Source organism: Carcharhinus amblyrhynchos, chromosome 15 (assembly GCF_965287045.1).
Source record: "Carcharhinus amblyrhynchos chromosome 15, sCarAmb.v2.hapA, whole genome shotgun sequence".
Classification (NCBI taxonomy): domain Eukaryota; kingdom Metazoa; phylum Chordata; class Chondrichthyes; order Carcharhiniformes; family Carcharhinidae; genus Carcharhinus; species Carcharhinus amblyrhynchos.
Window position 1 is genome coordinate 12,349,774 of NC_137338.1, and position 845,000 is coordinate 13,194,773.

Genomic DNA, 845,000 nt, shown 5'->3' on the forward strand with positions numbered 1-845,000 from the left:
CACTTGCTTCATTGCTCACAGCATTGAGTACCGGGGTTGGGACATTATGTTACAACTGTATAAGACATTGGTATGGCCACATTTGGAGTAATACGCACAATTTTGGTCGCCCTGATAGTGGAAGGATGTTATTAAACTGGAAAGGGCGCAAAAAAGATTTACAAGGATGTTACTGGGACTGGAAGGTTCGAATTATAAGAAGAACTGGATGGGCTGGGAATTTTTCCCCAGGCCGTAGGAGGAATGAGGGGTGACCTAATAGAAGTTTATAAAACCAGAAGGGGCATAGATAAGATGAATAGCCAGGGTTTTATCCCCAGGGTAGAGGAGTCTAAAACTAGAGGGCATAGGTTTAAGGTGACAGGGAAGAAATTTAAAAGAGACATGAGGGGCAACTTTTTCAAACAGGTGGTGCATATATGGAATGAGCTGCCAGGGAAGGTGGTAGAGGTGGGTACAATTACAACATTTAATCTGAGTGAGTGAGGGGCGGACCATAGAAAGGTCCATTGAGTTAGGGTGGGATTTTACGGTTTATGGATGAGTGAAGCTGTAAAATCCCACCCAATGATGCCATGATCTCTAGATTTAGCCTTTGTTTCTTTGTCTCACGACTGCCCTGTTTTGCCTTGCTCCATCACCTCTTTTCCCATTTAATCTCTCCTGACTTCCACCCGACTGCAAAACTTGCTCTTTGTTCTATTTCTCTGGCCCGCTTTCCCTGGTTCTATAACCTCCTACATCTCCAACTTTTTCAAGTTCTGATGAATGGAAATCAACTTGAAACATTAACTCGTTTTCTCTCCCCACAGACACTGTCTCACCTATAGAGTATCCGGCATTTATCTAATGTATATAATCCGGCGAGAAAGGAAATTGAAAATTTAGTTCCCACACAGGCAGGGTTCAATCTGATAGGCATATAATTGTTCTGCCCGCATTTTTTTGTAAAATAATTGCCCCCTGTAGCGTCACGTTAACTAATCAACAAGTGGGGGGTTAATAATTTTGATCATGAGAATGCGATCCAAAGTAAAATAGTAATCAGTGTTACTTACATTTCATCTCTGAAACAAACTTTAGGTGGTTTCATTGACTTAAACCCACTCACAATGAGAAAGGCAAAGGCACCCTCAGGGCATGATCTCTGGTGACGACATTTATGACCCTTTCGGAAAGATGCTAAAAGAAATAGAACATTTATTTCAGTTTAGAAAATCATATCTCCACCTCCCCCCACCCCCCCCCCCCCCCCCCCACCCTCCACCGCAAAAGAAAAGGTTCATTGCAGGAGGTCCCTTGTTCTTAAGGGAACACAGTTCCACAATTAGGGAGTCTAATTTTTATATAGCATCTTTCACAAGTTCAGGGCTGTTAACACTGTACAGCCAATGAAGCATTTCTGATCATTATTAATCCAGAAACTCAACTAATGTTCTGGGGACCCAGGTTTGAATCCCACCACGGCATTGGTGAAATTTGAATTCAATAAAAACCTGGGATTAGAAGTTGAATGGTGATCATGAAACCATTGTCGATTGTTGTAAAAACCCATTGAGTTCACTAATGTCCTTTAGGGAGGGAAAGTTGCTGCCCTGGCCTGTATGCGACTCCAGACTCACAGCAATATGGTTGAGTCAATGCCCTCTGAAATAGCCCAGCAAGTCACTCAGTTCAAGGGCAATTAGAGATGGGCAATAAACTCTGGCCCGACCATTGATGCTCACATCCTGTGAATGAATAAAGAAAGGGAAAGTGCTGTCACTGTTGTAAAATAGGAAATGTGGCAGGCTATTTGCACAGAGCATGGTCCTGTGAATGACAAGGAGATAATGCCCGGATTATATTTTTGAGTGATGATGGGTAAAGGATAAATACTGGGTGCAGGGGAGAACACCATGGCATGGTGGCACACTGATTAGCACTGCTGCCTCACAGCGCCAGGTCCAAGGTTCAATTCCGGCCTCGGGACACTGTCTGTGTGGAGTTTGCACTTTCTCCCCATGTCTATGTGGGTTTCCTCTGGGTGCTCCAGTTTCCTCCCACACTCCAAAAATATGCAGATTAGGTTGATTGGCCATGCTAAATTGACATAGTGTCAGGGGATTTGCAGGCTAAATGTGTGGGGTTATGGGAGTAGGGCTTGGGTGGGATTGTGGTCAGTACAGATTTGATGGGCCGAACGGACTCCTTCTGTACTGTAGGTATTCTATGAAATAGTGCCATGAGATAATTTTTGCTCACCTGAGAGAGCCACGGTTTAATGTCTCAGACTGAATGGTGACATCTCTGACATTGCAGCAATGCATGGCGCGTCAATTTAATGAAGCATTTGTCACCAGAGTAATCATAGAATCATCTTACAATGCAGAAGGAGGCCATTCAGCCCATCGAGTCTGCACCGACCACAATCCCACGCAGATCCCATCCCCACATATTTACCCTAGCTCGTCCCTCTAACACTAAGGGGCAACTTAGTATGGCCAATCCACCTAACCTGCACATCTTTGGACTGTGGGAGGAAACTGGAGCATTTGGAGGAAACCCACGCAGACATGGGGAGAATGTGCAAATTCCACACAGTGACCCAAGCTGGGTTGCTGGTGCTGTGAGACAGCAGTGCTAACCACTGTGCCACCGCGCCACCCCATGGAAGGATGACAATGATTGTGGATGAGGAGAGGCAGCTAGGGGATTCAGACGGATAATTCTGTTTCAGTACATCGAAAGCTGAGAAAAGCACTAGAAGATAACTGTGCAATTAGCAGCTTACTTACAGGTGTAATGATAGATTGGCAGAATTTTCTGCTATGTTGATGAGGTGTCAAGCGGGGCGGGAAAATGACTGTGCTCCAGCGGTGATGGTTTTTCTGCTGTATCTTTAGTCATTGGATAGGAAAAGACATTTTTCTCAGGTTTCTTGCCTCCTCGGCTGAAGACCGAATCTGACTTTCCCCGGCCTTCCTTCAGGCCGAGTGCTTCAACTGCTCCATTTAAAACGCCTCCCCAGATCCTGTTCCAAGTCCATAGCAGGGGTTGGCTGCAAGGAAGCTCCTGCCAAAGTTTTCATACCGAGACCTGACCAGAATGCTGGTCGCAGTGGAGGTGAGATCCTTTACCCTCGAGCGGGCAGGAGACCCTGCAGCAAGGTAACCAACCCAACATGAACAGTGGAGATCAGGAGCGCAGTACAGGAAGGGAACTTATTGCCCCTCCTAGCAAGGGCATTTGAGAGTCAACCACATTGCTGTGGCTTTGGAGTCACATGTAGGCCAGACATAAGAACATAAGAAATAGGAGCAGGAGTAGGCCATCTAGCCCTTCGAGCCTGCCCCGCCATTCAATATCATGGCCGATCTGAAGTGGCTCAGTTCCACTTTCCCACCTTCTCCCCATAACCCTTAATCCCCTTGCCTACCAAAAACCCATCAACCCGCGTCTTAAAAATATTTAGCGAGGCAGCCTCCACCACTTCAACGGGCAGAGAATTCCAGAGATTCCCTCCTCAACTCCGTTCTAAACCGCACCCCCCCCCCTTATCTTGAGGCTGTGCCCTCTAGTCCTGCTGTCCTTTCTGAGCGGGAAGAGTCTCTCCACCTCTATCCTATCCATCCCATTCATCATCTTGTACATCTCAATGAGATCTCCCCTCATTCTTCTAAACCCTAACGAGTACAAGCCCAGTTTATTCAGCCTCTCCTCATAGCTCAACCCCCTCAACTCCGGTATCAGCCTAGTAAACCTCCTCTGCACTCCCTCCAAGGCCAAAATATCCTTGCGTAAGTGCGGCGACCAAAACTGCACACAGTACTCCAGCTGCGGCCTCACCAGTGCCCTGTACAGTTGCAGCAAGACCTCCCTACTTTTATATTCAATCCCCCTCGCTATGAAGGCCAGCATCCCATTTGCCTTCCTGACCACCTGCTGCACCTGCAGGCTGGGTTTTTGCGACTCATGCACAAGGACCCCGAGGTCCCTCTGCATCGTAGCATGCTGCAGCTTTTTGCCATGTAAGTAGTAGTCCTTCCTACCATTATTCCTACCAAAGTGGACAACCTCACACTTGCCAACATTGTATTCCATCTGCCAGGTCCTCGCCCACTCGCTCAGCCTATCTAGATCCCTCTGCAGACTTTCCACACCCTCCGCACAATTTGCCGTTCCACCAATCTTTGTGTCATCAGCAAATTTCGACACCTTACACTCGGTTCCCTCCTCCAGATCATCTATATAAATGGTAAATAGCTGAAGCCCCAGCACCGATCCCTGGGGCACTCCACTAGCTACCAACCGCCAATCCGAATAGCACCCATTGACACCCACTCTCTGCCTCCTATTTGACAGCCAATCCCCTATCCACGCTAACACCCTACCCCCAACTCCATGCCCCCTAACCTTCTGTAACAACCTCTTGTGCAGCACCTTATCAAACGCCTTCTGAAAATCGAGAAACACCACATCCACCGGTTCCCCTCTATCCACCGCACTAGACACATCCTCATAGAATTCCAATAAATTCGTCAGACACGTCTTCCCCTTAATGAAACCGTGCTGCGTCTGCTCTATCAAACAATTCTTGTCTACAGACCAGGTAAGGACGGCAGATTTCCTTCCCTAGTGAACCCGATGGGTGTTAGTGACAATTGACATGAGACTTTTTAATTCCAGATTTTTATTGAATTCAAATTTGTCCCAATAGGATTTGAACCCTGGTCCCAAATCTTGCCCTGGGTCTGCTGATTACTTGTCCAGCGACAATACCTCTGCACCATTCTCTCCCCTGTGAATGTCTACCTCCACACAGCCAGGGTATATTACTGTTCTCAGTCGAAATGCGTACACGCACGTGTGCACACACATACATGTATGTACGCATGCACATGCACACACACGTACACACACATACACACACACACATACACACGAGTTCTATGTGTTAGATCCTTATGCCGCCTCCATACATTCATGCTATCGTCATTTGTAGGCACAGCAAGGGGGCAGCCAGAGTCACCTTCCGGCTGGGTGGAAGAGTGCAGCCTGGACAGCCACATCCGAGGAATTCTCAGACATGTACCTGGCTTTCGGTCTCACCCTCCACCAGAACAGACACACACACCTCGGTGGAACTTAGTGGTGGAGATACTTTGGGGTCACAAACGGAGTAAGCACCTCACTTTTTCTGATCCACAGCAGACAGGAGGAGGGATGTCCCAGGGATTTGGTACTCAGAGGACAGAGATAAGTCCCAGTCCGGCGAAATGTTTCTGGCCTCGGACATCCCTCAGTTGGTGGAGCTCCAAAGGCAGAGTGGGGAACATCAGGAAGGAATGTCCACATCAATCCTCGGCCAAGGTTGACTGGAGTAGTCCCAACACCTTCTGTCTGAGGAGGTCGTGCTGACGCTCTGAGGCAGCCAGGTCAATGCAGCAAGGGTGGTGGTTGCATTGGAGACTTTCAGGCAGGGCCTCTGCCCTCCATGATGCAGGACATGAGCTCCATGGTGGAGAGTATGAACTCCATGGTAGACACTTGTGGGTTTCCATGAGTGCCAGAGGATGGCAGGGCATCTGCACATCACTCCAGCTGCTTGTCCAGTGCAAGGCGAAAGCTAAGAGCCCTCAACCACCCATAAGGAGGAGGAAAATTAATGGTAGGGCGTTGGGGTGAGTTATAGAACAAAGAGATCTAGGTGTGCTCCTTGAAAGTGGACTCATAGGTGGACACAGTGGTGAAGAAGGCATTCGGCATCCTTGGTTTCATTGGTCAGAACACTGAATACAGGAGTTGAGATGTCTTGTTGAAGTTGTACAAGACATTGGTAAGGCCACACTTGGAATATCGTGTACAGTTCTGGTCACCCTATTATAGAAAGGATATTAATAAACTAGAAAGAGTGCAGAAAAGATTTACTAGGATGCTACCAGGTCTTGATGGTTTGAGTTATAAGGGGAGGCTAGATAGACTGGGACTTTTTTCTCTGGAGCATAGGAGTCTTAGGAGGTGATCTTATGGAGGTCTATAAAATAATGAGGGGCATAGATCAGAGGTTTAAGATGAGGGGGGGGATACAAAAGTGTCCAGAGGGGCATTTTTTTCACACAGAGGGTGGTGAGTGTCAGGAACAAGCTGCCAGAGATAGTGGTAGAGGTGGGTACAATTTTGTCTTTAAAAAAGTGTTTAGACAGTTGCATGGGTAAGGTGGGTGTAGAGAGATATGGGCTAAATACAGGCAGTTGGGATTAGCTTGGGGGTTAAAAAAAAGGGGCGGCATGGACAAGTTGGGCGAAAGGGCCCATTTCCATGCTGTAAATCTCTATGGCTCTATGACCTCTAAGAGAGGTTGGTCCATTGGCTGGGACCTTCCATTCAGGAGGCTCTGGGAGGTGCCTGGCCCATTTGACTTCCTCCCTTCTCTGACCACTCCAGAACCAGCCTCACACACCAAGGAGGAAGGCGCACGCCACACTCAGCACCATAAAAGCTTGTTAGGACGTCTCGGCCACTGTGCCCCAATGGGCACCCACCAAGGTCACCAAGAGGTGGGTTTAGGAATGTGAAGAGAGTAAGCACTGGTGTTGTTAAACAATGGTAGATAGCAAGCACCTGCTCATAGGGTACCATGTGCAATTTTGGGTACTTGGTGGTAGAAAGGATATCAAAGAAATAGAGAATGTTGGGTATTGGATCATCAAGGTAATAGCAGGGGTGGGAAATTATAGAGTGCAGCTATGAGCAGAGACTGGAGATGCTGGCTGGAATTCTCCCACCTCGCCCGTGGTTGGGGTTATCCCACTGCAGTGAATGACGTTTTGGCTGAGTGCCAAATTCTCCATTCTTGCTGGCCAGCAGTGATGGAATGAACAAGATTGGAGAATCCCGGCCATTGGAACTGTTGCCATTTGAAGGGGAAAAGGCTAAGAGTAGATTTAGTGCAGATGTTTTGTATGATTAAGTAGAGTGAAAAGGAATGAGGGAACTTTGCGATTCTTCACCCAAACAGTGGTGAGGCTGTGGAATTCATTACCACAGGAAGTAATTGATGCCAAAACATTGAATGTATTCAAGGGATGGCTGGATATAGCACTTGGGGCAAATGGGATCAAAGATTCTGGGGAAAATGCAGGATTAGGCAATTGAGTTGGATGATCAGCCATGATCGTAATGAACGGCACAGCAGGCTCGAAGGGCCAAATGGCCTCCTCCCGCTCCTATCTTCTATATTTCTAGGATAAGGAGAGGGGATCAGCGAAATCTCCTGAAGAGAATAACCAGAACTTGTAATTCCTTATCGCAGGAAGTGGCTGAGGCGAACACTGTTCTTTTTAAGGAAAAGGATAATTAGATATGCATTTAGAGCAGATGAAGATAGCAAGGGCAGGGAATCCTCACTGCAGCAAAGGGCTGTATGGAATTCTTCTCTGTTAATTAATCTCTATGGTTCAAATCCATTGCTGGAATTCTACCACCCCACCTCCCACGGAATCAGAGACACAATGGAAATATCCGTTGATCTCGGGCGGGATTTCCTGGTCTCACTCGAGCGAGGCTGTAAAATCCCACCCCATAAGTCTGTACACCAATGGTACTACATATTAATCATTGGGCATGGTGTTCTAATCTAGATGGAGAGCAACAAACTTGGCAGTGTAATACTGCTGGCGAGACAATATTTTCTTCTTACCTTCTTTCTGAATAGCTTTCTGCGTCAGTTTCTGAAGTTTGCTGAGGGTCTGCTGTAGGGAACCGTCTATCATGCAATCAGCCAATGAAATGCCGAAATACCATGCTGCCACACAGCATACCACAATTATGACTAACCTGGTACGGCCTGTTAACAGAGAACAGAGAACATTTCACAGAACTCAACTAGCGTACAGACAAAAGGACCTATGGAAACACGCTTCCTTTTGTTCAGAGGCTTACTCCATTATCTTTCATTTTAAAAGATGATGCAGTAAGTAGTTTTGCAACACCAGGTTAAAGTCCAACAGGTTCATTTGGTAGCACGAGTTTTGGGACCGCCACTCCGTCATCAGGGGAGTGCCTTTAAAAAATGATAAAACTGCAATTTATCCACAAATTTGATTTGATTTGAATAATGATTGTCACATGTATTAATATACAGTGAAAAGTATCATTTCTTGCATGCTATGCAAAGCATGCTTTACATAAAGGAAAGGAGTGCAAATTGTAGAGTTACAACCATAGTTAGGGTATAACGATCAACTTAATGTGAGGTAGATCCATTCAAAAATCTCATGGCAGCAGGGAAGAAACTGTTCTTGAGTCAGTTGGTATGGTGACCTCAGACTTTTGTATCTTTTTCCCAACGGAAGAAGGTGGAAGAGAGAATGTCCGGGGTGAGTGGGGTCCTTAATTATGCCGGCTGCTTTGCCGAGGCAGCAGGAAGTGTAGACAGAGTCAATGGATGGGAGGCTGGTTTGCAAGATGGGTTGGGCTACATTTATGACCTTTTGGAGTTTCTTGCTGTTTTGGACAGAGCAGCTGCGATACAACCAGAAAGAATGCTCTCTATGGTACATTTGTAAAAGTTGGCGAGAGTCAAAGCTGACATGCCAAACCTGAAATTTAATTCAGTGCCGGCTACCAGAGTTTTATTTATTCATTTTCACAATTTTGCTTCTAACTTTTCTATCAAATTTCTCTTAAATTGAAAGCTTCCTTTTGTTTCTTTGTTCCATTCCTCCCGTGTTTGAGCAGTTGTGTCAACGTATCAGCAATTGCAGACTTTAGCAACTACATTATGCAGCCGATTGCATTGTTAAAGATACGTGATGGTCACCTGTATGATCCCCATGTTTATCATTCTTTTTCAGAACTCCATTCACCTCTGATTTATTTCTGTGCTTTCATTGAACACAAGTTTTGTTGGCAACACCTATCCACTAGTTGCTAGGAACTTGTATCACCCATTGTGCTGTTGCCCACGGATTCTTCTTGCATTCCTCTACTCTTTATTACCAACATTCTGGACATGTGAGCTGGAACAAATAGACCGGAATTTTACTGCCCCGGCAGCCACGGGAATCAGAGTGGGCGAGGGATGGGACATGGAAAGGTCCGTTGACCTCAGGCAGGACTTTACGGTTTCAGGATGAGTGAGGCTGTAAAATCCGGCCCATACTGTCTCCTTTCTCTCCTTTATTTACAACCAATGACTCTCCTAATCTCTACCATGCCTATGTAATGTCAGCTTCTTCTGTATCCATTTAGTACATTCATTTCAGCTGTTCCTCTCTCAAGTCACGATCTCCAATATCTTCTTATATCTTTCTTTCCACTCTTCCTATTGGGGAGAATGCTGGAGTGCATTGTTAAAGATGTGCTCACAGGACACTTGAAAAATAGCAATGGGATTAGACAAAGTCAACATGCATTTATGAAAGGAAAACCGTGTTTGAAAAACCTACTGGCGTTCTTGAGCCGTAACTTTTCATTCATTTATTAGTGTCACAAATAGTCTTACATTAACACTGCAATGAAGTTACTGTGAAGATCTGCTAGTCGCCACACTCCGGCTCCTCTTCAGGTACACTGAGGGACAATTTAACATGACCATTGCACCGAACCAGCATGTCTTTCGGACTGTGGGAGGAAACCGGAGGAAATCCACCCAGACATGGGGAGAATGTGCAGACTCCGCAAAGACCATGATCCAAGCTGGGAGTCAAACCCGGGTCTCTGATGCTGCGAGGCAACAGTGCTAACTACTGTGCCACTGTATAGTAGATAAGGGAGACCAGTGGATGTGGTGCATTGGGATTTTCAGAAAGTCCTTAATAAAGTCCCACATAAGAGATTAGTGTGCAAAATTAGAGCATGTAGGATGGGGGTAATATATTGGATTGAGAATTGGTTTAGATAGGAAACAGACAGGAGAAATAAACGGATCTTTTCTTGAAGTGGCAAGTGGTGATTAGTAGCGCCCCACAGGGATCAGTACTTGCACCCCAGAATTCCAAAGTTCTCAGGTTTATGGAGGCTAAGTCACTGAATATATTTAAGTAGGAAATACATAGATTTCTAGACACTTAAGGCATCAAGGGGAATGGAGACAGAGTGTGAGATAGGGGCTTTGAGTTAAAGGAATAGCCATGACCATAGTGAATGGCAGAACAGGCTTAAGAGACCGAATGGCCTCCTCCTGCCCCTATTCTCTATATTTAGGGGTCTCACATATCCTGTCAACCAACCAAAAATCATAAGCATTGTTCAGTGTGGCTGTTTCTTAGGTGGCAATGCCAGCTTATGTTTGACTTATTCATTAATGGGATGTGGGCATTACTAACAAGGTCAGCATTTGTTGCCCATCACTAATTACCCTTGTGATTTCAGGGGGCAGTTAAGATTCAACCACAATGCTGTGGATCTAGCGTCACATGTAGGCCAGACTGAATTAGAATGGCAGATTCCCTCCCCCGGTGAATCAGATGGGTTTTTACAGCAATCGCTGATAGTTTCCTGCTCACCGTTACAATCCAAATTTTATTAATAGAATTTAAATCCCACCAGGGATTTGAGCTCAGAGCCTACAGATTACTAGCCCAGTGACATTACTACTACACCACCATCTCCCCGCTTCCCGCTACCTCCCCCCCCCACCCCACCGCCCCCACCCCCTCCTCCTCGAGTTGTAGAGATGGGAGCATGGAGATACGAAGGAGCATAGGCACATAAAGTGGATGGAGTTAAGTGCAGGGGAAAAGGGAGGTGGTTAACTATGGATCCAAGGACAAATCCAATAATTTTGTTTATGGTAAGAGACTAGGAACTGTGGAGAAACAAGGGACAAAATCTTATCAAAGAGGCTAAAATAATGTTGGTCCTTTCGTCTTAAGGAGGTTGGATATCAGATAGGAATGGAAGTGGTGTTTGAGTTGAATGGTGCTTTGGTCAGACCGTGTCTGGTGTTCTGCATCCAGTTTTGGGCAGTGTAAATCACGATGGATAATTTTGACATTGGATGGAATGAGCCACAGATACATGAGAATGATACTTGGAATTGAAGGATTGAATTATGAGGAGCTGTTCCCCAACATTTATGATTGAGGGCTGATTGAATTGAGGTGCAAAAAAAGGATCCTGTAAAGTCGATGCCCCAAAATGATTTCCTCAATGAGAGAATCCAGGGCCTAAAGTGCAATCCGAAACCAAGTTGTTCAGGAGTGAAATTAGGAAGAATCTTTTCCACCAAGTGCTGTGGTGGTGAAGTGGTATTACCACTGGATGAGTAACCCAGAAATCACGCTCTGGGGAACTGGATTTGAATCCCACTGTGGCCAATAGTAAAATTTGAACCCAATAAAAAAAAGGAATTAAAAATCTAATAACCACGAAACCATTGCTGATTGTCATAAAAACCCATCTGGCTTACTGATGCCCCTTTAGGGAAAGAAATCTGCCGTTCTTACCTAGTCCACACGTGCTTTCAGGTCCACAGCAATGTGGGTTGACTCTTAACTGCTCCTCTGAAATATTCTAGTGAACTACTCAGTTCAAACCCAGCCAATGACACCAACATCCCATGAATGAATTTAAAAAAAAATCTTTACGAATGAATGTTGGGTCAATTATGAAACAAGGCTGTGATCTACAATTACTGTATTAAGCATATGAATCAGAGGCAGATTGGTGTAACTGAGGAACAATTGAGCTGATGAAATGACAGAACAGGATCTAGGCACTGAATGGACTATTCCTATATGGTTCCATGAAAAATATTCTTCTTTCATCACTATCAACGATTCCATCCTTCTCTAATGCCCAGTTCAATGCCATTATGTTAGCTTGGTGCCATACTTTCCAATCTAATCATAGTCAGAGCATCTCCAGGATTGGCTTCTCTTGGTGCCCCACAATGATACATCCGGCATTTTCAAATAATATGTCCTTTGCCTCCATCTCCCACCCCTGCTGCCCACCCCACACCTCCCTCCACTCCCCACCCTCCCTCCTTCCTTGTCCATGTGCTGTCCCTTTGCAGCATCATCCACAGACATGAGGTCAGCCTGTAAATGTGCACTGACAACAGCCAGCTCTATCTCTCCATCCCCTTTCTTGACATCCCAACAGGATATGATGTCACCGAGGGCGATTACACACTGTTCTATTTTGGGCAAGAAAGATTGAAGGAACATTGAACCAAATGAGGCTACTTTTGACTTTCTTTGAACACTTGCCTTTTGGTGACAGGTGGAGGAGATTGTTTGACCGGGTGGGGCAGGTGGAAGTGAGGAGGACATGGGATGCATCCTTCAGGAAGATGTCCAATCACAGTAGGCACCCCTATCTCTGATGTTTGGCTGTGCAAACCATTCATAGGGACATTAAAAAATAGGAGTAGGAGTAGGCCATTTGGCCTGTTCCACCTCTCAATAAGACAATGACTGATCTGTTTGTGGTTTGAATTTCATATTCCCACCTACCCCTGATAAGCTTTGATTTCCTTGCCTAACAAGTAACTATCTACTTCCACCTTGAAAATATTCAATGGCACTGCCTTCACTGCCTTCTGAGGCCAGGGGGCAGAGTTTCCCATCCCACCCACCATGGGAAATGCAGTAACTGGGACACAGATCATGCAAAAGTCCATTGACCTCCGGTGGGATTTTCCAGCTTTAGCGCGAGTGCGGCTAGAAGATCCCGCCCAGAGAGTTCCAGTGTTGCACAATCCTCTGAGAGAAACAAATTCTCCTCATCTCTGTCCCAAAACAGTGACGCCTAATTTTAAAACCGTGCTCCCTTGTTTTGGACTCACCCACAAGAGGAAACATCCTTTCCGCATCCACCTTGTCAACACCATTCAGGAACTTATATATCTCAATCAATCCACCCCTCACTCTCCTAAGTTCCAATGGAAGAAGCCCAGTCTGTTCAACCTCTCCTGATACGACATCTGCTCTTTCCAAGTATCAGTCTAATTTCACCTCTGATGAACATAAGAACATAAGAAATAGGAGCAGGAGTAGGCCATCTGGCCCTTCGAGCCTGCCCCGCCATTCAACAAGATCATGGCTGATCTGTCGTGGCTCAGTTCCACTTTCCCGCCCTCTCCCCATAACCCTTAATCCCCTCTCTTATCAAGAACCCATCAACCCGCTTCTTAAAAATATTTAGCGAGGCAGCCTCCACCACTTCAACGGGCAGAGAATTCCAGAGATTCACCACCCTTTGAGTGAAGAAGTTCCTCCTCAACTCCGTTCTAAACCGCCTCCCCTTTATCTTGAGGCTGTGCCCCCTAGTCCTACTGTCTTTTTTGAGCGGGAACAGTCTCTCCACCTCTATTCTATCCATCCCATTCATCATCTTATACGTCTCAATGAGATCTCCCCTCATTCTTCTAAACTCTAACGAGTACAAGCCTAGTTTATTCAGCCTCTCCTTATAGCTCAATCCCCTCAACTCCGGTATCAGCCTAGTAAACCTCCTCTGCACTCCCTCCAAGGCCAAAATATCTTTGCGCAGGTGCGGCGCCCAAAACTGCACACAGTACTCCAGCTGCGGCCTCACCAATGCCCTATACAGCTGCAGCAAGACCTCCCTACTTTTATATTCAATCCCCCTCGCTATGAAGGCCAGCATCCCATTCGCCTTCCTGACCACCTGCTGCACCTGCAAGCTGGGTTTTTGCGACTCATGCACAAGGACCCCGAGGTCCCTCTGCACCGTCGCCTGCTGCAGTTTTTCGCCCCGTAAGTAATAGTCCTTCCTACCATTCTTCCTACCAAAGTGGACCACCTCACACTTGCCAACATTAAATTCCATTTGCCATTTCCTGGCCCATTCGCCCAGCCTATCTAGATCCTTCTGCAGACTCTCCACACCCTCCGCACAATTTGCCTTTCCCCCAATCTTGGTGTGATCAGCAAATTTCGACACCCTACACTCGGTTCCCTCCTCCAGATCATCTATATAAATGGTAAATAGCTGAGGCCCCAGCACCGACCCCTGGGGCACCCCACTAGTCACCAACCGCCAATCCGAATAGCACCCATTAACCCCCACTCTCTGCCTCCTATTTGACAACCAATCCTCTATCCACGCTAACACCCTACCCCCAACTCCATGTCCCCTGACCTTCTGCAATAACCTCTTGTGAGGTACCTTGTCAAACGCCTTCTGAAAATCCAGAAAGACCACATCCACCGGCTCTCCGCTATCCACTGCCCTAGACACATCCTCATAGAACTCCAGTAAATTTGTCAGACACGACTTCCCTTTAATGAAACCGTGTTGCGTCTGCCCTATCAAGCAATTCCCTTCAAGATGCCTCGCAATTTCCTCCTTAATGACGGATTCTAACATTTTACCTACCACAGACGTTAAACTAACCGGCCTATAATTCCCCGCCTTTTGCCTGGCACCCTTCTTAAACAACGGCGTAACATTAGCCGTTTTCCAATCTTCCGGCACTTCCCCGGAATCCAGCGACGTCTGGAAAATAACCACCAAGGCATCCACTATAACCTCCGCCATTTCTTTCAGAACCCTCGGATGCATTCCATCCGGTCCTGGGGACTTGTCCACAATCAGCCCCTCCAGTCTGTCGAGCACCACCTCTCCAGTAACAGTAATGTCATTAAGACCCTCCAGTCCTACCACCTTTCCATCGCTAACACCCGGCAAATTATTCACGTCCTCCTCCGTGAAGACAGAAACAAAAAAGTTATTCAAGACCTTAGCCATATCCCCATCCCCTGCCACTAGGTCCCCTTTCTCATCCTCTAAAGGACCAACGTTCACCCTAGCCAGCCTCTTCCTTTTTATATATTTATAAAAACTCTTGCTATCCTTTTTTATATTAAGTGCTAGCCCAGCTTCATAGCTTCTCCTACCCTCCTTTATCAACTTCTTTGTCAATCTTTGTTGACATTTAAACCTTTCCCAATCCTGTTCTCGCCCACTGCTCTTAGCTACTCTAAATTCCTCCGCTTTTAATTTAACACTTTCCTTCACCTCCTTCGTTATCCACGGCTTATTACCTCTCCTCCTACGGTCATTTTTGACCATCGGAATAAATTTCTGCTGAGCACCAAGAAAGATCTCCTTAAAGATCCTCCACTGCTCCTCAGCAGACCTACCTTCCAACGCGCTCCCCCAGTCCACATTCGCCAATTCTTCTCTCATCCTACCATACTCCCCTCTATTCAAACAAAGGACGCGTGTCCGGGAACCCACCTTCTCCTCCTCCATCAAGAGTCATCCAGACTCAAAACACTGGCTCTATTGTTTCTGATGTGGAGATGCCGGTGTTGGATTGGGGTAAACACAGTAAGAAGTCTCACAACACCAGGTTAAAGTCCAACAGGTTTATTTGATAGCAAACGCCACTAGTTTTTAGAGCGCTGCTCCTTCGTCAGGTGAGTGGGAGTTCTGTTCACAAACAGGGCATATAAAGACACAAACTCAATTTACAAAATAATAGCCAAGTTCCGCACACATGAGGACGGCCTCAACGTTGATCTTGGGTTCAAGTCAAACTATCTGTAACCTATACGACTTGCCTGGACTTGCAAAATCTCACTAACTTCCCTGCCTGGAGACAATATACACGTCTCTTTAACCTGTGCTTAAACCTCTGTCCACTCACACTGCCTGTGTCTTTAAGACTTGATTACTTGTCAAGACTTCCATTCCAACCATTATTTTGTAAATTGAGTTTGTGTCTTTATATGCCCTGTTTGTGAACAGAACTCCCACTCACCTGACGAAGGAGCAGCGCTCTGAAAGCTAGTGGCTTTTACTACCAAATAAACCTGTTGGACTTTAACCTGGTGTTGTGAGACTTCTTACTCATTGTTTTTCCACAGATGCTGTCAGACCTGTTGAGATTTACCTGCATTTTCTGCTTCTGTTTCAGATTCCAGCACCCACAGTATTTCGCTTTTATCAATCACCTGAATCTAAACTTTCAATGCAGTTACACTCTTTCATTATTTCACAATGGACAGGTAATAAGTGCCAGCCTTGCCTGAGGCAACCACACCCTGAGAGTGGATAATTTAAGTCAATGGACGCTAAATGAAAGCAAAATGCACTCCAGAGATGTGTGGGTTAGGTGGATTGGCCATGCTAAATTGCCCCTGAGTGTCAAGGGGATTAGCAGCGTAGATATGTGGGGCTACAGGGACAGGACCTGGGTGGGATTGTGTGTCAGTACAAGCTCGATGGGCCAAGTGGCCTCCTTCTGCACTGTAGGCATTCTATGATTGTACAAAATACCGCAGATGTTGGAAATCTGAAACAAAAATCAGCAAGTGCTGGATAAACTCAGCAGTTCTGTGGAGAAAGAAATGAAAGTTAAAACAAGTCCACATCACCCTTCCACAGAACCAATCCTTCTGCCCATACAGACTCCATTGGAACTTAAGAATTAGGAGCAGAAGGAGACAAGTTCAGCCCTTTGAGCCTGCTCCACCATTCAATCAGATCATGGCTGATCACTCCCTGGTCTCAAATCCACCTTCCCACCTGTTCCCCACATCTCCTGATTATTTAAATATAAATATATCCATCTCCTTCTTGAACCGTTCAGTGATTCAGATTGCACTGCACTATGGAGCAGCAGGTTCCACAAGTTCACCACCTTCTGCGAGAAGTAGTTCCCCCTCATCTCAGTTTTAAATCGACCGCCTTGCAACCTATACCTGTGACTACTTGTCCGAGATTGCGCCATAACAGGAAACATTTGGGTTACATTTACTTTATCAATCCATAAGACATTGGAGCAGAATTAGGCCATTCGGCCCATCGAGTCTGTTCTGCCATTCAATCATGGCTGATATTTTTCTCATCCCCATTCTCCTGTCTTTTCCCCATAACCCCTGACCCCCTTATTAATCAAGAACCCATCTATCTCTGTGTTAAAGACACTGCGGCAAAGAGTTTCACAGATTCACCACTCTCTGGCTGAAGAAATTCCTCCTCATCTCTGTTTGAAAGGATCGTCCCTTTAGCCTGAGGTTGTGAAAACTTTAGAATTTTATATACCTCAATCAGATCCGCTCTCATCCTTCTAAATTCCAGCGAGTATAAATCCATATTGTTTAATCTCTCCTCATGCATCAACTCCTTCATCCCCAGAGCCAACCTGGCGATGCCCCTCTGGACTGCCTCCAATGCCACCATATCCTTCCTCAAATAAAGAGACCAAAACTGGACACAGTGCTGCAGATGTGGTCTCACCAACACCCTACACTATTGCAACAACACTTCTCTGCTTTTATACTCCAGTCCCTTTGTAATAAATTGTGTCCCTCTCTCCACAGGTGCTGCCAGACCTGCTGGACCCCCTGTTGATACTGCTTGATGTGGATATGCCGGCGTTGGACTGGGGTAAACACAGTAAAAAGTCTGACAACACCAGGTTTCAGTCCAACCGATTTATTTGATAGTAAATTCACTAGCTTTCGGGTTAGCCCCTTCGTCTGGTGAATGGAGAGTTCTCGCCTCAGACAGAGCATATAAAGCACAGACAGTTTACAGGTTACTGATTAGAATGCGAATATTTACACCTAACCTGCTGTTCAAGTCTTAAAGTGGCTGACAATGTGAGTGGAAGGAGCACTGATCACAGGTTACGGAGATGTGTATTGTCTCCAGACAGCACAGTAAGTGAGGTTTTGCAAACCCAGGCAAGTCACGGGGGTTACAGATAGTGCAACATGATCCCAAGATCCCTGTTGAGACCGTCCTCATGTGTGCGGAACTTGGCTATCAGTCTCTGCTCAGCGACTCTGCGCTGTCGTGTGTCGTGAAGGCCACCTTGGAGAATGCTTACCCGAAGGTCAGAGGCTGAATGCCCATGACCACTGAAGTGTTCGCCAACAGGAAGGGAACAGCCTTGCCTGGTGATTGTCGAGCGATGTTCATTCATCCGTTACGACAACGATGGCATGGTGGCACAGTGGTTAGCGCTGCTGCCTCACAGCATCAGGACCCGGGTTCAGTTTCTGCTTCAGATGACTGTTTGTGCAGAGTCTGCAATTTCTCCCCCTTGTCTGCAGATGCTTCTGTTTCCTCCCACAGTCCAAAGATGTGCAGGTTAGGTGGACTGGCCATGCTAAATTGCCCCTTTGGGTCCAAAGATGTATAGGTTAGGGGGACCAGCCATGGTAAATCTTTGGGGATATGTGGGGCGAGGGCTTTGGTAATATGCTCTGTCAGTGAGTCGGTGCAGAATTGATGGATCTCATGGTCTCTTCTACACGGAAGGGATTCTATGATTCTATAATGGAGCAGACGCCTTCTTTGCAAAGGTATGTGGTGGAGCACATCTGTCACATTCTTCAAGACATAAGAACATAAGAAATGGGAGCAGGAGTTGGCCATCTAGTCCCTCGAGCCTGCCCCGCCATTCAATAAGATCATGGCTGATCTGTCATGTCTCAGTTCCACATTCCCGCCCTCTCCCCATAACCCTTAATCCCCTTGCCTACCAAAAACCTATCAACCCCTGTCTTAAAAATATTTAGCGAGGCAGCCTCCACCACTTCAACGGGCAGAGAATTCCAGAGATTCACCACCCTTTGAGTGAAGAAGTTCCTCCTCAACTCCGTTCTAAACCGCCTCCCCTTTATCTTGAGGCTGTGCCCTCTAGTCCTACTGTCCTTTCTGAGCGGGAAGAGCCTCTCCACCTCTATCCTATCCATCCCATTCATCATCTTAAATGTCTCAATGAGATCTCCCCTCATTCTTCTAAACTCTAACGAGTACAAGCCTAGTTTGTCCAGCCTCTCCTCATAGCTCAACCCCCTCAACTCCGGTATCAGCCTAGTAAACCTCCTCTGCACTCCCTCCAAGGCCAAAATATCCTTGTGTAAGTGCGGCGACCAAAACTGTACACAGTACTCCAGCTGCGGCCTCACCAGTGCCCTATACAGCTGCAGCAAGACCTCCCTACTTTTATATTCAATCCCCCTCGCTATGAAGGTCAGCATCCCATTTGCCTTCCTGACCACCTGCTGCACCTGTTGGCTGGGTTTTTGCGACTCATGCACAAGGACCCCGAGGTCCCTCTGCACCGCCGCCTGCTGCAGTTTTTCGCCAAGTAAGTAATAGTGTTCCTACCATTATTCCTACCAAAGTGGACAACCTCACATTTGCCAACATTAAATTCCATTTGCCAGTTCCTGGCCCATTCGCCCAGCCTATCTAGATCCTTCTGCAGACTCTCTACACCCTCCGCACAATTTGCCGTTCCACCAATCTTGGTGTCATCAGCAAATTTTGACACCATACACTCGGTTCCCTCCTCCAGATCGTCTATATAAATGGTAAATAGCTAAGGCCCCAGCACCGACCCCTGGGGCACTCCACTAGTCACCAACTGCCAATCCGAATAGCACCCACTGACCTCCACTCTCTGCCTCTTATTTGACAGCCAATCCTCTATCTACGCTAACACCCTACCCCCAATTCCTAGCCCCCTGACCTTCTGCAATAACCTCTTGTGAGGCACCTTGTCAAACACCTTCTGAAAATCAACAAAGACCACATCCACCGGCTCTCCTCTATCCACCGCCCTAGACACATCCTCATAGAACTCCAATAAATTTGTCAGACACGACTTCCCCTTAAAGAAACCGTGCTGCGTCTGCTCCATCAAGCAATTCTCCTCAAGATGCATCGCTATTTTCCCCTTGATCATGGATTCTAACATTTTACCTACAACAGATGTTAAACTAACCGGCCTATAATTCCCTGCCTTTTGCCTGCCACCCTTCTTAAACAACGGCGTAACATTAGCCGTTTTCCAATCTTCCGGCACTTCCCCGGAATCCAGCGAGGTTTGGAAAATAATCACCAAGGCATCCACTATCACCTCCGCCATTTCCTTCAGAACTCTCGGATGCATTCCATCCGATCCTGGGGACTTGTCCACAATCAGTCCCTCCAGTCTGTCGAGCACCGCCTGGACTTGATACTGCAGGAATTGGGCGGCCATCCTTTGCCAGTGACTCCAAAGATGACTACTGCACTCAGCTTTTTTGAGAGTGACTCATTCCAGGATCGGCTGGGGATCTCTGCAGGATGTTGCAACACTCCACTGCATAATAGAGGTCACGGACTCCCTATTCAGTGAGGCACAGAATGACATCCAGTTTTCCCTGGGTGAAGCCAGCCAGTTGAATAAACTAGGACTGTTTTCACTGGAAAGATAGAGACTGAGGGGAGACCTGACAGATGTCTACAAAAGTATGAGAAGCATAGACAGGGTGGATAGTCGGACGCTTTTTCCCAAGGTGGAAATGTCAATTACAAGTGGGCACAGGCTCCAAGTGAAAGGGGGAAAGCCTTTTGTCTTAACGGATGAATGAACATCGCTCAACAATCACCAGGCAAGACTTCCCTTCCTGTTGGTGAACACTTCAGTGGTCACAGGCATTCAGCCTCTGACCTTTGGGTAAGCATTCTTCAAGGCGGCCTTCACGACACACGACAGCGCAGAGTCGCTGAGCAGAAACTGATAGCCAAGTTCCGCACACATGAGGACGGTCTCAACAGGGATCATGTCGCACTATCTGTAACCCCCGTGACTTGCCTGGGTTTGCAAAACCTCACTTACTGTACTGTCTGGAGACAATACACATCTCTTTAACCTGTGACCAGTGCTCCTTCCACACACATTGTCGGCCACTTTAGGACTTGAACAGCAGGTTAGGTGTAAAGATTCGCATTCTAGTCAGTAATCTGTAAACTGTCTGTGCTTTATACGCTCTGTCTGAGGCCAGAACTCTCCATTCACCTGACCAAGGGGCTAACCCGAAAGCTGGTGAATTTACTATCAAATAAATCGGTTGGACTGAAACCTGGTGATATTGCTTGACCCCGCCGGAGGGAGTTATGCTGCGGTCTGATCTCCCAGTGCCCTGGCCTGGAGCCCAATCCCTACAGATTCCACAACATTCTGGCGGGGTGAGGTTATAATTCGCAGTCTGGTCGCTCAAACTGCATAACAACAGACCCAACTTTAATGCACCCTGCACGCTTTACTCAAGGTCGTCCAACCTGAATGACAAGGAAACTGGTCTCGCAATAACAGATTTGAAAACCACATTGCGGATTTCATAAAACCATAAAACCCCCACCTTCACAAGAGCGAGTAAAACTTTGAAATCGCTTACGGTTGTAGTTGGAAAGTGCCCTACTCGGCAATTTCAATTTATATCGATCCAGCTGAAGGGTGGAGCACTGATCGCAGATTAACCCAGAGAAAATAGTGTGAGAGACAAGAGCAGCAAGTTTGCGAGTAGTGGATAGAAGGAGGAACATTGAATCAGTGAGCAATAGGCAGGAGAGACTGATTCCCACCAGCCCCTGAGTGCAGTGAGAAGGTGAAATTACCACCATCAACACTGAACTGTATAACCAGCCCGTCCTGAAACTGACACAACAGCTTGACCTCCCCGTAACTCCCACCCACCGCAAAACCAGAGGAAGTGTGGGGGGGCTCCTTACGGTTCGTTGGCAATCGGAATTGGCTTCCCATTTTCACCCCTTCATCCAGTGAGTTGCGACATGTCAAGGGCACACTTCTGTATTGAGGAGAACGGAAGAGAGTTCGACTTTGCAGTCCTGTTTATTGGACGGGTGACTGTGTGTGTGTGTCAGGGCGTGTTTGCTGTTTCAGCAACTCCCCCCTGACACCCGACTGGCAAACAGGTGAGACAAGAGGAAACTCCGAGAGAAAGAGAGAGGTCGATAAAGGCCCCTTTACTGGCCCCTCTGTGGCGCTGCCTTGAGAAGACAAGTCCCAAAAACTCATTGAGTGCAAGTGAGGCCATTCAGCCCATCCAGTCCGCATGGACTCTTTGACAGAGAGTGGGATTTTTTCAGCCCCAAGGATGGAAAATCCCACCTGAGGGTCAATGGATTTTTGCATGGTCCTGCCCGCTATGATTCCCTGGACAGGAACCTTACCCAGGCCCTATCCCCCTCCCTATCTCCACACATTCCCCATGGCTAATTATTCTAACCGACCTCTCTAGGGACAAATTACCATGGCCAATCCACCTAACCTGCGCACTGGCGCATCCGGAGGAAGTCCACGAGCAGACACGGGGAGACGGTGCAAACTCCACACAGACAGTTATCTAAGGCTGGAATCGAACCTGGGTTTCTGAGGGGCATGATGTGGAGATGCCAGCGTTGGACAGGGGTAAACACAGTAAGAAGTCTTACAACACGAGGTTAAAGTCCAACAGGTTTATGTGGTAGCAAAAGCCACTAGCTTTTGGAGCGCTTGCTGCTCCTTCATCAAGTGAGTGGGAGATCTTTTCACAAACAGGATATATAAAGACACAAACTCAATTTACAGAATAATGATTGAAATGTGAGTCTTTACAGGTAATTAAGTCTTAAAGGTACAGACAATGTAAGTGGAGAGAGCGTTAAGCACAAGTTAGAGAGATGTGTATTGTCTCCAGACAAGACAGAATAGTGAGGTTTTGCAAGCCCAGGCAAGTCATGGGGGTTACAGATAGTGTGACATGAACCCAAGATCCCGGTTGAGGCCATCCTCATGTGTACGGAACTTGGCTATCTGTCTTTGCTCAGTGACTCTGCACTGTTGTGTGTCATGAAGGCCGCCTTGGAGAACGCTTACCTGAAGATCAGAAGCCGAATGCCCATGAATGCTGAAATGTTCCCCAACAGGAAGAGGCAGCAGTGGGAACCCTCATGGAAGTATTGCAATCCGATACAAATGGGAGAAGGGAGAACGACCTCCACCCTCCCTCCCCAAAAAGACAGAAGGGTCTCAGACAGAATGGATAGAAGGTCAGGAGATCCATTAAGTTTCCATCAATCAAGACAGGCCAACTTCCCAGTATCTCTGAGCAGTATTTACTTATCCAAATCTCATCACATCCCTGGACTCTCTGACCTAAAGATACTCAAAGTGGCTGAACATTTCCACATTTGCGATTTTGATTTCAGATTTGCAGAAGTTTTCATTCCTTGGTTAAAATCTATTGGTCTCTATGTTGAAATATCCAACTGTCACCGCAGTTAGGTTGGGAGGAGGGAGAGAGAATTCCACCCTCTCTGTGTGGTGGAAGTAGTTCCTGAATTTCCTCTTTAATGGTTAGAATTAGTGGTTAGGCACCGGAGTGTGGTGACTAGCAGAACTTACCAGCAACTTCATTGCAGTATTAGTGTAAGTCTCGCATGTGACTAATGAATAAAATAATAGTCCAGCTCTAATTATAAGTTGTGTCCTCTCTTTCTTGCCTCCCAGACAAAATAAAAGAACAAAAGTGTGCTGGAGAAGCTCAGCATGTCTGGCAGCAGGGTGGGAGAGAAGCAGAGTTTATGAGCCGGACATTCTATTGCCCCCACCCCCAGCAGCGGGCATTGTGATGGGTGGGAGTAGAAAATTGTGAGTCTGTCTTTCGCCAGCATAGACGCAGGTTGGCAACTTTTCCTCTCCTGACTTGCAGGGTGGGGCTGGGTTGCCCACAGTGTCATCCTGGGCGTGACATTTGCATGACTTAGCATCCCAGGCATGCTCATTAAAAAGCCAGCTCCCGAGAATCTCACAGCCACTCTCAATCTAACTGACTTGCAGGTGGCTGCTTGGACCTACTTGTATCATAACCAGGTATACAAAGAACTGTACAGCACAGGAACAGGCCCTTCAACCCTCCAAGCCTGCACTGATCATGATGCCCTAACTAAACAGAAAAAAACACCTTCTGCTCTTACTCAGTTTGCAACCCTCTGCTCCCTCCCTAGTCATGTATCTATCTAGATGTCTCTTAAATGTTACTAATCTGAATGCTTCTGGCAGCATGTTCCAGGCACCCACACTGCCTGCATGAAGAACTTCCCCTGCACATGTCTATTAAACTTTCCTCCTTTCACTTGGAGCCTGTGCCCTCTTGTAATTGACATTTCCACCTCGGGAAAAAGCGTCTGGCTATCCACCCTGTCTATGCTTCTCATACTTTTGTAGACATCTATCAGGTCTCCACTCAGCCTCTATCTTTCCAGTGAAAACAATCCTAGTTTATTCAACTTCCCCTCATAGCCAATGCCCTTGAGACCAGGCAACATCCCAGTGAACCTTTTTTGCACTCCAAAGCTTCCACATCCTTCTGACAGTGTGGTGATCGCAACTGCACGTAATACTCCAGATGCGGCCGAACCAAGGTTTTATATAGTTGCAACATGGTTTGCCAACTGTTGTGCTCAGTGCCTCGGCTGATGAAAGCAAGGATGCCATATGTTTTTTTAATCAGCTTGGCCACCTGTGTTGCCAATTTTAGGGAATTGTGGACCTGGATGCCCAGATCCCTCAGTAAGTTAATGTAATATAACTGATGTGTGCCTGATATAGTGCACTTCACTGGTGATATTGAGATTTGTACATGAGTGGTTGCCTGCCTTTTACTGCACTGCTCTCAAGACTGCTCCAAGTCCCTGCCAAGGCTGCTCAGGCAAGACCTGTGGGTTAGGAAGGGGGGAAGGGGGGGATTAGTAGTGACTGGAGACTGGGAGGGGAGGGATGGACAAAGACATATACTTGGCAACCATGGTTGACACTAGCCAGGGAGGCAGAGATGCTGTTGGTGCTGTGACAGATATGCACAGCACAGCGTACAAGGGATGGTCACAAACTCCCTTGGGGTTAATGATAGTACTGGGCAGTCAGGCAAGGCAACCCGTAAATGAGGAGCTGGTAAATAAGAAGGGGCATTCCGTGTTTTCTTAGGACGGAGCTTCTTGGTAGGTCTCTGTGCTCAGGACCTCAAGATAAGGAGGAAAACTTGCACATGAAGCTCTTTGAGGAAGATAGGAGGGTCTTGGACATTCATGGGGTGAGTGGGGGGGCATGGGGGTTGAAAGCTGGTTCCATAATAGAAGCAGAGAAGCACAATTTTGACATCCAATGTAGTAGCACAGTCGAAAATCAATCTCAGGAAATAAAATCATTGACAGAAGGGTGTGAGGGCCTGTGGGAGCAGCCAACTGTTGCATTTTTGGGCTGATTGAAGGGGCATCCTAATAATGATTGCTTCAGAACACTCAGCTGAGATGTGTTGGGAAAACTGAAATGCCAATTGAAAGAGTTGGGCTGGAGTCCATTGCAACTGGGGGCCAGATGTTGGTTGGGTTCCAATGATCATTTATCCCTCTCATAGGAACACACAAACGTCAGAATGATACAATGGTAAACAGGGGCCGCAGCTAAAGTACAGATGCAAAGTGCTCCAAACTCCCTACATATTAAGAACATAAGAACATAAGAACATAAGAAATAGGAGCAGGAGTAGGCCATCTAGCCCTTCGACTGAGAGATTTAGGCATCACATGGACCATGGACATGGATAGCTATTACAGTCAGTACATTCGTGCAAAGCAGGGCTCTGGTCTACTCTGAAAGAATGATGTGGGTATGCCGGCGTTGGACTGGCGTAAACACAGTAAAAAGTCTGACAACACCAGGTTTTAGTCCAAACGATTTATTTGATAATAGACTCACAAGCTTTCGAGGTTTCCCTCTTCGTCAGGTGAATGAAGAGTTCGAAGAGGGAAACCTCGAAAGCTTGTGAGTCTATTATCAAATAAATCGTTTGGACTAAAACCTGGTGTTGTCAGACTTTTTACTACTCTGAAAGAGTCAGTGCTCTGACGGAGGTAGATAGTGCCTGGCTGTACTCATCCAGATCCAACCATCTCCCCTACCTCCCCCAGCCCCCAACTCCACCTCCACCTTGGTGAATGCCTGGGGTATTGATGGGGGAATGGAAGCAGCTCAGCGACCAGTGAACCTCAAGTCTGTGCTACGGCTGCATGTGAAGACGGGGATGTGATGAATAATGACAGCCCAAGGTCTTCACAATGATTCTCTAGCTTAGCGATAGATGGTGCTCAGTGCAGGGTAACGTTCAATCATGCCATAGTTGTGTGGCGTGTAGAATGGAGGCAGCAGGTAATGCTGTTTTCTTCCTGGCTGTCATACAACTGAGGAAGAAAAGGAGGGTCCATCGCCGTCAAGCAGGACGAAGATCCTCGCCCTGAGGAACAGGGGTCATCACATCCCCATGAAGTTTCAGAAGCCAAGGGGAAGAGACCAATTCCATGAAGGTGTTTGGCACGACCCAGGGTATAGCAAATATGACAAAAGAGAAAATGCTGGAAAATCTCAGCAGGTCTGGAAGCATCTGTATGGAGGTAAAGGAGCTGACGTTTTGAGTCCAGATGACCTTTTGTCAAAGCTAATTCCAGGATTCACTGTGATCTCGTGCAACTGTAGCTCAGCCAAAAGGGTCACCTGCACTTAAAACACCAGCTCTTTTCTTTCCTTACAGACGCTGCCAGGCCTGCTGAGATTTTCCAGCGTTTTCTCTTTTGGTTTCAGATTCCAGCATCCGCAGTAATTTGTTTTTATTCGTGTAGCAAAGACGCCCCTTTGCAAATGAGCGAGAGATAGTCCGATAGCATGGTGGTGCAGTGGTTAGCGCTGCTGCCTCACAGCATCAGGACCCGGGTTCAGTTTCTGCTTCAGATGACTGTTTGTGCAGAGTCTGCAATTTCTCCCCCTTGTCTGCAGATGCTTCTGTTTCCTCCCACAGTCCAAAGATGTGCAGGTTAGATGGATTGGCCATGCTAAATTGCCCCTTTGGGTCCAAAGATGTTTAGGTTAGGGGGACCAGCCATGGTAAATCTTTGGGGATATGTGGGGAGAGGGCCTTGGTAATATGCTCTGTCAGTGAGTCGGTGCAGAATTGATGGATCTCATGGTCTCTTCTACACGGAAGGGATTCTATGATTCTATAATGGAGCAGACACCTTCTTTGCAAAGGTATGTGGTGGATCACATCTGTCACATTCTTCAAGGAGACTTGATACTGCAGGAACTGGGAGGCCATCCTTTGCCAGTGACTCCAAAGATGACTACCGCACTCAGTTTTTTTGAGAGTGACTCATTCCAGGATCGGCTGGGGATCTCTGCAGGATGTTGCAACACTCCACTGCATAATAGAGGTCACTGGCTCCCTATTCAGTGAGGCACAGAATGACATCCAGTTTTCCCTGGGTGAAGCCAACCAGGCTGCTGGAGCAATGGGATTTGCAGCGATCTCCAGCTTCCTACGAGTATGGGGTGCCATTGACCGCACACGTGGGCTGAAGAGCTCCCTGGCAGCAGTCACAGTGACTCATCAATGGCAAAGGCTTCTACTCTCCCACTGATTTTTGATCACCAAAAGCAGATTACGCAAGTCTGAGTGTGATTCCTTGGGGGTTCACGTGACTCTTACATCTTGAGACACTCGCAGGTGCCACAGACCTTCCAGGGCCCTCAGTGCCTTCTGGGTTGACACATGGATGGAGCCTTATTGGCTTGTTGGGAGTTACCGATTTTGTTGCCGGCGCAGAAATGTTTTCTGTCCTCAGCAGCCGGCTCTCTCAAAGGGACTAAATGGCAGGATTCCCCCTCCGGACTGGGGTCTCTCCCTCTCACCATGGGTGGTCTCTTCCTGTGTAAAGATGGATGTAGGTTGAAGTCCAATAGGTTTATTTGGTAGCAAACACCACTAGCTTTCTGAGCGCTGCTCCTTCGTCAGGTGAGTGGGGAGTTTGGATCATAGACAGGGCATATAAACGCAGTTTACAGAATACTGTTTGGGATGCGAGTCTTTACAGCTGATCAAGTCTTAAAGGTGCAGACAATGTAGTGGAGATAGCATTAAGCACAGGTTAAAGAGGTGTGTGTTGTCTCCAGACAGTACAGTAAATGAGATTTTGTAAGCTCTGCCAAGTCTTTAACCTATGCTTAATGCTATCTCTGCTCAAATTGTCTGTCCCTTTAAGACTTGATTAGCTGCAAACACTCACATTCTAATCAGTATCCTGTAGACTGAGTGTGTGCATTTATATGCCCTGTCTGTGATCAGAACTCCCCAGTCACCAGACGAAGGGGCAGTCTTCCGAAAGCGTTTGCTTACCAAATGACCTGTTGGACTTTAACCTGGTGTTGTGAGACTTCTTACAGTGTTTATCCCAGTCCAACGCCGGCATCTTCACATCATAAAAACAGATGGACAGACTGATTGCATGACAAATGCCAAAACAGATGAAAAGCATGTCCAAGTTCTGTGCGTGCTGTGTGGACATATGTAAAGGCTGACCACATGACTTGTGCAGGACATAACAGGAGATAGTACGTGTGAGAGAATCAGAGATGATGTCCCTCATGATGGAAGTGTGTGAGATCCCTGTGGACTGTAACCCTGTGAATCCCTGATGGCCTTTCGACGGTGAGAGTGAGGAGAATGTTGACTTGTCTTGGTGGGGTGGATAACATCGTTCATCCTTTTCCTGCACTGGAGAGTGGTCCTCACTTCTGAGGTCTGCCAGCACTGACTGCACTGGTGAGCTCTTCCCCGACCTGTCTGGCAAGGTTTCTGGAACTAATGCAGGAAGAACAAAGAAGGTCTGTGATAAGATGGAGGCCAGGTAAGATCAAGTAACAAAAGATTTCATGATGCATATCAGATAATGGTAATAGATACAATAAAGAAACAAAAGCTGTGTCCAAGTGAGTAATGAGGCATGAATGGATATGTAAAAGCCACATAAATGCAACGTGAAGGGATAAAGGGACAAAGAAGATAAAGATTGAACCAGCAAATCCAAGAGGAGAAAACACCTTTCAAGGTAGAATTGGTGAAGTTGTTGAACTCGATGTTGAATAGGGTGGCAAGTCAAAGAACGAGGACCTGTTCCTCAAGCTGACTCTAACTCTGTAGCAGGCCCCGGGCAGGAAGGCAGAGCGGGAGCACAGTGGAGAATTAAAACGACAAGCAATTGAAACCTCAGACTTGCCAACTATCTGAGATGTTCCACAAAAAAAGTCACTCAGTCTGCGTTTGGTCTCCCCATGGTGGAGAAGACCGTATGTGAACACGAATACCGTGGAGTAATTTGAAAGGAGTGCAGGTAAATTGTCACTTCACTTGGAAGAGTGCCTTGAGCCTTGGATGGAAGAGTAGGTGTTGCATCTTCTACATCTGCACAGGCAGGTGCTGTAAAGAAGAGAGGGGATGTTTTGGGTGACTGAGAAGTGGGCTCGAGTAGGAGGGAATGAACGAGGAGTCTTTGAGTCCAAGTCAGGCTTCAGTAAAATGGTTTTATGTCCACACACGACTGAGAATCAGCCCGGATCCAGGGAAGACCAGTCAGTACCTAGGCTGAATCTGAAGATACAACATATTATATTGTTCTCTGGGGTCCAGAATATTGTAATACAGGAAATCATTGGTACGAATAGCTTGACTTGAGTTGATCATGTTAAGCAGGTCTATTGTCCTGGCTCTTTCACATTAATTGGTTGTGTCTGGCTATTCTTGTCTGTTTTGTGATACAAAAGCAATGTGTGTGATCAATAGGTTTCGATGGTGTGATAACCATCCCACTTCCCCAGTTTCAAGGAACAATAGTTCCTTTACACTCAGTGGAGCCTTACTAATCAGTATCGACACTGCATTTTTCACCAAGTAAGAAGTCTGACAACACCAGGTTTAAGTCCAACCACCAACTGTTCACCAAGGCCTTGAAATGATCTCACCTGTAAAGCAACTGTGTTGGCAACCTGAGATGTTAATTGGGTATGTCTGCTTGGAGTTACAGTGGGCCCTGTATTTTAACCCTTTCTTAGACATTCCTTCTCCTGCTGTTACATGCACACTCTTGATATGCTCCAATAATGGATTCTGCCCTTGGGTATCACAGTGGGAATGGTCCTTACAGAATGGCATTAATCATCCCAGTTAAACTCATTTTTAAGGCATTGCACCTGTCCCTTAGCTTCTCCTCCCTCTCTGCCTGTGCACTGCTATCTCCCAATGACTGACATAGCTTTTCCTCATCGCCAACAAAGCAAGGTCAAAGGCTACTTGCTGCGGATTCAACAATGAACAACTTATTATTGATATTATTTATAGACAGCATAAAGTTCTGACAGAACTAATGCACAAGTCTACTCTCTTCTCCCTCCTGGCTCCAACCGAGGTTCTTCCCCATTCCTGGACACATGCCTTTGCTCCCGATTGATTCGGCTTTCCATCGGATCTGGCCTGATCACATGACCCTCAAAGGATTGCTACTTCAAAGGGGCTGTGTTGCCACAGCGATGTCATTAGGGCATTGTAGAGGCTGCTGTTTTACTTTCAGTTTATAATTTGTTTAGGCCAGATCTCCTAGAATAAATCTGTTTTTGTTAGTTTCAGTCTGTGTGTGCAAACCACATTCTTTTATTTCTGTTTAAAGCACACAATCCTTAACATAGTTCATACATTACAATGAAATTGATGCCAATCCAATAGTCTGCTTTGACCTGGAGGATAGAAACATAGAAACCTAGAAGCGCAGGGGGAAGCCATTTCATCCTTCGAGCCTGCTCCGCCATTTATCATGATCATGGCTGATCATCCAACTCAATAGCCTAATCTTACATTTTTCCCGTAACCTTTAATCTCATTGCCCCAAGTGCTATACCCAGCTACGTCTTGAATACATTCAATGTTATGGCATCAACTACTTCCTATGGTAATGAATTTCACAGGCTCACCACTCTTTGGGTGAAGAAATGTCTCCTCACCTTCATCCTAAATGATCTACCATGAATCCTCAGGCCATGACCCCTGTTCTGGACTCCCCCACCATCGGGAATATCCTCTCTGCCTCTACCCTGTTTAGTCCTGTTAAAATTTGAAAAGTCTCTGAGATCCCCCCCTCATTCGTCTGAACTCCAGCGAAAACAGTCCTAACCTAGTCAACCTCTCCTCATACATCAGTCCTGCCATCCTTGGAATCAGCCTGGTAAACCTTTGCTGCACTCCCTCGAGAGCAAGAATATCCTTCCTCAGGAAAGGAGACCAAAACTGCACACAATACTCTAGATGTGACCTCACCAAGGCCCTATATAGTTGTCACAACACATCCCTGCTCCTGTACTCGAAACTTCTCACAATGAAGGCCATTTGCCTTTTTTACTGCCTGCTGCCCCTGCATGCTTACCTTCAGTGACTGGTGCACAAGGACACCCAGGACCTGCTGCACGCTCCCTTTTCCCAATTTACAGCCATTCAGGTAGTAATCTGCCTTCTTGTTTTTGCTTCCAAAGTGAATAACTTCCCCTTATCCAAATTATGCTGCATCTGCCATTGAATTGCCCACTCACCCAATCTGCCCAGATCATTCTGAAGGATCTCTGCACCCTTGTCACAGTTCACCTTCCCACCCAACTTGGCATCAGCTGCAAACTTTGAGATGTTACATCTTGTTCTCTCATCCAAATCATTTATATCATGAATAGCTGGGGTCCCAGCACCAATCTCTGTGGCACTCCACTAGTTACTGCCTAGCATTTGAAAAGCACCCATTAATTCCTATTCTTTGTTTCCTCTCTGCCAACAGTTTTCTAACCATCTCAATACACTCCCCCCAATCTCATGCGCTTTCACACGATAATCTCGTGTGGGACTTTGTCAAATGCTTTCTGAAAGTCCAAATATGCCACATCTACTGGTTCCCTTTTGTCAACTCTACTAGTTACATCAAAGAATTCGAACAGGTTTGTCAAGCATGATTTCCCCTTCATAAATCCATGCTGATCCTGTCTGATCCTGCCACTGCTTTCTAAAAGCTCTGCTATAAAGTCCTTGATGATGGATTCGAGATTTTTCCCCACTACCGCTGTTAAGCTTACAGCTCCATAATTCCCCGCTTTCTCTCTACCTCCCCTTTTGAATATTAGAGTGACATTAGCTACCCTCAATCTTCACGGATTGATCCAGAGTCTATAGAATCCTGGAAGGTGACCACCAATGCATCTACTACTTCTAGACCCACTTCCTTAGACATTCTGGAATGTAGATTATCACACCCTGGGGATTTATCCGCCTTCAATCCCATCAATTTTCTCAGCACCATTTTTCTACTAATTTGATCTCCCTCTGTTCTTCCCTCTAAAATGATGTTGAGCTTCCTCAGTGTTGTTGGAGATTCATTCATCTAGCCAAGTGGAGAGTAGTCCATTATACTCCTGAAATATGCTTTGTAAATGGTGGATAGCTTTGGAAGACAGGAAGTGAGTTCTTTGCTGCAGGATTCATTGACGCCGGTCTGCTCTTGTAGCCACACTATTTATATGGCCAGTCCAGCTCACTTCCTAGTCAATGGTGACATAAAGGACATTGTTGTAGGGGATTCAGCAATGAATGTCATGAGGAAAAGTTTAGATCTTCTCTTGTTGGGGATGCTCATTGCCTGGCACTTGTGTGACGCAAATGTTACTATTTGTCAGCCCAAGCCTGGTCTTGCTGCATTTGAACGTGCACTGTTTCAGTATCTGAGGAGTCACGGATGGTGCTGAACATTGTGCAGGCATCAGCAAACATCTCCAATTCTGACCTTATGATGTCAGGAAGGTTATTTGTTGAAGTAGCTGAACATTGTTGGGCCTAGGACACTGCCTTGATGTCCTGGCACTGAGACAATTGACCTCCAACCACCGTAACCATCTTTCTTTGTGCTAGGTATGACTCCAACTAGAACAAAGAACAATACAGCACAGGAACAGACCCTTCGGCCCTCCAAGCCTGTGTCGATCATATTGTCCTACCTAGACCAACCACTTATATCCCTTATTCCCCATCTGTACATGTGTCTATCCAGATAAGTCTTAAATGGTATCTGCCTCAACCACCTCACTTGGCAGTGCGTTCCAGCTCCCCCCCCCCATCTCCACTGAATTTTTGCCCCCTTATCTTGAACTTGTGCCCCCTTGTAATTGTTATTTCTACCCTGGGAAAAAGCTTCCAATTGTTCACTCTACCTAAACCACTTATAATTTTATAAACTTCTATCAGGTTACCCTCCCCCGCAACCCATCATCCTTCATCTTTCCAGGGAAAACAATTCCAGTTTATTCAATCTCTCCTCATAGCTAATACCCTCCATACCAGGCAACATCCTGGTAAATCTTTTCTGTACTCTCTCAAAAGCCTTCACATACTTCTGGTAGTGTGGTGACCAGAAGTATTCCAAATGTGGCCTAACCAACATTTTATATAACTGCAATATAATTTGCCAACTTTTATTTTTGATGCACCATCCAATGAAGGCAAGAGTGCCACATACTTTCTTCCCCACCTTTTCCACCTGTGCTGCCACTTTTAAGGATCTGTGGACCTGTATCCCAGATCTCTCTCTGTTCCTGATGGCTCTGCCATTTATTTTACAGCTCCCACCTGAATTGGATCTACCAAAATGCATCACCTCGCATTTGTCCGGATTAAATTCCATCTGCCATTTCTCCGCCCAATCTTTCAGCCTACCTCTATCCTGTTGTAACCTCTTGACAATCTTCATCACTATCTGCAAATCTGCCAATCTCAGTATCATCTGCAAACTTGCTCATCAGTCCAGCTCCATTTTCTTCCAACTCATTGACATATATTACAAACCAGTGGAGAGTTTTCCCCGATTCTCATTTACTCCAGTTTTGCTCGGACTGTTTGATGCCAGACTTGGTCAAATGCTGCCTTGATCTTAAGGGCAATCAGTTGCAACTCAGTTCAGTTCTTGACTCCATGTTTGAATTAAGGCTGTGTTGAAATCAGGAGATGAATAACCCTGGCAGAACAAAACTGAGTATCAGTGAACAGGAGTAAGGGTTGCTTGATACCACTGTTGATGACATATTCCATCAGTTTACTGATGATTGAGAGTAGGCTGATGGGGCTGTAATTGGCTGGATTGGGTTTCTCATGTTTGGCTATAGGGCATGCCTGGGCAATTTCCCACACTGTCGGGCAGATGCCAGTGTAGTAATTGTATGGAACAGCTTGGCTAGGTAAGTACTGAAGCACAAGTTTTCAATGGTATTGGTGGGCTACCAGGGCATATAGCCTTTACAATTGATTCTGAGACTAAGGTCCTGAATTTAAATAACAGAAACTACGATGGTATGAGGCACGAGTTGCCTATGATGGATTGGGAAATATTATTTCAAGGGATGATGGTGGAAAGGCAATGGAAAACATTCAAAGGCCGCATGGGTGAACTGCAACAATTGTTCATTCCAGCCTGGTGCAAAATTAAAATGGGAAAGATGGCCAAACCATGACTTACACAGGGAGATTAGGAATAGTATTAGATCCAAGGAAGAAACACACAAATTGGCCAGAGAATAAAAGCAGACCTGAGGATTGGGAATAGTATATAGTATAAAATGGAGCAGGACTTGAGTCCAAGGTATCCTGACACCATCACTCATGGCTGACACCACAACACCCGTTTGTGAACTCAAATCCCACTCACCTGGTGAAGGAGTAGTACTCCAAAAGCTAGTGGCTTGTGCTACCAAATAAACCTGTTGGACTTTAACCTGGTGTCGTGAGACTTCTTAGTGTGTTTCCTCCCACAGTCCGAAAAATGCGCAGGTTAGATGGATTGACCATGCTAAATTGCTCCTCAAGTGTCCCAAGCTGCGCCGGTTAGGAGAATTAGCGGGATAGGGCCTGGGTAAGATACTCTGTTGGAGAGTCAGTGCAGACTTGATGGGCCAAACAGCCTCCTTCTGCACTGTAGGGATTTTGTTCTCTCAAAGCCACCAAACTCTTGGACACAAACCGGCAGACCCAACCTTTCCGTTGATTTTATCTACACAAGGAAAATAAAAAAGAAATGGCAGTTTCCTGCTGACGAAATCAATCTTGCATTTTAGACAAAATATTCTCAGTTTGCACTTTGCAGATTTCGCTTTCCTTCGACTGCTTACTTTATTAAAGACTTACAAAACCTTGGGGTTTTTATTCATAACTTAATTGCTTTTCTATTAAAGTGACTGGCTTGCCACTTAGATAATCCCAAGACACGTGTGCCGTAACAGACTGAAAATTAAAAGGTATACAATATACAGTAGTCTTTGGAAAATTTCAGAGGTGGACACATTGGTTGACAAGGCACTTCATCCACAAGTATGATGTTACCACATTATGTCACACATTAAAAAGCAAAAATAGCTCTCAACAATCAGAAGCTTTTTAAGGTGTCAAAGACGCCACCATTTGTTATTTTACATTTCATAAACATTTCAATCCTCCGGGCCTCAGGAGAAAAAGTGCTGCAAAGGCAAAATAATAAGCATTTCAATAAAAATAAATCCTTATTTTCGGTTCGAGTGTCTTGCTTCGCATTAAATGATAAATTCAATCCCAGTCCGGGCTGCTGTGATGTAGGCCGCGCTTGTTCGGATTCTAAATGAAATGAGGTGCAACAATGGTAAAATATATGTTATTTACATTGGCAGTCTCACTGCCAACAGATTGGGCAAGCAAAGTGGTAGGTGCCCATCTGAGGCTGGAGCAGAATAGGGAGAGATTTACACAGTGTACACTTGATGATGGCACTGGATGCTTGATATGGAAGAGCACCTCGTTCCACATTTTGGCTTTCTCAGGTTTTTTTAAAAAAAATCCATGCAGATGGAATCAATTCATCCAACAATGATAAGCACCAGTCCATGGTGGTCCTGGAAATCTCCCTTCAGCCTGTCATTTGGATGCTGTACTTTCCCCAGTAGTTATGCTGATGAAAGAATTCTACAGTGCAGGAGGCGGCCATTTGGCCCATTGAGTCTACACTGACCACAATCCCACCCAAAATCCTATACCCATATCCCCAAGTCTTTAGCTAGTCCCCATGACACCAAGGGACAATTTACCATGGCCAATCCACTTAACCTGCACACCTTCAGACTGTGGGAGGAAACCCACGCAGACACGGAGAGAACATGCAAAGTCCACACATGACCCAAGGCTAGAATTGAAATCGGGTGCCTAGCGCTGAGAGGCAACTGTGCTAACCACACCCGTGATGGAATCATTCTTTTCCCAGTCCGTCCAACACACAGTCCCCATTTCCTACACAGAATTACAAGCCGCAGGCCAGGGTAATTACAAGCAGCTCCCAACTGATGCAATTCTAGACAGTCTCCTCGCAGTATCAACGCTCACACCAGCTCTGGAGAGGAATGAAGAGCTGTCCCTTGTCGTGAACACTTGTTCCTACCCTTCGCTGTCACATTGAATTGTCCCCATTGTAGTGAAAAATCCCAGCAAGTGCATTAAAAATAAAGTCAAGTTTGTCTCACCCTGCAACCCCAGAAATCAAGGAGCTGTGACCGAAACTTCTCGCTGGAGACATGTCTGGACTCGGGACATAATAGCAAGGTGGTAGCTCACCCATTCTTGCCTGTTGCCATTGACAACGGGGCGATTCTGGTCAGCAGAGAGTTTGTACTCTACTACAATTGAGGCTACAGAATTGTGCATGGCTAGCTGAGACTTAAGGGTAAAGAAAAGGGTGAGGAATGTGTGTATGTCTGTGGGTATACACACACACACACGCAGGAGGAACAGAGTTGGTGTAATTTAAGGCTGCAATTTCATTTGCTGGCTACAGATGGCACCAAGACACAGGACTGACATGGAAGGCACCCTGGATCGAGAGAGACTCAAGTTCCAGTGTTTACTCAGGATTCGTTGCACGGTAGTGATCAGATAGGCCACAGGTTTTAAAATTTGACAGTGGCCCAGGAATGTTGTCAGTTTTGCCCCCAACAATCCTACCTGCTGGAATTCGCGACCAGAAACCTCCGGCCTGTACGATGGTGTGCAGCTTAGAAGAAGAGTGCAATTGCTTAGGTTTGAAATAATGGCTTAAAGACTCAAGCTGTCGACCGTAAGAAAAGAGTTTACAATCATCTCCAAAAATAGGAAGCGGAAAAAAGGATACATTCTATTGAATTGACCCCTGACCCCATAATGTAACAATGAGAGATGGCTGTACACTTATTGACATCTTTTAGCTTCCCCTCGGCCCGATGGCTCTTTGGTTTAGGATTACTGCCAAGGGGAACCTTGAGAGCGAGCACAGGTATGTCATCCAGCTCTTGCGCCTCCAGAGGCATCACCACTGGAAAACCAGCCCATGATTTCACAGCCCATTCAACGTCAGTGGAGTGGAAAACCTCCAGAGGTTCGAGACAAAGCGCCCGTGTTCCAACCTACTTCGCAACAAGGGGTTTCGAAGTTTACAAGGGGGTCGGATAACGGATGGATGTTGCTCAGTGTACAGCGCACTCGACTGCAGTCAGGATGTGGGACAATTAATTAGAATGCACTTTCCGTGCGACACGGGGTCGAAGGTTCAGTTCCCAACCCTGGCACGGCATTAGTTACCATCAGCATTATATATATTTTATAAAGCAATCATTGTTCCTTTAAAGGCACCAGGTTACACGGGTGCCATCAGTAGTAGTGCAAACACCCCAGCGTTCACTCCGAATGTGCACCGGGGGGCGGGGAGGGTTGAAGTGCATGGCTTTATTTCCAACGGTGTCTAATTAGCGAAGAATCATCCGTGAGACCGTTGCCACTGTGACGGCTGCAAGGGATAATCAGCAAGATGATGGAAATGAGGAGGGTAATGCCACACAGCGCCATCAGAGCGTAGGAAATGATCCAGAGTGCAGGCTCTGTCCTTGACTGTTTGCTGATGCAGTTGCTGGAAAGATCTGCCGCTGAGAATGGACCAGCAATTTCAGAGACCGGGGAGCCATCGATGACTGTTGATAGACAGAAAACAAATCTCGTTTAGTGTTTAATGACTCAGTCTTTTGACCAACTGAGATTTCTTTTCATTTTGCCAAGAGCAATATCCCTCTATCCTGTCCCCCACGATTTATCATATTGTGAACTGCTTTGAAGTGACACCAGCCCTGTTAATATGATTTCTTCCAAGGTTAAAGGCATGGGCCCGTCAACACTCTGCATTGCACTGGGGGTAATTCAGGCCTTTCAAGAGCACAGTCCATTAAAAGAGCACATTGGTAGATGAACTGACTGGCACAGACCAGTTATAGAGGTGCGACACTGGGAATCTGTTTGGAAGAACAGAAGGCCCCCCCTAACCCTCAGTTTATGTTATAAAGTCATGGAAGTTTACAGCATGGAAACCAGCCCTTCGGTCCAACTTGTCCATCCTGCTTGTTTTTTTAAACCACTAAGTTAGTCCCAATTGGCCCATATCACCCATGTAACGGTCTAAACACTTTTAAAAAGGACAAAATTGTACCCGCCTCTACTACTACTACTTTTGGATCACCCTAAAGCATCTGCTCCAATTGGTGAATATACAGTAAGATTCTAGGACTGGGGTTTGCTCGCCCCGAAACTGGAAAATCCCACCCAAGGTCGACAGACCTTTCCATGGTCCGACCCTCACTTGCTACGATTCGCGTGGCGAGCGGAACAGGAAAATTCAGCCCGAGGTGTTGTTATAATTCAGGTCAGAACCTCCAAAGTCTTTTATGAAGTCCGCCAGCATCATAAGTTTTGCAATTTGAATTTGGTTAGGGTAAGCACGACATGTTTCAACTCGGGTATGATCCAAATGACCCACTAGGGAGCTTTTATCAAACAAGGTTGCTGGAAAATCTCAGCAGGTCTGACATCTATGGGGAAACAATATTGCCAATATTGAATCAACATTTCAACTCGAAACGTTGGTTCTATTCTCGCTCCATAGATGCTGTCAGGCCTGCTGAGATTTTCCAGCATTTTTTAGATTCCAGCATCCACAGTATTTTGCTTTTATCTTAAAGTTTATTTAAGAATATCAATAACAAGAAAAAAACCAAACTTGATACTGCATAAACAACTACATGAAATGTTTCAACCAACCAAACTTCCCTGGAATCGTACCTCTGTCACAAATTTAACACAGAAAATACGAATGCTTACATCATGCTGGAACTTAGTCCTTTGGTTGGAGAATTGAAATTCTGACTGCCCAGCCTTGTAACTTCCAGCAGACTTTGAGGTAGCAAGGATGCCACTGCTGGCCTCTATCTTTCAGCTAGTGAACCACTGCAAGAGACAGAATTCTCACTCCAGGAAGGCAACAAGACCTGCTTCCAGCTAGTCAGCAGAATCTATAATACTGGTGGTGGTGGTGGTGGGGGGGGGGGGGGGGGGGGGGTGGCGGGCGGGCAGGCGGTGTGGTGGAAAGAGAGAGAGAGAAAATCCATCTGCAACTTGAAAACCAGGACAGTTTCTGACCCTGAACCAAAACTGAAAGTGAATCCTTGGATTCTTCTGGGGAGGAACCACCTGACTTTGACTTGTCAAATCAATCTTCCCCTTAACAATTCAGAAAGTCATGAAATTCTGGACAGTGCACGAAGCCCAGGGTAAAAATAAACAAAATTTAAAGAGCAATAGGAGTGCGCTAAGCAAACAGATGGTGCCACAATGAAACCAAAAGGCCTGCTTACAATCTGCAGAGAACATGATTTTAAAAACATTTCTTAAAGGCACACTCACTTCTCACAAATAGGAAGTCCAACACCATAGAAGATGGAAGGAAGCCTTGATGAGCACGTTGGTGAATTATGACAATGCAGGAAGAGAAAAGCAAGTGTTCCTGCTAACGTGCTTAAATAGAAAAATCACTTGGACCTTTCTTGCTCAATTTTAATAAAGTCCAATACTAGATTTTGAGAAATTGTAGGATCCTACAGAGCAGAAGGAGGCCATTCAGCCCATCAAATCTGCTCCAACCACAATCCCACCCAGGCCTTAGCCACATAACCTGATGCATTTACCCTAGCTAGTCCCCCTGACACTAAGAGGCAATTTAGCATCACCAATCCACCTAACCCGCACATCTTTGAACTGTGGGAGGAAACTGGAGCATCCCGAGGAAACCCATGGAGACACGGGGAGAATGTGCAAACTTCACACAGGCAGTGACCCCAGCCGGGAATTGAACCTGGGTCCCTGGCAATGTGAGGCAGCAGTGCTAACCACGGGCCACCGTACCAGCCCCAGTCGATGCAGTGATAATATTCTGCTTCAGGACACGGTTCACACATTGGGAAAATACACCAGTTTGCTACGAGACATAACACTTTTTCCAGCTTGTTCAATTTGGTCCCCATTGGTTAATTCAATTATGGGCAGTCAGTGGGATTTTGGAGTGTTTGTAACAAATGGACTTGGATCTTTATATCTCTATCCCACAATTCTAAAGGAAGAAAGTGCATTCTGATGAATACGATACTACTCATTTACTGGGCTTTAAACTAATTGGGGGGGGGGGGGGGGTGCGGGGAGGGTGTGAGGGTAGGTGACATTACGGGGTCTAAAGTTAAGGAGAGGGTACAGGTAAGGGAAGAGGCCGAGGATATCCCAATAATAAAGGGAGTAGGGGGCGTGAGTATGGTTGGTGGCATTCTGGCAAATAGGGTCCAGATGAAGGCTGGGATGAAGGCACTTTATCTGAATGCACGAAGCATTCGGAATGAAGTGGATGAGCTGGTGGCGCAGATCGACACAAATGGATATGATCTGGTGGCCATTACAGAGACGTGGCTGCAAGGTGACAGGGACTGGGAGCTGAATGTCCAGGGGTATCAAGTGTTTAGGAAGGATAGGCGGGAGGAAAAAGGGGGGGGGGCGTAGCTCTGCTGATTAAGGATAGCATCAGGGTGGTAGTAAGGGATGATATAGGAGCCAAAGAGCAGAACGTGGAATCGTTGTGGGTGGAGATTAGGAACAGCAAAGGGAGGAAGACGCTGGTGGGTGTCGTCTATAGGCTCCCGAATAATGATCTGGAGGTGGGGTGGGCTGTTAACGCGCAAGTAAGTGCGGCGTGCAGGAATGGGACGGCCGTAATTATGGGGGATTTCAATCTACATATAGATTGGTCGACCCATGTTGGACGCGGTGGGCTCGAGGAGTTGTTCTTGGAATGCTGCCGGGATAGTTTCCTTGAACAGTGTGTGTTGGAGCCGACGAGGGAGCGAGCTATCTTGGATCTGGTGCTATGTAATGAGGCGGGTAGAATTAGGGACCTTGCGGTGAAGGATCCTCTTGGGGAGAGTGATCATTGTATGGTGGAGTTTCTGGTGCAGATGGAGGAGGAGAAGGTGGGTTCCCGGACACGCGACCTTTGTTTGAACAGAGGGGAGTATGGTAGGATGAGAGAAGAATTGGCGAATGTGGACTGGGGGAGCGCGTTGGAGGGAGGGTCTGCTGAGGAGCAGTGGAGGATCTTTAAGGAGATCTTTCTTGGTGCTCAGCAGAAATTTATTCCGATGTTTAAAAAGGACCGTAGGAGGAAAGGTAATAAGCCGTGGATAACGAAGGAGGTGAAGGAAAGTGTTAAATTAAAAGTGGAGGTGTTTAGAGTAGCTAAGAGTAGTGGGCGAGAAGAGGATTGGGAAAGGTTTAAATGTCAACAAAGAATGACAAAGAAGTTGATAAAGGAGGGTAGGAGAAACTATGAAGCTGGGCTAGCGCTTAATATAAAAAAGGATAGCAAGAGTTTTTATAAATATATAAAAAGGAAGAGGCTGGCTAGGGTGAACGTTGGACCCTTAGAGGATGAAAGGGGGGACTTAGTGGTAGGGGATGGGGAAATGGCTGAGGTCTTGAATAACTTTTTTGTTTTGGTCTTCACGGAGGAGGACGTGAATAATTTGCCGGGTGTTAGTGATGGAAAGGTGGTAGGACTGGAGGGTCTCAATGACATTATTGTTACTAGAGAGGCGGTGCTCGACAGACTAGAGGGACTGATTGTGGACAAGTCCCCAGGACCGGATGGAATGCATCCGAGGGTTCTGAAAGAAATGGCGGAGGTGATAGTGGATGCCTTGGTGGTTATTTTCCAAACGTCGCTGGATTCCGGGGAAGTGCCGGAAGATTGGAAAACGGCTAATGTTACGCCATTGTTTAAGAAGGGTGGCAGGCAAATGGCCGGGAATTATAGGCCAGTTAATTTAACATCTGTTGTAGGTAAAATGTTAGAATCCGTCATCAAGGAGGAAATAGCGAGGCATCTTGAGGGGAATTGCTTGATAGAGCAGACACAGCACGGTTTCGTTAAGGGGAAGTCGTGTCTGACAAATTTATTGGAGTTCTGTGAGAATGTGTCTAGGGCGGTGGATAGAGGAGAGCCAGTGGATGTGGTCTTTGTTGATTTTCAGAAGGCGTTTGATAAGGTACCTCACAAGAGGTTATTGCAGAAGGTAAGGGGGCATGGAGTTGGGGATGGGGTGTTAGCATGGATAGAGGATTGGTTGTCAAATAGGAGGCAGAGAGTGGGGGTTAATGGGTGCTATTTGGATTGGCGGTTGGTGACTAGTGGAGTGCCCCAGGGGTCGGTGCTGGGGCCTCAGCTATTTACCATTTATATAGATGATCTGGAGGAGGGAACCGAGTGTAGGGTGTCGAAATTTGCTGATGACACCAAGATTGGTGGAATGGCAAATTGCGTGGAGGGTGTGGAGAGTCTGCAGAAGGATCTAGATAGGCTGGGCGAATGGGCCAGGAACTGGCAAATGGAATTTAATGTTGGCAAATGCGAGGTGGTCCACTTTGGTAGGAATAATGGTAGGAAGGACTATTACTTACGTGGCGAAAAACTGCAGCAGGTGACAGTGCAGAGGGACCTCGGGGTCCTTGTGCATGAGTCGCAAAAACCCAGCTTGCAGGTGCAGCATGTGGTCAGGAAGGCGAATGGGATGCTGGCCTTCATAGCGAGGGGGATTGAATATAAAAGTAGGGAGGTCTTGCTGTAGCTGTATAGGGCATTGGTGAGGCCGCAGCTGGAGTATTGTGTGCAGTTTTGGTCGCTGCACTCACGCAAGGATATTTTGGCCTTGGAGGGAGTGCAGAGGAGGTTTACTAGTCTGATACCAGAGTTGAGGGGGTTGAGCTATGAGGAGAGGCTGAATAAACTAGGCTTGTACTCGTTAGAGTTTAGAAGAATGAGGGGAGATCTCATTGAGACGTATAAGATGATGAATGGGATGGATAGGATAGAGGTGGAGAGACTCTTCCCGCTCAGAAAGAACAGTAGGACTAGGGGGCACAGCCTCAAGATAAAAGGGGGGGCGGTTTAGAATGGAGTTGAGGAGGAACTTCTTCACTCAAAGGGTGGTGAATTCTCTGCCCGTTGAAGTGGTGGAGGCTGCCTCGCTAAATATTTTTAAGATGCGGATTGATGAGTTTTTGATAGGAGAGGGGATTAAGGGTTATGGGGAGAGGGCGGGAAAGTGGAACTGAGCCACGACAGATCAGCCATGATCTTATTGAATGGCGGGGCAGGCTCGAAGGGCTAGATGGCCTACTCCTGCTCCTATTTCTTATGTTCTTATGTTCTTACGTACTGTCAATACTACTCCTGTTTAATTTTTCTTTGCTCCAAACATGGCTCAATGGTTGGATTTTAGTAACATCATTATTCATGTTTAACACAACAGCCCAGTGACGCAATGGAATTATTCACAAGTGAAGGTCAAGTATTCTATAGAAGAGCACCTAGTTCCCAATTAACCTTCAGCCCGCTACATCGATATTACATTTCTCAATAGGAATTCCCAAATGGAAAAAAATACATGCCTTAGACTCATTACAGTGGCGATATTACTGGACTACTAATTCAGAGGCCTAGACTAATGATCACAGAATCCCTACAGTGCAGAAGGAGGCCATTCAGCCCATCGAGTCTGCACTGACAACAATCCCAAAAAGGCCCTATTCCGATAACCCCATATATTTATCCACTAATCCCTTCTAATCTTTGCATCCTGGGTCACTAAGGGCCAATACACCAAACCCGCACATCTTTGGACTGTGGGAAGAAACAGGAGCACCTGGAGGAAACCCATGCTAACACTGGGAGAATGTAAAGACTCCACACAGACGGAGACCCATGCCGGGAATTGAACCTGGGTCCCTAGCGCTGTGAGGCAGCAGTGCTAACCACTGCTACCATAGCAGGCCTTTTGACTAAATTCAAGCCCAAAATGGGGTGCATCTAGCTATGACTGTAACACTGCATTCTGCACCCTCTCCTTTTTTTCTCTATGAACAGTATGCTTTGTCCTATAGCATGCAAGAAACAATCCTTTGCACCGTATGCTAAACAAATCATTGATCTACTTTGTGAACAGCTACGGCTCAAGTACTGACAAGCAAATCAAAGCCCTCTCTTGTTAGTTTGGATCTTGCTTATCTCTCTTGTGGAGACCTTGAATTGGATTCAATTGAAAATTGAATTTGGTTTTTGGACCGAGCAGGGAATGGATTTGAGCCTGCCTGGTCCACTCCGAACACTGGCTTTGGAGTAAACATTAAAAAAATTAGTTCATGAAATAATGCTGGGAAAAAATGCTAGTATCCATAATGGTGACCATGAAACTATCAGCTCAGTTTGAAACATATCTGCTTCAGTTAAGGCCCTTTAGGAAAATTAATCTCCGCAGTCTGATCTATATATAACTCCAGGCCCACAGCAATGTGGTTGTCTCATAACTGCCTCCAAAATGGCCTTGCAAGTCACTCTGTTGCATCAGAGCACTATAAACATAGAAGAAGCAGGCCTTTCAGCCCATCGGGTCTGCTCTGCCATTTAATACAATCATGGCTGATCATCCACTTCAATACCTTTGCCCCTGAAACACACTCAGAATGACTGAGCTGCCATGTCCCTCTGGGGTACAGAATTCCAGAGATTCAGAAGCAAAAGAAATTCCACCTGCCAATACGGACAACCTCACATTTTTACATGTTATATTCCACCTGCCATGTTCTTGCCCACTCACCAAGTCTGTCCACAACTTGAAGCTGCTTTGCATTTTCTTCACAACACATCCCCACTGTGCTGTGTGTCATCTCCAATCTCTGGAATATTACCTTTGGTCCTCACATCCAAATCATTGATATGTACATTGTGAATAGCCAGGCTCAAGTACTGATCCTTGCGATACCCCACTAGTTACAGCCTGCCAAAGTGAGAATGACCTGTTTATTCCAACACTGTGCGTTCTGCCGCTTAGCCAGTCCTCAGTCTAGCATATTGGTTCCTACCCCATATGCTTTAATTTTGCTAACCTCCTCTGAACCTTCAAAAGCCATCTGAAAATCCAGGTGTACTACATCCACTGGATCCCCTTTATCAATTCTGTTAGTCTCAAAAAAACTCCAACAGGTTTGTTAAATACGATTTCCCATTCATAAATCCATGCTGCCTGTGTCCAATCAGGTTATTATCCAAGTGTCCATGTATCACATCCCTTATAAGAGATTCTAGCATTTTCCCAGGACGGATGTAAAGCTAACAAGGTGTGATTCCCGGTTTTCTCTCTCCCTCCTTTTTTAAATAGTGGGATGACTTTTGTTACCTTCCAATCTGCAGGAACTGTTCGAGTCAATTTGGAAGGTGATCCCCTCATTACTGAGGAGCATCAGAGGGCAACATCTACAAGATGCAATGCAGGGAGTCAGTGAGACAGTGGAGATGGCACTTCCAAACACACAGCCACCAGCATCTAAAAGGACAAGGGGCAACAGGTACACAGGAACACCACCACCTGTTCCCCTCCAAGGCACTCACCATTCCTTCACTGTTGTTGAGTCAAAACCCTGGAACTCCCACCCTAACAGCACAGTGGGCGTATCTACACCACGTGGACTGCAGCAATCCAAGAAGGCAGTTCACCACCAACATCGAGGGCAACTAGGAATGGGCGATGAAATGTTGGCCGAGCCAGCGACACCCACATCCCATAAAAAAAGTTTCAACTAGCTGTCTATTTCAATACCGCAGCTACTCAGAGTTTGCGCAACCCTGTTTAAAGCTGGAATAAACTTTCCTTCACTTCAGTAACGTTTAGGTTCATCCTCACGAAGGGAAGTCTAAGAAGGATAAAAGCAGACCTAGCAGCGCTCAGTGTACCTCCACCACATGGATTAATGGTTGAAGAGATACCTCATATCACTTTCGAGGGCAGTTAGGGATAGAGAATGAAGGTTAACCTCGCCGGCGACGCTCATATCCAGTGAACCGATGTCATTAAAACCTGGGCTGTTTGCTAACTCCATTTAGAATGGTCTGACCAAAGCATTCTTTTACATTACATTAAAAGAAAACAACCCTGAATTTATATTTCAACGGTCACATTACTGTGATCTTTTTAAAAAAAACATTGTGATGTGGGTGTCACTGGCAAGGCCATCTTGAATTCCCATTGATGTGGTGGGGGTGAAACATCTTCTGAGCTAAGATAAAAGCAAAATGCTAGAATCTGGAACAAAAACAGAAAGTGCTGGAAAGTCTCAGCAGGTCTGACAGCGCCTGTGGAGAGAGAATAGAGCCAACATTTCCATCTGGATGACCCTTTGGCAGAGCTAAGAGCAAAGAGAATCGGCAGAGATTTGTACTGAGGGTGGTGGTGGAGGGGGGGGCGGAGGATGGGGCAAAGGGAATATAAATGAGGGTACAGAAGGCTGAGGTGGTGCTAAAACTGTCCATGTGAGAATGGCAGAACAGAGGTACAGGTGGTGAAGGGACTGCCTGGGGATTCTGGCAGTTGTCCTAAAAGGGTGGGGTGAGGGGGGCAAGGAGGAGAGCTGGAATGGAGAACTGCATCTTTTTGAACTGCATCATTTGAAGCACTCCCATAGCTAGATTTGATTTTGCTCTTATTTGAATTTTCTGTTGCAAACGGGCAGTTAGGAGTCTGCCACGTTGCTGTAGCTCTAGAGTCACACGTCAGCCAGACAGGGCAAGGATGGCAGATTTCCCTCCCTAAAGGACATTAGTGAACCAAATAAGCTTTTAGAACAATATGGTAGTTTCATGGTCAACACTGCTGAGATTAGGGTGGTGCTGCACATTTATTTAACCAAGTTTAAATTGCTCAGATGCCAGGCAGATTGTGGTTAGCACTGCTGCCTCACAGTGCCAGGGACCCGGGTTCAATTCCGACCTTGGGTGACTGCCCGTCTGGAGTTTCTACAAACCCCGCGTCTGCGTGGGTTTCCTCCCACACTCCAAAGATGTGCAGGTCAGGTGGATTGGCCATGTTAAATTGCCCTTAACGTCCCAGGATGTTTGGGTTAAAGCAGGAGAAATAACTTGAGGTTATGGCCTGGTTAACATGCTCTGTTGGAGTTGGTGCAGACGCGATGGGCCGAACGGTTTCCTTCTGCACTGCAGGAATTCTACGATGACCAGTTCTGGCCTCTGGGTCACTAGCTCAAATGTGGCGGGGGGACTTTTCCTGTCCCGCCTGCCACAGGAATTGTAGGGGGTAGGGGAGGAGGAGGTGGGGGGGGGTGGGGGGGATCACAAAAACGTCCCTTGATCTCGGGCTTCCCCACCCCACCTAAATCAAAACATTTCTTTCAGGGTGAAGCATTTGAATTTCATTGCACTCAAAGACACTTGATAATGTATCGATGGACTGCAAATTGAAAAATATAAGAGACGAAGGCAGGCATGATTTAACCAGGTGAGGAGAGAAAGAGAAGGAAAACTAGCAAATCCTTGCTCTGGATCTGAAAAATAACCTTCAATAGTGTCTAGACAACACAAGGTGGCAGTGCAATAATTATTTATAGTAGTGGATAAGGGGTGGGCAAACAAAGTGATTAAAGCTTTTATTAGCATTGAATACAGGAGGTTTTTCTATGAGCTAGTTGCTTGTTGCTGTTACAAGGCGCTAAACAAGGAAATGCCATTCATTTCTAAGTAATATGATCACTGCATTACAGAGTATAGATTTAAATATTAAAATTTCAATTCATTATTTGGAATTTGAAATGGACACACATCTTAAGCTTTGATGCCTATTTCCCTCCCCCCCACTGTCAATACATTACAACTTACCAGGGAAGGAACTGTGATCAGGAAGCAATAGAAACATTTGGGCAAAAAAAAAGAAAGGATTAGGGGTTATCGTGAAGTGTTGGGTAGGAGAGATTAGTCTAGGAATAAGATAGGTGGAATGACGTTTTCCTCCTCCATGGAGGCAACTCACTGGAGGAGGAGGCTCCACAAATATCCCCATGCTCAATGATGGAGGACCCCAACACACCAGTACAAAAGGTAAGGCTGAAGGATTTGCAGCAATCTTCAGCCAGAAGAAGTGCCAAGAGAATGATCCATTGCAGCCTCCACCAGCGATCGCCAGCATCTCAGACGCCAGTCTCCAGCCAATTTGATTCACTCCATGTGATGTCGAGAAATGGTTAGAGACACTGGATACCGCAAAGGCAATAGGCCCAGATAACATTCTGACGATCGCACTGAAGACGACATCTCCAGAACTTGCCGCTCCCCTAGCCAAATCGCTCCCAGTATAGTTACAACACTGGCATCTACGCAACCATGTGGAAAATTGCCAAGGTATGTCCTTACACAAAAAGCAGGACAAATCCAACCCAGCTAATTACTGCCCAGCCCAGTCTACTCTGGATCATCAGTAAAGTGATGGAAGGGGTCATCGACAGTACTATCAAGCAGCACATGCTCATGGATGCCCAGTTTGGGTTTTGCCAGGGTCACTCAGCTCCTGACCTCATTACAGCCTTAGTTCAAACATGGGTGAAAGAGCTGAATTCCAGAGGTGAGGCGAGAATGACAGCCCTCGACATCAAGGTAGCATTCGACCGAGTGTGACATCAATATTAGCGAAACTGGGAATCGGGGGAAACCTCTCCGCTGGTTGGAGTGATACCTGGTACATAAGATCATGGCTGTGGTGTGGGGGGTCAGTCATCTCAGCTCCAGGACATCTCTGCAGGAGTCCCTCAGGTTAGTGTCCTAGGCCCAACCATCTTCAGCTGTTTCATCAATGACCTTCCTACCGTCATAAGGTCAGAAGTGGGAATGTTCGCCAATGGTTGCAATGTTCAGCACCATTCACGACTCTTCAGATACTGAAGCAGCCCATTTTTAAATCCACCAAGATCTGGACAATATCCAGGCTTGGGCGAACTCGTGGCAAGTAACATTCATGCCACGCAAATGCCAGGCAATGACCATCACCAATAAGAGACACTCTAGCCACTGTCCCTTGACGTTCAATGGTGTTACCATCACCGAATCCCCCACTGTTAACATCCTTGGGGTTACGTTGACCAGAAACTCAACTGGACTCACCACATTAACACAGTGACTCTAACAGCAGGTCAGAGACTGTGGCGAGTAACTTGCCTCCTGACTCTCCAAAGCCTATCCAGCAACTACAAGGCACATATCAGAATACTTCCCGCTTGCCTGGATGGGTACAGCTCCAACAAAACAAGCTTGACAACATCCAGGATAAAGCAGCCCGCTTGAATGACTCCACATCCACAAACATCCACTCTGTCCTCTACCGATGCTAGCAGCAGCAGTGTCTGTTATCTACAAGATGCACTGCAGCAATTCACCAAAGATCCTTAGAAAGCAGCTTCTAAACTCACGACCACTTCCATCTAAAAGGACAAGGGCAGCAGATACCTGGGAACACCACCACCTCCCAGTTCCCCTCTTAAGTCACTCACCATCCTGAATTGGAAAGATATTGCTGTTCCTTTGTAGTCACTGGGTCAAAATCCTGGAATCCCCTCCCTCGTGGCATTGTGGGTCAACCCACAGCACGTGGACTGCAGTGATTCAAGAAGGCGGCTCACATCAGTTCACAAGGGCAACTAGGGGTGGGCAATAAATGCTGGCCAGCCAGCGACGCTCATGTCCCATGAATGATTAAGAAAACAAACTGTCAAAAGTCATAATCTTACGGGATGATTACAGCGCAAGGGGCAGCCATTTGGCCAGTGAGAATTCTACTGACTCTTTAGAAGCCGCACAAGGTGCTGGTGAGGCCACACTTGGAGTACTGTGTAGAGTTTTGGTCTCCTTACTTGAGAGAAAGGATGTACTGGCACTGGAAGGGGTGCACAGGAGATTCACCAGATTGATCCCACAGTTGAGAGTTGGCTTCTGAGGAGAGACTGAGTCAACTGGGATTACACACATTGGAATTTAGAAGAATGAGGCAGGAGGGTGTTTTAGAAACATATATTATGAAGGGAATGGATAAGATAGAAGCAGGGAGGCTGTTCCCACTGGTGGGTGATGCCACAACTCAGGGACATAGCCTCAAAATAAGGGGGAGCTGATATAGGACTGAGTTGAGGAGGAACTTCTTCACCCAAAGGACTGTGAATCTGTGGAATTCCCTGCCCAGTGAAGCAGTTGAGGCTACCTCACTGAATGTTTTTAAGGCAAGGATAGATAGATTTTTGAACAGTAAAGGAATTAAGGGTTGTGGTGAGTGGGCGGGTAAGTGGAGCTGAGTCCACGAAAAGAATCAGCCATGATCTTATTGAGTGGCGGAGCAGGCTTGAGGCGCCAAATGGCCTACTCCTGCTCCTAGTTCTTATAAGATTCCAGCACATTAGTTCCAAGTATTTCACCAAAATGAGAGCCCTACCATCTGGACAAACAAAGGGAAGCTACACACGGGAACACCACCACCACCTGCAAATTCCCCTCCAAGTCACACACCAGCCTGACTTGGAAATACATTACTGTTCCTTCACTGGCACTGGGTCAAAACATAAGCATTGTACAGGAGATGCCACACCTGGAGCAAAAATGCAGTTTTGGTGTCCTCATTTGAGGAAGAATATTCTTGGTATAGAGGGAGTACAGCAAAGGTTTACCAGGCTGATTCCTGGGATGGCAAGTCTGTCATATGAGGAGAGACCATGCTTGTTAGGATTACATTCATTGGAGTTTAAAAGAGTGAGGGGGGATTGCATGGAAACTTATCAAATTCTAACTTCATGAGACAGGATGGATTCAGAAGGAATCTTCCCAATAGTGGGGAGACCAGAACTAAATTTATTGATTAGTGTCACAAGTAGACTTACATTAACACTGCAATGAAGTTACTGTGAAAATCCACAAGTTGCCACATTCCGGCCCCTGTTTGGGGTACAATGAGGGAGAATTCAGCATGGCCAATGCACTGAACTAACAAGCCTTTCAGACTGTGGGAGGAAACCGGAGCACCCGGAGGAAACCCACGCAGGCACAGGGAGAACGTGCAAACTTCGCACAGTGACCCAGACTGGGAATCGAACCTGGATCCCTGGCGTGTGAGGCAGCAGTGCTAACCACTGTGCCACCCAATGAGTAGGCTCTATGAAACACAACACTAGGGGTCAGAGTTTGAGAATAGGGGGTAAACCTTTCAGGACTTGAAGGGAGGAGAAATTTCTTCACCAGAGAGTGGTGGATCTGTGTAACTCACTACCACAGAAAGTAGTTGAGGCCAAAAAGTTGCTCAATTTCAAGAAGAAATTAGATATAGCTCTTGGGGCTAAAGGGATCAAAAGATATTGGAGCAGGGTAGAAGAGAGAGCTGGGATCAGGATGTTGAACTTGATGATCAGCCATGATCAAAATGAATGGCAAAGCAGGCCGAAAGGGTTGAATGGCCTACTCTTACTTTCTATATTTCTATGGAAGTCCCTCCTATCAGCACTGTGGGCATAGCTACACACAGCGGTTGAAGAACATGGCTCTCCACCGCTTTCAAGGGTAATTAAGGATGGGTAATAAATACCAGCCTGGCCTGCAAAGAAATGTTTGAAAAGTGATCAAACTCACTTTTGCTTTGATTGAATCTGCTTCCACCACCCATTCCAGATCATAACTTATTGCTTAATTTCTCTCTCGCTCTTAGTTCATCTTAGATTCTTTGCCAATAGTCTGAATAAATAAGGGGAATGAGATTGTTGGCCTATAAGAGAGGTGAAGTTATGGGGAGTAGGCGGGAGAATGAAGCCAAGGCCACATTTCAATCTGCCCTTGATTTTATTGAATGGCAAGGCAGGCCCGATGGGCCAAATGGCCTACTCCTGTTGCTATTTCCCACTATGATCATACACAATGGAAGGAAAACTTGCTGAACCAATGTACTATGTTCCAGTCCAAATTCTTTGGACCTATCACACATGTCAAGTTGCATTTAATGTAGTGCATAAAACTTGGGACAGTTCTTGCATGAGAAAAGCACAAAAGTAACAATTTGTCTATGTTTCCTTCTTTGAGAAGTGAAGCTGAAAGAAGACACTGTACGTTAGAACGAGAGTACACCAGAGCTCAAAGTGCTAAGACTGGTTCTCTCCGCTGCCCTGGCCACATAGATACCAAACAGTGGGCTAGAGTCTGCGAAAAGATCAACTCCTTTTGAAAATGTAGCATGCTCGAGCAGCGTGGATTCTTCATACAAAACCATCCAAAGCATTATAAAGTTGAAAGTCTATTTATTAGTGTCACAAGTAGGCTTACTGCAATGAAGTTACTGTGAAAATCCCCAAGCCGCCACACTCCGGTGCCTGTTCGGATACACTGAGGGAGAATTTAGCATAGTCAATGCGCTTAATCAGCACGTCTTTTTTGGACTGTGGGAGGAAACCGGAGCACTCAAAAGGAAATCCACACAGACATGGGGAGAACATGCAGACAGGCAGTGATCCAAGCTGGGAATCGAATGCGGGTCCCTGGCACTGAAGCAGCAGTGCTAACCACTGTGCCACCGTGCTGATCAGGAAAAAGAGAGATTGTGGATTGGAAAAATCTGGCAAATAAAATCTGGAGGAATAAAAATTCTTTGTACCACTGAACATTGCTAAAGCGTATAAGCAATCAGAAATAGGTCTGATACAAGGTAAAAAAAGCGCTTATCTGGTGACAGCTCACTGGGTCATTGGACTACGTACTGTGATACTGAGCTATTTAGACTTGGGCTTCATTGACAGGTACCTGATCTCAATAGAGTTTCTCTAATGGCTTCATCATTGCTATCCCAGGAATCAGCAAGACTTTGCTCTCAATGGCCAGTTCATAACTCATACTATTCAGTGTGCATTCAAGTGTATGTGGCCTTACACAAAAAATAGCAGAAGCAGACCATACAACCGTCAAGCCTGCTCTGTCATTCTATACGATCATGGGCTTTAACATTACTTTCCTGCCTACTTCAGTGTCACTCGATACTCTGCGAGGTTAAAAATCTGCTGATCCCAGCCTCAAATGTGTTCAATGATGGAGCACTCACAACCTACTGGGATAGAGAGTGCCAATGATTCTAGTTCTGGACTCCCTCGCCATTGAGAACATTCTTTCTGAATCTACCTTGTCCAACCCCTGTTAGAATTTTAAGTTCCTATGAGATCCCCTCTCACTCAGACACTGCTCAAAACCAATCCTTTTGTCCAAGTTTGTGTAGACCTGTCCTACCATCTCTATGCGGCTTGTGTTAAATTCCATTTGATGACATCCTTGTGATGGGAGACTACATTTAAAGACACTATATAAATATCAGTTGTTATTTAGATAGGGCCCCTACATTTTACAATCCAGGTTTCTGGAGCCCAGACACAACAGATGCAAACAAAGGCAAGACCATGTGCACACAGTCTATCCCCAGGCTCTTCTTAACGTTACCTCAAGGAGGCCCAGATTTGGAGTCAAGCAGAGCTCCATAAAGGCATCAATCCTGCTCCATGCAACATTGTTTGACAGCATTGCTTACAGCTGTCACGCCACCTCAAGAGCCAAAGGCAACTATCAGCTTTTGGAAAGTGGCCGATACCATCAATGTTGATTCAGCCATCTGCCAAGCCCATGGATTAGAAAATTGGTTGGGTTGCTGAATGGCCAAAAGATCCATCCCCATGAGGAAGGTGATGGTATACAGGTATTATTGCCAGACTATTAATCCAGAAACTCAGCTAATGTTCTGGGGACCTGGGTTCAAATCCTGCCATAGCAGATGGTGGAATTTGAATCCAATAAAAAATATCTGGAATTAAGGACCTACTGATAAACTATGGCGTCATTGTTGATTGTCAGAAAAACCCATCTGGTTCACTAATGTCCTTTAAGAAAGGAAATCCGCCATCCTTCCCTGGTCTGGCCTACATGTGACTCCAGAGCCACAGCAATGTGGTTGACTCTCAACTGCCCTTGGGTAGCTAGGAATGGGCAATAAATGCTGGCCTAGTCAACAATGCCCATGTCTCATCAGTTAAAACAATCTCCATCCTTTCTGAACTTCATACCACTCAACGTTCAACAGAATACTTGCCGAAGAATTTACTCACAACTGCTCCTGCTCCATGATGGTAATACATTCTGAAAGTGCAGCAGAAGCCCCACAAAACCGGTAGTTAGAAAATTCACGGCCTGCAGCTTTTCAAAAGCAGCGAAGTCATAAGAACATAAGAAATAGGAGCAGGAGTAGGCCACCTAGCCCTTTGAGCCTGCCCCGCCATTCAATAAGATCATGGCTGATCTGAAGTGGCTCAGTTCCACTTTCCCGCTTTCTCCCCATAACCCTTAATCCCCTTGCCTACCAAAAACCTATCTACCCGCGTCTTAAATATATTTAGCGAGGTAGCCTCCACCACTTCAACGGGCAGAGAATTCCAGAGATTCACCACCCTTTGAGTGAAGAAGTTCCTCCTCAACTCTGTTCTAAACTGCGCCCCCCCTTATCTTGAGGCTGTGCCCTCTAGTCCTGCTGTCCTTTCTGAGCGGGAAGAACCTCTCCACCTCTACCCTATCCATCCCTTTCATTATCTTATACGTCTCAATAAGATCCCCCCTCATCCTTCTAAACTCTAACGAGTCCAAGCCCAGTCTATTCAGCCTCTCTTCATAGCTCAACCCCCTCAACTCCGGTATCAGCCTAGTGAACCTCCTCTGCACTCCCTCCAAGGCCAAAATATCCTTGCGCAAGTGCGGCGACCAAAACTGCACACAGTACTCCAGCTGCGGCCTCACCAGTGCCCTGTTGCAGCAAGACTTCCCTACTTTTATACTCAATCCCCCTCGCTATGAAGGCCAGCATCCCATTTGCCTTCCTGACCACCTGCTGCACCTGTAGGTTGGGTTTTTGTGACTCATGCACAAGGACCCCCAGGTCCCTCTGCACTGTAGCATGCTGCTGCTTTTCGCCCTGTAAGTAGTAGTCCTTCCTACTATTATTCCTGCCAAAGTGGATAACCTTACACTTGCCAACATTGTACTCCATCTGCCAGGTCCTCGCCCACTCGCTCAGCCTACCTACATCCCTCTGCAGACTTTCCACACCCTCCGCACAATTTGCTGTTCCGCTTATCTTTGTGTCATCAGCAAATTTTGACACCCTACACTCAGTTCCCTCCTCCAGATTATTTATATAAATGGTATATAGCTGAGGTCCCAGCATCGATCCCTGGGGCACTCCACTAGTCACCAACCGCCAATCCGAATAGCACCCATTGACCCCCACTCTCTGCCTCCTATTTGACAGCCAATCCCCTATCCACGTTAACACCTTACCCCCAACTCCATGCCCCCCAACCTTCTGTAACAACCTTTTGTGCGGCAGCTTATCAAATGCCTTCTGAAAAATCGAGAAACACCACATCCACCGGTTCCCCTCTATCCACCGCACTAGACACATCCTCATAGTATTCCAATAAATTCGTCTTACACGACTTCCCCTTAACGAAACCGTGCTGCGTCTGCTCTATCAAACAATTCTTCTCAAGATGCCTCGCTATTTCGCTGTAAGTCGAGAATTCCTTGCAGCCGCAGCCCTCCCGTTAGTCTATCCGAAACACAGAGGAAAGACTACAAAGGTGACAGCAATTCCAGAGCAATCCCTGGGAGTGATGGGACAGCACTAAGCATTGCTGCTGAAAACCTCCTGTCATTCATGAATCATCCGGAAGCATCACTCAGTGTGATAGTGCTACGGTTAAGAAAAATGACAAGACATTTTTTGCACAAAAAGTATTTGCTCCTTCAGCAGAATTGGAGAGATCTATAGTTATCGTAGTTTGCAAACACATCAGTTCTATGATCAATAAACTCTGTAATGACAGCGTTAACTGCTCTCTTGCTCCAACATTCTCTGTGCAAGCTTCTATCTAGCTACAGAGAGGGCCCAGTGTATACTCTGCAACAGAAGAACTTTGGCTTAAAATTTCAAAACTTTGATCGTCACAATTCTTTGAGTAACAGCTTGCTTCATTTAAATAAAACCTTCAAAGATCACATTCTTTCAACAAATCCAGGGGTCAAGGCCCTTTCAGCCTTCTTGCTCGGAGAACTGGACTCTTGTTGTTGGTTAGCCCTGTGACACTCGGCATGTTAAAAACACTGCACTATGCAAATTGTACAAAACCATCCGGAACCAAAGACCTACCTGCACAAGAGCTGGTGGAAAACCCAACTCGTTTTTGGGCCCGGTCAAAGATGATGTAGAAGCCTTCCATTACAGTGGCACCCAAGACCAGTCCACTGGAGGATGAGGAGATGCCAAACCTATAGCATTCCATTTGGACTCCAATATCGGCCATCGGCTGGATGTACAACTGTGTAGTGACATACTCCAGTGAGCTCAACAAGACAGAGAACACATCCAGAACAGACATCAAAAAATACAGTTATCACAACAATGTGTATTGCTAACTACCATCCACTGTGGACGTAACTAAACCGCAATAGTGAGTCAAATTGTTTTGGGTGGCACACTGATTAGCACTGCTGCCTCACAGTGCCAGGGACCCGGGCTCAATTTCACCCTTGGTCTGTGTGTCGTCTCATTCTCCCAATATCTGTGTCGGTTTCCTCCGGGTGCCTCCCACACTCCAAAGACATGCAGGTTAAGTTGATTGGCCTTAGTAAATTGCTCCTTACTATCAGGAGAATCGGGAGGGCAAATACATGGGGTTAAGGAAATGGGTCCTGGGTGCTGTCAGTGCAGGCTTGATGGGCCTAGCAGGGTAATAACCTGGGATTGCGAGGATAGGTCCTGGGTGTGATTGTTATCGGTGCAGTCACGATGGGTCGAATGGCCTCTTTCTACACTGTAGGGATCCTATAATGCTAATTTATAAATCATTCAACACCGTCCTCTAATATCATCTGAAAATGCAGTTCACCTACATTTGTATGAACGTGTGTGCATTATATTCAGACAAAGTACGAAGCCAACACAAGAACAGAAAATGCTGAAAAAATCTCAGCAGATCTGACACATCCACGGGGAGAGAAGAGAATTGACTCGCAACATTGGCTCTCTATTCTCTCCCCACGGATGCTGTCAGATTTGCTGAGATTTTCCAGCATCTTCTGTTTTTGTTTCAGATTCCAGCACCTGTAGCGTTTCTGTTTCGTCATATCGCGAAGCCGTCCTTTTCCATCACGTTGAATGCAAGAGAAACGGGGGCAGGTTCGGGCCTTACCTGTGGCAAGATGGTGATTCGGAAAGACTGGGTAGAATTCAGTCCTCGGAGGTAGATGGAGATTTCGGGGAAGTACGGCCACGGCGTGGCTCCTTTGGGCCAACAGGCCAGCTGACTGCCTGACCAAAATCCATCAGCAAATTTTTCAACCTGCCAACACAACCAGTTCAACAAACGCGGGGTGGTGAGATGAAGTGAAAGACAAGATTTTGGCAAGGTGATCAAATACTCTGCACAACACAGGGGATCTTGGGGTAAAGGAGTCTTAACCCTTCAATTATCTGAATTGGCATTCACTTCTAGGGAGGTTCAATAAATTCAATCACATCTTTGACAAGTAAAACATTAATTGGAAAGGGCTCTCTCTCATTGGGCCTTTTTCAGTGCGTTGTCACAGTCTTTTCATTTAAAAGCCCAGACTTCCCGGTCCATAAGTCAGGAATTCAAAAATATAATATACACTGATCTAAATATATAAAAGGAGATTCTAGTTCTGCATCATTATAACTTCCATTAAATGGACTTTGTAGAACTCATAATCCAGAGTAATCATAATGTGGTTAGTACTGCTGCCTCACAGTGCCAGGGGCCTGGGTTTAATTGCGGCCTGAGGTGATCGTCTGTGTGGAGTTTGCACATTTTCCTAAGTGTCTGTATCAGTTTCCTCCCACACTCCAAAGACGTGCCGGTTAGGTTGATTGGTCATGCTAAATTGCCCCTAAGCGTCAGGGGGATTAGCAGAGTAAATATACTTTTATTCTTCTGAGGGACACGGGCGTCACTGGCTGGGCCAGCATTTATTACCCATCCCCGTTGCCCTTGAGAAGGTGGTGGTGAGCTGCCTTCTTGAATCGTCGCAGTCCACGCGCTGTGGGGTGACCCCCAATGCCGTTAGGGAGGGAATTCCAGGATTTTGACCCAGTGACTGGGAATGAATGGGTGATATAGGCGTTGGTGGTGGAGGGGACAGGCTTCTCGGGACAGGAGAAGTTGCAGTCACCAATGCTTAAGCAAAAAGGGGGCACAAATAAGTGAAGAGTTTGCAGGGGACGTTACAAAAGTTAGCATGAATGGGAAGCTCATTTTAGAAACGTTAAAAAAAGAAACTAGAAGCAAGAGTAGGCCATTCGGCCCTTTGAGTCTGCTCCACCATTTATGTTGATCATGGCTGTTCATCATATTCAGTATCTGATCTCGCCTTCCCCCCCCGCCCCCCCCCCCCCACCATATCCCTTTAGCCCTAGGAACTATATCCAATTTCTTTTTGAAATCACACAATGTTTTGGCCTCAACTACTTACTGTGGTAGTGAATTCGGAGTCAGCACTGTCCGAGTGAAGACATTTCTCCTCATCTCAGTTCTAAAAGGTTTCCCCTTATCCTTAAACTATGACCCCCTAGTTCTGGACTACCCCATCATCGGGAACATTCTTTTTGAATCTACCCTGCCTAATCCTGTTAGGATTTGATAAATTTCTATATTTTAAGTTCATTTATTAGTGTCATAAGTAGGCTTACATTAACACTGCAATGAAGTGACTGTGACATTCCTCTAGTTGCCATACTCTGGTGCCTGTTCGGGTACACTGAGGGAGAATTTAGCATGGCCAATGTACCTAACCAGCACGTCTTTCACACGTGATGTGAGATCCCCTCTCCCCCTTCTAAACTCCAATAAAAATCATCTTAATTGACTTAGTCTTTCCTCATATGACAGACACGTCATCCCAGGGATCGGCCCGGTAAACTTTCGCTGTACTCCTCCATAGCAGGGATATCCTTCCTCAGATAAGGACACCAAAACTGAACACACTACTGCACATGTGGCCTCACTAACACCCTGTACAATTGCAGCAAACCATCCCTATCCCTTTACTCAAATCCTCCCACTATGATGGCTAACATACTTCTTTACTGCCTGTTGTACCTTACTTTCAGTGACTCCCTCATAAGGCACTTCTTCATTTCAACCGATGGACAAACCCCATTCACTTGCTGTGATCTGCAGTCCTGGAGGCCCTAAACTCTTGCTGGCATTATTACAGTTCCGAGTGGAAAGATATTGCATATTTATGTTAATTAGTCATCCACTCTGAGAAGGTTGGAAGGTTACATTTGCATAATATGCTAATTGTGTACATGACAGTTGACCCAAGACTCAACAAAAGGAGCGATTATGCAAATAGGCCAAACATCATCTAAGCAGGTAGCTCCCAGAATTTTGTAGCACTTTGGGGGTGATGCAAATTAACAGCTGCTTCTTGAGCTACAGGCTGTTATTAGGCGTGTTTAAAGGAGGACATTTTGAACTCTAACCTATGCAAATGCCCCCTCCAAAAATAATCCCTTTTTTCTTCAAAAACCTGCAATGCTCTAAGTTGAGGAACATTAAGTGCAAGGAACAGGCAGCATCTCAGATAAAGTCAAAGCTTTCTCTACTGAGGCCTAATATTGAGTGATAGAATCTTGGAGAAAACTACACGATGATTGTCAATGGCAAGTCAGTCAACTACCTGAGGCACTTGTCCAGAACCAAAATCAAACCCCATGCAGGTGCCAAGTGACAGCCAACATGTGGGCAAAGGATTGGCCAAGTGACTTAAAATATATTAATAAATCAAAAGACAAACATTCAAAGTTCTTCGCCATGGAGGCCAATTCCACTACCTGCTGTGGTTCCAGTATGGCCCAATCACACAGCGCCCTCCCACTACCAGTGACTCTGCCCAGTCCATGCCCCACCTCCCCCCCCACCATTGCACTCCTTTCTAAACTGACAAATCTATTCCAGTTCTGGGTGAAAGGACATTGGCCAGAATTTTCCGTTCGGCAGACCAAGTGGGTGGGAAAAGTCGGCGTGCTTCCCACTGGGCAGCTGGGTGTGCGAGCAGGCACAATGTTCCGCTTTTCACCTGCGGGAGGAGCTCAGCCAATTTCATGGTGGGAGGTGGGCAGGAAGTTGCCCGCTGTGCTGTTACCTCATGGGGTCAAAAGGTCCTGATTCCATATATAAAAGGACAGACATTCACTTACTCACTCGCTGCAAGCAGGAAGCTCTGCATTGCCTTTACAACAGTCTTGTGGCTGTAGCTCGTATTGGAGAAGCTGGCAGATGTGAATGCACACTAGGAGACAACTTCAGGCATTCACCTCATCTCCAGATAAGAGCACTGCAGGTGGGCCAATGCTCACCAACCTTGTGACCTTGGAGGCCTTGCTGCCTCTTGCTCCTTGTGGCTCTGTATCAACCTGTGATGTACCCTCCACTTCCTCACCTGCGTGAGGACCCAGACAGGGTTGCCTGCATCAATACCTCAGTGGATGTGTGAACGAAGGAAGTGTTACGTCAGTCTGCATGCCCTTTTCCTCCAGTGCCAGTGGGCAGGTGGAAAGCCCTTCATCTGGCCTCCATCTAGACATGACACCCCCCCCCATCCCACTCTTTCCATGTGAAGGGCATCCAGGTGGATCAGAGGTGGATGCTCCTGTAGTTCACACTTCAGTTTGTACGGAGACATTGTTCCGTGAGCGGGGTGCCATTTGCAAGGTGCCTCGTGCATCTTTTCCACAGCCTCCACCAGCCTCAAACCTCTTGGAGACCACTCACTGCCTTGGCAGGAAGAGCCCATCAGCCGTGACCATTCACCCAGGAGGATGGAGATTTGGAGTCACAAACTGGCTGTTCCCTACCATCCATGTCCATTGGAGGCATCTACTGCCCTAATCCCCTGCCTCAGGAAAGGAGAAATAACATAACTTTGTGTTCAAAAACTAATAACAGGCCTTTCAATAAACTTAATAAATATCAATTGTTGTGATTCAATTAGCCCTTTGTGAAAGATTTTTAATTACATTTTTTACACCATCCTTAAAGTTCCAATGCTCAGAATGAACTGGGAAAACCCAAATCCAAATCTCACCCAACCCCAAAAGCTGCACTGAATTCAAACAAAACCATTTCAACTAAAATCACATTCGGACCAGAAGAAATTTAGAAGTTAAAGTTTGTGATTACAACTATGTAGCAACTAGCCAAGACCAATCCAACTCAAATAAACCAACGCCCCGCTCCACTGTCCCAAATGGTCCTCTTTTTGATCTCAGTAAGTGTCTGCAACCACAGTTTAAGCAAATTCTATTGCCAGCTTGCCAATTGTTGTTCCTGACAGACACGGTGTGGGGATGCTGGCGTCGGACTGCAGCAAACACTGTAAGAAGTCTAACAACACCAGGTTAAAGCTCAACAGGTTTATTTGGTAGCAAAAGTCACTAACTTTCAGAGCGCTGCTCCTTCATCAGGTGAGTGGGAGTTCTGTTCACAAACAGGGCATATAAAGATACAAACTCAATTTACAAAATAATGGTTGGAATGTGACTTGTTCCTTTCCCATCCATGTACTTTTTTTAAAAATTAGTGTTACAAGCAAGCTTACATTAATACCACAATGAAGTTACTATGAAAATCCCCTAGTAGCCACACACTGGTGTCTGTTCAGGTACACTGGAGGGAGAATTTAGCATGGCCAATGCACCTAACTAGACATCCTTTGGACTGTAGGAGGCCTGTGACTACTGGTGTGCCACAGGGATCAGTGCTGGGTCCATTGTTGTTTGTCATCTATATCAACGATCTGGATGATAATGTGGTAAATTGGATCAGCAAATTTGCTGATGATACAAAGATTGGAGATGTAGTGGTCAGTGAGGAAGGTTTTCAAAGCTTGCAGAGGGATTTGGACCAGCTAGAAAAATGGGCTGAAAAACGGCAGATGGAGTTTAATGCGGACAAGTGTGAGGTTATGCACTTTGAAAGGACAAACGAAAGTAGAACATACAAGGTAAATGGTAGGACACTGAAGAGTGTAGTAGAACAGAGGGATCTGGGAATGTAGATACATAATTCCCTAAAAGTGGCATCATAGGTAGATAGGGTTATAAAGAGTGCTTTTGGAACATTGGCCTTTATAAATCAAAATATTGAGTATAAGAGTTGGAATGTTATGGTGAGGTTGTATAAGACACTGGTGAGGCCGAATTTAGAGTGTTGTTTGCAGTTTTGGTCACCTAATTATGGGAAGGATATTAATAAGGTTGAAAGAGTGCAGAGAAGTTTTAACAAGGATGGTGCCAGGGCTTGAGAAACTGAGTTACAGAGAAAGGTTGAATAGGTTAGGACTTTATTCCTTGGAGTGTAGAAGAATGAGGGGAGATTTGATAGAGGTGTATAAAATTATGCTGGGTATAGATAGAGTGAATGCAAGCAGGCTTTTCCACTGAGGCTAGGGGAGAAAAAACTAGAGGACATTGGTTAAGGGTGAAGGGGGAAATGTTTAAGGAGGATATTGGGGGGGCTTCTTCACAGAAAGAGTGATGGGAGTGTGGAATGTGCTGCCAGATGAAGTGGTAAATGCGAGCTCACTTTTAATATTTAAGAAAAACTTGGACAGGTATATGGATGAGAGAGGTGTGGAGGGATATGGTCCAGGTGCAGGTCAGTGGGACAAGGCAGGAAAATGGTTCAGCACAGCCAAGAAAGGCCAAAAGGCCTGTTTCTGTGCTGTAGTGTTCTATGGTCTTATGGAAACTGGGGCACCTGGAGGAAATCCACACAGACATGGGGAGAACGTGCAGACTCTGCATAGACAGCGACCCAAGCCAGGAATCAAACTTGGATCCTTGGTGCTGTGAGGCAGCAATGCTAACCACTGTGGCACCCATTATCCAACTGCTTTTTAAATGTTGCTATTGAACCTGTCTCAACCACTTTCTCCGGCAGCTCATTCCATTCACACACCACCCTCTGCTTGAAGAAGTTGACCCTCAGGTCCCTTTTAAATCTTTCCCCTCTCACCTTAAACCTATGCCCTCTAGTTTTCAATTCCCCATCCCTGGGGAAAAAAGATGATGATGTGCGTTCATCCAATGTCCCTCACGATTTTATATAATTCAATAAGATCACCACTCATTCATTCTCCTACATTCCAAGGAGTAAAGTCCTAGCCTGGCCAACCTCTCCCAAAACTCAGGCCCACTAGCCCTGGCAACGTCACAAATCTCCTTCGCTCTCTTTCCAGCTAATTAATTGTGAGCAAGGACCTAAACTCCTAAACCTCCCCACCTTTAGCCAGTGCTGATTAGTCGGCAAGATTCAAGATGGTTGCCGCTCACTGAAGATAAGTGACTTCAATATAGGTAAAAAGTTCCATGTCACTGGGTGGCACAGTAGCACAGTGGTTAGCACTGCTGCTTCACAGCTCCAGGGGCCTGGGTTCGATTCCTGGCTCGGGTCACTGTCTGTGTGGAGTTTGCACATTCTCCCCGTGCCTGCGTGGGTTTCCTCCGGATGCTCCGCTTTCCTCCCACAGTCCAAAGATGTGTGGGTTAGGCTGATTGGCCATGCTAAAAAATTGCCCCTTCGTATCCAGGGATGCGTAAGTTAGAGGGATTAGTGGGTATAATATGTAGGGATATGGGGGTAGGGCAGACTCGATGGGCCAAAAGGTCTCTTTCTGCACTGCAAGGTTTCTATGTTCTATGTCACTTCAGAGGAGTGTTATCAGATGAAAAGCATCTTAAAAAAAGGAGAGAGTCGGAGTGGTTTAGTGAGGAATTTTGGAGCAGGGTGCTGGATGGCTGAAGAGACAACCGCAAACTTTCATTCAAGCTTTTTTTAAACCTACTGCTATTAAGAGGCAGGAGGACAGCTTGAAAGAGTTAATAGTCAGCCATTCTGTGCAGTAGCTCGCGGAGCTCTTGTGGGCTAGAGGAACGTATCAGAACAAAAAGGGTGGAACAAGGAGGCAAAGTTTACTTGAACAGGCGTGTCAACACCAAGGATGACAGGTGTGGAAAATGGAAGTGTGTGAGTGCTTTGTTACCTTCCTCTCCTCAAATCTGAGTTTACATTGACAGAGCCAGCGGCACAGCACATCCAATCAAGAGAAGCAGCATTGCTCAAGTCAAATTCCGATAGTTCCAGCTTTCATAAAAATCGTAGTTTAAAAAACAAAAGACTAACTAAAAATGGTTAAAACACTTCCCGTGCCAACAATACATTGAGATCGGATCCTGTGACTCACGACAGCAGCTGAACTCACTGACGAGTTGCCCTACAAGGATCACACTCTGTGGTACCAAGAGCTCCGAGTTGATGACTCGCACTCGGCTCTTTGAGCAGCCCATTAGATGAGGTCAGGTTATTGATCTTGGCAGTTGGGAGTGCAGCAGCTGACTGGATGAAGACAAACAAAGTGCCCAAAGTCAATGAGATGCTGGACGGTTGCCATCTTGGCAGGGTTTCAATGCCCCTGATCCTTAAGTCAGTAGAAGCCAGAGGTGTCCTGTGTTATTTACCCTTTGCCTCATGCAAACAGTCTGAGGTAATATTTCACACAATAAAGCAAAGCTACCTACTCTAATTAGTAACATACAACAGAAGTAAATGTCAAGTATTGACACATACATACATATATTTTGGGCGGCACAGTGGTTAGCACTGCTGCCTCACAGCATCAGAGACCTGGGTTCAATTCTGGCCTCGGGTCACTGCCCATGTGGAGTCTGCATGTTCTCCCCATGTCTGCATGGGTTTTCTCCACGTACTCCAGTTTCCTCCCACGTTCCAAAGATGTGCGGGTTAGGGTGATTGGTCATGCTAAATTGCACTTTAGTGTTAGGAGGAGAACTAGGAGGGTAAATAGGTGGGGTTATGGGAATGGGGCCTGGGTGGGATTGTTGTCAGTGCAGGCTCGATGGCCTCCTCCAGCACCATAGGGATTCTACAAATGATGCAACAGTCACTCCCAGGAAGCAATGCCTCAATTTATGGAATTAGTGATGCAGGTGACACTGAGGAGATGGGGCACCCAAAATAGAAGGGCAAACCAAACAAGGGCAAAAATGAGTCTCCCGTGGCTGACAAGTGAACAGTAAAACAAAGCCACAAGAGAAACAGACGTTAGTTTTACACTGCATTAGAGAGTTAATGAGGTGGATTTTTACTATTACCCACACTCAGGTTCAGGTTTAAAACAAGCCTCGTCTGAGAACAAGAGTCAACCGCTTTCTGACAGAAACAAGCACGTGACCTGAAATCAATAGCAAATGACAGGTTTGAAGGGACTGAATATCAAACAGATTTAATGCAACTATGCAAACCAAATCAATATTGGGAGTTTAAAGGCCAACTCATCGTGGCTTCGTTCCCACACAGAAACAGCCACGCTCACGGAACACAAGTGAAAGACTTCATCATATTTTCACATTAATGTGTGATAAAAAACAAACTATATTCAACTCGTTGGAAGCATAAATTAAATGAAAATATTAGTTTGTAACTAAACATTTTCTGTGTAGGGTAATGTCCTTAGCTTCGAGTGCCTTCAAAATAAAAAAAAACTGGAAAGGTCTGGTAGCATCTTGAGATCAACATTTCACATGATAATCTTTCAATAGAATGCAGCTTCTCACCCTCGATACAGCCAGGCCGCCCCCCCCCCCCCAAGCACAGCAAGATCTCGTCCCCCAAACTCCTCGCCAATACACCCAGGGCAGCCTCCGACACACTCCCCCCCTCCCCCGACTCGCTCCATACCCCCGATACAGCTAGGACACCCCCAGCACAGCCAGATCCACTGCCTCCCCACCCCCCCCCCCCAACAAAATACAGCCAGGGTGCCCCTTCCCCCCCACACAGCCAGATCCACCCCCCCACTCCTCCCCCCAAATACAGCCAGGACGCCCCTTCCCCCCCCACCCACACAGCCAGATCCACCCCCCCACTCCTCCCCCCAAATACAGCCAGGACGCCCCTTCCCCCCCACCCACACAGCCAGATCCACCCCCCCACTCCTCCCCCCAAATACAGCCAGGACGCCCCTTCCCCCCCCACCCACACAGCCAGATCCACCCCCCCCCACTCCTCCCCCCAAATACATCCAGGACGCCCATCCCCCCACACAGCCAGATTCCCCCCACCCACATACAGCCAGGACATCTCTTCCTTCCCCCCTCCAATTACAGCTTGGGCCCCCCACCCCCTCTCCTCCCCTACCCCACCCTCCCCACCGATATAGCCAGGCAGCACTGTTCAGGTGTAGAAGAGCAAGTTGAAGTCACTGGGGGTTATTCGCTCCATCCATACAGAAGTTATGGAAGGACAGCACAGCCTAGGCAGTGCACACCCTTCGTCTGCTATCCCCCCTGTGTTTTCACACGTGCTCTCCTTCCTGCCCATTGCATCAGTGCACAACAGCTATAGTGTACGTCAGTAGCTAGCACATCTCCCATTCACCGTTGTGACCCAGTGAAGCGTTTGACCTGAAATAGGCTGCTGTGCCCTCGGTCACTAGTATGCATGATTAGCGCGGGGGAAACGGAGCCAAGTGTGAAGAGAACCGAATATTGGAAAGAAAGATTCTTCATACCTACAGCTGAATATAAATTACTTGTTTGAATAGAAAAGGTTTGGCTGAGAGGTGCGGGAAGGATGGGGAGGACTGTGATGCCCATGAACTGCCTTTTAAAAAGTGAGTTTAAGTGCAGTCGATACCACACCGGTTTTAACATAAATCACCCATTAGCTGGTAGAACCATCGTATGCTGCAGGAATTAATTAGTCTTGGAAACACTTGTTACAAGTACAGGGTTTTTGTAAGATGGCTGTTTCGAACTGCCTCTTTTAAGATAAAGTGTGGGAGTGGAGAGGGGCACATGACTTCCGTCCTTAAGTCAATATGACTTGGTTGCCATGGGGATAGCACTCCCAGGGCAAGGCTGATTGCAATTTAAAATACTAGTTTTCACACCTCAACAAGAAGAAGGGAACAGCTGGTTTTGCTGTGTGCAGATTTGCTGGCACGGAGGCCCCGGACAACAGCAGCTGCTGTGGACAGGTGGGGAAAAGTCAGTTCTCTGTTAGCTACCAGGCAGAATGCTAGTGGATGACTGTTCCCTGGTCGAAGAAATGGAGCCTGTCAAGTTTTAAAGGACATTGAAAGATTCCATAGGGTGGCTAGGACAAAGAGCTGTTGGTGTGGCCCTTGCTGCTGAAAGCCAGTTTGAAGATTCTCAGTGGACAGAGGGAGACAACTTTCAATGGACACAGGACATTGTGACTCAGTGAAATGGGGAGAAGTGAGCCTATTGAAGCAAAAACAGAAAATGCTGGAAAACCTCAGCAGGTGTGACAGCATCTTTGGGGAGAGAATAATGCCAGCGTTTCGAGTCTGGATGACCCCTTGTCAGGGGCACAACTTTCCACTGGTTTCTGTAAAGTCTATAATTCTACGGTGAATGCAGCATAACAAGAAAAAACAGATTGGGGTTTCAAATCATGATATGAAGTGGTGGGGTGATATTTTCCATTATTCATTACATTAATGTATAGACAATGTTAATTTCAATTTGTTTCTTACAGTAAAAGCCTTAAAAATGCAAAATCTTGTCATTTTATCCTTTAAGCTAGCCACTGGGAATTCAAAACCTTTTTTTAAAAAAGTTATAGATCTCTGTAGAGGATTGGGATACATTAAAAATTATAAAGTCGATGTAAATCCAAGTATGTTAAAAGATCAGAGCATGAATCAAATGTTCTCTGATAAAACTTAGAAACAGAAAACAAGTAAACAGCATTGTCAGGTTTAGAATGCTGATGGGCACCATGTGTGTTTGGCCCCCAGACTCTTGGCACTCCAAACTCCTGAGCTGGGTTGTGCCAGTACAGGAGGTGATAAGGGGCGAGAGAAAAAGGATGAGGAAAATTGGGACAAGGGAGAATGGTCCCAGGATAAGTTGCACTGGGTCACATTCAGAGGCAACTTAACAAAGAAGCCCACAGCCCAAATACAGGCAGGGAAACCTGACAGGTGCACTGAATGAAAACGACTAACCCACAATACTTCTTCAGATATAAGTGACATCTTCACCGTCACCCAGATTTAATGGCAAGTTTCTTACCTTTGAGGTTTGTTTAATGGCTGTTACAACGGCAAAGAACACGTTCATTGGTAGACGCAGGAGTGTGGTGCCACTGTCCACAATGGCTTTGTCAGAATTGTACTAGGGAGAAGGAGGGCAAACGGATACAAAACATCAGAAAAATTGGTCGTCCCCACAGCAACGCAAACTACAGGAAGCAATTTTAGAATACAAACCACATTAAGAATAAACAGTAAACTAACAGTCCAATTTTTGCATTATCACAAACAACAATTGGCTCCGTTGCTTAGTGGTTAGAGTACTGGTCTTGTAAACCAGGGGTTGCAAGTTCAATTCTCGCTAGAGTCTGTGGGCAAAATATAGGGGGCACCACAGTGCTCAGTACTGCTGCCTCACAGTGCCAGGGACCCGGGTTCGATTCCTAGCCTTGGGTCACTGCCTGTGTGGAGTCTGCACATTCTCCCCGTGTCTGCATGGGTTTCTTCTGGGTGCTCCAGTTTCTTCTCAGTCCAAAGATGTGCGGGTTAGGTGGATTGGCTATGCTAAGTTGGCCATTAGTGTCAGGGAGACTAGCTAGGTAAATGCATAGAGTTATGGGCACAGGGTCTGAGTGGGATTGGCATCGCTGCAGGCTCAATGTACTGAATGGCCTCCTTCCGCAATGTATGGTTTCTATGAGTCTGACAATTTGATCATAATCAAACCCATGCCTTGAATTCCAACAAAGCAAACAACTTCCCAGTTGGAGCCAATAATGTGTATCTCCTGAGTCAAACCCGAGGGATGGATGAACCAATAACTGAGGGTTTCATTTAAATTTATTAATCAGTATCACAAGTAGGCTTACACTAACACTGCAATTAACTTACTGTGAAAATCCACAGGTTGCCTATTTGGGTACAATGAGGGAGAACTTAGCACAGCCAATGTGCCTAACAAGGAGACTGCGAGGGGAAACTGGAGGAAACCCACGCAGACATGGAGGGGAAAATAATGCTGACTCCGCACAGAGAGTGACCCAAACCGGGAATTGAACCTAGGTCCATGGAGCTGTGAGGCAGCAGTGTTAACCACTCTGCTGCACCTGAGGTTGTGAAATGCACTATATAAATGCAAGTTCATCTATTGCAAGTAGTCAAAATGTTCTTTTTTACTAATATCACATGAAATAACACTGAAGCCATCCATCTAGTGTCAGACTTTCGCAATGGCGCATTCTGCTCCCCTCTGATAAACCCCATTTTTAAGGTTATGCCTGATCCCTGGTAGTTCTCTCGTTCCACCTGCTGAACTGGTTAACTGACTACAGTGACCAATTTAGATTCAGCAGCACTAACAACACGAAAGGTATTTTGTTTGAACAACAAAATACATTCCTGTAGCTTTGTGAATCTGCTACACAACTCGGCATCCGGGATTACACAATTTAAAAAAAAATCACATTTGACTGATTGCTCCTTAGCAACGATTTATTGAAACAACAGCAGAAGCTACGTAAGTTTGATGAGTCACTTTTCATTCTCCCAGGTTGGAGGGGAGGTTGCGCAGATAAGAGATTTGGAACACGGGCTGGATGGTTATATTTAATAATCTCCACCTATTCTTTCCCTTGCTTCTTTAGGCACGAACACATACTGCGATGTAGCATTACACACAAAGTGGCTGCCCTTTAAAGTCTCCCAACTGTACGCAGACTATTCCACGATGCAGTTATTTCTCAAGCTGAATTCTACCTACATTCAACAATTGTACAGGCTTGGGAGTATAACTCCTGGCTGCTGCCTAGCCCTCGTGGAATGTGTCCAATCATTCAGACTGGAGGACAATCATTCTCCTCTCAGCAGCCTGTAAGATTGGGCTCCAGCCACTGGGGAAATTCATGTTATTCAAACAGCTTTTAAGACATTGCAGGAGTCATTTCAATGTATGCACAGGGACTGCACAACATGCCATAATGTAGATAGGAAAGGTCCTCCAGTAAGCAGTCCTGGAATTGAAACAGGACACATGAAGAGGCGGTGGCCTCGTGGTATTATCGCTAGACTATTAATCCAGAAATTCAGCTCAGGCTCTGGGGACCCGGGTTCGAATCCTGCCATGACCGATAGTGGAATTTGAATTCAATAAAAAAGCCCCTGGAATTAAGAATCTACTGACGACCTATAAAGCACTGTCGATTGTCAGAAAAACCCATCTGGTTCATTAATGTCTTTGAGGGAAGGAAATCTACCCTCCTTACTTGGTCTGGCCTACAAGCAATCCAGAGCCACAGCAACGTGGTTGACTCTCAACTGCTCTCCAAGGGCAATTAGGGATGGACAATAAACACTGCCAGCCAGCGACACCCACGTCCCACGAATGAATAAAAAAATCCTTACCTACAGTAAACATTTCCCCAGCCCGCCCCGCACACACCACCATCACCACCAGACACACATCATTGATAGCGCGCTTACCTCTCTGCAGTCCATGTTCAAGTTTTGACCTCCCACTTCCAGTTTAAGAATTTCAATTTGGTAATACCACTCTCTTTTGATCGGGGTGTACCAGATATCCCCCTTATGCAGGTTTGGTTCAATTCCACCCATAACCTAAAAGCAACAAAAAGAAACTCCTTTATCATTGCCACCATTTTTTAAATAAAGAAAAATTTGAAAACTACCTTCTAAACCAGTGACAGAGGAGGATAGAGGAAACAGACAAACGAGAATACCATCACCCTCAAGGTCCATTTAAGTCACACGCCATCCTGACTTGTAACTATATTGCCGTTCCTTCACTGTTGCAAGGTCGAAACCCTGGAACTCCCTTTTTCACAGCACTGAGAAGAATATCTACACTACATGGACTGCAGCGGTTCATGGGCTGCATGGTGGCACAGTGGTTAACATCGCTGCCTTACAGCGCCAGGGACCCGTGTTCGATTCCTGGCTTGAGTCACCATCTGCGTCGAGTCTGCATGTTCTCCTCGTGTCAGCATGGGTTTCCTCCGAGTGCTCCTTTCACTGTCCAAAAGACGTGCTGGTTAGGTGCATTGACCCGAACAAGTGCCAGAATGTGGCGACTAGGGGAATTTCACAGTAATTTCATTGCAGTGTTAATGTAAACCTCACTTGTGACTAATAAATAAACTTTAGTTTAAACTTTAATCAGAGATGCTGGCCTTGCCAGCTATTTTTATCTTTCAAGAATAAATAATGAAACAAATTTTAAGCTTAAAGTTGATTTATTAGCGCCACAAGTAGGCTTGCATTAACACTGCAATTAAGTTATTGTGAAAATCCCCTAATAGCTACACTCCGGCGCCTGTTCGGGTACACTGAGGGAGAATTTAGCATGGCCATTGCTCCTAATCAGCATGTCTTTCAAACTGTGGGAGGAAACCCTCGCAGATATGGGGAGAACATGCAAACCTCACACAGACAGACAGTGACCCAAGCTGAGAATTGAACCTGAGTCCCTGGGTGCAGTAAATGCTAACCACTGTGCCACCAGTCTAATGCAATAAGAACATCCTCCAGCAGGTTCGAGGGCCTGCTCAGGAGAAGTAGGCAATTTGGCCCTTCAAGCCTGCTCCACCATTATGTGATGAATCACAGTTGATCTGGCAGTGGTCCATGTTCCTAACAGGCCTCCATAATCCTCGACTCCTTTATCAAAAAAAAACAACCTAAATTAACCTCTAATAAATTTAATGACATAACCTCTACCGCTTTCTGAGGAAGAGTATTCCACATAGCGGCGACAACTTGAGAGAAAACCATTCTCATTTCCCTCTTAAAAACGTGACCTCCTCCTTTAAGCTGTATTCCCTGGTTCGAGACTACCCTCCACAAAAAGACATTCTCCCTGTACCTAACCTAACACACTCCCTCAATACCTTACATGTTTCAATAAAATCACCTCTTATTCTTTTAAGCTCCAATGGGAAATGGCCCAACATGGTCACAATTAAGCCTTTTATCCCCAGAATGAGTTGTCTGAACCTTCCTTGGACTGCTTGTAACAAGATGATATTGTTTTGCAAATGAAAGGAGGTAAATAGGAAAAAATGAAGCATCAAAAGTAGTTACAGTTGGGCTCTTCAATATTACAACCAATTCTCCAAGATTCTCATTTACTGAAATGCCCTGATTATTTATTGTAGAATCCTTACAGTGTAGAAGGAGGCCATGCGGCCCATTGAGTTGGTGTGGAGGTTGCACATTCTCCCAGTGTTTGCATAGGTTTCCTCCAGGTGCTCTGGTTTCCTTCCACAGTCTAAAGATGCGCGGGTTAGGCCGAACTGGCTATGTTAAATTGCCCCTTTGTGTCAGGGGATTAGCAGGACAAATACGTGGGGTTATGGGAATAGGACCTGGATGGGATAGTTGTTGGTGTAGGCTCACTGGGCTGAGTGGCTTCCTTCTGCACTGTAGGGAATCTACGATTAATTATTAATTGAAGGAGAATGTGAAATTACTAGGTAACGTAATGAGTTGCTTATTGACAGACCACGTCAAACTTTTACTTACCCACACAGGTGAAGGATCTTAATGCTGGGGATTTCCAACTCAACAACATGCCCTAATCCATAGTTTCAAATTCAAATCTAACTACTGTTACCTTTACTTAAGTTAGGCTGCAAGTGTAGTTAGCTTTCTAATCTGTGAAATTAACTAGGACATAACTCTCTGTTAGGATGAATAAATAGATTTAGTAAATGGGGTGGGGAATAGCGCTAACTCCCCCTGCATCCTGTATTGTTGCTGCAGCAGCATAATTGTTTAATCTGAACTAATGCTGTTCATGGTATTCCGCTGGGATTTTGCAGAGTGGGGCTTGGTTGGGATGATTGAGAGGTATGGTCATGTGACTGGGTAAGCAAGGCTTACAAAGAGAACTCAAATTCAGTCTGTCTTTTGGGAGAAGTGCCTCTCTTTTCCCCCCTCTGGAGGCTGGGAACTACCAAAGAGTAGATTTACTTCCCTGAAGTTATGTTGTTTTCCTTCTCTGAAAACGGTTATCTGTCCAGAAGTGTTAAAAAGTTGGAAATCTAGCATCACGTAAGCATTTTTGGTTTCTGTGCTAACTGGTTCTACAGAAGGTATTTATGTCTACAGTGTATTGCTTTAAAATTGGAACAATAGAGATAGCTAGCTGTTAAGAATTATACTTTGCCACACTGTAGTATACTAATTGGTAAAAGTTATGCTAATTCTTTTTGTTATATTGTGCTTTCAAATTAAGTTTGTTTTGATAAAAGCTTTCTAGGGGATCACTTGAATGAAACGTCTTATGCTCACACTAATGCCAAATTCAAAACTAGGTTCGAGGCTAACAAAATGTCTGTGGGTGGCACGGTGGTTAGCACTGCTGCCTCACAGTGCCAGGAACTCAGGTTTGATTCTGGTCTTGGTCACTCTGTGTAGAGTTTGCACCTTCTCCCAGTGTCTGCATGGATTTCCTCTCACAGTCCAAAGATGTGGGGGTTAGGTTGATTGGCAATGCTAAAATTCCGCTTAGTGTCAGGTGGATTAGCAGGGTCAATGTGCAGGGTCACGGGAATAGGACCTGGCTGTGACTGTGGTTGGTACAGCCTCGATGGGCTGAATGACCTCCTTTTGCACTGAAGGGATTCTATGATTCTAACTTCACAAAATATCTTGGAGTTTGTGGTCTTGAAGGCATCTTGAAGGGAATTGCTTGATAGGGCAGACGCAACACGGTTTCATTAAAGGGAAGTCGTGTCTGACAAATTTACTGGAGTTCTATGAGGATGTGTCTAGGGCAGTGGATAGAGGAGAGCCGGTGGATGTGGTCTTTCTGGATTTTCAGAAGGCGTTTGACAAGGTACCTCACAAGAGGTTATTGCAGAAGGTCAGGGGACATGGAGTTGGGGGTAGGGTGTTAGCGTGGATAGAGGATTGGTTGTCAAATAGGAGGCAGAGAGTGGGGGTCAATGGGTGCTATTCGGATTGGCGGTTGGTGACTAGTGGGGTGCCCCAGGGGTCGGTGCTGGGGCCTCAGCTATTTACCATTTATATAGATGATCTGGAGGAGGGAACCGAGTGCAGGGTGTCGAAATTTGCTGATGACACCAAGATTGGGGGAAAGGCAAATTGTGCGGAGGGTGTGGAGAGTCTGCAGAAGGATCTAGATAGGCTGGGCGAATGGGCCAGGAAATGGCAAATGGAATTTAATGTTGGCAAGTGTGAGGTGGTCCACTTTGGTAGGAAGAATGGTAGGAAGGACTATTACTTACGTGGCGAAAAACTGCAGCAGGCGACGGTGCAGAGGGACCTCAGGGTCCTTGTGCATGAGTCGCAAAAACCCAGCCTGCAGGTGCAGCAGGTGGTCAGGAAGGCGAATGGGATGCTGGCCTTCATAGCGAGGGGGATTGAATATAAAAGTAGGGAGGTCTTGCTGCAGCTGTATAGGGCATTGGTGAGGCCGCAGCTGGAGTACTGTGTGCAGTTTTGGGCGCCGCACCTGCGCAAGGATATTTTGGCCCTGGAGGGAGTGCAGAGGAGGTTTACTAGGCTGATGCCGGAGTTGAGGGGATTGAGCTATGAGGAGAGGCTGAATAAACTAGGCTTGTACTCGCTAGAGTTTAGAAGAATGAGGGGAGATCTCATTGAGACGTATAAGATGATGAATGGGATGGATAGGATAGAGGTGGAAAGACTCTTCCCGCTCAGAAAAGACAGTAGGACTAGGGGGCACAGCCTCAAGATAAAAGGGGGGCGGTTTAGAACGGAGTTGAGGAGGAACTTCTTCACTCAAAGGGTGGTGAATCTCTGGAATTCTCTGCCCGTTGAAGTGGTGGAGGCTGCCTCGCTAAATATTTTTAAGAAGCGGGTTGATGGGTTTTTGATAAGAGAGGGGATTAAGGGTTATGGGGAGAGGGCGGGAAAGTGGAACTGAGCCACAACAGATCAGCCATGATCTTATTGAATGGCGGGGCAGGCTCGAAGGGCTAGACGGCCTACTCCTGCTCCTATTTCTTATGTTCTTATGTCTGGTCCCACGCTCTCCCTATGGGAGCTGTATTAGAATGGAAAGCCATATTACAGGAGACTGCTGCCTCAGAAGTTTCTCTGGGGCAATGCGCTTTATGCTTGGATCCATCAATAAACTATTGCAAGCTGACCCTGAGCCTCCTGTGGTTAGTTGGAAGAGATCCATCCCAACACACTGCATGCACATTGGACTTGGAATTCTCATACAACAAGTTCTACTGCAAGCCTTTGAAATCTAAACTACTATGCCCAGGGAATTCCATTTCTAATCAGATTAAATACTTTGTACTGACTGGTTTGTCCTGTTTGAATGTCATAGGCTTGGAATTAGTTCTTAAAAGCTATTGCCTGACTGGCTGATATATCTTCATGTCAAAACATTGAGAACCTTTACTGTCCAGAATTGGGCGAGCGTGAAAGACAAGAAATATTGGTGCAACATTTTTCACACTCCCATGGCTCGGTCTAGATACCTCAGCAGCTGCTAATGGACAATGAAAAGGTCTGACACCCCCTATGTTTACAGTCATGGCAAAAGTTTTCCTCAGAACCTACCAGACTCCCTCCTGCTGGACTGCTTTGCTCTTCGCCTACCAGTGACAATCCAACACCACACATCTGGAGTGAGAACACATCTGGGATCCCCATGCGTTTCACTAATGAATCAAAGAACGGCTCCACAGAACTGGATGGCTGTAAAAGAAAGAAAGGATGAGCAAAGGTGTGAGTGGGCAAGAATCCAAATCACTCAAGGTGCTCACGTTACTCTATCGCAGCGACACCATTTTCCTCATCACGTTACTTCAACTTTCTTCGGAAGGAGCAAAAACTAAAATAAAGAATATTTTTAAAAGCATAGGAACTTACTTTGGCTAACATCCTGTAGGCCAGCCCCAGGATCCCTTGCCAGTTTATTCCAGGCAAGAAGAACTGCTCTGATTTGAGGATTGTGGCAATATTGATAGTAACAGTGCCATTAGGTCCTTTCGGAATGGTGACGACATCTGTGCCAAGGTAACCCTCCCAACTGCCCTGGGTATATCTGACTGAGACAGCCAGGTCATTTGACTTGTAAGTGCTCGATCTGAACAAGAGAAAAAGCAAAAGGTTTAGAATCCATCTAATGAAACTCAAATGTGTTCAACACAGAACTCATTAAACATAATGTACTACTTTTTAAAATTCATTTGTTGGATATGGGTGTCGCTGGCTGGTCAGCACTCATTGCCTATCCTTAGGTGCCCTTGTTCAGAGGGCAGTTGAGTGTCAACCACATTGCTGTGACTCTGGAGTCACATGTAGGCCAGGCCAGGCCAGGTAAGGATGGCAGATTTCCTTTGATTTATTGTCATGTGTATTAACACACAGTGAAAAGTATTGCTTATGGTGCACTATACAGAAAGCATACCATTCATAGAAAAGGGAAGGAGTGAAGAATGTAGATATTACAGTCATAGCGAGGGTGTAGAGAAAGACCAACTTAATGCAAGGTAATTAGAAAGTATGCTGGGCACAGCTTGCAAAAGGTCACCTCGCTCTGGCACCACCTTCCTTCCCAGAAAGGATATTAGTGAACCAGATGGGTTTTTCCGACAATTGACAATGGTCATCAGTAGATTCTTAACTCCAGATTTTTTTTACTGAATTCAAATTTTACCATCTGCCGTGGCAGGATTCGAACCCCTGTCCCCAGAACATTAGTTAAGTTTCTGGGTCAATAGTCTAGGTGATAACACCACCAGGCCATTGTCTCCCTATTAAATAAACACCACAATGGAAAGAAAAAAAAACAATCTTGAGCTTTTTGTTGAAGGCCCTTATAAATCCAGCTTTACTTTGAGTGGTTCAAGCCCCACATCAGTATTTAATCACAATCTGAGCCAACATCCTAACGTAAGGAGGGAGTATGGAGATGGCAATATAGAGGGAGTATGGAGATGGCAATATAGAGGGAGTATGGAGATGGCAATATAGAGGGAGTATGGAGATGGCAATATAGAGGGAGTATGGAGACAGTAAACCAAAAAGAGAAAATTAAACAAAAATAATAACAGCAGAAAAACTGTATTAGCAAAACTAGAGGAACTAGATTCTGACAAATCCCCAGGGTTTGATGCCCTCTGTCTTAACTTACAAAGGTGCGACCATGGAGTCAGATGGCCACGCCATTCAAAATTACTTAGCAGGAAATGCAGGCAGTCCCATCTCTCCGGCCTTCCATTCCGGGCTGGGTGTGATCAGTGTAGTGCTGTGCACTCCCAGAACACCCGAGAGCCGCCCAGGTCAACATGGGTAACCTTTAACAGTAAAAGGCCACAAGGCCCTCCACAGAAATGTTATCAAATAAAATTTAACAACTGGTCACATAAGGAAATATGGGAACAGTGGACAAAAAGCTGGTCAAAGATGTACGTCTTTCAAAGCACCTTGGGGAGGAGTAGAGGAGTGGAGAAGTTTGTGGGGTGGAATTCCAGTGCTGAGGGGCTTTCCAGATGAAGGGATGGCTGCCAGTGGTGCAGTCATTAAAACTGGGAATGCTCAAGAGGCCAAAATTGGAGAAGTGCTGTGATCATAGAGGGTTGTAAGAGATGGTGGGAGATAGGAAAGGCTTAGGCCACTGAGGGATTTGAAGACAAGCGAGGGAATTTTAAAATCAAGGAGCCAATGTAAGTCAGTGAGCAGAAGTGTTTGGGTGCAAGTCAGGACCCAGGCAGTAAAGCTCTGGATAACCTCTTTATACCAATACATAATGATAGCCCAAAGTTTCTGCAAGAAACTAGCATAAAGTCCCACCGTATTTGTTTTAATTACCCATTATACAAGGGGTGGAACAATGGATATGCCTGTAACAGTCTGGAGTGCTTGGAGTTATCACTTTAACTGGGCCAGGTTGCCAACTGTTTGGCATACTCCTGGGAAGCTTCATTACAAAAATTTCTACCTTCAAGTGACCTGCCCAGAAAACTCCAATTTTCAGCATTTTCATAACGAGCATATCAAAGTTTTTAAAGGAATGGTAAAAAGACCATGTCCCTATTATACGTCTGTATGATTGTTCTCCTGGGCTTCAATTGCAAGACTACAGGGCAAGCCTCAAGGATTGACAACTCCATGTACATTAGTCCCATACAGTCAATGGAGGTGGTCATCCGACTGGGGTAGCACATCACACCACACTAGTGCCAGGCAATGACCATCTCCCACAAGAGAGGATCTAACCATTGCCCCTTGAAATTCGATGGCATTACCATCACTGAATCCCCCACTGTCAACATCCTGCGGGTTACCATTGAGCAGAAGCTGAATCTGGCATAACTACTATGGCTGCAGGAGTAGGTCAGAGGTTGGAAATTCCAAGGAGTAACTCACTTGCCGACTCTGCAAAACCCATTCACCATCCACAAGCCACATTCATAGATGTAATTAAATATTCTCCCACTGCCAGGGTGAGTGCAGCTCCAACATCATAAGCAGCTCAACACATCCGGGACAAAGCAGCCTTCTTCATTGGCACCATAAAAAACCTTTGACATTCACTTCCTCTGCCAATGACACACAAAAGCTGCTGTGTACTAATGTATCACAGTTGTTGTCAAGTTGTTTTAGTATCATTGTTAACAGGAATAGCAGAGGATGGTTTCGATCCATGGGCATTTGGGTTATGGGCCCAGCACACTTCTGCTGTGCCTCCCTGCTACCTACAAAATGCACTGCAGAGCTCAACAAGGCTCTTTTGATGGCATTGTCCAAACCCACCACCCAGAATCAAGAGGGCAACGGACACATGGGAACACCGCCACCTGTAAACACCCCTTCAAGCCACTTACCATCCCGATTTGGAAATGCATCATCATCCCTTTATTGTCACCGGAATAAAATCCTGGAACTCCTTCCCTTACAGCACTGTGGGTGTACCTACACCTCATGGAATCCACTGGTCAAGGCTGCAGCTCACCCCCCACCTTCTCAAGGGCAATTAGAGGTGAGCAACAAACATTGGCCTAGCCAGCGATATCCACATCCCCTGAAAGAGTTTAACAAAGGCAAAAAGGCAAGTTGAAGATGGACTCCAATAAAGCAGCCTTGAAGAGACAAGTGGAGCGGAGACAAAGGGGTAAAAAAAATTTGTATCTCAAGAACAGTTTCATCAGTACTACCTCAAGTGCACTGGTAAGTTCCAAAAAAAAGTTGCAAAACACAGCAAAAATTTTATTGGGGGTGTGGGAGGGAAGAAATATTCCCCTTAGTGCCTGTTGCTATGGTCTCTCTTTCCCCTTATGCCCTCTCCAAAATGTAGTCAACAATTCTTCACTAAAATGGACTCTGGTTTATTTGTGTCACAAGTAGACTTACATTAACACTGCAATGAAGTTAGTGTGAAAATCCCCTAGTCATACTCTGGTGGCACCTGTTTGGGTATAGTGAGGGAGAATTTAGCATGGTCAATGCACCTAACCTTTTGGACTGTGGGAGGAAATGGGAGCATCTGGAGGAAACCCACACAGACACAGGGGCAATGTGCTGACTCTGCAGAGAAGCTAAGTTATAGAGAGAGATTGAATAGGTTAGGACTTTATTCCCTGGAGCGTAGAAGAATGAGGGGAGATTTGATAGAGGTGTATAAGATTTTGATAGAGCGAATGCAAGCAGGCTTTTTCCACTGAGGCCAGGGGACAAAAAACACCAGAGGGCATGGGTTAAGGGTGAAAGGAGAAAAGTTTAAAGGGAATATTAGCAGGGGGGCTTCTTCACGCAGAGAGTGGTGGGTGTGGAATGAGCTGTGTGGATAGGGGATTGGCTGTCAAATAGGAGGCAGAGAGTGGGGGTCAATGGGTGCTATTCGGATTGGCGGTTAGTGACTAGTGGAGTGCCCCAGGGATCGGTGCTGGGGCCTCAGCTATTTACTATTCATATAGATGATCTGGAGGAGGGAGCCGAGTGTAAGGTGTCGAAATTTGCTGATGACACAAAGATAAGTGGAACAGCAAATTGTGCGGAGGGTGTAGAAAGTCTGCAGAGGGATCCAGATAGGCTGAGCGAGTGGGCGAGGACCTGGCAGGTGGAATACAATGTTGGCAAGTGTGAGGTTATCCAGTTTGGTAGGAATAGTAGTAGGAAGGACTACTACTTACAGGGCGAAAAGCTGCAGCATGCTACGGTGCAGAGGGACCTGGGGGTCCTTGTGCATGAGTCGCAAAAACCCAGGCGACAGGTGCAGCAGGTGGTCAGGAAGGCGAATAGGATGCTGGCCTTCATAGCGAGGGGGATTGAATATAAAAGTAGGGAGGTCTTGCTGCAACTGTACAGGGTACTGGTGAGGCCGCAGCTGGAGTACTGTGTGCAGTTTTGGTCGCCGCACTTGCGCAAGGATATTTTGGCCTTGGAGAGAGTGCAGAGGAGGTTCACTAGGCTGATACCGGAGTTGAAGGGGTTGAGCTATGAAGAGAGGCTGAATAGACTGGGCTTGTACTCGTTAGAGTTTAGAAGGATGAGGGGGGATCTTATTGAGACGTATAAGATGATGAAAGGGATGGATAGGGTAGAGGTGGAGAGGTTCTTCACACTCAGAAAGGACAGTAGATGGCACAGCCTCAAGATAAGGGGGGGGGGGGAAGCAGTTTAGAACGGAGTTGAGGAGGAACTTCTTCACTCAGAGGGTGGTGAATCTCTGGAATTCTCTGCCTGTTGAAGTGGTGGAGGCTGCCTCGCTAAATATATCTAAGACTAGATAGGTTTTTGGTAGGCAAGGGGATTAAGGGTTATGGGGAGAAAGCAGGAAAGTGGAACTGAGTCACTTCAGATCAGCCATGATCTTATTGAATGGCAGGGCAGGCTCGAGGGGCTAGATGGCCTACTCCTGCTCCTATTTCTTATGTTACGTTCTTATGAGCTGCCGGGTAAAGTGGTAAATGCGGGGTCACTTTTAACATTTAAGAAAAACTTGGACGGGTTCATAGATGAGAGGGGTGTGGAGGGATATGGTTCAAGTGTAGGTCAGTGGGACTATCACAGACAAGAAGGGCCAAAAGGCCTGTTTCTGAGCTGTAATTTTCTATGGTTCTATGGACAGTGCCCCAAGCCGAGAATCGAACCTGGATCCCTGATGCTGTGTACTAGTGAAAGTAAGTGTACAGAGACAGCTTGACTATAGGGACAATGTGAGAAATCTGACTGAAAAAAAAATACTGTGAATATTCCATACTTGGCACCTGAATGCAAATGGGGCAACATTCTTTGGGCCACAGTCCAATCCAGCTGGCTTTCAGTGGCTGGAGCCACCAAAAGGCGACTTGTTCCACTAGACTGCTGCACCCTTCACTACTTTGCTGTGCAGACTCTCTTAATTAGGACAGATTCTCAGTATTTTACACCCCAGCAAGCAATATCTGCTCAACCTTAGTTAATAATTACCAGATATTATACCTCCCGAGGAGTTTGGCGGAGAGCCAACAGCCAACAACTGGCAAAACTGAAGCTTAAAACACTAATGCGAGCACAAGGCTGAAATGATTAGTGGCATAGAAGAGTAATAAACACCTATAAAACCCAGCAAAGTTATTTTTATATTAAATAATGCACTAGGCGCCGGGATCTGTCCATTGTTGCTAGTCTTTGCCATCTATCTAGCGAGGGGTATGGGACACAAACAAAAAAAAAATCCAACAGAGAGTAAGGAGGTGGAGGAGAAAGCCCAAAGGAAATAAAAGCAGCAGCAATTGGTTTCCAATTAACTAGACAAGTCTTGCTGTTCTTCAGAGCACTGATCAGTTAAAATGACATTAGCCAGCCTTCTCTTCAGGCAACTTTGCTTAAAATTTAATTTCAGGGAAAAATAAAGGCTTTATGTTTGTAGCTGAGGGCAAAGGGAAATTGCAATTTATTTGACAGGCCAGTTTCGGAGAGACTGATCACAGAAATCGTCCGTGTGGCTCAGAATTGCAGCGAGGTGTTAGCCGTGTTTAGCTGGTAGTCTTTCAATTCGGGAAGGAGCGGGCTCAAATCCAACTCCCAGACTCGCACATAAAAATCATGCACCGAGGGAGCGCAGTACTTTTTTTTAATTCATCCGTGGGACATAGGCGTCGCTGGCTGGCTGGCTGGCTGGCCAACGTTTACTGCCCATCCCTGAGGGCAGTTGAGAGTCAACCATATTGCTCTGGCTCTGGATTCACATGTCGGCCAGACCAGGTAAGGATGGCAGATTTCCTTCCCTAAAGGACATTTGTGAACCAGATGGGTTTTTCCAACAGAGGCTTCGCGGTCATCAGTAGATTCTTAATTCCAGATTTTTTTTTATTGAATTCACATGGCACCATCTGCCGTGGCGGGATTCGAACCCAGGTCCCCAGAACATTAGACTCTTAATCCAGAACTCAGCTCGCGATAATACCACTTGGCCATCACCTCCCCAGGTCAAGCGGATGCTTCTCTTTGAGAAGGAACCTTAAATCAGAGACTTGTCTGGCCCTTTCCGGAGGTCTCCAGTGACAGGAGGAGATTACAGAAACAGAGTCCAAGACTTCCTCCAATGATGGAGCAAGAGGCTTGGTGAAAATAGCAGGATAGAATGGTCCAAACATTCCAAGTCTGCCTGCGAACACGGGCACTTCTCACTTTTTTGTAAACGGCAAATGGTGGCGGAATGTGTTTTGCGCATTTATGTTTTACTGAACCAGCTGCCTCCCCGCAAGTCAGATTCTGGAAGCCTAGAAGTGTGGATCCCAAAATGTGTAAAATTGATCTGCTAACAGTAGATTGGAGCTTTGCATTATTCTTGGGATAGCCAAAGGAATCAGTCGGAGAACTTGGTACCCCCACGGAATTTGCTTCAAACTTTTATTTACTGTTCCATTACTGGCACAGAATAAATTCCAACTGTCTTCCCATAACACAAGGGAGGAGCAGGGAGGTTCTTGGTCTTAAATCAGTTGCCAGGAAGAATGCTGGAGGGGGAGGTCTGTTGCGCTATATGCCAAGGAACATAGAAGCTGGGAATGGCATCCTCACACAGAAGCCAGAGCCAGTCACCGTGAACAGCCATAGGGAGGGAAGAAAGTATTGAGGAAGGCGGAAGAGGAGGAAAGGCAGGGCAAGCAGGGGTATTATCCTGTGAAAGGGTGTATAGAGGTAGGGCATCATATTTCAAGATGACAGAGAACTTTAGCGATGGAGGCTCAGCCGTGAGATGGACAGAGATATGTGGCATGTGGTTTAGCAGTACACAATCCATCCACTTCCTGCCCTCCCTGCCAGTCACTGTAAAAGCAACTCTCACTCAACTTTTACATCTCAGGATCTTTCCTGTGATCATTAGGAGCCATGTCCACTACGTATCATGCAACAGCACAAGGCTGCAACTAATGTCTTATTTGCTCATGTAGGGAATCTCAATTTCCCTGTAGATTCGGTGTTTCGGATGCAGAAAGCCATGGCCTTTGCCTAATTAGCAGGCTTCCCTCACGTGTTATTGACCACACTTGTTGCCACAAAGACCCTAATTCAAACTGTGGTCACTTGTGTCACCTGCAAGTCCTGCCACTCAGTGTACGGGTGGTTTGTGACCACCACAAACCCTTCAATCAGGTACACATAAGGTTTGGTAACTCCTACAACTCCTTCACTGAGGAATTCCCAACTCCCTCAATTATTTCAAGGCACCAGCACAGATCCACGGCTCAATTCTGAGGGGCAAGGACTATCCTTTTAATAACTTGGCTAATGACCCCCTTTCTTGAGCCCTGAGAGTGTGTGCAACTACAACAGCAGCCATGTCAAGGTAAGGTGTACCATCAAGCATGCCATTTATAAAGGTGCTTCAAATCGTTCAAGTGGAGCTCTGCAATTTGCCCTGACAACAGTATCAGGAACAGTTGTGCCATGTGCTGCATTACTGCACAACATTGCAGAGTGAAGAGGCCTACAAAATCAACGACAGCACCACCCCAGGCACTGATCCAATCTTAGGGGATGAGGAAAATGAAGAGGAGACGATGGAGGAAGTCCCTGTCCATTTGGAAGACTTTGAGGATGAGGGAGCCACCAACAGCTCATCAGCTGAGTGAGATAGCCACGTAGCCAGAGGTAGCCCTGCGCAAGAGGAAGAGATCACCACTCCTTGGGCAAAATATATTCTATCCCTCCGCCCTCCCATATCACAATTGCCATCAGCCAGCCCCTGCTGACGTACAATCCGCCCAAGGATCTTGTATATTGACTCCAGTGTTATTCATGGGACTGCCCATTCCCCTCCACAAGGCAGAGATTAAACGTTTATGAGGTGGACTCAACTCACATTCATATGGCTGAAACTATCGTAACCATCTTGTAAGCACGCCCGGTACAAGTTATTCACAACCTCACTCCCTCACATAATCACAGATAACTGGTAATAAGACACTGATAGAGGAACTGTGTGTGGGGGGTGGGGGGAGAGGGGGGGGGCTTTGCCCTCCTCAGTGACCTGCACCGCCCTGGGTTGGCCTCCAGGTGGAGTGGCTGGTAGTGCTGCCCATTCTTGTTGAAAAAGGTACTCAGCTCCTCATCTATTCCATGGATGTTAGCGCACATACTCTGAGTGGACTGACCCAGGCCACTCCAGGAGCCTTGTACCCTTTTTCCGGCAGGGACGTTGCTCTTGCGTTCACTCCAGATGTTGTTGCACGTGTCAGTCCATGAGATTGGCCAATTTCTCGTGGCCGGAACTCATGTGGTTCAGCCCCGGAGTCAAAACGGAACTCATGATGGTGACGAACACCTCCATTCCCAGTCCCAGAGCTCCCACTGCCTCAGAGAGCTCCACTAGATGTCCACACATCTACTGCTGTCCCAAAAGGACTCCCAGGGCTCTACATTCCTGAGAATTTCCTCCCTTCGTCAAAAATGGCGTACAGACATCTCAGACACCATTCCTGCGACTGCAATGACTTTCACCCCGTTCCACTGACGTCTACACACATTACACTCCACTGATGTGCCTGTGTCAGGGTTGGTGATGTGCGGACTAAAATGATGTGATACTGCCCCCTCTGACCTCCTCTTGAAGCCGGAGGGCTGATCTGGGCTGAGGTATGGGGGTCGAGGGAGGGCAGTTGGGACCTGTTTGAGACACAAAAGGAGTTATTATACAGCCCTTTTCATTGTAAATGCACTCATGTCAGTATCTTTTAAACATGCGATATATATGTGATAGCGATGGAGAGATATTGCTCTGTGCGTAACAGTACACATTCTGCGCCCTCCTAATTTAAGCTGTGTACACAGCTTGTAAGTGTCATGTCTTACATGTTAGCTGCAGTATACCTTCCCTTGCAGCTCTGTGCGAACGAGTCAATATACTCACCTTACCGCAACAACTGAACCTCTCCCTGCACTGAATCAGTGAGCGCTGATGGTCTGTGCTGATATCAGCACCGTGCTGTGATTAGTGTTTTACACGTGCCAGTAGAAACTCCATGGGCCAAAGGGCCTCTTCTGAACTGTATGATTCTGTGACTTGTCCCCACCCTCCAGGACAACCTGCCCTCTTACTCACAGTTGTGTAACTCAAAAACCCACAACACTGAATGCAATCAAGAGGCGGCTGGATACGGCACTTGGTACGAACTGGATCAAAGGTTATGGGGAGAAAGCAGGATTAGGCTATTGAGTTGGAAGATCAGTCATGATCTTAATGAATGACGGAGCAGGGCCGAATGGCCTCCTTTTGCTCCTACATTTCTACGAATGGGGTCGGAATGTCCCGGCTGCCATTGGCTTCAGCATTGCCCCTGAACAAACCCAAATATTATCTATCACATATTATTGAGTGTTTGCAGATTGCCTCTATTAAAGAGGGATAATCCAAGAGGAATTGTCATTATGGTGGACAGTTTGATATTTCATTGCCAGTGTCAGGTATTTTTCCAGAGGTCAGGGTACATTTTCACTGAAACTTACTGCACTTACTCTCCTCAGAAGTTTCCTCGAATAGAAAAACTGGTACAGAACGCAGAACATAAGATGTGAGTAATATTAACAGTTTGCACCATACAGTTAACGCCACGCATCTTAGTAATTAGGTAATCAATTCTCATCAGTCTTCCGATTGCTGACAGCTCCATGGAAACTCCCTCCTCCTTTGACCGATGGCTTAATTTTTTTTTTGGCTTTAATTCCGTCACGTGGCAGGACTAAAAATATGCTGGCAGCATTCTAAGGCTTCGTGTTTGATTTTAACCCTTCCCTGGGACAGACTGATGATTGGTACGGCAGGTTGGTATTCCTAACCAGGCTCTTAGCAGGTTTGAACCCACCATTGTTGAAAATAAAATCAATCTCAGGGTGCGGGCCTGAGCGACCAGCTATTTTTGTTCCAACACATCCCTCGTTGTCTCTGCAACTTCCATGGATTCTCATGGTGCTGCTACTTAGGATTTGGACCAAGCAACAATTGAGGAATGGGGAAAGAGATATAAAACATGGGATATCATGCAACACTGAGGAAATGTCCTCCATGCACTGGCTGCCCTTAGTCTTCCAGGCACTGGGGGGGGGGCAAGTTTGGGAGCTGCTGCACTGCATCTTTCAGACAGCAGGCACTATCTATGCTCCATGCTCAATTCCCTCAGTTCCCCTGACTGCAGGGGCAAATCCTGCTCCCATTTTCCAGTCCTCTGGATTAGGATGGAGCAGTTATCCATTCTGGATAATGGCGACAATGTCATAGGACTTAGGGACACGAAGAGGCCAGTCAGCACCTTGTGCCTGCTCTGCCATTCGATAAGATCACGGCTGATTTAGCTGTGATCTCTCGTGCCTGTCGTCCATAAGCCTCGACTCCCTTGTCCATCAGCCTCGAATAAGCCCAGCCTCCACAGCATTCTGGGGAATAGAATTTCACACAGTAACCACGCTTAGAGGGAAAAAAAAACTCTCAGTCTCCCTATTTTTAAGAAGGGGACGTGTCTTGTCACTCTAGTCTCCCTGCAAGTGAAAACATCTTCCCAGTATCCACCTAATCAGTCCTTTCAGGACTTGTTTTGATAAGGTCACTTAATGACTTCAATCAGGCCATTGAGGTTGGCCTATTGGAGTATGAGCTCCCTGATTGAGGATCCAATCGATGGGCCAATCAGGGAGTCTTTGCCCGGAACTTAACCAGCAGCGTCAGTTCCTCTGACACCCCCGGAGATAGACTGCTGATTGCTAGCACTCTGTGTACTGCTGTTAGTGAAGGGACTTCCGCCTTCGCAGACTTACTATCGTCACCTCCCAGTATAATAAATTCCAATGGGTAATAGCCCAGTCTGTTCAGCTTTTCTTTATAAGACAAGCCATCCCAGGAAGATCTGACTGCTCCCAGAACTACTTCTAACCAAGCTCCAGGAGCTAATTGGCCTGGGCCACAGTGCCAACATGGGCACTTCTTGCCCACTCCTGTTGTAGCACCCACGTTTGCACACAAATCAGAGTTTAAAATGCAGCCCTTTGTTCATAACGCACATTCAGCCCAACTGGTACACATCGGTGTTTCTGCTGCAAGAGTCGGCTCATCAAGCCCCATCAGTATCAGCATCTCACCGCCTCCCTCTTCGAGTCCTTATCGATCTTGCACAGCATGCTTCCGGAGTGCTCTGCCTTTCCCACCTCTGCCAATCAGCGCTCTCATCCAGCACACAACCCTCCATCTTGTAGGACTCTATAGCCACCTTCCTCACTTCAGGCTCCTCCACAGTACTGTACACTCCGCAGTATTCCAGCCTCACTACAATGCCCACAAAACCTCACACTTGCATCCCATTTTCTGCTCTTTCCCGTTTGCACGTAGACACTCTATATTCCTCCCCCATCCACCCTCGCCGTCTTATTGCATCCTTTGGAACTCCAAAACCACATTTAACCTTTCTCCATTCACAATGTGTCTTTCTTTCGCCAGTTTGGAGGTGGGAGTAAGAGTTTAGAAATTTGGTTGATGATTAGCCTCTAAACAGTTGGAACATTGAGTCAGTTGAATGTGCTGGTTGGAGAGATTTCCGCTCCTTAACGTTAGTTGCCAAAATATGGAGGCTGTCCACCTCCCGCAATAAATATTCCTGTCCTGTAGAGACAGATAGATAGGTCGAGTGTGGCACAGTGATTAACACTGCTGCCACACAGGACCAGGTACCCGGATTCCATTCCCAGTTTGGGTCAGTGTCTGTGCGGAGTCTGCATGTCCTCCCCATGTCTGCATGGGTTTCCTCCAGGTTCTCCAGTTTCCTCCCATAGTTCCAAGGATGTGCTGGTTCGGTGGTTTGGCCACGCTAAGTTCTCCCTCAGTGTACCCAAACAGGCGCTGGAGTGTGACGACTAGGGGACTGTCACAGTAATTTCATTGCAGTGTTAATGTAAGTCTACTTGTGACACTAATAAATAAACTTTAAACTTACATTAGGCAAGTTTATAAAGGATTTTTGATTCAAGATATTAAGTCGACTACATCTAAAAATAATGTCAACATGTCCCTAATGCTGGGAAAAAGTGGCGTGACTCAGTCAACATAAAATTATAGTTTCACCCCCAGACTCATGATTTAGCCATTCCTCATCAGGTGTTTCGCACGCAAAACATACTGGATTTTCTACTCCACAAATCACTGTACTTCCTGGTACATTGGGTTTGAGTGCACAGGTAGCTGGCCGCTGGCCAGAGAATTTGGTACAAGAATTTTGATGGACTTTAAAATATAATAAAAGCTAACAACTTCCTGCTTCCCCTTGGTTATTTACTCAAACATGACCCTTCACTGGTTGGGCTGCTGCTAAACCCATCAGCATCATGATGAAGTAAGATAATCATAGAATCCTACAGTGCAGAAGGAGGCCATTTGGCCCATCGAGTCTGCACCGATCACAATCCCATCCAGTCCCTATTCCTGAAAACCCCTCACGTTTATCCTGCTAATTCCCCTTACCCTAGAGTTAATTTAGCATGGCCAATCAACCTAACCCGCACATCTTTGGACTGCGGGAGGAAACCGGAGCAAACCCACCCAGACATGGGGGGAATGTGCAAAACTCTGCACACAACCGAGGCCGAAATAGAACTCTGGTCCCCAGTGCTGGGAGGCAGCAATGCTAACCACTGTGCTGCTCTGCAACATGGAAGGATAAACTGATAGCTAGAGAGAGGAATAAGAGGCTCTAATACAGCATTAACATCCTTTTCTTAAAAGGAAGGAAAATTCCACACAAGGCATCTGTTTGCATACCTCTGTCCAAGTGCTTCTTATGCTATGGAGGACCACAATCGACAGTTAGGACCAAGAGACAGAAAATGTAAATCAGGAAGCATTTTTTCGATACAACGTGTATAAGAATGGAATTGTTTTACACAAATGTCGGGACAATTGGTGCTGTCAAGACAGAGAGGGCAAGATTCTCATCCCGTGCATGGTGGGTGTGGCATTAGGCAGGAGTGGAGAATCCAGCAGGAGCTAGAAGCCAGAAACCCACAACGTAAAAACAGTCTGCAGTTCTCCGGTGGCGTGGTGGCTCTCCCACAGCCGTGAACACCATCCACACCTGACGACTGTTCATTAAAACAGTGGATTGACGGAATCTCATCAGGCCTTCCAATCAGGCCAGCGGCAAATCACATTGGCTTCAAGCTTGTTTGGAAGGCCCGTTTTGCAAGGCAGATCTCAGTTCACGAGAGGCTTCGAGGTGAGTGGAAGATAGCCTACCTGCATTGCGCTGTGCCACTTCTGCGGTTCTGAATGCCACTCTACTAGGGCAGATGGATGTGTGCCCTAGAGCACCATGCAGAGCTGTCTTTGCACACAGCACTGCTATAGGATTCATGGACCCCCCCATCCCCACGGTCCAGAATTCAACAAGGGTTGGGCGGCTGATGATGACAGAGGAGTGCGCACACGGGTGGGCGGGAAGAAATAGTGGAACGAGGGCTATGTTAGGATAGGTGGGTAGGCAGAGGTGTAAGAAGATGGAAGAGGATGATGAATAATGGAAGATGGAGGGAAGCTGGACCCAAAAAGACTGGCCTGAAATACTCAAATAAGGAGGTCGAAGGGATACCATATTGTGTGCTGGAAGGAGAGATATGAAGATTCCAGATGGTGTGGATAGAGGCCCAAGTTGGGCCTGGGTGTCTCACAAGTGATGGGCTCAGAAGGTTGAATCGAGGGACAGGCTTCTTCTTGAGGCTGTGAGCCTTTCCCCTCTGGGTTCTGGTCAGTTGGAGACAGACAGAGATATGTGTGTGCTAGAACGGCCTTTACATGTAGCACCTGGACGTTTGAGCCAGCTAGCCGATAGCAGCCAGATAAATCGAGTCAGCTCGCTGGGTGATTTGGTGGGGAACTGACCTGTGCATAATCAATGAGCTTCCAAGCAAAGAATCTGGTGCAGGATCCTGCCATTCCGGCCAGCGGGAACTCTAGTGTACTTAGTCTCAAGAATTGAGACTTCCACCCATAATCTTTCACTGGGCAAGAGTGGGAAGTGATACTGAGTGGAGGCAAATAGATGGAATTAAGATAGAGACAATCCAATTGATTGGCAAAATAGGCTTGATGGATTACGAGGCCTTACTTCCGTCCCAATGTTTCCAGTACTGGGGAGAGTGCTACAATTTCCAACAGAGAGGCTAAGCCCTGCCCTCTCGCAAATGAATAAGATCCCACGGAACTTTAAACAGCAAGGATGTTTATCTGGTGTCCTGGCCTTAATAGGAGAACGAATGATCCGATCAAAAACAGAAAATGCTGGAAAATCTCAGCAGGTCGGACAGCACCTGTGAAGAGAGAATAGATCCAACGTTTTGAGCCTGGAAGATCCTTCATCAGAGCAACGTTCACCCTATTCTCTCTCCACAGATGCTGTTAGATCTGCTGAGATTTTCCAGCACTTTTTGTTTCAGATTCCAGCATCCGCAGTATTTTGCTTTCAAATTATCTGATCAGTTGTCTCACTCGTGTTTGTGGGAACTCGATGTGTGCCGGATGCACAGCACCTTTCCCCAAATTGGAATAGCAAAGCACCTTCATCAAGTATCTAACCGGCTGTGAAATATTTTGGGACATCCAAAAGATTCAGAAAGGACCTGCACGATTTCACAATACATTGGCACTTACAAAATAGACTAATATGGCCTTTCCCTACTCCGCAACGTGATTCCACATCCACAGCAGGTTGACAATGTCTTTAAATGTAGAGGTTATGAGCTGAAACTCCTATCCTTATACATGGCACGTTCTGATTAGCATGCCAAAGTTGATCAAACACTAAAAACCATGGTATATTGCTTACTGGAGCCTATTACGAGTCTATCTGTCCACATTCTATCTGTTTCTCGGTGGAAAATAACGCAAGTCAACAAAATAGCACTTTAAAAAGTAGTGAAATGCTGTGTAACCCAATAAAAAGCATATAAATTTATTTACCTGATCCAATTTATGGCTGAAATACAACAGAGAAGCAGAAAGATGTGGCAGAATATGAGCAGCACGGTGGCACAGTGGTTAGCACTGCTGCCTCACAGTGCCAGGGACCGGGTTCAATTCTGGCCTTGGGTGACTGTGTGGCGTTTGCACGTTCTCCCTGTGTCTGCGTGGGTTTCCGCTGGGTGTTCCAGTTTCCTCCCACACTCCAAAGACGTGCAGGTTAGGTGGACTGGCCATGCTAAATTACGGTAAGAAGTCTGACAACACCAGGTTTTAAGTCCAACTGATATATTTGATAGAATAAAATAAAATCAAATAAACCCACTATCAAATAAATCGGTTGGACTTAAACCTGGTGTTGGTAGACTTCTTACTGTGTTTACCCCAGTCCAACGCTGGCATCTCCACATCATGCTAAATTGCCCCTTGGTGTCCCAAGATGTGTAGGTTGGGGCGATTAGCGAGGTAAATACCTGGGGTTACGGGAAACAGGTCTGTGTGGTATTTCCCTTAGTGTCTGGGGGATTACGTGGGGTGACAAGGATAGAGCTTGGGTGGGGTTATTGTCGATGAGACGAATGGCCTCCTTCTACACTGTAGGGATTCTATGAATGCCTGTGCATGCCATAATTTCGATTGCAAAGACATTGGTTCAGTTCAGTAAGGTTTGGGAAACAGACTCTGGTTAATTTGGAGCAAATCCTCCAAGTCCCACTTAGCCCTTAACAGACAGACAGGGGCACAGTGAAGTGGGACTGAACATGTGGGCTAGCCGGTGAGGTTCAAATGCATCTTTTACCAGCAAGTAAAAGGCAGATCTTTGAAAGAGCCATAGTGCAGAGAACCACAAGTTAATGGTCTGGGAAACAGTCACCATGGGAATTCTCGCACTTTCCCAGTACACCGGCTCAATATTCTTGACAAAACAATTGCTTAGGCTACTGACCATTAATTCATGCACATTAAACGTCTCAAATAGATGTGTCCATTACGAAGAAGTAATTTTGACAAAATTAGTTTCAGCATATAGACAACTGATGCACACACACGCACGCACATCTGTGGAGCTCTGTCTTGGTTACTATGTAGCAATCCCCATTTTCAAAGTTACTTAAAATGATAAGAGAAAAATGACTCATTCCAATCACAATGATGGATTAGAGAAAGCAAACACACAAAACGGGCGGGAAAAATTACCTCAACAATCAGGGAAAAGAGGGAACGAAACGGTTATCATTCCCTTCCAACGAGATAACACTGATCAAATGGGCAACAAGGTCGTTATGTGACTCATTCAAATTCAAAAGCTCAGATAAATGTGCGGCAGCATTTCAAATAATGCAACTTTTAAAACAAAGGAAAACGTTCTGTGCTACTGTCTGCTACAGCCCAAGTAATGAATTTATATAAATGTCATGCCAGCGAATGATCCAAGCCTGTGTGTAATTCCCAACACTTGTTCCATTATTAATTCCCACATCTATAGTAGAAATTGTATGTAATCTCACAGAGCCGTGTGAAAACTAAACACACCAAAACATTACATTTTTGTCATAATTGAACATGGATTTAGAATCATAGAATCCCTACAGTGCAGAAGGAGGCTACTCAGCCCATCAATTCTGCACCCACTCTCTGAAAGAGCATCTCACCCACATCCTATCCCTGAAACCCCATATGTTTAGAATCCTACAGTGCATGATGCCCTTTGGGTCTGCACTCACCACAAACCCATCAAGATCCTATCCCCATAACCCCATGCACTTACCCTGCTCGACCTCCTAACACTTAAGGGGAAAGTTAGCACGGCCAATCCACCTAACCCGCACATCCTTGGACTCTGGGAGGAAACCGCAGCATCTGGAGAAAACCCATGCTGACACAGGGAGAATGTGCAGACTCCGTACAGGCAGTGACCCAAGTTGGGAATTGAACCTGGGTTCCTGGCACTGTGAGGCAGCAGTGCTAAGCACTGTGCCACCCCACTAACTTACACATCTTTGGACAGTAAGGGGCAATTTAGCCTACCACCCTAATCGGCATATCTTTAGACTGTGGAAGGAAACTGGAGCACATCCATGGGGGCTCCACACATACATTCAACCAAGGCCGAAATTGAACCAATGCTAACCACTGTGCCAGCCTTAATTTGAACTTGGTATTTTTCCAAAATGAACCTATTTTATAGGTCATTAAATTTCATACAGTACCAGGATGGCCTTGTGATAGACATTTGGACATTTCATTGAACGACAGGATATGGGGATGGGGTAATAAAGTGGAGTTAAGGCAGAAGACCAGGTACGATCTTAATGAACCAACAGCAGGGTTGGGGCTGCCATACGGCATACTTGTGCTCCTCTATGTTCACGCCTGTCCGTTTAACAGAAAATCGTTCCTGGGATGCGAATGGCAGTGGCTATTATTTATTGTCCATCCTTAATTGCCCTCGGGAAGGTGGTGAACTGCAGGTATACCCACAGTGCTGTTAGGGAAGGAGTTCCAGGATTTTGACCCAGCGCCAGTGAGGGAACAGCGATATACTTCCAATTCAGGATGGTGTGCTACTTGGATGGGTACTTGCAGGTGGTGGCGTTTCCATCAGTTGGCTGTCTTTGTTTATTTTTGGGTGGTAAAGGTCACAGATTTTGGAAGGTGCTGTCAACGGAGCCTTGGCATGTTTGAAGTGTCATCCCTGGCTCAGCAATCACCCTCTCTGACTCAAAAATGCACATTCGAGCCTCACTCCAGGGGACTCAGCACGTCATCTAGGCTGACGCTGCAGTACAGCACTGAAGGAACCCCACTTTGTTGAAAGCGTCACCTTCACAAAGTTGCGTTAAACCAGACGAACAAAGAGCAAAGAAAATTACAGCACAGGAACAGGCCCTCCAAGTCTGCATCGACCATGCTGCCCGACTGAGCTAAAACCCCCTAACCCTTCCAGGGACCATACCCCTCTATTCCCATCCTATTCATGTATTTGTCCAGATGACCCTTAAAAGTCACAATTGTATCTGCTTCCACTTCCTCCCCCAGCATCGATTTCCAGGCACCCACTACCCTCTGTGTAAAAAAACTTGACCCCGTACATTTCCTTTAAACCTTGCACCTCGTGCCTTAAACCAATGCCCTCTGGTAACTGACTCTTCCACCCTGGGAAAAGGATTCTGACAATCCACTCTGTCCATGCCCCTCAATCTTGTAGACTTTTATTAGATGGCCCCTCAACTTCCATCGTTCCAGTGAGAACAAACCAAGTTTCTTACAGACAACATGGATGAATATAAAACAATTCTATGGCATGTTTTAAAGAGCAGTCAAGTTCTACCAGTGTCCTGGCCAACATTTCCTCTTGAACACCATCCCTAGATTAACTGGGGTCACGGGAACTTGCCGGGTACACAATGGCTTTTGTCTTTCCCTACATGCCAACAGCTTCACTTTTGAAATTGGTCATGAGGTGCTTTGGGGGTATCCGGAGACTACAAGAGGTGGAGATAATTGCGAGTTTGTTTCAGCCTCACCCCACCATTAACTTTTCCAGCCTCAGGACACTTTGGGCCACGGCCCCTCAATGTGACTTGTGCAAAAATAGAAACATTTTCCACAATGAAGACTTTCAATCAGCACAATATACTTCTCGATCAAGATTTCTGACTTCACTAACTGCTAACAATTTATCCTGTAACGGAAGCAAAGTACTGCAGATTCTGGAAACTGGAAATAAGAAACACAAAGCTCTGGGCTCTGACACAGGGTCATCAAGACTCAAAACATCGGCTCTATTCTCTCCCCACAGATGCTGTCAGACCTGCTTTTCCATTTCAGATTCCAGCATCCGCAGTATTCACTTAAGTGCTGGATATGCTCAACAGGTCTGGCAGCATCTGTGGGGGAAACAAGCAGAGCCCAATACTGAATCTTTTCAGTGCAGAAGGTGGCCATTCGACCCATCGAGTCTGCACCGACAACAATCCCACAATTCCCATCTCCATATACTTAGTATCTAACCAAAACACTCCGGGACACTAAGGGGCAATTTGGCACAGCCAATCAACCTAGTCTGCACATCATTTGGACTGTGAGGGGAAACTGCAGCACGCGGAGGAAACCCACACAGACACGGGGAGAATGTGCAAACTCCACACAGACAGTGACCCAAGTGGGAATCGAACCCAGATCCCTGGTGCTGTGAAGCAGCAGTGCTAACCGCTGTGCCGCCTATATGGCTCTTTAAGAAGTCACTTCAACTCAAAACATTAATTCTGTGTTTACTACAATGTTTCTGCAGCTCTCAAGTTCCTTCCCTGCCCCACACAGCGCTCTGCTGATGTCCGAGTACTCACAATTCTGGTTTAAAGTAGGCCTTCACATTATCAGATGGCGAACCGGCTACTGCAAAGTTACTGCTCCCCGTATCAACCAGTATATTCATCTGTAAGTGAAGGAGACATAACAAGCCATTACAAAACAATGTATACATTCGTTAAAAAAAAGTGGGAAGAGAGAAAGCAAGTTCACTGACTTCTGGAGAGGCCAGAAGATTGGAGGAAAATAAGATACAGCTTTTTAGGTTTACTAGGCTGATGCCGGAGTTGAGGGGGTTGAGCTATGAGGAGAGGCTGAATAAATTAGGCTTGTACTCGTTAGAGTTTAGAAGAATGAGGGGAGATCTCATTGAGACGTATAAGATGATGAATGGGATGGATAGGATAGAGGTGGAGAGGCTCTTCCCGCTCAGAAAGGACAGTAGGACTAGGGGGCACAGCCTCAGGATAAAGGGGAGGCGGTTTAGAACGGAGTTGAGGAGGAACTTCTTCACTCAAAGGGTGGTGAATCTCTGGAATTCTCTGCCCGTTGAAGTGGTGGAAGCTGCCTCGCTAAATATTTTTAAGACGCGGGTTGATGGGTTTTTGATAAGAGAGGGGATTAAGGGTTATGGGGAGAGGGCGGGAATGTGGAACTGAGCCACGACAGATCAGCCATGATCTTATTGAACGGCGGGGCAGGCTCGAAGGGCCAGATGGCCTACTCCTGCTCCTATTTCTTATGTTCTTAAAAAAAAAATCACACCAGTGAGGACAGGGGAAGGATTTAAACCCTCATGGGCCAAATACAAGCAGGAAGAAGGGGTTCAATTTCTTAAAAATGGCACTTAAAAATGGCAATGCTAGTACCATCCACCTCTCCTCCGCCCCGTGAACAACTTTATTGCTTTAACCAGGATGACCTCACATTGGACACCACGGTGGTTAGCACGGCTGCCTCACAGCTCCAGGGTTCTGGGTTCGATTCCCGGCTTGGCTAACTGCCTGCCTGTGCTTTGTTTGCATGTTCTTCCAGCGTCTGTGAGAGTTTCCTCTGGATACTCCAGTTTTATCCATAGTTAAAAGACGTGGGTGGCACAGTGGTCAGCACTGCTGCCTCACAGCTCCAGGGACCTGGGTTCAATTCCCGGCTTGGGTCAAAGTCTATGTGGAGTCTGCACGTTCTCGCTGTGTCTGTGTGGGTTTTCCTCTGGATGCCCCGGTTTCCTCCCATAGTCCAAAAATGTGCAGATTAGGTGCATTGGCCATGCTAAATTGCAATTTAGTGTCCGAGGATACGTAGGCTAGAGGGATTCGTGGCATAAATATGTGGGGTTACGGGGATAAGGCCTAGTTGGAATTGTTGGCCGTGCAGACATGATGGGCCAAATGGCCTCCTTCTGCACTGTAGGGATTCAATGATTTCTGTGATAGATCAGGGGGATTAGTGTTAGAAATGGGCGAACATCAACTTTCCACTTTAGGCCTCATTTGCATGTTAATTGTTTAATAGTACACACCAAGATATATATAAAAGGTTACAGGTGGCACAGGGTGTTGGATGTGTACATCTGGAGCTGTTAAAAAAACAAAGAGGGAAAGAAGTCTGCTCCGACCACAATCCCACCCAGGCCCTGTCCTCATAAATTAACCTTTAACCCTAGATAGCCCCCCTGACACTAGGGGACAATTTAGCATGGTCAATCCACCAAAGCCACAGAATAAAGTCCAAAGATGTGCGGGTTTGGTGGATTGGCGTGCTAAATTGCCCCCTAATGTCAGGGGGGACTAGATAAGTGAATGCACGGGGTTATGGGGATAGGACCTGGATGGGATTGTGGTCAATGCAGACTTGACATGCCAAATGTCCTCTTTCTGCACTCTAAGGACTCTACGATTCTACGAATCTGAAGCAGCTGGGCTTGCATCATCTTTTATTACTGGACTACAGCTGGGAGGCTAAACAATTTGTGGGGTAAATGCCTGGGGTTAGAGGATAACGTGCGAGGCGAGACTGAGTAAGATGCCCTGTCGGTGCAGATTCATGGGCCGAATGGCCTCCTTCAGCACGGTAGAGAGACAACCAGCTGGCACTCGAGAAACAGATCGGCAACTCCAATGTTTAAACAAGGCAATAAGCCTCAGATTTCAGCAATTACGCAAATTAAACAGCCACAGGCAACTACTGGGAGGTGAGAACTACCAGATTCAGCAGCTGCCACGTCAGCAGGAATGGCACCGCCATCACTTCTCAGCCCTGTCCAGCTACAAGCTAACCCAGCCTGGCCCACCCTGCCTGCACCCTCCACGAAGAACCATCATGTCTCCCCACCACCCACACCCATCCCATGAAGTCAGCCAGGTGGAGAAATATGGACAGGAGTCACATTCACTGAAGGGGGAAGGAGAGAAGCAGAAGTGAGATGTCGTGGGCGAGGACAAGATGTTTGAAGAATGGATCAGGAGCAAATTAATTCCCCTTTGTGGTGATAAATTCACATTTTGTTTGCTCTCAGTAACTGTTTCACCGGCTGTCCAGACCTCCGTTCTTGGCCACACCCATGCTGCTGTTCAAGGAATGATACAAGCCAAAAGGTCACTCAGCCCATCATCCCCATGGCTCCCTTTTCTCCTCACGTATTCAATTCATTTCAAACGCCTCAAGTTCTTATCTTGCTCTCTCCCCAAATTCAGAACAAAAGAACAAAACAAAACAGCCTGGAAAACAGGCCCTTTGGCCCAACGAACCCACGCCGCCATTTTAACATTATGAGTCTCCCCTCCACCCATGACCCTTGTCTATGCTTATGGCATTCCACATTGAGGGAAGACTAATTTAGGGATAATTTGTTACACCAATCAGCCTGAGAGCACATCTTTGGGGTGTGGGAGGAAACCGGAGCACCCGAAGAAAACCCACGCAAGCACGGGGAGAATGCGCAAACTCCCACAGACACCAGCCCAAATCCATGTATCTGCACAGCAAACAGTGATAGTCACTGAGCTGTTGTGGTGCCCAGCATCTGGTCCAGTTTGAGCACACACTAACGACGTGAAGTACTAGGCTACTCTCGAAACAACTCCTATCAGGAAATAAAGTTTTGGGAAGACTATGCCACAAATTGCCTTTGACCTCCCTAATCCTGCAGTCACCAGCAAGCCTGGCATTTGATAATTTCAGATAAACCTCAAACCACTAAAGGTAGGAACTCAAGACAGATATTGCAGGAGGATGGGCACCCGTGAAATTGTCATCTACACCAGGGCAGCATTTCTCAGACCTGGTTTGATGCTGGCACGCTCACTTTGGAGTCAGTGGGGTGCAGAAGTTTAAATCCCACTCCAGAGACTTAAACAGAGAACCTCGATGGACATTCGCCAATGCAGCATTGTAGGAATGCCGACAGCATCAAGACATGCCATCTTTTGGACAAAGCACTGGGTGGGCACAGTGGTCAGCACTGCTGCCTCACAGCGCCAGGAACTCAGGTTCAATTCTGGCCTCGGGTCACTGTGTGGAGTTTGCACGTTCTCCCTATGTCTGCGTGGGTTTCTTCCGGATGCTCCGGTTTCCTCCCACAGTCCAAAGGTGTGCATGTTTAGAAAAAAGTTTCGGGCCGGAGGAAAACGTCAGAGAATCATAGAATCCCTACAGTGCAGAAGGAGGCCACTTGGCCCATCAAGTCTACACTGATAACAATCTCACTTAGGTCCTATCCCTGTAATCCCATTTAGTTATCCTGCTAATCCCCCAACATTAACGGGCAATTTTGGCATAGCCAAACAACCCAACCTGCACATCTTTGGACTGTGGGAGGAAACCAGAGCACCCGGAGGAAAACGATGCAGACGCGGGGAGAACGTGCAGACTCTACTCAGTGACCTGAGGCCAGAATTGAACCGGAGTTCCTGGCACTGAGAGACAGCAGTGCTAACCACCGTGCCACCCACAGAAAGATTGCTGGCCAATACGGGGCCTTTGAATGGAACACAGGGTTCCTGGCTAGTGGACTGAAATCTAACTTGCGATCGACTAGTCTTCAGAATTATAGTACTTCATCAATTAGACCGGATTCCACAAGGACCTCCAGTGCGGAACAATCAGACACACAGCCTGTCAGATAACATATGGAGGAGTTGCAGACTAGCCGCTTGTTTGCAAAATACTGCTATTCTTTTTATTCCTGGAATTACTTTTGCCAGCAGCTTTGGCTTAACGCTGCGCAGAAATAATTCCATCAGTAGGCGGTAAGAACAAGAGATGGGTCTGTGAAGCGCACTGTTATAATCCCAGTCACATGGGGAAAACACCCACAGTCAGCACTCCGGGTCACATCGAACCACGTGAGGTACACTGGAGCCCTGAAGTCTAGCTTTCACGCAGAGGAAGAAGGTGCATTTCAGCTGGAGTTGCAGGCTGGAAATCTTAATTCAGGCACGTGTGCCAAGGGATTCAGATAACTTACAATGCCGATCATGCTACGCTGTAACCAAGTTTCCGCCTTGTTGCTCATAGAGAATCAGAGGTTGCTGGATCACTTTTTAATGATAGCGTGCACATAATTAGGCAGTGGAACCATTTAGAACCATAGAACACTACAGCACAGAAACAGGCCTTTTGGCCCTTCTTGTCTGTGCCAAACCATTTTTCTGCCTAGTCCCACTGACCCGCACCTGGACCATATCTCTCCACACCCCTCTCATCCATGTACCTGTCCAAGTTTTTACATTATTGCCTGTTTTTATACTTAATGCTTATTTAATGCAACATTTTGAATTCCTTCATAGCTCTCAATGCTGCCAAAGTGGCTCACAAGCGTCACTTTTGATGGGATTTATTATTGTCACATGTATTGGGATACAGTGAAAAGTACTGTTTCTTGCACACTTTACAGACAAAGCATACCCTTCATAGCGTACATGGGGGGGAAGGAAAAGAGAGAGTGCAGAATGTAGTGTTACAGTCATAGCTAGGGTGTAGAGAAAGATCAACTTAATACGAGGTAGGTCCATTCAAAAATTAGACGGCAGCAGGGAAGAAGCTGTTCCTGAGTCGGGTTGGCAGGTAACCTCAGACTTTTTTATCTTTTCTCCCCACGGAAGAGAGTATGTCCAGAGTACGTGGGGTCATTGATTATGCGTATGCAAGGAGGGTTTAAGTTAGCAAAACGTGGATTTTAACTAAAGTCAGAATGCAGATGAAGGCACAGAAAGATTTAAAAGGAAAATGAATTTCAGGCTTAGAATGGGTTGGTGGAATCTCTGATGGATCTATGTTAACTTTATCTCTTTGGATTGAAATCAGGGACTACCCTAACCAGCTTTCAACAGACTGCCACGTCTCAAAATCACATACTGTTCATCATTGCCTTAAATCTTTGCTCTAGGTCTTCAACAATAAATACGATCTATTTGCAATCTGATTATGTTTTGAGCACTTTCTTTCCTCAATGCAATTGTATGAAATGTCTTGAAGGGGTATTTTGACATGAAAAGTGGCTAGATAAACGCAAGCCTGTCTGGGTTATATTTGAAGGCCAATTTTACTTTGCTTTTCTCTGGCAATGGTGTGATACTGGTATACTTTCTTCAAATACTCAATGCAAGCATCATAGAATCCTACAGTGCAGAGGGAGGTCATTCAGCCCATCAAGTCTATACCAACAATTACCCCACCCAGGCTCTATCCCCATAACTCTACTTATTTACCCTATAACCCCCTGACAATAAGGGGCAATTTAGCATTGCTAATCAACCTAACCTGCATATCTTTGGAGTGTGGAAGGAAACTAGAGCACCCGGAGGAAACCCATGCAGACACAGAGAGAATGTGCAAATTCCACACAGAGAGCAGGAATATTTATCTGCTTGTGTTCATCATCAATTCTAAGTTTGTTTACACTCCCTCCCTCTTTTTGCAGCGTTTGGCAATATAGCTTTCCTTCTTCTTACCAGCATAATGTGTCTGTTAATCAATTGTGGGTCATGTTTGCTTGGTTTTGGTACATATTCCTCTTGCATTTTTAGCACTATGCATTTAAAACATATCCTCCCCAGAATGTCCAACGATATCTACCAGTCTATTTCATTCAGTCATCCCTCACTTTTTGACTCAGCAATTTAAAGCTATAATTCACAGAATCCCAAAGTGTAGAAGGCAGCCATTCGGCCCATCAAGTCTGCACCAGCCGACCACAATCCCACCCAGGGCTTATTCCCTTAACCCCACATATTTACCTTGCTAATCACCCTGACACTAAGGAACAATTTAGCATAGCCAATCAGCCTAACCCACTCATCTTTGGATTGAGAGGGGAAACCGGTGCACCCGCAGGAAACCCTCACAGACACAGGGAGAACGTGCAGACTCCACACTGACAATGACTCGAGCCGGGAATCGAACCCGGCTCCCTGGCACTGTGAGGCAGCAGTGCTAACCACTGTGCCACCGTGCTGCCCCAAATTCTTCCACTCAAATTTCTCATAAGCTTAAAGTACCCCACCCAAAGCAAAAATATCCCACAGGGGAGTAGGAAAATAAGATCTTTATTGATTGTTCCTACCTTTAGCAATCTATTCAGCACACAAGATAGTAGCCAGAATACAAGTGCAGCCCAAACGGAACAACTTTTGAGCTCAATTTCTCAAATTGGTCCAGTCTGATGGGATTGAAATTTGGCTAATGTTTTAGTGAAAGCCAATTCGAGTTGGGACTGAGGAAAAAAAAATTCTATGCTTCAACACAGTGTACAAAATAATGCTGAAATGTGACTGGCCTATCCTTCCTCACGAGTAGAATGTTACTAATATTAAACAAGGGAGTATCTTAGGATATTTCAAAGTTGCAACTGACATGTCAAACAAAAACATGCTGTTCATTTGCTAATGTAGCAGTTGTTTGTAGTTTAGAATGTCAACTTCATTTTGAAAGTGTGCTACCCATCATAAATGAACATGTGTCCACTTTTATTCAGGAGAACCATTCACATTTTCCATATGGATATCCCACAGGAATGACAGATTTATATTTCATAAGAATCCCTACGGTATGGAATGCAGCCACTCAGCCCATCTAGTCTATACTGACCCTCAGCATTTTACTCAGGCCCACATTCTGCCCTATCCCGCACCCCAAATATTTACTGTACTAATCCCCCTAACCTATATGCCTTGGGACACCAAAGGGACAATTTACCACGACCAATTCATTTACATGGTTCCAAGATGGCGCCAGTGTGAGGGGACTTCTCGCAGGCTGTGTCCAGCATATCCTCTAATTCTATCTTTTACTCTCATTCTACGCTTCTAAAACTTTCTATGACTAACATTATATTCTGTACTCTCTCCTTTCCTTCTCTATGGACATGCTGGGCTTCAACCTGGTGTTGTGAGACTTCTTACTGTGCCCACCCCAGTCCAATGCCAGCATCTCCACATCTGTGGAGATGTGCAAGAAATAATACCATTCACTGTATACTAATACATGTGACAATAATAAATTTAACCAGCACATCTTTAGACTGTGGGAAGAAACCGGGCGCACCCAGAAGAAACCCACACAGACACAGGGAGAACATGCAAACTCCACACACACAGTGACCCGAGGTCAGAATCGAATCCTGGCCCCTGGCACTGTGAGGCAGCAGTGCTAACCACTGTGCCATCCGTGAAAAAGCAGATTACTTATGCACAATCACTTTCACGTGGGACAGAAGAGGGCGGAGGGTGCGGGAAACAGGGGAACATGGAGAGGTCGGCAGAAGCAAGTTAGCACGGTGGGTGGGTCCGATAAAAGAATAGTCAAAAAGATAGTCCTTTGAGAGAAGAGACAAGCTAAATTTCTTGGGCAGGGGAGTGTCTAAGTCTTTATTTTAATTATGGGCTAAACACTGACATGTACGGAGCCTCGGGGCTACTTTAAAACACAAATCAGAACTCTCATCTATTGACCTGCAGCCAACAGATTTTACCCTTTCTAAATTTTAGGCTTATGTAGCATGGTGATGAGCATCTGATTCCTATCACATGAGGAGAGGTTAAGTCGGTTAGGATTATATTCACTGGAGTTCAAAAGAGTGAGAGTGGATCTCATAGAAACTTATAAAATTCTAACAGGGTAGATTCAGAATGAACGTTCCAGATAGTGGAGAAGTACAGAACTAGGGGTCGTAGTTTGAGGATATGGAGTAAACCTTTTAGAACTTCTAGGGGCAGCACAGTGGTTAGCACTGCTGCCTCACAGCACCAGGAACCCAGGTTCAATTCCCAGTGTGGTTCACTGTGTGGACTTTGCACGTCCTCCCCGGGTTTACGTGAGTTTCCTCCCGGTTCCCTTCTACAGTCTAAAGATGTGTAGGTTGGCTGGATTTGCCAGGCTATATTGCCCCTTAGTATCAGGAGGGCTAGCTAGGGTAAATGCATGGGGTTACGGGGATAGGGCCTTGGTGGGATTGCAAATGGCCTCCTGCTGCACTGTACAATTCTATGAGTTTAACTGAGGTGAGCAGAAATTTCTTTACCCAGAGTGTTGAATGTATAGAATTCACTACCATACAGAGTGTAGTTGAGACCAAAACATTGTCTGATTTCAAGAAGAAATTAGATATCGTTCTTGGGGCTAAAGGGATCAAGGGATATGGGGTGGGGGGGGGGGTGTGTGTGAAGAGAAGAGATGAGACGGTTATCAGGATATTGAATTTGATGATCAGCCATGATCAAAATGAATGATGGAGCAAGCTCGAAGGGCCGAATGGCCTACTCCTGCTCCTAGTTTCAATATGAGGACATCTCTGAATCCCATTGAGTTACAGGATTGGCACACTGTGAAAGAGCTCAAATTTAAGAGGCTGTTCAGTTCTTTGCCAACCTCCCAGACCCACACAAATCTAAACAGAATGAACCAGGAAATTGAAAACAAAAGTACAAGGCTGGATTGGATTGTACTGCTGGATAGACACGTTTCAGCATGGTCTTGTTGTGCTCAGAAAAGCTGCTGGAAACGTGAGCAGCTAATGGCAACCAGGAGCATGTGGAACCATTGTACCAAACAGCTCAACCCCTTAAACCAGGGAGATTAATAGTAATCGATAAACAGAGGTAGGGCTGAAAGGAGGAGAAATTAGACTGGATGAGTTCAACGTGAAATTGGGGAAGGACAGAGTATCATAGGATATCTTGGATGGCACAGCAGTAAGCACTGCTATCTCAGTGCCAGGGACCCAGGTTCAATTCTGGCCTTGGGTAACTGAGTGGAATTTGCACATTCTCCGAGTCTGCATGGGTTTCTCCCAGGTGCTCAGGTTTCCTCCAAAAGATATACGGGTTAGGTTGATTGGCCACACTAAAATTGCCCCCATCAACCTAACCTGCACACCTTTAGACTATGTTTGGTTATTGCTCTGTATATTTAATTGTTCATCAGTCTGTCATGTCCACAAACTTGATTTACTTTTCCTTTCTCTTTGCCCAATCTTTTACTCTTGGAAACCACAGAGTCCCTACAATGCAGAAGGAGGCCATTCAGCCCATCAAGGCTGCACCAACAATAATCCCACCCAGGCCCGATCACTGTGGCCCCAAATATTTACCCTGCCTCTGACACTAAGGGGCAATTTAGCATGGCCATAGTGTCAGAGGCAGGGTAATTATTTGGGGCCACGGCGATAGGGCTGGGTGGGATTATTGTTGGTGCAGCCTCGATGGGCTGAATGGCCTCCTTCTGCATTGTAGGGACTCTATGGATTATAAGAGTAAAAGATTGGGCAAAGAGAAAGGAAGAGAAAGGAAAAGTAAATCAAGTTTGTGGACAAGACAGGCTGATGAACAATTAAAGATACAGAATGACCAAACATAGTCCAAAGATGTGTGGGTTAGGTTGATTGGCTATGCTAAAATTGCCCCTTAGTGTCCTGGGATGCACAGGTTAGAGGGATTAGTGGATAAATGTACAGGGGTATGGGGGTGGGGCCTGGATGGGACTGTGGTCAGTGCAGACTCGATGGGCCGAAGGGCTTCATTCTGCACTGTAGGGTTTCTGTGATTCTATGATAGCTGAGGCCAGTTTAACGGAAAATTGTGTGAAAAAGCAGTAGCATAAAAACTAATGGGGGGGGGTGGAGGGGAAGAGGGAGTGATTCTGGTGCAGTCACATCAGGAGACAGGAGGCCATTCAGCCCAACACTTCTACGATTCTGAGCAAAAACGCCAACCTGTGGCAATTTACATGGGGAGGGGGGGTGGGGAGGGGGAGGTTGGTGGATTCACCAACCTCCTGACTGGTTGGGGTATTCATTTGAATTGGGGATTTAACAGTATCCAATAAATGGAGTGTGTCGGGAGATGGGGGGTGGGGGCAGATGGCCATAAATTGGACATAAGTGTTAAATAGGAGATTTAAAAACATACATTCTGCCCTGGTTTGGGCCACTTTGATCATATTTCTATGGTCACAACTCTATTCCTACAACTTTTGAATGCAAGAGAAACTTTTGCACTCTTATAATGAGATATCACATTTTTTTAAAAAAAATCCCTTAAAACAGGCAACACATTTCTCACCTTCTGGGGGGGCGTCCCGATGAGTATTTCCAGGTAGTATCCTCTGCCGATATCCCCTTTGAGATTGTTGAGCATGTTGAGGAAAGTGACTGATCCGGCAGGCTGGGAAGCCAGAGAGATGCCCCCTGACAGTGCGCTCCGCTTGTCCAACAGCGACTCTCCCGAGCCATTGTAAGAGGAGATCTTCAGAGGCAGCAAGAGGTTCTGGGCTGAGCAAACCCGTGAGACCAAGAAGAACACCAACAATCCCGCAAAGAGCTTCATTTCAGCTCCCCTTTCCAGACCAAAAAAAACACACACCCCAGCGCTGTCCCTGTTCACTCCGCAGAAATCAACCCTCTTGTTATTTCATCTTGATATTCCGGGTTACTAAAATTAACTCATCGCAAACCTCTCTCTTTTCTCCCCCCCCCTCCCCAAAACACTTAGTAAATTAACTTCTTTTCCTATTTAAGAAAGACAAACTATTGAGAAGTTAAAAAAAATGGAAACAAACTGCTTCCGCGCCGAGCTGAAACTTTCGAGGAGGGACAACTTATCCAACATTCCGCAAAGGACTTCCCCAGAACTTCACTGCGAGCGGATGTGACGAGCTGCTAGAATGAGAAACTTTTTTTTGGAGTATTGGACAGACCTCTAGTGGAGAATGTGAAGCCAGGGTTCTTAACTCTCTGTAACTTGTAAAGATCCCCCCCCACCTACCTACCTCGAAAGAGGGAACCGGCAGTGTAAAACTTTGGACCACATGACAATCTATAGCTCCCCATTTCCAATATAACTGTCCGCTTATTGGCAATAGCTGCATTTAAAGTGGGTGAGCACATGGGGAAGAAGTCCCACAACACCAGGTTAAAGTCCAACAGGTTTATTTAGTAACACAAGCCACAAGCTTTCAGAGCGCTGCTCCTTCATCATCAGGTGGGTGGGTGGACAGGGGCCGCGGGTTCTCAAGTAAGGCTTACATTAACACTGCAGTGAAGTTACTGTGGAATTCCCCTAGTCGCCACATTCTGGCACCAGTTCGAGTCAATGCATCTAATCAGCGCGTCTTTCAGAGTGTGGGACGAAATCAGAGCACCCACAGGAAACCCACGTCTAGAACACACAAACGCTGCAAAGACAGCGACCGAACATGGAATTGAACCCAGATCCCTGGCGCTGAGGCAGCAGTGTTAATCACTGTGCCACCATGCCACCCTTTCTGACCAATCTTTTTGACCAACCAAATGAACTAAATCAAATTAACGAGGGGGTAAATGAAACTGGGCATCTCTCTAAAGGAGGGAAACCACCTGAAAAAAAAGACAAAGTAGAAGGGAAATTTGAAACATCAAATTAAAATGTGATTAAAGGGATGTATAATAAAACCCTGCAATGGCTAGCTGGCATGGAAGGCATCAACTGTGACACTGGATGCTCCCTTTCCAGGGACACCTGGCCACGAATATAGTCAAGGTGGAGGGGCAGACAGTTGGGTTGGACAACCCCCTCGGTTGCCTGCTGCCTGGACCTGTTTGATGTGGAGATACCGGTGTAGGCCCAAGAGCAGGTTCACGAGTAGACCCACCCCCCCGCACCAGGCTCCCGTAGATCAGGAGCGTGGGACTGATGTGCAAACAAAACATCAACAAAAGGTTTTTGAGGAAACTAAAAAGGGAGTACAATCTATGACCTTGAATGTAGATGTGGTCCACGGACTCCACAAGGGTACAAATAGGGCAGGTCGCTTGGGAGTCCAAAACTAGTATTATCATACAGAACTGCTGAATGCACCACCCTCCAGCCCAGGTCCCCAAGATAGTGGGATAAAGATCCCTTTATCGAGAGACCTCACTGGGGAGGGACCTCTACCACCCGATGGCAACAGGGCCTGCCAAGGTGTATCTGGGCAACGGGTGAGGAAGCGGTAATAGAAGGTGTGCAGCAGTAGCCCATACAGCAAACACCTCTGTGCAGTAACAAAGATCATGGAGGACATTTCCACGAGGCAGCTCAAGCTGTGGGGCCCCTGACCCGGGACGGGGCGATCTAGGCTTGGGGCCAATGTGAAATTCCGCCTGAGCAGGGGTAGGCGTGGGTGGGATCCCGCCTCACAGTTGCACCTCCTCGAGACCATGTGTGCCCTCAGGTCTGAGCACGACCATTCCAAGGTCTTGGATGGCATTGGCCATGCACCGGACGTTCACCCCCGCGCACTCAGAGAGCTCATGGGGTGTCGTCCAGTCCACTCCTCCGCCACCCAGCGTGTCCCCAATCCTGGTCACCCTGGCAACCATGGCCCTTCTCTCTGCCAGCAACCGGAAGTTGAAACCACAGGTTCTGACCTGTCTCTCTTTTGCACAGATTTCACCCATGTTGTTGAGTCTGATCCTGTGTTTTCTGTATTAACTGCATCTACAGTATTTGTCACAAATGCCATCCTTGGCTCAGTGACTAGCACCCTGGCCTCTGAGTCTGAAGTTCACAAGTGCAAAGTCTGCTCCTCTCCTCTCCTCGATGGATAAATGTCAATTGAGGAGATGCTTAAAATGTTCTGCCATTCTTCCTAAAATTTGGGTTTTGTCTGTGAGCAGTGTTGAGCCATTGGCACCAAGGATTGGCAATAAGCCATTAGACTGGATAGATTTCAGAGAATCCTAGAATCTCTTCCAGTCTTTGTGGTCTACATCATAGAATCCCTACAATGCTGAATGACGCCATTTGGCCCATCAAGCCTGCACTAACAACCATCCCACCCATGCCCTATTCTCAGTCACCCTGTTACCCTGCTAATCCCCCTGACACTAAGTGTTCAATTTAACATGGCCAATTCACCTGACCAGCAAACCTTTGGATTGGAGGAAGAAACTGCAGCACCCGAAGGAAACTCACGCAGACACTGAGAGAATATATAAACTCCAGGCAGTCACTTGAGGTCTGAATTGGACAGACTTAACGTCAAGTCATAACTACCCAAGCACTGTGGCTACCAAAATGTCCACTGCAATCTGACAGAGAGAATCTGGGCGCTTGGCTTTATCAGAAAGCAGGTGGACTTTAGTCCTATCAAGGCTTAGCAGTGGTTAGCACTGCTGCCTCACAGCATCGGAGACCTCGGGTGACTGCGTGGGTGGAGTTTGTGTGTTCTTTCCGCATTTGCATGGGTTTCCTCCGGGTGCTTTGGTTCCTCCCACAGTCCAAAGATGTGCAGGTTAGGTTGATTGGCCGTGCTAAATTAATGCCTGGTGTCAGGGAAATTAGTAGGGTCACAGGGTTATTGGGATAGGGCATGTGTGCGATAGTTGCCAGTGCAGACAAAATAGGCCAAATAGCCTCATTCAGCACTGTAGGGATTCTATGATGTAGACCACAAAGACTGAAATAGATTCTAGAATGCTCTGAAATCTATCCAGTCTGTTGGCTTATTGCCAATCTTTGGTGCTAATGGGTTAATACCGCTGAGACAGAACCAAATCCTCAAAAGAATGGCAGAACATTTTGACCATCTCCTCATTTGACCGCCATCCATCAACAAAGCAGCAATCACGGGCTACCACAGGTTTTCATTAACTGCTTTCTAGATGTCACTCCCACACTGTTAGACATGATGAACACAATCAAACGCCTGCCTACTGGCAAAGGTCCAGAGGCTGATGATACCCAAGTCTCTGAGGCTGGAGGTCAATGTCTGGTCAAGAAGGTCACTGAGCTTTTTCATTCTATGCGGGAGCAATGAACAGTGCCACAAGAATATAAAGATAGCTCTGCTGTCTATCTCTACAATCAGAAAGGAACTTGCCGATCTTGTGACAATCATAGAGAAATTCACTCCCCTTTATCACCAGCAACATCTTCACCAGAACCAGTCATAGGCAACACAGTGACACAATAGTTAGCACTGCTGCCTCACAGCACCAGGGATCCGAGTTCAATTCTGGCCTCGGGTCACTGTCCATTTGGAGTTTGCACATTCTCCCCATCTCTGCGTGGGTTTCCTCTGGGTGCCCCGGTTTCCTCCCACAGTCCAAAGGTTATGTATGTTAGGTTGATTGGCCATGATAAATTGTCCCTAATGTTTGGGGATTAGCAGGGTAAATATGTGGGGTTATGGGAATAGGACCTGGGTGGAATTGTGGTTGGTGCTGGCTTGATGGGCCGAATGGCCTCCTTCTGCATTTGAGATTCTATGATTCTAACCCTTCTGAAGCACTCAGTGCAACACCTTATCGATGATCTGCTGCTGGAGTGTCAGTGTGGTTTCAGAAAAGCTCGAGGAACCACTGATGTGACGTTTGCCGTTGGACTCAAGAGAAAGGCCATGAACCGAACATGGATCTCTACACCACATCTGGTGACCTGACCAATGCCTTTGACACAGTCAATCATGAGAGTCTTTAATGGAGACATTCTGCCGATCTGAAAAACTCACCACAATTGTTTGTTATGAAGGTACGCCTGTGTGTGTTCTGGATGTTGTGACTTCAAACCAATGGAGTTAAACAGGGCTATGTACTAGCCCTAACCTCTTCAGCATGTTTTCCTCTGTTATGCTCTCTGGTACCTTCCACGATGATGATATTGGCACCAAAATTAGATATTATGTGGATAAGAAGCCAGTCAATCTGAGTTAACTCCTGGCAAGCTCTCCAAGATGTGGAGATGCTGGCATTGGACTGGGATAAGTACAGTAAGAAGTCTCACAACACCAGGTTAAAGTCCAAAAGGTTTATTTGCTAGCACAAGCCACTAGCTTTCGGAGCACTGCTCATTCATCACGTGAGTGGGGGTTCTTTTCACAAACAAGACATATAAATTTACAGAATAATGATTGGAATTCAAGTCATTACAGGTAATCAAGTCTTAAAGGTACAGACAATGTGAGTGGAAAGAGTGTTGAGCACAGTTTAAAGAGATGTGTATTGTCTCCAGCCAGGACAGTTAATGAGATATTTTTGCAAGCCCAGGCAACTCAAGAATCCAAGATCCTGGTTGAGGCCATCCTTATGTGTGCGGAACTTGGTTATCAACCTCTGTTCAGTGACTCTGCGCCATCGTGTGTCGTGAAGGCCACCTTGGAGAACACTTACCTGAAGATCAGAGGCCGAATGCCCGTGATCGCTGAAGAGTTCCCCAACAGGAAGAGAACACTTTTGCCTGATGATTGTCGAGTGATTTTCATTCATCTGTTGTCATAGTGTCTGCATGGTCTCCCCAGTGTACCATGCCTCGGGACATTCTTTAAGGATGTCCTGAGACATGGTACACTGGGGACACCATGCAGATGTTACAACAGGTAAATGAACACTGCTGGACAATCACCAAGCAAGAGTGTTCTCTTCCTGTTGGCGAACACTTCAGTGTTCATGGGCATTCAGCCTCTGATCTTCGGGTAAGCGTTCTCCAAGGTGGCCTTCACGACACACGACAATGCAGAATCGCTGAGCAGAGGCTGATAGCCAAGTTCCGCACACATGAGGACGGCCTCAACCGGGATCTTGGATTCATGTCACAATATCTGTGACCCCCACGACTTGCCTGGGCTTGCAAAAGATCTCACTAACTGTCCTGGCTGGAGACAATACATATCTCTTTAAACTGTGCTTAACCCTCTCTCCACTCACATTGTCAGCACCTTTAAGACTTGATTATTTGTAAAGACTCGCATTCTAACCATAATTTTGTAAACCGAGTTTGTGTCTTTATATGCCCCGTTTGTGAGTAGAACTCCCACTCATCTGATGAAGGGGCAGTTCTCCGAAAGCTTGTGGCTTGTGCTTCCAAATAAAGCTCTCCAAGGACATACTGCGTGATTTCTTCAGAGAATCCTACAGCGCAGAAGGAGGTCATTTGGCCCATCGAGTTTGCACCAACCACAATTCCACTCAGGCCCTATCTCTATAACCCCATGCATTTACCCTAGTAAGTCACCCCTGATACTAAGGGAGAACTTAGCATGGCCAGTCCATCTAACCCACACATCTCTGGATTGTGGGAGGAATGATGTGGGTATGCCGGCGTTGGACTGGCGTAAACACAGTAAAAAGTCTGACAACACCACGTTTTAATCCAACCGATTTATTTGATAATAGACTCACAAGCTTTCGGGTTATGACGAAGGGACTAACCCGAAAGCTTGTGAGTCTATTATCAAATAAATCAGTTGGATTAAAACCTGGTGTTGTCAGACTTTTTATTGTGGGAGGAAACCAGAGCACCGAGAGGAAACACACACAGACACGGGGAGAATGTACAAACTCCACACAGACAGTGACCGAAGCCAGGAATCGAATCCAGATCCTTGACGCTATGAGGCAGCAGTGCTAACCATTGTGCCACTGTGCCACCCTTATTGCTGATGACTGTGCTATTGGTTCAGAGTTGGGCATACAATGTAGCATGGACCTGTTCTCCAATTACACGCAACAACTTCAGCCCTATGACCAGAACAAGGAGAACTGAAGCAATGTACCCGCCTGCTCCAGGAAAACAGATTTCTTGACCCTAAAGGTGTCAAGAAGATGTATGGAGAGAACCAGGAAGAGTTGTATTGAGATGGAGAATTAGCCATCACCATATTGAATGGCAAAACAGGCTCGAAGGCTCACTCAGATCATGATTGAACAGATATGATCATCCTCAACTCCACTTTCCTGCCTTATCCCCTTAACCCTTGTTTCCTGATTAAAAATCTATCTCAGCCTTGAACACACTTAAGAACCTAACCTGAAGACACCAGTGACTACACCTCAAAATGAGGACACCTTGAGGCACTAACTGCATCGGGACATTCTGAATGGTTGTGAAATGGGAAAGTACCAAGAGGTCAGGTCATTGACCCTCAGCTGCAGTTGTAATGCCATTGGCTGTAGATCTGTGGGGCTTGGCAGATTGTATACGAGGCGGTCAGATTTATTTTATTTAAAATTGAGCATATAAGTATGTTACAAGAGCTGATTTTTCTGTAATGAATGGTGCAGCTCAGGGGCAGCATTGCTGCCTCACAGTACCAGACACCTGGGTTTGATTCCTGGCCTGGGTAACTGCCTGTGTGAAGTCTGCACATTCTCTCCATGTCTGCATGGGTTTCCTCCAGGTGCTCCAGTTTTCTCCCACAGTCCAAAGATGTGCGGGCTATGTTGGTTGGCCATTGCTAAAATTGCTCCTTGGTGTCAGGGAGATTAGCAGGGTAAATATCTGGGGTTACGGGGATAGGGTCTGGGTGGGATTGCTTTATGATGCAGGCTCGATGGGCTGATTGGCCTCCTTCTGCACTGTAGGAATACGATGATTTCATGGATCCTGAGGGCAGAAGTGGAAGATTTGTCCTTTTCCCCTCACACCAGGTTAATGCAAACGTAGAAACTAGAAGCAGAGGTAGGCCATTTGGCCAATTGAGGCCCCATTCATCTTGATCATGGCTGATCATCGAATTCAATATCCTGATCAGACCTTCCCCCCACCTCCCATATCACCTGATCCCTTTAGACCCATGAGATATATCTAATTTCTTCTCGATAGAAACATACAGAATGGAAATAAGGCAGAAACCACAATGGCCATTCAGCCCATCTACCCAGAAAGGGCTAAGGGCACTTCCTCATAGCTTCTTTATTAGATTAAAGCCAAACCTGTACTTAGGTCCTGTGTGGCAAAAGTAAAACAATAAAATAAAAATTCTGATTAATGACCATTTGTATGACATTCTTGTTAATACATAATGTGTGTCATATGTCGTAATGCGTGCTAGCGTTAAATTGTCTGTTAAGGATTAAAGTCTGTCTTAAAACAGCAGACCAAAGGAATGTAGCATAAGTGTATTAATAATCTGTATGTGGACTTTGCTGATCAGAGTTTCTGCTTTACAATAAACCTAACGTGGTGCTTTTTATGGACAGTAATTAATTCACTTGCATCTCATGTTATGTAATTTAAATATAATACATTCATTGAAAGCTATTTGTCAACCCCACTCTGCCCTGGACAACTACCCACACAGAACAGAGATGCCTGACTCCTGATGGGATGGTACTGCCCGTGTAGCCTTTCAAATAAATGTTCACAGTACAGCCCACAAGAGCCGAGACGACATCGAGTTCTGTGGAGCTCATATTACTGTCAAGTTCAGCAATGGTTGGCAAGATCTTACCACACCCACAAGCCTCAGGTTACTGCGTCTGATTATAGGCACTTAATAACCCTCTAATAACTATAATTACATCAAAGACACAGACAGGATGGGCCAAATGGTCTCCTACTGTGCCGTGAGGTTTTACAGAGAAATAGCCAAAGGAAAAAGAAATCTCACAAGTGTGAGGATTTCTTGACTTATTCCAGTAGCCAGCCTCCACTCGACTTTGCAAAAAAAAATGCTGCTTTTGTTTTACTCGGTGGTACAGTGTTCAGGCTCAGGGCTCTTTCTGTATCATTCATGGTTTTGAGAAGAGATTAGATATAGTTCCTGGGCTGAAGGGATCCAGGGAGGTGGTGGGGTGGGGGGGAACGGAATCAGGATATTGAATTTGATGATCAGCCATGATAATAATGAATGGCGGACGGTCTGTTCCTGTCTTTGTTCTTTGGGGAGGGGGTTTTAGTTCAGTCGGGCAGCATGGTTGATGCAGGCTTGGAGGGCCGAAGGGCCTGTTCCTGTGTTGTAATTTTCTATATTCTTTATTCTCCGCTTGAAGGACCAAATGGCCTGCCTCTGCTTCTATTTCCTGTGTCTCTATGTTAATCCTTCAGAAAAGATTACCGCGAGCAAGGCTGGTATCTATTGCCAGTTACTGGCTGTCCTTGAGAAGGTGGCAGTGGGTCATGAACTGTTGTGGTCTCTATGGTACTGGGGGTCAGTTAGCTCAGTTGGCTGGGCAGCTGAGGCGTGATACAATGCAGAGCGATGCCAAGAGCATGGGTTCAATTCCTGGACTGGCTGAGGTTATTCATGATGGCCCCACCTGCTCAACCTTTCCCCTTGCCTGAGATGTGGTGACTCTCAGGTTAAATCACCATTAGACAGCTCCCCGTGTCTGTGTGGGTTTCCTCCGGGTGCTCCAGTTTCCTCCCACAGTCTGATGAAGGTGCAGCGCTCTGAAAGCTCGTGTTGCCAAATAAACCTGTTGGACTTCAGCCTGGTGCTGTGAGACTTCTTCCTGAGTCTTAAAGACGTGCTGGTTGGGTGCATTGGCCATTCTAAATTCTCCTTCAGTGTACCCGAGCGGGCACCACAGTGTGGCGACTAGGGGATTTTCACAGTAACGTCATTGCAGTGTTAATGTAAGCCTGCTTGTGGCACTAATAAATAAACCAAACGTAAACTTCTTTGCTTCAATAAAAAAACAAACCATTATCTCAACAACAACAGGGAATGGGGTACGAGGAATATTTAATTAATACCTCATCACAGATAGGTGGCAATTCCTTTCAGAACTGCACATTGGCTGATCCAAATTTTTGGTTGGGCCTTGAAATTGGTCTCCTGCACTTGGAAACATAACAGAAAATATAGCCTCATGAAAATATTTAAACAACAGTTGTAGAAGTATGGTGCAGGGTGGCATTTATCAAAGGTGATGGGGGTGTTGTTCACTAGCTGGAGAGTCAGTAGGAGTTCCACAGCGTCTCTTTCAGGGAAGGCCCACCATATTAAGTGCCACTCAGGCATTTAACTGGACAGCAGTGGGTCTTCCTCGGCATCATTCTGGGGCTAGGATTCATGCGTGCCGACAGCTTCTGACAACCAATCAGAAGCCAGGAGCTTCACCAGGAAGGCTGTGTCTACTATTGGTGCCACACCACTCAAGGTCTAGAAAGACATGCTGGTTAAGTACATTGGCCAAACAAAATCCTCCCTCAGTGTACCTGAACAGGCACCAGAGTGTAGTGACTAAGGGGTTTACACAGTAACTTCATTGCAGGGTTAATGTAAACCTACCTGCGACACGATTAAATAAACTTTATTCTGCCAATTTTGCATCCAGGTTGCCACTGTCCCTTTTATTTGATGAGCTATAAATTTTCTCACAAGTCTGTTGTACGGCACAGGAAGCAGTCACCGAGAGGATATGTAAGGAATTAAAAGGTCGAGACAGGCTGGGAGCAGAGGATGGAAAAAGCCTGGGTTCAGGAGAGATCTGTGGTGATTTTAAGGGACCAGGATGAGGAAACAGATCTACACCTTCTGGTCCTCAGTGAAGCATTAAAAAATTTTAAAAACCACCTCATTTATCTGAGGTCATGATTCTGCTGCTAGGGTACACTTTGCTGCAGGATTGAGACCCTGGGGCCCTTAATCAACCTCAGGGTTCAAGTGGATAGGTTAAAATACTCATTACAGTGTCCAGATCAACTGACCTGTAGTACAACAACAATAATCTCTCCCTCAATGTCACTAAAATGAAGGTGATAGTCATCACCTTCAGGAAGCTTAGTGGAGGACAAGCCCCTGTCTACGTCAATGGAGATGAAGTGGAAATGGTCGAGAGCTTCGAGTTTCTAGGAGTCCAGATCACCAACAACCACGCCGATACAATAGTTAAGAAAGCACATTAACGCCTCTACTTTATCAGGGGGCAAAGGAAATTTGGCATGTCTGCTCCAACTTTCACCAACTTCTACAGATGTACCATAGAAAGCATTCTTTCTGGTTGTATCACAGCTTGGTATGGCTCCTGCTCTGTCCAAAACCGCCATGAGCTACAAAAGGTTGTGTAGGCCATCACTCAAACCAGCTGCCATCCATTGGCTTTGCCTACACTTCCCATTGTCTTGGCAAAGCAGCCAGCAGAATCAAGGATCCCAAGCACCCCGGCCATTCTCTCTTCCACCTTCTTCCATTGGGAAAAAGATACAAAAATCTGAGATCGCATACCAACCGACTCAAGAACAGCTTCTTCCCTGCTGCCATCGGACTTTTGAATGGACTTACCTTGCATTAAGTTGATCTTTCTCTACATCCAACTATGACTGTAATACTGTATTTTGCAATCTCTCTTTTCCTTCCTTATGAACGGTATGTTTTGTCTGTGTAGTCCGCAAGAAACAATACTGTATACTAATACATGTGACAATAATAAATCAAATCAAAATCAAGTATATGTTAGCCAAACATGTATCGTAAACTCAGTGTCATTTTTGGACCTCCATTCCTTCAGCGTACTTCCATAAAAATTCAAAAAAGAGCAAAAAATAAACTACTTGTGGTCAGTCATGGTTTGGTTGGTAGCATTCTCATCCTCGAGTCAGAATGTTGAGGATTCAGGAATATTCCAGAGACACATTCATAAAATTGAGGCTGGCATTTCAACGCATTACTGTGGGAATGCTGCATTGTCAGATGCCTTTTTGATGAGAAGTTAATCCTAAAGCTTCACCTCCCCTCTCAAGTAGAATTCCTGAGCATTATTTGATGAAGGCCAGGCAAGGCTATTCCTGGTGTCCCGGGCAATATTTAATCCCACAATTAACTTCACTAAAGAAAGTAAATGATGTATTCAATGTATCTCATTCTTATCCATGGGCTATCAGATCTCCTACATTACAGCTTCAAAAATACTTCATTGGCCGTAAAGTGTTTTCGGAACACTGAGGTCATGTTAGCCACGGTATAATTATAAATTCCCTCTCAGTAAAAAGAGCCTCAGATCTGTGACAGTTTACGCCCTGTATGTAAATCCTGTCTGGAGAGTGCAAAGAAAGTTCATCAGGGTGTTACCTGGTCTCGAGGACATTACTAATGAGGAGGGGTTGGATAAACTAGGACTGCTTTCGCTGGAAAGACAGAGGCTGTGGGAAGACCCGATAGACGTCTACAAATCTATGGGAGGCATAGACAGGGCGGGTAGTCAGAGGCTTTTTCCCAGAATAGAAGTGCCAAGGAGGCACAGATTCAAGGTGAGAGGGGGAGAGTTTAAGGGAGATGTCCAGGGGAGGTTTTTCACGCAGAGAGTGGTGGGTACCTGGAACACGCTGCCAGAGGAGGTGTGGAAGCAGACACAGTAGCAACATTTAAGAGGTATCTGGATGGGTACCTGAATAGGGAGGGAATAGAGGGATACGGACCGAGTAAGGGCAGAAGATTTTTTTTTAGTTTAGTTAGAGCTCCATGATTGGCATGGGCTTGGAAGGTCAAAGGCCCTGTTCCTGTGTGAACTTTTCTTTGTTACTTGCTGGGTCCTCAATCCATGTCGTGTTTTATGTTGTAATGTGGTCTCTACTCAACTGAAGTACAGCCCCCCACCCCCCGATAAGTTCCTGTGCCAGCCGCTGCTTGTATAATCTGGAATTTCAACTGTATCATTAGACCTGGGAGGAAATCATTAACCTGCAGTTACTGCAATAATTCAGAGCATCAGAGATACATTAAGTACATAATGCTTTACTTAGACACTGAACATCTGCTCTCATTTGCATTTAGTATTGGATTCACAGTAATTACATTCAGGGATAGATGGAAAATCCTGGATTACAGCCGTACTCCTTAATCCCTGACCACATGTTTCTAATTTCAGCTCTGTCCAACTGGAGAATGATGTTGTGGAACACTCAGTGTTACTGAGGACATAAACTTAGGTGCCATGTGGACTCCAATGATTGATAATATATAAACCTGACATAAATATATATTGAGCAAATTAAATTTCAGGAAAGCTACATGCAGTAAATAATCTTTAAGCTGCTGATAAACCTTGTTAACATGCACCACAATGTAGACAGTTTAAACCTCAGTAAGAGACTGCGTAATGTCATTTTAAATTACCTGTTTATATTAAGCTGCAGCAAAACCCTTCATGTCAGGTCTCAAGTTAAATGGGGCGACTATAAGATGACAGAGGTTTAAAATAGTGGAAGATAAATTAAGGAGTGATATAAAGAAATGTTTCTTAGCAGGGTGGCACTGTGTCACAGTGGTTAACACTGCTGTCTTGTAGCACCAGGGTTCAATCCCCAGCTTGGGTCACTGACTGTGCAGAGTTTTCACATCCTGTCTGTGTCTGTGTGGGTTTCCTCTCACAGTCTGAAAGATGCGTTGGTTTGGTGCATTGGCCCTGCTAACTTCTCCCTCCGTGTACCTGACCAGGTGCTGTACTGTGTGGTGACCAGGGGATTTTCACAGTAACTTCGTTGAAGTGTTAATGTCAGCCTAGTAATAAATAAACTTTTAAAACTAGAAAGAGTGATAAGCGTGAGGAATAAATGCCCAGATCAGTGTAGGTAAAAACAAAAATTCCTGAAATCGATTGCAAAACAATTAGATGCAGAAATGGGAAAATTCTCCCCTGTCTGGATGGAGTGCAGAGCGCCCTCATCAGTAATTTCGCTATAATCCACTGATTTGAGCGCTGGAGCTTCTTCAATAATTGCATCAAATCCCTTTTCTTTTCCTCAGAAATGTTTTTCCTTTCCTGATCCTGAAAACTATCGTGCTCCGCACAGACATTTGAGGTGATGGGCAGCACGGTGGCACAGTGCTCAGCACTGCTGCCTCGCAACACCAGGGACCCCGGTTCAATTCCCAGCTGGGGTCACTGTCCGTGTGGAGTCTGCACGGTCACCCTGTGTCTGCGTGGGTTTCCTCTGGGTGCTCCTGTTTCCTCCCACAGTCCGAAGATGTGTGAGTTAGATAGATTGGCCATGCTAAATTGCCCTTTAGCGTTAGGGGGACTAGCTAGATTAACGTATGGGGCAACAGGGATAGGGCCTGGGTGGGATTGTGGTTGGTGCAGGCTCGATGAACCAATCCTGCGCTGTAGGATTCTATAACCCTCTGGCTTTTTTTCCTTTTTATTCATTTGTGGGACATGGGTGTCGCTGGCTGGCCAGCATTTATTGCCCATCTCCGGCTGCCCGAGGGCAGTTGAGAGTCAACCACATTGCTGTGGCTCTGGAGTCACATGTAGACCAGATCGAATAAGGATGGCAGATTTCTTTCTCTAAAGGACATTAGTGAACCAAATGGGTTTTTCCGACAATCAACAATGGTTTAAAAGCAAATCATTGCGGATGCTGGAATCTGAAACCAAAAGAGAAAATGCTGGAAAATTTCAGCAGGTCTGGCAGCATCTGTAAGGAATTAATCTTTTTAGTCCAGATGACCCTTTGTCAAAGCTCACATTTGTTTCATGGTCATCATTGGATTTTTAATTCCAGATAATTTCTATTGAATTCAAATTCCACCATCTACTATGGCAGGATTCGAACCCAGGTTCTCAGGACATTTACTGGATTTCTGGATTAAGAGTCTAGTGATAATACCACTAGGCCATCACCTCCCCTCCTTACTCAGTAGTGACACAGCAGTGATTGAAGGTGCTGAATTCATTCCTGGACCTATGCTCTCTGTGGGTAACGGTCAGTCCAGGTCATTGTGCCAGCTACTGAAATCATGTAAAAGACACAGCCTCGTCTGTATGTTTAACCCCTACAAAACAAACACTTCAGTTTTACTGAAACTATAAAGGAGGCAGATTTTAATTTGGGTTCAGAGAAGATACCAATCAACATTTTTATATTAATGAACCCTGGCCTTACCTAGTCCCAACCCCCCTTAACTTTCCCAGGCGCACACCCTGTATGTGAAGCTCTTGAGTCTGTTTTCAAAGTCTACCTACATATTATTTTTCCATTAACTTACCTCACCCTTCAGTTTTTTTGCCACTTGATTCACGTGTAACATATATTGGAATCAGAGAATCCCTACAGTGCAGAAGGAAGCCATTCAGTCCATTGAACCTGCACTGACAACAATCCTACCCAAGCCCTATCCCTGTAACCCCACATATTTCCCTGGCTAATCGTCCTGACACAGGAGGGCAATTTAGCATGGCAAACAACCTAACCTGCACATCTTTGGACTGTGGGAGGAAACCGGAGCAAACCTGCTCAGACATGGGGAGAATGTGCAAACCCCACACAGTCACCCGAGGCTAGAATTGAACTTGGGTCCCTTGTGCTGTGAGGCAGCGGTGCTAACCACTGTGCCATCGTGCAACCCTTGTTCGAGGTACAAATTCACAGATAGCCTTTAATGAATCTAGACGGCGATCGTTAGTCTGGGGATGCAAAGCAACTTAAATATAATTACAAGCGCATATCCTTTTTTGAAAGCTGTCTTGATGCACCTCCAGGTATAAGTCTCTTCAATAGGATGGACACCTGCACTACTGAGAGGACTGTGGGAGGATTGTAATTCATTGTTCCATCGCTGGACTACCATTCATCTGCATTTAGTCCGTTACTCCTTAGGGAGAGCGCAGCAACACAGCAACAACTTGCATTTCATATAGCACTTTTAATGTAGTAAAGCGTCCCATACATGCTTGAGGAGATGGTTATCTTTGCACCAGTCCTACTTTCCAGCCAACCCACCCTTCTGCATGTTAATAACAACCTACGAAAGGCGGTTTAAAAGGGTATTCAAGGGCTGTTAAATGATTATCTGTCAGCCTGATAGATTGCACGCTATGCAAATCTAATCTGTGAGTATTAACAATCCTGGCGAGAGAAATGTGAGGAATGTTATTGATTTGTACTCAGTCCCCATTATCTCAGATATGATGGGGATAGCGACAAAACCTGAAAATAGCTTCCCTAGGCCAGGAAACACAACAACAATGGACATGATGAGAATATCTCGCTGTCAGAGCTGACCCCAGTGAACGAGTTGGCAAAGGTTTAACTGGAGATTTAGTGCCTCCAATGACATGGCTGAATAAGCCTTAAGACACGCTAAGCCTCTAAATTAAAGGCACGTCCATCATTAGGCTCTCCTTAAGGGATAACGGACTAAACGCAGATGAATGGTAGTCCAGCGATGGAACAATGAATTACAATCCTCCCACAGTCCTCTCAGTAGTGCAGATGAACAACGTTACATGTGGCAACAAACCACAACAGGAAGTTGCAGGAAGTACCCAGCAGGCCTAGCAGCATCTGTGGGGACAGAAACAGAGGCAGCCATCTTACCTGTTGCTCATGCCATGCTCCCACTGCAGGGAATTTGGCAGCCTGCCAAATCTCCGTTCATTGCAGCCAGAAAGGAAAATCCCGCCGGTGTGAACAGTAATGGGATTCCAGCCAGGGTCAACACTTCAATTTAATGACCCGTCGTCAAAACCCAGGGGTGACACGGTGCCACAGCGGCAGGTACTGCCGCCTCACAGCACCAGGGACCCGGGTTCGATTCCCCACTTGGGTCACTGTCTGTGTGGAGTCTGCAGGTTCTCCCTGTGTCTGCATGGGTTTCCTCCGGATGCTCTGGTCTCCTCCCACAGTCTGAAAGACGGGCTGGTTGGGTGCGTTGACCTGAACGTGTGACTCCAGGGAAATGGCAATGTACGGTTGACTCTCAACTGCCCTCGGCAGCAAGGGTTGGGTAAGAAATGCTGGCCAGCCAGCAACGCCCATGTCCATCTTTAGTACCATCTTGAATGTCCACGGGATGCATGATAGTTTTAAGAATAAGGAAAGGGTAAACATTTAAGAGGAAAAGAAAAGGGATTTGATGCAATTATTAAAGAAGCTCCAGGAACGTGGCGATTAAGGGAATTTCACAGTAACTTCTTTATATTGTTAATGTGATTAATAAATAAACTTAAAAAAAATGAGATGCCACTTGTCTCTTCAGCATGTTTGGAGATTTCCAGCATTCACAGAAGTATGCACGTTGGAGTTGTGGATTGGGATTGAAAACTACGGGTTAAAACAAGTTGCAAGTCGCAGGAAGCTATTTAATCATTTCTCGACAAATTCAATGTGATTGCGACTGAGCAAAACAAATATTTTACAATAAGGCTCCTGATAAAGTGATTCAGCGCGTAGGTGATCTTCGCTAAATAGTGATGTACAATTGGTAGATAATATGGTGTGGGAGATGGCGGGATCATGGATATGTCATTGGAATAGTAATCCAAAATAATGTTCCGGGGAAAAAAAACCGGAAAATGCTGGAAAATCTCAGCTGGTCAGACAGCACCTGTAGAAAGACAACAGAGGCAACATTTCGAGTCTGGTTGACCTTTCGTCAAAACTGTTTTTGTTTCAGATTCCAGCACCCGCAGTAATGTTCTGGGGATGAGGATTCAAATCCCACCATGGGAGGCGATGGAATTTAAACTAAATTAATTTAAAAATTTGAACTTAAAAATCAGTTTCAGTAATAGTGACAATGAGATTGATGTTTAAAAAACCCCCATCTGGTTCAGTAATGTCCTCTTGGGAAGGAAATCTGTGTTCCTTACAATAAAAGCAAAATACTGTGGATGCTGGAAGTCGGAAAGAAAAGATGGATAAACTCAGCATCTGTGGAGAGATAAACACAGTTAACATTCTGAGTCAATTGACCCCCTTCCACTGAACTGAAAAGTTATTCTATTCATTTATGGGGCATGGGCATGGCCAACGTTTATTGCCCATCCCTGGTTGCCCTTGGAGGGCAGTTGAGAGTCAACCACATTGCTTTGGTTTGGAGTCACATGTAGGCCCAACCAGGAAAGGATGGCAGGCTTCCTTCCCTAAAGAACACTAGTGAACCAGATGGTTTTGCAATAATTCACAATTGTTTCATGGTCATCAGTAGATTCTTAATTCCAGGTATTTTTTATTGAATTCAAATTCCACCATCTGCCATGGCAGGATTCGAACCCAGGTCCCTCAGAACATTGGTTGCATTTCTGGATTAATGGTCCTACAATAATACCACCAGGCCATCATCTCCCCATGAAATGTGATGAATTATATACTTGGAGAGAAGGGAAGAGACAGAATGGAAATTTGGAAATGGGTTAGAGTTAAGAAGAAATTGACAAAGACGCAACGGACGTGAAATCATGCTGCCATCTTTATCTGCTCTGGCCTACACATGACTCCAAATCCATAACTGCTCTCTGAAAAGTTTAACTCTTAGCTGACCTCTGAAAAGGAAGCCACTCAGTGCTAGGGTATTTGGACTTGGATAATATGTCCGCATTAGGTGACAGAACAAACAAACTTGAAAAAAGTGTCTGACCTTCTAACTCCAGTTGTTTGTTTCTGGTTTAAAGAGTAGGGAACAGACAGGAAGCACAGCAGTCAAGAGAGAAAGCAAGCTGATATTTTGGGCATTGGGCCTTTACTCATACATTTAGAAGACTCCCTGCAACGAGAGACATGTCTTTTTTTGGTTGGCAAACTGTAACAAGTGGTGTGCCACGGAAACTGGTCCCTGGGCCCCAACTATTTACATCATTTGGATGGAGGGATAGAGTGCACTATAGCCAAATTTGTAGATGATACTAAAATAGATGAGAAAGCAAATTGCAATGAGAGAATAAGAAACTTACAAATGAATATGGATATAGTGGGTGAATGGGCCAAAAGGTGGCCGATGGGATTTGATGTGGATAAGTGTGAGGCTAGCCATTTTGGTTGGAGGAGTAAAAAGATCATTTATTATCGAAATGGAAACTTATATATACTTATAAAAGGAAATTTCAGAGTGCTTAGCACAAAAGGATCTACATATCCTCATGCACAAATTACAGAAAGACAGTATGCAACTGCAGTGGGTAATAAGGAAGGCAAATGGAATTTTGACATTTATTGCAAATGCTCATGGAATAGGGTACGACCAAGTTCAGGAAGAGCTTTTTCCACAGAGCTGTGACCCAGCTAAACTCCCTCCTTTAATATATTCCCAGGCGATGGGCATTGTGCAATATTTGATTTTGATTTGATTTATTATTGTCACATGTATTAACATACAGTGAAAAGTATTGTTTCTTGCGTGCTATGCAAAGCATGCCATTCATAGAGAAGGAAAAGAGAGAGTGCAGAATATAGTATTACAGTCATAGCTAGGGTGTAGAGAAAGATCAACTTAATGCAAGGTAGGTCCATTCAAAAGTCTGACAGCAGCAGGGAAGAAGCTGTTCTTGTGTTGGTTGGGATGCGACCTCAGACTTTTGTATCTTTTTCCCGACGGATGAAGATGGAAGAGAGAATGTCTGGGGTGCGCGGTTTCCTTAATTATGCTGGCTGCTTTTCTGAGGCAATGGGAAGTGCAGGCAGAGTCAATGGATGGGAGGCTGGTTTGCAAGATGGATTGGGCTACATTCATGACCTTTTGTAGTTCCTTGCGGCCTTGGGTAGAGGAGGAGTCATGCCAAGCTGTGATCCAACCAGAAAGGATGCTTCCTATGGTGCACCTGTAAAAGTTGGTGAGAGTTGTAACAGACATGCCAAATTTCCTTAGTCTTCTGAGAAAGTATGCATGTATACACTTAATGACTATTGGGGCTATTTTATAATGACTACTGCATTTACCTTTTTTTGTAGATTGGGGGCCTGCAAGCTCACTTTCTATCGTATTTGTATTTGGGCACTATACAATGACAATAAAGTTGAATTGAATTGAATATAAAAGTAGGGAAATGTTGTTGCAACTGTATAGGACACTGAGGAGACTGCACCTGGAGTACCGTGCACAGTTTTAGTCCCTCGACTCGAGGAAGGATGTAAATGCATTGGAGGCAGTTCAGATAAGGTTCACTAGATTGATTCCAAGGATGAAGGACTTGTTTTACGAAGAGGGATTGAGCAGTTTAGGCCTATACTCGCTGGAGTTTAGAAGAATTAGGGACGATCTAATTGAGGTGTATCCAATGCTAAAGGGGATTGACAGGGTAAATGTAGAGACGATGTTTCCTCTTGTTGGGTGGAAGATTTAAAACAGAAAGGAGGAGAAACTAATTTTCTCATAGGGTGCTGAATCTGTGGAATCGTCTGCATCAGAGTGCAGTGGATGCCACTGAGGAAGGGACACTAAACAAGTGAAAGCCCACCAATGCCTCTCCTTTCTTAGAAGACTAGGCAAATTCAGCATGTCCGCGACCACTCTCACCAACTTTTACAGATGCACCATAGAAAGCATCCTTTCTAGTTGTATCGCAGCTTGACTCCTGCTCTGCCCAAGACCGCAAGGAACTACAAAATGTGAATGTAGCCCAATCCATCTCGCAAACCAGCCTCTCATCCATTAACTCTGTCTACATTTTCTGCTGCCTTGGCAAAACAGCCAGCATGATTAAGGACTTTATGCAGCCCAGGCATTCTCTCTTCCACCTTCTTCCGCTGGGAAAAAGACAAAAGTCTGAGGCCACGTTCCAACGACTCAAGAACAGCTTCTTCCCTGCTACATTCAGACTTTTGAATGGACCTACCTTGCATTAAGTTGATCTTTCCCTGAACCCTATCTACAACTGTAACACTACATTCTGCACTCTCTGGTTTCCTTCTCTATGAATGGTATGTTTTGTCTATATAGTGCGCAAGAAATAATACTTTTCACTGTATGTTAATACATGTGACAATAACAAATCAAATCAAATTAAATGTTTGAGGACAAGATAGATAGATGAATTAGTAGTGGGATAAAGGGTTATAGGGAGTGGGCAGAAAGGTGGAGATGAACCTGAGAAGATATTAGCCATGTTCATATTGAATGGTGGACAGGCTCGAGGAACTGAATTGCCTACTCCTGCATCTAGTTCTTACGTTTTTATGAGGCAGACAGCTTATGCTTATGTTTGTTTTCTATTGCTTGTTTTCCTGGAACAAATCACTAGCCTGAAGCACCATTCCACATCGTGTATGCCTGGCCAGGAGCCACCTGTCCTTACCACTCGCCCTCGGCCCATTGGAAGGATTTACAGGTGATAATTGTTTGGCCATGTTAGTAATGCAGCTTCTGTGGAATGGGATTCAAACCCAGAGCCCCCAGCTCAGAGGCAGTGAGTGATACCACCTACTGTGACAAAAGACCTCTTCCCTTCCTCATAACTGAAAGGTGTTACAGTTGAACAGTATTTAAGAAGGAACAGAGTGGGGTAAAGGAGGAAGGAGACACACACAATGACCAGACACATCATGGTGCGTAAAATGCTTAGGCAGAGACCAGGAGATGGGCAGGAGGCAAAAACAGGTATAATGAGAGAATTGATAGATACGTACAAGACACAAAAAGGGCTGGACTTGTCAGTGGCTGCCAGAATTGCTTTGGTAGGGTGTTCCTAAAGTAGGTCAGGTGGCTAGCCCACCTCTTTCCCCCACCCCGAGCTGAGTCTCCTCCCTCCCCAACCCCATGATATGCCAGGTGGGTGGGCACGAAGATCAGTAGCCTGTCTGCAACGTTGGAAATAAATAATTAAAGGCCAGTTAGGCTGATTGGCTGGGCAGGCAGGTGGGAGTGGGAAAGCTGTCCTTTTTTAAGACTTGGATTAAAAAGGTTAGGAAGATAAGGGGGCAGGACACCTCATTCAGGGGGTGCCCTGCACTTATCAGTGGCACCCACCCCCTCCCAAAACCCCAAGATTTCAACATTGCTCCCTCCCACGATACCTGCCCTTCAATGCCCGGCCCCCAACCCTTATTTCCTTCTCCCTGGCATCCTTGGATTCCTCTCTGCCCGAAACCCCCAGGATGTACCTTCTGGAGCTTCCTAATTCTTGTAGTCCTGGCAGTGCCCACTACTGAGATCTGGTGCTGCCAGGGCTGCTGGATGGGTCAGCGGGCAAGTCTTCCTCCCACTGAAGAGCAGATAGCCCACATTCAGCCTGCCCGCCAATGTGTCAGGTTGTTTCTGTCATGTTGACTGACTTTCCCTCTAGGGATGAGTACATAAGAACATAAGAACATAAGAAATAGGAGCAGGAGTAGGCCATCTAGCCCCTCGAGCCTGCTCTTCCATTCAATAAGATCATGGCTGATCTGTCGTGGCTCAGTTCCACATTCCCGCCCTCTCCCCATAACCCTTAATCCCCTCGCTTATCAAAAACCCATCAACCCGCGTCTTAAAAATATTTAGCGAGGCAGCCTCCACCACTTCAACGGGCAGAGAATTCCAGAGATTCACCATCCTTTGAGTGAAGAAGTTCCTCCTCAACTCCGTTCTAAACCGCCTCCCCTTTATCTTGAGGCTGTGCCCCCTAGTCCTACTGTCTTTTTTGAGCGGGAAGAGTCTCTCCACCTCTATCCTATCCATCCCATTCAACATCTTATACGTCTCAATGAGATCTCCCCTCATTCTTCTAAACTCTAACGAGTACAAGCCTAGTTTATTCAGCCTCTCCTCATAGTTCAACCCCCTCAACTCTGGAATCAGCCTAGTAAACCTCCTCTGCACTCCCTCCAAGGCCAGTATTCTGTACCCCTTCCCAGGGGTACAGCCTAAACTGTGTGTGACTTGATTTGATTTAATTCATTATTGTCACATGTATGAGTATACAGTGAAAGTATTGTTTCTTGCGCGCTATGCAGACAAGGGATACATAGAGAAGGAAAGGCGAAGGTGCAGAATGGAATGTTACAATCATAAAGAGGGTGGAGAGAAAGATCAACTTAATGCGATGCAGGTCCATTCTAAAGTCTGAAGGCAGCAGGGAAGAAACTATTCTTGAGTCAGTTGGTACATGTCCGCAGACCTTTGCTTCATTTTCCTGACAGAAGAAGGTGGAAAAGAGTATGTCCGGGGTGCATGGGGATTATGCTGGTTGCTTTTCCGAGGCAGCAGGAAGTGTAGACGGAGTCAATGGATGGGAGGCTGGTTTGCGTGATCGACTGGGCTTAATTCATGAGTATTTTCTTGCAGTTTTGGGCAGAGCAGGAGCCATACCAAGCTGTGATACGACCAAAAAGAATGCTTTCTATGATGCATTTGGAGAGTCGTAGCGGGCATGTCAAATTTCCTTCGCCTCCTGGGGATGTAGAGGAGTTGGTGGCCTTTCTCTACTATAGCGTTAGCATTGGGGGGGGAGGGGGTGGAAACCAGGACGGATTGTTGACAGTCGACTAGTTGAAGGGTAGATAGGAAGGTTGAGTAACTAGCTCCAATGGTTCTGACGGAAAGAAAAGCAGGACACTAGCAAGAACGCAGACCATCCCACTTGCATGATTCCCTGACAGAGATTCTGTATCTCAGGCACCAAGAAAATGTGACCTCAACCCTATTGAATCTTGGAAAGCTGAATACACCAATCACAGGTTGATTCTCTGAGAATGTGAGTTCAAATCCCATCATGGCAGCTGGTGGAATTTAAATTTAATTAATAAATCTGGAATATAAAGCCGGTCTCAGTAATAGCGATCATGTTGTAAAAACTGATCCAGTTCACAAGTGTTCCTTAGGGAAGGAAATCTGCCATCCTTACCAGGTCTGACCTACATGTGACTCCTGAGCCACAGCAAGGCGGTTGACAATGAAATGCCCCTCTGAAGTGCAAGCCATTCAGATCAAGGGCAATTAGGGATGGACATCAAATGCTGGCCTTGCCAATGATGGCCAAATCCAATGAAAAATAAAAAAAAAACCCTGAAACACATCCCGGTGTATCATGGCTGATGTGAAACAATGGTCGATGTTGAAATGGAGGTGAAGGCATAAATGGACAGTCTCCATTGTGCAACGATGGTTAGTCAGAACAAAGTTCACAGCGTGTAACTGTTGAATTCTGTAACCAATGTAATAGATTCACAGAATCCCAGCAGTGCAGAAGGAGGCCATTCAGCACGTCGAGTCTACATGGTGGGGCGGCATGGTGATACAGTGGTTAGTATTGCTGCCTCACAATGCCAGGGAACCAGGTTCAATTCCGGCCTCAGGTCACTATCTGTGCGGAGTTTGCACATTCTTTCTTTGTCTGCGTGAGTTTTCTCCAGTTTACTCCTACAGTCCAAAGATGTGTTGGTTAGGTTGATTGGGTTAAATTGCCCCTGAGTGTCAGGGGGATTAGCAGGGTGAATATGTGAGGTTACGGAGATAGAGCCTGGGTGGGATTGTGGTTGATGCAGACTCAATGACCATCTTCAGCACTCTAGCGATTCTATGACTCTGACAAAGTATCTTACCGAAGCCAAGTCTCTCACCCTATCCCCATAACCCCAAACATTTTGCCTTGGCAACTCATCTAACCCACACAACTTGGGGCACTGAGGGAAAATTTAACATTGTCAATCAATCTAACTTGCATAGCTTTGGAGTGTGGGAGGAAACCAGAGTACCCGGAGGAAACCCACAAAGACACAGACCCTAGCTGTGAATGTAACAGACAGTCATCCAAGGCTGGAATTGAACCTGGGGCCCTGGTGCTGCGAGGCATCATTGTGATACACTGCACTACTCTTGTCACAATTATCTGACTTATTCCTGTGAATATAACACCAGAAATAAGAGAGTGAGTCTTTTATTATGGCAGGAACAGGAAGTGTGGATAGACTGGATCTACTGGAAGTGATCCACTCAGAAAATGAAGTATCCCAGTCATTCGTTCTCCTGTAACAAAGTCAGCTTCCTGGGGATGATGGAGGGCTCATGCATAATGATCACTCAGCTATGGGGATCAGTAACTGTTTGAGAAGTGTTCTATTACAGGTATGACACACTTGGCTGACGTTTTATATCTCATAATGAGAACCCCCAGCAGAATTCAATGACTCAGAGGGTCTTTGTCACAGCATAGTGCTTGTGACGGGTGATTATAAAAATTAAAATCAAAAGATAAAATAGCTTCCAGGTCTACGGAGGAGGAGCTAAAGATTTGTGCATCAGCCACTGTGTTCAGGATCCCTTAACTCGAGGAGCAACAGCAGTTAAGTCTGAACCCCTTCGCCAGCCCGCCCGCCGACTGTACAAATGAGAAACGACATTGCGTTGGTTTGGAAGGCTGAAAAAAAAGCAAGCATGTTTCTCGAAATATTGTTGGTTGTTTTTGAAGATATGTAGCTAATAATCTAGGCAGAACATCTTGATGCCTTGAGTACTCAGCATCATTGAACCTTGGGAAGATTGAAGTTGTCACTGTCTGTGTGGAGTTTGCACATCCTATCAACAACAGCAGGAGATTTACTATCCTTGGATTCTTAGAATCATGGAAGTGTTACAGCACAGAAAGAAGCCATTCAGCCCGGCTTGTCCATTCCTGCCCAAGGACACCCAGGTACCCTTTCTAATCCCACCTTTCTGCACCCGGCCCTGTAGCTTACAGAACTTAAGGCGCGGATCCAGATACTTTTTAAAAGAGTTTAGGGTCTCTGTCTCCACGACCAACTCAGGCAACAAATTCCAGATAACCATCACCCTCTGCGTATACAGTTCTTCTTCATATCCCCTCTACACCTACTGCCACTTATCTTGAATCTGTGTCTCCTGGTTCTAGAATTCACCGCCAAGGGAAACAATTTTATCCTCGATGTCTTCTATAATTTGGTACACCTTCAGCAAGGCATTTGATCAGGTCCCCCACGCAAGACTTCTTGAAAAAGTGAGAGGGCATGGGATCCAAGGGGCTGTTGCCTTGTGGATCCAGAACTGGCTTGCCTGCAGAAGGCAGAGAGTGGTTGTGGATGGGTCTTTTTCTGCATGGAGGTCGGTCACCAGTGGAGTGCCCCAGGGATCTGTTCTAGGACCCTTGTTGTTTGTCATTTTCATAAATGACCTGGATGAGGAAGTGGAGGGATGGGTTGGTAAGTTTGCCATTGACACGAAGGTTGGTGGTGTTGTGGATGGTCTGGAGGGATGTCAGAAGTTGCAGCGAGACATAGATAGGATGCAAGGCTGGGCGGAGAAGTGGCAGATGGACTTCAACACGAATAAATGTGTAGTGGTCCATTTTGGCAGGTCCAATGGGATGAAGGACTATAATATCAAGGGTAGGACTCTTAGCAGTGTAGAGGATCAGAAGGACCTTGGGGTTCGGATCCATAGGATTCTTAAATCAGCCTCGCAGGTGGAGGATGTGGTCAAGAAGGCGTATGGTGTACTGGCCTTCATTAATCGAGGGATTGAGTTTAGGAGTCAGGAGGTAATGCTGCAACTTTATAAGACCCTTGTCAGACCCCACTTGGAGTACTGTGCGCTGTTCTGGTCGCCTCACTACAAGAAGGATGTGGAAGCTATTGAAAGGGTGCAGAGGAGATTTACAAAGATGTTGCCTGGATTGGGAGGCATGCCTTATGAGGATAGGTTGAGAGAGCTAGGTCTCTTCTCCCTGGAGAGACGAAGGATGAAAGGCTACCTGATTGAGTTTTATAAGTTGTTGAGATGTGCAGATAGGGTGGATTCTCAGAGGCTATTTCCCAGGGCTGAAATGGTCACTACGAGAGGACACAGGTTTAAGGTGCTGGAGAGTAGGTACAGAGGAGATGTTAGGGGTAAGTTTTTCACTCAGAGGACGGTGAGTGAGTGGAATCGGCTGCCGTCGGTGGTGGTGGAGGCGGACTCGTTGGGGTCTTTTAAGAGACTTCTGGATGAGTACACGTGATTTAATGGGATTGAGGGTTATAGATAGGCCTGGTAGGTAGGGATATGATCAGCACAACTTGTGGGCTGAAGGGCCTGTTTGTGCTGTAGTGTTCTATGTTCTACCTCTTGTTCAACCCACAATTGAGCTTCAAACCTAATAATCTAGCCGCTGCCAAATTATTTTACCCTTGGAATAGAATCATAAAATCCCAACAGTGCAGAAGAGGCCATTTGGCCCATTGAGCCTGCACCGACCACAATCCCATCCAGTTCCTATCCCTGTAACCCCACATATTTACTCTGCTAATCCCACTGACATCTCCCTAGCACTAATTTAGCATGTCTAATCAACATAACCTGTCCATTTTCAGACTGTGGGAGGAAACCAGAGCGCCCGGAGGAAACCTATGCAGATATGGGGAGAATGTGTCAACTCCACACAGACAGTGACCCAAGCTAGGAATCGAACCTGATTCCTGGCACCGTGAGGCTGCATTGCTAACCACTGTGCTGCTGCTTCTCTGTCTATGCTCCAACCACATCGCTTAACTCTGCTCCTACCATTTATGAACAGAATGAGGGGAATTCTAACCTGCCCGAATGATGAGATTTTTTTGCAGACAGGAGGTTGGATGATTGCTGGGATGTTGGGAAGCCAACAGGGACCCACCAACTTCCTGTATTAGCCTGAGCATAGCTTTTAGCGTGCAAGAAACCTCCCCTGGGGCAGCTGACTCTGATACTTAAATACACTGAATACTCATTACCTGATGTTCTAACCCATTCAGAACATCTCTGTACAAAATTCGAGGGTTGAATTGTCCAAACTTTAATTTTCAGTTAACTAATGGTGGTTACATAAATGCAGTCAACACTTTGCTTTTGTGTTGCAACCCCCTCACAAGACACCTGGAAGAACATTTGCAAACAGCAATAAGACCAGCTGAAGAATTTCACAAGTTCATAAGATATAGGAAAAGAATTAGTCCATTCGGCCCATCGAGTATACTCCACCATTCGATCATGGCTGATATGCTCCTCATCCCCATTTTCCTGCCATCTCCCCTTAACCCTTCAACCCATTACCAATTAAAATTTAGACATGATTTCTCTATAGGGGGTGCTGGCAATGTCAAAATCCCTAGCATATGCTTGGAATAGATAGCAATTATGTCGAGCTTTGTTCGAAAGTCAAAGGGAACGGGAAGGAGTAGAGGGAGTCAGGTGTGTAAGAAGCAGTAGTATTGTTGACTGATTTAACCAAAGTTTTCAGGCGAGATTTGCAAAGGATATCCAACCCAGGAGCATTGATCGTTTAAATGAAATACACACTGCCAGATGCAGGCGTACAGAAAACTGTCCAAACCTGACCAGCATACACTGTGAATGTATCAAAGAGTAGGGAACGTGTTAGCAGCTGCAGGCCAGCCTGACTTTGGGTACAGGTAAACAGAGTCATTGGCAAGAACATTTTAAAGCTTTGGAACATTTTGCAAAAAAGCGCAAAATTCATAAAACCAGCCAAAATGGATAATCAAATAATATGCTTCGCTTCAACATCAGATTAGAATTTTGGATGAGCTTCAATGTATTCAAAACAGATTCATAGAATCCCTATAGTGCAGAAGAGGTCATTTGGCCCATCCAGCCTGCACCGACTTTCTGACAGAGTATCTTACCCAGGCCTCCTTCCCTATCCCCATAACCCCACACATTTTTCAGGGCTAACCCACCTAACCTACAAATCTTTGGACACTAAGAGGCAATTTAGCATGGCCGATCCACCAAACCTGCACATCTTTGGAGTGCGTGAGGAAGCCGGAGCACTAGGAGAAAACCCATGCAGACACGGGGAGAAAGTGCAAACTCCACACAGACAGTCACCCAAGGCAGGAATTGAACCCAGGTCCTTGGCACTGCGAGGTAGCAGTACTAACCATTGTGCCACCGTACCGCCACTGGTCAATGGTGCCTGGAAACATGAAGGTGAGAGAGTGACACAACAGCACATGTTAAAAAAATGCTAATTCAGCTAGCTTAAGTAGTCCAAAGTGTTTTGAAAACTGGGAAAGGTGACACAAAATGGCACTAATTGATAGTGTCAGAGTTTGTTTTCTTTTGAATTGCAGAGAACCTGGAAGCCTTGTTTTTTTTATATACACTCTTAACAGATAAACTCTCTCTAATTACCCTAGCAACAATTGGGAAGAAGCCAGTAATTTAAGGGACTTGGATTGTTTAATTGTCTAAGATAAAAGTAAAATACTGCTGATGCTGGAATCTGAAATAAAAACAGAAAATGCTGGAAAATCTCAGCAGGTCTGACAGCATCTGGGGGGAGAAAATAGAGTAAATGTTTTGAGTCTAGATGATCCTTCGACAGAACTCTATTCTCTCCCCACTGATGCTGTCAGATCTGCTGAGATTTGCCAGCATTTTCTGCTTTTATTTAATTGTCTTGTGTTTTTGAAATGTGCAGGTGTGATCAGGAAAGGCAACTGGTGTGGCATTTGCAAAAGATGAAATCTTGAAGATATTTGCAGTATTCACAGAGGATGAAAATATCAGAGGAACTTTAAACAGATGTTCATTGTAAAGAAGTCTCTAATATCGCAGTTTGAACAAAGAATTAGATACCTCATTGAACAATTGTAGCCTAAGGTGGATTTTGATAGGACTGTAAGATCTTGTCAATGAAAGAAAGCTGTAAAAATTATTGCAAAGAGTTATTTGGTGCTTAAGCCAATGCACAGTTTGGTCAACTGATTGGTATGATTGGGAGGGAACTGATGTCCACTGGGTGATCGTCTGTATGATTTGTTATTTTCTTTATTTGTTATAATGTATTTGTTACTAAAAGGTCTAAGGCTAATACATATACTGTATTGTTCAAATCTAGTAAAAACATTACTCTTTATTTAAACTTTGAATGTTGGCTCACCAATTTTTACAGATGCACCATAGGAAGCATCTTTTCTGGTTGTATCACAGCTTAGTACAGCTCCTGCTCTGCCCGAGACTGCAAAAAACTACAAAGGGTCGTGAACATAGCCCAGTCCATCACTCAAACCAACCTCTTATCCATTGACTCCATCTACCCATCCCGTTGCCTCGGAGGAGCAGTCAGCATTATCAAGGACCCCACTCACTCCAGACATTCTCTCTTCCACCTTCTTCTGTTGGGAAAAGATACAAAAGTCTGAGATCGGGTACCAACCAACTCAAGAACAACTTCTTCCCTGCTGCCATCAGACTTTTGAATGGCTTACCCTATATTAAGCTGATTTTTCTTTACCTAGCTATGACTGTAACACTACATTCTGCACCCTCTCCTTTCCTTCTCCCCCATGTACTTTATGTACAGCGTGCTTTGCCTGCATAGCACGCAAGAAACACTACTTTTCACTGTATATTATTACATGTAACAACAATAAATCAAATCAAATTATTTCTTTTAATCCTCATGTCCAAACAGTAGAGCACCCTGACAATGGTAGAAAGTTACACCTTACAGACAGGAAGAGGCAATTAAAGTCACATAGATACTGGCAGAGACAAAGGCTGTAAATAATATATGATTCAATAATTCTATTCAGGAAATGTGAGGATAATTAAATCGAGGGAGGGGACGGAGAAGGGCAGATGGGAGGAGATGGTAAGGGGATGGTCAGAGGACTGCTCAGGACTTGGGGTGGAGGACAATGGGAATGCTGTATTGATTGTAGAGAGGGAAGAGGATGGATATGGGGTGGAGATGGAAGGTAGTTGGAAGCAGGATTCAGAGAAGTGTGGACTCAACAATATTTAGCTGTGACCATGGAAACAAGGCTAGGTATGGTTAGTATGGCACATTATTGGGAAATGCAGGAACAGGAGTAGGCCATTCAACCTCTCGAACCTAGTCTGCCATTCAATAAGATCATGTCCGAGCCTTCACTCCCAGTATCAGCATGAAACAAAGCACTTAAGAACTTAAGAAATAGGAGCAGGAGTAGGCCATCCAGCCCTTCGAGCCTGCCCCGCCATTCAATAAGATCATGGCTGATCTGTCACTGCTCAGTTCCACTTTCCCGCCCTCTCCCCATAACCCTTAATCCCCTCTCCTATCAAAAACCCATCAACCCGCGTCTTAAAAATATTTAGCGAGGCAGCCTCCACCACTTCAACGGGCAGAGAATTCCAGAGATTCACCACCCTTTGAGTGAAGAAGTTCCTCCTCAACTCCATTCTAAACCGCCTCCCCTTTATCTTGAGGCTGTGCCCCCCAGTCCTACTGTCTTTTTTGAGCGGGAAGAGTCTTTCCACCTCTATCCTATCCATCCCATTCATCATCTTATACGTCTCAATGAGATCTCCCCTCATTCTTCTAAACTCTAACGAGTACAAGCCCAGTTTATTCAGCCTCTCCTCATAGCTCAATCCCCTCAACTCCGGTATCAGCCTAGTAAACCTCCTCTGCACTCCCTCCAAGGCCAAAATATCTTTGCGCAGGTGCAGCGCCCAAAACTGCACACAGTACTCCAGCTGCGGCCTCACCAATGCCCTATACAGCTGCAGCAAGACCTCCCTACTTTTATATTCAATCCCCCTCGCTATAAATTTCACTTGCATGAAATGGGCTCCAATTTAAAATAGTGAAACAATGTTCAAAGATGATGGGTGGCTTGTGAATGTGCTCATGGCATCATCAGCCATCATAGAGGGAACCATCAGAAGTCTGAAAAGGTGAAGTTTTAAAAGCAAAATGTTTTGACCTGAGGTGATGACAGAGTGATGGGGAAGTCCCATTGTTGACTGGAAACCACTAGATTAAAATTAATAATAAACCACGCAATATTCTGTAATGACCAAGTACAAGGGAGGGAAGGAAAGGGTGAACCTGAGGCAGAATGTCTGGAAACATTAAAAAAATGTAAATAATGTAAAAGAAACAAAAGTTTTCTAGAAACTGTTTTCTGTTAATCTGTGGATGACAGGCTAAGTGTATCGTCCCTCAACACAAAACTCTCATCTCAGAACTACTCAACAGGATTATGCATTGTAAGAGGAGGCCATTCAACCCATCATTTATGTGCTAGCTCTTGCAAGGTATCCAATTAATCACATTCATAGAATCTACAGTGCAGAAGGAGGCCATTGGGCCCATCAAGTCTGCACCGACAACAATCTCAACTGGACCCTATCCCTGTAACCCCATATATTTGCTCTGCTAATCACTCTGACCTATGCATCCTGGGACACTGAGGGGCAATTTAGCATATCTAATGCATCTAACCCGCACATCTAGACTGTGGGAGGAAACCGGAGAACCCAACGGAAACCCACGCAGATACAGGGAGAATGTGCAAACTCCACATAGACAGTGACCCAAGCCAGGGATCGAACCCGGGTCCCTGGAGTCGTGAGGCAGAGGTGCTAACCACTGTGCTACTATGCTGCCATTTAGCCCTGCAGATCCTTTCCTTTAGCCCTGTAAATCTTTTGCCCTTAAAGTATTTATCCAATTCTCCTTTGGAAATTTTATTAAATGTGTTTCCACCAGGTGTAGGTTTAAGGTGCAAGGGGCAAGGTTTAATGGAGATATGTGAGACAAGTTTTTTTACACAGAGGGTGGTGGGTACCAGGAACTCGCTGCTGGGGAAAGTAATGGAAGCAGGTACGATAGTGAGTTTTAAGGGGCATCTGGACAAATACATGAATAGGATGGGAATGGAGGGATATGGTCCCCGTTAAGGAAGCTTTGACAAAGAGTCATCTGGAGTTGAAACATCAACTCTTTTCTCTCCTTACAGATGCTGAGATTTTCTAGCATTTTCTCTTTTGGTTTCAGATTCCAGCATCCGCAGTAATTTGCTTTTATTAAATGATTGACAATGGCTGGCTCTACATCTCCCACCCATCTGATTTCACTTATAGTTGAATACAATGGTACGAACCATTGGATAAGAGATAAAACAATGAGAAGTGGGAAGGGGGGAGTAGGTGAGGGAAGATTTGATGGGTGGCACTGGCCCAATGCTGTCTGTTTGTTGCCAGACAGGTGCGGTTAAAATGGGCATGCTGGTGTTGGTCCTGATGAGTGCAAGATGAAAAGCTTCAGCATCATGTCTCTCTTTTCAGCAATATTATTTGTCTATGCGATGTGGGTGACTTTGGGAAGGTCAGCATTTATTAGCCATTGCTAATTTTCTTCTGGAAAGTGGTGGTGACCCGCCTTCTTGAGCCGCTTCCATTTCATTGTTTAACGATCCGTTGATTTGATGGAGATGTCAGCGCAGAAAGTGCTAATTCCTGGACCCAATTTATTTATCCAGTGTCTCTTTGGAGAGAACATGCAGGGTGCAAACACTTTAACGCCTATCTCCCAGCTGTAATATTTAATATGAGCTATGTGGCTGCCACAACCCCTGGAAAACAGGAACCATTCCCATGGCAACAGTGTATTGAACTGTTGACCATTCTATTTTTTTCATCACCACAAGTCTTTCATTTTGTGTACCCTGACTGCTGGTCTCCTGTAGAACTCTTTGTTTTGTTTAGAATAGAATCCCTACAGTGCAGAATGAGGTCATTCGGCCCATCGAGCTTGCGCCAATAATGATCCCACCCCAGGCCCTATCCCCATCTGTAACCCCATTTATTTCCGCTGCTGGTTCCTCTGACACTAAGGAGCAGTTTAGCATGGCCAACCAACCTAAATCACACATCCTTACAGTGTGGGAGGAAACCAGACCAGCTGGAGGAAACCTACGCAGGCACGGGGAGAATACGCAAACTCCACGTAGAAAGTCACCTGAGGCTGGAATCAAACCTGGATCTCTGGCGCTGTGAGGCATCAGTGCTAACCTCTTGATGGTTTGTTTTTATTCACCATTTCTTTGTCTAAGATTGACGGTTGAGAAATTTGAAGGTTGGGGACGTAAGACAACACAGTGAGAAAGTCATTTCAGGCAGTGAAGTAAAGCCCACAACATCTTATTTAATTTTATTGATCGTGATGGAATGCAATCTCAGACATTGCGTAGAGCATTGGCCAATATGATATTCCTGCTTTGAGCTAGTGCCAGATGCCACCTTTTCACCCCTTATCCCATACCATCTTCCCACACTTGGAGAAATATGTTATTACTGTGAACCAACATTGATTATGATCTCATCTAAACCTTAACAGCTCAAATAAACTACTAAATGGACCGGTCTACAAGAGGGGCCCACTTAATTACGTATCCATAAAATATTGATAGGATGGTAGCAATATGAATATCATGGAGAGGAGGGCGTGTGAAGTAAAGTTTATTTATTAGTCTCAAGTAAGACTTGCATTAACACTGTTAGAAGGACAGTAGAATTAAGGGGTTTATGTGACATCTTCCTTTGTAAGAAATTTCAATCCTTAATAATGTGATACACTGTTGTGACAGACTACCCAAAATGGATGTCCCATTTTGTTTCTTTCATTACCAACCTTGGCTGTTCAGGGGTGCAAGTGCGAAGGAAGGGTGATATTTTTCCAAGTCAGGAAGGTGAGTGACTGGGAGGAGAACTTGCAAGTGGTGGTGTTTCCATGCATCTGCTGCCCTTGTCCTTCTGGATGGTAAATTTTCTGCAGTGCATCTTTAGATAGTACACACTACTGCTATTGAGTATTGGTGATGGCGGGAGTGGATATTTGTGGATGTGGTGCCAATCAAGCGGGTTGTTTTGTCCCGGATGGTGTCAAGCTTCTTGAGCGTTGTTGGAACTGCACCCATCCCAGCAAGTGGGATATATTCCACTGACTTGTGCAGTGTTGATCCATATTATTCCTTAAAGAATCACCCCCAACTCTCCAACCCTAACTGACCAATTGGTGCCATCACACTGAGGAAATGTTATTTTGTAACTGACAAACATATACTTCATACAAAGAATCTTGGGACATTATTTTGTTTTAATAAGCTACTAATGCCATTTAGTGCCAGCCCCTAAACAGCTGACATGGCACAGGTATGTCAGAATGGTACCTTAATGGATAAACAGACATTGATGTATTGCTGTGAGAATGTGGCAAGGAGATGTTTACAATCAGAACATTGGAACATTTATAATGTCTCGTTCAGTCAGGGAAAAATAAATTTGCCGCTGGCCAATGATTCTGGATTCCTATAGATCAGTAAAGAAAGCTGTCCAACAGATCGTTGGAAATAGCTGTCATGGCCTGCACTTTCCATCCCTGATTAATATTATGTCAGTGATCCAGGATAAAAAGTGTTAGGTATTAATTGTCCTTACTACTTACTGGTTTAATTCTTTTCCTCACCTCCTAAAAGCGAAAGGTGTAGTATAACTGTAGTAGCTGGCCCCTCTAAGGGGCAGATATTGAAGGGTCATGTGATCTGATCACGCATGGGGGAAATGAGCGCAGGGATCTTTGTGCAGAGCGCGCAGCCCAGAGTGGACTGTACAGTTTGAAGTGTTAACATTGTGAAAGAACTCTGTGTATTTAACTGCTTGTAAATAACCGTTATAGTTCATGATGTACTAATTGGTGGTCACCAATCCTTCCACTAACTGCAATAACAAACCCTTACAAAGCACTCTGGTTAAGGAGATCTTACAATATGGTTGACTATCTTCACAAAATCTATTACGTCTTTCATACTCAAAGACAATGGTGTCAACAAAGATGAGGGTAAAACATCATGGTGAATGGTGTTGTCATGGCTACGCAGGCCAGTGTGTGACAGATATTATTCACTTACTACTCACATAACCATGGTCCATGAGATTGTTTTGTTGGTCTCTTAGTCACTTCCAAACTTTCCATCACTTGCCTCCGCATTGTTTTAAGTTTCAGTTTATTTATTATTGCCACATATAGGCTTACATTAACACTGCAATGAAGTTACTGTGAAAATCCTCTAGTTGCCGCACTCTGGCACTTGATTGGGTCCACTGAGAGAGAATTTAGCATGGCCAATGCACCTAACCAGCACGTCTTTTGGACTGTGGGAGGAAATTGGAGCACCCAGAGGAAACCCTTGCAGACACGGGGAGAACATGTAAACTCTGCACAGCCAGTGACCCAAGTGAGAATTGAACCCTGGCCCCTGGTACTGTGAGGCAGCACTGCAAACTTCTGCGTCACCGTGCCGCCCACATCGGACCACATTGTGGGGGTGAAACTGGTCCGTACAAGCATCGCATACTGGGTTCATGGTGAGTCAGCAGCCGAGTTTCCATCCCACCTGACCTTCTTTTTGCTGAAGTTCAAAGAGTGATCATTCAAACTGTTTATAGGGACTTGCTCTCTGGAATCGTTGTCACACTTTTTCTTCCCAAATCAATGGAACATAATAACTGAGCCGGTAAAAAGATTGGCTGCCGATTTGCAACAAGCCCACCTGGCACTGCTGACGGTGACCAATTTCGCCCCATTTCAATAATCATCCAATCTGATAGTATACGCGACCCAGCAGAGCCCAGAGTCGATTATCATAATCTTAGTAATACAGTCAATACACTCCAGTCATTTGTTTGTAATGATGTAGTCCTGCCACCAAACATGGAAAAAAAGATGCAAAGGTGACTTGATGATACCTCTCCAGCTGTTCACTGTGCCTTCGAAAGAATCTCACTTCAATACGGGAAATGAAACAGGCTTACAAATCTACGGGGTAGTGGCAATCTCGATACTGTGCTGATTCCATGCAGGCTCCCAAAGGCCATACTTGGTCTCTGTATGTGAACCATCACTTCCTTATCGAGCCTTGCACCATCAGATACCATACTTTCAAGTTCGGTGAACTTCTTTACTGCACCCAATTCAGTTTCGCCAATAATGATCGATGTGGAATTTCAGGAGCTGTTTGATATATTACTTTAGTCTTACTCAGACTAACGGTAAGCCTGTAGCTACCATCCATCATCTGCTGAAGGTTCTCTTTGAAATGTGCCATGAGGACACAGTCATTAGTATACAAAAGTTCTTGTAGGACTTGTTTGGAAATTTTAGTCAATGCTCGCAGTCTTGGTAGACCAAAGCATTTCTCTGACGTACAGATTCATATCCCAGTTCTGACCTGATTGTCCCTCATTATAATATGCATCATTGCCACATACAATAGAACAGAACCCATCACCCATTCTTGTTTCAGACCATTCAAAGCAGGGGAAAAATTGTTTGGACAGAGTACCGCCAATAGGTTTTCAGGATTGTGCACGAGAGAATATCAGTTATTTGCATACACAACCTTAACAGCCCTGAACTAAAAGCAAAATACTGTGGATGCTGGAAATCTATAATAAAACAAAGCACTAGGAACACTCAGCTGATCTAGCAGTAGTTGTAGAGAGGGGAATAGAGTTAAGATTTCATGTTGAATATGAGTCTTCATCAGAACTGAAAGGAGGTATAAATGTGATGGATTTTATGCCATTGAAATGGAAGAGGTAAATTAGGAATAAAATAGCAAATCTAAGATAGTGTAGAGGACAGGAGAGATTAAATTGCAAATTTGCATGGTGGCACAGTGGTTAGCACTGCTGCCTCACTATGCCAGGAACCCACGTTTAATTCCCAGCTTGGGTCTCTGTTTGTGGGTAGCCCACATGTTCTCCCCATGTCTGCGTGGGTTTCCTCCGGGAGCCCCGGTTTCCTCCCACAGTCCAAAAAACATCCTGGTTAGGTGCATTGACCATGCTAAATTCTCTTTCAGTGTACCCAAACAGGTGCTGGAGTGTGGTGATCAGGGGATTTTCACAGTAACTTCACTTCAGTGTTAATGCAAGTCTACTTGCGACACCAATAAACTTAAAACTTGTAATGTATCGCAAATTGCATTGTGCATTGACTCTACTTGAAGCTACCACACGCACATGTACCAGCAGAGGGAGGCTGTTAGGAAGGGCTAATAATGAAAGATCCATGTTTATCAGCTCTTGCAGATCTAATTCTAAATATTTCTGGCTGAATTTATCATTGTTTCTGTTCCAAATTCACATAATGAAAGGCAAAGGGAGTTAAAATAAATAAAGCATTTGTCCAGAGTGAATGCGATTGACAACGTGATGAACAGCTCTGTCCATAAGCAGAAACATGATCACAAGACTCATGGCAGAGAAACAGAATCAAAATGTGGGCCAGAGTTCAAGGTCTGACATTGTCGAGCTCAATGTTGAATCTAGAGGCTGTAAAGTCCCTAATGGAAAGATGAGGTATTGTCTGTTGAGTTTGTCTTGAGCTTCACTGAGGTGTTGCAGCAGGCTGAGGACAAAAAGGTGAGCGTGAGAGCAAGTTGGCGAATTTAAATGGCAAGCAACTAGAAGGTCAGGGACATGCTTGTGGATTGAGTGAAGGTATTCTGTAATCCAGTCCTTGTTTAGTTTTCTCCATGTAGAACTGAGAACATAGTATACCAAATTGAAAAAAAATACACTGAAATTGGGGGAGAGCGAGGGAATGGGTAGGCAGGAATGTGAAGCCAAGGTAAAAATGGGATCAACCTTGGTGATATTGAATGGTGGAGCAGGCTTGCTGGGCCGGGTGGCCCACTCCTGCTCCAAATTTGTATGTTCATCGCAGCAATGGTCCAATGTTAAAGGACAGTACTTTCCTTTGCCATAGACGGGTTCTATGATGCTACCCGACAGTTTATTTCAGTCCAGAATCATCAGTTGCTGTGGTAAACTCCCCCAAGTATAGACTATTACATCCTTATAGCATTACTTTAAAGAGCATCCCAGTGTCTGATAGAAAAAATAGGAACACCCCACATGGAGAACCTCCCTCCCCACATCAAACACCGGGAACCTCTCTCCACACATACAAAAAGAACCCCCTGAATGATCAAGGGAACTTTCCCTAATATAGCTCCCCAGAGGGGCAGTGCAGGGGTGCCAAGCTGCCAGGGGACAGTGCCAGGGCATTGCCCAGCCATGTCCCCTACCCCCAGGGGCTATACTTACCTCAGCGCTCCCCACCGCCCCCCCCAACACAGCAAGTCACCTCCAATTGGTTGCCATTTTTAAAATGTGAAGGGGAGATCCCATTAAATGGGAGGGGAGTTAATTGGGGAGGGGGTGCCTAGGGGCAGGGAGAGGGGTGGGTGCCCTGACAAGATTGCAAGAGACTACAAAGAATCGTGAACATAGCCAGTCCATCACACAAACCAACCTCCCCCATCCATTGCCTTGGAAAAGCAGCCAGCATAATTGTACCCTGGACATTCTCCCTTCCACCTTCTTCCATTGGGAAAAAGATACAAAAGTCTGAGGTCACGGATCAACTGACTCAAGAACAGCTTCTTCCCTGCTACCATCAGACTTTCGAATGGACCTTCCTTATATTAAGCTGATTTTTCTCTTCACCATGTTGGTAGCTGTAACACGTTCTGACTCCCTCGATGACCTGGACCCTATGATTAACATTGAGTTCCCAACGGCAATGTCCTCAAATAATGAGTGTCAGGCGTGTTTTCCATGGATACGCTTCAGATGTGGATAAATTAACTGATGGAAGGAATTATTTCACAATCATGAAACACATTGGGCTGTGGGGATGGTCCACACACAAACCTGAATGAAAATAAACTCAGCAACACGGAGACAGACTGAGCTAGCTAGAGAGTCAAAGAGAAGGAGCTGTCAGAAGCTCATCTCTTCCTCGTAAATAGAGTGCTGCACAGTGATACACTTGTTGAAAATGCCATGGTAACATTCGAGCTGGTACTCACATCAAGGCTACTGTCTAGTTAATTTGTCTTTATGAAGAGTTTTGTGATGGCACTGGAGGAAGGCTGGATTGACCAGGCTGCCCATGTAATTGTGGCGTGGGGGATGATGGCGAGCAATGGGACTTTCTATTAGGCAATGATCAGGATCCACGGACATTGGAACAGGATGCTTCACACATATTGTAATAAGGAGGCACAAGTCCCTTCACCAAAACCCCTTTATTTACAAACTCTAACAGGAGTACACAGAGTGCTAGTAGTTAGCATTCTATCTCCGGAACAGGAACTGGCACTCCCAGTTAAGTACAAAGCAAAGACCCCCTGATTTGCCCATCAATTGGCTCTTTAAATCAGGGACATCTTTTGCTAGGATCCTTAATCAGGGAGCTCATACTCCAATAGGCCAACCTCAATGGCCTGATTGAAGTCATTACACATATAATATATATACATATAATGGCGGAAAAGAGGGTAACACAGCATCACGATTCCCAAAATTAAAAAAAATCATTCAGGGGATGTTTGTTGCCCATCCCTAATTGCCCTTGAACTGAATGGTTTGCTAGGTTATTTCACAGTCAACCACATTGCTGAATTACATGCAGACCAGACTGGGTAAGAATGGCAGATTTCCTTCTGAATTAGTAAATTGCTTGGTTTTTGTTTTGCAACACTTCATGGTGATTTCATGGTTATCACTGGACATTTAATTCCAGATTTTTTTCAAATTTCACCATTTGCCATGATTTGAGATTTGAACCCAGGTCCCCAGAACATTTACTCTGGATTCTAGTCCAATGACAATACCACTATACCACCACCACCACCGCCCTCTGGTATGATGCAAGGCTATGGATGTTGGTTAGCTCTGTCTGATTCGTTGGCTAGCGTGTGGCAGAATTACGCCAACTGCGCTGGTTCAGTTCCCTGTACCAGCCATGGTAGTTCATGGATGATTGCCTACTTAAGAACATAAGAACATAAGAAATAGGAGCAGGAGTAGGCCATCTAGCCCCTCGAGCCTGCCCCGCCATTCAAAAAGATCATGGCTGATCTGTCGTGGCTCAGTTCCACATTCCCGCCCTCTCCCCATAACCCTTAATCCCCTCTCCTATCAAAAACCTATCAACCCGCGTCTTAAAAATATTTAGCGAGGCAGCCTCCACCACTTCAACGGGCAGAGAATTCCAGAGATTCACCACCCTTTGAGTGAAGAAGTTCCTCCTCAACTCCGTTCTAAACTGCCCCCCCTTTATCTTGAGGCTGTGCCCTCTAGTCCTACTGTCCTTTCTGAGCAGGAAGAGCCTCTCCACCTCTATCCTATCCATCCCATTCATCATCTTATATGTCTCAATGAGATCTCCCCTCATCCTTCTAAACTCTAACAAGTACAAGCCTAGTTTATTCAGCCTCTCCTCATAGTTCAACCCCCTCAACTCCGGTATCAGCCTAGTAAACCTCCTCTGCACTCCCTCCAAAGCCAAAATATCCTTGCGTAAGTGCGGCGACCAAAACTGCACACAGTACTCCAGCTGCAGCCTCACCAGTGCCCTATACAGCTGCAGCAAGACCTCCCTAATTTTATATTCAATCCCCCTCGCTATGAAGGCCAGCATCCCATTCGCCTTCCTGACCACCTGCTGCACCTGCAGGCTGGGTTTTTGCGACTCATGCACAAGGACCCCGAGGTCCCTCTGCACCGTCGCCTACTGCAGTTTTTAGCCAAGTACGTAATAGTCCTTCCTACCATTATTCCTACCAAAGTGGACAACCTCACACTTGCCAACATTAAATTCCATTTGCCAGTTCCTGGCCCATTCGCCCAGCCTATCTAGATCCCTCTGCAGACTCTCCACACCCTCCGCACAATTTGCCGTTCCACCAATCTTGGTGTCATCAGCAAATTTCGACACCATACACTCGGTTCCCTCCTCCAGATCATCTATATAAATGGTGAATAGCTGAGGCCCCAGCACCGACCCCTGGGGCACTCCACTAGTCACCAACCGCCAATCCGAATAGCACCCATTGACCCCCACTCTCTGCCTCCTATTTGACAGCCAATCCTCTATCCACGCTAACACCCTACCCCCAGCTCCATGCCCCCTGACCTTCTGTAATAACCTCTTGTGAGGCACCTTGTCAAACGCCTTCTGAAAATCAAGAAAGACCACATCCACTGGCTCTCCTCTATCCACCGCCCTAGACACATCCTCATAGAACTCCAATAAATTCGTCAGACACGACTTCCCCTTAACGAAACCGTGCTGCGTCTGCTCTACCAAACAATTCTCCTCAAGATGCCTCGCTATTTTCTCCTTTATTACGGATTCTAACATTTTTCCTACAACAGACGTTAAACTAACCGGCCTATAATTCCCTGCCTTTTGCCTGCCACCCTTCTTACAACAGCGTAACATTAGCCGTTTTCCAATCTTCCGGCACTTCCCCAGAATCCAGCAACATTTGGAAAATAATCACCAAGGCATCCATTATCACCTCCGCCATTTCCTTCAGAGCCCTTGGATGCATTCCATCCGGTCCTGGGGACTTGTCCACAATCAGTCCCTCCAGTCTGTTGAGCACCGCCTCTCTAGTAACAATAATGTCATTCAGGCCCTCCACTCCTACCATCTATCCATCGCTAACACCCGGCAAATTATTCATGTCCTCCTCCATGAAGACCGAAACAAAAAAGTTATTCAGGGCCTCAGCCATTTCCCCATCACCTACCACTAAGTCCCCCCTCTCATCCTCTAAGGGTCCAACGTTCATCCTAGCCAGCCTCTTCCTTTTTATATATTTATAAAAACTCTTGCCCATACTTGCCCATGCTTGATGTGAACTCGTGCCTCTCACGCTAACAGATAGAGATGCCAATGATCCCTTATGGCTGGTGACGATAGACTAGGCTATTAAAATGGAGGACATGACCTGAAGCAACTTAATCTCAGAAAATAAACACTACTGAGTACAATGAGCTCCAAATGTAAGAAGAAAGCTCCCATTTACCTTCCAAATAGTGCATCTCTTAAAAATGCATAAGTAGCTCCAGGAGATAGGTAACTTCTTCTGTTAATGCAGTAGCTCAAAGATCTCTACTGAGGTAAGAAAAGTTGAGAGGGTTTTTTTTTAAATGTAGAAATTGGACGAGTGTTTTAAGTATAAAATATTCATGCCAAAACCTTCCCTCCCCTTCCAGCCTTACAACACATCAAAACAAAAGGCAAAGAATGTGTTTTATATAATAGTACATTAATTTAACATAGTGTTCCTACAGCACAGAAGACAGCCATTTGGCCCATCAAGTCTGTACTGATCACAGTTCTACTCAGTCCCTATTCCTGCAACCCCACACATTTATTCCTGCTAATCCCCCTGACACTAGGGGAAATTTAGCACAGCCTATCAACTTAACCTGCACATTTTTGGAGTGTGGGAGGAAACCAGAGCACCCGAAGGAAACCCATGCAGGCATGGGGAGAACGAGCGAACTCCACACTTACGGTGACCTGAGGCTGGAATTGAACCTGGTACTCTGATGCTGTGAGGTAGCAGTGCTAACCACTGTGCCATCATGTCACTCCTTTCAATTTGAATGAATGTGGATCACCCAAGAGTAAGGGGAGTTCTCAATAAATTATTATAGATGCACATATCGAACTAAGGTGCAGAAGAACTTTAGGATGACACGGTGTCATAGTGTTGGCACTGCTGCCTCACAGCATCAGGGACCCGAGTTCAATTCTGGCCTTGAGTCACTGTCTGTGTGGAGTTTGCATGCTCTCCCAGTGTCTGCTTGGGTTTCCTCCAGGTGCTCCGGTTTCCTCCCACACTCGAAAGTTTGGGTTGATTGATGCTAAATTCTCCCTTAGCATCTGGGGGATTGGCAGAGTAAATACGTGAGGTTACAGGGACAGGGCCTGGGTGGGAATATTGTCAGTGCAAACTCGATGGACCGAATGGCCTCCTTCTGCGCTGTAGGAATTCTATGAGAACCACAAAGTCAGCTTCTTAACCGCAACACTGGGGAACACTTTATTATCACGTGCACTCTCCCTCAGTCAGGACCTAGACTGCTTAACTGGACTCCACCCTGGGAGGAGCTAGCCCCACCTCAGGGGTCACATGATCCACATCCTTAAAGGGCCAGCGTGCATCCCAAACATACACGTTTGACAGAATTCAAATAAGGAGCTTAACTGAAATTAAAGCTGAAGATGCTGAAAATAATCAGTTTAGGGCGTGTATGTGGAGAGAAAATCAGATTGAACACTGAGTGTCGCTGACTTTCCATTGGAAATGAAAAAGGTTAGAATTGGTTGAAGCAAGTTCAGAAGCAGGGAAGGTGAGAAGGGAGGAAAGAATAAAAGGGGAACCTGTGACAGGGTGGGGAGGGGTGGTGGGGAAGGCAAGATTAAATTACAAAAGGGATAATTGTGCAAAGCAGTCCTTTTGTTATTTAATGTCTCCTGTTTTCCACCCTATTGGGAGGGATGTACAACCAAAGATCTAATGGCAATAAGTTGACATCAACCATGCTCTACAAAGAGCTGGCAAGAGCATGAAGGGCAGAGTGGCCTCCTGTTCTGCCTCATTTTGCAACTCAATGATAAAGCTCCACTTGACCCCAGAATCCACTTCCTTTGAGGGAGAGATGTACAGATTTCTATTACCTCTTGTGTTACGAACAGCTTCCGAATGTCCCTCCAAAATGGCCTGGTTATAATTGTCCCCTCATTCTCGATTTTACCACCAGGGGCAATATAGTATCTCTGCATCAACCTGACTGAACCCTTCTAGTCGACACTTCAAACAGATGACCTCTCAATCATCCTTATTCAAGTTACAATGTCAAGGAGGCCACTATATAACATCTAGCTAATCACTTCAGAGAAAAGTTTCTTTAAAAATTTCTTTCCAACCTTTTATCACAGCGAAGCAGATTGTCACACTATTTACACCTCTATTTTTAAACCCGGCCAAGTCTTTTCAGTAGATGACAGCAGCAGAAGAACCATTGTATTCTGGGGAGTAGCTAATGATTCCAGTCTGTAATTATCCTTATAATCCTCAGTCCCACTTTGAACCAGATACTTACCCAGCTCTCTTTTTTGGTGCAGTTAATCAACAGGGTTTTAACTGCTTCTGCTGGGCCTACATTCACTTGGCCATATTGCCTGTCACAATTGTTAATTCCCGGTTTAGATCCCCCTGCTCTGTGCTGCTTCACATTACTGCCTGCGGTGGTACCAGACCAAAGGCAGGCTGCTTTTTAAATCCTCCCTTTTAGATGGCACAGTGGTAAGCACTGCTGCCTCACAGTGCCAGGGACCCAGGTTCGATTCCTGGCTTGTGGCACTGTCTGTGCAGAGTCTGCATGTTCTCCCCGTGTCTGCGTGGGTTTCCTCCGGGTGCTCTGGTTTCCTCCCACAGTCCAGAAGATGTGCTGTTTAGGTGCATTGGCCGTGCTAAATTCCCCTGAACAGGCGCCAATGTGTGGCAACTAGGGGATTTTCACAGTAACTTCGTTGCAGTATTAATCATAGAATCCTTATAGTGCAGAAGGGGGCCATTCAGCCCATTGAGTCTGCACCGACCACAATCCCACACAGGCCCTGTTCCCATAACCCCACATATTTAGTTACCCTTCGTCTGAATGGCTTGTTAGGCTGTTTCAGAGGCAGTTGAGAGTCAACCACATTGCTGTGGCTCTGGAGTCACATGTAAGCCAGACCAGGGAAGGACAACAGATTCTGTTCCCTCAATGTTTTTCCGACAATCAACAATGGCTTCATGGTCATCAGTTGATTCTTAATTCCAGATACTTTTATTGAATTTAAATTCCACATCTGCTGCGGCAGATTTGAACCTGGATCCCGAGAGCATTAGCTGAGTTTCTGGATTAATAGTCTGGCCATAATACCAATAGGTCATCACCTTGCCCAAAATGTTAGATCAGGGCGGCATGGTGGCAAAGTGGTTAGCACTGCTGCTTCACAGCGCCAGGGACCTGGGTTCGATTCCCAGCTTGGGTCACTGTCTGTGCGGAGTTTGCATGTTCTCTCTGTGTCTGCGTGGGTTCCCTCCGGGTGCTCCGGTTTCCTCCCATATTCTGAAAAACGTGCTGATTGGGTGCATTGACCCGAACAGGTGTTGAAGTGTGGCGACTAGGGGGAATTTCACAGTAACTTCATTGCAGCGTCAATGTAAGTCTACTTGTGACTAATAAACAAAATATAAAATATGGCAATAAAGAGCTGGTGTCAGTAAAGGTGACTATTGAAAACATTTTTGAATTTATTCATTTAAGGGGTGTGAGCATTGTTGGTGCTGAGCTGCTTTCTTGAACGGCTGCAGTTCATGTAGTGTAGGTACACCCATGATGCTGTTAGGAAGGGAGCTCTTGACCCCGTGATGTTGAAGGAAGGGCGAGATAGTCCAAAGTCAGGATGGTGAGCGGGTTGGAGAGGAATTGCAGTGGCACTGTTCTTACACATCTGCTCTCCTTGTAGAAGGTAGAGATGGCGGGTTTGTAAGGTGCTGTTGAATGATCCTAGGTGAATCGCTGGTGTGTGGTATATACGCATTGGTGGTGGAGGGAGTGAATGTTTAAGGTGGGGGAAGGAGTGCCAATCAAGAAGGCTCCTTCTTCTGCCACCCTTACGTGGTCTGGCCTGTGTATGAATCCACTCCTCAACTAATGTGGTTGATTCTTAACTGCACTCTGACAAGGCCTAACAAGTAGTGACACTAGCATCCTCTCAGGGAACCCAGGAATGTCCATCAATGTTGCCTGGTGATGCCTGGTGTCTTGAAAATGAATGAAAAAGGAAAGCTGGGCGGTGTTGAAGCTGGGCTAATTTGCAAGCAACCGTGATCTACACAATCGGCGTCGCTGCCTATCTTATCATTTAAAGATGTCCTACTTAGTTTGTAAGATGACCACTTGAGGGCACCCAACAACTCGGTTTTTTTTCACTAAAACCTTTCCTGTACAATATGCACCTGCGTTGAGTGACAGAAGAAAAGATTAAGTAACAACACATTATTGTGCAATAACCTGCATCACGCTGACACTGAAATAAATATCATAACAAAATAAGCAACATGAGGCAGAGGTTGCTGAGGTACTCTGCTTCTTGTTGTAGTATCTCTGATTAGTTTGGGCAGCGTGGAAATTGAGGTCAGACGTTTAACAAGATAAAATTCCATTTAATAATCACACACTGAAAACACACATCGATGATCTAGTGCGCCAACAGGTTTGATGCAAACTTATTCCCCTTCATTTGACAAAAACAAATTGGCGTCCCTTTGTCATTCCTGAATTCCATTTTATCACTCCGAAATAAGTCCGGTAGGTACCCCCTTCACCAGATTCCCTTTGTTTACAAACTTGTCTCCACTCCTAAGAGTGCCTCAGGTACGCACTCAGAATCCGGAGTGCCAGTAGATCTGATGCACTAAGGGAGGCGATGGCCGAGTGGTATTAGTGATCCAGAAATTCAGCTAATATTCTGGGGACTTGGGTTCGAATCCCACCACAGCAGATGGTGGAATTTGAATTCAATTAAAAAAATCCGGAATTAAGAATCTCCTGATGACCATGAAACCATTGTTGATTGTTGTAAAAACCCATCTGGTTCACTAATGCCCTCTAGGGAGGGAAAGCTGCTGGCCTTACCTACTCTGGCCTACATGTGACTCCAAAGCCACAGCAATGTTGTTGGCTTTCCAATGCCCTCTGAAATAGCCTGGTAAACTACTCAGTCCAATGGGGGATGGGCAATAAATCTAGCCAGCTAGTGACGCCCATGCACCACAAATGAATTAAAAAAAACAATTGTATACACCAGTGAAACTCCCCTGATAGAGCAGAGAATCGTTACCTCAATCAGGGAGCTTATACTCCAAGAGGCCAACCTCATGGACCTCATTGAGGTCATGACACACTTGTACTTTTTGTGGTGATCTCTTCAGATTAGTGTTTTAAGTCACTCCTCTCACAGACATATCTTTCTTGCAGCACAGCTTTGACATAATGTAGGGCTGAATTTGCAGTCAGCAGTGGTACATACTGCCGAGCTCGGAGAAGGCTGCCCGCAAAGATCTAATGATCAATGTGGCATGGACTTCCCCTTTCCCAATGCAAGGTTAAAACAGGTGCCAGGTCAAAGAGATATCAGCAAGCAGGGTAGGAGGCCAATCATGTTGCAGTATCCTCACCAACAGCAAATTGACACAAATCCTTTTCTTGTTGTTTGGTTTATTTACAGAATGCACCATTACATATGTCTGCCTCCGAACCAGCAGTCTCCCTTTATACATGCTCTATGTACTTAGTTAATCAACGACCTCCACTTATATCCTTTAACAATATAACTAACGCACCATAAATAGTTCTAATAATAGTTTGCAGCTGCTAGTATAAATAACATAGCAATAGGTATGTGGCTATATTAATAATAATTGTCTTCCTGAATAAAACAGCTTTGTCCCAGGCAATAAGTGAGTGCAATTTCCTGTTTAATATTTAAACAGGTTACTAGGGTGGACTGGGAGTGAACACTTTTGCAGTTACATTGCATGTGTTAGTCAGAAAAGCTACATTTATATAGTGCCATTCACAACCTCAGGACATCTCAAATTACTTTTCACCCAATTGAAGTGTAGTCACTATTGCAATGTAGGAAACACATCAGTCAAATTTGCATGCTGCATTCTCCCACATACAGCAATGTTGTAATGATCAGATAATCTGTTCTTTTCAAGGCAAATATTGCCCAGGAGCCTGGGCTGTTTGGGCACTCAGTTGGTTCTGCCTTTTTGTCTTTACATTATCACTGTCATTACCGGTGCAATTAGACGGGACTTGAGTGGGGCGGGTGCTGGGGATACCAGTGGCTTGTCCTCTGACCATGGGGAGTCCTGAGACCAGTTGTGTTGGAATGTACATGCGGGCACGGGGTGGACCTGTTTCTGTGATTGTTTACCATGTAAAATACAAGAAAATTTTCAACAAACATATCAAAAAAAAATTGCGCAGGAACGAGAATAACTCCCCTGCTCATCTTCAGAAGCTTCCGATTAATGCCAAGGGATATTTGACATCCACCTGAAAGGATCGACGGAAACACTTTTCCACTGACAGTGCAGCACTCCGTCAGTAATGTTTCAGCCTGGACCTGAAACCTGAACCTGAATCCAATTCAGGAGAGTTAGCACAGAGCTGCAGCTGACAGGTATTCTGAAGGGTAAACCAGAACAAAACTAATCATAACTCAATGCTCACGCAAACTGAACTTAGATTAAATAAAATGAATATTCCAAAAAGATGGAACAACATAGAATCCCTACAGTGCGGCAGGAGACCATGCTTTATTATTCTTTTATTCATTCGTGGGACAAGGGGATGTCACTGGCTGGGCCAGCATTTATCGTCCATCCCGAGTTGCCCTTGGAGGACAGTTAAGAGTCAACCTCATTGCTGTGGCTTTGGAATCACTTGCAGGCCAAACCAGGTAAGGACGGCAGATTTCCTGCCCTAAAGGACATTAGTGAACCAGATGGGTTTTCTGACAATCGACAATGGTTTCATGGTCATCAGTAGATTCTTAATTCCAGATTTTTAAAATTGAATTCAAATTTCACCATGGCGGGATTTGAACCCGGGACCCCAGAACATTAGCTGAGTTCCTGGATTAATAATCTTGTGATAATACCACCAGGCCATCGCCTTTCCATTCGGCCCATTGAGCTTGCAATGACAACAACCCCACCCAGGCTCTATCCCTGTAACCCCGCATATTTACCCTACAAATCTTCCTGATTGCTACAGGGAAATTTAGCATGGCCAGTTAACCTAACCTGCACATCTTTGGGACAGTGAGAGAAAACTGGAGCACCTGGAGAAAAGCTACGCAGACACATGGAAAATGTACAAACTCCACACAGTCACCCAACTGAACCCAGAATTGAACCCGGGTCCCTGGCTCTGTGAAGCAGCTGTGCAAATCACTGTGCCGTTATGCCTGTATAGCTTATATTTTTTCCCCAACTCTATTTTAAATCCTTTTTTTTAAGGAACAAAAGGAATATTTCAGATTGAACTGATTCAAATTACTATGATTAAGTTTGCATTTATGTAGTCTTGTTACCCTGTTGGCTCTTTCCTATTCTTCTTACTCCAGATATTTTTACCTGATATTTTAATTTACTCTCCTACACAAGAGCTAATTCCTTGTGAAATGCAAAGAGCCATCAGCACTCTTAATACGTAGCTTTCAGTTCTGTGTCTGGAATAATAAACAGAAAAATACTTGTATTAATTGCTTCAGGCTCCATACTTATCCTGTGCGTCCAAAGCATCTTTCGGTGTTCACAAAAAGTGGCCTGTTATCACATCAGACCATGTTTCAGACTCTAACTAACAAGCAAATTTATTTAAGAACCAGCGAAGAATAAAATGAGTGACAGTGACAGATAATGGCCTGGATTTGCCAGAAATAAATCACAGCCAGGTTTATCAGCATTCTGCATTATTAAGGACTAAATTGGACAGCAACCTCAGGTGACTACATGTGCGCAGTTAAATGTGGAAATCAAAACATTGTCTTCCTCCTTCAGCAACATCGTTGCACAAAGATCTTGCTGGGACTTGGCACAAGGACACATGGAAGGGTGTGAAGTTGGTGTAGTTTAGTAATAGATACCCATGAAATATGTCAGGAAAAGAAAGGGTAAGGCTTGTCCATTCCCGTATAAGAGACATTTTAGCAGTCTGGTAAACCTCGTAGACTGCCTATTTCTGCCTCAGAAACATTGATTAATTTCAGCCCATCCAGGGAAACAGATGTCTGATCATCGGTTTCTGTTAATACAGTTCCCAGATAGCCCCATGATAATGCTTGGCTGAACTCCAAAGCGCACTAACGTTCTCTCCTCCATTGTCTGCGTAGATTTTGTTTGGGTGCTCCGGTTTACTCAGGCTGTCTAAAGATGTGCAGTTAGGTGGATTGGCCACGCTAACTTTCCAAAGATGTAGGTTAGGCGGATTAGCCATGGTAAATGAGCATGGTTAGGAGCCTGGATAAAGATGCTCTTTCTGAGAGCCGATGCAGACTTGATGAACCGAATGGCCTTCTTCTGCACGATAGTGATTCTATGATTAGCTCAGTAGGGGTGATTTTTCATAGGCTGAAGTGAAGTGTTTGCTTTGTTTATAAAGCATTATTCCTTGATTTTTTTCAATTACTTGTATGTTTATGTGAACAAGATTAAAAGGTATGAAATGGGGTAAATCTCATTATTCATACCAAAAATGGCTTTGTCTGATTGTCTGATTGATACTTTTAAGAGTTCTAAGGCTGTAAGATCAGCAGTTCTTTTTCAAAGTTGATTTTTGAATGGGTGTTTTTGAAGAATATTTCAAGAATTTTCATTGGTCCTATAGTGCATAGTGGGTGAGTGATCACGGAGGACAGAAGGGGACCATAGAAGGCACTTGGGGGCATGGATGGAGCAACGGTGCATGGAGAGGGCAAGAAAATGGCATGGGAAATGGATGAGGGGGAGGGTTGAGGATGTTTGATGGCTGAAGGCTAAAGGGACTAAGCCTTCGATAAAACTGGGACAAGTACCAGAGAAACAAGGTAGGCCTTCTAACCAACCCGCCTTGGCACTTGGCTGCCTCTGTGACTTAACATGAACTGATCCCAGGGTTGACGGGCCTGGCTTGATTGCACCCCGAGTCCCCAGGAAAATAGCACAGGCATGGGCCATTACATGGAGATGGATCTGCCAAATCAGGAAATTCCCCATTTCTGAGGAGGCATTTCTTCAGCCAGAGGGTGGCGAATCTATGGAATTCATTGCCACAGATGGCTGTGGAGGCCAGGCCATTGACTGTACTTAAGACGGAAGTAGGTTCTTGATTGATAGGGGGATCAAAGGTTATGGGGAAAAGAGAATAGAGTTGAGAAAGTTATCAGCCATGATTGAATGGCTGAGCAGACTCAATGGGCTAATTCTGTTCCTATGTCGTATGGTCTTATGGTCTCCTGCTTCTCACTTCGATTACAGAAATTGGGACTAGACAGGGTATATGCAGGGAGGATGTTCCAGATGGTGGGGGAGTCCAGAACTAGGGAGTCACAGTCTGAGGATTCAGGATTGACCATTTAGGAAGGAGGTAAGGAGACATTTCTTCACCCAAAGAGTGATGAGCCTGTGGAATTCATTACCACAGGAAGTAGTTGATGCCAAAACATTGAATGTACTCAAGAGGCAGCTGGACGTAGCACTTGGGGTGAATGGGATCAAAGGTTATGGGGAGAAAGTAGGATTAGGCTATTGAGTTGGAAGATCAGCCATGATCGTGATGAATGGTGGGGTGGGCTCGAAGGGCCAAATGGTCTCCTCCTGCTCCTATCTTCTATGTTTCTATGACCAGCTGGCTTAGACTGTGCACTGCTGACCACAATACCTGATACACAACATATTTACTCATAATAAAATTGAACCATTTAGCACATTCAAGAAAGAAAATAACATTTCCTTTTGTAACGTCCGTGTTAAATTAATATCCTTTTGAGTTACATAAATCACTATGTGCCTTTCTCAGATCCACAACTGTCCATGTGAGGAATCGCAGGCACAACTATATAAGGGGAACAGCATCACGCACATGTAGATGACATGTGGTAACAATAAACTTTTATCATCTGATTGCCCTTGGAAAGCTTATGAATTTGGGCATGAAACTATCACAGAACCCATGACCAAGTATGCACAGCACTCATTTTGTTATCATATTGTGTGTAAAAATGTGAGTAATTTATCTCTTTAGCTCTTCTTCCCTTCATTTGTAATGACATTTTCTGCTTCTGTAACTTCACAGAATTTATTTTTGGACGGATACGCGGAAATCCACTGAAGGTCTCCAAATCAAATTAGAGAGAATTGCATGAATCATTTCTATTTACCTCATAGTAGTTAGCAGTGCTGCCTCACAGAGCCGGGGACCCGGGTTCAATTGCAGCCTTGGGTGACTGTCTGTGTGGTATTTGCACATTTTCCCCAGGTCCGCAATGGTTTCCTCTGGGTGCTCCGATATCCTCCCACATTGCAAAGATGCGCAAGTTAGGTTGATTGGTTATGCTCAGCTGCCCCTTAGTGTCGGGAGAATTAGCAGAGTACATAAGTGGGGTTATGGGCTAGGGCCTGGGTGAGATTGCTGTCAGTGTAGGCCCAATGGACCAAATGGCCTCTTTCTTCACTGTAGGGATTCTATGATTCTATATGGAGTGTGCAGTGACCCCAGAGTCCCTTAGTCCCAGAGTTGCTGAGCAGAGACTGATAGCCAAGTTCCGCACACATGAGGACGGCCTCAACCAGGACCTTGGGTTCATGTCACACTATCTGTAACCCCCACGGCTTGCCTGGACTTGCAAAATCTCACTATCTGTCCTGTCTGGAGACAATATACACATCTCTTTAATCAGTACTTAAAGCTTTCTCCATTCACATTGTCTGTACCTTTAAGACTTGATTAGCTGTAAAGACTCACATTCCAATCATTATGCATGTAAATTGAGTTTGTGCCTTTATATGCCCTGTTGGTGATCAGAACTCCCACTCACCTGACGAAGGAGCAGTGCTCTGAAAGCTAGTAGCATTTGCTACCAAATAAACCTGTTGGACTTTAACGTGGTGTTGTGAAACTTCTTACTGTGTTTACCCCAGTCCAACGCCGGCATCTCCACATCATCATGCTTTGGGATGACCAGCCATTTTGTCACAGGGTGATTTGGAGACAAACCATCTCGAAAGACGGGCCCGTCAGCTCAAGTCCCCATTAATGAACTGCACGGGTTGATCACTCATCAACAATGACTTTAGACATCAAGACTGGAGCACTATACTTGTTGCTAAGGTGTCGTCACTGATTTGAACATCGAGGAACCCTGCTCAGTCCTCAGCCTCCTCTGCCCCCAAGAAGATAATCACTAGTTGGTTATTAGATCACTACTAAGCACTAGTTTGTCAGGAGGTAATGGAATTCCTTCTAAATGTTAACCATAAAATCTGAAGTGCTTTACCTTCACTGCCCTATCCACATCATGGGCACACACAATATGCAATTGTGCAGTTGTTCCATTAGTTGGAAGTGTAGAGTTTCAGTAGCAATCTCTGGCACTCTGCAAGTAGGTCACCATAGGCACTGAACCTTGGTTACTTAAGTATGCATTCTTATATCTATCCTCCAGGTATTACTAATACTCCAGGAAATGTTAACCTGAGCCTCAGAGTTTCTTTACCAACTATAACATGGACATCTGTCTCCAGCATAAAGATAGGAAAAGAGCAATTTTCAACAGATTGGTTAGCTGGATGTTCTTGCTGCCCAATTTCAAAGGAAGTTCAATGTGCAGGAGGGTTCCCTCAGTCCATGTACATCAACCTACCACTTTTCATTCCCAAATCAGCTACCATACAATCTCAGAGAAATGACCAATTCATGCCAATAGAAAGCATGCTGTGGGTTACTAAAAGTATAAGAACATATGAAATCGGAGTAGAAGTAGGCCATTCGGTCCCTCAAGCTGCTGCACCATTCAACACACCTGGAGTATGGTGTACAGAGTTGGTTTCCTTATTTAAGGAAGGATGTAAGCTCATTAGACGTAGTTCAAAGAACATTTACTAGACAAATACCTGGAATGGGTGAGTTGTCTTATGGGGAAAGTTTGGACATGCTTGTAACTGTTGGAGTTTAGAAGAGTAAGAGGTGACTTGATTGAAACATATAAGATCCTGAGAGGCCTCGTCAGGGTAAATGTGGTGGGGAGGTTTTGTCTTGTGGGAGGGTCTATAACCAAGGTGGCCACTGTTTAAAAATAAGGGTTTGCCCATTTAAGACAAAACCGAGGAGGTAAATAAATTCTTTTGGGAAATGATGAGGTGAAAGGTTATCGGGGATAGGCAGGAATGTGGAGCTGAGGTTACAATTATATCAGCCTTAATCTTATTGAACAGCAGAGTAGGCTTGAGGGACCGAGTGGTCTCCTGCATCTGATGAGTATGTACTGATAAACATGAGAATAAACTAACAACAGAGATAAAACAAAGAGAGTTAGTTGTCGGGCGTTTGATGTTTATTCTGAGATACCAAATGAGGGTCAACCAGGCTTTTTGCATAAATGGATTCGTTGTGGGACCTAAGTCTAAAGTGTGGCTTTTGAAGAGTTTTTTGAAGAGTGATTGCACGATAAAGATGTCAGGGTGGATTTTCCCACCGTTGGCAGGATAATCTTAAAAAATGCTTTAGCTCTTTTGGCCAGATACTCATGTGAATGTAGGACAATCCACACAAACACCACATTTCTATAGGGTAACATTTCTCATAAGCGTTCTGAAAATAGTCAGAGAGTCGTCAGCAGCACAAGGAAAACCACAGAAACTAAACAAATGCTTCATTGGCCTGAATTCCTCGAAGGTATGGTACTTTTTCGGTGAGCTGTGTTTTGATGAAAATAGATTGTGTCCAACTGAAAGCAGCAGATCCCACAATGCTTTACTGACATCATACATGATGTGTGAACATTTTCTGGCCCCTTCATGCTGCAGACTGATGATCTCTTATAAAGTGGCACTGGGAATTTGAGAAATATGTTATTGATAGGATTAGGGAAGAATGTAAAATTGGGAGTTGGTTTAAATGTTAAGCAAAGCAGGTCTGGAATAACTTTAAGAAGTCTCACAATACCAGGTTAAGGTCCAATAAGTTTATTTGGAATCACGATCTTTCGGAGTACTGGACCTTCATCAGGTGAGTGAAGGGGTAGGTTTCTCAAACATGGCATTTATAGACAAAGACTCAAATGCAAGATTATAGTTGGAATGCGACCATACATATTGAGTCTTTGTCTATATATAACGTGTTTGAGAAACCAAAAGCTCGTGATTCCAAATAAACCTGTTGGACTTTAACCTGGTGTTATGAGACTTCTTACTATTCCAACCCAATCCAACACTGGCATTTCCACACAATGGAATAACTTTAATTTAAGTATTCCTATTTAGAGAATGTTACTCCCATTCAATTAATTATATCCAGATCATAAGAGAAAGATAAGACCACATCTAAACAGGAGACAGGACAATTAAGAAGCTTGATTGGTTAGATTAACAAATTGGTGCACGCAGATCAGGCCAGGCGTTGGGAGTTAAATGCTATAATAAAACATCCTAAAAAGAGAAAGTTTTAAGGAGAAATAAAACATAAAGAAAGAGAAATCACACTTAAGTTTGCATCCTTAAGTGGCGCAAATAACATGAGTTCACGACACTTCACATGCTAATCTTCCAGATGGGGATTCTAGTGCACCAGGCTCAGGAACATTTCCGGTCTATCAGAATGAGAAGTGCTGTTCTTTATTTCAGGAAGCAAGGGAAATAAAGAGGGTTGTTAAAAGTATTCCAGCTGCTGAAACACTGACTCTTTTTGGAGGCACTGTGTATAGGAGTTTATTTGTCAAACGTTTAAGTGCAATGCTGCACAGTGTGCATGCTGGAGATAAGATATCCATTGAATATTACGCAGATAATTATTCTTGGTGGGATAATGTACACTCGACAAAAGATGCGAGGGAGAAAAGGTTGCAGATTGACATTGCTGGCTTGAGCTGAATTCTGGAGAGAAATGAAATGTGTGAAATTAAATCAATGCATGCACGTCATCAACTTCTGGATAGTTTTGCAAAAAGAAACTCACGTACAAAGAAATTGTTCAGGGCCCCAGTGGAAGTGGGTCTCACAATGCAATGTTTTGTGCAGAACATAGAAGTCTTTGAACTTGTTTTGAGATTTTGGGTGTACGTATTGAATCACTTTTTTTACTTAAAGAGAGAGAAGCATGTCTTTTTTACTGCAAATCAATTATGTGCAGGTATTGGGGATTAACTGGGGATTCATATGGAGCTCTTGAAAAAAGGAACAGACTGAAAGTGTCACTATTGGGTTAGGAAGTGCATATTTGTAATTGTAATATTTGGAGATGCTCGCCGATGATTGCACAATGTTCAGCACCATTCGCGACTCCTCACAAATTGAAGCAGTCCATGTTCAAATGCAACAAGATCTGGACAATATCCAAGTTTGGGCTGACAAGTGGCAAGTAGCCACACAAATGCCAGGCAATGACCATTATCAATAATACACCAGTATCAATGGTGTAACCATCACTGAACCTGCCACTGCCAACATCTTGGGGTGGCCATTGACTAGAAACTCAACTGGTGTCACCACATAAACACAAGGGCTGCAATAGCAGGTCAGAGGCTAGGAATACTGCGGTGAATAACTCATCTCCTGACTCTCCAAAGCCTATCCACCATCTACAAGGCACAATCAGAAGTGTGATACGATAAGCTTCACTGGCCTGGATGGGAGCAGCTCCAACAAGAAGCTGACACCATCCAGGACAAAGCAGCCCGTTTGATTGGCACCACATCTACAAACATCCATTCCCTCCTCCACCGATGCTCAATAGCAGCAGTGTGCACAATCTATAAGATGCACTGCGACAATTCACCAAAGATCCTTAGACAGCACCTTCCAAACCCACAAACACTTCCATCTGGAAGGACAAGATACCTGGGAACACCACCACCTATAAGTTTCCCTTCCAAGCCACTCACCATCCTGATTTGCAAATATATCACTGTTCCTTCACAGTCATTGGGTCAAAATCCTGGAATTTGCTCCCTAACGGCATTGTGGGCCAACCCACAGAACAAGGACTGCAGCGATTCAAGAAGGCAGCTCACCACCACCTTCTCAAGGGCAACTAGAGATGGGCAATAAATGCTGGCTAGCCAGCGACATCTATGTGCCATGAATGAATTAAAAAAATGTGCATCTCTGTAAATAAATACTTTGAAATGTGTTTAAAGATTGGCTTATGTTCTATTCCCCATCATCTGGCTTTAAAGTTTATTTATTAGTGTCACAAGTAGGCTGACATTAACACTGCAATGAAGTTACTGTGAAAATTCTCTAGTCGCCACATTCCGGCTTCTGTTCGGGTACACTGAGGGAGAATTAAGCATAACCACTGCACCTAACCCACAACTTTCGGACAGTGGGGGAAACTGGAGCACCCGGAGGAAACCCATACAAACACAAGGAGAACATGCAGACTCCGCAGAGGCCTAATCTGGGAATTGAACACAGGTCCCTGGCACTGTGCCACCATGCTACCCATTTCTGGACCACAACACCCCGACTCTGCCAATCTTCTCTTCTTCAATGCTATCAGCTATTGAGATCTATCAAGTCTGTAAGTATGTGAGATTCTGAGTGAGTTAATGTAATCCAATGTTGTTTCTCAACATTCCACAGAACAATTATTTTGATTTTAAGTTAATTAACAAAATGCAGCAACTCTGCTACTAACTATTAAGCAGATTGTCAGATATTCATTGCAAAAGGGGCAATGAAGTACACATGATGGAATTAGTTTGACAGCATAGCAAAGACTGGCACGTAAATCCAGCAATTCATACAAATGCATTAATCACTAATAATGTAGTCCCTTTAATTTCCAGCATGCCAATTTCTTTAAGCCCCCATCAATCGATTTTAATGCAATTGACATAAACTGCTGATGTGTAATATTGACAGAACAGGGAGGGAGAGATTAATGCATGGGGATTGTCTTGAGGGAGCTTTTAATATTATCTCCAGAAAACCACAATGCACAGCTAATATCTTTTATTATGATTTGTTTCATGTGGACATTGTCTCAAGTAAGCACGGGTAATGGAGAATGATCTTCGTTTTTGCTAAAGGGAGCATTTATTAGCGGCATCTATCCATGTAATGAAATGTTATGAAAGGAGTTAGCTGTATCCTTGCCTAAATAGGTCAATTACAGAACACAATTCGGCTTTTGGGAGGGGTAGTATGTGCCATAAAACACGAGTGAAGTCAAAGGGATTGAATTGTGGCAAATAATGTGAAACCGCCTCACGGAAATCATTCCAATCCGCTTTGGTTTGAATCAGGCCACAGGGTGATGGGTAGCAGATTAGCCTACAGTTCATGTTGTTGTTGCTTTTGAGACCTTGCTATGACTGCCATGTTTACCCACAAAGAAATCGTCACTGAACTTCAAACTGAAGTGTTTTGATGCGTCTCTGAGAGAAGTGATAAGGCACTAAACAAAAGGATGTCTCTTTAACACTGGCAAAAACTGACTGTTCCATCAGTTCTTGGCAAACAGTAGAAGTAATTAGTCTTTTTTTTGTATTTGTTCCTGGGATGTGAGTGTTGCGAGTTAGGACGGCATTTATTACCCTTCCCTAATTGCTCATGTGAAGCTGCTGGTGAGCTGCCTTGCTGCAGTCCATGTGATGTCGGTAAGCTCACGCCTCTCCTTTCTCAGGGGAGGCTAAGGAAATTCGACATGTCAGCTGCGACTCTCACCCATTTTTACACATGCACCATAGAAAACATCCTTTCTGGCTGAATCAAAGCTTGGTATGGTTCCTGTTCTGTCCAAGACTGCAAAAAAGTACAAACGGTTGTGAATGAAGCCCAATCCATCACACAAACCAGCCTCCCATCCGTTAACTCTGTCTACACATCCCGCTACCTCGGAAAAGCAGCCAGCATAATTAAGGACCCCACACACCCCGGACATTCTCTCTTCCACCTTCTTCTGTCAAGAAAAAGATACAAAAGTCTGAGATCAACTGACTCAAGAACAGCTTCTTCCCTGCTGCCATCAGACTTTTGAATGGACCTACCTTATTTTAAGTTGATCTTTCTCTACCCCCCAGTTACTACTGTAACATTACATTCTGCACTCTTCTCCTTCTCTATGTCTGGTGTGTTTTGTTTGTATAACGCACAAGAAACAGTACTTTTCATTGTATACAAATGCATGTGACGATAATAGTTGGAACAAAGATAATTACAGCACAGGAACAGGCCCTTCAGCCCTCCAAGTCTGCACCGACCATGCTACCTGACTCAACTAAAGCCCCCTATCCTTCCTGAGGTATCCTATTCAAGTATTTGTCAAAACGCCCCTGAAAAGGCACCACCATATCTGCTTCCACTATCTCCCTTGGCAGTGAGTTCCAGGCACCACCACTCTCTGTGTGAAAAACTTGCCTCGTACATCTCCTTTAAACCTTGTCCCTCGCACCTTAAACCTATACCTCTAGTAATTGACTTTTCCACCCTGGGAAAAAACTTCTGTCTATCCACTCTGTCCATGTCTCCCATTATCTTGTAGACTTCTATCAGGTCGCCCCTCAATCTCTGTCGCTGCAGTGAGAACAAATCAAGTTTCTCCAACCTCTCCTCATAGCTAATGCCCTCCATGCCAGGCAACATCCTGGTAAATCTTTTCGGTATCGTCTCCAAAGCCTCACATCCTTCTGATAGTGTGGCAACCAGAATTGAACACTATATCCCAAGTACGGCCTAACTAAAGTTCTATAAAACTGCAACATGGCTTTCCAATTTTTAAACTCAATGCTCTGGCCAATGAAGGCAAGCATGCCTATGCCTTCTTGACTACCTTCTCCACCTGCATTGCCACTTTCAGTGACCTGCGTACCTGTACACACAGATCCCTCTGCCTATCAATACTCTTAAGGGTTCTGCCATTTACTGTATATTTCCTATCTGTATTAGATCTTCCAAAATGCATTACCTCACATTTGTCTGGATTAAACTCCATCTGCCTTCTCTCTCTGCGCAAGTCTCCAACTGATCTATATCCTGCTGTATCCTCTGATGGCCCTCATCGCTACCCGCAAACCCACCAACATTTGTGTGGTCCACAAACCTACTAATGAAACCAGTTACATTTTCCTTCAAATCATTTACATATATTACAAACAGCAAAGATCCCAGCACTGATCCCTGAGGAATGCCACTTGTCACAGCCCTCCATTCAGAAACACACCCTTCCACTGCTACCCTCTGTCTTCTATGAGCTAGCGAATTCTGTATCCACCTTAAGCTCACCTCTGATCCAATGCGACTTCACCTTCTGCACCAGTCTACCATGAGGGGCCTTGTCAAAGGCCTTATTGAAATCCATGTAGACAACATCCACTGCCCCACCCTCATCAAACATCTTTGTCACTTCCTCGAAAAACTCGATCGAGTTAGTGAGACACAACCTCCTCTTCACAAAACCATGTTGCCTCTTGTTAATATGTCCACTTATTTCCAAGTGGGAGTAAATCCTGTCTCGAAGAATCCTCTCCAGTAATTTCCCTATCACTGATATAAAGCTCACCGGCCTGTAAGTACCTGGATTATTCTTGCTCCCCTTCTTAAACAAAGGAACAACACTGGCTATTCTCCAATCCACTGGGACCTCCCCAGTGGCCAGTGTGTTGCAGGATATTGATCCAGTGACAATGGAGGAACATTGATATTGTTTCAAGTCAGGATGGTATGTGGCTTGGAGGAGAATGTGCAGGTAATACTGTCCCCATGTACCTGCTGCCCTAGTTTATCCTTCTACGTGGTGGAGGTCGTGTGTTTGGAAGGTGCTATTCAAGGAGCTTTGATGAGTTGTTGCAGAGCTTCTTATAGATCATGTGTACTGCTGCAATTGTGTGTCAGTGATGGAGGGAGTGAATCAATAAGGTGGTGGATGGGGCGGCAATCAAGTGGGTTGCTTTGTCCTGAATACCAGTAAGAGGAGCTCTATACCTGAGTGCATTATAACTATGCAGACATATGTCAAGAGAAGGTGTATGACAAATAATATACCATTAGTAGCTGGAAGCAGCCACCAGCCTCACATGCTAACCATATTAGCTAAACCTAGCTAAAGCTTGGTTTACATTATTTTTACACTTGCCTGGAGATAGTCTGGGCAAAGAGGTTACCTCAAACTTGGCAGCATATGTTCTGCTGGCAAGTTTATCATGAGTTCATTGTGTTGTTCAATCTTTCTATTCAGAGTTGGATACAGCATAACATGAACAACCTTGCAACTTTCTGCAAGTTAATGTATGTGGAGCAATTTGTCACACAGATGCCCCAGTTTTCCATCAGGTATCTGGGTGGGGTGGAGACTATATATAAGCCGATGGGGGGCGGTGGGGTGGTGAGGGTGCGTGGGCAGTGGGGCAGCACGTGGCACCACTGCCTCACAGTGCCAGGGACCTGGATTCAATTCCGGCCTCAGGTCACTGCCTGTGTGGAGTTTGCATGTTCTCTCCGTGTTTGCATAAGTTTCCTCCGGGTGCTCCAGTTTCCTTCCACAGTCCGAAAGATGTGTGAGTTAGGTTGATTGGCATTGCTAAATAGTCCCTTAGTGTCAGGGGGACTAGCAGGGTCAATACATGAGGTTAAAGAGTTACGGCATGGGTGGGATTGTTGTCAGTGCAGACTCAATGGGCTGGATGGCCTCCTTCTGCACTGTAAGGATTCTATGAATCTAGCTGTACGGTAACATCGTCGTGAGCCTATCAGGCCGCATCCATAAGAAGGTCTTTTCCTGTTAGTATGTTCATGAGGCAATGGAATGATGGTTTTTGTGTCAATTGGAGCAACCTTCAATCACTTTACTGATTCATCATGAGGTAATTATTAGCTTTGCCATTGGTTGCCTAATGGCCATTGGGCCGTTTGCTCATTGGAGTTGGATTTTCATTGAAATGAATGGAACAAAAATCTGATGGGTTCATTGAAGAACATGGAGCCCATTGTGTTAGCTTATTATCTGAGGGTCAAGGTTCAAAATTACCCCTGCCCCCCACCTCTCGCTCCTCCTAACTGTGACCAGCCATATCTCATGGCTTTGGATGCAGGTTGTGCAACACTAACTGTGATCTCAGAATCCTCGTGCCTCTCATACAAATGAAGGACTGTATCTTGGCTTAGCACCATCCCCGCCCCCACACCACTCATGGGCTTTGAATTACCAATCCAATAACGGCCAGCAGTTTGTCACATGTCTTCACATTTTTCACACATCAAGGCCAATTTTTTTTTTCAGTAAATTGTTTGGACTTGAATTAATTTAATTTAAGTACTGCATCACTTGCCAATAGTGGCTTTGACTGGCTAAACCGTATCAGCATAATTATATAATGAATGTTCTCCACTCCCCTACCCAACTTGTGAACATTTCCAGTCACCTTGAGGTTATGTTGCTCAGTTTTGTGTGTGCAATGGCACAGCTTGGCACAGTGCCAATGAGCTGCAACTGAGATGCTTTTCTAAAGAAAATTAAGGGGGATAGGTAGAATAGATAGTAAGAAACAACTTCTGCAGGTTGGGAAGTCTGAGACTCGGGGCCAGGGGGTAGCATTTAGGCCTGTATTTTATGACCTCACTTGGGCGAGGCTTGTAAAAGCCCACTCGAGGCCAACAGAGAATTCCATTCTGCCAGCCGTGCCCTCACCAATTCTGGCGCAGGCATGGTAGTAAAATTCCGGTTTTAGAGCCAGAGCTCTCAGAATTGAAATGAGGAAACATAAGAACATAAGAAATAAGAGCAGGAGTAGGCCATCTAGCCCTTCGAGCCTGCCCTGCCATTCAATAAGATCATGGCTGATCTGAAGTGGATCAGTTCCACTTTCCCGCCCTCTCCCCATAACCCTTAATCCCCTTGCCTATCAAAAACCTATCAACCTGTGTCTTAAATATACTTAGCGAGGTAGCCTCCACCACTTCAACAGGCAGAGAATTCCAGAGATTCACCACCCTTTGAGTGAAGAAGTTCCTCCTCAACTCCGATCTAAACCGCCCCCCCTTTATCCTGAGGCTGTGCCCTCTAGTCCTGCTGTCCTTTCTAAGCGGGAAGAATCTCTCTACCTCTACCCCATCCATCCCCTTCATTATCTTATACGTCTCTATAAGATCCCCCCTCATCCTTCTAAACTCCAACGAGTACAGACCTAGTCTATTTAGTCTCTCTTCATAGTCTAACCCCCTCAACTCCGGAATCAGCCTAGTGAACCTCCTCTGCACTCCCTCCAAGGCCAAAACATCCTTGCGCAAGTGCGGCGATCAAAACTGCACACAGTACTCCAGCTGCGGCCTCACCAGTGCCCTGTACAGTTGCAGCAAGACCTCCCTACTTTTATATTCAATCCCCCTTGCTATGAAGGCCAAACAATTCTGCATGGTAGGAAAATGGTAGGAAAAATTTGGAAGGCACTTCCACAAACGGAAATTGATGTTAGATAAACTGTTCATTTTGAATCTGAGATTGATAAGATTTTTGTTAACCGAAGGTATAAAGGATAGTGGGCAAAGGAAGTTCGATGGAGTTAGGTCACAGGTGAGTCCTGATCTCACAGAGTAGCAGAGCAGGCTCAAGGGGTTGTATCACTCACTCTGTCCCTCTGAGCTGCACCATAAAATTATCGGTTAATTGTTCTCTTGTCTACCCTCAATGGGTTCCTCGACTCAACTGTACCATTGTAGAATCATACAATCCCTACTGTGCAGAATGAGGCCATTCAGCCCATTGAGCCTGCATCAATAACTATCCCACCCAGGCCCGAACCCTTTAACACTACGTATTTATCCTGCTAATCTCCCTGACACTAAGCAGCAATTTAGCATGGCCAATCAACCTAACCCATACATCTTTGGACTGTGGGAGGAAACCGGAGCATCCAGAGGAGGCCAGGAGAACGTGCAGACTCCACACTGTCACCCAAGACTGGAATTGAACCGGGGTCCCTGGCGCTGGGAAGCAGCAGTGCTAACCACTATGCTACCGTGCCGCCCACGAACCTGGGTCCCTGGCGCTGTGAGTCCCTGGTAATGCTAACTGCAGTGCCACTGTGCCACCCCATTATTTATGTCACGTACAATTCTCAGTCTGGAATGTGTTGGAACACTCAACGCTTGCCTGGATGTGTACAGCCAGAAGGCTGGTCAAGAAACTCAACACCATGCAGAAAAGGGCAGTTTTCCTGATTAGTGTCCATGGATTCATTATCTCTCCCTTTGACCATCAGTGCATTACGATTGCAGTACAGAATGCACTGTGGCACATTGCTGAGGATTTTTCAGCAATACTTTCCAAATCTGTGATCTCTAGCAGTGAGTAGTGCACCAAGAGCATGTGTTACAACACAGAGGTGATTTTTCCCTCTGTGCGATTTTGGAACCACCCATAGAGATGCCTCATAATCTTATACAAATGTGCATGCAGTAATAGGACACTACTGATTTTGGTAAATTAAAGCAGGATCTGTCATGAACAATTAACAGGACTTTAATTTTATACTGGTGACTACCTTACTAAAACAATTAACAAACTGAATCAAGCCCCCAACAGAATGATGTTTGAATATTACAAGACTCATTCAAGAATAATGAAATAGATCCATCTAGAATATCATCACTCTCAAATATCTTAAAGTTCTTTGCCAAGGATTTCTTTCCTAATTCTCACTTATTACACAGTCTAGTGTAGCAGTTTTTCTGGAAAAGCATCATTCCACAACAGCAATGGATTCAACTGTTTTACATTGGCTGCAATGTCTGAGGGCAGTAAAAGCATCAGGTGCCAGAGTGTGGGGATTAGGGATTTTCACAGTAACTTCATTGCAGTGTTAATGTAAGCCTACTTGTGAGAATAATAAGTAAGCTCAACACTTAAAACTTAAATCTATCACATTTCTATCTCTCAGGACGGCAGGGTGGTACAGTGGTGAGCACTGCTGCCTCACAGTGCCAGGGACCCAGGTTTGATTCCCGGCTTGGGTCACTGTCTGTGTGGGGTCTGTACCTTCTCCCCATGTCTGTGTGGGTTTCCGCTGGGTGCCCCGATTTCCTCCCACAGTCTGAAAGATGTGCTGGTTAGGTGGATTGACCGTGCTAAATTCTCCTTTAGTGTACCCGAACAGGCGCCAGAGTGTGGCGACTAGGGGATTTTCATTGCCGTGTTAATGTAAGCCTACTTGTGACTAATAAATAAACTTTAAGTTTATGTCAGTTCCAAAGAAGAATGCTATTGAACTCAAAATGTCAACTCTGTTCCAATCGCTACAGGTACTGCAAGGTCTGCTTAATATTTTTCAGCATTTTCTATTTCCACTTCAGCTTTTCAGCATCCGCAGTATTTTACATTCATATAAGTCTATTTATCTTTCTGTTTAATAATAAAAATACACAAATTGTATACTTTTAATGGGCATAATACTGGCACTTTCAATGAAGGCAAACTACACAAAGACAACTGATCTACAGTTTGTAGAACCAAATTCATCTTCTATTCCATGTGCCTGGAATTTGCTTACAAAGCTTCTCTTCCTGTCTTCAAGGATGATGTCAAAAGATATCTCATTAGGATTTTTCTTGATCTTTGCCTAACTATTCATTTTCTCCTTTGACGTCCACCTCACCTCATTACAAGGGGTTTCTCACCTGCATAGGGGTCACTAGCTAACTAAATGATTAGTTGCATGGCCAACTTCAGTATTGCTGAAAAAAGAGACATGCTGTCAAAGCTTTTCATCTTGCACTCATCAGGACAGATTGGCAAGAATATCAAATCTCAAAAGGGAACAGCAGTTTGTACTGCATGAGCAGATTTGTTGGTAACTGGACCCTGCTTGGTAATGGTATCACCATGTAGAATGCACCAGAGAACAGTTAGCTGCCAAGCTTGTGTTTAAACTCAAACCAGACAGGCCGGCTCTGATTGGTCAATGTATTGCTTTGAATAGTGATGGACAATTGAACACCTCACTGGAGGAGGAGGCTCCACAAATACTCCTATCTTCAATGATGGAGATGCCCAGTATATCAGTGCAAAAGATAAGGCTGAAGTATTTGTAGCAATCTTCAGCCTGATGTGCTGAGTGGATGATCCTCCTCCAGTGGTCCCCAGCATCTCAGATGCCAGTCTTCAGGCAATTTGATTCACTCCACGTGATATCAAGAAATGTTTGGAGGCACTGGATACTGCAAAGGCAATGTTCCCTGATAACATTCTAGCAATAGAACTGAAGATTTGTGCTCCAGAACTTGCTGCTCCCCTAGCCAAGCTCTTCCTGAACAGTTACAACACTGGCCTCTACCCAACAATGTGGAACATTGCCCAGGTATGTTCTGAACACAAAAAGCAGAACAAATCCAACCCAACCAATTACCGCCCAAGATGCATTGCAGCAATTCACCAAAGATCCTTAGACAGCACCTTCTAAACCCACAACCACTTCTATCTAGAAGGACAAAGGTAGCAGATACCTGGAAACACTGCCACCTGGAGGTTCCCCTCCAAGCCACTCACCATCCCAACTTGGAAATATATCGCTGTTCCATTGTAGGCGCTGGGTCAAAATCCTGGAATTCCCTCCCTAATGGCATTGTGGGTCAACCTACAGCACATAGACTGCAGCGATTCAAAAAGGCAGCTCACCACCACCTTCTCAAGGGCAACGAGGGATGGGCAATAAATACTGGCCAGCCAGCGATGCCCATGTCCCATGAATGAATAAGAAAAGAAATGTTGGCCAAGATTAGAATCCAGCCTATCTAGATTTTTTCTGAGTACATGGCTGCCAGACTGACAGTGGGAAGTCTGCTGAAATGGCCACACAATATTTGGTGCCATAGTGTCCAGGTAATGAAAGTTCTGCTCACTATGCAGACCTCCCATGACTATCACACGTATTGCTTGTCACACTTTACCTGTCACGCTTTGTCAGTAGCAACCATATTGTTACAAAAGCGCTATTGCTCTGACTGTCCTGTGTAATAAACAGGAAAGTTTCTGACGAATGAAGTAAGTCCTTGTTTGCATAACGATAAGCTGCTTGATCAAACAATGCTTGCTGACTTTTAAAGTCAATACTTTCCTGCCCCAGCCCCTAACCTGTGAATAAAGCTGGGCAAGGTTATATGGAAGGAAGGTGGGCACCTTACTAACTGGACAACTCTTTCAGAGAGGCTGCACAGATATGATAGGACCAAATGGCCACACTCCGTGGTGTAAGATTCTATTACAATGGAATTTCATCCCCGTTTTCCAATTTCCTTCCAGCCCTACAATGTACCCTCCAAGGTGTCCACGCTCCTCCAGTTCTGACCATGTTGGCATTCCCAATTTTGGTTGCTCCATCTTCAGCAGTCCATGTCTTCAGCTGTCAAAGCCCTCCCACACTCCCACGTCCATACTTCCTCATCAAAGATCTCCCCCTCTCTCTCCCCCTTTCCGACAATGATGACAACCTCCCTCTTTAGTGAAGTTAAAGGTCATTAGCCTAATAATGCCTGGTGTCAAATGTAATTGATAAAGCTTCTGCAGGGTATCCTGGGATGTTTTACTCTTTAAAAGTGAGATATAAATAGAAGTTCTTGTTGTTCTTCTCAGTACTATTCTGATCACGTTTGCTCATTGTGTGAAATAGCCCACAGCCTTTAAAACTGAAATGTCCCAATTTACAAAAGGCATTACATGTACACTGAAAAGTCCGCCTGCTGGTTGATACCAGGACTGAGTAATGTTAATCGTTATGCATTCCATACCTGGCCTCAGAAATGATACCACAGGAATCAATTGTTACTCTGGTACCCTGTAAATAATCCAGAGCAATTACTGACCTTGTCACCATTTAATGGGGGATTGAGCAGACAATTTCATTTAACACTGATGTCCTTTGTGTTTACCAAACAATAATGCATGATTTTCACTGCAAAGAAAATGAATGGCTCCCTGAAATCATGAGTAAAATCTTATGGAATAAATACAGAATTTAGTCAATCCAGCCAGCATATACCTGTGGCATAGTGGCACACTGCTGTCTCAGAGCATCAAGAATCCAGATTCAATTCCAGCCTTGGATCACTGTGCAAACTCCACATAGTTTGGAGTTTGCACATTCCCCCCATGTCTGCGTGGGTTTCCTCCCACAGTCCAAAGATGTGCCGGTTAGGTTAATTGGCCATGCAAAGTTGCCCCTTAGTGTCAAGGGGATGAGCAGAGTAAATACGTGATGTAAAAGAGTTAGGTTGTTTGTGAGGCTCGATGGGCTGAATGGCCTCCTCCTGCACTGTAGGGATTTGATGATTTAATTATAAATGTGGAAGGGGAACAGGGAAAGACTGTGGAATGGAATCTGCCAAACACCAGGAATTTTGCAATTATATAGCACATGGGGGGCCATTCAGCCCATCGTGTCTGTGTCAGCATTTGAAAATGGAATAACTTATTCAGTCACCAAAGTTAATACGAGATGCCATGCGATGTCCCAAAGTGCCTTACAATCAATGAAGGGTATCAATATCACTTCATGTGTCAATAGTTCCTTTTACAAACTTTATATTAATATTTGGCCTGTCTACCATTGAGCAGATTTTTAAAATTAATTCGTGGGACTGCAGCACTAGTTGGGCCAGTATTTATTGCCCATCCCTAATTGCCCTTGAATAGACATTTCATTGCTGTGGATCTGGAGTCACATGTTGGTTAGGCAACATAAGGGTGGCAGATTTCCTTCCTGAAAGGGCATTCAGGAACCAGATGGTCATCATTAGATTTTAAATTCCAATTTCACCATCTGCCTTGGTGGGATTTGAACCCTGGGGTTGAGATTCTCCAATCTTGTATGCCCCTCTGCCAGTGAAAATGGAGAATTTGACGCCCAGACAAATCTCCATTCACTGCGGTGGGACCTGAAAATCCCAGGCGAGATAGGAGAACTTCGGTCCCTTGGAATTATTAGTCCAGTGGCTGTACCACTTTTGCACCACCTCCCCTACAATATAGGAGCGGTATTGTCCAATAAAGGTTGAATGATGCCATTGTTGGGCTGGGCTCTGGGGTGGTTCCACCGCCCCAATCATCTGATGTGCTCAGAAGAAGAAGAAAAGTGACTCGGTTGTTAAGAGTTGCCCATTCACAACAGGGGAGTCTTCTGTCTGTGAGTTTAGTAAGGAAATGTACAGGCTCAGATGCAGGACTTTCCCACTGTGCTCGTTCCAAAATCAGAAAATGCTGCCCGGGGTCAATGGACCTTTGCACGATCTGTTCCACTTCCCGTTATGATTCCTGTGGCAGGCGGGATGGGAAAATTCATAGAATCCCTACAGTGCAGAAGGAGGCCATTCAGCCAGTTGAGTTTGGACCGACCACAATCCCACCCAGGCCATATCCCCGCAACCCCATGTATTTACCTTAACTAGTCCTCCTGACACTAAGGGACAATTTAGCATGGCCAATCTTTGGAGTGTGGGAGGAAACTGGAGGAAACCCACGCAGACATGAGGAGAATGGGCACGGACAGGGACCCAAAGCTGAGAATCGAATCCAGGTCCCTGGCGCTGTGAGGCAGCAGTGCTAACCATTATGCAGCCCTTAGTGTCAAGGAGATTAGCAGAGTGAAATACGTGGAGTTAAGGGGACAAGGGCCTGGGTGGGGCTGTTTTCGGTGCAGGCTCGACGGGCCAAATGGCCTCCTTCTGCACTGCAGGGATTCTATGATGTCCTTGAGAGATGTTCACCAACATCAGGTCATCCCATTTCCCCTTGGAGCACCAGTGAGCGGCAGGGGCTTATTCTGAGGAGACTGGGCTGAATGTGCTACAGGAGGTCAGATCCCATTCGTCTCAAAGTAAGGTTGGAGCCCCTACTCCGGGCAGATCCACAGGCTGTGCACTGGGGTAGAAGGGGTTAAAAGCAGACGCTCTTTTGTTTCTGATCTGAACCATGAGCTTAGACAGCTGGCAAAAGCAATTCCCCCCCCCCCACCTATTTAACCAAGATTTAGTATTTATACTGGCGATGCCCATCTATATTACTGATTGTAATTTGAAGGGGGGTATTTCTGTGTCGATATTAAGCAACTCTGTTTCAAATCAGCTTTGCAGGAGATTTCCACCCATTGGAAATTGACTGCTTGTAATTTACAAAAGTCTAGAACACATTCACTCAAACTTAGCTTCCGGGTGACAATGCCTCCGAATTTTTTTAGACTGAGCACCAGTGAAAGCTGTGGCTAAACATTTCCTCACGACATGTTGTTTCCTGGACAATTTTATTCGGTCCTACATTGGTGTGCCGATTGGATTGCCTGCCAACAGCCCACACACAAAAAAGGAGAGAGAGAATCGACTCTGCCCCTTTAAGGCAGAAGCGAGAGTTTGGCAGTGATAAATAAAACGCTAAGCAGAGGATATTAGGTGTTGCTGTCCTTTTACCGTGGCATCCAATTTGAGAGACAGAGAGAGAGAGAGAGAAAGAGCGGAAGGGAGGGAGAGAAGGGACCAGGTCTGCCACAAATAAAGGGTTAACACACCGCTTTAAGACTGGGAGTTGGTTAATGGATTGTGATCTAATGGTATCAGGCGTTGGTTCAGCGCTAGGATCAATGTGATTAAAGCTGTGGGAAGATGTGGATGTGTTGGATGGTGTTGAATTTGGAGGCTGTTTGCAGAGCTGGCTGTTGTGCTGTCGTGTTGTACCTGTGGACCTGCCTCCGACCTGCTGCTGCTGCTGTTGTCAGTGTCTCTGTGTCCCAGCACACCTGGCTGTCTCTCAGGGCTGCAGGGCTGAGTAACACACACCCTCTAAATCTCTGATCCGTTTTCTTTTGCACTCAAGAGGAAGGGAAGGAGGAGAGGACACAGCCAGGAAACACATATCACACAGCCCCAGTATCAAGGGCTACCAAGGCAAGCCGGTTTGATCTCCAGTGTCTGCTGTAGCCAAGAGCTCTCTCTCTCTCTCTGTGGATGTTAACCTTCACATACAGTCACAATTCTCCAATATAACAGAAGACGGGCAAGTGCACAGGGATCATTGCAAGAAGGACAAAGCCTAGGGCATGTGGATCGTGGTAACCCTCTTACTCCACAGCATCCTGAATGGTGAGTTAGTTAATGAAATAGTCTCTTTCCACATTAGGGCTGTGGGATGGCAGTGAATGTTTCTTTACATTTCCCTCTACTCTGTGATCAGCAGGAGACAGAAAATTGCACTGTAATCATTTAAAGTAGCTTACCCAGCAGAGTCAGAGCCTGGTGCTATAATACGACCAATTCAAACAAACGCAGGCATTGCATCTTGCCTTTCTATACGCTGCAATTAATCTAAATTTTATATCCCTGTATGGTATTATGCAACTGTCACCGATGATTGATTGTATGTATATGTATAGGGATGATAGAAATGTGATCTCACAGGAGAAAGAGGTAGAAAAGCTGAAAAGCATGTGAAAATAGAAGAAAATCGAACCATATTTCTATAAATGTACATGTATATCTATGTGTGTATATGTGCCTGTATATTTATGTGTATGTATGTGTATGTATATATGATATGCATGTGTATATATAGATGTACATGTTTAATGTGTGTATATGTGTGCATACATGCATGTGTATATATCTATACATGTGTATAGATATATATGTACTATGCTACAGAGTGAAAGAATGAAATACGGTGTAAGATCGAAATTGGTGTCTCAAAAGGCGCAACCAAATAAGCTTGATGCAGACTGAGACATAAGATGCATGCATTTCTACTTGGGGTAATTTGGCAGGGCTTGATAAAAAGCCTCTGTGGTCAGTAAGTTAACCCTATGCAGAATCAATGTTACTGTATGGCTGGGGGGTGCTCTGCACCATGGGGTGTGGAAGAAAGAGGTTTCTCAGGGGGAGAAGAAAGCTGTAGAAATAATAGACAGGTAATTAAGGCGGACGTCTACTTCTGATTTCCTACCTCAATCCAAATATTACTGGAGAAATTCAGTGGTGTGAGATGAATGAATGGGTGACGGTAGATGGCATGGGGAAATGATAGATAAATGACCCTCAGTTTGGAGCTGAAGTACTTTTGACTCCTGGAGCTGTGAGCAAGATTTAAGTGTGAGACAGCATTGCTATTTATAGAATCTCAATTTTAAATGCATTGCATTTGAGCAAAGTCACCTCAATACTAAATGTCAACTCTCCCGAGCTTTCCGATAACAGACACACAAACACAGCAGTAACCCAAGATTTTACTCCCCTCTGTATCCAAATACTCTGTGTGCGCTTAGCTCCTAAAATCTAAAATGTGCAGGGAGGGAGGGGGGCGGGGGGAAAGAGAAAAAATATTTTGTTGTAATATTCCCAGACAAAGCAGAAAACAATAAAACAATTTAGTCCCCATGTACCTTTAAAACAAAATGAGCCATGCGCTTGCAATTTCTAGAGATTGGGCCATTTCACTAACAAATTATTTCTAGAGAGCGTTTATTATATCTTCACAAACTCCAGGAGATTTTGTTGGCAGCTCAGTTTATTTAATAGAAATCGATGTATCTGATCTTGCAATAGCCCTTTTTTTTTGCTTCTTTTATTTCGAGATTTTTTTTGTGGTAAAAGCCAAAAATTGTTCTGTTTTAAAAGCTGTCAGCTCTGATTGAAGTAGTTTTGACTCTTTTTCTCGCTCAGTCTCCGAGGCTCCCAACAGTTCCCCTCAAGTGATTATGCTAATTGGTGTTTGATCAAATGATTAAATTATAATTCGATTAATCCTGCGAGCTAAATGCTTCAAACACATTTCCATACATCCCAGCTGCCTTTCCTTTTTTTCCCGCTTTTCCCCGCCCCCCCCAATCCCCATTGAGATGAATTTTGTCACCAATGTAATGTATTTCTCAAATCTAAACCTACAAGGCGGTGAGGAGAAAAGACAGACCCTGGGTTTTTTTTTCTGGCACAGTGTTGCAGTTAAAGGGCATTGCAGACTCCACTGAAAGATGCTAAATCGATTGCCAGTCAATCTTTCTGACTGAGCAATTAAACTAAATCAAATGAACTGAGGGACACATTAAGAGGCGGCAGCCCCCCTTTTCCCGTCCCCTCCCAAAAAGGGGCCCGTTCAAAACAAAATAGAAAGGAAACTTAAAGCATCAAACTATAACGTGATTTAAAGGGGTCGATAGAACATCCCCAGTGGTGCCCAAGGGGCATGGAATAATTGACTGACAGTCAACGATTTGATTCCCTATCAATCCTGAGCTCATTTTTCTTGATCCTCCACCACATGGCAAAGACTGACAACCCAGATGAATTGGAGAGAGACATTCTAATTTTGTGAGAAGTGTCTCCATTCTCATCTTGAGAATTGTGCTAAGTATTTATTGGAAATAATCAGAGCCAGGCGTGAGGAGGGACAAATGAGAAGGGAAAAGTCAGCTGATAAATGGGGGGAGGGGGTGGTTACTGGCAATGTTGCCCCAGTCCTTTATAGACTGCCCAATCTCTCTCTCTCTCGTTATTTCTGAGTCTGTTGATTTTTTTGATTTCAAACAGATCATAGATATTATGCAAACATTGTTCATTAACCTATGGAGAGAATGACAATGTTGGCATTTATAAATTGTTAGGGTGAGAGAGCGGGGGATTGTTATTGAGCAGATGACTAGGATTCTTATTATCATCCCTTAACACATCTGTCCCCGCTGAAATTCGAGAGGGAGAACTGTCAGGGGTACCTACCTTCGGTGCTAGTCCCAGTGGCTTGTCAGAGAGCAGTAGATCCTTACCTGGCTATTCCCTGCATGAACTCGGGTGTGTTGTGAACGGAGAGGTGTGGCGAAGTACGAATAAGTAAAAGCAGAGAACGTTAGAATTAAAAAAAAAGCCATTCAATGTTTTATTGAGATATTCACTTGTCCTGAATGCGTGGCGTTGGAGAATAAAATAGCCATTGATCCTATGAATATATTATGCTAATATTGTCACTGATGTTTGGCAGCAGATATTTCTGCTTTGCTCAGGGATAGGTTTGCCCTATATGATTAAATAGTCCGGACCTGGCCCTGGTGATAAAATAGAAAGTCATTGCTTTGAAGTCAAATTTTATTGAGTAGTTATCCAGTTAAGTTTAACTAACGGTGAACCTGAGGCATTTTTGTGTCCATGCCAAATAGGAGGACACCCATTTCATGTTCTTCTCCCCTCCCGGGCAAATGACACATTATTATACGAGCCTATGCTATGCGACAGGGGGCTGTGGCTTGAGGGCGAATGAGCTGGAATATTTCGGATTACAGCGCCTGACTCCCAGTGAGTTGTTTTGACAAGGGTGTATGCAAGAACTGCTTGCAAAGTGAACAAACCGCTAAAAAAAATCTGGATAATTCACTGCTTTTACCTCAGCATGCATGCAGAATGATTTCTAACCTATGCTGCCTCCTTTCCCCTCACACCCCCCCACCCCCCAACCCCCCTGAAATTGCTGATGTCAGTGAGTTAATTTTGCTCAAGTGCCCATCTAATTTCCTCTTGAAATCATTCATGGTCTCTGCTTGCACCACCCTGGTAGGCAGTGAGTTCCAGGTCATTACCCTTCACTGTAGAAGAAAAGGTACATGTTGTAGTAAAATGTCCCAAGGCGTTCCAAAGAAATGTTATCAAACCAACCTGACACTGAGTCACATAAAGTGATATTAGAAACATATTAGCATGGGAAATAGGAGCAGGAGTAGGCCATTCAGCCCTTCAATTCTGCTCTGCCATTCATTAGGAACATGGCAGATCATCCAACTCAATAGCCCAAATCCCCTTTGCCCGAAGAGCTATATCTAACTCCTTCTTGGAAACATGCACGCTGGCACAGTGGGTAGCAGTCCTGCCTCACAGTGCCAGGGATCCAGGTTCGATTCCCAGTTTGGCCTGTGAAGAGTCTGTGTGGGTTTCTTCTGGGTGCTCCAGTTTCCTCCCATAGTTTGAAAGACGTGCTGGTGGGATGCATTGGCCGTGCTAAATTCTCCCTCAGTGTACCTGTACAAGCACTAGAATGTTATGACGCGGGGATTTTCACAGTAACTTCATTCAAGTGTTAATGTAAGCTTACTTGTGACACTAAACGTTCAGGGTGGAATTTTCTGGCCTCACTCGCCCCCAATCTGGAATATTCCACCCAAGGTCAATGGACCTTTGCATGGTCTGCCTCCCCCTCCCCACGCACACACACACACACACACACACACACAATGTTTTGGTATCAACTGCTTTCTGTGGTAACAAATTCCACAGGCTTACCACTCTTGGAGATGAAATTTCTCCTCATCTCAGTCCTAAAAGGTTTACCCATATCCTTAGACTGTAAATGCAAGATACACTATCTATCAAGGTGGGATTTGAACCCACGTCCCCGGAGAATTAGCCTGGGGCATCTTGCTTATTAGCCCTATGACATCACCACTGTGCCACCATCTCTCCCAACAGGTGATCAAATGTTTGGTCAAAGAGATAAGTTTTAAGTTGCGTCATAACAAAGAAAAGCGAGGCAGAGAGGCCAGTGAACTTTACAGTTCAAGACTGCAAAATATGGATTTCAAATCCAAGGATTAAAGTTCATAAAGGAGACTTGCGATTTGTTCTTTTGCCCTTCAAGCTGGGGAGAGGGGTGCTTTTCCTGATGCTCCACAGGATGCTGAGGAGATGGAAGTCAGTCCCTTTCTCCTCGTTATGCTATAAGGGAACAAGAGGTCCTACTGTTAGTGAACAGTTACCCAAAACACTATGGGATTTCAAGGGCAAGCTGAGGGCAGCTTAAGTTTCTGTGCTCGTTTCAAATCACTGCTTGGTGGCACAGTGGTTAGCATTGCTGCCTCACAGCACCAGGGACCCAGGTTCAATTCTGCCCTTGGATGACTGTCTGTGTGGAGTTTGCATGTTCTCCCCCCATGTCTGTGTGGATTTTCTCTTGTTGCTCTGGTTTCCTCCCACAGTCCAAAGATGTAAGTGTTGAGTCCTGGTTGGGCCTCGTTCCAAAGACAAGGGAAGACTTTAATTTTATATCATGCATTTCATGACCACCAGATAATCATAAAATCCCGACAGTGCAGAAAGAGGACATTCCATCCAAGCCCTCCCCTCCGCCCTATCCCTGCAATGTCTAATCCATCTAAGCTACACATCTTTGGACATTAAGGGGTAATTTAGCATGGCCATCCCACCTAACTTACACATCCCTGGACACTAAGGGGAGTTTAGCATGGCCACACTACCTAACTTGGGACAGTGGTTGGCATCTTAGCCTCACAGCACCGAGTACCTGGGTTCGATTCTCTGCTTGGGTCACCGACTGTGCGGAGTTCGTATGTTCTCCCCCGAGGCTGCATGGATTTCCTCCTGTCGCTCTGGTTTCCTCCCACAGGCCAAAGATGTAATGGGTTAGGTGGATTGGTCAAGCTAAATTGCGCCTGAGGGCAGGATTTTCCGACCGTGCTCACCCCCAAGATCGGAAAATCCTGCTCGAGGTCAATGGTCCTTTGCATCGTTCAGTCCCACCCGCTACAATTCATGTGGCGAGCAGGATGAGAAAACTCTGCCCTTAGTGCCAGGGGGACTAGCAGTGTAAATACGTGGGGTTAAGGGGATAGGGCCTGGGGTGGGATTGTGGTTGCTGCAGACGCGATGGGCCGAATGTCCTCCTGCTCTGTAAGGATTCTATGAAGCCGGAAGGGGTCACAAACCTAGAGCCATCTTGGATTGAATTAATCATCATGGCGGGTTTCCAGTAATTGACCAACTTGTGTGAGGAGACTAATAGCCATGCTTTAAAAGCTCTTGAATGTTATTTTTCTTTAAATGTAATTAGTTGTGCACCAATGTAACTAGGAAATGGTTCTCCGTGCGGTTCTTATTTTAAGTCAATCTCATTTTCTTACAATTGGGTTATTAAGGCAAAGGGCTGGCCATCTGATTAACATAAAAATGGGAAATGCTGGAAAATCTCAGCGGGTCTGGCAGTGTCTTTAGGGAGAGAGAAACAGACTCTGGAGCTATCTGTTCATTCACGCCTGTGTCCACGGCTGTGAGCGGGGTCAGAGAATCTCAGCCCAGGGTTGATGTTTTGAGTCCAACGTGACCGTCCTTCAGTTCTGCAGAAGAGTCATATTTGGATTCAAAAAAATTGTGTTTCTCTCTCCACAGATGCTGCCGGGAGTGCTGAGCTTTTCCAGCCTTACCTGTTTTCATCTCAGATCTCCAGCATCTGCAGCATTTTGCTTTTACTCTGATGAAAATGCTTATTTTTATTTTGAGGAAATCCCATTTTCAGCTGGAGTGATGAGGTTGCACTGGGTTCTCAGTGTTAAATTTATCGTGTATTGTATTTTACAAACAAAATTTTATTTATTAGTCACAAATAAGACTTACATTAACACTGCAATGAAGTTTAATTTACAGCAGGGGGTTATAGCTCCATGGTAGAGCATTTGATTGCAGATCAAAAAGCCCTTGGTTCAAACCCGAGTGGCCCTTCAATTGATGCTTTGGGTGGCATGGTAGCACAGTGGTTAGCACTGCTGCTTCACAGCTCCAGGGACCTGGGTTCGATTCCCAGCTCAGGTCACTGTCTATGTGGAGTTTGCACATTCTCTTTATGTCTGCGTGGGTTTCCTCCGGATGTGCCGGTTTCCTCCCACAGTCTAAAGATGTACGGGTTAGGTTGATTGGCCGTGCTAAAATTGCCCCTTAGTGTCCTGAGATGCGTTGGTTAGAGGGATTAGCGGGTAAATATGAAGGGATAAGGGGATAGGGCCTGGGTGAGATTGCGGTCGGTGCAGACTCGATGAGCCAAATGGCCTCTTTCTGCACTGTAGGGTTTCTATTCTATGAAGAAGTTACTGTGAAATTCCCCTAGTCACTACGCTGTGGCGCCTGTTCGGGTCAATTACCTATCCTGCACGTCTTTCGGACTGTGGGTGGAAACTGGAGCATGTGGAGAAAACCCACGCAGACATGGGGAGAAGGTGCAAACTTCACAGAGCCAGTGAATCCAAGCTGGGAATTGAACCTGGGTCCCTGGTGCAGTGAGGCAGCAGTGCTAATCACTGTGCTGCCCCCAAAATTCAAATGTAAATGAAAATTATGCTCTAAAAGACTGCCCAATTGCATTGGCCCGTGGCAGGTTTTATAGTCGCTAACATCCAATAGATTTGAGTGGGCACTTGAGATAAAAGGAACCTGGGTACACTTTGTACCCAGACTGACAATGATACACAAAGCAGAAACCCAGGAAAGATTGGATATATTCCTCCAGGCCCCTGACTAACCAATAAATTTCTTCCTGGAATACTGGTCAATGTACGTCTTTGGGTACGCTATCCCTGTCTAAAGAGACTATTTTTGTTTGCTGATGCACAGTTAGCATCAAGAACGTACATGTTCAGATCAAATCACAGCGTATTTCCCAATTATCTGACTGTGGTGGAAAGGCAGAATCCTCCCTAACTCCCCCACAGGTATTCTCATTACCAATCTCAGTGAGAATTACGGACCTCACCACCCATAGTAGCTGAGGTCAATCTCTGGAAACTTCTGTCTCACTCACCCAAGCTGAATTTAATGTTGTCCCCGAACTTTCAGGTGGCACAGCAGTTAGCACTATTGTCTTACTGCATCGGAGATCTGGGTTCGATTCCGGCTTCGGGTGACTATCTGAGTGGAGGTTGCACATCCGTCCCATGTCTGTCTGGATTTCCTCTGGGTGCTCCGCTTTCCTCCCACACTCCAAAAAATGTGTCGGTTAGGTGAATTGGCCATGCTAAATTACTTCTTAGTGTCGGGGGATTAACAGGGTTACGGTTACGGGGATAGGACCTGGGTGGGATTGTTGTCGACACAGACTCGATGGGGTGAGTCTGAGGGAATAGTATGACCTTCCCACAATCCACCACCCCCCCCACCCCATTTCTAACATGTTTCCTTCGTGTGAAATGTAGTTGAATTTTAGCTTTGCAGCCTTTTTAAAATTGAACCCTGCAGCGTGTATCTTAATTTTATTTTATATCCAACTGGCAATTTCTGCTGGAAGTAACTCGGAAGAAGCCGATCTTGATTTAAATTTATTTAATCACCTAGTTGTGTTAATGTCAAATTTGTAGCATTGAGTCTTGTGACTTGTCAGCCAAGTGGGCACGTGACTGAGTGTTCAGGGCAGCAGCAGACTGGTACCGAGTAGCACAGGGTGCCAGACTACAATCAGAATCTGTGGTCCTTTTCAATTGTTCCTCTGTGGAGGTTCTCAGAGCTAACTGTGGGCCCTTCTTTTTCATTTCAGTCATCAGTTCAAAAAACTATTATCATTTTGTTTGATGCTGGCATTGCTTTGGCCCGTATAATTAGGCTGCAGGATTGTTATGTGGTGGTTGGTGACGGGGATGGGAAGAGAGGTTGCACTGCAGTAAGTTCTACGATACACCATGCTGTGAACACTTTGGGTGCAACTTTTGATATCTTACTGCCCTATATTGGCAGATATATTGGCACAATTATACCTGCTTTATATTGGCACAATTTCTCCTGCCTCGCCCACCTCTCTGGAAGTGTTGTGTCCTATTTGGGCTTAGTTCCAAAGACAAGGGAAGACTTTTTTTTATATCATGCATTTCATGACCACTAAATGTCCCAAAGTGCGTCACACCCATAAAATCATAGAACCCCGACTGTGGGCAGAAAGAGGCCATCAGTCAGTCTACACTGACCGAAAGAGCATCCCACCCAAGCCCTCTCCTCCTCCCTTTCCCTTTAATGTCCAATCCACCTAACCTACACATCTTTGGACATTAAGGGGCAATTTAGTTTAACTAATCCACCTAACCTACACATCTTTGGACATTAAGGGGCAATTTAGTTTAACTAATCCACCTAACCTGCACATCTTGGGACACTAAGGGGCAATTTAGATTGGCCAATCCACCTAATCTACATATTTTTGGATAAAGGATTTTTTTAATGTGGGGAAATATTATAGCCAATTTTCGCACGGTGAGATTCTACAAACAGCAACAATATAATGACCAGATAATCTGTTTTAGTGAGGTTGCTTAAGGGACAGCTACTGATCAGGAGATCAGTACCAACTCTATATCCCTTTGAAATACTGCTGTGGAATAGTTTACTTCCCCTGAGTGGAGCTGTCGGTTTAACCTTTCACCTGAACATGTGCTCCCTCCAACAGAATGGCATTCGCTCAGTATGGCACTGGCTGTATCAATCTACATCATGCACACAAGTCTGTAGAGTAGGGCTCAAACTCTCTCTCTCAACCCAGAGCTGAGCAACACCAGGGCTGATGGTTGCACTCCAGTACTGTGCATGAGAGGCCTAGCATGGTGCATGGGAAACCTTTTTTGAGGTTTAGTTCCTCTCTTTCTATTCTAGCCTGGGAGGGGGAACTTAGTGACCTCCCCCCACCCCACCTGTTTCTGCACAGCAAACACTGGATAACAAAAGAAAAACAACAAGATCAGGTTCATTCTCTTTGGCTGCATGCCATTCAAGGAGGACAACAACTGTGAAGACAGGGAACTGACTGAGGTTTATATAAAAAAAAAAGCCATATAGCTTCATTGCTGAGGATGTGCGGACATGTCGGAAATCATCAAATGTTCCGTGGGAACGTCTGATGGATTTTGACATTGATTGTGATTCGAGGAAGGGGGAGTGCAGGCGGGCATTGGGTTGTTGAGGGGAGGGAAGGGTGGCAGGAAAATAGCAGTCTGAGGTCAGTCAGCAAAGGCCTAAAGCTGACAGGTGGGAGGCAGCACTGGTTAGCCAGATGTCATTGGAGGCTGAATTAAAGGACATAAAGGAAACTGCTATAATGACTTGTGCGAGCTATTCTAGTCGATTTTCAGAAAGGCAACACGCACCTAAGGATAAATTAACCAACCCTGCTCAATTAGTGGAGAAGCTAAGCTTATAGAGTTGATGACTTGATGCAGCATTGTTGTAGCTCAGAGCCTTTCTTTTCTTCGAGCTCCAGGAGCACAGTGATTGGCGAATCGTCTCCTTGGTGATGACCTTTACTTTATTCAGTTTGGGGGAAAAAGAGAATACTTGCTGTTGTTAGCGAGTACTCTGTGGCATTGCTCATGACCTTGCAAGAAGGGGGATAGAGCTGGGCTGTGGCAACGGGGGAGGGGACCATTGAAAAGATTTGGAAAGAACTTTGGCCAGAGAGACGATGGTGCGACTCTCATGATGCCTACCTGAGACACTTCCCTCATAACAGGCTAATCTAGGCCATTTCAATGAGCATGGCAGTAGGGCAGGCACCCTGATTGCTTTTGCAAGAGTGAAATGGGAATCTGAAATGAAAATAGACAATGGCGCAAATGCTCCTGTTCTGATAGAAACTAGAAGCAGGAATAGGCCTTTGGGCCCACTCCGCCATTCATTTTGATCTTGACTAATCATTGAATTCAATATTCTGATCCCTTGAGTCCCAAGAACTATATCTAATTTCTATGCAAAATCGGACAACATTTTGACCTCAATCACATTCTGTGATAGTGAATTCCATACATTCATCACCCTCTGGGTGAAGAAATTTCTCCTCACCTCAATTCAATCCTCAAACTATGCCCCCTAGTTCTGGACTCCCCAACCATTGGGAACATTCTTTCAGAATGTACTCCATTAGAACGTTATAAGTTTCTATGAGATCCCCTTTCACACTTCTGAACTCCAGTGAATATAACTCGAACCAAATTAGTCTCTCTATTATATGACAGACCTGCCATTCCAGGATTCTGCCTGATAAATCTTCACTCTACTCCTTCTATGGCAAGGACATCCTTCCTTAGATAAGGACACCAAAATTGCACACAATACTTCAGTTGTGGCCTCACCAATGCCCTATACAGTTGCAGCAAAACATCCCCATCCCTTTACCCAAATCCTCTCGCTATGAAAGCCAATGTACCGTTTGTCTCTAACTGCCTGCACACTTACTTTCAGTGACTGTTGCATGAGGACTCAAGTTTTGTTGAGTATCCACCTCTCTCAATTTACACCCATTCAAGTAATATTCTGTCTTCCCATTATTGCTACCAAAGTAGATAACTTCACATTTATCCACATTATACTGCATTGCCACGCAGATGCCAACACATTCAGCCTGTCCAAATTACATTGAAGTGTCTTTGCATCCTCCTTGCAGCTCACCCTCCCACCCAACTTGGTATCATCTGGAAATAATACATTCAGTTCCCGCTTCCAAATCATTCGTATGTAATGTGAAGAGCTGGGGTCCTGGCACAGATCCCTGTGGAACCCCACTAGACACTGACTGCCAACCAGAAAAAGGCCCATTTATGCCAACTCTTTGGTTGCTATCTACTAATCAGCTCTCTATCCATCTCAAGACATTACCTGCAATCCCTTGTGCTTTAACTTTACATGGTAGTCTGTATGTGAGACCAAATCAAAAGCCTTCTGAAAGTCTAAATAAACTACAACCACTAGTTCTCCTCAGTCAATTCTACTTGTTACATCCTCAAAAAATTCCAGTAGATTCATCAGGGCATGAGTTCCTTTTTGTAAATCCGTGCTGACTTTGCCTGATTATATCACTGCCTTCCAAATGCCGAGTTATAAAACCCTTGATAATGGACTCTAGCAAATTCCCCAGTACCAACATTAGGCTCACTGGTCTGTAGTTCTCTGTTTTTTCTCTACCTCCCTTCTTCTGAATAGCAGGCTTACATTAGTTACCTTCCAATCTGTAGGAACTGGAGTCCAAAAAATTTTTGCGTAGTTTTCGCAATGGAAGATCATTGGCCTGAAAAGTCATCTATGTTTTTCTCCACAGATGCTGCTCGACCTGCTGAGTACTTTGTAGCATTTTCTGAAATACTCAGCAGGTTAGCAGCAACTGTGGAGAGAGACATGAAGATACCTTTTCACGTTGATCACCTTCCATTAGAACAGGAGTATCTGCCACAGTATTTCCAGCATTCCTTTGTATTTTGTTTATCCTTGGTTATATTTTGCCTTATCTCCTGTGTATCATTTTTAAGTTTAAGATTATTTATTAGAATCACAAGTAGGCTTACATTAACACTGCAATAAAGTTACTGTGAAAATCCCCTGGTCGTCACACTCCGGCGCCTGTTCTGGTACACTGAGGGAGAATTTAGCACAGCCAATGCACCTAACCAGCACATCTTTCAGACTGGGGAGGAAACCGGAGCACCTGGGGGGAAACTCACGCAGACATGGGGAAAACATGCAGACTCCGCACAGACAGTGATCCAAGCCAGGAATCAAACCCAGATCCCTGGAGCTGTGAGGCAGCAGTGCTGACACATCTCTTAGATTTTTGAGAAAAGGTTATTAAGACCAGAGTCTGTCGGATCAGGTTTGAGGCATAAACTATTGAATGCATTTAATAGCAATATAAAAAGATCAGAAAACAAGCAGAGTTAAACAACTCATTTACAATGATGTGCAAATCCTAAATATTCTCCCACAGGAGATAAAATGTAATAGTATGATGCATAGTCTGCACTAACACTCGCAATAACCCTAAACCAGGAACAGTTTGTCTGATTGTAACTTTATACAGGACAAATTCATTTTCTTCAGAGAAACTGGCAAATTGAGGTAGCTTGGATCAACTGGCATAAAATAGGCCATTCGGTCCAACTGATTGCTGGTGTTTCTGTCCCATATATTTCAGCTAACCCTATCAGCAGAGTATTCTATTTCTTTCTCCCTGACAGGTTTATCTTGCTTCTACTTAAATGGCACCTATTGCTACTCACCTCAAGTTCTTCTTTGAAGTTTCACCCAGGAACCAGAGGTATTAAGTAGGCAGAGAGTGTCAGAGTAAGGGAGTTCTGCTCACCAGGGTAATCTCGACATTCCTATGCAGAGATCTCCCAACCCCGAAACAGTTAGAAATCAGGGCTGTTTCTGGACAGAATGGCCCAATTAGTGTAAAATTGTCAGTGTCAATCTGTTTAATTGCAGCAGTTCTGTAACTGGACTGACAGCTCAAACAACACCAGGTTAAAGTCCAACAGGTTTATTTGGAATCATGAGCGCTGCTCCTTTGAAATAACCTGGTGCTGTGAGGCTTCTAACTGTGCCCACCCCAGTCCAACACCAGCATTTCTACTTCATGGGCTGACAGCTATGAGGGACCATAGATCATAGAACCCTACAGTGCAGGAGGAGGCCATTTGGCCCATCAAGTCTGCATTGACCACAATCCCACCCAGAATCTATCCCCATAACCACATGCATTTACCCCCTGACATTAAGGGGCAATTTTAGCATGGCCAATCCACCTAACTTGCACATTTTTGCATGGGTTTTCTCCCACAGTTCAGACACAGGGAGAATGTGCAGACTCCGCACAGACAGTGACCCAAGCCGGGAATCGAACCCAGGTCCCTGGTCCTGTGAGGCAGCAGTGCTAACCACTGTGCCACCATAATAGGCAATTCTTTATTTCAACCTCCTGCTTCAGATATCATGGCCGAAGAAGGAATTGGTAACCATGGATTGATCCATGATTATGTTTAGCAAAGTCCTGCAATGGTTTGCCATCGTCCTCTGCAGTTTGGCTGACCAGGGAATTCTCCCACTCTCAGGCACATTGGACGGATTTACAGGCTGATAATCAACCTCCCTTTACGAATGCACCTTCCTTGGCCAACAAGTCCTGAAGAGGGACTTGAACCCAGAGCTCTTGGCCCAGAGGTATGGATTCTAACCACTGCACTACCACCCCATGTTGGATAACGTGGTACATAACCATAATAGCAGTTTGTGCTTGTACAGGCCTTTAACATATCACAAAACAATCATGCCCTGACATTTTACAAAATGGAAACAGCCGATGAGGGTTTGTAGCTTGGGCGGATAGATGGTGCATGAAATGTGAGCATTTTGGAGTGAGTAACTGAGTAGACTAATAAATGCCCTTCAAATGGAGGGGCTATATTATTCTACTCAGTTACTGATGTAAACTGGGAAGATCCTTCATTTTAAACAAGTTTCTTTTGGGGTAAAATGAAGACAAACATTTATTTTCAGCTATTTATTAGACTTCGTTAAGCTTACAGAGACATTTCAAGACAGTGTAGACATCAACTTTTGATAAATAATCAGCTGTTGACAACACTGGGATGATCCTTTTCTATCCATTGTCTGTTTTGCTGCTGCATGAAGTTCCTTTCCAAATCCTGGCGTTTTTCCACCTTCCTTCCTTCCCCCAGCCTCCTGCCAATGCACCAGTAGATGCACCCTCTGTTGCACTGGGAACTTTGAGGTGGGAAGTGGGGGGGGGGGAGACATCAATGTTTATGTTGTAACTATTTGCTTTGAGTTTGGGAAAAAGATAATTGGAATTAAAAATGCTGGAAATATGTAGCATGTCGGCCAAGGCAGATGAGGAGGAAGTCCCAGTTACCACAACTGAGGTTCATTCTCTTTATTTGAAAGCCCAGAGATAGCTTTAACCCAATTCTGGACTTGTCACATTGGACATGGGCTGGTTTGTTATGAAGGTGCTGAGCATTGCATAATCATCAGCGAACATCTCTACTTCTGACCTCAGGTTGGAGGGAAGGTCATTGACAAAGTAGCTGAAGATAGCTGGGCCTGGCACACCACTCTGAGGAACAACAACAATCATTTTTCATTGTGATAGCACTGTTGATGATGTCTTCCATCACTTTGCTGATGATTGAGAGTAGACTGGGGCAGTAATTGGCTTTTTAAAAATTAATTTGTGGGACATCTAAATTGGGCTTCGCTAGCTGGTCAGAATTTATTTCTTATCCCTACCTGCCTGAGAGTCAACCACATTGCTGAGGCTCTGGAGTCACATGTAGGCCAGACCAGGTAAGGATGGCAGATGTCCTTCCCTAAAGGACATTTAGTGAATCAGATGGGTTTTCCAACAATTGAAAATTGGTTTCATCATCATCAGTAGATTCTTAATTCCAGATATTTTTTATTGAATTCAAACTCTACTATCTAGCAGGACAGGATTCGAACCCAGGTCATTAGCTGAGTTTCTGGATTAATAGTTTAACAATAATACCAAAGGCCATTGCCTCCTCTAGTTGGATTGGATTGCCTTGCTGTTGGTAGACCTATCAGGACTTTTTCAAGATGGTGCCAGAGCATGGCGATTTCTTGCAAGCTGCACCCTCTAATTCTATCATTTGCTCTCTATCAATGCTTCTAAAACTATTACATTCTGCACTCCTTCTCTATGTATGGTATGCTTTGTCTGCATAGCGCACGAGCAATACTTTTCTCTGTATACTAATACATTTGATAATAATCAAATTAATTGCCCACTTTGGGCATATGCCAGTGTTGTAGACTGGTCCTTGTCTATATGTTTAAATTCAGTGAGTCAGGCTGCTGTTGACTAGTCTGTAGGGTAGCTGTCCAATTTTGGACTCAAGTCCGATGTTAGTGACATCTGGACCAAGTGTGCCTTTGTTATGTCCGTACTTAGATTATTGCTGTGTGGTCCACCTGGTTTTAGTCTTCTAAGACGTCCTTGTAGAAGTTTGAGATAACTGAGTGGGTTACTTGGCCATTTTAGACAGCAGGTAAGAGTCAACTACAGTTGCAGTGAGTATGGAGTCACGTATGAGTGAGATCAGGTAAGGATTAAAGCATATTATTAAACCACACCGGTTTTTACAGAAACGCAGTAATTTCATGATCACTTTTACTGATCCTAGCCTTTTCATTCCAGATTTATTGAATTAAAATTGCCAAGGTGCTGTGGTGGATCATTGGTCCCTGTCTCTAGATTACTAGCCCAGTAATATAATGAGAGTGAGTCTGTGCTTTCCCAAGATGTTGCCTCACTCTGGTGCTTTCTTGCAAGCTGTGCCCAGCATATCTTCTAATTCTATATTCTGCACTCTCTCATTTCCTTCTTTATGAATGGTATGCTTTGTCTGCATAGCATGCAAGAAACAATACTTTTCACTGTGTACTAATACATGTGACAATAATAAGTCAAAGCAAAAGTTCCCGACCTCATTCCAATTCAATGGCTTGCTGAGTTTGTAAAATGCTTGGAGCCCCTTGTTGGCTCTCCTGCTACTTTTAAGATTCACATTTATATAGCACCTTTCACCACCTCCCAAATCATTATACACAGCCAATGAGGTGCATTTGAAGTTTGGTCACTGTTGAGATATAGCATGGCGGCACAGCAGTTAGCACTGCTGCCTTACGGCAGCATGGGCCCGGGTGCAATTCCTGGCTTGGGTCACTGTCTGTGCGGAGTCTGTACATTCTCCCCATGTCTGCGTGGGATTCCTCCGGGTGCTCTAGTTTCCTCCCACAATCCTGAAGATGTGCAGGTTAGGTGAATTGGCCATGCTAAGTTCTCCCTCAGTGTACCCGAACGGGCACCGGAGTGTGGCGACTTGGGGATTTTCACAATAATTTCATGGCAGTGTTAATGTAAGCCTACGTGTGACTCTAATGAAGAAAACTCTAAAACTAAACACAGCAATCAATTTGTGCACAGGCAGCTCCCAGAAACAATAATGAAGTGGTGAGCTGGTGGTCCATCTGAATGATGTTAGCTAAGGGTCCTGAGTTTGCTCAGTTGGTGGAGCGTTAGGCTTTTAGTTTGAATATCCAAGTCCCTGATCGGGCACTGATTTTCATTCCCAATTCTCAATTCACATGTAGCTCACGCAATTCCATGAAGCATCAGCTGATCTCTTTTGAATAATTTAGAGATTTTCAAACAATAAGAGTTTTTAAAGGTGTGGACAAAGGAAAAGACTAACTAGAGTGAACTCTACAGAGTCATTCTGGGGAATTAATAATAGGAAATGAGGAAAAGGCAGGATGAGTTGAGCAGATATTTTTGCATCTGTCTTCACTGTAAAGACTACAAACAACATCCCAGAATGCAGAGATGAAAGGGAGGGAGGAACTTAAAGCAAGTACAATCACCAAGAAAAAAGGCACTGAGAAAATCATTCTAACTAAAAGCCGTCAAGTCTTATAGAGGTCTGTAGATCTTATCTGATCTTAGAGGTCCATAAAATAATGGAATAGATCAGCTAGATAGTCAACATCTTTTCCCAAAGGTAGTGGGAGTCTAAAACTGGAGAGTATAGGTCTAAAAGGGGAGAGATATGAAAGGGTCTGGAGTGGCAATTTTTTCACACAGAGGGTGGTGAGTGTCTGGAACAAGCTGACAGAGGCAGTAGTTGAGGTGGGCACAATTTTGTCTTTTAAAAAATGTTTAGACAGTTACATGGGTATGATAGGTGTAGAGGGATATGGGCCAAATGCGGGCAATTGGGACTAGCTTTCTTAAAAAAAAGGGGCGGCATGGATAAGTTGGGCTGAAGGGCCTGTTTCCATGCTGTAAACCTCAATGACTCTCCGTTCCTGTGTCATGATGGATTTCATCCTAGTGTCTCCAGGGAAGTAGCTGGTGAAATAGGAAATGTATTGATTTTAATTTGCCATAATTCTCTAGATTCTGGTAAGGTCCTATTTAGATTGGAAAATAGTGAATGCAAGTCCTCTGTTTAAGATCAGAGGGAGCCAGAAAGCAGGAAATCACAGGCCAGTGAGCTGAACTTCCGTTGTAGGAAAAATGTTGGAATCTATTGTTAAGGAGGCTATAGTGGGACACTTAGAAAATCTCAATGCAATCAGGCACAGTCACCATGGCTTTGTGAATAGGAAATCATGTATGACTAACTTACCGGAGCTCTCGGAAGAAGTAACAAGCAATGTGGATTAAAGGGAACCTGTGGATGTGGTGTACTTGGATTTTAAGAGGGCAGTTGACAAGATGCCACGCCAAAGGTTACTACACAAATAGGTGCTCATGGTACAGGGGTAGCATATTATCATGGATAGAGGATTGGTTAGCTAACAGCAAACAGAGAGTAGATATAAATGGGTCATTTTCAGCTTGGCAATATGTAATGAGTGCAGTGCCAGAGATTTAACTGCTGGGACCAACTATTTCTAATTTACATTAATTGGAAGACAGGATCATATGTAAGGTTGCTAATTTGCTGATGACTGAAAGATAGGTCGGAAAATAAGTTGTGAAGAGGGCAGGAGGCTGAATTCTCTCAGAATATGACTGGCCAGAATTTCCCATTCTTGCCAGTGGGTGGGATACTCCAGTCTTGCTGCTGTGAGTGGAGATTTGGCTGTGCGCCAAACCCTCTGTTCCCACTGGCAGCGACAGTGGGGTGCGTGAGACCAGAGAATCCCAGCCTAAGTGTCATCGCCAGAGGTTAAAATCCTGCTGGGTAGGGTCCAGCTTGCAATTCACCCACACTTAGGGTGGGATTCTCCAGTCTGGTACACTCCACCGCCACTGCCAGCGAGAGTGGAGAATTCGGCACGCAGTCAAAACTCCATTCAATGCAGCGGGACTGGAGAATCCAAGCCACGGGCGATATTGGAGAATCCCAGCCTTAGGCATTGTTTTGGAGCTTGGAGATGGCCCCCAGCAAAGAGATGTGCTGACCATCTCCTCAGAGATTGGGGCGCAATTTGAAAATGGCGCCCCGATCTCTAACTAAATTGAAGGTCCCCCACAGACATCACAGCCCTCTGCAGACCTGGGGAACATCCTCAAACCCTAACCCCAGAAGGGCAACTGCCTCCCTTCATTAAATGTTCACCCCACCTTCCCAAGTTAATGAATTTCTGCTAAGGGGCCATCTAACCGTTTTGAGGACACCCTTCAGGCCATGCCCCCTTCAGGGGCTCCCTTCAGACCCTGCCTCTGGCCAGTGCCACCCATGCAGTACCAAGCTGGCACTGCCTAGCCATTGTCTCTGGTTACCTTGGGGCTGCAATGGCCTTTGAACCCACGATGTGGCCATCACCCCTGGTCTCTGTTTCTGGAGACCAGTAGCGATTCTTACTAGGTTCCCTTTGAATCAGAGGATAGGCGAATCTGGCTTTGAACCAACCCTGAATATTTAAGTCAGGATTTAAGTCCACAGAACTCTTTTCCAGATACTTGACAATCCATAATGCAGCCAGGTACCAGAATTGAGGCTTCAGATGGATACCACAGCTACTATTCAATTGCAACCTGACTGTTACGTAACCTGATGTGTGTCAGGCACTTAGCATCTATAGCATGTTGACTGACTTGTCAGGAAGTTTTTATTCCCACTAATGTTCAATGAAATTTCTTAGTAACCATTTCAATTTGTTTCGAGTTGTATTTTCTTATGGGTGAAGAATGGGATCAGGCTTGGTCACCATGTGTTCTTTAAATATTTTACTTGGATTTTTTTTTTGTTGAAAATTTGTAATTGGTATTTTAAATAAAATTGTCCTGCTGATAAGTAATAAAGAAGATCGCAAGTGAAGATGAATGAAATCTGAAGGTTGTCTCATTTGTGAAAAAGGCCTAATTAACTAACTCCAGCCTGCAGCCCGCTCTGAATAATTCAAATGCAAAATAGTCTTTAGATTCCATGGGTCTTTTCAGAATATTTCCACTTTAATTGTCTCGAGACCAAAGTTTTTGCTTTCCCTCATCACTTTTTTTTAAAATGAACCTTGCCAGTGATAAAGAGAATAAAAATGCCAAATGGCCTGCGATCTGACAATGGGATATTAGCCCTTCCCCATCAAGGAAAAGAACTCGTATAAATTGGAAAGGGAGATTCTATAAATTAGTATTTGCCAGAAAATTCAATGGTTTTTTAATTTCACATCCAGACAATGCAGGAAGACCTTTCTTTGACACATATCATTACGTGGGTGTTTTAGTGCCTTTCTGTGCTCAGTTGAAGATGCTAGCTTGGCTGAAAGGTCAACAGATGTCTCGCATGAAGATTGTGGGGGATCTTTCGGAAGGCAGTTGGCTTTGTGAAAAGCCACTCCCTGACAGCTCTGGGAGAATGAGAGCGATGTAAACCTGCTTGTTTTGTTTTTGTGACAACCGTAACAACTCCTGCGGCCATTCTTCAGTTTAAGCTGTGAATTGTTTTTTTTGAAAAGCAGCAGTTAAATGTCAGCAAACTGCAGCGGTGAGTTATCATTTGCATTGGAAGGATGACGAGAAAGCAAACGCTTTCAAATGAAAATCTCTGAATTCATTCCCCTTCTCTGCCACAATAGCCTCCTTCACCTCGTCTGCTTCTGAGAAGATCAGATTTTTTTTTCTTTATTCACTGGATAGTTTTGAAGGAAAGTGTCTTCCTGGAGGTAGAAACAAAAGGTTTGGCAAATCTCTTATCATTTGTTTTTACAAAAACATGACACTCTGGAGTCAACTATTTTGAAACACATCATTGGATCATTATGATGAAAATGACTTGGCTCTTCCCATTGCCTCACATATCAAAGAGGCATGCCAAGCATTGCTTTCGCGAAAACAATTTTCCTTTAAACTTGAACAGAGGTTACTTTCCCCTCCACTTGACAATAGTCGAGTTTGAGATTTCTCCTGTTGAGAGTGTGTCAATTTGAAAAGAAAATGGAAATGCGCTTTTCTCTTTGTACGGAGATCCATTCTTTGGGGAAATTATAGACGAGATGAATTTCACCAAGCTAGTGGTTAGCATTGCTGCCTCACAGCATCAGGGTCCCGGGTTCGATTCCTGGCTTGGGTCACCGTTGGTGTGGAATTCCAGCCTAGATGTCAATGAAGGGATGTGGCAGTTAGCTTTCACAAAGCGAGGTCCAACAAACCTGGAGGCAATGGCCTAGTGGTATTATCACTAGACAATTAATCCAGAAGCTGAGTTAACATTCTGAAGACCAGGGTTCAAATCCCGTCCATGGCAGCTGGTGGAATTTGAATTCAATAAAAAACCCCTGACATTAACGATCTCCTGATGAAACCATTGTCGGAAAAATCCATCTAGTTCTCTAATATCCTTTAGGGAAGGAAGTCTGCCAACCTTACCTGGCCTGGCCTACATGTGAATCCAGAACCATAGAAATGTGGTTGACTCTCAACTGCACTCCAATGGCAACTAGGAATGGTGTGGGTTTCCTCTGGGTGCTTTGGCTTCCTCCCACAGTCCAAAGATGTGCTGGTTATATGGATTGGCCATGCTAAATTCTCCCTCAGTGTACCCGAACGGGCGCCAGAGTGTGGCAACTAGGGGATTTTTACAGCAACTTCATTGCAGTGTTAATGTAAATCTACTTGAGACACTAATAAATAAACTTGGTTCACACAGTGGATGCTTTCTGGGAGGGAGCTAGTGAGCACAGTCTTAAGCACCGGCTTGCAGATGTGGCATTAAGCAGAGATCCGTCTGCCTTCTCAGGTGAAAGGTCATGTCCAGTTTCGAAGAAGAGTTTTCTCAGCAATGCTCTTGCCAATCCCTCATTGATCTTTTTTTCCAAGATGGCGCCGGAGCGAGATGATGTCTTGTAAGCTGTGCCCAGCATATCTTCTAATTTTACCTTTCATCTCATTCTATGCTTCTAAAACTTCACTCATTGGGCATCATGAAAAAATCGATTATCTGATCATTTCTCGCAATGTTGTTTTTTATAATTCATATGTGGGACAAGAGTGTTGCTGGCTGGTCAGTATTTGTTGCCCACCCCTAGTTGCCATTCGAGTGCAGTTGAGAGTCAGCCATGTTTTTATGGTTCTAGATTCACATGTAGGCCAGACCAGGTAAGGATGGAAGATTTCCTTCCCTAAAGGACAGTAGAGAACCAGGTGGGTTTTTCCGACAATCGTTTCATCAGGAGATTCTTAATGTCAGGCTTTTTTACTATATTGAATTCAAATTCCACCAGCTGCCATGGACGGGATTTGAACCCAAGTCCCCAGAACGTTAACTCAGCTTCTGGATTAATTGTCTAGCGATTATACCACTAGGCCATTGCCTCCAGGTTTGTTGGACCTTGCTTTGTGAAAGCTAACTGCCACATCCCTTCATTGACATCTAGGCTGGAATTTTCCAGTCATTCATGCCCCGTTGGTGCTGCCAGCGTGGCTGGAGAATTTGGCGCTCAGCCAAATCTCTGTTCACTGCAGCTGGGCCAAAGAATCCAACTGGCATGACCAGCTGGAAAATGTTACTCAGGACACTGGACCACAATGGCTGATCAGTTAATAGTAGACTGTACTTTTCTTGCTGCAAAGTATTGTCCATTGAGATGCTGTTCCTAAAATGTATTATTCTGCAATATGCTTTAATTCTTTACCATGAAAACCACCGACTAAACATAACATTCATGAGCCACATTCCATTCTAATTGCATGCCAAATTTCCTACCAATTTTTTAAAAATGGATTTCAGTTTGGGATCCCTGCTAAATTTTGGGACTACCAATTTATAAATCTAAATCTCTTGGCATTGCCTCTTCGCAAATCAGTGCCACGCCAGGCCAGGCTTTAATGCTCAAGTTTTACAGTGTGGCTGGGATCACATTCTGACGAAGGAATTATACTTTGTGGGTGATCTTACCAAAAATATTCCAAGTGCCGACTGAGCCTGAAAACGGGAGAGTTTCAGCTCTGCTTTCTCGGCGACAGAAAAATTCAGATCTTACAAAATGAGGCAAAGTGTGATTCTCACCAGTAGGGACACTAAACAAAATCTATTCATGCCAGGAAGCCGGCTGCTGATGCTAGAAGACGCTATTGCACATGTGCCTGATCTCCCAAAGCACTATATGCAATAGAGCATTGGAAGATTGTCATTCCCCTGGACCACACCTCCTCCACTCCCTCTGATTACGATCACCCACCGCCACTAATTGTGCCTCCTCTCCCCCAGTCACTGAATGACAAGTGTGATGAGCTGGTAGCATTGCCCCCTCAATCTTTATAAGTCACCTCAGACAGAGGCTTTCACTGTTAAGAATTGCAATGTCAGCCCTAGGCTTTCATGTTGCCAAATCTATGATCATTTTATGCCTCCCATTGGGGAAAATAAGCAGTTTGGTTCAATATTCTTATTACCTTTCTTTTATTTTAAGGTATATAAGACCAGTATAAATCAGTATTCTTGGTTTCCCATTTTTACTGTTTTCTTCTATCTGGGCTGCAAAACGAGCACAATAGAGTTGAGTTTCTTTATGTCTGATATATCTACATATTGTAACACATATGCCATCATCAAAGGTCTGTTTATTACCTTCCTACAAAATATAGAGGGGTGAACTGCAGCAGTATTCCAGAAATAACAATGCCTCTTAGAATGTTGAGCAGTCTGGCTTCAATTATTTCCACAGTGGGTTGACGTGAGTACGAGGATGGAGCTTTAATGCTTCTCATTGCCTACAATAAGAGAAATTGTACAGTTAATATCCTTAGGACATACACATGTAACTCTCCTCGCGTGTTTACAATGTTAATGGTAGTGATTTTGCAAAACACACACTTTCACGAGGTTGTTATGGGCTGACTCGTGTGCTGTTTGCCATGGGCCAAGACAGAACACTGTACTTTGGAGAATATGCAGACGGCACGAGATGCTCCCAAGGAGCTGTTCTTTAATTACAGTGCATTTTGACACGAGTTGTCATCGCAGCACTCTGTTTAGGGCTTTGCCTGCCTGACGGGTGACAGGGATGAGAATGGCCTCCTGCTTGCGAGGTGACAAGGCGTGCAAATGTTCCTCCTTGCCTCCTGAATATTTAAACCCTGCAGGCTGCTTAATGGGATATCTTGTTATCGGGATTTGCCCCTCCCCCACAGCCATCACCACCGCTCCAGATCGCAGTAGGGTACCAATTTGTTACCTGTATCATACATATCAATAGGAACAATTCACTAAGTATATTCTTTTTTTCCCTTTGTAGGAGGCTTATGTCAATCAGCTGCCCGTATAACCAGCAGGTCATAGAAACCCTACCTTGCAGAAGGGGGCCACTTGGCCCATCGAGTCTGCGCCCAGGCCCTATCCCCACAACCCCACACATTTACCCTGCTAATTCCTCTAACCTACACATCCTGGGATAGTAAAGGGCAATGGCATGGCCAATGCTCCTAACCTGCACGTCTTGGACTGTAAGAGGAAACCAGACCATCCGGAGGAAACTCGCACAAACATGAGGAGAATGTGCAAACCCCACACGGTCAGTGACCCAAACCGAGAGTTGAACTCAGGTCCCTGGAGCTGTGAGGCAGCAGTGCTAACTGCTGTGCCGTCGTGCTGCCCCTTGCCTGAGGTGCAGCAATATTTAGCGAGTGTAAAGCTAAAACCACAGCGGGACTTCCGCTTTACGATGGTCTCTAGGACCAGCTTAAATGCGATCTGCGTAACATCACCTCTGCATTACGCTGCACTGCTCTCGCTGAAAGTTAAACATGAAAACCACCTCATGTCAATGCAAGGTCAATAGTTCAAATTCTGCTCCAGAGACTTCAGCAGATAATACAATCCATGGCAGTGCTGAGGGAGGGCTGCACTGTCAAAGGGGGACGAGAGGAGGACATGCCAAGAGCAACTCCAAGCATAACTAAAATTGAGGTGTCAACCTGATGAAGGTACAACACAGAGCTACTTGTGTGCCAAACAGCATGATCAGATGTAAGTTCTACAGTTCTGCCACATCCAGTTGTGAATGATGGTGGACAATTAAACAACTCTCTGGAGGAGGAAGTTCCACAAATATCCTCAACCTCACTGATGGAGGAGCCCAGCACATCAGTGCAAAAGATAAAGCTGAAACATTTGCAATTATCTTCAGCCAGAGATGCTGAGTGGATGATCCATCGCAGCCTCCTCCAGTGTTCCCCTTCATTACAGAACCAAATCTTCAATTATTCAATTCACTCCACGCGATATCAAGAAACAACTGAAGGTACAGGGTACCGATAAGTCTATGGGCCCTGACAACATTCCGCAATAATCCAGAAGACCTGTGCTACAGAGCTTGCCGCACTCCTAGCCAAGCGATTCCAGTACAGCTACAAAACTGCATCTACCCGGCAATGTGGAAAATTGCCCAGGTATCTCCTATACGCAAGAAACAGGACAAATCCAACCCCTCCGATTGCTGCCCCATCTGTCTACTGTTGATCATCAGCAAGATGATGGAAGGGGTCATTAACATCACTACCAACTGGCACTTACTCAGCAATAACTTGCTCACAGAGGGATTACTCAACTCCAGAGCTCATAACAGCATTGGTTCAAACATGGACAAAAGAGCTAATAAATGCCAAAGGTGAAGTGAGGTTGACTGTCCTTGGCGTCGAGGCAGCAGTTGACTAATTGTGGCATCAAGAAGCCCGAGCAAAACTGGAGTCAATGGGAATCGGGGGGGAAAACTCCCTGCTGGTTGGATACATACCTGATACAAAGGAAGATGGTTGTGGTAGTTGGAGGTCAATCATCTCAGTGCCAGGACAACACTATAGGAGTCCCTCAGGTCCAACCATCTTCAGCTGCTTCATCACTAACCTTCCTTCCATCAGGGGATCAGAAGTGGGGATGTTCATTTATACACATTTTCACTATTCAGAACTCCTCAGGTACTGAAACAGTTCAGAAAGATCTTGTGCACAATATTCAGGCTTGGGTTGACAAGTGGCAAGTAACACTTGTGAACACAAATACCAGGCACTGACCACCTCAAAGAGAGAACCTAACCATTGCCCCTGACATTCAATAGTGTTACCATTGTTGAATCACCACTGTCAACATCCTGGGGGTTACCATTGACCAAAAACTGGATTAGCCATATAAATACTATGGCTGCCAGAGCAGGTCAAAGACTGAGAATCCTACAGTGAGTAATTCACCTCCTGCCCCACCCCAAAATCTGCCCACCATTTACAAAGCACAAGTCAGGAGTGTAATAGAATAGTCTCCACTTGCCTTGATGAGTGCAACTCCAGCAACACTCAGGTTTGACACCATCCAGGACAAAGCAGCCCATTTGATTGCTACCCCTTCCACAAACATTCACACCTTCCACCAATGATGAACGTTGCCATCCATGTCTACCATCTACAAAATGTACCGCAGGAACCCACCAAGGTTCCTTCAGCAGCACTTTCCAAACCCACAACCTCTGCTATCTCAAAGGACAAGAACAGCAGATACCTTTGAGCAGCACAACCTGAAGGTTCCCCTCCAAATCACTCTCAATCCTGACTTGGAAATATATCGCCGTCCCTTTGCAATCTGCTGGGTCAAAATCCTGGAATTCCCTCCCTAACAGCACTTAGGTGTACCTACACCACATGGACTGCAGTGGTTGAAGAAGGCAACTCACCATCTTCTCAAGGACAAGTCGGGATTGGCCTAGACAGCCATGCCCACATTAAACCAATATGCCCCCCCCCCGCCCCTCAGGCAGAGTAAAAGATCCCATGGCATTTTCTTGGGGAACTTCTTGCTCTTCTTCAATGTCCTGGTGAATATTTATCCCTTAACAACACCCTAATTAACAAGAGGTCATTTATCTCATTGTTTTTTGTGGCAGTTTGTGAATACATTGGGGAGGTGGTAGACACATCCAGAGAACCAGGGTAATGCTCTGGAGACCCAGGTTCGAATCCCACCATGGCAGAACATGAAATTTGAATTCAATGAAAATCTGGAATTAAAAATTGGACGATGTGCATGAAACCATTGTTGTAAAAACCCATCTTATTCATTAATGTCCTAAAGTCTCCCATCCTTACCCAGTCTGGCCTACATGTGACTCCAGATCCACAGCAATGTGGTTGACTCTTAAATATCCTCTGAAATGGCCAAGAAGGCCACTTAGTTCAAGGGCAATTAAGGATGGGCATTTAATGCTTGCCCTAATATAGTTACCTACATCCCATCAATTAGTTTAAAAAAATCGTTGACTGCTGAATTGTCTACAATAGTAGCAGGACTGTCTATGCAGGGTGGGGTGGGATGGAGAGGGGGAGATGGGAGTATCTGTGTAGCCCACCACCTTCCAACTCCCTACCAACCACCAAACCCATCCCCATGCAGACTGCCCACCAGTTAAAAAAATAATGGTCAATTGGGTTTATTAAGTTGACCCAAATATTGTGTTGCCCATACCAAAGGTGGGCAAGAGTTACAACTCCATTTTTTTTTAGCTCAACTGTTCCAAAGGATGGAAAGTGGGGTGGGGAGGGAGAAGGGGTGTGACAGCTTTGTGGGCATCCCCCCCTCCCCCCACCACCCCACCCCAAGATAACCCCTGCCTGGCTTTCAAAGCCTGATTGACCGTCAGCTGTAGAGGGTGGAATATCCACTGGGATATGTTTCCCACTGAAGGGCGGAAGACCCATTATCCACTCATTTTGGCCTTCCCCAGTGAATTAGTTGAAACCTTTTTTAAAGTCAATCAGTTTAAAATCAACTTTTGTACTGGGGTGTGCAATGGGGGAGGGTGGGAATGGTGGTGAGCAAAATGTTGCCTGTAAAATTCATTGTATCTGGGACTCTGTGACATTGGTGTCAAGCAGAAGGAGCAATTATTTTCAGTGGAGTGTGGCCTTTGGAGTAGGTTGGACCATGAGGACTGTCCCACCTTCAAGGGGAGAAGCACATGTCTTGACTTCTCCCCACTGCTGAAGGTATTAGTTTCCTGTTGGGCTTCAGTGCCACAGACCAAGAGCGCACTCCCTCTCTTCACCCACATGGGCACCATTCTTTATGCATGAACTTTACCATAGTGAGAGTCACAGTTAAATCCAATCACGTCTTCATGAAGTACAGTTTACTTATTATCACAAGTAGGCTTACATTAATATTGCAATGAAGTTACTGTGAAAGTCCGCTAGTCGCCACAACTCCAGCTCCTGTTTGGGCACACTGAGGGAAGAATTTGGAACGGCCAGTGCATCTAACCAGCACGTCTTTCGGAGTGTGGGAAGATACCGGAGCACCTGGAGGAAATCCATACAGACATGGGGAGAACGTGCAGACTCGCGCATGCAGTGAACCTGGAAATTGAACACTGGTCCCTGGCACTGTGAGGCAACACTGCTGACCACTGTGTCACCGTGCCGCCCCCTGTGGCATCCACACTAAGTAACAGACTGGAAATTTGAACAGGGGACCTCCTTGTATGTGTTGCTGTGCTACACACCGTTTAAATCTGCTAAGGCACTGAGGAAAGCGCCATTCAAGGTGTAATGAGTGCCAGTTCTCACTTTAGTGTAAGGATGCATCATTCTCAGCGAAATGAACAGCTTGGTTTCAGCTGGAGATGAACAGATGATTACTTGATGTGAGAGCTTGCTATGAGGTGTTACACTAAACAAAATTTGAATTGGACCTTGTGCTGTGATATCTGGCTGGCAAGAGCCCACGTGACAAGCACAACCCCCTCAATTCTGCACAATGCAATTTAATGGGCAATTATTAGTACTTTTCTAAATTAAATGATACAGTGACATGCTGACATAATCTCGGTCAGTGTTGGCAGGTATTCACTCTTCTCTTTCTACAGAGGCAGCTCCTCAGGAGTGAGGGTGATTTGCTTCTGCTCCGGTTCAGTTCTGAGATGGCTGATGAATCCAGTCCAACATCTGCAGATTCTGCCACATGTGGAACTGGAGGTATCTCAAGTTGGATAGGTGGGCTGTTTGAGTGTGCACGCTCCGATTGCCTTGACATCACCCCTACGAAGCCCTGACGAAGGCTGGAATTCTCCAGTCCCGCACGGCCTGTCACCACTGCTGGTGAGAATGGAAAATGTGACGCTCAGCCAAATCCCTGATCGCAGCAGCGGGACTGGAGAATTGCAGCCATGGGTGAGGCTGGAGAGATGTGACCAAAGTCTCTCGATGGGTTTGGCATGTTCTTGAATGAACCTTCTCCATTTTGGTCGGTCACAAGCCCAAAGTGTCTGGTGGGTCACTGGGGAAGTTTGCTCCTCTTTGGAATGTTTTGCGGATACCCCTAAAGCATTTCCACTGCCTTCCTGGGATTTTTGCTGGGACCAAGGTCCGTGTAGGATGGTTGCTTCTGGAGTTTGGTGTCAGAGAGATGAACAACATGCCCTACCCAACGGAAGTTGTTCTGAGTGTGTTGCCTTGGGAGAGGACACTTTTATTAAATTCATTTTTAGAGGATATGGGCATTGCTGGCTGAGCTAGCATTTACTGCCCATCCCTAACTACCCTCCATTTCAGAGGGTAGTTTGAGAGTCAACCACATTGTTGTGGCTCTGGAGTCAAACAAAGTAAAGTAAGGATGGCAGATTTCCTTCCCTAAAGGACATTTGTGAAGCAGATGGTCTTTTTACAACAAATGAGAATGGTTTCATGGTCATCATTAGACTTTTAATTCCAGATTTTTATTGAATTCAAATTTTACCATTTGCCACGGTGGGATTCGAACCCTGGTCCCTAGTTCATTGCCCTGGGTTGCTAGTTCAGTGATAATTCCATTGTGCCATTTGCCTCCCTGGTGGGTTACCTTTTTCTTGCCACTGGACTTGGAGGAAATTGTAAAGACACCATTGATGTCCCCCTTCAGTGCCTGTTGTAGGTTGTCCAATTCTATGAACCATAGAGCATTGCAGAGATCACTGCTGCCTGGTAAACCTGTTCTTGGGCAAGAGATCCTGCTTCTCATCTACTCTTTTCCTCAGTCACTGAAGGCTACTGCACTGCCCGAGATAGCAGCAGGATGTGGGGAGTTTGAACCAAATAGGTTTCTCTCAAATGTCACTCCACCCCCTGGCTCGGTTAATAGCAGTGAACACAGGCTGCTCAACCAAAAGAGGGGAGAGCCTAACGGCAGCTGACCTCTTATCAGGGAATCATAGAATACCTACAGGTGCAGAAGGAGGCCATTCAGCCCATCAAGCCTGCACTCTCAACAGCCCCACCCAGCCTCTATCCCTGTAACGTCAAGTATTTACCCAGCTGGTCCCCCTGACACTAAGACCCCATTTAGCATCATCTAACCTGCACATCTTTGCAGTGTGGGAGGAAACTGGAGCACCCGGAGGAAGACCACGCAGACACAGGGAGGACGTACAGACTCCACACAGTCACCCGAGGCCGGAATTGAACCCGGGTCGCTGGCGCTGTGAGGCAGCAGTGCTAACCACTGTGCCATCAGCAGATAATTACAGTCAGCAACAATAAACCTGAGAATGGACCATTTGCTCCTCAGCAGCAAATTAGGTGATCCCATTGGTCAAACGTTCTACCTGGGAGTGATCGATGCTGATGGTAGCTAGTGTCATTCTTCCCTATCACTGAAATCATATTCCTTTTTCTGTACACAGTAAATGGCCTGACTGATCTGGAATCGCTCCAGTTTCAGCTTTTAACTCTCCATCTGTATATAGATTCTCTCACCACTTGTGTTGAGGCCATTTTTTTTTGGCATCAGTAACCATTGACAGTAGCTGAGGTCAATGATATCAGTATTGTCAAAGAGAATCCTTACACTTGAGATACTCTGAATATTGCTATCGATTTATATTGTTCAGAGTTACTGTCTTTTATCGTTTAGCTTTATACCTGGTTTTTAGGAAAATCTGGAACTCTACTGTTTTCAGAAACATAGGGAATGGAAACAAGAGGGCCATTCAGCCCTTTGAGTTTGCTCTGCTATTCATTATGATCATGACTCTTCATCTAACTCAAGAGCCTCACCCCATCTTCCATCCTTTGATTCCCTTTGCCTCAAGAGTTATGTCTAGCTGTTCTTGAAAACATTCAACGTTTTGGCCTCAACTACTTTCTATGGCAGCAAATTCCACAGGCTAACCACTCTGAGTGAATAAATTTCTCCTCATCCCTGTCCTAAATGGTCCACCCTGTATCCTCAGACTCTGACCCCTGATTCTGGACACCATCAGGAACATCTTTATTGCCTTTACCCTCTCTAGTCCTGTTAGAATTTTATAGGTTTCTGTGAGATTGCCCTTCATTCTTCTGAACTCTGGCGAATATAATCCTAACCGGCTCAATCTCTCCTATGTTAGTCCTACCATCCCAGGAATCAGTATGGTGAATCTTCTCTGCGCTCCCTCTAGAGCAAGAACATTATTTCTCTGAAAAGGAGACCCAAATTGTACCCAATATTCCAAGTGTACCCTTATCAAGCCCCTGTATAATTGCAGCAAGACATCCCTGCTCCAGTATTTTGATAAGACTGTAAGTTATCTCTACTTATCACTTCAGCCTATCTGCTGCAATGGGGGTTCTCTTTACAGCACTGCACAATCACCATGTGCCTCCCCCATAGGTAGCTGTTTCCTCACCAATATCTATCTGCCTGCTAATCCCTGGTGATACTTGTGCTAATGACACCCTTGACCTGACCACCACCTCTGTGCCTGCTTGGCACAGTTTGTTGATGAATCAGGATTTCTACCAGTTGGGTAGATTGAAGCCAAACTGTTCTGCCACTATCATAAACTTTGCTGTCCTGCCATTGATTTCTCCATTTGACCATGTGAAACCTTAGCATCCTTTATAACATAGACATGTCAAACACATCCACAACATTGAACCGCAGAATTGTTATGGCATAGGAGGCCATTTGGCCCATCGTGTCTGTACTGGCTCTCCAAACAAGCAACATGGCTCAGTGTCATTCCTCTGCCATTTCCCCATACCCCTGCACATTGTTTCCATTCAAATAATCATCTAATGCCCTCTTGAATGTCAACACCTTGCTCTGCTTCATCCCCATCTCATTCAAAATCCTTATTCACACTTTTGTCACCATCTGCCGTATCTTTCTGAAGTCCTTTTTTGACAGTCTTGCTACCCTCCATCATCCACAACGTTGAAATCCCAGCTTTCTAATTCTTTCATAGAATCGCGGAGTCCTACAGTGCAGAAGAGGCCATTTGGCCAATTGTGTCTGCCCCGATAGAATATCTTATCCAAGCCTATCCCCGTAACCCCACACATTTATCTTGGCCAATCCAATCTTTGGACTGTGGGAGGAAACCGGAGCACCCGGAGGAAACCCAGACGGGCACGAGGAGAACATGCAGACTCCACACAGACAGTGACCTGAGGCTGGAATTGAACCTGGGTCCCTGACACTGTGAGGCAGGAGTGCTAACCACTGTGCTGCCCCTGCCGTGCCGTTCCACACTAAATCCTGCTCATCCATTGTATTTTCTTTGCCAATCTCTGCTAACTCCTCACCCTCCTCCTCCAAAGAATTTAAAATTCACGCCCTGACTTCTGGGCAACTTTCTTAACTCAGCCACCTGCTTGAATTCCATTTTTATTTTCCGTTCTGTAAAACTCCTTGCCAGGTTTTTCTAAATTCAAAAGGCCCCACGTGCTTCCTGTTAGTCGAGCAGTCGACCCGACAGTGGAAGGTGTATGTGGAGTGTAACACCAATATGTTTCACAGTAGGTTCAGGGCCAAACTGAAACGAGATACTTTAATGCCTTTGTACTCTTTTGGTAAGTTGACATTTAGACCAGCTGAGTAATATTGGCCACACCATCAGGGTGGTTCCAAGCTTTAGGGCTTCGCAACATCAACGATGCACCACAGCACTGAGCCTGGCTGGCCTGAAATGCCAAGTGAGAGGGGACATGACCCGATCCCACAGAGCCAGTTCTGCTTACCAAAAATGTCCCACTAGGCACTAGTCCGCAGTATAAGGAAAAGTGTGGAGAATGCAAACCCTAACAATTCATGTAACAACCATCTGTGACCATGGAAAGTGAAAAGAGAGCGGCGTTAGCAAACATTTAACAGGCGTCAACAGACATGGTTAATGAACTCTGATTTTTAGAAAGAGAAATGGACAAATATCAATTTAAAAATGCGATTTAAAGGTTGTAAAGATTGTGCAGATAGTGTGATCAAATGATCCATGAAGCACCATTAGTTCTCGTACAGAACTCGGCTTGATTAGTGGTACTGTTTTCTCTGCATCAATAAATTGTGGACCCCGCTCTTGAAGACTTGCTGTTGAGGCTGACGCTCCAGTTAATTGATGAGGCGATGTGACATTGCTGGTTGTTCTTCAGCTGAAAGATTCAGTTAAAAATCCCATGAACCTATTTGAAGATGAGCAGGAAAGAAATTTGCAAGCATTGTCGTCACGTTAATGGATTATCAATGTCCTGGGGTTACCATTGGCCGAACTAGTATATAAACACTGTATCTACAAGAGCAGATCGGAGGCTGGAGATTCTGCAGTGAGAAACTTGCTTTGTGACTCCCCAGAACCTATGCACTGTCAACAATGAACAAATCAGGAGTGTGATGAAATACTCTCCACCTGACTGGTTGAGTGAAACTCCAATAACACTTGAGAAGCTCGACTACATTGAGGACAGAGCACTGCACCTGATAAGCATCCCATTCACAACTTCATTTCAACATTTACTCCCTCCACCACTGATACACTGTTTGTACCATCTACAAGATGCATTGCAACAACTTGCCAAGACTCTTTCAACAGCACCTTCCAAATCCACAACCTCTACCACCTAGAAGGACAAGCACCACCGTCTACAAGTTCCCCTCCAAATCACTCACCATCCTGACTTGTAAATATACTATCACTGGGTCAAAATCCTGGAACTCCCTCCTGAGCAGCAGTGTGGGTGTACCTATGCCACATAGATTGTAGTGATTCGAGAAGGCAGCTCACCTCCACTCCACCTGCCCGTGGGAAATTATAGATAAGCAATTAATTCTAGCCTTGAGTTCAAATCCCACTTGGCATTTTGAGCATTTGAATTCTGTTTAAAAATAAAACTCTGGAAATTAATATCTGATTTCAGCATAAGTGACAGTGAATATGTTGGGTAAAATGTAACTGGCTTACAGATGTCCTATCGAGAAAGAAAAGCTGCCCTCAGTACTCAATCTGGCCTCTGTGTAACTCCAGTCTCATATCAGTGGGATTGGCTTGTAGGTGGACAAATGAAGAACATGGACAATAAAAGCTGACATAGGAACTAGATGGTAGCCATGATGTGAAGATGCTGGCATAGGACTGAGGTAAATACAGTAAGAAGTCACACAATACCAGGTTAAAGTCCAACAGGTTTATTTGGTAGCATAAGCCACTAGCTTTTGGAGCACTGCCCCTTCCTCAGGTAAGTGGGAGTTCTGTTCACAAACAGGGCATATAGAGACCATGATAGTGATATAAAAATCAGGTTAGTGTGACGTGAACCCAAGACCCCGGTTGAGGTTGTCCTTGTGTGCGGAACTTGGCTATCGGTCTCTGCTCGGCGACTCTGCGCTGTCGTGTGTCGTGAAGGGCACCTTGGAGAATGCTTACCCGAAGATCAGAGGCCAAATGCCCATGGCAGAGTCCTGTCTTTGGTGTTCCCCGACAGGAAGAGAACAGTCTTGCCTGGAGATTGCTGAGTGGTGTTCATTCATCTGTTCTTGTGGTGTCTGCATGGTCTGCCCTGTATGGTCTCTATATGCCTGTTTGTGAACAGAACTCCCACTTACCTGACGAAGGGGCAGCGCTCCGAAAACCAAATAAGCCTGTTGGACTTTAACCTGGTGTTGTGAGACTTCTTGCTATAGAAACTAGAAGCAGGAGGAGGCCAGTTGGCCCTTCGAGCCTGCTCTGCCATTCATTATGGCTGATCACCAAATTCAACATCCTGATCCTCCCAACTGCCCCCCCCCCCTCCTTGCATATCCCTGTGATCTCTTTAGCCCCAAGCACTATACTTAATTTAATCTTGAAATCAGACAACATTTTGGCCTCTACTTTCTGTGGTAGTGAATTCCATACATTCACCACCCTCTGGCTGAAGAAATTTCTCCTCGCCAATGATGCTCAACATCCAGGGAGTGGTTAACTAATAAAAAGTTAATCATTCCTGGCCAACATTCAACCCTCAATCAGTACTTCCAGAGCAGCAGATTAACCAGCAATTCATCTCGTTGCTATGGGGGGTATATTATTGGGACAAAATGGTGATCATTTCTGATTGTGTAATGGTCACTGGCATCTGCAAAGCAACTGTGTGAAGCTGGGTAAGATTTCCTAAAGACACAATAAGGCCCACTGTTAATGAAGGAGCATTTTCTCTGCCACCGGGACTCTTGAAAAATTGTTCCTGAAATTGGAAATCTAAAGATTGGATTGGTGATCTGAAACTTCACTCATTTAACTTCAGGGATTGAAAATAAATTTTTGCATAGCATCATGTTGGAGGATTTACTTGGTTGACCACCTCAGAAGATACGATAGATTGAGCAGAGCATGAATGGCACGGTAGCACAGTCATTGGCACTGCTGCCTCACAGCACCAGGGATCCGGGTTCGATTCCCGACTTGCGTTACTGACTGTGCAGAGTCTGCACATTCCTCCCCTGTGTGTCTGGGTTTCCTCCGAGTGCTCCTGTTTCCTCCCATGGTCTGAAAGACGTGCTGGCTAGGTGCATTGGCCATGCTAAATTCTCCCTCACTGTACCCAAACAGGCGCTGGAGTGTGGCAACTAGGGGATTTTTCACAGTAGCTTCATTGCAGTGTTAATATAAACCTACTTGCGACATTATTAAATAAACTTAAAAAAAAATTAGACTATCTCCCATAACCCCTGGATGACCCAAGGCACTTTACAACCAATGAAGGACTTTGAAGGTGTGGCCATTGTTACAATATAAGAGATAAAACAATCAATTTGCGCTCACTAAGCTCCCTTAAATAACAGCGCGATAGCAACTAGATGATTTGTTTTTAATGATGCTAGCTCAGGGATAAACATTGGCCATAACAACTTCTTCAAAGTAGTGCGTGCACCTGTGAGTTAACGTGGACCTAGGCTTGACATCTTTCCTGAAGGACAGGGCCCTCGCCAGTGCAACATTGCCTCAAGACTGCACTGAAATGTTAGCCATTTGTCAACTGGATTTTAGCTAAGATCGTGTAGTTTTGGCATCCTGCACTTGATTGAAGTCAATGAGGTGACACTGAGGCTTCATTTGAAGCAATTTTTAAAAACGGCATCTCGGCCTTTTGACTAAGATGCAAGTGAGGTCAAGCACTGGAGGGGTGCAATGCCTACTCCCATCAGCTTGGATCACGCAGATCAAACCTAAGACTGGAAGAGGCCAGCCTGTCTTGTCAGCTTGGATCTGTAATGTCACACTGGTTGAGACTTTGAATTGGACCTTGATTGGATATAACTTAAAAAATTGTCAACTGAGTTATTACAGTCTCAATTATACTGCAGTCTTAATTACCTGAAAACCCTTTCTATTACAATCCTATACCCCAATAACACGCAGCAGACATAATGCGCTCAAATTTCTGGACTGGGACTTGAGAACTGCCCACATTTGGGGGTGCGGATTTCATTGTCACATGAATTAGTATACAGCAAAAAGTATTGTTCCTTGCGCGCTACACAGCAAAGCATGCTGTTCATAAAGAGGGAAAGGATATGGTGCAGAATGTAGAGTTATAGCCAGGGTGTAAAAGAGTTGGAAGAGAGTTTTAGAAGCATAGAACGAGAGTAAAAGATAGAATTAGGGAGCATGTTGGCACAGCTTATAAGAAGTTGACACGCTCCGGTGCCATTTTGAAGTTTGTAAGAGGGAGCTCCAGTGTGGCTCCACTGTGACAAGAGGTATTACCTTGCTTCCTTGTGCTAAGTTGCTCGTGGCTGTACAACATCACAGCTTCCAATAGAGGGAGTGTCACATTTAGTATCCCGAAAGATAGTTACACAGCTACAAAGAATCGCGATTAACACTAATCTGTCTCCCTCCCTAAGTCGTTCTTGTTTTCTAAAACATTTATTCGAGTAAAGATGTTGCTTCGGCTTTCGTTCCCCCTGAATCGAGCCTTCTCCTCCCTTCTCACGTACGAGTTACGGAGATGGACCCCTGACCATTCTTGCTTCAGGTTGATTCACACAGGAAGGAAGAAAATTCCAGCATCCTGCCTTTGGGCAGAGTATTGAAGCAGCCAGTTCTGGGGCCACGATCCGTGGTCGGAAAACTCCCACAATTGGAGGGAGGGGCGGGGGGAGGTCATTCCTGTTTTAAATTCTTTTACTGTCACATTGTGAAGGGACTTCATAGGATCCTTACAGTGCAGAAGGAGGCTATTTGGCCCATTTGAGTCTGCACAGATTCATACCCAGGATTACCCTGTAACCCCACAAATTTACCCCTCTAACCCCCCGCTAACCAACACATCTTGGGACACTAAAGGGCAATTTAACACGGTCAACCCAACTAACCTGCAACTCTTTGGATTGTGGGAGGAAACCGGAGCACCCGAAGGAAACCCATGAAGACATGGGGAGAATGTGCAAACTCCACCCGAGGCCGGAATTGAACCTGGGACTTTGGTGCTGTGAGGCAGCAGTGTGAACCACTGTGCCACTGTGGTTAGAGAGTACTGAGAGATTTCTGAATCCTGGGTGCGATGGCCTTACAGACATCCCTCCTCCATCTGAACTGAGGGTTAAGTTTCCCCTGTTGCTGATGCACCCACCCACACATGAACTGAGGCAAAATCTACCCAATTGAATTGGCAGAGAGGGGATGGAGAATGTCTATCTGTGTGCTCACCACATCAACGAATGCTTAGTCTGATAGTGAAAGGGAATAACTTTAACATGATAAACAGCCTGAAAGCATGCATAAGTCAGTGGCTTCAAGCTCCTTTGTGGGACAGATACCTTGGGACCGCTAAGATACTCCTGGGGAAGACTTATCAATACCAGAGGACCCATTGTCCCAACTTCTGCTCCCAAAGCACTCTTCTCCTATGGGATCAGCAAACATCAGGAGAGGACGTGACTGATTGCAGCAGTCCCTGCCCCCAACTGCTAAATGCTCAACCACTGCACTTCATGCCCAAAAATGGCTATATAGGCAGCAAGCGGTGCCCATGGATGGCATATGATTCAGCAGCTTCTAGTGAGGACAAAAAAATAAAGCAGACCACAACACACATTTATCTGTGGTAGGACTGCGAGCATCAACTGCTCCAATCTCTTTCAACATCTGATGGGGACTTGTACTGGGGGGCAAGGTGGCACAGTGGTTAGCACTGCTTCCTCATAGTATCAGGAACCCGGGTTCGATTCCTGGCTTGGGTCACTGTCTGTGCGGAGTCTGCATATTCTCCCCATCTCTGCATGGGTTTCCTCCAGGTGCCCTGATTTCCCCCCACAATCCAAAGATGTGCGTGTTAGGTGGATTGGCCATGCCAAATTGCTCCTTAGTATCGGGGATTCGCTAGGGTAAAGGCATGGGGTTATGGGGATAGGGTCTGGTTTGGATTGTGGTCAGTGCAGACTTGATGGGCCAAATGGCCTCCTTCTGTACTGTATGATTCTATGATTCTACTTATTTGTTGCAGGTGCTTGCCTTTTGTATGCATCTGTCATGTAAAAATACACATGAGGGAGATTTTTTATTGGTTTCTTTGCGCTATTTTCTGTCAAAAACACAAATATGGATCTGCAGATCAAAAAATATCTTGGGTCTGTATTACCTGGCAAAGAAACGATGCGTTCAATAACTGTCACTTCTTTTAGTGTGTAAATCATCTTGCAATTTGTGGCACTGTACCACATGAGTTATGGATGGCCAGAAGTTGCAGAGATTTGGCTGTTAACCTTGCTTAACCCCACTCAATGGTGTCCCTGTGAGTTTCAAAAATTTGTTGTATTATTTAGGGTACAGAATGTACTCTGACAGGGAGACTTCAATGCCTGTTGCCAAGAGGCGCAGTACCATCTGCTAACTGAGCTGGACATGTCCTGAAGGACATGGCTGCCGGACTGGGCCTGGGCAGGTGAGGAGGGAAAAATGTACTTTGGCCCAAATCCTCCGCAATCTACCTGTTGTAGGTGTATTTGTCCATAACAACAGCAGGAGTGACCCTGTGAAGTCCTTGTGGAGATGAAGTTCTATCTTCACATTTCCGTTGTGTAGCATGACTTGAGAACTCCTTGTTAAACAGGATAGATTCAGAACAGATCTAGTGTTTGAATATGAGGCATCTTTGTGGGCCATCAGCAGTTGTGCAATTATATTCAACCACCATCTGTAATCTCATGGCTCGATATATTCCCCCATTCTATCATCCGCATCAACCTTGGGTTGAAGAGTGTAGATAGCATATCAGAAGCAGCACCAGCTGTGCCTAAAGTTGACCTGTGACCTTGGTGAAGCTACAACACAATGAAACAAACATGCTGAATGGTATATTGTAGACAGAGCTTAAGCAATCCCACAACAAGGGGAAGTGATGGCCTAGTGGTATTATCGCTAGACTATGACTCCAGAAACTCAGCTAATGTTCTAGGACCCGGGTTCGAATCCCACCATGGCAGCTGGTGGAATTTGAATTCAACTAAAAATATCTGGAATTAAGAATCTACTGATGACCATGAAACCATTGTCGATTGTTGGAAAAACCCATCTGGTTCACTAATATCCTTTGGGGAAGGAAATCTGCTGTCCTTACCTAATCTGACGTACATGTGACTCCAGAGCCACTGCAATGTGGTTGGCTTTCAACTGCCCTCGGGCAACTAGGAATGGGCAATAAATGCTGGCCAGCCAGCGACACCCATGTCCCATAAATAAATTAAAAAAAAAACAAAGGATTAGATCAGAGCTCTGTCATATCTGGTCATGAATGGTGGTGGATAATGAGAGAACAAGCTGGAGGTAGCCTGTGATAAAGGATGCAACATGTGAATGTGAAGGACAGGCCTGAAACATTTGCAAACTTTTTCAACCAGAAATACTGAGTGGATGATCCATTCTGAACTCCTCCTGAGGTCCCCATGATCACAGATTTCAATCCTCAGCTAATTTGATTCATTCTCTGCGGTAGTAAGGAACAGTTGAGTGTACTGGATGCATCTTGGCTGCAGTGCTGAAAATTTGTGCTACAAAATGAACCACGTTTCCGGCATCTACAAGATGCCCTGCAGCAACCTGCCATGGCTCCTTCCAAACCAACAACTCCTGCCACCAAATAGGACACAAGCGCAGGTGTATGGGAACATCACCACCCGCAAGTTCCTCTCCAAACTGCACACTGTCCAGACTTGAGATAAGTAAAGGTCAGCGATTCCGAATGTGCTGTTGAGAGAGGCTTGGAGAATTGCTGTAGCCATCCTTGAATTGGTTATCACTGCTGCCATAGTGAGTTGGTGGTGGAGGAAATGAATATTTAAGCTGATTAAGCAGGCTATTTTGTCCCGGGTGATGTAGAGCTTCTCGAGTGCTTTTGAAGCTCAAAACCATCCCTGAAGTGGTCAAACATCCCTTCTGACTCGTGGGAGTCCTTGGCTTGTGACAACCCAAAATGGAGAAGGTTCTTACAGGAGGGCAGCAAAAAACATGGAGAGGATCTGTGAGGAGCGGGCAGAGGTGAAGTCAAGTTGAATGGAGGGTACAAACACCCAAACAACTCATTTATCCCATCCTTCGAGCACCACCTGCCCTGTGACTGGCAGAGTCTGAAGATCCTGTACCGGGCTCATTAGCCATCGCATCAGTCACTGAACCAGAGCTGAGGCAAGTCATTCTCAATCCCCAGGGACTGTCCAGGAAGGAGACGGGATCAGAGCTTCGGTCACCCAAGCAAGTGAAGAAAACATAATTACATTCTTGACTTGCTCGTTGTAAATGGTGAGTAAGCTTACTGAAGTGATTAACTAGCAACCTGACGGAGAATACCTCACACTTGACAATTAGTTTCTGCCATTAAGGAGTTCAGTTTGAATCCTTTTTTCACTATAGTCACAGGCTTCCTTAGAAAGGAGGACTGAGGGAGATTTACTCAAGGTTACTCAGTGGGTCTGAGGGCTGCAACTAAATAGATCATAAGATATAGGAGTCGAATTAGGCCATTTGGCCCATTGAACCTGCGCTGCTATTCAGTCATGGTTGGTCAGCCCCATTCTCCCACCTTTTCCCTGTAACCTTGGGTCCCCTCACCAATCAAGAACCTATCTAGCAGCTTTGACAAAGGGTCATCTGGACTCAACATCAGCTCTTTTCTCTCCTTACAGATGCTGCCAGACCTGCTGAGATTTTCCAGCATTTTCTCTTTTGGTTTCAGATTCCAGCATCCACAGTAACTTGCTTTTATCCGAGGACCTATCTCGGTCTTAAATGCACTCAATGACCTGGCCTCCACAGCCTTCTGTGGCAATGAATTCCACAGATTCACCACCCTCTGGCTGAAGAAATTCCTCCACATCTGTTTTCTAAAGGGTTACCCCCTTACTCTGAGGCTGTGCCCTTGGATCCTAGTCTCTCCGACTAATGGAAACATCTTCCCCACTTCCACCCTATCCAGGCCTTTCGGTATTCTGTAAAAAATCTGTTGAATCACCTATTAACTATCCTCTTGCCTGGAAAAGAGTGTGTGACAACGTGGGGGAGGGAGATGGTAGACAGGGTAGTGCATTAATCCATTCCACATTTTGTATCTCTTTTTTTTTATACCAATTTTACTAGTACCAGGGAAGTCTATTCTGCCAGAAGGAGGCAATGGAAATTTTCAGGCAAAATCCCAAAGATATTTCACTGTTAATGGAAGGTTATGAGGACCACGCCCACATTGTGATGCCGGAGCAGGCAAAGGATTCGATCAGAAGCACTGTTTTTGAAGTATGATCCTTTGATGCGGTGCATTGATCCACTCTATGTTCTGCACCCGTACATTTGTCATAGTCCATGTTTTTTCATCTTATGATGAATTTATGATGCATTTATCCAGTCCATGTTTTGTATCAGGCACGAGCCTATTCTGATTAAAGCCTCGAATGAGAGGCTGGAGACAGCAGAAGTCTCCTCTTATGTCAGAGGAATGTAATTTGACAGGCCCTTGTTGAGTTCCTCCTTTCACACTCGCACCAAGTTACAAATGCATCATCTGGTTAGGAAGGTTATTTCCTTTATGTGGGCTCGAATTTACGTTGGCCCTTGTCCTCTGTGTGACTTGGTAAACAAGAGGCAAAATGCTTCAGGGATTAGCAAGATCACAGGCTGCAGAGACAAGGGAATAGATTTTATTTCTCCAAAAAAAATTGCTTGCTTGCAAAGCAGAGCTCCTTAACATTGGACAGGAAATAAAAAGAAAATGGTAAATTGTGACACTTTCGCAATATGGATGAGGGAAAGAAATATGTTTCAGTTTGGTGCACCATCTGAAATATGTTCCATGATTTGTTTGCATTTTAAAACACCTCAAACGAGTTTTTAAAATTCATGGGATACAGAAACAGAGAAGAAACAGAAGATAGGAGCAAGAAGACCCAATTGTCCCTTTGAGCTTGCTCAGCCATTCATCACGATCATGGCTGATTGTCCAACTCAATAGCCTAATCCTGCTTTCTCCCCATAACATTGCTGGTTGGCCAGCATTTATTGCCCATCCCTAGTTGCCCTTGTTCAGAGGGCAGTTGAGAGTCAACCACATTGCTGAGGCTCGGGAGTCACATGTAGATCAGACCAGGTATGGACGGTGAAGCATTCTCCTTCTTCTGACACCTCCACAACCTCACCCCTCCCTATCTCTGCAACTCTTCCAGCCACACTATGTCCCAACTCCAATTTTGACCCCTTTAGCATCCTCCTTTGCTCGCCGTGTCTTCAGCTTCCTAGACCCTGACCCCCAAAGTTCCCTTCCCAAAACACCCCCCCCCACCATCACTGACTTCCCTTTCCTTCTCTATGAGACTCTTATCTCTTTGTCCCAAGTTTTTTTGTGACCTGTCCTAATGCCTCTGCTGTGGTGTGTTGCTAAATCAAGTTTGGTAATGCATGTGTGGAATATTCTGATAGTGTTGTTTCTCAATTGCTGCTAGAAGCTGGTAGAAAAAGGCAGTGTCTCTGTCTATCTCCAGAAGCTGTTTGGTAAGTTCTAGGACTGGGAAACCTCAGAGCTTTGATCCAAAGGACCATACCACTAATCTGTCAAAAGCTTTGCTGTACTCAGATAAAGGCACTCCAAAGTAAGTGGATTTGTTGACCCTTCTTTGGCTTTAAGAGCAAAACCTGGCCACTGGAATACATTGGGGCGATATAGTAGTTAACACTACTGCCTCAGAGTGCCAGAGACCCGGGTTTGATTCCCAGCTTATGTCTGTGCGGACGTAAGCTTGTGTCTACGTAGGTTTCCTCCGAGTGCTCCGGTTTCCTCCCACAATCTGAAAGGCGTGTGGGTTAGATGTATTGGCGACGCTAAATTCTCCCTCGTGTACCTGAACAAGCTCCAGAGTGTGGCAACTAGGGGATTTTCACAGCAACTGCATTGCAGTATTAATGTAAGCCTACTTGTGACACCAATAGACTTTTAAAAAATTACGTTAGAAATTTGCACCAGAAGTGTTAGTATGTCTGTATGCGTGTTGACAGACAGCAAAACAACATCTAGATGGATCCTCACCTTTAAAGTTGACAAGTTGATTCCCTGGGCCCATAGCTAAGCAGCCGCGTGCTGTGTGATCCCTCCGGGAGATGTGACTGGTGCCAGTAACTTTCCACCTATTCCTCTTTCTCGGCTTTCTATTTTTTTTTTGAGTACTTTTAAATATATTTGAAAAAAGGAAGATTTTAAACCGCATACACGTATTTGCCTGCCCCTACTAATATTGTGAGGAGGCCGGACAAAATGGATAAGGAGAAACTGTTTCCCCTCGTAAAAGGATCAGGAACAGGAGGACACAGATTTGAAGTGATTTGCCAAAGAAGCAAATGTGATGTGAGACAAAAGAGAGGACACAGGTTTAAGGTGCTGGGGAGCAAGTACATAGGAGGTGTTAGGGCTAAGTTTTTCACTCAGAGGGTGGTGAGTGAGTAGAATTGGCTGCTGTCGGTGGTGGTAGAGGCAAACTTGCTGGGGTCTTTTAAAAGACTTCTGGATGAGTATATGGGATCTAATGGGATTGGGAGTTACAGATAGTTCTATGTCTTGGTAGGTATAGATGTGATCGGCGCAACTTGTGGGCCGAAGGGCCTGTTTGTGCTGTAGTGTTCTATGTTTTACAATATATTATTTATATATTTATATTCTACAATATTTTCAGACAACTTGGGGTTTGGAATGCTCTGCCTGGAAGTGTGACGGAGGCAGGTTCAATCGAGACATTGAAGAGGGCATTAGATGATTAGAAACAGGAGTATGGGGGATAGGCAAAGGAATGGCACCCACCAAATCAAGGCTACAATGCAGAATCACAGAACTGTTACAGCTCAGAAGGAGGCCATTCAGCCCATCATGTCTGCACTAGCTCACCAAATCATGATGATGATGATTTGGTGAGCTAGTGCAGACATGATAGGCCGAATGGCCTCCTTCTGAGCTGTAACAGTTCTGTGATTCTGCGTTGTAGCCTTGAGGTAAGAGATTCTCACGGCCAATAACACCCTACACGTTTCCAAGTGAGTTCATGACCTACAGAGAAGGAACTGAGGAAGAAACTAAAGTACCAGTCATGCTGAAAACATGTGCCATCCATTACCATCTGCTGATAAAGGCATTTTTTAAATTAAACGGCAGAGTGTGCTTTAGCTGTGCAGAAGAGGAAAAAAAAAGACGATTAATTATAGATACACTTGGCAAATAATTCATAAGTATCGCTTATTTGTTCTTTATGGTTCAGCTCATGAAAAATTATGTCAATTAGAAATGGTTTCTGCAGTTTCTGAGTACAAGGACAGCAGGGTATACTTTTTCCCCAGGAGTTTGATGGAGGAATTGAGGAGATAGATTCCTGACCCACCCCCCGGCCCCCCACCTCACCATGGTGTTTAAAGTCTTCTTAAAGTTTTTATGAGCATCTTACTAAGTGGCCTCTTAAGTAAGTTTGATGGCACTGGGGCCATCTTTTTGGGTAATGTAATCTCAATAGATTATTACAGCCAATGGTCTTGGTTACTCTTCACAATCTTGGAGGCCAATTGCTCTGTCACCATAGTGTGTACTGGTGTTTGGGACAAAGTGTCAATATTTCTTGGCTATACTTGATCAGTTACAGACTTTGTGTGCTGCCACTTGTACCAGTGTGGACAGTTAATGCTGGCAAATGGAGACCAGTCACCCAGGAAGTGACCTTGATGAAGATCACTTGGATCTTCACAACCGGCTGAGAGATATTGCTCTCCAGTGAGTTTGAAATTTGTGGGAAGAAGTGGGATTATCAGAGGGGGCTGGCCCAGAAGTGACCTAATTGGAGCGTGGAAGCAACATCTGTTAAGGCCCAGGCCAAAACCTCCAAGCTGTTTTATGAAGTTAGTCTAGACCATAAGTTTTACATTTGATTTTGGCATGGGTGAGTATAAGATGTTTCACTCCAAGTATGACTCAAGTGATCCACTAGGAAGCCTTTATCAAACAAAGTTTATTTAAGAACGGCAGTTAGAACATAACAAAAAGAATTAGCATAACTTTTACCAATTACAAGATTTTAAACATGACACAGTGTAACTCTTAAGAGCTAGCTTTCTCTGTTGTTCCAAGTCAAACACCACCTCATAGACACAAACCCTTCTCTAGACTTGGCACAAAAAGCTCACAGGGTGCTGGATTTTCAGCTTTGGACAGTTTTGTGATTTGGTCCTTTGGATCAAAGCTCTGAGATTTCCCAATCCTAGAACTTACCAAAGAGCTTCTGGAGACAGACAGAGACACTGCCTTTTTCCACCAGCTTCTAGCAGCAATTGAGAAACAACACTACAAACTCCAGAGACGGATAAAGCAGCATTGCTCTCCATTGCAAGCTACTCCTAAAAAGCGAAACCTAAACCTGGACCTTTCTGTGGGGAAAAAAAAACTTGTCAATCGAGCTCCACTCAGCAATCCCCAAAGGGCCATTAACCACAGATCACTGCATTAGATCAGATTAAAATCAGTATGATGTCCATTATATTGGTTCAATACCGATTAGAGGAACCAGTTACAGACAACACGGCACCGACAAGATCCTGCAAAGGAACATGATTAAAATACATTCCTTAAAGGCACAGTATCATCACAGACCACCTGAGCTCCCAGAACCCAAAGTAACTGCATGCCATCAGCAATCATGGTGATGATAGCATGGTGGATAGCAGCACGGTGGCACTGTGATTAGCACTGCTGCCTCGCAATGCCAGGGTCCTAGGTTCAATTCCAGCTCAGGTGACTGTGCGGAGTTTGCACATTCTCTCCAGGCGCTCCGGTTTCCTCACACCCTCCAAAAATGTACATGTTAGGTAGATTGACCATGGTAAATTGCCACTTAGCATCAGGTGTATAAGCGGGGAAACTCCATGGGATTATGGGGATAGGGCCTGGGTGGGATTTTTGTCGGTGCAGGCTCGATGGGCCGAATGGCTTCCTTCTGCCCTGTAGGAAGTCTACGATCCTATGTTGGAGAATTGATCAACTGCCTCTGTGTATTGTAGCTGAAGTGTACAACTGAAGAAAGAAACAATATTGCCTCATTAATAAAAATGCTATTGGAACTGTCTCAACAGCTCAGTAGGTTAACATGGTGAAAACGAGGTGAGAAATACTGGGTTGGTACCAGGTTTAGTCTGGGCAGGGTTAAACCAATCCTACCTTGTACACGCGACCATCCTGGAGCATTAGCTCGGACCTGGGACACTGTATTCAACCACTGGAAGCTTGAAACCAATTGTGAATCTCGCCTGGGGAGAGAAGCAAAGTTTGAAAGTTTGTTTTTAGAAAGCCAATTCCTCCCTTTCTGATCAAAGGAGATGCTGTTGCACTCTGAAATAAAGCACATCTCCAGTTGCTTCAGATACATGTGAGTATGGATCCACATTCACTTTGGTCTTAAGTATCTACCCTAGCAATCTAACATATTTCAACTATTGGCAGGTCCATTTTATCCCATGAGTATACACTTGAGCAAACGTTTTTGGAAGAGATGCAGTTTTTTGATTTATCATTTGACTGAATATTTTCATTAATGAGCTTGGGCCCATAGCGTGTGGTTGATGACTCTGGAGAGGATGGATGTTCTGTTAACAGATTAGAATTCACAATGCTAACAGTTAGGGGAATGGAAGACTTGTGGACTTAACAGAAAACTCCCCTTCCTATTATTTACTTAATACAAACCCTTTCTGTCGGTAGAATTGAGAGCAGTTACTTATACCATATAGGGTTTAGATGGAACTGAGAGCAGTTAGATATATTACGTATAGTTCAGATGGGGTTGAGAGTGGTTGGATATATTACACATGGTCCAGATGGGATTGAGAGCTGTTAGGTACATTATATATGGTTCAGATGGGATTGAGACCAGTTAGATATGTTGTATATGATTCAGATGGGATTGAGAGCAGTTAGATATATTATATATGGTTCAGATGGAATTGAGAGCCATTATTTATATTCTGTAGGGCTCAGATGGGATTGAAAGCAGTATTTATTCATTCATGGGACGTGGGCATTGCTGGCTGTCCAACATTTATTGCCCATCCGTAGTTGCCCTTGAGAAGGTGGTGGTGAGCTGCCTTCTTGAATCGCTGCAGTCCTTGTGCTGTGGGTTGACCCACAATGCTGTTAGGGAGGGAATTCCAGGATTTTGACCCAGCGACTGGGAAGGGACAGTGATATATTTTCAAGTCAGGATGGCGGGTAGCTTGGAGGGGAACTTGCAGGTGGTAGTGTTCTTGTGTACCTGCTGTCCTTGTCCTTCCAATGGAAATGGTCGTGGGTTTGGAAGGTGCTCTCTGAGGATCATTAGTGAATTGCTGCAGTGCATCTTGTAGATAGTTCACATTGCTGCTACTGAGCAGGTAGTAGAGGGAGTGGATGTTTGCAGATGTGGTGTCAATCAAGGGGGCTGCTTTGTCAAGCTTCTTTAGTGTTGTTGGAGCTGCGCCTATCCAAGCAAGTGGGGAGTATTCCATTATACCCATGACTTGTGCCTTGTAGATGGTGGACAGGCTTTGGGGAGTTAAGGGAGTTGACGAGTTACTCGCTGCAGTATTCCGAGCTTTGGACTTGGTCTTGTAGCCACTATGTTTATGTGGTGAGTCCAGTTGAGTTTCTGGTAACTGGTAGCCCCAATGATGTTGAAATGGGGGATTCAGTGATGGTGGCGCCATTGAATATCAAGGGGCGGTTATTAGAGTGTCTCTTATTGATGATGGTCATTGCCTGGCATTTGTGTGGCGCAAATGTTATTTGGAACTTGTCAGCCCAAGCCTGGATATTGTTCAGGTCTTGCTGCATTTAGACATGGACTGCTTCAGTACCTGAGGAGTCTCGAATAGTGCTGAACATTGTGCAAACCTTGGTGAACATCCCCACTTCTGAGTCTATGATGGCAGGAAGGTCATTGATGAAGCCGCTGAAGCTTAGGGCACTACTCTGAGGAACTCCTGTAGCGATGTGCTGGAGCTGAGATGACGGACCCTCCACACCACAACCATCTTCCTATGTGCCAGGTATGACTCCTACCAGTGGAATGTTACCCCACTCATTCCCATTGACTCCAGTCTTGTTAGGATTCCTTGATGCCACACTTGCTTGAATGTTGCCTTGATGTCAAGGGCTATCACTCTTTCCTCACTCTGGAATTCAGCTCTTTTGTCCATGTTTAAACCAAGGCTGTAATGAGGTCACGAACTCAGTGACCCTGGCAAAACCCAAACTGGGTGCCATTAAGCAGATTATTGTTGAGCAAGTGCTGCTTGATAATAGTGTTGGTAACCCCTTCCATCATTTTACTGATGATCGAGAGTAGACTGATTGGGTGGTAATTGGCTGGGTTGGATTTATCATGGACATATCTGGACAATTTTCCACATTGTTGGGTAGATGCCAGTGTTGTGAATGTGAGGTTATCCGCTTTGGTAGAAATAATAGTAGGAGGGATTATTATTTAAACGGCAAAAAGCTGCAGCATGCTGCAGTGCACAGGGACTTGGGGGTCCTTGTGCACGAATCGCAAAAACCCAGCCTACAGGTACAGCAGGTGATCAAGAAGGCGAATGGAATGTTGGCCTTTATAGCGAGGGGGCTAGAATATAAAAGCAGGGAGGTCTTGCTGCAACTGTACAGGGTACTGGTGAGGCCGCAGCTGGAGTTCTGTGTGCAGTTTTGGTTGCCGCATTTGAGAAAGGATATATTGGCCTTGGAGGGAGTGCAGAGGAGGTTCACAAGGCTGATACCGGAGATGAGAGGGTTGGACTATGAAGGGAGACTGAATAGACTGGGTCTGTACTCATTAGAGTTTAGAAGGCTGAGGGGGGATCTTGTAGAGACTTACAAGATAATGAAAGGGCTAGATAGGGTAAAGGTAGAGAGATTCTTCTTGCTTAGAAAGGACAGCAGAACAAGAGGGCACAGCCACAAAATAAGGGGGGGGGGGTGGCAGTTTAGAACAGAGTTGAGGAGGAACTTCTTCACTCATAGGGTGATGAATCTTTGGAATTCTCTGCCCATTGAAGTGGTGGAGGCTACCTCGCTAAATATGTTTAAGTCACAGGTAGATAGATTTCTGATAGACAAGGGAATTAAGGGTTATGGGGAGAAAGCGGGAAAGTGGAACTGATCCACTTCAGATCAGCCATGATCTTATTGAATGGCGGGGCAGGCTCGAAGGGCTAGATGGCCTACTCCTGCTCCTATTTCTTATGTCCTTATATTCTTATGTTGTAACTGTGCTGGGGGAGTGGCAAGTTCTGGAGCACAAGACTTCAGTACTATTGCTGGGATGTTATCAGGATCCATTGCCTTTGCAGTATCCAGTGCCTCCAACCATTTCTTGATATCATGTAGAGTGAATCGAATTGGCTGGAGACTGGCATCTGAGATGCTGGGGACCGCTGGAGGATGTCAAGTTGGATCATCCACTTGGCACTTCTGGCTGAAGATTGCTGTGAATGCTTCAGCCTTACTTCTTGTACTGATGTGCTGGGCTCCTCCATCATTGAGGGTGGGGATATTTGTGGATCTTCCCCCTTCAGTGTTTAGTTGTCCAACACCATTCATGACTGGATGAAGCAGGACTGCAGAGCTTATCTGTTGGTTGTGGGATCGCTTATCTCTGTCTATCATTTGCTGTTTATGCTGGGTTCAGAAGGAATTGAGAGCTGTTTTATATATTATGTAGGGCTCTGATGGAATTGAGAGCAATTATATATATGTATGTTTTATACATATGTATAATATAGTTGAAATGGAATTGATTAGAAGGTGATAATGAGCTGCCTTCTTGAACTGCTACAGTTCATGTGGTGTAGGTACACCCACAGTGCTGTTAGCAATGGAGCACCATGATTTTGATCAGTGATAATGAAGGAATAGCAATATAATTGCAAGTCACTACGGTAGGTGACTAGGAAGGTAACCTACATGAGGTGAAGTTTACATATCTCTGCTGCCCTTGCCCTTCCATTAGGTGGTAGAGACTGCAAGTTTGGAAGATGCTATTGAAGGAGCCTTGGTGAGTCGCTACAAAGCATTTAGTATTTGATACTCACTGCTTTGATGGTGGGGGGACTGAATGTTTAAGGCAGTGGGAGGGGTGCCTATCAAGCAGGTTGCTTCGTTCTGGATGGCGTCGAACTCCTTGAGTGTTGCTGGAGCTGCACTCATCCAGGAGGGTATTCCATCATACTCCTGACTTGTGCCTGGTCGATAGGGAGTCAGGAGATAAGTTACTCAGAATTCATTGTCTCTGACCTGCTCTTGTAGCCACAGCATTCAAATAGCTAGTTTAGTTCAATTTCTGGTGACCTCGAATCTTCTCCGAAACAAAAATCATTTACTTAAAATGTGTTGGCTTTGACCCCAGAGCATTAAAAATGATGAAGTGAAGAAATTGCGGATGCATTTGATATAGCTCTTTAAATTGGGTAAGTGTACCTTTTGGATTAGAAAATTACAATTGTCATTCCTTTGTTTAAGAAGAGAGGGAAAGGGAAAATCAGATGGCGAGCTGATTTATTCATTCAAATGTAAACAAGATAGTCTTCTTTCCAAAAATAATATTCTGGGATACAGTATACGTGCAATTTGAGATGAGACATGTGGTACCTGTAGCAAATCTAAGGAGAAACAGGTGGCTTTGTACATAAGGTTCCTAAAGCTCTTTACCACTGGGGTATTCCTTGTGTCATTCCAAGGTCTGTTGTAGACTAATTGATAGAGATTGATTGCTATGATTAGTCAAAAACTCCATTATCCTTCTAATTATGCGACTATCAGGATCTCAGAAGTTGAATTCGAGGGGCATTTGTCTTCCTGCGTCTGGCAACCCTAGTGATCCTCATCAATTGAACATCGGTTGTGGGGAATTTTCTGAATATTGCCATCAGGGACAGGGCCAGCAGACAAATATGAGCTGATTGTAATGTAGCCGGAATGGATTTGTGATGGGGAGGCCAAGTTTGAGCAAAGTAAACATTTTGAGGAAGTCACTAACAGTTAATAGGGCAATGTCAATGGATTTATCTATGTGGCCTCACAGAAGGGAATATATAATGTTCTGCACAAAGGATCATCGGCAAAAAAATGGGGAATTGGGATTACCTGATGGTTGTTTGGGAGTTAGGAGAGGGGGAACAGGGGTAAAGGGAATCCTCCAATAAGTGGGACAATTTGAAAAATGATGTTTTTCAGGAAGCTATCGTGAGGCCTTAGCTTTTCACATCTGTGTATATAATTCACCTGGATAGACTCTATGTCCACGCCTATAAATGAAGCGAGTTCAAAAGCACAGGCGATTATGTCAATACAGTGGGAAATTGAAATCTAACACACATAGACTACAGACTGGATTTTTATCCTAAAGGCAGGTAGTGGAAGTTGAGAAATTTCCCAAATTAATGTGGGTAAAGGCAGGAATTCTGTTCTGGGGTGAGAGGAGAGGGGCGGTTTTGGGGGAAGGTTGGGAGTGGTGGGTGGGAGCAAGTTAAAGCGGGGCCCACTGCCTCTGGGAATAGTTTGGAGGAAGCCACGGGGGCCATTTGGTGAGGATTGGAGTTGTTTAATTGGTCTGCCTCACTGCTCTGGAACTTTCTCCCAATTACAATAAAACAAAAAGCAGCTTCTAGCCCTCACTCCTCACCCCCTCATACATTAATCATGACCTCTCCAAGTGATGCCAGGAATGCATAATGAGGCTTGGCTGAGAGCCCAGACATCCATTATTGTGTTGAAACAGCTGCACCCAGGGGAAAGCACTGCTGGATTTGACAGCTGTCTCTCTCAGATATGTTTCTCAATTGCTTGATGTTTATTTACACAGAATTATGAAGTCTTAGGTACATGAAGTTTCATTGATACTTCAAAGGGCTGTTGATTGGCAGTTTTATAGGACTATAGTAAAATAACCTCTGTAGGAAAGTTATGCATGAATGACTTTTTTAACTACAGGTTTAATTTGTTCTGTACCAAGTATATTGGGTAAATGGGCATTAACATGCCATAGGTTGGCATGAAATATATAAAGGGGCATTAGGGATGGGTGGATAAGCAATGGTTGGCATGGTGGGCATAGATGGACATTGGGGTTGGGTAAAGGGGCATAAGTTAGCATATGGAACTTCAGTAGGAATTTTTGAACTTGCCTTTCAAAAGATTCCCAGATCTAAACAATTGTTCAGCTCTGAGGGGGCATGAACCATTGAAAAACCTGTCCAAGCCCATGAAAATTACGAGGGCTAGGAGGTGGAACCAGCCAGGCCGAGAGTGCAGCATGTTGGCTCACGGCCTGTAACACCTTATAACTTCTTCTGTCTTAACAAAAATTGGGCAGCAGCTGAAAAGGACCAGCAATTTAGGTATCAGGTCGCAGCTGCCATTTTTATAACTCTGTGGTGCCTTGCGTACAGGAGCAGGGTATCTTGCTGCAATTATACAGGATTTTGGTGAGACTACACCTGGAATATTGTGTGCAATTTTGGTCTGTTTATTTGGGGAAGGATGTTCTTATTCTCGAGGGGTGCAGTGAAGATTTGCCAGACTGATTCCTGGAATGGCGGGACTGATATATGAGGAGACAGTGAGTCATTAGGATTGTATTCGCTGGAGTTCAGAAGGATGAGGGGGGAATCTTGTAGTAACCTATGAAATACTTGCAGGACTAGACCGGGAGATGCAGGGAGGATGTTCCCAATGGTGGGGGTATCTGCTCTGTCTCTGTTATACGCTCTGTCTGAGGCCAGAACTCTCCATTCGCCTGAGGAAGGGGCAAACCCCAAAAGCTTGTGAGTTTACTATCAAATAAATCGGTTAGACTTAAACCTGGTGTTGTCAGACTTCTTACTGAGTTTACCCCAGTCCAATGCCGGCATCTCCACATCGGGGGTATCTAGAACCAGGGATCATCATTTTAGGATATGAGGTGAATCGTTTAGGACTGAGATGAGGAAGAATTTCTTCACCCAGAGAGTAGTCAGTCTGTGCAAGTTGCTACCATAGAAAGTAATTGAGGTCAAAACATTAGAAGAAGGAGTTAACCCTTGGGGCTAAAATGATCAGAGGATATGGGAGGAAGGCGGGATTAGGTTATTGAGTTGGATGATCAGCCATGATCATAATGAATGCTGGAATAGACTGAAAAGGCTGAATGGTTTACTCCTGCTCCTATTTCCTTGTCTCTCCCCAACTCCACAAAGATCCAGTCCCAAGTGACAGACGAAATATTGCATGATTGCAAAAATGAATTAGTTCTCGCAAGCTGTTGAGGCTAAAGGGATCAAGAAATATGGGGAGGGAAGGGAAGATCAGGATATTGAATTTGATGATCAACCATGACCAAAATGAATAATGGAGCAGGTTTAAGTGCTGAATGGCCTCTTCCTGCTTCTATTTTTTTAATGTTTCTACAAAGTTGAACGTGTGAAGTCATTTACTTTGCACTCAGAAAAGATGAGAAATATTTTGTTGATGGCGAGAGACGAGGAACTGTGAACTTTGAACAAAGAGACTTGGATGTCCTAATACTTAAATCATTACAAACCAGTGCAGTGGCACAAAAACTTCAAAAGCCTGGCAAAATGTTGACCTTTAGCCCGAGAAACTTGGAATACAAACGTAAGGGAGCGATGATTTTTTTTTTACTGGACGATGACCAGACTCTAGCTGGTGTGCTGAGTTCAATTCTTGGCACCAAACCACGGCACAAACACACTGACAAGGTAGACAGCAGATTCACCAGAATGATCAGAGTTTAAAAGGTTAACTTATGAGGAGATGCTGCAAAGACGTGGCTGGTAATGCTTTGCATTTAGAAGGTTGAACAGTGGTCTAATCAAGGTGAAAAAGGAAGATCAAAACACGAACCAGATTTGATAGAATAGGTGCAGAGAACCTGTTTCCTCCAAGGGGAGGGGAATCCAGCACAAAGGGTCTTAATTGCTGTCTGCCTCATTAATGATGTCCATTGAATGTCATTAAGTTGTTGTATTGCGCGCTAGGTACAAACTGCGCTCACCTCGGATATTTAGGACCAGTAATTAGTGGCATAATTACCCTTTCAACGATGTGATCAGTGGTAATTATTGTCAACCAACCTCTTTTGGTGCTGAAAATTAACTGTTGTGAGTGTGGAATCCTGTTTCTTCAGGTTTGAGTTTATAAAGGAGATTTTGAAAACGTCAAATTTCACTTTTGTTTTCTGATATTGTTTTTTTTCAAAACCCAATCTTTCTCTGTACCTGAGTTGGATGTTGAACTCCCCTCCTCCCCCCTTCAATCTACCCTCCATTCAGTTCATCTGCTGTTTATTTTCTAATCGGTAAGCAATGGGATATGAGGAGATGTCTAGTTGTTTGAGCTGTTCTGTTCACTTCCAGATATCTGATTGTTGAAGAGTGCAGGAGATTGCCTGGCTAATGTTAGATGTGGTTTTTTTGGCCCCATTGCAGCAAATTGTGGCCAATTGCGTTCGAAGCTAAGTACAGCACTGCTGGTACTGCAGCAGTCCCTTAGCACTTCACTCAACTCCTGAACTGGGGTTTCCTGCCGCAACCACCTGGTCTTTGAGGTAGCAGTGCATCCCCAGGGTCAGGAGATGATAATGAGTGTCTTAAAGATATTAGAGGACTTACAAAAGTAAACCAGGGACTGAACAAGCATAGAATCGCTACAGCGCAGAAGGAGGTCATTCAGCCCGTCGAGCCTGCAACATCAACAATCCCACCAAAGCCTTAAACCCGTAACCCCACATATTTACACTGCTAATCTCCCTGACAAGGGGCACTTTTGCATGGCCAATCAACCTAACCTGCATATCTTTGGACTGAGAGAGGAAATCGGAGCGCCTGAAGAAACATGCACGCGTGGATAAGCTCCCTCAATGCTGAAATATAACATGTATAATACTGGTCTGTGTTTGAGCTGGATGACCTTAGTCAGATTCATCAATGGGGGATTACCACCAGCAGTCTCATTCACATCAGGAACATTTGCCAGTTCTTTCCCCTCCTGTTTACCACCCTTGTTGGGAGATGTGTGGGCGTGTGTGTTGATTTTGGACAAAGTGCATAGCCTAATGGTGCTCACTGCCAACTGTCACTCATGATAAATGAATTCCGGCTTAAGGGCAAAAAGGACTTGCGATGTCGAACTGTAGCCCAGCATTTGGGCCACTCTCTCTTAGAGGGGGCAAGAGGAGCATGGAATTTGCTTTTTTGTCATTGTTGCTATGCTTGTGAGTGTATGTGGTTGGATGGTCAAGTACTGTTGAGAAATTGGACAGTTCTTTTTTGCATAAGACTAAGAAAGTACAGTCCAGATACAAAAAGAGAAAAACTGCTGGAAAATCTCAGCAGGTTGACAGCATCTGCGGAGAGAGAACAGAGCCAATGTTTTGAGTCTAGATGACCCTTCATTAGAGCTCTGATGAAGGGTCATCGAGACTCCAGATGCTGTCAGACCTGCTGAGATTTTCCAGCAATTTTCAGTTTTTGTTTCAGCTTCCAGCATCCACAGTATTTTGCGTTTGTCCCGATACAAAAGAGACCATCCTGTACCGATCCTCCGAAGACCATCACTTGCTTCGCAAGAATGATTTTTCTTCCATCCATCACCCGTACTAGCCATCCCCATATGGGTCTGTATGCTTTGGACATTAACCCACCCTCAATTACGTTCCACATTTCCATGTCAGGAGTTGCTGGGAATGAGACTGAGATTGCAGTTGGCTGGTAATAAAAGTACAGATGTCATCATCTTTATGGCCTTTGGAACTTACTGAGAGAAAAGGAACCATAAAAAGTGTCAAATAAATCTTGAAAAATCTGGAGACATTGGAACACTTTATTAACTGTTCCTGGTGTCTTGTTAAAAGTTTATTGGGTTGCTGTAACATTTTGGGGAACTTTAGGATTTTTCTATGCTTCTGATAACAACTTTAATCCACCCTTTGGTGCCAAGATACTACACAGTGTAATAATGTAGAACAAGGTAATTGTTAAAAAACAGGCAAATGATGGCTTTCTTCACACCGAGTGTTGTGATTAGGAATGTACTAACCTGGAAGTATGGTGAAAGTGGATCCAATACTAACAGTCAACAGAGAATTGAATAAATACCTGATGGAGGAGAACAATTACAGGACTACAGGCTAAAAACATGGTGAGCGAATTGGATAGCTTTGCCAAAGAGCTGGCCCAGGCATGATGGGATGAATGGCCTCCTGTGTCATAGCATTCTATGAGTCAGTAAGATGGAAGACGGCAGGGTTTCCCCATGGAGTCAGCTCACCATCGGCTGCCAATGGAATTTTCCAGTCCCGCTGAAGTTGATGGTGATTTATATTCCTTGCCTTTGGAAGATCCCGTTGACAGGAAGGGCTGGAGAATTTAGCTCCATGTTACTTCACCAGGGGGACCATTCCAGGTTATGATTACTCTTTCTCTAAGTGTTTTTTACTCACAAGTCTGCCTATTTGACAGCTGACTTCTCCAAAGGGGACAATCATAATGAGATGGTTTTATTTCTGCTGGCCACGTGTAAGAATGATGTATTGAGGATATTGGCTTTTCTGTATTATTGGTGTGCAGAAGCCTGCCTCACAAAACGCTCAACTATTAGCCGCTTCCCGATATATGCCTGTACAGTTCAAATGCACGTCAAAGTGAAATTATAACCGGGAGTGCTTCGGTCATTTGGCATTTATTCAAATACCCAATTGTTTTGATGTTCCTTTTAAGCACCATAATGTGGACAGAGAAACAAATGCTTCTTTACGCACACTATCAAGAAACTACAAAGGGCCGTGAATGACTCAAACCAGCCTCCCATCCATTGACTTTGTCTACACTTCCTGCTGCCTCGGCAAAGCAGCCGGCATACTTAAGGACTCCATGCACCCCAGACATTCTCTCTTCCACCTTCTTCCGTTGGAAAAAAGATACAAAAGTCTGAGGTCATGTACCAACTGACTCAAGAGCAGCTTCTTCCCTGCTGCCGTCAGACTTTTGATTATTAAGTTGATCTTACTCTACGTCCTATCTATGTCTGTAACAGTACATTCTGCACTCTCTCCTTTCCTTTTCTATGAACGGTATGCTTTGCCTGGATAGCGCGCAAGAAACATTACTTTTCACTGTGTACTAATACATATGACAATAATAAATCAAATTATTTGTCATCTCATAACATTGAGGATATTGCACGCTCGTTGGGTATAGTGTTTTTTGTATTTCTGAACTCTGATGATTGTCAGGATGTGGATTGCTACCACAGCAACCAGAGCTTTTTTTAGTGTTTTCTATATGGGAGACATTTTTTAAAATTTATGCTTTTGGTAGAATACTTGTTCCTGGTAGTCTAAAGAGTTACAAGAGGGGAAGAGCACTGACGTTTGACCTCCTTTTCCAATCCTGAACAGTAAATTTCTGATAATTTTAGCATTTAAAACTAAATCCCACTGCTGGCTTCCCCCCCCCCTCGCCAAAAAAAAGCATTCATCGCCTTATCTGCACAGCTGCTGGGAATAGGTTATAGGATTGTTGCCGTGGTGACCACTCCAACCATGAGAATGAAGGTTGAATGGCTAATAAATTACATTTTGCAATGACCCTCGTGCTAAAATGCAAAGCAAAGCATCCCATTGTCATGTGATACTTTTTATCTGATAGTATTTTCCTTCAACGCTAACACACAGTGGTCAGCACTGCTCCCTCACAGCACCAGGGACCTGGGCTCGATTCCCGACCTCGGGTCACTGTCTGTGTGGAGTTTGCACCTTCTCCCCGTGTCTTTTGTCCAGGTGCTCCAGTTTCCTCCTGTAAACCAAAGATCTGTGGGTTTGGTGCATTAGCCATGCTAAATTGCCCCTTTGTGCTCTGGGATGTGTTGCTGAGAGGGATTAGCGAGGTCAATAACTAGGGTTGTGGGGATGGGGACTGGGTGGGATTGTTGTCAATGCAGGCTTGATGGGCCAAATGGCCTCCTTCTGTATGATTCTAACTGTATAATAGCCCTTGAATGATTCCAGCGCACAGGATGATCTTTTGGCCTACAGTGCCTGCTAGCTGTTTGGAAGAGTAGGGCAGATAATCCCATTAAGGCACTTCTGAACAACCACCACAGTCACTTTCCCTACAGTCCTGGGGTTTTCTCTTCAGGTTCTCATCTAACATGGATGCCATTGTAACATTTGCACTGTCACCTTGGTTGAAATCAGCTAATTTCTAAGTTCATAAGTTATAGGAGCAGAATTAGGCCATTTGGCCCAGCGAGTCTGCTCTGTCATTCAATCATGGCTGATATCTTCCTCATTTTCCTGCTGCCTCCCCTTAACCCTCCAACCCATTAGCAATTAAAAATCTATAACTTCTCTTTAATTTGATAAAGCAGCTCGTTTGATTGGCATCACACCCACAAAGATCCACTCCATCCGCCACTGACGCTCAGTAGCAGCAGTGTGTACTATCTACAAGATGCACTGCAGCAATTCACAAAGATCCTTAGACAGTATCTTCCAAACCCATGACGACTTCCATCTAGAAGGACAAGGGCAGCAGAAGTGCGCAAAATTTAGTTGATGGGAGCTGTAAGGAAGACACAGAGAGACTGGAAGGAGATATAGACATCTTTGATGAGTGGGCAAAATGCCAGATTGGGTGTGATTTAGCTGTTTCTGTAGTGCAGTAGTTATCACATTTGCCTAACATGCGAATGGTCCCCGGTTCGAAACTGGGCAGGTCTTTCCCATTGAGGGTGTGTGATGTCTGCATGATTTAAGTTCATTGTTCAACATTAAGTGAAATGCTTTAATAGGTGGCACAGTGGTTAGCGCTGCTGCCTCTAAGTACCAGGGACCCAGGTTCAATTCCCAGCTTGGGTCACAGTCTGTGTAGAGTCTGGTAAGATGTCTCACAACACCAGGTTAAAGTTTTGGCTTGTGCTACCAAATAAACCTGTTGGACTTTAACCTGGTGTTGTGAGACTTGTTACTATGCCCACCCCTCTCCAACACTGGCACCTCCACATCATGTGCGGAGTCTGCACATACTTGCCGGAGTGTGGCAGCTAGGGGATTCTTTTGGGTGGCACACCAGTGGCACAGTGGTTAGCACTGCTGCCTCACAGCGCCAGGTTCCTGAGTTCGATTCCTGGCTTGGGTCACTGTATGGAGTTTGCACATTGTCCCCCGTGTCCCTGTGGGTTTCCTTTGGGTGCCCTGGTTTCCTCCCACAGCCCAAAGATGTGTGGGTTAGATGCATTGGCCATGCTAAATTGACCCGAGTGTCTGGGGGATTAGCAGGGTAAATGCGTGGAGTTGTGGGAATAGGGCCCGGGTGAAAGGCCTCCTTCTGTACTCTATAGATTCTATGATTCTTCTTCTAAGAGATACATGGGAACACCACACCAGCAAGTAACCCTCCAAGCCACTCACCATCTGACTTGGAAATATATCGCCGTTCCTTTGCAGTGGCTGGGTTTAGATCTTAGAATTCCCTCGCTAACGGCATTGTGGGTCAACCCACAGCACATGGACTGCAGTGATTCAAGAAGTCAGCCCACCACCACCTTCTCAAGGCTGACTAGGGATGAGCAATAAATGCTGGCCAGCCAGTGACGCCCATGTCCGAATGAATAAAGAAAAGATCCTGACAGTGACATGGATACCTTCGTACTCTCTGTGGCTAAGTACCCCAATGGCTAAGTGTCCAACAGGTTGACTGTTTATCCATCTTTGTATCAGAAATGATTGTCAATTTGGGTGTTTTTTTTGCAAACAGTGCCGAACGTTGCCAATTCTGACTGGGCCAGGAATTAGTTAACCAATGATTTTACTCTGTGTGCACCCTTCTCTATCACTGATGACCCCTCTCTTTCTAACCAGAACAGTGTAGGACCTGACTATTTATCTGACGCTGGCCTAAGTGCCCGGTTGCTAAGGAGTCTGGGCTTAACAGCGATAAGTAGAAATCACGGCAATAATATCAGAATCGATTTGCTTTTCGCAATGAAATATTCATCAGCTTCTCACATATTCATCATTTATTGTCTTAACAAATAAAATATCCCTAGAGTGTGATTAATATTTGATGGCTTTAGTCTGCAGAGGCTAAATAAAGGTTGCTCAGTCTGTCTATCATAAAGGAATTTGAGATTGTATTGACACAAGTCCCGCTGCTGCTGAGGTAAATGTGTGTTTGCATCAAGAACTCAGTCAAATAATTTACACTTGTTTGCATGAACCTCACTAAGACTGTACAGTGTTAGTGGAGCTCCTACCTGCATCCCCCTCCTCACTGAGATACCATGCCCAAAGGGGGCATTACAATCAAGGGCTTCCATTGGATTGGTCCATGATTATGCTTGGCAAAGTGCAGCACCAGGAACCTCTCCCTCTCTTACCACCATACCAGGATTACACGGTGGCACGGTGGTTAACATTGCTGTCTCACAGCACTAGGGACCCGGGTTCGATTCCTGACTTGGATCACTGTCTGTGCGGTGTCTGAATGCTCCCCCCTCCGTGTCTGTGTGGATTTCCTCCGGGTGCTCCAGCTTCCTCTCACAGTCTGAAAGACATGTGAGTTAGGCACATTGGCAATGCTAAATCCTCCCTCAGTGCACCCGAACAAGCACCAGAGTGTGGCAACTAGAGGATTTTTTATTTGATTTGATTTATTATTGTCACATGTATTATTATACAGCGAAAAGTGTTGTTTCTTGTGCACTATGCAGACAACGCATACCGTTCATAGAGAAGGAAAGGAGATAGTGCAGAATGTGGTGTTACGGTCATAGCTAGGGTGGAGAGAAAGGTCAACTTAGTGCAATGTAGGTCCATTCAAAAGTCTGATGGCAGCAGGGAAGAAGTTGTCCTTGAGTCCGTTGGTACATGACCTCAGGCTTTTGTATACTTTTCCCGACGGAAGAGAGAATGTGTGGGGTGTGGGGGGAACTTAATTATGCTGGCTGCTTTTCTGGGGCAGTGGGAAGTGTAGACAGTCAATGGATGGGAGGATGGTTTGCGTGATGGATTGAGCTACATTCACGACCTTTTGTAGTTTCTTTCGGATTTTCACAGTTAATTCATTTGCAGTGTTGATGTAAGCCTACTTGTGATAATAATAATAAATAAGTAGTAAATAAAGATGACCATCAGGCATATTGGAAGGATTCCTGTTTGAAAGATCTATCCATAACCTGTGTATCTGGCATATGTTTCCCTTCCGTCACACCTCTGTCACATTTCGAGCTTCACTCTCGTTTTTCTGTATCCGCCTTGAGGCAACGTTTGAAATTGTTGTACTCAGTGTTGAGTTTAGTAAACTGCAAAGTGCCTCATTGGGAGATGAGGTGCTGCTCCTCCAGTTTGTGTCGGGCTTCACTGAAACATCGCAGACGGCCAAGGAGAGAAACGTGAGCGTGGAAACACGATGGTGAATTGAAATCGCAAGCAACAGAAGGTTAGGGTCACACTTGCGGGCTCAGTGAAGGTGCTCAGCAAAGTGGCCAACCAGTCTGCTTTTAGCATCAGGCAATAAATGGCTGCTTCGCCTGGAGCCAGTGTTTCGAACCTTGGACGGTGAGGAGGGAGGAAGTGAACGATTGGGTGTTATACCTCCTCCGATTTCATGGGAAGGTGCCATGAAATGGGGGGGGGGGTGGTGGTGGTGATAGAGGAGTGGATCAGACTGTCATGGAGGGAACAATCCCTTTGGAAGCAGAGGTGAAAGGAAGGTGTATTTGGTGATAGCATCAGACTGTGGTTGGGTGGAAATGACGGAGGATGATCCTTTGAATACGGAAGCTGGTGTAGTGGAAAGTGAGGATTAGGGGGACCCGTCCTGGTTCTGGGAGAGAAGTGCAGGCCCCAAAGAATCCTTCCAGCTGAAGCAGTGATTTACTTGCATTCCTTTCAATAAGACCACTTGTTAAAGCCTGGGCCAGAAACTCCAAGGTATTTTATGAAGTTAGTGTAGTCCCTAAGTTTTACATTTGATTTTGGATTGGTGAACATAAGGTGTTTCACTCCTGGTGTGATTCAAGTGATCCCATTAGGAAGCTTGCGATGTAGAGAACTAGAATAGGCTAATAAAACACATACCTAGGAACGCTAGCACAATATTAACTTCAGAATGAATGATCTTAGACTATGGGGACTAAGTCAGCCAGGACTGTTGCCATAGAAGACAGCTCTGTATGATTAACAAATATTTCTCATTTAAAACACGTATCTTGAATTTACAAGATGGATGTGTTTTGCTTTTGGTGACATTTTGTGAAACATCAGTCAATGACAAAATACAGCAGGTCCTGCTGGGAGAGGTTCGTAAAAATAGACCCAATGGAAAGCAGTCATGTTATCAGCAGTGGCCAGGAACAAGATGGCTACCAATGCCATCTTTACGAATAGGGTCATACAACTTTGAGTTGATAGCGCAGTTGGCAAGTGGACATAACTAATGCTCGGGGTCGGACGAGAGTCATGTGGGTTCAATTCAGTGAGAATCATTCTTCTGTTTCATTTCCAGCATCTCATGTTGCAAGGCCACAGGAGGAAGATATTGTCCATAATTAAGTAACAAATGAAATCCCATTACGTCATGATGTGTATTGCTTTTGGATGGAGTTAATGACAGGATGATTATTGACTGATTTGTATTAATGATTATCGGATTATTTCTCCCAGAAAGGTAGGCCATAAGATTTGGTAAATGTATAAATGTTTTCATGGGCATTGTTTTTTAGAGTGATATTGGACTGCCCACATTCTATGCCTTGAGTGCAGAGCTATTTTACCTCATTCTCCCATTTGATCATTTGCTCGAATAAAGTCACACCTTAAAAATCAGTATACTACATTCTGAGTCAATAGCCTTGAGAGGAAACCCCCATCTACAGCTTGTATCAAACAAAGTTTATTTGAGAACGCAGTTAGAATATAACAAAGATAATTAATTTTTATTAATCACAAGACATGAAAACGACACAGTGTAACTCATAACAGCTAGCTATCTCTGTTGTTCCAATTTAAAGCAATACCCCATAGGCATACACCTTTCTTCAGAATTAGTGAGCACTAAAACAAGTGTGCTCATGTAATGTTGGATTTTTCAGTTGTTTTATACAGAGATCCTGACAGCAGTTTTCAGAGAAGGATGTATTCTAAAAACAGCAAAACCTCAGACAGGTAAACCTAGTCTCTGGCAGTCTCCAGACTTCAGAGAGGGAAAAGAAAAGAGTTACTGCTCTCTCTCTCTCTCTCGACTCCCTGCAGCTTCCCAAAACAGCAATACATAGACAGCAGAAACTCCAACTTCAGAGAGGGGGGAAATCACTGCTGTCTCTCTCAGCTCCAAGCAGCTTCTGAAAAATGAAACTAAAACTGGACTCCTCTGTGAACCCCTGGCATATAACCTGACTTGTCAATCATCCCCAATCAAGCTCTACTCTGCAATTCGAGACGAATACTAAAACGACAAAACGCTGATTTAGTTCAGATTAAAGCCAACATGATGTCAATTATACTGCTTCAGTAACAATAGAGGACACCGGCTGCAGACAACACGGTGCCGACAAAATCCCAGGGACTGCTAAAACATCCTGCAGAGAAATATGATTAAAATACATTTCTTAAAGGCACAGTATCATCACATACTGTATTCACTGCTCACAATGTGGTCACCTTTTCATAGGACAGGCCAAACGCAAACTGTGTTACATTCTGTGATTAAGTCAATCAGGATCTTTCGATTAACTATACATTCTGGCCTTTTGCAAATCCCCAGTTTAAATCACCCCAACATCAGTAGCCATACTTTCAGCTGCCTTGTCCCTAATCGCCAGAATTCCCTCCTCAAATTCCTCAAACTCTTTACTTCTATTTATATTTCAAATTTCCAGCATCTGCAGTATTTTGCTTTTATATTTTAACCTGTCTCTCCAACTTTAAAATGTTCCTTAACCTACCTTTTCACTCAAGCTTTTGGCCACCTGTCTACTATCTTTTTGTGTGGCTTAGTGTCAGATCTTGCTTACTAATGTTCCAGTGAAACATCTTTGGGCTATTTTGCCACCAGAGTAGTGCGATATAAATGCACTTTGTTATTGCTGTTGAGTGCTTCTACTCCTCCACATTAAAAGACCCATTGAGCAATGCCCACCTGGTGGTGCCCACTGGACACCCTGGCAGTGGCCACCACGCACCCTAGCATTGGCTACCAGACACTCTGGCAGCACCATTGAGCACCGCCAGTGTACCAGGAGCAGTGTCCAGGTGGGTGGGAACCATGTCAGGGGTGCATGGAGGGGAAGGCGGTGGAAGGGTGTGCAGTGATGGACCATGGAGGGGGAGGTGGTGGAAGGGCGTGCAGTGATGGACCATGGAGGGGGAGGTGGTGGAAGGGCGTGCAGTGATGGACCATGGAGGGGGAGGTGGTGGAAGGGCGTGCAGTGATGGACCATGGAAGGGGAGGTGGTGGAAGGGCGTGCAGTGATGGACCATGGAGGGGGAGGTGGTGGAAGGGCGTGCAGTGATGGACCATGGAGGGGGAGGTAGTGGAAGGGCGTGCAGTGATGGACCATGGAGGGGGAGGTAGTGGAAGGGTGTGCAGTGATGGACCATGGAGGGGGAGGTGGTGGAAGGGCGTGCAGTGATGGACCATGGAAGGGGAGGTGGTGGAAGGGCGTGCAGTGATGGACCATGGAGGGGGAGGTAGTGGAAGGGCGTGCAGTGATGGACCATGGAGGGGGAGGTGGTGGAAGGGCGTGCAGTGATAGACCATGGAGGGGGAGGTGGTGGAAGGGCGTGCAGTGATGGACCATGGAGGGGGAGGTGGTGGAAGGGCGTGCAGTGATAAACCATGGAGGGGTCCATGATAAGGAATGTCCCATCATGTTGGGAATCATGATGGGGGCCATGTCAGAGGCTGTGATGGGGCATGTTGGGGGGTACTGATGATGGGGGAGAGGTTGGGTGTTATGATTGGGGGGAGGCATCTTCACCCCATTCTTCTCACTGTCTTGACACATAGAAAGTTTGGGGAAAATTCCAGCAAATATTTCCGGTAAGTGATTTTTCATTGCAAGTGCCCAAATCCAATCATCTGTCAAGAACTTGTGACTCGAGCATTGACATCCGAGGTGTCCCACTTCTTATCCTATGCCCTCCTTACTCGAAAGATGGTGCAATCCTCCCTGAACTCCCTCCTTTTAATTTAATTAAGGCTTGTGTTTCTTCTCTGGCACGAACGAACGAAAGGAATTTTCTGCCCCAAAGCTTCTGAAATGCCTGCTTGATACACAAGCTCATGTCTCGAAGGTTGTAAGAGGAAGACAGCACTGAGGGATGCAAGGAGCTCCAAGGAGGGAGACCGTTGAGAGGTCTCAGTAGGAGGCACTGGGCAGGATTTTCCAGCCCTATTTGCCCCAAGATCGAAGATTCCTATCTGAGGTCAATGGACCTTTGCACGTTCCACTGAATTTTCTGTCCCTCTCACTTCAGTTTTGTACCGGTGGGGCAGGAAAATTCCACCCACTGTGGCTTTGGGTTGGATTTTTCCAAAGCCACAGTGGGTGGAATTATATTGACAACCAATTCAAGATTGTCAGCTGGGCACGCAGTGTGGCGTACTTACGGCTATTAGAAACTACATATATTAATACAGAGGACCTTGTTCTTCAAAGACAGGAAGAACAGGTACACACATTGCACTTGCTGCAACTGAACAAAATAGGCAACAGCCATTTTCTGGTTCATTCCCAGAGTCAACCTGCCTGGTTTGAATTTAAACAAAGCTCGATAGTTAACTGTCAGTCATCAGTTAACTTGTGCATTCTCCAAGGCAATATTTTTACCAATCAGAGTCCACTTGCCAATCAATCAGTAATCTCTTCCCATGAAGTATAAATTGTTGTTCCCTTCACACTTGGTAGCCATATGGTTTGTCGTGATGAGTGCAAGATGTAAAGCTTTGACAGCAAGTCTTTTTTCTTCAGCAGTTCTCCTGTTCAGTACTTCCAAATGACTAATTATGATTGATGTCAGCAGGAAAGGAGATTAATTTGGCCAAGCATTCATTCCGTTTGCAGTCTTACAGTCAGCAGGTTAAAAACTAGGAGGTTTCCTTGGCTGGATTCAGCTTGACAATTGGTTTTTTAACCCATGGTCACCATACAGGCCTATTGGTTCTGGCTTCTGAGCAAGTGTGATGGTATTTATCAGATAGAATGGAAAGCGTAAACTCTCCTGGTTTCTCATTAGAGATTTAATTAGCTTTTTTTTATTTTGATCGACTGCTGGAGCTGTGAAGAAAACTGGAGTGATTTGAAAACTTGTTAGAAATTTATGAAGTGCTAAACTGTTTTATTCCCAACGGCTGGTTTAACAGCTGTCACTTTGCAAATCACAGAATGTTGTTAAAGCAAGACTGAGAGCTAGCAACGCAATGACAAATTCCTGTCCTTACTGACGACCACCAAATCTACACAACATAAATAGATGAATATGCAATATATAAACCAACTCTCAACTGGATATATCTGGGCTCTGAATTGTATTAGTAGAATGTTACATGGCCCACTTTTAAGGATTTCTAAGGCATGTTGGCATGTATGTGGTAAAAAAGCAAACACATGAATTTCATTCACCGTTGGGAAAATAGCTTCAGCTTTTCCCTGGCTTCCCCATGAGGCCATCTTGTTCCTCTCCTTCAGGCGCTGGTATTATCACTAGGCTATTATGGGGTCAGTTGGGGGACGGATGAGAGATAATAGACTAGCCACCCACCATACCCTCCAAGTGAGGTGGGGGGGGGGGAAAGAATTCAACCTTAAGCTCAGATCTTGAAATGAACAATTTATTGCTTTAATGTCATATCAACATTGAGCACATACAAGAGGGCACCATAACTGCCAAATATTATACTTATATCCACTGCACAACTGTTAGTACCAATAGGTTTGTTGTAACAGTCTCCAACTTTGCATTATTTTTGCTGAGATAGTTCACCCTTGGAATAAAGACCCAATCCTATGATTCAACATATTTGAAGTTCTGGGAAAGATTAAGTTATAGAACATAGAACATAGAACATAGAACATAGAACATTACAGCGCAGAACAGGCCCTTCGGCCCACGATGTTGCGCCGACCAGTTACAAAAACAATGACCCACTAGCCTATACCAATCCCTTTTCGTCCATAAACCTATCCAGAGATCTCTTAAACACCCCCAAACTAGACGCATTTACAACTGCAGCAGGCAGGGCATTCCAATCCCTCACCACCCGCTGGGTAAAGAACCTACCCCTGACATCCGTCCTGTAGCTACCCCCCTTAATTTAAAGCCATGCCCCCTCGTGCTAGCTTTCTCCAAGTTAGACTTGGTCAGTGCACTATGAGGGTTGATTCCAGCACATAAGGGGGAGGTGATGGCTTATTGGTATTATCGCTGCACTATTAGTCAGCTGAAGTTCTGGTGACCCAGGTTTGAATCCCGCCACGGCAGATGGTGACATTTGAATACAATTTAAAAAAATCTGGAATTAAGGATCTACTGATGACCATGAAGCTATTGTTAGAAAAAACCCATCTGGTGTACTTCAGGGAAGGAAATCTGCTGGCCTTAGCTAGTCTAGCCTACATGTGACCCCAGAGCCACAGCAAAGAGTCTCAATTGCCCTCCAAGGGCACCTAGAGTTGGGCAATAAATGTTGACCAGCCAGCGATGCCCATGTCCCACGAACGAGTAACAAAAACCAAGAAGGAGGAAAAGGCTGTTTTAAAAAAATCTGGAGGCACAAGAGCAAAGGGTTCGGAAGATCCACGACTGTCAAAGTAATGAAGAGCTCTGGTACAAGAACCTTGCAATGGGGGAGTTCTCAGCCATGGGTGTGAGAGAAGTCATCACAGCCTCTTTCAGGACTCACAGTTTGGATGTATTTGAGTTATGCTGAGGAAATAAAAAGATCTCTGGCACGTCCTTTTACAAGAAAACAAAAAGACAACAATAGGGGAGAGAAGATTTCCTTTGGGCACCATGAGTTGTGAAGTCGTTAACACATAGCATGCAGAAGGAAGCTTCCCTGTGGTCAGGAGATGTTCCAGTTTTGATTTGACTAGTAAAATCTGCTGCAGCCCTCGTTATTTTATACACACGTATTAACTTCCAAAATGCAAGTTTGGACTCAGGTCCTTGGAGGACATTTTTATAACCCTCCATCTGTCAGCTAAAATGTTCTCTTTGTGATGGGGTTGGTATAGCGGCATTTCCGTCTGAAGGTGAGGGATCCAAACAGTTCCAGTGTGCCAACTCCCCATCCTATGTTTGGGTGGTAAGATGCATTATGCACAGGGATATGTATGTGAAGTGCATCAGGCTTGCCTGTCCCATAACATTGTGGACGAAATGCCATTCCGTAGCACCTCCTGTTGCGACTGATATGAGTGTTCTATAGTGATGATGATATCACAAGTGCCCCTCACACACTCCTTTGCTGCAGTGCTTTTAACCGCAAATGTTAAAAGGGTGGCATCCCCCTTCAGTGAATCATGTGCACTGCAGGTCTTAGTAAATGGCAACCTTGGACTAAAAATAACCTGTCGGTCAGACTCTCTAGGTACTAAGGCACGGCTTTGTCTTTTAAGATAAAAGTGCAGAAGGATTGTTTAAAATTATTATTTGTTCCTTTGCATTTGTCTTCATTCCAATCAATTCATGACTCAGGTTATATCTGCCAGGTAAGATGGTGGTGTAGAGGTATTGCTAATCCAGAGAGCTGGGTTAATGCTGTGGAGACCTGCGATCAAATCCCACCATGGCAGATGGGGAAATTTGAATTCAATTCAACCCCCTCTGATTTTGGCCTCCTAAACATCTTAATTTTAATCTCTGCTCCATTGGTGGCTGTGCCTTCAGCTAACTAGGCCCTGTGCTCCAAAATCCCCTCCCTGTCTCCCTATTGCTTTCTGCCTTCCTTCTTTAAGACTCTCCTTAAAACCAAGCCCTTTGGCCAAGTTGTTCTGACTTACTCTGGTACAGCCTTATACAGAGCCATTGGGGGTGGGTGGCATAGTGGCATGGTCACAAGTACTAGCACTCTAGAGATCCAGGGTATTACTCTGGGGACCTGGGTTCAAATCCCACAACAGCAGATGGTGAAATTTGAATTGAATTTTTAAAAATTGGGATTACTAGTGGGATGGCACAGCAGCACAGTGGTTAGCACTGCTCCCTCACAGCAGCAGGGATCGGGTTCAATTCCAGCCTTGGGTCACGTTCTCCCCGGGTCTGCGTGAGCTTCCTTGGGTGGTTCGGCTTCCTCCCACAGTCCAAAGATGTGCAGGTTAGGTTGCTTGGTTATGCTAAATTGAACCTTAATGTCAGATAACTGAACTGATTTCTGGGATAAAGGGGTTGTCTGAATGGAAAGCCTGGATAGACGAGGTCTGTACCCATTGGACCCTAGAAGCATGAGAAGTAATCTGACTGGGACATCTGAGATCCTGAGAGGACTTGACATGGTAGATGTGGAAAGGATGTTTCCCCTATAGGCAGACAGTTTAAGAATTGGGATCTCCCATTTAAAACGGAATTCTTTCAGAGGGTTGTTAGTCTGTAGAATTCTCTTATCCAGACAGCAGTATAGGCAGGGTCATTGAATATTTTTAAGGCTAAGTAAGACAAAGGAGTCAACGGTTATAGGATGTAGGTAGGAACGTAGAAACCACATGAGGGGAGATGATGGCCTAGTGGTATTATCGCTGCACTATTAATCCAGAACTTCAGTTAATGTTCTGGGGACCTGGGTTCGAATCCCACCATGGTAGGTGGTGGTATTTTAATTCAATAAAAAAAAACCTGGAGTTAAGAATCTACTGATGACCATGAAACCATTGTTAGTTATTGGAAAAACCCATCTGGTTCACTAATGCCCTTGAGGGAAAGAAATTTGCCAGCTTTACCTGGTCTGGTGACTCCAGAGCCACAGCAATGTGATTGACTTTCAACTGCCCTCTGAAATGGCTAATCAAGCCATTCAGTTCAAGGGCAACTAAGAACGGGCAATGAATGCTGGCCACCAGCAACGACCAATGAATAAAACAAACAGATCAATCATAATCTTATCAATTGGTTCAAGGCTCAAGGGGCCGAATGGCCTGGTCCAGAACATAATTCAGATATTTGTGTGCTTGTTTGAGTAGATGGATGGAGGGACGCCATGGACTGGAAACCACGGGGGAGGTATGAATAGGGTAGTCGACAGTAAGGGTAGGGGAATAGCTCTGAACAGGCCCCCTTCTCGATGCCAAGTCCCGCAATCGGGCACTAAATGCTTTAGAATGTGAGAGCCTCCCACCCTCACCACCTCCAGAAGCAAGCAAGCAAGCAACCCCATCTTGGTTTGCTTGTCATAGTGTCTGCAAGCCGAGCCCCGCTGCCCACAGCAGTGGCAGAATGAGGCCTTTAAGTTGGCCGCCATAGTCCTTCCCATCACAGCCATAGTTGAGGTCCCCTCCACCACCCTTTTGCCTGACTAAATGCCCCCGCCAGTAAGGAGGGAAGGCCATTAATCTCAGCCCACAGTCTCTTAGTACTTGATTTGATTTATTTTGTCACATGTATTGGAATACAGCAAAAAGTATTGTTTCTTGCATACTAGACTGACAAAACATACCGTACATAGAGTATATAAGGAGAAGGAAAGGACAGGGTGCAGAATGTAGTGTTACAGTCAAAGCCAGGGTGTAGAGAAGGATCAGCTTAATGTAAGGTAGGCCTATTCAAAAGACTGATGGCAGCAGGGAAGAAGCTATTCTTGAGTTGATTGGTATGTGATCTCAGTCTTTTGTATCTTTTTCCTGATGGAAGAAGGTGGAAGAGGATATGTCTGGGGTGTGTGGAGTCCTTGATTATGCTGGTTGCTTTTCTGGGGCAGCGGAAGGTATAGGCAGAGTCAGTGGATGGGAGGCTGGTTTGCGTGATGGACTGGATTACATTCACAACTCTTAATATGAATCTCCTTTCAACTTTATCCTCCAATGTTTACAACCAACCTCCCTTTTCTGATCCTGTTCGAAAATATTCTGAAAGACAGGATCTAGAGGCATTTAGAGATGCAAGGACTGATTAGGGACAGTCAGCTTGGCTTTGTGAGTGGAAAATCATGTCTCCCAAATTTGATTGAGTTTTTTGAAGGGTTAACCAAGAAGGCAGATGAGGGCAGAGCAGTTGCATTGTCTACATGGACTTTAGCAAGGCCTTTGACAAGGTAGCACATTGTAGGTTGTTGCATAAGGTTGAATCTCACAGATCCAGCATGAGGTAGCCAAATGGATACAAAATTGGCTTGATGACAGGAGCCAGAGGCTGGTTGCAGAGGGTTATTTTTCAAACTGGAGGCCTGTGACCAGTGGTATGCCTCAGGGATCAGCGCTGGGTCCATTGTTATTTGTCATTTATATTAATGAGTTGGATGAGAATTTAGTAGGCATGGTTAGTAAGTTTGCAGATGACAGCAAGATTGGTGGCAGAGTGGACAGTGAAGTAGGTTATCTCCAATTGCAACGGAATCTGGATCAATTGGGCCAGTGGGCTGACGAATGGCAGATGAAGTTTAATTGTATCTGGCTTCCAGGTCGTTTTTGTTTCTTAGAAAGAGGTTCCCCGGGGAACACAAGGGCAGAAATCAGAGTGAAAAGTTTGTTGAAATCATATTCTTCGGAGGCTTCAAAATTGGCATAGCATAGAGAAGGGGGTTGCTGTATAACACAGTCTAACTCTGTCAGAGACAGTTTTATCATGATCCAGTACATTATAACATTTCAGAAAATTCTTTAAAATTTTGGACAGAGACAGACTAAAATGGCCACTGCCAATCATGTGACCTTTGGCAGCATCAGCTCCAGACAGTCCTGGGGCTGAGGCAAATATCTAATTAAATATGGGAATTCACCGCCACCCAAGGAATACACATATCCCTTTGTTTATAGATGGAATGTCAATGAAAGAACAATAGTATTCCAGCTGACTCATCTTTGTGGTTCATTGCGGCCAAAGACACATTGAAACTCCATGTGTGTTAGCGAGTGAGTCCCCATTGACCTCTCATTGTATCATGATGGCCCCCATCCATTTCCAGATGAGGTACATTACAAAGATTGAAGTTGCTACACAAATCTTTATTGATCTGACCACCCACATTATTTGGGAAAGTACTCTGGACTTGAAACAGGTCACGTAGGTGAGAAAGCCATGTTGCTGCCTGCTCTTAAAAAGAGCAAGAACCCATTCTGCAAAGAACAGAGAGACTGACAAAAAGCCTCAGGCAACTAGAGATGGGCAATACATGTTGACCAGCCAGCGATACCCATGTCCCACAAATGAATAAATTAAAAAGAAAACTAACTCTTTAAAGTGCTTCCTGTCTGCAGTCTTCCTTCTCACTCCAAACTCCATAGTTATCTAAATCTTGAGTATTACTCAGACTCTGAACATCATTTCTTGTTGTCAATGTGAGCTAGCAGAGAAAGCACCATTCCTTCCCTTCCCCACACTTGTCCTCATTTTCAATGATGAAATGTTGGCAAGCCTGGTGCATGCATATGCAGAATGTTTATAGTCCTCAGGGTAGTGGAAAGTGAAACCTACCAGAATTTTTTTTAAAGAGACTTAAGATCATTGCATTAAGAAGAGCAAGGTGGTGCTGGGGGAGGGGGGAGCTGGGTGGCTAGGGGAGGGTGGAGGATTGCTGGGAGTGGGGAGGAGGGCATGGGGGAGAGGAAGAGAGATGGAGAAAAAGCAATGACAAATGGCTAAGTCTTTGGGATATGTTATTAACAGTTCTCTGACTATCCTTTCTGTGTAATGTACTGCATAAGTGAACTAATTGTCAGCCAGTTCTATGCATATCTTATTTATTTCCACTTAGCTTTCTGCAGTGCACCATTTCATGACTGGAAAGAGTAGTAACTTCCTACCAGGTTTCCGCTAATATTGCCTTTTATTGATTGGCAGCAGGTGAGGGTGGGTCTTCTGCGCAGACACATGGTATTGTGTCATGCCAACCCACAGTGTGATGTACTCCAGAGAATCATAGAATCTCTACAGTGTAGGAAGGGGCCATTCAGCCCAAAAAGTCTGCACTGACTCTGTAGAAGAACAGTCCCCCAGCCCGCTCTTCCTCACTGCTCTCGCCCTATCCCCATAACATGTCCATTTACCATGGCTGATCCATCAACCAATGTATCTTTGGATGCTAAGGGACAATTTAGCATCACCAATCCACCTAACCCACATGTCTTTGGACACTAAGGGGCAATTTAGCATGGCTAATCCACCTAACCTGCACATCTTTGGACTGTGGGAGGAAACCAGAGCACCCGGAGGAAACCCATGCAGACACGGGGAGAATGTGCAACCTCTGTACAGATGGTGATCTGAAGCTGGAATTGAACCCGGGTCCCTGATATTGTGAAGCAGCAGTGCCACCATGCTGACCATATTCCCTTCATAGACACGTAATAGTTGAGTACCCAAAACGCAGATTCTTTATTGTGCCAACATTTAGCTTTGCCAGTGACTAACTACCTCATTTATCACTAAAGCCAATTCACTGTCATTCATGGTGGATCTGCGATGATTGAGAAAATATGGTTTTTGTTTGATATCATTCCTGTGATGCAACTTGACATGCTCTCCTCTGTTAGAGCTACTGCATAAATGCAAGTTGCTATGATGACGGGGAAGTAAAGGCCGGAGTCTTCCAGCCATTCACACTGGCAGGATTCTCCAGTCCCGCCGGCAGCGCACTTCCACCCGCTGGGCTTTCCGCTGGTGTGGCGTGACATCAGTGGGAATTCCCATTGACAACGGCGGGACTGGAGAATCCCAAGCTAGCAAACAATGCCCCACATCCCACTGGCAGGAAACACACAGTCAGGAGGCTGGAGAATCTCACCCAAAGTCTTGCCATGGGTTTAGAAATCCGGGCACTGAAATAGAAAGCAGAAATTTACTTCCAAGAAATGAGACAATGGGATTTTGGATTTCCATCGAAGATTAAATTAAAAACCTGAGAAATAGGGTCGTTTTTAAGCAGATGCTGTAATGAAGGAACTGCATTTTGCAAGGCAGAAAATCTCTTCCACTTGGGATTTTGTTAGATTTATCGATTGAGAAATATTGCTTCAACATGTTTAATTTAACCAGGTTCAGGAGTGGAGAGAATGGAATGGACACCCTTTCCTTTTCAATCTGCCTGAAGTGAGTAGAACTGGGAGCGATTAGCATACATATGGAACCTAACCCAGTGTGTGGAGATGCCATCACCGAGATAGATCTCCCACCCCCAAATGCCCTTGAATAATAAAAAGTCGATCTGAGGGAATCTGAAAGTGGTACAGACCCTGGCCTGCTCAGTTCCATAAAGGTCTACTGCCTGTTAAAGCTGAGGCCATTCTGCAGGATGGTGGCTTTCCAGTGGAAAATTGATCACTAAAAAGCAAGGTCAGTGAATCAAATTGCTCTGATGGCTTTGAAAGCAACAGCAGCTTTTAATTTCCTGGCTACGCTGTCTTACCAATCACCTGGCAGTTATTTCTGGCAATTGAGCAGGTCGCTTTGTCTACCTGTCAGCAAGTGCTAACTGATAGACTGTGGTGGAAAATTTAAAGACACATTCCCAAAATACTGAGGCATGGCAGTGGGAGAGCTGGCGGTGATTTTGTGTTGGCTTTTCTAGATTGTGGGAAATGTCAATACAAAGAACAAAGGACAGCACAGGGACAGGCCCTTTGGCCCACCAGGTCTATGTTAACACAAATGCCTCTCCATTCTAATATTTTCTTGCCTCTACATGGTCCATGTCCCTCTATTCATTACCTATTCATGTATTTATCCAGATGCCTCTTGAACATTGTTATAGGATCTGCTTCCACCACCTTCTCTGGCAACGCGTTCCAGACATTCATCGCCCTCTGTGTGCAAATCTTGCCCCTCACATCTCTTTTAAATTTTTCCCCCTCTCACTCTCAATCTATGCCCCTGAGTAATTGACCCTTCGACCCTGGAGAAAAGACTCTGACTGTCCATAAACACAGAAGCACCAAAAGTATCAATTCAATAGTGTTTGTCAATGACCAGTGATTCCATTTTTATAAAATGAAGATGACATGCCTGGAGAAACAAAATCCTTAAAGGGGCGGCACAGTGGCAGGGACCCGGGTGGGATGACTGTCAGCATGGAGTTTGCACGTTCTCCCTGTATCTGTGTGAGTTTTGTTTTGGGTGACCTGGTTTCCTTCCGCAGTCCATAGGCGTGCAGGTTTGGTGGATTAGCTACGGTAAATATGTAGGGTTACATGGATAAGACAGAGAGGAGGACCTGGATGGGATGTTCTTTTGGAGAATCAGAGCTGAATGGCCCCTTTCTGCACTGTGGGTATTCTATGGTTCTAAAAGTGCGTGTGTTTAGAATTAGCAAATTGCTCACTGGTCCTCTAAACTTGGTGGCTTCGTTGCAATGTCACTGGGGTGATGATCCCAAAACGCAGGCTAATGGTCTGGGGAAGTGGGTTCAAATCCTACCACAGCAGCTGGTGGAATTTGAATTCAGTAATTAAATCTGGAATTGAAAGCTGGTCATCAGTAATGTTGATCATGAAACCATTGTTGATTATTATAAAAAACCCAGCTGGTTCATTCATATCCTTTAGGGAAACAGTGAGAAATCTCACAACACCAGGTTAAAGTCCAACAGGTTCATTTGGAATCAGGAGCTTTCAGAGCATTGCTCCTTCATTAGGTGAGTCCTTGATGGAGAATTTTAGGGAAACAGAGAAGGATTTTAAAAAATTTAATCATAGAATGTGGACATCACCGACTGGGCCAGCATTGATTGTCCATTCCTAATTGCCCTTGAACTGAATGGCTTCTTGGAGACCATGTAAAAGTCAACCACATTGCTGTGGCTCAGGAGTCATGTGTAGGCCAGACCAGGTAAGGAAAGCAGATCCCCTTCCCTGAAGGGTATTAGTGAACCAGATGGGTTTTTATAACAATTGACAATGGTTTCATGGTCACCACTGGAGTTTTAAATTTCACCATCTGCCATGGTAGGATTTGGATCCAGGTACCCAGAGCATCACCCTGGAATAATAGTCTAGTCACAATATGCCAATGCCAATCTGCCACCCTCACCTGGCCTGGCCTACATGTGAGGCAATGTGGCTGACTCTTAACTGCCCTCTGAAATGACCGAGTTGGCTACTCAATTCAATTTGGGATATGTGCCACAAACTAGCTTTGGCACTGATATCCACATCTCATGAAATAATAAAAAGAAAGTACAAAAATTAAACCTGCAAGGGCTATCAAAATTGACACAAAAGATTTATTAAGAAAATTAAGGTGGCCAGCAGTAATGAGCTGTTTGAGAATAGATACTGTCAGTGACAGTAAGGAAATGGTGAGTAAATACTGAGAGTTGGATTTCATGTTTCTTGATGGGTTCAGGGAGGCAGAGTGGTAACTTAGAGATCCTGTCACTCATACCCGCCCCCCACTGTCGCTGCCCATCCAATCAAGCATTAGACTTCTACATATAACAAAATGGTAGAAGTTTGGACTCTGCTCCACAAATGGCAATTGATCCTAGTGCAATTCTCAGCACAGGCTTGGAGGGCCGAAGGGCCTGTCCCAGTGCTGTACTTTTACTTGTTCAATTACTAATTCAAACCACTGCATGGATTTCCTCCAGGTGCTCCGGTTTCCTCCTGCTGTCCAAAAATGTGAGGGTTAGGTGGATTGGCCGTGCTAAATTGCCTCTTAGTTTCAGGTGGACTAGCTAGGGTAAATACACAGGGCATAGGACCTGGGTGAGATTGTGGTTGGGACAGACTCAATGGGCTGAATGGCCTCCTTCTGCACTGTAGGGATTCTATTCTATGAATTACTAATTATAAATCCTATGAAATGTGAGATTGTGGGTTTATATTGTGAGGGAATGGGGAAAAGGCAGGTATTTGGGGTTAGACCATTGACCAGCTGTTAGAATTCAGTCTTTATTTGGAGAATAAAGTTTGATTATTGTGGCTGTTGGGTCACATTACTTCGTGCCAGGAGTGGAGAGAAAATGCTGAATAACACAACACGCAGTATTCTCCCTAGCAGAACGGAATGAGTTCAAGCTCACACCACTGGTGCCTGAATCAGGATGATTAGCCCACAATATTGCAATGATGTCACTGCACCGGATCAAAGCTGCTATTCATTGCAAACTGGTTTGTCACCTCTTGTGGCTTACGCTGAAATCCAGCCAGGAATGAAACCGTTCTATCTGATGGTAAAGATCTCTACAAACTCGCCCTATTTTCCTGATGGTATGACTTAGTGTAAAAACACTCCTGACTAATTGATAAAGATGTTACACAGGGAGAAGGTTGAGATTGAGGTATATGAGGAATTCCCCAAAGCTCCTTAGGTAAAACCTTCCAAAACCATGACTGTGGAAGGACCAGAGCAGCAGATATCTGGAAGTTCTCCTCCAAGTCACTAACCATGCTCACTTGCAAGTATGTCTCCGTTCCTTCACTGTCATTAGGTCAAAATCCTGGAACTCCTTCCCAAACAGCGCTGTGGGTGCTGGACTGCTGTAGTTCAAGAAGGCCTTTGCAATTAGAGCTGGTCTACTTAGCGATGGTCACATCTCATAATTGATTTAAAATAATAAATATATTGTTTGGATATGTGAATGGATCGTTACTCTCCATTTAACACGGTTGCTGATGCTAACAGTGGGTGTTTGAAAAGGAAGGTTTCAAGTCCATAGCCAAAGCAAGCTCACCTGGATTAATCCAATATTTACAAAATGTCATAAAGGAATATGGAACAAGTAACGTACATAACATCCATGCCACACAAGTGCCAAGCATTGACCATCTCCAGTAAGAGAAGATCTAACAATTGCCCCTTGGCATTCAATGGCACTTACGCTGCTGAATCCCCCGATATCAATGAGCTGGAGGTCTCCATTGTCCAGAAACGGATCTAGACCAGCCATGGGAATACTGTGGCCACAATTGGTCAGAAACTGAACTAGACCAGCCATGGAGGAGGTAAAGGCTAGGAATCCTATAATGAGTAACTCACATTCTGATTACTCTGTCTGTCCACCATCTACAAGGCACAAGTCAGGAGTGTGAGGAAATACTCTCAACTTGCCTGGATGGGTGCAGCTCCAACAGCACTCAAGAAGCTCGACACCATCTAGGACAAAGCAGCCCACTTGATTGTTACTCCCCTCACAAATATTCACTCCCTCCACCACCGACAAACAGTGGCAGTCTTGTGCACCATCTACAAGATGCACTGCAGGAAGTCATCAAGATTCCTTTGGCAACACCTTCCAAACCCACAACCACTACCATCTAGAAGGATAAGGGCAATTACCTGAGAACACCGTCACCTGGAGATTCCCCTCTTACCATCCTGACTTGGAAATATATCGCTGTTCCTTCACTTTTGCTGGGTCGAAACCCTAGAACTCCCTTTCTAACAGCACTGTGGATGTAACTAGTTTTCACAAAGTTTATTTATTAGTGTCACAAGCAGTCTTACATTAACACTGCAAAGAAGTTACTGCAAAAATCCCTGAGTCATCACACTCTGGCGCCTATTCGGATACACTGAAGCAGAATTTAGCATGGCCAATGCACCTAACTAGCACATCTTTCAGACTTTGGGAGGAAACCAGAGCACCTGGAGGAAACCCACACAGATATGGGGAGAATGTGCACACTCCACACAGGCAGTGAACTGAGCTGGAAACGAACCTGGCTTCCTGGCACTATGAAGCAGCAGTGCTAACCGCTGTGGCATTGTGCCACCCTACACCGCAGGGATTGCAACGGTTCAAGAAGGCAGTTTACCCTCGCTTTCTAAAGGGCAAATAAGGATGGGTAATAAACGCTGGCTCACTGCTGGTGCGGTTGACTTTTGACAAGTATAATTTCACAAGGTTACTATAAATGACATGGGCAAAAAGCAAGGTAAATTTGAAATAAATGGGTCATGTTTAATGCAGCTGAATGCTTTTAGCTGCCTGATTGCTTAATGAGTGCTATTTTAGAACAAGCCTATCATACAGAAGGACTAATGTCAACTGCTCAGGCAGCGAAGTGTGTGGATTAGAGATTTAACTTTTCTAAAGTTCTGGTATTAGATTTAAATATAAAAGAAATAACTCATTGAAATACTGGGGAAAATGGAATAAGCCATCCTCTGGTTTGAGATAAGCCAAGAAGGCATCGATAGGCTTGACAATCCAAACCCCAGAGTTGAAGGTTGGAATTTTACCGTCCCGCACACCACGGGAATTAGAGCGGGCAAGGGCCAGACAATGGAAAGGTCCTTTGACCTTGGGTGGGATTTTACAGTTCTGGGGCAAACGAGGCCATAAAATCCCGCCCGAAATGTCTAATACTTGGGGACATGCACTTAAGGTAAGAGTGGGAAAAGTTCAAAGGAGATGTGAGGGGCATTTTTTTTACAGAGAGTAGTAGGTGTCTGGAACGTGCTGCCAGGGGTGGTGGTGCAGGCAGGGGCGTTTAAAGGGCTTTTAGATAAGCACATGAATATGCAAGGAGTAGAGGGATATGGACATAGGACAGGCAGAAGGGATTAGTTTAATTGGCGTTATGTTCAGCACAACATTGTGGACTAAAGGGTTTGTTCCTGTGCTCTATTAGAGTGATGTTGTGATGCAGTTTAGAATTTAGAGCTACCTGTGGCGTGGGAGGAAAGAGATTGTTAATGACAAATTCCCCGACACACTCACACGGAGGTAACGCTTAGTGTGGCTTCTGTTCCATTGCATTGGCAAGTTGCATTTTACTGCATGTTATGGGGAAAGCATCAGACCCTGGATGGTCTTATTGGATATATTTCTCATGCGTGTTAGTGATGTATCGATTCCCTTGCAACCGAAGTGCACTGAAAATGAGTTATGCGTGTTTTTCGGCTTAGCTTTACGGCCACTGCCGTGATATTTATACAGTTAATCGAACAACGACAGCGCATACTGCTCCCAGCCACTGCTGTACATACCAATTAACTGGAATGTTACATTACTTAGCACCTTGTAGTCAGGGGGCAGAATCCTCCTCATTCACTCTGATTGTGTTGGCTGAATTATGGATTCGTGGCACACATCCGATTATACTGTTAGTAATTAGATAGCACCACCCCTCCCTCCCCCACCTCCCCCCCGCTACTGGGCTTCTTGCAGCCCACCTCCAATTTTTGGCATGCTGCTTATCTTTGAGTCTCCAGTAGTGCCACAGCCCATTGTGGAGATCTGCTTTTGACATGTCTTAGCGAACAATGTCTGGCTTTAAGGAAAGTGCAGAGTGGCTCCTGTTTCGTTGGGTGGAATTTTCCAGTCCCGCCTGCTGCGAGTTCCTTGGCGGGCGGGAAAATTTGGAGAGAGGTCAGAGGTCGGAATCCCGTCAGCAGGGAATCAATTGGCAATTTTCCCCCCACCACCACTTCTCTGTGGTAGGTTGGTTTTGCTGCTGAACCATGTTGGGAATGCTATTTGCATACATTAGCATGTCATGAATATTCATTAAAATGCTACTCGTCAGAATCACATTCTCTCCTACCCAGTTACCTGGGTTATAGGTAAGCCTAGTAGGTAGGGATATCTTGTGGGCCGAAGGGCCTGTTTGTGCTGTAGTTTTTCTATGTTCTCATGCAGCTATCCCCCCTCACTTCCCTCGTGTCTTTGAGGTGAGTGCAACGTTAGAACCCTCCTGCACCAGGTTTCTCGGCAAGACCAGTGTGACGCCATAGTGGGGGTGGAGGGTTGGTCTGCCCACGGTGGGTGCCTCCATCCAACCACCTTAATGCACCAAACTACTCTCATCGCTGTGGTAATCAAGCTGTATTAATGGAACTTGATGATACCCCTAAATACTCTTTCCTGCAGTTTGATCCAGCGCCTTGCAGAGATGAACCACATGTTACCCGCTGCACCCCACATTACTTCCTGTAAAATCTTATATGTACAGTATTGCCATGAATTAAAAGTTGGTCTGATCACCATGGGACGACAGCATTCGGTGTGTGCTGTTGATCTCAGGCAGGGCCGCACTCAGGGGCAGCACAGTGGTTAGCACTGCTGCCTCACAGCGCCAGGGATCTGGGTTCAATCCCTAGCTTGAGTCATTGTCTGTGTGGAGTCTGCATGTTCTCCCCGTATCTGCGTGGGTTTCGTCCGGGTGCTCTGGTTTCCTCCCACGTTCTGAAAGACGTGCTGGTTAAGTGCATCGACCCGAATAGGCGCCGGAGTGTGGTGACTAGGGGAGTTTCACAGTAACTTCATTGCGGTGTTAATGTAAGCCTTACTTGTGACTCATAAATAAACTTTGAAATAGAGACCAGCATTGCCACAGGCGGCAAGATGGAGGAAGGATGATAGAGACATGGGGGACACTGGAGTATGGTGCTATTGGAGAGGGAGGTAGAAGGATTACAGAGACATGGGGGGACGTTGGCATATGGTGGAGTTGGAGAGCGGGGTAGAAGGATTCAGAGATATGCAGGGCGCTGGGGTCTGGTGGGACTGGGGGATGGGGGAAAGGATGGCAGGCCAAAGGTGTGGAAGCTGGAGCCCAACATGGAAGACTAGAATGCCAACACAGAAAGGAATGGATCGAAATTGAACTGCATGAATAGAAGAGGATGCACAGACTCCAAAGTAGGAGAGAGTGGTTGTGTTAGTGTGGCACAGAAACTCATAGGGGGACGGGCATGTCTGGGGGGAAGGGGATTCTCCTCTCTATCTGACTGTTCACACAGCCTCAAGATGGGGAAAGGGCGAGGAACTTTTGCACTTTGTGAGGGCATTTAAGAACTAACCACATTGTTGTAGACCTGGAGTCACATGTTGGCCAGGCCAGGTAAAGGCGGCAGATTTCCTTCCCTGAAGGGCATTAATGAACCAGACGGGTTTTTGCCACAATCGATAATAGTCCCACGGTCACCATTACTGAGATTAGTTTTCGATTCTGGATTTTATTTTGTTGACTGAATTTGAATTGCACGAGCTCCTGTGGTGGGATTTGAACTCCTGGTCCCAGAATGTTAGCCTGGACCTCTGATACAACATGAAACCAGAAAGTGCTGGCAAAGCTCTAATAGCACCTGCGGCGAGAGAAACAGAGTTAATGTTTTGAGTCCAGTGTGACTCTCCGTTGGGATTGGATAACTTGTCCAGATTTAGGGGGGATGTGAGGAATAACTTTTTTACCCAGAGAGTCTGGAATGCGCTCCCTGGGAGGGTGGTAGTGTCGGGTTGCCTCATATCCTTTACAAAGTACCTGGGTGAACACTTGGCATGTCATAACATTGAAGGCGATGAGCTAAGTGCTGGTAAATGGGATTAGGTGGGAGGGCAGGTGTTTCTAATGCAATGGTACAGATTCCATGAGCTTGAAGGGCCTCTTCTGCACTGTATGATTCTATGATATTACTACTGTGCCATCCTTGCCTCATTGTTAAGGGATTGGGAGCTAATTATTGAAAAGAACAATGGAGAGAAATCCCTTGCTTTTCCTGGAACCTTTAACCTCTACCTGAGATGGCAGAGGAACAATTGGAATGTTCCAGATGAGTTTGGGCTGCATATCTCAGCCTTTCCGACTGGGCACATCAGCACAGATTTTGAAGTTGCTGTTCAGTTGGACGGATTTGTGAGGAGACCATTTCTGGGACACTCAGCCCAATTTAACTTTCACAGCTTGTTTGTCAGCCTTATGTGTTTCATTTCCTTTGTACCGTGCAGCACTCCTTCAGTACTGCACTAGTGTCAATCTGGATTATCAAATTCCATAGCTAGGAGCAGGAGAAGGCCATTCGGCCCCTCAAGTAGACAGCCTTTATGAGAGTCAGTGCAGATTTGATGGATCGAATGGCCTCCTTCTGCACTGTGGGGATTCAATGATTCAGGTAGGATTTTTCATCAGATAAATATCCATTAATGTTCGAGGAGATATCAGAAGACTTGCCATTTTTCCAGAGTATTGTATTTTCGTGTTACAGCTCTGGATCCTAATGGTCCAAGTAAATTATTAAGATTGTACTGAGTCTGTTGCCATGCATTTCTAAACATGGCTGAATGTTGAAACGTTTTTGTCTAATGTTTTTGCCTGTGACAATGGTATAAAGCCTCAACAGTATAGAGAGTAAATTGCCAGCAATAACTGAGAGTTTGAGATGGCAATCATTGCAAGCAATCCGGTAGTCAGAAACAAAAATTACTTTGTTCAGCCCTAACTTCCGAGGCACAGTTTTAGTCCATGGAGAATGGGACGTCAGTGGGTTAAAATCAGAGGAGTAGCCTACTCACTGGATCCATGCCATCCGTGTAAAAGTAGGAGGTCTTGCTGCAACTGTACAGGGTACTGGTGAGGCCGCAGCTGGAGTACTGTGTGCAGTTTTGGTCGCCGCACTTGCGGAAGGATATTTTGGCCTTGGAGGGAGTGCAGAGGAGGTTCACTAGGCTGATACCGGAGATGAGGGGGTTGGCCTATGAAGAGAGACTAAATAGACTAGGTCTGTAATCGTTGGAGTTTAGAAGGATGAGGGGGGATCTTATAGAGACTTATAAGATAATGAAAGGGATGGATAGGGTAGAGGTAGAGAGATTCTTCCCGCTTAGGAAGGACAGTAGGACTAGAGGGCACAGCCTCAAGATAAGGGGGGGGGGCAGTTTAGAACGGAGCTGAGGAGGAACTTCTTCACTCAAAGGGTGGTGAATCTCTGGAATTCTCTGCCCGTTGAAGTGGTGGAGGCTACCTCACTAAATATATTTAAGTCACGGGTACGTAGATTTCTGATAGACAAGGGAATTAAGGGTTATGGGGAGCAAGCAGGAAAGTGGAACTGATCCACTTCAGATCAGCCATGATCTTATTGAATGGCGGGGCAGGCTCGAAGGGCTAGATGGCCTACTCCTGCTCCTATTTCTTATGTTCTTGTGTGGAACTTACAGCACAGAGAAAAGCCATTCAGCTTCACACCCTGTGCTAATGCCCACGATCCACTCATACCAACTTATTTTATCTCAGCCTATCAACACCTTCCTCTATTTCGATCCACCAGAAGCAGAGGGAGATGTTGATAGGCTGAGATGAAATTTATTTTTCCAGCTTCCTCTTAAAGTCATCCATGCTGTCCATAGAATCATAGAATCCCTACAGTACAGAAGAAGGATGCCATTCGACCCATTGAGCCTGCACCAATAACAATCCCACCCTAACCCTGTGACCCTGTATATTTATCCTGCTAATCCCCCCGAAACTAGTGGCAATTTAGTATGGCCAATCAACCTAACCCGCACATCTTTGGACTGTGGGAGGAAACCGGAGCACTCAGAGGAAACCCACGCAGACACAGAGAAAATGTGCAAACTCCACACAGACAGTGGTACAAGCCAGGAATCGAACCTGGGTCCCTGGCACTGTGAGGCAGCAGTACGAACCATTGTGTTCATCTCCATGCAGTAGCAAGAATGACTTCCTAACCATTCTTTCAGTAAATGTACTTCTCCTGAGTTCCTTACTGGATTTATTAGTGGTCATCTTATATTTATGGTCACTAGTTTTGGTTTTCCTTACAAGTGGGAACACCTCCTGTACGGGTTTGATTTTATGAGGTGCAGGGGTCCAAGAAACTTCCAAAAAAGTTGGGAATGAACTTTCCCCTCTTCCAGTGGGTTGTCCCACAAGTGTTTAATGGTCATCAGATTGTCCAGACAGGTAAATCAGGTTCAAGAAGAGGCCATTTGACCCTTCAATGCTGTCCCACCATTTGGCAGGAACATGAGTGATCTGATTTTGGCCTCAGCTTTCCCATCCAGCACCTTTGATTCTCTTGTCAGTCAAGAAGCTATCTAACTCAATCTGAAACATAGTCAACGGCCCTGCTGTCTAGAGGAAGAGAATTACGTTCAAGCGTATGAGTTGGGAGCAGGAGTAGGCCATTCAGCCCCTTAAGCCTGCTTTACCATTCAATAAGATCATGGTTAACCTCATTATTGACTTAACTCAACTCGCCCACTTCTGATGAACTATCTATCTCAGGCCTTAAAAATATTCGGTGACCCAGCCTCTACCACATTCTGGCAAAGCAAGTTCCAAAAATTCATGACTCACTGAGGGGGGAAAAAAAATTCTCTTCATCTCCGTCTTAAATTGGAGACACCTTGGATGGAATTTTCCCTTGCCGCTGGCAATCGTCGTGGGTGGGGGTGCGGGGGCAGACGTACAAATGTCTGTTGGCCTTGGGGCAAGCACGGCCAAACAATCCTGCCCTATATCTTTAAATTCTGTCCCCTATTTTTTAGACTCTCCTACAAGGGGAAGCAACCTCTCAGCATCCATCCTGTCAAGCTCCCTCAGGATTGCCCATGTTTCAATAAGATCATCTCTCATTCTTCTAAAGTCCAACAGACCCAGGCCCCACCTGTCCAACCTTCCCTCATTAGATAATACCCTCCATCCCAGATACCAACTGAGTCAACCTTCTCTGAACTGCTTCCAATGTGCTTTCTTAAATAAGGAGACCAAAACTGTGCACGATATTCAAACTGTGATCTCACCTTTGTCTTGTACAATGGTAGCAAAACATTCCAACTTTTATATTCCCTGTTCCGTAATAAACAGCAGCATTCCTTCCCGATCACTTGCTGTGTCTGTATATTCTTATCATAGAAGCATAGAATCCCTAGAGTGCAGAAGGCCCATTGAGTCTGCACCGATCACAAACCCACTCGGGTCCTATCCCCACAACCCCATGCATTTACCCTAGCTAGTCTCCCTGACACTAAGGGGAAATTTATCATGGCCAATCTACCTAACCCGCACATCTTTGGAGTGTGGGAGGAGACCAGAGCACCTGGAGGAAACCCACGCAGACATGGGGAGAACATGCAGACTCTGTACAGACACTTTGGAAGAAGAGTTGGAATCGACTCAAAAGGTGAACTCTTTTCCACAGATGCCCAATGTGCTTGAGTTTTTCCAGCACTTTCTGAATTTATTTCAGGAGAGCCAGGTCTGGGCGAAGTTCACAAGACTCAAACTCACCTCTCAGCCCAGGTTAAAGTAAAGTTTATTTATTAGATACAAGTAAGGCCACACTTAGAATACTGTGTACAGTTCTGATCACCCTGTTATAGAAAGGATATTATTAAACTAGAAAAAGTGCAGAAAAGATTTACAAGGATACTACCAGGACTTGATGATTTGAGTTATAAGGAGAGGCTGGATTGACTGGGACTTTTTTCTCTGGAGCGTAGAAAGCTGAGGGGTGATCGTATAGAGGTCTATAAAATAATGAAGAGCACAGATCAGCTAGTTGGTCAATATATTTTCCCAAAGGTAGGGGATCTAAAACTAGAGGGCATAGATTTAAGTGAGAGGGGAGAGATACAAAAAGGCACAGAGGGGCAATTTTTTCACACAGCGAGTGGTGAATGTGTGGAACAAGCTGCCAGAGGGAGTAGTAGAGGCGAGTACAATTTTGTCTTTTAAAAAGTGTTTGGACAGTTACATGGGTAAGATGGGTATAGAGGAATATGGGCAAATGTGGGCAATTGGGGTATAGGGGTTTAAAAAACCCCTTTAGCTTAGGGGATTAAAAAAAAGGGCAGCATGGACAAGTTGGGCCAAACAGCCTGTTTCCATGCTGTAGCCCTCTATGACTCGATAAGGCTTACATTAACACTGCAATGAAGTTACTGTGAAATTCCCCTAGTCGCCACACTCCGGTGCCTGTTCCGATCAGCATATCTTTCAGACTGTGGGAGGAAACTGGAGCACCCGGGGGAAACCCATGCAGACACAGGGAGAATGTACAAACTCCACCCAGACAGTGACCCAAGCCGGGAATCGAACCTGAGTCCTCGGCCCTGTGACGCAGCAGTGCTAACCACTGTGCCACCATTGCAAAACAGGCTCACTGTAGGCTGATGTCCTGCTTGAGACAAACTTGAGACAAAGCGGCAATATTTTAATCAGGGGTTAGCCAGGGTCAGAGTAACGTTACATTTGATGCTGGATTGCTGTGCCTCCAGACCTTAATTCATTCGAATTTGCTGCAGCTGTATTATTTATGGCGCTTTGGATGAGTGTACTTTATATGATATTCCATTGTTCATCCTCCAAATATTTGCTGAAATATTAATTAAAGGAGAGGGAAAGCCTAAAGGGAGAACCTGCAGTACAAAGTGCTACCCGACATGCATTATTGAACAAACAGTGAAGGATGCAACTCCTGAATTCTAGGAGATATCTTTGATTTAGTGAGCCATTCTCCCTCCCATGGAGACACATCATTGATGGCCTTTTGTTGCTTTGGCTGTACATTATGTGTTAGCCCGCGTCAGTCCCAGAGGGATCCTGTTCTGAGGACATCAGATATTCAGGCTGCCTTAGCACATCGTCTAAGATGTGGTGCAACGAGCGAGGCAGTGGGGGGAGGAAGCAAGACTCTGACTGCACTGGGTGCCTCCAGATGGATGCCTCAGGATAGCGACTTGTCTGGTATCAAGAGGAGATCTCAAAATTGGTCATAATTTGACATCGGTTTGCTCCAAAAGAAGTCGTGGAGAAACTGTAGCAGAATTGGTTTAGTTTGCCTCAGATGTTGCACATTTCCAGACCTCATGGACTTTAACCTGTTATTTACCGCCATAGTTTGTGTCATTTCAGATACACAACATAATGTAATTTCTGTATGACTTTGCTTTGTTTTGTTTCTTGACTTTGTGCAGGAACCTTTCAATCTAAATCTCATTTAGACTCAATTTCTGGACCACTATTTGACATAATCAGTTTCTTTTAAAACCCAAATTCTCTCCCCTACTCTCCTGAGATGTAAGGCAGTATTTTAACTTACAAAATGGTTGGGTTTAGGTTGGGAGGCAGGAGAGGTTGAAGGCCTGGATTTTCACTCCAATGTCAGGTATGCAGACTTGGGATCTTTCCCAGCTCCAGCTCCAAGCCAACCCATGCCACTGCATGCCTCTGTATGCACCCTCATACCCTCCATGCCAACCTATGCTTCTGTACTCAGCGCAGACAATTTTATTTTTAAAACTCCAGATGTTTCCTTTCAAAAGTTTAAAGGACGGGGTTTTTAAAGTCCTTGGAAACTTGACAGCTCCCCGTGGCAGTTGCTTGACAGTCTTGACAGTTGATTTTGACAGGGCTATTAGCAGCTCTGATGAGCTTGACAGTCATGAGTATATGCATTTTTTACAGACATTAATGCCTGCTTTTAACAATTCCAAGTACCACCTAATCCATACAAAGGACCCCTGACCAACCTCAAAGGCGTCCCAGGACCAGATCAAAGTGTAATCTTACCTCTCCAAAGGGGTACCCTGACTATCCAGGTGGATCCACCAAGTTTAGATGTACTCTTACCTGTTCTAATTTGCAAACTCCAGGTAAGATGCTCTTTTGGAGATTCAATGGAGACTCGATGGACCGAATGGCTTTCTTCTGCACTATAGGAATCCTACGAGAATCTATGGTTCTTCCTTGAGCTGGATGCTCCCCTCCCCCCTCCTCCATCAACTTGGCCAGTGTTTCTGGTGCAGACCTCCTCATGTGGGGATGAGTGGCCAACTCCTCATCCTCAACTGGATGCCCAGCCTGCCATTATGGAATGGGTCTCCATAACTTAGCAAGTCAGTTGAGAGAGCCACAGCGTACATAATCAGCAATGCAGTAGAATGCCAATTTTTAATTGATAGATGTTGGAGTTTCTTGTTGCATTTTAAAACCAATCACATTGTCTTGACTCTTTACAGTTGCCAGTGAAGATCTACAATCCAGCTTATACTTTGTCAATGGATCTTTGCAAGAGGTAGTCTTTGCCAGTACCATGGGGACACTGTTACCATGCCCTGCATCAGGGAACCCCCCAGCAACCCTGCGCTGGTACCTTGCGACGGGGGAGGAGATGTACGACGTCCCAGGGATCCGGCACGTCCATCCGAATGGAACTCTTCAGATCTTCCCTTTCCCTCCTTCAAGTTTTAATAACTTAATCCACGACAATTCGTACTATTGCACAGCAGAAAATCCTTCAGGGAAAATTAGAAGTCAGGATATCCACATTAAGGCCGGTGAGTACGATAATGGTCTTATCAGAGTGTGGGAGTGATAATTATCTTACTGCTTTCAGAATCCTTCGCTATTCAGATTAGGATCTCGACAATGTCATTGTGTAGAAACGCTCTTGGATTGCATTTTTGTTCATTTAAAATCAGACAAATTTTGCATCACTGGAGGAGACTATTTGGCCTGTTTCACTTGTGCCAACCCTCTGAAAAAACTCTCCAAAGCTGGCTGATATCTTATTTCCACACTTGAGCCTAATTCAGTTACTAAAGTTACTGTTGAATCTACTTTCACTTACCTGTTCAGTCAGTACATTCCAGATCATTATAACTTGCTGTGGAAAAGAAACTTTCCTCATTTCTCTCTTGCCAATTTTGTTTTAAGTTTATGTTTTGTTTTATTAGTGTCACAAGTAGGCTTATATTAACACTGCAATGAAGTTATTGTGAAAATCCCCTAGTCGCCAAGCTCTGGCACCGGTTCGGGTACACTGAGGGAGAATTTAGCATGGCCGATGCACCTAACCAGCATGTCTTTCAGACTGTGGGAGGAAACTGGAGCACCCGGAGGGTACCCATGCAGACATGGGGAGAAGGTGCAGGCTCCACAGAAACAGTGACCCAAGGTGGGAATTGAACCTGGGTCCCTGGTGCTGTGAGGCAGCAGTGCTAACTGCTGTGCCACTGCGCCAGCCCACAAATTATCTCAAATCTGTGACCTCTACTGACTGACCCATCTCCCAACAAAAATAGTTTCTTCTTTGCACTCTTACCAAAACCAATCATGTTTTGTTTTGAACACCTTTATTACATTCCCTCTTAGCCTTCCCTGCTTTCAGCCTCTCGAGTATCTCCATTCAACTGAAGTTCCTCACATTGGTGCCATTCTAGTGGACCTTTACTGCCCCTGTTCTAAGGTCCTGACATCCTTCCGAAAATGTTGTGTCCTCAGCATCGAAACCCATGCTCCGGCTAGGGCCTAAGTAGTGATTTGTAAATAGCTTCCTTACTTTTGTCCTCAGGATCTCTGAACGCTGGCCTGGATCTAAGTACTGTCCTCTCAGCTCCGTGATCTGAATTAAACCCACCTTCTATCAGTGACGGGGCACCATCCTAACGCAGTGAACCGTTGTCAGATCCCAGACAGCCTGTTGGTGGAGGATAGAACTGAAGCTAATCTTTCCACACTTTTATAAATGTTTATTTATGGTAATTGGAATCAGAATCAGATGCTAATGATCAATCTTTTCTTTCTGTTTCACCGGTCTCTGCCTTTCATTATCAGCTGTTTTATAATGGAGTTTGAAGTGTATGATTTAATAATGAAGAAAAGATCTCTACCTCATTCTTCTATAAAACCCCCCTTCATACCAAGATTTTGATCACCTGTCCAAGTACCTCCTTACTTAGCTTGCTATTAATTTATTCTGATAAATCTCCTGTATAAATCTCCCTTTGAGCCTGCATCGATAATAATCCCACCCAGGCCCTATTCCCGTAACCTCATGTATTTACCCTGTTAATTGTCCTGACACTAATAGTCAATTTAGCATGGCCAATCAACCGAACCTGCACACCTTTTGGAGTGTGGGAGGAAATTGGAGCGTCCAGAGGAAACCCACGCAGACACGGGGGGAGCATGCAAACTCCACACAGACCTGAGGCTGGAATTGAACCCGGGTCCCTCTCACTGTGAGGCTGCAATGCTAATCACTGTGCCGCCCATCTCCTGTGAAGGCTCTTTGGGCATATTACTATTATTGGGCAAGTTGCTATTGTTGTTTAATGAACATTGTTACTGTTTGACAACATTAATCCAGCTCCAATCCTTTCCTCCAGTTTTAAGAGAGCCCTATACGGTCCGTGTGGAGGATCAGAAAGCCATGCGAGGGAACGTAGCAGTATTCAAGTGCATTATCCCCTCCTCTGTGGAGACTTATATCACTGTAGTGTCATGGGAGAAAGACACAGTTTCACTTGTCTCAGGTAAGATCAGCCTGTTTCTTTTCAGCTTTTCGTAAGGGAGACACCTTGACTGCGATGATAAATTAGATGTTTCACTTGTGTGTAAATATGAGCAGTTTATTACGTGCTGTTTGATAATCTGACTCATCCAGTAGATATATTCTACTGTCGTTGAAGGACATTGCGTTAAATTCTCTCTCATCGAATGTGATATTTTACATTGATTGCTGGTTTCTGGGTGAACAGTTGAAGATTTGGCAGAAACACAGCTTTTTCTGTTAATATGCCTCTTGGACAACCCCAACAATGTAGTTATGAGGTTTTGCAAACTGTCAAGTGACATTTGCCACTGCCAGAAGATGATCGCTTTGAACTGCAAAGAAAGTTTGGTACTTGGATGGTAGAATGGAGAGTTTCTCTTCAGTTGCTCTCTCTATGGCAATCAATGATGGTTTGTCCAGAAGGCAAAATGTGTTTGACATGGATCTGAATTTACATTCACCCTGAAATAGAATTGTTCTGTTGCCCATTTGGTAGACGTTGAGATGCGGCTGAGTAAAGCCGTGGAGAAGATGAATGGAATGTATTATACATTGCTCAATGGTTGTCTATCTGTATTGCTCTGATTCTCCTTTTCTGCTACGCTAAGTTCTACCAGGCCGGTTCAGCTTGGCCATCTGTGAGACAGGTAAGCAAGGATGTACCCAGGCTTGAAGCAGCTGCAATTGTCTTGGTTCATAACAGGGTTTTTTATACCGGCCTGCTGGGTGCATTCCATAATTGGAAGAATCACATGACAAATTTTATCTTGGCGCCACTGAATTTGTGTCTATTTAGATTGCACTTATTTACTATTTCAAGTCTCGGATTGGATGCTCTGCCATTCCCAGCTGTGTTTGACCAGGTTAGGATTGTCTTCGCTGGAGTTCAGGCAAATAAGGGGGGATCTCATAGAGGCTTATAAAATTCTAACAGGACTAGACAAGGGATAGACGCAGGGAGGATGTTCCGATGATGGGGGTGTCCAGAACCAGGGGTCATAGTCTGAGAATTTGGTGTAGACCATTTAGGGTGGAGATGAAGAGATATTTCTTCACCCAAAGAGTGGTGAGCCTGTGGAATTCATTACCACAGGAAGTAGTTGATGCCAAAACTTGAACGTATTTAAGAGGCGGCTAGATTTAGCACTCGGGGTGAATGGGATCAAAGATTATGGGGAGAGAGCAGGATTAGGCTATTGAGTTGGACGATCAGCCATGATCGTGACGAATGGCGGAGCAGGCTCGAAGGGCCAAATGACCTCCACCTGAGGCCATTTGACCACCTGGTCCTATCTTCTACGATTCTATGTTTGTGGAAACAGGGAGAACTTGTTTGAGCTATCGATGCCTTTCTGTTACGTGGAGTCACTAAATGTATAAGGCTTGTGAACATTTAATAAATGATTGCACCGACATTTATCCTGTCGGCCCATGAATGAGGAGTGTTCACTTGGATGAGGAACTGGAGCAGTGGTGGGTGACCTAGGCTAGTGAGTGGGCCTCAGGAGTGGCCCTCCTTCACATCAGTGGGCCGAAAGATTGAAATTGGGCTTGCTCACTTTACCACAATCCCATGAATAAGATTTAATATATTTAATACACGCCGAATATTTCATAATGAGTTATAGAAAATGCTTAATTAGTTATATATTAATGGAACTATCATCAACTTAGAAACAAGAGAAATATTTACACTTTGGACACAGAGTGAGTGCACGGCTCTTGCACTCAATGTTGTAGGCAATCAGCACACAACTCACTTCACTTGTCCCTGTTTTAGGTGCATGTCACTTTAGTCATATCGGTAGGAAAGAAACTACGCAGATGGGGTGGCATGGTGGCACAGTGACTAGCACTGCTGCCTCACAATGCCAGGGACTCGGGTTCAATTCCAGCCTCAGGTCAGTGTCTGTGTGGAGTTTACACATCCCCCCCCCAATGTCTATGTGGGTTTCCCCTGGTTGCTCCGGTTTCCTCCCATAGTCTAAAGATGTGCAGGTTAGATGGATTAGCTATGCTAAGTTGTCCTTTAGTGTCAGAGGGATTGTCAGGGTAAATGTGTGAGGTAATGGGAATAGGGCCTAGATGGGATTGTGGTCGGTGCAGATTCGATGGGCTGAATGGCCTCCTTCTGCACTGTAGGGATTCTATGATCAAATTAGCAGAATGTGGCAACCTTGTGTGTGGGTAACAGTCAACAAAATGTCTACTGGGCCACATGGGGCCTCCAGGCCACAGGTTATCCACCAGTGAACTGGAGAGAGTGGTTTTGTTGAAATAGTACACTCATCCGTAAGTGAAGATTGCCAATCAGACCACATGCCAGCCTCCAAAACTATCCCTGGTTCCTTGCCTAAGTGGTCATTCCGCATCATGAGTGATAGTGAGATTTGACCAAAGGTTATAATGCAGGGCCATTCATGATGGCCATTCTCAATCATTTCCATTTTCCCAAAACTCTCTTTGCAACAGGGACCATCGAGTAGTTGAATGTGTCGGCTTCAGGGGACAACCGCAGTAAATCGAGTTCCCCGATCAAATGCCTCTTGATTCTAATGTCAATAAATATTTAAATACTCCGGAATGCTGTTCAAAATGCAACATTCAATATTCCCTCACCTCCCTGCTCCTCGCTAGTTTGACAGTACAAAGGCTGCTTCTTTATCTGACAGCAAGGCTCTGAACCATGATCTTTTGATTCATAATGCAGCCCTGAGCTTTCTGTGCAATAAACCCCAACCTTGGCATGTTATGGCCTGAATTCTCACACAGACAGAGAGGCTCCTGGGTCAAACTGCTAGCAGAGGGCCAAATCAGGAACTGCTCTCTGCCATTTTCATGGTGGTCGGAGTGGCGAATGGGAGCAGGTTACAAATCGCATATCCCTGTGTCACAGAGACAGCAGCTGACTTATATGGGCAGCTGCCTCCACTCATTTGGGTAAGGCAAGTGTCTGAACCCTGACATATTCAGGTTAGAGATGTTTGGAGCAGGTCTGAAGATTGTGGATTTGTTGGGATAGCCAGGACACCCTTTTGGAGAAGTAAGGTACCCCTTTAGATATGGTCCTATCACATGGTTGTGATAGAAAGGATATGAGCCTACTAGAAATGTCAAAACTGTCAAAGAACTGTCAACACTGTCAAAAAATTGTCAACCAACTGTCACGATATCAAAGATTGCCAACACTGTCAAAGAATTGTCAAAATGTATTGAAACTGTCAAAATGCTCATTAGAACTGGCATAGACATCAAAGGATTTAACCCTTCTGGGCTCTAAATTTAAAAGTGTGAAGTTTAGTTAAAAAAAAAGTCAATGATTGATATTTCACTCTGTCTCTTGACATAAACCCTTCAGTTATCATTATGAGATTTGTGCTGTAATGCTGATTTTACAACCTAACATTATCACACTGGGGTGCCTGTTCTGTGAGCAGTTGGACTGTGGGGTCCAAGGTTATAGAATAGAAAGATTTGCTTTCCTAATGGATTAGTTCAAGGAATTTCAATGTATTTTGAATGTTTCTTTTTAATCAATGAAGTTTTTACTTTATGCTAGCATGGCTCCTGAAGTTCATGGCTCACAATGAGCATGGCTCATTGTGGATACTCAGTGAGTTGGCATGGAGGGGTAAGAGAAAAGATGGGAGATATGGATTGGGACAAAGCTGGTACTAGGGCTATAAAAGGCCATGGGGATGTGGGAGCACGGGTAGGCATAGTGGGTTTAAGGGGCCAAAGGAGGTAGGTAGAGGTGAAATTTGAATTCAATAATAACCTCTGGAATTAGTCTAATGATGACCATGAAACCATTGTCGATTGTCATAAAAAAGCTATCTGTTTCACTAATGTCCTTACCTGGTCATATAACATAGAATATAGAACAGTACAGCACAGGAACAGGCCCTTCAGCCCATGATGTTGTGCTGAACATGACGCCAAATTAAACTAATCCCTTCTGCCTGCCCTTGGTCCGTATCCCTCTATTCTGTGGTCTGTGACTCTGAATCCATGGCAATGTGGTTGACTCTTAAATGCCCTCAGTGATGGGCAATAAATGGCCCAGGCAGCGACATCCACATCCCACGAATGAATAAAAAAAGTGAGAATGGATCTGAACCAGTGAAGAGAACACAAAGGACCCGTCCGTTCTGTCAAATCTTTGGTAGGGTTTACAAGAAGCAGTGTTTTGTATTGGAAAAAGTACCTCAAAATGTTGCCTCGTGGAACAATTTCAGCAGGATCCCTTTAATTGATTGATAGACTGAAGATATTTATCGTAACTAAAGTGATGTGCTAAAGCTGTCAGCAAACAAATTGAGTTTGATTTAATGGAGGTCACGATCTCTTGCCTGTGGTTACGTTCTATAAATATGACCTACATTTAATTCCACTGAGGAAATATCTTAAACAGGCACGTGTCAAGGCAAGCCCTTGAGGGCTTGAAATGTCAAGGGTCAGAGAATCTGATGACATTTTCCAGGAGAGGTCAGTGACGGGTCTAGAGTAATTGGTAATTGTTGAATTATTTTTATTGTTTTTGGTACATTTTATTCAATTAGTTAATGGCAGGGCGGACATTTTAATTTTCTTAACAAATGCAAGCAATAAATTTAGGAATGTCAACGTGGTTAAAGGGACAGTGTCCCTTTAAGATCATCTGCACCAGTGAAAATGGATATCACAAAAATGTTCAAAGCAGCTCTTTTTTATAGAAATGTTGGAGTTGCTTTCATAATGTTAAACACTGGACCGCAGCAGGACTTTCAACCTGAGATAAAGAATAAATTGAGGGCATAGGGTGTTGCCATGGCACAGTGGTTAGCACTGTTGCCTCACAGCGTCAAGAACCTGGGTTTGATTCCCAGCTTGGGTCACTATCTGTATGGAGTTTGCACGTTCTCCCTGTGTCTGCGTGGGTTTCCTCAGGGTGCTCTGGTCTCCTCCCACAGTCCAGGTTGGTTAGATTGAATGCAACCGGAATCGCATCTCCATCAAGGACGGTCACCTCAGCACTTCACTGTACCACAAGCCCATGCATAACCTCACGATGCTTCCCCAGCTTCCAAGCCTAAACATGTTAGAGAAGCCATTCCCTGCAGACAAGCCCTTCGTATACACAGGATCTGCTCAGATCAGGAGGATCACAACAGACACCTACAGATGCCTTCAAAAGAACAGGATATGGTGCTTGATTGACAGTTCCGACACACCACAGCGAAAAACCGCACCGACCTCCTCAGAAGACAAACACGGGACACGGTGGACGGAGTACCCTTCGTTGCCTGGTAGTTACTAGGAGCTACGACATGTTCTCCAGAGCCTTCAACATGTCATTGATGAAGATGAACATCTCGCTAAGGCCATCCTCACACCCCCACTTCTTGCCTTCAAAAAACCACACAACCTCAAACAGGCCATTGTCCGCAACAAACTACCCAGCCTTCAGGAAAACAGCGACCACGACACCACACAACCCTGCCACATCAACCTCTGCGAGACGTGCTGGATCATCAGCAAGGATGCCATCATCTCACGCGAGAACACCATCCACCAGGTACATGGTACATACTCTTGTGACTCGTTGTCTACCTGATACGCTGCAGGAAAGGATGTCCTGAGGCATGGTACATTGGGGACACCATGCAGACATTATGACAACGGATGAATGCTCAACAACTACCAGGCATTCCCTTCCAGTCAGGAAACACTTCAGCAGTCATGGGCATTCAGCCTCTGATCTTTGGGTAAGCATTCTCCGAGGTGGCCTTCACAATATACGACAACGCAGAATCGCTGAGCAGCGACTGATAGCCAAGTTCCACACACATGAGGACAGCCTCAACCAGGATCTTGGGTTCATGTCATACTATCTGTAACCTCCACAACTTGCCTGAGCTTGCAAAATCTCACTAACTGTCCTGTCTGGAGACAGTACACATCCCTTTAACTTGTGCTTGGCCCTCTCTCCTCTCATATTGTCTGTACCTTTAAGACCTGATTACCTGTAAAGACTCACATTCCAACCATTATCTTGTAAATTGCGTTTCTGTCTATTTTTGCCCTGTTGGTGAACACAACTCCTCACTCACCTGATGAAGGAGCAGTGCTCCAAAAGCTTGTGCTGCCAAATAAACATGTTGGACTTTTAACCTGGTGTTGTGAGACTTCTTACTGTGCTTACCCCAGTCCAACGCTGGCATCTCTACATCATGGATTGATTGGCCAGGGTAAGTTGCTCCTTTGTGTCAGGGGGATTAACTGGGTAAATACATGAGGTTATGGGGATTGTTGTTGGTTCAGGCTTGATGGGCCAAATGGCCTCCTTCTCCACTGGAGGGATTCTATAATTCTATAAATTACCTGAGGATTAAAAGACTCCCTTAGCCACAAATAACCTCTTGCCCTCGCATCCACTCCCCCCCACTCCCGAGCTTTGAGTTGTCGCAAACCCTTCCCTTATTCTCTTTTGTATGAATGTGTCAAGTGTGTACACGCACATCAGGAATAGCTTACCTTTATCTATTAGTGTCACAAGTAGGCTTCATTATCACTGCAATGAAGTTACAATGAAAATTCCCTGGTCACCACCGACTGGTACTTGTTTGGGTACACTAAGGGACAATTTATCACGGCCAATGCACCTAACCAGCACATCTTTCAGATTGAGAGAGGAAACTGGAGCATCTGGAGGAAACCCATGCAGACACGGGGAGAGCATGCAAACTCTGCACAGTTACCTAAGGTTGGAATTGAACCAAATCCCTGGCTGGAGTGCTAATGACTGTGCCACCATGCTGAATAGGGGAGAAGCAGTTAGAAATTAAAATGTTGCCACAAAACAAGGATGTATTGTAAGATTCGGCTATTGTAAGATTTGCCATGGTAAATTACCCTTAGCGTCAGGTGGACTAGCAGGGTAAATACATTAGGGTTAGGGGGATAGGGCCTGGGTGGGATTGTGGTTGGTGCAGACTCGATGGGCCAAATGGCCTCCTTCTGCAATGTGGGGATTCCATGATTCGATTCTATGATTCTCCATAGCCATACACATTTTTGCAGTGGATTTCATAAACAGGATTGAGTGTTCCGAATGCGAAACCTTTGCAGAAGTTTGCACTGACATGAGACACACTCTCTCTCAGCCCATGCAGCAGCTCAGAGCTGGAGCTGGGCCTGAGCTTTGCACCTTTAATCAGGCAACATAAAATAAACAGCGGTAAACAACTGGAGGACAAGGCAGCTGAAGGGGGCCTGAGTTATCACTCCTAATACCCCAGGCTGCATTGTCCTTACAAAACATTCTCCACTCCATATGTGGATACAGTTGTGGAAGTGCAGGCCTGGGATGCGGGATATGTGATCCCGGCAGGAAAGACTGCCGTGCAGAAGCCCAATTTTGTTAAGATTTGAGGTTTACCATTTAGGTGTTGGGAACAGGGGAAGAGTGAGGGATTTGTGCATTAAGGTGGCCATTCCTCCCCCTCCCCCACACACATCTCAGTGGTTAGGCCTTCCCGATGTGACTCAAGTTATTCTACACGTGTATGTCTGTCAACTGCCACGGACTGGCCCCTTAGCAATTGATTCTGCAGCATCCTCTGTATGGATGTCTTGTCTGAAAGCCTGGCAGGCTGTCAGCTCAATACATACTCAGTGGCTGGTAGATAAACCGCCTTAAATAAGGAGGGAGAGAACTTTGGTCCTTCAATTTGGTGTATTCTGATAAATATTTTACATCCGTATCTTCAGCTTTATTTCCCATTCCTAATGTCAGTCATCAGCATTTTAAACAGACTAGAAAGCTCCCTTGTAATATTCTGTATGGGTTCGAGGTCCGTTGCATCTCAGCTAAAACAAGATGCAGCAATCAATACGGCGTTAATGCAGCCATTCTCTGGATCTGATTTCATATTAGGTTTCAGACTTGGTTGGCCACAGTAGGTTGTATTTCTTCAAGTCTACAGTTGTTACAAGAAGGCATGGGGGCGACATGATGGCACAGCGGTGACATGGTGGCACAGTGGTGACATGGTGGCACAGTGGTTAGCACTGCTGCCTCACAGTGCCAGGGACCCGGGTTCAATTACAGCCTCGGGTCACTGTCTATGTGGAGTTTGTACATTCTCCCCGTGTCTGTGTGGGTTTCCTCCAGGTGCTCCAGTTTCCTCCCACACTCCAAAGATTTGCAGATTAGGTTGATTAGCCATGGTAAATTGACCCTCGTGTCAGAGGATTAGCAGGGTAAATAAGTGGATTACAGGAATAGGGTCTGGGTGGAATTGTGGTTGGTGCAGACTTGACGGGCTGAATGGCGTCCTCCTGTACTGTAGGGATTCTAAGATCAATCCATTTTCTATGAAAGCAGTTGATTTTGCCTCAGTTGCTGAATTTCAGCACAATTTGGGGTCATGTGGAGGTGGAAATGGAGGTGCAGGGTAGGGTGCTGCAAGTATGCCTCCAAATTTGTTTCCTGCTCATTCATAGTTGGGTATAGCAGGAACAGAGAGGCAAGAGGCAGTAAGGCAATAGAATTTGAATGCTCTTCTCATGACCTTTGGTCGAACAAGGCTCATTTTCGCTGAGAGATTAGGAAGGGAATGGAGGGACTGATCAAGGGGCCACAACATGACAGGTTACTTGGGAGTGGGATTCTCCAGTAGGCTTTGGTTCCTGGTTGGGGTGGAGATCTATGGAGACCAGGCACAAGCTGATACCTTATTCAAGGCAGCCATTCTACACAGTGGATATTGGCAAGCTATTTGAGTAGGGGAATGTGAAAGCCGAAGTCAACCCAACCTTCTTGGGGGGGACAGTTTAGAACAGAGTTGAGGAGGAACTTCTTCACTCAAAGGGTGGTGAATCTCTGGAATTTTCTGCCCGTTGAAGTGGTGGAGGCTACCTCGTTGAATATATTTAAGTCACGGGTAGATAGGTTTTTGGCAGACAAGGGAATTAAGGATTATGGGGAGAAAGCGGGCAAGTGGAACTGATCCACTTCAGATCAGCCATGATCTTATTGAATCGGGGGGGCAGGCCCAAAGGGCTAGATGGCCTACTCCTGCTCCTATTTCTTATGTCCTTGTCTATGCTCATTCCTGCTATGGCCGTTACTTAAAGACCAGGAATATTGGCCAATGTTTCTTCCTCTTCTATACCCATGGGAATCAATTGTCCTGTTGCTATCATCATTCTCACTGATATTGACAAAGTCTTTAGAATGGATCTGGGTCCACATGGGAATCATCCTTGTCTGTAAGAGGTGGCAGCTCACTGGAGAACCTTGTGGAGCTGTCAGGAATGTTACCTCAGGCTGAGTGCTTTCCTGAAAGAGATTCCCAAACAAAGGGGGCTTGGGGGAAGGTGTTGGGGGATATGTAGGGGAACAGGGGAAATGGGGAGAAAGGGGAAAGGAAGCATACTCTGGAAGTCACTGACTCTCACAGGTCTTTCCCTTCTCTCAGTACACACCTTCCTGTTCCAGTTATGTCGGCTCCAATAGTAAATGCACGCTATAGTGACCATTGCTGGTGTGTTACCTTAAACTGGCAAGTGTAGTGAATCTCTGCTGCTCAGAGCTGTCAAATTAACCAGGTCAGCAGGACTGAAGAGAGGAGGAAAAAAAATCAATAAATCTATGAATTAATAATGTAGCTGCCAGAGAGAATCATGGGTAAACACAATGAATGTTTCAGGATTTAACACTTTACTATCTTATTCCTCTTGTCTTGCTGGATGTCAGAACATCTTATTTTTTATTGAATCCAAGTCTCTTGGCAACATGTTAAAATGCTAAGAAATTCTTCTATCATTACATTGCGGAGGCCGGGTTTTTGCGCCCCCCCAGTGATGGAGGCAGCTCACCATTGGCCACTGGTAGAATCTTGCGGTCCTGCTGAAGCCAATGGTCATTATGGCTTGGATGGCAAGAAATTTGTCGAGTGCAATCAGGAGGAATTTCTCATTCAGTATGTGGACGGCCCGACTAGAGAGGGGGCAAAACTTGACCCCCTCTTTGGAAATAAGGAAAGGCAGGTGACAGAAGTGTTAGTGAGGGATCACTTTGGGACCAGTGACCATAATTATATTAGTTTTAAGATAGCATTGGAGAATGTTTGTTTGGTCTGGCCCAAAAATTAAAATTCTAAATTGGGGCAAGGCCAATTTTGATGGTATCAGGCAGGGACTTTCAATTGAGGGAGTCTGTGGGAAAGCAGAGGGGTGTCTGGTCAGTGGGTGGCTTTCAAAAGTGTGTTAACCAAGGTTCAGAATAAGCATGTTCCTCTTAAAGTGAAGGGCAAAGCTGGTAGAAGTCAGGAACTCTGGATGACTCGGTATATTGAGGCCCTGGTCAAGAAAAAGGAGGCACATGACATGCATACACAGCTGGGATCAAGTGGATCCCTTGAAGAGTATAGACGGGGTAGGAGTAGAGTTAAGAGAGAAATCTGGAGGGCAAAAAGGGGTCACAGGATTGTTTTGGCAGATAAGGCAAAGGAGAATCCATAGAGCTTCTACAAATACATAAAGGGCAAAAAGTAACTAGGGAGAGAGTAGGACCTCTTATGGATCAACAAAATCATCTATGTATAGATCCACAAGAGATGGGGGAGATCCAAAGCGAATATTTCTCATAAGTATTCACTGTTGAGAAAAGCATGGATGTTAGGGAACGTGAAATACATAAGTGATGTCTTGAGGAATGTACATGTAACAAAGAAGGAGTGCTGGAAGTCTTAAAACGCATTGAGGTAGATAAATCCCCAGGACCTGATGAACTGTAACCAGGACATAGTGGAAGGCTAGGAAAGAAATTGCAGATCCCCAACCGAGATATTTGTATCATTGGTAGTCACAGGTGAGGTGCCTGAAGTTTGGAGGATGGCAAATGTTGTGCTGTTGTTCAAGAAGGGCTGCAGGGATAAGCCTAGGAAGGACAGGCCGGTGAGCCTCAGTGTGGTGCTTAAGTTGTTGGAAGGTATTTTGAGAGAAAGGATCTATAGGCGTTTAGTGATGCAAGGACTGATTAGGGACAGTCAGCATGGCTTTGTGAGGGGAAAATCATGTCTCACAAATTTGATTGAGTTTTTTGAAGGGGTAACCAAGAAAGTAGTTGAGGGCAGTGCAGTTGATGTTGTTGACATGGACTTTGGCAAGGCCCTTGACAAGGCACCACATGGTAGGGGTTGTTGCAGAAGGTCAAATCTTACAGGATCCAGGGTGAGGTAGCCAAATGGATACAAAATTAGCTTGATGACAGAAGGCAGAGACTGGCAGCAACGGCGAGGTGTGAACGGCCGGAGAATTCTAGCCTTTTGTGATTCATGCACTAGAACATTCAGATCCCTCTGCACCTCAGAACTCTGTAATCTCTCACATTTAGATGATAAGCTTCTTTTTCATTCTTCCTGCCAAAGTGGACAACATCACATTTGCCCAGATTATACCATTATTCACTTCAATCACTCCTTGTCATAGTGAGTTCCACATCCTTTCCTTTCTTTGGGTGTAAATGTTTCTTCTGACTCCCATGTAAAATTCATTGAGTGATGACCATATATTTATAATCCCTTGTTTTCATCTTCCTGGAAATATCTTTCTTGCATTATTCCACTACTTGGTGCTCTCTGTAGATTTGGGTGAAAGTTGCATTATTAAATAGAACTTTGGGAAAAATTCCTGCTTTTTTTAATATCAGCAATAAATTTTTAGTTGACGTTTATTTATTAGTGTCACAAGTAGACTTACATTAACACTGCAATGAAGTTACTGTGAAAATCCCCAGTCACCGCACTCCAGTGCCTGTTCGGGTACACTAAGGGAGAACTTAGCATGGTCATGGTCAGACTGTGGGAAGAAACCAGAGCACCCGGAAAAAACCCACGCAGACATGGGGAGAGTATACGTATTTTGCACAAACAGTACCCAAGCCGAGAATCGAACCTAATTCCCTGGCGCTGCAAGGTAGCAATGCTAACCACTGTGCCACCTAGGTGCCCCAAGCACCAATTCTTTGTTTACGCTTGGGAAAGCCTGATCTGCGCATTTTCTGCAGCTCACAAACTGCACACCCAACCCATGTGTGTCCTCGTACACTATATTTGCCTTTTCACACTGGGGTTTTTGGTTTGATTTATTGCTGTCATGTGTATTAGTATACAGTGAAAAGTATTGTTTCTTGTGCACTCTACAGACAAAACATACCATTCATAGAGCAAGCGAGGAGAGAGTGCAGGATGTAGTGTTACAGTTATAGCTAGGGTATAGAGAAAAATCAACTTAATATGAGCTATGTCCATGCAAAAGTATGATGGCAGCAGGGAAGAAGCTTTTCTTGAGTCGGTTGGTACATGTTCTCAGCCTTTTGTATCTTTTTCCTGAGGGAAGAAGGTGGAAGAGTGAACGTCTGGGATGCATGGGGCCTTTAATTATGCTGGCTGCTTTACTGAGGCAGTGGGAAGTGTAGACAGGGTCAATGGATGGGAGGTTGGTTTGTGTGATGGAATGGGCTTCGTTCACGATCCTTTGTAGTTTCTTGCAGTCTTGGCAGAACAGGCATCGTACCAAAGTGTGATACAACCAGAAAGAATGCTTTCTATGGTCCATCAGTAAAAGTCAGTGAGAGCCGTAGCAAATATGCCAAATTCCTTAGCATCTTGAGAAAGTGAAGGCACTGGTGGGCTTTCTTAACTACGACATCTGCATGGAGGGACCAGGACAGGTTGTTGGTGATCTGGATACCTAAAAACTTGAAGCTCTCAACTATTTCCACTTCAACCCCACTGATGTAGCCAGGGGCGTGCCCTCTACTATGCTTCCCGAAGTTGATGAGTTTGTGCGGAATTTGGCCACACAGTCATTGGCATATAAGGAATATAGTAACGGGCTGAGGACACAGCCTTTTGGGGCACCGGTGTTGAGGATGATCATGGAGGAGGTGTTATTGCCTATCCTTACTGATTGTGGTCTTTGGGTTAGGAAGTCTAGGATCCAGTCGCAGAGGGACGAGCCAAGCCCCAGGTCATGGATTTTGGAGATATGTTTTGCAGGAATAATAGTGTTAAAGGCTGAGCTGTAGTCAATAATTAGACTTCAGACGTAGGTGTCTTTGTTACCTAGGTGTTCTAGGGTTGAGTGCAGGGCCAGGGAGATGGCATCTGCTGTGGACCCGTTGCAGTGATAGGCGAACTGTAATGGATCCAGGCAATCTGGGAGGTTGGAATTGATTTGTGCCATGAAGGAGTTCATGGTGCAGTTTGAGAGCTGTGCTGGAGCGTGGGTGTGCAGGCAGTTTGGCTAGAAGGCCAACAGCCCAGTGTCAGGTACAAGGAATATTTAATCACTGGAATGCTTTAATTCAGAATTAAGATTCTACTGATAGCCATGAAACCATTGTTGATTGTGGGAAAATCCCATCTGGGTCACTAACGTCCCTTAGGGAAGGAAATCTGCTGTCCTTACCAGTCTGGCCTATATGTGACTCCAGAGCCAAAGCAATGTCGTGGACTCACAACAGCCCTCTGAAACGGCCTAGCCAAAGACAACTAGGAATGGGCAATAAATGCCGACCAGTGATGCCCATGCCCCACAAATGAATGATAAAAAGCAACAAATGAGCCAGAGACTATAAGATTCCATAATGGAACAGAATAAGTGACTGTAAAGGAAGTGTATTTGGAAGTGGGGCTTTAAGGAGATTGTCCCATTTATGTTGGATTATATCTCAGCTGTAAGTTTTCTATTTCTACATTAGATGCTGAACGTGTCGGCTGAGACCCCAAAACTTTGGCTGTGAGGTAAGCAGATATATTAACTCCAGTAGTCAGCTGTAAAGGAACAGTGCTTTATTGAACAAAATTAAGCAAAAACCACAAGTCCGGTGAACACAAACAGATCCTAACCGGGAAAATATAATAACGGACCCAACTTTTATGCTGAGGGGTGGAGATTTTACCATTGCTATAAATTTAGGTTTAACACTATTAGAGGACTAGGCGTCACTAATCAGTTGAGTATGTGACAGAGAGTCTCTTTGCCAGAATAAACAGGTTGTGATTGTTTGAAATGTTTGCATTTAATTTGCATAACATTATATTTTTAAACAACCTTAGGCATGTTATACATGTTGGAGTGTGGTAACTGTGTAAGAATCTGGTACATGAAGTAAAAGCCCATGGAATTTGAGGAAGTGTGTTAGCATTGATTGAAAACTGGCCAGCGCATAAAAAAGAGTGTTGGAGTAAAAACAGAAAATGCTGGAAAATCTCAGCAAGCCTGACAACATCTGTGGACAGAGTGTAGAGCCAATGTTTTAAATCTGAAGGGTCATCGAGATCTCTCTCCAACAGATACTGTCAGACCTGCTGAGATTTTTCAGCATTTTTTTTTGTTTTTGTTTCAGATTCCAGCACCCACAGTATTTTGCTTTTATCAGACAGTTGGAATTAATGAGTGCTTTTCGGAGTGGAAAGGTGTAACTCGCGGAGGACCACAGGGACCAGTTCTTGGCCTGCAATTGTTCACTATTTACATTAATGACTTGGCAGTGGGAACAAAATGTAAGGTTTTCAAATATGTCGATGGTATGAAAATAGGAGAAAGGGGAGGTTGTGATGGGGGGTATTTTGACTCTGCAAGGGGATATAGATAGATTGGGTGACTGGGCAAAAACCTGGCAAATGGAGTTTAATGTGGTGCAGTGGGAGGTCATGAACTTTGGTAGGAGGAATCAAAAGGCAGATAATTATCTAAGTGGAGAGAGACTGCAGGTGAGTGAGATACAGGGGGATCTAGGTATTCTCGTGCATGATTCACAAAAAGCTAGCAGGCAGGTCCAACAAGTGGTTAAGAAGGCAAACAGCACTTTGGCCTTTATTGCAAAGGGGTTGTAGTTTAAAAATAGGGAGGTCTTGTTGCAATTATATAGGGTGTTAGTGAGGTCGCATCTGAAATACTGTGGGCAGTTTCGATCCCCTTACCTAAAAAGGCTGTAGTAACATTGGAAGCAGTCCAAAGGAAATTCACCAGCTAATCAATGGATACTATTCTGGTTGGCAGTTGGTGACTAGTGGAGTGCCGCAGGGATCCGTGCTGGGGCCTCAGCCATTTACCATTTATATAGATGATCTGGAGGAGGGGGCTGAGTGTAGGGTAACGAAATTTGCTGATGACACGAAGATGAGTAGAAAAGCAAATTGTGTGGAGGGTGTGGAAAGTCTGCAGAGAGATCTGGATAGGCTGAGCGAGTGGGCGAGGAACTGGCAGATGGAGTATAATGTTAGCAAGTGTGAGGTTATCCATTTTGGTAGAAATAATAGTAGAAGGGATTATTATTTAAAAGGCAAAAAGCTGCAACATGCTACGGTGCAGAGGGACCTGGGGGTCCTTGTGCATGAATCGCAAAAACCCAGTCTGCAGGTTCCGCAGGTGATCAAGAAGGCAAATGCAATGTTGGCCTTTATAGCGAGGGGATTAGAATATAAAAGTAGGGAGGTCTTGCTGTAACTGTACAGGGTACTGGTGAGGCCACAGCTGGAGTACTGTGTGCAGTTTTGGTCGCCGCAGTTGCGGAAGGATATATTGGCCTTGGAGGGAGTGGAGAGAAGGTTCGCTAGGCTGATACAGTAGATGAGGGGGTTAGCCTATGAAGAGAGACTAAATAGACTGGGTCTGTATTCATTGGAGTTTAGAAGGCCGACGGGGGGATCTTATAGAGACATATAAGATAATGAAGGGGATAGATATGGTACAGGTAGAGAGATGCTTCCCACTTAGAAAGGATAGCAAGACTAGAGGGCACAGCCTCAAGATAAGGGGGGGGGGTGCGGTTTAGATCAGAGTTGAGGAGGAACTTCTTCACTCAAAAGGTGGTGAATCTCTGGAATTCTCTGCCTGTTGAAGAGGTGAAAATGTTTAAGTCATGGGTAGATAGGTTTCTGATAGACAAGGGAATTAAGGGTTATGGGGAGAAAGTGGGAAAGTGGAACTGATCCACTTCAGATCAGCCATGATCTTATTGAATGGCGGGGCAGGCTTGAAGAGCTAGATGGCCTACTCCTGCTCCTATTTCTTAGGTTCTTATGTTCTTAATTCCTAGGATGAGAGGGTTGTCCTATTAAGCGAGACTAAATAATCTGCCTCTGTATTCCTTGGAGTTTAGAAGAGTGAGGGGTGACTGTATTCAAACATATAAGTTCCTGAGGGGTTTTGACAGGGTAGATGGTGAGCTGTTTTCAGTAGTGGGAAAGTCTCAAATAAGAGAACGTAGCTACAGGATAAAAGGCCGGTCATTTAAAACCGAGGTGCGCAGAAATTTCTTTTTAGGGGGGTGGTAAATCTCTGGAATTCTTTGCCCCAAAGCGTGATGGAGGTTGGGTCAATAGATGTATTTAAAATGAAGGTGGATAGGCATTTGATAAATTGAGAAATAGCGGGCTGTGAGGAAATGGCACAGGAAAGGAGTTGAGGCTGGCGTAGATTAGCCATGACTATTGAATGGAGCGACAGGCCTAACAGGCCTGGTGACCAACTCTTGCTGCTATTGCTTGTGCTCTTGTGTTGTTTTGTAAAAAGAAAAATCATCCAAACAGCAATGTGATGAATGAACTGTCGACCATGGGTGAGGGAGGAGTGCTGGTCAGGACTTCCTACCCTGCTGGGAATTCTGTGTGATGGAAGCCTTTGATGGTGGGGTTGCAGAGATGTAGTTCTGTCTCAGTACTGCACTGGAGTGCCTGCAGGAATTAAATATCCTGGTCTTGTCATGGCACCCAAACCTACAATTTGATTGTTCAGGAGGTAAGTGCACTGTGAACTGAAGCCGGCTAACACCTAATTGAACATTTGTCAAAAAAAAATCTATATAATTTTACAGGTTTTATGGTAAAGGACCACAGGGGAGATGAGAAGCAATCCTTTTATGATGTGAGTTATTACGGTTTGGAATGAAACTCTTGTGAAAGCAGATATAACAGCAACTTTGCAAAGGGAGAGCCTACAGTGCTGGATAAATGCTTAAAGGGAAAACAATTGGAAGAGTTCTAAGGGAGCAGCAGGAGGGTGGTTATTGGATAACTCTTTCAAAGGGCTGGCATGGACATGATGGGCCAAATGGCATCCCCGTAGTTTCGCTCGAAACCTTTTAGTGCATCTTCTGGTGTGTAGTTAGGCATCAGTAGTTAACCTCAGCACTAGGAACTAAGTATACAGCGCCGATCCCCTCCAGCTTGTTTTTGCAATCTCCCTGCAAACCTACAGTGATCAATGGCAAAGTGAAAGGTTTACAGACGTTGCCATTTCAAACACTAAAAGGTATTTTTCTATTCTAAGTGCGTGCTTAAAAAAATGTCATCAAAAGCAGAATGAAGATATAAAAAAAACATAAAAACTTATAGTCCATCAAAGTGTCATCTCCTACAGAGACTGGCCCAATCATGTCTTTCATTTGTTCTATGCCACTGGGGCCTTATAAACTCCAGAGGGATCATCCTTCGTCTTTTCAGCTGATAGTTATATCAAATAGGTTTATGGAATGCATCTCGAGTAAAAGTCCACTATGTGTTGTACTTTTCTGAAGTTCTCAGGAATGGGAGAAAGCCCCAAAATGTGTTTAGTTCTCATTTTCAATTCTGTGTCCTAGTGAGGACACAACTTTCATGCAATCGCCCTTCACTGTCTTTTCAATCACCCAAACACCTCACTTGTCTTGTAATCCTATGGCACACCCGATTGGCAGCTTTCCATCTTATGAAACAATGGCTAGTGCCCCGGTGTTAAATATCACCTCGTGATGTGGAGATGCCGGCGTTGGACTGGGGTGGGCACAATAAGTAGTCTCACAATACCAGGGTAAAGTCCAACAGGTTTATTTGGTAGCACGAGCTTTTGGAATACTGTCCCTTCATCAGAAGAGTGCAGGATTTGGTTCACAAGCAGGGTATATATAGACATAATCACAATTACAAGATAATGGTTGGAATGTGAGTCTTTACAGGTAATCAAGACTTTACAGGTACCGCCAATGCAAGTGGAGAGAGGGTTAAGTACAGTTTAAAGAGGTGTAAATTGTCTCAACCAGGATAGTTTGTGAGATTTTGCAAGTCCAGGGAAGTTGTGGGAGTTACAGTGTGACATGAACATGAAATATCACCTCAGCGACCCCTCTCTAGCCTGGCAGTCTCTGTCACATTTTCTGTAGAGGAAGACAGTGGGCTGAATGGTATACGGGTCACTGGCTTCCAGGGTCCAACTTCTCGGCCAGCTAAGATTGACTTATCTGTCTGCCTCGTCCAAGGCCCCTCCCAGTCAGTCAGAGACAGTTTCATGTCTGTTGGCCACTTTCTCCCATGTGTCAGTGCCAATGTCTACCACCTTCATATCACACTTGCAGTTATGGATGTCCCACACTTTCTCACCCAGTGACTAGTTGACCATACAGAGGGCTTTTGAGTATAGGGCCATCACTTATGGATGTGGTGAATCTGCGCAGTTGTCATTGGCTGAATAGAAACATAGAAACTAGAAGCAGGAGTTGGCCATTTGGCCCTTCATGCCTGCTCCACCATTCACCTTGATCATGGCTGACCATTGAATTCAATATCCTGATCCCCCCCTTCCCCCCATATCCCTTGATCCCTTTAGTCCCAAGAGCTCTATTTAATTTATTCTTGAAATCAGACATTTTGGCCTCAACTGCTTTCTGTAATAATGAATTCCACATATTCACACCCTGTGGGTGAAGAAATTTCTCCTCACCTCAGTTCTAAAAATTTTGCCCCTTATCCTCAAACTATGACCCCTAGTTCTGGAGTCCCCACCATTGAGAATATTCTTTCTGAATCCACCCTGTCTAATCATGTTAGAATTTTATAAGTTTCTATGAGATCCCTTCTCACTCTTCTAAACTCCAGTGAATATAATCCTATATATACTATAAATATAAACCGACTTAGTTTCTCCTCATATGACAGACTTGCCACCCCAGGAATCAGCCTGGTAAACCTTCTCTGTACTCCTTCTGTAGCAAGGACATCCTTCCTCAGATAAGCACACCAAAACTGCACACAATACTCCAGGTGCCGCCTCACCAGTACCCCATACGAATGCATGCTGTTGGAATTACCAGCTCTCATTCAGTTGGTGACCTTGTTCTGAGATACTGAGGATAAGTCTCTGATAATGAAGGTGGAAAGTGTTTAATCTTTTCTGCTGTCTGACATACCTTGTCCAGATCTCACCACTGTGGAGCAGTGCATTGAGGCTTGGTACGCTCACAGTTTGGTGAATTTAGTCAGATTATTCTCGTACTCAGCTTGGACATAACAGCTGCACCATCACAACAGCTTTCGTGATGTGGCGTTGGTTTCAGCATCAAGGGTGGAAGTGTCAATTACAAGGGGGCACAGGTTCAAGGTGAGAGGGGAAAAATTTAAGGGAGATGTGCGGGGAATGTTTTTCCTGCGGAGTGGTGGGTGCCTGGATTGTGCTGCCTGAGGAAGTGGTGGAAGCAGGCACATTAGCAACATTTAACTATACTCAATGGAATTCAGAAGAATGAGGAGAGATCTTATAGAGACATATAAGATAATGAAGGGAATAGATAAGATAGAAGCAGGGAAGTTATTCCCACTGCCAGGTGAAACTAGAACTAGGGGGGGCATGGCCTCAAAATAAGGGGATACAAATTTAGTACTGAGTTGAGGAGGAACTTCTTCACCCAAAGGGTTGTGAATCTGTGGAATTCCCTGTCCAGTGAAGTAGTTGATGCTACCTCATTGAATGTTTTTAAGGCAAGGATAGATATATTATTGAACGGTAAAGGAATTAAGGATTATGGTGAACGGGTGGGTAAGTGGAGCTGAGTCCACGAAAAAATCAGCCATAATGTTATTGAATGGTGGGGCAGGCTCAAGGGGCCAGATAGCCTACTCCTGCTCCTAGTTCTTAGGTTTTTATGAGGCATCTGGATGGGTACATGAATAGGGAGGGAATAGAGGGATACGGACCGAGTAAAGGCTGAAGGTTTTTTTTTAGTTCATCAGGGCATTATTATTGGCATGGGCTTGGAGGGCTGAAGCTCCTGTTCCTGTGCTGTACTTTCCTTTGTTCTTTGTTCTTTTGTTAAGTGACTGATTGCTGGTGATTATGGAGCCTAGATATGTGAAACTATCACATCTGAATGCCTATAGATGGTAGTAGGTCAGCATCCTGTACCATGACATTAATCTTCTTGGGTAGAGGGTTTTAGTTCAGTTGGGCAGCGCGGTCGGTGCAGGCTTGGAGAGCTGAAGGGCCTATTCCTATGCTATAATTTTCTTTGTCCTTTGTTTTATGATGCTCTAATATCTCTTATTACTGAAGAAAATCAAATTCCAATGAAATTAATCCCCATCCTGTCTGTAACAAGGCTTTCCAGGTCGTTCCTCATAACTTCAGCATTGGTGGCCATCCTTCCCATGATGGGCAGCATCCTCTTCACAACATCAACAGTGTCCAGCAACAACAACTTGCATTTATGGAATGCTCTAATCACAGTAACACGCCCCAAAGCATATTACAGCAGCGTGACCGGACAAAAGTCAACGTGAAGCCATTGAAAGCTTCATTGTTTGTTTGTTCTTTGAGACATGAGGCCAGTTTTAAGTCAGGTATGGGAGAGAAGAGGGCCGGAGAAGTAAGGAGGCCTGAGGAGGGGATTTGAGAGCCTGGAGCCTGAGCAGTTGAGGAGTTGAGGCCAGCGTAGATCAGGCATGATTAAATCGAATGGCGGGACAGGCTTGAAGGCCCAGGTGGCCGACACCTTGTGCTCTTGTGACAGCTGAAGGCAAGGCCACCAATGGTGGAGCAAATGAAGAGAGGGATATAAATAAGACTGGAACTGTATGGAAGTGAGGTGTGACAGAGATAGTGTGGTATTGAACATGGTGGTGTGAATTTTAATCATTTTAATTTTGAGATGTTTTGGAGGGGTGGAGGGGGAAGGTATTTAAAAATAAATTTTCAGACTTCATATTAAAAGGACCAACAAACACCTGTTTAGTTTAAAACATTGATTCAATCAAACGGTTCTGCTGATTTAACCCCATTGTTTGTGACACAGTCAGAACTGCACAATGAAATCTCAGTATAATCCCTTCATTCCCTGCCATCTTTTTAATTTCACCGGAAATGGATTTTAGCCTTTAAACATTGAGACATCGAGATGTGAAGCCAAGGTCTGCGCTGCAGGAGATCGCAAGTGGGTTGAAAAGTGTGGGAGAAAAATGAGGTAAAGAAAAACATATCGATTAGCTCACAAGAGGCTGATCATTTGAGAGTGTGAAGATTGTAAGTGATGTGGGAGGCGGAGGACCCAGGGAGGTAAAGATTTTCATAGTTTTGAAGGAACAATCAGTAAGGGAAATGGAGAGAACCTTCACTCCAACAGCTAGGGACGTGGCAGAATATACAAAGTGAATCATTGAATCCCTACAGTGCAGAAGGAGGCTATTCGGCCCATTATGTCTGCACTGACCACAATCCCACACAGGCCCTATCCCCATAAACCCATGCATTTACCCTAACTAGTCCCCCTGACACTGAGGGGCAATTTAGCATGGTCAATCCACCTAACCCGCACATCTTTCGATTGTGGGAGGAAACCAAAGCACCCGGAGGAAACCCACACAGACACAGGAAGAACATGCTAACCCCATACAGACAATGACCCGAGGAATGGAATTGAACCTTGGTCCCTGTGAGGCAGCAGTGCTAACCACTCTGCTATGGTGCCGCCCACAGTGGGGTAAAGTGGGATTCTTGACTTCCACACTGTGAGGATTGATAGACGTGGAACATTGGGTAGAATGGGATAATTTATCTTCACAGTGTAAAGACTTGGGGAGGTGGACAAATATGTGAGGTCAGGAACAACAGTGCATAAAGTGGGCACGGCGGCACAGTGGTTATCATTGCTGCCTCATAGTGCCAGGGGTCTATGTTCGATTCCCAGCTTGGGTGAATATCTGTGTGGAGTCTGTACGTTCTCCCCGCGTCTGCGTGGGTTTCTTCCGGGTGCTCTGGTTTCCTCCTACAGTCCAAAAATGTGCTGGTTAAGTAGATTAGCCTTGGTAAATGGGCAGGGTTACGGGGATAGGGTGGGGTGGAGGAGGGCGCGGGGCCTGGATAAGATGCTCTTTCGGAGAGTCAGTGCGGACCCGATGGGCGATTAGCTTCCTTGTGCACTGTGGGAGTTCGATGGTATTTGATTTCAATACCGATGTGCAGGGAGGAGAAAGAACATGTAACACTGAGCACTTCAAACTGAGGCAAAGATTCAATTTTGAGTGTGTAAAATGTCTGTTTTCATGGCGCAGCTCCTGAATTTGCCCTTTGAGCAGATTGCTTTGTGCACATTAAACACTGACAATTCTTACAACTCGGCACGGTCTGCCAAACACTTGAGGGCGATTTGAGGAGCTGCTTTGCTGTGCTAATTGTTGACCGCCCCAGGCAAAAGATGCAAGTTAAAAAATGTGTTGCCTTCATTAAATCTCAACAAATTCACATCGATGTAACGTGTACAGTATGTCCAAGAGCAAAACGTAACCTTCCCCTTCGGATTCTTGCCTTCTCTCTTGCCAGCTTATTGCATCTTATTATATCGGGAAATCCATGCAAGTTGCATTGTGTGACAATTTATTCTCTGGCTGGCAGTTCACACAAATATTTGAGGAAGAATTCTCTGAGATATGATTTCTTTCGTGCATATGTTGGCCTTCAGTGGTTCCAAGTCTGCCAATGCCTGGATTTTAAAATCCTCAATCTTGTGTTCCAATTTCTCTGAGGCCTTGATCTTCCCTAATGCCGACAATCTCCTCCAGCCCTGCAACCCTCTACGTTTCTCCAACTCTGGCATCTTATGCATCACCCACTTCAACACTGGAACTCTACCACCTCGCCCGCCATGGAATGGGAGCGGGCCAGGATCCGACAACGGAAACCTCCGTTGACCTCGGGTGGAAATTTCCGATCTCGCTCGAGTGAGGTCATAAAATCCCGCTCCTGGTGTCTCACTATTGGCGGCTGTCCCTGTCATTACCTATCCCTTGAGCTCTATGTTTCCCTCTCCTCCTCTCTCTTCTACTTTGAAGATACCCCTAAGTCAAGCACCATAGACTGTTGCCTCACAGTACACGGACCCAGGATCGATTCCTGGCTTGGATCACTATCTGCGTGGAGTCTGCACATTCTCCCCATGACTGCGTGGGTTTCCTCTGGGTACTCCGATTTCTTCCCACAGCCCAAAAGACGTGCTGGTTAGGTGCATTGGCCGTATTACCTTTCTCTGTCAGTGTACCTGGAGTGTGGCGACTAGGGGATTTTCACAGTAACTTCAATGCAGTGTTAATGTAAGCCTACTTGTGACGCTAATAAATAATCTAAAAAAAAAACTTAGAATTGGACCTAAGTGCGCAAACTTTTTATAGAGCTCCTTATTGTCTTGTTGGATTGGGTTCAGCAGTGGAGTTGCTTGGCCAAGCTTATGAATGATCTTGTGATTAGCTGCTCCCCCTCCCGTCATATACACCAGGGAGCAAACGTCTTACTGAGGTTGAGTTGCTAACTGGCTGGGAGTACACCTGGAGGTTACATTGCATAAGCTCTTGCCTCTAACTGCTGCACACATCCCAGTGTTTCCACTTCTCCAATATTCTTACGGTTAATAAACAAAAGTATTCAAGGAATACAATTCCCCACGGATTTCTCCCTTACATTGCATGCTGAGTCTCTGGAGATAAACCTTTAATTCTTGCAGAATGAGGTTGGGCAACGTAATACTACAGGGGGTGAAAAATTAGACAGGGTTCACCGACTCTCCCTGCCTTTACAGAAGAGTTGCGAAAATGTCACGACGACTCGTCTCCGTGGCGAGCGTGCCATTTTCTCACAGTTTTCATGGCTCTGTAAGCCAGAGTAAAGTAAGAGGAAGAGGGGAACCCTCACAGACATTCATCAGTGGGACACTGGGATCGCTGCACAGGGACACTAAATCTGCTCGCAAACACTGACTGTATTTACCCCCGAGGACATCAGATGTGCGTCCCCTTTATTTGCAGATGTGTTGCCGGATTCTTGCACCAGCTCAGAGATCACCTGATGTTTATGAGGCACTGCCACAGCTGATGTCATGATCTGAAGTTCTCCCATGGCCCAGTTTGTTTTCGCTCAGACAGTGAAGTTTCTCCCCCCCGTGCCCTGGCCAACATTAATCCCTCATCCGGTTACTTAACTCATTGCTGTTTGTGGGAGCTTGCTGTGCATAAATTGACTGCTGCCTTTCCCTACAGTGACGACACTGGCTGTACCAGCCATTAAAGGCCCATACTCTAAGGAAGGATAGGCTGGCCTTGGAAAGGGTCCAGAGGAGGTTCACAAGAATGATCCCTGGAATGATAAGCTTGCCATATGAGTAACGGTTGAGGGCTCTGGGTCTGTACTCATTGGAGTTTAGAAGGATGAGGGGGAGATCTTATTGAAACTTACAGGATACTGTGAGGCCTGAACAGAGTGGGTGTGGAGAGGATGTTTCCACCAGTAGGAAAAACTAAAACCAGAGGGCACAACCTCAGGCTAAAGGAAGGATCCTTTAAAACAGAGATGAGGAGGAATTTCTTCAGCCAGAGAGTGATAAATCTGTGGAACTCTTTGCCGCAGGAGGCTGTGGGGGTCAGGTCATTGAGTGCCTTTAAGACAGAGATAGATAGGGTCTTGGTTAATAAGGGGTTCGAGGATCATGGGGAAAAGGCAGGAGAATGGGGATAAGAAAAATATCAGCCATGATTGAATGGTGGAGCAGACTCGATGGGCCGAGTGGCCTAATTCTGCTCCTATGTCTTCTGGTCTCTGGAATGTAGAAGAATGAGGGGAGAACAAATTGAGATATACAAGATGATATAAGGTATGGATAAAGTAGATGTGGAGCAGGTGCTTCCACAGGTGGGGCATTGTAGGATGAGGAGTCATAGTCTTAGGATAAGGGGTAGCAAATTTAAAACAGAGTTGAGGAGAAACTATTTCTCCCAAAGGGTTACGAATCTATAGAATTCGCTACCCCAAAGTGTAGTGGATGCTGGGACAGTGAGTCAATTTAAGTGGGAGTTAGACAGATTTTTAATTGGAATGGGTTGAAGGGTTATTGGGGGGGAAGGCAGGAAAATGGGAATGAGGAACATATCAGCCATGATTGAATGGCAGAGTGGATTCAATGGGCCGAATGGCTAATTCTGCTCCTGTATCTTATGGACATATGAACTAAAGTGATTTGGGAAGGTCAAGGGTCACGAAGGTGCTACAGAAATGCATGAGGATAGAGTGCACAGCTTCTATTCAACGGGTTCGAGAGTCAGGAGTCTGTTAAGCAGGGTTACAAAATCCCATTAAACTAACAGAATTACTTAGAAAATTGCCTTCCCCCCTGATGGTACCTGAATAATGATTACATAAAATGAAACAACAAGAATGGCCAGCTCCAGGGATTGATGAATGATCAAAAATCTGATGAATAGGATTTTTTTTATGTTCCTCTGTTTCTTGGAAAGGAAAGGTATGTGTTTTGAGATTATGTGAGCTGTTTTTCAAATGGTACCTTCTGGTCTCTGGAGGCTCCTTGAGCCTATCAGGGATCTCCTTGGGGAGAGGCCTTGTATAGTGTCCCTAAAAGGACAAACTTCAATTCACAGGCCTCTGAATTGGAAAGGGCCATCTTGCCTTAAGGATGATTGGTCTAGTTTTGTGATTGCAGTTAATTTTATATGCTTCTGTTAGGTTTGCAATTGCTTGCTTGTATCCACTGTGTACAATATATACTCCCAACCTTTTTCAGTTCTCTTACTTTACAGAGGATAAGATTTTTCTGGACAAAAGTAGAATGGTTGGATCATGTCACACTTGTCACCTCCCTGAGTGTCGACTGCCATTCTCTCCCTCAGCCATTTTCTCACCCTCACTCCCTCTGAAATGAAATGTAATAAAATTTGCATTTTGAAAAAAAAAGAACAGCATCTCATTCTTCAAAGAAAACAACTTGGTTGGGAGTTAAGGAGTGGAATTTTCCGACAGCTCACGCCCCACGTTGCTGCTGCAAGCGAGGATGGAGAATTTGGCGCCCAGCCAAATCTCCGCTCACCGCAGCGGGACTGGAGAATCCTGCTGGCGTGAACGTGCTGGAAAATTCCAGCTAAAGTACTCATAATTGTGTTAAATTTCCAGGGAATATTCACAACTAATCCATTGTGAGCTTTCATAGAAACTAGAAGTAGGAGTAAGCCGTTTGGCCCTTCAAGCCAGCATCTTGACTATGGCTGATCATCACATTCCCACCTTCCCTCCATATCTCTTGATCCTTTTAGTCCCAAGAGCGATATCTAATTTCTTCTTGAAATCAGACAATGTGTTGGCCTCAACTACTTTCCGTGGTAGTGAATTCCACACATTCACCACCCTCCGGGTGAAGGAATTTCTCCTCACCTCAGTTCTAAAAGGTTTATCCCTTATCCTCAAACTATGGGCCCTAGTTCAGGATTCCCCCACCATCAGGAACATTCTGAATCTACCCTGTTTCCTTTCAGAACTGGTCAGGTATGTTTCATTGAAATATAAAATTCTGACAGGGCTTGATAGACCGGATGCAGGGATGTTATTTCCTTTGGATGGTGGGGCTAGAACAAGGGGTTATAGTCACAAGATACGGGGTAAGCCATTTAGGACTGAGATGAGGAGAAATTTCTTTACTCAGAGGGTGGTGAACCTGTGGAATTCTCTACCTTAGAAGGCTTTGGAGGCCGTATCAATGAATATATTTATGAAGAATCAGATATGTGCGGTTAAAGGGGATGGGGTCCCAAAACCAGAAAATTCCACCTGAGGTCAATGGACTGCCCCTCGCTCGCTACAATTCCTGTGGCGGATGGAGTGGTAAAATTCACCCCATAGATTTCCAGACGCTACAGGCATCAAGTGACATGGGGAGAGCGCAGTTCAAGGCTTCAAGATTGAAGATCGGTCATGATGGTATTGAATGGTGAAGCAGGCTCGAGGGGCCAATCGGCCTAACTCTACTCCCATTTCCTATCTTTTATGTTTCGAGGAGACAACTTGTATGAATAATGGTTTGCTGGCTTTGCCACATTTGTGCCAGTGAGTCCATTATTCCAGTTTCTATTCTGGAATGCCGCGGTATGTCCCAGAACAAACTGTGCCAATCAAATGGATGGAGAAGGAGATTGTTGCAATCACTTGGCCAGATTCCTGACTTACCAGCAATTAAAGACCAAAGGAACCAGCAGGCCTGTGAATCAGACATACAGACTGTTGGCAGCTGGTTCCCCTCCATGCACTACAAGCGTGGGAGATGATGGAGGAGCAGATTCCAGCAATGTTTATCTTATAAAGCACTGGAAATACTGGGCTCCTTAGAAACATAGAACCCCGTGGCACAGAAGGAGGCTATTTGGCCCATTTTGTCTGTGCTGACTCTTTGCAAGATGAACTCCACTCCCCTGCCTTTTTCTCAACTTGTCCATGGGTGTTGTGTGGGGTGGTGTCAAGTTTTATTAGACAACACTGTGAAGCGCCTTGGGACATTTCACGGCATGAAAGGTGCCATATAAATGCAAGTTGGCTGTGATGCTTCCAGTGTCCTTAATTGTGAAAGCTATGATTAAATCTCCTTCCACTGCCCCTTCAGGCATTGCATTCCAGATCATTATAAATCTCCGCATGAAATGAGTTATTCTCATCACACTTCTGGCTTTTTAGCCAATGGCCTATTAATCTGTGCCCTCTCTCCCCAAATATTTGACCCTGGGCACCAGTGGACAATGCAATTTCATTCTGAGACTATTTTTTGCCTCCTCATTTCATATCTTTGTAACATGAAAAATTAGTGCAAGGAAAGAAAATAAGATAGAAACATAGAAACCTAAAAATTAAAAGCAGGAGGAGGTCATTCAGCCCATTGAACCTGCTCCACTATTCATTTTGATCATGGCTGATCATCGAATTCAATTTCCTACTTCCCCCCTCCCCCTGTATCCCTTTAACTGCAAGTGCTATTTCTAATTTCTTTTTGAAATCACACAATGTTTAGGCCTTATGATAGGCATAAGCTCATTATTTTCTCCATTTTAGTGTCCACGGTTCTTCAGGAACGATTCACAAACATTACTTCTGTGACCCTTGGTTAGCACAGTAAAAAGTCTGACAACACCAGGTTTTAGTCCAACCTATTTATTTGATAATATACTCACAAGCTTTCGAGGGGACTGCCTCTTCGTCAGGATTCACCTGACGAAGAGGCAGTCCCCTCAAAAGCTTGTGAGTATATTATCAAATAAATAGGTTGGACTAAAACCTGGTGTTGTCAGACTTTTTACTGTGTTTACGCCAGTCCAACGCCGGCATACCCACATCATGACCCTTGGTTAGGACAGTGACTTTCAATGTAATGTGCTTCCAACGTTTTAACGTTTATTTATTAGTCACAAGTAAGCCTTATATTGACACAGCAATGAAGTTACTGTGAAATTCCCCTAGTCGCCACACTCTGGCGTCTGTTTGGATCAATGCACCTAACCAGCATGTCTTTCAAACTGTGGGAGAAAACTGGAGCACCCGGAGTGAACCCACGCAGACATGGGGAGAAGGTGAAAATTCCTTACTGACAGTAACCCAAGCTGGGAATTGAACCCCGCTCCCTGGCACTGTGAAGCAGCGGTGCTAACCACTGTGCTACTGTGCCATTTTGGTAGTAACAATAAACTTTTCTTCTTTTCAGTCTTAGAGGAAATTGTTCCTCTGGAATACTTTATTTTTACGGTTTGTTGGGTAGTACAGAATTTCAACTTTGCTGCAGAAAGAGACAAGCTGTCAAAGCTTTTAACCTTGCACTCATCAGGACAGGTTCTCAAGACTCCCCTTGTAAAGGGAACAACAATTTATACTGCACAAGAGGAGAGTGCTGAATGGTGGTCAAGTGGGTTCTGACTGATAGAGGTATTTCCATAGAGAAGGCACCAGGGAACGGTTAACTGCTAAGCCCTGGTCTGAATTCAAATCAGGGAGATCGACTCTGAGTGGTCAAGACATTGTCATGAGGAATGAACCAAGGAACAGCTGTCCCCCAAACATTTGTTTAGCTGAAAACCTGCAATGCGCAGGACCTTCTGCAAGGTGTGTGAATATATGTTGCTTTCGTATGTGAGTGACACTGTGAGCCTGACTGATAATCTTAAATTGGTTGTCAATGCACTTATTAGCACAATCAGTACGATTTAGAAAATGTTATGCAATCATGGAATCACATCTAATGTTGGACTCTTAGACTGGAATTTTACCAGCGTCTGATTCCGGGGTGGGTGAGGCTCACAGAATGGAATTCTCCATTGGCCTCAGGTGGGATTTTACGAGCCTTGCCCAAACAAGGTCATAAAATACCAGCCTACATTTTGCGTGTTGCAAGCACGGGCTCGGTGGGTACGCTGCTTTCCCTGTTGCAAACAGCCAAAGGGACGTGCTGTTTGGTATGATTAACCAGTTGTTGGGACATACAGCTGGTATACCCTGGCATCACAGTGGCATTGCCTGGCATCACGCTGCTACTGAAAGACATATACCGCATTATAACTCATAATACATATTACTCATTGTGTGACAGGCGCAATGCCTGTTTACTTGACTATTAGTTGCTGCTGCATAAAAAAGATATTTTTGAAGTTCTCCACTGCCCCCTTCGCATCAACATATCAAACCTCAAACTCCCTGGGGAAAGCCACTCACCTGCTTTTTACAATTTTCCATTGCCTCCTCAGTACATGGCAACAATGCGACATTCATAGAATCATACAATCCCTACAGTGCTGAAGGAGGCCATTTGGCCCATCAAGTCCTCACCAATCACAAGTCCACCCAGGCCGTATCCCCATAACCCTGCGTATTTACCTTGCTAGCCCCCTCTGACACTAAGGTGAAATTTACCATGGCCAATAAACTTAACCCGCACATTTTTGGACTGTGGGAGGAAACTGGAGCACCCGAAGCAAACCCATGCAGACATGGGAAGAATGTGCAAACCCCACACAGATAGTGACCTGAGGCTGGAATTGAACCCGGATCTCTGATGTTGAAGCAGCATTATATTGCTGCGCCAACATTCTTTAATATTAATTTTTTAGATGGATGAGCCAGTAGTATTGTCATCAGGTCAAAGTCCTGGAACTCCATCCCTAACAGCACTGTGGGCGTACCTACAATTCATGGGCTGCAGCAGTTCAAGAAGGGGGCTCTCCACCGCCCTCTCAAGGACAACTCGGGATGGGCAATTAATGCTGGCCATCTCAGTAATGCTCACATTCCATGAATGAATATATTTACAAAAAGATGGTATATGTTGTCAGTGGCATGGGATTGACAGGCCTGAGTTACTCTAGCAATCTATGTGTTATGTCTTGTGGCAGTGTGTCTCACTCTGTAACACTGAGTCACAGAGTTGTGGATTTAAAGCCCTATTGCAGGATGCCCAATGCAATAGTGTTGGAGTGTTGCATTTTCAGAGGTGCTGTCCCTTCAAGTGAAATGTTGAAATGAGGCCTTGTCCATTCCAGTGGATGTTGCATACCTTGCATGGATTTTGTGTACCTTATGTGGATTTTATGTACCTTGCGCAGATTTTGTGTACCTTGTGTGGATTTTGGGTGGCATGCGTGGATTTTGCATGCCTTGCGTGGATTTTCAAGATCCCATTACATGGAAGAGAATCCTGTTAAACCACTGAATGGCGGGGACTGTTCCAAACTGGTCTTGTGTACCCTAAAGTGGAACTCTAGTTTAGAGCAGTGCCAGGTATTCCCCAACTTTTATTGCTTTGTCCATGCCACTCAAAGAAGGAAAGGGTCCTGGCCAACATTTCTGACTCTTATCCGACACATGCACTAAGGATAGATTTAACCTGATGCATTCTGGGATCTTGGTATGTTTAAAATGGCTGCCACTTCTCCAAATGGCAACACAAAATAACACGTTGCTCTGAGGCAAGATGAAACCGGCTCTCTGTCCAGTGACAGTGGCGTGGTTCAGGTGCACAATACACCCACATCCAGATCATTGCTCACTGGCTTTCTGAATGCAAGTTTAATTGTTAATTTTAAGGAAGTGCTGTTTGAAATGTTAAGCTTTCTCCAAATGATCGGTTACAAAGTTCAATGCTGACTTGGAGGATTTGATTTGATTTGATTTGGTTATTGTCACATGCCTTAGTATACAGTGAAAAGTATTGTTTCTTGTGCACTGTACAGGTGAAGTATACCGTTCATAGAGAAGGGAAGGAGAGGGTGCAGAATGTAGTGTTATAGTCATAGCTAGAGAAAGATCAAATTAACCACTGTGCCGGTGGCACAGTGGGTTCAATTCCAGCCTTGGGTCACTGTCTGTGTGGAGTTTGCATGTTCTCCCCATGTCTGCATGGGTTTCCTCCAGGTGTTCCGGTTTCCTCCCACAGTCCAAAGATGTGCAGGTTAGGTGGATTGGCCATGTTAAGTTGCCCCTTAGTTTCTCAAGACGTGTAGGTTAGGGGGCTTAGTGGGGTAAATACTTGGGGTTATGGAAAAGGGCCAAGGTGGATCCTCTGTTGGAACGTTGTCGCAAACTCGATGGGCCGATGGGCCTCTTACTACACTGCATGGATTCTAATGTGAGGTAGGTCTATTCAAAAGTCTGATGGCAGCAGGGAAGCTGTTCTTCAGTCGGTTTGAATGTGACCTCAGATGTTGGTATCTTTTTCCTGACGGAAGAAGGTGGAAAAGAACGTCTGAGGTAAGTGGGGTCCTTGATTATGTTAGCGGCTTTTTGAGGCAGTAGTAAATGTAAATAGAAGGAATGGATGGGAGGTTGGTTTGCATGATGGACTGGGCTATCTTCACAACCCTCTGTAGTTGCTTGCAGACTTGGTTAGGGCAGGAGCTATACCAAACTGTGATACATCTGGGGAAGGTGCTTTCCATGGTGTATCTGGCAATGGCCCAGTGGCATTATCGCTAGATGATTAATGCAGAAACTCAGCAACATTCTGGGGGCCCGTGTTCAGATCCTGCCATGGCAGATGGCAAAATTCAAATTCAATACAAAATTAAAATATCTGGAAGCAAGAATTTACTGATGACCATGAAGCCATTGTCAATCGTTGGAAAAACCCATCTAGTTCAGTAATGTCCTTTAGGGAAGGAAATCTGCTGTCCTTACCTGGCCTGGCCTACATGTGACCCCAGAGCCACAGCAATATGGTTGCCTCTCAAGTACCCTCGGGCAATTAGGGATGGGCAATAAATGCTGACCAGCCAGTGTCACCCATGTCCCATGAATGAGTAAAAAAAAATTGGTGAGGAATTGACAAATTGAGGAAACCAATGCAGCGAATGTGGGGCTGCCTCCTAGAGATGCCCCTTAACCTCGACCTGCAGTCAGGTCGCTGGCCTGCTTTCCTGCTTTTCCAAAAAGACCATTGTTATATGCTCAGCATGACTAACAGAGCACGGGAGAGTGAAGACAATATTCCTCTCAATGTCGTCCTTTGACGTCATAGAATCGTAGAAACTGCAGAGCAGAAAGAGGCCATTCTGCCCATCAAGCCTGCACTGACCACAATCGCACCCAGACCCTATCCCCGTAGCCGCATGCATTTACCCTAGCTCGTCCTCCTGACACTAAGGGTCAATTTAGCACATCCAATCCACCAAACCTGCACATCTGCGGAGCTTGGGAGGAAACCGGAGCACCCGGAGGAAATCTACGTGATGCCAAATTGTGAGGTGTAACCGGCACTTGAAAGGACTATGTTTTTGGCTCTCCCTTGCTCCTACACGTTTAGTAATTATTCGACTCTGCAGTAGCCCGGTTCCTTTGTGAGAACAGGTGATGTCATCGCCAAACACACAGAGTCACAGCAGTGGAAAGTTCACCGTGTTGACAATGGGGCTGATATCACATTCTGCGTGTCTAATGCAACTTGGCATCAGCTGCTCTTAGCAGAGTGTGTTTTTACCCTTTGTCGGGCAGGCTCCTCCGAAAAAGTAACCGCGTGCTGACCAAACAAGCATTCATCATTCTTATTTTGAAACGCCATTTGAATAATTCTTTGGGGTTTGTTGGAAATGAGAAACACGGGTGTGTTCTGATGGCTGGAATAAGGCAGGAAAAATAAGTCAGAACTTTACCTGCGAGCATTTTAGTCTAGAAAGCAGAGGAACCTCAATGTGACAATGTCTGAAGCCTGCAGGCTCTCAGGAACGGTGATCTTCAGGTCTCCATAGCTTTTTGCCTTGGTGCATGTAAAAGACAGGTTCAAAAAGGCAACTTGGCAAGATGTAACTTACGGATTTCTTTCATGTGTGTGACCTACAATCAGTCTCAAGGGGAAAATAAGGGACTGAGAATATTAAAGTTCTGAATATCTGTCTGCATCTTGCACATAAATAGAGCAGGAGGAGAGGCCACAAGTGGGATTGTACACAAACCTCACCTTGACTAATAGTCCTAGACAAATAGATCTAGGTGAAGAGTGAATTTTACATGGGGTGGCATGATAGCACAGTGGTTAGCACTACTACCTCACAGAGACCCGGGTTCGATTCCCGGCTTGGGTCATTGTCTGAGTGGAGTCTGCACATTCTTCCCGTGTCTGTGTGGGTTTCCTCCAGGTGCTCCGCTTTCCTCCCGCAGTCCAAAGAGGTGCAGGTTAGGCGGATTGGCCATGCTAAATTGCCTCTTATTGTCAGGGGACTAGCTAGGGTAAATGCATGGGGCTATGGAGATAGGTGGGATTGTGGTCGGTGCAGACTTGATGGGCCGAATGGCCTCCTTCTGCACTGTAGATTCTATAATTCTATGATGTTAAAAGACAACGTTGACAGAAGTATTGCCTTCACCCTCATGGTTTATTAATCATGCTGAAGATATAACGATGCTGCTTTTGGAAATGGAAGCTCACTGTGGAATTAAGTAGCGGGGCTGCTGTATGAAGACACGAAACATCAAAATCTTGATGAGGACCTTTCAAGGTGTGGATTCAATGATTTATGGCTTTCCTCACCATGGCTGCCATCGTTAGGGCTGAATGGGCCTCTCCCAGTTCTCAGGTGGAAACCGTACATCACAGATCAAGCTGAACCAAAATGGCCTCCACAGAGACAGTGTCCAGAGCTTTGTAAACAGCCTTAGGTTCCCAGCCAAAGGAGAGATGGATGAAAAGGGATCACCTTGTGTTCCTGATCCTGATGACTACCCAGTGACATCTGCTGGAAACTGCACGTGTGTGGATCCTCATAGAATCCCAACAGTGCAGAAGGAGACCATTCGGCCCATCAAGACAGCATCAACAACAATCCCACCCAGACCTTATCCCTGTAACCCCATGTAATCCCCCTGACCCTAAGAGGCAATTTTGTGTGACCAATCAACCTAACCTGCACATCTTTGGACTGTGGGAGGAAACGGGAGCACCCGGATAAAATTCACGCAGACACGGGGAGAATGTGCAGACTCCACACAGACGGTGACCCAAGCCGGGAATCGAACCCAGGTCCCTGGCGCTGTGAGACAGCAGTGCTAACCACTGTGCCAGTGTGCTATTGAGTTAAAAACTGAAGTGTGCACTTACTATAGTGCCTTTTGCATCCTCCAAATGCTTTATAGCTGATAATGTGCCCAAGTGTTGTGAGAAATACAGATTGGAGACAGCAAGATCCCATAAATAGCCATGACAATGACCAGGCCATTTTGTTTGGTGACGAATAAATGTTTTCCAGGGGCATCATGGAGAGCTCCCCTGCTCTTCTCTTTGCCACCACCGGAAAAGAGAGCTAGAGCCTTGGTTTACAGTCTCGTTTGAAAGACATGATGTGGAGATGCCGGCGTTGGACTGGGGTAAACACAGTAAGAAGTCTCACAACACCAGGTTAAAATCCAACAGGTTTATTTGGTAGCAAAAGCCACGAGCCTTTGGTGCGTTTTCCACTCATCTGACGAAGAGGTAACGAGCGCTCCGAAGGCTAATGGCTTTTGCTACCAAATAAACCTGTTGGACTTTAACCTGGTGTTGTGAGACATCTTACCATCATTCGAAAGACAGCAGCGCTGACACAGTATGCATTCCCCCTATAAGGATAGAATCTATCTCACTGCACATGGTGATATGAGCCTGAATTTTTCAGATGGTTGGGGCTTGACCCTCGCTATCTGGAGATTTGGGGGTGGGTGGGGGATGGGGGGAACACAGCTCCACCAGCTCTCACAGGCCCACTGCCATTTTATGATCAAATGAACACTGTTTGACGGCTGGCAGGACCTCTGTCCTCCCTTGGTAGGACTCCCGTCTTGGGACTCCCGCCTTGGAGAGCTGCCAGTCAGAGGGATTGGCCAACAGCTCTCTGGCCTACTCAGGAACAGCGCAGCAGTGGCCGGGAGAGGAACTGCAGCTCTGTACCTGAGATCAGACGCAAGGGGTTGGTGTGAAGGCAAGTGGCAGATGTCCCGGAAGGGGAGGGTAGGGGATGCCTTCAGGGATTTGTAAGTTGTGGTGTGGCGGGGGTCAGGGAGGGGGGATGCGATTGGTATAGGCCAGGGCAGCTTTTGGGAGGGAGGGGGGAGCGGTGAGGCCTGGAGGTATCTGGTCTATAAAGATGGAAATGCCAGTCAGGAAGAGGCTTCCTTCTTGCCCGAGATTGGGGATGGGAACTTTTTCTGTTTCCCACCCTGAGCATCTGCCAGCTGGAAAATTGAGATTCGGTGGGAAAAGGCCCGTAAGTGACCTGTAAATGGCCAACTAAGTGCCTTAACTGGGGAGAAGGTGTACTTCCTTTCTGAGGCCCTGGTTCTCCACCGTATAATTAAATTAGGGCCAGGTGGGATCCCGGTGTGAATCCCGTCCACACAATTTCACATTCCACAAACCTGCTTCAAAATCGTTGTGGGGGGTTGTAAAATTCAGGCCATAATCTCTTGACCCTTATCAACCAATTATAGAAACCCTACAGTGCAGAAGGAGGCCATTCAGCCCATCGAGTATGCAACGACTACAATCCCACCCAGGCCCTACCCCTGTAACTCCATGCATTTATCCTAGCTGGTCCCCTGACACTAAAGCGCAATTTATCATGGTCAATCCACCAAACCCACACATCTTTGGACTGTGGGAGGAAACCGAAGCACCCGGACGAAACCCATGCAGACATGGGGAGAACGTGCAAACTCTACACAGACAGTGACCCAAGCCGGGAATCGAACCTGGGTTTCTGGCACTGTGAGGCAGCAGTGCTAACCATTGTGCCATCGTGCCGCCCACATTGTGTAGTGGATTGAAAATTGTATTGTGCATTTTATCAACTTAAGTTTGTCATACACATGTAACAGCATAGGGAGTCTGCAAGAGGAATAAAGAAACCGAAATTTTAACAGCATGTGCAGTAATGATTCTGAATGCAATCTAGCTGGAATCTCACTCCATGTTCCCAGCACATTCTCCCCAAGTCTGCGTGGATTTCCTCCGGATGCTTTGATTTCCCCCCGCAGTCCAAAGATGTGAGGGTTTGATGGATTGGCCATGATAAATTGCGCTTTAGTGTCAGGGGACCAGCTGGGATAAATGCATGGGGTTACAGGGATAGGGCCTGGGTGGAATTGTGGTCAGTGTAGATTCGATGGGCTGAATGGCCTCCTTCTGCACTGTAGGGATTCTATGATCAGATAATAAGGGTCAAGAGATTATGGCCTGAATTTTACATGGCCCCACAGCAATTTTGAAACAGGTCTGTGGAATGTGAAACTGTGTGATAGGATTCACGCTGGGATCCCCTCTGCCCCTGATTTAATTATACCGTGGAGAGTCAGGGCCTCAGATTGGAAGTGCACCTTCTCCCCAATTCAGGCACTTAGTCCGCCATTTACACAGGGGAAGTTCCTTTGGACAATGCATTAGTGGGCAGCTAGTGCGCTTGGAATTGTAACCCAGGAACAGTCACTGGTAGACATTTTAGATTTTACCAGTGAGGGAGATGTGTACGTTAGCAAATAAGCACATCCAGCTTTATACCACTTCAAACTACCCAATTGAAAAGAAAGTCAGTTCATTGGGCTGCCCCCATCGTTTACGCCTGTTTTTCGATCTGCAATCAAAGATAAGGTCTCTGCTGTCTTCAATTTACAAAGTAAAGGCTGAGGAGAGGAAATGCATTGAGGAGAGGGGCTGAGAATGATAAAATAATTGTCAAACAATAAGGCAGTCATTTGATAGTAATATAAAGGGACTTTTAATACTCAGTGTGCCCTGAGGTGACCGCCTGGGTTGCCTACAGTACAGTTGTGGGGGAAGGGGATGGGTGTGTGGTAGAGGGGGCATATGTCAAATAGAATTAAGAAATTTCAGGCTGAAAAATTCAAACCGAATGTGTTGCACGGAGGAAGAATGGGGAGAGAGACACAGAGAGAGAGAGAGAGAGACGTTCATCAGCTGGGGAAATGTTTAGCTAGACAGAATGGTAGTCACTGGGCAATTTAGCAAATGTAACGGATACTACTGAAGAAGCGGAGAAAACTAGTGGCCCATGAATAGATTTGGTTAACTGTGGAAGTCAGCCTTAACGTATAGGCCAGAAATTCTTCATCCCAAATTGGGTGCAACTCAGACAGGATGGCAAAACAAAATGGCCGTCGAGCAGTATGACTTGAAATCTCGTCCGCCGTTTCCGTCCTCTGCCACTTTCCTGAGGCAGGGTACGGAGAGCGCCTCAGAACATGGCTGCCCTAATTAACAAGGGGAGGTATGGTGTAATGGTATTGTCACAGGGTCAAATGTCTCAGAGAACCAAGACGGAAGTTTCCCATCCAGCCCGCCCACGGGAATTATCGCGAGCGGGACACGGACTATGCGAGCGTCCACATATCTCGGGTGGGATTTTCTGACCTTGGGGTGAGCGCGGCTGGAAAATCCCGCCCTAAGGCATCTTTTGCTGGGGAGGTAGGTTCAAATCCCACCACGGCAGATGGTGAAGTATGAATTTAACAGGTATGTGGAATTATTGGGTTCACCAATCTCCTTCAGGGAAGGAAATCTGCCATCCTCACCTGGTTTGGCCTACATGGCACTCCAGTGATTACCCTCTGAAATGGCCGAGCAAGCCATTCAGTTCGAGGGCCAATCAGGGATGGACAATAAATTGGGGCAGCATGGTGGCACAATGGTTAGCACTGCTGCCTCATAGCACCAGGGGCCCAGGTTCAATTCCTGGCTTGGTCACTGTCTGTGCAGAGTCTGCACGTTCTCCCTGTGTCTACGTGGGTTTCCTCCAGGATGCTCCAGTTTCTTCCCACAGTCCAAAAGACGTGCTGGTTAGGTGCATTGACCATGTTAAGTTCTCCCTCAGTGTACCCAAACAGTAATAAATAAGCGTAAATAAATATAAGTAAATGGACACTAATAAATAAATTTAAACTGTTATAATATCAACTGAGATTGTGACACTAGTAGGCTTACATTAATACTGCAATGAAGTTACTATGAAAATCCCCTAGTCGCCACACTCCAGCACCTCTTCGGGTACACGGAAGAAGAATTTAGCATGGCCAATGTGCCTAGCTTTTGGACTGTGGGTGGAAACCAAGGCACCCAGAGGAAACCCACGCAGACGCTGGGAGAACCTGGTAAGTCCACGCAGTGAGCCAAGCTGGGAATTCGAACCAGGATCCCTGGTGCTATGAGGCAGCAGTGCTAACCACTGTGCCACTATGCTGCTGTCCCACAGCTAGTGGCTCTGAGAGTTAAAACCCAGCCCTGGATCAGCAATAGACTCCTTCCCATTTAAGTATGAAATTATGCAGCTAACTTTTACCAAAGGATTGACACTGCACTTCTGGTCTAGTAACAAAACTTCAAAGAATCATCAGTACCTTCAACGTGCCTCCTCTGCAGATATTCTCTCTTTAACTAATGCCTGCTGTTGACATCACTCAGGAAAATTGACTTGGGGGAGTTATTGAGCATGACTGTATAAAGATATGTGGATTTACAACAGCGCATTAAGGCCTGCATCGCTACCTCAGGTAATCCAAGCCGTCACACAGTCAGACTCGATAATTCCTTGAACCCAGTTTTCCAAAGTTGCTATCGGTAATTTCTGTGGGAGAGAACAACAACGGGACTCGTAGCTGAACATTTTATTTTTGTATTATTGTGTGGCGCGCCTGGCCTCGATTGAGTTTCTTGTCACAGCTGAGCATTTCGAATTAGAAATTCGCTCTCTGAATTCAAATTTGGGTGAATGCCACATGCTGTATGTGTCACAGATTCAGGTAGCTAATTGTCCTCAGGTTGTGTGGCCCACACAGTTTGATGTCCCACAATGCTAAAGCTGTGATGATGGCCTCAACCTACCCCCCTTTCTCTTTGTTGTCTTTGCCAAGTTTTTAGTTGCTGCCTTTCCAGCTGCAGGATAATTTGAGTAAATGTGAGGTTATTCACTTTGGAAGCAAGAACAAGGAGGCAGGTTACTAGCTGAATGGCAGTAAATTGGGAGAAGGGAGTGTGCAGCGGGACCTGGGTGCACCAGTCACTGAGGGTAAGCATGCAGGTGCAGCAGGTAGTAAAGAAGGCAAATGGTATGTTGGCCTTCATTGCGAGAGGGGATGTGTTGTTGCAATTATACAGGGCCTTGGTGAGGCCACACCTAGAGCATTGTGTGCAGTTTTGGTCTCCTTTTCGGAGGAAGGATGTTTTTGCTCTCAAGACGGTGCAGCAAAGGTTTACCATGCTGATTCTGGGGATGGTGGGGACTGATGTATGAGGACAGATTGACTAGGTTAGAATTGTTTTCGCTGGAGTTCAGATGGATGAGGGGGGATCTCATAGAGATTTATAAAATTCCAACAGAACTAGACAGGGTAGATGGAGGGAGGATGCTCCCGATGGTGGGGGAGTCCAGGAGGGGGCCACAATCTGACAGCGAATTTCTAATTTGAAATGCTCAGCTGTGACAAGAAACTCAATCGAGGCCAGGCGCGCCACACAATAATACAAAAATAAAATGTTCAGCTACGAGTCCCGTTATTGTTCTCTCCCACAGAAATTACTGATAGCAACTTTGGAAAACTGGGTTCAAGGAATTATCGAGTCTGACTGTGTGACGGCTTGGATTACCTGAGGTAGCGATGCAGGCCTTAATGCGCTGTTGTAAATCCACATATCTTTGTACAGTCATGCTCAATAACTCCCCCAAGTCAATTTTCCTGAGTGATGTCAACAGCAGGCATTAGTTAAAGAGAGAATGTCTGCAGAGGAGGCACGTTGAAGGTACTGATGATTCTTTGAAGTTTTGTAGACCATTTAGGACGGAGGTGAGGACATGTTTCTTCACCCAAAGAGTGGTGAGCCTGTGGAATTCATTACCACAGGAAGTAGCTGATGCCAGAACTTTGAATGTATTCAAGAGGCAACTGGATGTAACAAATGGGATCAAAGGTTATGGGGAGAAAGCAGAATTAAGCTATTGAGTTAGACGATCAGCCATGATTGTAATGAATGGTGGAGCAGGCTTGAAGGGCCAAATGGCCTCCTCCAGCTCCTAACTTCTATGTTCCTATGTTTCAAGTGCTGCATTTTTGCATGGAATGCTGAAGTGAGGCACCTTCCTCCCTCCCAGCTGGACATTAAGGAGCCTTGACACTATTTCCGAGGAAGTTCTCTCTGGTAAGCTAGCCAGCCCTGAGCTCACAACCAACATCATTCACAAAAAAACAGATTCCCTCATTGCTGTTTGTGGGAGTTTGCTACGCACAAATTGACTGCAATACTTCCTGCATCCCAATAGTGGGAAGGCGATGGTCTAGTGTTACTATTGCTGGATGATTAATCCAGAAACTCAGCTAATGTTCTGGGGACCCGGGTTCGAATCTCGCCATGGCGGAAGATGGAATTTGAAGTCAATAATTTAAAAAATCTGGAATTAAGACTCTATTGATGATCGTGAAAGCCATTGCCGATTGTTGTAAATCTGGTTCACAAATGTCCTCTGGAGAAGGAAATCTACCATCTCACCTTGTCTGGCCTACATGTGACTCCACTGCCACAGCAATGTGGTTGGCTCTCAACTGCCCTCTGAAACGGCCTAGCAAGGCACTCAGTTGTTCAAGAAGGAAGTTCACCACCATCTTATCACAGGTAATGAGGGATGGGCAATTAGCCCAGCCAATGATGCCCATGTCCACGAGTGAATAAAAAACACAGTGACTTTGAAGAGGAGAGCATTGTGCTTATGTTAATCCAGAGGCCTGGATGGATGCTCACAAGATGAGAGTGCAAATCTGTGGTTGTGGGGGCAGGGGGTATTTAAATTCAATTTACAGATAAATCCAGAACAAAAATGTAAGATCATTACGTTTGTTTTTCTTTTTTCCATTCTTTCATGGAATGTGGGCGTCACTGGCAAAACAAGCTCACCTCTTGAGCTGAGTGGCTAGTTGGGCCATTTCAGAGGACTGTGGTTCTATAGGCACAAGTAGTTCAGACCAGGTTAGGATGGCAGATTCCCTTCTCCAAAGGACATTATGAGGGAAACCAGGTGTGTTTTTCACAACCACCAATGATAATGCCATGGTCACAATTGCTGACACTATTTTTATATTCCGGATTTATGAACTGAATTCAGATTCCAACGGCTGCTGTGGTGAGAATTGAAGCTGTGTCGCCAGAGTGTAAACCTGGGCTTTTGTGTTCCTCGTCCATTACCACTACACCACCCCCCCCCCCAAGTTCCACGATCAAGGAAATACTGGATTGTCACTTATTAAAAAAAAACCCAACTGGTTCACTAATGTCTCTTGGGGAGGAAATCTGCCACCCTTACCTGATCTGGCCTACACTGTGATTCCAGATTCTATTGAAATGGCCCAACAAGCCATATTAAATTGCAACAGTGGCACTGTGAGTGCTACCTCACAACATGGCGATCCAAGTAAGTGGATCACGCATACCATCTTCCTGAGGTAAATTAGGGATGGACAATAAATGCCAGCTTTGCTCACATTTCATGAATAAATCATAGAATCCCTATAGTGCAAAAGGAGGCCATTTGGCCCATCTGCACTGACCACTCTCCCACCCAGGCCTTACGCCCCTAACTCCATGTATTTACCTTTCTAATCCCCTGACGCTAATATGTTTTTTTAAAAAGCTTTGGGATATGCCAGTGTATGGGAAAGTGCGAGTTCCCTTTCTCTGTTTTTTTCCTTCATTCCTTACCAGGATACACAGAGAAACACTTTTCCCTCAGTACGCCAAGTTGAACTGTAATTAAATTTGATTGAATAATGGTCACTAATATAGAGCAGAAACAAAACAAACCTCATAAATTTCAAGATGGATTGTCAATAACAAATTACACATTTCCATATATCTGTTACAAGAAAAATAGGTGCAATCACAGCCAATTTTGCCTTAATTGTCTTGTTTAGCTTCAAGTACTCGGTTGTTTAACAGTGCTGGCAACAGCTAATTAGTTGCTGCGATTTAGCAGGATTAAAGCCAGCATTTTTGCTGATTGATTTATAGCTGGAAGGTGGGAGTGTGGCTGATAGATCTAATGAGGTGAAGGACAATTATTGGCAGTGTGCAGCATCGGTGTTCACGCTTCATAAGGTCAAAAGGTGGCGGAGGGGGACCTCAGTCGAAAAGCATACCAAAGGAGGTGGGGACTAAACTTGCAAACACTTGGTTACAATGGTTGCCTTGGCATATGCAGGGGAGGCGATGGCGCACTGGTATTATCGCTATCCAGGAAAATCAGCTAAATGTTCTGGAGACCTGAGTTCAAATCCCACCTTGGCAGCTATTAGAATTTGAACTCAGTAAAAAATATCTGGAATTAAGAATCTACTGATGACCATGTGTCAGGAAAACCCATCTTGTTCACCAATGTCCTTTAGGGAAGGCAATCTGCTGTCCTTACCTGGTCTGGCCTACGTGTGACTCCAGAACCACAGCAATGTGGTTGACTTTCAATGACCCTCGGGCCACTGGGCATGGGCAATAAATGCTGGTCAGCCAGCAATGCCCATGTCCCACAAATAAATAAAAATAAAAGGGTAACTACCACATCATATGCTATTTCTACCTTCCATTCCATAGCCCTCAAATACCAGATTAGCAAAGGACCCAGCTGATAGTTTCAAGTCAATGTTTGCCATTTCACATCGCAAAGTTGCAACATTTTGAAGGCCTGGGTCTTCCTTTTCAACAGCAGTTGGAAGGTCTTCAATGGTATTGGCCTGGACTACAGCTGCTGGCCTGAGAGACCTGCTCCTTCCTCAATATATAGGCCCACACAGCCAGCCAATAACTAGAGTTCCAATGGGGAAAAAACATAACCTGGGTTGGAAAACATAGCTATCCGAATCTTCTAAAGCTTGTTGAGCACCTACTGGGCATCCATTAGAGGGAAGTCCATAAGACAACCAAAAGGTATGGAAACAGAAATAGGCCATTTGGCCCATCGAGTCTGCTCCATCATTCAATGACTGATCTGATATTATAATCCTCAACTCCACTTTCCCACCTTATCCTCATAACCTTTGATTCCCTGACTGATTTAAGGATCTGTCTATCTCAGCTTGGAACATACTTAATTACCCAGCCTCTAAAGACCTCTGCGATAAAGAATTCCATGGATTCGCTACCTCTGGGAAAATAAATTTTTCCTCATCTCTGTCTTAAATGGGTGACCCCTTACTCTTAAGTTATTCTCTCTGGTCCTCCACTCTTCCACATGGCGAAACAACTACTCTGAGAATCCTGTGTGTCTCAGTAAGGTCGCCTCACATTCTTCTAAACTCCAATGAGTACAGGTCCAACATACTCAATCTCACCTCAAAAGAAAATCCCTCCATACCTGGTGAACTTTCTCTGGACTTCCTCCAATGCCAGTATATCTTCTCTTGGGTAAGGAGACCAAAACTATTCATGGTCCATTCTATATTGTCTCTGTGGATTCGCAAGCTACTACATAGTTCCACCTAGCCTGGAAATGTGGAGTGACTGACATTAAGACTCTGACTGTATTTGACAGTTGCATGTGAGCCTGGTTTAACAGCAATTAGAACAGAATAGTTAAAAAATGTCAGACAAAAGAGGATATCAACAGGGGACCATCACATGAGCAGCAATACTGGCACGGCAGCACTGGCATTCGATTGCTAACTGTATTGCCAACATTAATAGGTACAGGATCAGTTGGCACTGCCTCCTGCCTGTGCTGCACTCACAGATCCCAGCCCATGACTGTGATTGTTGAAGCAGTCTCGTGCCTGTGAGTGTTTACACATCAGATAAGCAGGATAATTGGAAATTTCCAAGATAAACAGGGAGTGATGAAATAAGAAACAGGAAAAGATGTTGAGAAAGCACGGAGCAGGTCTGACGGAATTGGTCGACAGCTTAACATTCCAAACGAGGCCAGTTAAGTTTGCTACTTGTGATTGTAAAGGTTCAAGAACAGCCTAGGGTATCTTTAAAAATGTAAACATGGGGTGGTGTCTAGCTCAACGTGTTATGACATTAGCATCATAAATTATCACACAAACATTCCGCTATAAATCCAAATACATTTCTGCACTTCCCCATCTAACTGACTTCCACTTCTAACTTCTGCCTTGGTTATGACTAATAGTTCAGTCAGACAATAGAGTTAAATACTACAGGTTAGATTTTCATCAAAGAGGCATGTATTAGGAGCCAGGAACCCCATCTCCATTAAGGAGACCCCCACCCTCGTTTTTCATGTTGAAAAGCCAGAGGCAGGGTTCAGTGGCAGGCCTGAGGTAGTAATGGAGAAGGGCAAATGGTGGGGTTGGATATCAGCCCAGTTGTAATTATGACTGTCAGGCCCTTAAGTTCCTCACTCCTCACAACCCCTTCACCCACCCCTATCTGTAGTACATCTAGGAAAAAAAGATGTAGGCTTCTGTTATTACAGTTGCCAGATGGCCTCATTATGACCACTTCAAGAATCCATGTAGCTCAGTAGGCAATGTTTATACAATTGAGGGGAGTGCACGTGTTGTTTGAGTGACATCCTACTGCCTTGCAATAACCTGATCTTTCTTTGATGTGAGTTTTCAATGCCTGTATTTTGAAATACACGAGATTAAAAGGCCAGAAGGGGAGATATCTTTTGAAAATTTTTGTATCATGGATGGCTGTGATTGATTGACAGCTTTAAGAGAAAGTAAGACAGGCACTGTTGTCCAAAGGGGATGTTGAACGGCTGCTTATTTTTGGTTGCTAACTCCCATGAGATGCCATAAGCCACATCTACTAAAGGAACTGGCCTGACTTTATCAAGGTTGGGGGAAGGAGGGGAAGAGAGTTGAAATGCACCAATGCCACAATGGAATAGGGCAGGATGGGAGTGCTGTGTGTAGCTTGGCTCCCTGGATTCTTATCCTGTGCCTGAAAATAATCACCAGAAATGGGCTTGGGGATAGAAATCGTGGAATGAGGTCCGACCCTCAGTTTATAAAGACCTCCTGATTCAGGCCTAAATTCACACACTGCCACTCCAAGATGAATGATATTTTGTGTTGGGGAAATGGAACATTTTTACATCTTATCTTAGGCACATTTTTCAGCATTCCCAGCTGTGTATTGAAGCTCCTTCCATTTCAGCAGTGTGGAAGCCATTTCCATTTCAAACATCACTCCTGTCACAACTTGTCCAAGTGACAATGAGAACAAGTACTTTCTGCTGCAGGCCCATACCCACCAGGAGCTGGACTGAGATGGCCCAAACTAATTTCACATAGGGCGCTTATGTCCACTGCAGCCATGGTTAGGTTGGGCCTAATTTATCATAGATGAAGTTGCAATACCTTATAGAATCACAGGGTCCCTATGGTGTGGAAAGAGGCCACTTGGCCCATCGAGTCTACACCGACAACAATCCCAACCATGCCCTATCCCCGTAACCTCAGGTATTTACCCTGCTAATCTCACTGACACCATGGGGCAATTTAGCATGGCCAAACCACCTAACCTGTCCATCTTTGGAATGTGAGAGGAAACCAGAGTACTGGGAGGAAACCCGTACAGACACAGGGAGAACTTGCAAAATCCACACGGACAGTGACCCAAGCCGGGGATTGAACCCAGGTTCCTGCCACTGTGAGGCAGCGGAGCTAACTACTGTGCCACCATGCCACCCTCAATAGACTGCATTTTCCAGTTTCTGGTTATTGATATCATTAGGTTCTTAGTTGAATCTTCATCTCTCACTCGTGGCAGTGGATCTTTCATGAAAGAATAGGTTACAAGCTTGAATTTTTTTAAATGCAGGGTGATCAAAATAATAGCAGACATTTTCCCTCCTCTTCCAGCAGTGAGAATTTCCAGTTCTCCCAATACCAACTCCCCCCCCACTGCATGTTCCTTGGTGATCCAGGACACTGGCCATGCAAAAGCCCATGTGTATCAGTGTGGCTGGAAGATCCTACCACAGTAATGCCACCTCAACTGCTGGAAAATACCCCACAGGGGAGGGGGCAGGTCTGGAAAATCCCACCCAATGTAATGTTACCTTTGTAATCGAAGTCTAAATCAAGTCTAGATTGGCCAGTTACCTGCCTTTATTAGTGCAATGTGAAATGAGTATGAGCTGTCCCCACTCATTTTCAAGTGGTCTTAGCCTTTGGTTTATATCAATTGATTATAAACAGCTTTTAATGTCTCAAGATGTGGTTGATGTGGGAAATTGAAACATCTCAGACACGGAGGGTGAAATGTACACTTGGGCGATCAAGGGTCAGATTTTCACATAGCCAGGGTAAAGTCAGGGGAAGTATCAGGATCTGAAGATTTTTTTAAAATCCTGTTTTACAAACTGTAAAACAAATCTGATGGCAGCTGTCAATGCTAGAGTCATAGAGATTTACAGCATGGAAACAGACCCTTTGGCCCAACTTGTCCATGCTGCCCTTTTTATTAACCACAAAGTTAGTCCCAATTGTCCATGTTTGGCCCATATCCCTCTATACCCTTCTTACCAATGCAACTTTCTAAATGCCTTTTAAAAAACAAAATTGTACCTGCCTCTACTACTACCTCTGGTAGCTTGTTCCAGACACTCACCATCCTCTGTGTGAAAAAATTTCCCCTCTGGACCCTTTTGTATCTCTCCTCCCTCACCTTAAACCTTTGTCCTCCAGTTTTAGACTCCCCTACCTTTGGGGAAAGATGTTGCCTATCTAGCTGATGTATGCCCTCATTATTATATATAGATGATCTGGAGGAGGGAACCGAGTGCAGGGTGTCGAAATTTGCTGATGACACCAAGATTGGGGGAAAGGCAAATTGTGCGGAGGGTGTGGAGAGTCTGCAGAAGGATCTAGATAGGCTGGGCGAATGGGCCAGGAAATGGCAAATGGAATTTAATGTTGGCAAGTGTGAGGTGGTCCACTTTGGTAGGAAGAATGGTAGGAAAGACTATTACTTACGTGGCGAAAAACTGCAGCAGGCGACGGTACAGAGGGACCTCGGGGTCCTTGTGCATGAGTCGCAAAAACCCAGCTTGCAGGTGCAGCAGGTGGTCAGGAAGGCGAATGGGATGCTGGCCTTCATAGCGAGGGGGATTGAATATAAAAGTAGGGAGGTCTTGCTGCGGCTGTATAGGGCATTGGTGAGGCCGCAGCTGGAGTACTGTGTGCAGTTTTGGGCGCCGCACCTGCGCAAGGATATTTTGGCCCTGGAGGGAGTGCAGAGGAGGTTTACTAGGCTGATACCGGAGTTGAGGGGATTGAGCTATGAGGAGAGGCTGAATAAACTAGGCTTGTACTCGTTAGAGTTTAGAAGAATGAGGGGAGATCTCATTGAGACGTATAAGATGATGAATGGGATGGATAGGATAGAGGTGGAGAGACTCTTCCCGCTCAAAAAAGACAGTAGGACTAGGGGGCACAGCCTCAAGATAAAGGGGAGGCGGTTTAGAACGGAGTTGAGGAGGAACTTCTTCACTCAAAGGGTGGTGAATCTCTGGAATTCTCTGCCCGTTGAAGTGGTGGAGGCTGCCTCGCTAAATATTTTTAAGAAGCGGGTTGATGGGTTCTTGATAAGAGAGGGGATTAAGGGTTATGGGGAGAGGGCGGGAAAGTGGAACTGAGCCACAACAGATCAGCCATGATCTTATTGAATGGCGGGGCAGGCTCGAAGGGCTAGATGGCCTACTCCTGCTCCTATTTCTTATGTTCTTATGTTCTTATTATATAGATCTCTATGAGATCACTCCTAAGTCTCCTATGCTCCAGAGGGAAAATGTTCCAGTCTATCTAGCCTCTCGTAGATTGTTTAAAAAAAGCTCTGTAGGTCTGTTTTAATTTACAAAGAAGCTGGTGTAGCATCTTTTTCATCAGTTTTGATCAGAGTTATTTGATCGAAGAGAGGGACAACCTCTGTGGAGCTGTTGTCACCAGTATCTGGGCAGCACAAACGTACACAGGCCCCAGTCCCCAGGCACATTTTCCTAAGAGCTATTCATTATGAATGATTGACTGAGCTTCAAAAGCTACAGTTATCATCGGGGATTCTCAGTTTGATCGGCAGTTTAAAGAGGTTACGAAAGGAGTAGGGGTATAAAATGGCTTTTATCAGCGAGGAGATTTCAAAGCACTGGTGTTTTCATAAATTGAAGATTTTGACTATTTAGTCTGTACTGTGAAATGTATTTGAATGTTAGAAGAATTTTCTTTCATCTTCACAAAGCTCCTGAGAGCTGCCCATGGTGAATACTGGGGTGAGTTGGCAAGGGGATATATGAAGACAATAGGATTTGGGTGGGTGGTATGAATTGGCATGGAGGGACAATTGTGGAATGGAGTAGGGTGGGGGGGGGATGTTGTTTGAAATTATTCTATTCTCACAACATAGCATTTTTCATCTCAATAAAAATGCTTCATTTATAACTGGAAACTTAAATATTACATGCAAGCCTAAATATTACATGCAATAAACCTACACATTTGTATCTGTCTGAGTGTATGAATCCAACTGCATGGTGTTTGGAGGACCTGACAAAGCAATAAAGGACTTGCTATTAACTCAGAAACTGTTTTGATGTGGTGTCATATTGTCCTTTAGGAGTTTGGCAGAACTTGATTGCCAGATTGAGAGCATGATCGCTCTAGATGATGGAGCGTACAAGGCTAATACAATGTCAGTGCATATAAGCAAATCCATAAAATATAAATCTTCCCTCCCTCCAAGAGGTTTCAGGCTTTGAAATCCAAGCTAATCATCACCCGTTGATTTACCTCATCTCCTCTTTTAATCTTTTCAACCTTCAGGTTGTCCTGCATGACATGGATTTCAGCTAATCTCGCAATTTAAAAGTGTGCAAAGGACGGGAGAGGCCAACCTCATCCAGTCTTGTCCTCTCTGCTCTGACAGAAACAGAGACAACAATGGATAGATGATTGTGCAGATTGTGAAATGATAGGCTTGAATTTTTCATCTGTCAGGAGCACGCACTTGGTGGGTTTAGAAGCAGCCACGAAATGCATTCCCAGCTGTGGTTGGCACCCCCCCGAGAGCAATTTAACACCAACTGGTTAATTAATGGCCATCCATCATACAACACGCTCTGTGAAAGAATGACCACTGCCAGTGTGGGAGGGCATCAAGAAGAGGAAGCGTGTGGTCTGGCCTATCTAACGTGCTCCCTCAGAGGGACAGCCTCTGTGGAGCTGTTGTCCCCAGTGTCTGGACAGCACAAACGTAGTAAGAAGTCTCACGACACCAGGTTAAAGTCCAACAGGTTTATTTGGTAGCAAAAGCCACTAGCTTTCGGGCCTTCACAGCACACGACAATGCACAGAGTCGCTGAGCAGAGACTGATAGCCAAGTTCCGCACACATGAGGATGGCCCCAACCGGGATCTTGGGTTCATGTCACACTATTTGTAACCCCCAAGACTTGCCTGAGCTTGCAAAACCTCACTTACTGTCCTGTCTGGAGACAAATACACATCTCTTTAACCTATGTTTAATGCCACTCATGTAGTCTACACCTTTAAGACTTGATTGTAAAAACTCGCATTCTAATCAGTATTCTGTAAACTGGGCGTGTGTCTTTACATCCCCTGTTTGTGATCAGAACTCTCCACTCACCTGACAAAGGGTCAGAGGCCCGAAAGCTAGTGGCTTTTGCAACCAAATAAGCCTGTTGGACTTTAACCTGGTGTTGTGAGACTTCTTACTGTGTTTACCCCATCAGCACAAACGTACACAGGCCCCAGAGCGCAGGCACATTTACCAATCTTACTTAAGCCCTATCAGTTCACCCCACCCTGAATCCAGGTTGCAGTGAGAACATAAAGGCTGCCTGACCAGTTGACCCACCCGCCAACCATGAAAGCAGATGCGCCATGTAAAATTGCACTCAATTGGCCCCTTACTGGGCTAAATTGCCTGTACATGGCCGCTGATTTAAATATTGCGTGATTTTTTTTAAAAATCATTCATGGGTTGTGGGCACCACCAGCATTTGTTGTCCATCCCTCAGGGGCACTAAGAAGTCAACCACATTGCTGTGGGTCTGGGTCACATATAGGCCAGACAAGGATGGCAGATTTCCTTCCCTAAAAGACATTAGTGAACCAGATGGGTTTTTACGACAATCGCCCATGGTTTCACAGTCACCCGTAGACTTTTAATTCCAGATTTTGATTGAATTCAAATATAATCAGCTGCTGTGGTGGGATTCGAACCCGGGTCCCCAGAACTTTAGCTGAGTTTCTGGATTAGTAGACCTGTGACAATACCACAACGGCATCACCTCCCCCAACGTCAGGACGCGTGCCTGGTGCTTTCTCGTACGATTTCACCTGCGTCCGGCCTCCCTCCCCCCTTAATCCCCTAACACCACCTCACACCCCCGTCCCCACAACTCCCCGACCTCCTTCCACCTCCCTAACCCCCAACTTTCCCCTAACCCCCCCCACCACCCCCCCAACCTCCTACCTACCTCCCCCCCCCCCCCCGCACCCCCCCAGCCCCCGGCCTCTGCACAACGTAAATTGCTGACCATAATGCAGGTCAGACAGTGGGGAATTTCCACAGAATAATCTGGCCTGGTTATTCTCAGAATGGAAGCATTTGAGTCTCACTGCTCCCTGCAAATATACCATTTAATTGATGTCATTCCTCATAAATTGTACAAGCCTGGAGGACAGGGTGAAGACACGTGACTGTCAATTCTTCTGAAGTAGCACCAATCTACTTGGCTGCGTGCGTAATCCTTTAGCCACACTCCCCAGCTGCTTCCACTGATACAGGCTTTGGGCCTACTCCACTGTGTTGCCAAGCCGACGGAAAAGAGAGATAACAATCAGTGCTCTATTAGCATATGTATTGTGAATTAAAAAAAAACCCTCTCTGCTTCTTCCAGATTTCTTCAGAAACCTGTTTAGAATTATTACCTTAACCGCTCGATTATGATCCTAGCTAATTTGCAAATAAGACAGCTATTGATTTTTTTTCTTATGACTGTTTAATTGAACAGATACGGAATCCGCGCTTATAATTGCCCCGGTTCTATTAGTCGGCAATTCCTGCCTACGAGATTTCAGGGATCCGGACAATCTCATAAATCTACTTCTCCAACTCTGCGAGGAGATTAAAGTCAAAGCAATTACTTGCTAATTTCCAATTTTTTTTTAATAGAAACTTTATTGCAAGAGGATGAACATTATGAATAAACAGACTTCAAATTGAAATGAGAAAATGGCCAACCAGCGATTAATGTTCAAGAAATAATCATTGGAATTTTATTTTTGCTCTAAGTAAATAATTTTTTTTAACAGGAATAGAATTATAGGATTGTCCCAGCACAGGAGGAGACCATTTGGCCCATCCTGTCTGCACTGGCAGACAGGCCATTCAGTCCCTTCAGTCTGATAGACCAGGGATGATCTGCACTTTAGCTCCATTCATCTGTCTTCTTTCTGTAACCCTGAATAACCTTGTCTAACCAAATAAAATCTGTGAATCAGATTTGAAATGTTCTATTGCTGTAACCTCCATGGCTTTCTGGGAGAGTTTCAGATTTTCAGCACCTTTTTGCAAAGGTGTGGGGCGAAATTCTTTGACCTCCCAGCCACATGCTTTCTAGAGGCGGGAGGTGGGATCGTAGAATCCTACAGTGCAGAAGGAGGCTATTCGGCCCATCAAGCCTTCACCGACCACAATCCCACCCAGCCCTTATCCCCATAACCCCATGTATTTACCCTAGCTCGTCTCTTTGACACTAATGATCAATTTAGCATGGCCAATCCACCCAACCTGCACATCTTTGGACTGTGGGAGGAAACCCACGCAAACATGGGGAGAACGTGCAAACTCCACACAGAAAGTAAGCAAAACTGGGAATCAAACCAAGGTTCCTGGCACTCTGAGGCTAACCACTATGCCACTGTGCCACCGTGCTGGGTTGTTTTTGCTAACAGCGGGATTCACTAGTTTAATATGAATTCCCATTGGTGTCACCCCATGCTGATAGGAAACCCATGGTGCTTTGCCGGTGGGACCGGAGAATCCCACCAGCATGAACAGCCGGAGATCTCTGGCCATCCTTCCTGCCTTCTCACTTGAATGACCTAGTTTTAATTTTAAGATTATGCTCCTTGTCCTGGACTTCATGCACCAGGAAAAGATTGCTGCCTATCCTATCAGACCCTGTAATCATCCTAAACATCATCATTAAATCACTCCCTAATGTTCTGTACTCAAGGGAGCGAAAGTAAAGTTAATGCAACTGACCCTCATAATTTAACAATTTGAACCCAGATATATTGTTGGTGGGGCTTCATTGTATTCCCTGCAGGAACTAATATATTCTCTCTGAGCCGTAGTGCCCAGAATACATTATTCTTTAAACAGGGATTCAGACTGCTTGAGATAACTGAATCTGTTGGGCAGCACGGTGGCACAGCGGTTAGTACTGTTGCCTTACAGTGTCAGGGACCTGGATTCAATTCTGGCTTCAACTGTCTGTGTGGACTTCGCACATTCTCTGCATATCTGCATGGGTTTCCTCCGGGTGCTCCGGTTTCCTCCCACACTCCAAAGATGTGCGTGTTAGGTGGATTGGCCGTGCTAAAATTGACCCTTAGTGTCAAGGGGATTAGTAGGGTAAATACATGGGGTTACGGGGACAGGGTCTAGGTGGGATTGTCATCGTGCAGATCCAATGGGCCAAATGGCTTCTTTCTGCTCTGTAAGGTTTCTATGATTGATCGTGGCACCTACAAGATGGTACACTGGAGCCACAGTTACGTAGGGTTGTGAACAATGTTCGTACTATGTTGTGGATGCACTAGATCCTTCCCATTCAGTGCACTGGATTTTACTGAGTAAGTGTCGTGTTTGAATTGAGGGACAGATGGATGGCTGGATTTTTAAGATGCTATTTTATCCATGAAGCCATCAGGAATGTTGACTTGAAGATGTAGGATGTAACCAATGAGATGCCACAGGGTTCGATCCTCGGACCCCAAATATTTACAATCTATATTAATGACTTGGATGCAGGGATGTCAGATATCATAGTCAAATTTGCAGGTGACACTAAAATAGGTGGGATAATAAGTTGCGATAATGAGAGAAGAAATTTACAAATGGATGTGAACAGGTTAAGGGAATGGGTCAAAATTTGGCAGCTGTAATTTAACGTGGAGAGTATCCATTTTGGTACGATACAAAATACAAAGGCAAATTATTACCTAAATGGAAAAAAACTTTGGAGTGTTTCAGTGCGGAGGGATCCGGGTGTTCTTGTGCATGAAAATACAGGAGTATGCAGGTAACTAGTATACAGGTACAGCAGGTACTAAGGAAGGCAAATTGAATCTTGGCAATTATTGCTAAAGGAATGGAATATAAAAGCAGTGAAGTGTTGCTGCTACTGTACAAAGCAAAAGCGAGACCATACTTAGAATATTGTGTACAGTTTTGGTCTTCTTACTTGAGAAGAGATGTAGTTGTATTGGAGGCGATTCGGAGGAGGTTCACTGGATTGATTCCAGAGATGTGGTGCTTGTCTTCAGAGGAGAGATTGGACAGTTTAGGCCTACACTCCCTGGAGTTTAGAAGAATTAGAGGAGATTTAATTGACATGCTCCGAAAGCTTGTGCCACCAAATAAACCTGTTGGACTACCCTAGTCCAAAGCTGGCAACTCTACATCGTGGCTCCCCTTAAAGAGTGGTTGAGTCAGTGGAATTCACTGCCCTAGAGTGTGGTGGATGCTGGGACATTGAGTACTTTTAAGGACAAGGTGGACAGAATTTTAATGAGTAAGAGTTTGAAGGGCTATGGAGAGGGGGCAGGAAAGTGGAGTTGAGGCCAAGTTGACATCAGCCATGATCATACTAAATGGCAGAGCAAGCTTGAAGGGCTAAACTCCTACTGCTGGTTCTTATGATTCTTATGAAAGCTTAATGCTGTGGATTCTTATTTTAGAGCATTCCAGAAAAACTTGTGAGATCATTGCAGATCTTCTTGTGATTTCTCTGCTTCTCTTTAGCACTGGATCATGTTAGAATATGATCCACTGACATTGGACATTGTCTTTTGTTTTTGCTTTTCACTCAATGTTCCCCCTAGACCCTTGATGCTGATGGCACGTAATGGATTTTATTTGGAATGGAAAGCTGACCTAATCTCCCACTCCTCCCCATCCCCATTTCACCATGACAGGATTTGAATCCGAGTGCCCAGATCGTGCTCTGGGTCACTAGGTTACTGGTCCAGTGACAATACCAATGTGCTGCTGCCTTCCCCCAGGCAGGTTTAGCAACACGGCTGTGGTTCAGATTGACGGCTGAAGCAGCTTGGTACAGGCTAGTTGGTAAATCACACATCCACACTGAGCCAATTGCCAACTGTATCATCAAAGCCTTGGGCATTGTACCCATCAGGATAAGCTATGGACAAATTTCAGAGCAGCGAGGCAGAACAGACTCAAGGGGCTGAATGGCCCACTACTGTTCCTATGTTATCCAGGATATTAACTGGTATCGATCAAGTTAATTTTTGATTGTTCTACAAGGGGAAGTCAAGACAAGAGAACAAGTTAAGTCAAAACTGGTGAAAAGATCAACTTAGGACTGAACACAGTAATCTAGGTTGGTTCTCCATTTCGTAGGGAATGCTGCATTGTTAGATTTGACAATTACTGGAGAAATGCTCTGGTGACCCATGGCAGTATTCAGAGAGGAGCACTGAGTTCCCCTGGTGGCTCAGTCAAAGTTCCTCCTCCAAGGGACACCATGAAAAACAGTTTGGATGAGGGGTGACATGGTGGCAGTGGTTAGCACTGCTGCCTTTCAGCACCATGGGGGCAGGTTCAACTCTGGCCTTGGGTCCCTGACACTGACAGTGTAGAGTTTGCATGTTCTCCCCGTGTCTGCATGGGTTTGCTCCAGGTGCTCCGGTTCCTACCACATTCTAAAGATGTGCAGGTTAGGTGGATTGGCCATGCTAAATTGCCCCTTAGTGCCCCAAGATGTGTAGGTTAGGGGGATTAGTGGGGTAAATATGTGGGGTTATATAGGGATGCTCTGTTGGAGGGATGATGCCGATTTGATGGGCCGAATGGCTTCCTTCTGTACTATAGGGATTAGCCTCCTTCAGCACTGTAGGGATTGTGTGGGATCCTGCTATGTACAAATTGCCCGCATTAACAGCAGTAACGGCACTTCAGAAATATTTCATTGGTTGCAAAGTACTGTGCGAAAGACTGAGGATGCTACAACGCATGCGAGTTAGTATTTGAGAATCGTACAACACAGAAAGAGACCATTCCGTCCATTGTGTCTGTGTTTGCTCTTTGAAGGAAGGATCCAATTAGTTCCATCTCCACTGTATCACCCCATAGACCTATTATTTTTTTTTCCTTTTCAAATATATGTCCAATTATCTTTTGAAAGTCATTGAATCTGCTTCCATTACCCTTTCGTGAGCACCTTCTGTATAATAAGGACCCACTGCATAAGAAAAATTCTCCCCCCTTCCCCCACCAGCCTTGTTCTTTCACCAATTATCTGAAACCTTTGTCCTCTGATTACTTTCTATCAAAGCACTTCAGAATTTTGAACGGCTCCGTTAAATTCTCTGCTTTAAGGCGAACAATCCCTGCTTCGCTCATCTTTCCAGGAATTTCTCTCCGAACGGATCTCAGGAACAAACCCATCACACTAAGGCAGATCAGCGTAAGTCAGCTGTGTAGGTGAAAGCCCCGCAGGGTCATTTTAATATTCAGCTCTTTGGTTTAATGGGGGCAGTAAGTAAATTATTTTCCCTTGGCATGTGCAGGGCTGAATGGTCTCTTTGGTTACCATTAGTAATTTAACGGATGCTGGAGTTGGATGTTTTTGAGGTCAGTTCTGGAAGCATCTCTGATCAGCTGTCAGAAAATGGTCTCTCTTCCCGAGCGGAGGTTAGCGCCGCAGGGAGGGCTGAGCTCGGCTGGTTATTATTTTCCCCCAGTTTAATTAGTTGTGAAAGGGCAGCACTCTGAAGTTGGTGCCATGAGATCAGGTGTGTTTTTACAAAGGAGGTTTCTCACTCCATGCAGTGCCTTCCATTCTTCCCTGTTCCATGTTTCAAGTTTTTGTCTCTCCATCAGTTGGATAAGGACGACAAAACAATGATAGCATTCATGTTGTTTGTGCCTGTCGCTGATGGTCAAAAACACGAAAGGAAGTGTTGAGGGGAGATGATAACTGAGTGGCATCATCGATAGACTGTAAATCCAGAAACTCAGCCAATGCTCTGGGAACAGAATATCCATTATATCAACAAACTGAATATTAAAATCATTCTCAGGCCTTCACCTACACCACTGACTTAAGCATGGCCAATCCACCTAACCCGCACATCTTTGGATTGTGAGAGGAAACAGGAGCACTCAGAGGAAACCCTCGCAGACACGGGGAGAATGTGCAAACACCACACAGTGACTCAAGGCCAGAATTGAATCCGGATCCCTGGCGCTGTGAGGCAGCAGTGCTAACCACTGTGCCGCCCCCAAAAAAGCAGACACGTGGGTCTCAGTTTAACATCTCATCTGAAGCCACTTGCAGGCCAGACCACAATCGTTTCTTCTGCCATTTCATATCTGTCGGCACTTTACATACAGCTTTGAGATGATGTACACAGTAGCCCTGCTATAACAATGAGTCCCGACAGAAAACAATGCCTGTATATTTACTAAAAGAGAAATGTAAGTCAGGGTGGGCTGAAGAACTGCTGGTTCTTTCTTAAGAGGGTTTAAAAATTCACTTGAGTAAGCACTGTGGTTTAATGCCTCGTCTGAAGAATGACACTCCTGGCAATGCAGCACGCCCCCAGTGCTGCACAGCACTGAAGTGTCAGCACACATCATGTCTGGAGTGAGATTTGAGCCCACGACCTGCCTGGGAGGTAGGAGTGCTGCAAATGGAGCTTTGCTTCCTTCCTTGCTGATGGCATATTGACTGATGTGGCCTCCCTTCCCCCACTTACCCCCCCTCTAAAGCTGAAATTCCTCTCATCAGTGAACAAGGACAACTGTCATCTTTGCTTTATTATCAACAACAGCAAGATTTGTACATGTGGAACTCTCTGCTCGTGGAGCATGGGGCGGCGTGGTGGCACAGTGGTTAGCACTGCTACCTCACAGCGCCAGGGACCTGGGTTCAATTCCCGGCTTGGATCACTTTCTGTGTCGTGTTTGTACGTTCTCCCCATGTCTGATGGGTTTGCTCCGATTTCCTCCCCCAGTCCGAAAGATGTGCTGGTTAGGTGCATTGACCCAAATGTGTACCGGAGTGTGGCGACTAGGGGAATTTCACAGTAACTTCATTGCAGTGTTAATATAAGCCTTACTTGTGACTAATAAATAAACTTTACTTTTGGAAAGGACTACTTCTGAATATTGAATTTAGTTCCTAGGTCAGGAACAGAGGATCAAAAAAACATAGGAGCAGGAGTCAGCCATTCGGCCCATTGGGCCTGTTCTGTCATTGAAACGCAACCTGGCTGATAATCTAAGGCCATTTTTTCCTACTATCCCCACATCCTATGATGTCATTAGTATCTGGGAACCTATTGATTTCTCTGTTGAACATATTCACTGACTGAACCTCCTCTGGGGTAAAGAATTGCAAAGATTTACCACCCTCTGAGTGAAGAAATTGCCCTTCAATTTAGTGTTAAGTACCCTGCCCCTTTATTCTGAGACTGTGTCCCCCCCCCCAGAAAATATACAGGCTCAGTTTCTTCACTCTCTCCTCATAAGACCAACTTGCCACCCCAAGGAATAGTCTGGTCAGCTTCCGTTGTACCCTCTCTATGGTCAGTGCATCTCTCCTTCGAAAATGGAGATCAGAACTGGGCACAATATCCCAGATGTGGTCTCACCAACTGTCTCTTTACAACTGTGGCAAGACATCTTTCCTCCTGTACTCAAATCCCATTGCGATGAAGGCCAACATGCCATTTGTCAATCTAATTGCTTGCTGCACCTGCGTATGACTCATGAACAAGGATAGCCAAGGCCCTTTGGATGCATACACTCCTCAACACCTCACCATTTAAGGAATACACCTTTTTCTTACCAAAATGGATAACTTCACTCCTCTTCACATTATCAGGAGGAGACACGGGGAACTAGCTCAAGTGGTAGAACACTCGCTTTGCATGTGAGAGGTAGCGGGATCGATGCCCACATTCATCACTTTGATTTATGGGCGGCATAGTAGTTAGCACTGCGCCACTCACGGCGCCAGGGACGTGGGTTCTATTCCCGGCTTGGGTCACTGTCTGTGCGGAGTGTGCACGTTCTCCCCGTGTCTGTTTCTGGGTGTCTCTGGTTACTTCCAAAGATGTGCAGGTTAGGTTGATTGGCCATGATAAATTGCCCCTTAGTGTCAGGGGTTAGTAGGGTAATGTTATGCGGATAGAGCCTGGGTGGGATTATTGTCAGTGCAGACTTGATGGGCCGAATGGCCAACTCCTGCACTGTAGGGATTCTATGGTTAACTTCCACCTGCCATGTTCTTCCCCACTCACTTAGCCTGTCCAAATCCCCTTGAAGCCTTTGGCATCCTCCGCATAATTTATATTCCCACCTAGTTCTGTGTCATCAGCAAAATTTGGAAATATTACAGTTGGTCCCCATATCGAAATCGTTTATATACATTGTGAACAGCGGTGGCCCCAGCACTGAGCCTTGCGATACCCCATGAGTAACCACCCTGTCGCTCTGAGAATGACCTGTTTATTGCCACCCTCTGCTTAGTGGCTGTTACCCACTCACAGTCCATACGACTACATTACACGCCCCCCCACCCCCCACCACCCATGTGCTCTAATTTTGTTTATTAACCAGTGTGGGATATTACCAAAAGTCCAGTAACTCATACTTATTTACCTCGATTTGTGACTTCAACTCATCTATTTTGCTGTGAATGCAGCGGATACGCAAATGGCATCCTAAACTTTATCTTATTCACATTATTTTGCCTTCAGTTTATCTTCCTTCTGATTTTGCTTACTACCTTCCTACTTCCTGCTTCCTCCAATCTGGGGAAAGGCAGACATTCTCCTGCTCTTTGGGAGAGTGAATACCATCTTCCATTTTTATTTATTCATTTATGGGATGTGGAATGAGCTGCCAATTGAACATGGATTAAGGCAAATACAATGGCAACATTTAAAAAGCATTTGGGCAAGTTTATGGATGGGAAAGGATTCGAGGGATATGGGCCAAACACGGGCAATTGGGACTAGCTGGGAGGGCACCACGGTTGGCATGGGCTGGTTGGGCCGAAGGGCCTGTTTCTGTGCTGTACTGCTCTATGGCGGCATTTTACAGCCTCGCTCGAGCAAGATCAGAAATTCCCACCTGAGCTTAATGGACATTTCTATCGCCTGCTCCTTGCCTGCTATGATTCTGTGGTGGACAGAGTGGTAGAATTCTGGCATTTGACTCTATGACTCACACACACACACACACACACACACACACACACAAACATGACGAAACACACATACACATACAGACATGACACGACGCACACACAGTCACATGACATACACATTCACCTGAAGCACACACTATACATGACACAGCATATAATTATACTTCACAACACACATACATACACACACGTGCACAGACATGACACAACACACGGTCACATGACTCACACAAACACACACACACATACAGTCACATCACACACACATCACTTAGTAAGGCTAGACGTTTTGTTTCAAATGTTCTATCAATATTTCTTGTAGAATTAAAAATTAAATATTTTCACAAATCTCTCCACCATTCGTAGTGAATTCCAACACTCTTTGCTGGGGAGCATGGATTTGCATCATTTATTTAGATTACCAATCCCCCCAACTTCCCCGACACCAACTATACGGTGTGGTATGGCACGGTAGCACAGTGGTTAGCACTGCTGCTTCACAGCTCCAGGGACCTGGGTTCGATTCCCGGCTCAGGTCACTGTCTGTGTGGAGTTTGCACATTCTCCTCGTGTCTGCGTGGGTTTCCTCCGGGTGCTCCGGTTTCCTCCCATTGTCCAAAGATGTGTGGGTTAGGTTGATTGGACATGCTAAAATTGCCCCTTAGTGTACTAGGATGCTTAGGTTAGAGGGATTAGTGGGTAAAATATGTAGGGATGTGGGGGTAGGGCCTGGGTGGGATTGTGGTCGGTGCAAACTCGATGGGCCGAAGGGTCTCTTTCTGCCCTGTAGGGTTTCTAAGATTCTATAACATTCTACCAATTGTAACCACTGGAGTTAAAATCATCAGACTTGACACTAACTAGGGATTGAACTTGAAATTCTTCACTTCTGTTGAGCATCATTGAAATCCTTTGTTTTTTTTCTCTCGGGCATGTGCCCCCAGCCTAATCTAGCTGCTCACTTCATTCCTGATTGATCAGGATGGTGTAAAACGAGGCTTGTTACACTGCCTCCCCACCTCCTGCAGGGCCACCCAGCCACAAATCCGGAGAGGGCTCTCTTGCTGCTTTGTCTTGGCCTTGGACTCAGGACGCTGATATTAATGCCTCTCCTCCATGATGGATCTCTCCATCAAGCTTCACTTAATTTTAATTGACAGTGGCTGCTTTCCTCGGTGAGAAACTAATTAACCGGTTTCCGTGTGTAGTATATAAAAAAAGACAAGTTTAAATGAATTCAAACAGATTTAAGTGAGGGTGTTATATGGCAATGAACACTGCTGTTTAGCAATTTAAAAAAAAAACATTCATTTATTATTTCCAGTGCTTTGGGGTTGTTAGCTCTGAGGCTGCTTGAATCACTAGGCCGAAAGCCTGATTGAATATTGACCAGGGTTTATCCCTTTGTTATAGATCGGCTTTTGATTTGATTGATTTATTATTATCACATGTATTGGCGTACAGTGAAAAGTATTGTTTCTTGCTCTATACAGGCACAGCATACCATTCATAGAGTACATTGGGGAGAAGGAAAGGAGTACAGAATGTAATGTTACAGTCATAGCTAGGGTGTAGAGAAAGATCAACTTAATATGAGGTAGGTCCATTCAAAAGCCTGATGGCAGCAGGGAAGAAGTTGTTCTTGAGTCAGTTGGTACATGACCTCAGACTTTTATATCTTTTTCCCAACGGAATAAGATGGAAGAGAGAACGTCCGGGGTGCGTAGAGTCCTTAGCTGTGCTGGCTGCTTTTCCAAGGCTGTGGGAAGTGTAGGAAGTGTCAATGATTGGGAGACTGGTTTATGTGATGGACTGGGCTTTGTTCCTGACCCTTCATAGTTTCTTGCGGTTTTGGTTGGAGCAGGAGCCATACCAAGCTGTGATACATTCGGAAATGAGGCTGAAGTAGCTTCTGGTGAACCTCTAGTTGTTTAATTAGCTAGTTACATGTCATTCCCACTGAAGGTTTATGAAATCAGTGATGCTTTGTTACTTTTAGGTTTCCCTAATTTCACAAAAATCAAAAGGATGTTGCTCCGAATCTTGCATCCATTAATTGATGAGTGGTGGAATCGAGGGCAGTCATGTCTTGGTTGAGGACAAAAAATCTGGACTTGGAAAATTGACTGGTATCAATTAGCTTGAGCTCCCGTTGACAGTTTCAGGATTTTCTTTTATTCATTTGTGGGACATGGGTGTCGCTGGCTGGCCAGCATTTATTGCCCATCCCCAGTTGCGTGAGGGCAGTTGAGAGTCAACCACATTGCAGTGGCTCTGGAATCACATGTAAGCACGGCAAATTTCCTTCCCTGTCGGACACTATGAACCAGATAGGTTTTTCCAACAGTCAGCAATGGTTTCATGGTCATCAGTAGATTCTTAATACCAGATATATTTAACCCCAGACCTCCTCCGAAGGAGGTATGAGGGCAGAGGACCACAAGCTTGATCAAAGGTAGAATAGAATCCCTACAGTGCAGAAGGAGGCCATTCAGCCCATCGAGTCTACATTGACTTTCTGACGAGCACCTTACCCAGGCCCTTACCCTGCCCTATCCCCACATACTTCCTATGGCTAACCCATCTAACCTACACATCTTGGGACACTAAAGGGCAATTTAGCATGGCCAATCCAACTAACATGCAACTTTTTGGAGTGTGGGAGGAAACCAGACTACCCGGAGGAAACCCATGCAGACACGGGGAGAACGTGCAACCGCCACACAGACTGTGACCCCAAGCAGGGAATGGGACCTGGATCCCTGGTGCTGTGAGGCAGCAGTGCTAATTACTGTGCCACTGTGCCACCCGTGGGTATGTACACTCAGTGTAACTGTCGACATTCTCTCACCAGAAGAATCCCTTTATGGATGGAGCCCTGTTAAACCCTTGCGCACTCAAATCACTCTTAAGCTCTGAAATGGCTTATGAAATATATTGAATATTCCTTTTTTTCCTGACTTGCAATGTGTAGTGTATGAGAAGTGTCAATTTAAATACTAATTTCAGTGAGTTGTGGTCAGCAGCTATTGATCTTAAGAAAACTCCTTGACTGCTAAATGCAAACCGCAGCACAAAGATGTCAGGCCTGTTATCGATCCAGAGCAGATGGCAGCAACCAGGGTCTTATGGGGCAAAGCTGATTTTTATACATACATAATTTTTCTTTTTTAACAGCCTAAGCTGTCAATCAAACTCCCATACGCAAAGCTTATTCCAGGCTGACAACCTGTAAGCGCTGCTGCTTCCTCGTAGTCGCATAATAAGCTTTCGGGCTCACATTCGGTAACCCTTTCGATGCCTTGTTGCTTTGTATATTCATTAGATCAGCCAGTCGCTTTGACAGGGTGGCTTGAATCTCATTATGTCCAGGCAAGATCGCGACTGATTCAGTTCTCTGTCGATGGCACGGGGTGGGGGGGACGGTGGTGACCCAGGCTCATTCTTATGGAGGCAGGCACAATTTCCAACTACAAGGATACTCAGCAACTACACATCAGCCACAGGGGTCAGTTCTGACCAGGGAGGTAGCAAGATGTTCTTATCCAAATCTCCAGAGGTGACGTTAAGCATAGATGTAATTTAATATGTGAAAACTCAATGGCGTATTAGGATTTTCTTTTATAAGTCAACCACTTTTATGTAGCAGCAACCTGCGTTTATAGCGTTTTGAGATGGAAAACACCTGAAGCGCTTTGTACAGAGGTAAAATGTGCTTTTCTGGCTTTTTTCCTTTATCATAGTACAGTAGAATCATAGGATCTCTACAGGGCAGAAGGAGACCATTTGGTCCATCAGGCCCACACCAACAACAATTCCACCCAGGCCCTATCCCCATAACCCCATCTATTTACCCTGCTAATCTCTCTGACACTAAAGGGCAGTTTAGCACGCCTAATCAAACTAAATGTGGGAGGAATCCGGGTCACCCAGAGGAAATCCATGCAGGCCTGAGCAGAATGTGCAAACTTCACACAAGAGAGTCATCCAAGGCTGGAACTGAACTCAGGTCCCTGGAGCTGCCAGGCAGCAGTGCTAACCACTGTGTGCCATCCCTTACCATTTACATTTCTCCCCCAAAGAATTTTGAAGTCATGTAAATCATGATCGATGTAGTTGCGTCTCTTTGAATGATGTCCCAGTGATAACTCTCTTCTCCTTCCTCCTTCTCAGGGAGATACGTTATATAAACAGCAAGGAACAGTCCATTTGGCATATCTAGTCTGCTGGTGTTTTATACTCTGTAGGAGTCTCTTCCCATTCCATTTGCTGTATCTCAATCTTTCAGCATATTCCCTCTTCAATTATGGACTCCTTGAGTTTTCTTTCGAAACATCTAATCTGTTCGGAACAATGGGCAGAATTCTCCGGCCTCCCAACCACATATTTCTTGGCAGTGGGATACCATTCACTCCGAGTGGGATTCTTTGGGCCCGCTGCTACCAATAGGATTTCCCACTGATGTCACCCCACACCACCCTGAAACCCAGGGAAGAGGGTGCACTGCCAGGGGCACCCACCGATCCCGCTGGCCTGAACAGCCGGAGAATTCCCCCCAATGCATAACTTTAATTTATATTTGTATTTGTGGATTAAGAAAGGTGGAACATTGCTCTAGTTTCATTGAGAGGTCTTTTTGTGTGAGCTTGGTGCTGGAGAGTCTGGGGGGCCCATTTACATAGGTGCATTTTTTGATGAAGTCTTACAACCCTGGAAGTGAAACGATGGGTTGCAAAGGGGTTGGTCATTTTGTGAATTTCAGTGAAGGCAAAAAGTAAAAACCAAATTGTACGTAAAGCCCTTTAAAACCTTCTGACATCAGTTCAAAGTGGTTTTTGTGGTCTGGTTTAGGGGTGCAACTGCTCACACTTGAACCCCCTCTGCTTTGTCCACACTCTTCAGCAGGATTCCAAAGATGCATGTGCCTTTTCAAGTTCTCACCCAGGTGCCCATTCTTCACTGTGTCAGCCTAATCCAAGTGTCCACAAACATTGCCTCCCGTCACTGAATGCTGATCTGGAATGAGAACAAACATAGAAACAGAAGAATTCAGCCCTTCAAGCCCAGTCCACCATTTAATATGACCATGGCTGATCTTATCTTGGTCTCAGCTCCACTTTACTACCTGCTCCCCATCCTGTCCTTTATCCTGCTTTTCATTAGAAACATATCTCTTTCTAGAATCTGTTGATTGATTCTACCTCCAATGCACTCTGAGGCAGCGAGTTCCACAGATTCACAATCCTCTGAGAAAAGTAGTTTCTCCTCATCTCAGTTTTGAACTGACCTCCTCTCACCCTATGGGTGAGATCACCTAGCCGCGCTTGCCCAGAAATTGGAAAATCCTGCCTGAGGTCAACAGACCTTTCAATGGTCTGGCCCTCGCCCAGTGACTACAAGCCCAAGCTATTCAACCTCGCCTCATGCAACAACTCATTCATCTCTGGAATCAAGGGGGACTTCCTGATTTATCCATCCCATAATCCATAATAACTGAAGCCCAATGTGATATCTGATCTTGGTCCAACTGAAGCCAGTTCACAATGCCAAGTAAAGGGTCTTCACTTCCCATGTAGATGCTGGGGATTGGGTTAGACCATAAAACCATAAGCTATAGGAGCAGAATTAGGCCACTCTGCCCATCCAGTCTGCTCCACCATTCAATCATGGCTGATATTTTTCTCATCCTCATTCTCCTGCCTTCTCCCCATAATCCCTGACCCCCTTATTAATCAAGAACCTAGCTATCTCTACCTTAAAGATATTCAATGATTTGGCCTCCACAGTCTTCTGCGGCAAAGAGTTCCACAGATTCACCACTCTCTAGCTGAAGAAATTCCTCCTCATCTCTGTTTGAAAGGATCGCCCTTTTAGTCTGAGGTTGTGCCCTCTGGTTCTAGCTTTTCCAAGTTGTGGAAACATCCTCTCCACATTCTACCCAGGCCTCACAGCAACCTGTAAGTTTCAATAAGATTCCCCCTCATCCTTCTAAACTCCAATGAGTACAGACCCAGGGTCCTTAACTGTTCCTCATACGACAAGCTTTTTCACTCTTGTGAACCTCCTCTGGACCTTTCCAAGGCCAGAATATCCTTCCTTAGATATGGTGCCCAAAACTGCTCACAATACTCCAAATGGGGTCTGACCAGAGCCTTATACAGCCTCAGTCAACCAACAGGTTCACTGGGCAAGCCACAAAGTCAAAATTAATACTTTTCTAGTCTATGGGTAAGATATCTGTTAAAGATCGAAAGCTGTGTTTATTTTTCTAATGTGATTCATGGCTCCACATGGAGTTGCTGTCTTTTGTTTATCTGTGGGAAGCTTACATTGAACTGTGATCCCAGCAGAATCGAATGTACTTGAAGGCTTTGTCTAATTGTATCGAAACACTCACAAGAATGTATTGTTTTTAATTAAACCTCACATCTATTTTCCCATCTCAAGTATGCAGAGATTCTGCAAAACCTTGAGTGCAGAGTATTAAATCGATTTAAATCAATTTAATCGAAAAACTTACCCCAGGTACAGAGGAGATATCAGGGGCAAGTTTTTCACTCAGAGGGTGGTGGGTGAGTGGCATCGGCTGCCATCGGTAGTGATGGAGGCGAATTTGATAGGGTCTTTCAAGAAACTTCTGGTTGAGTACATGGGACTTAATAGAATTGAGGGTTATAGGTAAGCCTAGTAGGTATGGATATCAGCAGTGCAACTTGTGGGCCGAAGGGCCTGTTTGTGCTGTAGTTTTTCTATGTTCTATGTTCTATGATTGCCCTGTTTGCAAAACTTGTCCCTCATATTTTTATCTTTGGACCGTGGAATGTCTTCAAGCAACCTTGCACTCACATCAGTGGCTATCAGTTTCCCAGGGCTGGGCTCCCTGTTGAAACTTGCAATGCAAAGGCCTGTAATCATTTGTGTCCCAGTGCCTACTACCCCTTTAGAAGTTGGCCTGCAGATGTACAGTGAATTTGCTAATAGGAAGGTGGCATTGTGTTGGAGCTTTCAGGTATACTTAATTCTAGCAACAGCATGCATCCAATAGCTTGCTGCAAATTGTTGATTGAATCTCTATTCTATGTCTATCAATTTATGTTGATATCTTCAATGCAGCCTTCATGTTTTAATTCTTACCTGATGAACGTTGGGGTTAATTCCACAATCCAGGACTTCCAGAAGAGAACACGTTCAAATGCATCAGAGATAAGGTTACAACATTGTTACTTCACTTCATAGAATCCCTATAGTGCAGAAGTAGACCAATCGGCCCATCAAGTCTTCACTGACCACAATATTACCAGGCCTCATTCCCATAGCCCCACATATTTACCCTGCTAATCCCCCTGATACTAGGGTAAATTTAACATGGCCAATCACCCTAACCCGCAGATCCTTGGAGTGTGGGAGGAAACTAGATCACCCGGAGGAAACCCACGCAGACACGGGGAGAATGTGCAAACTCCACACAGACAGTGACCCGCGGTCGGAATTGAACCCGGGTCCCTGGCGCTGTGAGGCAGCAGTGTTAACCACTGTGCCACCGTGCTGCCCCTCAGCTGTACTGGGACAGCTTGGTTTGGGGCGCAGGAAGTTCTGGAGTGCGTATTTTAGTGCAACTGCTGAAATATAATGCGGGATTTTCCAGCCTCGCTCGCTGCAAAACCGGAAAATCCCTTCCGAGGTCAACAGAACTTTCCATCGGTCCGGCCCCTCGGCCGCTCCGATTCCGGTGGCATGCGGGATGGTAAAATTTGCCCCATTGTCAAGTCCCGTAGGCTTTGCGGTGTCCACTGCTTTCTTAATATCACGTGGAGCGAATTGAATTGGCTGCAGACTGGCATCAGTTCTGAAGACAGCCATCATTTCCTATGGGATAAAGTGGCTTGATTCCCTAGGAATTTTCTCTTTCGCCACTTAAAGATTTTCCCATATTTTGAGACAAGATTTCATGTATGTGTAAATACGTTCCAATAGATACACCATCATGTGGGAGGGAACCCATTAACATGAATGCGAATTCTAATTGTGTTTGATGCAAAACGTGGTAATCTGTTAGTAACAATATTCTTTTTTGATGCCTGCTTCTTTGATGTTTCTAACTGCGCTAGAAATGAAAGTTTGACACATTATTCTCTTCCTCTGCTATTTTACATTCAAACACTAACCAGTTAAGATAGCAAATGAATATGAAACAGAAATATTAATGGTTCACCCATGGACACCAGGAGCAATAATTCCTTGCTTCTGGTTTTGTGATATAACACGGGTAATGCAAATCATTTTACAAAAATAGTTTCCAGTTATGGTAGCTGCCATTGAGGCTATGAGGATTTGTCAGAACACACTCGTCTCCATGACCCTAACCTCTCTGATTTACCATCTCATGGCTTTTGAAGCCCTGGTTTTTTGTATTTCCTTAAACGCCAGGAGGAGGATGCCCATTCAGGGTTTGCAACTTGACATTGATCATAGAATCCCTACAGTGTAGAAGTAGGCCATTCGGTCCATCAGGTCTACAGTGACTCTCTGATAGAGCATCTTACCCAGGTCCTTTGCCCTGCCCTATCCCTGTAACCCACAAATTTACCATGGCTAATCCATTATGCAGCCAGCATAATTAAGGAGCCCATGTACCCCAGACATTCTCTCTTCCATCTTCTTCCTTCAGGAAAAAGTTACAAATGTCTGATTCACGTATCAACCAGCTCAAGAACAGCTTTGTCCCTGCTGCTGTCAGACTTTTGAATGGACTTACCTTGCATTAAGTTGATCTTTCTTACACTCTAACTATGACTGTAACACTACATTTTGCACTTTCTCATTTCCTTCTCTATGAATGGTATGTTTTGTCTGTACAGTGCACAAGAAACAATACTTTTCGTTGTATGATAATACATGTGACAATAATAGATCAAATCAAAAAATCTGGCCTACACATTTTTGGACACCAAGGGGCAATTTATTGTTACCAATCCACCTAACCTGCATGTCTTTGGACTGTGGGAGGAAGCTGGAGCACTTGGGGGGAGCCCACGCAGACATGGGGAGAATATGCAAATTCCACACAGACACCCAAGGCTGGAGTTGAGTTTTGAAAGTTTATTTCTTAGTGTCACAAGTAGACACTGCGATTAAGTTATCATGAAAATCTCCGAGTCGCCAAACTCCAATGCCTGTTTGGGCACACCGAGGGAGAATTTAGCGTGGCCAGTGCATCTAACCAGCACGTATTTCGGAATGAGAGAGGAAACCGGAGCACCAGGAAGAAACCCACCCAGACATGGGGAGAACGTGCAAGCTCCTCAGAGACAGTGAGCCAAGCCGGGAATCGAACGCAGATCCCTGGCACGGTGAAGCAGCAGTGCTAACAACTGTGCTACGGTCCTGACCATGTCTGAGACAATGCCTGTTGTCATAGTTCTGTTTCTCTTCATTCATCATCTCGGAATCATGCTGCCCCTGTCTAATATTGATCAAAATTAGCAGCTGAATAATGAAGTGAATGACAAATGCTCTGTATATTTTCCCCGACCAAAACTGTAAATGAGATTTCTATTTTCTAATGGAAACTGTTGAGGTCTTGAATGAGATGCACTTAAATCATTAATCAGAGGCAGGCTTGAGATGGAAATAAATTCGCTTATGGACCGCAAAACCTCTATAGTTATCCATTTAATAATAGGTTAGGCCATGACATTTTACGAAAGGAAAAGCTTCATATCATGAAATGTATATCAAAAAGATTTAAGCGTGGGGTTCGAGTTGAAGGACTGTATAGGATTCTCATGAATTCTCATGGAAACTTCACTCTTACTGCCCTATCTCTGCAATCCCCACATATCTACCTATTCTGTATCTTTTGGACACTAAGGGAGAATTCAGCATGGCCATTCCACCTAACCTGCACATCTCTGGATTGTGGGAGGAAACCGGAAGACCCAGAGTAAACCCACGCAGACACTGGGAGAATGTGCAACCTCCATGCAGACAATGACTTGAGGCTGGAATTGAACCTAGGTCCCTGACGCTGTGAGGTCTAGACACACCATGATTATGAATACCTCGATCAAATCTCCTCTCAACCGTGTTGCAGGCTTGTTTAGGTGTAACCTGTCCAGTCTGTACAGCTCCCATCTCTCCCAGAATTGATCCCAAAGACCCAAATCTAAGGCCCTTCCTCATGCATCCTCTTTCTAGCCTTGCATTCATCACCTCCTATTTCTCAAATCACTTGTGTGTAACTGGGGATAATCCGGACACAACTATTTTTGAGTTGAGGCAAAAAGTAGTTGTTTTTGCCTCAACCACATTCTATGGTAGTGAATTCCACAGTCTTCACCACTCTCTGGGTGAAGGAATTTCTTCTCACCTCAGTTCTAAAAGGTTTAACCCCTTATCCTCAAACTATCATCCCTAGTTCTGGACCCCTCCACAGTTTTTTCTGAGTCTATCCTATCAAATCCTGTTATAATTTTATACGTTTCTGTGAGATTCCTTCTCAATCTTCTAAAGTTCAGTGAATATAATCCTAACCGACCTAATCTCTCCTCATATGACAGCCTTGCTATCCCAGGAATCAGCCTGGTATACCTTCGCGGTACCCCCTCTTTAGCAAGGACATCCTTCCTCAGATAAGGGCGTCAAAACTGCACACAATACTCCAGGTGTGGCTTCACCAACGTCTTATACAATTGCAGCAAAACATCTCTATTCCTTTCTTCAAATCCTCTCACTATGTATAGATCAGAGTGGTACAAACCATCTGTTAGTCTCCCCACTGGCTGCATGAGATCTACCAGTGAATGGGCCACAACCAACAAGCTCCCAGGTAGATTTTGACCTCAGCCAAGATGTTGTTTGCTCGACTTGCCAGGGCGCTAGGAAAGGGGAAATAAATCAGCCAGGGCTCTCACTGTTGTCAAAAATTTTTTTTATTCATTCGTGGGCATTTATTGTCCATCGCTCATTGCCTGACGGCAATTAAGAGTCAATTGCATTGCTGTGGCTCTGCATCACATGTAGGCCAGACCAGGTAAAAATTGCAGGTTTCCTTTCCTAAAAGGCAAGTGAACCAGATGGGTTTTTCCAGCAATCAACAATGGTTTCTTGGTCATCAGCAGATTCTTAATTGGCCCTGGAGGGAGTGCAGAGGAGGTTTACTAGGCTGATACCGGAGTTGAGGGGATTGAGCTATGAGGAGAGGCTGAATAAACTAGGCTTGTACTCGTTAGAGTTTAGAAGAATGAGGGGAGATCTCATTGAGACGTATAAGATGATGAATGGGATGGATAGGATAGAGGTGGAGAGACTCTTCCCGCTCAAAAAAGACAGTAGGACTAGGGGGCACAGCCTCAAGATAAAGGGGAGGCGGTTTAGAACGGAGTTGAGGAGGAACTTCTTCACTCAAAGGGTGGTGAATCTCTGGAATTCTCTGCCCGTTGAAGTGGTGGAGGCTGCCTCGCTAAATATTTTTAAGAAGCAGGTTGATGGGTTCTTGATAAGAGAGGGGATTAAGGGTTATGGGGAGAGGGCGGGAAAGTGGAACTGAGCCACAACAGATCAGCCATGATCTTATTGAATGGCGGGGCAGGCTCGAAGGGCTAGATGGCCTACTCCTGCTCCTATTTCTTATGTTCTTATGTTCTTATGTAGATGTTTTTTATTGAATTCAAATTTCACCACCTACTGTGGCGGGATTATGAACCTTGCTTCCCTGGTTTTTCTGGATTAATAGCCTAGCAATAATACCACTAGGCCATAACCCAAACTAATATCCAGGGAACCTGCTGGAAAGTACATAGAGATGGAATGTGTGAATTCAACAGTGTACAATGGCCTATCACCACATCCTGTCTAGAATCCACACAATATGCGCAACCATTTGTTCAGTGTATTCTGGAACTTGACAAGCCACACCCAACTGTTGTCGGGAAATGTTTGGAAGAGTATAGATGGAAGAGAAAAGAACTCTACTATAAGGCAAGGTGTAAAGGAGGTTATTGGTTCAGGAATGATATCGCAGGGTTAATGTTGATTGGGCATCATTCATATTGCCTGTCACCGGTTGTCCGATCGGAGATATAAATCAGCCAGAATTACAGCCTTGTCTGGTTTATACAGCCCGGGCAATCAAACGCTCTCATCGGAGGGACTCTCTGGGAGAAAAGATTAATTCATCTGTTCCAAACACAACTGTCATCTGTGATGAATGGCAAAGGACAAAGTCATCACGAGAGACAATCATTTCAGTGTTGAGTCTTCTTGGTGACTGTTTCAGTGTTTGCTAGGGGTTTTTTTGGATGACAGGGTACATGGTCAGTGGTGGGTGCAATGAAGGCACAAGTCTGATTCTGTTAATTATCTATGAATGCAAATGAACCCAGAATCCATAATCCTTGGGATTCACATAGCCTTCGTTCTTATTACAATTATAGTTTAGAGTATGCTGCTGAATGGAACTTTTTTATTCTGAAAATGTGCCTCTGTTGCCTGTTCACTATGCCATTCACAAGTTATAAACTTTCTTTCATTAAATAAAACAGCATCCTGGTCGTACCTTCCCCAAGCATAAGTGAAAGAATGAATAGGCCCATTGCAAGTCTCGCCAAAAAGTCCCATACTCTACTCCCTGTGCTGGCCTGAACACATCACAGAAAAACACTTTGAGACAGAAATAAAATGGGATTGGCTTTTTGTCCATTTAAATAAAGGAAATATAATTTTTAAGCGAGATAATAAGTGAACTATATAACTGTGTATGAAAGAGTCTGCAAACCAGGAACACTTGGCAGAGCTAAGCATCCTTCCTTTTATCATGAATAACCTTTACAAAACAAAATGCGTTCTACGATCTCCATAAATGGCCCTTTTTACTCACATACGTCTCCAGCAATAGGTTCTTGTGCACAGAATTCAATGGTGGAGCATTTGAGGGCTGTCTCAGGGCAAGAGGATATTTTGTTCCACGTTCAACTAGTAACAAAATAGAAGACTGATCCGGTAAGCCATACGTGATATTCCCAGGTCTGCCATATTGGGTCCATTAGACAGGTGATTGTCCATTAGACAAGACCTAAGGGGAAGTGGGATAAATGCAAACAAACTCATCAATTTCAGAGAATCCCTGCAGTGATATGATCCGCCAGTTATTGGGATGGATGGCCCACATACCTAGCATCACATAAGCACCAAAATATGTCTACTTCTCATTGTGTGATAGGTAGAACGTTTTTGTGGCTTGAGCGTAGAGTGCCATGTTAGTTGAAAATGCCATGCATGTTGCTATTGAATAGTAGCAGCATGAAATGGCGAACTTCACCTGTTGCCTAAATTTTTGGAGACATCTTACTTGCCTTTCCAGAGTAATCTGAGGTAGGCTGGGCAATTTCCAGGTCTAAAAGTGGTGGCCTGAAGTCCATTCATGAGTACATGCAATACACAGTGAACAATGATCTGATTGAGGTTGTCATTATCTCATGGATCACTTTGGTGTGGCATGGTGGCACAGTGGTTAGCACTGCTGCCTCACAGGAACAGGGACCCAGCTTCGATTCCCGACTTGGGTCACACAAATTTACACATTCTCCCTGTGTCTGCGTAGGTTTCCTCCAGGTGCTGCAGTTTCCTCCCACACACCAAAGATGTGTGGGTTAGGTGGATTGGCCATGCAAAATGGCTCCTTGGCGTCAGGGTGGCTAGCTAGGTTAAATAATCCCATGGGGTTATGGCGATAGGGCCCGGCTGGGATTGTGGTTGGTGCAGACTGGATGGGCTGAATGGCCTCCTTCTGCATTGCACTGATGCACCTTGTTTTGTTATCGAGATTGCCCAGTGAGCAAATGGCTCGGACCCTATTTACATGATGGCCAACGACGCCAATCATATAGCATGTGAAGTGCACCCAGTGTGAACACTTCAACAGCCTGTCTCTCTCTTTTCACAAACAGATGATCTGGCTGTTACCACATTGCTGGTTGTGGGATCTTGCTTATGAGCATCATAAGTGCAAATTGTTACCATTGTTGTTGTGCAGTCAGCCAAGTAAAATGTTCAGCTGATTCTCAGAGCAAGGCAACCCTACCTGTGCACTTCATTGGCCGTAAAACGTTTTGGGATATTCTAGGGCTGTGAAAGGTAGTGTGGAATTACAGGTCTTTCTTTTAATTTCAATGAACTTCAAACTGCTCCCTACATTTTAATCCTCTGAGCCTGGGAAACATTTGCAGCTTTACGTGTAAAGACCTGAGCGTCAATCAGTGTCCTCCTGTCTCTGTTTTATTTGAATTTCGCTGTGTTTCCAACCTGAGGGACCACCTAAAGCAGGCAATCCCTGTGGAGTGCCCAGGCTTCCTGACACAATGGGTATGAGGTGTTTATTGATTGTCAAGACAGATTAACAAGTTGTTCGTCTTTAGGGAGACACGGGGCAGCACGGTGGCACAGTGGTTAGCACTGCTGCCTGTTGATTTTAAAAACCTATCTGGATCACAAAGTCCCTCGAGAGAGGGAAATCTACCGATCTTACCCAGCCTGGCTATGTGTGACTCCAGGCCCAGAGCAATGCTCTCAAGGGCAATTAAGTTTGGGCAACAAATGCTGGTCTTGCCAGCAACACTCATATCCCATAGAAGAATGATTTTAAAAATCATAGGCGCTATAGAAATGCATGTCATTGTTGCGCCATCACAGCATTTGGTTGTTTCTTAAATGGAGCCTTTGCTTCCAACTTGAAAGTCCGTTCTATCTGTATCCTTCCTTCAGTGACAAGGAGCTGACTCTTTATTGTGAAGATGGACTTCCTGATATCAATGCTAAAATGTGCATTTTCTTAGTTTGAATTATTCTCCTTTATTCTAAAATCACAGTCGAATGTGAGATTGTGCTACTGATTTACTGCCCTGACATGGCTTTCCATTTTATATATACATCTACATACCTCTAGTTGCTTCTTTGAGGCTGGATACGTTCAAATTATTCCAATCTTGCCTCAGAAGTTTAAAGTTTATTAATTAGTATCGCAAGTAGGCTTACAGTAACACTGCAATGAAGTTACTGTGAAGATCCCCTAGTCGTCACACTCTGGCATCTGTTTGGGAGAATTTAGCCTGGTCAATGCACCTAACGGCACATCTTTCGAACTACAAAGAGAACAAAGAAACAGCACAGGAGCAGGCCCTTTGGCCCACCAAGCCTGTGCTGATCATGATGCCTGACACATTGGCACAATGATTAGTACTGCTGCCTCACTGCACCATGGACTTGGATTCAATTCTGACATTGGGTCACTGCCTGTGTGGAGTTTGTACATTTTCGCCATGGGTTTTCTCCAGGAGCTCCGGTTTCCTCCCACAGTCCAAAGATGTGTGGATTAGGTGGATTGGCCACCTAATTGACCCTAGTGTCATGGGATTAGCAGGGTAAATGTGTGCGGTTATGGGAATAGGGCCTGGGTGGGATTGTGGTCGGTGCACTGTGGGGATTCAATAAACTAAAAAATGACCTTCTGCCCTGACTCGGTCCGTATCCCTCTATTTCCTCCCTCATGTACCCATCCAGATGCCTCTTAAATGTTGCTAATGTGACTGCCTCCACCATCTCCTCTGGCAACGCATTCCAGGCACCCAACACTCTGCGTGAAAAACTTCCCCTGCACATTTCCCTTAAACTTCCCCCTCTCACTTTGAACCTGTGCCCCCTTGTAATTGACATTTCCACCCTTGGAAAAAGCCTCCGACTATCCACCCTGTCCATGCCTTTCATAATTTTGTAGACATCTATCAGGTCTCTCCTCAGCCTCCGTCTTTCCAGTGAAAACATTCCTAGTTCATTCACCCTCTCCTCATAGCCAACGCCTTTGAGACCAGACAACATCCCAGTGAGCCTTCTATGTCTCTCTCTCAAGCTTTCCATGTCCTTCTGGTAGTGTGGTGATCAGAACTGCACACACTACTCCAAATTCAGTCTAACCAACATTTTATATAGTTGCAACAAGGTTTCCCAAGTCTTGTACCCAATGCCCCAGCTGATGAAGGCAAGAAGGCACTGTGAGAGGAAATGGGAGCACCCAAAGGAAACCCACACAGACATAGGGAGAACGTGCAGACTCTGCACTGACAATGACCCAAGCTAACTCCCTGGTGCTATGAGGCAGCAATGTTACCATGGTGCCCTGAGCAAGGTCATAGTGTGGTTCAAGAAAATCAAGGGGATGATTAGGGAGGGGGTTTGGGCTGGTGGTGGATATGAATGGGGAGAGGTAGTGACAGGGGTGGCAGTGATGGTGAGTTTACATTAATCCTTGCCCACTAAGTATATTTTTCTTTTCCATTTATTTCCCCCTCATCCTGTGCTGTGTGTAAGTGTGCATATGTGTGTGTGTGTGTGTGTTATGTGCGTGTGTGTAAGCGTGTGTTGTGTGCATGTGTGTGTGTGTTTGAGTGAGTGCGTGTGTGTTGTGTGTGTGAGAGTGAGTGCGTGTGTGTGTGCGTATGTGTGAAAGTGTGTTTGAGTGAGTGTGTGTGTATGTGTGCATGCGTGTGAGTGTGTATGTGTGCATGCGTGTGATGTGTGCATGCGTGTGCGTGTGTGTGTGAGAGTGAGTGTGTGTGTGAGTGTGCATATGTGTGAAAGTGTGTTTGAGTGAGTGTGTGTGCGTATGTGTGCATGCGTGTGTGTGTGTGTATGTGTGTGTGTGTGTTGAGTGTGTGTGTGTATGAGAGTGTGTGTGAGTGAGTGTGTGTGGTGTTGTGTAGCACAAAAGCATAATAGTAGCTATTTTTAGACAGCCGAGGATCCGAGGGCAGTGCAAACCCTTCATCTTGCTGAGGCTCCTCAGATTAAAGATACAGAGTGTGCAGTGGAAACAATTTTCACGTCTGCTGCATCAAGAAATCAATGTTTTCAATCTCAGTACATTGCTACGAAGGGACCTCTCTCTGAAAACATTGCGCATGGTATACAGCTCTCTCCATTTACTGATTGATCCTGAGAAAACGACAGTGAAATGTTGCACACTTTCGATCAGGTCTTAGATAATGTTCCTTCATCAAATCAAACATGGATGGCCAAACACACTTAGAAAACCTATATCATGCCTTATGGAAATATATATAAGTGATCTACGCTTTCTTATTATTGTGCCCCGTTTCTCCCCTATTCCTGCGGCGAACAACTTCTGGTGAAATCAGGCGGTATGAAAGGGAATAGATAAAATAGAAGCAGGGAAGTTGTTTCCATTGACAGGTTAAACTAGAACTGGGGGACATAGCCTCAAAATAAGGGGAGCAGATTTAGGACTGTGTTGAGGAGGAACTTCTTCATCCAAAGGCTTGTGAATCTGTGGAATTCCCTGCCCAGTGAAGCAGTTGAGGCTATCATGTTGAACGTTTTAAAGGCAAAGATAGATAGGTTTTTGAACAGTAAAGGAATTAAGGGTTATCGTGAGCGGGTAAGTGGAGCTGAGTCCACGAAAAGATCAGCCATGATCTTATTGAATGGCAGAGCAGGCTTGAGGGGTCAGATGGCCCACTCCTACTCTCAGTTCTTATGTTCTTATCTTATGTTCTTAACTTACATAGCACTGGATGAGCAGAAATTTCCTCCAATTAAGTATTGGGAAGATTGAAGTTATTGGCCTAGATTTTCACAGAATCCGAGTTGGAAGTCCTTTAAAAATGGCAGGCAGGGCTCCATTTCAGAATTCCTGCCCTCATTCCTGCTTCTGGTGAATTTTGCCACATGGGAAACGGGTGTGAGTAGCGAACCTACCTGCTGCACTTCCACATATGCTGGCATTGGGAGGGGGTGGGCTTTTCAAACACACACAATTTTGAGGGAGCCTGGCCCATTCCATTCATTAGTAGATGCAGTTCATAGCTTCTCTGAGAGTCATGAACCATGGCAGAGCCCGCGTCCTGAGTTGAGAACAGCCAAAAAATCCAGACAACATTCCCTTTGAAATTCATCGTCCCTCTCACTTTCTCATAAAGCCGCCAATCAATCTCATCCATTCTTGGTGTCAATGATAAAAAGGTGTTTATCCATTATCCATACCTCTTTATCTTGTAAGTAACCACACAGGCATTGAAAGAAAAGATAAAATAATTAGGTTATTACAAGGTAATGAGGTTGTCCAACAAACAATGCTATCACTCCCCTGCATTCTACGCCAACAGGGGCAAGTCCAATATCATTTTTTAGAGCTCAGCTAAGCAGTCATAATGAGGCCATCTGGAAGAACAGATGTCTGGCCACCTGCCTAAATTGCTACTGTTGATGAAGTTGCCAGATGGCCTCATTAGAAATGCTGAAGTCCCAACCCAAAAGAGCAAAATCCTGCCCATTATATCAGTACTGAATAAAACTCATAGGTGCCAGCAAAACAGTCTTAGTGAAGATAAGTCAATAGAGGTTTTTTGTCCAATTTATCAATCATGGTATCTGTTACCAGTGGTTGTGCCATTACAGTCAAAGAATTGTTCCAAGTGGCTAGCTCATTCAGAGTCAAGGTGGTCAGTTCAGTAGGATGAAGCCATTTTGTCAAAACTGTGCAGGATCACATGGTCATTTTGCTGATCTCATTGAATGATGGAGCAGACGATGGGCTAAATGGCCTACAGGCCTAAATGGCCTGCAGCAGGCGACGGTGCAGAGGGACCTCGGGGTCCTTGTGCATGAGTCGCAAAAACCCAGCTTGCAGGTGCAGCAGGTGGTCAGGAAGGTGAATGGGATGCTGGCCTTCATAGCGAGGGGGATTGAATATAAAAGTAGGGAGGTCTTGCTGCAGCTGTATAGGGCATTGGTGAGGCCGCAGCTGGAGTACTGTGTGCAGTTTTGGGCGCCGCACCTGCGCAAGGATATTTTGGCCCTGGAGGGAGTGCAGAGGAGGTTTACTAGGCTGATACCGGAGTTGAGGGGCTTGAGCTATGAGGAAAGGCTGAATAAACTAGGCTTGTACTCGTTAGAGTTTAGAAGAATGAGGGGAGATCTCATTGAGACGTATAAGATGATGAATGGGATGGATAGGATAGAGGTGGAGAGACTCTTCCCGCTCAAAAAAGACAGTAGGACTAGGGGGCACAGCCTCAAGATAAAGGGGAGGCGGTTTAGAACGGAGTTGAGGAGGAACTTCTTCACTCAAAGGGTGGTGAATCTCTGGAATTCTCTGCCCGTTGAAGTGGTGGAGGCTGCCTCGCTAAATATTTTTAAGAAGCGGGTTGATGGGTTCTTGATAAGAGAGGGGATTAAGGGTTATGGGGAGAGGGCGGGAAAGTGGAACTGAGCCACAACAGATCAGCCATGATCTTATTGAATGGTGGGGCAGGCTCGAAGGGCTAGATGGCCTACTCCTGCTCCTATTTCTTATGTTCTTATGTTCTTATGTACTTCTGCTCCTACATCTTATGGTATTATGGAAGGTAATGAAGAGGTCAGTTCAATTAGATTAACACAAAATAGAGTGAATGATTCAATCAGGGAACTTGGGATGCAAGGGGTATTTCAATGGAGCAGAGTGAAACTGAGTTGCTTCAGACTTGAGAAGCTAGCCCCATTAGTCACTTGAGTTGGTGTTGTGACTTAAGACAGTTGATCAGTTTGACTTGACTCAAGGTTGCTTGGGAGACCGATGGAATTGAATGATGTAGGCATGAGTTGTCAATGAAGTTGATTTAAATGATGGATTCAGTCACAGTTACATGATTGCATGGTTAGTGGGACAGGCAGTTGGGTCGGAGACAACCAGTTTGCCATGTTTACCTATAGGCTGTTGTTGCTGTTAGCTGTAACATTGGTGAGGCCGCAGCTGGAGTACTGTGTGCAGTTTTGGGCGCCGTACTTACGCAAGGATATTTTGGCCTTGGAGGGAGTGCAGAGGAGGTTTACTAGGCTGATGCCGGAGTTGAGGGGGTTGAGCTATGAGGAGAGGCTGAATAAACTAGGCTTGTACTCGTTAGAGTTTAGAAGAATGAGGGGAGATCTCATTGAGACGTATAAGATGATGAATGGGATGGATAGGATAGAGGTGGAGAGACTCTTCCCGCTCAGAAAGGATAATAGGACTAGGGGGCAGAGCCTCAAGATAAAGGGGGGGCAGTTTAGAACGGAGTTGAGGAGGAACTTCTTCACTCAAAGGGTGGTGAATCTCTGGAATTCTCTGCCCGTTGAAGCGGTGGAGGCTGCCTCGCTAAATATTTTTAAGACGCGGGTTGATGGGTTTTTGATAAGAGAGGGGATTAAGGGTTATGGGGAGAGGGCAGGAATGTGGAACTGAGCCACTACAGATCAGCCATGATCTTATTGAATGGCGGGGCAGGCTCGAAGTGCTAGACGGCCTACTCCTGCTCCTATTTCTTATGTTCTTATGTTCTTATGGATGATGGCCTCAGTGTAACAGGGGACCTTCATTGACCTGGCTATCTCAGAAGTTGACATTGTGTCATACAGTTATCAAATTGTGGAATGTCGACAGTGCAGAAGGAGGCTACTCGGCCCATCAAGTCTGCACCCTCCACAATTCCACTCAGGCCCTATCCCCATAACTCCATGCATTTACTAGTCCACCTGACACTGCGGGGCAATTTAGCATAACCAATCCATCTAACCAGCACGTCTTTGCACTGTGGGAGGAAACCAGCATACCCAGAGGAAACCTATGCAGGAGAACATGCAAGCTCCACACAGACAGTGACCCAAACCGGGAATTGAAGCCAGATCTCTGGCATTGTGAGGCAGCAGTGCTAACCACTGTGCCGCCGTATCATCCCTGTGTCTTGCCAGCAAAGAGCCCTTGCAATAATGACAGGACTGGATTGTTGAGAAGTCGGTGAGCATAACTTAGTGACCAGTTATTTTTTCACTCAGCTCTCATAGTTAACGGAAAGGGAAAAATAATGTCAAGATTGACAGAAGGAGTCTGTGGTGGTAAATAAATCATTCAAAACAGTGGTTGCTTTTACTCCTGTTCTTATCTTTTGAGAAAACCAAACATTGCTTATCTCTCCTGTTACAATGTTGCTGTTTTTATGAGGCTGGAATTGACAGTAAATAGGAAACAGGTGATTGGTGCAAACTACAAAGAGCCACAGTAACCAGAGTGCGTATAATGTTCGTTCATTCACTGACTGGTGCTTGGCGAGCAGACAGGTTTGTAAAGATTAGCGCAGTGTTACATGGTTACGAGAGGACATTATCTAATTTACACACCACCTAGTTGATATCCACCTGTTCTGTTAGCCCCCCTGTTCTTTCACATTACGCTGCCTTGTTTCTTGAGTGATGCTGAAGCCCTCCCTCCTACTTTCTCCCCACCCCAGCACTGCCAGACTTCTTCCATTGTTGCACTTGCACCTTTAGCTGTGTGTTTGCTTCCAATAGCATTGTCTCCAAGAGCAAGCCTGCAGCTTTCGGGAGTGGTGAAGGAGCATTCCGGCCTTAGGGTGTCCGCAAGCTCAACAGCATTCTTGTTCAGAGTCAGAGTGGTAAACACGATGCAAGTGTCACCAACAGCAGCCTATTGCAGTCTCCATTGTGTATTTCTGCATGACACGTGCATGTGTGTGTGTGTGTGTGTGTGTGTGTGTGTGTGTGTGTGTGTGTGTGTGTGTTGATATGTGTTCTATGTGTGTCACTTTCTGCTTCGGTCTTTGTCTTTTTTGCTGACTTTTTGTTTCTCACACTTTGTGCATTTCTTTGTATTTGTCTCATTCTTTGTAGGGACATCTTTCCCTCATTCTTTCTGTTTCCTTCTATCATTGCACTTGTTATCTGTGTATAATTGTGCGTACCTGTACATCTGTATGTGTGTCTGACTGTGTATCCGTGTTTCTGTGTGTGTGTGTGTATGTGTGTGTTTGTGTGTCTAGGTTTGTGTATCCATGTCGGTGTGTGCGGTATATGTGTATATGTATGTCTGTGTGTCCATGTCTGTGTGTATGTCAGTGTCTGTGTATCTATGTCTGTGTGTGCATGTATGCGTGTGTGATGTATGTGTATACGTATGTCTGTGTATCCATGTCTCTGTTTCTGTATCTGTTTGTGGTGCGTGTGTTTATCTGTCTGTTTTTTTTTCTATCTATGTGTCTGTGTGTCCATTCCTCCGCCTGTGTATGTGTGTGTGTGTGTGTGTGTGTGTGTGTGTGTGTGTGTGTGTGTGTGTGTGTGTGTGTGACTGGTTTTTATTTGCCGCCAACCTATAGTTGCACAGAAGTCAGTGTGTAGACGCTTTTGGGCACAAGAGCAGGAATAGATGACTCCATGAAGTTACATATTCAATCTGCCTATACCCACAGAGGCTTAAAACCCCAGCTTTGATTGGTTTCTCATTGAAGACCAAATAAAAGCTGAAGCAGTTACCACTGAAAGATAATACCGTACCGCCACTTCACTTACTCTTTTTGTCTTTAATCATTCTTGATGATTTTTCGAATAAGCTCATTGAAATCTGAGAAGAATTTCAAGCTGCTATGAGGTACACAGCTATAGCTCGGGTGTGTGTCCCCTGTCGGTGCGTGGGCAGCTGACATGCTGCTTAACTTCAAACCCCTGGCATATTTCCAAACGCAAAATGAACATTATCTGTCTGAAAAAATAGTTGTCAGTTTGGGGGTGTTGCCTCTCAGCAGAAGTGCTCATGGATCCAGTAACATCAAACCCATGATTGACTGTTGCCAAGCAGGGCAATCGTAAATCTACCATCTCGGATCTCCTAAAAGCCACTATTATATTGTACTTTATCCAGCATAGCATGAAATTATCCATGAATCATTCAAAAAAAACATTCATGGGATGTTTGATTTTGATTTGATTTATTATTGTCCCATGTATAAACATACAGTGAAAAATATTGTCTCTTGTGCACTATACAGACAAAGCATACCGTTCATAGATAAGGAAAGGAGAGGGTATAGAATGTAGTGTTACAGTCATAGCTAGGGTGTAAAGGAAGATCAACTTAATGCAAAGTAGGTCCATTCAAATGTCTAGCTATTCTAGATTCGATTGGTATGTGGTCCCAGACTTTTGTATCTTTTTTCCCAATGGAAGAAAGTGGAAGAGAGTAGGAGGGATGTGAGGAGCTTTTTCAGGCTTACCCAGATTGAGATATATTCCAGGAAGTGCTACCACACTGGGTTTCCCAAATATTAGGCACTAGAATAAGCAGTTGACGGATTAAGTTAGATAGTTCCCCCAAACAATGAATCACGGTGAAACCCCCCAGCATCAGCCCATCTATCTGACAAGGGTGGTGCTTAACAAGACACTGAATGGCAAGAGGAAGCTCAGTGAATGTCAACCCAACATGTGACTGCACAAGAGGAAGCTAGTTTTGAACACAGTACTGAATGACTCGGCCTTCTCTTGCGGTCTCCAGATGCCAGAGTCCACTCAATTCAGGTCTCTCCGTGTGACGTTAAGAAGCAGCTGAATATACAGTGAAGGATTGCGGCCACCTCCATGAACTCTGGACAGCAGCACTATTAGCTAAAGAGGTCTTGGGACACTGAGGGACGCGTCAGCTTGGCCACCCTACCTAACCTGCACATCTTCGTGTCATCCTTGTAAATTTTTTTGTGCACCTTCTTCAGTCCCTTTGAATTCATTTTCCTAATATGGTGACTGGAACTGCAGACAGGATGGTGTAACTAATATTTAATGCAGATTCCTGCCTTTGTAAAAATTATTTCCTATGTCTTGCTCTTCTGCCTTGTTTTTGCATATCTCTGTATGAGCAGCTTTCTCTCGCAACTCTCTGAAGATGATCAAAGACTAAATTATGTCATGCAATTTCCTTTCACAATATTCCTTGAGCTGTTCCATGGGTGAATTTTTATTCTGATTAATGGTAGTCCTGTGAATTGTGAGCCTGCCAATCTTTACATTCTCTTAATTCTGTCTCCATCGTTGGAATGTAACTCTTTTCTTGTATAACGTGAAGTGCTCACTGCTCAAACTACTCTTCCTGCCAGCAATAATCATCTTACCTCAAAGTATACTTCAAGATCATTTTGGTTTTTGTGTGTGTCTTGTTTGTGTGTGTTTATACTATTACACATAACACACAATGTTTTCTTATTGTGACTTTAGTGTACTTTTAAGAGATTTTTTTAAAAATCATGTTCTCTGCAGCTCTCACAGTCTCAGCTTATGTCATTGTTGCGGAGTTGGCTGGAGAAGTCGTTTTATTGCTCCTTAAATGGGGTTTGTTCATTTTCACTGTGGGAGCTTTTATAACCCTGCATTGTTAGGAGGAAGGTCATGTGTTGTAGACTTTTTTTTCCTTCCTAGTGGATTTGAGGTTTCATCTCTGTTTTGGTTAGTTTAGGAGAGACATCAAGCTGAAAAGAACTGTTTCTCTCTCTTTCCCTGGTTTTGGGAATTCTGCTGGTTAACTGAAAGCAAGGATTTTTGCTTTCCTGGAGTAAAAATTTGGCTGTTGGTGGCTCAGCTAGTGCCTCTCCCTGGTGTTCTGGGAAGCCGTTCTGACTACAAGCTTGTCTGCGTGTACCTCAAGAGAACTGCAGCATTCATCCAAAGGACACAGTTCCAGTATCACGTGCGTATTAGTCTTTGCTGTGCTAAACCTGTGGAAAGGATTTTGTCTATGCAAAGTTTTGTTTGATTGGAACATTTTGGATATATTTATTAAGGTTTATACATTATTGTGGTTGTTTTGACTTTGATTGTAATTGTTAAAAATATTCCTACTTTCCTTGCCATACACATTAAATATATTCTTTAATAAACCTTTGTTTGACAAAAGCTCCCAAGAGGGTCATTTGAATCATACCTGAAGTGAAACATGTCATGCTTATCGTAGCCAAATTCAAAATGCAAAACTTATGATCCAGGCGGGCTCCGTATAACACTTTGGAGTTTCTGACCTGAATTATAACATGATAAATTTATAAAATTCTAACAGGTGTGGACAGGATAGATTCAGAAAGAATGTTCCCAATGGTGAGGGAATCCAGAACTGGGTGGTCATAACTTGAGGATAAGGGTAAACCTTTTAGAACTGAGGTGAGGAGAAATTTCTTCACCCAGAGGGTGGTGAAGTGTAGAGTTCACTACCACGGAAAGTAGTTGAGGCCAAAACATTGTGTGATTTCAAGTAGGAATTCGATTTAGAATATAGCTCTTGGGGCTAAAGGAATTAAAGGATTGGGGGGGAAAATAAGGCAGGATCACGATATTAAACTTGATGATCAGCCATGATCATAATGAATGATGGAGCAGGTTTGAAGGGCTGAATGGCCTACTCCTGCTTCTAGTTTATGTGTTTCTTTTAATTGTTGGAAATTAGTTGAAATGAACCAAATAATCAGAGCTACTTGATGTTCCATTACTAATAATGTCCTAATTTTTGAGAAACTGTCCTGTGATGTAAGCCCTGCATCTCAGAATTACAAGGCAAGAGAGCCAGTCAATGAGATTAAATACAATCTCATAACAAGGGGACGTAGTTTGAATAGTTTGTTTTTGTCAACCAAAGGCAAAGGGTGGTGTGATGATTTGTCACTGATCCTGGGGGAGAAAATGCATGATTGATTTTATTGATCTAAGTGAAGACAGAATAAAACAACATTTACAGAGCTGCACGAAATGCTAATTAGAATAGTGAAGGTTAATCCAGTGTGAGGTTGTCAATTTGGGTTGGATGTATTTTAATGATGTGCAGATGCTGGCGTCGGACTCGAGAGGGCGCAGGAAGAAGTCTCAACACACCAGGTTAAAGTTCAACAGGTTTATTTGGAATCACAAGCTTTCGGAGCACTGCCCCTTCATCGGGTTATTGGATGTACTCTAGGAAGGGTCTTGTGCTATTCAGTCACATGGAATTGGGTCATGTAAAATCTGATCTCCCAAAGTGAAGGGACAACTGGCACATTGTTACACATTGTTACATTTTGCAAACATTGCTGAAGAACCTTGTGTGGATAAATGGGAAACAGAGGCAAAATGAAACTTTTCATCAAAACTCCCCCTCTTCCCGATTGACTGAAAACCCAGAATAAAAGACCTGACTAAAATCAATCGTCAATGCCTTCTGAACGTTAACATAAACTAAGAGAAAAACGTGAGGCAGGCAAATCAGACAGAACTTAAAATGATTTCTAGGATTAAAGTAAACTTCACTGTGAATTTCCGCGGGGATTGTCCCATTCGGTTACTGTAACTTTGCCGACAGAACGTTGGAAAGACTGGGTTGGGGGTGGTGGCGCAGGAGGATGGGCGAAATGGTCAGGAATGGATAAGCCAATCATTCTTACACTTCGTCCAATTTTCCCTCAGCAGTAGGGAGAATGAAACTTTTCCCATTTATTCGCCTTTCCAGTATTTCTGCTGGCTTTCCTCCAAATTTATGATGGCTGGTTGGGAGATTTCCTATAAATTCCAGATTAGCTACACCACAATAAGTGAATTTTCCAAAGGTTTGTGGTTGTGGGGGGTTCAATCAGATACTGGAGCCAATACAAAAACGAAAACATGGCTTTAATCCCATCAAGATAAGGAGGTTTTGTAGCACCGTGGTGGTGTTACTACCTCTGGACTAGAAGCTCTTTGTTAGTGTCCAACATCAGGATTTGCTGACTCCTGATAAGATGACGATAAGAACATTCATTATGTGGTTTAATGAGCTGAAAATGAGTTTAAGTTTCAAAGATTGTTTCTTAGTGTCATAAATACTGCATTACATTAACACTGCAATGAAGTTATGTCATTCCTCAAGTGGCATAGTAGTTAGCATTTCTGCCTCACAGCGCCAGGGACCCGGGTTTGATTCCTGGCATCTGTGTAGGTTTCCTCTGGGTGCTCCGGTTCCCTCCCACATTCCAAGGGGTTAGGTTGACTAGCCATGCTAAATTGATCATAAAGTCAGGGGGATTGGCAGGGTAAATATGTGGGGTAAAAGAAATAAGGCCCAGGTGAGATTGTGGTCAGTGCAGACTTGATGGGCCAAATGGTCTTCTGCACTGTACGGATTCTATGATTCTATGAGAATATGGTGACTAGGGGATTTTAACAGCAGAAATATAGAAGATAGAAGCAGGAAGAGGCCATTTGGCCCTTCCAGCTGCTCTGCCATTCATCACAATCATGGCTAAGTATCCAACTCAATAGCCTAATCCTGCTTTCTCTCCATAACCATAACCCAAACTGCCATATCTAGCCCCCTCTTATATACATTAAACATTTAGAATCATACAATCCTACTGTGCAGAAGGAGGCTGTTCAGCCCATTGAATCTGCTCTGTCCACAATCCCAACCAGGCCCTATCCCCATAACCCCATGCATTTACGCTAGCTGGCCCCCCTGACACTAAGGGGCAATTTAGCATGGCCAATCCACCTAACCTGCACATCTTTGGACTGTGGGAGGAAACTGGACCACGCTGAGGAAACCCACGTGCATATGGGGAGAATGTGCAGACTCCGCATAGAAAGTGACCCCAGCCGGTAATAAACCCAAACTGTGAGACAGCAGTACCCAAGAATCCTTTCAGCACTCCCTCGCACTATTCCCCAAAGGGAAGGAAAAGAGAGTGTGTGTGAAGGTACGCTTTGAAAATCATCCCATCAAAGGTGTGGACTAGTGGAACGGACAGAGACCTTTGAAGATCCCAATTTGGAGTTGGGCTCTTGGCTTTCCACTACAAGATTCCTCCTCGAAAGAGTATCCTCTGCAGTGACTTGCCCTGTGTTTCAGAGTGATGGGAGTGCTTTGCCAATTGTTTGTCACTTTGACACGTGGATAATGATAGACACCATTGCACCGATACATCACCAGATCATTCAGATGTTGCGTGCCTTTATTTGTGTCATCACATTTAAGGAATTGTGATTCATCTGATGCTTCTCCTTTCACTTCCTGTTGCCTTTTTTAAAAATGTGTTTGAAGAATGGACAGTGATGATATAATTGGAAGAGCTTTCCCTTGGGTGAGGACAGTTGTATCCATGTAAAGAAGCTGAATTAAATGGTAGTTAAATGATACTGATCGAACCTTTGGATTAAGGATTGTAATTCTATGGGGTCCTAATGGTGACATTTCCTTTAAATGGTTCTGAACCTGGTTGATAAATAGTTCCTTCAGTACGTTGGTTGAGAGAAGGTGGCGTCAATATCTCTTTAAAGTCTTGGGCGTACGTGTGCTAAGCTATGCTGTAAACTTCTAGCTTGGGCTGAAAAATAATCAATGTGGAGTCTTTTTCAGTGGGGATTTTTGTGCAGCTACGTAGCTTGAAAGTCAGAAAGTAGTAATGGGGAGGAATGCAATTTAATTCTCCCTGCTGCCACCTAGGTTACAGGAAAGTATGCAGTGTGTGAATAATTAAGGGTGGGATTTTCTGGCTGTGCCCTCCCCAAAACCAGAAAAATCCCACCTGAGGTCAATGGACCTTTGCACGGTCCAACCCTCCATCCGCTACAATTCCTGTGGTGGGCGGGAAGGGAAACTTCTCCCCCATGTGCTCACTGGGAAGAACTTGTTGATACTCCAGTGCAGTACCAACTGCACTGTTGGAGGTGTTTTCTTGCTGATGAGACACTGAACCCCATCTATCCTCTCGGACAGATTAAGATCACATGAGGTTACTATAGTCCCAGTGACCTGGCCAGTATTTATTCATCACTAAGGAGAGGTGATGGCTGAGTGGCATTATCGCTAAACTATTAATCCAGAAACTTAACTAATGTTCTGGCGACTTGGGTTCAAATCCCGCCACGACAGATGGTGGAATTTGAATTCAATAAAAAGAATTAAGAATCTACTGATGACTATGAAACGAATGTCGATTGTCAGAAAAACCCATCTGGTTCACTAGTATCCTTTAGGGAAGGAAATCTGCTGGTCTGGCCTACATGTGACTCCAGAGCCACAGCAATGTGGGTGACTCTTAACTGTACTCAGGCAACTAGGGATGGGTAATAAAACTGGCCAGCCAGGAACATCCATGTCCCACCAATAAAAAAATGAACATTGTTTTAAAAAAAGTTGATTTGGTGATCATCGCATTGCTTTTTGTGGGGGCTTGCTGCATTTCCTACATTACAACAGTTGCTATGCTTCAGCAGTATGTAGTCTGCTCTGAAGCACTTCGGGATGTCTTGATGTTGTGAAAGGCAAGTTGTTCTTTGTCTTAAATGGTTACTATACGTAAGTAACAGTGCAAACTCATATTGCATCTTGTCTGAAAGAGCATTGCATAAGTGCAATGTCATCGGGGTGGAAGTGGTATACAGCTGTACCAGCTACTCTCTTCAATTTGTATAAACGTTAGTTAATGTTCACAATTAATAATCCTCCTCTCATCCTCAACCTATTCTCCACCATGGCCATTCCTGTGGAACAATCTTAACAGGGGACTTGTGATGGGATATTCCTGCTGTTTGGGAATGTTGAGCATTTTCTTTACTTAAGCAAAGACTTCACCTTAAGATATTTCTGTCTATGTAATTACATTTAAATGCTAAGCTAAAAAGAATAACTAACTCAGCTTCAACTTGACCACATTTTAAGACTCATAAGAACATAAGAACATAAGAGATAGGAGCAGGAGTAGGCCATCTAGCCCACTCAGAAGGCATGCAGAAAATTGATTGCATTTTTGAATGTACAATGCAAGAAGAAATAGGCTTTCTCATAAACCAAACAAAGTTGTTCATGAACGACGGAGTTGAGGGGATTGAGCTATGAGGAGAGGCTGAATAAACTAGGCTTGTACTCGTTAGAGTTTAGAAGAATGAGGGGAGATCTCATTGAGACGTATAAGATGATGAATGGGATGGATAGGATAGAGGTGGAGAGACTCTTCCTGCTCAAAAAAGACAGTAGGACTAGGGGGCACAGCCTCAAGATAAAGGGGAGGCGGTTTAGAACGGAGTTGAGGAGGAACTTCTTCACTCAAAGGGTGGTGAATCTCTGGAATTCTCTGCCCGTTGAAGTGGTGGAGGCTGCCTCGCTAAATATTTTTAAGAAGCGGGTTGATGGGTTCCTGATAAGAGAGGGGATTAAGGGTTATGGGGAGAGGGCGGGAAAGTGGAACTGAGCCACGACAGATCAGCCATGATCTTATTGAATGGCGGGGCAGGCTCGAAGGGCTAGATGGCCTACTCCTGCTCCTATTTCTTATGTTCTTATGTTCTTATGACATCTGCAAATTGTTTCTCCAAGTTAGAGACAACATGTGCCGAACAATTTCAATAACAAAGATAACAAATCACAGATATTGTAGCCACAGTTCGATGTTGTTAGTTCAGTCCAGAGTCTGTTTTGAGTTCTGCTTTAATCAGTACAGGACTGGCAGAAGCCATTCCCTCTCTCTCTCTCTCTCTCCAATTTTTCTTTTCCGTTTGCTTTCTGTAATGATTTAATTTTAAGTTTTGTTCAATAAAAGAAATGCCGTCTCCATCTATTCTAAGGAACGAATGGGAGCCTTACACCAAGCAAGATAATATGAGGAATTAGTCAGTACACTGATAATGCAGAATGTGTAGGAATCATGTCAAATGCAAGGAAGACAAAGTCATACTCATCAACCATGGATGCTTCATGGCTACGGTTGTCTTATGAGTTCAGTGCCATCATAAGGTTTCAGTTACATGTGCTGTGCTCCAATCCTTTTAGTTATAGAGTTATAGAGGCTTACAGCATGGAAACAGGCCCTTCAGCCCAACTTGCCAATGCTGCCTTTTTGTTTTTAAATCCCTAAGCTAATCCCAATTGCCTGCATTTGGCCCATATCCCTCTATACCCATTGTACCCATGTAACTGTTGAAATGCTTCTTAAAGGACACAATTGTACCCACCTCTACTGCTACCTCTGGCACCTTGTTCCAGACGCTCACCGCCTTCTGTGTGAAAAATTTGCCTATTTGTGACACGAATAAATGAACTTAGCTTTAACTTTACTTTGATTATTAAAATTTAATTGCCACTCAGTTTTTTTAATGGCCAAACAGTCACATTTTTCCATCAGGTCGCTCCTTTTCTCACCAGGTTGTAGTTGGTCAGCCTCAGGAAACTCCTAACGACCCTTGAGGAAATCTCGGCAAGTTAGAAGCTGAGCTTGTAATGAGTTCCCTGGTGATCTCAACGTGACCAATTAACTTCTGTTTCCCACCTAGCCCAAGCCTGGAAGAGAGAGGGGGGCAGCCATTTTTCTTTTTGCCTTCCTGCCTCCATTCTCTCCGATGCAGGATGGGAAATTCCGGCCTCAGCTCCTAGGAGGTGGCTCTTTCTCCAGAGGACGGTGGACCTTTGGAACAGGTTATTGCTTCAGAGTGTGAATTCACTGAATTCCTTCGATCGAGTGCTGGTTCTGTTTTGCCTGGGCTGAGATCACTTCTGACAAGGGCAGGCACTCAGTAGAATTTACAACTCTGAAACAGGCCATTTATTTTCTGCCAGTGTTTATACTTCCCACGAGGCCAATTTGTATGACATCCATCAAGCCCAGAGTGGTCTCCTGGACAAGTTTCAAGGGAGTTGGAAAGGGATTTTCTGAATAATTCCTTCCCTAATTGGCTTGGATTTTTGTCTTTTGTTCCCCCTTTTCTGGGAGAACCCGATTTCCATGTGGGAGTATGTATGTGTCACAGTTGTGTAGGAAAGGCTGGCTGGAGCAAAGGGTCTTTTTCAGTGCAGTTAAAGACTGAGAACCTTAAAATGAAAATGGGTGAATGAATACTCAATCTAAGCATGTTGAATGTAAAGTTTCTGAAAATCTTAAATTCAAACTTCCCTGGATCTTATTCAGAAGAAGTGTGTATCATAGAATCCCTACAGAAATCATAGAAAACCCTACAGTGTAGAAAGAGGCCACTTGGCCCATCGGGGCTGCACCAATCACAATCCCACCCAGGTCCTACCCTGATATCCACCGCTAATCCCTCCAACCTATATATCTCGAAGGGGCAATTTTAGCATGGCCAATCAACCTAACCCGCACGTCGTTGGACTGTAGGAGGAAACCGGAGCACCCAGAGAAAACCTACGCAGACACGGGAAGAATGTGCAAACTCCACACAGACAGTGACCCAAGCCGGGAATCGAACCCAGGTCCCTGGAGCTGTGAAGCAGCAGTGCTAACCACGGTGCTAACGTGCTGCCCATAAGGAACCATTCAGCCCATCGAGCCTGTACTGACTCCCCAAAAGAGAATCTTGCCCAGGTCCACCCCATTCCCATAACCACGTGCATTTACCATGAACAACCATGTTCATAGAATCCCTACAGTGCAGCAAGAGGCCATTTGGCCCATCAGGTCTGCACTCACTCTCCGAAAGAGAGTCTTATCCAGGCTCACCCCATCCCCATAATGACTTGCATTTACCATGGATATTCATGTTCACATAATCCTTACAGTGCAGCAAGAGGCCATTTGGCCCATCGAGTCTTTACTGATTCTTCGGCAGAGTATCTTACCCACCCCACTCCATCACCGTAACCCCACAGATTTACATGGCTAATCCATATAATCTACATATTTTTGGACACTAAGGGGCAATTTAGTATGGCCAATCCACCTCAACTGCAAATCTTTGGAGTGTGGGAGGAAACCGGAGCACCTGGAGGAAACCCACGCAGACACAGGGAGAATGTGCAAACTCTGTGCAGACAGACAGTCACCCGAGGCCAGAATTGAACCCGGGTCCTTGGTACTGTGAGGTAGCCGTGCTAACCATTGTGCCACCGTGCCACCCATAACATACTCGGACACATCACCATGCTTAACAACTGAGCTCAGCTTAGTGTTCAGAATCCCCTCGGAGTGGCACAGGAGCGAGGAACTGTTGCTGATCTGGTCAATATTCCAGCATCTCCAGAATGGGGAGAAATTCCGGATTGGAAGCAGAGCATAACAGGCAATCTCAAATGGGCATCGCGTGATATGATTGTCTTTTACTAAGCAGTAAATCAATGACAGAAAACCACGATTAATAACGTTATCTGCAGATCAGCTTTGAAAATGTAACCTGGGCCCCGAGTCAGATGCAAGTTGCAACGCTCTTTCTGGGTTGACAGGGATATTATGCAAAGGATGATTTGGGAGACTGATGGGAGGACTGAGCTTGAAGAGGTCAGCCAGGCCTAAGAATCTGATAGCATCGCCCGCTCTGCTGACACCTTTAAATATCATGGTTCCTGGATTCTGAAGCATTGACGTCAGTTAACCTTTGTTATGCAAATTGTTCCACATACAGCGAATGGATGCAGCCTGTCAATAGATGCCTGCCTGTCCTTTTAAACTCGAGGCTTAACGGGGTTAACGGGGAGACGTGTTTCTGCTGCTGCCAAACTGCAGGATTCATTTCATTTCTAAAGGTCACAAAGGGGTTAGTTGGCACGAGCTCCGTTGTATTGAAGTACAAGGTCACTTTAAAGCGGGCATGACGTGAGCCCGGTTGCCCCCCTGCACATAGATAAGGGATTAAAACAATGAGAGAGAGAGAGAGTAGTGAGATCAGGTGGATTTGTTTTTTAAATACAGCAGGTCACTCTGACCTGGAACGCACTGTCTCAGAACGAGGCGGGAACAGCTTCAATCACCGGCTGTCAAAGTGGAATCGGATAAATACTATGAGGGGGAAATGTTATCAGAGTTGAAGTGCAACTAATTGGATCGCCCCTTCAAAGAGCCAGCACTGACATGATGGGCTGACTGGCCTTCTTTTGTACAGCATTGATTGTATACTAACATATGAAAGAGGGGCAGAAGACCATATTACCCCTTGCCCGGGCAATCTTGCTGGTGTTTATGCCCCTCTTGTCTTGTAAATACAATATAAGGAGTAATACACAGTGCTGTCTGGGAGAAATCAGCATCATGGTCATTCACACCCCTCCTGTGTGCCCCTACATCTTGGGTTCATCTTGGGTTCATGTCACACTATCTGCAACCCCCACGACTTGCCTGGGCTTGCAAAATCTCACTAACTGTCCTGACTAGAGACAATACACATCTCTTTAACCTGTGCTTAACCCTCTCTCCACTCACATTGTCTGTACCTTTAAGACTTGATTACCTGTAAAGACTGGCATTCCAACCATTATCTTGTAAATTGAGTTTGTGTCTTTATATGTCCTGCTTGTGAACAGAATTCCCACTTACCTGATGAAGGAGCAGCCTTCCGAAAGCTAGTGGCTTTTGCTACCAAATAAACCTGTTGGACTTTAACCTGGTGTTGTGAGATTTCTTACTGTGTTTACCCCAGTCCAACACCGGCATCTCCATGTCATGCCCCTACAGGAGCAGCTTGAACATACAAGCCTCAATGTTACAGGAGAGGTGCATTCCAGGTCTCTCACCATAGCATTCAGGTGTGAAAGATGGGGTGGTGCGCTGACGCAGTGTTTAGCACTGCTGCCTCACAGCGCCAGGGACCTGGCTTTGATTCTGGCCATGAGCTTGCACATTCTCCCCGTGCCTGCTTGGGTTTCCTCCGTGTACTCCACTGGTTTGCCGCTAACAAACAACACGCCACCTCCCGCCAGCGGGAAACACGTACCTGGAAGGACGGAGAATCTCGTCTGTGTAGGTTAGGTGGATTGACCATGCTTAATTGTCCTTTGTGTCCCAAGATATGTAGCTTAGGGATAGCAGTGGGGTAAATACATTGGGTTATGGGACAGGGCCTGAGGACAGATGCTGGGAAGGTGCTCCCTTCCATGGGGAAATAGCGGGCACAGTTAAAAAATAAAGGCTCCCCCAATTCAGATGGAATTAAGGCAGAATTTCTTCCCTCAGACAATCATTAGTCTTTGGAATTATCTCCCCCAATGAGCACTGGGGGCTGGGTAATTGAATATATCCAAGGCTAGCTTTGACATATTTTGATTGACAAGGAAGTTAAAAGTTATGGAGTAGGACAGTGGAGTTATAGCCACATTCAGACCAGAATGGGGCGGCACGGTGGCACAGTGGTTAGCACTGCTGCCTCACAGTGCCAGGGACCCGGGTTCAATTCCAGCCTTGGGTCACTGTCTGTGTGGAGTCTGCACATTCTCCCCGTGTCTGCGTGGGTTTCCTCTGGGTGCTCCAGTTTCCTCCCACAGTCCAAAGACGTGCGGGTTAGGTTGATTGGCCACTGACCCTAGTATCGGGGGATTAGCAGGGTAAATATGAGGGGTTGTGGGAATAGGGCCTGGGTGGGATTTGGTTGGTGTAGACTCGATGGGCTGAATGGCCTCTTTCTGCATTGTAAGGACGCTATGATTCGATGAGAATATCCAAGCAGCCTCGATAGAAGAAATGGCCTACGCCTGTTCCTAATCTTATGATTTTATAGCTGCAACATTATTCCAGCATTAAGGAGTGAATATATATTTCTGGCTGACTGCAGCAATCGGTCATTCAGAATGTTCTGGAAAGGCATGTCTGATAGTCATTGATTACCTGCCAGCAAGTCAGACATGGGCAGAACTTGGATCATTTTAAAACTCAGTGACATTTACTCCAGAGCTTGTCTCAAAGGAGCATCAAACTTGTACCAACTTACAGCGCGCTTATTGGATAAAGCAACCTTGCTTGTATTTCAGAACCGCACCCCGCTACCAACCCTCCCCCCCCGACTCTCCCAGCTTCTTATTCAAATCTCCAACAAAATAATACATCACTTTTTAAATTTCAATGTTTGTTTTGGTTTGATGCGGAAGCAATGCTCAGTCATCGAAAACTTTAACGTGGCTCTAATTGAGAGAACTCAGACTGACCAACAACTTGCATTTATATAGCACCTTCATTGTGGTGAAACACCGCAAGGCGGTTCAGACAAGCTTTATCAGGCAAAACTTGACAATGAACCACACAAGGGGTATTAGGGCAGATAACTCGAAGCCTGGCCAAGTAGATAGGTCTTAAGGTGTGTCCTAAAAGGGGTAGAAAATGATCCAGGAAAGGAATTCCAAAGCTAATGGCCCTTGCTGGTTGAAGGCACCAGTCAATCGATCGATCTTGCAAAGTCATGTGATCGAATTGGACTTGTCAACAAGAAGGCTGATGGGGTTATGTCGCTCCATGATTTGAATGCTTGATCAGAGGTCATCCTTACATCACGTCTACTTTGATGATCATGGATTAGAGTCATGGATTCATAGAAGCTTACAGCATGGAAACAGGCCCTTCGGCCCAGCTTGTCCATGCTGCCTTTTTTTTAACTACTATGTTAGTCCCAACTGCCCGCGTTTGGCCCATATCCCTCTATACTCATCCTACCCATGCAACTGTCTAAATGCTTTTTAAGTGACAAAATTGTACCCCCTCCACTACTACTACTATGGGCAGCACAGTGGCAAAGTAGTGAGCACCGCTACCTCACAGCACCAGGGACCCGGGTTCAATTCCCGGCTTGGGTCACTGTCTGTGTGGAGTCTGCACGTTCTCCCTGTGTCTGCGTGGATTTCCTTCAGGTGCTCCGGTTTCCTTCCACAGTCAGAGAGCCGTGCTGGTTAGGTGCATTGGCCATGCTAAATTTTCCCTCAATGTGCCCGAACAGGTGCCAGAGTGTGGTGACCAGGAGATTGTCACAGTAACTTCATTGCAGTGTTAATGTAAGCCCACTTGTGATAGTAATAAAGAAATTTTAAACTTTACCCCTGGCAGTTCATTCCAGACACTCACCACTCTCCGTGTAAAAAAAATTGCTCCTTTTGTATCTCTCCTCTTTCACTTTAAACCTCTAGTTTTAGACTCCCCCACCTTTGGGAAATGATGTTGATTATCTAGCTGATCTATGCCCCTCATTGGCAAAAGAAAATCCATGTTTTCTGAAGCTTGTTGATCAACAGTTCCAAGGTGGTGCAATGATATTATTGGCAAGTACTTGTATCAATTGACATTTATTGTACCAATTTAATGTGGAGTAATTGTGTTGCTGTAATATATCAAAGATAAAAGGTCTCTTCAGAGACCATGTTTCAATATTATCAAGAATCGCTTGGTTGTACAGAACTTGAATATTGCTGACCAACAAGTTGCTGAAGTTTTTTGTTTTGCACGCAGGACAAATTCAAGAATGCCAAATTTCAAACGGTCACAGCTGTTTGTACTATGGGAGAAAGGGTGCTGATTGGTGGCAAGTTAACTATGATTGGCCAAGGTGCTGTCTGTGGAGAAAGCAATGGGAAACACGAGGGATGGGATTTTCTAGCTGACCTATGCCAAGGCTGGAAAATGCTGCCCCAGGTCAATGGACACTTGCATGGTCTGTTCCCCACCACCTGCTGTGATTCCCATGGCGAGCAGGATGGGAAGTTTCCACCCTAGGTTCCTCAAAGTTCCAGGTAGTTCAAGAAAGGCACAAAGATTGAGCATATCTCTTTTGTTTGCAGAGTATTTTCCGCAAGTTCATAATATCTTTAGCAAGTGTAAACTGGCAATATTACAACATTGGCTGATTATCTTCAATTTGTTAGTATAACCCTTGGCACACTTATGATTGTTTAGCAAGTGCTGCCCAGTTGGGGAATCGCATCTAACAGTGAACATTTTCTTCTGGGTTTTATAGGCTGGCTGAGTACAGTCTGTACTGTACTGCTTATAAATAACTGAGAACATGGGGTGGAATTTTCTGAGAATTCTTTAAATGACCAGCTCACATGAAAATGATCTGTTTTTTTGGGCAAGTTTTCATGCCCAATTTTACAGACTTAGACATTGAAAATATGGGCTAGACTGTTTCTAGCTACTGCAGGCAGTGGCCTGGGCTTAATTTGCTCATCAACCTGCAGAGGGAGCTATTGTGCACGTGTAGACCTCTGTGATTGCACATGCACAATAGCAACTGTAGAGAGACCTAATGCACATGTGCAGACCCCTGATTCTGCACACGCGCAATTGCAACAGCAAGGATTTGACAAACAGAGAGAGAGCTATCAGGTAGCCTGAACAAATCCCCTATGCCACCACCCCCCCTCCCCCACAATCGCAGGGGCTCATGAACGATTGCAAGTGCCACACCACCCAGAACTGCAGCCCCAGCCATACCCGCTTCAGGCCCTACCCTATAACCCCTGCCTCTTCATCGGCCCTGCCCCTCCATAGACCCCACCCACATAGGCCCATCCCCATAGGCCCTGCCCCCCAAATCCCCCACAAGCACTGCCAAAGGGGCAACCAACCCCCGCCCTCGGCCTTCCCGGGGAGGCATCAGTGGCTTCTGGTTCAACCGGTGAGGCCAGCACAACTGTGCCCCATTCATGGGGAACAGGTGTTTTCTTGTCGGAGTCAAAGGATTCTTTGTTGTGAAGGTAGATATCTATCACCCAGCCTCTGAGCTCAGGCCCCAATAAACATTGTTTTGAGCAGGGCAGATATCGTGGACCATTCATATCTGAAGATGGGTCACTACTTAAGTAAAATCAGAATGAGGGGAGAAAATCAAAAATGTTGGCAATTCTCAGCAGGTTTGGCCTGTTTCTGAAAAAAAAAATTCATCTTTCAGGCTTGGGACATTTCTTCAGGAATTGAACCGTTCTGATGAAAGGCCCCAGACCTGAAACTTGTGTTTCTCTCTCCACAGATGCTGCCTGAGTTTTTACAGCATTTTCTTCATTTATTCCAGATTTCCAGCATTGCCATTGTTTGTTTTTGCATTAAGATTAGGAGAACTGCTTCCTGGCTCTCATCCTGCTGTCTTCCTCCTGTGGTAACCTCTTTGGAGCAGGTCAATGGGACACAGGCTCCAAACCGCCATGGTTCTCTTTAAATGCACTGATAAGAGTGTCAATGTACTTGTTCTCTACAGTCCGAGGCCTGAGTGAGGCGAGTCTAGCAGCATTGGCTTACCCTTCGTGACTGACCTCTGGGAAGAGGCTCAAGCCCATATAGTTCTCATTTTGACTTTTGTCGGAATGTTACCACCCTTCACGGCGGTGAGATTTTCCCATCCTGCTGCAGTGAATGGAGATTTGGCTGGGCGCCGACTTCTCTGACCTCGCTGCAGCGGGAACGTGGCCTGGATGGCTGGTAAGATGGTGCCCCTTCTGCTCCCCATGCAGAACAACCCTGTTGCCCTCACAACCTTTCTTGCCCTCCTCCCAAAGTTCCTTGGTCGCCTGACACTGCCCCCTCTAATGGCTCCCCGCTCCTTCTCCTCCACCCATTTGCGTATGTCTCTGTCTATCTCCACTGTCTGTTTCCCCCCCCCCCTCATTATCTCTGTCGCCATTTTTGACCCTTTCCCTCTCTGCTCTCCTCCTTGTATTCGCGATGATGATATCCAGCTGAGCTGAAGCCCAAGTCAGGCTTCACTCATGTCAACTAGTCTGGAGTGAAGCAGAGATGAAAGGGAGGGAGAAAATGAAACCTGTCCCAGAATCTGAGGATATTGGCTAAAGCAATGAAGAGTGGAGCGATCCAAATTGAAAGAATAGGTTGTGTCATTATTAAAGATAATTTTAATATAATTTTAAACAGTAAATTTTCTAAATCATGGCAGGCTCATCCTCCAATTGCCCAAATTAATTTTTTAAAGTGTTGATGGTCGTAGAGTCCTTATCTAAAACAGGCCCTTTGGCCCAACCAGTCCATACTGACCATGGTGCCCTCCCTGCTAGTCCCAACTGCCCACGTTTGGCCCATATGCCTCTAACCCTTTCCCATCCATGTTCTTATCCAAATGCTTTGTAAATGTTGCTATTTTACCCGCCTCAATGGTGACGAATATTTCCTCAGGAGTGATAGAAAGTTTAACAAAATTTATGCAAATTCAGAATTTAGCCCAGTCCATTCCACCTAATAGCTGTTGAGTGAAAGGCTGATGAACTGTACAGTGATAAAACTTTATCCACGCAGTGATGACCGAGATTAGGCCAGAACGCTCGCATCTGCTGCTTTGGCTAAATTAATTGAGTTGGTTAGGATTGAGGGGAGAAGAATGGATTCAGAAGAATGAGGGGAAGGGCGTCTCATAAGAACGTGCAAAATTCTAACAAGACTAGAAGGATAAATGCAAGGAGGATGTTCCCAATGGTGGGGGTGTCCACAAGCAGTGATCACAGCCTGGGGATACAGGGTAGACCATTTAGGACAGAGATGAGGAGAAATTGCTTCCCCCAGAGAATGGTGAGCCTATGGAATTCACTACCACAGAAAGTAGTTGAGGCCAAAACATTGAATGTTTTCAAGAAGCAGTTAGATGTAGTTCTTGAGGCAAACGGGATCAAAGACTATGGGGGGAAGGTGGGATCAGAATATTGAGTTGGATGAACAGCCATGAATGGTGGAGCAGGCTTGAAGGGCTGAATGGCCCTCCTCCTCCTAGTTTCTATGTTACAGGTAAACATAATGGTTGTTTCCTTAGATCTGGATTAAATACAATGTTCTCAATAATACTGAGATAAATAAAGAAAATAATCTGTATTTCCATAGCACCTTTTATGATTTGTAGATAAGCCAAAATGCTTAACAACCAGTGAAATATTTTGAAGCAGAGGCCACTGAGGATAGATTTGAAACCCCCTTGTGTTGACACTTGGCACCAGATTTTCTAGAGCTGGGAAGACTCTGTGATGATGGTGGGCGGGGCATAGATTCAGAAGCCCCACCCTATTTGTGGCAGATCCATTGTTTTCCTATAGCATGAATGATTCAAACAGGTGGGACACCATGCATGTATGTGACTGTTTCTAGATGCTTTCCTTGGTCTCTCCCTGAGTTGAAGTTTCTTGAAGCTCTGCAGCTTTCTACCTTTTTCAATATTTTTTGAAGACAAGGCAAAATGGCCACCATTATCACATGATCTGTATAAAATGGCCACCATTATCACATGATCTGTATAAAATGGCCACCATTATCACATGATCTGTATAAAATGGCCACCATTATCACATCACCTGCACAAAAGCGCCAAACCACTTTCCATATCAGGCAAATGGTAATTCCAGTACAGTTATCCGAAGTCTCCTTAGCCTCTCTAGTGTGGAAGAACGTCAAAGTTGTTCACATCCTCCAGTGGTTTAGTTAGTCTTTGGCCAGAATGTTACCACTGTTCACGTCAGCAGGATTTTTCCATCCTGCCGCAGTGGACGGAGATTTGAGTAGCTGCCAAATTCTCTAACCTCGCTGCACTGGGAGCGTGGTGTGAGCAGCCGCTCAGATTGGACCCTTTGTGTTTGGAGGAAAAGCCATCAAGTGGATGAGTTCCGTTGACTCTTCAGCAACATTCATTAAATATCAATGCATATGTCTCAGGAACATCTCCGTGTCTCCTTGTGGGGGGGGCAAGGAAAGGGTGATTGAAAGCCACAATACTGTCTGGTAGCTTGGAGCCATTTTGAGAACAATATTTCAACTCAGTCAATGGGTTTTTAAAATATGACCTTCACAATAGTTATTATAAAAGTTTGTAATATCATAACTGCACACCGTAACAATAGCACACCCCCAGTACTGCACAGAGGTCAACTTTGATGTTTGTGCTTAGGTGCTGTCTGTCACCATCCTCACTGTCCCCCATCCCCCCTCCCCTACCAATATTATGATGTGGGGAGGGTGGTGGGGGTGGCAGTGGGGCATCATTAGCACGCTGTGGGCAGGCTATGTAGGCAGCTAGTAGGACTTCTGCCCTACCTCTCGCTGGGGAGGAAGACCTGTCCTCTGGAGATGCCAAGCCCATCCAACTGGCTGGCAGTCTAGCAGTTCTGGCATTGCCAAGGGTACATAAGTGGGCACTGCAAGAATTCCCATCGCCATGTACATGCCCCCCCTCTCCAACAACCGCTGCCCTCCCCTATCACTCAATGGAGAGGGCACATAAGATCCAACCCCAGGAGTGGGATGCAAACCACAAGAGAAAGAAAGCAAGCAAGAAAGAAATGACAGAAAAGTAACAGGTGGAAAAGCAAACAGAATAAGTGTGTGTGTATAAATAGAAGCTTTTGTTGAGAAAAGCAGTAAGTGAAATATACACAATAAAAACAGAAAGTGCTGATGAGACCCAGCAGGTCAGACAGCATTTGTGGAGAGAGAATAGAACCAACATTTTGAATCAGGATGACCCTTCATCAGAGCTCTCTCCACAGATGCTGTCAGACCTGCTGAGTTTTGCCAGCATTTTCTGTTTTTGTTTCAGATTCCAGCATCCGCAGTATTTTGCTTTCATATTAGAGAGGAATAGTTGGCCAAAGCAACCAATGTCTCCAGGAAGGAACACATTAGCCAGATTATATCCAGTTTATGATCTAGTGTTCCCACCTCGAAAGGCCCGTGTAGTGACTTCTGGCAATGTTAGAGCCGAGCTTTTCGATAAGCTCAATGCTCCCCTGACTGGGCTCACATCTTTCAGGCTCTGGAAAGCTGAGCTCAGCTCTGTAATAAGTCTTCAAAAACAGAATTCCCTTCACTAAAATCCCTTTATTTACAACTCCAACAGCGGTACACAGAGTGCTATCAGTCGGCAGTCTACCTTCAGGAGTGCCAGAGGAACTGACACTCCCGATTATATTAAAGGAAAAGACTCCCGGATTGGCTCATCAATTGACTCCTTAATCAGGGAGTTCATATTCCAATAGACCAACCTCAATGGCTGGATTGAAATCATTACAGGTTCAAACTCTACTATCAGTATCCTAACGCTCACCAACTCCTGACCTTCTATCATTCCTGGTGTTCAATAGAAATATCTCTATTTTAAAGCTTTACTCAAATCTCAAGATTTCTTTGTAATACCCACAATCCTCTGAGATACCTGCACTCCTCCAATTCTGGCCTCTTGCATATCCCATTGGACTGGCCCACCATTGGCAGCCGTACCTTCAGCTGGCAAGCTTTTCCTCTCCAGAATTCTCTCTACTCCCTCCCATGGATGGACCTTAAATCCAACACCTTTTACTAAGTTTGTTTGACCATCTGTCTTCGTATCTCCTGTTGTTGCTCAGTGTCTGTAATTTTGTTCACTCTAGTGAACACCGAGAGATGTTTCCACAGCAATAAAAGTGTTGTGTTATGCAGTATAAATGCAAGTTATTGCCCGTGTTAACTGTAGGTTACCAATGGCCAAATAGCTTAGACAGTGACCCAAGCCGGGAATTGAACTTGGGTCCTTGGCTCTGTGAGAAGGTCAGCTGCTGACATTCAATATCGAGGTGTTCCCACAAAGGGAGGGAGAAACTGGATGGTCAGTCTACAGTAGAAGAGAGTAAAAAATACATTTTAAAAAACCGTCATGAAGTTAATGAATGTTTCATTTATGTTGCCTGAGGACTCACCTGATGAAGGATCAGCGCTCCGAAAGCTCGTGATTCCAAATAAACCTGTTGGACTTTACCCTGGTGTTGTGAGACTTCTAACTGTGCCCACCCCAGTCCAACGCCCGCATCTCCACATCATCATTTATGTCACAACAGTTGAGTGAGTTCAACAGCAATTAGAGCAATCAATTGCTCCCATTGTAGTAGATTGGCACAGTTCTCTTGTCAATAGGATGTTGAATGCATGATGAGTGGCCCTACCCCTGTTGCACTCTGACCACCCTCTCCACAAAGTTGTGAAATGCCAGTTTAAATAACATTCTCTTCAAGATCACTGACTCCTGTCATTACCGCTCACTTTCTGGGCTCTGATCGTGGTCTAATAGAATTTTGTTTTGGTCCCTCTCTTCCTCTCCATTTTCAGACTGCCCTGCACCCCCCAACCCAACTTCACTCGTCACCCAGTGACCTTACCTCACAAATGTCTACACCATTCCTATTTTAGCTGAATTCCAGAAAAACAAAAACCAAACAGTCATACATCATCTTCTATGACTTCAGAACATCCCAAAAAGCCATTTCTGACATATGGGGTGGAATTTTCCAGCCAAGCTTGCCCTGAAGCTGGAAAATCCCACCTGAGATCAACGGACCTTTCCACACTCTGCCCCCTCACCCTGTATGACTCCTGTGGCAGACAGGATGGAAAATTTCATCCCTTGGTCACTTTTACAAGGTAGGGAATGTGGCAAACAATTTATGCACAGCAAGGTCCCAAAAGCAGCAATAAAATTAGCTGATCTGCTTTAGTGCAGTCACACAAGAAATTGAACCTGCTCCCCTATTCAATATGATCATGGCTGACTCCCTAATCGCCACACTCAGTGTTCGGGTATACTGAGGGAGAAATTAACATGGCCAATGCACCTAATCAGCATGTCTTTCGAACTGTGGGAGGAAACCGGAGCACCCAGAGGAAACCCACGCAGACACGGGGAGAACTTACAGACTTTGCACAGACAGCGACCCAAGCTGGGAATCGAACCCAGGTCCTTGGCACTGTGAGGCAGCAGTGCTAACCACTGTGCTGCTGTGCCTTTGGAATGATGCACTGAGATATTTGTATCGTTCTTCCCAAGCTCATTGTAGACTAATCGATTGTTACGATTAGTCAACAACCCCACAATCATTGCATCAGTTGGCTGGCCACCAGGATGCTAGATAAACATTGGTCTTTAATCACTTGACAATGATCATTGCATGACCCCAGCAATAACTCCTTTGTGACATAAAAGATGAAGGTTCTTCTCTCCTGTTGAAAAACATGGGCCATTTTCACCTGTGTCTGGAGCTGTCTCCATTTGGTTAGTCCAAAAATCGGGAGTGTGGCATTTGTAAAATCCACTGTATGTCATTATGAAACAGGCCAGATTGCGGCTGTAAGAGAGATCGGTCCTTGTGCTCGATTGCACTAAGTCATTGAAAACTAACCCCGCTTTAAGAACATAAGAAATAGGAGCAGGAGTAGGCCATCTCGCCCTTCAAGCCTGCCCCGCCATTCAATAAGATCATGGCTGATCTGAAGTGGATCAGTTCCACTTTCCCGCCTTCTCCCCATAACCCTTAATCCCCTTGCCTATCAAAAACCTGTCTGCCCATGACTTAAATATATTTAGCGAGGCAGCCTCCACCACTTCAAGGGGCAGAGAATTCCAGAGATTCACCACCCTTTGAGTGAAGAAGTTCCTCCTCAACTCCGAATATACTCCGAATATATCTTTCTGAAAGACAAGCAGCCATTTTAAGTATGGCTCCAAGTTGGGAAAATTTTAACCCAGGCTGCCCATTGGTGAACTGCCTAGATTGGATATGACACTGGTTTCATACCCTGTATACCAACCCACACTGGAGTCCTTGGAAGGATATAAAACTGGTGTCCCCCCTTGCTGGGCAAGTTAGGATGCGATTACCTCCATAGAATCACTACAATGCAGAAGGAGACCATTTGGCCTATCGAGTTTGCACCAACAACCATCCTACCCAGACCTTATCCCCGTAATTTCACGTATTTACCGTGCTGTCCCCTCTGACACTAAGCGACAATTTAGCACGGCCAATCAACCCAACCCGCACATCTTTGGGCACTGAGGGACAATTTAGCGTGGCCAATCCATCTAACCTGCACACCTTTGGACTGTGGGAGTAGCTGGAGGAAACCCACGCAGAAACAGGGATAACATGCAATCTCCACGAGGTTACCCGAGGCCGGAATTGAACGTGGGTCCCTAGCGCTGTGAGGCAGCAGTGCTAACCACTGTGCCACCGTGCCGCCCTATGTCCAGGAGAAGGTTACAGCCAGAAATTTTCTGCTATCACTACTGTCTACCCCCCGTACACCACCCCCCCCCCCTCCCCCCCACCCAACCCTCGGCCCTCGTGCCACCCACCTCACTCCAAGTCTTCGTTCTGGAGTTTAAATTTGCACTGTGGTTATGTTAACTTAGTTTGCAATTCTCACAGATTCCTGATGTACTTTCTGTTTAATTAAAGGCTGACGTATATTCACAAGCGAACGGGGATCATGTTGCTCGTTATATTTTCTCCGTGAATACGAAGGATCAGTGCCTTGACAGTGACCCAGGAGTTTTCTTTTCCCTGGATTTCCCACGTGACGTTGCCTTCTCCTTAATAAAACTCGCTGCTATTGCCTTCACAGGCCGTGCAGAGATCGATACGGAGAATTTAATACTCAGATGCTGAATGATAGCTATCCAGATTAATTGCCAGAGGCCCCGCACAGGCAGATTTTGCTAGTGTGTGATAATCTCCCTTAGCATATGGGCAAGGAATGAGCGAGGAGGGGCAGAAACAAATAAATTAAACTGTGCTGAACTTCTTAACCAATAGTATAAATCTTCAATCCTTCAAGAAATCCAAATTGACTCGGTGCTGTGGGAATAACATTTATGCAAGGCCTTCCTATAATATATAATAGACTTCTCACTGCTCGCATTGGCATAAGATGTCATAATAGAGTGTTACGGCTACACTGAGACGGGGAAGTGGCCATATTATACCGCGACATTAGGTTAATTTATTTTCAAAGCTGCGCCTCAGTGTAGTTTGTTTGTCCCGTTTGGAGGGCAGGCTCGAAGTGAAGGGGGGGCTTAATTCAGCCGTCTCCTGGACATTGTGATGTGGGATTTTGCGGTATAAACACTGATGCCAATGTTTCTTCCTCCACCATTTCGCCGGAAGCCTTAGCTTTCTTCCTCTAAGCCGGCGAATCTGCAGTGGAATAGTGGCTGGATAAATGTTGGGCAAGCACGTTAACTGATCACATTGAGAGAAAAAGACATGGCTGTCTGCTCTGTGGCACCGTTTGCCACGATGTGGGTATGCCGGCGTTGGACTGGCGTAAACACAGTAAAAAGTCTGACAACACCAGGTTTTAGTCCAACCTATTTATTTGATAATATTCTCACAAGCTTTCGAGGGGTTACCCTCTTCGTCAGGTGAATGGAGAGTTCTGGCCTCAGACAGAGCATATAAAGCACAGACAGTTAAACTGTCTGTGCTTTATATGCTCTGTCTGAGGCCAGAACTCTCCATTCACCTGACGAAGAGGGAAACCCGAAAGCTTGTGAGAATATTATCAAATAAATAGGTTGGACTAAAACCTGGTGTTGTCAGACTTTTTACCGTTTGCCACCTCAGGATGTCTCAGTGCTTTACAGCCATCGAAGTACTTCAAAAATATGGGCCAGAATTTGTGTTTGGGGTTTGGGCGTGAGCTGGATCTGATCAAATCATATAGAGTGTCAAATGATGTCGGTGATGCTTCCTGTGCACAATTAGGCCATTTGGCCCATTGAGTCCGCTCCGCCATTCGATCGTGGCTGATATACTAGGCTGGGCGAATGGGCCAGGAAATGGCAAATGGAATTTAATGTTGGCAAGTGTGAGGTGGTCCACTTTGGTAGGAAGAATGGTAGGAAGGACTATTACTTACATGGCGAAAAACTGCAGCAGGCGACGGTGCAGAGGGACCTCGGGGTCCTTGTGCATGAGTCGCAAAAACCCAGCTTGCAGGTGCAGCAGGTGGTCAGGAAGGCTTATGGGATGCTGGCCTTCATAGCGAGGGGGATTGAATATAAAAGTAGGGAGGTCTTGCTGCAGCTGTATAGGGCATTGGTGAGGCCGCAGCTGGAGTACTGTGTGCAGTTTTGGGCGCCGCACCTGCGCAAGGATATTTTGGCCTTGGAGGGAGTGCAGAGGAGGTTTACTAGGCTGATACCGGAGTTGAGGGGGTTGAGCTATGAGGAGAGGCTGAATAAACTAGGCTTGTACTCGTTAGAGTTTAGAAGAATGAGGGGAGATCTCATTGAGACGTATAAGATGATGAATGGGATGGATAGGATAGAGGTGGAGAGACTCTTCCCGTTCAGAAAGGACAGTAGGACTAGGGGGCACAGCCTCAAGATAAAAGGGGGGCGGTTTAGAATGGAGTTGAGGAGGAACTTCTTCACTCAAAGGGTGGTGAATCTCTGGAGTTCTCTGCCCGTTGAAGTGGTGGAGGCAGCCTCGCTAAATATTTTTAAGACGCGGGTTGATGGGTTTTTGATAAGAGAGGGGATTAAGGGTTATGGGGAGAGGGCGGGAAAGTGGAACTGAGCCACGACAGATCAGCCATGATCTTATTGAATGACGGGGCAGGCTCAAAGGGCCAGATGGCCTACTCCTGCTCCTATTTCTTATGTTCTTATGTTCTTATCCCCATTTTCCTGCCTTTTCACAGTAATGTTTCCAATTAAAAATCTGTCAAACGCCTCGCAACGTCCATTGCACTTTGGGGTAGTGAATTCCACAGATTCACAACCCTTTGGGAGAAGTAGTTTTTCCTCAACTCTGTTATCAATTTGCTGCCCCTTATCCTCAGACTCTGACCTCCCATCCCAAAATGTCTTACCAGTTTCCATTGTGTACACGAGCAATTGTGAGGTTGAGTGTGCAAGTCTGCTGCACACTTACTGGTCAATTAAAATCATAAACAAGCCCATCAACAGTGATTTAACATTGCCTGTGCCATTTTCAGGTCGTCACAAAGACAAAAGGTTCAAAGGAAGTTCACTAGATTGATTCCAGAGATGAGCTTCATAGACTGAACAAAGTGTACATTAAATGCAATAGCTAAAAGTATGGAATTCACCAAATATAAAGCAGAGGACATACTCCCCCCTTACCTACTTTCTTCTAATGTTAGATTGCAAGTCCCTTCCAAATTGAAAATGAGGACAAAGATAACTATATTAAACCTCAACATATGCGTAAAACTATACACACCTTAACAATCCAATGAGAATGGAGCTGTAACTTGACACTGTTTGTGTTTGACTACAAAAAAATATCAGGACTCAAGTTAAAACAGAGCTGCGGAGTTTGTCTTCTGAAGAGAGATTGAACAGTTTAGACCTATAGGGCGGACTTTTGCTGGCATGTACACCCAAGTTTCGTACAATTGCACCTGAGGCCACTGGATAATGTCGCTCTCTGAGCTTCGCCCGCTCCTGCAATTGGAGCAGGCGTGCCGATAAAATTCTGACCACGCTCTCTGGAATTTAAAAAAATGAGGGGAGATCAAATTGATGTAGTCAAGATGATAAAAGGTACGGATAAAGCAGACATGGAATCAATGCTTTTGCTGGTAAGGCATTTTGGGACGGGATGTCAGAGTCTTAGGATAAGGGGAAGCAAATTGAAAACAGAGTTGAGGAGAAATTATTTCTCCCAAAGGGTTGTGAACCTGTGGAATTCGCTGCCCCAAAGTGCGGTGGACGCTGCGAGGAGTTTGACAGATTTTTAATTGGCAACGAATTGAACGGTTACGGTGAAAAGGCAGGAAAATGGAGATGAGGAGTATGTCAGCCATGATCGAATGGTGGAGCAGACTCGATGGGCCAAATGGCCTAATTCTGCTCCTGTACCTTATGAAGTTAGGAACTTATGAAAATGGATGGGCGGAAAACAGGTCTTTCTCAATTCCTCAATTCCAAAGATGGGATAACAGGCCCACTTATGAGAGAAAAGAGGACCCAGAGACAGTAAGGACCACCAGAAGACAGAAGGAGGAGCAGTGTGTGGCCACTAACAGTGAGAGAGGAGCAGGGCCTTCTGGCTCAGATCAAGTGTTGGATCAAGCCCAAGATGGGGATGCAGTGCCTTATCTTGTCAGCTTTGATCGTGTTTATCTCTTTTGGATTCAATTGGTATTGAATTTGGTTTTTGATTCAGGTTTGTCCAGTCCACTCTGAGCACTGGCTTTGTAACTTTAACAATTGAGTAAAAATCACAAAGAAGGGAAATACGTGTCTGCTCCCCCCTCCTGCACCCACCGAACAGTGCCAGGGTAGTGTCTGGGCATCACCCTGTCTCCCCTGCATGATCCACTTGAGGCCTGTATGACCAGGTGCACACCTTGGGCGACCAGTCATACTTCAGTGGTTTTGCCCTCAAGCCAATGTGAATGGATTTTCATATGGAGATAGAGGGATGGATTCAGGCACAGAGACCGGGTAATGATAAGTAAGTATGTTATAATAATGTTCTCGATGGTAAATGTCAGAATTCCTGTTTTGTCACTGGTAGGGAATGGCGAAAGTCATGTCATACTTTTATATTGAGAGAAACATGTTTTGGGTCTCTCCTGAGATCTTCCACTTATGAAAAGTACAGGGTGGAAAAGCCCCCTCCCCCAAGAGGTTTCACAGAGGAACTTCCAGAGCTTGATGGCTGAAGCAACCAATGGTACAGCATCCGATGGGAGAGCGAGGAAAATCAGGAAAGCAGGAGTGGCCAGAACTGGAGGAGAGCAGAGATTCAGAGGGTTGTAGAATTGGTGCAGGTTACAAAGATAGGCAGGGGCTTTGGATAAGCTTGAAGAATCCCTTAGGCTGCACTTACAGTAACAGGTTATTCTCTCCCCTCACCCTGTCTCCTCCAGGTCTAACCCTGCCAGTACCTCTGCAAGGACGTATTTCCAGCATTTCGGGGTTTAAAACAGTGGTGAGATGGGAAATGCTGAGGCGCAGACATCAAAGAAAATATGTTGGCCGTATTCCTAAATCAACAATTACATTGTTTTACTATCCATTAATCATTTGAGTCCCCAGACGTCAGTAAAACAATAACCTTTAAGAGAAAAACATTCGTGCCAGTGGGCATTTTATATCGAATAGTGTGGTATTTTGATACACTGGGGGGGTGAGTTTCTCTGGCTTCCCTGTAGCATAGTTCTCTGCGGCAGAAGGCAGCATGCCGTTGGTCGGTGGCAAGATCTTGGCAGGGCAGCACGGTGGCACAATGGTTACCACCATTGCCTCACAATGCCAGTGACCCGGGTTCAATTCCAGTCTTGGGTGACTGTGTGTAATTTGCATGTCCTCCCTGTGCGTTTCCTTCGGGTGCTCCGGTTTCCTCTCACACTCCAAAGATGTACGGGTTAGATTAATTGGCCATCCTAAATTGTCCTTTGGAGTATTGGTAAAATACTCCGTCAGAGAGTTAGTGCAGATTCAATGGTCAAATGGCCTCTTCTGCACTGTAGGGATTCTAACATAAGAACATGATAAATAGGAGCAGGAGTAGGCCATCTAGCCCTTCGAGCCTGCCCTGCCATTCAATAAGATCATGGCTGATCTGAAGTGGATCAGTTCCACTTTCCCGCTTTCTCCCCATAACCCTTAATTCCCTTGTCTATCAAAAACCTATCTACCCGTCCCATAAATATATTTAACGAGGTAGCCTCCACCACTCCAACGGGCAGAGAATTCCAGAGATTCACCACCCTTTGAGTGAAGAAATTCCTCCTCAACTCCGTTCTAAACTGCCCCACCCCCTTATCTTGAGGCTGTGCCCTCTAGTCCTGCTGTCCTTTCTGAGCAGGAAGAATCTCTCTACCTCTACCCTATCCATCCCTTTCATTATCTTATACGTCTCTATAAGATCCCTCCTCATCCTTCTAAACTCCAACAAGTACAGACCCAGTCTATTTAGTCTCTCTTCGTAGTCCAACCCCCTCATCTCCAGTATCAGCCTAGTGAACCTCCTCTGCACTCCCTCCAAGGCCAAAATATCCTTGTGCAAGTGCGGTGACCAGAACTGCACACAGTACTCCAGCTGCAGCCTCACCAGTACCCTGTACAGTTGCATTCTATGATTCTCTGGTCTTGCTGCTATCAATAGAATTTCCCATTGATTGCCTCCCCCCACCCCCGGTCACTGGGACACCCACAGTGGGTGCGTCATTGGCGAGACCAGAAGATCCTGTTGGCATAAACGACGGCAAGATTTTGCCCTAGGTCTTTGGCATAGCTAGAATTTGATGATGTAACATTTTTGATTACTTATTTCACCCCCATTGCAGAAAACATTTACTTACTCCTGACTATGGGATGGTATAGGCAGGGATCACTGCTTTTCTTGATTTATATTAATAGAAACATGAAAGTTAGGATAGGAGGAGGCCCTTCGAGCCTGCTCCTCCATTCATTACGATCATGGCTGATGGTCCACCTCAACAGCCTAATCCTGTTTTCTCCCCATAACCTTTGATCCCATTCACCCCAAGTGCTATCTCCAGCTGCCTCTTGAATACATTCAATGTTTTGGCATCAACTGCTTCCTACGGTAATGAATTCCACAGGCTCACCACTCTTTGTCCTAAATGGTCAACTCTGAATCCTCAGACAGGTTCTGGATTCCCCCACCATCGGGAACATCCACCCTGCATTTATCCTGTCTAATTCTATTAGAATTTTATAAGTCTCTGTGAGATGCCCCCTCATTCGCCTGATAACAACCTAGACCTGAGAATACAGGGCACAAGTTCAAAAGTGAAGATGATGCAAGACATGGAAGTATTGCAAATTGTGAGGAGGATAGTGACAGACTTCAAGAGGTTATAGACAGGCTGGGGAAATGCACAGATACATGGCAGGTGTGGGAAAGTGATACATTTTGGTTAGAAGAATGAGGAGAGGTGACACAAAATAGAGGGTACAATTCGAAAGAAAATGCAAGAACACAGATATGTGGATGTATCTGTGCATAAATCCAGGAAGGTGGCAGGGCAGGTTAGGAAAGCAGTCAATAAGTTATATGGAATCCTATGATTTATACAACGTGGCACAGAGTACAGAAACCAGCTATGAACCTTCATAAAACATTCGCTCAACCTCAGCCAAGGAGGGATGTGAAGGTTTTAGAAAAGGCGGAGAAAGATTTACAAGAATAGTTCAGAGGATCAGAGACTTTGGTTATGTGGATAGACTGGCCAAGGTGGGGCTGTTCTCCTGGGAGAAGAAAAGGTTGAGGGGAGGTTTGTTCGCCGTGTTCAAAATCATGAGAGGTGTGGACAAAATAAACAGGCAGAAACTGCCCCTACTGGGGGCAGGTCAAGCGGGAAGGCACTGTCTGAGCGTGTGGTGGAGACCGATTCAATTCCGAAAGGAAACTGAATAATTATCTGAACTGAAGACTTTACTGGGCTAAAGAGAAAAAGTAGAGGTGTGGGATTAGTTGAGTTGTTGTTGTGGAGAGCAGACACAAAGACAATGGACTGAATGGTCTCCTTCAGTCCTGAAGCCATTCAATTATTCTAGTATAGATACACTCAAGCAAAGAGGAAGAAAGAAGCTGAAGTTACCCTGATAGTCTGATCAAGAAGGGTAGGAGGAATCTTGTGTGGAACCTAAACCCATAGATAGGATAGACCAAATGGTTTGTTCCTGCTGTAAATATCATGTGAAGCTGCCAGCAGGGAATAGAAGCAGTTTGTCATATCTCATATCCTCAGGCAACCGCAGCCAAGGAATTAATGTAAATCACTCTCACTCCCTTTGTCTCGCCCCACCCATGCTCTCTAATCCTCTGTCTCTCCCCTCCCAGACCATCCTCCGTCCCATACTCTCTCCCCTCCCATACTCTGTCCCCCTCCCATATTCTATCTCCCTTTGTCTCTCTCCTCCCATGCCATCTCCCCTCCCGTACTCTCTCGCCTCCCATACACTCTCCCTTCCATACTCTCTCCCCTCTCATACTCTGTCCCCCCATACTCTATCTCTCTTTGTCGCTCCCCCTCCCATTCACTCTATCCCTCCCGCCTCTCTCTCTCCCATACTCTCTCCCCCTAATTCTCTCTATTCCCCCATCTCTCCCCCTCCCAAACTCTCTCCCTCCCCATACTCCATCCTCCACTCTCTCTCTCTCTCCTGATCCTTTCAGAGGTTCCTTCCCCAACCCCTCACACTTTCCCTCTCACATAGTCTTTAGCCACTCACATACTCATAGAATCATAGAATCTACGGCACAAAGACAGGCCCTTGCCAGGATAAATGCAGGGAGGATGTTCCCGATGGTGGAGGAATCCAGAACCAGGGGTCACAGTCTGAGGATTCAGAGTAGACCATTTAGGACAGAGGTGAGGAGACATTTCTTCACCCAAAGAGTGGGGAGCCTGTGGAATTTATCACCACAGGGCACAGTTGATGCCAAAACATTGAATGTATTCAAGAGGCAGCTGGACCAGTGAACCAAACTGGTCCATGTCGACCAAAAATATCCATTTAAGCTAACCCCATTTGCCTGCATTTGGCCCATGTCCCTCAAAACCTTTCCTATCCATGTATCTGTCCAAATGCCTTTTAAATATTGTCAATCTGCCTTTCTCAACCACTTCCTCTGGCAGCTCATTTGTACCACCTTCTGTGTAAAATAGTTGCCCCTCAGATTCAAATTCATTCTTTAACTTAAACCTATACCCTCTAGTTCTCGATTCCCTAACCCTGAAAAAAAGACTAAGCGCAATCACCCTATCCGTGCCTCTCATGATCTTATATACCTCTGTACGATTATCTCTCAGTCTTCTATGCTCCAAAGAAAAATGTCCTAGCCTGTCCAATCTCTCCCTATAACTCAGTCCACTGAGTCCTGGCAACATCCTTGTAAATCTCTTCTGCACTCTCTCCAGTTTAATAATATCTTTCCTATCGTAACGTGGTCAAAACTGAACACAATACTCCAGGTGCAGCCTCACCAACGTCCTGTACAACTGCAACATAACTTTCCAACTTCTATACTCAGTGCTCTGACTGATGGAGGCCAGCATGCCAATAGCCTTCTTCACTGAGCTATCTACCTGTAACTCCAGCTTTAGAGAACAATGCATCTGAACTTCAAGGTCCCTCTGTTCCACAATACCCCTAAGTTCCTACCATTCACCAATTTGACTTTCCAAAATGCGATACCTCACACTTATCTGTTTTGAACTCCGTTTGCCTTTCTCGGCCAGTTCCCTAGCTGATCGAGATCCTGCTGCAATTTTTGATAATCTTCCTCACTGTCTACAACACCATCTATTTAGTGTCATCTGCAAATTACTGATCATGTCTTATACATTCTCATCCAAATTGTTGCTATAGTTAACAAACAGCAATGGGCCCAGCACTGAGGCACACCACTAGTCACAGGCCTCCGATTCAGCAAGCATGCTTCCACCATTATCCTCTGCTTCAGACCATCAAGCCAATTGGACATCCAATTTTCCAGGTCTCCCTGGATTCCATGTAATCTAACCTTTCAGAGCAGTCTACCATGTGGAACTTTATCAAAAGCTTCATTGAAGTCCATATAGACTATGTCTACCACCTTGCCCTCAAATGACAGTGGGCTCCCCTGGGCCCTACACCGTCGCCCCAATTGCCTCACCTGCTCCCGTGTTCTCTGCAGTGTGTTCCCGTATTGTCTGCAGTCTGCTCCTGTGTTCTCTGTGATGTGCTCCATTGTTCTCTGCGGTGTGTTCCCATGTTCGTTGCAGTGTGTTCCCGTGCTCTCTGCAGTGTATTCCCATGTTCTCTGCGGTGTGCCCTCGTGTTCTCTGCGGTGTGCTCCCATGTTCTCTGCAGTGTCCTCCCATGTTCCTGTCGTGTGTCCCCATGTACTCTGCGGTGTGTTCCCATGTTCCCTGCAGTGTATTCCATGTTCTCTGTGGTGTGGTCCTGTGTTCTCTGCAGTGTGTTCCTGTGTACTCTATGGTGTGCTCCTGTGTTCTCAGCAGTGTTTTCCCATGTTCTCTGCAATGTGTTCCCATGTTCTCCATGGTATACTTCCAAGTTCACTGTGGTGTCTCTCATGTTCCCCCTGATGTACTTCAGTGTTCTCCACAGTGTGCTTCCATGTTCTCCAACATCACTACGCCACTATTTTAAAATACACACGGGAAGGGGAGGGCCTCCTGTTACACACGTGACTGCTGATCTCGACAGCAATAAGACACCATTCCAGCGGCTGCCCGCTTCAGGCTGGTGACAATGTGACTCTCACACAGAGTACTGCGATCAGGTGAAAGAACCTTTCTGCCCTGTGTTGGGGGAGACAAAATCCACACCAGGCCGCACATCATGGCTTGGGCAACAATGGCGGACAGAAGAAAGGGAGGAGATAATGAGGCTTTTACTTCAAGCCAATGATTCGTTTGACTGCAGAACATGGAACTGAGATTATTTGTTTTCAGAGTGGAGTGGGGGGGGAGAATTGGACAATGGAATCAAAGTGACTCGTTCATTGAAATCTCTGGCAAAGATGTGTTTACTTCTAATTTATTTTCTTTATTGACAATGGGCTGTGCCACTCATTAACAGACACCCGCTTGCACAGGCTGTGATCCTATTATGAACAGGGCAGCCTTTCTGTAGGCTTAGAACAGTTCCTATTTTGTTTTTATTTCTCCGAATATTATGATGCGTCCACGGGTTATTTTTTTGTTTAGGTCATTCCTGGTGAGTTAAATTCAGCCGGTTGGGTTGCTTTCCTTGAACGCTTTCCTTTTGCCCCTTCCACAGAAGTCACGTTGAGTGTCAAATGACCCCTGACCCCAGCAGTGTGGGCTCTGCCAGGTTTTAACTCATTGCCCCTTCAGGCTACCGGTTGACATAGTCTCCGGGGTCCCATGACGTCAGGGGGCACCCATCTGTATTTAAATCGAGGTTGGAATGTTACGGCCATTCATGCCGGATTTTCCCATCCCACTGCCATCAATGCAGATTTGGCTGGGTGCCAAACTTTCCAACATAGAACAGTACGGCACAGAAACAGGCCCTTCGGCCCACAATGTTGTGCCGTACATGACACTAAATTAAGCTAATATCCTTCTGCCTGCCCTTGCTCCATATCCCTCTATTCCTTGTATATTCATGTGCTTATCTTTCAGATAAATGCCCCTTAATGGCCCCTATCGTATCTGCCTGCGCCACCATCCCTGACAGTGCTTTCCAGACTCCTATCACTCCCTGTGTAAAAAAACTTGCTCCTCACAACTCCTTCGAACCTTCCCCCCTCTCGCCTTAAGTGTGTGCCCCCTAGTTTTAGACATTTCAACTCTAGCAAAAAAAATTCTGACTGTCAACCCTATCTCTGCCTCTCATAATTTTAAGTTTATTCATTAGTGTCGCAAGTAGGCTGACATTAACACTGCAATGAAGTAACTGTGAAAATCCCCTGGTCGCCACACTCCGACGCCTGTTTGGGCACGATGAGGGTGAATTTGGCACAGCCAATGCACCCAACCAGCAAACCTTTCGGATTGTGGGAGGAAACCAGAGTACCCGGAGGAAACCCACGCAGACACGGGTAGAGCGTGCATACTCCCCACAGACAGTGAATCGAACCCGCGTCCCTGGCGCTGTGAGGCATCACTGTGCCACCGTGCTGCCCGGATAGACTTCTGTCAGGATTTTATAGACTTTTATCAGCCTCGTTCTGGGGCGAATGGCAGACAAGATCGCGCCCAAAGACTTTGTTGATTTGGCCAAATCCCCGTGCTGTCTGCTGGCATAAAACAGGTTCAAGCAGCGTACAGTCAGAATGGGATGGAACATCAGGATGTGAATCTCCTCATTGATTTGGGCATGCTCCCAATGCTCTGCAGACTGGGTTATATAACCACCCTTTTTTATCCAGAACATTTCAACAAATTCCATCTTATTTACCTCTCAGCTTGATGTCGACCCGGAATGTTCCACAACGTAGGCGTACGATTTGAAATTAGGCTGCTTGAATTTTAACTGGTAAACAAGTTCGTGAAGGATATGCACTTGCGTAGCGCCTTTCCCGACCCCGCGATGCCTTCCAGCACTGCACTGCCAAGGATAAACCCTTGCCACTGCTGCTATTGGCTGAGACTCGGATGGCCGCCATTGATGGTGGAGGTGGTCTGCCCATTGGCCACTGGCAGTCCCGCTGAGGTGAGTGGCCTTTTGTGTTGTCCACTGGCCACACCACCAGGGAACCCGCCACGGCGAATCGCCTTCGGTGGGATCGGAAGATCCCGTTGGCAGGATGGGCTGGAAAATTTCACCCTTTCTGCGCGATTTGAATGGGGTGCAAGTCTATTTGAAGTAAACGTGTTAGTTGCTCTTTTACAAGAGTAACTTCAGGAATTTCATACCGTATGTTAAATCTTCCATGCTAATATTTGAATAGCTTAATTTCAAGGCCGGTGTTCAAAATCAACATTTATAACATCTGCATCACAAAGTCTAGTGCCAAATCTTCCAACTGCATGCTGCTCAGAAATAGAATCATACAGCAAACCATTCAGCCCCTCATACTGGCCCTTTGAAAGACTTATCCAAATAGTTACGTGTTATGGTGAGCAGGCGGGTAAATGGAGCTGAGTCCATGAAAAGATCAACCATGATCTTATTGAATGGCGAAGCAAGCTCGAGGGGCCAGATGGCCTACTCCTGCTCCTAGTTCTTGTGTTCCTATTTTCTTATGTAGTTCCACTTCCCCCCTCCTTCCCCATTTCCCTGTAACTTTATTTTTTTCAGGCGTGTAGACTAGGTGGACAAGTGGACACTGCAATGACATGGGATGACAAAAGAGACCACGTGTCTGGAGCACGGGAGTTCCCCCTGAATCTCAGGCAGTCACATGGCATGTAACAGCTGCTCAGAGTAAACAGGAAACCTTTACTTTTCTAAATCCTTTGTTGCCAGTTATTGCAGCCAAACACCTCTATAAGGTGTATCCACTTTCTTCCATAATCGGCGTAGAATTACCATGTTATTTGTACCATTTGTTCTGAGGACAATAGTCTATGTTCTTCCTGAGGTTGAATTTGGCTGCCAGCCCAACGTGACAGAGCAGAGACTGGGGTGGAATCCTGCTGTGCTGGATTTCTACTCCTTCAGACGTTCCTTCACCAGATGCTTCTTCAACCTACTGTGTCAACCTTCCCCATGCCCACATCAACCTGAGATGTGTCTGGGTGTGTTCCCCAGGCTATGCCAGGGAGCCAGGCTAAGGTTCAGGATATACACACACCTGCCGATACTAGCTCCAATAGACAGTACTAACATCTGATTCTAGGCCTAACATTGAGGGGCCAGCCTGATGGGTCAGCAGAACCCTCAGATTGGCAAGAAGCTCTTCCAATAAATGGGGAAGGTGCCCCAGTTGAAGGAAAATTAAAGACTTGCATTCTGTGCCTTTTACAACCTCGGGAAAACCTAAGATGATTTATAGACTGCTGTAATGGAAACACTACAGTCAGCATGCTCGTACAAGCAACAGTGTGCTAATGATTAGATAATCTATTTTCTAGATAGCCGTTAAAGATAAATATTGGCCAGTAGTACAGTTCTGGTGAGAATAACAGCCCCTGAAATGGTTCTGGGATAGGGTTAAGGCAGGGACAAAGCAACAGGCAGAAGTTCCCTATGGTCCAATCTTAATACCAGGGACACAATGCAGTTCTAAGACTTACAATGAGTTCAACAAAATGTGTTGACCACAGTAATAATTTATTCCATTACGAACCCCCAAAGCACCTAGATCAAAAATGCTTTTATTTCTGGGAATGTTTTTGTGCCAATGAAGGGCAGGGTTTTTTTTTGTGACAATGGATTACATTGTCAGTATTGGCAGTATTCCAGCTGAGTAACACATGGAGGGATGACCCCCCTCCCCCTTCCTCCGCACCCACACCACAAACCCCCAGAAAGACTGCATTGCTGCGACCAATGCAACAATGCTGGTGCTCAGAGAATCATAGAATCCCTATAGTGCAGAAGAGGGCATCTGGCTCATTGAGTCTGCACCAACTCTCTGACAGAGAGAGTATCTTACCCAGGCCTTCTCCCCTGCTCTATCCCCATAACCCCACACATTTCTAATGGCTAATCCATCCAACCTACGCATCTTGGGACACTAAGGGGCAATTTAGCCTGGCCAATCCACCTAGCCTGCACATCTTTGGAGTGTGGGAGGAAATCAGAGCACCGGAGGAAATCCATGCAGACACGGGAAGAACGTGCAGACCCCATACAGACAGTGACCCAAGGCTGGAATTGAACCTGGATCCCTGGCGCTATGAGGATGCAGTGCTAACCACTGGGCCACCATGCCTCCTTAAGTCTTTCAGGAAGGTTAGCAATTTGCCTGAGTTGATAGGGTGGGGGTTGGGGTTTGGGGGTGTGTGTGGTTGGTGGTGGGGTTGTCATCCATGAACAACCAGATTATGTTACCCCAAAATCGTTTCACTTCAGCAGTTTTGAAGCCAGCAGAGAGGGAAAAAAAAAATTCTGGGAAAGAAGATGGGAGCTGGAGTTGGGTGCTGGTGTTCAAAGGGATGGTGTCCTTTGCACACTTGTTAAGGCCCAGTCCGCAAGCACTGAAATTGTAAGGCGCAATTGATTTGTGGCCTTGTCAAACCAAAGTAATACATTCAGCCTGTTTGGTGACCCACAAGTGAGCTCATCACTACTTACATTGTGCTAAGCTGGTGTGCCGTTCCACTTATGCTATGGGGATGTGCTTTAAATACACTGTAGAAAGTGATGCGTAAAGTTAAGTGATAAATCGCTCGAGTGTATAATTGTGTTTATTTTTCACTCAAGTGAATTATCACTTGTCTGGGCAGCGAAAGTAACATTCACTTCCATAGTGTTCCATTCAGTGATGAACCACTTACTCTAATAGCTGGAGCTTTGAGCAAACAAATTGATATTAATGCTAATATATTTTGAAACTAATACTAATGCAGTTTGGAGCCAGTGAGGATTAAATAGGCATTGTAGCTGTTAGAAAGCCATCTTCATGGAATTCCAACACTGCGTGTGTACCAGTATACCCTAGAATGCACCACTGTCAGACTATGGCACAGTGGGTTAGCACAGCTGCCTCACAGCATCAGGGACCCGGGGTTCAATTCCCAGCTTGGGTCACTGTCTGTGCGGAGTCTGCACATTCTTCCCTGTGTCTGCGTGGGTTTCCTCCGGGTGCTCCAGTTGCCTCCCGTTGTCTCAATGGCCATGCTAAATTCTCCCTCAGTGTACCTGATCAGGTGCCAGAGTGTGGCAACCAGGGGTTTTCACAGTAAATTCATCGCAGTGTTCATGTAAGCCGACTTGTGACACTAATAAATAACTTAAAAACTTTAAACATTATTTCTCCATTGAGTTCCACTTTCTGATAAGTTCCAAATTTGTCATGCATGTGATCATTCTCTCCCCTACAACCTCACTGTGTTGAAATGGTCTGGACCCTACATTCATTCCTTAAGGTGTCATCCTCGGTTGGCTCAGGGGCTAGTACATTTGCCTCTCACCCAGGAGGTGGCGAGTTGGAAGTTCCAGTCCTGAGACTCAGCAGAGGAATTCCAGGCTGACATTCCAGTGCCTTACAGAGGGAGTGCAGCAATGCTGGGGGTGCCACATGGATGAGACATTAAGCCATTACCCTGTCTGCTGTTTCACATGAAGGTGAAAGATCCCACAGCATTGTTCCAAAGCAGAACAGGGGTGTTCCGCCTAGCATCCTGGTCAATATTAATCCCTCAACTAACCTCACTGAGGTAACTTACCTGGACCCATTATTCCATTGCTGTTTGTTAGACTTTGTTGTGAATGAAATTGCTGTCTTGTTTCCCACGTCGCAGCAGTAACTTTACTTCAAAGATACCTAATTAACTGCAAAGTGCTTTGGGATATTCTGAAGTTGTAGAAGGTACAATATGAATGAATGTCAATGGATCATCCTGAGACATAAAAACTGTGGCTCGGGCATCACTTATCCATCTGATAGATTTGTCTTTGACCTCCAAGTATCCTGATGTCATTCTGCGAGAATCCAGTCAGTCATAACTGAATTGAGTTTCATTATGGGGCTTTCCCACTTATTCTATCTTCCCGAATCAAGTGACATGGTGGCACAGTGGTTAGCACTGCTGCCTCAAAGCACCAGGGACCTGGGTTCGATTCCCAGCTTGGGTCATTGTCTGTGTGGTGATTGCATGTTCTCCCTGTCTCTGTGTGGGTTTCCTCCCACAGTCCAAAAGATGTGCAAGTTAAGTGGACTGGCCATGGTAAATTGTCCATTAAGTGTCAGGGGGATTAGCAGGATAAATGTATGGAGTTACAGGGATTGGGCCTGAGTGTCAGTGCAGGCTTGATGGGCCAAATGGCCTCTTTCTGCAATGTAGGAATTCTGTGACTCTATGAAGCGATGTTAAAATCAGGATAAGGGTAACTGGGTGCCGATAAAATGCTTCAATCTATGTAGAAAGGAAGACATTTGTAGTTCTTCTTAATGCTAATGTAATATTTCGATGAACGCCCCACAATTAATCAAAGCGTATTGACTGGTGTTACGAAGGCAAAAGAAAAATTGCTGTCCTAGTCTCAGTCTTGGTGACCATGATGTTCATAATTCATCTGGTTCACCGATGCCCTTCAGGGAAGGAAATCTGCCATCCTTACCCAAGTCTGGCCCTGCATTTGACTCCAGAGCCACAGCAATGTGTTTAACTTTTAAATGCCCTCCGAGATGGCCTAGCAAGCCACACAGCTCAAGAGCAATTAGGAATGGGCACCAAATGTTGGCCTTGCCAGCGACACCCACATCCCATGAAAGAATGAAGAAAAAAAAAGATGCAAATTTATGTTTTAAAAACTTTTTAGTCTGAAATGTGAGGAACGCTACCTTGTGTGGTAGATAACTGCCTGCCTCAAGATAAAAGCACAATGCAGAAGAAATTATGTACAAACCACTGTGAAACTCTGTGTGGGAGCCACGTTCAAAGCTATAATTACAGCTAGGCTGTTGTTTTTATGTAACTTCTTAGTTGCAGTGGGAGACTTAAGCTGCACGTAGATTGTCAGAGTGGAAGAGGAGCTCAGCTTTAATTTCATATTCAGGAGCTTTAGATTAGCAATCGAAAACAAGTCAAACTTTAACCGCACTGCTCTCCTGTCCTGAAAATATCCAGGACAGGGAAACTCATGGACAGTTTTAAGGAAATCTGACATCCTTACTCGGTCTGGCCTACATGTCACTCTAGCTCTAGCTCCACAACAATGCGGTTGGCTCAACTGCCCTTCTGAAATGGCCTAACAAGCCACTCAGTTCAAGGGTAACAAATGCTGGTTCAGCCAGCAATGCCCACATCCCATGAAAGATTGGCAAAGAATGGCGGGCTCTCCAGGTCGGTCCTTTGTTGTCAAGTTCTTAGTGCCGTGTCGAGGGATTTACCATCCCTCGGGTCCTTGATCGAAGGGTAGAACCATCGCTGTCTATCTCAGTGCCTGATTGGAACTTAATTTGCTAAGCCTTCCCACAAAGGGATGATGAAGGCTCTCTCCGTTTCTCCAGCCAGTGGACTCCCTGTGCTAAATACAGCCCTTGTATATCCAAAATAATCTTTCTCCTCCCTGGTACGTGACACTTACCACATCTCCTGTCTCAAACCAAAAATAATGAACCGTGGTTTTAGAATCAAAATGTCTCGTGATAATTATTTTTTCTCCTGTTTGAGCTTGTATTTGATCAAGACCTACACAGTGCAATCCAGTGACCATTAGCCTGTGAGGTTGTAGTTGTTGCATCCATTTTCCTGCTGCCTTGTTGCACTGATACAAGTTGTTAGTAAGAAGCTTTTGTCACAAATCCCTGCTGATCACTGTATAATGTGCTGTTTAACTATTACGTACAGATGGTTCAGGCTGATAAAGGAGAACATTGCGGCCTCATCTAATTTCCAGGTCGGATTTTTATAATAATCCGTGGACGGAGTTTTGCTCCGCAGGGCAAATTTCCCCAATCTTTTATCCAGCACCTTTAGTCGCGTTCACTTAGGAGTGTGTCGTATTTATTTAATTCAACATATTTGAGCAGGAAGATTTTGTGAGGTTGACTATCATAGACATGAGGGCTTTGGAGGAGTCAGGACTGTTTCCTGAGGGAAATAGAAGCCAGGGCACAGTAGCTCTCCGATCCATTGGCCGTCTCGGTGAAGCAGCCAGCATAATTAAGGACCCCACGCACCCCGGACATTCTCTCTTCCACCTTTTTCTGTTGGGAAAAAGATACAAAAGTCTGAGATCACGTACCAACCATCTCAAGAATAGCTTCTTCCCAGCTGCCATCAGACTTTTGAATGGACCTACCTCGCATTAAGTTGATCTTTCTCTACATCCTAGCTATGATTGTAACATTACATTCTGCACACTCTCCTTTCCTTCTCTATGAACAGCATCCTTTGTCTGTATAGCATGCAAGAAACAATACTTTTCGGTGTATATGAAGACATGTACAATAATAAGTCAAATCAAATCAAATCTTGCTCATCCTGACTTCAATGCCACCCACTCAACCCTCCCACACCATCCCAAAGTACATACGAAAAAAAAATCCTCATCAATGGCAGGCCCCAAAGATGAGATTTTGATACATTGACTCTGATTAATTGGGGGCATTTGTCAAAATATTACATTGGTATTAAGAAGAGCTACAGAGATAGATGTCTTCCTTTCTACATGGGGGAATTTTCCCATTCCATCCACTACTGGGAACCATAGCGGACTGGGGGCCAGATCACGCAAAGGTCCGTTGACATTGGGCGAGATTTTCCGAGTGTGGGGCAAGCTTGGCCAGAAAATCCCATCCATAATGTTGGGAGCTGTATATGCCATGGTATTTATAATCACTGTGCGTCTGCTGCCAACATAAGATGGCCATAAAAGATGGCTGATGATACCCATTAGTGCATGTGCACTTGGCCTCACACATGCAAAATCCTGTGCCATCACTGTCAGTGCTGGATGGAAGCCATTCACCCAATTTCTGAGCCCCACAATGGACAGGCAGTCACGGCACAGTCACCCACATGGGAGGCTTTTTACTTTGATGATCGAGATGGGGAGAGAGGGAAGGCTTCTGATTCCTGAAGGCAATTAACCAGTCCATTACCACTCCATCAATCTACGCTTAATTATCAACAATGCGATGGATGGAGTTAGCGACAGTGCTATCTAACAGCACTGACTCAGCAATAACCTGCTCACGGACGTTGAGTTTGGGTTTTGCCAGAGTTTCTCAGCTCCTGATTTCATTACAACCTTGGTTCAAACATAGACAAGGAGCTGAACTGCAGAGGTGAAGCGAGAGTGACAGCCCTCGACATCAAGGCAGCATTTGACCGAGTGTGGCATCAAGGAGCCTGAACAAATCTGGAGTCAATGCAAAGCTCTTCCCAGATTGGACTCATACCTGGTACAACGAAAGATGGTTGTGGTGGTTAAAAATCAATCATCTCATCTCCAGGACATCTCTGCAGGAGTCTCTCAGGGTTGTGTCCTAGGCCCAACCATCTGCGTCTGCTACATCAATGACCTTCCCTCCAACATACAGTCAGAAGTGGGATGTTTGATGATGATCGCACAATGTTCAGCACCATTCGTGGCTCCTCAGATACTGAGACAGTCCATGTCCAACTGCAGCAGGAATGGGACAATAGCAAGTGTTCAACTAACAAGTGGCAAGTAAAATTTACGCTACAGGCAATATCCATCTCAAACATGAGACGATTTAACCATCGCCCCTAGGCATTCAATGGCATCACCATCACTGAATCCCCCAGGTAATCTGCACTGTAGGCATTCTATGGTTCTAACCTGTTTTTTTTCTGGTGTTGGTTGAGAGATAAATATTCTCCTAGATGCCAGTGAGAGTCCCTAGCTGCTGTTTTTTGCAATATTATTCACGAGATCTTTTACATTCAGGTAAGAGGGTTAACGAGACCCCAGTTTAATGTTTCACTGAAAGGCAGCACCTTGGGCAATGCAGCACTCATTCTGCATGGGGTTACAAGTGGGATCTAACCCCACATCCTGGGGTTTATCATTGACCAGAAACTGGACTTGCTATATAAATACAGGCTCAGAGGCTAGAAATCCTGTGATGAGAAACTCATCTCCTGACTCCCCAAAGTCTATCCAACAACTATGCAAGTCAGAAATGTAATGGAATATTCTCCACTTGCCTGGATTGGTGCAGCTCCAACAACACTTTAGGAGCCTGACACCATCCAGGACAAAGCAACTCACTTGACTGGCACCCCATTGCCTTCAACATTTGCCCATCAACGCACAGTGTCAGTTGTGTATATCATCTACAAGATATCCTACAGGAATTCACAAAGGTTTCTTAGACAGCACCTTCTAAAATCATGGCCACTACCATGAAGTAGGACAGCAAATATATGGGAACATTCCCTACTGGTAGTGCCATCCAAGTCACTCATCATGCTGACTTGAAAATATATCACCAATGTTCCTTCACTGTCACTAGGTCAAAATCCTGAATCCTGAAACTCCCTTGCTAACAGCACTGTGGATGTCCCTACACCACATGGACTGCAGCGGTTCAAGAAGGCAGCTCACCCAGTTTCTCCCAGGCAATTAGTGAAGGACAATCAATTTGGCCAGAGGATGGTGAACCTGTGGAATTCATTACCACAGAAAACTATGGAGGCCAGGCCATCAAATGTATTTAAGACAGAGATAGATAGGTCCTTGATTGGTAAGGGGATCAAAAGTTACAGGGAAAAGGCAAGAGAATGGGGTTGAGAAATGTTTCACACAAAATTGAATGGCAGAGCAGACTTGATGGGCCAAATGGCCCAATTCTGCTCCTGTATCTTATGGACAATAAACACTGGGCCAGCCAGCGATGTCCACATCTCATGAATCACATCAAAATAGCCGTTCACTGAGCTTCTGAGCATTGGGGTGGAAGGGCAGTGGATGCACTGCCTCCTCATAGTTTCTGAGGAAGGGGAGGATTCTGACCCAGCCGCTGTAGGCCCTAATTGGGTTTTTCAGCTCTGGGTCTTGTTTCTCCCTGCAGGGCACTAACAGGGCAGAGGGAGATGGGACCCCGGCTTAAGTACCCAGCACTTCCACACAACTGCGACGACAAGATGGTTTATAGGAATATACGTGACTCCAGACCTAGAGCAATGTGGTCCTCAGGGATGGACATTAAATGCTCGCCCAGCCAACTGTGCCCACATCACATGAGCGAATAAGAAAAGAATAAAGGTGGCAGCTGGGCACCGCATTGGCAGTCAATACAACCATTCGTATAAGATTGAAGTAAAAGAACGGAAAGAAAGATGCACTTTGCAGTGCTTCCCACCTCTGGAATACCCCAGAGTCCTTTACAGCTAATTAATTAGAATGTTTTAAACACAGCAGCCAATTTGGGCATGGAAATGGTTCAAAACCATACTGATATAATGGTCAGATAATCTGCACTATAGGGATTCTATGGTTCTAATCTGTTTTTTTCTGGTGTTGGTTGAGAGATAAATATTCTCCCAGTGAGAACCCCTAGCTGCTGTTTTTTTGCAATAGTATTCATGAGATCTTTTACATCCAGGTGCGAGGGCTAACGGGACCCCAGTTTAATGTCTCACTGAAAGGCAGCACCATGGGCAATGCAGCACTCAGTCCGCACTGCACTGGATTGTCAGGTTAAGTTATCTGCTCAAAGCTTTGGCCTGGCATTTAACAATCCTGTGGCTCGGAGGTGAGTGTATTTCTCACTCGGGGAGATCATTGTTCTCATGTCTGAGGCCACTGCCACACCTGAGTTGAACAGAAATGGCATCACAGCTAAATCCACCCTGGTATAGAATCACAGAATCCCTACAGTGCAGAAGGAGGCCATTCAGCCCATCAAGCCTGCACTGACTGGCTTATCCCCTTAACTCCACACATTTATCATGCTATCCCCCTTGTACTAAGGGACAATTTAGCATGACCAATCCACAAAACTACACATCTTTGGAATGCGGGAGGAAACCGGGGCACCCAGAGGAAACCCATGCAGACACGGGCAGAACATGCAGACTCCGCACAAACAGTGACGTGAGGCCGGAATTGAACCCGTCCCTCGAGCTTTGAGGCAGCAGTGCTAACCACTGTGCCACGCTATCTCAAATTAGCAATCCTATTTTTCCCATTATGTGGTCACTTAAAAGAGAGACTGGTTGTATAATTCCTCCCATAGTCTGAACACCATGCTGGTTAGGCACATTGGTCTTGCTAAATTCTCCTTCGGTGTGCCCGAACAGGCGCCGGGGTGCGGGATTATCACAGTAAATTCATTGCGGCATTAATGTAAGCCTACTGGTGACACTAATAAATAAACATTATCGGAGAATCCCAGCCATGGGCGAGGTTGGGGAATCCTGGCCCACAATCACACGCATACACATATGCATATTTATACGTTGCGTGCATGCATGTATGACTTTATATGTGTGTACATTTATATGTGTGCATATATAACATGTGTCTACAGACTTAATAAGTTAATTGTATGTATTTTTTATATTACGTTTCTATTCATAGATAATATAGATGGGGGTCCTCGAGCAAAGCCTCCTTTTATTTGTAGTTGTGCACTTGAGAGACCTCCTTCAATTAAAGCCTCTCATTGGGCCCTGATGCATATGCTAATTGATGCTGAATGTGGGTGTTGAGGCAGAGCTGAAGAGAACATCTTTAAATAGGAACACAGTCACAATGTAAAGTGCCAGAGCCCCGAGGCGGGCTCTGTTGATGTTCACTTAGGAAGTGGCCCATTTTGTTAGTTAAATGGAGGGAACAGTTAGACGTTCACCTGCATAAAATAATAAAAAGGATTCTGCCTGGGGTGGGTGTGAGCGATGGGGAGCAATTAGCAGGCTTCTTTCTGATATGGTGTCACAGAGTAATGTGTTGCCTGTTGCAGCTCTGAGTTTGTGTGAGCATATGCTTCCCTGTATATCTTTAGATCTTTTCAGCGGCGCTGAACACTGCCAGCATATCTCTTTGCACCACTGCAGATGCCTTAGCTGGAGACACAGGTTATTTAGATCTCAGTCAGAGGCTGCCAGGGACCCAGAGAAATGAAAATTCGAACTACAAAATAGCGCATCTGCCAGGCAGCTCTCGCCTTGACAGATCTGGTGTAACAGTTCTGCAAAAGAGCAAGCAAGCTGTCACTGCCACCCCACAATCCCAAAAGACGGCTGACTGCGACTTGGTAATAAAAAATAGCTATTTTTTTCTTGTGTCGCGTTTTTTTTCATGTGCTCACTTTGAGTAATGTTAGTCGCAGGGAATCGGACACTTTACATCTCAGACACTCAGTCAGTGCTGAGCAACCTCGGGTTAGATGAAAAGAAAGACGTGCATTTATTTAGCACTTTTCAGAACTATCTGAAGTCTCCAAGTATCTAACAAGCCAGTGAATTTTTTTTTGATGTGTAATCACTGTTGTAATGTAGGAAACACAGCATGTCACCAGTTTGTACACAGCAAACTCCCACAAACAATAATGTGATCAGGGCCAAACCATCTGCGATATTGATTGAGGGATAAATACAAGGATTGGGTTGGCACAGTGGTTAGTACTGCTGCCTCACAGTGCCAAAACCCTGGGCTAGATTCCGGTCTTGGGTCACTATCTTTTGTGGAGTTTGCATGTTCTCCCATTGTCGGCGTGTGTTTCCTCCAGGTGCTCCAGTTTCCTCCCACACTTCAAAGATGTGTGGGTTAGGTTGATTGGCCATGCTAAATTAACCATTCTGTCAGAGGGATTAGCAGGGCAAATATGAGGGGTTATGGGGATAGGGCCTGTGTGGGAATGTGGTTGGCAGACACTCGATGGGTTGAATGGCCTCCTTCTGCACTGTAGGGTGCCAAGTGGTGGCAAGGGGTCTTTTACATCCACCTGAGCAGGCAAATGGGACCTTGGCTTAATATCTCATCCAAAAGTCAGCACCTTTTAACAATGCAGCACTCCTTCAGTATTGCATTGCATTGGAGTGTCAGCTCTTGCTTTGATCAAGTTCTGGGATAAGACCTTGTGGCTCATGAGGCTACCCCAACTGAGCCACAACTATTAGGTACAGCAAAAGGTTCCCTCTACTCTGGACCACCAGAAGGCATGGTAGCACAGTGGTTAGCACTGCTACCTCACAGTGTCGGGACCGGGTTCAATTCCAATCTAGAGTGACGGTTTAATTTTTAAAGTTTATTTATTAATGTCACAAATATGCTTACATTAACAATCAATGAAGTTACTGTGAAAATCCCCCAGTCATCACACTCTGATGCTTATTTGGGTACACTGAGGGAGAATTTAGCATGGCCAATGCACCTAATCAGCACATCTTTCGGATCGTGGGAGGAAACCGGAGCACCCGGAGGAAACCCGCGCAAACACGGGGAGAATGTACAGGCTCTGCACTGACAACGACCCAAATTGGAAATTAAACTCTGGTTCCTGGCACTGTGAGGCAGCAGTGCTAACCACTGAGCCACCAGGTTTGTGTGGAGTTTCACATTCTCCCCATATCTGCGTGGGTTTCCTCCAGGTGCTCTGGTTTCCTCCCACAGAGCACAGATGCGTAGGTGAGGTCGATTAGCCATGGTAAATGTGTGGGATTATGGGGATAGAGCGGGGGAGAGGACCTGAGTAAGATACCCTGTCAGAGAGCTGGTGCAGACTCAATGGGTCGAATAGTCTTCTTCTGCGCTGTACGAATTGTATGCCTGGTCCCCAAGCTGGCTAAAACATTCATCTTTCATTTCCTACATTGGGAAGGACCTTCACCAAATGGTGTGGTTCAAGAGGAAGGTTGACCTTTTCAAAGTTAACTCATCTCGGACAATAAATGCTGCCTTGCTGGGGACACCCACATTGCAAGAATAAATAAATAAGAGTGGTGGAACTTCCATGAATAATAATCCCAGCAGCCTGATCCTAGTGTTTGGGTTGTTCACATGGTTTATCAGTGACAGAGTAATGCCTCGTGTGAGAGAACAGGTGGGCCTTGTTTTAATATTGTCCAACACTCTAATCCGCCACTCCCTCAATACTGTACTTGAATTTTGCGTTGAAGTCCAGGGTGGAACTTAAACCGACAACTTTCTGACTCTATGCTATCCAGAGGTTTGATGAAATCATGGAAATATTGATATACAGAGAGGAGAAAATTAAATGACTAAGTCTAAGGGCTGTCTTCATTTGAACCTTTCTTACATTCTTAATGCCAAGGTAACCATAATGTTCGGGAGTGAGGGCTGAGTTGTGGAGGGGAGTGGGGGGGGGGCGGCGGGGGGGGGGATGTTAAGAACCACTTGCTCCTTCTTCTTTTGATTTATGACTCCTGACACCCTTGATGAACATATAGTTTTGTAATTATTCACAGCTCCTCATTATTGTGTAATCTATTTGACAAAAGCTGATGGTTTGTAGTTAGTCATCAATAATGGAGGGTGCAGCATGTTCTGAGCTGTAACATGATACAGTGTGGCTGACCAAGAAACATCGGCAAACATTACAGACTGCTCTAATCAGAATTATTGGGAACACAATGGCACAGTGGTTAGCATTGTTGCCTCACCGTGTCAGGGATCTGGGTTCAATTCCACCCTCGGGTGACTGTCTGTGTGGAGTCTGCATAGAATCATAGAACCCTATAGTGTAGAAAGAGGCCCTTCGGCCCATTGAGTCTCACCGAACACAATCCCACCTAGGCCCTACCCCCACCTCCCTACATTTTAAACCCCGCTAATCCCTCTAACCTACGCATACCAGGACACTGAGGGGCAATTTGTTAGCGTGGCCAATCAACCTAACCCGCACATCTTTGGACTGTGGGAGGAAACCGGAGTACCCGGAGGAAACCCACGCAGACCCAAGGAGAATGTGCAAACTCCACACAGACAATGACCCAAACCAGGAATTGAACCCAGGTCCCTGGAGCTGTGAAGCAGCAGTGCTAATCACTGTGCTCCCGAGCATGTTCATAGAATCATAGAATCCCTACAGTGCAGAAGGAGGCCATTCAGCCCATCGAGTCTACACCGACCACAATCCCACCCAGGACCTATTCCCATAACCCAACATATTTACGCTGCTAATCCCCCTGATACTAGGGTCAATTTAACATGGCCAGTCCACCTAACCCACACATCTTTGACGTTCTCATTCTCTCTGTGTCTGCATGGGTTTCCTTCGGGTGCTCCAGTTTCCTCCCACAGTCTGCAGTTTTGAGGGTTAGGTGGATGGGCCACACTAAATTGCCCGTTAGTATCAGGAGATTTTTCAGGGTAAGTTACGTTCGGCCACTGGGATAGGGATTGTTGTCAGTGCAGGCTCGATGGGCCAAATGGCCTCCTTCTGCACTGCAGGGATTCTGTGATTCTATGACTTGTGTGAATGAGGAGATCGGGAATGTTTGGAGGCCAGGAGGCCCACAACATGTTGATTATACTGAATGTAATTTTGATCCTTTGATTCTTAACAAGAATGAACGGTGCCAGAAGGTAATGTGGAATCCTGAATTTCTCACCGACAGAGCAAGAGAAACATTCCCTGTAATCTTGTCTTTCTTATGTCAGAAAGGAGTTTTATCTCCAGTAATGTGCTGGATTTTCTCAGTGGGCTTCAGGACTCTTCCTAGGAGGTGAGTTACTCACTGCAGGATTCCCATCCTCTGACCTGCTCTTGTAGCTACCATATTTAGATGGCAAGTCCAGTTCAGTTTCTGGTCAATGGTAACCCCCAGTGGGATATACAGCAATGGTAATTCCATTAAATGTTGAGAGGAGGTGACTAGATTCCCTCTAGTTGGAGATGGACATTGCTTGGCACTTATGTGGTACGAATGTGCTCACTTGTTGTCATATAAAGGGTTAATGTTAACTATATAGTCTACATCAGTAAGACCTCATGATAACAAGAGATAGTCTGTATAGAGCTGTGTTTAGAGGCAGCCTTGTAAATAGTTCACATAATATTCAATAGAAGATAAAATTTTCTAACAGTATTGCCTCCAGCTATGTTGGTAAGTCCAGCACCACGACTACTACACACCAAACCAAAAACAACAACATGAGATGCTGGTAATGGTTAGACACAACAAAAGGAACAAGAGAAGAATCAGTGACTGGAAGAAGCAGCAAGGGAATTGAACAGTGTGAGAAAATCTTCAACTGTACTCCCAAAGAAGCCGCAATCAAATGAAGAGATGGAAAATGTCCTGAGTTTATCAGAGTGCTTCAACCACATAGAAGGCCTGGATCAAGCCAAGAAGTGGCAGAACTGACATCATGGGTTTATCAAATACAGAGCAAGTATCAGGACAAACAGAAAAGATTAGCAAACAGCAGGTCAGTACCTTACTACACACCATCGGCAGTATTGAAGATGCAGTCATGGACAGACAGCAGAACAAACAGATCGACTGGGGAAAGAGACTCAGTAACCAAAGCAAACAGACAGGCAGATAACAGTGGATTTGATTTAATTTGTTATTGTCCCATGTATCTACATGCAGTGAAAAGCATTGTTTCTTGTACACTATACAGACAAAACATACCGTTCATAGAGAAGGAAGCAAGAGAGTGCAGAATATAGTGTTACAGTCATAGCTAGGATGTAGAAAAAGATCAACTTAATGCAAGGCAAATCCATTCAAAAGTCTGACAGCAGCAGGGAAGAAGCTGTTTTTGAATCGGTTGGCACGTGACCTCAGAGTTTTGTATCTTTTTCCCGAAGGAAGAAGGTGGAAGAGAGAATGCCCAGCGTAGGTTGGTTCCTTAATTATGCTGCCTGCTTTGCTGAGGCAGCAGGAAGTGTAGACAGTCAATGGATGGAAGGCTGGTTTGAGGGATGAATTGGGCTACATTCATGACCTTTTGTTATTCCTTGTGGTCTTGAGCAGAGCAGGAACCATACCAAGCTGTGATACAACCAGAAAGAATGCTTTCTATGGTGCATCTGTAAAAGTTAGTGAGAGTCGTAGCTGATGTGCCAAATTTCCTAAGTCTTCTGAGAAAGTAAAGGCATTAGTGGGCTTTCTAAAATATAGTGTCGGCATGGGGGGGACCAGGACAGGTTGTTGGTGATCTGGACACCAAAAAACTGGAAGCTCTCGACCCTTTCTACTTCGTCCCCATTGATGTACACAGCGGCATGTTCTCCTCTACGCTTCCTGAAGTCGATGACAATTTCTTTCATTTTATTGACAATTGAGGGAGAGATTATTGTTGCCGTACTAGTTCACCAGATTCTCTATCTCATTCCTGTACTCTCTGTTTGAGATCTGTCCCAAGACGGTGTTATCGTCAGCAAACCTGAAAATCAAATTGGACTTTGGTGACAACATCACTGTAGTGGTGGTGGATTTAATTTGCCTAACTTAGTCTACACCACACTGTCCTGTTCAACCTCCCTCATGCAGGTCTTTCTCTCTTAACCCCCAACCTGATCCCCGGCTCCCCCCCAACCCCCCCCCCCCACCAATCCCCCCCAACCCCCCCACCAATCCCCCCCACCCTCATCCTCACCCTTACCCTCCCACCCTCAACCTCACCCTCACCCTCATCCTCACCAACCTCAATTTCCCACTTATACATGTTTTGAATAGCCAGAGTAATTTATTTTTATTGCGGTCACTGTTTAAAGTGGGGGCATCAGATGGTGAGAACAACACACAGGAGAAAGAGATAGATCATTGACAGATTTCTTAGCTTGCTTTAGAAGCAACGTAAAGATTTGCTGAAAGCTTATGGGTCATGCTGAAGGTGGAGGCTGTGGGGGTTGTGTGGAGGGTGGGGGTTGTGTGGGGGATGGGGGTTACGTGGAGGGTGGGAGTTGTGTGGGATGGGGATTGTGTTGGAGATGGGGGTTGTGTGGGAGGTGGAGGTTGTTTGGGGGGGGGTGGGGGCTGTGTGGGGAGTGAGGGTTGTGGGGAGTTGTGGAGGATGAGGGTTGTGTGGGGGATGGGGATAGTATGGGGATTGTGTAGGGGTGTGTAGGACTGGGGGTTGGGTGGAGGTTGTGTTGGGGGGTGTTGGGCATTGTTGGGGGGTTGGGGTTGTGTGGGGGTAGGCGTTGTGTGTGTGGTAGGCGTTGTTTGGGGAGTGGGTGTTGTGTGGGGGATGGGCATTGTATTGGGGGGGGTGAAGTGACACCATGCTCCCAGTCTGGGGAGGGTGGGTGGGGGGGATGTGGGAACTTCACTTGGCGCACAAAGAAATTGTTGGAAACTTGAAAGGTTGCATTGAACAGCTGGTGTCTAATTAAATTCTGCTTCATTATCCGCTATCGAGGCTTTATCTAATGCTAACAATCCACAGCTCCCTCCGACAGGGAGAAAATCAGCAGCATATGTTCACCCTCAGCGAGTGTTTGTCCAGAATCCCATCTTGCGGACACCCAGCTCCCTGTCATTTCAGTCTCACCCGGCGCAAAAGGGGTGCTTATTTCACCCCCCCCTACCCACCATCCCCTCCCCGCACCATCCCCTCCCCACCCCATCCCCTCCCCTCCCCGCACCATCCCTGCTCCTCCCCTGCCATCCATGCCTCTCCCCGGCCATCCACACCCCTCTCCCAGCACGCCCTCCCTTCCCCCACCCTCCCCTACTCTGTCCTCCCCCTCCCCCACCCTCTCTTCCCTCCCCATCCCTCTCCTCCCCTCTCCTCCCTTCCACTCCCTTGCCCCACCCCTCCCACACCCTCCCCATCCCCTCGTCCGCCCCTCCACCCTCCTCTCCCCTCCCCCACATTTCCCTCCCCTCCCCTTCCCCACCCTCCCCACCCCCACCAACATTCAGTCAAGTTTTATAAACAAATCCCATCCCCCCATTACCCCCATTAATTGAAGTGTGTTGCCCGTGGTGTTAGATTGCCCTCACTCAGACTATGCTGTGCAGTGATGATAATTAGTATTGAAAAGGACGGTTCCAGAAAGGCTTTTAAATACAGCTTTTTATCTCAGTCACCCAGCGATCTTCCAGCAGCCTTGTTGTAAGACTCTTTCTCTCCATTCCTTTTTTTGTTGTTGGAAGGTCCAGACCTATTAGGAGTTGCCAGTGGAAAGCTTGATAACTGCACACTGTGATCTGACCAACATCCCTCATCCCCACCTCTCCCCCACTCCCCCTCCACCCCCCTCCCCTCAGGCATGTGCTTCTGCATGCCGTGTGAGTATATGAATAAGTTAGTCTTCAGCATCTGATGAATTGAGGGATAGCCATTGAATGCCAGTCGAGTTATTGCATCGTAAGAACTTGTATTTCCAAAGTATTTTAATCATCATCTCCTTCAGAAAGAAAGAGGAATCCAGGCACAAATTGAGCCTGCCCCATCTCACCCCCTGGTGCATGTGTCATCATGACCTAATATTTCCCACTCCCCCTATCCCACTCCCCTTTCCTCTCCCCCTTTCCTCTCTCTATCCCATCTCCATTTCCCAACCCCTCTTTCCCATTCCTCATCTCCCACTTACACTTTCCCACCGCACAGTGGCACAGTGGTAGCACTGGGTGCCTGTATCATCATGACCTGACATTTCCTACTCCCCCTAGCCCACCCCACCATCCCATTCCCCCCATCCCACTTCCCCCATCCCACATCCCCCCATCCCACTCCCGGATTTGATTCCCTTCTTTGGGCACTGTCTCTGAGGCTCTGCATGATCTCCCCGTGTCTGCATGGGTTTTCTCCGGTTGCTCAGGTTTCCTCCCACAGTCTGAAAGGCGTGCTGGTTAGATGCATTGGCCATGTTAAATTCTCCCTCAATATACCTGAACAGGCGCCAGAGTGTGGCAACTAAGGGATTTTCACAGTAACTTCATTGCATTGTTCATATAAGCTTACTTGAGACAATAATATTTAAACTTTAAAAACTCATGTTAAATGCCATTGAAACAGATCAGCCAGCCCAGCTTTACAAAGGTTGGGGCAAGCTCGTTTAAGGGGATCCCAATCTCAGCGCTGAGAGACAGACCCCTGACTCCCCCAAAACCAACGTGCTGACAAGGGGATTACACTGAATCCCTCAGCATAGAGTGAAGTTCTCCCCCCATCACCCCCTTCCCTCCCTTTCCCCTTCCACAAACCACACGGGCATGATGGTGACCCAGCCACATCCCCAGCCAGAGGCCTCACCCAGGCACAAAAAAGACACCGAGATGGGGATCCTCTCAGGCTCTGCCCCTTGGGAGTGACAACCTTGCACTGCACCCTTGCTCCCTGACATTTCATAGAAAGACGTAGAAAATAGGAGCAGGAGGAGGCCATTCAGTCAGACTTCCAGGGCAGACTTAGAAGCCAATAGTGCTGAAACAATTGAACGCGTGCACACATATGTTCAAAAGTCTTTCTAAGTTTGCTCTCAAGGTATAGGTGACATTGGCAAGACCATATTAGTTACCCATTTCCAGTACCCCTGCGAAGGCAGTGGCTGGCCTTTCATAGCATTTCATTTTCCACCTCATCAGGTCAATTCGGAAGAAATCAGATGTTGTGTGGGATTGACGTGTAGGGCAAATTGGGTAAGAATGGTAAGTGTCCTTCTAGGAAGGACACTGGTGAACCAGTTGGGTTTTTAATGACATTGGAAGCTTTCATGGTCATTTCCTCCAGTGACAAATGATAAATTATTTGAAATCACTGAGGAAGATTTGTCTGGGTCAGCGCAATGAAACAACATTGATGGGCCATATGGATGGACTGAGATCGCAGCCTGCACAGCACTACAAAAATGACGTCTGAAAGCAGGACTGCAAAATCTATGCTCTCTCAGAAAAATATATTGCATTTCCTGACTGCTGAGTTTTGCCTTTATTGTCCAAAAAACATTTGGATAAGTACATGGATGGGAAAGGATTAGAGGGATAAGGGCCAAAGGCGGGTAATTGGGACCAGCTGGGATGACACCATGGTCAGCATGGACTGGTTGGGCCAAAGGGCCTGTTTTTGTGCTCAATGATTCTAAGTGCAGGATTTTCCGGCCATGCTTGCCCCAAGATCAGAAAATCCCACCCAAGTTCCATGGATCTTTGTGTGGACCATCCTCCGCCCACTATGATTGCTTTGGTGGGCAGGATGGGAAAATTTGAGTCCAAGACAACCATAGGCTTTGCCAAGATTTTGAGAACTTTCACGATTTTCTGTCGCCTGCTTTGTGTTTTTTACTGCATTATCACATTTTTATGGAAACTGTCATTAGTTGGAGTACAGAACTCGCTGGTTGAGGATCTGCTATCTTAAGTCCTTGCAAAAGATATCTTGATGGCCTGAACTTGGCTGAGATTCAGATTGCAGAAGTTATCTCCTTTTTATTACCCTTGCATCAGTGTCTTTCCTGACAACTTGGTGAGTTCCATCATTCACAAACTCCATCTTAGTTACCCATTTCCAGTACCCTTGTGGCACAGTGGCACAGTGGTTAGCACTGCTGCCTCGCAGCGCCAGGGAACAGGGTTCAATTCCCAGCTTGGGTCACCGTCTGTGTGGAGTTGGCATGTTCTCCCCGTGTCTGCGTGGGTTTCCTCTGGGTGCTCCAGTTTCCTCCCACAATTTGAAAGACATGCTGGTTAGGTGCATTGACCTGGACTGTGGCGACTAGAGGCATTACACAGTAATTTCATTGCAGTGTTCATGTAAGCCCTACTGGTGACCATTAAATCAACTTATACAAAACTTTGCTACCTGCACTCTGTCCCACACTAAAGGCTATTTACCCATTACTGTTGCCCTCATATCCTGAACTCTTCCCTTTGGTTACAAATCACTCAGGGCCTCATTCCAATCTTGGTTATTCAATCTTCTCTAACCCTCAACCTTTGTGTCTCTGAACCCTGTGAAACTCCCACTCCTTCATCTGTGGTGGTAAGATGGCATAGTAGTAGGTGACATAGTAGCTGCCTCCCAGTGCCAGGGACCCAGGTTCAATTCCAGCCATGGGGGACTGTGCGGAGTTTTCATGTTGTCCCTTTAGCCGCATGGGTTTCCTCTGGGTGTTCTGGTTTCCTCCTAGAGTCCAAAGATGTGCAGGTTAAGTGGATTGGCTATACTAAATTGCCCTTTGCTGTCCCAAAATGTGTTGGTTAGGGGGATTAATGGTGTAAATACATGGGGTTATGGTGATAAGGCCTAAGTAAGATACTGAATTGGTGCAAACTTGATGGGTCAAATGACTTTGTTCTACACTGTAGGAATTCTATGATAAACTTTAACAACCGTCAACTCTATGCTGGACCTGGGAATAGATGCATGTGACTTTAGCTTTTAGTGCTAAACCTCCAGATTGAGGCACAGGAATTTGAAGAATTACATTTTCAGATTGCCACATAAACCATCACAGGAAGGACTAAGAGGCCTTGCATCAACAAACGATGACCTACAAGGCCCTCACTGAATGAACAATGCTATAGCTGATTCGGAGTGTCTTCCCGCTTGAAGATTCGCAACAGTTAAGCAGTAGATCATCAGCAATGATGCAAGGCAAAGAAGAAGACTCTCTCCACCTCCCTGCTAAACTCTTGCTTCTCTCTTTGACTTTAGAAAGCTGTGAAAATATTCTTAATCCCGGTTTGCTTAATCTCTCCTCAGGCTTTTTCTGCCCTCAGATGTTGCTTTTCCTCCGTGAAGCACCTCTGGACGTTTTATTAAGTCAGTGATGTGATGGTTGCTTCTGTAGTGAACCAATGTTGATAAATATTTTTCCGTGGAAGTAACATAAAGAGCAGAGAGCAAAACATTTTTAGGAAGTAGTTATAAGATTAAAATACGGTGGAGAAAAACGCCAAGGAGAGACTCTGGAGAAAGGCAGATGTAATCAAATTCTCCAAATGTTTTTAGGCATGAAGATTTGTCCCATCTCTTCAAACAGCTCTCTGCTTTCCGCTGGAGGCTGTCTTGGAGCTGATGTGCTGTGATGTATTTAGTAAATCTCTCCCTGCAGATAGATCAGTCTCGTCATTTATGTCTGCTCCTCTCTGTCTCCCGCTGTCTGTTTTGTCCTCTGTTTGCCTTCCCCACTGCTTCGCTGCTATCCTGGCACCCGTTCCAAAAGTGCAAAGCCAGCTTATTTGCGTCTGGTGAAGCATAAGGTGTGATGTCAGCCCGTGACCTAAGGTGCCAAGGTGTCAGGCATGGCAGTGTTGGTCAGTGAGTGACAGTCTCTCTGGAAGGAGATGCAATGACAGTCTGCTGCTGACATGTCCCACTGATGGAGGAGGTGCACTGTTGGTCAATGAAGTGACAGTCCCACAGTAGTGAGAAATGTGATGCTGTTCAGTAACCATTGTAACAGACGATGTGTTGTCAATCAATGAGTGACAGTCAACAGGATTATTATTACTTTGAGGCTGATGATGATAGGGTCTTGGAATGATCGTTTTTTTGGTAAAATTTATTTATTAGAATCAGAAGTAGGCTTACATTAACAGTGCAATGAAGTTACTGTGAAAATCCCCTAGTCATCGCACTCTGGCGCCTGTTCGGGTTACACTGAGGGACAATTTAGCACGGCCGGTGCATCTAACCAGCACGTCTTTCAGACTGAAGGAGGAACCGGAGCATGCAGGGGAAACCCACGCAGGCACGGGGAGAATGTACAAACTCCACACAGTCACCTAAGGTCGGAATCGAACCCGGGTCCCTGACATTATGAGGCTGCAGTGCTAATTACTGTGCCACCGTGCTGAATAGGGGAAAAGCATTTAGAAATGAAGATGTTGCCCACAAAACGAGGATGCGTTGACTGTGGGAGGAAACCGGAACACCCGAGGAAACGCACACAGACACAGGGAGAACATGCAGACTCCGCACAGACAGTGACCCAAGCCGGGAATCGAACCCGGTTCCCTGGCACTGTGAGGCAGCAGTGCTAACCACTGGGCAACGTGCCACCCCAGTTGTAGAGTCATAGGGGCGAATTTTCCCATTTTGCCTTCAACAGGAATCATAGCGGACGAGGGGCAGAAGGGCCTGGGCGATACTGTTGTTGGTACAGGATTGATGGGCCACATGGCCTCTTTCTGCACTGTAGGAATTCTATGATTTTTAGACAGTGGGATAGGCGGCCAAAAACTTGGTCAAAGAGGTAACTGTTAAGTTGTATCCTAAGGGGGGACAGGAATGAAGGGATTCTAGGGCCCAGGCAGCTGAAGGCACCAATTGTGCAGCAATTAAAACTGGTGATGCACAAGGAGTTGGAATTGGAGGAGTGCAAATTTTGTGGAGCTTTGTAGGGTTGGAGAAGGTTCCATCGATAGGGAGGGATGATAGCAATGTACAGGAGCTTCGTTACAGCCAATGATGACAATTAAATTGAGCAGAGGGTCAGTCAGGCAGCATGGTCGGTGCAGGCTAGGAGGGCCGAAGGGCCTGTTCCTGTGCTGTAATTTTCTCTGTTCTTGGTTCAGAAGTGAGTGGTGCATCTCTGGGCAGTGGGGAGGAGGGTCCTGGCCCTCAATGTTGACCCCCCTCTCGATGTGACTAAAAGCCAACCTCTGAGAGAAAAGGAATGTCACTTGACAAACTTTCACAAACACTTATTCAGCAGAAAGGGGCAAGTCAATCATAAAATCAGCCATCCCTGCGTTCCATCATGGTGCAAGACATTTATTTTTAGAAGGCAAAGAAAAATGGCCACTATTTTCCAGAAGAAAAACACCTTTCTCTCCTTTTCATCCATTTCCATCGCATGTACAGTATTGACTTCAAGTGAGATGACAGCTCACCTTCCTTTTGGCACTTTGCAGACAAGAGTCCATTATCACATTCTAAGGGTCTTGTTGTGTGTTTCTAAGTCACTTAAGTGCTGAGCGATGGTGAAGGACGCAGGGTTCAAGGGTTCAAGGTTGCAGGAGATCACCAGCAATGCCTGCTATCTAGGAAGGAAAATCAGGTCTGCTCTTTAGAATTGAATGCTATCAAAGTCAGAACTGTCAGTTCTTAATTATTTGAGGGCACGCTTACTTTCCTTTATGCATTTTACCAAGGAGATAAATAAAATTCTACAGGGACGACAGTTGTTCCAGACACTGATTCCAGTAATGTTTGAAAGGTCGATTCTATTCCGGTTTGTGTTTCTGGTAAAAACTAAGATAATTGGCAAAAGCGCCAAAGGGAAGGGTTTGTTTTTTTTACGCACGGAGCCATTATAATCCAGAATGCATTGGTTAAAAGGATGCAGTGTCAATAGTAACTATCAAAAGGGAGTTAGACTCAGAGTTGAAAAGGAGAAATTCGCAGGGCTGTGGGGATAAAAATGAGGTGGAACTAATTAGTTCGTTCAGAAATACTGACAAGGCACAATGAGCCGAATGGCCTCTCTCCATGCTGTATGGCTCTTTGAATACATTCTAAAAGCCCACAGGGCTGAAATTTTACCAGCCTCTCACCTTCACTCTGGCAACTTTGACCCCCTCAGGGAAACCAGGGAGGGCTGACTGCAGTCGAATCTCCCTGGAATCAGGAAAAAGAATCCAACCTGGCAATAGCAACCAGACAGAGCCAAACACGGCTAAGGTGGCAAAACATGCGTTTCCTGAAATGTGGTTAGATTCCTCCCCACCTCCACAAGCAGGCTGAACAAGGCCAGAATTTCATTAACAGTAAGCGTCGCGAGACATTTGATAACTGGTGGGATCAGATCCCAGCTCATGCCAGGGGTCACGATGTGGAGATGCTGGCGTTGGACTGGGGTGGGCACAGAAAGAAGTCTCACATACCAGGTTAAAATCTCATAGGCTTATTTGGTGTCACAAGCTTTCGGAGTGCTGCTCCTTCATCAGGTGAGTGAAGGAGCAGCGCTCCGAAAACTCGTGATACCAAATAAACCTGTTGGACAATAACTTGGTGTTGTGAGACTTCTTACCATGTCAGGGGTAACATTTCACCATCGGAGCAATTTTCCCCTTTTCAGCTTCTCAATTCTAAGTTATACTCCTAAAATGTTCTTACAAAGTTGCATTACAAGATTCCGTGGCATAATTTTAGACAGCAGTGAACTGCTCACTGGTGTCTCTCAATCAAAACCTCTGAGACTGCTATCCGATCATTTATTTTGTTATTGTTTTTTGGAGCTAACTATATACAAATTATCATCTTGCCTATAACGTGACTATAATTGCACATCAGTCATATTTCATTGAGTGTGAAGTGCATTCGGATATCCTGATGTCATGAAAGCTAACGATGGACAAATAGAAACATAGAACATTACAGCACAGTACAGGCCTTGTGGCCCTCGATGTTGTGCCGAGCTATGTCCAAACCCAAGAACAAGCTATCCCATTCCCTATCATTCTGGTTTGCTCCATGTGCCTATCCAATAACCGCCTGAAAGTTCCTAAAGTGTCTGACTCCACTATCACAGCAGGCCTAGAACATAGAACATAGAACATTACAGCGCAGTACAGGCCCTTCGGCCCTCGATGTTGCACCGACCAGTGGAAGCAATCTAATGACCCTCTAACCGAAACTATTCCAATGTTATCCATATGCCTATCCACTGACCACTTGAACGCCCTTAAAGTTGGCAAGACCACAACTGCTGCAGGCAGGGCATTCCACGACCTTATTACCCTCTGAGTAAAGAACCTACCTCTGACATCCGTATGAGTGCCTTTTTTTTTCTTAAAAATGCATTCCAGGCCATAGGGAGCAAGGAGCAATCTTTGGCATGAGCCTGACACACTGAACTGACAGAAAACATTGAGAGGAAAGACCAAAAAAGGATAACGTTGCTTCCAAAGCAAATTGACAAGAACTCACTCGCAACAGAATAGCGATGGCAATTCGGCTGATCAAATGCCTGGGTTTTGCTGGGATATTGTCAGTTAAAATCAAAATGAGGAGGAAACTCTTCAGCCAGAGAGTGGTGAATCTATGGAACTCATTGTCGCAGAGAGCTATGGAGGCCAGGTCATTGAGTGTCTTTAAGATGGATACGTTCTTGATCAATAAAGGGATCAAGGGTTACTGGGAGAAGGAAGGAGGATGAAATGTAAATCATATCAGCCATGACTGAATGGTGGAGTAGACTCGATGGGCCGAATGGCCTAATTTTGCTCCTATGTCTTATGGTCCTCATCATGTGCCCCAGTGTTCCAGCAATTTCCTAAAAGATTTCAAATGTCCTGGTCTTCCCCTTTTCCCCTATTGTCAAATAGAACAATTGAAAAAGGGGACCATTCAGCCCATCTTGTCCATGCTGACCCAAAGATTTGATTTGATTTATTATTTTTACGTATACAGTGAAAAGTATTGTTTCTTGCACGCCATACTGACAAGGCATACCGTTCATAGAGAAGGAAACGAGACGGTGCAGAATGTGGTAAGCAGAGTTTTAAATGTATAGAACGAGAGTAAAATATAGAATTAGAGGGTATGCTGGGCACAGCTTGCAAGGGGCCATCACCATGTTAAGGCACCATCCTTGGCTTTCAGAGTTATCCGGAGCTCAACAATTACACACAGGTGCCCTTTTGATATAAAACTGGGTGGAGGGCAATGAGATGGTGGAGGGAAAGAAACTCTTTTCCTGTAAGCACTCTTCCCAGTTGTGTTGTATTGTATGTAGCAGACTCGTATCCCTCCCACCCCCTGGGCCCTTGACATTTTCAATGGCTGAATTATGGATGGTGCCTTTGACACGATCTACGGACTAGGCTTGTCACCACTGGCTGGACATTTCTGGGAGATGTCATCACATGGCCTTCTATCTTGAATTGCCCCTCCCCCTTCCTCCTGCTCCATTGCTTACCGAATATTTCGATCATCATGGAGACCCACCTTCCCCGGCTTTTCAATCTGCTCTGTTAATAACATTTGAATATCTGGTCAACTTAATGATAGTTAGTAGGTAATGCAGATGAGTACACATGTTATTGCACATGTGTGAGTACACGCATAATATTTTCATCAATAATGCAGGTGCTGAGAGGTTGTTTCCCCATGTGGAAGAATCTGGGACCAGAGGTCTTAATCTCAGAGTCAGGAGTTGCCCAGGAGTGACCTTACAGAGGTCTATAAAATAATGAGGGGCATAGACAAGGTAGATAGTCAATATCTTTCCCCAAAAGTAGGGGAGTCTAAAACTAGAGCGCATAGGCTTAAGGTGAGAGGGGAGAGATACAAAAGTGTCCAGAGGGGCAATTTTTTTCACTTAGTGAGTGTCTGGAACAAGCTGCCAGATGTAGTGTTAGAGGCAAGTACAATTTTATCTTTTAAAAAGCATTTAGATAGTTACATGGGTTGGTTGGGTATAGAGGGATATGGGCCAAATGTGGGCAATTGGGATTAGCTTATGGGTTTTAAAACACAAAGGACAAGTTGGGCTGAAGGGCCTGTTTCCATGCCGTAAACCTCTATGTCTCTATGACCCTATTACTTACGTGGCGAAAAACTGCAGCAGGCGACGGTGCAGAGGGACCTCGGGGTCCTTGTGCATGAGTCGCAAAAACCCAGCTTGCAGGTGCAGCAGGTGGTCAGGAAGGCAAATGGGATGCTGGCCTTCATAGCGAGGGGGATTGAATATAAAAGTAGGGAGGTCTCGCTGCAGCTGTATAGGGCATTGGTGAGGCCGCAGCTGGAGTACTGTGTGCAGTTTTGGGCGCCGCACCTGCGCAAGGATATTTTGGCCCTGGAGGGAGTGCAGAGGAGGTTTACTAGGCTGATACCGGAGTTGAGGGGATTGAGCTATGAGGAGAGGCTGAATAAACTAGGCTTGTACTCGTTAGAGTTTAGAAGAATGAGGGGAGATCTCATTGAGACGTATAAGATGATGAATGGGATGGATAGGATAGAGGTGGAGAGACTCTTCCCGCTCAAAAAAGACAGTAGGACTAGGGGGCACAGCCTCAAGATAAAGGGGAGGCGGTTTAGAACGGAGTTGAGGAGGAACTTCTTCACTCAAAGGGTGGTGAATCTCTGGAATTCTCTGCCCGTTGAAGTGGTGGAGGCTGCCTCGCTAAATATTTTTAAGAAGCGGGTTGATGGGTTCTTGATAAGAGAGGGGATTAAGGGTTATGGGGAGAGGGCGGGAAAGTGGAACTGAGCCACAACAGATCAGCCATGATCTTATTGAATGGCGGGGCAGGCTCGAAGGGCTAGATGGCCTACTCCTGCTCCTATTTCTTATGTTCTTATGTTCTTATTTAAGACAGAGAGAATGAGGAAATTCTCCTCTCAGACGGTAATGAATCTATGGAATTCTTTACCGCAGAGCTCAGTAGAGGCCAGATCATTAAGTATGTTCGAGGCCGAGATAGACAGATCCTTAATCATGAAGGGAATAGAGGGTTATGGGAATCAAAATAGGAAAGTGGAGTTGAAGATTATCCTACCAGATCAGTCATGATCTCATTGAAAAGCGAAGCAGACTTGATGGGCCAAATGGCCTACTTCTGCTCCCGTGTCTTATGCTTTTATGGTCTTCTTATAAAACTATGTCATACTGAATTCTATTGCTACTTGTCTATCCATCCAATGGAGGTCACACGTTTGCAAGATGGGCAACGTTAATGCTAACATCAACTCTTCAAGCTATGCATACTATTCCACTGGGAATCAGTGAGATTGATAAATATTTGAATAGAAAATGGGAGAAGATGGAGGAACGTCACTAAGCCAGGATGCTCATTTGGAGAGCCAGTGCAGACATGATGGGCCAAATGGCCTCCTTCAATGCCATAACAATTCTTTGATTCTGAATGTATGTGCGTGCATATATGCACCTCTGTGAGCATGTGTACACTCATGTATTCATGTATTTGTGTGTGTATGTACCTGTTGCTCATTTATGATATTTTTCTTGTTGCCCTATAGAAATGTGTTTGAATAGAAAAGCACAGTACGATTACACCACAGCAGGAGGCCATTCAGCTAGTTGCGACCACGCCAGCTCTTTCCAAGAACAATTTGGCTGGTTCCACTCCCCAGTCTTGAATAACCTGGCATAATTTTCTCTTTAGGTGCTTGTTGGAGGGAATAAACAAACTGAGACTTTTAAGACCATATTGAACTTCATCAAAAATGGTTTTCGATCAACATACATGAGGGAGAGCAGAATTCGGAGCTGTAATTCCAGCTTGCTTCTGAGCTACTCTACTCCTCAAAGGTTCTTACACATTTTAATATCCATTTTCACATGACAAAGCATTACATTTATATTAGGTCATCACATTGTTACTTTGAATTTGTTACAGTTCTGTTTTGATCACAATATGTAGATCCATTGTCCTGTGTGCTTTAACTTTAATAATTTTCTGGCTATACCCTGTTTACAATATCAAAGCATTGTGTTTGTCAAGCTGATTTCAATGGTGTGTTAATTGTCTCCATTTCCCCGATACTTGATTAGTTTCCAGAGGCACAATGACCCCTCTGGACATTGTGGAGACTTGTTAAGTGGTAGAGATTCTCTTACTGTTGCTGTAACCTCAGAAAGATCTCACCTCAGCTGCAACCATATTAGTGCTGTCTAGGATGTGGTAATTTGTTGTGTCTGATCACAGTGTGTGTGAATACTACAGTCAGGCTCTTTGTTTAACTCTTTCCGTTCATTCCTCTCCTGCTACTGCCCACACTCCCTGGGGTTGCCTTACTAAAGTGCTCACCCAATTCCCTTTCAAAACCACAATGGAATTTATTCCAGGACCCTATTGGGAAATACATTGTTAGTTAAATAAATACACGAACTATGTTTTCTCATGTCACCTTTGGTTCTTTTGGCAATCACCTTAAATCTCTAAGCTTCTTGACCTTTCTGCCAAGGCCACACTTTCTCTCTATCTATTCTGACTAGACACCTCATGATTTTGAATGCCTTGATTAAATTGCCTCTCAATCTTCTTTGCTTTAAGGAGACCAACTCCAGCTTCTCTGATCTATCCATGGAGGCTGTCTCATGATATATTTCTCTAAAGCCTTAACATTCTTCCTCAAGTACCTGGATCTGTACCACAAGTGCTGCAAGCTACAGGATTATGGATTGGGTGCAGAAAAGGCACCTGGGAGGCCTGGGCTAGCATGGAGAGGGTGGGCCAAATGGCCTCCATCTGTGCTCTAACTTTCCAAGTGGTCGGAAGTGTAGTGCCCAGTATCAGACACCATGCTGCAAATGAGATGGAGCCAGTGTTTCATGAAAGATCATCATAACTTTCACATTTCTGTCCTCGCTGCCGCTGTTTATAAAGCCAAGGATCCAGAATGGCCTTTGAACTCCTTTCTCAACCTGCCTACTAACTTCAATGATTTGTGCACATATATCCCTGGGCCTGTTTGTTCCCGAACCCCCTCAATGCTGCTCTTTTCAAAGACAGCTCACCATCTGTGCAATCATCAACTCTGCTCAATTTGCTTAATTTCCAGAGGGTACGTACAGCTTACATGCCTTCTGATCTTCAAAAGCAAGCTTGAGGATCAAGGACTGCTTACTTATTCCATCATAAGTCTGTTAAGAGCAGGGCTGTAGCTGGTAGCAAGCAGGATAGCATTGTGTAATGTGCGGTGTAATAGTTGGTATTGTTACATGTGAAGCAGTGGCTTGTAGTATTTATCATGCAGGGCTGGTACTGCAGACTGTACTTTGCAGCAGGGTTTCAAGAACAGAAAGCCCTAAATGACCCATCTTCCGCTTTAGGGAAAATTGGTGGCCAGAATTCTCGGAGATCTTTATGTTTATTTTGTCGAATAATGTGACAGGGTTTTCTGCATCTTCCAGAGAATGCAAGCTTTGGTTTAATGTCACCTCTAAGAGTCAGTGGGAAGAATTCTCTCTGCTGGCCAGGTAACACCAGGTGAAAGTCCAACAGGTTTATTTGGTAGCAAACGCCACTAGTTTTTGGAGCATTGCTCCTTTGTCAGGTGAGTGGGAGTTCTGTTCACAAACAGGGCATATAAAGGCACAAACTCAATTTACAAAATAATGATTGGAATGTGAGTCTTTACAGGTAATCAAGTCTTAAAGGTACAGACAATGTGAATGGAGAAAGCATTAAGCACAGGTTAAAGAGATGTGTATTGTCTCCAGCTGGGAGACACACCTTACACACATCTCTTTAACCTGTGCTTAACGCTCTCTCCACTCACATTGTCTGTACCTTTAAGGCTTGATTAGCTGTGAAGACTCACATTCCAATCATTATTTTATAAATTGAGTTTGTGTCTTTATATGCCCTGTTTGTGAACAGAACTCCCACTTACCAGACGAAGGAGCAGCATTCCAAAAGCTATTGGCTTTTGCTACCAAATAAACCTGTTGTACTTTAACCTGGTGTTGTGAGACTTCTTACTGTGTTTACCCCTATCCTACGCCAGCACCTCCACATCAGGTTCAACAATGGGAAGGAAGCGGGGAGGTGGGGGGAGGAATTTAGTAAGAGATCCAACAATCAGCTTTAAACCAGTTGGTCGCCACCCCCACCCCCTCCATCACCACTCAGGCCAATCTCCCACCATCCCTCATGCAGAATATCCCCTTCCATCCCTCCCCTCCGAGTTCCCCTGCCGCATTCCCATCATGGCCCTGATCATGGGCCATCCCCTCCAGGCCGTCCCCTCAGGCCCCGCTCCTTGGCAATGCCCAGTTTCTGATGGGCAGTGCCTGGGTGCCCAATGGACAATGCCAGGGTGCCAGGCCAGCACTGTCCAAGGGCCACTGACGGGCCCTTTCACTGACAACCTGGGGGGCTTTAATGGTTTCCGTTGCCACTGGCGTGGCCATCATGCCTGGCTTACATGGGTGGGGACCATATGTGATTCTTGCCAGTGAGGACCTTGTCCAATGGGTAGGTAAGGTTAAGTGAGTCCTGACGATTGCATCTGGGACTCACTAATTATATTTAAATGACCTAATGAATATTGAAATTGGCTTTATGCCCTTAATGAGTGTGAAGCCAATTTTATTTCTAAAAGGGGGTTGGCAAGATCACAAGAGACGAAACCAGATGCAAACCTAACTTTTCACCTCTCATTCAATCTTGCTGGCTTACAACGCCGATCGACTGTGGGTTGAGGCGGTATAGGTACCCTATGTCCCAAAATCTGGAAGGACCCAAAAGGCTACTTTTAGCACCCTGCATGGCAATCTGAATAAAGCCCCTTTATCCTTTATTTTTCAGACTTTATTTTAAGTATTATTAATACATGCTAGGCTCAATATCCATAAACTCCCCTATATGGCACAGGTCCGGTCAAGAGCTTCCTGGATGCAGGGTCCTTAACTCTGGGACTTACTCATTAACACTGCAGTGAAGTTACTGTGAAAATCCCCTAGTTGCCACACTCTGGCGCCTGTTTGAGTACATTGAGGAAGAGTGGCTAATGGCCCTAACCAGCACGTCTTTCAGACTGTGGGAGGAAACCAGAGCACCCGAAGGAAACCCACACAGACACAGGGAGAATGTGCAGACTCCACACAGACAGTGACCCCAGCCGGGAATCGAACCTGAGTCCCTGGCGCTGCGAGGCAGCAGTGCTGATCACAGTGCCATTTTGCCATGGTTGATGCTCAACTGCCCTCCGAGGGCGACTAGAGATGGGCAATAAATGCTGGCCAGCCAGTGACGCCTACATCCCACGAATAAATGAAGGTAAAATTAATTCTGCTCCTCTCTCTCTCTCTCTCTCTCCCCCCCACCACCCCCCCCCAACAGTTGCTGCCAGGCCAGCTGAGATTTTCCGGGAATTTCTGCTTTTATTTTCGAGTGCCGGGAGTGGTTGAGTTAAATGCCTTTCAGAGCCAGCCAGAATAAGCACCTGAGGTGAGAAAGGATATGCTGATTGCTTCAGACAGAGAGAATAATGGTGGGAGACTAATGTGAACACGAGAGTGGGCCAGTTCTGATGAAGGGCAGCGTTCTGAGCTGTGGTCTCTACATAACACTTAGAGCAACCTAGCAATTGACTTGTTTTTTACAGGCAAGGGCAGCAGGACAGAATGTATTCATATCTCCTCTGGTATTTATTACCCTTCACCATTAGTAGGATTTTGCTTGCTCTGCAGGAGTTAAGTACACAATGAATGCTGAGAGAATTGGCCCCAGTTCTCCTGTATTTACTTCAAATTTTTGCAAGCAATATGTAGGGCAAAAAAAATACCTCATGTAGCTGTTCTGAGAGACAAGTGTGTGCGTGTGATCTTCCGCTCGCTCCTCTTGTTTGCTCAATCCGTGAATCAAGCCTGCCATTAATGTTAACATTTATTCTCGTTGTCGCTGATTGTTAGTGTAACTAAGCAGGCAGCCCACTCCCACCCAGACATGTTTAACGAGCAGAACTTTATTTCCGAATGGCGATGGCCAACAGGGGTGGAAGATATTTAACAGGCAGACTTGATTGGAATTCCTTCCTGGGAGGAAAGAAAATGTAATTACACAAAAATAATCCTCACGTGAACTTCATATTAATCTGTGTCACAGAAAAGAAATTAAAGGGGTATTCCCCATCGCTGAGTTATCTCATAATGAAGTGACTGCGTTTGCAGATGAAAGGGTAGCCCATTGATTCAGTTAATGAAGTCTCATTGTCTGCTTCTCTCCTTCTTGCTCCCTTGTTCTAACTGTCTCATTCTCTCCATGAAAACTCAGCGGACACTCGTGGTTGCAGTATAATGAAGACTGAGCCAGAACTCCAGCACCTAGATTGTAGAATACTAACATTGCAGAAGGAGGCCATTCAGCGCATTGAGTCTGCACCGACAACAATCCCACCAAGGCCTGATCCCTGTAATTCCACGTATTTAACCTAACCTGCACATCTTTCATAAGAACATAAGAAATAGGAGCAGGAATAGGCCATCTAGCCCTTCGAGCCTGCCCCGCCATTCAATAAGATCAAAGGTTATCACCTTTCAGACTGTGGGAGAAAATCAGAGCACGGGAGAAAACCCGAGCACCAGAGAAAAACCACATAGACGCGGGAAGCAAGTGCAAACTCCACACAGACAGTGACCTGAGGCTGGAATCGAACCCGGATCCCTGGCGGCGTAAACAAAACTTACAGATCGAAGGAGGCCATTCAGTTCGTCATAACTGTGCCAGCTCCACGAAGGAGCAGTCACACTTAGTCCCACATTCCTCCCCACCTCCGGATTATCATCTTGAGCTGTCAAAGTTTCTCATCCTCAAACACCTCCCTTGTAATAACTCCACAGAGACAAAAGTCTCGTCAGCAGGTTATTTTATTTACACCATACATCTATACACAGCCAGCTCCCCAGTTACTTCCAGCCGAATACAGGCTGGAGTATGAGGCTCCCTGATTTAACTATCAATTAGGATTCATCAGGTATCCCTTTCAACACCAACCAAGTAGACTAACTCAAATTAACTTAAGGACATTTTAAAATGGGCAGCTCCCCAAAAGGAGGCGGAACAGCCCAAAGCAGAAAGCAAAGTTGAAAGGAAACTTAAAACACTAAATCAAAAGGTGACTATCAGGGTTGATAATACCCCCCAGCCCCTGAGGTGCCCAGCGGGCATGGAAGGAGAAAGACTCATCAGCTAGTTCATTCTCTAGCAAGCCAACCTCATTAGCCTGGCTGAAGTCATCGCAAGGCAGCACGAGGGCACAGTGGTTAGCATTGCTGCCTCACACCGCCAGGGATCCGGGTTCGATTCCAGCCTCAGGTCACTGTGGAGTTTGCACTTGCTTCCCGTGTCTACATGGATTTCCTCTGGTGCTCGGGTTTTCTCCGGTGCTCCGGTTTCCTCCCACAGTCCGTAAGATGTGCGGGTTAGGTTAAATACATGGAATTACAGGGATCGGGCGTGGGTGGGATTGCAGTCAGTGCAGACTCAATGGGCTGAATGGCCTCCTTCTGCACTGTTCGTATTCTACAATTCTATGATTTTAATCCCTTTTTCAAGTAATCTGCTTCCAATACCTATCCAGGTAAGACATTCCAGACTTTGACAACTATCAACAAAGAGCTTTCTCTCCATCTTTCTTCCAAATCTTTTCCTAATGATTTTAAAACTCTGATCTCTAGTCACTGACTCACTCACTGGAGGGAACTTATTCAGTCTATTTACTCCATCAAACCTCTCAGCATCTTGAAACCCTCGATTAGGACACCTCTTAATCTTTGTTGCGCTTGGAAAAACCATCCAAACTTTCCTCATAACTTAAGGGCCTCATCACTGGTAAGATCCGGGTAAACCTCCCCTGTACCCTTCCTGAAGCTTCACAGCTATCCTGATAGTCCAGAATCATCCACAATGCACCAACTGAGCTCACGTGGTACAGAGCGACAGTCCAGGAGGTGTGGAATGGGATCTGGATGAGCTACATACATGATGTGGAGGATGAGACATCCTGAGCCATTGGTACATTGCTGTGCACTTGACGTGTCTAGTCACTAACAGCAATGGCCAAATGTGCCTTAATTTTGAAAAAAGTAGCACAATGATTAGTAGTGCTGCCTTACAGTGCCAGGGACTTGGGTTTGATTCCCGGCTTGGGTCACTGTCTGTGCGGAGTCTGCATGTTTTCTCCGTGTCTGGGTGGATTTCCTCCGGGTGCTCTGGTTTCCTCCCACACTCCAATGACGTGTTGGTTAGGTGCATTGGCCATGCTAAATTCTCCCTCAGTGTACCTGAACAGGTGCTGGAGTGTGGCGACTAGGGCATTTTCACAGTAACCTCATTGCAGTGTTAATGTCAGCCTACTTGTGACACTAATAAATAAACTTTAAAAAAAATGTCCTGCTGAAACCATATTGTGTCCTGGTCAGACTCCACCTTGATCTTTGTTGCCAGAATTTTACCATCCAAGGCTTGTAAGATCCTGCCCAAGGCCAACAGAGAATGCTGTTTGGAAATCACGTTCAGCCTGATTTTGGGTGAGGCGGTAAAATTCCAGCCTGAATCTTTATGTTTGTGGTGCTTCAGTAGTCAAAAACTATTTTTGTTGCTCATTTATGTAATCTAGGCATCGTTGGCAAGGCCTGCATTTCATTCCAATTCCAATCTTCTTCCCGTACCTATCTGTGCACTAAGGCAGACTTTTGTCCATTTCCTCCTCAAAGGGAAGAACAGCCTATGGTTATCTGGGACTAAGGCAACTTTTAATAGAGGAATTCCAACATGGCTGACCAAAAGTCACTCTCCCACTTACCACCAGCCGTTGGCACTTTGGAAGGAGTTTGCTGGTTGACACTCAACACACCTTCCTTGGCATCAAGTCCTGGGGTAGAATCATAGAAATCCCTACAATGCAGAAGGAGGCCATTCGGCCCAAGTCTGCACCAACATCAACCCCACTACAGGCCCGATCCCCACAAATTTACATAACATAAGAACATAAGAAATAGGAGCAGGAGTAGGCCAACTAGCCCTTCGAGCCAGCCCCGCCATTCAATAAGATCATGGCTGATCTGTCGTGGCTCAGTTCCACTTTCCCACCCTCTCCCCATAACCCTTAATCCCCTCTCTTATCAAAAACCCATCAACCCGCGTCTTAAATATATTTAGCGAGGCAGCCTCCACCGCTTCAACGGGCAGAGAATTCCAGAGATTCACCACCCTTTGAGTGAAGAAGTTCCTCCTCAACTCCGTTCTAAACCGCCCCCCCTTTATCACGAATCCCTCTAACCTACACATTCCCTGACACTAAGCGGTAATTTTAGCATGGCCAATCAACCTAACCCGCACATCTTTGGGCTGTAGTAGGAAACCGGGGCACCCGGAGGAAACCCACACAGACATGGGGAGAATGTGCAAACTCCACATTCCAGTGACCCAAGCCAGGAATTGAACCTGGGCCCCTGGAGCTTTGAGGCAGCAGTGCTAACCACTGTGCTATCCTGCTGCCCAGCTCAAACTCGAATATTGGAGCTTCAGACTCAGAGGCAGGGGCAGCACCCACGGCATCATGAGACCTCTTTAGCAATTAATATCTGCCGCAAATTGCCTTTGAGAAAAAGATGGGCGAACCACATTTTTGAATTGTTGCAGTCCGTGTGTTACAGGAACAACTGTGAGGGAGGAAGTTCTATGATTTTGACCCAGGACAACAGAGGAACAGCGGCGATACATGTCCAGGTCGGAATGGTGTGTGACTGGGAGGGCAAGCTGAAGGCAGTGGTGTGTCATGCCCTCTGGGTTGCAGAGGTCACGGGTTTGGGAGGTGTTGCTGTGGAAAACCTTGTGCGGTTGCAGTGAGAGTTGAAATAAACGCAGACTCCCAGAGCCATTTAAGATTCAGTTGGATGCCGTGGGGAAGGGCACTGTCGCTTTTTATCTGGATGGGCGAACTAAAATGGTTGAATTGGCCTCCTTTGTACTGTAGTTATCTTGTGATCTTACCATCTGCAAACCTGTATGAGCACACACCCGCAGAGAAACCCTGGCTTGTTTCTGTGGAGCTGGTTTGCACGCTTGGCCTGTAACAGAACGAAACTAGATGGAAAATATCTGACTGGAGGCTATTTCAATGAGCTGTGTATGCATGAGAATGTTATAAAACGTTACCATCAGACGTACTGGTGGAACAAATCTGTCCATTTCTCAAGGAAGCAGACACTGGACATACAATTATTTTTTTCCGGGGACAAGTAATAGTTCAGAACATTCTGGACGATGCGGTATGACAACAAAAAATGTATAATATTTACAAGAAGATGTAAATTCTGCCAAAGTCGCCTGTGCTAATCTAACACTTGTCTCACAATCCAGTATACCTTCAGGTCCCCTGTCAAAACTCATAAAGGCTTCAGCCAATCCAACATCTCAAGCCACAGAACTGCTTTTTATTCATCTAACTTTATCCCTTCCCAACCCCACTTCCTCTGCCTCTATTTTTCATAGATTATACCCGTCATCTTTTCTTTCCTTCGCTTGCTCTTTCTTTATCTATCTTTCCACACATCTCTCTCAATTGTTTTCCCTCTCTTCAGTTGCCTCATCTTTCTTTCTACCTTTGTCTCCTTTTTGCTCCCTCCCCCCGCTTCCCGTGCCCTCTCCTTCTCCGCTTATTCTCTTTATCTCTCTCTATGAGGGTGTGCAGGTGTTGGCTTTCAGGTGTGTGGATGGAAGCCCACAAGGCCCCAGAGGCCGAGGCCCCAGAGGTGAGGGAGGTGGAGTCACACGCTGAGAAGAATGAGGGGAGATCTCATTGAGACGTATAAGATGATGAATGGGATGGATAGGATAGAGGTGGAGAGACTCTTCCCGCTCAGAAAGGACAGTAGGACTAGGGGGCACAGCTTCAAGATAAAGGGGGAGCGGTTTAGAACAGAGTTGAGGAGGAACTTCTTCACTCAAAGGGTGGTGAATCTCTGGAATTCTCTGCCCGTTGAAGTGGTGGAGGCTGCCTCGCTCAATATATTTAAGACGCGGGTAGATAGGTTTTTGGTAGGCAAGGGGATTAAGGGTTATGGGGAGAGGGCGGGAATGTGGAACTGAGCCACTTCAGATCAGCCATGATCTTATTGAATGGCGGGGCAGGCTCGAAGGGCTAGATGGCCTACTCCTGCTCCTATTTCTTATGTTCTTACGTCCTTATGATTGGGCCTCCTTATTTAACCAACACTGGCCTAAGTCTTGCGGCTCTGCCGTCATTTACAAATAGCATTGGAATCAGCCTGTACACGAGTTAAGCAGATTCAGAAAATCAGCATGAAACAAATCTCCTTTCAGTGAACGGATGCTTGTAGTTATATAAGAATGTGCCAACACAGGCTGTTTGGAACACCAGGCAGGACTTTTCTCCCTCTCTGCGACGTGTTTGACGGTGGTGGGAGGTGGTATGTCCTTCACTGATGGTGGGATTTGATGGTCACGCTGTTGTCAACAGGATTTTCTTTTGAACGCACCCTTCGCCACTGGTTAACCTGTGGCAGGTGTGCGCAGTTGGCGGATCTGTAAGATCCCGCTGGCGTAAGCGGTAGCAAGATTTTGGCGTTCGACACTGTTCTGCTAGATGGTAAAATCATGGCTGTTCTTTTCCATCAGCTGCACCTTCTCACACTATCTCCATATCCTTTGATTCCTTTAGTATATGAACATCTGTTGACCTGCGCCTTGAATGTATTCAACAGCGATTGAGCATTGTTAGCTCTTTGAGCTGGAGGTCAAATAGCACACAGTCCTTTGAGTGAAGAAATTTCTCCTCAGCTCCAAAATGGTCAACATTTATTCCGATACAGTGCCCCCCCCCCCCTCAATTCCAAACTCCCCCAAGAAGGGAAACGCCTCTCAGTGTCGACCCTGTCAAGCTTCTTAATAATGTTATATTTTCCTGGTTGGGAGCATGGAATTAACTGTGATGGGGCATCACTCACCATCTTCCCAGAAGGAGAACCCATTCAGAAGCTCCCTCTGGGAGGTCCACCCAAATTTAGGATGCTAGGCATTCCATGGTAGCAGGAAATCTAATAGGAAGGCCCATTGTGATGGGTAGCTTGGAGACCCAGCAGGAGAGGTGGGCGCTGCTCAAGCAGACAGAAGACTAGGAGGCCAGGTACCTCCTAATCGGGGCCCCAGAAAAATTCCATTCTTCTGAATTCAGCACGGCCACAGCAGTCGAGCCACTAGGGGTGTGAAGGGGCAATTCTGCCACAAGATGACTTGAGGCCACTGCTGTGAATATTGCATCCACGTAGGGGCCTATAGAGGGCAATGGGGAGGGAGCATCAATGACCCAAGCCCCTGACCTTGCCACCTGGTCTGCGAGGCCACCCTTGCCAATGGCCTTCTGACTCGAGCAGGGAGCCAGTCCAACATGCCTTCCTCCTGGCTCCATGTGGGCTTTTAATTGGGTGTGACCGACCACCCACAACTACCGGGCAGCCACACAGTGCCCCCAAGTTAGATCGTTCTGAGGGAGGGACGAGTTGAGTGCCTGACTTGACTCTGTTCTAACCTGTTTCGGCGCTGTGGGGGGCAGCAGTGAAATCCAGTGGACAAAATATTAAATAGCTTAGAAATATTGATGAACTGGAACGCCTTTCTTCCCACAACCCCCCCCATCGCCCCACTCCCCAAAAGAAATCCATGCATAATAAGTGCATGGTTATACTCATGGGAAGAGTGTTGAACCTCCTGAGGTTTTGTTGGTGTACATTCTTAATCAGAACTCAATGGATTCATTCAGATTTCAGCCGTTGTTCACTGAATATGTCAGGAAAAAAGTTGCTATGTGTTATTTAGAAACACTACCAAATGAGAGCCAGGGTACTTTGCACCAATTATACAGCTGGATCAGCTGATTGGTGGCAGTGAGTCGAATGAATTGACTAAGTATTTGGAGCTGCTGGTGATTTTCACTTTCCCTGTCCAACTCACGTCTTCCCTCTCCTCCTTTTGCACCTTTCACACTCTTGCATGCGCGCTTAGGCCGGAATCTTACCACCATTCACGCCGGTGGGATTCTCCCTTCCCGCCGCGGTGAACAGAGGTTTGGCTGGCTGCCAAATCTTCTGACCTCACTGCAGTGGGAGAATGGTGCGAGCGGCAGGTAAGATCGCGCCCTTGGCCTTTCCGTGAGGAAGTGGGAGCAGGGAAGGAGCCTGGCGGGAAATCTGGGAATCGAGGGTGGCTGGTCCGTTAGGTTTTCATGACTGGGAGTGGCCCCCTAAGTAGCGGAGTGAACCGCATAATCGCACGAGTTGGATTAACCCCCGGAAAGGGTGGGAGATCGCTCGGGAAGCCTGGATCGGGTAGGAGACAACAGGATAGGAACAAGGCTGGAGGAGTGGAGGGGACGGAGCTGCGCGATGAATGTAGAACGCAGTGGGACCACTTTTCACAGTGGCTGCCAAATGAGTAGAAGAGGGCAGAGCAACTTGGAATGGACGACAAATGCTTGCCTTGCCACAAGTCCCAGGAATGAATCAATCAAGAAGAAATTAAGATTCAGAGAGGTCAATTTTATCCTTTTGTACCTCATGGCAAGTGAATGGGTCATGTGTTTCTGAGCTGTAATTTCAACATGGATACTACAGCTCTGAGGGCTAATGGTTGAAGTGAAGTAATTGATCATTGTAAGTAACGTGTACATGGATACAATTTATATCAGAGTCACACAGTACCTGTTTCAGCTAAATCATTGAATGACATCCATTCACTGATTCATTCCCCAGAGCAATGCCTTGATCAATCAGGGTCATTGAATCCCAACAGTGCAGAAGGAGGCCACTCAGCCCATCAAGTTGCACTGACAACAATCCCACCCAGGCCCTATCCCTATAACCCCATATATTTACCCTGCCGTTTCCCCTGACACTATGGCACCATTTACCACGGCCAATCTTCCTAACCCGCACCTGTTTGGACTGTGGGAGGAAACCAGAGCATCCGGAGGAAACACACGCAGACGCGGGGAGAAGGTGAACACTCCACACAGACAGTGACCCGAAGAACCTGAGCCCCTGGCGCTGTGAGGCAGCAGTGCTAACACTGTGCCACCCAAGTCAAGCTCCCTGTTTAAATTCCAAACAATGCTCGGCAATTATCCATCAGTCACCATCAACTGATGCATTCTCCATAGCAACACCTCAATTAATCCATGAGCACTTGCCAACCAATCAGTATTCTCTTCTCATACAGTATAAATTGTTTTTCCTTATACTGGCAATCTTGCACAGTGTCCTGATGAGTGCAAGATGGAAATCTTTGGCGCATCTTTTTATTCAGCAACACTCAAAAAAACACACCAAGAGTTTAAGGAGCGAATCTCACATAATTTGGTACATCATCACCAGGAATCTTTGAAATCAGTGATGCAACGGATAAAAGGCTTCTAATGCACATCAGCAGTGGCTCAGTTGGTAGCACTCTGGCCTCTGAATCACTACGTCCTGGGTTCAAGTCCCACTTCAAGGCTTGAGCACAAAACTTAAGGCTGTCCATCCAATGCAGCACCGAGGGAGATCTGTACTGTCAGAGGTGTTGCCTTTAGGATGAGACTGGATCAAGGCTGAATGGATGGCATTCCCTGATTTGGGATCATTGTTTATAGAGTCATAGAGATTCAAAGCATGGGGACAGGCCCTTCGATCCAACTTGTCCATGCCACCCCATGGCACTATTTCTGAATTGAATTGGTTTATTATTGTCACATGTAGTGGGAAACAGAGAAATATATTATTTCATATGAGTTGTTACTGAGAAAACATACCATTCATAGAGCGTTTAAAAAAGAGTAGGGGAGTTCTCCATTGTGCCCTGGCCAATACGTATCCCTCAGGCAACATCACTGGATATTTTCACAATGCTGCTTGTGGCTGGGCACATATTAGTTGTCGTGGTTCCTACATTACAACGGTGATTCCCCATAAAAAAATGCATTCCATTGGCTGTAAACATGATGAGCTGATGATAACAAAGAATCATTGTTGAGGTGATTTGGAGCTCATAGGAATCTGGACAAAATATCGGGCAGAAGAATGAAAAGGCAAAATACCTGTTTGTAGAGAGGGTGAGCTCCTGATATGGGAACTGTGCATTGTGGGGCAAAGTTCACATATGCCTCTTCCCCCTTGTTCCTGTGCCAAGGCTAGGTTTTCAGGGACAGGAACAGGGAGGCAGGGGCATTGCACTGACCCAGGGGGCTGTTCTCACTTTGTGGCATGTGGCATTCAGCCACAGATAGGGTCACCCACCCCTGGGGTTGGCACTGGAGGGCACCATTTGGCAGCAACTTCCAAAATATTAAGATCACCCAATAAGATGAGGCACGGTGGCACAGTGCTGAACACTGCTGCCTCACAGCGCCAGGGACCTGGGTTCGACTCTGGCTTTGGGTGAATGTCCGTTGTACATTCTTCCTGTGTCTGCGTGGGTTTCCTCTGAGTGTTTCTATTTCCTCCCATAGTCCAAGGATGTGCAGGTTAGATGGATTGGCCATGTTAAGTTGTCCCTTGGTGTCCCAAGATGTATGGGTTAGGGGAATTAGCGGAGTAAATACAGAGATAGGGGCTGGGTAGGATGCTGTGTTGGAGGGTCAATGCATTCTTGATGGACCAAATGGCCTCCTGCTGCACTGAAGGGATTCTACGATACTATAGCTGGAAGTGATAAACTGAAGTTGCTGGAATATTGATTGTATGTATATACATTGAGATGTATGTACAGGAGGAATGATGAAGGTTCAGAACAATTTGTCTATGTGAGAAATGTGGGGGGTTAGGGTCAGGGCAGAGGGGGAAATATGAAAGAGGTCAGGACGCAACTGGAAGCCAGAATGAGAGAGTTGGGGATGAGAAGGCTGAGCTTTGACGGGCCGAACAATCTTTTATTGTCCTTGAACATCTAATGCTTTTAGTTTGTGCATGGAATATAGATTAGTCACAGGAGCACTGTGGTCCTGACTTTTATTTTACCAGTGACGTGAGTGGAATAACTCAGGCCGACAGTTCGTTTTGCTGAGATGATCTAGTTATGAATGAAATGAGAATAAAACTCAACAGATCATTATGATACAACTCAATTAGAAAAAAGAAATTGACAACGGCTCTGCCTCGCGCTCCCTTCCTCGCTCACGTGTCGAGACAGCACACACTCATCCGCCTTTCCAGTCTCCTCTCACGTTGACCCCCGTCTAATAGGAGATGGAGATTCGGCCTGACAGAACGAAAAGGGGAGTGATTTAATCACCACAGCAATGTCAGTTCCGATTCTGCAGGTACATCAGCTGTCAGAGAGACGCTGGCAGTAAGTGAAGAATCCTGAAGGCTCCTTCTACTTGCTGCACTCGAACCAAAAATAGCCACAATTTTTACATGAAACCCAAGGAGGGAGATTGATTGGACTGAGCGCAAAGCAAACTGTCATCTTTTCTTGGTGCTTTACCCCAGACTTAAGGGAGAAAATAACAACTTGCAGCTGAAAGCATTCTGTGTGGTGGTGGTGGGGGGGGGAGTGTGGCGTGGGGTGAGGAGGAGGGGGGAAGGAAAGGATGAAAAAAAATCCAGATCAGAGGTTATCCCTTTTTAAAGCAAGATCTGCAAAAGAAAGTGATTTTGTTTTTAAAAGAAATTGAAATCGGACGACTCGCGTTTCTTAATTCTTCAATTGCGAATTGCCCTGACAATAATTATGGGGGGAAGGCTGGTCAACACGAACAGCAGAGAAGGCTCGAAGGGCCGAATGGCCTACTCCAGCTTATATTTTTTATGTTTCTATGTTAATATCTTTTACTTTAAACTCGGGGAGGATATCGCCGACACCTCTTTCATGCATTGGAATCTAAAATAATTATGGCTAAAATTGCAAGCCTCTTAAATTTTGGATCTGAATCACTGACTAACACAACACTCAAGGAGGCCTTTTGGCCTCACAGTTCATAGAATCATAGAATTCCACAGTGCAGAAGGAGGCCATTCAGCCCATCAAGTCTGCACCGACCATAGTCTCATCCAAGCCCTATCCCCATAACCCCATGCATTTATTCTAGCTAGTCCTCCTGACACTAAGGGCAATTTAGCATAATCCTCTCTGAAAGAACCATTTAATTAATCCTACCCACTCCTTTCCTGCCACACAGTGTTTAGCACTGCTGCCTCACAGAGACCCGGGTTCAGTTCTCAGCTTGGGTCACTGTCTGTGTGGAGTCTGTGTGTTCTCCCTGTGTCTGCGTGGGTTTCCCTCCCATATTCCGAAAGACGTGCTGGTTAGGCACATTGACCATGCTAAATTCTCCCTCAGTGTATCCGAACAGGCGCCAGACTGTGGCAACTGGGGGAACTTCACAATAACTTCATCTGCAGTGTTAACATCAGCCTACTTGTAGCACTAATAAATAAACTTAAAACTTAAACATCTCCCAGTAGCCTTACAAATATTTTATTTTGGATGTGAAAGTATCGAGTGATACTGGAATATTAATGCTTTATCTATTCCTCTGCCCTGCCTGTCTGTTCTATCAGCAGAAGCAATTTAAATGGGACATACAGGACATTATAATAAGAGTTTCAGAAGGACACTTCTAAAATGTCATTCAGCAGCAAAGCCACTGTCTAATTTTAGGGCCCTAATGTGTTGCTTACGTTGAATCTGCCATCGATGTTGACCAATTTGATGCATGCATACACTCTAAGGAAAGGGGAGAATGTCTATTGAAATCAAAGTGTTGAAAGGGCTCATTAGATATTGTCATTTCCAAATCCAACAGAATCCCTAATCATGCTGATGTATTGTGCCAACACATATTCCGCTGTTGTTCTGTCCTGTGGTGTTATTTATTTTCTCCTTTTTTTTATGACCTGGTAGGTTGTATTTTATTGGGGTTGTGCTCAGTTTCCGTTTACACTGCTGTCAGTCATCTCCACTTCAGTCTGTTCGGCAGTCCTTCATCACACGGCAGTGTCGAGCTTCCCTGTCCAAATAAGTACATTTGAGAGAAAGAGGAAATAATTTTGTTTTTAAAAAAGGGCAGAGGAGTGAAAGGTCTAAAGCTGTGCGGGGTAAGGTCTATTGACCATAATAAAGAGTCCCCCTTTAGTGTTAGGGTGGCTGGCAGGATACACATGGTTATCGTGTTAGGGCCTGGATAGATTTGTTGTTGATGCAGGCTCAAAGGGCCAAATGGCCTCCTTCAGCACTGTAAGATTCTACGGTTCTCTGAATTGAACTACTTTACTCTAATGGTACGATTGCAAAGCTGGATAAAATAGCGCAAATTTGAAAGTGTGATAGTGAATATCAGGACTGGTTTGGGATCATTAAAACACCCCAACAGGTTATGGAGTAGAATTTCAGGAATTAACACTTGCAGTTAATTGTAAAGGCTGGAAATTTCTGCCTCTGCACCAGAGACGCATCCAACTCATAAAGCTTCATGTCAGCACCATAACTTGAACAAATCTATTCGTCTTCTTTTTCCTATTTGCCATTTCAGTACAGCTGCACTGATCCCCCATTTCTTTGTGACTAGCTTGTATGTCATCATGTCTCTCTGCATTTCCAACCACTTTCTTTAGTCCTCTCTCTCTGGCCCTCTCACGCTGTCTGCATGTCTGTATCTCTTCCTATCTGCAGGCATGCATCTTCTCCAAGTTATCCCTCTTGGGCTAGGGTGTCACTTGGGACAACAGCATTTGTTGTCCAGCCACAGTAGGTCCCAGGAAGGTGGGGGTGAGTTGCCTTGTCGAACAGCAGTGGGCCAAGTTGTGTAGGTACACCGATAGTACAGTGAGGGAGTTCAGGATCTTGAGCCAGTGACAGTGAAGCAACAACGGCAATATACGTCCACATCAGAACAATATGTGACCAGCGAATGTCTCTATCTCAGCGAATGTGGGAGTGTATCTCTCTTGTGCCTTTGTCTCTCTCGAGTGTGTATGTGTGACTACTTAAGTTCAAGTTGCCCTACGATAATCTGCTGTGTATGTATTTGTTTGTGGGACTGGTGTGCGTTTGTGCATCTATCTCTCTCCGCCCTCGCACATATCCACACATCCAACACATCTGAAAGCAGCAGGGGAGTGTGGCCATGTATCCCTTTCCTTTTGTAATCCGATAGCCATTGTGCCTGCAATTTGCATCTAATTACACAGTGCATCATCCATGGGTAGATGCGATGAAAATTTCAGGCGACAATCATTCAAATTAAATAAATAGGTTAAACAAACTGAAATTATTCCTTTTATTGACAGAGTGATGATGTGTTTAACATTGTTTTATGATGATAGTCAACATGAGTAAGCTCACTCAATTCATCCATCCGAGCAATTCAGCTAAAACAGTTCCTTGAACTCACAATATAGAGGAAGATCACAACTGGAAAAATATGTATTTGTTCTTTTGAGTATCTATAGAGGGAGTGCAGCGAATGTTTACTGGGTTGATTCCTAGGATGGCAGGTCTATCGTATGAGGAGAGACTAAATTGGTTGGGGTTATATTCATTGGAGTGAGAGGGGATCTCATAGAAACTTATAAAATTCTAACAGGGTTAGACAGGGTAGTTTCAGAAAGAATGTTAGATAGCGAGCACTAGCAGGAGCCCCAACCTCATTCCTGTTCCCCCCCTGCCTCACAAGTCAGCGAAAGTAAACCCACTCTTCCCCCACAATTAAGGTTTGGGTCAGGATTTTTCCTGCACATTTTGGGGACCCACTAAGAGGCTCAAATTATAGAATCCCTACAGTACAGGAAGCCATTCAGCCCATCAAGCCTGCATCAACCTCAATCCCATGCAGGCCCTACTCCGGTAACCCCACACATTTACCCAGCTGACCCCTCTGACGCTCAGGGGCAATTTGGCATGGCCAATCAACATAACCTGCGTACTTATGGACTGTGGGAGGAAACCCATGCAGACACGTGGAGAAAGGCCACACAGGCAGTGACCGAGGCTAGAATGGAACCTGGGTCACTGGCGCTGTGAGGAAGCAGTGCTAACCACTGTGCCACCCAAATAGGGATCAGAAGCCAGTGGGAACTGTCACTCAATGTGATTTTCCCTCCAACCCACTGATTAATGGAGAGAGGACAGCCTCAACATCCAGTTGAGGGTGCCAGGCAGATACTTGAGACTGGACGGCCAGTCAGAGGCTCTGCAACTTGAGAACAGCAGCAGGTAGCACTGGCAGGTAAGGAAGAGAGCGGACGGTTCAAATTGGAGGCATTCTTTCTCTAACGTTTAAAAAATTAAATGATAAAAGAAGCTTTTGCAGCTGGGCCACTACGATGGAGGGAGAGACAGCTAGTGAGCTCATGATGGTGAGGGGGTCACCCCCTCCATAAGGTGGTCTGTGGCTGCTGTTGAGTCCAGACAGGCACACAGAGCCTTGAAACTTGCCTGGAGCATTGAGCCCAATCTTACACAGTGAGAAGTCTCACAACACCAGGTTAAAGTCCAAAAGGTTTATTTGGTAGCAAAATCCACTAGCTGTCAGAGCGCTGCCCTTTCGTAAGGTGAGGACCTGATGAAGGGGCAGCACTCACCTGACGAAAGGGCAGCATTCTGAAAGCTAGTGGCTTTTGCTATCAAATAAACCTGTTGGACTTTAACCTGGTGTTGTGAGATTTCTTACTGTGTTTACCCCGGTCCAATGCTGGCATCTCCACACTCAGTCTTACACCAGGAAGCCACCTCCAGGCAGCTAAATTGGCCACCTTTACATTTATTAACCTGGTTTAATTGGTTCAATTAAATTGAAACCAGCTAATTAGCTGTTTCGGCTACCCATGGCCTATGGATAGGTGAGCCATTCACCTCTGCAGTGTTCAATGATTTAATTGATCTGTGTTTGATTATGTCAGTCTGGTATGGTTGTTGTGCTTGATTGATTAAGTCAGGCTGTTGACTCTGAATGAAAATAAACAGAGAAGCAGGGATAAGGATGAGTGCTGATATTTTGTGATTGCAGGGATATTTTGAGGCAATGCAAATGAAAACCTGTTGCATACTTAGAAACTTTTGTCAATTCTGCAAGGTTCTGAAGTAAATAAGACACACAAAATAGAAAACAAACTGATGAAATATAACAAGCCCAATACCCCAGGCCTCCACCTTGTTACCCCCTCCATGAATATGGTCAGGGGGAGGTTCGGAGCTGGAGATCAGGCCTGCAGATTAGTGGCTCTATTGAAAGCAACCAACCACTCCCCGATCTCCCCCCCACCCCACCCTTTGGACAGGGTCTAAAAATCAGGGAGACATTCCAGCTAGAACCTGGTCTCCCTCAGCCTGAAATTCTCAATCTCTCCCTGCACAATGAAGCACAAAACCATCTGGACAGCTTATATATTTATGCGGCAGCGCAATGGCACAGCGGTTAACACTGTTGCCTCACAACGCCAAGGACCTGGGTTCGATTCCCGGCTTGGGTCCCTATCTGTGTGGAGTCTGCACATTTTCCCCGTGTCTGCGTGGGTTTCCTCCTGGTGCTCCAGTTTCCTCCCACAATCTGAAAGAGGTGCTGGTTAGGTGCATTGACCATGCTAAATTCTCCCTGAGCAGGTGCCAAATTGTGGCGACTGGGGGATTGTAGTGACTTCAATCAGGCCATTGAGGTTGGCCTATTGGAGTACGAGCTCCCTGATTAAGGACCCAATTGATGGGTCAATCAGGGAGTCTTTGCCTTGTACTTAACCAGCAGTGTCAGTTCCTCTGACACCCCCGGAGATAGACTGCTCATTGCTAGCACTCTGTGTACTCCTGATAGAGTTTGTAAATAAAGGGATTTTGGTGAAGGGACTTCTGCCTCCAAAGACATATTACAGGGATTTTCACAGTAACTTCATTGCAGTGTCAATGTAAGCCAGCCTCAAAAACGCTTAAGGGCAGGATTTTCCAGCCACATGCTCCAAGACCGGAAATTCCCGCCTGAGATCAATGGACCTTTGTGTGATCCTGTCCCGCCCGCTATGATCCCCATGGTGGGCAGGGTGGGAAAATTCCACCCTAAGAGTTAAACGTTTCCTGCATAGTATGATGCCAAGCACCAATCAGCTTCCTGGGCCTGTGTAGAGAGAATGGGCTTCTACCAAAATCTTCTATTTGCAGGTGGTCTTTGATAACTGAAAACACATTCACAGTGTCTGGTCATTATTTGAGGCAGCTGTGGCACTTTGATTAATAGTTTCATTGAATTAAAAAAAAATAGAAGTCCATCCTTGCCATAAATTAAGACTAAATACACAAAGATGGATTTTTTTTTCCCTCGCAAATTGCGAATGACTAATTGGGTCAACTTGGAGTGTTCATTTGCAGCCAACTTAATCATTATGGCATCAGGCATCTGTTGAAACACCACAGTGCTAAGTAACAGGCCGCTCTTGTTGGGATAGTTTGCAGATCTGACTAACATTTTGATAAAGTGCCGACGCTCCTAACTGCTGTTTTCTCAATGCTGCTTTTTCTGAAGTGTTTTACAATTATTTTTGTGGCTGCCATCTGTGTGTGAATCATCGAGTTATAGAATCATACAATCCCTACAGTACAGAAGGAAGCCATTTGGCCCATCGAGTCTGCACTGACCACAATCCCACCCAAACCCTATTCCCATAACCCCACATTTTAACCCTGCTAATCCCTTGACACTCGGGTTAATTTAGTGTGGCCAATCGACCTAACCCACACATCTTTGGACTGTGGGAGAATACTGGAGCACCCAGAGGAAACCCACGCAGACACAGGGAGAATGTGCAAACTCCACGCAGACAGGGACGCGAGGCTGGAATTGAACCCGGATCCTTAGTGCTGTGAGGCAGCAGTGCTAACCACTGTGCCACAGAGCCATCCCTGTGTGTCACAGAGAGCACACAGGAAAGCGGGGTTGAGGCCAGAGCCAAATCAGCCGTGATCTTATTGCATGACAGGGCAGGCTCGAGGGGCTGAATGGCCGACATCTGCTCTTAACTCTTGTGTTCCTATGTAAAACGTGTGGGCAGACAGGATGGCACCCCGCCCCATCCCCACCCCTGCCAAGGCAGCAGGGGGCTGTGGAGCAAAGGGTCACAGGGAAACTAGGTGGACTGGCAGAAAGGGTAGCGCGTGGCCCTCAGGCAGGCCACTCAACTGATCACTGAATGGCTTCGGAAAAGGGAAGCCCTGCATCCCCAGCCCCCTGAATCTCACAAGCAATTCTCACAGGGCTTTCTCTTTGGCATGGTGTCCCCACTAGATGAATACCAGCAGCTGCAGGATGAGGCCCTCAGTTGGATGGGTAGCACAGTGGTTATCACTGCTGTCTCACAATGCCAGGGACCTGGGTTCAATTCCAGCCTTGGGTTACTGTCTGTGTGGAGTTTGCACATTCTCCCCGTGTCTGCGTGGGTTTCCTCCAGGTGCTCCTGTTTCATCCCACAGTCCAAAGATGTACGGGTTAGGTGGATTGGCCATGCTTAGCTGTCCCTTAGTCATGGGGATTAGCAGGTTAAATATGTGAGGTTACAGGGATAGGGCCTGGGTGGGATTGTTGTTGGTGCAGATACGATGGGCCGAATTGCCTCCTTCTGCACTGTAGGTATTCTATGATTCTATGACATGGGTCTTCTCGTCACAGACCTCCATTGACCATTTTTCCACCTAATTAAATGTCGTTCTGTTCCGCGATGGAGGGTTTTAATTTCTGCCCAGACTGTGGGATTCCGAATCCGGTGAGTTGGGTCTCTAGGCTATTTTTGTTTGAGACATAAAATGGAAAAATAAAACAGAGGAATGCAAAATGGTCTCAGCGCAAGTGTTTTAAAAAACTGTGGCTGGCATTCCGCAGTTTGGGGGGTGAGCTGATGATTGTCTGGAAGTGAGGCTGTCACCTCTGTAATGAGGGTGAGTTGGAAGGTCTGTAATTAATATTAGATAGCAGCACTCTATTATACTGAGAGTCGTAGCCCTCCAAAGCTAACCTTGAATTCAGAAGTAGCGCCTTGCAGGATACGATTCATTACAATGTCAAAGCAGTAGATGTAGCATTTAGAGAGCAATTTATTTTAATCTGGGGTAAATTGAAATCTTTTAAGCAATAAAATTCCAAAGTAATATTTTGATAAGGCTATATTTACCACAAATATATTGAACTGGCAACTGCACTGTGGTCATAGCAACAGGAAGAAATGAGACCTCTCTGCCCCCGTTATGCAGCAGCTGGTTAGAGGCCCTGTTATGCATGCTGGGAGTTGTAGTCTAATTATAGGCCTTCAGGCTGAGGCCTGTAATTAGGCCCTGATGCTCAGTGTGTCAATTGGACTTCACCGGGGCGTCAAGTATGGCTTCCAGCTAAAAGCTTTGCACACCAATTTAGGAAATAGGCTATTGTGTTAATGGCACCTGAAATATACCATTGCAGTCTGCTTTTCCCTCAGTGATTCAGCAGCAAAAACCTGAAGCACTGTCTACCTTGAACAAAGTGGAATGGCTTCTTTTCTCATGGGGGTGTGAGTGTTGATTGGCAAGGCCACAATTTACTGCTCACCCCTAAACACTCTGGAGAAAGTGTGGGTGGGCCACCTCCCCATGACAACTGAGTGGCTGACTGAGGCAGTTAAGTGTCAACCACATTGATGTATGTCAGGAGCCACATGTAGGCTGACTAACCATATAAGGGCAGCAGATTTCCTTCCTGGAAGGGCATTGGTGAATGGCATGGGATTTTTATGACCTTCCATTGGTCACGTGGTCATCATGCCAGCTTTTTTATTCAGTAAATTGAATGTAAATTCGCCAAGCTGCAGTGTCAGGATTCGAACCCGTGTTTGTCGATTATGAATCCAGTAACATAACCGCTGTGCTACCATGCTCCATCATTATGGTCTCGGCAAGGGGGAAATGTGACTCGCCCTATTCAGCCAGTGGTTAATTTAAGCCATCCCTCACTACATTGTTTTGATGAGGCTTATCATCAAATCTACACAATTCTACAGAGTTCTTGTAAAAGAGCCATCAATTTTGTCCAACTTGGAATCCAACAGTGCAGAAGGGAGGCCATTCAGCCCACCGAGCCTGCACTGACAACAATCCCAACCAGACCCTAACCGCGTTACCCCACATATTTACCCTACTAATCCCCCTGACACTACAGGCAATTTAGCATGGCCAATCCCATCTCCTTTGTATTTTCCCTGACCCCTGTCCCCTGTTCTTGAATCCACCCCCCACCCTCTACTGCCAGAGGAAACCATTTCTCCCTATCCACTCTGTCTGACCCTTCATAATTTCCATTGTACCGACTCCCTGTTCAAAGTTATTCTTTTCCCTCAGGATCCCCTTATTGCACACCGTCATCAGGAACAATCGAGATAATGGCATATTCCCGAGAGTTAATGACATTGGGGAGAAAGTGTAGCCTTACGGGATAGGCTCGAGAGACTGCTCTCCTTTCTCCATCGCCCACTACACATGGAAATTATAAGGCCCACTGCATTTTTTAACCTGTAGGGTAGATATTATGAAGAGATGAATTACCCATGACCCGTGCACCCTCCACCCCCAACTCCTATTCTCCAGCAAAGAAGTCCATTGGTGGCATGGTGGTACAATGGTTAACACTGCTGCCTCACACTATCAGGGACCCGGGTTCGATTCCGGCTTTGGGTCACTGTCTGTGCAGAGTTAGCACACTCTTCCCATGTCCTTGTGGGCTTCCTCCAGGTGCTCTGTCCCACAGTCTGAAATGTGCAGGTTAGATGAATTAGCCATGGTAAATGTGTGAGGTTTCGAGGAACTTCTTCACTCAAAGGGTGGTGAATCTCTGGAATTCTCTGCCCGTTGAAGTGGTGGAGGCTGCCTCGCTAAATATTTTTAAGAAGCGGGTTGATGGGTTTTTGATAAGAGAAGGGATTAAGGGTTATGGGGAGAGGGCGGGAAAGTGGAACTGAGCCACGACAGATCAGCCATGATCTTATTGAATGGCGGGGCAGGCTCGAAGGGCTAGATGGCCTACTCCTGCTCCTATTTCTTATGTTCTTATGTTCTAGATGAGGAATAGGGCATGGGTAAGACACTGGGGCAAGTTTTACCATCCTGCCTGCCACTGGAATCGGAGCAGGCGAGGGACGGTCCATGGAAAGATCCGTTGACCTCGGTCAGGGTTTTACGGTTTCAGGATGAGCGCAGCCGTAAAACCCTGCCCACCCTTTCAGAGAGTCAGTGCAGACTCGATGGGCCGAATGGCTTCTTCTGCACTGTAGGGATTCTGTGGTTCTCCGATTCTATGAATCCACCCTGCCTAATATTGTTAGAATTTTATAAGCTCAGGGAAGAGATTACGTAAATGCAAGACCTGCTGTTTCTTCCCTTTTCTTTTGTGGGTTTGACTAACAGTCAATCAAACATACTTCCAGCCCAGGCTTTTGAGTAACTCATTGTTACGTTGTAAAATTCTGCCATCTTCTCAGAGGATCATACAGAGCGAGGCTGCAAGTCCTGTTATGTCCATCATGATTCTTTGAGAGAACCGTCCAGTTGGTTCACTCTTCAGTCCTGCTCCCATCGCCTTGCAATCTTTTCCTTATTTCCTTTTCAAGGATTTACCCAGTTCCCTTTGGGAAGTTACAGTTGAATTTGTTTCTGCTTCCTATAATTCCAGGCCACAACAACGCACAGTCAAAGGAACAGAAAACAATCCTCATATCTCTCCCTCCCACTCTCTGAATTGGTTTTAGAAATAATCTTAAATCTGTATCCTCTGGCGATTGACCCTGTTAATGATGTGGATGTGCCGGCGTTGGACTGGGGTAAACACACTAAGAAGTCTGACAACACCAGGTTTAAGTCCAACCGATTTATTTGACAGTAAACTCACAAGCTTTCGGGGTTTGCCTCTTCGTCAGGTTCACTTGACGAAGGGGCAAAGTGGAAACAGAGGCTGGAATTCTCCAGCCATTCACACCCTGCTGCCACTACCAGAGAGAACAGAGAATTTGGCATTCAGTCAATTCTCGCTGGTGTGAAAGGCCAGAGAATCCCATTTGATTCTCCCCATTTATTCCATCAAAACCTCTCATAATGTTTGACACTTCCATTAAATCTCCCCTTAACCTTCTCTGCTTTAAGTATTTTAACATACGTGTTACCATAAGACCATAAGACATAGGAGCAGAATTAGGCCACTCAGCCCATCAAGTCTGCTCCACCATTCAATCATAGCTGATATTTTTCTCATCCCCATTTTCCTGCCTTTTCCCCATGACCCCTGTCCCCTTATTAAGCAAGAACCTATCTATCTCTGTCTTAAAGACACTCAATGTCCTGGCCTCCACAGCCTTTTGTAGCAAGAAGTTCCACAGATTCACCACTCTCCGGCTGAAGAAATTCCTCCTCATCTCTGTTTTAAAAGACCGTCCCTTTAATCTGAGGGTGTTCCCTCTGGTTCTAATTTTTCCCACTGGTGGAAACATCCTCTCCATGTCCACTCTATCCAGGCCTCGCAGTATCCTGTAGGTTACAGGATACTGATAACTAAGATTCCTGATAAATGAGATAACTCCCTACAAAATGATGCTGGACCATGGTGACTTCTAGTGAGCTACCCCCAGCATATCCTCTAATTCTATCATTCACTCTTGTTCTATGATTTATTTTATTATTGTCACAGTGAAAAGTGTTGGTTCTTGCACGCGATACAGATAAAATATTCTATTCATAGAGAAGGAAACAAGACAGTGCAGAACATAGTATTACAGTCAGAGCTAGGGTGTAGAAAAAGATCAGCTTAAGGCCAAGTAGGCCCATTCAAACATCTGACAGCAATAGGGAAGAAGCTGTTCTTGAGTCGGTTGGTATGTGACCTCAGACTTTTGTATCTTTTACCCAAAGGAAGAAGGTGGAAGAGAGAATGTCTGGGGTGCACTGAGTTTTTGATTATGCCGGCTGCTTTGCCGAGGCAGCGGAAGTATAGACAGAGTCAATGGCTGGGAGGCTGATTTGCATTTGAATTGGGCTACGTTCACAACCTTTTGTAGTTCCTTGCAGTCTTGGGCAGAGCAAGAGCCATACCAAGCTGTGATACAACCAGAAAGAACGTTTTCTATGGTGCATCTGTAAAAGTTTGTGAGAGTTGTAGCTGATATGCCAAATTTCCTTAGTGTTCTGAGACATCCTAGCTCTGACTGTGACATGATATTCTACACCCTCTCCTTTCCTTCTCCCCTATGTACTCTATGAACAATGTGCTTTCCCTGTGTAGTGCATAAACAGCCAGAGAATTCCAGTCTCTGATTACTGGCAGCAGGAACAATACAGTAAGAAGTCTCACAACACCAGGTTAAAGTCCAACAGGTTTATTTGGTAGTAAACACCACTAGCTTTCGGAGCATTGCTCCTTCGTCAGGACAGTGGGGAGTTGGAGGATCAATCATCAGAGGATAAAAAATAATTGAAGGTTATTTCTAATTGTCACCTGTATCCCAATACAAGTGACAATAATAAATCAAATCAAATCAAAATATAATGCAGTTTCTCTCATTTGTTATCAGCAGTAACTTGATACCGAATACTTCCTCTGGTTCATTCTCCTTAAACACAATTCTTTCTTATCTGTTTTACAATTATATTTAGATACTTTCAGATGACTTCAGGAAAATCTTAATCAAGTCACTTAGCACAATGACTACAAACCAACCCTCACATTTCCTCTTTGATCGCCACATTGAGAGAGCAGCAGCTGATTCAAAGGCAAAATTGTTTGCTTGTAACCGAATACAATTAGCAATGACACAATGAACGAGCTAGCTCTTGGATTATCTGGACAGCAATTTTGAAAGATGTGACATTGTGGTTATGAAATCCAGAGGGATATAAACCCTCTTAAATTGCAATGACACAACCTTAAAATTGGTGACTTGCTGAGCACAGTATCATCCTGATGCAAAAAAGTCTTTCACACCAATACTGGTGTTAATTAGATTTGAAACGACATGCTCTATTTCAACAAAGACACGCACTGGACTGCAGACCCTGACACACTAACTCAAAGCTCATTTCTTAATTAACTCTTTCCCAACCAATGTCCGAGCAATTCAATATCTCTGCCTGGTTTCTCTTGATCCTACAAGTATTTTAGTGTCACAAGTAGGCCAGGTTTCTTCAGAAAAAAAAATGTCATGAAAGAGTTCATTTGATCCCAGTAGCCAACTGCTGTCCAGGATGTGATTGTGCTGGAGGATGGCAAGGTGGCACAGTGGTTAGCACTGCTGTCTCACAGAGTCAGGGTCCTGGGTTTGATTCCCAGCTTGGGTCACTGTCTATATGGAGTTTGCACTTTCTCCTTGTGCGAGGGTTTCCTCCCACAGTCCAAAGATGCGTGCGTTAGGTGGATTGGCCATACTAAATTGTCCCTTAGTGTCAGGGGGACTAGCTAGGGATGTGGTTATGGGGTTAGGACCTGGATGGGATTGTGGTCAGTGCAGACTCCTGGGGCCAAATGGCCCCCTACTGCATAGTCTGATTCTATGAGGGGGTGCAGAGGAAATTCCCCTCCATTGCTGGCTGGAATAGGACATTTAAGTCACGAAGAGGAGTTGGGAAGGTTTAGTTTGTTTTTGTTGGAGCAGAGAAGACAGGTGCAACCTGATCGAGGTGTTCAAGATTATGAGAGACATGGACAGAGTGGATAGGGAGCAGCTGTTCCCCTTAGTTGATGGGTCAGTCACGAGGGGCAGAAGTTCCAGGGAGACGTGAGGGAAATCTTTTCCACCCAGAGGGGTGAAGGTCTGGAATGCACTGCCTAGTGGGGTGATAGAGGCGGCTAACTTCACATCCTTGACAATGTACCTGGGTGAGTACTTGGCACATCAAAACATTTCGGACTATGGGGCAAGTGTTGGTAAATTAGGTGGGATATTTTAAGCAGGTTGGTGCGGACTTGATGGACTGAAGGCCCTCTTCTGCACTGCATGATTCTAACAGAGGTAGGGTGAAGGATGACGATGGTCTGGTCCCCTGCAGGAGAATTTTTCAGAAATTATCATTTCCAAAGAACTAAAAGAGGAATTGAAAGCTTTTTCAGTAAAGCCAATGTTTCAATGGTTTAGATTTTCTGACTGACCCTTGATCAGTCAATGTGGTGTTACCGGGCAGCAGTGATCCCTGTGCTCCTATTTGCTTCAGAGACTTGGACTACCTGCAGCAGGGAGGCAGTGGCACAGTGATATTGTCACTGGATTGGTAATCCAGCGACCCAAGGCAATGCTCTGGGGACCCGGTTCAAATCCCACCGTGGCAGCTGGTGAAATTTGAAATTGTAAAACAAAATCTGGAATTAAAACTCTACTAATGAAACCATTGCCGATTGTCAGAAAAACCCATTTATTCAGGAAATCTGTTGCCCTGACTTGATCTGGCCTACGTGTAACTCTGGAGCCACCGCAACGTGATTGACTCTGAAATGTCCTCGGGGATGGGCAATAAATGCTGGCCCAGCTAATGACGCCCATACCCCATGAATGAATAAAAACAGACTTGCAGGCACTGAAGACCAGCAGTTCCTTCACAACGTCCTCCAAATCGGTGGGAGAAATGGTGGGCCAACTGGAACATCCTTTCTCAAGTTAACATGCCCAGCATCAAGTTGCTAATCACTCAAAACCAGGCAGATTGACTACTCTGCACTTCACTGCAGCAGAAGATTCCCAGGAGGACAGTGGAAAAGCTTCAGGAATATCCTGAAATCAGCCAGTGAAATTTACAGACTGCACACAATTTTATTTTGGTGTTTAGGGTTGAATGTTTTATGTGTGGGACTAGAGGAATTGAACCTCTCATATGATAATGTAAGACACACATTCTATTTGATTTGATTTAGTATTGTCATGTGTGTTGGGATTCAGTGAGAAGTATTGTTTCTTTCACGCTATACCGGCAAAGCATGCTGTTCAGAGAATACAGTAAGAAGTCTCACAACACCAGGCTAAAGTCCAACAGGTTTATTTGGCAGCACAAGCTTTTGGAGTCTCGCCCCTTCTTCAAGTGAGCGATGAGTGACAGGAATCGTTCATTGAGTACATAGAAGAGAAGGAGAGAGTGCAGAAGGCTGTCTTACAGACATAGCTAAGGTGTAGAGAAAGATCAACTTAATATATGGTAGGTCCATTCAAAAGTCTGATGGCAGCAGGGGAGAAACTATTCTTGACTCAATTGGTATGCATGTCTCAGAGTCAGGAAGGTGAAAGCTCATTGTTTAGACTGAGTAACACTTGTAGTCTTGTGTATCTGTTCATTCAGTAAACCACTTATTATTCAGACATATCTATGTCTCTGCAATCATTCCTTAATTGGTCATGACCAACATACAACACCCTCAAAACACAACATACAAATATCCTAGACACACATACAAGACACTATACTCTCCAGCCTGTAAACATAGAGACGAGGTCTTTAGAATGCTGCTGTATGTGTGTCCCACTAGTGTCTGTGTAAGGGATGTTGTGGAGGTGATAGGGGTCTCAGTCACCAACAGGAGAGTGAGTGACAGTCGTGCATCTCTCTGCTCAGAGAAGGCAGCGTTGCTTTTTGCTATACTCGTGCATTTGACAGGTCAGCCGGAGGCTTTTCCCCTCAGATCAAGGAGTGGGCGGTGAGAGGGAGGGGTTTGTGGATGGCGATTGTGGATGTCCGTTCAAGTGGAACCCATTCCAACAGAATAGCTCACTCACTCTCTCAGGAGTACTGATGCCAGTGTCCCACGAATTGAAACCCCTTTTTCCCACACCTCTCTCTGTGTTACACATTTAATTCTCTACTTGACCTTTTGATATTTGGCAAGTGGTTGAGAAATCAGTGGATCTTCCACTTTGTAATTTACATGGAAACATAGGGCTTAAGAAAAGGAGTAGGCCACTCGGCCCATCGAGACCACTCCTAGTGGCTGATCTGGTTGTGATCTCAACACCATTTTCTGTCTGCCCTCCATTATGCTTGATTCCGTTGTCTAAACGAAATTTGTCTAACACAGCATTGAATAATCCAAAGACCCAGTCTCCACCATTTTCTAGGGAAGAGAATGCTGCATACTAATGACCCCTTAAGAGAAAAGAACTCTCCTAACCTCTGTCTTAAAAGGGAGGCCTCTCATACATAAGCTATGTCCCTAAGTTCTGCCACAAGAGGGGACACCCTCCTGGTATCCAACCTATCCTTGGGATCTCACAGAATCCTACAGAGCAGAGGAGGCCATTTGGCCAGTCAAATATGGCCAATCCCACCCAGGCCCTATCCCCATAATACCATGTATTTACCCTCACTAGTCCACCAGACACTAAGGGGCAATTTAGCATGGCCAATTCACCTAACTCGCACGTCTTTGGACTGTGGGAGGAAACCCACGCAGACACTGGGAGTATGTGCACATTCAACACAGAGAGTGACCGAGAATTGAACCTGGGACCGTGGCGCTGTGAGGAAGCAGTACTAACCACTGTTCACTGCGCCGTCCATCATAGATGTTTCAATCAGTTCACCCAAGCTCCTCACATTCTTTTAACAGAGCATCATTCCTGGTTCTACATGTGTTGTTAGTTCCCACATGGACCATGGCAACTGGATCCCCCCACTCCAAGTTCCTGTTCAGCTGCAAGGGGACATGGTAAACCCTGGCAGAGGGCAGGGAACAGAAGCTTTGCAGTTCCCAGTCACAGCTACAGAGAACAGTATCTATCCTCCTCACGACATTGTCACCAATCGCTACCACATTCTTCTTCACTCCTCCCCACTTTAATGGCATCCTTCCACCAAGATGCCAGTCAGCTCATCCACCTTGCAGCCCTTCTCCTCCTCATCCACAGAGGAATTAAGCCCCTTGTATCCATTGGACAAAGTCAGGGAGTGAAGCTTCTCCATGATGTTAGTTCCCTATACCTGCCTGGATCACAGCCACGCACTTCTGTCCCTAACCATTGAATATAAGCTTCTGCCCAATCCAAGGTGCTGTGATTGCCTCCTCGAACCGTACCCCCATCCTTGATGCCCCACAATGTCCGCAACTCAGACTCCAGATCAAAGTTTAACATTTGAGTTATTTTTTAGTGTCACAGATAGGCTTACGTTAACACTGCACACTCTGGCGCCTGTTCGGGTACACTGAGGGAGAATTTAGCATGGTCAATGCACCTAACAGGCATGTTTTTTGGACTGTGGGCGGAAAATGGAGCACACAGAGGGTACCCATGCAGATATGGGGAGAACGTGCAGACTCCGCACAAGCAGTGACCCAAGCTGGGAATCGAATTCAAGTCCCTGGTGCTGTGAGGCAGCAGTGCTAACCACTGTGCCACCGTGCCGATCAGAGCTGCAGTTGCCTGAGCAGTGGACATTTTCTGCAGATATAGTTGTCTGGGATAGCTGCGCATTCTACACATCCCCACATGCTGCATACATGACACACCTCCAGCCCTGCCATTTCTGTCCAAACCTATTTATTTAATTAGTCAATTAGTTATTGATTTACACAGAATAAGTGATGGAAAGTTCCACTCTCCAAGGTGGAGGAAACCTCACCAACAACTGGAGGCTCAAAGGTAAAAGAACCCCTCTGAATAAAATCCCACCTTACCCACATTCCCCACAATCCGCTCCGTCTATGTCACCCCCTGGCCTCGTCTTCTCTGCTTGCATCCCCTACCCCGGTGGACGGGAGGGTTTGAAGCACTCTCTCCGTTTCTTACCTTCCATTGCATCCTTTTGATTGGCCTTCCAGCTCCAAGGGCCTGCCACCATCTTTAATTGGATGGGGGACCCATTTCCATTTACTTAAGGAGGCACCATATTCAGAACGGCAGCGGACGACCAGTTCCCCTCCATGTGGGAATGGTTTGGCATCCAGGAACATTCCGGACTGCCCACCCCTGAGAGGGAAATCCAGCCCAGTGCTCCTGTGTGTAAAAAAATGTATATAAAACAGCGGACTCCACGTTCTCCAATGAGCTTTCTTGGTCTCCAGGGAGGTGTTGGGTTGATTTAATTCATGCTTGCTGAGTGAAAATACAGAGGTTTGAAAATAAAACAGTCTTCTGAAATATTTAAGAGTGTTAATTTATTAGATAATCTCACATTGCAGCCTCATATTGCAGTCTTTAATGCCGGCTGTAAAAGCAGAGTGGTATTTGCACACATGAACTGGCCCTAGATTGGAATTTCACTGACTTTGGAACAGGGAAAATGGTCCCAGAAGGAAATTTCCATTAACCCAGCTATTGAATATTTAATGATGCTATATCACTAGAACCCTTCAACCGTAATGAAGGAATAGCAGAACAATTAGAGCAGGAATTGTGTGTGTGTCTGTGTCTGTGTGTGCATATGTGTGTTTATGTGTGTGTGTACAGATGTGTGTGCATCATAAGACCAGAAGACATAGAAGCCGAAATAGGCCATTCAGCCCATCGAGTCTGCTCTACCATTCAATCAAAGCTGATAAGTTTCTCAACTCCTGTCTTTTCCACGTAATCTTTGATCTCCTTACCAATCAAGAACCTATCTATCTCTGTCCTCTGTCCAACGACCTGGCCTCCACAGCCTTCTGTGGCAATGAATTCCACAGATTCACCACCTTCTGTCTGAACAAGTTTCTCCTCATCTCGGTTAGAATCATAGGAACCCTACAGTGCAGTAAGAGGCCATTCGGCCCATCGAGTCTGCACTAACCACAATCCCACCCAGGCCCCACCCCCATATCCCACACATTTATCTGCTAATGCCTCTAACCTATGCATCTCAGGACACTAAGGGGCAATTTTAGCATGGCTAATCAACCTAACCCGCACATCTTTGGTTTTAAAGAGTCATTCCTTTACTCTGAAGCTGTGCCCTCGGATCCTAGTTTCTCCTATTAATGGAAGCATCTTCTCCACATCCAATCTTTCAGTATTCTGTAAGTTTCAATGATATCCCCCACCCACTTCACACCCGTTATCCTTCTAAATTCCCTCGAGTGACAATCCAGAGTCCTCAGATGCTCCTCATACGTAAAGCTTTTGATTCCCAGGATCATTCTCATGAACCTCCTCTGGACCCTCTCCAAGGTCAGCACATCCTTCCTTAGATACGGGGCCAAAAACTGCTCACAATATTCCAAATGTGGCCTGACCAGAACCTTATAAATGCTCAGTGTATCCCTGGTTTTGTATTCTTTGCACGCACATGTATGTGCACCACTTGCGTGTACATATTTGTGTGTCTATATTTGTGTGTGTTGTGTCCCAAATCTTATGAAAAAAATCATTTTACCCTAATATGACCCAAATACTTACTATATAAGCAGCTGGAAAAGCAGAGAGCAGAGTTAACATGGGCTGTAAGTTTTATTTAAAACTCTATCAATAATTCTTGTGTTTTTTTGTAAACTTAATTTGTTGCTAATTATTTTTATCTGGTGCCCAGTGTCAACAATGAATGTTTCCTGTTCCTTCTATCTTTTGACATTGTCTGGATTTTTTTAAAGATGCTGGGTGGGTCCCGATCCCAGATTTCCAACCCTACTCCTGGGCAATTTTTGGGAGTGTCTTTAAAGGGCGCGGGCTGACTCCTGTCATCCTGTTCTGGCATCCAGTATTCCCAACCTGGCCAGCTCTGTTACAGAGACAATGATCTCCCGCTCCTTCGTTTTCTTGGACTAGGGCCAGAACTTTAGAGAGCTGTAGGTCACAGCCGCTTAGTGGAGTCGCGAACTTGGTCTGCATGAGGGGACCGTTTAAAAGTTAAGCTCAAAATGTCACCCTCATGCTTCCTATGGCAAGCTCTGCCCTTCCGTCCAACCCCATGGACCCTCACATGCTCCAATGCCAAGCTCCACCCATCCACCCACCCCTTCAGCCCCGTCATACTTCCTATGCCACACTATGACAATCATCCCTATTGTGTTTCTAGAGCCTGTGAACACTATAGTGTAAAGTGGGATGTTTAAAAAAAACATTGAAGTAACATCATTCATTGAGAATTTGAAAAAAAAGCCTGAAGCACAAGATAAGTATGAATTATCCAGACCCTTTAAAGTTGAACAAACTCTTAAACTTGTGTAACAGACATTGTGAAACTAACATCAGGGATCAGAGAGCCTCATCTGTCAGTCAAGCACCTGCGCTGGGGAGTGGGTCTTTGCATTTTTTAATTGTTGTCTGGGCTTTCACCTCAGCACCCTGAGCCCCTGTGACTTCCTCTGCACTTCTCCCCAGATTGGCTGGCGCAATGCCAGCCTGTACCCATACCCCACCAATGAGTATGCTGTCTTTGCAGGCATTGTTCCCCAAAATGGGGAGGGGGGTGCAAACCGGGAATGGTCTCAACTTCTCCTGACCACCACTTGGATTGAAATCCATGCCTAGGTCTCTGGTTCAATCTGCATGGCAATTTCTGTGGAAAGGGCACTGGATTTTCAAGTATCCCTCATATGGGGCCAGATTTTTGCTCGTGTAGCAGGAATTGAAAAGCAGGTTCATTTTTGTGGGGGGGTCAAACATGCCCCTGAGGTGAATGAGGCACTGACTGGCATTGTCATTGAGGAAGAAGGCTAATTGGATAGGGGATGGGTCTCCTGGTCAATGAGTGGCCAGGTGGGGAGTATCAGGGATAACTGACCACATTCTGGCCCAAGTGTTGTCTGCAAATGATCAAACTGTCCAGGGGAGACTGAGAGCTGGAAACCAGAACACAGCAGAGAAATGGCAGTGTTAATAAAATGTGGCATTAGATTTTTGAATTTTGATTTGATTTATTATTGTCATGTGTATTAGCATACAGTGAAAAGTGTTGTTTCTTACAACACAGATAAAGCATATCGTTCGTAGCCCAATCCATCATGCAAACCAGCCTCCATCCATTGGCACTGTCTATACTTCCCACTGCCTCAGAAGAGCAGCCAGCATAATCAAGGACCCCACACACCCCAGACATTCTCTCTTCCACCTTCTTCCATCAGGAAAAAGATACAAAAGTCTGACATCATGTACCAAACAACTCAAGAGCAGCTTCTTCCCTGAACAAAGAACAAAGATCAAAGAACAAAGAACAACCCAGCACGGGAAACAGGCCCTTCGGCCCAACGAGCCCGCGCCGCCGCATCACCCCACACCTATTCTACCCTGCATGTCTACGAATGGGACCCTACTCAGTCAGATTCAGGGAAGAAATAGTGTCAATTTGGTAAAAACCGATTAGCCTAAGAGCACATCTTTGGGGTGTGGGAGGAAACCGGAGCGCCCGGAGGAAACCCACGCAACCACAGGGAGAATGCGCAAACTCCCACAGACACAGGCCCAAATCCATGTGTCTGCACAGTCAGCAGTGCTAGTCACTGAGCTGTTGCGGCGCCCGTCTACCGGTCCAGGATCAAGCACACACACCGACATGAAGTACTAGGCCACTCCTGGACTTCCAAGAGCAGCCCACGCACGACCCGCCGTGTGCATGCCCCTCGCTTGACACGAGGTGGACCTCCACCTGTGGAATAAAGACAAAAAATATTAATCATACAGCCTGCCCTTCCGGTGTCTCCCGAGGTTTAACCCTATTTAATAGCCCCTACCATATCCCTCCATTCTCGTTTCACTCATGTGCCTATCTAACTGCATCTTAAACGAGTCCAACGTTCCTGCCTCCACCACCCTACTCGGTAGCGCATTCCAGACCCCCACAACTCTCTGCGTAAAGAACCTTCTTCTCACCTCCAAATTATACCTCCCCCCCCTCACCCTTAAATGATGACCTCTCGTGTTCGTACCCAGTCTAGGGAGCAGTCTCTCACTATTAACTCTATCTATTCCCTTCAGTATCTTATATACTTCTATCATGTCCCCTCTCAATCTCCGTCTTTCCAAGGAGAATAGCCCCAGTTTCTTCAATCTCTCCTCGTAACCCAGTCCCCCCATGCCAGGCAACATCCTGGTAAACCTCCTCTGCACCCTTTCCAGAGACTCCACGTCCTTCCGGCAGTAAGGTGACCAGAACTGGACGCAGTACTCCAAATGCGGTCTAACCAACGTTCTGTACAACTGAAGCATTAGACGGCAGCTTTTATACTCTATGCCCCTTCCTATAAAGGCTAACATCCCATAAGCCTTCCTAACAACGTTCTCCACTTGTGACGCAACCTTCATGGATTTGTGAACCTGCACTCCCAGGTCCCTCTGTATGTCTATACTCCTAATCGGCCTACCTTTTATCACATAGCTCCTCTCTGCATTATTCCGTCCAAAATGCATCACCTCGCATTTGTCAGGATTAAATGCCATCTGCCACCTATCTGCCCACTGCACCAACCTATCTATATCCTGTTGTATCACCTGACAATCCAGTTCCGTACCCGCCAACCCTGCCATCTTGGTGTCATCAGCAAACTTGCTGATCACACCACCTACGCCCTCTTCCAAGTCATTTATGTAGACTACAAAGAGGAGAGGTCCCAGTACTGAGCCCTGCGGCACACCACTGGTCACTGGCCTCCAGCCCAACAAGGTCCCCTCCACAACTACCCTCTGTCTCCTATTTCCCAGCCAGTTCTCAATCCACCTAGCTACCTGGCCTCGTATCCCATGCGCCTTAACCTTTTCTACCAGCCTACCGTGAGGGACTTTGTCAAACGCCTTACTGAAATCCATATAGATGACATCAACGGCTCTCCCATCGTCAACCGTTTTTGTCACCTCCTCAAAGAATTCCACCAGATTCGTAAGGCAAGACCTCCCTCTAACAAAGCCATGTTGCGTATCCCTAATCAGATCGCAACGCTCCAAATGCTCATACATCCTACCCCTAAGTATTTTTTCCATTAACTTCCCTACCACCGACGTCAAACTCACCGGCCTATAATTCCCAGGGTTATCCCTACTACCTTTTTTGAACAACGGGACCACATTTGCTACCCTCCAGTCTTCTGGGACCTCACCTGTGTCCAAAGAAGAGACAAAGATGTGCGCCAGAGGCCCAGCAATTTCATCTTTCGCCTCCCTAAGCAGCCTGGGATAAATACCATCAGGCCCCGGGGCTTTATCCGTCCTTACGCTACCTAAAAGCCCTAGCACTTCCTCTCTCGTAATAATTATATCCTGCAACTGAACCTCCGCTCCCTCCAAGAGACCGCACGATTCCGAACCCCTCTCCTTCGTGAATACCGACGCAAAGTATTCATTCAGGAGCTCCCCCATTCCCTCCAACTCAATACACAACTCTCCACTCTTGTCCCTAAGAGGACCAATTTTCCCTCTAACTACTCTCTTGCCTCTAATATAGGAATAAAATGCCTTTGGATTTTCCTTAATCCTACCAGCCAAAGCCATCTCATGCCCTCTCTTCGCCCTTCTAATTCCCCTTTTTAGCTCCCTCCTACTCTCTCTATATTCCTCCAGCGCAATCTCCGTACCCATTTGTTTTGACCTAACATACGCCTCCCTCTTCTTCCTGACCAAGTCTTCAATATCCCCCGTAATCCACGGCTCTCTAATCCTACCTTTCCCATCCTTTCGCTTAACCGGAACATACCTCCCCTGCAACCATTTCATTTTGTTCCTAAAAGCCTCCCACTTGCCAACCGTGGACTTGCCAGCTAACAGTCCCTCCCAATCAGTGTCCTGCAGCTCCCTCCTAATCCTGCCATAGCTCGCCTTTCCCCAGTTCAGCACACTCCCGTTCGGCTGGCACTCATCCCTTTCCATTTTTATCCTAAAGTAGACGGACTTGTGGTCACTGTTCGCCACATGTTCGCCTACCTCTACCTCACCCACCTGCCCCGGCTCGTTTCCCAACACTAAATCCAGTATAGCCCCTCCCCTAGTCGGGCTAGTTACATACTGTTCTAGCGACCCTTCCATAACACATTTCACAAACTCCTCTCCCTCCGTACCCCCAGCTCTAGGCCCCCTCCAATTCACTCCGGAAAAATTAAAATCACCCACTACAACCACTCTATTCTTCCTGCACCTGTCCAAAATGCCCCTGCAAATGCCTTCCTCCACTGACTTTGGGCTGTTGGGTGGCCTATAGTACACCCCTAGCAATGTGATCTCTCCCTTTTTATTCCTCAACTCCACCCACACTGACTCAATCCCTATCTCTTCCATATCGCCCTCCCTCTGCACTACTGTGATGTTTTCCTTGACTAACAGTGCCACCCCTCCACCTCTCTTCAACCCTCCTCTGTCACACCTAAAACACCTGTACCCAGGAACATTCAGCTGCCAGTCCTGCCCTTCCCTTAACCACGTCTCCGTTACAGCCACCACATCTAACTGCCTCACAAACATCAAGGCCCTAAGCTCATCCGTTTTCCCTGTCACACTCCTAGCATTGAAACAGACACAGTTCAACCCACAAGTGTCCCTCGGAACCACCTTTTCCCTTATAATTTTCCTTTCACCCAACTCTCTCCCAGCCACCTCCCCACCCCCCCTCCCTGTTAGTTTAAATCATTCCTGAACACCCCAGCTAGCCTCCCTGCTAAGACACTAGTCCCCCTCCCGTTCAAATCCTCCCCACCCCTCCTGTACAATTGCCTTTCTCTCCTAAACACCTCCCAGTGATCCACATAAGTAAACCCCTCTACCCGACACCAGTCCCTCAACCATGCATTCAACTGCATGATCTCGTCATTCTTAGCCCTGCTCGTACTGGGCAGCAACCCAGACAGTGCCACCCTAGAGGTCCTGCTCTTTAGTTTGGCCCCCAACTCCCTAAATTGCCTACGGACCTCTCCCCTACTCCTCCTTCCTATATCCCCCTCCCCTACGTGTACTATGACCTCTGCCTGGGTCCCCTCCCCCTTCAAAATTCCCTCTACCCTTTCCATTATATCCTTTACCCCTGCTCCAGGGAGGCAGACCACCATCCTGGAGTCGCGCCCCTGCCCACAGAACCTCCTATCAATCCCTCGGACCCTCCCATCCCCTACCACTATCACCTTACCAGCCCCCTTCCGTCCCTCTAAGTCAGTCTCCCCTTCCTTCCTATTTTTCTGTGCCCCTGTTGACGAACCTTGGGGGGCCTCTGGGGAGGCCGGGGGACCCTGACTACTCTTCTTCTTCCTCTTTCCCCTCCTAACAGTCGTCCATCCTCCCTTCTCTTCAGCCCTTGAGACCTCCTCCTGCTCATGGTTCCCAGCCATTATCTCCTCGTTCTCCCTGACTAGAAACGCATCTTCCAGCCGCCCCTCGAGTTGCCTGACCCGGGCCCTCAATCGCTGCAGTTCTAAACATTTACTGCAGATGTGGACCGTGGGGACACGTGACACCACCAGGCACATGTGGCACCGGACGCAACTTACATTCCTCCCTATATTCCCTACCATGTCCCAACCTCCTGTAAGTGCCCAAAGGTAGAAATCTGTCACTCACCTTCTCTAAGCCTGCTCTCCCCTAAGCCCAGCAAGCCAAAGCCCTTCTCACTCAGTTCCCACTCACTCCGCTGCCCGCTCCCGACGCTGCCCGCTCTATGCTGCTACCCCTTTTTTTATACCCCCCGCTCCCCCTTAACGACAATCCCCTGGCCTAACTTCCGGTACGGAAGTAAACTACACTCTAACAAGCCCCGAGAACCGGAAATAGAGGAAAAAAGCGGTTTTTAATTCAAATCAGTCACTCACCACAGCCACAGCCACCAGGTTCAATACTCCGGAGAACAATGAGATCAATGCTGCCATCAGACTTTTGAATGGACCCACCTTGCATTAAGTTGATTTTTCTCTACGCCCTAGCTATAACTGTAAGACTACATTCTGTACTCTCTCGTTTTCTTCTCTATGAATGGTATGCTCTGTCTGTATAGCGCACAAAAAGACCATACTTTTCACTATATGCTGATACATGTGACAATAATAAATCAAATCAATCAAAATCAAATCCTATCTATGACTGCCACACTACATTCTACACCCTCTCCTTCCCTTCCCTCCTATGTACTCTATGAATAGTATGCTTTGTCCGCACAAGAAACAATACTTTCACTGTGTTCCAATACATTTGACAATAATAAATCAAATCAATTTATTAAATGGGTGAAGTAAAGATTCCATGGATCAGAATAGAAACTGAAGAGTTTTAGATTTGACAACATCAGTTAGTCATGTTCTGTAAATACCCGAGGAAAGGAAGACAGTAAAGGAAGTGCAGATGTATTGAGAGGGGCCATTAGCTTTGATCCATGGAATCTTTACTTCACCCATTTAATAAGTTGATTTGATTTATTATTGTCAAATGTATTGGAACACAGTGAAAGTATTGTTTCTTGTGTGGACAAAGCATACTATTCATAGAGTACATAGGAGAGAAGGGAAGGAGAGGGTGTAGAATGTAGTGTGGCAGTCATAGATAGGATTTGATTTTGATTGATTTGATTTATTATTGTCACATGTATCAGCATATAGTGAAAAGTATGGTCTTTTTGTGCGCTATACAGACAGAGCATACCATTCATAGAGAAAATCAAGGTGATTACTCTCAGTGTCCTGATGGGATATGCACCTGGGATTCTCATTTCTCCTGTGAATTTGCAATTAACAAACACATTGGGCGAGTCAAGACTTCTTCTGAGGACTTAGAATGGTGAATCATTCTCAGGCAGCATTTAGAGGCAGCAACTTGGCGTCTTTAATGTATTAAAACAGCTCAAGGCGCTTTACTCACAAAAGCAGCATCAAACCAATGTGGAGTCAAGCCACATTAGGAAAGACAGTGAAATTACAACATTTTCAACTCAATATTTATTAAAATCCTGGGATGTGAGCAATGCTAGCTAGGTGAGTATTTATTGTACATCCTTAATTACCCTTGAGCAAGTGCTGGGTGAGGAGCCTACAGCTGGGTGGCTTGTTAGGTTAATTCAGAAGAGCAATTAAGAGTCACATATAGGTCTGACCAGATAAGGATGGCTGATTTCTTTATCTTAAAGGACATTAGTAAGACAGTAAGGGTTTTTACGACAGTGGACAATGGTTTCATGATCATTATTAGAATTTTTATTTCCAGAATTTTATTGAATTCAAATTTCACCATTTGCCGTGTTGGGATTCGAACCTGGGTCCCCCGAGCATGACCTTGGATCTCTCAGTTCTTGGTCCAATGACAATACCATACACCAGTGTCACCTGAAGGGTTAGTGAACCAGACATGATAATCAAATAGGCTCATGACCATTGTTAATGTGATGGGTATTTTATTCCAGATTTATTAATTAATTTAAATTAAATTCCCCCAGCTGCGATGAGATTTGAACTCATGTCTCCATAGCATTCATCCAGGCTACTAGTCCAGTGATGTTACCACTACTGTCCCTGGAAGGCAGCAGCATGGCAGAGTGGTTAGCATTGCTGCCTCACAGTGCCAGGGACCTGGGTTCGAACCTTGGCTTGGGTCACAGTCTTTGTGGAGTCTGCACATTCTCCTCATGTCTGTGTGGGTTTCCTCCAGGTGCTCCGTTTCCTCCCACAGTCCGAAAGACGTGATGGTTAGGTGCATTGTCCATGCTAAATTCTCCCTCAGTGTACCTGAACAGGTGGCGACTAGGGGATTTTCACAGTAGCTTCATTGCAGTATTAATGTAAGCCTACTTGTGACACAAATAAATAAACTTTAAAACTATAATTGGATGTGAGCTAATGAAAAAGGCAATAGCTGGGAAATGGAGAGTTGGAAGAAATTGTCAATCAGACTTGGCACCCAACGGGTTAACATCTTACTTATCCTTCACAAATTAGGCTGAGAATCCTTCTCGTATGAAGCGCCCTCATGAATATACATGCGGACTGCGCTGGGGGCTTCAAGATAAGGCAGTTCTGTGTGCAAGAAAGGGCGTCTCAGCACAGACATCAGGGGTTTAATGAGTTGAATCTAACGCGGACCAATTAACCAGCACGTGCATTCACCAGAGTGGGAATCCATCAATTTCAGGGGAAATTGAGGTTGAAACGATCCATTGTTTAGCCACGTGTTAGGACTGGAAATGGCTGTTCACCCCGCAGATGTAATTTAAAGCTGGAGAGAGATGCAGATTTTTTTCTCTCTCTCTCCCTTCTCTTTTATGCATGTGTAGCCGATAAATGTTCCGTTTACATAGGCTCCCTCTGGGCTTATTCAGCCAACTGCAGGATTCTTCTGGGTTGCAAAGTAGCTTTTGCAACTGAATGAGCTTAGAAAGTGTACAGTAAGGTAGAATAAGAAATGTGAGACAGGAAGATAGAAAATATATTATTATTTCCCACCACCCACCCCTTAGCTTCGCCTGAACAATAATGTATCATTATTTCATTTTGGCTAAGATCAAGCGTTGGATCGAGCCCAAGGTAGGGTGCAGTGCCTTGTCTTGTCAGCTTAGATCTTCTTTGCCTCTCTTATGGGGACCTTGAATTGGATTCGATTTGAATTTGGTTTCTCGAGCAAGTAAGGAATGGATTTAGGTTTGCCTGGTCCACTCAGAGCACTGGCTTTGTAACTTTAAGGATGGAATAAAAAATCTATATAATAACTTAATGCTTTGGAATGTTTTAATGTTGTGGAGAGGACATCGCACATTGGAGTTATTAGTTGAGTCATTGGGCAGGATGTTGAGTTTTTGTGTCAAATCCCCTGGTGTCGGGGATCCCCATCCCGCACTGCGGATGGAACAGTCGCCCAGTAGCCATTTTCCCTGAATTGGTCAATCATTGGCCAACAGGGAGTGCCTGTCATCCAATTACGGAATGGGCCTCCTGAAGCTGGAGGTCCATTAGGAGACCCTCTTTCCCCCCCATACCTGCCGTTTCAGGTAAGCGAGCTTCTGTTTTACGACGTTGGGCAGGATTTTCCATCCTGTCCCCGTGGTGTGTTTTGTGACAGCAAAGGTGGCCTGCTATTGGCTAGCGGCTGGATCTCTCAGTTTTGCTGACGCTAATGTTAATTTCCAGTTGTTTAAACCATCTGCCATCAATTAAACCATGGCAGGGGTGGATGATCCCTGAATATTCCCACTTACTCTCTCTGCAACTTTTAATGAGGAGAAGTTTCATCTTGTGATGCCACTCAACTGCTTAAATGGCAGAGAATCTTTCCTACAGCTAGTAAATTGTTGTTATAGATTTCTTACATATAATTCTCATTTATTTCTTCCTCTACTTTTGTTTCTTTTCTTCACCTTTGAACCCATTATTTCTTTTCTTCTCTTTATTTATTTTTGACTCTAATTAATCCTATTGTCTTCTCTGCACTCCTTGGATTCTTTCTTAATCTTCTAACTTGGCTGGTTAAGGAGTTCCATTCCTTACTCGGATGTCAGGCATTGCATGTTTGTTCTGGTATTGACCGAGGTCCCAGATTTCCCCTTTGCCCTTGCCCCGCAGCTCACGGGTGGCATGGTGGCACAGTTGTTAGCACTGCTGCCTCACAGCGCCAGGGACCAGGGTTCAATTCTTGGCTTAGGTCACTGTCTGTATGGAGTCTGCACGTACTCCCCGTGTCTGAGTGGGTTTCCTCTGGGTGCTCCGGTTTCCTTTCACAGTCTGAAAGACATGCTGGTTAGGTGCATTGACTGTGCTAAATTCTCCCTCAGTGTACCCGAACAGGCGCTGGAGTGTGGCGACTAAGGGATTTTCACAGTAGCTTCATTGCAGTACACAAGCCTTAATTGTGACACTAACAAATAAACTTCTTTACATTTAAGGGGGAAATAGATAGATATCTGGACTCTAAAAGTATCTGGGGTATGGGGAGAACACGGGAGTATGGTGTTGAGGTAGAGGATGAGCCATGATCATATTGAATGGTGGAGCAGGCTCAAATGGCCAAATGGCCTACTCCTGCTCCCTTTTTTTAATGTTTCGATTCCAGCTGTGACCCTGCACCAGTCAGCTGGGAGGGGGACCTGTCAGCACCAAATTGTACATCACAAGTTTGTGACAACCAGGTTTGAATGAACACAGAACAGATGTCAAAATAAAACAAGACCTCTTCCGCTGCAGTTGAGTACCTGGTTTGTTGCGCTCCTCCAATATCCAACGCATTCTTACTGATAATGGACACGGTGGCAACCTGTTCCAATTCAATAAAACATGCAATAAAAATGAATAATTTAGTTTGCGAGGTTGGTAGTCAGCAGATTATAACGAGACTCTGGTGAAGCATCTCTTTTTGTTGACCTACATTCACTGTTTTCCCGAGTTCGGCCTGTCAGAATAATTCAGCCAGTTTCACCGAAAAGTGACTGCGCCCGGCAAAGAAACTTTCGACTTTCAGCAACTTCCAGTAGCTACAATTATGCTTGAGGAGCTGAGACTCTGTGGAGCTACAGTACAAAATTTGAAGATCAGATTCAAGCTGTGTTTTACTGCACTGAGTGTTATTTGTGTAGGTGAGGCGTATTAAGATAAGTACAAACTCTGACTGGGGACGGCAGGATTGATGTATGAGGAGAGATTGACTAGGTTAGGATTGTCTTCGCTGGAGTTCAGGTGAATAATGTCGGGGGCGGGGCGGGGGGGGTTACTCTCGTAGAGACTTATAAAATTCTAACAGGACTAGACAAGGTAGATGCAGGGAGGATATTCCCCGAAAGTGTTGGAGTCCAGAATCAGGGGTCACTGTCTGAGGATTTGGGATAGACCATTTAGGACAAAGATGAGGACACATTTCTTCACCCAAAGAGTGGTGAGCCTCTGGAATTCATTACCACAGGAAGTAGTTGATGCATAAACATTGAATGTATCCAAGATGCAACTAGATAAAGCATTTGGGGTGAATGGAATCATAGGTTATGAGAAGAAAGCGGATTAGGCTATTGAGTTGGACAATGAGCCATGGTCATGATGAATGGAGAGCAGATTTGAAGGGCCGAATGGTTTCCTCCTGCTCCTATCTTCTACCGTTCTATGACTCAAACTTGCTGTACAAATTCACTGCACTACTTCGTCTCGCAAGCTCCCACTTGAATCATCTTGCGCAACTTCTTACTCTGTTTTCCCAGGAACCAAAATGGCAAAATTTCTCCTGTGCTTTAGACTTCCTGAAATTTACAGGCATTTAAATCACAGCTTGGTGTCACCTCATCAATACTTTATGACTTGTCTCATCTTCACAACCTTGATTGTCATTCCGTGCTACAAGTTTCCAAGTTAATTAAGGCAAGTACTGGATGTCAGAAGATTGCTTTCGGAGATGATGAAGGAGAGTAAATATTTCCCAAGCTAAAAACGTTTCCCTCACTGAAATCGCTGATATGGAATCACCTTTCCAACTTCCAGGAATTATGTTTTCCTCAAATTTAAAATTTGTAGAAACGGAAACCGGGCTGGGGTGGAATTTTCTCGCCCTGTTCGCCATGGGAATCGTAGCGGGCGGGCAGGACCGTGCAAAGGTCCATTGCCCTCTGGCGAGATTTTCCGCACTTGCACCAACGTGCCTGGAATATTCCGTCTCAGATACTCGGAGGCCTGGATGAATTACCTTGATGTCACAAGTTCAAATCTTGTGGTAATAGTTTGAGAACTTGAATTCAGCTTAAGAAAAACCTGGAAATAAGAAGGTGACAATTGTAAGAAATAAAAGTGAACTGTTGAATGGAAATATCATAATGCAAATCCAAGCTCTCCAAATCATTGGACCAGCCAGGAAGCTGGAAATACTGTGGTCAGTTTTCTTGGGTTTATGGTACAGCTAAACCAGTTTCTGAATATATTTTTTGCTCCATTACAAAGCCAATGTTTAGAATGTTTAAAGGGGGGGGCGGTTTGGAACGGAGTTGAGGAGGAACTTCTTCACTCAAAGGGTGGTGAATCTCTGGAATTCTCTGCCCGTTGAAGTGGTGGAGGCTACCTCGCTAAATGTTTTTAAGACGCAGGTTGATGGGTTTTTGATAAGAGAGGGGATTAAGGGTTATGGGGAGAGGGCAGGAATGTGGAGCTGAGCCACAACAGATCAGCCATGATCTTATTGAATGGCGGGGCAGGCTCGAGGGGCCAGATGGCCTACTCCTGCTCCTATTTCTTATGTTCTTATGTTCTAGAATGAACTGGGCAAACCCAAATCCATTCCTTGCTAGCTCCAAAAACCAAATTCAAATTCCAAATAAATCCAATTCAAGGTCCCCGCAATAGAGACAAACAAGATCCAAGATGATAAGGTGTTGTACCCCATTTTGGGCTTGATCTTAGACAAAAGGCCTCCAGCTAAACTAGCAACCAAACTGGAAGGGTTATTAAAAAATAACTTTCGTGAACCTGGAATATGGTTCTAGGTCGATGGAGAGGAACTATATTATGATACTGGGTATCGTACAAGGCAGGCTTTTTGCCTATCCTGCCATTTCTGCATGTTTAGCTACCTTTGAAAGTACACCAGGCGCATGTTAACTACAAATATTTAATAATTAGTATTAAATTGCCTTGGCTTCTCTTTTCAGAGAGGCATTAACCAGCTTAAAATAAATGATCAGGGCCCTCATTAAAACACTAGGCAAACACATTTCATACGACTATGTTAAATCCATTAATACTGGTGAAAAGAATAATTTCAAGGAATAGTTTCTTTTGTAAATGAATTTGCTCTGAGCTGGATCTTGCCCTCCTGTTCCTGAAGTCAGCATTGCCGCAATTGCAAACACACTCCTCAGAACAAAAGGGCTCCACCTGTTTAATGTCGCGGGTAGATCCTTGCGTCCCGAGTATATTAGTTTGCCAATGCCTTCTATAAATAGTATTGTTGTTGAACACATTTATGGAAAATATTAATAAGAGTTCTTATCAGAACAGGTTTATTTTCCTTCTGCCGCACAGGGTTCCAATTCATTAGGAAGCTTTAAGCTATTTACATTGACAGCCCATGGATGTAATTTACATGAATATTGGGTGTATTTTCCAGGGGGTGTATTGCTCCCCCTGCCCCCCAACACTCCACTCCATCATTGTAACATGTATTTATAAAGCAAACAAGTTAAAAAGAGGCCACTCTGTTGTGATAACACAGCGGGAGGCCTGAACAAGTAGAGAATGGGTCTTCCACCCATCAGTGGGAGCAAGACTTGTCCTCGAGATCTGCTGGTGAATCGGATTGTAAATAAATGTACCCCCACCACCCCCCATGCTTGCCCGACCACTCGTGCAGAACCCATCACGGTGTGGGCAGCATAATGCTCGATTCAATCAGCTTGTTAATGAGCTCAGTTGCCTGTTCATACTATCACGCCGTGCAAAAGAGGCCCTTTGGCCCATCCAGTCTGCACTGACACGCTGATCTCCCTCCTAATCCTATTTACCAGCACTTGGCCCGTAGCCTTGAATGTTACGACATGCTAAGTGCTCATCCAGATACTTTTTAAAGGATTTGAGACAACCCGCCTCCACCACCCTCCCAGGCAGCGCATTCTATTCCGTCGCCACCCTCTGGGTAAAAAAGTTTTTCCTCACATCCCCCCTAAACCTCCTACCCCCTCACCTTGAACCTATGTTCTCTCATGACTGACCCTTCAACTAAGGGGAACAACTGCTCCTTACCCATTCTGTCCATGTCCCTCATAATTTGTACACCTTGATCAGGTCGCCTCTCAGTCTTCTCCGCACCAACGAAGACAACCCAATCCTATCCAACCTCTCTTCATTAACTTAAATGTTCCATCCTAGGCAGCATCCCGGTGAATCCCCTCTGCACCCCCTCCAGTGCAATCACATCATTCCTATAATGTGACGACTAGAACTGCACACAGTACTCCAGCTGTGGTCTCACCAAAGTTCTACACAACTCCAACACGATTTCCCTGCTTTTGTAACGTATGCCTCGATTGATAAAGTCAAGTGTCCCATGTGCCTTTTCACCAACTTGTTAATACATATTTTTTAAATCATCTGAGGTGAAAAGGCAGGAAGGAAAGGAGTTGTACATCATTTCAGGAGGGGTTGCCATGTATGTATCGGGACCACGCTACCCAGATGATATCCTCCTTTCCCTATGCAGATGGCTATCTGGCCTGCAAAAGTTTCACGTCCCCCACAGCCTCCTTAGGGTGTCCCAACCCTCCCCACACAAAAATCCCATACTTGCCTGAGTTTGGTATCCATTTGCTCCCTTCACTGTGGGACAGCTTGCAGTCCTGGCAGTGCCCACTGCTGAGCTCTGGCGCTGAGGGACAGGGGCCACACTCTCTGCTGGTTCAAGCGTGCCATTGCTGCATGGCAGTCTTTTTGAGAGTCGGTCAGTTTGTGACCGCATTTTTTTTAAAGTCAGCTGATGTCAGCTCTCGGCCTCTTACCTTATTCTGGGAAACTGACGTGACATGTGGCATCAGGTTCATAAGCTGATGTCATTATTCTGGGTTTTGCACATGCACAGGACAATAGCAGTCCTGATTTGCAAATGTAAAATTCAGCCTCCTGTGTTTAGCATCAGGCCCAGTAAGACAACTGGACCTAGAATACCCTCTATTAAGAACATAAGAACATAAGAATTAGGAGCAGGAGTACACCATCTGGCCCCTCGAGCCTGCTCCGCTATTCAATAAGATCAGGTTAATCTTTTCGTGGACTCAGCTCCACTTATCCACTCGCTCCTCATAACCCTTAATTTCTTTACTCTTCAAAAACCTATCCATCTTTGTCTTAAAAACATTCAATGAGGGAGCCTCAACTGCTTCACTGGGCAGGGAATTCCACAGAATTACAAATTTTTATGTGAAAAGTGTGAACTCAGTCCTAAATCTGCTCCCCTTTATTTTGAGGTCATGTCCCCTAGTTCTAGTTTCACCCGCCAGTGGAAACAACTTCCCTGATTCTATCTTAACTATTCCCTTCATAATCTTATATGTTTCTATAAGATCTTCCCTCATTCTTCTGAATTCCAATGAGTATACCCCCAGTCTACTCAGTCTGTCCTCAAAAGCCAACCCTCTAAATTCCTGATCAACCTAGTGAATCTCCTCTGCACTCCCTCCGTTGCCAGTACGTCCTTTCCCAAATAAGGAGACCAAAACTGTACACACTGCTCCAGGTGTGGCCTCACCTACACCTCATACAGCTGCAACATTCTGCACTGTCAGGAATCCAGGGCAATATGAGGTGCATTTCTTTCACATGTCCCCACTACTTATGTAAAGCCTGGTCTTTGCAACTTGTAGGTGCTTTTGCTATCAGTTTAACATCACTGTGCATCAGTCTGACATCGCAGTGCATGGAAGTTGCACCGTGAGGCTGCTGACATTTAACAGTGTGTAGCTCCTTCATCAAACTGGTGACTGGCTCCAAAGCAGGATTGGCCATGCCTGGGGCAATGGACCCCTTAGTCCACTGGAGGATGGGCAGAAGAAACAGGACTCTTCATTTTTGCAGTGAAACATTAAGTAAGTTGGCAGAATGCCTCCAACCCTCATAGTTATGAAATAGAGGGTTATTGAGAGACACTGGGAAGGGCACACATATCTCCTTTGATAACTCCTGGGACTATGCACCAATTCAGAAGACCACACTTAGCCTTTAATAGAATATTTAGTGTACAGCAGCGTGAAGAGCAGATTTGTTCTTCAATCTGTCCTTCATGGGTTTTGAGAACGGCTGCAGAATCATCAATAAATCACACCTGTTGCACAATGACATCCCAATTAACATTCAAACACACAATTGTTGACTGCACCAGTTATGGTACGAAAGAACTCCACTTTGTGGCTTAATAGCCATGAACGGCTGGGTTTATTTAATTATAATACATATAGTGGCCGCATTATTCAACTGTGACTTCTCACTCAATGGATCTTTAGATTTATTAATCTGGCATCACTGCTCGGGTAGCATTGGGAGACCGAAGGAAAGTAAAAAAGCACTTGCATTCATACAGCCACCCCACCACCTCGGGATATGCAAAGCCCTCCTCAGCTGTGGACGTGTCTTTGAAGTGGGAATGTGATTATAACAAGAAGAAATTACATAGAGCTAATAACTCATTGGCGTTTAGAAGGATGAAGGGGGATCTTATTGAAATTTACTACAAGGGTAGAGTGAACATGGAGTTTCCGCTAGTAGGAAAAACTGGAACCAGAGGGCACAACCTCAGGCTAAAGGGACGATCCTTTAAAACAGAATTGAGGAGGAATTTCTTCAGCCAGAGAGTGGTGAATTTGTGGAACTCTTTGCTACAGAAGGCTGTGGAGGCCAGGTCATTGAGTGTCTTTAAGACAGAGATAGGTAGGTTCTTGATTAATAAGGGGATCAGGGGTTATGGGGAAAAGGCAGGAGAATGGGAATAAGAAAAAACAATCAGCCATGATTGAATGGCAGAGCAGACTCGATGGGCCGAACAGCCTAATTTTGCTCCTATGTCTTATGGTCTTATAAGCCTTGGGGCTGAAGGAATCAAGGGATAAGGGGAGAAGGCAGGATCAAGATAGAATAGAATGGAATCCCACAGAACAGAAGGAGGCCATTCAGCCCATCAAGCTTGTATCAACCACAATTCCACCAACGCCCTATTCCTATGACCCACATATTTACCCTGCTAATCCCCCTGACATTAAGGTCAATTTAGCATGGCCAATCAAGCTAATTTAAAGATCAGCCATGATCCAAATGAATGGCAGAACAGGTTCGAAGGGCTGAATGGCCTACTCCTCCATTTAGTTTGTATGTTTTTATGTAAGTTGTCCTTAACCGGATATTGATTCGATGTTTAATGGTGCAAATTCACAGGGTTGAAGTGTTTCAGCTGGAGTTCTGTCCCACGTACCCATCACTGAATAGGAAGGGTATAATTTTCCCACATCCAGTTTTGGTCTTGTATCACAGGATGGTTGCGAATTCCTGTAACAAATTAATCCATGCTGTGATTCGCCACTTCAGTGCTATCAAAATACTAATGTGTATCAGAAGGGGCGGAAAGACTGCCCTCCCCCAAATTATCGCAGCAACAGTCGACAGTGCTAAAAGTGGAGCACCAGGGCAGCTGACAGCCCAAAGATCTCTTCCCGTGTGGTAGAATCTCTTAACTGTTCAGTCGACCCTGACTAAGTTAACTACTCGACTGTAATTATACTTTCAATATCATCTAAATCTTTGGGGCCTCAGGATTTCGCCACCTACCACACCACGGTGACAATGTAAGCTGGAATGCTCTGGGTTCCCAATGGACATAATGCCAGAGCAATTTTCCCAAACATCCTGCAATTTGATGGTAATGAAACAGTGGGTAGGCTTGTCAGTGAAGTAATGTTAGTGATGAAATTCCCACAGCAAAGGGGAAAATACTAACTGCAGACAGTGTACAGCCTTGGTACCTGCCACATTTTGCTGGAACCAACAGCTGCCAGAAATCCCAAAGCAGCCTTTATGTCCCTCTGAAAATACGGGTGGTTCTTCCCTCCCCACCCCTCAAGCTGGTGCTGAATATTTTTACCCCAACTTTCCGCCCTCCCCCGCTACCCCTTTGTCTGCAGGTCATGGCTGATGTTGGATGGATTCAGGGTAGCCTCAGGGAATGACTCTCAAATGGCCATTGTTCATTCCTGACCCCAGACAATTGGTCGTTAAAAATCACCCCTGTGAGCTGCCAACATTGCTAATCTGTGAGGAAGCCACTTTGAATTGGATTGAATTGATTTATTATTGTCCCAGGTATTGGGATACGGTGAAAAGTATTGTTTCCTGTGAGCTGTTGCCCAGCAAAACATATCATTCATAGAACACATAGGGGAGAAGGAAAGGAGAGGGTGCAGAGTATAGTGTTGCGGTTACTGATAGGATGAGGAGAAAGATCAGCTTAATATATGATATGACCATTCAAAAGTCTGATGGCAGCAGTTCTTGAGTCAGTTGATATGTGTTTTCAGGCTTTTATGGCCTTGCTCATCCTGAAACCATAAAAACCTCACCCGCGGCCAACAGGCCTTTCCATTGTTCGCCCCTCGCCCACTCTGATTCCCTTGGCGGGACGGTGAAATTCCAGCTTATATCTTTTACCCGATGGAAGAAAGTGGAAGAGAGTATTTTCAGGGCGTATGGGGTCCTTGATTATGCTGGCTACTTTTCTGAGGCAGCAGGAAGTGTAGACAGAACCAATGGATGGGAGGCATTCACAACTTTTTGTGGCCCTGGTCAGAACAGGAGCCATACCAAGCTGTGATGCATCCGCAAAGGATGGTTTTTGTGGTGCATCTGTAAAATTGATGAGAGATGTAGTGGACGTGCTAAATTTCCTTAACCTTGTGAGATAATAGAGGCATTGGTGGGCTTTCTTCACAATAGTGTTGGCTTGGAAGGACCAGGATAGATTGTTGGTGATCTGAATGCCTAGAAGCTTCATAACCAGAAGCTACATAACCAATCACAACCCCAATAATATAAGCTGGTTGACATCTCATGACTTTGCTCATAGTGGGCTGCTAGCTTGGCTATGATAGATGCTGGCGAGATGCTCTGAAGCAAAAGACTAACAGGTTCCATTGGTTCCAAACCATGGGTTGATAATTTTTGAAGAATTTTTTGGTTATTTTCTCATGTTTGACCAAATCGAAGACCTTTAGCATCCAGTCAGGTGCATTACAGAATGGTTTGCTGTTTGAGAAGGTTAGGCATGTTATACATATCTTAACCCACCATTCATGCCACGCTCCCATGGGAAAATCTCGTCGGTGTGAACAATATTAAGACCATAAGACATTGGAGCAGAATTAGGCCACTCAGTCCATCGCGTCTGCTCTGCCATTCAATCATGGCTGATTGTTTTCTCATCCCCATTCTCCTGCCTTTTCCCTATCACTCCTGATCCCCTTATTAAACAAGAACCTATCTATCTCTGTCTTAAAGACACTCAATGATCAGGCCTCACAGCCTTCTGTGGCAAAGAATTCCACAAATTCACCACTCTCTGGCTGAAGAAATTCCTCTTCATCTCTGCTTTAAAGGATCGTCCCTTTAGCCTGAGGTTGTGCCTTCTGGTTCTAGTTTTTCCAACTAGTGGAAACGTCCTCTCCACATCCACTCTATCCAGGCCTTGGAGTATCCTGTAAGTTTCAATAAAATCCCCCCCTCGTCCTTCTAAACTCCAATGAGTACAGACCCAGAGTCCTCAACTGTTCCTCATATGACAAGCTCTTCATTCCAGGGATCATTCTTGTAAGATTCCAGCCAATGCATTTTTCAGACGATTAGGAACTGTGTTCCTGAAAAATCATGAATCTAGTCGCTGCTAAGCAAATAAAAGCAAAATACTGTAGATGTTGGAAATCTGAAATAAAATATAGAAAATGCTGGAGAAACTCAGCAGGTCTGTCAACATCTGCAGAGAGTGAAACAAGACTTGGTGTTTTGAGCTGGTATGGTTCTTCTAGGGAAACTCAGCAGGCCTGGCAGTGTCCAAAGATGTGCAGATCAGGTGCATTGGCCATGCTAAATTACCCTTTAGTGTCCCAAAGTCTGTAGGTTTGGGAGATTATTGGGATAAATGTATGGGATTAAGGGGATAGGGCAGTGGTGGACCTGAGTAAGATGCTCTGATTGCGAATCGGTGCTGACCCAATAGGGAAACTCAATGGTTTCCTTCTGCACTGTAGGAGATTCGATATAACTGTTGTGGAGAGAGAAACAGAGTCAAGCTTTTCGAGTTCAATATGGACTCTTCCACAGAACGGGATGATAGATCTTAAACAACTACCAAATAAATTATGCATATGAGACCATGTCTTACCTACAAGGTGGCACACCTTCTTTGATGGGCTAGCAAAGGGAAATGGGGCAACAAAACAGGTAAAACATGGCCTGCACACCTCCTTGAGTCAAACGCCTTGTGGACTCAGTTTGTGGCATTTCCCTGACTCCTTGATTGTGTAACAGCCTCATTACACGCTGGCAGCATCTCTAAGGCCTTCGTAATATCTTTGCCAGCTGTCCCAGAGGAGGATGGCCTCGTCATGAGATAATTGGCTACTTTCAAATTCCCCTCGGTGTATTCAGTCACGTGACAGTCTGCGGCCCGCTGGAGGGTTGCGAAGCGGACTCGAATAATCCTCCGGGTCTTGCCAGCTCCCCATCGTTGCCCCTTTAAAGAAAGGAGCTAATTGTGGAAAGCCAATAACTTTTATGTTATTATTCAAAACAAAGGCGAGTTGCTAACCTTCTCGCCCAGCGACTCAGAGGCTGCGGTTTGTTTCCACAGTGACACACTAACCCCCTGTTGCTGCGGAGATGGCAAGGAGCTGTCAGCACTCTCACTAATGCTGACAAATGGTACTTATTACATCAGGACTAATTTCATCCGATCCCCTTCATATGAAGATGCTTAGCCTTGGTTGATCAAATTGTGTCGGAGTAATTACTGGGAACAGACCTTATTAGAAGACAACAGTCCTTATTCATTGCCTTTTCCCATCTCGATACCTCGTAACTCATCTCCTTCCCCACTCGCGGCCTTTCCTGAACATTATTTGCAGTGGTGCCTCTGGGGTTGTTAGGGGGAGGGTAGTGGTGGGAATTCATAGGTCGTCTGGGGTCCAATACAAGTTCCTTTGCAGATTATTAGTTCCTATGCAATTTAATTTTCCTTTCCTCAATTAACTCTTGAAGGAGAAGGAAGGCGCAGGGGGAACATGTTTTAGTTTAAAACACTTGCGATTCCCAGAGAAGAAAACCCGTACGGTCACGAGGCAAACATTGGACTTGTTCTGTTCGATGTAATAAGTCGGTGTTGTTGTTGCCTTGGCGACCCTTTCAAATTGCATTTCCTTCCTTGTCAGCTGGCTGGGTGATGTCAAGTACAGAAAATGTCCTGTAGCTCCCTGCCAAACAGCTGGGATGGGGACAGAGAGGGCGTGCAATTTAAGGCTAGCCTAATCGTTGTATTGAGGACTGATATTGCAGCTTGAGGGTGCAAATCTCGAGATCTGAATATCCTGAAGTTGAACCTCTCTGGGGTCATTCTCAGCCAGTCCTGAAATCATGTTTTTCCCCCGACCCTCTCCCTTTTGTTTCTATAATGGCAGAAGCTGTCAGCACCTGGTCCCTCCGTAGAAGGTCATTTAGATCCAAAATGTGGAGCAGCATGGTGACACAGTGGTCAGCATTGCTGCCTCACAGTGCCAGGGACCCGGGTTCAATTCCAGCCTCGGGGCACTGTCTGCGCAGAGTTTGCACATTCTCCCCATGTCTGTGTGGGTTTCCCCAGGGGCTATGGTTTCCTCCCACACTCCAAAGATGTGCAGGGTTGGGTGGATTGGCCAGGCTAAGTTGTTCCTTAGTGTCAGGGGGACTAGCTATGGTAAATGCAAGGGGTTATGGGGTTAAGGCCTGGGTGGGATTATGGTCGGTGCAGACTTAATGGGCTGAATGACCTCCTTCTGCATTGTAGGGTTCTATGATTCTAATTAGCCTTTCATTTTTTCTTTTATCTTTTCTGCATTTCTCTCCTTTCTTCCTTGATTTTTAAACTCCTACCCTTATTTTCAGATTGCTCCCTTCAAAATCTTTGGGATCTCTTCCAGTCCCATGATCCTCGAAGATATCTGTGCTTCTGGAATGCTGGCCACTTGATGATCACCAATTTTAGACACTCCAACAATGGCAGCCGTGGTTAACCTAAGCCCCAAGTGCTGGAATTTCCACCCTACACCTTTCTGTCTCTCTACCTTGCTTTCCTTGAAGACACTGCTTAAACCCTAATACTTTGGCCATCTGAGCTAATACCTCAGGATTATTCTTTGTCTTATAATGTTCCTGGAAGTGTTTAAGATGATTTCATTATATTAAAGGTACCATGTAAATTAGTATTGCTTGCTTTCTTTCTATTTCTTTCCATTTTCTTGATGCTGCCAGACTTGCTGAGTTTTTCTAGCACTTTCTGTTCTCATTTCAGAGTTCCTGCATCCATAATATTTTGCTTTTATTACAGTTATGAGGAGATTGTTGTCAGGCAAATGGGTAATTAAGAGCATCTTATACGTGTATATCAGTGTAATGTCTTTATTGAAGACCATAATGAATAGAATATGAGCTCCCTGATTAAGGCAGTAATGGCTTGTCCAATCTGGGAGCCCTGCATGTGTATTGATGTGGAGTATTAGGGTTAGTCAGGGTGTACACACTTGTACAAGGAAATACCTGTCTGAGTGTTGCTTACTGTGTAAATAAATCTAAATTTGGGGAAGGGACACTGGTATCAGAGGAGTTCAGTGAGAAACATGTTACAGGTTATCTCTGCATCCATGGTTAACTTAGTGGAGGAGGCATTGCTGTGGGGAAAATGGAAAAGAAGATTGGTACAATAACACACCTTGGTTTCACTCCAGTCCTCACTGAAACAATGTTTGTGGTGGTTCCATTAGTGAGGATCACGGCTCACATCTCATCAAGATGATAAGTTTTTAGGCGCAGCCAGATTTGAGGACGATACTCCATATATTTTCACCATCGACAGAGTCAAAGACTTTCTTGAGGGGAACTGCTTGATAGAGCAGATGCAGTACGGTTTCGTTAAGGGGAAGTCGTGTCTGACAAATTTACTGGAGTTCTATGAGGATGTGTCTAGGGCGGTGGATAGAGGAGAGCCGGTGGATGTGGTCTTTCTTGATTTTCAGAAGGCGTTTGACAAGGTACCTCACAAGAGGTTATTGCAGAAGGTCAGGGGACAGGGGGTTGGGGGTAGGGTGTTAGCGTGGATAGAGGACTGGTTGTCAAATAGGAGGCAGAGAGTGGGGGTCAATGGGTGCTATTCGGATTGGCGGTTGGTGACTAGTGGAGTGCCTCAGGGGTCAGTGCTGGGGCCTCAGCTATTTACCATTTATATAGATGATCTGGAGGAGGGAACCGAGCGTATGGTGTCGAAATTTGCTGATGACACCAAGATTGGTGGAAAGGAAAATTGTGCGGAGGGTGTGGAGAGTCTGCAGAAGGATCTAGATAGGCTGGGCGAATGGGCCAGGAAATGGCAAATGGAATTTAATGTTGGCAAGTGCGAGGTGGTCCACTTTGGTAGGAATAATGGTAGGAAGGATTATTACTTACGTGGAGAAAAACTGCAGCAGCCGGCGGTGCAGAGGGATCTCGGGGTCCTTGTGCATGAGTCGCAAAAACCCAGCTTGCAGGTGCAGCAGGTGGTCAGGAAGGCGAATGGGATGCTGGCCTTCATAGCGAGGGGGATTGAATATAAAAGTAGGGAGGTCTTGCTGCGGCTGTATAGGGCATTGGTGAGGCCTCAGCTGGAGTACTGTGTGCAGTTTTGGGCGCCGTACTTACGCAAGGATATTTTGGCCTTGGAGGGAGTGCAGAGGAGGTTTACTAGGCTGATGCCGGAGTTGAGGGGGTTGAGCTATGAGGAGAGGCTGAATAAACTAGGCTTGTACTCGTTAGAGTTTAGAAGAATGAGGGGAGATCTCATTGAGACGTAAAAGATGATGAATGGGATGGATAGGATAGAGGTGGAGAGACTCTTCCCGCTCAGAAAGAACAGTAGGACTAGGGGGCACAGCCTCAAGATAAAGGGGGGGCAGCTTAGAACGGAGTTGAGGAAGAACTTCTTCACTCAAAGGGTGGTGAATCTCTGGAATTCTCTGCCTGTTAAAGTGGTGGAGGCTACCTTGCTAAATATTTTTAGGAAGAGGGTTGATGGGTTTTTGATAAGAGAGGGGTTTAAGGGTTATGAGGAGAGGGCGGGAATGTGGAACTGAGCCACGACAGATCAGCCATGATCTTATTGAATGGCGGGGCAGGCTCGAAGGGCCAGATGGCCTACTCCTGCTCCTATTTCTTATGTTCTTATGTTCTTGACCTTGGGAAAGGCCGTAGACATCGGTTCGTGCTATTCTTTGCATTAAGGAAAAGGGAGACTAGAACAATTAGAGACTGTTTACAGGTTGCAAAGTAACTGAGCCAGAATTACTCCCCAGGTTCAGTCTGTGCTGAGGTCGCTGACCTTGGCCAGGGTAAACATATAGCTTCTTCAATAGTTTCCAATGCTTGGACACAAAGGGGAGGAAGTCACCTCAAATTCTCAGTCCTGAACCTAAAAATTCATTTATTCAGACTTGACATATGTGAACATCTATATATGTGGGTAGAAAGCTTGAAGGCATCAGAGCCTTGCTGTGTTCTGTTCACAGGCCAGAGTGAGACACATAACTCATTGTGTGTCACATGTTTTACTGACACATATAAGACACATGTTTTAAGGGGCGTCTGGACAAATACACGAATAGGACGGGAATCGAGGGATATGGTCCCCGGAAGGTTGTGGGGTTTTAGTTCAGTTGGGCAGCATGGTTGGTGCAGGCTTGGAGGGCCGAAGGGCCCGTTCCTTTGCTGTAATTTCCTTTGTTCTTTGCATATTGTTTTCAAGATTTGCAATGCAGGAAAGATCATGGCTGGGATTTTCCAGCCATTCACGCACCGCAGGTGCTGCGAGTGAGGATGGAGAATTTGGCATTCGGCCGAATCTCCATTCAGTGCAGCAGGGCTGGAGAATCCTGCCTGCGTGAATGGCTGGCAAATTCCACTCCATGTCCATGGTCCCTCTCCATGGACAGAAACTGCACTGCCACTCTGCAAGGAGCTCTTCAGTCACTGGGAGTGGAAGGTTGAGGAACATCCTTGCAATAATCTTCCCTGTGCTTCGCTTCAGAGATTTGGACAACCTATAGTAGGCACTTCAAACAGTGGAGAAGTGCCACCTGTAGTACCATCACAAGGTCCTCCAAATCCACTGGCAAGGAGGGTGGTCCAACAGCTAAGTTCTCTACCAGTTTGACATGCCCAGCATAGCGGCACTAATCCTTAAAACCAGCTCTGCTGGGCAGGACATGTCATTCCTATACCTGGCACCAGAATTTGGTCTTGGTGGATGATTTTATTTTTCTAAATTCATTCTTGGGAAGTGGGTATCGCTGGCTAGGTCAGCATTAATTGCCCACCCCTAATTGCCCTTGAACTGAGTGGCTTGCTAAGCCATTTCAGAGGGTATTTTAAAAGTCAGCCACATTGCTGTGGCTCTGGAATCCTGGAGTCACATGTAAGCCAAACCAGTTAAGGATTTCAGATTTCCTTCCCTAAAGGACAATAGTGAACCAGATGGGTTTTTACAAGAATCAACATTGATTTCATGGTCATTATTGGACTTTTAATCCAGATTTTTTATCAAATTCAGATTTCAATATCTACCATGGTGGGATTTGAACCTAGATCCCCAGACCATTACCCTGGGTCTCTCAATTATTAGTGATAATATCACTACACCATTGCTTTCCACTGAGTGACAAAAATAGGGAGTGTTGATATGGAAAGGCACCAAACATATTGGAAGATGTTGAAAGCATGCAGAGGTGGAGTTCAGGTGTCGGGAGGAGCACACAGACTTCCAAACACCTTGTCATCCTGGCCTTTCAAGCACCACATGCCCTTTATATGCGGCAGAGTTTGTGTAGCTTGCACTGGAATCATCATCGCGCTCCCAGAACCCATTGAACTGGACAGGAAGCACGTCATCCGTGATCCTGAGTGACTACCTGAGAAGGATAGTGAGAACCATGTCACATGGAGCATAAAGAGTAACAACAGTGTGTTAGGTGCAGTGTAATAGATAGTAAGGATACTTATGTATGTGGCTAGTTGCACTGGTATCATACAGATATCACATGAACTGCTGACAAGGTGCCCTCTTTAAGATATCACATGAGGACATCTGCTCAAAGGAAATTAAAGAAACCTTGCTTTGAGATAAACACACCACAACCAATAAAGAAGATTTAGAGAAGATCTTTGCTGAGAAGCATTTTGCATTTTGGAAAACAGCTGGATTCAGACTCTGCTCTGAATAACTGATCACCTTATAATCTGTTTAATCAATAGGATGTAAAACCATTGTGCTCGCTGGGTGTGGTACATTACTCCACAACCATACACATTCATATCTGTGAAAAATGTTTGCAATAACCAGGCTAACACTGGGAAAATTGACAGTAATTAAGACAGGCCATCAAACAGCCCAGAGTAATTCATATATATTGGACACTGATAAATACTTGTCTGTCAGTCGACAGAATATTGGTCACAAATGTACTGTGGCTAATGGACTGTTGTGTAGTTTTGACGAAACTCGTCTAAGTGATTAAAAATGCTTTAGTAAATTGTATTGTTTAATGTGAATAAGGTGATATGATTAAGTTGTAAAGTCACTGTTGCCATCTCTCTCTAAGCCATTATAGGACATGCAATGCCTTTAGATTGGAGATGAAGCCAAAACTCATGAAAATAGTACACAAGATCCCATTGTCTTTCCAAGTCACAAATATTCTTATCACTTGGAGAGCAAATGGGGAAACAGTTGTCAAAATATTTGGATAAGCTCCTCTGCCCCCTGCCCACTTTTCTCTACCCTGGACTCTACCTGTACGTTGAAGCTAAGCAATAGAAACTAGAAGCAGGAGTAGGCCATTTGGCCCTTTGCGCCTGCTCCACTACTCATTTTGATCATTGCTGATCATCGAATTCAATATCCTGATCCCCCCACCTCCCCTTGATCCCTTTAGCCTCAATAGAAACAAATAAAAGTTTAGATCACTTGAACTCAGTTGGATTACCAGCTGCCACACAAATACTGATTTCCAAACCAGCCTCGGAAGACTAGGAATTCCTGGTTTTGGTATCCATGTGCCTCACTCTTTCCCACCCACCTTTTGACGGATGACGGGTGGAAGAAGTTTCCCCCTCTTCCAGTGTGGAAATTCTGGGAGCAAAGTCGTCTGGGTCTCTGGGTCCCAAAAGTTCCACCACACCCAGGAAGAGGCCAATACGGAGCACTGTGTGCTTGCAACCGATGCCACTCTAGTGAAATAAAGCAAGTTAACACTCTCGTAACATTTCGCTATGTTTTGAATGCCTATGTTGTCTTTGTTAAATTGCCAAACATTCAGGCAAAGGAATTGTTTCCAATATTTGAATTAGTTTAGCCTGCAGTAAGTTACGTCTATGTCCACTACAAAGGCAAAGTACTGGAAAGGCGAAATAACAAGAGGAAATTTCTGGAAATATTCATCAGGTCGAGAAACATCTCAATGATCTTTTTTCAATCAGAACTGTGATGCTATTATGCCTTTAAGAAATGTATTTTAAGCATGTTCTCTGCAGTTATACGCAGACACCGAGCTGTCTGTCCTTTTAGTGTTGCTAGAATCATATAATTGACTTTCTGTTTATTTTTTAACTTGGCCTAATGCACTGCCCTGGAGTTTATAGTTCTTTTGAGTTGTTGGGGGAGAATGATTGATAGGTCAGGTGGGATAGTTTTTTTTTGCTTCACAGGGGAACTTTACATTCAGTTTGATGAATTAGAAGCTGTTTGAACTCCAGACTGAAAACAGTGTTTTTGCTTCCCTCCCTGGCATCAGAGGTTCTGCTGGCCAGGCAGAAGCTGTTAGGATTGCCGATAAAAAGCAGCATTCCTGTGTCTTTCCTGGGTACTGGAAATTTAGCTGTTGGTAGCTGGCGATCTAGTAACTAGAGGCAAGGAGTGCCTCTGTCCCTTGAACAGGTTTGCTGGCTAAAGGCTAGAAGCCAGCAGTGGCTCTATCTATACCTCAAGCTGTACTGGGAGCTACAGAGCGGCGGAGTCAGAGTTTCAATTCTCCATCCAAAAGACTAAGTCAGAACAGGTGTTGTAAAGCTGCAAGATCTATCATCACATGAGCATACTTACTTTATGTGTTAAGCCTGGAACAGGGATGTTCATTTGTTGGGGTGTTTGTGTTGGAACAGTATTTGTAGCTGTTAAGGTTTATATATATGCTGTCTAACTCATTGAGTAATTCCAGAATTTTTTGTTTTTATTTTACGTTCTGTCAGCTTTGGCTCTGTTGGGTAGCATTTTTAGTTTTGAATGAAGCAATTGGGGATTGGTGTCCAATCCGGAGTATTAGCTATTGCTCCTTAATTCTCATGATGTGGAGATGCCGGCGTTGGACAGGGATAAACACAGTAAGAAGTCTCACAACATCAGGTTAAAGTCCAACAAGTTTACTTGATAGTAAACCCACAAGCTTTCGGAAACGGTGTTCCTTTGTCAGGTGTGTGGAAAGTTTTGATCAGAGAAGGGCATGTAAAGACACACACAGTTTACAGAATACTGATTAGAATACAAATCTTTACAGCTAACCTGCTGTTCAAGTCTTAATACACATCTCAAGAGATGTGTATTGTCTCCAGACAGGACAGTAAGTGAGATGTTGCAAGTTCAGGCAAGTCATGGGGGTTACAGAAAGTGCGACATGAACCCAAGATCCCGGTTGAAGACCCATGAGGACTGGGATTTTGTTTTTTTTTAAGCGTTTAAGAGCGATAACATGGTGCTGTTTTACTCACATGCCTAAAAATGGGGTTATCATTGAACCACTTGATGGTATCTGCTCATGTACTCTAGACAGTATTCTAATAAATTAAATATTTTCATATAAAAAATATGCTTACCAAAGTCCACGCACAAAAGGAAATGAGCCCTGTTTGAAAAACCCTCCCCAAAGCAGCACATGCCCTCCACCACCAAAGCTTAGTTGCAGCAGTGTGTACTATTTACATTGCTAAAATTAGCAAAGATACTTCAACAGTGCCTTCCAAATCCACGACCACTTCTATCTAGAAGGACAAGGGCAGCAGATGAATGGCAACACCACCACCTGCAGGTTCCCCCTCCGAGACAGTCACCATCCTGACTTGAAAATACATCACTGTTCCTTCGCAGTCGCTGGGTTAAAATCCTGGGATTCCCTCCCTAACGGCATTGTGGGTCAACCCACAGCACATGGACTGCAGTGATTGAAGATGGCAGCTCACCACCATCTTCTCAAGGCCAACTAGGGATGGGCGTCACTGGCCAGCCAATGACGCCCATATCCCACGAATTAAAAATTTTGAACTGGGCGTGGCCATTTTTGTGAATGGGGCCTGATTCACAGAAACTGATGCATGAAAATACGGCGTAATCCAGGTTTAGTATTTGTCAATTATTTACGCTGGTATGATTGGCACGGTGGCACAGTGGTCAACACTGTTGCCTCAGAGCACCAGAAACCCAGGTTCAATTCCCGGCTTGGGTCACTGCGTGGTGTCTGCACATTCTCCTCATGTCTGCATGGGTTTCCTCCAGGTGCTTTGGTTTCCTCCCACAGTCCAAAGATGTGCGAGTTAACGGGATTGGCCATGCTGACTTGTCCCTTAGTGTCAGAGGGTGGGTTTGTGGTCAGTGCAGACTCGATGGGCCAAATGGCCTTCATCTACACTATAGGAATTCTATGATTCTGCCTAGATTTTACTGAGGTAACTAGCCTAAACACGTGGAAGCTCGACCACCTGACCCCAAAGAGTTGAAAGGTCAGCTGCTGTCCACCGTGGTCTAGTTCCATACAAACATCATTTGGTCAGTAGTCTCCAGGGTTACGGGGCTGGAGAGAGGAAGCAAACAGCATGAGTTAAATTTCAGTCGGGCTGTGAGATGGGGTTGGCTTATCCTGATGACGGATGACGGATGGCTCCTTTTCCGGATGGAGCTTTCAGGCATTTAAGTGCGAGGAACCCTGGCAACTGTTTCTGGCATGCCTGAGTGTGTTGAATTGTTCAAAAGCAGAATCGATATTGAACTCTCGGGAGCGGTCTTCCTGCAGTGGTGATGAGTGCAAGGCTGAAAGAATCGCCTTGTAAAATTAAATTTGCTAAAAGACAATCACAGCAATTTAGTATGGAAATTGTGAACGTTTGTGATATCTCTTTCGAGGAACTAGAGTGTAAAATTCGCAACGTGAAAGAATGTGTTATTTAGCATTTAATCGTTCTTAGGATGATACAGTACAAAGAGAGGCCAGTCTGCTTATCGTACCTGTGCTGACCTTTTGAACGAGCTATCCAATTGATCCCACTCCTTTTCTCAGCGATCCTGCGGATTTTTCCTCTGTAAGTATGACACGGTGGCACAGTGGTTAGCACCGCTGCCTCACAGCGCCAGGGACCTGGGTTCAATTCCGGCCTCAGCTAACTATCAATGTGGAGTTTATTCTCCTCATGTCTGCGTGGGTTTCCTCCAGGCGCTCTGGTTTCCTCCCAAAGTTAGGTGCGGGTTGGGTGGATCGGTCATGCTAAATTGCCCCTGAGTGTCCCAAGATATGTGGGTTAGGTGGATCAGTAGGGTAAATGTGGGAAAGGGGCCTGGGTGGGATACTCTGTCCAAGAGTTGGTGCTGACTCGATGGGCTGAATGGCCTCCTTCTGCTCTGTAGAGATTCTATAATTCTAAGTCTCAAATCTACCTTTCCTTTGAAAGTCACTGCTCGATCTCCTTCTATCGTCATTTGAATGGGTGTTTTAGATCATAATAACTCATTGACTGAAGAACAATCTCTCCTCATCTCCCCCCAAAAAATTATTTTGCCATTGACCTGAAATTTATGAAATCTGGCCTGTGACCCAGTGCAGGCTGTTTCTCCCTATACAATGGCTTTTTGTGCGCTATACAGACAAAGCCTACCATTCACAGAGAAGGAAAAGAGAGAATGCAGAATGTAGTTTTACGATCACAATTATAGTGTAGAGAAAGATCAACTTAATGTGAGGTAAAGTTTATTTATTAGTCACAAGTAGGCTTACATCCACATGTAATGAAGTTACTGTGAAAGTCCCCTAGTCGCCACACTCCGCCACCTGTTCAGGTACACTGAGGGAGAATTTAGCACAGCCAATCCACACAGACAGCGACCAAAGCTGGGAATCGAACCTGGGTCCCTGCAGCTGTGAGGCAGCAGTGCTAACCGTGCCACCCCAGGTAGCTCCATTCAAAAGTCTGATGGCAGCAAGGAAGAAGCTGTTCTTGAGTCAGTTGGTACTTTTGTGTCAAACTTTTGTATCTTTTTCATGATGGAAGTAGGTAGAAGAGAGTATGTCCAGGATGCATGAGTTCCTTGATTATGCTGACTGCTTTTCCAAGGCAGCGGGAAGTGTAGACAGTATCAAAGGATGGGAGGCTGGTTTGAGTGATGGACTGAGCTTTATTCTTGACCCTTTGTAGTTTCTTGCAGCCTTGAACAGAGCAGAAGCCATACCAAGCTGTGATACAACCTGAAATAATGCTTTCTATAGTGCATCTATAGCAGTTGGTGAGAGTTGTAGCAGGCATGCCAAATTAAAATAGAGGCTTTGGTGGCCTTTCTGAACTATAGTATCTGCATGGAGGGACCAGGACAGGTTGTTGGCATCATTCAGGTGATTCTATATTTCTTTCCCGCCAAGACTGATATATGCCTTTGGAGCTGTGGTGCTCAGAACTGAACAAAGGAAAACATACAACATAGGAACAGATCCTTAAGCCTTCCAAACCTGTGCCGGTCATGATGCTCCAATTAAATTTAAAAAAAACTTTCTTCCCTTAATCCATACCCCTCTATTCCCTCCCTATTCATGTACCCATCCAGATGCCTCTTAAATGCTGCTAATGTGCCTGCTTCCATCACCTCCTCTGGCAGTGTGTTCCAGGCATCCACCACTCTCTGTGTGAAAAACTCCCCCCTGCACATTTCCCTTAAACTTTCCCCCTCTCAGCTGGAACCTGTGCCCCCTTGTAATTGACACTTGCACCCTGGGGGAAAAAGCCTCTGACTATCCAGTCTGTCTGCACCTCTCATCATTTTGTAGACCTCTATTAGGTCTCCCCTCAGCCTCTGTCTTTCCAGTGAACACAAACCTGAACACAGAGCTCCAGATTGAAATTGAATCAATTAATTGGGTGAGGGAGCAGATCCACTGCAGGTGCTTCCGGAGAGGAATGGGGAACGTTGGGAATGAGAGCAAGTTATTTTGATATGTAATATAAATGTTGTATATCAGAAATGATAGGAAATTAATAAACACTTTAGTACTGACATGGGATGAATTGTCTTAACTGACAATAAGCACTGGTTATGAGTTACAGCCAGTGTAATGACATCCCTAAACCATGAGAAGGAAGTAGGGACAGTTTGTGACTGTCAGCAGAACTTTAAGATCAATTTATAACCTAAAGCGCTTTGTGCTTCTTGTGTTTATGATGATGTATGTCTAATGACATTTTTTCCCCAAAAGAGAACATGTTTTCTACCTTACTCATCACCATCCGGTAAGAATGAAATGGATGATGTAACGTGGCGACAATGGCACTTAACATGCGTTTTTAGAGGTTAATTATTAGCGTCACTAGTAGGTGTACATTAACACTGCAATGAGGTTACTGTGAAATTCCCCTAGTTGCCATACTCCTGCACCTGTTCGGCTGCGCGGAGGGAGAATTTAGCATGGTCAGTACACCCTAGCCAGCACAACTTTCAGACTGTGGGAGGAAACCAGAGCACCCAAAGGAACCCACGTAGTCACAGGGAGGCTCCACACAGACAGTGTCGGAAAATCGAACCTGGATCCCTGGCGTGGTGAGGTAGCAGTGCTCACTACCTTGCCACCCTACCTCAGGTTGCCCTGAACCAGGTACTGTGCAATAACATTCACGGGAGGAGTCCTTTGTGTGGCAGAACAAATCCCACATTTCATTTTGTGATCTCACGGGAGATACAGTGGTAGAGCGGTTAGCACAGTGACTCGATTGTAGTGTTAATGTAAACCTACTTGTGACACTAATAAATAAACTTTAAAACTTTAAACATTGCTGCCTCACAGTGTCAGTCACAAGAGTTTGATCCCCCGCTTGAGTCAGTGTGTGGAACTTATGGAGGGCAGTGGTAGACTTCATCCATTTTCATGTCCCTATAATGCAGAGAAACAAGTAAAAATGGAACATATATTCAGAGGAGGAGAGGAAACCTCTGTCACTCAAATTGTAGAATAACGCAAGTACATTCAACAAATTCCAGCAATACTGCTACCAATAAATTCTATCATTATGAATATTAAACTTCTAACTGCTATTATAGAATATAAGAACAAGTGCACAATGAAGCGTAACACTAATGCATGATACATCGTGAAATATTTATAATTTATGTTGCACCTGTAGTGAGGAAGTTAAATCTCAGCATCACTCTCTTTTACTGCCAGCTGATTCTCAACCAGCCTGTGCAGGGTTAGGTGGAGTGCCGGTGCAGTGAATCTGGCAGGCGCCAAAAATTCAGAGACCAGCCAGCCAAAAATCGAGCTGCAGTTCATAGATCATTGAACGCTACAGTGCAGAAAGAGGCTCTTCGGCCCATCGAGTCTGCACCGAACACAATCCCACCCAGGCCCTACACCCATATACTATACCCACTAATCGCTCTAACCTGGGCACTAAGGGGCAATTTCCGAGCATGGCCAATCAACCTAACCCACACATCTTTGGACTGTGGGAGGGAACCCACACAGACACGAGGAGAACGTGCAAACTCCACACAGACAGTGACCCATGCTGAGAATCGAACCCAGGACCCTGGCGCTGTGAAGCAGTAGTGCTAACCACTGTGCTACCGTGCCTCCCCAGTTCTTCCAGTGATGGTTTAAAGGTGGATAGGTCACCTCGCTGGCAGGCAGCGCTCATCCCATTTGCGTTCATTTGCGAACCATGAATGCTCATTTAAACAGCTACTCACTAGCATCTGATCAGATCTTGCTTCACGCCAGCGGAAATTTACAGCGGTGTTTACCTGTGCAGGGACGATGCTGCGGACTTCACTACAAAGGTCTGAAGTTCTACCGGGATTGGGATGTGAGGTGAAGCCAAGGGGGTGAGGGGGGGCAGTAAAGGCAAGGGGGCAATGTGGAAGGAGGGATGTGCAAGGAAGGAGGGGGGGGGGCTGAGCGAGGACTCACAATGACAAGTAGAGAGGCAAGGAAATGGATGATGAAAACAAATAGTGAGAGATAAGGGGAAGGCTGGGAGGGGGATTGGAGGGGCAGGAGCTGGAATCTGATAGGGCTGCATGAAAAGCTCATAAGCAAGGGGGTGAAAGGGATATCATGGAAGGGAATGGAAAAGGCTGCAGAGGTGGTGGGCAGAGGTCCAAGTGGGGCATGGGCAGGTGATAAGTTCGGGGAGAAGGGGTTGATCTGAGGAACAGACCACTTCTTGAAGCCGCTAGCCTTTTCACTCTGGGTTACTGATATCATGCACAGTCTGGTGAACACAGCTGGGCTGGAGAGAGTGATCTGAGAGTGCTGGACCAGTGTTTAAATATGGTGCCAGGACCTTCAAACCTATCAGCCGAGGTCGGGCAAACAGATCAATTGTCGACCCACCAGGAGAGTCAGAGGGAAACTCGCTTGTCCATTATGAATGAGCTTCCAAGGGCAGAACCTGGCATGGGATTCTGCCATTCTGGCCAGCAGAACAGGTGTTACTGGAGTCACTGCACCTAATCACAAAATGGGAGAATTCTGCACCTAGCGTTCAAAGTTGACCTTATTTCCTATTACAATACCAGACCGACAGCTTCAGGTTTTTAAGTGCCCAGATCACCAACAATATGTCCTGGTCCACCCCTCGCCCCCATGCTGACACTGTCATTAAGAAAGCCCATCATCGCCTCTACTTTCTCAGAAAACTAAGGAAATTTGGCATATCAGCTATGACTCTCACCAACTTTTACAGATGCACCATCAAAAACATTCTTTCTGATTGTATCACAGCGTGGTATGGCTCCTGCTCTGCCCAAGACTGCAAGAAACTACAAAGGGTTGTGAACAAAGCCCAGTCTATCACACAAACCACTCTCCCATCCATTGACTCTGTCTACACTTCCCACTGCCTTGGCAAAGCAGCCAGCATAATTAAGGACCCCACATACCCTGGACATTCTCTCTTCCACCTTCTTCTGTCGTGAAAACAGCACAAAAATCTGAGGACAGTATCAACCGACTCAAGAACAGCCTCTTTCCTGCTGTCATCAGATTTTTGAATGGACTTACCTTGCATTAAGTTGATCTTTCTCTACACCCTAGCTATAACTATAACACTACATTCTGCACTTTCTCCTTTCCTTCTCAATGAACGATATGCTCTGTCTGTATAGTGCTCAAGAAACAATACTTTTCATTGTCTACTAATACATGTGACAATAATAAATCAAATCAACTCAGTAAGGAGGTGAAGTGATAAGCTTTGGTCACCACAATGATAAAGATAGATACGCTACTTGGAGTTTGATCTGTGATAGGATCTAGTGGGAGAATTTGGAAAACTTAACCCTAAACCAGAAATAATGCACGGTAAATTATTTGTGATTGTATTCAACTCAACACACCAACTATTTGGATCGATATTCATGAGAGGTGCTGCTTGAAGCTCACCACAGCTGTTGTGTTATCCTCCCAACACTCAGAGCAGGACCTGATGCTGCAGAATTCACCTCAGCACCATCGGAGTTAATGTTATTTTGGAACTTCAGGTCGGTGATCTCGTTGATTAACATGCACTCAGATAGATACAGCTTTTCGGTCCCACTAATGGTGGAAGTGGCTTCAGAAGGCAGTACCTAATCACGTTTGATGGACTGAATTGATGAGCGATGACTTCTAAAGGGCAATGTGTTGGAGTGACTGCAGAGAGCTTTTAATAATGTTTCCCGAATGATTGTAGAGTGGAGTCACTCTACTTATGAGTGTAAAAAGAATTGTTGCGTTCGGGTCGAACAATCACGATGCTTTGTGTTTGAGTGAGAGGAAGGGTATGATATGCGTAGCCCATTTAGAAATGATTTATTTTTCAATGCTTGGGATCTGCAGTAAGCGTTGATGGTTAAATTGAAAAGTAGTCAGGTTATAATTTTTATTTTGTTCCAATCTTTCTCATGCAGTGTGTTGTTCAGGAATACAGAGTCTGAAAGATTGGTGAATAGGAACATTCCAGAGTGAGTTGGATAAACACTTGCAGGAAAAGCATTGCAGAGATATGGGGAAAGAGCAGGGGTATGGGAATCATTGGAAATGCTCTGCCATAGAGTCGGGATATGTACTAAGGGCCATATTGCTGCTGTATGACTCTGTTATGGTGACTAGACTGCAAGAGTAAGGTGATTCAGAAAGGGCATCTGGATGTCTTTGGGTCAGCATGGTCAAGATAGGCCAACTGACTCTCTTAGGTTCTGTAACATTTTAATGGTACCCCTCATACTCTGATACACCTCAGTCAGGTCCTTCTCAGCCTTCTCCACTCTAAAGAAAATAACAAAAGCATTTCCAATCTCTCTTCATAACTCAAATGCTCCATCTCCAGCAACATCCTGGTGAATCTCCTCTGCACCCCCTCCAGTGTAATCACACCCTTCCAACACCCGCATTTCCACCTCATTCTTAAATGAGTGAGGTGAGCAGAACTGCACACAGTGGCCAGAACTCTACCACCTTGCCCTTTGGTAATCAGCGTGGGCGAGGGTCCGACAACGGAAATCTGTGTTGACCTCAGGCTGGAATTCCCGGTCTCGCCCGAGCAAGGCTGTAAAATCCCATCTAGTATTTCAGCTGTGGCCTCACCAAAATTTTGTACAGCTCCAACATAACCTCTTTGCTCTTATAATCTATGCCATGACTAATAAAGGCCTTCTTAACTGCCCTATTAACCTGCTCTGCCACCTTCATGGATCTGTGGACAAGTACCCCAAGATCCCTCTATTCCTCTGGGCTTCCCAGTGTCCTATAATTCATTTAGTACTCCCTTGTTCTGTTACTCCTTCCAAAATGCATAACTTCACACTTTATTGAGTTAAATTTGATCTGCCATTGATCTGCCCATTTGACTAAGCTGTCTATAACTTTCTGCAACCTAAGACCTTCTTCCTCACTATTAACCACCCTGCCAATCTTTGTGTCATCTACAAACTTGTTTATCATCTCCCCCTCCCAAACACACAGCATCCCACCTCCCCCCCCCTCCAACCCGCCCCAGCATTTTCATCTCTATCACTTATGTACATCACAAACAATAAGGGATCTAGCACTGATCCCTGCGGTACACTACTTCACACCAGCCTCCAGTTACACAAACAGTCTTCTCCCAGCACTCTCTGTCTCCTACCACTTAGCCAGTTTTGGATCCAGCTTGTCAGGTTATCTTGGATCCCAGTTGCTTTTACCTTCTTTATCATTCTCCAGATGGGACCTTGTCAATGGCTTTGCTGAATCAAAACTAGGATTTTCCTAATAACAAAGTGGAAAGAGGAAAATGAAGACCAGCAATGGAGGGAGAGGCTGTTGGAAAAAGTGGGTTTTAAACAAGGAGGAACAAATGCTTAGAGAAAGGCAATTGGTAAAGGATAAAGAATGAGGGAAGATCTTATAGAAACATATAAGATTATGAAGGGAATAGATCAGATAGAAGCAGGGAAGTTGTTTCCACTGGCGGGTGAAACTAGAACTAGGGGGCATGGCCTCAAAATAAGGGGAAGCAGATTTAGGGCTGAGTTGAGGAGGAACTTCTTCACACAAAGGATTGTGAATCTGTGGAATTCCCTGCCCGGTGAAGCAAGGATAGATTACTTTCTGAACAGTAAAGGGTTATGATGAGCGGGCGGGTAAGTGGAGCTGAATCCATGAAAAGATCGGCCATGATCTTATTGAATGGCGGAGCAGCCTTGAGGGGTCAGATGGCCTACTCCTGCTCCTAGTTCTTATGTTCTTATGACTTTACAAGGTTGAGGTCAAAGCAGCTGGAGGCTGTTGCACCAATCCTGAGACCAACAGAAGACCAAAGTTGGGGGTTCGGAGAGTGCAGGAGGGGATATATTAAAGCTGGAGATAATTTAAGAGAGGGGAAGAGGTAAAGCCAAAAACGATCTTGAAAAAATAAAAACGACAGTATTACTTTCCCATTTACATCTTAAGTACCAGTGACCCAGGATCTGGCCCTGAGCAGGGTAATTCCGACATTCAAATGTAACAGTTTCTATAATAAACTGGGAATGGTGAGGCGAAAACATCTCTATTCAAGGAGGAAGGTAGAGAGAAAGCGGGAATCTACAGGCCAGTTAGAACATAGAACATAGAACATTACAGTGCAGAACAGGCCCTTCGGCCCACGATGTTGCGCCGACCAGTTAAAAAGCAATGACCCTCTAACCTAAACCAAACCCTTTCCATCCATAAACCTATCCACGGATCTCTTGAACACCCCCAAACTAGGCGCATTTACTACTGCAGCAGGCAGGGCATTCCAATCCCTCACCACCCTCTGGGTAAAGAACCTACCCCTGACATCCATCCTATAACTACCACCCCTTAATTTAAAGCTATGCCCCCTCGTGCTAGCTTTCTCCATCCGAGGAGAAAGGCTATCACTGTCCACCCTATCTAAACCTCTAATCATCTTATTTGTTTCAATAAGGTCCCCTCTTAGCCGCCGCCTTTCTAACGAAAACAACCTCAAATCCCTCAGTCTCTCCTCATAGGACCTCCCCTCCATACCAGGCAACATCCTGGTAAACCTCCTCTGCACCCTCTCCAAAGCCTCCACATCCTTCCTATAATGTTAACTATAATAAGTTAACCCAATGTCCATAATAAGAAAACGCTAGAATCTCCTATTGGGAGATGATAACAGGAGGCTTGGAAAATCTTAATCAACAGGTAGCGACAGCTTGGTTGTGTAAAAGGAAAATAATGTTTTATCGATTTTCATATGAGCTCCTTGAGGAAATAACAAGTAACAGATTTTTTTTCAATTCATTCATGGGATGTGGGCATCACTGACTGGGCCAGCATTTATTGCCTAATTGCCCTTGAACTGACTTCTGTCATTTCAGAGGGTGTTTAAGAATCAACCACATTGCCGTGGGTTCAGAGTCACATGTAGGCCAAATCAGGTAAGGACATTAGTGAAGCAGATGGGTTCTTTCAACAATCAACAATGGTTTCAATGACTTTTAATTGCAGATTTTATTGAATTCAAACTTCACCGTCTGTCATGGTGGAATTCAAACCCAGGTTCACAAAGCATTACCCTGGCTTTCTGGATTACTATTTTGCCCTTTGATGCATGTGCTAATCTCTTTATTACCATTGGCTGTAAAAGTCATAAGATTTCCTTTAGGGACAAAATTTGTCAATTCATTATCAGAATTGTATCGAAAGCATGAATTTAAAAGTCTTCCAATGCTCCTCCAATTGAAATGCCTTCCTCTGCCTATGAGTGTGCCACACAGCTGATAACTGCACCAACTTTTCTGCCATTCAGCACCCACTTGACTCGTTGGCACAGGAGACTGCCCCAGGGAAGTATTGGCTGCTCCAGGAAGCTCCATAATACTTTTCAAATCGGGTGCTTCACAAGAAAAGCTTTCACATTCCTTTTGTCCACTTTTCAGAGATATCTCAGACATCCAATCAGAATGGGCAGTACACAAAGTAAACCCGTGGAAAGCTGTTTACATCGTATTTTGTAGACAAGGGGTTTTAACAGTAGATGCACAATGACACAATTTAAGAATGAGGTGGAGATGCCGGTGTTGGACTGGGGTGGGCACAATAAGAAGTCTCACAACACCAGGTTAAAGTCCAACAGATTTATTTGAGTGACTCACCTGATGAAGGAGCAGCACTCCGAAAGTTTGTGATTCCAAATAAGCCTGTTAGACTTTAACCTAGTGTTGTGAGACTTCTTACGGTGCCCAATTTAAGAGTGTGATCTAATTTTGGCTTGCAGTTTGTAAATCGAATATGGAAGATACTTGATGAGACCAAGCGTCATGCATCCATATTAATCCAGGATTTCCTCTATGTTATTTGTTATTTCTGGAGAATTTGCCCAGAGAATCTGAAAAAAGACAAATTCATGCAATACCACACAGACTTGAGCATTTATCAGACAAAATCGTTGGCAGCAAGGATATCAGACAGTATATTATTATGAAGATCAAAACATCTTTTGGTTGGATCATGGTTAATTTTGTCACTGTGAAATTTTTTGAATGTCATTTCAATCATAGATGGAGAAACTATAGAAGTACTAAAGAGAGGTGAGTTTGAGTAAATCAATGGCAAGACAATTTGTATTTTGAAGCAATTCATCTCACAAAAGTTGGCACGGTATCACAGTGGCTAGCAAGGCTGCATCATAGCTCAAGGGACCTGGGTTCAAATCCCAGCTCGGGTCACTGTCTGTGTGGAATTTGCACATTCTCCCCGAGTCTGTGTAGGTTTCCTCCAGGTGTTCCGGTTTCCTCCCATTGTCCAAAGATATTCAGGCTAGGTTGATTGGCCATTCTAAATTGCCCCTTAGTGTCCTGGGATGCATAGGTTAGAGGGATTAGTGGATAAATATATAGGGATAGGGGGCTAGGGCCTGGGTGGGATTGTAGTTGGTGCAGACTCGATGGGCCATATGGCCTCTTTCTGCACTGTAGGATTCTATGAATAGATGTCTAAAAGAATCTTGAATCATAGAATTCCTACAGTGCAGAAGGAAGCCGTTTGGCCCATCAAATCCCCACTGATTCTCCAAAAGAACATCTCACCCAGGCTCTATACCCATAACCCCACGTACTTACCACACATTTTGGGACACTAAGAGGCAATTTACAATAGCCAATCCATCTAACCTGCACATCGTTGGACTGTGGGGGGAATGTGGAAGATCTGGGGGGGAACGCAAGTAAGCATGAGGAGAACATGTAGACTCCATACACCCAGTTACCCAAGACTGGAATCAAACCCAGGTCCCTGGTGCTGTGAGGCAGCAGTGCTAACCACTGGGCCACTGTTCTGCCCTTATTATTATTATCTGTGATCTTGCAGCAAGTGCATTGATTTCTCCTTCCCGGTTAAAATACAGAGCGGGAGAAATGCATAGCCCTTGAAGGGGTGCAATCACAAACTGTGTTGATTTCCTGGGGGGGTCAGACAGGTCGCTGGGTGCAAAGACCATACATTTTTTTCAATGATATAATTGAAGAAAACTGCAGCAGCCATACAGGTTGCAAATGGCACCACTGTCTGTGTTAAGGAACATAAGGAACATAAGAACTAGGAGCTGAAGTAGGCCTTCTGGCCCCTTGAGTCTTGAGCAGTAAGATCATGGCTGATCTTTTCATGGACTCAGCTCCACTTACCTGCCTGCTCACCATGAGCCTTAATTCCTTTACTGTTCAAAACTTTATATATCCTTGCCTTAAAAACATTCAGTGAGGTAGCCTCAACTGCTTCACTGGGCAGGGAATTCCAGATTCACAAATCTTTGAATGAAAAAGTTCCTCCTCAACTCAGTCCTAAATCTGCTCTCCCTTATTTTGAGGCTGTGCCCCCTAGTTTTATTTTCACCTGCCAGTGGAATGAACCTCCCTGCTTCTATCTGATCTATTCCCTTCATAATCTTATACCTTTCTATAAGGTCTGCGTGCAAATGAATTTTCCCCACAGGGTGTGTATGTGCACCAATCAATGCTTTCAAGAAGCTTTTTCCTTGCTCAGAAGGGCATTACTACCTCTCAGACTTGGCTCACCTGCTCACAGTAGGAGCGGTATCTTCATGTGAGATAAGGCAAAATGGTAGGTGGCGAAGATGTACAGGATATAGAAAGAGCATTAAAAATGCACACAGACTACCCACACATTCCATTCTAATGTGAGTGTTTGAAATCCCCAGTGTATAAGTCAAAGTGCATGTTGTACTTAAGAGTCTGCACCATTTACCTTGCAGAAGAAAGAAAACACATAAATGATCCAAAACCCTGCTGTCTTCCATTCAAAGATGCTCTCGCTGCCCAGTTAAAAAAAAATGCATTTTGATGAAGCCTTTCTTGACCTCGGAATGTCCTGAAACACTTTAATGAAACACTTTAATGAAATACCACCCTACCTGAGCCCTTGCAATTTATCTGAAGCCTGGTCTGTTTTATAAAAATATGTGGTCCACAGCACCTCAGCGGAGTTGTAAATCATGGCGGAATCCATAACCCAAGTAGGGAACTAAATATAAAAAGTCACATGCTCCTAGAATTCCTTCATTGCCAGGCTTTGCAATACAAAAAGAAGCCTGTTTTCTCTGTTTCAAAAGTTAGATGCTTTGTTATAAGGTGGTTACATTTTTCTCCAGTACTAGATTAAAGTAAATTGACCATCAAAGTGATCAATATTGTTCAATGTAAGTGTTGAAATGCATTCCAGTACTTTCTTCAATAGGAAAAGTACTATTATATATTCAAAAGGAAAAAATACACTGCTTAGTAATACTAAGTGCCATGATCTGAAGTCATGTAAATCACCAGCTCTTTAAAATTGAGACAAAAAGAGCCTGCAATGTTCATGTAGAAAAAAAACATATGTCTGTTCCTGAAGTGCATTGATTGGGAGGTCATCTGCTGTCGCTTAGAAAACAAATCCATAGCGCTCAGTTCTTTCTGTCACAATAGGCTTCATTGTCTGCGAGCTTCAATGGTTTGATTTGACAGCTGAGTCCTTTATGAATGCATGGCTGAATTTTAACAGCTGCTGAAATACACATTTCAGCATGGGATGTGTTTGCAACTTGATTGACAGCTTTTAGCAGTTAATAAAGGATTAACTGTATTTTACATGGTTAGTGAAGTGATGTTTGTTTTTTTGTTATAATCTCAGTTTGATTGGTTGGAGGAGATTACATATTTTTGAACAGATTTTTTGAATGAGATTCTTTCAGTATGAAGTGCATTTGAATGGCATCTTTATTATACTGTCAGCAGTTTATCCATTTCAGAGAGATGTATCCAGAGGCCTGCCTGTAGTAGAAACTGGATAAGTTGCTATGGAGGATACATGGGGAGTTATGAGAAGGCATGGAGTTATAAGGCGGAATAGCGCTATGAGTTTTTAATTTGATTTGATTTATTATTGACACATATTGGGATACAGGGAAAAGCTTCTTGTGTGCTATACAGACAAAGCATACTGTTCATGGAGAAGGAAAGGAAGGAGTGCAAAATGTGGTATTACAGTCATAGCTAGGATGTAGAGAAAGACCAACTTAGTGCGAGGTAGGTTCATTCAAAAGTAGAGGGTCTAAAAGAATTGGAATGAAGTTTTAGAAGCTATAGGACAAGAGTAAAAGATAGAATTAGAAGATATGCTGGGTACAACTTGCAAAAAATTGCCTCGCTCTGACACCATCTTGAAAAAAAAGGATGGCATGGGTGTGGCTTAGAGGTCGAAGGTTTAAAGTCCTGACTGGGCTGATGTCCAAGTGAACCAAGGCATGTGGCCTAGCCTGCCCCTCTATTGGCTTGGCCCCAGTGGCAATGCCACCCTCACCCCACCTCATTAGACAAAAACATGTAGGGTGAGGACATTTAAAAGGACACAAGTGTGCCAAGCTGGGTAGATTTCCTCCTCCTCCACAAAGATTGGGTGTCCAGAAAGAGGCACAGGCCATTCAGCCTTTTTTTGAGCCTGTTTTGCCATTGAATGAGACCATGATTGATCTGTACCTTAAATCCAACCACACACACATTCCTCCAGAACCCTGAGAACCCTTACCCAATGAAAATTAAAAAAAAACACTTCATGGGAGTGCCCTCTGGTGTGGGAGGAAGGGCATTTATCTGTGGAACCCATAATCCCTCATGAGTCAAGATCTCTTAGAGAAGATGGAAACATTGGCATAGAATCATGGGGTTATTTCTTTTGTCTCACCAATCCTCACCAACTTTTACAGATGCACCATCGAAAGCATTCTTTCTGGTTGTATCACAGTTTGGTATAGCCCCTGCTCTGCCCAAGACCACAAGGAACTACAAAAGGTCATGAATGTAGCCCAGTCCATCACGCAAACCAGCCTCCCATCTATTGACTCTGTCGACACTCAGCAGCTTTTGCTGAGGCTGCTTTGCCTGCATAGTTAAGGACCCCACGCACCCCGGACATTCTCCCTTCCATTTTCTTCCTTCAGGAGAAAGATACAAAAGTCTGAGGTCGCGTACCAACTGACTCAAGAACCCTGCTGCTGACAGACTTTTAGATGGACTTACCTTGCATTATGATGATCTTTCTCTACACCCTAGCTGTAACTGTAACACTACATTCTGCACTTTCTCACTTCCTTCTCTATGAACGATATGCTTTGCCTGTAGACCGTGCAAGAAACAATACTTTTCACTGTATGCTGATACATGTGACAATAATAAATCAAATCAATCAACTTCCAAGAGGTTCTCTCTCTCTCCATGTTCTCTCTGAGTTCCAGAGGCTAAAGTTCAAGGGAGAGGATTTTTCTTTCATGGTGAGTTCTCCTTGTGTCAGGGCAAGCAGTCAAGTGATGTGATCTCCTCCAACCACACAATTTATTATTTAAAATCTTCCCTGCTCACCTGTCAGTTTGCATTGTTGTGCCAAGCTGTCACGGGCAGCTCTTTCTGATCGTTAGTATTTATTGACCCTCTCTCGCCGCTAGGTGGGAAGCTGAGAGCTGTGGGCTTCAAATCCGTAGAGAAAATTACATTTCTCCAAGCTGCTGTTTTGATGTTTCCTGGTCTGCTTGGTCTCATCTTCAAAATCTAATATTCATGAAGCCTTTCTGTAATGACTTCAAACAAGCCATTCAGGTTAGCCTATTGGAGTATGAGCTCCATAATTAAGGATCCAATCGATGGACCAATCAGGGACTCTTTGCCTTGTATTTAACTGGCAGTGCCAGTTCCTCTGGCACTCCCGGAGATAGACTGCTCACTGCTAGCACTCTGCGTACTGCTGTTAGAGTTTGTAAATAAAGGGATTTTGATGAAGGGACTTCTGCCTCCGGAGACTTATTATCCCAGAACTTCTCCATTTTCTTAGAGATTGCACATTTTAAAGTGTTGTTTCACCATTTGGCCACAGGGTATCTTTTCAAAGGATAAATCGAGGCAAAAGGAACAAAAAAACAAAGCAGACTGTCATTACGCAGTGTAGTGCAAATTGTATCCGTGAGTTTATGTAACATAGAAACTCGTTGCAGGAGTAGACCATTCAACCCTTCGAGCCTCCTCCGCCATTCATTATGATGATGGCTGATCGTCAAATTCCATACCCTGAACATCCCATTCTCCCCATATCCCCTTGATGTTACACTCTCTGTGATATAGACCATCATGCTGGTCTTTGAATGGAAGTTCGAAACCGGATTTGTTGGCTGCCTCTGGTGACAGTGTTCCTTTAAGAAAGAGCCTTAAAACAGTGCGTCTCTATAATATGCTGCATATTTATATGCATTGTCATTTGGTCGTAGAGAACTTTGAATATTTCTGAAGAAAGAGACATACCATCAAAGCTTTTAATTTTGCACTCACCAGGGCAGATACATTGAATAAACCAGCACTGAAGCAAACAACAGTTTATACTGCATGAGGAGAGAGTGCTGATTGGATGGGAAGTTGACACTGATTGGTAGAGGCAGTGCCATGGAGAAAGCAGCAGAGGAGAGTTAGCAGTTAACTGCTAAGCTGTTGTTCCAAATTCAAACCAGACAAGTCAACCCTGATTGGTCAAGGCATTCACCTGACGAAGGGGTAAACCCCGAAAGCTTGTGGGTTTGCTATCAAATAAATTGGTTGGACTTTAACCTGGTGTTGTGAGACTTCTTACTGGTCAAGGCATTGCTATGGGGAATGAATCCTTCAGGTGTTCTCCGCTGCTCTCTCCATAGTAATGCCTTTGTTAATCCAAGTCCAGTTGGCAACGAATCAACATTCGAAATTGTTGTTCCCTTCACTGCTGATTTATAACATGTTCTGATGAGTGCAAGACAAAAAGTATTGACTGTATATCTCCTTTTTCAGAAGTATACATGTGTGCATGTACATACACGCAAATGTGTACATATTCGTAAGCAAGGGCAGAATCTAATCTGTGAAGCACTGGTCTCAATGGTGGAAGTGGAAGTGGGCCTCACTTCTGCTTGTTTGTTGGCAGATGGTGCATGCTAAATTTAATGTTAATTTTAAAAGGTAAGCAGTGGCCATGGGGCAGTCGTGGGCAAGAAGCAGCTGGACTTGTTGTCAGGTATTTGCGAAGCTCTTCTGGCCAAGCATGCAATCTCTGCTGACAGGGGCAGCGTGATATTAATCCAGAAACTCAGCTAACGTTCTGGGATCCTGGGTTCAAATCCTGGGTGGAATTCAAGTTCAATAAAAATTATCTGGAATTAAGAATCTACTGATGACCATGAAAACATTATCGATTGTCGGAAAACCCATTTGGTTCACTAATGTCCTTTAGGGAAGGAAATCTGCCATCCTTACCTGGTCTGGCCTACATGTGTCTCCAGAGCCACAGCAATGTGGTTGACTTTCAACTGTGCTCTGAACAAGGCCAGCTAGGGATGGGTAATAAATACTGGCCAGCCAGCGACACCCATGTCCCACAAATGAATAATGTTTAGAAGGAGGTCGCCTGGAAGCCAAACTTTGAACCCCCTTTGCTGATCTAAATTGTCTATCCAATCATTCATGCCCTCGTCATTCTATGATCATCTTCTGGGGCACCCAACCTTCCTAACCCTCCACCATCATTCCTCCTCTTCCCCCATAAATTCCAATCACCTCCTGGGACCCTCCCATCACTTCCCCCTCTCCTGCTTAATTTTTGCATCTACCAAGAGCCCTGGTATTCTCCTGCCCCCTCCCCTTTTCTAATATAAACAAAGACAGCCGCTTGCCTATGATCTAAATGGACCACCTTGCCTGCTGAACACAACTTTTAACCTGTCAGAATTTCCTGTCCGTTGCTGAATTAATATTGAAGGTCTGACTGAATTTGGAAGAGTTGTGATGTAGTGAGTATTCATGGTGTGCAAATGTAGGGAAAGGGGGTCCCAACCAGCCAGTGCAATGCTGCTGACTCCAATCCCTTAACCTTAACCCAACATCCTGATGAAGCCTAGTTCATCACTCAAACCAGTCTCCCATCCATTGACTTCATCTACACTTCCCTGCCTTGGAAAAGCAGCCAGTATAATTAAGGACCCCATGCACTCTGATCATTCTCTCTTCCACCTTTTTCCTTTTGGGAAAAAGATCCAAAAGTCTGAGATTACGTATCAACTGACTCAAGAATAATTTTCAGGGCTATGTGGAAATGACAGGGGAGTCAGTCCAATTGGACAGTTCCTTCAAAGAGATTCAAATCTTCCAAGAGGGGTCTCCACCTGTAACGTAAGTTTGTGTGCACCTTTGTGCCTATGTATATTGAAAATATTAAGAGAATGACATGAAATTGCACTGTTGTTAATTCCTAATAAATATTGCCCAACCAACCAACTGAAGTAACCAAGCTGTACCAATAGCTGCAATTCTACAGAACATGGCAGTATTAGAGATCCCACCGCATTTAATTTTTAAAAATTCATTCATGAAATGTGTGGGCATCACTGGCTAAGCCAACATTTATTGCCCATCTCCTAAGGTTTAAAGTTTAAAGTTTATTTAATCGTGTCACAAGTAGACTTATACTAACACTGCAGTGAAGTTACGATGAAAATCCTCTATTCGCCACACTCCGGCAACCATTCGGCTACACTGAGGGAGAATTTAGCATGGCCAATGCAACTAATCTGCACATCTTTCAAACTGTGGGAGGAAACTGGAGCATCCGGAGGAAACCTACCCAGACGTAGGGAGAATATGCAGACTTCGTACAGACAGTGACCCAAGCCGTGGATCGCACCCAGGTCCATGACGCTGTGAGGCAGCAGTGTTGACCATTGTGCCATTGTGTTTTAAGAGTCAATCACATTGCTGTGGATCTGGAGTTGCATGTAGGCCAGACAAGGTAAGGATAACCGATTTCCTTCCCTAAAGGACATCAGTGAACCAGATGGGTTTTTACAACAATCAACAATAGTTCTACACTCATCATTAGATTTTTAATTCCAGATTTTTGTTGGATTCAGATTTCACCATCTGCCATAGTGACATTTGAACCTGAGCATTGGATTACAAGTCCAGCATGAATACCATTACACCACTGCCTTCCCAGAGGATACAGTAACAGGCTGTTCCAGGAAAAGCTCATCATGTTAATGGTTATAAGCATGTGCTTTGCCTGCCTCAAGTGCCATTTCTAGACTCCAAAGGTGTGATGGGGTACGGAGAGAGTGCTGGAGCGTTGTGTTGAGATACAGGATCATGTTGAATGGCGGGACAGGCTCGAAGGGCCGAATGGTCTACTTCTGCTCCTATTTTCTATGGTTCTACCCTATATTCACTAGGAGAGAACTGAGGAAGAAATGATTGAGGAGGATGAGGAATTGATAAGCTCCAGCCTGGGAGGTTGGTTAAATTTACCTGAGTTACAAAATGTGAGGGAGAATCTCCATTCAATTAGTGAAGCTGGCATCCTAACACAATAAAATTAACAGGCCATCAATGTACTTCCAAATGATCTGCCTGCATTCCCTCCGTGGCTGCCCAGTTTCACTGATCGTTTTATGGATGTAGGAGAACATGATAAGATTTAAAGAGACAGCATCCCCTTTGTTTAATGGGATATGCAGCATGTATTTCAAAACCACTTGTGCTCAAATCCACTCAGGCAGGAAGCTCAGAACAAGCTGCACCGTCCCCCTCACAGCTCCTCACCGGTTTATCTGTGTGACAAGGTGGCAACGCATTTCTGACACTCTAACAGCAGTGCCTACACTTCGCAAAGTAAGACACTGGGCTGAAGTGTCAGTTTAATTGCACACTTGCCTGTCAGTCTGAGTTCCAGCTTCAGTCGAGGTGAGCATTCATTGCTTAATGGGCACACCACCCAACATTGAATAACGATATATTCATCTTGTTGCCCTTTGCAAGTTGCGCTGTCTGCTCAATGGTTGCAGCTATATGTGAATGCATTGCCTGATATGATTCAATATGGAGTATGGATTCAATAAATAGGAGCTTTCAAAAGGGAATTGGATACATTCTTGAAGAAGGAAAGAATTGTAGACACATGGAAAAAAAAGAAGGCGAGTAGAACTAAACTAACATGATTTCTCTTTGGGAGAGTCAGCTCAGATTTGATGGGCTGAATGGCCTTGTTCTGTGCTGCACCTTTCTATTTTCTATGATGTGAACAATTACTGCCCTTCCCTTGCATAGACAAAGTACAAGGAAAAGTACAGCACAGGAACTGGCCCTTTGGCCCTCCAAACCTATGCTGATCATGATGCCCCAACTAAACTATAATAAAACCTTCTGCTCTAACTTGGTTCTGATCCCTCTATTCCTTCCCTATTTATGTACTCTTTCAAATGCCTCTTAAATGTTGCCAATATCTTCCTTAAAGTTTCCCTCTCTCACCTTGAACCTGTGCCCCCTTGTAATTGACACTTCCACCCTTGGAAAAAGCCTCTGATTATCACACTGTCTGTGCCTCTCATAATCTTGTAGGCCTCTATCAGATCTCCCCTCAGCCTCCGACTTTCCAATGAAAACAATCCTAGTTTGTTTAACCTCTCCTTGTAACCAACACCCTCGAGACCAGGCAACATCCTGATGAACCTTCTTGGCATTCTGCCCAAAGCTTCCACGTCACATTTCAGAGACATGCTCAAGTCTTACATAACTGCAAATATTTAATGTTGAGCATTTAATTTAAGACGACAATCCGAATGCAGGAGTGAGGGTGCTGTTATGAGCCTCTGCCTGTTTATTCCGATGGTTCAGCCAGATGTGAATGATTCCCTAGCACTGTTTGAAAAAAAAGCCAAGCAGCCAAGACAACATTCTACCTCCCCACCCTCAATTAATCCCAACTGAGGCAGACCAACTGATCATTCCTTAGCTGGCCAGGAATTGTGGATCTTCCCACTCCACTTGCTATCCCTTAATGTGCCACTTCGTCCTGGACCAAGGGGCTTGTTATACAAAGAACATTGGAACGTTGGCTGATGCCCATTAGAGTTTAGAAGAATGAGAGTTGATTTTATAAGGTGCCGAGGGGATTTGATTGGGTAGATGTTGTGAGAATAGAGGGAGAGCATAAGAATGAGAGGTCTACCATTTAAGATGGAGATGATCTTTCTTCTCAAAGGGTAGTTCTCATGTTTTGGAATGATAATTTTTTTATTCATTCATGGGACATGGGGTGGCATTGGCTGGCCAGCACTTACTGCCCATCTCTAATGGGCAGTTAAGAGTCAACCACTTTGCTGTGGCTTTAGAGTCACATGTTGGCCAGACCAGATAAGGATGGCAGATTTCCTTTTCTGAAGCACATTAGTGAATTAAATGGATTTTTCCAACAATCGACAATTGTTTCATGGTCATCAGTAGATCCTTAATTCCAGATTTTTATTGAATTCAAATTCCATCATCTACTGTTGCAGTTTTTGAACCCTGGTCCCCAGAACGCTAACTGAGTTCCTGGATTAATAGTCTAGTGATAATACCATTGTGCTATTTCTTCTCCCTGGCCATTGCTTCTTCCTGGCCATTGCCTCCCACTTTGCAATGAATTGCACTATATATGATAGTGTTTTATTGATATTTATTCTTAATATATCAGATTTGGCTGGAACATCTAAAACAGCAGAAGTACAATTATCTCCAAACAGGAAAATAAAAGTAAATAAGAATAAAGCTGTTGGATGTTGTGTTGTTTTCATCTATTTTAAATTGAAAGAGTCCCTTTCCTTCCTCTGAGCATGTCTCTATTCGCTTTGTCTGATTTTTCTACTGAAGGAGACATATTTTCATTATCGCTTGAACGCTAGGATCAAAGCTCACTCTTCACTTCACTAATAGCATTAACAGTTTTAACTCCAATTTCCTCTTTTGATCCAGTGCTCCAGTTTCTTTGGTGTTTAATGTGAAAGGAAATATTTTCCGTAATCCTTTTTTGCGCATATCTAGAGTTCGCGCGACCTGGTGAACGTTTCATTTCAAACGGCAACGGAGAACTAATCGCATTGCTGCCGTTCTCCCCACGTTAGGGTTGTCAGTGAGCCAAGAACAGCCTGTGGCCCAAGTGTCTTCTCTGCTGCCTGCTTTCAGGAGCTTAGCCTCTCCTGAAAGCAATAAGTCCCACAACAGCATGGCACTCTGCAAACCCTTGCTTATCGCTTTGACAGCTTGTATTGTACGGGAAGGTTCAACCACAAGTGGCGGGGTGGGGGGGGCATAGTTTTAAGGTGAGAGGAAGGAGATACGGAAGGGATTTGAAAAAATGTTTTTCTCCTCTCAGAGGATGATGGGAATCTGGAATGCGCTGCCAGGGAAGGTAATGGAGGCCGGAAACCTTACAACCTTTAAAAAGTATTTGGATGGGCACATGAAACATCAAGGATATGAGACAAGGGCCGAAAAATGGGATTAGCCCGGCTTTAGTGATAGTTATTGTTGGTGCAATCTCGATGGGCCGAAGGGTCTTTTCTGTACTGTCCAACTCTATTCATGGAACATTTCTGGCCTGCCTGCTGCACAAATGGTATTGGGTAGAACTCGGACCACGCAAAGATCTGTTGACCTCAAGTGAGAATTTCCATCTTGGAGCGAGAACGAATGGAAAATCCTGCCTTATGACTCTATGCCTGATTCCCTGCCCTCCCCATCCCCCAGTCAGATGGGAGCTAACCAAGTGGAAGACTACTTCCTCATCGCTATTTAATGACCGGTTGCTCGTTAATAGGATTGAGGTGGGAACAGGAAGTGCGGTTTCTGAGATTTGACAGCCATTCAGTGGTTGGCTGCTTTCCAAACACTTTGGGGTAGAGGTGTGCATGGTCAATATTTGGGTACGTGTTTGCGGGTCTCACCAGGACCACTGGCGGCTAGCCTTCAATGTGCGGGGCAGAAGGGGGAAGAGAGCTGGGGTTGGAAAGGACAATGGGGGAGAGAGCAACATGAGAGGGTTGAGAGTCTGGGATAGGCCTTTCACTCAGCTCAGGGGGACCCATTAAGGAGGGAAACCAGCTCCTTTCCTACAACCAGGGAAACATGTTGGGCCGGGCACTTGGTACGGGCTCCTATGGCTACCAATTAAATCCTAGGAGCACATCAAGCGTGCCCACTGGTGGGCAATCCAGCCAAAGTCATCCCACCACTGGTATAACTGTGGTAGGGGGCAGGCCTTCTGGTAGATTTAATAAGCCTCCTCCCACATTCAAATCCACCAGTGAGACAACATCAAATCCAGTCCATCATGTCCACATTAAGTGATAGGTATAAGATAGCACTAACAGTGGCACATTGCTTCAGAGCTGTAGTCTGAGCAATATTTACCGAGATGCGGAAAATCAAAAGCAAGCTGTTTCTTGGTGAGGTCTCACTGTGAATGCTTAAGTTGGAAGTCACCCATTTTCCAATTTGTAGAATAAAGTTTGCACTGAATTTGACTGAATTTGACGTTTCCCAGCAGTGGCACACCATTGGCCTCCAGCGGGATCTTCCAGTTCCATACTGGTCTGCGCAGACATGACTCTGCTCAGTGGGGTATTAGTTCACAGATGGGATTGATTTGATTTATTATTGTCACATGTATTAACATTCAGTGAAAAATATTGTTTCGTGCGCGCTATACAGACAAAGCATACTGTTCATAGACAAGGAAAGGAGACGGTGCAGAATGTAGTGTTACAGTCACAGCTAGGGTGAAAGAAAGCTCATCCTAATGTGAGGTAGGTCCATTAAAAGCCTGACAGCAACAGGGAAGAAGCTGTTCTTGAGTCGGTTGGTACGTGACCTCAGACTTTCGTATCTTTCTCCTGAAGGAAGAAGGTGGAAGAGAGAATGTCCGGGATACGTGGGGTCCTTAATTATGCCGGCTGCTTTGCTGAGGCAGCGGGAAGTGTAGACAGAGTCAATGGATGGAAGGCTGGTTTGCGTGATGGATTGGGCTACATCCATGACCCTTTGTAGTTTCTTGCCATCTCGGGCACAGCAGGAACCACACCAAGCTGTGATACAACCAGAAAGAATGCTTTCTATGTATAGCTGCAAAAGTTGGTGGGTGTCGTAACTGACATGCTAAATTTCCTTAGTATCCTGAGAAAATAGAGGCGTGGTGGGCTTTCTTAATTATAGTGTCAGCATGGGGGGACCAGGACAGATTGTTGTGATCTGGACACCTAAAAACTTGAAGCCCTTGTCCTGTTCTACTTCACTGGTCTTGTCCATAGCAGGATCTGTTGCAAGGGGTAAAGGAGGATCTGGCGTTCCAGCCAAAATGCCACTAATTTTCATTAACTTTAGTGGAGCACCTCGACCACAAACAGAGATGGAAGATATCGGCCCATGTCTTGATTTACACACAGGATAAAATTCTGCTATAACATATTCCAAGATGGTGGGCCATAGTACATTTAACATTGTGTAATTGGCAGATTTGCTTCATAATCTAACCAAAATTTGAACTGAAGAAATGTAACACAAATGCTAATATCCTAAATTGAAAAGAATGTCAGTTCAGTAGGATGGGTCACAGTGCAATCAGAAACAACCTATTGGGAGTAACAATGAATTGAATACCTAAATATAGCAGAGCTTTCAACGCTGTAGGTCCGCATTGCCCCCCACCCATTATCACCCGACTCCCACTGCCCTCTCACCCACTCCAGCTTTGGAAATTTTGCACCAAGACCCATGTAAAAAGAGTGAACACAACGGAGAAACGTTAAAAAGTTGGTTGAAAATGCAATCAGCCCAAAAGGATGATAGGCATTATATAAATGCAAGTCTTTCTTTTTTGATTTGATTTATTATTGTCACATGAATTGGGATACAGTGAAAAGTATTGTTTCTTGCCCTCTATACAGACATAGAGTACATAGGGGAGAAGCCATAGAGTCTTTCATTGAGTGCAGAGGAGAGAAGTCACTGCATCCTACTGTGCAGAAGGAGGCCAAGCAGTCCATTAAGTCTGCACCGACCACAATCCCATCCAGATCCTATCGCCATAACCAGATGCATTTACCCTAGCTAGTCCCCCTGACGCTGAGGGGCAACTTAGCACTGCTCACCTGCACATCTTTGAACTGCGGGAGGAAACCAGAGCACTCGGAGGAAACACACACAGATACGGGGAGAACGTGCCAACTCCCCACAGGCAGTGACCCAAGCCGGGAATCGAGCCCGGGTTCCAGGCTGCTGTGAGGCAGCTGTGCCACCATGTCACCCTGGAGAAGGAAAGGAGAGGGTGCAATGTTATCTGTTTTTTCATTCACTCAATTCCATGCAAAGCATGAGGCTCCAGAGCTGCGTTGGAAAATACGACCATTTGATAGCCATTGGCAGCTTAATAAAAACCTCCAGGGTGTGGAGGGTTAATGGTGTTCAGTACAGGAGAGGGAACAATACTTGTTAGCAGTCAGCATTAAGGAATGGACATGCTTCAGCAGCACTGATGGACTGGGCTGTCTTTTCTTGAAAGGTAAATAATGTATAGGGGGAAAAAGAATCCCAGCTTTCTATTATGGATGAATCATGTGCTGAGTTTCTCAAAAAACATTGGATTAATAATAACCTGATTTCTTTGCATTTAAAGATGACAGTCAGAAGGAATTAGATTTTACTGCAGTAAAGTGAGTTTGATTAAATTAAATGTGCCTGGAGAAGCGAGCGTTCCCTGGGATCAGCAGGGCAATCAGCGCATGTCATTCCTGATGGCGGGAGCTCTCCGAGTGCTTTGAAGTAACGCTGACTGGCTGTTTAGTCCTTGTTGCTGATGACAGGCTGTCTGTATTAATAAAAAACGCTTTTCTTTCGCAAGGCAATGTTGCAAATATACATAGAGAAACGTTTACTTTACATCATTATTTTGGGCTGGCTGTTTGCCACGGTTGGTGAAAAGACAATATATCTCGGGTTTTGTTCATTGCAATGCACATTCACTCACACACCTACGCTTCATACTTACATATGTACATACATACACACACTCGTACAAACACTCACACGCATGCACACACACGTACAGGTACACTAATCACAAGTAAACACATAGAAATGCTGACACCAATACACTCGCTCACACATGTTGACGGATACATATCCACTGCATACTTGTTTGCACATGTAATCCCACACACACTCATAGAGACACATGTGCACACACACACACACACACACAACATTTGCATGCACCCAAATTTGCCATTGTACATCCAGAAGATTGTAGAATCATAGAATCCTGTAGTGCAGAAAGAGGCCATTCAGCCCATAGGTCTGCACAAACTCTCTGACAAAGTATCCTACCCAAGCCCTCTCCCTCAGTCTACCACAGTGTTTAGCACTGCTGCCTCACAGTGCCAGGGACCCAGGTTCTATTCCTGGCTTGGGTCACTGTCTGTGTGGAGTTTGCACATTCTCCCCATGTCTGTGTGGGTTTCCTCTGGGTACTCCGGTTTCCTCCCACTGTCCGAAAGATGTGCTGGTTAGGTGTATTGGCCATGCTAAATTCTCCCTCAGTGTACCTGAATAGGCACCAGAGTGTGGTGACTTGGGGATTTTCACAGTATTACAGTGTTAATGTAAGCCAACTTCCGACACTAACAAATAAACTAAACTTTAAAATTTATCCCCATAATGCTGCACATTTACCACGGCTAATTCATCTAATCTACAGGTTTTTTGACACTAACAGGCAAATTAGCATTGCCAATCCGCCTAACCTACACATCTTTGGACACTAAGGGGCAATTTATCATGGCCAATCTACATAATCTACACATCTTTGGAGGGTGGATGGAAAGCAGAGCACTTGGATGAAATCTACATCGACATGGGGAGAATGTGAAAACTCCACACAGACAGTCACCCGAAGCCAGAATTGAACCTAGGTCTCTGCACTGTGAGGCAGCAGTGCTAAGCACTGTGCCACCCTGTCACCCTCTAACCACTGTGCCACTGTGCTGCCTTTTAACCACTGTACCACTGTGCTGCCTTTTAACCACTGTACCGCCTTCTAACCACTGTGCCACCATACTGCCCTCTAACCACTGTGCCACCATACTGCCCTCTAACCACTGTGCCACCATACTGCCCTCTAACCACTGTGCCACCATGCTGCCCAGGATGTGCTATTCAACCCCAAAGAGCTGCAATGAAGAAAGGTTGAACAAACTTGGATTGATTTTATTGGAGCGTCAGAGGATGAGGGGGGACCTGATAGATGTTTACAGGATTATGACAGGCTTGGATAGATTGGATGATCAGAGTCTTTTTCCCAGGGTCGAAGGGTCAATTACTCAGGGGCATAGGTTGAATGTGAAAGGCAAAAGTTTAAAAGAGATGTAAGGGACAAGCTCTCCACACAAAGGGTGGTGAATGCCTGGAACGCACTGCTGGAGGAGATGATGGAAGCAGATTCTATTGCAACATTCATGAGGCATCTGGATAGATACATGAATAGGCAGGGAATAGAGGGACATGGACCACATAGAGGCACGAAAATATTAGATTAGAGAGACAGACTTGGTGGGCCGAAGGGCCTGTTCCTGGGCTGTACTGTTTATCCTTTGTTCTTTGACAGAGAGTAGCTTCCTGATTTGGTCACAGTGGGTCTTTTTCTACTAATACTAATATTTTAATTTAAGCCATTATTTCAGTTTGAACAAGCTAAGACTTTAACTAAGGAAAATGAAACATACCAACAGCTCCCTCTGTATACCCAGTTTGGAACATACATTTTACTTGCATTTTTCATCATTAACATGTCTTTCAACAAGCAAGTTGTATATCACATTGACTGTTGCCATTAATCCCATCTTTGATTTCCAGTAGTTTTTGCAGTCAAGCCAGGCATACCATTAAAATCGCACGCTCACAGACTTCACCAGGAACACAAAAGGTATTTATTAATGAAATTGTACAGACACTGGCAGCCTCTAACCCCTCCACAACACCCCTAGAGCAGCCTACTGGCTGCTCCAATCTCTTTTAGATGCCTTCTTCCCAAGAGAGGACAGTAACACCTGGGGTGATTACCCCTGGGAGAGGGCAGTACCCCCTGGGGTGCCAAGCAGGGTGGTGGAGGCGGACACGCTGTGATAGTTTGAGACTTATCTGGATAGCCACATGAACAGACTAGGAACGGAGGGATACAAACGAATGGTCTAGTTGGACCAATGAGCGGCACAGGCTTGGAGGGCCGAAGGGCCTGTTTCCTGTGCTGTATTGTACTTTTGTTCTTTACCAACTCTTGCTCCCAGTGGCAGAGTGGATAGCACTGCTGCCTCAGAGCACCGGGTTTAATTTCTGGCTTGGTCACTGTCTGCACATTCTCCCCATGTCTCCTCCCATGGTCCAAAAGATCTGCTAGTTAGGTGCATTGGCCATGCTAAATTCTCCCTCAGTGTAACCCGAACAGGTGTTGGAATGTGGTGACTCAGGGATTTTCACAGTAACTTCACTGCAGTGTCAATATAGGCCCACTTGTGACACTAATAAATAAAACAAGTAAACATTGGTCACCTCCAGGCCAGGAGACCCTCTTCTGCTGCGTTGCCCTTAAATGGACAATCCCCACAATATATTTTACATAAAACATGTGTGGCATCTTCTGTGTCAAGCTGACTTGACCTTTCAGAGATTTAATCAGCCGGATATTGCATATATTCCTCAGCGTCGTGGAGTTGCATAACACTCAATTGTTTAATCCTCCCTGAAACTCAGAAAGCTACAATCAAATGATTTCAAAGGTCACCTCCTTACTTACGTGAGACTGTGAATTGTAAATAAGCTATTTCTGAGGCCAAGGAATCATTTGCCTTTGATATTAGGTCCGGGTTGGCTAATAGAAGCAGTTAGTAATGATAGAGGAGAGGAAAAATTGTTTAGCGTGTCAGTTTAGTTTTATTTATTGAATTATCTGGGTAACTCGTTACATTACTTTGTAGTACAGCTTCTCAGGATTCAGTTCCACTGGGTAATTTTACTGTCAGGATAAAACATGTCTTAAACAAGAGAGTCTTGCAGCAAGGCATCTTCTTACGACATCTCTGTATTTCAGCCCAATTTTCACCTGCCTCCACTTAGAGATATTTAACACAATGCCAATCGCATCAAATGTGATAGGTGGCACAATGGTTAGCACTGCGCCAGGGACCCAGGTTCCTGACCAAATCGTCAGACTGTGACCTCTGGGTCTGGACACCCCACCATCAGGAACATCCTTCCTGCATTTACCCTGTCCAGCCCTGTTAGAATTTTATAAGTCTCTATGAGGTGCCACCCACCTCCCCCCACCCCTCACTCAGTATAACTGGTGATCTTCTTCTGCTTCATAAGGTTTTAGCAATGGTTGTTGCCTCAACTGCTGCATGTGTAAGATACTCAAGGCTCTGCCAACTCTCTGGGGACAATCTTACCTTCTCATCCCCCAGTCAATGATTTCTTACCTCTCGTGATCTTACTAGGCCCAGATATCAGCGTGATCAGTCTCGTACCCGTAGAACAGTTACACAAAACAGGGAAAGATCCGTGCATGCACAATTGCACACTCTGATGTAAGCAGCCAGCCTTCTGGCAAAAGTAGGCCCCGCCTCCTTCCTCTACAGGCAGGAAACACATTATTTTTTGCACCAAGTCATATAAGATTGCATTTTTCAACTCATCCAAAAAACAGATCTGAAACCCTCCCATTTTCACACTCATTCAGCACTTAGAATCTTTTTGGTAAGATTGCCACTTCCGCCTTATTTATTCTGATCTCTTCTCACAACATCAGTTGGTGATCTCATCTCCCAATGTTGAGTCCTCAACCAAAGGAAATAGTCATTCCTTACCCAGCTAGTTCAAAGCCAAGACTGTACTGTGCAATCCCCTCAGTAACATGAAGTGACCTATCCATGGTCCTGTCCTGCGAAACTTTACACCAGGAGTACACTCGCAGAGAATTTATCCTAATTTCCTTTAGACAAAACAAGCCCAATGTGGCAAATTCTAATAATTTGATAAAAGCCAAATCCTTCAAATATAAACACCAAAGAAAATTGGTGTACACTAGTTAAAATCCAACAAACAGTTAGCTGAAATGGCTTTTTCAAGGAAGAATCTTTGGCACAGTGATTAGCACTGCTGCCTCACAGCACCAGGGACCTGGGTTCAATTCCCAGCTTGGGTGGAGTTTGCAGGTTCCCTCTGTGTCTGCATGGGTTTCCACTGAGTGCTCCAGTTTCCTTCCATAGTCCAAAAAACGTTCTGGTTAGGTGCATTGGCCAAGCTAAATTCTCCCTCAGTGTACCCAAACAGGCGTTGGAATGTGGTGACTAGAGGATTATCCAGTAATTTCATTGTAGTATTAATGTAAATCTACTTCTGACCCTAATAAATAAACTTAATCTTCAATTTTTTTTTAAAACATCACCTCCGTATTTTAGTGAGCTTTCCAGTTCAGGTACTCTAATGGAGGGGCGAGTAGAATTGATTTATACCTAAATATGAAGCAAGCTTGTGATGAATCTACAACTGATTTTGTACCTTGTCTGATCTTCTTTCCAATGAATATTATAGACCAAAGATTCAGATTCTCTCTGCAGACTCAATTCCTGGTCTAACTTGGTTTGAAATTCCACATCTTGGCAACAATTTTCAAAATAATGAAAATTTTAAACAAAACTTGTGTAGTCTATACCACCTGGTTGTAAATTCATTATCATTCCAGATAGAGCTAGCAGCAAGGATTAATTTCACATATTCCAAGCACCACCCCTCAGTAATATTATTACTGTGGCACAATGACACAGTGGTTAGCACTGCTTCCTTAGAGTGCCAGGGACCTAGGTTCGATTCCTGATTTAGGTGACTGTCAGTGTGGAGTTTGCACATCCTCCTCATGTCTGCGTGGGTTTCCTCCGGGTGCTCTGGTTTCCTCCCACAGCCTGAAAGACATGCTGGTTAGAGTGCAGTGACCCGAACAGGCATCGGAGTGTGGCGACTCGGAAAATTTCACAATAACTTGTGAAATGTAAGCCTTACTTGTGACTAATAAATAAACTTTACTTTGTTATTTTGTAATGTGCCTGTCAGGAAAAGAACTAATTGTGTCTCAAATTATTCTGTTTTTCAGGATCTAGATTCCACATTACGCCTACCGGAGCCTTGTATATATTAGACGTACAGAACGAGGATGGTTTGTACAATTACCGTTGTATCACGCGGCACAGATACACTGGTGAAACGAGGCAGAGCAACAGTGCCCGGCTGTTTGTTTCAGGTAAGCTCATCTTCCATGTACCCACGTGGGACCGTGAGAAACACAGTCTCCTTCTGCTGTTGCATTATCTAGTGAAAACAAGAAGAGGAAAGTACACAGGGAGAACATGGGTGGCATGGTGGCACAGTGGTTAGCACTGCCACCTCACAGCTCCAGGGACCTGGGTTTGATTCCCGCTCCTCCACCAGTGAAACTACACTCTTTCTTAACGTGGAAACCAAAACTATGCCAGATCTGATCTCACCAAAGTCTGAACTGAGTGGTACTTCTATCAGGAATGGCAAAACATTCTGGGTCACTTCTTGCAGAAAAGCGATGTAAACATAAGGAGATTGGCAGGTCAGACATGGAGGTGGGTTTTCTACTTGTGGGCAAGTCCAAAACAAAGGGCCATAAATATAAGATTATCAGCAATAAATCCAATATGTATTTCAAGTGAAACATATTTACTAGGGGAGGTGATGGTGTGGTGGCACTGTCATTGAACACAGGACTAAGAATGCACAGTCTAGACTGATGCTCTGAGGACCTGGGTTCGAATCCCATCATGGCAGATAATGAAATTTGAAAAGTCTAATGATGATCAGGAAGCCACTGTTTCACTAAGAAAATCTGCTGTCTTTCCCTTACCTAGTCCGAGCTACACGTGACTCCAGATAGATACAATGCACTGCAGCAAATTGTCAATCTCCTTGGAGAGCATCTTCCACCTTCCAAACCTGTGATCTCTACCACCTAGAAAGTCAAGGGCAGACGACATATGGAACAGCACTACGTGCAAGTTCCCCCTCTAAGCCACACGCCATCCTGCTTTGGAAACTTGCTGTTTCTTCACAGTTGCTGGATCACAATCTCAGATCTGTCTCTATAAGTGGATGTACCTATTCCAATTAGAATGCAGTTGTTCAAGAAGGTGGCTCACTAGCACCTTCACAAGGGCAGTCAGGGATGGACAACAAATGTTGGCCTAGCCAGTCAGGCTCATATATCATTAGAGAAAAAAATCTGTTATTAAGCCAAGGTTCAGGTTAATGCACAAGATCTCATGACAGGTTACAGTAAGATCAACCATGATCTAATTGAATGGCTGAGCAGGTTTGAAGGACCGTGTTCCTAACTCATATGTTTCTATGTTAGTGTTTATCATTTGAAGGAACAAAGGGAGTAAAGCAGATCAGTTACTAACTTAGGCACATCTGTGGGGAGGGGAACATAGCTGACTATCAGTACAGTCAATATGTCATCAACCAGTTCTGTAAAAGGTAATCCACCTGAAATATTGGGTGGGATTTTCTGGCCTCACTCGTCCCAAAACCAGAAAATCCCACTCGAGGTTAACCTTCCCACGATCCATCCCTCGCCCGGTCCGATTCCCGTGGTGGGTGGGTTGGTAAAATTCCACCCACTAACTTTCTTTCTTTGCCCCCAGCTGTTGCCTGTCCTGTATTTTCTGTTCCAGTTTCCCATTTTCAGCATTCGCAATATTTTGCTTTTGCTCAGAGTATTTCATTGCTGCTTGTGGGACTTTGCTATTTGCATAACAATGACTACAATTGGAAAATAATTCAGTGGATGTGATACACTTTGAGATGTGCTGGAGATATGTTAAACGCTAACAACTTGCGTTTGTATTGTTACAATCCCCGTGGAGACCGATAACTTTTAAAAAGAGATGAATTTCCCAGCGATTGATGAAAAGAAACCTCATTTTTAAACATTTTTACTTTGACAAACAAACTAATACATCAAATCAAAGAAAAAATACTTTCATATTAACCAACTAACGCGAGCCAAAATATATCTTACAGAACCCTTCCACTGTACACTGTGCTTTTACCTGATGTGTAACACCATAGGAACAGTCCCACTGCCACTCAAAGTTCTCCAGAACATGTTCATTTCTTCCCAGTTGAAACCTCTGGTGTCCATCGACAATCGCTCCACTTCACCTCAACAGCTCACTGTTCCTTAAATCTGAAAGAGCCATCTGTTCGGTTCCCTTTCTTTTGAACAAAAATCAAACTATTAAAAACATCCTGGGTAAAATTGTCATGCCCTGTCCACCATGGGAATCATAGCAGGTGGTGGTGGACCACGCAAAGATCTGTTGACCTCAATGGGAATTACCAGCCTTGGGGCAAGCACAGTGGGGAGATCCTGCCCCTTGTTTAGTTGTCACCCTACTTTCCAACTGGAGAATCCTCTTTGCCTCGGTGTCAGAAACAATAGCTGTGCTTTTCTGTGAAACACTGTGAAATGTGTTAAAACTGTTTGCATTTCACTCTCCATGTCAACTAGATCACATGGGCATGTCTCTGAGCTGTTTATCCGGGATTATCTGTTTTACTTTGAGCTAAAGGTACATTTCAAAATAATACTGTTGTATAGTTCAGCGGTCATGGCAAATTAGTAGCTATAAGGAGCATCCTAAGGCACTTATTGGAATAACTAGGAGAGGCAAGCAATGGTTTGGTTGAAGAGGTGGGTTTTAAGGAGAATTTTAAAAGAGGCAGCGGGGTTTTAGAAGGAAAGTTCAAAGCATGGGTTGTAGATAGCATTGGGGTAGATTACAAAATCAGTCAAGTTTGAACGCAATGCATTCTGATCTAGGGATGGGAGTATCAAGCTAACATCCATTGCTGCTCTAGAGGGCCGGAACACCTATGACTGGGTGGGCAAGAGTAGCCAAGGTTTTCAGTCTGATTGCTGAACATGTGAGACTGTTGATAATAGGCAAAGATTGGAATGATTTCAGCTTTGATGCCCTTCTTGGTTGAGTTGCCATGGAGTCTTCACCATAGAGTCCAATGCAGACTTGGATCAAGGTGCTAGAAGAGCTGTCCATTGTTTTGATTTTATTTGATTTATTGTCACATGTATTAGTGTACAGGGAAAAGCATTGTTTCTTGCAGACTGTTCATAGAGAAGGAAAGGAGAGAGTGCAGAAATTAGTGTTACAGTCTTGGCTAAGATGTCAAGAAAGATCAGCTTAAAAAAGGTAGATCCATCAGAAGTCTAATAGCAGCAGGGAAGAAGCTGTTCTTGAGCCAGTTGGTATGTGTTCTCAGACTTTTGTATTTTTCCTGATGGAAGAAGGTGGAAGAGCGTATGTCCGGGGTGCCTGGAATCCTTAATTATGCTGGCTGCTTTGCTGAGGCAGCAGGAAGTGTAGACAGAATCAATGGATGGGAGATTGGTTTGCTGCATTCACAATCTTTTCCAGTTTCTTGCGGTCTTGGTCAGAGTAGGAGCCATACCAAGCAGTGAAAAAACAGAAAGAATGCTTTCTATGGTACATCATTGGTGAGAGTAGTAGCCGACATACCAAATTTCCTTAGTCTCCTGAGAAAGTAGAGGCATTGGTGGGCTCTCTTAACTCAAACTATTGTGACCTCCTCCACCCCAAAGTCAACTGTTGCTGGAGAGACTGGTTGGTGGGGTGGGGTTTAGGGAAAAGAGTGGTGCTGTTTGCAATGTGAGTATGGATAGCAAACATCCTCTCACTTTGCTGAGTCTTGTGTGGAAATTTGAAGCTTGTCGTAATCTCATTTGACAAATATGACTGTGATTTTCCCCCCACCCCATCCCACCCCACCCCACAGATCCCGCCAACTCGGCTCCGACAGTTCTGGATGGATTTGACCACCGAACGGTCATGGCGGATCAACGGGTCGAATTGCCTTGTAAAGCCTCCGGGCATCCTGCCCCGAAGTACCGCTGGGTGAAGGACAATGCCCCCCTAGCACGAGACAGCAGGTTCAGGCAAACTGTCACTGGGCTGCTCATTATGAAGACGGTCCCGGCGGATACAGGAAGGTACATCTGCGAGGTGTGGAACACCTTTGGGAACGCCGAGGTTGTTGGCCGACTGAATGTAAAACGTAAGTGAATGACGCACCCACTTCAGACACTGGCTGCCATCAGTTTGAGAGAGGTTTAACAATATAAGACCTGTTATATGTCTTGCTAATGTCTTGTCATGCTAATCTTGCTGAGATTCGCATATCCAGTCCACACTTTCCCGGACTCTGTTGGAAGGCCATCCAGCCCAGCATGGCTGTTCTTGTCTTTTGAAGAGCTTTCTAATTAGCACGAAACCCCCTCTCCTGTTCCGAGTATTTATTTATTCTTACAGGATGCTGTCTTTGTTGGCTGGGCCAGCATTTATTTCCCATCCTGAACTGCCCTCCAGTTCAGAGGGCATTTGAGAATAAACCGCATCGCTGTGGATTTGGAGTTACATTTAGGCCAGACCAGGTAAGGATGGTGGATTTCCTTCCCTGAAGGATCTCAGTGAACCAGATGAACTTTTACAACAATCAACAATGGTTTCACGGTCAACGTAAGACTTTTAATTCCAGATTTTGTATTCAGTTCAGATTTCACTATCTGCCATGGTGAGATTCGAACCCGGGTCCCCGAGCATGACCCTGAATCTCTGGATTGCTAGTCCAATGGTAATCCCACTATGCCGCCACCTCTAATTCTTTTTTTGAATGTTACTATTCAGTCTGCTTCCATCACCCTTTCAGGCAGCACATTCCAGATCCTTGCTGTGCAAAAAGATCCTTATTTCCCCCTGCACCTTTTTTGCAAATTAATAAATTAATTATATATAATTTAATATCACACTCCACCTCTCGTACAGTAGAGGTATTCTGTCTTTGCTGCATGCTCAGAAATTAAATTGCAGCAAAAATGAATGACAAAAGGACCATTCCATTGAAACTTCTGAGGATCTTGGTAGAGAAAAAAGACATTTGAACAAGATTTGATTTGATTTGATTTATTATTGTCACATGTATTACCAAACAGTATTGTTTCTTGTGCGCTGTACAGACAAAGCATACCATTCATGGAGAAGGAAATGAGAGAGTGCAGAATGTAGTATTACAGTCATAGCTAGGGTGTAGAGAAAGATCAACTTAATATAAGGTAGGTCCATTCAAAAGTCTGACAGCAGCAGGGAAGAAACTGTTCTTGAATCAGTTGGTACAAAACCTTAGGCGTTTGTATCTTTTTCCCGATGAAGGTGGAAGCGAGAATGTCCGGGGTGCGTGGGGTCCTTAATTTTGCTTCCTGATTTTCCCGAGGCAGCAGGAAGTGTAGACAGACTCAATAGATGGGAGGTTGGTTTGCGCGATGGATTGGGCTACATTCATGACCTTTTGTAGTTTCTTGTGGTCTTGGGTAGAGCAGGAGCCATACCAAGCTGTCATACAACCAGAAAGAATGCTTTCTATGGTGCATCTGTAAAAGTTGGTGAGAGTCGCAGCTGACATGCTAAGTTTCCTTAGTCTTCTGAGAAAGTTGAGGCGTTGATGGGCTTTCTTAATTATAGTGTCAACATGGGGGGGGGTTTTAAATAACAACACCTTACATTTTTCTAATGCCTTCAATCTTGTCATACCTGCCCAGATACCTCATAGCAGCATCATCAAATGAAGATTGATGACAGAAGACAGAAAAGGAACGAGTTCACCAATGAAGCAGCTTTTGAGGAAGTTCTCAAAAGGAGGAAAGATAGCAGGAGAGAGAGAGAGAGAGAGAGAAATGGAAAAGTACAGGGCAGGAATTCCAGAAGTTGGGCCCAGGCAACTAAGGGCAGGATCACCAGCGGTGTGGCCAAGGAAATCCAAAGATGAACATGGCCTAGAACTGGAGCAGATATGCCCAGCTTTTAGTTTAGCTTAGATTTCAATTCTTCATAAATCAATAAGATTTCTTGCAAATGATTTTATTGTGTCCGTGGTCCACAATAAAATAACACAAAACAGAGCTTTACCTTAATTTTAGCCATTCCTCTGTTGCCCAAGGCAAGTGCAATTCCATTTCCAGCACACATGTTCAATTTAAAGGCACAATTGCCGAAAAGATGAGGGATATTGTTGCCTGAAGCATCAATTTGGAGTTTGAAGTTGGGTACATGTTCCAACTGGTCTGAAATTGCCAGGAGTGAAAGTTTTAATGTTCGAGTGACAATCCAAACAAACATATCATTAGGGACCAGTTCAGAAACTCCAAGGTATACTATGAAGTTAGCCTAGACCCTAATTTTTTTTGGCATTGGGGGAACATAAGGTATTTCACTCCAGGGATAATTCAATTGACTCACTCAGAAGCTTATATTAAGGGAGACTTTTGACCGCAGCAGGAGGTTAGAAACCCTGATGACTACTGATCTACCTTTGAAAAATGGCTGCAATCTATTAATCATGCGACATGTGTAAGACACTGTTTGATGTTAGCTCTATACTATCCTTCTCATAGTTTACAGTCTTAGCACATTTCATGTTGCCCACAAATGTGGGAATCAAGGGAATTAGGCAGGAAAGTGGAGTTGAGGATGATCATGTCAGATCAGTCATGATCCCCTTCAATGGCGGGGCAGAGTTGATGGGCCGAATGGCCTACTCCTGCAATCCATGCTTTCTGGTCAGAATAGGGAGGTATGATGGTGTGGAGGGATTTGAAAATATGGATAAGACTCTTAACCGTGGACTGGGAGCCAGCCTAACTCAGCCAATTGAACAGGATTTGGGGCAAGTTAGGATCGGAGTAGCAGAATGTGTTGAGGAGCTCAGCTGTCTGGAGGGTGGAGGATGGCGAATTGGAGTAGAGACGTCGGAATATAGCCGCTGACTAAAACACTTCATCATCAGACCTCAAGTCCTCACAATCTGAAATCTTATTGAAACAGCATGTTACTTATTGTTACCAATTATCTGTTAATAAACATTCTGATGAGCTCCCTGAATGGGACAGATTGCTGAAACATCAAATAAATTGAACTGACTGCTGTGCAAATGTGCGTTGAATGTCATGCCAACTCAGCCCTGCTGTACGCCGTCTGTTCAAGAGGCATTTGATCAGTAAATTGAGACTGTGACCCATTTAACACTGAGGTCAGTTCTCAAAGCGCGGCTGTGCCGCAGAAAGTAAAGGGATGCTGTAATCTCATTGATAAATTTGAGGAGGTGACGCACAGGGGCACTGCCACCTTGCTGATGAAGTTTGGGAGATAAGGCTCTAAATAGTTATCACTTTGCAAGCAATGTATTTTATTCTCGAATGCCCTCTGAAATGAAGGGCTGTTAGGGATGGTCAATAAACGCTGGCCCAGCCAGCAATACCCACATCCAGTAAAAAACGAATTAAAAAAAAGACATGCCGGGGAAAAAAGAGATACGAGGGTTGTAGGAATGTTGGGCCATTCAGCCCATCAAGCCTGCTCCGCTAAGGCTGATCTATCTCACTGCCGCTTTCACACACCATTTCCATACTCCTTGATGTCAGTAGTCTCCAGTAATCTAACACAGACCCATAGAAATATAGGAGTTAGGGGCAGGAGGAGGCCATTCATTATGATCCTGGCTGATCACCCAACTCAATAATCTAATCTGCTTTCTCCCCATAACCTTTGATCCCATTCGCCCCAAGTGCTATATCCAGTCGCCTCTTGAATACATTCAATGTTTTGGCATCAACTATTTCCTGTGGTAATGAATTCCACAGGCTCACCACTCATTGGGTGAAGAAACGTCTCCTCATCTCCATCCTAAATGGCCTACCCTGAACCCTCAGACTGTGATCCCTGGCTCTGGTTCCAGTGATGAAAATGTTCAGTGATTGACCTTCCACAGGCCTCTAGGGTGGAGAATTCCAAAGATTCATCTGTACTGAGCAGTATAATTGTACATCTTTTGTTCCTTAGCTCTAGTCAAATAGATTTTGCCCTTGACCCGCTGAGTGAAGAAATTCCTCCTCATTTCAATGGCTTTTTCCCTCACTGAGAAACTGTGTCCCCTGGTTTTAGACTCACTAGAAGGTGAATCATCTCATCTACACCCAGCCTGTCACACTCTGTGACAATTGTACATTACCGTGAGGTCACTCACTCTCATTATTCCAAACTTAAAGGAATACAATCTTTACGTTTATTTATCAATGTCATAAGACAGCTTACATTAACACTGCAATGAAGCCACTGTGAAAATCCCCTAGTTGCCACACTCTGGCACCTGTTCAGATACACTGAGGGAGAATTTAGCATGACCAATGCACCTAACTAGTATGTTTTTTACAGTGTGGGAGGAAACCAGAGCACCTGGAGGAAACACTCGCAGACACACAGAGAATGTGCATCTCCACACAGACAGTGACCCAAGCCAGGAATCGAGCTTGGGTCCCTAGTACTGTCAGGCAGCAGTGCTAACCACTGTGCACTGTGCCATCCCAGACCCAGTCTCCTCAATCTCTCCTCATAAGACAACCTCACCATCCCAGAGATGGACTAACATTTTGATAGTAATGTAATATTGTTGAGGAATGTGAGGAGGCCAACATTATAAGTGTGGTCACCTGACTGGAACACATGACTGCAGCATTCAGCAGGATTTTACCGGCCCTGTGGGGACTAGGTAGGAGGCTATGGCCCATAAAATGTATGAAAAGCAGGGGACAGTGTGCCTGTCATATTCCCATGCAATGCCATCCTGCCAGTGGTGGAGAAGGTGGCAGATGGTACCCCAGCCCAGCAGCCAATTGAGCCAATTAAGTGGCCAACTGAGAACACCTTCCAGCTACCTCTGGCATTCCACCAGTGGCAAAGATCATAAGACTACAAAACATAGGAACAGCATTCAGCCCATCAAGTCTGCTCTCCATCTGATGAGATAGCCCTCAGCTTCGCTTTATAAAAAATCTGTCCATCTCAGCCTTGAACATATCTAATGACCCAACCTCTACAGCACTCTGCGGTAAAGAGTTCCACCATCATCAGTTGCTTCATCAATGGCCTCCCTTCCATCGTGAGGTCAGAAACGGGGATGTTCGCCAATGACTGCACAATGCTCAGCACCATTTGTGACCCCTCAGATACTGAAGCAGTCCATGTCCAAATGCAGCAAGACCTGGACAATATTCAGGCTTAGGTCAGGTAACATTTATGCCACACAAGTGCCAGGCAATGACCATCTGCAACAAGAGAGAATCTAACTATCGCCCCATGACATTCAATGGCTGAATCCCCCACCATCAATATCCTGGGGGTTACCATTGACCAGAAACTGCACTGGACTAGCCATATAAATACTATGGTTACCAGAGCAGGTCAAAGGCTGGGAATCCTGCAATGAGTCCTGATTCCCCAAAGACTGTCCACCATCTACAAGGTGCAAGTCAGAATGGAATACTCTCCACTTGCCTGGATGAGTACAGCTCCAACAACACTCAAGATGCTTGACACCATCCAGGACAAAGCAGCCTGCCTTGATTTGCAGCCCACCCGCAAACATCCACTCCCTCCGCCACCGGTGAATAGTGTCAGCCATGTGTATAATCTACAAGGTGCACAGCAGGAAATCACCAAGGTTCCTTAGGTCACAGATTCCAAATCCACATCCACTACCATCCAGAAGGACAAGGGCAGCAGATACCTGGGAACGCCACCAGCTGGAAGTTCCTCTCCAAGCCACTCATCACCCCGAAATGGAAATATATCACCATTCCTTCACTGTCACCGGGTCAAAATCCTGAGGGTGGACACTTGACAGGAATGACAGCGTCGGGTGCAGTCCAAATCCTACTGACCTCCGAAATAGGGTCACCGACAGCACCCCCCTCAGAGGGATCCTACCACCATTAAATTCCAGCAATTGTCACCATTCCTTCAAAAGATGAGGTGTACAGTACTGATGGTAATCACAGTATCACTTATGGCCTATCTCTAACTGCACCGTACCCCCCCTCTCAGTATTACTGAGGACTAAAAACTAACTACACTTGTTATATTTCTGTTAGTTTTACAGAGTTTGCAGAGTAGAACTCTCTTTAATTGTAGATTCTAGAGACACTAATTGAACAAAGGCAATCAAAGAGTTGCTATAATTGCTATAGGTTTAACCATCTCCAATTCATTTCTTCATTCCTCACTATGTGAGGACTGATCTCTCTGGCACACAGTCTGTCTCCCCACTGCTAGAACATGCCAGAAGCAAGAATTCATAAAATTGGTCTGCCGTGCCTAACTACTACTTGATAGCACGCTCGCCTCTGAGGCAGAGAATATTTGTTTGAGCCACACACTAAGAGCTGAGCAAAATTGGTGGCAAATGCAGTAATGAGGCAATGCTAAACTTTCAAAGGCTCTTTGGGAATCATATTAAACTGAGGATCTGTTGATGCTGTGATGGACATGAAGGAATCCTTGGCAGTGGCATAGTGATGTTGCTGCTGAACTAATAATCCGGAGATCCAGGTTAATGCTCAGGGGACCTGGGTTCAAATCCCACCACGGTAGCTGGTGAAATTTGGATACTCAGAAGTTTTTTTCCCAGGGCGGAAGAGTCAATTACGAGGGGACATAGGTTTAAGGTGCAGGGGGCAAAGGTGATGCACGAGGCAAGTTTTTTACGCGGAGGGTGGTGGGTGCCTGGAACTCGCTGCAGTGGTGGGGCGCTGGAAGCAGATACGCTAGTGAGTTTTAAGGGTCGTCTTGACAAATACATGAATAGGATGAGAATGGAGGGATATGGTCCCCAGAAGGGTAGGGGGTTTTAGTTCAGTTGGGTGGCATGGTCGGTGCAGGCTTGGGGGGCCAAAGGACCTGTCCCTGTGCTGTAATTTTCTTTGTCCTTTGTTCAATGAAAATCTGGAATTAAAAGTCATGAAACCATTGCCGTAAAAACCCTATTATCTTCACTAATATCCTTTAGGAAGGAAATCTGCCATCCTTACTCGATCTGGCCAACATGTGGCTCCAGAGCCACAGCAATGTGGTTGAATCTTAATTACTGCCAGGGATGGACAATGAATGCTGGCCCACCCAGCGACGCTCATATTGCATGAACGACTAATAAAAATGTTCTTGAATAAGGAGCAGAGAGTTGTCCTGTTGGCTCACCAAAATAACATCACCAAGGACAGATGAATGGGTTGCTCATTACATCGCTGCTTGTGGCTCATGTTTGGGTCCATAACAACAGAAGCCATTACGCTGATTGGGTGAGATGACGATCAAAGGGAGGAGGCCTGAGTGCCGTATAAACACGAACATGGTTCAGTTGGGCTACTTCTGTGCAGTAAATTCGATGTATATCTACACACATGAAACATGAAAGGAAATATTTCTCCTGTTATATATGGTAAGAAGTCTCACAACACCAGGTTAAAGTCCAACAGTTTTATTTGCCATTATGAGCTTTCTGAGTGCTGGTGAGTCACTCGCCTGTTGAAGGAGAAGCGTTCTGAAAGCTCGTGATACCAAATAAACCTGTTGGACTTTAACCTGACATTGTGAGGCTTCTTACTGTGCCCACCTCAGTCCAACGCTGGCATCTCCACATCATGGCATTTTATTTGTGCAGAGTTTGCAAGTGTCAATGTATAATGACTGCCATGAATATTCTGAACACAATGACTTCTCTCTATTATTTCAATGTACAGGCCGGCTGAAAGCAACAGTGAGTCCACATAAGGTGAAAACCAGCATTGGTAGCAAGGTGTCGTTGTCCTGTGCTGTAACTGGAGCGGACGACTATGAAGTGCAGTGGTATCAGAACGGTGAGATCATCGCCCTCGGCAACAATGTGAGAGTCACTGGAGACAACCAGGAGAGCTTGACGATAGACGGATTGGCAAAGAGTGACGGAGGGGCCTATCAGTGCTTTGTAAGAAAAGGTCGGATGTCAGCTCAGGACCTGGTGCAGGTTATACTTGAAGGTTAGTGTGAATGTGACTGGCTGCTGCCTTGGAAGTGACACTGGTATTAATCATTCTGTGCGCATCCATGGTCCCACAGAATTTGGGAGATATCTCCATTAGCATTACCAACAAGGGACCCGGGATCGATTCCTGGCTTGGGGCACTGTCTCTGCACATTCTCCCTGTGTCTGCATGTGTTTCTTCCGGGTGCTCCGGTTTCCTCTCACAGTCTGAAAGATGTGCTGGTTAGATGCATCGGCCATGCTAAATTCTCTCTCAGTGCACCCGAACAGGCGCCGGAGCGTGGCAACTAGGGCATTTTCACAGTAACTTCATTGCAGTGTTAATGTAACACTAATTTGACACTAATGAATAAACTTTATTTTAAACTTTTAAACTTTTATTGGAAGTGGCTTGTTGGGACTAGATTAGGGATTGAAAAAAAAGAAGGATGGCATGGACAAGTTGGGCCTGTTGGCAGGCTGTAAACCTCTGTGACTCTATGACTCAATTAACCCTTCGGTGGGCTGTTGAGTTGCCAGGTGTCCCATCGTTGGCGATGTGACACGGCGGCGGGAACACATTGGGTACCCCTCTCGATGCCCTCGCCCCCTTCCCCCTTTCCTCCTTCCATTTTACCAGCCCTGCTTAATGGGCCGGGAAAATCCAGCCCGACATCGAACAGGTTGAGAGAATGCCGAGGGCGATCTGCCTGGTCTGGTTGCCATGGCGAGCGTGTCATGTGGCCTATTGATAGTCTATAATGATGTAAGGGAAGGGGTTTATCAGAGAGTGACAGTGGGAAAGATTCCAAAGACACACAAGTCTCACTGGGAAAATAATGTCTTCTTTCATCTCTGGAAAAGCCTATCACAGAAATAAAACGGGCGGCAGAGCATACTGAGAACGCTGGCTGATTTATCTATTGTGTGTCAGTTTTCATTCAATACACAAAGCCTCCAGCTCTCTGTCTTCTGAGAACGGGTAAGCATTAATGTAAGAAGAAAAATAACAGCAAGGTGAAATATCAATGTTTCATGACAACTAACAGACAGATATACATGGAGTCGAACCCCTCAAAACCTCCCAAAGTCATCTTGCGATCTGATATATTGCAGGGAGAGTGACAGCATTATTTTAATAATTTATCGCATTTGTTTTAAGCGGCTGGCATTCACGTTGAGACGCACTTTCTGCTGGAAGTTACTGCGGCGGATCTGTGGCTCGGGTCATGGGCTGGATTTCATGGGGATGGAGGCATGGGGGAGAGAGCAATACTCACCCAAGCCCCCCTACCCACACCACCCCCGACCCTCACCCCCGCTAGAACAGTGGGTTGGCAGCTGCCGCCCAAAAGACGTGCTGGTTAAGTGTGTTGGCCTTGCTAAATTCTCCCCCAGTGTACCCGAACAGGCGCCAGAGTGTGGCGACTAGGGGACTTTCACACTAACTTCATTGCAATGTTAATGTAAGCCTATGTGTGACACTAATAAGTAAACTTTAAACTTTGTAAATTTTAGAAAAGGCTTATCCCGTAGCCATACACAATGCCGGTGGGCTAAACGAGCCAAGTGTGAGACCTTTGCCCCACAATGAATCATAGAATCATCGAATACCTATAGAGCAGAAGGAGGCCATTTGGCCCATCGAGACTGCACCGACAACAATCCCAACCAGGTCCTATTCCCGTAACTTCACGTATTTACCCTACCAATCCCTCTGACATCCCCCTAACATTGAGGAGCTACTTAGCATGGCCAATCAACCTAACCATCACATCTTTCAGACTGCGGGAAGAAACCGGAGCACCTGGAGGAAACCCGCGCAGACACGGGGAGAATGTGTAAACTGCACACAGACAGTGACCCAAGTCGGGAATCAAACCCGGGCCCCTGGCACTGTGAGGCAGCAGAGCTAACCAGTGTGCCACTGTGCTACCCCAATGTGGGAGTTTGGGGGGGGGGGGGTGGTGGGGGGTGCAATCCCGCCCTTGGAAGCTGCTGGTGAATCTGATTGGTTGGATGCTCTGGCAGTCCGAGCAGCAGCAGATCTCATTGGTGGGTGGGAAAGGGTGCTGCTGGGATTGCAAGTGGACACTAACATTGGCATCCGGATTGAGGTAGAATGGGTTGGCATACGGCAATGTAGGCAGAGAGGGAAAGGGAGAGGAGGAGGGGGAGATGGAGAAGGGGAAGTGGGTTTTGGAGGTCGGGCAGGAGGAACATAAGTGGAGGGGTGTAATAACTCAGGAAGCCAGATTGGAAAGGAATGGTGTTTATTGTTAAACGCAAAGGTTAAGCCACTACTCCATGGCGTACATACACTAGTTACATCCTGGGAGAATTGTTCTGCAGACCCATCCCAGTATCTGCCTTTTACAGGACTGAGGTGTTGAGTTCCACCTGGGCAGGCCATTGCCGGTTACCGGGGGAACTCATATTCAACAAGCCTCACACGGAGATCACAGAAACATAGAAACACAGAAACCAGAAGCAGGAGTAGACCATTTCACCCTTCGAGCCTGCTCCGCCATTCATTACGATCATGGCTTATCATCAAATTCATTATGACCAATCAGGGATTCCCCATGGAATTCCTGGTGGGCGGTGGGGGGGGGGGGGGGGGATTATCACAGAGGTTTGCCCCCAGTGCATTACAGATCTCCCCCCAACTCAGCCCCCTCGTCTCATTTCCTTCCTGCCTTTTAAGCAGTTGACTTGAAAAGTAAAAGCTTGCCCCTCCCACCCATGTGCCGATTGGGGTCGATTGGCTTAGCAATGAGCTCAAAGTGAGTTTTAATTACTTATTTCAAAATGGCGGCAAGGCTGCTGTGTTATCGGGACAGCGCAGGGCTGAGTGGGAAGCTGATGAGGCTTGCCACCCCTTACATTTTTAGTCCCCCACCGCACCCACCTCAACCCCCGCACTGAGCATGATTGGCCAGGTGTGGGGGTGTAAAATCCAGCCTGTGAATTTGATTCCACTTTATTGCTCAGCGTGGGGTGGTTGCGTGAAGAGTTTTGCTTTCGGTGTCAGCTAAACATTCTTCCAGAATCAACTTATTTTAATAGTTTCTGTTATAACTTAATCAGTACGACAGCTACGTTTAAGAAAGAAACATTGGTGAATGGTTAGGAGGCACGAGAAAGGAACAGGCCTTAAACCCGTTCCAGCATTTAATCTGATGATTGTTGGTCCAACTTCTATCTTTTTTTTGGATTTGATTTATTATTGTCACATGTATTAGTATGCAGTGAAATGTATTGTTTCTTGTGCGCTATACAGATAAGACATACCATATATAGAGAAGGAAAGGAGAGAGTGCAGAATGTGGTGTTACAGTCATAGCTAGGGTGTAGAGAAAGGTCAACTTAATGTATGTTAGGTTCATTCAAAAATCTGATAGCAGCAGGGAAGAAGCTGTTCTAAAGTTGGTTGGTGCGTGATCTCGGACTTCTGTCTCTTTTTCATAGAATCATAGAATCCAGCAATGCAGGAGGCCTTTTGGCCCATCACCTCTGCACTGACCACAGCCCACCCAGGCTCCATCCCCACAACCCCATGCATTTACCTTAGCTAGTCTCCCGCAAGCTAAGCGGCAATTTAGCATGGCCAATCCACCTAACCTGCACATCTTCGGATTGTGGTAGGAAACCTGAGCACCTGGGGGAAACCCACGCAGACGTGAGGGAAATGTGCAAAATCCACACAGTCACCCAAGCCGGGAATCGAACCTGGGTTCCTGGTGCTGTGAGGCAGCAGTGATAACGGCTGTGCCACCGTCCTGATGGAAAAAGGTGGAAGAGAGAATGTCCGGGGTGGGTGGGGTCCTTGATTATGCTGGCTGCTTTTCTGAGACAGCGGGAAGGGTTGATGAAGTCAATGGATGGGAGGCTGGTTTGTGTGATGGACTGGGCTTTGTTCACGACCCTTCATAGCTTCTTGCAATCTCTATCCACATCTGCTCCGTACTTTTTGGTATCCTTACCCAATAAAAAATCTTTTGATCTCAGGCTGGAAAATGTCTATAACCCAGCTTTTTGTGTGTGAGAGAGAGAGTTCCAGGCTCCCAGTAACACTTGTGTGGAAAATCTTGATTTTGCTCAAAGATGGCATAGTTCTCAATTGAAGATTGCCCAGCAATTGGATATCACTTTCTCGACCTTAATCATGTCTCAAATCACTTTAAATGCTTGATTTGATCGTAGCTTCTAAGCTGAAGGGGAATACGAACCCAAGATTGTTCAATCTGTTCTCAAAATTTAACCCTTTAAGACCTGGTATAAATTTTGGTGAATTTTCATTGTATTTCCTTCCCAGGCCAAAATAATCCTCCTGCAGTTTGGTCTCCAGAATTGAACTTCAGATAGAGTCTGTCTAAGGCTCTAAATAACTAAAGCATCGTGTGAGATTTCATAACTCAGCATTTGGAAGACAGTGCTGTAATCAGACAAAGTCGGCATGGGTTTACGAAAGGGAAATCATGTCCTGACAAATCCATTGGAATTCTTTGAGGATGTAACTGGTAGAGTTGACCAAGAGAACATAAGAACATAAGAAATAGGAGCAGGAGTAGGCCATCTAGCCCTTCGAGCCTGCCCCGCCATTCAATAAGATCATGGCTGATCTGTTGTGGCTCAGTTCCACTTTCCCGCCCTCTCCCCATAACCCTTAATCCCCTCTCTTATCAAGAACCCATCAACCCGCTTCTTAAAAATATTTAGCGAGGCAGCCTCCACCACTTCAACGGGCAGAGAATTCCAGAGATTCACCACCCTTTGAGTGAAGAAGTTCCTCCTCAACTCCGTTCTAAACCGCCTCCCCTTTATCTTGAGGCTGTGCCCCCTAGTCCTACTGTCTTTTTTGAGCGGGAAGAGTCTCTCCACCTCTATCCTATCCATCCCATTCATCATCTTATACGTCTCAATGAGATCTCCCCTCATTCTTCTAAACTCTAACGAGTACAAGCCTAGTTTATTCAGCCTCTCCTCATAGCTCAACCCCCTCAACTCCGGTATCAGCCTAGTAAACCTCCTCTGCACTCCCTCCAGGGCCAAAATATCCTTGCGCAGGTGCGGCGCCCAAAACTGCACACAGTACTCCAGCTGCGGCCTCACCAATGCCCTATACAGCTGCAGCAAGACCTCCCTACTTTTATATTCAATCCCCCTCGCTATGAAGGCCAGCATCCCATTAGTATGTTTAGACTTTCAGAAGGCTTTCAACAAGGCCTCATATAGCAGCCTACTATGTAAAGTTAAAGCACTTAGGATTGCAGGTAATGTCTCGAGATGGATGGAAAGCTGGTTAGCAGATGGGAAAAGTTGGCGTAAATGGGTCTCTTTCTGATTGGCAGTCAGTGACCAGTGGAATTCTTTCTCCAAGCCGCACACTATCCTGACTTGCAAATCTATCGCTGTTCCTTCACTTCCACCAGGTTAAAATTCTGGAACATCCTCCCAAACAGCACTGTGGGTGTACCTACACCACCTCGACTCCAACTGTTCAAGAAGGTGGCTCACCACCACCTTCTCAATGGATGGAAATCAGGGATGAACCATTGTTCCCAAGGCCAACGAACAATGGAATAAAACTCACTGAAGGACAGCTTCTGATAAGATACAATCCACTTCAAAAAAAAGGATTTCTTTTCTGGGGGTAACACAATGGAACTTAACAACCCTGGATTAGAGGGCAGGGAGGAGGAAACTGTGAAGGGGTGTTGCTTCTGATCACCCACCCAGTCAATCCATCTCGGGTATGTGGGCTTCAGAAAAGGGATGTCCAGATTCGTCTCGCCTCCAGCACCCTCTTTTCTGACCGAATGACCATAAGTTGTAGGGGCAGGAGTAGTCCATGTGGCCCATTGTGCCTGCTCTGCCATCAGATCATGACCGATCTGATATGATAATCCTCAACTCCACTTTCCCCCCCTTATGCCCAATAGACCTCGGCTCTCTTACTGTCAGTCAAATAGCCCAGAGTTGCCCCCTGAGTAACGGCCAGTCACGTGGGTTGCCGAGGGTGTATGCTACCAGTCGGTCAACTGTCAGGAAGGAGTCAAGATATTTAAGATGGAAACAGAGAAAAATAAGGGATGGGGGAGGGATGCTTAGAGCATTTAACGGTGGATTTGTTAGACCGAATTCAGCTTCTCCTCATTTCCATGGGAACACTCGAGGGACCATTTCTGTAAGCAGATTAGTGAAGAGAATCGAAGCAGAGAGTGACAGAAATTTAAATTGAAGCCAGCGTCAATCTTTATGGGCTTTGAATGTACACCTCGCCAAAGTATTTGGCAACGTACCATCTAAAAATTAGAATATTTTAAATTGGCTGTCACCCTCAGCTCTTCTTCCCGAAATTAAACAGAATCATTTCTTGCTTCATGTTCTCTTGTTCACTTCTGTCTCTGTTGATTATTCCATTCCGCCCCTCCAACACATGACACCCTCCCCCCCGGCCCCAATACTTGTATTTGTTTATCTAATATGCGGTGACAACACCTCCAGCAGGAAGGAGTTGGATGAATTATTGAGCTAGAGAATGAGAAGAAGGTGGTTTATCAATGGCCTTTCTTCTTAATTCAGCTCTCTGATACTGCTGGGTTCAGGGGGCTGAGTTTTCCCTTCCGCAGCAGGAAAGGGGGATGTCAGTGAAATTCACCCACTAGTTACGTCCGCCGGCACAAGTGAGAATTTTTCATAGGATCGTAGAATCCCTCCAGTGCTGAAGGAGCCCATTTGGCCCATTGAGACTGCACCTACAACAATCCCACCCAGGCTCAATCCCCTTAACCCCATGTATTTACTCTGCTAATCCCCCTGACACGAAGGGACAATTTAGCATGACCTAATCAGATGGGCAACATGGTCAGTGCAGGCTTGAAGGGCCTGTTCCTGTGCTCTACTTTTCTTTGTTCTAACTTTGGACTGTGGGAGGAAACCAGAATCCCCAGAGAAAACCCATGCAGGCATGGGGAGAATGTGCAGATCCTGCACAAACAGTCACCCAAGGCCAGAATTTAACCTGGGTCTCTAGCGCTGTGAGTCAGCGGTGCTAAACACTGTGCCAACATGACACCCTCATCCTTATCCTCATGGCTCTTCCCAGATGGGATCCGGTCGGCTGTGTTCTTTTACAAGACCAAGAGGAGTATTTTCCGGATTTTCCCACCAGTAGGATCTTCTGGTCCCGTCGAAGGTGATCACCTTTCCCCCTCGATAGTGAGCTCCCCAGTGGCAGGGGCGGGTGAACAATATAAAATGCCATAGACCTTGGTGGGACTGAAGGATCCCAGCAGCAGCTAATGTCCAGCCGCCTTTCTCTGCTGGAAAACACAGCGCAAGGGGGTAGGGTTTGGGAGGTGGCTGGAGGGCAGAACATCGAGGCCCAAAACTGAGAGATTATAACTGTCAGCAAAAACTGAGTGAGGCCGAGGCCATTCCCCGATAGAAGTGATTTAAGATTCTGAAAGCGGTTTAGCCAGAGTGAAAATAGATAAAATAGACATGGAACAAATGCTTCCTCTTGTGGGGCATTCTAAGACGAGAAGTCTTAGGATAAGGGGTAGCAAATTTCTCCTCAAAGAGTTGAGGAGAAACTACTTCACCCAAAGGGCTGTGAATCTGTGGAATTCACTACTCAAAGTGCAGTGGATGCTGGAACAGTGAGTAAATTTAAGCAGGAGTTAGACAGATTCTTTTATTGGTAATGGGTTGAAGGGTTACAGGGAGAAGGCAGGAAAATGGGGATGAGGAGCATATCAGCCACAATCGAAACACAGAGCGGACACGATGGGCTGAATGGCTTAATTCTTATGAACTTAGATGTGGCATGTCCAAAAAAGTAGAGGTCGTGAATATAAGATAATAACTGATAAATCCTATGAGTAATTCAGGAAAATTCCATGGGGAGGCATGCTGACACAGTGGTTAGCGCTGCTGCCTCACAGCTCCAGGGACCAGGGTTCAATTCCTGGCTTGGGTCACTACCTGTGTGTTGTTTGCACATTCTCCCCGTAACTGTGTGGGTTTCGTCCGGGTGTTCTGGTTTCGTCCCACGGTCCAAAGATGTGTAAGTTAGGTGAATTGGCCATACTAAATTGCCCTTTAGTATCTAAAGATGTGTAGGTTAGGGGAATTAGCGGGATAAATGAGTGGGGTTACGGGTATAGAACTTAAGATTAAGGAGCAGAGACCATATAGCTCATTGTGCCTGCTGTAACATTTAGTACAATTCAACCTCAACTTCATTACTCTGCCCACTCCTCACATCTACCGATTCCCTGAGAGAGCAAAAATCTGTCCATTTTAGCCGAAATGTATTCAATGATGGCGCGTCCATAATCGACTGGGCCAGAGAATTCCGAAGAATCACAACCCTGTGAGTGAAGAAATATCTCAGTCCTAAAGGATTGTCCCTTTCTCCGAGATTGTGGCCCCTTGTTTGAGATTCCCCAACGAGAGTGGAGAGAATAGTCAGAATGTGGAACGTGCTACTACAAGGAATAGTCGAGGCAGAGAAAATCAGGTGTATTTAAGGCCAAGCTCCATAAGGATAGGAAAGAGAAAGAAATAAACAGTTATGTTGATGGATTTAGATGAAGGACATCTCAGGGATTTTTTCAGTAACTTTATTGCAGTGTGAAAGTAAGCCTACATGTGACATTAATAAATAAACTTTAAAAACTTTAAATAAAATGAAAGTGGGTGGAAGAAAGTTTGTGTGAAGCATAAACGTTGGTATGGATGAGATGGGCTGAAAGGCCATGATATGCTTCACTGTCCGAAAGACAGTCAACGTTTAATGCCACTACGTATATTAATGATTGTTGTTGGAGAAACCAGTAACTGGTTTCAAGAGAAAAACAGAAGACATCTCAAGGACAAAATAAAACCAAGAGTTCAAAGTAGGAGTGTGTGAGCGTGACCATGGTAAACTCACCAAGGTTCCCCTTCAACAGGAGGCAGGAATTTCACCACAATGAACTGTTTCGTTAGAAGAAAAACACACACACAAGCTTGTGGAGTGCTCTGAGGGGGCTGACATTTTGCACTCATTCTGTTTGCAGACGGAACTCCCAAAGTGATCTCGTCATTCAGCGAGAAGGTCGTGAGTCTCAACGAGCCCATTTCGCTCATGTGCAAGGTGAAAGGAACCCCCTCGCCAACCATCACCTGGACGCTGGACGACGACTCAATCTCCAGAGACGGGAGTCACCGCTTCAGCCAGTACATCACCGCCGAGGGCAACATGGTCAGCTACCTAAACATCACCAACACTCAGGTCCGGGACGGGGGAGTCTATCGGTGTGTGGCCAATAACTCTGCTGGAGTCGCCATGTATCAGGCTCGAATAAACGTAAGAGGTGCTTGTCAAATTAGCTCCTCAGAACACATAGTTCATTTCATTAGGATTGTAACAATCCATGCATTCTTACGTTCTGTTTTTTGAATTTTGAAATGGTCCCCTTTCTCGTTTATTTTGCAGATAATTGCTGTTCTCTCTGTTTCCATTCTTTCTTTTCCCTCCTTTCACACCCTCTCCTACTGCCCTGGCTATTCCAATTTCCTTTGTCTTCAAGCCTGCATGGAAATGACTTTCCATCACCATGCGAGCTCATGCTTCTCGTGGGCCCTATTCACATGACACCATAGTGTGCCAAATAGTCCGTCCGGTATTTGTTCCCAAGGATCCTCTTGGCGCCTGTCTCCTCATCTGTCCCCATTGTTCTTTTATCTCCTGAGTCAAACTGTTTTCAGTCAAGCCAAGTCAACTTATGTTGGACCATCCTGAAGTAACAGCAGTGTTGCACCCCGATCTCATGACTTTACTTGACTCTTGGAGCCAAATAATTCCTTGTGGGCAACTCATTAGTTGACCGCATGTGAACCAACACCGTTTTTCTGAGCCATTTATTGTTCTTTCTCGTTGTTATTATTTTTCACTCAGATTAATTTCAGTCACCCCGCAGCGTCACAATGGCACCACTCCTGTCTCACATTTTGTCAGCAATTGGCTTCCACAAAGACTGCACCAAAATTACCCCAGGGACAATTCGGGCAACTCATTCACGTAAATAGGGTCACTGTCGCATGATAGAGAAGCCACCCTTCAGCGACTTCCTGAGCAGGACTTTGGTGAACTCCCTCCAGGACTTTTCTCGTAAGGACCATTATTTGCCAAAAACAAAAAAAAAAATTAATAATCGTATGAGCCTCCCCGAGGTGAAATTAGAATAATTGGGATCAAACCCATTTTGGAATTGCTATGATTTGTGTTTGGAATAAATAGAGCCATAGGGCAGGATTTTACCGCCTCGTTCATCCCGAAACCCTAAAAGCCCACCCGAGGTCAATGGCCATTCCATGGTCCGTCCCTCACCTGCTCCATGGTGGCAGTGGGATGGTAAAATTCAGCCATGAAGTTATACAGTGCAGAAAAGGCCCTTTGGATCTCTGAGTCTGCACTGACGATAACTACCACTAAAGTCGCACTAATCCCACTTTCCAGTACATGATGGCTGCCAACAAAGATGGTTGTCATCAAAGAGACCTGGGTAGGTAGTGCCTCAATTTTTATTTGCTTTATCCATTCATGGGAAGCGGGCTTCACTGGCAAGGCCATCATTTGTTCCTCATCCCTAATTGCTATTGAACTGAGCGGTTTGAAGCCATACAATGGGCAGCTGAGAGTCAACCACATTGAGTCATGCCTCCGGGGGTGATAAAGTGATGTTTTGTGTCCCAAGATTGCACCTAGCTAAGGACGTGCTGAATTGTTGGGGAGGACGGAGAGAAAGAAGCCAACTCCAGCTCTGGTCAAACACTGTCCACAGGTACACACAGGTACCTGGAACCTATTTGCGTCATATTTAATGGGCAGTAGAGTTAGCCAACAGAAAATCCAGTTGCCCGTCTCTGCCGATTATTCTCAAGAATCAAATGCCCTGATCTGCAAGCAACCAAGAGCATTAGTGCTGGAAATGGAGGTATAACAAAATAATATGGCATCAGATTAAGGGAGCTAGTCTTGTGAAGGTAAATGTGAGGATGTGTGTTGGGGGGGCGGTTGAGAGGGGGTGGTGATGGGGGTGATTAAGACTGGGTCATCTGCTTTCTCACAGCATTGATAGGTTTTTCTCTCTTTACAATAATAGCATGGGAAATTTACCTTTAAAATGTTCAGGAGGATTAAGCTTGTCACTCATTCTCTTAACGTTATGTCATAATTAACACAGTGGAAGCTATCAGATGTTTCACATTTTCTTTGAGACAAAAATTCTGTTCTGTCTTTTACAGTGTCCATTGTTCCTATTTTTTTTCCTGTTTTCTTGTTTTTCTGATAGGACCTGCCAGTATACGATCAATGAAAAATATCACGGCCATCGCAGGTCGTGATACCTACATTCATTGCCGGGTAATTGGCTATCCGTACTATTCCATCAAGTGGTACAAAAACTCCAACCTCCTGCCCTTTAACCATCGCCAGGTGGCCTACGGGAACAACGGCACCTTAAAGCTGTCCGATGTGCAGAAGGACGTGGATGAGGGAGAGTACATCTGCAACGTCCTTGTCCAACCTCAGCTGTCCACCAGTCAGAGCGTTTACGTCGCTGTCAAAGGTAAAGATGGGCTTTGGTGGGGGAAAACCGCGGTGCAGTAAGAGGCCGGCAACAAAGGCTAGGTTCTGTCAGCAGTTGTTGGGCGGTAAAGCAGTGGAGTATCCAGGATGAGGGCCAATGCAAGAAGGCCGCTTTCCTCCCACAGTCCAAAGATGTGCCACGCTAAGTAGATGGATTGGCTGTGCTAAATTGCCCCATATTGTTAGATGGGGGCTAGTTAGGGTAAGTGTGTGGGGTTATGGGGATAGGACCTGGGTGGGATTGTTGTCAGTGCAGGCTCAAAGGGCAGAATGGCCTCTTTCTGCACTGCAGGGCTTCTATGATCATCTGACCGTTGTCAAGCAGGTCACTGCTGCTGTTCTCGCAGGTTATGTTCGGTTGAGAGGGTGGTGCTTCAGGACAGAGAGGGACAAAAAGGGGAACATTTGGGGAAAATGGTAACCAATTTTAAGTCAAGTTGGGGAATTCTGCATCTGTCAATACAGCACATTGGACTGTTTATTTATTTACTCATGTCACAAGTAAGGCTTACATTAACACTGCAATGAAGTTACTGTGAAAATCCCCTAGTTGCCACACTCCGGAGCCTGTTCGGGTACACTGAGGAAGAATTTATCATGGCCACTGCACCTAACCAGCACGTCTTTCAGACTGTGGGAGGAAACAGGAGCATCCGGAGGAAATCCGTGTAGACCCGAGGAGGACGTGCAGACTCCGTACGGACAGTGACCGAAGCCAGGAATGGAACCCAGGTCCCTGGTGCTATAAGGCAGCAGTGCCAACCACTGTGCCACCTTGCCACCCACTAATGGAACCATCCAACGCATAATGGAATGCCCGTTACCCTGTTGTTCTGGTTTAGACAACATTGAGAAACTTTGGAAACCTACTGGGAGCAAATTAAGAACAAAATGCGGTTTAACTTGTGATAAATTGTTCCCCTATAGCTACCTACACTTAAAACCTTTAATTTAATTGTCTCACCTTTCTAACTATCCATCCTTCCTATTTAAAGTCTTGGGAACAATTAAATGCCAGTAATTCTAATCAATCTATCCTTATGATTAACCGAGCCAGTTAACCTGTCTTTCTCTGACAGTACTCTTTATGGTCAGTGCATCTTTGAATTGTCCCCTCCTCAGCCTACTGAGTTGTGGATCTATTATGTTACATGCTTCTCCTCATCCCTGCCCCCTCATGCTGTTGACAGCAAGAATTAACAACACAAATTTCTGCACAGTTTAATCCTCAGCAGAAACAGAAAACTGCAGAATTTCTCACCTCCGCCAACCTTTCTTTCCTTCAGTGTTCATCAGGCTTTTAAATGAGAATTCTTGCTGTCAATTACTCAATCCTTCTGGATTTAGCTTGGATTTCATTCCTTCAATCCTTATGCTTTCCTGCACAAGTGGGCTTGCTCCCTTCACCTTTTCTTTCCGAATTAAAAGTAAATCTTTTCCCCATATGGTGGTTAGGACCAGATGGTCACCACAAAATGTCCGCCGCCCTTCCTTCGATGGCTGTCACAGGCTTATTTATTTGAGCCCTGCAACATGTAGGTTCTGCAATTTTCATCCTTCTTGGAACTGAGCCCAGGAATCCTCTTAACTGCTCAACTCAACAACTCCACAGGAGTACTCAGTTCATTCTGCAAACTGAGGGAGAGAGCAGAATGCAGCGCAGCCACTCCAGATTCTGGCCAACCACCCTGCAACAGTAGAGGACTCGTCAACATTAAGCGCGTTTAAAGGGTCATTGGATAAACAAATGGATGATACTGGAATAGTGTAGGTTAGATGGGCTTTGGCTTCGTTTCACAGGTCGGCGCAACACCGAGGGCCGAAGGGCCTGGGCTGGGCTGCAATGATCTATGTTGTCTGTTCACAAAACAAAAATGGCCGACTTTTCCTGACCTGGGCAGGCAGCAGGTCAGAAGAACAGACAAGTCCACACAAAAGCAAAACACAGCAAAAGCTGGAAACCTGAAATAGAAACAGAAAATGTTAAGAATACTTGGCAAGTTAGAGAGCATCTGTGCAGAGACTGTGCAGAGCTGGAGTACTGTGTGCAGTTTTGGGCGCCGCACCTGCGCAAGGATATTTTGGCCCTGGAGGGAGTGCAGAGGAGGTTTACTAGGCTGATACCGGAGTTGAGGGGATTGAGCTATGAGGAGAGGCTGAATAAACTAGGCTTGTACTCGTTAGAGTTTAGAAGAATGAGGGGAGATCTCATTGAGACGTATAAGATGATGAATGGGATGGATAGGATAGAGGTGGAGAGACTCTTCCCGCTCAAAAAAGACAGTAGGACTAGGGGGCACAGCCTCAAGATAAAGGGGAGACGGTTTAGAACGGAGTTGAGGAGGAACTTCTTCACTCAAAGGGTGGTGAATCTCTGGAATTCTCTGCCCGTTGAAGTGGTGGAGGCTGCCTCGCTAAATATTTTTAAGAAGCGGGTTGATGGGTTTTTGATAAGAGAAGGGATTAAGGGTTATGGGGAGAGGGCGGGAAAGTGGAACTGAGCCACGACAGATCAGCCATGATCTTATTGAATGGCGGGGCAGGCTCGAAGGGCTAGATGGCCTACTCCTGCTCCTATTTCTTATGTTCTTATGTTCTTATGTTCTTATGAGACTGCTGACACCATTTTTTTTTTGAGTATTTCCACCATTTTCCTTTTTTTATGCCGGATATTTTTGAAGCTTCATGTTACTCACACTTGTCAGGTTTTTTGATGTTAACTGTTTTGCGTGTCGGTGCGACAGTCTCTTTTCTATAATTTGCATTTTGGAAAGAAGCAAACAACACGAATCACCTTAACTTCACTAATTTTTAATAATTCAGCAGGATAACCTGACTTCCGATAGTTTAGGAGTGGAAAAAGACCAATCAAGGGGAAGTGATGGCCTAGTGGTATTATCACTAGATTGTTAATCCAGAAACTCAGCTTTTGTTCTGGGGACCCGGGTTCAAATCCTGCCACAGTAGATGGTGGAATGTGAATTCAATAAAAAATATCTGGAATTAAGGATCTACTGATGACCATGAAACCCATTGTTGATTGTTGGAAAAACCCATCTAATGTCCTTTAGGGAAAGAAATCTGCCATCCTTATCTGATCTGGCCTACATGTGACTTCAGAACCACAGCAATATGGTTGTCTCTCAACTGCTGGCAACTGGGGATGGACAATAAATGCTGGCCAGCCAGCGATGCCCATGCCCCACGAATGAATTAAACAAAAAGTTCAATCAGCTCTTTAATTTTGATCGATTGGCCCTGTGTACTGGCATCTGACCTTAGTGAATAGTGTCTCGAATTTATTTACATCTTGCATAGTTTTCACTGAAGTGCAGTGGGTGAGGTCCTCTGAGCCAGAAGCTACGGATCTGAGTCCAACCCCAGGACTTAATGGCCAAGGAAGGTGCGTTCGTTATGCATTCGTTGATATCAACCTACGAGTCTTCTCAACACACATCAATGGCAGGTCATTAGAGCAGGAGAGAACCCTGGTCAGTATGTGATTGGAAAAAGAGTCCACCACTGCTATCCATGACTCCAGCCTAAAACATGCAAACATGTTATTACTGCAACTTGGACTCCTTCAGTGATATGCAACAGCACTTATTAATCCCCAATGTGTGCATTTTGAGCAAGAACGTGTTAATATTTGACTCCATCATTGCAGAGTGCAGTTGCTTTGATCTCTCCTGTTAATTTGGTTCATAATCTAGAACACTTCATCTCAAAGTCTCCTCCCCAAATGAGATTCCTAATTAATAATGCCTGGTATTGTGTTTTGTTGATGGATCTATTTTCCCTTGCATGTAGACATTCACTTTGACTATCACAGGTAAAGGACATTGAAAGTCATTTGAATATATTGGGCTGGATCTGTTTTTAGGGTGCGTTGGGAGGGTGGGGGGATGCATACTGCTCACTTCCCTGGGAAAAACCTCGGATTCGGACTTCTGTCCCTCAGTAGGGGGAGGATTCGCCCTTGAGAGCTGGTCTGATTTCAGCCCCAGCACTCCCAATGGGGGAGTAGGGAAGGAAATTCCCCCCCGTCCATGCACGCAGGCACCCCCTGGACATGTGGGTCCCTGTCCTTCCTACACTTTCAACAGAGCAGTTTAAAAATCGTTCCTCCACACTCAACGGCCCACCTATGCCAACCACATTATGGCACGGGCAGCGTAATATTCATCTCACCTGCTTTGCCAACATGTTCAGTTGTGCGCTAGTTATGTAACTGCCAAACAGGTTGCCAATTTCAGTGCCCACTCTGAATGGCAGCCAGGTCAGGGATGGACAGCAGGATGCTGGCTAGTCACATATCATACATTTACATGCTCCTCTACTCTCCTCACACCTATTCCCCCCCTGCTGCAAAAACATTTAGCCCATAATTACCAGCAAAGTAATGTGATTCTTGCAATCGACACTGCTGTCTCACAGAGCCAGGGGCCTGGGTTCGATTCCCGGCTTGGGTCACTCACTGTGTGGACTTTGCACCTTCTTCCCGTGTTTTAGTGAGTTTTGTCCGGGTGCTCCGGTTTCCTCCCACAGTCCGAAATACATGCTGGTTAGGTACATTGGCCATCCTAAATTCTCCCTCAGTGCACCTGAAGAGGCACCGGAATGTGATGAATTTTCACAGTAACTTCATTGCCGTGTTAATGTCGGCCTACTTCTGATTGATAAATTAATTTTATTTTATGTCGGGGATAGACTGGAGGACCTTGACTAGTCACATATCATACTTTACATGCTTCTCTACTCTCCCCACACCTATTCCACCCCCCCCAACCCCTGTCACAAACACACCTAGCCCATATTGACCAACAAAGTAATAAATCTATTATGTGATTCTCGCAATCATTTAAAGATGATAAGCACTGACCAGCGGTGCAAAGTTATAAAGTAACAGTACAGTTTTCTCACTGGAAGCAGCTTATCTTTGGAGTGGTCTGCTTCCTACGAAAGATGTTCTTTTTAGAACGAGCTAGCTAAATGTCTAATATATGTTGGAGCAAATCAAAATAATTAAATCCTGTTTGGAATAGAAGCTGCTGAGATTGTGGATAAGCTCAAAGCAAGGTAACTGTTCAATAACGTCAGCACAGCTTTAGCTGTAGTTCTGTTAAACCTGTGTCAGGAAGATAAAAATGCAAGCCCCATTCCGCTAATCTGGGCTGACTCTCGGGTGTAGCACCGAGCGAGTGCTGAATTCTCTGAATTTCTGATCTTTCTGGCCTCTCCCAGTTTGACACAACTGTTAGTACTCTGGCTCTGGGTCAAAACAACATGGATTCAATCATCAAACCATGGCCTAGATCCATAAATTGACTAAAGACTCAGCACAGCACTGAGGAAGTGTTGCAGAGTTTGAGTGTCAGGCTCTGTGGACAAGCTTAAAATCAGAACGGAATTTACTCGGAGACTGTTCGCAAATGGTATTCTTTTCTTCACCAGAAAATGTGCTTCTGACCACATATCTCTGCCCTCATGAAGACCGCTTATTTCCATCCCCATGGCAACGCCTGATTCTGCTCTTGCTACAACTCTGCTGCTGCTCAAGCCCTCATTGACACCTTTATCACCTCAAATCTTGGCTATGCCAATGCACTCCTGTTTGATTGGCCTTCTACCTGCATATCCCAACCTACACCGTTCCCATTCACCCATCATATTCTACAAAAAAACCCAAGGGGTGGCACCTCGGCAAGCTCTATTGCCTCTCAGTGTCAGGGACTCGGTTCAGTTCCAACCTCGGGTCACCGTCTGTGTGGGATCTGCAAGTTCTCCTCGTGTCTGCGTGGGTTTTCTCCTGGTGCTCTGGTTTTCCCCTACACTCCAAAGATGTGTGGGTTAGATTGATTAATCATACTAAATTGCCCCTTAGTGTCAGGGGGATTAGCAGGGTAAATACTTTGGGTTATGGGGATGGGACCTGGGTGGGATTGTTGTCGGTGCAGACTTGATGGGCCAAATGGCCTCCGTCTGCGCTGCAGGGATTCTATGATTCTATGAAAACATCCTACTGCCTCACAAGGAGGGTAGTTCAGAACAGTCCAGAATGCAGGGGGCACAAATTTCCTCAAAGCTCAAATACTTCCTCAAAGTATTACCATGACAACTTCATCAAAGGTACATGGAAAGGTTCCCTCCATGTTTCATTTTAAGTCAGTTTCTGCATTTTATCCTGACATCTGCTGATTGTCTTGTTGGTGGTATCCTAGACATGGTTAGGAATGTATCACATTCAGGGGCAAACCGTGTCTCTGTAGTCAGTAACTGTTGCTAAGCACTTTGTGGGGTTTTGGATTGCCCGTGTAATCAGGTTGGCTGTTATGTTGAATCCTTGCTGCCTTCAGGAAGCAGAATTCTTATCCTTTAGCACTTTCGCTTGGACAACGCATTAACTCATTTCTTTCTCTGTCAGTCCCACCTTTCATTCAGCCTTTTGAATTCCCGAGATTCTCCATCGGGCAGCGAGTGTTCATTCCCTGCGTGGTCATCTCGGGTGACCTGCCCATCAGGATCACTTGGCAGAAGGACGGTCGTCCAATTCCTGCCAGCCTGGGCGTTACCATTGACAAAATTGACTTCACCAGCTCGCTGAGGATTTCCAACCTCTCGCTGATGCACAACGGGAACTACACGTGTATCGCCAGCAACGACGCAGCGGCTGTGGAGCACCAGAGCCAACTGATAGTTAGAGGTAATGTGCAGTACTTCAATTGCGCTCCAGGAGGCGCTAACTAGAGATCAATGACAGTAATGGTGCTAATATCCTGATTGGGTGGCAGGATGATTGTGTTGGCAGTCAAACTGCAAAGATGTGTAAGTTAGATGGATTGACCATGCCAAATTGCCCCTTAGTGTTGGGGGGACTAACTAGTGTAAATATATGGGATAATGGGCATAGGCCCTGAGTGGGATTGTGGTTGGTGCAGACTTGATGGGCCGAATGGCCTTCTTCTGCACTGTTAGATTCTATGGTTCCATGCAGGGTTATGAGATTATCTCCAACAGGTCTGCTCCAGCCTTGTGCAAGGGTGAGATTAAATTAATGGAGCACTGATACTTGAGCCAAGCTCAAGCTTCTCCAATCTATCCACATAATTGAAGACCCTCATCCCTGGAACCATTCTTGCGAATCTTCTCTGTGCCTTCTTTCAAGCCTTCACAAGAGCGTAGGAAGATGAGAGGAGATCTTATAGATGTTTATAAAATCGTGAGGGACATAGTTAAGATGAACAGCCAAGGTCTTTTCCCCAGGGTAACAGAGTCCAAAACTAGAGGGCATAGGTTTAAGGTGAGAGGGGAAAGATACAAAAAGGACCCGAGGGACAACTTGTTCACACAGAGGGTGGTGCATATATGGAATGAGCTGCCAGAGGTGGTGGTAGAGGCATTTACAATTATAATATTTAAAAAACATTTGGATAAGTACATTGATGGGAAAGGTATAGAGGGATATGGGCCAAAGGCAGACAAATGAGACTCATTCAGTTTAGGAAACGTAGTCTGCATGTACGTGTTGGGCCGAAGGGCCTGTTTCCGTACTGTGTATCTCTATGACTCTATTGTCGGAATTTTACTGCCTCACCTGCTCGTAGCTTGTAAGATCCCACCCAAGGCCAAAGGAGAATGCCATCCTGCGAGCCTCGCCCACTCCAATTCTGGTGTGGGCAAGCTGGTAAAATTTTGGCCCATGACTCTATCCTCCCTAAGTGCAGTACCCAGAATTGGACAAAATGGTTTGCATTTCTAGGCCCCATTAAGGTTGGGCCCAAAGGCAAACAGGGTTCAAAACATCTGAGGCCTACTGGCTTGCCAGTTTCCTAACACCTTTCCCTGTTTTGGCCATTTAGGAAGAGTTGAACTCAGAGCTGACACTGATCTTTGTTAATGGTAGACAATGCAAGCTGATTGGGATCCTCCATTGGGAAGTTATGGGGCAGTTGAAGTGCCTGGAAACATGACCTAGCAGCAGGCTGGAAGACCAGCACTCCAGGAATGCCTATAGGCTGTCTATGCCTGCCTGGGTAAGCCGTCAGCCACAGACAGTCCTACACAGGAATTCCAACACAGCTACCCTGCCCCCATCCCACTTGTTCTATTCTTTAACTAAATGTTTGAATAAATTGCCAAGAGGATGCCTCCGCGTGTAAAGACCATTTTTGTCACTTCTTATAATTGGGCTAAGAATGTGTCTCTATGCCAAGTCAAGGGGCACCCTGGCAAAAATCCCAACCAATGACCACCGATCACAAATCAGGGCCTGTCCCTGGCACTGCCTGGCCTTGTCCCTCTCTCCTGGGGGCTATATTGATGTTTGCGCCCCCATGACAGGGTTATGTTCAGGTAAACCCCGCCATTTGGTGAAGTATGAAAATTTAGTGAGGCGGCATAATTTGGTGAGTGCGTCTTTAATGATAATTATTTAAATGTATTGAAATTTATTAAATTCAGATTCGCGCCTATTGTGGGCGTAAACCTGATTCCATCACCAGCGAGAGGTGGGAAAATCAGTGATCGCAATCTTATCGGTGAGATTTGCGATTTTTGGTTTTCACCAGATTTTGAGCCCCTTCCAGCGATCCTTTCAGATGATCCCCTTATCTAAGGAAATACATACTGGCATTGGAGACAGTCCAGAGAAGGTTCACTCGGTTGATCCTGGGAATGGAAGGATTTTCTTATGAGGAGAGATTGCGTAGGTTGGGCCTGTACTCATTGGAGTTTAGAAGAATGACAGGTGACCTTATTGAAACATATTGGATTCTCAGGAGTCGTGACAGGGTAGCTGTTGAGAGATTGTTCCCCCTTGTGGGAGAGCCTAGGGCCAGAGGGCATAATCTGAGAGTAAGGGGTCACCCATTTAAGACAGAAGTAAAGAGGAATTTCTTCTCTCAGAGGGGAATGAATCTGTGGAATCCTTTACTGTGAAGGGCTATAGAGGCTGGGTCATTAAGTTCAAGGAATGGATAAATCTTTAATCAGGGAGGGTATGGGTTGTGGATTATCACATAAGATCAGTCATGATCTCATTGAATGGCAGAGCAAACTTGCCGGGCCAAATGGCCATCTCCTGTCCCTCTGCCTTATAGTCTTCAAATAATGTGTATCCAATTGGATGAAGCAGCTATGGGAAACCAGCGATCATGGAAGTGCGATCCAGCAGAGAAAATATCCTGGAGCAAAGAGACCCAACTGAGGCACATACAACTTCATTTAGAGTTACTCAAGTCAGCAATTTCCATTTGATAGATTCGGACCTGATTTTAATCGCTACTTATGATGTGTGCTTCTTTCAGTTCCTCCCCGATTTGTGGTGCAGCCCACTGACCAGGATGGGATTTATGGGAAAGCCGTCATACTGAACTGTTCTGCAGAGGGTTATCCTGTCCCGACCATCGTGTGGAAATACTCCAAAGGTATCGTTTCAAACTCAAATTAAAGCTAACTCTCCAGGTTCTTCAGATGCTGTTAGTGAAAATGTTAATTTATGGGATCACATTTGAGAGCAGAGTATTAAAGATGGGGATTGGAGGGTTTACTGAATTACATTGCTTTGGGGCTGGATTTGTGTTCAGCTCAGACTAATGAGATGGAAAGTCTTTGCCTCCGAGGTGATGAGAGTTTGTGAGTTTGAAATAGTAAAAGTTCTACCCCCTGCAAGAGTTTTATGAAATCTTGAAGGTTTATTCATTTTTTTTTCTTGGACCAACCCCAGAGGTGTATCGCCACTCTCTGGAATTCACTCTGAATTCTCTTCAGTGTACGGCAGCTGTTTGCCAAGGTACAAGGGTTCATGACCATCCCTCCATTAGCTTAGGCTAACCCAACCTCCAATTTCTTTACCAACATCACAGCTCTGGATCCCCCCCCACTATCCCCCACCTCCGGTCCAGCACAGAACATCTTGTGACTCTGCGCAATGGTTTAAAACATCAGAAAACACCCTTGGTTTGCAGGGGCCCACTGCTTTGCTTTCAATCTGCAACCAGACTGATTCTTATCAGAAGTCCGGCTGCAGCAATCCTTTTATTGAGAATTACTACAGCGATTCAAGGAGGCAGCACGCCACCACCTTCTCAAGTGCTGGCTGGCCAGCAATAAATACTGGCGACGCCAATGTCCCCCGAATTAATTCAAAAAAGAAATTCCTTGGACCGACGCAAGTGGGTGGCGTGGCGGCACAATGGTTAGCAAGGCTCCCTCACAGTGCCAGGGACCCAGGTTCGATTCCCGGCCTGGGTCACAGTCTGTGTGGAATTTGCACATTCTCCCCATGTCGACATGGGTTTCCTCCAGGTGCTCTGGTTTCCTCCCACAGTCCAAAGGCGTGCGGGTTAGGTTGATTGGCCATGTTAAATTGCCCCTTAGTGTCAGGGGGATTAGCAGGGTAAATATTTAGGAATACGGGGATAGGGCCTGGATGGGATTGTGGTCAATGCAGACTTGATGGGCCGAATAGCTTCCTTCTGCGCTGTAGGGATTCTGCAATTTCACCCTTTAGCTTTTTCTTTATTCATTTGTGGTCTTGGCGTCACTGACAGGCCAGCATTTAGTGCCCATTTCTAGTTGCCCTTGAGAAGGTGGTGGTGAGCTGCCTTCTTGAATCGCGATGTGGGTGTGCCGGCGTTGGACTGGCGTAAACACAGTAAAAAGTCTGACAACACCAGGTTTTAGTCTAACCTATTTATTTGATAATATACTCACAAGCTTTCGAGGGGACTGCCTCTTCGTCAGGTGAATGGAGAGTTCTGGCCTCAGACAGAGCATATAAAGCACAGACAGTTTAGAGATTACTGAACAGCAGGTTAGGTGTAAGGATTCGCATTCTAATCAGTAATCTCTAAACTGTCTGTGCTTTATATGCTCTGTCTGAGGCCAGAACTCTCCATTCACCTGACGAAGAGGCAGTCCCCTCGAAAGCTAGTGAGTATATTATCAAATAAATAGGTTGGACTAAAACCTGGTGCTGTCAGACTTTTTACTTCTTGAATCGCTGCAGTCCATGTTCTGTGGGTTGACCCACAATGCCGTTAGGGAGCGAATTCCAGGATTTTGACCCAGCGACTGCGAAGGAGCAGTGGTATATTTCCAAGTCAGGTTGGTGAGTGGCTTGGAGGGGAACTTACAAGTGGTGGTGTCCCCAAATATCTGCTGCCCTTGTCCTTTTGGATGGAAGAATATCATCGGTTTGGAAGGTGTTGCCTAAGGTTCTTTAGTGAATTGCTGTAGTGCATCTTGTAGATAGTACTCACTGCTGCTACTGAGCTAATGTTAAACAAACCCTCCAGTCATTTCTTTCCTCTTTCTAACTTTGTCTTTTCTGAATACCAGCCTTCAACTCCAATCTGTGTCATGGATAATACTTAAGGTGGAGGTCTGTCTTTGTCTCTCAACTTTCAAGGAGCTTCAAGCTACATAGTCTGACAGTCTCTTAGCTGTTTTCTTGCCTGATGGCGATGCCCCAATTCAATTCACTGAGTTAAACTCAAAGACAAAGAATCTCACTAAGCACAGCCACCTTTGTGGCAAGGAAACAAGTATAGATGCAAATTAACTACCTTTTACCCCCAAAGCTCTCTTTAATTCTGCAAAACCACATGCATTACTTACTCTTTACCAAATAGCCACAGACACCATAGCTGAAATTTCACTGCCCTGCCCACCACGGGAATTGGAGTGGGCGAGGGGAGGACCATGGAAAGATCCGTTGACCTCGAGCGGGATTTTATGGTTTTGGAATGAGCGAGGCTGTAAAATCATGGCCCATGTCACCAGTTCTTTAACTGAGTTAGCCAATCTGCTATTTATGATTTTGCCTTTCGAGATGTTAACTTCTTACGTCAACATGGTAAGAAGTCTCACAACAGCAGCTAAAGTTCATTTGGTAGCACAAGCCACATGCTTTCAGAGCGCTGCTCCTTCATCAGGTGAGTAGGAGTTTTGTTCACAAATAGGGCATATAAAGACACAAACTCAATTTACAAAATAATGGCTGGAATGCGAGTCTTTACATGTAATCAAGTCTTAAAGGTACAGACAATGTGAGTGGAGGGAAGATTAAGCACAGGTTAAACTGTCCAACCAGGACAGTTAGTGAGATTTTGCAGGCCCAGGCAAGTCGCGGGTATTACAGATAGTGTGACATGAACCTAAGATTCCGGTTGAGGCCGTCCTCATGCGTGTGGAACTTAGCTGTCAGTTTCTGCTTAGCAATTAACCTGTGCTTAACCTTCTCTCCACTCACATTGTCTGTACCCTTAAGACTTGATTACCTGTAAGTACTCGCATTCCAACCATTATTTTGTAAATTGAGTTTGTGTCTTTATATGCCCTGTTTGTGAACAGAACTCCCACTTTCCTGATGAAGGAGCAGCGCTCTGAAAGCTAGTGTTACCAAATAAACCTGTTGGACTTTAATCTGGTGTTGTGAGACTTCTTACTGTGCCCACCCCAGTCCAATGCCAGCATCTCCACATTACATCAACATGGCCAGACCTTTTTTAAATTTAATAAATTCCAAGCTGGTTTGAATTGTTTTTACTTCAGGGTTGGATCTTACCAGTTTCTCATGCAGAGTCCTCCATCTTCTGTAGTTAAGCCTTTAATTCCTTCATCCAAAAGTTTTAAAAAAATGTTATGATCTCAATATTCACAATCAGTGATGTTGTATACTTTAAAACATTTTCTATTTCTTATTATTTGGCCCTCTTGTGCTGAGATTTAAGGAAGGGGATTGCAGAATCTCTCATATTCATGTTTCATGGGTGGCATGGTGGCACAGTGGTTAGCACTGCTGCCTCACAGCGAACCCGGGTTTGATTCCTGGCTTGGGTCACTGTCTGTGTGGAGTCTGCATGCTCTCCCCATGTCTGCATGGGTTTCCTCTGGGTGCTGCGGTTTCCTCCCACTGTCTGAAAGACGTGCTGGTTAGGTGCATTGACCCGAACATGTGCCAGAGTGTGGCGACTGGGAGAATTTCACAGTAACTTCATTGTAATGTGAATGTAAGTCTTACTTGTGATGAATAAATAAATGTTTATTTAGTGATTCTGATTGTTGAGCAGGGTAACAAGTGAGAGGGCTAACTTCTGCTTCTGTGCCACTCTCTGTATAGGTGCAGGTGTTCCACAGTTCCAGCCAATCGCACTGAATGGCCGTATCCAACTATTGGTGAATGGGTCCCTCTTAATTAAGCATGTTTTGGAGGAGGACAGTGGATATTACCTCTGCCAAGTCAGCAACGACGTGGGAGCTGATGTCAGCAAGTCCATGTATCTGACAGTCAAAAGTAAGTAACAATTTACTGCCTAAAGTGTTAAGGTGAAGCCGTGTGATGGCTCAATGCTGGAATCTTTTTCTATAAATAGTGTTGGGGATAGGAGAGAGGGAGGATTGGGCTCCGTCCTCAAGACTGATAACCAGTTAGAGAGGTGGCACAGAGCGGTGGGGTTCCAAATCTCCATGCTTTGTTCACAGTTCGACACACAGTGTCACTTGCACCAGGAGATCCACAATAAAAGGAAGAGAAAATTTGAAACAGTCATTTGATAGTGCTCAAAACAAAATATCTGATGTCAGAAGTAATTCCACAGTAAGAAGTCTCACAACACCAGGTTAAATTCCAACAGGTTTATTTGGAATCACGAGCTTTTGGAGCACCTTCAGGTAAGTGGAGGTTAGTTCACAAACGCAACATAATTTGGCAAAGACACAATTGCAAGATAATTGATTGAAATGTGAAGAATGGTTGGAATGTGAGTCTTTACAGGTATTCAAGTTTTTACAGGTACAGACAGTGTATGTGGAGACAGGGATAATCACAGGTTAAAGAGGTGTGAATTGTCTCAAGCCAGGACAGTTCCGATGTAATTCCATGATTGGACAGCACTAACTGAACAATCTTGAGTGTGCTAACAGCTACACTAATAATGGCTTTAAGAAACACAGTCAAGCCCGTAACATGGCTCATTTATGTTCAGTGGAAGCCATATCTTAATACATGAACCTACAAACAAAAGGTACATGTTCAAGCCTTACATCTTTCTTCGAATTACCCAGAAGCTTGAGGAACCTCTTGTGTCTCTTTTTCCTTGGCCTTAGCCAATCAGAGTCAACTTGTCAACCAATCAGTACCCTTTTGACCTGTAGTACAAATTGTTGTGATAATTTGAAATTTGGCATCCTTGCGTGTGTCCTGATGAGTGTGAGACAAACAACTTCAACAATATGTCTCTCTTTTCAGCAATATTCAAGAACATTTGAAGGCACATCGCCTGGACCCCACATATTTATCTCCTAGCAGTCATTACAGGGTGGTGTTGCCCAACTTTTAGAAGGAAAAAAATCTACCCTATTGTTACAGTAAATAACAAAGATTATATGACAGAGTGTATACAATAACTTGAAGGCAGCACGGCAGCACAGTGGTTAGCACTGCTGCCTTGCAGCGCCAGAGATTCGGATTCGATTCCCAATTTGGATCACGGCCTGTGTGGAGCCTGCACGTTCTCCCCGTGTCTGCGTGGGTTTCCTCCGGGTGCTCCAATTTCCTCCCAAAGTCTGAAAAACATGCTGGTTAGGTGAATTGGCCATGCTAAATTCTCCCTCAGTGTACGCGAACAGGTACCAAAGTGTGTTGACAAGGGGATTTTCACAAATAACATCATTGCAATTTTAATGTAAGCCTACTTGTGTCATTAATAAATAATAAATAAACTTTAGACAGTTTTAAAACTATACAGAATAATTAAATGAGTTCATGAGCAAATAGCAAATAGAACCATACATGATAGATAACCAATGAACAGTGAGCTACAGACCCACAGAGGTCCCAGGATTGATCCAGAATCTGCACTGATGCCAGCCAAGGGCAAGTTTGAAGCACTATAATTGGTCATTGTATATGACAAAATGCAAACTCAACCAAGGTTTCAACCACCAAAGGCCCCAACTGGAAGTTTTGGAATGAGTGAGTGAATGAGTGAGTGAGCGAGTGTATGTGAGTGAGTGACTGCGTGAATGAGTGTATGTGAGTGACTGAGTGACTGAGCAAGTGAGTGTATGTGAGTGAGTGACTGAGTGAATGAGTGAGTGAGTTAGTGAATGACTGCTGAGTGAGTGACTGAGTGAGAGAGTGACTGAGTGAATGAGTGTGTGTGAGTGAGTGCCTGACTGACTGAGTGATTGTGTGAACGAATGAGTGCGAGTAAGTAACAAAGCACTTTTCACAGTATGTTGCTGTTATATTCTTGATAAGATATCTTACACTGAAATCATTTTCAAACAAATACAGCAGTTCCTTTAAAACCCAGATTTGCTGCTGTCAAGAGCCTGATCTTAAATCACGATCAAATGTATTTCTTAAGTGAAAAGGAAGTGTTGTGTATGGTTTAGAATGGTGCACTGTTGTTGGGAGAAGTTGATTGTCATTGGAGAGTAGGACTAAATGAACATTGGTGAATAGGTGAAGGCAATTGTACACTTCAGGTATGGTACAACAATGCTGGCATATCTCTCCAGAAATAGTGTTGGGGGAAGAAGGGAAGGAAGAAAATGAATCAGAAAATGCTATTGTAATTTGAGATTATCAACACACACACACACACACACACACACACACACACACACACACACACACACACACACACACACACACACACACACACACACACACACACACACACACAACTGACCCTCGACTGAATAATGTGCAACAATACATATCATAGCAGCAACTCTCTGCTCCACACCCGCTCCTGGTTTCCTGTTCTTGCAAACTTTATGCCATTGATGAAAAGCCACAAGTTGATGGAAACATCCATGCTGCACTCATTTACCTCCCCATCACGACCTGTTCAACCCACCTACTGTCCGCCTTCAATCTCAGCACTCCCATCTCACCACCCTCCTGAGTAAGACCTCCCAACAGACATGCTTTGGGTCAAAGAATGCAAAACATGGGGAGTCACACGTTCTTTGCGACAAATCCCACCTATCGAGTGGCAGCCTTTGAATTGCCATGGCGACAGTGGTCCTTGCTAAATAGGTTCAGGACAGGCAAGGGCCTCTGTGTAGCCAAATTCCACCACCGGGGCCTCAATACAAATCAATAGAACCTCGGAAAAGTACGGCATTGATAAAGGCCATCCAGCCCATTGTGTCTATGCTGACCAAAGAAAGAGGTAGAAAATAAATTAGCTGTTTATTTTAGTCCCATTTCCCAGCGCCTGATCTACTGCCTTGCAGGTTACAGCACTTCAGGTGCTGAGGTTGAAATGAGTTGAGTTTTCTAACCTCAAACACCAACTAAGGCAGTGAATTCCAGACTTCCATCACCCTCTGGGTGAAACGTTTTCCTCATACCCCTGCTAATCCTTCTACCAATCACTTTAAATCTATGCCCCCTGTTAACTGATCCCTTAGCTAGGTGAAGCTGATATTTTCTGCCTCCCTGTCCACCCTCATAATTCTGTACATCTCAGTGAAGTCACCCCTCAGCTTTCTCCGGTCTAAGAGAAACAACCCAAGCCTACCTAATCTTTTCTCATAGTTGCAATTCTCCAGCCCTGTCAACATTCTTGTAAATCTCCTTTGCACTTTCTCCAGAACAATTATGTCCTTCTCGCAATGTAGTGAACAGCATCATACACAAAACTCCAGCCTATGGCCCAACTGGCATTTGGCTAAGTTTGTGGAATTTGATTATTGAAGGATGTGGAAGCTTTGGGTAGAGTGCAGAGAAGGTTCACCAGGATGTTTCCTGCTCTCAAGGGTGTTGGTTATGAGGAGAGGTTGAATAAACTAGGATTTTTTTTCACCGGAAAGACGGAGGCTGAGGGGAGACCCGATAGAGGTCTACTAAATTGAGAGGCTCAGATATGATGGATAGTCAAAGGCTTTTCCCAAGGGTGGAAGTTTCAAATACAAGGGGGCACAGGTTGAAGGTGAGAGGGAAAAAGATTAAGGAAGATGTGTGGGAGAAATTTTTCATGCAGAGAGTGGTGGGTGCCTGGAATGCACTGCCAGCGGAGGTGATGGAAGCAGGCACATTAGCAACATTTAAGAGGCATCTGGATGGGTACGTGAATAGGGAGGGAATAGAGGGATGTGGATCAAGTGAGGGCAGAAGGTTTTTTTCTAGTTTAGTTAGGGCATCATGATCGGAACAGGCTTGGAGGGTCGCTAGGGCTGTTCCTATGCTGTACTTTTCCTTGTTCTTTGTTCTTTACCTGATATTTTCTCGAGAAGTTGTCTCTTCTCTATTGCTCACTGCATTATTCGGAAAGGCTGATGAGTTTTTATCAACATCACAACAAATCTGCCAGAGTAAAGCCTGATCACGCCTCAGGCCTTTTTCCAATCCTGCCCCGTGCCCACTCTAGCAGACAGAAGTTGCCACCACCACTGTAAAAGCTTCATCGGGCTATCAATCAAATGGTTTTGAATGAACTGGCTTTGATATCGCTCCATTCAGCACCTCAGGACATACTAGTATGTTTACTGTGGAGATTCACTGAGGCAAGGGATGGGGAAGGAGCGGGGGCGGGGGGGGGTATTTGAGGGAGCAATAAGGTAAAGGGAAGGAGTTGGGGGGGAGAAGTGGGCGAATGTGAATCATCTCAGAACTACAGCGACAAACAGAACAATATCGTGGTTGAAATCACGAGTATTGATTGCGATATTGTTTCACTACCAATTTGATTGGGGTGTGGAAAAAAAATCGCAGGGTGTAGTGAATAACCAGAAACAATAAGATAGCTTTGATCTGCCTCCACCTCCTTAACTTAGTCGTGATAGCGGTGAAGTACTTTACAACTAGTGAAGTACCTCTGAAGCCCAACTGTTGTCATGTCGGAAACACAGCAGGCAATTTACACGCAGCAAGATCCCATAAATAATAATGAGATCAACGAATCTGTTTTGGTGATGTTGGTTGAAGGATAAGTTTTGGCCAGGGTACATCAATTGGATTAACACTGCTATCGAGAAAAAACAGCAGTGGGGAATTAATCCACTAATATTACACACAGTAGAGTCTCCCCAACTTATGGCGGGGGGAGCACAAAATGCATACAAACATGCCTTAGCTCGTTACTGAGAATGTCAGTGTATATGAAAAAGGATATCTGCACAGCCACCAATTAATTCAAATTATAGTATAGCATTTGGTTAATGGTTGAAGGATTGTTTTACCAGCAATCAGAGCGTTGTCAATAAAAGAGGCTTTGTCTGCACATAATATGATGGAGAGAAACATCCCTTATCAAAGCAGAGCAGGAGCCTCCCCAGTGAGTTGACTTCTATTTGAAACTAATGAAAGGCCCCGCAGGCTTCAGAACAGTTAAGGCACACTTTGCTTTCCCAGCGAGAGATGTTCCTTCACGCTGAGTCCCTGTAGCTCAGACAGATCAGAAATGCTAAATCAATGTTTACTGTGGAGTCAAGGAGATTTACTGAGGGGCTGGGGGAAAGTCAGGCGTCGGAATTCTACCACCCCGCCCGCCACGAAATCGGAGCGGACCAGCGGACGGACAATGGAAATGTCCCTCGACTTTGGACGGGATTTTCCGGTCTCGCTTGCTTGTCACGGGGGCGGGGGTGAGTGAGGACATGGGGGGACATAAAACATCTCAGAACTGCGCCAATAAACAGAAAGAGTATCATGACCCAAAGACGTGATTCATGACAAGGATATCAATTTGGGAGGGACAAATAATCACCCGGCACTGAATGACAGGCAGCAGAAAATGGGAGATGGCTGCAGGAACTTTACCACCTCATCTGCCCAAAGCTCATAAGATCCCGTCCCCGGCCATTCTGCGAGCCTCCAGTAAAATGCTGGTAAAATTCCGGCCAATGCCTCCGTTTGCTAATGTCAGCAGGATTTTGAACCCCACACTATACCCACCCCAGGCTTTTGATTTCCCTGTGTTGTCGAAGCTGAGGGGTGGATGTGGAGAATAATGATCTGACAACAAACCTACCACTAATGAGTATAAGAACATAAGGACATAAGAAATAGGAGCAGGAGTAGGCCATCTAGCCCTTCGAGTCTACCCCACCATTCAATAAGATCATGGCTGATCTGAAGTGGATCATAAGAACATAAGAACATAAGAAATAGGAGCAGGAGTAGGCCATCTAGCCCTTCGAGCCTGCCCCGCCATTCAATAAGATCATGGCTGATCTGTCGTGGCTCAGTTCCACTTTCCCGCCCTCTCCCCATAACCCTTAATCCCTTCTCTTATCAAAAACCCATCAACCCGCTTCTTAAAAATATTTAGCGAGGCAGCCTCCACCACTTCAACGGGCAGAGAATTCCAGAGATTCACCACCCTTTGAGTGAAGAAGTTCCTCCTCAACTCCGTTCTAAACCGCCTCCCCTTTATCTTGAGGCTGTGCCCCCTAGTCCTACTGTCTTTTTTGAGCGGGAAGAGTCTCTCCACCTCTATCCTATCCATCCCATTCATCATCTTATACGTCTCAATGAGATCTCCCCTCATTCTTCTAAACTCTAACGAGTACAAGCCTAGTTTATTCAGCCTCTCCTCATAGCTCAATCCCCTCAACTCCGGTATCAGCCTAGTAAACCTCCTCTGCACTCCCTCCAGGGCCAAAATATCCTTGCGCAGGTGCGGCGCCCAAAACTGCACACAGTACTCCAGCTGCGGCCTCACCAATGCCCTATACAGCTGCAGCAAGACCTCCCTACTTTTATATTCAATCCCCCTCGCTATGAAGGCCAGCATCCCATTCGCCTTCCTGACCACCTGCTGCACCTGCAAGCTGGGTTTTTGCGACTCATGCACAAGGACCCCGAGGTCCCTCTGCACCGTCGCCTGCTGCAGTTTTTCGCCACGTAAGTAATAGTCCTTCCTACCATTCTTCCTACCAAAGTGGACCACCTCACACTTGCCAACATTAAATTCCATTTGCCATTTCCTGGCCCATTCGCCCAGCCTATCTAGATCCTTCTGCAGACTCTCCACACCCTCCGCACAATTTGCCGTTCCCCCAATCTTGGTGTCATCAGCAAATTTCGACACCCTGCACTCGGTTCCCTCCTCCAGATCATCTATATAAATGGTAAATAGCTGAGGCCCCAGCACTGACCCCTGGGGCACCCCACTAGTCACCATCCGCCAATCCGAATAGCACCCATTGACCCCCACTCTCTGCCTCCTATTTGACAACCAATCCTCTATCCACGCTAACACCCTACCCCCAACTCCATGTCCCCTGACCTTCTGCAATAACCTCTTGTGAGGTACCTTGTCAAAGGCCTTCTGAAAATCCAGAAAGACCACATCCACCGGCTCTCCTCTATCCACTGCCCTAGACACATCCTCATAGAACTCCAGTAAATTTGTCAGACACGACTTCCCTTTAATGAAACCGTGTTGCGTCCGCCCTATCAAGCAATTCCCTTCAAGATGCCTCGCAATTTCCTGCTTAATGACAGATTCTAACATTTTACCTACCACAGACGTTAAACTAACCGGCCTATAATTCCCCGCCTTTTGCCTGGCACCCTTCTTAAACAACGGCGTAACATTAGCCGTTTTCCAATCTTCCGGCACTTCCCCAGAATCCAGCGACGTCTGGAAAATAACCACCAAGGCATCCACTATCACCTCCGCCATTTCTTTCAGAACCCTCGGATGCATTCCATCCGGTCCTGGGGACTTGTCCACAATCAGCCCCTCCAGTCTGTCGAGCACCACCTCTCTAGTAACAGTAATGTCATTAAGACCCTCCATTCCTACCACCTTTCCATCGCTAACACCCGGCAAATTATTCACGTCCTCCTCCGTGAAGACAGAAACAAAAAAGTTATTCAAGACCTTCGCCATATCCCCATCCCCTACCACTAGCTCCCCTTTCTCATCCTCTAAAGGACCAACGTTCACCCTAGCCAGCCTCTTCCTTTTTATATATTTATAAAAACTCTTGCTATCCTTTTTTATATTAAGTGCTAGCCCAGCCTCATAGCTTCTCCTACCCTCCTTTATCAACTTCTTTGTCAATCTTTGTTGACATTTAAACCTTTCCCAATCCTCTTCTCGCCCACTGCTCTTAGCTACACTAAATTCCTCCGCTTTTAATTTAACACTTTCCTTCACCTCCTTCGTTATCCACGGCTTATTACCTCTCTTCCTACTGTCCTTTTTAACCATCGGAATAAATTTCTGCTGAGCACCAAGAAAGATCTCCTTAAAGATCCTCCACTGCTCCTCAGCAGACCTACCTTCCAACACATTCCCCCAGTCCACATTCGCTAATTCTTCTCTCATCCTACCATACTCCCCTCTATTCAAACAAAGGACGCGCGTCCGGGAACCCACTTTCTCCTCCTCCATCTGCACCAGAAACTCCACCATACAATGATCACTCTCTCCAAGAGGATCCTTCACCGCAAGGTCCCTAATTCTACCCGCCTCATTACATAGCACCAGATCCAAGGTAGCTTGCTCCCTCGTCGGCTCCAACACACACTGTTCAAGGAAATTATCCCGGCAGCATTCCAAGAACTCCTCCTCGAGCCCACCTCGTCCAACATGGGTCGACCAATCAATATGTAGATTGAAATCTCCCATAACTACTGCCGTCCCATTCCTGCACGCCGCACTTATTTGCGTGTTAACAGCCCGCCCCACCTCCAGATCATTATTCGGGGGCCTATAGACGACACCCACCAGCGTCTTCCTCCCTTTGCTGTTCCTAATCTCCACCCACAATCAGTTCCACTTTCTCCCCATAACCCTTAATTCCCCTGTCTATCAAAAACCTATCCACCTGTGACTTAAATATATTTAGCGAGGAAGCCTCCACCACTTCAACGGGCAGAGAATTCCAAAGCGTCACCACCCTTTGAGTGAAGAAGTTCCTCCTCAACTCCAATCTAAACTGCACCCCCCCCCCCCTTATCTTGAGGCTGTGCCTTCTAGTCCTGCTGTCCTTTACATGGGAGTACATGGGATTTAATAGGATTTAATAGGATTGAGGGTTACAGGTAGGCCTAGTAGGTAGGGACATGATCAGCGCAACTTGTGGGCCGAAGGGCCTGTTTGTGCTGTAGTTTTTCTATGTTCTATGTTCTAATATGGAGCATTTGTGCCCATTACTTATTGTTTATAATCTTTCAGTGACAGTGTAAAGCTCTGTGACAAACCTCCACAATAAAATGTTTTCTTGCTCTTCTCCAGAACAAGAAAAAATAAGCTGTATAAAATATTGCAATGCACAGTTTATTTTATTTCTATATTATAAAATAGACTCCATTTCATAATTTCTGGCTGTTTATTGTTAGTCTATAGGGCATCTTAATATCTGTACAATTTCTGGGACTTCCTATCCCTTGCACACTACTTATAATCTCATGATTTAGGGCCATGGCAATGTCTGCAGCTGCATTTTAACCCGTAAGATCCGCCATTTGCTCTTCCTCCCACTAGTAGTGCTGTGCCGTTTCCTGTCACCACTTTGGCTAGGTCACAGCAAGCACAACAAAATGGTGGACAGGCTGAGGTTCCCAAGATTCCTTTCACCAATGGCTCAAGACAATGCCGGCCAGCCAGAGAGGCTGGAAAGACTTTGGGAAAATTCTCCACTCAAACACTTTATTTTTCCGACGTCCTTCCAATTTTCCTGGAACAAGAGGTGACAGGTAGAGGGTGAGAGGTAGTAGATTTAAAACTGAGATGAGGAGGAACTACTTCTCTCAGAGGGTGGTAAATTTGGGGAACTTGCTGCCCCATAGCGCGGTGGAATCTGAATCATTGAATGGTTTCAAGAAGGAGATAGATTTCTGATTTAAATAAAGGGCTAAAGGAAAATGAGGAATAGGTGGGCAGATGGATTTTATACCAGGAGGAGATCAGCCATGATCTGACTGAATGCAGAGCAGGCTCGAAGGGCTGAATTTGCCGACTTCTGTTCCTAATTCCTATGCTCCTGCTCTGAGGGATTTGTGCCTTACCTTTCCAGTTTATAGTCATTTAAAATATAGGGGGAGAGAATCAATAGAATCATACTTATACCACTCACAACCCACTCAGTTCCAATATCATTCTGGTCCCATTTTCTACATTATAACAATGACTGCACTTCAAACATATCTCAATGGCTTTGAAGCACTTTGGCAAGTCCTGAGGTGGTGGTAGGTGCCAGACAAGATACAAATTCTTTCTTCCTTTTGTAGAACAGGACATGCTGGAAATGGGAAGTAAAAACAGAAAATAAAACCTGAGCAGTTCACAGGGGTTCAGTCAACAACCTGAGACAAAAAAGAGAAGCCAGCATTTCATTTCTAAACTCTTCATAGGAACTGAAAATTGAAAATGGCTCAATATAAAGAATAGAGAGAGAAAGAACATAGAACATAGAACAGTACGGCACAGTACAGGCCCCTCAGCCCTCAATGTTGTGCTCAGCTATGTCCAAAACTAAGATCAAGCTATCCCACTCCAAATCATTCTGGTGTGCTCCATGTGCCTATCCAATAACTGCTTGAAAGTTCCTAAAGTGTCCGACTCCACTATTACAGCAGGCAACGCATTCCACACCCCAACCACTCTCCCAGTAAAGAGCCTACCTCGTACATCCCTCCTAAATCTCCCACCGTAAACCTTATAGTTATGCCCCCTAGCAACAGTTACATCCACCCGAGGAAATAGTCTCTGCACGTCCACTCTATCTATCCCCTTCATCGTCTTATAAACCTCCATTAAGTCGCCTCTCATCCTCCTCTGCTCCAAAGAGAAAAGCCCCAGCTCCCTCAACCTTTCCTCATAAGATCTATCCTCCAAGCCAGGCAGCGTTCTGGTAAATCTCCTCTGCACTCTCTCCAATGCTTCCACATCCTTCTTATAGTGAGGTGACCAGAACCGCACACAGTATTCCAAATGTGGTCTCACCAAGGTCCTGTGCAGTTGCAGCATAACCCCACTGCTCTTAAACTCAAACCCCCTGTTAATAAATGCTAACACACTACAGGCCTTCTTCACCGCTCTATCCACTTGAGTGGCAACCTTCAGAGATCTGTGGATATGAACCCCAAGATCTCGCAGTTCCTCCACATTTCACGGAACTCTGACCCTGTAATCTGCATTCAGCTGTGATCCACCAAAATGAATTACCTCGCACTTATCAGGGTTAAACTCCATCTGCCACTTTTCGGCCCGGCTCTGCATCCTATCAATGTCTCTTTGCAGCCTACAACAGCCCTCTTCCTCATCCACTACTCCATCAATCTTGGTGTCATCAGCAAATTTACTGACCCACTCTTCAGCCCCCTCCTCCAAGTCATTGATAAAAATCACAAGTAGCAGAGGACCCAGCACTGATCCCTGTGGTACACCACTGGTAACTGGTCTCCAGTCTGAAAATTTTCCATCCACCACCGCCCTCTATCTTCTATGAGATAGCCAGTTACTTATCCAATCGGCCAAATTTTCCTCTACCCCACACCTCCTTACTTTCTTCATGAGCATACCATGGGGAACCTTATCAAACGCCTTACTAAAATCCATGCATATGACATCAACTGCTCTACCTTTGTCTACGCACTTAGTTACCTCCTCAAAGAATTCAATCAAATTTGTGAGGCAGGACTTACCCCCTCACGAAACGGTGCTGACTATCCTGGATTAAGCTGCACCTTTCCAAATGATCATAAATCCTACCCCTCAGGACCCTTTCCATTAACTCACTGACCACCAAAGTAAGACTAACCGGCCTATAATTACCAGGGCATTCCTATTTCCTTTCTTGAGCAAAGGAACAACATTCGCCACTCTCCAGTCCTCTGGCACTATCCCCGTGGACAGTGAGGACCCAAAGATCAAAGCCAAAGGCTCTGCAATCTCATCCCTTGCCTCCCAAATAATCCTAGGATATATCCTATCTGGCCTCTGAGACCTACCAACCCTCAGGTTTTTCAAAATTGCTAATACATCTTCCCTCAGAACATCTATCTCCTCCAGCCTATCAGCCTGTATCACACTGTCATCCTCAAAAACATAGCCCCTCTCCTTGGTAAACACTGAAGAAAAGAACAAGGGGAATATCAGTTTCTCCAAATACATCAAGAGAGTCAATGTTTTGAAGAGACTTTTGCTGCTCAATGTAACACATATTGGGGAGAAAGCAGAATTAGGCTATTGAGTTGGATGATCAGCCATGGTCGTGATGAATGGCAGTGCAGACTCAAAGGACCAAATGGTCTCCTCCTGCACCTATCTTCTATGTTTCACCTTTATGTCTACAGCCCCAATTAAAAACTTAAAGTACCGGTCTACCTTTTTGGGGTAGGATCCTATCGAGGACACCTCTGTTCTCCCCCATTCAGTTGCCCGTTATTATCGCAATTAGTGACAGTAATGCTCTTGGACATGAGGTCAAGAGGGAAATGTCCTCAACATACTTACCTGGCAGGGGTGAGACCATAACCAAGCAGGGATGAGGCTGGCCCATTGCACTGGGGCTGTGCTGATGCCTACAATGGTTGTTCAAACAAGCTAGGGGTAGAGTAAAGGATCAGGATAGCCAATGAGGTTAAACTAAGGCTTTACCTGATGCAGTTTTTCAAAGGATAAGATGCAGTGTTAGATCGACCGAGGAGGAGGTACAATGTCTCATCCTGTCAACTCAAATCTTGTTTGATCGAGCCCAAAATGAGATACAATGTCTTGTCAACTTGGATCATGTTTGTCCCTCATGTTTTATATTTTATTTATTAGTGTCACAAGTAGGCTTACATTGACACAAATTACTGTGAAAATCCCTCTAGTCGCCACACTCGGGAGCTTGGTAGGTCTCATAGGCCAGATAGGGTATATCCTAGGATTCTTTGGCGGGCAAGGGATGAGATTGCAGAGCCTTTGGCTTTGATCTTTGGGTCCTCACTGTCCACGGGGATAGTGCCAGAGGACTGGAGAGTGGCGAATGTTGTTCCTTTGCTCAAGAAAGGAAATAGGAATGCCCTGGTAATTATAGGCCGGTTAGTCTTACTTTGGTGGTCAGTGAGTTAATGGAAAGGGTCCTGAGGGGTAGGACTTATGATCATTTGGAAAGATGCAGCTTAATCCAGGATAGTCAGCACCGTTTTGTGAGGGGGTAAGTCCTGCCTCACAAATTTGATTGAATTCTTTGAGGAGGTAACTAAGTGCGTAGACAAAGGTAGAGCAGTTGATGTCGTATGCATGGATTTTAGTAAGGCGTTTGATAAGGTTCCCCATGGTAGGCTCATGAAGAAAGTAAGGAGGTGTGGAATAGGGGGAAATCTGGCCGATTGGATAAGTAACTGGCTATCTCATAGAAGATAGAGGGCGGTGGTGGATGGAAAATTTTCAGACTGGAGACCAGTTACCAGTGGTGTACCACAGGGATCAGTGCTGGGTCCTCTGCTACTTGTGATTTTTATCAATGACTTGGAGGAGGGGGCTGAAGAGTGACACCAAGATTGATGGAGTTGTGGATGAAGAGGAGGGCTGTTGTAGGCCGCAAAGAGATATTGATAGGAGCTTGTTTGGGTACACTGAGGGAGAATTTAGCATGGCCAATGCACCTAATCAGCACATCTTTCAGACTGTGGAAGGAAACTGGAGCACTGGGAGGAAACCTGTGCAGACACAGGGAGAATGTACAAACTCCACACAGACAGTCACCTAAGCCGGGAATCGGACCCAAGTCCCTGGTGCTGTGAGGCAGCAGTGCTAACCACTAAGCTACCATGCCACTCATGATTGGACTTAATTTGATTTGACTTATTTGATTAGAATTAAAGTACCGTAAGGTACCAAAAGAAATTTTAATCAGAAGGTCATGAACACTTAACAGCCAGTAGAATGAAAGCTACACAAGCATGATTGAAAATAATCCAGGTAAGGTCCAGGAACATTGGTCTCCTCATTAATTTACTGTTAGTGGTTATGTGAGGACATCCGTTCTTGATATGTGCCCCTGAGGCAAAGAGATCAAGATCCTTTGTGCTAGCCATTATTGTGCAGTTCATTATTATCTGGCTGCTTAGGTCTCAATAGACATAAGAATTAGTCTCCAAATGCACATAAAAGCTGATATCGAAGAACCATTTGACTAAATTGAGGTGGTGGTGTAGAGGTATTGTCACTAGACTAGTAATCCAGGGACTCAGAGTAATACTCCGAGGTTCAAATCCCACCCACAGCAACTGGTGAAGTTTGCAATCCATTAAAAAGTCTAATAATGACCATGTCACTGAAATTATTGCCATTAAAAAACCCATCTGGTTCACTAACATTTTTTAGGGAAGGAAATCTGTCAATCTTGCCTGCTGTAGCCTACTTGTGACTACAGAACCACAGCAGTATCGTTGGCTCTTAACTGCCCTCTGAAATGGTCAAGGAAGCTATTCATTTCAATGGCAATTAGGAATGGGCAATAAATGCTGGCCATGCCATTGATGTCCACTTCCCATGAATGATTTTTTAAAAATCAACTCTCTGTATTCAATAAATTCATTTTTCAGCGGCACGAGTAGACCATTCAGCCCATTGAAGCCTGTTCCACTATTCACTTAGATACAGCTGATCTGTATCTCAACTCCATTTAATGACCATACCTCCACATTCCATACTACCCTCGCCCAAGAAAAAGATCTATCAGTCTCGGATTTGAAATTTTTTCAACACAACAGCAAAATCAGTGCAGATTAGGTAACTTAGAATCGTAGAATTCCTACAGTGCAGAAAGAGGCCATTCAGCCCATCGAGTCTGCACCAACAACAATCCCACACAGGCCCTATCCCTGTAACCCCACATCTTTACCCTGCTAATGCCCTGACACTATGGGGCAAATTAGCGTGGCCAATCATGGCCATGCTGATTCCAGGAATGGCGGGACTGATGTATGAGGAGAGATTGACTAGGTTAGGGTTGTTTTTGCTGGAGTTCAGACGAATGAGTGGGGATCTCATTGAGATTTATAAAATTCTAACAGGATTAGATAGGGTAGATGCAGGCTCGATATTCCCAATGGTTGTGGTGTCCAGAACCAGGAGTCACAGACTGAGGATTCAGGTTAGACCATTTAGGGCAGAGGTGAGGAGACATTTGTTCACCCAAAAAAGTGGTGAGGCTACCACAGCAAGTAGCTGATGCCAAAATATTAAATGTATTCAGCAAGCGGCTGGATATAGCACTTTGATACCAACCTAACCTGCACATCTTCGGACTGTGGGAGGAAACCGGAAGAAATCCATGCAGACACGGAGAGAATGTGCAAACTCCACACAGACAGTCACCCGAGGCCGGAATTGAACCTGGGTCCCTAGTGCTGTGAGGCAGCAGTGCTAACCACTGTGCCAGCGTGCCACCCAATCAGATAACCAACACTCTGTTCCTGACTTGTACTTGCCTACGGTGCATCTCTCCACTGGGAGCCTGTGACCGGTGAAATCATCCTCCATCACAATATCCGAAGCTTTTCCCTAATCATGCTCTCTGGTGAATCTCTAGAAGGATGCATTGGCACAGCGGCAGCTCTGTGATTAGAAATGGAACTATTATCATCGGAAATTACACCGAGCTCACTTTGATGCGAGATGTCTTTCAGCTCATTCAGAAATCCGACATCCAATTTTCAAGCTGATTTCTTGGGGCAATCCAAAATTTAGTGGACGAAGCAGTAACTCTGGACATGAGCTGTGCACTAAGAATCACAGTCTGCACAGAAAACTCTAGCAATGGAGAGGACGTAAGAATGGAAGATTTAGGAGCTCGGCTCAACTATGTAGCCCCTTGAGTCTGATCCATGATTAAAAGGATGATAGGTGACCTTCGACCTTAACCCCACTTTGTTTTGATCCCCATATTCCTTGATTCACTTATAGCCCAAGCATGTAGCAATCTCTGCCCTGGATATACTAAAAGAGTGAGCAGCCATTCTGGGATCAAGAATTCCACCAATTTACTACCCTCTGAGTGAACAGGTTTCCTTTCATCCCCATCCTGAATGTTTGATCTCTTATAGACATAGAATCCCCACAATGCAGAAACAGACCATTTGGCCCTTTGAGTCTGCACCACCTCATTGTCCCCAAAGCTTATTCTTGTTACTCTACATATTTACCCCAGTAATCTCCCTAACCGACCTATCTTTGGATATTAAGGGCAATTTAGCATAGCCAATCAACCTATACTACACATCTTTGAAGCGTGGGAGGAAACCAGAGCATCAGGAGGAAACCCACACAGACACGGGGAGAATGTGCAAACTCCACCCAGACGAGCACCTCAAGCTGGAATTGAACCTGGATCCCTGGCATTGTGAAGCAGCAGTGCTAACCACAGTGCCACTGTGCCGCCTTAGACAATGGCCCTGGTTTGAAACCCATCAGATAGGAGAAGCAGCCTCTTTAATATTACCCAGTCAAGCCTCCTCAAAACCTATCTGTTTCAATGTGATCACCTCTCAGTCTTTGAAGCTCCAAAGAATATAATGGACCCATTCTATTCCATCTCTTCTCATGGGGCAGCTCCCTCACTTGGGATCAAATTCATTGAACACTTGTTGCACTTTCTCCATCCTTCCTTAGATAAAGAGACCAAGACTGTACAAAAACTGCCCTGATACTTCCTTTGCCCATGCTAATTAAACAGATGCTTTATCATCCCACACAGGTAAATATAAATAGTCCAATGCTACTATTTTGAAGGAGTGTAGGGGAGCTGTTCTTGGTGGCCTGGCCAATATTTATCCCTCAACCAAGAACAATGAAATTACCTGGCCATTTATCACATTGGTGTCTGTGGGACCTTGCTATAGACAAATTGTCAGTTGTATTTCCTGTATTCTAGAAATCATAGAAACCCTAGAGTGCGGGGAGGCCATTCAGCCCATCAAGTCTGCACTGACAACAATCCCACCCAGGCCCTATACCCGTAACCCCACTTGTCAACATCCTTGGGGTTACCATTGACCAGAAACTCAACTGGACTTGCCACATAAACACAGTGGCTACAAGAGCAGGTCAGAGGCTAGGAATACTACAGTGAATAACTCACTTCCTGAGTCCCCAAAGCCTGTCCACCGTCTACAAGGCACAAGTCAGGAGCGTAATGGAATACTCCCCACTTGTCTGGATGGGTGCAGCTCCCACAACACTCAAGAAGCTTGATACCATCCAGGATAAAGCAGCCCGCTTGATTGGCACCACATCTACTGACATTCAATCCTTCCACCACTGAGGCTCAGTAGCAGCAGTGAGTATTATCTACAAGATGCACTGTAGCAATTCACTAAAGATCCTTTAGACAGCACCTTCCAAACACACAACCACTTCCATCTGCAAGGACAAGGACAGCAGATACACGGGAAGCTCCCCTCCAAGCCACTCACCATCCTGACTTGGAAATAGATCGCCATTCCTTCACTGGGTCAAAATCCTGGAATTCCCTCCCTAACGGCATTGTGGGTCGACCCACAGCACGTGGACTGCAGCGATTCAAAAAGGCAGCTCACCACCACCTTCTCAAGGGCAACTAGGGATAGGCAATAAATACTGACCAGCCAGTGACGCCCATGTGCAACGAATATATAACAAAAAATACCCTGCCAATCCCTCTAATCTACGCATCCCAGGACACCAAGGGGCAATTTAGCATGGCCATTGCACCTAACCCGCACATCTTTGGACTCTGGGAGGAAACCAGAGCACCCGGAGGAAAGCTACACAGAAAACAAGTGATGACTCTTCAGTAATACTTCATTGTGTTTATGGACATCTGGAGTTATGAAAGCTGCAAGAAAAAGACAAAATTTTCCTGTATTTAATAGGAATAAAACCTCTCTGCAAGCGAGCAAACTTAAATTGAATTTTGTGACTAGAATTTATCTTCTTATAATTGAGGTCTTCGCCCCTTTGTTTTAAAATCGAAGCTCCAGACTCTTGCTTCCGATGCCCCGCCCCAATCCTTTCCCCTTCAACCCCACAACATACTCGGTCTATATTTCCGTGCAAGTTTAAAAGGCTTCTGGCTTGGATTCAATACTCTGTGTGTTTATATAAAGGTTCTCCTTTTTCTCCTAATGAGTGCCTCCCACTACAAGCTGCAAACAAGCGCGAGTGCTGTTTGATGCTTCTTCAAACACGGAGACTCCTTTGATTTAAACGCTTGCACTTTAATCACCCATCATGTGTCATTACCCCGACAGGCAGCAGTAGTCGCCAGACACTGTCTCGAATAAATTGTGTTGGAAGTCACTGAAGCGGCCCTCTGTCGATTATTCTTTTCAAACCACAGTTTGGCAGCTCGGCCCCCACATCCCCAAGCCCGTTAGCTGTTTGGGGGAAATAAAAGAGACACAAAGCAATGTCTCTGAATGTCCTCCTGACTACAGCCCGTATGTGACATGAGAGAAAGGAGGAAATAAAAGAAGGGGCTTTCCAACAGAAGAGGTGTGTTCAGTGACAGGTAACATGAGTTAGTGTGGTGCAGTGTTCATGCATAATAAGACTTGCCACAGGCCAATTTGATTTGGCTCATTTCCTCCACTTAAATATTGCAAAAATTGAAGCCTTTCCTTCAACTCCATGATGGAATTTTATGCTTCGCCCGCCCAAGGCTCATAAGATCCCACCCGAGGCCAATGGAGAATGCCGTTGCTGGTAAAATTCTGGCCCATTCATCGATTCTATTTTTTACCCAGCCAATATTTTGGGTTGAACCAGCCAGTTTGCAACCCTTGGCATCCTACTTAACTCTCACCTGAGCTTTTGATTCCATATCCCACTCCATCACCAACTTTTTCCACTGGACAAATAATCCAGACACCCCATGAGTGGCCTGTCCGGTGGCAATACGTGAGTAATGCTGTGGGGACCGGATTTGAATCCCATCGTGGTAGATAATGATGAGATTTGAATTCAGTAAAAATCTGGAAGTTGAATGATGGCCATGAAACCATTGCCATAAAAACCCATCTGGTTCATTGTTAAAGTATTTATTTATTAGTCACAAGTAGGCTTACATCAATACTGCGATAAAGTTATTGTGAAAGTCCGTTAATTGCCACACTCCGGCGCCTGTCTGCTAAAGCCTTCTCCCATCTTTCTCATCTAACCCTGAGGGCATAGCCTGCAGATAATAGATGTCTTCTTTCCCACACACTTGTTCAGCTTCCTCTTAAATATTTCTAAGTTACTTGCCTTGTGGTAGCCAGTTCCACATTCCTGGGAAGGAAATTTCTTCTGAATCCTCTAATTAATTTCTTGGTGGCAATCTTATATTGAAGGCTTCTAGTTTTATTTCCATAAACAGAACCAACTATCCTCATGTATAAATGATCAAACCATTTCATGGTTTTAGGAGCTTCTGTTAGGTTACCTTTCAGTCATGGCTTTTCAAAAGAAGGAATACCTTACTTATTCATCCTTTCCTAATAAGTACAACTCCACAGTTCTTATATCATCCTTGTAAATCTCTTATTGCACCTTTCCCAGTGCTTCTTTATATAATATGGTGATTGGAATTGCACACGATACTCTAAGTGCAGTCTAACCAAGGTTCAATGCAAGTATAGCATAACTTCCACAGTTTCCAATTCCATTCTCTGGAAATAAACCCTGTGCTTATATTACATTATAGTTTGCCTATATTATGAACTGATCAACCATCATTGTAACTTTTTAATAATTTGTGTATTTATAGCCCCAGATTCCTATTGCTCCCCTACCCCGATTTAGAAAATGATTTTCCAAGTCTTTTCCAAGGGATATTATAGAGATGTTCAAAGTCATGAGAAAAAGTAGAGAGGGTGAAACTGTCTCTGCACATAAAGGGATCAAGAACAAGAGGGCGTAGATTTAAAGTGATTTGCAAAAAAAAAAGAACAAATGGGATGTGGGAGTGGGGAGGCAATGGCCTCATGGTATTACTGTTAGACTCTTAATCTAGAAACTCAGCTAATGTTCTGAGATCCTGGATTCAAATCCCACCAAGGCAGATGGTGGAATTTGAACTCACTAAAAAATAATCTGGAATTAAGAATCCCGACCATTGTTGATTGTCGGGAAAATCCATTTGATTCACTAGTGTTCTTTAGGGAAGGAAATCTGCCGTCCTTACTTGGTCTGGCCTACGTGTGACTCCAGAGCCACAGCAATGTGGTTGACTCTCAGCTGCTCTTGGGTAAGAACTGATAGACAATAAACGCTAGCCAGCCAGCAAAGCTCATGTCCCGTAAATGAAGAAAAAAACCTTTTCACACAATCAGTGTTTCGGGTCTGGAATACACTGCCTGGAAGTGTGATGGAGGCAGGTTCAATCAAGGCATTCAAGAGGGCATTAGATGATTACTTGTATTGAAACAATATTCAGGGATACAGGGAAAAGGCAGAGAGATGGCACTAACTAATGATGCTCGTTTGGACAACCAGTGCAGACAAGATGGACCAAATGGCCTACTGCTACACAGTAACAATTCAATGATTCTGTGACCCACCTTCTTTTACTCACTAAAATGTAAAATCTCACACTTTTCTGTGTTGGAATCCATTTGTCAATTCTAATTCTATTCTTCAAATATGTTAATATTTTGTAGATTGTTGCAGTCTTCCTCTGTATTAGACCATAAGACCTCAGAGCAGAATTTGGCCATTTGGCCCACCGAGTCAGCTCCGCCATTTAATCGTGGCTGATATTTTTCTCATCGCCATTCTCCTGTCTTTTCCCCATGACCCCTGACTCCCCTGTTAATCAAGAACCTAGGATTTCTGTCGTAAAGACACTCAATGACCTGGTCTCCACAGCCTGCTGCGGCAAAGAGTTCCACAGATTCCGCTCTCTGGCTGAAGAAATTCCTCCTCATCTCTGTTTTATAAACCATCCCTCTAGGCCTCGCAGTAACCTATAAGTTTCAATAAGATCCCCCCCTCATTTTCTAAAATCCAACAAGTACAGGCCCAGAATCCTCACTGTTCTTCATACAACTAGCTCTTCGTTCCAGGGATCATTCTTGTGAACTTCCTCTGGACCCTTTGGAAGGCCAGCACATCCTTCTTCAGATATATGGCCCAAAACTGCTCACAATACTCCAAATGGGGTCTGACCAGAGTCTTATACAATCTCTGAAGTACATCTTTGCTCTTGTATTCTAGCCCTCTCGAATGAATGCTAACATTGCATTTGCCTTCCTAACTGCTGACTGAACCTGCACATTAGCCGGAAGAGAATCTTGAACAAGGACTCCCAAGTCCCTTTGTCTTTCTGATTTCCAAAGCATTTCTCCATTTAGAAAATAGTCTATGCCTCCATTTCTCCTTCCAGAGCGCACAATCTTACATTTTTCCACATTGTATTCCATCTGCGACTTCTTTGCCCATTCTCCTAACCTGTTCAGTTCCTTCTGCAGCCCCCCTGCTTCCTCAATACATATTTGCAAACTTAGCAACAATGCCTTCAGTTCCTTCCTCCAAATTGTTAATGTATATTGTGAAAAGCTATGGTTCCAGCACTGACCCCTGAGCACACCACTAATTACTGGCTGCCATCCCATAAAAGACCCCATTATCCCCACATTCTGCCTTCTGCTAGTCCTCTATCCGTTCCAGCATCTTACACTTAACACCATGGGCACTTGCCTTATTTAACAGACTCCTATGCGACACCTGGTTAAAGGCCTTTAACTTTTCCTCCCAATTTGATATCGTCTGAAAATTTAGAAATTGTGTTTTTGATTCCAAAGTCTAATTTTATTAATATAATTTGTAAACGGTAGTAGTCCCAGCACTAATCCCCACGGTGCATCACTTACAACCTTCTGGCATTCTGGACAGTTTTAGTCACCTGTGGCTGGACAATGATTTCTATTGAGCAACACTAAAGGAGAAAGACTTGCATTTCTATAGTGCATTTGACAACCTCAGGATATTGCAAAGCGTATAGCCAAAGGATATAGCCAATCATGTACCTACAAGTTGAAGTGCAGGCAGAGTTGTAGCATAGGAATCATTGCCCTCCACAGAATTGGTTTGAACATAACCACTGCCCATTCACTTTGTTTATTCGTGGGACATGGACGTCGCTGGGCTGGCAAGCATTTATTGCCCATCCCTAGTTGCCATTGGAGGGCAGGTGAGGGTCAACCATGTTGCTGTGGCTCAGGAGTCACACGTAGGCCAGACCAGGTAAGGATGGCAGATTTCCTTCTCTAAAGGACATTAGTGAACCAGATGGGTGTTTCCAAGAATTGACAATGGTTTCATGGTCATCAGTGGATTCTTAATTCCAGACATCTTTTATTGAATTCAAATTTCACCCTCTGCCATGGTGGGATTCGAGCCCAGGTCCCCAGAACATGAGCTGAGTTTCTGCATTAATAGTCTGGCGATAATACCACTAGGCCATCGCCTCCCATGTTTCTCTTACATTCACCGCTCTGGCAGCCTCTAATTAACCAGACCACTTCCCATTCTCCCCAGAAAACTGGAATAGATCAAACTGGTTTTGTGTTCTCTCTTTCTGGATAGAAAGCCCACATGGAGCAGATTGTTACATCAAATTTGCGAGCGAGGCATAACACTCCCTGCACTGAGCATAAACTGTTTTCAATTATTTGCATTTCCTTTGCTCAGCAACAGTAAATATTGTCAGTTCAGCACCTGCCAGTCATCTTTTGCACAGTAACAATGCTTGTGCAGAGGACAGAATGTTGGATAATGAATTGTTCCAGTACACATTCAGCGGCAGTGTGACTGAATGCCTTGACTGAGGTGCATAGTGCCTGCGTCTCGGTATCACGTGGCTACACCAATCCAAAGACACAGTTCCTTGGCAAACCAGTTACATGTTTATCAGGGTTCAGCCATCATAAATTTAGTGTCAGCCAAGGGCCTATAATTAGTTAATGCAAGTTTGATTTTTCTGCAGCTCTGTGCATAATTAGTGGAGAGAGGAGCTGGCTCACATAATTGTGTCTCTTCCCATTAGCGCACAAACTAATTAGCAGATTTTATTTGCTTTCTATGCCTCCTCCCTAATCAAATTTAGCTTGTTTTTTTTTGCTTTTTATTTCTCTTTCACACAGTGGGGAGAAAAGGGATCATTATGACACTAATGACTGCTTAGAAAATCCATTAAGCATTTCAGATGTTATGTGTCTGTTATCCACCTGAATTGAAGATAAATAGTTCAGCCAGAATGTTTTTCTGATAAAATCACCATCACGTTCGACTTAAAGCCAATTGCTATTACTCTTGTTCATTATTGCTTTTCTTTCAGCAGCTTGACAAGTTTTCTAACCATATTTGCAAGGGTGCTGAAGTGAAAATCTAGACCAGCTGTAACACTGAACCCAACAACTCAGGAGTTAATCTGGCCTTCCCTCAGCTGGAGGGACAGTGGATGGTAATGCCACTGGGCCAGTCATCCAGCAGCCCAAGCGAACGTTCTAGGCATTTGGGTCCAAATCCCCTCACGGCAGCTGATGGAACTGAAATTCAATTAGTAATTCTGGGATATAAAACGAGTCTCAGCAATGGCAACCATACCAAAACCCATCTGGTTCACTAATAATGGGCGGCACAGTGGCACAGTGGTTGGCATAGCTGCCTCACAGCGCCAGGGACCCAGGTTCGCTTCCCAGCTTGGGTCACTGTCTGTGCAGAGTTTGCACATTCGCCCCGTGTCTGTGTGGGTTTCCTCCAGGTGGTCCAGTTTCCTCCCATGATCCAAAGATGTGCAGGTTAGGTGGATTGGCCATGCTAAATTGTCCTTCAATAACCCAGACCCAGGCACTGGAGCGTGGCGACTGGGGGATTTTCACAATGACTTCATTGCAGTGTGAATGTAAGCCTACTTGTGACTAATAAATAAACTTTAATTTCCAGTGAAGGGACTGTTGTGACTTCTGTCACAAGGTGAAATGAGTCGATAGCAGTCGCGTTAAAATGGCTGACAGCGAATACTAAACTCATTTGACATCGCACCTGATTTCCTTTCCCATGGCGTGAAGCAAATTGCTGGTTCATTAAGAACCCATTTTGTGCTAACAACTCTGTGGGACGAATGCAGTGATTCAAGAAGATGGCTCACCGCCACCTTCTATAGGGCAATTAGGGATGGGCAATAAATGCTGGTCTCTAACCAGCAACACTCACATCTCATGAATGAATAGAAAAAAAAAGTAATGGAGGAGACTAACTTTCTCTCCACTAACTAATCACATGCCACAGATGATACACTGGGTGAGATTCTCCGACCTCCCAGTCATGTGTGTCCTGCTGGCGAGAGGTGGTGCATTGTGTGCTAGTGGTGGGATTCTCCGGTCCCACCGCTGTCAGTGGGAATTTCCATTGTCATCACCTCACGCCAGTGGGAAACGCGTGAGTGGGGATGCACTGGAGAACCCCACTGGCGGGAATGGCCGGAAAATTCCGGCAACTACATGCATGTGACAAAGGCAAACTTTCCCTCCTTATCCTTATTCCACTATTGTCCACTGGGCAGGAATACTCTTGCCTGGTTCCATTCTTATCGATATAATAATAGCCAGAGATTCTCTCGGAACCCAAGGATTTATTCTTAGAAACACAGAAACCCTTCAGTGCAAGAAGAGGCCATTCAGCCCATCGAGTCTGCACAGACCACAAACCCACCCAGGTCCTATTCCCATAACCCCACATATTTACCCTGCTAGTCCCCCTGGTTAATTTAGCATGGCCAATCAACCTAACCCGCACATCTTTGGATTGTGGGAGGAAACCGGAACATCTGGAGGAAACCCAGGCAGACACGGGAAGAATGTGCAAACTCCACACAGTCAGTCATGCGAGGGCCCCTGGCACTGTGGGGCAGCAGTGCTAACTGTGCACTGTGCCACCATGCAGCCCCATTTGGTGAACCAGCTGGGTTTTTATATGGCTGCCCCATTCTTGGCCCATCTCCCATTTCTCATCTACGCGCTGCCCAGGGTTACATCATCTGAAATCAAGCCTTTGTTTTCATATGTACACTGACAACACCCAGCCTTACCTCCACACCATCTCTCTCAACCCCTGTTACTAAGTTATCAGTTTGTTTCTCCAGCTCCAGCACTAGATGATCAGCAATTTCCTGCAATTTAATATTGGGAAAACTAAAGCTATTATTTTTAGTCCCACTCCAAGCTCCATCCACCAGCTACTGACTTCATTCCTCTCACTGGCAGCTGCCTGAGGCGAAACCAGCCTGTTCACAACTAGGATGAGTTTCACAACACCATCACCAAGACCACTTATTTCTATCTCAATAACATTGCTAACTTTGCTTCTGCCTCAGCTTATCTACTGCTGAGAACTGTGATCCAGCCTTCATTACCGCTGTCCTTGATTACAGCATCACACTCATAGAATCATAGAAACCCTACATGCAAAAGGAGACCATTCGGCCCATTGAGTACTGCACTGACTCTCTGACAGAGCATCTCACCCAGGCCCTTTCCCCCATCCACACACTTACCATGGTTAATCCAGCTAACCAACACACCTGTGGATTGTGGGAAGAAACTGGAGCACCCCTAGGAAACCCATGCAGACATGGGGAGAACGTGTGAACTCCACACAAGACAGTCATCCAAAGCCAATTTGAACCTGGCATCTTGGCACTGCGAAGCGGCAGTGCTAAAGTTTGCCCCACCATTCCGAACATCCTTTCCTGCAACTCCTTTCTGGTCTTACCCATTCTACCCGTGGTAAACTTGTGGCTGTACAAAACTCATTTGCCATGGCTAATCCACCTAACCAGCATGTCTTTGGACCATGGAAGGAAACTGGAGCCCCCGGAGGAGACCCATGCTGACACGTGAGCATCAAATGAGAATGTGCAGACTCCACAGTGACCCGCGGCTGGAATGGAACCCATGTCCCTGGCACTGTGAGGTAGCAGTGCCAGCCACTGTGTCACCAGATGGTTGTGAATTTTTGCATTTGCAATCGCAGGCAGCTGTGGAAACTCAGTCACTGAGTATGTTTAGAGTTGAGATTGATAGATTTCTAAATGCCAATGACATAATATGGCGAGAGTGTGGGAAAAAGGTTTTGAAGTGGATGATCAGCCATGACTGTATTTTAGAACTAGACAGGGTAGATTCAGAAAGAATGTTCCCAATGGTGAGTGAGTCCAGAACTAGGGGTCATAGTTTGAGGATTAGGGGTAAACCTTTCATTCCTGAGACGAGGAGAAATTTCTTCACCCAGAGGGGTGGTGAATCTGTGGAATTCATTCCCACAAGAAGTGGGACGGTAGGGTAGCACAGTAGCACAGTGGTTAGCACTACTGCTTCACAGCTCCAGGGTCCTGGGTTCGATTCCTGGCTTGGGTCACTGTCTGTGTGGAGTTTGCACATTCTCCTCATGTCTGCGTGGGTTTCCACTGGGTACTCTGGTTTCCTCTCACAGCCCAAAGATGTGCAGGTTAGGTTGATTGCCCCTTAGTGTCCAGGGATGTGTTGGTTAGAGAGGTTAGTGGGTATAATATAGAGGGATATGGGGGTAGAGCCTGGGTGGGATTGTGGTCAGTGCAGACTCGATGGGCCGAAGGGTCTTTTTCTGCACTGTAGAGTTCTATGATTCTAAGAAGTAGCTGAGGCCAAAACATTGTGTGATTTTAAGAAGAGATTAGATATAGCTCCAGTGGCTAAAGGGGTCAAGAGATATTGGGGAGAAGTGGGATTAGGATATTGAATTTGATGATCAGCCATGAATGGGAAAGCAGACTCAAAGGAACAAATGGCCTCGTCCTGCTTCTAGTTTCTACCTTTCTCTGCATTTAATAGTGGAGCAGGCTTGATGGGCTGAATGGCCTCCTGCCAGGAAGTTCCTATGTCATGTTGCTCACTGTCACGTTTTGTTTTATAATGCTGATCAGAAATGCCTTGGGGTGTTTGATGTTAAACGGACTCTAGAAAAATAAGTTGTTGTATGGATAGCATAGGCTGCCTGATCTGTCTATATCTCATTGCTACGCAGTTCCTCTGCTACACTACTTAGAAAACCATTACAAATATTGATCATTTTTCACACAGTGTTTAGTATGACCAGTCCTGGAATTACTTTAACGAGTTTATACGTGTGCTCAAGTTTCTAACCTCGAGATACTGGGTTAGAATGGAGGCAAAACATCAAATGCAAATAGATTCAACATTTAAGTTGTATCAGTAATGGTGTGAAGTGTGTACAAAGCATACAATTATAAAATCAATCACAGTGCATCACAAAACCTTCTTGATGTTATTCCTCCTCACCACTATATAGGGTGGCACAGTGGTTAGCACTGCTGCTTCACAGCACCAAGGACCCAGGTTCAGTTCTGGCCTCGGGTCACTGTCTGTGTGGAGTTTGCATGTTCTCCCCGTGTCTGCGTGGGTTTCCTTCCACAGTCTAAAGACGTGCAGCTTAGGTGGGTTGGCCATGCTAAATTGCCCCTTAGAGTCCCAAAATGCATGAATTAGAAGGATTAGTGGCGTAAATAAAGTTAATTTATTAGTGTCACAAGTAGGCTTACATTAACACTGCAATGAAGTTACTGTGAAAATTCCCTAGTCACCAAACTCTGGCACCTATTTGGATACACTGAGGGAGAATTTAGCATGGCCAATGCACCTAACCAGCACATCTTTCAGACTGTGGGAGGAAATCGGAGTACCTGGAGGAAACCCACCCAGGCACAAGGAGACAGTGACCCAAACTGGGAATCAAACTTGAATCCCTGGAGCTGCGGGGCAGCAGTGCTAACCACTGTGCCAATGTGCTGCCCTGTTGGGATAGGGCAGCGGGAGTGGGCTGGGTAAGATGCTCTTTCGAAGAGTCGGTGCAGATGTTATGGACCGAATGGGGCTCCTTCAGCATTCTAGGGATTTATGAATTACAAATGCTCTTTGTGTGTGAGAGTGTGTGCGCATGTGTGTGTGCATGCGTGTATAGGGCAGAAAACACAACACGGGCATGTTCTCCCTAGAGTATCCTGGCCAATATTCCTGAGCCAGCATCAGTAAAGCAGATTATCCGGTGATTATCTCATTCCTGTTTGTGGGAACTTACTACGCACAAATTGGCTGCTGTATTTGCTGCATTCCAACAGCGACTATACTCCTAAAATGATGAATTGACTGCAGTGTGCTTTGAGATACCCTGAGGCTCTGGGTAGTACTGTAGAAATGACAGGTTTCTCCTTTACTTTCCTGCAAAGGGACAAGTTTCTGCTGGTGACTGGCTATAGCCATGGCAACAGATGCCAGGGTGGGCGGACAAATGGCTGTATTAGATATATGAAGGGAAAACATGCTTAGGATCAGAGACAGAGGGATAGACAGAGAAGATTTTAATATTGGGAGACATCAGCAACAGAAAATCAAGGGAGGGCAGTCAAAAAAAACACCACAATAAAAACAATAAGGGTCAAATGAGAAGTAATCTCATCCATCCACCAACAGTGCAGGCACAATGGGGAAGATGGAAGCTCAGCATCACATAGATTTAAATCAACGTTTCCTTATAAAGTGATCTCTGGTTTTTAATTGATATTTGGCACCGCTATCGCAAGGTGATATTAAAATTAGTCATTTATGTTTCAGCCATGATGAAGGATCTTCCTTCATCAAATGAATTTCAATGAATCTGGGGAGTGCTTTGTCAGAGCATTGTGCTTAATAGGTTTCAAATTAGTTAATTCATTAATAAACATATTTACTAATGTAATTTTTTTTTGAACGCACAGTTATCGACCATCTTCTTAAGGGAGGACCATGAGTAATTACTCGAAAGATTAATCAATTTATCAGTGGTGAAACAGCTGTGTGAGAGCCAAGGTTAAAGGAGAAATGATTAGGTTTCTTTGTGTCTAAAATAATAGTGGGGATTTTCCGGCCTCATTCTGTTAAGGGTAAATGAAAGGGGTAGTTTATTTGGTGCACAGCATGCTCCCTCTACACCCACAGCCATCTAGGTTCAGCCAAAAGAAAGTCAACAAGAATTGTCCCTTCCTCCCCCACTCCACTTGGAGATATTTCTGCCTAAAATTTGTCTTTTCCCGTCATGGGAACTATTGGTATTTTGTAATCATAGAATCCCTACAGTACAGAAAGAGGCCATTCGGTCCATCAAGCCTGCACCAACAGCAATCCTACCCAACCCCTACGCCCGCAACCCCATGCATTTATCCTGCTAATCTCCCGACACTGAGGGAGAATTTAGTATGGCCAATCAGCCTAACCTGCACATCTTTGAATTGTGGGAGGAAACAGAGCAACTGGAGGAAACCCATGCAGAAACAGGGAGAATGTGCAAACTCCACGCAGACAGTCACCTGAGGCTGGAATTGAACTCGGGACCCTGGCGCTGCGAGCCAGCAATGCTAACTACTGTGCCACCCCTATGCACAACTTCTACGCACAGCTTTCAGACCACCAGCAAGGACTGGCTCTATTGCGAAATCAGATCAGAAGAGAGATGTTGGAGTAAATATAAATAGAAAATGCTGGAAAAAATTCTTTGCAGGTCTGGCAGCAGCTGTGGAGTGAACAGCAGAGTTAATGTTTCAAAAGAAAAGAGGGAGAAACGTGATGGATTTTATAGTGCTTAAGGACAGGGGGTAGTGGGTGAAGCAATGTAGAAGGTCTGGGATAGGTGGAAGCTAGGGGAGATTAGAAAAAGATTTTTAGGGCAAGAGACAAAGGAAGTGCTAATGGCTGTGTTACAGACTGAAGAAGGTGCCGATCGCGGCATAAGGGCAAGATAATAAAATATCTTAATAGCAGAACAAAAATCAGTGCTGTGTGAAAGCAAAGCCCAAGAACAAGGAGATTCTGGTGCCCAGGTTGGAATGCGAGGGTACCATCAATGCAAAAAGGCGGAAGACACACTGCGTTTACCATGTCGACGGTTCACTTTATTTTTAAGTTTTGCAGAGTCCTTTAGTGTTAAGAGACACCCAGTGAATGCAGAGTGCAAACAGTGGGGGCGATTTTACGAGAAAAATCCTAAGTGTCCAGCTGGCATGAACACGGGAGATTTTTAGATCCGTTTTATTTACTCCAAATCTTACGGATTTAGACTATGGGAAAATGGGTTAGATTGTTTCCAGCCATGAGAAGCAATGGGAGAGGCTTAACTCATCAGCCAGCTTTCTCTAGCAGCAGAGGAGCAGACCTTTGTGGCAGCGCATGCGCAATTGCAACAGCTAAGTCCCCACCCCATTCAGGTCCTATCCCCTGGCACTGCCTGTTGGGCAATGCCAAGGTGCCCAGTGGGCAGTGGCCTAGTTGCCAGGCTGGCACTGCCCAAGGGGTACCCACACTTTTGCCCTCGACCTCCCCAGGAGTCTCAATGAGCTCTGGATCTACCGGCAAGGCCAAAGTGCCTGTTTCCCGTTCACAGGGAGCAGGCATTTTCCTCACCGGAGAGAACCTTCCCTAGCAAGGCCACAAAGACGATTGCCTCTCAGGCTTGCTAATCACATGCATTAGGCAATTTAAATATATTTAAACAAATTATTCAACTTCTTGCCGAAAATGAGTGAGAGGCTGAAGGCTCCGAATATTAGATACTGGTAAGATTGCGAGAGGCAAGAAATTGGGCAGGAACCTGATATAACAATAACAATTTAAACTGTATTTGAAATTCTAGCATGTTATGATCACTCTTCCCTAGAGGATCCTTAACGATGAAATCATTCATTAGCTCTACTCCATTCCATAATACCAAATCCAGAATAGCCTGCTCCATGGTTGGTTCCACAACATATTGTTCCAAAAACCATCTCTGATGCATTCAATGAACTCTCCCTCAAGGCTATCATTGCCAATTTGATCATCCTAATCAAATGCATGTTAAAATCACCCATGATTATTACCTTACCACTGCTCAGTATTTCTTAATTCATAATGTGTTCCACTGCAGAACTACTGTTCATGTTAATGTCTACTGAACTACTGTCAATGTGATAAAGAGCAGAACATGGGCCAGAGCTTCCATTCCCCAGGGTGTGGGGATGGGGGTTTGTACCCGGGGTTATCCAACTCGTCACCTCACATCCCACCCCTTGACTACCAACCCACTGCCATGCTCTCCTCCCAAACCATTGGCTAATCCCTGACTATCCTCCACACTCCCAGCTACTGCACACACTCGACTGACATCCTGACCACCCTCCCCACACCAGTCCACCCTACTCCACCCAATCTATCCTGCCACCCTCCCCATCTTTCCCCATCCCCAACCAGCCTAACCCCTCACCCATAATATCTTGCACGCTTCCTGTCTCTCTAGTTTCTCAACGTGGATGGGACCTTTAAACTTACCTGGGCTAACAGTAGCTAATGCTGTAAAAAGACCGGGCTTGGCTCCACTTCCTTTTGCTACTGTCCTGCGCTGCAGAGTGCCAGGGGTCAGTACGTTGCACATTCCTTAGCAGGCCCAAGTCAGAAGGAGAAATGTGCAACTTTCGCCTGAGGTAAGTGAAAAGGAGAGATCGCCACCCCACAGAGGTCCTGGCCCAGTGATTATTTTTCTTGTGATGTTGATCGAGGGATAAATATTGGCCAGGACAACAGGGATAACAACCTCAGCTCTTGATTTACAGAATCCCTACAGTGCAGAAGGAGGCCATTTGGCTCACCAAGTCTGCACTCACTGGCCACAATCCCACCCAGGCCCTATTCCTGTAACCCCACATATTTACCCCCCTAATCCCCCTGATACTAGGGTCAGTTTTAGCATGGCCAATCAAACTAACCTGCACATCTTTGGACTGCGGGAAGAAACCGGAGGAAACCCACACAGACACAGGGAGAATATGCAAAGTCCAGACAGGCAGTGACCCAAACCAAGAATTGAACCAGGGTCCCTGACCCTGTGAGGCAGCAGTGCTAACCACTGTGCCACAATGCTATCCACTACTTTTTTCAAAATAGTGCTATTGGATAGTTTATATCCACCCAAGGTAGGCAGAGAGGGTCTGATTCAAAAGACAAAGCCTCTGACCGTGAGGTGTTCCCTCAGCTGTGAGCTGTCAATTGAGGCTGTTGTGGTCAAGCTCTGGATTTTGATTTGAACTGATAACCAGGAGGCAGGAGTGCTACCACAACAAGCAACAGAAATCTACTTATCTCACAGACATCTAGATAGAGCATGCACAGAATTAAAAAAAAAACAGCTCCAGTATTTCTTCCAGTAATGAGCAAGCCTGGCCAGGTGGCACTTGAAGAGATTGGCAAAGGTTGTTACTACAAAGTGCTCTTAATTTGCTTGTTTAATGTTAAGTTAATTTGCCTGTTGGCTTTTAGTCACACTCTGTTGTATGTACACATCCACCTACTGAAGATTTGATCATCTTATTTTTTCCAGTGAGTGGGAATACAGTGTTGAGGCTTCCAAGTTTCATCCTCTCTCTCTCTTGCTGTATCTGCTTCGAAAGGTAAATCTGCCATAGTCCCAGGAGACCATAGGTTGCTCACGCCTTTGGGGCTGGGGGAGTTGATTGGTGATGATTTAACCTGAGGATCTCCACACCTCAGGGGAGCAGTTATGTTGAGAATGCAGGGACCTTCATGAATAACTGCAGCCAGGATGGGAATTGAACCCAGGCTGTTGGCATCGCTCTGTATCACAAACCAGCCATCCAACCAACTGAGCTAACCAACTCCCCATCTGTTGAGCAGATAACAGCGCACTATGCTTTGTATAAGGAAGTTCACTGATTAGAATGACCAGTGACAATGATAAATTGAATATTTAGGATGAAAAGTCAAGAATGTACGCTCCTCTTTTCATTCCAGTTTTCATTCAGAAAACCTATATGACTATTTTGCAAAGTCACTCGAGTTTGATGACATGGTGCTAATCAGATTTTACATGAGTGCGTTGAGGGTATTAATATATTAGTCCAATGTTTAGATGTTATGATTTGGGTAGGGCCCAGTAACCTTTTGTTTAAAGTTGATGAAATTTGAATTCTCATGCATTTACTAAGAGGGTAAAGCCGCCAGATTCCATGATTGCAAGCAAAAAGAATTCTTACTAAGAGCCAACAAAGCAAACCGTAAACACTATCTATCTTACACTTGAATATCCAAAATTAACATGAGCTCAAGATAAATTAAGCTGTGTTTGAACACATCAAAGAGTAGAAATGTAAACTGGGTCTGGCGGGGGAGGGAGGTGGTATGTGTACATAACTAAAATGGGTGAAAGAGCAGAAGGACTGGCAGGGTGAGGGGGATGGTGGCTAGATGGATATAAGTTATTGAGGTTGGCAAGACAGTTTGAAAAAGTTGTTAATGAAATATATGGGATCCTTGTTTTTGCAAATAGGGGAAGATTACAACAACAAGGAAGTTATGATAAATCTGAATAAAAAAACTAGTTTAGCCACAACTGGAATATTGCATCCAATTCTGGGCACCACATTTTAGGATAAGGTGGAGGTGCCGGCGTTGGACTGAGCTGGGCACAGTAAGAAGTCTCACAACATCAGGTTAAAGTCCAACTGATTCATTTGGTAGCACAAGCTTTCAGAGCGCTGCTCCTTCATCAGGTGAGTGTCTGCTTTCTTGCATCTAGAATTCACTGCCTGAGTTGGTGATGGAGGCAGAGACCCCGAACTCTTTTTAAAAGGTAGTTGGAGCTGCACCTTAAGTGCTGGAAACTACAGGGCTACGGGCTGGGTGCAAGAAGGTGGGTGTCCTCAGGCTGGCATGGACAAGATGGGCCAAATGGCCTCGGATTATTTTTTGCTGCAACTTTCCTATGGTTCTGTGGTTCTATGGAAGTAATTTTAACCAAACTCATCAGGCAGAAATCAATTGAGAATAAAATCAGGCAGTGTACAAAATGGGCATTCCACCCAATCCCATAGAATTTCTGATTGGGTTAAAATTGAACTCTGCCTTACCTCCCACCCCTTTCTCACACCCACTCCACACACACCCGACCCCCAACCAATGAGTTTGCAACCAAATAGATTTCTGGTTGGGACGTGACTGACTTCTTCATAAATGACAGAGAGCTTTCCTTGGCCACTGGAGTCAGCCATATTGGTGCAGAACTGGGAGCATAAATAAGGCCTGGTGCTGTTGAGAAGCAACTTTCCAGGAGCAGTGCACCGAGGCCCCATGTACCCACTTCCACGGAAGGAGCGAATGCACCGGCACTTGTAAATGGGTTCTTTACAAGCTGATTGCAGGGAGCTAGCTGATTATGTTCCTAGCGGCCTTCTACTTTCTGGATCAGTGATTCTTGCTGAGCTATAAATAGCGCAGTGAGCTTCTGAGCGATAATAACCCCTATCTGAATGCAGGACTTGACAGTGTGAATACGCAGAGATTGATTGTCTTTGCTCTGGTCCAATCTGTTACAGATCAAACGGTGTTTGTTTTTTGCAACTGGATAGAAGAAATATAGATATCATATTAACATTAATATCTCAATGGTGTTCAAAATGAAATTTGGGGAAAGGTGGCTGAAAGAGAAAATTGGATTGTTCTTCACAGGGGTTAGAAAGCCCCCTGCATATAGTCAACTCATTAAAAAGCAATCTGATGCACCGTGTCGCTTCTGTTAAAGTTTGGACATTCTGTAATTGTACCTGTTAAGGCAGTGGAATGTGTGAGATTATTAACATTCTGTGCTGGTCATTAACACCATATATAATGTATAAGGCTATGGATTGTGCTTCAGTCGCTCACAGGCAGCTCGGTGGCACTGTGGTTAGCACTGCTGTCTCACAACGCTAGGGACCCGTGTTCAATTCCAGCTTCTGTTGACTGTCTGTGTGGAGTTTCCACATTCTCCCCGTGTCTATGTGGGTTTGCTACGGTTTCCTTCCACACTCCAAAGATGTGAGGGTTAGGTGGATTGGCCATGCTAAATTGCCCCTTAGTGTGAGGGAGGTTAGCAGGATAAATTTGGGTGACGCGGTAGCACTGTGTTTAGCACTGCTGCCTTGCAACGCCAGGGACCTTGGCTCAAGACCAGCCTCGGGTCACTGCCTGTGTGGAACGAAGAACAACACAGCACGGGAAACAGGCCCTTCGGCCCAATGAGCCCACGCTGCCATTTTAACATTGTTAGTCCCCTCTCCACCCATGACCCTTGTCTATGCTTATGGCACTCCCATTGGAATTTGCATGACCTCCCCATGTCTGCATGGGTTTCCTCCTGGTGCTCCGTTTCCTCTCACAGTCCAAAGATGTGATTAGGTGGATTGGCCGTGTTAAATTGCCTTAGTGTGAGGGAGATTAGCAGGGTAAATATGTGCAGTTACAGGGATAGGACCTGGCTGGGATTATTGTCAGTACAGGCTCGATGGGCCAAATGGTCTCTTTCTGTACTGTAGGAATTCTATGAATTGACAAGAGTACAGCTGAAACCAGGATGGTCCCATGTTTGCTTCAGATTATAACTGAATTAAGCAGGTGGCTATATCAAACATAGAAACTAGGAACAGCAGCAGGCCATTTGGCCCTTTGAGCCCTCTCCACATGATTATGGCTGATTCTCAATCTCAAAGCCCTATTCCCGCTTTCTCCACATACCTCTTGATGCCTTTAAAATCGAAGAACAAAATCTCTCTGGAATCCATTCAGTGACTTGCCCTCCACAGCCTTCTGTGATAGAGAATTCCACAGGTTCACTACTCTTTGAGTGAATAAATCTTTCTGCATTTTGGTCCTTAGTGGTCCATTCTCTACCCTGTTTCCCCTGGTTCTAGATTCCCCAACCAGGGAAGACATCCTCCCTGTATCTAGTCTGTCCAGCCTCGGATTCCTGCTCGCTCCTTGCTCGCTGACAAGCATTACAGGCAGGAAAAGATTGCCCTCCTGAGGAAGTAAAATGCATTGAGGATAGCCGTACTCCAAAAAGGCGATGCGTGTGTTCAGGAAAGAATAGTATATAATCCCTACAGTGCAGAAGGAAGCCAACTGGCCCATCAAGCCTGCACCGACCACAATCCTACTTATCCCCGATATACCACGGGCCGAATTTTCTGGCTGTGCTGGTCTAAAAGCTGGAATCGAGTTTCATATTGTCCGCAACCCGCCTGCTAAAATTCTAGTGGCAGGCAGGATGGGGGAATTCCAGCCCGCCTATTTACCCTGCTAATCCTTCTAACATGCACATCCTGGGGCACTAAGGGACAACACAGCACAGCCGAGGAACCTAACCCTCTCATCTTTGGATTGTGGGAGGAAACCGGAACACCCGGAGGAAACACATGGGGAGAACATACAAACTCCACACAGACAGTGACCCAGGCCGGGAATTGAAGCCAGGTCGAACCACTGTGCAGCCCATATGTTGATGGTCAGGAGTGATTGGTAGAGAAAGAGCTTGAATTCATGTTCTATAGATCTAATAAACATTTCAAAATATTATATTTTGTTTAAAAAAATATTCATTTATTCAGCTTTTATTGCCCATCCATAGTTGCCTTTGAGAATGTGGTGGACTTCTTCATAAACAAATGAGTGGCTTTCTAGGTCACCAGAGTCAACTGTATTGATGTGGAACCAGAGACACAGTCGGATTCAGCCCTGGTGAGAACAGTTCTCCTGGAGCTCTGCATGTCCATTTACACTGAAGGGCTGGGTGCACTGGCTGACACATCATGGCAGGTTTGAGGACAACCGGAGACCTTTGATGGAATGTTGGTGACATCCTGGCAATATGTCCCTTAATAGTCACCCACTACATTTCAAAATTCCTCTTCAAACCTCCTGCAGTTGGGATAGAATCATTGAAACTAGAAACCTGGCTAGGTCATTCAGCCCTTTGAGTCTGCTCTGTGAATCATGTCTGATCTTTGAGGATTAGATAGGGTTGACAGTGAGAGCTTTTTTTCCTCGGATGGTGATTGCTAGTACAACGGGACATAGCTTTAGATTGAGGGGTGATAATTATAGGACAGATGTCAGAGGTAGGTTCTTTACTCAGAGGGTAGTAAGGGCATGGAGTGCCCTGCCTGCTGCAGTTGTGGACTCGCCAACTTTAAGAGCATTCAAATGGTCATTGGATAGGCATATGGATAATATTGGAATAGTTTAGGTTCGAGGGTCATTAGTTTGCTTCCACTGGTCGGCACAACATCGAGGGCCGAAGGGCCTGTACTGCGCCGTAATGTTCTATGTTCTATGATCATCAAATTCAATGTTCATGATGAAATGCCTTGAATGAGCTCTCGAAATTCTTGCTTGCAGCCAGTTAGCTAGTCGCCGTGAGGAGAGAGTGTTAGCTGAAGCGCCGTTCACCGAGATGTCATGCAGCCTCTTTAATAAACACTGGAGATAATTTGAGCAGCAATCTTCTCAATCCGGCCGCTGCAGGAATCTGCCGTGAACAAAGGAGACCGCTCCTCTTTGGTCTTCTTTGATTCCTCACCAAGGCATTTGACCATTCGAGCAGAGGTCTTTTAAGGGCTGAAGATGTTTGGCCGCCAAAACATTTCAGTGTGATCTCCTGTTTCCATGGTAACAGCACGGCTAAGATCAGCTGTGACAGCAACTCCTTGAGGTTTGAAGAAGGGTCAAATAAGGTTGCAAGCTAGTGCCGCCAATCTGCAGCATATTTATTTCTTTGCTCCTGTTATATGAAAGACAAAGTATAGTGGTAATGTCAGGCCCAGCGGTGCCATGGTAACATCAAGCCCAGCGGTGTAGTGGCAATGTCAGGCCCACAGGTGTTGTGGTAACGTCAGACCCAGTGGTGTAGTGGTAAGACCAGACCGAGCAGTGTTATGCTAACGTCAGGCCCAATGGTATGGTGGTAATGTCAGTCCCAATGGTGTTGTGGTAACATCAGGCCCAGTGGTATAGTGGTAAGACTAGGCCCAGCAGTGCCATGGTAACATCAGGCCCAGTGGTGTCATGGTAACGTTAAGCCCAATGGCGCAGTGGTAAACTTCAGGCCCAGTAGTGCAGTGGTAATGTCAGGCCCAACGGTGTTGTGGTAATGGCAGGCCCTGTGGTGCCATGGTAACGTCGGACCCAATGGCGCAGTGGTAACGTCAGGCCCAGTAGTGTAGTGGTAACATCAGGCCCAGCAGCGAAAAATGCTTCACTTTGTGTTTTTTTTCAATCACACATCTCAAGCTACTGCACATTCGTGCATGAATTCCACCTGTTGTAACATAGGTCAAGTTGGTAATTGACTTGTACACTAAAAGGTCACATTACCAGCAAGGTGAACAATCAATGTTTCTGCCCATGTCGACTGAAGGAGCAATTGTAGCAAGGATACTGGGAGAACTCTCTTCTCTTTTTCGAATAGTACTTTAACACATCAGTGGATAGCTAAAACTCCGCACCATTCATAGTCCCTCCAAAGATGGAACCTCCAATGACACAGCACAGGTTGCATCCTGCATCTGAGTTTTTGCCTGGTTCTAGTCCTAGGGTGGGGGTGGGGGAGGTCAACTCCACATCCTCATGATGAGACGACGACCAGTTGAACTGAGTTAGCTCCCCAGAGTGTATCGCCGTACGGAATCTAGACCTCGTTCCTCAGCTGGTCTGTCTCTAATTATCAGTTATGGAATTCACAATGGTACGTCGTTGCTTAATTATATATGTGCTATAATTTCCAGGGGAATAGGGATAATGTCAGCAGCAGATAAAAGTAGACTGGAGGTGACATCATTTGAAGACCGCTTCACAATAACACTGTCAAACAATTCGCAGGAGGGCAATCCAATAAAAGCAGCGTTTTCATAGCTGACAAATACAAGGAGTAGTTTTGTGACCAGAAGTGAGTTATATATAGAATAAAGAGTACATATGGTTATATAAAGAATAATAGACAGCTGGAAGTGAGTAATGAGGCCTTTGTGTAATCAGGTGACCCCCACAAACAAGCAAGTGAAGTTAGCAAAGTGTTTTCGTCAACAGATTCAAGGAGCTCGTTCAGCCAAGGTAGGAGACTCCAACTCCTCATAAGGATGTAGGAAAAGTTGAGTTTCTCATGGCCGCTTGTCCATCGAACATTCATGATCTAATTCTTCCAGTCTGGTAACAGAGCTCAAATTTCACAATGCTTGTCCTGGGGAGCAAAAAAGAAAGTCTCAGGAGCAAAGATCCAGGGAGAAAGAATACAAAAAAAAGGGGACCATTGACTTTCCATTCCTTTGATGGGGTGGGATTTTCTGCTCGCCCTGAGATCTACCCAAGGTCAATGGGTCTTTGCAAGGTGACCCCCCCCCCAACCTCCATCCACATGCTACAATTCCCGTGATGGACAGGGTGGGAAAATACCCCAGGGGTTCCAGAGCTTTCCTCAGAAGCTTGATCAATGTCTGCAGTAGGCACAAGGAATTCTAAGACCAGAAAATAGGGCAGGACAAGCCTAATTCTCAAATGTGGCAAGTGTCTGAAGAGTATGCTGCCAGCACCTACTCTGAGACTGCAGACAATCATGGGGTCTTTGAAAGGCCGTAGGTTTGCAGATGGGACCAGTGTACCAGCTAAAAGTGTCCCAGTCTTCTCCCAAGTCGGCAATAGATTTTTATGGATAATTACGTTAATGGCCCCACATGGAGCCAGAGGCTCGAGAGACCTACAGCTACACCCTTCCTCCTGCCTTTATCAAGGTTGAATCATGTTGCACAGAAGTAGGCCATTTGGCCCCTCGAGACTGCGCGGACTCTTTCAAAGAGAAATCCAGTTCACCTGCATATCCATGGATTTTCTTTGTCTCTCTCTTTCAAGTATTCGTTCAATTTTGAAAGCTATTGTTGAATCTTCATCATAGGAGAGACCCAGGGTACGTGTTAGCTCCCTAACACGATGGAGAGGGGAGTGGAGATGAATTGTTCCTACATGGACTTGCAGAAAGCATTTGATAAAGAATTAGACTATTAGCAAGAAGACAACTCATCGAAATTTAGAAGTAACTCGTGCAAGGTGTTGGCTGGTATACAGCAAATAAACTGACCAGGGGTCTGTCCTGGGACATCAGCTTTTTAACCGCATGTATTAATGATTTGGATGAAGGAATAGAATATTGGGCAGGATTTTTACATCCTCCCCCACATCCTCCAGTCCCTCCCACACCACAGCGAGTTTTCCAGCAGCAAAGAGGGCTGCTGGTTTGAACTTCCAGTCCCACCAACGGCTCTGGTGTCTTGTGTGGCCCATACCGTCTGCTGCTGGGGAACCACCTCAAGGTGGGATTGCCAACAACGAGACTGGAAGTTCCTGCTGACTTCATCCCAAGTCAACTGGGAATGTGTTACAATACTGGTATTCTTTGTTAACTTGCATTCCTATTGCAATTTCTCACCTCTAGTTTTATTCTTTCATATTTTAAAGTTTATTCATTAGTGTCACAAGTAGGCTTATGTTAACACTGCAATGAAGTTACTGTGAAAATCCACTAGTCGCCACACTCCAGCATCTGCTCGGATACACTGAGGGAGAATTTAGCATGGCCAATGCACCTAACCAGCGCATCTTTCAGACTGAGGGAGGAAACCGGAGCACCTGGAGGAAATTCACTCATCACGGGGAGAATGTGCAGACTGCGCACAGATAGCAACCCAAGCTGGGAATCAAACCCAGGTCTTTGGCACTGTGAGGCAGCAGTGCTAACCACTGCTCCACCGTGCCACCCTAATCTTTCCTGCCTTACCTCCACGCTGCTCAGTGGTGAGTGAGCTAACAAGATGCCATTTGGGTGAATCTGGGCATCTTTGACAGCAACCTTTGAATTTTTGCATATAAACATACAGATTTCAAAGATATTTGCACTTAAATAACAATGAGTAGAATTCGCATTGCTGCTATATTAACTGCTATATTTAGGCCGTTGCCTGCACAAAGGAACCATGGTTCCAATTCAGTCATGGCCTGGTGTGAGGCTATTAAGAGCAGGCTTATGCACCTCAGTCATTTTGGGGTTTTTCTTTGTCAATTTAAATCGGCAAATGTGTGCTTTTCACTGGCTGGGTGACAAAATGTTTGGAAAAGTTGCCACATGTGACCCGAATGTGATATTTCCTTCATGGGTAACAGAGAGTTGGGAGGAAGTTAGATTTCCTCTGAGCACTGTGCACGAAGACATTGTTTATGACAAACAGATTTATGGTTTCATTACACGTGGCATAAAAAAGGGAAATCTTCTCTGATTCAATTCTCAACGAAGCACAGCTAATTTAAATATGTCCAGGGAGATCCATACCATGATGATGTGTGTGCAGTCTTAACGATTATCAATAGCAGGACAGACACCCACCATCAGCAGTGAATTTAGCTTTACCTTTGCAAGAGGTTTGGACAATACTCGCAACAGCTCAAGGATCTGGGAAAAATTAGTATCTGTGCAAATAAGGTTGACGAGGAATAATGATAGATTCCGGGTTTTTCCCTTTGTTTAGTAGATTTGGGGCCGGATCTTCCGGCTGTGCTAAAAGGCTGGAAAAGCCCATCCGAGGTGAACAGACCTTTGCACGGTCCACTCCCCCTCCCGCCACGATTCCCATGTTGGGCAGGATGGGAAAGCTCCCCCCCGCCCTTCCCCCCCACCATCGGTCTCTTCCCAATCTGATCCACTTTATTCATTTAAGAGCCCCAGTTCTGTGCCTCTCTCACCCATGTGAAAAAGGTAACCGAAAATGTGCGCGATTTGTGCATCTCTTAATTTTACCCGCGAGCACTCCAATAACATCGTTGCTTGCTTTAATAAAAAACCGTGTCAATTATTATCTGTGACATTTCGCCTGGGAGGACAGTTACACACATCGCTTTGTTGTGTGCAGGGGTCTAAAGACACCTTGAAGCATCACAAGCACAAAAACCCATTAAGTTTCACGCTCGAGTATGCTAAAGATTTATCTGTTGTCTCGCATGCCTTTTCTAACCACTGTACTTAGAGTGAAAAGGGGGATTTGCATACACAATTTTCACATAGGAAGGCTGAACAAAGGAGAAACATAGCTCCTTTGAAATATTTGAAACACCTATAGTATTAATGTTGCAAAGCATTAAGCAAAATTATCAAGCATGCAACCCCCCAAAGAGTGTAAAGAAGATATTGCCAAGATTAGTTGGCCTGAGTTATAGGGAGAGGTTGGCCAGGCTAGGACTTCATTCCTTGGGACATAGGACAATGAAGGGAACCTTATTGAGGTGTATAAAAATCATTGAAGGGATGAACACGCACTTAGTTATTTTTTCCCAAAGATGGAGAATTGAAAACTAGAGAGCATAGGTTTAGGTGAGAGGGGAAAGATTTAAAAGGGACCTGAGGGGTAACTTCTTCATGCAGAGGGTAGTGTGTATGTAGAATGAGCTGCCAGAGAAAGTGGTTGAGGCAGATCAATAGCAACATTTATAAAGCATTTGGATAAGTATACGGATGGGAAAGGACTAGAGGGATATGAACCAAACACAGGCAATTTGGACTAGGGCACCATGATTAGTGTAGACTGGTCAGTCTTGTGTCGATCAAAGAGGTATGATTGCATATTTGCAAACTTTAGTTGGCTTGCTCCTTTACAACACTGTGAGGGAGCAATTTATTTATTGATTTTTGCAGCGGTTGCCATGGCAGCCCAGCAAGGTTACTTGAATATGCAAATTTGGTGCCATTAAATGACGTTTGTTGGTGCTATGGACACTTACCTTGGAGACGCAGCCCAGAGTGTTGAGATGAAAGTCTATCTGTTTTCGGAAGGGGAAACTGAGACTGGGGCTGGGAAGTGCACAAACCTATTCATAATTAAGCACAGACCTCGCAATAATGCAGTAATGGATACACTCTTGAGTAGGCGTTATGGTGACACTGTCAAGCAAAGTCAAGGAAACTTTCCTCAGGAGATTCGTTAAACCTTGTCTTGGAATGTTTGGTGCTGAAAGTGTCAGGCCTAACTAATGATTTATAAAATTCTAACATGATCTTTTTTAATTTTATACTCTACAACTTCTACTTAGAAACCCAAGTAGCACGTATGATAGAACACCCCCTCCGCCCAGGCCTATCGCCAGTAACTGGGGCCGAAATTCCCTCCTCCAGAAAAAGAGTTGGATTTTCTGTTTCTATTAAGGAATATGGGAGGAATGGGGGAAGTGGGGGAGTCTGGATGCTGAATTTGATGATCAGCCATGATCATAATGAATGGCGGAGCGGGCTCGAGGGGCCAAACGGCCCACTTCTGCTTCTAGTTTCTGTGTTTCTATATCCGACCCAACTCTTGTTTCTCTCTCTGCAGATGATCCCAGACCTGCTGGATTTTTCCTTTGCTTTGATTCCCTCCTCCAGCATTGAAAGTGGGAATGAGATCCAGGGCTCCAGGCTTGCCCGCAATCAACCTATTCTCATGACCACCCACCCTCCCTCTGCCCACCCCCCCATCCCTCCCCCACCTCATTGGGTCAGGAATTATTAAGCACTCATGCCAGGTTCCTGGTAAGATTCCAACAAGCCTCCGCGAGCTGGCAATTTAATCCCGAGGGGAAAAGTGCTGGTGATGCTGCAGCGTGTGAGGAAGAGCTGATACAGCGCTTGGCGATTCCAAGTGACAAGTTAGGATGGGGAGATTGTGGCAAGTTGCAGAAATTTCCAGAAAAGAGACAAGCAAAGAGCAGGGTGTTACAAAGCTGAGATCAAAAGAACCTTCGCTGCCTTGGTGCTGACAACCAGAGAAAACTAACAAGCTGTCAAGCCTGTAACTGTGTGCTGTAAGGTTCTGGAGCTGCAATGCTGTTCAAAGCTCTAACAATGGACAGAATCACTGCAGTTAACAGAATCTTTCTGCTCTATCATACACATGTAGAGGTACAGGTTCCCAAACTTTATAGCCCCTGATCCCTGATACTAAACCTCCCTCCCCGCTCACTATAATATTTAACAGATGGGGTACATTAATGCATGGCATGGATGGTGATGTGCCACTGACACCAGTTAGGCTCTCAGGGGAGAGGTTGACATCATGCCTAAGAACTACTCTGTTTAGAAGTAGTTCCAGCAAACTAGTGTTGAGCAGATCCCAGAGTATGTCCACAGTCGATCTCAGAACCCAACGCCATGACAGAAGGACTGACCTCAGAACACTCATCAGTTACCCAATCGAAAGCACTATAGGACATGGCACATGATTAATGTTCCAGAGGGTTGGAAGGGGCCAGGATGTGAAGAGAGTTGAGATGCTCTTCATCTGTAAAAAGTCCCACATAGAGCGTTTCAAATAGCTTCTCTGAATCAAACTCCCACTGCCCAGCTTGTGTATCGTTCATGCTTAGAACTGTGGCCAGAGACCTCTAAACCAGGCACCTTCAGCTTGGTCAGGCTCATCAGTGTTAATTGGCAATCTATCTGGGAGAAGGCAGTCTGATTTTCGCAAGCCCCACTATTGCTTAACTATACTTTGGGCAGCACGGGGACACAGTGGTTAGCACTGCTGCCTCAGAGCACCAAGGATCCAGGTTCAATTCTGGCCTCGGGTCACTGTCTGTGTGGGCTTTGCATGTTCTCCCAGTCTCTGTGTGGGTTTTCTGCAGGTGCTCCAGTTTCTTCCCACAGTCCAAAGATGTGTGGGTTAGGTCGATTGGTCATGCTAAATTGACCCTAGTGTCAGGGGATTAAGAGGGTAAGTATATGGGGTTACGGGAATAGAGCCAGGGTGGGATTGTGGCTGATGCAAACTCAATGGGCCAAATGACCTCCTTCTGCACTGTAAGGATTCTATCATTCTATGAATGTAATACATCAGCTGCCAGTACAGCAGATCACAAACAATGGAAACCGACTGGACGGGTTCTTCAGCTTGCTCTGCAGCTCTGCTCAGAGAAGGACAACTTTCAGCTGTTTTCTATGTGACATGTGTTGTACCAGTGTAGCAGACCTGGGTGAGAGAATGGGTGAGAGAATGAGCTCTGTACAAACTTCGTCCGCTTAAATATACCCAACATACAGGTTATTCAGCAAGTTATCAGCTAGGGTGGCACGATGGCGTGGTGGTTAACACTGCTGCCTCACAGTGCCAGTAACCCAGGTTCAATTCTGGCCTTGGGTCACTATCTGTGTAGCGTTTGTATGTTCTCCCCATGTCGGCATGGGTTTCCTCTGGATTCTTCAGTTTCCTCCCACAATCCAAAGATGTGCAGGTTAGGTTAATTGGCCATGCTAAATTGCCCCTTAGTGTCAGGGGGACGAGCAGGGTTACGCCAGTAGGGGCTGGGTAGGATTACTGTCACTGCAGGCTCGATGGGCCTCCTTCTGCACTGATTCTATGAAAACATCAGACACACCAAGTCCTGTGGCGATGGGCAGTGATAATGGGGGCAGGTAGAGGAGCTACTTGCAGTTTTCATTCCTAACCCTCCACAGGAGGTCTCAAGGTGGTAGTTGCTCTCCACAGGTGGGGACAGATTTGGAGTTGGTATCCTTCTGTGGTGACAGAGCAGACTTTCTCAGGAACAGCACTGCTCTCCCCCAATTTGGGGAATGGAAGAAAAGGAACGCAAAATATATTCTCTCCTTGCATCTGCCAGGTTGCTGCTCCTATCTGGCCATTATTCACCCTGGTCAAAAAGTAAAGAACAAGACTACTCATCATTATATGAAGCTTGGTCATGAAATATCAGACTGTTTGTAGACAACACTATGAGACCAGAGGCAGAAGTATCCTCTTGCTCACTTCCCACCCAACATCACACACTGGATTGTCACTTCTTCTCACTGTTGCTGTCAGACCTTGTTATGAACAGAACAATTGCACTTCAGAAATACTTGTCGCTGCTGAAATGTTTTAACTATTGCTCGAGAAGCAGGATAGTTTGCTTTGCAGATGCAAATATTTCTTGTGGCTTTCTTGAATTGCTCAGATTTAAGCCTGGACAGTGAATGTCGACGAGCTATTCAACCATGATGTGAGGTAGCCAAGCCCACTGCTGCCCTTCCCAGCAGAGGGGCCATTAAGAACACAAACCCTGGCTGCAATTTATCTTCCATAACCCTGAGACAATTGCAATGCCGCAATAGGAACATCGCCACCTGCAAATTTCCCTCCAAGCCACTCACCATCCTTACTTGGAAATATATTACCATTCCTTTCCAGACGTTGGGTCAACATCCCGGAATTTCCTCCCTACCAGCATTGTGAGTCAACCCATAGCACATGGACTGAGCAATTCAAGAAGGCACCACTTTTCCAAGGGCAGCAAGGAATGGGCAATAGACGTTGGCCAACCAGTGACGCCCATGTCACATGATTTAATTAAAACAAGTGGTCTACCTTCTTCAGTTCGAAGACACTCTATTTATTTACTTAATTAATTATTAATCACAAGTGAGGCTTATATTAACATTGCAATGAAGTAACTGTGAAATTCCCCTCGTCGCCACAGTCCGGCACCTGTTCGGGTCAATGCACATAACCAGTGTGTCTTTCAGACTGTGAGAGGAAATCGGAGCACCCAGAGAAAACCCATGCAGACACAGGGAGACATGCAGACTCCATAGACAGTGACGCGAGCTGGGATTTGAACCTAGGCCCCTGGCACTGTGAGGCAGCAGTGCTAACTGCAGTGCCACCCTCTCTGTACCCTCTTGGGTATCTCTATTCATCACTAATATTCACAGGATTCTTACAGTGCAGAAGAAGACCATTGAGCCCATCGAGCCTGCATTGACCACAATCTCACCCAGGCCCTATTCCCACAACCCCACATATGTACCCTGCTAGCCCCCTGACATGAGGGTCAATTTAGCATGGCCAATCAATCTAACCTGCACATCTTTGGATTGTGGGAGGAAACACACATAGACACAGGGAGAACGCACAAAGTCCACACAGACAGTGACCCTAGGCCGGAATTGAATCTGGGTCCCTGTTGCTGTGAGGCAGCAGTGCTAACCACTGTGCCACCATGCCACCCATCTTATTGTAAGGTCACTCTTTATTTACTCTAGACATTACTACATTAAATTCTCAAGGACAGTGAGCTGCCAAAAATAAACCAGGAAAGAAATGTGGAGAGTGGCATAGTTTTAAGTAACAAACTCCTCAGGTTCGGGGAAGTGGGAAGTCCATCCATCACTCATGTTTTGTCCCTGAAATGGAGATCACCCATCAAAAAGAAAAATAGGGAGAAAATCTCCCTTGGAAAACTATATTTGTAGGACACAGTGTCCATTATCCCCAGTGACAATAAATCTTCATTCTGAATGCAAGTATTCAGAAGTATCTGTGTTGTCTGAGTGAAACAGCTAGCGAGGCACTTTTTTTGATTTGATTTATTATTGTTATGTGTGCACATACAAATGAAAATCATTGCTTCTTGCATGTTATACAGACAAAGCATACCATTCATAGAGAAGGATAGCAGAGAGTTCAAATTGTAGTGTTACAGTCATAGCTAGGGTGCAGAGAAAGATTAACTTAGTGTGAGGTAGGTCCATTCAAAAGTCTGGTGGCAGCAGGGAAGAAGCTGTTCTTGAGTCAGTTGGTATGCAACCTCAGATTTTTGTATCTTTTTCCCGATGGAAGAAGGTGGAAGAGAGAATGGTCGGGGTGCGTGGGGTCCTTGATTATGCTGGTTGCTTTGCCGAGGCAGTGGGAAGAGTAGACAGATGGATTTGTTATAAGGTGACAATAGGCAGCATGGATTTACAAATGTTGGGAATTACATGGTCATTAATATAGTGGAAAAGAGCAAGGTGAAGAATTTTCCTTGTCGGAACCCTGATCAACAGTTGGGAAGTGCCTTGTTTTATTTATATATTAAAAGCACTGTGCAAATGTTGGTTGCCACGATATTTAAAAGATGAATTTCTAATCATCCTGGTCCAGCATTTGCATCCTCCAAGGGCTTTGCACATCTAAGTCAGACCTTCACCAAGACTCAGGTTGACCGCATTCTGCTTTTGTTTTGACAGTTCCTGCCATGATCACGTCATACCCGAACACCACCTTGGCAACTCAGGGCCAAAAGAAAGAGGTCAGCTGCACTGCACACGGAGAGAAGCCCATCATTGTCCGCTGGGAGAAGGAAGACACCATAATTGACCCTGAGCGTATGTTCCGTTACGTTGTGTCCACCAAAGAGATCGGGGATGAGGTGGTCTCCACATTACAGGTACCGATTATAACATTTTGCGCCATTTTCTCCCTTGCGAGTTTGCAAACATTCAAAATTAATGGGCGGGTATAAAGACAAGTTGTCCATCAAGCCTGCCCATGGCCTGACCATCATGACCAAGCTTTGAACCTCCCCTTTTGGTTCTATTGCCATGATAACTTCATAAGATATAGGAACAGAATTAGCCATTCGGCCCATCGAGTCCACTCTGCCATTCGATCATGGCTAATATGCTCCTTATCCCCATCTTCTTGCCTTCTCCCCATAACACTTCAACCCATTATCAATTAAAAATCTGTCTAACTCCTCCTCAAATTTACTCACTGTCCCAGTATCCACCGCACTTTGGAGTAGCGAATTCCACAGATTCACAACCCTTTGGGAGTAGTTCCTCCTCAACTCTGTTTTAAATTTGCTATCTCTTATCCTAAGACTAAGCCTCTCATTCTAGAATGCCCCACAAGGGGAAGATCCATGTCTACTTTATCCATACCTTTTATCATCTTGTCTATCTAAATTTGGTCTCCCCTCATTCTTCTAAATTCCAGAGAATATAGACCTAAACTGCCATTGTATCCTTTAGTTACCAGCCGGTTGTCGGTGAAAACAATGCCTCCCTTCCTACTTGATCAAAATGCTTCATGCTTTGAAACCCTCCGTATTAAGTCTCCCCTTAACCTTCTCTCGTCTAAGGAGAACAACCGCCCTCTCTAATCAAGGTGATTGCTAATCGGACAATATTTAGCCACCTTTCTCCAAGATCCTCGTCAGAATCTTCCGCATTGATGAGATAATGTATCTGTAAATTGCAACGAGGCGAAGTGTGATTGATTGCTGAGTGTACACCTTGCCTTTAAGTGTACATTAGGCCTTTTAAGAACCACAAGTGAAACTCACCTCAGCTGGTCCTCAGTGGAAAATTGCCTCGAACAACCCTAAATTGGTAGCAATTTAGCAGCACTCTTCACATGGTTGGACTCACCAAGTGAAAGCTGAATAGAGATGTGGCGCTCACACAAAGAGGAAAGGGCAGTTTTGTTCTCTCAGTTGTTATATCCGAAGCCCTGTCTACTTAAATTGTATGAGAGTAAGAATATATGATTGTAGGAAATGATGGGTGATTGGTCTATGCCTGGGGTGTTCGGTTTTTTAATGCAGGACTTTTGGTGCTTATTATAGTCCCTTGGACTAAAACTTAAATGATTGTTCCGTTAATTTATACCTATTCTTAGCTACTGATTTAGAAACCACAAACCATAATTGCAAATCATAAGCAGCAATTTCCAAAAACCCCCAGCCTACAAATCTCAAACTAGACAAACAAAGAAATGTAACCGCAAGGAGGCTTGATGCCATCAGAGGGACTGAGCTTTGTGACAATGATGTGATTATCAGGTTGACTTACACGTTTATATCTTTGTTTATACTCCTGCCTCACCTAACATGAATCAATGTTTCCCCGATATCCCATATATTTACCCTTGCGTTAATTTCATCACAGGACCATCACTGCACAGAAGGAGGCCAATCAGCCCATCGAGTCTGCACTGGCTCTCTGAAGGAGCATTCTGCCTAGTCCCACACCCCTCCGCATTTCATCCCCCCAAACCTTGCACATTCTCTCTTTTCAGATGTGAGCTGAAAAAGTGCAATAGGGGATAATTATTCTAATACAGACTCTATGGCTGAAATTTTACCATCCCACTCGCCAAGGAGCGGGCGAGGGGCGGACCATGGAAAGGTCCTCGAGTGGAACTTTGGGACCAGCGCGACAGTAAAATCCCAGACTATATTCCAGGAGCCAGCCTCTTACTTCCATGTCTCACTTCCATATCATTGCAGTGATATCCAATGGGGTTAGGCACCCGATGATACTTCTGACAGTGCAGCAGCCCACCAGTACTGCACTGAACAGTCACTATGTGCTCAAGTCTTTGGAGCCTGAATGAACCTGTGTTCAGGCTCTCAGTTTTAGTGAGGTCAGTGGGAACACTCACCAACCGTGCAGAAGATGTGCCAGATGGGTTTCGGTTTCGTTCTCATGTAGAACACGGAGATGTGGTTTGTTTTATTCTAACTGCAGTGTTCGAGCATTTTATTGTCCGATTTCTTCACTCATTTTATGACATGTCTTTGTTTGAATGGGTTGAGTGGGGTTGTGGATGTTTTGCGGAGGACCAACTGATTAGTATACAGCACCTGCAAAGATTTTACTCTGGTTCTGCTCTGTGTTTCAATTCAGTCATGACCTTCTGATCTGAGGCAAAAGTAAAGTCTATTTATTAGTCACAAGTATGCTTACATTCACATTGCGACGAAGATACTGTGAAAATCCCTTAGTTACCACAGTCCAGTGCTGTTCGGGTACACTGAGGGGAAATTTAGCATGGCCAATTCACCTAATCTGCGTATCTTTGGAGGGTGGGAGGAAACCGGAGCATCCACACAGACACAGGGAGAACGTACAAACTCCACACAGACAGTGATCCAAGCCAGGAATCGAACCCAGGTCCCTGGCGCTGTGAGGCAGCAGTGCGAACCATTGTGGCACCACGCCACCCTGAGGTGAAAGGTCATCTCTGAACCAAGGTTGTCACATATCAGTGGATGCCCACCCTCTGCTAATACCTTGGGTTGTCAATGCAGTTTGTCAAGCCTTTGCAACAAGGTAAATTTAGGTAAAACTGGCACGTTACACTAATGGTTCCACAATTTCTCAGCTAGGAGCACAGATCAGATAATTGGAAAAAGGCTTTGAAAGAAAAAATGGCAGAACAACCAAGCCAAGCATGTTTTTTAAAAGTCATTCATGGGACATAAGCGTCACTGGCTGGCCAGCATTTATTACCCACCCCTAGTTGCCCTTGAGAAGGTGGTGGTGAGCTGCCTTCTTGAATCGCTGCAGTCCATGTGCTGTGGGTTTAGGCCGTTAGGGCATGAATTCCAGGATTTTGACCCAGTGACTGCGAAGGAATGGTGATACATTTCCAAGCCAAAGTGGTGAGTGGCTTGGAGGGAAACTTGCAGGTGGTGATGTTCCCATGTATCTGCTGCCCTTGTCCTTCGAGATGGAAATGGTTGTGGGTTTGGAAGGTGCTGTCTAAGGATCTTTGGTGCATTGCTGCAGTGCATCTTGTAGATAGTACACACTGCTGTTACTGGTCTTTCAAAATCCGATCATCATTTACAAATCCCTCTATAGGTTCAGCCCTCTTGACCCTCCTCCAGCTCCAAATCGCTCCAAGTTCCCTGTGCAGCTCCTCCAGTTCCTGTCTCCTGTGTACCCCCAATTTCCTTCATTCCAACACTGGAAGCTGTGTCGTTCGTTGGTTTTAAGCGTCTTATACTCCCCTTCCTAAATCTCTCTGCCCCTCAAAGTCACTCCTGACAACCCGCCATCTTTGATCAAGCTTCTGTTCATCTGTCTTTGTACCTGGCTGGGTGTCCTTTGTCTGACTTGTCTGCTGCGAAACATCTTGAGTCTTCTTTACTGTGTTAAAGGCGCTACAGAAGTGCGGGTGTTGATGAAGAAGGCTGAGAACAGTGAGTTGTAAATGCAGGAGAAACATGACAGGGATTTTTTTTTTCCCTTAAGCGCTGCGTTGATCAAGTCGAAATTGCCTGTGCTCACATCAGAGCCCGTCAGCATCTCACATCTTCTGTCAGAAAGCATCCCTTCTTACCTCACCAAATATTCCCTGTCAACCAAAAGTCTCCTTGGACGATTATTGCTGTCTCTTTCCTATGATGGGCTCTTTGTTGCAAGGATCCTGGGCTGTAAGAAGCAACGTTCTGCACGGTTACAGTGACAGATGAAAGAAAATTAGACAAATCATGGGCACTTACTAACAGCAAATTGAGGCTTCGAAAAATATTAAGGCCACGCTGTTTCAATTCTGGTGCTTAAAGTTACTTTGGCAATTGTGCAGAGAGTGACCCTCCCCGTATCTATCACAAAATATTTTAACTACAATCTTTGAATGGGAAACCTTTAAAAGAACAAATGCAATGCGCCTTTGAATGAGCGTGATGTTATCTTAAAGGAACATTGTTGTTACGGAAGAGTGTTCAGCAACAACAGCAACCACTTGCATTGATGTAGCGCCGTTCATGTTGCAAATCATCTGACATTATCAAGGAAAATATTACACTGAGTCACATAATGTACAGTTGACCAAAATCTTGGTCAGAAGCAGATTTTAAAGAGAATCCTAAACATAAGAACATAAGAACATAAGAAATAGGAGCAGGAGTAGGCCATCCAGCCCTTCGAGCCTGCCCCGCCATTCAATAAGATCATGGCTGATATGTCGCTGCTCAGTTCCACTTTCCCGCCCTCTCCCCATAACCCTTAATCCCCTCTCCTATCAAAAACCCATCAACCCGCGTCTTAAAAGTATTTAGCGAGGCAGCCTCCACCACTTCAACGGGCAGAGAATTCCAGAGATTCACCACCCTTTGAGTGAAGAAGTTCCTCCTCAACTCCGTTCTAAACCGCCCCCCTTTTATCTAAAGGAGGAGAGAGAGTTAAGGGTTGAGGTAGACATGTTTCAGGAGAGGAATTCTATGGGCATTGCGGTGGCGCAGTGGTTAGCACTGCTGCTTCACAGCGCCAGGGGCCCCAGTTCAATTCCGGCCTTGGGTCACTGCCTGTGTGGAGTTTGCACATTCTCCCCATGTCTACGTGAGTTTCTTCCGGTTGCTCCGGTTTCTTCCCACAGTCCAAACATGTGTGGGCTTGGTGGATTGGCCATGCTAAATTGCCCCTTAGCGTCAGAGGAATTGGCTAGGGTGCATATGTGGGGTTATGGGAATAGGCCCTGGGTGGGACTGTGGTCGGCACAGACTCAATGGGCTGAAAGGCCTCCTTCTGCACTGTAGGGAGTCTATGATTCTAACTCTCGAGTTTAAGTCCTAGCTGAAAGCACAGTTGACCATGGCGATGGGCTAAGAAACAGGAATGCACAAGAGGCCAGGATTGGAGAAGTAGAAAGATCTCAATGAGTAGTAGGGCAGGAATAGTTTAGGAGGATAGGGAGGAGCAAAACCATGGAGGGATTATAAAACTAGAATTTTAAAACCGGGTTATTACCAAATCAAGAGCCAATGTAGGTCAACAAGCAGAGGGGTGATGGGTGTGAGTTAGGAAAAGGGCAGTCCACCACGCTATATCCATGTCCTCCATAGTTACTCACCCAATATCCACAAGATATAGACCTCTGGAGTCAGTAAATAGCAGTGGGATCTATTGTAAAATCATTGGAAAAAAACTAAACTTTGAACAATCTAATAAAACTCTGAAATCAAACCCCGTGTCATTGATACTGTAAAGAATAAAAAAATGCTTGTGTGCAAAGAAAATGTAATCCTTTAGGTGACTGTTAGGTTTATAAGCAAACAAAAAGAAATACATTGAAAGACATGTTCTGTTTTTACAACTTCTTAAAAAGCATTTTCTTGGACCACCTGCTGAGCTGAAGTCATTAGTAGAATTTGAAATCTACCCAGGCATTCATAATGGCTGTAATTGTCAGAATAAATGCTTCCAGCTACATATTGTGAAAGTGACGGAACAGAATGCTCTTCTATTTCCATTTCAAAGCAGGGACCCTATCAATGGAGGGAAGCAGATGAGAGATGCAGATAAAAGCAAATTACTGCACATGCTGGAATCTGAAACCAAAAGAGAAAATGCTGGAAAAGCTTTGACAAAGGGTCATCTGGACTTGAAATGTCAGCTTTTTTCTCTCCTTACAGACCTGCTGAGATTTTCCAGCATTTTCTCTGCAGAGATGCTGAGTTTTTTTTTTCAATTTACAATTTATAACAGTCCAGAGCTATCAGTCAATTTAAATCACAATGGAGAATATGACAGCAGAGACTCTCAGGATATTTTTTCTTCACAATTTTAATGCACTTTCTCCATTGAAAAACATACTATCATGCATACTATCATCATAGTCAATGTAAGGGTCAAATGACATTGGCAGGAAAGGTCCCTATTGTGCATCACTGCATTAAAGACTCACCTGCATTGCAGCAAATCATCTAACATTTACATTAGAAGGTGTAAAAATATTTATACTTGCCTTTCAGAATGTCCCTACCTATTGAGCTGTCTTTCCCCAATGGTCACAATGTCTGCAAGGAAGTGTGTTTCTTTTAGGGCTTCCAAAACCCATATCAGCACACAAAAATAGTGCATGGGAAGAAATGCAATTTTCCTATGGTGGTCACAAAGGGGACAAGTTATTGTACAAGTTAGGTGGGGATTGGACCTGACTATCCTCTGATATTCCTGTGTTTTAATTGTAAATGCGTGCATGAAGGGAGACAATGGCTCAGTGGTATTATCGATAAATTATTAATCCAGAAACTCAGCTAATGTTCTGGGATCCCAAGATTGAATCCCGCCATGGCAGATGGTAAAATTTGAATTCAATAAACAAAAAACCTGAAATTAAAAATCTACTGATGACCATGAAACCATTGTCAATTGCCAGCAAAATCCATCTGGTTCATTAGTATCCTTTAGAGAAGGAAATCTGCCATCCTTACCCAGTCTAGCCTACATGTGATTCCAGTGCCACAGCCATCTAAAATGGCCTCGCAAGTTACTCTCTTCACAGAATCGCTACAATACAGAAGGAGGCCATTCGGCCCATCAGGCTGCACCAATCACAATCCCACTCAGGCTCTAATTCCATAACCCCATATATTTATCCTGCTAATCCCCCTGAAACTAGGGTTAATTTAGCACGGCCAATCAACCTAACCAGCACGTCTTTCAGACTGTGGGAGGAAACAGGAACGCCCGGAGGAAACCCATGCAGACACGGGGAGAGTGTGCAAACTCCACACAGAGCCGAGGATCGAACCTGGGTCCCTGGTGCTGTGAGGCAGCAGTGCTAACCACTGTGCCCCCGTGCTGCCCCTGTTGTATCAATCACCCAAATGGCATTGTGGGTCAACCCACAGCACACAGACTGCAGTATTTCAAGAAGGCAGCTCACTGCCACCTTTTTCAGGGCAACTAGGGATGGGCAATGAATGCTGGCCAACCAGTGGCACCCGTGTCCCATGAATGAATTAAAAAACCGAATAGTCACACAGGCCAGGTACCAAACTGTGCCTGGCGCCATGGAACCATAGTCCCAGGGTATCTCCGCACCATCAGACAAGAAGCCCAGAGAGAAAGATGAAAAGGCATTTTTTGTCGATTCTCCAATGCCTGCAAGCGCTCAATGGCCAATCAAAGTGTCGCACCTGCTTATATCATGAGTACATCAGAAAGACACTTCAGAGAAGACCACAGTCCAGTCTCATAGGCACGGTCCCAGAGAGGTTAGAGCTTACACAAATGAGAAGAGGAGAAAGGAAAAAAAAATCAGTGGCAGCACCAGGTATCTACTTTAATGTTAAACTATTGATTATTCCAAAAAATAATCAATTCGCTCCTTTGATCTCTCAACCAATTGCTTGCTTTGTTCCCCTCTGCCTGCTCTTGAGCTTCAACATTTCACAGACATGTCAGCCTCCTGATTTTTTTTTTAATCTTCCTTTTCTACTTCAAACACGCTGGCAGCAAGTAGAATTTTTCTTTTGACACGGTTACCATAACAACCTCCTGTCCTGACCCCTGTCATCACTGATTCCGAAAGTGCCTCAGACTTTCACATCGAAGCTTCGGACGATTTTCTCCAAATCACAGCGAGGAGAAAGGGAATGAAAATCAATTTCCCCGGCGAGGCAATTAAATCTCTCGGTTTAAATGATTAATTAACCCTTCATGGATTCGCTACAGGATGAGGAGCAGTCTGAACGATATGTGAATTGCGAGCCACAAGATTATTTTTCCCTCGCTTCGACGGAAAGAATAAAAGGTTTATTATTTTTCTCAGAACCGTGTAAAAGCCATTAGGCCCAACAATGTCCTGCCACTACGTATTGCTCGCAGCGGACAGTTTGAGCTCGCATTCTTAGTGTGGAATGTAAAAGATTGGAAGAGTGGGGGAGGGATCAGAAACATAGAAAATAGGTACAGGAGAAGGCCATTTGGCCCTTCAAGCCTGCACCACCTTTCAATATGATCATAGTTGATCATGCTCTTTCAGTATCTCACTCTCACTTTCTCTCCATACTCCTTGATCCCTTTAGCCATGTCCAGCTCCCTCTCGAATATATCTAATGAACTGGCCCCAACAACTTTCTGTGGTAGAGAATTCCACAGGATCACAACTCTCTGAGTAAAGACGTTCTTCTTCATCTCAGTGCTGAATGGTTTACCCCTTTTGATAAGGTCCCACACAAAAGACTAGTGAGAAAAATGAAAGCGATGGTATTGGGGGGTAATGTGTTGACATGGATGGAGAACTGGTTGGCAGACAGGAAGCAGAGAGTGGGAATAAACAGGTCCTTTCAGGCAGTGACTAGTGGTGAGCCACAGGTTCAGTGCTGGGACCCCAGCTATTCACAATGTACATTAGCTGATTTGGACAAAGGAATGGCAGTGTGTGCTGTGAGGAGGATGCTGAGAGGCTGCAGGGTGATTTGGACAGGCTGGCTGAGTGGGCAAATGCTTGGTAAATGCAATATAATGTGGACGCATGTGAGGTTATCCACTTTGGTGGCAAAAACGGGAAGGGAGATTATGGGGACAGAAACAAGAGGCAGTGCAGGGAAAAGTGGAAGGCAAAGAAACCAAAGACAAAACTCAAGAAAGGGCCACATTACATCATAATTCTAACAGGGCAATAAATGCCAAAAAAAAAGTCAGAATGCCCTGTGTCTCAATGGGAGGAACATTTGTAATAAGGTGATAGATATCTTTCAGGAAAGATAGATGGAAAGGAAAGCGGGCTAGCATAGCGTTGCTAGTTAAAGAGGAGTTTAATGCAATAGTAAGCAAGCCATGATGTGGAGGTGCCAGCGTTGGACTGGGGTAAACACAGTAAGAAGTCTCACAATGCAGGTTAAGCACCTGCTGGACTTTAACCTGCTGTTGTGAGACGTCTTACATAGTAAGGAAGGACATTAGCATGGACGATGTGGAATCTCTATGCGTGGAGCTGTGGAACACCAGATGCAAGGCATATAATCCTAAAATTAGAGTCAGACCTGACTAAAGCATAGCTGAGATCTGAAATTCGGATGCCCCAACCCCCTTCCCCACAATCATATGGGATTGTTCGAGCTTTCAAGACTGAGGTCAATAGAAATTAGCAATAACTAAAGGCCTGTGATGCCTACATCCCATGAATGAATAAAAAGCTTCTGGTTGAGGAAGAACATAAGGAGCTTATGGAACTAAGATGAACAAATAGAGGTGAGATGCAGATCCTCTCGTTAATAGGCTTCAGAAAGAACAAATATGGAGACACTATCCTCTGGAAGAGCAGAGCTATTTGTCTCTGTCTCTCCTTGACCCTTTGCCCCATACAATGTTAGTGTCTACCCCCTCTCTTAACTCCCCATCCATCCTCATCCCTGTTCACTCACTCTTCTCTTCTCCCCTGAGCTTTAACTGCAATCTCACTACCCTATGGAAGCCTTGGGTAAGATTTTGAACACCCCCCCTCCCCCACCCACCCCCATGGCGTGTTTTCCAGGAGTAGGGGCCTTGTATGTGTGAGGGGGGGTAGAGAGGGGGGAGCGGCATTGCCTTTGGCAAAACGAGAAGATCCCATCCCACCAACGGGAAGACCAGAAAATCCTGCCCATTGAAACTGTCAGCCGCTGTTGTAAAGACCCTATCTGCTTCACCAATGTCCATTAGAGAAGGCAATCTACCATCCTTGTTCAATCTGGCCTACTTCTGATTCCAAATCCACAGCAGTGTGGTTGACTCTAAACCACCCTCTAGCAAACCACTCAGTTTAAGGGCAATTAGAGATGGGCAACAAATGCTGGCCTTGCCAATGGACGCCCCACATCTCATGATAGGATAGAGGAAAGAAAAGTCCTCATTCGCTCTCTTCCAGCGTAGTCCCCCACCTCCCTTCACTCAATCCATTTCTCGTTCTGTACTTCGGCCCAACCCCAGACTCCCAGCTGTATCTCCATCAGCAATTTTCAGTCCATCTCCCTGAGTAGGGCAGAGCTCTCTCTTTGCACATGGAGTCATATTGACTCTGTCTACACTTCTCGCTGCCTCGACAAAGCAGCCAGCATAATTAAGGACCCCACATGCCCCGGACATTCTCTCTTCCACCTTCTTCCATCGAGAAAAAGTTACAAAAGTCTGAGGTCACATACCAACCGACTCAAGAACAGTTTCTTTCCTGCTGCTGTCAGATTTTTGAATGGACTTATCTTGCACTAATTCCACTAAAATAGGTTTTTCTCTACACCTTAGATATGACTGTAACACTACATTCTGCACACTCTTGTTTCCTTCTCGATGAACGGTATGCTTTGGCTATATAGCGTGCAAGAAACAATGCTTTTCACTGTATATTAATGCTTGTGACAATAATAAATCACATCAAATCAAACTTTTCCATGCTGACATTTTTAAATCTCTAAGCTAATCCCAATTGCCCACATTTGACCCATATCTCTCTATACCCATCTTACCAATGAAACTGTCCAAATGTTTTTTAAAAGACAAAATTGTACCCCTCTACTACTACCTCTGGCAGCTTGTTCCAGACACTCATCACCTTCATTGTGAAAACATTGCCCATCTGTACTCTTTCATATCTCTCCCCTCTTATCTTAAACCTCTGCCTTCTAGTTTTAGACTCCCCTATCTTTTTGGAAAAGATATTGACTATCTAGCTGATCTATGCCCCCCATTATTTTATGGACCTCTATACGATTATCCCTAAGTCTCCTACACTCCAGGGAAAAGAGTCTCAGTTTATCCAGCCTCTCCTTATAACTCAAACCATCAAGTCCCAATAGCATCTGAGTAAATCTTTTCTGCACTTTTTCTAAATATCCTTTCTATAATAGCGTGACCAGAACTGTACACAGTATTCGAAGTGTGACCTTACCAATGCCTTGTACAACTTCAACAAGATGTCCCAACTGCTGTATTCAATGTTCTGACCAATGAAACCAAGCATGCTGAATGCCTTCTTCATCACTCTGTCCATCTATGACTCCATTTTCTAGGAGTTATGAACATGTACCCCTCGATCTCTTTGCTCTATAATTCACCCCATCGCCCTCCCAATAACTGAGTAAATCCTGCCCTGGTTCAATCTACCAAAATGCATCACCTCACATTTATCTAAATTAAACTCCATCCGCCATTCGTCAGCCCACTGGCCCAATTGATGATGCCACGGAGCAAGTAACTTTGCTGTGATGACAGCAGGCAACATCAGGGAGCTGGGGGAGAAATTGAAAAGACAGAGTTTTACGTTGCTAACAGTTGTGGTCACTCCCAATTCGGGGGGCACCCCTGACAACCTTATTTTATCATTATCAACACTGACCTGTCATTTCCTTCTCATAAATGATGCAATCACTAATTGTTCTAATTGGAAATGCCAAGGTTCCCCTCCTCAAGTTGCGGACAGCACGGTGGCGCAGTGGTTAGCACTGTTGCCTCACAGCACCAGGGACCCAGGTTCAATTCCAGCCTCGGGTGACTGGCTGTGTGAACTTTACACATTATTTCCATGTCTGCGTGGGTTTCCTCCGGGTGCTCCAGTTTCCTCCCACAGTCCAAAGATGTCTGAGTTTGTTTGATTGGTCAACGAAAATTACCCCTTAGTCACCAAGAAGATTGAAGAGAATTCTTCCTTTGGGAAGGATCATCAAAGTGTGAAACATTTTAGGGAGCAGCTACATCATCTTTTAAAGGAAAACTGAAGCAGTGGAAGAGACCAGTCCAAGGGGGAAGAGGGCAGGGATCACTGAGAGTAGTTTTGGATTGCCCAAGGGGAGGCGTTGGCCTAGTGATGTTATTGCTGGACTATTAATCCAGAAACTGTTCTGGAGACCTGGGTTCGAATCCTACCATGGCCAATGGTGGAATTTGAATTCAATAAAAACTATTGGAAATTAAGAATCTATTGATGATACCATTGTTGGAAAAACCCATCTGGTTCACTAATTTCCTTTAGGGAAGGAAATTTTCCATCCTTACCTGGTCTGGTCAACATGTGACTCCAGAGCCACAGCAATGTGGTTGACTCTCAACTGCCCTCCAAGGACAACTAGGACTGGGCAATAAAAACAGGCCAGCCAGCAATGCCCATGTCCCATGAATGAATGAAAAAAAGGGAAGAGCTGGTACAAAGTGAATATCCAACTGCAAATGTTGTACTGAGGAAGCGGTGGGGGTGAAGTTGCTGATGAAGAGTATTAGCCTGGCTTTTCGCTTTTCACTACTGACTCTCATTCTTATTAAAGATTTCCGGAAGATTCTGTATCTTTTAAATCATTGCTGTTTGACCCATTCCTTCTCTCCTTAGATTACCCCAACAGTGCGCGGGGATTCAGGGTTTTTCTCTTGCCATGCTATTAATTCGTACGGAGAGGACCGAGGGTTGATCCAGCTGACTGTGCAAGGTAAGTTGAAACACTTTGGTGCATGCTATTATTCAGCATTTTATAAAGTTGGCTCTGAAAATCACTAGCCTCTATACATTGTGCTACGTGCTACTACCCAGCATAGCAGTGCAAGGAAAGTCCTACCTCCCTATAACGTTATCTAAACATAGCAAAATGTCCTGAGACACTTCACAGGAGCCTAACCAGATTTAGAAAATAAACAGCAAGTTGAATATGGGCCAGAATTTTACAGCAGATCCCCAGGCGCCCACCTGTACTAAACACGTGTGAAAATGCATGTGATGATGTCAGGCATGCATCCCACCATCATCGCACACGCGTGCAATAACGAAATTGGCGGCTGCGCATGGGAGTCAGGGGTGCACCTGCTGACAAAGGGCCAATTATCAAAAGGACGTGGAAGCTTCGGAGCAAATGCAAAGAAAGGTTCACCAGGATGTTGCCTGGTCTCGAGGGTGTTGGCTACGAGAAGGGGTTGAATAAACTAGGCTTGTTTTTACTGGAAAGGTGGAGGCTGAGGGGAGACCTGATAGCGGTCTACAAAATTATGACAGGTGTAGACAGGATGGATACTCAAAGGCTTTTTCCCAGAGTGCAAGTGTCAATTACAAGGGGGCACAGGTTCAAGGTGAGAGGGGGAAAGTTTAAGGGAGCTTTGCGGGGGATGTTTCTGGGTTGAGAGTGTTGGGTGCCTGAAACATGTGCCAGACAGGGTGATGGAAGCAGGCACATTAGCAATGTTTAAGAGCCATCTGGATGGGTACATGAATAGGGAGGAAACAGAGGGATAAGGATCGAGTCAGAGCAGAATGTTTTTTAGTTTAGTTAGGGCATCATGATCAACGCAGGCTTGGAGGGCCAAAGGGTCTGTTCCTGTACTGTATTTTTCCTTGTTCTTATTAACTCCATTAAAAAGCCAATGAATGCAAGTTTCAGGTCAATTTTGCCATTTAGTGTTTATCACACGCACAAAACGGGTGGACAGGCAATACATTTCTATCAAATTGTCACCCAGCAGCGTGGGATGAACAATTCCCGGGGAGCATGCACGTTTATTTTATTTGTGATTCTGCTGCTGTTATCCTTCCCAGTTTTGCCAGGTTTGTCTTTGATTGCAATGGCTTTCTAAACTGCTTCTCCTGCAAATCTGTGCCAAAGTACCAACAAAATAGATCAGTCTGCTCAAACCAAGAGGGACATTGACATTTGCAAAAGGGAAATTCATGGCCATTTGGCAGATTGCCGCTGGAATTATATAGGGTGGAGCGGCGGTACGGGGGGGCGGGTAGGGTGTTGAGCTGAGGGTAGGTGCTCTCTCTGAACATCAGACTCCCCATGACCCAATCCTTCACAATGACCCAGCATACAGATCCTGCAGGTTTGTCACTGGGGTGAAATTCAGCCCCTGGGGTCATCCTGCTGGATAACTTGATCGAAGAAGTGGGTGTTAAGGACCATCTTGATGAAGGAAGAAGATTTTGGGAGGTTTAAGGCAGAGATTAGGGTCTGGATAGGATGGGCTTTACTGGGGACAAAGGAGGTCATGATGTGGAGATGCCGGCGTTGGACTGGGGTAAACACAGTAAGAAGTCTCACAATACCAGGTTAAAGTCCAACAGGTTTAGGAGGGATAGGGAAAGCCAAGGATATTTAATGAGTGTTACAATTTAGTGTTTATTCGGGAAGAAAAAGCAGGCAAAATGGTTGTAGAAGTGTGGGTGGTATGGGTAATGGACAGACTGTAAATAAACAGGCAGGATGTACTGGAAAGGCTGGCTATGCTTGGGGTGGTTAAGTCACCTGCATTGCAGGTTGCTAAAGGAATTGGGAGTAGAGATACTGGAAGGGCCTGCTACAGCCTTCAAATATTGAGATAACAGACATGCTTGTCACAGCTTTTCATCTTGCATTCATCAGGATCAATGCGAAAATTCCAGCTTTCAAAAATGTTGGTTAGCTCCGTTGGTTGGATGGCTGGTTAGTGATGCAGAGCATTGCCAACATCACAGGTTCAATTCCGAGACTGGCTAAGGTTATTCATCAAGGTTTCCACATGCTCCCCCCCCCCCACCCCCCTGCCCCCCAGGTTCTCAACCTTGCCCCTTGCCAGTGAGGTGGTGACCCTCAGGTTAAATCACCACCAGACAGCTCTCCCCCTCAGAAGGGGAGAGCAGCCTATGGTCATCTAGGGATGTGGTGACTTTACTTTTTCCCTAATGTGTAAGTAGTTAGGATCTGGAATGTACATCCTGAGTGTGATGGAGACAGGTTCAATCGCTACTTTCAATGAGGTACTGGATAATTATCTGAGGAGAAAAAGACATGCAGGGCAATGGGGAAAAGGCAGGGGAAGGGACTAGCTGGGCTGTTCTTGGCAGAGCAGACATGGACTCAATGGCCTGAATGGCTTCTTCTGTGCAGTAACCAGTTTATGATTCTATAAAATGAGTCACTGTGTAGTTAAATTTTGATGCTGAGCAAGCGAAGGAGATATTGGAACATGTGAATGAAATCTTGGTTAAGGAGGGAGTTTGAAAAAGCAGGTTAAAGCAGGCGAGAAGGAAATGATGAACTGGAAAGATTTGAGGAGAGAATTTCCATGCACAGGGTCTAGATGGCTAAAGGCAATGCTTCCAATGGTGGGTGTGAGGGAATATATCAAAGTATCAGCCAGATTGAATGGTGGAGCAGACTTGATGGGCCGAGTGGCCTAATTCTGCTCCTATGTCTTATGGTTTTATGGATAGGAAGGATCAAAAGGCCAGAACTGAACAAAATGCAGCTATTTCACTAGTTGTGGGGCTGGCAGAGATTACAGAGATAGGGAGGAGTAAGGTCAAAGAGGGATTTAAAAACAAGAATTTTGAAAGGCAATGCCAGACTGGAAGCTAATCAGTCTGGTAGCACCTTAGTGAGGAGAGAGGTGAATGAGCCTTGGTGCGAGGTCAAACTGAGGTGGCTGGATAAGGTGCTGAAGGGTGCATGATGGGGTGGCATTTGGAGTAGTCGGGTCTGAGGTATCAAAGGTTTCAACAGCAGGTGGGCTAGGCCGGGGCTGGAGACAAGTAGAATTACAAAATTGGCAGTCAGCTGACTTTGGGATCGTGAGGATATAAAGTCGACAGCTTATCTCAGGGTCAAATAAAATGTCGAGACATTGAACAAACTGGAAGGGGTTAGAATGTTTGTCGAACAGATGGAGTTATGGTGGGTGTTTGTCTTCTCAGAGTTTACATGAAAGAAATATTCTCATTGACTTACAGTTGAGACATAAAAACAGAGAATGCTGGGAAAACTCAACAAGTATGGCAGCATCTGCAAGGAGAGGAAAAAAAGAATTAACATTTTGAATCTGTTTGCCACCTCGTGAGTTCTGATGAGGGGGCCAAGTGGACTCGAAACATTAACTCTTGTTACTTTTTTCTCCTTACAGATGCTGCCAGACTTGTTGAGTTTTCCCAGCATTCTCTGTTCTTGTTTCAGATTCTGGTACCTGCAGTATTTTGCTCATTTGAGATATAAACACTTTGCTAAACAGCAAAGGCTCACTTCTCAGAAAAGGGTGAAGAGTATCCATGGGGATCACCATTTAGATACCACCTAACAAATCAAATTTGCTATCAAACAGTTAGGTTAGAGTTCTCCCACTTCGCCCACGGCTGGTCCTGTTGCGACGAATGGAGATTTTGCCGAGTGCCAAATTCTCCATTCTTGCTGGCAGTGCTAGTGGAGTGTGTGAAACCAGAGAATTCTGGCCTTATTATGAGTGCTCTTTGCTTTTTTTTTTAACCATCTTTGTCTGTCACATTGCAGAACCTCCAGACCCTCCTGAGATTGAGATCCGTGAGGTGAGAGCTCGGAGCATTGCTTTGAGATGGAGCATGGGCTTTGATGGCAACAGTCCCATCACTGGCTTCGACATTGAGTGCAAAAACAAGTCGGGTGAGTTCTGAAACCAAAGGACCAATTTTAACTCCAGGAAGTAGTGGTGGGACAGTGGAGGAGTGGGGAGGAAAGAGGTTCCTCTGACCCATACAACATTAGGTGTCCAGATCAGCAACTACCTTTCTGGTCCCCCAGTGCCGACAATATAGTTAAGAGAGCCCACCAACGTCTTTACTTTCTCAGAAGACTAAGGAAATTTGGCATGTCAGCTACGACTCTCACCATCTTTTACAGATGCACCATAGAAAGCATTCTTTCTGGTTGTATCACAGCTTGGTATGGTTCCTGCTGTGCCCAAGACTGCAAGAAACTACAAAGGTTGTGAGTGTAGCCCAATCCATCACGCAAACTCTGTCTACACTTCCCGCTGCCTTGATAAAGCAGCCAGCATAATTAAGGACCTCATTCACTCCGGGCATTCTCTCTTCCATCTTCTTACATCAGGAAAATGCTATAAAAGTCTGAGGTCACATACCAACCGACTCAAGAACAGCTCCTTCCCTGCTGCTGTCAGACTTTTGAATGGACTTACCTTGCATTAAGTTTATCTTTCTCTGCACCCTAGCTATGACTGTAACAGTACATTCTGCACTCTTTCGTTTCCTTCTCTATGAACAGTATGCTTTGTCCGTATAACGCACAAGAAACAATATTTTTCACTGTATAAGAACATAAGAACATAAGAAATAGGAGCAGGAGTAAGCCATCTAGCCCTTCGAGCCTGCCCCGCCATTCAATAAGATCATGGCTGATCTGTCGCTGCTCAGTTCCACTTTCCCGCCCTCTCCCCATAACCCTTAATCCCCTCTCTTATCAAAAACCCATCAACCCACATCTTAAAAATATTTAGCGAGGCAGGCTCCACCACTTCAATGGGCAGAGAATTCCAGAGATTCACCACCCTTTGAGTGAAGAAGTTCCTCCTCAACTCCGTTCTAAACCGCCCCCCTTTTATCTTGAGGCTGTGCCCCCTAGTCCTACTGTCTTTTTTGAGCGGGAAGAGTCTTTCCACCTCTATCCTATCCATCCCATTCATCATCTTATACGTCTCAATGAGATCTCCCCTCATTCTTCTAAACTCTAACGAGTACAAGCCCAGTTTATTCAGCCTCTCCTCATAGCTCAACCCCCTCAACTCCGGTATCAGCCTAGTAAACCTCCTCTGCACTCCCTCCAAGGCCAAAATATCTTTGCGCAGGTGCGGCGCCCAAAACTGCACACAGTACTCCAGCTGCAGCCTCACCAATGCCCTATACAGCTGCAGCAAGACCTCCCTACTTTTATATTCAATCCCCTTCGCTATGAAGGCCAGCATCCCATTCGCCTTCCTGACCACCTGCTGCACCTGCAAGCTGGGTTTTTGCGACTCATGCACAAGGACCCCGAGGTCTCTCTGCACCGTTGCCTGCTGCAGTTTTTCGCCCCGTAAGTAATAGTCCTTCCTACCATTCTTCCTACCAAAGTGGACCACCTCACACTTGCCAACATTAAATTCCATTTGCCAGTTCCTGGCCCATTCTCCCAGCCTATCTAGATCCTTCTGCAGACTCTCCACACTCTCTGCACAATTTGCCGTTCCCCCAATCTTGGTGTCATCAGCAAATTTCGACACCCTACACTCGGTACATGTGACATTAATAAATCAAATCAAACCATTACACCTCAGGAAGTTTTGGTCCCAGTCTTACCTGGAGAGCCTCTTTAGCCTTTCGGACAAATCTGGCGGAAGACGCCAAATGTGCGGGGGTTGAGTGAGACATGTGGGAACCTGCAGGAGTAGGCCCAACCGACGTTGGCAGCCATGGAGACAGAGGCTGATTCCCAGTACCCTGCTGGACTGCTAATTAGAGGAAATAACTGTTAATGAATGAGAAATAATGCAAATTTTCAGATGCAAATTGAAGAAGACCTTCCCAGTTGACAGCAGCGTACATTAAGAGTGTGGTATTTTGTGATCTGAGGGAGGCAAATATGTAGCATTAGTTGTCCCATTTCATTCTCTCAGATCTGTATTTGTATAATTTTCCCTCTGAAAGTACACGGTGTCATTGATTATTCAGCAGGTTTTTTTTAGGCTGTTAATGCCCTGAGGCTGTAAATACTTGGTGTCAGTTACATTAACCTTATGAATATTATAAAACCCAAGGGCTAATGTAACAGACGTCGTGTGTTAGCTGCCTTCAGAAGCAATGTTTAGCAATTCAGGTATCACAAGTCATTATAAAATGACATCCTTCCTGCAATTTGTGCAGAAGTGTGCTATGTGCTGGTTAATTGGAACACTCTCAATGGCAGATGGCTTTTTAATATTCTTACTTTGTTTCCCGGTTTGTATTGGGCTGCAGATTTAAGGGCGTAATTCTCCAGCCCTTCCCGCTGACGGGTTCTTCCGCTCCTGCCGAAGTCAAACACCTCCCCAGCTGCGGGATTTCCAGTGGCAGGACGGGCGAGCCATGCAAATCGCCATTGACTTTGGTGGGACCAGAAAACCCCACCGGCGGCTCATAGAGAGCCGCCCCTGCCCTAGGGGAAAACCTGTCGCCAAACGGTACTGGAAAATCCCATCCTTAACGTTGAGACGAACAGTGTTCGATGTTTAAAAGGATAAATCCGGTGGCGGCTTCTGGGCCGGAATTCCCTGGCCATTCAACCAGGATTTTCCGGTTCCGCTAGCTGCACACCCCTACCAGTGTGGGGTAACAGCATTGGGAATTTCCACGGATAGCAGCAGGACCAGAGAATTCCACCGCTACAAACAACGTGCCACCTTCAGCCGGCGGGAACCACATGGCTGGGAGGCTGGAGAATCTCAACCACGGCATTTGTACCTGCACAGCTAGATGTGGCAATCCAGAAACTAAATTCCTCCTTGACAGAGTACACTTTTATAATTCTGATAGACTGAGCACTGGATTGCCCTGAACTAAGAACAATTATTAATAGCCTCATGCTAAAAAATGTTGGAAATCTTAGGCCTGATGCATTTAGGAGCAGGTGAATTTTTAACAAGTGACAAGCACTGCTGAACAACTTCTCTGGCCCGGATGAATAATTTTACAAGTGTGGAGCCTCAATTCTTCTTGAAAAAAGTAATGTTGCACATTTTTTTAAAAATAATTTGATCTTTTCTGTTTTTTTCTCTAATATTTCTCAGTTAAACCCACCCTCATTTCTCAAATCTTTAATTTGTCCCCTGTACAATGATTTAAATTTAATTCACAGATTTTGTTTTGTTTACTAACCGGTTTGCAGTGGCTCAGTGAGGATCCTTCGATCCGACTGGTTGAAGACCCTCCCTGCTGCTTGTCCTGCCCTCAGATTCCCCCATCGTGCCGCATTGGATCAGGCATACGATCAAAATCAAAAATTCAAAGGCGGTTAAAGGGGGATCATTTTTCAGAAGAAACTTTGGTCTTTTACCACAGTCGTACAAATTACTCACCTACACTGGGTCAAATGTTAAGTTCGGTCTCTGTCCTGACCCACTGGGGACTCAAGTTCAAATTCAGTGCTAGTGACTTCTTAACAACTGCAAGGCTTCTGTGTAAATTGGGTGTGGAGTGGGCAAGAGTCTGCAACACAGTCAATAGGAACAAAATTAACAATGTTGTTCAGGCCACTGGGAACAGCGAACTCACAAAGTTGGGGGATAATAGATTGGCATGCGTAGTGTTGGAGGGAGTTCTCTTCTGTGTTTTTCTTGCCCTGGACAAAAAAAGTGAACCCTGATTTTAACCTAGGATTTGATTTGATTTATTATTTTCACATGTATTAGTAGACAGTGAAAAGTATTATTTCTTGCGCGCGACACAGACAGAGCATACTGTTCATAGAGAAGGAAAAAGAGAATACAGAATGTAGTAATACAGTCATATTGAGGGTGTTGAGAAAAATCAACTTAATATAAGGTAAGTCCATTCAAAGTCTGATACAGCAGGGAAGAAGCCGTTCTTGAGTGGGTTGGTACAGGACCTCAGACTTTTGTACCATTTTCCTGACAGAAGAAGGTGGAAGTGAATATGTCAGGGTGCATGAGGTCCTTATGCTGCCTGCTTTTCCGAGGTAGTAGGAATTGTGGATGGAGTCATTGGATGGGAGACTCCCCATTTGGATTGGGATTGGTTTGGGGCAGATACATATTTAATGGAAGGTGAAGTTGAGCACGTGTAAAAAATGAACCTGCAAACTGAATCCCGCTGGATAGGTTTGCCTAAAATCAGGATAAGACTGAACATCAAACACCAGACAAAATGTTCCATTTGCTAACAGTGATATCCAATTTGTTGAGCTTAAGTGTTTCATTGAATAAAATTAAAACATTGTAAAAACGTCAAAAAACTTGATAAATTGTATATTGGTGAAAAAGGAATGTTTTGTGTGTCCTATAGATTCCTGGGATGCAGTGCAAAGGACAAAAGATGTCTCTCCTCAGTTAAACCAGGCCACAATCATCGACCTACACCCATCTTCCACCTATAACATCCGCATGTACGCCAAAAATCGCATCGGGAAGAGCGAGGCCAGCAACGAGCTCACCATCACCACAGATGAAGCAGGTAAAAGGTCAACGGTAGAGGGTTGAACAGTTTGGATCACCTTTGGTTTCCGATCTCCCGCTTACCACACATAAAATCCCAGGACGTTGCGGGAAGAAAATAACCTCGACAGATCCCCCCCAACATCCGAGGATGACCAAAACTAGTCCAGGAGACCACTCTGTCCCTGATAATTGTGTACTCAGCTGACGTTTTGTGAAACTGGCGATGTCATTAGACATGTCATCACCTTTTGCTAAATTTACTCTCAGGATTCAGTTCAAGGATGTGCAGGTTAGGTGGCTTGGCCGTGCAAAATTACCCCTTAGTGTCCTCAGATGTGTAGGTTAAAGGGATTAGTGGGGTAAGTACCTGTGGTTATGGGGATAGCGCTTAGGTAAGATGTTGTGTCAGAGAACTGGTGCAGATTTGATGGGCCGAATGGCCTCCATCTGCACCATGGGGATTCTATGATTCCAGGCACCATGATCGTAGTGAATGACAGAGCAAGCTCACAGGGCCCGATGGCCTCCTCCTGCTTCTAGTTTCTGTGTTTCTATGTACACGTCACAGGAGTATTTTTCCACACCCCACCATGGCCGAGGGGCCTCACCATTGGCCACCGGCAGTACCTTCCAGTCTCATCGATCATAGAATCATAGAACCCCTACAGTGCAGAAAGCCATTCGGCCCATCAAGTCAGCATCAATCACAGTCCCACCTAGGCCCTATTCCCATAACCCTGCATACTTATCCTGTTAATCCCCCTGCCACTGGGGTCAATTTAGCATGGCCAATCAACCTAACCCGCACGTCTTTGGACTGTGGGAGGAAACAGGAGCACTCAAAGGAAATCCACGCAGACACGGGGAGAACATGCAAACTCCACACAGACCGTGACCCAAGGCCAGGATTGAACCCGGCTCCCTGGCAGCGTGAGGCATCAGTGCTAAGAACTGTGTCACCGTGCCACCCATAAACCATCCGTCTACGTGTTTTGCGTGATCCCACTGCAAGGGAAGCTGCCTGGAGGGGGTAAACTTTGATGGAACCAAAAGGCCCTGCTGACTGGAAGAATCCTCCCACCTCCCCCCCCCCCCCCCCCGCCCCCCCCACCCCCCAACACCCTGTCCCTCCCCCACTCCCCATTCCCATTCCAAATCACGTGGCACCGGTGGTAACATCTGTACCACAGAAACATGCAATTATGCCAGGCGGCTGATCTGTCATCCTAATGTTCCTGATGTTCTCCTATGGGGGGAGCTCCATACTGGGAATCGGATTTATTGTGTGTGTGTGTGTGTGTGTGTGTGTGTGTGTGTGTGTGTGTGTGTGTGTGTGTGTGTGTGTGTGTGTGTGCGCGCCTTGCCTACTCATTGGAGTGAGAATGTTGCTCGAATCAATGAGTGATGGTGCAACGGAGCCCCATGTATCAATCTGATTGAATCTTATCAAAGTGATTGAAGAGGAATCTAATCAGAGTGAAAAGGCTGCATACTGGCACCCCGCTGTGAACCATCAGACCTCACCACTGATTGATCTACAGAGCAGCTAAAGCAGGAGGATTTTCTAGCTGATAACTTTCCGCAATGCCAGGGGATTGAAATGTTTTTATCCTGCTTCCATCACCAGATTGCATTTTTTTTTTGAACAAAAAACATTTAGCCTCGCCACTGGCTCTGACCTTGGGATAGTTTACCTCAAACTAAGTTTCTGAAAGCGTTATTCTTTCCTGGGTGCTGGGAGAATAGTGGGTGCAGGGTGAAAGAGCTGTAACTGTACCACAAAGGACATTTGTAGAGGGGGAGGCGGCGGGGGGGGGAGGCGATGGCCTAGTGGTGTTATCATGAGACTATTAATCTCGAAACTCAGCTAATGTTCTGGGGACCTAGATTCAAATCCTGCCACAGCAGATGGTAGACTTTGAATTCAATAAAAAATATCTGGAACTGAGGATCTACTGATGACTATGACACCATTGACAATTGTCGGAAAAACCCAAATTGTTCATTAATGCCCTTTAAGGAAGGAAACCCGCCATCCTTACCTGGTCTGGCCTACATGTGACTCCAGAGCCACAGCAATGTGGTTGACTCTCAACTGCACTCCAAGGGTAACTAGGGATAGGCAAGAAATGCCAGCCAGTAAAACCCATGTCCCACGAGTGAATGTAAAAATAAATTTGATATCCTTTGCTTTATCGCTCAGTATCTTTGGGTCTGGGCAAGCTCTGGTTAAGGCAAAATGCATGTTCCCTATCCAATTCTTAAAAGTTTAAAGTTTAATAAAGGCAGGCTTACATTAACACTGCAATGAAGTTACTGTGAAAATCCCCTAGCCGCCATACTCCAGTGCCTGTTTGGATACACTGAAGGAGAATTTAGCATGGTCAATGCACCTAACCAGCACATCTTTTGGACTGTGGGGGGAAACCAGAGCACCTGGAGGAAACCCATGCAGACAGGGGGAGAATGTGCAGACTCTGCACAGACAGTGACCCAAGCCAGGTCCCTGGCGCTGTGAAACATCAGTGCCGCTTTACTTTCTTTAATTTTAAAGATGTGGGTGTCACAGGCTGACTGGAACTTATTTCTCTTCTCTGGTTGCCCGTGAAAAGGCAGTGGTCAACTTTTTTTATTTGTTCATGGGATGCGAGTGTCACTGGCTGGCCAGCATTTATTGCCCATTCCTAATTGCCCTTGAACTGAGTGGCTTACTAGGCCTTTTCTAAGGGCAGTTGAGAGTCAACCACATTGCTGTGGCTCTGGAGGCACGTGTAGGCCAGACCAGGTAAGGACAGCAGATTTCCTCCCCTAAAGGAAATTTGTGAACCAGATGGGTTTCTCCAACAATTGACAATGGTCATTATTAGACTTTTAATTCCAAATTTTTTATTGAATTCAAATTTCACCATCCGCTGTGGCGGGATTCGTACCCGGGTCCCCAGAGCATTAGCTGAGTTCCTGGATTAACAGTCTAGCGATGACACTACTAGGCCATTGCCTCCCCAGAATTTAGATTTGAATTAAATAAATATATTTTAAAAAAAAACTGGAACTGAAAAGCTATTCTTAGTCATAGTGACCACGAAATTACCATCATTGTTGTAAAAATTCATCTAGTTGACAAATGTACTTCAGGGCAGCACAATGGCACAGTGGTTAGCACTGCTGCCTCATAGTGTCAGGGATCCGGGTTCGATTCCCGGCTTGGGTCACTGCCTATGTGGACTCTGTACATTCTCCCCGTGTCTGTGTGGGTTTCATCCGGGTGCTCCAGTTTCCTCCCACAGCCCAAAGATGTGCAAGTTAGGTGGATTGGCCATGCTAAATTGCCCCTTAGTGTCCCAAGATATATAGGTTGGATAGATTAACCATGGTAGATGCTGGGGTTACAGGGTGGAGAGAGGGCCTGGGTGAAATACTCTGTCAGAGAGGTGTGCAGACTTGAATGGCCCCTTCTGCACGGTAGAGATTCTAAGCTGGCTTGTTCTTTCTAAGAAGTCTGCTGTCTTCAGTTGTTCTGGCCTGTGGGTGACTCGTTGCAATATGGTTGACTCTGAAATAGTCCAGCAAACCTCTCAGTTCAGGGGCAATTAGGATGGGCAACAAGTACTGGCTTTGCCAGTGAGTCCCACATCATGAAAGAATAAGAAGGAATGCAGAGCAGTTGGTTCCATTATGGGACCTCTTGCATCTCTCTGTCATCTCCTTGTAAATTGGTTTCTTTTCACATTTTCCCCGCTCACTGAACAATTTATTTAGGAGAAAGCTCCCGAGAGTGAAGTAGATGTCCTGTCTGTCACATGATATTTTCATTACGATATTAACTTAATGCTAACGCACTTTTCAAATTGCTTTCCATTCGCTCGCCTTCTTATCCTTGTACCCAAAGTTACTTAAGACTTCAGGCATTTTCCTTAATCTTTCATCAGGTTAATTGGTTTATTTGGTCTTCTCTGGTGCCTTTGGCCCTTTCATTACGAACACCCCCCCCCCCACCCCCCAACGCCCTGCCACCCCCCGAACACAATTACTTGCTGCCTTTTTATATTTGGCAGAATTCCTGTTGCTTTCAACTGAGTTGTCCACGTTCTCCATTTCAGTTAGACAGTCTCCTCTTTCAAGCCACGTGAAGATCAACTTGTCAATCTTGAATTCCAAGGAGGGAATTTGGTTTGAAGGGAGTATCAGGTACCAGGGACCAATGCTGCTGTGGTACAGCATTGTTACCCATACTCCCCTTGGTTGTAGCTCATCATTGGAAGAGCTTGATTGGTTAATTCATCCCACTGGCTCCAGATCCCAGGCAATCCCTGTTGATATTCCAACCTCGTGTTGCTTTCAGTTTGTTTATTTTACCGTAGAGTGTGTTAAGGTTTCCAACTTTGCTACACAGTAATAGCATCATGGCACGGTGGTTAGCACTGCTGCTTCACAACTTCAGGGATCCGGGTTTGATTGCAGCCTGGGGTCACTGTCTGTGTGGAGTTTGCACATTCTCCCCATGTCTGTGTGGGTTTACTCTAGGTGCTCCAGTTTCTTCCCATAGTCCAAAGATGTGCAGGTTAGATGGATTGGCCATGTTAACTTGCCCCTTAGTGTCCCAAGATGTGTAGGTTAGATGGATTAACCATGGGAAATGTGGAGGGTTACAGGGATAGGATGGGGGGAGAGGTTGTGAGTAAGATATTCTGTCGGAGAGTTGGTACAGTCTCAATTGGTCAAATGGCTTCTTCTGCATGGTAGGGAATTCTATGATCCGCAAAAGTGTACAAGCATTTACAGTTTAATGACCATTTGATTGTGTTTACATCAAGTGACTATTGTTACAACCAAGGCCAGAAACTCCAAGTGTTTTATGGAGTCAGCCTAAACCATAAGTTTTGCACTTTGAATTTGGCATCCGTGAGCATAAGATTGTTCACTCTAGGTATGGTTCAAGTGTCCAAAAAGGGAGCTTTTATCAAACAAAGTTTATTTAAGAACACAGTTAACATATAATTAAAAAATTAGCATTCCTTTTCCCAATTACAAAAAAGGAACAAGCATGATATTGTATAAACCTTAACAGCGAAATATACTGTTCCAAAACAAACAACCTCCATCCCTTTCTTGGTTTGGCACAGAAAGCAAGTATGCTCATTTGATGCTGGAGTTTGCAGCTTTGCAAGACCTGCTGTGAATTGGTGCTTTGAAATGTTGAATTGAAAACACTAAGGCCTTCTCAGTTCAGGAACTTTCTGCACACCTTGAGACACAAAGAGATAACTGCTTGCCTCTAGCTTCGAGCTGCAATTCACAGGTAGAAAAATCTTCACTTCAGAGACAGAGAATTCTGCTTTCAATCTACAGTTCAAACAACTTCTAACCAAACTGAAATTAAAATCCTTTGGATTGCTCCTGTGGGGGAAGAGAAAACTGCCCCAAAGTGCCACCTGACCTGTCAATCATTCTTCACCCAACAATTCTGAAGGGTGATAAAATTCCAGGACATTGCATTAGGTCCAGATTAAAAATAAACATTGTTTCAATTATCCTGCTTCAGCGATCATAAATGATACCAGTGCAGATAGCATGGCATCAAAACAAAACTAACCAGACCCGCTTTAAAAAACTGCAGACAACCTGAATAGAATATGTTTCTTAAAGGCACAGTATTGTCATGCTACTCTGTGCCTTACCTATAGAAAAGAGTGAAAAATGTGTCAGATGCCCAATAATTCATGGCCTTCTCCTGTGATTTCCAGTAGGGATGTGGGGATTTTACAAAGTATTTGTGTGAAAATGACTGGCAGGAAGGGACTGACCTGTCCAGCGAACCTGTGCCATGCTCATGGAGGCTGGAACATTCTGTCACGGCAGCTGAGACTAACTTAGATCAATAATCTGGGGGTTCAACTGTTGATGGGTGAAACTCAATCCTTGGGCATTCCTCACTGCCTCAGGAGTGAGGGTAGTTCAGGAAGATGCTTTGAGCAGAGGATGGGTATCACACTGTTCTATTTAGTGTCAGCCTGGCAAAATAAGCAGAGATGATGTGTGGTATATTGTTGAGCAATGCTTATATATGTGTGTATTTAGTTTGGTTGATGGGGCAAAGTGTATGAGGTGTTAGCACATGGCCGTGAGACAAAAAACAAACAAGACCAATTTTCCCAGGTCTTTCTGCTTTCACTTTGGGTCACTGCTTCATTTTTTTTAACAGTGGCCTAACTTCTGAATTCCATCAATTGAGTGTGGCTGATACTTCTCACATTTATATTTCAAACTCTTTTTAGCCCCTGATGGTCCACCCATTGATGTTGTCCTGGAATCTCTGTCTTCTCAATGCATCAAAGTGACTTGGAAGGTAAATGAATTTGAGTGTACTCTTTGATAAGAATGGAAAAATTGGGGGATCTCGTGCCTTGCACTGACTGAGCTCCGATTTTCTCTCCTCGCTAACTACAACAGATGTTTTGGTTTTGCAATATTTGTAAATGTGCTCTAAAAGAACCGCTTTAAAGGCTATCCTTATTAACAATATATTTATAATTTGGGGCAAGATGTTACTAAGTTTAAGTTTATTTATTAGTGTCACAAGTAGGTTTACATTAACACTGCAATGAAGTTACTGTGAAAAGCCCCTAGTCACCATACTCTGGCGCCTGTTCGGGTACATTGAGGGAGTTTAGTATGGGCAGTGCATCTAACCAGCACATCTTTCAGATTGTGGGAGGAAATCAGAGCACCCGGAGGAAACCCACGCAGGTAAGAGGAGAACGTGCAGACTCTGTACAGTGATGCAGGCTGGGAATTAAACCCGGGTCGCTGTCGCTATCAGGGAGCCGTGCTAACCACCATGCTACCCACTGTCACTGTGAATTTTGTCAGCTAAAGGCTTCTTCACTTTGTTCACTGGAAACTGTTACCACTTTGGTTGTGGATTTTCACTGTCTCATTGCAAGATGTACTGGATAGAACATTGTGCTGCAAGGATATTGAAGTATTAGTTGATAGTTTGTCCAAGGAATAATGTGTTTCTTCTCAATAAGTGGAAGTAGATGTCACACGCTCTTTCGCCTGAGTTGAGGCACAAGGAGATCACACACTGTCCTTGCATCATAGTACATGAGACATTGTAGCCTTGTGAGTTCGTATGCCTTTTCACTTCCACAGACACTTCTGTAGTGTTGGGATTTAAGTCATTTATGAAGCTAAATGCAAGAATCTTTACTCTGTATATAAGTCACACTGTACCTCACTTATCAGCTATTGTTTGGAAAAAGGGGGCATTTGTGTAAAGGCATTGACATTGATACTTGAGAATAAAACCTAAAAGTTATTGTAATCACGCAAGAGTGTTTGAATATAGGATTAGGGATATTTTACTGCAATTGTACAGAGCATTGGTGAGGCCACACCTGGAGTATTGTGCGCAGTTTCGGTGTCCTTATCTGAGGGAGGATGTCCTTGCTATAGAGGGAGTTCAGCAAAGGTTTACCAGGCTGATTCCTGGGATGGCAGGTCTGTCACATGAGAAGAGACTAAGTCGGTTAGGATTATATTAATTGGAATTTAGAAGAGTCAGAGGGAATCTCATTGAAACTTATAAAATTCTAACAGGTTTAGACAGGGTAGATTCAGAAAGAATGTTCCCAATGGTGGGGGAGTCCAGAACAAAGGGGTCATAATTTGAGGATAAGTGGTAAACCTTTCATTACTGAGGTGAAGAGAAATTTCTTCACCCAGATTTTTGATTTGATTTATTATTGTCACATGTATTAACATACAGTGAAAAGTATTGTTTCTTGCAAACTATACAGACAAAACATACCATTCATAGAGAAGGAAATGAGAGAATGCAGAATGTAGTGTTACAGTCATAGCTAGGGTGTAGAGAAATATCAACTTAATGCAAGGTAAGCCCATTTAAAAGTCTGACAGCAGCAGGGAAGAAGCTGTCCTTGAGTTGGTTGGTACGTGACCTCAGACTTTTATATCTTATTCCTGACGGAAGAAGGTGGAAGACAGAATGCCTGGGGTGCGTGGGGGTCCTTAATTATGCTGGCTGCTTTGCCAAGGCAGTGGGAAGTGTAGAGTCAATGGATGGGAAGCTGGTTTGTGTGAAGGATTGGGCTACATTCATGATCTTTTGTAGATTCTTGCAGTCTTGGGCAGAGCAGGAGGCATACCAAGCTGTGATACAACCAAAACCAATGCTTTCTATGGTGCATCTGCAAAAGTTGGTGAGAGTCGTAGCTGACATGCCACATTCTCTTAGTCTTCTGAGAAAGTAGACGCGTTGGTGACTTGCCTGTCTAAAGGTAATCAGGATAGTGTCCTTTCTTATTATTCAAATAATACTCACCTGAAATGGAATCTGATAGAGCTGTCACTCACTTCCCACTCATATATTACTCTGACTGAATTATTATTTCGTTTACTCAGAATCCTGCAATAACAGATGCAGCATGGCCCAATATTGCTTTGTCAGTAGAACAGTTGATTTTATTTAAGATAATATTTTAACATTAACCAGAGCGGCTCTATAGAAAGGTTAAACCATCCAATGTGCTTTTGCATATCAATTTTTACTTTGCAAATGGCAAGGCACGTTGGAAATGGTTTCCTCTCCTTATACGGTTTTAATTTCCAGAGATTTAGTCCCAATATCAGGATTCAGAGTGTGAATAATGGATAAATGACCAGCTCTCCAGCCTGTATCAATTAATTATAGGTGCTGCGTCACAATTGTAGCCTATTGCCAGCTGTAAAGTTAATTTCCCTCTTCTTCACTTGTGAGCTTTAATCTATCCTCAGAAGACATCACTAACTATGATCATCTGATACTTCCATTTCCGACTCACTCTGATGAGTTGCATGAAATTGCCAGTTTTGCTCATTGGACACCAGCCACACAGAGTATCAGGGCGTGCTACACTGTCAAATGTTCCAATGAGGCTTTAGACCAAGATCTCATCTGTCCTCTTGGAAGGGCGTAAAAAATCCCACAGGAATATTTTGAAGAGGAGATGGGGATTTCTCTCCCCGCCACCCCTCCAACTTCCTGCCATTTCCCGTCTCCCAGCACCATGATTAAGACTTATCCAACAAGAATGTCTATGATGGCGCAGTGGTTAGCACTGCTGCCTCACAGTGCCAGGGACCAGGTTCGATTCCAGCCTCTGGTCATTGTGTGGAGTTTGCATGCTCTCCTCGTGTCTGTGTGGGTTTCCTCCGGGTGCTCCGGTTTCCTCCCACACCCCAAAATTGTGCAGGTTAGGTGGATTGGCTGAGGTAAATGCGTGGGCTTACGAGGATGTGGGAGAGGGGTGGGATGTTCTTGAGCCGTGGTAAATGTGCGAGGTTAGGGCAGGCGAGAGAGCCAGTGCAGACTTGATGGGCCGAATGGTCTCCTTCTGCACTGTAGGGATTCTATGAACCAACACCATCGAGAGTCAGAAGGGGGAACATCTGTGTATGTGAGTACCACCTCTGTGATTCATAACGACATGTGCTCTTTTCTTCATTCCTGCCTCAGGCTCCAAAAAAGCACTTGCAAAATGGATTAATCCGCGGCTATCAGATTGGTTACCGGGAATACAGCACCGGAGGCAACTACCAGTTCAACATCATCAGCATGGAGACAACAGGCGACAGCGAGCTGTACACTCTGGACAATCTGAAGAAGTTTACCCAGTACGGAGTGGTGGTCCAGGCCTGTAACCGTGCAGGCACAGGACCCTCCTCACAGGAAATCATCGCTACAACGTTAGAAGACGGTAGGTCAACAACAATTCCATAAGTTTATATCGCACCTTAAACATAACAAAAAACATCCCAAAGGCACTTCGCAGCAGTCATGCCAAATAAAGTTCAAAACTGAGTCACATCAGGAGATACGGCAGGTAACCATAAGGGCATAAGATATAGGAGCAGAATTGGGCCATTCGGCCCATCAAGTCTGTTCCGCCATTTAATCATGGCTGATATGATTCTCATCCCCATTCTCTTGCTTTCTCCCCATAACCCTGACCCGCTTATTAATCAAGAACCTATCTACCTCTGTCTTAATCAATGACCTGGCCTCCACAGCCCTCTGCGGCAAAGAATTCCACAGATTCACCATCCTCTGGCTGAAGAAATTCCTCCTCATCTCACTTTTAAAGGAGCGTTCCTCCACTTTGACGTTGTACCCTCGAGTTCTAGTCTCTGCCACTAATGGAAACATCCTCTCCAATTCTACTGTATCCAGACCTCTCAGTGTTCTGTAAGTTTCAATTAGATCCCCACCTCATCCTACTAAACTCCATCGAGTACAGACCCAGAGTCCTCAACCGTTCCTCATATGACAAACCCTTTATCCCTGGGATCATTCTTGTGAACCACCTCTGGAACCTTTCCAAGACCAGCACATCCTTCCTTAGATACGGGGCCCAAAACTGCTCACAATATTCAAAATAGGGTCTGATCAGAGCTTTATACAGCCTTGGCAGTATATCCCTCCTCTTGTATTCTAGCCCTCTAGAAATGAATTTGCCTTCCTAACTGCCATCTGGACCTGCACGTTAACCTTAAGAGAGTCCTGAGCCAGGACCCCTGAGTCCCTTTGTGCTTCAGATTTCCAAAGCCTTTCCCCTTTTAGAAAATAGTCTATGCCTCTATTCTTCCTACCAAAGTGCAAATCCAAAGCAAGGAGAGAGAGAGTTAGCAAGGTGGAGAGGTTTAGCCAGGGAATTCCAGAGCTTAGGCTCTCTGGCATGGTCATCACTGGTGAACTGATGAAAAGGACTGATGGCCGGAATAAAGGATCACAGAGTTCTGGGGTAGGGCGGTCTGTAAGAGCTGAAGGAGATTGAGATGAGGCCATGGAAAGACTTGAGAACAAGAAGGAAAATGTTGAATCAAGGAATTGCTGAATTGGAAACCAGTGTCAGTGAGAAAGCAGAGGGTAGATGGGCTAATAGGACTTGTTATGAATAGGATACAGAAAGCAAAGGTTTAGGTCAACTGAAGAATAACAGAGGGCGGAAGCTTTGCCGAGGGTACGTGAAATAGTCAAGCCTCGAGGTGACAAAGGCACAGTCCAAAGATATGCAGGTTAGGTTGATTGGCCATGCTAAATTGCCCCTTAGTGTCCTGGGATGTGTACATTAGAGGGATTAGCAGGTAAATATGCGGGATTTCAGGGATAGCGCCTGGTGGGAATTTTTCTCAGTTCAGGCTTGATGGGCCAAATGGCCTCCTTCTGCACTGTAAGGTTTCTATGATTCTATGAAAGGTGAGAGCCTCAGCAACAGATGAGCAGAGGCAGGGTTGGGAACCCTTAGTCAAGGTCTGTGGTACAAATGGCATTGTGATCGTTTACTCTGTAAACTGAAAGCACAGGGAAAAAGCCAAAACCTGTAGCCCTGAAGATTGGCAAGACACAATGAAGATTAGGTGGAGTTGATTTTTGGTACCTCTTCTCCCAGGCATTGGATAGATACGACACATTTACCAGGTGCTGTCCCGCCATGCTGTGTGTGAATGTGGGAGTAAACTCAGGACACGGCTACAACCTGAGAGGTCCCAGTAAACCAGGACATTTTGCTGAATGCAATAAGCAAAATGTTTATTTCTAGAAAATCTCAGAACCATCTGGTTGCGTTTCAACAATCTCACACTTTATTTTCCTCTCCCTTTCAACAGCTCACCTCAGGCTGAGACCCATCTCCTTTTTCAGTTTAACCTAGACCTTCAATCCCATTCCAACCCACTGAGATCTTCACCCATCTTCATAACTTCATTAGATATAGGAGCAGAATTAGACCATTCGGCCCATCGAGTCCACTCTGCCATTCCATCATGTCTGGTATGCTCCTCACCCTACTTTCCTGCCTTCCCCCCATAACCCTTCAACCCATTACCAATTAAAAATTTGTCTAACTCCTCCATAAATTTACTCACTGTCCCAGCGTCCACTGCTCTTTGGGGCAGCGAATTCCACAGATTCACAACCCTTTGGGAGAAGTAATTTCTCCTCAACTCTGTTTTAAATTTATAAAATAAAAGTGTTGCCCCGGACTGGGGAATTGCGGCGATGAGGAAAGATTGGATTGACCAGGGTTGTTTTGCTGGGAACACAGGAGGCTGAGGGTTGAGTGAACTGAAGTATCCAAAATGGTGAAGGTGGAGAGGAAGGGGCAGTTTCCCCTGAGCAGGGAGAGGGGGAGGAGCTGCCACAGATTGAAGGGGATTGCTGGCAGCATTAGAGGGGACATCAGGAAGATGTTTTTCACTCAGAGTGCCCCGGTTTCCTCCCACAGTCCAAAGATGTGTGGGTTAGGTTGATTGGCCATGCTAAATTGACCCTTGTGTAAATTAGCAGGGTAAATATGTGGGGTTACAGAAATAGGGCCTGGGTGGGATTGTGGCTAGTGCAGACTCGAAGGGCCGAATGACCTCCTTCTGCACTGTAGGGATTCTATGATTCCACTCTTCCCTCTCCCAACTCTTGCACTTATTAAAGTGGTTCGGCTGGCACAGACAGAAGCTCTCGCCCACTGTGAGGTGTAGTCAGAACCACTTAATAATTGGGATTGGCCTGATGGGGTACGAGAGGGGTTTTTCACTGATTTGATTCTACACATGAGAACTGTGTTCCCAAAACACTGACAGGACATGGCAAGCATGGATTGTCGTCATAAGGGAGAAGTTTCTAGAATCCCTGTAGTGCAGAAGGAGGCCATTCAAAGATGTGCAAGATTGGGAGGACTGGCCGTGCTAAATTGCCTCTTAGTGACCCGAGGTGTATAGGCTATGTGGGTTAGCCATGCTAAATTGCTTCTTAATGTCCAAAGGTGTGCAGGTCAGGTGAATTAATCATGGTAAATTGGCTCATTGAGTCAGCACCGACTCACCGAAAGAACATCTTACCGAGGTCTAGCCTCCTGACTTATCCCCATAACCCCACACATTTCCCGTGAGGGAGGGACAGATCAGCAAAGCTTTGAGAACCTGGGGAAGGGTGAATTAGAATCCAAGTTTGTAATTTGAACACCAGGGGGAAACAGGGAAGAGGAAGAACAGTCAAAGCTGATGAGTAAGAAGCAAGGAAAGTTCGAATGATGATCAGATATTGTACAAGGAAAGGGGGAGAGAGTAGGGCAGGGGGATTAATTTTACATTTCTCCCACAGAAATAATAGTTGAGCCAGAGTCTTTGGCTTTGGATGATTCTCCCTTTAAACTTACAGAATAGAACATAAAAGCAGTTGGGAGAGATACTTTAGCCTTCCTACAGTGCCCCCAGCTGGTTAGACACCAGGATAGGCGACTGTCGGAAACAAACAATGCATTCAGCACAAACACTGAGAAACACGAGTGAAAACTAATGAAAAAAATATGTGGAAGATTTAGAATTGTGTATTCTTGACCATTTCTCTTTTAAATAATAACTAGGCTCATATTAAAATTTGATCTGTTTGCTTTAAAATCATTGCATTTGTAAGTTATCTTAGAGAACAAAGAAAATTACAACACAGGAATAGGCCCTTCAGCCCTCCAAGCCTGCACTGACCATGCTGCCCGACTGAACTAAAACCCCCTATCCTTCCGGGGACCGTATCTCTCTATTCCCATCCTATTCATGTATTTGTCAAGACGCCCCTTAAATGTCACTATCATTTCTGCTTCCACTACTTCCCTCAGCAGTGAGTTCCAGGCACCCACCACCCTATGTGTAAAACCTCGTACATCTCCTTTAAACCTTGCCCCTCGCACTTTAAACCTGTGCCCCGTAGTAACTGACTCTTCCACCCTGGGAAAAAGCTTCTGACTATCCACTCTGTCCATGCCCCTCATAACCTTGTAGACTCCTATCAGATCGCCCTTCAACCTCCGTCATTCCAGTGAGAACAAATCAAGTTTCTCCAACCTCTCCTCACAGCTAATGCCCTCCGTACCAGGCAGTATCCTGGTAAATCTTTTCTGTAGAGCCCAGCCTTTCATGCTTTCGGCTGAGATCTTAATTCGCTCAAAACCCATTCACTCACACAGAGTTTATACCAAGCTTGTCCCTGACAGGCAGTTCCAGTTCCGAGAGATGTTTCTACGTCCTTTGAAAGACAGAGGCTGAGGGGAGATCTGATAGAGATCTACAAAAGTATGAGAGGCATGGACAGGGTGGATAGTCAGAGGCTTCTTCCAAGGGTGGAAGTGTCAGTCACAAGGGGGCACAGGTTCAAAGTGAGAGCGGCAATGTCTAAGGGATATGTGTGGAGGAAGTTTTTCATGCATAGAGTGGTGGGTGCCTGGAATGCACTGCCAGAGGAGATGTTGCCACATCAGCAATATTTAAGAGGCATCTGAATAGGGAGGAAATAGAGGGATACAGACCAAAGGGTGGCACAGTGGCACAATAGTTAGCACTGTTGCCTCACAGCACCAGGGACCCAGATTCAATTCCCAGCTTGGGTCACTGTCATTGTGGAGTCGGCGCATTCTCCCCGTGTCTGTGTGGGTTTCCCCCAGGTGCTCTGGTTTCCTCCCACAGTCCAAAGCTGTGCGGGTTAGGTGGATTAGTCATGCTAAATTGCCCCTTAGTGCCAGGCAGACTAGCTAGGGTAAGTACATGGGATTATGGGGATAGGGCCTGGGTGGCATTGTGATTGGTGCAGACTTGATGAGTCAAATGGCCTCCTTCTGCACTGTAGAGATTCATGTGTAAGGGCAGAATTTTTTTTAGTTAAGTTAGGGCACGAGCTTTGGAAGGTGAAGGGCCTGTTCCAGTGCTGTAATTTTCTTTGCTCTCCAAAAACTTCTTGTTACATTGAGCTCAGTGAGCCAGCTTGCCCATCCATCTTTCCCTTTTCCAATACCAGTCGGAAATTGTCCCTGTTGTGCAGATCACCTGAGTGATCTGGCCACTTACCTATTGTACACCCATGTCAAGAAGGGACATGGAGACATTGGTCTGAATATGGCAGTCAATGTATTGAGTGATGACAATGACACTGGCTATTCCTGGCTCCATGTGTTCTAGAGTTACAGCGAATGAGTCCTTCAACACAACTCTTTTCATTCAGTCTTGGGACATGGGTGTCGTTGGCAAGGACAGTATTTCTTATGTTTCCCTTGTTAGCCTTGAGAAGATGATGGTGAGCTGCCTTCTACCGACACGGCAATCTGTGGGGCGATGGCACTCCCACTCTCTTTGGCACCGTTTGATATAGTTGAGCTTGCTATATTAGGCCACTTCTGAGGTCAGTCAAACTGGTGTGGATCTGGAGTCACAGGTGAGTAAGGCAGCAGCTTTCTTTCCCTGAAATACATTAGTGGATCATAAGGTTATAGAAGTAACGCAGCATTCAGCCTCACACTTTGTGATGCCACAGTATTTGCCATATATGGGAATAATGGATCTGCTTTCACTCATATTTCTGGCCTTATGAGTGTCTGAGCTCCACTGGATTTGTGAAGATTGTTTTACTCATGTCTTTTGCTTGTTTCCTTTCTCAATGGCAGTACCCAGCCGTCCACCGGACAATGTCCAAGCCAGTGCCACATCTCCAGAGGTCATCTCACTGTCGTGGTCAATGCCGCCAAAGGAGGCTCTGAATGGGATTCTCCAGGGATATAGAGTTATTTACTGGGCAAATCTCCCAGATGGAGGTGAGTATTCTGCAGTAATCTGTGTGCAGTATCAGTCCCTCCTGACAATCATCAGCTCCCTCACCTATCTACATCCCTCACTTCAACAGAGAGGCTGATCAGGAGAGGGGAACCAAGATGGTGCATTGCCATCATTCACAAACATCTAGAATATTACAGCATGCTAATACCTTCTCATTTGTAACTTTGAACAGAAAATGATGCCCATCTTTCAATCCGAACACTCTGTTATTATCTTGTGAGCAATGGATTTGAATTCAAAATCAGAGCCATTCTTTGTCTTTCGTTCAGTCATGTAATGTGGGCGTCACTGGCCAGCATTTATTGCCCATCCTTAATTGCCCCTGGGAAGGAGGCGGTGAGCTGCCTTCTTCAACTGCTGTGGTCCCTGAGCTGTAGGAACACCCTCACTGCTGTTAGGGAGGGAATTCCAGGATTTTGACCCAGCAACAGTGAGGGAACGGCCGATATATTTCCAAGCGTGCCACTTGGAGGGGAATTTGCTGGTGATGGTGTTGCCATGTGACTGCTACCCTTGTCCTTCCAGATAGTAGCGGCCGTGGGTTTGGAAGGTGCTTTCTAAGGAGGCTTGGTGAGTTCTGTTAGTAAATGCAAGGAATACCAATGCATGCCTCATTCCACAACATGAAGAGGGGTGGTAAACCTTGCGAGCAGAGTCGCGTCACTCTTGACAGATAGTATGAATTTGCCTTCTACTCTGAAATGGTCCAAAACTGCCTCAAATTCGTTCCCTGTCAGATGCTTCCAGCTGTGAAAGAAAGGATTTATCCCATCCACTTGTTTGGATTTAAACATTGGCTCCAGGTCAAAGTTGAACCCAGGACCAAGAGACCAAACCTCCCCTAACCTGGTTTCACCCTTTCTGTCCTGAAGGATGTGACTGAAGCTGGAATATAGTTGTAGGTATAAGCACCCTTGGGTGATCCTGCAGTGGGAATGCATGGTGTCTCCAGGTACACTTCAGTCCTTTGTAAGGAGTCAGCACCTTAGGGACAGGGGTTAATAAACATAAGGAGAGAATTCTGTGCATTTAATTTGATCTGTTTCCTTTGGATATTGATTTATTGATTTTGCCACTTTAAAAATGGACACTTTTTATTTGTAATTGATAACTCAATCATCCAAATTGGAACTTAAAAAAAAGAGCACTGCCAAGGAAGAAACACCTTCTCATGTCTGGCCAATAGACAATTCTCCCTGTGCGAACCCAGACCATCATTAGAATCATAGAATCTCTACAGTGCAGAAGGAGGCCATTCAGCCCATAGAGACTACACCAATCACAATCCCACCCAGACCCTAATCCTGTAACCCCATTTGCCTTGCTAACCCCCATGACACTAGAGTCAATTTTATCATGGCCAGTCAACCTAACCCACACATCTTTGGACTGTGGGAGGAAACCGGAGTACCCAGAGAAAACCCATGCAGACACAGGAAGTATGTGCAAATTCCAAACAGGCAATGACCCAAGGCTGGAATTGAACCCGGGTCCCTGGTGCTGTGAGGCAGCAGCGCTAACCACTGTGCTGCTGTGACAGTTGACTGACAGGGCCTCACAGTGTGATCCATGACTGACTGTCCCAATCTTTGGCTTGGGAATGCGAACACCAGGGGTGCACCCTCACTGATCTCCTGCTTACCTTCTCAGTGTGTTAAAATATTTGATTGGCCAATCTCACCATTTTCTCTTCTCATTTTCTTTGTGTCAGAGCTCGGAGAGATTAGAAACGTCACGACCACCCAGGTCAAGTTGGAACTGGATGGGCTCGAGAAGTTCACCAACTATAGTATACAGGTGTTGGCATTCACCCGGGCAGGAGATGGAGTCAGGAGCGAGCAGATCTTTACCCGTACCAAGGAGGATGGTAGGTTAATGCCAACAACAATCTCATCAATATATATTTTCTGTGCAACTCTATTTTTGTGAAATCCCGTGCTCTGTCACAACCTTCTGAAGCTTTTCCAAGTGGCAACACGTGGTCAATTAAATGAGCACTGTGGCAATAATGCCAATGCAAAAGTAAAACTCCAACTGTTCTGATATCAGGGCTGTGTGGTCAATAATCATTGTAGCCTTTAGTGTGAGGAAACTTTGTTTACTTGCTGCAAACAGCCTGGGGTCTCTTGTGTATGAAGGATTAAGGGTGATCTAATTAAGGTGCTTTGGACAATTAAAGGAACTGATAGGTTCAACAGGGAGAAACTATTTCCTCTGGTCAGGGCTTGGCTTTGAAATTAGAGCTCGGCCGTACAAGGCATGGTTCTTTAGCTAAAAATTCATGTCTGCAGCTGTACAAAGCAGGAACTGTGAGCTGGAAGATTGATTTGAATGAACTCCCAGGAGTTTAGGCAATTTATCAATTCCCAACCAATGCTCACGGCCGCATTAATAATCATGGCATTTTGTGGGCACACGCTACAAATTGGGGGTGGGAAGGTTGCCAGGAGGGTGGTTAAGGAATTCAGCACTGGCCAGTGACCATTGTGGACAGCTAGGCTTTCTAAGCCACAACATCTGTATCAAGTAAAATTGGCCCCTTCTGTAAGAGCAGGAGACTGGGTGGCTATAACATAACCATCGCCAGTGGGGCAAAGTGAGGGAAGGATGTGCAAGAATCCAGGGTTCTCGTGAGGTTGTAGGGCTGCAGAAAGTTGCGGAACCAGGAAGTGATGAGGCCGCAATAGGAGTTAAGTACAACAGTAGAAATTTTACATTTCAGCATTAGAACCATAGAAAAGTTACGGAGCAGACAGAGGCCATTCAGCCCAAGATATCTGTGCCAGCCAAAAAAAGAGAAAAAAAAAAGCTGGATGCTCATTTTAATCCCATTTCCCAGCCCCTGGTCCATATCCTTGCCGAATGCAGCAATTCAGATATACACCCACGTACCTTTGCAATGAGGTGAGTGTTTCAGCCTACATCACCAATTTAGGCAGTGAGTTCCAGGCACCCTCCACCCCCTGGGTGAAAAGGTCTTTCCTCATGTCCCCTCTAATCATAGAGTCATGGAGTTTTACAGCATGGAAACAGAACAACATGTCCATGCCACCATTATTTTTTAACCACCGAGCTAATCCCAGTTTCCCACATTTGGTTCATATCCTTCCATACCCATCTTACCCATGTAACTGTCTAAATGCTTTTTAAAAGACAAAATTGTACCCACCTCTACTACTGCCTCTGGCAGCTTGGTCCAGTCGCTCATCATGTAAAAATTGCCCCTCTGGACTCTTTTGCATCTCACCTTTCTCACCCCAAACCTATGCCCTCTAGTTTTAAACTCCCCTACTTTTGGGGAAAGATATTGACTATCTAGTTGACCTATGCCCCCTATTATTTTATAGACCTCTATAAGATCACGCCTCAGCTTCCTACACTTCAGAGACAAGAGTCTCAGTCTATCCAACCTCTCCTTATAATTCAAACCATCAAATCCTCCTCCCAATCACCTTAAATCTATGCCCCCGGTATCAGATCCCTCAGCTAGGCGTGTTGTGATGCTGTGGTGCTAACTTTACAAAGCCACCATTCTGATTACTCAGAAGGGAGAGCAACAATAACTTTTAACAGAGTGAAATATAATAAATAGGACTTTACTGGAATATTATCAAACAAAATTTGACATCAAGCCACATGAAGAGATGTTGGGACAGATGAACAAAAACTTAGTCAAGGAGGCAGGTTTTAAAGAGCATCTTCAGGAAGGAAAAAGTGGAGAGCTTTGGCTGAGGCAGCTGAAGACCAGTAATGGAGGGAGACTCCGGAATTCAAGGAATGTAGATATCTTGGATGGTTTATTTATTTATTACTGTCACAAGTAGGCTTGTGTTAACACTGCAATGAAGCTACTGTGAAAAGCCCCCAGTCGCCACCCTCTGGCGCCAGTTTGGGTACACTGAGGGAGAATTTAGCACGGCCAATGCACCTAACCAGCACATCTTTCAGACTGTGGGAGAAAACCGGAGCACCCGGAGGAAACCCATGCAGACATGGGAGAACGTGCAAACTCCACACAGACAGTGACCCAAGCTGGGAATTGAACCCAGGTCCCTGGTGCTGTGAGGCAGCAGTGCTAACCACTGTGCCACCATGCCACCTCTATTTGTGGTTGACTATTCCGTTTAGTGCAGAGACACTGAGGCCAATGATATAACCCCGACCCGACCAAGGACGAAACCTCCAGCACTGACAAGGGATCACACTCCTGACCTTGGCTGCATCTCTCGGCTCGAGTAAGCATTGAGCTTGTTGACACTTCCGAATAGATGGTACCCTTTTCAGGGAGGTGTAAAAAAGCTTCAAGTTTGATCTTTCATTCTATGTGATATTTCACTGCACTTGTTGAAGAGGCAATCTTTACGCCAACTCCTCAGCGCTTTGATCCACAGCACAGGGCCGATGTTGTGAATGAGAGGGAGCCTCCGTGTAAACCATCCCCGGCAGAAGAAATGTTTCCTTCCCTTTTAAAAAAAATTCAGCTGCAACTCAGAAGGAAGGTGATAAATAAGTTATAAAAGAGGCACAGGCCTCATCATCGAGCTGTGCTAGTGATCGATCGCGAATTAATGAGAGGTTTTGACATTCACTGTCCGAGTCAGCATTCAGCCAGCCTTAACCTCCTGGGATATTCCCTGCTGCAGATGAGGCCAGGATTGATCGGGTGTGTATTTCTTTATAAGATTGTTTAATCGATTTCTTCCTCCAGCTCTCGCAGAGCTGAGATAAATAATTTTCATGCCATTGTTTGTCAAATTCTGGCTGAGTTGCGTTTGGATCTGACTGCCGTCAAGTCTGAAAAACAGCGAGGAATGTTTCTGAATGTCTTGTATCTGTCATGTTGCTGTTGCAATGTCACGTTGCAATACAGCGGCCCTGAAACAAGCTAAATAGGCTCTCCAGTGGCTCCTGGCTAAGTACAGGGGACATGTTTTACTGGGAAGGAGAACCAACTCAACTAATTTCATCCAGTGAAGTTCCAGTGGTGGTACAGTCACCCTCAATGCCCTGGGTATAATTCGAGGGGATGAAGTAGCTGAGAGGGGACCGGCACAGAACCCCTACAGTGCAGAAGGAAGCCATTTGGCCCATCGAGCCTGTACCAGCCCACCCAGACCCAATCCCCATAACCCCATGTATTCACTGTGCTAATCCCTCTGACACTAAGAGGCAATTTATCACGGCCAATCCACCTAACCCGCACATCTTTCGGACTGTGGAAGGAAATAGGAGCACCCTGAGGAATCCCATGCAGACACGGGGAGAATGTGTAAACTCCACACAGACAGTCACCCGAGGCTGGAATCAAACCCGTTCCCTGGCGCTCTGAGGCACAATGCTAACCAATGTGCCACCACGATCACCACCTGGTGAGCCCTGCCACAATGTACAGGACTGTGGATTTTGGATGAACACAACCTAGCTAACTGTCCCTTGGTGATGCAGGTATCGAGAGGATTGTGAGTAAAGTTGTTGATGACGGTCTCAGCTCCCTGGCACAAACCATCGGCACGCACTTTGAGGAGCTGCAGGACATCCAAAGGAAAATGGATGAATGAAAGAAAGAATCCTGTCAGTTGAGTGGGCAGTTTCCTCAGGCTCACATCCAAGGAACATAGAAAATTACAGCGCAGGGACAGGCCCTTCAGCCCTCCAAGCCTGTGCCAATCATAATGCCTGCCTAAACTAAAACCATATGCATTTATGGAATCCGTATCCTTCCATTCCCATCCTATTCATATATTTGTCTAGTTGCCCCTCAAAAGTCGCTTTCATTCCTGCTCCCACCACTTCCCTGGGAAGCGCGTTCCAGACATTCACCACCGTCTGTGTAAAAAACTTGCCTCGTACATCTCCTTTAAACCTTGACCCTCGCACCTTAAACCCATGTCCCCTAGTACTTGACTTTTTTACCTTAGGAAGAGCTTCTGGCTAGCCACTCTGAGCATGCCCCTCATAATCTTGTAGTCTTCTATGCCTCTCAACCTCCATTGTTCCAGTGAGACCAAACCAAGTTTATCCAATCCCTCCTCATAGTTAATGCCCTCCAGACCAGGTAACATCCTGGTAAGCCTCTTCTGTATTCTCTCCAAAGCATCTGCACAATATTCTAAATGAGGCCTAACTAAGGTTCTGTATAGCCGCAGCATGACCTGCCAATTTTTATACTCAATGCCGCGACTGATGAAGGCAAGTCCTTGGAAATCCTGCGGCATGGTATTTCAGACATCCTGAGTAATTTGAGGAGATGGGGCCAGAGAAGAAGTATTGATGGCCCAATCTCCCAAGGGGAATTTAGGATAGATTGCCGGCTGAGTGTGAGAACTGGGCACCTCCGTCGATGGCTATGTTACCCTGCAGTTTATCATTAATCCTGAACTACTCCCCTTGTAATTATAATTTTGATTTTGTAATTTAGTCTCTTACCCTGACAGGTCACTGAGGCACATGTCGCCTGTGAACCCAGTTAATCTTTGAAAGCCAGTGATATCCATTTATTTATAATAAAATTCACCAACCACTATACTCTGGCAGTAGAACAGGGGAGACCTCAGTTCAAAGTGTGTTCCCGTTTATATTCAATCTTAGTCTCTCCATGTGGCACCGAGGGAGCTGGGTGGGTAAGGGGGCCTAACCACCCTCGTTCTGGACCTGTGTCAAATTTAAATCTCTAGGACCTAGTGTTTGTAATGCAGAGGTATTTCCTTTGCTTATAGTATCCTGTTGCCTGGTGGGCCTGAGTGTGAACCCAGATACTTGGACTCTATATTATCTAAGTTTCTCCCATGATCTTGAGTAGTTCTGTTCAGTTTATTTATTTGTGTCACAAGTTATCAAGTTACTGTGAAAATCCCCAGTCACCACTTTCTGGCGCCTGTTCAGGTACACTGAGGGAGAACTTAGCATGGTCAATGCACCTAACCAGCACGTCTTTCAGACTGTGGGAGGAAACCGGAACACCCGGAGGGAATACACCCATACCTGGGGAGAACGAGCAAACTCTACACACAGAGTGACCCAAGCCGGGAATCGAACCCGGGTCTCTGGTGCTGCGAGGCAGCGGTGCTAACCACTGTGCCGCCGTGCTGCCTGTTGTTGATACCCTGCATGAGAGAATGAACGCTGTCAAACCATACTTTGCATCCATGGCCATATCCTGGTGTTGAGGTTTGCTTTCATTATCTGAATGATATAGGCTCCAACTTGTTATGTTTAGTTTCCCTCGCCTTGTCGGGAGGAGGAGGATTGTATCTCCCCGAGACAGCTGTGGCTGTCTTGACGATTCCCCTCCTTCCGATTGGTGGGGTCTCTTTGGTGGAAAAAGGGGTTAAACTCTTGGGTTTGAGTGGCGGCTCTGGTGTAGCTGGAGGTGAGTGAGGCTGGTTTGGTTGTGAGCCCACGCTTGGTGTGAGAATCCTTGGCTTATTGGCTCTTTTTTTAAATCATATTAGCTCTTTCTGAGGCCGTGTTGGCAAGAGAAGCATCTATTTTGAAAATGCCTATTTGGGAGGTGTGGGAATTACACTATTATTGAATGGGGGGGGCGGGGGGGGGGGGGGGGGTATACTGTCCTTCCCCAAAATACTCCCCTTCTGAGGAGGCCGAGCTTTAAGCCTCCCTAGTGTCCTGTTACTCTTGGAATCTGGGGGTAAGTTTAAATACCTGGGCTCTGTTTTATCCGCACTTTTCCCATGAGGTTGTGTAGCTCTCTCGTAAATGCTTGGAGTAGGGGATAGGGCCTGGGTTCTTTGTCAGAGAGTTGGTGCAGATTTGATGGGCTGAATGGCCTCTTTCTGCGCTGTAGGGATTTTATGAATTCCAGATAATTTATTGATCAGTTGTGTGTTTACAGCAGCTGGTGGGATTTGAACCCTTGCCTCCCAGAACGTAACCCTGGGCCTCTGGAGTACTAGTCCTATGATGTTATCGCAGCACCATCTTCTCCCCCTTATTCTATTAGCCACTACATTTCAACCTTAAGTTAATAATGGACAGCTTCCCAGCCATTTCATTCAACAGAGCAAATTGTTGAAGGTGGCAGCACTGAAGGGGTGCAGTCAGTGAATGAAGGAGAAAGAAGCGAATCAGGAAATTACCTGCAGAGGGCAGTGCCCTCAATTAGTCGCCTTCTTCATTTTCCAGATACTAACATTCATCATTAGAAAGGTGAGATGTCAATGATGGGAATGTAATGTCTCCATGTCTGAGTGTCCTGCACAATTAGGTACTGTGCCACAGATACCAGGATTTACCTCAGTAAGAATCTGGACTCCACATTATTGAAGAGTTTCTTAGATGAGGGATCCATTCTCTGGAAAAAAAAGAAAGCTAGTGGGTGTTCTAATAGAGGGTGGCATGGTGGCACAGTGCTTAGCACTGCTGCCTTACAGCATCAGGGACCTGGGTTCAAATCAAGCCTTGGGTCACTGTCTGTCTGGAATTTGCACATTCTCTCCATATCTGCGGTTTCCTCCCACATTCCAAAAGACATACTGGTTTGGTACATTGACTGTGCTAAATTTTCCCATGGTGTACAGCACAGGTGCCAGAGTATGGTGACTAGGAGATTTTCACAGTAACTTCATTGCAGTGCTAATGTAAGCCGACTTGTGACAGATAAATAAACTACTTTTTCTTTATAAGTGAAAGAGGCTTGATAAAGTAGGCATAGGGAAGGTGTTTCCACTTAGTGGAGATTCCAAAACCACAAAGCCCAACAGGAAATTTGGGGTAAACGTCTCAATCCAGAGACAATGTGGAACTGCTCACCACTGGGTTTAGGTGAATTGAGTAGAATAGATACATTTAAGAGAAGCTAAATGTAGACTTGAGGGAGCAAGAAATAGATGATTATATCGGTAAGGTTAGTCTCATGAGGAGTGTGAATACTGGCAGGGACCTGTGGGGCTGAATGGCCTCTAACTGGGGTCTTGGTTCAATGTAATAAATGTTGTTTTTTGTGTTAGTTCCAGGCCCCCCCGGTGGAGTGAAAGCTGCCGCAGCTTCTGCAACGAGTGTGGTCATCTCCTGGCTCCCCCCGCTGAAGATGAATGGCATCATCTGGAAGTACACCATATTTTGCTCTCACCCGTATCCAACAGTAAGGAACAGTTAACTGTGAACTCAAGATACTGCCGCGTTCAAACTGCCTGGGTTTATACTTACCAGGGTTCAGGTAGTGGGTGAATGTGTGAGCAAAGGGCAATTGGCCTCTCGATCCTCTGCAACAGACCTCTGATCTCAGGGATTGCACTAAAATAACCCTACAGTTGATCTTTTTCCCTATCTCTCCTCTCATCCTGTGAGTGGTTATTGTATCAGTCTATTCAGAACATCAGGCGTCTATTGCAATGCTGTCCTGGCCAGTCTCCCATTCTGCTCCCTTTGTAAACTCAGCTGAATCGAATCTATGCTGCCCTCTGCTGGAGAGGCAGTGGCATAGTGGAATAAGAACATAAGAACATAAGAAATAGGAGCAGGAGTAGGCCATCTAGCCCCTCGAGCCTGCCCCGCCATTCAATAAGATCATGGCTGATCTGTCGTGGCTCAGTTCCACATTCCCGCCCTCTCCCCATAACCCTTAATCCCCTTGCCTATCAAAAACCTATCAACCCGCGTCTTAAAAATATTTAGCGAGGGAGCCTCCACCACTTCAACGGGCAGAGAATTCCAGAGATTCACCACCCTTTGAGTGAAGAAGTTCCTCCTCAACTCCGTTCTAAACCGCCCCCCCTTTATCTTGAGGCTGTGCCCTCTAGTCCTACTGTCCTTTCTGAGCGGGAAGAGTCTCTCCACCTCTATCCTATCCATCCCATTCATCATCTTATACGTCTCAATGAGATCTCCCCTCATTCTTCTAAACTCTAACGAGTACAAGCCTAGTTTATTCAGCCTCTCCTCATAGTTCAACCCCCTCAACTCCGGAATCAGCCTAGTAAACCTCCTCTGCACTCCCTCCAAGGCCAAAATATCCTTGCATAAGTGCGGTGACCAAAACTGCACACAGTACTCCAGCTGCAGCCTCACCAGTACCCTATACAGCTGCAGCAAGACCTCCCTACTTTTATATTCAATCCCCCTCGCTATGAATCATCACCAGATGATAATCCAGAGACCCAAAGTGACACTATGAGGACTCAGGTTCAAATCCCACCACGACCGATGGTGAAATTTGAATTCATTAAAAATCAGGAATCATTAAAAAAAATGATGACCATGAGCTGACTGTTGTAAAAACCCACTGATGTCCTTCCCTGGTCTGGCCTCTTCAAAATCAGCTAGCAAACAATAAGCTTACATGTTGGCACATGGGCTGCTGGTCCTCCAGCCTCCAGAACACCTCTGGAGAGTGAAACCTATTTTCTAGCAAATCCCAATCCACAGTCTTTAGAGAAAGAGAGAGAAAGTAACACTTCTTGCTTCTGACAGACCTAAGCAGACAACTGCCTGCTTATCTCTCCACAAACTTAACTCTACACGACTCTCTCCTGTCAATCACCATAATTAAATCCCACTCTGAAACCCCAGGGGACAACCCAAAAAAAAAACAAAATTTCATTAGCCCAGATTAAAACAAACACCCCAGTATCTAGGATCAATTATGCATCTACATTCTCAGCAGCTAGGCTGCCTGAAGCGGACAAATTGGCACCATATCCAGAGCTAAAGTTTAAAACATTCCCTTCACTAGAAACATGATATAGATACATTACTTAAAGGCACAGTATCATCACAATAGTAACTAATTGTGGCAGCCAAAAACAAACTCAAATGTGGTTTCAGGAATTTCAAAGAAATCAGATGCTCCCTGTTTTGAATTGTTACAGTGATTGCCAGTCAGTTTGCATTCATACAGCTCTGAATGCAAATATTAAGCAAGAAAAGTTTTGTTGAAGTTGTGTAAGCCATTGTTACGGCCACACTTGGAATACTGTGTGCAGTTCTGGTCACCCTATTATAGAAACAACATTATTAAACTGGAAAGAGTGCAGAAAAGATTTACTAGGATGCTACCAGGACTTGATGGTTTGAGTTATAAGGAGATGCTAGATAGACTGGGACATTTTTCTCTGGAGTGTAGGAGGCTGAGGGGTGATCTGGTAGAGGTCTATAATGAGGGGCATAGATCAGCTAGATAGTCAGTATCTTTTCCCAAAGGTAGGGGAGACTAAAATTAAATGGCACAGTTTAAGGTGAGAGGGGAGAGATACAAGTGTGTTCAGAGGGCTAATTTTTTCACTCAGGGGGTGGTGAGTGTCTGGAGCAAGCTGCCAAAAGCTATGGTAGAGGAGTGTACAATTTTATCCTTTAAAAAGCACTTAGACAGTTACATGGTACAATGGATTTGGAGGGATATGGGCCAAATGCGGACAATTTGGACTACCTTTGGACAAATTGGGCTGAAGTGCCTGTTTCCATGCTGTAAACCTCTATGACTCTAAGTAAGCAAGTAGATCTATTTTCTCAGAATCTCATTAGTTCATGGACTTCAGAATTGCTGAATTTGAGCACTCAGACTGACCAATCCTCATTAATTACTTGGCATTAAGATCATGGTAGATGGTAAACACAGAGTTATTCCAAATCCCAGAAGAAAAACTTCAAAAAACTGTTCTTAACTGTATTTGTGCAATATGGTATAATGTGAGGAACTTCCAGGGAATGATGTCCCAGGTGTTTTGTGATGATTTGAAGGAAAGTAAGCATTTATTTAGCAATACAATTAAAAAAATTAAACTAGAAATGTAGTTAACTACAAGTGTAGTTGACAATGGCTATATATTCTATCACTAACTTTCCACTGTTCCAAACAATCTCTACTTCACTGCCCTCAGAGCTAAGCATTCCCCCCAAGCATTCCTCAACACCTTATAGATTATAGAAACTCTAAAGATCTAGTCACCGTTACCACACCAGGCCATTGTATCTTCGGTATTGCTTCTGAGGTAGAACAGTTTACTTTTTAAGACAAGCTTTCTTCACAGATATTGCTTGCTGAGAATTAAACAGCTGTTAGCTAGGGTCTGAAAAATGGCTTCTTTTCATGGGTTTAATCATCTCTTTGCTTAGCTGAGCTAACTCCTTCCCAAGTCAAACTTAATTACCTTCATTTCATGGGTTTAGTTTTTAGTGTACAAATGCGAAGTATATTCACTTTAGGACCCTTCCTTCACAATTTTTCCCTTCTTTTGAACCTTTAGCACCTTATTCAAAATTCCTTCATAATCTGTGCCCCATTGTTACCAACTTTCCTTAGGTAAATATTTGTTTGCAGTGTTGCAAAACTTACTGACATATCAAAGGCACTAGTTCCATTTAAATAGCCTAACTGTCCCTGCCTTAAGCAACTTATGTTTTCCTACAGTTTTTAAATATTTGACCTGGTGAAGTGACAATGCCAAACAGTGGAAGCAACATGCAGAGATAGGTGACCCCACAACCAATGGATTAGCTCTGCGTTCCTGCCACATCCAATCTGTAGAATTCTCTTCCCCAGAGTTTAGTGGAGTCTACTTGTTACATTTATTCAATGCAGAGTTAGATAGATTTCTATTAGATTAGGGAATGGAGGGTTATGGGGGACAGACAGGAAAGTGGGGTCGAGAGCACCACCAGATCAGCCGTAATGTTACTGAATGGCAGAGAAGCTCGAAGGGCCAAAATGGCCTACTCCTGCTCTTAGGTACTACATGGGCAGCAAGGTGGCGCAGTGGGTAGCACTGCTGCCTCGCAGCTCCAGGGACCTGGGTTCAATTCCGAACTTGGGCCACTATCTGTGTGGAGTTTGTACATTCTCCCCGTGTTGGCGTGGATTTCCTCCGGGTGTTCTGGTTTCCTCCCATAGACCAGAGATGTGCTGGTTAGGTGCATTTGGCCATGCTAAATTGCCCCCTAGTGTCCCAAATGTGTAGTTTAGAGGGATTAGTGGGGTAAATCTGTGGGGATAGGGTCTGGTTGGTGCAGACTTGATGGACCGAATAGCCTCCTCCTGCACAAGAGGGATTCTATGATTCCTATGTACACACACACACACACACACACACACACACACACACACACACACACACACACACCGCCCTCCCCTTCCTCCCTGTCAATACTGTAATGCAATCACTACCCTGTGGTAAGGGGCCTGTATAAGAAACAGAAGCACATTAAGATCTGAAGCTGCCATTCACCTTCCTGAATCTGTACGATGATCCCCCAGTAACTGAGGTACACTTGCTGGCCTCTGTCTCTTCTAAGGCGGCACAGAAATACTCCACACCCACCCGAGCTCACTGCTAAATGTGGTCTCTGATACTCGAGGGTACTTTGTGCTCTGTCCACCACTCGCTGCTTGCCGGCATTGATTGAGTGGGTCCAAGGCTGTTCCATTGAGCCTCCAAACTGGGCAGACTCTTCTCCAGTCATGATTGCTTCTTCATAGGGCGGGCAGCTTCCAACCCCCCCTGCCCCACCCCACCAACCCGATTGGGGATTGTGACTCACAGTTTGGGACCACCCCGCCCCTCCCCTCCCGGTTCAGATTGAGGATTCGAGCCTGATGAATGGAGAGGGAAGTTAGAAAAAAACCTTTTCCCTCAGTGTACCATTAGAACATGGAACATTCGACTCGAAGCTGCTTGTCAGAGCCAGCAATGTTATTCAACATAAAACCAGTAAATAGTCTCCCAACACCAGGTTAAAGTCCAACAAGTTTATTTGGTAGCACGAGCTTTTGGAGCACTGCTCCTTCATCAGGTGAGTGACCGATGAAGGGGCAATGCTCCAAAAGCTCGTGCTACCAAATTAAATCTGTTGGACTTTAACCTGATGTTGTGAGACTCCTTAGTGTGCCCACTCCAGTCCAACACTGGCAACTCCACATCATAACATAAAACCAGTGAAAGAACTGAGATGTTAACATTTAAGAGGATAGAAAAAATACAAGGAACTGGAATTAACTCCAGCAGAAATGTGATGGGCTGAACGGTCACCTTTTCTTCTACTAACTCTGCTTAGAATCTCTTCAATAAATCTCTATCTTTTGATTATAGTTTACTATTCAAAAGATGTGCAGGTTAGGTAGATTAGCCACTTAGTGTCCCAAGATGTGAAGGTTCGGTGGAAAAGAAGGTTTTTTTTTAAAGTTTATTTGTTAGTGTCACAAGTAGGCTTTCATTAATTAACACTGCAATGAAGTTACTGTGAAATTCGCTATACTCTGGCACCTGTTCAGGTACACAGAGGGAGAAGTTAACATGGGCAATCCACCTAACCTGCACGTCTTTCAGACTGCGGGAGGAAACCAGAGCTCTCGGAGGAAACTCATGCAGATATGGGGAGCATGTACAAACTCTGCACAGACAGTGACCCAAGCTGGGAGTCGAACTCAGGTCCCTGGTGCTGTGAGGCAGCAGTGCTAACCACTGTATCATTTATGTGGTGATGTGGTTCACAGTGGTTAGCACTACTGCCTCACAGCACCAGGGATCCAAGTTCAATTCCTGGCTTGGGTCACTGTCTGTGCGGAGTTTGTACATTCCCCCCATGTCTGTGTGGGTTTTCTCTGGGTGTTCCAGTTTCCCCCAAAGTCCAAAAGATGTGCTGGTCAGGTGCATTGGCAATGCTAAATTCTTCTTCAATGTACCCAAATAGGCGCTGGAATGTGGCAACTAGGGCATTTTCATAGTATCTTCATTGCAGTGTTAATGTAAGCCTACTTGTGACACTAATAAATAAACTTTTAAACATTTTTTTAAAAACTTTTATATGTGGGTCAATGGGGAAAGAACTGGGTGGAATGCTGCATTGGAGAGTTAGTGTAAACTCTCTCTATACACTGCAGGAATCCTGAGATTCTGTTATCAATATAGATTCTCACAGGGGGAGCAATATGTATTCCCTCTTACTCCACTGTGCTCCACCACCAGTAACCTTCACTTTAACTTACTCCATCGATACTATAAAATCATGCTGTGCAAATATATTTGTACATTTTCTTGCCTTCCCTTTCGAAAAGAAGGGATGGTACGCGAGCAAGTCGCCTGATGTTACTCATGTTCAGAGCCTCCTGACTTGATGCTGTTTGCACAGTAAAAAGTCTGACAACACCAGGTTTTAGTCCAACCTATTTATTTGATAATATTCTCACAAGCTTTCGAGGGGACAGCCTCTTCGTCAGGTGAATGGAGAGTTCTGGCCTCAGACAGAGCATATAAAGCACAGACAGTTTAGAGATTACTGATTAAAATGCGAATCCTTACACCTAACCTGCTGTTCAAGACCTGAAGTGGCTGACAATGTGAGTGGTAGGAGCACTGATCACAGTTTAAAGAGATGTGTATTGTCTCCAGACAGTACAGTAAGTTTGAACAGCAGAGGGTGCTAGATCCTCTTGAAACAGACCTGTGATGGTTCCTTGCAAAGCCACAATGGTCTTCGGCTTGTTGCCTGTCATGATGTGGAGATGCCGGTGTTGGACTGGGGTAAACGCAGTAAGAAGTCTCACAATATCAGGTTAAAGTCCAACAGGTTTATTTGATAGTAAACGCCACAAGCTTTCAGAAGATGGATGGTTTAAAGATATTGGAGAATGTTGTGTGTTCCTTAAATCCACCAACATCACGGACTTCTAACAAAGGTGCTTCATTCCTAAGCTCAACAGCTACATATAACACTTGTGCCCTATCTGAGATCCCGGGGATAACTCCTGTGTTCCGGTCACATGACCTCTTACATTCACATTACATTCCCACCTTAGCACTGCTGCCTCACAGCACCAAGGACCTGGGTTCAATTCCAGCCTTGGGTCACTGTCTGCGTGGAGTTTGCACATTCTCCCCGTGTCGGCATGGGTTTCCTTCGGGTGCTCCGGTTTCCTCCCACAGTCCAAAGATGTGCGGGTTAGATTGGTTGGCCATGCTAAATTGTCCCGTCATGTCAGGGGGAATAGCAGGGTAAATTTGTGGGGTTGAGGGGAAAGGGCCTGGGTGGGGTTGTGGTTGGTGCAGACTTGATGGGTCGAATGGCCTCCTTCTGCACGGTAGGGATGCTATGATTTGACCACTCAGTCCCTATCTTCCCTGTTTAGTCGGGACACCCAGTGACATGAGATGTAACAGTGTGCATGATAGGAGACTATGGGCAGAATTTTCCTGACTTGCCTGACATAGGAATCATGGCGGATGGGACACGGACCATGCAAAGGTCCATTGACCTCGGGTGGGATTTTCCTGTCGTGTGGTGAGCATGCCCAGAAAATCCCACCCTATGTAAAGACCAATGTCGATTCCCGGCTCGGGTCACTGTCTGTGTGGGGTTTGCACATTCTCTTTGTGTCTGCGTGGGTTTCCTCTGGGTGCTCCGGTTTCCTCCCACAGTCCAAAGATGTTGCTGGTTAGGTTGATTGGCCATGCTAAGAAGTTGCTCCTTAGTGTCCAGGGATGCGTAGATTAGAGGGATTAGTGTTATATATGTAAGGATGTGGGGGTAGGGCCTGTGTGGGATTGTGTTCGGTGCAGACTTGATGGGCCAAAGGGCCTCTTTCTGCACTTTAGGGTTCTATGATTCTATGCGTGACGTACAATGAAACAAACTGACAATGCATAACTATTCATATATGTATTGAAGCAAGAATTGGCAATTGGCGGCGAGCGATGTCTCTGGAATGCCACGTGTGGCAAAGTGTCTCTTTGAGCTTGTTGTTGACTGTTTTTCTCATCGTGTTTTTGAATGTCAACCATCTGGAATATGAATTAACTCAAACTAAATGTTATTGACAAGATGTGGAGATGCTGGCACTGACTCTCACCTGATGAAGGAGCAGTGCTCCAAAAGCTCGTGCTACCAAATAAACCTGTTGGACGTCAACTTGGTGTTGTCAGACTTCTGAAATATTGTTGACAAAGATATTTGTAGACGATGCTGAGATTTGCAGGTTTAGCATCATGCATTGTGGTTGTGCAGACACAGTTTGGAGAGACTGTTTTTAAGCTGGTTATTCCACTTGCTGTAAATGACCATTAGCTTGTGTAAATACAGCAATTCCTTTGCTTGATGTTGCTTGAGTTCATTGCATGGTGCACATCAGGAGATTTCCCTCTCCATGCCTGTGTACATCGAGGGCCAGGACAATGATTTCTTGGCCCTGAATCCAATTGCTTCCAACCTGGGGTATCTTTTCTGTTGTACCTCTAGAGGGCAGTATGAATCAGCAGTATCAGTCCACCCATCCTGTACAGTCAGTTCACCTCCAGTGGGGACGAACGTGCGGATCCCCTGGGGAAGCTCCTTTTCAGACTGTAACCAGCTCCTCACGACGATGCTGCGCATTTACCTACATGTGGTGTCCACTTGTGAAGCCTGTTTAAGTTCCTGAATTCGACAAGAGGACAGCACCGCTACGAATGTCTATGTCTTCCTCACAATGTGCCTGGTCTGTGTGGGTATGAGGACTCTGGAGAGCACGTCAGCCAAATACAGCTCCTTACCTGTTTCTGATTGACGCAGATGTTGTAACATTACAAGTAGCATTGCAGACACAGTGTGGGGAGGCTTTTTGAAGATCGCTGTGAGTGGCTGACTGTGATCTGTTTCAATAGTTGCAAGATGACCATATATAAAGTCGTGACATTTCTGAAAGATGGAGACTAAAGCAAGGAGTTCTTTTTCAATCTGAACAGTGAGAGTCCCAGTGTCAGCGAGGGCCCATGAAGCAAAGGCTATAGGGTCTGCCATACTGGAAATACACGCTAAGAAGTCTCACAACACCAGGTTAAAGTCCAACAGGTTTATTTGGTAGTAAACGCCACTAGCTTTCGGAACGCTGTTCCTTCATCAGGTGAGTGGCGTTTACTACTAAATAAACCTGTTGGACTTTAACCTGGTGTTGTGAGACTTCTTACTGTGCTTGCCCCAGTCCAACGCTGGCATTTCCACATCATGACTACCATCGATACTGGATATAGACAGCACCAAGACCATGCTGGGAGGCCGATATAAGTATGGATACTCGAACGTCATCATCTTGTATCATTGATGGGAGTGTGAGTGCTTGTTTGAATCGCCTCTTTGGCTTGAAGTTGCAGAACACACACTTCTGGATCAAGTTGAATGAGCCCCAATTCACGGCTGTCACAAAGCCCGAGTAAAGGCTTTACATAGAATCATAGAAACTCTACAGTACAGGAAGAGGCCATTCAGCCCATTGAACCTGCACCAACCACAATCCCAGCCAGGCTCTACCCCCTTTTCACTACATATTTACCCACTAACCCCTCTAACCTACGCATCTCAGGACACTAAGGGGCAATTTTATCATGGCCAATCAACCTAACCCATACATCTTTGGACTGTGGGAGGAAACCGAAGCAGCCGGAGGAAACCCACGCAGACACGAGGAGAATGTGCAAACTCCACACAGACAGTGACCCAAGCTGGGAATCGAACCCAAGTCCCTGGAGCTGTGAAGCAGCAGTGCTAACCCACTGTGCTATCATGCGACGTTCTGGTGAACCATATGGATGTTGAAATTTCCGTGTGTACAGTGTATGCTTAGTGCATGGTGCATCCTTCAGTGTGCATGGTTAGTGTATGGTGCATCCTTCGGTGTGGATTGTCCACCTACCATAAGCCACAAGGTGCTTTCGGGTGCTGGGGTTTAAAGTTGCATGTGTGTTTATTTCCCATAGCTCTGGATGAATGGTACATTATCCTTTGCTCCAGTATCAATCTTGGCTTTAAGTCTGGTGCTACTGCTAATTATGTTCAAGGTAGTGAAGATCTCACCGTTCCTGTGACGTTGTCAACACTGTTGCAATAGAGGGTTGTTGGAGGCTCTGTAGCTTCATTGCTTTCTGATTCATTCACCTTACTGACGCTCCTACCCTGGGAGGATTGGACAGCTGCCATGTGAGTGGCACAATGGTTAGCACTGCTGCCTCACAGTGCCGGGGATGCAGGTTCAATTCTTGGGTCACCGTCTGTGTGGAGTTTGCAGGTTCTCCCCACGTCTGTGTGGGTTTCCTCCGGGTGTTTCTGGTTTCCTCCCACACCCCAAAGACGCGCAGATTAGATGGATTGGCCAGTCTAAATTTTCCCTTAGGGTCAGAGGGATTAGCAGGGTTAATGTGTGGGGTTATGGGAATAGGGCCTGAAAGGGATTGTGGTTGGTGCAGACTCAATGGGCCAAATGGCCTCCTTCTGCACTGTGTGGATTTTATGGTTCTATGTTGTTGATGACAGAAGAGGGTTGCTGTGGTTTGGATCTGCAGCATTTAGCAAAGCGGTTCCATTTCCTGCATTTGTTGCATCTTTTACCCCCATAAAGCTAGTGGTTCTGTTTGATGAGTGCTGACTGCTGCAGTTGGACCCTGTGTCCTGTGAATTCCTTGGTTTCCCGCCGAACATCTCTGCTTTGTTTCTGTGATTGTCTTTTTCTCACTGCAGCTTTTGCAGACTAAATCGTTACACATTCCACAAACTACTCGATCTCTGATAAGGTCTTCAGTGAGAGTTCCAAATGCACATTTCTTTGCCAATATCTTTAGGGTGTCTGTTTAAGATTGCATTGACTCATCTGTTTTCTGGTTTGTACAATTGATTGCATGCCTATCAAGGATTTTGTTTTTACCGGGAGGCAAATGTTCTCAAATTGTTTCAGGGTCTTCTTTTTTGTCCTCTGTCTGCAAGTCAAATGTCTTTCTCACTAATCTTATTCAGTGCTGGAACCCACTGGGATGCTGCACTCCTCCAATTCTGGCCTCCTGTACATCCCAGATTTAAATGATTGCTCCATTATTGGGTGTAAATGCCTTCAGCTGCCAGGCCGTTCTGCTTTGGAATTCCCTCCCTGCACCTCCTCACCTTTTTCTCCTCATAGAATCATAAAAACCCGACAGTGCCAAATGAGGCATTCAGCAAATCGAGTCTACACTGACAACAATCTCACCCAGGCCATATCCCCGTAATCCCACCTGCTGATCCCCCGGACACTAAGGGACCAATCAACCTAACCCGCACGTCTTTGGAGTGTGGGAGGAAACCGGAGCATCCAGAGGAAATCCCGGCAGACACGGGGAAGATGTGCAAACTACACATGGACAGTGATCCGAGGCTGGAATTGAACCTGGGTCCCTGGTGCTGTGAGGCAGCAGTGCTAACCACTGTGCGATCATGCTGCCCTTTTGAAATGTTCCTTAAAACTTACCTCCTTGGCCAAAGTATTGGCCAACTATCCCAATAGTTCATTGTGTAGTTCGGTGTCAAGTCATGTGAGATGTTGTTGCCTTGGAGGGCCTTGGAGCATTTTACTGAGTTAAAACCACAATATGTATATGAAAATGATTGGTGTGCTCTAAATATATATTTTTCACATCAGAAAGCCAGTGACAGGATGTTGGCTGAGTGTACCTTTTGTAATATAAAACAATGTTGAACTATTAACAAGGACAAAAGCCTGAGAATAATACAGCGAGAACCCACAGTTCAGTGGCCGTGAGTATCTTGGTATAAATTAGTGAGCATGTTGATGAATTATTTACTGATTTATTAACACTTTGCCCTCCCTTTGAGATGCTTTGTTAACATATGAAAGGTATCTTGTCATCAGTGGAGGACAATGAGAGTTATTTTATACTGTCGCTGGCTTTATAATTGCTCAGCTCTGAGTAAATAATACCCTTGACTTCTTTTGAAATTCATTCACAAGTTCACCGGACACGGAAGATGATTCATCTTAACTCATCCGTCCACAGTCCTCCCCCACCAGGCTGGCCCGAGAATGAACCATGTAGTCCTTTTTGCCCACAGGCCTGTGTGAAGCGTCTGCTTTGTGTGTGTTGAATTCTGTGGGAAGAAATTCTTCCAACATCAGCCCATCATTTCACCTTTCACCAGTCTCCCCTGGCATTGTGTTGACATAATTCAGTTAGTACTTTGTGTGTCTATCGATAGACTCCCCTCGAATCCTTCCCGAGTCCCCTCGGGAAGGCGACTGCACAGAATTGAGTGCTCTCTCCCAGTTATCTTATTCAAGTCCTTGTGTCCACAGCAACAAGTGCTCAATGCTGTTTTGCACTACAAAGCCTGGCTACTTTCATAGGTACTGAAAATGATTATATAATTAAGCTGAGATTTTCAGCCCTCCTTTACTGGCTTCTCCTGGTAAACACATCCAAGGAGCCCATTCCCCATCTTTACACTCTTTTCCTATCTTTACTTTTTTTAAAATATTCATTCATGGGACATGGGCACCATGTCTGGCCAGCATTTATTGCCCATTCCCAGTCACCCTTGAACTGAGTGACTTTGGACAGGGTACAGAAAAGATTTACCAGGATGTTGCCTGGTATGGAGAGCATTAACTATGAGGAGAGGTTGGAGAAACTTGGTTTGTTCTCACTGGAATGATGCAGGTTGAGAGGTTACCTGATAGAAGTCTACAACATTATGGGCAGCATGGACAGAGTGGATAGTCAGAAGCTTTTTCCCAGGGTGGAAGAGTCAATTACTAGGGGGCACAGCTTTAAGGTGTGAGGGGCAAGGTTTAAAGGCGATATGCATGGCAACTTTTTTACACAGAGGTGATGGGTCCCTGGAACTCGCTGCTAGGGGACGTAATGGAAGCAGGTAGTGACTTTGAAAGGGTGTCTTGACAAATACATGAATAGGATGGGAAAAGAGACATACAGTCCCTGGAAGGGTAGGGGGTTTTATTTCAGTCGGGCAGCATGGTCGGTGCAGGCTTGGTGGGCCGAAGGGCCTGTTCCTGTGCTGTAATTTTCTTTGTTCTTTGTTCTTGTTTACTTCACTGGCCTATGTTGGTGTTTACACTCCACAGCTGCACTCTCCCATGCTAAATCATTTCACACTACCAGCATAACCGTCTACTCACGTCTTATCCAACTACCCTTTCAATATATCTCTGCTGCTCACCTCAATCACTCCATGCTGCAGTAGGTTCCTCATTAACACTAATGTCTGGGTAAAGAAGTGCCCCCTAACTTGCTCAGAGGATTTATTGCTGGCTATCTGGTATACATGGCTTCGACTTTAGAACTCTTCTCCAAGTGGAACCATTAGCCGGAACTCTCCAGCCATTCACACCCCGATGCTACTGCCTGCAAGGATGCAGAATTTAGCACTCAGCCAAATCTCCGTTCACTGAAGCAGAATCCCAGCTGAGTGCGAGGGTGGAGAACCCGACCCATTGTTTCTATTCCTAATGCACCATCGACAGCAATTGCTGTATTTATATAGCGCCTAAACCATCTCAAGGAATGACACAGGAGTGTCATCAAACAGAATCTGGCCCCAAACCAGATGAATAGATAGCACAGCAGATCACCAAAAGCTTGGCCAAAGAGGTGTATCTTAAAGTGTAGCTCAAAGGAGGCAATTCAGGGGGGGATGGGAAGACGGGGGTTTAAGAGAAAAGTCCAGATGAAAGATGGAATAATGGAAACTGGGAGGTTCTCTCAAACTTCTTCCCACTGTTAAAGACTTCTACCTGACTTCTTTTGGGGTGAAATGTGGGAGGATGGGATTGAGAAATATATCAGCCATGACTGAATGGTAGAGCAGATTTGATGGGCTGAATGGCCTAATTCTGCTCCTATATCTTATGGTCTTCTCTTGAAAAGGAGTCCCAGCCTGTTAAACCAAGCATCTTCTTCCTGTTTTTGGTTCTTATTCATTCATTGGATATGGGCGACTGGGCCAAGATTTATTGCCCATCCCTAATTGCCCTTGAACTGAGTGGTTTGCTAGGCCTTTTTAGAGGGCAGTTAAGAATCAACTACATTGCCTTGGATCTGGAGTCACTTGTAGGTCCGACCAGGTAAAGACACCGGATTTCCGTCGCTAAAGGAAACCAAATGAGTTTTTATGGCAATCGATAATTTAATGGGATTGGGAGTTATAGATAGTTCTATGGCCTGGTCGGTATGGATATGATCGGCGCAACTTGTGGGCTGAAGAGCCTGTTTGTGCTGTAGTTTTCTATGTTCTATGATAATGGTTACGTGGTCAACTGCACTTCAAATTTTAGATTTTTTTTAACATTGAATTCAAATTTCACCATCAGCCAGGGCGGGATTCGGACCCTGGTCCCCAGATCATTTACCCTGGCTCTCTCAATTACTTATTCCTCATTCCTGAGCTCAATGAGGAGTTGGAGACTTGGCCTCACCAGGAACCACCGGGGCCTCCGATTTTTCCCATTCAGCAGCAAAAAGGATGTTGGTTTACAAACCACCAGCACGCCAGGGAGTTAGCGAGGGATGGTATTAATTATCGTTTGGACTGATTGGTAGGTTACGATGAGAAGTGATCTTGGGTTTCACTGTGTGACGCCAGCAACTGTCTTTTTTTTCCCCTTTGCAGATAATCAGTGAGTTCGAAGCTTCGCCAGACGCGTTTTATTATCGCATTCCCAACCTCAGCCAGAACCGTCAATACAGCATCTGGGTTGTCGCAATCACAGCAGCCGGGAGGGGCAACTCCAGTGAGATCATTACAGTGGAGCCACTAGCCAAAGGTAACGTCCCAGCGTGGCTCTGGTGGCTGGTTAGTCCTTTGTCATCTGCTCGAACTGCCCATTCTGTGCTGTATGAGCCTAATGTCTTACTCTCCTTGTTAAGTACGATCCCCCAAAGCTCATCCTGTGTTTAAATCCTGTCTGGAGCAGAGAAGTGCAGTGTTTCTCAGCCCACTTTTTTAATGACTGTCCCCGGCAGGAATTGAGAACTGATTTATTCCCCTAAATAAATTGATGCATTTTTGTTACACGTGACACTGCCAGTATCTCAGGGGTTTGAAGGTCCCCAGGTACATGATGCACACCCTTCACTCCACACTCCTTTAAGAGTTGATGCTATAGATCGGTTACAGTAACTCGCTGTAATACAGTAATTTAGGCTCCATTACAGTAATTCACGGCAATCAGTTCGATTCCCAGTCATGAGATTTTAGATTACCAGCAGGATGGACTCAGTTGATATGAACATAAGAAATGGGAGCAGGAGGAGACCATTCGGCCCCTCAAGACTGCTTGGACATTCAAGAAGATCAAGGCTGATCTTCTACCTCAACTCCACTTAACTGCACAATCTCCATATCCCTTAATCCCCTTAGCCTCCAAATATCTCTGGGCTAAATTTTCCAGCCCTTCCTGCCATTTTGTGGTCCCACCAATGGTGACTCCCGTATGGTGTGTTCCCCAACAATAGTGGGTACAGGGCACATAAACCCTGTTGTCATCAGAGGGATTGGAAGTTCCCAATGGCGAACTGTCTCTGGCGCTGGGAAGTATGCTGCAGCGGGACTGAAAAATCCCGCTGGAAAATCCTGCCCTTTGTCTTGAATGTACTCAATAACTGGGAATCCCCCTGGGGCGAAGAATCCCAAAGGTTCACCATCCTCTGAGTGAAGACATCTCTCTCTCTCTCTCGGCTAAATTGGCACCCCCTCATTCTGAGATTCCATGTTCTAGATTCCCCAGCCAGGGGAGGTGACCCCTCAGCACCAACCCTGTCAAACTTAGGAAGTTGATTTCAATCAGATCACTTCTCAATCTTGTGAACCTCAGGGAATGCAGAGTTAGTCTACCTCAGTTGGTGTCACTCCCTCCTCTGCCGACCTTCATTCTATTGTTAGGTGAAAGACATTAAACTCAGGTTAAGATATTAATCCGTGCTGTTGTGGTTGTTGTCAGCACCGGCCCGGATCCTAACGTTCAGCGGCACTGTGACAACACCATGGATGCGGGATATTGTGCTGCCGTGTAAGGCCGTTGGGGACCCAGCACCCACTATCAAATGGATGAAGAACAGGTAAAAGGGGAAACTACACCTGATATCGAAGGCCGCTGCTTTGAAATTCTTAGCTTTACAATGCACCAAATCGAGAAGGAAACAAGCAAGAGAAGCACATAGCTGGCACAGCATGCTTCTATACCATGGGTGCTGAGGTGATGGCAACTGGGCAGGTACTTGTCCTAAAACATTAGCCAGGATTCTAGCGAGCAATGGTGGGCCTGTCCACTGACTAGAATGTTGGGGACAGCCCTACCGGTTCTGGGAGCCCCGACTGCATTTAATGTTCATCAAGCACAGAACTATCTCGCGTCAATGCTCCTTTCCCTTTAAGATCCCGCCACCAAGCGCTACTGGCCAATCAGAGGGTCTTCAGCTCTAACAGCACCACTGCTGGACACTCCTGGGACTGCAGCCAGGAGCAGATTGGATGGGAGGGTGGGAACCCAGGTGAGCGGCTGTCAACCTCGCTAGGACCAGGGTGGGGTGCAGTAGGGTGATTGTTGAGAGCGGGGCCAGTGTATCCCAGTGGGTAACCCCTACCACTGGGAACTCTGTCCTCCCTGCCCACCAGCCCAGGAATCAGCCAGAATGTACCTAGTGGGTCCCCACATGTGGCAAAGGGCTCAAGAGCAATGGGAAGAGGTCCTTGAGTGGCTAATTAAGGGGTTCAGTTGATCTCAGGGAAGGGGAGCTATTCGCCACCTTCCCCACTGCAATAGCAGCTATCCATTCCTTCACTTGCTAGTCCTGAGGTCCCATAAAATCCAGGCCTATAAACTTCCCTAGCTAGACCAGTCTAGCCTATCTTCTTCCTGAGTCACTTAGAGTAACTGAATAAAACCTTGTTTTGGGCTGTGGGAATGTTTGGGGTGGGGGGTGGGGGGACGCGGTTTGGTTGACTATCCCTTTCAATCTCCAGGCCTCTGATACCAAACTAATCTTGTTGTGATTTATGACTTTGTAACCAATGACACGTTAGTGCAGCTAAAACTTCCTCTATGTTGATTTTGACGATTTGAACCAAACTTGGCCCCACACTTTGCGCTACGTGGTGTTGATTATTGGTCAAATCAATACCTTTATTTCTTCTCTGGCGCAGCAATGGAACACCCAGCCCTGTCCTGACTGACGGACACCGGAGCATCTTTAACAATGGAAGCTTCGTCATCCGTACCGTGAAAGCAGAGGATTCTGGGTACTACAGATGCATGACGAGTAACAGCTGGGGATCAGATGAAATTCTCCTCAACCTCCAGGTGCAAGGTGAGGGACCCATTAACTGTGGGATCTAATACCTTTTTTATCCTCACACAAACATTCCTCGGAAGCAAATGTGGATTATTTTGTTGGCGCTCATGGTCATTTTATAATTTGCTTTATTGCTTGATGAGGGTTGGGCAGAGGATGTTGTCTACATGGAATCCAGTAAGGCCTTTGACAAGGTCCCTCACGGCAGACTGGTGCAGAAGGTGAAGTCGCAAGGGATCAGAGGTGAGCTGGCAAAGTGGATACAAAACTGGCTCAGTCATAGAAGACAGTGGGTAGCAATGGAAGAGTGCATTTCTGAATGGAGAGCTGTAATAAGTGGCATTTCTCAGGGACCAGTGCTGGGACCTTTGCTGTTTGTAGTATATATAAATGATTTGGAGGGAACTATAATTCGTTTGATTAGTAAGTTTGTGGATGACACAAAGCTTGGTGGATTTGCGGATAGCAATGAGGACCATCAGGGGATACAACAGGATATGGATTGGTTGGAGACTTGGGTGGAGAGATGGCAGATAGAGTTTAATCCAGACAAATTTGAGGTAATGCATTTTGGAAGGTCTGATACAGATAGGAAATGTACAGTAAATGGCAGAGTATTGATAGGCAGAGGGATCTGAGTGTACAAGTATGCAGGGCACTGAAATACAGCTGGAAAAGCTTGTCAAGAAGGCATAAGGCATGCTTGCCTTCATTATTGGCCAGGGCATTGAGTTTAAAATTGGAAAGTCATGTTGCAGCTTTATGGAACCTTAGTTAGGCCGCACTTGGAATATAGTGTTCAATTCTTGTTGCCACACTACCAGAAGGATGTGGAGGCTTTGAAGAGGGTACAGAAAAAATTTACCAGGATATTGCCTGGTATGGAGGTCATTAGCTATGAGGAGGGGTTGGAGAAACTTGGTTTGTTCTGACTGGAATGACGGAGGTTGAGGGGCAACCTGATAGACATCTACAAGATTATGAGGGACATGGACAGAGTGGATAGTCAGAAGCTTTTTCCCAGGGTGGAAGAGTCAATGACTAGGGGACAGAGGTTTAAGATGCGGGGGACAAGGTTTAAAGGAGATGCAGGAGGCAAGTTTTTTACACAGAAGGTGGTGGATGCCTTGACCTTGCTGCCGGGAGAGGTAGTGGAAGCAGATATGATAGTGATGTTTAAGGGGCATCTTGACAAATACATGAATAGGATGGGAATGGAGGGATACGGTCCCCGGAAGTATATGGGGTTTTAGTTCAGTCAGGCAGCATGATCGGTGCAGGCTTGGTGGGCCGAAAGGCCATTTTCTTTGTCCTTTGTTCTTAATGGTGAGCTACAGCCCAGCCTAAAAACAAAACCAGGGATCGAACACATTGCTGCATAATGTAAATAGCCCAGTTCCAACTCACACAGGGAACTTCCTCATTACTTGTATACAATCATAGAATCCCTACAGTGCAGAAAAAGGCTATTTGGCCCATCGAGCCTGCACCAACTCTGACAGAACATCCCACCTAAGCCCTATTCCTGTAACCCCACTTAATTACCCCACTAATCCTCTTAACCTACACATTCTGGGGCACAATAGGAGCAATTTAGTATGACCAATCCACCATTCCTGCATATCCTTGGACTGTAGGAAGAAACCAGAACACCTGGAAGAAACTCGCATAGACACAAGGCAAACGTGTAAATTCCACACGGTCACCCAAGGCTGGAATTGAACCCGAGTCTCTGGCGCTGTGAGGCAGCAGTGCTAATCGATATGCCATCATACCGCTCTATAAAGTAACGAATAATAGAGTCAATGAGGCAGAGAAGGAGCTCATTCAGTCGATTGAAACCATGCCAGTTCTTTTGTACTGGAATCTTATTCATTCTGTAATGTGGAGCAGAAAATACTTTCAGGCAAATATCTGGTTACCTTGACCATCATTTACTGGCATATAGCTATTCTACCATTGGTGACAGTGAAAGACGTCTAAAACATGTAGCAGACCCAAACTAAGTGAACAACCAGATGTACAGTCGGACACTGTACGATGCTATCCTGAGCAAAAGTTGGCTGCTGTTGGTTGGTGGGAGTTGAATTTACATGGAAACTAGGTGCTTCCATCTGGGAAGAAATAATCAAAAATAAAAGACTTCCTTTTATACACTCCCCTTCATGACTTCAAGATGTCCAAAGGCTTTTCTTTGGAGTGTCAAACATGTAGTAGCCAATTTGCACAGAGTAAGCTCCCAGAAATAGCAATGCAAGACCAGATAGTCTGTTTTTCTGATGTTGATTGATGGATAGATATTGACCAGGACAGGAGGAACTTCTTCAAAACAATACCATGAAAACTTTTACATTCATCTGAGAGGGAAAATGTGTGTTTAAAATCAAGGTCATAGAGTCATATGGATTTACAGTATGGAAACAGACCCTTCGGCCCCACTTGTCCATGCCACCCAGTTTTTACCACTAAGCTAGTCCCAATTGCCTGCATTTGACCAATATCCCTCTATACCCATGCAACTGTCTAGTTTTTTAAAAGGCAAAATTATACCCGCCTCTACTACTACCTCTGGCAGCTTGTTCGAGACACTCACCACCCTCTGTGTGAAAACATTACCCCTCTAGACCCTTTTGCATCTCACTCTGTCTCACCTTAAACCTATGCCCTCTAGTTTTAAACTCCCCTTTTTTTGGGAAAAGATATTGATTATCTAGCTGATCTATGCCCTTCATTATTTTATAGTCCTCTATAAGATCACCCCTAAGCTTCCTACGCATCAAGGAAAAAAGTCCCAGGAGATCCAGCCTCTCCTTATAACTCAACTCAATCCATCAAGACCCAGTAGCATCCGAGTAAATCTTTTCTGCACTCTTTCTAGTTTAATAATATCCTTTCTATAATGGGCTGACCAGATGATTAAAGGATTGGACAGGGGAGACAGGAGAGTCCAGAATGCTTTCAAAATCAGAGCTAGGCTGTTCAAGGGTTATGTCAAGAAGCACATCCTCACTCACAAGCATTTTTTAAATTCATTTGTGGGACATGGGCGCCGCTGGCTGGCCAGCATTTATTGCCCATCCCAAGTTGTGTTTAGGAGGCAGTTGAGGGTCAATCACATTGCTGTGGTTCTGATGTCACATGTAGGCCAGACCAGGTAAGGACGGCAGATTTCCTTCCCTAAAGGACATCAGTGAACCAGATGGGTTTTTCCGACAATCAACAGTGGTTTCACGGTCATTAGTAGATTCTTAATTCCAGATATTTTTTATTGTGGAAACATAGAACACTCTTCCCCCTAAAAAGCTGTTGAGATTAGGTCAGTTGAAGTTCCTTATTTTGGAAGAAATTTTAGCAATAATATTAAGGATTACACACCCAAGACAAATAGATTGAATTAAGATACAGATCAGCCATGAGCTAATTGAAAGGAGATACAGGCTGAAGGGGCTGAATGGCCTTTTCCTGATCCTCTGCCCCTCCAATATTCTTCAAGGCAGATGCATTCTGGTCTTCTGCCATGTACCTTTTGGAGTCAGAGTTTTACAGCACAAAAAGAGACCCTTTGGCCCATTATGTCTGTGCCAGCCATCAAGCACTGATGTACTCAAACCTCATTTTCCAGCACTTGGGTCAGTTGCCTTGCATACTGTGGTGTTTCAAGTACTCACCCCAATGATTCTTAAACATTGTCCGGTTTCCTGCCTCTACTGCCCTTTCAGGCAGTGAGTTCCAGATTCCCACCACCCTCTGGGTGACAAAGGTTTTTCACAAATCTCCAGTCAAGAATTGGCTAGCTGAAAGAAGACAGAGGTGGCGGTTGATGGGAAATGTTCAAACTGAAGTTCAGTTACTAGTGGTGTACTACAGGGATCTGTTTTGGGGCCACTGCTGTTTGTCATTTTTATAAATGACTAGATGAGGGTGTAGAAGGATGGATTAGTAAGTTTGCGGATGACATTAAAGTCGAAGGAGTTGTTGACAGTGAGGATGGATGTTACAGTTTGCAGAGGGACACAGATAAGCTGCAGAGCTGGGCTGAGAGGTGGCAGATGGAGTTTAATGCGGAAAAGTGTGAGATGATTTACTTTGGAAGGAGTAACAGGATTACAGAGTATTGGGCTAATGGAAGGACTCTTGGTAGTGTGGATGAGCAGAGAGGTCTTGGTGTACATGAGCATAGATCCCTGAAAGCTGGCACCCAAGTTCATAAGGTTGTTAAGAAGGCGTATGGTGTGTTAGCTTTTATTGGTAGAGAGATTGAATTTCAGAGCCATGAGATCATGTTGCAGCTGTACAAAACTCTGGTGCGGCCGTACTTGGAGTATTGTGTACAGTTCTGGTTGTCACATTACAAGAAAGATGTGGAAGCATTGGAAAGGGTGCAGAAGAGATTTACCAGGATGTTGCCTGGTATGGTGGGAAGGTCTTATGAGGAAAGGCTGAGGCACTTGAGGTTGTTTTCATTAGAGAGAAGAAGGTTAAGAGGTGACCTAATTGAGGCATACAAGATGATCAGAGTATTAGATAGGATGGACAGTGAGAGTCTTTTTCCTCAGATGGCGATGGTTAACACGAGGGGACATAGCTTTAAATTAAGGGGTGGTAGTTATAGGACAGATGTCAGAGGTAGGTTCTTTACTCAGAGGGTAGTAAGGGCGTGGAATGCCCTGCCTGCAGCAGTTGTGGAATTGCCAACTTTAAGGGCATTCAAATGGTCAGTGGATAGGCATATGGATAGTATTGGAATAGTTTAGGTTAGAGGGTCATTAGATTGGTTCCACTGGTCGGCGCAAACATCGAGGGCCAAAGGGCCTGTACTGCGCTGTAATGTTCTATGTTCTATGTTCTACGGAGTGAGATGAGATAGAGAGGAGAAGGCTAGTGTGGAACATAAACTTCAGCATGGACTAATTGGATCGAATGGCTTATTTCTCTGGTTTCAATTCACTGGGATTCTATGTTTAATATTGACTCAGTTCATTGCCTCGTGGTTTATTTGAATTTGTTCAAGTTGTACCTGACAATTTGACCTTCTGGCAATATCACAAAACAAGGAAGATGAGTCCTGCAGGGGAACAAACCTTTCAGTCCTCGGGCTCTGGAGCTGTTAATGAGATGATGTATGTTTGAGCATTTAATGAGCATTGACACTGGCATTTTCATGCAATGTTAACCCTTGCAAAAGGTCGGTGCCGCTTCTAATTACTTACGTGCCTGCGGTGACATTAAGCAAATGGACAGATCCTTCTGAAGTAATTTTGGCATTATATTGTAATATTGATGTCCCTTCCCTTGTAATATAATTATCTTAGAGCATTTGGAGATCGGGCAAGTCCTGACAGAATTTGATTATCAAAGTTGATGGTTAGTTATATTGGAAATTGTGGATTATTGAATGAATAAATATGTCAGAATAATTATTTGCTGATATGATTTGTTGGAGTTCTGAGGCAATTCTTGAATTCCAGATGGATTGTGTATGAGGTACAGGGTGGATTGTGTAACAAACAGAATAATGAACAGTATGGAGTGTGGTTGATTTGATTTGATTTGATTTATTATTGTCGCATTTATTAACATACAGTGAAAAGTATTGTTTCTGGCACGCTATACAGGCAAAGCATACCGTTCATAGAGAAGGAAAGGAGAGAGTGCCGAATGTGGTCTTACAGTCATAGTCGGGGTGTAGAGAAGGATGAACTTACTGCGAGGCAGGTCCATTCAAAAGTCTAATGGCAGCAGGGAAGAAGCTATTCTTGAGTTGGTTGACCTCAGACTTTTGTATTGGGTTTTGCAGCAGGAATCCTCCCTGCTCTACGATGAGGCCTTTCAGCCAGACCAGTTGCCCAGGAGGTTTTCTGAGGGCCAGCCTCATTTTGTTTTGTTCATGAGAAGTGGGCGTCACTGGCTGGGCCAACATTGATTACCCATCTCTAATTACCTATCAGAAGATGGCAGTGAGTCTTGGATTCTTGAATCACTGCATTCCACATAGTGTAGGGACACCCACAGTGCTGTTACAGAGGGAGTTCTTAGGATTTAGATCGACACAATGAAGGAATGACGATATATTTCTATGTCAGGATGGTGAGTGGCTTGGTGGGGAACATCCACATGGTGGTGTCCCCATGTATTTGCTGCTCTTGTCCTTCTAGGTGGCAGAGGTTATGAGTTTGGGAGATGCTGTCTATGTAGGTTTGGTGACTTGCTGCAGTGCATCATGTAGATGGTCCACGCTGCTGCTATTTGCTTCAATGGTGGAAGGAGCGAATGTTTGTTGCAGTGGGAAATGTAAGCTGGATGGTGTCAAACATCTTGAACATTGTTGGTGCTATACTCAACCAGGCTAGTGGAGAGTTTTCCATCACACTCCTGACTTGTGCCTTATAGATGTTGGACAGGTTTTGGGGGGGGGGTTCAGGACGTGCATTCCTCACCACAGATTTGCCAGCCTTTGACCTGCTCTAGTAGCCAAAGTATTTATATGGCTAGTCCAGTTCCTTTTCTGGTCAATGATAACCTTCAGGATGTTGATAGTGGGGGGGTTCAGTAATGCCATTGAATGTCAAGGGGAGATGGTTAGATCCTCTCTTGTTGGAGATGGTTATTGTCTGGCCCTTGTGTGGCATGAATGTTACTTGCCACTTATCCAAGCCTGAATATTGCCACATTTGGACGTGAACTGCTTCACTATCCGAAGAGTCACAAACGGTACTGAACATTGTGCAGTCATCTGTGAACATTCCCAATTATACCTCTTTGATGATGGGAAGGTCATTGATGAAGCAGCTAAAGATGGTTGGGCCTAGGACACTACCCTGAGGAACTCCTGTAATGATAGCCTGGGACTGAAATGATTAACTTCCAACAACCACAACTATCTTCCTTTGCACTATCTATGACTCCAATCAGTGAAGAGTTTTCTCCTTGATTCCAATTAACCTCAGTTTCACTAGGGTTCTTTAGTGCCAAACTCAAATGCTGTCCTAATTTCAAGGGTGTTCATTCTAACCTCACAGGTTCAATTCTTTTCTCCATGTCTGGACCAAAGCTGTAAATGATGCCAGGAGCTGGGTGGCACTGGCAAAACCCAAACTGCACTTTTTTGCTGAGCAAATGCCACTTGATAGCAGTGTCAACAACACTCACTCACCCAAAGACTCACTCACTCAGACTCACCCAGAGATTCAGTCATTCCCTCACTCACGCTGTCTCAGTCAATCACTCAGACTCACTCTCCCTCACTCAGTCTCACTCAATCACTTAGACTCACTCACTCCCTCACTTAGACTCACTCACTCCCTCACACTCACTCACTCACTCAGACTCACTCACTCACTCAGACTCACTCAGACTCACTCAATCACTCAGGCTCACTCAATCCCTCACCCAGACTCATTCGATCACCCAGACTCATTCACTCATTCACACAGATTCACTCACACACCCAGACTTGCCCATTCCCTACCCAGGCTTGCCAGGCTTACATCTTACCAAGAAGGTCTTCAGGAGGCTGTGGGAAGGGATGTATTTCCTTGCTCTGCACTTTCTGGGACTCCAGCTGTAGGCAGCTGTGGGGAAGGTGGGAGTGTAGCCAAACACAGAGAGACTGCATGCTTTGAAAACATTCTTCCTCCAATCAGAGTGTTCCTTTCTCTGAAGTTGCTGCTGATAGCTTTACTCGCAAACAAAGGTGAGGGACCGCCTGTGATTTTTGTCGAGTTCTTCACAGAGTCTTTAACTGAACTTACCGATTGTTTGAACACTAACTCTGCAGGCTTGGTACAAAGGTTGGGAGGCTGGGCTATGGGTCATGGGTTGCACAAGTTAAGACTATCAAGTGAACAGATGGCTCTTCCTACCCTATGGAGTTGCGATGCTGATAGCTCTTGCTTAGCAAGGATGTCCTTTCAGTGCTGAATCTAACCTGTTACCGTATTTTTCCACCAACAGTCCCGCCAGACCAACCACGCTTGACTGTGTCCAAAACAACCTCAAATTCTATCATTCTTTCTTGGATACCTGGAGACAATGGTGGGAGCTCAATTCGAGGTAAGAAAGTCCATAAGGTATGCTACAGATTGATGGCAAACACAACTTGCCTCTACCCTGGAGTTTATTCCATTAACACAATGTTACAACCACAATCCCAATTAAACTCTTAGCCAGGAGCCCCCTTCCTTGAACATAGGGAAAAAGTATAAGAATAAATTTATTTATCAGTCACAAGTTGGCTTACATTAACACAGCAATGAAGTTATTGTAAAAAAATCTCCTAGTTCTGGAATCTATCATTAAGGAGTTATAGCGAGACATTTGAAAAATCTCAACACAGTCAAACATTGTACAAGGGAAATTTTGTCTGATTAATTCTTTAAGGAAGTGTTAAGCAATGTGCATAAAGGAGAACCTGTGGATGTGCTGTACTTAGATTTCTAGAAGGCATTTGGAACGTTTCAACATCAATAAGAGGTAATGGTGTAGGGAATAATGTATTAGCTTGCATAGATAGAGTATTGGCTAGCTAACAGGAAACAGAGTGGCAGTGAGTAATAATGCCACAGGGATCAGTGCTGGAGCCTCAACTATTTACAATCACTGTGTGAAGATGCCGGTGTTGGACTGGGGTGGGCACAGTAAGTAGTCTCACCACACCAGGTTAAAGTCCAACAGTGCTACCAAATAAACCTTGTTGAAAGACTACTTACTGTGCCTATTTAGAATTGATAATATTGGAAAATGGGACCAAACGTATGGTTGCTAAATTTGCTGATGACACAATTTTAGTTGGAAAGTAGGTTGTGAAGAGGACTGAAGGCGTCAGCGCAGTTAAGTGAGGGAGCAAAAATCTGCATTATCTATACCACATGGTGTAGTAGAAATGAAAAACATAGATGCACTTAAGGGGAAGCTATCTAAACGCAGACTTTATTGATATGGTGGGCTATGAAGGAAGGGATGAAGACTAATGTGGAATATAAACACAGTCATGGATAAAATTGGATGAAAATGTCTTAGTACTGAAGATTCCCAGTAATTCTATGTCACTTGGCATTAACAGTTCACAATATTTTAGTATAAGAATTTATATTTAACAGAGCAGAATGATGGAAAATAGACAGCACGATGAAACAGTTGTTACACAGCACCAGGGACCTGGGTTCGATTCCTGTCTTGGGTCTCTGTCTGTGCGGAGTCTACACATTCTCCTCGTTATGACCTGTAGATTTCCTACAGGTGATCCCGTTTCCTCGCACAGCCCAAAAGATGCGCTGACTGGCCATGCTAAATTCTCCCTCAGTGTATCCGAACAGGCGCTGGAATGTGGCGTCTAGGGGATTTTCACAGTAAGCTTCGCTGCAGTGTTAATGTAAGCCTACTTGTGATACTCATGAATAAACTTTAAATAGACCTGTAAAACCAACGGTTGTATTTAAAGATACAGTAAGAAGCCTCCCAACACAGGGTTAAAGTCCAACAGGTTTATTTGGAATCACGAGCTTTCAGAGCGCTGCTCCTTCATCAGATGATGAAGATGGGGTTAATACTGCCTCCTAGTGGTGAGCAGTCCACAGTCAACCTGTGGGTGGCGGTCACGGTTCACAGCAAACTACCTAGGGCACAGGTTGGCAGCTCACAAACAGGTCATGGTAGGGGTGCCAGTCCTTGGCAGATTTTTGGGTTGACCATTGAGTAGAGGTTGGCTAGAGCTATCAGTGTAGCTGAAGTGACGCTGCGGTCTGGTCCACTGGGGCACCAGTGATGAGGAGAGACACTCTGAACGGGCGGAAGATTAATCAGCTCATCAGAATTATTGCTACGGCCTCCTGTGATCCTGTGTGCCTGTGGGCAACTTGATTATCTCTGAATGAATACATTTACAGTCATTGACGCGGAGCCCTCTTGTTACCAGACCCAATTTCTCAGCCAGATTTATCGAGTGGAACTCCATTATGTGCAGTGGGATGGGACCAGAAAAATAATCTGTCATGTTAAAGTTAGGACACCTAACAGCTAATTGCTGTATCATTGCAGAGGGACCAGGAAACATTTAGCCATTTTTCGCAACAGACGTTGGTTTCAAGTGATGGATCTATTAATAAATGCAATTACTTTTTCTATACTTGTCAGCAAACCTTTTGTTTTACTGATTTTGTGTGTGTGATGTCTCCTCCTTAAGGTTACATCCTGCAGTACTCGGAGGACAACAGCGAACAATGGGGCAGCTTTCCCATCAGCCCCAGCGAGCGCTCGTACCGCCTGGAGAACCTGAAATGTGGCACATGGTACAAGTTCACGTTGACGGCACAGAATGGAGTGGGACCTGGCCGCATCAGTGAAATCATCGAGGCCAAAACCCATGGGAAAGGTACTTGCTGTTATTTTCACTATAGAGTCATAGAGGCTTACTGCATGGAAACAGGCCCTTCGGCCCAACTTCTCCATGCCGCCCTTTTTTTTAAATCCCTAAGTTAATCCCAATTGCTTGCACTTGACCCATATCCCTCTATACCCATCGTACCCACGTAACTGTCTAAATGCTTTTTAAAGGACAAAATTGTACCCGCCTCCACTACTACTCCTGGCAGTTTGTTCCTGACACTCATCACCCTCTGTGTGAAAAAAATTGCCCCTCTGGACCCTTTTGTAACTCTCCCCTCTCATCCCAAAACTATGCCCTCTAGTTTTAAACTCTCCTACCTTTGGGAAAAGATATTGACTATCTATTTGGGAAAAGACAGTGTCTATGCCCCTCATTATTTTATAGACCTCTATAAGATCACCCCTCGCTTCCTACGCACCAGAGAAAAAAGTCCTAGTCTATTCAGCCTCTCCTTATAACTCAGTCCATCAAGTCCCGGTAGCATCCTAGTAAATCTTTTCTGCATTCTTTCAAGTTTAATAATGTCCTTTCAATGGGGAAGGAATAGACTCCAGTTTAACACTCAGCCTCAGCACTTGTTAAAATAGGGTGCCGCTCCTCCAATAGCCTAACAGCAAAATACACTCCGTACTCCTCCAATTCTGGCCTCTTGTATGTCCATGTCGTTTAAGGCCTCACCACTGGCAGCCACACCTTCAGTAGCCGAGACTCAAAGCTCTGGAATTCCCTCCTAAATCTGCATACATCTCTCTCCTCCTCTTAGATGTCCCTATGACCAAGCTGTTATTCAGCTGTCAATATCTCCACACGTGGCTCAGTGTCAAATTTTGTGTCAAGTGCTACTGTGAAGTGTCTCGGGATGTTCCTACAATATGAAAGGTGCTATGGGAATCCAGGCTTTTGTTGCCTCTGGGAGAGATGATTCAGGATTTCCTGCTCTCGACTCGTAAATAGATAGGACAGGCTCTGGCTTTGGAACTGTACAGAGCATTGGTTAGGCCACAGCTGGAGTCCTGTGTGCTGTCCTGGTGATCTCTCTGTGGGAAGGATGTGATAGCACTAGAGGGGGTAAAGAGGGGGATACACAGGATGTTGCCTGGGATGGAGCTATAAGGAGAGACTGGATAGGCTTGGATTGTTTTCTCTAGAGCAGAGAAGGCTGAGGGGAGAGATGATTGGGTGGCACAGTGCCAGGGACCCGGGTTCAAATCCGGTCTCGGATCATTGTCTGTGTGGAGTTTACATATTTCTCCCAGCGTCTGCATGGGTTTCCTCCGGGTGCTCCAGTTTCATCCCACAGTCCAAAGTTGTTGGGTTAGGTGGATTGGCCATGTTAAATTGCCGCTTATTGTCAGGGGGACTAACTAGGGTAAATACGGGAGTTGCAGGGATAGGGTCTGGGTGGGATTGCTGTCGGCGCAGGCTCGATGGGCCAATTGACCTCCTTCTGCATTATAGAGATTCTATGATTGAGTTGTATAAGATTATGTGAGGTATGGTCAGAGTGAGTAAGGAGCAGCTATTCCCCTTGGTTGAGGGGCCAATCATGAGGAGGCACAGTTTTAGAGTAAGGGAGAGGAGATTTGGGGGGGATTTGAGAAATGTTTTTCAGGAGGGATTTCATTGAAACTTACAGAATACTGAAAGGCCTGGATAGAGTGGAAGTGGGAAGATGTTTCCATTAGTAGGCGAGCTAGGATCTGAGGACACAGCCTCAGAGTAAAGGGATGACCCTTTAGAATTGAGGAAAAATTTCTTCAGCCAGTGGGTGATGAATCTGTGGAAGTCATTGTCACAGAAGGCTGTGGAGGCCAGGTTATTGAGTATGTTTAAGACAGAGATGGATAGCCTCTTGATTGGTAAGGAGATCAAAAGTTACAGGGAAAAGGCAGGAGAATGGGCTTTGAGAAATTTACCAGCCATGATCTAATGGTGGAGCGGATGCAATGGGCTGAATGGCCTAATTTTGCTCCTATATCTTGTGGTCTACTCAGAGGGTGATGGGAATCCACTGGCTGGGAAGGTTGCAAACCTTACAACCTTTAAAAAGTATTTGGATGAACACTTGGGTTTACATAGCATTTAGGGATATGGGACAAGTGCAGGAAAATGGGATGAACGCACCTTTAGTGTGTTTGTTGTCAGTGTTGACTCGTTGGGTCAAAGGACAATTTCTGCACTGTATGACTCTATGGCTGATACCCTATAATATCAATTAAGCTGTTGAGACTCATCTAGACTGGCACATGAAGGGCAGCAGCTTGGATAGGGAATCTGAGGACACCTAACATTCATGGACTTGTAGCCCGGCTCAAGGCTGTGTCATGAGGATGGGAAGGGATTGAAAGCAGAGCCAAGTTATACAGTCTGACCGAGTACAGATGTGACACTGGATTATATCACATCTCACTCACTAGCTGGAGGGTCTGTGGAGATTAATCCTAAAAAGGCCGGCAGCGAGCAAGGAAATCAGTTACTATGTTCAATCTTAACTTCATTTTGACTGCACCATTTCACCTCCCAGCTGCACTCGAGTTGCCATGGTTACTAAAATGTACAGGTTGTACGGATCAAAAGACTTTGCAAGAAATCATAATGCGAATGATTCCCCAGAAAAGTGATTTTAACCGTATCCGTGCTGAAACAAGGGAAAGGTTTGTTCCAACCCTACCGTGTTACCCTGGTTTGACCCCTGCAAGCGAATGGTGCTACAAGTTACAGAGTACACCATAGCACTTAATCAAGGCTTTAATATCAATGTAGCTTTTTTTTCTCTTCCATCCTGGGAGCTTTGTTTTGGTTTGAGATTATTGTTTGATGGTTCTGTGACTAAATGCAGGAGACAATGACCCGTGAGTGATCAGGAAACCCCAGGCTATCCTCAGCCTGTGCTTTTAGCAGAGTTCAACTGTACAGGGAGAGATGGGAGTAATGCCATTGGATTAACAATTGAGAAGCCCAGGAATGCTGTGGGGACGTGGGTTCGAATCCCACCACATCAGGTGGTGGAATTTTCAATGCAATTCATAAATTTGGAATATGAAACTAATCTCAGTAACGGTGACCATGAAACCATCATTAGTTGTTGAAAAAACCCATGTGGTTTACTTATGGGAACTTAGGGAAGGAAATCTACCATCCGTACCTGGTCTGGCCAATATGTGACTCCAGGTCCACAGCAATGTCCTCTGAAATAGCCTAGCAAGCCACACATGTTCAAGGCCAGTTAGGAATGGCCATCAAATGCTGATCTTTCCAGCAAAACCCCACATCCCATGAAAGAATAAAGAAAAAAAAGGCGCCTAGTCTGCCAAAAGCAAAATTGCTCAAAGGTCTTAATGGTAATTGTTGCATTCTCTTTTTTAGCACAAACATACCAGTCACACAATGAGGATTGGTAGAACAACAATGTGGGTTCTTTATTTGAAGATAAGGGCAACTAGAAGACCCTTATCATTCATGGGACATGGGCGTTGTTGGCTGGCCAGCATTTATTGCCCATCCCTAGTTGTCTGAAGGCATTTGAAAGTCAACCACATTGCTGTGGCTCTGGAGTCACGGGTAGGCCAGATCAGGTAAGGGCAGCAGATTTCCTTCCCTAAAAGGACATTACTGAACCAGATGGGTTTTTTTTCCGACAATTGACAATGGTTTTATGTCATCATTAGATTCTTAATTCCAGTTTTTTTTTATTGAATTCAAATTTCACCCCCCTGCTGTGGTGGGATTTGAATCTGGGTCTCCAGAACATTAGCAGAGTTTCTGGATTAATAGCCAAGCAATATTATTGCACATCTGTTCACCTGGGACATCACATTGGCTGGGATTTATCGCTGCCAATCGTGACGGGCAGTGACAGGAGAAGAACATCTCGCGAGAGCAGCCAAACTGCGTTTCACATCGATATAACATTTCTCACCTTCCTTCCATCAGTGACAGGACACATTTCCAGGTCAGGAACACCACTTGAGTTAATTAGCATATCATTATCATAAGAACATAAGAACATAAGAAATAGGAGCAGGAGTAGGCCATCTGGCCCTTCGAGCCTGCCCCGCCATTCAATAAGATCATGGCTGATCTGTCGCTGCTCAGTTCCACATTCCCGCCCTCTCCCCATAACCCTTAATCCCCTCGCTTATCAAAAACCCATCAACCCGCGTCTTAAAAATATTTAGCGAGGTAGCCTCCACCACTTCAACGGGCAGAGAATTCCAGAGATTCACCACCCTTTGAGTGAAGAAGTTCCTCCTCAACTCCGTTCTAAACTGCCCCTCCTTTATCTTGAGGCTGTGCCCCCTAGTCCTACTGTCCTTTCTGAGCGGGAAGAGTCTCTCCACCTCTATCCTATCCATCCCATTCATCATCTTATACGTCTCAATGAGATCTCCCCTCATTCTTCTAAACTCTAACGAGTACAAGCCTAGTTTATTCAGCCTCTCCTCATAGTTCAACCCCCTCAACTCCGGTATCAGCCTAGTAAACCTCCTCTGCACTCCCTCCAAGGCCAAAATATCCTTGCGTAAGTACGGCGCCCAAAACTGCACACAGTACTCCAGCTGCAGCCTCACCAGTGCCCTATATAGCCGCAGCAAGACCTCCCTACTTTTATATTCAATCCCCCTCGCTATGAAGGCCAGCATCCCATTCGCTATTCGCTATCCCATTCATTATTGGAGACTTTAAAATGGAACACCAGTATAAATGGGAAAATAAGAATACTAGTCTGAATTGCTCTTGTATATTTTAAAATGGAACGCAAGTAAAATGAGGAAATAAGAATATTGTTCCAAACTCTTCTTTTCCTTCTGGGAATCCATACCAGCTTCCGGCAAGAACAACTCACCCAGTCCAACTCATAAGAACATAAGAAATAGGAGCAGGAGTAGGCCATCTAGCCCCTCGAGCCTGCCCCGCCATTCAATAAGATCATGGCTGATCTGAAGTGGATCAGTTCCACTTTCCCGCCTGCTCCCCATAACCCTTAATTCCCTTGTCTATCAGAAATCTATCTACCCGTGACTTAAATATATTTAGCGAGGCAGCCTCCACCACTTCAATGGGCAGAGAATTCCAGAGATTCACCATCCTTTGAGTGAAGAAGTTCCTCCTCAACTCTGATCTAAACTGCCCCCCACCCCCTTATTTTGAGGCTGTGCCCTCTAGTTCTGCTATCCTTTCTAAACGGGAAGAATCTCTCTACCTCTACCCTATCCAGCCCCTTCATTACCTTGTACGTCTCTATAAGATCCCCCCTCAGCCTCCTAAACTCTAACGAGTACAGACCCAACCTTAATCTGTAACCCTGCAATTCCTTCTCTTTGGATAATTATGTTATGACTTCCCTTTTGGAAGTTTCAATTGAAGCTATTCCCACCATGCTTTCCAGATCCTAATCACATGCTGTGTGACAAAGATTTTCCTCATGTCATCATTGGTTCTTTTGCCCTTCACTTTAAATTGGTGACCTGTAGCTCCTGACCAATAGGAATTTGTCCCTCTCCACTTACCCTGTCTCGGTCCTGTTATGTCATCGCCTTCTGGACAAACACAAATGAAGATGTAGAAGGTAGATATAATGGATGTTTTCTTCTTGATACTGCTGCTCCATGTCTTACTCATTAAGCAGCCTTACGATCAGGGCTGCTGCATCACATAACATTACATCACTTCCTGTGATGACATGACTATTTACATAATCATATATTTAAATACTAGCAAGCATGCTATCACAATAGGCTTCTCATGATTTTGGATACCACTATCAAATCTTTGGTGAGTACATACTCAGTGAAGTAGGGTGGATATGAAATCTGGGCGACACAATGGTTAGCACTGATGCCTCACGGTGCCAGAAACCTGGATTCAATTCCAGTTTCGTGTGACTGTCTGTTTAGAGTTTGCACGTTCTCCCTACATGGGTTGCCTCTGGGTGCTCCGGTTTCTTCCCACAGTCCAAAGATGTACGGATGAGGTTGAAAGGCCACGTTAAACTGTCTTTAGTGTCGGGGTCTAGCAGGGTAAGTACATGGGGTTACGGTGATAGGGCCTGGGTGGGATTGTGGTCAATGCAGGCGTGATGGGCCAAATGGCCTCCTTCTGCACTGTAGGGACTCCATGATTCTATGAAGCTGCCCTATTGGTTCACCTGGAGGGCCACCTTGCAGCTCAATGGTGAAGTGGTGAAGGACATTTTTGAACCTGTTACAAAGGAGGCTGATGAAGAATGCAAGATATCTTCTGTAAGGTTGGCAGTGGGAAGCAGCACCCCCAGTCTCCCCCGTGCCCCGCTTCCTGGACCGTCAGCAAAGATTCCAGCCTCCGTTGGGAATGAGGGGCTGAGATATAGTCCAAGTGGAGGATTATCAATCCTGCTGGATTGCTCTGGGTTTTCCAGGAATTAAAGGCTAATCTCCAGGACACTGCGGAGAGCAAACCAGAATATTTCACACTGGGGAAACGAAAGCATGCCGCTTGACTGACAGTCAAGATTCATCCAATCAGAAAATGATTTCCTAACTGGCTGCTCACTTTCTGATTGGTGAGCGAAGGCAGGGCAAGGCAATGATGGACAGGTTGTGTATCCAATGGCGAGCAGGCAGGCCAACGTTTGTAGGGCAGGAGGTCCTGTCAAAAAAGCCCCAGGAATGGAACCAATCAATGTTGGCAATGGCACCTACAGTGAAGCTAACCAAATGAATGGACTGTCCCTTGTACACACCAATTCTTCCAGAAACCCCGAAAGGCAGAAATGTACATTTTCAGTCTTTTCAATGTCCCTTGAATTTAATTCAAAGAACCTACGGCACTCACTGAATATGGTGGTGACTTGCCCTCTGATTGTAGTCACCTTTCCCCTCATCCCCACCCCACCCCACCCCACCCCTGCCTTTATAGGCAGACAGCATGCTTATCTTTATCAGCCGGGGCATTCGTATAAAAGTTAAGTTAAGCAAAACTTTGGCTGGGCCGCATTTGGAATATGGCAGGCAATTCTAGTCACCATGGCCACCAGAAAAATGTGCTTGCTTTGGAGAGGGTGCAAAAAAGTTTTTACCAGGATGTTGCCTGGTCTGGAGGGTTTTAGGTACGAGGATAAGTTGAAGAAACTCAGATTGTTTCCACTGGAAAGACAGAGGCGACCTGATAGAAGTCTGCAAAATTATGAGAGGCCTAGACAGGCCGGATAGTCAGAGGGGCACATTTTCCCGTTCTGTCCACCACGGGAATCAGAGAGGGCAAAAGTTGGACCATTGGAAAGGTCCATTGACCTCGGGTGGGATTTTACGGTTTTGGGGTGAGGCAGCTGGAAAATCCCGCCCAGAAGCTTTTTCCCAGGGAGGGAGAGTCGACTACAAGAGGATGCAGGTTTGAGGTGAGAGAGGGTAAGTTTAGGAGAGACATGTGGGGAAAGGTTTTCACACAGAGGGTGACGGGTGCCTCGAACACACTGCCAGTGGAGGTGTGGAAGCAGGCACATTCGCAACGTTCAAGGTGTGTCTTCATAGACGCAGGTGAGCAGAGGGATAGAAACCGCATATCGGTGCAGGCTTGATTGGCCAAAAGGCCTGTTCCTGTGCTGTATATCTTTTTGTTCGTTGTTCCTAGGGGAGGCGATGGCCTAGTGGTATTATCGCTAAGACTATTAATCCAGAAACTCAGCGAGCACTCTCGGGTTCGAATCCCACCATTCCAGGTGGTGGAATTTAAATTCAATAAAAAATAACTGGAATTAAGAATGATGACCATGAAACCATTGTTGGAAAAACCCATCTGGTTCACTAATGTCCTTTAGGAAAGGAAATCTGCTGTCCTTACCCGGTCTGGCCTACATGTGACTCCAGAGCCAAAGCAATGTGGTTGATTCTCCCACTGACCTCCGAACGGGGCAACTGGAGATGGGCAATAAATGCTGGCCAGCTGGCAATGCCCATGTCCCACGAATGAATAAAAAAAAGAAACCTGGAAGATTACCTGCTGCAGCCTGTTAGTGCTGTGATCTAACAATTATATCTCCTGCTGTTTTCTCTGACCTTGGAGAGAAGCCATCGTGTGGCAGGCAGGATTGTGGCTGGGAAAAATTCCCTTCCAACAGTCTCAAGAATCTGCCTATTTACAGTAATGAGATCTCAAAGAATAAGTAGCTCCACATGAATAGTGCATTGCTCAATGCATCACATGTATCCTTATAAAGCAGCGTGTCTTATTAATTTACTGCCAGTATTTTTGCTGCGATGATAAACATTGTGTTTTGAGATGCCATCAACTTTCAGAAATAAATCACGACAATGGTTTGTTTTGCTGAGGTCTCAACATCCGAGCATTCCCCAGAGTGTTGTAAACTCGTAATGTTATTAGAATCAGAGTCAGGATCAAGATAATGACTTCCACTGTGGTCATTTGAGAATTTTGATTTTTTTTTATATCTAAAAAACTGTTTGAGTAAAAGTGGCCATGATGCTGTCAGATTGCCCTATAAATCCAACTTTAACATCATAGAATCCCTACAATACACAAAAGGCCATTTGGCCCATCGAGTCTACACTGACTGTCTGACAGACCATTTACCCAGCCTTTCTCCCCCGCCTTACCCCCATAACTGCTCACATTTACCATGGCTAATCCATCCAACCTACAATCCATGGGGCAATTTAGCACGGCCAATCCACCTAACCTGCATGTCTTTGGACTGTGGGAGGCAACCGGAGGAAACCCACACAGATACGGGGAGAATGTGTAGTCTCTGCATAGTGACCCCGAGGCCAGAATCAAACCCAGGTCTCTGGCGCTGTGAGACAGCAGTGCTAACCACTGTGCCACCGTGGATGGATGTTACTTTTGTCTTATGTCACGGTTGACATAAGACATAAGGACTAGAGGGCACAGCCTCAAGATAAGGGGGGGGCAGTTTAGAATGGAGTTGAGGAGGAACTTCTTCACTCAAAGGGTGGTGAATCTCTGGAATTCTCTGCCCGTTGAAGTGGTGGAGGCTACCTCACTAAATATATTTAAGACACGGGTAGATAGGTTTTTAGTAGGCAAGGTAATTAAGGGTTATTGGCAGAAAGCGGGAAAGTGGAACTGAGCCACTTCAGATCAGCCATGACCTTGTTGAATGGCGGGGCAGGCTCGAAGGGCTAGATGGCCTACTCCTGCTCCTATTTCTTATGTTCTTATGTTCTTGATACTTTAGTGCCTGCCAGCATGGCCTGCTTTCTAGAGATGGGCAAAAACACCAACCCTGCAGGGTTACCAACTGTGATTAAAAGTATTCCTGGAGATTTCTTCACATGACCCATCCCCGCACTCTTACCATTGGCTGACCAACGCATCGATCCTTGTGACAGCCATCCTACACCAATTAGAAAGCAAAAGGACTCATGACCCAAATGGACAATGTTTGACTGTCAGCCCAACTGCCTTTCTTATCCGATATACAATATTTTTATATTAATGTTCAAGACAGTAACAAAACCAATCTTGTTTTAATGCCTCAATGATTTTTCTCTGGGGTTGCACGCAACAGTGCCCCGCGATTGATTTTGAATTCCTGGAAACTGACTCAGGCCAATCCTGGAGGATTGGCAACTCAGCAATTCCAAGAATGAACCTAATCAAAATGTTGGAGTCCTGAACTGTCCCAATGAAGTGATAAACTGCAGAACTCGACAAGTTTGGAGGTGGTGCAGTGGTTTCTTGTCTGTGCAGCTCCAATAACTATTCATGAGAGTTGACCTTCAAAAGGTTGTCCTCAGGCTGTCTTTGAACTGAGATATAAAGAGATGAAAAGCATCGGCTTCAAGTTTGGTTGATTCCACAGGAGCCCTTAGAAGAGGCAATGCTTGATCAGTGAAGTGGAAATTGAAAACCTGTGGGTCTATCTGAAAGGAAAGATTCACTCTAATTACTGATGAACCTTTTATTGAATAATTGGCCATTTGTAATATGTTATATAGAATCACAATGTCCCTACAGCGCAGTGCCGTCAATCTGCACCGACCACAGTCCCACCTCGGCCTTATCACCATAACCCCATGCCTTCCCCTAGCTAGTCCTCCTGATACTTCTGGACAATTTACCATGGCCAATCCGCCTAACGTGCACATCTTTGGACTGTGGGAGGAAACTGGAGCACCCTGAGGGATCCCACGCAGACACAGGGAGAACGTGCAAACTCTGCACAGACAATGGGCCAAGTTAGGAATTGAACCCAGGTCCCTGGCGCTGTGAGGCAGCAGTGTTAACCATTGTGCCACCAAGCGCCCAGGCCCATATGACAGATTAGTAGCGTATGAACCCTCCGCTACCCAACTGTATACGAACCAACATGATGCAGGAAGGCTGGGCTCTCAGTAACAGAGGGTTCCTATCAGTGGAATCTTACTGAAATTCTTCAGCGTGTCAGGCTCAGACAGCAAACGGTCATTAAGCTCTCTAGCTTTACAGGTTCTAGATTTGGATTTTGAGTCTCTGACTGAAAAAGAAATGTGTGGACACTGCTTATGCCATCGCTCTGGGCGAGATGGAGACTCTTGGAGCAGTCAAGACCAATTGCACCGAGATCAGGGGCCGTCTTTATAAGGGTGGCCCACTCTGAGCACAAAAAGAATACCCATCCCTAACCCCGCATCACAAAGGTATCAGTGGTTCTCCGCATACTCAACAAGCATCACTGCTCATCCCCCACTCCCCCCTCCCCACCGGTCCCAGTCATTGTCAGCTTCCCCATCCCCCTCGGGACTCACACTCCCAACCCCCCCACCCAACCCCATGGGGATCACATGAGGGCCCACCCCTCTTTGCACAGCCCGGGCATGCCCCTCTCTCCCAGGGGCTATACTTGGACATTCCCCTCGAATGAATCTCATTTTCGAAACCCTGTTGTAAACCTCACCAACTGTGACGTCACATCGCCGAGGTTTCAGGTTTCAGTGAGGGGAGGGGGTTCATATGATGGAGGGGGCAACTGGATAACTATATTAAACTTTATTGAAATCTATTGCAGTGAGATTCTCTCACATTGTGGACATGAACCTTACAATGGCGAGGGGAGCGGAGGAAATCGGCTAATGCAATCTCACCGGAGAGATTTGCGTTTCCTGATTCCATATTTCGCCCCCGTGCCAAAAATTCCCGCATTTTGTAATTGCGTTCCTCCAATTCACCCCCTTCGTATCCGCACGCACACTAAGGATTTGTGATTTGGAATGTCGAACTTGCTCTCAAAGGGAAGGGCAATTGTTACAATAAGAAATGGCTGGAAAGAATCTGCTAATAATTTGGAGATATTTCCTCCCCCTCCCCTTGCAGAGCCGCAGTTCGCCAAGGAACAGGACCTGTTCACCAGCATCAACACCACCAGGATCAGGCTTAATCTCATTGGTTGGATTGACGGTGGCTGCCCAATTACCATGTTCACTCTGGAGTACCGGCCCTTTGGGACCACGGTCTGGACCACAGCGCAGCGGACAACCCTGTCCAAGTCCTACATCCTGTACGACCTGCAGGAAGCCACCTGGTACGAGCTGCAGATGAAGGTGTGCAACAGCGCAGGCTGCGCGGAGAAACAGACGGAATTCGCAACACTCAACAATGATGGGAGTAAGTACCCAAAGACAACTTTGAAAAATTCACTGTTGGATCGAGGGAGGGAGTTTTGAATGTTATTCTGAGCAGAAATAAGAATGGACTGTCCCAGATAGGCGTGGTTAAAAATTCGCACACGTTCGGACAATGCGGAGATGGGATTTAGAGGACAAACTGTGCTTTTGTGTCCTTTCGGCCTATTCCTCCGCTGCGTACCCCCAACTCACAATGAAATGTTGAACATTAGTTATTCCCCTCCGAGGCACAAATAATCCCTCCTGGAAGGGTTACATATATTTTAATTATGAAAAGAAAATGGATCAGTCCAACCTCCAGGGAGTTTCATCGCCTTCACTCGGAATCTAACCCCAGACTCCTTGCATTAATTTGCAAATTGTAGTTGCTTTGCAACACCCACTCATCCAGTTTAGCAATTTGATAATGAGCTTGCATTCCAAGTCCCCAATGAGCAAAGAACAAAGAAAATTATAGCACAGGAACAGGCCCTTAAGTCCTACAAGCCTGCACCAACCGTGCTGCCTGACTGAACTAAAACCTCCTACTCTTCCAGGGACCATTTCCCTCTATTCCCATCCTATTCATGTATTTGTCAAGATGCCCCTTAAAAGTCACTATCGTATCTGCATCCACTACCTCTCCTGGCAGCGAATTCCAGGTACCCACCACCCTCTGTGTCAAAAAAAATTTGCCTTGTATGTGTCCTTTAAACATTGCCCTTCACACCTTAAAGCTATGCCCCTGAGTAATTGAATCTTCCACCCTGGGAAAAAGACTATCCACTCTGTCCTTGCCCCTCACAATCTTGTTGATTTCTATCAGGTTGCACCTCAACCTCCTTCATTCCAGTGAGAGCAAACTGAGTTTCTCCAATCTCTCCTTAGAGCTAATGCCCTCCATACCAGGCAACATCCTGGTAAACCTTTTCTGTACCTTCTCCAAAGCCTCCACATCCTTCTGCTAGTGTGGTGACCAGAATTGAACACTAAATTTCAAGTGCAGCCTAACTAAGGTTCTATAAAGCTGCAACATGAGGAATTGATTATCAGAGGGATCCTCAGGACAAAGCAGTCTGCTTAATTGGCACCCCATCTACAAATATTCAATCCCCCCAACACAACCACAGACAGTAGCAGACTTGTGTATCATCTATAAGATACACTGCAGGAACTCACCGAGACTCCTTAGGCAGCAACTTCCAAACCTACGTCCACTAGCATCTGGAAGGACAAGGGTGGCAGACACATGGGAATGCTCTTCAAACCACTCACAACCTGACTTGGAATATATCACCGTTCCTTCACTATCGTTGGATCAAAATCATGGAATTCACTTTTTAACAGCATTGTGGGTGTACCTACACCACACGGACTGCAGTCATTCACTCGCCCTTTCTAAAGGGCAATTAGGGATGGGCAATATAGCTGGCCTAGCCAGTGAAGGCCACATCTCAAGAATGATTTTTTTTAAAAATTAGATGTTGCAGAGCATGCATTTTGCTGAGATGTTAAAGAAACTTGTGCATATTCTCTGTGCAAGTTTCCAGTGTGCCACATGCTAGCCAGAATGAACACAAAAGGCACAGAGTAGCTTCAAACCTCTGCAGCCAACAATACCGAGCTTGGGTTCCAAGTTTGCGTGCCCCAGACTTTGAACCATCTCAAGTATTTGTTGCACCAACACTGGGAGACAGACAATGTTCTGACAAGCTCCAGCCTCACCTTTCAGTTCACATTGGCTGCATTTCTTTTCGAGAGGCAACTTATGAGGGATGGTTTCCAGCCAACAACTTGCTGTGCCGCCGTTTTCTATTCATCGCATGCAATTCATTATATGAAGACTGCTTTCTGTCTTGACTCTGGACAAGGAGAAACAACAGAGGCAAGACCTCTCTCTGCTCAAAACTAAAAAAAAAACCTGGTTAACAGCCATGAAAAAATCAATTTGAACTGCAAACTGCAACAGTTCCATTACTAGATAGAGTGACAAAGCCATCAATAAGTAAAGCTATTGTTAAATAGGCCTGATCTTTAACACGGAAGCAGAAAAAAGACGATGGCACTACTACCTTCACAGTGCCAGGGACGTAGGTTCAATTCCAGCCTCGGATAACTGTCTGTGTGGAATTTGCACATACGTATTTGTCCTCTGGGTGCTCCGGTTTCCTCCCACAGTCCAAAGACGTGTGGATTAGGAGGACTGGCCATGCCAAATTGCCCCTTAGTGCCCCAAGACGTGGTTAGGGGGATTACTGGGGTAAATGTATGGGGTTAAGGGATAGGATGAATGGTTCACCTGGGTGAGATTCTTAAAGAGTTGGTGGAGACTCAGTGGGCCGAATGGCCTCCTACTGCACTGTCGGGATTCTATGATTGTCGGAGGGTATTGGAAGGCATGATGCAACCTGTGTAGGCATGACCACCTCAACTTCATTTTGCTGCCTCTACTGCATATTCCTTATCCAACAAATTCTATCAAACGCAGTTTTCAAATGTATCAGTGGGACTCAGTGATTTGGAGGGTTCAAGGCCCCACACAAGATAGCAGTGGAGATGAGAGCTCTGAGACAACACTCAATGAGATATTTCCTTCCAATGGGCAGGTAATGTGACTCCATCCGTCCACTCTCCAATTGCACCGCATGGGTTTTCTTGGGAAGGAGTTGTGAGTCAGGCGAAAAACTGCTCACGTAATAAAGGGATGTGGTGATGGAAATAACCTAGAAGATGAGCTGCTGGGTGTAAAACTGCTGGACAGAATGTGACTTGCCTCTTGTGTTTTTAGACATGAAAGAGAAATATTTATTATAATATCTAAACTGTTTTGGATTCCAGCCAATGCACTCTCTTGCAAAAGTGCTCTCTCTGATTTGAGAAGGATCATTTTTATTACCATGAGAAGCCTTGGCAGTGGCACTAATGTTGACACGGATTCTTCACTCCATGGGACCTGAAATCTGTTCCTCTTGGCACTGCATAAACATTTGATTTGAATGTGTCACCACTGTCACAGAAGTGCAGTAACCTCAAAAACGTGTCAGCACTCAGGGAGTGAGAAGAGACTAACCAGATCGACATGTAAACCTCAGTGCAGTGAGTGCACCCTTGTACCTTCTTCAATTCTTTTCCTGAAAGGAGGTCCGACGCACAACACCAGATCTCCATCTCATGTAAGGCAAGAAGACAAGTCTGAAATCTGGACTCCACCCCTCTCATACAATCAGAAGGGGAATCGAACCCAGTGCTGTTGGCATCAACTTGATCCACACTCATCATCCAGTGAATGGAGATTTTTTTTTAAACCATTTTCGCTCCAGAAAGGAATTTCATCCCATCTTCTTACACCCCTGAGAATGGAGAATCCAGGCACCCACCACCCTCTATGTGGGAAATCCTACCCCACACATCTCCCCTAAACTTAACCCCTCTCACCATGAACCCATACCCTCTTGTAGTTGATCCTCCCACCCTGGGGAAAAGCCTCTGACTATCCACCCTATCACAATTTTTTAGACCTCAAGTCACCCCCCCAGTCTCTGTCTTGCTGGGGTACTCAAACCTCTGCTAATGCATCATTCTTCACAACAGCCGCTTTACTCCTTGATTTCAGGCAACAGGTGAGGTACTCGGCCTACCCTGGTTCAAAAAAAGTCAGGGCCTGGCACAAATTTAGTTCCGAGCTGATAGAATCTGTAAAATGGTTCAGGGCCAGCAGGGGCCCAGCTGAATGATGTTTTGTGTGTTACTTTAGCACAAAGAACAATGCAGCAGAGGAACAGTCCATCTGGCCTACCAAGCCTGCACCAATTCCGAGTACTTACTTAGACTCATTACTTATTCCCCATACGTGGTTTCTATCCCTCTGCTCACTTCCCTTCATGTTTGATTTTGATTTGATTTATTATTGTCACATGTATTAGTATACAGTAAAAAGTATAGTTTCTTGCGTGCTATGCAGACGAAGCATACCATACATAGAGAAGGAAAGGAGAGAGTGCAGAATACAGTGTTACAGTCATGGCTAGGGTGTAGACAAAGATCAACTTTGTGAGGTAAGTCCATTCAAAAGTCTGCTGGCAGCAGGGAAGAAGCTCTTTATGAGTCGGTTGGTACGTGACCTCAGACTTTGTATCTTTTCCCCGACAAAAGAAGGTGGAAAAGAGAATGTCCAGGTGCTCAGTTATCCTGGCTACTTTTCCGAGGCAGCAGGAAGTGTAGACAGTGTCAATGAGTGGGAGACTGGTTTGAGTGCTGGAGTGGCCTTCATTCATGTTGCTTTGTAGTTGTCTTTCAAGATAGGCCTTGAATTTTGTTGACATGTTTGCTTCCACCACCTCCACTGGCAGTGTGTTAAAGGCACCCACCAGCTTCTGTGTGAAAACCTGCCTTGCACATGTCCCCTAAACTTTTCCCCTCTCACCTTGAACCTTTTATAGTTGATCCTTCCACCCTGGGAAAAAGCTTCTGACTATCCACCTATCTATGCCTTTTGTAATTTTGTAGACCTCTATCAGGTCACCCCGAGCCTCTGTCTTTACAGTGAGAACAATCCGAGTTTAAACTGTTCGAACATCTCCCACCCATTGGCTGGAATTTTATATCCCATACCCATGGGAGCAGACTGTGCGTGCTTAAGATGCTGTGGGATGGTGTGGAGAACCTGTGCCCATCACCTACCAACTTCTAGTGGTATTTTACCAGTTGTGGGGTAGGTGTCAAACACCAAACCCGCTTAGGGCCAATTGAGGCCCTTAAATGGCCAACTAATGCATACTTAAGGGCCACCCCCTTTTGTTACTGGTATTATGACTGTGGGAGCCTTGCAATGTGCCAAGGCTGCCAATGTGGATGTGGGTTGGATGGTCCTCGAATTCAGGCCTCCTGCACCCAACAGAGAGGATACATCCTCCCATCCCCCATTCCCTCAGCAGTAACTGCTGCCCCAGCTTGAACATGGCCCCTGCAAACCCCCTCACCCACACACACTCCTGCTCCGCCAGAGCCTATCTGCCTGACTGGCCTTGGCAAGGCTGCCCTGCTTACCGTTCAGTCCAGCCTACTCCATGGGCCTGAGTCAGGGACTGACTGCAGTTCCAGCAGTGGCCACCACTTCCGCTGGCGCTGTTGGGACTGCAGATCTACCTCCGATTGGGGACAGAAGTCACAACCTCAGTTAGTGAGCTGCCAAATGCCTGTAAAACCCAGCCATGGCTTCTTGGGCTGATAAAGGTGAGCACTTTTCAGTGTGATCCTACCTGTAATGCCGTTATCAGAACAGTATGGGGTACCCTAGCTATGGCCTTCTATGCAGTCCTGTCAAAGCCTCCCTGCCTGCAAGTGCTATGCCCCAGTATCTCATATGAATACCAAAGTAGAACGTAGAACACTACAGCACAGACAGGTCCCTCAGCCCACAAGTTGCGCCGATCACTTCTATACCTACTAAGCCATAGACCTATCTATAATTATAACATAATTATAATATAATTATAATTATAACAGGCTGGATGGCCTACTCCTGCTCCTATTTCTTATGTTCTTATATAACCCCCAATCCCATTAGATCCCATATACTCATCCAGAAGTCTTATAGAAGTAGGGAGGTCATTCTTCAGTTGTACAAGACGGAAGTGTACAGAAGAGGCAACACAGTGGCACAGTGGTTAGCACTACTGCCTCAGCGCCAGGGACCTGAGTTCAATTCCTGGCTTGGGTCACTATCTGTGTGGAGTTTGCACATTCTCCCCGTGTCTGTGTGGGTTTCCTCCAGGTGCTCCAGTTTTCTCCCACACTCCAACGACGTGCAGGTTAGATGCATTGGCCATACTAAATTCTCCCTCAGTGTACCCAAACAAGTGCTGGATTGTAATAACTAGGTGATTTTCACTGTAACTTTATTGCAGTGTCAATGTAAGCCTACTTGTGACTAATAAATAAACTCTAATTTTAACTTTTAAATGACACTACAATTGAAGTTCTGTGTATAGTATTTAAGGAAAGATGTAAGTGCGTTGGAAGCAGTTCAGAGAAGGGTTACCAGGTTAATAAATGACATGGATAGGTTGTCTTATGAGGAAAAGATGGATAGACTGGGCTACATCCACTAGAGTTCAGAAGAGTAAGAGGTGACTAAGTTGAAACAAAGAAGATTTTGAGGAGATTTGACAGGTGGGTATGGAGAGGATGTTTTCTTTGTTCGTAGAATTTAGAACTAGGGGTCACTGTTTAAAAATAAAAACGGAGATGAGATTATTTCTTTTCATTCTGAGAAGCACAAGCTTTTGAAATTCTCTTCTTGAAAAGGAAGTGGAAGCAGAGTCTTTGGACACTTTTCAGGCAGGAGTAGAAAGATTCTTGGTAAGCAAGGGTTTTTTAAAATTAATTTATGGGATGTGGGCATTGCTGGCTAGGGCAATAGTTACTGTCAATCCTTAGTTGCCCTTCAGAAGGTGCTGATGAGCTGCCTTTTTGAACTGCTGCAGTTCCTGAAGTGTAGGTATACCCACAGTGCTGTTAGGGAGGAAATTCCAGGATTTTAACCCAGTGACAGTGAAGGAACAACAATATATTTTCAGGTCAGGATAGTGAGTGACTGGGAAGGGAACCTCCAGGTGACGGTGTCCCTCTAGATGGTAATGGTCATGGGTTGGTAAGGTGCTGCCTAAGGAACTTTAGTGAGTTCTTGCAGTTGATACACATGATCGCCAGTGTTTGTCGGTGGTGGAGGGATTGAATGTTTTGTGTGAAGTTTTCTGATAGAAAATTATGAGAGGCATAGATAGGGTTGATGTCAGAACTTTTTTTCCTAGAGTTGAAATGTCTAACACTAGGGGGAATGCACTTAAAATGAGAGGGGAAAAGTTCAAGGGAGATGTAAGGGGCAAGATTTTCACACAGGGAATGGTAGGTGTCTGGAGCGCACTGTCAGGGGTATTGGTGGAGGCAGATACGATAGTGGCATTTTAGATAAGCACACAAATAAACAAGGCATAGAGGGATATGGACCAAGGGCAGGCAGAAGAGAAGGGATTAATTTAATTTGGTGTCACATTCAGCGCAACATCTTGTGTCGAAGGGCCTGTTCCTGTGCTATACTTTTCTATGTTCTATAAAGTAGCTAATCAAATTACATCAGGTCTTGTGTTTATGCAGTCCATTTTCACCAAGATTGGAGAAGTGTAAAAGATAAGAACATAAACATAAGAACATAAGAAATAGGAGCAGGAGTAGGCCATCTAGCCCTTCGAGCCTGCCCCGCCATTCAATAAGATCATGGCTGATCTGTCGTGGCTCAGTTCCACTTTCCCGCCCTCTCCCCATAACCCTTAATCCCCTCTCTTATCAAAAACCCATCAACCCGCGTCTTAAAAATATTTAGCGAGGCAGCCTCCACCACTTCAACGGGCAGAGAATTCCAGAGATTCACCACCCTTTGAGTGAAGAAGTTCCTCCTCAACTCCGTTCTAAACCGCCCCCCCTTTATCTTGAGGCTGTGCCCCCTAGTCCTACTGTCTTTTTTGAGCGGGAAGAGTCTCTCCACCTCTATCCTATCCATCCCATTCATCATCTTATACGTCTCAATGAGATCTCCCCTCATTCTTCTAAACTCTAACGAGTACAAGCCCAGTTTATTCAGCCTCTCCTCATAGCTCAACCCCCTCAACTCCGGTATCACCCTAGTAAACCTCCTCTGCACTCCCTCCAAGGCCAAAATATCTTTGCGCAGGTGCGGCACCCAAAACTGCGCACAGTACTCCAGCTGCGGCCTCACCAATGCCCTATACAGCTGCAGCAAGACCTCCCTACTTTTATATTCAATCCCCCTCGCTATGAAGGCCAGCATCCCATTTGCCTTCCTGACCACCTGCTGCACCTGCAAGCTGGGTTTTTGCGACTCATGCACAAGGACCCCGAGGTCCCTCTGCACCGTCGCCTGCTGCAGTTTTTCGCCACGTAAGTAATAGTCCTTCCTACCATTCTTCCTACCAAAGTGGACCACCTCACACTTGCCAACATTAAATTCCATTTGCCATTTTCTGGCCCATTCGCCCAGCCTATCTAGATCCTTCTGCAGACTCTCCACACCCTGCGCGCAATTTGCCATTCCCCCAATCTTAGTGTCATCAGCAAATTTCGACACCCTACACTCGGTTCCCTCCTCCAGATCATCTATATAAATGGTAAAAAGCTGAGGCCCCAGCGCCGACCCCTGGGGCACTCCACTAGTCACCATCCGCCAATCCGAATAGCACCCGTTGACCCCCACTCTCTGCCTCCTATTTGACAACCAATCCTCTATCCACGCTAACACCCTACCCCCAACTCCATGTCCCTCGACCTTCTGCAATAACCTCTTGTGAGGTACTTTGTCAAACGCCTTCTGAAAATCAAGAAAGACCACATCCACCGGCTCTCCTCTATCCACCGCCCTAGACACATCCTCATAGAACTCCAGTAAATTTGTCAGACACGACGTCCCTTTAATGAAACCGTGCTGCGTCTGCTCTATCAAGCAATTCCCTTCAAGATGCCTCGCAATTTCCTCCTTAATGACAGATTCTAACATTTTACCTACCACAGACGTTAAACTAACCGGCCTATAATTCCCCGCCTTTTGCCTGGCACCCTTCTTAAACAACGGCGTAACATTAGCCGTTTTCCAATCATCCGGCACTTCCCCGGAATCCAGCGACGTCTGGAAAATAACCACCAGAGCATCCACTATCACCTCCGCCATTTCTTTCAGAACCCTCGGATGCATTCCATCCGGTCCTGGGGACTTGTCCACAATCAGCCCCCTCCAGTCTGTCGAGCACCGCCTCTCTAATAACAGTAATGTCATTAAGACCCTCCAGTCCTACCACCTTTCCATTGCTAACACCTGGCAAATTATTCACGTCCTCCTCCGTGAAGACAGAAACAACAAAGTTATTCAATACCTTAGCCATATCCCCATCCCCTACCACTAGGTCCCCTTTCTCATCCTCTAAAGGACCAATATTCACCCTAGCCAGCCTCTTCCTTTTTATATATTTATAAAAACTCTTGCTATCCTTTTTTATATTAAGCGCTAGCCCAGCTTCATAGTTTCTCCTACCCTTCCTTATCAACTTCTTTGTCAATCTTTGTTGACATTTAAACCTCTCCCAATCCTCTTCTCGCCCACTACTCTTAGCTACTCTAAATTCCTCCGCTTTTAATTTAACACTTTCCTTCACCTCCTTCGTTATCCACGGCTTATTACCTCTCTTCCTACTATCCTTTTTGACCATCGGAATAAATTTCCGCTGAGCACCAAGAAAGATCTCCTTAAAGATCCTCCACTGCTCCTCAACAGACCCTCCCTCCAACGCACTCCCCCAGTCCACATTCGCCAATTCTTCTCTCATCCTACCGTACTCCCCTCTATTCAAACAGAGGACGCGTGTCCGGGAACCCACTTTCTCCTCCTCCATCTGCACCAGAATGCCTGATTTGGGTTACGATGAGGTTTTGTTGTTCCATTCCGAGTCATGAGACCGTATACTCAGCTACAGGACAGTGCAAGTCAATCTCCATTAAAGTTAGATGCTTGCAGGAATGATTAATATCACTGAATTTGAGACGGTACCACCATCAGGTGATGATCACCATGTAATATCAAGCATGAAATACCCTGTGTAAATTGTAAGGCAATAACAAACACTAGGTAAATTATAGGTCTTTGGCGTATCTTTGATATATTACATGCTGCATTTATTAAAATGCAAGTGTCAAATGCAATGGATCTGCAGGGACACTCTTCCTTCTTTAAGATCAACATCATGCGCAAGAAAGAAAGGATTTAAACTCATCTTTTCAAGTCCTTTCAGCAGCAAGATTCCTCTAATCTGTACTCAGAACTTAAATACTGTTAATTAGCTTGTGTTACTATGGCGACTAGAAATGAAACTAAACCATCTTAAATGCCAACACATTTACAACGTTCCTTAAGTATTGAACATGAGTCTTTCCACTTGAGGGAATGGTTTAATTTAGTCTCTAAATGATTAAAGCCCATTCATCTTAGGTTATTACATTATTTGAGACATCCTCATCCACATTGGAGATCTGTCTTCATTTCCAAGAATGCTTTAAAATATTAAGCAGCATGGAAGGCAAACTTTGATTTCTTTTTTAAAGTGTTAAAAAGATCAGTGCTTTATCACCACAAATTTTCATAACTCTGATCTCTGTCATCTAAAAATTGCAGGAAAGCTGAATCCTTTAAGTTCATTGAGTTATAATTATGTTTTGTCTGGTAATTCAAAACGACAAGTCACCTCTTACATTAACTTCAATGTTGTTCAACTTTATCATCACTCATTTCACATTAGCATCCATTTAATATAATGATCTTTGGGGAGGGGAGGTTGTAGGTTTTAAGTTTAAAGTTTATTTTATCTGTGTCACAAGTAGGCTGGCATTAACACTGCAATGAAGTTACCACGAAAAGCCTCTAGTCAACACGCTCCAGCACCTGTTTGGGTACGCTGAGGGAGAATTTAGCACAGCCAATGCATCTAACCAGCATCCAGAGGAAACCCATGCAGACATGGGGGAAAACATGCAAATTCCACACAGACATTGACACAAGCTGGGAATCGAACCTGGGTTCCTGGCACTGTGAGGAAGCAGTGCTAACCACTGTGCCACCATGCCATCCTTTAAAGTTCACTGTACAAATGTTCATGCTGGTGAGAGAAATGAGACAAATGTTTACAACACTGTTACAATCAGTAAGAGCATAATTACTTTAACATTGCAAGAAGGGATTTTACTCTACTGAGGAGAATAGGGAAAATTCTCTTTATCCAACTGTCTAGCAATGCTGAAATGCTGTATTATTGTACGTTGGATGTGATGTTTAACCCAAAGACTGATCTACCTATACAAGCCAACAAAACCCTGTGGAAAAATAGAGCAGGATGGATAAATCCTCCAGCCCCGAATCCATACTGGGATCACGGCTGAAGGTTGGAAAAAACAAGAGAACGTACTGGAGCCCTACTTTTGATCAAGAATACTTTCAAACTTGGAACTCCTGGAGTCATGGGATTGGTGAAAATTCCCCCTTAGACTTCTCCCAAGTGTCCTTGTCATTCCACCCATAATCATACAACTAAGAAAGGAACAAATTAATTATATCTTTTTACTGAATATAGACCACTGTTAATATAGAATTTATCTTAAGAACATAAGAACATAAGAAATAGGAGCAGGAGTAGGCCATCTAGCCCTTCGAGCCTGCCCCGCCATTCAATAAGATCATGGCTGATCTGTTGTGGCTCAGTTCCACTTTCCCGCCCTCTCCCCATAACCCTTAATCCCCTCTCTTATCAAAAACCCATCAACCCGCTTCTTAAAAATATTTAGCAAGGCAGCCTCCACCACTTCAACGGGCAGAGAATTCCAGAGATTCACCACCCTTTGAGTGAAGAAGTTCCTCCTCAACTCCGTTCTAAACCGCCTCCCCTTTATCTTGAGGCTGTGCCCCCTAGTCCTACTGTCTTTTTTGAGCAGGAAGAGTCTCTCCACCTCTATCCTATCCATCCCATTCATCATCTTATACGTCTCAATGAGATCTCCCCTCATTCTTCTAAACTCTAGCGAGTACAAGCCTAGTTTATTCAGCCTCTCCTCATAGCTCAACCCCCTCAACTCCGGTATCTTGCTTACGTTACGGTCATAGGAACATAACACAGGAGTAAATGTAGTCACTAAATTTCAATCACGGTTTGTCTGTATCTTAACTCTCATCTACTCACCTTGGTTCCAAACCCCTTACCTCCTGCCTTACCTCACTAAATTTTATCCTGTTGAGTCTTGAAATTTTCAGTGGACCCATCCTGAACATAACCTGAACATAAGTGAGAGAGATTTCCACTCATTAAGATATGCTTCCTCACATCACCTCTGAGTGACCGAGTTTTAATATTAAGGTATTACCCCACCTTGTTCATAGAATCATAGAAACGTTACAGTGTAGAAAGAGGCTATCTGGCCCATCGAGTCTGTACCGACCACAATCCCACCCAGGTCCTACCCCCATATCCCACATATTTTACCCGCTAATCCCGCTAACCTACACATCACAGGACACAAAGGGACAATTTTAGCTTGGCCAACCAATCTAACCCACACATCTTTGAAAAAACCCACACAGACATGAGGAGAATGTGCAAACTCCACACAGACAGTGACCCGAACCAGGAATCGAACCCAGGTCCCTGGAGCTGTGAAGCAGCAGTGCTAACCACTATGTTGCTGTGTTAACAGGGTGATGAGATGGTCTGCACTATCCCCAACTTCCCCACCCCGTTGTTTATTTTATATTTATTCATCAGTGTCACAAGTAGCTTACATTAACACTACAATGAAGTTACTATGAAAATCCCCTAGTCGCCACACTCCGGCGCCTGTTCAGATATACTGAGGGAGAATTTAGCACGGCCAATGTGCTTAACCAGCATGTCTTTTGGACTGTGGGAGGAAACCAGAGCACCTGGAGGAAACCCACGCAGGCACAGGGAGAACATGCAGACTCCGTACAGACAGTGACCCAAGCTGGGAATCAAACCCGGCTCCCTGGTGCTGTGAGGCAGCAGTGCTAACCACTGTTCCACTGCGCCGCCCCATTTCATTCATACTTCATTGTGTAATATGCTTCGAATGTTAACAGGGTGATGAGATGCTGAGCAAGCGGAATTATTTATGACCGGAATTTGCTCTTTGTTTTAATAAAACTCAATCTTATAATAGCACCGCAGTGAATAAATAATGTTGTGTCTTTAACTACACAGGCACGATCCCGCCACTGATTAAATCAGTGATCCAGACCGAGGAGGGAATAGCAACCAACGAAGAGCTGAAGATGCTGGTCACCATCTCCTGCATTCTGCTGGCTGCCTTGCTCCTGTTTGCTCTGCTTCTGGTCGTACGCAGGCGAAGGCGGGAGCAGCGCCTGAAAAGACTGAGGGGTTAGAAACATTTTAAAAGGCTCACGGAATAGAACAAATAAGAACAAAGAAAATTACAGCACGGGAACAGGCCCTTCGGCCCTCCAAGCCTGCGCCGACCATGCAGCCCCACTGAACTAACACCCATCCGGGGACCACATCCCTCGATTCCCATTCCATTCACGTATTTGTCAAGACACCCCTTAAAAGTCATTTGGGTTGAACGAACAAATCCACACTCCGCGCCCCCCACCACCCCCCACCCCCCAAACCCCATCCCCAACCCAAAATATAAAGATGTCACCAGCTTTGACTTCTTTTTGTCTGATTAGGATAGTTAGGTTGTTTTTTCTATTGCCAAGTTGAGCTGTCATGCAGTATAACAAGGTCACCTTTGTACCAGAGAAAGGTTATTATTTTAGCACTTCCAGACAGGCACACTAATGAGTATCTCTTTTTTTTTCCCAGATGCCAAAAGTCTGGCCGAGATGCTGATGAGGTAATGCTGTGTGATTTTTTTCAGTACTGGCCGCGTGTCATGTCAAAGGTGGCTCCTGTTCTGCCTGAGTTTTTTTTTTAGCCAATGTTTACAAATGAATCAAAGCCACCGGGGGCACTTTCAAAGTCGTGACTGAGTAGGTGTAAAGACAGTGGAATAATCACTGTAGCATGGGCGAGAAGGAAGTTTTTGTTTAATTCTTACACGGGATTTGATTGTCACTAGCTAGGTCTGCAGTAGTTACCCTTGAGAAGGTGATGGTGAACCATCTTTCTGAACCGCTGCAGTCCATGTGGTGTAGGTACCCCCACAGTGCTGTTAGGAAGGGAGTTCCAGGATTTTGACCCAGCGACTGTGCAGCAGCAATGGAAATATATTTCCAAGTCAGGATGGTGAGTGTCTTGGAGTGGAACTTCCAGGTGGTGGTGTTCCCATGAGTCTGTTCCCTTTGTCCTTATAGATGGCAGTGGTCATGGGTTTGGAAGGTGCTGTCCAAGGAGGCTTGGTGAGTTCCTTACACAGTACACTTCTTTAAAATTCACTTCTAGGACACGGGCGTCACTGGCTGGCCAGCATTTATTGCCCATCCCTGGTTGCCCTTGGAGGGCAGTTGAGAGTCAACCACATTGCTGTGGCTCTGGGGTCACATGACGGGGTAAGGACAGCAAATTTCCTTCCCTAACGTGAACCTGATGGGTTTTTTCTGACAATTGACAATGGTTTCACAGTCGTCAGTATTCTAGATATTTTCCATCTGCCATGGCGGGATTCGAACCTGGGTCCCCAGAGCATTAGCTGAGTTTTTGGATTAATCGTCCAGCGATAATACCACTAGTCCATAGCCCTCCCCATTACCATCATTGAGGCCTCTAGCAACTATGGTTTGCCCCTCTGACGGTAGAGGTTACATATTTGGAAGGTACAAATCAGAGTGGATGAATTCAATGTCAAATCAGGTCCAGGAAGAAATAAAGGGAAAGAAAGAATGGTTAATGTAGAGGACTAAAGGGACACAAGAAAGGTTCAAAAAAGTAAGTACCCAACAGCAATTAAATGCTGAAGAAATGAAACCCCGCACAGTGCCAAGTTCAACGTTAAGAAAACGATCTTGAGTAATATCATTAAAAGAATCTCTGAGGTTTAATTAAATATACACAAATCTTCAATGGCTCCTGGTGTCACTTCAAACCAGCTCTGTGGTGAGTTTTGTGTGCACCATACTTTGTGCCTGATGCTACTTGCTGCGTTTTGATGGTAGAAAGGCCAGTGAGAAGCTATTATTGAGAATCTAATAACCTTGTCGTGTATTCAGGACAGTAATCTTTAGGTTTCTGTGTTTATTCACACATTTTCTTGCCCGGGCCCAAGGCTCCTGTGGAGGTTGTGCACAGATAACAGCTAATGCTTAAGCTCCATTGTTTCTTTGACAGCTAGCTTAGTGAATGTTAAAATATCTTGGAAGCTATTGCCTTGTTCAGTTTCAAAGATTATTATGTCCTGTGTCCAGGTATGTTTTGGATACATTGTTAAAGATGAGGTAATGTTGTACTGTTTGTAGATAATGTAAACTAAACCATTCCTTTAATATGAAGGGACAGTCATGAATTAGAATCCTCCATCTTCTACATATAGCAAACCGCTTCCAAATGAAAGACTGTTATTGATGTAAGTCATCCATTTGAATGGTTTGCATTGCACTGCCAAGCTTCACTTGGTTTTCTTTGTCTACTCTGTTTCATGCTTTATCCTATTGCAGTGGAATGGTGTACCTGTGTTCTCTGAGACGTAGTGTCAGGTTTTGACAAAGTAGACCACACTCCACAGGTCTTAGAAAATGGCAAGCAGGACCTTGATACTGAAGTCTGTCCCCCATTTCCAACAGATCAGCTCTTTGTTGCTGGGAGTTGGGAGCAGGGCATGACTCACTCACACAGCAAACACAAACTCAACACATTTGCCCTCACTGCTGAATTCAAACTTGGCTGTTCCAACAGCCTCAACCCACAATGTGGGAGTCACAAATTCATGGAGTAAGCATTCTTGGAGGGCAGTGGATCAGGTCCGTATAGTTCTCAAGTTTTCCATTTTTTAAAATTCCCTGTGTTTTAAAAGTTTTAAATAAACAGGGTTCAGGTGACACTGTGAGATGTAAAACAAAAAAAAACCTTCTGCTGAATTGCTTTGTCTGACAGACCAATTGGCATCAATTAGGAAAAAAAAAGTAGCATCATGCAGTTTCAATAGAGCTCTTTGTTGACATTATTGTGGCTGTTATTATGTCATTATGAATGTTCAGCTAATTTTCAAAAGCTACAATTATCTCAGCAGGGGGTTCTGAATTCAGTGTTTGATTGCCATTTTAAAGTGGCTACTAAAGATTATCTTTCATTGATGTAGGGTCTGAATAGAAGTTTGTTTTGATAAGAGATCATGTGAAAGCTTTAAACGAGTTTTATGAAAAGGAGATTTCTTGTTATCAAGTTTGTAGGTATGATACTTGTATAGGATTGTTATAAGTTTTTTTCATCTCCTCATGGCTCCTGAAATCTGGTAAAAAGTCTGACAACACCAGGTTTTAGTCCAACCTATTTATTTGATAATATACTCGCAAGCTTTCGGGTTAGCCCCTTCGTCAGGTGAATGGAGAGTTCTGGCCTCAGACAGAGCATATAAAGCACAGACAGTTTAGAGATTACTGATTAGAATGCGAATCCTTACACCTAACCTGCTGTTCAAGACCTGAAGTGGCTGATAATGTGAGTGGAAGGAGCACTGATCACAGTTTAAAGTGCTCCTTCCACTCACATTATCAGCCACTTCAGGTCTTGAACAGCAGGTTAGGTGTAAGGATTCGCATTCTAATCAGTAATCTCTAAACTGTCTGTGCTTTATATGCTCTGTCTGAGGCCAGAACTCTCCATTCACCTGACGAAGGGGCTAACCCGAAAGCTTGCGAGTATATTATCAAATAAATAGGTTGGACTAAAACCTGGTGTTGTCAGACTTTTTACTGTGTTTACACCAGTCCAACGCCGGCATACCCACATCCTGAAATCTGTCCATGAAAGATGCTGGACAATTGATTGTGGAGATGACATGGGGGACACATGGGACCATGGGGGGAGGGGGAGAACTGAGTTGGCATGGAGATGGCACAGGGAGGTATATGGAGCCATCAAGGGTAAGGTACATGGAGGTAGTTTGGAGGTGTGATGGGCCATAACAGGTGAATGGGGAGTGAGGGACGGGTATTTTTGAAGGGCCCAATATCTTCTGAAACAACTCAGACCAAGTCTCAGAGAACAAAGGCGGGCCTTCTAAGTTCACCTCAGAACCTGCGCGGTCTGATGGCCTCCTACACTCTGTTTTTAAGGTCAGCATGCTTGATTTGATCCTACCCCCAAACGATCAGGGCAAAAGTTGCATGGAGGAGGTAAGGTGGTTCTGACAAGCTGGGACGTTCACCTACTTGAGGGACCCACCGTAGTAGTGAGCTTGAGTTCAAATCCACTTCATAGCTAGCGTGCTGTGTATAATTCCTAGTTTCCTTATCTGAGGATGGATATACATTCCTTAAAGACCATAAGCCATAAGAGCTCATGTGGCCATTCGACCCATCAAGTATGCTCTGACATTCATTGAGATCATGACTGTTATGATATGATGATCCTCAACTCCGCTTTCCTGCTTATTGCCTTGATTTCCTTACTGCTAAAAATTTGTCAGCCTTGAACATATTTAACAACCCAGACTCTGCAGCCTTCTGCGGTGAAGAATTCCACAGATTAGTTACCATCTGAGGGAAAAAGATTCCTCCCGTCTCTGTTTTAAATCGGTGACATTTTACTCTGAGATTAGGCTAGATTATTTTTTTTAAAATGCATCATAATAGGGAGTCCTAGTGGTATTATTGCTAGACTATTAATTCAGAAACTCAGCTACTGTTCTGGGGATCCGGGTTCGAATCCCATCAGGGCAGTTGGCGGAATTTGAATTCAATAAAAAAAAATCTGGAATTAAGACTCTACTGATGACCATGAAACCATTGTTGATTGTTGGAAAAACCCAACTGATTCACTTATATCCTTTTGGGAAGGAAATCTTTACCTGGTCTGGCCTACATGCGACTCCAGAGCTACAGCAATGTGGCTAATGCTCAGCTGCCCTCCAAGGGCAACTAGCAATAAATGCTGACCATCAGCTAAGCCCATTTCCCATGGATTAATGAAAAAAAATGTTCTTGGGTGCTGAACTCTCCCACAAGGGGAAACAACCCCTCAGAATTTACCCTGTCAAGCATCCTGAAAATCCTATATGCCTCAACAAGGTTGCACCTCCAACTAAAGGGCACAGGAGGTTCACTATGGTGATTCCTGGAATGAGAGAGCTGTCCTATAAAGAGGGATGAGTAGAATGGGCAATATGGTCTAGAGAGTAGAATAATGTGAAATGATCTCATTGAAAATGTGACATTCTTAAATTTGATTTGATTTATTATTGTCACATGTATTCGTATACAGTGAAAAGTATTGTTTCTTGCGCGCTATACAGACAAAGCATACCGTTCATAGAGAAGGAAATGAGAGAGTACAGAATGTAGTGTTACAGTCAGAGCTAGGATATAGAGAAAGATCAAATTAGTGTGAGGAAGGTCCATTCAAAAGCCTGATGGCAGCAGGGGAGAAGCTGTTCTTGAGTCAATTGGTGCGTGACCTCAGACTTTTGTATCTTTTTCCAACAGAAGAAGATGGAGAGAGAATGTCCGGGGAGCATGGGGTCCTTGATTATGCTGGAAAGGATTTGAAAGGGTTTGTCCCAAATGGAGAGTCAAGAACTAGGAGTCATTGTGTCAGGATAAGAGAAGTGTTCGGGGTTGGTGTAGACATTCAGCTGTGATCTTGAATGGCAGAGCAGGTTTGAGTGGCAATGTGTGGTCCACTTCATTTCTTCTATCCTTGTGTTTTTACTGAGTGAAGACCGAAACGTTGCCACCATTCACGCTGGCGGGATTTTCCCATCCTGCTGCAGATCAGGCTGGCTGCCAAATGCTCTGATCTCGCTGCAGCGGGGGCATGGTATGAATGGCCGGTAAGATTGCGCCCAATGTCTTTTCTTACTCTCTGACCTGTAAATGAGTTCAGGAGATAACACCCAGCCTCCATTGGACACAATTCCATACCACAAACCCACCTATTGTTTCACACCATTCAACACAAAGGTAGCTTGGATGTCAGAGGGCTGTTTAGCTTCAAAGAAAGTTTGTATAATCAAGCAATAATAAAATTATTACCGGCAGACACCAGAACTCTTCTGAAGGCACAGATATTAAATAACATGTGTTCTTTTTTCTGTCTCATTCAAGTAAAAACACGAGGACATCGGACACCCTGAATAAACAGCAGCAGACACTGAGAATGCACATCGATATCCCTCGCGCTCAGCTTCTAATAGAAGAGAGGGACACAATGGAAACAATCGGTATGCAATTCACCTTCCCAACACTCTACACTCATATATTATGCACTGGCGTAGATCCATCTTTCATCTGTTTTTTCAAAGAACAAAGAACAATCCAGCGCTAACAGGCCCTTCAGCCCACCAAGTTGGCGACAGTTTCTAATCCTTATTTATGATGTGGAGATGTCGGTGTTGGACTGGGGTGGGCACAGTGAGAATTCTCACAACGCCAGGTTAAAGTCCAACAGGTTTATTTGCTATCACAAGCTTTCGGAGCACTGTCCCTTCATCAGGTGATGAAGCAGAGCTGTCCGCAAGCTTGTGATTCCAAATGAACCTTTTGGTTTATTTATTGCCAATTCATTCCTTTTTTGACCACTAACCAGGAGATAGTAAGACCTTCCTCAACAGTTTGAGAAACAACAGCACACTCCCTCCTTAATTTTGTAAGATTTGGTGTAAATGCAGAGATTTGCCAGAATTATGCCAGGGATGAGGGACTGGTTATTGTGGAGAGACCAGAGGAGCAGAAGTTGTTCCTCTTAGTGCTGATGTAGAGATGCCAGCATTGGACCGGGGTAAACACAGTAAGAAGTCTCACAACGCCAGGTTAAAGTCCAACCAGTTTATTTGATAGTAAACACACAAGCTTGCTATGAGATTATGAGGAGGTGCCACAGTAATAAAGACCCTCGGTAGAGGACTTAAGGAGAGATTGTTTTCAGTGGCGGGTGGGTCATTAACCCAAAGCCATGGATTAAAGAGAACTGGAAAAGAAACAAAGAGAAGACGAGAATTTTTATTGTGTAACAATTTGTGAGCACCTGGAATTCACTTTCTGGAAGGATGGTGGGAGGAAATTTGTCAGGTCATTCACACCACAAAAGGAGGCCATTAAACTGTTGTTTGTAATATATATAAATGCTTTGGAGGAAAATGTAACTGGTTTGATTAGTAAGTTTGCAGATGACACAAAGGTTGGTGGATTTATGGATAACGATGAGGACCATCAGAGGATGCAACAGGATATAGATCAGTTGGAGACTTGGGTGGAGAGATGGCAGATGGAGTTTAATCGGGACAAATATGAGGTCATGCATTTTGGAAGGTCTAATGCAGATAAATATACAGTAAGCGGCAGAATGCTAAGAGTATTGATAGGCAGGGGGATTTGGGTGTACAGTTACACAGGTCATTGAAAGTGACAACATGGGTGGAGAAGGCCATCGAGAAGGTATACGGCATGCTTGCCTTCATTGACCAGGCACTGAGTTTAAAAATTGACATGTCATGTTGCAGCTTTATAGAACCTTAGTTAGGCCGTACTTGGAATATAATGTTCAATTCTGGTTGCTACGCTAGCAGAAGGATGTGGAGGCTTTGGAGAGGGTACAGAGAAGATTTCCCAGGGTGTTGCCTGGTACGGAGGGCAATTAGCTATGAGGAGAGATTGGAGAAATGTGGTTTGTTCTCACTGGAATGACGGAGACTGAGGGGCGACCTGATAGAAGTCCACAAGATTATAAGAGGCATGGACAAAGTGGATAGTGAGAAGCTTTCTCCCAGTGTGTGGCATCAGTTTAAGGTGCGAGGGGAAAGGTTTAAAGAAGATTTACAAAGACAAATTTTTTACACAAGAGGGTGGTGGGCGCCTAGAACTCATTGTTAGGAGAGGTAATGGAAGCAGATACAACAGTGAGTTTTTAGGGTCATCTGGACAAATTTGTGAATAGGATGGGAATTATGGGGTATGGTCCCTGGAAGAGTGGGGGGTTTTAATTCAGTCAGGTAGCAAGATCAGTGCAGGCTTGGTGGGCCGAAGGGCCTGTTCCTGTGCTGTAATTTTCTCTGTTCTTTATTCTTTGTTCTGAAGCCATCAAGTCTTGGCCAGGTTCAGTTGTAACTTTCAAAAGGGAATTGGATACTTACTTGAAAAGGAAATATTTGTAGACTTATGGAGAAGAGAGATGGAAAGCTCTTCTAAAAACCTAGCACCAGTACAGTGGGCTGAACGGCCACCTCCTATGCTGTATGATTCTATGATCTGTGCTTATGCATTTGAGTGTGTAGATTTATATGGTTTCATGGACTACTTCCCAGTAGTTTGTTCAAATGTTCAGTCCTCATCAATGGTATTAGGGCAGCAGCATGGCACTGAGGTTAGCACTGCTGCCTCACAGCACCAGGGAACAAGTTCAATTCACAGCTTGGGCCACTGTCTGGGTGGAGTTTGTACATTCTCCCCATATCTCCATGGGTTTCCTCCGGGTGCTCCAGTTTCCTTCCACAGTCCAAAGATGCTAAATTGTAATTGAGCCGTATTATATTCTCCCTCAGTGTAGCCAAACAGGCGCCAGACTGTGGAGACTCAGAGATTTTCACAGTAACTTCATTGCAGTGTGACTGTAAGCCTGCTTGTGACACTAATAAATAAACTTAAACAATAAGCATCACCATGATAACATTTCATGGAGCATATTAAAACCATCTGTCTTCCCTCAATCCATACAAATGCATATATCCCCTCTGGCACCACCACTTAGTGCTCATAATGTATCAAAATTCTGATATTTCCTTGTCAACTGTTTCTATTATAAAATTCCTATGTCAACTTATATAATGGGAAGTGCTGATGTAATTGTGTCACTCTGTAATTACACTCAGCTACCAGTGGTGGCACTGTAGCATCACATACAGCTTCTCTGCTGATAGTGTGGAGAAGATCTCTCCGACTCGTTGTTTCAAAAGTCGCCATATGTTTTGGTATTTACCTGTAAATGATGATGTCAAATATATTTACATAATAACAGTGACCGAATATATGACTTTGAAATGACCACAGAATTGCATCAGTACACTGTGTTACAATTTCCTTTTACACGACTTTGCCTGCAGACCATAATTAACCACAAGTGTCCATGCGTAATGTCAGAGGACAGTATTTACTTATATACATGTATGTATGTAAAAGTACATATATAGAAATATTTCACTGTTTCTTGTCAGCAGCATGAAGAATGCTAAAACTATATTGAAATTTTGGGATAAGCACATGTTTTCAGGGGCAGTAATGATTAGAAAGAGAGTGGAATTATGGGCAGGATTTTCCCACCAAGCTTGCCCCGAGACAGGAAAATCCTACCCGAGGTCAGTGCGAGATCTTGTCCCGCTGCTACAATTCCCGTGGCGGGCGGGACGGGAGAATTCTACCCATCGTCTGCACCTTCCCAATCTGACAGCAAAGATTTATATGAATTACAGAACAGAAGGGTAGCAGTCAGCATATTGTGTCAGAGTTTGTACTTCCTCGGCCTTCAATCTGGAACTACGTACTGCAGTTTGCTTTTTCTCTTAGCCTCAGCTCTGAGTCAGAAGGTTGGGGTTTGAACCCCATTCCAAAGATGGAAGCACATAATCCAGGGTGACCCCGGAACTCTATTGTGGTCAGGTGAAGGATTAAACCAGGACTGCCAAGTGGACATAACAATTACAAATAAAAGCAAGAAAATTTTCTGTGGTTACCTAGCCAACAATCATCCTAACATCGTCAAAACAGATTACCCAGTTATTTAATCCATGGCTGTTTGTGAGAACTTGGGTTGCTGATTTGTCGCTCTTAATTCCCATGTTTCACTGGGAACTAAACTTTAAAAAGTATTTCACTGGCCTCAGTGGAATTCCTACAGTACAAAAAGAGACTACTCGGCCCATCGAGCCTACACCGACGACAATCCCTCCCAGGCCCTATCCCCGTAACTCCATGTATTTACCCTGCTAATCCCTTAACACTAAGGGGTAATTTACCATGGCCAATCCACCTAACCCAGCACAACATCGAGGGCCAAAGGGCCTGTACTGCGCTGTAATGTTCTAAGTTCATCTTTGGACTGGCTGAGGTTGCAGAAGGTGCATTTAAAATTGTGTCTTCTGGATGGAGCATTTCAGGAACTGAACTTACCAGAAACTCCCTGTGGAAGCAGTAATATATTTAAATATAAAAGTGTAGGCCATCTTTCATTTTAATTCTTATCACTTGGATAAAACACTATTGAAAGTCCGGTTTATATGCTTGTATACTGCTGCGTTACAGACGACCGATCCACTGTGCTGTTGACGGATTCCGACTTTGGAGAAGCTGTGAAACAGAAGTCGCTGACGGCCACACACACTGTCCATTACCATTCGGTCTCACAGGCCACTGGACCTCTGGTGGATGTTTCAGATGCCCGGCCAGGAACCAGTGAGTAGTTTTGTTTTAGCCGGAATGTAATTGAGGGCAATCCTAAATGAGAAAAGGTAGGCATGGTTATTACGATAGTGAATGGATTTGTTCCCTTCAATAGGCAAGCCTCTCTTTAAATTTGCTTGGCTTGATTGGAGGTGGGATCAATGCTTTCTTTATGGACTAGGCTGGTGTCCTGGGGGGCTTTTTAAGGATCTTCCAGTTAAGGCACTGACATTCTGTTGATGTTCCTTGGAAAACACCTTATGCAATAAAAAGGCCTTTTTCTAATGTTCAAGGTGAACTATTAAGTTCTCCCAAATAAAGCAGAACATGTTGGAGTCAAGATAATTGGCACTAATAAAAGAGGAAAGAGGACCACATCTTGTTGCAGCAAATTGTTGACATTTCCCATATCTTGGCAGAACTCTCCAGTTTGCTGAGTGCATGGCATTGACCCAATGTTACTGGGAAAACACCTTATGCCATAGAAGGGTCTTTTTCTAATCTAATCTGCTCTGGTGAAAGGTCATCCAGACTCAAAACATTGGCTCTATTCTCTCTCCACGGATGCCGTCAGACCTGCTGACAATTTCCAGCATTTTTTGTTTTTTTGGCCCTTTTCTAAGGTTCATGTTGAACTAATAAGTTCTCCTTATGCAATAAAAAGGCCTTTTTCTAATGTTCAAGGTGAACTATTAAGTTCTCCCAAATAAAGCATAACCTGTGTTGGAGGCAGAATAATTGGCTCCAATAAAATGCCCTGATTGCAAACAAAGAAGAGGAACACTTTGTTGCAGCAAATTGATGACAATTTCCCTTGCTCTCTGTATGGCTTTTCTGAATGACAGCTTTGAGCTCGGCTCGAAAGGGCCAACAGCCTCAGATTCACCCAATGGAAGATTCTAAGGGCCGGATTATCATGGAGTTTTAAAGCCTCTATGGATCTTTAAAAGTGGCAGGCAGGACCCAGATAGGGAGGTAACACCCCATTTCACACAGACCCCATTGTGTGTACCTTAACCTGGAGTGCTGGAGTAATCTATTGATGGAGTGGACATTAATGCTGCTGAAGAGCATGTAGTCTGTGTATCTGTGATGATCTAAGGCTTTTTAAATCATCTAGTCTTTAAACCTTTGAAAGAACACTGAGTGCCGATGCCAGTGATTGTTAAAATTAAACATCTGTTAGACTGCTTAACCATGATGTGGAGATGCCGGTGTTGGACTGGGGTAAGCACAGTAAGAAGTCTCACAACACTAGGTTAAAGTCCAACAGGTTTATTTGGTAGCACAAGCCACTAGCTTTCGGAGCACTGCTCCTTCATCAGGTGACTCATCTGATGAAGGAGCAGCACTCCGAAAGCTTGTGGCTTGAACTACCAAATAAATCTGTTGGATTTTAACCTGGTGTTGTGAGACTACTTAATGTGGCTGCTTAATTGGTGTAGCATCTTTTCAAACAGTTTCAATGGAGTTATTTGTTGACATTTCCCCAAATGCTATTTATTAGGAATACTTGGCTGAATTTCAAAATCTACAATTATATCAGCAGGAGGGTCTGGGTTCACAGTTTGATTGATTGTTGAAGAGATTGCTAAGGAATTAGAGATATGAACACAATTTTGTTTTTACAACAGTTTAACCACTTCAGGAGATTTAAAAGCTTTAATATTTCATGAGTGGCAGTTTCTTTTCACTGTTGAGTTTGTTTGGTGGCAGCTTTAATAGATTTTAAAAAGCTTCCATTCTCATTTTGACATGATCCCTGAGGTCTATCCCCTGTGGATACTGGGCAAGTTGGCATTGAATTGGAATGTGGATATGAGGGACCATGGGAGTTGGGAGTGTGGCATGAGTTGGCATTAAGTTTGGATGGAGATTATGAAGGACCCATGGTGGAGTTGTGGATGGGATCGGAGGCGAGGGACGGTGAGGTGTGCAGGCTAGCTGCAGGCCCAAAATAATCTAAAACAACTGGGACCAAGTCTCAAAGAACCTAAGAGGGCCTTTCAACCATCTCGAGCCAACCCCAGCACTTGTTGTCCTCCGAGCATCTGCTCCCACGGTCAGAGGCCTTACTGCATCCCACATACTCACCTCCAGAATAAAGATTTTGCAACTCAGAGTATTTCTTTCTGAAGTGGGTTCAGTGAGCCAGGAACTTTTCTGATTCAAACTACTCAAGTTAATCAGAGGTCAGGCTGGCGCTCTGGGGGACATGAGTTCAAATCCCACCATGGCAGCTGGTGGAATTTAAATGCAATCAATAAATCTGGAAGTAAAAATGACTGAAACTGTCATCAATTATGACAAAAAAAATCCATCTCTAATGCCTTTTAGATAGGGAATTCTGCTGTCCTTACCTGGTATGGTCTATATGTGAATCCAGACCCACAGTGTGGTTGACTCTTAACTGACCTCTGAAAGCAAGGTGGCACAGTGGTTAGCACTGCTACCTCACAGCACCAGGGACCCAGGTTCGATTCCCGGCTTGTCTGTGCGGAGTCTGCACATTCTCCCCGTGACTGCGTGGGTTTCCTCTGGGTGCTCTGGTTTCCTCCCACAGTCTGAAAGACGTGCTGGTTAGGTGCATCGGCCGTGTACCCAAACAGGCGCTGGAGTGTGGTGACTGTGGGATTTTCACAGTAACTTCATTGCAGTATAATGCAAGCCTGCTTGCGACACTAATAAGTAAATAAAATAAATAAATAGCCTAGTAAGCCAAAGACAATTAGGGATATGCAACAAATGCTGGCCTTGCCAGGGACACCCACACCACATGAAAGAATTTAAAAGATGATTATATGACTGAGAAAACATGCCTATGACATTTCCTAAGACTTTGAATGCTTTGTCAATCAGTCACCAAATGGTAAAACAGTTTAGAATAAGAGTCCCTCCCGCCTGCAATGAATGGAATTCTTCCACAGGGAACAATGGTTTAGGGATTGACATGATGGCAGCATTATTTTGGAACCTTGAAGCAAAGTCATCACAATTTCTACTCACGTTTACAACTCGCTTGATGAAAGCTGTGATCCTTACACTTCACCACGCTGGAGGTTCATCTGAGATCAATAGCAGAACATTGCAGTTCTTAATTCATTCTCACTGCCCCAGGGGGCAAGGGAAAGAGAGAGAGAGAAAGAGCACTGCATCAATTTTCAGTGAATAATTGACACCATGTACCACTGCTGTGAGATTGTTAGAGAATAATGGAGAAAGAGAATTTATTTTTTTGTTGCTCTTTAAATACCATCCAGGCTTTCTTCCCTTTCTCCAAGCAGTGCTTACCTCCATCTGAGGTAGGACTCCACAAACGATGGTCGGATATGCACCTGGCACCATTTAGTGGGCATTTGCCACGTGCGTGCCCCAGCGGGCACTTAAGTTATTGTGGGTGGCACAGCTGTTAGTACTGCTGCCTCACAGTGCCAGAGACGCGGGTTCAATGGCTGGCTTGGGTCACTGCCTGTGTGGAGTCTCCCCATGTCTACATGGGTTTCCTCCGGGTGCTCCGATTTGCACCCACAGAGAAAGATATGCTGGTTAGGTGTATTGGCCATGCTATATTCTCCCTCAATGTACTGAATAGGTGCCAGAGTGTGGCAACTAAGGAATTTTCATAGTAACTTCATTGCAGCGTTAATGTAAGCCTACTTGTGACACTAATAAATTAACTTTAACATTGCGAGCACCAGCAAAAGCAATTTCCTGCCCTTACCCCATATAGACAGGGCCAGGCACTACAGCCTCTCAAACAGATTTCTCTGATCAGTTAGATACCGTCTAGATCTGTATCACAACCGCATTGATCTGCCTTTTCTCCACATCCCTTAAATTGATTCATTTCCAGTTCACAATCTACAACAGACCCCACCTCCCCCAAGCCCAGGCCTCAACATTTTACTTTACAAGGAGAAAGTTCCAGATTTCCACTCACCTTTGTGTGAAAAGTGCTTCCCCATCGTCACCCCTGAATGGCTAATTTTAAGGTTGCGCCCTCTCGCTCTGGACACCCCCTGCAGCAGAAATACCTGATTTCTTTCTATTCTTGAAAATTCTTTGATCAGATTAAATACCTCAATTATATAGAAACATAGAAACTAGATGCCGGAGGAGGCCATTCGGCCCTTTGAGCCTGCTCTGCCATTTATTTTGATCATGGCTGATTATCGAATTCAATATCGTCATTTCCCCCTTCCCTTTACTCACCATTATTCAAAGGAATATTGGCCTGGCCATGCAACTTGCCCTAATTACTTAAAGCTTTTAGCCCGTAATGATGTTGTCTATATCCCATTATCATCCAGCTGGAATTCATTCACCAGCCTCTCAAGCCACTGTAGCCAATCCACTTTGTTGGATTCTCATGAGTCCTTTTTTCTTTTCCCCTCTTTATGTATTGACACACACTGTACATCATCTAAAACTGCGTTTTTCTTATTATGCCTCCTTTCCTTTCCTACTAAAATCTCTTCTACGATTTAGCTATTTCTCGTTGTTCACTCAAACACATCACTAGCCATTCTATTCCTTTTCCTATAGTGTGTGTGTGGGGAGTGTGCTGTGGTGTGGGCACAGTTAAGTGGTGTGGTTCTCTTTGTGTGGGAATGCTTGCATGGTCTGTGTTGTGTGTATGTGCATTTGTGTATACTTGTGTAGGTGGGTGTGTGGTCTGTATGTGGGTGGGTGGATGTTTGGATCTGTGTATGTGTGTGATCTATGGTGGGTGCATTGGTCTGTGAGGGTGTATGGTGTGTGGATCTGGTATGGATCTGTGCGTGTGTGTGTGGTCTGCAGGTGTGTGTAGATCTATGTGTGCTTAATTTCATGTGTGCGTGTGTGTGTACTGTGTATGTGTACACATCTATGTGCATTGTGTGTATGTGTCTCTTTTTGTATGTATGCCAGTGTGTGTGTTTGTGCGTGTGTCTGTTTCTGCATGTGTATGCATGTGCCTGTGTTCCTGTGTGTGTGTGTGTGTGTGTGTGTGTGTGTGCGTGTGTGTGTCTGCTTGCATGTGTGTGTATCTGTGTTTGTATGTTTGTTTATATATATCTATATGTATGTGTGTTTGTGTGTGTATCTGTTTTTGTGTGTGCATGCATGTGCGTGTCTGTGTTTGTATGTTTGTTTATATGTTTCTGTGTGTATCTGTTCATGTGCATGTGTTTGTATGTTTGTGTGTACCTGTGTGTGTGTATGTGTGTGTGCGTGTAACTGCACGCACATTTTCAAAACATTGTTTATCTGCAATATCTTCCAGTCCTGGTGAAGGACCTTCAGTTGTAAAATGGATCTCCGTTCACTCATGTTTTTCTTTGAATAAAAGCATAAGGACATAAAAAATAGCAGCAGGATAAGGCCATTGGGCCCTTCAAGCCTGCTGTTCCATTTAATAAGATCACAGCTGAAACCCTACTTCACCTTCCCACACAATCCATGTATCCATTAACTCCCCGAGTATCCAGAAAGCTATCAACCATTTCCCCTAACCTTCATTTTTACAATGTGACCTCCAATTCTGCACTCACAGGTAAAATCGACATTATCCCCCCACCCACTGTACTCTGCAGACCTGAGTTGTGTCTTCAGCATCCCTCCAAACAAAAATTCCTCATTGCTACAAGACTCGTTTACCCAAAGCCCTGTCCCAGAACCATCCTTGTCATTATCAAAGGAATTTTAATAAGTCCAACATTACGGAGTTCTTTGATATAACCAGCTTACTTCAGCAGGAAAGAAAGCATTTCGCTGCGGAAAGACTCTGAATAAGTCATTTGTACTCGGAGGGAGAAGTGCCAGATTTGGAAGTATTTTAATTTTACTTGTCACCATCAAGGCTGCAGTATGTCAAATCTATCTCTGCAGAGCCGCACTGGAGAATGCCTCATTGTTTAAAATGATCATCATTGCAGTTTAATTAGGTGTAAATAATTCAGAATGCTATGGAAAACAAACGACATGTTTTTGTGATTTTTTTTAATATAAGCACAGAGAAATAAGCATGAAATGGTATTAAAAGCCAACACTAACAATTACAGCAATTTCCTGTGAGATTGCGATTGTAAATTACGCAAAGGTTCCAAACATAAAATGAACAGCAGTTTGCCTTCGAAACATGACCGCATTTCATGCCCATTTTTCAGAACCAAGGGGCCTCTAAAGCCTTCAAGAATGGCAATTAGGAAGCAAATGCTGAATTATACAGCCTGCCACCATCTTGGTGTCGGCAAAATTCCCTCCCTAATGTCATCCCACAGTGTGTGGACTGCAGCAATTCAAGAAGGCAGCTCAGCACCACCTTCTCAAAGGGATGGGCAATAAATGCTGGCCAGCCAGTGACGCCCATGTCCCGCAAATGAATAAAAAAGAATTGATATCCCGAGGCCACGACATCTTCACGCGCTCAAGTAACAGATTTAAAGCCTTCATGAGATCGCTCACTGAGTGTTCAGGTAAATCAGGTAGATGTGCAACCTAACAGGCTCTCACTAAAGGGACCTGTTAAATGAAATTGATTTTAAGCTAATGAAAGGCAGAATGATATCCCATCTTCATTGCCAGAAAGAGACTGTTGTGGGGGGATATTTTAAAAGGTTTTAATTGTGTGTTAAACTAAGACAATTCAAAACTTACTAGGCAAATATCCCTGTGCAAAGACATGACAAAATATATTAAACATAAAAGATAGTGCAGGACAATACAAATGTACAGCCAACCAGAGTCTCACATAGGGTTAAACAGCTCTGAACCTCTGAAAGATCTGAAGTACTGTGTCAAATACAGATCAATTATACTTTTTTTCTAATCAATAATAACGTCTTTCATTAGCTTAAAATCAATTTCATTTAACAGTGATGCATCAGTACAAATCTCTCTCAAGTACCTCAGCCATCTATATGATACTTAATAGCATAGTGATATTTTATTCATCCTTCTAAGTCTGGAGACAATCTCCCCTCTTGGCACTAACTACATCCCTGTTCCCTGGTAACTGCAGACACTACTGTCAGGTCAAAGTGGGTGTTCCCAGTGGCTCACTGTCATGTTGAATAGACATCCAGGAGCATATCTATCCTTGTGTCTGGACAGTGAACATATGTTCTCTTAATGCATAAGAATGCTGCTGACTAACAAGTTCCTAGATCTTTGGCTTTAAACTGTTGCCTTTCGGTAACTTAGCCTGACCAAAGTGAACAATGCATTTGAAATACGTTAAAGTATCATAAAGTATCAGCATATATGTTTTGAAATTATAATTACTTGTTTTGATTGTGTTACTGCATTCACATATGTGTAAAATTGTTTGTGCTAGTTAAGAACCACTTAACTCCTTACTGATTTCTTGTCCTCTGAAAGACAACATTCTGCCTATAAATCTTATTAGCTGGTTAGGAATCCCCTTCTACTATAGGCCGCAACCAGCAAAGTGATTGTTTAAAATATACTTGTCTGCAACCTTGTATGTATGTCTTCATTAAAGAATATCTACTGTCAAATTATGCACAGTACAATGGCCCTGAAAGTTGCTAATAAACCCTGTAAGCATTCATTAAGTGTAACTTCAGGGTTTGTGATGATTTGGACAGGGTAGGCACATAGGCTGAACCTCTGGAAGATGTAGAGGCTGAATTGGTAAGGATTTACTGTGCATACAGAAGAATTGTTAATGTGCAATTAGTACAAATGGCGAGATGCAATTCTAGCCAATCTGGACTCTTGTTAATAAGTAGAGATGACAGACTTCCATAAGACCATAAGATCATAAGACATAGGAGCAGAATTAGGCCACTTGGCTCACCAAGTCTGCTCCACCGTTCAATCATGGCTGATTTTTTCTCATCCCCATTCTCCTGCCTTTCCCCCACACCCTTTGATCCCCTTGTTAATCAAGAACCTCTCTATCTCTGTCCTCAGAAACTATACATAACAGACACTGAGCTTCTGTTGATCATTTTGTGGATTTTGTGATCTATAGATCCCACTGCCCGCAGGACCGTGAAGGGGGCGCCATCGACTCGCAATAGGTACTCCAGCCAGTGGACATTGAACAGACCGCACCCTACTGTGTCTGCTCACACGCTGACGACTGATTGGAGAATGCCAACGCCACATGTAGCGGGATCTGTGGATAAGGAGAGCGATAGTTACAGTGTCAGTCCATCACAGGATACAGGTATTTCTGCAGCATCGCATAGATGTGCTCTATCCCTTATCCACTCATGCAAATATTTATTCTGTAGGGGATGTTATTCCATACAATATCTTTGGGGATGGAAATCATGGGCATGACACCTGAGGGAGTGAGTTACAACATTTATTTCACTATAGTAAAGATAAATGAGTAGCAGAAAGCAAGATAATGGGTTACACAAAGCTGACTATCCTTTACGCGCAGTAAATTACCTTCTTTTGCATTAGCAATGGGACAGTGTTTTTTACTCAGTTGTACTTGTGTACGCGCTGTCTGCCTCTTTAAGCAGAAGTGAGTCAACTGACTTCAGAGACCAATGGAAACTGAAAGTGAGTGGTCACATCAGAGGGTGGAGTCCTCTCTCAGGCAGAATCTTCCAGCAGCCATGTAGTACGCATGTAAGGACTGGAGCTCTGGTTCTGGGCAGCCCAAGACTGCAAACCTCTTGTACCTAAGTTTCTCTTATTAATAAATATCTTTAGTAACTAAAAAAGTCTGAATTCTATTGACAAAGCCTTGGCAGCCACAACATAACCGCACTGAAATGTTGTCTACAGTCTACCTACTATCCAGCCCCCCTTGTTGCTGCAAAGACCAAGAAGTTATCAGTAGCTGCAGCTAGTCACATTGTTAGCTCATTCCCAGTATGCTGAGAATCTTACTATAATGTCACACTTGAATAAAAATGAAAGACTTGCATTTATATAGCATTTTTCACAACCCCAGAACATCCCAAAGCACTTTACAAACATTGCTTTAATTTGGAATGGACGAGGCTCGAGTCCCACTCCAGACAGCCCAGCGTCAAAATTTAGGTTGACACTGAAGCATTTTTCTGATGGAGTTCTGCATTATTGGAGGTGTGGCCTTTTGGGTGAGGCAGTAAACCGAGGTCCTATCGTCTCCCACAGAATGTAAAAGATCGCTTGGCAGTCTTACAAAGAAGAGTAGGGGGGTTCCCTTGGCTGTCCACGACAATATTCAACATCTAAAAACAGATTATCCAGTCATTGTCACTTTGGGAGCTTGCAGAGTTCCAGCTGGTTGCCATGATTTTCCAGGACTACCATGACCTCACTCAAGACTACTTCATTGACAGTGAAGTGTTTTGGTTTGACATGAGGTTGTGAAAGACTTAATATTGGATGGCACAGTGGCACAGTAGTTAGCACTGCTGTCTCACAGCACCAGAGACCCAGGTTCGATTCCCGCCTTTGGTCTCTGTCTGTGTGGAGTCTGCATATTTCTTCCCATATCTAAGTGGATTGCCTCTGGGCGCTCCAGTTTCCTCCCACAGTCCAAAGACGTGCTGGTTTGGTGCATTGGCCATGCTAAATTCTCCCTCAGTGTACGCGAACAGGCACCGGAGTGCGACGACTAGGGGATTTTCATGGTAATTTCATTGCAGTGTTAATGTAAGCCTACTTGTGACATAGATAAATAACCTTTAAGAAATGCAAGTTTGCCCTGCCTTGGACAACTGGGTGAATTGTGCCTGACACTTGCTCTTTCTGTAGTAGTAATCAGGTTTTGTGGGGAAATTTGCAAGCATCACATTGTCTGACTTACAATGAAACGCTAGGATCAGGTTGACTCCAATAAAAACTCCAATCACCTAGGAGAAAGCCTTAATCTTTTAGCATGGCACAGAGGGAGGCTATACAGCGCATTGTTCCTGTGCCAACTCTTTGAAGAACAATCCAACAAGTCCCACTCTTCACTATAGCCCAGAAAAAAGTTCCTCTTCAAACATTTATCTAATTCACTTTTGAAAGTTAGCATTCAATCTGCTTCCACCACCCAGCCAAGCAGTGTACTCCAGACTCACAGTATCATTAAAAATTTTCTGCCCCTTGAGTTCTTTTGGCAGCTGCATTAATTCTGCCTCGTTGAGTTACTGACCTTTCTCTCTGTGGACTGCATGCCTCCATGTTGATTCTATTAAACCCCCTCACCTTTATGAGTCTCTCCCCCAACCCCCCATCCCGTCCCAAAGATGACTTCTCTGCTCCAAGGGAACAAATCTGGCTCTGCTATTCTGTCCACGTAATTTCAGTCCTTCATAGAACTGGAGAATATTAAAGGCCGTTCAGCCTACTGAGTTTGTACTGGCTCTTTCAAGGTTAGCCCCCCCTCCCAGATGCTTTTTCCCAAATGCCTGCAGTTTTTTTCCCATCAAGTGCTTATCCAGTCCCTTTTTGAAGGCGACTAGAGAATCTGAATCCCTCACCCTAACACTCAGTTCATTCCAAATCTACAGCCTCCTTGTGTAAAATTGTTTGACCGCACGTCGTCACTACTTCTGTGCCAGCCACTTTAAACATGTGCCCTCTGATGATCAGCCATTGGAACTAGTTTAACATTGCTATTGTATTTGAAGCCTGTGTGATTTTAAACACCTCCATCAAATCTGCTCTCCATCTTCTCTGTTCCATGGAGAATAGCCCCAGCTTCCCCAGTCAGCCCATGTCACTGTAAGCCTGGAACCATTCTAGTATACCTATTCTGCACATTCTCCAAAGCTTGTATGTCCTTGAAGTGTGGTGTCCAGAATTGAATCCAGCTGGAGCTCAACTCATGTTTTGTATAGGCTTATTGTAAAGACCTGCCTTTTGTATGCACTTTTTGCCTCTATTTATAGACTTTATTGATCCGTTCGTTCATCTATCCTGCCAGTTTCAAAGATTTATCTACAAGCATCCCAAGTCTCTCTCTTCCTGCACTCCCTTTAAAATAGTACCTTCAAGAACCACTTGAACTCATTTCAAATGGCGCTGCTGAGTTAGGTTTCTGTTTGTGTGATTCACCTCCATCCTCTTCCTGTATGTGGAATTTGATTTTATAATGATGTGTGTTCTTTCCTGTTAGACAGAGCACGCAGTAGCATGGTGTCCACAGAAAGCGCCTCCTCTACGTACGAGGAGCTGGCACGTGCTTACGAACACGCCAAGATGGAGGAGCAGTTGCGGCACGCAAAGTTTACAATCACAGAATGCTTCATATCGGACACGTCTTCAGAGCAGCTAACAGCCGGGACCAATGAGTACACAGATAGCCTAACGTCCAGCACGCCTTCAGAATCGGGCATCTGCAGGTTTACCGCGTCACCACCAAAACCTCAGGATGCAGGGAGGGCTGCAAACATGGCAGTCCCAAAAGCACATCGACCAGGTATGTCAGACTTTGCAGCTTTAGCTTTAGACAAAATGTACGCTTCAGAGCAAGATTTTGACCTTGCGTTCACATCCAAACCCAGATCTGGTTGTTTAGTGACAGCATTGTATCTAATCTCTCATGGTGTGATAATGAATGTGGTTCTGATCTCTGGTGACCTAGTGACGTGAACAAGGGTGATCTATGTCATTCAGCATGCTTGGATTCATTGGTCAGAATATTGAATACAGGAGTTGGGACATCTTATTGAAGTTATCCAAGACATTGGTAAGGCCACACTTGGAATACTATGTACAGTTCTGCTCACCCTATTATAAAAAGGATATTATTAAACTAGAAAGAGTGCGAAAAAAATTACTAGGATGCTACCAGGACTTGATGGTTTGAGTTATAAGGAGATGCTGGAGAGACTGGGACTTTTTTCCTTGGAGTACAGGAGACTGAGGAGTGATCTTATGGAGGTCTATAAAATAATGAGGGGCATAGATCAGCTGGATAGTCAATATTTTTTTCCAAAGGTAGGGGAGTCTAAAACTAGACTGCATAAGTTTAAGGTGAGAGGGGAGAGATACAAAAGTGTCCAGAGGGGCAATTGTTTCACCTGTTGAGTACCTGGAACAAGCTGCCAGAGCTAGTAGTAGAGACAGGTATAATTTTATCTTTTAAAGAGCATTTAGACAGTTACATGGGTATGATGGGTACAAAGGGATATGGGCCAAATGCGAGCGATTAGGATTAGTTTAGGGGTTTAAAAAAAAGGGCGACATGGACAAGTTGGGCCAAAAGGCCTGTTTTCAAATTGTAAACCTCTGTGACTGTATGAGACTATATGATTTAGTGATATATTTTGGTGTGGATCTGTGTAATGTGTGTGGCTGTGATCCATGGTGATTTAGGGATATGTATGGGTGTGATCCATGTAATCTAGTGATGCCTATGAGTGTGATCCATGATGATCTAGTGATTATGTGTGTCTCTGTTATCAATGATGATGTAATGATCTGCATGACCATAATCAATTGGGATCTAGTGATGTGTATTGCAGTGAACAAGATGATCTAATGTTGCGTATAAGGGTGATCCATGGGGATCTAGTAATATGTATGGGGGTGAACCATGGTAATCAAATGGTGTGTATGGGTGTGATCCATAGTAATCCAGTGATGTGTATATGTTTAATCCCTGGAAATGTGGTTGGGATTCCAAATACCAAATATAAAGAACAACGAACAATACAGCAAAGAACAGACCCTTCAGCCCACCAAGTCTGTGCTGACACAGACGCCTCTTTAATCTAATATTTTCTTGCCACTATTTGGCCCATATCCCGCTATTCCCTGCCTACTCATGTATCTATCCAGATGCCTCATGAACGTTGTTATAGAATCAATTTCCACCACTCCTTTGATAACGCGTTCCAGGCATTCACCATTCTATGTGTGAAAAACTTGCTCCTTACATCTCTTTTAAACTTTCTCCCTCTCACTTTCAACCTATGCCCCCAGGTAACTGACTCTTCGACTCTGGAAGAAAGACTAACTATCCATTCTATCCAAGGCTGTCATAATCTTATAAACCTCTATCAGGTCACCTCTCATTTTCTAATGCTCCAATGAAAACAATATGGACAATGGACTTCATAGTCCATATCCTCAAAACCAAGCAACATCCTGGTAAATCTCATCTGCACCCTTTCCAATGCGTCAATATCTTTCTGGTAGTGTGGTAACCATAATTGTACACAACACTCCAAATGAACCAAAGTCTTATATAGCTGCAACATGATTTTCCAATTCCTGCACTCAAAGTCCTGACCAATGAAGGCCAGCATGCCATATGCCTTCTTGACCACCCTGTCCATCTGAGTTGCCACCTTCAGGGAACTGGGGATCTGCACATCTAGATCCTACTGTATGCTAATATTTCTAAGGACTCTACTATTTACTGTATACTCTGCTTCTGCAGTAGACCTTCCAAATCACATCACCTCACATTTGTCTGGGTTAAATTCCATCCTCTGCCATCTTTTGGTCCAGGTCACCAGCCGATTTATATCCTGCATATCCTCTGATAATCCTCCTTGCTATCCTCTACTGCCCCAATTTTTGCACCATCCACAAATTTACAAATCAGACCACCTCCATTTTCCTTCAAATCATTTATATATATATAACAAACAACAGAGGCCCCAGCACTGACCCTTGTGGAACACTGCTTGTCACAGATTTCCAGTTAGAAAAGCACTCTTCCTCTGCTACTCTCTGCTTTCTATACCCAAGCCAGATTTGTGTCCATTTTACCAGCTCACCTTCGAAGACTTCACTAAAGTCCATGTACACAAGATCCACAGCCTTGCCCTGGTCAACTTTTCTTGTCACTTCCTCAAAGACCTCAATCAAGTTTGTGAGACACAACTGCCCCTTCACAAAACCATGCCTCCTATCACTAATAAGCCTATTCTGTTCCAGATGTGAACACATCCTGTCCCTAAGAATCTTCTCCAGTAATTTCCCCATCATAGATGTAAGGCTCACAGGCCTGTAATTTCCTGGAATGTCTCTTCTGCCCTTCTTAAACAAAGGAACAATGGTAGCTACTCCCCAGTCCGCTGGTACTTCACTCATGGCTAAAGAGGATACGAAGATTTTGGCCAAGGCCTCAACAATTTCTTCCCCCACCTCTCTCAGTATTCTGAGATAGGCCCCATCTGGCCCTGGAGACTTGTCCACCTTAATGTTTTTTAAAACCTCCAATACCTCCTCCCTTTTTATCTCAACAGGTCCGAGAATGTCAATATACTCCGTTCTATACTCACCATCCACCACATCCTTCCCCTTACTGATATAAAGTTACCTCTGCTCAGTAACTAGGCTTATTCAGAATCGAATGATGTGAATTTTCACCTTTTGGATGATCGTTTATTGCACATCCTCGAAATTGCAATGCACCTATATCCCTCTGTCAAGCCAGAATATTGTCAGAGTGACTGGAATTTAGCTGTAAGCTTTGAGTAAGAATTTTGATTTTGGTTTGATTTATTATTTTTAAATGTATTATTACACAGTGAAAAGTACTGTTTCTTCTGTGCAGTACAGACAAAGCGTACCGTTCATAGGGAAGGAAAAGAGAGAGTGCAGAATGTTGTGTTTCAATCATAACTAGGGCGTAGTGAAAGATCAACTTAATATGAGGTGGGTCCACTCAAAATTCTGATGGCAGCAAGGAAGAAGCTGTTCTTGAGTTGGTTGGTAAGGATCTCAAACTTTTGTATCTTTTTCCTGATGGAAGAAGGTGGAAGAGAGAATGTCCGGGGTGCGTGGGGACCTTGATTATGCTGGCTGCTTTGCGGGAAGTGTAGACAGAGTCAATGGAGGGGAAGCTGTTATGTGTGATGGATTGGGCTACATTTATGACCTTTCATAGTTCCTTGCAGACCTGACTAGAGCAGGAGCCATACCAAGCTGTGATGAAACCAGAAAGAATGCTTTCTATGGTGCATCTGTAAAAGTTGATGAGAAGCATTAGGTGCCATGCCAAATTTTCTTAATCTTCTGAGAAAGTAGAGTAGTAAGCAGGCTTTCTTAACCATAGCATCCACATGGAGGGAGCAGGATAGGTTGTTGGTGAGCTTGGCATCTAAAAACTTGAAGCTTTCAAACATTTCTACTTCGCCCCCGTTGATGTAGACAGGGGCATGTTCTTCTCTACACTTCCTGAAGTCGATGATAATCCCCTTCATTTCACTGACATTAAGAATTGTGCTCAACCAGATCACTGGGTGTTAAATACTTAGAAGGTGACCGAGGTTTCATTTGGTTTCTGGGCCAGGCCACTTGTAGCCAGTGAAGGAATGAAGAATAGTTTGATTTTGTTCCAGCATTTTTCTGCTGTTGTCATATTACTGTTGTAAAATTCAGTCAAACAGCACAGTCTGCAAATACAACACCCACCTCAGGCATTCATGTCCTCCGCTGTGTGACTAATGATAACTCTGTCTATGGATCAATGTCTCCTGAGCAGTGGGAATGTTTGGGCACAAATGCATCATTAATGAGCATGTCGCTAGGTACTTTGAATCTATTAATCTCACTTGCCTAACCCCTTTTTAAAATTACTTCTGTCCTAGAATTTTTTTTATTGTGTTATTCTGATTGAGTTATTTCCAGTCCACCGGAAGGCGATGGCCTAGTGGTGCTATCGCTAGACTATTAATCTGGAAGCTCAGCTAATGTTCTGGAGACCCAGGTTCGAATCCTGCCACGGCAGATGGTAGAATTTGAATTCAATTTTAAAACTCTGGAATTAAGAATCTACTGATGATCATGAAACCATTGATGATTGTCAGGAAAACATATCTGGTTCACTCATGTCCTTTAGGGAAGGAAATCTGCCGTCCTTACCTGATCTGACCTACATGTGACTCCAGGGTCAGAACAATGTGGTTGACTCTCAACTGCCCTCCAAAGGTAACTCGGGATGGGCAATAAATGCTGGCCAGCCAGTGACGCCCATGTCCCACGAATGAATGTAAAAAAAGTACAGTCGTGATCATGTCATGTGTTGTGTGCGAATTAGCTAAAAGGCACACTGTGTCATAGAACCATGCAACACAGAGGAGGCCATTCACCCCACTTGTTTCTGTACTGTTCCTCTAACCTACAGTTAGCCCCACTCCCTTATTATTGAAAGTTATTGAATGTAATTTTACCGTTTCTTTTAGATTACATGGTCTAAATCTCACTAAGTAAAATCATTTCTCCTCATCGCACCCCTGTTGCCTTTTATACTATCTTCTGGCCATTGACCCTCTCATTAGTGGAAACTGTTCTTCCTATCATAGAATCCCTATGGTGCAGAAGGAGGCCATTCAGCCCATCAAGCATGCACCAACAACAATCCCACCCAGGCCCTATCCCCATAACCCCTCATATTTACCCGGCCAATCCCCTTGACACTAAGGGGAAATTTATCATGGCCAATCCACCTTACCTGCACATCTTTGGAATGTGGGAGGAAACTGGAGCACCCAAAGGAAACCCGCGCACACACGGGGAGAACGTGCAAACTCCACCCAAAGCCGATATTGAACTCAGTCCCTGGAGCTGTGAGGCAACAATGATGACCACTGTGCCACCATGCCACTCCATCAAAACGCCTCATTGGCCAATTGCGACCGTTGCTTTTCTGTTTGGAAACTTTTCAAGGAAATATTTCAACATTGGAGTGAATTCAAGAGTTAGAATTTCTCAACAGTAACAGAGAAGAAATTCATATCACAGGACTACAAATTAGAATCTATAGTGACTTGTCATTGCAGTCCTGAGGGAGTATTGCACTGTCAGAACTGCTGCCTTTTGGATTTAAACTAGATTGCGTAGAATCGTATAAAAAGAGACCATTCGGCCCATCAATCATGCACTAGCTCTTTCAAAGGCCAATTCATGTGGCTCCATTTTCCTCCTATCCCTGCAACTCCTTTCCTTCAAGTTATTATCCAATTTTCTTTTGGAAGTCACTCTTGAATCTGTTTCCACCACCTTGTGAGGTGATGCATTCTGAACCCTAAACAGTTGTTGTGTAAAAATGGTTTTCCTTATGCTGCCTTGAGCTGTTCTGCCTCTCACAATTTTCACCCACAAATGAGAATGACATTTTCCAGAGTCTCACAAAGCTTATTAATACCCGACATCTATTTTTAACCACAAGCGTTCAATCCCTACCCTGACCTTCCAGCAGTCTTGTCATCCCTGGGTGAAGAGATCATTGGGGCCTGAGCAATTGATCACCATTGACACCACAGTGAAGGACTGAAGGAATGCTGCATTGCTGGGGGGTGGGGAGCAGGGTTTTGCCTTTCATTGTTTAATTCAAAACTCTGGTTGAAATGGGATCGATTGAAAATTTCAGAACTAAGCTTGGATAGTATTTTGTTTGGAAAGTGTTGGCTCAAGGGGCTGAATAGCCTCCTTCTGTTCCTGTGCTCTTGTTCTTTTTTTTATTCATTCGTGGAACATGGGTGTCGCTGGCCGGCTGGTATTTATTGCCCGTTCGTAGTTGCCCTTGTTCAGAGGGCAGTTGAGAGTCAACCACATTGCTGTGGCTCTGGAGTCACATGTAGGCCAGACCAGGTAAGGACGGCAGATTTCCTTCCCTTAAATGAGAATAAGTGAACCAGATGGGTATCTCTGACAATCGACAATGGTATTAAAGTTATCAGTACCTTCTTAATTCAATAAAAGCAAATTACTGCCGATGCTGGAATCCGAAACCAAAAGAGAAAACTCTGGAAAATCTCAGCAAATCTGCCAACAACTGTAAGGAGAGAAGACAGCTGATGTTTCGAGTCCAGACGACCGTTTGTCAAAGCTAGTAGATAGTCTGTTGCCGGAAATGGAAACAGAAAGATCAAAGGAAGGAAGGGACAAAGAGTCATCTGGTCTTGAAACGTCAGCTCTTTTCTTTCCTTATAGATGCTCATGATGTCAAGATGCCGACGTTGGACTGGGGTAAACACAGTAAGAAGTCTCACAACACCAGGTTAAAGTCCAACAGGTTTATTTGGTAGCAAACGCCACTAGCTTTCAGAGCACTGCTCCTTCGTCAGGTGAGTGGGGAGTTCTGATCACAAACAGGGTACATAAAGACACACAGTCAGTTTACAGAATACTGATTAGAATGCAAGTCTTTACAGCTACTCAAGTCTTAAAGGTGCAGACAATGTGAGAGGAGATAGCATTAAGCACAGGTTAAAGAGATGTGTATTGTCTCCAGACAGGACAGTAAGTGAGATGTTGCAAGCCCAGGCAAGTCAAGGGTGTTACAAATAGTGTGACATGAACCCAAGATCCCGGTTGAGGCCGTCTTTATGTGTGCGGAACTTGGCTCACATTGTCTGCACCTTTAAGACTTGATTAGCTGTAAAGACTCGCATTCTAATCAGTATTCTGTAAACTGAGCGTGTGCATTTATATGCCCTGTTTGTGATCAGAACTCCGCATTCACCTGACGAAGGGGCAAAGCCTCCAAAGTTAGTGGTGTTTGCTACCAAATAAACCTGTTGGACTTTAACCTGGTGTTGTGAGACTTCTTACAGATGCTGCCAGACCTGCTATTTTCCATTCTTAATTCACACTGTTGTATTTTGAAATTCAAATTCCGCCATTGGCCGTGGTGGGATTTGAACCTGGGTCCCTAGAACATTAGCTGAGTTTCTAGATTAATAGTCTAACAATAGTAATACTAGGTCATTTGCTCCCTGTAGAAATTTGGGTAGCAGTGGGATTTGAACCCATGTCTCCATTAAGTCCAGTGCGTTAAACTATTACCACATTCACAGGACCATGGTTCAGGTGAACATGAAAATCCCATACTATTGGAGCCGAAAGCTGAGCATTATCTTTTTGCTCTGGCCAACATTCCCCTCTAAATAAGCCCCACAGAAAGTACATTTGGTGGCCATTCATTTCATTGTTGTCTGCGCGCAAAATGACTGCTGTATTATCTGTATAAAAACGAGCAGCACAGTTCACAATAGCTCATTGTGAGAAGCATTTGGAGACCTTTCTGAGATGCGATAAGATGCAACATAAATCTCTGTCTTTCTTTCCTCCTGTGTGTTCCTCAAGCTCAATAATACAATTGATTATACTGACCTTATCAGCTATCTTAGTTGGCATATCAAAGGCCCATCTCAACAGAGGCAACCTGAAATCATCAAACAGCCATGTGAGAAAGATACATCAGGCAAGACAGTGTTTGTAGTGGAATTAAAGACCCACCAGAATTTGATCGGATTATTTATCTCTGTGAGTTTGTCCCGTTGGGATTGCTTTATTTGAGCATTTGTCAAACAGAGGGAGGGAAGGATTATTGACCCTGAGAATGCACCCACCACTCAAATCTTCAGGGACCTTCATCTCTCAAGTATTATTTTTCTCTCCACGAGTCTAAATTTTTTCTGGTAACTTTTGAAGGTCACAAACACATTACAGTATTCAAGAAGCGTGAGGGGACCCAAATAAAAGTAATTTCATCCTAAACATACCAGAACTGTATTTTGTTTCTGATGGACCTTGGAGTCTTTGCGTTCTAATCACTCTGAGTTTAAAAGGAGAGGGCTTTGGAACGATTTGAGTACTGTCACTTCTTAACTCTGAAACATAGGGTAGAATTATGAGGATGAGTGCCTAATAGAACGTAGAACATAGAACACTACAGCACAAACAGGCCCTTTGGCCCACAAGTTGCGCCGATCATATCCATACCTACCAGGCCATAGAACTATCTGTAACTCCCAATCCCATTAAATCCCATATACTCATCCAGAAGTCTTTTAAAGGACCCCAGCGAGTTCGCCTCTACCACCACCGATGGCAGCCGATTCCACTCACTCACCACCCTCTGAGTGAAAAACTTACCCCTGACATCTCCTCTGTACCTACTCCCCAGCACCTTAAACCTGTGTCCCCTCGTAGCGACCATTTCAGCCCTGGGAAATAGCCCCCGAGAATCCACCCTATCTATACCTTTCAACAACTTATAAACCTCTATCAGGTCACCTCTCAACCTTCGTCTTCCCAGGGAGAAGAGGCCTAGCTCCCTCAACCTATCTTCATAAGGCATGCCTCCCAAATGTGTAGCCGCATTGAGCATTGATTGGCAGTGGGCAGGACTTCCATCTCCTCTTGGAGAGAAGTACCCGCCACGTCCCCGCTCCACACCCACCAACCCCCCTCCCCAGTGAGAGCTGTCGGCTAGAAGCAGTACTGCAGCGCTCTGACTGGGATAAGTCCTGGGACCTTTGCAGAATCTGCAGTGCAGAAAGCCCTTCGGCCCATTGGGTCTGTGCCAACCACAATCCCACCCAGGCCCTATCCCCATAACCTCATGCCTATACCCTAATTAGTCCACCTGACACTAAGGGGCAATTTATCATCGCCAATCCGCCTAACTTGCACATCTTTGGACTGTAGGAGGAAACTGGAGTACGTAGAGGAAACCCGCGCAGAGAGATAGTGGCCCAAACTGGGAATCGAAACCGAGTCCCTGGCGCTGTGAGGCAGCAGTGCCACCCTTTGCAAAAGTAACCTCAGGGGCAAGAGGATAGGGGATGCTCTGGGTGGAGGAGCTGAGAGGGGGATGATTGCAACATCAGGGAAAGGCCGGGGGGGGATGGGGACGGAGTTGGGGTGGGTGCAGTGGGAGGGTGAGTGGGGTGGTTCAGGACCTCCAACGTTTGGGGTGAAATTCCCCCAGTTGCCTCCACCACCACCAACCCCCCCCCCCCCCCCCTCCCCCCCGAGATGGAGAAAAGAATTTTTGTCAGTTTCCAACCCATGCCAGCACCCGCTCCCACCAGCTATAATTGAGGCCAACTGGGTAGGGTCATTAAGTGGCCCCTTAAGATCTGAATAGGTAAATGAGCAGGTTTCCTGTCTGAGGCCTTGCCCACTCAAGCATGAAAACTATATCTGGGTTTGGGTCACTGGGTGGGTCCCTGGAGGATTCCTATCCTTTCAATGTTACACTTCCACCACCACCCTCTCCGCTCCTACCCACCACCCCCCCGCCCCCACCTCAGAATCCACCTTAGTGGGTGTAAAATTCTGCCCATGGGCTCAGATTTAGCCAAGACTAATGAGACCAAGATCACTTTCTTTTTGCTTCTCATTATGAAAAATACAAAATGAGATGTGTTTGAAGGAGCCACAAAACTGTAGCCTGAAATCGTCTAAAATCCAGCCCTTGGTTAACAGTCATGTGTTTATTGAAGTTTATCCAATCCCTATAGTGCAGAAGGAGGCCACTTGATCCATCAAGCCTCCACCGATTCTGCGACAGAGCATCTTATCTAGGCCCTATCCCTGTAACCCCACTAATCCCCCTGTATGTCTTTGGATTGTGGGAGGAAACTGAAGCACCCGGAGAAAACCCAGGCAAAGACGGGGAGAATGTGCAGTCTCCACACAGACAGTTACCCAAGCAGGGAATCGAACCCGGGTCCCTGGTGCTGGGAGGCAGCAGTGCTAACCACTGTGCTGCCATGTGCGCACAAGGATGACAAGGATGGTAGCTGTGGTTCAATTGGTCACACCTTCGTCTCAGAGTGAGAACATTGTGGATCCAAATCCCTCCCCTGATCCTTCGGCCGAACCGGAATGATCCAATCGGCAGGAAGGGACTGTCCATGGCTGTTTTAACGTTTCCTACATTCATTGCTGGACCACACTTCAGAAAGGACCTCATTGACTATAAAGTGCTCCTGTTGAAATTGTGAAAGACGTGGATGTAATTACCAGCATTCTTTTCAGAATGCAAAATACCATCCTGGTGTTGTTCAGTGGTTGAGGGAAATAAATCTTTGTCTGTAGCCCAGACATGAAGAATAAATTTGATTAAGAAGTGGAAAAATATTCCATTCCCCTCGCACTTGTATCATTAGCTTGAGAGATGGATACCTTAAATGCCAAAAAGAATGGAAGGGATGTTTGTCTTTACACGTGTAAACTGAAGGGACTAACTCTGATTCCAGGGTTTTGATGTACTGAAGATGCACAAATCATGGTCATTAGGCCTTTGCTGTCACATGTGTGAAGCAACAAGGCAGAGTCAGCAAGGTCAAATCTTGCAGCAAAGTTGGTGATGATACAGAATTGCACAAATTGAATAGAATGCAGAGCTGCCTTATTCACTTGCTTATTCAGTTCCACAATCTGCGAGGCTTTGCCCATTCACCCTCCAGCCATCATTTTTCTCGGAAAGAAAGCTCAAGAATGAATCCATATAAATCAAGCTCATTAGCTCAATAAATCAGTGAGCTCATGGGAGGACCGAAATAAAACTCTGAATATGCCAGAGGCCGTGTCATTTCAGTCTCCCGCGGTCACTCTTCACACCCTCACATACAACATGCGCAGACACACACACACACATATATATATATACACACATATACGCATAAATACACAAACACACATATACAAACAAATACAAACACACATATATAAATACACATACACACACATATACAAACAAATACAAACACACACATACATACACACATATATAAATACACATACACACACCACACACACACACAAAGTACACACACCACACATGCATACACACGCAAAAATACACACATACACGCATGCACACACACACAAATACACTCACTTACACCACATTCACACACCACACATAAATGTACACACACACACACTAAAATACATATACATGTGTCAGGAATACGTTGACTCAATCTATCACTGTCAGGCTTTAAGGACTCAGTGTTGAGTTTTCTCGCCTGACCAGTGATGAGGTCACAACCATGTCAGTGTTCTAAGACTGGGATCTCGATTTTCAGACAGTCAGACGATTGTTCTTTCACAGCCTGCTGAGGCCCAGTTATTTAGAACATGATCCCACCTTCAAAATGGATGGTAGGAATGAGGAGGAAGGAAAAGTCATATCCTAATGAAGTCATGTAAGCGTGAAACAGCTTTATCACTATAATATTAGCCATTAACTACAAAATTAACCAACTGAGAAACAGCTTGTCATTAGCATGCCAGTCACTCATTCCTGTGTCCTTTTCTCTACCCTTTAATTTAATTTTACTTTTTCCTATATATTCTAATTTTATCCTTTTCCACCTACTCTACACAATCCTGGCTTTCTCCTCCCACTGATGATTTCATTGCTACTTCCTGCATAGTCAGTTAATCTCTCCTCCTACACCCACATGGCCGCTTCCACTGTGCTTCCATCAATGTTCACTTCGATCCACTGGTACGCGTTCCCTCCCAGAAACGTCATCCATAAACAAGGGTTCAGTTAACAAGTGGGCGGCACGGTGGCACAGCGGTTAGCACTGCTGTGTCACAGCGCCAGGGATCTGGGTTCGATCCCCGGCTTGGGTCACTGTCTGTGTGGAGTCTGCACGTTCTCCCTGTGTCTGTCTATGTGGGTTTCCACCGGGTGCTCCGGTTTCCTCCTGCAGTCCGAAGGACGTGTTGGTTAGGTGCATTGGCTGTGCTAAATTATCCCTCCCTGTGGCACCCAAAAGGCTGTGAATTTGAGGAGAACTGTAGCTTTCAAGCCAGAGATCAGTAACTTTTTGTCAGGTAAGGGATACGGAGTCAACGTAATTAAATAGAGTTGAGGTAAATATTAGCAAGGATCTCACTGAATAGCAGCTCAGGCTGATAGGGGTTGAATGTTCCTGTCCAAATGTTTGTGTCTCAATGTTCCTGTCATAATATTCCTCAGTCTAAACATACTCCAAGGTAAAGGTTCGTTGTTCATTTATGGCTGGAGCTTTCTGGCTGGTGCTTGACTTGGTAAACTTCACGAATGATAGAACATAGAAAACTACAGCACAAACAGGCCCTTCGGCCCACAAGTTGTGCCGATCACATCCCTACCTACCAGGCCTATCTATAACCCTCAATCCCATTAAATCCCATGTACTCATCCAGAAGTCTCTTAAAAGACCCCAACAAGTTCGCCTCCACCACCACCAACGGCAGCCGATTCCACTCACTCACCACCCTCTGAGTGAAATGTTACACCAGATACAAACAGTTAAAACACCATTTTAGCAGCATGCCCTCAATTGTAATTTGTATCTTGGATTTCATCGCCTTTTGCTTCCCCAGGGAACTGTTCACGATGACTTCAGTGAGAGATCTCAAAGAAACAATGTACGCACGCACTCTGAATGATTGGTCTCAAATCACAGTACCTTTAATCCATGCTCAGAGTAAGCTCGTGTAGCGTCACCTTGAAATGAGTATTAATGTTATACACCCTGCTCCCAGCCAGACCCGAATTTGCCCATTCCCCACAAACACCGTAATATTTCCCTTTTCCGTAAACAATCTCATTCTGTTCCTAAACAAAAAGTTATGGAATGTTTCGAGAATTGTCTATGCCAACATCGTCCATATGTTAACCTTTTGGAATGTAACCTCTCCTTCAATCCATCATATACGCATCGTAAATTAGACCCGCTTACCATCCAACTAAACAGACGGAAATATGCAGCCAAAGGCCTGAGTAAAACTGCTTTCTGAGCAAGAAAGCACAAAGCTTCAGGTGATGGGAGCCCAGGAATCCAACTGAAACATTCTTGAATTGAATCAAATGGATTTATTATTGTCACGTGTACTGGGATACAGTGAAAAGTGTTGTTTCTTGTGCACTATACAGACAAAACATACCGTTCATGTTCATAGCATGCCACCAACACCTCTACTTTCTCATAAGACTAAAAAATTTGCCATGTCCACAGCGACTCTCACCAACTTTTACAGATGCACCATAGGAAGTATTCTTTCTGGTTGTATCACAGCTTAATAATGCTGGCTGCTTTTCTGAAGCAGCAGAAAGTGCAGACAGAGTCAATGGATGGGAGGCTGGTTTGCCTGATAGGCTTTGCGTCACAACCCTTTGTATCACAGCTTAGTATGCCTCCTGCTCGGTCCTGTAAGAAACTACAAAGGGTTGTGAACGAAGCCCAGTCTATCACACAAACCAGCCTCCTATCCATTGACTCTGTCTGCACTTTCTGCTACTTTGGAAAAGCAGCCAGCATAATCAAGGACTCTACGCACACTGGACATTCTCTCTTCCACCTTCTTCTGTCGGGAAAAAGAAACAAAAGCCTGAGATCACGTAACAGCAAACTCAAGAACAGCTTATTCCCTGCTGTTGTCAGACTTTTGAGTGGACCTACCTCGTATTAAGTTGATTTTTCTCTAAGCCCTATCTATGACTGTAACACTACATTTTGCACTCTCATTTCTTTCCCTATGTATGGTATGCTTTGTCTGTGTAGCGCGCAAGAAACAATACTTTTCACTGTATGCCTAAACATGTGACAATAATAAATCAAATCAAAAGAGTACGGGGGAAGAAGGAAAAGAGTGGGTGGAGAATATAGTGTTTCAATTACAGATAGAATGTAGAGAAAGATCAGCTGAATATGTTATAGGACTATTCAAAAGTCCGATGGCAGCAGGGAAGAAGTTGTTCTTGAGTCGGTTGGTACATGTTTTAGGACTTTTATATCTTTTTCCCAATGGAAGAAGGTGGAAGAGAGAATGTCTGGGGTGCCTGGGTCTTTGATTATGCTGGCTGCTTTGCCAAGGCAGTGGGAAGTATAGACAGAGTCAATGGATGGGAGGCTGGTTTGTGTGATATATTGGGCTACATTCACAACCCTTTGTAGTATCTTGAAGTCTTGGACAGAGCAGGAGCCATACCAAGCCATCCAGATAGAATAAAATCTTTGTCCAAAATCTTCGCCCATATTTCATTCACTCATTGTTTCCTCATGTAATGGGAGCAGTAGTTCTGTTTGAAGAAGTTTGCCATTCTCTGCATCTCCCCACAGACCTGTGTTCCTGTCGATCCCCCAGGTAGTGGGTGGTGACAAGTCGGTGCGTGAGAGGCAGGGGGGATGGAAGGAGATGTGGGTGATAAGTGCAGGGAGCAGATCTGTGCACCAACTGCTTTCAACATCCAAACATTGGGATACTGATCTACACAACAGGTGCAGATGGATGGCACAGTGGCACAGTGGCACTGTTCCCTCACAGCGCCAGGGACCCTGGTTCAAATCCTGGCTTGGGTTACTGTCTGTGTGGAATCTGCACATTCTCCCTGTGTCTGTGTGGGTTTCCTCTGAGTGCTCCAGCTTTCTCCCACAGTTCAGAAGATGTGCTGGTTAGGTGCATTGGTCATGCTAAGTTTTCCCTCAGCATACCCAAACAGGAACTGGAGTGTGGCGACTAGGGAGTTTTCACACTAACTTCATTACAATGTTAATGTAAACCTACTTATGACGTTAATAAATAAACTTCAGCAGGTATCCTGACACTCCAACAATAGGTTAGAGATAGCATGTGTCAAATATTTCAACTCCACTCCCCCCTGGGGTACAGACTTATGTACCAGTTATCTCAACACCTGAAAATTGGGATACAGAACCATGTACCAAACATCCCAAGCTGGGATGCACAAATGAAGATCCTCCCTTCTCCCTCATTGTTATAACAAACGCGAGGCATTCTCAGGCTTGACCTCAGCGCTGGAGGGAATTGTACCATTCCCTGGGCATCACAGGATGGGCAGAGAGGCTGCCAGAATCCTGCCTAATTTTTCTCTTTTCTCTAACCGAGGAGTGTCGATTCCACATGAGGCAAAGGGAAAGGAAAGGAAAATGTTCCCTTCTTTAAGGTGGATGTGGAGTGAATGCAGGATGAGACAGAGAAGAGAGATGCCATTCACTGGCCTCTTACACATTCCCCGGTGTTATTGTGTCACCGTTGGTGGTCACACTTTCAGCTGTTCTGGATTTCCTTTCCTAACCCTCTGAATCTCTAAAGGGGTCCACCTTCCACCTTCTCTATAGAAAGTTAGATGGGTACAATGTGTAGAGAGGGATTTGGGCCAAATGCAGGCAATTGGGACTAGCTTAGTGGTTTAATAAAAAGGGCTGCATGGACAAGTTGGGCCGAAGGGTTTGTTTCCAGGCTGTAAACCTCTATGACTCAATGACTCTATGACCCTCCTTCCTCATTTAAGGAGTTCCTTCAGTCCCACTTCTCTGACTATTAGCTATCTATCCTCATGTCCCATATGTGGCTCAGCCGCCAATTTTGCTTGACGACACTCCTGCAAAGAATCTTCGGTGGTTTTGCTATGTCAAAGGTGCCACATCAATGCGAGTTACTGTTGATATTGTATGATTCCATAGAATCATGAAAAGTTATTATTGTCTTTGTTTAAAAGAATAGGATTCATGCATTTTTATAAGTTTTCCTTTATTGTAAGCCACTCTTGCATATTTTCACAACCAATCCAGATGTAAAGAAATATATGGAATGCTCAGTAAGAGAGTTTTATTATAGAGGATTTTGGCACGGCAGCATTGGTTAGCACTTATCTAGCACTGCTCGCAGAGCTAGAGACCCAGGTTCAATTCACGGCTTGGGTGACTGTCTGTGTTTCTCCCTACGTCTGTGTGGGTTTCCTCCGGGTGCTCTGATTTCCTCCCACAGTCCAAAAGATGTGCTGGTTCGGTGCATTAATCTTGCTAAATTCTCCGTCAGAGTCCCTGAACAGACGCCAGAGTGTGGTGACCAGGGGAATTTCACAATAACTTCATTGCAGTGTTAATGTAAGCCTAATTGTGACACTAAAATATAAACTTTAAGGAGGCCCTCAGTGAGTTAGTGTTTGAGAGTGATATATCCTGACGAGACAGTGTCCTTTCCCTTTAATCTGAGGCAGACGCCAAAGAGCTGGTCGGGTTACTCATCTGCCAGCAGGACATTGTGCTGATTGTCAACATCACAGTGAAGTCTGAAGGCTCCTGAACTGTTTGTGTTCATTTCACTAATCAGTATCATGTTGGGCCGTTGGCGGGTGGGAGCGAGAACGAGATCTTTAGGCAACCTGAAAAATGCATGAAGTAGATTGTATTCAGATACTTTATGGACAGTTACCAGTTCTCATGTCACATTGCTAATATCATTCCTTCATCTTTTATTCAGGCATTTTCCAAATTTAAACCTTGGAGCTGTTAGTGGATGCACATCTCCCATTTATTACAAGCTCGGGAAACATTATTGTTCTTGTTTAATTGTGCTCATGGTGTAATTAGCGACGATAAGCTTGCTGATTTGTTCCTCTCTCTGCTACAACCATTAGCATGAATGTCTATCCTGCTGAACTAAAGGAGCGGAAAAAAGGGCAGGGGACTATGTTAGGGAATGTCCATTCAAGTTTAAATGTATTATTTATTAGTCACAAGTAGGCTTACATTAACACTGCAGTGGAGTTACTGTGAAATTCCCCTAGTTGCCACACTCTGGTGCCTGTTCGGGCACACCGAGGGAGAGTTTAGCACAGCCAATGTGCCTAACCAGCACATCTTTCGGACTGAGAGAGGAAACCGGACCACCCGGACGAAACCCACACAGACACGGGGAGAACATGCAGACTCCATACAGACAGTGACCCAAGCCGGGAATCAAACCCAGGTCCCTGGTGCTGTGAGGCAGCAGTGCTAACCACTGTGCCACCATGCCGCAAGCCAGTTGCATTTGATTTTAAGATCATTTGTTCACCACTGAGGGATGATGTTGGAGCTTCAGAATCTCTGTTATTTAGAGAGCGGTTGCTGCAGTTCAACTGCACGTCCTCTTCAGTCACACATGAACAGCTGGATCTCTGGGGCTGCAAATCAGGTGGGCCTTCTCTAAACCTCCCGTGGGACTATAAAATAAAGTGTGAGGATGTCTGCGTCAGCAATAAGACATAGAATCATACAGTGCAGAAGGAAGCCATTTGGCCCATCGCATCTGCACCGATGACAATCCCATCCAGGCCCTATCCCCACAACTCCATGTATTTACCCTGGCTAATCCCTCTGACACTAAGGAGCAATTTAGCATGGCCAATGCATTTAACCTGCACATCTTTGGACTGTGGGAGGAAACCGGAGCACTCAAAAGAAACCCATGCAGACACAGGGAGAATGTGCAGACTCCGCACAGACAGATACCCAAGTCCGGAATCGAACCTGGCTCCCTAGCTCTCTGAGGCAGCAGTGCTAACCACTGTGCCACCCAGTTGTGTAAGGTGAAAGGGTATGTAAATGGGAAGCTCACCCACCACTTTTAAAGTTATTGACCTTGTTAAAGAGCAAATTATATGGAATTTTACATTTCCACTGCACTAGTCAGGCATTGCATGGAAAAAGGTTTGAGAGTGTTTTGTGGCAACAGTGACAAAGTGATACAAGGACAAGGACAGAACAAATTGGTTGCCACCAGGGCAGCGGCTGGATGTAGGAGTGGTGAAGGTGGCAGCATCTGCATGTTTTTTTAAAAATGTAACTTATTAACTTTTTTGGAACGTCCAGTAAGAAACGTCAAGAGATTGAGAGAGGAGCGAGGGGCGTTTAAATTGGTAGCCATGACAGATTGCATGTGTCACACGAAGACCCGATCTCGTCTCTACATTGGGACAGAGCCCGCTTCTCACCTCTGATTTTCTGCCTTCCCCCAACAGCTGACCAACAATTGGCAGTTCAATGGTGTGAAACAGCGGGGAGGAGGGAATGACAGACCAATCAGTTTCTGACCCTGAACCCAGTGAGAAAGTGAAACCCAGCCCATAGCTTCAGATCGGAGGAAAGAGGGAGGGAACTAGAAGTAGACATGTTTGACTATGGGTTACAAGAGGTTATGTTTTCTTTCTTCTATTACCCTTGAGTTTTACCATGCCAACAAAGAAGGGAGCATGAGTTCTTGGTAAATGGGTGGTTTGATGACTATATTAGCCAGTTGATGAAAATATTGTTTAAAAGTAAACCTTTACTTAACAGATTTTCTGGATGGTAGGAAGGGTACACCTCCCATCAGTCTCTCTGTGACTCTCTACAGTAAATTACTGTATCATTTCTCTAGTTTCTATTTGGAATGTAGACGACACAAACAAGGCCATATTTATTGCCTTGTTCCGGTTCCTCTGAAAAGGTGGTGGTGGGTCTTTTTCTTGAACCACTGCAGTACATCCACATGTCATATTCCCACAGCCATGGTAAGTAGTCCCACAACACCAGGTTAAAGTCCAACAGGTTTATTTCGTAGTACAAGATTTTGGAGCGTCACTCCTTCAATAGGTGACTAGCATGGGGTTATGGGATAGGGTCTGGATGGAATTGTAGTCGATGGGCTGAATGGCCTCCTTCTTCACTGTCGGATTCTATGACTATCTAAGCTAGGGTTCTACAATTTTATATCCGTCTTTTATGTGTAAGGGAATGATACAGTTGTGATTGTTCACACAGGTGACCTTATGCATCTTCCGCCATACCTAAGGGTGGACTTCCTGATTCACAGAGGGGTGGCAGTTCCCAGCAGAGACCTTGGTCAAGGGCATGCCTGCCTGGAGCCACAGAGAAGGAGCACCATGAAACGCACACAAGTCATGGAGCCAATCCCAGTGGAAGTAGCTACCAGGAACACACAGCAGTGGCAAACAAGCACCACGTCGACATTACCTCAGAGGGAGGGGGCAGACCGTGGCAAAGCTCCCAAACTGAGCAGCTCCCAAGAATCTCTACTGGACAATCGCGGTCACCTGAAACAAGGGAACAACCCTTACGCAAAATCCTACACCCTGGTATAACAACCGCATGTCTGTACAAGGCTGTAAATAGTTCGATTTAAAGCTACCTTTTTTACTGATTCCAATATTTATAATCAAAGATTTGCCAAAATATTTAAAAAAAAATCAGATATTGCAAAGACTTGGTTGTGATCCAGGGTGTGACATGTCTGAGCAATTGAATGTCTGTGCATTTTTTTTAAAAAAAGAAAACAAGCCCTCTGATTGTCCGATTATGCACAGATTGCGGTGTTTTTACTTGTTTCCTACAGAATGCATGGAGGCAGAATACGTGGACATTGACAATAGCAAAAAAAAACACACACAAGGGAGATAAACAAATACCACCCGCTAAAACGAGACATGAATGGTTTAACTATCGCACAAAAAAAAGAGAGAAAAGCAACATTTGTAGTTGAAACAGCGATCGCTGATGGATTGAAGAGTCTGCAGCCGCGTGGCACCTTTTACAGTTAGCTAGAGGTAGAATCATAGAATAACACAGCACAGAGGGAAGCCATTCGGGCCAACCTGCCGAATCCCTTCGATTCCATTCTTTTCCTATTAGGGTAACAATTAACGTTATTGAATTTTTTTGAATTGTAATTAATCTATTTAAAGTAACACTACACCAAGAGCCCACAAGGCTGGGTATCAAAGGGGAAGCTTGGCATCTATGTTTCCTTGACTTGGTTGATCTACAGTTCATATATATATGCATTATTTGTGCTCATATGTATGTACATATACACAGATCTGGGCGGGATTTTCCGGCCACGCTCTCCCCAAGACCAAACAATCCCGCCCTAGGTCAACAGACCTTTGCATGGTCCGTGTCCCGCCCTCTACGATTCCCGTGGCGGGCGGGACGGGAAAATTCCACCCATATAGTACATGTGTATATGTGATATACATATATAGTATACATGTATGTATATATATTTCTCTATGTTTAAATGTGAATGGGTCTAAATTTATTTTAGAGAAATAAACATTAAGAGAGAGAGAGAGAGAAGGAAAACCCAATAATAACTGATGTTCCAGCTACATGTGTGTCTACCTCCTGAAGCTTGCATTGGTCAGACAGGATCTGGCTTCAAGTTTAACCAAAGTTTGGTGATCTCTAATTCTTTGCTACATAGTGTGTTTGTGTGTATTTTCTGATGTTCAATTTTAACAGTTGCCTCATGCGGAACTTTTCAGTCTTGTTGTTATAATAAAAAAAGCATTTTGAACAACAAAACAAAACAAAAAAAATCTATATATAGATACATATATATGCACTATTATACAAAAGGGGGAAATGATGATGACAAGCCACTACTGCCCCGAGGAAGGGGCGGGGGTGGGGGTGGAGGGTGACAGATAGTGTTATTTGATACTGAAAAAGGCTTTCTTATTGTCGAATCACTGGTTGCCACTTCTCACAGAAACAGAGCCAGCATTAGTGGTATGAGACCCCACCCCAGAAAGCAGAATCTCCCCCAGCAGAAACAGGACTTAACTTATTTGGCGACGGGAGCCAAGATACCGAATGATGAGTGGTTGGAATTGTGGACTATGAAGCAGAATAGAAAACTGCTCAAATTTCTGTGCAAAATGAATTTGTGCAGGGGCCATAAACCACTGGCCCTGACTATTAGGGCTTGTGATCAGAGATGAGTTTTCAATGCATGGGTACACACCCGCACATTTCGTCAGCTGGTAGTGAGCGGCCTTCAGCCTTTGAATAGATTTGGGTGCAAAATCATTGCGGTTTCCAGATCTTGTCCCTACCCCCGGGTTTATCTGAGGTAGTTTGGCTTTATTGAGCGGGCTGCCTGTAAAATCCTAAAGGAACGAGTCAGACACACATACTGTGCTTTTCGAAAGAATAGTTCTTTTTTTCCACATTGCTTCAGATGTAGAACTGAAAAGTTTTTCAATGAACTTTCAAGGGGAGGCAATGGCTGAGTGACATTACCAATGGATTATCAATCCAGAAACTCAGCTAATGATCTGGGACCCCAGGTTCGAATCCCACCATGGCAGATGGTGGAATTTGAATTCAGTGTGAAAAAAGCTGGAATTAAGACTCTACTGGTGATGATGATTGTCGGTAAAGCCTTCAGGGAATGAAATTTACCTTCCTTACCTGGTCTGGCCTATCTGTGATTTCAGAGCCACTACAACGTGGTTGACTCTCAATTGCCCTCTGAAATAGCCAAGCAAGCCCCTCAGTTCACCAACTTTCCAAGGGAAAACTAGGGGTGGGCAATAAATGCTGGCCAGCCAGCCACGCCCATGTCCCATGAACGAATAAAAAGAACAATTGCAAATATGAAAAAAATGTTAATCCCACCCATACCCTCTGCTCAGTGCCCAGCATTGGCTTTGGGAAGGGGTGGCAGTCTACAAAAATGCTGACTTGAATCTAAATTCTACTGAGATGACTAACAATAGCAAGTTGTTTAGTTTGCTGTTATTCACTATCCGATCCTCTGCCAAAAACACAAGGAAAGGCCATTTTGAAGAGTGGAGAGGGAGTTTTTGCAGAACGTTTTCATTTGATAAAGTCAGACTGCCAGATGCCCAAAACAATTGTCAGGTAACCGGACATGGTGTGTTTAAAAAAATTAAATAGTTTTAAAATCATTCCATCTTCTGTTTGAATCTTGCATGTGCCTAAAAGACTTCAGCACAATTCCCTTTGGAGTACAAAGACAGATTCCAGCATCAATTTTGATGGCATTCCAGACAGGTTCACGGTTAGGAGGTCTGGAAGGATGAGTGGCATGGACTAAACGTGCCTGCCTAATCTGAATTCACCTCCACCAGTTCCAAAGGCAACTGGTCTCACTAACAACTGGAGCAGCCAGTTGCTGGCTGGACAAGAGATATTGAGTGCACTTAGTCACGCAGTATTAGGGGGATGCACCAGCTTAACTGAAATCATAAGGTGGGATTTTCCAGTCGTGCTCGCCCCGGAAAATCCCACCTCAGGTCAATGGACCTGTGTACGGGCCATGTCCCGCCTCCTACAATTCCCATGGTGGGCAAGATAGGAGAATTCCATCCATAGAATCATAAACATAATTTTAAAATACCACTGCAATGGTATCAACTGCTGCGACGACCATCTTGTTCCCTCTGGCATCATTGTTTCAAAGGAAAGCCAGAGGAATGATAGAATTGGCATAATTTAATATTATAACAATTCTCTGATTGAATCTCAGGGCTGCAGGCAATGGAATGAGCCCGGTGCACAGTTGGTGAGCAAGTCCACTAATCGTGTAGATATAACTGCTTCTTCAGGGCAAGGCAGCCAAGCTAATTGATACCCGCTCATGGGTGGATAATGTAGGCAAGTAGATGGCATATCTGTGGAGGTGGCAAGTTGGCACATTGCAAAGTGGGATGGTAGGGTGAGGATTTGTGCCTGTGATACCCATACATGCCAAGTTCTCAATCTTGGTTGTATCAGTCAATGAAGTGAGAGCGTTTCCTCAGAGGAGAAGGGAGAACCGGTGGATGAATCATCTCTCACATCTCCTTGTGGCCAAGTTACAAGCTCAATTGGAAAACCTTCTTGAGCACTGAGTGGCGCCAAGAAAACCTGATAAAGGGGAGACACTTTTAAGAATGCTGAGGACGAAGAAATTATTTGAATAAAGTAATATACATTTGCCCGACAAGGAGCCAATGTCTATTGGACACACAAGTCAATGTCCTCATGTGCCACAATTAGTACACATTTAAACACTACCATTGAACCATGTGCCTTGTTTGACGTGTTGGCTCCAGGTGCTGTTTTGATAAGATCATAGCTTGTAATCTCAACAGCAATGCATTTCTTATTGACCACAGATATGTGAATGCAACAGTTTTTAAATCACAAATTCTGTGAATCTAGTGCCTCATTCAGTGTTTTGCAGTCATTGGATTTTCACCAGTTTTCAAATTAACCATTGCAAGCAAAATCTGTCGCACTAACCACAATGGGTCCCCAACGTAATTTTTCTCAAGGTCCAAAACTAACCATTGCAAGCTCCCAAACCACCGATTCGGGGGCTTTCTAACCAGATATTGCAAACTTGTTCCAACCATGGCAAGTTCAAAATAGCAGGCTCTCAAGCTAACCATTGTGAAATCTTAAATGAATTCCAGCAACTGCTTAAATTAACCTTTGCTGAACATGCAAAGTAACCTTTGCAAATGTTGAGCTAACCATAGCACACGCTAAAAATAGCAATAGTTAACCCTCCAACTAGCCATTGCAAGCTCTCACACTATCAGATCGTCCAAGTTCCACCCACAGCCCAGAGACTCAAAATGGCAGGTCTCCCCAGGTCTTGAAGTTTTGCTTTTTAAATAAAAACTATTTTTCTAATTTTTCTTCCACGCCAGAATAGGGGGTGTACTTTGAACAGAACATTATTGCCGGGATCTATTCTTCTCCTTAAATAAAATAGTATTGCTGATGAATATCATGTATGTGTATTCCCTCCATGCCAATATTGAACAGTCAAGTAACACTGCTGACAACAAAACCCGATTTTAACTTTTTTTCATAATAAGGAATGACCGCACTAGAAAACACACGCCAAGTTTAGTTGAAATTAACATTTCTTTATAGTTTTTAGACAGGGTGAAGATTCACCTGGCAAAAAAATAAAGCTTCTCCCAGGAGATGAGAGGTATCTCTCTGCGGAACTGCGTCTCCCTCGCCGAGAGAGGGGAGAAAAAAAAGAGGGAGGGAGGGAGAGAGAGAGAAGCACTCCGTCATCATTTCAAATTTGACAGACTATTTTGTATCATAATTTAGTGGCCCTTTGTCGCCTGATCTTTCAGGAAGTAAAATCATTGTTCCGTCCCACAACTCCTTTTACATCAGTCAGTCTGACACCGATCGCTGTTTGATTGCAAATTGTTTCAAAAAGATTTTTCTTTATTTACTGTTTGTGGGACGTTCCACCAATAATTGTGCAATAAAAACATAACATTTTTGCTGTACACCAGTCTTGAATGTGCACTTTCTTCTTTAAGGTTCAGCCATGCCTCACACGTCTATGCCTTAGTAGATTTTCATTGAAATTTGGGAGTTTTTTTGTAAAGTTTATGCATTAGTGTCACAAGACTTGCATTCACATTGCAATGAAGTTACTGTGAGATTCCCCTAGATGCCACACTCAAGCACCTGTTTGGGTCAATGCAGCTAACCAGCACGTCTTTTGGGCGGTGGGAGGAAACGGGAGCACCCGGAGGAAACCCACGCAGACATGGGGAGAATGTGCAGACTCCACGTAGACAGTGATCCAAGCCAAAAATCGAACCCAGGTCCCTGGCGCTATGAGGCAGCAATGCTAACCACTGTACCACCATGCTGCCCCAAAGTGTAGACTTTGCTGGCTGTGTCAATATTATTCCCTCTTTCTAGTTACCCTGAAACATTGAGGATGTGCCTCCTTCATGAATCATGTGTGTACAGTGTCCTCATAACAGTGCTGGACCTTCAGGATATTGTTGGCGGAATGACATCCCACGATATTGTTACTTGCGTTTACCTCAGTGGTGAAGGCTCCAGGTAAGGTAGATGCTGTCAAAATAACTTTAGTTAAGTAACGGATCCGTATTTTGTAGATTGAATAGCACGAGAGATGGAAGGGGAAGATATTAATCCTGGTAACAGAAGTACCAATCAAGTGAATGGCTCTGTTCTCGATGGTGTCAGGCTTCCTGAGTGTTGTTGAACTGCACTCAATCAGGCCAGTGTTAGATACTCCATTTCGTTCCTTGAAAATACTGGATAGTTTTAAGGAATCAGGAGATGAATTAGACGCTCTCACATAGCCACAGATCTGATTAGGTAGGTCTTGATAAGGTTCAATGGTGATTCCTCCTACTACCACCCTCCAAAGGCACTGATTTGATTTGATTTATTGTTGTCACCTGTATTGGTATACAGTGAAAAGTATTTTTTTTTGCACACTATGCAGACAAAGCATACCATTCATCGTGTGCAGATTAGGTGGATTGACCATGTGTCAGGGGAATAGCAGAATAAATGCATAGGGTTATAGGGATAGGACCTGGATGGGATTGTGGTAGGTACAGGCTCTATGGGCCGAACAGCCTCCTTCTGCACTAGGATTCTATGATTCTATGAAGGAAAAAAGGAAGTGCAGAATGTGGTGTTGCAGTCATAGCTAGGGTGTAGAGAAAGATCAACTTAATACAAGGTAGGTCCATTCAAAAGTCTGATGGCAGCAGGGAAGAAGCTGTTCTTGAGTCGGTTGGCACGTGTCCTCAGACTTTTGAATCTTTTACCTGATGGAAAAAGGAGGAAGACACTATGTCCGGGGTACGTGGGGTCCTTAATTAGGCTGACTGCCTTTCTGAGGCACTGGGAAGTGAAGACAGAGTAAATGGGTGGGAGGCTGGTTTGAATGAAGAACTGGGCTAATATCAGAGCCAGAGGAAGGCAAGGGAAGATGGCTGTGTTTTTCCTTGTTTGTGTTGATAGTTCCCTGGCACAAATACTAACTGGCATTTGTTGGACTAAACCACAATATGGTCTGGCATGTTCTACCTCATTTTCAAAGAGTTGTGAATTAGGCTGAACACTGTGGCAATATCAATGATCAGCCGCATTCCTGACTTTAGCATTGGAGAATAAAGCTACACAAGTGAGCTAGGACAGCGATGGGTGGCAGACATTCTTCTTTGAAGGACATTGTGAATCAATTGAGTTGTATGAAATCCTTCAAGTTTCTTTTTGGTTGCAAGCCCATATGTTTACCAAATTTATTGACTTCAGATTTACACCTTGGGACTTGGAACTACTCTGATACCTTAACTGCTACACAATCGCACTCATCATATCACAAAAGGAGATTAGTCACGTATCGCACACATATACCTTGCTTCCTGAAGTTACATTTTCAATGTGAGGGCTTTCTTTCCGATGCTCTTACAATACACAGACACAACACACAGATGGGGCAGCACGGTGACACAATGGTCACAGTGCCAGGGACCCAGGTTTGATTCCTGGCTTGGTTGCTGTCTGTACGGCTTTTGCACATTCTCCCTGTGTCTTCATGGGTTTCCTCAGGGTGCTCCAGTTTCTTCCCACAGTCCAGGAAAGACATGCTGATTAGGTGCAACAGCCATGCTGAATTCTCCCTCAGTGTAGCCGAACAGGTGCCGGAGTGTGACTACTAGGGGATTTTCACAGCAACTTCATTGCAGTATTAATATGTGTACTTGTGACACCAGTAAATAAACTTATATCTATCACATTTCTATCTCTCAGGGCAGCATGGTGGCACAGTGGTTAGCATTGCTGCTTCACAGCACCAGGCACCCAGGTTCAATTCCTGGCTTGGGTACAGTCTGTGCAGAGCTTACACGTTCTCCCCATATCCATGTGAGTTCCCTCTGGGTGCTCCAGTTTTCTCCCACAGTCTAAAAGACGTGGTGGTTAGGTGAATTGGCCATGCTAAATTCTCCCTCAGTATACCCGAACAGACGCCAGAGTGTGGCAACTTGGGGATTTTCACAGTAACTTCATTGCAGTGGTAATGTAAGTGTACTTGTGACATTAATAAATAAACTTTAAAAAAGATGTATATGGGCAAGTGGGAATAATATTAGATTGCAAATTCTTTGAGGAGGTAACTAAGTGTGTGGACGAAAGCAGAGCAGTTGACATTGTTTACGTGGATTTTAGTAAGGTGTTTGATAAGGTTCCCCGTGGTAGGCTCATGAAGAAGATAAGGATGTGTGGGATAGAAGGAAATTTGGCCGATTGGATAAGTAACTGGCTGTCTCTTAGAAGACAGAGGGTGGTGGTGGAAGGGAAATTTTTAGACTGGAGGCCAGTTGCCAGTGGTGTACCAGTGCTGGGTCCTCTGCTATTTGTGATTTTTATCAATGACTTGGAAGAGAGGGCTGAAGGATGGGTTAGTAAATTTGCTGATGACACCAAGATTGGTGGACTAGTGGATGAGGTGGAGGGCTCTTGCAGGCTGCAAAGAGACATTGATAGGATGCAGAGCTGGGCTGAAAAGTGGCGTTTAATCCTGATAAGTGTGAGGTGATTCATTTTGGTAGGACAAACTTGAATGCAGATTACAGGGTCAACGGCAGGGTTCTGAGGAATGTGGAGGAACAGAGAGATCTTGGGGTTCATATCCACAGATCTCTGAAGGTTGCCACTCAAGTGGATAGAGCTTTGAAGAAGGCTTATAGTGTATTAGTGTTTATTAACAGGGGGTTTGAGTTTAAGAGCCGTGGGGTTATGCTGCAACTATACCGGACCTTGGTGAGACCACGTTTGGAATATTGAGCTTTCAGAGTGCTGGTCTTCATCAGGTGAATGACTCACCAGCACTCCAAAACCAATTGATACCAATTCAACCTGTTGGACTTTAACATAGTGTTGTGAGACTCCTCACTGTGCCCACCCCAATCCAACATCAGCATCTCCACATCACGGTGCTATTAGGCAGAGTCAACATAGATCTTTAAAGAAAAATGTTTGACAATTCTGTTAGGGGTTTTCTAGGGTATAACTTGCAGGGTGGATAAGGAGAAACCAGTGGATAAGATATATTTGGATTTTCAAAAGCCACACAGAAAGTTGCTACTTAAGAGGTTGTTAACAATAGGGCTCATGAGATTAGTAGAATAATGGATCAAAGATTGGTTCTGGTGAAACTCTTTTTGTCTATCTACACTTGCTGTCAGACATTCAGGGGAAATGGTGGTATTGTGGGAATGTCACTGCACGAGTAATTAGAATCCCAGTCTGGTGAGCTATGGGCACAGGTTCAAATCCCACCATGGCAGCTGGTGGAATTTAAATTCAATCAGTAAGAAATCTGAGGACATAAAACTAGTCTTAGTAATGGTAACTGTGGTAATTATCATCGATTGATGGAAAAGCCCTTATGGTTTACGAGTGTCCTTTAGGAAAGTAGGACGGTGCAGTGGTTAGCACTGCTGTCTCACTGTGCCAGGGACCCAAGTTCGATTCCTAGTTTTGGTCATGGCAAGTAAGAGTAACAGAGGCATATTGCCAAAGTTTCCCATCTTGAATTCATCAGGACAAACACAAGAATGCCAAATTTGAAACAATCACAATTTATGCTACAGGATAAAAGGAGGATGATATGGGGTGGCACGGTGGCACAGTGGTTAGCACTGCTGACTCACGTGCCAGCGTTCCGGGTTCGATTCCCAGTTTGGGTTACTGTCTGTGCAGCGTCTGCATGTTCTTCCCATGTCTACACGGGTTTCCTCCAGGTGCTCCGGTTTCCTCCCGCAGTCCAAAAGAGGTGTTGGTTAGGTGCATTGATCATGCTGAATTGTCACTCAGTGTACCTGAACAGGTGCCAGGGTGTGGTGACCAGGGGATTTTCACAGTAACTTCATTGCAGTGTTAATGCAAGCTGACTTGTGACACTAATAAATAAACTTAAACGTTAAAGTTAATCTGCTACCCTTACTTGGATGGGACCACATGTGATTCTAGACCCACAGCAATATGGTTGGCTCTGAACTGCCCTCAGAACTGGCCTGGCTTGCAATCCAGTTCTGGAGCAATTAGGGATGGGCAACAAATGTGGTTTTGTCAAAGAGCCAACTTCCCATTAATCAATATAAAAAACATGCTGACTATTTCCTAACTGTTTACTTTTTGTTATTAGATTTCTAACATTCGCAGTATTTTGCTTTCAGGGGTCGGTTAGCTCAGTTGGCTGGATGGCTGGTTCGTGATGTGAAGTGCTGCCAACAGCGCAGGTTCAATTCCCATACCAGCTGAGGTACAGGCATTCTCAACCTTGCTCCTTGCCTGAGGTGTGGTGATCTGCAGGTTAAATAATCATCTATCAGCTCTCTCTCAAAAGAGAGATCAGTCTATAGTCATCTGGGACAATTGTGACTTTCACTTCATTTTGTTTTCATATTATTTGTAAAAATATGTGAATGAATAGAAAGCAGATGCATCATGTTGTGTTAGCAGGTTATAACTAGTCAGTTGCTACAAGAATCCATGCTTGGGCCTTAGCTAATTACAACCTATATCAATGATAGAGATGATTCTGACAATAGAACCATAGATGATAGGAGCAGGAGGAGGCCATTTGGCCCTTCAAGCCTGCTGTGCAATTCATTAAGATCACAGCTGATCATCCAACTCAGTAGCCTAATCCTGCTTTGATCCCATTCGCCCCAAGTGCTGTATCCAGCCGCCTCTTGAATACATTCAATGTTTTGGCACCAACTACTTCCTGTGGCAATGAATTCCACAGGCTCACCACTCTTTGGATGAAGAAACGTGTCCTCACCCCCATCCTAAATGGTCTACCTTGAATCCTCAGACTGTGACCGCTGGTTCTGGACTCCCTCATCATCCAGAACATCCTCTCTGTATCTATCCTATCCAGATCTGTTAGAATTTTATAAGCCTCAATGAGATCTCCCCTCATTCATCTGAACTCCAGTGAAAACAATCCTGACCTAGTCAACCTCTCCTCATATATTAGTCCCACCATCCCTGGAATCAACCTGGTAAACATTCACTGCATCCTTTCGAGAGCAAGAACATCCTTCCTCAGAAAAGGAGACCAAAACTGCACACAATAAGCTAGGTGTGCAACAACACAGCCCTGCTCCTGTACTCAAAACCTCTCGTAATGAAGGCCAACATGCCATTTGCCTTCTTTACCGCCTACTGCACCTACATGCTTACCTTCAGTGGCCTTTGAACAATAACACCCAGGTCCTGCTGCACACTCCCCTTTCAAAGTTAGGTGCAGTACAAAGTTAAGTGGATAGGTAAACTGTGAGAAGGACTCAAAGAAACTGCGAAGGTATAGGTTCAGTGAGTGGGAAGGAGAGGCTTAGAAAGGATGGATAGTCAAAAGCTTTTTCCCAAGGTGCGTGTGTCAATTCCAAGGGGACACAGGTTGAAGATAAGGGGGAGAAAGTTTCAGGGAGATGTGTAGGGGAAGTTTTTCCCACAGAGAATAGTGAGTGTCTAGAACGCGCTGCCAGAGGAGGTGGTGAAAGCAGGCACATTGGCAACATTTGTGAGGCATCTGGATGGATACATGAATAGGGAGGGAATAGAGGAATACAGACCAAGTAAGGGCAGAAGGTTTTTTTTAGTTTAGTTAGGGCATCATGATCGGTACAGATTTGGAGGGTCGAACAGCCTGTTCCTGTGCTGTACCTTTCTTTGTTATTTATTCAAATGGAGGAGAACGTTGGGAATTGTGAAATTATCCACTTAGGTAGGAAGAGCTGTAAAGCAGAAAATGATGTGAGACTGGTAAAAGCAAAGTGATTTGAGTGCCCCTGTGCGTGACTCATAGGAACTTAACATGCACTTCAGCCAGTGATTAGGAGGACAAGTGGTAGGCTCAACTTTACTGAGAGGGAATCAGAGTATAACAAAGTCTTTCTGCAATAAAGGCTTTGGTGAGACTGCACCTAGATTATTGTGTACCTTTTGATCTAATTCCCTGAAGAAGGATGTACTAAGGGGTGTAATAAAATTTCACTATAAGGGTTGATCTCAGGGATGTTCTAGGAAGAGAGGTTGAGTAGAATGGGCTTAAATTCTTTGTAGTTTGGAAGAACAAGCAGCTAACTCATTTAAACTTTTGAAGAATAGATATTGAGTTGAGTGACTGTTTCTCCTAAACCAGCCTCTTGTCTTAGCTTCAAATTAAGAGGTCAACCTCTTGGTAAGATGAAAACAAAATGCTTCAGTCACTTTTGAATCTTTGAGGTTCTGTGCTCAGGCATTGAGAACATTCAAACAAGAGATCAATACATAGTTAGAAGTCTCACAACACCAGGTTGAAATCCAACAGGTTTATTTGGTATCACCAGCTTTCGGAGCACTGCTCCTTCATCGACTGAGTGGAGAGTTGGGTTCACAAACAGGGCATGTATAGACAGATAGTCGGTTACAAAATAATGGTCAGAATGCAAGTCTTTACAGGTAATCAAGTCTTTACACATACAGACAATGCGAGTGGAGAGAGGGATAATCACGGGTTAACGAGGTGTGAATTATCTCAAGCCAGGATAGTAAGTAGGCATGGTACATTGACGAGACTATGCAAATGCTATGACAACGTATGAATGGACACCACGCGACAATCACCAGGTAAGAATGTTCCCTCCCATTTGGGGAACAATTTAGCAGTCATGGGCATTCAGCCTCTGATCTTTGAGAAAGCGTTCTCCAAGGCGGCCTTCAAGACACATGATAACTCAGAATCGCCGAGCAAAATCTGATTGCCAAGTTCTACATGCATTAGGATGGCCTCAACTGGGATCTTGGGTTCATGTCGCACTACATGTAATCTCCCCACCATTTGGCCTGACTACTTACTATCCTGGCTTGAGACATTCACACCTCTTTAACTTGTGATTATCCCTCACTCCACTCGCATTGTCTGTACCTGTAAAGACTTGATTATCTGTAGAGGCTCACATTCCAACCATTATCCTGCAATTGAATCCCTGCCTATATATGTTGTGTTCATGAACCCACCTCTTCATTCATCTAATGAAGGAGCAGTGCTCTGAAAGCTGGTGATACCAAATAAACCTGTTGGACTTTAACCTGATGTTGTGAGACCTCTTACTGTGCCCACCCCAGTCCAACACTGGCATCTCCACATCATGGATAGATAGTTTGATTTGATTTGATTTATTATTGTCACATGTATTAACATATAGTGAAAAGTATTGTTTCTTGTGTACTATACAGACAAAACATGCCATGCATAGAGAAAGAAATGAGAGAGTGCAGAATGTAGTGTTACAATCATAGCTAGGGTGTAGAAAAAAGTCAACTTAATGCAAGGTAGGTCCATCTAAAAGCAGGGAAGAAGCTGTTCTTGAGTCAATTGGTATGTGATCTCAGACTTTTATATCTTTTCCCAGACAGAAGAAGGTGGAAGAGGAAATGTCCAGGGTGTGTGTGGTCCTTGATTTTGCTGGATGTTTTGCCAAGACAGTGGTAAGTGCAAACAGGGTCAATAAATGGGAGGCTGGTTTGTGTGATGGTTAGGCAGAGGAAGAGAATTAAGGAATATAGGGATAAGTAAGGAAAGTGGAGTTGATAGAGAAGATCAGTTATGATTTTATTGAATGGCAGGGCAGGTTCCAGGAGCCATAGAGCCTATTCCAGCTGCTCTTATTTCTAATGTTCTCATGTTAATTTTGTGGAAAAGCAAAATATAATAATAATCATGAATGTTACCAGATTATTGTAAAAATGCATCCAGGTCGATGATGTCCTTCAGAGAAGGAGATCTATTACTCCTACCATCTCTGGTGTGTGTGAACGCCTGGCCCAAACTATGTTGTTGACTCCTCGAGCCCTCCAGCCTCTGCCTACATTTCAATTTTAAATATTACTGTTGCAGTTGAAGTGAATCCACAGTGCAAATATCTGGGTGCTCCAGGAAATCAATGTACCCCATAGAATGGGTTAATAAAGGCTCTTTGATCCTCAGTCTGTATTCCAGTACAGACTGAGGATATTTGAACTGGACTGCACCTCAAATTTTAGTAGGCTGGTAAAAGGTAGAAATTGTTACTAAAATAGTTTATATATTCCACATAGTAAAAGGATTGGGTTTTCGCGGTGACTCACCCACTCGTCCAATGCAACTTGACAAGGGCTCCAGACAAAATGATGCTGATAAAATAACACCAATGATCTTATCTGTCCTTTCTATCCAGAATTTGGAGGATATTAAAATCTAAGCTTGGCGATAGCTAATGATTACTTCCTGATTGATCTCAGGGTTGTAGTTTAAGCCCTGTCCAAGAGCACAAAGACTGAGTTTGGTACCCTACTGCGGTGTTGAAGGGATGTTGCGCCATTGGATGCATTGTATTTTCAATGACATATTAAGCCCTGTGTGTTCTCTGAGGTGGTTGGAAAAGATCTGGTGGCATATTGTTGAAGAAGATCTGGGGTTGGGGGGGAGGTCTGGGATGGGGGCAATGGGTGTGGTAGGTGCTGAGGCCTTTGTTTTATCACAAAAACCTCTGGTCATCATCAATTTTTTGTTAATTAATCTGTGGGACATTGGCATACTGGCTGGCCAGCGCTGATTGCCCATCCCTAGCTACCCAAGGGCAATGCCGCATTGTTGTCGCTTTGGAGTCAAATGTAGGCCAGACCTGCAGATTTCCTTCCCCAAAGGATATTAGTGATCCAGATGGGTTTTTCCAACACTGGTTTCACGGTCATCAGTAGATTCCAGATCTTTTTTATTGAATTCCAATTCCACCATCTGCTGCGGCGGGATTCGAACCCGGGTCCCCAGAACATTAGATGAGTTTCTGGATTAATAGACTGGTGCTAATACTGCTCTTTGTGCGATCTTGTTTGCGTGCAGATTAGCTGCTGTAGTTCTTATACTACAATGATGATTATGCTTCAGCTATGAAGAGAGTCTGGTTAGACTGTAGTTGTTTACTTTAGAGCAGAGAGGCTGAGGGAGAACTTGGTTAAAGGGTAGATAAGAAGGGCCTTTTCCCCTTGGTAGAGGGGGCATAGATTTAAGGTAAGGGGCAAGAGATTTGAGGAAAATCTTTTTCATCCAGCAGCTGGTGGGAATCTGGAACTCACTACCTCAAAGGGTGGTAGAGGCAGCAACCCTCACAACATTTAAGAAGCATTTAGATGAGCACTTGAAACACCACAGCATGCATGGCTACAAAGAAAGCGCTGGAAAATGAGATTGGAATAGGTGGATGTTTGATGGTCAGTGCAGACACGATGGGCCGAAGGACGGCATGGTGGCACAGTGATTAGCACTGCTGCCTCACAACACTGGGTACCTGGGTTCAATTTCCGGCATGGATCCCTGGCTACATGGAGTTCACACATTCTCCCTGTGGGTTTCCTCTGGGTGCTCTGGTTTCCTCCCACATTCCAAAGATGTGCGAGTTAGCTTGATCAGCCATGCCCCTTAGTGCCAGGGAGGTTAGTAGGGTAAATAAGTAGGGTAATGAGGATAGGGCTTGGGTGGGATTGTGGTCAGTGCAGACTTGACAGGCCAAATGGCCTCCTTCTACACTGTAGGGATTCTATGGATTCTATGATTTTTCTGTAATGACACCGGACAGAATTTTCCCAACCCGCTGCCAGAGGAATTGCAGCAGCCAGGACACGGACCATAGAAAGGTTCATTGACCTCGGGCTGGTTCTTCCAGCCTTGGAGCGAGCATGGTCGGAAAATCCCACCCCCTGATTCTATAATTCTAAAATTCTTGGTTGCTTTGAGCTTTGCGACGTGCTCTGCTTGTGAAAGACGCCACAGAAGTGCAAGTCCTTTCACGCCTTTCTTATTTTACTCTGCTTTCTGATCAACCTTGAAGTTCTCCTGTTAGCACTGCGACTTTTATCATAGTTTCTCAGTTAAAGTGCAGTCTTTGTCCTTACATTTCAATGCGTGTTCTGACATTTCAGAGCATACTGCATTGCACATCTTTATACGGAGCGTGTGACAATCTGTTCACTCATCTGGGCTGCCTGCAGTATCAGATGACCTTCCCTATCACTTTGTGTACTTTTTAAATCTCTCTCAGAATGAGGTGATTGCTTTTTGCTGCTATCTGCTGACTGGCAGGAATTGTAATTGGGTTGCTGTTAATAACTGATAGAAGTGGTAGCGACTGCGAGGGAGTCCCTCCTGTCGCCTGCAACCAGCGCTCGCAATTTTTCTTGGGCCAACTCAAGCGTGGCAGCTACAGAGATTTGCTTTGGCTCTTACTTTAACACTGTGGTTCGACCCAAGTGGTTTTACTTGTGCGAAGAAGTGTGACGAACTATTTCCGCCATTTGAACACATGGCAGTGCTCCAACAAAAATGTGTTGATTAATGAACCCAGACTGAAGTGTAATTCTGAGGAGTGTGAGCCAGACTAGGGATGGCACAGTGGCACAGTGGTTAGCATTTCTGCCTCACAGCACCAGGGGCCCGGGTCCAATTCCGTGTCTGCACGTGTTTCCTCCGGGTGCTCCGGTTTCTTCCCACGTTCCAAAGATGTGCAGGTTAGGTGGATAGGCCATGCTGAATTACCACTTAGTGCCCCAAGATGCACAGAAACTGGGAGCAGGAGTAGGCCATTTGACCCTTCAAGCCTGCTCCACCATTCATTATGATCATGGCTGATCACCAAATTTAATATCCTGATCTCCCATATAGAAATGTAGACATGTAGGTTAGGGGACTGGCAGGATAAATATGTGGGGTTACAGGAAAGGGCCTGGGTGGGACCCTCTGTCGGAGAATAGGCCCAATTGATGGGCCGAACGGCCTCCCACTGCACTGTAGGTATTCTATGAATAAGTTGCAGTAAGCAACTGCACAGATGAAAGAGGCCAAAGAAATCACATGCTGAATTGAAAATCCGATGGGATAAATTAGGATCTTAGCGCACCCATTTCCTGAATGGAAACCAAGGATAAAGAAGTCCAATGTAGAGGGCCTATCACCTTTGGCCAGACAGCTGGAAATATGCCCAATGCTCTATTAGTTCAGGTACTGGAGTGATGTTCCTGACATAAGAACATAAGAACATAAGAAATAGGAGCAGGAGTAGGCCATCTAGCCCTTCGAGCCTGCCCCGCCATTCAATAAGATCATGGCTGATCTGTTGTGGCTCAGTTCCACTTTCCCGCCCTCTCCCCATAACCCTTAATCCCCTCTCTTATCAAAAACCCATCAACCCGCTTCTTAAAAATATTTAGCGAGGCAGCCTCCACCACTTCAACGGGCAGAGAATTCCAGAGATTCACCACCCTTTGAGTGAAGAAGTTCCTCCTCAACTCCGTTCTAAACCGCCTCCCCTTTATCTTGAGGCTGTGCCCCCTAGTCCTACTGTCTTTTTTGAGCGGGAAGAGTCTCTCCACCTCTATCCTATCCATCCCATTCATCATCTTATACGTCTCAATGAGATCTCCCCTCATTCTTCTAAACTCTAGCGAGTACAAGCCTAGTTTATTCAGCCTCTCCTCATAGCTCAACCCCCTCAACTCCGGTATCAGCCTAGTAAACCTCCTCTGCACTCCCTCCAGGGCCAAAATATCCTTGCACAGGTGCGGCGCCCAAAACTGCACACAGTACTCCAGCTGCGGCCTCACCAATGCCCTATACAGCTGCAGCAAGTATAAAGTATAAGTATAAAGTATAAGTATAAAGCAGTCACTACATCCTTTGAACGTGCTGATACAGACCCTTCCATCCGTGGTCTCCTCAATACTGGAGAGACCAATCGCAGACTAACTGCTTTGTAGAACATGTCTGCTCAGTGCATAAGCATGACCCTAAACTTTCTTCTGCTGACCCTTTCAATCTCCCACCTTGCTCTCAGTCTGATATTTCTGTCCTCGGCCTGCAACGGTGTTCCAATAAAGCTCAGCGGAAGATCTGCAATTACCTTTCAACTGGGCACTCTATAGCCTTCTGGTACATGATATGACTTCCATCAAACTTAGATCCTAACTTCTGTCTTTGTCTTGTTTTATGCATTTTCCTTTTGGATTGTTAGTTTCTACCATTTTTTTTGCATTTGGGCTCTTGCTATTCAACCGTTAACACCTCAACAATGCTCATGCTTTAATCATTACCACACCCTTTGGCATTTTGAGATCCTAGTCAACCTGTGGGCTAAGTGGTGGAAGAAGCGTATACTCAGGCTGAAGCGTAAAAGGCAAAAGATGAGACAGAGGTCCAGGTGAACAACTGCGAAAGATGCAGTACTGATCAGGCTTTGTTGAAGGCAATGGCCTAGTAGTATTATCACTAGACTTTCAATCCAGAAACTCAGCTAATGGTCTAGGAACCAGGTTCGAATCCCGCCACAGCAAATGGTGCAATTTGAATTCAATAAAAAAAATCTGGAATTAAGAATCTGCTGATGACCATGAAACCATTGTCAAGCATTGGAAAAACCCATCTGGTTCACTAATGTCCTTTAGGGAAGGAAATTTGCCCATCCTTACCCAGTCTGGTCTACATGTGACTCTAGAAGCACAGCAATGTTCATAAGATATAGGAGCAGAATTAGGCCATTTGGCCCATCGGGTCCACTCCGCCATTCGATCATGGCTGATATGCTCCTCATCTTCATTTTCCCGCCTTCTCCCCATAACCCTTCAACCCATTGCCAATTAAAAATCTAACTCCTCCTCAAATTTACTCACTGTCCCAGCATTCACTGTACTTCAGAGTAGCAAATTCCACAGATTTGCAATCCTTTGGGAGAAGTAGTTTCTCCTCAACTCTGTTTTGAATTTGTTATCCCTTATCCTAAGACTATGACCTCCCGTCCTAGAACGCCCCACAAAAGAAAGCAACTCTCAACTGCCCTCAGGCAACTAGGGATGGGCAGTAAATCCTGGCCAAGCAGTGATGCCCATGTTCCATAAATGAATTTTTAAAAATGAATAGAAAAGATGGCAGATAGATTCCGACGCTCCTGTTCTTCTAAGACAAACAATTTGGAGGCACCTCAGATGCTGATCATGAAATCAACTTTTAGGTTGCTCTTTTGTGGTCCTGTGGCTTCATGTACAATAGTTGCCAAATGAAATGAAACCTTTTGTTGATTAGTTGCCCTTACAGCAATGGATTTACTATGTAGTACACCTTGCTCGAGGACGGGTTCCCCTGATTCCAGGGAGGCCTCCAAATTGCAGGAGAATCTATACACTTGAAATAAAGTTTAATAAACCAAACACAAATATGGCTAGGGTAAGCATGAAATGCTCACTCCAGGTATAATTCAAATGGTCCACTAGGGAGCTTTAATCAAACAAAGTTTATTTAAGGATACAGATAACACATAGAAGGAAAATTAGCCAGTGGGCTGATGAATGGCAGATGGAGTTTAATTTAGATAATGCATTTTGGTAGATTGAACCAGGGCAGGACTTACTCAGTAAATGATAGGGCATTGAGGAGAGTTGTAGAACAAAAAGATCTAGCGGTACAGGTTCATAGCTCCTTGAAATTGGAATCATAGGTGGACAGAGTGGTGAATAAGGCATTCGGTGTTCTTGGTTCCATTGGTCAGAACATTGAATACAGGAGTTGGAACGTCTCGTTGAAGTTGTACAACACATTGGTAAGGCCACACTTGGAATACTGTGTTCAGTTCTGGTCATCCTATTATATAATGGATATTATTAAGCCAGAAAGAGTGCAGAAGAGATTTACTAGGATGCTACTGGGACTTGATGGTTTGAGTTATAAGAAGCAGCTGGATAGACTGGGACTTTTTTCTCTGGAGCATAGAAGGTTGAGGGGTGATTTTATAGAGGTCTATAAAATAATGTGGGACATAGATCAACTAGAAAGTCAATATGTTTCCCAAAGGTAGGGGTGTCTAAAAGTTTAAGGTGAGAGGGGAGAGATACAAAAGTGTCCAGAGGGACAAATCTTTCACATAGAGTGTGGTGAGTGTCTGGAACAAGCTGCCAGAGGTAGTAGTAGGGGTGGGTATAATTTTGTCTTTTAAAAAGTATGTAGATAATTACATGGGTAAGGTGGGTATAGATTGATATGGATCAAATGTGGTCAATTGGGACTAGTTTAGGGGTTTAAAAAAAGGGCGGCATGGACAAGTTAGTCCGAAGGGCCTGTTTCCATGCTGTAAACCTCTATGACTCTGTGACTCTAATAAATTTTACTAATTACAAACAAGAGAAAAGACATGATATCGTATAAACCTTAACAGCTCAATGTACTGTTCCAAGACTAACATTCTTACAAACATTCATCTGGTTTCAATTGAGCACAGAAAATAAGTAAGCTCACGTGATGCTGGATCTTGCAAAGTTTCCACTCTGTCTGTGGTTTACTCCTTTGGATGGTGAGTTGAAAACATTGAGGGTTTCAACCCTGGTACTTTCAGCACACCTCAAGAGACAGAGATACTCTTTGCCTCTAGCTAGTAGCCAGCCAGGCACCAAGAGCTACATTTCCAATACCAGGGAGTGACACAGAAACACTGGATGGGATTTTACAGCCTCACTCATCACAAAACCATAAAATCCTGCCCAAAGTCATTGGGCATTGTCCGCCCTTTGCCTGCTCTGATTCCCATGACGGGCGGGGCTGTAAAATCCTGATGACTGTCTTCAGTCTGGAGTACAAACACTTTCTAGCTAGCCTGCAGCCAGACTGAAAATGAACCCTTGGATTCCTCAGTGTAGCACTCACCTGACCTTGACCTGTCAATCACCTTCCCTTGACATTTCAAAAGGTTGCAAAGCTCCTGCTAATAGCCCAAGTGAAAAATAAACAAGATGCCCATAATGATTCCTTCAACAGGCGTCGCGGCAATGATACAAAAAAAAGACCAGGCCTGCTTTTAAAAAAAGTGCAGAGAAACAGGATTAAAATATCTTTCTTAAAGGGACAGGAGCAGGCACACTTCACTTGCTCTATATGCGGCAATCCTCAAAGGAACCGCAGGAGTCCACCGCTATAAAGGTAAATATTTCACTTACCTTAATAAGTAGCAAGTGAAAGCAAGGGATATTTTTATATGCAAACATACAAATTAGGAACAGCTGTAGACCACTCAGCGCAGTAAGAACAATGAACAACACACCATGGGAAACAGGCCCTTCGGCCCAACGAGCCCGCGCCGCCATCTTAACAATGTGTTTTTCCTCCTCCACCCTTGACCCATGTCTCTGCTTATGGTACCCCCATTGGAAACCAAATTAAGGGGAGAATAATTTAGGGACAATTTGTTACACCAATCAGCCTAATTAGCACATCTTTAGGGTGTGGGAGGAAACTGGAGCACCCGGAGGAAACCCACGCAACCACGGGGAGAATGCGCAAACTCCCACAGACGCCGGCCCAAATCCATGTGTCTGCACAGCAAACAGTGATAGTCACTGAGCTGTCGCGGTGCCCATCTGCTGGTCCAGTTTTAAGCATACACAAATGACGTGAAGTACTAGGCTATTCCCGAAACATCCAAGAGCAGCCCACGCACAACCCACCGTGTGCATGCCCCTCGTTAGACAACAAGGTGGACCGACGCACCTGCGGAGTAAAAGAGAAAAACGATAAATCACTTGGACTTAAACCTGGTGTTGTCAGACTTCTTACTGTGTTTACCCCAGTCCAACGCCAGCATCTCCACATCATGACCATTCAGTGCCCCAGAGCCTACTCCACCTTTCAACAAGACCATGGCAGATCTGATTTTAACATTAACCCCACGTTCCAGCCTATTCCGTCCCTCACACCCCCCACCCCCTCCCAACCCGCACCCGGCTCCCCTCATAATCTTTCACCCACTTGCTTATTAAAAACCCATCTTACTTTGCCTTTAAGATACTCAAACACTCTGGGTGGGATTTTCCTGCTCTTCCCACCAGTGGGATTATCTAGTCTGGCTGAAGGCGTCCCTCCCACGGCAGGTCCTCTGGCAGTGGGGCAGCAGGGACATGCAAAGCACCATAGACCTTAGAGGGAACCAGAAGATTCCAGTGACATCCAATGGCCAGCCACTTTTGCCACTGGAACACATACAGCAATGGCGGGGGTGGGGGCTGGTGGGTGGGGGGTAGATTTGGGGGGAATGTGGAGGGGGGGGTGAATGGGTGTTTAAAAATACCTTTTCCAACCTGGTTACCTTGACATTTCCCTGGTGCCTGAACCTGGATTTTAACTTTACTGGCCTAAGTGGGAACAGGACAGACTCACATCAGGTGCTAGCTTTTCACTCTACTCGATTTTACCCTCCATTACAGAATCGCAGGATTGTTGAGTCTGCACTGGCTCTCGAAATGAACACCATTACTTAGTGCATTCCCCTGCCTTCCTCCCCCCCACCTCCCTTCCCCAGCATCTCCCCCCTAGCCTCCCTCCCCATACCCCTGCACATTGCTTCTATTCAAATAATCACCTCATACCCAATTGAATGCCTGAATTGAAGCTGCTTCCCAACACACTGCCAGGCAGTGCGGCCCAGACCCCAACCGAAAGAAGTGCCAGTTAGGTACATTGACCATGCTAAATTTATATAAGACAAATATTAGAGGGCAGTTTTTCACGCAAAGGGTAGTGGGGGTGTGGAATGCACTGCCGAGTAAGGTGGTGGAAGCAGGCACGCTAGGGTTGTTTAAGAGTCACTTAGACAGCCATATGAGCGGGCTACATATAGGGGGATATAGTAGGCCTTACTGAACATTGTAGGCTTGGGAATACGTTTTGCCTCAGGAATGTTAGTCTTTGCCTGTTTAATAATGAATTTTTTTTGTCTCCACAGGCATTTAAGTCCAGCAAGGGGCATGCAGGCGGCAGGTTGTAGTGGGCTGCTCTTGGATGTTGCTTCGGGAGTTGCCTATTGCTTCATGTCGTTAGTGTGCTTAAACTGGACCATCTCGAGGGCAACATGACAGCTCAGAGACTATCTCTGTTGCTGTGCGGACACATGGATTTGGGCCTGTGTCTGTGGGAGTTTGCACGTTCTCCCCGTGGTTGCGTGGGTTTCCTCCGGGTGCTCCGGTTTCCTCCCACATCCCCCAAAGATGTGCTTTTAGGCTGATTGATTGGGTACTAAAATTGTCCCTAAATTGGACCTCCCTGATCCTCGCACGTTAGGCGTAGACTAAAATCATGAATAGGTCACTGAGATAGTAGGACGGCGGCGCGGGCTCGTTGGGCCGAAGGGCCTGTTTCCCGTGCTGTGTTGTTCTTTGTTCTTTTGTTCTTTGTTCTAAATTCTCCCTCAGTGTATCCCAACAGGCGCCAGAGTGTGGCAACTAGGGAATTTGCACAGTAACTTCATTGTGGTGTTAATGTAAGCCTACTTGTGAAACAAATAAGCTTAAACTTAACCACTCTTTGTGTGAAAAAGCCCATTTCAAACCAACTGACTTCAGGGTAAGAACACACTGCCGGCTGTCTGAATAAACAAAGTGTGGGACTTCAGCCCCTTCAGTATCCCACGAGTGCTGTCTGACACCAGGTCATGAGGGTTTCTAGGTGTACAACAACAATGATATCAGCAAGCAGCTCAAGCAGCCAAACACATTGAAGTATTCTCACAGACAGCAAACTCAGCTTGGAGGGGACTGCAAACTTTGTTTTACTTACAGAACCACAAGCTTGCAATAAGTTTACCTTTCATTGTTGTTTATTTTCAATTCCCCTCTGTTTATTTTGACAAAATTAAGAGGTTTTGAGGGGATTAAAGACTCTGAAATTAGATCAGCATTTTCTGTGATTGATTGACAGTTTTATGAGAATGTAAACAGATGGATTTTTTCAAAGGAATTATTGAATAGATGCTTTTGTTCTATTTCATGAACATTTTAAAGACTGGCCAGTGTTTTTATTTGGCTCCCTGGTTCTGTACCTCGTACATGCTGGAAGAAAGCCTCAAAGACTCAGCAGGTGTGAAGACATTCGCCAGAATTCTACCACCCCACCTGCCACAGGAATCAGAGTAGGTGAGGGCATACAATGGGAAGATCCATTGACGCCAAATGGGGTTTACTGTCTTGGGTCGAGCGAGGCTGTAAAATCCCACCCATTAAATTATTGTGAAAATCAAACCACAGTCTTTCCTACATACATTTGTATCTGCTCCAGAATGAAGAAGAGGACTTTGTTCACTGGAGAAAGGACCATAAAGCAACTGAACTCTTACACAATGCTGATCAATTTAATGCACTCTTACCTTTAAAGGAGAGATCCTTATGATCAATTACTTCATTAAAAACATGCCTAAATCACCAAATGCGTTATAGTAGTTGAAATTAACAAGAGCCAGGATTCTCTAACCTTGTGCAGTTCCGCTGCTGTGAATGGAGATTTGGCCGAACCTAGCGGTGGCAGCAAGACGTACAGCAGCGAAGAAATCCGCCCAAGACCTTTTGAACTTACCTGCCAGAGGGTTTCCCACTCCACAGCAGGTTTCATCCAAGACCCATGGACAGACTTATCTGCCTTAGTTCCCTTCAGGAACCCACCTGCCTGGGCAAAAATAGCAATGGCAGGTAGAAGTGAATTTGCCGCAGACATTTAAATGATAAACTTGACGTCACTTTAAGTGAGCGTCAGGTTGCGACCTGCCACGTTTTTAGACCCAGTGAAAATGGAGGGGGCGGGGGGATGCGGTGGAGGATGTGGGTGGTGGGTAGGTAGAAATCGGACGGCAAGTATAAATCTGTGGCCTCGCATTCCTCCCATTTCATCCTCCTGATATGGGTTTGCTTAATGTCAGGAGATGTAAATTCAGCCCGGAATCTTAAACTGAAAAGTTATCTGACAGTTAACTAGTTACTTATTATGCAGCAGCATAGTACACCAAGCTTTTTCACTGCCTGCTATACAAAACTGAAGGAGGGGGAGGGGGGCATAAATTAATAGGTAGGAGAGAAATAAGCTGTTTGATTGTAGGATTATAAATATAGAAATACATTAGTCCACTCACATCCCATCTAAGTCACCTTCAGTCTGTTTTGATTTTAAAAGAAAGGGAGAATCATCTGATTGATTTTCAACTCCGAGGGCATCTCCAATTCAAACTCAGAATTACTTGCTGTGAGAAGAGGTTTAGCTACCTGGCTGTTCATTTTATTGAATCTTCCTTCCCCCCACCTCCCCTGTGCTGAATAAACAGCGAAGCCATTCAGCGCGATAGCCAGCATTCATGTTCCACTCAAGCCCCCTCCCGCCCTTCCCCATCTAAACCAATCAGGCTCACCCTCGATTCCCTTCTGCCTCATGTCCCTATCCAGATGTCCACGAACACATCCATTCGATTTATGGGAATTGACCTGGGCCCAGGATTCTCCGGACTTGTATGACCCTGCTCCTGACGAGAGTGGAGAATTTCTGTGCTCGGCCAAATCTCCGTTCACTGCAGTGGGACCAGAGAATCCCAGCCACGGATGGAGGTCGGAGAATTCCGGCCTTGGTATCTTTGTCGTCATAGAAGTTATCATCGTCGTAGAATCTCTACAGCGCAAGAGGAGGCCATTCGGCCCATTGTGTCTGCACCAACTCTCCGACAGAGCACCTTCACCCAGGCCTTATCCCTGTAATCCCATTTATTTACCCCACTAATCCCCCTAGCCTACACATCTCCGGATACTAAGGGACAATTTAGCATGGCCATTCCATCTAACCCACACATAAGACATAGGAGCAGAATTAGGCCACTCAGCCCATCGAGTCTGCTCCACCATTTAATCACAGCTGATATTTTTTCATCCCCATTCTCCTGCCTTTTCCCCATAACCCCTGATCTCCTTATTAATCAAGAACCTATCTATCTATGTCTTAAAGACACCCAATGACCTGGCCTCCACAGCCTTCTGCGGCAAAGACCTCCAATATTCACCACCCTCTGGCTGAAGAAATTCCTCCTCGTTTTTGTTTTAAAGGATCCTCCCTTCAGACTGAAGTTGTGCCCCCTGGTTCTAGATTTTCATACTAGTGGAAACATTTTTGGAGTGTGAGAGGAAACTGGAGCACCCAGAGGAAACCCACACAGGCATAGGGAGAATGTGCAAACTCCACACAGACAGTGACCCACTCCAGGAATCTACCTTGACCCCTGGTGCTGTGAGGCAGTAGTGCTAAACCACTGCAACCACCCTGCTGCCCCCGTTTAGCTCCATAACCCTCTCTGTAACTTTTTGGGTGGTTTGTGTGATCGGCTTGTCGCTTAGGGATTTTGACTGCATATTTTCAGCAGCTTTACCAAGCTGAAAAAGACACTCTTGGCCCATTTTGAATGTCCAACACTCTTAGTGGAGTTAAACCATTTGAAGATTTCAGTCCAGGCTGGAGAGAGAGAGAGCGAGGACATCTAATTGAAGTGCTCCAGATTATCAGGAAAACCAAATAGCTTACAACCTCAAAACACTGAACCCAAAAGCTGCCTGTAGCATAAGCTGAAGACATGCGAGAACAAGTACAGTTACAGCATAAATTCAACGAGTCATGGGCTTATTGTAAGATCGACACTCAACGTTGCATCACACACAGGAATGTGGAAGAAATGAAGCACAACTTATAAATACAAAATCCCTTTAATGTAGGAAAACATGGTAGTAATGATAGATTTAAAAAGGAGTGTGCGGTGCATTTTCTGAAGGGGGTGGAGGGTTATGGTACCCCAGAGATTATCTATTTTTTGCCACTTCATCTGGTGCATTTCCAGGCTTTTGAAGTCCGCTGTCATTCAGCCTTTCAAGTTTACATGTCTTATCCTGGAAAGGTGCATGTTATTTTAAATGAAATACCTTCAAAGTAACTCTGCAGGATCCATTTCCTTTCATTGCAAATTAAGTCAAAGCACAAAGTGTTGACTCTGAATTCAAAGATTTCTTTTAACAGTGTGTACCGAACAATAGACGCCAGGTTTTGTGTGCCAGGCGAGGCAGCAAGAGACTGCCCAAGGCAGGCTGTTCCTCTACATGTATACAACAACAAAGAACAACAAAGAACAACCCAGCACAGGAAACAGGCCCTTCGGCCCAACGAGTCCGCGCCGCCATCTTAACCAAGCATTTTCCTACACCTACCTTGACCCGTGTGTATGTGTGTGGTACCCCTATTGTAACCAGGTTCAGGGGAGAGTCTGCAGGAGTGAGGAACTCAACTCACAATCACCCAATTCACCAGCCCAAAAGTACTTGGGTGGCATGGTAGCACAGTGGTTAGCACCGCTGCTTCGCAGCTCCAAGGTCCTGGGTTCAATTCCTGACTCGGGTCACTGTCATTCTCCTTGTGTCTAAGCGGGTTTCCTCCAGGTTACTCCTGTTTCCTCCCATAGTCCAAAGATGTGTGTGTTAGGTTGATTGGCTATGCTAAAAAATTGTCCCTTAGTGTCCAGGGGTGTGTAGGTTAGAGGGATTAGTGGGTATAATATGTAGGGATATGGGGGTAGGGCCTGGGTGGAATTGTGTTTGGTGCAGACTCAATGGACTGAAGGGCCTTTTTCTGCACTGTAAGGTTCTATGATAATTATGCACTATGATTTGATGTGGCGTAGTGGCTTTGTCACTGGACACGTAATCCTCAGAACCAGGGTAATTCTCTGGGGACCTGGGTTCAAATCCCAACATGGCAGATGGTGAAATTTGAATTCAATAAAAATCTGGATTTAAACGTCTGATGATGGCCACAAAATCATTACCTAATTGTCAGAAAAACCCATCTGGTTCACTAGTGTCCTTTAGGGAAGGAAATCTGCCATCCTTACCTGGTCTGGCCTACATGTGACTCCAGAGCCACAGCAATGTGGTTGACTCTCAACTGCCCTCTGAAATGGCCTAGTAAGCCAGTCAGCTCAAGGGCAACTAGGACGGGCAATAAATGTGGCCCGGCCCACAATATCCACAAGCCATGAAAGAATTTTTAAGAAGTGCCAGCTTTATCTGAATTGTGCTATTCAGGTTCTTTGTGGCACCTTGGGTTATCTAAGGCACCAAACTAAAATGCCATAGACTCCTTAAGTGTGCAAATCAGGACCTTGGAACTCTGCAGGGCAGAAGGAGACCATTTGGCCCATAAAATCTGCATCGACAGTCCAACAGAGCATTCCATCCAGGCCCTTTCCGACCCCATACATTTATTTGGCTGATCCCCCGACCCACACATCTTGGGACACGAAGGGGCAATTAGGCATAGCCAAACCATGTAACCTGTGCATCTTTGGAGTGTGGGAGGAAGCCGGAGCACTGGAGGAAACCCATGCAGACGCGGGGAGACTGTGCAGACTCCACACAGACAGTCACTCAAGCTAGAAATCAAACCCAGGTCCCTGGCTGTGAGGTAGCAGCGCTAACTACTTTGCCACCGTGCTGCTGGTGTGTTGATAGTAGGACCCTGAACGTGAGCTTCAGATAAGTGGTAGAGCTTACACCACACATATTCCATCTAGCTAAAGCACACATTCTGTGACCTAAACAGCGATCCTTAAAGGAACCACCAGAGGCCACTCAAAACATGTCCCTCATAGGGATCGATTGCCCTACGGTTGGCTGACCACAGGAGTTGGCTGCCTCCCAGCTGCTCTGTGGCAGCAGCATGTTGGTAACAAGATGCCCAATTTGGTTTCAGCCTCAGGGGGCTCGGATTAGCAAGTGGAACTATCAATTTGCCGACTTGAATTTCTGCAAACGATATAAAAGGGACCACAGCAAGAGATGTTGTAGTGATTTTATTTTCTGGAAACGCAGTAGGAGATGTTTTCACTCATGTAGCCGCACAGTCTTGAATCGATGTCCGGAGGCCAAGTGTGCTCTGGAAGACAACCCGCAGGGCCCATGGGGGGAAAGTCTGTCATCAAAGAACAAAGAACAACACAGCACAGGAAACAGGCCCTTCGGCCCAACAAGCCCGCGCCGCCATTTCAACATTGTGAGCCCACTCTTCCACCCATGACCCTTGTCTACGCTTATGGCACTCCACATTGGAAACCAGATCGAGGGGAGACTAGTTTAGGGGCAATTTGTTACACCAATCAGCCTAACAGCACATCTTTGGGGTGTGGGAGGAAATCGTTGGAAAGTTTGTGTCCTACAACACTATTTCCCTCAGGAGAATTGATATTCAGTCTGCGTAGCATTGCTTGAACTTTTCTTACATTGTGGGTGGGATTTTCCAGCCCTTCCTGCCAGCAGAACCTTCCGGAAGGCACGCCACAGAGGTGGGATGGGGTGGGGGGGTTGTATGGTCAGAAAACCTGGCCTATGTTTGCAGATTATTCAGTCGGAAGGCAATTTGTTTGGGACTTTGTGTCTCAGCTGGTGACCTGTGCGTCAGAAGGCTGTGAGTTCGAGTCCCACTCCAGGAGTTAATCTCAACAATTGTGGCTGCCGCTCAGAGACCTGCTGGGATTTTAAATCCTGGCCCTATCTGCCTCTCAGGATGATGCAAAAGATTCTATGGTGGCTTAGATAATAAGAACAGAGACAAATAACCTGGGCCTTATTACATTAGTGTTTGAGGGAGTTTGCTGTGTGCAAATTGGTTGTCATGATGTGGAGATGCCGGCGTTGGACTGGGGTAAACACAGAAAGAAGTCTCACAACACCAACTCACAACAATTGGTGTGAGACTTCTTACTGTGCAAATTGGTTGCCATGGATGCCAAATTGCACACAAGAAAGTACCTCATTGGTTGTAAAGCGCTTGGCAACAACCCATGTGGTAGTGGAAGATGTTATATAAACACAGGTGGCACAATGGTTAGCACTGCTGCCTCACAGCGCCAGGCTCCCGGTTTCAATTCTAGCCTCAGGTGATTGTGTGGAGTTTGCATGTTCTCCCCATGCCTGCGTGAGTTTCCTCCGAGTGCTCCGGTTTTCTCCCACGGTGCAAAGATGTGCAGGTTAGATGGATTGGCAATGCTAAATTGCCCCCTAGTGTCAGGGGGATTATCAGGGTAAATATTGGGGGGGGGGGGGGGTGGGGCTATGGGAATAGGGCTTGAGTGGGATTGTGACTTGATGGGCCAAATGGCTTCCTTCTGCATTGTAGGGATTCTATGGATTCCACGCACAAGTACTGGTTTTCTTGTTTCTTTCTTGGAAAAATGGAGAGCATATAGAGCTGTCAACTCTAATTAGAAAATTGAAAGCAGAATACTGCAAGTGTTGGAAATGAGAGAAAAAGCACTAACATTTCAAGTCCTGAAGAAGAGGACTCTAAACATTGGCTCCATTCTCTCTCCACAGATGCTGCCAGACCTGCTGGTTTTTCCGGAATTTTGTATTTTCATATCTGATTGGAGATTTTCCTGGAGGTTTTGTCACGTGACCCCCCCCCCCCCCCACCCCGCCAAAATCCCCAACCCAGCTTCCCAATCAAATCTTTAGTTCCTGAAGACTGGATGGATGGCAACACCAAATTTATTTAAAGTTTATTTATTAGCGCCTCAAGCAGGTTTACATTCACACTGCAATGAAGTTTGGGTACATGGAGGGAGAATTTAGCATGATCAATGCACAAAACCAGCACGTCTTTTGGACTGTGGGAGGAAACCGGAGCCCCCGGAGGAAACCCACATCGTCACAGGGAGAATGTGCAGACTCAGCACAGACAGGGACCCAAGCCGGGAATCGAACCCTGGTCCCTGGAGCCACGAGGAAGCAGAGCCACAGCGCTGCAAGTGGAAGTATCAGTATAAGTCTCAGAAAGCAGTGCTTTTGAAGTGCTATTTTGACATATTCAAGTCACTGTAAATCAGTGTCCTTGCTAATTAACAGTGCCGTTCATGCTGGTCCAGCCCAGTAATTTTCTGCTAAGTTAGGCGGTTCGGAGGTTATCCAGTCAGTTCGAGGTGAACCACGAGCAATCCTTGTCACAGTTCATTGTGCTGATTAGCACCTTAAAATTTAAACTCCTACTAATGTCTCACGGTCACTTTGGGCTGGTTATTTCCACCGTCACTCCGACGACACCCCCTGTTTCCTCATCCCGACCATTGTGAACATAAGCAGTATTTAAAAAAAAATATAATTGCCTCCTTTCAGCGTCAACTTGACATGGAATGAAATTAGCTGGTAATTAACCTCAATAAGCATATTACTAAAGAAAAACATTTTAACTGTGGAAAAGGACAAGTACCCAGTGGAAGAGGCATGAAGGTATGTTATTGGGGAAATTTCGACCAGTAGTGTGTGGAAGCAGGAATCCGTCTGCAGATGAACTTTGGCTCTTTAAGCACAACTGTATTTCTGCAAAATTAAATTATGCAAAATTTGAAAGAGCTTTTTGTTTTAGAATAATCTAGAAGGGTGTACATGGTCAGAGGGCATATGTAGGCACCACTTTTAAAGTTTATTTATTAGTTAGAATTGAGGCTTACATTAACACTGCAATGAAGTTACTGTGAAACTACCCTAGTCGCCACAGTCCAGTGCCTGTTCGTGTCACTTCATCTAACCAGCACGTCTTTCAGACTGTGGAAGGAAACCCATGCAGACACAGGGAGAACGTGCAGACTCTGCACAAACAGTAACCCAAGCCAGGAATCGAACTCAGGTCTCTAGTGCTGTGAGGCAGCAGTGCTAACCACTGTGCCACCTTGTGCCATCCCATGTGGCAATGCCAGGAGGTAGCAGAGTTGGGTAGTTAGAGTCAGAAGAGAAAATGCTGGAAAGTCTCAGCAGGTCTGGCAGCATCTGTAAGGAGAGGAAAGAGCTGACATTTTGAACCCAGGTGACCCTCTGTTAAAGCCAGGTAGACGGAATTATTGAGAGGTGAAAGAGGTCGGAATTTAACAGGTTACCCTTCAGCCTCTCCTTTCCAGAGAGAAGAATGTTGATGGTTTGTTGGTTATGTTACGGGGATTCACAGGTTGAGGGAATTGTTTAACTCAGTACAGGGAGCACCACGGTTGGACACCTGGCGTGGAGAAGGAAGACCACCTCGCAGAACTACCCCTGGGTCTGGCCACGCTGTTAATCAATAGGTCCAGTCGGCGGACTGTCCGGGGTTGGGGGGGGGGTAGCCAACTGCCTGCATCCCTTCCCCTGGCTATGTTCACAGCCGGGAGTACACAGTACCCGTCAGCACAACTGTGGTCTCCATGACCAGTGGGTATCACAGGAAGATCAATGCAGCATTGGTTCCCAAAGCAACAGTTTGACCTTATTTTGATGAGTTTTCTTTTTGTTACAGTATCACTTTAATTTGTTAATTTGATTGGACTGAAATGAGTATAAATAGGGGGCGGCTGGGACGTGAAGGGGGTGGGCAGTATGAGGGGAAACTGAATAACGTCAGTAAACTCGCTCAGTAAAGAACACTTCCACCACTTGGTTTTGATTTCACCAACTGGCTTGGATTCTATCCATAAAATATATCTGCTAATAATTATATCTCTTTAATTCTGCTTCCATGAATGAGCACTTGGCACATCATAACATTCAAGGCTTTAAGCCAAGTACTGATAAATGGGATTAGATGGGAGGTCAGGAGTATCTCGTATGTTGGTACAGACATGATAGGCTGAAGGGCTTCTTTTCCACGCTATGATTCATCCCTTTCTGCAGAAGCTATATATCCCTTTTTGTGATAGGGAGATTGGAACTATGCACAATACTCCAAGTGCGGTCTAATCAAGGTTGGGTACAAATTTCCATATCATCTCCGCTTTTTAATACTATGTTTCTAGAAATGAATTTTCATGTTAGCCAGAGCTGTCATTACTACTTCCTGAGCTCTCTCTGCAACAAGCCCTGGACCACGCAGATGGTGACGCAGCCGGTTCCGAAGCTATTTTCGATGCATCATTGGCAGCTGGAAGAGGAAAGCAGGAAGCCTGAAGCCATGACTCTTTCCCCATAGCCACCTGCTGAGTGTTTCCAGAATGTTCTGTTTTTTCTTTCAGATTCCCAGCAGCTCACAGTGACTGATGTATGAGGTTTGCACCCCTGCTCTGAGGCAGCAATCCCATGTAGGAGCCCCACTGCTGGCACTAGTTGGCACCTCCAGGAGAGGGAAAAGATTGGCAGTCGCATTTGCCATGCTATCTGCTGCTTCTACTCACAGCTCTGAGAAGGAAGATCACTGCAAATGTGTCAGGTACAATGTTGACTTTATTAATGTATGGATAATAATAGGAGTAGGTTACAAGTGAATGACTAAGGGTAGTATTACAGAAGAGTTTTCAGGAGTTTATTCAATACACACACACACCAACAGTGTTTTTTTTTACTGCATGCACCAACAGTAGTGAGCTATGAGGGAGTCGCCTGGTTATGTGCTGTCTGCTCAGCACCCGAAGGAAAGCCTAAGAAGGATCCTGTTTCTTCTTCTGGAATTTTCTGAACTGACTCTGTATGGCGACAGCAGCCTTCTCTGTCTCCGGGGCATCCAGGTCGATGTCAAATTCCTCGGCATCCTCCTTCGAAGCTCTGGCTGTGTCTACAAGAGAAGGAAAATGCTGCATCAGCCTTGGTTGCAGGTGGGTTTATCATCCCGCTCTGGCCCCATACCAATCTAATACTCCCCCAGATACCAAGTCACAATGGAGACCCCTCCAAAGGTGGCTGACCTTTTGACTGCGAGATGGAAGGCAGATGAGGGGTATCATATAATCCTACAGTGCAGACAGAGGCCATTCAGCCCATCAAGTCTGCACCGACCAAAACGCCACCCAGTCACTATTCCTGCAACCCCACTATTCACCCTGCTGATCCCTCTGGCACTAGGGTCAATTTATCATGGCTAATCAACCTAACCTGCACATCTTTGGAGTGTGGAAGGAAACTGGAGCACCCGCAGGGAGCCCACACAGATATGGGGAGAATGTGTAAACTCCACACAGACAGTGACCTGGGGTTGGAATTTAACCAGTGTCCCTGGCATTACAAGGCAGCAGATCGAACCACTGTGCCACTGTGTGGCCGCGGGGAGGCGGGGGTGGAGGGCAGGTGAAATTTGTCCTGTGTTTACTGGGCATGTTGCACATCCCCCTCCCCAGTTTACTGGAACTATAAAGAGCTAGTTTCCTCTTTTGGCCTGAGACCAGTGTTGTGGTTCCCTCACTACTTGCTGGATAGCTGTCTGGCCAAGAGGATTTTCAAACTGGGCCACTGCAGCATCAATGGAGTTCCTCGACAAGGTCCAGGAAGAAGTACGGGGCTAAACGATCGAGAGGAAGGCTGATGGCGATTGAGAGAGAACAACTGGGGTGGGATTCTCCCAGAACATTTCTAAGTGTTGTCCCCAGTGGGAAAACTGGTGAGATTTCCACTAGTTGGTTTGGGCCCATTCAACCCTAGGGCATTTTTTTGGAATCTGAGGAGATTCTCACTGAATTCTCTCACAATTGGAATTTTTATCTGGAGCGGGGACCTAATGACTGCAGCAAGACTGACTCCTCGGAGATCAGAACATCTTTTTTAAAGGACATTGTGATCCCCGCAGTTATAGGGAACACCCCAACCCTCCTCCCTCACCAAATGTCACAGTCACATCCCCACCTCCCCCCGCCCCCGCAGCGCACCCCCCCCCCCCCACCCCCAATACATGCACAGGCAGGAGAGCAACATTCAAGCCCCCTCCACTATCCATCTTCACCAGCATTAGGGCATTGGGCTCCAACCCCCAAGTGAGCAAGACCCAGCTATTGGGTTGCCTAAGGCCCCATCCCCTTCAGGTACCCCCTTCAGGTCCAGCCCCTCACCAGTTCCATCCTGGGAGTGGCCAGGGTACTCGGGGGCAATGCCAGGGCACTGCTCAGCTGTGTGTCCCCCCCATCACCCCGTGTGGCCATCAGGACCTGTAATTCGCCAGGGTTCCTATCGCACCCGAGGGTTGGTGAATTGCAGGGACTCTTTCTGTGGCACATCCGGGCACTGGAGCACGAGGTTCTTAAAGGGGGTTTTATCTTGGCACTAAATGTGATGCGGTCCCTCCCAGTGATTCTCCTGCCAGGTGGGGGGACAGGATGGGGTTGGGGGTAGGAAGTGATGGGGAGGGGGAGTGGGGGTAATAGGGAGAAGGGGTTGGGAGGTGATGGGAGAGAGGTGGGGAGTGATGGGGAAGGAGACCATGAAGTGGGGAGGGGCATCAGCAATGGGGGTGGGGGGAGAGGGAGAGGGACTATGATTGAGAAAGGGAACGGGAGTGATTGAGAAAAGATCACGGCTACAGTCACAGCTTTCACAGCTGATGGCTAGGTCTCATGGAGATGACATTTTTGTGAACCTGCCTGTCCCTGTGACAGCTATATCCACGGCAATCTAACGTTACAAAGGAGCCGGATATTTGCATATTCCTAACCCGGGAGCAGCTTCTGACCAGCATTTTATTGCCATCATCAATTTGTAAGAAGTCTCACAACACCAGGTTAAAATCCAATCATTTTATTTGAAATCATGAGCTTTCGGAGCGCTGCTCCTTCATTAGGTGAGCCCTGACTTTAACCCGGTGTTTCTTGCTGTGCCCACCTCAGTCTAATGCCAGCATTTCCACACCATGACAGCCACATGGCAAGGAGGCTACATCTGTCAGCTTGGAGCCCCGTGGTTTTCCATGTTTCGGACTAGTTTAAATATTTCTTGATGATGGAGACCAGAAAAAACATTCCCCGAATTGTTTCTAAGCAAGACACAAATACATGACCAATCTCCAGTGCCTGATTGTTGAACAGTGGTAGGCACGGACTGTATACTCATCAACTGGCTCTGCTGAAAGTGCTGATTCAGTGAACGAATTTCCTTGAGTTGAATAGTTATCTACTTGCACTGAGAAGTATTGCATTACTGCCCTGGAATGAATGCCGTGTGACACTCCTGTGAGACCGAATGTAACAGCTCCCACTAAAATCTTTCCACTCATGCTGAACTTTCAGTCATGGAATCATAGTTTTCTTTACCTCTTCCCCTTCCTCACTCACAACAGAGTCCAGAAAGTCAGCTAATGCTCTGGGGACCTAGGTTCAAATCCCACCATGGCAGATGGTGGAATTTGAATTCAATAAAAAAAATCTGGAATTAAGAATCGACCGATGACCATGAAACTATTGCCGATTGTCAGAAAAATCCATCTAGTTCATTAATGACCTTTAACGAAGGGAATTTGCCGTCCCTACCTGGTCTGGTCTACATGTGACCCCACACAGCAATGCGGCTGACTCTCAGCTGCCCTTGACCAGCTAGGGATGGGCATTAAATGCTGGCCAGCCAGCAACACCCATGTCCCACAAATGAATTTTAGAAAAACTCCAATGATTGTAACCATTAAACTTCATGTCTAAAGGTTGCCGCAACAGCTCTCTCTTCCTCATCTTCCAGTCTCTGGAGAACATTCCTCCATGGGGCACAGAAATAGTCCCACCTACCTCACCTGTATCCCACTCTGCGCCCTCATATACTCTCCTCTATAGCGAACCATTCTTGCCCATAATCTCAAACCTGTCCATCTCGCAAAATTTCTCACTCCCCACAAGCTATGGTCACCTCACAAGACATTATTACACTCCCATAATTCATATCATTGGATAATTTAGATCTTTTTGTGAAAACACTGACTTGTAAGAGTGACTGCACCAGCTACTGGATGAGAAGGACATAGGATGGCGATCCATGGGGCTGGGTGGGAAGGTTACACATTCATGGAGGTTTACAGCATGGAAACAGGATCTTTGACCCAACTTGTCCATGCTAACCCTTTTTTAACCACTGAATTAGTCCCAATTGCCTGTGTTTGTTCCATATCCCTTATTAGCTATCTAAACCATGTAACTGTTCTAATATTTTTAAAGGGCAAAATTGTACCTATGCCTCTGGCAGCTTGTTCCAGACACTCACCACCGTCTGTATGAAAAAATTGCCCCTCTGGACCCTTTCGTATCTCTTCCCTCTCACCATAAATCTATACCCTCTAGTTTTAGACTCCCCTACCCTTTAAAAAAAGATGTTGACTAACTAGATCTATGCCCCTCACTATATTATAGACTTCTATAAGATCACCCCTACGCTCCAGGGGAAGAAGTCCCAGTCTATCCAGCCTCTTCTTATATCTCAAAACATCGAGTCCCGGTACCATCCTAATAAATCTCCTCTACACTCTTTCTAGTTGATTAATATCCTTGATGTCAATGGACAAGAAGCTGAACTTTATTCTTGATTGTGTTCCGTTCATTTCTTTTCGAACATCAAGTCCAAATGGGCACTGCGCATTGAGAGCATTGTTGAGGAACTGTGATCTCACTGAGGGACAGTCAATGCAACCAAAGGAAACTGGGAACCCTATTGCTTGATCCCTGCTGGAAGTGCATGTGTATAGATGTTGGGGTTGCAGGGGAGGGGTGGGTGCAGGGGTGGGAGTGACGAGGGCACGCCATGACACTTTCCCATTGACATCCAACTGTTGGATTGAGTGCCTGGGATTGATTCTCCGTTCAGTAATGGGTGACTCCAAGGGCCAGAAAGCCAAACCCTTGCAAGACATCCTTTAGGGAGAAGATGAGAGGTACAAAACTAACAAAAAAACAAGAAAAATATCCACTGCTCCAAGTTTCCCTTTAGGTGAATGGTTGATTATAAGCTAAGCAGAGTTTGCTTCTTTTTAATGAAGGTAATAACCAGTTAAATAATGGGTTTTAACGTCGATAAATATAAGGTTCTTTACAATGGAGCAGGAAGATGAAGGTGGGGAAGGAAAGGTGGGAGTGGGAGAGTCAAGATGAACCTGTTATCAACAAATCTGCTCCTGCACCGGAGAGCATATGGGGCAACACTCTAAAGTCGTAATGTGATCTTCTGACCTCGCACAAGTGGAACAAGATGAGGAAGAGAGCTATTGCGGCAATGTTTAGACATGAAGTTTAATGGTTACAATCATTGAAGTTTCTCTAAAATTCATTTGTGGGACATGGGTGTCGCTGGCTGGCCAACATTTATTGCCCATCCCTAGCTGTTTAAGGGCAGCTGAGAGTCAACCACATTGCTGTGGCTCTGGAGTCACATGTAGACCAGACCAAGTAGGGACGGCAGATTTCCTTCCTTAAAGGTCATTAATGAACTAGATGGATTTTTCCGACAGTCGGCAATTGTTTCATGGTCATCAGTAGATTCTTAATTCCAGATTTTTGTTTTCATTGAATTCAAATTCCACTGGAGATGGGAAGGTTAATGGAGCTTTCTTCTCCAGTGGGATCATTGGGTTTAGTGCAGGGAAGTGGAGTTGGGGTAGCAGCTCAGCCAGGATCTTACTGAATGACAGAACAGACTTGAGGGTCCAAATAGCTTCTTCTTTTTATGATCTCCTCTTAGTGTTTTTATTGTCCACCACCATTCATGATTTGACGTGGCACGACGACAGAGTTTTGATCTGATCTGTTGGTTGGGGGTCCGTCCAGTTGGGATTGGGTGGGTTTGGTGACGGGAGCGGAAAATATCACGAGAAGACCAAAGTAGTGTTTCATCATGATTTGAAAGCATGACACCTCTCCATCTCTCTCCTCCCATCAGTGACAGACTATGTTTCAGCACCAGGCACCTCACTATAATAAATTATCAAATCGTTATCATTCACCGGAATCATCCTCCCACATCCACCCACGGTGGCAGGACAGCGTGAAATGCAACTGGTCTCAGAAGGTGGGCACCTGGCGAGCAGTAATCCCAGGGGAGCTTGGGGGTGACTGCAGCTGTCAGGAGGGAAAAGGTTGTGCCCAGGGTAGTGCTCATGTAGCAGGCGGGCAGATTGATGTCAGGGTAATGACAGGGGGTACAGCAGCAGGGTGGGGGGGGGGTACAAGGGTAAGGATGAGGGGTGGTGGGGTAGGGGGAGGTGTAGGTGGGGGTGGTGCACCTGGAGGAACTGGTTTGCTTGCTGTGCGCTCAGTCAATCTTCAAAAATAGCGCAGTGGATCACTGAGTGTCAGAGCTGCTGGAGGGACGGACTAGGCAAATCAAAGGCCTCCCCACCAGCGTCATGGAACCCATGACTTCAAGTTTTCTTCTTAAATTTCTACATGGCACAAATTGCTTTCGGAAGAAAGTCCCGACCTTCACGCTGCTTTCACTGTTAAGTATATCCGAAGCTCTATGTAATAGCTTCACTAGGTTGGCACCTGGTTTTTAGGTACGTTTAGTGCTGACCTCTGCACACCTTACTGAACCAGGGCTTGATGATCATGGTAGTGTGGGGGATATGCCAACTGATAAGTCTAAAGATAATTTGAAATATAAATCTGCTGTTGTTGAGGGCTCACAGTGCCCTAGGGATGCCCAGTTTTAAGTTAAATCTGTTCTGAATTCATCCCATTTAGAACAGTGATTGTGTCACATGGTGGACAGTATCAGAATTTTGCCTCTACAAGGACTATACAGTGGTCACTCCTACCAATACCACCTTGGACAGATACATCTGTGACCAATGGATTAGTGATGGTGAGGTCTAGTCGGTTTCTCCTTCACCACCTGCCAAGGCACAGTATGGCAGGTATGTCCTTTTGAACTTGGTCAGTGGTGCTACGTTGAAGTCCCCCACCCAGACTACTACAACCTGTGCCGTTGCTACCCTACTGGTCCAGTTATGTAACCAATGTGCTCCTGTACTGCACCCCACATAGGTACCACTCCAATAACATAACCACTATGCTACCTCTATGTACGCCACAGGTATTTTCTTTGCCAAGATCTCAAGGTACATGTATCTCATTTTGAGTCTTCAATTGATTCTTCACAAACTGACTGGGCGCGATCTTATCTCCCATTCATGCCACGCTCCCGCTGCAGCGAGGTTGGAGAATTTGGCGGCCAGCCCAAATCTCCGTTCACTGCAGCAGAACGGGAAAATGCTGTCGGAATGAACGGTGATTACGTTCCAGCCGTTGTTTCCCAGGCATTACACCAAGAAAATCTCAATTGATGAAGAGCTTTGAGTTTCATTCATTACTATTCCCTATTATCTGAGCGTGGATGGGAAAAATAACACCGGAAAATATTTACCTTTGCCGTCAGATGTCTTCTCTTTCCCATATTTTGCTCCAGTGTTTTTTCTCTGGAAAAGAAAGGGAAAGGTTAATTGAGTTTTGTCTGCAGTCTCCTTGCACTGGTCAGATCCCATTTTATTCATTAGAAAACCCTGCTAACTGCTCACATCTTCCGACATCTATTGTATCATCTTCAATGAGGATAGTTGGACACACCAGCCTTGGCACATCTCTGCAGATGTTGTCAATTCCATTGTTTAGTTGTCCCATTACGAACTGCCCAAGGAAAATTCAAGGAGATTGGCACCAGCTGAGACCAGAGGGATGATTATTTCCCCCAAGTCAGGAATGAAAGTGGGTTCAGTTAAGGAAGCAAGTGATCAGGATGCAAAGTCATACATTCTGTCCTTATTATTACTCTGCTCTGAAGTCCACATTTACAACAGAAGTTGTCAAGTAAACCTGCCACGCTACAATACGCCTCCCCTTCAGTGGTGGCAGTGGAGCATGTAATTAGAGTGTGACAGGTTTACACAAACATTCTCCTTTCTGTTCGTGATCACTGTGCTCTGAAGCCTGCTGAGGCATGTTTGCAACTGGAAGTCACATGTCGAGAAAGTTGCCCTTGCCACACGGTCAAATAGCTTGCCAACATTACACTGCAATTCTATCAGTGCACATGAGTCAGGTTCTGAATTGCCGCAGCAGTAACTAACTGCCTTTATTTCCAGATTCTTCCATTAATTACCTGACATGGTGACACAATGGTTAGCACTGATGCCTCACAGCGCCAGGAACCCATGTTCAACTCCGGCCTCGAGAGTCTGTCTGTGCGGAGCCTGCGTGTTCTCCCTGTATCTTCATGGGTTTCCTTTGGGTTCTCCGGTTTCCTCCAAAGATGTCCAGGTTAGGTTGATTGGCCATGGTAAATTGCCCCTTAGTGTCAGGGGGGATTAGCAGGATAAAGTGTGTGGTTGCAGGGTTAGGGTCTGGGTGGGATTGTTGTAGATGCAGACTCGATTGGCCAAATGGCCTCTTTCTGCACTGTGGGGATTCTATGATTCACTACATGTTGAGTAAATATATCCATAAACCACAATTCTTTTTAACCTTACCGACCTGTAGAGTGGGAAGTCTAATTGTTTGTCTTCACTGTTTATAGTGAACATAACAAAAAAAAAACAAATTTCAGGCATCCTGCAGTGATTATTCAGTGATACAATTTACTTTGCTTGCCATTTTCTTTAGGAACATGGAGTAGGAGGGGTAGGCCATTCGGCCCCTCCAGCCTGCTTCACCATTTGGTAAAATCGTGATTGATCTGATACTTATCTCAAATCTGTATCCTGCCTACTCCCATCAACCTATCACCCCCATTGGTTACCAAGAATCTATCCACTTCTGCCTTAAAGATATCCAAGGACTGTACCAGCATTTCAGAAGCAGAGTTCTGAATACTCAGAACCCTCTGAGAGAAACAAGTTTCACCTCATCTCCGTTTTAAATGGGCAACTGCTTATTTTTAAGTGGTGACCCCTAGTTCTAGATTTTCCCATAAGAGGAAGCGTCCTGTCCACATTCACCCTGTCCATACCCTCAGGACCTTCGATGTTTCAATTAAGTCTCCTCTTATCCTTCTGAATTCAAGCAGATACAAACTTAGCCTGTCAAACCTTTCTTCATAAGAAAACCTTATCTGCACTGCTTCCAATGCATTTACATTCTTCCTTAAGCAAGGTACCAATGCTCCAAATGTGGTTTGACTAGTGCTCGGTGTAACTGAAGCATAATCTCCCTACCTGTTCAAGTCCCCTCACAATAAATGATAACAGTCTCTGAAATTTCTTAATTACTCTTCAGCCTAACCTATTGTGATTCACATACTAAGGTACCCAGATCCCTCTGCACCTCAAAGCTCTGCAATCTTTCACCATTTATGCTTCTTTTTCATTCTTCCAGCTCCAGGAGCCATAGAACCATAGAACACTACAGCACAGAAACAGGCCTACAGCACAGAAGATCCAATAAAATCCTAACCAATTTAATCTCTCCTCATATGACAGACTTACTATCCCAGGGATCGGTACTGTTTCTCTGAATACTGTAAATTCCCTGAGTTTCTCCCTCCCTTCCATTTCCTCATTTATAGCTGCTTCTGGGATGTTACTCTACACTAAGCATTGACACAAAATACTGGGCAGCATGGTGGCACGGTGGATTGCACTGCTGCTTCACAGCACAGGGGCCTGGGTTCGATTCCCGGCTTGAGTCACTGTCTGTGTGGAGTTTGTACATTCTCCCCGTGTCTGCGCGGGTTTCCTCCAGGTGCTCCAGTTTCCTCCCACGTTATGAAAGACATGCTGCTTAGGTGCATTGACCCAAACAGGTGCTAAACTATGGTGACTAGGGGAAGTTCACAGTAACTTCATTGCTGTGTTAATGTAAGCCTTGCTTGTGACTAATAAACAACATAAACTATCTGTTCAGTTCATCTACCATCTCCACGTTTTCCATTATCAATTCTCCACTCTCACTTTCTACAGGGCCAATGCTTACTTTGTTATTTCTTTTTAAAAAATATTTATAGAATCTTACTACTTATTTTTTGTATTTCTGGTTAGATTTCACTCCTGCTCTGATTTTGTCCTCTTCATTAGTCTTTTAGTTATCCTTTGCTGCTCCTTATTTCTATCCACTCTGCTGACCTTCCACCCATTTTTGCATAATTATATGCTTTTTCTCGACATTTGATACTACCTTGAACCTTTCTACTTAACTATGGGTGATGTATCTGTCAATGGAACCATAAAATCCCTACAGGGTAGAAAGAGGCCACTTGGCTCATCGGGTCTGTACCAACTCTCTGAAAGAGCATCCCACCCAGGCACTCCCCTCCATCCTATTTCTGTAATCCCGCACATTTCCCATGGTCACTCCAGCATGGCCAATCCACCTAATCATTGGATTGTGGGAGGAAACTGGAGCACCCGGAGGAAACCCAGGCAGACACAGGGAAAACATGCAAACTCCACAAAGACAGTGACCCAAGGCTGGAATTGAACCCGGGTCCCTGGTGCTGTGAAACAGCAGTGTGAACCGGCTGGGCCAAAAAGTGGCAGATGGGCTTTAACCCTGTCAAGTGTGAGGTGATTCATTTTGGTAGGACAAACTTGAATGAAGATTACAGGGTCAACACAGGGTTCTGTGAAATGTGGAGGAACAGAGAGGTCTTGGGGTTCATATCCACAGATCTCTGAAGGTTGCCACTCAAGTGGCGTAACTATAAGATTCATGGTGGGAGATATAGGAGGGATGTCCGAGGTAGGTTCTTTACTCAGAGAGGGTGGTTGGGGTGTGGAACGCACTACCTGCTGTGATAGTGGAGTCGGACGCTTTAGGAATTTTCAAGCAGTTATTGGATAGGTACATGGAGCACGCCAGAATGATAGGGAGTGGGATAGCTTGATCTTGGGATTGGACATAGCTCGGTACAACATTAAGGGCCAAAGAGCCTGTACTGTGCTGTAATGTTCTATGTTTCTATGAACCACTGTGCCACTCTTGGGCTTTTTCTTACTTTAGACTGCAGCTAGTCTAAGCTTAGTCTATTGTGATGTAGTTTAGATACAGCATCTGAAAACTGAAGTGATCTGAAATCCAAAATCCAATCCGCCCTGAGTGTTTTGGATAATGGACACTTGACATGCAACGCATTATGAAGTACCCTGGAGTATAATTACTAATTGCTTAAGGGCACTATCTGGTGATCAGTTGCACATGCCATAGTATGTCATACAGTCTTATAGTCTCATGGTCTCAAAGGGAAAAAATTAGATAAGGCCTGAGAGTGTGCTGGGGATCACGATGGGCAATGTGTGATTAACTCACATCCATTCCTTCCTACATCAGCTGCACACAGACTTTGTGTTACCTAACTGCTAAGTTGCTTGATACGAACATGCAGCCCAACACTAATCCTGTTGTTGAATGGTTCAGTAAGGGACTAGGCTAACACAGTAAGAGCTAGACAGCACTGCTTAAAGCCAGCCTGCACCTATTAACACCAATACATCCATCCTCTGGGCAAGAGTTGTCCAAGCATGAAGAACTCAGAATAATGTCTCAACAGGGCAGAAAGCATGTGTCTCAGATGGTTCGGACTGAAGACTTTGGTGTCGGAGGTGGATAGATGGAGACCAGATAAACATTAAGAGGACACTAGTACAAATCATTAATACTGCCATTGGGTGAGATTCTCTGGCCTCCCTGCTGTGGGATTCCCGCTGGAGGGAGATGCTGTCTTTGCTTGCAGTGGGATTCTCTGGCCCTGTATTGTCAATGAGAGTTCCCACTGCCAATACCCCACATCAGCGGGAAACCTGCGGGCAGGGATATGCTGTTGATGGAACCAGATAATTCCACCAGCATGAACAGCCAGAGCATTCTGACCAATACCTTTGATTTTGATTTGATTTGTTATTGTCACATGTATTAACATACAGTGAAAAATATTGTTTCTTACATGCTATACAGACAAAGCATACCATTCATAGAGAAGGAAACGAGACAGCACAGAATGTAGTGTTACATACAGTCATAGCTTGGGTGCAGAGAAAGATCAACCCAATGCAAGGCAAATCCATTCAAAAGTCTGACAGCAGCAGGGAAGAAGCTGTTCTTGAGTCGGTTTGCATGTGAACTCAGACTTTTGTATCTTTTTCCCAGAGGAAGAAGGTGGAAGGGAGAATGTTCGGGGTGCGTGGAGTCTTTAATTATGCTGGCTGCTTTGTTGAGGCAGCAGAAAGTGTAGACAGAGTCAATGGGTGGGAGGCTGGAGTGGGATGTAATGTTGCAAGACATTTTCCCTGTGTCCGTGCGCTCAAGGTTAGTGAATACATCTTCAATGCCAACTCTTTCCAAACCATATACTAGTCTCATGCATTGATCCATTCAACGACCCCCCCACCCCACCTACCGGCCAGCCCCCGCCCACCGCCCCCCCCCCCCCCCCCCCCCCACCCCCTCACTTCACTCACCTACCAACAGTCTCTATCAACCAGGACTAATATTTCCGGACCTTGCCTCACCCACATACACATCTCACAGCTGCAAGTCTCACAAGTACATCTCACAGCTTGCACATTATCAACAACCATTCATCAGCCTAACACACTGCGCCACACACATTTCCCTCTCGCAGCAGCCGGTTACTGCAGGCAGCAGGCAGGAAGTTTTTGTAAAGTTTTTTAAGCTAAAAGTGTTAAAAAAAATCTATTCGTGTCACAAGTAGGCTTGCATTAACACTGCAAGGAAGTTACTGTGAAAATCCCCTAGTCGCCACATTCCAGCACCCGTTCGGGTACACTGAGGGAGAATTTAGCATGGCCAATGCACCTAACCAGCATGTCTTTCAGACTGTGGGAGGGAACAGAAGTATCTGGAGGAAACCCACGCAGAGACAGGGGAGAACGTGCAAACTCCACACAGACAGTGAGCCAAACCAGGAATCGAACTCGGGAACTTGGCCCTGTGAGGCAGCAGTGTTAACCACCGTGCCACCTGCTTCCCCAGGATCAGTCATGGCTGCACTTCCTCATTCCAGTGGAGGAGACAGTGTTCACCACCATTGGTCAGAAGACTAGAGGCTGATGGTGATGAAATACTGTCACTCCATCCCAAACTCAAGGCCACCAGCACAGATACTGACACAGCGCTCATTTCCAAGGGGTAACATAGAGGCAGCATCTGTAATGGTGAGTGTCGAACAGCCAGAGAAGGGGAAAATGGTTGCACAGTGCCAGCTGTCTGCAGGGCAAGTGTACCCATGGGTTCTTCCTCTGAGGACTCTGCTGAGGACCCTGATGGGGTGGTGAACTGAAGAAAACTGATGCATGTACACAATGAAATCTCAATGCACTTGCTGGCATGCAAAGCCTTCTGTCAAGGAGCATTTTAGAATCCAACTCACACCCAGCACAAGGCTTTAGCAGAGTTTGAAGCCCCTAGTTTCCAACATTGAAGTCCATTTGCACACTTCTGGAGCTAGTGGTACTGCAGCATCGAATGACAAGTGCCTCTGCCTCCATTGAAACACAATCAGGTTGAATGCTGCAGTGGAATCCAGGTTAAAATCACACAAGAGCAGATTGCTCCCATCCTGGTTGCTCATTCTTATGTTCAAAGGGAAGTACATGGTCCCACAGCAATCTGTCCTCCATAGAGCCAATTCACCTGTGCTGACTACCAGCCGGTCAGTCCAGATTGTTCCCAACTATGTCAATTTCCCAGTGATGGACAAAAGGAATCGCACGACAGGATTTCATGTTTTGAGACTTTTACTGTAACAAACTACTCAAATCAACATTGACAAAACATTACTCGGAAGGCAAATAATACACTAAAGTTTATTTATTTGTCACAAGTAGGCTTACATTAACACTGCAATGAAGTTACTGTGAAAATCCCCTAGTCGCCACAGGATGAAGCCGGGCCTTCCAGGGCTAGGGCTGCTTAAGGGCATCCTGAAAGGCCACCTGCACTCTACCCACCCACCCCCGCACCACCACCCAACTGAAATTCAACAGCTTTCCACCAACCAAGCTGGGTACACCAATGAGAAGAAAACCTGTTGGAGTCAAAAGGAGGGTTATGACTTATATGGTGTTGGATTTTCAGTTGTGTTAATTAGTTAATAAAGAAAATATCTTTTCAGTGGTTAGCATTGCTACCTCCCAGTCACAGGGACCCAAATTCAATTCCCAGCTTGGATCACTGGCTGTGTGGAGTCTGCACATTCTCCCCATGTCTGAATGGGTTTCCGCTGGGTGCTCCAGTTTCTTAAGAACATAAGAACATAAGAAATAGGAGCAGGAGTAGGCCATCTAGCCCTTCAAGCCTGCCCCGCCATTCAATAAGATCATGGCTGATCTGTCGTGGCTCAGTTCCACATTCCCGCCCTCTCCCCATAACCCTTAATCCCCTCTCTTATCAAAAACCTATCAACCGCGTCTTAAAAATATTTAGCGAGGCAGCCTCCACCACTTCAATGGGCAGAGAATTCCAGAGCTTCACCACCCTTTGAGTGAAGAAGTTCCTCCTCAACTCTGTTCTAAACCGCCCCCCCCCCCTTTATCTTGAGGCTGTGCCCCCTAGTCCTACTGTCCTTTCTGAGCAGAAAGAGCCTCTCCACCTCTATCCTATCCATCCCATTCATCATCTTATACGTCTCAAATAGATCTCCCCTCATTCTTCTAAACTCTAACGAGTACAAGCCTAGTTTATTCAGCCTCTCCTCATAGCTCAACCCCCTCAACTCCGGTATCAGCCTAGTAAACCTCCTCTGCACTCCCTCCAAGGCCAAAATATTCTTGCATAAGTGCGGCGACCAAAACTGCACACAGTACTCCAGCTGCGGCCTCACCAATGCCCTATACAGCCGCAGCAAGACCTCCCTACTTTTATATTCAATCCCCCTCGCTATGAAGGCCAGCATCCCATTTGCCTTCCTGACCACCTGCTGCACCTGCAGGCTGGGTTTTTGCGACTCATGCACAAGGACCCCGAGGTCCCTCTGCACCGTCGCCTGCTGCAGTTTTTCGCCACGTAAGAAATAATCCTTCCTACCATTATTCCTACCAAAGTGGACCACCTCGCACTTGCCAACATTAAATTCCATTTGCCAGTTCCTGGCCCATTCGCCCAGCCTATCTCGATCCTTCTGCAGACTCTCCACACCCTCCGCGCAATTTGCCGTTCCCCCAATCTTGGTGTCATCAGCAAATTTCGACACCATACACTCGGTGTTATGTAAATGCATTTTTTTCTAATTGCTCTTTTAATTCTTTTAGCATTGATCTTAAATTGATGCCCTCATGCTACTGTGTCTGCTGTGTAAACAACCAACCAATAATTATCTTACTGTAACCCAGCAACTCTCAATGGTTACTTTAACAACACTTCCTTACCCTATGACCTCTACCATGGAAAAACACAACAGCACCAACTTCACCTGCAATCTCCCCTTCTATTCACACCACTCTGATTTGGATATATATGTGATAGCCTCTAGGGACCTAGATGGGGAAGCCCTGATGGACCTCCCGGTGGGGATTCATAGAATACAAGTTCCCATGGTGATAAGTAATTACCTAATCAAGTGGAACTCATATCCTGAACCTTTATAAAGCAGGGCCCTGAGTGGGTCCATTTTTCTATCATCCCAAATGAGTCTTATGGATATGCACCACAGGTTTGTGGTTTACCTTTTGGTCTGGGAAACAAAACACCATTCCTTTCCAGTTGGCTTCCTGAGTTATTACAATAACCCTGTATCTTCTTCATTGGAGCGTCAATATCTTCCCACTGTCCAAAAGGCTGCTGGTTAGGTGCATTGGCCATGCTAAATTCTCCCTCAGCATACCCAAACAGGTGCTGCAGTGTGGTGACTAGGAGGCTTTCACAGTCACTTCATTGCAGTGTTAAGGTAAGCTTACTTGTGACTAATAAGTAAACTTTAGTGTATTATTTGCTTTCTGAGTAACGTTATGCCAATGTTGTTTTGAGTAGTTTGTTACAGTAAAAGACTTAAAACATGAAATCGTGTTGCGCGATTCCTTTTGTCCGCCACTGGGAAATTTATATGTCTTTCCAAAAGTCATCAATCTCTGAAAAGATTGTAACAATAGTCTGAAAAATCATATTTTTGCTTTCAAGCTATCTTGTTACATTAAAACAGAATCAAGATTGTTAATGAAAAAGTGACAAAATGTGTTAGGCTCCAGTGAACTGAGTGGAGAATTTGAGAGTATCGTCTCCCATGACAGGCCATACTCTGGAAAGAAGAGAAAATGCACAGGACAAGAGTTATTCAGAGCAAAACTTTGGAAGCATTCAAGTGGGTTGCATAACGATACAGGAAGGGACCTAAACGACTTGTTTTGGGACAAAAGTTGGCTGTCAACGAACATGACTAAAACAAATGACCTGATTGCTGCTTATGAGAGCTTGCACTGCGCAAACGGGCTGCTGTTTTTCCCTACAATAAAACAGTGAGTGTGCTTCAAATATACTTCATCGCCTGCACAACTCTTTGTGACAGCCCGACATTGTGACAGGAGCAATATAAATGCAAGTTCTTGTTCTTTCTTTCGAAAGGATAATGCAATGGTACGTCATCTCAACAAGCAAGAGGCTTTCATCTTCCTGAAAGAGTAATTGAACACAAAATGTTGAGTGATGGGACCAAAATCAGCAACTTCTGCTCCCCCCCGCCTATGATTAACTTCACTACCTATAGTTCATTTCATGGGAAACTACAGATAAGCTGCCTCCGTAATTCACAATTGATAAGGGTTTAATGAGTTATAACTGTAATAATGGAAGATTGGTGCAAACAGGCGCTTTCAAGTCTTTTTTTCATTAACATGTGTAGAATTTGAATGTTTTCTCCCCTGCTGTTAAAAATGTATCTAAGTATAGAAATGTTCTGTGGTTCAAACCTCTTATTAGTGAGAGCGAGTGATAATATACTGCCATGTGTTTCTATAGAGATAGGAGTTCCGACCCAATACACTGAATTTGTCATGCCCACTAAAGCCTTTTAACTCTTATATTACTCACTAGCCGTGGCTAGTAAAGGGAGATGGTGGTGGTGTAGGGTATTGTGGTAATGTCTGTCACTGGTCTAGTGATCTGGGGTAACACGTTCAAATTCCACCACTGCAGCAGCTGGTGGGATTTAAATTTAAATCAATAAATCTGCAATTTAAATCTGGTGATTATGAAACCATGGATGACACAGTGGTTAGCACTGCTGCCTGACAGCACGAGGAACCGGGTTCAATTCCAGCCTCAGGTGTGGAGTTTGCACGTTCTCCCCATGTCTGCGTGGGTTTCCTCTGAGTGCTACGGTTTCCTCCCACAGTCCAAAGATGTGCAGGTTAGTTGATTGGCCATGATAAATTGACCCTAGTGTTAGGGGGATTAGCAAGGTAAATATATGGGGTTACGGGCATAGGGGGGTATGGTTGGTTCAGACTCGATGGGCCAAATGGCCTCCTTCGGCACTGTATGGATTCTGTGAAACCATTGTTGAAAAAACACGTCTGCTTCGTTGACCCTTCGCTCTCCCTCCTGCAGGGAAAGAAATCTGCCACCTTGACCTGGTCTGGCCTACTTGTGACTCCAGACCCATACCAATGTGGTTAACTCTGCCTCATTCAGTTGTACCAAGAAAGTCCTTAATGGGGAGATGGGACTTCACCTCCACAAGGATGTGCTGTGGTCACTCTTACCAATACAGACAGATACAACTGTGATAGGAAGGTTGGTGAAGATGAGGTCGAGTAAGTTTTTCCCTCATGTTGGTTACCTCATTGCTACCGATGACCCAGTTCAGCAGCCATGTCCTTCAGGACTCAGCCAGCTTGTTCAATGCTGGTATTAATGAATGATGCTTGTTGATGGACATTCACACTCAGTTTGGGGTCCGCCAAGATTTCTCAGCTGCTAACCTGATTACATCCTTGGTCCAAACATGAACAAAAGAGCTGAATTCCAGAGGCGAGGTGAGAGTGATTGCCAAGGCAGCATTTGACCAAGTGTGCCACGAAAGGTTCCTAGCAAAACTGGAGTCAATGAGAATCAGGGGGAAAACTCTATGCTGGTTGGAGTCATATCTGGCGCGAAGGAAGATGGTCGTGATGGTTGGAGGTCAATCATCTCAGCTCCAGGACATCATTGCAGGAGTTTCTCAGGGTGTGTCTCAGGCCCAATCATCTTCAGTTGTTTCATCAGTGACTTTCCTTATATATAAGTGGCAGTGTTCACGGATGATTGCACATTGTTCAGCATCGTCCGTGACTCCTCAAGTGCTGAAGCAGTTCACATCCATATGCAATAAGACCTGAAGAGCATTCTGGTTTAGGCTGATAAGTGACATATCTACCACACAAGTGACCATCTTCAACAAGAGGAAGATGTGCTAGTTAGCCGCAATGGCCATGCTAAATTCGCCCTCGGTGTGCCCGAACATGGAGGTGCTGGGTTGTGGCGACTAGGGGATTTTCATAGTAACTGCCTTGCAGTGTTGATGTAAGCCTACTTGTGACACTAAAAAATAAATAAATAAATAACCATTCCCCCCTTAAAATTCAATGGCATTACCACCATTGAATCACCTTTATCAATATCCTTCGGTTTACCATTGATGAGAAATGGAACTGGAGCAGCCACATCAATATCGTGGCTGAAACAGCAGATCAGAGGCTTGGAATTCTGTGCTGAGTTACTCACTTCCTGTCCACAGTCCATCACCTACAAGCCACAAGTCAGGAGCATGATGGGTTGCTCTCCACTTGCCTGGATGTGTACAGGTCCAAAAGCACTCAAGAAGCTCAGTGTCATCCAGGGCAATGCAGCCTACTTTAATGGCACCCTAGCCATCACACTAAATATTCACTCCCTCCACCATCGACACACAATGGCACCTATAAGATGCACTACTGCAATTCACCAAGGCTCCTTTGGCAGCAACTTCTAAACCCATGACCACTTCCACCTAGGTGGACAAGGGCAGCAGATACATGGTGTTATGGTTCAGGTCAAAAATTCCAAAGTGTTTTTTGGAGCCTGCCTGGATCATACATTTTACACCTTGAATTTGGCTAAGATAAGCATATTTCATTTCAGGTATGATTCAAATGAGTCACTAGGGAGCTTTTACCAAACAAAATTTATTTAAGAATATAGTTAACATGTATGGAAATAAAATTAGCAATAACCTTTTATCAATTACAAAAAGAAAGAAAACAACCACAACAAAGTATAACCCTTAACAAATATATCTAAGATGTTCCAATCAAACAAAAACTTCCTTTAGGACAAAAAAAAAATCCCTTTTCACAGGTCTAACTCAACAAAGATCACGTGATACTGGAACTAAATCCTTTGGTTGGAGAATTGAAAACCCCGACTTCTCAGTTTGTAACTCCTAACAGTACTCTGGATTTACTTAGAACAATTTGAAGTCAGAACAGCTTCCCAGAACACCAGGGAGAGACTCTGGTCAAACCACAAACAGCAGATTTTCGACTCCAGGAAGGCTTTCAGCTAACCAGCAGAATTTCCCAAAGCCAGGGAGAGAGAGAACGAGAGAGAGACAGACAGACAGACAGATTTCCAGCTTGATGTCCCTTCCAGAACTAAAACCTGCAGCTCAGAACTAAAAATGTAAGAACTCCTGTCACCTGACCTGCAAACATTCCTCCTCCTAGCAATGCAGGGTCATAAAACTAACTCCCAAAATAAAAATGAACAGCTCCAATTTAAGCCACTTAAGGAGAACTAAAAGGATTTTTAGTAAACAGCAATGATGATATCGCTAAGGTTGTGAGCTACATAGAATATGACTTATAAAAGATTTATTAAAGTTACACTAAAGCCACAATGGGAATACATCTACCTGCAAGTTCCCCTCCAAGTCACTTAACAGGGATATACACAATGCTCTGGAAATTACACGCGGCTCAGGGGAATAGGTTACACTTACAGGAAAATTGGAGTGATATGTGTGAGGGCAATTGGACAGAGGTTCTACCTTACTGTAACTGTGACTTTAAATGCAGTCCTTACATGTCAAGACATTATGGGTCACCTACATGATTCTAATCCCTGGTGAATCCCTGATCTTTTTAGTGTGGGAAAGAGTCATGATCAACATTCTAACCATCCACTCAAGGACAAACTGGAAGGAGATCTAAACGTAATAAATACAACACAGCAAGTGCAGGCTATCTGTTACTGGAAAGAAATCAAAGGCATATGTACACTTCAAACAAAAATCCACACTGTAGTCCATTATTATTTGATTCAACTCCAATTCTAACACAGCACAGAATCCTAATGCCCTAAATTACTTCCTATTATTAAGAAATCTGGATTCAACTGCAAAAAGATGCGGACAATTTCTGGAGTGCATTATCCCAATAGGGAGCACATTACCCTCTGAGACCAACATCAGGAACTTGTGAGAGAATTTCCTGTTACGATTCATGGATGGAAAAGTGTGGCAAGAATATCTGTGATTATGGGTTCTCGTGGCCAAAACAGCATACGTTATTATTGCTGTATGTTTGGAGAATGACACTCAGGAATACTCAATAAATGGATGCAACTTCATTGTGGTGTACTCTCTTATATCTACTGCTTCTCTGTTTCCTACTTGGCAAAGCAGCCGGCATAATTAAGAGCCCCACGCACTCTGGACATTCTCTCTTCCACTTTCTTCCATCAGGAAAAAGATACAAAAGTCTGAGATCACGTATCAACCGACTCAAAAATAGCTTCTGCCCTGCTACTGTCAGACTTTTGAATGGACTTATCTTGCATTTAGTTGATCTTTCTGTACACCCTACCTATGACTGTAACATTACATTCTGCATTCTCTTATTTCCTTCTCTTTGAGCAGTATGATTTGCCTGTATAGTGCGCAATAAACAATACTTTATTTGACAATAATAAATCAAATCAAATCAAATCTACATCGCATTGCATCACTTCCTTGCATACATTACCTTTGGCATTTTCATGCTGACATCAGCAGTGGCCGGTTTAACAGCCATCGCAGAGATTGAATCTGCCATCCTGCATCAAACTATGGCTATCTGAGCTAAACAATCCCAGTAAGAAGTCTCACAACACCAGGTTAAAGTCCAACAGGTTTATTTGGTAGCAAATGCCACGAGCTTCCGGAGCATTGCTCCTTCATCAGGACCTGACTTCTTACTGTGTTTACCCAAGTCCAATGCTGGCATCTCCACATCTAAACAATCCCCACATCTATCTATTAAATATGAAAAATCTCTCCCTAGTCAGAGGGCTTCCAAACAAAAACAAAGAGAAAAACAAGTACAGATTAGTCAGGATTACCCCTGCTGGAAAGATCACCTCTGTCAACATAGGTGAAAATTGTAAAATGTAAAGTTTCCTGTTCCTACTATTTTCAGCACTGCTATCTCACAGCATCAGGGACCCGGGTTCAATCCCAGCCTTGGGTCGTTGTTTATGTGGAGTTTGCACATTCTCCCCATGTCTGCGTGGGTTTCCTCTGGATGCTCCGGTTTCCTCCCCAACTCCAAAGATGTGTGAATTCAGTTGATTGGCCATTGCCTCGCAGTGTCAGAGTGATTAGCAGGTTAAATACGTGGGGTTACAGAGGATAGGGCCTGGGTGGGATTGTTTTTGGGTCAGGTTCAATGGGCTGAATGGCTTCTTTGTGCACTGTTGGGATTCTATGATTCTTTTCAAATTGTATATGCCCCCTCAACCCTGCAACCATCTAAAACCTGAAGACTGCATAATTAGTTGGTGAAAATTGCTGGCAGCTCTCATGGAACTATGTTCCTATCACAGAAAGTAGCTGAGGCCAAAATGTTGTACGATGTCAAGGAGAAATTAGATATAACTCTTGGTGGCTGAAGAGATCAAGGGATATGTGTATGGGGCGGGGAGAACCAGGATACTGAATTTGATGATCAGCCATGATCAAAATGAATGATGGGAAAGACTTGAAGGGCTGAAATGCCTACTTCTGCTTCTAGTTTCTATGTTTCTAGGAGTGCAATCATAGAACATAGAACATTACAGCACAGTGCAGGCCCTTTGGCCCTCGATGTTGCGCTGACCTCTGAAACCCATCTAAAGCCCATGTAATCTATACTATTTCAATGCCATCCATATGTTAATCCAATGACCATTTAAATACCCTTAATGTTGGTGAGTCCACATCAGAGGGAGGTGGGGGGGGAGGTGGCAGGAACTGGAGAGAGAGAAAATAAAAGACATAAACAGTAGACCCTAAGATCATAAGACGTAGGAGCAGAATCAGGCCACTCGGCCCATCGAGTCTGCTCTGCCATTCAATCATGGCTGATAGTTTTCTCATCCCCCATTCTCCTGCCTTTTCCCCATAACCCCTGATCCCCTTATTAATCAAGAACCTCTCTATCTCTGTCTTCAAGACGCTCAATGATCTGCCTTCCACAGCCTTCTGCGGCAAAGAGTTCCACAGATTCACCATTCTCTAGTCAAAGAAATTCCTCCTCATCTTTGTTTCAAAAGATCATCCCTTTAGCCTGAGGTTGAGCCTATTCCCATTCAAAGTTGTCCAACTACTTCTTTGAATAAGTTTCACATGAACTACCCTCTGTGGAATGCAGGGTGAAGCCATCAGCTCCTCTTCTAAAGACATCGCTTTCTTTGAAAAAAAATATGTTCGCCCAGGCAGAGCGGTGAAGATTTGCAAAGTGTCTTCTGATGCCTACAACTGATACAGCTGAGCCCCGATCCAGGTACAGCACTCCCTGGATAATCCAATTAAGTGTTTATCAGCATCTCACTGGGCCAGGAACAGCAGTGCAAGGCAGCCTAATCGGCAAGGCAATGTTAATATGCTGCAGAAGCCTCACCAATCAATGCAAACAAATTTATATTAAACGTAGCAAGATTGAAGCAATTTCAGGCATTTACTCCACACTGCCTCAGTTTTACGCACGTGAGTTTTGACGTCAAAATCCAGGCTGGATTGCAACACTGGTGCGAAACAATATTCTAGTCTTTGAGAAATAGAATCCCTACAGTACAGAAGGAAGCCATTCAGCCCATCGTGTCTGTACTGACCACAATCCCATCCTGTCCTGTTCCTGTAGCCCCACACATTTATTCTGCTAATGTCACTGACACTAAGGTCAATTTAGCATGGTCAATCAACCTAACCCACACATCTTTGGACTGTGGGAGGAAACTGGAGCACTTGGAGGAAACCCACACAGATACAGGGAGAATGTGCAAACTCCACACAGACAGTGACCTGAGGCCAGAATTGAACCTGGGACCCTGATGCTGTGACACAGCAATGCTAACCACTGTGCCACCATGCCGTCCAGTGGGATGGTCACCTCTGCTCCAAAAGCTGCTGATACGTTGCAATCCAGTTTGTATTTACGGAGAAAATTAACCACACATGTTATGTGAAATTACCCATATTATGAATCCTGTACTATTTGAGTGGCACAGTGGTTAGCAGTGCTGTCTCACAGTGCCAGGGACCCAGGTTCAATTCCCGGCTTGGGTCGCATTCTGAATGGAGTTTGCACATTGTGCGGATTTCCTCTAGGTACTCCGGTTTCCTACCATAGTCTGAAAGACGTGCTAGTCAGGTGCATTGGCCATGCTAAATTCTCCCTTGGTATACCTGAACAGAAGTGTGGCGACGAGGGGATTTTCACAGTAACTTAATTGTAGTGTTAATGTAAGCCTACTTGTGACACTAATAAGTAAACTTTAAGAAGGTCTGGATAAGATATTTTGTCACTGAGTTGGTGCAGGCTCAGTGGGTCAAATGGCCTCTTCCGCACTGTAGGGATTTTAAGATGATTCTACAATGAAAATACCCCAAATGATAAAATGGCAGTTTTTTGGGGATTTTTTGTTTGAATAAATGAGCATACTTTTAAAGTATTGTTGCCAGATCCCTGCCTCACTAAAGCATCATGCAACCTCACTCATATTGCCAAGAACCATGTTCCTAATATTCAAATTGCTAAGAAAAGACATTGCTAAAATGTTGCCACGAGTGATATCACACTATTTGCGACAAAGAAAAAAATAAACCTGTATTTATATCGGGCTTTTCACTATCTCAAGATGTGCCAGAGGACTTCACAGCCAATGAAATATTTTTGATGTGTAGTCACAGTTTATTTCTTTACATTAATACTGCAATGAAGTTACTGTGAAAATCCCCGAGCCGCCACACTCTGGCGCCTGTTCAGCTATACTAAGGGAGAATTTAGCATGGCCAATGCACTTAACCCACACATTTTTCGGATTGTGGAAGGAAACTGGAGCACCCAGAGGAAACCCACGCCGACACGGGGAGAATGTGCAGACTCTGCACAGACAGTGATCCAAGCTGGGAATCGAACCTGGATCCCTGGTGCTGTGAGGCAGCAGCGCTAACCACTGTGCCATTGTGCCGCCTCTCTAATAACACATAAGCCACTTTTCGCACAGCAAGATCCCACACAGATAGCAATGAGCTAATGACTTATTAATCTACTTCAGCCTTATGGCTTAAGGGATAAATATTTGCCAGTTTAATGGGGAGAATTCCCTGCTGCTGTCTGCAATAGTGTTACATCCATCAGTGGGAAATCTCCTGGTCCCCACATTCTGGCACCTGCTCGGGTCCATTGAGGGAGAATTCAACATAGGGCAATACACCTCACCCACATGTTTTTCGGACTGTGGGAGGGAAGCGGAGCACCCAGAGGAAACCCGCACACTCACAGGGAGAACATGCAGACTCCACACAGACAAGTGGCCCATACTGGGAATCAAATCTGGATCTCTGGCGCTGTGAGGCTGCAGTGCTAACCACTGCGCCACTGTGCCACCTTGGGTATGATACTATTAGATTCGTAAGGAGAATGTGGGAGTCAAAAATGACTCTGGAATGTTACAATACTTTCAAAAAAAACCCTCTATAGATTCCGTAGTTTTCCAGAGAGTCTTGTAAAGAAATGAAATCTGAAAATGAAACCATTGACCCATCCAGTTTTAATTTGTGACACTGCAGAGCATGCTGGCAGATAAGGATGCAAGTGTTCCCTTTCCAGCGCGTCAAATGGAGGGATGTCAGTGCTCTGAAACGGAACATTTTAACTGTCAGCATCAAGCTTCTCTGAGTCAGACGCAGCGCAGCTAAATGCTGAATAATATTCCCCCTGCAGTAATAGCTCTCTTCAGCCTCAACCCAGAACTGCATAGCCTATCCCAGGAGGAATAAAAACGAGGAAAACTTGGGAAGTCACTGGTAATGGTCTGAACAGTAGTTCCATCTTAAGGCGTGCACGATTAGTTCAGACCAGCACCAGCCATTTCCCAAGTTTTCCTCATTATTTTCTGGGATACGTGCCAGTGCCTTAGGAACATAGGAATTAGGAGTGAGGTTCGGCAATGCAGCCCTTCGAGCCCACTCAGCCACTCTATATGATGATGGCTGATTGCCATCTCATTCCAACTCCATTTTCCTGCCTTTTCCCCATAGCCCTTTATCCATTTCCCTCATTAACCATACCCTGAATCGTTATTTGTGGGCAGCTGTATGCTGTGGATTTGCCCGCATTGGGAACTGAGGGCAAGACACCAACCAGATGTTGTATTGCAACACCAGGTTAAAGTCCAACAGGTTTATTTGGTAGCAAACGCCACTGGCTTTTGGAGCACTTGCTGCTCCTTTGTCAGGTGACAAAGAAATGGCGTTTGTTACCAAATAAGCCTGTTGGGCTTTAACCTGGTGTTGTAAGACTTCTTACTGTGTTTACCCCAGTCCAACGCCGGCATCTCCGCATCAGATATTGTATTGGCAGCAGGGAAGAGGCTTTTGTTGAATTGGTCTGTACTAATCTCACGCACGGGCAGCACAGTAGCACAGCAGTTAGCACTGCTGCTTCACAGCACCAGACACCCAGGTTCGATTCCCGGATTGGAGCACTGTCTGTGTGGCGTTTGCACATTCTCCCCGTGTCCGCATGGGTTTCCTCCGGGTGCTCCAGTTTCCTCCCACAGTCTGAAAGATGCGTTGGTTAGGTGCATTGGCCATACTAAATTCTCCCTCAGTGTACCCGAACAGGCACCGGAGTGTGGCGACTGGGGAATTTCACAGTAACTGCACTGCAGTGTTAATGTTAGCCTACTTGTGACTAATAAATAAATAACCTTTACCAGGGTCCCAGATAGGGAAAGGAAATGGACCAATCCATTGCACCATCCAGTTTAAGATGATAAAAGCGTGGCAGTAGATTGAAGCAATTTGTTCCCAGTGCTTGAGGAACTGAGAATGTGGGAACATGGATACAAGATTAAACAAAGGATAATTTAGAATGGAGGGAAAAAGAAACTTCAGTTCACAGAGAGGAGTGGAGGCTATAGATCTCATTTCTAGGGGGTAGTATTGTGCTCCACATTATCTTGTAGGATATTGAGGCAAAAGCAATGTTAATTTTCAAGATTAGAGAAAAAAGGATAAATGAAGAATTAAAATGATATGGAAACAGGGTAGGCAAGTGTGATTCAGATTAATTATTTTCATCAAGGGTAAACATTGTTTATTTGCGCCAAATAGTTTATTTTCCATGTTATAACTCCCATGTGTTATGTATGCGGGCCATAGACCCTTTAAGAGGATGGGTCGAGGGCTGACCTGCTCTACAGCCAGTTCAGGGCTGCGTTGCGAGAAGGACAGTTCGTCAATAAACCCTTATTTATTCCTGTGACTTGCTTCTGTGTGGGTTCTTTGGAGCTCCCACCCACCTCCCACTTTGAAATCTCAAACTCAGCGCCGTGTATTATCTAGAATCCAGGTCTTTGCAGTAGGGAGAGTCCCGGAAGAACAGCCAGGAGTGATTAGCTTGGCCGATTTTGGTCCTCTTGGCCAGCCTAGAGGAACTCAAGTCAACTACGGCGCACAAGAACATAGCAACAAAAGCAGGCCATGTCAGCTCCCTGAGCCTCTTCCAGTTAGACCTGTTATAGCTTAACTCCAATCATTTTAGCAACAGCCAAGACAGGCACATGAAAACCGTACTGGCAATTCGGCCTCTGGTTTGAGGAGGTGATGAAGCCCGTTGCACTGCCAGTATCACCTTCACTCTGTTGAGTGGCGCCACTCTTTCCCAAGGTGAGCTCGCCTCATCACCAAGTGAGGGGAAAATAGCCAGCCACGTTTCTTTCTCTCCAGTCTGTGAAATAAAGCCTGGATTGAAATGATGACAAGCCTGTCAGCTCGTTATCCCCATTAGTTGCCATGGAGACTAAGTATTTGGTAGAAAGGAAGCAACTTGCATTTATGTAACACCTTTTAGGATCTGAGGATATCCCAAAGCACTCTGATATTCAGCAGAAAATGAGTCGAATGCTACTGTTCAAAGCATCTCATCATCAAGCTCACTTTAATCTGACAGAACCATTTCCTTTCTGCCTTCCCCTTCCTATTTCTGGAACCCTGGACAACATTGATGTTCAACATTATTTATTATCAATAATTACAAACGATTTGCATGTTTTTACAATTCTGTGTGTCTTCCTAATCTGCACTCCCATTCATAGAAAATCATAGAAATCATAGAAACCCTACAATGCAGAAAGAGGCCATTTGGCCCATCAAGTCTGCACCGACCACCCAGGCCCTACCCCCATATCCCTACATATTTATCTGCTAATCCCTCTAACCTATGCATCTCAGGACACTAAGGGGCAATTTTAGCATGGCCAATCAACTTAACCCACACATCTTTGGACTGTGGGAGGAAATCGGAGCACCCAGAGGAAACCCACGCAGACACGAGGAGAATGTGCAAAATGCACATAGACAGTGACCCGAACCGGGAATCGAACCCAGGTCCCTGGAGCTGTGAAGCAGCAGCGCTAACCACTGTGCTACCATGCCACCCCTCCCCACTGCCACCCCTCTCCCCACCATCACCCCACCCCCCAATCCTTGCCTATCAGCTGCCCCACCATTAACAACTGTTAATTTCCAAAATAAATATCGCTGGAGATCTGAAATAGAATGTTTACAGTGTGGAAAGAAGCCATTCGGCCCATCGTGCCTGCACCAACTCTCTGACAGAACATCTTACCCAGGCCCTCTCCTCTGCCCTCGCCCCACAACCCCGCACAATTATCATAACTAAACCACCACACTACTCTTTGGACACTAACAGGCAACTTAGCGTGGCCAATCCACCTAACCCACACACCTTTGGAGTGTGTGTGGAAACCAGAGCACCGTGAGGAAATCCGTGCAGACATGGGGAGAATGTGCAAACTCCACACAGACAGTGATACGTGGCCGGGATTGAACCTGGGTCTCTAGCACTATAAGGCAGCAGCGCTAACTGCTGTGCCACCGTGCCATCCTAATAAAAACTGAGATTGCTGGATAAAACTCAGCAAGTCTGGCAGCATCTGTGGGGTTAACATTTCGAGTCCAGACTGAATCTTTGCTGCGTTCCAAAGGAGACCTGCTGAGTTTTTCCAGCACTTTCTGTTTTTATCACAGTTAAACTCCACCTTACTACAACACTGCTGACCTTTTGCTCGTCCCTGTATTGCTTCCTCCCAATTCTGACTTAGCACACTTACCTAGTCACTGCCTCATTAATGGTACGATAGAGAAAAACATTTGGATTTATACTGCACCTTCCCTGACCTCAGGATGTGTCAAAATGCTTCACAGTGAACGAGGTGCTTGCTGCAGTACCATTACAATATACGACAGGCAAAAGCCTACTTGCATACAGCAGTGTTTCGGAAAAAAAAAGACAGGAACTCGAGGGTACAACCGCAGAGTGAAGGGATGCTCCTTTAAAACTGAAACAAGGAGGAACTCTTTCAGCCAGAGGGTGGCGAATCAGTGGAACTCATTGCCACAGAGGATGCCAGGTCATTGAGTGTCTTTGTGCAGTTTTGGGCGCCGCACCTGCGCAAAGATATTTTGGCCTTGGAGGGAGTGCAGAGGAGGTTTACTAGGCTGATACCGGAGTTGAGGGGGTTGAGCTATGAGGAGAGGCTGAATAAACTAGGCTTGTACTCGTTAGAGTTTAGAAGAATGAGGGGAGATCTCATTGAGACGTATAAGATGATGAATGGGATGGATAGGATAGAGGTGGAGAGACTCTTCCCACTCAGAAAGGACAGTAGGACGAGGGGGCACAGCCTCAAGATAAAGGGGGGGTGGTTTAGAACGGAGTTGAGGAGGAACTTCTTCACTCAAAGGGTGGTGAATCTCTGGAATTCTCTGCCCATTGAAGTGGTGGAGGCTGCCTCGCTAAACATTTTTAAGAAGCGGGTTGATGGGTTTTTGATAAGAGAGGGGATTAAGGGTTATGGGGAGAGGGCGGGAAAGTGGAACTGAGCCACGACAGATCATCCATGATCTTATTGAATGGCGGGGCAGGCTCGAAGGGCTAGATGGCCTACTCCTGCTCCTATTTCTTATGTTCTTATTATGTTCTTATGTTTAAGACAGAAATAGATGGGTTCTTCATTAAGACGGGGATCGAGGGTTATGGAGAGAAGGCAGGAGAATGGGGATGAGAAAAAATATCAGCCATGATTGAATGGTGAAGCAGATTTGATGGGCCGAGTGGCCTATTTCTACTCCTAATATCTTATGATCTTATGAAATAAAGAACAGGTCCGCGATTTAGCGGCAGCTTTATCCAAATCCCATAACGGTTGCTAAATATCATGAGGAGCTGAAAACGGGACTTATGCTGGTGCAAATGAAAGGTGTGGACTTGATTTTATAATAAATTGAACTATGATTAGTAGATTTAACACCAATACTTCCGGCCTCACCATATGTTACCAACCACGTGCTGTGACATTTTTTCAAAAGGTTCAAAAATAAACAGCAGTCACAATGTCCATTCAGGGCACACAGTGAGGTCTAACCCTTCAGTGGTGCAGGACAGGGCCATATGGTGCCCTAGTACTGCCCACTGGCAATGTCAACTTGGCACTGCCTACCTTACAGTGCCAGGGTGGCAGTGCCAAAGTCAGACCCTCTGGGAAGCCTTACTCGGGGAGGTTTCCCTCATATACCCACCGTGGGGAAGCATGATGCACAGTGGTTAGCACTGCTGCCTCACAGCACCAGGGACCCAGGTTTGATTCCTGGCTTGGGTCACTGTCTGTGTGGAGTTTGCACGTTCTCCCTGTGTTTGCATGGGTTTCCTCCGGGTGCTCCAGTTTCCTCCCACAGTCCAAAGATGTGTGGGTTAGCTGGATTGGCCATGCTAAGTTGCCCCTTAGTGTTAGGGGGATTAGTAGGGTAAATATGTGACGTTATGGGGATGGGGCCTGGGTGGGATAGTTGTTGGTGCAGGCTCGATGGGCCGAATGGCCTTCTTCTGCCCTGTAGGCATTCTATAATTCTTTATGTTGGGAGGGGTTCTGATGTTTGTGAGGGGAGGGTGGTGGTGCCTGCACTGGAGGGGTGGGGGGGATGTGGCAGTACCCTAATCCTGAGGCAGGGGGTGAGCTCGTCCCAAATGATTGTGGGGAGTGGTTTGGACCAGAGTCTGTGAAGGGTGAGGAGGTGCTGCCTGTGATGAGAAAAGGTGGGGGTGCCAATGATAAGGAGGGTGGGGACACCCCGATGCATATGAGGGGGGGTGGGGTGGCGAAGAGTGCCTCTTTGGGGGATGGGGAGGGGTATTTTCGTCACCCAAATCCTTGCGTTTTGGAGGGGAAGTGCCCTGATTTACATTGTGGGGGGAGCAATGCTTGGTGGAGGCATGGGCGTGGTCCCAATGTCCATTGGGGGGGTGAGAGGGGAGCCCTTACTTTAACTTTGAGATTAAAAAGGCACCCTTTTTAATCTCAAAGTTTTAGGGCCCCGGCCCTCCAGCTGGCTGTGTGATCCTCACCAGCACTTTGAAACTGCGCAGAATGCTGTTTAATCAGGAGAGAAAAGGCGGTCGTGAAACTGCTGAGTTTCACATAGCTTTCCTCGCTTGGTCCAACACAATATGGGAAAATTGCACCTCATATTATTGATCTGAATTGATTGAGGTGCGGATATTGGTGAGGGCAGAGTGGGGGGAAGCTCTTTGACTTATGCTATTGGATTTTAGTGTCTCAGCTGAAAGGTAACACCTCTGGCAGTGCAGCACTCCCCCAGCACTGCACTGAAGTGTCAGCCTAGATTCTGTGTTCAAAGTTCCTGGAGTCGGATCTTGGCCCGCTGTCGCCTGACTCAGAGATGAGAGTGCAATGAGCCATGGACACAGTAAAAACAGATACATGTTTGTATAACGGCAAAGTACTGCAGATGCTGGAATCTGAAACAAAAACAGAAAATGCTGGTAAAACTCAGCAGGTCTGACAGCATCTGTGGAGAGAGAATAGAGCCAATGTTTCCAGTCTAGACGACCCTTCCACAGATGCTGAGTTTTTCCAGCATTTTCTGCATATATTTGTATCTACGCACACATGTATATACGTGCAAACTCCCATTAAATGCAGTGCTTTCAGAGTCACCTCGTATTAGAGGTAGATAAATCTGAAATCAAAGGAGAATATTCTGGAAATCCTCAGTATCTCTGGCAGCATCTGCCAGAAGAAAAGAGCTGATGTTTCGAGTCCAGACGACCCTTTCAAGTCCAGACGTCTGGACTCGAAACGTCAGCTCTTTTCTCTCCTTACAGATGCTGCCAGACCCGCTGAGATTTTCCAGCATTTTCTCTTTTGGTCTCACATTCCAGCATCTGTGGTAATTTATTTTTATTCAGTAAACCTGGAACTGCTCCAGGATTGGCAACCCGAATTATATACTTAAAACACACCGAACATACTCCGTAGTTTAATCCTGGGCCATTTCTTTGACCAAAGCTGGTGATAAACCACTGAAAATGATTGACATTTTTAACTTCCGCTGTATGACCTGGTAAAGAGTGTAAGTGCTTTTTGGCAATGCGGAAACACTGGGTTTTAATTTACTGCGTCCACAGAGTGGGTGCTATTTTATCTTGAAGCATGAAGCCACGAACACTGAACAAACAGAACTCAGCTGCGAAAACATGCCAGGATGTTGTTTTATTTTATAATATATCAAAAGGTGTGAATCAGGGCATTAGGTTTAATGAAAACCCATTAAATGCATCATCGGCAACCAGTTCATTTCATGTCCCATCGATAGGGTGGGCTGTTATTGGGGATGTATTTATCTGGGGGGGCTTGTCTGAGGTATGGTGCATGTAGTGTATCATTGCTCTCCTTGCAACCATACCAAGATACTTAGGTATATTAATGCACTCTTCCTCCATACACTCTTGAGGTCAATTGTACAATGGGGACGTTAACTATTTATAAATTGCCAGCAACATTCCCCAGGGTTAACTGATGGATTTTTTTAATGCACACGAGGGAGAGATTTGCATTTATACAGCACTTTTCAGGATGTCCCAAAGTGTTTTCCGGGAAAGGAAGTATATTTTTTGAAGTGTAGTCACTGCTGTAACGCAGCAGTCAATTTCTGCACAGCAAGATCCCATAAACAGTAATCTGATAACGATGAAATAATGAATCAGTTATGGAATAACCTTTGGTCCCGGGACAATTTCCTTGTTCTACAAAAATATTGCCACGGAGTCTTTTACGCCCACCTGAATAAGCAGACAGAGCTTTTATTTAACATCTCATAAAGTAGACAGCACAGTGGCACAGTTGTTGGTGCTGCTGCCTCACAGCGACAGAGACCCAGGTTCAGTTCCGGCCTCAGATGACTGTCCATGTGGAGTTTGCATATTCTCCCCGTGTCTGTATGGGTTTCCTCCAGGTGCTCCAGTTTCCTCCCACAATTTAAAGATATGCAGATTAGACTGACTGACCATGCTAAATTGCCCCTTAGTATCAGGGTGATTGGCAGGGTAAACACATAGGGTTATGGGGATAGGGCAGGATGCGATTCTTGTCATTGGAGGCTCGATGGGCTGAATAGCCTCCTTCTGCATTATAGGGAATCTATGATATCTCTGATGGTACAGCACTCTCTCAATATTCCACTGGGGAGTTAGCCATATAAATCATTAGGGGTGCAATCTTGTTGAGGCATCGGGGTTCTGTCCTGCTGGCTGGAGAGCCGGGTCAAGAGCTGCACTGCCTTTTGTCGGGAAGGCCTGCCAATCAGGCAGTGAAGGCCACCAGTGGGCCCTCCCCAGGAATCAAGACCCTCGGGGCAGAGGCGGAAGGTTTGCCTAGCCAATAAGAGGCTGGCAGCTCATGTGGTCAGCAGTGCCAGTGGGGACATTATGGCTCAGGCACCAGAGTCCCTTGATCACAGGGTAACACATGTCACAGGTAAGTAACGTCAAGGGCGGAGGGGCCAAGTGTGGGGAGGTGGAAAGGGGCTTTATGGCTGGATGGGGTGGGAGATGGCCTGGGATCATTGGGAAAAAGATACATGGGAGTCTGGGAGTTGGCTGCAAGAGGGGGAGGTTGGGGTGGGAGGGGATCACCTCCTCTCATTGTCAAATGACTCAATGTATTACTGAGGCTGTGTAAGGCTCTGGTCAGACCCCATTTGGAGTACTGTGAGCAGTTTTGGCTCCACATCTAAGGAAGGATGTGCTGGTCTTGGAAAGGATCCAGAGGATGTTCACAAGAATGATTCCTGGAATGAAGAGCTTGTCATATGAGGAATGGTTGAGGACTCTGGGTCTGTAGTCATTGGAGTTTAGAATGATGAAGAGGGATCTTATTGAAACTTACAGGGTACTGTGAGGTCTGGATAGAGTGGACATGGAGAGGATGTTTCCACTAGTAGGAAAATCTAGAACCAGAGGGCACGACCTCAGGTTAAAGGCACGATTCTTTAAAACAGAGATGAGGAGGAATTTCTTCAGCTTGAGAGTGGTGAATCTGTGGAACTCTTTGCTGCAGAAGGCTGTGGAGGCCAGGTCATTGAGTGTCTTTAAGAGAGAGATAGATAGGTTCTTGATTAATAAGGGGGTCAGGGATTATGGGGAAAAGGCAGGAGAATGGGGATGAGAAAAATATCAGCCATGATTGAATGGCAGAACAGACTCGATGGGCCGAGTGGCCTAATTCTGCTCCTATGCCTTTTGGTCTTATGGTCTTTATGACCTTCAGCAACTTCAGGTTTAGGAGCTTGGTTCTCCACATGAACTGAGCTGGCTGTGAGTCAACAACAAGGGCGGCAACAGGTGTAGGGGCTGACTGCTGTGTTCCTAAGAGAGGGCAGCAGGTCTGTGCTCTGTGAGGCCACGCTGACACCACCACTGGGAAGCACATCGACAACCTTAATAATTTGCAGAAGGACAGACTGTGAGAATGCTGTGAGACACTATTTCATGGTAACTGCCTAAGCGTGGCAGCAAGATGAGCTTATGAAACCTCACAGTCTGTGTTTAATTTCTCCACAACATTCAGAAAGCTGCAGGTACTGCAAAGGAACCTGAGGTGTCACCCATAAGGTTCTGCAGTGTTGACAAAGTCCATAACTGTGTGAATTTAGATGGCTGCATGTTACTCAATGACGGGGGGAGGAACAACGTAGCAGCTTGCCTTTTACCTTCAACAGGTTTATTCTGCCCCCCACAGAGACCTTCAAGTCCTCTGCAGCAAACCCATGTGCAAACCGTCCTCTGATGAGGTGAATCTACATTATCCTTGCTCCCTGCCCTGGCAGCAGGATCCTAGTGCCCATACATGCCCCTACCAGAAAATATTATCATTTAGATTCAAAAACATTCAAGAAGTATACTTTGAGCTAATTTTTGACCATCTGCATTCAACGCTGATTGTTTAGGCATCACTTGACAGCCCAATAGTGATCAATTGACATCATTTGTCATCAAGTAACATTAAATGAAATCACACACTGCTTAAAAAAGACATTTGTAACCATTGGGCATCATTTATTGCCTTCAAGATGCTCAGAAACATTCAACTGACATCAAAAGTGATCACTGAGCTTGTTTGTGAGGAATAATTCTAAGTTCGACAGATCTCGACAAAATTTGCCTATGTTGTGTCATGGATTTAATAGTGATGTAGAATGTTATGCATTCTTTGTATAGATTGTTTAATATAGGGTCAGTGCACACATTACTACTGAGTGAAGCAGTCATCCAGTGGACTGTTGATTAAACCATTCACTCCCCTCCTTTTCACGAACTGATGAGGTTGCCCTGTGTCTAAAATACATCAAAACAGAAGCATCAAAGGCATTATTAAGGTTTATGGAGGGGACTCTCTGCATGGACTTGTGGAAGTGAGACAGCTCTCCTCTTTTCCACCTGCTCCACCTCAGCCTTCAGTGCAGCATCCAGAAACCTGGGAGTTTGTTCCCTCTTTAGCCATTCTTCAAATTTTCCCATATCCAATCAAACTTCCAAAAAGATTGCCACATCTGCTCCAACCATAATTATAGAATCATAGAATCCCTACAGTGCAGAAGGAGGCCATTTGGCCCATCAATTCTGCACCAACTCTCCAAAGAATGTCTTGCCCAGGCCCACTCCCTCACCCTTTTCCCACAACAACATGCATTTACCATAGCTAATCCACCTAACCTACATATCTTTCGACACTAGGGGTCAATTCAGCATGGCCAATCCACTTAACCTGCACATTTTTGGACTGTGGGAAGAAACTGGAGCACCCGGAGGAAACCCATGCAGACACAGGGAGAATGTGCAAACTCCACACAGTTGCCCAAGGCAAGAATTGAACCCGGGTCCCTGGCACTGTGAGGCAGCAATGCTAACCACTGTGCTGCCGAACTCACCTTTTAGAGTCCAATAAACAATATGGTTGGAGCTGAAGTCACTCAGATGAACAGGCAGCACGAGGCTGTCTGCGTCACAGTGAATGGGTGGGGAAAATAATCAGACTTCATAATCCCAGTGCCCATATCCAATTTTGCCCCTGAGGTTTCTAGTTACATTGTGGCTTCAGGTCTATCACAATAGTAGAGCACTTTGCAAATTAAATGGATGCAATCCAACATACTGCTTTGCTAATATTAAAAGAAAACTAATTATTGGTAATTAGAAAGCATTCAAAGGCAACTTAGAAGAACCAGAAGACCAGGTTGCACATGCTAGTCTTGTACTCTCTAGGGTATAGAAGATTATGCACTCATCAGATTGAAGTCTTTAAGATGATTAAAGGCGTTGAGAGAAATTGTTTGCTGTGGTGTGGAGAGAGGTTAAGGATAAACAAACGTGATGCAGAAATTAGAGCTCTCGCATTCGAGAAAGGCATCAGGAAGCTGTTTGTCACACATAGGGCAGCGTTAAATCAGAAAGTCCCACTGCCAACTCTCTGCTGAGGCTGGAAGCGATTTCCAAAACGTGATGAGTAGGATATACTCAGATAAAGATATTCTCCGACCTCTGGGATTCTCCGTTCCCGCCGCTATGAATGGAGGCTTGGCTGAGCACTAAATTCTCCATTCTCGCTGGCAGCTGTAGCGGAGAATGTGAGACTGGAGGATTCCGACCATTATTACAGAACTGAGGAGAGGTAAATGGAATTAGACAGGTTGGCCCTGACCTAATTGAAGTTGAAGTAGGCTCAAGATGCTGAAAAACCTGCATTTCATTGTCCTAATCTCCCCCTTCCAAAATTCTAACTGAGTCCTTTGGGCACTAGATTGAGGTCCGACCCGCAACCACCCCAAGGGATGACTCACCCTTTCCCCCCCGAACCCCTCCCATAGGCCCATCTCAACCCAATCTGCCCTTACTCTCTCCAAGGCCTAATCTGAGCCCCCAACCAGGCCCCAACCTTACACGACTTCCCCAAGGGCTCGCTCCAAACCCAACCTCCCAAGGCCAACCCGACCCACCCCTTGCAACCCTACGACCCTCACACTTGCACCGAATCCCACTCACTTACCTTATACAATTACCTCATCAAAGACCTTTAAACTTAAACAAGATCTTTAAACTTACCTGGTACAGCAGCTGGTGAAGTTAAGAAGATGTGGCTTCCTTACCTGTGATGCTACAGCCCTTGGTGCTTGGTCCTAGTGAGGCACTGTACCATACAGATCTCATTCGGTCTGAGTTGGAGTATTATGCAAGATAGGACTGCTTGGATTTTTTGATTTGATTTGAGTTATTATTGTCACATGTAATGGTATACAGTGAAAAGTATTGTTCCTTGTACAATCTGTAGACAAAGCATACTGTTCATAGAGTGCATAAGGGAGAAGGAAAGGAGAGATTGCAGAATATAGTGTTATAGTCATAGCTAGGGTGTAGAGAAAGTTCAGCTTAATATGAGGTAGGTCCATACAAAAGTCTGATGGCAGCAGGGAAGAAGCTGTTCTTGTATCGGTTGGTATGTGATCTCAGACTTTTGCATGCTTTTCCTGACAGAGGAAGGTGGAAGAGAAAATGTCCAGTGGGCGTGGGGTCCTTGGTTATGCTGATTGCTTCAGAAAAGCAGCCAGCATTATCAAGGACCCCACGCACTCCAAACAGACTTTCCTCCACCTTCTTCTATTCACACCTTTGTAGTTCCTTGCAATCTTGGACAGAGCAGAAGCCATGACTAGTTGTGATACAACCAGAAAGGATACTTTCTATGTTGCAATCTGTAAACATTTTCAGGTAAAATCTTTGAGCAGAGTAGCAGACCAACTCACTTGCCACTCCATTATGGCCCACAGGGTCCTTGGCTTTATCAATAAGTAACATGATTCAGGTTAAACCAATATAAATCACCAGCTAGGCCTAAGCTGGAGTATTGTGTCCAGTTCTGGGCATCACATTTTAGGAAGGATGTTAAGGCCTCGGATAGGGTCTAGAAGTGATATATCACAGTTACTTGGGATGGAGGACTTCAGTTTATGGAGAGAATCTGAAATTCTTTGCCCAAAACTGGGAATATTAATAGGAGACATGTCAAAGGCGACAAAAATTCTGAAGAGTTTTGATAGCGTTAGTGTGGAGAAACTGTTTCCAATGACTGAAAGGTCAGCAACCAGAGTGCACAGACTTCAGGGGAAAAACAGAGAGGGAGTAGAATTTTTTTATGCTTTGAGTTATTACCTAGACTGTTTGATGAGGTGGTGGAAGAAGATTCAAGAGTAACTAATAAATTGAATTTGGAATTGGATTTAATTATAATATAACATTCCAAACCTATGACCTTGACCATTAGAAAGACAAGCTAGATACATGGGAATAGCACCACCAGCAAGTTCCCCTCCAAGCCTCATAGCATCCTGGCTTAGAAATATCTCTGCATTCATTTACAGTGACTGGGTCAAAATCCCGGAGCTCCCTCCCCAACAGCACTGTGAGTGTACCTACACCACAGGGACTGCAGCAGCTCGAGAGGGTAGCTCACCACCACCTCCTCAAAGGCAACTGGAGATCAGCAATAAATGCTGAACTAGCCAGCAACATCCACACCCCGTGAAAGGGTATAAAACATGTATGAACAGGAAAAAAAACCTCCAGAGCCACAGAGAGAGGGGTGTTGAAATAACGGATAGCTCCTTCAAAAAAGCTATTATAGACACAATGGACTCAAGTGCCTTCCTCCTGTATAATTCTACAGTCACTAGCAAGTATAAGCACTAACTGGCTTTGGTGCAAACTAAAGCTGGCTGTACCTGTCCCTGTGGGTGGCACAGTGGTTCGCAACTGTTGCCTTACAATGCCAGGGACCCAGATTTGATTCCCAGCTTGGGTCACTGTGCAGAATCAGCACGTTCTCTCCGTGTCTGCGTGCATTTCCTTCGCGTGCTCCAGTTTCCTCCAAAAGCTTGAAAGACGTGCCAGTTAGGAGCATTGGCTATGCTAAATTCTCCCTCAATGTACCCAAAAGGAGCTGGACTGTGGCAACTAGGGGATTTTCACAGTAACTTCATTGCAGTGTTAATGTAAGCCTACTTGTGATACTAATAAATAATCAAAAAACAATATCCCCTAACTCCCAAGGCAGTGAGAATGACTAACCTCCTGTGAGTGGGACTTAACGCGGACATAAATTAAATTTAGCTGCTTCACTGACATCAGAGAGCCTGTGACCTCCCTCACTGGTGATAATTGGGAAAGGAGCAATTTTCCGTCCGACAATCCCCCAGAATCCATCACTAAAATGAATATTCCCCTTTGGAGGGTAACAAGCTCAATAAGCTCAAAAGTGACAACCAGCTGAAGTCAGCAAGTCTGTTCAAACAGCATTACAATGGGGTGTAATGGGGTGGCACAATAGTACAATGGTTAACACTGCTGCCTCACAATACTAGGGACCTGGGTTCAATTTCTGGCTTGGGTCACTGTCTATGCAAAGTTTGCATGCTCTCCCCATGTCTGTGTGGGTTTCCTCCAGGTGCTCCAGTTTCCTCCCACAATCTAAAAGACATGTTGGTTAGGTGCATTGGCCCAAACAGGTGCCAAACTCCATTGCAGTGTTAATATAATCCTTACTTGTGACTAACAAATAAACCTTTCAGAAGAGAGATGTCAATAATTGGTAGGGGTTCTATTTATAGCACCTATCAAAGTACTTTATAAAGTGTTTGAAACCTGAGAAAGAATAAGCATCAGATAAACAAAGAACAGGGACATTTTGAGAATTTGGGGCATATACGCAGGTATAATTAACAGCATATATTAATCCCATCAGTTTCAATTAAAATTAGTGCCCAAGGAACAACTTCAATCTTAACCCTTCCTGGAAACTGGTATCATTTTGTACTATTATAATGAGTACTGGGCTTTCAGCATCCTCCTTTAGGAGAATGCTTACTACTTACTATACTAAATTAGGAATATTTCCCATTTTGTTATACGTTGATCATAGTGACACCATTGCTACCCTCAATTAACGAGATTAACTATTTAAAGAGGGCACACTCCCGGGGATTAGTGCCTTTTCTTAAAGGAATGGACTTCATTAACTCAGCAAGGCAATGTTCTAATAGCAAAGGATTAATCTGCTTTATTGAAGAGGCGAGGAGTGTTGTAATCAGCAGATTTAGTGCCTTCATTCTGCTGACAGGACTTCATTACGCATCAAGTTGGGCCTGAGTTATTCTGGCGTGCTGATGTGCTCAGGGGTAATGCTGCAGTGGAGAAAGGTCATGGAAGCAATCAATATTAACCTCATCGAGCAAAGTTGCTTTTATCAGCGTAGGAATAGCGGTTGCCTTGGAAGGTCATATTGAATCTTTGTTTGACGGCCATAGACAGTAAGAATACTATCGTCTGTCCATAATCAATATTCCAAACAATAACGGTACGCTGCATTCTAGGCAATTACAGGCACTTATGTGTGTTTAGTGGGGAAACACATTTATATTGGTTACATTGTCTGACATGGCAGCCCTCCCACTGACAAACATAACATTTTCTAAGTGACCCTCAATAACTTGTTACTCTCTTACTTGACAGATCACCGAGGCTTAAAGCAGTTCACCAAACTCCATACAAGAATAAAATGTTGATATTATCATTACAGTGCATAAGGAGGCTATTCAGCTATTCGAGTCTGCACCAACCACAGTCCCACATGCCCTCCTTTTATATATTTTCCACCCTTCAATTTGACCCGTTCGTAGAATCTCCACACTGCAGAAAGAGGCCACTCGCTCCATCGAGCCTGCACTAACAACAATCCCACCCAGGCCCCATCCCTGTAACCCCACACATTTACCCTGCTAGCCCCCCTGACACAAAAGGGCAATTTAGCATGGCCAATCAACCCTAACCCACACATCTTTGGAGTGTGAGAGGAAACTGGAGCACCTGGAGGAAACCCATGCAGACACGGGGAGAACATGCAACTCCACACAGCCAATCACCCATGACTGGAATTGAACCTGGGTCCCTGGCACTGCAAGGCAGCAGTGCTAACCACTATGCCACTGTGCTGTCCATTCTTAATCTCGCTTGTGGCTAGGTATGGTTCCATGGTTGCCTAACTAACACAGTCCCCACAAGCATCAGCAGCGATAATATAATCTACTGGTTGCATGGATGTCCCCACGCTATTCCTGCATCGGATCCTTCAGTTACTAAAGGATCTACAGAAGATGGTGAAATTATTCATAGTTTGGACATTGCCTGAGCAAGGAGGACTCTCACCAAAATGGCTCCACTCTTGGTCTTAATTTTTCTTTATATCTGCTACTCAGCCCTCCAGCTGTGTGTTAATCGCTTTTGATCTTAAGTAGCTGGCAGGCTATACAACGCTTGGAGCCATTCTCCCCCAACGTGCATTTGTTCAACAGCTAAAATCCTGAGAAAATTGGAGCACTCCTATTGCTACATCAAAGACATAGACAATCGTAAAGCTCAAATCTCTTTTCTGTTTTCCTTTTATGCAGAGAAGCAATTTTACTCCACTATCCAGGGACTGCCAAAAAAAAATGTAGATCAGTTAACTCAGCAAGGATTTGTGTTTGAGCTTGGGGCGTTCTGATGTGTAATGCCTAATTGATGTATTGTAAATAGCTGTGGCTGGCTGCTCCAAGATTATGCTGTAAGCCTTTTTATTTCCTTTGCCATGTTGAAGCTGGTCATTGTGGCTCAGTGATCAAATTCTCTGTCTTTGAAGTTGAGGGTTCAAATCCCATTCCAGGGATTCAACAGCATAAATTCTAGGGCTGGGATTTTCCAGCCCTGTTGTGATGAATGGAGCTGGAAAATCCCACCCTAGATGTTCCTGTGCAGAGCTGAGGGAGTACTCCACTGTCGTTTTCAGGTTGGGACATTTTCTGGGTCTCCTGTCTCAGGAAGATATCAAAGATCTATGCTTAGAATCACAACAGGGAAATTCTCTTCAGTATCCAAGGCCAATATCCATTCTAAGAACAACACCTTAAACAGTATGGGTTAGAAATTTGTGTTTGGGCACAGGGGTCTCAATTCACAACGTACCTCTACTGGTTCTGACCGATGAGGGCAGCACGCAAATTTGATGCACTCATCTCATCTACACAATTGTAGAGTGCATCTTGAATGAGCCTTGAGCTGATTTCTTCTCCTTCGCAATGCCGGCTACCTCTACACTCGGAAGATCAAACAGCATATCACAAACATGGCGCTGCCCATCTGCTCTTCTTAAAGGCAGTCTGTCCCTCTTGAAAGGGAGCTGCACCGAATAACATTTGGTCAAATATCAGTGAAGAAAGTCAAACAGCCATTCAGAGAGAAAGGAACCAGGGTGACAGATGCGGCCCTGGAGACATTACTGATGGATTTGGGCAAGGGGAGAGATGTCAAGATTCCAAGGAGGTCTGAAGAGACCCTCAAGGACTTTCTTCAGGAGGAGGTAGGAGCAGGTAACCAAGAAGGCCAGCTCCTGGAGTTTGGATGCAAGGGCCTGGCAATAGCGCCACAAGACATTTAATGATCTCAATTGGGTGGTCAAGTTCAGTGAATGTTTTTTAGCTTTGCATCAGCTCCCCCCCCCGCCCACACCATCAAACTCTCACACTACTAAATACATCACCACACATTACTCACCTATCACTAATCCCTGATATCATATCTAACATACAGATAATCCGCCTCACCCTCACACGCCTACCAGCCTCACACCCACTCTCACTGCCTCCACATACCTCCATCTCATCACCGTTGGCAAGAACGTCACCCAATCACATTGATACACTATGGCCAATGTTCTCATCTCTCTCTTGAAGGATAAGGAAACTTGCACCTCCCAAACAAATAACTCTCATTCACCATGGTATTGGCAGAGCCTGAGTCTGTGTCATGAGAATAATGAAGCTGACAGCCTTATTTCCCATCTCAAGAGGCAGCACAGTGGCACAGTGGTTAGCATTGCTGCCTCACAGCGCCTGTGACCAGGGTTCAATTCCCAGCTTGGGTCACTGTCTGTGTGGAGTCTGCATGTTCTCTCTGTATCTGCATGAGTTCCCTTCGGGTGCTCCGGTTTCCTCCCACAGTCCGAAAGACATGCTGGTTAGGTACACTGGTCATGCTAAATTCTCCCTCAGTGTACCCAAACAGGCGCCGGAGTGTGGCGACTGGAGGATTTTCACAGGAACTTCACTGCAGTGTTAACGTAAGCCTACTTGTGGCACCAATTAATAAACTAAAACTTGGACTTAGCTCCCAGACCACCACATCCTGTCTCGCACCCTGAAGAGCAAACTGCTGATGGTGTGACCTCCTCCTTCCACTCCGCATCCCCCCACTTCCCTAACCCAACATTCCCCCCTTGATTCCCTGCTTACAGGCAGCTGAGAGCTGTCATCTGCCCAGTCAGAGCAGCACCAAGGAGGACGAGAGAGAGAGAGATCAACAGCACAATATTCATTAGGAGGCCTTGTCACTTGTAGCCACCAGCCCAGATACTAGCTCTTGCGGGCAACTATACAGTTCAGAGCAGCAAATGTTGTGTCAACCAATCAAGAGTGGGTTGTGGTCAGTATGCCAATTCTCTAGAGACCAAGTTCTGCTGCAGGACTCCGCAGTCACTTCAATGAAGCAACATATCGGAGAGCACTGATAGACACGCACAATCGGCTGCTGAATGTATTGGTTGGCTTGCCAGCAGCCCCTTGTCAACGTCAATATGTAAAGAGGAATTGGCTCTAATCTGGCTCACTCTACAACCTCTGCCCCATCTCTTTGCTGTTCTGCTGAGGCACTGCCACTGCAGTCCCCGTACCTGCTGTAACCTGAGCGCGGACAGCAGATTCCGATCAGAATGCAGCATCACTCTCTGGCAAAACCAGCAACTTATCGGAGCACATCCAGGAAGAGTTCAGGGTACTTCCACACAGTTTGCAGTAACAAAAGAGCCCAAGTAAAACACTCCAGCTTCAAGCTGGGTGGCTGTGCTTTAACTAACACTGGTGCAGGGCCCGTGTTACAACTCCATGCTCACTATCTGCCAAGTGGCTGATGAATTTGTTGGCTGAAATTCTGTGGTCAAGATATGGTGTACTGGCGTCGCATCAGCCACTGTGCCATCAGGATAGCGTCAGGACACAGCCTCCCACACTTGGGGTACCCCCGTATGTGCTTTTTTGCTGGCAAAATGCCACACAGTTCACTCTGTGCCCCAACAAAGTGGAACTGAATCTCTCTGTAGCACAACAGCAATGATTTTTCCATCCATTGTCTGGTCATAATGCCTTACTGTTGTTTTGGGATTTTGCTGTGTACAATTAGGGAAGTTAGGACAGCATAAAAATTAAAGCAAAAGCATACAATGTGGCAAAGGTGGGGGGCAGGAGGTGGAACAGAGGAGAAGATGAAATATGAGGGTAAGTCAGTAATGGAAAAGAAGATTGCAAGAGTTTTTTTATATATGTACAAAGTAAGAGAGAGGCAAGAGTGGCCAATAGACTACTGGAAAATGAGGGTGGAGAAGTAGTAGTGGGGAACAAAGAAATGGCAGAGGAATGGATCAGGTACATTGTGTTAGTCTTCATGGTAGAAGACACCAAAAATGTACCAAAATTTAAGAGAGTTAGGGGGCAGAGGTGAGTGTAGTGGCCGTTACCAAGAAGAAGGTGCTAGTAAAGCTGAAGGGTCTGAAGGTGGATAAATCACCTGGATCAGATGGACCTCACCCCAGGGCTATGAAGGAGATAGCTGACTGAAGAGGTATAATGGGGGCATTTCTGATGATCATTTAGGAATCACTAAAGTCAGCAAGGATCCCAGAGAACTGAAAAGTCCTTGTTCAAGAAGGGAGGGAGGCAAAAGATGAGAAATTACAGGCCTGTTAGCCTGACCTCGGTCATTGATAAGATTTTAGTTCTGTTATGAAAGCTGGGATTTCAGAGTACTTGAGGTGCATGATAAAATAGGGCAAAGTCAGCATGGTTTTGTCAAGGGGAGGTCATGCCTGACAAATCTGTTAGAATTCTTTGAGGAGTTAACAAGCAGTTTAGACAAAGGAAAGTCAGTGGACGTTACCTACTTGGATTTCCAGAAGGCCGTTGAAAAGGTGGCTGCTGAATAAGGTACAAGCCCATGGGTGTTAGAGGCAAGGCACTAGCACGGATAGAAGATTGGCTGACTGGAAGGAGACAGGGAGTGGGGATAAAGGCGTTATTTTCAGGGTGGCAGCCGGTGACTAGTGGATTTCCACAGGACTCAGCGTTGGGACCACAAGTTGTCACTTTATACTTCAATGATCCAGATGAAGGAACTGAGGGCACTGTGGCTGTTTTCAGATGATACAAAGATAGGTGCAGGGATAGGTTGTATTGGGGAGGCTGTAGAATGACTTGAACAGGTTAGGAGAGTGGGCAAAGAAATGGCAGATGGAATACAACGTGGGAAAATGTGAAGTTATGCACAATGGTGGGAAGAATAGAGGTGTAGAATATTTGTTAAATGGACAGAGAATTCAGAAGTAGGAAGCACAAAGGGATTTGGGAGTCCTAGTTCAGGATTCTCTTGAGGTTAACTTGCAAGTTGAGTTGGTTGTTTGAAAGGCAAATGCAATGTTGCAATTAATTTCGAGAGGACTAGAATACAAAAACAGGATGTACTGCTGAGGTTTTATAAGACTCTGGTCAGACCACATTTGGAATATTGCGAACAATTTTGGGCCCTGTATCCAAGGAAGGACGTGCTGGCTTAGGAGAAGGTCCGGAAGAGGTTCACAAGAGTGATCCCGGGAATGAAAGACATGACGTATGAGGAGAGTTTGAGAACTTTGGGTCTATAGTCAATTGAGTTTAGATGGATGAAGGGGGGAATCTCATTGAAACTTACAAAATGCTGAGAGGCCTGGATTGAGTGGATGTGCAGAAGATGCTTCCTTTAGATGGAGAGGTTAGGATCTGAGGGCACAGCCTTTAGAACCGCGATGAGGAGGAGTTTCATCAGCCATAGGGTGGTGAATCTGTGGAATTCATTGCCACAGAAGGCTGTGGAGGCCAACTCATTGAGTGTATTTAAGACAGAGATAGATAAGTTCTTGATTGATATGGGGATCAAAGGTTATGGGGAAAAGGCCAGAGAGTAGGGTTGAGAAATGTATCAGACATGATTGAATGGCGGAGCAGACTCAATGGGCCGAATGGCCTAATTCTGTTCCTTATGGTCTTAAAATTGGAGCTAGCTAAATTGAACTGGCAAATATGTTTAAATGATAAATAAACTGATGCTCAGGGCAGATATTTAAATGGATATTTCAGCATACGCAGTATAGATGATTTCCAACGAGACAGAAAAATTCCAAGAGGGAGAGCTGTCATCCACGGTTAAATAAAAAAGTTAGACAGTATTAAACTTAGAGAAAAAACAGAAATTTGCACAAGAATGACTGGCAGGAAGGAATGAAAAGAACATCAAAGAATGACAATAAGATTGATAAGGATGGAAAAACTAGAATACGAGAGAAAGCTGGCTAGTAATATAAAGATGGATAGTAAGATATTGTGTAGATATTTAAATGAGTCAAGAGTTAACAAAGTGAGCAGGTCCTATTGAAAGTGTGACTGGGAGATTGATAATGGAAAGCAGGGCGATGATGGGTGAATTAAACAGATACTTTGCATCAGTCTTCACTATAGAGGAGGAAATGTACTCAGGAAAATTACAATTATCAGGGTTATGGCATTGACCAAATGGTTGGGGCTATGGGCTGACAAATCCTTGTGTCCAAATGGACTTCACCTTAATGTCTTGAAGGAAGTGGCTTGGGCATTAGTTGATGCATTGGTACTGATTTCCCAAAATTCTTTTGATTTGGGGAAGGTTCCATTAGCTTGGAATATAACAAATTGAACTTCTTCATAAATTTAACTTCTTCATTCAAAAAGGGAGGGAGACTGAAAGCAGGAAGTTACAGGTCAGTTAGTCTAACATTTGTGATAGGGAAAAGGTTTGGAGCCATTGTTAGAGATGTTAAGTGCAATTTTCCCACCCCGTATAATGGGGTGGGAAATTTCAGCCGGATCCAAAAAAATCACATTCACACCCAACATCCGGCAGGTCACAATCTTCCCGGGCCATTCTCTGTGAAATGATCAGCCTCACGCCAGGGAACGGCACGACGCTGATTTAAATATTCATTAGCTCATTTCAAAGTGTTTAGCGAGCTCCGCATGCTATTGTCCAGGCTCTCTTGGCTTTCCAGCCTCGCTGGTGGAGATCCAGTGGGGATCACAGCTGGTCCCCAGCAACGGGTAGCCATTCCAGAAAACCCACACAGACACAGGGAGAATGTGCAAACTCTGCACAGACAGTGACAATAACAGCAAAATGGACGATTATTTAAATGGTCAAGAATTGCAGCATGCTGCTGTGCAGAGGGACCTGGGTGTCCTTGTGCAGGAATCTCAAGGAATCGGTTTGCAGGTGCAGCAGGTAATTAAGAAGGCAAATGGAATTTTGTCCTTCGTTGCTAGAGGGATGGAGTTTAAAAACAGAGAGGTTATGTTGCAGCTGTATAAGGTGCTGGTAAGGCCACACCTGGAGTACTGTGTACAGTTTTGGTCTCCTTACTTGAGAAAGGATATCCTGGCACTGGAGGGGGTGCAGAGGAGATTCACTACGTTGATTCCAGAGTTGGGAGGATTGGCTTATGAGGAGAGACTGAGTAGACTGGGGCTATACTCACTGGAATTCAGAAGAATGAGGAGAGATCTTATAGAAACATATAAGGTTATGAAGGGAATAGATAAGATATACGCAGTGAAGTTGTTTCCAAAGGCGTGTAAAACTAGAACTAGGGGTCACGGCCTCAAAATAAGGGGGAGCAGATTTAGAACTGAATTGAGTTGGAACTTTTTCACGCAAAGGGTTGTGAATCTGTGGAATTCCCTGCCTAGTGAAGCTGTTGAGGCTACCTCATTGAATGTTTTTAAGGCAAGGATAGATACATTTTTGAACAGTAAAGGAATTAAGGAATATGACAAGTGGACGAGTAAGTGGAGCTGAGTCCACGAAAAGGTCAGCCATGATCTTATTGAATGGCAGAGCAGGCTGGAGGGGCCAGATGCCTACTCCTGCACCTACATCTTATGTTCTTGTGACCCAAGCCAGGGTCCCTGGCGCAGTGAGGCAGCAGTGCTAACTACTGTGCCATCATGCTGCCCGGCTAATAAAGGTTAGCTTTGTATCCACTAGAGTTAAGGCAAATTAAGTGATGACTTGATCGAAACTTACATGATCCTGAGGAGTATTGATAGGGTGGATGTGGAGAGGGTGCATTGTCTCGTCAGAGAGTCTAGAACTAAGAGGTCACTGTTTAAAAATAAGGGCTCATTTAAGATAGAAATGAGGAGAAATTTTTTCATGCGGAGGATTGATAGTCTCTAGAACTTCCTTCCTCAAAAGGCAGTGAAGGCAGAGTCATTGAATATTTTAAAGGTGGAGCTGGATAGATTCTTGATTAATCGGGGGGTGGGGGGGGTGAAAGGTTATCAGGGGGGTAAGCAGGAATGTGTGAAGTTACATCAGATCAGCCACAATCTTATTGAATGGCGGAGCAAGCTCAAGGGGCCAAATCGCCCCTTGTTCAAAATGTTCAAAAATGTATCGTGGTTGAAGGATTGGTGTAGGGCAGAGGGTTTTAGATTCGTAGACCACTGGGAAGTCTTTATGGAAGAGGGGCAAATATACAAGAGGGATGGGGTACAGTTAACTGGGAAGGGCATGCATATCTTAGCTGGAAGGTTAGCTGGAGTGTTTCGGCAGGGTTTAAACTAATATGGAGGGGGGGTGGGGAGGTGGACGGAACTGGGATTGGGGATAGGGTAAGCCCGGAGGGTAGGAAGAAGGATCGGATTGTTTCTGAGGGTCTTCGGTGCATGTGTTTCAATGCTAGGAGTGTGACTGGCAAAACAGATGAACTGAAGGCATTAATGTTCGAAAGGAAGTTGGAAGTGGTGGCGGTGACAGAGACTTGGTTAAAGGAAGGGCAGGACTGGCAGTTGAATGTTCCTGGGTATAAGTGCTTCAGGCGTGATAGGGGTGGGTCGCTAAGAGGTGGGGGAGTGGCATTGTTAGTTAAGGATTGCATCATAGCAGTGCAGAGGGAGGGAGGTATAGAGGATATAGGAATCGAGTCGCTTTGGGTGGAGTTGAGGAATAGGAAGGGAGATATTACTATGTTGGGTGTGTACTACAGACCGCCCAACAGCCCGAGGGCTGTGGAAGAAGGGATAAGCAGGGACATTCTAGATAAGTGCAGGAAGAATAGGGTGGTGGTAGTGGGAGATTTTAATCTCCCCGGGGTAGATTGGAAGGTGCCGAGATCAGAGGGTGCTGACGGGGAGGAATTTGTACAGTGTGTAATGGAAGGATCCCTGGAGCAGTATGTGGATAGCCCGACCAGAGAGGGGGCTATACTGGACTTGGTTCTGGGGAATGAGCCTGGGCAGGTGGTTGACGTTGAAGTAGGAGAGCATGTGGCTAACAGTGACCACAACTCTGTCTGGTTTAAGATATTAATGGATAAAGATGAAGCCTGTCCTAAGGGGAGGGTGTTAAACTGGGGGAGGGCTAGATACAACCGGATTAGGCAGGATCTTAAAGATATGGACTGGGGTAAGCTGTTTGATGGCAGGTCGACGCTGGGTATGTGGGAGTCTCTCAAGGGAAAACTAAAATCTTTGCAGGAAAGACATGTGCTGGTCAAGAGGAAGGATGGGAAGGGTAGGATTAGAGAGCCGTGGGTAACTAGGGATATTGAGGACCTGGTCAGGAGGAAGAGGGAGGCGTACATTAGATCTAGGCATTTGAGGACAGAGATAGCGTTAGAAGAATACAGAGAATGTAGGAGAGAACTTAAAAGGGGCATCAGAAAGGCAAAAAGGGGCCACGAAATGGCTTTGGCGGGTAGGATTAAAGAAAATCCTAAGGCATTTTACTCCTATGTTAGAAACAAAAGGATGGTTAGAGGGAAGATTGGTCCTCTCAGGGACAGAGGAGGGGAACTATGCTTGGAGCCTGGGGGAATGGGGGAGATCTTGAATGAATACTTTGCGTCGGTATTCACGCAGGAGAGGGGCCTGATGTCTGGTGCTGTGCTTGAGGAGTTTGAGAATCCGTTGAGGGAAATAGTCATCACGAGGGAAGAGGTGTTGGGACTTTTAGACAGTATAAAGACGGATAAATCTCCGGGGCCTGATGGCATCTATCCCAGGCTGCTAAGGGAGGTGAGGGATGAAATTGCTGGGCCTCTGACGCAAATCTTTGTCTCTTCTTTGGACACAGGTGAGGTCCCAGAGGATTGGCGGATTGCAAATGTAGTACCGTTGTTTAAAAAGGGTCAGAGGGATAACCCAGGGAATTATAGGCCGGTGAGCTTGACTTCAGTTATAGGCAAGCTAATGGAGAGGATCCTCAAGGATAGGATGTATGAACATCTGGAGCGCTGCAATCTGATCAGGGATACGCAGCATGGCTTCGTTACAGGGAGGTCGTGCCTTACGAATCTAGTGGAATTTTTTGAAGAGGTGACAAAAACGGTTGACGAAGGACAAGCCATTGATGTCGTCTATATGGATTTCAGTAAGGCGTTTGACAAGGTCCCTCATGGTAGGCTGATAGAAAAGGTGAAGGCTCATGGGATACAAGGCCAGGTATGTAGATGGGTGGAGAACTGGCTTGGGAGGAGGAGACAGCGGGTAGTAGTGGAAGGCCCTATTGGTAAAGGCAGAAAGGGAGATATCCTGGGACCAGGTTAGACACAGCCATGAGCCCCCTTGCATATAAAGATTGAAGGGTCTCACTCTTATTTGAAACATTGAAAGGGAACAGAAGAAGGCCATTCAGCCCGTCGTGTCTGTGCTACTTTTCCAAAGGAGTAATTTACCGAGTGCCATATCCCCACCATCTCCCCATAGCTCAGAGTATTTTTCCTTTCCAGATAATAATCTGAATTCCTCTTGAATGCTTCAAGTGGACCCACCTCCGCTGCATGTTGAGATAAATCCCAACTGCCCATTGCATAAAAAAGCTTTCCCCTCATGTTACCTTTGCTGTTTATCTGTCAGTTAGCTTAAATCTGTACCCTCAATCCTTCCAGCAATGGAAATAGTTTCTCTCTATCTACTCTGTATAGATCCTTTATGTTCTTGAATATCTCTATCGAAAGTCCTCACAAACTTCTCTTCTTTAAATCCCAAGTTCCATATCATTAGTGAGCCTGGGATAGCATCGTTTGGGCTCGCTAGTATTTTACTCCCCTCCCTCCGGTGGGAAAGGTTCCTGCCAGCGGGGATCACGTATGGTACCCATCAACAGGGGCCAGGCATGAAGACTTTGCTGCTGGGGCAGGGGCCATTGAGGCCTCCTCAGGAGGTTAAGGCCAAGGAAGGGCGGATTGGCCATGCTAAATCCTCCCTTATTGTACCCGAACAGGCACCATGGGACCTGTGGGGTGTGGCATATTGTGGCGGGGCCTATCAGTGGTAAGGGTTGGGGGACCCAGTGCCAGTCTGCATTAGGGGTCAGTTGGATTGGAAGGAAGGAGGGCGCTCAGGGCTGGCAGTGGGGGACGGGGGTGTTGTCGGGGAAGCCAGCGATCGGGAGTGAGTGCTGAGGAAGCAATCGGGGAAGCCATCGGGAAGTCGGTGATGGGGAAGCCAGTGATGGGGAGGCCGGCAATGGGTGGGGGGGGGGGGTTGGGGGGCAGTGCCCATACGCCAATCTCCAAAATTGGGCAAGAAAATTTCCACTGGACTCGGAATTTTTTTTGCTTGGGAAAATCACGCCCGCCATCTCTGACGAAGGGTCATCCAGACTCAAAACGTTGGCTCTACTCTCTCTCCACCGATGCTGTGAGACCTGCTGAGGTTTTCCAGCATGTTCTGTCTTTGTTACTCACGGGTTACTGGATTTAGCCTATTTGTTATGACACGAGCCCTCTCATGATCCAGATTTTTGGAAGGTCACAAAATTAAAAACTCTTTTAGATCGTGAATTGGGATATAAATTACAGAGCATGTCGATTAAAAATAACAGATCAGTAATGAAGTGCTTCACATTAATTTTAACAGTTAACTCACAATGCCTTCTGCGGTACAAAAATTAACAAAGAGGTTTTGGGCAAGAGATGCAGGGTTGATGGGAGAAAGAATTTTTTTACACAGCAGGTAGCAATGGCCTGGAACCCACTGTCTACGAGCGTGATGGAAGTCAAGAATATTAATAATTTCAAAAGGAAACTGGAAGGGCACTTGGGAGGAAGAATAGCTGCAGGGCTATGGGGTAAAGTGCAGGAATTCAATAGAGTGCATTGCTCTACAGAGAGCTGGTATGCATTTGATGGGCTGAATAGCCTCCTTCTGCGTGATAACAACTCTACGAGTGGAATTTTACTGTTCCACAGCTGTAAGTTTGAATATTGTTGGGTTTTTTTTGTGGGGGGGGGGGGCAGTTGTGTGGGTGGGGGGGCGGTTGGGGGGGTGGGGGGCGTTAAAAAAAACTCCTTCCTGTCCATCTGACCTGTCTCCCATCATACAGTGGGCAGTGGAGGCATCAGGAAGCCCACCCGCCCTTGGGTCAATTGAAATGGGACGGCACAGTGGCACAGCGGTTAGCACCGCCGCCTCAATGCGCCAGGAACCCGAGTATGATTCCCGGCTTGGGCCACTGTCTGTGTGGAGTCTCCGTGCTCTCCCCATGTTTGCCGGGATTTCCTCCAGGTGCTCCGGATTCCTCCCGCTGTTCGAAAGACATGTTGGTTAGGTGGATTGGCCATGCTAAAATTCTCCCAAACAGGCACCAGAGTGTGGCGACTAGGGGATTTTCACAGTAACTTTGTGGCAGTGTTAATGTAAGCCTACTTGTGGCACTAATAAACTAAGAAAAAACTGAAGTGACCAATTAATTGACCTTCTTTGGGGGTCTCCTGTGTCCATCGGAGGCAGGCCATACAAGGTCATACCCAACTTTAACCCTCCCCACCGTCATCTTAACATAATCCCTCCATTCTTCTGCTGGAGCCTGTCAGCAGGCTGTCACCCATACCCGAAACTTATTTTTTCTCCATAACCTCCTCTTTCTCAGGGTCTGTCAGTAGTGACCACCCCTTGAACCTGGCACTGCTGGGACTGCAGAGCTGCCAGCCAATCAGATTGGCTGGTAATTTTGTGAGGCGGGACTTCCTCCCCAAATGGGGACCAAGTCTTGGTCTTAGGCAATTAGCATCTAGCCAAGTGATAGGTGGCTGCGGGGCAGTCAAGAGAGGCAGAGATTCATCCTCCGATGACTCTTTGGTGGGGAGAGCAGGGAGCCCAACTATCAGAAAAATCCTGTCCAATGACTCTGAAAGATGTGACTTTTAGCTGTCTCTGCTGAGTATACTAAACTTGCACTATTACCCGTCACTTAGAAAACAGATATACATCTTGCTTATTCAGCATTGCAACCTAATTTCATTGAAAGCTGCCTGCTCACGTAGAGAAGTTTATTTATTAGTCACAGATAAGGCTTACATTAACGCTTCAGTGACGTTACTGTGAAATTCCCCTAGCACTCCGATGACTATTCAGGTCAATGCACCTAACCAGCACATCTCTGAGACTGCGGGAGGAAACCGGAACAAACCCGCGGAGACATGGGGACAGCATGCAAGCTCCGCATAGACAGCGAACCAAGCCAGGAATTGAACTCAGGTCCCTGTCGCGATGAGGCAGCAGCTCTAACCACTGTGCCATTGTGCCACATAGACTCATACAGTGCAGAAGAGGCCTTTTGGCCCATCGAGTCTGCACCAACACATATGAAACACCTGATCTCCCACTGCATCCCATTTGCCAACACTTGGCCCACAACATTGAATGTCATGAGATGCCAAGTGCTCATCCAGGTTCTTTTTAAAGGTTGTGAGGCAACCCACCTTTACCACCCTCCTGGGCAACACATTCCAGATTGAATACTCTAATTGGACATATTCCTGGAGGTGTGATCACATGATTCCATCTCCTACTAGCATGCCCCCCCCCATGCCCCTGGCATTGGTGCCCATTCTCACTGTGCCCTGCTTTCCAACATCAGTTGGAAAATGAATAAACTATTTATTCTCTTGACTGTCAGTCAAGTAACCTTGTCTCCCACATCCATTCATTTTGATAATGAGCAAACAAAAATATTGACAGAAAAACGTTAAAACGTTTTTCTGTCAATATTTTTGTTTGCTCATTATCGTTAAAACGTTTTTAATAATTTTGACGAACTCTCCGTTCAATAGATTTTCTATTCAAAAAAGAGAATAGCCAATATTGTTCCCTTGTTTAAAAAAGGAAACAGATGAGCCTGGTGTCAGTGGTGGGGAAGACTTTGGAGAAGATACTGAGGAAAAGGATATACGCACATTTGGACAAAAATGGACAAGTTAGTGACAGGCAGCATGGTTTTATATGGGGAAAGTCATGTCTAACCTACTTGATTGAGTTTTTTGAAGGGGTGACAAAGAAAATTGATGAGAGAAGAGCTGTGAATGTAGTTTATATGAATTTTAGTAAGGCATTCGACACATGGCAGGCAAAAACTAAAATTGCATGGGATTCAGGGTGAGCTGGCTACATGGATACAGAACTGGCTTGGTTATAGGAGACAGAGTGCCGGTGGAAGCGTATTTTTCAGAATGGAAATCTGTAGCTACTGGTGTTCCGCAGGGATCAGTGCTGGGGTTGTCTGTAGTATATATAAATGATCTGAAAGAAAATGTGGGTGGTCTGGTTAGTAAGTTTGCAGATGACACAAAGATTAGTGGAGTTGCTGATAGTGCTGGGGATTGTCAGAGGATGCAACAGGATATAGATAGATTGGAGACTTAGATACAGAAATGGCAAATAGAGCTTAATCTGGACAAATGCGAGGTATGCATTTGGAGGTCCAATTTTAGGTGTGAATTATACTGTAAATGGCAGAGCCCTTAGGAACATTAACATACAGAGGGATCTGGGCATGCAGGTCTACAGTTCCATAAAAGTGGCAATACAGTTGGCTAAGGTGATTAAGAAAGCATATGGCATGCTTGTCTTCGTCAGCCGAGACACTGAGTACAAGAGTTGGGAAATCATGTTGCAGCCGTATAAAACCTCGGTTAGGCTGCTTTTGGAATATGGCGGACAGTTCTGGTCGCCACACTATCAGAAGGATGTGGAAGCTTTGGAGAAGATTCACCAGGATGTTGTCTGATCTTGAGGCTGTTGGCTATGAGGAGAGGGTGAATAAACTAGGATTGTTTTCACTGAAAAGATGGAGGCTGAGGGAGACTTCTCAGAGGTCTGCAAAATTATGAGAGGCAGAGGCAGGGTGGACAGTCAGAGGCTTTTTCCAAGGTTGGAAGTGTCAATTACAAGAGGGCACAGATTCAAGGTGAGAGTGGGAAAGTTTAAGGGAACTGTTTTTCACACAGAAGATGGTGGGTTTCTGGAATGCAATGCCAGAGGAGGTGGTGAAGCAGGCACATGAGCAACGTTTAGAAGACATCTGGATGGGTCCATAAATAAAGAGGGAATAGAGGGATATGGACCGAGTAAAGGCAGAAGGTTCTTTCTAGTTTAGTTAGGGCATCATGATCGACACCAGCTTGAGGGCCAAAGGCCCTATTCCTGTGCTGTACTTTACTTTGTTCTTTGTTTGTGTTGAGTTATAGAAGGTGAGAGTAAACCTTACTCCAGAGCACTGTTTCAAATGAACCTCAGCTATAGGGCACAGGGACCTGGACAAGGTTACTGTTTCATGCAAAGGAGTGGTCAATACTTGGTCTTCTGGGTGGGGAGACACATTTTTAATCAGTAAGGGAATCCCGAGTTATGGGGATAAGGTGGGAAAGTGAAGTTGAGGATTATCACATCAGATTAGTCATAATCTCATTGAATGGTGGAGCAGACTTGTTGGGCCAAAAGGCCTACTTCCTCTCCTACATCTTATTGTCTTGTGGGAGGAATAAAACACTCAATTCATTCAAGGGCAGTTTGGCGCGTGAACTGGGGTAATCAATGGAAGGATGAGCTAAATACCTCTCTCTCATCTCTTTTTACACTGAGGTAGATTTAGCACAATGTTGATGCCTCATATAACAATTACACCCTCATGATTTGTCAATGGAGCTACTGTGAAGCAGCCTCTGGGCCTGAAGCTCCACTTGAGGACTTGATGGCCAAAGAAGATGTGTTTGTACTGTAGCCAAACAGGATTACCAGCCTGTGAGTCCTTCCAATAGGCCTGATGGCAGGTGGGAAGACTGGAAGAGTTTCCTGATCAGGCACATAGCAGAAGGCAATGGCAAACCACTGCTGTACTTTCCATCAAATGGTCACCAAAGCTTTTTGAGACCATGGTATCTGAAAAGGGCGTTGTGGGGTAGGGGTGGGGAGCAATTTGTCAAGTAGTCTCTGAAAGACATTCAAAGACCCTATGCGCTCATAAACCTGTGCTCCATTCTCCCAGACCCCTGAACGCTGGACTGCTGATTAGGACATAACAAAATATTTGCCTGTTCTGATTAATGAGACGGTCAAAAGGGTGACTGAGCAGAGAGGCGATGTGACAGCAACGGGAGAAATAATATGCTTACCACACTGACACTATTTCACATCACACAAAATTGAGAATCTCATATTACTGGGCTATCACGGTCCTCCACAAAGATATTGATATTCTCAGTGACTGTGCTAAGATGCGCTGTGCAAATAGCACAATAAATCATTGCTGTATGTGTTGTCTTGCCAGCTACTACATCACGGTTTAATTTTGAAGTATAAAAAAGGGAATCGCTAAATGTCAGTGATATATACCTGCCATATTGCACCTATATACTTGACGTGGGTCATGATATTCATCAATATCTGCTGGAAGAGACACATTCAGCAAAATGTAGCACCCAGGGTTCAATAAAACTGCCTGATGCTGTTTGCAATATATTTTCCAAAACTTAATGCTAGTCACCTTGATTGCAAGGCTCTAATCTCACTGGGAATTTGTGATGCAGTTTTATTGTGCTTTCTGAAATCTTCGATAATTATTATTGGAATACTGTTACTCAAAACCAACTATTGCTTTCATATATAAACTACCTGAACATGGCAAACATACCTTTGGGTGGCATTTTCTGGCCACGCTCGCCCCAAGAGCAGAAAATCCCACCCGATCTCGAAGGGTTTTTTCTTGGTTCGGCCCCCACCCGCTACGATTCCCATGGTAGGTGGGACAGAAAGATTCTGCCCTTCATCTTCATCAAAGATATTAATTTCTTTATACGCAGTTTCCATAAGTCAGCCTCTCCATTAGTGTTCAATCTATAACTCATTCACTCTGCTTAAGCCATCCAAAAGTCGTAGGGGCAGAAGGAGACCATTCGGCCCATCGAGTCTGCTCCACCATTCATTGATACCATGATTGGTCTGATATGATACTTTCCCACCTTATCCCCATAACACCTGATTTCCATACTGATCATCAGCAAAGTGATGGAAGGGGGTCATCAACAGCACTATCAAGTAGCACTTACTCAGCAATTACCTGCTCACGGATGCTCAGTTTGGGTTCAGACGCTCAGCTCCTGACCTCATTACAGGCTTGATTCAAACGTGGACAAAAGAGCTGAACACCAGAGGTGAGGCGAGAGGTGAGAGACCTTGACACCAAAGCAGCATTTGACCGTGTCTGGCATCTAAGCCGTGCAAAACAGGAGTGGATGGGAATCAGAGGAAAACTCACTGCTGGTTGGAGTCATACCTGGCACAAAGGAAGATGGTTTTGTTGGAGATCAATTGTCTCAGCTCCAGGACATCAGTAATGCCTGAGGCCCAACCATCTTTAGCTGCTTCATTATAACTACTTTTCTGTCATAAAGTAACAAGGTGTTCGCTGATGACTGCACAATGTTCAGAAGCATTCCCCACTTTCAGATGCTGATACAGTCCATGTTCAAATGAAGCAAGACCTGGATAATATCCAGGCTTGGACTGACAAATGGCAAGTAAAATTCATGCCACACAAGTGCCAGACGATTACCATCACCAACAAAAGAAGATCTAACCACTGTCCCTTGAATTTCAAATGCATTACAGTTGCTGAATCCCCCACTATCAACATCCTAGGGGTTAGCATTGACCAGAAACTCAACTGCACTAGTTATATAAGTACAGTGCCTACAAGAACAGGTCAGAGCTAGGAATTCTGTGGTGTGTAACTCAGCTCCTGACTTCCCAAAGCCTACCCACCATCTACAAGGCACACATCAGGAGTGTGATGGAATATTCTCCACTTCCCTGGATGAGTGTAGCTCCAACAACACTCAAGAAGCTCAACACCATCCAGGCCAAAGCAACCCACTTGATTGCTAGCCCTTCCACAAACATTCACTCCCTTCACCACCAATGAACAATGGCAGTGTGTGTACCATCTATATATTCGTATACCAGGAACTCACCAAGGTTCCTTAGGCAGCACCTTCCAAACCACTGATCACACCATCTAGGGGGACAAGGGCAGCAGATACCTGTGAATACCACCACTTGGATGTTCCCTTCCAAGTCATTCATCATCCTGATTTGGAACTATATCGCCGTTCCTTCACTGTTGCTGGGTCAAACAGCAACAGTAACAGCACTGCAGGCATGCCAATACCTCAGGAAATCCATGCAGATACAGGGAGAATGTGCAAACTCCACATAGACAGTGACCCAAGCCAGGAATCGAACCCAGGACCCTGGAGCTGTGATGTGGCAGTGCTAACCACTGTGCCACTGTGTCATCAGAAGCACCCACTTCTCAAAATTAAATGGTAATAGCATCTTTTGGCAACTGCCTCTGGACAAAGAATCCAGATTGTTGACTACATTTAACACCCCTTTCGGTGATTATGGGTTTTATCAATTTACCATTTGGAATTGCTTCTTCACTGGAGATATTCCAAGGTGCGATGTCTCAAACCTGGGAAGGTGTGGAAAGAGTAGTATGCCATGTGGACAAGGTTGTCATAAATGGTTCATCAAAGGAAGAGCATGACCGTTGAGTCAAAGTGTTCCTCAAAGTTGTACAAGAAGTAGATTTGATATTAAACGACAAATGTGAATTGCAAAACCTATGATAAAATCCTGAGGCCACCTAGTGCAAGCTTTGGAAATTAAAGTTTATTTATTACTGTCACAAATATGACATTAACACTACAATGAAGCTTTTGTGAAAGCCCTCTAGTTTGCAACACTTTGGCGCCTGTTTGGGTACACTGTGGAAGAATTTAGCATGGCCAATGTACCTAACTAGTACGCCTTATGGACTGTGGGAGGAAACCGGAGCATCCAGAGGAAACCCATGCAGACATGGGGAGAGCATGCAGATTCTGCACAGATAACCACCCAAGCTGGGAATTGGACCTGGGTCACTGGCGCTGTGAGGCAGCAATACTAACCACTGGGACACTGTGCCACACCCTAGTTGGGTCATTAGCAATTTCCCATTGCCTAAAAATATCACAGAACTCCAAAGATTCCTTGGGGTGGACAATCAAATGGGCAATCTCTTTCCAAACTTGACAGAAATCAATGAGCGTTACGACAGCTGTTGAGGCACAGTTAAGAGTGTGCTAGAAGGTAGATCAACAAATTGCTTTTGACAGGATCAACATCTCCTAATTTCACCCAAAATTCTTGTGCATATTAATCCAGAGTTGACAAAAAGTGCAGCAGCCGACGTTAACATCTACAGGCTTGGACTGTTTCAAGTTCAAAAAGTTGGACAAAAAAGACCAGTTAATAACACCTCAAGATCTCTCACGAACACAGTCATGAGGTATGCAACCATAAAGAAAGACACCAGCACTCCTTTAGTATTGCACTGGAGCTTAGGCCTAAGTGACACTCTCAAATCAGTGGATTGAGGCTTCAGCCAATGATTTAGGCCAATATTCCAGTTCAGTACTCAGGGAGTGCTGCACTGTTGGAGGTGCTGTCTTTCAGGACAAGCTTTGCACTGTGGCCCCACCTGCCTCTTAAGAGGGCAGCATAAATCTTTTTGTGATTCAAATGAGCACAGAATCATGGATCAGAGAAGGAAGCCATTCAGTCTCTATATATCTGAGGGAACCCAGGTCCCTAGTCATGTACATCCTAGCACACACTTGTGGTGTAATATCATTCACTTTCCAAAGGCCAACTCCAGTGCCATGGGGGCCTCAGTTTCCTTCACCTACCAGGGGAGGCCTTGCCTTCAGATGCACAGTCTCAAATCTCCGCAATTCCATCGCTGACCAGCTTTGCCTCTCCAGCTCTCTCTTTGCTCCTTTGAGATGCTTTTTTCTTATTAATTCATGAGACAATCATATCGCTGACCAACATTTATTGCCCATCCCTCGCTGCCCGAGGGCAGTTGAGAGTCAAACACATTGCTGTGGATCTGGAGTCACATGTAGGCCAAACCAGGTGAGGATGACAGATTTCAGTCCCTAAAGAACATTAATGAGCCGGATTTTTTTTCTGACAATCAACAATGGTTTCATGGTCATCAGTAGATTCTTAATTCCAGATATCTTTTGTTGAATTCAAATTCCATCATCTGCCTTGGCAGGATTCGAACCCGGGTCCCCAGAACATTAGCTGAAGTTTCTGGATTACTAGTCTAGCGATAATACCACACGCTACCCTTTGGCCTCTCCTCAAATTTCTTTTTATTTGATAATGGTGCTGTGAAATACCTTGGAATGTTTTATAATGTTAAAGACACCTTTGAATGCAAGTCGAGGTGCATAACCTGAGTTTTATTAAACACCCTGGAAGCCCACAGTGGGTCAAAGGTCCTGTTCCATTCCACGTAGATCATATGTCACCGATAAGACACTGAGGCAGCAAGATATTGCTTCAGTGTAGACCCTACATTATTAAATCGGTGCAACACCTCTATCTTATTTTCTGAAGTCTCAGAATTGTTGATTTTTAATCTTTGTCAGTGGCTGAGCTGTGTCTGGTGTTTAAATTAATGAAAGGAGAGAGGAACGAGGAGCAGATGGAGACAAAAGGAAAAGTGTTGCAGCAAAATTCAATTTTCAGAGGATGGATTGAATTACTTTACCTTGTGTAGCTGTTTTTACAACGTTAAACTTATTCCAACACATCTGTTATGCTTTAGGCAAAGCTCTTGCCTTCTATCCGATAAAGTTTTCGTTATATAATGAAGATAAGCCCTTTGTTTAGTCACTGCAGCTAATGGAAAGCCTCTCCATTTACAAACCAATTATCCCGTACTATTCATATGCCTTTTTCCTATAAAGCATTGCCCTTTCATGACCCACTCGTGCGTGCATGTAACACCCATCAGATGCTACATGACTTGTAGATTGAAAAGGAAACATTCATCAATTTTGAATGTTTTTCTCCATGTTATTCTTGCTGGCTATATCCATATATATTTATTTTGGCACGTTCTTTCATTTCCCTCCTCCCCTCCTCAACTGAAAGCATTGCCAAGTGCTTGAGTACAATTCTGGCAGGATGCACAAAATAGCTCAAGCCCCCACACCACCCAACTGAGATCAAAAGGTGGACAATCACAGGAATGTTGGACTGTGTTAGGCACCACTGCAGAATCCAATCTTGCCCTCATACAATGGTTATATGCCTGTACGTGCAAACACATGTGGGCACATATACGCATATGGGGGAGGCAATGGCCTAGTGGTATTATCGCTGGACTAGTAATCCAGATAGCTAGGGTCAAGCTCTGGAAACCTGAGTTCGAATCCCACCACCGCAGATGGTGGCATTTGAATTCAATCAAAATCTGGAATTAAAAGTCTACTAATGACCAAGAAACCATTGCTGATTGTTGTAAAGACCTATCTAGTTCACTGATGTCCTTTAGAGATGGAAATTTGCTATCCTTACCTGGACTGGTCTACATGTGACTCCAGAGCCACAGCAATGTGGTTGACTCTTAGAATGTCCTCCGTGATGGGCAATAAATGCTGGCCCAGCCAACAATGCCCACATCTCATGAACAAAAAAAAGACACATCCTTACAGCACTTAGATTGCTTTTCTACAGGGTGGCAATCATGCCTCAACCTTTCCTAGGACCCCCCCGACAGGATTCTACATCATTGGGTAATTAACTGCCTGCCATCAGGGCTTAAGATTCTCTACAGGATGGGGTTCTGCCTCCAAGAGCTACTGGCCAATCGCATGGCTAAGAGTTCTCAGAGCTCAGCAGTGCCACTGGGACTGGCGGTCACTGTGGGACTGCACTGGGATGCTACAGCAGCATAGACGTTGAGGTTACTGGGGCTGTGTGGGCGGTGGGTGACTGGTGAGGGCCAGGGGGAATGTTTCCACTGGCCCTTCCATTAGCCACAGGGTTCTTAATCAGGAGCTCCTCCCCACACTCCCCAGCTCCCATATCCGGAAGCTGCCAAGGAGAGTCCCAGTGTATACCAAGTGGTATACCATCACATAGCGGAGGCCTCATCTGGTGCTGTTTGAATATCAGTTGCAGCAGGAAGAGGCCCTTAAGTGAGCATTAATGGGCCACATATGAGCCTCGATTAAGCATTGGGTGGTAGGGTCACCCACCACCTATCCTGCTGCCACTGAAATGCCAGCAGCAACCAGTAGGTGGCGAACACACCACTGACCAACTTCCCACCCCATTCTCTGGTCTCACCCATCTCCTAGCCCGCTCTCTCAGGCTCTGTAAAATCTCAACCACACACACTTACTACCAGAGGTATCTCAAAAGTTGATTATTAATAACGTCTGAATGGGTAGACCCTCTCCCAGGACGGGGACAGTCTCCTCTCAGCTCCGCATACCCCAGCACTCAATACACTAATGTAGCATGCTGGCCGAGCTAGAGAAACCTAATGGCGCTCTCTGCTGGTAACTCACGGTACAGCAAGGGGGATGATTGAGCCCAGCATCTGGATCTGGCTCCTTGAACAGTAACTATCCAACTGGGCTACACCATCGCCTTGAAGTTTAAAAAAAAATATCAAGTATTTGTCCAAGTCCTTTTTGGAGGTAACAACTGAACTTCCACCACTGGAAGTTACTCAGAAGTTTGGTGTGGGGATGGTTAAACTTGATGATGGACACCAAATATTCGTATGAATGTTCTTGCATCCTTTTGGATATTTTGGATATGAATATAAATAGCCATTTCATTTCCAACTTTCAAATCAAGGGCAAACGTGCATGGGCAGCACAAAACCAATCTCTCGTGCAGGCATGTATCGATTCATTTAAAATAATGTCCACTTTCATTTGATTGTCTTTGGTTACTGAAGCTTTGTTCTGTTTACTTGGATTTAAATCCAATCGCATATTCCCATTCAATGTGTGACCCTTCGTGAGCTGGCTTTTCGAGGGATAAATCACCAGGGTAAAGAATCTAATTTGTGCTGATTACTTATTTGATTTTTTAGGAGGTCCAAACACCTCTGCTTTGAGCTTTAGGATTTAGTATTTCAATTTAACTGTGCGATAGGTTTCCTTTCAATGATCGCTACAGTACAGGTTGGCACGGTGGCACAGTGGTTAGCGCTGCTGCCTCACAGCGCAGGGACCTGGGTTTGATTCCCAGCTTGGGGCACTGTCTATGCAGAGTCTGCACTATCTCCCCGTGTCTGCGTGGGTTTCCTCCAGGTGCTCTGGTTTCCTTCCACAGTCTGAAAGATGTGCTGGTTAGGTGCACCGGCCATGCTAAACTCTCTTTCAGTGCATCTGAATAGGTGCCAGAGTGTGGTGACTGGCGCATTTTCACAGTAACTTCATTGCATTGTTGATGTAAGCCTACTTGTGACAATAATAAATAAGCATTTTTTTTAAATTAGCAACAGCTATAACAGCTCCATCTAAAAACTATATTTCTAATGAGTGCACTCATCCCGTCCTTTAAGGTTACTTCTGGATGTCATAATTTTGACCATGCATCTTCTATTCAATTTCACTGTGTAAACTGACACAGTAAGAAGTCTCACTGCACCAGGTTAAAGTCCACAGGTTTATTCGGTAGCAAAAGCCACTAGCAAATAAACCTGTTGGACTTTAACCTGGTGTTGTGAGACTTCTTACTGTGCTAACCCCCAGTCCAACGCCAGCATCTCTACATCATTAACTGACACAACCCAGTTATGGACCATGGTGGTAAGTGGTGCTGTGGAGTGAAGTTTGGGCTGTCAGAGCTTCCAGATGGATTTGGGAGTGAGGGGAACCCCAAAGGTGCACTGGAGACTCCCTCTTGGTAAGCATTTGTATGGCAATTGTTTGGAAGTGCTAATTTCCTCTGGATACTCGTACTGTGCTGGCAATTATCCGAAAATGTGATGTAAATGGCTAACTTTGGATGGTTTTGCCAGCACTGTCCCAATAGTTATTCCCAAAACGTTAGAAGAAACTCTTCTAACTTATGCCTAACTATTCTAAATATTCAGACCAACTACCCCCCACGTCCACCCCCCAACCCCACCAAAAGGGATCCCCCTCACCTCTGATACACCAGGGGTCATCCTTACCTGATCTGGCTAGGCCACTTCAACTCAACCCAACCCTCACCACCGCACCCCCCCCCCATCAACCAAACCCTACCCCCTGACTTGACTGAAAACAGTGCCCGAAGCCTCAACCCTCCCCCTACTGATCAGCCACTGTTATCAGAGGTGTGGGGGATCCCTTTTGGTGGGGTTGGGGGGTGAGAGAGGGAGTTGGTCGAAATATTTTGAATAGTTAGGCACAAGTTAGAAGGGGTTTTAATTCTTCTAATGTTTTGGGCATAACTATTGAAATAACCCTGGCGGAACCATCCAAAGTTAGCCATTTACATCACATTTTCCAATGATTCCCAGCACAGTACGAGTGCCCAGACGAAATTAGCACTCCCAAACAATTGCCTTACAAATGCTTACCAAGAGGGAGTCTCCAATGCACCTTTGGGGTTCCCCTTACCCCTCAAATCCATCTGGAAGCTCTGACAGCCCAAACTTCACTCCACAGCGCCACTTACCACCATGGTCCATAACTGGTCAGTTCATGATGCGGAGATGCCAACCCCTCCCCCGAACTCCCCCAATGTCTGAGACCCCCACTCCCCCTGACCTCCAATTCCCCACACCCCCAGACCTTCATCCCTCTCAATACCCCTCTCCCGGGCTTAATGTTCAATCCCCCACACCCCTCTCTGATTTCTGAAGACCCACCTGACCTCCAATCCCCCTCACAACCCCCAATTTCAATCCACTTACTTTACTTCTCCCTTTCACTCGGTGAAAGTCTATACAATAAGAAAGGGAGCCGTAACCTCTTTCAGTCCGACTGTTTCAGACTTTGATGATAGGCTTTGAGGACAGCTGTGCTGCCTGGATCCAGTTTGGCCTGAGTTGGAAGGTCAGGCATCAGAGAAACTTGGTTAGGCAAATGAGCACTGAGTAACAACTTGATGCTGATCGACAATCCAAGGAAGTTATGGCCCATTGTGTTTTACCGGTTTTGATTTACAACACCTCAGGATCGAATTTTCTGGCCACGCTCGCCCCAAGGCCAGGAAATGCCGCTGCGCTCAATGGATCTTTGCATTGTCCATGTCCCGTCCACTACGATTCCCGTGGTGGGCGGGACGATAAAATTCCACCCCTTGTATAGGAAGGGGCATAGAGTATAAAAGCTGCCGTCTAATGCTTCAGTTATACAGAACGTTGGTTAGACCACATTTGGAGTACTGCGTCCAGTTCTGGTCACCTTACTACCGGAAGGACGTGGAGTCTCTGGAAAGGGTGCAGAGGAGGTTTACCAGGATGTTGCCTGGCATGGGGGGACTGGGTTACGAGGACAGATTGAAGAAACTGGGGCTATTCTCCTTGGAAAGACGGAGATTGAGAGGGGACATGATAGAGGTATATAAGATACTGAAGGGAATAGATAGAGTTAATAGTGAGAGACTGCTCCCTAGACTGGGTACGAACATGAGAGGTCATCATTTAAGGGTGAGGGGGGGGAGGTATAATTTGGAGGTGAGAAGAAGGTTCTTTACGCAGAGAGTTGTGGGGGTCTGGAATGCGCTACCGAGTAGGGTGGTGGAGGCAGGAACGTTGGACTCGTTTAAGATGCAGTTAGATAGGCACATGAGTGAAACGAGAATGGAGGGATATGGTAGGGGCTATTAAATAGGGTTAAACCTCGGGAGACACCGGAAGGGCAGGCTGTATGATTAATATTTTTTGTCTTTATTCCACAGGTGGAGGTCCACCTCGTGTCAAGCGAGGGGCATGCACACGGCGGGTCGTGCGTGGGCTGCTCTTGGAAGTCCAGGAGTGGCCTAGTACTTCATGTCGGTGTGTGTGCTTGATCCTGGACCGGTAGACGGGCGCCGCAACAGCTCAGTGACTAGCACTGCTGGCTGTGCAGACACATGGATTTGGGCCTGTGTCTGTGGGAGTTTGCGCATTCTCCCTGTGGTTGCGTGGGTTTCCTCCGGGCGCTCCGGTTTCCTCCCACACCCCAAAGATGTGCTCTTAGGCTAATCGGTTTTTACCAAATTGACACTATTTCTTCCCTGAATCTGACTGAGTAGGGTCCCATTCGTAGACACGCAGGGTAGAATAGGTGTGGGGTGATGCGGCGGCGCGGGCTCGTTGGGCCGAAGGGCCTGTTTCCCGTGCTGGGTTGTTCTTTGTTCTTTGTTCTTTGTCTCAATGGTAGTGTACACTCTGCTTAGTCAGGAGATCGTGGGGTCAATCTCATTCCAAGGACTTTAACACACAATGTAAGCTGCCAGTCCAATGCAGTACTGAGGGAGCACTGCACTGTCAGACGTGTCGCCTTACAGATGCAATGTTAGACTGAGGGCCTCCTCCGCCCACTCTGTGTGAATGAAATCCATCCTGGGTGTTTATGTTTGACCAAGCCTTCAGTCAGCTATGCTGCTATCCCCTCACATGGCTCAGTGTCACATTTTGTTTTGATAATGCACCCCCCAACCCAACCCCTAATCGAATCCCTACCACCCCAATGAAGCTGAATCTCCCCTCCACAACCCAACTCAACCTGACCCGCAGCACCCTCCCCAGACCTGACCCACCTACTGATATCCAACTCCCATAACGCGTGATGTCCGCGTCCCTCCCTCCACTATTGAAACTTTGTTGCCCACTTACACGAGGGTCTCACTTCTGGCCTGTTGTATCACCTGTAGAATGGCAAGCCTCAATGGCAATGGGCAGGTGATGGCCAAGTGTCATTATCACTAGATTGAAAATCCAGATACTCAGCTAATGTTCTGGGGACCTGGGTTCGAATCCCGCCACAGCAGATGATGGAATTGAAATTCAATTAAAATATCTGGAATGAAGAATCTACCGATGACCATGAAAGCATTGCTGGAAAAAGCCACTAATGTCATTTAGGGAAGGAAATTTGCCATCCTTGCCTGGTCTGGCCTACATGTGACTCCAGAGCCACAGTAGTGTGGTTAACTCTCAACTGCTCTTGGGTAACTAGAGATGGGCAATAAATGCTGGCCCAGCCAGTGACACCCATGGCCCATCAATGAATTAAAAGAAACAAGAGTCTATCATTATGCAAGTCCCTGACTTTCCAATGGAGCCAATAAGTGAGCTGTTATCCTATTCCCTCAGCCAGGTAGCTGACAGGATGGCATAAGTCTCCCAGGTAGCACGGTGGCACAGTAGTTAGCACTGCTGCCTCACAGCTCCAGGCAGCTGGTTTCAATTCCCGGCTTGGGCCACTGTCTGTGTGGAGTCTGCACATTCTCCCCATGTCAGCATGGGTTTCCTCCGGGTGCTTCAGTTTCTTTTCACAGTCCGAAGATGTGCAGGTTAGGCACATTGGCTGTGCTAAATTGCCCAGGGATGTGTAGGTTAGAGGGATTAGCAGGGTAAATATGTGGGATATATTTTTTGTGGAGATGAGACCTAGGTGGGTTTATTATCAATGCAGATTTGATGGGCCACGTGGCCTTCTTCTGCACTGTAAGGATTCTATGATTCTAAGTAGCATGTAGTGGAGACAGCATCTATCAACCAGCTCAGGTATCCAGGCACTAGCAGTAAAAGCAGGGACATTGTGTGGCCTGGCTGAAGAACATTTATAGCATGCAACCTGGGATCTTTTATTTTTAACACCTGACACCACACCTGGTTCCAAATAAAAGCCTAAACAATGAGGAATTTGATGAAGTACAACTGATACATATACCAAGGACACTGCACTGGAAAATGTTGACATGGTTGAGATGTAACTTGCCCATGCCCCCTTTGAAATTTTTGCCGGTGATTTAATCCCCATAGAGGAACATATAACAATTGGTGCGTTTGAGGGGTGTATAAAGTATTCAGTAATTTGGAGAAATATTTATGTTAAGGCTCCGGTGCTACTTTGGTCTAAAATCAGGTTAATTGCCACTAATTGCATATTAATTGTGTTAAATTATAAGTAGGTGGTGAAAATTGAAGAGGGACTGATTTGTGTTCCTATAAAATGGAACAGGTAGAATCTGTGATGCTTGAGTTAGAAGGTGTATGCTTGTAGTGTGCACCTTTGCAAATAAATGCTTAGAAAAGTGATGGTTCCAGTTCTGGCTTTCTGATCTAACATCAGAACCGACCAATTCTCGTTTCATTTCTTCTTCAACTTCCCCACTCTTCAGGAAAAAAGTGCAAGGGTTCCCCTCTCCCGATGATAACGTTTGGGTGACATAGCAAACTGTCTTTCCTACTGTCTCAGATTACTCCGGATGTAGGAAGCACTGCCAACATTCCAGCAACATGGCCAATGTAGATTTGTGTTGGAGGCAACCGTGCCATTATATTTTCTTTTGGCCTCAGTGTAGGAGTTTCTGATTGTTGTCCATATAGCCATGGCAGCAAGAGACATCCCTCTCCCCTCAGTGGGTCATCTGTCTAATTCTGCTCTTTCCAATGTCCGGCAGTTAACAAACAGTATGGTATGTAAATATATAGGTGAAGCCTGGTTGATGCAATCAGATGGGTCTTTAATATATTTCCTTTTGCAGTGGTGGAATCCAAAACTAGATTGGATAAGTAGTTAGGATAATAACTGCAACAGGGAATTCAGGGGAAATGCCTTCACTAAGAGAATGCGGAACTCATGAAACAGTGAGGTGAGTCACATTGGCACATTTAAAGGGAACTTGGACAAACTTGTGAGGGAGTAAGGAGAAGATTTATTTAAATTCATTTATTAGTGTCACAAGTGGGTATACATTAACACTGCAGTGAAGTTACTGTGGAAAGTCCCCTAGTCGTCTCACTTCAGCACCTGTTCGGGTACACTGAGGGAGAATTTAGCATGGCAATATACCCAAGCAACACGTTTTTTGGATTGCGGGGGGAGACCGGAGCACCCTGAGCAAACCCACGCAGGCACAGGGAGAACGTGCAGTCTCCATACAGACAGTGACACAAGCCTGGAATTGAACCTGAGTCCCTGGCGCTGTGAGGCAGCAGTTGTAACCACTTGCTACCATTCCACCAGGACTGCATGTTGGGCGGATATGAAGTAGAGTGAATGAAGGCTAGTGTGAACCACAATCATTAGTATAAACCAGCTGGCCCAAATGGTCTGCTTCTGTGCTGTAAATTTTGTGTAAAAGCCCAGGTCAGGGTCACCATGCAACAAGCGGCTGGAGAACTGATATTAATTTTTGACAGTGGCAGGAAACATCAGCAAGTGTGATGGAATACTCTCCACTTGCATGGCTGAGTGCAGCTTCAACAACACTCAATAAGCTCAGCACTATCTAGGACTAAGCTGCCCCATTTACCAGTTGAAACATTCACTCCCTCCACCACTGATATACAGCAGCAGTGTGTACCATCTGCAAGATGCACTGCAGGATCTCACCAAAGCTGAGTAGACAGCACCTTCCAAATCCCACAAGCTCAGCTATCCAAAAGGACAAGGGTAGCAGATACATGGAACACCATCACCTGGAAGCTTCTCTCAAAGTCACTCACCATCCTGACTTGGAAATATGTTGCCATTGTTCCACTGTCACTGAACTCCCTCCCTAACGGTGGCACAGTAGTTAGCGCTGCTGCCTCACAGCATCAGGGTTCAATTCCACCCTGGGGTGACTGTGTGGAATTTGCACATTCTCCCCGCGTCTGCATGTGTTTCCTCCAGGTGCTCCGGTTTCCTCCCACAGTCCAAAGATGTGTGGGTTAGGTGGATTGGCCATGCTAAATCACCCCTTAGTATCAGGGGGGTTAGCAGGGTAAATGTGCAGGGTTACGGGAGTAGGGCCTGGATGGGATTGTGGTCAGTACACACTCGTGGGCCAAATGGCCTCCTTCTGCACTGTAGAGATTCTATGATTCTAACAGCACTGTAGATGTACCTATACCATATGACCTTACCAATTACACCCACATTCCAAGAAAGAATGAAAGGAAACTGGCCAGTCTACCACCTGACATTCCCTTCCACAGGGAGCTGTAAGAGACATTGGGAGGGATGCATAGCTTGTCCACGATGACTGCTTTAACTAGCGGCAGGAGTTAAAATCAACCCGATGATCCTTACACCGAGGCCAAGACTGAAACCTACAAACATGCAAATAGACACTACTGCAAAGAGCTGCCTCAAGATTTGTGTCCCCATCATTCGGATCTCAGGGGACCTGATTCTGTGTTGCTGGTTCCAAGTGGAATTGACCCTTTTTGTCATTTTATTTCATCCTTTTCATCACCATGGTTTCTGGCTCGCTGCCAAATTTATTTACATTATAAATTCATAAGGCATAAAATGGATTTTTCATGCGGGGACATAAAGTACTATTTTGAACTGCTAACTGAATAATGATGAGCTGATTTGACTGAGGTTTTCCCACATCCATTCTGACCTGTGATTGCAAACCGTATCGCGGTGGCAGGAAAGAGACAGTATCATGCGCTGTAGTTAAAATAATGAGCCCATTTCCTCCTTAGCTTGGCTGTGTCAGTCATTAAGTCAAATTATATTGTATAGCTGTGCCAGCGACATGCCGTTTAAACCTAGCACGAAGAACAATGTGGGATCTGGACTTGCTGCACTCCCAGTTAATCAGTGAAATTGTCACAGCAATTTCTCATTGTATCAACACTGCCCAATTAGGGTGCCCACATGGAATGGATACATTCCTGGAAATGTTATCACCAAGACCTCTTCAATACTGCATAGTCAAATAGCATTTTTTCCCCATTTTCAATCACTCTCTGATTAATATATCAATGCTAATGAAAAAAATACACGGGGGAAAGCATTGCATAAGATACAAAAATGGGGGTCTTGATTAACACACGCACCCATTTGTTCCGATGCAGGCAACAGGCAAACTTTGTGCTTTGAGCTTGTTTATATCATTGCTGCCTGAAGGCGGCACCAAGCCTGCTGTTGAATGGGTTTGGGGTGGGATTCTCCAATCTCGTCCATGTCCGCCCTGCAGCAAGAGGATGGCATGGTGGCACAGTGGTTAGCACTGCTGCTTCAAAGCACCAGGGACCCGGGTTCGATTCCTGGCTTGGGTCACTTTCTGCGTGGAGTTTGCAATTCTCCCCCTGCCTGCAATGGGTTTCCTCCAACTGCTCCAGTTTCCTTTCACAGTCTGAAAGACGTTAGGTGGATTGGCCATGCTAAATTGCCCCTTACTGTCAGGGAGATTAGCAGGATAAATATATGGGGTTACGGGGATGGGGCCTGAGTGGGATTGTGGTCGGTGCAGACTTGATAGGCCAAACAGCCTCCTTTTGCGCTGTAGATTCTAAGATTCTAAGTAAGAATGGAAAATTTGGCATTCCACCCAAAACCCATTCACTCTGGAGAATCCCAGCCGCGAATAAGTTCGGAGGGTTTCAGCGTATATCACAAGTTCAAACGAGACCGTAAGACAGACGAGCAGAAGGTGAGCGGCACGGTGGCATAGTGGTTAGCACTACTGCCTCACAGGGACATGGGTTCGATTCCCGGCTTGGGTCACGGCCTTTGCAGAGTCTGACGTTCTCCCCGTGTCTGCGTGGGTTTCCTCCGGACGCTCCGGTTTCCTCCCACAGTCTGAAAGACGTGCTGCTTAGATGCATTGGCCTTGCTAAATTTTCCCTCAGTGTACCCAAACAGGTGCCAGAGTGTGGCGATAGGGGATTTTCACTGTAACTTCACTGCAGTGTGAATGTAAACTGACACTAATAAGTAAATTTAAACTTAAAAATCAGCTGGTGCAGCAGGCAAGTACAACCTTCCTGATCCATAGCCATCAGGAACACACTGGGTGGAGCACAGAGCTCTCTAAACCACGTTAAACTGCTGCCTGTTTGATAACAAATATCATTTGTGTTTGTGGAAACAGTGTTAATGTAAGCCCACTTGTGACACTAATAAATAAACTTAAAAAATCTAAGTAGGCCATTCGGCCCATCCTCCACCATTCAAAGGGAATCATAACTGATCTGATAATCCCCAACTCCACTTTCCCACTTTATCCCCATAATCCTCAATTCCCTTACTGATTAACATCTGTCTATCTCAGCCTTAACAACCCAGCCTCTATAGCCCTCTGTGGTAAAGAATTCCCACAGGTTCATTATTCGCTGAGAGAAGAAGTTCCTCCTCATCTCTGTCTTAAATGAGTTTACTTACACAGAGGCGATGCCCTCTGGTCCTAGACTCTCCCTCAAGAGGAAGCAAACTCTCAACATCTACCTTGCCAAGCCTTCTGAGAAATATCTCATTCTTCTAAACTCCAATGAGGACACGTCCAACCTACTCAACCTCTCCTCATAAGAAAATCCCTCCATACATGGGATCAACCTTGTGAATTTTCTCCGGACCGCCTCAAATGCCAATATATTTTTCCTTAGATTATAGGACCAAAACTGCTCACAGATTCCAGGTGTGATCTGACTACAGCCTTGCATAATTTTAGCAAGACTTCCCTATTTTTATATTCCAGTCGCTTTGAAATAAAGGCCAACATTTCCTTTGCTTTCCCAATTATCTACTGAACTTGCATGCTAGCTCTTTGTGCGTTATGCATGACATTTTGGCTGGAGAAGATCTTGGAATTCATTGCACAAGTAACATCAGCCTGAGAAAGTCAGAGGGATGGAATAACCTGGCAGCGAATGGGCTCCAAGGTTCTCCACCACAGCACCATAGAGACCTTGGTGCAAGGGATGGCAGGAGGAGAGAAGCCCTCCATCCACTAGGGACCAAGCCACCCTCCAGACAAACTCTAAGCAGGTATGGGAGCAGATAGCCATACAAGTCAATGCAGGCAATGCAATCCCACTGACCTGGTGCAGTTCCCGAAAGGAAATCAATGACTTCACATGAGTGGTCAAGGTCACTGAGTTCACCTTAGGGGGTGGCACAGTGGTTAGGACTGCTGCCTCACAGCACCAGGGACCCAGGTTCAATTCTGGCCTTGGGTCACTGACTGTGTGGAGTTTGCATGCTCTTCCTGTGTCTGCAAGGGTTTCTTCTGGGCGCTCCGGTTTCCTCCCACAGTCTAAAGATGCACAGGCTGGGTGGATTGGCCATGCAAAATTACCCTTAGTGTCCAAAAATGTATAGGTTAGAGAGATTAGTGACGTAAATACGTGGAGTTACAGGGACAGGGTGAGGGGTGGAATTGGGTAGGATGCTCTATCAAAGAGTCGGTGCAAATTTGATGTTCCGAATGGCCTTCTTCTGCATTATAAGGATTTTATGAGCTGCAAATCCCACATTCCACCAATTGCACACCCAGTCTGCTCAATAAACCATACCCTCAGCACTCATCTACTAACAATCTTCATCATTCATGGGTCATACTGAAGATTTATAGCTTCACTTCATCGTCACATGCTGAACACTGCTATAAGCCTCCGAGCTACATCTTACCACTTTCACAGCTATTCAACCATGACAGGCTCATCAACCAAACATATTAGATCACACTCACTATCACACTTACTGCTGTCTTGGAAGAACGCTGAAGGAAGGCAGAGCCACCCAATGGGGGAGATGGTACTTGCCAATATTTGAGCAGCTTTGACTAAGGCCATGACTAGCAGTGGAGCTGAAAGTATCAAAAGTAATGGTATGCTCCTCTATAATCCTTCTCACATCCACCTCTCGCACAATCTCTTCCGATTGCCAAGCTGCATCTGCCTCGGGGTCCTTGTGCATGAGTCGCAAAAACCCAGCCTGCAGGTGCAGCAGGTGGTCAGGAAGGCAAATGGGATGCTGGCCTTCATAGCGAAGGGGATTGAATATAAAAGTAGGGAGGTCTTGCTGCAGCTGTATAGGGCATTGGTGAGGCCGCAGCTGGAGTACTGTGTGCAGTTTTGGGCTCCGCACCTGCGCAAAGATATTTTGGCCTTGGAGGGAGTGCAGAGGAGGTTTACTAGGCTGATACCGGAGTTGAGGGGGTTGAGCTATGAGGAGAGGCTGAATAAACTAGGCTTGTACTCGTTGGAGTTTAGAAGAATGAGGGGAGATCTCATTGAGACGTATAAGATGATGAATGGGATGGATAGGATAGAGGTGGAGAGACTCTTCCCGCTCAAAAAAGACAGTAGGACTAGGGGGCACAGCCTCAAGATAAAGGGGGGGCGGTTTAGAACGGAGTTGAGGAGGAACTTCTTCACTCAAAGGGTGGTGAATCTCTGGAATTCTCTACCCGTTGAAGTGGTGGAGGCTGCCTCGCTAAATATTTTCAAGAAGCGGGTTGATGGGTTTTTGATAAGAGAGGGGATTAAGGGTTATGGGGAGAGGGCCGGAAAGTGGAACTGAGCCACGACAGATCAGCCATGATCTTATTGAATGGCGGGGCAGGCTCGAAGGGCTAGATGGCCTACTCCTGCTCCTATTTCTTATGTTCTATATTTCTAATAAAAAAAAGGGACAGAGGGATATGGGGAATAGATGAGGAGGTGGATTTGAGACCAGGGAGAGATCAGCCATGATCTGATTGAATGGTGGAGCAGGCTCGAAGGGCTGAGTTGCCTACTTCTGCTCCTAATTCCTGTGTTCCTATGTTCATTTCTGGGTGCACATCTATAAGGTTACTACCTCATGTTTGAAGAAATCTTGAATGCATAATTGTTGCCTAACTCACTGAATATTTCCAGGATTTTCTGGTCGTCTTCCAGATTTTCAGCGTTGCAGTATTTTGCTTTTACACAATCTCCAGATGTACCGGCACACTTCGGACAGTGAAGCACTGGCTCTGTTATAATGTACCGACAGTTTGAATCATAAACCCCTGTCCCACCTCACTTTCACTGTAATTCCTTGCTTTGTGAAGTTGGAACTTATTTAATTTGATTTGATTTATTATTGTCACATGCATTGGGATACAATGAAAAGTATTGTTTCTTGCGCACTATACAGACAAACCATACTATTCACAGAGTACATGGGGAGAAGGAAAGGAGAGGGTGCAGAATGCAGTGTTAGAGTTATAATGAGCGTGTAGAGAAAGATCAACTTAATATAAGGTGGGTTCACTCAAAAGTCTGATGGCAACAGGGAAGAAGCCGTTCTTGATTCAGCTGGCATATGATCTCAGACTTACGTATCTTTCATGTCAAACAAAGCATACCATTCATAGAGTACACAGGGGAGAAGGAAAGAAGGTGCAGAATGTAGTGTTACAGTCGTAGCTAGGGTGTACAGAAAGATCAACTTAATATAAGGTGAGTCCATTCAAAAGTCTGATGGCAGCAGGGAAGGAGTTGTTCTTGGGTCAGTTGGTACATGACTCAGACTTTTGTATCTTTTTCCCGATGGAAGAAGATGGAAGAGAGAATGTCCGGGGTGCGTGGGGTCCTTAATTATGCTGGCAGCGCGAAATGTAGACCGAGTCAATGGATGGGAGGCTGGTTTGCATGATGGACTGGGCTTCGTTCATAATCCTTTGTAGTTTCTGGTGGTTTTGGTCTGAGCAGGAGCCATACCAAACTGTGATAGATCCGGAAAGAATACTTTCTACGGTAGACCTGTAAAAATTGGTGAGAGTCATAGCTGAATTTGCTTAGCCTCCTGAGAAAGTAGAGGTGTTATTGGGCTTTTCTGTTACTTTTCTAGTTGTAAGCATTTAAGATTTCTCAGGGGAAAACTAGAGTGATTTGAAGTTTGAGATGAAGTTGGACAATTTTCTGCTGACAATGGATGATGAAGTACATCAGACGGACCTGCTCGTCCTTCAGCATTCCCAACACAAGCGAGGCAGGCAGCATGTGACAGAAGATAGTGGGAAGATTCAGTATGATAAGCGAAGCATCCCTCCCTGTCTCCTGAGAGCCAGAAATGAAAGCTTGTTGTTGGGCAGACCAGAAGGAGTGTTGCTCTGCGATTCTAACCCATATAATTGTCTAAGTTGAATATAACCTCCAAGGTTATAATTATCTATATAAGGAGGAAAGTCAAGACTCGGTAACAGCCTTCATACATCAGAACAGTGCCAGGAACTTATTCAGAACACAACCCTCCCCCTTTTATCATGCTGTCTCTGAGAACCAAACAATATAGTAAAGAGAATGGCAAGTGCCTTATGAAGAGAATGATTTATATGGGTAACTGTGTTTGTGAGACATGTAAACTGTGTATATATTGGAAAGCTTTATAAAGAATCTCTCCACTTTCTCTCTGTATCTTATTTCTGTCTGCTTTCTATCCCTGTGCAATGTTCCTCGCAAATATTAACACGCCCAGGGTTTTGTCAAACTCAGGTCATTTATTTATCATATTTTATCTTAATTAAAGATCAGATTAAGAATTAGGTTATTAAAGCCAAGGTGAGAGCGGTTGGATTTTATTTATTCCCCTTTAGTAATTAGTAGATATATTAGCAATTCCCAGGTCCCGAGAAATGACAGGTAAAATCAAAGACATACGTTTGCTGATTCCCATATTACAATGCTCCATTAGCAGGACAAATGCTCAGGAATGAATCCAACTATATTAAGTCAGGGCATTTTTTCATGTAAACACATTAGATGTAAGTGGACAATGTTATTTCTATTCTTCTATTTTTGGTTTTGGCACAAGCCAGTGGGTGGAGGTGGAAAAAGTATGTTTTCCATTTTGCAGCTTGTCACATTATATAGTGTTACATATCTCACTTGTAACATCAAAGCAAAGTCAACTTAACACTGCTTCTTTGATTCGCCCCATTTCAGATTCATCATGTATACAAAAATGTACAAAACTGCTCAGCTCATCTCCTTCTTCTTCCCGATGCTTTTCCCTGCGGTGTGGTGGGCAGCACCCTTGCCTCTGAATCATAAGGTTGCGGATTCAGGTCCTGAGTGCGGATGTCTAGGCTGACGCTCCAGTTCAGTATTGAGGGGGGTGTGCACTGTCGGAGGAACCATCTATTGGATTAGACTTTAAACCGAGACCCACTCTGGTGACTCAGCTGAATCATAGAATCCCTCCAGTGCAGGAGAAAGCCATTCAGCCCATCGAGACTGCATCAACAATAATCCCCACCGAGATCCTATCTCCAGAACCCCATGTATTTACCTTGCTAATCCCCCTGCAACTAAGAGACAATTTAGCGTGGCTAATCCATCTAAAATGCACATCACAGAAACACAGAATCCCTACAGTGCAGAAGGAGGCCATTCAGCCCATCAAATCTGCACCAGTCACAATCCCACCCAGGCCCTATCCCCATAACCCCACATATTTACCCTGCTATTCCCCCTGACCGCAAGGGACAATTTAGCATGGCCAAGCAACCTAACTCGCACATCTTTGGACTGTGGGAGGAAACCAGATCACCTGGAAGAAACCCACGCAGACACGAGGAGAATGTGCAGGCTCCGCACAGTCACCCAAGGCCGGAATTGAACCCGGGTCCCTGATGCTGTGAGGCAGCAATGTTATCCACTGTGCCACCATGCTGCCCTTTGCCATTGTGCCACCCTAATGTAAGAAACAGATATCATCTGGTGACCTTGATGCTATCTAGCCCTCAAACAGAATTAACATGGGCCTGTATTTTTAGGATGGCAGAGATTTGGCCCACATCATCCAAAGGGGGAGTGGGAAATATATAACTGCTGAACACCAGCAGCTTCAATGCTATATTGTGCTCAAATGAGCACTGATTGACACTAGGCCAGGATTCTGCCCTCACTTGGGAGGAAGGTCGGCCTTGGGGAGTTGTTGGCTAATCTGGTTGGATGACAGCTCCGCAGCCCCTCCAGACACAGCACTTGCAGTGGCTGGAAGAGACACTGCATGCACTGCCTGGCAATAAATCACAAGAGCCAGAGAACAGGTAATTGGTAGAGGTTCCAGGGTAAGGAGGGTAGGGAATGTCTGGAGGAGTCACAAGGCTGACAATTGGGGTCTCAGGGGATAAGCTGGCAGGGAATGGGGGTTTAGAGCTTCAGTCAGAAGGGGCCTTCTTGCCTGAGCTCAAACTTTGTTTCTGCTACATTATAGCAGTGATGATATAAATGCAAGTTTCTTCTTGATGGGATCTCCAGCCTGGAACTAATTACAATATTATCTGGACCCTATTTACCTCACGGCTCTCTAGAACCATAGAACCCTACAGTACAGAAAGAGGCCCTTTGGCCCATTGAGTCTGCACCGAACACAATCCCACTCAGGCCCTACCCCCCTATCCCTACATATTATACCTACTAATCCCTCAAACCTCTGCTACCTTGGACACTAAGGGGCAATTTCTTAGCATGGCCAATCAACCTAACCCGCACATCTTTGGACTGTGGGAGGAAACCGGAGCACCCGGAGGAAACCCATGCAGGCACGAGGAGGATGTGCAAACTCCACACAGACAGTGACCCAAGCTGAGAATCAAACCCAGGATCCTGGAGCTGAGAAGCAGCAGTGCTAACCACTGTGCTACCGTGCCGCCCCACAATTTACATTGAATAGTGAACTGTCCACGAGAGTCTTTCACAGTATTCAGCCACTGCCAAAATTAATAGTGGTGAAACAGTGAGGCAAATGTTACCATCCCGCCCACCACGGGAATCAGAGCAAGTGAGGAGCAGACCATGGAAAAGTCCATTGACCTCAGGTGGGATTTTTCAGGTTTCGGGGCAAGCGAGGCCAGAAAACTCTGACTGGTGAACGAAAAGAGAAAGAGTGAAAAACAGCTCCCTGATTCCTTTCTCATCAAACTGCAGAGTTAAAATTCCACCTCGAGTACCTGCAGATTGACTGCAATATCCAGCTGGGTTCATTAGATGGCAGTGTGGAGAAGGATCCCGGCTGGTTACTTGACACACTCAAGCCTTGTGGCATCCCATCACCCGTCTTGACTAAAACCAAACACAACACGGAGACCAAACTTGAGGGTGTCCACAGTGTTACACCAAGCTGAGGTTTGTTTATTCTTTCATGGATGTGGGTGTCTCTGGATAAGCCAGCCTTTATTGCCTATCCCCAACTCCCTTTGAGAAGGTGGTGGTGAGCTGCCTTCCTGAACCATTGCAGCCTATGTGGTGTGGGTACACCCACTGTGCTGTTCAGGAGGGAGTTCCAGGGTTTGGACCCAGCGACAGTGAAGGAATGACAATATGTTTCCAAGTCAGGGTGGTGTGCAGATTGGAGGGAAACTTGCAATTAGTAGTGTTCCCAGATATCTGCTGCCAGTGTCCTTCTAGCTGGTTGAGGTCATGGGTTTGGAAGGTGCTGTCAAAGGAGCCACGGTAGCGCATTTGAATCATTGAGAATTCCCAATTCAATACCGAAATCAGTTTGAGAATTAAAGAACATTTTTCAGAAGTTACACTTTGATTCTATGCACCAATGCCTTATATCATCTTTATAATTCCTCAAATAGCAAAACAAAAACACCCTGATTAGTGCAGTGTACATTCAGAATAATAATTTGGTTTATAATAATTGAGAGCTTCAGCCTTTGTCCATTTAGCATTCTTAAGCTGGAAGTCCCAGTTGTGCAGTATTAATATGTCCAGTATTAATGTTCTGCTCCAAGGTGTATTAATGCTTAAAGCATAAGATTGATTCTGCAACTACTAGTGGAAAGCGACACTCCTGAGAAGCTTATTGCAGGATATTGCCTGTAATTTTCCATTCATTAATATCATTCTTCCTACACTTGAGATTTCACAGTAAGTTCATTCTACAAGCTCCATTCCCCATCGGGAAATTCAGGTCCAATATTAACCCCCCCCAATAGACAGTAAAGAGTTAAAAAGACATTAAACTTTATGAATTGGGCAACCCAATCCCAACTGAACTGAAATCCATTTCCTACTTCTTTCATTTTGAGGGTGGCATGGTGGCACAGTGGTTAGCACTTCTGCCTCAAAGCACCAGGGGACTGAGTTCAAGTCCAGCCTTGGTCACTGTCTGTGGTGGCGTGGGTTTCCTCCGGGTGCTCCTGTTTCCTCCCACAGTTCAGAGATTCGCAGGTCAGGTGGATTGGCCATGCTAAATTGCCCCTTAGTGTCCCAAAGTATATAGGTTAGAATAATTGGCCATGGGAAATGTATAGTGTTATGGGGATATGGCAATAGGAGAGGGCTTTGGTGGGATACTCTGTCAGAGAGTCAGTGCAGACTCAATGAACCGAATGGCCTCCTTCTGCACTGTAGGGATTCTATGAAGTACAGAATTCAGGATGCATAGGAGCCTCACTCACAAGAGGGCAGGGAGTGGGGAGGGTTAGTC

General features: G+C 45.1%; 4 protein-coding genes and 1 non-coding gene across 5 annotated transcripts in view; 2 read left to right on the forward strand and 3 right to left on the reverse strand.

Annotated features, from left to right (window-relative positions):
* LOC145353512 (protein FAM3B-like) overlaps positions 1-8,964 on the reverse strand; it is a 29,135-nt gene extending 20,171 nt beyond the window's left edge. The window contains exons 1-3 of the mRNA XM_080204321.1: positions 8,931-8,964; positions 7,682-7,828; positions 1,059-1,182 (exon numbers count right to left, since the gene is read on the reverse strand). Coding sequence (XP_080060447.1) covers positions 1,059-1,182; positions 7,682-7,828; positions 8,931-8,964 — 305 coding nt within the window. The remainder of the gene's footprint in view (positions 1-1,058; positions 1,183-7,681; positions 7,829-8,930) is intronic.
* A 28,433-nt stretch (positions 8,965-37,397) lies between these two features.
* On the reverse strand, positions 37,398-106,984 carry bace2 (beta-secretase 2). Its single transcript, XM_080203418.1, has 9 exons — positions 106,417-106,984; positions 95,899-95,987; positions 75,997-76,213; positions 75,685-75,822; positions 70,585-70,719; positions 68,147-68,248; positions 57,192-57,341; positions 56,150-56,318; positions 37,398-37,663 (listed from the first exon to the last, which is right to left on the reverse strand). Exons 1-9 carry the CDS (start codon positions 106,678-106,680, stop codon positions 37,422-37,424), a joined length of 1,506 nt encoding a protein of 501 aa, XP_080059544.1. The 5' UTR covers positions 106,681-106,984; the 3' UTR covers positions 37,398-37,421.
* Positions 106,985-176,832: 69,848 nt separating this feature from the next.
* LOC145353075 (cell adhesion molecule DSCAM) lies at positions 176,833-733,531 on the forward strand. Its single transcript, XM_080203419.1, has 33 exons — positions 176,833-177,252; positions 266,353-266,670; positions 268,504-268,650; positions 509,331-509,477; positions 513,080-513,358; positions 520,923-521,198; positions 530,254-530,550; positions 532,531-532,806; positions 539,251-539,529; positions 542,132-542,251; positions 545,950-546,123; positions 593,714-593,913; positions 606,345-606,441; positions 610,258-610,386; positions 614,778-614,945; positions 621,205-621,275; positions 624,450-624,690; positions 630,415-630,561; positions 632,295-632,450; positions 639,550-639,683; positions 653,951-654,104; positions 655,281-655,398; positions 656,483-656,646; positions 664,585-664,683; positions 666,812-667,000; positions 678,326-678,616; positions 691,440-691,616; positions 692,064-692,094; positions 697,457-697,572; positions 701,642-701,791; positions 709,761-709,958; positions 712,845-713,147; positions 732,016-733,531. Exons 1-33 carry the CDS (start codon positions 177,210-177,212, stop codon positions 732,354-732,356), a joined length of 6,030 nt encoding a protein of 2,009 aa, XP_080059545.1. The 5' UTR covers positions 176,833-177,209; the 3' UTR covers positions 732,357-733,531.
* Positions 183,580-183,651, forward strand: trnac-gca (transfer RNA cysteine (anticodon GCA)). Its single transcript has one exon. It is a non-coding gene; the product is annotated as a tRNA-Cys (tRNA).
* Positions 733,532-764,943: 31,412 nt separating the features above from the next.
* The window catches only part of pcp4b (Purkinje cell protein 4b), a 113,067-nt gene continuing 33,010 nt past the window's right edge, over positions 764,944-845,000 (reverse strand). Inside the window, exons 2-3 of the mRNA XM_080203210.1 lie at positions 771,832-771,883; positions 764,944-765,289 (exon numbers count right to left, since the gene is read on the reverse strand). Coding sequence (XP_080059336.1) covers positions 765,156-765,289; positions 771,832-771,883 — 186 coding nt within the window. The 3' untranslated portion in view covers positions 764,944-765,155. The remainder of the gene's footprint in view (positions 765,290-771,831; positions 771,884-845,000) is intronic.

Bases quoted from the DNA above. Each gene is read 5' to 3' on its own strand.
- LOC145353075 (XM_080203419.1), top strand. From the start codon at position 177,210: ATGTGGATCGTGGTAACCCTCTTACTCCACAGCATCCTGAATG. The intron at 539,530-542,131 runs GTAATGTGCAGT...TGCTTCTTTCAG, and splicing joins GAGCCAACTGATAGTTAGAG to TTCCTCCCCGATTTGTGGTG. The intron at 709,959-712,844 runs GTATTTCTGCAG...CTTTCCTGTTAG, and splicing joins CAGTCCATCACAGGATACAG to ACAGAGCACGCAGTAGCATG.
- bace2 (XM_080203418.1), bottom strand. From the start codon at position 106,680: ATGAAGCTCTTTGCGGGATTGTTGGTGTTCTTCTTGGTCTCACGGGTT. The intron at 56,319-57,191 runs GTAAGGCCCGAA...GTCACTACACAG, and splicing joins GAATCACCATCTTGCCACAG to TTGTACATCCAGCCGATGGC. The intron at 37,664-56,149 runs GTAGGTCTTTGG...GTCTATCAACAG, and splicing joins TTCCACCAGCTCTTGTGCAG to TCATCGATGGCTCCCCGGTC.